The sequence below is a fragment of the Onychomys torridus genome, chromosome 5 (genome assembly GCF_903995425.1).
Source record: "Onychomys torridus chromosome 5, mOncTor1.1, whole genome shotgun sequence".
Classification (NCBI taxonomy): Eukaryota; Metazoa; Chordata; class Mammalia; order Rodentia; family Cricetidae; genus Onychomys; species Onychomys torridus.
In genome coordinates this window covers 57,456,067-58,609,499 of record NC_050447.1, presented here as the reverse complement: position 1 = coordinate 58,609,499, position 1,153,433 = coordinate 57,456,067, and the positions used below count along the sequence as shown (strand labels likewise).

Here is a 1,153,433-nt window from a genome sequence, read left to right as displayed (position 1 = left end):
ATGCACCACCACTGCCTGGCCCAGGATAACTTTTAGAAGAGTCTCCTCCCACCCTGTGAGTTCTAGAACTAAAACTTAGGTTTTCAGGCATGGTGGTGAGTGCTTTTACCCACTGAGACATCTTATGGGCCAACATCAACTATTTTAGACACTACTTGTCCTTTTTTGTGTGTGGCTTACTTCACTTAACATGTTGTTCTCCAGGTATGCCTGTGATTTTGTAAATGACAGTATTTTACCTCTTTTGTATGAACGAATAGTATTCCATTGTTTTATGTGTACCACATTTTCTTCATCCATTCATCTTATTTTCTAAAAAATTTCATTTATTTTTTATTTTATGTGTATGAGTGTTTTGCTTTTGTGCATGTGGGCACACCACATGTTTGCAGTGCCCACAAAGGGCAGAAGAGGTTGTTAGATTTCTGGAACTGGAGTTACAGGTGGGTGTGAGCTGCTGGAGGTGCTGGGAACTTAACCCAGTCCTCTGTAAGAGCAACAGGTGCTCTTAATCAGTTACCTATCGTTCCAGCCCCTTACTCATTTTTTTGATGGGCATTATATTTTGGTTATTGCCTAAACACGGAAGTATAGATATCTCATTTACATACTTTTTCATTCCCTTTGGATATATAGTCTCAGTGGAGGGGATGCTGGCAGTTTTAGTTCTGTAGTTTTTGTTTGGTTTTAAGTGGTATTTATTTCTTTGTTTTTGTTGCCTTTTTAGTAGTGCTAAGGATAAAACCCAAGGTCTTAGACATGATAGATGAGCACTCCACCAGTGGAGCCACACCACAGCCCCTATTTTTAGTTTAATTTAATATTTTATTCTTTAAAAAATTATTATGTGTGTGAATGCATGATAGGAAAGGGAAGCCACAGCACATGTGGATCATCTCTCTCTGATTATATTTATGTGGGTTCCAGGTATCAAACACAGTGGTGAAGCTTGTGTGACAAGCATCTTTTTTGCCCTTGGAGTCAGCCTGGTAAATATTTTTAATTTCTTGAGAAACTATTTTCCATAATAATGATACTAATTCATAAGCCCAAAAACAATGTGTGAAAGTTACCCTTTCTCTGTATCCTTGATGATACGTGTTACTTTTGAGTCTTAGAAAATTCCCACTCTAACTGGAGTAAGGTGATATCTCACTGTGATTTTGATTTGTGTTTCTCTGATGATAATAATATTGAGTGTTTATATATATATATATATATATATATATATATATATATATATATATATATATACACACACACACACACACACACACACACACATATATGTACCTGTTGGCCCTTTGTATGTCTTCTTTGGAGAAATGTGGCTATTTGGGAATGTGGCTCTTTTTCAAATGGGTTATTTGCTTTCTTGATATTATTTGGGTTCCTTATACATAGTTTACTATTTTTTCCCTATTATTTTTGTTGACTCTTCACTATGTGACTGTTTTCCTTGCTGTGTTTGATGGCATCTCACAATCCTATTTGATTGATGTTGTTGTTACCCACCCCACCCACTTCTTGAGCTAGGCATTTTCTATGTAGCTCCAGATGGCCTCAGATTTGGGATCTTCTTGCCTCAGGCTCCTGAGAGGCTGGGTTATAGACATTCTCTATTACAATACTTTTTAAAGACATCCAAATACTCATTGTCCAAAACAAATCTAATGACTCTTTGCCCTGTGCTTTCTTCTATTTCATTATTTTGGATCTCTCCTTTGAATTTTTAGTCAACCTCAAGCTGGCTTTTGTATAGGGTAAGAGGTAAAAGAGTTGACTTTTTCTGCATGTCCAGTTTCCCCAACACCATTTCATGAAAAGAATAAAAAAGAGCAACCCCATGCTATGGATGACTGTGTTGCTCTGATTGATTGATAAATAGAGCCGTTTGGCCTATGGCAAGGCAGCTTAGAGGCAGGCAGGAAATCCAAACAGACAGGAGGACAAAAGAGAGGCAAGGAGACACTGCGAGCTGGGTCCAGGAGAAGCAAGATGTAAAGGTATCTGGAAGCTACGAGCTGTGTGGCAAAGTATAAATTCATAGAAATGGCTTAATTTAAGATGTAAGAGCTAGCTAGCAAGAAGCCTGCTATGGCCGTAGTTTAAAAATAATATAAGCCTCTATGTGTGTTTATTTGGGTCTGAGCTGCTGTGGGGCCTTGGGAGCCAGGTGGGACCAGAGAAAACTTACAGCTACAACCCCAACCCAGCATGTGTCCTCTGTTGACTTTTGCCTGGCAGGAAATGTTTAGATTTCTTCTAGGATCTCTCTCTTACATTGGGACTTACATCTGTTATCACAGCACTGCCATGCAGTTTTCATTACAATGAGGGTTTTATTTTGTTTTGAGATGGGGTTGTTTGTTTGTTTTTTTGAGACAGGATGTCACTATGTAGCCCCAACTGGCCTGAAACTTGTTATGTAGACCATTTGGCCTCAAACTCATAGAGGTCTACCTGCTTCTGCCTCCCAAGTGCTAGGATTAAAGGCGTGCATCACCATGCCTGGCTCATTGTTGTGGTTTTGGACTATATTTTAAAGTTAGGCACGGTGAATGCTCCTGCTTATTTTTCCATTTATTTGTTTGTTCATTGTGGTAGTTTGAATGAGAAATGTCACTCATAGTCTTAGGTGTTTGAACACTTGGTTCCCAGTTGGTGGCCCTGTTTGGCGAGGTTTAGGTGGTATAGCCTTGCTGGAGGAAGCTCACTCAGGTGAGCTTTGAGATTAAAAGCCTTGTGCCTCTTCCAGTTCACGCTTTGTGGTTTCTTTTGAAGATCTGAGCTCTCAGTTCCTCATGCCTTCTGCTTCCTGTCATTACTCAACATGATGCACTCTTCTCCTCTGGAACCACAAGGCAAAACAAAGTGCTTCTGCTGTAAGCTGCCTTGAGTCATGATGTTTTGTCACAGCATCAGAAAGTGACTAATACATTTGTTTTGGTCAAGATTATTGTGGTGGTCAGCCTTTGTCATCAACTTGACTGGGTTTAGGATCACCACAGAAGCACACCCCTGGGTGTGTCTGAGAGGATGCTTCAGAAAGATGTAACTGCGGTAAGAAGACAGAACGTGGGTGACACCATCCCATGGTTTAACTGAGGTGTGTGTGTGTGTGTGTGTGTGTGTGTGTGTGTGTGTGTGTGTGTGTGTGTGTGTGTGTGTGATCATTCCACAGACTGAGGTCCAGGGCTGAATATGAAAGAGTTGAAAGTGAAATATGGAAGTGAGTTGAGCACCAGCAGTCACCTCTGTACTTCCTGACTATGAACACAGTGGGGTCAACTGTCTCTTGCCTCTGCTGCCACACTCTAGGGAGAAGACTACCCCTAAAACTGTGCCCCAAATTAACCCTTCCTCCTGTAAGTTGTTTCTTTGTAAATATTTTGTCACAGAAATTAGAAAAGTAATTAATACAGTGGTTCTTAACCTGCACATCCCTACCCCTTTGGTGGTAGAATGACCTTTTCACAGGGGCCACCTAAGACTATCAGAAAACCCCGACATTTATATTATAATTCAAAACAATAGCAAAATTACAGTTATGAAGTAGCAATGAAAGTAATTTTATGGTTGGGGGTCACCACAGCATGAGGAACTGTATTAAGGGTCACAGCATTAGAAAGGTTGAGAACCACTGGATTAATACAATTGCTTTGGCTGTCCAGTGTACTTTGTGGTTCTGTACACCTATTAAGACTACTTTTTCGTGACCAGTGAGATGGCTCAGTGGGTAAAGGTGCTCGTCACACAAGCCCTGTGACCTGAGTTCAATCCCTAGAACCCACATAAAGGTGGAAAGAGAGACTTGACTTCACAACATTGTCTTCTGACCTCCACATGCATGCTGTGGCATGTGTGCCCCTAATATATCACATACACAGAGAGAATAATAAAATTAATGGACAAGTCATTTTGAAAAGATTGCTTTTTTTTTTCTATTTCTGTGAATGATGGTATTGGTATTTTATAAGAATTGCAATGAGCCTGGTGGTGGTGGTGCATATCTTTAATCCCAGCCCTTGGGAGGCAAAGCCAGGTGGATCTCTGTGAGTTTGAGGCCAGCCTGGTCTACAGAGTGAGATCCAGGATAGGCACCAAAACTACACAGAGAAACCCTGTCTTGAAAAAAACCAAAAAAAAAAAAAAAAAAAAAAAAAAAGAAGGAAGGAAGAGAGAAAGAGAGAAAGAATTGCAATGAATAGGTAGATTGCTTTGGGTTGTATGATTATTTTTAGCAATATTTATTTTTCCAGTCCACAAATGTGTGACTTATATGTGTCTTCTTCCATTGTTTTTAATTAATCAAAATTTTCATTTACTTTACATCCCACCCACAGTTTCCCCTCCCTCCTCTCCTCCTGACTCCTCTTCCAGCTTCCCCTTTGCCCTCCACCTCCTCCCCTCCCCCCACATCCACTCCTCCTGTTTCTGTTCAGGCCTTCCAGGGGTGTCAACAAAGCATGGCATATCAAGTTGAGGCAGGACTAAGCTCCTCCCTGTGTATTGAGACTGGATGAGGTAACACAGTATGGGGAATAGGTTCCCAAAAGCCAGCTCAAGGATTAGGAACAAGCCCTGATTCCACTGCTAGCAGTCCCCCAGACAGCTACACAACTGTCACACTTATGTAGAGGGCCTAGGTCGGTCCCATGCAGGCTCCCTAGCTGTCAGTCCAGAGTCTGTGAACTCCTATGAGACCAGATTAGTTGTTTCTGTGGGTTCCCTTGTGATGATCTTGACCCACTTCCCACTCATTCACTATTTCCTCCCTCTCTTCAACAGGATTCCTAGAGCTCAGCCCAATGTTTGGCTGTGGATCTCTGCATCTGTTCCCATCCATTACTGGATGAAGGCTCTGTGATGACAGTTAGGGTAGTACCAATCTGATTATAGGAGAAGGCTAGATCAGGCACCCTCTCCACTATTGCTAGGAATCTTAGCTGGGGTCATCCTTGTGGATTCCTGGAAGTCTCCCCGGGAATTTCTCCCTAACCCCGAAATACAACTCCCCACCCCGCCCTGCATCAAGACATCTCTTTCATTACTCTCCCCCTCTGTTCTGCCCCCAACCCACCCAACCCAATCCCTCATGTTCCCATCACTGTCTCCTCAACCTCAGTTTACCCAGGAGATCTCTTCTACTTTTTCTTCCCAGGGAAATCCATGTGCCCCTCTTTTGGGCCCGTCTTGTTACCTAGCCTCTTTGGGTCTGTGGATTGTAAAATGGTTATCCTTTACTTTACAACTAATAAACACAAGTGAGTACATACCATGCTTGTCTTTCTGGGCTGGGTCTGGGTTACCCCTCACTCAGGATGATTTTTTTTTCTAGTTCCACCCCTTTGCCTGTAAATTTCATGATGTCTTTTTTTTTTTTTTTTTTTTTTTCTTAACAGCTAAGTAAATCCATTCTTTAGTTCAGGGACATCTAGGTTATTTCCAGTTTCTGGGTATTATGAATAAAGCCACAATGAACATAGTTGAACAATTGTCCTTGTGGTATGATTGAGCATCCTTTGGGTATATGCCCAAGATGGGTATAGCCAGGTCTTGAGGTAGATTGATTCCCAATTTTCTAAGAAACTGCCATATTGATTCCCAAAGTAGCTGTATAAGTGTGCACTCCCACCAACAGTGGAAGAGTGTTCACCTTACTTCACATCCTTTCCAAGGTAAGCTGTCATTAGTGTTTTTGATCTTAGCCATTCTGACATGTGTGAGATGGTATTTCAGAGTCATTTTGATTTGCTTTTCCATGATGGCTAAGGATGCTGAACAGTTCTTTAAGTATATCTCAGCCATTTGAGAATTCTCTGTTTAGATTAGTACCCCAGTTTTTAAATTGGATTATTTGGTATGTTGGTGTCTAACTTCTTGAGTCCTTTAAATATTTTGGAGATCAGCCCTCTGTCAGATGTGGGGTTGAAGATCTTTTCCCATTCTGTAGGCTGCTGTTTTGTTGGCAATGTCCTTTGCCTTACAGAAACGTCTCAGTTTTAGGAGGTCCCATTTATTAATTGTCAATCTCAGTGTCTGTGCTACTGCTGTTCTATTCAGGAAGTTGTCTCCTTTGTCAATGCATTCAAGACTACTTCCCACTTTTTCTGTCAAGTTCAGTGTAACTGGATTTATGTTAAGATCTTTGATCCACTTGGACTTGAGTTTTGTGCAGGGTAACATATATGAATCTAGTTGCCTTCTTCTACATGCAGACATACAGTTATGCCAGTATCATTTTTTTCTTTTTTCACTGTATAATTTTGACTTCTTTGTAAAAAATCAGGTATTCATAGGAGTGTGGATTTATGTCAGGTTCTTAAATTCAATTCCATTAATCTACTTGTCTGTTTTTATGCCAATATCAAGCTATTTTAATTACTATAGCTCTACAGTAGAGTTTGATGTCAGGGATTATGATACCTCTAGAAGTTCCTTTATTGTACAGGATTGTTTTAGCTATCCTGGGTTTGATTGAAAGTTTTGCTGGATATAGTAGTCTGTGCTGGTATCTGTGGTCTCTTAGTGTCTGCAAAATGTCTGTCCAGGACCTTCTGGCTTTTAAGGTTTCCATTGAGAAGTTGGGTGTAATTCTGATAGGTTTGCCTTCTTGTTACTTGGTCTTTTTCCTTTGCAGCTCTTAATATTCTTTCTTTATTCTGTATGTTTAGTGTTTTGATTAATATGTGGCAAGGGGACTTTTATTTTATTTTATTTTTTGGTTCAGTCTATTTGGTGTTCTGTAAGCTTCTTGTACCTTTATAGGCATGTCCTTTATGAGGTTGAGAAAGTTTTTTTTCAATGATCTTGTTGAATATATTTTCTGTGCCTCTGAGCTGGAATTCTTCTCCTTTTTCTATTCCTATTATTGTTAGGTTTGGTCTTTTATGATGTCCTAGATTTCCTGGATGTTAGGAATTTTTTGGATTTAACATTTTCTTTGACTGACGAATATATTTCCTCTATCATCTCTTCAACACCTGTTGGTTATGCTTGCATCTATGGTTTCTACTAGCTTACCCAGACTTTCCATTTCTAGAATTCCCTTGGATTGTGGTTTTTTTTTTAATTGCTTCTATTTCAATTTTCAAATCTTGAACCATTCCCTTCACCTGTTTGATTGCTTTTTTCTTGGCTTTCTTTAAAGGATTTATTGATTTCTTCCTTTTTTGTTTGTTTGTTTGTTTTTGGTCTTTTTCTTAATTTCTTTAAGGGATTTATTCATTTCCTCTTTAAGGGCCTCTATCATCTTCATAAAATTATTTTTAAGGTCTTTTTCTTGTACTTTAGCTGCGTTGGAATGTTCAGGTCTTGCTGTTGTGGGATCACTGGGTTCTGGTGGTGCCATATTGTACTTTCTGTTGTTGAATGTATTCTTACACTGGTGTTTATGCATCTGGGTTTGGGATGATTTTAGGTCTGTCTGGGTGTTGATTCTTGTGTTGCCTTTATTGGATGGTTGTGTTGTTCCTTTATTATCTGTTTCTTTTATTGTCTTCTGGCTTGAATGCCAAGGGTTCTGGTGATTGTCAGGTTTTCAGGTCCAGTAGGGTGTCTCAGCAGAGGTTTGTGGGAGTTTGGGTGACTAGATCCAATATATTCTTCTGTTCTTCTGACTGGTATGGGCTATGCATGTGCCTATACAATCTGCTGGAGTTGCAGGAAGGGCTGGTTGCAGGGAGAATGATGAGGTGGGTGGAATTGAACTGCACAGTGATCTTGGGGAACAGAACTCAGTGGATGGCAGCAGTGGTGCAGCCTACAGGTCTCTCACCTGCTGGCCAGCCACTAATCTCTTTTTTAAAGTGTGTGTGTGTGTGTGTGTGTGTGTGTGTGTGTGTGTGTGTGTTCCATGGCACACATATGGAGGTCAGAAGAAAATTTGTGGGAGTCAGCTCTCTCCTTCTACCTTAAGAGTCCTGGGGATAAAATTCAAGTCATGAGATTTGGTGTCAAATGCCTTTGACTGCTGAGTCATCTCACTGTCCTTGCCAGTATTCCCCTCACCATGAACCTTTGTGTCTCTGTTCATCAGGAATGCAGGTGTCCTTATCAATACTGGCTTCATAGAGTGAGATTGGAAGAAGAGCTTTCTCTCCAGTTCTTGGGATGGTTAGTGAAGAATCAGTGTTCATTCTGAAATGTTTGACAGTGATTGGCATCCAAGTTACTAGGTCCTGGAATTTTCTCTCATGGAAGATGTTTCTACTATGGATTCAACCTTTTTTCTTGTTTTGTTTCTTTGAAGTTCAGTCTTGGTAGGTTGTGGCTATCCAAGAATTTATCCCTTTTCTAGGCTTTCTTGGTTTATTGATGAGTGATTGTTTATAGTAGGCTTATGATCCTTTATATTTTTGTAATAACCATTATAATATGTTCTTTTGCCAACTATTCTCAAATCATCTACTTTTTCTTTTAGTTAGTTTAGCTAATAATTTCTCAATATTGTTTATAGTCTCAAAAAACCCTCTGTTATGTTGATCTATTGACCTTTTTAGACTTTTTTTTTTTAATTGTCCCTCTGATCTTCATTACTTGTACTGATTTGGGTTCTTTCTTTCCTTCTTTTCTTAATCCTTGATTATCTAGTTCTATAGTGGAAAACATCAGGTTGTCTGAGATTTTTCTTAAATACTTAAGATAGTAACTGGAGATAGAAACTGGTCAGGTAAGGTAGCGACCTTGTAACAGCAGTCCTGAGAATGTCCTTGCTGTCTCTCCAGCAAGGCCAGAGGAGAGCTCTAGCTCTTGGTTCCTTCTTATCTAGTTACTGAATGAGCACCTTGAGGCTATAGGTGAGGATATGACTGAAATTGAGAGGAGGCACCTGGAAGCTCACAGGTAGGCCAGCTGGATGGACCAGCTCAACACCTTCCCCATATCTCATACTAGTTTCTGCCAAAAGTTCTTTAAGAAGCCCCTTGATGGTACCCTGTTTCTTGGGACCCCCACCCTGCTGTCCTTTACCTCTCCTTCCCTCCCATCTCTCCCTCCTTCTTAAGTACCTACCTATGAATTTATAATAAACATCTCTCTAAAACTCACCTTCTGTGGCCTGTGAATTTCATTCATTGAACTCAGGAGACAAGAACCGGAAAGCCACTGGCTCAGCATGGTTTTGGATTGCTACCAAGTTGTCAGGACTCTAGCCCCAAAGACAAGCTTACCAAGGACCAAGAAAATCCCATCACTCTCAAAGACACCTTAATATTCCCATACCACTTACTGCTTCAAACTTGCCTCTTGGACTGCCTTTCCAGAACACCAACAGACTTTGGTATATGTGGTGTCTTCATGTATATTTGTCTCAAGAAATTTTTAAATTTCATTTTGAATTTCACTATTGGTCAATTGGTTGTTCAGGAACCTGCTGTTTAATTTTCAGGTGTTTATGGTGTTTCTGAGATTCCTCCCAAAATTGGCTTCTACTCTTATGGCATCATGGTCTGAAAAGATACTTTGACCTTCTTGAATTTGTAAAGACTTGTCTGTGGCCCCACCACGTCTGGCTGGTGAACTTATCTTGTTATCATCTTTTTTCAAAATCAATTTTATTTTTATTTGTTTGTATGTGGGTGAGTATGGACAGATGCACACATGTACATGTAGAGGCCAGAAGAAGTCATTGGATCTCCTGGAACTGGAGTTAAGGAGGCTGTGAACTGTGAGTGCTGGGACTTGAACTCTATAGTCATTTTTGTGTAGTTGCAAAGAATGTATAGTTCCCATTCTGCAGTGGGTTGAGTATTTTTAAAGTATCTGCTGGATCCATGTGGCCGAGAGTGCAGGTGAATAAGACATCTCTTGGTTTTTCTGGCTATGTGAGCTGTCTGCTGTTGAGAATCAGATGTTCGATTCCTCAGCTCTTCCTGCTTTATAGTTTAGCTCTCCCTATGCATCAACTTCTGTTTGCTTTATGTTTTTTTAAAACTCTAAGGTTTTGGGATTTGTTTTTGTCTTTGCTCTTTTAAGCAGGTTCTCACCATGAAATCCTGGCTGGCCTAGAGCTCACTATCTATGAGGTCCCTGGGCTGGCTGGCCTCAAACTCACTGAGATCTGTCTACCTCTGCCTCCCAAGTGCAGGAATTAAAGGCATGTGCCACCATGCCTGGCCCTCTAATGTTGAAGTGTATGTACTTCTAGTAATATCCTCTGGTCATTTTGTGCCTTTACCATTATCCAATGGCTTTCTTGTCTCTTTCTAACAGTTTTTCCCTTAAAGGTTTATTTTATTTGTATAAGACTTATTCACTTCATCTTTCAGTTGTGAGTTGCCCCATCCTCTCCCCAGATTGCAACTTTTAATAAATGGAGGGTGCGCACAGAGCCAATCAGGGAGGAGAGGAAGTCCAGAGTGGGGTGGGCCCCAAGGAGCCTGAAAAAAGTCAACCAGAGTCTCTTGATAGGAGCTCTATGTCTGTTCTAATAAAGTTTGTCATGTTTGTTCTTTTTCTTTCTGCGGCTGGTGTTTCTCTGTTCCCTGTCAATGTGTAACTTACTTTCACCCCGTTAGCTGCCTCCAGGATCTTGAACTGTTATTTTCTGTCTAGGCCCCCAAGGATGGCTGATACTTTCACTCTAAAGCAGCTGTCTGCTTTCAGGTCACCCATCTCAAATCTCCACAGTCTCAGTGACCCCTCTGTCTCCAAGTATCACTTCTCTGTTTTTGTGTGTCTACTTTCTAGGATGTATAAGTCTTGGTCCTATGGAATGAACTGGGTGTTACCGTAACCAACCACCCGTCACTCGAGACCCTGTAATAGCTTCATTTCTGAAGACTAACTCTGCCGGATATAGAGTTATTGGTTGCTGGTTCTTTTGAATTTTCCCCCTGTCTCTTTTAGCCTTAAGTTCCTGTGGAGAATCTGTTCCCAGATGTATTGAAACTCCCTTCTGTGTTTAGCTTTCTTTCTTTTCTTTCTGCTCTGTAAGACCCTTTCTTGTCATAAATATACCTGTGGGCAGTAGTAATGAATCTGATTGATGATCTTTGACCTTTCTATACATGAATGCTTATATCTTACATCTTTCCTATTGTTTCTTTAAAATAAATTTTATACCAATTTTCTTTTTCTCTGTGTTTCTGCCTCTCTGTGTTGATTACATTTTTTATTACTGAGATAAAATGCACAACAAGAACCACTTAAAGAAGGGAGGGAGAGGAAGAGAGGGAGAGAGGAAGGGAGAGAGGGAAGAGTTTATTTTGGCTTAAGATAAGAGAAGATAAAGTCCACACCACAGGGAAGGCTTGGCAGCAAGAGCCGGAGGTTGCTGGTTACATTGTTTCTATAGTCAAGAAGCAGAAAGAAGTGAATGCTGGGGTTCAACTTCCTTTCTCTTCCTTACTCAGTCTCCGACCCTGGCTGGTGAGAGGGTTCCACCCGCATTTAGAGTGGGCCTTCCTTCCTTCCTTCCTCAGCGAAACCTTTATGGAATCACCCTTATAGACACATCCAGATGTGTACCTAATTAATGACCTAGGTATGTATTTATATTGTGTGTATGTGTATGTGTGGTATGTGTAACATACAAGCATGTGTAGTATGTGGATACACTTGTATCTGTGTGAAGGATGAAAGGGGACATTTGATGTCCTACTTTACCATACTCTGCCTTATTCCCTCAAGACAGGGTCTCTTACTGAACCTGGAGTTAGGGTGGCAGCCAGCAAGCCCAAGAATTCTCCTGTCTCCACCCCCACCAATACTGGGGTTATAGGCATACATAGCTATGCCCAATCAATTTTTTTTTTCATAAGGGAATTTGAATGCAATTCTGTATATTTATGCAGCAAGTATTCTTACCCACTGAGCCATCTCCCCATCATCTGTATTCTATATTTTAACCAGTGGCACACAAGTATTGCAGTTCCTTCACCCTGGTGTTGACAACCTGTGTATAGTGTCCATTTGACCATATTTACTCCAATCAGTTCTGTGTTCAGTTTCTTTGCTATGATTCATTTCAAGAGCATCCACCCTCACTTCATGGAACATTCTGAAGACAGTTGACTTAAAGTCTCATCAGGTAACATTAGCACATCCCCTTAGCATTGTGCCTGTGGATTGCCTTTTTCCAAAAAGCTAACAATTTTCACTGGTCTTTTTTATGCCAAGTAATTCAGGATTGTATGCTGGACAATTTGATATCACATTAAAAGACTTTAGGTCCTTTGAAATACTATGGAGGGGTTTGTGTCTGTCTGTCTTTTATAGAATATATATGTGGAAAGTCAAATCCATGCTTGCATAATTCAGAGGTAAGCTTGGGTGTTCCTATAAGCAAACCCCCCATTAAATTCTTTCCTTAAAGAGTTTCCTCGGTCATGGTGTCTCTTCCTAGCAATAGAACAGTGGCTAAGACATCCTGTTATTTTTAATCAACCTTCTTGTTTATTTGTTCCTTAAATTTATTCTTTCCATTTGGACACTGAATTTGTATAGTGAGTCTTCTATTTCAGATATATTTTTTTTCAGTTATGGAGGGGAGTTTATATTCATCTGTTCATTTATTTTGTAAACATGTTTTGTTTTTCTGTGAACATGATTTATATGACTTTATTAATAGCAGTTAGAAAAGATACTTTTTAACATTTATTTTTATTTCATGTATATGGGTGTTAGCCTGAAAATGTTTATATGCTCTGTGTGCATGCAGTACCTGAAGAAGCCAGAAGGGGGCATTAGATCCTATGGACCTGGAGTTAAATTCTGTTGTTGGCTGCCATGTGAGTGCTGGAAACTAAGCCCTGGTCTCCTGCAATGGTAGCAAATGGTCTTAACTGCTGAGCTATGTTTCCAGCCCTATAACTGACACTTGAAAATCATTAGTTCCAACATCTGTTTCATCTCAGATTTTATCAGTATCTTCTTTCCCCTGGAGAGTGGGTTCCATTTTTTCCAAGCTTTGCTTGTTTGTATGAATGTGAGGTAACTCTGGACCTGATGGACATTGCAAACACTACCTGTGAAGACTCAGGGTACTGTTTTGTTTTGTTTTACTGCTGAGTGTCAGTTCCTGAATTTTGAAGTCTACAGTGTTGGTTGGGTGGCAGCTTCCAGTATCCATTCATATTTTTTGAGTAGGTCTTCTTCCAATATATGTGCAGTTCAAAGACCAACCAGAAAGCTAATTCTCTTTCTGGTTTAACCTTCAATAATTTTCTCTTCGTCATTCATATTCACACCTCCTTTTGCATGGCTCTGCCTCTTTCTTACCTCACCCCAGCCCCTGTCTAGTAGCTATAATGCCACAGGCCTGGCTTATGAAAGGGTCCTCCTTTGAGTGTGGAATCCATCTCTCACCCACCAAGGCTCCACATCCCCTTCCCTTCCTTCTACCTTTAGGGAACAGCCTTTTGTACTATATATGAATTGCATAGTCATTTCCTGCATGGCTATTGGCCTAGTAGGATCTTACTAGTCATTATTAAAAACAGGAGGCTTTATGCTTAACAATGCATACTTGCATGGAAATTCCCTTGGATAACACAGCACCATATTTAGTGAATATACACAATGAAAATTTAAAACATAACAATAAAGGGCAAAAGGCTTCTCTTACCTCATAAGAAATACTTTGGATTTCTAGCACAGATGCTCTTCATCTTCTTCATTAAATTTCTTTCTTTCTTTTTTCTTTTCTTTTTTTTTTTTTTTTTGAGCTGAGGATCGAACCCAGAGCCTTGTGCTTGCTAGGCGAGCACTCTACCACTGAGCTAAATTCCCATCCCTTCTTCATTAAATTTCAAAGGCATTTTAGTTTTTAGATCCTGTTAAGAATGTTAGTGTTAGCCAGGCAGTGGTGGCACACGCCTTTAATCCCAGCACTTGGGAGGCAGAGCCAGGTGGATCTCTGTGAGTTCGAGGCCAGCCTGGGCTACCAAGTGAGTTCCAGGAAAGGCACAAAGCTACACAGAGAAACCCTGTCTCAAAAAAACCAAAAAAAAAAAAAAAAAAAAAAAAAAGAATGTTAGTATTTAGGCTTGACAGATGGCTCATTAGTTAAAAGCACTTGCTCTTGTAGAGGACTGGGGTTCAGTTCTCAGCACCCACACCAAGTGGCTCACAGCTGCCTGTAACTCCAGTTCCAGAGGATCCAATACCTTCTTTGCTCTGTTGGCACCTGCATGTACCCGCATGCATGTGGTGCACATTCAGAGAAGCACGCACGCGCGCGTGCACACACACACACACACACACACACCATAAATAGCAAATTTTCTTTAAAGATTAGTAGTATCCTTGTTCTTCTCATCTGTTCTACATTCCCTAAATAGTCACTGTCACTAGGCTATAGCTGTGAATTAAAAAAAAAAAAAAATTTCAACTTACCGTTCATACCATCCCTTGACTGAATAAATTCATTTAAAATGTTATGTACACTTGTTATTTATTTATGTATGTGTATGAGCACACACATGGAGGCTAAAGTCCAGCTATAGAGAATTGCCTCTCTCCATTTGCCATATGCATTCTAGGGATTGAACTTTGCCTGCTGAGCCATCTTGCTGGCCACAAAATCTTATTTTACTGATTTTTTTTGCCCATTGCATTTCTTTTTCATTTCTAGGGAGAACTGTCATCTCTGTAAATGATGATAGACATGCGGGTCTGTGTGTGATGGCGACAGTGCCCGAGCCTTCCAGCTCCTGCTGCTCCTGCCAGGCAGACGCTCCACAGGGACTTCACCCCCAGCCTGGTAAGTGTCATTTGTCAGCTTTCTTTTCCATCTTACTGGAAACTTTCTTTTTCTTCTTACCCATTGTTTCAGTTTTTACCCTTCAGTGATAGCTTCCGGGCTCTGCTGCTGTTCCCTGTCACACTTCCAGGGCGGAGGCTACCTCCCTGAAGATGAAATGACTAGGTGGGGGCAGGCTAGCTAGACCAGGGCTCTATTGATTTTCTTTTTTTCCTTTCCAACCTGATTAGTGATTTCCATGAAAATGGCCAGAAAGAACATGCCCAAACATAAAGCCTTAGAAGAAGGCCATTTGGCAAGAACAGTACGAAAAGCTCTGTTAAGAGCCCACAGAAACTAGAAGAGGTAGAATTAATTTACGGTGTTAGAATTGGTTTTGTTAAGGACAAAATTGAGCAGAAATTTGCTTTTGAATTTTGAGCAGATGTACAAAGGAAATAGTGTACCTCTTCTTGGATGAAATACAAAATAGAGAATTCATAATATACATGGATAATTCATATCAAAATCTGCCCATGGAATAGACAGATAGCTGAGCACAAAATGAAGATTTCATTTGCTTGAATGACCTTCAAAATTGTTTTATCTTCCATAGAACCTTTGTGAAAAAACAGAAGGTCTAGGAAAAGACATTTAAAAACCTTTAGTACAGTTATTCATTTATTCGTGTGTGTGTGTGTGTGTGTGTGTGTGTGTGTGTGTGTGTGTACACATGAGTGGGTGCACAGGTACCACGATGCATTCATAGAAGTCAGAGGAATTGATGTGGATCCTGGGACTGAATTCAGTCATCAACCTTGATGGAGCCTTTTCCCACTGAATTGTCTTGCCAATTCTGACATTTTAAAATATCTTCTTAAAAAGAATGAGAACTGGTTGGAGATTTAGCTCAGTGGTAGAGCGTTTGCCTAGCAAGCGCAAGGCCCTGGGTTCAATCCTCAGATCAAAAAAAAAAAAAAAAAAAAAAAGAATGAGAACCAGGGATATGGTTCAGTTGGCTGAGTGCTTAGCTCATGCACATGAAGCCCTGGGTTCTAGCTCTAGTACTGAGTAAAACCAAGCAGGGTAGTGTACACCTGTAATCCTCATCTTCAGGAAGTGGGGGTGGGAAGATCAGATGGTCATCTTTGGCTACATAACAAATTTGAGGCCAGTCTGGGCTACATAAGAACCTGTTTCAACAATAATAAAAACATCACAACTAATAGGAAAACAAGGCAAGGATGTGAAGCTACAGTTCTGAAAACACAAATAAAAATAGTCTCAGGAAGAGCAAGGGACTGGTAGATGAGTATTAGGGAAAGGATGGTAGGCACTACTGAAGCACAATTTGCAGGTGTGGAGATATCAACATGAAACCCATTCATCTGTATAATTAATCTGCACTACTAATTATAATAAAAAAGAGTAAATAAACATGGAAATGACTTATACGTCACAATTAGTCTGAGAAATAAACAAAGGCAATTGTTAATATAATTTTTTTACCTATCATATTAGCAAATGTTTGAAAAATTGTTATCCAATGTTGATAAGTGTTGAATGAAATAAATGCTCTTAATTGGTGTTGGAAGACAGTATGCATTGGCTCACACTACTTGGTTAGTATCATATAATCAGTGTTCCAGTGCTGTGAAGAAATGCCATGACCTTAGCAACTTTTATGAAAGAAAGCATTTAATTGGGGCTGGCTTACAGTTTCTGACATTTAATCCATTATCGCCATGGCAGAAAGCATGGCAGCACACAGGTAGACATGGTGCTGGAGAAGTAGCTGAGAGTTCCATATCCAGATCCACATGTAGGAGGAAGAGAACAACACTGGGACTGGCTTGGGCTTTTGAAACCCCAAATCCCACCCAACAGTGACACACTTCCAACAACAAGGCCACATCTATTCCAACAAGACCACAGCTCCTAATCCTTCTCAAGTAGTGAATGCCTGATGACTGAGTACTCAAATATATGAACCTATGGGGAGCATTATCATCTAAGCTACCACAGGTAGCATAAATATCCCTCACTCTTTACCTCTCTATGAATCAGTACTCTTGGCCTTGTGACTTCATGATGCTCTTTCTTCCTGACTCTGAGCTTAGCCCTGGGACTTGCTGTCGCCATGGAAAGTCAGCAAAATTCAATCAAGGACTTGACAGGTAAGGCTGGTTAGCCCTCTCTTCTTACACCTGCCCAGCCTCCCTTGCTCTAGCATAGTTATCCATCATCCCAGCCAAGCTTCTGGCAATCTGCAGTTACATGGTAGTAGCAAGTCTGTGGGCAGGATCAGCAGAGCTGCCAGCCAGTCACCCAGCATGTGGGGGTGTATCACACTCTGGTTGTGATTGCAGAAATAGACAATGAAATCAGAAGGCAATTGGCTTCCTTTTTTGTTGGTAGGTTGGTTGGTTGGCTTATGCTGGGGTCTCATGTAGCCTAGGCTGGCTTTGAACTCTCTATGTAGCCAACGATGGCCTTAAACTCCTAGTCCTTCTGCCTCTACCATCGAAGTGCTGGGATTACAGGCATGCGCCGATGTACCTGGTGACTGTAAAGATTTAAAAAATGCCTAATACTTTACCAAGCAACTATAATTTTAGGACAAAACAGAAATACTAATAAACTAACAGCTTCTAAGATGTTCATGGAAGCAGTGCTTGTTGTAGAAAAGAGGTTTAAATACTCCTGAATTTATTTCAGTGGGAAATGGTTGAATAAATTAAGGTATATCTGAGAAACACAATGTTTTAGCCTGTATATTATGTCATAACAAAATACTTGAGGCAACACAAGTTTATTTCTCATAGCTCTAGAGGCTGGGACATCCAAGGTCAAGTCACTAATACTTTCTGTGTCTGGGGAGGGCTCTTGATACTGCTTCCAAAATGGCACCTTGCAGCTGTGTCCTGCAGGGGGCACAAATCCTGTATCATCATCAGTTAGAAGTTCAAAAGGGGTAAATGCCATCCATGTCCCCTCTCTCTCTACTATAGGGTTCTTCCTCCCATTGATGAGAGCTGTGCCCTCAGATGTTAATTGTCTCTTAAGCCTCCATCTCTTAATACCGCTGCCTTGGAGGTTAAGGTTCTCTCTCTTCTTTTTTAAGGCAGGAAGCATCCATTTTGGCTCGTTATCTGAAGGTATAGTCCATCATGGCAGGGAAGGCATGGCAGGAGAGGCATGAGGTGGCCGGTCCCTTTGTATCTACAGTCAGGAGGCAAAGAGCAATGAATGCTGGTACTCAGCTTGTCTTCTTCCCTCCCCCTCCTCTTCTCCTTCCTCCTCTTTCTCTTCCATCCCCACTTCCTTTTATTGCCCCATGCTATCTCTCTCGGTCATTTCCCCTTGCCTCTATAAACCCAGGACTGCTTTATGCTCTTTAGTTTGTCATCCTAGGCCTTCCTAGTCCTTACTCCCTGACCTCAACACCCTCCATTTCTGTCTCCCTCAGCTTCCTCACTTGGGTGATGTCTGTACCCTGAGAGCCTGCCACCTATTCTTGCAGCACAGGGCCAGGTACACAAGGTGGATGGCAGACCAGGAGGGCCTGGGAAGAGTGTCTCAGAAACAGCTTCTCTGCAGAAGGCAGAGCTGCAGTGTTGCTGAAGGACTCAGTAGCTGGGAGGAACTTCTGGGGGGTGGTAGCATACTGCCCTCTCAACATCTGGCCATGCTGAGTCCAGGCCCCCCTACACAAGCACCCATTCCTGTATAAACCTGGTCCTGGTCCCACTGATAACCATAGTTCTCTAAGAAAACTCAGACTTAAACCACCTGCTTAGGGGACTTTGGTTCCCATCTACTGGCTGGTAATTGATAGCCCTGATAAGTGGCAGTTTCAGATGATGATTTCCCCAACATTACACATACAAAGTTCTGTTTATATGGCCTACCCTCTTCACACACACCAATTCCTTCTGGTCCCCTACTCAGTGTAGCATTCAGTCACAGCCAAGTGAAACTATTGTCAGAATTCAGCTAGGGAGGTAACTTAATTAGAGAGTGCTTGTTTAGCAAGCACAGCCCTGGGTTTGGTCCCCAGCACTACACAAACTGGCCATGATGATGCACACCTGTAATCCCAGAACTTGGGAAATAGAGGACAGAGGATCAGAAGTTCAAGGTCATCCTGGGCTGTTTAGAGGCTAAACACTCTCTCTAAACACACACACACACACTCTCTCTCTCCTCTCTCCTCTTTCAAAATCTCTTGAAAGCAGTAATTTCTGCTGAGGAAGATTATCAACTTGGGCTACAGCTATGCCTGAGTCTAGTGTCCAGCCTGCAGGCGCATCTGGCCTTTGATTGTGCTGTTAGCTGACAGTTATTGACTTGAGCTGTGCACGAGTCTTGTGCTGGAGCTGCCCAGGAAACTTGGAATCCAATATAAATTATTTACTTATTAGTCATTCTCTCTGCCCCAGGACAAACGTCTGCATTTTCTTTTAAAAAGTGATTAAACTTTTCCCGAGTGGGTTGGCAGTCTGTTATTTTGTAATTGACTAGATACAGTAGATTCTTAGAAGTTCTTATCACCTCTGCCAAATCGAGGCAGCGGCTCTTCCCAGGAAATAGCAGCATTTAACATGGAGCCTTCTGCTTGTGTGGGTGCCTGCAGCAGGGACCTCATCTAAGGCCAGTTGCCAGGTATGCCTAGACCACATGTCTTCCTGGGGAATTCCTTAGTCTGAAGTCAAGGTGACCGGGCAGGCAGTTGAGGAGCAGGCCCTCCACCCTATGGCTGAGTGAATGCTTTCTTGCTGTGGATTGTTCTCTTTTCATAAAGTATAAAAGGCCCCGGCGAGTCCTCTGGTATCAGCAGCTTTGCGAACTGATAGAACTGATTCTCTGTGTCAGTAAGTGCTGAGCAGGGACTCCTGATGCTCAGGGCATCTGTCAGGATTCCCACAGAGGACTGTAGGGCAACAACTCTGACAAGCTGGCTAAGGGAGGGGACTTAAGAAAGCACTGAAGCCTGGGAGATGGTGAAGTAGGAAAGAGCATTTGCTGCGCAAGCATGAGGACCTGAGTTTGGATCCCTAGCACCACATAAAAAGCTGGGCATTGAAACATGTGCTTGTAACCCCAGCACTGGCTGGGCACAGACAAAATCATCACTGAGGCTGACTGACCATAAACCTATCTGGGGAAAAAAAAGAAAAAAGAAAAAAAGAAAAGAAAGAAAGAAAGAAAGAGGTGAGCTCCAGATTCTATGAAAGATCCTGTCTCAAAGGATTAAAGTGGGAAGCCATAGAAGACACTCAGCATTCTCTTTTGGCCTTTGTGTGCACATGGATGCCCACCTGCGTGCATATAGGCACACGCGTGTGTGTACACACACACACACACACACACACACACACACACACCCTTAAACACACAAATAAAAAGAAAGCCTTGAGCTGGATGTGGTGGTATGGCCTGTAATCCCAGCACTTGGGAGGTAGAGGCAGGAGGATCATGAGTTTAAACCCATAGTAAGTTTAATGACAGCCTGGGCTACATGAGACCATCTCAACAGAGGCAGAGAGGGATGGGAGCTGGCTTAGTTGGTAAAATGCTTGCTGCACAAGCATTAGGACTTGAGCTTGGATCCCCAGCATCTAATTAAAAGTTAAATGGAGTGGTATTTAACTGTAATCCTGGTGTTGGAGAGGCAGAGACAGGGGGATCCCTTTGGCTTGCTGACCAGTCAGTCTAGCTAAGCTCTAGGCTTATTGAGAGAGCCTGTGTCAAACACTAAAGGGGAGGGCCTGGCAAGATGACTCAGTGGGTAAAGTCATTTGCCACACAACCTGATCACCTGAGATTAATCACCAGAACACACACAGTATGGAAAGAGAGAGCCAGTTCTACAAAATTGTCCTCTGATCTCAATATGTGCACCTTGGCACATGTGTGCCCATACACAAACACATCATGCATATACACATAATACATAATTTAAAAAATAAGATGAAGAGAGATGGAGGAATATATGGGATACTAACCTTTCATCTTTACACACACCCATACACACACACACACACACACCCATACACACACACACATACATGACCACACACACATACATGACCACACACACACACACACACACACACACATACACACACACACATACATGACTATACACACAGGAACACACACATGAAGAGGGAGGGGAAGAGAGAGGGGGGAGATAGAGAAGAGAGAGAGAACTCAAGGCCTGCCCATAGCCAGAATTGAATTTCAGAACAAAAGCACCAACCGCCCCAAGCTAGGCTTTGCCTACAATCTCAACACACCAATTAAAGGGATGAGTAATAGCGAAAAGCAGAGAACAATTTAGTCTTTAATCAACACATTGGGAAGAACAGAGGGATACACTCACTCCCAAGTTCACCTTCATAAACTAACACTGATTTAGGTTAAATGGGAAGAATCCAGGAAGGGAGCAAGCAGGTGCCTAATTAAGCAGTCCTGGACAAGCTGTGGTCTCTCCCATCATTGTCTCAGCTCTGGGCCTTCACTGTACTCTGATAAATTGTTAGTCTGCTAATCGCTGTTATTGTTACCAGAATTGTTAGGGTCAGAGCCTGGATTCTGGCAGTTCTAACAAGCGAGGCTCAGCCACCCATTCTCAGCATGCCAATCAAAGAGACAAGGTGAAGCAGAGAAAGGAAATTTATTCAATGTGACCACCAGGAGGAGGAATAAATAAAAAAGGTCCAATGATACCCCATGCCCCAGTCTATCTTCAGGGATTTTGACATGATGTTAAGGTTCACATGGAGGGCAAGAGATATGTATAACTAAGCAGTCCTGACTGAGGCATGGTCTTGCCCATCCTTAACCCATCCATCATTGTCTTGACTCTAGTGTATCCTGCAAGGTGGTCAGACAAGTTTTCAGAGCTGTTTTAAATCTCCTCCTGGGAAATAAGTTCTTCCTCTGGACAACTCCAGTGTTTCAGCCTTTCCCCTCCCCCAGCATGATTTTCCTGCATTAATTCCAGTTTCTTGGGGTCTGTTGTTTCAAAGGCCTAATAGCCAAAGAAAAGGGCACATATGTTTCTCTTTAGAATATCTCCTTTCTTGCCAGGATGGTTACATCGGCACAGAGAGGGCCAATCTGGTGTCTACAAGATGAACTGTTCCATCACTGAACATTATCTCTACCTTGGGGGTCCTCCATCCCAAAGGTTTCTGGAATTCAGGGTGACTGCAAGTTTAGGACAATGACTTGTCTCTACATCTTCAGCCCTGAAGGGGAATGAGATGGTCAGGTAGACAGATATTACTTAGTCTGTCATGCCTGTCCAGAGTCAATCAAGAGTCTGACTTAAAGTGAAGGAACCATACACAAAATGGAGGCAGAGTTGTCAGGCTTTCATTCTGCTTTAGTGATGTGACCTCATGGGCCAAAGTGAGGGGTCAGTGCTTTTTAGCAAGAGTGTCCATTAAATGTGTGATTTTCAATTCTGTGTATAGCTGGAGTTTTCCTATGTCCACCTGGCTCCTGCAGCTACTCAGACCCAAGTAAACACACAAAGACTTATATTACTTATAAACTGTATGGCCGTGGCAGGCTTCTTGCTATCTAGTTCTTATATCTTAAATTAACCCATTTCTATAAATCTATACCTTGCCATGTGGCTTGTGGCTTACTGGTATCTTTACATCTTACTTCTCATGTTGTCTCCTGACTCAACCTTCCACTTCCCAACATTCTTCTCTCTCTTCATCCCACCTATACTATACTTCCTGCCTGGCTACTGGTCAATCAATGTTTTATCAATGAGTCAGAGCAACACATTCACAGCACACAGAAAGACATCCCCAGCATCAGTGTTTGTCCAGTTTGGAGGTAGAAAGAAATTGATGGAAGGAGAAGATTATATATATATAATTTTTATTATCATTTTATTTTTATTTGTGGTGTGTGTGTGTGTGTGTGTGTGTGTGTGTGTGAGAGAGAGAGAGAGAGAGAGAGAGAGAGAGAGAGAGAGAGAGAGAGATGTGCTTGTGCTTGTGAAATGGAGGCCAGAAGAGGCAATCAGATCTCCTGGAGCTGAAGTTATTGTTCCTGACTGGCCCTAGTCTGCCACCTCCTTGTTTCTACCCATCTCCATCACCTCCATCTTCACCAATAATACTCCCTCCCCAGCCACTAAGAGTCCTAACATTTTTCAAGGCAAACTATCTAGTTTCATCCAAGTCTAAAATGGTCTTGATTTTCAAACCAAATTAAGATCCTTTAACCTAGAGCCCAGAGAGAAGGCTCAGTAGTTAAGAGCCTGCATGGCTCTTGCTGAGGACCCTGGTCAGTTCCCAGCACTGTATTGGTTTTTGAGCTAGGATCTTATTGTATAGCCTAGGATGGTCCTGAACTCTCCATCTTCCCACTGTAGCGCAGGTATTGGAATTAGAGGTGTGGGCTACCATACCTAGCTTTGATTTATTTTAAAGTGGGTGGTTCCAAGGTGATTTTTCATATATGCTGCCACCATGTTAACTGGTTTGCAAGGAGGAGGTATCTGTTAATAAATGCCATTTTGCCTCATTTGCATTTTCCAGGAAATATTATTTTCCTCTATTTAATTCTTCAATTTGAATAAACAACAAACAAAACAGAAAACATATTGAAATCAGCTTCTAGACAAAATTGGTGTTTATTTTCAGCCTTGTATTTTTAGGTTTTATTTTTATACCAGGGCACTTGTATGGAGGACAACATGATGACTGAGTCTCTCCTTCCACTGTGTAGGTTCTGGGGATCACACCAGGGTTGTCAGGTTTGGCAGCAAGTGCCTTTATCTGCTGAGTCACCTCATGGACTTGGGCTCTCTAACCGATTTGGAATATGCTAAAATAAGCTCAGGAATCCAGGAGGTGTCTCTAGATTGGACTCCAGGAGTTCTGCTGTTTGATTCATACTGTTCTTACTCCCTCCAGATCCCATCCTGAACAGACTTGGGAGTTCTAGAAACTTCAACACTCAGTAAAAGAATTCCAGAGACTCGAGCTTCTCAAGTCCAATATAATGCCTAACAAAGACAAAAGCATATAGACTTGTACCACAGGGCAGTGATCAGGAGACACAATTTGAACACAGCTATCGTGTGACCATGAGGTAATGGAGTTAGAGCAAAAATAGAAAGACACTTGTTGGAGGGAGGAAACATCTTAGAGTAGGAGACTCCTCTCCTGCCTGCTTGCCCAGAAAGAGGAACAGGAAGAGGTAAAATCAACCTGGCAAAAGCGTCAGTGAGGGAAAGCAGCAGGATTACCAGCAGCCCTAAATGGGACCCCAGAAGAGAAGGGGGGACAGCTGACACCTCCTCTTATTTGCCCTTAGGTGCCCAGGGAGTATTTCTAGGATTTCCATGAATACCTACCAATTATAGGGAAGCAGCCTGTCAACTTGAGCAGACAGCTGAAGATGAGCACAGAGGCTTGCCCTGGCTTCCAAAGCATCCTGCTAGGTTGAAGAAGTTTGCTGTAGTTCAACAGACCTGGGGGCATTTCTTGCTGGGGAAAGTGTCCTAGAGGGGGATGAATACTTGGTTTTTAGAACAGAACAGGAGACTTGGGTATGTAGTCACGTGACTCGGAGCCCTTCCAAGCAAGCCTTTCCCTCTACCCCACCCCCCAATATATCAATATATCTATTTCTCTCTCTCTCTCTCTCTCTCTCTCTCTCTCTCTCTCTCTCTCACACACACACACACACACACACACACACACACACACACACAGAGCACCTCAAGCTATGTGGAAAAACCTCAGTTTCATATTTCTAGTGGAAAAAAGTCTGATATGAGAGATGCAGGCAAGGGCCAGAGAGATGGCTCAGTGGTAAGAGCATTTGCCAACAAGCCTGATAACCTCAGTTTCATCTCTGTAGCCCACATGGCAGGAGGAAAGAACTGACCCCCGACAAGTTGTCCTCTGCCTTCCACAGGAGTGAGCTATAGTGCTTGCCCCACCCCCAAATTAATAAATAAAATAATTTACAATGTAATAAAATTTTAAAAAGATATGGGCGAAAGAGTGGGCTTTAGGGTGTAAGGAAAGACACTTGATTCTTATTTATTTTAAAACACTGAGCAGACTGCACACTCACATTCTCACCTCTATTAAATACTGCTCAAAGGACATGAGAACGTAAAGAATGATGGGCATATTGCATGTGATCTAAGACCGTTTCAGCCACAAGGCACACCATCATTAAACAAATCAGAGAAAGGAAGCGTGCCATGGATATCACTGTGACAAAGTGTCATTCTGTCCCAGTTCTGGGATCCTTGAGATACTGCCACAAACAAGCGCTTCAGTTATAAGAAAATCACTTAATGCTGCTCAAACCATTTCATTCCCTGTTTGTGGCATCAGAGTCCACTCTTTCCACCCTCTCCCCACTATTGCACCTTAACATACCTCCTGGAACCGTCCTTGGGAGGAACTGCTTTACCCTGACATACGGCTTCATTCAGTGGCTGTGCCATCTATCCAGTGGTGAACTTTCAGGTTCTTTATCTTATAGTCAATTTTTTTAATGGTGCTTGCTTTTTATATATGCCATGAAGTATTTATGCTGTTGAATTAGGCTAAAGTAATTTTACCTTAATTTTTAACTGGAAGCTTAAAAAATATTTAAGAGGATTAAAAAAAAAAAAAGCCAAAATGTAAAATGTGAAAGTGCTTCCTGGGTTGTCATGAAATGTAGACTGTCAGTGAAATTACCAAGTTAATTTTATCCCAAGTAAGGCACACTTAAAAATAGACTCTGGCTGTGCCTGTTCTGATAGGTCCTTCTCGGGGTTCCTTAAGCTGAGCTACCTTTGGTGACAATTCTCCATGGCATAGCACACAATCTGGCCCTCAAAATGGCTTCCACCAGTGACAGATGAAATCAGACAGGAAGGGCATCCCTGAAGGCTGTGGTAGTTAATATTGGCTGTTAATTTGACAAAGCCTAAAATCACCCAGGAGAAAAACTTCTGGGTCTGTTGATAAGGGAATTTCTAGACTGAGATAACTGATGTGAGAAGATTCACCCTGAATGTAAATGGCACCATTTCACCAGACTGCACACAAAGGAGAAAACCAGTTGGGCACCAGCATTCCCTACTTTCTGCTCCCTGACTGCAGATGCAGTGTGACCAGCTGCCTGGCACTCCTGCACCATGGCTTCCCTAATCATGATGAACTGTATTTCCTTGAACTATAAGCCAAATAACCCGTTTCTCTCTTAAATGGCCTCATTTTAGGTATTTGACCACAGAGATGAGAAAAGTCATTAATAAAATAGTGGAGAGAGGAAGGAGACTTGGAGCTGGAAGAGTGACTGTGTGCATCTGTGTTGGAGGGATGTGGTGTGCATGCCCATGGATTCCACTGTATGTAGGTGTTCTGGTTACAGTGCTGTAGCTGTAATAAAACAAAAAACAACCTGGGATGGAAGGAGGTTATTTGGCTTACACTTCCTGGCTATAACACATTATTGAGAGATGTTGTGGCAGGAACTCACAACAGGACCCATGGAGAAATGTTGTCTACTGGCTCACTTTCTGGCCATTGATGACTCATGCTCAGCTAGCTGTCCTGTGCTCAGTCCAGGACCACCTGCCTAAGGATGGTGTTGCCCATGGTGTGCTGAACCTTCCCACATCAGTCAGCAATCAAGAAAATGCCACATAGATATGCCCATAGGCCAATCTGATTAATCAATTTCTCAATTGAGGTTCACTTCCCAAATAACTCTGTTGTATCAAATTGACAATAAAAATTAACACTATAGTAGGCAAAATGATATACTCATCAGTCAGGCCCATTGACTACCACTTAATAATTTTATCTCCCTCATTTCTTGCTGTGGTTTGGATAAAATATTCCCCCAATGCCCCCAGCTTCTGGGACTATTGTGTGGCTGATATATTGTGCACCCCAATAAACTTATCTGGGGGTCAGAGAACAGAACAGCACTATATTAAACATAGAGGTCAGGCAGTAGTAGCACATGTCTTTAATCCTAGCATTCCAGAGGCAGAGATCCATCTGGATCTCGGTGAGTTAAAGGCCATACTGGAAACAGCCAGGTATGGTGACACACCCCTTTAATCCCAGGAAGTGATGGCAGGAAGCAAAAAGGTATATAAGGCCTGAGGACCAGGAACTAGAGGCTTTTAAGCTTTTAGGCTTTTAGTAGCATTTCTGCTGAGACTCATTTGGATGAGGACTCACTCAGAGGCTTCCAGTTTGAGGAAACAGGATTGGCTGAGAAGTTGGTGAAGTGAGGTTAGCTGTGGTTTGTTCTGTCTCTCTGATCTTTCAGAATTCACTCCAATATCTGGCTTCAGGTTTTTTTGTTTTGTTTTGTTTTTTTTAATTAATAAGACATTTTAAGATTCATGTTACACTATTGGAAGGAACTTTGGTCAAAACTTTAAGCAAGTGGGCCTTAGGGTCCAGAAAGATGGCTCAGTTGATAAAGAGCTTGCCTTGTAAGTGTGAGGACCTGAGTTCAGAACACCTACAAAAAGGAGGGTATGGTAGTACTAGCCTGTAATTCCAGCACTTGGAAGGTGGCAGACAGGTCTGTTTACTATATCTGCTGGAAGCAGAAAGCTGGTAGATACTTTTTAAAAAATCAGAGTGAGTGGGTAAAGAAAATTGTGAACAAAAAACTGAAAGAAAATTGCCACCAAAAGAACTGGTGTGGTGAGGTATTTGTGAGGGTATATACTCACATTCACAGTTATATACTCGCATTCATGGGTATACATTTGCATAGAAAGGCTGAAGGGTAACCTTAGGTGCCATCCACTTTGTTATCAAGACAGTTTTTCATTGGCCTGGAAGTCGCCAAGTGGGCTAGGTTAGCTGGCCAGTAAGCCCCAGAGATCCTCCAGTCATGCCTCCCTACCTGAAGATGCTTGTGTACAACACACTTATGGCTCTTTTCACTTGGCTTTTAGAGATCAAATGCATGGCCTCATGCTCACACAACAAGCAAGTAATTATCAATGGAGTCAGACCCAATCAAAGGATTGTTTCTTCCTTCCTTCCTTCCTTTCTTTCTCTCTCCCTCTCTCTCTCTCTCTCTCTCTCTCTCTCTCTCTCTCTCTCTCTCTCTCTCTCTCTTTTGTTTTTTGGGTTTTTTTTTTGAGACAGAGTTTTTCTGTGTTGTTTTGGTGCCTGTCCTGGATCTCGCTCTGTAGACTAGACTGGCCTTGAACTCACAAAGATCTGCCTGCCTCCCGAGTGCTGGGATTAAAAGGTGTGCGACACCACTGACTGGCCTGTTTCTTTCTTTTTGTTTTTTTGGGGACAGGGTTTCTCTGTATAACAGCCCTGGCTGTCCTGAAACTCACTCTGTAAATCAGACTGGCCTTGAACTCACAGAGATCTGTCTGCCATTGCTGGGATTAAAGGCATGTACCACTACTGCCCAGAAAAAGGATTCCTTTTTAAAAACAAGGTTTTATTTGTTTGCTTCGTTTGGGGTTTTGTTTTGCATAGTAGTGGCACACAGGCCTGTAATCCCAGCACTTAGGAGGTGTAGAAAGGTGGATCAGGAGTGCAAGACTAGCTTTGACTTACATGTTGAATTCAAGGACAGCTTGAGCCACATGAAGTTCCATCTTAAAAACAAAACAAACCCCTCCAATTCTGCCCTTTAGTTAGAAGCACTTATGTTCCAGTTACAGTATCAGCACACAGAAGTGTATTTACCAGCTCAAAATATATTAAACAGACTTACTGTATAAGGTTGGTTCATAAAACAAATTCATACAACTAAATGTGTAGACTTACATATCTGCAGCCATAGGATAAAAAAGATAAATCAGGCATGTCAGATCTCTGTGTTAATTACAGGTAATGAACATTTTTCTTTATGTTTAGTTTTGGGCAGTGGTGGGGATTGAACCAAGGACCTTGTACTTGCTAGATGAGTGTAGTCTACCACTGAATTACATGTCTGGTCTATATTTCACTTTTGGGTAGAGTTTATGTTGTTTGCATTTCCACATAATAGATAGCACTTTCTTTTAGGAAAAAGATTTTTTAGGAAAGTTAGTAGATAGGGCTGGAGAGATGGCTTAGTAGTTAAGAACACTTGTTGCTCTTTCAGAGGACCTGGGTTCTATCACAGCACACACATGTGATCACAACCCTCTATAAATCCAGTTTGAGGGGATCTGATACCCTCTTCTTGCCTCTAGGAATACATGTGGATACACAGACATATATGCAGACAAAACACCCATACACATGAAATAAATAAATTTTTTTTAAAGAAAGAGAACTGGGCAGTGGCGCAGGCCTCCAGTACTTGGGAGGCAGAGGCAGGAGGATCTCTGTGAGTGCGAGGCCAGCCTGGTCTACAAAGTGAGTTCTAGGACAGCTTGGGCTGTTACACAGAGAAATCCTATCTCAAAAAAGAAAAAGAAAAAGAAAGAAGAGAGAGAAGTTAGTAGTAATCCCCCTTTTGTAAGGGAAATGAAGGGCCATGTCAAATATCCTCTGCCGTCTTAAACTGGAGAAAGACCTTCAAAAATCTGGTTTCCCTCAATGTCTCATTTTGGGTCTATTAACCTTGTATGTAATTACATTGTATCTCAATCTGTACTCACTAAATGTCCATAATTTTTACATGAAACAATACTGGCTTTTAGTAGATTTTTTTTTCTTTCTTTTTCTGGCATATGGCCTTCATTTTTTTTTTTTTTTAATATTATTCTTAAATCTGTCAGACTCCAGAACAAGTTAACAAACAGCTTTTATTCTAAATTAATGCTCCAAAGGGAGGGCGGGAGAGCAGGGGATGGAGGACAGAAAAGAGATAGCAGACTTCATAATCAGATGAAAAACATACAATTATCTCTTTTTTAGAAATCTCTTCATTTTTCCAATGGAGAATTATTTCAAGAGTGCAAGACATAATAATCTTTCTAAATTCCCTCAGTTAAATCACATAACTGCTTTCCATCAGACTTGTGAAGTTTTCACAAGGAATGCTTTTAGCCTCAACATCAGTGTAGCTATAACACAAATTTGAGTCAAGTGCATTTCTTGTTTGGTGCTGTTGAATGGAGAAAAATAATACTGAAGCCACCACTCCTGTTCTCAACATAAATAATCTTTTACCAAAGAAACTGGGTGTGGTAGCACATGCCCACAATTCTGGTACCTGGCAATCAAGGCTATCCTTGGCTACATAACAAGTTCAAAGACCGGACCTGAAACTCTGTCTTAAAAAAACAAACCAGGGGCTATGAATGACCCAGTGGGCAAAGTGCTTGCCACATAAACATGAGAACCAGAGTTTAGACGATCAGAACCCAAGTAAAATCTGGGTGGGTGTGGCAGCCCATTTATAATCTCCCCATTCTTTAGGCAGTGGGGGATTCCCAGAATAAACTGGCTAGCTAGACTAGCTCAGTTGGCAGGCTCTGGATTCAATACACAAAGTGGAAAGCAATTGAGGAGGACTCCCAAAGTCAACCTCTGGTTCACACACATGCAGACAAAGGTGCATACAAACATGCATGCATACCACACACACCTACACAGACACACACTCTCAAATGACCAAAGCATATTATATACAAGTTTGAAATTATCAAAGGGTAATGCATGTTTTTAAAGCCAAAAGAGAACAACAACAAAACCAAATACATAAAAGAGCTTTACTTGACTTAGCTTTAGAAAGGAGGGAAATTCACTCTTCTTGTTGTCGTTATTTTAACATAGGGCCTCACTATGTGGCCCTGGATGTGCTAGAGCTTGCTGTTTATCTCAGGCTGGCCTTGAACTGGCTTTTAGTGGACAATGACCTTGAAATCCTGATCTTCCTCCCTCCACCTTTGGAATGGTGGGATTGAGGGTGAGTGGCATCACAGCTGGCGTCAATTAATCTTTGATACAAAGCAATCATGCATATTTACAGAACAATGTGGTCATCGGTACATGTGTAATGATTAATTAGATCAGGGTGACTGGTATATCTGTCATCTAAATATTTAGCATTTATTTGTTTTGAGGATACTCAACATCCCATTAGCTATTTAGAAATAGCCAGTTAATGGCTCCAACCTTCACAACAGTGACTCAACTCTAATTACTCCCCTAGGTCCAGCTGCACCTCTGTGTCTGCGAGTTCCCCTTCGTGCCCCCCTCCTCTTCCTAAGTTCTGGTGCCGTGATTCACATCAACTTTTCAGTTTCCATTGCAGGTGGCAACATTTGATATTTATCCTTCTGTGCCTGACTATTTGAGATAAATCTTTCAAAGCTACCAGCTCCAACTCTGCCTTTAATTCTCCTGCACTGTGGAAGCTTTTATGCTCTCACTTCCATTTCCTTTTTTGGTTCTAGCCTTTGGTGACTGTTGAAAATGAACTTTGTGGTTGATGGTTTTCCCATCTCCCTGGAGTCGAAATGGGGCTGCAGGATCTGCTCCTGGGTCCTGGATGAGAGTGGGTGCTTCCTGCCCATTAACCCTGTGTGTCTCCATGGCAGAATGCTCTTGTGGGTCCTAGTGACAGCCCTGTCTTTTATCCCAGCTGCCTTTATGGGGTCCTCAAAGCATCTGAGTTCTTTTTGTTCTAAAACACAGACATGATTATAAAACCGGCTTTCTGTCATTTCTGTAGACCTGATGCAGGAAGAATAAGCACATAAGCAAGTTAAGGCCAGCTCTAAGCCTAGGAAGTCGGGGGCTGGGGCTGTCACTCAGTTGGTAAAGGGCTTGCCTTTCGAGCATGAGAACCTGAGGTTGATATTCTAGAACCCACATTTTTAAAACAGCTAGGTGTGAGGGTATATACTTGTAATCCCAGTCAGCACTGGAAAGGCAGAGACAGGCAGATCTCTGGGGCTCCAAGGCTAACAGTCTAGCCTGCTTGGTGAGTTCCAGGCTAGTGAGAGACCCTGCTATGAGATAAAGGAAGGAAAGAAGGAAGAAAGAGGGAGGGAGGGAGGGAGAGAGAGAGAGAGGGAGAGGGAGAGAGAGAGAAGAATAAAGGCTCTTAGCACCAACCTGGGGGTCACAACCTGAATTTTCTCCCAGAACCAATGTCATAGAAAGAATGAACTGCTACAAGTTGTCCTCTGACCTCTACACGTGGGCCATGGCCTTCATTTGCCACCCCCCATTTCTCTCTGTATGTAAGTTAATAAATACATAAATGTGATTTTAAAAATAGTGGCTGACACATGAGGAATAAGAGCTTTAGGCTGTCCTCTGTATATATGTGCATACATACACCTATATCCATGAACATGCATGCACATACAGAAAACAACATAGAATGTAAGCCTGACTCTTGAACTGCTTGTTGTATTTTAAAAACAACTGGAAGGAGTCATGCCATACAACAGGGCTCACATGGGAGGTTTATTGAGGGAAGGGCAGGAAGGGGGGCAGAGGTCAGTCCCTGGGGATGAGAGCGAAGGAAGAGAAAGAGATGGGAGGTGGGCAAAGTCTACCTTTTATAAGGGAATGTAGCGAATGTGCACAAGGGTGCTCGTAATGGCTGCAGCTGAAGTATACTCTGTGAGGACCCTAAGGACAGGCCAGTAAGATGCCTGAATGCCAACATTACTGAGGCACATTATTGCTGTGAGAGAATGCCTAACAGGAGCAGCATCAGGGATGAAAGATGATGTTGGCATATGTTTCCAGCCCATCCTGGTGAGGAAGGCATGGTGGGACAGTTCCAGTCATGGCTGCAGGAGTATGGTGGAGGTTGTTCGCATCATGGTGGACCGGGAAGCAGAAAGCAAGGCAGGAACTAGGAGCCAGCTAGGACCTGAGAAGTCTAACTTCTGGTGTTCTACTTCTGCCAGCTAGAATCTGCCCTTTAAAGGTACCCTACCTCCCAAAACAGTGCTACCAGCTGGGGGCCACCTGTTGAAGTCATGAACTTATGGAAGACATCTCAGATTCAAGCCAAAACATCAAGTATGTGTCTTGGGCTTCAGGACCACCAGGCTTATGTGGGCACGTGTTATTGTGTTGTTCTGGAAGGTATTGGGACCCAACAGCACATGGACTGAAGGTGCTTGTCTCCTCCAGGGGCGACTCTGATCTTCTCCAACCTGGGCTGGTTTACCAATCCCACAGCAGCCCCTGTGGTGACTCTCCACTTCAGGGCCTGTCACACAAGCCAAAGCAATTGTGACAGCCAAACTCTTCTTCATTTGGTCTCTGTGTCTACATTGTACATAATTTAGACAATAAATATTCAATGAACGCCTGAGCAGATGAACATGTGAATGAATATGGGTGAACATTCTGAGTCAGAGAACAGTCATCGTCACGAGTCAGGAGAGAGACTCATCTTGGAGTCAGTGACTTCAGCAGGCCGAGTGGGAGGAGACAGGACAGGTTCTATTCTGCTGCTGCTGTGCGGCATAGCTACCTTGGGTGTCCTCAGAAGCTGGGTCTAGATTTGTCTCTTACAGTCTCCTAGAGCCTACTGTGCTAGCAGAGTGTGGCAAAGCAGTGTTTGCAACTGCATTGATTTCTCGGGAACGCTTCTGATTCAATTTGCATGCTTAAAACAGTGTTAGCCAAGCATTCAGTTCTCATGCATGACATCACTTTTTGGATACATTGTAAGTCAAATATACCATTTTGACTAGAACACAGTCAACATTTTTACTGCAGTAGCAGAAGGAAAAGTGAAATAAAAATTCACATTGAAGTCCAGGAACTAAAAGGCTCAGAGTGTAGCAAGTGATACCTCAGGAGGGGCCAGCAGGGAGTGTAATCTGGGCGTGGGGAGGAGACAGGGCAGGAATTTGGAAGCCCTGCAGATAAGGATAAGATTAATGATCACTGTCTATTGTTCTGCAAATCTTTTGTTTTGTGTTTTTGTAATAACCTTCACTATTAGGAGACCTAAGGATTCCAAACACTGAGACTAGGTTTCATATAGCTGAAATTAGCCTCAAATTATATAGCTGAGGATGATCTTGAACTTCTCAATCCTTCTGTCACTTCCTAAATGCTGGGATGACAGGCATGCACCACCACACCCAGTTTATGAGGTGCTAGGGTTTGAACCCAGGGCTTAGTTCTTGCTAGGCAAACACTCTACCAACCAGGCCACATCACTACCTATAAGCAGCTTATTTATGTCCCCAAGTATGAGCTTATTGAGGTGGATGGACTCTGAACAAAGTCTTTTATAGTTAGATAAATTTTGTTCAGAGCCCCAGGAAGAGTTGGCCCAGAGATTACTTTGGGCCCCTTAGGGCCAGCCCAAAGCTATTCAACATGTGGGACCCAGAACAAAAAGGAGAGAGAGAGAGAGAGACAGAGAGAGAGAGAGAGAGAGAGAGAGAGAGAGAGAGAGAGAGAGAGAGAGACAGAGAGAGAGAGAGAGAGAGAGAGAGAGAGAGAGAGACAGACAGACAGACAGACAGAGACAGAGAGACAGACAGAGACAGAGAGAGAGACAGAGAGAGAGGGAGAGAGACAGAAAAGCAAACAATGGTGGGATGTGGGAAGGAAGGTGCTCATTCTGATCAGGGTTAGCATTTGATATAGAGATAATGGGTTTGAGGATGCACCAAAAGATTAGTATCTATGATACAAATCTACTTAAAATTTTTATCTGGTTCTCCTCATGAACCTCCCTGTTTTGATATATGCACATGGAGGACCCTGAGGGTATTCCAGGGTATCCGGCATGTGCAGGGAAACATGCTGGTATGCTGGGCAGATGCAGTTGACAGACACCATGTGGGCATGGTGGTGAGGCAGCAGGTGGACATTCATAACCCAGATGCTGCATCCCTGAGAAAATGGTTTATTATAATAGAGAGACAAAGAGAAGACAGGAAAAAGGGGAGAGAACAGAGAGGGAGAGAGAGAGACACAGAGAGAGACAGAGAGAGAGAGAGAGAGAGAGAGAGAGAGAGAGAGAGAGAGAGAGGGAGGGAGAGAGAGAGAGGTCGAGGAGTACGTACCTCATGGGAGGGAAACCAGAAGAGAGGAAGGGGAGGGGCCTTCCCTACAATGAGTCTTCTGCATCAGGACCAGGGCAGCACCAAGGGGTGGGTCAGAATACTAACATTGATTTCCAGGGGGTAGGTCAGAATATTAACACTCCCATTTCAGTATGTCATGATTTATACTGTCAAATTGACAGGCTCTAGAAGGAACCAGGAAACCAGCCTTTGAGCATATTTGTGAAGGAGTTACTAGCTGGGGCTCAGGAAGGTGGAGAGACCAGCATAACGGTGAACAACACCATTCCCCGGCAGGCCTGATGTTCCTACCTGAACGAAAAGGAGAAAGCAAGCTGAACAGCAGCATGCATTTTTCTTCTTTTAGACTGATTGCTGATGGGGTGTTGCCAGCCACCTCATGCTTCTGCCTCTATGCCTTCCCCACCCCAAGGGACCAGACACTTCCTTAAATGTGAGCCAACACAAACCCTTCCTTCTTGGGTTGTTTCTGTCTGGTATTTTGTCACAGCGATAAAGAAGGTAATTAATACAATATGTTCATCACAGCCTTCTCCACTTCCTCCTGAACCAGTCTCCCAAAGAGAGATAGAAATGTCCTCTGTTCTTCCTAAGGATGCTGAAGATTTCTAAATATAGGGGTTATGTACCAGAAGATTTCTGTTTAAACTTCTTGGTTTAAAAAACTAACCCATTAAAGGATAATTATTTCTTTATGCTCAATAGTTTTCTGTCAAAAAGTATGACACAAACTAAAGTCATTTGAGAGAGGGAACCACAATAAAAAAAAAAACAAAACACCTCTATAAGACTGGGCTATGGGCAAGCCTGTAGGGTATTTTACTAATTGGTGATTATTGGGTGAGACCCAGCCCATTGTGGGTGCCATCCCTTGGCTGGTGGTCCTGGGTTCTATAAGAAAGCAGGCCAAGCAAGCCATGATGAGCAAGCCAGTACACAGTACTCTTCCGTGGCCTCTGCATCAACTCCTGCCTCCAGGTTCCTGCCCTGCTTGAGTTCCTGTCCTGACTTCCTTTGATGATAAACTATGATGTGGAAGCATAAGCTAAATAAACCCTTTCCTCCTCAACTTGCTTTTGGGTCATGGTGTTTCATCACAGCAACAGAAACCCTAACCAATACATCCTTTACTTAATCCAAGGATTTATATAGAAGCTTACATGGTGATAAAATTTCACAAGGCCGGTATGGTTTTATACACTTATAATCCTAGCACTTGGACAGTAGAGACAAGAGAATCAAGAGTCCAAATTCATCCTTGGCTACATAGTGAACCTGAGTCAAGCCTCAGCTACACGAAATGAGACCCTGTCTCAGAAAATCAAGCCAAAAGAAAACAAAACATCAAATTTTATCTTTAAAATGTTATTTTGCCTAAGATTTTAAAACAAAGAAACTGAAACTGTAAGAGATTTCCCAAATTAGTGCAAGGTTGGTTTGCTTGTTTGTTTGTCTTTTGTTGTTGACACCCAGTCATGCTGTGTTGCTTAGGCTGTCCTCAAACTCTTGGACATAAGTGATCCTCCTGGCTCAGCCTCCTGGGTAGATTGAACTATAGGCATGTGCCAACATGCCTGGGAAGATTGATATTTTAACTAAGAAAGACATTGGTGGGTTTCAGACTGGCCAGACCTGACTGTGAGCACTGTCCAGAGTAACAGGCCTGGATCCAGAAGAATGTACCTGTAGTTGTACATGTTAATTTTGTATCACAGCCTTAGACATACATCATAGAGAATAGGGGGTCCAAAAGAATTCTTTGGTGATCCTGCTTAGGACAGACATGGCACTGGTATTTCACCTCTGCATCCCAAGAGCTAAGCACAAGAGCACACAATAGCATACACGCAACAAATGTTTGTTAAACAAGTACTTGATTTCACAAGAGAAGCAATGAAACACTAGTTTGGGAATAATACATTCTAGATTGCTTTCTGATCTGTTACAAATAGGCTACATGAGCTATGATCCAAAGCTATTGATGTCATCTGACATATTGACTGCCTATGTGTTGTGTGCAGAACTTGGCTATGACACAGCTTTCATCACCTGATGGGTCCTACACATATGTGCTTATGTGATTGCTGTCCTTTGTTTTGTTCACTGCTGGATAGCCAGACCAACACTTCACCCAAGAGATGCTCTCTAAATATTCACCAATGAATGAGATGAATGCATCTTAGTAATTGCCTCTAGTCTTCTTGTGTATCTCAAAATGATTGTTGTGAGGCTGGAAAGAAATGTTAGATTCATAGCAAGATTCAGCATTAGTATTAGTAGCAGAGTTTAACAAAATGAGGTATTAGTAGTAGAGTTTAACAAAATGAGGGGGTCAGAAGCAATGTCTCCATGATTTAAAAATACTTGCTGCTATAGTGAAGGACTCAGGTCAGTTCCCAGCACCCACATCTGCCTGTAACTCCAGCTTCAGGGATCTGACACCTTCTTATGGCCTCTATGAGTACTACACTTACATGTTACCCATAAACTCATGCACATACACATGCACAAAAACTCTTTTTAAAAAATAATTTATTAATTTTTACTTTATTTGCATTGGTGTTTTGCCTGCATGTATGTCTCTGTGAGGGTATCAGATCTTGGAATTACAGACAGTTGTTAGCTGCCATGTGGGTGCTGGAAACTGAACCCAGGTCCTGTGGAAAAGCAGTCAGTACTCTTAACCACTGGGCAATCTTTCCAGCGCCCCCTACACATAAATTCCTAAAGGTTTTTTTTGTTGTTGTTGTTGTTTGTTTTTTAAGGAAAAAAAAAATGAGCCTGGCAGTGGTGGCACATGCCTTTAATCCCAGCACTGGGGATGCAGAGGCAGGCTACTCTGTGAGATCGAGGTCAACCTGATCTACAGAGATAGTTCCAGGACAGCCAAAGATATACAGAAAACCCCTGTTTCAAAAAAAATCAAAGGGGTGGGGTGGAGAGGAAAAATGAGTAATGAGAATAACTGCTAAATAACTATGGTAGTGGTGAGCATTTCAGGTAGTATTAAATATAGAGGAAATTTTCAACCTGAATAGTCTTAACATACCAAATAATGAGTTCATTATGATACCTTCACATATCATGTGCTTTGCTTATGTTCACCCCTATTACTCTTTCTTGTTCCCCCTATTTTCTCTCACTAGTCTGCTTCCTCCTACTAAATGGTCCTCCATCTACATTCATGACATATAAACACATGAATAGATTCTGTGTGTGAGAGAAAGCATAGCATTTATCATTCTGAGTTGGGCTGATTTCACTTGGCATAATGATCTCCAGTTCCATTCAAGTATCCTAAAAATGTCATGATTTGAGTTATTTTTATGGAATGTATATATATATATATATATATATATATATATATATACACACACACATATATATATATATGTATATGGTATCTATCTATCTATCTATCTATCTAATTTTATTTATCTAGTCATCCATTCATAGAACTTGTATTAGAGTTAGTTTTCGGCTGTTGTGATAAAACACAATGAGCAAAGGCAACTTAGGGAAGAGAATGTTTGTTTTGCCTTATGATTCCAGTGGGATAAGAGTCCATGAAGGCAGAGCAGAGACATGACACCAAGCATTAGGCATGGCAGAAGGAGCAGGCAGCTGAGAGCTCATGTCTTGAACCACAAAGCAAAAGAAGAGGTGTGAGCTGAAAGTAGGCCAAGACTCTAAGTACTCAAAGCCCTCTACTGACATAACTTCTTCCAATATGACTGCAATGCCAAACTTCTACAAAGGGAGCAAGTATTCAAGTACTGGATTCTATGAGGGGATGTTCTCACTCAAACCACTGCAGAACCTATGCTGGTTCCCCAAACGGCCTTTTGAGTCTCATTTCTGGGGAGCCATTGGTGTGTAGGGTCACATTAATTGAGTTGTTGGACCTGTTTTCCTCACCTCCTCTTTTACATGCGCATGTGGGCTTTGCCATGACATTTATGTTGTTTATGAGATTTAAATTTTAGACAGTTCCAGGTTGGTCTCAAACTTGGTATGTAGATGGTCTTGAATTTCTGATCCTTCACCTCCTCACTACTGGGATTACAGGTGTGTACCACCATGCCTGGTGTATGCAAGACTAGGCAAGCACTGTACCAACTGAGATATGCCCCCAGCGCCTGCTTGGGTTTCATTCATCTTTTATGTTAATGGCAAGCCAGGTTTTCACCAGGATCCTTGCTCACCTCACACCCTCCTCAGACTCAAATCTTATAGAATCAATGTTACCACTGTACCAGGGAGAATGAGATGGGAAAGCATGGCTTCATTTTTTTTTGTGACTTTTGTTCCCCTACATCTGCATTGGAATGTTGTTTTAGAGCCAAGCCAAGCCAGTGGCAACAAGATTGGATACTTAGGACAAGCACTTGAGGAAGAAAACTTTCTTTCTTTTCTGGATTTCAGAATGAAGAGAAAGATGAAAGATGCAATTAAATCAAGATTAATGGTATCATATTTCCTTTCAAGTTCACACTAGTTGCATGCTTTTCATTTGCACAAATCATTAGCCTGTTGTTTCCAGAATTATATTCATGCACAGTAAAATCATATATAAATAGTCTAATGTGTAAGGATGGGCATCAGGGTTTATTTAAAAAGTCATGCCCCTTATCCATGAAGGATACGTTCAAGATTCCCAGTGAGTGCCTAAAAGGAGAAAGAGACCTCACTAGTAGGATGCATGTCTGTAATCCCAGAGCTAGGGAGGCAGAGGCAGGAGGGTCAGGATTTTAAGACCGTAGTTGGCAAAACAGTGAGTTCAAGACCAGCCTGGCTACGTGAGAGTTTGTCTAAAAAACTAAAGCTAAAAAGAAACAGAAAAAAAATGAGAGAGAGAAAGGGTGGGGAAAGAGTTCCAAATCTTATGATCTGAGGCCTTTCTCATCTTCTCCAAGCACTTACTACACACTGTGGCACAACTTGTACAGTTTGAAGACGGAGGGGTCTTCAACATTCTTGTGTGCTGTTAGATCAGTGATGATTCCACTCAACCATTCTCCTCATGCTGGGCCTTTGTTGAGCTCAATGTGGGTGATACTCTTCCTGCATAGGTGCTCCTGGGCTGTTTGAGGAAGCCAGCTAAGCATGAGCCCGCATGAACCATCAAGCAGCATTTCCCCAAGGTTTCTGATGCACAACCTTGGCTTTAAGTTCCCTGGTTAGAGATGGTGCCTGCCTCCAAGTTCCTGCTTGACTGCCCTCGGTGGTGGACTGTGACAAGGAAGGGTAAGCCAGTAAGCCCTCCTTTTCCTAAGGAATGTTTCATCACAGCAACAGAAATGAAACTAAAACAGAGAGGAAGACAGGCTGCCAGGCATGGGTCCTGCCCTGGCACCATGGGCTCACTATGTGTCTATTCTCAGCTCTAAAAGAGTAGAGTCAGCCTGTGTCCTAGAGCCTAGAAGAACAATTCACTTTTTGAATGACTCTTTTACATAATATTGAAATCCTTAATGTTTAGCTTCTCTTTCTACTGGACAACTCCTTCCTTAAACCTGTGTATGCGTGACTTTCATGCAGTGGCATAATGCTTCCTGTAATTATCACCTAGGGGAAATAATCTCCCACAGCATAATTTCCATGTGAGCAGAGAACACACATTCTCTGCCTTCTACCAGTCCATAACAGGAGTGATATTTTGATGCATAAAGTCCCAATGGAATCCTGTTTATGACTCCCTTAGACTTTTAAAAATTACATGTATTTATTTATTTTATTGGGGGTGAGCATCACCTGTGTATCACCGCACATGTGTGGATGTCAGAGGACAACTTTCAGGAGTCACTATGTGGGTCCTGGGGATCAAACTTAAGTCATCAGACTGGGTAGCAAGTGCCTTCACTCACTGAGCCATCTAGTTGGCCCTCTTGTTGTGTTGAAGTGGAGAGACTCTTACTCTATAGCCAGGTTGACCTTGAACTCAAGGAATCCTCCTCTCATGGCCTCCCAAGTCCTGAGATGATTGGTACAAGCCACTTTTGCTAGTTTCTGACTCTATTTTTTTTTTTAACAATTAATGATGATACCCTAGTGAAATGGCTCATCAGGTAAAGGTACTTTCTATACAACCTGGTGACCTGAGTTCAATCCCCAACACTCAGGTAAGGGTGGAAGGAGTGAACCAGTTCTACAAAATTGTCCTTCATGTTGAGATACTTCCTCTCCTATACATCCCACATCATGTACATGAGCACAACAATAATAATACAAGTTTAGCTGGGCGGTGGTGGCGCACACCTTTAATCCCAGCACTCGGGAGGCAGAGCCAGGTGGATCTTTGTGAGTTCGAGGCCAGCCTGGTCTCCAAAGTGAGTTCCAGGAAAGGCTCAAAGCTACACAGAGAAACCCTGTCTCAAAAAAACAAAATAATAATAATAATAATAATAATAATAAAATAAAAAAGTTTTAAAATTAAAAAAATTACAATTTTCAGTTCAGAAGGCAGAAAGCCTATGGTCTTTTACAACGGGGGCACAGAGGACAATATCAGCGTTGGTAAATATGCATGGGATCTCACAGAAAAATGGAATGAAGGGACTAGATGACTCACTTGTTAAAAGCACTCCCTGGTCTTCCAGAGCACTGAGTGCTGTTTTTAGCATGCTCATTGGGTGCTGCCATTTTCTCCTTCCTCATGAGCACGTAAGCATTTGTGCAATCATAGATGTGGCTGGTGCTTCTGATCTATTCTACAATGCTCCTGAGTACTGTTTTGTTATTCTTAAATGTACACCTTGACATTATCTATTGTGAGATTCCTCTCGCCTCAGTCAGACAGATGAAAATTTTTGTTTTCCATTTTTATTCATTTAAACAAGAACACTAAGATATTTTCCAGTTTTAAAAAAATGTTAAAGTGTTAGCTTGTTTTTGTTTTATAGTTATGGCTGCTTGATTGGAGTGTGTGGGCTGATTTTGAAGTTGTACGTCCCAATAAGGTTTTGCTGTAAAGGGGTTGGTTTGGCTCCAGTAGAGAAAGGTTTATTTCAGAGAGTTTATTTGACAAGACAAAAGAGGATGGTTGATGCTTCTCATATCTGTAACATTAAAAGCTAAACCTTCCAACTGAATTGAAATGCAAGAGACTACATTTGGGGAAAGGAAAAATACATGAAAGCATTAGGATCTGAAAAGGCAGTAGGGGAGCTCAAGGTCAACTGTTGACACAAACAGAAAGAAGAGTGTGAGGATGAGGATGCTATCTAGAGTCACACCTCTGAGCTAAGGTCATTACTCACTTTAGAGCCTGAAAATATGTGCAAAACAACCTGGGGTGAGAGCAGAAAGGGCATGGCTGGCCCAGGATGGGAGGCCTTATGACAGATTTACCCAGATCATTGGGGGGGGGGGGCGCGGCCAAGAGGCTGTCTGGATCAACCCCTGGAAACTCTCCAGAGAGTTTCCTGAGAGTTAGCCAAGCAGAGATGGAGGGAAGGCTATTTAGGAGCTGGTGGGTACCAGCTGTCATAGCCAGGTTTTATCTCCTCCAGAAGGCTGTGATTGTCTCATCTCTTACAAACCTTTCAAGAGCAGCTAACCATGATCTTATATAAATAGTACCGGAAAACAGTAAAAGAAGAAGAATCACACCTAACCTGTTTATAAGCCAAGCATAGCCTTGACACAGAAACCAGATAAGGACACTTTGGGAAACTAATCTGTCTTGCGAACTAGGAGCAAAAATACTAAACAAACTCAGAAAGTTGAAGTCAGCAACAGAAGGAAATATATGTCATCACCAAGTGTTCTAAGAGTAGGTTTAGCATGAGAGATTCAATGAACATCATTCATCACATAAACACAGTAAATGAGAGAAAAACAACATGATCGCTCTAGCTGGTTTATAAAAAGCATTTGCTACAGTTCGGCATATGCATTACTTACGTTTCTTGTACCATTTGTAGCTGAAGTTTTCTCTGGTCCTGCCCAGCCCCATGGACCCCACAGCCTCTTATAAAATAAGCACTCAGAAGCTTATAGTAATTGTGAACTATATGGCCTATTGAAACTTATTCTGTAGACCAGGCTGGCCTTGAACTCACAGAGATTTGCTTGTCTCTGCCTCCTGAGTGCTAGTATTAAAGGTGTGCACCACCACTGCCCAGCTATTTATTCTTTTAAAAATGCTTATAATGGCCAGGCAGTGGTGGTGCATGCCTTTAATCCCACCACTCGGGAGGCAGAGGCAGGAGGATTTCTGTGAGTTCAAGGCCAGCCTAGTCTACAGAATAAGTTCCAGGACAGCCAGGGCTACACAGAGAAACCCTGACTCAAAAAAACAAAAAAACAAAAAAACAAAACAAAACAAAAAAACAAGTAAAACTATTATTTATAGATTATTATTATACAAATGGACAAACAGAGCAACTTACACATAAATTACTGGACTCAATACATGAGAAATTTACTGGATATAAAGTGAATGTGCTAAAACTTGCATGTCTGTACGTAAGGAACAATAAACATTGTAAAAGATATGCCATTAAAGTATGCCATCAAAAAAATGTCACATAGCCAGAAAGAAACCTAATAAAAGGTCTCTATGGGGAAAATATAAAAATTTATCATGAGACATCTGGAAAGCTCAGTGAGATGGAAATCTAAAGAATGTTCTTGAGTTTGTAGAATTGGTCGCATCTTACAGACCCTTCCCAAGCACTGTCACAGAGCTACTTCCCAAACAGAATGAGCAATGTCAAGGATCCTCAGCCGCACTTTGTATGTTCATTTAGTTGAATGGAATGTGCTATTTCTAGAACATACATGGAATTGTAAAGTGGTATGAGCAGTCAAGGTATCCTAGAATTAAACATCAGTTCAAAGGTTTCGTGTACAGTGGAAGTGTGTATTCTTAATATGCACAGGTCTCTGGGCTCAACCTAAAAAGCACTCACAGAATATAGTTTACATTATACAGTTTTGTAATTGTAGTGTGTTGGTGATTGACAGCTGAACCAAATGAATATAAAAACCTTGATGAAGTCACATGCATATGATATGATATATGGCTGTTTGAAAATGTACATCAGGTCAGTGGGACAACAATGGATGTGCGTGTATGTATGTGTAAATATGTCTGTGGGACATCAGGTATATTTCCTTAATTTTCTTCACCTCTATTTTATTTTATATTATTTCAACAAGATTGCTCATTGAACCTGAAGCTTGTCAATTCTTCTAAGCTGACTGGCCAATGAGCTTCAGGAATCAGTCTTCCCCCTGATCCAGCAAAGCTAAGGTTACCAACATACATTGCCATACCCAGATTTATTTTTAAGTTTTAATTTATTTTAGTGTGCATTAATGTTTTGCCTGTGTATATATATATGTGCCACATACATGCCTGGTGCTCATGGAGGTCAGAAATAGGCATTGGACCCCCTGGAACTGGAGCTGCAGATGGCAGATGATTGTGAGCCACCATGTAGGTGCAGGTGATTGAACCTAGGTCCTCTGCAAGAGTAGTAAGTACTCTGAACAAATGAGCCATTTCTCCAGCCCCATACTTAGCCTTTTCTACTTGGGTTCTGGGTATCCTAACTGACATCCTCATACTTGTGCAATGTACTAACGGAGCCATCTTCCCAGCCCAGATTTTTTTCCAGCTATATTTGAACTTACTAGGTTGCTGAGGATGACCTTGAATTTTTAGTCCTTGTGCCCCCACCTCCTGAATGCTGGCTTTACTGGTGTGCACCACCATATCCAGTTTTATATAGTGCTGGGGATCAAATCCAGTGCTTTGTACATGCTAGAATTAAATATGTCACACAACCTGGTAATAAAGTAAAAAATAAATAATGAAACAACAGGTCAGAAATGAGAACAGAGTATAAAAAGTAAGACATGGATGGGAGTAAGAGAGCAAGCACAGGCTCCTTTTAACAATATACACAGAAACAAACCAAAGAATGGGATACAAATCCCAACATCTGGACCCCAAATCAGAGTCAACCTGATGGGTGATGTTGCTCTGTATGCTGTGAATGCGTTGCTCTGATTTGTTGATAAATAAAATGATGATTGGCCAGTAGCCAGGCAGGAAGTATAGGCAGGATAAGCAGAGAAGGAGAATTTGGGAAGAGGAAGGCTGAGTCAGAGACACCAGCTGCCACCAAAGGAGAAGCAACATGCCAACAGACCGGTAAAGCCATGGGTGGCAACATATAGTGTAGCATGAATCTTAAAGGTACTTGTTAATAAAAACAAACCTGAGACCAGTTATTGGGGTGGATGCTGGAAGATCAGAGAAGCAGAACAAACCACGACTATCTTACCTTGCTAGTTCCTCAGGTGATCCTGTTTCCTCAGGCTGGAAGCTTCTGAGTACTCATCCAGAATGAATCTCAGCTGAACTGTGTTGCTCCAAAGCCTGAATGCTTAACCAACCAAATGCTTAACTAACTACGTGCTTTACTCCTTTAGTTCCTGGTCCTCACACCTTATATACCTTTCTCTTTTTGCCCCCACTCCCTGGGATTAAAGGCGTGGGTCACCATGCTTAGCTGTTTCTAAAGTGGCCTTGAACTCAGAGATCCACTAGCTCTGCCTCCCAAGTGCTGGGATTAAAGGCATGCACCACCACCACCACCACCACCACCACCACCACCACCCAACTTCTGTTATGGCTTACTCTTCCCATTTTCTAGCCACTGTTTTTGGCTTTGTTCTAGTGGCTGTCTGTTCTCTGACCCCAGATATGTTTATTTCGGGGAACACACAATATTTCAGGTAACACAATACCCACCACAATATAGATAAAACAGAAATGGGCTGAGTTTAAGTGTAAGAGCTATTCAGTGGTAGGCATGAGCTAATGGCCAAGCTAATGGGGAAGACATTAACACTCGACCTCTAAAAGTTCTCCTCCTAAAAGTATATTAAAAGATAGCATAATCATGTTGAAAAGGGTGTTGTTCCTAGCAGATCCAAACTGGAAACCATTCTAGTGCTCATCAATAACAGATGGATAAATAAACTGGGGTATATTTATTCCATGGATTCTATTTAGCAGTGAATGTATGCCAGATATATACAGTAGCCATGGGCAAGTCTAATACATACATGTGATGGTGATTATGAATCCCCAAAGAATATACACAACTTGCTTTAATTTGTATAAAATTCAAAAACAGGAAAAAAGACTCCATTGTATGTCTTAAAGAAGGACACACATATTGTCAAACAATAAAGAACTCAACAGGGACTGTTGAGATGGCTCAGTGATTAAGTTCTTGCTACACAAGTTTGAGGAGAAAAGTTCAGTTCCTCAGAACCTATGTTGTGGCTTGCCATAATTCCAGCCTTGGGAGGTGGGATCTCTAGGGCAAGGAAGCCATATCTTTGCTCTCTGGGTTTTATTGAGAGACCCTGCCTCACTGAATAAGGAGGAAGAGCAGTCAAGGATAAGTCTCAACATCAACCTGAGACCTCCACAATGATTGAACATCAACTTCACAAGAAATGGATTATGTGGGTTCATTTTTATTGTCAACTTGACACAACAAAGTATCACCTGGAAAAATGAACCTTAGTTGAAGAATTTTCTGGATCAGATTGGCCTATTGGTATGTCTTGGGGAGGGGAGGGATTGTCTTAACTGTTAACTGATGTAGGAGGACCCAGCCCACCATGCAAGTACCACTCCCAGGCAGGTTGTCCCCAACTGTATAAGAAAGCTAACTGAGCAAGCCACAGAATGGGCCAGTAAGCAGTTTGTCTCTGTGTTTTCTGCTTCAATTCTTGCTTGAGTTCCTGCCCTAACTTCCCTCAATAACAGATATGGCCTAGAATTGTAAGTTGAAATAAAACCTTTCCTCCTCAAGTCATTTTTGGTCAGATGGTCTTTATCACAGCAACAGAGAATGAAACTAAAACAGAAATTGGTATTGAGAATGGAGTTATTACTGTGATAGACTAGGCCATGTACATACATATATACATATACACAGAGAGACACACACACACACACACCATATATACCATACACCAAACACATGCACACATGCGCGCGCACACACAGACACTCTCCCCCCCCCACAAATGCATACATGAAAAAAACCACAAAGAGAGGAAAAAAAGAAAGCAACAAGGCTAGACAAGGTACCACACTTCTGTAACAACAGCACTTAGGAAGTAGAGGCAGCAGGATTACATCAAATTTGAGGTCAGCCTGGACTACAGAATGAGACCCTGTCTCAGAAAAGAAAAAGAGAAAATAAATGAAGACAAATGAAAAAAAAGTAATGCTCACTAGAAATTGGAGATACTCCTTCAGGTAAAGGGTTTGGGATTGGGAAGGGATAAAAGAGGATTTGTAATAGTAACTTTATGAGATATAATTTGGTCTTTTCCCATGTCCAGATAAGAAACTCATTGTCTTAGTTAGGGTTTCTATTGCTGTGAAGAGACACCATATAAAGGAAAACATTTAATTGGAGTAGCTTACTTACAGTTCAGAGGTTCAGTCCATTATCATTATGGTGGGACATGGCACCTTGCAGGCAGACATGGTGCTAGAGAAGTAGCTGAGCGTCTTACATCTTGCAGGCAACCAGAGGTGGTCTGAAATACTGGGTTTCAAAGCTCACCCCACAGTGACACACTTCCTCCAACAAGGCCAAATGTATTCCAACAAAGCCACACCTCCTAGTAGTGCCACCCCTTTGGGGGCCATTTTCTTTCAACCCACCACATCATCATACTCTTGGCATTTCCAAAGTGATGCCTTCTTGTATGCTAATTAGCTGACTGATGAGTAATAGTCCCTATGTAGCTTTGGGATGGGGGCTAGTTACTGGAAAGACCAAGGCAGGATTAGAGGGCTGAACTTTAAACCCTTTCTGATGGCCTTCAGGGAAAGAAGAGTGGGTAGAGGCTAGAACGCCAATGGCTAATGGCTTAATCAATCATGCATAGTTAATGAAGCTTCTAGAAAAGCTCAACAAGCCTGGGTTCTGAAAGCTTCTTGAAATCAAGGCAAACACAGAGGGAAGGAAGGTCCTCAGAACTCCCAAGTGCCCCACCCTTTGCTTCTTCGTATCTCTGGCCTTTGTTTAGGTTTTGTTTGTTTGTTTCTTTCCTGTGTCATGGCATGCTTGTGGAGGTCAGATGACAGCTTTGAAGAGCTGGTTCTCTCCTTCCACCATGTAGATCCTGGGAATCAAGCTCAGCCCATCAGGCTTGAAGGCAGGAATCTTTACTCTCTGAGCCAACTTGCCATCCTAATTTGCGTCCTTGGCAATGAGCCAGAAAGCTTATACCCCTAAGTTAAGTGAGCTACTGTAGCAAATTAGTCAAACCCAAGGTTGGCCAAAAGAGTAGTGCAGGTGAAACAACCTAAGGTTCTCAACAATCATTGGAGTAGATGGGTTGAGGAGGCTCAGGAACATTGGCTTGGTGCATGCGTGAGTGCATGCTTGTGCGTGCATGCGTGCGTGCGTGCGTGCGTGTGTGCGTGTGTGTGTGTGTGTGTGTGTGTGTGTGTGTGTGTGTGTGTGAAAAGTCCCCATACTACTGATTAGAACATGTCCCTGAATGCAAATATAGGGCAAACTGGGTTTGCCTGCCTGCCTGTCTTCCTCTTCCTCCCCCTCCTCCTTGTTAGTTATTTAGGCGGCACTCTTACCCCGCGAGGATCACGTCCCGAACACGACAAATCCACAGAAGAGCTGTTTATTAATATAGGATAGGAAGAGACGTGACAGGCCTGTGTGAAGCACACACGTGAGTGAGGAGAGGAGAGAAGAGGAGAGAGGAGAGGAGAGGAGAGAGGAGAAGAGAAAGAAGAGAGGAGAGGGGAGGGGAGGGGAGGGGAGGGGAGGGGAGAGGAGAGGAGAGAGGAGAGGAGAGGAGAGGAAAGACCTGTGCAAAATGGCGCCGGCTTTTTAAAGAGTGGGCTGCGCATGCGTACAGGACCGCATGTGGCTACTCCACCCATGCGTGCTTTACGCAACCATGTAAAGCCACGGAGTCCTAGCCACACTAGATGTTCTGACCTGGAAATGGCTATTTTGAATTGGAAATAATTAGGCGGTCCATCAGGCAAGCCCAACTGTGTGGACATGTTGTAATTTTCTATCATTTCTTCCTCTCTTTCTCTCTCTTGTATGTATATATCATATTTTATCTCTCTCTCTCTCTCTCTCTCTCTCTCTCTCTCTTTTTTTTTTTTTGGTTTGGCATGGTGGTCGCAAAGGGGTAGATGCAGCACCATTGGTTGAATTGTATATGAAATTATTCTATCTATGTTTGTGATCATCAGCATCATAAATATTATGAGAGAGAAACTGTATTTTGGTGTTATGAAGAACAAAAGCCATGACTAAGGAGGTAGCTTATTCAGTGAAGTGCTGCCCTTGTTAGCATGAGGGCCTGAGTTTGATCAGCACGTCTTACATACAAAAACCAGGCACTTGTAATTCCAGCACAGGGCACTAAGTCTAGCCTACCTGGAGAGCTGAAAGCCAATGAGAGTCCCAGAGGCTTACCTCATCTAGATAGTCCATCATAGTATGCCTAGAGGCTTGTTGCCTATGTGCTCTAGATACTGTCAAGTTGACAGGATTCCACTGAGATTTATTTTCCAGCTTTGCTGTAACCTGTCCACCCATAGTTCCCACTAAGGTATTTGAAAACTGCCTTGATTTATGATTTCCTTTTGTTCTGTAACTATCCAAACTTCATGAAACTATAACCACATTGGAAAATGGTATTTGAAACAACCCGAATCTGTGTTTCCAGGCTTCCATCACTCATATTTGGCTCCAAAATAAACTATCCTTTATTCCTACTGTGGTGAAAGCTGTTTCTGTGTCCACATTAGATTGTGACCTGAAAGGCAGAGGGCAACCTCCACTCGAAGATCTGCAATTTAACATTGCAGGTTCGCTGTTGAGCATGTCACTTGACCTTCAGACTTCTTACATTTCTTTCTTCCTTCCTTCCTTTCTTCCTTTCTTTTTTTTTTTTTAAATCCATTGATTGTATGTTTCAGAAAAATATGAAGGTCCTTCCAGTTTAAGGACTTCTGATTGCATAACACTGTTCATTTTTCTACCTTCCCTGTGAAGAGGGCACCTCAGCAGCTTAAGAGGTTTAGTGGAAAGTAATTCAGGGACCATGCTGTCTAAAACCTCTATTATCCTGATTCCAATTCCATGGACTGTATAAAAATACAGCAGTAAAAAGCCAGTACCTAGGAGGCCTATAAAACAATACTTTTTACTTCCCAAAGAGTACTTATTCAAGGAGAGTAATGCATCCTAAGTGCTGTTGAGCCAGATTTTTGCAGAGCTTCAGGTCTTCTGGTGATGAGTTAGATGTTTTAGAAACTCTGTTAACATTTAGGATCCATAATCCAGAGCAAATGGAAGGGATGCCTTAGAACTCCTGCATTACTGACTGAGTTGTTTTTAGTTTCCTTCTTGGGCCACCATAAAATGTTGGTAGTTTCCAGAGCTCATTCTTGGAGCACTTATCTTCCCATTCTAAATGCTGCAAATTCATCCTTTCTGGTGGTTTTAGTCGCCTGTTTTGTTTTTATATAAGACTCTTAAAATCCTGCCTGTATGTGTGTGTGTGTGTGTGTGTGTGGGTTTGTAAGTCAGTGGAGGGCAGAAGAGGGTGTCAGGATCCTTGGAGATAATTTATAGGTGATTTTGAGCCAATAATTAGAAATGAACTCAGATCCTCTGCAACAGCAGCAGGCATTCTTAACTACTGAGCCATCTCTCTAGCCCTATAGTTACCTTCCATATACTGAGTCCTCTTGTCTTTATTTCTAAGTGTCATGTTCTGAGTTCTGAATTTAATATAGCTAGCAACTTACTAAGATTTTTGGTATTTCAATCTCAACTGTTTTCTTTTGAAAGGGTCTCATTTATTTCATGATGGCTTGGAACTCATTATATAGCTGATGATGATTTTGAACTTCTTTTTTCTCATTTTTTTTCAAGACAGAATTTCTCTGTCCTGGAACTCACTTTGTAGACTAGGCTGGCCTCAAATTCACAGAGATCCACCTGCCTTCGCCTCCCGAGTGCTGGGAGTGTATGTGTGCCACTACACTCAGGGATCAAACCTAGGGCTTCATGCTTGCTAGGTGAGCCCTCTACTGAAGCTGCATCCTCAGCACCTTGACATGCTTTAAATTCAATGTTATCTTCTTCTACATATCTACATCTCTCTCTTCTATATCTTGGTGATTAGGATAATTGTTTGCCAGGAGAACTATAGTGATCCCAACTGCTTGGTACCAGGGGTCTTTTGTTGGCTTTAAAGCCAGCCAAGGAGATCAGGTCACAAAGAGTGAAACTCATTGAGAGTATTTACAGTCCATGCTGGGAAACCAAGTCCTACCATCAGATCTGGTTGTCAGAGAATGGACTGAAATTGGGAAATAAAGTCAAGAGTCAGATCAATGGTGAAGGGAACAAAGGAGAGGAATGAAGAACACCCAAAAGTGTTGGGCACCCTGAAGCTGCTGCAAACATCTGCACTGGGGTGGTCCCACACCATCCCCCAATACCTTCCTTGCCTCTCCAAGTTTGCCACATGCTGGTATTTTTTTTTTTTCTGAAATGGCCACAGTTTCTCTCTGTTGAGACACTTCTTATCACCATTTGAGACTAAGCTGGAAGTTTGTCTGTTGTGTGAAATAGTCCCCAGGAGACAGAGTTACTGTTCTTATTCTCCATCCCTCTCCTACATGACTCTCTCTACAGTCTTCCCGTTTTTGGTGTCTGCTTACTCTTTTTCTTTTATTCAAGTTTCATTTTAATAGAAGTAACATATAAAAATAGTTTGATGTTAAGTAGTAGCTTCTAGTTTCCAAAACCAGCAGATTGGATTCTTTAGATAATCTTCTCAGCTAAAGACAATGGGGAAAATTATATAATATAGTTTGACACATTTAACTTTCTTTTTTAATATCAAGAACCTGAGGAGCTGGGGGTGTAGTTCAATTAGCAGAGTGTTTCCCTGGCATTCATGAGGCTGAGGATTTGATCCCCAAAACCAAGCCTATAACCTCAATGCTCCAGAAGTAGAGGCAGAAGGATCAGAAATTTAGGGCTATCTTCAGCTATATATCAAGTTTGAGGTCATCCTAGGATATTTCAGATCATGTCTCAAACAAAAAGGTATTACGAATCTGAAATTACAGTAGAAACTGCAAATTATTGTAAGAAAGTCATTCACAAGGCTTATAAGCATCCATGTACATTTTCTAAATGTTTATGTATATGTAAGTGCACATGGTCATTCATGGGGCTAATATCTTAATAGCATTTGTTATACCTGTAAAACTGAGTTGTGGGTATATATGTCCTCAGATGAGAAAGATGAAAGTCATGCCCAATTTCCAAGATCTTAAAGGAGATAGTCCTGATGTTAAATTGGGATGCTCCAGTGAGAATCACACTCAGAATAAAGTAAACCATATTTAAACACATTCTCCACTCCAACCACGAGAAATTGTGACAAAATATTTCTTGGAAATAAACATAACATGAAAAAAAACCCCACAAATTTGATTTGGGGGCCTGATCAGCTTTTAGATGGTCTTGCATCCAGGATCATAATATCTACAACTCAGAAACTAAGGCCAGTAGCAGACTTTGGCTAAGATGTAGTTGTAGCTGTTGGTACTTTCAATATCCTAAGAAGAAACATGTATGCTTTCTTAACAATATATCCATGCCAGAATTTGGGCGACTGACAGAGGTACTTTTCAAATACAGCGATTATAAGATACTCAAGGTGGTGGTGGTGGTGGTGGTGCAGAGGCAAAGAGACAACGTGAATGAGAATCAGGAGACATAAAAAAAATTGAAAGAGGCCAGAGAGATGGCTTGGTGGGCAAAGACTTGCCACTAAATGTGATAACTTGGTTCTATCCTCAGGACCCAAAAGGAATAAGGTGAGATGGGACTCCTCTGACCTTCACACATGTGTGAAGCATGCACAGACACATACATGTAATTTTAAATTCTTTTAATTGAGACATACCTGTATAAGTTTTTAAAAGTTATTATTACGCATATATTTGGAAATAATTAAGTATGTCATGTTTAAAGAAATAAATGAAAAAGGAAACATGACAATATAAAAAGTGATATAGATTCTAGAAATGAAAAATAACAAAAATTTAAAGCTCAATGGGTACATTGTAAAACCATTAAATCTTAAAATCAGCTAATGAAAATGGATAGATCACTTACAAATGGTTGACACTTATGCACAGATGGGGTCCTCAACTGAAATCCCTGAAGTAGCTTTCCCTTTCTGAGGAGAAATGCACAGACTTTAAAGAGGAAAACCCCAATATACTCCTATCATCTATTGATAAAAGTTATCAAATAAGAAAATCAGTTGCTTAAAATATAAAATGATAAATATAAATTAACAAACAGATTCATAAATATCTATTAAATACTACATCCAAGTCAAGAAAACACATACTTCCCACCATGTAATGTTTGGAACCAGTCGGTTGTGAAATTGTACATCTGGGCAGCCTGGGCTACATAGTGAGCTCGAGACCAGTCAGGGTTTCATAACAAAATCTTATTTCCAATATCAAAAAACAAACAAACAAAAAAGAGTTAAATAATAACCAAATATTCTAGAATCCATGTAACTAGGGGAGACACCCACCAATAACAGATAAGTAAAAATTCCTTTCACATTCAGAAACGAAGGATATTATTCTATACAAGTTGTATGTGAAACAATAATGACAGTGCTACAAACTACAAATCCAGGTATGAAGCCACAAAAGTAACAAGAGGAACAAGCATAGTTTTCTACCCTATATAAGAAAAAGAAAATAACAAAGACGAATGTAAGTGAGGTCTGGTGGCAAGATGGCTCAGTAGGTAAGAGTGCTTGCTGCCAAGACTAACAACCTGAGTTTGATTCCCAGGACCTAAGTGGTAGAAAGAAAGAACTGATTCCTCCAAGTTGCCCTCTGACCTTCATACATCCATATACACACACACACACACACACACACACACACACACACACACACACATTAAATGACTGTAAAAATATCTTTCAATGCGTATTATTACTATCTATCAAATGAGCTTTTAAAAGTTGACAACAAATTATACCAAAAATGAAAAACAAAGTAAAGAGTAAGGACAGAACAGCAGTTAGAAAACAAATATGGAAGTCAAGAGAAGCATCCAATAAGAAGCTTTGGACAACGCAGGTCTGTTCTCAACGACACAGATTGCAGTGACAAAAAAACTGGAATTATGAAAAAGTGATAGTTGTGGAACTGACCAAAAATAGAGAGAAGGCTAAGTAAGCTGCAATTTTGTATCCCATATTGTTCTGGGATACAAAACTGGGTCTGTTACTATAGCCACTGCACACATATGTAAAAAAAAAGATACTAACAATTTTGTGCCAGTGAATTTGAAAATATAGATGGGATGGGCAATGTTTTTCTGAAGTCTGCCAAAATTAATTCAGCAAGAAATAGGAAATTAGAATCACCTAAGAAGGGTCTTTCACAACCTGAACTAAATATAGGTTACAAAGTCTCAACAGGTCCTAGCTAGAATACAAACAAGGTAAGCAATCTCAAAGTCCATCCTGGGCAAACTCTTAAACCAAAGATAAAGTGAACACACACACACACACACACACACACACACACACACTACACACACACACACACACACACACACACACTACACACACACACACACACACACACACACACACTACACACACACACACTACACACACACACACACACACACACACACACACACACATGAAAAATGACAACTATTCATAAGTGACTCTATGAATCATGGTTCATTTCTTTTCAGAAATAGTGAGCAACAGAATAAAATGCAATATGATTTTAAAATGTTGAAGTATAAGCCCACCAACTTAGAATATTAAATCAAGCAAAACTATCATTTAAAATTGAAGATGCAGTAAAGATAGTTCATTGCTGGCATAATTATACAAAGGAAGGACTTCATGACCCTAGAGAGCAATTCACATCTCCAGGAGTAAAGAAAGAGCATCAGAATGTAAATTGAAAAGAAAAACATGATATACTTTAAAAATTTTCCTCTCCTAATTTCTAAAAAGACACATTACTGGTAAACTAAATATTATTCCAATGATGTTAAGTTTATAGTACATGTGCATATATGATCTGATAAGAATATATAATCAACAATGTAGATGTCAGGGAGGGCTTGTTCGTTATGAGGGTCATGCTGGAGATGTGTGAAGAGGGTAGAAACTTAATCCAGTTCTTGTATTTGGAGGTGGGGCTTTATGAGTGACTAGAATTAAAGAAGTGCTCAGGACAGAGCCACCATGATTGGATCCTGGTGGCTTTGTAAGCGGAGAGAGACTAGAAATGCACCTGAACTCCACCTGGCTCTTGCCATGTGATGCCCTGCATCCCCTAGGGACATCCCAGCAAGAAGGCCATCTTCAAGTGCAGCCCCCAAGCCTGTCACTGCCAGAACTAAGAGCCAATAGTAACCTCTTTTTCTTTCTTCTAATTTTCCTTCCTTCCTCCCTCCCTCCTCCCTCTTTTTTTCTTTTTGAGACAGAGTCTCATGTAGCTCAGCCCACTATGAAACTCATTATATAGTCAAGGATGACTGTAAATGCCTGACACTCCTGCTTCTACTTTTCTATGATGATTGAGAGTTTTGCTGGGTATAACAGTCTTGGTTGGCATCCGTGTCTCTTAGTGTCTGCATAACATTTGTCCAGGACCTTCTAGCTTTCATAGTCTCTATTGAGATGTCTGGTGTTATTCTGATGGGTCTGCCTTTATATGTTACTTAGTCTTTTTCCTTTGTGGCTCTTAGTATTTTTCTTTGTTGTGTATGTTTAGTGTTTTTATTATTATGTAGCAAGGGGACTTTTTTTTGGATCCAGCTTATTCTGTGTTCTGTAAGCTTCTTATATCATCATAGGTATTTTTTTCTTTAGGTTAGGAAAGTTTTCTTCTATGATTTTGTTGAATATGTTTTCTGTGCCTTTGAGTTGGTATTCTCCTTCTATTCCTATTATTCTTGGGTTTGGTCTTTTCATGGTGTCCCAAATTTCTTGGACGTTTTGTGTTACAACTTTTTTGTCTTTAGTGTTTTCTTTGACTGATGAATTTATTTTTTCTATTGTGTTTTCAACATCAGAGATTCTCTGTTCCATCTCTTGCATTCAGTTGGTTATACTTGCTTCTGTAGTTCCTGTTCGTTTAGTCAGAATTTCTATTTCCAGTTTGTGTTTTCTTTATTGTCTCAATTTCAATTTTCAAATCTTAAACTGTTTCCTTCATCAGTTTAATTACTTTTTCTAGGCTTTCTTTGATTTCTTCCAATTTTTTGTTTGGTTTTTCTTCCATTTCTTTAAGGGATTTTTTAATTTCCTCTTTAAGGGAGTTTTTCATTTCCTCTTTAAGGGCCTCTATCATCTTCTTAAAGTCATTTTTAGGATTGATTTCTTCTGCTTCTTCTGCCTTGGTATGTTCAGGTCTTGTAGGTGTAAAATTGCTAGGTTCTGATGTTGTCTTTATGTTGTTGCCTGTATTTTTGCACTGGCGTCTACTCATCTCTTTCTCTGCTCGGTGTAGGTGGTGTCTGTGTCTGAAGGTGCCTCTCTTGTTCTAATTGATAGTCTTGGTCCATTAGGAGTTCTTGGTCAAATCAGTGTTGTTGGGCCCTTTTTCTCTGGGAGCAGTGTAGTTAGAGTTTTCCTGCCTAGCCCAGTCAGGACAAATCTCTCTCACCTGCCAGTCTCACAGTCGCTCAGACCCAACCAAGAAAGCACACAGAAACTTACATTGTTTAGAAACTGTATGGCTGTGGCAGGCTTCTTGTTATCTACTTCTTCTATCTTAAATTAACCCATTTCTGTTAGTCTATACTTTGCCACATGGCTTGTGGCTTACCAGTGTCTTTACATGTTGCTTCTCATGGCGGCAGCTGGCGGTGTCTCTCCCCAACCTTCTCTTTCCAGAATTCTCTTCTCTCTTGTCCCGCCTATACTTCCTGCCTGGCCACTGGCCAATCAGAACTTTATTTACACAGAGTGATATCCACAGCAGAGCAGCTTAGTCCAATCAGTGTTAGTGGGTTCTGTCTCAGGGAGCAGTTTGTTCCCAATTGGTGCAGGATATGCTTATGGCTCCAGTGGTTGTTGGGTTCATAGTTTTTTGTTGTTGTTTTTTTTGGTGGGGGAGTAGGGAAAGGTAGCTGTCTGGTTCCTGGGACTCCGATGGGTGGGACCTAGGGGCTAGAGACCTGATCTGCTGGTGCGGAGATGGGGGCTCACCTGTTCCCAGTAGGTGTAGGGTAGGATTATGATTGGGGTGATCTGATTCGGTGGTTGGGCGGTGCCATCTTTTGTGTTCTCAGGTCGTGTTTTGCTCATTCATCAACTCATCAGCTGATCTTGTTTCCTCAGACTGCAGACCATAGGTTTCTGAAACCTCTCCCAATGGATCTCAGCTAAGCAGGTTGTTCAGTAGGGCAATCTCACCAATACCTTCAAGTTGTTGGGTTTTGCAGGATCGGCAGCTGGGCCCTGGGTTGGCCTCTGACAGAATGTTCAGCTCTGTTCTGGTTGCATCCCACAGAGATGGCTCTTTCCCTGAGTGCTAGGATTAAAGGCATCCCTGTTCCAAGCTCTTTATCTCTATGTTTTTACCAACTCCTCAGTGGATAAAAAGCTCAGTTTCTGGTCTTTATTATGACCACGCCTCTGCTGCTGCTCTGCCTGCCTCTGCCGCTGCTTCTAATTCTAAGTGCTGGGATTGCAGGCATGCACCACCATGTTTGATTTAAGATGATTTTCCCCTGCCTACTTCCCCATCCCTCCTCCCCACCCCCATTTTCTACATGGTTTTTCACTGTGTAGCACTGAAATTCATTATGTAGAAGATGATGTTCTCAAACTTGTATCTTCACACCTTCACCTCCTTAGCACTGGGATTACAGATGTTTGTCATGTACCTGCCATGAACTTCTTTTCTCTATAACTTACCCATTGTGTTCCAAGCAATAGAAATGAACCAAGAAAACAAGACAGTAAAAAGGAGGTATAAGGAAACATAGAGGAATTAAAATAGAATGCAAAAATATTTTTTGATTGATCCAAATGAAGCCAGGAAAGGAGAAGCAGAAAAGAAACGTCAGGAAGGAAAGAAGGAAGCAGAAAACAAATAGCAACAAAATGGGCCTAAAACTCAAGCAAATGAATGAATGCTACATTGTTATTGTATTATAATATCCAGAGCTTGGCAATGTAATGTACTGTGATTGTAGATAATTGCCATATTCTGCCTATTAGATTAGTGTTTTTCTTTTTTTGGTAACCAAATGTAATTCCCCCCTACTTTAAACAGGCCATTCATTGCCACTGCTAAGGCAATCAGTTGAGTGACTCTATCAATTCCAATTTTAATTGTTCCATTTTTTTTCAGAGAGGATATCTTCTTAGGTCTCTTGCTTTCTTCCATGTAGAGGAAGCTGTATGCAAACAATATCTAAGCCCTTTTTTATTTGTAAATACATGCAGATATACAAACATACTCTGCTCCAGAAAAAGTGAAGCACCTCACCTAGTGGGTGAACTGAAGAAGAAACTGGACAACATGGACAGACAGTGCCATCTCTTCTTCCTCCTTGGGGTGCCTGTGTGTATGGGGCACACATTCTGTTCACTGACAAGATAGAAGGCTTGCAAGAGAAGGCCTTCCCAGGCCAGTGGATTATTCAGGGACTCGGACCAAGAAGTCTTTTTACTTGACTATCTATGGATCACTTACTAATAAAAGTTGCATTGTGGGCCAGGTATGGTGGCACATGCCTTTAATCCTAGCACCTGGAAGCAGAGGCAGAAAAATCTCCCCTGAGTTTGAGGCTAACCTGGTCTACACAGTGAGTTCCAGGCCAGCTGGGGTTACATAGAGACCTGGTTGCAAACAAACAATCACAACAGCCCAGAGCTGTATTGTGAGCTGAGGGAGAAGCTCAGAGGCGATGTGGCTTTCCTATCATATAGGAAGCCCCAGTTTTGGTTCTCAGTCCTGTGTAAATTGGATGTGAACACTGATGGAGAAAAGACAGTATAAAGATGGCTGTATTAGCCTGGAGTCAGAGTTTGAAATACTGAAGGTTGGGCTGGGGAGATGTTCTAGTAAGTAAACAGCTTGCTGTATAATCATGAAGATATAAGTGTGATCTCAGAACCTACATTTAAAAAAAAGCCAGACATGGACTCTGACTTTCACATATACACTAACCCCCACCCTATCCACACTTCACAAATTATATATATATATATATATATATATATATATATATATATATATATATATATATATATACTGGTGTGCACTTGTAACACCCGTGCTGGGAAGGTTGGCTGAGATAGACAGCTTTCTGAGGCTTTCTGGCCAGCTACTCTACCCAAATTGGTAAGTTACAGGACAGTAAGAAATCCTGTCTCGAAAAAAACTCAAGGACAGTGTCCCAAGGGATGATACTCAGGTTGACCTCTAGTTTCCATGTGAATGTGCACAGATGTGTTTATGTACCCTTCCATACTGATTATCTTGAAAGAAAGAAAGGTAGTAAGAGAGACAGACAGAGACAGACAGACATAAAAAATTCCAAGGAATCTACAACCTTGCCAAAAGCTTGGAAAAGCAAAAGTTACCCCCTAGTGCTGTCAGAGAATATGGTCCTGCTTATACATTGGCTTTAGATTTTCACTCCCACAATGAGACAATACACTGTGTTATTTAGAACCACCTATGTGTGGCACTCAGTTGTGGGAGCACCGGGAACTTAATTTCCATTGCAACATCTAAAAATAACATGTTGCTTCTTGCTTTTTAAAATATTTTGTCTAATATATCTTGAAATCATCCATTTCATTTGACTCTATCTGCCTTATTTGTGTTTTGTTCCATCAATCTCTTTTGCTGTCTTTGACTTGATATATCTCTTTGAAAAGACAAATGGTGCACATGCCTGTTTTCCCTCCACTTTTTGCTCCCGTTCTTTTTGCTTACCCTCTCTTTATTTGTTAACTATTTTAAAGATTTATGTACCTATTTATTTACATGTATGTGTATATGTCTGTGAATGGATGCTCACATGTGTCAGTAGGTCCATGCTTCTCTATGTGTGCATGGAGGCCAGACGAGGTCATCAAGAGTCCCCATCTGTTACTATTCACATAGTCCTTTGAGGCAAGATCTCTCCCTGAACCTGGAGCTGTAGTTTTCACAGCTAGGCTGGAAGCCTGCGAGCCCTAATGGTCCTCCAGTTCCCACCTCCTTTGGAGCTGGGGTTACAGGCATGTTCGGGGTGACCAGCTCACTTTGTGGATGCTGGGATCTAAATTCTGGTCCTCATAATTGTGCAGTAAGTGCTCTCAACCTCTGAGCTATTTCTCTAGTCCCTCCATTCACCTTATTTCTTCCATCTTTCAGTCCTTGTCTCTTTCTCTTTCTTGCTCATAAGAGAATTTTTGTTTGGAGTTTTGTGATGTGTGGGTGGTCAGAGGTAAGAGGTAGCATTAGTTGACTATGAAAAGGGTTAGAGTAGATTCCATGCAGTTAAAGATGTGGTTTAAAAATCAAAGCAATAAGTCCAGAGTTAACACATCTTCTACATCAACTTCCTCTTTCTTGACCTTCCTCAGAAACACATTGTTCACATGGCACTTATTAATTCTGTTTTATTCTGTGGTGGTTTATGTGCATAACCTTTGCTTCCTGGGCTCTATAAACACCACAAAGCTATGAGGCCCTTGATTAGGCTGCATACTCTGGAAAAGAGGATTCTCAGGGGCTGGGAAGATGGCTTAATTGGTAAAGCTCTTGTTGCATAAGGATAAGAACCATGTACCCATGTAAAGAGCTGGTTCAGTGCCCTGCAATTGTAATCAATGTCCTTGAAGTGGAAACAAAAGGCTTCCTGGAGCTTGATGGTCAGTGAGTTTAGGATTATCAGTGAGTTCCAGGTTCTGTGAGAGATCTTGTCTCAGAAAGGAAGGTGAAGATGGGTTGAAGAAGACACTTGACGTTGACATCTGGTCTCTACATGCATGCTCAGATATGTGTATACACATCTTCACACACCACACCACACCACACCATAAAGTGGATGCTCTGAGGGTTGTTCTAATTAGGTAAATGGCCTGAGTCTCTTCTCAGGGGCCAGCTACTGGGAAGCCAGCCATCTCCTCAGTGCAGATGTTTGGAAGTTGCCCAGTATAAACACCTTGTTTGAGATACTGAGAACTGTATGCATGATTATGTTTTGGCTCCTATCTTAGGCCATCTTCTCAAGGAGACTGTGTCTTTAACTTTGGTATTGGTCAAAAGGTCAAGAGTTGGGGCTTCCTCTTATCATACATTGATAATGTACATAACAGGAATGAGAGACAGCAAATCTAGGAGCTCTGAGGTAGCCTATCTCATCTTTATGACAGAGCCTAGGTAGTGAGCTGAGGAATAACATACCTGTGTAAATCTATAGGACTCTGATAGTCAAGATATATTATTCTAGCATTGCTCCCTTCTGCCTAAAGTCTGCCCACACTAGTGCCCAAAGTCTAAATGCAAGAGAGAAAACATATTGGCACTATTGGTGACAATAGACATAGCAGTTGATTCTGCAGTGGGCTGGTGAGAGTCCACACAGTGCATTAGAAGGCAGAGGTGTGACTGGGCAAAACACTTCGTTAAATTAGATCTTTTGCACAATGCAAAAGTGTCCATTAGGTGTATCTAAACCCACATCTCTTTCTTGGACATTCACTAGCCTTTGTTTACATTTGACCTTGTGTAAGTTACTTTTCTCTTTCTCGACAAAATACCTGGCAAACACAACTTATGGGACAGGGAGATGGCCCAGCAAGTCAAAAGCACTTGCCATGCAAGCCAGGTGATCTGAGTTTGATATCCAGAACCCATGCAATTAAAAAAATGAAGTTGGAGGTGGTAGTGCATGTCTATAGTTTCAATGTCCCTTCACTGAGAGAGGAGGTAGAGACAGGAGAAGTTTGTAAGCCACTTAGTCTGGAGGACAGAGAATAGCCACAGAAATAGGAGACCCTGCTTCAACAAGGGGGAGAGCCAGTTCCCAAGAGTGTACTCTGCTGTGCTCTTCAAACATGCACTGTACCACAAGTGTGTTTGTACACACACACACACACACACACACACACACACACACACACAATTAGAAATTGTGTTTTAAAGAACAACATAGAAAAAAAAGTTTTAAGGGAAAGTCTATCATGGTAGGGAGGGCATGGAGACAGAAACAGGGGTGCCTGGTCATATTGCATCTGCAATTGGGAGCAGAGAGTGATTAATATTGCCATTCAGTTTATTTTCTTCCATTTCTTCAGCTCAGGATCCCAGCTCATAGAATGGCTCCACTCACACTCAGGATATAGGTCTTTCCTGCTCAGTTAAATCTTTCTGATAAGACCCTGGCCAACATACTGAGAGGAGTGTTTCTGTGGTAATTCTATGTCCTATCAAGTTGGGCCTCTTGGCTTGGAATTCAGGCCCTACACAAACAGGTTGGAAACTCATCTGGATGGCATCGAGATGTTTTATAACAATAGCTTTGTAATACTCCTCACAAGTCTGAGCAGTGTCTAAAACTCATGGATATATGAAAAGTAAGTGGAATCCTTTAAATGATTCTTTGTCTTATTTGAATTAAAAAGAATAAATAAAAATATTTCCCCCAATGCTTAGTCACTTAAATTAAGCTTTCATTCTTGAGATTATACAGGTTAATTTGTTTACACAAACCCACTTTACGATGAATGTGAACCTTTACAGTCATAGAAAAAGAACTGAAAAAAAAAATCACAGGCCAAAACATTTTTCCAATACAGAGGCAGGGGCATCAAATGGATTACCGTAGAAGGGAGAATTATGCTACAGGTTTTAGATATTATCTGATAATGATCTTGGCTTTAGGGTTGGTGGAAGCTTGTGGTCTACTAAGTTAACATATTCTACAGGTTTTATCTGACAGGGGAGGAGGATGTTAGGTCAGAATAAAGCAAGCAAAGGATGGTTATTAAGGGGACTAAGGATCAAGATTGGCTCCCATTTGTACCATTTCAACTCTCACAGTGATGAATTTCTTTTCTAATCAGTTAACCAGCCTTGTAGAATCTTTAACACAAAAAATTTTTTTTCTAGACCCTCTGGAAGTGCCTTTCCACCACAGGTAATTACTAACTGTTCCACAACAAAGAGGCTTGCCATCCTGCCCAGATAGTTCTGTGTACTGGTGCTCCAGAACCAAATGCTTGGTGTTTGGATGGAGCCATATTGATGTGTTCTTTCTCCTTCCCTGTCCTGATGTGAACACTTCTCCCTGGTTCTTCCTGTGAGAGCAGGTGTTCAATAAGGCACATTGCCCCAAACCCTTGACTCAGGATCTGCTTCTTCGTGATCCAGCCTAGGACATCACCCCGCTCCACTGACACACTTGGAATTTGGCATGGACTAGAAGTAACATACCTATTAAAGAAAACTAACATCAAGGCTGGGATTTGACTGTCTCTTAAGTCCCATCATCTCCTGCTGCCTACTCATTCCCACTGTCAAAGGACAGTTTCATCTTCTTGGTTGGCTGGATGATAGTTGGGAAGGCCTGATTCCCTGGTATGTTCTTAGATGAGCATGTCCTTATATAAACAATGGAGGTCATACCATCTCTAGCTGTTTTACAGAGTGTAGGAATGAAATAGTACAAAATGACTGGAAAATATTGCTCTTAGCCTCACAGTGACTTGATTCTTCTGCATTCTTGTGAGCTTTGTGATGCAATTCTACTTGGAAGAGCAGAAGCCATTTAAGAGGGTATTTGAGTCTATGTGTATGTTTGCTTGTTTTGTATTTTGAAGGGATGAGGTCAATTTTAAAATAGTCTTTTTATGACTCCTTTCTACTATGTGGATTTTGTTCATGGTGGTGCTGGGAATTGAGCTCAGGGTATCATGTATGCTAGGCAATGGCTGAACCACTGAACTATATCTCTAGCCCACTGTATTATAGGTGTGTGTGTGTGTGTGTGTGTGTGTGTGTGTGTGTGTGTGTGTGTGTATGTGTGTGTGTGTACATGTTCATGTATGTGAGGGTAAGCATGTACATTCTGTGACCTGTGTGGACATTAGAGGGCAACCACAGTTTCAGCTGTCAGTCCTCACCTTCTGCTTTGCTTGAGACAGGGTCTCTTGTTGTTTTCCAGGATAGTTGGCCCCAAAACTTTCTAGAGATTCTCCTGTTCCTACCTCTCATCTCATTGTAGCAGTACTGGGATTGCAGATGCCTGTGGATGCTAAGAATTCAAGCTCAGGCCTTCACACTTACACTGGAGGGGCTTTAGCCAATGAGCCATTCTTCCAGCCCTACTGTGGATTTCTTTCTTTCTTTCCTTCTTTCTTCCCTTCCTTCCTTCCTTCCTTCCTTCCTTCCTTCCTTCCTTCCTTCTTTCCTTCCTTCCTCCCTTTTTCTCCCCTCTCCTTTTTTTTTTTCCTTTTCTGAGGCAGAATCTTAATGCATAGCCCTGACTGGCCTTGAATTCACCTTGTAAACCAAGCCTTGAACTCATAGTGATCTGCCTTCTCTAGCCTCCCAATTAGTGGAATTAAAGGAGTGTGCCACCATATCCAATCTCCCACAGTGGATTTTCAGTGGCAAAATTTTAGTTCCCAACTTCTTTCCCTTCTACTTCAGAAGTGTGTGTGTCATTTGTCTCAGCCATTTGCAGATTCAATGGGAATGACAATTTTAACAATAGTTTAATTATACCAGGCATTAATCAATCATAATTGGCAAAGGAAATATGCTGCAGAAAACTCATACAATCTAAGACCAAACATGAATAATGTTCACATAATTTGCTACTTTGTGTTAGCCACAGCATCATTAGCAGAAGTGATTTAGACTTCACCAAATTATCTAAAATATCAGAAATAATTACCTCATTGATAATTGTACTTTGATGTGTGAAAACATATACAAAAAAACATTTAGGCAATTTGACTAGGACACATTTCACAACTTGCTTTTCCATGAAAACATCTTTGACTGGCAGTTGAATTTTCAGGCTTTGTATCAATGGTGTGGAAAAGAAAATCTATGTAGTTTCATACTCTATGAGATTGTTTGTGGTTTCTTTTTCTTTGCTACTGTAATTGCTCTTAGGTGATGGGTTGAGTGGTACATTAGTTACTGCCTCATTGTTATAACAAAAATACCTGAAAGAAGCAACTTAAAGGAAGGAACAGCTTACTTTGGCCCCCAGTTTGAGGGCACAGTCCATCATGGCGAAGAAAGCAGGACAGCAGGCAGGAGTACCAGGCAGCTGGTCACACTGCGTCTGCAATCAGAAAGCAGAGAAAGATGACTGCAGGTGCTCTGCTGACTTCCTCCTTAGCCTTTTGAGTGTAGTCTGGGACCTCACTCCATAGGACGATGCCATCCATATTAGGGTGGGTCTTCCTTCCTCAGATACTCCTCTCTAAAAATACTCCCTCACACACATGTGTCTCCTAGGTTAAATCCAGTCAAGTTGACAAAGAAGATGAACCATCACAGATGGTTTACTGTTTCTGGAAGAAAACAGTAATAAAAGCAGAAGTAGAAATGCACATAGAATTCTCTGAACTTAGTTACATTCCTGTAATTACATTTATATAATTTTCATTTCTGTCATCTATCTATCTATCTATCTATCTATCTATCTATCTATCTACCTATGCTGTGAAAATGTGTCACAACAATGTTAATGATCAATGCATAATTTCATTCAAGTCTCTCCAGCTGTTTTCTAAATGCCAGTTAATTAAACTCAAACTTTGTGTCACACCTCTTCTGTCTTTAAGGCTGTCTGAACTCAGTTGTGATAATATGTTAAGACATGGTTGAACCCTGTAGCAGGAATCTTAACAGGTCTTATTAATAAAAACACCCTGAAGCCAGGTATTAGGGTGAATGCTGGAAGATCAGAAAAGTAGAACAAGCCACAGCTCCCTCACCTTGCCAATACCTCAGCTGATCCTGTTTCCTCATACTGGAAGCCTCTGTGTCCTCATCCAAATGGATCTCAGCTGAACTGTGCTGCTCAAAAGCCTGAAAGCTTAACCAGCATATAGTTTCTCATCCTCATACCTTAAATACCTTTCTGCTTTTTGCCATCACTTCCTGGGATTAAAGGCGTGAGTCACTATGCCTAGCTGTTTCCAGTGTGGCCTTGAACTCACAGAGATCCAGGCAGATCTCTGCCTCTGGAATGCTAGGATTAAAGGCCTGTGTGCCACTATTTTCTGGCCTCTATTTCTAGTGGCTGTTCTGTTCTCTGACCCCAGGTAAGTTTATTAGGGTGCACAGTATTTTGGGGAATACCACCACAGAACCCTAAGCAAACCATGAGTTTCCAGGCATAATTCTGTATGGAAATTGCAGTTTAGGAAGATCTGCCAATATAGGTTCATATGCCACCCTCCTCTATAGCATTTATTATACTCAAGTACCCAAAGAACTCCACACACAATATTTTACAACCAGCTCTTCCCAAGAGCCTTGGGGCTTAGGAAAGAAAGAAAATTCACAAAATCCAGGATAAGCAAGGAGAGAACAATGTGATCATCTCACAGCGTGGTGGTTTGAATGAGAAATGTCCCCCAAAGGCTCAGGTATGTGAACACCTGGCCTCAGGCTGGTGGTTTTGTTTGTGGGGGAGGTGCAGCCTTGCTGGAGGAAGTATGTCCTTAGGGGTGGGCTTTTCAGAGCTTGTAGCCTTGCCTCACTTCCAGTTAGCTCTCTCTGCTTTGTGTCTGTGGTTGAAGATAGGATCTCTTGGCTCCTTGCTTCTGCTGCCCTGCCTGCTATTTGCTGCCATGCCTCTCTAGAACCATGACTCTCCATCTAGAACCATAACCCAATTAAACTGTGTCTTCTGTAAGTTGCCTTGGTCTTGATATTTTATTACAGCAACAGAAATACGGCATACAAAGCCAGGTTGTGTTTATGAGATACCTTTCTGCAAGGGGAGTGGTTTCTATGAGGCTTTGCTTTGCTGTAAGTGATCTCATGAATAAATAAACCCTCCCTGCCTGCACTGACACCTCTGATATACTCTGATTTAGCAGGTGCCTTTACTTCTCTCATACCTCAGATTTGTTGAAATCAAGAGTCCAGGTAGAGGTTAGGTAATTATCTCAAGAAAATAGGCTTGAAGTCCAGTGGGGGGGGGGGGGGGGGGGAGAGGCATGGTCCCAGAAGATAGGCAAATGATGACCTGTTAGTGGGTAAGATATGGAAAGAAGTACTTAGCACTCTACTACTAGTTGTTTAATTAAATATTTGTAGCTGCCCCTTCATGGAAATGCAAACCTGTGATGAGGATGTATCTGGGCAAAACTGCAGAGTAGCAAAGATAGTTTGCAAAGTCACATCTTTCTGTCTCTTCAGCAAGCTTCTTCCTTACTTCCTTGTTCCTGAGCCTGAATCATTGATGAGGAGGCCATCTTCTTCCTGCTTTCTTTTTCTTGGCTATTTAAATGCTTGGAACTGTGTCTTATGTCCCTTGTCTCCTGGCCTTCATTACATAGGGGCTGATTTCTTGGCTAATGTAAATCACTCTAATGTGTTAAAAAATGCTGATACAGACCAGGGGGATGACTTAGTGGATAATGGCACTTGTCACCAAGCCTAATGACCTAAGTTCCATCCCTGGAATCCAGTCCATCTGGTGGAAGGAGAGAACCAACTCCCATAAATTGTCCTCTGGTCTCCACACTGTAATGAGTGCTGGAAGCACTGGAGATGTAGCTCAGTTGGTGGAGTGCTTGTGTAGCATTCATCAAGCCTTGGCTTGAGTTCCCAGCACTGTATAAAAGGGTATGGTGAAACATGTCTATAATCCCAGTCTTTAGGAGGAGGATCAGGAGCTCAGATCACCCTCATCTACCCAGCAAGTTGGAGACTAGCATAAGCTACAAAGATATTGTCTTTAAAATTAAAAAAAAAAATGCTGGTGACTGAGGAACCATTTCCTAAATAAAACTCATGGGATTCTACATTGATTTACTGAAGATAACTTACCAGAGTCCAAGCATGTGACTCTGGTCTCAAATGGAAGTGTTAGGTCTTTGGCAGAGCTTTTGAGACAATAGATCTGTGAGTCTATTCCATTCATCTGAACCAATACCAGCTAGGGCACTTGATGCAGGCCTTAATGTACATTTGATACAGTGTTCTGTACACGTAAACACATGTGTATCTAGCATACATACTAAAACATGCATTCTGCGAGGTTGAGCAATAATGGAACTGGGCATGAAGACACACACAGGCTTTTTCTCCTTGTCCCAGAGTAGGATTACTCTTTGAGAAACAATAATTTTCTTATGCCACTTAACCCAATGCTAGGATTGTAGATAAGTTAGCTGTCAGATAAGACACACCTATTAATTACAAATCCCAGAGAGAACAGATAGATAAAGAGGTATGTAATTCCAGAGGTGAGATTAGGGTTGGCTTCATGGAAGGAGTGGCATTTGTTCACAGGAGAAAAAAATTCACAGGGTGTTGTCATATTGGCATCAAACCTTTGTGTTTTTGAAACAGGGTCTCACAGTGTAGCTCTTTCTGTCCTGGAATTCACTATGTAGATCAAGCTAGCCATACTCAGAAATCTGCCTTCCTCTGCCTCCCAAGTGCTGGGACTAAAGGTGTAAGCTCCCAGGCTGGGTTGGCCTCCAGTGTTTTCATCAAAGGGTCTTCCTAGAGATATTGATGCATATTACTGTGCTGAGAGTAACTGTACACAATCTGACAAGTGGCTATGACACATATTGGAGACCTGGTTGGAGAAGATGAAGGAAGAGGTTAGTGAAACATAGGCACAAGTAGGTGGGGCTCCTCAGGACCATGAAAAATTCTGCAGCTGAACATAGGGGTCTGGAAGAGGAAGGCAGATCTCCTAAAGCGCCACACTGAGGAGGCTCCAGTCCCTGCTCTGCAACCTGTAGCAATTCTCCACTTACAAGCTAAAGAACTCTTTCTCTTAATTTTGAAAACACAAAATCTACCTCTTCCAGCTTCTCTCTTCCCTCCCCTTCTCACCCCCACTCTTTCTCTCTACATCTCACACCAGGCCTGGTTTGAACTGTATCAACAGGACAGAAAGAGAGGAAGATATGCATGAGAGAAATGTCATGGGCAGAGGTTACTGAAACTGGTCTCTGGGATGAGAAGAGATACGTAAGAGAAAGGAATGTTATTATCAGAAATAAGAAGCTGGGGGTGAGGACCAGTGGGTAAGATGAGTTTGGTTTTTGGACATCATAGTTTTGAGGAAATGGTAGAACTTTCTGATAAAGTTGGGTATCATGTTATTGAAAACACTGTTAAGAGCCAAGAGCACACACCCTCTCCAATGAATTTTGTAGTTAGGCAAAGGCCTGCTAAAATTAAGGCCGGTCAGCTCCAAATCTAACTATTCAACCTACATATTTAATGACAAATCCAAGTTTTCTCTGAGATCAGCACCAGCTATAACATTCACAAATAAATTATGACCTATACATTTTTTTTTTTCCAGAGCTGAGGACCAAACCCAGGGCCTTGTGCTTGCTAAGCAAGCACTCTATCACTGAGCTAAATCCCCAGCCCCGACCTATACATTTTTAAAAGATGTGTGTGTGTGTGTGTGTGTTGCTGAAAGTGAGTTCTCTCCTTCTACCATGCGGATCCCAGGAATCCAATTCAGACTGTCAGGCTTGGTGGTAAACACCTTTGCTTACTGAGCTCTCTCTAGCCTGATCCATATAGTTCCTAAAAAGGGAATATACTTTTATTTTGACACTATCCTGCCTTAAATTTCCTTGGTGTCATTTACTGTTTGGAATGTAAAATCAACCCCGGACTTCCTACTTTAGAGACTAGGATATCTGTTAAAATTTAATAAACATTTTTATTAATTCTTTGAGCGTTTTATACAAGGTATGTTGATCATATTTGCCCCCAACTCCTTTCGGATCATTCCCTACCTCTCACCTCCCCAACTTTGTTTCTTTTTGTTTGTTTGCTTTCTCAAAGACTTATTTATGTACTTTATGTATAAGGATGTTTTGTCCATATGTACATTTGCACCCCAGAAAAAGACATCGGAGCCCATGGTACTACAGTTATAGGTTGTGAGCTACCATGTGAACTCAGGACCTCTGGAACAGCAGTCAGTGCTCTTAACTGCTGAGCCAGCCTTCCCTTCAGCCCCTCTTTTTTTTTAATTGAGCTACCCACAAGACTAATTTGTTCTACCCATATGCTCATTGGTATGTGGCTATCCAATGGAGTGTAGTTGACTTGCCAGGAACCACAGCTTTAAAGAAAATAAACCATCTTTCTCCCAGAAGCCATCAGTTAAGGGTGGGGCTCATAAAGCCCTCCTACTCCATGCTTGGGTGCTGACTGGCTTGTTCTTGCACTTGTGTTGTGTAGACAACTACAGATGAAGAACTTTATTTTCTAACTTTAGGATGTTATTATTGTGTTTATTTTATTTGTTTATATATTCTGATCATGGTTTCTCCTCCCTCCCAGATTCTCCCTACTTCCCCACCCATCCAGCTTCACACCTTTCTCTCTCTTTTTAGAAAATAAACAGACAAATAAAAAACAGAGTAGAAAAAATACAAAGAAAAGGCATGAAAAGCACAAATACATGCAGACAGACAGACAGACAGACACACGGAAAACCTATGCTGACACAAAATTGGAAACCATAATATAGATGCAAAAGACCAGTAAGGTAAAAAAGTGCCCAGACAAAGCATTATGAGACAAACATGGAGACCAGGATTTAAGTCCTGGTTTTACTATATTTTATTTCCCTAAGGTCTTTCGTCCATAACAAGGAAAGTGGAATGAGATCTCTAGGGTTTTCTTAATTAGTGGTTGAATTTTGTTCATAGTGAGAAGAGTGGAGACGGTGGTAGGGCCAAACATCGTGTCAGCAATGTCTACTGCATTTTAATATGTTCTTGAGTAAAGACCAAACCAATGGCCATACATCTCAGTACAGGACACAGCGTAGAACACAAAGAGCCAGCAATCTGGGGCTCATACCTTCCAAGTTTCTCATTGCTGGTGACCCATTAATCTCTCAGAGTTCTCTACTGAGAAGCAGATCTTCATAAGAAGACAACACTTGTCAAATGAATGGAATTTACCAAGGTGGATAGGTCTGTCTGCAAGGAGTTTACCCACAGGCTAATGAGGAAGATTAACTGAAGGTCAAATTGGATGAGGACAGAGTGATGGAAACATAGTAAGGGAGAAGAGAGTTGATATTAGTCTGAGCAGACAAGAGGAGTCAGAACGCCTGATCAAGATGAGATGGTGCAGCAATTACAAGCACTGTTGCTCTTCCAGAGGACCTGGGTTCCATTTCAAGTACCCACGTGACAGTTCACAACTGTCTGTAACTCCAGTTCCAGAAGATCTAACACCTTTGTGTGTGTGTGTGTGTGTGTGTGTGTGTGTGTGTGTGTGTGTGTTTGTTGTTGTTTTTACTCTTTGGCTTTTTGGGGGCCCCACTACCCTGCTCCCAAATAAATACACAGAGTCTTATTCTTTGTTATGAATGCCTGGCTTAGCTTGGCTTATTTTTAGCCAGCATCTCTTAAATTATCTTGCCTACCTTTTGCCTCTGGGCTTTTACCTTTCTCTATTTCTGTGTATCACTTTTTCCTTCTTACTCAGTTGCTTGTTGTGTAGCTGGGTGGCTGGTCTCTGGGGTCCTCTCCCCTCCTTTTCTCAATCCTCCATCTCCTCTTCCCAGATTTCTCCTCCTTTTTATTCCCTCTGCCTACAAGCCCCACCTATCCTTTCTCCTGCCTCACTATTGGCCATTCAGCTTTTTATTAGACTAATCAGGTGTTTTAGACAGGCAAAATAGCACAGCTTCACAGAGTTAAACAAATGCATCATAAAAGGATACAACACATCTTTGCATCATTAAACAAATGTTCCACAGCATTAAACAAATGTAACACATCTTCAACTAATATTCCACAACACCTTCTCCTGAACTTCCATACATAAAAATAAAAATGAAGATACAAAATGAAACAAATTTTAAAAAAGTGCAGTCAGGAGGTTGGGGTATAGCTCAGTTTTTAAAGCATTTGTTTAACCCTGGGATTGATCCCCAGCATTGCATAAACTGGGCAGTGTGGTACACACCTTCAATACATGAGGTCCTGCCTAGAAACAGACAGATGTACAATAAGCAAGGATACTGAAGATTAGCCATCACATCATCAAGAACCTATAGGGGGAAGTAAGGCTAGGCTGAAGGTTGGAGCAGCTTGTGAGGGTCCACTTGTCTTAAGCTAAGAAGTGCATTTACATTCAAGAAACAATACAATGAAGTACTGCTGTCTTATTCTGAAAGCGGAGTGAATGCAATTGTGGGGCTCCATTAGTGGGGGCACCATCTCAATGGGTCTTTAGAATGTTCCAGGCAGGAGGGAGTATGGGGACTATAAAGAGTGTTTGCAGGCATGGGAAGGAAGCAGATGATCAGCATTTTTGTGGGATAGGTTTGAAGGGACTGAGAAGCAAAAGATGTATGGAGATCAAGGAAGATAGAGAAGTCAGAGTGATGTCAGCCTAGATAATTGGGAAAATGCTAGTAGTTAATGTAGGGTCGTTAAGACCCTAGGGCTGAAGACACCACACACATTGGTCACAGGACATGGAGAAATCCAATCAGTGCTGATCAGGAAGCTTCTTCTCTGCTGGTTATCTTGCATAGTACTGGAAGGTGCTATGCAGGCTGTTGATGGGGGGGGGGGGGGGGTGGGAGTCATTAACAGTCTTAACCAACTATGAACCCTGCAACAATAATCCTCATGACATGAATGCTATGAGTGAAGATCAAGGTCATACGCTTTCACAACTGCTTTCTGAATGGATTTCAGGTCTGCTCCACAGGAGGAAACTCAGGAGTAGTGCAAATCTGGCTGGGGAGACCACCAGCTCCAGGAGTGAACCTAACCTACTGTTCTTGTCCTGCTAAATAGATGTGACATCGAACTGCCCTCTAAATTTGTTTCACTCTACCCACAGACTAGTGCAGCCTTCTGCCCTCATCAGAGACGTTTCTTCGTGCAGCGGTTGATATGGAAACTCACAACTGATAAAACTGCAGAGGCTAAGTGTCAGTGGGATGCTCAGTCACACATAGGGCGTCTCTGTCATAACCGGGGGCCATCACAGAAGAGGGGGTAGAAAGAGCCAGCGGTTGAGGAAGACTGGAGCAAAACTGACAGGACAAGACCTCATGATTTCACAGCAGCTATGGTTGCCTGCACAAGACCAAGTCATCAACATTCCAGCATGGCATAGGAAAGGGCTAACAAGCTCCTCCCCTATGGACAGTTGATGGCTTCTGGGAGAGGGAGAGTCATTTTTTTTGTTTTTTTTTCATATAAGGATGTGGCTCCTGGAGGTCGACCATGCTACACATTCGGGAATATCTGGACAGAACAAATTGGAGTCCGTAGGTTATTAAATAATAATAAAAAGGGACATGAAACTGGGAGGGTAGGGAGGTGGGGATGAATCTGGGAGGAGTTAAGGGAGGAGTTGGAATGTGTTTCATACATTGAATGAAATTCTCAAAGAATTAAATATATATTGGTTTTTCGAGACAGGGTTTCTCTGTGTAGCTTTTGGACCCTGTCCTGGAACTCACTCTGTAGCCCAGGCTGGCCTCGAACTCACAGAGACCCACGTGGCTCTGCCTCCCGAGTGCTGGGATTAAAGGCGTTTGCCACCACTGCCGGCTTAATAGTATATTTTTAAAAAGCCAGTGGATATTTAATGTCGGGAGATGCTGGTTTTTCTTTGTGGTGTTTGGGGCTCACGGAGAAGCTTGGTAAGGTTATCCAGCAGAAAGGTGGCCATGTAAAGATAGTCAGACTAGAGATACAGATTCGGTATCAGCCATGCAGAAGAGGCATTGATACACCAGAGGTGATGACCAAAGGGAAAAGAACACACGAGAAGTAGGAGAGAAAAGGAGACAATATTGTAGGGTGTCGGAGAGAAGACACTTGCAAAAGACTCATGGATGACAGGCACTCCTCAGTCTCAGGAAGGGCTGGACAGTGTGTGACAGACCCAACCATTTCCTCTATCTCCTTTCCATAGATGGCGGAAAGTAATGCCTGGACAAAAACATTGGATGCTTCAAGGTCATATGCTAGTCTGTTGTAGATCCATGCTTTTAAACTTCAGACTTACTACCCAATCTACGTACGGCTCAGGCCGTCTTCTTATCATTTTTTCCCTTTTAAAAGTAGCCATTAAAAAAAAAAAATCAGTCCCCAAGGATCCAGAACATTTGAAGTTTTAACAAGTAGGCTAAGCTGTATTTCGGAAGGCTTTCTTCCCCACCCTTGAGTCTTCTAAGCTTTGGGGTTGAGACGGGCCCCCAGGCTAAACATAAGACTGTCCCACCAGCGCGCTCACGAAGTAGCCGCTGGAGGCCCCGCCCCCCGAGCGCGCGCCGCCGTGGCACGTCCGCGCGCTCCCGCCTCTCCGCGCGCGCCCTCTTGCCGCCCGGTGCGCGCGCAGCGGCGCTCGCTCCCGCCGGGGCAGGGCGGCCGGGGGAGCAGCAAGAGAGCCCTGTGGCCGTGACCGCGGGCGGGCCCGTGATCCGGAGCCGGCCGAACGGGGCCGGAGCCCGCGGCTGGGGGAGGCGCGCGGAGAGAGCCGGGCGCGAGGCCGCCGCCAGGGTCGGGGCCGCGCTGAGGTGGCTGAAGAGGCGCTGAGGAGACTGACGAGGCACTGAGGAGTCGCTGAGGAGACGCTGAGGGGGCTGACGAGGCTCTGAGGAGACTGAGGAGGCGCTGAGGAGACAGGCGAGGCTGAGGAGGCTGAGGAGAAAATCCCCGCGCGCCCGCCCGCCGCCGCCCGGCCTCCCGCGCCCGCCCGCCGCCGCCGCCGCCGCCGCCGCCGCCGCCTCCTCCTCGGTGCGGTTCCTCCAGGTTCGAGCGGCGGCCGCTGAGGAGCCCTCCGCCGGCGAACAAAGAGGAGGCCGGCAGGGCGGGGGCGTCTGCGGCGAGCATGGCGGACCGCAGCCTGGAAGGCATGGCTCTGCCTCTGGAGGTGAGGGCCCGGCTGGCCGAGCTGGAGCTGGAGCTGTCGGAAGGTAACAGCACCCCCCACCCACCCTCCCTTCTCAGCCCCAAGCCCGGGCCGGGTCCGGACACCTCTTCTCTGTCGCGCGCTCGGGGCCCCGCGGGCCGGGCCGCGCTGTCACCCCGGGGAGGACGCGCGCGGGGACTGGGGGCGGCGGGGCTCTGGCCCTGGCCCCGAGAGGTGGCCCCAGGGCGGGCGCAAGTGTGTGCGTGTGCTTGTGTGCGCGCGTGCTTGCTTGTGGGGTGTGTGTGCGTGTGTGTGTGTGTGTGTGTGTGTGTGTGTGCGCGTGCGCGCGCGTGTGCGTGCCGCGGCCCCCGCCCTCCAGGCTCAGCTGGCGCGGTGCAGCGGCGATGCCCCCAGCGCGCTGCGGTTGGGCCCGGGGCGCCGTGCTAAGAAGCAATATAGAGCAACCTTTGGGGCTGCTGGGGGATGGCCTTGGTGGGGATGTGCGCTCTGCTATAATGGAGAGGCGCCGCGTCCTTGATGCAGCTGCACCAGCAGCAGCAGCAGCAGCAGCAGCAGCAGCAGCAGCTGCACCAGCACCACCAGCAGCAGCAGCAGCAGCAGCAGCAGCAGCAGCGGTGCGCTGCCACCATGTTCCGTGCTTGGGGACGGCCCCCGAATGGCCTGATTTTAATGCGAAACTTGTCAGTGGACTTCGGGATTGGATCTCTCCGAGGTTGCAGGCACACGGTCCTGTCAGCGGGTGGAAGATAGTAGTACTATTGTTCGGGCGTGTTGTGTGATGTGCAGGTTGAGTGAGAGCCGTAAAACCTCCCCCCTCAGGCCAGGTTGGATGCCTCTTTCTACTGAGAATTTGCGGCTGCTCTGCTACGGTGATTTCATGGAGTGTTATATACGGTTTCGTCTTTGCTCTTCATGGTGAACATCATGTGCTCAACGGTCATAACGTTTCAGCTCCGGTTTTATAAGCTTTGTTTTTTTCTTTTCCCACTAAAGTTCCAAAATGTGTTTAATAATAAATATTTAGCAGCCATCCCACTCATTCTGAGAAGGCTACAATGTAATGGCGTGGAGATAGGCTGTCTTCTCTTGAATTAGTATTTGGAGCAGTTTAGAGCATGGTGAACTTTTTTTTTCTTTCTTGTAACGGTTTGTGAGGGCCAGCAGCCAGAACGTAAATTCAGTCGTGCCAATTTTCATCATCAGGGAGGAGCTGATGTTGACTTTGTGTTTTCCCTTTCAACACTTTCAGGGTGGAAAGAAACGTGGTAGCTGCGGTGTTTCTTGTGTTATCAGAGTCTCATAGACTGGACATTTTCTTCTATTTCAAATTTGGGACTCTAAGGTGTTTTGGGGGCCAGTCATGGGAAACTCCAATGGAAGGAAAAAGATAATGTGTCCCAGACTCTGTGCTTCCTTGTCTCTGTTCTGACGAGCTAGAGATGATGATGAGAGCATCACTCTTTCCTGAGAGGGTCCACAGGCAGAAAATACAGGGCTGGATTCAACAGGGAACAGTCTTTAGATTTAAACTAGCAGATGAAGTGTGCAGTGTGGATAGACAGTTTAACCCTATAAAGTAGCCAAGAGGAAACGTACATGAGTTTTGTCTACCTTCAGATAGATTCTCTTCCTCAGTTTACTAGCTCTAGTTTATCTTCTGCACCTGTTGTATTTACAGCATCGCCTCCCATTCATGTTCTGACTCAAAGCAAGCACTTCTGCTAGGCCTGCAATACATTAATGTGATGGGTCTGTGCCCACCCATACTTAAAAAGTGAGAAACAATCTCAACTCATCAGCATTGAGACCTTTCTGCAGGATCCCCTTCTCCCTGCCTACCAGGAAGTTGATTCACATTTACTCTCAAAGTCTCAGAGCTGGGAACACATATCCTGCCCTCCCCTTGTTGAGAGTATCTGTTTGTTTGTTTGTTTTCTGGTGACAGAAGTCACCTGTTACCATCATTCACTCTGGATGAGTGAATGTTAACTTCTGGTTGCCTAGAGAAGTATGAGATGTAATTAGCTTAACTCCCTATGAACACCTTGTGTCTGTATAGAACTTAAAGGATTTTATGAGTTTCTTGGTAAATAAGTGTGCTCAGAGGGGTATGTATGTGTATTGGCATTTTCTATATAAGTTGTGTTGAGAACTGATCTAAACTTTTAAAAATTAAAAAAAAAAAATCAAAGTCTTGTGTCACTTTGTTCAGCCTCTGCCACTCTCTGGAACCTGCTCACACTCCTCATCCCCAACCCCATCTATCAGCTGCCTCACTTTGACTTTATTATAAAGTGTGGCTTTGTCTTTGTTGAATTTTTGGAGTTGTGATTTACAGAAAGTCATTTGAAATTTCATGTCTTGTAACCAAAAAGGAGTGTTTACCTGGAAGCGATGAATCAACCTGTTTTCTAGTATTGCTATTTTGGGTCTGTACCATCTACTGGGTGCTAAAATATATGCTGTTTTTATTTGAATGGGTTATTATTTGTTTGATAAGGTGTTATGCATTGATATTTTGGTTGCAGATTTTTTGTTTTAACTTTCCTGCTTTGTTGTGTCTTCTGTTTTTCTAGCCTGTCACAGCAGTGCTTCCTTCACTGAAAGCAGCTAGACTTTGCTTACTGTTGTAGAACCTTTTCAGAAAAACCCAAGAGGCTTATGCAGGAGGTGTAGTGTGCAGCCTCTCATATTGATTCAGACAGCCTTGGGCCTACTACATGTGTGGAGTCATTCGGTGTGTGGCTAGGGATCCTGGTTCTGTTCAGATGCTTGGATTTGAACATGAGCTGGGGAAGAAGTCATGTCAGAGCTTGCCCCTGTAGTATGCCAGGTGGCCTTTCTCATAATTCTTAGATTATTTTTCTTCCTTAAAAAACAAAAACAAAAACAAAACCCCTCTATTCTTGCCTTTTGGAATCACACTTTTTTTTTTGGCTTTAAAGGACCAAGACATAATTTCATTAATATGTGATTAAACATTATTTGACTTAAGGAAAAAAGTTTATCCACAACTGCCAAGCAAATTAGAGGAGAAAACAGAAAACATGGTGCAAAAACAGACTTATGTTTTACTAAAGAAAAAAAATCATTCCTTGACAGCCTTTTGGCTAAAATCAAGTGTTAAAAAAAAGTCCAATTTAGTTACTGACTGATATGTCAGTAGGTTTCTTTGTTAACTGGTCACTTATTTCCTAGATTATGCCTGTACTTCATTGGGTTTAGAAGAGCTGTGGAAGAAGTGCCTTCCTACTCTTTCATTTTAGCTTGTTTTGATATAGGTTCTCACGTAGTCCAGGCTGGACTTGAATTCCCTATGTAACCAAGGAGGACTTGGAATTTCTGATCTTCCTGTTTCTGCCTCCTCAGTGCTGAGATTACATGCATGTACCACCATGCTCAGTTTATGTGGTTTTGGAGATGGAACCTGGGGCTTCAAGCTTGTTAGGCAAGTGCTCTACCAACTGACCTACATCCCCAGCCCATATTTTGTTTGTTCTTTTTTTATGATGACATGCCATTTCACTGTGTTGCTCTGGCTGGTTGGTTTTACATGGTTTTAGCCATTCTCCTGCCTCAGTGTCCTCAGTAGCTAGAATAGGTGTGCACTACTATACCCTGGTTAGGGTTGACGACTACTTCTTCTTCTTCTCCTTCTTTTTTTTTTTTTTAACAAAATTCAAGAAAACTACCATAAGATGTAGCTTGTAAGGGGTATCTAGCTTTTGTAGAAGGGGAGTCTTTTTTTTTTTTTTAAAGATTTATTTATTTATTATACATACACTGTTCTTTCTGCATGTGTCCTTGCAGGCCAGAAGAGGGCACCAGATCTCATTACAGGTAGTTGTGAGCCACCATGTGTTTGCTGGGAATTGAACTCAGGACCTCTGGAAGAATAGTCAGTGCTCTTAACCACTGAGCCATCTCTCCAGCCCCAAGAAGGGGAAGTCTTTAAAAAATATATACGTTGTCCTTTATTGCTTTAAAATTGTTAGCATGACACATCCCTAATGTTTTTGTAACTTCCTCTAGTGGGAGTTGCTTAGTTTATGCTCTGCTTTTATTAATTATCACACCAGATTACTACAGCTATTACTTATGCTCCAAAATAGAGTCCTGTTCAGCACTTTTCATTACATGAAAGTGCTCCAGAAAAATGGTGAAAAGTCTGCTTCAATGCCAGGTCTTTCTGTGCTGGCCAAGCAATCAATACTGTTTTGTTTCTAATCTACTCAAGTAGAGCCCATGCAACTTGTCCATTGCTGTCACCAAAGAGCTGACTCTTTTTAAAGGTTTGGGAGTGGCATTGTTCCATTGGAATAACATGACAGCTATCTCATTCTAGGGCAAGATTCTGCCCCCTGCCCTTCTCCCTAGTCACCCAGCCTTGCTTAGGTGTTGTATTGCTACAGAATAAGGAAGATACATTTCTGCACAGCTTCTGTGTTATGGCCACTCTTGGGAGTCTGGAAGGGAGACTTCTGGCATCTCTAATACTATCCAAACTTTGTGTAACTTCTTTTCATTGGAAAGAAACAAAACAGTTTCTGCTGGAAAACAAGTGTGTAGAAGCATGTTTTCTTCCAGGGTCATCCTTGTCTCTGTCTCTCTGCTTGTCCACACATACACACATGAACATGTGTCATAAAAGCAGAAGGAGGACTGTTTACAGGGATAGAAATGATATCAATGAGGGGGATAGAAGGGACATAGTGAGCATAGGTGGTGAATGAAAGCAGGGTATAATGGATAGATATGTATGAAAATCTCATATAAAACTTACTGTTTTTACACTTGAAATGAGTAAGAAACAAAGTTGTTGATAGCATTGATGTTAGTGTAGGATTTTAAATGGGTGGACTTGAGTTTTAAGAATTCTTCATGCCGGGCGTTGGTGGTGCATACCTTTAATCCCAGCACTCGGGAGGCAGAGGCAGGCGGATCTTTGTGAGTTCGAGGCCAGCCTGGTCCACCGAGCGAGATCCAGGAAAGGCACAAAGCTACACAGAGAAACCCTGTCTCGAAAAACTAAAAAAAAAAAAAAAAGAATTCTTCACAATTGAATTTTTCCTTAAAGAATAATTCTAGGTGTCAGATTTAGCTAGGGAGCTACACACACACACACACACACACACACAAGATTGTTTCAGGTACTAGTAAGATATTTTTAGTGCCATGGTCATACTCCTTAGATCTGACTTTGTGAGGTGAAAGCTTAACAGTGTGTCTCTTTTGCTTCAAGTAGGACCCACTAGTTTTATATCCCTCTTATGGTTTGGATGCTAGATGCTGTTGGATGTTATGAGTCACATTTTACCTTCTTCCCAGCCTCTTCCAAATGGGTTATCTCTTTATTTTTTAACTGATTTTTTTTTTAAAAGCAGTGATTTATGAAATGAGTTGTAGCATTCGTCTGAATTGCAAAGAATGTATTGAATACTCTTAGTTTTGATGTCACATATATCAACTGACTCACCTGTTTAAATCCTAGTTATATTATAAGATCATTTCTAGTTCTTATGGGGGAAAAAACACCTTAAAAAGCAAACTCCTGGTTGCATGGTCGCCGTTACTAACTTACTTTTGCCCATTGATATTTATTCTGGGAAGGAGGATATTTTCTTTCTTTCTTTCTTTCTTTCTTTCTTTCTTTCTTTCTTTCTTTCTCTCTTTCTTGACTCCTCTTCCTCCTCCTCATCTTCTTCCTTCTTTTTTAAAATAAGGTAGATAATATATATTATCTTTTGTTTGTTTTGTTTTTCCCCCTGTTCCTTTTTCCCTTTATGTATTCTACTTTCAAGATATCTGACTTTAATTTTCCTTCTTTTGTGATTTTTTTCTTTGTGTGTGTGTCATACAAAGGTTACCTCCTGTTGTCAGTACTCTGTTATTTTTTGCTGTGGGTCAAAATCTTGTCACATCTCAAAAGAAGTAATTGCATCCATTTGTTCCTGATGATGATAAATAGCTCTCTTCAAGAGGAGACTCTAATTGGGAATCCCAGCTGGTGGGGGGTGGGGGTGGCACATCTAGAAGTCAGCATACCAGAAAAGTGACTATTTAAAGTTATGCTAGCATATATATCCTCTGTATCCTTTTCCTTTCTTCAGCATCCAGTCAAGGTAGATTGTAGGAAATACTGTGATACTGAGTTGTAAAACTGAGGTGAAATTACTAGTGTGTGTGTGTGTGTATGTGTGTGTGTGTGTGTGTGTGTGTGTGTGTGTGTAAGTTTTGCTTCATTGTAAGTTTTGCTTCAGTGTTGTTGGATGTCTGGGTGTTAGCATGAGCTCTCTGTGTGGTGTAAACTATGAATTGAGATAGTTCTTTACAGAGTGCTGTGGATAAGAAGAAAGGGAAGAAGGAAGAGAAGGATGGAGGGAAGCTATCTTGCTACGTATGGAGGGCTTCTATGATTGATGTGGATTGAGTAGATTTTCTTTTTATTCTGGGTTGATGACTTCAAATCATTTCTTGATTATTAGCTTGGGAAATGGTTTCTTTGAAAATCTTGTCTTCTGAAATGGCGACTATGAGACTGACATAAGTCAATTAGTACCAGAGAGGGAGAGTTCTTACATATGCCTTCCATGGATCTTTATTTTTCAAAAGACTGAATTCTCTGGTTAGTCTATTACATATTTGTGGCCTTACTCATTTGAGACGTAATAGAACACTAAAATTATAAAATAAAAATTTTCTATGTAGGGGATAGAGAGATGGCTCAGAGGTTAAGAGCACTGACTGCTCTTCCAGAGATCCTGAGTTCAATTCCCAGCAACCACATGGTGGCTCACAACCATCTGTAATGAGAGTATACATAATGAATAAATAAATCTTTAAAAAAATTTTTTTTCTATGTAAACTTACCACTTTTCCTCATTGGAGTTATAAGAGATGTACACTTGTTCAAATTTCAACCTTATGCTACTTTGTTGTTTGATTTTTAGTCATTGGGCTGATATTTTAGTTTAGCTGATCCTTATTGGTGTTTTGTTGAGTTTTTTTGTTTTTTTGTTTTTTGTTTTTTGTGTTTGCTTTTGTTTTTGTTTTTTTTTTTTTTGAGACATGGTTTCTCTGTGTACTTTTCTTGCTTGTCATGGATCTCACTCTGTAGACCAGGCTGGCCTCGAACTCACAGAAATTTGCTTGACTCTGCCTCCTGAGTGCTGGGATTAAAGGCATGCATCACCACCGCCTGGCTGAGTCTTAGCTTTTTGCCGCTTTCCTTTCCTGTAATATAAATGTAGGTATTTGGTTGATCATTTCACAAGATTTAAAGCTAATCCCAACGGAAGGAGTTGTATCTAGTTTTATGATTGTCAGTTTGGGAGGATGGTGACAACCTAGCTTCTTTCCTGAAAAAATGTCAAACCATAATGAATATGTAGTTGCTTTTTGGAGCCTTGTGATTTCTTTTATGTTGGCTAGTGTTAAAGAATCAGAGCTGAAAGTGATCAGTAGGTCCTGTTCTTTTTGGGGTCCTGAGCATATTATGGGATGGAATAGGAAGGGAACGTGACCCTTTGTCCTCTAGGACAGTCTCTTCAGCTTCTGCTAGCCATTCATGTGTTGATGGGGTGATTCAGGTACAGTTAAAGAATCAGAGCTACTTTAGTCATACCAGCCTCAGGTTGAACCTGCTGTTAAGGAAGATACATGGTTTGGGTTCATGTGCTGACTTCCCATCTGGGTACTTATTTCTGTATAAAGATGTATAAAGAGTAGTCATCCTGCTTGTGTGCAGTTTGTAAAACAGAACTGTGGAGATATAGGAGCCATCCCCCCACCCCCAGCCATTCTTCAGCTGGTCTATTTAAATCATTCCATGCAGCCTGTCTTCACTCCCAGATCATGGTGGATCTGTTCCTGGCTTCTCCTTGCCTTGTGATGGAATCACATTTGTTGAATGTCACTCCAAGGAAAAATAGGAACACTTACTTTGTGTACTTCTTTTACTCAGTTTCCTTTCTTGCCAAACTAAAATCTGCTTTCCTATAGAGATGTAAATAGAAGGATTTTCTCAATCTTGCTAAGGAAGAATCAGGAAAAAGCTGTGGTTTTATTTTTTTTTTTTCATATTAACTTGAAATGAAAATGGAAAAGTAAACGGGGTTACTAAATCTTATTGGGAGACTCAGTATTGAAATTACAGATATACTGACAAAATGTAGCTTATTAAATCTTGCATAAAAATGTCAAGGAGCTGTGCTTGATGCTGCACACCTATAGTCCCAGCTACTCAGGAAGCTGAGAGTTTGAGAACAGCTTGGGTAACATCTCAGAGTAGTAACAATAACAGTTGTGATAATAATTATAACTATAATAATGTCAAGATGTCAAGTACAGCTAAGAGTGGTTGTAAAGCTGATATTCTCAGAGAAGAGGAACAAGGAGAATCTTTTAGTTGGCCAAATGCTATAGAAGATTAGGTTCACTTAAGAGTCATTTGTATGAAAGACAGGGTTGTGGAGATTTACATTTTGGCAATCCATTTAATTTTTGGTAATCTTGGATTTCTTTGGACTGTTTTTGAATTTGTATGTGGAGGAGTTTGTTCTAGGACCCTCAGAGTTTTCAGGGCTGAACCTCTGTATCTGCCTGTTGGGAAACCTTTTTCCTTGGCTCTGTTGAGTGCCAGTCTCTGCCAGTTAGTCTCTCTGTCTCAGTTTCCTTTGCTGACTGATGGCGTTAGGGAAACCTACCTTTAGAACTGAAATGAAAAGCTGGGCATGGTAATGCATACCCCTCATTCCAGTACTCAGAGGATGAAGAGTTGATGGTCAACCTGGGCTATATAAATAGCCCCTCCCCAATTAAGAAAAAAAAAAGCAATGAGAATGGGATCAGATGAGTCAGGGTCCCACTCTTACTAGATAAGATCCACTTGTATTTCTTTCTTCCACAATGTCATTAGCTTGGGCAGAGTCCTCAAACCTTTTATTCCTGAAAAAGAAAAAAAAAATCTTTTTCTTGAGGTAGTCTCATGAGGTTGTCATTGAACTTTTACTATGTAGCTGAGGATGACCATGAACTTCTGATCCTCCTGTCTTCACTTCCCAATACCATTCTTGATTCATGAAGTTCTGGGGATTGAATTTAGGGCTTTGGGCTTGCTAGGCAAGCACTCTACCAACTAAGCCACATCCCCAGACACGTAGCTAACAAAAACAAAAACAAAAAAAGAGGATTTATTTATCTGTGTGTGCACCTACTTGAATATCTACTACTTAGGTATTTGAAGTACATTCATGTGCAGATGGAGGCTAGAGGATATTGGATCCCTTGGAACTGGAATTACAGGCAGTTGTGACCTGTCTGATGTGGGTAACTGGAAATAGTACCACAGTTTCTGCAAGAGCAATAAACACTCTTAACCACTGAGCCAACTCTAGTCCTAGCTTGCTTTTTAAAATAGCACTTTATCTAGATGGTTTGAAGTAACCGTGATATTGAAATGGTATAATAGTATTTTAAACACACACACACACACACACACACACACACACACTTCAGTTTTTAACAGGGTTTTCTGTAGCCAAGGCTGGATTGGAATTGCTGACCTTGCCTGGATTTTAGGAAATCTTTCTTGATAAATCTTTCTTGGGTGCTTACTTTATACTGGAGCAGCTATCATTTTGCCTCAGTGAAATTTATTATTATATCATTTTTTAAAAGACAACATGCCTTTTTTTAGTGGCCTCTCTTAGTTAGTACTCATTTAAGGAAACTTTGGGGTGAAAATTTGGGATGGATATCCTGGTAGAGTCTGAGAAGGTAGTCTGTCTTAGTTTCTAATGTACATCTGGGGCCAGCCTTTGCATCTGCACCAAAGGCAATCCCAAAGCCTCTTGAATGTCTGTGGCACCTTCCTTTCTCTCCCTGCTCATTGGAGAGCAGAATTCTTTTTTACCTGCCAGATGGTGGTGGTGCATGTCTTTTTTTTGAGCTGAGGATCGAACCCAGGGCCTTAGTGCTTGCCTAGCACTGAGCTAAATCTCCAACCTGGTGATGCATGTCTTTAATCCCAGCAGGCAAAGGTAGGCAGATTTCTGTGAGTTTGAGGCCAGCCTAGTTTACAAAGCAAGTTCTAAGACAGCCAGGGCTACATAGAGAAACACTGTCACAAAACAAAACAATTCTAATTTGCCTTTGGAACTTCATCCTCCCAGACTGGTGGTGCTCACCTATTAGCATAGAGGAGATAGAGGAGGAGTTGGCATCCTCTAGTCAGCTCTGTGCTGAGCGCTGTAGATGCTTGAGAAGTCTGGTCAGCTAGAGACCACATGGGCAGGTGGCATGTGGAGCCTTCTTTAATCAGTTGGTTGAGGCCAGGCAGCTCGGAAGATTGCAGCCTGGAGCCTTATTCTCTTCTAGCTGTTGCTCTGCCACGATACAGGCAGGATCTTGATAGTGTGGCTCTGAGCCTCAGTCTTCATGGGCTGGACACCTGTTCTTGGTCATGGAGATCTGTTTTGCAGCCTTTGAGCTTTGATCACTGTTTAGATTTTTGTGCATACTTATTTTTCTTAACCCTCTCTCAGATAAGCTTTTTCTTTTAAAATAAAAACTCAGAGATAGACTTTGAAGTCTACCCTCCCCCACTGTGAATTTAATGGTATTGCAGAATTCATGGTTTCAATTATGTATAACTACCTATTTAAAAAGAAACAAAGTAATGAGGTGGAATTGCCATTTTAGGGTACTTTATTCTGGATTCTTAAGTGAATGTTTTCATGCTCTTGGAAACACATTCTGGTCTTATTTTCCTTAGAGGATATAATGGTTGCTTCATAGCTGTTGAGATTTAGTAATACATTTAAGGACTTATGTAAGTAAGGGGGCAATTTCATTGAAGGCAAGCCTTTGAAATACACATAGTGGTATCAGCCCTGCAGGGTTGAAACTTTGTTACTTGTTACTTTTTATTCCAATGATTACAATTTCAGTGCTGTGTCATATAGGGAAATTCTAGAAACACAAGACTTAGTTTTTTGCCCAATCAGAAATAGTGCTTTGGGTTATTTTGCTGTTGCTATCAGAATGTAGATTATAATTTTTCTTACATGTTACCTGCAATTAATGAGGAAAGGAAGTAGAATCTGCTTTTCTTTGGTTGATTGTAAACAATAATATTTTATTTTGATTTTATATAATCAAAGGGCTTGTTAGTATTTTAGATTTTTTTTAACCTCCTATTATTAGGAAGAGAAAGAGCCTAGTGAATTTCTGTACTTTTCCAGTAATAGTTTGAATGTCTTCAACTTCCCTTTTTGTGTGTCATTTTCTGTTTCTCTCCCAGTAAACCTCTTTAATTCTGGCCCTGGATACACCCACCCTGTGTGTGCACGTGCGTGTGTAGGACAGAGGTTGATGTCAGCTGTCTTGCTCTTCATTATATTTATTGAGGCAAGGTCTTTTGCTGAACCCTGGAGCTCGCTAATTCAGCTTGTTTTCCTAGTCAGTATGTATCAGGGATATACCCTGTCTCTGACTCTGGAGCACTAGAATTACAAGGCAGCTTCCATGCCCTCTCAGGTTATATGTTTATATGTGGGTGCTGGGGACCTGAACTCTGGCCTTCATGCTTGCTTAGCAAGGATTTTTTTTCCAATGAACCATCTTTCCAGCCCTAAGTTGAACATTTTTAGTTCTTTTGAAATGCTTTCCAAGGATATGGGACAGGGTCTACTTCAGTGGGAGAATGCTTGAAGCCCTGGGTTCCATCTTCAGCACTGATGAAAACAAAATAAAATACAACACAAACCTCTTAACTGGGGTGTGGCTGTCCTCTTTGTATAGAGGATGAGATAGAACTTCAAATGGTTGGAATTTATCACACATGATCTGTGGTATTCTGAAAACTTGTAAGTGAAAGTGTACACTATGAAAGTTCAAAGCAGCTTTCCTACAATTAACACCAAAGTTGGGTATCTAGCTTTTGCCTGTGAGGTGGCCTAGGGAGCTCAATGGTCATCCTGGGTATTTGGTAGAGGGCTAAGCCCTTGCAGTGTATCCCAGTCAAGTAGCAAGTCCATGAGGAGAACTTGAGTTCTCCTACTTGGCTGTGATGGGTAGAGACATATACTTTGTCTTTTTAAAAAATTTTATTTTATTTTTTGCTTTCAGACTCTAGAACCTTTTTTAAAATCTAATTCATGGCTAGGCATGTAGTTCAGTTGGTAGAGTGAAGCTATGAGTTAGATTCCTAGCACCACATAAACCAGATATAGTTTGTAATTCCAGTACTTGGGAACTGGAGGCAGGAGGATCAGAAGCTCAAGATCTGCCTGAGATACATAAGACCCTGTCTCAATATGTAAAGCTGTATGCAACATTTGTGATCTTAGGGATGGATGAAGAGTGTCTGATGTGTAATTCTTTAAATATTCCCTATGCTTGAAAATTTTACATGTTTTTCATAGAAGATAGACATAGAAAAATGCAATCCATTGGGATTAACTTTTCTCTATAGTATAGTTTAAGAATCAGAAGGCTGGATATGATAGACCATCATCAGTAATCTTGATTTTTTTTCTTTTTGTTAAGAAAATGCTGCTTATTTTTGGCTGTGTTGTTGGGAAAAAATATTCTAAGTGAGTTTCCAGGAATCACCTTTTCGGCATCCCTGCAGGAAAAGAATGACCTCTACTGAAGTTTTCCTTTATTCTAGCCAGAATGATTATGATCATTTTAAAGCAGCCACCAATCATGATGCAATCAATGTTTAGCTGTTTCATGTTGAGTGCTTTGATTTCATGTTAAGTGCCTATTCAGTTTAATAGTGATCCTCAGTTCTTGCAGGGATTGGACCATAGTTAATAGACATGGGGGCACAGCTCATTTTTGTTCTTCCTACCCTGAGCTACAGTACAAGTAGGAGTAGATGGTGTATAAAAGGGGTTTTGGTAGATTGCTTTTGTTTTTAGTAACTCCTGGGCAAAAGAGATCTTGCATCAGTCTCCTGAGTAGCTGGGACTACAGGTAGGTGCTTCTTACTACTTTGCCTGCTAGGTGGAACTTCTAAATCAGACGTTATTACTTCCTAGTATGAGTTCATGTCATCACTTACTGATTATTTCTTATATGCTGAACACCAAATTAACTGTCTTGAGTATATTGCTTTTCTTTTTTATACTTATAGTCCACATGTCACACTTGTTTATGAACAGGAAAATGTGTTCTAAGGGCTGAAGTGATGTTAGTTTAAAGTCATGTGACTGAGCTTCAGATTAGACTGGGGAGTTTGGCCTTAGCCTTTGCTTACGCATTCCTGTTACCTCATGTTTGGATTCAGCTTTACCTTTTCCCTGTTTGAAGCAGGCCAAGTACATATAAAGGAGGAAACAGAATTACCTTTTTTTTGTTGTTACCCTGGGAATGAAACCAGAACTATGAGCATGCTGTGCCAGCACTTTACCACTGAGCTACATCTAGCCCAAGGCAACAACATGTTTTAAAAGATAAATTTCAGGGCTGGAAAGATGGCTCACAGTTAAGAACACTGACTGCTCTTCTAGAGGACTTGGGTTCAATTCCCAGCACCCACTTGGCAGCTCACAACTGTCTGTAACTCCAGTTCCAGGGGACCTGACACCCATGGCAAAGTACCAATGCACATAAAATAAAAATAAAAGATAAATTTCATAGTATATGTGGTAGTTTTTAGTTTTTACACATTTATTTTCATATACTCTAAATGGTTTGCTTTTTTCTCTGGTAGAATAGTTAACTCAATTACCAGCCATCTCTTGTACAAAATTCTATAAAGGATATTTTAGGAAAATGCAGTCTCAAAAAGGTACTGTACTTCCAAAGCTATGATTTGTTGAATAAAACTATCAAGATTGTTGCTTTTTGTTGTCCTGTTTTTATTTTTAGTTCTCGAGAGGAAGCTATTTAGAGATTATGTATAATTGTGAAAATGACCAAATGATTAGAGAATCTTGTTAGATTATGTATTGTATTACATATAACATATATCTTTGTTTTCTTAAATGAAAATTATTTAAAACTTTTTTCTTGATTAGTTAATTTTGCCTGTGCTTATGATGTGTATGCATGAGTGAATGCCATCATTGTGTGTAGAGGTTAGAGAACAATTTTTGAAGTTAATTCATTCTATTCATCTTTTTTAAAAAATTACATTTCGTTGATTTATTTTGGTATGTGTGTATGCACATGTGCTATGGCATGCATGTGGAGGTCAGAGGACAACTTGCAAGAGTCACTTCTCTTTTTCCATCATGTTGGTCCTGTGGATTAAGTTCAAATCATCAGGCTTAGTGGCAAGTGCCTTTACCTTCTGAGCTAACTTGCTGTACTTCTTCAACATTGTTGGGGCAGGGTGTCTCTTGTCTTGTTTCTGCTTAGCATTTTCCAGGTTAGCTAGTCCATCAGCTGCTGGATGATTTTTTTGTTTTGCTTCCCATTTCACTGTAAGAGTGCTAGGATTATAGATGCATCTCTCCCCCCCCCCCCATGTGGCTTTTTATTTGGGCCCCAGGGATTGAACTCAGCTACTGAGCCATCTCCCAGTTACATAAATGGGGAGTTTGGCCTCAGCCTTTGCTTAAGCATTCCTGTTACCTCATGTTCTTTATCTGAAAAAATGTTCGCAGAAAGGATAGTGTCTAAAGTAGCTAAGATTTTTATGTGGTTTGTAGTCATCTTGGGATACTGTCTTGAGAAGTTTTCTACAACAGCCATCTTTATTCTGATTCATTTATACCCTGCCATATTCCCTGATTATTTTATTTGTATTAGAATTTTGTATCTATAACTGAGATAGTAATTATATATGTGTGTCTATATTCATAAGCATTTTTCCTATAATACAGACCGAGGGTAGATGTTAAGTAAAGACATTTCCCCCTTTTTTCATCGAGAACATGTCTATCTCAACATTAATAAAGATGAATATGCTACTACCAGGAATCCCTTGAGATTGTCCCAGCTATCTTAAATAAATAAATTCCAAAACAAGATAGTTCTTTTTATACTGTGTATACATCAGAATTTTCTTGTAGAAAGTAGTGTAAATGCATGCTTCCTACATACTGGAAATAACATGACAAATTTAAACATAAAACATGAAATATAATTGTCTTTATGTAATTTTTGCATATTTAAGAATCCACCTGTTCCCTAAGCTGTGAAACCATTTTGTTTTGTTTTACATGGTGCCATGTTATCAGAATTCAACAAAACAAGATATTGTTAAGTGTTTTAAATCTGAAGCTTCCCTTATCTGCAGAAAAACTCAGTCTTAAAGATGCAATTTGGCTTTTAGTTGATTATATTAAGTTGATTACAGATGACTGAATCATTATACTACATTGTGAATTAATTTTATTTTTCTTCTTCATACAGTAGAAGGCTTCTAGAATATTTACTGCAGGATCAGATGGAAATGTTGATGTTGTGACTGCTAACACCTGGTTTCTATGGGAAGCTAACTGGAGTTATGTATTTAATTAATTGTTATGCATGTGTGCATGTTTGTATATGTACATGCATATATATGTACTTATGTGTATGTTGAGGCCCGAGGTTGATATCAGGTGTTTTCCTTGATTGTTCTCCACCTGAAGTTTTGAGACAGGGTCTCTCACTAACCTGGAGCTCACCGATTTGGCTAGGCTGGTTGGCCAGCAAGCTCCAGGGATCCTCTGTCTGTATCTCCTCAGGACTGGGACTACAGACATGCATTGCCATGCCTGGCTTTTTACATGAGTGCTGTGGACCAGTGAATTCAGGTCCTTTGGTAAACACTTAACAGTCTGAGCCATCTTTTCAGCCTCTTAATTTCAGTTGTGACTTTACTTTAAATTCTAGCTTTATTTTTGGGTCATCTCTTTCTTTCATGTGTTTACACTTCTATTCCATTTTCTCTTTTGTTATCTTTTAGACACAAGTTCTCAGTTTGTAGTGAAATGTTGCTGGAAATCTTTGGTAATATGTGTAGCAGACCTTTTCTTTTAAGCAAGTTACTGTTAAATAAACCTAACTACCATCTAGTTTGTGGAATATTTATGGAAAACTTAATCCCTTTTCATGGAGTTTGGCTGATAATTCTCTGACCAATCAGTATCTTTCCCAAGTCTTTATGCTGAATCTCATTAAGCCTGCCTCTTCTTGTCTGTAGAACAGTGAAAACACATGTGTTGCCTTACAGGTACTGTCCCCTGACATCTGAGTGCTGGTTAGTTAGTGCCTACAAGTGACTCTACAGATCTTGGCCTTTGGTGGTACTACACTCCAAAATATGTCAAGGTTATTCTAATTATTATTTACTGTGGAGCCCATTATAAAGACAGTTGATTTTGAAGACCAGCTAAACATTAAGATATGGTATCAATTTGCATGTTGGATGAATTTTTTGAAAAAAAAAAAAAAGGCAAGTGGCTTTTGTCCCATTGTGAAAACCCAGCTTGTACTGAGTTTTACTCTTCTCTGTTTTAGACTTAAATTTCAGCAGTTTCCTACAGGAGATACTTGCTTAAAGGGTAATTGTGTTGGTGATAAAATGTTCTCTGGGGATTTATATCTGGATTTGCTGTATTATTTATTAAATATCAAATGGTAGTCTTTTAATAGCTGAACATGCTCTTGCATGTTGATGTGTACTTGGATGAAAGTATGTGTGCATTTGCATGCATGCACGTGTATTTACATCTAATTTATGATCAAATTCATTTCAGAGATTGCCTCTGTCATTTGAGAGCTCTTGAAATAGTTCTTTTCTTTAAGCATCCATTTCTTTTTTTTTTTTTTTTTTTTTTTTTTTTTTGGTTTTTCGAGACAGGGTTTCTTTGTGTAGCTATGCACCTTTCCCGGAACTCACTTGGTAACCCAGACTGGCCTCGAACTCACAGAGATCCGTCTGGTTCTGCCTCCCGAGGGCTGGGATTAAAGGTGTGTGCCACCACCGCCTGGCTAAGCATCCATTTCTTTAGCAGTTTTTAAAGTGCAATTGAATATTAGCCACTATGACAGTGGTGGATGACAGCCTGGTTTACAATCTAGAAGGAGCTAAGAAGTAGCATGTGAGAGGTTCAGTACTGATAAAAAAACAGTTGATTAGGACCTGCTGTAAGTGAGTGTGCCGGATGGATTGCCTTGGCCAGGAGTGCTATTGAGTTTAGAGTGAGCAGAGATGTCTGGAGGGCCAAGTGGCGAGGTGCTAGGGAGTTAAGGGCTGTTAGGGTAGGGTGCTAGGAGACCAAGCACTAGGGGGGCTGAGAACTCCACTGAGCTTCTTCCACCAGGCCCTGTCTTTGGGTCCATGTTCAGGTATTAGCTGGCTCTCCCTGTGTGTGTGTCAGCTGTCCTTGCCACATTCCATCAGTCAGACATTTTCTTTGTTGCACCACTGCCACTCAATCCCTGTGAGTAAATACTGCAGTGGCAGGCTGATGTCATTGTCACTGGCTCACTATAGTTTTCCTTTACCTGTTGTGCAGAAACCTGCCCATTTACTACAGTCACCCAAAGATCCAGTTCATGATTTCACCTGCCCCAACGCAGGCCTCCAGAATTCAACCTCAGGTGATTCCAGTGCAGCAGACCAGTCTTCGGAAGCCAGTGGTTAATTCTCTCGTCTGGTCTATCATATATTTATAACAGAATGGCAAAGAATGAGGCAGGGCAATTCTGATTTTTGTCTTGCTTCTGCTACTTTTTGGCTCTGTGTACTTGGATGAACCATGCCCTCTAGTTTTCTCATAGATATTATAAGCATTTTGGTTTTGGAAGAGGAGTCCTTTGCTTTCTTTTTGCTTTCCAAGTAGGCAAGCTGTATGCAGAAATTTAAAGAAAACTAAAATGCAGAATTACATATGTAATGTGGATTCTTATTATTTGGTAAAGATAGCCATCCTCTCTAACCATGCAGAGGAGAAAGGCCTCAACAGTACCTTGAGGTAGAAAGAAGAGATCCTTCTACTTTCTAGGTGTTCTTGGCTGTGGTGGAGGTTGCAAAGGTGAAGGCTTTATATAAAGGATATTGTGAGGACTTAAACATTATGGGGTGGAAGGAAGGCTGGGGATTTAGCTCAGTGATAGAGTGCTTGCCTAGCAAGCACAAGGCCCTGGGTTCGATCCTCAGCTCTGGCAAAAAAAAACAAAAACAAAAACAAAAAACCAAAAAAAACAAACAAATGCTTCTTTAAGTGATTTCCACCTAATTTTGTATGGGTAGATTGTGTTGAGGGACTATTGTGAATTATCATGTGTTATGTTAGAAGTTGTAGTTCTTTCTCTGATATTCGTAATTTCCTGTCATTTCAGGTATATTTTAATACTTTTTAAAATGATAAATTATATTAGCCATCAGTTTTAGAATAAAAATTTATTTCTATTTTAGAATTAATAGTGTAAATGATTTGGATACATAGATTTTAAAAATTCATAATCTTACAACTTTAATATGGTACTAGTGTATTTTATTTTCTTTATGTTGTTTTAAGTTAATTGTCTATAAAGATAACATTGATAAACAACATTAAGGCTGTGTAGTTTATTGTAGTTTTACATGCATTATTTTATTGGCAAACAAAATGGGTAGTGTTAGAAAGGAAAAATAAAAATCAGAACTTGAGGTTAAATGTCTTGCTTTAGTTTCATTGGCGTGGACCTGAAGCCTAAACCCACCTCAGGGTTCCTGATTCCACAGTACAGTGGATTTGGTCATTTCTAGTCAGAAATTCTCAGAATTTAGTAGTTTACCCCAAACTTTTTATTTAAAGAAAAATAAAACTGTTGAGTTCATATGTTGTTTATTACAGAGATTTGTGTGTTGCAAGGCACTGTACTTTGCAAACTATGTAAGTAAAAGTTTATATAAGATAACTATGGCTTTGTTGAAGGCATAAAAAGTCCTTCAAATCAGGATATCTTGCTCTGGCACTCTTGACATTTTGGACCTGAAGATCTTTTGTGAAGCTATGCATGCATCCTGAGAGGCATCAGAGGTCATTTGTTTTCTTCCCATCAGATACCATTGCATCTGTACCCCCAACAGAATTGTTCTTGCTTTAGACTGCTGCTTTAAAAGGTTCTATGACACATGGAGGTTTGTATTTTTTAATAATAGTTTGTATATGTGTGTTTGTAAATATAATTGTGATGAACCTGAAAGTTAGCCAAAGCCAAACACCCAATTTTTTTTTTTTTTAAGAGACATGCTTCTGAACTGTGACTTGGCCTATGCATTTCAGCCTATTAAGCTTATTTACATTTTTTTTCCCCTTTTTCTGGTGCTGGGCATGGAACCAAAGGCCTTGTGAGTACTAGGCAAGCACTTCACCACTGAGCCATGTCCTCATTCCTGACATCCTTTTGCTGCATGGATCTTGCAGTATTTGTGTAGCATTGCTACTTAGGCACTAAAATACTTCTGCTATCCTTGTACTTAGAGGAGGCTATGAGATTCTTGCTGCCCAGGATGCAGGACTAGAAATCTATGCTAAGCTCCTCAGAGAGTTAAGTGATCCTTTGGTGGTGGTGGTGGGGAGTGGGGGGGGGGGCGGGTTGTTCCAAGAGGGAGATTTATAAAGACTAAACCCTTTCAGTCAGGGAAGTGTTTGGCATCTCTGTGTGTTCCCTCCCAGGGATAGAGGAAGGCAGACATTGTCTTGTTCTTGCATAATAGTTTTGAAAGTCCATATTAAGTGTTCCCAGGGCCTCTCCTTTCCTAAACCAATTTTAGAGTTTTAAAGCCTTTCTTTCAGATCTTTCTCTCATGTACTGTATGTAGTTGCTTTCTTGAACCACATCCAAGTTTTCCAAAGTTTCTTAAACTGGTTTAAAAAAGTAGACATAGAATTATAACAGAAACTCAGTTTCTGTCAGGTAATTCTTGGTTCAAAGGGGCTCCTTTGAAATAGTACTGTTCCTTGGAGAGCAATGTTGCTTTACTTGGCTTACCAATTGCCCTGCTAAGGTCCAGAATACTTAAAAATCTTTCCTAGACAGTAGAAACCCTTTGATGTGGTTAGAGCCACTGTGTTCCATATTTTAATTACTTTTCTCATTGCTATTACTAAACACTTGACAAGAAACAAGTTAAGAGAAGGAGGATTTATTTTGGCTCATAGTTTAAGAAAATATATATGCATCATGGTAGGGATGATGTAATAGTGGGAATCTCACCTGAGGCAGTGAGAGCATGAGATTGCTTGTTCACATCTTGGTACACCATGATACAGAGGAAGAGACTGTCTTTCTCCTTTTTCTGTGTTTACTCAGTCTGAGACCCCTGCTCATGGGATGGTACTATTTACATTTAGGGTGTTTCTTCCTACTTCAGTTAATGACATATTCAGAAATGTATCTCCTGAGTGATTCTGGATCTAGTCAAGCTGCCAATGAAGATTAACTATCACATTTTCTTGATAATAAAAATAATAAACTCCTGACCTCAAAGTACTGAATGTGTACCTTGAACTCTTGCTATTGGGCCAAGGCAGTTCTGAAGAAGGTTCTGCTAACTGGTGACTGCCTCCTCTTTCTTGACTGTAGTACATGTATAACAGAGGTCTGTTATTACAGGTTAGAGTTTTCTAAAAGAAAGAACAGCCAGGAGGGAAACAATCCAAGACTTAAAAAATTAAAAGTTTTCTTAGTGTTTCATATTGTTTTATTCACACCTAATTTTAAAATATTAAAAAAATAAAAATAAGAAACACAGGTAGGTATGGTGGTATTCACCTGTAATTCCCAGCACTAGAGAGACAGAGGCAGGAAGGTTATGAATTCAAAGCCAGCCTGGGCTACAAAGTAAGACCCTGCCTTTAAAAAAATTAAAAACAAAACATTTTTGTATGTCAGGTCTTTGTGGAGCACTCATCTTAGTTAATGTGTCTAGGAAGAGAGAAGCCAAAGGAAAATTCAAATTTGGAAAGAGTCAGACAACAGAGAAAAGGCCTACTTGAATTTAAGAGAGCTAAATGGTGCAATTGGTGAAAGACTTAAGAAGAAAAGTTTTTCCAGAAAACAATTGCAAGAAGGGCAAGGATTCAGAAAGGAAGAGTTCCTATGAAACCTTGGAGGAGGCTGGGCCCCAAGAAACTTGTATTGAAGATACTTTTCAAGTCTATCACTTTACTTTGGGTGGAGAATACAGATGAAGACAGCTTTATATAGGGAGAGGACTAGAGGAAGGAACCAGGCTAGAGGAATGCATGGAAATGATGAACAATTATGTCAGATTCCCAAGGACAGACATGCTTTTCTATTTTCATTTGTGAATTGGCTTTTATTCTGAACCCACTCATGTAGCCTAAAGAAAGTTCTAAGAACCTTCAGATCTGGAGTATGTCTTGTGCTTCTTAGAACACTATTATTAGTTTTTTTACTCTTTGGGGCCCACCATCTAGCTTCCAAATAAATACACAGAGGCTTATTTTTACTTATGAATGCCTGGCCTTAGCTTGGCTTGTTTCTAGCCAGCTTTTCTAACTTAAAAATTATCCTGTTTCTCTTTAACTACATTTTGCCTCTGAGCTTTTTGCCTTTCTTTATTCTATGTATCTTTCTTTCCTTCTTACTCTGTGGCTGGCTGTGTGGCTAGGTAGCTGGCCCCTGGTGTCCTCCTCTCCTCCTTTCCTTGCTTCTCACTGTTCTTTTTTTCAAGCCTAGATTTCTACTCTCATTTATTCTCTCTGCCTGCCAGCCCTGCCCATTTCTCTCTTCTGCCTAGCTATTGGCCATTCACCTCTTTATTAGACCAATCAGGTGTTTTAGACAGGCAAAGTAACACAGCTTCACAGAGTTAAACAAATGCAACATAAAAGAATACAACACATTTTTGCATCATTAAACAGATATTCCACAGCATAGATGAATGTAACACATCTTAAACTAATATTCCACAATAGAACACTGTGTACTTTGATTTTTGGTTTATTACTGATGACTAATTTTTAGCATGCTATTGAAATCTGTGTAAGAGCCTCAGCTGACATTCTAATCCCGACAGTGCTTTTGAAAGCAAGTGCTACCCTGTTGGCCGTTCCCAGGCTGTCTGGAAGGAATTTGCTTCAGGAAGTACTTTCAGAGTTTATTTTAGAGTGTGTAGTTCCAGGTGTCCAATTCATTCTCCCCCTCCCCCTGTGTGTGTGTGTGTGTGTGTGTGTGTGTGTGTGTGTGTGCACTCGCGCGCATGTGCACGCACATATGCATGTGCAAGAATATGTATGTAGGAAGTTGATGTTGAATGTCTTCATTAATTGCTCTCTACTTATCTTTTGAGAGACAGGGTCTCTCATTAAACCTGGAACTCATTGATTTGGGAACACTGGGTGACCAGCAAGCTCAAGGGATCCTTTTGTCTTTTTCTTCTTATTTCTAGGATTATAGGAATGCATGACACATGGGCTTGTACTTGGATGATGGAGATGGAACTTAGGTTCTTCTATTTGCATGGCAAGTGCTTTACCAAATGAACCATCTCTCATTGAATACTTACATTCCAATTACATTTATTATATCATGCTGATAAAGTATGATGGAGAACAGCATGTATCTTTCTCCTTCATTATGTTGAATATTTCAGATTTGCTCTTCACAGTGATGCTTCTGTCTTGGTGAGGACTATTGGAACTTTGGTCCTGTGCATTTGTCTTTTTCATACTGTGGATAATGACAAGTGTAAATCACCAGTTGTAATTATAAAGCTAGCCTCAGGCTTACACACCACACAGATGGATGATGAAAGAGGAAAATGGTCTCCTCTCCCACTCTCATATGTACTCATGTGTGATGTATGTGTGCTGGTGTGCTCACCCATGAATACACATGTGGAAGCCAGAGGTCTACTTTGGGAGTCATGTTCTATTCTCCTCACCTTATTTTTTGAGACAAGTCTTTCGCTGAACCTGTGGCTCTATTAAGACTGGCTGGCCAGTGAGCCACCAGGATCTATTAGCATGTCCCTTCCTAGTACTGAGGTTACACAGATGTGCAGTGCTACAGGCAGCTTTTATGTGGATGTTGAAGACCTGAACTTAGGTCCTTTGGCTGATATAAAAAGCACTTTACCGCTGGGCAGTGGTGGTGCGTACCTTTAATCCCAGCACTGGGGAGGCAGAGCCAGGCAGATCTCTTTGAGTTAAAGGCCAGCCTGGTCTACAGAGTGAGATCCAGATGGGTGCCAAAACTACACGGAGAAACCCTGTCTCGAAAACAACAACAACAACAAACCAAAAAACCACTTTTCTCACTGAGCTGTCTCCCCAGTTTTAGGGGGTGAGACTTTTTCAGTATAGAAGATACCTATATGGGAAAGAAAATCTTAGACTCTTTAGCAAATTATTTAATTATTTATTTAATTAATGGATCATTATCCTTATTATTGTATTATTATATCTGTATGGTTGAAGAAAGAAAAACAAAGCTTTTGAAAAATTTTAGGAGGTATAGTTTGTATACTTCAGATACTGGGATTTTCCCCTTGAAATGCTACTTTTGTTTTTGGTTAGGTGTATTTTATTTTTTATTTTTTTTGTTCTTGTGTGAATAACACTTGGCACATTATATTTATTTTTGTGATATTTCAGCTGTAAAAATGTCTAAAATTAGATACCTAGAAATCAGGTATGAGGAACCATTGTCTACACTGTCTGGGTTATGTTTTGAGCACTATAGAAAACTCCTATCACATTGGCTATTCTTAGTATTTGTAGAATACCCAATTCATGCTGCTATAAGGATGTTATTTGCTTTTATTTTTACAAAGAAGCCTAAAGTCTAACAGCATTATAGACTCCTTAGAGCCCTCTCTTGTAATTAAGGTTTGCTGTGCTGGGGATATGTCCTCATTGTACCCCTGAAGAGCAGATACAGTTTAAAAAATGATTTCTCTTTCTCTTCTTTCTAGTTGGCTAGTCTTTGCCTGTTTTATTTTCTATCCCTTCAGCTTTGTGAAACAGGGAACAAAACAGTCAGATGTTGTTTTATACACAACGCCCTCAACTGGGCTGAGGGATCTATTTCCCTGATTCCTTCTGTTAGTCTCTGTCCTGTGAAGTAACTCAGAATTTGTTGACTTTGTGTTTTTATAGATTTCTATAAAGAATCCCTTTCTTCTCTTTGGTTATTTCTCTGTGGTAATATCTCCTGAGGCTGTTTCTTTGCCTTCAGTTTTGACAACTATGATTTAGTTTCTGAGATGATGAAAGGGTAGTGAAAAGGGCATGGAAAGAAAAAGCAGGAAAGGAAGGAATTATCTCATGATTTTAGTCAGAAGGAAATCACTCAGACAGAAAAAAAATGTTAGAAGTGGGTCAGATCCCAGGAAGTTGGATTGAATAAGTGGCACCATGTTACATAGCCCTATTTTACATCATTGTTGTTACTGTGGCAACTGAAAGAATGAGTGTATTCATTCAGAGGTCAAATATATGACTTTGCTGACTCTGAGTATAATTAGCAGAATTTGTTCAATTCAACCTTGAGAATGCTAGTGGAGAAGAGATTTTCATATGTGTGTCTTTGTGTGTTCTGTGTGTTTGAGTGTGAAGTATTCATATGTGTTTGTGTATCTGAAATAAAAAATGTGCAATAAAGTAGGGTTATTCATTTCCAGAAGGTGCATTCAGGAGATATAATACCTTTTTCATGTGTATATGGTATGTGTGCATATGTACATGAGGCCCACAGTTGATGTTGGGAATCTTTCTCAATAGCTCTCCTTCCTTATTCCTTGAGGCAGGCTCTCTCAGTCAAACCCAGAACTTGCCAGTGCAGCTAGTCTGCTAGCGAGCTTGCTCTGGGGACTCCCTGTCTCTGCCTTCTGAGGCTGGAAGCAGAGGTAGCCTACTAAGCCCACTTGGTATTTACCTGGGGATCTGAATTCTAGTCCTCTTGCTTTCACAGCTAGCCTTTAACTTCTGAACTTTTTTTTCATGTGTGTGGAATGAGTATATGTATATGTATGCACCTTGATACTATTTTTTATAGAATTGAATGATTGTCCTCCTCTGAGGTATATTTGTATACGTGATGTTGTGTATGCGTGGTCATATTTATGTATGTGTCAATTTGTTTGCATATATTGTGCTTATGTATATATATATATATATATATATATATATATGCATGTGTGTATATGTGATATACATGTGAATATGTTATGTGATTTTACATATGACTATGTACATGTTTACATATATTTATATGATTGGGTCTGAATTTGTGTCTCTGTAAATGTGTTTATCCATATGTACATATGTGTTGTATGTATTTATGTGGGAATTTTTGTGGAAGGTATGAATCATGTGTATTTGTGTTGTACTTGTATATGCATATATGTTGTGTGTGAATATGCAAATTATGTTGTAGTTAGAGTTTTCCTGCCTGGCCCAGTCAGGACAAATCTCTCTTGCCTGCCAGTCCCACAGTCGCTCAGACCCAACCAAGAAAGCACACAGAAACTTACATTGTTTAGAAACTGTATGGCCGTGGCAGGCTTCTTGTTATCTCCTTCTTCTGTCTTAAATTAACCCATTTCTGTTAGTCTATACTTTGCCACATGGCTTGTGGCTTACCAGTGTCTTTACATGTTGCTTTTCATGGCGGCGGCTGGCGGTGTCTCCCCTTCTACTTCCCAGAATTCTCTTCTCTCTTGTCCCGCCTATACTTCCTGCCTGGCCACTGGCCAATCAGAACTTTATTTACACAGAGCGATATCCATAGCATTATGTACTCAATTACATGTGTGCCCATCTTAAATGCATTGCATGCTTATATTTTTTTATGTGTATGGGCATATTTTATTCCTTGGGGGGCACTTATTATTGTATAGCTTGTGGTGACTCTCTAGTTGCTCTCTCAGGAAGGGATTGGAATTGTAAATGTTCTCACCATTGCTTAATCAATCCTGAATTTGTATGAAATGCATGTCTGCATATACAGTAAGGTCAAATATATTTTAAAGGTCTAAAGGTGTTAATGCATTATAATAAAGTAATGTAATATTTTTGTTCTGTTTGCTTTGTGGGTGATTCCCCCTCCCCCCACAGGATTATAAGGTGCAGTACAAAATAACAGGGAGTTAGTGGTGATGTTGGCTAGGAGGTCTTGCTAATGATTAATTTTCATATTCACAAACATCTGGTTACAACTTTGGAGAAGGGTCACTGACTTGCTGCCTGTTTAATAATTTCAGTATCTTTGTTCCTTTTTAGTCTTCATATTAGTTTTATCCACAGCTGCTCTCCAAAGAAGTTTTTTTTCCATAGAAATGTGTAGTGTTGAATTCACTTAATGGGAGAGATCCAGCTGCTTTTCCACATGACTTATTTGCAAACCTCTCTTCCTGTCCTGTCTCTACAAGTAGACAGTAGTCATTAATAGAATTGATTGTTATTTTTTCCTTAGGTTCATCACTTTTATCAGAATAAATTTAGGGGTCTGGGGAGATAGCTCAGTGGAAATGTACTTGGTATGTAGACATGAGGCTTGGGGTTTAGATATTTCCAGTGTCCATATGGAAAAAAAGAAAGCTGGTAGGTATAGTGGCTGCCTATAATTCCAGCACTAGGGAGGCAGAGACTGCATTTCTGGAGCAATCTGGCTACACTATCTGGAACTGGTGAATTCTGGGTTCAGCAAGAGATTGCTTCAATAAGTAATGTGAAACATAATTGAGGAAGACACCTGATATCAACCTCTGACCTATACACATGCTTATACATAATGCACATATCACACACAGGAAGAAAAAAAAAGAGTAAAGATTTATACTATTTATGATGATTAATCCTTGTGCTTTCTGGTTGAATTGTGACCCTGCCTCCTTTGGTAACTGTCACGGTTGAACGATGATTGTCTAACATCCCACCAAAACTGTTGGTCTTACTCTCATCTCTTCAACATGTAAGAGCCTTGGACATGTGTGTGAAGGTGAGTGTGTGCTAGTATAGGTTCCCTGAGATCTCATTGGGGACCTTAGTTTTTCTTCTTATGATACCAGATATGGCAAAAGATAGAATTCATAGAAAAAATACATAAAGAATTGTTCAAAAATAGGTAATGTCATTGTTTATGTAAAAAGTTCATTAAAAGAGCATATAAAATCAGAAAAGAGACATTATGAAAGTATCAATGGATATATCTTATATATTCTAGTATTAGGGCAGCCTAGAACAACATAGGGTTGTATAGTTTAGAACAGAGGGAATATCATAGTATTTGATATCATACTATAAAACAATATCACATAGACTAGAATGAATAGCTAACAGTGTTATATAGAACAGAATAAATAATTTGGTACAGCTCCTTGACTTATGATAGGGCCATGTCCAAAAAGCCCGAGTAGCACATCTAACTGATAGTTCTTTATTCGTAGCTGCGCAGTGTAGTACAGTGTAGCTATCAATTGTCTTTCTTGTTCATAGTGTAGCTGGATGGTGAGCTGCAGCCTGTGGCTACTTCCCAGCATCATGAGAAAGCATTACACCATATCTCACTAGCTTGTGGAAAGATCAAAATCTGTAATTCTGTATAGTTTCTACTGACGGTATTGCTTTTGTGCTTTTGAGAAGTCAAAAAGTTGTAAATCAATACACTGTGTATATAGGTCAGGGAACATCTGTAGTGTACTATAGGGTAGTATAGTGTCAATAGAATTGGGACTCTAATATTAGACTATGTATTATAGTATATCTGTCCTTGATTGTTCTTTGATTTATTCTGAGAATCAGGACAGGATATAAGAGGGCAAGGAAGATGGCTTATTATTATGATTACTATTACTATTGTTATTATTTGCTTTTAGGCCATTACTTGTTGAGATCATCTAGTGGGCCCTGTTTACTTGGTAGTATTTGCTGTAGCATTCTATGCATTCTTTGTAGAATTCAGTATTATCTCTTATGAAAATAGTTGTATGTGCCTGTTGCCTGTCACAACCTCAATGGATTATACCTATGGCTAGTATTCTGATTATTTCTTTGTATTATCTCTGTTTTGTTAGAGAAAAGGCACCTGATAAATGCCATGTATTGTGTAAAGTCAGAGTCTCTTCATTAGTTGACATTGTATTTGAACAAGAACTGAAAACTCTCTCATCTTGAGAAAGCTAGAACCTCTTAATATTCTGTATTGTAAATGACTCCATGTGTCTAATAGTGTATGTGTGTGTGTGAGCATTTCTAATGTTTCTTTTTCTCACTTCTTTTATTGGGTGATTGTTTCAGAGATACCTAAGTTCATTGTGATGAATGAGTAGCTCAAGATTTGGCCAGCAGCCATGAAAGATGAAAGTCCAGCTGGGAAATATCCTGTGTAGCAGAGCTAAGGAGAGATGTTGTAGAGGATTACAGGATACTCCCAGAGTTCTCTTGCTGTCCTTTCCTTCTTTGATTACTGTCTTAGTCACTGTTCTATTGCTGTGAGAGACAACATGAGCACAGTGACTCTTATAAAGGAGAGTTTTCAATTGAGGCTTGCTTACAGTTTTAGAGGTTTGGTCCATTGTTACCATGGCAAGAAGCATGGCAGCATGCAGGCAGACATGATGCTGGAGAAATAGTTGAGAGTCCTACATCAGATCCACAGGCAGCAGGGAGAGAGAGACACAGGGACTAGTTTGGGCTTTTGAAACCCCAAAGCCCACACCCAGTAACACACTTCCAACAAGGCCACACCCCCAATCCATTTTAAGGAGTGCTACTTCCTGATGACCAAACATTCAAATATATGAGTCTCTGGGGTCTATTCTTAGTAGCATACTCAGAGGGTCATCTCTTAATTGGACTTGGTTGTTGCCTCCTGAGTGAATGTCAGGTGATTTGGAAAAGGGACCTGTGGTGTTGCCCTTGACCTGCTTCTCCTTGTAGGAACATCTTCTGAAGAGATGACTTGTAGGGCATCTACTAATCTAAATGTGATTAGCAAAGGACATCGCATCCCTTCAGTTAAGAGAATTGGAGCCACTTTGATGAGCTATTTTTTATTTCATTCTTTCTAAAGAGAATATTGGGTTTTTCAGACTCAACAACTAAAGTCAAAGAAAAATTCAGTATTTTCTTTGGGCTGTCTGCCTTGCTATTGAACAATAGAAATAAAAAGGAAAGGACATGACTGCTTCTAGGTATGGTAGAGGAGAAAGTTTATTGTAGATAAAGGGGAGAACGTAGCCAGAGGCAGAGACATCTGGGAAAGTCCAGAGTGGACATGACCCTGAGTCATGTGGGGAAATAGGAAGGGGAAGGGGGAAGAGGGAGAGATAGAGGAGCCAGGTGTCCTCTCAACAGTCAAGAGGGCAAAGGTACAAAAAGAGTGGGTAACCAAAATGTCTGGATTATATATGGAAGGGCAGCCCAGCCCCTGGCTGGAGAGTTCAGGGTATAGGGTGGAGTATGCTAGCCATACCCTGTAACAGGTAGGGACTGAGGGATGCTGGAAGAACCTGGCAGCCAGGTCCACTTTGTCATGTTAAATAGGCACCTTAGCCATTTGGCCTAGGGTTTGAGACTTAACAGCTATGCATAGGTAAGTCCTTGGGGGTTAGGAGGCTATAATATACTTTGCAGATACTCTATTTTTCAGCCTGGTGGAAGACTTTTTCTTACCCAAAGAAATATGTTCGTTTAATGTTTCTGAACCAGGACATTTTAATGAGAGATTTAAAGTGCGTTCTTTAGTTTGTGATAAATGATTAAACTAGCAAGCTCAAGAATTAGACTTGTGATGTAGTTAATATGAGACATTGACTGTAAAGTAGCTTAAAAAAAGCAACCCAGTCTGTTGTTGTCTGTTTTTCTACTTTTTTGAGGGGCTTGCCACTCAGTTCCCAACTAAGTCACACACAGAGGCTTATTCTTAATTATGAATGTCTGGCCTTAGCTTGGTTTGTTTCTTGCCAGCTTTTCTTAAATTGTTCTGTCTACCTTTTGCCTCTGGGCTTTTCCCATTCTCTTACTTTTGTAAATTTTATTCTTACCCCATTGCTGGTTGTATAGCTGGGTGGCTGGCTCCTGGAGTCCTCCTCCTTCTCTTGCTTCTTCTTCCTGATCCTTTCTTCCCAGATTTCTCCTTCTATTCATAACTCTCTGCCTGCCAGCTCACCTGTCTTTTCTCCTGCCTCGCTATTGGTCATTCAGCTTTTTATTAGACCATCAGGTATTTTAGACAGGCAAACTAACACAGCTTCACAGAGTTAAACACATGCAACATAAACAAAAGTAACACACCTTAAAATAACATTTCCCAACACTAGTTCATTGCTGCTTGTGCCAAAGGAATGATGAATTCATCTACTTTACCTGCTGAGGCCCTGCTTGACCTAGAAAGGCTCACTTTCCTGAAGTTCTCTGGTGGAGACATGTCAGATCATAGAATATCTTTGGTATTTTTTTATTTGCTTGGTTTTAAGACAAAGTCTTATGTAACTCAGGCTGGCCTGCAACCATGTAGTTGATGATTTTGAACTTCTGATCTTTCTGCCTTTGCTTCCTGGGTTCGGGTATGACATGCAAGAGCCACTATACTCAGTTTATATAATGCTAGACTTCAAACCCAAAGCTTTGTGTGTGCTAGGCAGGTACTCTACCAACTGGACTATAGCTTTAGGCCCCCCTCCCCCTTTTTGAGATACTGACTTACACAGCTCAGACTGTCTTTAAACTCCCTGTGAGGTGAAAGGTGATTTTGAACTTTTGATCCTCTTATCTCCATCTTCTTCTTTTTTTTTTAGCTGAGGACTGAACCCTGGGCCTTGCTCTTGCTAGCCAAGCACTTACCACTGAGCTAAATCCCCAACCCCCCATTTTTTTTCCCCCCCGAGACAGAGTTTCTCCATATAGTTTTGTTGCCTGTCCTGGAACTCACTCTGTAGACCAGGCTGGCTTTGAACTCACAGAGATCCACCTGCCTCTGCCTTCTGAGAGCTGGGATTAAAGGTGTGCGCCACCGCTGACTGGCCTATCTCCATCTTCTAACTGCTAAGATTCCAGACTGTGCCACTGTGCTTGGTTTGTCTTAAACTTTAAAAGTTATTTGCTTTCAATTCTTATTAAAGTAATTTGTTTGATCATCATTGGGTCTTGATGCACAATATGAGTCCTTGGCAGACAGGCCCTGTGGCTCTTCTACTGTGTCTTGGGTGGTGCCCAGGGTAGTGCTAGGCATTCTGGGTGTGCTTGGTGATATTCAAAGGTCTGTGGCACTCTGGATGCCTTTCCCTGTGTTCCTCTACAGCTGTTTCTGTAGAGTGCCTAGAAGTGAAAGGAATCAGGAGAGGGTGTGGTATGGCTGCTTGGAATTTCTGAGAAGCCTTTAATTTCAGTGGAGAGCCTGGCATGAACACTTTTTTTTCCTTCCCCAGGTTGAATAATTGTTTAATGAAGTTTGTCTCCTTACCTGGATTGGGACGGTACTTGTTTAAATGCTATCTTTGTCTTTTAGGCCCAGAACTGTTGATTCACTAGTAGTGAGTAAAGGGACCCATGCAGAAGTTTCAAAGTCTTGATAATACATATTTCTTGAAGCATTTCCCTCAAATGTTGCAGGAAGTGAATATGATTTATTTGAGAGAATCTGTTTTCTCTAGTACACTTTACAGTGCTATGGGAATACAGGCTGTGTATGTAAAGGGGTTGGTCATGAGGGTTGTGGGGGTAGGATGATTGTGTTACAGCAGTAAAGCTTATTAATAAACATTTAAAGAGATTATTTAGTTGCCAAGTCATTGTAGATTTTTTTTTTTTTATTTCACCATTAGGGCTTTTTAGAACGTTAATTGCTGTTAGAATCCTGGTAGTTTCCTGAATTTACCCCATCAACATATTTTCTGGAAAGCTCCTGTTTATGGTTGATGGACACCAGCCCAGTCACATGTCCTGCTACATTGAGTGTCTCCCCACAAGCAACTGCCAGAGAATCTAATTCTCTTTCTTACCAAGCATTTCTGGTTCTGAGCCCCGTACCAGGGCGTTACCCTTGCTGACGTCCCTGTAGGAAAATACACTCTAGTTCCAGCAGCCTCTGGGGAATGGACTTGTGGAGCATGTGTGAAGCTGGGTTGCCTGGGTTGTATAGAACAATATTTAGAGCTGGCTGCATCTGTATGTAGGGCATCTCTCCTGTGTGCTTCACATGGCAGGGGCCTTTCCTCAGTTTATTAAATTCATGAAGCCTAGGAAGGATAGGCTCAGGACCGTACAGTGTGGATGTGTGCATGTTTAGATGTGCATGGAATTGTGACACTTTCCTGCTCCCTATGCAAACAGCCTCTGGCTTTCCTTGCATATTATTTCAGTATCCTGGCCTCATACCCAGGATCTGTCAGTCAACAAATCTAGTATCAGCCAAGCTCAAAAACTAGAGAAATTTCAGTGATATCCCAAATGATATTAAACAAAAATTCATTCAGTTTGACCGTGAAATGACGTGGATTATACAACATGGCTTAGTATCTGTATAAATGGCATATCAGATCTTAAGAACCTGTTTTGAGGGGTGGGGATTTTGTTTTCTAGGCATCTAAGATGTTTTCTAATCATAAGTGAGTGGTTTTAAATATGAGGGGATGTGAATGATGTACATCCAGAGTCTAGAGAGCTGTGGATATCGCTCTGTATAAATAAAATGCTGTTTGGCCAGTGGCAGGAAGTATAGGTGGGACAAGAGAAAAGAGAATTCTGGGAAGTGGAAGCTTGGGGGGGGGGGCACTGCCAGCCGCTGCCAGGAGAAGCAACATGTAAAGACACTGGTAAGCCACAAGCCATGTGGCAAAGTATAGACTAACAGAAATGGGTTAATTTAAGATAAAAGAAGTAGATAACAAGAAGCCTGCCATGGCCATACAGTTTGTAAGCAATATAAGTTTCTGTGTGTTTACTTGGTTGGGTATGAGCGACTGTGGGACTGGCAGGTAAGAGAGATTTGTCCTGACTGTGGGCCAGGCAGGAAAACACTAACTACACTAGAGATACTTAATATTGAACTTAGGCTCTAAAGCCAAATTTCCAACTCACCAATGGGCCACACCCTAAGGAAGTGAAATTAAAGTATTGTGGCAATGAATTCTGTGTATTGAACTCATCTTGAACAGGAGTGTAGGATTAATCATTTGTGTTAGGAGAAAACCAATTTCCATGGCTACAAAATATAAATGCCGAATTGACTGTGAGTACAACTAAAAAAGCCCTTCCTTCCCCCAAGTTTTTATTGGTCCATAAATCCATCTCAAGTGATTTACAGTGTGAAGATGAGGAATAGAGATGGCTCCATGCTGGTGTGAAGGGGAGAAGTTAACCTTTCCCCTTTTCAGCTCCACTCTGCCTGTTGTCAACAGAATGACACAGAGGAAAGCAGCTACAGTTAGCAAGAAGGACATCTGTTAGGAAAAGTCAAAGATAGCCATACAAAGAATGTTCTGGCTCTCTTCACGGTTTTCTGTTTAATAATTTTGGATGCAGCTCTGACTATCTGCCTCTTTTTTAGGGGTAGGCAATGTAGACATAACCTGCAGGATTCTTTCTCCAGGATTGTTCCGATTGCCTGCCTAGGTCCAAGGCTCTGATGACCATGTGCTAAGCATTGCTAGTTAATGAAGCCAAGCCATGTCTCACTGTATCATCAAGATCTTCATCATCAAGAGAGATGCTCACAGTTGTGATGAGAATCAAAGCACTTATGTAGTGGGTCGTAGTGGAGCTACTAAGGAAAACAGGTGTTTCTGCCTTTCCCAGCATGGATAAGTGCCCAGGAATGTAAAGAAATGTGTTTTAAAAAAAAAAAAAAAAGGTCATTTGCCCTGGTACCTCTTTTGTTTAAAACAAACAAAAGCAAGCATTCATACTTTTGCATTAACACAAGGGTAGAAAATGTTTAGAAAAATGCAGCTTTTATTTATTTGTTTGTTTATTTATTTGTGTGTGTGTGTGTGTGTGTGTGTGTGTGTGTGATTGATTTACTTGTATATGTGGGTAGGCATGCCTTATATGTGCATATAGAGGCTAGGCCAGAACCTCAGGTGTTTGTTTTTATTTCTCTCTGCCTTATTGCCTTGTCTCTCACTGTCCTGGAAGCTTGCTGTTTTAGTTAGGCTGGTCAGAAACTCTGCCCTGAAATGCTGGGCTTATAAGCATACTCGGCCATGGCTCCTTTTTTTTTTTTTTAAAACATGGTGCTGGCAGTTTGAACTCAGGTTCTCATATGAAGCAAGCACTCTCACCACTGAGATATATCTCCAGCTCTCAGTTTTTTTTTTTTTTTTTTTTTTTTGCGTGGGGGGGGGGGGGGGGGGGGTGTTAGATATGAAAATTAGAGAGGGGCAGGTAGAGTGAGTGGAAAAAGCTATTAGGTGCTACCTTTATACTATTTTCTTTTCTAAACAAAATATTCAAGTTAAGATTGAGTTCAGCTTTTTTTATAGACTCAGCAAGTGGCATTATGGGCACTCTGTCTCAGCCTATGTCTCAGGCAGTGGTGGAAGAAAGTTGGGAAGGTCTGTGGCAAGCTTAAGGGTGACACACTTCATGTTCTGTTGACTGGGTCCTCAGTCTCAGAGTGTTTGGGAGTGTGGTCAGGCAATTTGTCAAGAGCATTTTGGCCCACAGCCAGCAGCAGGGAGAATAAATATGCCAGTTTATTCAAGTTGATACTGCTTAAGCTTTAAAAAAAATATTATTTATTTTGAAACAAGGTCCCATTATGTAGCCAACTCTGGTCTGGGTTTTCATATGTGGCCCAGGTTGGATTTGAAGTCACATTCTTCCTGTCTTAGCTTTCTAATGGCTAGCATCCTTGACATGAGCCATCATTTCCACATGTTGCCTAGGTTTTTTTGTTTTGTTTTTTTTGTTTTGTTTTGTTTTTTAAAATTCTGTTAGCTATGCTGGGTGTTCTTTGTATAGACCACATATTTCACCAGTAGGTTATTTTTTCTATATCGCTTTCCTTTAAGTTTCTCTTCCCATCCCAGGTTTCCCTTTGTGATGGTGTCACTGCTGCTGCTGAATGGATTACCCAGGAACAGGGAATACAGCATCTCCTTTCTGGCTGCTTACTTACTTTGCCTGCCTCAGTAGGCTATAGCAGGGTTGGTATTTGGGAAACCCCCAGATTCAGCATGAGAATAGTTTTAAGGTGTGAATTCATTTAGGCAAATGTTCAGAGTAAACATTCACATGCTTTCAGGAAGTTGGAGAGATGTCTCAGCAGTTAAGAACACTTACTGCTCTTGAAGAGGACACAAATTCAGTTTCCCAGCACTCCTATTGGGTGGCTCACAACTACCTGTAACTCCAGCTCTAGAGGATCTAATGCATTCTTCTGACCTCTTTGGCATCCACACACACAGCGTACACTCATAAGTACACATACACACATCTTTAAAACATAAGAAATTATCTATCTATCTATCTATCTATCTATTTATTTATTTATTTATTTTTTTTCAAGACAGGGTTTCTCTGTGTAGCTTTGAGCCTTTCCTGGATCTCGCTCTGTAGACTAGGCTGGTCTGGCCTCGAACTCACAGAGATTCACCTGGCTCTACCTCCTGAGTGCTGGGATTAAAGGCATGCGCCACCACTGCCTGGCAAGAAATTATTTTAAAAGAAATGCTTTCAGAGTCGTAATATGGTCTTATCTTGTAAAATACTTTGAGTTTTAGAGGAAGTACTGTTTCGAAATGTATTTTATTGAATGATTAGAACAAAAAGTATAATTGTAATGTTTTTGTTTGTTATTTGTTTGTTAGCTTTTGTTTCTGAGACAGGATCATGCTGTGTAGCTCAGACTAGTCTTGAGTTTTCTGTGTAGCTCAGGTTGTCCTAAAACTGAAGACAATCCTTCTCCCTCAGCTTCTCAAGTGCTGGAAGTATAGCTACCACACCTGGCTCTGAAGTGCTTTTTGCCTGTCTTCCACATCAGTTATTCTATTTTCTGCTCTTTTATACATAGGAGATTCCACAATGCTTAGTGATGTATCTTTCTGATGTAGCTATTGTGTTGGTAAATAAGATCACTATTGGTGAGGAGTTGACCTCAGTGGAAAAGCAAAGGAGAACTGAAAACTGTTATGTGGTGTAATCCATGACTCAAGACGGGAGATGGTAATCATTATAGAAGGCTGTGGGGCTGTGGTCTGGGGCCTTAGTGATGCAGGAGAAAGGTCATCAAGAGGCCCTGGTGGATGTCCTCTAAAGGTAGGAGGGGTGGCAGAAGGTGGCCAGGAAACGAGGGAGCTACAGGGACTTGGCTGGACTGTAGGAAAGATGAATGGTGTACATGAGGGCTGGGAGGGTAGGCAGGGGCTGAGACAGGAAAGAAGAGCTATAATAGATTTTGAGGAGATGGGCTTTAAAAGATAATAAATGAGCATTGCAGAGAGTAGTTAGCTATAAACCACAGAAAGAAGTGATGGAGCTAGAAGCTGAATACCTTCAGATCTGTTCCTGGGCCCACCTATAGCTTTTCTATGGCCCCAGGCATTTTAAAGGAACATTTGCATTATGTTACAGGTTAGAACAAAGGCAGAACATCTTAGCCAAAGTGGTGTTGGGTCCTGTCTGTAGTTTTCAAGGGTTTAGGACATATGGATTCTATGTATGAGCTAGAACTGGCTAGGATTCTGGTTGCAAATTACAGAAAACAACTCAAACTAAATTATGCAGAAGAATTGTATGAAGTTGAAAGCTTAGTTCCAAACAACAAGATTTAGATGTCCAGCTGTGGGACCAAGAAGGCTTTCAGCTGTCCTGTCTCTTTTTGTAGCTCTGCTTCTGAGGACCAGCTCTCTGAGGTGTCCAGCTGGTAAGTTAGGTGAAAGGTGCTACCTGCTCTCCTTTGACTCTGAGCCCAAGTTTGTAGGAAAAGGACTCCATTGATCTGTAGACCCCAGGAGCAATTCTCTCTGAGCTACCACCAGCTGTGACAGTAGAGAGTAGAAAGTGCACATGGCTACAGGGGCCCTTATTTCTCTTGTAAGGTGATGACAATAGCCTTGCTATATACAAAGACATCAGTCAGCCATGTGATGTGTCTCTTGTGTTGGTCTAGCCACATATAGCTGTTCATGGAATTAGGGTAGTTGGAAACATAGCACAATGCTGTTGACACTACATTCTAACAGTGGGGAAGTGCATTCTCAAGGTGACTACCACTACCAAAGGAAGAGGAAAGGAAACCACTGTTGGAGCCCACCAGTGTGTGACTGTTCTGGAGAGCTCCTCTCTCCTGAGTATGTGTGTGTGTGGGTGGGGTGGGGTGGGTGGGGTGGGGGAGGGTTTATCATCCCTAGTAGCAGGACTCTGAGGTGGGATGCTAGGCTACACTTCCTCCTTGAATCTTGTTGCTAGTATCTCCCAGATGCAGATGAGAAGACTTAAAATTACTCCTCAGGGAGCATAAATCTCACAAGATAGCTTAAATGACCACAGGCTTTGGGCAGCAAATACTACCTAAATTTCCTTTTTTGTCTAGTGTGTTTATCTTGTGTTGCAAAGCAGTGATACACTTAGATGTGAGCAGGACTGAACCCCAAGCTGTTGGGTGCAAGAAAAGACATTGTTCTCTTATCTCAACTAAAGTTTTAGTGGGGTTCTTCCAGAAAGAACTCATTCCTTTCTTAAAATGGAGAATTATTGGAAAGTCATTTGGGATTTGGGGTTAAACTAAAAGTAATTTTATTTTGTATCACTCTGAATATGACATTTGAGTTAATTATTCTTTGAGAGCTTATGAAACATGTAAGTACAATATTCTGACTCTGATTCTTTTTAATCTATAGCATTTTCTATAATATGACAAAACTTGCAATCTTAGAATTTTTGGAGAATGTAAGAAAAGGAAGAGTTGATTTTCAGTTTTGCTTTCAGGTGATTGCATGATTTTATATTTATTTAATTTTTACTATTTATAACAAAAAGTGATTTTCCTAATATTAGAATTTATCTGAAATTTAATAAAAATAAAGCTAATACTCTGAAGTTGGTGTACTGTAATTTAAAAGTATTAGAGTGCCATACTATGGTCTGAATTGCTTATTCCCTCTATCCTTACCTTAATGAGTGATGCTCCTACCCATTTCTGTGCTTGCTTTAAGAAATAATTTTCACAATCATTAGTACTTGTTTTGAACATAAGGATTGGAATGTAGTTATAGCAGTAGAAATGCTCAGCTGGATGGGTGAGGTTTGGGGATTAAAAAAAAAGCCCCCTTGAGAATTACAAACATAATTACCTTGATCTTGGACTTCAATATAATTTGTTTAACAAAACCTATAATCCTATAAAATTCTGCTGGTATATTTTGGTTTTCTATTTTTTCAATTGCTTTGTTTAACACGATAAATTAATGCATATTAGTATATTCTAATGTGTTTTTTCAGTTTCTTTGTTTAACATGATAGATTAATGCAAATTAATATATTATAATCAAGTATTAGAAATTTTTTTCCAGCAAAGTCCAGATGAAATTTTATGAATTGTTTTTAATGACAAGGCTAGCTTTTTAAATTTTTATTTTTAGAACATCCACCTATGCTTACATGTGGTTCTGCAGTGTCCCTGACCAGTGCATGCACTGGCACCCACTGCCAGGCTAAGGGTAGGAGGTACTTTGTACTTGGCTGTCATTACTCTCACATGTCTTAGGATATATTTTGGAGAGTGGAGGAGTGCTTGCTATTGAAATAGAAGAGATGTGGGGTAGAATGATGCACATCATTGATGGGTGGAAGGGAGGCTTGAATTATGTCAAGTAGTCTGCATGTCAGTGTGACCTGGAGCAGGATGTTAGGGCCATTGAGGAGCTGGGTAGAAGGACCCCTGGGACTTAGTAGAACTACTGCCTCAGCTATGTTTCCTGTTATGGTCTAGGATAAGGGGTGGTAGGTAGGAATGGAGACTCACTTCTCCAGGTGCCTATGTACCCCACAGAGCTAGAGTTTCTGGTAGTCTTGCAGTCTGTCCTTCAGCCTGCAGACTGTATACCCATTAGAGGTATGCTCAGAACAAAACAAATGTTATTTAAATGTTCATACATCACTTTTGTTAACCCCATCCTGAGGTAAACATTCTGAATGCTGTGAGCCTATGAGCATTTCCTTTTTTTTTTTTTTTAAGATTTACTATATTTATTATTACCCCATGATGTGCATGTGAGTCCAAGCATGCACATGCCATGGCTTATATGTGGAGTTCAGAGGACAACTTTTGGGACTTGGTTCTCTTTTTCCATCCTGGGTTCCAGCAGAAATCAAACTCAAGTTGTTGGGTTTACACAATCTTTACCTGATAAGCCATTTTGCTGCCCCTTTCTGCTACTATTTTTGTTTTTAATTATATTTGTATTTGAAAATGGGTTTACAAAGTAACAAGTTTCCATATGGGATTTTCATACTTACTTCATTTTAGTTGATATCCTCTCCCCATCTCTCTGCCCTCACTCCCTTTCTCCCATACCTCATTTGACCCCTAGTATTCACTCTTTAAATTTGTTGTATTATCTTTATCTTTCCCACCCCTCTTCCTAAAGCTTCTTATTTTTTTTCCTAGTCTTGTGGACTCTTTTTTTACTGTATGCCTCTGGTAGGTGGGGATATGCAGTGATCCCACACAAATTTTGAAGCCTTATAGCCATGAGGGTAGTAAGATAAAAGGGTGAAAGGTCCAGGCAGCACACAACAGTCACCCCATACTGTTTTTGGTGTTCATTTTTTATTGTATGATTATTACCTTATAATGGATATGCAATGATTTAGGATGACTTTAAAAGCCTTTTTATTATTAAAATAGTATGTGTTCATAGTGGGAAATTTAGACATGTTTATTTCAAAATTAATTGTATTACCATGACCAAGTCATTAATATTATTATAAAAATTTCTTGTTTTTTTTAAATGTACTTAAAAGAAGGTTTTATAGATAGCAAATATCACAATTTTATTAATAAATTTTGGTATGTCTTGGGAATGTAAAATCAGGCAACAGAGCTCTGGCCCAGAATGCCAAATGCTGCTCTTGGTTGAATCGATCTAAACAAACTCTAGTTTGGTAGATTTGCCCTATTAATGCCTACGGATGCTTTTAACTTGGGGGAGAATGTCCCATCTGAAGAGAAAAGTACAGGCTTGGAAAAAAAGTACAGGCTTTTAGAGCCCAAAGAAAAACTAATAATATGTATTGCCATATGTAACATTTCAAATGAACTATTTTTTCTCCCTTCAAGTTTACAGAATGGAAGCCATTGGTTGGCTAGATGTGACTTCCTATGCACCATGGATGCCTAATGAATAATTATTAAATAAAACAGGCTTAATGAAAGATTAGATATAGGTCAAGCTTCTCTTATGTTCTATTCTATCTGTCTTAAGCTCTGTTCTATTCTGTCTGTAGCATAATAGTGCCCATAAGTGAGGTTGTGGATACTTTTGCATTCATCATATTATTGTGTGACATATGTATAACAAATGTGGAATGGTGCAGCATATTCCATTTGGTTTAAAACAATTAAAACTTTTTTTTATGTGTTGTGTGTCTGTACATGTATGTGGAGGCCAAAGGTATCTTTCTCTGTTGCTGTTAGTTTTTGAGACAAAGTCTCTTGTTGACCCTGGAGCTCACTGGCCATCTAGTTTTGCTAAGTAAGTGAGCTCTAGGGATATGCCTGTTTCTGACTTCCTATCACTAAAATTACTGGTGCATGCAACCATGCTTGGCTTTTTATGTGGGTGTTGGGGATTTGATTTCAGATCCTAATGATTGTACAACAAATACTTCAACAACTGAGCCACCTCTCTAGCCTCTTTAAACAATTATATCGAAAACATAACAAACAAACAAACAAACAAACAAAAAAATAAACCTTTCTTCCTCTGAAGGAGAACCAGCTAGTTGATGTGGAGTGGAGTTCATATATGTGTGCGTGGCATTCTTTTCTCAAATTATCCTCTCAAGCATTAACTATAGTTGTGTATTGGCTGGTTTTATGTGTCAACTGGATACAAGCTAGAGTCATCAGAGAGGAAGGAGCCTCAGTTGAGGAAGTGTCTCCATTGTGACTGAGCTGTAAGGTATTTTCTCAGTTAGTGATCAATGGGTGAGGACAGATGGGTGGAACTCTCCCTGGGCTGGTGGTCCTGGGTTCTATAAGAAAGCAGCTGAGCAAGCCATGGGAAGCAAGTCAGTAAGCAGTACCACTATATGGAATCTGCATCAGCTCCTGCCTCTGGAATCCTGCTTTATTTGAGTTCCTGTTCTGACTTCCTTCAGTGATGAACTGCAATGCTGAAGTGTAAGCCAATAAACCTTTTCCTTCCCAGTTTGCTTTTGGACATGGTGTTTTGTTGCATCAACAGAAACCCTAAGATGAGTTGACAGAAAAGTAAAGAGGTGAGATGATTCTTGTGTTGAAGACATGTAGGAACCTGGGTGCCTGGTGTGGTTTCACTGTGTATGTGAACATCTATAGTGTGATGGCCATAGACATGATATGGTGTGTGTGTGTGTGGCCACGGCAGATCCTTTCACATACTATTATTCTGAACAGAATTAGTAAGCAGAATTAGTAAGGTATAAGGTAAGAATAGTATTTGTAGATGACTATGTTCTTATTCTCTCTCTCTCTCTCTCTCTCTCTCTCTCTCTCTCTCTCTCTCTCTCTCTTTGAGTTTAACTTGATACCCAATGGCCACTGTGTTTTCACAGAAGTTTGCACACTTTCTATGCACCCTCTGTGATTGTGGTCCCAGCATTGTTACCAGCAGTTCCCCTTGGGCAATCTGCTAGAAGTTGGAAACTCTTTCTTGTCCCACACCTGAGGGCTTAGGACTTCCAGAGAGGAGGAACCTCTTGTAAGCTGCTCCTCTGGTTTCCAGGTGGTTCTGATGATATCAAATTGTAGAAATGTACAAAAGTATTGAGTACTACCTAGTATACTCTATTAGATTATCTGAATTTAAAACCCATATTTGTAGAAAAGTGACATTATTATAAATAACCTTTTTATCCATAAAATACAGATGAATTTATAAAAAAATAAAATTATTAGACCATTCCTAATTTTCTTGCTTTTTTTTGTGGGGGAGGGCATATGATACCATTTATCAATTTTAACACATGATCCCCCCTCCTACATTCTAACAGTAACATAGACAATGATAGTAGCTAGCAGTAGGAAAAGAATTTAGATGTTGAGTTTATTTTATATATTGACTGAAAGGAGCAGCAGTTGGTTAGCAACAAGAGAGAACGGTTATTATTGAGGGATTATCTTTCTGATGTGATCTGGTAAGAGGCAATGTCTTCTCAAGGTAACTAGTATCAGATTATGAGCAAAAACTTATAAACAGTGACAATAAGGAGTGATAGGAGTGATCTAGATTCAGAAGCAATGCCAGATGAGTTTTTATGCATACCATTGTAACCAGAGTTTCCTGTGTGCCTTATGGCCTTGTTCTGTACCTGATGGGGCCTGAAGTGTAGAAAAAGGTTACTGCTGTCTTGGCCATGGTCATAGAGTAGTCTTGTTTAGCCCTAGAATGTAAAAGAACACTAATGACTTACCTTGCAAATTGCACTTAAAGGTGACTTCTCTGTGGTTATATAGAACTGTTGAAGTTATGTGTTTTTCCAGTTAAAAGGTAAAAGAATGTGGTGTGACCTTGGGATCTTTGGAGAATTCTAACGACCTCTGTTTTAATTTTTTTTTTCCCCCGAGACAGGGTTTCTCTGTGTAGCTTTGCGCCTTTCCTGGAACTCACTTTGGAGACCAGGCTGACCTTGAACTCACAGAGATCCGCCTGCTTCTGCCTCCTGAGTGCTGGGATTAAAGGTGTGTGCCGCCGCCGCCCGGCTGTTTTAACTTTTAACAGGAATCAGTAATTTCTTGTGCTTGATCTTGGACCTCTCCTTTTTTTTTTTTTTTTTTTTTTTTTTAAAAGAGAGACAGAAGCCCATCTTTAACAAGGCTTAGGGTGCCACATGGCATGTTTCACAGTAAGCCAGATCCATTGAGATTAATATATTCATGCATGTATGTCCATGCATCCTGTATGTGCAAGCTCAGTTAACATGTTGGTTGGGGGATGACCTTCCTTTTTGGGGGACTAGAATGTGGCTGTGGCACATGTAGTGGCGGGGCTACCATGTCTGCCCTGCCCTGTCCTGTTCCTGATTCTTGAGGCCTGAGGAAGGCTGGCTTCCACCCTGTCTTCCATTGTGAGCTTGGTTTTAGAGTGTGATGAGGACACTAGTAGAAGAAATTGTTTCATAGTCTTTCAAGGAAAAGTCGTGCTTTGGAATGTCCTTTCCCCAGTGCTATTGGCCCAGTTATGTCTTAGTGTTGTCTTCCATGTAGAACAGCTAGTTCCTTTAAAAGCCAAACTATGTTCTTTTTGCTAAACCTTAGTTTTCTAACGCTTGGATACTTGTTGTTAGTATATGACATGGCTCTTAATCTAAGCACTAGAGGGGTACCACAATTCTACAGAACCCTGATAAAAAGCCTTAGGGTGCATTCATATACCTTATTAGTCTCCTTTCTTCCTGCTTCCTGGGTACCCTGCCAGCTGTTGGAATGTGCAGGCAGCTGCTGTGCCCTCGTGGAGGCTAGCACCTGTTTGTGGCCTTGTGGAGGAACATGGGTAGAGGCTGAAGGAATTGCAAGGCACCCTGGGAATGCCTGAAGTTAACAGGAATGAAACACTTGAACTATACAAACCAGATAGAGGGAGAGTTTTCTAGACACATTTGGAAGTTGACTTTTAATTACACAAATGGGTGATGCTGTAAGTCTTTCTTCCTGATATCCAAAATGAAGTATAATGATGGTAATGATTTGCGGTGACTTAGGTTAAGTGTCTAAATTGATCAGGGTCTTGATTTAATCTGTAAAACGGGTACAATGTGTGCATTTCAAGGAGATTCCAGACTTAAAATGTTCTATAAACTATTAAGTGTAGTGGAAATGTTAGTTTTCATTAACAAAGTCAAACACCCCTTGTTCTGATATTGGACAGGAATTTTGAATCTGCCAGAAGGTGCATCCAAAATGATTAACCGGGTGGCTTCTGAAAGACCCCCCGGCACCCCTATAGTAATGCTATGTTTGCAAGGCTTATAAGGGAACAAAAGACAGTTCCAGGAAATAGAATGGCCCTACCGCAGCCCAGATAGCCGATAGATAAGCAGGATGTCAGGGGCAGACTGCCTGGCGTCAGTGCGGGAGGGCCAGAGCAGCTGGAATTCTAGATAGGGGTTGAGTCAACACACATATCTGGTTACCAAGGGAAAAACCCACAAACCGCCCTGAGCCTGAGTTCACGCCCCATTTGATTTATGCTCATATATTCGCGCCTCACTTTGACAGAGCTTTGTCCAATTAGAACCCTTTGACTATTCGCGCCTCACTTTGAATTGTCCAATCAGAGCTTTGTCCAATTAGAACCCTTTGACTATTCGCGCCTCACTTTGACAGAGCTTTGTCCAATTAGAACCCTTTGACTATTCGCGCCTCACTTTGACAGAGCTTTGTCCAATTAGAACCCTTTGACTATTCGCGCCTCACTTGAATTGTCCAATCAGAGCTTTGTAACCATTCGCGCCTTGTTTAAATTATCCAATCAGAACCCTTTGACTAATGCTTTCCCGCGCTTCTTGCTATAAAAACCCATCTTACCAACCCAGAGGCGCGCAAGTTTTCCGAGAGGCTTGGTTGCCCCAGGTACCTGTGTTTTAATAAACCTCATGCTGTTGCATCTGATCGGTGGTCGCTGCGTGCTCATTGAGCCGGGGGTCTCTCCTGAAGGGAGATCTCTCCGGGGGTCTTTCACTTCTATTAAAATATTTCCTGTGCTGTTAATATTGAGATGAGGGCCAATATCCTTGCTGTACCAGCTGATCCCATTGTGTCAGTAATGTGCTAGGGATACACAGATCTTAACATATACATACTTAGTACTTTAAAAAATCAGTAATAAGGCAAGGATTGTTTCTTAGACTCTTTGGTAAATAACATTTGTGATGAGCACATAGCACTTGTCTAATTACCTGTGGTATGACCTCTACTTTCTTGGTTTTGTGTCTTACAGTTTACCAGTACAGCTTCTGTATTAGAGACTGAAGCTTGGGGCCTGGGCATTTCTAAACACAGAAGCAGACATTTTCTAATCCTTTGTAGTTTTAGCTGTAGTAGAGGACTTATGTATTTTATAGTAAAAGTCACACAGGTCGATATATTTCTAGGGTCATGGGACCTTTATCATGGAAGTAGGTGGTGGCCTAAAACATGTTGAATTGAACTCAGGGCATAGAGTTCAGAATAAGACTGGTAAGTTTTGCTGGGCAGTGGTGGCGCACGCCTTTAATCTCAACACTCGGGAGGCAGAGGCAGGTGGATCTCTGTGAGTTCAAGGTCAGCCTGGGCAACAGAGTGAATTCCAGGAAAGGCACAAAGCTACCCAGAGAAACCCTGTCTTGAAAAAACCAAAAACAAACAAACAAACAAACAAAACAAAACAAAACAAAACAAAACAGGACTGGTAAGTTTCATAGTTTATCTTCTGGAGACATTCTGGGAAGGGAGGCAAAGACTGGAGGTTTTCCCCATGTGATCTGGTGGCTATGGGTCTGTATCAAGGTTATTTTTGCTATACAGCCCAGGGAATTGGAACCTGAAGGATATGAAGGGATATATTAGTCTGTATCCCTTTCTACCAGGCAAATTGCATTTTAAATGTTAAATGTGGAATTTTGAGTGTTAACTGTTACTGGAAGTTTCTCCCGGCCCATCCATCCCCACAGTCCTGCAGCCACTTATAAAATAATCACTCAGAGGCTTATATTAATTACCAACTATATGGCCTATGGCAGGCTTATGCTAGCTAGCTCTTTCATCTTAAATTAACCCATTTATATTTATTTATGTATCGCCACGTGTTCTGTGGCTTTACCTGTATTCTATTACATGTTGCTTTTTGGACAAGCAATTTGGCGTCCTCCCCTCCCCTTTTTTTCTCTCACTATCTCTTGTATTTTCCTGCCTGGCTCCATCCTGCTCTGCCATAGGCCAATGCAGCTTTATTTATCAACCAATCAGAGCAACACATATTCACAGAAAGACGTCACACAGCAGTTAACCTTGGAGATCTCCATCTTTCTTGCATTATTTATGAAGAAAGTAAACTCTAGAAAGACTCACATGCCTGTAAACATGAAACAGGAATTTCACTATGTAAACTTTTTGCCAAAATGGAATGTAAGTAGAGGGAAAACCCTGCACTAGCTCTTTTCTTATTCTTCAGAATCAAATATTGTCAAGTTCAAGGCCATCTTTTTGATCATGTTAGTGGCTTACCTTTTTGAGTACTGTATTTTGGGAACTTAAATATTTAGTTGAAACTGTCATATGTGACTGAATAGGCAGTATAATTTTATTGTTTGTAAAGCTTTTTGGTTCCCCATTAGAATTATTTACCTGAAGCAAGCTTTGCTTGCTGCCAGTGTGAAGAAACAGTGCTATAGTAGGGATGTCAAATTAAATATAATTACCCTAAATCGAGCGTATTCTTTTCATACACTTAAAAATTCATGTATTCATCAAACATGTATTGAGAGCTTGCCATCTTTGTTGCCTAGTCACTGTTCATATATATTTTTAAAGAGTTCCTGCCATCCAGAACTAGAATAAGCATGCATTTAGGACTTGGAGGTAATTAAGGAAGATTCTTTCCTACAGCAATTCTGTTTTTGTTTATATTAGAAGACATTTTCTCAGACTTAGCACTTAGCTTATGCCCAGCCTTGATTTACTGGAGGCTCTCACCTGTCCACCACTTGGCTGGGGCTGATGATGGTGCATGTAAGGGCAGAGAAAATTTAAGCAGTTATTTGCTGTGAGTAGAGAAATCATCCATTGTATTAATAACAGCTTTTTAATATGTTTCAACATTTGTGTAATGGGGAAAATACAGATAAATCTGGAAATTAAAAAAGAAGTTAATTTGAAACTGTACTTTTGTGGATTAAGACAAAGTTAGTGGGCTGGAGAGATGACTCAGTGTTTAAGAGCACTGACTGCTCCTCCAGAGGACCCAGATTCAATTCCCAGCACCCACACAGCAGCTAACAACTGTCTATAACTCCACCGTATAACAGACTCACACAGACATACCATGCAGGCAAAACACTGATGCATATTTAAAAAAAAAAAAAAAAAACCGGCAGAGTTAGTTGCTTCTGTCATTGCTGTGACGAAACACCTGACAGGCTAACTAAAGGAGGAAAACTTATTTTTGCTCACACTTTGAGGGTACAGCCCTTCATGGAGGAAAATCATAGCAGCAGGGGCCTGATGTGACTGGTCTCATTGTGCCCGAAGTTAGGAAGCAGAGAGAGATGAATGCTGCTGCTCAGCTCCCCCCACCCCCTTCTTAAACCTCTTTAGGAATGTCTTCAAGGACATACCCAGAATATGTTTACATGATGATTTCAAGCCCAGTGAAGTTGATAAGGTGAACTGTGACAGACTGAACAATTGAAGTATGTGTGGCACTTTAAGTGCTTTGGGATTTCTTTTTCTTGGGTTTACCATGTGGTTTATTTATAAAATAAAGTTATTTTATACATAGTTAAGAGCATATGTGGCATCAAAAATACCCAGCCAGTTTGATTTTTCTTAAAATGGGAGAGATGATTGGTTGGAGAAACAACTTGTAAGATTTCATGATAAGCACAGCTTGAGTTAATTTCTATGACTATTCTCAGGGGCCACCACTATGAAAGGCTTAAGTTAGTCTTACTTGATGGTCACCTATGCCGGTCTAGTTTAATGTTACACTCCTCTGAGCTAGAGATAACTTCTTGCTTGCTCCTCTTCCTATATTCCTCTGGTTCATCATTGCTGGGGCAGCCAGGCGTTTCCACCCACAGGTGGATGCAGTAAAGCCCCAAGGTCATCTCCTATTCTTCTATGTCCTTTGCGGCTGTGGAGATGCCATGTAATGGTAACTAGTTAAGCAGGCAGTTCTTTAGCACTAGACTTTTACTTTAAAAGTGAGGGACCAAACTCTGGCTTGGGGCATGTATTCCAACTCTTCCTCAGGAACATCCTTGATCTCTGGTGTTTTCTGCTATGTTTGGCTTCCCTCCATCAGTGCATTCTTCACTGTCTACTCCAAAGTATCCTCAATAAACCTCAGGGCTATCTTGTGCCCTGGGCTGGAGTTCAGCTGTCTTTATTCTGGACACAAATTCATTCATTCTTTCTTTCTTTCTTTCTTTCTTTCTTTCTTTCTTTCTTTCTTTCTTTCTTTCTCTCTCTCTCTCTCTCTTTCTCTCTCTCTCTCTCTCTCTCTCTTTCTCTCTCTCTCTCTCTTTCTTTCTTTCTTTCTTTCTAATATTTATTTATTTGTTATGTATACAGCATGTATGACTGCAGGCCAGAAGAGGGCACCAGATCTCATTACAGATGGTTGTGAGCCACCAAGTGGTTGCTGGAAATTGAACTCAGGACCTCTGAAGAGCAGTCAGTGCTCTTAACCTCTGAGCCATCTCTCCAGCCCGCCTTGTCTTTCTTGATCACACAAACACCTACATGTTCACTCTAGTATGTAGGAAAAGGTGGTCCTTGATGAGGTCATTAAATAATTGTGGGCACAGGGGTCACTCAGAATCTGAATTCAGACCCTGTGCCTAAATGACTTCTAATACCATACTGACTATCATGTGCTTTGCTGAGATATATTCTGATTGTTATGTTTATAAGGAAGACTGATTTGGGAAGCATGTTTTCTAGACATGGGCTTGTATGGGGGTCAAATCCTAGTTTTATATGTTTAGTGGTAGTCATTGTACATGGTGTTTAGCCCATGAACCATGAGACTAGGTCAGACACATCTTGTTAAATTGACTTGGCTTGAATATTATTTCTGTTGCTTGCTACAGATTATATTGTTAATAATAAAGTCTCATGTTGTTGGGGAATAACTAAACTTACCTGTATTCTTGGTCACAGAAGAACCATGATGGAGCATCATCAGGTTCCTGAACATGAGCCAGGTCTGTGAGTCATGGATCCCTCCTTTTGTCTAAATTAAAAAAAAAAAAAAAAGAAAGAAAGAAAGAAAAAAAATTAACTTTAACATAATAATACTATATACAATAAGAACAATTATCAGGTAAGAGTTACAGTTATAATACCCAGCTCTTTACATTTGGCAAATTTGGAGAAATCCCTCTATTATCTATCCTATCTTGTTGAGTCCAAAGCCTTGTACCTAATTTACCTTCTATCATAACTAAGGAAAACTGTAACTATAACTATCTAGTCTTCAACTTCATCAAAGACCCTAGAAGGATATAATGCTGCCTGAGTAAACAGGAAGTGCAGAGCAAGCAACTTCCAAAACTATAGAAATGACAGAGACATCTGGCTTCCGGGACAGTCACCCAAGGTTCCTCTGTAATGTTTAGGCATCTACCTTCAGCCTAGAATATCTGGCAGACTTTTCTATGAAGCAGAAATTTTGAAGGACTGTCCTGCCTTATCTTGGCAAAGTTCAGCAGTCCTTTTTTTTTTTTTTTTTTTTTTTTCCCTTTGTGCCCTGCTTGTCCAGTTTATACAACATACTTTCAGGAGTTAAGGCAAGGGCAGTTTCTTGCCCAAATGGCTACCTTTGCCACAATGAAATCAAACTCCATATGGAAGTTCTTCGATGCCCATCATTCTTTTATGAAGTAGATTGGTGCTTCCAGGATCAGACCTGTCTCACCATCATGAAAAGCCCTATGTTAACAATACATTTTAAATGCCATATTCTTGAAGCATTTGAAGATCACATGTCTATTTAAAATATATGTGTCTAACCTTGAAAATATACCTAACACAACTACAAGTTTGTTTATTATAGATGACTAACTACTAACATGCATTTTTAATTATACATTACATTTTTTTCCCTGGTTTTTCAAGACAGGGTTTTTTGGTGTAGCTTTGGAGCCTGTCGTGGAACTCGCTCTGTAGACCAGGCTGGCCTCGAACTCATGGAGATCTGCCTGCTTCTGCCTCCCAAGTATTGGGATTAAAGGTGTGCACCACCACTGCCTGACTGTTACATTTTTTTATGAGCTGCATAAGCATGATACCCCAATCAAGAGTAAAAACATACAATATAGTATAACAAAAGTAACTTTAAATTTGCACCAATAGACCAAAATCCATACCAATGTAAAATATTTGAGATGAATATCTTTCTTTTTATCCTATATTCCTGTATACCCATTAAATGTTGACAAACATCCAAAACCCACCCAATGACCAAAAATCACTCACCCAACCTCTTGGGAATGCAGATTTTGTGTACTTTAGACTGTCTCCTTTTGTCTGACGGATATGGCATCTTTAGAGGACCCTGAGAAAATTGAGATAATGGTCAAGTCCTGGGAAAACTGGTTGTAACATTTGTTATCCAATCTCAGAACTGCATGGGATCAATATATATATGTCACCTGTCTTGTAGGTTTTCTTTATGTTTGTAGCCAAGATTTTCAGGAGGTCTCCCCTGGTCAAACATGGTCTCTATTAACCTCGAAGGAATCCATAGTCTTTAATTTCCTGTGGAAACAAAACCATAACCTTTTCTCAAATGTAATACATTTTCTGAATTCCATTTTAAAATTAAGGCATCCTTAAAGTATCTAGGTTAGTTTATTTCAGCAGTCCCTTTTACAGCCCCATGTCTCTCAGCAGGTGTTGTTCCCTCATCAGCATTCAAAAAATTCAAAGACAACACAACACCATACATGATCCAGGCTCCCTGTGTATTTCCCATCTTTACTTGGCTTTTTTCTTTTATATTACTTTATTCTCTCTTAAAAGACTTTATTTTAGTATTTTTAAACTGTTTTTTTTTCATATGACTCTATATACCATTTTTCTTTTCTTTCTTAAGCCTATGCACATTTTTGAATACACTGTAACCTGCTTAGAGGTTTTTTTTCCCCTTAGTCTGGATCTGTTTTTTACTGCATGTCTCTAGCCTTTTCTGACCATGTGAATCAAACTTTAAATTGCTAAGCAGCTTTGTGCTGTTGGCTGGCTCTGCCCTCCTTTCGGGTTTTTGAAAGCCAAGCTTTATACCCCACAAGCCTGGCTGGGAACTGTGCTCAACTGGGAGCTGCATTTTGCTGCTCCAGTTCTAAGAAGTTGTTGCCTCACCACTGTGGCAGGCAATTTTACTTAGTTTTCTGTTTCTTCTTAGTGTACTGGCTATTCAAGTGCTTGTTGTACGGAAGAATCTCTTAAAGGAGGTGTATCCCTCCCCCCATCCAGGCCCTATATGGAAATTCAGGCCCCATATTGGGCACCAAATATAGTAGGCTTTCTTTGGGCTGCCCACCAGCTCCCAAATAATGAAACAGAGACTTAGTTATGAATACTTGGCTTTATCATGTGCTTGTCACACTAGCTCCTATAACTTAATTTAACCTGTTTCTTTTAATCTACATTTTGACTTGGGACTTTTTACCTTTCTTTCATTCTGTATGTCTTACTCGGTCTGGTGGCTGACTGGCTAGCTGGCCCAGGATTGTCTCCCTCTTTTTCTACCTCTTTCGCTCCTTTCTCCTTCTCTCTTGAGCCTAGATTCCTCCTCCTACTTATTCTCTCTGCTCACCAGCTTCATCTCTCCTCCCTAGCTATTGGCCATTCAGCTTTTTATTAGTCCAGTTGGGTGCCTTAGGCAGGCAAAGCACATCTTCACACCATTAAACAAATGCAGCATAAACAAATGTAACACCTTTACATAAAGTAATATTCCACAACATAAACAGATGTAACCCATCTTTACAGTTAAAGTAATATTCTGCAACAAATCGATTTATTTAAAATACTAAAATATCTTCACAAAATATTATGTTTTTGTAATATGAAAATGTCAAAGTGCTGAGCTATACCCTATAGTCAATAGGAATACATTAGTAGAATCCAATTACAGACATTGTTCTTTAAAAAAAAATCTAGTTAATTTTGAAAGATTGGGTAGAGAAGGGGAATTTCATATTGAATGAACATTTTGTAAAGATTTGTCTCATTCTAAAAATAGTTAAAAAATACTTCTATTTCCTGTAATGGTTTGCCAATGTGTTAAGAGCTTTGAAACCTAGAGGTGCTAAATGCTAACCTGGCCTACTCTCTAGGTAATTACTTTCACGAATGGACATATTTAAGCAGCACTGGTGTTCATAGTTCGCTGTATATCAGATGTGATCACAAATGTTATTGTACAATGGACTCCCTGCAGATGAAGTAATCTTCTGGAGGTCTAATTATAGTGGAGATCACTGTAAAACTGTATAGCTCCAAAAGGACTGATAAAAGCTTGGGAAATAAAAGATTCCAGAATATACTTTTGTAAAAGGCATCTTACTTTCTCCTAAAATATGTGAAGTACTATGTACCAGACTAAGTGATGCTCATTATTTTGGTTATTTTGAATAAGTTAGTAATGAATGCAAAAGTGCAATAAAAGGAGGACATGACTTCTTGCTCCTAAGGGGCTGAGGTTTTTTTTATATAGATATAAGGCAGAACACAGGCAGAAGTAGAGGCATCTGCGAGAGTGAAGAGTGAACATGACCTGCAAACTGAACCAGGCCATGGGAAGAGAGGGGCAGGGGAGAAGGGGGAAAGACAAGAGGCCAGGAGAATGTAAGTAATTTATGTCAATGACTTGAATTTTTGTTATTTTAATTTAATATTTAAAATCATGTAAGTTGATTTTGTAAATTATTTGAGTATTTGAGTCAGTAACATAATTGATTGGTGTGGGAGTTCTCAGGAGTTAGGAAGGACAATGAAGAAGTAAGCTGAGGGCAGGTTGAGTAGAAACTTTCCCGAAGCTGTCAGCAGCAGGAGAGGAGCTGGCCCAGAAGACTGATTTCTGCAGCATCTCCCTTCAGCACTGACCCTGTCCTCAACAGCTCTGCAGACCTAGAGCTGAGTCCTCTGTTCTTGGGCCCTGCAGCTGCCTGTGTAGGATGGTTTCCTGTGGTGCCTGAGCAGCTGGCATGTGGGTGGGGTCCAGGAACTCTGTTCTGGATTCTGTGGCTTTATATTTTGTTTAACCTTCTGACAAGATTTAGAATGTTCCTTGGGGCAAGAAACCCTCCTCCTCCAGCATTGGGTTCCCTGCTGCCCTGATTACCTCAGCCTGAAGGCTTTCACTGTAACAAGGTGGCTCTCTAATGCAGTCCAACAGGAACCAACACATTGGGCATTGTTATTCTTACTGTCTGTACACGAGGCACGTGAAAGGTCATGCTTCAGATTTGGTGTGTTATAAGCAACTGACTGAAAATGTTCACTTACACTTTTAAGGCAGAGTTAAATGGATATTATGAACTCCTGCTTTGAGCCACCACATATTTGATTTATTTATTAAGATGTTCTCATAATAAAGAATAACAGAAGACTTTAGAGCCTGTTAGTATAGCTTTCCTGATCTGAACCAAATCAAAGATGTCAATTAATTATTCATGATGACATTTTACATGTTATTATTTTACTTTTTGCAATTACCACAGTCTCTATAATTAATCTTCAATTACTTAAAATACTTAACATTAAGGATATAATTACAATTTAAAAATATATGAAAAAAATTTAAAAGCTTTAATTAGAAAGAAAACCATACAATTCTATAGAGAAAAAATTACATACCAATGGTTGTTTATAATTATTTAAGCAAAAAGAGAAAAATAATCCAGAGAAGAAAAAAAATCATTGGTGTCCTGATAGGTGGTAGATGTGATGTGTACCTTCATCAGCTTAGGTATTTTGCTTCTTGGATTAGTGGAGTCCAGTATGTGAACATCTTTGATTTTCTGTGCAAACCATAAGAACCAGAGACAAATGTGGAGATAATTTCCTTCTATTTTGTTTTCTATTTTCAAGAAAGCAAACTATCTTCAGTTTAAGCATAGCCCATAAGGGCTGTACTGAAGGACAAGAGGCATCTGCCCAGTTAGTAGAGGGGTTCAGCTCCAGTTATTGCTCTATAGGGCAAGATCTCCCACCTGAGGGTCTGATATTAGCTCCAGTTAACAATTTTTGGGTGGCTCAAGCTGCTATTGCCACCACTAAAGACTGAGAGGAATTTCATTCAAATTCAACTAGAATTGGAGTATATTGGAAAACAAAGTTCAAGGATATGGGGTGGTTAGCTTGTCTCAAAGTGTCATGTAAGCATCTTAGCTGAGAGGCTTCTTTTCATATAATCCTTTCCTGTTCTACTGTAGGATACCTCAGTCTTTACTCAACAAAACTGCTATAGTGACTCACGTTTTGGTGACCTTCAAGCTGTGTTCAATTAAAGAGACCAATTTTTTTTTTTTAATTTAAGAAAAATTTTAAATTCATTTTATATACCAACCACAGATCCCTCTCTTTTTCCTCTTCCTGCCCCTCCAATCTTCCCCCTCAATCTACCTTCCATTTCCTCTTTTGACAAGGTAAGGCCTTCCATGGGGAGTCAGCAGAGCCTGGTACAGTCAGTTGAGGCAGGTCCAAACCCCTTCCCCTGCATCAAGGCTATGCAAAGTGTCCCCACCATAGACAATGGGCTCTAGAAAGCCAGCTCATGCATCAAGCGACCCCTTAAGCACATCAGGCTGCACAGCTGTTGCTTATGCAGAGGGCCTAGTCCAATCCCAGGGAGGCTTCACAGTTGTTGGTCTAAAGTTCATGAGTTTCCACTAGCTTGGTTTGGTTGACTCTGGGTTTCCCCATCATGATCTTGATGCCCCTTGTTCATAGAATCCCTCTTCTCTTCGACTGGACTCTTGGAGCTTAGCCTGGTGCTTGGCTGTGGATCTCTGCTTCTGCTTCCATCATTTACTGGATGAAGGTTCTGTGATGACATTTAGAGTATTCAATGATCTGATTACTGGGGTAAGCCAGTTCAGGCACCCTCACCACTATTGCTAGTAATCTAAGCTGGGATCATCCTTGTGGATTCCTGGGAACTTCCCTAGCACCTGGTTTCTCCCTGTCCCCATGATGTCTCCCTCTATCATGGTATCTTTTTCATTGCTCTCCCACTCCATCCCTGTTCCAGCTTGACTATCCCATTCCCTTATGTTCCCATCCTCCATCCCCTACCCTCTATTGCACCCCCCTCCCCAGTTCACTCATGAAGATCTCAGGAGATCTCATCTATTTCTCCTTTCCAGGACGATCCATGCATCCCTCTTTGGGTCCTCCTTGTTAGCTAGCTTCTTTGGAGCTGTGGCTTATAGTCTGGTTGTCCTTTGCTTTACATCTAGTATCCACTTATGAGTGAGTACCTACCATGTTTGTCCTTCTGAGTCTTGGTTACCTCACTCAGGATGATATTTTCTAATTCCACCCATTTCCCTGTAGATTTCATGTTTTTTACAGCTGAATAATACTCCATTGTGTATATGTACCACATTTTCTCTATCCATTCTTTGGTTGAGGGGCATCTAGGTTGTTTCCAGGTTCTGGCTATTACGAATAATGCTGCTATGAACATAGTTGAGCAAGTGTCCTTGTAGTATGATTGAACATTCCTTGGGTATATGCCCAAGAGTGGTATAGCTGGGTCTTGAGGTAGATTAATTCCCAATCTTCTGAGAAGTCACCATACAGATTTCCAAAGTTGTTGTACAAGTCCGCACTCCCACCAACATGGAAGAGTGTTCCCCTTGCTCCACATCCTCTCCAACATAAGCTGTCATCAATGTTTTTGATCTTAGCCATTCTGACAGGTGTAAGATGGTGTCTCAGAGTCATTTTGATTTGCATTTCCCTGATGACTAAGGATGTTGAGCAATTCTTTAAATGTTTTTTGGCCATTTGAGATTCTTCTGTTGAGTATTCTCTGTTTAGCTTTGTAGTCCATTTTTTAATTGGATTGTTTGGTATTTTGATGTCTAGTTTCTTGAGTTCAAAGAGATGAATCTTAAGGTTGGCACTGCTTTTGTAATATGGCTGTTATGTGAATTACAACCTATCTTTCACTTTGTAAATGTGAGCTTCATCATTGAAGCCCAGGGTTAAATCCCTGCTAGTCCAGCGCTATGCATATATGGCTTTGTAGGGCACAGAAAAGGGAACATCTACAATGTGAGATGTTATACTGTTGCTTTTCATTCTTGCAGCTCTGGACTATCTGTGTTTGAGTTCCTTGACATAATGTTGTATCCATTCCTATCTGTAAAGTGGGATTACAACTGTGTCTCAATCACAGAGTGAGTACAAATGTAGAGCACTTAAGACAATGCCCAGTGCTTCCTCACCACTGATTGAATGTTATCGGTTATTAATATTTACTTTGACATAACTAAATGTTAAGTTTAATTGAAAACTAGAATATCCCCTGGGTCAATATTTCCTTTTTCTGTTTGTTACTTCATTTATTTATATCTTAGGAGCTTGATTTCTTTTTTGAAAATTAAAAAAAAATAACTTTTTTTTTTTGAGGCAGGTCTTGCTATGGCTATGTAGTTATGGATGTCCCGGAACTCACTGTGTAGACCAGGCTAGCCTTGAACTGTGGCAATCTTCCTACCTTTCCATCTGAGTTGTTTTTAATTTTTTTTTTTTTTTTTTTTTGAACAGTGTGAAACTGTCTCAATAGCTCAGACTGGCTGGAGTCCAGAGTGGTCTCAGTTCTCTTCCTTTAGCTTCCCAAGTCCTCACGCTTGGCTTTAAAAATTTTCTTCTCTTTATTTTTCTGCAGTCCTAAGCTTTATACATGTAGAGCAAGCCCTCTGCCACTGAGATTTTCTCAGCTACTTATTTTAACTAAGGTCTCGCTCAGGCCTTGAATTTGCAGTCTCCTCAGTTTACCTCCTGAGTAGCTGGATGACAGGCCTGTGCCAACAGACTTAGGTTTTTAAAGACCAATGTAGGGTGGACTCAAATGATTTATTGTATATTTCTTTAGGTACATCCCTTCTGTTTTCTAGCAGAAGAATCTCTTTGGAATATGATTTGGGAAATTAAATTCTGGCATCCCTTCTTCAAAGAACTTCATGATAACCTTTATAATTTCATTCTGTTACCTTCTGCTAGGACATATTTCAGTATCTAATTATTTTAAACTTGCTATCATAGTAAGATAATTTTTTGTCCCTTTCCAGGTTGATTTTTTTTTTCTTTTGTCTGTATTTTAGGCAGTAGTTTCTCATTAACAGCTGTTTTTTCTTTTTTTATTTATTTTGGGAATATTATGAGTTTGTAACTTGGGCAGCAAGAGTAAAATGGCATTATGCACAAGGCTTTGCTGGCCTAGAATGTTTATTTACTTTTGTTTTGTTTTGTTTTGTTTTGATACAGAATCTCATTTGCTATGTAGACTAGGCTTGCCTGGAAGTTTCATTCATCCTGCTGCCTCATCAGGTATGAACTATCATACCTGCTTGCAAGTAATTTTTCTATTCTTTCTAAACCTTTTCTATCTTTACTTTTGAGCTTTCCCTTCCCAGCAATTTGAAGCTGTGTTAGTGATATTTGACAAAGTTAAAGTATCCTGTATGATGCTGGCAGCTGAGGCTTCAGAACAAGTTCCACAAAACTAAGTCCAGCACCTTAGTCACCTTTTACAGTGGGGCATCTACCAGAAACCTATTGCTACAGCAGTGATTCAGAAGTCTATTGCTACTTGTGGCACCTTTCTAGGATGCAGTTTTTATGTGATTCTGTTCTTTACTGTAGGAAAGCACATGTCTAGCTTCTAGTCACTGTCCTAGGACTTGATGTTCCTAGAACTGGCAGAGGCAGGCTTGCTGCCTAGAGCCCTTGTTCAGCAAGCAGTACATGAGGCTGATTGGCGGATAGATAATAAGGGGTTGGTTGTCTGCTGGTTACAGTTGACTTCAAGCTGTTTTGTAGTTTTTTAGCATAAACAGACTCACTGAAGAAATGTCTGTAATTTAAGTTGATATTTTAATTTTCTTAGTTGATACCAATACAGGTGTCTCTGTAGCAAAAATGCAACTCATAATAATCTTTCTTGATATCTCTTTAAGATAAGTAAGTTTTTGCTTTCAGATGGTGTATGTTCTTTGGAATCAAGTGAGTAGATGGAGATATTTCCAAGGATTTTAGAGCCCAGATAATTTTCAGGAGTATATAGTGTGCTTAGAGCTTTGTTTGCCTATGAGGACTGGCTCTCTCTGCCCTTGTGTGATGTTTCCTTTTCTGGGTTATCATAGTAACAAAGTGTGTGTCTCTACCTCAGCAACATGCAATTTTTCTCAGTAGTGCCCACTAGGTGAACACTTGCTGGTGGTTTATATTCCAGTCTCTTGTCTTCAGCTGTGCCTGGCACACAGTTAGTAAATCCTTTTTGAATTGGTAAGTTACTTAACTATGTATGTGCTTGTATACTTAAGATATTTATAACTAGGTGAGATGAAGACAGAGGGATTCCAAATGTTCTCCTTCCTTTATGGCACTACTTGTAGAGTTTGGGTGTTAGGGCTGTGGAGATGAGTTGGCATGCCTTCCTCAGATTCTTGCTGGCAGGAATGGAATGCCTGCTCATGGAGTCAATTCCAAATCACTCAAGGGTGCTTTCCTTTCGTATCATACATTATAAAAACTCAATCATATTAAACTTTAATGTGCAGGTTCTTTGTGCTTTTTAACTATGGTAGACAGTAAATGGAAAAAGAAAGAAAGAAAGAAAGAAAGAAAGAAATAAACCTGGGTGAGTCTTCAAAAGAACAGATGATTTCATTGTTTCTTCCAAGACTAAGTGTGTATAGGGTAGCTGTTGTCTCCATCTTGGCAGATATGAAGACAGGGCTAGGTTTTTAGTATTCAGACACTGTGTTTTGTCATTGCCAGATACCAACTCTAGGATCAGTGAGAATGAGCATAAACAATAAAGTCAATATCTCTATGAAGGAAACACATTTGTGAAAATATTGTAAAACAAGCTAAAAGTTATATATTCCACAGTATCCATCCCTCCACTTAACTCTTGTTTCCCCACCAAATCCATATTTAAAACTTATTTTGATTATGATCTGTATTTGCTTTTTTTTCTGTCAGTAATATATAATGAAACATGTCCATGTAGTATTAGTTATTTTTCTCATTGCTATACATCAAATACTTGATAAAAGCAAGAAGGAAGAAATTGATTTGGCTTACAGTTTGAAGGTGCAGTCCATCATCGTGGGGAGGTTGACTGTGAGAGTGGCTCTAGCTGTAGCATCAGGTATGAAAGGCAGCTGCTCACATCATAGCTACATTCAGGAAGCAGGGAGAGATGAATTCTAGTGCTCAGTTTGCCTTCGTTTTTTTTCCCTATTTATTCAGTCGGGGATTCCAGCCCATGGCATGGTGCTGCTCACACTCAGAGTTCTTACTCTGCAATTACTTCTTTCTGGCAATGCCCTCACAGACATACCCAATGACACACCTTACTAATCCCTATGTGTTTCTTAATGTGTCTGGGGAGATAATAGAAATTAATGACTGTACATGTTAATAAATATGGATATAAGACGATACTTTTTAAAAATTTTTGTTTTTTGAGACAGAGTTTCTTTGTGTAGCCCTGGCGGTCCTGGAACTCAGAGATCCACTTGCCTCTGCCTCCCTGAGTGCTGGGATTAAAGGCATGTGCCACCACTGCCCGGCAAGAAGCTACTTTTTATGGCTTTATTTTGTATAGATTTCTGAATCATAGTAGTAATCTACTCTAGGTAATGAAGAAGAAACTACTGTTGTTGAAGATGTGTGTGCATTGTCTCATAGTAGGTGCAATCTAAACAAAGTTAAGAGAGTTTGGAAACAGTGGGAAATGAGCTGAGTTAAACCTTGATGTGTGTTCCTTGAGGTAATGGTGCCAAGGCTGGACTCTGTCTCTCAAAGCTCCTGCCCCAGCTTCCCAAGTGCTGAGATTACAGGTGTGGGCCACCATTCCCATTCTTCTGTGATCTGTTGAAGCAAGTCTCATGCAGGTTAAAGCTTAAGAACCATTGCTGTAGTTAGTATTGATGAGGTTCAGACTTACTGAGAATACAGTTTGTCTGCTTGGGGTCAGATATTATAATTCACTCAATGGCATCATGCTGCATAGGCAAAGTATGATGGGAAGCAGGCAACATTTAGTCTGGAGATGTTGCTGTGTAGCCATAGAAGTTGAAAGGTAGATGACTATACAGGAATGCCTGATGTCCAATAGGAGGGCTCAGATCCTACCACCACCACTTAAGATTTACTTAATTACTATATAACAGATGCTATGCTAGAGGCTTAGATTTAAATAACCTAATGCATTTATTTTAAAGATTTAATGATGAAATAGTAATGTGTCAGCTGTAGGCTATTATCAGGTGATGTCAATAAGGAATATGAGTGGTTTGCCCTTCATGGAGTGGGCTCTTCCATTCAACCCATGCAGCAAAATATAACCTGGGTTTTGAACATGGCTAGTAAAGGTTTTTTAAAATATTTTACATCTAAGTGTCCTAAGAAGGGCACAAAAATTCAGTTTCCCAGTTGTTCCATGTCTTCAAGCAAGCTGCTTTACCCACTTGTACACTACACTGCTTCCTGAAGGCATCTAAGTTTAGCTTTTTTTAAATTTTATTTTTTTCATTCATTTATTTATTTATTTATTTATTTATTTATTTATTTATTTATTTATTTATTTATTTATGGTTTTTCAAGGCAGGGTTTCTCTGTGTAGCTTTGTGCCTTTCCTGGAACTCACTCTGTAGTCCAGGCTGGCCTCGAACTCACAGAGATCCTCCTTCTTCTGCCTCCTGAGTGCTGGGATTAAAGGCGTGCACCACCACCGCCCAGCTTAAGTTTAGCTTTTGATTCAGACTTTGGTACCTTAACTCAGATTGGAGCTCTGGCTATATAGCACCTGCTGAGGTCTTGAGCACAGGAGCTTCCAAAGAGGAGGAAGCAGGCATGCTCTTGTGTTTAGTTTAATTGTCCCACTTATTTTGTATTTTTTTTCCTTTTCTAGTCTTGACAAAATAGATGAAAACTAAGATTCAGATGAGAGTTCCTTAGGCTTTTTTCAATTAGGAGTCTAGAATTCATGTACAGGTCATTCCATTTCTTTGTTTGCTTGCTAATTTGCAGATAACCCAGGAACATTATGCCTTGTCCTCTGAGCTCAAACAGCATTGAAACTTTCTAGGAGTGGTTAGATGCAAGGTGCCCTTTCCAGTCCAGCCTGCTGAAGACAAGATTGCTTATGGACAATTTTGTTTCCTCTTCCTTACCCAGGGGTTCTAGCATATGCTCAAATCTATGATTCAAGTAATGCAGCAGGGACTTGGGCACAATTACTCTAGCTACTTTCCCCCTTTATCTTTTACTTAAATGTCATCTTATAAGTAAACAAAATGAAATCTCAGAAGTATTTTCAATGATTACATAATCTATGGATTTGAAATACATCTACCATGGAAACATGGTCAACAAGCCTACCATTTTTTTTGTTTTACACTGTTGAAGCTTATTTTGGTGGAATGAACATAAGACATGGTGCTTTGTGGTGGTATTATATTCCCCAAAATATTGTGCACCCTAATAAACTGGGGTCAGAGAACAGAACAGCCACTAGATACAGAGGCTAGAAAATGGTGGCACTCCCGCCTTTAATCCTAGCATTCCAGAGTCAGAAATCCGTTTGGATCTCTGTGAGTTCAAGGCAGAAAGCAGAAAGGTATGTATATAAAGCGTGAAGATCAGAACCTAGCAGCTTTTAGCCTGGTTAAGCATTCAGGCTTTTGAGAAGCAGTTCCGCAGAGATTCATTCTGGATGAGGACTGAGACGCTTCCAGTCTGAGGAAACAGGATCAGCTGAGGGATTGGCAAGGTGAGGTGGCTATGGTTTGTTCTGCTTCTCTGATCTTCCAGCATTCACCCCAATACCTGGCTCCAGGTTTGTTTTTATTAATAAGACCTTCTAACAATTCATGCTACAGTGCTTCCCTTATGTGCCCTGTTTCTGATGTTCTTCTGTGATCTGCACAATCTTTTTTTTTCTTCTTACCACTTCATCTCAGCCATAAACTATTTTGATTTTAACATACCTCAGTCCTAGGCACATGTGCTCACAAGAGCTATAAGCTAGTAGTTGGAGATGAAATGTATATACATTTACATTTCTTTGTTCCAACAGCAAACTCATCTTTTGTCCTCTCTTAAAGTCTTTGCAGTTATTCCCAACATGATCAGAATAGAGATGAGCCAGTTTTGTCTTTTTATTCTCCTCTAATGTTAACTACCTCTTTAGTCAGTTCAACTCCTTACATATTTGTGCTTTGTTCAACTGTTACGTAAACTCTTTGACAATAGTTAATATATCCCACACCAGTCAGAATCTGTCTTCTTAATACAATTGGATATTCCAAAATTCTGAAAGATTAGTGATGTTTTTGCTTTGAAGTTTAGAACTGGGATGGAACGAAAGTGACATAATTATTGGGCTGAAGTTGGGTAATGATCTTTAGTACTTTTAGAAGTATACATTATGGAGCGTAAAGAGAGAACATTGAAGATTCTTGAGATCTGATTGACTATCTCATATCCTACTATCTCTAGTGCCCAACAGCTCTTGGCCTAGTCAGTTCTTAATAGATGCTTAAGGAAACAAGCTAAAATAAGCTTAGCATTCTCACCCCAATTAATAAACTGCTCACTGAGCAATTTTGTATATGAGTACTATCTTGTGACTTTACTCATATAGCAAAAGGCATCCCATATGTAGATATTAGTCTATAATCAAGTAGATCTCAAGTATAGAATTGTTCCTAGGCCAGTGATGTAGCTTCTTGTTTTTATAGACTGAGGGAACCACCCCCCCCCTCTCTGAGGGATACGGAAGGGGAAGGTGGAAGAGAAGAGACCCCTCAGGAATTTTCATGCTTGGTCTGAACAGATTCACACAGCCAGAGTTAATACTAGCTGTCTTACCGATTCTGTCAGATGTTTCCAGAAGGTATTACTAATAGAAATCTTAAAGTAATGCATCTTAAAGTGTAGCTAAGAAGGTTGGTGGATATATAGAGCTGAAGTGGATTAAAAAGGAAGCTAAATGATTCTTACATAAAACCACCACCCATCCCAGGACTTCAGGAGCCAGCCTCCCCATTTCCCCCAAGAGCCACCCAATGCCCACCATTCAGTCTGAAGCAGTCTTTGAGAGAAACGGCACCCCATACCCACTCATCCACAGTTTTTTCTTTTTTTTTTTTTTTTCTTTTTTCTTTTTTTTTTTTTAGAAAAAACAAGTCAGGGATGATGTGAATTCACAACATTCCCCCACGGTTGGGCTTGCCCGGTGGACCTAGACACTTCTGCCTACCTATTTCCGGTTCAAAATAGCCATTTCCAAGTCAAAACGTCACACATGACCAGGACCCTGTAGCTTTGTGTGGTTGCATAAAGCGCAAAGTGCAACCATGTGATCTATGTGAATAGGTGGATTAGCCATGTGTATGCAGGTGCTGCCCAGCCTTTATAAGCCGGCGCCATGTTCCTTGGTCTCACTTTCTTTCTCTCTTGACCACGTGTGTTTTCCACAGGCCTGTTCATGTCTGTCCCTTTCTTTCTTATCCTTCTTTGTGGATTTGTCGTGTTTTAGGACATTTCCTTTAACACCACCACACTATGGTATTTGGAAAGGAAAGAGAAAAACCTCAAAACTTTTTGTTTGTTGATTTGTTAAATACAATTTGTGGGAGACCATGGATTGACCTGGGTGTGTGCACTGGGCCCAGCTGACCTAGACAATATGCAGTTTAATACAGATGCAACGTTGGCTGAATGTAGAAGATTCCTTAGGCTGTACTTACTGACTGTGATGTTGATTGATGAAGCTGTAGCTAGCTAATGTTTTCTAAGTCTCAGTTTACGGAGACAGATCCTTGCTGTCAGGTCACATTTTAGTTGAGTTCTTTTTTTTTTTTTTTTTTTTTTTGGTTTTTTGGTTTTTTGAGACAGGGTTTCTCTGTGTAGTTTTGTGCCTTTCCCTGGAACTCACTTGATAGCCCAAGCTGGCCTTGAAGTCACAGAGACCCACCTGGCTCTGCCTCCCGAGTGCTGGGATTAAAGGCGTGTGCCACCACTGCCTGGCTTAGTTGGGTTCTAATAAGTTGTCCAATTAAAAAAAATGTTTGAAAAAAACTTTGTTTTACATTTATGTACTTACTAACTGCATGTATGTGGCAAGAGTAGTGGGTGTTGCAAGGGCTCGAACATCATGTGGAAGTCAGAGAACAACTTGAAGAAGTCAGTTTTCTCCTTCCACTGTGGGGTTTTTGGGGCTTGAACTCAGATCCTTAGTCTTGGCACATGTCTTAATGATCAGCCTTCTTGCTAGTTTATATTATGCTTGAAGTTTGTTTTGCTTTTCTTTGCATAGGTATGCCATACCTTACTAAATTGGTATAAGGAATCTTCCTTTTAATAGACTGTAGGAGAGCATTTTGTTTTGTTGCGAATGGGTCTCATGTATTCCAGGCTGGTCTCAAACTTGCTAGGTAGACAAGGATAACCTTGAGCTCCTGATCTTCTAGCCTCTGTTTCCCAAGTGTTCTGTTTATAGCTGTGCCTTACTATATTTGGCATATTATATCCTAATGATACCCTTTCTGGAAATTACCAACTTAATATTGTTTTATACTATCAATATAAAAAAGATGGTGTCTGTTGTGTGCTTTTGGCTCAGCAGCTTGCTGCAAGCTTTGCTTGAATTGCTTTTGAACCCCCTCACATGGCTGTGAACAAGTCATTGATACTCACACGAAGAAAGATTTGAAAACTGAAGCAAAAGGATAGTAACTGCCTGCCAGAATCACACAAGTGGGTATTGAATGTAGTCTAAGAAATTGAGCAAATCCAGGACCCTGTTCACTCACATTTTTCCTTTATATTGAATTTTCATGTGGTTTTATAAATGCTTATAAGGGATAAATTTGTCTCAAAGCACTGCCCTACTATGGAATTAGTCAGTAGCCCCAGCCCCATGTGTCTGTCTCCCCATACTAAATGTAAGTGGCAAAAATTTTAAGATTCATTGTTTTTAAGTAGTTGTGTTTCCTTAGGACCAAACATCAGAAGCCATTAGCTATAAGCTCATTCCATATATAGTATATAGTTGCATCTTGAAATATCTTTATAGTTATGCTAGAGAATGATTTCCCTTGAGGAAATAGGAGGAAAAGCCATAAAGGTTAGTAAGACACAAATAAAATGTGTGATGTTATAAAAATTGCCACTAGAAATACATGTAGTCAAGCCAGATCAACTGTAGGCACCTTATGTAAATAAGCTTTTGCCACATGTTGCCCTGATAATGATGAACACTGTTATCTTGTTTACTGCTCTAAAGGCAGTGAAACCTGGGGAATGGAGCCTAAAAATGAGGCAGACTAAAGTCTCATGCAATAGCTGACTTTATTCAGAGCATCAGACAATTTATATTCAGGATTAAGAAAGGTTACATTAGCAAACTTCTCTTGAGTTCAAGCTGTCTATAATCACAAGTACAAGCTACATGTCACAAAACATTTTTTTCCATAGAGGCATATAAACAAATAATAGCAAGTTGTAATGAATAATTTGAAGCAAACTCACTTCGTATACATAGGAGGAGCTCGAAAACACATTCCAAGAATAATTCCATATTTTTGATGAAGCTGAGGTCACAAGACTCTTATCTTGGTTTCTTGGAGTTTTCTCTCAAATACTCAGAATTCCTTACATGACTCCGTTCTTGGACCATGTTTTAACAGTATGTAATTTTGATTAAAAGTATTTTTACTGGAGTTACTCCCATGTTGCCTAAGCAAGTATGTTTATTTGGGCACCATGAAGGTGACTATTTAAAGAGTAGTATGAAGGCAGAAGTGGGTGGTAGGACATGGGATAGATGTAAAGGTTGTTTGAGCTATGGTATTATCCCTGGTGTTGCTTATCTAGCATCTCTGCAGAATGGAGGTGGGGGTGGAGTTTCTTTCTAGTGAATAGATTACTCCACTAATAATGAAGTGACTATTTTTGCTCAATGTTCCCTGACTAATGTAGAACCTGGACATACCTGGAGTCAATTGGTGGGGGTTTTGCTAGCCAGAGATGAGCCCACTTCTGGAGGGGATGTTGATAAATCCCTGCACTGATCTTAGTATTGGTTGTATTGGTACCCATGTTTTGTTGTTCCCTGTATGACTCATACGCAGGTGAATTTGTTTTTATGTTCATTGCATGGGTCTTGGTGATGCAGGTCCATAGCTGTTGTCTTGTGTACCCTTGCACAGGTGAAGTCCAGTTATAGTAAAACTCATATAAATTTATGGGACCTGTGTGCAAAGGATTGAGATGGAAGCTAGAAGATGGTGCAGGCACTGGAACTCTGCCTTTTTGTGGTGTGAGAGAAGTAGGTCAAAGACTCTCATATTAAGCTTTATGTGATTATGGAAGAGGTCAGGGTGATTCTCAGTGAGGACTCAGCAGGCTTTTCATTTTTGGCTTTGAAGGTGAGTGGTCATTCTTAACCAAGGATTATGAGACTCTGCAGAAGTGGGATGAGGTGGGAAGGAGACTAGTTCTTTCTGAAGTGTCTGGAAATAACCAGCCTTGTGTTTACCATTCTTGTATTCAGATGAGACAGTTTCAGACGTAACTTCCAGAAGTGTGAGGTATATGTGCATTGCTTAAGCCTTTAATCCCAGCACTCAGGAGACAGAGGCAGGTGGATCTCTGAGTTCAAGTCCAGCCTGGTCTACAGAGAGAGTTTCAGGACAGCACAGTTATACAGAGAACCACTGTCTCAGAAAACCACACACACACACACACACACACACACACACACACACACACACACACAAAATCAGGGTATAAAAGTAAAACTTGTCTGGTGAGTTACACTTACATGGGATGATACCATTAGAACTTCTCTTACTGTGCAGTTTTGAAGAAGAAAGTTTGTTTCTTAAAAAATTTAAGTTCTTAAAGTTTTACATAATTTAAGGTACAGCTTTTCACAGACATGTCATGTATGTAGGCAAGGAGGCAGCTACTGTTCTGGGTTTATTCCATTTCAATGGAAAAACTGCCATGGTTAAGACTGAAATAAACCTATTTATTCCAAGTTGGAGAAAACTCTGATTACATTTGATGTTTCCCCTTTAGGTTTTTAAATTCTGGAAAGGTAAAAGGCACACAGTGTTCCACAAAGATTTTCATGCTGGTGTGCTGCGGTAGACTGGAAATAGCAAATGGACAGGTTGGGTCCTGGGTTCTGTGCCTGGTTTAGGGCTGCTTTTCCTCTTGAGTTGCATGTATGATTGTTTTCAGGAAGTTATAGGGTAGTACTGTGACTCTTAATGATTATCCTGAGTATTCATAAGATGTTTAGTTCCCCTAAATAATGAATTATTCTGTGGTGTCAGAGCCTGTACCCCACTGATATGTGTCTGATAAGTTGCCTAAAAACTGACAATGCTGGTTTAAAAATGACGTAGTCATTGCTGTAAGTATATGTATTGTATAGTTATGGCTTTAGAATCCAGTGTATCATGCTAAAATCCATTGTCAACTATGGTGTGGACCCTGAAGGGTATTTTCCATATTTATCAGAGCCTGTCTTTTCAGCCATAATTGTGTGTGCTGTGTTGAATGGCAGCTCTGCATTTGAGTACTGTGGGCCCGCCAACATGGGGATATACTCTGAGTGGTGAGAGGTAGGGTCAAAGCTACATCCGTATCTAGTATTTCAGTTTTTACTCATCATTGGTCATCCGCCTCTACAAACCTGTATGTCTGCCAGGACTTAGTTTTCTTTTATAATTGAATTCCAGAAAAGTTGCATTATTAATTGTTTTAAGACAGGTCTCTGGTAGCCCAGTCAGGACTGGGACTTGCTTTGTAGCTGAAGATGACCTTGAATTCCTAGTCGTCTTGCCTATACCTCCTAAGTTCTGGGATTACAGGTGTGTAATTATGGACAATTTAGAACCATAATTTTTAAAGAGGTAGTTACTATTTTTACTACTGAACTATTTAAATACCTAAAATATATGTAATAAAGTATCTATTTACAATGTATACATGAAACCTTATGGTTAAGGAAATTTTCTTATTAAGTATCACAGTGAAATAATACAGCCTTTGAAGGTATTTTAGTTACTTTTCTATTGGCTGTGATAAAACACCATGTCTGAGGCAAATTACAAAAGAAAGCATTTTATTGGGCTTGTGATTTCAGTGGGTAAGAATCCATAAGATGGAGCAAAGGCATGGTGGCAGGAACAGCTGAGAGCTCACATCTTGATCTGCAATTAGGAAGCAGAGAGGGAACACTCGGAATGACATGAGTTTTGTGAAATCTCCCAGCCTGCCCCCACCCCCCCAGTGACACACCTCTTCCAACAAGGCCACCCCTCCTGATCCTTCTCAAACAGTTCTACCATCTAGGGACCAGGTATTCAAACATATGAACTTATGGGTTCCATTTTCATTCAAACCACTATAGAAGACATATATTTCGTTTAGGAGGTTTTTCTTTTTCAGTATATGCACAAAATAAATGCCAATAGCATTTTAAGAGTCTTGTGCTCTACAGACTGAGCTAGGTGGGCACTGCCAGTGACTTTTTAAAAACTTTTTTTTTTTTTTTTTTTTTAAATTTCCTCTCAACACACTGTAAGAAAGCTCACATTACTTCCTTTAGGTGATGGAGCTTATTAGGGTGGGTCAGTGGTGAGTACCTATGCTCTGATCAACTTGGCTGCTTTGAGTACAGAGCTTGAGTGAGGAGTCAAAGTCGCCTGCACTGCTAACTAGGGAGATAATTTGTATTCAGATGATTAAACTGTTGTGAGGCTGCATTGATTAAACATATATGAGGCATAAAGAAGGTGAAACAAGTAGCTGCATAGAGTGAAGCGAGGAGACCAAGAGTCCAGGATGAAATAAATTTCAGTGGCAGTAAGCAAGTTGGAGCAGAGCACAAAAGAGGAGCATGCTGGAAAGATGAACTGTGTGGTAGGACCAAATGTGTTGAGTTTGGAAATAGACCTGTCTAAGCAAGACAATGGGTGTTAGGAAGTAGATGAAAGTAGCATTACTCAGGAGATATGAGATTAGAAGACCTTCATTTTAGAAAGTTTAAGAAAGAAGGTGATAATCAATACTCGGAGAATAGCCTTGAGTTATATAACATTCTGAGAGAATGTTGTGGAAATAACCCATTTAAGGATGGTTCTAAAGCAATTAATTAAAACAGGAAGAAGCTGAGATGGAACATGTTTGTTGAATTTTACCACTGAGAAACCATGGCTGCATTAAAATGTATTGGGCCCGTGAATTTATCTGTATGTCCACCAAATTTGGAAAACTAGTTTGTTACTGGGAATTATTAGAGAGGGTTTTCTAACTGAGGTAAATTCCACTCCAAGCCCAAGCCTTTTATGAACCTGTTAGTTTTTCATTTTAATTTTTCTTGTTCACCTTATTGAGATATAAAGTTCTTAAAACTTGGCTTTCTCACAGATAGCTTAATGGGGTTTTTCTTATTAAGAGGTCAGGCTGGCATGTTGGATTTAAAAAAAAAAAATCATTGATTACAATACTCTCCAGGAACAGTAGGCACCAGGTAGTTTTTGTTGGCTTTCTTTGCCTTTTCTTGTAATTAAACTACAGGGGTATTTTTTTAAACAGTTGAGATGGATGTTTGAATGGAGCAAAAGGAAGATACTTTTTACCCTGGATCAACAGATCTGAATGACACATTTGCTAAAGTGGGGATGCAGGGAGGAATCCCTGCACTTAAAAGGGACTCATGGGTGATTATAACTGGGAAAATCTGAATTATTCTGACAATGAAAGAGTGTTCTTTCTGGTAAGAATCACTGTTCAGTAATGGATCGTGTTTGCATTTATCAGCTTTTAGAATCTTTTATGTTTTAATTTTGGAAAATTTTCTTTTTAAGTTTTTTTCTTCACTTTTCCAAGATGACTTGTCATCCATAATAAATCATTGATGTTGCCCTATTGTGAGATTATTAAGGCCACTCCATATAGTTAAAAGGGAGGTTTATTTTGTGGGGTAACTTACAAGTGAAGGGATAGTTTACAGGGTCTGGGAAAGGTTCAATACATCACCCTCTCTTCCTTTTCTCCATACCTTCTCTCTTCTGTTTCCATTTGGGCAGTTACTGATTGTTATTCAGGTTCATTGTTGTCCTCCTGACCATTCTCCTTCTGGAGGTTTACATGCACTGATGAGCCAGTAGAAGGTGATATTTATTTCCATTGTAAAGGTTCTTTTTTTTTTTTGACAGGGTCTCAGTATGTAGCTTTGGCTGTCTTGGAACTTACTATGTAGAGACTAGGCTGGCCTCAAACTCACAGAGATCTACCTGTGCTGGGATTAAGGGCCTGTGCCATACCTGGCCCTGGTGTAAGTTTAAAAAACAAATATTTTTTTTCCTTTTTCTTCCTTTTCCTGAAATTTTTTTTCGTGCATGCTGGCCATTTTTTTTTTTTTTTCTATCAAATTTACTGACCTTTACAAGTTTGGAAACTTGTAAAATTAATAGTGCTTCCAATAGAGATTTTGTTCATTGCTTTATTTATTAGCTGTTTTTCTCCTTTGTATCATACTTTGATTGAATTATCTGATGGATGTGAGAGGAAAGAGATGAAAGTGAAGAAATAGTAAGGAATGGTAGTGGCTTCCAAGTTTTCATAGCAGATACTGAGTCTGTCTGATTAGGACATGAACTGGGTTTGGTTTTGTTACAGTGATTTTCAGATGTCTCTGTCCCTGCTTGTACCCTGGCTTGGTGTTGCCTAAATCTTAACTGATCTGCCTTGAGTTATGACCTGCTCTCAGAAGGTATGCTCTTAAGCTTTGGTGGCCCTACCCTGAAGACAGCTGTTGCTTGTTACTTGGTGCTTGTTAGTGGTCATAGAGAAAGTCACTCTTGGTTTGTCCATCTTGTGCCCTTGAGTACAGAGCGAAGTGGTGCTTTTGATGTCCTGGGTTCCTTCTCCCTTGGCAGTTAGTTCCCACCTGTATAATAGGTAGTTCTTTTCATAGGACTCATTTCTTGCCTCTCTTCCAGGGTCAGAGCTTTGCCATTCCTCCCCATGCCCCCAACCTAGTGCCTTGAAGGCTGGTGTCTTGTTGGAATAGGGGTGTCTTGTTGTACTTGGTGCTGGTTCATCTGCATATACCTCTAGTTTTGAGCACCAAAGTGGTTTTTATATGGTCTGATAGTGGGGGTCTGGTCTGGTCTAAGGCTGTCTGGTCAGTGCCTCAGCTTGCCCATCCTCAGCCTTTAGCATTTTGTTAGAAAATTTAGGTGGAATCTCCTTAACCTTGTCTGTGCATCTTTCCCTCTCAAGTTTTGCTACAAATGAGGCAGGGCCATTGATAGTCCTGATAGTTCCATCACACATTCTCAGCCGTTTGTTGTCTAATATGCAGCCAAACATTCAAACACAGGAGCCTATGGAGGGCATTTTGCATTCATATCACAATAATCCTCTAACTTTCATATCCATAATATCACATCAAGAGTATAATTTTTAAGGAAACCCCATTAGAATTTTTATGTCTGAACCGGAATAATTTGAAAAAGCAAAAAAGGATATTGTCTTTGTGGTGAACTGCTTCTTCCAAGAAAGGAATTCATATTTGCTGAACATCTATGCATTGGATACATAGCTTTGCTTTACTTTAGAGACAAGGGCTTGCTCTTTTTCCTAGGTTGATGTGACTCCCTGCCTCAGCCTCCAGTGTGCTACTCTTTTTTTTTTTTTTAAAGATTTACTTGTTTATTATGTATACAGTGTTCTGCCTGCATGTGTCCCTGCATGTCAGAAGAGGGCACCAGATCTCATTACAGGTGGTTGTGAGCCACCATGTGGTTGGTGGGAATTGAACTCAGGACCTCTGGAAGAAGCAGTCAGTGCTCTTAACCTCTGAGCCATCTCTCTAGCCCCTCACTCTATTCGTAATACATGCTGCAGCATTAGTCTTAACAATATTCATTTTGAGATACTTGTTCCAATGATGAATCTGAGGTTCTTTGCCTTAGATTTGACTCCTGGTTTAGGTTCCATCATGACATGAATGCCGTATGTTTATTGAGATTGCCAGGTGAACAATTTGGGGGAGTCTTACTGTACACCTTGGGAGAAGGTATAGATGTAGAAATAGATGAATAAACACTAATGACAGTTTTCCTTAAGACCATGAAAATTCATACTGGGGAGAAAAAATATTTAAGAAGAAAGTACATTAATTTGCATTGGACTGAAGATGCTTATAATTTCAGTAATTGATTTGTTTATAGAATTGACCCCATCAAAAATACCTTAGAGGAATAGGAAGTTTTCATCTGTTAATCTGTGATGTAAATAAGATCTTTTACCACAGCCTAAATTAAGTTTAAATTTTTCATAAGGTTCAAATTGTGAACTGCCACCTAATAATTTAATTGATAAAATTGTTTTAAAATTTGTTCTAGTTTTAGAGCCAAGAACATAAAGGACAGAATAGTTTCTAAAAAAACATGTAATGGGAAGGGCTGGTAATTTGAGGCGTCAGGAGAAGAGTTACTGATTATCAGTTTGAGATAAAGCAGAAAGAAAAGTGTGGTCAGATTAATGCTGAAGTTCTTTATATCCAGAGCTTTTCATTGCCCTACAGCATGACTAAATTGAATAAGTGCAATTTCCTTGAGGGCAAAAAATTAGTTTAGAAATAACCTGTGACATTGGGTATCTAATCAGTATTTTATCTTCTGGAGTTGCCTTGGGTGACAAGGTGAGCCACAATGTCTGTTGTTGGGAATGTCATCTAATTTTAAGCAACACAGCCAAGGAGTTGTTGTTGGTGACTCTGATTGAAGTGGCTTTCTGTGAGTTATGCATGGCTGAAGTATAGCTGTGTTCTTCATTTGAATCTGTGGATGACTTTGTATTTGATGATTTAAAAATTCTAGTAAAGAAAGCTTAATAAAACCTTGTTTAAAGCTGTGTTTTCACATCTCAAGTAAGTTAACTTTTGAAGCATACCTAAATGTGATAGGATATATGTCCTAGAGGACAGACATTTGCTAATACTGCATCTTTATCTCCCTTCTATAATTGCAGAGAAGTTAGTATAAAGGCCTTTTATTCTTTCTTGATGTAAGTGTAAATTAAAATGACCTGAGAAGTAAAACAGCCTAATAGCCCGTTTCTTTCATTAGAAGTCTGTGGTGGTTTGAATGAGAACGGCCCCCATAGGCTCATATATTTGAGTCCTTGGTTCCTAGTTGATGGCTGTTTAGGAAGGATTAGGAGGTGTGGCCTTGTTGCAGGAAGTTTGTCACTAGGAATGGACTTTGAAGTTTCAAAAGCCCAGGCTAGACCCAGTCTCAGTTTCTCTCTCTGCTCCATTTTTGTATCAGGATGTAAACTCTCAGTTATTACTCAAGCACTATGCCTGCCTGCCTGCTATCAAGTTCCTGAATTAACCACAATCATGGACAAACCTTCTGAAACTGTAAGCAAGCTCCCAATTAAATTATTTCTTCTATAAGCTGCCTTTATTGGTCTCTTTACAGCTATAGAACAGTAACTAAAAGATTATCTGCAAGTTTAAGTTTTTGAGTTTGGAAAGATAGCTACAGTAGTATTTGATTAGATGGAAGATTGAAACCATTTGCCTTTGTTTAAAATCATATGAATAAAATAAAATAAATCATAAAATAAAAAAATCAAATGAAGTACACAAATTTCTGTTTTGTCACCTGAATATTTGCTGTCAGAGCTGACCCAGGGCTCAAATCTTATACACTTTCACAATAGAATTTACATTTCACATTTCATTGAGGAGCACAAGATGTGTTCTGGAAAACTGTGTGCATTGCCATTCCTTTTTTTGTGAGTTTGGGCACAGGTAATTGCCTTTCTTTCTTGCATAGAATGAAAAACTAGTCTTTGGTCTAGAAATGGTACTAAGTGACTGGTAATATCATCTCTGATCCTGATACCAGCCCTGGGTGGTCGGTCATTGGGGTTACTCATCTTAAGTGGAGGACACTGAGATCATTGGACTTCATATAAAAGCCAGAGCTGGGAGTTGGGGTGATAACTCACTCGTTCAAGTGCTTGGCATAGAATAAGGACCTGAATTTGATCCCTATAACCCACATAAAAAGCCATACCTGGTGGTTTCCACTTAGAATCCCAGTGCTGGGGAGGCAGTGACAGGCAGACTCATGGGGTTACTTACCTCCAAGTGAATGAGACCCCTTGTTTCAAAATTACAAGGTAGATGTTATTCTTCAGGGCTCTTTTGGCTTCCACATAACTTCTGGAACACACTTCTGGAACTTCATAACACACAGCCAGGTCTGTTTGACTTCTAGACTTTCTTATTGCACTGCTTTCTCATGCTGCCAGAGTCTTTTTCCTTTGTTGACTTAGTTTGAAGAAACCAAAGAAGTGATGGACATCTTTTTTTAAAATTTAAATTGCATTTATTCTGTGTGTATATGGATGTGGGTGTGCCTGTGCCACAGAATATATGTGGAAGTCAGAGGACAACTTGGGGGAATTAGTTCTTTCCTCCTACCATGTGGCATCTATTTACATTCTTGTTCAGTAGGATAGTGATGTCTCATGGCAGCAGTAGTTTTTGAAGCACTTTAAATTGAATTATTGATAGTATGTCACGACATTTAATGCATTTGAAAAGATAAATTACAAATTTAGTGCTTTATTCATAGTAGCTACAGGTGACTTCTGGCTCCTCCTGCATTGGACAAAGAGAGAGTTCTGAAAGATAGCTCTATCCTAGAGTGGGAAACTCTGGCAGATGAGCCTCTGGAAAGGTCTGCAGTCCTTTGGCTGTGAAAGGACTCTGATCCTTGGTAAAGAGCTGGTGGTTCTAGCTGCTGATTTCTATCTCTGCCTATAGCAGGTGATGTGCAGACTATGTATTATGACAGAATTAGCATTGTTAGGGTTTAGGTGCCCTGTTGTGATAGTTAGTGATAAGCTAGGCCACATGGAGTCTGGGGCAGCTCTGTGCTTCCCTGGCCAGACTTCCTTATCATTGAGTCTGTAGGGAAAACACTACCCTCCATAGTCTGACACCTTTTCACAGAAGGATGGTAGAGCTTCCTGTAGTATTGACTATAAATTGTGAACAGGAAATGTGACTCTACTTAACTGCCTGCCAGTTTGGAGTCTATCTGTGTGGCAAAAAGGTACAGAGGGAGTTGGGGAGTCAATAAAATGCTTGTATTGAAAGCATAAGGACCTGAGTTTGATCCATAACCATTCTTTCTTTCTTTTTTCTTTTCTTTCTTTTTTTGTTTTTTAAAGCAAAAGCCAGTTATGGTGGTGTGTGCTTATAACCCTTGTGCTGGAGAGACAGAGACAGATCCTTGGAGCCAACCAGTCAACCTAGTTGGAAAGTCCATGCCAGGTCTATGAGAGACCCTGTTTCAAAAAATGAGGAATGACACATGTGAGTGTGTACATTTGAGCACAAAGATGGTTGTTAATCAGAGTCTACGTGTGTGTGTGTGTGTGTGTGTGTGTGTGTGTGTGTGTGTGTGTGTATGTGTGTGTGTGTGTTTTAAAGGAAAGAGTCTTTGAATGTTGCTGAGTTTGCTTTCTGTCCTTAGTGACAAAGTGCTATAGCTGATTCAGATTACTGACTAGGAATGCAGTCCTTGGTCTCATAGAACCTGAAATTATGGAGAGGATATTAGAATATCTTGAGCTGGAGGAAGGTGCCAGTTTGGGTGACAGTTTGAGATTGAGATTTGGTTAGAAAGTTATATGCTATATTACCAGGGAAGTGGCTTGGGCCCTGATCTATAGGAGTAGTTGTGTGAAAAAGCTGCTTTACCCTGGTTGTGGGAAGAACCTGTTGACCTCTATTCCTGGGCAGCAGTTTCTCCTATAGAGTCCATTCTGACTAGGAACCTATGCCATTGTAATGCAGTAGCAAATTGTACAATTGCTCTAATTACCTGCTGTTAAGTCCCCATCCCAATTATCATGAATTAGAAACAGCAATAATTATGAAAAGAGGTAAGGAATCTGAGATATCCTAGGTGGAAACTACTGCAGTTGTTTGCCTGATCAGGCCTTGCCAAGAATATAAAACCAGTGGAACCAATTTTAGGCGCCTTGAATTGGCTCCAAATCAGATTCCTTTGCTGGCTCATGTTCCCTCAGCTGCTGCAGATCTTCTCGGGTCTGGCTGCACATTCCAGGCATCAGAGTCTCAACTCACATGCCAGGATGTGCTTATTATTTATAGAAAATCACACCATACTATTGTCTGTTTGAACTGATATTTTATAGGTGTGGAAACTGAGGCTGAGGGAAGGTCACACTCTTGGTTATTTTCCAGCTCTTGGGTGGTGGCAAATCCTAATTCCTGACAGGAGCTGTGCAGGTGCTTGTAGATGACTTGTGGGGGTATAAGGGTTACCTTTTAGTACTTGTTCTGTGTCTGACTAGGAGAAGATAGGATTCCCAACATTGCCCATTCTAGGTACCTTCTGTGAGAGCATTCATTCTCACCAGGTGGTACTTTAACTTGGCTTCTCCCTGTGAGGTGGAAATGCAGGTGAGCATACTTCATTGCTGGGGAGTTGATAGAATCCTTGAATGGAGACAGCCTATGATGATTCCACTTGTTCAAAAGTGAGTTTGTCACTGTTTGTTTGGTAGGTCTCTTAGTACAGAGATGGAGTGAATACTCTAGGACTGAGTGTCCCTTCCTGTGTGTTTTAAAGCAAAGTCTATAGTTTCCTTTTGTCCCCCAAATTTTATGTATATGTCTGTTTTGCCTGAATCTATGTTTATGCACCATATGTGTGCCTTGTGCCTGTGGAGGCTAGAAGAGGGTATTGAATCCTATCCTGTGTAATTGGAGTTTGGGGATGACTGTAGGTCACCATGTGGTGCTGGGAACTGAATCAGGTCCTTGTAAAAGGAGAGTGCTCTTAACCAAAGAACCATCTCTCTAGTCCCAAGCAAGATACTTGTATTTTTGATGTACTATGAACAGTATCTATCCATATGAAATTTGTGTGCCAGCAGACTGTGGTTTGTTTCAGAATCTGACAATTTAGTCATGATTCAGACTTTAGGGTCCCTGTCCTCATAGCACTTTTAGCCTCCTGTGGCTGGCTCCTTCCTTCCTTCCTTCCTTCCTTCCTTCCTTCCTTCCTTCCTTCCTTCCTTCCTTCCTTCCTTCCTTTTTTAAACCTAAAGCATATGATACTTAATAGTCCAGAGTAAGTGAAGTAAAAGTACCTGCTGAATTTTTCTCCTGAAAATCTTTACTTCAGAAAAGTTTCTCTGATGGAAAATGTTCAGAGTACAGACAAAAGAGAAGATATTCTAGATATGTCTTTTTAAGAAAGATTGTGAGGGTTTTTTTTTTCATGGTACTTCCTAGGTAGTTAGTTGGCTATGTCAAAAACTGAGTATCTTGTATTTCCTTCCCACCTGTTGGCTGCCAGAAACTCATTGAAGTAAATGATAAACATAAGCTATGTATTTTCTATGAGAAGCACAAGGACACAGAAGTAGCTGGGTGAAGAGTGAAAAGGTTAGGTGGTCTGAATTAGTGGTGGGAAAAACAAACGAGATTTTCCCATGAAGCAAGGTGTTTTGACCCATGGTAGAGTGAATAACGAACATTCTTATTATAGACCAAGGGGAACCAGAGCTAGGAAGTGCAAGTCTGTTTGCAGATGCATTGTGGATGCCAATATGAGTGTTCTCAACTTGGTGGTTGAGAGAGAGAGAGAGAGAGAGAGAGAGAGAGAGAGAGAGAGAGAGAGAGAGAGAAGGAAGGATGTTTTTGGACTGAGCCCATACTACTGCACCTTGGTGGTAGGGGCCCAAAAGAGATAGCAGAATCACAAAACTTTTCAGTTTCTCTAAACAAGATGATTTCTTCCAGTACATTGTCAGAAAGCCCTTAAGATAAGCCCAGGACCAGAGCACCCAAGATTTGGCATCTTGTTACACCATGTGTCCCACAATACAAATAATGCAGGAGTTGAATATGCTAAACTTTTGGCCAAGAGAATGAAGGAAGCCAAGGCTAAACTCCAGAAACTGATTGCCAAGAGACATAGGCTACCTTTTCTGAAAGCCTCTAAGTCTGAGTCCAGTCAAAAATAAGTCTTTATAAGTAACAAATAATGATCAGGCCTTTAAAAAAATTGTGAGGGATGTATATGATAGACATGGGAGATGAGATGGGAGAAATGTGTATCTCTAAAACAGCATCAGGATGACTTGATGCTTGTTGGACTAAGACATTTGTCAGTATTGGAGCCTTTCTTATTATACATTTGTTTTAGCCAGTTTTCTAACTGGCTTTATGCTCTGGAATGTGGCCACTCCAATACTAACTATAATCCCTTTTGGGAATATAATGTCAAATCTCTCTGATCATACAATGGGAAGGAACTGGAGTACAGGCAGTTAGATTTGTGGCTAATTCATATAGTGTCTGGGCCATCCCAAGAAGATGTGTGGGTGAAAACTGAACATACGTCCCAATATACCCAAAGGTATACATAGCTCTTCACTTGCTGTGATTTTTTTAACCTGGTTTGGCTATGGTATTATCAATATTTTTGATATGGCTTATTATTTGAGTATTAAAGGGACATAAACTAAACTTACAGTTAAATTCTCTTAACTATAAAGTATTAGAAAGAAACAGCCTGCTTTGGGGGAAAAGAGCTCCTGTTTCAAAGGTAAAATGGCTGATTTTATTGTTTTTTAATTGAATTAATCTTTTTAGGAAAAAGATGCCTTTACTAGGAAGGTTAATGGGGCTACTTACTTATTTTTTTCTCCCTGAATGAATAGTCCTGAAGTGATGTTGTACACAGTAGAATAAGGAAATACTCTTGCTTTTAAGTTTTTAGGAAAGGTAGCTTTGATTTGGAATATGATGCTAATACTTAATGTCTGCTTTGATATTCTTTGCTACATTGCAGGCAAATGGGATGGATGATGAATTATTTTATTTCAATAATATTTTGCAACAGAAAAGTTCCTGACAGAGAAGAACATTTAATCAATTTCTTCTTGATTTTTATCTCTTGTCTTCAAATTGTCTTGTTTGTGGGAGAGCCTTCTAAGAGAAAACTCCTCTGAGAAGAATAAAAATAGCAGGACTTAAACAGTCACTTAGTTTAGGTGGAAATAAATACTTTGCTATCAGATTTGTCTCTGCTTCTTCACCACCCCCCACCTGGCAATTTTGCATTAAATATAGAGAAATGAATCATAAGAGCTTGATTTATTTTTATTTTTGGGTTTTGTGGTACAAAACTGATTTATTACTGTAGTAAAGAATGATAAGAGAATTGGGCTGATGATATATGGGGCTGGTTTTCAGTATCGGGTTCTTGAAGGGAACAAGTGAATCATAATAGACTAGCTGTGCTGGGGTGGCTAGTATGCTAGTTACATCGTTGTAATGAGAGTCACATGAAGCTTATTTTCAAGATGTTTCATGGGTTAAACTTTATTACATGGGGTCTTGCATCTTATAAAACTTTGCAATTGGGTATAGGAAGATTTATCTAGAAAGTCCTGAGTGGCCAGAATTGAATCACAGTATTAGGATTTATTGGAGGTGATCTTTTTGTGTGTGAGCAGGTTAATTTTCAGGCCATGAGGGAGATACAGCAAAGAGAACAGATTTGCTGATGAATATTCATGCATATTTCATTTGTGAATGAAGATGTCATGGAGCTGCATCTAAGGACTTGGGTTTTGGGGTTAGTATTCTTTAGCCATGGCAATACCTAGCCTGTGGAGCTGGAGTGAAAGTCAACACTAATAATAGGTTTGCATATCTTACCGAAAATGACTTTGATCTGGTAGAATGCTAAGAGACTATATACTTTACCCTTTATCCATTTTGAGGTTCTTAATATGAGTTAAAGGATGTCTTTTCCTCTTGCCTTTCTCTGGTGGGTAAGGATCAAACTAATGATCTCATGGGTTCTAGGCAAGTGTCCTACATCTGAGTTACATCTCTAGACTCTCCTCTATGTCTAGTTCTGTGAAAAACATTATGTGTATTAACAAAGTATATAATTATAAAGAATAATCTTCAATTCTGACTTGAAAGCTCAAAAGGAGTTTGGCATAGATGGGTTCCTAGAATACATATGGTCTCTTAGACTGTCTTTGGAGGAATATTATATTTTCATCTTAGAATACATTCTAAGGGCAGAATGGTCACAGAGCTAGGAGTAGAACATTCTGTGTCTGAGTTAATGCATATATTTGAATTATCTTTAAAAAAGTGTACATTTGAGTCTTCTAAAGACACACTTTGGTTCTTACCATGTCTTCCTGGCCTCAGGCTTTTTGGAACAAATGGAAGCAACAGAGATTTTCGTGTTAGACTTAGGTGCCTTCTTCCTTGGACCTGAGCACACACATTTAGGGACAAAAATGATTCTTTTTGTTTTTGCCCTATTTCTGACTCTGTACTGGATCTGCTAAAGGACCTTTAAGACAGATCTGTCTTAAATAGTTAACTTATTTAATAATTTGCACATATATGCTATAATTGTGTGGTAATACTGGCTTGTCTGTGAATATTGAAACTTGGGGTGTGTGGTGTTCATATGTTGTGCATTTTAGTTGCCTGTTCATGATAAATTTGGTTAGATTTACCTATCTATCAGTAAGCCACCTCTCAAATATTTGTGCTTCTTTCTCTGTCTTGGTATGGGTCTAGTTTTCTGAGCGGGCAGAAACATTGTTTAAGAGAGGCTTTAGTTTTTAAGTTTTCAGGGGGCAGCATGGTGTGAGATGCTTTTTTTCTAATTGCACAGAAGATAATTATGGTGGTTGGTAGTATTCCTTTCGCTGAACAATAGAGGCTCCAGCTGGCCTTCTGTTGCCCTTTCAGAGTCAGGGAGGGAGGGAGGAAGCATGCTGGGATCTAGAAGGTTTCTTCAAGGAGATTGTTCAAGGAGTGCTGTTCTACACTCTGGTTAGTCCTCAATGCTGAGGTACACAGTAGGGCCAACATAGCGTGGTATGTGTATCCATGCTCCCCAGGCTTTATTTTGAAGAGAGCAACATGGAAATAGGGTTTGCTTATCTATATTCATTCAGCATTTATTAGGGTTCCCAGATGTGAAACACCAAGCAAAGGCAAGGATGTAAGCAGTCACTCTAGGAGCCTTTCATCCTTAGACAAAGGAGAGCTGCAGATTTGAACTTCTGTCCAGAATGGAAGTGGGGTAGAAGTTTTGCAATCAGGAGCCCTTGAAATAGATTAGTCTACAGTAATACTGTGTTCTTATAGGGGTATGATGGGTTTGAAATAGTCAATGGTATTTTTTTGTTTCATTTGTCTTGAATCTATAAGGTGGGCTTTATGGGGGAGGGACATCTTCCTGTATCCAAAGCTGGCTTTGAACTTGTTATGTAGTTGAGATGATCTTGAAATTCTGACCCCTATGTGTGGTGTGGTGTGGTGTGGTGTGGTGTGGTGTGGTGTGGTGTGGTGTGTGTGTGTGTGTGTGTGTGTGTGTGTGTGTGTGTGTGTGTTTTGTTGTTTGGACAGAACTGTTCTTTCTTCTTTGACCTATTAGTCTTACATTGAATTCTAAGTTGTTCTAGTATAACAGTGTTCCCTAGATAGCACCTTTACTGACCACCATTATTGTTTTTTGTGGCTGTGCAAGTATGATGTGCAAGTATGAATGAATTATTTAGTGACCTTGAGGGAGATCGTTACTCAGGTAAGGGGTAGACAAAGAGGTAAAGCACATTCGTAATTTAGAAATATGTGCCCTGAGGTTAGAGATCTATTTTGGTAACCAGCTTCACACTGAGATTCAAAATTGGGACAATTAAATGTCATAGATTCTAGTTTGAGATGGGATTTACTTGAAGAACCATCTTTTATTAATAACATATATTTGGATAATGCCAATGTCAAGGCATCACTTGAGCTTCTAGATGATTATTTATTTATCTTTAGCTTGCATTTTTGTACAGAATTTAGGTTTTAGACATTATTAGATTTTTCCAGGGAATCTTGAGTGACACTTTGAGTAATGTTTCAAGATATTCCTAAATCCACAATAAAATCTGGAATCTAATACAAAACTAAGAGGCTTAGATTTCTAAACATTTACTCTATTCCCAGTGGTTGAGATAGTTGTAAAGATTGAGTTGTAGGCAGAAGGGATAAGATGATGGGTGGGGTGGGTTTTGATCAGAGTATATTAATGTGCATGTATGAAAATGTCACAATAAAACCCATTACCTTCTATCATTAATACAAGCTAATAAAATTAAAATAAGATCACAGTTGTAGTATTCCAGCTCTCCTTCTTAAGAGGAAAATTTTATTCAGGTTTCACACATTCTGTTTGAGATCTGATGACTGAAATTCCAGACTCCAAACTCTATTCTATAGACAGGAAATTATAGCTACATTAATGAACAGTGTAGCTAGGAGCCAACTCTCTGGTCTCTCAAGTGGGAATAATTCTCTTTTCTATGAACCAGGTAGGTGCAGAGACCTCATTTGATGTTGAAATCTTTTATGTTGTTTTAGCTTCAATGTCTGTAGATTTTAATTTACCGATACATTGTGGACTTTTCAAAAATGTGTGTGTGTGTGTGTGTGTGTGTGTGTGTGTGTGTGTGTGTTCTAAGACATTGATGTCTAAAGCTTCAGATGAACAGCTCAATAGAGAAACCCACTGCATTTAGGCTACACTATGTGAAAAAGCTTAGTTGTTCCTTCCTGCTCAATTTTGTGTGGTTCCCTACTTAGCCAGGCAAAAGTCATACTCATAGGCAAAACCTATAAATATTTCTTGTCTTTTTTTCTTTGTACCTTTTTAGTTCCTATGAAATAATAGAATTGAAGTGTGCTTTATGGGGGAAGGGTAATTGTAGTGGATAGCCATCCCAGCATTGGCCTGGAAGTTCCAACCCCCATTGAGGCTTCAGTAATGATCACACCCACAAGGTGGGGCAGAGGAGGGAGCGGAAGATGGAGGGGGAAGAGGAGGTGGCGCTCTTGGTTCCGGGACGCTGGACGCTGGAGGTAGAACGAGCAGAGTTCTCCAGAGAACACCGCCGGACTGCCCTATACCTTTGCCAGACCCTGCAACCTACCCCTTCATTTGTAAGTTACCCCACAAAATAAACCTCCCTTTTAACTACGTGGAGTGGCCTTAATAATTTCACCAATATCTGGCGCCCAACGTGGGGCAAATTCCAAAGGCCCAGGCGGCTCCCTCCCTCAGCCTCCTCCCGGCTGGCGGGTACCTAAACCCGCCTGCAAAGTTCCATTTAATCAGGGGACGCCTACACGGTCCCATTCCCAAAAAAGGGAACAGCTAGTCCGGTCTCAGTTCCCTAGCTTAGCCCCTAGACCAGCAAAAACCACTGTGAATGAGGCGTTCCCACTCCTCCCTGAGTGCCGGAACCCCGCCATCTTGGCTCCTGCCTTCAGCTGCCGCCAGCCAAGGTCACTAGCAGGCCTTGCTTTGGAGCTATACCAATGCCTCCTGCTGGCTGAAAAGTGCTACTGCACCCCCCAAAACCACGGAAAGGTAAGCTTCTTTCAAGTAAAAGTACTTGATAATTTTACACCTTAAAACTGACTAACAAATTTTGAATAATTCTTGTAATATGGCTGACAACATTACCTCACAAGAATTTAAAAACCTTTTTGCCTGTATGATGAATGACATTTTCCTGGAAATATACGACCTCCCTAAGACACATCTGGCCTGTACCATTTTGACATTCATTGTAATAATTCACACAGTGTTCAAACACTGGTTTAATAATAAGAACAAAGATGAGTCATTATTGGGACTGATACAGGCTTTAAAAGATAGCAATGAAGGCTTACAGAAAAAGATTCTCTTTCTGGAATCTGCTAACCAGGAATTACAGGTTTTAAAAGATAGAAATGAAGGCTTACAAAAAAAGATTCTGTCTATGGAATCTACTGACCAGGACTTACATAAAAAGATTCTCTTTCTGGAATCTGCTAACCAGGAATTGCAGATTTTAAAAGATAGCAATGAAGGCTTACATAAAAAGATTCTCTCTCTGGAATCTGCTAACCAGAATTTACAAAACAAGCTTGTACCCAAAATTGCTTTTATTGATAATAAATATGAGTATTTAATGGATAGAACTCTAACTCTCCAGAATGAAGTTGTAGCTACTCAGACACTATATAAGGAAAAAAAAATATCATTACTTGATAATATAAGGTCCATGGAATCATGTGTTTCAGAAGAACATAAAAACTTCCATGATTCCATGAAAAATCTGAAATCCCTTACAAGAGAGGAGGTTTACTCCCTGGAACAGACCCTAGGAGCTCGTTTACAAGCCCTGGAAGAAACTCTCAATAAACATGACAAGGGACCTAATAAGCAGAAGGGCAAGACCATACAGGTTGTAACATCTCCAAATGGCTCTCATACAATGGCTTATCCTGTTATCATCCATGAGAAGCCAGCAGATGACACACACCCCGAGCCATATACGACATATACATTACAACCAATTTCAACAAGGGACTTTAAAAATATAAAGGAAGCAGTAGTTACATATGGGATACACTCCACATATGTAAAACAGATGTTAAATTCGTGGTCTACCTCACATAGAATCATTCCAGATGACTGGCATCAGTTAATTTCAGCTGTTCTAGAATATAGCCAGCAGTTACAGTGGAAAAGCTGGTTGAGAGAAGAGGCAAGAAATTTAGAACAACATGGTAAACTCAGAGGTTTTGAGATCTCCCAAGATCAAATACTTGGTGAGGGATGTTTCGCTGACAGGAATGTACAAGCCATTTATGATGAGCATACAATATCCCTATGCCGTACAGCAGCTCTAAATGCTTGGGAAAAAATTCCAGAACCTGGAAAAGCAACTGAGGTATACACAAAGATATTTCAGGGACCGCATGAACCCTTCACTGATTTTTTACAAAGGCTGAACACAGCTATAACAAAAGCTGTATCAGATAAAGAATTAAGAAAAGTATTAACTGAGTCCTTGGCATTTGACAATGCTAATGCAAAATACAAAAGAATACTTACACCATTAAAGATCAGATCAGCTCCTTTGGAAGAATGGATTCAGTATACTAATGGTGTTGAATCTTTTAACTACAGTAATGAGGCTTGGATAGGAGAGACAAATCCCAGAGGTGAAAGAAGGCCCCATGGTACCAAATGTTTTAACTGTGGTACACCAGGTCATATAAGTAAAAACTGTACATGGGGTAATCCTAGAAGTAATACTCCTTCTAGGAATAGCCTAAACAGGAGACCCCAACCACCTCCTGGATTATGTAGAAGATGTGGCAAAAAGGCTGACATTGGACCAGTGAGTGCAGATCAAAAATAGATATACGAGGCAACCCTTTACTGGCGGGAAACACCTCAGGGGGCCTCTTGCAGGCCCCCAAATCAAATGTGGTAAGAACATTCCTGGCCACTGTGGAAGACATTCCTCTCCAGGACAACTGAATAAACCAATGCCTATTGTAAAAACCAATACTGCAATGGATGATAAAACAGCTCTGATAGATGAATCACAGTTTACAAAGAACACAATAAAACAAATATTTTGGCAGACTTCCATAAATGAACAAAGACCAAAGCTTAGAATTCGAATTAATGGCTTGGTTTTGGAGGGCCTGGTAGACACAGGTGCAGATGTGACTATAATTACACCAAAATCATGGCATCCAAATTGGCCTCTTCAAGAGGTAGATGTCCAACTTTTAGGAATTGGCACCCTATCTCAGATAAAACAGAGTTCGAGATGGGTTGAATGCATAGGGCCAGAAGGACAGAGAGGAAGGCTGAAGCCATATGTAGTGAATGTAGCAGTAAATTTATGGGGCCGAGATCTGTTACAACAGTGGAATACCCAGATTAAAATTCCTACACTCTCAGAAGAGGAATACAGGCCAATGCATGTTTCTAGGAATAATATCATAACATGCTATAAAAACCAGTCACCAACCATTCAGGCTGTACACAAACAGAGCACAACTGCTGTTGAACTCTCAGAAGTACCAACTGCCTTACCTTTAAAATGGCTAACTAATAAACCTGTCTGGGTTGGACAGTGGCCTTTGACAAAAGAGAAGCTACAAGCTTTAGAACAGCTGGTTCAGGTAATTTATATAATAAGAGAAATCTTTTGATTGAACTATGAATATTCAATCAGACTGCTTTGTTGTGATGACATAAAATTTATTTAAAAAAGCAAAGTTTAAAGTTCTTTTGTTGGATGAAATGTTTATTAAGCATCTACTCGGTAACACTCTGAGTATGGTTAGGTACTGAATTCTTACTTGGCTAGATTTAAAAATAAAATATTGCTTGGAATCTCTGATTTTGCTAGTGGTCAACTGATGTAATACTTAGGTTCCTTAAAAGGAAAACAAAAATCAACATAGGCACTCTACACAATGTTTATTTTATTAGCATCTGTAATAGTCAGAAAGGTTTCCAGTGATGTCCATGTTTTAGTCCCTGACTCCTATGAGTATGCTATGTGGGAAAGGAACACTTCTGTCTTGGGTTGGAGATGATCCTGGACTTATAGAGGCAGGCCCAGTGTAGTCACAGAGGAGGATAGATAGACTTACAGGATGTGGGGACAGAAGCAGAAGTGGGAGTGGGACAAGAACATGAGCCAAGGGGACCCTGATGGCTTCTAGAAACTGTAGAGGACAAGGGAACTGATTGCTCCTGGGAGCCATTGGGAAGGAACTTGCTCTGCCAACACTTTGACTTCAGCAGGCTGATTCCTCCCAAATCCTAGAACTAATAGATTCATGTTGTTTGAAGTGGTTACCTTTGAGGAAATTTGTTATGGTAGTAATAAACAATAATATAGTGTGTTCCTATTCCCTGACTGTGTCTTTTAAAAATAACTGTTGTATCTATCAGCCTCTTGTGTACCCTAAATTATAAAGAAGATGGTTTCTAGGAAACAGATATTTAAACTATGGTGACAAGGAAAAAAGGACAGGAGTAGCATGTTTTCTATGGGCTTGTCCTTTTAATGCTTTAAAAAATTAATTTTTAGTCACATATTTTGGTCTTGTTAAAATAACATTCTATCTAAAATACTAGCAAGGAGCTTACTCTGAGGGGACTGTTTTCTTGTACATACTTTATAGCTGGATTGAAAATACGAGAATATCAGAAATAGAAGCTGAAATAGTGTTAATTTTGAGTTACCAGTGGCACAATTTGTTTTTATTTTCCTATTGTATATGCTTCATAATCAAATTCACATAGACTTCATATTGACATACCAGAATCTAAATGTGATAGTATAGCAAAGTGGCAGTATGGTTCCTTGGGCTGTTTTTATTTCATTTTTGTAGAGTACAAGGTGTATTTGCTGAGTTACTATGAACTCACAGTTGTCTGAACACTGAGCATCACCTCCTGTTGTGGCTTCAATTATGATAATTTATACCACTATAGCCATCATAGGAAGCTAGGCTTCAAAAAGTAAGGGTATGGTGTGTTGCTATCCAATCCCAACTGTAGTTTTTTTTTGTTATGGTCTATCCTTTTACAAACATTGAATTATTCTCAAACCCCCTTTTCTACCTTCTAGTGAATTCCATGTGCTATATTACAGTACCTCCTCTCAGTGCTTCAGTTCACTGAGACATAATAATGATGTAATGTTACTGTCTGAGTATATTCAGGTTGCTATAACAGCTAAGACTAAGGTAGACTGGGCAATTCTTAAACAAGAGAAATTCAGTGCTTACAGTGTTGAAGTGCAAGGAGGTATGAGATGGAGGAGCAGATGAAGTTCTGCTACTGAGAGATAACTTCTTACTGCATCCTTATGTGGCAGAAGAATAAAATGGAGTCTGTCCCTCAAGCTTCCTCTACAAGGGCATCAAGCTCATCCATGAGGGTAGAGCCTCCAAAGGTTCCAACTCTTCACACTGTCACACTTGGAACTATTTCAACACAAGTGGTGGGCAAGTCATAGCCTAGGAGTGTAGGAGTGTGGTGCTGTAGTAGTGGGACCATTTGTGATTTATTACTGCAGAACCTTATTAAATATTAATTACAAAAACAAGATTAAGTATCTTGAATGAGTTAGGGCTTAGTGTAGGAAGTGGACACCCTTCTTTAGAAATCTCTTTAGTGGAGCTGGAGAGATGGCATAGTGGTCAAGAGCACTGACTGCTCTTCCAGAGGACCCAGGTTCAATTTCTAGCACCTACTTGGCAGCTCACAACTGTCTGTAACTCCAGTTTCAGGGGACCTGACATCCAGGGCAAAACACCAATGCACATTAAAAAATAAAAAATAAAAAATAAAACCAAACAAACAAAACTTTAAGAAGAACTTATAAAGACTTGAGATATGAGTTGATGATAGGAATGTGCCTCATACCACTTGACATCAGCCCATGTTGAACTTCTTCAAACCCATTGAGTTTGCTTGCACCAAGGGGTGGTGAAGTCCTCTACCTTGCCAAGGTGAGGCAATGTATACTTCTCATCTCAGCACTCCAGAAGCTTGAGTTCAAGCAAACCTGTGCCAGAGCAAGTCTCTATTTCTTTATTTTATTTTATTTTTGGCTTTTTGAGACAGGGTTTCTCTGGTTAGTCCTGGCTGTCCTGGAACTCACTTTGTAGACCATGCTGGCTTTGAACTCACCTCCCGAGTGCTGGGATTAAGTGCATGCTCCACCACCACCTGGCACAAGCCCCTACTTCTAAACGAATAAATACATAAAACCCCTACCAGTTTTGTTTTTCTGCCAAGAAATACTTTAACAAATGTCTTAGATAAAACTTGAGGACGACTGGTTTTACCTAGGCCAAGGTGTCCTCCCATTCTCTGTACCACAAATGATTGGTTATAGAGTTTGTTTCCATTGATTAACCAGAACAAATTCTGGTCAACCAAACCTTGTTGCACTCTGTCTTTAGCTCAGACCCCCTTAACATTTGACCTGAGCTTCATCTCCCATCCTCCCCCTTGGTAACAGGCAGCCAAGTAGTCAGCCACCTTATCACCCCATGTGTGGTTCCGTGGCTCCTTCTAGCCCTGTTTACCCCTCCCCATCAAAGAAAAACCTCTTGCCAGCACCACTGAAATATTGCAGATGGGCAGTGACAGTCCCTCCTATTTCACAATGGAATCTCTCCTTAGTAGGTTTTGATTTGTTTTTGTTTTGACTTCTGGCTGGCTCTCTTCAGAGAAAAGCCAAAGCCTTCAGGTAGAACTCCCTGCCACGAATCTGCATTCCAAGCTGTGGTTGATGGTAACCTCCAAGGCATGGTCTTCCAATTTCCAGTACCAGGGGCAATCAATGTAGAGTGAGCAATCTAGTTCCATTTATAACCATAAACTCCTGTATTTCTAAAAGCATACATTGCTGTGTAGGATTTCTCAAAGAAAAACACTTTAAACCTAATGGTTTTCAACCTTCCTAATGCTGTGACACTAATACAGTTCCTCATGTTGTGATGAACCCTAGCCATAAAATTATTTCATTGCTACTTCATAACTGTAATTTTGCTGCTATTATGAGTCATAATGCAAATATCTGTGTTTTCTGATGGTCTTAGGTGACTCCTGTGAAAGGGCCATTTGGACCCCTAAAGGGGTCTCAATCAACAGGTTGAGAACCAATGCTTTAAATACTTCTTTTTTTTTTTTTTTTTTTTTTTTTTGTCATATGTACCTTGACATCTAAATTGGGAATGGTGGTTCTTAAAGCATGGGTATATATTTGAAACCTCAATATAAACTTTATTTTTATTATTTGGTGTACTTTTATTTATGCCTGGTTATTTGGAGGATTACTGAATCCTAGGAATGGTGTAATAACAATTGTATGACTTTAAAAAATATTTTAATTGAAATAGAATTATATCACTTTCTCCACTCCCTTTGCTCCCTCTAGCCCTGCCCAGCTACCCTCCCTTGAAACTTTTCCATGCCCCTCTTCAAGTTGATAACCTTTTTTTCTTTGATTATTATATATACATCCACACACACAAATATATACACAACTTGTTATGTCTGTTTTTCTTGTTTATGTGTATATGGTTTCAAGGCTGACCACTCTGCATTGGTAGAAACAGTAAGGGGGCTCTATAATTCCCCTCCTCTCAGCTATCACTAGTTGCCTGTAGTTCTTTGTTTAGAGGTTGGACCCCATAAAAAATTTCCCCCTTCCACATTAACATGTCCAATGATATTGTCATTGTTCTGGTTTGTTTATATAGCCATTTCTAGGAGAGATTATTTCACAGCAGACTTCCTGGTATTCTGGCTCTTGCAATCTTTCTTTTCCCTCTTGTTCCCTGAACCATGGATGTAAGCTGGGCTCCTCACAATCTCCCCAATGATCTCTGCATTGTATCCAGTTGTGGTTTCTTATTCTTATCTTATAACCACATATAACTGTAGCTACTACCCTTTATCAAAGAAGCCTCTCTTTACAGCAGAGACTACCTTATTTTTTGAGATGGGGATCTTTTACTGAAATTCTCAGATTAGGCTAGCCTAGATAGCTAGCTAGCCCCAAGGATCTGCCTATCTTGGCATCTTTGGCTCTGGGATTCCAAATATGTACCATGACACCTGCTTTTGAAAAAAATTTAATGTCTTTGGGATTGAACTTAGGTCCTCGTGCTTATTCAGCAAGCACTTTACTAGCTAAGCCATCTCTCCACCTCAAGAATTCTGAAAAACTAATCCTACTAGATGGTCTTGTAAATACCTATGCTTTCAATTGCTTTGGATTTGAAGGATGGCTTACTAATCAAAGAGGCTTTATGTAAAGGAGTGATGGGTAGCCAGAGGTGTGGGGTGCTGTGTAGGAGGGGAAAAGAGGATATTGGGGGAGGTGTTTCATTGATGTCATGCCTCTTGAGGACTTGAATATTATGATGATTAGATTTCCACAAGAAACGTGTGTCTGTCCCACTTAATGTTTTATGGAGGTAGGCATTTGGACCAAAAAAGAGAAAAACCATACTGAGATGTGTGTCTGTAGCTGCCTATGAGATATGACCATGACCATGGATGCCTCTGTGGGGACACAGTAGCTTTAGGCTGCATTCCTACAAATGAATGCTTCTATGATAACATCTCCCTCTTTAATAAATGAATAGGGAACTTACTAAATTGTTTCTCCTTGGCATTTTTTTTTTTTCCATCTGAAGACCTTGGTAAAGAATTCCTCATGGATTCACTCTGTGGTATGATCTGTGAGTAGTCTGTGAGTAGTATGGGGTCTTGGCTTGACTCTAGGTTCCAACAGCTTTTCCAGAACATGAAGTATCAGTGCAGAAATAGACATGTATTTATCATGCTAAATGGGTGAGTGCTGTCAGAAGTGTGTGGCGATACATGGGTGGTAGGGGCTATATAATGAGGGGGTTTAGGGACAGCAGAATTACCCTCAGAAAGATAAGGTATAGTTGTTGGCCACTGGAAACACAGCAAAGGTACATATTCTGACCTCTGCCCTTCTTCTATATTTTTAAATATAGAGAAAAGAAAGCAATTGGGGTCATCAGTACCTTATGGGTATAAAGCCTGCCTTCATGTCATCCAGCTGTTGTCAGTAATACTATTTATACTCTTCTAACCCTAGGCCTATTTGTTCTAAAAATATGAAGAGGCAGAAATAGTTCAAGGACATTTAAAGACTTACATAATTATTAATAGACAAAGTTTTGATTTATCTTGTATTATGAACAAATTATATGTTTTGAACAAATTGATAAATAGTGTTTTTTTGTGGTAAGCAGCTAGATGACTTGGTTTAGTAAAAATATTTAGTATTTTTGATAAGTATGTGATCTTCCTTGGTGGGTATTGCTACTTGAGCTCTTAGACTTCTCTGCACACATGTTCCTAGTGATCAACCCCAATTTGTCTTTCCATTGTACAGGGGCTGATGACACTAGGTCTAGAGACTAGAGGGAAACTCCGAGGCTACTTGTAAAGTGAAATTCCTTTAATGAGATCATCTATATGTATAAAATAACTTGAGGGCTGTGGTAGTCACATTCTTCAGGGAAGCAGAGCCAGTAAGATGCATATTTATGTCTAGAGTGAGATTTATTGAAAAGAACTGTCTCAAGCAATGATGGAAGCTTAAGCCTCATGATGTATAGACACAAGGGACAGCCTGGTGAGAGCCTGAGAATCACAGAGCCCATGGTGTACATGCTAGGCTGGCTCTGAGGGCCTGAGACCTGGCAGTCCCAACTCTGAGGTCTGGAAAAGGTAGGTATTACAGTCCAGAAATCAGGCACAGAACTGGTCCAGTCGCCTCTTGTGTCCTATTCAAGTCTTAGACATATTGGATGGTACCCACACATAGTGGAGGAGGACCATCTGCTTTATAAAGTTTATAGACAGGTATTCCTATAATCTCTTCTAGAAACATCCTCACAGGCTTTTATCTGCAATCAGGGTATCCTGTGTATGGCTAAGATGATGTGGTACATAAAGTTACATGTTCTCATTAATATGTGTCTCCATGTTGTATACTCTTACATTTCCTCTGTCAGTGTATAAACGCTTGAGTGCTGGTTTTTATATGTCCTATCATGCCCCTGCATTGACTGTTAATAGGTCTGAGCAAGGTGACTAGGGTATAGAAGATGAAACTATCAACAGACTTCATGGACACTTGGAAAGGTGTTCTTGAAAGCTTGTCTAATGGAATATTTTATGTTGATCCAGTTTAGAATATGTTCATTCTTTGAATCTTAACATCAGGTTTAACTACTTTTTTTTTTTTTTTTTTTTTGTATGGTTTTTCTGTGTGTAGCTTTGTGCCTTTCCTGGAACTCACTCTGTAGCCCAGGCTGGCATGGAACTCACAGAGATCCGCCTGGCTCTGCCTCCCGAGTGCTGGGATTAAAGGTGTGCGCCACCACCGCCCAGCAGGTTTAACTACTTTTTAAGAAGATCAGTCTTTTGTTTTTCTTTGCTTTTGTTTTGAGATGAGTTCTCATGTATCTCAGGCTGGCTTTGAACTAGGTATGTAGCTGAAAATGACCTTGAACTTGTGATCTTCTTGCTTCTTCTACATAGCTTGTGCTAGGATTATACATATGAACCACTGTGCTCAGCAGGAACAATTGTATACAGGATACAAGGGTGAATAAATGATAAGCTGTATGGTGGAAAATTGTATATAGAGCTGGACTATAGTACTTGTTTTGTTTTAGATTTCCATAGCCCTAATAGTTTGATTCAAAATATCCTTCAGCATTAAAGTTAAGGGCAGAGATTATTGCTCCCTTTGTATGTATTTTTTTTTAATTTAAAGACACACACACACACACACACACACACACACACACACACACACACACGAGTGTTTTGCCTGAACATATATATGTATACTATATGTGTGTCTAGTGCCTAGATAGGTCAGAGGATGCTGGATTTCCTGGAACTGGCGTTAGAAATCATTGTGAACTATCATGTGGATGCTGGGAACTGAGCCTGGGTCTTCTGCAAGAGCAACAAGTGCTCTTAATTGCTGAGTCATCTCTCCATCCTCCCCTCTCCCCACTGCTATATTTCTTTTTCCTTTCTTTTACTGAGACATGTGTCATGGAGCCTGGGCTGGCCTCAGACTCAATAGATAATTGAGGATGACTTTGAATTTTGGATTCTCCTGCCTCTATCCCCAGAGTGCTGAGATTATAGATTATCAACCATGTAAGGTGATATGGGCTGGGGATTGAAAACCAGTTTTTATGCATGCTAGGCAGATAACTTTGCTAACTGAGCTGCACCCCTGGTACTATTGCCCCTTTTGACATAAGCAAAATAGGAACAGGTTCTTAAGTGAATGTCTGATCACTTACATCAGTGGGTAATCAGTTCAGGGATTATAGTAGTGAACTTCCGTATGTTTTTACCATTACAGCTTCTCAAATTGGTAGCTTAAAATATACTTTCCCTTTTTTAGCTTATACCAAGTTATTATGTCAAAATGATGGTTTTCAGACTAATTATCATGATACAATAGCAAATAGCAAAAACTTTGTGAAAAGTATCCATAGGAGAAGAGGCATTGGTTATTTCATTCCTGCAGTTTCCTTGGTATGATATTGATGTCTCTTATCAGGATTTATGTATAAAATCCTGAATGAATGAAAGATGAATTTGTTCTTCATATGAAATCACCAGTTTTGAATCAAATATTTACTGTGCCAACCTTGACTATGTGGTTAAGTTTCACTTAAGCACATGAATGTGTTTTGCTCCATTGAACCATATGAAATTGCCAATACTAGCCAGGTGGTGGTGGTGCACATCTTTAATCCCAGCACTTGGGAAGCAGAGACAGATGGATCTCTATGAGTTCAAGTCCAGCTAGTCTACAAAGCGAGTTCTAAGACAGGCTCCAAAGCTGCACAGAGAAACCCTGTTTTGAAAAACAAAACAAAACGATATTGGATAATTTATTAAGGCAACTCCACATAGTTAAAAAGGAGTTTTTTTTTTTGGGGGGGGGGAGTAACTTATAGCTAGTAAAAGGGTTAGTTACAGGATCTGGGAGAGGTGAGGTGCAGTCCAGCTGGGTTCTCTGGAGAACTCTGTTTGGTCTACTCTCCGGCATCCAGCATCACTAGGAACCAAGAGAGCCGGCACATCTTAATCTCAGGTCTTAAGGGTTCTTGTCTCAGCCCTGCCTCAGGGGCAGGTCATAGGTGGGTGTGACAGTTCTTGATTGCTGTCCATTCCATTTATTGAAGAGATTGCCAACCTAGTGTAGCTATCCAGCTTGCTTGTGAATCCCCATCTATGCTTCTTGAGTGATGGTCTTACAGGTGGCCAAGACACCTGCCTGGCTGATGTGTAGGTCCTGGAGATCTGAACTCTAGTCCTTAATGTTTGTGTGGCAAGTGCTTTTACTGATCCCCAGCCAGATAGATGCCTGAGAATGTTTTATGGAAACTCCTTAAAACACTAGTAACGTGTATCTGCTGCCTTGCACATACACTACTATAACAAAGACTGCACAACTTGCAGCACTTAAGAATAGTGGGAACAGGACTCCAATCTACTATTTGATGCTAGTTTTGCAGGTGTCCTCAGGTCCTCTTTTTGTGATGTATCTTTTCCTGGCTTCCTTCTTCATGCCAGTGTGCTGATGGAATAGGGGCTAGATTATGTAGGCCTTGGCTTCCTTGTAGGGCACTAGCTTGCTCAATCCTACAAAGAGCTGAGGTGAATCTTTGACTTTATTGTGATTTTCCCAGAAAACTGTAGTGTGGAGTCAATGCTATTCTCATGCACCCCTGATTTCCTGCCCCCCCAAATAAGGGAATAGCCAGGCATAGTGACACACTTGTAATTCCAGCATAGAAAGATCAGAACTTTGAGGCTAGCCTAAGCTATATCACAAGTTTGAGGTTAGCCTGGATTACATGAGACCCTGCCACAAAAAAATAGAATCCTAGAGAGTGTGGGAGGGGCTAGAATTCCATAGCAGGGTCTCTATGGTTACTAGGAATCATGAGGAAGGAAAGCAGCAGTGACTTTGTATTTTGTCATGATACAGCTTTGTAACTCAGCAGCAGTAGAGAAGGGCTGCTGGCTATAGGGAGCACATTAAACACTGTAAATGTCACAGCAAGCTCTGCAGTACTCTGTGCCTGGCATGAGGATAAAGACTGTCTTGGCCTGTGGTGGCTATTCATTGATATGATTAAAATTCTATAATATCTGCAGTGATCAAATGTAGTTATCTGACCACTGATGGTTAGGCTTCCACATTGGGACAGTCAAGATCAAAGGGGCCCAGGTGACTCATACTAAGCCTGAGGCCAAGAAGTGCATGTCCATCCCTCTTGTAGTCTGTGTCTACATGAACCCAGTACTGTCTCCCGAGATGTGCAGTACATGAAACAAAGTTAGTGTCATACAGAATTCAGTGGGCTAGAGCTGGCGTGGGCTGGTCATCTCAGAGCTTCAAGTGCTGCTGGTGGAGCTTAACTGTAGTTTGTTTCTATACCTTTGGACTGTATGATTATGACAACTTCTTCTGGTGATCTCCTCACAGCCTGGTTCTTGAACAAAGTCTCCATCATTGACAGGTGCTATGAAGGGGTTAATTTGAGACCACTCTCAAATTAAAACGTTTGGGAGAAGATAGATTGTATGTGCATGTGGTATGCTGTGAGGTAAAAACAAAAGACCTGAGTTTTTGTTTTTTTCTGTTACATTTCTTTGTTTTGTCCTTTGCATGAGATAAACTCAGTTATTGTTCCATAGCTCCTATACTATACTAGATTGTAAGGATTAAAGAGAGAGAGAGAAAAAAAAAATGAACTGTGAGCTTTGTTCTGAAGTAGGGCAAGGAACAGTAAAAGTGTAAATCATTTTAGCTTAGGATTTCCCATTACCACTGCCAAAGGACTCTTCTTGCCTTGCTGTAGGACATTTTAAAGCCCATAAAAATTGTTTGTAGAAGGGGATAGGAAAAAGGATTGTTCCTGTTTAAAAACAAACAAACAAGCAAAAGATATGGGGATGCCTAGACTTTATTCCAGGGGTCTGCACTCTATATGCAAAGCCCATTGATTGCCTTTCACTCTTGTGCCCGGTTCTTACTAACTTCCTAGGATTGCTATTCTTTATGATGGTGATCCTCATAAGTGAAAGCGTGCTCAGGAATGAATGCTCCAGTCCAGGGGACTTTCTTTATGGGCTTGTGTGTTGAATATCCAGGGCAGGGTATCAAACAGCTCTTAAGCCAGACCCACACATTGGCTTTTGCTGTTTTCACTGTTACTGTGCTCTGGAAAGCAGCGACTGCCATGAGCTCACATCCAACTATTTGCCAATGTGACTGTTTTTCCATTTTAGGAATAGGCTCTGAGATCCACAGGCCTATCCATACTTCTCAAATAGACATGTTGGCACAGGCACAGGCTATTACAAACATCAACTCTGAGATGGCACAGGAATCTGTCCAGTGTACTGTAAATTTGCCGAATGGCTGGATTTCTGTAAGATGGAGTCTCTGCTTCCAGCCCCCTGCATCTGGTTTTCTCATTTCCTTTTCTGGTGAAGCTGGGGGTGTTATGAGCCTTGTTCCTCTTTGTAGCCCCATTGGCTGTTTGGTACCAATTCGTGCTTTTTCTCCATTAGCCAGTAAATGTCTCTTAGAGGATGCTTTCCAGGGAACTGCAGCCCACTTCACACATGGCTATAGAAATAATAATGATGCTTCCCATTGGTCCCCCCATGTGCCCTTCTACAATCTCTGAACAAGGATCTTGGTAGTTTGTGCCTTGATCCCCCAGACTCCTTTCACTAAAGCGTTCTTCATACTTTGTTCTTGGATTTTGTATGACACTGAGTAGCCAAGATGGCTAGGAAATGCAAATGGTTGTGATATCAGTGGGGCCCTAGCACTGATATTTCAGAGTAATTTGACATTAAGCCTAAGGGTGTTACTAACAGTGACTAATATAATATAAGTTGAACTGAAAGATTGGGGTTTGAATTCCTACTGTGCTGTCTTGAGAACTTTGAACATAAGTTGTCTTAACTCTAAAATGGAGATAATACTATTCCACTTGCACTAGTAATGAAAGAATTGGGATCGTCTTATCAAGAAGTGGCAGCCTGGCAGTGGCGGCTTATGCCTTTAATCCCAGCACTCCTGAGGCAGGCAGATCTTCAGAGTTCAAGGCTAGCCTGGTCTACAGAATAAGTTCAAGGACAGCCAAGGCTACACAGAGAAACCATGTCTCAAACTCCCCCCCCCCCCCAAGTGGTGGAACATACACCAAGAACTTAAAATGAAGTCTTCTTGCTGTGCAGTTCCCTCAGACTTTAAATCATTTCTTTTTAGCTCATGGCAGATATCATTTTGGTAGCATATAATAGGAAGGTTTCACCAAATTATGTAGGATATCTGTTAGATGCTCGCTCTTTATATTAATCACTTTTCTTCTTGCTTGTGACAGAAGTACCTAACCAAAGGAGGAGTTCATTTATTTAGGCTTATCACTGAAACATGTGGTCCATTAAAGTGGGTAGTACATAAAGGCAGGAATGTGAGATGGCTGATTAGATTGTAACCAGAGTTAAGAAACAAAGAGCTAGGAATGCTTGTATTCCACATGCTTTCTCTTTATTCAGTCTAGAGTACCAGCTCATGGGAAGGTGTTGTCTACATCTACCAATTAAATCTTTCAGGAAATGCCCCCCAGACACTCCCAGAGGTATGTTTCCTAGGTGACTCCAGGTGCTATTAAGTTGACAATTAAGATTAACTATCACATCCTTCTGGTATATGTTTTGGATATAAATGTTGCTAGAACCTACATACACAAGAAAAGGCTTTGTTAGGGGGGTAAAGTGTTGCATATAAAAGCATGATACATAACCTAGATGCTTGTTTCTGTGTCTATAGTATTTTTTACACAAAATGTAATAGTTTGTCATGTTATAATATACTTTTAATCTCACTGTCATCAGATTCTGTAGACAGACCATTAGGGGTTTATATCAGGCTACTTTGTTAGGATAAATTGTGATAATGAATTGAATGAAGAAAACAGTCAACAAGCCTTAAATTTGTTAGCAATGATTCCTGAAACCAGTTTTTCTGCTGTGATTGGGGTCATTAATAATGTGTGTCGTACTGCTATAGAGGGTTTCAGAGGCCCTTTAACTGCAGTAGAAAGTAGATTCTCTGTTATGTGTGTATTTACCTCACTTAATTCTATCTTTAAGAAAATATTCATTGGTCTCTTTTATATGCCAGGTTAACTTTGGGGAGTTTGAAGAGCAATGAGGGAATCTTCAAGCCACAGATGTTGTCTGGGCATGCATGCACTCTCAGTACATGTAGAGGCCACAAACTGATGGCTTGATGCCCTCCTCTATCAATCTTTATCCTACTTTCTGAGATAGTCTCTCACTGAACCTGAAGATCATCAATTTTAGTAGATTGCTGTCCAGCAAACCCCTGCAGTTTTCCTGTTTCTACTTCCCAGTGTTGGGATGATAGACACATATTGCTGATCTGGGTCTTTTATATAAGTGTTAGGAATCTGAACTTGAGATCCTCATGTTTGCTGTGCACTAAGTCATCTTCTCACTGAGCCATATTTTTGGCCCTTGTTATGAATATTCAGGTAGTATTGTGAGCACTGTGTAACTGATGTCTTTATTAATCCCTCAAAGCTATGGGCGAACTAGATGAGGAAACCCAAATAAAGTTGAAGACTTTTCCCAGGGCATCCAGAGAACGTGGCTTGGATCAGTGTTGTTTTCATTTGTGCCCCTAGCAGTACAGGAAGCACAGAGGAGGGGCTCTTGACTTGGTCAAGAAGATTAGTGGTCAGAATTGAGGATGGCTGTATTTGAGGAAGTGGAGATTTGCTGAATCTTTGTGAGAGGGATGAGGAGAGTAGATGGTCTGGTGGTGATCAGAATAGTATACTGCAGTTTGGAGTTTGCTGCTGATGGCTGCTGAGGAGGGCTGGTACACTTGTTAAGGAAGGCAGACATTCTGAGGGGGAATGTCTAGGGAGTGGAGCTTATGGGGTGTGCTTACTGCAGGGTGGAGGGCATTTGTCAGCTTTGCATTTCTTTGTTGAAATACTTGAAATATAATATCTTAAGAAATAATCTATGTTATCTTACAGTTCTAGATATCCTAATCCGAGAATTGGGACTTGTTTGTTTTGGACTGCTGGTGAGTTCTGATAGTAATTTAGGAAATACATGGAGGAGCAATTGCTGATGCTATGAATTGAACAGGAAGAGACTAGGGTCCCAGTTCCCTTGGAACATGCTTCCCATGACTTCCAATAGGTCCTATCACCTTTGAATAGCACCACCTCTTTAAGACATAAACCTGAAACATATGGACCTTCAAATGATAATCAGCATTCACATAGCATCTAAGGGTTAGGTATAAAGGCAGTTCAATTTTGTATTGTAAGTGGAGAATCATTTAGTGCAGTTAAAGTCATGCTTGGAAAACAGACATAAATACATTCTCCATGGCAGACACCTTTTTAGTCTCCCTGAATATGGGTGTCTTTGTGCTTTGAGGCTAGACATTTAAGAGTCCTTTGGGTTAGAACTAAGTTCTCCACAGTTGTTGAGAAGAAAGTGAGGGATGGAAACTTAGACGAGCATGTTGGGATTGCACAGAAAAAGAGAAAGATTGAATAAACAGATACTTCAAAGATACACTTAACTGTGGATTAGAAAGATAACCAGAACTACAGTTCAGTTTTATGATGTGCTCTTGTGTTTGTACAGGATTTGTAGGTGCACATGGAATAAAGGAAGCCAGTAAATGTCCAGGTTTTATTTGAGTCTAACTTCATTGGAGCTTTATTTCATGGAATTCATTTTGAAGTTAAAAAGTGGCAATTAGGGGAAAAGGCTTTCTAATTTTTAGAATTTTAAGGTAATCATAACTTAAAGTTATGGGTAGTCATTGTTTGCACCCTAAGCATTGTTAATTTTAACTTTAGTTATATGCTTAATAGCATCTCTTTGAAACAAACTGCTTTGATAGCTACACTCTATGTAGTCCATGTTCTTATGCATACAATTGACCTAGTTGATGTGATTTTCTTTTGAGTATTATGTGACCATTGTATGTGTGTGTATACACAATGTGAACATCCATTTGTAATATGTAATATTATTGGACATTAGATTATTTGGGGGAAATGGTGAATGTGTTAATTCATATTACATTTATAGAAGATAAGAATGCCATATATAATGTGTTCCTGAGTCAGTATGAACTCTGATTACAAGACCCCATAAGGCTCTCAGGTAATCACAACCATTTTCTTATATTCAAATATCTACAAATATACAACCTGAAATTATAAAAAATTATTCCAATCTTAAGTTTGTAATTCATTTTTTTAATACTTCTGACAGTTCAGTGAATATATCATGCTGAAATTTGAGAAGGTAATACATTTAGAACAGAAAAATTTCATTATGTAGTCATGCCTTTTTCTTTTGTCACCATGATCCCCATTTGAAATGTAAGATTTGTTGTTCTCTAGCTCCACATTTAGGCCTGCACATGGTTCCTCAGTGAATATTCTGTTTGTGGCATGCATTATTGCTAATAACTGAATCCCTGTGCTCAGTTTGGTCTTCAGCTATGCTTGTTCTTGTGCATCTGTGGCCATTAGAGGACATGCAGATGGTTCACTCTAGTTAGCTTGAACATGTCGGGGATTGTTCACAGGCAGACTGGTTTTCTGAGAAGAGTCCTTGTGTTTTGAAGTCCTTCAAAGGGAGAAGTCAGAGCTCTGTGTTTATATCAAGTGTTATTGGGAAGCTACCTTTTGATATTTCTAGCCCGTGAACTGATTCTGCTTCTAACTCAAGATGAACAGGTGAAAGGGAAATCATAAGCAGTCAACTATCTTCCTTTGTTGGCATGACTTAAATCAACTGGATGTATGGAAGCATCTAGGCAAATAAATGGTATTTTTTGTTTCTAGAAAGTGTCACTTGTTCTCCAGCTATATTAGTGCTTAATGGTTCTGTCAATAAAACATATAGGTAAGAAGCTTGTTTAAAAAATGCAGGAATAGGGGTAATATAGGTTTACAAATGACTTAAATAAGAAAAAAAAAGCCCCTATCTTTGGTGGTAAATGTACCCAATAGAATAATTTTTAATGACATGCATGGAATTCATACCAATGTTGATGCTTTGAACTGGCAAGTTGAGAGCCCATCCCTTACCCAACTTGAACCTTATCATTCATAGACAATTTTGCTGTGTCCTGATGGAGGAAAGATAGAAGGATTCTGAGAATAAGTGTGATCAGTGAGCCATGAAGAACATGGTTGAGGGTTTCCTCCTGGTTCCTTGTGGTTGAGAATGGGGCTTGGTATACTGTGTTTCCTTTGATGAATGAGGATCAGTGAAGATGTGGGGACTGAGTGAAGGAGTAGACCACAGAGTTTCTGGTCATGAGTATTGAGCTCCCAGGGTATGGATTAGGTGTGCACCAAAGCACCATAGCAAATACTTAGCACCAGATACTGTGGAAGTTTCTAGAAGGTGATACTTTTACCATGAGTAGGCAACCAAAATGGTAGAGCCAGAGAAGGGGCAGAGGGCATTGACTGTTGTGGAATATTATTTTAACTGAGCAAAGGTGTATTACATTTGTTTATGCTATGGAATGTTACTTTAACTGTGTAAAGGTGTGTATTACTTTTGTTTATGCTGCATTTGTTTAACTATGTAAAGGTGTGTTGCTGTCTCACCTGCCTAAGGTACATGATTGGTCTAATAAATAGTGGAATGCTCAATTGCTAGGCAGAGAAAGGATAAGCAGGGCTTGCAGGCAGAGGATAAATAGGAGGAGAAATCTAGGCTTGAGAGAGAGAAGAGAATGAAGAAGAAGAGGGAGCAGGAGGAGAGAACAGGAACACATCTAGGGCAAGAAGCCAGGCAGCCACCAGACAGACAGACACAAGAGGCAATGAAAGGATATACAGAAGGAAAGAAAAGTCAAAAGTCTCGAGGCAAAAGGTAGGTAAAGAGAAACAGGTTAATTGAAGTTAAAGGAGCCAACCAGAAATGAGCCTAAGCTAGGCCGAGCACTCAAAACTAATAATAAGTCTGTATCATGATTTGGGAGCTGGTTGGTGGCCTAAAAGAAAAAGCCTGGTACAACTGACCTTTTTGCCTTTTCCTCTAGGATTAGGGTGGTGAAAGAGCCCTCTGTACATAAAATTGCTCCATATGTGCATTGTATCTGTTCTTTGCATTCCTGAGGGAGAGCAGTCCTGACTCTTCTGCCACTCCAGTGAGAGTTTTCTGTATTTATGTCAGACTACTAAAGATCCAGGAATTCCTCAGTTGACTGTGTGCAATGGGAACACGCAGGTTTGGTACACAGCAAGTTTCTTTCGTTTCTTCCTCTCTGCTTAGATTATACCCCACATGTGAAAAGCTAGTCACATTAATTTGTATTCATGCCTTGTGTTAAATTCACTGGAAATAGTTATCTTGCTGTTGACTATGAAAGTTTAATCTTTCCAAGTATGTGAACATACTGTTCCTGGATACCATGCCTAACATGTTAGAACATTGGGTTTGAGATCATATTACCTTACTGCATGCCTTAGGAATGAAGACCTAGTTACATTGAGGAGACCTTTGCAGTCTTTCCTACCTGGGAGAATTTTATAAATGTATTTTCAGGCTACTTGAAGGGAAACGGTGCTAGAGAAACTTCTGGAACTGTTGGATTACTTTGTTATTAATTAATTGAGATACCCGTATGAGTTTTGTGGTGGTACTTTTTAAAGGGACAGCAATGGGAACACATACTTGCTAGTATGTTTGCTGCAACAGTCATTTACTTGACCAAATATTCTTAACCTTGTACAAATTTACACAGTGTGCTCAGCCCTTCATTCTGCACTGTTTCAAGATGGTAGAGTTAAAGAGAATCATAGTAAACCCAAATGTTAGGAACAATAGGCACATGCTGGAGTTTGCATGGTAAGCAAGGTAGGACATTTTGCTTCTAAGAAACATTTCATTAAAAATTTACAATAAGATGTTTGGTTCTTGTTCTGTACAGTATCAGAATTCCTTATATTTTCCATTTGATTTCTGGTTTTCTGAAGAGAAGGAAATGGAACATAAAAACTCTTCTTGTTTGAGTGGTGGTGGTGAGTGTTACACAGAAACAGATTGTAGCTTTTCTATTTTTTTTTCTTCTGAGGTTGTAGAAAGCTCTTGTTTTCAGTGGTCAGGACATGAGTTATTTTATTTAATCCAAATGAGAATGAATCAGTACATATACTGCTCATGAAACACCAGATTTTAAAGGAACACCACCATGTTCCCAAAGGGTTAACAACAAAGTTTATTGAACTTTTTGAGTTGAAGGGCTTAGAAGTCCTGTCACCCAAGATCACCTTTTGATCATTAGGGAGCATCAGTAATTCAAGCCTCTCAAAGGCTGAGTATTTTCAGATCCTGTGCATTGAGTTAATTGATTGCACTTGAGTCAGTATAGTAGTTGACCTCTTGTATTGCACCAGGCATTGCTTAGTACTGCTGCTTAACCTTTGTTGGTGTTTAGATTTATTTACTATGTGTGTGTTTCTTGCATGCATGCCTTTTAGATCCCATGGAACTGGGGTTGTAAATGGTTGTGAGCCACTATGTTGGTGCTGAGAATTGAACCCAGGTCCTCTGCAGGAGTGACAAGTACTCTTAGCCACTGAGCTATCTCTTCAGCCCTTAACCCGTGTTATTTTGTCAGCCATTATACAGTGGGGTCTAAGCCATGAAATGACCTTGGCTTTTCTCCCCCAATTTTTTAATTAAAAATATTTTTATGTGTATGAATATTTTCCCTGCATGTATACCTGTGCACCACATGTTCACCTGGTGCTCATGGAGGCCAGAAGGCATCAGATTCCTTGGAACTGGACTTTGAGACAGTTGTGAACTGCTATATAAATGCTGGTTCATAGAGACCAACAACCTTGACTGTCATTATAAATTCCTTCTTTTTTGGAAACAACTTGTTTTGGTGAGGCATTGGTATGAAAGCGTAGGAAGGTTGCTAAGAAAAATCAAAATATATAGGACCCATTAAAGGAGACATTGTGTTTGTAACTATGAAAATGTACTCAAGCATTTCATCCATCTCATTATCTGTCTATCTGTCTGTCTGTCTATCTATCTATCTATCTATCTATCTATCATCTGTCTATCAGCTGTCTGTATCTATTTATTTTGTGTGTGGATATAATGTAGATGTAGACAGGACAAATATTGTACCATTTAGATCTGTCCTTCTACTTCATGGGCTCTGGAGATTGAACTTAGATTACCATTTTTGGTGGTAGTCACCTTTTTCTGCTGAGTCACTTCCTGGTTAATGAAATGTACTCTAATTCTTAATAGTTTGTTCCTAGTTTTAGGGAAAATACCAAACAAGTTGCTTTAACTTTGGGATGTTTTTGTCTTTGTCTTTGATGTAATGATCTGGTGACATCGGCAGTGGAGATCAGAGCCTTTAGAAGGGTATAGGTGATGCTGTGGTCTAGGACTCTAGTTTAGTCTTAGTCTGAATTCACGGGGGGCTCTTTCTAGGAGGCTAGGGCTGGGACAAGCCACCTCAAGCTAACTTGTGGATGTGCAGGGTGGGAGAGAGTCTGAGGGCTCAGGGAATAGGTTAGGTACTGAGCCACTCTGTACTGAATCTTCAGAAATCCTTCAGGCCAACAGCTTGGAGACCGTCAAGTCCTAAGACAATCTTATGTTTATCAGCATTTTAGCTGCTTACTTCACAGTGAATATTTTGGTTCCCTACTTCTGTTTTCCCCTTTTGCTTGGATCTGTCTTCTTGGGAGAATTCTATTGTTTCTCTGGACTTTAGGGCTATCCTGAAAGGATTTTGGCACAAGTTTCTTGGAAGGACCCTAGCTGTGGGCAGCTGCTTCCTGCAGTGCTGAATTTAGTGGGAATTCTCCTTAATGCTTTCATTCTAGTACCAGTGCTTCCCCAAAGCCAACATCAGCAGGAGCCTGGCTTGTTGCAGAACTGTGATCCCTACTTGGGACCTTCACTAGTTAATTTCTAATGAACAAGGCTTTGAGCAATACCCATCTGTGTGACTTGATTTCCATGCTATAACTTCTCAAGATACAGAATGTTCCTTACTCTGTTTTCATCCAACATCAATGGTGCAAAAATGTGGGAACTTTGGAGTGACAGGGAGAGGGTTTTGTCCCAAGGAGAAAGGATCAACTGTACAATTTGTATCTTAAAGATGGTTAGGATGAGTGATTTTTATGGAATTCTTAGTGATTTTTATGGAATTCTTAATTTTGTTTAGTTTTTCTGCTTTCTTCTTTTTTGGTAAATCCGGATATGGCAAATTGAGATTTTTAAATGGGGTAATAAAAACACTGCTCAGCACATGCCCATAGATTTGGTATTGACACCTTTTTTTTTGTACTCCTTTCCCTTGCAATCACATGGGAAAGTTGTTGTTATTATTCTATTTACTGATTGAGGAGCTTAAAGTGTAGAGTTAAGGGCACACTGTCAGCTGGAAACCTGGGCAACCTGGGTTTAGAATCTTTAGTCCTATTTCACTGCATACCTTCTAGAATGAATGTGGTTTTCTTTCCTCATTTTAAGGCAGCATTTTCATAGTTTGTCCAACAGGACTACCACTTATTTACTAATGGATGAAACTTTATTATGTTGAGACCTGAAATTCTCCTTGTAATTTGCACTCCTGGGAAGAAAATAGGTGTAAATACAAATCTTGTGGGTGTCTGTCTTGTGCGACATCATGGATCCTGAAACTTTTTTTCCCCCAGCCAAAATTTTTCTTGTAAAGTATTACAAGAAATGTTACAGATATTATATATTGTATAAATAGGAAAAAGGCTTGGGTTTCTAGTTAACTTTTTTTTTTTTTTTTTTTTTGGACTGTAAAGGAAATGAGTTGTGCTCTTAAAGCAAACCCCCTCCTACCCTGTATGAATGAATTCATAGCAACAAGCTGAGACCAGCCTGTTTGGAAGTTGGATTGGACACAGTTTACAATGGAGTGTTAGTTTAGTTTTTTATGCCTAGTGAAGAAGCAGAGGGATCCTGTTAGTGTCTATGGCCTTTAGGGAAGCTCTCAAGTATAGGCAGCAGGTCCTGAATAATAGGGAGTGTGCAATCACAGACATGACTTGTTTTATTCTTCGCTTTACAGGAACAGTGCCTTCTTGTGCTCTCATTTCATGCCTGTTTCAGATCAAGTTCAAAAGTGATTCAGTTGTGACTTTATAATACAATATAGACTTTGTCTTAGTGTTCTGTTGCTGTGAAGAGATACCATGACCATGGCAACTCTTATGAAAGAAAACATTTAATTGGGGCTTGTTTACAGTTTCAGGAGTTTAGTTTATTACCATCATGGCAGGTAGCATGGTAGCAGATAGGCAGGCACAGTGCTGGAGAAATAGCTGAGAGGTCTACACCTGGATCTGCAGGCAACGGGAGGGGACTCTGGACTTGGCATGGGCTTTTGAAACTTTAGAGCCTACCCCTAGTTGTAGTTAGAGTTTTCCTGCCTGGCCCACAGTCAGGACAAATCTCTCTTACCCGCCAGTCCCACAGTCGCTCAGACCCAACCAAGAAAGCACACAGAAACTTATATTGCTTATAAACTGTATGGCTGTGACAGGCTGCTTGTTATCTACCTTTTCTATCTTAAATTAACCCATTTCTGTTAATCTATACTTTGCCACATGGCATGTGGCTTACCAGTGTCTTTACATGTTGCTTCTCATGGCGGCGGTTGGCGGTGTCTCCCCCCAGCCCTCTACATCCCAGAATTCTCTTCTCTCTTGTCCTGCCTGTACTTCCTGCCTGGCCACTGGCCAATCAGAACTTTATTTACACAGAGCGATATCCACAGCACCTAGTGGCACAACTTCCTCCTATAAGGCCACATTTCCTAAGCCTTTTAATCCTTTGAAATAATGCCACTCCCTGGTGACTAAGCATTCAAATATATGAACCTGTGGGGGGTCATTATTCAAGCTACCACAGATTTCTACTTTTATCTTTACAAAAACTGGCCGTGTATTTGGTTTGCTAAACTCTGTAAAGTCCTTTGATGTCTTAGTTAGGGTTTCTATTGCTGTGCCAAAACACTGTGACCAAAAAGCAAGTTTGGAGGAAAGGGTTTGTTTGGCTTACATTTCCACATTGCTGTTGGAAGCCAGGACAGGAACTCAAACGGGAAGATCCTGGAGACTGGAGCTAATACAGAGGTCATGGAGGGGTGCTGCTTACTGCCTTAATTCCCATGGCTTGATCCAGCTTAGGAAATGTACTGCCCACCGTGCGCTGGGCCACTGATCACTAACAGAGGAAATACCTTACAACTGGATCTCGTGGAGGCATTTCATCAACTGAGGCTTCTTTTTTGATGACTCTAGCTTGTGTCAAATTGAAACACAAAAATAGCCAGTACACTTGGCATCACTTAATTCCCTTTCTCTCCTAGAGATACTTGAGAACTATGTTGCAACTTAGAATTGATGAAAAGGGCCAGTACAAAATCAGAGTGCTATAGAACCCCTGGGCCATACTTTGTGCTGGCAGATATGTTTAGTGACATCTCTGTTTGGGAGTAGTAGGACCATTTCTGTTAGAATATTGTTTGAGAATGGCTGTCGTATGCTCATATATTTGAATGCTTGGTCCACAATTAGTGGAAATGTTAGGGAAGGATTAGGAAGTGTGGCATTATTGAAGGAGGCATGTCACTGGGAATGGGCAATGAGGTTTCAAAAGCCCAAGCCACTCCCAGTTAGAACAGTAAGCCCTTTCTTTCATAAGTTGCTTTGGTCAGGCTGGGTGGACAGACACTGTCAGCCACTGCCATGACAAGGAGGATGTAAGGTAATGGTAAGCCACGAGCCACATGGCAAAGTATAGATTAATAAAAATGGGTTAATTTAAGATAGAAAAAGTAGATAACAAAAAGCCTGCCATGCCATACAGTTTATAAGTAATATAAGTCTCTGTGTGCTTACTTGGTTAGGTCTGAGCGACTGTGGGACTGGAGGGTGAGAGAGATTTGTTCTGACTGTGGGCCAGGTAGGAAAAATCTAACTACAGTCATGGTGTCTTCACAGCAATAGGAAAGTAACTAAGACAGAAAGAAGTTCTTGCCTTTTATCCCATTTGAGAACAAAATCTCCTTATGGTTCATGAGATCCTTGAAGAGGCTTTTTCTTCTGACTGAGCAAATTGATTTTCACAATTATAGGCTAGTTAGAAGGATTTGCTACATATAAGACAAAGAAATAAAGGATGCCCCTTCCATTTAAAAATGACAATTAAGTGCATTTCATTGTAGTTACAGTTTAAGGGCCAAGTGGGAGTTTATCATCTTTGGGTCATACAGCTAGTACTGTTGGTAATTAAAATCTCCTGACAAATGTTTTGTGCCATATGCCTCAGTTTTGCTTAATATTCTTCCCACGGTGTTCCTTGGAGAGGCATTTAGCCAAGCCACTGTAGAAACTAGAGTGTGTCTAGTTTAGCAGTTGCTAGTACATCTTGTTTTCATGTGACTATAAACTTATACCATTAGTCATTTTTACCAGCTCAACTGTAGTTAACTGTCCCTGCTTTAGAACATATGTGATCATATTATCTGATTTGTGATTCTTGGTTGTATAGAATTACTGACTGTGGGATTATTAAAAGTAAAAGTACCTGAGAGGCATTCAAGTGCTATAATTCTGAGTGCACAATTAATGTACAATGCTTACATTTTTTTTAAATACCTCATACTTTAGCCCAAACTTGAACTCATTATCCTTTCTGCATTGTAGACATGAACCATACCTTGTTTAGCTAGCATTCTTTCTAAGGAGTATTGAGGTTTGAATCTATAACAGTTTTCAAAGGCAAAGTTCCTAGCCAGTGGACCTTCAAGATGTGATTATATATGGAGGGCACTAACTTCATCAATGAATCAGTCCATTGACAAATTCATACCTGAATGTGTTCAGCCTGGTTGGAAGAAATAGGTCATTGGGGGTGCTATGCTTTTGAAGAATACGTCTTATGTCACAATGTGTGTGTGTGTGTGCGCGCGCACACGCATAGGGACATACACTCTCATACATTTCCCATGTTTTTCTTCTTCCCCCTCTGTTTTCCTTCTTTGCTTATTTGTGCCCCTCTTCTCCTCTTTCTCCTCTCTCCCTTTACCCCATTCCCTCCCTCTTTTCTGGCCACCGAGGAGCCTTCTCAACAATGCTGTCTTAACCCACATTCCCATAACAATGAATCCAGGGACAAAGGATTAAAACTCCTGAAGCCATGAGCCAGAATAAATCCCTATGAGTTTTTCTTCTTGAGTGTTTTGTTACTGTGATGTAAAACTGGCTAACACAAGAAAATACATAATTTGATTTGTATCTGAATCTTTCTTGGATACCAGTAACTTTCATTTTTCTGTCATAAGACTAGAAAGAATCATGCAAAACCAGAGAGAGAGAGAGGGAGAGGGAGGGAGGGAGGGAGGGGGAGAGAGAGAGAGAGAGAAGGAACATGAGAACTCAAAATCAGAGAGAGAACATGAGAACTCAAAATCAGAATCTGGAGTGGAACACTTCATTCCACTTTCTCCCTGATTTAAGCAGGATTAACTGTACTCTGGCTTTTTGTCACATCACACATCCAAGGTGAAGCACACTACCTTTTATTTTCTTTTTGGTAAGAGTGTTGTGTTCTCATTTTCCACTTGGCATTGTGTGGCTGAGTGTGGGTGGGAAGGGGTTGGTACCTCTTGTGTGCCTTGCTAGGTTGCTAGGTGACCCACAGAGACCCATTCTGGAGCTATGGCCCCCTCCATCTCCATGACTTTTCTTGAACTGACAAATAACCCACCATCTTATGGAAGAGGACAGCTGCAAGAGAAGGAAGCATTTGATGCAGACTTTCTACTTCTACTGTATGTTTGAGCCATTATTCAGCCTTGGCAATTACAGACATAACTTGTTGTGTATTGCACATCACTTCTTCCCATCAAAGCCTGGCACTGCTTTTAGAGATTTAGAAATGTGACTTAACTCATCTTCAACTTAAAATGTATTATTAAAATTTAATGTTCAAAGTGATGGATATATTTTATGGTATTTGATTTCTTGCTTGGTTGATCCCCTCCCAAGAGATGAGACGTTTTAAGGGAGAAGCTTAGATGCACACCCCACCCCCTTCCCTATTCCTGAAGAACAAAGTGGATTCTGAAAGCTCTTCCTATGTGCAATAAAAGAATCAGGAAAGCATTACTTTAGTTAGGCTGTCAAAATGGAGTGCATGTGACTCCTATGCAGAAAAATGTAGTCCTTGGATGGCACAGTCAATGCTAATGTTGATTTTGCTCACTTGAGAATGGACTGTGTAGAGGTTGGAGATGATTGGCAGCTCTTGCCTTCTCCATATATTATTTACCTAATCCTGTAGTTCTGCCACCTTCTTATTCAATGCCCAGGGCTCCTGTTGGGAGGATTTGTAATGTCCCTTGCTTTCTGGTTTTGTCTTTAGCCTTTGGGTTATGGCTTTGATGGCTTGCTACTTACACTTATGCTCTAGGATGCAGTATTTGTGGGGGGGTTGAGGAATGGCCAGACCTACTGATGAACAGCCTTAGGCTAGGAGTCTGTTAGCTAATTCATGTAAAAAGGAACCAAAAAATGGTTCTTGTTTTTGGCTCTGGAGCCCATGAAGCCTCAGATTTGACCTTGTAATATCACCTTCTTTCTGAGAAACTCCAAAGCTTATCAGAACCAGAACTTTGACTTATGCCAGCCATTTCTGTGTAGAGTAGATTCACTAAGACTTGAACAGTGTTTGGTATGGGCTGTTTTTATTGTTGTAATAGGACAAGAACTTGTACTTATTTGCGTAGGATCAGAAGGCATGCAGGTGTTGGAGCCCAGACTGTAAGTAGACAAAAAACCAAACTAGAGTCCTGTGGTAGAAAGTAATTGTATTTCCCCAAATGCTCATGGATTTTGTCATTAACTTTTACTGAGACAGTGTGATGGTATCTTGCTTCTTCACAGTGACCAGGGTCTTGGCTGGAAAGACTGAGATGGTGTGAAGTGACTTTTTCATTGTTTGCTACTTGGGCCGGCATACCATGTGTCTTTTCCTTGCTATTTTTGGGCTTCCACATACCAGGATGGCCTCAGGATGGGGGTATTATTCCATTCTCTCAGGTCAGCAATAAGAAAACTGTATTTCATGGTCTGGCTTCAGAAAGTACATAATTTGTGCAAATCATCCCAAGCATACCATGGGTTGAAGAATGGCCCTTAATAATTTGAAGCATTTTTTAAAAGCAGATATCAGTAGGGTGCTTAGATTCTTATTTTATATAAATATTTATTAGAAAATAAGGGACCCTATACTAAAGTTAGAATATTAGAGAGTTTTGTTTTGTTTTGTGTTTTTGTTTTTTGGGACAGGGTTTCTCTGTGGAGCTTTTGTGCCTGTCCTGGAACTTGCTTTGTAGACCAGGCTGACCTCAAACTCACAGAGATCCACCTGCCTCTGCTCCTGAGTGCTGGGATTAAAGGCATGCGCCACCACCGCCTGGCTTGAGAGTATTTCTTATTGCAGTTTATACAGTTGTCTAGAATTTGGATATGGAGTGGGAGGAGGCCAGGGTACTTTTTGAAAAGCCATGTTACTGTCTTAGTAGCTCCTTCACAGGGTTTAAAAATGATCAGGCAAATTCATGTTTGTTTGACACATCTTTTTTATTGGCTAAAGGCCCAGATTTTGTGAGACTACATATCAACTCATAGATCTTTCTTTTTCTGAGCAAAACGCAAATGATTTCTGTTCATAAAGAAGACAATCTCAAGGATCCCAAGACCCAGTAGGGTGTGAGTCTATTTTATATGGAATGTAGCAATAATGTGCTCCCATTATTTTCTCAAGTGCCTGTGTGTGATCTCTCAGTGTTGTTTGAGCCTGTGTTGGTGGTACTCTTGGCTCCTCAGCATTCCCATTTCATTGATTTGCATGGGAGTTGTTTTTACATTAAAAAAAAAAATATCCTGTAGTAAGTATAGAGCACAAAGTACTTAGAACATGGCTTTTCTAGTGCTGTGTCTTTTGAGCCAGGATATATTTGTGCTGATGTTGAAAACATAGGAAGCATTTTTTTTTTGGGGGGGGGGGGGTCAGGCTAAAGCCAGAGGAAGCCTGAGACTCTGGGTATTAGGTCTGTGTGGTAACTTGGACAGTCTCCTTGCTTCTGCTCTACCTTGTACCTTTGGGGTTTTAATCATAATTGGTTGCATTAATTGGTCTCTAGTTATAGATTAGCAGCCTTATAGTTAGTTAGGCTTTGGATGGGAGTGTAGGAAACAGTTGTGGTGAAGTGAGAATTATGAGAGGTTGTGTGTCAAAAGGGGCTTCAAAAGCTTAAAATGTCATCAAAGCTTAAGCTAAAAAATAAATTATGTACTTGACATTGCATATACAAATCCTCATGTGTGTCTAGGTAATAAAATGTATAGTAAATAATCAATCTGCATTTAATTTAGAAACAGCAAATGTTTGTACTGTTTTATTTAGTCACAATATTGAATAGTGACTTGGCCAAATAACAGGTTCAGGCACAAAGCACATAGAAGTGGAAAGTGCTCATTCTCTAAGACAGTATATTACAAAGTGCTATGGAACATGTATTCTCAGTGTGTGTATCGGTGTTTCTAAAATCATTTAAGGGATGAACAGGCAGCATTGGAAGATACGTAGAGTAGGTAGAGCATAAAGGCTGTTGTGAACTATGGATTGGAAATGGGTTGGGCCACTCATACTTAACCTGGACCATGAAGCCTCTGGTGTTAAAGTATTTTAGACAGACAGTCTGCTCTGCTGGGAGGAGTCTTTAAAGAAAGTATGTTTCTATTGTAGGTGTGACTTGGTCTCTGTTCACTATGTATTCCTGCTAGCACAATTTTCACTAGTTATTTTGAAGAGGAAACACTGAATGAATTATTGCTTCTGGATTTGGGTTACCTCACTCAGGATGATATTTTCTAGTTCCATCCATTTGCCTGCAAATTTCATGCTGTTATTGTTCTTCTCTGATGAGTAGTACTCTACTATGTATATGTACCGTATTTTCTTAATCCATTCTTCAGTTGGCAGGTATCTAGGTTGTTTCCAGGTTTTGGGTATTAAAAATAGTGCTGCTATGAACATAGTTGAGCATGTATCTTTGCAACCAACAGAACCAGGGAGGCTATATAGCAAGGGGGACCCTAGGATGACTGTGGCTTATACTAAGTTTTGGTTTTACTCAATTACTGGGCAATCCTCAATGAAACATTTCACTATTAGGATACACTATACTGTATCAAGCTGATAATAGAAAAATAAATAAAAATGAAAAAAGATAAAAAAAGAAATATGTTAACAGATGATTGGGTTATTCTTTACAGGAATTAAATATTTTTGTATTTTCTAAGATTTAATTTCTGAGATGACAGATATTGATAGAATAAAACATTTAAGTAAATTCTGAGACTCCAATAATTTTGTTAAAAGTTAAGAATAATTTTTTAAAAGTACCCAAGATCACAGAGTTTGAAAGCTACCAAATTAAAGACGCACCGGCAGAGAACAGAAAACTGGGTCAAGGGGGCCTCTGTCCCTGCTTCCAGTTTCCATCAGATAAGCAGAACATGTGCTGCTATCTTGGCTTTCCCCACTAAAATAAAGCCTCCAAAAGATTAAAAAAAAAAAAAAAAAAAAAGAAGTACATGAGGGATATATGGGACTCATGAGAGATAGAAGGGTCTGACTGAGCAGCACTCTCCTCACAGGCTCTGAGTGGCTTCAAAGGCTCTTGTAGGTTTCTGATATCATTTGGTCACATGGATAGTTTTTGACTCCTTAGATTCATGTGATTCCTTCAGGAAATGCAATTTTTGGCTTAGATTGCCATGTCCCCAAGATACACACTAAGGGAAGCCTAAGGCATTCTAGTCCATGGTCATTGGCCTATGGAGAGCACCTCTTTGTTCCAGCCAGCTAGATGGAAATGCTTAATTTGTTTTATGCCTTTACTACTTTTAGGAGAATGGGAACCTTCTCTTGTTGTTTGTACTTATTAACTAATCAGTGATAAAGAAGGTAGTAACAGGAGAACTTTTCAATTAAAAAGAAAAAGTCTCTTTGCAACCTTTTCGAATGAGAGCAAAACAAACCTAGCTTGTGCCTTATTAATTCTGTCTGGAATTGTTTTAGAACCTTGGAGGATGTGAAGGCAATGAAAACTGTGTTGTGAGTGCCATTTCCCAAATTGGGCCAGTATTAGAATTCTTACATTGGCAATGACTGTGACAGCAGGACTTATAATTTTTTAAATATCCTGTAATAAAACACAACAAAAAGGCAGCTCTCTTGTTTGATGGTGATGAATAAAGAAGGAAGAGGAGTTAGAGCTGCAGTCTAAGTTTTGGGGTACTCTAGCAAGAGTTTGTCCCTCTTAGAGCCTCAGTATACATGTACATAAGATGAGGATGCGGAGAGGAGACCATGCCTGTGAGGTACTGAGCCAAGTCTGCATGGATACTAAATATTAAAAACTTAAGTTGCTGTCACAGGCACAGCCCCAAACCATTCCTGAGATGTGGAAGTACCTGTCAAAGAACTCAAAAGATTATATTTATTAGATTTAAAATGTGATCTTAGTGCTGGGGTTATGCTTAGCATGCATGGGGCCCTAGGTTCAGTCCCTCTATTGCTAGCAAATAAATAAACAAAATAGTACATGTCATAATGACTCTGTTTCACTCTGTGAAACAAAAAAAGGTGCTTGTATAGACTTTTTCTCTAAAATTCCATTACTTGAAAAAGGACTTAGAGATATTAAGTCCTGGAAAAACCTTTAAGTAACTATTTTACCCCCTCCCCCTATAAGATATGTATGTATGTACTTTTTAGTATGTGTGTGTGCACATTTATGTAGCTGTGTGGAGGCCCAAGATTAATTAATGTTCAGTGACGTTCTTGATGACTGTCCACTTTTATTTTTTTAGACAGTCTCTTTCACTGACACTGAAGTTCATAGAATTTACTACTGGCTAGGTAATGAGCTTCAGGGATCCATCTATCTGTACTCCTCCACTCCACTTACAGGCTCATGTCACCATACCTGGCTTTTTATGAATGTTCTAGGGATCCAAACTAAGACCTTCATGCTTACATGCTTATCACCGAGCCATCTGCCTTAGCCCAAGACTCTATAAAGTCTTAACCCATTTTTCACTTTTCCCGTATCATTTTATCTGTTTTCAAAAAATTATTTTCTTGATATTTATGCCTTATTTGATGAAAATGAATGTCAAATATAGTAGGTTGATTTTATTCACAGCTAACTGTTCTTTTCTGAAATTATTTATGTGTGTGTCTTCAGATGTCTCATCAGAATAGGCATGCTCCTAAAGAATGACTTTACTGAGTAAGTTATGCAGGTAGAAAGTTGAGGGTTAAATTTGGCCCACCTTTTTGGATATCTAGTTACAATCTTTCATTGCTCTCTTTTGTAGTCACATTTGAACCTATCTACCCTGCATCAATTCCTTTTTTTTTTTGAGACATGGTTTCATGTAGCCCAGGATGGCATTGGAGAAGGAATTAAAGAGCCAAGGATGACCTTGAACTTTTGATCCTCCTGCCTCCAGTTCAGTCCGTCTCATCACTCTGTTAGGTGGAGCTGGAGATCAAATTCAGGGCTTTGTGCACATGAGCAGGTCTTCTATCAACTGAGGTAGATCCTCAGCTGTGTTCATCCTTGAAGATGTGTTTTAGGATCTTGTAATGATGTGGAAGGGACTTTAGTGTGACTCTTTTTTTTTTTTTTTTTTTTTTTTTTTTAAAGATAGGGTTTTTCTGTGTAACAGTTCTGACTCTCCTGGAACTCACTTTGTTGACCAGGTTGACCCTGAACTCAGAGATTCACCTGCTTCTGCCTCCTGAGTGATGGGATTAACAGCATTTGCCAACATGTCCAGCTTTTCAGTGTGACTCTTGAAAGGATGTTTATTTTTTCATATTGTAGCTGCCCATGGATTCATATACCAGCTTTTGTGGATCCCACAGAAGTGGAGAGGGAAGGGAAATTGGGACAAACTTGTCCTCATGGTAGGGGGTAGGGGGAAGTAAGTTGGCATTTGAGTGATGGGAACATGGATATTGTGGTGGTTATTAATAATAAGAATGATCCCAGCCATGGTCTCTAGTGAGACCAGGGTCATGGAGGCACCTTGCATGAGAGAAAAAATAAGGAAGATAAACTGGCCTAATTTTCTTTCTGGAGAAGGCCAAAAGCTGGATCATGAGATTGTAACATGAGTATTAGCAGCTGAGGTAGGTCACCTACCGTGCGTTTTGTGAGACCCTCTTCTGGAGTACCCAGTGCTTTCATCTGTAGACAGGTCTTCTGCAGACAAATGCTCTTCTTTTTTCCTCATCTGGAATATGGATAAAAAAATAAATAAAAGTAAGATATCATGTCTGCTAATGATTCTGGGTTGCATAGAGTAGTAAGTACAACTCATGAATTTTTAAATAGATTTTCCTGTTAGTACTTAGAGTGAATTTTCCCCATTAATCACGGTACAGAATCAATTCAGTGATGAGTTGGGGTGAGTTCAGGACTGTGCTCAGGTTGTGGGAAGATAAGTCGTTGCAATAAGCTGATGCAACCCCTTGACCTTGTTTTTAGAGCCCTTCATTTGCATACATTTGTTGGCATTTGGTCACATTGATATGCTCACTAGTTTCTTTTCTTATGTATAACTTCCACTAGGTACACTAAGATGAATTTGACTAGGCATACTTTATAGAAATGGGAAAGTGGGAAACACTTACCATACATTTGAGTGAAATAATTCTTTATAAGCATTCTGATGGTAGAAAAGGTTAAGGCACATTTCCATAGTGATAACCTCTTGTTAATATCGGGTACCAGAAGGACACAAATAGTAGTTGCCTGTGACTCACACATTTAAGATGCTGAAAGCAAATGTAATGAAACTATAATGATTACAGTGCTTGGTAAAACCTTTTGAGATAGCAGTTTTGCACTATGTACTGTCTTTGTTTTACACAAGTAATTTTAAAAGTGGTACATGCTGGATGTGGTGGTGCATGCCTTTAATCTCAGCACAGCACAGACACAGAGGGATATCTGAGTTTGAGACTAACCTGGACTATACAGTTAGCTCCAAGCAAGCAGGAGCTCCATAGTGATAACCTTTCTAACAGTAACAGCAGCAGCAGTAGCAACAGCAACAACAACTTCCCCCACCCCAAAATACAATAACACATAACTAATGGAACAATTTCTTTCTTTCTCTTTTTTCTCTCCTTCTCTTCTCTTCTCTTCTCTTCTCTTCTCTTCTCTTCTCTTCTCTTCTCTTCTCTTCTCTTCTCTTCTCTTCTCCTCTCCTCTCCTCTCCTCTCCTCTCCTCTCCTCTCCTCTCCTCTCCTCTCCTCTCCTCTCCTCTCCTCTCCTCTCCTCTTCTCTTTTCTCTTCTCCCCTTTCCCTTTCCTTCCTTTTCCCTCTCTCCCTCCCTACCTCCCCTCCCCTTCTCTTTCCTCTTCCCTTCTTCCCTTCCCTTCCTTCTTCCCTCTTTCCTTCCCTCCATTTTCTTTTGTTAGAATTCCTAGTCACTAACCCATGACCACACATGCACTGGCAAGATGTTTAGTTATTCCAGGGTCTTACGTTGTACGTAATCCGTGTGCTGCGTGATCTCTTAATTTACACTCAGCGTGATCACATAATCTGTGTACATTCGTGTGGTAGCTACATAAGCCCATATTTGCATATGTGAGGGGAATCTATAAAAGCAAGTCCCATTCATCCCTCCACCCTTTCTTCCTGCACAATCTTTCCATAGGCCTAAGCATGTCCCTTCTGTTCCCTTCCCTTAAAAAACTCTTATAGTAGGTTTTGTTGTACCTCATGACTTTTCTCACACAGTAAATAACATTGCTTAATGAATAACATTGCACTGCTTAATAAATAACCTTTCCTTTCTTTTTTTGAGGATGCCTCTCTCTATGTTATTGGTTATCCTAGGATAAAAGGTATGTGCCACCATGCCTGTCTTGGAATAATTTTTTACTGTGAACTTAAAAAAATGCTTAGAAATAATAATTACCTTTTTATCCTACTGCTTCAAGTTTATTATAATAATTTTAATAACTATTAAATATTCAAAATAATATTTAATAATTATTAAAAGTATTGCTACTTTTTCTGTGTACTTGCATATTACAGAATTTAAATTCTGAGAATCATGTTTTAATTCTTTCACCTTACTTTCCTCCTTCACCTTCATCCTTCCTTCACTTTCTTCCTCCTTCAGATAGGTCTTTGCTCTTAGCCCAACCTGATTTCTAACAGAAATCTTCCTGCCTCACCCTTTCAGGTGATGGGAATATGGGCATGAAACACCATGCCTTCCTCTTTCTCCTTCTTATCACCTAAAAACAAACAAACAAACAAACAAAAACCCAAAACAAAAAAAACAAAAAAACAAACAAACCAGATTCTCCTAATCAAATAAAACTGATTATTTTGTTTCATTGTGCCTTTCCTTTCAGAATATTTTGAGCAGTCTCTCCAAGACCTTCTTGGTTCAGCCCCCTGTTTTAGAACCATTAGTAATAGCTATATAAAGGTTGATGCTTTTCTCTGTGTCATTCCTTGGAGAACAACTGCCATAAAATTTGTAGCCATAAATCATGCAGTTCTGTTAGTGTCAATTTAAGTGGTTTCCTTTCTACACAGCTTCCTTACTAGAGTGGAACTTGAATAATGTGAAGATTGAGCTAATGGTTACAAGGTCGTATCTGAGCTTACTCTTTATAATTCGTTAAGCATATAGAATCACCAATCCAAGATAAACTTTCCTGCCTGGTACTTAGAATGTTTTTATTTTCATTCTGTTCCTTCAATCATAATTCCCTTATGAAATAGACATTTATAATATAACATGGTTAATTCTGAATGAAGGTTTGGCATTTTATAATTTTATTCAGACTATTTGTAAACTATAAAATCCAAATGAACAGTTTTCAAAGAGGTTCTTGTTAGTTGTGACTCAATGTAAAATCAATAATAGAATAAATAATAGAATAAATAATAGAATAAATTGCCTTTCCTCTCTTCTGTAAGTACTGAATAAAGCTCTTGGCAGTAATTCATGTAAACGTTTTCTTTGTTATGCCCCAATAGGTACTTCTTCTGCTAGTAATGAAGGCCTCTTCCTTTCACATTGAGAACATGCCTGTAAATTGACCCCTGGAACCCATGCTTTTGAAACCAGATTCCCTATTTAACCTTAACATGAGTGATCAGAGAGATCATTAATTAATGCATGTGATTATATTCATGGCATGTGGATACTTTTCTAAGTGAGAGGAAGTTGCTTCTTTTAATATGAATGAGAGGAGTCACTGGGAAGAAGATGGTATTTAAAAGGCTGAGCTGATCACAGACACAAAGATTTGTCTGAATTAAAACAGAAGATGTTGAAGTGACAAGGAAGGATGAAGTATATGCAAAAGGGCATGAAAGAAGATATGATGTAAAACTCCCTCCCCTCCTTTCAACTCTGCCACTGGATGTTTGTGTGTGTGTGTGTCTTGGATAAGTATATAAAAATGTAATTGAAAGTATGTATTAAGTTCTCTAGGAAGAGAACTGATAGAATGAGATAATGACATATGTATATATGTATGTGTATGTATATGTGTATACACACACACACACACACACACACACACACACACACACACACACCCTGTGGGATGTATTAGAGTGACTTGCAGGCTGTCATCCAGCTAGTCCAACAATGGCTGTCTTCTGATGGAAAGGCCAAAAATCTGGTAGTTGTTCATTCCATGAGTCTGGATATCTTGGCTGGTCTTCTTCAATCTATGTTGGAATCCCAAAGAAGAAGATTCTAATAGCAGCAAAGGAATGCTTCACCACAGATTAGATAGATGCATTTACCAGTGAGTATGAAGGTATATAAGCAAGAATGGGCAAAAGCTTCCTTCTTCCGTGTCCCTTTATATAGACTGCCACCAGAAGGTGTAGCTCAGATTTAGGGTGTGTCTTCTCACCTCAAATGATACAATGAAGAATATCCTTCAACTTTAACATAGTAAAACTCATTTCTTGTCCCACCTGCCAGTTCCCAATTAATAAATATTAATTGTAGATACTCAGCCAATAGCTCAAGCTTATTACTAACTAGCTCTTACAACTTAAATTAACCCATTTCTACTAATCTATGTATTGCCACGTGGCTCATGGCTTTAACTGTCCTCCAGCATGTCTTGCTCCCTCTGTGTCTCCTGGCGTCTCCACTGACTCTGTCCTTCTTCCTCCTAGCATTCTCAGTTTGGCTGTTCCACCTATACTTCAATCCTGGCCAACCAGCCAGTCAGTTCTTTATTAACCAACGAAAGTAATATATATTGACAGTGTACAAAGGATTATTCCACAGCATTTGGTGAAGTGGTATCTCCTTAGGAAGCTGCCTTGGCTCTTCTTTAATTTTGTGCAGGGTACTTCTCTCCCTGCATTTGACTTACCCACAATGTAATAAAGGATGCTTTTCTCTTCATGGCAGATGGTTACTTGATAGCACCAAAAGCATGATGATTGGACTTGCTGGCATATAGACAGATCCTGAAGACTCTTGATGGGAACATCAAATTGCCTCCCTGGAGAGTCAATGACCATTGTTAGTCCTGCTTGTAGTCTGCTGATAATTTGTGTATCCTCAGAGTATGAAAGGCTTTTACAGAAAGCACTTTGGTTTTCAGGAAGAAATGGTGTTTGTAAGATGTACTTTACATATAACTGTTATTTTTTATCGTTGTTATGAGTTCATTTAGCATGGCCGAAATCATCCTTTAGAGGAAATATGATCTTGGTGACCTCAGTGTTCCCCTAAAGTCTGATTCTGGTAGATCCTCAAGAGCTGTTTCTGGTCATGGGAGAGCCAGTCTTCCACCTGGATGTATTTAAACTTGGCTTGTGGAACTTACGGATTGTTATAAAGGAAAATTCATGTGTATAATAGTCAGTTTAGTAAAGGTTATACTGAAGAATTCTCTCTTAATTTGTCTTAGGGATTGATAGGAAAATATATCTTTGGCAGTGTATGTATTTCATTGCATTATAAAGTTTGATCTTCTGATGTTCACTGGTTTCAAGTTATGTGTGTGGTATCTGTTTAATGCCACATTCTTCACAAATGGGTTACTTGTGAAGTGGCAACAAGTGGAAACATTTTTTTTTTCTGTCATTAAAGCCTGAGAAGCTGGCCATTTTTACTTTGTGGGGAGGGTACTGAAGATACATTGAGAATCTCATTAACAGTAGACTTGTTCATTCTTTTCAAAAGCTTCTGCTGCTAGTATGGATATCCAGAGATTTAAAAGGTACAAGCTTTCATTATGTTGCAGTTGAATAACTTTGGTGGAAGATAGGGTGCATAATATATTACCATATGATGGTAGAAGGTAAAAGAAGAGAGATGATTGGTGTGAACATGTTTTGGACATGTTAGCAAAAATTGCCGTATTTAAGACATCTAGGTGACATTTTTACATCCTCCTCCACCCCACCCCACCCTTTAGTGCTTGGCATAAAACCCAGGGCTCTGTGTATGCTAGATTAGCTAGTCAAGTGCTTTACCACTGATCTACATCCCCAGCTCTCTCTTGACACTTTCTGACCCTTGAAACATTTGATGTGTTTGGTTCAGAGGATTCTGACAACTCCCCACTGATACCTGTAAGGATGTTTGAAGGTAGTTACTCAATTTGTATGTTGGAAGAGTTCTTTTCTAAGGGTAAAGCAGAGACTAGGGTTTTGGTTTAGTTGCTTGTTGGGGAAACAGTGCTTAGTCTCCAGAACCTATGTTAAAAAGCCAGGTATGATAGCAATACAATCCCAGTTATGGAGGTTGAGACAGCCAGCAGTCTGGAGCTTGTTGCCTGGCCAGTGTAGCCTATTTGATGAGTTCTAGGCTAGTGAAAGACTTTTCTCTAAAAAGGAGAAGAATAAAAGAGTTGATGGTGCTTGAGGATGAAAGCTAAGGTTCATCTCAGTCCTCCACTTACATGCACTTACATGAACACACACACGTACACACAACTAAACAGAATGTAAGAATCTTACTAGTGTTCTGTAAGTAAGTTGGCTGACTCAATTGAAAACCTCTGACTACAGGAATAGTGGTGAGAAAGAATGGGAAAGCAAAAACAAAAACAAAACAAAACAGAAAAGTACAGGGCCAGGAGAGAGCAGGAAATACAACAGAAGGGAGAACGAGATAGGAAGAACAGAAAGATACTTGGATTGGTAAATAATTGCTAATTCAAACTATAATAATATGCTAAGGACTGTTGTGGCAGATGTTGAGTCCAGCCTTCTAAGACAAGCTGGCTCAAAGTGACAGGCTTTGGAAGGGGTGAAAGGAGACAGCACTGATAATTTCTCATTCACCAACAAACACCAGATGCCCTTGACATGTATAAATCTGTTACACTATGGAAGAGATGCATGCCATCCTTGTTGTTATTTGTTATGTCAGATTGGAAAGAAAAAGCCCACTTCTTTTAGAATCTTCCTGTTCTTATGATATGTTGGGTGGTTTCTCTATGGAAATGTTAGGGATTCAGAACATCTATATCCTTCTAAGGGTGACTGGTCAGTTTCAGATTCATGATTTACTGAGAAAACTTTTGTCTGTGTTTTGTAAGGCTGATGCTGACCCTGTGTGCAAAGAACCAGCATTATGTACCTTGCCTTTATACAGTTTTGATCAGATGCTGGAAGAATAGTGGCTTCTTTTACCAAGTTAAAATTCAGAAGGAATTTTAAGTTTTTACCATAGTGTAGTAAATAGCTGAAATGAGCAAGCAAACTTCCATTGTTACAACTTTCCTGCTCTGTTTTTTTGTAGCACAAATTGTTAGAAGGTCTTATTAATAAAAAACAAACCTGGAGCCAGGTATTTGGGTGAACACTGAAAGATCAGAGAGACAGACCAGTCACAGCTAACCTCACCTTGCCAACTTCTCACCTGATCCTGTTTCCTCAGACTGGAAGCCTCTGAGTTCTTATCCAAATGGATCTCAGCTGAACTGCTGCTAAAAGCCTAAAAGCTTAACCAGGCTTTAGTTCTTGGTCCTCATGCCTTACATACCTTTCTGTTTCCTGCCATCACTTCCTGGGATTAAAGGTGTGTGTCACCATGCCAGGCTGTTTCCAGTGTGGCCTTGAACTCACAGAGATCCAGACGGATCTCTGCCTACTGACTGCTAAGATTAAAAGTGTTTGTGTCACCATTTTCTGGCCTCTATATCTAGTGGTTGTTCTGTTCTCTGACCCCAGATAAGTTTATTAGGTTGCACAATTTATTGGGGAACACAATATCACCACAGTTTTTCTTTGAAACAAAATTATATGTTGATCTGAATTTAATTGTGAATTTGACTGCCTGTTGGATGCCAGGCAGTGTTCTGGTGCTGGGTGGTTTGTCTACATTATTCTAAGCATCTGATGGGACAGATTCACAAGTGAAAATTTCTATGCATAAGGGTGCACATCAACAGTATAGACCATGCTGTGTACTCTGGAGTAGAACCTCTTCCAGTAACATTAGGCTTCTTCCTGAAGTGGTGTTCAAGCCAGGCATTGCAACATGAAGTTTGGTTAAGTAGAAGCAGGCATTCTCACAGCAGAGTGGATTTCTTTGTCCTGTAGTAAGTCTAGTTCACAGGACGAAAGAGCCTGACTGGAGTCTTCAGGGAAAGTCAGTTGATACTGAGAGGTTAATTGACATAATTATTAATTTTTCTGGCCAACACTAGCACACCAGTAAAAGGCAGAGAAAATGTGAGGCAGATCTGCTCACTAAAATCACATCTAAGTTTTTGCTGCCTAAAACCTTCTGATTTAGGAAGTCACAGAGCAGAGGCTAGAATTGCTCTAAAATTTTAAGTCTGAAAGAATGGTGCTGGAATACAGTGGTTGAGCAGTTCAAAGTTACCTTGTTGTTGCTAGCCTCTTCTGCTCATGTTCCATGTTCAAGGGGGCCTCTGGCATCATCTCCCAACACAGGTTTCCTGACAGGCTCCAGGAAAGAGGACTGGTATGTGGATAACACATATAACAGAATTTATTCTATAGTGTCTTTTTTGTTGGTTTGTGTTTTTACTAGTAAAGCGAGTGAATGTGTGCTACTAAACTGTATTCATAATTGATGACTTTGAGAGGCAAAAACATGCCTTGTCATGCTGCTTGTATTTGATTTAATGTTATTTATTTTCACACAGGAAAGAGGCTAGTATCTCAGATTTTATTATTGCTTAGCTTAGTAACCACATTTATTTTGGCTTTTTTAGAAATCAAATTTGTTTTAAACGCATAATAGTTGTATCTCCAGTGAGGCAGTTAAGAAGCATATAACATAGCTCCAAATAATTCCAGGATTATAATCAGCGGCATTATTTTTTATAGACATTTAGTGACTGAAGCTAGCTTTTTGTAAAGGTCTGGACAGTAACTACTCTATTTTGTGGGTCTCCCTTATTTGTATATATTATTTAAATGTTTTTTTTTTTAAAAAGTGCTTCCATTCTTACCTTCCTGAATGTGGCTCAACATCATAATTTGTAGCTGTTGAGTGTGTCTTGCTCAAAAGTTTGAGCTTGTATATTATGAACAGGTATACCTTTGGTTATTTCATTTAAAAATCACTTAACTTCATGCCAAAAGTTACTTAACTTTTTTCCTTGAAAGATTTTCCTTCCTGTGTGGCCTAAGCATCTCTCCACAAATGCAGATGATCTTGCTGCAAATTTTTATACTGCAAAAACCAAATACAACCCAGTTAAGCAACAGTGTTTTGGTTTTATTATTGCTCTAGAGAGCAGGTTACTGAGATTACCCATAGCTGATGGACAGCTGTAGAGAATCTGCCAGACCATACATAAATACTGTGCAAGTCAGAATTTTATACAGTTAAGCAGGTCTCTGAGACTCAAGTTCCAACTTCCTACCACCCACTCTTACAGGGGCTGTCACCTTGTTCCCATGTGGATTCATGAAACTTCTTGGAAAAATAGACTACCTTCCCAGTGAAGAGCCTGCTATGATTTCACAGGGGAATTCTTATTCTTACTCTTTTGAGTTCTTTCAAAAACAAAACACAAAAGGCTACTCATTTCTCTCTCCTCTTTGAATTCTAGAAGTTATTTAAGGTGAGTATTAGATGATTATTTTACCTTCTTTCAGCCTTCTGGCCTTACTTCTTTTGATATGAGTGATGCTCTTTTCTTCCAGAAAGCAGGTAAGTTCTGTTGTGATGTGTCTAAAACACATGTTTCTGATGTCTAGGTTAAATAGCAATCAGGTGTTGTGGCATTTTAGGTTTGTAACATTGTCATGTACAGAGAACTATGGTGAGTCCAGCCATCTTCACACAGAAATATCACAGTTATGTCCATCCTAGTGACATTATGAATAGTGTCATAGTCGGCATTATTTGCAAGCTTGATGTCCACAATACTGGAAATAGATTGCCCAGAACATCCTTATAGTAGTGGGAATACTTAGGACCAGAGCCATACACTCTTCATGGTTATTGATGTTCAAGGATTGTAAGCCAAGTAGAAATCAATTTGCCAAAAATTGACTATGTAGGAAGTGTGTTTTAACTGGAGAATCAGCATTGCTGCTATTTATCTGTGGAATTTCTTTCTTTTGTTGAAAATACCTGTATTATCAGCAGGCATCCATCCCCTATCTCATTCATATTTACCTGGCTAGGATGATGGGAACTAGTGTTGTTGAAGTAGGTTGCTCTCTGTATACTTGAGGATGGAGACCAAATATGAATATTTATAATAAATTTTTAGGTGATGCTAGTCTAGCCCTATATGTGTGTGTATGGGGGAGGGGTAGGTGTGCGTGCACATGCACACACATTTAGCCTATTTTCTTATGAAAAGATTCATTCTTCACTAATGGAGATTTCAGATACTGAAACATCAGTTCTGAGACTGTTCCATAACTATCTAATCTTACATGAGGCTTGGTTTTGAGATGGAATGTAACATGGGAGAAAGCTAGCAGGATTCTTACCTGGGACCTCCTCTGTGTATGGACTGTGTGTGCAGTGATCCTAGGTAGCCTGCTAGGTGGATGTGGCTTTACATACAGACTGAAGAGCTACAGGATTCACTTATATTTATCACAACTGGGGTCACTACCAGTGTCTTCAGAAACTGGTGAGATGCTGAGGGACTCTGAGCCAGCAATGCCATGAAGAAAAGCTTAGGTTCTCAATGTGTGATGGCCTGTGGAGCTGCACAGCTGGAAAAGGGCAGGAGATGGTGCCAGCATCCAGACTCCTCCACTCCAGCACAGCTGCTCTCTTTCTGAATTTATAAGCTTCTGAAAGCTTCAAAGTCTAAATGAACCGTAAAAATAGCAACTGTGTTTGAGCCTAGCAGAACTTATTTTGAGTGTGCTGTTTAAAAGAAAAAGGAAACTCTCTAATGGCAAAGTGTTGGCTTCCTGCTGGCTAATAGTTAACCTTCATAAGACACACAGTAGTAAAGCCCTGAAAAGAAAGATTTATGTTTACAATGAGTTAAGTCAATGAGAAAGTGTGTTTGTAAGATTCCTGATTAGTTTTTGACTACATAGCAGTAGTCATTAGGATTTTAAAATCATAAAAATAAGTTTATTACAACTCTTCACAACAACTAAAACATACACATTTGTTTTGAACTAAGAATTTTGATATAACAGAGTCTCATAAGGAAGTGTTAGTTTTAAAGTTTTTATTATTTAGAATATCTTCCAATTTAGAAATAGGCATTGGATTTGGTTTGAAGTCTGTCATGTTAATCATCAGCTTCAAAGACATCAGGATACTAGCCTTCCTAGGTGGAAACCCAGGGCACTGTGCTAGCTTGAGGCTGTAATTTACAGGATGTGTATCTGAAACAGTTCACCCATGGGGCTTCTTCCCCATGGAAGGAACCATTAGTGGAAATATAGACTGTAGAGGCATTCTTCACTCAAGTTAGGTATTTTATTATTTTATTAAAGTGTTAGGTGCTTGTAAGCAGTGTGCCAAGTTGGAGAACATGTAGTTCCCATGTTTTCATTTTCCTTGCTATAATATTTATTTTCTAGTTTATATCTAAATATTCTGCAACTTGTGGATTTTATTTAGAAAAAAGGTGTCACTCTATCTCAGAATGGCTTTGAAGTTTAATCTTCCTGCTCAGGTGATAGATGTACATCATGCTTGTTTGTTGTGGAATTATCATAAGAGATGCTGAGCACAAATGGATGTAGCCCAAGTATTTAGCATAATTGAACATTATTTTTTTTTTTTAAATAGTAGCTACTCTGTTGGGCCCACAACATTCCAAGTCAAGTATTACTGTAACTTTTTATTTTTGCTAGCCTTAGGGATTGAATTGAGGGCCATATGCATGCTGTTGGAAGTATCCTTCTACAGGCTATATCCTCAGCTCTTTTGTTTGTAGTTTTATTGTCTGTTTGTTTGGTTTTTGAGATAAGGTTTGTCTGTGTAGCCTTGGCTGTCCTGAAACTAACTGCTTGCCTTTGCCTCTCGAGTGCTGGGATTAACCAACTGTCATTGTTTATAGTTTTATTTTAAGACAATATCTCACTAAGTTGCCAGGCTGACCCCACCACAAGATAGGCTTTTAAACTTGCAATCCTATAGATGAGCAGTCTTATTAAATAAGAAACACAGAGCCAGTTGCAGAGTTAAAAGCCCAAGAGGTCAGAGCAGTAGGTGAGAGTTGAGACTTAAAACCGCCTTTCTTACCCTTAGCTGTCACTGTCGTCCTTCCCCTCAGATAGAAGCCTACTTCCTTGTGTGTCTGTCCTTTTATTGACTTTCTGTTCTGCCTTCTCATTGGTTGTAAACCCAACCACATGACCTTCTCATCACTGCATGTCTGTACAGACCTCCAGGTCTTCTATGGTTTGTATTGAGATTAAAGGCAAGTGTCTCCATGCTGGCTATATCTTTGAACACACAGAGATCCGCCTAGCTCTGCCTCCCAAGTGCTGGGATTAAAGGTGAGCGCCACCACCACCCAGCTTCTGCTATGGCTTGCTATTAGCTCTGACCCTCAGGCATCTTTATTTATTAACATACAAATAAAATCACATTTCAGTACAAATAAAATATCACCATCTCCTGAGCAGCTATGATTATAGACCTTCACCACCAGGCCCCAGCATAGCCTTATTTTAAAGATGAGAATGTAGTAAATTTCTTGGGTCTCATCAAATCTCTCTCACCCATGGTCCCGCACCTGCTCGGACCTAAGTAATCAAACACAGAGGCTTGTATTGTATCTTTTATCATAACTGAGGAAATTATAACTATAACAAAACAATTATCAAGCAAGAATTACAGTTACAATATTAAAGAAGATATCCTATCTATCTTATATTTATAAGTCTAAGGTTTTATATTTAACGTATCTTTTATCATAACTGAGGAAATTATAACTATCTAGTTATCTTTTTGGCAACCAGAGAGAATTCTGTCATAAAGGTACCACTGTAAGGCTTAAACCTTAGAAAATAGCCTTCTGACTCTCCTGTTACTGGAGACCTTTAGTGTTAAAATTATTGAAAACTGGGAGGAAGCCATAAGCCTGAATCACAAAAGGTATATCAGATGTCATGCTAGTGAACTTGTACCCTTTAAAAAAGTAGCTTTTTCACTACAGTTTGATTACTTTAGGATTGTGACTTTGGTTGGTTTTTCTACTTGCGTCTCATTAAGAACAGTGATTAGACATGATACCATACAGGCGTTCAGACAGCGTCAGGGAGCTCCACTGATGTCTATGGTAAGAAGATCATGCAGAAACATTCTTCTGTAAATGAAGTCTTCAGCCTCAGAGAACAGGGACGTGACTTCCCCACAGAGGAGTATGAAGACTATCTTAGGCAAATAAAATAAAGTGTCTTTAGGGAAGAAAAAGTTTATTTCTTTAGTATTCATTTCCACAGAGGTCAAAGTCTGACTTTGAGGAACCTCTTCCTTCCCACCTACAGGCTGGAGAGGAAGTGAAAGTGGGATCTTGCATGACCTATTGGGAAAATAGCCCTCTTTTTTTGGTGGGGGACGTTCTATGTGCTTTTTTTAAATTAAGTATTTTTATTTTATAATTAACTTAATTTCACATATCAGCCACAAATTCCCCTGTCTTCCCCCCTCCCACTACCCAGCTCCCCCAATCCAACCCTCATTTCCACCTCTTCCAAGGCAAAGTCTCCCCTGGGGAGTCAGCCCAGCCTGGTAGACTCAGCCAAGGCAGGTCCAGTCCCCTCCTCCCTACACCAAGGCTGAGCAAATTCCAGCATAGGCCCCAGGCTCCAAAAAGCCAGCCCATGCACCAAGGACAGGTCCTGGCTCCACTTCCTGGAAGTGGATGCAGAGATCCATGGCCGAGCCCCAGGTGGAGCTCCAAGAGTCCAATCTGCGAGAGAGAGGAGGGATTGTATGAGCATGAGATATTGAGACCATGATTGGAAAAAGCACAGGCACAAATAGCCAAACTAGTGGAAATGCATGAACTGTGAACCAATGGCTGAGCAGCATGGAACTGGACCAGGCCCTCTGGATAAGTGAGAAAATAGCTCTCTTAAAAGAAGAGACTTCCGAGTCTCCAAGAGACCTCTGAGTCTCCAAGAGACCTCAGTTGGCAAAAAAAGAGTCTCTCAGGAAACTGGGTTCAGGGTGAGAGCCAGGGGTATTTTGAAGGTGGAGTGCAGTGTTACCAGGCAGATCCCTAATTATAGAATTAGAGTTCCTAGGACTCTTGTTGCAATGTATACAGGAAATAAACCCAAGGAGAAAAACAGCAAAAACAAAGCCTTGACAAGTCTGTGAGTTAGACCAAGACTGGGAGCTTTGCTGTTTGAAGTTTTGCAGTCAGAAGTCCCAGAGGTAGAGGGTAGCAATAGACCTCATGGGGTGTCATATGTGAGAGAGCTGCCTTCTTATGGGGCTCAGGATCACCTGACTAGAGAGATTCCTGGGCTTATTTGTGCCATAGGATAATTTTATTCTCTTGATAAGGGTGGTTTTCACCTGCCAGAAAATGGGAATACATCAAAAATATCAAATTGATTATTGTAATTTTCTGTTGTTTGGTAGTTAGTTTGTTCTCAAATTAGCAGATCTTATTGGAAGTTAGTGGGTTTTCAAGTATGCTAAAGTGTTGAATTTATCAGCAAACAGAAGATAAGGCTTTCAGAAAACAATAGAGATCAATTCAGTCATATTGACTGAAATCTTCTGCCAGTGTATAAGGACATTGAGGAAGTTTGCTGATGCGGTAAGCGGCTGAAAAATGTGAATCCTGATGGACACTTAACAGGAAGATTTCTGACTATTTTTGTTTAAGTTAATGTTTATTTGACTCATGCTATGTTGGGGTTTTGTTTGTCCTTCAGCCACTGAATACTTAAAATTGTCTTTCCTCTCCTTTGTCTGGATTCCTGCTCCAATTGTGTTTCCTCTCTGTGTGGTTCCTTCCTTTGTGATGCATGCTCTCTTCTTTAGCAGATCATGTTAAGGAAGACCACCTGTAGACTGGTAATATCAAGGAAACTTTGCCTACACCATATATGCAGCAGATGGTGGGTAAACATTTGCTTTATTTAACTCCTTTGAACTGTTCTTGCCAGTTTCTAAAGTGGTCATTGCCTCATAGTCACAGTGAAACTTGGGAGTCTTAGGCACAATGAAGACATCCGTTCTAGGAGAGAATGAGAACTAGAGAGATAGAGATTCAGATAAGAGTATAGGATGCACAATTTCTGTGTCCATTTCAAGTTAATAGGCTAAAGCTTAAATGGGGAGTGGTTTCTCCCATGTAGCAATCTTTTTGCATCGTGTATCTTGATGGAGACTTAGCTCCTCTCTTCTATAAGAACCAGGCCATCTAGCCAGTCCTGTTTTCCCCTGGTGGTGAGGTAATCATACACATCAAACTATGTGGTATCACTCCTGATTTGTGTTTCCTGAGTTGAAAATAAAGGAGGCCTAAGGCCACTAAAACAACTTCTGGAGAGAAGTGTTGAACAAGTTGTAGTGATATATGGCAGACTGAGGGGGACTCATGGTTTCCCAACACTACATGGAGGCATCTTAGCTTCTTGATCTTCAGATAAATCTTTATCAAGAGCTTTATAGTATATGGTGGTGGTGGTTCACAGGAAGCATAGTAAACTGGTTGTCTTGAGTAGCTTTGAGCCTCCGGGACAGTGCTTTTTTTTTTTTTTTTTTTTTTGGCCTAAGTTCTTTTGTGAATAAATTACATTGCTATGACTGAATAGGAAAGGTTCTTGATTTGAGTTTATTACTGTTTTCCTCTGCCGCTTTACACCAGATTTTGTTCCTAGGTCAGGTCTATTATCCATCTAGACAGTCTAGGGTCTATAGTCCAGGATCAAGAATATAAGCATTTCTTTTCATTTACATGAGACACACAGATGTCTTCAAACTTCTGAGTCACCTGAAAAATAGCCATTGCTATCATACTAAGTAGATTATAATTCTAGCAGAGAGAAAATTTTTTCTCTTTGAATTAGCTTCTATGACTTCATAGGTACAAATACGTAATTCTTAAAAAACTTTAAAAATCTTCTTCAGCCTCTATTGGAAATCAGTTTTGATCTCAACACTTTCTTTTATACAGGAGGAACTTGGAGCACAGAGAGGTGGTGTAATGCTCCAGGATCACTCCAAGATCACTCTGAAGACTTTCCACAGATCTCAGATATTTTTAATTCCTTCAACTCCTAAGACTTTTCTTGGAGCATTTAATCTGAAGTGTTCATTCCCATTATTACCCAATCATAACCCAGTAGGTACAGAGTTAAAATTTTGACTGCATCCTTTTTCTTCTAGGGGATGGGATCTCTAGATATCTCTGATTTGGGACTCTACCTGAGACTATATCTGCTGATATATGGAGTGTTCAGTGAATACTTACAAATTAGCAAATAATGTGCTTTTGAGAAAAGCTCCTTGTTTGAGCTAAGGCATTATCTCTGGGCTCTTCTATTGCTATGAAGCTTAAAATAGCAACCCAGTTATGAACTGGAGAGAGAGAGAGAGAGAGAGAGAGAGAGAGAGAGAGAGAGGGAGAGGGGGGGAGCGCGCGAGAGCGCGCACAAGCGCATGTATGTATAGAGATTAACCTAGTAGCCTTCCTCAGGAGCCATCCATATTGTAGGAGAAAGAGTTTTTCTCTCTCAGGCCTGCATTGCAATAAGTAAATTAGGTCAGCCACCTCCCTATTACTGGGATTACAAGAATGCGACTACACCTGGATTTTGTCCATGAGTTCTGATGCTCAAAGTTGATGCCTCATGCTTGTGTGGTAAGCACTTTACCAACTGCATTCTCTCTCTAGCCTTAAGTTGAGGATTTTTAAAAAATGGATGTAGCCTTTGTATATTTTTTGAGTGTATAGAAAAGGAAACACACTTTCAATAATTGAGAGGATGATAGGGGTGGGAGGGAAATATGTTCTGTAAGGGAAAATTGCCTTAAAAGAGAATGGAGGAGAGACATTAAAAAATGTGTTTCCATGAAAAGTAAAAATGTGAGAACTTGTTGGGATTTAAGTATAAAGTGGAACTAGTATTCAAAATCTTTATATAAAGGGCTGTTTCACAAAAATTAATTTATCTCTGCATTCCAAAAGCTGGAGAATGAGAATATCTCAAATTACATTGAAAAATTAATTTAGCTTCTGGAATTAGCATTTGCTACTTCCCATTATTATTCATCTGACATCCACAAGTGATTTAATGTACATGCAGATAGGCATATTATTTCAAAACATTGTTTTGAGTTGGTTGGAATTTGCCAGGAGCCCTCACCTTTGAGATTAATCTAGGTCAGTCTTGTGACAGTATTTCCACAGCTGGGAAGTGTAATGCTTTGAATGAGAATATCACTTATAGGTTCAGATCTTTGAACGTTTGGTCCCCATTTGGTGACACTATTTGGGGAAGACTTAAGAGGTGTTTTGTTTGAGGAAGTATGTCACTGGAGGCAGGATTTGAGAGTAAAAAACCCTATTTCCAGTTTGCTCTCTGCTTTGTGCTTAAGGTTCAAGATGTAGCTTCCTACTCCTGCTGCCATGCCTGTTGCTGTGCTGCTCTGGCATGATGAACTCTTACCCCTCTGAAACCAGAAGCCCTAGTAAACACTTCCTTCTATAAGTTGCCTTGGTTTTGGTTTTATCATAGCAACAGTGAAGTGACTATTACAGGATGGAAATATTGTATCCATAGGTCAGGCCACAGTTAGTGAGTGTGACAGAGTAGTACTTTAACATCTTTCATAACCCTATCACTCATGAAGGTGTACAGTTTTAAGAGAGAGAGAGAGAGACTCCGCTTTCTAGTTAGGTAGCTTTTCTCTTCTACCATTCCAAGTTTACATTTCCTTCTAAATGTTGACAGACGATGGAGAACCTGAGAGGTAACAGGTTTCTCTGTCACTGATGTTTGAATAGGGCCATCTTAATCTAGAGCCTTTGGTCAACCCTGCACTCACAGCATGCCCAGAGACCTGGCTCTTTTTTAGGCAAATGTCCCTGATGACCTTTTGGACAAAAAATAGTTTGCCACTGCAGATAAATTCTGTTCTGAGTGATTCTTTTTCTGTATTTAATTTCATATAATATAAATCAATGCAATATTAATATAGTAGTTTGTGATCATATAGTTGAAATTTCTTATACATTTATCTGACTTTGACATTTTAAAATGTAGAGCACTATAGCTGGTTAAATTGTTCATAAGGTAATGAAGGATATGGATTTTGAGTGGGATTTGTGATCCCTAGAAATTACTCTTATGGAATCTGTTCCTTTACTCAGGAAAGGGAGAGATTCCTATTCAATGGACTCAGCCCTTGAATTCAAATGCTTTTTAGTTTTTACTCTTGGCAATATTATAGGAAAAGTGTGGTGGGTAACAAAATGCATTGCCTTTACAATTTTTAGGAAACTGCTTGAGGAATGGAGTCTAGGTCCAGGATATAATCTGAATCTAAAAAATAACTAGGCACATAGTTCCTCTGTTGTCCAGTTTGCTGAACTGCCATGTTTCACCACCTTTTACAGCTATTGTGTATGATTCTAGCTCACAGAGCATTGCTAGGAGGTGTCCCATCCACATACCTTGGGATATTTGTCAGTTTGTTCTCTCCCTTGTGACCCTGTCCCCAACGGAGGACAAGACACGATACATCTTGATGCTGTTTCTTTTGAAAATTTGGCTGATGTACAGGATATTGTTTTTATTTTATTTGAAGTACTAAAGGCAAGTGTCAAAAGCAAATTCATGCTAATTATGTATTTCCCTTCAGAGTTCGAGTGGTTTTGATCATTTTGGGCTTAGCCTACCTATTGGTATTTCTGACTACTTTGTACCCAGGTTGTTGAAGTGCTTGTAAAGAAAACATTTAATTATAAGTTTTATGATAAAAATTCCAGAATCATATTTAGTAAAAATTGTTATAGATTTTCTGTGGACAAGTGGTAATTTAATAAATACTTGGTATGCTCTTTGTGCTGAATACTAGGAGAGGTGTGGTCTCTATTCTGAAAGCTACCACTGTTATGAGAGTGAGTAGAGAAAGGGACTGTCAGTTATGATGATCTATAGGGGAATGAGCCGGGGACCCAAACCTATAATGGCAGTGTGAAGACAGCATCCCCTTCAGTCCTAAAAGATGACTGGTGCTAGGGTTACCATCACTAAAGAGCCCTGTATGTGTCACTGAGAGCTTGAGGCAAAAGTATAATAGTGTGCAGAATTTATATTAGTAGCAATATAAATGCAGAAGGATAAGGAGGAAAACACCTGAAGGCTAGGCACTCAAGTAGAGTTTTAACATTTAGAACACACACACACACACACACACACACACACACACACACACACCATGTGTATGTGTCTTTCCTATTTTATTCAATAATATGTATTTTGTATTTTAATTTTAACTCAAAATCATATTGTGAATTTTTAAATGTACTGTGAAATAAAAGGAGCGGGCAGCCTTGGGGGAACTAAAAGAAATGTAGTAGTGGAGTCTAGTAAGAGTCATTCTTGGAGAGGTAGATGAAGACAGGACCATACATGGCCTGTAAGCCAGTGTATGTCAGTTATCTGTTGTTGCATAACAGTCCCAATGTGTAGCATTTAAAACAATATACTTTCCCTATATTTTGTGCAGATTCTAGCACAGTTTTTACTAGATGGTTCTGGCTCAGAGTTTGAATTACAGTAAAGATGCAGGTTAGGGCTATAATCATATGAAAGCTTAGCTTTGTCTAAAGGTCCCTTCCATCATGGCACAGTAACATTGGTGTGAATAGGCAGCTTCAGATCTTTGCTACCTGGACCTTACTAAAGAGCTGATGGATGTACTTATACCATGTAGCAGCAGACTATTCTCCTACAGATGTAGGAGAGCCTGTCCTTTATAACCCAGTGCTGGAAGCAGCACATAACTTCTCTTCTGTCATGTTCTATTGATTATAGTACATAGCCCTGATATCAAGTGAGAGACAAATAATGGTGTGAACACCCCCCTCCCCCAAATGCACTGTAGTGGGATTCTACTGAGGAGTGGAGTTCTTTAGGGCTCTTCTTGAAGTTGGCTTTCATGTCATGTGAAGAATTTTGGACATTTTTCAAAGTTGAGTTAAACTGGAAAACGTTTAAAGTAGGAAAATGACAGACGGTAATATGGAGAGTGAGGAGGAGGTAAGAGTAGATCCAACTTCAGGCTATAGTTGAGGCTGTTAGGATACTGACTAAAGATGGAATTTTGTGATGGGGGCTGGCACACAGATAGTTTTCTGGGGTAAGTTGCAGAGTTACTTTTTTTCACTTTATGGGTGCCTCCAAGGTAACTAAGTTACAAAGCATGTGTTTGTTAATGGAACTAGTCTATGTTCTGATGTTTTTAGGATAGAATTGTAAATAAGTTTGTGAGGGGCCCTTGTAGGCCTCCTAGAGTTTGTGCCTAATGCCTGGAAGTGGAGTGTGGGTGAGAAGGAGAGCTGGTAGGATTTTGGGCAGGGTGATGACATCTCTGTGGAGAGGAGTTGACTGCTATGTAGTTGGGGGTATCTGTAATAGTGCAGTTAAAGGGGCCCAAAACAGAGCCTAAGAAATGATGATGTGGGAATTATGGGCACAGCAGGGAAGACAGCTTGAAATCTAAGATATCTTTCACTTTCAAAGTGGTTTTTTTACTTGTGAGATACAGTGACCTTGAGACTTCAGGGATCCTTCCATCAGTGCAGAGGCTAGGCTGTGAATGTGCCAACAAAGAGCCATTGTTTTTAGTATCAATCTGATTTTGACATTTATATGTTTAACTGATTTGCATGTCAAATAAAATGCTTGGAAGTGGAAAAATAATGTAACTTGGTTTAAAAAAAATAGAAGAGTGAGAAAGCATGTGATGGAGTAGTGAGTGGACAAAGACAGACATTAGGTCATCTGACAGTGTTGGAACAGAGGGGCTTGCTGGAAGTCAGTGTTCAGATAGTGAAGTCCTATGATGAGGAGACTAACAAGCTCTTTCTCCAGTGGACTTCTACCACAAGAATACCAAGAGCCCTAGAGATAGGATTTTCCTGAAGTTGTTCTTTGTCCTAGGGTCATCCTGAGTTGGAAGGTTTCTGTTTGCAAATGCTCAGTGTGAGCTGTTTTCTAGGAAGAAGGTAGGAGAACTGGCTGGGTGATCAAAACAGCCCCCCACCCCCAACATGGACCAACTCAGAATTCTTTTAGATCTTCTGTGGTTCTTTTTTTTCCTTCTTTTAACAGTAGTCTTAATATGTAACTTAATATGTAACTCAGGTTGGCCTGGAATTCTTTTTTTTTCCTTTTTTTTTTTTTGGTTTTTCGAGATAGGGTTTCTCTGTGTAGCTTTGTACCTTTCCTGGATCTCGCTCGGTAGACCAGGCTGGCCTCGAACTCACAAAGATCCGCCTGCCTCTGCCTCCTGAATGCTGGGATTAAAGGTGTGCGCCACTACCGACTGGCTTTTTGCTCTCTCTCTCTCTCTTTTTTTTAGCCTGGAATTCTTTTTTTTTTTTTTTTTTTTTTTTAAGATAAGAAACAAGTCTGTAAATTTATTTGATGGTTTAATTTCATTTTTTTGTATTTAAATATATTTATTTATTAATTTTTTCGTTTTACATATCAACCCCAGTTCCCCCTCCCTCCCTTTCTCCCACCTCCTCACCTCCCTCACACTCTGCCCCCATCCACTCCTCAGAGTGGGTAAGGCCTCCCATGGTAGTCAACAAAGTCTGGCATACCAAGTTGAAGGAGAGCCTAGCCCCTCCCCATTGTATCAAGGCTGAGCAAGGTATCCCACCACAGGGGATGGGTTCCAAAAAGTCAGTTCATGCACCTGGGATAAGTCCTGGCCCTGCTCCCAGGGACTCCACAAACAGATCAAGCCACATTCAATGGGACTAGTTCAGTCCCATGCAGGTTCCTGAGCTGTCAGTCTAGAGTCAGTGAGCTCCAACCGGCACCGGTCAGCTGTCTCTGTGGGTTTCCTCATCCTGATCTTGATCCTCTCCTCCTCTCCTCCTCCTCCTCCTCCTCCTCCTCCTCCTCCTCCTTCATGCCGTTTATTGAAGGAGGGAGGAGGTCTCAAATACAGGCTTACAGCACAATGGGAGAACCCTGGAGGGCAGAAGTTCGCTTCTGATTTTTTTTTTTTTTTTGAGCCTAGACAAGCATTCTACCATTGAGCCAAATCCCCACCCCTGCTCCTGATGTTTTCGAATCTTGCATCTAAGCTGTTAACGCCCAATATGCTGGATACACAGACAAGGAGCTTCCCTTAAGCATTCAGGAGGGGGGAATCTCGCAGGGAATTAGCATAGGGAGGATATCAAGGTCAAGGTCGGCAAGCAAGGCAATAGTTACCCAAAATGGGGGCTAGGGACCTACAGGTCCTCCCTTTTACTAAAAAATGAGCTTTTGACTTAGGTTGAGTGGGACGTCAGCAGGTCACCTTACCCGTCATGGAGACACCTGTCAGGCCACATAGGTGTTCTGTCTTAGGTTGGTAAGTGCCCCCCAGGCATGATAATACTCATTATCATACAGGTTCATTCATGTGAGAGCTGCAGAGTTAACTGTTGCCAAAGATCTCTAAGTGGTGCTGGGCTTGTAATCTGTGTGTTCGACACCGAAAAGACCAACAGAAGTCTTAACCATAGCCGGTATGCTAAAGGCAGCTGAGCCATTCCCTTCCTTAACGAGCCTTACTGCAAATTGGAGTCCTTGTAATATGGTATCCCGAGAGGCCCAGAAGAGAATTTGACATCACTGCTGCCGTTGTTGCTGTTATAACAGTGACGACCACTGCTACTACTTTTTCTGGGATTGCCATTTCATAACTGGTTACTACAGTTAGCATAGTGGAGACCCTGGCAGCAAAAGTAGCTACCACAGTTAGCTATTTTTCATTCTATTGGGCATGACAAATTTAAATAAATATTAATATAAATTTCGGTTGGCTTTGAAAGTTATAAATTTACAAACTCAAGAGCCTGGAATTCTTGATCTTTCTGCCTCAGCCTCCTGAGTGCTTGTGATTACAGGTGCATACCATCATGATTGGCTTCTTCTGAGGTTTTAAGATTGATAATAGTAATGTGCTTAAAACTTCTTTTGTCTGCATGGCATTGTGTGTGGTTGGTTAATGGTTAGCTAGTTGTAAAGTGTAAAATACTCAAGAATTTCAAGGAAACAGTATTAGAACAATAAGTATGTTTGTGATAGCAGATTGGGAGAAGTACTTTAAAATTAGTGGGGGAAGGACGAGTGATTGTAATGGTGAAGACTTAAAAAGAACATTGAGCTGGAGGACAATTGTTCTCAGGGTAGACTTGTAAAATTAGTGTGGAGAAAAGTGGGGAAATCAGAGGGATTCGAGATGGAGTGTGAAAGAATTGGGTGAAAGGGTGCCCTAACTCCTTAATTCTTCCTGTTTTGCAAGGGAAAAAGTCACATTTGCATGTTGATAATAGAAATGAACTGGCTTCTATGCACATTGTATTCAGATTTTAGCTTACATCTTAGCTGGGTGTGTCTGTATTGCCTTTTGTTCATGAATCCTGAATTTGGCCCCTTTGAACCTGCAGACTTCCATGAAGGATCTGAAGAGCATCTTGTAGTTTGTGGTATCCTCAGGATATTGGCTGGAGCAAGAACAAGACCTTGGTGTCCCTATCAGCATAGCCTTTGGTCCATGGTAATCATCATTGAGATAAATAGCTACAACCAGCAGAAGAAAGTGACAGTCTTTGCTTTTTCACTGTATAGGATTAAATGTAGAGGGTGGTTGTGTTTGCTTGTACTTGACTTGTATTTTTGGTTGTGAGCCTAACCTTTAATGGCTGAGCTCTCCAGCCTGTACTTGACTTGTAAGCATACCTTTTAAGTGAAGATAGGAAGAAAGGGGGGCTAGAGATATATAGCTCAGTTGATAATACTTGCCTACCTAGCATACAGTGAGCTCTAGGTTCAATTTCCAATATTACATAAAAACTGGGAGTGGTAGTACACATCTGCAACCTCAACATTTGGAAGGTAGAGGAAGGAAGATTTAGAAATTCTAGGTCATTTTCAGCTATGGAACACATTCATGGACTTCCATGAGACCCTGCCTCAATTAAAAAAAAAAAGACACAAATATTAAAACACTTCAGCAATGAAATATCCCTGTTTTGGGTTCTGCACAAGTATGGAGTGTGTTTTTATTTACCTAGTGTGTGTGTGCTGAGGTGTGGTGGCGGTAGTGTTTCACTGCTTCTGAATGGTAGAGGAACCAAACCAATGATAGAGTCCAGTGATAGAGTGGAGGGATTTTTGAACAAGAGAAAACAGAAGTATATGACTCTATGGTCTGAATTCTGTATCCTGCTTTTGAAATGGAACCACTCTGCCCTGATCTTATAGTGAGTACAGCATTAAGCCTGAATATAAATGCTTGGCCTTCATGTTTCTTCTGTCTCTCCACTTGGTATTTTCAGTGAACTGAACTAAAAAATCTTTAAAGTCTGTGTCTTGAGGAATCTGCCAAACTGGGTAATGCCTCCCTCTTAGAAGCAGTCTCATGGTAATAATACCTATTTGTTCAGTTATTGTCTGGACTGGACCCTTTCTTAAAGTCACAGCAGTGGAGAACAGCATAATTAACAAGAGACAGATTGCCATCAGATAGACAAGGATTTTGACAACAGTAGGCTTAGCAGGTCCTCAGGCTCCCATCTCACTTGTGCTGAGGTTGGGTACAGCTTTACATTTTAGTTACTTTATGTGCAAAAATGATAGTTTGATTTAAGCACTGACTTAGGTTTTATAGAATTGAGGTGCCACTACTTTATTAAAAAGCTGTATCCTATCTTCTTCCACTGCTGCATGTAGGAAGAGGTCCTAATTCATTGTTGGCTTCTCTACTAGGTAGTGGAGAATTAAAAAAGGGTAAATGAGGTAAAATTTTATTTTTTCAGGGTATTCCTATTTATAGCTGTTGCCCAAAATGCAGGGGAGGGAAGTCATGTTTTGAGCACTTCTCTGTTAAGAACTAGGCTGGAGTTTGAATGTGTTATTCAACAGCCAAGTAAGCACATGTAGAATACAGATTGGTAACTGGTTGAAGAATTTTGGTGGTTGGGCCTGCTTTTTTTTTTTTTTTTTTTTTTTTTTTTTTTTTTTTTTTTTTTGTGTGTGTGTGTGTGTGTGTGTGTGTGTGTGTGTGTGTGTGTGTGTGTATACACATGCATTAATTTTATTTTTTAGAGACATAGCCCAGGTTGGTTCTGGAAATCAATTATGTAGCTAAGGATGATCTCGAACCTCCTAATCTTTCTGCTCACTAAGTGTTGGGTTTACAGGTGTGTACCACCGTGCTTGGTTTTTATGTGGTTCTAGGAATAGCTTCCTGCATGCTAGGCAAATATTCTATCAATTGAGCTATATCCTCAGCCCCATGTATATTGGTTTTAGGGGTTGAACACTCAGGGAATTCCCACTGATGACATAAACAGAGAACTAAGGAAAACATGCTATATAGGTATCTTTGGGGAACAAAAAAGTGATGGGAATATAGTTGGATTTTTGGCTAGAAGACACCATGGTTATAGCACATGAGACAAGTTAAAGAATGTTTGGATATAAGAGGTCAAGTTACACACACACACACACACACACACACACACATCCACACACACGCCCAATGTGTGGTTGTTCTTGAGTGAAATGAAATCAGCCTTTGTGGAGCTGTGTAGAGACACCATCGGGTGGGTTGGGGGCTCTTAGATTTGTTCTGTGAACCTTGAGTTAGTGATAAGGCATGTTTCAATTATACTTCATATTCTTTTGCCAGCACTCTACCAACCTGGGAAACTCTCTGAACTCAATGTCATGGTCTATATAGATGTACTGCTGCCCTCAGTATTTTTGGTTTTTTTATTTTCTTTATTATTTATTTATTTATTTATTTATTTATTTATTTATTTATTTATTTTTGCCTATGTGGTCTAGCCACCTTCCTAGTGCTTTTTTGCACCTGAATGCTCTCAGGAATGTAGAATTTCAGTCCCTTCCTCTCATTAATGTATGACAGCTGACCTGGTTTTGCCAAAAACATAGACCCTGATCTTTTCATTTTTGTCTGTTGCTCAGTGTTGCAGTTGAAAAATGAGGTGTAATGTTGCCATCTGGCATCAAAGAGCGAGCTTTCTTTTTACTTTCTGTCCCATGGAGATGTTTCTCAGCTTGATGCAAACTTGTATGTGCAACATCTACTGGACCAATGGACATAATTATAAAGGGGCCACTGGGCCATGAGAAATCAACTCCTTTGTCTCAGATCCAAGAGTTTCCTGTCTTTTGCTAGCATCTATGAAGCAGTAATCACTAACCTGTAAGTAGGATAGACTCAAAATAGACTTGAAAGGTTTTTTTTGTTTTTGTTTTTGTGGGAAGTGCTGCTGTGAGGTTTAGCCCTACTAGCTTTCTCTGGCTTCTATTGCTGTGTGTTCCTTCACTGCTGGCTCCTTGCCTTTATCATGGAAAATGGTAAGGGCTCCTTCTGTCTAGCTTCTTATAGCATATAATCTCTCTCTTTGTTAAAGTACTGAGCACTTGTAAGCCATTTGCTTGGGGTCGGGAGTTATAGCCTTGTCTTTATGCAGACTTACTGCTTTTAGGCCAAGGCATTTTAAATGTCAGTAGTTTGACAGTACCTCACAGAGACTTACCTTACAGTAAGTGCTCAATAAGTGGTTTTGAAGGAATGAATATATCAGTGAGGTTTCTTTTGTGTGTGTGATAAAGTAAAATTTTTAGATTTTTTTCATAGTATTAGTTAATACATTAAAACAACTCTACTTTTCATAGAATTATCCTAAGTGGGAATGCAATAATTTCCTATAATACAATACAATAATTTCTTACAATAATAATTGTAGATGAATTTCTAAACAGTCTTATTAAATAAGAATCACAGCCAAATACAGAGTTAAAAGCCCAAGAGATCAGAGCACTAGCAAAGAGCCAAGACTACCTTTAGTTTACCACTCGCTGCCATTGCTTCCCCTGACAGAGACTTTCTCTCTGTGTGACTTGTCTTTTTTTTTGTTGTTTGTTTGTTTTGTTTTTTTGAGACAGGGTTTCTCTGTGTAGCTTTGTGCCTTTCCTGGATCTCACTCTGTAGACCAGGCTGGCCTCGAACTCACAACGATCTGTGACTTGTCTTTTTATTGCTTTCCTGTTCGGCCTTCTCATTGGCCCCAAGCCCAGCCACATGACTTCATCACTGTCTGTCTATACAGACCTCCTGGTCTCTATGGTTGGAACTGAGATTAAAGACTTGGGTCACCATGCTTGGCTGTGTCCTTGACCATACAGCTACTCTGCCTGCCATGTGATCGGATTAAGGGCATGTGCTACCACCATTGGACTTCTGCTTAATGGCTCGCTTTTACCTCTGATTCCCAGGCAACTTTATTTATTAATATACAAATAAAATCACATTTCAGCACAAATAAATATCATCATAAATAATAGAGCTTACTCTTAAATTAGAGAGGTAAGACATAAATGTGCTATATAATATTAAGAGAAGAGGTATTGAGCACAGCTTGGAAATTGGTGTTTTAGGGAACATGAACATTGAGAACAAGTCTTCGTCTTGTGATCTTGACCATCTAGGTCCTGAACCACAGAATGAAGAATTAGAATAGATCAGTGAATAAACAGGAAGAAATTACTTGGGTGTGGAAAGATACATTATTGCTTTGAGGGGAGTCAGATTCTAATTTTTATTATTAGAATAAATATTCTATTTTATTATTAGGCAAAATTGGTTGGAACTTGTTGGTTTAGTCAATTTTGTGAGCTCATTTTGGAGGACAGTTGGAGAAATTTGTAATTCTGTTCAAATTTGTACCAGTAGAGGCTACCATTTAGGCCACAAATGGGAATAAGAAAACCAGAGGCAAAGTTGTGTGTTTAAAATGTGCACTGCTGTGTGTACTTAGTTTCATCATTATAGTCATCCTTGTTGTTATTCCAACACGCAAGCCAGCACTTCTGGAAAATGTAGCTCACAGAAGTTAAAGTGTTTGAAGAAACCTTAGCATTCTTAGAAGAGAATGAATCTTCACCCCATCTTCCTCTCTGTTCAATGGAACATTCTACTTGGTGCAGCCCTTGTCCATGGGAAGTCTTGTCTTTATGTTTCTGGGACTTCTCTGAGCATCCCAGGATCATTGATCGCATCTGAGGATGTGAGATGTAGGGTACCATACTGAATGACATTCTCTTTAGCTAAGGGGTGACACTGTGTTTGTTAGAGAGCTCCCAGAGTTGAGAAACTAGCTGGAAGCTGAGCTTCTTCTCATCTTTTCCAAGAGCTAGAGCACCATGGCTGTAATCCAGCTTGTCCCACATTGTATATTTGATGGACTTCAGCTTAGCTGAAAGGGGGATTCTGGGACCAACATTACCTTCTCACGAGAAATTTGTAAAGCTAAAATGGGTTCTCAGTACAGTAAGACTTCACACAATGCCTGTGTGTTGCAATTCAAATAAATTCTCTGATGTGTCTGATCCTGCCCTGCAGGCTTTTGAGCTCTTTTCTCAATTCATCCTTCTAAGAAAGGGCCTGATTTTGGTGAAATGCACCTCTGTAGCATAAATCTTAAAGAGTCTTATTAATAAAATCAAACCTGGAGCCAGATATTGGGGTGAATGCTGGAAGATCAGAGTGACAGAATAAGCCACAGCTTCCTCACTTTTCCAGTTCCTCAGCTGATCCTATTTCCTCAGACTGGAAGCCTCTGAGTCCTTATCCAAATGAATCTCAGCTGAACTGATGCTCAAAAGCCTAAAAGCTTAACCAGCTAAAAGCTTCTAGTTTCTGGTCTTCACGCCTTATATATCTTTCTGCTTTCTGCCATCACTCCCTGGGATTAAAGGCTCACTTCTTGGGATTAAAGGTGTGTGTCACCACGCCTGGCTGTTTCCAATGTGGCCTTGAACTCACAGAGATCCAGAAGGATTTCTGCATCTGGAATGCTAGGATTAAAGGTGTGAGAGCCACCATTTTCTAGCCTTTGTATCTAGTGGCTGTTCTGTGCCCTGACCCCAGATAAGTTTATTAGGGTGCACAATATTTTAGGGAACACAATACCACCACACACTTCTGGCAAATGCTATTTAAAATAAGTCCCTGTTTTTTTTCCTCTGTTGTGGTTTGCTTCATAACATTGGCTACTTACTTCTAGTACATTATGAATTTGGCTTCATTTTGACTGTTCTACATATGAAGCAGAAGGCCCAAATGAGGGCAGGAAATTGGTTCTCTTTTGTTCTTTTGCCTCACTGGCACTTAATCCAGGTAGGCAATAGGTGTCCATTAAACTAGAAGTTTGGGGATATGTATGTAATTGACTTTGGATGATCCTGCTTCCCATAGTTACCCTATGGCTGGTCCTTGTTTCTAACACAAAGTCAGATTGAACCTCCCATATCTAAGATAGGAGAATCAAATGTGGAGCATGTGAGTTGGACTGGAAGATGTGTAGAAGGGCTAAGGGGTCCTTGTTGTCATCTGGATAGTGAAGGTGGAAGGTGATGCAGTTGCTTTACAGTGAAGCCAGGTATTCTGCTGCTTGCCCTGGAGCTGATGATTAATCACATCCACACTCTGCAGTGGGAGAGACTTTCCAGAGAAACCCCAGTGTCTCTTTTTCTATTGCATTTCAAATCCTGCAATGGTAGCTGATGTTAGCAGGGAGGGACCAGATGTGAGATTTTGGATTTGGCAACAGGTAGAAAAATTAATACTGCAGTAAGTGTGTCTTTGTGTGCTGAGGTAGGATCTAGCCATTGAAGACAGACTGGATGGAGGTCAGAAAAGTGCAAAGAACACTTATGAAGGATTTACAAGAGTGTGATAAATGGCACAGATATGATCTCCAGCTTTTGTAGTGTTGGAAGGAAAGTTACCAGGAGTAGTAGCATATATCTTAATCCTAGCACTCAGAAGACAGAAGCAAGAATGGTTTCTTTAAGTTTGACCGCCAGCCTCGTCCAGGTAATGTGTTCAAGGGTAGCCAGAGTTATATGCAGAGACTCTTCTAAAACAAAAGAACAAAATTATACCCCCAAAGAAAAGTCACAACATGAGCAACTGCCTCTGACATTGCTCTGTAAACCTATGTATAGTGAATGGCCAAAATGGGGGTGGGGTGTAAAGGAGGTCTGCCTCCCATTCTGCTTCCTTTCTTGGCCTTCTGATGTGTTGCTTGCTTTTAGATTCTTTACCTAAAAAAGAATGGAAATGATACCCATCTTTTTGATTTTGTGCATTAGTTGATTTAAAAAGGAAGTAGGTTTTTGTTTGTTTGTTTGTTTTTGTCCCCAGACTTGGGGAGACTGTTGACCAGCAGTAGTATCTCACTAAAATACAGTTCTTTAAGAATTAGCAATGAAATTAAAAGTAACAGGCCAAGAGAATAAGCTACTATTTTGTGGATGAACTTTGGTGGGAATTGGCTTACTTAGTTGTACCCTGGCCTGGTTTAATAAGATAGCATTTAATGTACCTTCTTAACTAGGTGTGATGGTACACACTTCTAATCCAGGCATTTGAGAGGCAAAAAACAAAAGAAAAGATGATCCTTTAGAAGTTTAAGGCCAGCCTGGATTGTGTAGACCCTGTCTCAAAAACCAAAACCAAAACCAACCAACCAACCAACCAACCAACCAACCAACCAACCAACCAAAGAACAAAGAAGAAGTGCCTTCTAGTTTGTGTGTATACTGAAGGGAAGAGTCAAGGGGTTGTATATCAATGCTGACCTTGTCCAAGTTGACCTGTAGGGCTCCCACCTGGGCCTTTTGTCACCAAGTTCTGCTTATCTTTGAATCTTGCTGTATGGTTCTTTGCACACTTTCTTGGTTAGAAGAATCTGAAGGACCACTGCATGTGTTTGTTTAAAACATTGTTTCTGATTCTGTGGGTTGGGAAGTACTGGCATCCTTCATTTGGGGCAAGATCTCAGGTCAGTCTGTAGCCATTTGTCCTTGAAAGAAACTTAGTATTTAAGGATTAAGAAGAAAATGAAAACGGTGCTACATAGAATGTATTGTTGTTCCAAATACCAGAAACCTTATATCTGTGGAATAAGGATAAACTTGCCATCTCACAAGTTCCTAAGGTGAAACATCTCAAAAGAAGCTGTGTTGGAGCAAGGTATAATGCTGTGGGATGTCTTTCTATATGCTGTGAATATGTGTTGCTCTGATTGGTTGATAAATAAAGCTCTTTGGCCAATGGTAAGGCAGAATAAGGTTAGGTAGTACATTTGAGCTGGAGAGACAGAGAGTGGAAAGGAGAGGCAGAGGAGATGCCAGCCTGCTACCAAAGGAGGAAAAGATGCCAGCAGACCAGTAATGCCACAGCCACATGGCAACATATAGAATAATAGGAATGGGTTAATTTAAGATGAAAGAGCTAGCTAGCAAAAAGCCTGCCATAGACCATACAGTTGATAATTATTATAAGCCACTGAGTGATTATTTTATAAGTGGCCGAGGGACCATGGGGCTGAATGGGACTGGAGAAACTTCTGCTACATTTTGGTGCCCAGATGTGGTAGCAAGAATTTCCACCCAAAACCTGAGAAAGCTTTAAAAAAAAATTTTTTTTTTAAACAGAGCTAAAAACAGCTTCCTAGTTGTGTCTCTCAGGGAGGCCATGATATAAAGACATTGTGGCATGTGGGCTTGAGCTACATACAGCATGGCAGATTCCCACCATGGTACACAGAGGTTTCTCCAAGCCATGCAGCACATTGCATGGTGGATTTAGCCTTTGGTAATACAGACATTAAAAAAGGGGATTTCTGGGTTACATGCTGCTGTATGGAGGCATAGACCCACTGTTTCCCAGAGTCGGTAGTGAGCATGGTTCCTTCATCGCTCGTAGTAAACATACCTCCACCATGTTGGGAAGCTGAGATGGTCGGAACCAGCAGCCAGGGCTGCTACTTCTAGCCCCACTGCAGTTTAAATCAATGGTCAAAAAATGATTACAGATTTACAATAAGACAGATTCAGATGGAATAAAATTCTAAATAGTTTACAGTGTATGTAAAAATGTACATAGGCTTGGAAGAGAGAGGAAAAGGAGGATAGACAGTTATATAAAGACATTTGATTGTAAAGGCTGCTAAGTTAAGCCAATATGTATATTTTAAAGGTATCTTGACTTCAAAATTTATGTCTAAGGATATGTTGCTTTGGAAAAGAGGTTCTGCTTTTGTTTCCACAGAAGATGAGAACCTGTGGATTACTTCCAGGCTAATATGGTTTGATCAACCAAGACCTCCTGAAAGGTCTCTGATGACAGCCATGGCCCAGATGATCCAACGTCAAAAATCAGCTTCAAAGCAACTGGCTGAGATGATCCATCCTTACAGACTACTATAGCCAAGATTTAACTATAATTCTTAATTTTCTCAGGATCCCCATAAGATTAACAATGCCCCCAATCAGCAGGAAGTAGTATGTAGGAAAAGCTATGCCCAAATTCCCAAAATATTGTTTATAAATGTTTATTTTTATTTAAAGGAGGTTGATTATAAATATAATCTCTTTCTAAAGAAGAAAAGGGGATAGAGATATGATAGGATAAAAGGGTAGGTTATTGAATCTGCTTTTATAGAGCAACAACTTGTTTGAAATTTTTTTTTCCTAAAGATTTACTTATTTATTATGTATACAATGTTCTGCCCGCATGTATCCCTGCAGGCCAGAAGAGGGCACTAGATTTCATTATAGAAGGTTGTGAGCCACCATGTGGTTGCTGGGAATTGAACTCAGGACCTCTGGAAGAGCAGCCAATGCTCTTAACCTCTGAGCCATCTCTCCAGCCCCTGTTTGAAATGTTTTACATTGCTGTGGATTTTAGTTTATTGATACGAATTTAAAGTTAATTTTGTTATACTGTTTATTTATGTCTATTCTTTTTTAAGGTATTGTTTATGCAACTCATTCAAAATTGTAATGTGTCATTACGAAATACATATTAGTAATTAGTCATGCATGATAATTACACTTATAGTCATGTTAGTCAAGTTTTCTAGGTATACAGAAATATATTTCAATTAGGGAGGTAATCTTAAAACACTTCAAAGACCTACAGAATATGGCATTTAAAATATTTTAAAAACTTAGACTTTTCTGGACAGTGAGACATGTCTGCTCCTGACAGCACCAATTATTTCAAAGAGGATGATGGACATCAAAGAAACTCCATATGGAATTTGCTTTCTTTATGACAAAAATAGCCATTTGGGCACGAAACTGCTCCTGCCTGGACTGCTTGATAATGTGCTGTATAAACTGTGGACATACAGGACCCATAGGAAAATCCCCACTGAATTTGCCAAAAACAAGATGAAATGGTCCTTCAGATTCCTGCTTCACAGAGGAGACTGCTAGACATTCTATAAGACACAGGGAAAAGCAACTGAGAGACTTTACTTCTATAGGCTGAAGATGGATGCTCCAGTGTTGCAGAGGAACTTTGTGTGACAGTTCAGGCTGCCAGATGTCTCTGTCATTCTAGATTTTTAGAAATTGTTTATAATGCACTTCCTGTTTACTTAGGTAATATTATATCCTTCTAGGGTCTTTAATGGAGTTGAAGACTAGATATTTATAATTATAGCTTTCCTTAGTCATGATAAAAGATAAACTTTAGGCTCACAAAAATAGGATAGATGGTAAAAATATTTTCTAATTTTGCCAAATATAGACTAGATATTGTAACTGTAATTCTTGCTTGATAACTGTTTTGTTATATGTAATTTTACTATGTTAAAGTTAAAACCTTCCTTTTTGATTAGACAGAAAAGGGGTAGTACTGTGGTATATCTTTCTGTATGCTGTGAATATGTGTTGCTCTGATTGGTTGATAAATAAAGCTCTTTGGCCAATGGTAAGGCATAATAAGGTTAGGTAGTACATTTGAGCTGGAGAGAGAAGGAAGGAGAGTGGGATAGACACCAGCCCACCACCAAAAGAGGAACAAGATGCCATCAGACTGGTAAAGCCACAGCCACATGGCAACATATATAATAATAGGAATGGGTTAATTTAAGATGAAAGCGCTAGCTAGCAAGAAGCTGCCATAGGCCATACAGTTAGTAATTAATATAAGCCTCTGAGTGATTATTTTATAAATGGCTGAGGGACCATGGGGCTGAGTGGCACTGGAGAAACTTCTGCTACAGTACCCTGAATCTAGTCATACAGTGGGTTTAACCAGTCATGCAGGGTTCTTACTGGCCTTTCACCATTGATACTTCTGAGTGGTCTTGGGAACTTTAAGAGACATTGAGGTTGTACCACTGATTATAAGTCAGAATATATGGCTGAAGCCTACCTATCAGTGTTCTCCTTACTTTCTGCACTGTCTACCTCACTCTCCATATTTGCCTCCTCTCTCCCAGTATTTTCTTCTTCTCCCTCCATGTCTCTCCCACTCGCCCCGAGTGTTTCTTCTCTCTTCCCCAGTGTCTCCTGTGTGTGCCAAGCTAAGCACAACTGTCAAAGTATTTACTTAATTACTTTACTCCCTTATCTGGGGTTATGTTCAATGGTATGTGACTGAAATCCTACCTAGGAGTGGCCTAGTCAGAATAGAGATCTGTTACTCTCTGGCTTCCTGCCTATTGTCATGTGTTGTACTGTACTGAATGTCAACTTCTTCCCACACATTTTTCCCTTCATAGGGTTGTGAGGAAGACTCAAACTATACCTCGAAATGCCAGGAGCCATATCTGCCTCATCTTTCGTGAGCCAGTATTCCGTCCTATGGTCAGCCTGTTAAGGGAGGCTGGAAAGTGTTGCTTGATTGTTGGGTATCTGTACATGCCCTGCCAAGCTTGGTGAGCTTGTGAGGTAGCATTGACTTCATTTGGCAGATTCCCGATTCAGGAGGAAAAGGTGGAGGACGTTTCAGAATAGGAACTGGAATGTGGTTGTTTTCAGTCTCTCTCTTGAGTGATATTTCCAATAGAATTTGACCTTTTGTTATCCATTGTGGTCCTAAACGATTGCAGGAAATAACTGGGGTGGCAAATGACATTCAGGGATCTTGCCAAGTATATATAGCTTCTCTGGGAGGCACCTAGCAAAGTTTATTCTTTTTGCTCTTGTAGAATGCAATCTGAAGGAAGAGAAGCTGTTTACTCAGTCACATCAGCTGACATCTGTTTTATCCTGCCAGATGTGACATGAGTAGGGCAGTTGAAGGGTCCTGGATTCAAAACTGTGCTCAAAGCTTCTCAATCCAGGAAATGAGTCTCTATATTTCACTGGGGTTTCAAGAAAGGAAGCAGCTTACATTTTCCCTACTGAACACTGATTTCTTCTTAGCTGCCCTGTTGATAGATCTTGAAGGATCTCTTAGAGTCTGTATGTTATGTGTGTGCTGTGAGACATTTCCCCCTGTAGTTAAGAGTTTTCCTGCCTGGCCCAGTCAGGACAAATCTCTCTTACCCGCCAGTCCCACAGTCGCTGAGACCCAACCAAGAAAGCACACAGAAACTTACATTGTTTAGAAACTGTATGGCCGTGGCAGGCTTCTTGTTATCTGCTTTTTCTATCTTAAATTAACCCATTTCTGTTAGTCTATACTTTGCCACACGGCTTGTGGCTTACCAGTGTCTTTACATGTTGCTTTTCATGGCGGCGGCTGGCGGTGTCTCCTCCCAGCCTTCTACTTCCCAGAATTCTCTTTTCTCTTGTCCCACCTATACTTTCTGCCTGGCCACTGGCCAATCAGAACTTTATTTACACAGAGCAATATCCACAGCATCCCCCATCTCCTGTCACATCATTGCACAGCCTCCTGTGGATCATGCATGCTTCAAGAGAGGGCCTTACACTGGGTAATAGGATGGTGCAGGGAATGAATGTCACAATCAAAAGAAAAAGATGAGCAATTAAGATATAGCAGAACTAGTTGGCATGAATTATCAAAGAATTTTCTTAATTGTTGCTTATAACAGGTCATTTATTTACTAGGACTCTTATAAAAGAGATACTTTGTAAGTCTTAGAATAAGCATGACTGAAAAATAATGACAAGAATATTTTCAAAATGGCAACTCACTTGTAAAATGGTATGAAATGGCACCTTAAGACTTGAAGCAGCCAGGTTCTCCCTTATTCTGTATATTTTAAAGCACAGCCTTCAGTGCTATACTCATAGGCAGGTTGCCAGACCTGGCTTTGTACTCCTGCTATCAGGTCTAAATGAGTCTTCTCCTCCAGGGTTCTTGGTCAAGCTAAGCTATCCTGCTTCTCCGTCAGTGTAGAATATCAGACCTGTAGAACTGAGATGGGACTGTGAGGGTCATTCAGCCTGAGGTCTGGTCCCTCAGTTTCTTGGATTCTGCTTTATGTGTAACTTAATGCTGGCTTCCTGGAACTTCCTGATTTATTTTCTGAATCAGCATAGGAAAACAAAACAAAACAAAACATTCTTTCCTAGCAGCACCTCACATTCTGGAGAGAGCCATCACTTCTTTCCATAGTTGTCCTAATGCTAGGCCAGTGGTGACTTCTTAAGCCATTTGGTATTAAGACTGATTTATCATGCTTTGTTCAATTAGTCCTTCTTTAGGCAAAGTTTGTGCAAGGCACTTTAATTGAAAGTTTGCCTATAAAACTCCACATGCATTGAAATCAGTTTTCTGTCTTGTGAGAATTTCATTGAAGGGTGTTGACTGAGAGAATACCATATGAATGTGCGCCCCAAGCTAGGTTTCCTGGATGCTACCCCAGCCCTTAGGTACTGTGATGTTCCATATTCAGCGTTCCTGGCTATACAATGGCATGGCCTTTAATTACCTGTTTCTTGAGATATTTTGAAGATGTACTGAATTGCTTAGGCTAGTCCCAGCACATACTATGAACACAAAAATTCATGTGCTGTGATAAAAGGTGTGTGCCATCAAATGAGGCAGATGTTTATTCTTAACACTATAAAACTGTGTCATTTAATTTCTGCTTGCCAGCTTAACTATGAAAAGACTGTCCCAGCTGGGCTATAGCCCTGGAAGCAAGGATTATTGGAATATTTTTAAAAATACATTACATTGATGCAAATTTAGGAATACTCTAAGAGAACAGAAATATAAAATAGAAACACCAAAAACATGTTGACTAAAAAGGTAAAAGTGAACATTTAGTATCTCTGGTAACTTCCTGGTAGCATGTATAGATTCTATTATTACTAAGAATTCAGAGAAGATAAAGAATGTTAAAAGAAGAGCAAGCATAGGGCTATCCATATCACAGTAGAAGAGGTTATAGCTAGTGACTAAGTTGTCAAGTATTTTATTTTGTGAAAACCCGTATAATGGCAAAAATCCATAATCAATCCAGGGAATAAAAGTGGTGTCTTTTGTACACTGTGAAAAGGCAATCTGACAGATTCAGTGTTGTCACTCTATCATAGAAGGAAATTATTCTTTTACACAAGAAGGGGGTAGAGATAAATATAATCTTAGGGGTATTTGTATAAAATCTTTGTGGTATTTTGTACTTTAAAGTATAATATGTAAAAGTGAAGCTCCAAACAATAATAGACCACAATGCATGTGTGGTAAGTGAGCTGTGTCAGTTGTTTTTCAGTTGTCCTAACGAAAGGCTCCTAGTGCAAGGGTATCAGTTGTAATATGTGAGTGTCAAATGATGTCAGTCTTCTTCCTTCTCAAAACCCTCAAAGAGCTCATGTCCTCATTGTTAAAGATGGGTAGGAGATGGCCAGGTCCACAAGTGAGAAAGCTGTTCCTAGAAAATCAGCTCTGACATTGAATGTGCAAGAATTGTTGCTATATTATTCCAGAAAGCTTTTTATGACTCACCAATCCCTGCTTGGCTGCATCTCCTGTGTCTGGATTTGGGGAATAAACTTAATAGGTTTCCTCCTGCCTCCTGCTTTGTCCTGTCTTTCTGGCTGCAAAGGTTCTTAGGTGGAAGATTCCCTACTCAATGCCTGGTGATGGGATGACTTATCCTCAAGGTTTGCAGTTATTTCCTGGGGTGAGAAGAGTCTTTATTGGGCACTACAAACCCTGGTTTTGATGGATCTTTGGGACTTCACAGACTTCACATGAAATGAGACATTTCCTTGTGGTCTCTCATAGAAATAGAGAAAGGGGAAGAAAGGACTTCGTTCCTTTTCTGCTTCTCAGTAGCACTGAAGAACACATGGTCTCATTTTCTTAAGCTGTTTTCAGTTGAAAGTTGTGTGAAAGATTTTAAGTTATTTTATGACAACTTACAGTTCTTCTAAGAATGGTGCATTTTATATAAACATGTTTAATATTTGACAAAGCAAACTGTAAAAGATCCTTTATCACTAGAAAAATGTTTTTCTGCCAGTGACATATCTGGTCTACTACAAATGGAAAGAATAGCTTTCTCTTCATCTTTAAGCTCTTTACAATTAACCCTTTGAGATTCCCTTGCTTTAAACATTGTGTTACATTTACTACATTTATGTTGATTTCTGTGCTACATACCACACGTGTGTCCAAACTTTAGACATTCTAATGTGACATTGCCAGTTACAAAGTTCCCATAATCTAGTTATCAGAAAAAAAAATAAGGAAGTTTACAAGGTTGTGCTGGACTGTATTTATAGCTCTCTTCAAAATGATTATCTGATGAGTGAATGGTGAAAGATGCAAATAGTGGCATAGATTTTTATGTAAATTTTAAATGTGCTATTTCAGATTTTAAGTTTCTGGACTCAAACTTGTGTTGTTGTCTGGATAAACAAGGCATTTTCCTTGGTGGATAAAAACTATCAGACAATTGAAATGAAATGAGTGGTAGCACTTACATCAGGAAGGGATTGTCCACAAATCCACTTGTATGACCATTGTGAATGTACAAAGTCCTGCAAGGGCTGTTTCATAAATGATTTGCCACTGTTGCTTGGTTTCCATGAGCAAAGTAGGTGCAGGTATGAGAATGAGGAATGGAATTCTTGGTGCCTCAGCTTCACATTGGGCCTTGGATGGCACAGAGTGAGAGTGGGTGTATGTCTCTTCATTGTAGGGAAATCATCTCTGGCCATGCTCCCTACATGTGCCTGTTCCAGGTGATGAATGGAGTTCAAGCGAAGAAAGGCTTTCCCTAGCTTGTTGACTGAACATGAACCCAGCTCAGTGTAAAATGGTACCAGATTTATTGAGCAAGTTAGCTGTAACTGGTATATAGTTTAGTTGGCAAAAGCAGGTACAACTGTAGTTCAGATTTAGATCTGAAGTACATTAACATCAAATGGAGGAAAATGTATTTTTGAAGCATTATCAGTCAAATACAGATGCTGGCTTGCTTCTCATGGCTATTAATATCACAGCCATGGCCCCCACATAGTAGGCTGAACTAGAAGGCATCACAGCTCTAGCAATAGAATGGGTATTTTCTAATACTTTTGTTCATTTCACACAGACCTGCTTAAACCTGGGCTGACTTGGGGTATTTTGTTACTCTTTTTAAAAGTTAGATTTAAAGTCAGCTAAATAGAAGTATATTTCATATATCAGAATACTCAAATGCTTAATATGTCCAAGTACTAAAGGAGAGCTTCCCCAATCCATTTCCAAAGCAAAGGCATAAACAACCTTTCACTTGGCAAGGACTTTACTATGTTTCTAAAAAGCCATCAAACACTGTTCTTAAAATAGGTCCATCTGTTACATTCCATAGATCTATTAAAATCCTAGCTAAATTTTCTATCACAGTGTTACAGATTTTATAATTTTTTTCTATACTGGATCTTCATGATGCTTTTATCTTAAATATAAGATATGAATAGTAAATCTCCTGAATTACTTTTTACTGTTGGTCTTTGTTCATTAAAAACAAATTTCAAGCTAAATGTTTTACTGTTGTGTTGCCGAGACAAAAGCAGCTTAAGAATGGGTTTATTTTGGCTTGCAGTTCCATGGGGATGCAGTCCATAGTAGTGGGGAAGACATGGTGGAAGGAGCAGGAGGCTGGCTGGGCACATTGCATCTACACTGAGGAAGCACAGAGCAGTAAATACGTGCTGTTGTTCAGTCCCCCTTTCTACTTACAAAGTCCAGGACTCTAGCCAGGTGATGGTACCATACCTAATAGGTAGGTCTTCCTACTCAATTAACAAAATCAAGGTAATTCTCCTCAGACATAAGTAAAGAATGAGTGGCTATAGTAGAGATAATGTGATGGTCTAGAGCCCTATGTCCGTACCATAGAAACTTATTCAGTAATGGCCCTTGAGATTTGATTGGTTCAAATGAGGAAATGAATGTTTAATTTTATTTTGAGCTTAGCCACATATGGCTCTTGGCTGTGGTGGAGGACAACATGATTCTTGATGCTACCTTTGTGTGGATATTGTTGACAGTGTTACATGATGCGGCTTTTTTTTTTTTTTTTTTTTTTAAATAGTACTGGAATAGAAACCAGTGTTTTGTATATGCTAGACAAACATTACTGTTGAGTTATCTCCCTCTCCCATCCCCACTTTTAAAACACCTTGTTCCTGTTGCTGTTGCCACAAAAAGTTACAGCATTTTGTTGGGGCATCAGTTGATTAAGTAAGGTGTGCTTTTTTATAGCAGGGACTGGTGATTTGTATTATAGACAATCATTTTTATGGGCTGCCTGCTGTGTATTTCAGGGAAAAATACAGGGTTACAATATGAGCCTCAAAGTAAGCACCTGAAACTTGTATCTCATACCTGGCAGAAGCCAGTCCAAGGCTTATCCTCCTCCCTGAAAACTTGTATCTTCTAAGCCTTGGGGAGCTGTGCATCTCTGAAGACCACCTCTTTTCTAGAAAAGTCACTTGGCATTTGATGAGAATGCATTGTCTACTCTTTAGTCATTTTAGAATTATTCAAACTTGCTGCTCTTGTTTGTTTTTTGGAGCAATTTCTCTTTCTACTAACATGGAGAGCACACCTTTTTAGTGAGCTTTACATCCCTATGTGTGTATTATATATCCTCAGTGGGATGATACAAGGTCTTTAGAAAGAGAAAATTTTAGCTGTAACAATGTATTGTGCCCTCCTAAGGATTATAGTATAAAACTACACACAGTGTGTCTGTGGCCATCAGATTCCTGGGGTTACGATGATTAGGGAAATAGTTTTGTATGTACACATGCAGCTGATAAAATTGAATAGACAGAAACTTGGAGGTTTGGAGATTGCCATCTTGTTTTCTATATAGTGGAAAATAACTTGAACAGCTTTTAGTTTTTAACTAAGTAAATTGAATTAGCTTTCTGTTTTCCCACAGTTACATCAGGGTGGAGATGGGCCTGTCACATTTGGGAGGATCAATCTTGATCCGTAACCCTAAATGATTTGTTCTTTATGCATTTATTTGCCCTTTTTGGAGAGGAGTTGAACTGCTTTGTATTTTTCCTGCCAGTATATTAGCTCTTCTTTGCTATTGAAAGTATGCTATATTTGTATTGAACTTTAAATGTACATAATAGTTCTGAATTGCTGCTTTTCTTGAAAGTTATAAAATTTTCATTAAAATGACATCAGGTGCAGACATTTTCCTAGTTAGTACAACTGTAATATTTTGGCAGTTTTGGGGAATTTTGAAGACAGCCTTCCTCAAAAAGCTTTCCTCACATCCCTGTCTGACTGTCCTTCCAGCTGTGTAGAGGCTCCATGTCTTCATGTCTTGAGCACATGAATAGGTCCTGGAGCCTGTCTGTTTCCTAGGATGTGGCTTCCTTGTTTTTTTTTTTTTTTTTCAACTGTAGCTTTTGGCTGTTCAGCATTTCATGTGCACATAGGGGCCCCACCTTGCTGTGACCTCTAGGAATTTTCTGGTCAGGATACAGAATTCTCATGAAATTTGGAAGAAAAGGTGTCTTGGCCCAAGTTAGGGCAGCACAGTCCATCATATTCCTTTTCACTCTGTACATCACATAATTGAAGAAAGAAAAGGCTAATTTCACTTGGAATATTCTTGGTGAAAGAGTGAAAGTATTAGTTTTACTAAATCTCACCACTGGGGCACACTTCTCTTTAAGACTTGGAGTGAGAACCAGATACTGAGGTCTGACAGTCACATCATAGAAGAAGTATGCCTGTGTTTTGGTCATGGGCTCAACTTTCTGAGCCACTTTTTCCATGGAACTGCCTCTTTTATTTAAAAGAATGAATCACATGCTCTGGCTTTTTTGGAAGTAGACATTTACAACATATGTATTCTGAGAGAAACTGGAAGATTGACTCCTTCACATTACTCTCCCCCCCTGTGATAGACATTTGAGCTTTTCAAATGAATATGAAAATTTTCAGAAATCTTGTACCCACTATTGATGATATGGTAATGGTAAAAAATATAGATCTGTAATTTCTGATGTTATATGATGAATTGTAAACATTGGAAGCTATGCAAAACAGTGTTATCTAAATGATTGAAATGTGCTAAGAGATCATGTGCCAGCAAAAGGACCAGTTAAAGTTCAAGATGGACAGTAGGTTTGAAAGGAATCAAGTCTGGAAGATTTGTTGATGAGATCTCAGACTCCATATTCCAAGTAGCCTTTATGGAAATATCATTTGTTATATTTGTGTAGCAAAAGAAAAAAAAGATGTAAGTTTTCTGGAGGGAAACTCTTAATTCTGTTTAAACTATGTATCAGTGTAAGGCCAGAGTGTCTTCTTATACTAATAAAGTGGCTATGCCATGAACTGAATGTGGAGATGGATATGAGAACTTTGCTATCTAGTATGAAATGATATATAAGAAAGTTTAAGAAAAACATTGGCATATTCATCCTTTATTTTAGAAAACAATACTTTTGTTTTTCAAATTGACTATTATTAGATACATTTACTATTGTGAATATATGTGCATTGGTGTCACGGTATGTGTGTGGAGGCTAGAGGACAACTTACCACAGTTGGTTTTCTCCTTTCACTATTACAAGGTGTGGTAGTTTGAATGTAATTGGACCCCATAATTTCATAGGGAGTGGCAATATTAGGAGGTGTGGCTTTGTTGGAGTGGGTGTGGCCTTGTTGGAGGAAGTGTGTCACTGTGGGGGTGGGCTTTGAGGTTTCATATTCTCAGGATACTTCCCAGTGTGTTAGTCAACTTCCTGTTGCCTGCAAGATGTAGGACATTTGGCTATTTCTCCAGCACTGCCTGCCTGCATGCTGCCATGCTCCCTACCCTGATGGACTGAACATCTGAACTATAAGTGAGCCACCACAGTTAAATATTTCCTTTATAAGAGTTGCTGTGGTCATGATGTCTCTTAACTAAGGCACATGGGCACCAGGGATTGAAATCGAGTCATTGCTCATGCAGCAGGCACTTTGGCCTGCTGAGTCATCTTCCTTCCTCTTCCCAGACTTTATTATTTTAAAGTGAACAAATTCTTATTTTCTTATATGGTAAATGTTGATAGGTGTAACCCATAAAATTGCTTTTTCTGACATTGAAAAATTTTGTAAGATTACAAAGGGTTCCAGAGAGGGTTCTATTTCTAAATAGAAAACCACTTTGTTAAACTGATGCTGAGATGTCCACCCTTTTCAGTCTATCACTGGATCTGTTACTAGAGAGATAGCTGGAACTGTTACATTTCTCCTCTTTGACACATCAGGATATTGCATATTTTGGATAACCTTCGAATAATGCTAATCTGATAAAGGAAATTTTCTATTAGATGTGATTTGGGAGATATGCAGACTAGCAAAGCTGTTTTAATCACATTTATAATTATTTCACTAAATGGGTATTAAAACATCAAGGGATGCCAGGTGGTGGTGGTGCATGCCTTTAATCCCAGCACTGGGGAGGCAGAGACAGGTGGACCTCTGTGAGTTCGAGGTTAGTCTGGTCTACAGAGTGAGTTCTAGGACAGATTCCAAAGTTACAGAGAAACCCTGTCTCGAAAAAACAAAAAAACAAAACAAACAAAAAACGTCATGGCTATGGCTAGCAGGTCTCTCTTCCCCAGCCTTCACTTCCCCCAATTCTCTTTTCTGCTTGTCCCGCCTATACTTCCTGCCTGGCTATTGGCCAATCAGTGTTTCATTTATTAACCAACCACAGCAGCACATTTACAGCATAGAGAATATCCCATAACACTTTCCCTTTTCTTTTTTTCAAAAAGAAAGGTTTTAACTTTCACATAGTAAAATTACAGATAACAAAACAATTATCAAGCAAGAATTACAGGTACAATATCTAGTCTATTTATAATATCTAGTCTATTTGTATTTGACAAAATTAAAGAAGATATCCTATCTATCCAATATTTGTGAGTCTAAGGTTTCATATCTAACTTATTTTTTGTCATAACTAAGGAAAATGATAACTATGTCTAGTCTTCCACTACATGACTGTCCAGGCTGCCAGCTGTCTCTGTTCTACTCTTGCAAGATTCCTGAAAGTTCTTGCATCCATCTTCCATTTCTCAGGTACCATTATATTCCTTCTCAGGTCTTTAATGAGATTGAAGACTAACATTTATAGTTACTATATATATATATATAATCTTAGATAGAACATATTAATTATTAGATTCAGGTTCTTTAGGATAGGACACCTTTTGGAATGATCTTTGTAACATGCCATTTACCCACACTCTAGACTTCTCTGGATTTTAGTATATGTTTCTTGCTTGATATTGTTCACATTGATTGTAGTTCCATCTTATCTAGGTCATTATCCCTCATTACTCCTGGACAATATTTGATAACCATCCCTTTGTATATAGTCTTGTATTAGGTCAGAACCTTCTTATTTAAACAAAAGGGGGAGATGTAGTGGGTAGCCATTCCAGCTTTGACCTGGAAGTTCCAACCCCCATTGAGGCTTCAGTAATGGTCCCACCTACAAGGCGGGGCTAAGAGAGGACATTGAAGACCCGAGTTCTGGATGGCGGGGCTCTCTTGGTTCCAGGACCCTGGACGCTGGAGGTAGACTGAGCAGAGTTCTCCAGAGAACACCACCAGACTGTGACATACCTTTCCCAGACCCTGCAACCTAACTATCCATTCATTTGTAAGTTACGCCCCTAAATAAACCTCCCTTTTAACTATGTGGAGTGGCCTTAATAATTTCACCAATAAGGGAAGACATGAGGGGCTGGATTGGGAGAGTACTAGGTATGACTTCAGCTTGTGGGGTAGTACTCCTTCCAGCAATTATATGTATCACTACACATAAACTATTGCTAAACAAGGAAATTCACTTTAGCCTTAAGGGCCACATTTTTTACTGGTGGCTAATTATGTCCACAAGTTGGCTACCCATATGGACAACCTTTATTTCTATCCATGTTAGTAGATAAAGATCATTCTGCATGGCTTGAGGCCCATACAGTAAACCATACATCTAGCATAGGTCCTGTAGTATGGCTTAGCAACATTTTGTTTTGTTTTGTTTTTTGTTTTTTTCAAAGCAGAGTTTCTCTGTGTATCCACTCTGGCTGTCCCAGAACTCTATTTGTCGACCAGGCTGGCCTTGAACTCCGAGAAATTTGCCTACCTCTGCTTCTCAAGTGCTAGGATTAAAAGCGTGCACCACCACCACTCAGCTGGTTCAGAGACATTTTAAAGACTTAGCAGGTTACCTTCTTAGAAGCTAGAAGAGAGTGTCAAATTTAACCTTTCTCAGGCCAGGTTAATATATTACAGAACAGATTTTTTTTTTTAATTTCCTAAAAGATAAAAATGCAATGAAACGCCTTCTCAGTCTTAGAAAAGAATAACAAATGTTTAAGGCTCACATTTTAGCAATTTAAAATTTTAATTTCAAGCTTTGTAAATTCAAACTGTATAGTGCTGCTATTGGAGAACACATGGAATGGAAGTGGAAGTCTAGCCCATGAATCTTTTTTCCTTTCTTTCTTTTGGTGGCAGTAGGGGTTTGGGGTGGGGGAGGAAGAAGTACTAAGACTATTGGGAATAATACAAGTAGAATACTTGTCATGCAAGTGTAAAGACCATAGTTTGGATCTTGAATATCCAATTAAGTGCCAGGATACCATGGCAGCCTTCCTGTAATCTTAGTGTGGGAGAAGGAGGAATTCTGGCTTAAACTGGCTAACTTGTGCCTTGGGTTCAAGTGAGGGCTGAACGAAGAAGACACTTGATGTCAGCTTCTGATGCCACACTTATGCTTACACAGTTGCATATATGCATGTACACCACAGACATGCAAAAATGTACTTAGATTATTGGATGGGAAAAGGATAGTCATCAACACAATTAGCCACTGGAAAAGAAGAACATATTTCTGCTCTATACCCTATGTAAAATATAGCTCAAAATGGAGCAAATGAGTGCTGAAGCAGTGGCTCAGTGATTAAAAGTATTTGTTGCTCTTGCAGAGGACCTGGGTTCCCACATGGTGGCTAACAACCATCTGTAACTCCAGTCCCAGGGAATCTGACACCCTCTCTGTAGTCTGAAGGTACTAGGCACTCATGTAGTAAATAGACATACATGCAGGCAAAACACCCATGGACATACAATAATAAAAAGTATAAATGTATCAAATATAAGACCAACAATAAATTATTTGTTATAGTGCTTAGGTAACCATAACAAAATACCACTGGCTAGGTAGCATAAGTAACAGAAACTTAACTATTGCTGATTTTGAAGTCTGGCCTTCTAGGATCAAGGTGTTTGTGTGTTGGTTACTTCTATAATGTTATTCTTTGGCATGCATTTTTTTTCTTTTGTCCTCTATTGGCCATTTTCTTTGTTTGCATCTCTTGTGTCTCTGGGTGTGTCCAGTTTCCTTTTCTTAAAACTGGTTATGTGGAACCAGGGTCAAGCTGTATGACTTAATTTAGCTGTTATTTACCTGTGTAAAGCCCTGCCTTTAAGTATGGTGAGATATTTCCAGTTATTTCTGGTTAGAGTAACAATGTTTTTTTAGGGAGAGAGACTAAGCTTAAAAAACTTGTACACAATGTCTTTAGGGTTAGTATTGCTTTGATGAAATAGCATGACCAGCAACCTGAGAAGAAAAGGGTATATTCATCTTATAATTCACATTACTGTTCATTATCAAAGGAAAGGAACTCAAACAGGGCAGGAACCTGGAGGCAGGAGCTGATGTAGAAGCTACTTAGGGGTGCTGCTTACTAGCCTGCTTGATCCCCATGTCTTGTTCAATCTGCTTTCTTGTAAAATCCAGAACTACCTGCCCAGATCAATCACTAAGAAAATGCCTTACAGGCCTGTGTATAGCCTGATCTTATTGAGGCATTTTCTTAGTTGAGGAGGCGGCGGCGGCGTTGGCGGCGGCTCCTCCTCCTCTTCCTCCTCCTCCTCCTCCTCCTCCCTCTTCCCCTCCTCCTGTGACTCTAGTTTATGGCAAGTTTATATAAAACTAGTTAGCACAGATTAGAAAACATTTTCTTAAATGTAACAGCTAAAGAATAAAAACCAAAAGAAAAATAGATTAAACAGACAACCAAATTAAAAAACAAAAAAACTTTTGTTTTAAAGGATACTGTCAAGTAAGACAACTCAAAGAATATAAGACAATATTTGCAAAGTATATATAATACAGACTTTATATCTGGATTATATAAACAACTTTTGTGACTGAAAAACAAAAGCCAGTTTAAAGGTGAAGTGGTATTTTGTGGTTTTAGTTTGCATTCTAAGATGACAAATTATCAGAACATCTTTGGGTGCATGGTGTGTGTGTGTGTATGTGTGTGTGTGTGTGTGTGTGTGTGTGTGTGTGTAGTGTGTGTGTGTTAGACAGCTGTATACTTTTGCAGAATATCCAAAATCTTTTGTCCATATTTTCTCAATACTTCTTGGAGTATTTTATACACGTATACAATATATTTTGGTCAGATCCACCCCTCACTCCCCTTTCCACACCCCTTTGAACCCTCCCCCACAACTAACCACTACCATGTTCCCCTACTGAACTTCACCCCCTCCATAGTCACTTGTGAAGTTTTTATGTACATGGTATGCAACCATCTACTGGAGCATGGGCAATCTTCCAGTGGCCAGACTTGCAACGGAAAAGGGACTCTTCTTCCTCCTTGCAGCCATCAATTGACAGTAGGTCTTCAGCTAGGATTGGGATCATGAACTGGCTTGATATTGTACATATCTTTTGCTGTGACTCCTTGAGTGCAATGACCATGTCATATCCAGAAGATGGCATTTCACAGCTCTTGTCCCCGTTCTATGGCTCTTAACAATTCTTTTAAAATTAAATTTTAATTGAAATAGAATTACATCACTTTCACTCTTCCATCCCTCAGGTCCTTTCCAATGACCTTCCTTTATACTCCTCCTAGTCATGTTCCCCCACCTCAAGTAGATAGCCTTTTTTTCTTTGATCATTGCTATGTACATATATATGCATGCATGTGTATGCACAAGCACATGATAGCACACACATACACACACACACACACACACACACAAATAAATACAACCTGCTGAGTCAGTTTTTATATATATGGTTTTAGGGCTGACACTCTGCCTTGGACAGTAGTTAGGGGACTCAGCCATGGGAGAGGCCAGTTCTCCCAGCTGTCATTAGCTACCTTTAGTTATTTATCTAGAGTTGAGACACCCAGAAATTTCCCTCTTTCTTGTTAATATGTCCATTGATATTGCTTTTGTTCTGATCTTATGTATGCAGCCATTTCTAAGAGAAGACTATTTAACTGCAGACTTCCTGGTATTCTGACTCTTACAGTCCTTCTACCCTACTTTCCAAGATGGTTTTTGAGCAGGAGCTGTGATGTAGATACATCTATTGGGGTTGGGATTCCCAGTCATCTATTGATCACTACTTGATGTTGAATTGTGGTTTTCTGTGATGGTCTTCATTTGTACAGGGGCTTCTATGCTGAAAGGTGGTAGTTATACTTATTTAAGGGTATAGGATAAGATTTAGAATGTAGTAAATAATTATGTCAGCCCAAGTGGCTTTAACTTCCTTTAAGATATATGTATGTATACAATTTGTTGAGGCTTTATCAACTTTGGTGTTATTTGTCCCTCACCCCTCCTCCTCCTTTTTCTGTTTTTACTCCCCTCCCCCCTTCTCAGTTAGAACCTTTCCTCTATTATTAATTTCCTGCTGTGGATATCGCTCTGTGTAAATAAATTCTGATTGGCCAGTAGCCAGGCAGGAAGTATAGGCAGGACAAGCAGAGAAGAGAATTCTAGGAACAGGAAGGCAGAGGGGGCAGGAGAGCTGCCAGCCACCGCCATGACAAGCGAGATGTAAGGTACTGGTAAGCCAGGAGTCATGTGGCAAAGTATAGATTAATAGAAATGGGCTAAATATAAGAATAAGAGCACCGGGCAGTGGTGGCACACGCCTTTAATCCCAGCACTCGGGAGGCAGAGGCAGGCGGATCTCTGTGAGTTTGAGGCCAGCCTGGGCTACCCAGTGAGTTCCAGGAAAGGCGCAAAGCTCCACAGAGAAACCCTGTCTCGAAAAACAACAACAAAAAAAGAGTAAGAGCTAGACAATGGTAGGCCTGAGATAATGGGCAAGCAGTTTAAATAATATAAGCATCTGTGTGTTCATTTTATAAGTGGGCTACCGGACTGCTGGGGCTTAGTGGGACCTGGAGAAAAGCTCTCCAGCAACAATTTCCCCACTTCATATCACCTATATTTTGTTATTCCCCTCCCAAGTCCCACCTATAGTCCCTTTATAATTTCATGGTTTCTTTGGTTACCCTTTGTTGTATACTCGTATCTGAGGCTTTGGAGCTAGGAACTACAGATGAGAGAGAACATGGAGAATCCCAAAAAAACTAAAATTAAATTTCCTGCACGATCCAGCTATACCACTCCTTGGCATATGGCCTAAAGGACTTGGCATACTATATCACAGATATTTGCTCAGTCCTATTTATAATAGCCAGGAAATAGAAACAACCTAAATGTCCTTCAACAGATGAATGGATAATGAAAATATAGTACATGTACATAATGGAATATTATTCATATGCAAATAAAATTGAAATTTGCATATAAATGGATGGTAGTAGAAAAGATTATATTGAGTGAGGTAACCCAGACCCACAAAGGGAAAGCTGTATGTTCCCTCTCTGTGGTTCTTAATTCTTTCTGCTTTCTCCCAAGATGCTCTCTGAGCCTTGAAGGAGTGGTTAGTAGAAATGTTATATCTAGTCATTTATTTTCAGGACTTTGACCTGTTATGAGTTTGCATTGACACTACTCACTGCAAAGAGTTTCTTTAGCCAAGGTTAAGAGCATCACAGATCTGTGGATGTAAACATAAATATTTAAAAAGTAGCTTGATGACACAACCATTTACTTCTTTGTAGATTACTCCTAGGCTATGCCTAAATTTAAAATTTTTTCTTTCTGCCTTTTACTACTGTGATTGAACCTAAAGACTCACACATGCTAGGCAAAGTGCTGTACCACTGAGCTGTATTACATTCCTACTCCTTTATAGAATCTTAAGTGATATGTTTAAGCATATTAGACAATTAAACACACAGTATTTAAAAATTCATTTTATTAACCTGTATCTCATAAAACAACTATGTATGGGGAAAACTGGGAGAAGTTTGAGCTGAGTGTCCTGCAAAATCACATTTCTCATACCCAGATGGTTTTTGTGTACTGTAGTAAGAGGTGCTATCCTGGTACATTAGCTCCATCTCCATGGCAACCTAAGTGTAGCACATTTTGTCATTGATGCTTTCCTGCAAAGCTGCTCACAGGGTTACCTATCTCTCTGTGGAGTCTGTATATTGTATATTCCCTCCATAGAAATAAGTGATTTGGACACAGTGTTGACCCTGTATAGAGGGAGTAGAAGAGGGTCTAGGTGCAACCTTGCCACACACTTGGCCCTTTTGTGCTAATAGAGGCAAAAGATCAACTTGGAGAGAAGAATGTGAAGAATAGAGGTTTTTTTAAAAAAAAAGGATGTTGGGCAAAGTGTAATAGCTCCTTTGATAAGGCCATTTGTATCTTAGATCTGTGACAGGGAAGGGCTGAGTACGTCCTGCATGAAACAGGCCTGAGGTGGGGATAGCCCTCAAGTGAACAAGCAAGGTGTCCCCAAAGTCACTAAGCAAAAATGCTTGCAGACTATATCCAGGCACTATTCATAGAGTTTATTAAGTTCATTAACACTTAAAAGATTGTTTTCCTGTATCTTACAAAGTGTAATGGTATTTTTCATCATGGAAGAAAACAGATTTAAAAGCAAGTGAACCTTTTAGGCTGCAAGAAATTGGACACAAGGTGGTGCCTGTAGATTGCTTATTTTTATTATTTTTTGTGGTAAAATGTAAATAACCATTTGAGGTGTATAGATTGGTGGCATTAGTATGTCTTGTTATTGTGCAACCATCACTAGTGTCATATCAAGAACATTGCTCTTCTTCCCAGACAGAAGCCAGGAACACCAAGTCTGTCTTCTACCTCAGCTGTTTATAACCACCAGACTGTTCACTCTCTAAGAGAATTGTGGAAGGGATAAGACACAGGGAGACTATCTTTTTGGCTGGAGCATTTAAGGTTTTGTTCTTAGTTTGTTCTTGTGATGCTCCACAGGACCCTAAGGCTTGCCTGGTTGGGCAGCTTCCTTGATAAGGTTGAAACACATTTCCTTATACCAGTGTCTCAGGTGAGGACCATGCTATTTGTAAAATTCCCCTTGGAACCTACCTTCAGGACATAAGAGTTATTAACTCAAATAGAGAATGGGTTTTGTATTTCCACACACACTTCTGATTTTAAAAGCACACATTGTTTGTAACTGCACCCGTTACCATAAATACAATGTGTTATTTACTTGTTATTTTACCGAGTCAACATTCTGGATTGTAGTAGAAGTGGTTTCTTAGATGCTGCTTCTGGATGGTTCTTGGTTTTTGCTGAATGCCAGTCCTGGAAGAACAGTGTGAAAAACTAGCAGACAAGATTCCCCTGCAAAGGGCTCTTGACACCTTGGGGTGTTTTTTTTTTTTTTTTAATTGTTTTATATTTTTCTAAAATATTTATTGTGGTGCTTAGTATGTAGGGTTTTGTACTTTGATTTACAGTGTGATTAGCTCTGAAACCATTTGGTTTTGTATACCACAGATCTGCCTTATTCTATAAACCTATAAAAAACTGTTTTCAAGTGTTATTTTACTAAACAATAACTCTCTTACAATGTAATTGTAATTTTTGTAAGAATTTAGTTTTAGGGGCTGAGAATATAGCTCAGTTAATAGAGTAAATTTGTCCAGCATGCACTAAGCCTTGGATTTAATCAGGATTACCACATAAAGCTAGTATGATTGTATAATCCCAGCACTTAGGAGGTGGAGGCAAAATAGTCAGAAGTTCAAGGCCATTCTTAGTTACATAGCAAGTTCAAGGCCATCTTGGGTATTTGAGAAATTATCTTTAAAAAGGTTTTTAAGTTGACTTACAGTTAATAAACTTTTATTGGTATGTTTTATTAGGGAAATGGACAGAAAGAATAGGCCACATCAAGCTTCTGGCCAGGGAGAACTTGAAAATAAAACATATGATCAACAGTAATTTTATTTTATTTTTATTTTTTGGTGGGGTGGTTAGGCAAGTTTTTGATACCGGGTTTCCTTATGCAACCTGGACTGGCCTTGAATTTGCTGTGTAGCCCAGGCTGTTCTGTGAATTTGTGATCATTCTGCCTAACCCTCCTATGCGCTAGGATTACAGGCGTGTGTTACTATGCTCAGTGAAAGAGTGAATTCTTAATACTCTTGATTTATTATGCAAGCTCTTTATTTTCAAGTACAGGTGAAATCATTATTAAAATGATAAAGTATACTAATAATTAAATGGGTAATGTAGTTAATCTGTGAAGGGTTTATTCTAGTTGATAAGAAATGCTATGATTTCAGTAGATAGAATGAAAAATGGCATGAAAGATGACTCAGAGATAAGTATAGCTCACTAACAAACACATGAAATTTTTTGTCTTCCTCTCTTTTTGTGTGTGTATAGTTAGCAATTTTTATAATATGCACTTCAAAATCTTCATATTAATGTAGTATTTTAACAGTATTAATGGCTACCATCATCTTGTTAGATTTTTAACTTTAATTAAATTAACAAGGTTTATTCCTTTCTGGATAATAGTAAGGTTTGTAACCAAAACAGAAATCATGAAGTACCTAAGGGTGACCATGTTAAATTGGATTTGAAAGAGGAGGAAGGCCTGATGATTTCAGCTTTGAGAGACCTAAGTCATTGACCTTCTACTGGCTCCTGTGTGGATTAATATAGAAGAGAATCCAAAGTCATAGCCCTTAATGATGAAGATCTTCAGGAAACATTTTTCTATCCCCAGAGTATTACAGACTAGAAACAGAAAGAGCATGAACATTCAAAGTAAACTCAACTCTGAGAGAGACCTGCCACATCATGTTAGAAAGAATCTCAGTTGTAGCCAGAGCAGCACATTTATGACTGCCTCTGTATTTACTCAGTAGTGTTATTTCCTTAGCTTTTTTCAGCATCGTCTCCAATGTCCTCTCACTTTGTCATAGTTCAGGCAAAACAAGAAGCCTGGTTGTAATAGGTGTGACATTGTTTCTTGGCATGTTGTGACCTATTTGATAAGCTGAGGGATGTGGAGTGCTTATAACCAGGGCATTCTAAATGCTTGTCTGTTATCTATCTAGTAGCTTCTTTGGGAATTAGCTGCTTTTGCGAAGGAAACATGTATACATTGATTTGTTTTGTTTGAGATGGGGGTCTCATGTAGCCTAAGGTGGCCTGGAACTCTCCTTGAGGCAGAGAATGACATGGAATGCTTGATCTTCTTGCCTTCACCTCTGGAATACTAGGACTATAGGAGTATGTCACTGTGTATAGTCTGTGATGCTGAAAATCAAACCCCTCCAGCACTTCGTGTATGTTAAGTGAGCACTTTTCTAATCAAGTTATCATCTATCATGCTTTGATTAAGAGGACTGGAAATAGACGCCAGGGTGACAATTCTTATTTAATGAATGCATGTTAAAAATCAGTTTAAAAAGGGACTTTTAAAAAGAGTGTGTGTGCCTGCTGTTGTGGAGACTTTATCCTCCAAAAGCAGGGGATTCTGCCCCAGGTGGAACTGAGGTACCTCATGGTTTCTGTTTCCTTTGGATGATTTTTGTCTTTCATGATCAAGATGAGGTCAGGTTTACTCATCCCAATTGGGCTTCTTCCCTCATTGCTTGATCATGAAACATGAGACTTGATCTTAAATCTGGATAAATGCTTCCAGCTTGTGGATGTTTAATGCAAATATGAACCCAATGTACTGATTGCTAAGGGTTAACTAAAATTGGCCTTTTGGGGGGAGGAGGGGGAGGTGTTGCTCATCTTATGTCACTACAAAATATGTGGTATTACCGTGTGGCATTTTTAATTCTTTCTGGAATAAATTTAAGTATTAGCCAGTGGTTTTGACAATAGTGTTTTTGGAAACACTTCAAGATAGAGTACAGAATTCTGTGGTAATTTGAGAAAAAGAAATGGTTTGAGATCTTCACCTACCCTGTTTGAATTTCACACTTTCTCTTCCCTATCTGTGCAGAAGCTATTTGCTGGAAAGAAGGTTTAATCAAAACTGAGTCATAGGTTTCACTTCCAAAAATACTACATGACTTGACTGTCTTTGAGCACTTTTTCCTCATGTCTTCTACCTTACAGGGTTCCAGGATTACAATTACTAAATTCTGAATCCAGTGGATGGCTGGCTCAGTACCTGTTCTGAAATCAAATTCTCCCAAAACTTGCCTCTTAGTGCTGCTGTTATTAATAGGAAATGGAGTGGGCTGGGGAAGGGAGTTGCAAGTGTAAGTATCTCACAATGAATATAAAGATAGAGGCCAGAGTTCTTGTAAGAAAGACAAGAGGGAGGCTAGAAACAGGCAGGAAAAGGGCCTGTGATAACAGATTGAAATGATGCTGTCACAGGCTAGGGGAGGCAGAAAAGGTCATTCTTTGGGGCTTTCAAAGAAAGCACATACCTTGACATTGGTCTTCTGATTTCAGAGATGAGAGAGAAGACATTTCTGTTGTGTACACCCAAGTCTGTGAGATTTGTGGCAGAAGCCCTGGGAAATGGCATCCCTCTGAAAACATTCATGCCTCAATCATGACCTGGAACAGTTTCCATGAGGATAGGAGAGAAATGTTGCAATAGTGTCACATGCCCACATGTTTTTATCTTTTGGTGAAAGGTTTCTGAGAATAAGCCAGTATAGCAAGTAGGATGTACAATGTCACATTCTTTATGTCACAAACAGCTGTTTCTTAAGCACATTTTTTTGGTATTCTTTTCAAACACATGGTATAGAAGGGTTGGATATAAGTGTGTGGGTCAAGTTGGCCCCAGTTCACATAGCCTCTGAGGTTTCATCTTAAGTTTCTTCTTAAATTAAAAAAAAAAGGAAACAAGTGAATAGAAGTAAAGAAGTTAGAGAGTGAAACCAGTTGTGAATACTATAGCATTAGACTATTCATGACTTTGTATAGGTGTCTCAATCACTGTAGTGTGAACAATAGCCATTGAGTGGCTTAAGGTATGATGGGTGAGGAGAAAAAAAAATTACAGATTTGCAGGGAAACTCTTAAACCAATCACTATACAGTGACCAAACCAAATGTTGGCCTCATTAAGGGATTCTAGATGCAGGTGATTTCAGTGTAATAAATTAATGACCTCAAGGAATTGAGGTCTAATGACCAGTTAGGAATTTGAGTTTGCAAGGAACTCATGGATTAAAGATACAGAGGTTGACTGTCTTGATTATCTCTGGCCTTTTTGGCTCCTGTCTCCTAATGGCTTTCTGCATCTCTGTTGCTATCGTCTATTTGTCCTTAATCAAGGAGGGATGGCTGTGCAGCAAAATCTCTTATCTCACACTGTAACCTAGGCTGGCCACCTCAAACTCTATTTGATCCTCCTGTCTCAGCCTCCTGAGGGTTGGGATTAAAGGAGTGCACCACTACAAGTGCACTCTGGTTACTATGATTTTTTTTCTTGCAGCAATAAACACATTAATATAATTGCTCTTGATACTATTGATTCTCAAGATTGAATCATTTGAGGATTTTGTTTTTTTATTTTTATCTTTTGAGAATTTCATTCATGAATATAATGTTCTGGTCTAAACTACCTCTTCTTATCCCTTTCCTTTCCCCTTCCTATGTTCTCTTCTACTACTTATAAAATTATAAAAGTATAATTTTAATGTAAGAATTTGAATATGTTTCATCTTTCCCTCTACTTAGCTATGGTGAGATCTGTTCTATTTGTTCTAAGACTTTATAGAGGGACAGAGTCAATTCTGATCCTTCCTTACATGTGGACATTAAAACAACAGAATCAATATTTTGACATTTCTATAGGTTGGAAGAGTGGATGGAGATCTCTGCTATGATATTCATGACACTGAATTTGATCATGTTTAGTTCAAGAGTGGACTTCGCTTGCTTAGATAATGTCGTCCCTTTACCTGCCAATGAGAAGATGCTGTGCTGAGTTCCCTTGGTAGAAAAGTTATCAGATTTTTGTGTTTTTGTTTTGTTTTGCTGCTAGGACCACTTCTGGAAGTTATTCTGGACTTATACTATGAGAATACATCTGTATAACAGAGAATGAAAGGTGGTTTAAAGCCCTGGAAACTAGTTTTTATAAGAAATGGAAATCTCAGCCCACCTAGGATATTTGAGCTGGGGGCACATGGGACTCCTCAGAGGATGAGCTGGAGCAAATGGATGGAAGCTGCCAAGAGGAAGGACTTAATTCTTGTTGAGATTCACATCCATTCAACAGAAATAAGGCTACTGATGGAGGCACTTCTTACTGGAATGGCCCAGAGATATCAATGCTTTGCAGGAGATTGCTGTAAAGTGGAGGAAGAGAAAACACTAGGTTTCTCCAAGGCTTCTTTTGGTCTTAAAAAGGTTTTGAAGCATTTAGATCAAGAAGCACAGTGCTTCTAATAATGCCGTGTAGTAGTTAGAGCAGTGGCCCTCCATAGTACAGTAGATCTAGTAGACTAGATCTTTAGCTAGACTTTGTGGACTCTGTTGGTACCTGTGTACACCTAATTTGTCAGTTACAGTATTATAACTAGATAAAGCTGATTCTTCAAAATTTTTAGTAAAATTATAGGGCACTTCTTGTGGAGCTTGGCAAGTTATACCCTGCCTTTTTAGTAGAGTTGCCTGGAATCTTGTGTGCATTTCTTCTTCCTCCCAGTATGTCTGCTTCCTCAGCATTGGTGAGCATCTCATGGCTTTCTCATTTGAGGTCTTTGGAACCTGTTTTTAAAAACTCCTTGAGGGGTTGGGGATTTAGCTCAGTGGTAGAACACTTGCCTAGCAAGCACAAGGTCCTGGGTTCGGTCCTCAGCTCTGGCAACAAACAAACAAACAAACCAAAAAACCCCGAAAACTCTTTGAGTCCTATATACATCGTGGCCTGACCACAGGTAGCCAATATCTGTTGGCTCTCAGATTTTCCCCTAAGCAGACCCAAGAATTTCTCACATCTCACTGTCAAAGTCTTTTTGGTCTTTACACATAGGGTAGGCACAGCTTCTGCTTTCCTGTAGTCTGTGTGCCTCCCTTTGCTGCCAAAGTAGATTCTAAGGAACAACAGCTGGACTGAGGACTCTTGAAGCTTATAGCTGTTACTTATTTCTTCATAAAGTCTGATTACTTTATTTGTATTAGTAGCATTTGAGTTTACCTTCTTTTTGTTTTTGTTACAACCATGCTTTAAAACTGACATTGATATCCTGTTTTCCTACCCCTTGAGCACACTGGTCAGCATCACATAAAATCAGATGTTTTTCTTGCCCCCTTTTTATTTTTCCCTCTGGCCTTAAGTTCTAAAAGAACAGCTGTTGTGAATTGGGCACTTGATGACTTTTCTGTAAATAAAGCTGGAATCCTAACTAGTAACAATTGTTTTTCCCCCGGGAATCTGGAAAACTGTTTTGAATCAAGCCCATAGCAAATACACAGAAACTAAGGTTTTCTCTGATTGTTTGGTATCTGTTTTAACACCTTTTAGTCTCTCCTCATGTCATATCTAATCATACGAGAAGCGGGGCTATGGAATGAAATACCACATGCACTAGCAAGTCAAGGAATATTTGGGGCTATTATTTAGCTGGGCAGAGGTATTCAGACTCAACTGGCAGTGGCCATGTGGCTTTGAAGAGCTGATGAGTTTGTTATCTAAATTTGGACAGAGCTGAATTGTGTAACTGACACCAGTGGAGATTAAATAGCTTAGGCATGGCGTGGGGTGGGTTAGGAGAAGCAAGGAGGATGACAAGAAAACACCTGCTAGATGAAAAGCTTTACATTCAGAATTTGTTAGCCAAGAAATGTACTAATTTTTTCCTTCATACAAATTTAAATCCATTGCAATGAAAATCTTAAAATGAAAATCTTTTGAGGTTGAGTTACCTTGGATTATGTGACACCTTAATTGAAGTGACAACTAAACTCTATCTCTTCATAGTCCTCCCGCTGGAGTCATTTTATTAATGTTTTCCTTTCCAACCTTCTTGGTGATCTTTTTCTCTCTTCTCCCCTGTTATCCAACCTCTTGGGCTTGTTGTCAGCTTCAGTCTACAGAGGTGTCAGGAAAATAGGCTTTTTTTGAGAAATATCTTATGTCTTTTAAGGATCGAAACAAAGAAGAAAACAAGCAGGAAACACATAAGCAGTGAAAAGATACCTTGAGAACTTGGGGGGTTTCTCCTTTCCCCCTCTGCTTCATGATTATTTCCTTCTCCTTGGATGTAAAAATTTTCCTCATCTCTGTAAGTTAGAATTAAAAACAATATGAAAAGTTTTAGCTAAGAAGCATTACATGTACTTATACAAATACTGCATACATACTCTTAAGCTGGTGGGTATGTTGCACAGGGGCAAGAATGAAGGAAGGTTCAGGGCTTGGGAGTGAATTCCAGCCCTACAGCCAATTTCCATTGAGCTACAAAGTGAGACCTTGTTTAAAAAACAAAACAACAAAAGCCATGTAACTCAAATTGAAAATGTTAACTTTGGTAGATTTTTGATAAAACAAATGTGAGCAGTAGATTAATGATTACTAGTGATAAATTTTTAGTGTGCACGAATGCTTTAGTGTATTTTTATTTAATTATGGCATTATTAAATAAAGAGTACTGTATTAGGGCAAAATTATAAGTGTACTTAAAAAACAAAGTAGTTTCCATCAAAATTGTTTAAGGGACATGTTCTATGTCATGACTCTGCTCCATACAGCTGTTCAGAGATACAAATTCCTCCCCGAGTTCCCAAGGTCAGAGCAGAGTACTCTTATCATTTGTGTGGTTGAATGTGAAGGCTCTGATGCTAGTGGAAGTAAGAAAGAGATTGGATGGGAAGATTATAGCCACAGCCATCAATTCAAGTAGTTTAGGAATAAGGGATAGCCATGCATTTGAAGATGGGACAATAGATGTGTACACACCCACATGTATAAGTATAGAGGTCAGAGATAACCATTATATGTATGTTTCACTCATTCTTCACCTTTTTTTTTTTAAATTTCTGGGAGATTGTATATATGTTCTAGTTGTCATTATACATAGCTATATATAGTAACACATAAAGACATTAAATATAGTTATATGTAGGTAAACATGTACACACACACACACACACACACACACACACACACGCACGCACGCACACGCACACACACACACACACACAATGAGCATTTGCATTATGCACATACAATGCCAATGGAGGCCAGAAGAGGTCTGACCCCCTAGGACTGGAGTTAGAGTTGTAAGGCTTCATATGGGTGGTACAAATTGAATTCCAGTATTCTGGAAGAGTAGCAAGTGCTTTTAACTGATGAGCCATTTTTCCAGCCCTCTGTCTTATTTTTTTTTCTGTTTTTTGAGAAAGTCTCTCATTGAACCTGGAGCTCACTGTTGGCTAGACTTGCTGAGGAGAAAGCCCCAGGGACACTCCTGTCTCTATGATCTCTGGAGAATCACAGAGACCCAGCACTCTGCCTAGCTTTTTATTAAAGTGAGTGTTCAGAATCTGAATTTAGATCCCCATGCTTGTATGGGAGGTACTTGGCTGATTGAACCATGGCTCCAGACCGGGTAAGTAGTAGGTTTTGAAGACCATCTGGCAACATCTCTTATTGGTCTAGTGAATAGGAATGTAAAGAAAAGATTGATTATGTTGTAACATGCTATGCTTTTTCTTTCAAAGTAGATTTAATGTTCTTGTTGATTTCTGCTGTGAAGATTAGTTTGGATCCTACAGCAGTTTTAGAAGGGCCACAGATTGGTATATATTTCTTGATCTGGTTTAACCATTGTGTTCTATAGCTCTCTTTGTATCCATGTAGTAATTTGCTAGTAAATAGATTTTATTCTGTGGAAGTTACTTCTAGTAAATCTTTGCTACTTCTTGGATGTTTAGGGGAAAAGTGTAACATGTGGAAAATTATTGATATGCTAACGTATCTGTCCAATGTTGATTCTGGGCCATCAGCAGACAGTTTCTGTGTATATGAAAAGGAATTGTAATCATGTCCATAGTGGTGTTGCTTAAAATGCCTGGCTTTTTTTATTTAGCATATAAATAGACACCATGTTAAGTAGGTATTTTTACTTATATAGCTTGTTTTATGCAATGAAATAAAACTTTATTAGCATAAAAACAACTGCTGGACATCTCCTTACTGCCCACCAGTGAACTTTATAAGTTGAAGCTAAATTGCTGTAGGTTGATGGTGATAACTGAGTCTTTTATCCTTTCTTGAACAACAGAGAGCTATTTGTGATGCACATTCTACTGCATTTTCCTGTTCTTGATGATCCTAATATCAGTTAATTCTATTTCAGATAAATTCTCTTTTATAGACTTACAGAAGTTCTGCATTCACTTATATTTTTATTCTATTTGTAAGTTCAGTACACATGAGAAAAAGAATAGGAGCACAACAGAGTGACTGAGGCAATGAAGGAGGCTCTTCATACCAGCTGCTGCAGTAAGGGAGGTAGTATATGGGAGTGTTCACTCTACCTCCTGTAACCTCCATCAGAGCTTCTGGCAACAGCATCTAAGGGATACAGATTCCTAGATGAGGACCTTGAAGCATTGGAATCTGAGTGGGGGTTTGAGGGCACTGGATTTACTCTAGAAAATACTGCCCCAGTGTAAGAATCCAGAATCTAGACAAGTGCCTTAAACCTCAGTATTTCTGTCCTCTAAGAACTTAATATCCACAATAGTGAAGATTAAATGGTGTAGCTAGCTAGGTGCCCTCAAAGATGCTCAGCATACCCACAAAGTAAGGTGTCTGTTGTGTGACTCTTGTCTGAATTAGGCAGCAAGATACTCAGTGTGATTTACTGCTGAAGTCCTATGAAAGCAGTCAAGGTCTTCCAGAGTGTTCTGTCCCTTGTCTCCTTTGTTTTTATAGTTGGGAAGATGTAACACGAATTGCTAAACAGTCTTATTAATTAAACACACACACACACACACACACACACACACACACACACACACACACACCCCAAAACAACTAGAGCCAGATATTGGGGTGAAAGCTGAAAGATCAGAGAAACGGAACAAGCCACAGCCAACTTCACCTCACCAGCTCCTCAACCGATCCTGTTTCCACGAGTCCTCAGACTGAAAGCCTCTGAGTCCTCACCTCTGAGGGTCTCGGTTGAACTGCTGCTTAGTTCCTGTCTTCTCGCGCCTCATATATCATTCTCTACCCATCCATGTCACTTCCTGGGATTAAAGGCATGTGTACTTTCCAAGCAAAGGCATGAGATATCAAGTCCTGGGATTAAAGGTGTGTGCCACCACTGCCTGACTCTGTTCCCAGTGTGGCCTTGAACTCACAGAGATCCAGATGGATCTCTGCCTCCCAAGTGATAGGATTAAGGGTGTATGCCACCACTCTCTGGCCTCTATGTCTAATCTAGTGGCTGTCTCTGTCCTCTGATCCCCAGATAAGTTTATTCTGTACACAATATATCACCACATTTAGGGTACACAGTATATCACCACAGAAAGACTCTTCCTCTAATAGGTTCACTCACTGTAGGAGAATATGTAGACTTCACCTGTTTTGTTCAAGTGGTTATCACAAACGTATTTTCATTCATAGGTAAGATGAATTTGATCTGGTAGGCTTGGGGTATTTCTTCTGTCTTTTATAAAACTTTCAGTCAAAAATTTAATTCTGGATTCAGGAATGGTGAATGAAGCCTATAATCTCAGCATTTGGCAGCATAGGAATGTATCATCAGGTTTGCAATTAGTAACCTAATGTGTGACTATTTTCGACATTCTCAAAGAAGCAAAAGTGCATGGGAACAGTGAAAAACTCAGTGGTGGAGATTAAATAGGTGGAACATAGAATATTACTTTTACAGTGTATTTTGTTTTGATGCCATACTTGGCATCATACATTTGCCCAAAGCAATGGAGTGCTGTATTAGTCTTCCATTCTGATGAAAGATCTGACCTGAGGGACATCAACTTAAATGAGAAATTCTTTAACACATGGTTTCAGCCCATGGTCAATTGTCTGATTTGGTTTAAGGTCTATGACTTAGCAGTATACTATAGCAGAATTCTTTGTCATGGGAGGTATGTGTACCTCACAAGAAAGCCAGCAAGCAAAAACAGAGGGAAAGAGGCTTATATACTTTCTAAGGCCATGCCCCTGATGATCTTCTCCAATTAGGCTATACTTCTTAAAGTTCCTACTATTTCCCAATAACACGTTAAGCTTGAGACAAAGTCTTCAATGCAGGAAGTTTTAGAGAACATTAAGAAAACGCTTATACATTTATTATGGGCTTGTGAGCTCTTGTTGTATGAGTTTCCTTGGGAATATGTGAGCCAAATGTTTCTTTATTCCCCATAGGGCACTAAAGACAGATCAAAGAACTGATACCATTTAATATGTCTTAGTAAACTAGTAAGTTTCTTAGGATTATTTACAGAAAGGCACCTATGTCCAAGAAAGCCCACCCAGCATTGGGGACAGCTTGTAAAAGTTGGCTCCTAGTGCTGCTGTGTGATTTGTGAAAAGCATGGCTGCAAGACTAGTGGGGAGAGTCTCTTCTCTGCTTGTACAACTCTATGGGAGGAATCTTTTAAATCTTGTAACCTTCAAAAACCTCAAAGCTTTTTGAGCTTTATAAATTTCATCAACTTCTTGAATCTTATGAGCCTCCCTCCTTCTTCAGTGGGGAGAGGGCGGTGAGAAGACTGTTTAAATTAGGAAGAAACAGGGTGAACAACAGCCCTGATATAAACTACAGATGTGGGATGATGTGTTTGTCATCACTTGTACAAATGTACCACTCTGGTGTGGGTCATTGATGGTGGGAGAGATTGCTGTATAGGTCAAGATGGGTATGGGCAATCTGTATACTTTGAAGTAAATTTTACTATGTATTTAAAACTACTTTAAAAATAAAGTATTCTTAGAAATCAAAGTGTAACCACAGTGCTAGCCAGAAAAAAAAAATCTGTGTGGATGTGGCCAGTGTGTACATGATTTTCTGTTAATGTACTAATATATAAATTATTCATAATTTGAACCTGACTCTAACTAATGGAGAGGTTAATCACAGTATCAGTTTGCTTCAGAATTGCTCCAGGCTAAGATGCTTTTCTCTTGGCTTCTTGCCTTACAGCTCAGGTGACTTCTATTGTCACAGTGCCAACTGCAGCAGAACTATACCAAGGACAAGGCTGATATGAAACTAGAACTCTCAGCTTTCCTTGTGGTGTCAGGAATAAATTGCTAGCCATTTTTATTCTTTTAAGCAGATGAGCCAGTCTTTGGCTCCATTAGCTCCTGCCACAGCAATAATTGCTGTAGATCCATATAGGGCCATTTTGACTTTGACAGCTAGGAGGCTTGATTTCAGAGGTGTCTGAGAATTTATATGTTCTCCTGTTCAACAAGTGCTTACATACAGGATGGTTGGTCTCTAGTCCAGCTTCATGGGCACACTGACCGGATTGGTCTACTGATCATTAAACACCAATCTACCCTGCTTAGACTCTCCGTTGTGGTTTTGAAAATTGTATGTGAATATTCACTTCTTCTAGTTACAAACTTTAGGTCATTTGGGTTGCCTTGGCCAGGGGTAGGTGCTTAGTCTTACCGCAATTTGATATGCCACGTTTTGTTGATACTCATGGGAGACCTTCCCTTTCCTAAACAGAAACGGAGGAGGAGGAGTGTATTAGGGGTTTGGAGGGAAGAGAGGAGGGAGGGGAAACTGTGACTGGGATAAATAAATAAATTTTTAGAAAGTTGGGTCATTTGGATTGAAAATGCTGCAGTTTAAGCATTCATGGATAAATTTGCACATTGCATTTATGTAAAGCCTTAAAGTTTCATTATTTGTATTAAACCTTTCTGAGTTTTATAACTATTGGTAGTGTATTATATCCATTTAATTAATAGTTATCAGCAAGTTTAAATTTGATTGCTTAAATTCACTGAATTTAAAATGTAAAATGTGCTCAAAAATGAATGTCACCAGCAAATGCCTTATGAATGAATGTCAATTACATTATTATCACATACAAACTTACTTCTGTTTTTTCCATCTTATTTGCATGATTTCATGCACATATGTGCCAATATTAGGAAAATAGAATGGTTTTTAGTTTTCATGTTGTTACTGAACTCTCATTCCATTTCCCTTTTCAGTTTTACTTGTGATGATTTTGTTAGTGTATCTCAGTGGTAAGTTTCTGTATGATGTTTCATTATGTCAGCCCTAGTGTCTGTGTGAGCTGGTGTACACTTTCCTTGATGCAGGTCCTTTGTGTAAGTTGTTTCTGCTCTATCTCATTTCCTTTAGCAGTCCTCATTCAGAAATGGTGGGCTCACTGAGATGTCATAATGCACAACCATTTCTTTATAATTTACTTATGTAATTTCTCCTTGTGAGTGGTGTTCAGCATGAACTTTGTTATGTATGTGTTTTTACTCTAGGAAAACACATCTCTTTCTCCCTGGATTGAATTTTACACTTTGATTGTATAACATTTCAAGTCTAGAGCAAAGCTTTAGGGTCAGAAGTAACCATTGAAAGGTATATTGTCTACTTTAAGGTGGTTCAAGGTTCTAATGTTAGCACATGTCAATTTACTTCTAAAATGGAATCAGACAGCAGCATCAATGAGACCTGGATTCTTTTAGATAAGTTAAACACACTTGGTAACCTGATGTATAGGGGGAGAATAAGAAAAATAAGATCCAGTTTCTGTCCTTAAACTCTCCATGTTATACTAAAGAACAACAGATTTCTGTAAGTTCAGGTTGAACTTTCACAGTGGAGATAATTTGGGAGGTTCCTTGCAGAGGTTGTGAGCAGCAGCACTGTGTGAAACTGTACCTCCTGAGAGCCTTGTGGTGGCAGGTAACAATAAGCATGGCTATGTACCTGTTGTCTTTCTATTAGATGGAAGTCCTGTTTTGTTTGTTGATATATCCCTAATTCCTGGGGCAGGGTGGGTAACCCAGAAATAATCATTGGATGGACAGTGGTGGAAACAAGCAAGTTCATGACCCTGGAAAGTTCATAACTGATAAGGCCTGTGTTTGTCTCATTTTAGTGGCTCAGTACTACCTTTCAATCTCTGAGGTTGGCTCAGTACTACCTTTCAATCTCTGAGGTTGCACTTACTTTTGTTTTTCCTTCACTGGTGTCTGCTCATCCACATCTGTCATGGGATAATTGCCAACAGCCTCAGAACATACTTTCTCTATGTCTCCTTCAAGGATACAGGGCAACAGGCTGGTGAGGTTGGCTTAATAGCAGACAGAGGGCTATGCCAGCACTAGAGCCAAGAAAACATTAGGTGCTTCATTATACTGTCCTGGGCAGCAGACTAGCCTCACTAGGAATGGTTTGACTACAGGAATATGTAGATTAGGAAAGTTTGCATGCAAGTAGCAAAATAGGAAAGAAGTAGCCATTGCATGAGCAACTTAAAGTGTGCAGTTAATTCCACGTGTAGAACTTAGGCATTGGGTTATTGATATAGACAAATAATGAAACTACCTTTAGACTTAGAGAGTATATTGATCTCAAATGGTCTTTCTTTCATTTAATTGTCACAGCCATTTGCCTACAGAGTACAAAGATGAAGACCAAGTCTGGATGTCATTGCAACATAGAGGGGTTTTGTATAATTTACTAAATTACTTATTTTTGGATCGTGAAAAGACTTTTGTCCTAGATGGCTCAGGCACAAGGTACTGAGTTTAGTCCTGACACCCACATAAGCAGACGAATGTGATGGTGTGTGCTTGTAATTCCAGTGTTTGTAGGTAGATACAGAAGGGTCTCTGAGGCCCTCTGGGCAGTCAGTCTAGCCTAAATAGTGAGTTCCAAGCCAATGAGAGGTGGCTCTCAAAGGAGGTGGATGACATTTCTGAGGATTATATCAGAAGTTGTTCTCTAGCCTCCACATGCACACACATTCATATGCACCTGTACAATATGAACATGTATGCATGTGTGTGTGCATCACGTGCACACACACACATATATACACAAAGATTTTAACAGGAAATTTAAATTCTAGTAGGCTTGCTGAAAAGATAGTACACACCCAAGTGTGGCTGTGGGTTAATCAAAACTGATACAGAGATTTAAAACCATTTGAAGGTCTCAGTTTCTGGGAAAGAGTAGTCATGTCCATGTGCAGAATAATGGAATTCAATGTCTGATCTGCTGAGGCTTCCATAACAAAGTAACACTGACTGGGTACTAAAAAATCAGGAAGGAGAAGTCTGAGAGGACTGGGTGATCTAGGCAGGGCATCTTCCAGGTACAAATGGACTAACTTCTTGCTATACTGTCATATGTGGAAAGGTGGCAGGGTACTTACTGGCAGTCTTTCTATGAGGACAATGATTCCGTTTGTGGACTGTGAATGAACAACATTCCCCATAGCTTATGATATGTGAGCTTCAGATATGTGAACTTGGTCCCCAGTTAGTGACAATATGTTGAGAGGTTTAGATATGGCTTTGTTGAGGAAGTGGGTCACTAGAGACAGGATTTTGGAGTTTAAAGCCTGGTTCCACACTTCCCGTTTGCTCTCTCTGTCCTCTGTGCTTGTGGTTGAGGATGTGAATTCTCAGCTTTCTGCTCTGGCTACTATGCCTTCCTGTCATGCCTACCTGTAGCCATGCCATGATAGACTCTTAACCCTCTGAAATAGCCAAGATAACCTCTTTTGAAGTCTTTTTTTTTTTTTTTTTTGGTCATGGCATTTTATCATAGCAACAGAAAAGTACCCAATACAGAAGTAACTAATACAGAAGTAATTAATACAGTATACCTTCATGATCTATCCCTCTTTTAAAGCCTCTGCTTCCTGATATCATGGAAGGCTAACATTTCAAAGTTTGGTTTCTCTGAGAATGCAAACATTGAGAACATGATTGGCATCCTATTTGTATGTTCATAGGTTAGGTAACATTGGACGTGTAAATACTTTCTTCAAAGCATAGTGAGGAACAGTGTGGTGATTACCACATTGGGTTTCATCAAGTGGAATGTAGTCCTGGTAATAGTGGTTATTAGATAGTCTGACCAGCTCTACTTATTATGAAAAGTATAGTAAAGATGGAGGAGGGGACAGTAAGTAGCAAGAGACTACTTAGTAGCTGGGAGATATAGAGATCAAATTTCTAAGGGAAGCCAATGGGGGATGTTCTGTGAGTGTGTGTCAGGTGCTGACTGGTCCTACGGTGACTGCACTTACCATCACTTGTGAGCCGGTGTGTTTCAGGAAGTGAGTAAACATGTTGCTAGAGTATCTTGATAAAAACTGTCAAAAATGAAAAGCAAAGGAAGGAAAGAAGAATGGCTGAGATTCTGAATCACTTTATGTTGCTCAGACCATCTGTTTCCCATGTCTGTTTTCTTTCATGCATGTGATTGAAGGGCTCTGTACTGCTCAACTGCCAATGATCCAATGCTTTGAAGTCCTTGGAGACTCTTTTTTTAAAAAATAAAGCATGCTTAGTAATACATTAGAGATAAGTAGCTTTTCAAGTAGGAATAGTTATATTTATTGAGTCATTATCTGACTCTCAAGCAGAATCTAGAGTCTTGTTAAAATTGAGGTTTAGATTTTCTTTTTTGCCTTCGCTTAAGAATTTTTTTTAAAGCTACATGAAAGCTGAAACATTGGCAGCATGGAGGTCTAGAAGCAATGTGTTCTTCGTGGGGACTCTTGGAAGGCTCTGCAGGGATGTGGACTGCCATGGCACCTCTTTTCCTTGGATAGTCTTCCTTGGCTCTCAGATTGAAAGCCACTGGTCAACCCTGGTCACCTACCTGCTAGATAGCAGAGCAAGGCCTGGGCACAAACCATTATTGGTCCAAACCTGTACAGCAATGGACACAATCCTGATGCCATTCTTCTTGTCTATCATATTTCTGGATTGTCATTACACTGTAGATGCTACTTGTCCATTTTCAAAGACCCTAGATCTATCAGTGAGTTGTTAAACACAGAAGGCTTAAATACCAATCACCTTGAATTTTTTTATCTCTGTCACTCAGCCCTGGATAACAGAGAACAAACCCACCTTCGTAGTCATCAAAATCTACACACTGTCATTCCTATGATAGGAAGGCCAGTGAAGAGAGCAGGAGCTAGATCTCCAGTATTACGAGATTTTTCAGAATTACCTTTCTGTTTGTTTGTGAACTTGGAAATGGAAGCCACTCTACTTGGTTAGGTGGTCTCTGAGATGCCTGCCCTGTCCCCAGATTGAGCAGTCTATTTTGGCACAGTTTCTTAATGATAAAGTGCAGTTCAGCTCACCTATGGCCTTTAATTCTGTGTTTAGTTTTTAAGTAGTGATGAATGTTTACTAAAGTGTGTGAAGGCAGTGAGATTTCATTGTGAAACCATTGCAGGCTTATTCTTGGAAGGAGACTTGTCAAATTACTTAAGGGCTAAGTTTTTATGTTTAGGTACCTTAGACATCTTTTAAAGCTATTTTCACATATCAGAAATCAGCCTGTGTTTGAAAAATCACCTTTAAAGTATCTAGGAGAGGGATATGCTTCTGCTCATAAAATAATAACCATGTATTAAAAATACCAGACAAAAATGGTCCAAATGTTAACGCCTCTGTTTTACATTGCCTATCCATTTATGGTTATTTTGGTATTAAAATTTTAAAAGATTTTGTGACAGTTTTGATTATGGACAAATTACCATTACAACGCAGCTGCATTCATAACACTTTAAAGAACTAATTGGATTATATTATTTGTTAAATCTTCCTGAGGCATTTTGCATAGTTACCTAATTAATGTTTATTGCTTTGCCAGAAATCAACTTTTTTTTTGTTCAGAAACCAGAAATGAAGCATTTCCTTTCATTAAATGTTTTTTTTTTTCCTATGCACCTTTTTATTTGTGAGCCCAATAATATGATCAACTTGTATCTTTTGGGATAATTCTTGCTTAATAGTGATGATCATAATATGTAACAACTGGTTTTCTTGGAAGTTAGTATTTGGATGCCTGTTTGGTGGGAAGGAACTCTGGAGACCCTGATATAGGGAAAACAAAACAAACAAAAACCAAACTGTGTGTGTGTGTGTGTGTGTGTGTGTGTGTGTGTGTGTGTGTGTGTATGTATGAAAAAGATGAGGTTAAAACCCTTTTGTGTTTTGCTACTTCTGTTGTAGCCTTGCTGCAGAAATGAGGTCATCCCAGGCACTTAGACTCTTACCTCTTCCATTTTCATAATTGGAAGAAAAAAAATCTAAATAAGCAACAAAGTAAAAATTGAAAGTGTAGATTCTTTAGTATCAGGACTGGCAGGATAAATGATACCATATGGAAGTGTGTGAGAGCTCCCCCAACCTGGGTCCAGAATACTGGGACCCAAGAGTCAGGGTGCATCAAGAATCTCACACTGCAGGAGCACAGAAGGAAAACGTGAACAACAGAATGAGGGTTGGATCAGGGAGTCACAGAAAGAAAGAAAGCAGAAGGGAAATTATCCTGCTTTCCAAGGTCCTGGGAAGTGAGGCACTGCCTAGAGGATACTTGGATGAATACATGCTTCGTAAATGGTCTGAAGGTGATACCCTCTGAATTTCAGGTCCCTGATAGATGTTAACAGAAGTACTATGTAGGGCTACTGTAAAGGTTGACATGAAATGGCACTGTATTATATCCATGAGGTTTCTGTAAATAGTCTTCTGATTAGGATATTTAAATGAAATAGAACTCAAGGAAATAATGTAACTTATGAATGTTGGCAGCTTTCTTGTCAGGGACCAAACATGGGCCACCAGGAGCAAATAAAACATAGAATCACCTGTCCACCGTGGTGTTCTATTTCTTGTTACACATGCTTTAAGTATGGTATAAACATTGTTAGGGGACACTGGCTCATTTGTTTCATTTTCTGACTGTTAGGTCATAGTAAGGTTTCTCTACAATTCACACTTGACTTTGTATATTGCTGAGCATGTGCACTTTTCCAACACTTTTCTGTGGAGGTTGTTGTTGGTGGTCATTCTATATTGCTTACTTAGCTATAGGGTCTGGATCTAGCTGGGTGGAAAGCCCTGTTAACTTTCAATGCTTTACAAATGCATTTTTGTACAAAATATTATTTTTTGGGAAGTCTTAGCTAAATCATTTTATTTAAATAGTTTTATTAAAAAACTATCATGCAAATTAATCTACCAGTTAGAATAATGAATTAATACTTTGTTTTTGTTTATTTTTTTTAGGAGGAGTACTGTAAATTGCATGATGGTAAATCTTGGTGATGGTGGCCATTTATGTTCTTTCTAGTTTTTTTTTTATGGTTAAGTTTAGCTATTATTACTGTCAAGATGTATGAACAGAATAATTTATAGGATCCAAGGTTCAAGGGATATTAATTTTGCTTCTTTTTTAGAATATTTGGTTAAAACCTTTGTACAAGGGCTTGCCTCTTCTGAGCTCAGGATTATGAAGTAGAGAATCCCATCTCCAGGGAGCAAACATAGAAAATTAATAGTCTTCCTAGAACTCATCTTTTAGGGTGAGAGTGGCATTTAGGGAGATCTTCAGTTTAGTTACTAATACTTTCTGAACTTTCAATTTACAAATTTTATTTTTCTTTTATGCTGTTATTTGTACAGTATCCATTTTCCTGTCATTAATTCCTCAATGTTTTTCTTTCATCAAAATCTAATCACAAATTCTAAAATTAGTATCTAACAAGATCCTAAGGGACATTGTTCCTGAATGATAGTCAGCCAATTTACATAAAGACTTGGAAAGCTGTGCTTATAAGACCTAGAATAGGACTCTTAGATGTTGATACTTTCTGCAGTGTGTCTTGTCAGTAGTTGACCTGTGTCTGTAGGAATACAAGTCTTGAGTAGGTAAAGGTGCTGTTGTGGTGTGTGTATAAGGACATAAAAATGATGAGTGTTTTCCTCTGTCTTCTTAGTCTTATAAAAACTCAAAAATGGGTATAGTGGCTCATACCTGTCATCCCAGAATTTTATAAATGCTGTGTTGGGAGGATTACCTTGAATTTGAGGCCAGCCTAGGCTATATAGGGAGTTTTAGGCCAGCCAGGGTTTCAGAGCAAGACCATATCCATAAAAAACCAAAGGGAGTGTAGGGGCTTACCAAGTATTAATATAAAACAGTATAAACATTTGTTCCATGTTTAGAAATCAATTTTCACAATCTTTTTAACTTTTAAATTCAGTTTGACTTAATAAGATGACAATGACACCAGAACAAAACAGAAAAACAAAAGGAAGTGCAAGTACTTATTTGTGGATTGCATTTTTAAACTTTCAATCCCAGGTACCTGAAGAAGGCAAACTTTTACATATAGAAAATGTGAAAAATCTCATTAAGTGTATTTGGTCTTTGGGTTATGCTAATGTGCCCAGCATCATAGGAATTGCACTTTGACTGCAGGGTCTGAAGCTAGAAATACTGTACAGGATTACCCACTGTCAAGTCACTAAGATAGGGAATACCTACAGGGAATCAAATGTAAAAATAACAAAAGATACTTGCCTTATTTTATTGTAGCACTGAGGTTAAAGCTGGATTGAATTTGTTTTTATGATTTTAAAACACTAAGGCTGAAGATATAGTTTAGAGGATAGATGACTTCCTTGCAAGCTTTAGGCTCTGGGTTTGATTTCTAGTGCATATGACATAATTGCTTAAATCTTTATTACATTAAAATTTATTTTAGACTTATTTTGTGTATATGTGAGCATTTTGCTTGTACCATGTGCATGCATACCCAGTGTCTTTGGAGGTCAGAAGATTGCATTGGAACCCCTGGGAACTGGAATTACAGATAGTCGTGAGCCATGATGTGGGTGTTAAGAATCAAATCTGGGTCCTCTACAAGAGCAATATGCACTCTTAACCTCTGAGCCATGAGTGTCTCCAGGCCCATTACACTTCCTAATGTTTAAAGCAATTGTGTGTCAGCATTTCTGTTTTATCTCCAGCTCCAATTTGATATTCTCTGCAAGGAGACTTAAAATGGTGACATGACTGTGTTGAGGTGACAGAATTTTGAGTAGGTCTAATGCTTTGCAGAAAATAACTTACCTGGTAGGAATTTGGGTGAGATTTACAATCCAGTTTTCCTACTCTGTTTGCTTCTCAAAAGAACCTATAATGGTAAATATCTATGAGCTAGGCAAATTCAGAACCTGAAGGGAGTTTCCTAAGTAAATGCCATGCTGTTTTCTTCTTTTCTGTGTTTAACAAGCTTTGCAGAATAACATAATAATAACACATTATGGCTAGCTACTTTACACTGAATCTAGTACTGTCATTCTCACATGAACTCTTGTTAAATCTGCTAGCCTCTAATTGGCAGATCCATTTGAAAGTAGTTTAATAGCTAGTGAGGGTACAGCTAAAATGTTAGTAAGTAGAATCTCAGTTTCACATATTCACATATGTAGGAGCACTCTGTGGGCCTTGAACTTGTACATGACCATTGTGGCACTATTGTGATTGTAAGCATTTAGAAAATATGGTTTTTCTATTAATAGAGCACTAATGTCTGTTGCTCTTTATGCTCCCTGGTGGTTAACAGAGAACTAACTTCTGTGGATTGTTTATTGGGGCACTGATGTGTTTCCTCCCCTAGTACTAGATTTCAGTAATAGGTGGTGTGTGTGTGTGTGTGTGTGTGTGTGTGTGTGTGTGTGTGTGTGTGTACATGTACATGATAAAGATAGTAAAGATAGTAAGATGGTTTTAAGTGGTCTTAAACATTTTGACTATAACAAGTTGATACTGAAAATGTATCCAGAAGGCAGATAGACTTAACTATGCTAATAATTAATATTGAGGAGAAAATAGTAGGTTTTGATAAAGCAGATTTAAAGAAAATAGGAACAGAATAGTGGCATGCTCTGTGCCAGATGACTGAGGACTATCCCCCACGATTCTGTGCACTGTGAATGATCTGAATATGGTCATTGGCTCATTTTAGATTCTGTTGGTCTTTACCAACTTCATGAGGTTTTTATAGTTATAGAACAAGAGAAGATATTAAATTAAGGAACTTTTCAGATATATTGGTCAGAACTTGAGGTAGGTGGGCTGCCTCAAATTGGGGAAATGAGATACTATCTAATATTTTTTGCTTTTACATTGCTGAGAAGCTAGTGCTCTAATAAATTAATGTATCCCAAAAGGTTTTACCTAACAGTCACAAGCTGTTAGGTCAGACACAGAGGTGGGCAATGAGTGACTACTAAATGATAGATATAGCCCAACATAATTTGGCTTTGGGATTTGCAACATTACCAAACTCTCCCTAGTTAATTAGCCTTGTATAATCTTTCATATGTGTGTATCTTTTCTTTGGAAACCTTAGTTTATATCTTTGAGACTTTTGTCTGTGCTAAAATACAAGAGTTTTTATCCACTTTATCTTTGCTTAAGCAGCTCTACTGTTTAAAATGACAGGCATCGCTTAGTTTTCAGACTATGGTGATTTTACGGCAGTATATTTCCAAGCTTCTCTGGCACAACTGTATGGCAGAATGCAGGTTTCTCTGAACTAATGGGAATAACCTCAAAGAGAAGAATGGCTCTGCTCATTCCTTTGTAGGATGAACACCTGCAGTTTAGGATGCATACCAGGTTAAATGAGATATTTTCAAAGGAAGAAGTTTAAGTGAAATTAGTGATTTTCAGAATATAAAACCAAACCAGTCCATGTGAGACTCTAGGACACAGTGAGCAGGTTAAGATCCAAATCTGATTTCATTCTTATGCCATAAACCCATTTTCATTTTCTTTAAATAATCATCTATAACATTAAGGTCCCTATGATTTATGCATTTGTGGTATGAAGCCTCTGCTGTAATAATGGTAACTGTAGCACCTAGAACCAAGGTAAGGGGTCAATAAGATTTGCTATTGTTAATGTTTTAAAGATTCCTCCAAGAACATGGTTGCTACATTCACATCCACCAACAAGATGTTACTAAATATTAAACTGGTAACTTGGATTTTGGTTGGTTGGATTTATTTTGGCTCAAGCTTATGACAGGGCTTTTTAGATTTGGACTAATTGGTTGCGTTCTGTGCTTGAAGCCCAGGAAATAGTGGGCCCTGAAATGTTTCTTTTCCAGTCACTTTGGGTGAAGAACAGGATATGCCTTAAAGGGATCTGCCTGAATTTGCCTGTTTCAGAGGGCTGTAAACTTGTGGGAAGTAAACCTCTCTCAGTTCTATCTGCCTTTAGCTGATTTCTAAGTCTGAATAAAATTGTGAGGTTTATAGGATGTTCTCTCAGGTGTCAAGTAGTATATTTAATTGTTCTTTATAGAACTTTCTATTGAAGAGCCTTCATCCTTATTCCAGTTGGTCTTTGTTTTACATCTCAGTATACTCTTAAATCATATAACTTAAATTACTGACGGGGCATGTTGATTGCTCATCAGCTCAGTGACATCTTTTGACAGTTAATGGTCACCAAGAATATTGGATCTTCCTTATAATGTACTATCTATGTCTCTCCCCATCCCCACCACTATGCACAGTTCCTTCATCTAGGAAGGGGTTCTGATATAAGCAGTCTATCAGGAACCCTGGGTTAGGGAGCCCATAATACTCACTCATCTCAGGATTTCCCACAGCTCTTGTTACTATGGTTGCATCCATTTGGTGCAAAGTCAATGTCAATGCCATTCCAATTGTTAGAAGCCTTCTTGTGTATAGACAATCTTGACTGACTGCACTTCTATAAACTATGACCTATTGTTTTAGTTTGGGTTTCTATTGCTGTGAATAGACACCAAGACCCCAGCAACTCTTTAAGGAAAACATTGAATTGCTTGCTTAAAGTTTCAGAGGTTTGGTCCATTATCATTATGGTGAGGAGCATGGCAGTGTGCAGGCAGATGTGGTGCTGGAATAGTAGCTAAGAGTATCTTGCAGGCAACAGGAGATGGACTACGACACTGGGCAATATCCTGAGCATAGTAAACCTCAAAGCCCACCCCCACACTTTCTCTAACAAAGCCATACCTACTCCAACAAAGCCACACTTCCCAATAGTGCCATTCTCTATGAGCTTACAGAGGTCAATTATATTCAAACTACCATACTTATTTATGAGAGTAACATGGCCAAGGTACCTCTCCAAAATATCAGGCTATGAGGTTAGGAGGAGAAGGTGATAGAGAGGTAGGGAACTCAGGGTGTTAATGGTTGATAGAGGCTCAATGGATAGTCCTTCCCTAGAGCTGCCACAAGGTTCATGGAGAACTGGGTCAGCCTAAGTCTTTTATTCAGAATGTTCCTATTCAGTTATCCTTCCTCCACCCAGAGAAGTGGTAGGTAATATCATTTCATAGCCTAGGTTTCTGAGTTTGGAATGAAGTCACATCTGCAAACTTGAATGCATGGAGTCACTGAGTCATCCAGCGAGTATGAAGCAAGCTACATTTTGCTTGCACCTGCAGGGCCAGCTCTTGTCTATAATTTACATTGTGAGTAGATACTTAACCCATATTGCATATTAGGAGTGCTGGCAGTGTAAGAAGCTCATGGAAGTGCCTCAACAAATTTTGGCAGCTTCATGTACATGTTGCTAATTTAGGACTCAGGCCTTAATTTCATGAATATCACTTGTCTCACCTGTAAGAAAAAAAAATTCATCATTTAACTCCAATGCTATAGTGTGTGTGGAAATGCCTAGGTTGTGAAAAATGCTTAGTGTTTGCAAATTCACCAGTTTCTTCTTGATTCCCATTAGGTAAGGCACAATCTGTGAGTACTACTAGAAAAGGTACTGAGCCAACTACTCACTCATTCTTTCACTCCTGGTTTTATGATAAAACAGCATGCATGTTCTTTCCAGGGAACACCATGACTTGTCCTTTGTTATACTTGAATTTTCACAGTGACTCCTTTAGTGAGCTAGCTTGGTGTATAGAAGGTTGAGTATCCAGTTTTCTGGGAAGGAGAGGTTGAAAGCAGAGGACTTATTTATTTATTCTACAGAAAGGGTGCCCAGGCCAACAAAGAACGATACCCATCTCAGGCACAATCCTCCTTGATATCTGTCCCAATGGGACTATAGCCATACAACACTTGACTTTGAGTGTGGAGCAATTGGATATGAGCATGATTGTTGGAATGGGATGGCAGTTTTGAATGATATATAATCAAACCTTATGTCTTCAGTTAGTAGTCTATCCCTTTCCAGCTGCTTTTCTCTTTTTTAAGAAGGTACTTGTGAACAGAGTTGTGCAATCTCATGAATTAGTGAATCCCAAACACCTGTGTATTTTGCCTGTCTTGAACCTTCTAAATGACTGCAAGGTATGTAGGATGTATGTAAATAGTTCTTCCTGAACACCTGGAAATCAGGACCACCACAGAACAAGCACCTGAGATATTTCTTTCTGACTGTTGCCTAAAGCAAATGAAATTAATTTCAAGTGTGTTCTCATTACGCACCATATGTCACTGTCCGTGGCTTATTGGTCTGCCTTCAGATGAAAGGTGAGCCCCTGTACCAACCCCTCAGCTGGCTCCTGTGAGTGGCTTTTTTTTGTTTCGTAAAGAGCTTAAAGGCTCATAGGAAATAAAAATGAGCACATACAAATAGTAACAACATGGTAATAGTGTTAATTTATTGAGTGACTATTTGCAGATGCTATGTTAAATAATTCCCTGTGGTTGATATATTGTACACCCCAATAAACTTATCTGGGTGTCAGAGAACCAAATAGCCACTATAATAAACATAGGTTTAGGCAGTGGTAGCACATGCCTTTAATCTTAGCATTCCAGAGGCAGAGATCTGTTTGGATTTCTGTGAGTTCAAAGCCACACTGGAGTCAGGCATTGTGACACATGCCTTTAATCCCAGGAAGTGATGGCAGGAAGCAGAAAGGTGTATAAGGCGTGAGGATCAGGAACTAGAGCCTTGTTAAGTTTTTAGCTTTTAGCAGCAGTTCAGCTGAGATCCATTTGGGTGAGGACTCAGCTCTCAGTTTGAGGAAACAAGATCAGCTGCGGAATTGGAGAGGCAAGGTTGGCTGTGGCTTGTTCTGTTTCTCTCATCATTCAGCGTTCACCCCAATACCTGGCTCCAGGTTTGCTTTTATTAATAAGACCTTTTAAGATTCATGCTACAAGTTCCCAGTTAGGTAAGTGCTGCTGGGTTAGTCTTTCATTTATTATAAAATGGAAGCTTAGTGACATTAATTCTGAGAGAAAAGAAGAAAGACACCAGAACAGGAAGCAAGAGGAGATACAGGTAGCAAGCAGGTGTAGGGGTGCTACTAGGGCCCCAGCTTGTGGCTACTGAGAGGTGGTGTTTGACAGCAGGCTTAAGTGGAGCTTGGCTGCAGTGGCAACTGAAGATGGTTGGGCAGAGGTGGTTCATGGGCTTTGGGGAAAGGTGGAATCTGTCACAGACAACAGATATTCTCAGAAGAAATAGCATTGTAAAAGAATGACACAGAATGACTAAAGGCAGAGAGTGAATGGGTGTACCTGGCAAGGAGGGTTCCCATTGGGGAGAAGGTGCTGAGGGGGGCCAGGACTTGGGAGTTGTGATGGGTGAATTGACTGGATATGTGTGAGTAGAGAGAATATCATGCCATGCAAAGTCAGGTTAAGAGGAGCAAGGCAATACACCCAGAAAAACACTGAAGACTGGGTTCCAGGTCTTCAGACAGTGATTCTAAAATAGCAGTGCCTGTGATGGAATGAAACATACCGCTTTTAAAATAGGAGCTTGGGTTGAGGATAAAGCTCAGTGGTAGAATGCTTGCCCAGCATATGCAATGCTATGGATGTGAACCTCAGCATCACTGTAGGAAAAGAAAGAAAGAGAGAAAGAGAAAAAAAGAAAGAGAGAAAGTGAGAGAGAAAGAAAGAGAATGTTTTCACCATTTAAGCCCATAGCCTCATATTTATGGTCAGAAAGCATTTTGAGACAACTGAGGCTTTGGTTCATGAATTTTCCCTGGTCAAGTACACATGAGTCAGCACCATTGGTCATTGACATTGGCATCAGCCACATAGGAAAGAACACGAACTTGTTCTGCTTCCTCTTTGGGAATGGCAGGATAGGAGGAATGAAATGCTAACTTTTAAATGTTCATAGTGAGAATGGATGGCATAAAAGGCTGTAGTGTCATAATAGAAAATCACTTGAGATACCCAGTTCAGATCCCCAAGAAGTTATCTTCAAACTATATATGCACAAAGGCTAACAAACATCCAATTAAACACTGGCAAGTACACTCTGATGAACTAAGTACTTTGTACATAAGCATAATAAAATGTACACGATTCAGGACACACAGGTTAGGGAATTGACTTCAGATTACTCTCTGACTTCCACACATGCATGGTGGCATGTGTGTACATACAATAAATAAATGTTAAATATTATTCTTAAAAGAAATGTAATGCAGCATTTGTTTAATTGAGGTCAATAAAATCAGTCTCTGAGTTTCAGTCTGAAAATTCTAAGCATTATATAACTTTTTGCCAGTTAGTAATTTAACCCCCACCTTTTTCTGGTATCATAGGTATTAAACCCAAGACCTTGTACATACGAGACAAATGTTCTACCACTGAGCTTCATCCCCCCCCCCCCGTTGTTACTCTGTTAATTATACAATTTGTAGAAAATATTTTCAAATGTTTCAAGTTCTGATGTTCAGTTCATTTAGTTTCTCTTTTTGTTTGTTTTAGTGGCTTATGCTTTTGATTCCATTTGTGAGAATTATTTGCATACTCCAAAGTTGAGGTGATTTTTATAGTTGTGTTTTCTATTTAGGCTTGGCATCTATTTTAGTGTTGTATAAGGCATGGGGTTTTTCTTTTTAATATATTTTCCAATTTTCTACTGACATGTTTAAGAGGCAGGCATACCTTCTCTACCTAACTCAATTTGTACCTTTGTTAAAAATAAATTAGCTGAATTTGTGTAGGTCTACTTCTAGACTTCTCTGCTTTTCCATCTGTTTCTTTGCTAAGACTCTCTTGTCTCTTGGATAACTGATTAAGGGTTCATCCCTGAGAAAGGCTAATTCTCCCTCTCTCAGTGGTCATTAGTTGCCTCTAGTTCTTTGTCTAGGGGTTGGGACCCCATGAGATCTTCCCCCTTTGATACTGTCATTGTTAGGTCTTATTTAGTCAGCCATTTCAAGGAGTCACAGTCTCACAGCAGACCTCTTGGTACCTCTGGCTTTTACAATAAAAAAGACCTTTCCCTTTCTCTGACACAAGGTACTTAAGAGAGAGGCACAAGCTGCCTCTCTTAAGTACTACTACTACTACTACTACTACTACTACTACTACTTCTTCTCCTTCTCCTCCTCCTCCTCCTCCTCCTCCTCCTCCTCCTCCTCCTCCTCCTTCTTCTTCTTCTTCTTTTGTGTGTGTGTGTGTGTGTGTGTGTGTGTGTGTGTGTGTGTGTGTGTGTGTGTTGAGACAGGGTTTCTCTGTGTAGCTTTGCGCCTTTCCTGGAACTCACTTGGTAGCCCAAAGATCCGCCTGCCTCTGCCTCCCGAGTGCTGGGATTAAAGGTGTGCTCCACCACCACTCGGCAAGTACTTCTTGCAATTGGAGTTTTAGACAGGCAGACACACAGAGAGTGAGAGACAGAGACAGAGAGAGGCATAAGGAGAGGAGAGCAAAATGTCACAGGAAACTTACAAAAGGATGAGCACACAGAGTAGCAAACCTACGAGTGGGCTTGAACCTGATTGGTTAAAGTTAAATGCTCACCACACTGTAGTATAGTTAAAAGATGTGCTGGATTGTGGTGGCTCATGCCTTTAATCCCAGCACTCAGGAAGCAGAGCCAGGCGGATTTCTGTGAGTTCGAGGCCAGCCTGGTCTACAGAGCGAGATCCAGGACAGGCACCAAAACTACACAGAGAAACCCTGTCTTGGAAAAACAAAACAAAAACAAAAAAAAATAGATGATTACCCCCTTTCAGCAATGTTCCCTTCTGTGTTGTAAATGTGTCTATTGGGGGCTGGGTTTCTCATAATCTTTTGATCTCTGCATTGTGTCAAGTTGTGGTTTTCTATAATGGACTCCATTGTTTGTAAAAAGAAGCTTCTTTGATGAGGGGTGAGAGCTAGCTTTTAGAATTTTGTTAGGAATTAGGCTGGTCTAGATAAGTAGCAGTAGTAGGTTCCTTTTGAAAAAAAATTAAGACTTATTTTCATTTTATATATAAAGTGTTTTGCCTCATTTATATCTATGTACCAGGTGTGTTCTTGGTACCCACAGATGTCAGAAGAGGATGTCAGATTCTCTGAGACTAGAGTCCCATATGATTGTGAGCCATCATGTGAATGCTGGGAATCCAACCCAAGTCCTCTACAAAAACAACTACTCTTAACCACTGAGCCATCTCTCGATCCTTGTAGATTCTCTTTTTGAGTAAAGAAAGTATATTCAAATCTCTGTAAATATTAAAAAAGTGTTATTGTTTATAGAATTTTGTGCAAGTTACTGCAGTAGTTTTCTATAAAGCTATCACTTAAAAATCTTCTGGACTGCCTAGGCCACTGGATGTCTCAAGGACCTTTTTAGAGCCCCTCTTGTCAGGGGTGGGGAGATGGTCAGTGGATAAAGGCTTGCTGTGTAAGCATAGCAGCCACCTGTAATCCTAGAGCTAAGGAGGGGATTCTCAGAGCAAGCTGCCTAGCTAGACTAGCTGAGTCTGAGAGCTGTATATTAGGTCAAAAACTGTTGACAAAGACACCAGTGTTTATCTCTGGCCTCCACATGTATGGGTGCATGCACACACATTCATACACACATGTGTATATAATATACACAAACACCCCCCCCCCCACACACACACACAAAATAAATAAAAGAAAAAAAAATGAATGAAAGAACCCCTCTTGTTCTAACTTCTTTAGGAACCTTAAGCATCAGTACTGTTGGTATAGCAACTGTGCAAGTTATTACAAACTCAGCCCACTATTCTTAACCTCACCAGCCCTAATGGTATTTTGAAATAGCTTTATTGGAATTCTTACCCTTAAGATCTTTAGTGATTGGGTTGGAGTTACTTCTCAGTCACATAAACACTTCAAGTCTTCTACCAAGTAACTGAACTTGTAAGAGCTTTCCTTTTCACAGACACTTGTCCTTTGGTTGAAAGTGAAGTACATGCTGCTTCCCTAAAGTACCTCTTATAACTGGAGTTTTAGACCTATCAAAGAGAAGTATCACAGGAGACCTACAAACTGGTAAACATGAAGAGTAGTAAACTTGTAAGTGGTTTGGGACCTGACAGGCTAAAGTAAAATAACACACAGTAGCATATTTAAAATATGTTTCCTTTCTGCTTATGTCATTAACTAAATGTTGGGGAGAACATTATGATAATTCACTTACATGCACATGGAAGTTTCACATCCTGTTCATCTGTAGTGCCTAAGAATGTTTTTTCTTTCCTCTGCATATTTGAGTGAGCTTTGATAATTTACTCATTTTGGCACAGGTGTTATTGTCCTCTGTTACCTTATCTTAAAGTGTCTTAAGAAAGGTAAGTTTCTGCGTTTTACATTGAGAATATGGTGTGAGTGTGAGAATTCTGTAATAAATAGAATAGTACAGGTAATAATAGTAAAGGGAAGATGTGCTAAAGTGTGACTTGATATGACCAATAACCAAGAAGGTAGAAGATGGGGCTTTGTGACCCTTTGAGGAAGGGACCATTGTCACAGCAGTGAGAGGCTTGGATAGGCCCCATGTTTACATTCCTGTTCTTGAAACCATCTCTCTGGCTGATGAGTGCAGATGCATGGGGGAAGCCTGAAGGTGCTAAATCTGTAAGCAGGGCAGACTGTGTTCACTTTTCCATTCTTGAAAAAGATCTGTCTGTGTGAGTGGGGATGTCTGCAAGTGCTAGCTGTGAAGAGGACAGGCTTCTGGACAAGGCAAGCAAGGAGCAGCACCTAGAGATGGCAAGCACCAAAACCCCAGGATTTTCAGTTTCTTCACAGTTCCTAGTAGTCAGGTAGCTTTTCTTTGTCCTCTATACCCTGAAGGGGTTGTTTCTGTCACCAATATAGTCATGTAGTTCCCTTTATGCTTATCACTTGCCTGGTATACCTGGCACATATCTTCCTATTGTATTGTAAGTTAAGTCATAAGTTTAATTATGTCATAGCTAACTGAAATATTTGTTGAAAATTTTTTTTAAAATGTATGTATGTGCCTGTTTGTGTGTGTGAGTACATATGCACATGTACCAAGGCAAGCATATATGAATTGGAGTACAACCTCAGTTGTTGGTCCTGGACTTCTGCTTTGTTTAAGACAGGTTCTATCCTGTTTATTGCTACCCATACCAGGCTAGTTAGTCTGTGAGCTTCTGGAGATTCCCTGTTTGTATGTCTTATCTTACCATGCATGTACTGAGATTATAAATGGGTGCTATTGTGTTTATGACTTCTGGGGACCCAAACTCAGGTCCTCATGCTTGTATGACAGGTAAGTACTTCAATCTCTGAGTCATCTACTTGACCCCTACTTGGAGATTTTGCACATGTTATTTCCAACACCAATGGGAAGTTGACATGTCTAACTCCTCTTATCAGTAAGAACAAAAAGACACTAGGTGGTCCACCAAGTACTCTAGGTTGAGTGCTGGTGGCTTTGGGTGAGAAGAGTCCCCAGGTCTACCTGCTTCTGCTGCCAGAGCAGGTGAACAGTGCATATAAAAGTTGTCATGAGTGATAGTTTCTTTCTGGAGAAAAGCTTATCACAGAGCTAAAACACACATTTTGAACAAGAGAACTGGAGCCTTTGTACCTCTCAAAGCTGTATAAAATAGTTGTCTAAGGAAAGGAGCCTTAGGAAGACTTCTGACAACCATAAAATTCCAAACATGGAAATGATGCCTTTGTTATACAAAGCATTCATTCCAGCATTAAATAATAAAATAAACTCTCAACACCAAGAATGGAAATGATCACTGTTAAACTTGTCTGTTTACTCAGAACTAATCCCAGCCCTGAAAGTAGCTCAATGGTACAGGTTTTATCCTTGAGAACCAAGGGGCTCTCCAAGATTTCATGTCTAGAGCGAGGCAGCAATTAGGTTGGCTCTGCACCATATCCTTGGGGTCAAAGTTTGCAAACTTGTCTTGTGGCCACACAGTGATATATGCTCTTTGGTCACTGTAATTTTTGTATTTGCTGGGCCAACTGTTACTTTTCTGATCTGAATTTATTTTCTCTGAAACAGTATTCTGCAAAATAAGAGGATTCTTCCAGTGGGGGAAAGAAAAGAAAAATTGTATCTCCTCTCAGAGTGTTGTTTGACTCACGTGGTTTTTGCTTCTATTTTTCCTCTCTAAACTTACGATTTGTTTATTAATCTTTCCATTGTATTTTTGTAGTTCTGGGGATTGAATTTAGGGCTTGGACATACGAGGCAAACACTTCATCATATAGATGTATTCCCAGTATTTGCTTCACTTTTTATTTTGAAATAGAGTCTTTACCATGTATATATAGCTCAGGCTGGTTTTAGACTTGTTATCCTCCTGACTCAGCTCCCGGAGTAGCTAAAATTCTAAGCCTGCCACCACCACCAAGCCTAACTGAATCGCTTTTCTTTCTTAAAATAAAATAAAATTTAAAAAAATATATATATATACATACACACACACACACACACACACACACACACACACACTGCTTGAATCTGAAGTATTGGAGAATTTAATCATTTTTCTTGAAATTGATAGTTGTTTCAAGAGATCACTTTTAATTTATCCTTGCTGAGGTTAAAATTTCTGCACTGACTTTCATACTTTCTTATTTGTACTTATGAGTATCTTGGGTATTAAAATATGGAAAGTATGCTATTTTTGGAATTTTCTGTGGAAAATAAGCAAGTAATTCTGTGGTTCAAGGCTTAATGTGAGGAACCACCTTTTAAAGGAGGAAAACATTTAGAATAAACATTTAGAATACACATTTAGAATCAGCAAAGTTTTTTATCGCCTAAGAAGCTTCTATTGATTGGAGTTGACTTTCAAAATAGCCTTGGATGGTATTGGCTTTAGTTCGCAAGTTAAAGGAATGTTAGCGAACCTGCTGTGGGGTGGTATGCCTTGTAATAAGAGATAGAAAATGAAGTCTTGCTTAGAAGTATGAGCTGAAGATTTGTTTCCTTGGTTTGGTAACCTTTCCTCCTTGAATTTATGTGGTTTTATCCTGAAAGCTGTATGTATAACACAGATCCACTGTGGGAAGCAGAGGAAAGGGGCAACCAATTGACTGTTTAGGCTGTACTGATAGAAAATGGGAAACCCTATGTACTTGCAGAGAGTCCTATGCTTCCATGGTGACACTAGAGCATTAACAGGGGTCAAGCCTTGAACAGAAGCCATGGAGGTGTCTGGAAGGAAGATTTTTGCAAAATCTATTATCTGCTATATGTCTGTCTCTGTCATTTGCCTGTCATCCAGTTTCTTCATACTGTCTTTCCTGTTTTTATCTGTCATTTATTAATAATCTGTTAATTGACTTTTTATGTATCAGATGATACATAAAATACAGATGATAATCAGTAACTATCTCTATCTTTATTAGTACAAAAATCATTGTTTTTGGAAAGCTACATGACACAAAAAGCTCAGTTGGAAAGTTTGCTATAAATTTTCAGGGAGAGTTAGTCATAATCTGTCTGCTGAACCTCTGACTACCAGATGCTTAAGTAGTTCTGGGTTTAGAAAAGAGTAATGGTATTTTTAGCCCTGATGATTTGGGACACTTTTTGAGCACTACAAGTTCACCCATTGTTTGCCCCCCCCCCCAGGGTTTCTCTGTATAGTTTTGGTGCCTGTTCTGGATCTTGCTTTGTAGACCAGGCTGGTCTTGAACTCACAGAGATCCGCCTGCCTCTGCCTCCCGAATACTGGTATTAAAGGGTTATGCCACCCTGCCCACCCCCGGCTGTTTGGTATATTTTAATAACAGAGTTAGTATGGATTTTCCCCTCTGCCCTCTGCCCCACCAGTTACCAAACAGTTAATCATCCCTGTGTCTGTACTGATTGTCTGTACTGCTGCTGCTGCCAATTACATCTTTGTCAAAGATAGACATTGGTGTTTCTCACTGTCTCTTACTGTGTGAATGGATTGATCACTTCATAGTCCTAGAGTAGGAAAATAGTTTTACTGAGTTCTGTAAAAACGTGGGCTCTTTCACAAAAGCTCAACACTCTGGTTTTCAGGATAAGCCATATATAAATATCTGTTACACAAATGCAGCACAGACAAGTAGTCCAAGGTCTTATGGAAATTGGATAGTCATCATCTATGCTGTGGTCACTCAAAGCCTGAAAGTGCTATTCTCCTTGGGTAGGGATTGGGAGGAGTCAAACAGGAAATTGTTTGCAGGATTGTTCTCTAGAGTTGAAAATGGACAGAGCCATTTAAAGACCTGGGTAAGAAGATACCCAGACAGGAAAGAATCTACTAGCAAAATCAGGAGTGCTAGTGTCTCTTCCTGGGACAATGTCTACCCCAGTTTTAGCCAGAGTACAGGGAGCAGTACTAGGTATGGTTATAATAGGAAAAAATATTGGAGTTAAGGATATACTTTTCTCTATTTCTAAAGTCTGAGTCAAGAACCATAAATAGTATTTGTGCCTTGGTTTTCCTCTCTAAAATCAGTTGTTAGGATTAAAAGGGATTGCTTAGGACATTCGGGACACAGTACTTCAGAATTTTCTGTAAAGAACTCCCAATATATAAATGTAGCTTTGCAAGTGAAGTAGTTTATTGATAATGGAACAGGCTGTCAGCCACTGAATCCTTTCAAAAGCACAGACCAGAGAGCTTCCATTGGCCTACATGACTGTGGCTACTGTGCGTGACAGGTAGACATCGTTCTGTAGTATCTTCCTTCACTCTCCCAGGCTCGGAGGTGGTGGTCACCTGTAATTCTTAAGTATTCTTTATGGGGATGCTCAGTTGTTTTTGTTTTTGTTTTTGTTTTTGTTTGTTTGTTTGTTTTGTTTTGTTTTTTGAGTCTAGGAGGGAATTCGGGGCTGGGAGAAAAAAAACGTCCTTAGATCTTGTTAGCCTTAAAGCAGCCAGAACTTTCCAAAATAAGACCAACTCTGAAATAAGACAGAATTCCAAGTTCAGTTCTTTTGAAGTTGATTTATAGTAAAAATCAAGGAAGAACCCTCTGGCTTTTAAATATTCAGTTGAGAAATTAATGAAACTTGAGCTGAATTTTGGGTATAATCAACATGTGAATTGATTCTGAGTTTACCAGGACAAAAATTTGATGGTAGGATTATCAAAGCAGCTATTCAATCTGGACATGGGCAGTAGCTGGAACAGTGCAAAGATAGCATCTTGCCTGAGGCCCAAATGAGGTCCTCTTTAATGGGGGCTTTTCACATGCAACCTTACTTTTTCTCTTTATTCCTTATCATTTTCCTATAGGCCTGCCTTCTTCCCTTTAATTTAACAGGCGGTACTTTGGGTTTTGTCTCAGCCAGAAACAATATGGATTATGTAGCATTATGATTAACATGAAAACAAACTTCTTCAGTTGTAATGTATGTTTAAAGAATGATTACTGTTAGTAAAAGCTGTTGCTTGTTAGTCAAGGTTACTATATCCCATGTGGAAACCGGCAGTAAAGCAACTGCTTCTGCAGTGCTCTTGATTTGCCATTTTGGGGATTTCTCAAGAAGCTGTGTGTATGGGATGGGAGGTTGTTGACTTTCTAGGACAGAGGTTCTACCTTTGCTGTGAGTAGGAATGAGATGTTTAGGTTAGCCAGAATGGGGGCCAGTGCTCTACCTCATTCCTTTTTACTGTCAGGAATGTTGAAGTGGAGCAGTAAATCAGGTCTCCTCTGATTACTGGTCCTAGACTCTTGCTCTAAACGTCACAGAACTAGGTACTAGAGAGTTTATTTGTTTATAAACTATTTTATTTCTTCAAAGCCAGACATTTCTCTCCATCTTGCAGTGCTACAGGTACAGGCAACAGTAGAAAGAGGGCAAAAGCAAATTTCATAGCCAGCCTGTAATACATTACCCCATTCCCTTATTTTCCTGGTCAATCACAAGAATATTCTAGACTATGCTAACATGCCTGTAGTGGCTGTGGTAATGAGGAGGTGAGATGAGGGGGAGCAATGCAGCAGCCTCAGTGATGTACAGTTGATGGTTGAGGTTGCAAAGTATAGCCAGATATGATGCTGGCTTAATCTTTGTGTAGCACTTATACAGACCCCATTATTCATAATGGTGTAATAAGATACATTTAGCATAAAATCACTTATTAGTTGATAAAGGAATGTGTATCTCTCTACTGCATTATGGCTCACATTTAAATACTGGTCATACATTGTTTTTTAACTCAAGCAAAGATATATAGAACAGCTTTGAATAATAGAATCAGCCCTCAAATTTGTAAGGTCATATGGGCAATACTAAGCATGTATCATTAGAATAAGCTAATTTACCAACTTGACTATGCACAGTAATAATTATTCTTTGGTTTGCTTTGTTTTTATAGACGCTCAAATATTTTTTTCTCTTTGAAGAGGCAGGTTAGAATGCAAGGAATAAAAATCTGAAACATGCTCAAAAAATTGAAGGACAAAATCAGTTTTATAACCCCTTCCAAATTAAAGGACAAAGTATGTGGTGCATGTGCTTGAGTGCTTGTGCACTTGTTCACATGTCTACATGTGTGCACATGTTTTTTTTTTCTTTTTAAAAATGAAGGGCAAAATTAGCATTGTGTTTTGGAGCTTACAGTTAGGAAAGACTATAATGTTATTTTGCCTGTGTCCTTAGTGACCTAACCTAGGGAAAGGTCTGACCTCCTTTGACTTCCATGTATGAATCTTTGGCTTTATCATTTGAATTCTTCTTTGAACAATGAATGTCTTTTTTTTTTCTTAATTATGAATGCCCAGCCTTAGCTTGGCTTGTTTCTTTTTTCTTTTTAAAATTATATTTGTGTTTTAATTTTACCTATCAGCCATGGGTTCCCCTGTCCTCTCCCGTCCTGCCCCCTTCAACAAATGGTGCTGGCATAACTGGATATCAATGTGTAGAAGGCTGCAAATAGATCCATATATGTCACCGTGCACAAACTTAAGTCCAAGTGGATCAAAGACCTCAACATAAATCCAGTTACTATGAATGTCTTTTAAATCTCCATGGGCCTTTTGCTTGGTTTTATCTAATGCTTTCTTTTGTCTTAAGTCTGCCTTTCTTTCTTTCTCTTTCTTTCTCTCTCTTTCTTTCTTTCTTTCTTTCTTTCTTCCTTCCTTCCTTCCTTCCTTCCTTCCTTCCTTCCTTCCTTCCTTCCTTTTTTTAAAAAAAATCAACAACAAAACACCTTAGCTGTTTAAAGTCCTTGTGACTGACATATCTGATTAGAAAATAACTCTCATTAATGAAAGGCAATGCCTGTTTGTAATGGTGTTGCCAGCTTCCCAGCCCAGACAGTTGTCCAGTCCATTGTTAAGTTAACGAGAGCCCCTGAAGATTGAGCAGGCTTCATGCGCCTGCAAAGGTGAAAATAATTGCACAGATCTACTTTTGAACCCTCAGGGTGGAAACCCAGCCAGAAAGAGCCAGAGATGAACATGTATTGAGCAAATGCGTTTTTATGTAACAAGAATGCCTATGATTTTCTTTTCTTTTCTTTTCTTTTCTTTTCTTTTTTTTTTTTTTTTAGGTGAATGAAAAAGTTAAAGTAAATGATACACAATAATTCCTTTATAAATCTCTAATTATAAAGCAAACAAAGATAGTTACAAGTGTTGGTAAATTTGTCTTACTCCATTAAATGACCAATTCTTTCCATTAAAACTATCCTAAATGCTTTTTTTTTTCCCTTCTCTTACAGGTGACATTACACAAAAGGGATATGAAAAGAAGAGGTCAAAATTAATTGGAGCCTACCTTCCCCAGCCTCCAAGTACGTAAAACTTGAATAGTATAAACTGTCTAATTTTAAAAGTTAATAGCCACATTTGAAAGAGGCTTTTCCCTCACTCTGGAACCTGCCTGAAGAGTGCACACTTGACACCTGCATTCTCTAAAACAAAACTCTTTGTATAATTACTTAAAGATTTTGTGAATATTGAAGGCATGTGTGACTTTTCTATAAAAATACCTAGTACAATTTAATAGAAATTTCATCTGTTGTTGTCTTTGAAACATTGTAATTATAAAACTAGGAGCATTTGTGGTTTAAACATGATTTTTGACTTGATGAGTTAATTATTGCTAATGACTATGGTTTAAATTTATACAAGATTTGACAATTAGAAAATATTGTGGTAGCCTGACTCAGAGGATATGATGTAAAGGTTTGGTGTTTTTAGAGATGGTGGTAGAATATGCACTACCTATACTTGCAAAGTACAAGGTATATTATTTCCTGCCACTGTTGTGTCATGTGTGGCTTTGGAGAATTTCTGTACTTGAGCTAGGTTGTACAGATTTTAAGAAAAAGAAAATAGAGCTACATTGGCATTCCAGCATGAATTCCCTGTGTCACCTCACATCGCTTAGAGGATAACCTTGAAAATTTGTTAGGCTTTAGAAATTACTCAGAGAATGCAAGCAATATCCTTCCTCACGGTAAAAGGCTAGTAACGCACGTGTTAAAGGTAAAAACTGAAACTGCAGTTTCTATGGATGAAACAAAACTAAGAAGCTTAAAGTGCATGTGTATAAACACCATTTCTATTCTCTCCAGGATGTGACACACACCCCACTCCCCCCCTTCCCCTCAGGGTTTTGGAATTGACATGGCTAAAAAGCTCTGTGGCTCCTGAACTTGATATCAGGAGTCTGCTGTGCTTGTAGTTCTGCTTGTTATGTCTTTTGCTGCAATTTTTAAGGAAGTTGGTGTAAAAGTGGACCTGTGTGTTAGCTGAGAGACTGATTTCTTGTGGTCTGGTTTGTCAAGGGAAGAAGCATGGTTTTATTTGGAAGAAGAAAAAGTAAATAGGTTGGTAAATGGATTAAGGGCAAGTGTTGGGGAAGGTATTTTTTTCACCTTAGCCTCCCCTTGTGTGATTGTCAGAAAGGCCAGGTCACTTGATGTCTGTGTGTGTCTGCCCTGTCCTTGAGTAAGGCTACTTGGTTCATTTGACGACGCTGTTGGATATCGATTTGGCATACCAAATAAATATGAAAAAGGAGCAGTTACTGGCTTACCTGGGATGTTCTGTAGCCTTCACTGGACCGAGTCTGGCTGGGGGCAGAGGGTTTCTGCACCAAGTGGAGCCTTTGGTGGTCTGTGTGCTATTTCTGCATGGGGTCGGCAGCTCTGCTCAGCGCTGTAACAAATTTAAAAAAAACTAAAGTCTGAATTAATTAGTTTTTTTTCAACTTGTTACAGCAGCGAATGGAGCTGCCGTGGTTCGGTGTAGACTGCAGCCCGGTGAAGGCGTACCGAGGAGACCGTTCCGCTCTGCCCACATCGGGGTGTGCGACATCCGAGAAGCTGCAGCCAGGGAGCGGGCGGCCAGTGCAGCGGGGAATCGTCCTCTGTTTTACTTTCGTTTCGGTGAGCCCTGCATCCCTGAGAGAGACCAGCCCCCAGGCAGAGGACAGTTTTGGAAGCCTTTCCCCATGTATAGGGCTGACACCGAAGGCATCAGAGGTTCGGTACCCCAAGAGAATACCTACCATGCTCCTTGGGGTCAGAATTTGCATGCATGAATAATGACTATCCCAGAATTGGGGTCCTTTCTACATTTGCTGCTAATTTGGAATGTTCTCTCTACAATTTGTGGTCAGCTGGCTCTTCTAGGACAAAGACCTTAAGAAAGGATGCATGCCTAGTGATGAGTTTTTTTCCCCTTAAAGTTGTTGCACTGTTTTGTCTTAAAGCCAGACACCTAGGAAGAGGATGAGTAATAAAATCTTGAGCCCTGAGATGTGCTAAAGGGAGAGACTTTGAGACCTACATGCTCCCGTACTCCTATCATCAAAGTGTTAGGATTCTTCAATAGAAAGACCAACATAATCTTAGAGTGGTTTCCAGGTCAGGGTCCTTCTAGAAGGTTTGGACCATTTTTTTTTTAACTTAAGAAATTCAAGAAGCAGAAAGATGACTATGTACTCTTTAGTAGAATAAGAACATTTAAAACAGGAGCATATGTATTTGTAAAATGTATTTATAAGTGCATGTTCTGGGTTATACCTCTGATAGAATGCGTTGTTTTGAAATTATGTGCTAATAATAGGCTGAGTTTATGGTGCAGTAGTAGAGCATTTCTTGAGTGTGTGAGAGGTCCTGAGTTTGCTCTCTACTACAACAAACAAATCTCATAAAAATATTGAAGTGAACTTCAGTATTTAGAAATGAACATCTCATCTATTTCCCATCTTTGCCTTTATTTGCCTTGTTGACAGTTACCATGGTCTTGTTGAAATGGACAGAAGTTTGGAGAGTAGATGACCAGCTCAAGTTGGATCCTAGCTGCAGATTCCATTTAAGAATTTCTGATGGGAATGTGATAAAAACTGAATGTAAAAATTTGGATGTGTTGAGTTGTGTTCTCTGCCTTGTCCTACCACCTTTCCACAAACATGAGCACCATCCCGCCCTCCTGTAATATGGGAGAGGGTGTCATTTTAGGATGGAGGACTTAGTTCCTTTGTTAAATTATTGGTCTATTGCTGTGAAGAAACATTGTGGCCAAGGCAACTCTTAAAAGAATGTATTTAATTGGGCCCTTGCTTACAGTTTTAGAGAGTTAGTCCATGATCCTCATGATGGGAAGCAGACTGGCATGGTGCTGGAATTGTAGCTTAAAGCTTTATTTACACCCTGATCTGTGAGCAGAGAGGGGGTATAGGGGGAAGAGGAGCCTGGTATGAGATTTTGAAACCTCAGAGCCCACTCTCAATAATACTCCTCCTCCAACAAGGTCACACCTCTTAATCTTTCCCAAACAGTACATGTTCTAGGTTCTGCCTCTGGTGACTAAGCATTCAAATATATGAGTCTATGGGGGACCATTTTCATTCAAACTACCACCTTTCCTAGCAGAAGCATTTTATAGATAACCTCCTTCTGAAAAGTTACCACTGCATGGAAGATTCATTCATCATCAGGACTTAGGAAGATATCAAGGAAAGCAGGTGTTTCTAAAGCTGGGAGCTCTTTCTTGTCCAGCCCATCTGGGAAGGCATTCTGTCACAATAGGATCCGTATGGAGTTGTAGTTGAATGTATCTGTATTGTTTACCAGATAAAAGTTAAGATTTCCCAGAAAGTATTCCAAAAATATTTCTGAGGTGCTTGGGACACATGATTATGAATTAGATTGCCATAAGATGAAGTTAGGATACTGGAGGTAGAGTTCCCAGGCTGTAGTTCCTTCCTGGTGAGAATGCTCAGGACATAGTTTCTTCTGCAGGATTTTCACTGCTACTCAAGGCATCAACACTGTGAGAGGAATGGTAGGGAAGCACCTGCTGGGGAAGACAGCTTCTCTCGGTGGAGCACAATGCTGAGTGCCTACCTCAGTTCAGATCGGGAACAGTGTACTAGAAACTATGAAGACAGATGAGAATTAAAGAGTAGAGATAACAGGTTGAAGATTATTTTATAAGAGAAGGGAACTTGTTTGACACTTCCTCTTATACTTTTTACTGAGAAAGTGCAGATTTCAAAATGATCCTTTGTTGCCATCTAAACCAGATCAAAACAGAAGATAAAGCCAGCTACCCAGCACTGTTCTTAGAGGAGGTTTTATTTATTTATTTATTTTTTTAATACATTGCAGACTTGTATAGAGAGTGTTTACTACTTTTAGAAGACTTATTTGGTAACCAAAAGTAGTAAAATTTCAATGTTACTGTAAATAGTAAACTATCATGAAGCTAAATACTCACCTCCTTTCTTATAATATATATATTGACTAGGTGTTACTTATGACATGGCAGTCATGAAATGTTTCTTGGCATGGAGCTGTTTCTACAGAATCAGTGTTTGAAGTTCATCTGCCTTTGTCTTCAGCAGCCAGGTGGATTCATGCCTAGCTGCAAGGCTGTAGCTTAGTTAGTTTGAGACATAATGTGTCTTGGACTAATACAAGCTAATTGGCAAATTTCTTGCATTTCCTACTACTCCCTAGGGTTCACAGCAGCAAAGTGTCTGTTATTAGTGAGAATTTATGGGCCCTACTTGTTACTAATGCAGACCATAGGCAATCCTTCATGGAGAGTGGGTCTAATAATCATGTCCAGCTATTGTACCTCCTGTAGCCCTGGCCTGGTATTGGCTTCCCCAGATGGCCATGGTGTTTTCCATGTTAGAAATCCTGGGGATGTATATTTTGCCGGTACTAAGTTTTGTTTAATCATCAACTCAAATGCTACCGTTGAAGGGTTTTTTTCATCTGTCTTTCTGGTTAGGACAGTCCTAGCCCCAGTCTTATTGTGATGTATTTGTGTAATACTTCCAGGCAGCTGTAGTTTGGTATTCTGTCCTTACCCCACAATAGTACGATAGGAATCGATTGAGGATCTCTCATCCCCTTGCACACAGTAAGTGCAGCCCACTTGCAGGCAAGTATACCCAGTTCCAGACTTTGTACATAGTAGGAAGAGGTAAAACAAGGCAGTGGCTTGTTTCTCCTGGACCCTAAATTCTTTCCTTCCTGTCCTATGTCCACTAAACTTCTGTCATACCAGTGAGGATCTGCAAGGCTGTCCATTGTTGACTTGCCAGTAGAGCAGTAAGAGTATTCTCAACAATTGTTGTAGCCAAGGTTAGTACTAAAAGCATTCACTGCTCAGGTGTGCACAGTGATTTGCACAAACCTTTTCCACCAGGCTTCCCTTATCTAAGGTGACATTTCTGTTTTTATTTCTTATTTCGATTAATCTAATTGTCAGTTGGCCACATTAATGCTAATCAGTGACAGAAATGGCAAAGGATTACATGATTTTGGACCAATAGCTTATTCTAGTTCATTGATTTCTATTTATTTGGTTTGTAAACCCCAGTATCTGATGTTGTCACTGAAGATAGTTGCTCTGATGTGAATGCCTTTACATGGAGTGACTCAGCTTGTGTGTGTGTGTGTGTGTGTGTGTGTGTGTGTGTGTGTGTGTCAGTGTCCAATATGGAGAGGGCTTTATCTGAAATCTAGCAGCAGATGCTCTGCTAGATTATGATAGAAAAAGTTGTCCATGATTGGCCAAGTTTTCAGGCTGCTGAATTTTGTATCTTGGGTACATGGAAAATGAAAAGCTGGGTCTTTGATTTTGAGGATATAAATGCTAGTCAGTTGACACTTGAGTATTTTCTCTAGAAAATAAAGTGGTTGGCTGCTTGCCTGAGCCTGTTACTGTTAGGTTCAGTATCTGTGTGGACAACTGCTGAGCTTCCTCAGTGCACAGTTTGGTTATGTTTCATTCTGTCTGAGGAATTTAACCTCATGACTGAAATACACTTGGTCTCTAGACAATGAATGAGGCTGTGTTTGGTGGCACATGTGACCTCCTTCAACACAGACTGAGGGACACACAGGCCTGTACAGGCACATTCCCTTTACTAAGGAATTCTGTTGTGTCATGAGTCTGTGGAGGGTAAAGGTGAGATGCTGCAAGGTTACTTCCCCAAAATCGTGAAGAGAGGCATTCAAAGCTGGCATTTCTGGTCTGGGACTTAGTAGGCATCCTTTCCAGCTTGAATGGTGAGAGGAAAGCACATTCATCAGTAAAGGGCAAGTCTCCTATGTTCTAAGTGAGCTCTGTTGTTGATGATTCATGCACAGATTGCTGCTCTGTTGTCTGATATATTCTATTTACATGTCTGTTGGCTTGATTGGCTGAATATTCTATTATTTTTAATGGCATTTAATGAATTAGGTTTCTTGTCAGAGAATCAGTAGCAAAAAGAAAACATCACTAAACCCATGCCCAGCCAGCATCTTAGGGTTCAGGCTGAGTTGAGTTTAGCCACCTAACACTAAAGATGGTGCCAATTAGGACTGGATCATAGTTTTTTGTGAAAAATCTGAGTCATAAAAGAACAACTCAAAGCCCTAGGCCTGACAGTAAACTGGTATTTTATCCAGTAGTGTCTGGATAAAATCAGACTGGGACTGGGGACATGGTTGAGATGTAAATTGCTTGCATAGCACACTGAGGCATTGGGTTTAATTCTAAGCACTACCAACAAAATAAACAAATAATGCAGGATAGCAGTTTAATTCAAGTGTCAAATTGTCACAGGCTTTAGTTCATTCATACTTTGCTAGTTCTGTTCATGAATTCCCCCATCAATATAATGTAATTGGAAAATGATTACAAAACAAATGTAAGGTATTACACAATAGCTTTGTGTTAGTAAAAGATGAAATGGAAGTAACTGTGAAAGAAATGTAAGAATTAAGAGTGCATGGTAGGGTAGATACTAAGGTGCTCAGAACAAAGTCTCAATTTCCTGTTTTGTGGTGGCCTCATCTGTGTTAGTACAAAGCAAATGTAGAAAATGCCTTACCTAATCATACAGGTACTTTTTACTTCCTAGGTAATTCCTTAATTATACTTACTTCAAAAATAGGGGTTTCTGTGTGATCCAGAGACCATAATGAGAAGCTAGAAGACAGTGGGACTTAATTCAGAAATAAGGAAAATGCTCCAGCAATTTCACAGATTTTGTGAAAGCCTATGGTAGCTTTGGAGCTCCAGCTAGGAGCTTATTGTCAGTGCCAGGGAAGAAGCCAGGAGAGTGAGCTACAGTGGATGCCCTGGGAACACCTGAGAGTTTTTGTCCACTGAAGCTTCCTTGGCACATGTGAAATCATCGATATAGAGGCAGAATAATTCATTCAAGGTATTCAGTGTTCAAAGTATTCAGACAAGTTTGGATCAAGGTCTTACCTTGATCACAAATAATATTTTTGAAGTATTCCTCATATATCTGACATTTTAAATTGTATTTTAAAACAAAGATTTTTGGTATATTTCTTTTATAATATAAATTTTAGAAATCCTCTCTCCCCCTCCTCCAATATCATCTCTTAAGTAACTCAAGGCTTACTTTCCTGCCTTGTGGCCTCTAATCTATTGAGTCTCAAGTTAGAGAGACAGATGGGTGGCCCACCTGTGCCTTATTCTTCAGGATAACATGGTGTCTAGTGTCTGTCTGAGTACAATGTTCATGTAAGACACTAAAGTGTTTACTCATGTGTATTGATTATAGATTGGTTAAGTATAACAACTATAACAGAAATTTTTGCTGGAGAATTACTTAATGACAATCCATAAATAATTAACAAGTGATTAATGATACTCCTGCTTTTTCTTACTTTTGTCTTCAGATTTCCAAATCTGGTGAGTAGGTGAGGTGTTTAAAGAGGTGAAATTAGAGAGACAAGGCAAAACTTTGGAAGAATCATAATTTCTATTTGACTTGGAAGATCAGCTGGAGAGGAAGGTGGGCTACAGTTGGAGGTATCTTCTGTTCCAGATGGATGAGTTTGGTGCTTGCTATTGCAGTCATCAGGGCCGGAAAGTGAGGTATCCAGAATGCTTTGTGCTCGGAGGAGAGGAGTCTTTGAGCACTGGGAGGGACAAACACAAAGGCAATTCTGAATGAAGAGAAAACTTAGATCTAAATGTGGCACAATGTTTAAGTTCCACTTCTGTTTCTGTATTATCTGATCAGCAAAATGGCTAAATAACAGAACTCATCTCCCGGTTTTAATAAAGTCTTTAAGCCAGTGATTTGAAGTGTTACTTGTCACTAGTTTTCAAATACAGATGGAAAGCCAGGCGTAGGAAAGGTTAAGGAACTTGCCCAAGGTCACAGATATCAGGGCATGTGGTGTCTGGGTCTGGGATATCCAGGTTCAAGGATGAAATAAAAACCCACAAAGACTGCAGAGTAGCTAGGAAGCTATTTAAAGCAAAGGAACCATCCACATAGGAAAGAAACACACTGCAAGAGAGTAAGAAACTGCTCAAGAACCTGATTATTGTTTGGGCATCCTTTTATGCTGTTTAAGGAAAGGAAGAGTTTGATTATCTGGTATGTAATGGATGGTTTTTGTTTTGATCTACAAATTGGATTATGTAAGTCTTAGCTTACTGTGTTTGTCTCTTTTCGTGATGTAGCTGATTCAAGGGAATAGGCTGACAGACCTAGCTGGCCTAAAATTTACTATGTGTAGATCAGGGTTGGTCTTGACCACAAAGAAATCCACCTGCCTCTGCCTCCTGAGTGCTAGAATTAAAACTACTATTCCACTATGTTTGACAACATCCGATTTAAATCATATGCACATCCAATTATGCATAAGCATATGAGATCATAAATATGTGGTTCTCCTGGAAAGTTAACTTTAAAGACACAGTTTGCCTAACTGTGTAGGTACAGAAAAACAGTTTAGGCCTAATCAGATCCCCACCTTTCCTATCAATGTACTGGAAATGCATTTTAATAGATTTTGTCCAAGTTTGATAATCATTATGGTGAGATTATTCAACTGTTCAGAGAGGGGTGTGAATATAGTTCAATAAAGATGGGGGTCTTAAATTGCTACTTGTATTATGAGAAGAGGTGTGTATGCATAATACATGCAAGTAAGAGACCTAGGTTACCAAGTGTATTGTTAGAAGAGTGAGTCTAAGATTCTAAGCCAAGTGGGATCTAAGGTTGGTAAACTATTATCTATGCATATCTGCCTCATCTGTGTGGTTCTGTCTCTTCATGTTTATGGGTCCTGGAGCTGGCTTGGTGCTTGGCATATGGATCACATGTAATTGCCTCATAAATATTGTGGGAGAAGGAATTAGTATCGACATTTGCGTTTTAACAAACAAGAATCAATTGTTTCATACTCCTGACTGTTGCATGTTGGGGACTGTCACCTTTTTCTTTCACAATGCCTTCTTTCCCAGTGCCCACGTTAGCCTCTTAACTCTCACTGTACTTCCTGTTGAGAATGCTGGTCTCTGGTTTTTTGAGAATTGGTCTTCAGTCATAGTTCCCTAAACTAAACATTTCAGTGAGTGTTGAGTTCTTCCAGTGGTGAACACTGAACTGTAACTGCTTTGCTAATAATTATTTATATTTGTGTTGTTAAGGGTTCATCTGCTTCAGCAGAAAGGATTGACCAGTTTGCCTTGTGCTGGAGAAAGAGAATGAGTGTGCAAGTGACTTTTTGGTCATAGAGTCAGTTCTATAGAGAGTTACATACTCAATTGTTGATTTTTTTCTCTCTCTCTGAATATACCACTTCAAATCTTGGTTGAAATAAGGTCATATGAAATATAATGAATGAAATATTTACTCAAATACTATTTTAAAGTATATTTTGTTACTGACAAACTGTTGGAGCTCTTCTGCCTATTTGTATTAATTTCTCTTTTAAAACACTTGTAGTAGACTGCACTTCAATCCATGGGAGCAAGTATGCAAAATTACCTCACTGATGACAGCCGTAGAAGGCTCATCAATAAACCAGACAGTAGTCTTGGCTTTGTATGCTATGGATCCTGAGAAGAGGTGAAGGGTGAAAATAGTTCTGAGGAGGCTTATATTCATGACTAGACAGGAAAATAATACAGAGATTTACAACTGGTAAACCTGACAACTTGAAAGTGTATGTTTATCTCTGCTGCTTCTTGAGCTGTTCCAAAATGCCAGTCAGTGTGTAAAGAGAATGAAAGCAATGATATGTAAAGTAGGGGAGTCACTTAACAAAGTGAAAGCCAGTACATTCAGATAATTAGTAGACATCATGGGTATCACTCAGCAAGTAGCTGAAAGAAACAGCCTATGGGAAATGGCAACTACCTCTGCTCAGTCCTTGTGGACATGTATACCTCCTAAGGAATTAAAGTTAACAAGGCTCCAGGTTTGAACATAATCAGACAAGTCCTGTAGTCAAAGGTGCTATGTCAGAGCACCTACACTGTCCTGAAAACAGTCTCAGCCACAGAGTGAGACATTTTCTCACAGTACAGGACACTCAAGGTCTCAATCAACCCAAATGAAAGATCAATCTGAAAGAGATCCATTAGTGTTCTGCCACAAGAAGAGAACTGGCTATTAGCTCCTTAAGTAAAAATAAAGAGGAAATTATGTAAGTTGTCACAGAAGAGACAGTGTAATGATTATAGCATCGTAATGATGAACTTTGGGGAAATAATGAAAATGAAAGGCAAAAAGTAAACATAATTTTCACCTAGAATATCCAGGACCTATCCTTGTTGTAGTAGAAAGACAACCTTGGGGACACACAAGACTTCTATACATTATTTCTCTTTTATCTTTCCTGAGGAAGCTACTTTAGTTACTTCTTTAAAATATGAGAAGAAGAAAGACATGGATGAATTCAAGGAACCAGTGACTTAAAATTCTTCAAAGCAAAAGCAAGTCCAGGATGAAAGGGATCCTAAATGGCACAACAGGTCTAGTGACCCAGGTTAGAGGAGGAAGAAGCTCCAAGTAAACAATGAAATACAAAACAAACAAACAAAAAATGAACCGGCAAATGACTAGATTGTGAATGTTTGACTAAGGGAGGAAAAGTATGGGAAGTGTTTGTGTAACTGAAACTTTCCACCCAGCTCCCGCGTCCGCGTCCTTGTGGTCCTGAAGCGGCTCAGATCCAAATGAACACACAGAGGTTTATATTAGTTACAAACTGTATGACTTATTGGCTCAGGCTTCTCACTAGCTAGACCTTACATCTTAAATTAACACATTTCTATAAATCTATACTTTGCCATGTGACTCCGTGGCTTACCAATATCTTTACATCTTGCTTCTCATGGCAGTGGCTGACAGTGTCCTCTCTGTTCTGCCTTTTAACTTCCTCCTCTCTAGTTAGAATGTCCTGCCTAACCCTATTCTGCCTTACCATTGGCCAAACAGCTTTATTTACAAACCAGTCAGAGCAAACATATTTTCACAAGCTACAAAAAGACATTCCCCCATCAGGTTTGTTTTAGTTTTCAGTTGGAATATTTTAAAAGTGTCAGCAAATAGGTACATTGAAAGCATGACAATTGTAGGAAGGTATAAATATTAGACCCAGAATTGTTAAAAAGTGAACAAGATGGGAATATATCAATCACATTCTGATGACTTTATGGTTTTTCATCATCTCAACATAATCTTGATCTTGTAAGTAGTAGAAACTATGGTGAGTGGAGAGAAGCCTACATGCTGTCTAAGAGTCAGGCCTGTCAATTGCCATCAGTGATGTTTCACCCAGCAACTGATGGAAACAGATGCAGAAACCCATAGCCAAACTTGGGGAATTTTGCAGAAGAGCGGGAGGAGAGGATTGTAGGAGACAGAGGGGTCAAGGACACCATAAGTACACCCACAGAACCTGGGCTCATAGGGGCTCAAAGAGACTGAATCAACAATCAGGGAGCCTGCATGGGACTGATATGCATATGTTACAGTTGTGTAACTTGGTCTCTTTGTGGGACTCCTAATAGTGGGAGCAGGGACCTGCTTTTGGGACCCCTTTTCTCCTACTGGGTTGCCTCATCCAGCCTTAATAGGAGAGGAAGTACTACAGCTTGATATGCCATGTCTGGCAGATATACATGGGAAGCCTGCTCTTTTCTGAAGAGAAAGGAGGAAGAGTGGATGTCCAGTGTAGCAGAGGTTAAGGGGAGGTACTGGGAGGAGAGTAGGAAGGGAGAAGAAACTGTGATTGTGCTAGAAAATTTTAATTAAAAAAAAAAAACAGAAAAAAAGAAATCAGGGCTATAAGTCCAAATGTAAATGTCAGCCCAATGCAGAACTACTTGGCTTCATAAGTTTTGCATATGATAAAGAATATTAAAATAGGACCATGGAAGCTAATTGTTACTGAAATCTAGACTTTTTTTAAATTCCTTTTTGGTATAGCTTATGTTTTATATCTTCTAATTATCACTGGTCTTTTCTTAAGAAGCAGTGGTTGTTATTAGAACTCAGTGGGAGCAATTTCTTTATGTCAGAACTGTAAAAATGTACTCTTCCCATGCTACTTAGTTTCATCTACATTGTGTTCCTTGGTGCTGTGCTATGTCAGTCTAACAGATAGTTTGATTAGCAGATATGGGGGTCAGCTTTTGTCTTTGAATTTAACATAACATTTTTGTTAATTAATAAAAGCTATTTTCAAGTATATCTTGTTCATCTACTTAGCATTAAATGGAGCAAGTTTCCAGAGTTAGTAATTGGGAATAACAAAAGCTGAAAGTTGATGCTACAAATGGATAATTTCTCAGTTACCAAATACAAATAGTTTATAAGGTTTGTTTTAAAGTTGACTTTATTGATAATTGTAATTTTAAAATATCTCAGGGCATTTATGGTCTTTCTGTTTATTCTACCAAAAAAATCATAATTTGATCCTATGTCTTGGACTTTATGCTTTGGTGGACACTGCAACAAGAAAGAACACTTGCCTGTAGCCTGCCCACAATTAGAACTTCTCTAGGGCTCAGCCTTACTTATGCCTACCTTCCTGTTGATCTGCAGAGTGGCACCCAGGCTTCTCACTACCACCTGGTTTAATAAGTCATAGGAATGTAATGAGTGAATATTTATTGTAACCAAGTTTCCTTAGCTTAGCTGCTGAGAATAGCCTCACCCTCATTCTGCTGTTTTACCTTCTATCCAGGAGTGGACCAAGCTTTGCCTCAAGAGCGACGGGCACCTGTCACTCCTTCCTCAGCCTCTCGATACCACCGTCGAAGATCTTCAGGCTCTCGAGATGAACGTTATAGGTCAGGTAAGGAATTGTATGGAGACACTAGACTCACTTACTTGGGTCTGTTACTGTGAATGAATTGGGTTCACCTTCCCATTGGCTATGAGGCACAAGTTCAAGACATTTGGACTTTGCTCAGGTGAAGCTCTAGCTTGTGTACCAGTGTATGTTCTAGTTCAGTGGTTCTCAACCTTCCTAATGCTGTGACCCTTTAATACAGTTCCTCATGTTGTGGTGATGCCCAACCATAAAATTATTTTTTTACTACTTCATAGTACTTTTGCTACTGTTATGAATCATAAGGTAAATATCTGATATGCAGAATATCTAATATGTGACTCCCATGAAAGGGGTATTCAGTCTCCGAAGGGGTTGCAACCCATTGGTTGAGAACCACTGCTCCAGGATACCCACTCAATCCATAACATCTCTTTCATGTTTGGTAAAGTAATAATTGTTATTTCTTTAAATACTTGTTATCTGTAAACAGAGATAACCAGGCTACCTTAACAGTGAGTTTGCACACAGAAGACTTTTTGTTAGGAATTTTTTTATTCATCTCTTCCCACTGCCCTTTCTTTTCCCTCACTCCCTCTTCTAGATTCTGTAGGCACCTGTGTTCACATACACATACCTACACATAGATATGCATGTATTAAAAATTAAAAGCCTAAAAAGAGGTGAGATAATATAGTTCACTTTATTCTACTGCTATTGTATCTTTTCAGTTTTCTTGTAGATTTAATTTTTCTTGAGCCAACAAGGAAGATTGTAAGGAAAGAGCTTCCTAGCTCCTTAAGAGGTCTGAAGGTCTCTAACAACTTTCAGTAAAGCTGCTTTAGTTGCTTCAGTGATCAAATTATGTTACTTAAGAAATAATTATGTTACCTTACAGATAATTGAACTAATTAACAATCAATTCAGTTAGCTATATAGTAGCAAACTTAATTTCTCTTGGCGATAATTTTTCTGTTTCATTTCAAAATCCACAAACCTACATTAATTCTTGATACCTGAGCTCAGGCTGCCCAAGAACTTATATAATATGGCAAAGCATCAAGCCCCATATGGCTGACTTACTTAACCCCAATAAAAGTGAAGTAATATCCTGTGGTAATGGAAGTAGAGAAAGGGATTGCAATTCACATCAGGAGACTCAGAGATGCTAACATTTTAGTTTCTTGCCATTTAACTTGGCTCCAAAATTGTGTCAGTCTTGCCTCAGGCTCACAAGTGTTGAGATTTCAGAGATGAATCACTATTTCTAGCTATAATTCTCTATAATAGTATGTACCCTTTTTAAGATACACCCTTTTTTTTTTCTATTCTTTTTAAGTTACTAAATTTGGAAAATGAATGACTGTAAAGGCATTTATTGGGCACTTAGACTATATTGTGTCAGACACTGTGCTAGGTACTTTACTACCTTTATGATGTCTAAGTGAGAGCTTCATTTCTAGTTATGTTCAGTATCCTGTTTGTATAATCAGAAACTTCAGAAGAGAAAACCTTGATGTTTAAGTTTACATGTTATAAAAAAAAAAAAAAGACCATGACAATGAACAATATTAAAAGTCAAATGCAGGATACTGTTTTGTAATGTGCTTAGAATGGGCTCAGATATAGCTTGAAAAACCATGGGATTGTTTGTTTTTGCTTTGCTAATGAGATTATACACTCTGATCTCAGTGCTGATCTCCTTTGTAATCCAGTCTGGAACAGAGCTGGAAGCTCTAGAATGACCTCTATTCTTCTGGAGAGATCCACGAGGTTCTTGTGTTTTCAGAATGATACTAATATGCTACTTAAAAAATTCTCATTCTCGTAGAGTAGACAGTTGGGTTTGTTTGTTTTGTTTTATTTTCCCAGAAACTTTACACATGTGATGGTGTATGGTGGCAACAAGTAGATTCTGTGCTTGTAAAGTTTGGGGCTTAAAAACAGCTGTTTATCTTAGTTTTTATGATTAGTGTGTTGGATTTGTCTATGGAGGTCAGAAGACAAGTTTGTAGAGTAAGTTCTCTCCTTTTACATTTACATGGGTGCTGGGTATCCAACTCAGGTTGCCAAACTTGGGCAACAAACAGTTTGATCTACTGATACATCTCATTGGTCCCTACACAATTTTTTAAGTACTTTATGTGCACTCTTGTGAAGGTGTCAGATCCCCTGGAACTGGAGTTATAGGTAGTTGTAAGCTGCCATGTGCGTTCTGGGAATTGAATCTAGGTCCTCTGGAAGAGCAACCAGTGCTCAACTCCTAAGCCATCTCTTTAGCCTAGGCCCCCCCCCTAAATTTTTTAATACTGCAAATATGAACATTACCCATTAGTTAACTAATTTTAAGCTTTACAATAGTTAAGAATTAAAAGCCTTCTTTGAGTCAGAGTTTGGAAATTATTGTCACATGTTTTTTCAAGTATTACTTTTTTTTTAAGTTGAGAAATGATATGAGTTAAAAACTTTAGTATTGAAATTTATGTCTTGGTGGGTTTTTTTTGTTTGTTTGGTTTTGGTTTTTCAAGACTGGGTTTCTTTGTGCAATAGTCTTGGCTGTCCTGGAACTTGCTTTATAGACCAGGCTGGCCTCAAGATCCGCCTGCCTCTGCCTCCTGAGTGCTGGTGTTAAAGGCATGCACCACCACCACACAGCTGAAATTTACCTCTTAAGCCTTTTTTTCTCTCCCATCCCAACCCAGTTCAAGATGTGAACTTAGCTACACTTAGTTTTTAGGGATAGACTTGTATCTTACTCCTCAGTTCTTTTTCATTCTTCCTTTCAACAAATGTACAAGTTATTTTGTATACTGAGCACTTTGCTATGAAATGTGACTGAGGCACAACTGTAGCAGCACACAGTCCCTGCTATCAAAGAGCTTCCTAGAGTAATTTCTACTTTTATCCTGAAGTTTAATTTTCTAGTTGGAGGTTGTTCTTTCTCAAGACAGCTGGTTTTACTCACTTTATGGAGATTCTTAGAGCATGAACTGTGCATTCTCTGAACAACTCAATTTCTTCCTTATTGATTATAATAGAAATATGCTTATTTCCTTATTATGTTAGAATACTATGGGCTATTAGATACAAGTGCACATAGTTGCATTGAATTAGTCTGTGAATTTTACTTCCTATTCCTAGAATGGTGACAATCCATCTGTAGAGGGATGCCCTGCCTGGTGGGGTTGTCAGTATATACATAAGACCTGTTAATTTGAGCTGAAGAGGTGGCTCAGAGGTCAGGAGCACTGACTGTCCTTCCGGAGGTCCTGAGTTCAATTCCCAGCAACCACATGGTGACTCACAACCATCTGTAATGAGATCTTGTGCCCTCTTCTGGTCTGTGGGGATATGTGCAGACAGAATACTGTATGCATAATAAATAAATAAATCTGAAAAAAAGACCTGTTAATTTTAAATGAATGAAGACTAAATTAAATTAAAAATTCTGTTCTACCTTACTAGTAACATTTTAAGATGAGCAGCTTCCATATAGGTACTTTGCCATACCTGCCAAATGATCTATTACAGTAGCATTATTCTGGGAACTCATTGAAGAAAAGGCAAAGATGCAGTTAAAAGAACATAAAGGTTTATTGATTCCACACTAACGAAAGTGAAACTAATTTGGTTACCTATGCCTAGTCCATAGGAGATTTTAGAAAAGTGAATATAGGATAGTCTGGTAGGTTTGGGATGGATCTAACTCTAAACAGAAACAGATTAAATGCTTGTTAGATTATAGATATGAAGAAAAGATGCAGAATTAAAATCTGTAGGGTGCAATGGTAACAGTACTTAGGAGGAAATGATGTCGAATGCTCAGGAAAAGGAGATGTCCTTGAAAGTGAAAAAAGAAGCATTTGACTTAGGACACTAGAAAAAAAAGAAAAAACAATTCCACACAAAGAAGAAATGTGAAAATAAGGAAGGTAAACTGAAATCAAGAATGTACAGGCCCACTGTTAAGTTGTAAAGGCACTCAGAAACTATCAGACTTGTCCTCATAAGAAAAAAAACTGAAAACTAAGGATTCTTCCTAGATTCATCAAAGAATTGTTGTCCCAAAACTGCAAATGGATAATGTAAGCAGGATATGGAGAGCCTAATCCTCAACATCTGATAAAATCCAATACCTGTAGCTCATTTTCCTTCTCCCAGCAGTCATTACTTTCTCCAGGAGTGAGGTCCTGTGAAAAACTTCCCCTTCCATGTTAACATAGCTATTGTTCTGGTATTGTTTATGTAGCCATTTCTAGTTTAGACTGTTTCACAGAAGACTCCCTATTGTCTGGCTCTTACAGTCTTTCTACCCCCTGTTCCCTGAGCCATAGATTTAGGAGCTATACCTGTCTGTTTGTATATATACACACATATATATTTGTGTATACACATATATAGCAATAGTAAAGAAAGAATCTATCAACTTGAGAACAGGGATATGGAAGAGAGTAGTGCTATTGGGAGGAAAAGGGAAAGGGGAAAGTGATATAATTCTATTTCAATTAAACACATTAAAATAGAATAATTTTATATTGACCTAACAGACAAAGATAAAGTAATTATAGCCATGTATTAGTAAAATAAATTGCAGCACTGATGCAAATGACAGGATGAAGATTTGGGGAATAATTTGTAATAAAGTCCTTATACCATTCATGAGGTGATATTATCTGAGTTAAAAGTCTACTTGGATTAATTATAAATGTATGTTGTCAACTCAATGGCAACCATGCAGAAAGTATTACAGTAAAGTATAATTGACATGGTGTAAGAGGAAGGAAAATGGGATTATATAAAACTCAGTACTAGAAAAGGCAGAAAATATGTGTTAAATAAGAAAAGAAATATAAATCAATGGTAATAAATTTATTAATATGCAAATATCTTTCAGCAACCAGCATAAGTCTCAGGAATCTCAATATGTGAAGAAATTTCTGAGTAGATTTAAAAATAAGACTCAGGTCTGTATTTCCTACAGGAGATCTAGGTTTAATATAAAGTTGTAAATTAAAGAGATGGTGAAAGTAAGCATTATAATTCTAGTTAATATACCTAGGGAACAAGGTCAGTTGCCACAGATAAAGGCAAGAAGAGGAAAGGCAACTAAGCAATCCTCAATATATAGGTGACCAATGATAAACTATCCTTGTATGTGAGGCAAGAAACCCAGCAATGAGTACTGGACCACTGTGTCATAGTGGGACATGACAGCTTCATGGTACCAGCAATTGAAAGATCTAGTACCAGGAAATCAGGAAGGACATAAATGAACTGAACAATAACATCAGTCAACTGGACTTCATTGGTACAGAGTATTTCAGACATCAAGAGAATTCGTACTTGTTAAGTTTATACAGAACATATTCACTAAGGCAGCTAATATTCTCAGTCATAAAAGATATTATAATTAACACAATAGGAAATAAACTATGCTCACAAACCACTGGTGAATTAAACTTGATGTTAATAATGGAAAGAGATGGACAACTCCAAAATGCCTGGAGGTTCATAACATTATTTTTAAGTGACACGTGAATCAAAGTTGCAAGACACTAAAAAATATTTTGAACTAAAAGAAAATGAAAACACATATGACCAAACTTGTGAGGTGAGTAAAAAACAATGCTTAGAAATGGTTAGAACATTGAAAGTATGCATTAAAAACCAAGAAATTGGGACTGGAGAGATGGCTCAGTGGTTAAGAGCACTGGCTGATCTTCCAGAGGACCCAGGTTCAATTTCCAGCACCCCCATGGCAGCTCATAACTGTCTCTAACTCCAGTTGCAGGGGACCCAACACCTTCACACAGACATACATGCAGGCCAAATACCAATGCACATTAAAAAAACCTAAGAAATTATAAAAAAAATTAATAAATTAGAAATCTAAGTTGTGTCTTTAAGGAGTAAGGAATAAATACCCTGAGACAAAACTATGCAAAGATAAAACTGTAGACAAATGTCTTATGAATTAGATACAGAAATCTTAGGAGCAATAGCAAATTGAGTGTAATATTATATACAAAGAATTATATGAAGTTATCCATTGGAATTGGTTTTCAAAGTACCAGACTGGCTTAACATTTGTGAGTCAACAAATTCATCAAAATAACAAGCTAAAAAGTCATCTGATTTCAACAATTGATACCGAAAAAGGAGTCAACGTAACCTAATAGTTGTGGTAGAACCTGTCTTCAAATTAAGAATAAAGATGGACCCCCTCCATTTACTGAATGTGCATGCAAGTTTCAAGATAACATGAAGCAATATTTAATTGTCAGAAATGAATTTTCCACTAAGATCCATGGAGAAGGTAAAGGTTCTCTCTCCTATGCAGTATTATACTAGAAATCCTAGATAGTAATAGAGAAAAGGAAAGAAACTGCACAGGTAGAAAGGATGAAGTTAAACTAGACATCCCTGGGTGACAAGATTATATGTAGACATCACAAAGCCTCAGCAACAGTAGAAAAATGCTCCTGTAGCTAATATCCAGTCACAGCAAGATTGCAGGATATAAGAGCAAATTATTCTTTCATGTATTAGCAATGAACCTTTAGAATTTGAATTTTTACAACATTATAATTGACACTAAAATATGAAGTACCTAAGTAAAATGCCAAGAAAATACATGCATGATTATGTGAGGAAAACAACAAATGAAACTAGAAGAATGCCAAGTATAGCATCACATGCCTATGATTCCAGAGTTTGGGAGGTTAAGATAGGAAGGTGGGGATCTGGAATCCAAAGTGGACTCTATAGGAGGATGTTGTCTTTAAGAGGGGTTCAGCATATAATATACCAAGCCTGACAATCTGACTTTGAGCTCCAGGATCCACATGGTGGAATAAGAGAATCAATTCTCTGAAGTTGTTCTCTGACATACATTCATCTTCTTCACATACATCGGATAACATATGCCCCTCATAAGATGTTTTTAAAAGACATTAATAAATACTGTATTAGTGATTTACTTAGGAAAACTTACATTTCAAATATATAAGGCTAAGAATTTTTCTCAATGGTAGAGCCCTTGTCTAAAATATACAAGGCCCTATATTTGAACCCCAGCACCAAAAGAGGAAACAAAAACTCATCTGACTTGATCAGTATGTTAAATATAATTTCAATCACATAAAATTGAGAGGGTTATTAGAGATCCAGGTTTTCTTTTCTTTTGTCGTTATCAACAATTTTATTCTTAAGTTCATATGGAAATGTGAAGACCTAGAATTAAATATCTTAGTTCATGGCCTACTATGAAACTAAATGAGAAGAGAGCAGAAGGGTTAGCCAGTGGAACATCATAGACAGCCTAGAAGTGGACCAGCAATGGGGAAAGATCATCCAGTCAACAAATGGTAGTAGGACAACTGCACATATATATAAAAACAAAACAAAGCAAAACACTAGACATTGAATTTAGGTCTGAAGTGAAAAAGGATTACAGTTCCATATGTAAAACACAAAGTTCCTGAAAGACAGTGTGGAGGAAATGGAGATGAACTTCAGTGTGGTGATGAATTTTAGGTAACATACCAAAAGTGCAATCCACAAAGAAAAATGAAAAGCTGGGCTTGACTGAAATTAGAAGCCTGTGCTCTAATATAGTGAAAGATAGGCCACAAATCTGAGTGTCTTTTAATCTTTCAGTGATAGGTTATAAAGGACTAATAGCCAGCCTATTAAAAGGGTAAGAAAGCAATCAAATTAAAACATGGACAGAAGATGTGAATAGATATCTCCCCTAAGTGATGCACAGATGATTAATAGAGCATGGGAGAAGATGCTTGGCATATGTCATCAGAGACATACAGATTAATAAGGCAAGACACTAACAAAATAATGAATATTGAAGGCTAGGAAAGGCATATAGCAACAGGGTCTATCATTGGTGGTGAGGATGCATAATTACATAGCCATTTAAGGAGATAGTTTGGCAGTTTCTTATAAAGCTAAACATACTCCCTGGTGTGTACACAAAGGAGTTGAAGATATGGTTATAAAAAACAAAAACCAAAAAGCCTTCACACCATTGTTCACAGTGACTTTGTTCTTGATGGGTAAAAATAGAAGAACTCAAGATGTGTCTTCATTTATCCATTTTAAAATACACCAGACAATGGATTACTAGTGGTAAAAAGAAGTGTACTATTGATCCATGAAAAGATACCAATGAAACCTAACGGTGTCTTAGTAAGTGAAAGCATCAACCTGAAAAGGGCAGGTATCCCTTAAAAAAAGAGTCAGGAGTTAACAGAGATTAGAGATGAAGGAATGAAGGTCAAGTCACAGAGGAGCAGTGAAGCTATCATGTATGATACTACACTGGTATCTTCATGTTGTTTCACACTATTATTCATGTTTCATGTTATTAAACACACTGATTATTACTGCCAAATGTGCACTTGATAGCATGGATGTTATTTAACAATTTGTCAATGTTTCCTTATTAATATCAGCCAATGTATTGTACTAACTGAGATGGTAGCAGATGATGGTATTTGCTCATCATTTTTCAGGATACTAGTTATTTTCAGAGGGAGATAGAGCGTTTCTGGGTGTGCTGTTGCACTCCTTCATTCCTAGCACATGAGAGGCTGAGGCAAGTGGATCACAACTTTTATGTAAATTTAGGCTACATATGAAGGTTCTATCTCAAAACAAAATTCAAAACTCCAAAAGTAGAGTTCTCTGTTCTTTAAGAACATCTGCCTATTTCCTGACTTTGTCTGTTCAATGATCTTACTTAGACTTTTGACTTGGAGAGTCTCATGAATAGAAAGACCCTGTATCCTAGTGTTTTTTTTGTTTTTGTTTTTGGTTTTTTTTTTTTTGTTGTTGTTGTTGTTGTTGTTTTTTTGGTAGAGGGATTGGAGGGATTTAACTCCAGAATTCTCTGTCAGAGCCTGTAGGTAAATGGTATGGCTGATGGTAGGTAAATGGAATAGAATAATTCACAGGCTCCTATAGAGAGTCGAACACCATCTATATTACTTGCTGTTCACATGTGGTTCATAGCTGTTTTTTCTTGCATTCTGTGGCCAGACAGGAACATCTACATCAGAATAAGTGTATTTGGGTGACTGTAGATGACATGTGCACCACAACTGTCATGTGTTCCATAGTATTATTGCTTCAAGAATTCATTGTGCAGTATATGAAGACCAGGTTGAGTCAGCAGCCTAACCCCTCTGTGCCTTTTGAGTGTTGCATACTCAGTATAATTTTCTGTTTGCCTCAAAATATTGATGAAAGCAGCTGTCATCTTGCACTTGTTGTGCAACAGGTATTTACTGTTTTGCTTTCTGTGTTTTATGTAATTCTCTCAGCAACTATGTGATGATATTCATATTTTATAGATGATGAAGTTGTATTCTTGCCTTAAGAAAATTTATTCAAGCCTAGTATGGGGGTGCAGAGCTATAATGCCAGCATGTGAGAGGCAGGAGGACTGCTGTGAGTTTGTAGCCAGCCTGGATTATATTATCAGTACACTACCTTAAAACACAAGACAACAAGATCAAAATTGTATTTAAAGTTAATACGGACAGAACTTTTTTCCACCAAAGCCTGTGTTCTTAATCCTGTTGTTACTAAAGAAATACAGATGTATTTTCCCGTTGCTAAATTCAGCGTGCCTTCTATCATTAATATAGATCCTCAGTTCATAGAACTAAATGAAAAGAAAAACTTAAAGTGTCTATTAGAGGAAGTAATAAGATAGATAAATTGTTAGAAGCTGGAAAGGTTTATCTTGGACTGAGTTGGAGGAGTGGGAACCGACTGAGTAGATTTACAAGCCAGTCACCCATGGTGATTATTTTAGAAAGAGATGCTTGCAGGAAATAGGGACAAATGAGCCAGAGTTACCCAACATTTTGTTGTATTACTGAGCTTTTAATAAACCTGCTGAAAGGGAGACACTAGTGCCTTTTCCTCAAGCACTGTGTGTCATGCAAAGGTGTTTATTATTTCCAGTACTTTATGAAATTCTGCTGAAGAAATGACTCTTAGTATGATGTGCTTAATGCTATAAATATAAGAAGTTCCTAACAAATTGTTTACTAACAATAGTGACCTGCTAATTTAGTGCTGTGTAAAGCTGGCCTTGAATCATATAGTATCTATAGTTGAGTGCTTTGGGGCTATTGATAGAAGGAAAGTCAATAAAGTGAATAAACTATAAACTGTTAGAGACAAGAATGATTGACCCTATATCACCGAAGGAGCAAACTGTCAATTTCTGTCACCTAGTTCCAAAGACAACTTCCATGATGTTCTCTAGTAACAGTGAATCTGAGCCCTTTACAGATTTGGGCTAGCTGTTCATAGAGGACAACAAAATGTGGTTCAGGAGCAATGACTTCACTTCTTTGTCCTTGTGTCTTCTGTAGGGCTCCCAACTTCTCTTACTCATGAATGATAGGTTACCTGATGCTTACCTAGGCAATGTGCTCTTGCTCCCCAAAGATGGGATTGCAGAGCATGACACATTCTTCTCAGAGTACCACAGTCTTGCTACCAAAAGCTTGAAATCAGTATTCTTTGTGGGAGACTTTAGTCCAGCTATCCCTCCTGGATTCCTTTATGTCGGTCTCATTTACTACTTCCTAGGTTATAACTTTGCTGCTTAGCTTTATTTTTTGCTTTGGTGCTATATTAAGGCCACCTTGAGATCTACCCCAAAGTCATTTTTCCATTTCCCTGACATTGTAGCCTGTCACTTCCTAGCTTTTGGCCACCTTTTGGTACTCACGGATAGTGACAGGTAGAAAGAGAGGAAGTCATTTCTCTTCTGCAGCATAGTGCACACTAGGATCTAAGTCTTTTCCTGTGAGGTTTGTCTTTGTAGCCATTTGTATTTCAAATGGAATTTCAATTGGAATTCATGATATGGTCTATCTATCTAGTGTGCTCAGCAGGTCCTGTTAAGGTCTTGTATACATTACAGACTCTCATTAGAAAGACATCATGACATCTTAGTGTAAATTGAACCTCATTATCTGATCAAATACCTTCACATGAGTGAGGTTTATTTTTTTCTTTTTATCTTTTCCCCTTTCACACCCTCTCGTCTAGTTTTTAATTCATTTGGCTGGAAAAACTGCATCAAGAACATTTTAATTAAGATTTTGTGGAGCACTTAATCAAGTGCTTTAATGGGTTTCTAATACATCACAGTTGGTAAATTTCATTCATAGACTCATGAAAATAAAAGGGAGATCTGTTTTGTAGCAACCTATTTTGTCCTCAAAGTTTTTAATTGTATGTTCTCTTTTAGAATTTATGTGGGGTTTCACCCTATATCTCAGATAATACCCACCCTTTCCAATCTAATTGTTTAAGCAGTTCTTTGCTTCCTGTGTCCAAGGTACTGAGACTAGCTGGGGTTTTGGGGACATCCTGTGATCCCTTGGTTCTCACACCCTCAGGAGACAGAGCATACATCATCAAGTTCTCATTTGCCCTGAGCCCAGATCTCAGCCTTGTCCTTTTCTTCTTCAGGATTTGACTTTCTGGTTGTTAGACATTACATCCATCACTTTTCCTGTGGCTGTCACAAAATAGCTTACAAGAAGCAACTTAAGAAAGGATTTGTTTTGGCTTATAGTTTGAGGGAATATAATCCATCATGACTGGGAAGGTATGGAACAAGAGGTTAATGGTCCCAGTGTATCCATGGCCAAGCAGAGAGCAATGAATGCCAGCACTCAGCTAGCTTTCTTCTTTCTATGCAGTCTGGGACTCATCTACAGCACACAAAGCCCATAGAATGATGCCATCCACATTTCAAGGTTCTTCTTTCCATACCACTTAATCTAATGTAGAAATTTTCTAGCGGACATACCTGAAGTTTGTCTTGAAGGTGAGTCTAAATCGTATCAAGTTGTCAGTCATTATTAAATATCACAGATCTACAGCCTTTTAATCCAGATTCTTTGAAGCCACACCCAGTTAAAAAAGAGTGGGTGTTTCCTTTCTAGTTGGGAGTTAGACACTCAACTTTGTGGATAAGAACAAAAGGAAAGTCACACAGTGACCTGGGCTTAGTCTCTCCTCTCACTGACGAATCTTTTTAAATCCATCTTTCCTCAGAGGTCTATTTTCTCATCTGGCTGACCACTTTTCTAAGATGTTAGCAGTCAAACACTCCTGTTTGGTTTGAGTAGTTGAGGTTTGATTTAGATTATTCTGCACTGGATCATCTTAATGCATGAAGGAAAATTCTGTCTCAGACATTCTTACTTATCTTTGCACAGAATATTGTGAGCCACAACGAAGATGCAGGCTCAAGAGGCTTCTCCAGCTTTAGAAGTTAACTCTTTGCTACCTTTTTTTTTTTTTTTTTTGCCATATTTGGATGGGGCTCATGTGCTGTTGCAGGGGTCTACAGGAGTCAGTTTGAGGAAGAGATACTATCATTTCCCTTACAATTATTATTCACAATATAATTTATGAAATCATCAGAGTGTTCTTTTAGATGTTTTAAACCAATGTGATACTTTAAGGTTAAAGTACAATTTAGACTTGCTGTTATTGAAAATATTTTAATGTATACAGTCCAGTGGATTTATTTTGTGTACATGTGTATAGGCATTTAATGGCATACATGTAGAAGCCAAAGACAATTTGTGGGAGTAGCTTCTTGCCTTCTTCCATGTAGGTCCTGAGTATCAATCTCAGGCTTAGGATTGGTGGTAGATACCTTTATTCACTGACTCATCCAGCAGGCTTTAAAAACAGATTTTTAAATTTTAGTTACTTAATTAGATTTATATGTTGCTTGACTTGGCTAGTAAGTCAACAATCTGTCCTTATTATGACTGCTACGATATGTATTTCTTGTTTGTGTTACTGGATCCCTGTAGCTCAGCTGTAAGTGAACTCCTCCATCTCATATTTATTATGGAGAACATTCCCTAAGAAAGGGATGCTGCTTTCCTTGTGACTTGAAATATCCTTTTTTTTAAAAAATTGTTTTCTTTTGATTGCATAGGAATAATTTAGTAAAACTGTGTAGGAAACTGTTTTAATCTTTTATGAAAAAATCCATAATAATGTAGGGTATACTTTCCTTGTGTAATCAAATGATTGTTTTCCTTATTGCTCAAGTAACATATTTAATAGGAGTAACTTAATGCTGCATGGAGCAAACTTCAAGATTTTAAAACATTTGAGTTTATCAGAGTCACTACTTAATGATTGTGATGATTCATACCAATCCTCACCCATCATTTCCACAAGAGCCATTTAACCCCTCCTTGATGCATTGGCATTTTGTAGTGATGTAGTGTTCTCAGATTTTCCAATTGTAACAGTCTTTTATTTCATAAGAACTGTTTGACTTTTTTACTCCTTAGCCTGGACTAACCTACATAATCACTTTTGTCAGTAAAATATTCCCTTCTCAGAAATCTTTAAAATAGTTTTTAAAATAAGTAATACTTATATATAAATATTGTTATATATGTAGTGTAGAACTTCACCCAGGCTTGTCTGAGAGCTTTGACAGCAGCAATAACTAAAATCAAATTCAGCAGAGAAAGAAACATATCTTTAAATCATGGTTAATTTGTTTTGTTTTATATATTTCTTTTGCCCAGTTAGGTAGAGAAGTTGAGCAATTGCTTTTTTTTTCTTTCTTTTAAATGTATCCACAGTTTCAAAGAATCTCTTTGTGGATTACTTTGCCAGTAGGGTGAGGTCATACTGGGAATTGAACCCAGTGTCTCTCATGCAAGTAATTGTTCTACCACTGGGCTATATCATCAGTCCTCTTTTTACCTTTTATTTGACTTGGAATCATGCTAAGCTTCTCAGATTAGTTTTGAGTTCAGTGTAGAGCTCAGGCAGATGTTCAACTTGTGATCCTTCTGCCTTCACTCCTGAGTAGTTGAGATTGTTAGACCTGTTCAATCACCTCTGAATTATTTCTTATTTGCAGTAGGAAGCAGGATCTTTTCTCTGGAAGAATTTGATAGACACCACTGTACAAAGTAACCAATGTCAACATTCACCTACTGATCTGAATTAGTCTTTAATGTCGCCGTTGGCAAACTTAATCTAAATGCAATCATAATGAAACAGTTCTAAATCCAATCATAAGAAACAGTTCAAGCTGTGAAGAAAGTGGTCTTCCATCTTTAAAATGTCCATCTTGTAGAATCTTGTAGCAAATGGAATCTGAGAAACCTCCAGATTAAAAGAGAATAAAAGTAATGTGAAAAATCCAGTCTATTATCATGGGATAGATCATATATTAGGAAGACCAAATACATACAAAGAAAATTACTATGTTGATTGACCACATTTGGACATAGTTGTTGGATTAATTAGTAATATGTCATTGTTAAATTTCCAGATTTTTAGAGAACTAATTGTTCTGTAAAAGAAAATCCTTGTTTTAGGGAAATAAACAGAAATATTTAGGTATAAATGATATATCTTCTACAGCTTACTTTCATACAGTTCTGAAGTGATCGGTGATGCAAAAAGAGGAAAGGAAAAATTCTTAGGAGAAAGTGTAAATAGTTGCTCAATCAGGATAAAATCACATAGGAGTTCTCTTGTTGCCTTTGAGGATTTTCTCCAAATTTCAGTTTACCACCAAAAAGTTTTAAAAGAAAGATATATAAAATTGAACATGTTGGGATTTGAAGATAATTCATAACATCTGACCTTCTTTGAAAACTTCAGATAAATCATGAATCCACGGTCTTCTGTTTACTGGCTTTTGTTCAGATAACATAAAAAAAAATAACTAGAAAACTAGATTATCTCATGGTACTGAGTCTAGTTGATGAGAAAACAGTTCACACAAAGGCTGAAAAAAAGATTAAGCAGTATAATAAGTTAATTATGCATGTCATTTAGTAGCCTTAACAGGAGATCAGCAAATGTTTTCTCTAAAGCATAAGATAGCAAATGCTTGGGGATTTCTGGAACATCATGGTGTCCCTCTGTGGTGTGGAGTAGCCAGAAGTTCTCAACCTTTGAGTTGCAACCATCATAATAGCCATATTTCTGATGGTTTTGGGGACTGAAACATAGCTCAGTAACAAAATGAAAGTTATGAAGTAGCAATAATTTTGTGGTTGGGAGTCACCACCTGAGAAACTGTAGTAAAGGGTTAGGAAGGTCGAGAACCACTGCAATAGACTATGGATAATCAGTGTAGCTGTGTGCCAATGAAATAATTTGCAAGAAGAGTTTGAGGCTGTAATTGACTCAGCCCTACTCCAACAGAAAGTTGAATTGCCTATGTGGAGTTTGGGGAAAGATGTAAAGATCCTGTCCTGCAAGTTAATGACTAAATCATTGGGGAGGTGGTAGCAGATGGGTGGTAGCATCCTTAGAGTTAGTCACTCCTGACTTCAGATAATAGTTCTTAAGTTTCATAACCTGTTTGCTCCCTGCTTCAATGGGAATAAGAGGTCTTATTCTCTGGAAATGGTCTCATTTTTTCTTACAGTCTTCTATGTACATTCCAGAAAGATATCTCCCTTCTCCTCTCCTCTCCTCTCCTCTCCTCTCCTCTCCTCTCCTCTCCTCTCCTCTCCTCTCCTGTCCTCTCCTCTCCTCTCCTCGTCTCTCTCTCTCTGTCTCTGTCTCTCTTTGTCTCTGTCTCTCTCTGTCTCTCTGCCTCTCTGCCTCTCTCTCTCTCTCTCTCTCTCTCTCTCTCTCTCTCACACACACACACACACACACACACACACACACATACACCAATCACATCTTTTGCCTGCTTAAAATCATCTGTTTTCTGTCCTACTTAGAAAGGATGTACACTGTCTGCAATTCCAGTATGTTTGCAGCTTCCTTGGCCTCTGGTTTTCATTCTCTCAACCAACATATTTTGCGTACAGTTTGGTGCCTAGAATCTCAGTATTCTTCTATGCTTTAGAAATAATCCTGTTCAATTATACTCTTCAGAAGTACTTCTCTGGCCTCACAATTCAGAGTAGCCACTCTGTGCCTCTGGGTTACATTTTCCATTAGTTCTCTACCCTATTTGGTTGTCTCTTGACTGTCTCATCTCAGTTAGAAAGCTGTAACATGCAAAGCTTACAGCCAACATCAACCTAAATGGAGAGAAACTCAAAGTATTTCCACTAAAATCAGGAACTAGACAAGGTTGTTCACTTTCTCCATACCTATTCACTATAGTACTTGAAGTTTTAGCTATAGCAATAAGACAACTGAAGGAGATCAAGGAGATACAAATAGGAAAGGAAGAAGTCAAAATAGCTTTATTTACAGATGATATAATTGTATACATAAATGACCCCCAAAATTGCACCAGGAAACCCCTACAGCTGATAAACATTTTTACAAAATAACAGGATAAAAACACACAAGTCCATAGTCTTCCTGTATGACAGATTGAGAATGAAACAGGGAAACTATATCTTTCACAGGAGTCTTAAAAAAGGTATCTTGTGGTAACTCTAACCAAATATGTTAAAGACTTGTATGATAAAAACTTCAAGTCCCTGAAGAAGATACTAACTAGAAAATGGAAAGATTTCCCATGCTCATAGGATGGTAGGGTTAATACAATAAAATTGGCCATCCTACCAAAGCAATCTTCAGATTCAATACAATCCCTGTCAAAATTCCAACTTGAAAGGACAGTTTTCATCTTCATATGGAAACACACACACACACACACACACACACACACACACACACACACACACGATAGCTAAAAACAATTCTAAATAATAAAAGTACTGCTGGAGATAACAGCATCCCCAATCTCAATTTGTACCACAGAATTATAATAATAAAAACAGCATGCTATTCTCATCAAAACAGACATGTTGATCAATGGAATTGAATTGAAGACCCAGACATAAATACACAAACCTATGGACACCTGATTTTTTTTTAATTAAAAAAGCGAGAAATATACACTGGAAAAAAGACATCTTCAACATATTATGCTGGTCAATCTGGATTTCTGGATGCACAAAACTCAAGCCCAATGGATCGAAGACCTTAACATAAAACCAGACACATTACATCTGATAGTAGGGAAAGTTGGAGAATACCCTTGAACTCACTGGCACAGGAGACGACTTCCTGAAGAGAATACCCATACTGAAGTCACTAAAGTCAACAATTAATAAACGGGTCCTCTTGAAACTGAAAAGCTTCTTTAATGCAAGTATACCATCATTCAGATAAAGTATCAGCCTACAAAATTGGAAAAGTTTTTTTTTTAATCAACTCCACATTTGATTGAGGACTAATAGCTGAAATATTTAAAGAACTCAAATACAAAAAAAATCCAAATAATCCAATTACAAAACAAACAAACACACACACACACACACACACACACAGAGAGAGAGAGAGAGAGAGAGAGAGAGAGAGAGAGAATTGTCAAAAGAGGAAATACAAATGGCTGAGAAGCACTTAAAGAAATGTTCAACATACTTAGTCATCAGGGAAATGAAAATCAAAACTACTTTGAGATTTCATCTGACACTAGTCAGAAATGCCAAGATCGATAAAATAAATGAGAGCTCATGCTATTGAGGATGTACAGTAAAGGTAACACTCATCCATTGCTGGTGAGTTTACGAGCTTGTACAGCTACTATGGAGAGCACTGTGGTTATTGCTCAGGAATCAGGGAATAGATTTACCTCAAGATCCAGCTATACCACCTTGGGTATTGTGGTGGTTTGAATAAGAATGGCCCCATAGGCTCATTTATTTAAATGCTTAGTCACCCTGGAGTGGAACTCATTGGTAGCTTTAGAAGGATTAGGAGGTGTGGCCATGTTGGAGCAAGTGTATCACTAGGCCGGTGGGCTTTGAGTTTTCAAGGGCACATGCCAGACCTAGGCTTTCCTGCTCGCTCTCTTGTGCTCGGTCTCTCTCTCTCTCTCTCTCTCTCTCTCTCTCTCTCTCTCTCTCTCTCTCTCCACCATGCCTGCCATGCCTGCTGCCATGCTCCCTGCCTTGATGCTAATGGATTAAGCCACTGAAAGTGTAAGCAAGCCTTCAAGTTAAATGTATTCTCTTATAAGAGTTGTAGTGGTCATGTTGTCTCTTCATAGCAATAGAACAGCAACTAAGACAGGCATGTCCCCAAAGGATTCTGCATCCTGCTACAGACACTTACTGTCAGTCTTGTTCCATTGCTGCTCTATTTATAATAGCTAGAAATGGGGAACAGCCAATATGTCGTGTCAACACAAGAATGGATAAAGAAGATGTGCTACATTTACAGGATAGAATAATGTTCAGCTGTTAAAAAAAATGAAATTGTGAAATTTGCTGGTAAATAGAAGGAACTAGGGAAAAAAAAAACATAATTCTGGGTGAGATAACCCTGGCCCCAGAGGATAAATATGGTATATATTTGCTTAACTATGGGTGTTAGCTGTTAATTCTTCGATAAGTAGGCTACAATCTATATAACCAAAGGTTAGGGGTAGAGTAAGGGACTAGGTGTGTGTGTAAGGTGGTGGTAGTGGTGGTGGTGGTGGTGGGGGTGGTGGTGGGGGTTCCATAGAAAGGGGAAATAAAATAGATAGTAAGGAAATATGGGACCCGGGATTGGAACAGGACGATCAAAGGGGAGAGGGAAGAAGGAGTGAGGGAGGTAATATGGGGAGAGACAGATACAACTAAGGGCCATTTGAGGAGTCAAATGTAACCTAATACCATAGAAGCTTCTTAAAATATGTATATATGTGAAAAAAGTCTAAATGGAATCACCAAATAACAGGGGAGACAAAGCCCTGAGTAGACATCTCCTATCACCAAGTGAGCTTCTAGTACCACAGGGACAGAGAGGGTTGGTCTGAATGGCGGAATAATTGGGCTCTGTCTTGGTTTCAGATGTTCATACAGAAGCTGTCCAGGCAGCTCTTGCTAAACACAAAGAAAGGAAGATGGCAGTGCCCATGCCTTCCAAACGAAGATCCCTGGTTGTACAGACATCCATGGATGCCTACACACCCCCAGGTGAGCAACACCTTCAATGTTTCTGCTTCTTAAATGAGTGTTTTGTGTGCCTTAGAATTAATTGATAACTGTCTCAGCAACAGCAGTCTTTTAAAAGAAACTTTTTAAAAGTCAGAATACAAAATAATGGGTCTCATTGAAGCATCTTCACATTACATTGCTATTACTCCTCCTCCTCCTCAGAGTCCTTCTGATCCCCCTCTGCGATCCCCTTCTGCCTCTCATTTTATCCCATTCATTCCTCATTTTGTCACTCTTTCCCTTTTATGTCACACATATCCCATTACTTTCTTATTCTTCCTACTTTAGTTCTTATCTTCTCCTCTATAGTTCTTTTTCTGCTGTTATGTCCTACACACACACACACACACACACACACACACACACACCTCTAGATTCTGTATATGAATGGGAACCTGCAGTGTCCCTCCTTTAGTTGTTTGGTTTATTTCCCTTAACATAATGAACTTTCCTTCTCTGACTGTTTTCTTCTAGATGTCATTATTTTATTCCTTAATGCAGCTGAATAGAAAGAAGTCTATTGTGTATATCTAACCACATTTTATTCATTCATTTATTGATGGGCATATAAGTTGGAACTGTAATCTGGCAATTGGGACTTCTGCTACAATAAACAAGGATGTACAAAGTATCTGTAGTATGTTGACACAGAGTCCTTCAGGTGTCTACCCAGGAGGGAACAATTTCATGAACCAAACTCTAAAAATAGTATTTGAGTTTAATTTGGAAGGGAAATTTTAACATCATTATGTATTATCAAGACTCAACTATGATTACTTAAAGCCTTACAAAATTTTACTCCATTATTTATCCATATAGAAAATATTATACCTTTTAGTTATAATTGAAGTTATATAGCTCTTCTGCTAGACAGATGTATGTGTGTGTGTGTGTGTGTGTGTGTGTGTGTGTGTGTGTATACACACATATATCCTTAAATCTTTATAATACTAATATCCTATATTATTGTGGAAGAATCCAAGTAAATTGGTCAATCAATTCAGATGGTGATCTGAAACAGGAGTCACTAGGCTTTACCTGTGGATTGTGAGACAGTATTTTAGCTTCTGTAGGCTTTCTCAGCTTCTCAACTATGCTGTTGTAGTGTAAAAGCAGCCATTGTTGTGTGCCAATGGATGGAAGTACTGTATCCCAGTAAAAGTTCACAAAACAGGCAATAGGTATGATTTGGTCCACAGATTTACTAACCCTTCATCTAAAATGGTTAGAAGTAGTGGCTTATTTACTTTCCCTCTGCCATGTTAGTATGTTTTATGTGACTAGTGAAATACTTGTTGCTGTATGCTTTATTTAAAAATATTTTAAAAGGCTGATATAAGTCACAGTTAGGGAAGTTAAGAAGCATGGTATCTGCTTGCCTGTGGTGAGGGCTTTCTAGCTATGCCAAAGTATGGTAGATGGTAGAGTGAGTGTAAGAAGGAGATATCCCATGGGAAGGAGATATCCCAAGGAACTTGACTAGTCTCACTTTTTATAACAGCATATTCCCACAGGAACTAAGAAGGTCCTGGGAAAACACCAGAGGGAAATAACCTTCTCGTGGCACTAAATCATTGTACCCAAAGAGCCTATAAGCCCATTTTTCAGTAATTGAGAATTTTGGAGTATTTGTACTAGCTTCCCACCTATAAGATTACATCATCTGTGAATAGAGACATTTAAAAAAAAAATCTGGGTGTTTGTAACTTAGTTTTATTAGTTTGTTTCACTGACCATAACCTTTTAGATAAGGTTGACTAGAAGTTGAAAGAAAGATTTTTCTTGCCTCATTTTCAGCCTTAGGAGGAATGCTTTTAGTTGTTTACTATTAGATGTAGTCCTAGCTGTGGATTTTTACTGATGGACTTTTAACAGTTTAAGGAAATTTTCCTTATATTCCTAGTTTGTTGAATGTTTTCATCCTGAGATGTCATCAAATACTTTTGTGGTCTTAGAGGATGTCACATTTTGCCATTATTTTAGTGTATTAGTAACATTAATTCACTTGTAAATGTTAACATGAACTTTAATTGTGGCTTTTAGTTTTTCTAATTCTAGCCACTTGGTCATAGTGTATCAACTGTCTTGTATGTTGCTTGTTTAGTTAACTAATATATTCTGGAGGATTTTGTGTCTTTATCCTATAGTTTTATATTGAAAGGTGGAATGGAGTAAGTAAGAAATGAAATATTGACTAGAAAGGGACATATGAAGAACATCTGGGGAGAAGCTTATACATGGTATTAATATATGAATTTAAACACCTCTCAAAGTCTTAAGAATAAATATAGATAAAATATTTAAGCTTCACTTTATATAAATAGTACTGTATATAAATTATATGCTAAAATGCAAAGTAGGAGAGAAACTTTCTAATATTCTTATTTTTCTAACATATTCTAACAAAAATGTAGAGAGTGTGGGTTATGATAAATTGGTGTAGCTATTCTTAATGATGCTGTTTCTGCTCTTTCCTCTTACATATTTCAGAGCTATTTCTGAGCCTTCTTGTTTCCTTTTATTTCACGTAACTCCCCTCTAGGTGAGATCCTAAGTCATTCTTACACTGTTGGTTAGATAACAAACACTACAGTCATTCATTACTAACCCTTGGCTGCTAACTGATCTCTCATTGAATGAAAATATATCTATTAATTTTCATGAATAATGTACATTTTCCTTAGGTTATCTCAGTTTGTTTCAGATAGAAAGATAAACCAAATAAATGTGAAAACATTTTGTAATAAATGAATGCTTTAAAGGTGAATAGACTTTCATTGAACATAAAATGTGATCTTATGAAAGTATGCAGTGAGCACTAGAGGAAGAGGCAGAGATCACAAAGTAGATAGGTTATTGGAGAAGGAGGTAGGGTATGTATACTTTAAAATGGCTTCTTCTTTAGATGCCATTTCTTCATCAAAAGCTCAAAGTCTGAGGAGCCTCTTAGGTATGTTATACTCATAGTAAGCCTAAAAATAAGTCACACAAGAAAAGTATTTTGAACTTCCAAGGAATCACAGCAAACCTATTTGTAAGCATGTGGAAGCAGCTCAAGCATGTCTTAGAAAATTGTGTTACATCCTATAACTTAGTGGATGTGAAAAAGAAGATACTGGCTTCTTCCTAAACAGTTACTCTTGAGAAAATAAGTATCTCTGTCTAGTATTTTATGTCCAGATAAATGTCCTATCGCATACTTATGGTATTTTAGTTATGAAACTTACTATATATAAAAGTTGCATTATTTGAAGAGTGGAATAACTTTTCAACAATGTTTCAAGCCAAAAGTCACTGGGCAGTTATTATATGATCTGAAGTGAATCTTTTGGCAGTGTGTAGAAAGGCAGTGAGATTGAGGATCATCTTTGTTGCACTGTTTAACAAATCAATTCTCTTCTTGAAAACAGATACCTCTTCTGGTTCAGAAGATGAAGGCTCAGTGCAAGGTGATTCCCAGGGAACCCCGACCTCTAGCCAGGGCAGCATCAACATGGAGCATTGGATCAGCCAGGCCATTCACGGCTCTACTACATCAACCACCTCCTCCTCCTCCACTCAGAGTGGGGGCAGTGGGGCAGCACACCGACTGGCAGACGTCATGGCCCAGACACACATAGGTGAGTGAGATGCACATAGCCTGGAGGACTTGTGGGCCTTTGCCTTTGCTGTTGTCTGGTTTGCTCTTGTCATTAACCTGAGTTAGTACTGAGTGTTGGTTTTTTCTCTAAGAATGCTCTGGTTATAGGATCTATTGGACACCTAGGTTACTGCATTGGACTAAACATTTCTAAAAGTCTCAGCCTCTTGTAGCAAGAATTCTGCCAGCTTTGTGTGGTCTTCGAATGTATTCTTATTCACTAGGAAATCTTGCAGCCACATCTACTTACATGTTTGTGTTTTGTGCTAAATATGCTACCCAGTGAAATTATGGTGCTGGTATAGATACAGATTATAAAGTACAGTTGCTTTTACTTAGGTGGTCATTTGAGGAACTTGAAGGATGTAATGCTTTCTGACAAAGGCATTCAGATTATTTAGGTACGCCATACTATTCTGTATGTGGGCTCTAGAATGAAGAAGGCTGTGTAGATTAGAAAAAGTAGAAGATGGGCTAGAAAAATGATCCAGCAGTTAAAAGCACACATTACTCTTGCAGAGGACCTGAGTTTTGTTGCCAGCACATTGAACTGTTCACAACTCCCTGTAACTTCAACTCTAGGGGATCCAGCAGCTTCTTCTGACCTCCACAGGCAGCTATACTCATATGTGTCTATCCCCCAGATTCATATACATAATGAAAAATAAAAATCTTAAACCTACAAGGTCAGAAACATGACCGTGGGGCATATGAAAATAGTTTAGGAAAAGAGGTAAGCAATAATTAGGGGAAAAGTTAGATGAGTAGTTACTTGTATGAAATGTATAGATGACACTATCATTCTGGTCCATATGCTTGTTACTTACTGTGCCCCAGTCTAGTCCTCACTCTCAGGGCAGAAGTAGGGTATCTAGATCTCTGTTCTCATCTGTTTTCTGTGGCTTAAGATGCTCAAACAATTCAATGGTAAGAGGTTTTCACAAGGTAAATTGCTTGAATAAGATCTAGTATGGTCTCTCCATCATGGTGCTGCCAAATAAACAGCCAGGTACTTGGAGGCAGTTGCATGTTTACACTGTTATCTATACTGAGAGTATGAGTGAGATACAGATGCAGTCCTCCCAAGTCACACCTGCAATACTTTTCCATATCAGGAAACAGGAAGTGGAATGAATAAGTTAAACATGGCATAGTCAGCTCAGATACCCAGAATGTGGCTCTTTAAGTACTTGATGGGCAGGCAAAGTCATTTCATACTCACACTTTAGGCTTCACCCCATTTGAACTCAGTGAACAAAGTTAAAAGCATTGACCTTTTTATATCCAAATGCGTTTGTTTGGTCCATTGCCTGAAGAGCAGCATCTACTTTAAGTTCTCCCATTAACAACCACTAGGATCTTGAAGTCACTTTTTCAGTGAAGGGGGAAAAAATGTGAACCATAATTTCTTGCCCTTGTTCTTCTCAGAACTGTTGCAAGTAAAAAGGAGAATATAGGAACATTCTAAACAAGAAATGATCCTTTCAAAGTGATATTACTTCAGTTCAACACATTTTGAAGAAAATTACCAGTCAGTGTACCTAATAACTTACATTTGAAATATCAGAAAATTAAACATTGTATATAAATGTCACCATTAAATATAGACAACACAATTCATTTTTGCTTAGGATGGCTGCTGAGGCTGTCAGCTGTCCATAGTATCTGAGCAGAGAGGTTACCCACCAATTGTCACATGGAAGTGATTATATTCTCTGCTTTTGTTCTTTTAAGAAGGTTCTCAGAATCTTACTAAGAGGACCACATATTTCTGAACAAATTAATCACTGCCTTTGGCTTTTCTTTTGTGAATTTACACTTGGAATACTGGAGGAAATTATAGCATGCAGAATTAAATTTATCCAAACTATAAAAGGTTGCATTACTCATATACACCAAGGCTCAATGTGACCTAAATATAACTCCTGAGTGTGTGACATTTCAGTAATTTATCATTTGGCACAAGGATAAGTTCCTAGAATATCTGGGACTTATCTATGGCAACTGGCATTTTTTAGGCAAAGGCAAGCTAATGAGAACCTGATGAGAATTAGAAAACTTCATTTCAGAGATCAAAAAAAAAAAAAAAAAACCTCGTCAAAGTTGGCAGCACTTGACCTTTTGCTGAGATCATCAAAAGCTTGGGAACAAGAAAGAAAATAGCGGGGCTGGAGAGATGGCTCATAGGTTAAGAGCACTGACTGCTCTTCCAGAGGTCCTGAGTTCAATTCCCAGAAACCACATGGTGGCTCACAATCATCTGTAATGTGATCTGGTGCCCTCTTCTGGCCTGCAGTCATACATGCTGTATACATAATAGATAAACAAATAAATCTTAAAAAAAAAAAAAAAAGAAAAGAAAAGAAAAAGAAAATAGCATGAGTGTGTGCCTACATATGCATGTTTGACAAAGCACAAGACAAAATAAACTCCAAAATCAGGTTTGATCCCTTTGGGCAAGTTGCTTAATGTGTAGCCTGTAGAGACTTCTTTGTATATAAACAACAACAACCAAAAAAAAAAGCCAAGAGATAACAAGCACACAGTCATTCTCGAAATGGGCACTCTTCTCTTCTTTTGTTAAAGCAAAAATCTCCAGTCCTTGTGTATTTTTTCTGCAAATTTCATTGAGCACACACCTAAGACATCTCCAATGAATTTTGGTAAACCAGGATGGCTTGCTATAGGATGAAAAATTCTATTCTGGGTAATCATTTTTACTTTCTCATGTGGTACTTGCTATGTATATTGCAAGATATACTTGTTACTCTTCAACTGAGGATCCTGTCAGCAAAGCCTCAAACTTGACACTGTTTAGACTCCTAATACAAGGAGTCAGACCTGATGTTCTGACTTCCTACATTACTGGCAGAATAATCCATTGGGTGACTTGCTGGCCTTCTGTTCATTACTATAACCAGTGCAACTTCTTTTCTGGACATGAAACCTAGGGCCTGCACATACTATCCAAGCTCTGTACCACTGAGGCACATCCCAGCCCTAGAATGACTCTGGATCACTCATGGTAATTATTGGAAATTATTTATTAAGTACCTTATGATTGGGCTTTATAGCTCAGTGTTCTCTTTTTGTGACTTTAGTTCAATCCTAAATACCACAAAATAAAGAAAGAACCTTAGTTAGAAATGAAGAGGTAATGTTCTATAAAATTTTATCAGAATGAGAAATTGAGAAATGTAACTTAGACTAGCCAGTATATTTAATTGAATGATTTTAAGCTCCAAGATTTATATTTGATAAAATGTTGAGTAAAATATAGGAGTTATTTAGATAACATAACTAGGGAAATTGAACACATACTATATTAATATCGTCATAGAGTAAGAACTAAAAACAAAGCAAAATAGAGAGTACTATGATGTACATTCAAAAGCAGACTACATACATATTTAAGAAATTAGACTTTCACATGAACTTGTTTTAAGCCTTTGTAATATTTTGATAATGCCTTCATCTGACAACATTGTCACAGAGTATGTTGAGAGTACATTTTTATTAACCCAATCATTATAAAAGTTATTGATTTTCCCAGAATGTTTTAGAATTCAGTTGACATGAATGCTACGTTCAGTATATACTTTTTTTTATTACTGAATTCTCATAAAAATTCTTGTATCCATTTCTGCTATGAAGATAAGAGATTGAGCTGGGGAGATATTTCAGTTGGTAAGTGCTTGCTATGCAAGCATCAGGACCTGAGTCTGTATCTCCAGCAACTATGTAATAAAGCAGGGTCTGGTAACCTCTGTCTATAATCCATATCCTAGTGAGTCAGAAATAGATTCCTGGAGCTCACTGACCAGCCAGTATGGGCAATTGGTGAGTTTCTGATTCCAAAAGAGACTCTGTATTAGTCAAGGTTCTCTAGAGGAACAAAACTTATAGAATGAAAGTGTGTGGATGTCTGTACACATGTACACATATTGGATTTATTAGAATGGCTTACAGGTTGTGTTTCAGATAGTCCAGCAATGGCTGTCTGACACTCAAAAGTCTAAGAATCTAGTAGTTGTTCACTCCACAAGACTAGATGTCTCAGTTGGTGTTTATACATTGGAATCTTGAAGAAGTAGACCCTAATGCTAGTGAAGGAATGAACTTGCTAGTGAGATTGAGAGCTAGCAGGCAAAGAACAAAAACTTCTTTCTTCTACCTCCTTTATATAGTCCTGCCACCATAAGCTGTTACTCAAATTAAAGGTGGATTTTCCCTCCTCCAAAGGATCTGGATTAAAGGTGGTGGGTCTTTCCTATTTCAAATGATTTAATTAAGAAAAATTCTTCACAGGTGTACCCAGCCACTTGGATTTTTGTTAATTACAGATGTAGTCAGTTTGACAACCAAGAATAGCTATCACAGACCCTGTCCCAAAAAATAAGGTTAAATCAATGGACAAAAGATACCCAGTATCAACTTCTGTCCCTTCATATGTGCACTTCTACATAAGTTGCACACTAGTATATGTGAATATAAACATAAATAAATGAAAAACCATTAAAAATGAACTTACAAAAATCTTTATCAACCCCAGAGATGCATTATTACATAATGAGTAAGTGCTTGGCAGTTGGATGCTTTGATTGTGGAGTCTGCTTTATTGGGAAATTTATTCAGAGAGTTTGAATAGCCACTATTATAAATTACTCTTGTTTATTTATCTGTAATCATCCTAATATTTGTACTTTTCAAACATTATTCCCTTAAAATAGCACATATATGCTGAAATTGGTGATGTTGCCACAGCCTGGCTGTTAAGGGCTAGGATCCCCCTGTTGTCCCATTCCTCTCAACTAGGGTGGTATTGAAGTTAGAGTATTATAATTTTAGAGCAGCTCAGCAAATTTTTGTTATAAAGGGACAGATGTAAATATTTTAGGCTCTGTACCTTATACTCTTGCCAGTTTCTGAACATGGTACCTCAATTACAAAAGAAGCTACAAACACAAAGACACATCTATATGATAATATTTCTAAAATCAGGGGCCAGGTAACAACTACTCATAGTTTTGTCAATCCACATTTTGGAATTTTAAACAATTTTACTCCGAAAGCAATTTGAAAAATATGATCAATTTTACTCCGAAAGCAATTTGAAAAATATGATCAAAGGTGGCCAGTGTTATGTATCCAGTCCTCCATTGTCCCATCAGGATAGTTAAAACATGAATTTGGACTAGAAATGATTCTATGATGTGATTTTTCAAAATACATTTTACTTTGACTTATTAAAATCCAAATAATACTTCTTTGGCTTCAAAAGTATACTAACCCTTCATCCTCTTCACATTCCACTCTGGGGGAAAAATTTGAATGTTATTCAAATTTTTAAGAATGCCTCATTGGTACACAAGATAAAATTATATCTAGTCACTGACATCTATTTTTCTATGTTTTTAAATGCATTTGATTTAGAAAGTAGTAACACATTCATTCACACTTTTTGCTCATGAGTCTTTCAGATTCTTTCTTGTGACTTCACACAGAACAAAAAACAAAGAGGATCCCCTAATCTAGTCTATGCTCAGGGAGTCCTTGGCAGCAGTTCCTATATGGTTGTATAATCTCAGGGTACTTTGTCATTGGATTTCTGCGCTACATTGAGGAATAATAATAATAGCCCTAGCCTTAATTTTCATATCACACCTTTCTGGAATTTCTATATCACAAATATGAAGGAGAACATATGGGGAACTGTATAATCAGTAAAAGTCAACCTTGGCTCTCAGATCCTTGAATATAGAAACACAGTAGCCTTTTCTAATCTAACCTCCTCTTGGTTTGTTTTATAGATGATTCAAATTTTAAGAGCAGTTGTGAATGACTATTAGTTAATTTAGCAAGCAGGAGAGATCAATCTGTAGCAGAAGCAATGTTGGAAGATGGTTGTTCTGTTGCTGAATAACTGTTAAAGGAATACAGTCTTTTCTTGGGTGTAATAAGGTATATCATTTGTATTTATGTCTGTCCTACTTTGCATGTCTTGGTAAATCTTCCTTAGTATGTTACTTTGAGCTGAGGCATCAGTTGCTGGTGTGTCACTCTTAGAGACCATTTTATTTGATTTCTGCTGTGGGGAGACTACAGAGGAATGTCCTGTCTTCCAGTTAATTATAAAGGGGAGAGTATTGATTCAGTGAGCACTTAAGCTGACTGAGTCTCCTGGAACAGGCAGTGGCTGGAAGACATCATAAGAGTACTTTGACATTGGTTAAGTGGCTAGGTGCTTTGACATCATAAGGGTGCTTCTGTCTTTCCATCACCATGAGTTAATTTTTATGTAGGGCTAGGTCATATCTAATGCAGTTGTGTTTTAAAGAGGAGCATTTACACTTGACCAATAGGAGATGTGGCCAGCCTGTGTTCTTGCAAATCTTGTGGCTTGTCTGAATCTCACCCACAGTTTGGACAACTCTTAAGTTTAAATTCCAGGACTTCAGAGAAATCTGCTTTGCCTCTCTGTTCAAATCTCCTCTACATTGTTTTTGAAGTATTTTGGTTTATACTGTTTTGTAGAGGCCTATACCATAACCTACCAGTAATCTGAAACAGCTAGACTAGGTAGGTCTGATAGCCCTGTCTCATAGGCATCCTCTTCTCAGATGGGCACAGTTTGGTTTTTTTGTTTGCTTGTTTGTTTGTTTGTGGTTTTTTTCTTTCACTGAGCAGTTATGGTTAAATTATCCACAGGACTCTAGGGATTGAAAGTTTTCAAAGAATAAAAATTTAGGTTCCTTTGAAGTAGTAATTCTTTATTCATTCTCAATTAGTGAATGAAGCTATTGTATTCTGCATATTAATACTAAATTTGAGGCTTTTTGTCTTTCTTTAGAATTGATGGAAAGACTGAAGTATAACTATAATACAGCTCATGAGTGGGTTCTATTGTTAACTCTTGGGACTACCAGTCCTAAGGTTAGGATTACAGAGTGCAGCTTTGATGTTAGAACCTGTTTTTGGTCTTCTCTGGAAATAGTCACTAATGTATTCATTCATGTATTTACTCACATTTTAAATTGGCCTACATTTATTGAGCATAGATGATGTGGGCTGGATATATATATTTTTTAGCTCCAGTATCTAAGGAGGACATTCTATAAATCCATGCATCAGGAAGCTAGAATGAAGTGACTTATCAGAGTATGTGACTAGGACAAAGTCAGATCAAGGAAGAAGACAATGACTCAGGCAGGTTCAGCAATGAGGACTAGCCAGTACCCTGAAATTGATCATGGCCAAGAAACAGCTGTTTATAAACAGACTGAAGATTTCCATGTTGAGGGCATGACTGTGAGTGAGTTAAGATGCCTAGTACCAATAGAATCAAAACAGCTTGCATATACTTTCATAAAAATAGTTGAATTGCAGCATCCTCTATTTTCCTGTTAAACAGTCTCTAACTTCAATTTTTTAAGGACTCATGCCAGTTGAAAAGAGCAGTAGTGAGGCCAGCATTGGTGATCCAGTAATTTCCTGTGGGAAGTTCACAAGCCGTTGTGAGGGCACAATAGAGGTCTCAGAGGTAGCACTAAGGGCAGAGTTTGCAATAGCAGGTAACCTCTGGCATGGGCCTAGAAAGATGTGAGTCAGTTTTCTTTTGATTTTATAAGCTCTGTGAGGACTAGAGAGATTGCACAGTTTGTAGTGTTTGCTCATGAAAGCATGAGGACCTGAGTTTAAATCCCCAGGAACCATATAAAAAGCTGAGTATGGCCATAAGTATTTTTAACCTAAGTACAGTGTGGTAGAGACAGTTGAATTGCCAAAGGTTTCTGGTCAGCCAGCCTAGCTGAAATGAAGAGATTCTGTCTCAAAAAAATAAGATGGAGAGCATCTGATGAGAGCAGACATCTCAACATCAAACTTTGACCTCTGCAGGTGTACATATTGAGCCTGTGTTTCTACAGAACTTGAACATATACACAGTCAAAACAAAAAGCCCTGTGAATCTGAGCTGAACAGTGAGCTGTCTTAGAAGACACAAATCCCCATGATAAGAAAACTCTTCTTTAAGTGTTTCTGATTCATAGGGACTTCTTGGCCTCCGGCCTAGAACATATGAGCATTTGAAACCTTGAACCTGCCCTTTCTTAATTTGTTTTTTTTAAATTTATTCTTCTCTCATATATTACATTCCTATTGCAGTATCTCCTCCCTCTTCCCCTCCTAATCTCTCCTCCCACCCCATCCATCACTTACTCCTCCCCCTTTCCCTCCAGAAAAGGGCAGACCTCCCAGGGATATCAACCAACCATGGCACATCAAGCTGCAGAATGTCTAGGTACTTCTCCTCATATTAAGACTGGACGAGGCAACTCAGTATGAGAAAAAGGGTCCCAAAAGGAGGCAAAAGGGTAAGAGACAGCCTTTGTTGCTACTGTTAGGAGTCTCACAAGAATACCAAGCTACACAACTGTAACATATGCAGATGGCCTACATCAGTCCCATGAAGGCTACCTGGTGGTTGGTTCAGTCTTCGTGAGCCCCTATGAGCCCAGATAAGTTGATTCTGTGAGTTTTCTTATGGTGTCCTTGACACCTTTGGTTCCTATAATCCTCCTGTCCCCTTCTGCAAAATTCCCCAAGTTCTGCCTAATGTTTGGCTGTGGGTCTCTGCATCTGTCTCCATCAGTTGCTGGGTGAAGCCTCACTGATGACAATTATGTTAGGCCCTATCTATGAGTATAGCTGAGTATCATTAGGAATCATTTCATTGACTTTTTAAACCTGCTCTTTCAATTTGAACTACTGTGTCTCATCCCTCAACAGGTGATCCTGGAGCAGGTGTTATATGCAAGAACCTTCAAAATATTCTTTGAAAAAAATAGTTAACCCTCTATAAAGCAGGAGTCCTGATGTATATTAGAATAGGTGTGCTGTGTCATTACAGTGACAGAGTTTTTTTAAAGCCATTGGTGGCTTTATCTTGTAGGACAAATGTGAGGATCTTGAGGAGAAAGAGATAAGGTGATACATAAATTGTTCTGTTTTTCTTCCTGTTGCTGTGTTAAAATACTCTGACCATAAGCAACTTGGGGAGGAAAGGGTTTATTTTTAGCTTATACTTCCAGGTAATAATTCATCACAGAGGGAAATCAGGTCAGAAACCGAACCAGAAACCATGGGAGGAATGCTTCTTACTGGCTTGTTCTCTGCCTTGCTCACCTAACTTTCTTATACAGCCCAAGACCACCTGTATGAGACTATTACCTCTTCCAGTTGGCTGGGCTCTCCCACATCATTTATCAGAACAATTCTTCAGTACAAGGACATAGGCCTCTCTACTAATTGAGACAGTTCTTCAGATGAGGTTCCCTCCTTCCATGTGTTATAGGTTGCATGTCAAGTTGATAATAAAAACTAACCAGCATATAAATGAATTTGGAAACACTTTGAAGTCATCTAGCTGTCATTGTTCCTATTTTTTGCACTCTCAGATAAATTGGAATCATTATCCACCCACTCATAGAAGTGGAAATCCTGCTTAATGCACAGTCTGATTGGATAGCCCTAATGATATATGTGTTGAAGTGCATGGCTAACTTGAGTCAAATTGGAACATAGGATGCTCAAACCTAGTGGTTGCTGTTTTCACAGGATGTCTTTCAGATCTTGTTTCTCACACATTAGCATGCATTGTGTTTTTCTTTGTAGTGAGATACTCCTGAAGCCATAATGTCTGGCCATAAGGTAGTAGAGTTTCTAGAGAATTAGACCATTTGAAAACATGAAAAAAGGCCTATTTGGCAAAAGCAGAAATGGGATGTGACACGGATAAATATAGAGTTGAAGATGATAAAGAGGAAACTTGGATAGTTTTCTTTTCCTTCTCGCACTCATCGGAGTGAGAGGGTGGCATGTCCTACCTCCTGCTCCTCCCTCTAGTACTCCCATGTCTATTCCTGACAGAAGCATGTCTTCTTTAAGCTGTACTCTCAGAAATTGCCAATAAGGATGTGTGGTAGTTTATCTGGCTGTCATAGTAAAGCACATAGACTGTGAGGTTTGAACAGGGAATATTTATGTTCCCTCAGATCTGGGACCTAGAAGTTAGAGATGTAAAGGTACAGATAGTTCTCGGATGCTTCTCTCCCTGGCTTGGAGGGAGCCATGTCTTTTATAATCTCCACATGGTCTCTTCTCTGTTTATGTCTGTACCTTGATTCCTCTTTCTTTATTTAAAAACTATTTATTAGTTGATTGCTTTTTTGTTGCTTTGTTTGGGTATGCATGTTGGGAGTGCTTGTGTACCACAGAATGTATGTGGAGGTCTGAAGACAACTTTTGGAAGTCTGTTCTTTCTTTACCTGCTGTCGTCTCCAGGGATCAAATTGATATCATCAGACTTGCTCAGTCATTCACTGAGCCATCTCTGGGGTCCCTCCTTCTGATAAGGGCATCAATAGGTCCATCCCAATAGCATTGTTTTTTATGAAATCACCTGCAAAGTACCTGACCCTAAATAAACAGTCAAATTGTGATGTGCTGAGAGTTGAGCTGCAAGCTGAGAATTCAGACCCTGAAAGATCTCTTTAGGGTCTGAATTCTCTTAGAAAGAAACATGCTGAATAGTCTGTTTAGGAGCCTGTTGCCATCCTTGATTCTACAAAATATCCTGTGATTCAAGCCCCAAACAACCTACTGATGGTAACTAGCTGGTAAATATGCCAGTAAATGTCAAATAATGTCATGTTGGTGAGAATGTTTCCTCCAAGACAAGTGTGTGTACCCAGTGATGGTGAAGTACAGCACTGGTATATTCATTTTTCCTTCACTCCAACTGTGCAAGGTTAGTATAAGATAGGTATGACCTCTATTCTATAAACTAGGAAACAAAAGACATGGAAGCTTGATAACAGAACTTGAACCCATATGGTTCAGTCCTTTGCATATTTCTCAAACCTCTTGTCCAAGTATTTGGAACTAAGGGCTCCCAGGATGACTCTGGTAGATCAGATAGGGTGGTAACCCAGGGTGTCCATTTGAAGTTTCCTCAGGTAGGCAGATTACCCTCTCTTAACTACCAATCTTTCTCCAACAGAGTTGTGTATCATGTGCAAGCTAATTTCTGTAGAAATTTAGTCATTATCCACATGTCTGATATTTGTATATTTTGGTTACATGACAAAATTTATTTGTAATACTCTCAACACAGTGGAGAGTTTTCTGTCACTCATGAACATGTGCAGAACCCCAAAACTCTTGTTTCCTAAAGTGTACATTTGTGGCTAAGGTCCAATAGGGTGGCCTTGAACTTCTTGTTTTAGTTCTCTGTCCATGAAAGTGTGTGCTCTTTACAGCCTGTCCTATGTGATGTTTTTGTGCTTTTATTGATGAAAGCTTGAATGAAACAGAATCTTAGTGTAAGGTTGAAGTGGGCAAAGAAAAAAGACTTTTCTATATGAATGACACTGTGGTGGTTTGAGTAAGAATGACCCCATAGGCTCATATATTTGAATGCTTAATCATTAGAAGGTGGCACTCTTCACAAAGATTAGAAAGATTAGAAGGTGAGGTTTCAAAAGCCCATGCTGGACCCAGACACACTCTCCCTGACTGCAGATCATGATGTAGCTTTCAACTACTTCTCCAGCACGCTGCCTACCATGCTCTTCTTGTGATGCTCTTCTTGTGATGATAATGGACTAAGCCTCAGGAACTGTAAGCAATCCCCAAATTAAATGCTTTTTTTTTTTTTTTTTGTAAGAATTGCCTTGGTCAAGACGTCTCTTCACAGCAATAGAACTGTGACTAAGACAGTGACCTTCAGTAGCACAAGACTTCATACTTCTAACATGTAAAGGAAGCAATCTAAAATTTCCATGTAATGTGCTTTAGTAAATTAAAATTAGCATTCTGATATACATTATTAGAACTTGCATATGTATAATTCATTGATCATCTCTTAGACATGGTCTTCTTAATGCCTGAATAATTATAAAAACTGTTCTTTTGCCATTTAACCATTTAAGAGCTTAATTCTGAATGCTGTAGGGGATATTTGCTCAGTTCCTTGGCCATGTGTACTGGATAGTTTTATGTCAGCTTGACACAGCTAAAGTCATTTGAGAGGAGGGGAACCTTAATAAGAAAATGTCTTCGTAAGATAGGGCTATAGGCAAGCTTGTAGGGCATTTTCTTAGTGATTGATAAGGGAGGGTCCTACCCTGTAGCTGGAGTTTTTCTGGTCCTGCCTGGCCCACAGTCAGGACAAATCTCTAGCCTGCCAGTCCTGCAGCTGCTCAGACACAACCGAGTAAACACACAGAGACTTATATTGCTTACAAACTGTATGGCCGTGGCAGGCTTCTTGTTATCTACTTCTTCTGTCTTAAATTAACCCATTTCTATTAATCTATACTTTGCCACATGGCTTGTGGCTTACTGGTACCGTGCATCTCGCTTGTCATGGCGGCGGCTGGCGGCGGCTGGCAGCGTCTCTGTGCCTCAGCCTTCCACTTCCCAAAATTCTCTTCTTTGCTTATCCTACCTATACTTCCTGCCTGGCTATTGACCAATCAGTGTTTTATTTATTAACCAATCAGAGCAACACATTTGACACACAGAACATCCCACAGTACTTTCCTTTTTCTTTTTTTCAAAAAGGAAGGTTTTAACCTTCACATAGTAAAATTACAGATAACAAAACAATTATCAAGCAAGAATTACAGTTATAATATCTAGTCTATTTGTATTTTGCAAATTAAAGAAGATATCCTATCTATCCTATACTTGTGAGTCTAAGGTTTCATATCTAACTTACCTTTTATCATAACTAAGGAAATTATAACTATCTAGTCTTCAACTCCATCAAAGACCTCAGACAGATGTAATACTACCTCAAAAATGGGAAAAGTATGCAAGCAGCTTTCAGGAGTCTTGCAGGGTAGACAGAAATAGCTGGCAGCCTGGACAGTCACCTAATGTTCCTTTGTAAAGTTGGGGCATCTGTCTTCAGCCCACAGGTTTGGAGTCTCTTAGTCATTTTTCTCTGTGTCCTGTAGAATGTCTGGCAGTTTCCTATGGGTCCTGCAAATCCAGTGGATACATTTTTTCAAGCAGTCCAGGCAAGAACAGTTTCTTGCCCAAGTGGCTATTTTTGCCAAGAAGAAGATAAACTCCATATAGAGTGTCTTTGATGCCCATCCTCCTCTCTTAAGTAAATTGGTGCTGCCAGGAGCAGACATGTTTAACTGTCCAGAAAGTCTAAATTTTTAAAACATTTTCAATGCCAATTAGCTGCCTATACATGTCTTTGTGTTTGAGTCTCTTATCAGTTTTCTGCAGGAAATCATAGCCAGGCCTAACATTAACTGAAGTCTCCAGGAAGAAGATGGGGCCCCACAACAACAACAATTCCACATGGACAATAATAATATCACAAAGCTGACAAACATCATCTACAGATCAGCTTTGGACTACAAAGTGCTCAGAGCAATTTTGAGAGGGCTAGCTGAGATGATCCAGTTTCGAAGACTATTTGAATAAGGACTTGATATAAATCCTGTGCATTATGCACAGACTGGATAACAAAGGATATAGCTACCTTTCTTAGAATTTGATGATTAACCCAAAATTTTTCTTTACAGAATAAAGATACCTTTGCCCATACCCATCAGGAAGCAATTTTAAGACTACGGACACCCACATTCCCAAAGAGGTGGTGTGGGGTGGGTGGTTTTTGGTCTTTTAATGGATTTCATTGTTTAGGAAGGTTGGTTACAAGTTGTTGTTTAAGGGTTAGGAAAAGGGCTAAGCAAAGGAGATTAGATTTAAAGTTCTTGTTTTTTAAAAAAAATTGTCAAATTCAAATGGACTAGACATTGTTTAGGTATTTATTGCTTGTATATATGGTATATAGTTATTGTACTTTTGTATATAGTTTTTCTTACATTAGCTATAACTTTTTTCCTTTTTTCTTTTTATTAAAATAGAAAAGGGGGAAGGTTGGGGATTTAGCTCAATGGTAGAGCGCTTGCCTAGCAAGGGTAAGGCCCTGGGTTCGATCCTCAGATCAAAAAAAAAAAAAAGTAGAAAAAGGGAAATATGGTGATATTTTATTTTTTCTGAAATGTGATTCTATTTGTATGTTAATAAATAAAGTTGCCTGGGGATCAGAGCTAATAGCAAGCCATAGCAGAAGCTGGGCAGTGGTGGTGCTCGCCTTTAATCCCAGCACTTGGGAGGTAGAGCTAGACAGATCTCTGTGTGTTCAAGGATACAGCCAGCATGGAGACAGATGCCTTTAATCTCAATACCAACCATAGAAGACCTGGAGGTCTGTACAGACAGGCAGTGAAAAGGAGGTCATGTGGTTAGGTTTACAATCAATGAGAAGGCAGAACAGAAAGTCAATAAAAGGACAGACACACAGGAAGTAGGTCCTTTTCTGAGGGGAAGGATGACAACGGCAGCTAAGGGTAAGAAAAGGCAGTTTTAAGTTTCAGCTCTCAGCTACTGCTCTGACCTCTTGGGCTTTTAACTCTGCATTTGGCTCTCTGTTTCTTATTTAATAAGACTGTTCATCTACACTACCCATTGTGGTTGGTGCTGTCTCCAGGCTGGTGGTCCTGGGTTCTATAAAAAAGAAGGCTGAGTAAGCCATGGGCTGCAAGCCAGTAAGCAGCATACCCCCGTGGCCTCTGCATCAGTTCCTGACTCCAGGTTCCTTCCCTGCTTGAGTTCCTGTACTGACATCCTTTGATGATGAATAGCAATATGGAGGTGAGAACCAAATAAACCCTTCCCTCCCTAAGTTTCTTTGGTAATGGTATTTCATCACAACCACAGTATCCCTAACTAGGACAGCCATGGCATGACACTTAATAAACATTAGATTATAAGCTTTATTATACAACTTCTTAGGATTAGTCATGTTTTAATTAAAATAGTTAGCTATTTCTTGATGTCTCTCACCGTTTTTCAGGAATACCTTGAGAATTTTGTGTGTGTTAATTGGTTGAATCTACCCAGTCTCAAAAGGGGTCACCATTATTGCTTCAATTTCGTAGGTAAGAAAACTGAGGTGCGGAGAGATTAAAATGTATCCTGGGATCTCCTGGAATCAACAGTGTTGCCCTTTAAGTTCTAGGCTCTCTAGGTCAAAGCTTGAGTTGTTTACTGCCTCTGTTGTCATACCAATAAAAGTGACTTATTTCTGTGAAAAAGCACACAGCTCATAATACTTGATCCTTTGCTCACATCAGACATTACTCTTGTTAAAATGCTACAATTCATTGATGTCGCTCCTGTAAGGAAATTAAATCTGAATTTTTTAACCTAACTGTTTTTCACTAGAGATGTACATATTATCTTAAAATCAATCACCTTTGTTTGGGGAGTTTTGTGCCAACTTTTATTTAGAGTAATCTTTTTTATTTGTTTTATGAAACATATTCCTTTCATATATATGTCCAGGCTGGCCTCAAACTCATGGTCTTCATTGCATCTGCTTCCACATGTTAGCAATATAGGCTTATGTCGCCATGATTGGTCAAAGTGATCTTTTTATATGAGTTTGTCAGAGTATTTTCTAGACATCTTTGGGGCCCTATTGCTTAGCCTTTGAAATAACCATGAGGTTCATCAAAAAATTGTGTTCTGTGTTCCTTTACAGAAAATCATTCTGCACCTCCTGATGTAACCACATACACCTCAGAACACTCAATACAAGTGGAAAGGCCTCAGGGTTCTACCACATCCCGGACAGCACCAAAGTATGGCAATGCTGAGCTCATGGAGACTGGGGATGGTATGTCTTATAGTGAGGTGCTTCCTTCTGTGTGAACACTCTACTTTTGTCCTTACTATGATTAGTATGAGTCCTTCTGACTAAATGTGCTGCTTCTAGATACACAATAGATACTTATCAGATTGCTCAGGAACTTTTTTACAAGGTGATCTGACCATGAAAAATGTAAATCATCTCCAAATTTTCTAAGAATTTCTCCTTATTAAAAAGAATATAAATATTATAGTAATTTAGCCACCAGAAGATAAAGATTTAATTAGATGCTAATGTTTTTCTGATGTATAACTAATGTTAGTTGAGTTATTAGAGTCTTTAAGGATTTACAGCACAACTGTTAAGACCTTGACTGCCTACTTCAAAGGGCAACATGAAATTAAATGGAAAAACAAAGTGATTTATAGGAATGTTGGAGCCTCAGATTTTGGAAGAAGGAGACATCTTTTTTTCTCAAAATTGGAAATAAATTATCAGTGCTTTGCTAACTTACAGAGTAAAAGGGTTCCCCTAGTTCCCATATTTCTAATCTTGGTATTATAATAACATTAATAGTTCCCAGCATGGAGTACCAGTTAGCAAGCCTCAGATATGAACTTTCTGCTGTATTCTCCTTTAATTGTGTTATATTCCTGCCAGGGTTATAAAAGGTAGGTTAGAATCTGGCAGTAAAATTATTCTTTCTCTTTTATGAAAAATGGACAGAACAGTATCAACATGCCACAATCAGTGTACCTTACAGTGTTTGTTGATGTTGTTATGATGACTGGGTGGTTCACAATTAAATACCTAGTTCTGGCCATATCTCTAGCAAATGGCATACTGTCCTCGGCTTGGTTGAAGCCCTAATACTACTTATTCATAAAGATCAATTTAATTAAAACTGTAGCAGTTCTATTTCTTACAGAATTGGCTGCCCTTGCATTCTACCAAGTTGGCTTTCATTCTCTGTCATACCCATTGTTGAAACTGATCATTGATATTACTCTTGTCATTAGTTAAAAACTTCTGTTATCTTTGAAATCTGTCAAGTTCCAGAATTAGGTAAATTCTGACTCCTGTATTGTGTAGTCCAGTGTTTCTTATTGTGTACTTCCTCATCTCAGAAGCACACCCAGAGGTAATACTAACATTCTCACCTAAGCTTCAAAACCACTGGTCTTGGATTTATTTGAACCAAATTGAGTGAGAGTAATTGATAAGATACTATGTTTAGATATTGAGAATTATGGCTATTTTTCCATGTTTTGAGAGCTATAATAATTTTTTTATTCCAAAAGTCCATTTTAAGATTAAAAATGCTTTTGAAGTAATGGAGGTACAGGTCAGTGCTTACACATTTTGTCTAGTATATATAAGGCCTTACACTGTATCCCTACTACAGGAAACAAAATCACTATTGTTTGGGAAATTTTGCATAAATTTTTTTACTTCTTCCAGAGTTTGTTCATTTCCACTCTGATTCCTATTTTTTCAGGTGTACCAGTAAGTAGCCGGGTATCAGCAAAAATTCAGCAGCTTGTCAATACCCTTAAGCGACCGAAGAGGCCCCCATTACGGGAATTCTTTGTTGATGACTTTGAGGAATTGTTAGAAGGTAAATTCTTTTCTACCTCTTCTTTTATGAGGTCCTACAGTTCCATATACAATGCTATATTTTCTGCAAAATAACTTTATTTTATTAAGAGTAATAATCTGGCCTTTTCTTAATAATAGAACTCTAATAATAGTGCAAGTTGCTGTTTCCAATGAATATGTGAAAGGTACACCAAATGCTGAGCAGTTAGAGCTTTGGAACCATCTTCCTTCTCAGTGGAATGTGGTTCTGTTCTGTGATTTGGGCCTTTGTGTAAAGACTCATTGCCATGATAGGAAAGCAAAATGACACTATGGAGATCCTTGGCTCAAAGCCAAAGGATACTTTCTACACAAGCTTGTGAGATTGGGGAAGCATGGTGGGGACTCTGGCCTCCATCTCACCCATAGTGAATGGGAGTCTTCACCTAGATAACTTAAAATTAAAACAAAGTAGATCTGTGTGCTGGATCAAACCCACACTTCTTATTATCTGTTAACTGAAGTTAAGACTCAGCTGAGGGATGGGGAGACAGATGACTAAGGGGATAAAGCACTTTGGTGCAAGTGTGAGGATGGGATTTCAGATCCCCAGAACCTATGTATAATGAAGTCTTGGAAAGTATAGACTGATCACCAGAGCAAGGTATTATGAGACTTATCTATGAGTTCTGGGTTTGATTGACTGGCACTGCCTCAATGAATAAGGTATAAGAAGAATGATGAAAGACAGTTCCTAACATCAATCTTTAGCCCACACATGCACACCCATGTACACATGGGATCACGCACACACACACACACACACACACACACACACACACACACACACACACAAACATGCACTCACACATGCACACCACACATACATATACACATTCAATGAAAATTGAAAAATAAAATAAACTTTATAGAAGTTTCAGCTGATTTTCCAGATAGCAGGTGGAGGTGATCACTCAAACTCTGAAAGAGAATCTTTTTCTAGAAAGAGGAGAAATAATTTCAATTTCACACCTATCTAAATTTTTTGGTTTTTTGAGACAGGGTTTTTCTGTGTAGCCCTGGCTGTCCTGGAACTCTCTCTTTAGACCAGGCTGGCCTTGAACTCACAGAGATCCACCTGCCTCTCTCTCCTGAGTGCTAGAATTAAAGAAAGGTATGTTCCACCACCACTAGTTAACACCTATCTAAACTAGAAGAAGAGGAACAGTGTGTTCTACAATGAGGCATTTATTTTTACTCATGAAAGTACTTTCACCATGCGTTTGTTATTTAGAGTATTTGTAGAAGATTTCTACCTGTATGTCATCAGTAAAGGGAAAAATACAATGTAAGAGCTGAGCTTTTTGGAGTCTTGACTACTGTATGCTAATAATTAGAACTTTAAACCCATGTTTTTTAATGTGAGACTGTAGGCATATGGTTCTCACATCCACCTAAAGTCTCCATTCTGTGTTGCCTTGGAAATTGTAAGAGCTCAATTCTTTTGTTACATCCATAATCATTTTGATTCTAGAAAAGCATGTTTGCTGTCAGCTGATACATTTATGCCTGAAATATGAATCTCCTAGATTTTTTTATAAACTCTAAAAATACTATACTAACATGGATATATTTTTCTTAAAATCTTCTATGTTTAAATGTATTTAGTTCAACAACCAGATCCAAACCAGCCAAAGCCAGAGGGTGCCCAGATGCTGGCCACAAGAGGGGAGCAGTTGGGAGTGGTCACAAACTGGCCACCCTCTTTAGAAGCTGCACTACAGCGATGGGGGACCATCTCACCAAAGGCCCCCTGCTTGACTACCATGGACACAAATGGAAAACCCTTGTACATCCTCACTTACGGTAATCCCATATTGTCCTGTAAAATCCATTCTCTGTCCTTTGTTATTACTGGTTGGGGAAGAAAATACATATCTTCTGGGTAACTCATTTATGAGTATGTTCCTTTTTTTTGTTTCTGGTTTAAAAGTAGATGAAAATTTAAAGAAATTTTTAGTAAAATTACTTTGTGTTGATAGAGGATTTACTACTTTAAAAAAATTAAAACCAGAAATGGATGTATAAAGCTGTGATTATTGTTTTTGTTTTTCAACTGAATACTTTCATTGGTGATCAGTAGGGAATATATACCAAACCTTTGGGCCTAGGTTAAATCATAATCCCCCCAAATACCCAAATGCTGAAACTGAAAGATGACAGAAATTCCTGAAGTCTAAAATCCCAAAAGTTTTAAATCCCAAAATACAGTTATGGAGAAATACTTAAAATTCTTTAAAAGACATTTATTACACACATGCACACACGCACACATACGTGTTTGGTTTTGTTTCGAGACAGAGTCTCTGTATGTAACCCTGGCTGGCCAGGAACTTGCTATGTAGACCAGGATAGCCTCCAACATGCAGAGATCCACTCACGTAGGACTAAAGGCATACATATACCTGGTTTCATTTACATTTTTAAAGGGAGATTTGTATCAGAAAGATAGGAAAATATTGACATAATACTTTATAGGCCATTCTACAATAATATATGTAAGAATAGAGAAATTTTTGCCAAGCTAAATACTCAGGTTTATGAATACAAGTCATAAAGCTTTAAGAGTTACAAGTCAATGAGCTGTATTCATAAAGAACCAAGTCAAAAGGCAAATATCTATATGTGTATCATTACTGTTGGCTATTACATACAACAGCTTTATAACTGTGGTCCCCTGCAATGCGATGGTGGATAGTCCAAGTCTTCTGACAAGGCTAATCAATGGCTATTTGAGTCAGTGTTGTGTTTGTAATCACCAGAGAACTGGGATCTTGGAAAATTTATCTTAGAAGAATACAAGTACTTAATGAGGACAACTGTTAATTTGAGGAAATTTCAGTGCATTTACATATTTGAACAATATTGATACCGAAAGGCAATACCTTGGGCACCTTCATAGAGACTACATTGAGTTAGAGATGTCTGAAAGTCTGTATCATTTGTTCCTCCAGTACTGGAATTGGAACAGTATAAATAATAAAAGACACAACATACCAAATTAAACAAAAGTAATGCTGACATTTAAAAATACTAGGGAGCTAAAAGACTGCTGACTCCGGGGAAGCTAATGGTGTGGGTTGTTGAATCCAGAGGCTGCTGATGCTGGACTTGAGCTTGTTTTATGCCTTTCTTTTTGTGCTGGTGGAGGTTGAACTCAGGACTTTGTGCATATCAGGCACACATACTGTCAATGAGCTAACTCCTCTACCCAAGCCTTGTGTTCTGATCTCTGGATGCAGCAAAGAAAAAGAGCACTTCACCTTCTGCCTCTGTTTTTTCTGGTCTCCTAGCTGGTTAGATGGTAATCAGTATATTAACTCTGATATATCAAGAGTGATCATCTGGTCGATTCAGACCCACACTGATCTCTGGACAACCTCACAAACCATATCCATGATGGTGTTTGATCAGATTTCTAGTATGTATGTGGAGACAATAACCCCATCCCCAGACTTGCTCCTCATTCTGTCCCTTTGACAAAGTCTTCCCCCTACTCTGTCAGAGAAAATTAGTTTTCAGGAATTGGCCCTTTGGGATTTCAGCATCTGCAATTTTACTTTTAGGATTGTGACTTTTTAAACTTTGGAGATTTTAATCTTTATTATTTCAACATTCAGGTTTATGTATTTATGATTATTTCTTACTGTTTCCACTTTGACATCTATCACTCAGAAGCAGCAAAATCTGTATACACATTGCAGAAAGTTAGAGAAACAGGTTTCACATAATTCTTTCCACAGTATACTTAATGCAGACTAAACTTTTGCACATGGCTGTGCTAGAGAGAGGTCTTTCTCTTAGTTGCATCACTATGGAGAAAACAGACCACAATTATTTTCATACTGCTAGCTTTTAAGCTTCATAGCTACAAGAACAAATGGTCATTTTACATCTGCATGCATGACATTCAGTGATGCTTTAAAAAAAAAAACAGCAACTTTGGCTTTGTTTTTATATCACAAACACTTTAGATAATTATGAGGAAAGAGCTTCAATTTTAAATGAGCTGCCGTGGTTAAAAGCTAGATGCTATGTAAGTAATAGAACTAAATAGAGCCCAGCATTTTGAGAGTGGGACCCCTGAGACACTTCTGCATTTCATGTCCCAAAATGGGATTTGGACTTAGAAGTATGTTGTGTTTGGCAGTATATTTTTTTTATGCTCCCTTTGTATTTGTGGCTTTAAAATAGAGATTATTGTCTGTGATTTAGCATAAGCTTTTTGTTGTTGTTGTTTTTAAAGTATGCTCTTAGGAAAAGGTTTTATTAATCAAAAAGAGGAGACTTTATTTCTGTGTAATCCTCATGCCCAGTCAAATTAATTCTGAAAGCTAATTATGTACTTGGAATCACTGCTGTTTTTACAGCTAATGACACCTACATTCAGCTGTCTGTGTGTCAAGGGGTCCCGTAGCACTAACCTTTGTGTTTGTCCTAGAAGTTGTATGCATTTTAGTAACCTGCAAGCTTGCACTAAGGTAGATTAAGTTTGTGCTGTGCAGTGGTGCAGTACTCTGGCTTGGGAAGTCAAATTGAATGAAACTGAGTTCTCAAGAGGAATATCATCAGAGTAAAACTTGAGCCCCTCTCTGTTGATGATTTATTAAGGAAACTAGTCTTTGCCTTTCTGTTAAGGCTATGGGAATTTGAGATACAAGAAGCACTGTTGCTTTGAGGGATACATCTTTTTACATATGCATTGTACCTTTACTAATTGTCTTATAAGCCACTTAACTTTTTTCTGTATTTTGATACTATTTGTCAGTAATGTGTTATTGGTTAATCTTTAATTTTGCTTAAGAAAATAAGGTATTTTCAAATATTAGCTTATACCTTATCAATGTATAAGCTGAAAATCTTGACTGAGACAGTGAATACTATACATGAATGTTATCTTTGTGAGAAACAAAAATTAATGAACCAGCAATTGGTTATTTCTGAGAAAATTCAGGGGAAACAAGGCTCATTGAATTTCAGTTGTTCTAATGCCTGAAAAATTGGTATAATTGAAGGGCTATAGTATTTAAAATCTTCATATAGTCCTTCAGCCCTCAAATTTAATTCCCAGTCAAGTCCTGAAATAGTAGAATTTTTAGCTGAGAAATTTAGAATATTTGGTAGAAATGTAGATAGAGTAAACCTATAAAATATCTGGTACATAAATCTTCACATTGCAGTAGAAATAGGAACCATACTAAGCAGCACCCATGGACTACTGTTACCTTAATTCATGAAAATAACCATACTGCATAGTGCTTCCCTTTTTGTATCTGGCCTGGTAGAAACCACCATCTTCATATGCTTCCTCTTGTTTTGTTAGGATACATGTAAGTACATTTAGCTTTTCTACCACATCAGTGTTCTTGTTTATTTTTTATTTTTAAAATATTTAATATCAATACATGTATATGATATATTTTGATCAAATCCATTTCTCGTTCTTTCCCTTTCAGTTCCTCCCCTATCTCCACCATCTCTTTTCACTTGCAACCTAACTTGCTCCTTTTTTTCTCCTAATACCCACTAAGTCCATTTAGTGCTGTCTGTATATACATGGCTATAAAACCATCTATTGGAGCATGGGTAGCCTTTATGCTTGCATCTCTGAAGAAAACTGACTCTTCTTTCCCCTGCAGCCATCAATTGCCAACAGCTCCTCATGTAGGGGTAAAACTTAATTAGCTCCTCCTCATCCATTCTGAGTTATTCCAAGTATGACAGGGTGTTAGCTGCCTGAGTTACCAATCTTTGCATCATCTTATTATAAATGGTTACTGGTAACTCTCTTCAATTCTTGCCCCAGTTTTATGGGTGGTATATTCTTCTGAGAATTAATTGTATTATCCCCTGAATATCTGTCTGTCTCCTTTCTCTGCAGTTATATTGTCTGTACAGTAACTTAAACTTCATTAAAATCTAAGAGAAATTAAAGAAAATAGTCCTTGTCATCCACTCAGGAAGTGTTTCTTGTCTTTGTTTTACACTAGCAGCTGCACTTACTTAGTTTCCTTTTCTCTGAAAACTGCAAGATGTAAAAATACTAAGTATATCTCAAGAATTTTGCCCAAAGTTTGCATTTTGTCCTTTCCTTGAGATCCTATGTAAAACTAGCTTGTGTTTGAATGTAGAAAGATACCAACTTCTAAGAATCCGAGCTGAAAATGAAGTTGAAGCATTAACAGACTCTAATGGTTTTAATTGACTGGTTTGTTTACAACACATTACTTTTTATTTTATTCAGTGATAACAAAATGTAATTATTCAGCTAGAATAGTTCTCTAGTTTTGTTCACAGTAAGGAAAGTCCGGATCCTTAAAGTACTTATGGTTAAAAAAAAAAAAAAAAAAAAAAAAAAAAAAACCACACACAACAACAACAACAACAAAAATCACCTCCCTGTTATGTTTCTCATAAACTAGTGATTATTGATAGAGATGTATACTCCCCAAATAAAGTATCAAATGACTTTAAAGATCTATGGGGTTCAGATGAGGAAGTAAAAATGAATGAAATACTTAAGAGTTAAGTTGCACACCTTGATTGTGGACTTGATTAGTGCTTGCCTATGACATAGTGAAATCCCAAAAAAGTGGTTAGCAAGTACTAAGAATCAGGAATTATCCTGGGAGTTAGAACAATGAAAGATAAAACATTCTGCTTGTTCACTGTCCACTAAGGGGCAGACAAGTAGATGAATCCTATAAATGGTAAATAACAGCAACATTAATTCAGGTAGCTTTAGTTCAATGGGAAATAAATTCAAGTTTTTTAAAATTAAAACTGTGTTATAAACAAAAATAATTTCTATTTACAAGAGGAAAACTGGACATTGACTATACTGAGACATAATTAGATTGATCTGCATTATATTACTTTTATATGGATGTATTGACTTGAGTCTTGATTTATTTTGAAAGCCCTTAATAGTTGAGTATCTTAGACTGTGCTGTAAAATGCCTTGTGTATGCAAGAATTTGATTTGAAGTCACTTTTTTTCCACTACTCATGATTACCTGGCATAGGTAATCATGATTTACAGGCATAGGATTAAGGCATTCTACTTTTTTTTCTAGGGTTCAGAATTTTATAATGATTATAGATATTTGTTATTACTTTATCTAAGGGCAAAGACTCCTCTTCCAGAATCCCTATGTCCTGAGATTAGAAAATGTTCACTCTGAGAAGTTTACAACTTTCAGGGGATCAGGCTTTGAATGACCTGTCAGAGACATTTTTACAGAATTTGTGTTCATTGGACACATTAATAAGAGAAAGATGTCACTGATATAGCTTTATTACTCTCAGTGGGACTTGCCCCCATGCTTAACCCAGAAGAAATGTGACAATTAAATTTTTCTGTAGCTTTATAGTAAGTGCATCCTAAACTGAGAGAAATTAAGGGTGTTAAGGCCTTGCTCTCATGATTTTCTGGCAATGTATCATGTTTAGTACTTATTTTCCATCCTGATTCTAGGAATTTAAGTTGAAGGCTTAAAATGGAAAAAGAAATCTCTGGGTAAACTTCATGAGAGAGGATTTTTCAAGACCCCATCCTTCCCATTCCCATGCCTGTATACTGTTAACTAATAAAAAACTCATGGCTTCATGTCCCATCAACTCCTTCCCTGTCATAGGTCAAGCATAAGACTGGCTAAACAGGTGGAAATTAAATCTTCCAATCTCTCCTCTCCTCTTCCTTCTCTTCTGCTCTCCTCCTTCCTCTCTCTTCCTCCCTCTCCCTCTCTCTTCCTCCCTCTCCCTCTCTCTTCCTCCCTCTCCCTCTCTCTTCCTCCCTCTCCCTCTCTCTTCTCCTCCCCCATCTCTGTGCTGTTTTTAAAATGTGCTGTTTTTAAAATCTGTACTACTTCTGAATGTGTTTTTAGCTTTCAGATTTATATTGTTTCCCTGTTCCCTTTTTTGTCAATAGTTTCCTACATGACAGTTACTTCCAGCCACACATACTGAGCAAAATAGATGTATGTGCTTGACCTTGAAAATGTTCCCTAGTTTAAGTAATATTTACAGTTGTATGTAACTGAATATGCATGTAGAATGTTAAAGTTGCTTATATGTTTATACTTTATATTAACAGGCAAACTTTGGACAAGAAGTATGAAAGTTGCTTACAACATTCTACATAAATTAGGTACAAAGCAAGAACCTATGGTACGGCCTGGAGACAGGGTAAGTGGGTTTCAAATAACTAGATAACTTCTGTTTTATAAACCCAGAGTTCAGTCTGCCTTCCTTCTTAGAAGAATACAGTTGGATTTGAAAGACAAGTATGCATTCATTGTGAACAGGTACAACCATCAGATTGGGGAGTTTTGTGTGTTTTGCTGCTTTGATCAGTTTCCTTAGAGTTCTTGGCCTGCTTTGTGGGAATAAATCATATGGCAGTATAGTCACCTGGGAACTTATAAATTTATTATTGTCTCTTGTTTCTTTAGGAGCCTCCCCATCCAAAAATGTGCTGTCCACACACACTGACTTCCTCAATGAAGGCAGATACATACATATGAGACCTCAGTCTCAAAGAATTAATTTTAGTTAGTATGCTTACACACACAAATACATCATCTTATTCCTTTTCAAACTTGTTCATCTAGCTGCTCTTCTAGCCATGTAGAAAAGAAATCATGTGTTCTAAAACTTTGTTATTTCCATCAACTGTCCTGTATTGCTAAACAGCTAGCATGACCAAATTTAGGATATACAGTTCCTGCCTTCATAACTGCCATCATAGTCCTTTTATGTGAGCCTGTTTGTTTATCTTATCTAACTGTTCTTACCAAAATTATTAAGTCCTATTTAGAACATTTTTTAAAGAAATGGAACTCCAGAATAAGAAACTACAAAATGATACATATGTGCTAAATCACTAGATTTATGTGCCTGTGAAAATACACCTACTTTGCTTATATAAAGAGTTAGTACTGAAGGTGCTGCAACATGCCAGAGGAGCTGGTGTGAAAATAGAGGCAGCATCCTGAATAACATAGTAGGGGTCCTGTTTTAAAAACGTACCGTAGAGGAGAGCACTATGATAGGATAAACATTAAATTGGCTGTGTTGTAGTCATGTGCCACATACTGACATTCAGTGACAGTTTGCATGAGTACATTCTCTGATACGGCCATAAGTATAAAAATACCTAACATATTTCTCAGAATGTATGTCCACACCAACATTAAGTTTCTCTTTGTTTAAAGGGTATGGAGAAATTTGGTCTAATACTTATTACCTATGAATATAAGGGAAACACATTTAAAATATCAAATATATGCCAAAATGTGAAAATATATCAATAAATCTTTGTTATAATATATTAAACACAAGTTCCAGGGAACATAGCAAGACATTGAAAGTGTAAATATGGAAAATGAAAAGGAATCCATAAGCGGAAAAATTTTTATCCTTAAGATATGCCATATTGTTAAGGAGTGTTGAAAACTGTATTTAGTAATCAGTGCTGGGTTATAATATTCTGCTTTCAGTCTGGCTGAACTGAGCAGGTTGGATGAGCAAGGAAGGTCCAGGAACAATCAAATACTGGTTAAATACTTAGCTGTAGTAGTAGTCATTGAAAATATGCATATACAATATAAGAGACTGATGTTGAACTTATACCAGGACTGGTAATTTGAGGCTTACTAGTAATACATGTTTATAGATACATGTGGTATGATGTATCATGCTTCACACTGAACTCTGTAAACCCTCTTTCATTTGACCTTTACTGTGACAGTCAGTTGCAGCTTCTAGTATTGCTCTTTTTCTCATACCAAGGCTTAGAAAGGCCAAAATTGTGCCTGAGATTCCAGAATTCAGAAGTACCTTAGGATCTGAATTAAGTCCTATCTGGGTCTAGCTCCCAAGCATTTTACCCAACTACCTGGTAATGGATTATACAAGCATTTAATTGTTGTTATGAGAACTCTATATCAGAATACAAGGAATTATTTATGTAGATCAGTGAAAAGAGTAAAAACACATATTATGTATACTTTTTATGTATATGAAAATTATGTGGCTATGGAAGATGAGAGAAGAAAATAAAATGAGCTCTTGCCTAGTAATGGTTCTGTAGTTGGCAGCTGTTAATGTTTCTCTTCCATGTAAGTTGAAAAAAAAAGGTATGGGACACTTGTTAAAGTATTTCTTACTATGAATTTTGCATAAAACATATTTTTTCATCATCCATCACTTTTGAGATATATATTTTGCTATGTAGCCCACACTGACCCTGAACTTATAGCCCTTCTTCCTCAGCCTGCTGAGTACTGGTCTTACAGGCCTATGCTATTGTGTTGGGGTCTTGGAATTTTCATGCTGTTGTCTGTGGAAAGATAAATCATGCTGTTGTGTCTGTTCTGTGTCTTACATGTCTCCAGGTGGCACTGGTGTTCCCCAACAATGACCCTGCTGCTTTCATGGTGGCCTTCTATGGTTGCCTTTTGGCTGAAGTTGTTCCTGTCCCCATTGAAGTGCCACTCACAAGAAAGGTAAAGAACTCATTGTTCATTAAACCCTATTAGAGGGAAGTGATAGGCTCAGTGGCAGTTTAATATGCTGGGTGAGAATATGCTGGCTACAATTTTGTAAATGGATTTTTATCTTTGCTGTGCAAGTGCAGTGACATGTAATTGCTGTCTCTAAGGCTCAGAACAGATTTTCATCAATTTCATCTATTAAGGGAACAGTTATTCACACACACAGCATGTCTCTCTCACCTGCAGGTGTGAGACCTCTCAGAGATGAAGCTTAAGTTTATTTGTCAGCACAGCATGGAACTGTCTTTTCTTGATCTGTTTTCTCATTCCTTAGTATCATTACATAGAAAGTCAGATACATGATAGCACTCATTGACTTGTCTTGATTATGGGTGGTGGTCCTTGACTTGTATTCAGTTGTCTTAATATTGTCAAGTTCTAAGTTCACCTCTGATTGGTCATATCTTACTCTCTAATTAAAATGACTAAACTTGCTATTATCTTTATTGTGTATTCTTACTGTAGGACTAATAAGAAGCTATATTGTATACACTGCTCACCAGCATAATTGGCGGTCCCTAATATGATTTGTTGCCTGCAGCAACCAGGGCTGTAGAAGCTCTGGTGTAAGTGTAGGAATCTCTCTCTACACCATTTCCCAGGATCACTGTAGTTGTTTTCAGCACCACTAATAGTTTGCAGGGTTTACTTTTCTTCATAGTTTTGTCCTCACCTGTTACTATTCACCTGTTTCATAAAAAGCTATTCCTATAGATATGAAATAATCTCACTGTGATTTAAATTTGCATTTCCCTAAGAGTGCAGCTGAACTTTCTTTCCTGTCCTGTGCCTGTAGAACATAGGAGCCTGTTGCCCTGTGCAGTTTTCTTAATTTTACCTTACTGTTCTTACTTGGGAACAATTGGAAGTGGAATAAGACAAGTGTATGAGTAGGTAATAAAGTATGTGAAGCCTAATTCTTGCATCTCCCTGTTCAACATCCACTAGAGTTGCCGTAAAGGCCTTATTGAACACTCCTTGTTCTCAATCCTAAAAATTGTTTAATGCCGAAGTAACAACTTCCCTTATTTTTTTTTCTCTAATTCTGGCAGTGAAAGGAAACATCTAGGCATTTTTACCAAGAAGTTAGTGATCCAACTTATAGTTTGAATAGGACAGGGAAGGGGGACAAGAGAAAACCAACCTACAATCTTGTCAGTGGGACTTCAATTGTCATTGTACATCTGAAAAATGACTGTCACTATCTCATGGTGTCTGAACCTGTATGTGTTTCTGTCAGCCAAGTGAGTTTGCGAACCTGAAAAGTAAGTTAGGCCAAGATGTCCTTGAGGAGCAAAGGTTATCCACAGGTGTGATGATGTGGGTACAAAGTGATAGCTACTGCACAGACCCAGCCAGGCTGGCAGAATGAAGAATCTGACTGTGTATGTGCCAGTGATGACAGAATGAAACAGCCTGTTCTTGCCTGGCATACAGCATATTCTTTTATGTTGAGTTCCTTGGATATAAACATTTTCTATGAGTATGCACTTGTACAGTGAGGATAATTGATGAGGTCAGCATGGTCAAAAATTTGTAATTATTAACACTGCATGATCTACACATGAGGATGCTTTTTCTTATCTCTGGCATTGTGTATGCTTGAAGGTTACCATTATAAACACAGCTAAAAAGAAATTGATAGACCTTTGATAGACCTACCTTAGACAAAAATTTGATACGATGACATGAAGAGTTACTGCCACAGAGGCCACACACAAGCGATTTCTAAACAGTGACATTATCAGTTAGCCTTTTCTATGTTGAAGAAATTTTTGGAAATAATAGAAATATTTGAATTCAGATTTGGTGTAGCTTTTATTAAATGGGAAAAGTTACGAACTTTGATCATAAAGGGAGTGATCATCTGCTGCCCTTAGTGTTACAGAACTATGATAGATGGAGTTGTGGTGACACAAGCCTGCCTCTTCTCTCCTCTGAATGTGGTATGTCTACATATCTGCTCTTACCTGGGAAAGAAACTACCTGTCAGAGCCAAGCTTATTTTTAGGTGCAAAGTCCTTGGTGGATGATGTCAAGGTCAGAGTGTGTATCTGGGAGGATTTATCTCATTTCACATCCTGAGATGTGATGACCATTTCTCTGGCTTGGACTCTCATCCAGGCAGATGGAGGCAGATACCTTTCCAGGGACCTTGTAGACTACAGGAAGCCATTGCTGCTATGTGGATTTGTAGCTGTTTATCCTGTTCTTGGGTCAGGAGGAGAGACTGTAAGGACCACAAACTTCTTCTTTGCCCTTTGTTTTGATACAATCTGATGCATCACTTCATCCCATCATCTTGCTTGAATGTTGGATGTAGACGGTTGTAGATGAAGCTGTCTCTAGTGTGTGTTTGGTGTTACCTGAGGGGTAGTCTTTATCTGAAGCTTATGTCTAGCCCCTGGAGAGGTACTTTGTAAAATAGGAGGTACAATTAGAGACATTTAATACTGAGGTCAGTCTTGAAATCTCATATGACTTTCACTTTTCCATTGCAGGGCTGTTCTTCTCCTCCTCATGCCATTCTCCTCTCCCACTTCTCATGCTTCTGCTCTTTTAAAATTTCTCTCAGTACTGGGGATTGAACACCCCAGGCATTTATACATATCTAGCATATGCTCTTTCAACTCAATTATGTTCCTAGCTTTTAGGGGTCTATTTATGTATTTGAGTTTATTGTTTGGGGTAGGGGAATGTTGGACTCCAGGCTTTAGGCCCAAGGTCAGAGTGTCATATGCTCTTATCTATATGTATGCTGCAGGTAGCTGTGTGTAACTCTGATCCCAGTCACTCCCCACTGGGAGACAGCTGTGGTGTTGGCTTCACTCAGCAAGTCATTCATATGCTTGAGAAGCAGCCAGCTTCCTGCTGCTAAAACCTACCTCTTCTGCGGGCCTCACCTCACCAGAAGAATAATGTTTGATCTTGACTTTACTTGAAAACAGTATTGCAACATTAAAAGGCCCCACAAAAATGTCTCCAAAATAGGAACTGATCCCATATAGTGAAGTCCACATCACTTCTTTCATTGCAGGGTTGTGTTAATTATGCAATTAGCTTGTTGGCTGTTGCTCCCTAAAAAAAATCCATGTAAGGTGACTCTAGATTTTAAATCTATATTAGGAAAAATATAATCCAAACACTTAGCAGACAGCAGTTTTGAAATGTTAATGCTGATGAATACCAAACACTCTGCTTTGCCCAGTGATTTCTTGGGACAGGCAGGAGAGTCAACAAGCCAGACTTCTGAAGGTTGTTCATCGGGTCAAGCTGGATGTAGCCTCAACTCTCCTATACCATGATATGTTTTTAGTTCTAGAAATGCTGGATACTCTGAGACTCTGATTTTTTTCAAACCAACAGCATAGAAGAGCTGATGGGAGAGCAGTGAATCTAGGTGACTAGGCTGCTTATCATCTGTCTTCATGAGAAGCAAGCTTAGGTATAGGGACAGTAAAACTCACACTGAGAGGCAGCTACTGAGGCTGTTGCAGCCAGGGACAGCCCCATCTGTGACATCTGCTGAAAGGTGACATTTAGTCCTGGCAGCTTGGTTCCTTTCTAAGCTTTCTGTCTCCAGAGTTATTGCCCTGGAACCATAGCCCATTTTAGTGTGTGATGGTTACTCCATTGAGATGTGATGTTTGCAACATGGAAAAGGTGATCCTGGTTGTCATTACTCTGGATGAAGATTCCTCTTGGTTCTATAACCTACTAGGTGTGACATCTCTATAACCAGTCTTGGAGTGTGTCAAAATCAGGTTGCTAGATGTTCATGTTATACATAATTTCTCTCCATAGTAATGAAACCTTAGGATCATTGTCTTTGTTTTTTATTTAAAAAATTTTATAGAATATAAATCCCCTCCCATATTATCCCCTCCCATATTATCCCCTCCCATAACCCCTCTCAAATCCTCTCAACCTTCCTACCCACACAACTTGTTTTTTATGTGTGAACACACACTTATGAGCTCTCTTGCGCTCTCTCTCTCTCTCTCTCTCTCTCTCTCTCTCACTCTCTCACACACACACACACACACACACACACACACACACACAGTTGGGGGGAGAAGGGTATTGGGGAGGGCAGTTCATTTCCATGCAACCCTAGATGATAAGGCAGTGCTTAGGCTAGGAGTACAATTTTGTCTTAGATTCTTGTTGTTTGAGACAGGGTTTCTGTATGTAGCCCTGGCTATCCTGGAACTCACTCTGTGGACCAGGCTGGCCTCAAACTCATAGAGATCTGCCTGCCTCTGCCTCATGAGTCCTGGGATTAAAGGCATATGCTACCACTGCTAGACTCGTCTTACATTCTGATCTCTTTCCTTGATAACCTTTCAGGATGCAGGGAGCCAGCAGATAGGTTTCTTGCTTGGAAGCTGTGGAGTAACTGTTGCCTTGACTAGTGATGCCTGTCACAAAGGACTTCCAAAAAGCCCAACAGGAGAGATCCCACAGTTCAAAGGTATGCCACAGAATCCCTGAGATTTGCTTCCCCTTGCAATCTTTTATTCTGTAGACTGGCTCTTCACTTGTGGAAGAATGTCTTGTTGAGTCTAGAACAGAACTTTTCTGGCATGTCAACATTTCTGATAATATGTATAGCTCATAACCTATGGGGTGACATGATGTGGCTGGTGGTGTCTTGAACACTCTTTTGATGATACTGTCTTCAGTTTAACATATGGGAATGCCAGAGATTCCATGTAGGCTAAAGTGGTATTTGAAAGCAAGCTCTGTAATCAGAGAGAATGAAATTCTACAGACCTATTTGCTAGGCCCTGTTTACTTAAAAGGAATTTATGATTTACTTCTAAGGTTGGCCAAAGCTGCTATGGTTTGTCACAGAATCAAAACACCTCTCTAAACCTCCTCGGGACTGGTTTCCACACATCAAAGATGCAAATAATGACACAGCTTATATTGAGGTAAGATGGATATCATCCTTCCCCAGGGTTTGGATGTGTATACTGGAAAAAGGTGTACACTTCTCATTACACTAGTTCTAGTGTAGAGAGACTCACAGTATCTCAGATAACTAGAAGCTATTGAGTAGGGACCAGAAATGTGTCAAATCTCTTTCCATACTTTTTGTCTCATTTCAGTATAAGACGTGTAAAGATGGAAGTGTTCTTGGAGTGACTGTGACGAGGATAGCACTGCTGACACACTGCCAGGCACTCACACAGGCCTGCGGCTATACAGAAGGTGTGGATGGCCCTGAGACTCCCTTGGATCTGGGTTTTTGGAGATGCCCCACTGACCAGGGATGCCTGATGGCAAGCCAGCTTGTGTGGTTCCTACTGGTACTCATCAAAGTAGCATTCTGTTTGTGCCCAATTCCATCCATCAGTTTGTGAACTTGAAGTAGTTGAATTAGCATGTCAACTTGAACTGGTGTTACAGAGACACAGGGACTGCAGTGGAAAGTCTGAAATGAGAATGCTGGCAATGGTTGGCTCTACCATCCTTCTAGATAATGCATTCTTACTGTGTCCTCATATGACATTTTCCATGTGTACACCTATGGAGCCCTGCCCATGTCCTCATTTAATATTTATTATATTCTTGAAGGCTCAGCCCCATAAGAGGTGTTAAAACTTTACCAGTGAGTTTGAAGATGTGTGGTTCCTCTCACAGTTGGCACACATGTGCTAGTCCCCACCAGCATGTGAATCTTTAGAAGCTCTTTCTCTTTAAGTGTCATGTTGTAGTCCACTCTTTACTATTGAATAAGAAGTTTTGAGAATAGGTTTTCAAGCTTTACTGGTGTGTTTTCTCTGGTTATGAGAAGCAGAGGTAGAGTGCATGGCAGTAACCATGATAATAGGGTTGAGTGGACACAGAGAAGGAAGAGCTAAAGCAACCCCTCCAAGAGCCTTTGGCTTATTGCTCCAACTGCCTTTACGGGGAAGGCATAGTCACAGCAGACAACTCTACACTGAAATCAGTTTCTGAGACCTAAAGAAGCAAGTAATGGTCCCTAAACCTACTTCTAAGTGACTTTCCTTTTCCTCTCTGTTCATTTGATCTTCCCATTCTTGTCCTTTTAAAGAATAATTTGTCTGTTAGACATCCTCTATTAATGGTTATACTGTTTAACACTTAAAGACACATGTCCTCTAATCTCTGCTATTCTTTTTGTTGAAACATAGTCACTTGTGTCTCCTGACCTGCATGCTTTGAAGTTCCATGGCTGTCATCCTTTATATATCAGAAGCAAATATAAACACATACAAATATAAAATTTCTCTACTTTAAATTTATAAAAAGTAATCTAGGATATTTTCTTTAAATATCTGTATTTCAAATTAGTCTATCTGGTCTACCTCCATATTTTAGTCTCTGATAGGTGAGCAGGCAATAGAATGTTTGAGCCTTTGGTAAATATTGCCAGAAGGAATGAGGAGACCATAAGACCTAGCATTGGTAAATGCCCAAGACACTGAGAAGTGACTGGGAGCCTGTGTACAAGTGACTGAAGTGCCCACTGAATCAATTTGATTAGAACAAGGTCAAATGAAGATCTAAAATCCTCGATGCAGGCTGTCCAGCATCATTGCCTTGGTCTTTGGAAATAATTTTCAACAACATATTTTACACCTTTCCCCCTGTTCTTTCCCCTTTGGAATTCTCATTGACCATGCTGCTTCAATATTACACCATCCCTATCTTGAGGAATCTCACCTCCTTTATTATCCTACCTCTACCACTATTAAATAGTTCTAATATGACAAAACAAGCCTATGAATTGCCAAAATCTCTTCCCCCTCCATGTTTCCCTGTTATGAAAACTAGGTCACATGTGGGAGAAATTAAAAGAAAGCCCCAGGAAGGCGAAACATAAATAGGATGGTAATACTTTGTTTGGGGATATGTTGTTATGAGACAGCGTTTTAGAAGTCTCACTGTATGCCCAAGCTGGCTTTGAATTAGCTGTGTAGCCAAGCCTTGTGATCATCCTCATTCAGCCTCTCAAGTGCTGTCATCACAGGCCTGCACTACCATGTCTGATAATAGGAAGATATTTTTCAGTGGTGGTTTGTGGGCAGCAATTGCTGTTCACTAACATGCCCAAATATTATCCTGAAAACACTCTCTAGCCTGGCCAGCACTGCTTAGTCATCTGTAAATGACTGTAAAATTTCTGTAAAGACAGAGTAATATAATATTCTTCTAAGATCCAGGATGGCCCCTCAGGTGATGGATTTTCCGTACAATTTCACTCATGCTGCTCTATCATGTCAAGTAAAACTGTGATTTTTTTTTTTCTTATACAGCTGAAACAATTGTGAATGTTCTAGACTTCAAAAAGGATGTGGGGCTCTGGCATGGCATACTGACAGTAAGTAAGCCCTCTTCATGCTTCAAAGTATCATTATGCAAGTGTGTCCACCTTCTGCAAAGTCTCTTCTCACGTTGTAAACAAAGAAATCTTGTGTTAGGAGTTATTTTGTCCACTCAGCCAGCTTACTGCCACAGTACAGTAAAGACAGCTGGTCTCAAAAAAAACTGTCTTGAATCTTGGACCCATATATTGAGGTAACAGCTACAAGAATGGCATTTTTAAGGTCCATTCAAATCTTGTGAGCTTTGAAGATTTCCTGCTGATGTTACCAGTGCCTTATCTGCCAAGATCACTTTCCCATTCTCTACAGAATGTTCTTACTGGTTTTCTAAGAGTTGGGAGATTTGCTATTAGGTTATTTACAAGGGAAAAAAAAAAGATTTTAGACTTGTCCTTAAAATGAAAGTTTATCATGCATTTTGGACAGATGTTCATCTTATTATTATCAGTGCCACTTGCAAAATAATGACTGAGCTGGCTATGGGTACTTTAGGAGAGAAATGACCTTAGATTTTGAAGGTGTTGTTGGCGCTTAGAGAGAGAGAGAGAGAGAAGGAAGGAAGGAAGGAAGGAAGGAAGGGAAGGGAAGGGAAGGGAGGGAGGGAGGGAGGGAGGGAGGGAGGGAGGAAGAGGAAAGAAAGAAAGAAAGAAAGAAAGAAAGAAAGAAAGAAAGAAAGAAAGAAAGAAAGAGAAAAAACACATGCTTGGGATTCCCCATCTATCTCACATGGGGCAGTTTTAACTGACTTGTTTATTTTCTTAGTAGTTTCTTATGCCTATACATCATTTATTTTCTGTAGTAGAAAACTGCAGTAATTTTTACGTAAATGGTGAGAATAATATAAATATTGCAGTTTACTTTTTGTTGGTGAGCCAGATCTATTAGTATGATCCATTAACATAAAGGTGTCTTATAAATAGTACAGTAAGGCTTACTTCTAACATCTGGATGCTTTTATATGTGGAGATACAGAAAAATAGTTCAGAATGTTGGCATTGCTGGTATGTGCTATTGCAGAGTGAATAACACAGGTTTGGGGTTATAGAATTAAGAAAACTGTTGCAGCTAAGACTCTAGTGAGTGTACAAGACCCTTTTTTCAGTGCTGAAAATTAAATCCAGGGCTTTTTTAATCTTAGAAAAATGCTTCCATTGAGCTACAGCCTAGATATTTTGTTTTTTGGTTGGTTGGTTGGTTGGTTGGTTGGTTGGGTTTTTTTGAGACAGGGTTTCTCTGTGTAACAACCCTAGCTGTCCTGGAACTCTTTTTGTAGACTAGACTGGCCTTGAACTCATAGAGATCCTCCAGCTTCTTCCTCCCAAGTGCTGGTATGTGCTACCACACAAGGCAGGGTTTTCTTTTTGAGAGAGTCTCAGCTAAGTTATCTAGATAGGACTTGAATGTGGAATTATCCTGCCTCAACCTCCCAAGTAGCTGGGGGGCCTAGCTATCTATTAATAGAGTCAAATGGGAATAGTCTTACCTGTTGTGTTTGGCCTAAGAATGATGGGCTTGGTATTGAGTAAGCACATAGCTGGTCTGTTTTTGTGATGCATGTGGTTCCATTGTTACATCCTCAAGAATGGAAATGGTTACTATTACAGTTAGTACCTCTAGTGCACATGCCATGGTTCTGATTATGCATTGTCTTCTGTGTCCCTGCTTCCCAGCGCCCTCAGACAGTATCACCAATTCTGCTCAAGTGGCTCATTTGTTGACCACACACTTTAATTCTGTTGTTCTACATCCCTGTCTGCAGTACCTGGCAATTTGTGAGTCTCTTTTGTTGACTTCTCCTAAAGCCAGATTATTGAACACATTGTAGCATATGCTTTGTCTCATCCTGGCGGTGCTTTGGTAGTGCTTAAGCTCTTCCTCAGAACTCAATGGGAAGAAACTCCCAAAGAAGCTGAGTTTGCATAGGTTCTGTGGAGACCTCATTCCTGTTGGGGGATTATATGGTGGTCTTTTTGTTTTCATTTGGAGCTTCTCCCTTTGAAGCCGTGATTCCCCAGTGCACAGAAGCCAAACCAAAGCACTGACTTGATGTTTAGTCTGTAGTACTTCCTAGGGCTGTGCTGCAAATCAATATATCTGCAAGGCATGTGAGTCTTAATCACAACGTTTGTGCATTGGCCATTTTTATAGTCAACTTTCATCATCCACTTTAAGGAACTGTCTAAGAGTCTCAATCTATGATGGCAAGGCTGGATGAAGAATGTGGTTCTGAGACCTTTCCAAAGTTGCTTGTTCATAGTCTGTTAACTAGCAACATTAATTTTGGAGATGGCTTATACACTTCTTTGAAAAGGAATCAGACTAAGAATAAAAAACTGTAAAGCTAAGTGTTATATATTTGTTTGTAATTGGCAATTACATGTGTAAGTAATCCTGTGTGACTTTCAGTATATGTAATATTTGTTAAGATGAGAGCAGCGTAATTGGTGTCAGGATATGTATCATTGTTATTCCAGAAACATTCAGAATTTTTCTAGTAGTTACTCTGAAATTATTAATCTTGTCCACCTTTGTTATCCTACTGTGCTATAGAAAATTAAAGGTTACATTTCTTGGTAATTTGACTAAGATTAAGTGTAGAATATTAGAGGATAATCTTCCCATCTAGCTGTATCTTGTGTGCATTTACCACCTCTTATTCCATTCTAACTCCCATTTCAAACTTCTAATAACACTACTGTATTTACCTCTTCTTTGAGATCACCATTTTAGCTTCCATATACAAATGACACCATGCAGTATTTTGTCTTCCTATGCCTGACTGATTAACATAATGTCCTCTGGTTATATTCCTATTGCAACACATGATAGAGTTCCATTCTTATATCCTCAAAATATTCCACTGTGTATATGTATCACATTTTCTACCCATTCCTCCATTGATAGATACCTAGTTAAGTTTGTATCATGGCTGTTTGAGACAGTGCTACAGTGAGCTCATGAGTGTGATGTCTCTTCAACATACTGATTTCAGTTCCTCTGTAAATATGCCCAGTAGTGATCCTGATAGATCACATTGTAGTTGTCTTGTTATTATTGTTTCTATTTGGTTTTTCACTATGGCTGTACTAATGTATATTCCCACCAAGTTTCTTTAAGATTTCCCTTTCTCTGTGTATTTACTAGCATTTTTGTTTGTCTGTCTTTTTTCTTCCCTCCCTCTCTCCCGTTTCTTTCTTTCTTTCTTTCTTTCTTTCTTTCTTTCTTTCTTTCTCTCTCTCTCTCTCTCTCTCTCTCTCTTTCTTTTTTGTAATAGCCATTTTGAAAGGGGTAATAACTAATTTAGTTTTGACTTCCATTTCTCTGGTTTGCTGTGATGAGCATTTTTTCATAAATATCTTAGGTATTTATGTATCCTCTTCTTATTTGGGGTATATATGGTGTGTTGTGCTTTGTGTATGTGCCTGTGTCTTATCTGTGTGTGTGGTACATGTACTTGTTAGTGTAGATGTATATAAGCCAAAGTTAAATATCTGGTACCTTTATCTTTTTGAGACAGGATCTTCTCTTTCTGAAGCTGAAGCTCATTGATTAGATTAGGATGACTAACCAGTGAGCTTCAAGGATTTCCCTGTCTGTGCCTCTTCACTCCCCCAAGTGTTGGAGTTAAGACACATAACACCATGTACAGCTTTTTCATGGGTACCAGAGGATCAGAATTTAAGTTCTCATGCTTGCCTGGCAGGCAGGTCACCAACTGAGCTATTTCCCCAACGCTGTGCATTGCTTTTGAAAAATGTCTTTTGAGGTTCTTTTTAATACAAGATTTTAATGAGAAAAGGATTTGGTGCTTAAATTGTTTGACTTGATCAGGAGTAGTTGAGGAGTAGAGAAGATGAGATAATCTCCAAGAGGTCCCTTTGTCTAAAAGGATTGTACCTAAGTATACCTTAATAATATTGAGCCTCACTTGAGTTAGCTATCTGCTTGTCTCCCAAAAACTCCTCTTAAGTTTGTCAACTCATCCTTGAGGTGCTCATGTTAATTCTTCTACCTGCTGAGCCGTGTCTTACTTGTTTTCCCTACATCAGAACAGCGAAGCCCCTCCTCTCATAACCCAACCTCTCTTCTTTTTCATTTTCTTTTTCCAACCTCTTTTCTTACCTCTTGTGTTCATCATTGGTTTCAGAGTGTCATGAACATGATGCACGTCATCAGCATCCCGTACTCGCTGATGAAGGTAAACCCCCTCTCCTGGATCCAGAAGGTCTGCCAGTACAAAGGTTGGTCTCTCCTGGGCCTGTGGGTGATTTGGTGACAAGATAATTCACCATTCCCCATGAATTGCAACTACCTGTCTTTTTTAGCTTCACACAGTCTGGTAGTGACATATCAACTTCTATTTTCCTTTGTAGCAAAAGTGGCTTGTGTGAAATCAAGAGACATGCACTGGGCACTTGTAGCACATAGAGATCAAAGAGATGTCAACCTGTCCTCCCTTCGCATGTTAATAGTGGCTGATGGAGCAAATCCCTGTAAGTGAAGTATCAATTGTAGATTCCAAGATGGGCAAGCCTCAGAGTTCCTTGTTTTCCACATGTTGTTCTTGTCACTTTGATGTTTTTGTTGTTGTTGTTTTCCTAATCTATGTCTTAGTTGAGATGATCTTAAAATAGCCAAGCAGTATTCTTCTTGAAGACCAGGATAACAGAGTGGTTAAGGACAAGGTGTCTACAGGCTGCAGGCCTAGAATCAGAAGAAACATCTTGGTTCTATAGATATAGTTCCTTTTTGAATTTTGTTTTCTCAACTCTACAGTAGTATCCAGAGCATAATGCTTGAGGATTAAAAGAGTCAATTCTTAGGTATAGTTCTTTGGCAAAGAATAAAAGCTTAGGAAATACTGTTTTATGGTCTACTATAGTTGTATTAATCAGCATTAAGCTTGCTCTTAATTGATTAAGATGCTTTATTTATTTATTTTTTATTGATTTTTCAAGACAGGGTTTCTCTGTGTAACAGTTTTGGCTGTTCTGGAACTCATTCTGTAGACCAGGCTGGCCTTGAACTCACAGAGATCCATCCACCTGTCTCTGCCTTCCAGGTGCTGGGATTAAAGGCATGCACCCCTCCCCATCCCAGCTAAGCTTTCATTTTTAATAAAACTTTATTATAAAATACTTTAATAAAAACTCAGATATAATAAGTTAGCATTTCTATAAAACATTCTCTAAATGCCTTGAAATAGCTTGTTTTTGTGAAACAGGTCTATAAAGTCAGAAGTCATGTGTCAGAATTGAACTGAATGAAAGACTGTTTCTCACCTCATCTGTAAACTGTGCTTAGCTGTATTTCTAAATTAAAGCAGGCTATGCTTTCTTAGTGCCTGATGGGTGAAAGTGAACTTAGAAACAGATATAAACTTGGTTTATAAGTGATTCCTTCACTTCTAAAGTAATTGGATTAAACTATGCACTAATTAAATAATTTTAATATACATTACCATAGTGCATCTTGCATAAAACAAAGTAAATTTGTATTTGAAAGTCAGCTATTTCATGGCTTCTTAACAATTAATGCAAATTCATCTAAGAGACTTATTTTTTGTTTAGGTTGACACATTTTTCTGGGATTTCCATACTGAAGGTGGTAGACCAGGTTTCAGGAAAGTTAATAAAATGAATTCATTAGTCAGCAAAAAATTCTTTAGTCTTATGTATAGAAGTTGCAGTTTTTGAATTTTTTTAAACATTTTTTTCAAGACAGGGTTTCTCTGTGTAGCTTTGGCACCTTTCCTAGAACTCACTCTGTAGACCAAGCTGGCCTTAAACTCAGAGATCCACCTGCCTCTGCCTCCTGAGTGCTGGGATTAAAGTCATGGGCCACCACCGCCCAGCTGAATTCTTTTTCCAAAGGCTTACCAATAGAATCTTTCAGTGTAACATAAATAATAAATTGTAGTTAATGTTTTGTTTCTCCATGATGCCTTATTCTGTTTATGTCCAAATCCTAACTTTAAAATTATTTTGCTATTATTGAATAATTTTAAGTCAACCACAGTGTTACATTTATCTAACCATTGTTCCTCTTTCCCTCCAGGGTCTATATCTTCTTGTGATGCGTTTCTCAATGTCTTCCAGAGTAAAGGCCTTCGCCAGGAGGTCATCTGTCCCTGTGCCAGTTCACCAGAGGCCCTCACTGTGGCAATCCGGAGGTACTGGGTGATGTCAGTTATAGTATACAGCTATCCTAATGGAGCACCTGAAAGGGGGAAGTCATGGTAGTTAGTGCTTGGTGTGAGCATAGGAATAGTCTTCAAGTTTTCCATGGTTGAGTTTCTTTCTTACAGGTAAGAATGGATTCTCTTGAATTTTCTAGATTGCTTAGTTAGAGAAATATTTCTGGTTTTCTCCAGTTTCATTGACTTTCCCAAGTTGTTAGAACTCTGTATAAGAAATATGTGGGACCCACATTATTTTCAGGTTGCAGTACTCAATTTTCATTGGCTTATATAAATCTCTGGTTTTTAATTTAGGGGGTGGAATGAAGTAAATGTTGAACCATGATTCTAGATATGTGGTTTCCTTTTTATCTCTACTTTTTGACCCATAGAAAACTGTACTTTAAGAAACTTAGCCAGATATATAGAAGCATACACCTTTGATCCCAGCAGGTGGGAGGGAGAGGCAGCTGGATTTCTGTGAGTTCAAGGCCTACCTGGTCTACATAGTGGGTTTCAGGCCAGCTAGGCATCATATAGTAAGATCTGTTGCAAAAAAAGAAAGGAAAGAAAGAAAAAGAAGCCCTAGTTTTCTGAGCTTTTGAGCAACATGGTGGCACATCAGGAGCTCTGAGGACTATGATAACCAGCTATCTCACAGCCTGACCATTAAGTATTCTGAGATGCTTTGCCTGGGAACAACGTTACTCACTATTGGTCATAAGTCACTCCAGTTTGCTTCAGAACAGTACAGTACAGGGGAGGGGAAGTAGTTATGGAGCTGTAAAATTTATTCTACTCCAGTTAGAAAAGCCCATCCCTGTAAAAGGATATAAGGAAGAATCACCTGATCAGCATCATCAGTAATTGGAGCTGGTTGTCAATCCCCACTTCACCCTCTCACTTATCAATACTAACATAAAGAAGTTATGTTAGTTTAAAACCTGTTATTTTTCATTGTTTTTGGGCTTACCTCTTAAGTCGCTTTTTTATTCCATATAATGGATATGTTCTTCATTATGAGAAGAGGTAACATTGAGAACTCAATGTTCAAAAGTAGAAGCTGTGCTTTATTTCAGTAGAAGAGAGTATGTTCTATCCCTAATTAAATTCAGTGGGCCATACACATGTGAAAACCAAAGTCATGAAAGTAGCAGGGGAACTTGTTTGTAAGAGGCTCAGCTTGTGTGGGAAGATGAAGGGAGGGTAATGGGAGGATGAAAACAACCAAAACACATTACACATGTTTGAAATTGTCGAAGAATTTTTTTAAATTAAAAATAGAGCCTCCTAAAAATACTGATCTGAAGAGTATTGTAGCTTGAGTTTTCTCCAGTCCCACTTGGGCCCACAGCTGCTCAGACCCAAGTAAACACACAAGAGACTTATATTACTTATAAACTGTATGGCCGTGATAGGGTTCTTGCTATCCAGTTCTTATATCTTAAATTAACCCATTTCTGTTAATCTATAAGTTGCCATGTGGCTTGTGGCTTACCGGTACTTTACATCTTACTTCTCATGGCGGCGTCAGCTGGCAGCTTCTCCTGACTCAGACTTCCACTTCCCAGAATTCTCCTCCCTGCTTATCCTGCCTATACTATACTTCCTGCCTGGCTACTGGCCAATCAGTGTTTTATTTATCAGTCAACCAGAGCAACACATTCACAGCATACAGAAAGACATCCCCTGCAGAGTATATTAGCTACTTTTCTTCTTGCTATAATGAAATATTTGACAAAAGCAACTTAGACAAGGAAGGTCTCGTTTTTGTCTCACAGATTGAAGATACAGTTCATGGGGCAGGGAAGGCGTCATAGCAAGACTGTGTGAGGCAACAGTTTACATTGCATCAATAGTCAAGAGGCTGAGAAAGATGAATGCTGGTGTTCAGCTAGCTTTGTCCTTTTTGTTCAATTGGAAACCAGGTCCATTAGATGATACCACTTTCATTCAGAATGTATCTTCTCTCCGCAGTTAAACCTTTCTGCAAATACCATTACATATGCCCCTAAGAGGTTTATTTCTTAGGTAATTCCACTTCCCGTAAAGTTGACAATTAAATTTACCCATTACAGATAATTTCCATAGGTAAGAAAACCTGTGATGTTCTTAGATTTTTGTTGTATTATTAACCAGATTTTAGGCCTAAGAAAATGTAATTTTCCAATGTATGAGCTACTTTTAATCTTGTCAAACTAGAAATTATGACTGTCAAATCTTTAAATGGATGATGAAACATGTTAATGGCAAGAGTCTTGCTAGTTTCCATCCTTTAGAAATATTATACTGTAGGTGCTCTCTGAAGAACCTGACATTTGTGTTTGAACTTGAAATGTGAAACACACTTAGGGTTGTATAGCACAGGAGATTTATCCAAATGATCCTCTTCCAAGATCAGTTTTTAAATGTGTTTGATGTGTGCTCCTAAGAGTAGATATCAAGAAGATGGAGCATCAAGTTTGGTAGGGGCCAAGGGTCTAGAGTCTTAAGTTTGAGTTCAGCCTTACTGATGCTTGGCCACATAACCGTCACCAAAGCACTTGTAGGACCTTAGTTTATTCCATAAAAAGTGAGAAAATTGGATACAATAACCTCTAAATTGTCTTGTGTATAAATGTTTAAGATTTTACAATGCTGTTAAATAGAAACACAGCCACTAAAAGAGTCACAAATGTGATCCACATATAGATTTGACTGGGTAATTTGCTCTTCCCAAAAATGTGTTCTTTTTTTCGGGGAGGGGGGGTTGAGACAGGGTTTCTCTGTGTAGCTTTGTGCCTTTCCTGGAACTCACTTGGTAGCACAGGCTGGCCTCGAAGTCACAGAGATCCTCCTGGCTCTGCCTCCCGAGTGCTGGGATTAAAGGTGTGCGCCACCACTGCCCGGCCAAAAATGTGTTCTTGATGGTGAGGTTTTCATTGTAGGTCTTGGATGTTATAAAAGATCACACACACACACACACACACACACACACACACACACACACACACACACAAAGGAAGGATCTAGGTTCATTAGTTTCAAAGGACACTGTTCATTTTCATTACCATTTTTTAAGTGGTGTTAACTGAGCAGAAGATGGAATATGTGATATGGTCATTGGGGCTAATTTAATTGTTGCTGTTGGTTTTGTTTTCTTGAAGCACAGAGTATTGATATGTTGAACTTGGACCCTGTTTTATTCTCTGTTCCATTGCTGTGAAGAGACACCATGACCAACGCAACTCTTATAAAAGAATGTATTAACTGGGGGCTTGCTTACAGTTTCAGAGATTTAGTCCATTATCATTAATGTGAAAAGCATGGCAGCATACAGTCAGGCATGGTGCTGGGGCAATAGCTAAGAGCTACATTCTGATCTGTAGGCAGCATACAGAGAGACAATGGTTCTGGCATGTGCTCTTTGAAACCTCAAAGCCAACCCCCACTGACATACCTCCTTCAACAAGGCCACACCTCCTAGTCCTTCTTGCATAGTGCCACTCCTTGATGAGCAAGCATTCAAACATATAAACCTATGGGGGCCATTCCTATTCAAACCACCACAGAACCTTCCTGCCTTAGCCTCACAACTATCAGGATTACAAGCATTTGTTACCATGACTGGTTACCTTGTCAGAATTTTTGTCAAATGATTTCACTGACAAATTCTCATGTAGACTTTTTTTTCCTCCCCAAATTTAAAGACTATAGGTCAAAAAAAGAAAGGTTTGTTATTTTGAGGGCCAAAATATCTCTGTATTATCCTGAATTATTTTCAGTAAGAATATTTTATAAGCGTTAAGAATTCTATTTATTCGCCTGGTGGCGGTGGCGCACACCTTTAATCCCAGCACTCTGGAGTCAGAGCCAGGCAAATCTCTGTGAATTCAAGGCCAGCCTGGTCTACAGAGCAAGATCCAGGAAAGGCACCAAAACTACACAGAGAAACCCTGTCTCAAAAAACGAAAACAAACAAACAAACAAACAAACAAGCAAAAAAACCACTATTAATTCACTTTTATATCCTTGCATTCAACCCTTGCTGTTTGACATCTCTGACACAAGCTAGTGTATGTTCTCTTGGACTCTGTTACTCATACTTGTAGCTGTAGTTACTACAGTACTGCCCTAAACATGGCATGCTAGAGTCCTTTTGTGCAAGCTAATGTGACTGAGATTGTTACCACAAGATATTACAGGAGCTGGAAACAATTTCTATGAGATCTGTAGGTTTCAAATATCTATAGAAAAGAAGAAAATATCTGGAAAGATATAAGGGGCTAGGGGAATGGCTTAGTAAAGTGCTTAGTATATATGCATGAGGACTGAGTTCAATCCCCACTATCTATGCTTTGAAAGTGGGAGTGGAACCCGGCAATGGTGGCACACGCCTTTAATCCCAGTACTCGGGAGGCAGAGCCAGGTAGATCTCTGTGAGTTCAAGGCCAGCCTGGGCTACAGAGTGAGTTCTAGGGAAGGCGCAAAGCTACACAGGGAAACACTGTCTCGAAAAAAAAAAAAAAAAGAAAAGAAAAGAAAGAAAGTGGGAGTGGGTGCTGGGCACACAATGCACACCTATAATTGTAGCATTGGGAAGCAGAGACAGAGGAAGATCTATAGGTGGGATTTATTGGTCAGCCAATTCAGACAAACGGTTGAGCTCCAGGTTCAATGAAAAGATCCTGTCTCAAAACATAAGGTGGAGAGTAATTTAGGAAGACACCACATATCAATCTCTGACCTCCATGTGTACACACACACGTATGTAGACATATATAAATCCAAAAGAAAAACATTATAACACTAAGTAGATGCTGTAACATCTTTAGTTTATCCTCATTTTCCATGAAGCACATCACTATGTGTTCTCTGGAAACAGAGTAGAATATGAGACCAAATTCTGTATTCAGTGAATAAGTATGTTCATGAAGTAATAAGTGCAACTATTTTCTATGGGTTTACAACACAATTTTTTTTTCTTAGTTATCTCAACTGGTAGGAAATAATGCATTTCTTGACAATTCAATTCCTGCCTACAATCAGGGTCTAACTTGGTTCCACTGAAAATCTAAGTGATCTAATCTCTAGAAATTACTTTACTTTCTTCTTTTAAGTTTTGACTAAGTGAGAAAAGAAAAACAGAGGACCTTGCTGTGTCTGTCCTTCCCTGAAGCTGGTTCCATTTCTCTTCCAGTGTCGGGGGACTACCTCTGCCTCATGGTGCCATCTTCCCTTTGTTAAGTAGAAAGCAAAATAGTATGCTTCTTCTCTGATGGTCCCATTTCTCTTTATGTCTCTGGAAGACAGTATTCCAGGGCTAGGGATACTTCAGTCCTTTAGGTTTGCCTGACTGAGTTTAGTTCATCTGTACCAAGTCCTTTCCCAGTTCCTTTAAACAGTCTGGAAGCCAGTAGAGGAATGGGGGTTGTATATTGGCCCTGGTGTAGCAAATAAGATCCTTCTATACCTGTGCCCTCTGCAAAATTTCCATAACAATCCACATGAAGGACACCAAAAAAGAGACATTCTATTTTTAAGAGCATTTGAATAAGAAAAATAGCATAGATCTGACAGAAAACTATAGAATACTAAGAACTTGATTCCTTTTTCTACCCATACCTCTTTATTCACACACACACACACACACACACACATATTTTCCATAAATGAACTGCATCTCTATTTCTGTGGGTTGGCAACCACAGACAAGACTATCACTTCTTTGGTGAGTATAGGTGCCATTAGAAAAAGTACCAAACAATCTGCTCTATATTTCCCTTTCTTCCTCATATATGATAAAAGATAGGGGCATGACACATAGTTGATTTAGCATCTAAAAGGGGACATAATGACCCAGACCCTGTTACTTTCTGAGTCCTTATTCCAGGCACACCTGCATTCTGCCACTGAAGCATATTCACAGGGAGTGATAACATGGCATATATAAAGGCCAGGAATGCTAATAACAAGTAGGATACCCCCTAGGAAGACAAGCCCATGAACATTAACCATTGCATGATTTGTTTAGTTCTGCTATATATGTAAAGCTACTGTGGGGAATGTTGAGGAAAGGAAGAAGAGATGGACCCACAGTTTTTTCCATGGATAATACAAGGAAAAAGAAGCTTTTGACTCATGCACAGAAAACTAAACTGTTCACTGTTACATATACAAAGCATCTTAAAGAAATTGTTGATATTGGAATGACCTCCATGTATAACCTGAAGCCAAGAGGGGTACTTTATTGGAATTGTGTACTGAAGGTGATGAACCAAGTTAACGAAAACTAAAGAAACAGTGCATAAAACTGGGAAGGGGAAGTTCTTAACCTTGTTCAGATAGGGTATGTCAATATTCCAGTGTGCCCATGCCACTTAAAGCCATGATATTCTGGAAACAAGTAGAGATCTATCACTACAAACAAAGTTGAGGGTTCTGTAAATATTCATCAGGATGATTGTACAAATTTTTAAGAAAAGGCACAGCATAGCAAGGTGTGATCCATACCCATATTAGCATATATTTAAAAGCTAAGAAGGATCACTTGAACCCAAGAGTTGAAGACAAGCCTGGGGAACATAGACCATTAGTTCCCCCAAAGAGATTGCATCAAGATTTCAAACATCTGTGGTGAAAATATATCTTCTGAACCCAAAGCAGTATAAACATTTACTGACAAATTTAGCAAGGTCATTGTTGATGAAATGGAATGCCAGAACTAGTGTGTAATGCTAGTGTAACATGGAAGTTACACTGTAACATCCCAGAGAGACACTGAGTACAGCTGGCAAGACAGTCCCTATAAGGATAAAGGATGCTCATAAGGAATAATTGTGTGGGGTCATTAAAAAGTCATCCCAAAAAACCTGGTATATTTGTTTTAAAGCAGTGGTTCTCAACCTATGGGTCACAACCCCTTTATGGGTCTAGTGACTTGTTCACAGGATTGCATATCAGGTATCCTGCATATCAAATATTTACATTACAATTCTTAATAGTAGCAGAATCGCAATTATGAAGTAGCAATAATTTTATGATTGGAGGTCACCACACACGAGGAACTATACTAAAGGGTCACAGCATTAGGGAGGTTGAGAACCACTGTTCTAAAGGACAGAAGTTTTTACTATTGACTGCCATGAATTGCCAAGGATGTAGTTCCTAATTGGTTTCAAAAACATTTCATCCTGACAGTGGCTGCTCAGGGCAGTGAGGATGGACTGGGTGACAGCTGCAAGGTTGTTATTCCTAGATGGCTATTCTGTTTACCCTCCTAATGAAATGTGCATTAGAAAAGTGTTCTTGTCACATGCTTCTATGAGTCTACCCATCTGACCAGGATATTGTAGATGGATAGTCAGTATAAAGCCACTGTCTTGAACAGGATATTAAGCAGCAGTGATCAGCGGCATGGGTATGGAAGGTGTTCAGAAGGATAGGGTGTCATCTGTGAATTTGCAGTGTTTGGAAGACAAAGACAAAAGGCAGATGTGCATGTTGGCATAAACTATTGGCCTAGGACTGTTTTGTGATAATAGTGAACAAGGTGGTTTATTGATGGAGTCCATATGTCAAGTGGTGTGAGGTGGAGGATGCCTGAGCTCCTTCTACAAAACATACACATCTTTAGAATCCAACTGGAGGAAGTGAATGTTGAACTTTTTCCACATTAATAATGAGGCTCCAGTTAGTCATTCACTGAATATGGTAGAAGAGGTGATCATAGTAATAGTGGTAGAGATAACACTTGTAAGAATCGACAATGGCATGGTGAGAAGGTAGGATGAACTTAATTAAAGACTGGAACAGCAATCATTTGTGACTACACAAGACATCTATTAGTTTATGGAATTGGAGATCTCTATGAAAAGATCCTTGTTCATGAGACCAATGGCTCTGGATGAAACATTTTAAGCATTCATCTGGCAGATGTCTTCTTGTCCATGGAGAAGACTCCTGCTGCTTTACTGCTGCTTCTGATGCTTGTCAACATACAATGTGTGGCCACTTTCTTATGAAAATAATAGCATCACAGGTGGAGATTGATGGTTGCTACTGTTTGCTGCTGACAGGTGCTACAGGAATTATGGGGATGGCACTAGGCAGCTTGGTTATGCTGACACACTACTTTTTCTGTGTAATAATGGTGTGCCCTATTTTGCAGTGCTAAATATGTAACATGTGAGAATATTACTGCCCATTGGTACCACATAAATTGGGAGAGAGGAATGATGGTGATGCCAAACAACCACAGATCATCCAAATGGGTGATTGAAATGATGACACCTGTTTTTCTCCAAACTCAATGTATGCCCACTATTTTTCATATAGTTCTAAAATACATGTAAAATTATCTTTGGGCTATATGAATAGTATATGCAATATGAGTGAATTTTGTGCTTATACATGTTTCCCATCCACAAAATATTGTGCATATTCAAAAATTTCAAAAATCAAGACAGCAGCCAGAATTCAGAGCATTTCTTATTCCAAACATTTTGGGTCAGAGATACTCAACTTGCAATTCACATGTAGACATTTTTTTTTACTTGCTTTTTGGTGGTATTGAGAACTAAACCTAGGATCTCACATGCTTGACAAGCATTCCACCATCTTAGGACATTCCCAACCTTGAAAAGAAAGGATTTTAAATGTTTTATCCTCGTGAAGCATTCACAAGTACAAGTGATGCTCTATCTCTATCTTTGTGGACTTAAGAATTATAAATGCATGTAACCAGATTTGAAACAGAGTGTTTCTTTTACATTTTAATCTTCTTTATTATGACACAGGTTTCACTATGCAGTTCTCCCTGGATTCAAACTCACTGTGTAGCCCAGACTGACTTTGAACTCCAAAGGCTGAGGTAGGAGGATCCTAAGTGCTAGGATTACAGGTGTGTGCCACCACGTCTGACAAAATAGTCTTTCTTCAACTCATCCTAAAAGCCCTTAAAATGAAGCAGCAAGCTTTGAGTAGTGTTAGAAATTATAGTACAGTTTCTGAATCTAACATTTTATTTTTAAATACTACCTGAATAATTTTTGGATGACTGATTTGTGTCCCAGAGGCTGCCTCTGGTTCTTTGAAGAAATACCTCTGTCTGTGGCTCCAAGGAAGAGCAACTAAGAGAATCAGTGAAGGGAGATGCCTTAATTGGTAATGTGCTTGCTATGTAAACATGATGATCTGAGTTTGGGTCCCCACCAGCCATATGAAAATCTAGGTGCAGTGTACATGTCTTCATCCCAGTGCTGGAGAGTTGGAGACAGACAAATTCTGGGCTTGCTGGCTAGTCAGTCTAGTAAAATTGGTGAGCTGCAGGTCCAATGAGAGACTCTGAGAAAAATAAGGTAGAGTAATTGAGAAAGACAGCCAATGTTAGTCAACCCCTGATCTCCATGCTCAGAACAAGAATCAGAGATCCCTGTCTCTAAGGGGTCTACTGAGTTCCCACAGTGCCAAGTCTGTACAAAGATTGTCACTTTACTGTGCTGTGCTAGAACTCACATTGTTTTACATTGGATACATGTCTTGTGTGCTTTTGAAAAATTAAGCCTGTATATAATTTAATTTACCTTAGCTAATATTTTTGGTAGATATTTTCAAAGCCACAGCTCTTACAAACAGAGATAATCTTTCCAAAAATAAGATATAGTATCTAGCATCTGAAAAAACTTAGGATAAGCTGGAGCTGTGGGGTGGTAAGTCAATACAGTCACAGTCAAGTCTGGCTTACATTCTGGTTGATGATTGGTAACGAGTTCAGCCAGATTGAATTCTGCTAGAGACTGTGAGTCTCCGCTCAGTGACATTGACAGTTGACTTGTTGCTAAGTTATACATAATACATTTTCTAGGCAACATAGTCTGCTAAACTCATGGAACAAATAGAAAGGTTTTGTGTGATTTCTTATAGGTACTAGAATAGGAATGTCCAACAAACAGGCTTTAGATATAATGACAAAAAAATAATAACTTGGTAACTAATCACTACTGAGAGGTTTGCCATTTTATATATAAATGTAATTCAGTTTGGATTTGCCAGTGAAATTGCTGTTAGTTCCTGTTGCTTACCACATCTTCTGTGATACATCTAAGTATCTGTCAGCTTTTCTGGAAGACTGTTTCATAGAAATTCATAATGGATTAAAACTGGACAGAAATTTAATTTTTGTTCCATGGATTAAACCTGTTTTAGGAAGCTCTAAAAACTACCATTACCATAAAATTGAAGAAGAGGCTCACGTGCAGAAGTTTCACTAAGAAATCTTTTGTCTATTTAACAAAATCATAGCTTTAGCAGCTTCCACTAAAAATGACTGCTCCATAGGCCTGGTGAGATAATCAGTGGGTAAAGTGATTGCTGCATAAGCATGTAGACCTAAGTTCAGAATCCTGACACCCACATAAAAACTGACATGATGGTGCACATCCATAACCCCAGAGCTGGAAAGGCAGAGAAAGGGGAATGCTGAGGCTTGTTAACTAGCCAGTCTAGCTGAATTGGCAAGCTGTTAGGGCACCTGTACACATCTTAAATCCACAGAGAATGAATTGAAGTAGTTCTGGCAATGCAGTTGAACTATGTTCCCACAACATGGATAAACGATCAAAGGTTAACTGGAAAATTATTCAGAAAGGCAAATACTGTAGGAAAACTTTGATGAATGGGAGAAACACTCATTTGGATAAATTTAAATATATCTTATATTCAACTTCAAACTATTACAGGCCCTGCATCTACCACTAGGAGTCCCACAGGTAGATGAAGCTACACAACTGTCACACGTATGCAGAGAGCCTAGGTCAGTTCCATGCAGGCTCCCTAGCTCTCAGTCCAGAGTCTGTGAGCTCCTATGAGACCAGGTTATTTGTTTCTGTGGGTTCCCTTGTGATGACCTTAACCTACCTGGCCCATGCAGTCCTCCCTCCCTCTCTTAAACAGGATTCTTTGAGCTCAGCCCAGTGCTTGGCTGTGGATCTCTCCATCTGTTTCTATCAGTAACTGGGTAAAGGCTCTCTAATGACAATTGGGGTAGTTACCAATCTGATTACAGGAGATGGCCAGTTCACGCTACCTGCTACCTATCTATTATTGCTAGGAGTCTTAGCTGGGGTCATCCTTGTAGATTTGTGGGAGTTTCCCTTATACCAGGTTTCTACCTGACTCCAAAATGCAACCCCCTATCAAAACATCTTTCATTACTCTTCCCCTTCCACCCACCCTCCCCAACCTAGTCCCTCATGTTCCCATCCCTGATGGCTCCAAGTCTACCCAGGAGATCTCTTCTGTTTCCCCTTCCCAGGGAAATTTATGTGTCCCCATCCCCCTTTGGGCTCTCCATGTTACCTAGCCTCTCTGGAGCTGTGAATTGTAGCATGGTTATGCTTTACTTTACAGGTAATATCCACTTATGAGTGAGTACATATGTTTGTCTTTCTGGGCCTGGGTTACCTCACTCACGATTTTTTTCTAGTTCCATCCATTGGCCTGCAAATTTCATGATGTCATTTTTTTTTAACAGCTGAGTAATACTCCACTGTGTAAATGTACCACATTTTCGTTATCCATTCTTTGGTTGAGGGGCATCTAGGTTGTTTCTAGGTTCTGACTACTACGAATAACGCTGCTATGAACATAGTTGAGTAAGTGTCCTTGTGGTATGATTGAGCATCCTTTGTGTTTATACCCAAGATTGGTAGAGCTGGGTCTTGAGGTAGATTGATTCCCAGCTTTCTAAGAAAGTGTCATATCCATTTCCAAAGTGGCTGTACCCATTTTCACTCCCACCAGCAGTGGAGAAGTGTTCTCTTTACTCCACAACCTCTCCAACATAAGCTGTCATTAGTGTTTTTGAACTTAGCCATTCTGACAGGCATAAGATGGTATCTCAGAGTCGTTTTGATTTGTGTTTCCCTGAGAAAACCTGAGGTCTATCCAGAGGATGCTTTGGTGAGAGAGAATTAGTGGGTAGTGGTCTTGGGCAACAGTCTGTGTCAGATATTCTAGGCAGAAGAGAACATTCACTGCATTGCTGTGCAGTAGAATACAAGTACAGAAAATCTCCAGCAATTATTTCCCTGACCAGGGTGAGAGTTTTAAATTGTCAGTTATAAAGTTGGGAAAAGGCAAGCGCTGTCCAGTGGATAGACAGAATGATGAACTAGAAGTGTTTACACAATTTCCCCTGGCTTTGTGCACAAATATCCCCCTGGTTTGTGGGCACAGGGTCAGAAGAGAGACGTCTTTGGACACAGATCATGACAGGTAATTGTTCTTCTCCCCTTCCTCCTCCCTGGTGTGGGTGATGATGTTCTCAAATGTGCCAGTTTTCTGATTGGCATCAATCCTCAGATTCAGGAACAAACTTAGGAACAGAAAAAGATAAGTTATGATTTCAGTATTTTAAGTTAAATTGAAAAAAACAGTGGAAGAAAAATCTGTGATGGTCTTGGAATCTAGGCTTACTCTCTGGTGCTTTCCTTGTGCCCTGGTCATATTTCTCGGCCTTAAAAAGTAGCTATATCCTTATTTAATTGTTATGCATATTTAAACCAATGCTAGTGTTGTAAGCAGTTCTTTATAATTAACTATTAGGATTAGACTTCCTGAGATGACTGACTGCAAAAGATAACTCCTTTTGGCATTGAATATATTTATTTTCTTGGGGTTTTTTTTGTTTTGTTTTTGTGTTTTGTTTTGTTTTGTTTTTGAGTTGAGGATCGAACCCTGGGCCTTGTGTTTGCTAGGCAAGCACTCTACCACTGAGCTAAATCCCCAACCCGGATATATTTATTTTCTTAAAGGTATATATCATACCTTGAGCATATTCTACCCCAGCCTGTTCCTCTGATCTTTCTTCACCTCTCCTTGCTCCCATTAAGCCTTTTGTTCCACTAAATATTACTTCTCCTTTCATTTAATATATGTATATATTCCTATACATGACTATATAAAATCTAGGAACTACAAAGGAGAAAAACTTACAATTGTAATTGGAGTTTTCATGCCTGGCCCACAGTCAGGACAAATCTCTCTCACCCGCCATGCCCATTGACGCTCAGAACCAACCAAGTAAACACACAGAAACTTACATTGTTTAGAAACTGTATGGCCGTGGCAGGCTTCTTGTTATCTACTTCTTCTATCTTAAATTAACCCATTTCTATTAATCTATACTTTGCCACATGGCTCGTGGCTTACCAGTACCTTACATCTTGTCATGGCGGCGGCTGGCGGTGTCTTTCTCCACCCAGCCTTCCACCTCCCAGAATTCTCTTCTCTCTTGTCCTGCCTATACTTCCTGCCTGGCCACTGGCCAATCAGAACTTTATTTACACAGAGCGATATCCACAGCATACAATATTTGCCTTTTTGAGACTGGCTAACTTCATTTAATGTGACTGTTTCCAACTGCTTTGATTTTCCTACAGACAGCCTTGTTGGGCACCTTCCCCTTCCATTCCCCCACCCACAAGCCTCACAGCCTGTAGGGAGACATCCCAGAGAGGTGAAGAATGAAACTCAGTACCATCTTTGCAGGCACTGGGTTGTAACTTTCCTGACACTGACCTCATGCTTTACTTTGTGACCTGTAGAACTTGTGACCTGTGACCTTTAAAATAAGAATGAATTCTGTTAGCTGATAAGGAGAGTTCAGGACTAGTGCCTAGAGCAGTGGTTCTCAACCTTCCTAATGCTATGGTCCTTTAATACAGTTCCTCATGTTGTGGTGAACCACAACCATAAAATTATTTCATTGTGACTTCATAGCTGTAATTTTGCTATTGTTATGGATTATAATGGAAATATCTGATATGCAGGATATCTGATGGACGTCCCCCAAATAGATCTTGACCCACAGATTGAGAACCACTGGCCTAGAGGAAGGATCTGTGATAAGCGTAAGGATGAATTCTATTGGTGGAGAATGCAAAATATGTGGGGCCTCTGTCATAGGAATGTATTCTTTTCACTGCAGGATTAGGGCCTGAACAATGCTCAGTATATTGAGGGGACTCACTTGGAGGCTGGCTCCTAATAGAATAGCAAAACTCACCGGGTTGATTGACTACTTTTTACTCTGGCATTTCAGATGACTAGACATCATTCATTTCCTTCTGTTGAAGAAAATAGTGATTGACAATTCTGGTTTCTCCAATGCATATTATACGCTGTATTCCCTCCTCAACCCAAGTTTATTCTCTTCTATGGCTGTAAAACAACCCCACTGTGTATATGTGCCATGTTTTCCTTATAGTTTGCTCTGTTGTTGGACACCTAGGTTGTTTCCATAAGTTGGCTGTTAGGAGTAGTGCTGCAGTCGACACTGATGAATACTGAGTATCTTTAGGAAACAGAGCACTCTTCCTTAGTTTATATTCAGAGTTTTTCTCATTCTTCATTTAATTTGTTCCTGAATACGTTTGATGAAAGTGGCATACATACTTGCATTTGTTTCATCATTCTTTTTGGATTGTTTCTATAATATATGAACAGAGAAAAGGGTCCTCTGGCTGATGTTTCCTATATTGTATCCTATGGATAGGATGATGAGGATTATTGTTTTGGGAAAATGAGCTGACACAAGTGACTCTCACTGCATTTGTGTTGACTGCATACCACCTTCTCCAAAACATGCTTTGTGTATTTGACATGAATTTTTCATGTGTGAAAACTCTGATACTGTATTATTAGGTTAAAGAGAAATAGCTTTGTTGGGTCTGGAGAGATGGCTTAGCGATTAAGAGCATTGGCTGCTCTTCCAGATGACCTCCCAGCACCCACCTGGCAGCTCACAACCCTGTAACTTCAGTTCCAGGAACCCAATACCCTCACATAGATATACATGCTAGGAAAACAACAACTTATAGAAAAATTAAATCATTTTTTAAAAAGGAAAAATAGCTTTGATATATCCTTTGAAACTATTTAACCTGGAGCTATGGAAAAGCTTCATTAAAGATTTTAGTGCAAAGACAAAAATGGGGCTTCTTAAATATCTCATAAAGTATAGTGTAGATAATGTTGCACTCCTCATGTCATATGATTTCTCATTGCTTTCATTGTTGTTATCAAATACCTGACAAGATTCAGCTTAAAGGAGGTATTTGTGTTGGTTGATGCTTTAAAGGGACATGGTTTATCATGGTAGGGTAAAATATCGTGGAAGGCAGCTCTCTGGTGATGGTAACATGAAGCAGCTGCTTGCTCACTCTCAGCAGACCAGGAAGCAGAGAGTAGGTAATGATGGGACTCTGCTTTCTCATTTTTTTTCCTTTTTATTCCAGGATCCCAGCCCATGGGGCAGTACTGTCCATATTTAAGGAGAATCTTCTATTTAACTTCTCCCTTCAGTTAATTCTCTCTGGACATGCATGCCCTCTTAGTCATACCCAAAGGTGTGTCTTACTAGTATCCAAAGTGTTTCATAGTTCAATCAAGTTGACAGTCCAAATTAACCATCATGTGTATTTTGCCTAATGCTTGCAGTTTCTAAAGGAAAGCAAGTATTTGGCTGTTAGATTTTGCTGTTCTGTTGTAGAGAAAAGACTTCAGAGGACTAATTACTCTGGCTTGAAGTGGGTAGGCGGACTGACATTTCTTCTACGTTGTCATCTAAGCAAATTATGTTCCATGTTTAATAATCTTCCAGGGTCAATTTTCTCTGCCCTGGTAATGAAGGAAAGATTGAACTTCCAGTAAACATTACAGTGCAGCTGATTGCTTGTCTACCTTTTAGTCCACTTAATTAAAAGAGGTTCAATTATTGTCCATGGTAATCCATGAAGATAAAATTGCAGATGCATTTGTGTACTCTTGCTAGATTTTTAGCCCTTTGGCACATTTATCACTTTGTGGCTCTTTTCTTTAAAAAGAAGAAGAAGAAGAAGAAGAAGAAGAAGAAGAAGAAGAAGAAGAAGAAGAAGAAGAAGAAGAAGAAGAAATACACACACACACACACACACACACACACACACACACACACACAAATCAGCAAGCTGGGAAAGCTATAGGAAAATAGTTTAGGTGGCTCCTGCATCTGGGCCATGGGTGCTAGTGAGGACATGCCCATGGATCAGACTTTTGGAAATGTGAAGCCAAGTCATTCCATGGCTTCAGACCTGGTGAGGTGGTAACCATGGCCCACTAACTGTTGAGTGTCTTAGCATGGTTTTTTTCTTGTAAGTAATACAAAGTGCCTCTTGCAAAAAATAGAACATATTGGAAGGTTCTAGGTCATGTATAATGAATGAAACCACCAGTGTCCTTCTTGATAGATGGACAGATGCAGAGATGCTTCCAAAAGCCATCAGAAGACCGTGGTGAGCAATGGGGAAAGGGAGCAGGCTGATAGCCAGCCTTAGGGTGATGTGCCTCATTGTGTGGTTGCCAAAGGCACATGATTCCTATGACTAATCTGGTCAGTGTTCTCAGAGAAAGGTAGCCCCCCAAACAGAATTAACATTATTGAAGTGGCATGTTGAAACTTTTTAAGATCAGAAGTTAACAGAAAATAGCAAGAACAGCACATGACCTCACTTTTATGTGCCTATATGCATGCATCTCTATTTACATGTGTTCCTATCTTCATGAGGGTCAGGCAGGTGATAGCAGGAAGTCATACTGTTATGCTTTGGCTTCCTGTAGAATATATTTATTTACTAAGTGCTGTGGTTTGGGTGTCGTTGGAAACTTGGTCTTCAAATCAATGTGTTAATGGTGTCTGGAGGTAAGGCCTTTAGAGGATGATTGGGATTAGTTGAAGTCACTGTCCCATCATGACAATAATGGCTTAATATGAAGAGAGAAAGAAGTAGGATATTATCATGCTTGCCCTGTCCTATCATGTGAGTCCTTCCATCATGTTATGATTCTTACAAGGTACTTACCAGTGCCAGCAACCTGTTCTTGGATTTCTTCCAAACTTCCAGAACTGGAAGCTCAACAAACCTCTATTCTTCATGTTGATCAGTCTGTATAATATTTTGCTATAACAAGGGAAAACAGACAGAGACACCCAAGTATTAAAAACTTACTTCTTTCCTACAGTCACCATCCCATAATATTTTATATGTTCCCATTTCCTCAAGGCAAATTGTAGAATTGAAAAATACTAGGGAAACAGGAGTATGGTACCAAACTCATCAGAAGGATCAAAGCCAAAAATAAATAAAAATAATCTAGCAGATGTCTTTCTGGCCCCTAGTAACGTGATATCTAGGTCTATTTTATATATAGGATACAGAAAGAGAACATACTTGATTTTATTAGTTTATGATACTGATATTTTTGCCTCTACCTCCCAAATATGGAAAATTGCAGGTATACAGTGTCATACCCATCCATATTTGACCTTTAAAAAAATCATTTTTAAATTTTTATGTATATGGATGTTTTATCTGTGTATATGACATAGAAGCCAGAAGATGGCATCAGATCTCCTGGAATTGGAGTTATGGATGGTTGTGAACTGCCATGTTGTTATATGTAATTGAACCTGGCTCCCCTGAAAGAGCAGTCAGTGCTATTGGTCACTGAGCCATATCCCCACATGGTATTTTACTTTTTATGCTACATTGTGACAATTTATTCAATTAAAAAACATTTTGTAAGTTTTTAATGACAGCATTCTGCTTCAGTACCTTGATACTAACAAAGAAAAGTAATGAATGTAAAAGAGCAATCAAAATATAATTTCAGAGAAATAATAAAGATGCCCCTATCTCTATAGTCATTGTCTGCTTTTTGAAAATCAGTCATAGGATTACAGTCTTAGGGAAAATCAAGAGGAAAAAGATAACCAAAAGGCAATACTCCACCATCTGATGCCCATCTAATAATGAAATCAAGTAGTTTCTTCCTAGGATGTTATCAGGGACACAGATTTGTAAAAAGAAAAATATAGTAAAACCAGTCCACAAATTAACATGAATATTTCAAGAGTGTTCATGATTGCTTAATAACAAACAAACAAAATTGGAGAATCATAGTTTCATTTTTAGAACACAGGAAGATAAAGAACAATTTAGGAAAAATTACAAAAATGTCATCACAATATTTTAGAGATGAAAATCACCTCAGTGAGAGCCAGACTTAAGTAACACCAAGAGAGCAGTTGTCTTCTGTTCACTTGTCTTGATTCCTTAGATTCTGACCACAAGGCTTCTGTTAACTTGTTGTCTTAGCCTTTGTATCCCTTTGAAGAGACACCATGACCATAGCAACTCTTATAAAGGAAAATATTTAATTGGGGCTAGCTTACAGTTCAGAGATTTAGTCCATTATCATGGCAGGAAGCATGGTGACTTGCTGCTGGAGAAGTAACTGAGAGTTCACATCTGAATCTAAAGTCAGCAGGAAGAGAGAGTGAGCCACTAAGGCTTGGCTTGAGCTTTTGAAACCTCAAAGCCCACCCCCTAGTGACACACTTTCTCCAACAAGACTATACCTGCTCCAAGAAGGCCTCCAAAATCATCACTCTCTATGAATCTATGGGGCCATTTTTATTCATATCACCACAGTGGGTTGAATTACATTGCACTCAGAAACTTACTATGATAGAGAAGGAACATGTACAGAGGAAAGAACAGTCAGGAATTGGACTCCACCCTGTGCCTAGAATGGGCTGACTTTGTCCTTTCTGCTCTTGCCACATAGATAGCTGCTAACACTTGCAAAGTAAACCATTTCCTACAGTTAGAGCCTACCTTCTAAAGGTTTCACAACCTTCCTAAACACCACCACCAGGGAATCAAGTGCTCAAACACAAGAGACTGTGGAATACGTTTCACATTCAAAGCATAATAGTAAGGATTGCTTATATGAAAGAAGAGAAAGAAAACTGCATTATGCTCTGGTTTTACTTTGTAACTTCACTGTCCAAAATCATGGCTTTGTTTATTTGTTGAATTTTATCATGTCTTTCACACTAAACATTGAATTAGGGAATTTTTTTTCTCCTTAAATTTCTCCTTGCATTCTGAAAAATTCCCCACAAATACTATTTGTTAAAATAGGTGTCTGTTTCCTAACCTTCAAAGCAAATGGATATAATGATGCTGTTAACTTATTAGGACCATTTTGAACTATTTTCCTTCAGTTTAAAAAGATCCCTCTAAAGAAGATCAGTAATTAGTGGAGATACTCTGCATCTACACACTGCCTAGTGACCCAGGCACCTTAATACTAGATTACACCATCCTGAAGTAAAGCCTTCAGTAATGGCTTTGTGATTCCAGAGCAAAGCAGCTGTCCTAGAAAAAGTACCTCCTTCCCGGCCCTGCTCAGCACTTCTGAAGAAACCCTCAAGTGAGTTTCATGATAGCATTTTAGCAGTTGATTTACTAGAAGCCCAGACAATCTCTCACAGAAGCAGCATTGCCAAAGCTACTTTGGACTATTTACTGAGTCTTACATATCCTTGGCTGACTTCTAACTTGCTGTGTAGCCAAGGCTGGCCTTGAACTCCTGGTTCTCCTTTTACTCTGACATTCTCTGATTAGGGGTGACAGGCATTAGTGCCATCACACTCAGGTGAATGAGCTACTTTGATACTACCAGGTAGAGCACATATTCTGTGGGGACACATTTCTGAATTCCAGGGGTGGAGCCACATCTTGCTTGCTGTCTCTGCATCAGTACCCTGTTCAGCTAGTCTCCTCTGGAGGTTATTGGTCTCCATGTGTCTCCATCTACTTACTATTCCCGACTGGCTTTGTAACTAGATTCTTTATGTGTCCTGAGGATGAAAAAGTACCCGCACCATAGGCTTAGGTTCAGCTACTTTGAGTGTTTTGAAATATGCTTGATACATAGCTGGAGTTCAAGAAATCCTAGCTGCTTATTATTGTGTGTATGTTCTGTAATGAACTGTTATAGACAAGAGGAAGGAAACATGTTATTGCCCCTGTTTGTTTCCTCCCCAAATAACCCACTGTTTCTCAGTTGAGAATTTTTCCATTGGAGATTATCTATATACAATGAGAAAATGGAAAGACCTTTGTTTACTCTCTTGCAAACAGTAAGTGAATGACAGATGGCAGCAAGGCTTTGTAAATATAGTCACCTTTGCTGTGTTAAGCACTGGGAAAGGAATCATCATGACTGCTTGTTATTTACTTGCCTCTGTTTATTTTGTGTTAATGCTTTTTGAGGCTTTCCTGGGTCTGTCTGCTATTGGCAATAGCAAACTCTGGTTTGAAATTTATAGTGGCTATTTCTTCAGGTATTATACAGCAAGATTAGCTAATAGCTTATCAAATGCTTTACAGAAATTGGAAATGCCATGGAAAGGGAAGAAATGCTGGGCATATTTTTAAGTAGTATACTCATAGGATGAAGTCATTTACCTTACAGCATATTTCTTATGAGGCCACATTGCCAAGGGTGAAATGCTGCTTTCTCTGTTTCTGTTAAGTTGCTTTTTGTACATGATTGCACCACTGTGTACAATACATAGCTATATATTTTCCTCCTTCAGTATATCTAGATGGAGAAACCTTTTAACATTCCTGGAAATTGCTGAACTTACTTTTCTTGAAGCTTGTTCTTTGTAGGCACCCATTGCTGTAGTCATGAGCATGTTCTTCCATTTTTGAGCTGAGTCTGGAGGTTGACAAATGGGTCTCTGTTTTTATCAGCCATTGTTCAATTTGCTCATATTGATTATTGCAGTAAGTGTTTTGAATCTGTCTGAATTCTTCTTGTCAGCACTATTTTTTTTTCCATTTCACCATCTCTTTTTATCTACTTGGAGTATTGTTATTTCCTTGAACAGTATGTGATAGAAAAAGATCTAATTCTGTTAAAAATTCATGTGTTTGAATGTGAAATGCCACCCCCCATAAGCTCATGCATTTGAACACTTGGTCCCCAGTTAGTGGTGTAATGTAATGGAATTATTAGGAAGTGGAGCCTTCCTGGAGGAAATAAGTCACTGAGAGTGGTCCTATGACTTTCATATCCTGGCCCCACTTTCTGTTCATTCACTCTCTGCTTCTGGACTACTGATGGAAAGAACTGACCAGCCTTATACTCTTGCTGCCATACCTTCTACACCATAATGGACAGTATTCCCTCTGTAACTCATTTTACATACCAACCACAGATACCACTCTCATCCCTCCTCCCGCTCTCCCTCCACCTTCCCTCCCACTCCTCCTCCTCTCTTCCCCTCCTTTGCAACAGAGTTCTCCCATGGGGGAAGAGCTAAGCCTGGTGCATTCCACTGAGGTAGGACCAAGACCCTCCCCGCTTTATCAGGGGTAAGCAAGATGTCCACCGATAGGTAATGGGGTCCAGAGAGCCTTTCCATGCACCAGGGATAGATCCTGATCAAAATGCCAGGAGCCCTTCAAACAGACCCAGCTATACAACTGTCTCCCGTATGCAGAGGGTCTAGTACAGTTCCATGCAGGTTCCACAGCTGTCTCTCTAAAGTTCATGAGTTCCTTTGAGCTTGGTCAGTTGTGTCTGTAGATTTCCCCATCATAATCTTCACACACACACAAACACACACACACACACACACACACACACACACACACACACACACACACACACCACTCATGTAATCCCTCTTCTTTTCTCTCTCTGGTGCATGGTTGTGGATCTCTGCATCTGCTTCCATCAGTTAATGGTTGAAGGCTCTATGATGACAGTTAGGGTATTCACCAATCTGACTATCAGGGTAGGCCAGTTCAGGCACCCTCACCAATATTGCTAGTAATCTAATCTGGGATTGTCCTTGTAGATTCCTGGGAATTTTTCTAGCACCAGGTTTCTTCCTTACCCCATGAAGTCTCCCTCTATCATGGTATATCTTTCATTGCTCTCCCACTCTGTCCCTGTTCTAGCTTGACCATCCCATTCCCTCATGTTCTCATTCCCCATCCCCTACCCTCTATTGCCCTTCCTCATCCTCAGTTTACTCATTGGGATCTCCTCTGTTTTCCCTTCCCAAGGTGATCTGTACCTAGCTTCTCTGGAGCTGTGGGTTTTAGTCTGATTATCCTTTGCTTTATATTTAGTATCCACTTATGAGTATTTACCATGTTTGTCTTTCTGAGTCTGGGTTACCTCACTCAGGATGATACTTTCTAGTTCTATTCATTTGCCTGCAAATTTCATAATGTCATTGGGTTTTTGTTTGTTTGTTTGTTTGTTTGTTTATTAACAGCTGAGTAGTATTCCATTGTTTATATGTACCACATTTTCTTTATTCATTCTTCGGTTGTGTGGCATCTAGGTTGCTTCTAGATTTTAGCTTCTACAAATAATGCTGGTATACATAGTTGAGCAAATGTCCTTGTGGTATGCTTGAGCATCCCTAGAGTATATGTCCAAGAGTGGTATCATTGAGTCTGGAAGTAGATTGATTCACAATTTTCTGAGAAACTGCCATACTGATTCCCAAAGTGGCTGTTCAAGCTTGCACTCCAACCAACAGTGGAGGAGTGTTTCCCTTGTTCCACATCCTTTCCAACAGTATTTTTTATCTTAGCATTCTTTCAGGTATAAGATGGTATCTCAGAGTCATTTTGATTTGCATTTCCCTGATGACTAAAGATGTTGAGCAATTCCTTAAATGTCTTTCAGCCATTTGGTATTCTTCTGTTGAGAATTCTCTGTTTAGATCTATAGCCTACTTTTTAATTGGATTGTTTGGTATTTTGCCATATAGTTTCTTGAGTTCTTTATATATTTTGGAGATCAGCCCTCTGTCAGATGTAGGGTTGGTGAAGATCTTTTCCCATTCTGTAGGCTGTCATTTTGTGTTATTTACTGTATCCTTCGCCTTGCAGAAGCTTCTTATTTTCAGGAGGTCCCATTTACTAATTGTTGGTCTCAATGTCTGTGCTACTGGTGTTATATTTAGAAAGTGGTCTCCTGTGCCAATGTTTTCTAGGCTACTTCCTACTTTCTCTTCTATCAGGTTCAGTGTAACTGGATTTATGTTGAGGTCTTTGATTCACTTGGATTTGAGTTTTGTGTGTGGTGATAGATATGGACCCATTTACAATCTTCTACATGTTCACATCTAGTTATGCTAGCACCATTTGTTGAAGATACTTTTGTTTTCATTGTACAGTTTTGGCCTCTTTGTCAAAAATCATGTGTTCATAGGTGTGTAGATTAGTGTCAGGGTCTTCAGTTTGATTCCATTGGTCCACATGTCGGTTTTTATGCCAATACTGAACAATTTTTATTACTATAGCTCTATAGTAGAGCTTGAAGTCAGTGATAGTGTTGCCTCCAGAAGTTGCTTTATTGTAGAGGATTGTTTTGCATATTCTAGGTTATCTATTTTTCCATATGAAATTGAGTATTGGTTTTTGTTTTAGGTCTGTGAAGAATTGTGTTGGGATTTTGATGGTGATTAAATTGAATCTGTAGATTGTTTTTGGTAAGATTGCCATTTTTATTATGTTGGTTCTACCTATCCATGAGCATGGGAGAGCTTTCCATTTTCTGATATCTTATTAACTTCTTTCTTCGTGGACTTGAAGTTCTTGTCACACAGGTCTTTTACTTGTTTGGTTAGAATTAACCCAATTATTTGTAGCTATTGTAAAGGATGATGTTTCTCTGATTTCTTTCTCAGTCTGTTTATAATTTGTGTATAGGAGGGCTACTGATTTTTTTTAGTTAATCTTGTATCCTGCCACATTACTGAAGGTGTTTATCAGTTGCAGGAGTTCCCTGGTAGAATTTTTGGGGTCAGTAATATAGACTATCATATCATCTGTAAATAGTGAAAGTTTGGCTTCTTCCTTTCCAATTTCTAACCCTTTTGTCTCCTTTTGTTGTCTTATTGCTCTAGGTAGAACTTTGAGTACTACATTGAACAGATATGGAGAGAGTGGACAGCCTTGTCTCGTTTCTGATTTTAGTTTCTGAATTGAGTTTCTCTCCATTTAATTTGATATTGGATGTTGGCTGTCAGCTTGCTGTAAATTGCCTTTATTATGTTTAAGCATGTTCCTTGTATTCCTGATCTCTCCAGGACCTTTATCATGAAGGGGTGTTGGATTTTGTCAAAGGCTAATGAGATGTTTTTGTGGTTTTGTTCTTTCAGTTTGTTTGTATGGTGTATTACATTGACAGACTTTTGTATATGTGTTGAACTATCCTTGCATCTCTGGGATGAAGCCTAGTTGATCATGGTGGATGATTTTTTTTTTTTTTTGGATGTGTTCTTGGATTCAATTTGCCAGATTTTTTTGAGTATTTTTGCATCAGTGTTCATGAGGGAGATTGGTCTGTAATTCTCTCTCTTTTTTTTTTAATCTTCGTGTGGTTTGTGCATCAGGGTAACTATAGCCTCATAGAAGGAGTTTGGCAATGCTCCTTCTGTTTTTATTGTGTGGAACAATTTGAGGAGTATTGGTTTTAACTCTTCTTTGAAATTCTAGTAGAATTCTGCATTTTTTTTTTTTAATTGGGAGACTTTCAATGAGTTTCTATTTCCATAGGAGTAATAGGTCTATTTAAATTGTTTTTCTGGTCTTCATTTAATTTGGATATATGGTACCTATCCAGAAAATTGTCTATTTCTTGTAGATTTTCCAATTTTGTGGAGTACAGGTTTTTGAAGTATGACCTGATGATTCTTTAGATTTCCTTATTGTCAGTTGTTTTGTCTCCCTTTTCATTTCTGATTTTGTTAATTTGGATATTCTCTCTCTGCCTTTTAGTTAGTTTGGATAAGGGTTTGTCTATCTTGTTGATTTTCTCAAAGAACTAACTCTTTGTTTCATTGATTCTTTGTTTTGTTCTCTTTGTTTCTATTTTATTGTCTATTTTATTTATTTCTCCAATTTCTTTATGAAGGCATTCAGTGCTATGAACTTCCTTCTTAGTACTGCTTTCATAGTGTCCCATAAGTTTGAATATGTTGTACATTCATTTTCATTGAATTCTAGGAAGTCTTTAATTTCTTTGTTTGTTTCTTCCTAGACCCAGTGGTGATTCAGTTGAGCAGTGTTCAGTTTCCATGAGTTTGTAGGTTTTCTGTAATTTGTGCTGTTCTTGAATTCTAATTTAAGGCATGGTGGTCCTATAAAATAAAGGAGGTTATTCCAGTTTTTTGTATCTGTTGAGATTTGCTTTGTGACACAGTATGTGATCAATTTTAGAGAAGATTCCATAGGGTGCTGAGAAGCAAGTATATTCTCTTAAGTTTGGGTGGAATGTTCTGTAGATATCTATTAAGTCCATTTGAGTCATGACATCTGTTAATTCCCTTGTTTCTCTGTTAAGTTTTTGTCTTACAGACCTGTCCATTGGTGAGAGTGAGGAGTTGAAGTCTCCCACTATTAGTGTGTTGGGTTTGATATGCAATTTAAGCTTTAGTAATGTTTCTTTTACATATGTGTATAACCTTGTATTTGGGGCATAAATGTTCAGAATTAAGACTTCATCTTGATGGATTTTTTTCCTATGATGAATATGTAATGTCCTCGATCTCTTTTGATTAATTTTAGTTTGAAGTCTGTTTTGTTAGCTATTAGGATAGCTACTCCAGCTTGCTTCTTAAGTCCATTTGACTGGAAAGACTTTTCTCAACCCTTTACTCTAAGGTAGTGTCTGTCTTTGAAGTTGAAGTGTGTTTCTTATATGCAACAGAAGGATGGATTCTGTTTTCATATCCATTCTATTAATCTGTGTCTTTTTATAGGTGAGTTGAGTCCATTGATATTAAGAGATGTTAATGACCAGTGATTGTTAATTCCTGTTATTTTTTGGTGGTAGTGTTGTGTGTTTCCATTCTTTGGGATTTGTTGGTGTGGGATTATCAATTGCCTGTGTTTTCATGGGTACATCTAACTTCCTAGGGTTGTATTTTTCCTTCTAGTGCTTTCTGTACAACTGGATTTGTGGATAGGTTTAAATCTGGTTTTATCATTGAATATTTTGTTTACTCTGTCTATGGTAATTGAGAGTTTTGCTAGGTATAATAGTCTGGGCTGGCATCCATGGTCTCTTAGTGTCTACATAACGTCTGTCCAGGACCTGCTTTCAGGGTCTCCATTGAGAAGTCAGGTGTTATTCTGATGGGTTTGCCTTTATACATTACTTGACCTTCTTCCTTTGCAGCTCTTAATAGATTTTTTTTTCTTTATTCTGTATGTTTAGTGGTTTGATTATTATGAGGCAAGGGGACTTCTTTTTTAGGTCCAGTCTATTTGGTGTTTTGTAACCTTCTTGTATCTTCATAGGCATTTCCTTCTTTAGGTTGGGAAAGTTTTCTTCTGTGATTTTGTTGAATATATTTTCTATGCTTTTGAGTTGATATTCTTCTTCTATACCTGTGATTCTTAGGTTTGGCTTTTTCATGGTGTCCCAGATTTCTTGGATGTTTTGTGTTACGACTTTTTTGGCGTTAGTATATTCTTTGACTGACAAATCTATTTCCTCTATTGTATCTTCCATGCCAGAAATTCTCTCTTCTATCTCTTGTATTCTGTTGGTTATGCTTGCATCTATAGTTCCTGTTGTTTACTCAGTGTAACCGGAAGCTTTCTCCGGTCTTGCCTGGCCCCACAGCCACTTATAAAAATAATCATTCAGAAGCTTATTAATTACCAATTGCATGGCATATGTCAGGCTTCTTTCTAGCTAGCTCTTATAACTTAAATTAATCTATTAATCTATGTTTTGCCACATGTTCTGTGCCTTACTAGTCTGCTGGCATATTGTTCCTTGGGTGGCAGACTGGCATCTCCCTGCCTCTCCTTTCTCTTTCTGTCTATCTACTTGGATTTCCACATGCCTTTAAGCCAATATAGCTTTATTTATCAACCAATCAGAGCAACACATATTCACAGCATACAGAAAAACATCCCACAGCAACTCACATTTTCTATTTCCTGAATTCCCTCAGTTTGTGTCTTCTTCATTGTTTCTATTTCAATTTTCATGTCTTGAACTGTTTCCTTCACCCCTTTAATTGCTTTTTCTTGGTTTTCTTGGCTTTCTTTAAGGGATTTTTTTGATTTCTTCTAATTTTTTGTTTTTCTTTTCCTCAATTTCTTTAAGGGAATTTTTCATTTCCTCTTTAAAGGCTTCCATCTCCTTAAAGTCATTTTAAAGGTCATTTTCTTCTGCTTCTATGTTGGGATGTTCAGGTCTTGCTGATATAGAATCACTAGGTTCTGGTGGTGCCATATTGTTCTTTATGTTGTTGACTGTATTCTTGTACTGGTGTTTGCCAACCTCTTCCTCCAATTGGTGCAAATGGTGTCTGTGTCTTTGGGAGCCACTCCTGGTCTAGTTGGAGCTCTTGGCCCAATCAGAGCTGGCAAAGTCTGTGTCTCAGGGAGCAACTGCAATCTCTTGGTCCAATTGGAGCTCTTGGTCAAATCAAAGCTGGTGGAGCAGCTGTGGTTTCAGAGGGTGGGTGGGTTTGAGGTTGTAGATTACAGGGTCCAGTAGTGGGGATGGTAATCTAGCCTGCCTGCAGGAGTCTGGCCTGCTACCAATCCTTCCTCTTTTAAGTTGACAAAGTCAAGATATTTATTGCAGTAACAAATCACAGAAAGAAATCTAATACAATTGTCAAGAAAACACAACTGAAACATGGAAGGTAAATGCTGCTTTCATCAACTTAGGTAAAAAATTAAACTGGGCAGTGGTGGCGCATGCCTTTAATCCCAGCACTCAGGAAGCAGAGCTAGGCAAATACCTGTGAATTCGAGGCCAGCCTAGTCTACAGAGTGAGATCCAGGACAGGCACCAAAACTACACAGAGAGACGATGTCTTAAAAAACCAAAAAAAAAAAAAAAATTAAGTAATGCAGACTCCTGGGGGACAGCTGAGCACTATGGTGAGTAGCAGATTCTTAAAACCACCTGAGTTTGGTACCTGTTGTTGCTCCTGAGCTATGGTCATGGTCTAGAAATAACCTCTTCTCATCTCTGCACAGGGTTACTGTAAATATATATCTATATCTATATATAGATATAGATATATGTGTTATATGTATGTATGTATGTATATTTATTTATTTATTTATGAATACATTTAAGTATAACTACATGCATCCAGTGCTGCATACAGGTCTAATCAATGAGATAATGCTAGTATATTCCCATTCTGTTAGAGGGAAAGCAAAGCCACTCATAATTGAATATCAGGAGTAAAGTACAGGATAACTGTCCTACAGTCCACAGGCTCAGAGAGGCTAGATAACAAAGAGGGCCCAAAGATGGGTGCATGGATTTTCCTGGAAGGGGAAATAAAAGAGAACTTCTGTGTAAACTGGGGGCAGGGTTTGGGGTGTAGGGGGATGGAAACTTGAGAGAGTGGGTTGGAGGTGAAACTGAAGGGGAGAATAAGGAAAAAGACATCTTGATTGGGGGGAGCATTTCAAGGTTAGGGAGACTCCCAGGAATCTACAAGGTTGACCATAACTAAGACTCCTAGCAGTAGTGGAGATGGTGCCCAAACTGGCCATCTACTGTAATCAGGTTGATAACTACTCTAATTGTTATCAGAGAGCCTTTATCTGGTAACTGATGGAAGCAGATGTAGAGACCCACAGCCAAGCACTGGGTCGAGCTCTGGGAGTCCTGCTGAAGAAAGGGAGGAGGGATTGTATGAGCCAGAGGGATCAAGGTCATGATGGGGGAACCTACAAAGACAGCTGACCTGAGCTCATGGACTCTAAAGTAACAATTAGGGAGCCTGCATGGGACTGACCCATGTTGCTTTGGAAAGGAGGCTCTGCTTTTATTTCTACAGAAAGCAAGAGGCTATGGATTTGTTCCAGATTAAGATACATCAGGTTTGACCAGCAAAGACCGCCTGAAATTTCTCCAATGACACCATGGCCTAGATAATCCAACATCCAGAATGGTTTCAAGGCAATTGGCTCAGACAATACAGCCTCACAGACTACTCCATAATCCTAAAATTTTCTTTATGTCCACCCAGCAGGAAGTAGTATGAGAAGCTATGCCCAAATTCCCAAATATACCAAGCTGGCTTTATAGATGGAATTGGCTTACTCCTCTAAACCCAAACATATTGCTTAAAAAAAAAAAGTTGAAAGATTCTTCTGTCCCATATCAGAAGAGCCCTCTGGGACAGAGAAAAGCCATTATTTTTATTTAAAACAGGTTGATTATAAATACAATCTCTTTCTAAATAAGAAAAGGGGACAGTATAGATATGATAAGATGAAAGCGTAGATTAATGAACCTACTTTTAAAGAGCAACAACTTGTTTAGAATTGTTTTACATTGCTATAGATTTTAGTTTATTGATACAAATTTAAACTTAATTTTGTTTTACTATATATATATTTCTAGTCTTGTTTGAGGTATTATGTAACTCATTTAGATTGTAATGGATAATTTAAAATATAGATTAATAATTAGTCTTCTATGATGGTCAAATTTATAATCATGTTAAGTTTTCTAGGTATACATAAATATGATTCAATTAGGTTGGTAATCTTCAAACATTTTGAAGACCTACATAATATGGCATTTAAAATGTTTTAAAAATTTAGATTTTATGGACGGTGAGATGACTGTCCAGGCTGACAGCTATCTCTGTCTACTCTCACAAGACTTCCAAAAGTTGTTTGCATCCTGCTCCCATTTCTCAGGTAATATTGTATCCTTCTGAGGTCTTTGATGTAGTTGAAGACTAGATAGTTATAATTTCCTTAGTTATGATAAAAGATAAGTCAGATATGTAACCTTAGACTCACAAATATAGGATAGATAGGATATCTTCTTTAATTTTGCCAAATACAAATAGATTAGATATTGTAATTATAATTCTTGCTTGATAATTGTTTTGTTATATGTAATTTTAATATGTTAAAGTTAAAACCTTCATTTTGAAAAAAAAAGAAAAAAGGAAGTGCTGGGGATATCTTTCTGTATGCTGTGAATGTGTTGCTCTGATTGGTTGATAAATAAAACACTGATTGGCCAGTAGCCAGACAGGAAGTATAGTATAGGCAGGATAAGCAGAGAGGAGAATTCTGGGAAATGGAAGGCTGAGAAAAGGAGACGCTGCCAGCCACCACCATGAAAAGCAAGATGTACAGATACCAGTAAGCCACGAGGCAAGGTATAGATTTATAAAAATGAGTTAATTTAAGATATAAGAACTAGATAACAAAAAGCCTGCCATGGCCATACAGTTTAAAAGTAATATAAGTCTCTGTGTGTTTACTTGGGTCTGAGCGGCTGTGGGACTAGTGGATGAGAAAAATTTGTCCTGATCATGGGAGCCAGGCAGGACCAAAAAAACTTCAGTTACAGGCCGAGGCCCTCTGCATGTGTGTGACAGTTGTATAGCTTGGTCTGTTTGTAAGACTTTTAAGCAGTGAGATCAGGACCTGTTCCTGGTCTCAACTGGCTTTTGGAATCCTGTTCCCCATGATGGATTACCTTGAACAACCTTGATGCAGGGGGAGGAGCTCAGTCCTATCTCAACTTGATGTGCCATCTTTTGTTCAAGCCAATGGGAGGTCTGCCCCTTTCTGAATGGAGATGAAGTAAGGGTAGATGGGGTTGGGGGGACTGGAGAAGAGGTGGGAGGGGAAATTGTGGTCAGTATGTAAAAATAAATGGAAAAATGTTAATTAACAAAATTTAAAAATTAAAGTAAAATAATTGAGCTAAAATAAATGACCCTGTGTTCCTGTTATTTAATACTATATATCAGTTAAGACAACTGGATTCATTGTAGGTCTGAACAGTCAGTCACTCATGTGGAAAAATTCAGGGATGTATTTGTGTGAAACCATGTATTATGATTTTGCTTCGCATTGAAAATTTGTTTACATATGCACATAATTTATTTACTTTCATATTAGAGTTCAGAGCTTTATATAGGCATGCAAATAGGTTACTGGTGGGACAGGGTAGAACTACAGAGCAGATAAGAATTTTGCCAGTTGTGCTGCCTGATGTGACTAGTTTTTGCTGATATATTTGCATTTAAATATTTGGCTAAGATGTGCATTTTTATCTTAGTGATGGGGATGGGGAAAGCATCCAGAGAGGCCAGTAGTGTTCCAGTTTGGGTATGAAGTCTACTCTGAAGCCCACCAGTTACTTGTACAATTAGCATATGCCATGGTTAGTATTGATTGTCAGCTTAATAGGATTTAAAACCACATGTAGATGAATTTCTAAACAGTCTTATTAAATAAGAAACACAGAGCCAAATACAGGGGTGAAAGCCTTAGAGATCAGAGAAATAGAATAGCCACCAGCAAACCTTAGCTCACCGTAGCTTTTCAACAGAACCAGCTGCTTCTTGTCTAACCTGTGCCTTTATTGCCTTGCTGTTCTGCCTCCTCATTGGCTCTTAGTCCAATCGCCTCACTTCCTCATCATTGCCTGTCTGTACAGACCTGCAGGTCTCTATGGTTGGTACTGAGATTAATGGTGTGTGTCACCACACTTGTCTGTGTCCTTGAACACACAAAGACTCTGCCTGCCATGTGATCAGATTAAGGGCATGTGCTACTACCACCTAGCTTTTGTTTATGGCTGGCAGTCTATGTCCTCTGATCTCCACACAAACTTTATTTATTAACATACAAATAAAATATCACCACAACCACATAGGACAGAAACCTCTGGCATTTCTATGAGCGAGTTTCTAGACTGAGTTAGTTGCAGTGTTACAGCACCATCCAATGGTCTAGCCTCTTAGACTGAATAAAAGGAGAAAGCAATCTGAGTACCAATATTCATCTATTTGATTCCAAGCTCCAGCTGCTATGCGACCAGCTGCCTCACAAGTGTTGCCATGCCGTCCCTACTATGGTAGACTATACTCTAAAACAATAAGCCAGGATAAACTGTTTCTGGTGTTGATTTTGCAAGGTACTCTGTCATACCAACAAGAAACATGTCTGTGCCTCATATTTCTAATCTGAAAGTGAAGCAAATAGTATCTATATAGCTTTGCTATAGATATTTGAATAAGTATACCTTTGTAAAAGGGTCTTAGCATTTCTGGACTTGAAACACATCAGAGTGTTAGGTTTGCAGTCAGGAAGAAGAAGAAAAGATGAAGAAGAAGAAGAAGAAGAAGAAGAAGAAGAAGAAGAAGAAGAAGAAGAAGAAGAAGAAGAAGAAGAAGACGACGACGAAGAAGAAGAAGAGGAGGAAGAAGGAAGAAAAGAAAGAAGAAGAGGAAGAAGGAAGAAAAGAAAGAAGAGGAGGAGGAGGCAGCAGCCAATAATCACACACCAGGTATCATAGAGAAGTTAAGAAGCTGGTGGAATGATAGGGATACAGAAGGTAGCTAGGAATTTATAAGCCTTTTCTCTTTCCTTTTGGCATGCATTTTATAAATCTGTAAGGAAGAAAACTGGGGCTTTTTCCTCTGCCCAGCAAGGGAATCTATTATATATAATAAGTGGTAGTAGACTATGTTAAAGCAAGGTTAGTGTTAATCACTTCTGAAACAGTCATAATTTAAGATACTTAATACATTTATGAATCTTTTCAACTGTTTCCAAGTGTAGAAAAGGCATGTTGCAACTTAGATGACAAACCACATACTATTGGACCTTAAAAGCATGCCACCATCTTGGCTTTAGGTTTGCAGAGCACTCTGTCACCAAGTGTGCTTGTGGCCAATGTTCCCATGCTTGGGATTGTCAGAACCACCCAAAGATGTTGCTTCTGTGTAACTCTTTCCCCTTTATTACTAAGAATATATCAGTGTCTTAGGCTATCATAACAAAAAAGTGCAGCTTGCTGCCTTTAAAAATGAAAAAAAAAAAAATGACTTAATTCTCTCCTCTTGGAGTCTGAAGCCCAAAGTCATGGTTTGTGCAGAATTATTCCTTCTGGAGTCCCTGGGAGTGCATCTGTCACAGATCTCCCTCCACTTGCTGAAGGTAGCCAATAGCTGGGACATCCTTTGAGTTGTGTGTTAGTCTAATCTGTTTCTGTCTTCATGAGACATTCTCCCTTGCCTATGTTTCTTTGGATCTCCTGAAGACATCTGTAATTAGATTTAAGGTCTACACTTAGTTAGTATAATTGTATTTTGCTGTGTATGGGAAGGTTCTGTTTCCAAATAAGGCTAACATAGGTACCAGGAGGGCAAACAATTTAGCTCACAACCAGCTTTAAGGAATTGGGTTGGGGGAGGTGTTGTTGTTTATTTGTTGTTGGGGCAGGGTCCCATGTATCCTACACTGGCCTTGGACTTGCTATATGTAGCCAAGGATGACTTTGAACTCCTGATTCTCCTGCCTCCACTTCCAAAGTGCTAAAATTGCAAGCATATGCCATGACACTCAATTTATGCAGAACTAGAGATTGTGTGGTCTAGGCAAACACTGTTCAATATGAAATACTTCCCCAGCTCCAATCCTATGGATTTTAACTCCTGGCTTGCACATCAAATCTTTGAAGAATGTTGTCATGGGGTAGGAAAAGGGTGATGGGGCTCCTGAGGGCTGTGTTTTTTAATTTTATAGTTTTGGTATGTTGAAGTCTTCAGAAAAGAGCAAAGGCAAGGAAATAACAGCTATGTAGTCTTTTGTTGTTGTTTCTTTCTTTCTTTTTTCTTTTTCTTTTTTAGCTTACTGGCTCCAGACAGTTTCATGTAGGTCTTATTATTTAGGCAAATGTTCATAGTTGATTAGCCTTATCCTTATTAATTCTTGTAAGTAGAATAATTGTATTTCTTGACACCTTTTAACATCCCAACTGCTTGATACAAGTAAGAGCTTTTTTTGCAAATTGTAACTTTTATACTATCCCATATTTAACTTTTACTTCTTTAGCTTCTCTATAAACCTTCACAGTATTTATAGTTAAACTATAAACTCTGGTTTATAGACCAATGTAGACATTTTAAGACCCTGTGAAAGATTTTCCCATGAAAAAATATAGAAACAGGGCTAATGAGATTGCTCAGTAGATAGAGGTACTTGCCATTAATCCTAACACCCCAAGTTTAATCTCTGGGATCCACATGGTGGAAGAAGTCCTCCACATGCAGGTCATACATAGCACATGCATGCCCCTATACATGCACACAATCACTAAAATATAGTAAAAATAAAAGTATTTTTAAAATGTGATGATAGAATCTTTAATAGTTGAAGTTTATAATCTTGAACTTTTTCTTTAGTACAGTTATTCATCAATAGGTTTTTATTGCTAGCTCCTGCTGAAATGAATAACTTAGCTGCTTGTTCGTAGGAATGGTAGAGTTTGATGGAGGTAGGCTTGCACACAGTCACATTCTCAAGGCTCTGGAAATGAGAGTGGTAGGCAGATGTATTTTTTATTAAGCTGGTTAATTCTTGTCTCATAATTGAGAAAATCTCTGGAGAAAGTGTGTGTATGTATGTGTGTCTACTGAAGTAATGTTCCAGACAGAGGAAGGAAGAAAACAATGAGAAAGCCCATAGTGGGTATGAGCTGAGGTCTTGGAGAGAGTTGTTTGAAGAATAGGGAGTTTCAGAGGTTCCAGCTCTTGGAGCCTTCTGGCAACAGGGGACATAAAGACATGGTCATCATTCATCTGTGCCTTGTCTAAAATCCATACTTCCTAAACCATTAAGTGTTTTTACAGCTTACCTGTCATCTAAGTAATTGGCCTTCCCAGCATGGCTTAGTATAGAACTTAGATTCTTTCTTGCATATGAAATTGAGCTTAAGCTTAAACAACATTCATCTGAATTAAGGCTGAACAACCAGGATGCTCACCTTTTCTATTCCCTGAGCTTATGAATATTCTTAGGATTGTTGCTGTCTCTTGTTCACCATTTGCAAGACTTGGAAACCAGACCTCAGAGAGCAGAAAGGGCATCATGAATCAGTAGATTTGTTTATTATGACCAGTATCCTGAGGGAGTGTCGGGAGAGTAGAGAATCTAGTGCTGTCTTCACATTCTAAAGCATTTTTTACTTAGCCTGAGAACTCTGGGGTCAACTCTTAGGTAGAGCTAACACTGCATAAACAGGAAGCAAGTGCTACTCAGTGATGGTACAGATGAGAGCCAGCTTCCTCTCCAGAAGATCCCTACCCATACCTGGCTATAGGTATTACATGTACATGTGAACATGTGCACATCTAAAAACACAATGGTTTCTTTGCTTGCACATACTCAGCTAAACTATCCTTTTAGGCCCACAGATGACAGCAACCAGCCACCAGGGCGGGGTGTGCTATCTATGCATGGGCTGACCTATGGTGTGATCCGTGTGGATTCAGAGGAGAAGCTATCTGTGCTCACAGTGCAGGATGTTGGCCTTGTCATGCCTGGAGGTGAGTACAGCCCTGGGGCGTTGTCTTAGTTTGAGTTTTTATTATTGTGATAGAACACAACTATAAACAGCTTGGAAATAAAAGGTATTATTTGGTTTATCTATTCTGGGTTATATTCTATTTAGGGAAGCCAAGGCAGGAACTCATACAGGGTAGGAACCTGGAAGCAGGAACTGATGCAGAGAGGCTATGGAGAAGTGCTGCATATTGGCTTGCTTCCTTTGGCTTCCTCAATCTGCTTTCTTACTGAAACCAGGACCACCACTCTAGGGTTGCCCTACCCACAATAGGCTGGGTCCTCCCACATCAATCAGTGATTAAGATAATGCCCTGCTGACTTGCCTACAATTGAATCTTACTGAGGCTTCTCCTAATTGAGGTTCCTTCCTTTCAGATGACTGTAGCTTATGTCAAGTTAGCATAAAACCAGCCAGCACAGATATGAAGTAGGCAGTCCTAGCATGGCCTTCTGAGTCTACAGTCTATATGCTTTTTGAACACAGGTTAGCATCTTCTCTTACTGTCTATCCCATTTCCCTTTATATGGCATCTCAGGTTCTACACTGAAACTCCTAATATTAGGACATTTCTGGTCAATCTTTAAACACCAAAAGCAAAGTTCTCTCTCCCAAGAAAAAGAAACCAAAAGTATTCATAAAACTGGTGAACGACATCTCTCCTCCGGAACCCTTTTCTCCAGGAAGACATTATGGACTAACTCTACCTAGACACTGGTCCTGAGATGCTTCCTTTTTTGCAGCCCAGACCTCCTCTTCAATCATCCTAAATGATGCCTCAGCCCTAGCTAGACACCAAAGCTCAGCCTCATGGAAGGGTTTGAGCAGTATGTATGAAACCTAAGGAATAAGAGTTTTGTTATGTGTGAAGCTACTGTTCAGCATGAAAGCAGTATAGGGAATCACTTGATTGAAGAGACACTCCTGTGTCGTACCCCCGCCTTCCTCCCTATCCCCTTCCACTCCTCCAGTCCCTCATATAACATGCTTTGGTGCTTCTGAGCCACATACAAGTCTACAGCTCACATTCTTATTAGTTGAATGTTGTTCCTGATTCCTGTCTCACAGGGCCACACATATCAGCATATTTGTCCTCAATTTTTGTCTTCCAACATGGAGCCACATTTCTTTCTCAATTAGAGGTCTTCTAAAGAATCTAGGCCTCCTTCTTTGAAGTTCCTCCATGCTTCTTCATACAATAGAGTGGCAAGTCCGTACATGAACAGCACTCATTGTTCTATGTCTAGTTATACTACATAACAATATATAGCCAATTAGCTTCTCGTGGGATCTTGGGTGGTATCTGAGTGCTGGGACAAAACTTAGTGGGTAAAAGGACATGCTGCTGTCATAGAATCACAGAGAGATGGATTTTTTACACTGCCTCTCTGTCACAATAAAGTGTGCTGGGGATGGTCTTTCTGCTTTCCTAGTTCAAAGTATAACAGAAATAAAGCCCTGTCTCTTGTGCTCCTAATTCTCTATAGTTTTCTAACTGTTTCCATTCCACCTGCTGTCATGAAAGTTCTTTTAGAGTCAGAGAAACTTAGGTCTCCAAACTACAAATTTAGGCTGCCCAGGATTAGCCAGACCACCTAACTCTGTTGCTTTATTTTACAATGCCAAGCAAATTAGTTTTTAAGCAAATGGATTCTCATGCTGGAGGCATCAAAAGATTCAGGTGACATAACAATGAAAATCTTTGTTTTTCATGTCACCTACAGCATCACAGGTTTCTTCTTTTCAGAAATTTCTATTCAGAAATACTCCATAGTATAGTATCATACCAAAAAAAAAAACATACCCCACATCCATGTCTACTTGTATATTGTCTTTCTTGGATTTGGGCTTTTTAGATGCAATGATAGGATATAGTACACTATGTTTTGTGTCTTATGTTCATTTGTTAGCACATAAAGAACTTGCATCTTTCCATGCAGTACAATATTGCACAGTTTGAATGCATAATAATATATGCTTTCCACAGTGGGGGGAGTTGTACTCTTTGCTGCATTGTGATGTGAAGGACCACATCTAAACTTCATTCTACAAGGCTGTGGGAGTATAATGAAAAAAATTCTCAGAAGTGAAGTGTTTCTTTTTTATTATTTAAGAATTTCACATATACATAGCTGTTTTGATCAAATCTATCCCCATTTCTTCCTCTGCAATTCTTTCCCTATGAACCAGTTCTCCCTACCACCACTTCACCTCCAGCTTAATGTGCTCTCTTTCTCTTTAAATTTTTGTATGTGTATAAGTGTTTTGCCTGTACATGTGTACCATGTGTGTCTCACGGAAGCTAGAAGTGGATGTTGAATCCCTTGAGGTTGTAGTTACAGATGGTTCTGAACCACCATGTAGGTATAGGGAATCAAATCTGGGTCATCTGCAAGAATAGCTAGTGCCCTTAATACTGAGCCATCTTTCCAATTGCCTCTTTTTTTTAAACCCACTAAGTCCACTTAGTGCTGCCTGTATGTATGTGAGTATGAGCAGCCTTTCAGGGACTGCATCCTTGAAGCAAAACTTACTCTTCCTCCTGCATCAGCCATCAGTTGTCAGTAGATTCTCAGCTAGGATAGACCTTGGGAAAGATAGGCCTCTTTCCCAGTCTATGCTAGGATTTTGACTGGCTTAATCTTAGTTGTAGGTCTGTGTCTGTTTCAAGCGCAGCATGCCCACCTCATTTTGATTATAGTCAGTAGTTTAAAGAAAGCCAGTAAGAATTCATACTCCTGGCAGGGATGGGTGTTAATCCTACTTTCTCTCTGCCTTTCCCATCAGACTTCTTGATGTTTTCTAGACTGATAAGTGAAGACATTTTGGTCTACTTTTGGTTTTGTTGATTGTGTTTTCTGCTACTGGAAATTGAACCCACACCCTCATACATTAGGCAAGTATTTTACCATTGAGCTGCCTGCTGCCTCCCCAGTCTTTCTTGTACATTTTGGTGTTTTGTTTTGTTTCTTGAGATAGACAAGGTCTCTCTACATAACCCTGCTGTCCTGGAACTCTATGTAGACTAAGCTGGCTTTGAACTTGCAAATATTTGCCTGCCTCTGCCACTTGAGTGCTGGCATTAAAAGCCTATGCCACTATGTCTGACCCTTTCCTGTACATTTTATTTTTAGGCAAGGTCTTTTTAACCTCACTAGAGTGACCTTCAACCCACTGGCTACAAGACTCTGGTTTTTGGTACTGTAGTTTGGATGTATATTTTTCTTATTGTAAGTGAGTTTAACTTTTCATGTTTCTGTTGATTCTGTTTCTTAGATGTAATGCCAGCCTCAGGAAATTATAGAATTTATAAACACTCAACTGTCACTGGCTATTGTTAACTTATCTAAGACACTAGCACCCTAGCTCCCTAGTCAGGCTTATGGTTTGTAGTGGTGATAGGTAGGATGCTGAAGTCACATAAGTTATCATGTAAATATGTGAGTCAGGTTAATGAGAACTCAACATTATTAAATGTGTATTTAAAAGGCTGGACGGCGAGGGCTCAGTTGGCAAAGTGCTTACTGTTCAAGCATGAAGATCAGACTTTGGATCCCCAGAACTTCTTTAAAATCTGCCACAGTAGTGTAATCCTGATGCTATGAGATATTGAAAGTAGGAAGAAGTAAACCCATGGAGCTTACTGGCCAGATAACATAGCTGAAGTGATGGGTTTCAGGTTCAGTGAGAGACCCTGTTTCAAAAGAAAATAATGTGGAAAAGTGAACAGAGAAGTCACAAGACACTACTTCTGGCCTTGACATATGAGTGTGCATGAATACACACACACACACACACACACACACACACACACTGAATGCCAAAACCTTTAAGTGGTATTCTCTGAAGGATTATGTGAAACAGGTAATTTAAACCAAAGTGTAAGATTTATGTCGGATACTGGAGGCTATATATTCTCTTTCAACTTAGAGAAGCTCTGGATGACTTGAGAGCAGATACCTGTGCTGGTTCATTTGCAGGACTGAAAATGTGCTTTGGAACTTTGACCTGTTCTTCTGGTACATGTGTAATGAATGACTGACACATCCCTAAGTATCATCTCATATGTAAATGGAATACAGTGTTTCTCTCTTTAAATATGATTTTCATATTAAATTGAAAGTAATTTAAATGATTGATATAATAATGAAATCTGACATTTTTCTCCAACATGAAAAGTTACAACTCTTAGAGAAAATGAGCACCTGGACATTATTGGAATTTTATTCAAGGTGGTATTTCTGTTCCTTTGTGCCTCCATTGGCATTCATGGATTTATTAATTTCCTCCTTTTTGCTCATGTTCCCCTTGTGATTTTTTTTATGTTGCCTTTAGCCATCATGTGTTCAGTGAAGCCAGATGGGATTCCTCAGCTGTGCAGGACAGATGAAATTGGGGAGCTCTGTGTCTGTGCAGTTGCCACAGGAACCTCATATTATGGTCTCTCCGGCATGACCAAGAACACCTTTGAGGTAGGTTGATGGAAAAATTCCTTCCTTCAGCTCTTTCCCTGGCTCTGGCCTGGTGTTTCCCTGGCTTTACCAGGTGTTCAGAAACAGACTAGAAACCTACTAAGATAATGATTTCACAAAAGAGCATCCATAGTAGTTAAACTGGTGGCTTTTTTCATACTATATTTTTGTTTTTGATAATTGAGTTATCAGCATTATTCTGACCTTTTAGCCAGTGTCCAGGAAGAATAAGCAGTTTCTTTAAAATGGGGTTTTCATTAGTTGTTTTTCTTAGCTACAGATGAGTGATAAAAAACAACATACATGATAGGAGAATGTGTGCATAGGTGTGTAGGTAAATGTCCTCACTCAGGAATTCAGCTGGCCATTCTGCACAATCTTGTAACATAGACTAGACTTGGCTAGGTGTGAACTCAGGAGAACCTGAACAAATGTGCATATTAAATAATGATTTCAGTGGTACAGTTTATATGTAAGGTATGTGGTGACTTATCATGGGTATAGATATACATATAGTGTGTCTGTGTATTGTACATGTGTTATACATGTGGGATATATGTAAAATGTGTGATATACACATGTATGACTGTCTGGTGTACATAGATAACCTGCTTTATGTAGGTGATGAACACAGTAAACAGAGACATGAAAGGAGTTAAGTCCACAGGTTCAGGTGTCTTGTATTGTATCACGGTATTCTTAGAGCTTTCTTCTTTTTCTTGTATGGTATCTAGCTTTAGGATTGACACACTATTTCACTGATTCATGAGTAGAACAGATTATCCATTCTGTCCTACATTGATCTCAGAGTGAAAATACATTGTGAATATGAACTCAGATCTCTAAAAACCTTGGAACTAGAGCTGAATGATCTAAGTAAAACTTTCCTTTTCTATGTGATTATCTTTAAGGTTGAAAGAAATAAGGTTTGTATTTTGGACTAGCTTTGCTCCCTTTACATTTTCCTTTTCAGCATGTTTTTAGTAAGGAAAAGTAACATTTTAATGAATAGGGATCAGTTACTGCCAATATGTTATTTAAAAATGTACCTTGAGTCTCCATTAATTACTTTCACCTGGTATTTTAAGCATAGTGCAATGATTTATGGCTGCTGCCTATCTGGAGACTCAGCTTGTGAGAGGAGTTTCCTGTAGCTCCTGCACATCACCCAGACATGAAGAAGCAACAGAACTTTGCTGAGCCTGTAGGGAACACAAGAGGAGAATGTGTATCCTTGTACATTAGTTACCTTTGACCTGCCTATAACTACTTGACAAAAGCTACTTATGGGGAGAAAGTTTATTTTGGTTATAGTTTGAGAGTACAATCCATCATGGTGAGGAAGTCATGGTGGCAGGAATGTGAGATAGTTTATCCAATTACACCTAAAGTCAGGAAGCACCAAGAGATGAATGTTAGTGGTTAGCTTCCTTTATATTCAGTCTAAATCTTCAGCTCATGGAGTATATCACATTCAGACTGGGTCTTCCCTCAGGTAAAGCTCTCTGGTATGACCAGAGTTGTGTCTCCTAGGTGATTCAAAATCCACTCTAATTGATGATAAAGATTAAACAACACACCATGTTCATAGACTGTCAGACAGAGTCATCATGACCTCATGCTGCAGAGTTATTAGAGGTAGGGAAGTAAATGTGATCTCTAGTGAAGTGGTGGGACTATACCCTGCTAACCCTTTGAGTTGACCTAATTACAGCCTTGTTTCCCTAGGTATTTCCCATGACAAGCTCTGGGGCTCCAATCAGTGAATACCCATTCATAAGGACAGGTTTGCTGGGATTTGTTGGTCCTGGGGGCCTCGTCTTTGTGGTGGGTAAGATGGATGGTCTGATGGTAGTCAGTGGGCGAAGACATAATGCCGATGACATCGTAGCCACAGCCTTGGCTGTAGAGCCCATGAAGTTTGTCTACAGAGGAAGGTTAGTGGTACTTGTCTGCTAATTAAATACTTATTTTTGGTGGTGTTGGTTTCCTAGTTAAAGTTACTATTGCTGTGATAAAACACCATGATGTAAAGCAACTTGGAGAGGAAAGAGTTTAATTGGCTTACTCTTTCATATTACTATTCATCATTGATGGAAGTCAGGACAGTTACTCAGATCAAGAACTTGGGGGCAGGATCTGATACAGAGGCCATGGAGGAGTGCTGCTTATTGACTTTGCTGCTGCTTTTTTTTTTTCTTGGAAAGAGAGAGGGAAAAGAGTCAGAGACACTTGCCACTCCTACTATTAGGAGTCCTACAAGAATACAAAGCTACACAACCATAAGGTATATGCTGAGGACCTAGCTCAGACCCATAAAGGGTCCATGATTGTTGCATCAGTCTCTATGAGCACCTATGAGCCCTGCTTAGTTGATTCTGTTGGCTGTGTTCTCGTGGTGTCCTGGTTCCTCTGGTTCCTGCAGTCCCTGCCCCCTGCCCCTTCTGCAGGGTTCCCCTGCCTCTGCCTAGTGTTTGGCTGTGGCTCTCTGCATTTGCTTCCATCAGTTGCTGGATGATGCTTTTCTAACGACAATTAGGCTAGGTACCAATCTCTTAAGTATAGCAGAATATCATTAGTAATTATTTCATGGAATTTTTTCCCCAGTTGTTTTTGGTTCTATCCTGGGTCTCTAGGCTGTTTGTTCAGCCTCTGGTTCCTGACCATCCAGGCAGTGTCAGCAGACATGGGCTTCCTCTTGTGGTATGGGCCTCAAATTGGGCCAGTCATTGGTTGGCCACTCCCCCAAATTTTTGCCAACATTATCCCAGAACATCTTGGAGGGAGGACAGATCATAGGTTGAAGGTTTTGTGGTTGGAATGGTATCCCAGTTCCCCTGATGGAAGCCTTGCCTGGTTATAGAAGATGGCTAGTTCAGGCTCCATATCCCCCATTGCTAGGAGACTTCACCAGGGTCATTCTCAAAGATTACAGGAGGTTTCCACTGCACTGGATTTCCATACCGACCCTCCCATAACCCCCCAATTCCAGTCCTTTCATTCCCCACCCCCCCCCCACCTGATCCCTCCTGTTCCCATTCCCCACCCCCAGTCCACTGGAAAAATCTATTATATTTCCCTTTCCAGGGAAATGCATGCTTCCCTCACTTGAGCCCTCCTTGTTATTTAACCTCTCTGGGTCTGTAGATTGTACCATGAGTAACCTTTACTTAATTGCTAATGTCCAGTGATGAGTGAGTACATACCATGTTTATCTTTCTGAGCCTAGGTTACCTCACTCAGGATGATTTTTTTCTAGTTCTATCCATTTGCCTTCAAATTTCCTGATGACATGTTTTTTAACAGATGTAAAAACAGATGTTTTTAATATTCCATTGTGTAAATATATATTTTCTTTATATATTTTTCAGTTGAGGGGCATCTAGATTGTTTCCAGTTTCTGGCTATTATGAATAAAGCCACTATGAACATAATTGAGCAAATGTCCTTGAGATAGGATGGAGCATCCTTTGGGTATATGCCCAAGAGTGTTATAGCTGTGTCTTGCGGTAGACCCGTTTCCAATTTTCTAAGGAACTGCCATATTGATTTCCATAGTGGCTGTACAAATTTGCACTCCCACTAGCAATGAAGGAATGTTCCCCTTGCTCCATATCCTCACCAGCATGAGCTGTCACTTGTGTTTTTTATTTTAGCCATTCTGACAGGTATAAGATAAAATCTCAAAGTCATTTTAATTTGCATTTCCCTGATGGCTCATTATGTTGAACATTTCTTTTAAGTGTTTCTTGGCCATTTGAGATTCCTCTGTTGAGAATTCTCTGTTTAGGTCTGTACCCCATTTTTCAATTGGATTATTTGGTTTATTGATGTCTTGTTTTTTTGAGTTCTTTATATATTTTGGATATTAGCCTTCTGTTGGATGTGGAGTGGTAAAAATCTTTTCCTGTAGTGGGATGTTTTCCTGTGTCCAGCCAGGTCCTGCACTGCTCAGACCCAAATAAACACACAGAGGCTTATATTATTTTCAAACTATATGGCCTAATGGTTCAGGCTTCTCACTAGTTCTAACATGTTAAATTAGCCCATTTCTATAAATCTATACTTTGCCACATGGCTTGTGGCTTACTGATACTTTTATATCTTTCTTCTCCTGGTGGCAACTAGCAGTGTCTGCTGGCTCTACTTTCTCCTTTCACTATCTCCCTGGGATTTTCCCGCCTGGCTCTACTCTGCCCTGCCATAGGCCAATGCAGCTTTATTTATCAACCAATCAAAACAACACATATTCACAGTATACAGAAAGACATCCCACAGCATTTTCCCATTCTATAAGCTGCAATTTTGCTCTATTGATGATGTCCTTTGCTTTATAGAAGCTTTTCAGTTTTATGAGGTCCCATTTATTTATTAATTGTTGGTCTTAATGCCTATGCCATTGGTGTTCTTTTCAGGAAGATGTATCCTGTGCCACTGTGTTCAAGGATTTTCCACACTTGGTCTTCAATCAAATTCAGTGTATTCTGATTTATGTTGAGGTCTTTGATCTACTTGGACTTGAGTTTTTGTGTAGGGTTATACATATATATCTATTTGCATTTTCTACATGCAGATATCCAATTTAACCAGGACTATTTGTTGAAGATCTTTCTTTTTTTTTCTTTTGTGTATTTTTGGCTTCTTTACCAAAAATCAGGCATTCATATGTGTGTAAATTTACATCTGGTCTTTGATTCCTCTTAGCACAGCTTTCATTGTGTTCCATACATTTGGATACATTATGCACTCATTTTCATTGAATTCTAGGAAGTTTTTAATTTCTTTCTTTATTTCTGCATTGACCCCATAGTCATTCAGTAGAGAGTTGTTCAATTTCCATGAGTTTGTAGATTTTTCTGTTGTTTTTGAAATCCAGCTTGAACCCATGGTGTCTGATAGGATGCAGAAGTTTTTAAAATTTTTTTTGTATCTGTTGATACTTGCTTTGTGACCGAGTATGTGGTTAGTTTTGGAGAATGTTCATGAGGTGCTTAGAAGAGTGTGTGTGTGTGTGTGTGTGTGTGTGTGTGTGTGTGTGTGTGTGTTTGAGTGAAATGTTCTGTGGAAATCTGTAAGATCCATTTGGTTCATAACATCTCTTAGTTCCATTATTTCTGTTTAGTTTTTGTCTGGATGACCTGTCCATTGGTTAGAGTGGGGTATTGAAGTCTCCCACTACCAGTGTGTGAGGGTCTTTGTGTGATTGAAGTTTTTTCTTTTATAAATGTGGATTGTCTTGCTTTTGGAGTTTAGATGTTAAGAATTGAAAGATCACTGGGTGGTGGGGGCCCATGCCTTTAATCCCAGGACTTGGGAGGCTGAGGCAAGCAGATCTTTGTGAGTTCAAGGACAGCTAGGGTTACACAGAGAACCCCTGTCTTGAAAAACCTTTAAAAAGAAAAAAAAAAGAATAGAAAGGTTATTTTGTTGGATTTTTCCTTTGTGGATGAAGTGTCCTTCATTTATTTTGATTAATGTTGGTTTGAAATCTATTTTGTTAGCTATTAGAATGGTTATACCAGCTTGTTTCCATTTGCTTGGGAAATCTTTTTCTGTCTCATTTCTCTGAGGTAGTATCTATCTTTGATGTTGAGGTGTGTTTCTTATATGTAGCAGAAGGATGGATCCTGTTTTCACATCATTCTGTTAGTCTGTCTTTTTGATTGGGGTATTGAGTATCTATGATAATGAGAGACATTAATGACCAATGATAATTAATTTCTGTTATTTTGGTGGTGGTGGTGGTGGTGGTGGTGGTGGTTACACATGTGTGTTTCCTTACTTTTGATTTTGCTGATGTGAGAAAAATTGGTGTTTTTGTGAGTGTAGTTAACCTCCTTGGGTTAGAGTTTTCTTTCTAGTACCTTCTGAAGGGTGGATTTGAGGCTAGATATTGTTTAAATTTGACTTAATTGGAATATCCTTTTTTCTCCATCTATGGTGAGTGAAAACTTTGCTGGGTGTGATGGCATCTGTGGTCTCTTAGAGTCTTCAAAACATCTTTCCAGGCCCTTCTGGCTTTTAGAATCTCCACTGGGAAGTCATGTGTAATTCTAATATATCTGACTTTGTATGTTACTTGGCCTTTTTCCCTTGCATCATTTAATATCTGTGTTTAGTATTTTTATTGTTATGTGGAAAGGGTGTTGTTGACTGTTTTTTCTTACTCTTTGTGTCTTTGGGGGCCCACCACCCAGTTCCCAAATAAATCACACATGGAGGCTTATTCTTAATTATGAATGACTGGCCTTAGCTTGGCTTGTTTCTTGCCAGCTTTTCTTAACTTTAAATTAACCCATCTGTCTTTTGCTGAGGAGCTACTGACAGTTGATGGCTGACTGCTGAGAGATGCAGAATTAGTCTACTTTTCGAAAGGGGTATCCACTGGCAGGTTACCTGTGCTTCAGTGAATGACCAATACCCATGTGCATATTGGCAGCACTAATTGGGCTCAGTTGATTGTTTAAAGAAAATTAAATGAAGTTGGAAGAGAGATGTGTTGTGGGTGAGGAAGGGAGCTGGAGAGAGAATAGAATGGTGGATATGAGCAAGATACGTTGTATACACACATGAAATTTTCAAAGAATTAATAAAAAACCTTTGAGGGGCAGAAAAAGGAACTGGAAGACAAGAATTGATTCTTCAGCTTTTTCTTTGGGCTGCCTGCTCACAAACAACAACATAGAGACTTATTAAGTATGAAAGCTTAAGCTTAGCTTAGGCTTGCCCCACTAGCTCTTATAAATTAAATTAACCTGCTTCTATTAATCTATGTTTTAATGTGGCTTTTTCCCTTTCTTTCATTCTATAAGTCTGACTCCCTCTATGTCTCATTGGTGTCTCTAGGGCTGAATTTTCACACCTAGATTCCTCTTCCTCTTCCCCAGAAATCCCTTCTATCCTTCTGCCTAGCTATTGGCCATTCAGCTCTTTATTACACAAATCACAGCAAAATATATCTCCACATACTGTACAAATATCCCACATTTCCCCCTTTTTGTCTAAATAAAAAGGAAAGGTTTTAACTGTTATATAGCTATAAACAATAAGAGCAATTACCAGGTATTGTCTAAATAAAAAGGAAGGTTTTTGTTTTGTTTTGTTTTGTTGTTTCTTTTTTAACTCTAACATAGTGAAACTCTGTACAATAAGAACAATTATCAGGTAAGAATTACATTTACAGCCAGGCAGTGGTGGCACATGCCTTTAATACCAGCACTAGGGAGGCAGAGCCAGGTGGATCTCTGTGAGTTCAAGGCCAGCCTGGTCTACAGAGCAATATCCAGTGCCGGCACCAAAACTACACAGAAAAACCCTGTCTCTGGGGAAAAAATTACATTTACAGTATCCAGTCCATTTGTAATTGGCAAATTTGGAGAAATTACTCTATTATCTATCCCATCTTTGTGAGTCCAAAGTTTTATACTTAAACCATTTTTATCATAACTTGTATTACCATTCTAAAAATATCTTTTTAGACCTAAAAACATCTTAGATAAACAACTTAAAGCTTTTTTGTTTCTCAACATTATAAACTTTACATCTCTTTTGTCAGTTTCTTTTCTGAATTTGGTAACAAAGAAAACAGTATAACTATCTATCTTCAACTCCCATCAGAGACCCAAGAAGGATATAATTTTACTTTGTCTTAGGGTTTCTGTTACTACAGTGAATCACCATGACCAAAAAGCAAGTTGGAGAGGAAATACTTTATTAGGCTTATATTTCAGCATTGCTGTTCATCACTGAAGGAAGTCAGGACAGGAACTGAAACAGGGCAGGATCCAGGAGACAGGAACTAATGCAGAGGCCATGGAGAGGTGCTGTTTACTGATTTGCTTCTCCTATCCCATTCAGCCTGCTTTCTTATAGAACCCAGGACCGCCAGCCAGCCCAGGGATGGTACCACCCCCATGGGCTGGATCTTCCCTCAGTGATCACTAAATGATAAAATACCTTACAGCTGGATATAGAGACATTTCCTCAAATGAGGCTTCTTCCTCTCTGATGACTCTAGCTTTTGTCAAGTTGACACACAAAACCAGCAAATACATACTTGAATAAACAGGAAGTACAGAGCAAGCAACTTCCAAAACTATAGAAACGACAAAGACATCTGGCTGACTGGACAGCCACTCCAAGGTTCCTCTGCAATTTTGGGGGCATCTATCTTCAGCCTACAGGCCTGGAATATCTGACAGACTTTTCTGTGAAGCAGGAATTTTGAAGGACTGTCCTACCTTGTCTTGACAAAGTTCAGCAGTCACCATTTTTGTGCCCTGTTTGTCCAATTTGGACAGCATACTTTCAGCAGTCGAGGTAAAGGCAGGTTGTTACCCAAATGGCTAGCTTTGCCACATTGAAAACAACTTTATATAAAGTTTCTTCAATGCCCACTGTCCTTTTTTGAAGTAAATTGGTGCTGCCAGGAACAGACAAGTCTCACTTTCATGAAAAGCCTTATGTTATTAAAACATCTTAAATGCCATATTCTGTAGATTTCTGAAGTTTTTGAAGACTAACTATCTAAAATATACCTCTGCTTAACCTTGAAAACATACCTAACATGACTACAAGTTTGATTATTATAGATGACTAACTACTAATGTGTATTATTTAATTATACATTAAAATTTTAAATGAGCTGTGAAGGTGTAATACCTTTAACAAGAGTAGAAACATATATACAGTATAAGAAAAATAACCTTAAATTTGTGTCAGTATATAAAAATACATACCAATGTAAAATATTTGACACTAGTAGTTGCTTTTTTTTTTTTAGTTTGAAAGTAGATTCAGTAATCTACCTTTAATCCTATCATTTCTGTATCCTCTCTATTTCTTTTCAGAATAGATCCCTGAATCTAATTTCCCTTGTTTTGTTTCCTCCTTAATCATGACCAATAACAACTTCTAACCAATGCCTCTAAGTGATGACAAACATCTATAATCCACTGAAGGACAAAAAACTTTCTGCCCCCACCCCTTGGGAAAGTGGTCATGTTTGCTAGGCTGCTTCCTATAGTCTAGGGCACCAGCATCTTTGGGAGACCCTGAGAAAATTGAGATAATGATCAAGACCTGGGAAAGCTAGTTGTGTTATTTTTTGTTTAGTCTCTGTGTGATGGTAAAATGTAAAACTTATCTGAAGTCTTGGCTGGATAGTCTGTGAGGCCAGACCATCTCAGCTAACAGCTTTGAAGTTGTTCTGGATGCAGAATTTTGAGAAAACTGCAACAGAGGCATTCTGAGGCAGGATTAATTTGTCTTTATTGGTATCTGGTCCTTTTATTCTGAAAACACATAAACTTTGAAAGGTAATGTATATAACTGCATTAACAGAAGTATAAAATGTGCAGTATTGCTTGGCGGTGGTGGAGCACGCCTTTAATCCCAGGACTCGGGAGGCAGAGCCAGGTGGATATCTGTTAGTTCGAGGCCAGTCTGGTGTCCAAAGCGAGTTCCAGGAAAGGCGCAAAGCTACACAGAGAAACCCTGTCTCAAAAAACCAAAAACAAAAAACAAAAAACAAAACAAAACAAAAATGTGCAGTATGTACAAGTCAATTTAAGATGATTTTTTCGTTTGTTTTATGTTTGAGTGTGTAAAAGGCATCTGTTAAACTTATAAGTTTGTTTGGACTGTATAACCAAACCTCTGTCCATGCCTTATTAAAGCATAGCATGCATATAGTGATAAGTCACAAGGACTCTGTAGCCAACAAGATTTATCATGTCTCATCCAATCTCAGAGCTGTTCCCATAGTAGAGGGATCAGCATATAAGTCATCTGTCCTCTAGTCTTTCTTGTTCTTTTTTTTTTTTTCCATGTCTATAGCCAAGATTATCAGGAGGTCTCCCCCAGTCAAATCTGATCGTCATTAATTTTGAAGAGAACCATTAACTTTTTGCTTCCTGTACAAACAAAGGCATAACCTCTCCCCAAACCCAACATATTTTCTGACTTCCATTTTGAAGTTAAGACATTAAGATATATAGGTTGGTTTAATTTACCATTTTCCATAATCCAATGTCTCTTAGCAGCTATTGTTTTTTTGTACAGTAGCATTTAAAATTTCAAAGTCAACAAAATACCATACCAGATCCAGACACCTTGTGTATTTCTCATCTTTTCATGGCTTTTTAAAAATATATTACTTTGCTCTCTTTTCAAAGATTTTATTATTTTTAAACTATTTTTTCTATGACTTGTCTATACCCATTTTTTTACTGTATTTGTTTAAACATTTTCTCAGTCTGGACTGCTTAATTACACACCTGCATCCTTCTCTGACCATGTGAGCCACTCCTTAAACCTGCCACATGGCTCTACACAATGGTACTGGCTGGCTCAAACCTGCAAGCAGCAGCAGGGAGCTGCATTTCTGTATGCCTCAGCTTGCCTTAGAGACTGTGGTACTAGGAAGCCTTTTCTGCCTCTGTGTTTGCATCTTTGAAACTTTTTTTAAAGCTTTCTTTGGTCCTATGTGAAAATATGTGCCCTCACACGGGGTGTCATATGTAACGAGTCTTTCTCTGCCCCGCCAGCCAGCTCCCTTTGACATGGAGACATGACTATTAATTATGAAAGCTTGGCCTTTAGCTTAGGCTTGTTTCTAACTAGCTCTTAGAACTTAACCCATATTTTTATTAATCTACATTCTACCATGTGGTTTTTACTTCTATTCCATTCTGTGTGTCCAACTTTTTACACATCTGGCTAGTTCCACATCTGTGCCTAGATACATCTCAAGTTTCCTCTCTTTCCCCTGATGTTCCACCTATCTCTCCTGCTTAGCTATTGGCCATTTAGCTCTTTATTAAATCAATCAGGAGGCACCTTAGGCAGAGACACATTTTTACAGTGTAAACAAATATTCCACAACAGGGAATCTATTTTTGAAAGGGTAGGTATGTTACAGAAGTCTTCAGTGGTTGCAATTGTATATTGGCCATACAAAGCAGGCAAATTTGAGCACAAAAGTTGCAAACAAACTTTCTGCTGCTAAGGAAAGGACTACTTTACAGTTCCCAGCTCAAAAAAGACTGATACAGGTCTCCAAATATTGGACATTCTGCTGATCATACATAAATTCATTCTCCAGTCATAGCCAGCCTTTGGACAACTACACAATTGAGTTACCCCCTGCTATAAAATTATACACAGAAAAAGTCACAAGATTGTAAGTTTGTTTGCTATCTTCTGTTGGGGTGCATTTGTAGCTGTTTTTGACTGCATAGTAATTCTGTCCCAAAACCTTAAGGAGATGGCAAACAGCCTCCTAGTGTTAGGTGTGCATTGTTTTCCCTCACCCCCATGCTTTTCTCACAGTAGCTCATGTGTAGGAGTCTGGGACTAGTCTGCATCTGTGAAGGAATCCTGGGATTTGTGTAATTAATCTTGATTATGAAGTCCTTCCTGGCACAGGAGTCCTTGGAAGCAGGTTTTTCTCTTCTGCTCATCACAGGTTCCCTCTGTCCCTGCAGGATAGCTGTGTTCTCCGTAACTGTCCTTCATGATGAAAGGATAGTGATTGTGGCTGAGCAAAGGCCGGATTCCACAGAGGAAGACAGTTTTCAGTGGATGAGCAGAGTGCTCCAGGTAGTATGGCTGTGTCTTAAAGCTTTTAATTAGGTCCTGCTTTTCTCATTCACTGTAGGACTGTGGCTCAATCTTTGTCACCCATTCCTTTGTCCATATGTCCATATTCTGTTGTTGAAATTACCTGATTGGAAATTCTATACAGTGTTCAGAAACAAGATGAACAGATCAAGGGCAGAAGTCAGGAACTGCAGAACTGCTTCTTAGTAGTTATGTTGGAGGACAACAAGTGTGTGTTGTTACAATCATGAGAGTATATGCTTTTTTTTTCCAGACCCTCTTTTTAATTATTATAGTTTTCCAATAGCCCTGTGTGAAATTATAAAACCTTTTTATTGTAGTGAAAAAACCATCTCTTTCTTTGGCTTTCATACACCCAGAGCGCTGTCCATAGCATGCATTTTATAATATATATTGTATACAATATACAGTGGGGGTTTTTTATAATTTAATTTTTATTGAAAACAGTTTTTTTCATACAATATATTCTGGTCATGATTTTCCCTCCCACAGCTCTTCTGAGATCATCCCTACCTCCCTACACATCCAAATCCATCCTTTCTTTCTCTCATTAGAAAATGAATAGGCAACTAAACACACAGGCAAACACACATGCACAGAGAGAGAGACAGACACAGAGACTAACTAGGACAAAAGCAAACAAAAGAAAAAGCACAAGAAATGTATACAGACACAGAGATACACACACTTGTATGCACTGAAATGCCATAAAAACACAAAATTGGAAAGCATAATATGTAAGCAAAAGACCTTTATGATTGAAAAAAATGCCTAGCAAAGCATTATGAGACAAAACCCTCCAAATATACCATTGAGTTCATTTTGTATTGGCTGTCTACTGCTGGGCATGGGGGCTTGCCCTTAAGTATAGATTATATATCAAGTAATACTCTAATGTGGGAATTTAACAAGACAACTCCATGTAGTTAAAAGGTTTATTTGGTGGTAACTTACAGCCAGTAAAGGGGTTGGTTACAGGATCCAGGAGAGATGAGTTGCAGTCCAGTGGAGTTCTCTGGAGAACTCTGACTCTGTCTGCCATCCAGCATTCAGGATCACGAGGAACCAAGAAGGCCAGCATGTCTAGATCTCTGGTCTTAAGGGCTCCTGTCCTGGCCATGCCCCAGGGGCAGGTCCTAAGTAGGTGTAGCAGTTACTGGCTGCCTCACTGGGGTCATGCTTCAAGGTCAAAGCTGGAATAGCTACCCACTACAAGACTCCATTGGAGAAAATGAAGTTTTCTTTTGTGACTAATTTTTCCTTTGTGGGCATTTGTATAGACAAGACTTTTTTTGTGCATGCAGTTATTTACAGAGGCTAGTTATAGTGAGTCATCCCTATAATTCCAGCATTTCAGAGGTTGAGGCAGGCAGGAGGATTGCCTGGGCTATAGTGTGTGGCTGTGTCTCAGAACAAATAAACAAAAAACTCAAAATGGAGAGGATAGTAGTTGTAGTTCAATGGGTCAAGTACTTGCTGTGCATGCATAAGGGCCAATTCATAGATGCCATGTAGAAAAGCCAGGCACAGTGGTATATGTACTTGTGATCCTGTTGATGGAAAGATAGAGACAGGCAAGTTCTTGGGGTTCACCATCCAGCCAGCCTAGTGAAATTCTGAGCCAGTAAGAGACCCTTTCTTTCTTAAATAAATAAATAAATACATAAATAAATAACAGTAGGCAGCACTTAAAAACCAACACCAGAGGTTGTCCTCTGGCCTCTATACACATGTATACACATGCATTTGTACATGCACACATACATACATTTCTGCACCCCCATATACAAACAAAAAAACCCTAAGTAAATATACTATGCAGTTTTTCAGTTTATAGATCCTATTTTAATATGACTGCCTTTCTTATTTTTCAGGCAATTGACAGTATACATCAAGTTGGAGTTTATTGCCTGGCCCTGGTACCAGCAAATACCCTTCCCAAAACTCCACTTGGTGGCATCCATTTGTCAGAAACAAAGCAGCTTTTCTTGGAGGGCTCTCTCCACCCTTGCAATGTCCTGATGTGCCCACACACCTGTGTCACAAATTTACCCAAACCTCGGCAGAAGCAGCCAGGTATGCCCAATCTGCATGGTCTGACATAACCTTGAGTGGACTCTGTAAGCTATGTCTTGTCAACAGCAGGCTTGGGAGGGGCTACATCCATGAATACTGGTAATCTCTGCGCTCACGTTCTCCACATGATGCACACTCCCACATTCTCCTCACAAGATGTGTTTGCACCCCAAGGGCTGGGGTGTAGCAGCTCTGCTGAAACGGTGCAGTCTACTCAGGTAGTCTGCACAGAGCATGTGGGTAGAAGAGGTGTGAAGCCTTCTCATATCACTTCCATTGGGGTTGATAATGCTTAGTCACCTGTTGGTAGCCCTACACTAGACATACACCCCTTAGATGGGATCCTCGTGTACACAATCTGAATAATTCACCCTGACAGGTTTTATGTGGCTAATTTAGGAATGAAAGTAGTATACTATGGACTAACACTTTGAAACATGAGGAATTCTCTTTATTTCTGACTGAGACTATTGTCTCAGTGTGTGACAGATTAGAAACACATTATCTTTTATCTGGCTTGCTTCTCATAGTTACTAAATCAGTTGTGTACTACTAGATCTCACATACTTGTCAGTGAATTTATTGTCAAATGCAGTAAATTAGGAAGCAGGAACTCTCCTGATAACTAAGTAGCAGAGGAGCTGGTACATACTTGACAAGACCAAAGCTAGACGAACATGAGATGGTGTGTACCATATCCTCATTGCAGTCTCTATATGTGCTAATCTACTGGTTCCCAAGGGACCCCATGAAAAGCCTGCTCTTCATTGTACAGATGAAGAAGATGAGCTACAGAGAAATTGAGTTTTATCTAACATTACATAGCTACAATGTGTCCAACACAGACTCTAAACCCAGGTGACATACTCTGTTCGTCAACATTACCCACCTTCACCCTGTTTCTTAAACCTAGCTTGAGATATTCTACTGTTAAGGAATTATACTGTTGGGCAGAAGTTTTTAATAAATCATCCTAAAGGTGGATGATCTTTATTACCTCAGCTAGTGACTGAATACAGTGTCCTTTTAATAAACGTGCAATCTACTTCTGAAGATCTCATCCTGGGTGTTCTTCAAAGGTGACCAGGTCTTGAGGTTGGCAGACTGCCTGCACATCTCCAGGACATAGATCTGTCAATGAGGCAGGTAGGCAACCTCAAATTCAAAGATTAAGAATGTAAAGCTTGAAGTAGAAAAGTGATTGGCCAAACATATTGCTGGCTGAGGACTTGAATCCATGCCTTCAGATTGTAAACCCTTGCTTTTATTATCTCTACAGCTCAGGATGTTTCGTGTGGCAGGCAATGTGGAATTTATGCAGCTAAGTAGTGTGATCTCCCCTAGTGTAATCATGTTTAAGTATGCAAAAGAGTATAGGAAATGGGCTTTTTGTTTGTTTGGTTTTCCAGATATATTTGATTAGGTTTTCTTGTTGCTATCTAATTTCACTGATCTCTCCTTCTTCCTCCCCTCTCTTCCTCTCTTCTCTCTTCCCCATCTCTTTCTTAGACAGAGTCTTGGTATGTAGCCTTAAACTTAGAATTCTCCTGTCTCAGTCCTGTGCCAGGATTACAGATGTATATCACCACACCTGAAGTTTTTCTGTCTCTATTTTTTTCTTATGTTTTAGATCTCCTCTATTTCTTTTCTCCTTGAATATGTATTTTTTCACTGTTCTTGTTCTGTATGATTTCTATGATAAATGTAGAGCTGTAGCTGACTAAAGTATCCACTTCTTTAATTGTATACATATAAGTAATGCTTTAACAGGCAAACCTCAAGAAGATAGGAAGCACTGCTTTGGTGATATTTTAATTGTGCTAAAATGTGATTTTATTTGTATGTTAATAAAGTTTGCCTGGAGATCAGAGGTCATTAATGAGCCAGGAATAGAAGTCAGGTGGGGGTAGCCCATGCTCTTAATCCGATCACATGGCAGGCAGAGTCTCTGTGTGGTCAAGGACATAGCCAAGCATGGTGACCTCTGAATCTTTAATCCCAGTACCAACCATAGAGACCAGGAGGTCTGTATAGACAGGCAGTGATGAGGAATTCACGTGGCTGGGCATAGAGCCAATGAGAAGACAGAACAGGAAAGCAATAAAATGCAAGACACATAGGAAGAAGGTCTCTCAGGGGAAGGATGACAGCGAGTGGTAAGCTAAAGGGAGTCATGGCTCTTACTCTGATCTCTTAGGCTTTAACTCTGTATTTGGCTCTGTGTTTCTTATTTAAGACCATTTAGAAATTTGTCTACATACTGCCTTTCAGAGACCATTACAGAAGGATGGAAACCAGCCTCTCTTATCCATACTGTCTAAGAACATAAATAACATTGGAAATGATGTAGTGCGTGCTCTTTGTAGGCATGTTGGTATCTATAGTGTTATGGTTTCATGTTTCTGTCAGTACTCACTAAAATGTCTTCAGTATCAAATTGAAGGTGGCTAGACCATTTTTCTATCATTTTGATGACTTCAGTAGTGGAAGGCCTGGCCCTAGTGACCCACTAGCAATAGTTCCCACAGCAAAGCCTGTGAGTTCAGTACCATATGAAGCCTCAGGATAGCTATAGATAGACAGACAGACAGACAGATAGATAGATAGATAATTATTTGCAAGTAAATACTATTATTTCATAATGACTAGCCTCACCTGTTTAATCTTAAGAAACTAAGTAATTGGGAAAAATCAACCCATGGGAAAAAAGTCCTTGGTCTGAGGCTGGAGCAAAGGTCAGGACACCCAAAGAAAGATGCTTTTATTAGGGATAGAGGGAAATGGTTGTTTTAATTGATACTCCAATACTGTACCTACTCAATAAAGCTGTATGTAATCATTAACTCAAGGAAGAAATTATATATATATATATATATATATATATATATGCACATATATGTGTGTGCAGGTGTAGTAATATAATTGTGTCTCCAAAACACATTCTTTTTTTTCCTTCTTTCATTATGCAAATAGAACCCAGGGCTTTACAAGTGCTGAGCAGTGTCTTATCTCTTTTCCTCTTTCATTTTCTTTTTCACACTCTTTCTATCTTCCCTTACTCCCCATCCCTTCAACAAATACCAAATAGCAACTAAGCTGAGGCCCTATGACTCACTTGTGTATCACTATCTAGATTTGCTGATCTGTAATGGCTTTAGAGGACATTGCCTTGGGACCTCATTTTCTATATATATTGCAAGGGAATTAAAGTAGATGATTCCAAAGGCCCCCTTTGAAGAAATATTTAAAATTATTTTGGACTGACATGCTACCAGCAACCAGACCAAGCATTGACTGTAGCCAAATATGAGCTGCAAATAGAACCCTTAAAATATAGATTCATATACAATGAAATTGTTTCTTATGGGCAAGTTATTTGTTCAATTAATAGTAGTGTATAATGTTATTAAAAACCTGAGCACATAAGTGTTGAAAGACCTTTCAGCTATTGTAGAATCTAGCAATAATTCTTCAACAGTTACCAGAATAGACACAAATCCATAGTTATAGCTTACCTCAGTATGGTCCATCAGAATAGCTAAAGAAAACTAAGAAGACCCATGCAGAGTTTCCAGCCAAGAAGGCAAAGATGTTGCTTCTCTTTCAGAATTGTTTTGCTAGTGTCTCAGATACAAGATTTACACTGTGTTTATGTTAACTGGCCATGCACTGTTTGGTTGGAATTCAAGAATACTGGTGATTTTCCTGCTAGTTTGCAGATACACAAATCTGAATGGAAACATAAGAGAGTATTTATGAATCTCAGGTACACACTTTTTAGGGTGTATCTCAATTTGATATTTTCAGATTATGGGACAGCAATTCTCTATAAGAGCATTTCATATATACCCACCTCACTTCAATAGGGAGGACTATCGTAAGTTCTTGCCAAGAGATTTTATAAAGAAATGCAGCAACAAAGTTGGAGTCTCCAAGTATCAATTGGAAAAACTAAGTGCATAACTGTATGTGAGGAGAAAGTGGCATAAGGTCCCAGACTCCACCTTGAGAGAACACAAACAGAAGCAAACCTTAGTGAGGAAAGAGTTCACAGATATCAAAGGCATCCAAAGTAAGGCTTTGTACAGACCCTTATGTCTCCTCAAAATACTGTTTACATCCCTAGCTTGAATTCTCAAACTCCATAATGGAGTCACCTTTAAACCAGTTAAGCAAGAATAATGGGCATTGTGGTTGCCATGGTAACTGACCTATTCTATGCCTTGTTTTCTGCCACTGTATCCATTGAAGTGAATCTTAACTTTTTATTATATATGCCCCATGATCTCCTGGTTGAGCTGCAAGACACTCTCAGCTCTTTGTGTATAGTAAATAATGTGTGTGTCTTTATTGATAAACATAGAACTTAACCACCAGACCTTTAAGTAGCAATTTGACTGACCAGTTGCCAACTTAAATTTCATGAAACCAGAAATAAAAATACAAATTGATTGTGCTGCTTTTGTTACTTTATGCTGCAATTTTTTCCTGTTTGTTTGTGGTTTGTTTTGCACGCACATTCACCTGTGTGGGTACACTTGTGTGTGCAGTATATCAAAGCTCAAGGTTTGATGTGAAATGTCTTTAATCATTCACCTAATATGCGGAGGCAGGGGCTCTTGCTGTATGCAGAGCTTGTTGATTCAGTTAATCTGTCTAGGCAGCTTGTTCAAAGCTGTCTCTGCCCCTTTATCTGCCTTCTGTGCACTGAGGTTACAGATGGGCCACCACACCCACCTAGCTTTTGATAGTAGTTCTGGGGGTTAGAACTTCACTACTCACACTTGCATAGCAAGCACTTTACCCACCAACCCATCGTCCCAATCTTTCTACTGAAATTTTTTTATTAAATACTTTTTTCTCTCCCTTCTTTTCTACCTCCCCCATTTCACTCACACACAGCGGGGAATCTAGAATGTCTAACCTTTCCCTAGTAAATATATACTCCTTGGTTTGTGTGTATGCATTTAATGAACTATGTGAGTAACTAGCATGTTAGGGTTTCTAACAGTCAAAAATTTTAGTTTCTAAAGTTTGTTGAGAAATTTCTGGACATCAAAATGGCTCAGTGAGTAAAATACTTGATGCCAGTCCTGAACCTTATTTCGTCCCCCAGGGCCTACGTGATGGAAGGAGAGAACTGACTCTAGCAAGTTGTCCTCTCTGTACATGCACAAGTAAATAAATGTAATGAAAAGTTTTACACAAAATATTTTTAAAAGAAATGTCCTTCTTTTGTAATTGAAAAAGTGAAGGTATCAGAAACATGTCTGATGTTTCTCTTTCAAACTGCTGTCTTAATCTAGAGAAAGAATGTCCATTGAGTTTGTAACAGTGGAGTAAAAAGAAACTTTCATTTTATATTGGCTTCTGGGTTCACACTTCTACATCTCATTGTAGACCTGAAGGAAAATTTCAAACCTCACTAGTCAGTAAAATCTATGAATAAGTGATTTATCTATCATGTCCCTTCATGAGTATTCTCTGAATCTATCCCAAGAGGTAAATGTGTTATAATTTGCTTAATTTGAGTCAACCCTCTTTATAGGTCCTAATACCAGAAAACAAGAAGAGGTATAATCCAGAAGTCTTTCTCAGTGAAGTGAACCCTGGTTTTATATCCTGTATTTATCCTCTGTACTACTCTTACAATCACATCTGAATATGCATCATCGCCTGTTGTTAATACTAGACAATAGAAGCATCAGCTATGGAGTGCTAACGGGTTGTCTATGTGTTGAAAATGTCACTCCTATGTGACCTCATTCAGGTTTGTTCATTTTGGCCATTAGAAACACATCAATGATTTCTTTGCTATCTTTTAAAATAAGAGCGATTCAAAGCTGGGTCTTTCAAAATGTCTTCCCTAGGTTAATTATTAATTGGCTGAGTCCTGTTAAAAAGAATTTCACTTATGTTCTTAGGGTTATTCTTCTCTTTTTTCCCAGAAATTGGCCCTGCCTCTGTGATGGTGGGAAACCTGGTGTCTGGGAAGAGGATTGCCCAGGCTAGTGGCAGAGACCTGGGTCAGATAGAGGACAATGACCAGGCCCGGAAGGTGAGAACCGAGGTCAGAGCTCACATTATTCCCTTGACTATAGAGCTGTGTTAACTTTAGAATCACGGAGTGACTATCCTGAGTCCTTACTATGTCAGTTCCATATCTATTACTGATTTTCCATCTTTAATGATATTACCCCATGTCACAGTAGAGATTCATAGTCTTATGGGGAGAATGTCACAGGGTACATGAGGCTTTAGGAAATTTCATCATGGCACAGAAATGAAGAAATGGTATCATCAACATGGGCAGGACTGAGGCAAATGTTTGGAAACCATTGATTTTCATCATTTGTTTTTAAGTATCCCCCTTCCAGCCCTGATGTGAAGCCCACATTGCCTCATAGTGGCCTTGATGCAGTTTTTGTCTTTTGGGGTTTAACAGTTAATCTCCTTACTGCAGCTTAAAGAGTAAATATCTAATTCCTCCTCACTGATACAGCAAAGCACATAACTTGCCTATCTGTTTCTGAATCACATTTATCATACTTCATTTCTAACAATGCTTAGGACTCCTTGTTTCCCACAGCCCAAAGGTAGGACCATTCAGTATGGCCTATTAAGGAATGTAACAAGATTATTTAAATATTGCCAGTGTAATAATGTAGAGCAATTTGTTCATTAAAAGAACTTACCATCACACTCCCCTCATGTAGTACATTTCTATTAATAAAAGGTGTTAGGGTGTTATATAGATTTCCTGTATCTTCATGTGAAATGGGGCTGTCCTTTTTCTTACAGACTGAATCAATAAGATGCATTTAATAATTTATGTAATTTGCAATGCAGTTTAATACCACCAGAGAATTGGCATTCTACAATCACATATTTAATAGAAGTTTTTTAAAGTTAGCTAGATTATATTCTTTTTCTGAACATCACAGAAATCAACATTGCCTCTTCTGGCTTATCTTACCTGTAAGGGTGATAGCTCTCCTCTTACTTGGGCTGACTTGTATGGAACTTGCCTAACCAAGGGTACTATAGCTGTCCTTGGAGCTATCAGGCTGAGTCAGTTGCATTGAATTCTAAATAGCTGCAGGGCAAAAGCCAAGTATTTGTTCATTCTGTCATTCTGTTGATGATGATATATTTGTTTGACTTTTTTTTTTCTTTTCTTTTTTTTTTTTTTTTTTTTTTTTGGTTTTTTAAGACAGGGTTTCTCTGTAGCTTTTGGAGCCTGTCGTGGACTAGCTCTGTAGACCAGGCTGGCCTCAAACTCACAGAGATCCACCTGCCACTGCCTCCCGAGTGCTGGGATTACAGGCGTGCGCCACCACCGCCTGGCCTTGACTTTTTCTTAAATATGAATGTGTCCTTATGCTTCTGTGTAGGAAAGCATGCACTCAAACAATTGATTTTTGCTTAAATATTGATATTGCCTAGTCCACACTCCAGTGGCATGATTCTAACATCCTTGTGTCATTCCAGTTCCTGTTCCTCTCAGAGGTCTTACAGTGGAGAGCACAGACCACCCCGGACCACCTGCTCTACACGTTGCTCAATTGTCGGGTAGGCTCCAGAGCTCCAGAGCTCATATTTCCTAATTGCTTACTTTAGTAGTCTGAACTTTTTCCTGGGAGGTCACCTCCTTTATATTACTCCCAAAGACTTCTTTTTCCTATTTCTATGGTAAAAATACTCTAACAAAACCAACATATGGGGAAAAGAATTTATTTCTGCTCAGAGGTTGCAGTTCACCATTGTGAAGAAAGTCACAGCATCTGGAGCTTAAGACAGCAAATCACACTGCATCAGCAGTCAAGAAGCAGAGAGCAAACCAATAAATGCACACTTCTCAGTGCTCTCACTTCCTTCTCAATATTTCCCACCCAAAACTGAGGCATTAATGATATCTATGGTAGAGAACTAATACAGTCATACAAGATAGTTATATTCTTATTCTTTTTTATAAGCTACCTTGTTTACATATAAATATGTGTTAGTTGCAGGCTCTAGGGAATGTTTAAAAACCATTTCTGCTTTATAATTTTCTATTTAAATTTCACATTAGGAAATCAAACTCTTCATCCTTAAAAGCACTTAGAAGTTACACCTTAAATATAGGAGGAAATATTAACAATAAAAGTTCCATGCAAAGATCTAGGTTTTTTTTTTGTTTTGTTTTATTTTTTAGCTTTTATTTATGCTATGAAACTAAAGCTTGAACATGATCTAGGACTTCTTGATGGGTACGGATACCTGCAAGTCTGTAAATTTGCAGCTGTTTAGGATTCCTAATTATCAAAGTTTTGCTTTCTAGTTATCAGGGTGTTTATGTGTGATTTGTGTCCCTCTGAATATATGTGCTTGAACATCTTTCACCTTACTCTGTCATAAAGGTCCTTCTCAGCTTGAAATTACCCTTTGTGACGTATATGGATCCTCATATACTACATCTGCTCAAGACATTATCCAGGGGGAGTCGTTGGAGACAAGGAAGAACATTCCCTATTGTCCCCCTGTTTTCTGAATGTTTAATGGCATGCCTCTCCTCTGAGGGCTACCCTGTGTTCACAGCCCATAGGCCGCCTCCTGCATATGGCCATTTGGTCATAGAGTCTGAACTTTGAGAATTCAGTGACCACATATCCATTCATCTAAAATGACTCCCTTCCCCGCCCCTTTTTTCTTTTTTCAGTTTCATTACATTTTTATTTGTTTTTCTATGTATTGCATGTGTGCATATGTGAAACAGCATGCTTCTGGAAGTCAGAGGACAACTTGTGGGAATCAGTTCTCTCTTTTTCTATCATGTGGGTTCTGGACATTGAACTCAGATCTTCAGACTTATCAACATGTGCCTTTACCTGCTGAGCCATCTCTCTGGTCCCAGACTTCTATTTTTTTTATCTGAATTCATCTTTAGCCTGTAGATATAGACTTGACTGCCCTTACTTCACACAATTGTCCATTTTCATCTTCCTTCACATCTGTGATACTTTCATTTCCCTTTAATCTTCCTTCTTTCTGGATTCTCCTGGCTCTCTCCATATAGTGTTTTTCCTCTAAGCTCCTCTTTGACTTTCCATTGTCCATAGCTTCTTCCATGGCTCTCCGTCTTTGAATATTGCCTCCCATGAGATGTCTAGCATGTATGATCTTAATTGTAACTTACCTCCTTTTCCCTGGGCATGGTACCTTCTAAAATCTTTTAATGAGTATAACTTTCTCCCTTTCCTTAATTAATTTCCCTAACACTGCCATGGTGATTGTATCCTGCACAAACTGTCAGCATTTAGAGAGCAAGTTAGACTTGAATCACTTTAAACACTCCCACCCCCTTTTAACATTGCCTAATACCTTGCTCCCATTTTTGTAAGATGAATAAATACCTGTGTTCAAACTTTGTGGACATCTAAATCTAAGCTCACAAGGAAGTAGATCCTTGTAGACACGAAGATCCAAACTTGATGGACAGACTAGTAAAAACTGCATTGTCCTGCTTATGTCTAACTATGAGGAAGATACCTCAGATACCTCCTTGGAGTGAAATCAGAGTACAAGGTTTGACATCCTATCTGTGTGACCTTGTGAACATAATCCAGGTCCTTGAGCTCTGTGATAATAGTCATTTACTGTAGCAAAAACATTGAGTCTATGGTAAAGTGTTTACTAGAAAATAACTCATATACTTTAAAGTCATTTCAACAAAAATAGCAGAAAATTAAATACAGAAAGTTAGTTGTGGAGGACAAAACCATGAATAAATTTACTTTTGCTTAGCATGCAAAAAGTATGGGCCAAGAGTGCCTTCTCTTTTTATATGTGACCTATTCCTTACTCTCCCATGACCTGTGTGCAGTTTCATTCTGAGATGTCTGAAGGGTTATGGTGTCTTCAGAAGGTTAAGAGTCAAGTAGTTGCATCCTCTCTATATATCTGGAGCAACTTAAAAGTGCTTAGCCTGGGACATAGCAGCAACAGTAGCTCATGGTCGCTACAGTACAATTTCCACTTAAATCATCATCTTGTTCAGTCCAACAGAAAAACATCGTAGGCCACATGTGTAGTCATGTTTTCTAAATGCAACATTAAAAAGAGTACAAAGATACATGGGAATTCATTTTCATAATGGATTTCTTGTGCTATGTCTAGGGGACCATCATATATCATGTGTTACCTTCAGCTTTTCCAGTGCTTTCTACAACTCATGCTGCCTTGTTGTGCAAAGTATTTTTAATAATTATGAATTTGACTTTTTTTTAACTATCTTTCTTGGATTATGGGTATTTTAAGATGATTGAAACACATGACTTCAGAGTATAAAGGTTAGTTCTCATTGTTGCCTTTGCTTGATTCCATGGCAACTGTTGTTATCAGATATGAGGTATGCAAGATTGAAGGTTGAAATAGTACATATTAACTTTCCCTCTCAAAACATGCAGAATATCCTTTTTTGTTTTTATCAGGAACTCTAGCCAACTCATTGAATTTTTTTTGTTTTGTTTCTTTATTTGGAGTATTTTCTTTATAATTTCAAAATGTGAGTTTTCTTTGACTTTTTCCTTCATTCCTTAGTTGTTTTAGTTGTTAAAATAAAAATTTTAAAAGTGTCAAGTTCACAGTCAGTGACAATGAAGTTTGTTGTGTTTAGAATGGAGTGTAACCCCTGGATGTCTCTGCATCATCATCCTGCCAATGAAAACTCTCCCACAATTATATTAGAAGACAATTCTAACTTGGTAGAATAACTTTACCTAGAAATCTGCTTTTTATCCAGTGATTTTAGAGTAGAAATAAATTTCTTTCCATGAATGTTGGTGAGGGTGTTGGGAAATAATGGCTGTTACCTGAGGCTGAATGACTAATGCTTCATGGAAACACTCACAGACATTATGGAACGTCTGTTCTTAACAAGTAGTACTTGGAAAAACAAAACATGTCACTGTAAACTGTTAGTATTTCTGTTGCATTGAAATATTGTATTAAAATCTCCTAACTGAATAGTGGCTGGAGAGAGAGCTCAGTCAATAAAGTGCTTACCTTGTAAGCATGAGGACATGAGTTCAAGTCCTAAGATAAACAAGGGGGAAAAAAATGAAGTGCTTATAATCCCAGCTTTGGGAAAGTAGAGACAGGTACATCCCTGGGTTCAAAGACACTGAGAGACCTCTTCTCAAAAAAGGTGGGGGTGAACAGTACCTTATAGATGAACTACATCTAAGGTTACCCTCTTATTTCCATGTGCATGCACACAAACATGTACCCTCCCATACACGAACACAAACACATAAGACTATTAAAGAGCAACTGTCAATATGCTTGTGTCACATTGTATACCCATTATATGGTAGAGCCATGTCACATTTAACCTTGCAATCTGGGAAGGAGGAAAAGCAAACATTATTGACATTCATGCTGCCAGCCTACAATGAGTTTCTCTTCAGGTAAGGGAAAGAGGCATCTTAACACACATCACATCTCTAGTGGCCAAGTGAAGGATTCCAATGTTCAGGGGAAGACTGTTTATTCTTCCTGTTTTTTTCTTCAAAGAACATGATTCTTTCCAAGCAAGAAAGTTACCCATTTGGTGGTCACCTCATCACATAGCCCCAGCTAAGGAGCAAAAAATTATGTCAATCCTACTACTATATGATAATCTCCCTCTTTTTAATTTACCTGCCCGAGATCGTTCATGATCACTTTTCACTTTCAGCTTCCCTCATCTCTCTCACCCCATAAACTACCAGTCAGAATTGTCAAATGCTTTTAAAGGGCCTATTTTAGAGTAGCTATAAGTAGTAATCTTTATACCTGTGATTGATGCAAATGAACTATACATTGTATCAGGAATTTTTTTAAGTTGGTTGAATGTAATTTGTGGAAGAGGGTTTACCTGCCCCCCCCCCCTCCACACAAACACACACTTACTTATTTTGAGACAGGTTACTACAAGCAGTGCAGGATGTTCTCAAAGTTGCTGATAGTCTAGACTGGCCTCTAACTCTGGATCCTCCTGCCTCCACATCCCAAGTGCTGGGACTATAGGCATATACCTGCATGCCCAGTTATAATACAGTTTATTCATTCTTTTCTTCACAATGGAAATAATGAATGACATACCTTTTGGTATTTCTCAGTTCCTATCTTGCACTAATCTTTCCTGGTAAGCCTCTTTCAAGGTATTTTTAGCCTTAAAGATGCTTTATTTTTGTTTTAACATATTTTAAAAAATCTACATGAACATGTACTTAAAACTGCCTAGAGAGCTATTGACAGTTGTTGGCTTTTGAGGAGGGATTGTCAATTTTCTTTTGATATAGTAGGATAAAATGATGAAATCATTCTAAATATTACCATTATAATTATGGTTCAAAACTATGACTATATCAAAACCCATTGACCTGAGAATTTTGTGTAAATGGATTATATGATGCATAATCTGCTATGGTGAAGATTTCCCTAACCACCTCTTCTTATGATGCTCAGGGAACAATAGCAAACTCCTTGACGTGTGTTCAGCTTCACAAGCGCGCAGAGAAGATAGCTGTGATGCTGATGGAAAGGGGCCACCTGCAGGATGGAGACCATGTGGCACTAGTCTACCCTCCAGGTAAAACAGTAGGATCAGACCTGACCTCTAAGAGGTAGCAAGGACAGCGATGGGAGGAGGCACTTTGCTGCCCCAATTATACTTGCAGAGTTGCTGGATTACTGCCTAGTATGTTCTCTGTTTAGATTCTCACCAGGCTCATTTGCCTCTAGTTATTCCTACTTACAGGGCCTAAGCTACATGTTAACACTGCTTTAGAGACTTAAAGCAATACCTACCCAAACTTTTATGTCTACATTTGATTAAGTTACTAAGGTAGTTCATATTATTGGTAGTTGTAAAATTTTCAGTGCCTAGACATAATCATACCATTGAATAGTTATCCAGAGAAGTGACATGTAAATGAAACATCTAAGCTGTCTCAGCTTCTTGTGTCTTAAAGAACAAGCCACAAGAAAGTAATTCCTGAGACTTTCCAAAAAGCACAGAGGAGGAGGAGTTCATTAAAGGCCTGTTTCCTTAACTGTCTGACTTTTCCCAGACTAGAACTTTCACTGAGAAAGAACAGTGGTGGTCATTAAGCAATGTGATTGGCTTCATGAGAGTGTTTCTGCTTTCCTCTTGTGTAGGAATAGACCTTATTGCTGCGTTTTATGGTTGCCTGTATGCAGGCTGCGTGCCAATCACCGTGCGACCTCCACATCCACAGAACATTGCAACAACATTGCCTACAGTCAAGATGATCGTAGAGGTAACCAAGGCCCGGGTAGGAGGCTGTGGGCCTTTCACCTGCCTGTGCTCAGTGGCAAGCTGTGAGTCACAGACCTAAAGGCTCCTGGGGCAGCTGCTAGCTATGCTGTATATGTGGGTTTGCAATGAAAGTAATAGAATTGGAAATAGTGGCGTCTCCAGGGAGTTTATCATCTAGCTTTGGGAGTAAGATCTAAGCTGAGCAACATAGAAGGCTTGGCCAGCTGGGAGCAGCTTTTGCAGTGCATTGACACTGAAGGTGTCTCAGACTGGCTCATAGAGAAGGCTTCATCATCAAATACAAAAAAGAAGTCGGAATGAAAAACAGTGTGTTTTCTTCAAGTTCCCTTCTCAATCTAAAAGGTTGTTTTCTTTATTTTTAGAGTATATATGTGTGCTTTGTTTTTATATATGAGGAAGTTAAAAAGAGTAGCATATGTGTTTCTCTTACGGAAAGCAGAGTCAAACAAGCAAAGCACGGTCCTGGTCCCCTGCTGAATGTTCTTGGTAGCTGTGTGGGAGCACTGCCAAGGAAGACACTCTTGCTAGGAAATACCTACAATGTATCTGCATAAGTAGCCTTTGTGGAAATAGCACATGCTGAGAGAGAAGCCACTCATGTTTTTCTTGGGTGTGAAAGTAATGCTAGGACACTGCTTAGCCTTAGGAGTTCAGGAACCTAGCCTCCAAGCTTTGTCTGGGTGTATGCGACCAGCACTCCTGGCTTTGCCATACCCTAGCTAGCTCTTGAGAACTACTTTGGAAGTTCTAGACTAGAGAATGGTCTTCCACTACTGGAAAGGGTCATCCTTTTCCACCAAGAGTGAAACTTCAGCAGTGAGGCTCATAGAGCAGTGAGGGAAAAAGAGGATGCCCACCAAGCCAGCCACATTAGCTGAATCAACTCTGGCAGACCACGGGTGATATTTGCAGCCAGATCAGCTCCATTTCCTCAGCTAACTCTTGGGAAGCTGTGTACATCTAATCTATGAGGAACACTAGGCACATAAGTGATGAGCACTTCCCAGATGTGTCTATTTCCGGTGTACATTCATTCCTTCCCTTCTTGTCTCTGGTCCTCAGGTGAGTCGCTCTGCTTGTCTCATGACAACACAACTGATTTGTAAACTGCTACGGTCTAGGGAGGCGGCAGCAGCTGTAGATGTCAGGACATGGCCCCTCATACTGGACACAGGTCAGCACTTGGACTGACTCTCTACATGCATTTGTTTGTTACAGTTTCTAGTGTAGGCAAGTAGACTGATTGCTTTGTTTTCTATGCAGATGATTTGCCAAAGAAGCGGCCTGCCCAGATCTACAAACCTTCCAACCCAGATACACTGGCTTACCTTGACTTTAGTGTGTCCACAACCGGGATGCTAGCTGGTGTAAAGGTGAGAAGAGGGGTCTGCCTAATATGCAGACCTCTGGTAGACAACAGACAAGCCATGCACTGATTGTTCACTAATGTTATATATGATTGTGCTCTCATAATGTATGGAGAGAGATGTGATATGATTTTCATACAAGCTATGACATATGTGACCTTCCAATACCCAGTATCTAATTTCCAGATAATCTGAGGAACGCTGGGAGCATGACTTACTCGCACAGCCCTTACCTAGCGTGTTCATTGTGACATATATGACCTTCCAATACCTAATATCTAATTTCCAAATAATCTGAGGAAAGCTGGGAGCATGACTTACTCACACAGCCCTTACCTAGTGTGTTCATTGCTCTGGATTCAATCTTCAGTACTGAAAAAAGAAAAACAATCAAAAACCTAACAATTTTTTCATATTGTCACAATCTTAACTGCATAATATATACAATCTTCTTGCTTGCTGATTCTCTACACTTCTTACTCTGTTCTGCATTTTTGCACTGCATTCTCTTACTTATGAAACTTGAACATAATCATAACCTGAAAGATTGCTGCTTGGTGAAGCTACAGTGAGAATTTTGGCTATCCAAGGGTAGAACTACTGATGTCACCTAGAATCAGCATCCTCACAGTTCAGATGTCAGGGTTCTGCATGTCAGGGTCTAAAGCCTTTTCCTCTCTCTCTTTGCCTCTGAGTCAGAACGGGACAGTTTGAGCTGGTTACCTGTTACTTAGTTCTCAAATTTGATCTCTTCAGTGGAATTAGAGAATGCACATCAAGTTTTCTAGAGTATTAAATATTTTTTTAAAAAATTCCTAAAAGAAATGTTCTGAGACCAAGATGAGTTAGATACTGTTATCCTTAAGTGAGCTTTGAGTTTCTTCCTGTCAGAGCCAATATAAACCCATACTTCCTATTATTCTCATGGAATAATTCTCATGGAAGTAGGAACTATAATATTAAATTTTAATTTAATAAAGATACATCTACATGAAACAGTCGTGTGATCTATATGTATTACTTCCTTGTGACAAAATTTAATTAGTGCACCATAGAAAAACTCAAAAAAATGGGTAACTAGACTTTCTTTCAAACTCCTAAAATGTTTTTCCAATTTTTGATGATCTGTTTGATGAATATGTAAAGCAAAAGAACACTTACTTAACATCAGCAAAGCAAAATGGCACTGAGAGACAAATCTGCTTAAGACATGCTGTGTATTAGATCATAGTACAACCAAAATAAGTAGTACATCGGTTTGAGGCAGTCTCACTTCTGATACACATGCATTCAGAGATCTACCTTTGGGGTTTCTCAGAGTCCTTTGCCTCTGAAAAAAGTACTTCTTTATTCAAGTCTGAGATTATCTAGAAAAAAATCAGGAATTCACACTTCATTTCAGAACACACACCCAAGTCAGGGCCCAGACTGAAATGTGTTTAGAGATAGAGGGTTTTATAGGTTTGGGTTTGTTTTTTTTTTTTAATTTTATTTTGTTTTGTTTTGTTTGGGTTTTTTTTCCCATGTTGTTATTGTTGTTGTTTTCCTCTTAACATGTTTGTCCTCTTGTCACTGTGTTAAAACTACTCTCAAAACCTAGAGAACTTCACAGCTCCCAGCCAGGGAGATGTGAGCACTCTTCTCTCTGCTGTCTTTATATTGGCAAAGTGCTGGCAGACCTTACAGTTACCCACGTATGTCTGAACTTTCCACTACATGATAAACTCTTGAGAGTAGGCTTATCCTCATTTTTTTTTTTTTTTTTTTAGAGAGAGAATCTCTTTGTACCTGAGGCTGGTATAGAATTCACTGTAATGCTCAGACTGCCTTCAAACTTGCAACAATCCCCTTGCCTAGGGTTCCCCAGAGCTGAATAGCAGTGTACAATATCTGATTCCTGCTTTTTGCTTTTGTTTTGTTTGTTTTTTAATCTCTAGCTTTTTGCTTTTGTTTTGTTTGTTTTTTAATCTCTAGCACTGAATACAGTGCCTTATAGAGTGACAAAGCAAGAACTGAGCATGGCAGCATTTACCCAATAAACAGGTCTGTTTTCTGGTTCTGCATGGTGCTCTTCCCAGTGCACCAGGGCAGTAAAGGTTGCTTTGACCACTTACCTTGAGTGCATGGTAGGAGAATTTACTAACTATAATTCAAAGAATGACAGGACCTTAGAGGAACATGGTGTAACTATAGCTTTGTTTCCCCATTAATGAGATACTATGGATCTAAAAGTGTGTGTGTGTGTGTGTGTGTGTGTGTGTGTGTGTACACATACATATACATATACATACATACATATATATATATTTTACATTCTAGAGTAACTCTTTCCGTTACTACAGCCAAGTAGATCCATAATACAACCTTTCCCTAGGCAAAACTTGTGACAGTGAACTGACTTTTGACAATGATAGGAATCTCCACCCTTCTTTCATTTATATCTTCTGCTGAAGTGTTGACTGAATGGATTGGATTTCCTTGCTTGTGCTCTTTACTGGTTCTGTTTATAAATTAGCACTGCAGTGGCATGCTGCTTCACATTTAACTTGTGACATATTTTTAAGCCATCATATCTGATACAGCTTTCTATGCTTCCTTGTCTTCTTAGAAGTCAGCTTGGTTATCAAGTTCTCACAAAAACAATGATCTTGTTAGATACAATCTGTGGTGTTTCAGAATCTGTCACTTTGCTTATTGTACAGGATCTATTCTGAGGTGGGAAGAGAGGAAAGATTACAAGGAAAGAACTTTTACTATCTTCCATGCTATGCAGAGACAGGGTTCGACTGCCATTTCATTGTGGAATGTTCATATATAGGAAGGACCTAAGGGTCAGCAAGAAGGTTAAGACTTTACTTCCAAAACTCATTTACATGATTTTCAGCACATTCTTTCACTTCTGAGCCACTATTATCTAATAAACATGGAAATCCATGCTTGTGAAGTATAGGCACCTGAGTGTCTTGGACAGATGTTGTAAGGGTTCCTGAACTTCAGGAAATAATAAGGCCCTGTCTCCACTGCAGAGGTGGGCATGAAACTTCCTATCTTTTTCATCTACTTGCAGGCAGTTATGTGAACACAAGAATCCCTGTTTGTATAATCTACTTTTCAGATCCAAAGCATTCTTGTTTCCATTGCTGGAGTTACAAAGAGGGTCAAGAAGTTTTGATTGTGGGTTATTTGTTCAAAGTGGAAGCTTTCCAAGTGTAGTGACTCATGCATGTAATCCACAAAATTTAGAAGGTTGGGGTAGAAGGATTGCTACAAATTAAAAGCCAGTTTAGGCTTTGTAGTGAGTTCCAGGCCACCTTGGGTGACCCACCTGCTCTCAAAGAAAGAAGGAAAGTAGAAACAATGTGACCCAAACTTGCTATAGTTATATCTGTCCCTAAAAGTATCTTTGTGGCATTTAATGTGAATTACCATGAATTTAACACAGGCATGTTGTCCCACAGATATCACTGGGTGCTGGGTATCCAGTCACTTATTTTTTTGTTACTGCCTTTCTGTCTTTCAGATGTCTCATGCAGCCACCAGTGCCTTTTGCCGTTCTATTAAGCTGCAGTGTGAGCTTTACCCTTCTAGAGAAGTGGCCATCTGCTTGGACCCTTATTGTGGGCTTGGGTTTGTCCTCTGGTGTCTCTGCAGGTGAGATTCTTCCTTAACATCATTAAATTGATTTTTGTTTTGATTTTTCAAAGAAAAGAAACCTTATACCTTTCTTTCTGGATCTTTGGCTGTGGAGCTGAATGTAGAAACCCTGACCCTGTGCCTTTCACTGAGGCCCCATCTCAGGACCAAAGTGTAGTAATGGTGGCACTTTTACTTTCTACAGTAATTGGATGACATTTTAAGGAAACATCCAATAGGTAGACTGTGCTTGCTAAGGTGTAAGGTAATGTCCACTGCAGGCTAATTTTTTCTTACCGTTAGAAGACTTATCAGATTTGAGTCTGAAGCTCTTATCCCTGGAGTCATGCCTTCTGGGGGTTATCAAAATTCTCACCTCCTCTGGTCTTTTCCCTAATTTTACTCAGTGGTAACCTTGGGCTGTGGGGAGGTACAGAAGTGAGGCTATGAAGCCTGAGTTTACCTCTCTGGTCATCGCACTCTGTTCTGCCACCAACTTGGTACTGGCCCTTAGAAAACGTTTAACAAATACTTACAGAATGAATGAATGATAAAATAGAATACACAAATGGCTCTTTCCTGGCTCTTTTTCCCCCTGACTATACATATATCTTTTCTGTAGACATTTTTTAAATAAAAAATAAATACAGAGGTAAGTATGATGTCACACACCTGTAAGTCCAGCACTTTAGGAGGTAAAGAAGAACGAGAAGTTCAACTCCACCCGTGGCTACATTGTAGGAGGAGGATCAGGAGCTCAGGCCTGGTTTAGCATTGTAGCATGTTTGAAACCTGCCTGGAGATGTGAGAGCCTTTCTCAGAAAACAAAACTGAAAAATGTAGCTGTTAACAGTACCACTTAATCAATGGTGGCCTCAGTAAGTATCCAGGATTAGCAAGATGGCACAAAGTTTTCCAGGGTGTATTTTCTAATGTAGCATACTTTCTAACTAGTATTTTCTAGTACATCTAAGTGTGTAACATATACTAGAGTAAGTACCAGTGTTCCTGACCCAGCTTTCATGACTATCAACAGGTTCTCAGTTTTCTTTCCTGTTTTTTCCTATGGGTTGGTTTTTGTTGTTGTTTTTGTTTGCTGTGTATTATTTGTTTTGTGTTATTTTTTGAGTTGTATTTTAATACAAATATAAAATTTTATCCATGACATTTATGCATATAAATTTCATAAATGTACATTAATACTGTTGTATAATTGAGGTAGTATTATGTGTAATTTCTCGCTTTTTCTTATTAGTCCATGGTGATTCTTTTCTTAAGAATTTGAACATTCATGGATAATTACTTTTAGTGTATTCATACTATTTAATATTAATTTAATATTTAATTATTCTATTGAAGCCTAGATGTATATGTTTTGAACGCACATTTTATTTAGACAATTCAGTTTTTTGAGAAAGCAAACATAATTGAAACAATGGCATGCTTAATAGTTTTCTATGTGCCTCAATACAGATGGAATTGAATTGAGTTTTTTTAGCTCTCAGAAGAGAGCTCAGAATATCCCATTCTATCAACTGGGCCCATGTGCCTGAAGCCATCTGTGCCAGCTGAGCAGGGAGTAAGGTCTGTTTTGTTCAGAATATTACCTCTCTTAGAGGACTGTATTCATTTAACTAAGGACTTGTCAACATATAGTCAGTAATGGAAGCCTTTTTGGTTCTGCAGGCCTATGAGGCCTCATCCCCATAACATCCTCAAAGAAGGGGCTTGTTCCAAGGGAACATGTTCTGGATTTGAGTGATCTTCAAGGGGTTGTCTGTGCTGTTGAGATAGCGAGGAACGTTTACTAACAGATGTTCTTTCAAACTCACTCCCAGGGCTCAAAGCTAAAGTATTCTGGGCTGGGGCGTGACTCAGTTGGTAAAATATTATAGAAGACATGAGTTTGGTCCCAAGAACCCAAATAAAAAAACTAGACATGGTAGTATACACTAATAATCCTAACACTAAGGACTAGTGAGGTAGAAGACAGGTGGTTCCTTGGGGTTCAGTGGTCAGCCACCCTAGCCTCCTTGGCAAGTTCTAGGCTAATGAGAGAGCCTATCTCAAAAACAAAAACAACCCTAAGGTGAATGGTATTAAGGAACAATAGCTCAGGCTGTCCCCTTGCTTATATACATATAAATGCACACAAAAAGCTATGATGTTTTGCTGATTGCCTCTGATATGAAACAATAAAGGCAACTGTGTTAATGTAAAAAAAAATGAGATCTGTAAACTTCTGTGCAAACAAATCAGAAAGGCCTTGCTTTACAAAAGATCCCTGTGGAGTCTTAGATGCACAATCACTAATCAGACTTATAAAGAATGAGAAACTGTTTCTCATGCAAGCCAGCATCTAGGACTAGGGACTGTCCAAAGAGGAACTTCTAGGAAAACACTTTTAAAGTGGTTGTGTAAGTATGCAGGCAGTACAGGGAGGGTGTCAGAGTGAGTGAGCAGGACATGGGTATGAAAGCTGAGGCAGGGGAGGAGAGTATCCACATGGTGAGGTGACTGGTGCCAGCTTTGAGAGTGAAGTGATAGGAAGTATAGAGAGGCTTGGCAGCAGTGGAGGAGATTGCTTCTTGTAAGGGGATTAAAAATAAATATAAATGTTTGAAATGATGCAGCTGAATTCTGGCTATAGGTACAGAAAGTACAGTTAACTCTAGTATTACATTCAGTTTTGTGTGTTAGTGTGAATTCGTGTCTTCTGACATGCATCAGTAGATTTAGTAATGTGGGTGTAGGAGTCTCAGTGGATAAGAGTGTTCGCTCTTCAAGCATGGGAACCTGAATTTGAGTCTCCAGCACCTACATAAAAAGCTTGGCATGGGTATGTGTGTCTGTAACTCTGGCATTAGTGGGTGGAGAGAAATGAATTCCACAACTTCACCAGCTGTTCTGCCTAGGTGAAATGGTTAGCTTCCATCCAGTTCAGTGAGAGGGTCTCACAAAGCAGTAAGGTAGAGAGTAGTAGAGGAAGACATCCATTACCTTGCTCTTAAATTTGGAGTGAGTGTGCACATACACACACCTGAACATTCCCGTCCATGGGCTATATGTTCACATGCACGCACACGCACACACACACACACACACACACACACACACACACACACACAAGTATTAATGTCCTCTGTTTATGAATGAATATATCTTATGCATTCCAGTAGCAGTTAGCACAGCTTTTAACCCCCATTTCACCTTATAAATACCTTATTCCTATAAAATGCATTTAAACCTCTTTCAAGAAATAGCTTACTTCTAAGCTGTACCGAGTATATGCAAAATGACCCTGAAATATCATCTAGAAACAAGGAAATGACCAGAGATTTGTGAGGTCATGTGAAAGTGAGAGACATTTTGAACAGATTTCCCTGGGAGAACTGGGGAAATTGTGAATCAAAATAACATTTGTAACAGATTATAATATTTTAAATCAAATGGGAAACTATCCACCTGTTGAGATTTAATTAGGTGAGCAAATTGAAAAGTTGGTGAATAAGAATTTATAAAATAGTTTCCCATAAAACAGGTATTCATTGCAAAGGGCAAAAGAGAAGTTTCACAATGGAGACTCCTAAGGGAAGGAATCAGAGGGTCTGTCTGCAGCAGCAGTGGGTGAGGTCCTGGTCCACATTATATGCTGAACAAAGAAAGCAGCTTCCTTCTTGCCAAAGCTGATGGACCTGACCCAATCCTGTAGAAACATCAGGCACCTAGGCTGAGGAACACAGTGCCTGTCATTTTTATGAATTATGGTGTCTTAAGAGTAAACAAACCTTTAAGAGAGGACAGTGTAAGTGATGGGGGAGTCTGAACCAAATCCTTCACTGAAAAACTTGTAATCAGGACAGCTGGAGAAGCTGAATAGCCTATGAGCTTGCATGAAGAAGTGTATCTGTTTTCAGATGTTGACAGCTTATTTGATTTATGGAGGAAATTATTCTTGGTTGCTGGAAACCCTCCCACACTTCCTCCCCCATTGATAATATTTGTGGTTGATAAGGCATGAGATTGGTAACTCAATATCAAATGAAGGAAAAAAGTTATATTGACTATATTTGACACCTGTCTATGACCTTGTAGCTGTTTGAAAGTAAGAAAAATATAAATACAAGTGGAATATCTATCTATACATAGATAGATAGAAAGAAATATTTATCTTAAAGCAATTTTTAGTCATGGAATTAAAGATTCTATTGAAATTCATTGATAAAATGTAATTGTTTTAAAATATTTTCTAAGGTTATACATATTGTTTCAAAGTGTTTCAGAGACAGATGCTAGGGATGAAGTTCAGTGGAAGAGTCATTGGTCAGCATATTGCAAAGCCCTCAGATCCCTTATTGTACCTACTCAAAAAAGTATATCAGAGGCTCATATTTATGAGTTAGAATGTTTAATGAAAATATCAATTTTACCAAAATGGGTCTGTTGATTGGGTATAATTTCCACCAACCCTTAGCAGCATTTATTGTAGAAATGGACAAAGCTGATCCTGGAAACAATACCCAGGACTCATACTAGCTGTGGGGCGTTTACCCACCAACCCCACAACTCTCCAGAGTTTTCTTGAGTGTGGGCAGCAGGAAATATTAAATAGAGGGATTTATAGTGCGAAGATAAACAGATAGAAAATAAAGGATCTCCTCAAGAGGCCCTGGAACCTTTTCCAACGAGCCCTGACTGTCTCTGCCCCGGGGTATTTATAGAGAAGCCAAGACACCCCACCCCCACTCCCCACCCCTCCACCCCAGCGAGCACAGCCAAGTGCAGACCATTTCAGACACCTGCACTCAGGCCCGTGGCCCTAATCATCCTCTATGCAGACCTGCTGGGTAAAGCCACGAGGAACTCGTAAACGGGTTCCCACAAGTAACCAACATGATCTTGTAGTAGAATATACAAAATGTGGGATGTGACCAAAGTACAATGGTACATTTGTATGAAGATGTCATAATGAAGCCAATTATTTTGCATGCAAACTAAAAATAAAAAGGTAGCATACCATACCTTTTTTCCTGTTTTGTTTTCTTTTGAGTCAGAGTTTCTCTGTAAAACAATCTTCGCTGTTCTAGAGCTCGCTCTGTAGACCAGGCTGGCCTTGACCTCACAGAGATCCTCCTGCCTCTGCCTCCTGAGTGCTAGGATTAAAGGCATAAGACACCAGCACCTGGCGTCATACCGTATTTCTTCATTTTACAACTTAGAGCAAAACTGATAAGAAAATTAGACACTGGCCTAGAGATAGAATGTATTGGTGAGTGGGTGGCTGGGTGAGTGGGTGGATAAATATAGACAAAATAGAAACAGAGAGATACTAATGAAAAAGAATTGACAGTCCAGAAATAGCTCTTGCATTTATAATTAACTGGGTTTTAAACCTAAGCACCAAAGAATTCAGTAGGAAGATAGACTCTCTAATAACTAATACTGAGAAAAATTGCCTTTCATATGCAAATTGGTTGATTTTTAATCCTTCTATAACAGACTTAAATTAACTCAAAATTAAATACTTTGTTTGGTTAATTTTTGTTTTGCTTTAGCCCAGACTAGTCTCAAATTCATAGTCATCTTCCTGCCTCAACCACCCAAGTATTGGAATTGCAGGCATGTACAGATATAGATCGTAAATGTTCGTGTAAGAGCAAAAAGCATAAGCATTTTAGAGGAAAACAGAAGATTAAATCATCATAGTATGGAGTAAGGCAAAAAATATTAAATATTATGCCAAATGCATAATACATGAATATTAATAAATTAGACTTCAACAAACTTAAAGCTTTTACATATCAAAACACACGTTTGTGAAGTTTTTGCATTGTGAAAAGCCAAACTGCAGTCTGAAAAGCATATTTTTAAATTATCTCATGTAGAACTTTAAGCAGCTCTAATAAATCTCAAAAACTTAAAACAGACAACATTTAAATATGGACATGATCCTTCATAGGTACATGCCAAAAGAATGCATGTATAAAGGCCAGATGTCTAGCATTAACTAGGAAAATGCAAGTTAAAACTGCAGTGACATATACTTTATACACACTAAAACATATATAAGCCAAAGGCAATGGTGGGGCACAGAGTCTGTAGGACTCATGTTTTTCTGACTTAAGATATACATTATAAAGTGACAGTAACTACTAGTGTGGGAAAACTGCAATTCCATATATTGCTGATGGAAATGTAAGCTAGGGGAATCACAATTTATCACTGTGTAAATGTTGAACATAAATGTACCCTGTGATGGAGCAGCTCCATTCTTCAGCATCTACCAGGAGATGGGAAAGTTGTCACATCCACAGGAAGTCTTGATGTCACCATTCACACGAGACTTAGTCAAAACCCAGACACCCTTCCGCTCGTGGGTGAGTGAACCATGGTGTACATGACCTTCAGAAGCATGCTAGATTATGGGATGCCCAAATCAAGAGTCCATATGCAACATGATTAAATTGTATGAAATCATAGAAATACCATATTTATAGCCATAAAAGAGTTGGGCAGACAAGGTTTAGAGGCAAAGTTGGCTACAAATGGACATAAGGATGACTTCAGGGTAATGTGAATTGTGAATTCCCCAAAGTAGCACAGTAGTAATAACTCTATGACTGACTTGAGTTACTGAAAATCACCACATTCCGTGTTTAATTAACATGGGTAAGTTTTTTATTAGGCAAAGCATACCCAAATTAAGCTGGTTGATTGGTTGTTTGATTGGTTGGTTTATTTTTTTTTAATGTTTTCATACAATAATTTCCAATCACACTTCTCCCCTGCCCCCAAACCTCCCAGGTCCTCCTTACCTCCCTACCCACCCAACTCTATACCCTCTGTCTCTTTCAAAACACACACACACACACACACACACACACACACACACACACACAAAAAAAAAAAAAAAAAAAAAAAAAAAAAAAAAAACCACATTTAAAAAACAACAAAAACAGAAAACTGGGAACCAAAATATAGAAGCAGAAGACCAGTAAGACAGACAGACAAACAAATAAATAAATAAATAAATGCCCAAACACAACAAAATGAGACAAAAGGTCTAAAAAACAGCCATTGAGTTCATTTTGTGTTGGTTAACTACTCTTAGGCACGGGGCCTACCCTGAAATGTGATTTATATACCCAGTGAAACTCCATTGAAGAAAACTCATTTCTCCTTTGCCAGCAGGTATCAATTCTAGATACCTTCATGGTTGAGAGTGTTCGTTTTTGAGGAAGTCTTGCTATTCATCATGCTAGGCTCAAAATGTAAGAGATCTTTGTCTCCTCAGTGCTGACATTACAGGCTGTGCCACCACACCTGGCTGCGGCTTCCCCAAGAAGAAAGCTTGCCTACAGAGAGTTGCCCATGTGTCTCTTCATCACAGACCTGCTAATTCAGGAGGCTCAGCCTAGGAGTATCCTGGGATATTATGTTGCTATATTGTTGTGAGCCAAGATGGTGCCGTTGTCACCTGTTTGTATGTGGGTTGTCGGGTTAGTAATCTGAAGTCACTTAATTGCTAATATGCAAATTAAGAGTATAAAGGAAAATGTCTTTTCCATCATTTGAAGCTTAGTTCTAACCTAGAATAGATCAAATTCCAGAAAATCTTACAAAATACTTAAGTAGATTGGTCTTGGCCATATGAGTGTTTATTTATAATCAGTACCCAGAAAAATCAGCATCTGTAAAAAATTGTCAGATCAGAATTTTCTGGGTGATTTGATAAGGGCAAATCCAAAATTCATGACTCAGGGTAGAGGACTCACTATAGGGCAATGGTTGCCAATATTCCACAACAGCACTGAGGTAACAGTTGTACAACATTGCAATTACTAAATTTCATTTTATTCTGTGGTACAAACTTGCTTTGCTATGTACATGTTTTTGTGCATTGTTGCTTGAATTCTATCAGTGCCTCAGTGTGTGTGTGTGTGTGTGTGTGTGTGTGTGTGTGTGTGTGTGTACACAGAGAGAGAGAGAGAGTTGGCTATATGGATTTTTTTCTTACTTTTTATTTCTTTGGGATGCTAAAGAGGTCAGTGAATCTATGTATAATTTTCATTAATGTGCTTGAAATTAGATGGCCCTAAATTCACATTCTGGGCCCAGGGTTTTTGTGTGCTAAAACTCAAACCAAACAGTTCATTAATCCTGGTGTATATTGTTGGAAAATTGAGTTGTAGGTTATTTGTATTTAATGTTCTTCAATTTGGACTTCCTTATGCTAGCATTTTTAAAATTAAAATTTGGGAATATAGACATGGTAGATTGTCAGAATTAAGAGGAAAATCATTATAAGATTATATACCTCAATTTTTATTCCCTAAGACATTGCGTTCAAATGTCATTAAGCTTGTTTGGTGGTACTGAAAAGTCCTTAGTGTGAACAAGTAGCTCTTTAAATTTCAGCTTCAATAAAAAGCCTCTAAGAACATCTAATTAAAGTAGCATTGTGAACCTTGAATCATGAATGGGCTAAATATTCAGCATTTGATATTAACAGAAAACATCATGTTCCTTTTCTTCTCAGGATAGAAAGACACAAAGTACTTCCTGGGGGATAATTATGATTTGGGGGATATATAATGTGTAAGCTTATTAGAGCTTAGGGTTTTGCTGGTATATGATCCTGTGTTTGGCCTTGCGGTAGTTCTTTTAATATCTATACAACCGAAGTAAATTTTCCATTTATTCTGATTGCTGCTCAGTGCTACCATAAGGCTTCTAATTGGAGACAACACAGTAGCTAATGAGTAGGGAGGGCTCTAATTCCAACTCACACCTAGTTAGAGTCTGTAAGCTCATCCTAGAGTGCCAGCAAGCACAATTGGAAAATGGGGCCTCCTGGTAGCAAATGAAATCTTAAGTTCCAGTAAAGTCAGTCCAGTTAGGAATGCCCTACTTCCTTGAGCATCTTGAGAAAGGCTGCACATTTCTAGGAAAATGAGAATGAGGTCATTATGCAAACCTCTCAAGCCAGGGAAGGAGAAGGATAGGGTATCTGTTTTAGCTGTGGAGTGCTCTGGAAATGACATCTAGTCTTCAAAAATTCTTCATGGTGCTGGAGTGAAGGCTCAATAGTTAAGGGCTTATACTGCTCTTGTAAAGGACCCTATTTTGTTTTCCAGCACCCATACCAGGTAGTTCACACCTGCCTGTAACTCTAGTCCTACAAGGATATGATACCTCTGGCCTCCTAGGGCAATGCTGCACTCATATGCACATACATTTAATTAAACATAGAATATATTTTTAATTTACATGGAACTGGATGAGAAGAGGTATAGGTTAATCCTTTAAATGCATTGTCAGAGCTAAGAGGACATCTGCTTTGCTGTCAGATCCAAAGTATGTTTCTTAAAAGGATAATTGAAGAATAATATGGATATGCTTTGAAAGAAAACAAATGATTTGTTGGAAGGTTCATTTTATGCTAGCTTTTGGAACTAGTGGGAAAAGTGAGTATAAAAAGCTTTGATTTCTGGGTAGAAGAACATCTAGGAATAAGTTTGCTCTCAAGAACTACGCTAACCACATTTCATTGAATAGAAAGTAACTTGTAACAAGTAGTTGTTAGGATAGTATATAAATCTGCTGTGCTTTATAGGTATATTTGTGTAATGTTATTTGAACTCTGTCAAATAACCTTACTGTAAAGTTGTCTTTAGAGATGAGTATGATGATTCACACCTGTAACCTAATACTTGTCATGCTCTAACAGGAAGATTGCCATAAGTTCAAGGCTAGCCTAAACTACAAAGTAAAACCTTATCTTAATAAAACAAAACAAAAATGATCCTTGATAAATGACTTCTCAATGTCAAATCAGTAAAGATATATCCTTCTATTGGACATTAGAATTATTTACATGAGATTTTACTGTTTATGACATATTGACTATAAACATTTGCACATTTCTGTAGGGAAAGCAAATCAAAATCACAGTGAAGTATCTATCAATTTATACTACAGTAGCTGTACTAAAGTAGAGAATACCAAGTGCTGGCAAAGAATGCAGAGAGATTGGAATATTGTGCATTCTAGTAAGAATGCAAAATTAACACAGTCAATGTAGAACATAGTGTCAGCATTTTCCAAAAAGTTAATTACAGGATTATCCTTGAAGTTTGGTGATTATATTCCTGAATATATGGTCAAAAGAATTAAGAAGTATCCAAACAGATGTTGATATAATGTTGCTCCATACAGCTTTACTCAAAGTAGCTAAAAGATGATCCCAGCAAAGAATCTATCAGTGGAGAATGTGTAAACACCTTGTGATGTGTACACCAAGTTAAATAATATCCAGATGTAACATGGAAGGAAACTTAGACACACACAGCTAGGTGGGCAACCTTAAAATCATTATTCTAAGTGAAATACACCACACTGAAGAGGACATGTTTGCATAATTGCACATACAGGGAACATCTGGGATTAACTAGTTCACATACAGAAATAGAGGGCAAGAGAAAAGGGAGATGTTGAAATACTATTTATAAGGGTATAGAATTTCTCTTTGTATGGAGAAAGGGCTTGGAAATAGATAGGAGTGATGTTTGCACATCCTTGGTAAGTTCAACAAAAGCTACTATTATGTATACCTAGAATTGATTAAAATGGAAAGTTGGGAGCTGGCTGGAGTGATGGCTCAGTGGTTAAGTACTGACTGCTCTTCAAGAATACCCAGGTTCGATTTCTAGCACCCACATAGTAGCTCACAACTTTCTGTAACTCCAGTTCCAGGGGATCTGACACCTTCTGACCTCCAAGGACACTGGATACACACGTGATGTACATACACACATGCAGGCAAACACTCACATGTATAAAATAATAAAATGAATTTTTTAAATGGTAAAGTTAATGTCATATGTATTTTTTGCCTTGACAACATCTTAAAAATAATTTACTTAAGGATGTCAGTGCATGCATGGTGAAGAGGAATATGCTCAAAGTACATTATACACTCATGTGTAAATGGTCTTATGTAACCCAGTATAATAAGAACTTTAGTTTTTAAAGCTTTTCTTTATTTTGTGTTTATGAGTATTGCCTCTATACATGTCTCTGCATGACATTTATGCCTGGTACCCATGGAGGAATGAAGATCTCCTAGAACTAAAATTACAGACAACAGTAGTGAGCTACCACATGGGTGCTAAGAATTTCACCTGGGTCCTTTGGAAGAGCAACCATTGTTCCTAAATGTGAACTACTTCTCCAGCCCCATTATAAGAATTTTTAAAAAGAGAAAAAGAAATAGCCAGTTTAAATTAAAACATAATGATAATTTAAAGTCTGATTTTCCTTCTTTGTATGTACCTGCTCTCCTCATTCTCAAATTAGTAACTTCATTGAAAAGGCAATAGGAAAGATCAGTGTTTGCTGCATTTCCATTTGACAAAAATAAGTGAAATTTGAAATGAATAAAAAGGAGAGAAGATAATGTCCTTTTGTCGTGCTCCCTTTACAGTGCTTCTTTATGTAAAGGGTTCTTCCTGTTCAAAATCAGTTTGTGGGCTCGTTGAGTTTCTTTATATTTTTTGAGCCAGCTAGGCCCTCTTGCTTTTGGTTTTGAAATTTTTTAAATGAGATTGGCCACATTAAAGAAGAAATAGCTTGTGCTAGGAAAATTACACACATGCACAAACACAGAGAGAGAGATGGTTTTTGATACAACATAACTGATGTGGGTTTCGTCTATGAATTTTTATATACCTAAAATATCTCTTTAAATCTCAGAATATTTATCTTGGATCTTTTATTACTGTCAGTATTATTAACAAATCAAGTATTGTTAATTCACAGTGATAAGCAAACATTAAGAATGGCAGTTTGAACAAATACTTTAATCTTTAAATCCACACCAATTGCCTAATCAATTGATGGTGAATTAAAATATGTAATCTGTCATTTTCCTAAGTATATTCTTAAGTACAAAGATAAAAAATAAGAATAATTGTACTTGTCCTTCTGTGTGGTGGGTTGGGCATATTAGAGTACAGGTTGAAACTGGGAAGACCAAGTGTCTAACTTCTTGTGATTGTCCTAACTTTCTTCCTATATGGTTTTCTTAATCTTTATATCTGATTTTTCTATTACATTTATCTTACACATGATGAAAATTTCTTGCTTGAAGTGGTCCTGTTTCTCAGGGGTGAATGTTACTTTCTCTTTCCCATCTGCGCTGGGTACCAGCCTTGATGGCCTGTTTTGTCTCTACAGTGTGTACTCGGGGCATCAGTCCATATTGATTCCACCCTCTGAACTGGAGACCAACCCTGCCTTGTGGCTTCTTGCTGTGAGTCAGTACAAAGTCCGGGATACCTTCTGTTCCTATTCAGTGATGGAGCTTTGCACTAAGGGATTGGGCTCACAAACTGAGTCCCTCAAGGTAAGCAGCCCTGAAAGGGCCTCAATGATAACTAGCACTCAGGCCACTCTGGTCTTGAGAAAAGACACTTATACACTGGGTGAAGTCAGCACAAAGAGCTGAATCTGATCTGCTTAAGGATTGATTTTGGGGAAAATGAGGTCTTAGATTTTCCCCATGAATAGATTCCCACTGCCCCAGATAATAAGCAGGACTGTAGTTTGTCCTAAATTCCTCCATCAGTGTTCAAGACATGCTAAATTTTTCTCTGTTCCTGATACTAATATTCAAGTAGAAAATTTTAAGTTTACACATCCATCTTTAGTTTGTTGAAAGGCCGTTCTTTGAAGGTCTGTGCTGTAACAAAATTCATTTTGCAACTAAGTGAACAGTGTTTTGGTTTTAATTTTTTTTCTTTTTGATTTATACTAAGTGAGACTAGTGTTTCCGTCCATTTAAATTGAGGGCATTTGATAGACATATTTTCACAGTGATTTGAATAATCATTAGTAAGAGGAAAAAAATAATGCTAAGATCTGTCTTGATAGATTTCCAATCTGCTGTTCTTTGTCTGTATGTGCAGTGTGTGCAGTGTGTGCGTGTGTGTGTGTGTGTGTGTGTGTGTGTGTGTGTATGTGTGTGTGTGCACGCGCACGCGCGCGCAGTTGTGCAGGTTATTTATGTTTGTGTGTGTACATATATAATATGGAGTACACAGTGTCCAGGGGCTCAGCTAAGTCTGGCGTGGGATCTGAGGGAAAAAAATCTATGTACACTATGTTTTTATGTCTGTTAACTTTACTTCTCTAGGACAAAATTCTATCAATTCAGCTATAGCCCCACAGGCATTCAAGGCAGGAACAACTCTAGACATACCAAGCTCTATATCCGTCTACTCTATTTCTCTGGGATGAAATCCTGTCTCTATAACTACAGTTCCGTCCAGCTCCCCAGCTCATAGCCCTGCTAATGACTAACTTCTATTCTTTCAGCCTCATCTTCGTCCTCTATATCCTCTTTCTCCATCTCTGATACTCTATTCCTGGCACTCAGAAAACTCTACTTGAGATCTGCTTACTCTTTATGGAACCTCTGTCCTCCTCTCTTCTCACCATGCTGTTCTATTCTTGTCTACAGAAAATGGCTGCCTTTTCTTTCCCTAGGCACATGGTTCCCTGCCTCCTCAGGAATGTTGTTTTACCTCTCATCTTGAAATGTAAAACCCCTTTTGCTCTCAAAGTGCTCTGGAGAACCACTAGGCCTCTTCAAGGTGAGGGGGTGGTCTGAGTCTCATTAGCACAGGAAACAAAGCTAGGCATCTCCTGCCAGCTTGTCTCCTAAGCTCAGCAGGGCAGTTATTAACTTTGTAGGTTCAGCTGGTCTGGGGAACTGAACTGTTACCAGTTGGTCTGGGCGCACAAGGATTTCATAGCAGAAGACAGCTGGAATATTAACGGCTGGGTAACACCAAATATTCATAATAAATGGTTTTGCCTCTTGACAGACCCTTAGCCAGTCAAAGTTCAGCTTTAATACAGAGCTGAATCTCTATGATATATTCTTGCAACCCGCAAGAATATAGTGAAGCAAAACATAGTACATTTATCTCCTCTGAATTTTTTTCCTATTCAGCCCAATGCAATAAAACAAAATACGCAACTAAGATGTTTTGAAATTACGTATATGTATAAGGAAGAATTGCAGATCATAATTATCTCTTAGATATATCCATATTGCATTACAAAGTAGTCTGGTGCATTTTCATTGGCTTTTTCTGTTGGCATTTACATAATAATAACTACCATAATTGAGTGATAATCAAGCACTTTACATTTCAGTTGATACTTGCCACAGCTCTGTGAAGCAGGATACATTACTGTCTTCCTTTTAAAAATGAGAAACTTAAATTCAGAGGAATTAAGCAACCTTTCTACCCACATTCCTACACTTGAAGGATTATAGAGATAAATTTTGAATTGCTAGTTGGAGTTGCTGTTGTGGCACAGCCTCTTGAACATTCACAAAATTATTAGTATCATCCATAGTTTAGTTGTTCCCATGCAACTCTATGCATGCAGTTATGGTTATACACCAGGTTTTAATGTCAAAGTGATCTTGAAATCTGAAAGTGTAGCCCACTGGTAAAGCACATAAAACCCTCGTAGTTATCTCTCCTGAGGAATGCTTGAGGGACTAGTTTGGGTAATTCCTGTGTCAACAGCTTTGCTTTCACTCAAGCCAGCATTACTCTCATTGTGCACCACCGCCTTCAGTTGAGGCCCCTCTGTGACTGATCTCATTTCCCTCAGCCCAGCCTAGGGCATGCTGGCTTTAACCATCCAGTGTTTGTGTTCAGTTCATCGAATTCCTCCTCCTGTGCTTTTCATTATACAGTTCAGCTCTCTATATTTGTTGTAGAACCTGAGAAATGATTAATGATGTGAAATGGAAATGCACTTGATAATGAAAGTTGGTTGATGACTTTTCAAGTCTCATAAGATAGAGGCCAGCTGTGGTGGTGCATGCCTTTAATCCCAGCACTTGGAAGGCAGAGGCAGGCAGATCTCTGTGAGTTCGAGGCCAGCCTGGTCAAGAGAGTGAGTTCCAAGACAGCCAGGACTACACAGTGAAACCCTGTCTTGACAAATCCATAAACAAACAAAAAATAAATATTCAAAAGGATATAAATGGAGAACTGTCATTAGGAAATTGCCTAAGCACTTTAGTTTTGCCTTTCTGTTTAAACATTTTTAATGCATTTGTATTTTAAATATTTATAAACTTTTAAAATATATTTAAACATATTTCCCATCCATTATGTGAGTTCTTTTTTTAAAAATGTGTGTGTGTGTGTGTGTGTGTGTGCGTGGTGTGTGTGTGTGTGTGTGTGTGTGTGCGCACACGTGCACTATGTAAACATGCTACATGTTTCCTGGTACCTATGGAGGCCATAAAGGAGTATTAGTCCCTAGGAGCTGGAGTTGCTGAAAGCTGTGAGCCCTGAGATGTAGGTGATAGAACTGAACTGGGGTCCTCTAGAAGAGCAGCAAGCACTCTTAACTACTGAGCCATCTTTCTTGTCCTATTGTATGTATATTCTTGTTAGGTTATTCCCAAAAGAATGCACATTAATGCTTGCTCTTCCTCAATGAGAGTGCTTGCCTCAACCATTTCCTTAAGATTCTTGCTATTGCTTCAAACATATTTTCAATAGCATCTTGACTAATTTTTAATGTCTGTGTGGTTTTTGTCCTGTGTTTTGATTGTTTGTTTGTTTGTTCAGCTGGTTGGTTGGTTGGTTGGTTTGGTTTTATTGCACTAACCTCCTAGAGTGGCTTACAGAATGCTGGATACAGATGGAACTAGATTGAAGGACAATGTTGGATTCTCATCATTCCTGTGGGATTGTGAGTGAAAGGATGTCTAGGTTACACAGCTAAACATGTTGAAGGCTTACTTAGTGTCCCTTCCCTTATTTCCAGGCACGAGGACTGGACTTGTCCCGGGTAAGAACGTGTGTGGTTGTGGCAGAAGAGCGTCCCCGAATCGCCCTTACACAGTCTTTCTCAAAGCTCTTTAAGGACTTGGGCCTCCACCCACGGGCTGTTAGCACTTCCTTTGGCTGTAGAGTGAACCTGGCAATTTGCTTACAGGTAAGTTTCATTGAAACCAGTGAGTGCTGTGTCAGAAACATGAATGAACCTCAATGACAGGTGTGCAGTGCAGACCTGTTGAGTGAATTTTCCTTGGCAGATGCTTACCTATGTTAGATGTAATTCTTTTCATCACACAGATGTGATTGGTACACACCTGTTTCTTTTTCTGTTTTTAATTGGAGACTGCATTTAAGCCTTTACTCACAACATTTACTTTGTCCTGTAATGTTTCAACTTTGACACAAGAGTAGCTCGTGGCCAAAATTGGGCTGTCAGACTTTTATTTCAAAACTTAGATACAAGAAAATAATCTATGTCAGTGGTTCTCACCCTTCCTAATGCCGTGACCCTTTTTAATACAGTTTCTCATGTTGTGGTGATCCCCAACCAAAAAATTATTTCATTTCATTGATTCTTCGTAACTGTAATTTTGTTACTATTATGAATCATAATATAAGTATCTGATATGTGACCCTTATGAAAGGGCATCTGACCTCCCCGAAAGGAGTTGAGACTCACAGGTTGAGAATCACTGATCCATATGGATTCATGTGTAGGCAGTGGAGGAAAAATTTCATTATGTTGAGCAAGTCTGGGAAGTTGCTGCTGCCATAGCAACATAGAAACCAAAAGGCTGCATTTCTATGAAATGGCTGGGAGGGAGGGAGCTCTCTGAAGGAAGCCTGGCAGTGACAATAGCAAAGGGAACTTTGGTGGTTTTCCTTTTTTTCATTAGTCCACTTCTTGCTTCCCTTCACTATTTCTTTCCTTTTTTTTTTTGATACACTGTGAAGGTCCACAGAGGTTTCCTAGTGAGATCTGAGCTTGCTTCACCCAGCATGGCTGCATTAGAGGATTGCTTGACCATGTGCATGGTTACTAGGTGCTTAGAACGGTCTATACTTGGCTGAGCTAGGGGGAGGTCTTTGCTCCACCTCTTGGCATTCCTATAAATAGCCCTTTAGAAGAGACCAAAGGTGCCGGGCCCTCCCGAGGCTGTCCTGATTTCTATCTGTCTCTCTCCCCTCTATCCTTTTATCTAATATCTCTTATCCCTCTCTTCTCAAGAGTACCCTGTTGTAAAATGTGGGAGCCCATCTCCCAGCTGAGCTCCCACAATACTCTGACCTGTGAAGGGATGAAGATGCAAGATTAAGATTGCCAAAAAAGAGCAGATGAGCACACTCTTTGAGTGCTTCTAGTCTATGACCAGCACTTAACAGTCCTGGATGGGGTACAAGGTGCTCCTTGAACATACAGCAAAAGCTGGACTCATAGTAGTTACAGGAAATCAAATGACTGCCATATACCCTACCTATACCTCTTTCCCTACCTATTTACTGTCCCTGCCATTGATACCAAAGGTCGCTGCTGCAGTCTGTTACTGGGTGAACTCAGAAAGCCCTTGGTCTGCTTCTTTGTTGTCCATTGTAGGTGCTTGGATTTAGCCACTATGTAAAAGGGGACACGCGCACATACACACACACACACACAGACACACACACACACACACACACACACACACACACACACACACACACACACACACACACACACACACACACACACACACACACACACACACATGAGTCTCTGAGGAGATCAAAGCAGAAAATAGCTACCAACAGCTTGTGAAAAATTTTTTGTGTAGGTGTTCCTTGTTTCTGTCTTCCTTCCCTTCAAATTGATTGTGTACTTTTTAAAAATGGAAATCCTAAATAAGTAAATTACACTCAAAAATCCAAATTCAATCTTCTCCTATTATTGGAAAGTCTTTTTTCTTAGATGAATTTATCTTTTTTTTGATGTTCAAGTCAAGTTTTCATAATTTTTCCTATACCAAAATGTGAGTAATATGAAGGGTGTATGTGTGTATATGTGTATACAATGCAGTATGCTTTAGCCATAAAGACTAGTGAAATTATATTATTTGCAGGACATGCATAAAACTAAAGACCATTATGTTAAAATTAAACTAACCAGTTTCACAAAGACAAATATTAAGTATTTCCTCTCATATGTAGAATCTAGTTTTGATTTTTCCCTACAAAAGGGGGCATGAAAATAGAATGGGTCATATTTGGAGGGGAGAGATAGCAGAAAGGAAGTTGATCAAGAGGGAGTGAAAGGGGTGAATATGATCAAAGTATATTGTACACATGTATGAAAATGTCAATAAACCCATTATTCTGTTCAGATATCTAGCAATGAAAATGTACAGTTATTGGATATAAGGAGAGGAACTTAGTCTCAAGAAGGAGTACTTAGGTCATATTTTTTAACCAATTAGCTGATGTTCTCCAAGAAAAGAGTAAAATCCAATTTTGTTTAGAAACAAAATCAATTATTTTCCTGTTACCATGTATTGGTTATCATAAATGGCTAGCCATGCTTTGTACTATAAGTGGGAGGCACAAAAATCCACCTCTTATAGGAACGTGCAGCAGTAGCACTTCTACCTCCTGTTTGTGGTGGAATATTACTCGAGCAGAGAAACCAGGAGAAAAGGGTATTGGTGAGGTCAGGCTCTTAACCACAGTGATGCTCACAAATGAGGGGAGGGAAAGCTGAGAAGGGATTACTCATTAGCATTAATTACTGCAACAGAAGGCAAAGCTCCATGGCTCTTTATTTTACCAAACTGAAAATTCGCAATAAACATATTTATTAATTCCATAGTCTTTTATTTATGTCTGTCCAGCCAGATGCACATTGTTTTAAGATGGCTTATAGAGAATGAAGGTAACGTGTAGATCTTTGCCCTGAAGTGCCTGGCATATGAGCCCCCACAGGACTTCTTCCATAAGTAATAATCGCTGAAGAGAGGAAAGTCTTCAGCCAAGCTGCCTGCCAAGTTATTTAGGGAGTTCTGGAAATGTTGCACTCATAAGTCATCACCCATGCTGGGGTGGGCGCTCTGGTGATGCAGATGTCTAAGTCATCCATTCTCCTATAAGTGACTCCTCACCTGTGTCCATTTAAATAAGCCCAATAAACTCATTGATTCAGCAAGCTAAACCTAGAATCATTGGACATTTGTTTGTGCCCTCTTTGGCATAAATACACATTTGTTCATGTCTCCCCAGGAGAAGTTACAGAACGTAGAGTTAACATTTTAGCTCCAAAGCTTAAAGGAAAGTATACATATACATATATGTATATACATAGTTACTGATTTCCCTAAATACATCACTTACTTGAAATGATTCTTTGCAATGAAACATTGTGTAAGATCCAGGCAAAGGGAGGAATCCTTGCTTCCTATGCACCTGGCACCTAATGGTTGGTTTTCTGATAAATGTCTTGTAACAATGTGAGTAAAGAAGTGTTGGTTTCATAATGGGAGATAGTGTATCTTTACTTTCTTTAAAAAAAAAAAAAAACTCATAAGTAGGATACTAACTTGAACTTTATTATAACCAGTAGGAGTTATGGCCCTATTTGGGGGTCTTGGAAAAATCTTCAAGTGGTTTTGTACTGTTTCATTTTTTCCCATGCTTTCATTTTAATTTTTAGCTAGTTTTTCCTTTTCCAACTGAACTACTATTAAGTTAGAAATATCAAAATGTCTGATAATAGAAATTAACTAAAGTAAATGATACACAAAGGAAAACAGGCTTGCAGCCTCCTGCCAAGGACTATTTGGGTCAGATTTTACTAGTGAATTAACTTTTGAAGGGCTGGGGAGGTAGCTCCTAGGTAGAGTGGCCTGCATAGCATGTACAAATCCTTGGGCTTTATACCCTGTATGTAACCAAACATGGTGGTACACGCCTGTAATACCAGCTCTTGAAAAGTCATCAGAAGACGGTCAGGATCATCTCTGGCCAGTAGTGTGTTGAGACTGGCTTGGGATGTAATTATAATTTTAAAACATTTTCTTATTTAAAAAAAATACTTTTTGTATTTTTGAAAAGTAACTACAGATGTACCATTTCTAACATCACTTCCCAGAAGGCTGTGGGGTGGGAGCAGCAACTCATAAGCTCTCACACATTTACACCTCTGTACCTCAGAAAAAGGTGGTCCATCTGTGCTCTTGGCTACTGCCCAAGGTAAAATTTACCAGAAACTAAGCAGTGATAAAGTTTTTGCCCTCAGTGTATATTTCTTATTGTCAGTGAAGTGAACAGTCAACACATAGATCTTTTTATTTTCTTTCCAGAACGTGTGAGTATCCTTTGTTGGTGAGGAGGATAAGAGGATAAAGAATGACTTGGGCACAGGCAGGTACTTTAGGGTAGGTGATCAAGAAGTCTTTGGACAGATGCCAGTTTGCAACATACACCATATTCACAAAAATGGTGGAACTGTGAAAACATCTAGGTAATAGCAGAGGAGTAGAGGGCAGTGCAAAAGTTCTGGGGCAGGCCTGTTCACTGGAGACATTCATGTTTTGATATTGGGCGGTAGTGGCGCACGCCTTTAATCCCAGCACTCGGGAGGCAGAGCCAGGCAGATCTCCATGAGTTCGAGGCCAGCCTGGACTACCAAGTGAGTTCCAGGAAAGGCGCAAAGCTACACAGAGAAACCCCGTCTCGAAACCCCCCCAAAAAAAATAAATAAATAAAAATAAAAATTATCTGACAAAGCTGCTAAATAAACAAAGCCCATGAAATGCATAGCTTGGAGGGCAGAAATCTTTATCTTGCTCCCCATGGTATTTTCTCTAGAACAAGATACAGTATGAAATAGGGTGTGAGGAAGATCAATGTGCAAAATGAAACATAAAAAGCTAAGATATTCTTGAGGTTTTCCCACCTTCTGCCTAAATAGTTAAAGATGGTGAAAATTAAGGCTTCTCTTTGGAGTACCAGAATCACAAGTGTACACATTAGTATACTAGTGGGAATATGTACGATCAGTTGACAGTTATTTCTGACGTGGTTTTCTCCATAGCTCTGCTCACTATCCTTCCATCCCATCAGTGGGGTGCTGAGATTCTGGATAATCAGCTAGTTACAATAAGGAGATTTGTTCTCTCCAAGATGGTAGTTAAACAGAACTTTGTTCAGACTAGAGAGGGAGCCTCATCCATGTGCATCTGGGCTTTAAAAATCTGTTCTGCCAAGCGGTGGTGGCGTACACCTTTAATCCCAGCACTCGGAAGGCAGAGGCAGGTGGATCTGGGCTACAGAGTAAGTTCCAGGAATGGCACAAAGCTACACAGAGAAACCCTGTTCTCGGGGGGGTCCTATTCCTTGAGAATAGTGTTTTGTAAAATTAATGGTGTCACTTTTAGGGGATTTCCTAGCCTTTTAGGCTTCTATATACTTTATACATTTTGGATTTTTTTTTTTAATGAACAGAACCAAAAGGCCTGAACAGTGACTTGAATACTCAAAGATTCAATCATGCTTTTTTTTTCTCTACTACTGAACAGACACTAGTGAATACCATTTAAAATGTACCTTGAGGGGGCTGGAGAGAAGACTCAGTTTTAAAAATGCTTACCTTGCAAGGACCTGAGTTCAAATCCTAGAACCCACGTAATACACACATATAATACCAACATCAAAGAGGTGAAACACAGGAGACCTGCAGACCTCACTGGCCAGCCAGCCTAGATTAATTGGCAAATTCCAAGCTTGTGAAAGACCCTGTCTCTAAGAAAAGTGGACAGTACCTGAGGAACAATACTTGAGGTTGTCCTGTGGCCTCCACAGGCACATCTATAATTGTATATACACATACACAAATATATTAGATAGCATGTCATTTTAAAGTTTAAAAGGGAGCCAGAGAAATGACAAGGTGGATAAAGGTACTTACTGTCAAGACTGATGGTCTGAGTTCAGTCTCTAGAAACCACGTGGTGGAAGGAGAGAACTCCCATAGGTTGTCCTCTGACCTTTACACATGCACCATGGTACATGTGTTCAACATTCTCCTTCCCACACTGTACACAAATGAATGTAATTTTAAAAATTAAACTTTAGAAGGAATAAATTAGGAATTTGTTTTCATTTTACAAACATCTTCACCCAGCTGTTTTCACTACCCAGCCTTACATATCTCTTTACCCATGGTCAGTTTTATGTTAAACAACCTTTTCTATGGAGTTTGTCTATGCCTTTGCCTGCTGACAGTTTTATCTGCCATGTTCCTGCCTAAAATGGGTTGTCCACTATCTGCATGGCAGAGGCTGTGTCCCCTTCCTGGTCCCTTCTAAGGCCTTTCAGACTCCATGGGTGCAAAGACCTTCATTCCTCTGCCTTTTCTTGCTCCACACTTTCTGGCATGTCTTATGTAAGCAGCTGTGCTGGGAAACAGCTTCACTAATGACCCTCTTTAGGACTCAACACATTCTCACATACACTGATTCTGTCACTTCTGAGTATGAATACGTTTCAGAAAAATGTTGAAACTGGAGTCCTTTAACCATCAACCCTATGCATTTCAACAGAAATTATAGTGTATCAGTTCAATGAGTACTTACTTGGTAGGAGTTTAGTGTCCCATGTAAAAAGCATATAGTACTTCAGAGTTTTCCCCAGAATGAACTCATAGTGTGAATCGTCATCAAGTGAAATGTCCTTACAAGTGAAAATGAACATTCAATCTTTGCTCTGTAAGAACACACAGAGACAGACAGACAGAATGTGGAGTGTTATTAACATGTTGGATACTTTTATCAGGGCAGCTTCTAGTTAGATCCTCCCATACTCATGAAGGATAAAGTTTAGTCATTGGTTTTTACAATAAGTGAAAAGCTTAGAGGGGTAAGTGGACTTTGCTAATTGACAGAGCTATGAAGTAAAGACAAAGAAATCTGTAAGAATGAGGCATTTATCATTTTTAGGAATGTATTTTTCAGAATCTTGAGCTATAAAAATGATGTAATTTTGATTATAAATTTGATAAATTATTGAATTTATGATGAACATAGATATTGGAAAAATTGAATTATGACTTTAATGTTTAATTAGCTTTAACATCAGTTTCTTTTCTTTCTCTCTCTCTCTCTCTCTCTCTTGCTCGCTCTCTCTCTCTCTCTCTCTCTCTCTCTCTCTCTCTCTTTGAGACAAGGTTTTTCTATGAAGCTCTGGCTTTCCTGAGCTCACTATGTAGACCAGGTTGTCCTCAAACTCACAGAGATCCACCTTCCTCTGCCTCTTAAGTGCTGGGATTATAGGGATGGACCACTATTCACAGCATAACATCAGTTTCTATAATACCATTAAATAGTGTCATTGTTTATTAACCTGTGCTGGGAATAATTTTCCATAGCCTTGATGGCTATTTAAAGCAGAAAAACTCTGCATTAGCTATGTAACACAAAAATTAGCATCCTCTTTTCATTAAAGGAAGAGAAAAACAGTGCCTTACATCTCCCAAAGATCTCAGTTGTTTTTTCATTAAGGAAAAGAAAAAAAACTTAAGTGTGAATGCTGACTTTTTTATTACATAGATAATAAAATGAGTGATTTGTCTGAGAGGAAAGCTTGTCTATAAATAACTTTGTGGAATTAAATCAATAGTAATAGTTGTAGTCAACCTTAAATCTTGAAACTCCCACAAAGAAAGAGAAATACTGTCATCATGATGATAGAAATAAGAGTCCTTGAACATTAAAGAGAACAAAGTAGAATGCTCAAAGGGCAGTATAACTCTCCCAGCATAAAACCAATAGCTATAATAAGAGTTTAATTAATTTGCACTTTCAAGCCACTTACTTTCCTCTGTCATGTTCTTAGATAAGAGAAGTTAAAAATAAAGTGTTGTCAGAGATTTTTGCATGTTCTGGGGAGTTAGTCACTGTCAACTACAACTTTCCTATCATCTTCTGTTCTGTGTTGTCTTTGATAATTAAGACTCCCATCTGAGATTACAGAACCTGTATTCTCCAACACTTAACTTGTTCATTGTTACAGTCAAGAAAAGTTCCTGGGTTTCAGACTATGCTTTGAACCAAGAAACAAGAACCTAAACTTGTCATTTAAGTTCCATGGGAACAGCAATGCTGCACCACTCTCCAGCCTGAGTGATTGCACATTGCTTACCGGCCCTTTAAAAGGAAGAGCCCTTGCTGGGCATGTTTTCCTACAGGATCAGAGTGAGGAGGTCAAGCCTGGTATTGGTATGGCCTTTTCAGAAGACTCAGCTCAAGGCAAAAACAGATAATGTGTGAACACATGGGCCATGTTCCAGTAAAACATTTCAAAACCAAGCAAGATGGTCTTTGGCTGGTCCTTGTGAATCTCATTCCATTTACCAACTTGACAGCTAATAGCGCGGCCTGGCAGATTATAGTCCAGTGAAACTGTATTTTCACTATCTTTTGCCCACACCAAACTGAATAATCCACTTTTACTATCCCACCCCCACTCTCCCTAAAAATTTGGACCTTTTTTGTTTTTGTTTTTGTTTTTGTTTTGAGAAAGGGTCTCATGTAGCCCAGGCTGACTCCATGTGTAAAGAGGAAGGAGCAAGTATACAGTGTAAGAGCCTGGTACTTGATACCTTCATACTTCAAATGCACCTCTTATGCTTTCCTTTTAGTAATCTTATGAATAGGGTAGGATACCATAACTGTAAATGTAAAGACTTCTCTTTACTGTCATAATGAGAAACTTAAAATTATTAAGGAGCTGAAGAGGTGGCTGAAAGGTTAAGAGCACTTACTGCTCTTGAAGGAGACCTGAGTTTGGTTCCCAGTACCTATGTCCTCTATTAGTGCCTACATTCACAGGCACAGACACATGCACATACATAATTTAAAATAGAATACATTTTAAAAACTGTTTCAAGTCAGTAGATTAAACCAATGAAATATATACTTTGAAGTGAACCATTAAGATATATACTTGAAAATGCCATTGGAAAGAAAAGACTCAAAACACCATAAATTTGCTGTCTACTTTACTGATAAAGATACTGCCACAATTAACATGCCATGGCCTGTCCTCTACTTCTCTTTTGTGCTTTGTGGATATGTTGACATCTTTTCAGTTTTTATTTTTTACATTTAACAGTATAGTATGGTTAATTTTAATGGTTTCCATATTTGACATTGTTTTGATCTTGATATTACTTTGTTTCTTGCTTTCTGCATTCTCTTTCCCAACCCCATCCCTCCCTTTTCTTCATCCCATTCTTAATTGTTGCATTGTTTTCTGTGTGTCTCTCCTATGTGTGTCCTTTGTGTTTTCTGTCTATTGGCCTCTTGTCTTTTCCTTTTTTCTTGTCCCCACCCTCCTGCTGCTTGTAGCCCCACAGGCTGTGGACACTGGTTGAGCAGGTAGGGGACTTTTCTGTTCATCACACCAATGCATACCCACCTTCTTACCTCCTACCTTTCTAGCTTCCAACATTGGGGCAGGCTAGAAGTGCAGTGCAGAAATTGACAGGTGTGTTGTAGACCTGTGGCTGAGTTACCACCTAGGGTAGATGGTGCATCATCATGAATTTGATCATTGGTTCCTTTGCTGATTGGGTCTACTTCCATTTCCCACCACTGTCCACTTTTCAGGACATATTTTATACCTTTCTTGTTTTTAATTGACCACCTATGGTTTTGAGTTTCAAATTGTTCACTACATTTGACTACCTGCAACTCAAGTGAATAAGTACAAGGTAGAAAGAACATTATTTTAGGTCACTGTCACTGTAAGCATTAAATCTTACTTGCATGTGTTTTGCTTTTTTCTGCTCTCAGTGATGGGACCCCCACTGGCTACTGTTACTGAGAGTTAGAACAAAAAAGTAGTAATTTGTTTTGTTTTTAGACAGGGTCTCACTATGTAGCCCTAGCTTGCCTGGAACTTAAAAATACCTACCTGCTTCTACCCCTGCTTCTTGAGCACTAGGATTAAAGGCATGTACCACCATGCCCAGCAAAGCTGTTATTGTTTTTATTCTTATATTTAAACATACTTTTGGTAAATAAATAAATAAATAAATAAATAAATAAATAAATAAATAAATAAAAATTGAGGTTCTTTCTTAAAGAAGTATAGTGTAGGTTAAGTAAATTCTGAAGGGCTTGACTTCTCCCAACCCTTTCACAGATCTGTTGTGGTTGCCACATTTTTTTCAACCTCAGTATTGTCTTGCCTTATCACTAAGTGTAAACTGTTATACCATTTCAATAATAAAGACCTTCTTGAGCAGAGGCCATTGGTCAGAAGTCAGTCCAGTCTATTTTTAGAAGATATTTATTATGCCAAAATGAGATTTCTGGACTGCTGGACTGCTATGTTAAATGAAGACAGCTCCGAGTACTTACTGCTCAGCTGACTTAAAGAAGCATAGGGCCTCCCTGACTTATGCCTCAGACAAAACTAACCTGAAGCTGAAGGCACAAGCAGGACTAAGGAACAACATAATTATCTTTTATCTTCCTTCTCAATCTGTCAGCCCTGTCACACTTCTGCTTCAGCATCTTAAGGTCTAAAAATAGCCTTTCTGTATGCATGTTGTGAAAGTTTCTGAGCAAGATGCTTCATATGACAATCCATTTTTGCAGCCAAACATTTTCTAATAAAAGAGATTATATCCCTCCCTTATTCTTATTATATATGCATGGATAGGGTCAAGCTTTGTGAAGAGCCAGTGTGATCCTAAAATGTTCCTTTGAGAATTTAAAAGCTCAAACCATATGTTAAAGGCTACTTGGAGAGTTTAAGTTTAGCACCGTTCTTTTGGGTTGTTTGTTCAATTTAAGGTTTTACTTAACAAATGCTTATCAGTAAGTAGAGAGTATAGACACAGCTTCTTTCCCTGGAAACTGGTTAACCATACTGTGTTATTGTTTGCAGGGGACATCAGGACCTGACCCCACCACTGTCTATGTTGACATGAGAGCCCTGAGACATGACAGGTATGAGTTCTGTCTTCTTTCTCCTCTTCTCCCTTCCTCCATTATTGGTGACCTAGCACATGTGTTAAGAAAAAAAATTAAAGGAGTCATGTTTCCTTGTTCAAAGTATCATTACACAGATAAAATGTATGACAGAGCAAGTTGGCTTAAACTTTACAGATAAAAACTTGGTTGTACAACAGAGAAATGGATGAGATCTACATGAGCAAACTGGACGTGAGGGGGGTAATGAAGGGCAAGGGTCGGGGGAAAGAGAGCTTAGGGGAGCGGGAGATCCCAGCTGGATCAAGAACAGAGAGGGACAACAAGGAAAGAGATACCATGATAAATGAAGACCTATGGGAATAGGAAGAAGCAAAGTGCTAAAGAGGTCCCCAGAAATCCACAAAGATACCTCCACAATAGACTACTGCCAATGGTCGAGAGAAAGCCCGAACTGTCCTACTCTGGTGATGGGTTGGCCAAACACCCTAACTGTCATGGTAGAACTCTCATCCAATGACTGATGGAAGCAGATGCAGAGATCCATGGCCAGGTCCCAGGTGGTGCTCCAGTCGGCGAGAGAGAGGAGGGATTGTGTGAGCGAGAGATGTTGAGACCATGATTGGAAAAAGCACAGGGACAAGTAGCCAAACTAGTGGAAACACATGAACTATATGAACCAATAGCAGAGGAGCCCAAAATTTAAGCCAACTTGCTCTGTCATGGAACTGGATCAGGCCCTCTGGATAAGTGAGACAGTTGATTAGCTTGAATTGTTTGGGAGGCCCCAAGGCAGTGGGACCGGGACCTGTTCTTAGTGCATGAGCTGGCTTTTTGGAGCCTGGAGCTTATGCAGGGACCCTTTGCTCAGCCTGGGTGAAGGGAGGAGGAGAATGGACCTGCCTCAACTGAATCTACCAGGCTGAGCTGAATCCCGAGGGGAGTCCTTGCCATGGAGGAGGTGGGAATGAGGAGTGGGTGGAGGGTAGGGTGGGGGAGAGAGGACAGGGCAACCTGTTGGCTGATATGTAAAATTAAATTAAATTAGAAAATTTTTTAAAAAAGAAAAGAAAAACTAATTAAAGGGAGTAATGGCTTCTCCCTTAGTTTCAATGGTCTGTCTCAGCAAATAGTTACTTTGTCATTTGCTCAAGAGCCACACTGTCCAGTGGAGAAACACAGAGTCAAGAGTTAGACACCCAAGGCTATATCAATATATATGTGTGCACACACATTTATATGTAAGACAATAATAAAATAAAAAGAGGCCATGAACTTGAGAGTGGGAGAGCATGGAAGAATAGCTGGAAAGGGCTGGATGGGGAAAGGGAATGGGAAAAGTGATAGAATTCTATTTTGATAAAAATGTATTAATATTTTGTGTTGGAAGCTAAAGTTACAGAAAGTAAGAGGAATTTAACATTTTATTTAAGTGTATATATACAAGTATCCATCATCTTAATAAATGATCAATATAAAAATATGAAAAAGAAAAAAGAAGGAAGATGGAGCAACAGGGAACTGACTCACCTTGCACCTTTAGCACAATTTTCTGGCCTCTCCACCCTGCTGGAGGCAGGTGTCATGGTAACTGCCAGAGGGAACCACTGCACCATAAGAGAGTGAAGTGGAAATAACCTGAAACTCCTGGTCTAGGGTATAACTGAAGAGGCTCAGAGGGCTGTGGGATGTTCTGTATGCTGTGAATGTGTTGCTCTGATTGAATGATAAATAAAACGCTGATTGTCCAGTAGCCAGGCAGGAAGTATAGGTGGGATAAGCAGACAAAGAGAATTCTAGGAAAAGGAAGACTGAGTCAGGAGATGCCAGCCCACCATCCAGGGAGCAGCATGTAATGGCACACAGGTAAAGCCATGGAACACATGGCAACATATAGATTAACAGAAATGGGATGAGCTTAAATGTAAGAGCTAGTCAGTGGTAGGCCTGAGCTAATGGCCAAGCAGTTTTAATAAATGAATGAATGAACAAACAAACAAACAAATAAATAAATAAATGGTATGACTAGAAGTGTCTGACATACCTTGCTAATTGGAAGCCATGGCCATCTTAGTCAGGTTCCATTTTGCATGTCAATATATGTCAACATTTCTACATGAGAATGTGTGTGTGTCCCCGTGGACACATGCATGCATGTGTGAGCACACACACACATACACACCCATACACATGCCATATATAGGTGTTTCTATGCAAAGTAGGTGTGAACCTACCTCTTCTGTCAAGCTGCTGAATAAGATTTTTAAATGGAGCTATTGGTGTGTGTCATTTGTGTTTTTTGTGTAAAGTTTATCTCAGGAAGAGAGGGCAGGGGGCTGCACAAGAAGCCCTGCCTCAACTAGAAGATCCTATTGAGATGGCCAAAAGAGAAAAAATGTTATTATTTTACATCAGTGCCCCCCCCACTGATATGATTTGTGTTCTGTTTAGTGGCATGGAAATGCCCCATAATAGATTGATATATTTCTCAGTTGGTTACATTTTACATGAATGTGTTGGTATACACCAGGTAGTATGCTGTTTACCCTGTGTTTTCTAGAAGTTCACTCACCTATCAGCACTGTAGTACATGGAAAAACAGACCAAGAGTGGTTATGTGGTTAGGGGTAAGAGATGGAAAGCAGCACGCATCCCTGACTGATAGAATAGGCAGCTGAAACTCTTCAGAGACAGGAACCAGTATCTCTGCAAACCAGTATCTCTGAGAAGGGTCCAGATTTGGTGGCCAGATGGAGCCTGCAGCACCCAGGAGACCAGGGTAGTCACTACTCTCTACTCCCACAAGGCTATGTGCATCCTTAGCTAATGTTGGGCCATATCTGGAACCATTTTTTATTGGTGCAATTTGCCATCAAAAGTGATATGCTGTTGTGTAGTTGATAGAGTCAGAGACACTGCCCACACACTGCTGTGGTGGTATTGTGTTCCCCAAAATATTGTGTACTCTAATAAACTGAATAGAACAGTCACAATATTAAACAGAGGTCAGGCAGTGGTAGCACACGCCTTTAATCCCAGCCCTCGGGAGGCAGAGCCAGGCAGATCTCTATGAGTTTAAAGCCACACTGGAAACATGCAGGCATGGTGACTCACACCTTTAATCCCAGGAAGTAAACCTTTAATACTAGGAAGTGATGTCAAAAAGCAGAAAGGTATATAAGGTGTGAAAACAAGGAACTAGGAGCTTTTGGCCTGGATAAGCTTTTAGGCTTTTGAGCAGCACAGTTCAGCTGAGATCCATTCTGAATGAGGACTCAAAGGCTTCCAGTCTGAGGAAACAGGATCAGCTGAGGAACTGGTGAGCTGAGGTAGCTGTGGCTTGTTCTGCTTCTCTGATCTTCCAGCATTCACCCCAATAACTGGCCTCAGGTTTGATTTTATTAATAAAACCATTTAAGATTCATGCTACACGCTGCAGTGCATGAAATGAGTGCTGAATATCAGCAGCACCAAACAGAAGCCAACAGCACTCTTGTTGATGGCCTGCCTGGCCTGCATAGTGCTATGTGAGACTCTCACAAATCACAGATGATTAGAGGCTGTGACATTAAAACCCCTTACATGATGGCTGCGGACCAATGAAAATGTCTTTCTCCTCAGCACTCTTCCCGCCAGAATCAGGTTCTGGATGGTCAGGGTTCAATCTGGAGCACTTTTAAAACTCAAAACCAGCATTAGAACAACCGAATAACTTGTTCCCAGGTCAGAGGTGTGAAGGTCTCCAAAGTGATGTCTTCTGCATCTGAAAACAAATCCACTTAACTATAAACCTTACTTGGAAAATGTCTTGTTTGTACAGCTTGCTCAAAGAGTGTCTGTGTTAGTGACAATTTGCAGTTCTGCCTTTGGCCTGGCCCCCCAGATACAGGAAGAGCAGGCTTCTTACTGCAGTGTGGTTGGATGTCCTCTTGTGTTGTGAGTACCCAGGCTATTAGGGAAAGCCTCAAGTTTGGATTTTGGAGTTTTCTTTTGTCAAAAGAACAGAATGTCTCAAGAACTGTCTTATCTATTAATCTCTTTAACCCACCATTTGGCTTCATTATGACAAATCTCCTTACTGAGAAGGGCAGGGTGTAGAGAAAGTGCTATGAAATGAGGGAATGAGGGTCTGCATAGTATATAGTGATGAAGTAATCCATGTTCAACATCAGATCAGCACTGTACTACTGGAAAGAACCAGAAGCCTGTGTCAAAGATGAGCCCTTTGTGATCAACTAATTCTGTTATCTTGACCAAGGCCTTCTGAGTGACACTTTTGTCCTAATTTTAAGTCAGTAATAATAGCCTTCCCTTCCTAGGGTGCTTTGATCATTAACCACAGCCCCTCCTGCATGTGATACCTTAGACTAAGGGGCTATGTTTGAGCAGTCTCCAGGCCTCATATCAGCATAGTGGACTATGCCCAGGGACCTTCTTGGAGCTTGGGTATGATACAGTGCAGTTTTCCTGAAATAGCTGCTGAGTTCTCTTCTATATCAGAGAAAACTGAGAACTATTCCTTAGCCACCAGAGTATCTCCTGGTATCTTACTCCTCTACCTTCTTCATTCAGTCTGCCTCAGGCCTTTTCAGTCTGCTTTTTCTGGTAGATGTACCTGCTCCTCTTTCTTTATCCCAGCAACTCTTCCCCATCCTGGGGCTGAGAGATGCTTCCTTCCCTCCATGACTCTGCAACTCACTCCTTAAATTGGTACTGTGGGGTTTGTGTGTGTTCAGCTGTGTGTACGTGTGTGTGTTTGTGTAGGTACTCATGCACACAAGAGCTCATATGGGAATACACACATAGTAGGCCAGAGAATGGCCTGGGGTGCCATTACTCAGGTTATATCCACCTTTGTTTGTTTCTTTAGTTGGTTGATTGGTTTTGGCTATAGGACCACTCACTGGACTAAACGCATTTGCTCTACTGGCTGGCCAGTGAGTTCCCAAGGAATTCCCCCTGCCTCCACCTCCTCGGCATTGAAAGTATTATAATTGCATATTATCATGACCAGTGTTTTTAACATGTGTTCTGGGGATAAAACTTGGGTTTATTGAGTGAGTTATCTCCTCAGACCCATCCTCCACTGTATTTTTTTTTTTAAATTTTGCTGGAGCTGAGGACCGAACCCAGGGCCTTGCGCTTGCTAGGCAAGCACTCTACCACTGAGCTAAATCCCCAACCCCAGTATTTTTTAATAGATAGACATTTACAATGTTCCTGTTTGTTTGGCTTTTTGTTAAAGTGTGTCCTACCCACTTCACTCCATCTGCCTAGGCCCTTTTTCCATGGCCTACTGCATAAAATCTCAGTATCATCTTCATCCTTCCTTCACATGTCAGTGGAAGTCCACCGTCCTGACATCCAGACACACTGACAGCCTCATCTGCATCCTCTTGGATCCCCCTATGGTTGGTGTTCTCCCAGGGGTTTTTCTCTTTTTGAGAAGCTGGGTCCGTCATTCTCAGTTCAAATACAGTCTCCTCCACATTGAAGCCACCTCTTCCTAGAAGGAAATAATGCCCAGGTTTTACATCTTCAGCGTTACTTTTGACCTTTATTGACATATTTAAATATACTTTGTGTTGCATCTCCTGTGACATAGGGGCTCCAGGATTGGACAGGTCTGAGTCCAGATCTTCTCCCTGATTATGGCTTTGGAACAGGGTATTAGCTCTGGGTCTCAGTTTCCCTATGTTTAGGATGGACACAGGAAAATGAGTCTTTGCAGGTACCTGCAATAGCTGGGGGGTAGCAGGGGAACAACTCTGAGGTTCTTAGGGTAAGTTGAGACATGCTGGGATCCTTGGGCAGAGAGAGGGTGGAGATTCTAGTGGTGAGATAAGTCTTCCCTATAGTGACCTAGTGTCTCCATCCACAGCATACAGATGTGCTACCCTCAGAGAAAACACAAGACCAAAACTGGAAAGCAGTGAGATAGAAGAGCTGTTAAAATGTTATTCTTTCATTCTTCTGGTGTTACTATGAAAGTAGGATAGTGGTTTTCTCATTATAGCTACGTGAGGATCTGTCATAAAGATTAATTACTTTACCTATTGATTTAATGGGACATTCACTTGGGAGTGTCAAGACACCTGCCCAATTATCACTTAATTAGCCTGGAAAAGCTTAGTTTGTCAGTATGCTATGCACTGTGAGAGAAAGAAGGAGAGAGGATGGGTAGGTGCAAGCTAGCTCAGAGATTGAGATCAAGATCTCAGTAGGTCTATCCTGTATAAAAAAGTGATTAAATAGAGTCATTAACCATTTCAGCTTGGTTTCATGCCTCTGTGTTTAATACTCATTTTATTCTTGTAGCCCCAATGTTAGGGATTTGGCAATCTGCATTTGTAGCCAGGTTGCCATAGAGAACATTTCTGCCTCACATTATGAGGATATATATTCCTCCAGTTTCCAGAATAGATTAAAGTATTCAGGGGCTATTTGAAAGTTACTAATTTTTAAAGAAATTATTTGCTGTGTATTTATTTAAAATGAATTCATAGTTACTTGATTTCTTTCAGTTTGATCTTTTCTTAAGCACATGAATTATTCCATCTTTAGGAAAGAAAAATATTTCTCCAACATTTTAAGAAACAATTTTAACAGGTTGTCAGATCCTAACCCAGTATTAGTATAAAGGTCTAGAGTAGAGATTTCTTTGTTTCCATCAGGGATTGTAAACTAAAGTAATGATTAAAGAGTGTGGTTAGAACACTATGAATTCTAGGACTGGGCATGTAATTCAGTTAGTAAAGAACTTGCAAGAAACGCTGTGTGCCTTTCTTAGCACTGCATAAACTAGAGGTAGTGGCACATGAACTAATTAATCCCAGAATTGGGGAGGAAGAGTTGGGAAGACCAGAAAGTCAGCTACATATGAAATTTGAGATCATCCTGGGCTCCATGAGAACCATACTGGGAGGAAGACAGGAAGGAATGAAATCTAAGCATGGATTCTAGACTAATCACTACCCAGGAAATAGGTGGATGTCAAGATTCCCAAGAACAGTGGACAGCAAAAAGGGCATCCCAGTGGGCTTATGATTGGTTGGCAGTAGGATAGGAGAATCAAGGGTAAAATCAAAGACAATGTTTGTTTGAACAGGAGCCTTTTGCTAGCTTGGTCCCTGGTGTGTATTGTGTGAGTGACATGAGTTCTGCATATGTATATGTATGGTGTGGTGTGAGCATGCTGTATACATGTACATAAGCTCATTTATGCTCAAGGGTATTGTGTGTCGAAAATATAAGAGCATTTGGATAGTATGTTATTAAAATGGAGTACATATGAATATGCTCATGATTATAAAGAAGGTATTACAAGCAAACGACGACTTTTAATATGTGTGAGGATGTATAAGTGTATGTGTGTGTGTGTGTGTGTGTGTGTGTGTGTGTGTGTGTGTGTTTCTTGTTGGTATATTGCTAGTATTGTGTGTGTTACATGCACACATGTGTTCTGTGTATGTGTGTGCACATGCTAACATGAATTTATACTTCTGTGGTTTATGTGCCAGTGTTCCTGCATGTTTTTTCAAGTACATTCCAGAATTCTCTGGGAAGATTTGGGGTCTGCTTTACTACTCTTTATTAGTGTGGAAGAATGGGGGCCTTGTATATCCTGTGTCTTAGAGGGATGTGCTGAAAAAGCACAGAAAGGGAAGACCTCCTGTGATCTGATGTTGCCCTGGCCTCAAATCTGCTCCCAGCTCTTTCTTTTTCCAAGTGCAGATCCACCCTGTGCTTCTGTTCAAGTATTTGCAAACACTCTTTGTTTCTGTGAATAAAAATTATCAAAAAGTCAGACATGATGACACATGTTTATATTACCAACTCTGAGAAGGCAGAGACAGTAGATCCCTGGAGCTTTCTGACCAGATAGCCTAGCCTACTTAGGAAGTTCCAAGCCAATGAAATTCTGTGACAGAGAGAGAGAGAGAGAGAGAGAGAGAGAGAGAGAGAGAATGTATTGACCTCTGACCTCCATTTCCCTCCCTCCACCTATACACACATGCACATGTATATTAATACATACACACATAAAATTGCTTTATGGCTAAGTGAAGAGCATCTAATCCTTGAGTAACTGGTAAGAAAGGAAAATGAGCAGTGAAGATTACAGAGCCCGAAAGTCAGAACCCTGGGAAGTACACTGAGCTGCTCTGATCATGGTCAGCCAAGGTCTTCTCAGCAGTTCTCCAGACAAAGTTACCATTAACTATGCTTTAGACTAAAAACCTTTCCCTTCTGGGGAGGGTTTTCATTATTTCTTTAGTTAGGCACTCTTAGTTTAGCAGGCCACCTGTGGCTACTGAGCCCATAAGTGTAGTTGTTTGTTTTTGCTCTTTGGTCTTTGGGAGGCCTGCCACCCAGCTCCCAATAAATACATGGAGGCTTACTCTTTCTTATAAATGCCCAGCCTTAGCTTGGCTTGTTTCTAGCCAGCTTTTCTTAAATTGTCCCCTCTGTCTTTTGCCTCTGGATTTTTAAGTTTCTCTATTTCTGTATCCCTTTCTTTACTCCTTACTCCATGGCTTGCTGTGTAGCTTGGTGGCTGGCCCCTTGAGTAGTCCTCCTCCTCTTCCTCTTGCTCCTACTCTTTTTTCCCTTTTTCTTCTTCTATTTATTCTCTATGCCTGCCAGCCCCACCTGTCTTGCTATTGGCCATTCATCTCTTTATTAGCCCAATCAGGTGTTTTAGACAGGCAAAGTAACACTACTTCACAGAGTTAAACAAATGCAACATAAAAGAATGCAACACATCTTTGTATCACTAAACAAATGTTCCACAGCATAAACAAACATAACATATCTTCAACTAATATTCTACAACACATAAGTACTATCTTCCACAGCATGTTGTCTATACCCAAGCAGAGCTGTACTAACTATAGGCTTAAAGTTCACAGCCTGGGCACATGACATGTTTAAGAATGCCATTTGATGCTCAGCCTTCTCCTTTAAGTGCAGAGGCACTTTGAGTACAGAAGCATCTTTCCACTTGTTTTGCAAATGGGGCAAATTTGATTCCATCTCCTTTCTCTTTGGTCATTACAGATGTGTTCTTGCCATTTGTCCTTGCCAGGGCATTGTTGACTCTGCTATCAGTAGCCCTTTCTGGAACGTCTCCCTTTCCCATGGGATAATACTAACAATTAACTTACCTTGATAGCTTGCTAAGCCCAAGCCATGTACTAAAGGTGGCCAAAGACAATGGTGTGGTCCAAAAAGCCCACTGAGTGATATGTATTTCCACTTACAGAGTCCGGTTGGTAGAAAGGGGATCTCCTCACAGCTTACCTCTGATGGAATCTGGAAAAGTAAGTATTAAAAGTGTTAAAGTCCTATCCAACTATAAAGGTGAGTAAGGATGAATGGACTTTAAAGTGTCAAAGAATATGTTCTCAGAGACCCTGTATTACCTTGGGAACAAAAGCTATCTTGAAGATAATGTTTCAGGATGGTTTGGCTATGTATACAAAAAGTCCATAATAGTGTTTGAACATGGTTTATTTTTTAAATAACAAACCTATGCTGCATTTGAGCCACTAGATCCCTGAGTGCTACCTCTCTCTCTATGGCTTCTGTCCTAAGGGTGTCCCTAGGTTCTAATATGAGTGTTCCAGTTTAGTTATTTGTCTCATGTTTTCAGTCTCAGTCTCAGCTCTCAGGAGGAGAAAAGACTTTCAGAACATTGAGAAGATTCTCATAATGTCTTATACTTAAATACCAATGGTTACTCTTTTGTCACCTGCTCATACATAATAGAAGCAAAGGTTATGAAGTATTCTTAATATCCTAGTGGTCTAGTTAAAAATCAGGATATCATACTAAATAAAAAGAAGTATGTGAATAATGGTCCTCAATGGTCAAATATTAGTTTAGTTTCTGTCATATTGTTAGTCTTAAAAGAAGTAAAAATATGTTTAAACTTACACGAATTTTTTCCTTTTTTGCCCTAAATAGCGATTCTTTCTCCATTTGACATAGTTCTATTGTTGTTTATTTTACTTGTGTATGTATATGTGGTATACATGCCCATGTTCACACACACATGCAGAGGCCAGAGCAGGATGTTGGAAGCCTTCCTCTGTCACTCACTCTCTGCCATATTGCCTTCAGACAGGGTCTTCACTGAAGTAAAAGTTCATCATGTTTTTGACTGGATTGATTAACCAGAGAGTTCTTGGGATCCACCTGTCTGTAATCCTCAATGCTGGCATTACAGGCATGGACAGCCATGCATAGCTTTTTGTGTGGATGCTGGGGATTTAAACTCATGCCTTCATGCTTGCAGGGCAAGTGCTCATGCTTGCAGGGCAAGTGACACACTTCTAAAAGCAGCTTATGTTGCTGTGGGCCTTTTAGAATATGCATGTTCATTTCTGCAAGTACTATCCCTTCAGGAAGTGGTTATCAGTGTAGGAAGGTAGTAACCACCATCCCAACATAATTTGGGGGACTGTTAGGTACAGATACCAGGGTCATCACCCTTCAGGTGCAACCTGACTGCTCTAAGATGTCATGAGTTTCTACCACAGAGTGTCATGCTTCAACTTGACTATAGAATGTTAAATTTTCTGAACCAAGGCCAACAATATTTGAGATTTTAGAGTAGACTTTGGAGCCCTTTGCTATGAGATACAGTAGAATGTTGCTAAGTTCAATTGAGAGGAAGGACTTAGTGTCTATAATCAAAGTTGTTCACCTATAGGAATGGGTTCTTCGGGGGCTTAAGATACAGATATAGTGGAGAGGAATAAATAGCAGGCTAGATGTTCCAGTCAGAACCTACCAGGCTGGGCTAGGAGTTGACCCAAACTTTTACTTCTACCCATTACAAAAACATCCTCTATTGATTCATTTACCAAGGATCATTTGGGAATTGGTTACTTTTAGACCACACATATCCTTGCAAATTCGCCTCTGCAACTCTGATCTGTCTCCTTCCTTAATCCCTATATGCCATGCTATTAAATCAGTGTGTGCAAATTCCTATCTTGCACATCAGACCATGTGAAATTTTGCACCATTTATCATGGATTTTGCTTCAGAATTCCTTTGTAAATGGTCAGATCTGGGCATTTGTCAGCTTTGAGATGTCATTGATAATCAGGTTTCATATTTTAAAGTCCCGATGCCCCAGACTGTAGAATCATAGAGCATTGACAGCAAGAACATTTCTTTTGTAATGGCACACACTTTAACTTCATGCCACAGTGCTCTCTAAATGGTCCTTTGGAAAGGAAATGACCCCCTTGGCATTGAGGCTAGTTTGCCATGGGAGAGTGTGATACCTGCCTGCCTTTTTAGCCGCAATCAGAAATTGTCTTCTCTCTTATCTCAAACAGATACTTCCTGGGGTCCGGATTATTATTGCCAATCCAGAAACTAAAGGCCCACTGGGAGACTCCCACCTTGGAGAGGTGAGTCATGGAAAGTCTTCTGGGAGATGTTTCCTCCCAGATCAGACCTTTTTTGCTTTGACGCCTCCTGTCATTTACAGCTCACGCTGCTCACATGAACAAGTCACAGTGGCCAGGAAGGAGCTAGAGATGTGCTTTACAGCTTCGGTCATCCCTGCAAAGCTCAGTATTATAGAGTGGCATTCCCCTAAGTACATAGAAAATATGTCATCAGAGAATTCCAAAAGCACAGCAAATCTGACTTCTGTAAACTCACTCTGTAGAGTGTTCTCATGAGCCTTCTCTGTTTCTAAGAACTCCTTCATCAGAAAATTATTGAAACCTTCAGAGTGAACAGATCTCCACTTAGCATGATATGTGTTTTAGATCAGAGAGCAGACAATGGTACATTTATACCACTTATGATGAAATCCTACTCACTGATTCCTTGTCATTTGGTACCCCCAGGCTGTTGGTAAGGTGTGGCTGGAGAGAAGATCTCATCATGCTTTCTAGCCTCTAAGTTTTTCTCCACTGACGTCAGCTGGGCCTTGATGCTACTCATTTGTTGAGGTCAAGTCTCACACCTTGTCCTTTCTCTTATTCTCTTCACTGATAAGATTTCTCTGAGAAAGTAGAGAGCATAAGGAAATGACAAAGCCCAAGCCATATTACCTTTTCCTCCAGTTATCCTATTTATGTTTTGGCTGCCCAGCTGAAAATGTCTTTGTATGATCATACCTGCATCCTCTACCCTAGATGTCACCAGCATCAGAACAGTATCAGCCCACCCAGGAACACTTTCCCACAGAGCATGTGGGTAGACACATGATCAAGTCCTGACCATCTACCTGCTCTCCACATTCCTTTCTTGTCTGGCTACTTTGTGACCCTGAGTTTGAGTCTTGTGATCATGTAAAATGAGCTGTACCAGGTTAATCAAGTGCTGCATTCAGAGTTCTGTCCCCTCTCTAGGCAACCAGGACTGGTTATGCCAGAAAGTTGATTTTTTTCATCTTTACTCCAGATGATTAAATCATAATTGGCAAATAAAGTACATAAGTCAAATTGTACATACAATATTTGTGATGCATTAGTGGTTGTATGCATTATAAAATGACTTACATTCAAGGTAATTGGTATACCTGTCACCTCATAAAATTACCTTTTCCTGTGTTTGGTGAGAATATTTAAGTTCTGCTTCCAATTTTCAAACTGAAAAAGCATAGTCTCTGTGTTATATATTGGCTTCCAGAAGACCTTCATCATCTAAATGGAGGCTATTACCCTTCAGCCAACATTTCCCCATCCCTGTCCACCCTTAGGCATCAGTGAAAGCTGTTTGCCTCTGCTTTCTATGAGCAACCTTTCAGAGTCCACGTATAGGTGAGATTAGGCAGTATATGTCTTGCTCTGACTTCTCCTACTCTTGTTGTTAGAAATGGTACGCTTCCATTTCCCCTTATAAGACTGAATTATATGACCTTGTCTATATTAGTTACTTGTCTTGTTGCTGTGACAAAAGTAGAATAAGGAAGAGTTTATCCTGGTTTATGGTCCCAGGGTATGGTCCATCATGGCAGGGAAATCATAATGTCAGTAGCTCAAGACAGTTGGTCACATTGTATCTATAGTCAAGGAGCCTAGACAAATGAATGCTGGTGTTCAGCTAGCTTTCTCCTTTTTATGTAGTCTAGAATGCAGCCTAATGAATGGAACTGCTCACATTTAGGGTGGTGCTTCCCACCTCAACTAACCTAACCAAGATAATGCCTCACAGATGTGCCCAGAGACTTGTCTCCAAAGTGGTGCTAGATCCTCTCAAGTTGACAACCAGTGTAATCTGTCACACTTGTCTTAGCAAGGAAATATTTCATATTGGTCACAAAAAACAGTTGCCTCTACCTCATCTGATGTTGTTGTTCTATCTATATGTTACCCTTTGATTACTTCAATAGGTGCTTAGTAATGTCTGCTAGGAACCAGGCACTATTCTGAGGTCCTGGGATAAAATGGTAAAAAATGCAGATGAGGTTCTCTCTTCAGGGTACTCAGCCATATTTCAGTGTTAATAAAATAACAAAATATCCAATCTCAGAATGCCTGTACTGCAAACAATATAATCCAAAAAGCCCTCCTTATGGGTCTGGCCCTGTGTGCCAACATCACTGAATGCATTATACAAATGCCTTTGGAATTGGGTTGGCTACACTATTTCCGTGGGCCTTTCGTGTGGTTCCACAGCTATTGTTTTGCATCTGTGTCAGCCTCTACTTAACTGTGCTACCACTGACCCCACCTTCTCCTTTCTGCTGACTTTGCCACTTCGTTGTATTTTGTGTTATTTTTATCATAGTCTGCCTCAAAAGGTATGCTAGCCAAGGGAAAGGGAAAAGCACAATCTTAAAGCTTTGAGCATTTTCTAGTTGCTCTTAGAAATGACATTTAGAAAACTATAAGGAAATTCATACAACTGTATTCACTTTTAAATCTTCCAGTAATCTGCTTTAATGTAATTTTCAGCAGGTGATGGCTTAGTTGGTTGCTTGACTATAACGTATTTTGCATTGTACTTTTATTATAGAGAACTTTGTGAGTATCTGTACTCCCTGTCCTCTACCCCATCCCTAGACACCTGAGCAAAGCCACCATTGCCTTGTATTCAGACTGACCCAAGGAAACCTTGGCCATTGTGGAAAATAACTTGTTGAGTTATAGAGACAGTTAACTTCTCTTCCCTGGAGAAGGCTGGGTGCATAGAGTGGCTCATGCACAATGATGTTTCTTTCTGTCCACAGATCTGGGTCCACAGTGCCCACAATGCCAGTGGCTATTTTACCATATATGGAGATGAGTCTCTCCAGTCTGATCATTTCAACTCCCGGTTGAGTTTTGGAGATACCCAGACCATATGGGCCCGCACTGGCTACCTGGGCTTCCTGCGGAGAACTGAGCTCACAGATGCAAATGGAGGTGAGTCCACGCTGGAAGTTGACACACATTGTACAGAAATTGAATTTGACCAATACTGAAAATGACCTTAAAGTTTGAGAGCTACACTGGGACCTCTGCTTGCCCCTACTAATCTGAAAGTGCCTAATCTTGAAAGAGAAACAAGTAGCGGCTGGGTAGTTAGTACAGTTGGCAAAGTATGTTTACCATGTAAACATAAGACCTGAGTTTAATCCCTAGAACTCAAGTATGTGTGTCTTACAATCTTAGGGCTAGAAAGTTAGTTCTCTGGGGCCATTGTAGCTAGCCTAGCCTAGACAAAAGTTCAGTGAGAAATCCTGTCTCAACAAACAAGGTGACTAGCAACCAAGGAAAATATCTGAAGCTGATTTCTATCTTCCACACTCATGTACATATATATGAATGTGCACACACTTGTACAAATGCATTCACATGAAGATGTGCACACAGGCAGGTAAGATATAAATGCAGTAGGCAGAGCTGTGCATACCCTTCCTTTGTCTTTCTAAGAACCAAGAGCAAAGGTAAAGCTAAATGCAAGCCCAGCACTCCCTATGGTGAAGTCTGCTGAGTGTCCTCATAAGTTCCTGGGGCTGTTTGCTGTCCCTGCCAGGATCACTCCTATAACATTTGGAAGAGAGTAGTCCTTAGGCTCTGGGCCCTGATGGCCAGCCCCTGGGCCGTTCTGTTCCCATCCTTTAGGACATAACTCTGTGTCTAGCAGTGGTATACTTTGTTGCTTAGCTGTCTATACCTCCATGTGGAGAGCCACACTGGGTATTTCATGAAGCCAAGATACCAAAGCATACTCACAAGCTTAGGGAATGGCTCAGTGGCAGAGTGCATGCCTGAGGCTCACATGTCTGTCTGTCTGTCTGTCTGTCTGTCTGTCTCTCTCTCTCTCTCTCTCTCTCTGTCTCTCTCTCTCTCTCTCTCACACACACACACACACACAGGTACACATGATTAATTTTTTTTTCACATGGTTAATTTTAATATGTTATGAGCTAGGGAGATAATTCAGGTGGAAAAATATTTGCTATGCAAAAATAAAGACCTGAGTTCAGATCCCCAGTGCTCATGTAAAAAACCAGGTGTAGCCACACACACCTGTAATCCCAGGACAAAGAAGGCAAAAAAAAGTATATCTCTGGAGCTCACAGGCCAGCCAACCTAGCCAAACTGGTGAGTTTCAGATTCAGTGAGAGACCCTGTCTCAGAAAGTACAGTGGAGAACAATTGAAGGGGAGAACTCTTATATTAACACATGTACAAGTACACCCACAAGCACATACACAAATGTAAACTGACTTGAATATTCATCCTTTGCTTATTTTGTAGTCCTTTCTCACCTCCCCAATCTAGGTAAAAATAGAAGAATCCTGTTTTACCATGTATTTCTAGAATCATGGTGAGACCGAGATTCTGGGCCTTGATGAGGCCTCCTCAGTCACCTAACACACCTGCTAAGCTGAGCCTTGCATTTAGGGAAATAGAACATGCTAGTGTGGCAGTTTCATGATGCATAGTCATGGGTTTATTTAATCAAGGATGTAGCATTCAGAGTTGTAAAAGGTGGTGTCAGTTTACACCTGTAGAATCCTGCCCAGCTGAGCCCTAGGGAGCAGGGCAGCAGAGTATGGTTACTGTCTTCACCTCACTGGTCCCTGGATGATGGCATGAACCCACACTCCAAGTAAGGAAACAAAGCTGTGTGGTAAGCAGAAGCAAGTAAGTAGTGGTCTCCATCTTGATCATCTACTTAGATTAGGAAAGGTTTATATACTGTTACTTCATGTTAATCATTTATTTCAAATTTTTCCTGATGTACTTATTATCCAGTTAAAAAATTAAGGATGGTTCTTATTTTTAAGTAAAAATTAGGAAAATTAATTTTCATTAATATACAATTTTTCTGCAGGATAAAAATAAGTCTTGTGGGGCCCAAGGAAATAGCCCAGCAAGTGAAAATCAGAGTTTGATCTCCAGAACCAGCATTAATGTTAGGTAGGCATGGCAGCCTGCCTGAAATCTCAGCTCACAGGAGTCAGACAGGAGATCTTTGGAGCAATCATACTAACTAAACTATTCTATTCGGCAAGCTTTGAGTTCAAGTGAGAGATCCTGCCTCAGTACAGGAGACAGAGAAGAATTGAGGAAGACACCTGTTGCCAGCCTCCTCTCCACAGGCATAGGCAACACACACACACACACACACACACACACACGTAAATATTAAGGCCCTGGACTGAGGAAATCTTCATTCATGAACATAATCAGAAACTGTTTTCCATCCCATTTACATGAGATAAACACACTGAGGAACTCCCGTAATTGAGTTGAGGGAACTAGTTGCATTTTGGCTGAGGTATGACCTTTATGCCTTTGGACAAGTGAAGCCCTTAGGGACTTGTGAGTTCCACCCCACAACACTCAGGCTATTAAATGCTAACTCGTGTTAACTTAGTCCCTTGGTTGCTAATGAACATGTGATCTTGTATCTGATGGTAGAAGCTGGTCCAAAAAAAAAGATTGGCTTTTCCCCAGTGCACAGATTCAGAAATTAGGCAGGATAGGATAAAAAGTCAAAAGGAGTAAGAGGGTAATAGAGAGAGGCATGTTGTATACCTGTATGAAAGTGTCATAATGAAACTTATTTTATATAATTAGTACACATTCATACAAAATGTCTAAGAAAAGCCAGATATGGCTTTAATACCAGTACTAGGAATGCTGAGAAGGATACCTGGGGCTTACTAGCTGGCAGCCTAGCTGAATTACTGAGCTCTAGGTTCAGTGGAAGATTCTATCTCATAAGATGATGTGGAGAGTAATAAAGGAAAACACCTAACATTGACCTACGGCTTCCCCATGCACACATACATAAAAATATCTAAGAAGAAAAAGGAAACAAAAAATGAGAACCTGGTGGCCTGGCATCCAGCTTCTGGGAAGATAAGAATGCCTGAGCCTGAGGCAGCTAACACTCCCCAGGAGAAAGGAGCCAACCATCCCTAGATATGGATCTCCTTTCCTTGCTTGTCTATGTCACTATGGAGGGCAGGTTCAAAAAAAAGTGTGTGGGGGGGTGTTGACTGATACTTGGTTTCTTCTCCAACAGAGCGTCATGATGCCCTCTATGTGGTAGGGGCACTGGATGAAGCCATGGAGCTGCGGGGCATGAGGTACCACCCAATAGACATCGAGACTTCGGTTATCAGAGCCCACAAAAGTGTCACAGAATGGTAAGAGGATGGGAGGGCATTGTCTGTTCTGAAGTCAGGAGCCTAGTTATTGATCACAGGAATATGGAAGAATTTCCCCAAGACAAGGTACTGGGAAGGATGGGGTACCTCTTCAAGGTAAGCCTTCCTCAAGGCTAAGGACAATATAAGAAAGAACCTACTCTGTTAGGACATCCCAGATGACTGGAGAGTTTTAGCTTAAACAGTATTTCCAGGAACCCAAGTTGTTATTGTCTTTAATTATGTAGATGTGACATTTGTTTTACTCCTATATCATGTTTTCACAAATTAAAACAACAACAAAATAAACAAGACAGGCCTTTAACTGAGACTGGTCAATAAGAAGTGTTATACTTGGGGAAGGGGGATGAGAAGAGGCATTGTTTTGGCCCGACCTCACTAGGTATGTGTACCAGGTAAGAACTGCTTCAATTAAACCAAAGCCCAACCCACAAGGTCCTGCATACAGTGGCCCTGCACACAGTGACCCAAGGGTGGGGATATGAGTTCTTATCCTTCCCAGAGGCATGCATCTGTCCACTGCCCAAGCCCATTCAATGCATTTGTAAAGTGCCATTGACAAATAGAAGGACCTCTACCCATGGGCTCACTTCTGCTCCCTGTGTTCAGAAGAAACAAGGAAGCTAGAGCAATTCATCAGTCTCTGCTAATGGCAGTCACAGACTTGCTTGGTACTTTCCTGCTGTGTTTAGGAATGAAAAGTAACTCCATGCTTTTCAGTGTAGGTTTATTCACTCACTTGATGAGAGGCAAGGTGTTTACTCACTAAGGCACTATGCCCCCTCCTGGCAGAGAGCCTGATGTAACCAATCTCAGTCTTGAGGTATAACTAGTAAAGAAAACAGGTGCAAGAATAGCTTTGAATGGTTTCCAAACCTTGGTTCTGAGATTGTTCCTTCTTCTAATAGAATTCCAAAAACAGGTTCAGGCATAATTGCCATTTATTGAATATAAATAGTACAGGTATATTTATTTACTTGTTTGTTTTGTGATGCTGGGCTTTGACCCAGTGTTTCCTATATGCTAGGCAGGTGCTTTGCCACAGTCCTGAATCTGATTGTGGAGGTCTTGGCAAAGAACCTGAGATCCTATTTATATATGCATGAATTGTTCTGTGGTCACTTTGCTGTCGATCCTTACCAACATAGGCCCACAGGGTTTGTGTTAGCATGCTTGCCTGGCATGCCCAAATCCCTGGATTCAATGTCAGCACCACAAAAACAAAGAACAAGGCCTCCAGTTCCCAGTTTCCCCCTTAACTGTGGATAGATGACAGAATGCAAAAGCAGTACAGACTCTTGCTACTCAAGACATAGGCCAGGGGCTGACCTCATTCTGTCCCTATGTGGCTGCAAATCTCAGGTGCAGCCTCAGTTTAATTGACTTTATCATCTCCCTCAAGATGTATGCTGAGGGGCCTCCCTCTGGACTTTTATCTTAAGCATCAATGTGGTTATCTACTATGTGGCTCCTGAACTGAGTCTGACCCTGAGGTGATCAGTCAGGGTCTCCAATTCACGCCCCAGAAGAAGGAAACTGATGAATCAAGGGATTTGATTCTGATGGACTTAGGACTTTGATAACTGTTTAGTCATAGACTTCCTCCCCTACTTCTGCTGGTCCTATTACAGTCTTCTCTTTGTGTCTTCTCAATACCCCATCATGTCCTCTAGGTTGCCTGTCACTTGAGAAACCCCATGTCAAAGACAAAACCATCTCCATGTTGCCAAATTCAAGCCAACCAAATTCATTTCTCATCAGGGGACTTACTGTGTTGACACAGCCCCTGAAAAAGCTGTGATGGTTGGAAGGTCTTAATGCCCATCCCACTCTGGATGGCTGAGCTGTGCCTAGTACTTCAGGACAGTGGCATATATTTCAGATGCCATAATACCATTTGACCCAGAGTGTCGGAGAGATAGATGTGATCACTGATATCACAGACACAACAATGTATTGTAGAGGTCATGCAAACCAATATTTCAATGTCACGGGGACTCAAATTAAGGGAATGAAATGGCAGCACATCTTGGAAATTGTTTTCAAAACTGTTCTCTTTTAGCATAATACATGTGCATTGATGATACTGAATAAAATTTTCACTATTTTCTAGTAGACTTAGTCTCATGCTTGTAGGAAAAAGAGGTCCTCTAAGTACATTACATCTCAAGGTAGGATAGAGATTGTTAGACAGGTAGGGGAGAGCCTATGTGATTGGCTCTAAATCTGGTGCCCTTCTTCATGTGCCCTCCTCCCTACCAGGAACCTTCTTGTTTGTCCATAAAGTTCCTTCTATCTTTCAGTATTCTGGTTCCTACAGCCAAGCAGACCTGTGCCAGAGCTTGTACATACTGGTCCTAAAAGCCAATGTCACAAGGGTAATGGAGTTTCAAATGGTAAAGCACTGGGCTCATGCTTCCAGCAATTAGGTAGACTAAGTACTCAGGAGACCCTCCACCAAAAAAATACCCACTGTATGAATTAGTTGCTGCTGCGTTACTGCCATCTCCAACTCAGAACTACTAATCATGCTCACATGTACATGGATGATCAGCTAGGTCACCTTAGCATCTGTTTAGCTGGAAATAGGCCCAATGCCTCTGCCCTACATGTGACTTATCCTCTGGGGCCAGCTCAGGCACATCTTTAGCCTGGCAATGGCAGTGCTACACCAGAACAAGCAAAAACATCCTAGCACTTCTATACCCTCTGCTGGTATCATCTTGCTCACACACATTGACTAGGTTTTATATTGAACCCAAGGGTTGGAAAGTGTGAGCACTGAGCTAAAGGAGCTTCCTGCTGCTGCTCAAACCCCTGCAGCAGTAGAGCTGGGAGGCTGATGAAAGTGGTGGGGGAATTGCATCTCAGGCAACTGTAAAGCAACAGAACTAGAATCCAAACTCCCTTAAGGAGGAAGAAGTGACCCTGTGCCATAGAAGCAGAATCCAGAAAATACCGTATAATACATAAAAGCCACCATGAGAGAAGGACAGGAGAAAATTCTAAAAGGTATGTTGTGGCCAGAAAGACTATATGCCTGACACAGCTCAGAGGGATGTGCCAGTCTGAGGAGATGAGTGTGATCATTCAGGCAGATCTGAACAGAAACAGAAAGTGTTATCATTATGTAAAAGACTACCCCAGTAATAGTGGTTTTCTTCTTGTCTTCTAGTGCTGTCTTTACCTGGACAAACCTGTTAGTGGTTGTGGTTGAACTTGATGGGTCAGAGCAGGAAGCCTTGGACTTGGTTCCCTTGGTAACCAATGTGGTCCTGGAAGAGCATTACCTGATTGTAGGAGTGGTGGTCGTGGTGGACATCGGTGTCATACCCATCAACTCCCGGGGAGAGAAACAACGGATGCACCTGCGAGACGGGTTCCTGGCAGACCAGCTGGATCCCATCTATGTGGCCTATAACATGTAGTTTCGTCACTTTGGCTTCCACAGACTTTTCTACAGATGTGACCTTTTTTTTCTCAGTGTCCACAGAGACATACAGACACTCGGCCACACTCGAAGGAGGAGCCCTGTGTGCTGGGGCTTGGGGAGGACTTCTAGGAGCAGTCACCTGGCAGGGAGATGAAATGGGAATTTACGCTGGATTTTGCCCAGAAGGACTTTGGATCACTGCCTTCAGTTTGCTGGAAAAGCTCATTTTAAGAACTTTCTTTTCTTTCTTTTATTTTTTAATTATTGGATAAGAAGTGCTCTCTTCGTAAATGTGGTATTTTGTTAAGCCAAAATAGCGATTAAAAAGAATATTCTACCCTCCAAATGGGTTCTTTTAAACAATTTATGTAATGTGACAAAGAATTGTTTTCTCTGTTTTAATGTGTCATGGAATCTTATGACATGGATCTGTTACTAATTTAAGCCATCACTAGATCTCACCCTTCTAGGAGAGTTTACTGAGGTACGAGAACCTTCCAGGTAGCACCTTCCAATTAGATTTTAGCAGCTTTCTTTGTCAGAGACGTGCTGAAGAAACAGAGGCCAGTTTATGGCCTTTGAAGTTAACATAGAACAAGAAGCGATTATAAATAAGGTATTTCGGCAACTATCTTGCAGATATCTTTGTACTAAACTGAAAAGATAAAAATAAGTTAACTTCCTCGATATGTAATTATGTACAAAATGTTTAATTTATTTTGATCTCTTTAGAACTATAAAAGAGAAAAAACATTCAAGAATATTAAAGTCTTGTAATGTTTGCTAATATAAAAAAGTGTTGTATTATCTTGCGTGGATAGTATCACAACAAATATATATATATGAAATATAAATTCACTAATGAACAAAGGAGATTTTAAAGTTTAAATGCAGAACTTGTCACTTGCATGGTGCGCCCTCCACTGTATTCACACACACTTGGCTGTTTCCGAGCAATCACAGGTTGCCAGTAACCCTGTCTTAGACCAGAGACCAGCAAGTGGAGTCACCGCTGTCTCTAAGATAGTGAAGGGATTTAATGCAAACATGCACTATTTTTTCCTTTGCTGTGAGGACGACAGTGAATGCTTTCATGCCAGCATGTGCCAATGACATTGAGGGGCTCCAGGTTGGCAAATGGCACTGTTTTCTCAGCTGCAAGAATCTGTTGCATAATGTCAATTTTATTTTATTTTGGCATTGTGTGTGTGTGTGTGTGTGTGTGTGTGTGTGTGTGTGTGTGTGTATGTGTGTGTGTGTGTCACTTTAAAAAAAATTTTTTTTGGTTGGTGAGAAAAGAATGATACCTTGTGGTCATTTGTACCAAGTGTCACTCATTTACCCCTTCCATTGGCTACTGTGAGCAGATAAATGTCCAGAACAGCTTTGAGGGAAAAGCCATGTTTAATGTCTTGAGACTGTAGACCCAGCCAACTCTAATCCTCTAGTCCTGGGAACTTCCTAGGTTGGCCCTGAGTAGCCACTATTCCAGGGACTCAAAACAGAGCTCTGGTTGAAGCAAGGTATTCTGTCAGCTTCATCCTTGTACTAACTGTTGGTATACCAGTTATGTGTGTTATGTGTGTCTACAACTCGGCCACTCTATCTGTCAGTTGCTCTGGCCTGTCTGCATCCAACCAAGGAGGATGTATCAGCAATGCAGGGGGTCTTTTTTATAATTGCTACAGTATTCTCCTGCAGTGGTTCCCAGTACTAGATAACCCTGACTAAAGTTGTTGCTGGGCAGAAATGAGGCTCTTGATTGCGTTATGGGTGAGGTCTTTATCTGCCTAAGTTATATGCCATCAACAGTAAGCTCTTTGCTAAAAGAGAGTTTGTTTCACTTCTGAGATGTAAAGCTGTTTATTTTGTTTTTAATTTAAGTGGCACATTTTAAAAATTTTGCATATGTAAAGCATTCTTCCATCTCTGTGAAACATTTGATTTTTCAAATATTGTTTGCTCATTGCTATGTGTTTATATATGTTTCAAATGCACATTCCTAACAGTCTGTAGCTTCCCAAGGGGGAAAAATCCCTACCACATACAGAAAAATGTTTTCTTGATACACGTATACACACACACACACACACACACACACACACACACACACACACACACAGACACACACACACTTTCTTTCCCTCCCTCTTTTAAAGGGAACTTGGTTTGACATTTCAGATAGTATATGAATAGGTAAACATTGCAATGTGCAGGAAATCTTCCATCTAGCTGATGTGAGGAAGCAGAGCAAATTTAGATGTCACTCAAAACATACTCTTACATTTTCACCATATCGGCTTCACACCCGAGGAGGGCGAAGGCTGAAGTACAGTTGCACAGGCCATTCACAGCAGGTCTCTTCTGCATCCTGTCATCTGGGACATTAGACTTAGGTTGGAAAGAGTTGGTGGACTGGGTTGGAAGCTTCATTGTGCAAGAAAAAGGAAAGGAGATGCTTAAGTACCACCAGTTTCAGCAATAAAGGAGGATCGTTGTGTATTAGAAATTGTACTGTAGATAAATCATTCATGAGAATGTTTTTAAAAAAAAAAAAATGTTTGTCTTGTGACCATGTGCTTTTGGAGTCAGCCAAAACCGTGTAATCAACTTGCACAAAAAGAGGGTACACAAAGAACACTGAGACACAGACCTAATCAAACAGGAGCAGATTCCTCATGGTGCTTGTTTATTATATATATTTAACCCTGCTTGACACTTTACCCAAGGGGACGGTCCCTTTATCAGTTGAATGTTAGCAGCGTTATTTCAGAGTGTGGTGACTGGTTAGAGAGAACTCATGTACTCAACCAATCACAGTTTCAAACAAAATTTTTATGTGCAAAGGACAGCAACCTTCTTGTATGTTCAACCACCAGTACGCTTTGTACATCTGTGATAACGCCTGTTTTATATTCAAATGAACAAATAAAAGCTTTTATTTTTGTTGCTCTGAACATAGCAGTTTCTTAATTGGTACCCTGGAAAAAAATTTCTGGGACGGACCACTTCCATGTAAGGAAGGAGGTGACTCCTGCTGGGAAATGTATCTGACTCTGTTTACATGACTTGTTGCATTACTTAGTACAGATGACCCTGCTCTGGATGATGTGTAAATCTTGATGTAGGCATTTCTAGTTAACAGCAGTTCCTATGGCAACAAATGTTTTGTGAAATGTTCTTTTTTATTCTTTTAAATATATCTGAATATATTTGTTCACATTTTGCTACAAGTGTGCAGATTATTGGTAACTCTTTGGGACAGACAGTAAGCATATGTCTTGTGTGTGAACCCTTCTATTTACTGTGTCAAAGGGGAACTTGGCATGTCTGGACAGGTCACTGGTTGCCTATCCTCTCTAATTCAAACTGTCTTTTCTTGTTTAATAACAAAAGGTTCTATCTTTTGCTCAAGATTCTAAGAATCTTAACAGTTTTGTCTTGGGAAAGCCTTGACTAGTTACCTGCTCTTTAGCCTAATGATTATAAAAAGTTCAGCATGAGGTTAGGGAAATTGCTTAGCTGGTTAAGCAGTTGCCACACAGCCTGGCAACCTGAATTTGATCCTGAAACTCTCATACAAATGGAAGGAAAGGGCCAGCTCCACAAAGTTGTTCTCTAGCTTCCACAGGGACACCATGGTACGTCCTCCCTATATATATCTATAACACAATAATGTTAAAGAAGGCCATGGTGACATGTGCTCCTAAGCCTAGCACTAGGGAAGCAGGACACTTGCAACTCATTGACCAGCCTAATCTTTGAGTTCCAGGCCAAGAAGAGATCTGGGGTCACAAATCAAGATGGATATGTCCTGAAGAATGACAGCTTAGTTGGACTCAGAGCTTATTCACAGTATCAGAACTTAGGTGCATCTGGGCAGAGCACAAGGTTAACTGAAAGCCTTTGTGTTGAGTTCTACTTGCTTCTGCCCAGGTTGTATCAGGCATGACAAATGTTCATGCTGCTTTGAGTGTGCAGAAGGTATAAGACCTGCCTGACAGAATCAAGGTGAAAGAATCTTGGAAGAAAGGGGTGTGTCTACAGAGACCCAGGTTTCTCAAAATGGCAACCCTGATAACAACTAGTCAAATAGAGACCAGGTAACCATGAGAACTGTACTGATGGAGGCCGCTTCAGATCCAGCATATGTACTTATGTATATGTATATATGCATGTACATATAGCATGTTTTAGTGTGGTGTCCTGCACACTCTGTCCCCTAGGACAAGGCTGCAGTCCTGAGACATGTTCTGTAGCACTTTGGTTACTGGCGAATTATTCCATCCTAGGAATCCCGGACTGTGGCATCTCAGTATGTTGAGAGCCAATGATCTGCCTACCTACATGGAAACAGTGGGGTGAAGGTCTATGGAAGAAGTTCTGGGGTGAAGGAAGCATTCCTTAGCTACCACATGGAATGTGATGTTTACTGTAGCTTGCTCCATCTGTATGTAGGCCTCTTGATTCCCGATCCTTCCCATATACTAAACATTGTTTTCTATTTTGTGCTAGAATGTCTTAGTGGAATCCTATATGACCTTTTCCGAGGTCCTTGGATTATCTTTACAGCATCAGAAAGTCAAGAGATGCCAGCATTCTCATTGACTTGGAGCAAAGGTAGGTTTACTCTGGTTGCCTTACACTGGTTTTCGATCTTTCTGGTTGATTATATGAACAAAAAATGAGGGAACATACAACCAATACTTTTTTCCCTCAGCAAATGGTTTTAACGGTCATTTGGCTCCAGTGTTTGTGTGGGCTGTCATTTTACTGCAATCATGTCTTTCCATGATGGGCAAGGCCAGGTCACCTTGTGTCATATCTTGACTCTGTTCCCTACAGTATACTCCATCTTGGCTCCTTCCCTTGAAATAGGACTAAATGACCTTGTATCTGACCTCTGCCAGACAGTGGCTAGGTCATTTTCACTGAGATCTGGCTTTCCCAAGTAGAAGCAGTAGAAATATAAAGGGGTCAGGCTCCTCTCGCTGCCTCAGAGATCGGATGGTGAATGCCATGTGTGAACTTGCTGAGGTGGGGCCTGTTTCACCAGGGTTTATCCTAGAGGCAGTCTAAGAATGGAGAGGCAAGCAGGTAAGTTACCCCAGGAAGCCTGGATACATGGCTAGGGTGGGAGGAGACATGTTCTTTCACCTTCGCATCCCACTATGTATAAGAGAAGTATGGCCATTTAGGTATTTCCCAAGGGGAGTCAACAAATGACCCGTGGAATGGTAGAGTTGTGTGAACTGAACCGAAGGAATGCAAATGTTTAATCCAAATTCTGTCTCACTTGGGTGTTCACTCAACACATACTTAAACACCACACCTCACATACACCGATTGTTGCTGGGGGTGTAGATGAAGCACCCCCAGACCCAAGACCAGTCTATGAGCAATGAGGGAAGTGTCAGTTCTTCCTGTTTCCAGTCTCTGTCCTTCTGCAGTGTGTCCATTTGTACAGCAGGGAAACATTACTTTCTGAGGAAGATCTCTCCTCTTTCTCCACCATATACAAGATTCTCTGAATTCATCTAATCAAATGTATCAAAATTATGGCTCACTTTCGTTAGTTTGTTTTTTTGTTTTGTTTTGTTTTTGTTTTTTTTTTTTCAAGACTGGGTTTCTCTGTGTAGCTCTGGCTGTCCTGGAACTAGTTCTGTAAATCAGGCTGACCTCAAACTCAAAGACCCACCTGCCTCTGCCTCCCAAATTCTGGCATTAAAGGTGTACACCACCACCGCCCAGCTTGGCTCACTCTCTTAACCTCTTACCTGCTACTGATGTGAAGAAATTATATCCCATTTTTAGTGACAAGAGGTAGAGAACAGAGTAAAGAGAGCTATGGCCAAGCCCAAGGGAAAATTTGACATTCCTGATTGGTAAACTAGAATCATGACTTAAATGTCCACAGGACGCCAAGGAACCTGGGAACAAAAGCACTTCTCGAGTGACCAGACCAACAATTCTGTGCAAAGCTTCCCCTCCTGTGTTCCATCACTCCTTCCCTGTAGCCAGTCTGACATCGGTGGACCCAGTGTTCTCCTGCCCAAGTGCGCAGGGTACAAATGCTTCTCAACCAGGCATATTGGTGCACACCTGTAATCCAGACTCAAGAGGTAGAAGCAAGAGGAGCAGAAGTTCAAGGTCATCCTTGGCTACATAGTAATTTCAAGGCTAGCCTGTGCTACATGAGACTGTTCAAAAATAAAGTTCTTAGCTCTAGGTCCAGTGAATGTACTTTGAGTTACCATCTGTGCCTGCTGAGGGGCCTTGTCCACACCTGACCCCTTTTCAGTACACTATCTGGAACAACTCAGAAAATGTTCTTCATAGTCCCCCAACTCTGAAGAGTTTTAGTATGTTCAAGGAGATGAGGAAGCTGTGCAAACTGGGCTTCTGATAGAACACACTGGCGAGTACTGGGATGAACAAAAAGGACATAACATCTGTATAGATGTGTTTATTCATATGTGTGGGGGCAGAGGTTGACATTAGTGGGCTTGCTCTATTGTTCACCTTTTTTGAATCAGAATATCTATCTTTTGGGGATCCTCCTGTCTCTGCCTGCCCAGTGCTTGGTACAGAAGTACCTGGCTGTACCAGGCTCTGTATGTGGGTCCTGTGAATCTAATGTAGTATCTTAAACTTTCCTAGAAAGCATGTGACCTGACCAATCAAGCCGTGTCCCCAGCCCCACGGACGTGACCTTCTTGTTTCTTTAGGTTAATGCATCGAATACCTGGAGGCCTGTGTACAGTGTGGGGCCTGGCTAAGCTTATGTGTAAAGATGTGTGAAAGTGGTACTGGGAGGTTGGTGGGGACCTGAATGGTAGAGCAGGTCCTGATTGGTAGTGCAGCACCAGGTCCCCTCTTGCATCTGATTGCCCTTGTTTCTGCATTTAGAAGTGCAGGGCTGTGGTGCATAGAGAGGATAATAAGCCAGGCCTCAAGTTTCCTGATGACAGTATCTCTTTCCCCACACCATAGTTCAGAACTGCTCTGTCTTAACTTCTGCTCAATAGTCCATCAGCAGAGGCAGACAGACATACTTCATTTTTCACTCCATCTGTGTTTAAAGTGAAGTAAAGATGCTATTGAGAAGCAGCTTGAAAGGATCCTATGATCCTCTGCAATGTGGATAATTAAACCCTCCATCTGACCTTTCTGAAGTTTGCATCAAACATTTGGGAATTAGCAGCAGGCAGCTTGGTGCAGTTTTGTAAAGGATGACTTAGGGATGGGTTTCTACAGGAAGAGCTCCTTAGATATGACTGAGAGCCACTCTGGAGGCAGCCTCTCTACTTTTCCCAGCTGCCCTTCCAGCTGCTTTAAAGGACACAAAGACTCAGCCTCTCTCCTGGGTTTCAGTGGCTCCTTGGCAGTCTGTATAAGGAGCATAGGCCAATTTGATAACACACAGGGAATTCTTACTGTTTAAAGTGCCTCACTAGAGGTGAGGGTGGGGTTTGAAGAGCACGTGGGCTAGTGCTGCCTGATAAACCCCAATGGGATCCTCAGCCAGCTGTATCAGAGAGCTAGTGATTTAAGAGGACAATGATTGTTACCCCTATTCCAAGTTGTCTTCAGCTGGCAGATCATATAGGAAGGGGAAACAAAGACCAGCCAATCAATTCAGAGTTTAGTGTCCCCTTCAGTCAAGTTGTTGGTCTTGTCTCAGGGTGGTGGGGGTGGTTGGGGGGGGCAGAAGGGGAGGTTGGCAGTGTTTCCTCATTACAGTCTCCTGTGTGTAGCATGGGAGGGCTCACAAACACCGAGGCCACTAAGTCTTGCTAAGAATGAAGGTTAACTGGGGCAAAGGAATCATTAGCGGCAGGGAGAGAAACCTTTAGGGTAGAAATAACACTTAAGAGGGAAACAAATGTATCTCTATTACTTGCTATGGTCAACAGCTCGATGTGTACATGTGGGCTGTTGGGGGAAAGGGAAATGGTTTCATTTTGTACAAAGAATAAAATTTTCAATAAGAATTGAGTCACTTGATTCAAATATGGCAACTCCGAAGCAGTCACCAAGAACTTTGTGTTTTGGTTAGCCATTTGGTTACCTCTGGTGTGTCTTTCGAGTGTTTGTGAATACAAACCGATTATGGAACTAGATCCTTACTACCTCTCCCTTAATCCAACAGTGTATTGTATATACTCTGTTTTACACCTTGAGTTCTTTATGGATTATCTTGGTAGATCACTTGCCTAGCACAGATGAGACCCTGGGCTGGTGCTCTGGTACCACAGCAAACAATAAAATGATACGATATTATCTGGATGCTTCATAGTCCCTATTGGTGCCACAAAGTCTTTTTAGGCAGCCTGAGATTTTAAACATCTTACCTTTGTTAATCACATTGTTCATTTCTTTTGTGGTAAGCGCATATATGCTCAGTAGGTTTCCAGACATAAGACTGATAAATGATAAACACATCTGTCTTTCTGACAGATAGTACCTGAAAGCACTCCATGTTTCATATTTCATCTACACCAACACTTAAAACCAACAGACAAATAAACAAAAAAGCACCAAAACTCCCTCAAAAAGCATTGTCTTTTTAAAAAGTTTTCACCAGTGTGGTACATAAGAAATGCCATTGGTGCTCTTTAATTTGCATTTTTATTATTAGAAGGATGATTGTGTATTTAAACAACATTGTACTAGGTTATCATGTTTTTCCTCTAGAAGGTGGATTCACAACCCTTAAACTTCTCAGGAAATTATGAGTGGATTTTTTTTCTTTTTCATTTTTTTCAGTGCTGGAGGTGACACCCTTAGTGGTAGACACATGACTAGCTTTATTTTTTTTATTTGTAATTTATTTTTTATTTTCAGTGTGTGAATGGCATGCTTTTGAAGGCCAAAGGATAACTATGAGGTCAGCTCTCTCCTTCCACCTATGTGGGTTCCAGGGACCAAACTCAGATCATTGTGTTTGCATGTGCGATTGTGTGGACATGACTGTAGGTGGCTGCAGAGGCCAGAGGTATCAGATTCCCTGGAGCTAGAACTACTTGTGGTTATGTCACCTGATGTGGGTGCAGGAAACCAAACTCAGTCCTTTACAAGAGCAGTGTGTGTTCTTAAATGGTGAGCCATCTCTCAGGCAGAAGACAGGCTTTTAAATGGGTGAGTGAGGACTCCTGCTGTCCTGTCTTCAGCCACCAGGTTATCTATGCCTCTTAAGTCTCTTTGAGCTACTTCAGACTGAATTATAGAAAATGATTATTCCTGCCCATAGAAAATTGCTTTGTATGGACATATTGATTATTGCTTAGTGGTAGACTTAATTCACTTATTTATAATTTCATTTTAGAATTCTGTACTTGGTGTATACAGTGGCTTTGAGAGGCTCTGGACCAGCTGTACATCTTGTTTTTCCATCACTGAGCTGAGTGAGGTCTTGGATACACATTTCTGCATTTCTTTTTAAATATGTGATTGCATCTTCCTCTCAGATACCCATTGAAGAGGGCTTTGCTTCTCCAGTGTTCCAAGCTCTATTAATTGGGGAAATGAATCATCTGTGTACAAAGTTGAGAATGTTTCTCTCCACTTTGTGCTGCTCTTTAAAACTTTACTCAGAGACATGTTTTCTTTCTGCTTTTGCTTCATTTTTCAAATGCCAGTTTTTAAAAATCATGGTCTCATGTGGTCCAGGCTATAGAGCTGGGGGTAATCTTGAATTTCAGGTACCCCTGTGAAGTGCAATCCTAATAAGTCTTAACAATAAAAACCTGGAGTCAGATATCAAGGGTGAAAGTTGAAAAATTACAGAAACAGAGCAGCCAGCCACTAGAGAGACTTCTTACCTCTAGGAATCCTCCCACTGAATTGGGCCAGAGATCCTGTCTCTAGCGCCCTAGTACTGGGATTAAGACATGCACCTCCACCACCCAGTTCTGTTTCTCTTTTAGACTGCTTCAATCTTGTGTAGCCTAGGATGGTCTTGAACTCTCCTGATCTTCCTGCTTCTTCTTCCCAAGTGCTGGGATTAAAGGTGTGTGCCACCACTGCCTGGTCTCTATGGTTAACTAGTGGCTAGCTCCACCCTCTCTGATATCTAGGCAAGCTTTATTTGTCACAACACAAACAAAATATCATATAACACTCCTGCCTCCATCTCCTCATTACTAAGACTACAGGTGTGTGCCACCATGTGTGGTTTTGGGGTGCTGGTGACTGAATGCTGGTTTCACTCATGCTAGGCAAGCACAGTGTTTAAAACAGAATGCTGCACATCTTCAAATCTCTGTTCCTCTTTGTCCCCACCCATCGCTGCCTTCCTTTCTAGTTTTTAATCAAGCCACTGTGTCTAAATCATGTCTAAATTATCAACACTGGTGGATGCTTGATACAACAGTGCTTGTCTCTGCTCTCAGACAAGGCAGGGCAGGACCTGACATACAGCACACTCAATGAAATAAAGCAAATGAATAAACTTGCTCAACAGTTTGCTTTGTATTATCTTAAAAGTATCTTTAAATATGTACCCTGTGTCCACTTCAGTGTGACAAGGAGCTAGCCTAGAGCAGTACCTGCTCTGCTCTGACAGACTCCCACAAAACAACTTTCTAAAAAAAAGTTGAAAACTTCATTAACAGTCATGATCAAGAATGCTTTTAGTTTAAATAGTTTAATTAAAATAAAAGTCGCATATCAGAGCCATACAAAACCTGAACTTAAATGACTTTTTACACATCTTAGAGGCCAGTAACCATCACCACAAACGTGCTTCAGAACGACTGTCACTCCAGCAAGAGACACTCTTTCTGCTGGTAGTCACACTTGCTTCATCCCCTCCTCCACACACGTCCCACACACATACATTTTCTTTTTCTACAGATTTGCTTACTCTAAAAATGTCCTAAAACCAGAATCATGCAACATATTAGCATCTGTGACTCTCCTTTCCCAGAAGAATGTTCTCAGTGTTTATCCTTGATGTCCTGCTTGCTTTGGCCTATTGCAGAGTGTGCACACTGTACTTCCATGGGCATCTGGGACACACTCTGTGACTCTGAGGAGTGACACTGCCATGGACATGTGTGCACAGTTTGTGGCAGCTGTGCTTTTCTTTCTGTGTGGTGTATGTTAAATATTCTGACCTGCCCCTTGGAGCCTCCCTGCATCCTGATATAAAAGCCTCATTTTAAGGAAAAACTCCCCATTCTCTCTCTCTCTTGCTTTTACGCCCATGAGGTATGCACCCTCAACCCCCTCCTCTTCCTTTCTCTCTTCTCTCCCTCTTTCCTATCTTTCTCTCTGCCTTTCTATTATAATAAGCCATTTCCATGCAGATGCAGCATTTGGGTTGTGAATGACTGTCCACTACCATGCCCACATGGCTTGGGGTGCCCACCAGCCTGCTGCTGCATCTGCCCAGCATGCTAGCATGGTTCCCTACACACATGGGATACCCTAGTCCGGCTAGCTGAGGATCCCCCACATGTGTAAATTCAGACCATACATACCCAGAAGTAAAATGGCTGGACCATGTGGTCATATTGTGTGGTGCATCCAAGTACCTCCAAACTTTCCTGAGCTGACTGCCTGCTTTTACGTGTGTGTGTGTGTGTGTGTGTGTGTGTGTGTGTGTGTGTGTGTGTATGTGTATACTTGTGCCCATTTCCATGCATGTGCATATGGCCCAAGGACAATCTTGGGTGTCATACCTCAGATACTGTCCACGTTTCCCTCTCTCTCTCTCTCTCTCTCCCCTTCCTGCCCCCAGCACGAGCAGGAATATATATAGAGATATATAGATATCTCCTATCTTTTTTTTTTTTTTTTTAAAAATAGGGTTTCTCTATGGCTGGAAGTAGTCACGGCTCCATGAAAGCTCCAAGGATCCACCTGTCTCCACCTCCCCAGCACTGAAATTACAAGCACACAACCTCATGCCTGGCCTTTTCTGCATGGGTTCTAGAGATTAAATAACGGAATTTTCCCAGGGGCCTGTCCTGGGAAGATTCCTCCCAGAGTCCTGGGGAAGGCACTACATGTGGGGTTATCTGAGGGAAAGGAATCTATGTATACCATGCTCTTACATCTGTTTATTTCTCTATAACAAACATATCTACACAGCTTCAGTTCCATCCTGACACTCAGTTCCTTTCTGTCCCTTTTATATCTTTGTCCGATGTTCCTTCATCCTCCATCTTTCCTTCCTTGCTCTTTACCCTGGCTCTGAGGAACTCTGTCTTCTCTTCCATCCAGCCACACAGTCTGCCTACCATCTACAGAAATTCTTGTCTCTTCTCTTTGGCCACACAGCCCTGCCTGCTCTAGAATTCCACTCCAGTCCTTACTGCACCTGGTTATGCAAAAAGCCCTCTTGTCTTGAGTCAATAGCTCAGTTACTAGGCCTGAAGGCAAGGGATGGTGTGAGCTTCATTTGCACAAGAAACAAAGCTCTGCATCTACAGCCTGCCTGTCTCCTAGGTCCTGTAGGGGGTGTTAGTTACATAGTGGATCAGCAGTAGGTCTGAGAAGCTTAGCTGTTTGCCAATATGGCCTAGTAGTATATAGGCACACAAGAATTTCATAGCAGAAGACAGGTGACATATATTAATAAGCTAAATAACAACAAATATTCCTTGATATATGGTTTCCTCTTAAAGGACACCTTGATCGGTTAAGGTATAGCTTATTATATACAGCTGAATCTCTATAATATATTCTTGAGGTTTGCTGCAATCAAATTCAGGTCCTCATACTTTCATGGGAAGCACTTTGCCAACTGAGACATCTTCCAAGCTCTCATTTTACATTCTTGCCAGTAGTGCATAAGGATTCTAGCTTTTTTACATCCTTGACAGTACTGCTTAGCGTCTACCAGTTGTCCTCTATGTGTGGTTTGGATCCCATCTTTTAATTACCTGCAGTCACCTGGCATCATCATGTTGTCTCACAGTATCTCTCCTCCTCTCTCCATTTCCTCAGGCAGGCATTGCTCTTTGACTGAATAAACAGGGGAAAGAGCTGAGCATCAATATCCATCCCTCTCTGCCTTCCAGCTGTAGAACATGACCAGACACCCCTGACTTCTGCTGCTGTGCCTCATGTGTCATGATGGACTGGAATCTTGACTGGTGAGCCAAAATAGACCTTTCCTTCCTAAAGTTGTTTTGTCAGGAATTTTCTCACAGCAACCAGAAGAGACCATTGCTGTGTATAAGAAGACATGGGACATGTAGAAGTCAACAGTACCTGAGGTTTCCTGTAACCCCAGAGTCTATGTGAGGCTGCAGATAAGGGTAATGACTGAACAGCAGTCCTGGTGAGTGTGACCTGGTCTCTCAGTGAGAGGTGTATTTTTGAGGGCTTTTGCATTCATTTTGTGTCTTTTTTGTCCTTGGTTTCAGTTTTTTCTATACTGGTAAGGATGGGTTGTGAGAGCCACCAAATGAACACACTTTGAGGAGCCACAGTGTTGCTGTTGGTCTCTAGATCTCACTCATTTTTCCTAATTGGGATTCTGGCCATTCAGAGCAACTTCCATCCCTGACTCCTGCAAGGCATGGTTCTCTCTGAATCTTTGTCCTTGACTGCTTTAGAATCTCATCCATGTAGGATTACAGTGTTGTCTTCCTCTGGACTGCTTCACTTAACATTTCCCTGAAGAGTGGCAAAATATACCATCTGAAACACTCTGCTTCTGCACAAAGGTTAGGTGCAAAGGATGTTCTCATCAGCTCCTCCCTCTTAAAGACAGGAGATTGAAACTTTCTTGAGAATGATCAAGGAAAGAACAAAGAAAGATCCTCAGTAGAGGAACAGACAACTGCATGAGATCTTGATCTTTCCCCAAAACTCCTTTCTTCTGCCAGCTGTCACCAGCCCCTCACCTGCTGCTCCACATCAAACCCAGGACTCGCCAGTTCTTTGAATGTTGGGATTTCTGTGAGGCCCCATGTGAAATGCGTGCATGCTCGTTGCCAGGTCAGTCTTTTTCCTAGCCAGAGGATGCAGGTATTTTGTTTTGCCTACCCCTTCCTCAGGGTTAATCCTTACCACATTACAGGATTTCTGATGGGGTAAGAGTCCTCAATTTTCTTTAGAATATGGTGACCAGACAATTTCTAAGCTTTCAAATTTGAGACTGCAACAGAGCCTCAAGGAGGCTCTCATTCTGGCAAGAATTACTTTTTTTCTTTTTCTGCAGCTCATAGGAACTCTAACACATGTATGCTGGTGAATGCCACAGTGAGTCACTGACAGGCCAAGTACTTGTCTATAACAAAGGAAGCCACTGGTCACATGGGACAGTGTGGCTAGTCTCAATGGAGATAGGGAGAAAGTAATAAAATACTAGATTTTGAAAGCTTGATACAAACTAAGAATGCAAACGCCATCAGTCATAATTTTTATATGAGAACTAAGGTGTAGCTCTGTGGTAGAGAGCTTGCCTAGCATGTACAAAGCCCTGGGTTCCATCCTCAGAACCACATGAGGCAGATGTGGTGGTACATGCCTGTGATTTCAGCACTCCAGTGGGACAGCCTGAAAGATCAGAAGTTCAAGGTCACCCTTGGCTACATAGTTTGTGGCCAGGCAGGAAAATGTGAGACCCTGTATCAAAAATAATAACCATAAGTGATTTTATATTACTTGCAAATTAAACAGTGTTTGATGAAATACATTAATTTTACCTGGTTGTGATTTTTTTACCACATGGCTACTATAACATGTATAGTTCTGGTATAGTTCTGTATTTCCCTCTTAGCATTTTGCTTTACGGAGTTTGTGGTTTAATGCAGTAACACTCACCTTCTGTGATTCTCACACCTGGTCAACAGACTCTATACTATCTGGAAGTTCACAAGTAGCAGACAAGCTCTAGCCTTTCATGCTGCAGACCGACTCATGGATCCTGACATGTACAGTTCCCTGGTGAGCTATCTATGTGGCTTTGAGCAGTTTGAACTAGAACAGTGTGGTGATACTGTGTTCCCCAATATATTGTGCACCCTAATAAACTTATCTGGGGTCAGAGAACAGAACAGCCACTGGATAGACATAGAGGCCAGAAAAATCCTAGCATTCCAAAGGCAGAGATCCATCTGGATCTCTGTGAGTTCAAAGCCACACTGGAAACAGCCAAGCATGGTGACTCACTTTAATCCCAGGAAGTGATGGCAGGAAGCAGAAAGGTATATAAGTCGTGAAAACCAGGAACTAGGGCTGGTTAAGCTTTTAGGCTTTTAGCAGCAGTTCAGCTGAGATCCATTTGGATGAGGATTCAGAGGCTTCCAGTTTGAGGAAACAGGATCAACTGAGAAGTTGGCAAGGCGAGGTTAGCTGTGGCCTGTTCTGTCTCTCTGATCTTTCAGTGTTCACCCCAATACCTGGCTCTGGGTTTGTTTTTATTAATAAGCCCCTTTAAAATTCATGATACAGAACAGTAACTCTATTTTTCTCTCTACATATTGATGTTCCATTATCTTGATTGAGCCAAGAATTCTTAACCTGAAGGTCAAGATAATTCTGGACATGAGGCATCTATAGAATTTCATGCAGTTTGTCTTAAACACTGGAATATGGACTCATCACGTTTATTTTCCTGGCAATAAAGCTGTGGTCCTCAGAGTTGGGAACTTGTTAATGATGCCTGTGCTTAAGTAGGACCTTGAAGTGCATGAATCCAAGACCTCCTTGTTAGGACCCACCCTGCATCCTGATACCATCTTACATAGTCCCCTTTAAGAGAAAACTCCTCCTCCTCTCCCCTTTTTCTCTATTCCCACAAGATGTGCACTCCCACTCTCTCTCCCTCCTCCTCCCTCCCTCCCTCCCTCCCTTTCCTTCTCCCTTCCCCCCAGTAACTCTCCATGTGGATGCCATACCTTCATGGTATGAATAATTTTTCCACAGTTCCCCCTTGGCCCTGCCCGCATGGCGTGTCTCCTCAGCTCAAACCCACCAAGGCCTTGAGCACCGTTCCATAACACTCCTGACCTCAGGTTTGTGCACCTCTAAACTGAGGTCTACAGATGAAGACACAGGTTCAGCTGCTCGCTGTTCCTCTCAGTCACTGAGGGGATGGCTGCCCTGGACTGAGAGAGCAACGTGTGGGTGGAGTGGAGATGCCAGCTGAGGTGGGACAGATGACGAGTACAACTCAGGGGTGATGAACCTGCTGCCAAGACAACTCTCAGATGGTCATTAAGTTTTTCTATCAAGTCTGGCACAGCAGATGGGCTAAAAAAAATGGACTTTGCAATCAAACCAACCTTAGCTTGATATCTAGCTCTGTGACTCACCAGTTAAGCATATCTAGGTATATTAGGAAATCACTTTGAATTGACCTGTCTATACTTTCCTGGGCTTGTGTGGCTAGACTAACTGAAAAGCTTCCTTCTAATGTGTTAGAATACAGCCCTTTCGATGCAGTATCCTGGGGGAAGGTGCAGCTGCTTTTCTGTCTCCTGGCACACACCAAGGCAGTGAGATCAGCACCGACTCTACTCTGGCCTGGGCAGTCACAGTGAGACTGTCACTCACTCTGCACTGTCATAGGCTCAGACCTGTCAACTATTTCTTAGTTGAAAACCTTTCTGAACACAAATCTTATGCTTGAGCTCTAGAATTAGGTGTCCAAAGTTTGAGGGTTTTTGTTTTGTTTTGTTTTGTTTTAGAGCAGGTAATCTTCTTGTTTAGAGACAAAGACAAAAATGAAGTGAATAGAATATTCTGTGAGGACTGTATTCAGAATCGTACAGTAAGTTCAAAGCCAAACCATCTCATCCCAACTATGATACTACTACAGGATGTCAGTGATAAAACCACACAGGAAACTACATGCAGACAGGTTAACATTGGTGTGAAAGCGCCAGACTAGTAAAATTGTACCCACCTGTCATCCCAAGTGAGAACAGGATGGCCCTGACTGCTCAGCACTCCAGTCAAGAGCAGATATGAGCACATGATCTCATCCTTTTCTTTCTGAGAAATGACCCTTGTAATCCAAGGTAAATGTTGAGGTGAAGAATTGAACAGAATATGTTTAATTTTTTTAACATTTATGTGTATGAATGTGTTACCTTCATAATATGTACACCATTTGTGTGCCTGGTGCCCACAGAGGTCTGAGAGAGCACTGGGTCCCTAGAACAGGAGTTACGGAGGCTGTGAACTGCCCTGAGGGAATCAAACTCGGGTCCCCTGCAAGAGCAGCCAGTGCTCTCAACTGCTGAGCATCTCTCCAGTCCCCACACTGGTTTAATAGTCCCCACAAGCAACCCGCCGCTTTTGAACAACCTTCAGGTGTGGCTGTCTTATGTCTGGTACATGACACTGGACTAAAGCAGCTTATTAACAAGAACTGTTGTTGTTGTTGTTGTTTTTTAAATACATTTATTAACCAATGTTAACACAGTAAATGAAATCTATATATTGCTAGTCAGAGCAGCTTACAAAATGCCAGAATGCATCATAGAACTGGACAGCCACGATGGGTACTTACAATGTGCAGAGTGGCTTAACTCAACACTTGATAGAGCTTTATGATTGCAGAAAAATTTAATGATTCCTAAAACAATCAATTATAATTTTACCTAAAACTTTTACAAAACCAGGCCACAATCTTTTTTTAATTTTGTTTTTTTTTTTTGTTTTTTTTTTTGTTTTTTTTTTTAAACACACAGTTTTCACACTGTAGTAACTTGGAAATGTGCAGCCGTGTCAACAGAGACAAGAAGCCAAAGGAACAGGAACCTCACTTTCATGCAGCTATCAGGTAAATAGTACATACTCTGGAATGATTTTACACCAAAAATATCCCCACAATAACTTGCTTTCACAGGGTGGATCGAAGTTTGAAAACCTGAAAACAAAGACTGTCAGTGTCCTTGGTCAGGGCAGCAGCGCAGCGGCAAGGATGGTCTGCGGCAGCGAGGAGGGAGCGCTGCTGCCAGCTGCTGCAGTTACTGCAGAGCCTGGAGGAGGTGATGGGCTCCTGGTGGCCTTCCAGAAAAGAGTGTGCTCCGTTTGCCAGTAGTTTGTCAATTAACTTGTGTTACCACCATCTGCAACAGCATCAGGCCTGATGGAGGAGGTTTCACAGAAGACTCCTTAGCTTTCACTTTAGAGTGACCCTGATGGACCGGAGAAAACTTTTTTAAAAGGCTTTTCTCCCGACTTCTTTCACTTCTGTTGTGAGTAATTCCTTTAATAAATATCAGAGGTCTAAATAAATATTTACAAATTATTTCTCTAACCTCAAAAAAATAACAAAAGGATAAAGTGGGAATTTGGTTTGATCTATGATCGGTCTTGGAGGGGGGAAAAAACCCAAATTGTGAGATAGTTTTAAAGAAATTTAATTTTCCTGGTTGTCTTTTATATATCTATGTATATATAAAAAAAAGTTATTCAACTATCGATCCATTCCTACTGGTAATGCTTCTTAACCAGACATCCCGCAAAATACAGACTTTGTACAAATCACGGCATCTTTAATACAAGAAAAGTAACATGCATTATTCACTGTGTACAGCGACGGAGTTCGTTAGTAGCAATGACCCTTCCCTACAACACATCGGCTTCTGTGAGACCTAAGTGCTTTCTCACTCTGAGTAGTAACTGCCACTCGAGGAGACACAGGGAGTAAGGTTAGGGTGGCCCTGGGGAGGGGGGCTCAGGGAAGAGACTCCATGTCTCAGCTGTATTCCACGTTCTGAGTACAGGTAGTTTTTGGCTTTTGATTTTTGTTTTTGCTGCTGATTTTGTTACAAGCACTCATGTCAGGACAAAGATGAAATGTGCAAACTTTAAAATTTAAATATTCATTTTTCTCTAAGATCCAGCTCAGTAAAAGATTACCCCAGTTTCCCTGCAATTTTAAACTACAAGATCAAAGCTAATAATTTGTTATAAAAGTTATATATTGAAAAGAAATAATGAAAACACAATTGGGAAATATTTAAGAAAAAATATGCAGGGCTAGCCCTGCTGTGTCAACCCTGTTCCCTATATTCAATCACATGCCGCCAGCACGGCCACAGGCGATGCCTGTGAACAGTGAACAAGCTGCACAAAACCAACTCAGCAAGGTCACGGCCAGGTCACGGCCAGGTAGTCTGTTTTCTTCTGAAGCGTCTGCCGCTCTTACATTCAGCTCTGTTCCGTCTTTGTTAGACTCACTCGTATTCACCTGTGGTGGTGGTTGTTGTTGTTTGAGATCTGTTGTTTAAAGGTTAAAATCTTTGTAAAACCTAAAAATGTTTTAAAATTTGCTGAAAATGCAACAAATCTTCAATTAGAATTTATTTAGAGTAATACCCTCCATTGATGTTACTTCAGCCCCCGAAAAATGCCGGGGGAGCATTAACAAAAGATTTAAACTACTGTGCAAAATTTCACCGCGAAAAGTGTTTAAAGGCTGGTGCAAAATGGGAAGCAAATTCTACACAATTTTGGCTTCTTGGAAAGAAAACCCGCTGCGTGTGAGGGCGGCGAGCAGGCTCATCTCTTCCGGCGGCAGGTGCGCTTGTGCTCTGCGTGCCAGTGCTCCTGCTGGCACTTGATGGAGCAGTAGGACGTGTTCCAGCAGCAGTGGTACATGGCCTCCTCCTCACAGTTGTAGCACTGCAGGGCAGGGAGTACACATGAGACCAGGAGCCAACAGCTCAGGGCCCACTAAGTTTCTAAGGCTGTGCTTGCAAAGCTGTCTCTGGCTCAGGCTAGCCTACAGGCACATGCATGTGCATTGGGAGTATCATATGTAAAAGGACAGGAACCCAGGGTGAGGCTCAGGCATCTTCCCCACACTTCATCCCGTGTCCCTGTGGGCTTGTTCATGTCCACCAGCTCCAGTATCAACTGTCTCCTCCCTTACGCTGCTGCCCTGACTCCCCAAGGACAGGCTCTCTTCTCCCAGGATCACGTCCCTCCCCCGCACATCTATGAAGGAAGTCCTAGCTACGCTTTCTCAGGGAGAAGTCACTCTTGATACTAAACGTTCTCACAATGGCCCGCTGGGTCAAAAAGTGCCTCATGTGAGGCTAGACCTTTAGACATGGGAGAAGAAAAGAAGGGAAGTTCATGCTTGAGTTTTAAGTAGGACAGCTAGCAGCTGCACTGCTGTAGATGCCTACAAAGAGGACGAGCAGGAGAGACCAGACTGAGCTTATAACCCCCCAAGACTATATAGAGAGTTGTACTCTGCACCCGGGCTAACAGACATGCTGAGGACCCAGAACACTCGCCTACACTAGTCAAAATTCAAAATCCAACCTTCCAGTTTTCTTTTTGGTTGCATATTTGTTTTATTTTCTATCAGAATTAGTATTTTGAGTTTGGTGATTTTGCTACATCAACAATGGCAACTCTTGCCATATTGCTGCTGGGAAGGTGAAGAGAGTCATGTCTTCAATAAATCTAGCATCTATGTAAGACAGAATTACCAATGTGGTGGCTGGGCCTTTTGGAGCTTGCTGGAGCACACCTTAGCCCCTGTCTACCCCTGCCTCCTTAGCCAGCGGTTCTTCCCACCAAGCTCTCTATACAGACTTCTGCGTATGTTGCAAGATGCCCTTGTCACTTTTGCTAAGGCTTTATAACAATAACAATTCTTTCTTACCACATACTTCATGAAAACTTTACACACACATATATATATACAGAATCTTCATAATAGAAGCTGGGTAAAAGGAAGAATTATCATGAGATGTTATATAGAATAGTATTTAAATTGAAACCAAGTTAGGAACATAAGGGAGACTTGTTCCCACCAGGTAGTTCCCTCGGGGCTTTGGGGCTCTGTGCAGGAGTCCCAAAAGGAGGAATGACTTAGGACCAGGACTCGATGCCACTTGCAGGCAGGTGGAAGAGCACTTGCCGAGCAATGACATGCTCTTACTCTAAGCAAAGGAAGCAATTTCTGTAAGCTGCTGTAATATGAAATGTCTAGGACAGAGATGTGGCTTGTTGGGACACATGTGCAGCCTTTCAGCTTGGATACCATTAGACATCTCCAGATTGAAGCCGAGAGCAGACAGTCACAGTGTCTGCACTGCTGGAAACCTGCAAAGGCCTACGCGACAGCGGCACTCTGCCCAGGAGAGGCTCTAGTTACTCTTCCTGGGGTCCCTCTGTGTGCACTGCACTTCTTTTTCTGAGCTGACCTCACCACAGCAGATCACATTCCCAGGAGCAGTGGGGACAGGGTCTACTCACCCACTGCTTCTTCTTGGTCTGAGAGATGAGCTGCTTGTGTTGTGTTGCTAGCTTCTTGATCTCCTCTACAAATTCTTCCTTACACTTTTCCTTCACCTGCTTACACTTTCTGTCCATCTCACCCTGCACGTTGGCTACAGCTTTATTTACAGCTTGTCTTTTTTCTTCTTCCATTTCAGAACGCAGCTGAAATGAAGACAGCAACAGACAGGACACACAGGTAAGTGAAGCCTTCCTGCTGAGATTAGGCTCTGTTCCCACTACTTCGTAAAAGATGCTAGTGAGCGAGCGTTACTAACTACAACAGTGAACAGAATACTGGCTCAGCCGCTCCTGCGAGAGGCTGCTCCACCGCCCCCAGCAGCGCACAGCCCCACCTTTTCCAGTGCCTCTCGGACCACTCTTTCTGTTTCACGCTTGTGGTCCGACTTCATCCTGTCTTTAAAGTCATTAAAGATTTTGGTGTACTTGTCGTGGCACATGCTCTGACAGACGCCGTCACTAGTCGTCTGGGTGCTTCGATGCAGCATTCTTGGGGAGGAGGCACTTAACTTCTTGGTCTGGGTTGACACCGACACCTTCTCAATTGGCTGAGGCATTGTGGGGATTTCCTGGCTGGAACTTACTGCTTCTGTTTCTGGCTCTGGTTCCTAAAGTGTTTAGAAGTAAAACAAGGCAATGTAACTCACACAGCTCAGTTAAGAGAAAAAGTCAGTGTATGTGCACGCTCAAGTTCACATGCTCACACACACACACACACACACACACACACACACACACACACACACAAATGGCTGTTAACAAGCAAGTAATGCTGGTATCTTGTTATATTTTGTCACAAATAAATCCTCCCCAAACACAACCAATAAATGAAAAGTTAAACCATTAATAGCTTAAGAAAGTCTAAACAAAAATTTCATCTAAGATTTCACTATATACTTTTAAAATAAAGTTTTTGTTTTATAAAATATAAAATCATTATCAACTATCAACAGACTTCCTAGAGTCATAAATCACACCTTACAGAATGCATCTGGCATGTAGCCAGATGTACAATTTTAAAACATGCTTAGTTCAAACAAAAACAGAGGCTTGACCATGGTCTCCTTGTTTTCAAAGCTGGCCTGACCGGCTCGTCAGATAACTGCTCTGTTTTACACGAGACCATGAAGAACACCGGGTTCTCAGGAAGCGCAGCAGCACCCTGCTGGCTCCCAGACTCTGCTCCACAGCTGCTCACTGGGGACGGAGACTGTGCACTGGTGTGCTGGTCCAGCAGCAGTCCACAAGGACAGGAGTCGGGAGACCGGGCCTTCACTTGACGGACATTACTTGACTGTCTTGACCGAACTGTGAGACTCTTTCCTCTTTCCACTGCCACCTGGACACTGTGAGGTGGGCAACTTACTTCCTTCTTGGGCTCCACACTCTGATTCCGTCGTCCTTTCTTTGCCCTTGGTTCTTGAGTGACCTTCAGCTGTGGGCATTACAAAAGTAACATCTTATTACTCGGCACACTAGGAAATACCTCTGTGCTGAAAGTACTTGTAGTGGACCCGCAGCAGAGAAGGGACTCCTTCCATCCACGAAGCAGCCACGTGCTTTGTTAATGCTGTGGGTTGGTGATCAAAGGGCCAGCGGACCTGCAGAGCCAAGCAGCACACTTACTCTCCTCCCACCGGCTGGGTCAGGCTCCAAGGCGTTTCCACCCACTCATATCTTTGCACTGGTTTGCTTACTTGGCAGAGCACTTTACAGATGTTTGTATGAAAGGGAAAGAAAACGTCAAAACCTGTTTATGACAGTGAGGAGTGTACACAGAGGTTTCTGCATTGAAAAATCAGAATCAGTAGGACCTTCTTACCGAGACATCACTCACCTGTTCATTACTGGTGGAGGAGATACTGGATTCTGCCTCTTCCTCACCTCGGTCCTCATTCTTAGATTTCCAGAACCGGCCTTCACGGAGGAACCGCTGGTGCAGTTCCAATTCATCACAGGCTTTTTTCCAGCCCATACTGCGCTTCACATGCAGTCGGTGAACATTGACTGTGATATCTTGAATGTTTTCAGAAGGAATCCAGGCTCTAGGGGAAGTATTGGGAGGTACAGTTAGAGACAACCACCATAGTAGGAAGGGTTAAGAGCATGGTGTGGACTCTGCCTACTGGAGAATATCTGCAACAACTTTGCAGAGGCTCACACTCAGGCTTACCAAACTCTTAGCCAGCAGACAAGAAGTGAGGAGCCAGTTCCCAGGCCACAGTGATTTACTCACTGTCCTCTCTAGTCACCTCAGCTGGCCATGTTCAGAGAGGTATTTGTAAGTTTTTTAAAAAATATTATCTATTGTTTTGGATAATGTAAGCTAGCAGGACCCATCCAGCTATATACTGATCAGCATTAAGGAGGCATTCAAAATGCACATAATTTTTTTTTATATGTGTGTGTGTGTGTGTGTGTGTGTGTGTGTGTGTGTGTGTGTGTATCTATATATAATGAGGGTACCTTTTATTAACTAAGTTACATTTCTGCTATGGCCCTATGCTTTAGACAAACCAAATTAACACATGGAGCTGGATCTGTATTCTTTAGCAATAATGCAAGCCCTCAGAAGTGCATCTGAGTTACATGTGGCAGAGATTTCAAAGAAAGGAATAGGAGTGTGTGAGTGTGTGTGCATGCGTGCGTGTGTGCATGTGCCAGTGTGTGAGTGCATGTACTCACACTGACTGGTAACTGGGAGCATGTGATGCATGCTCCTGATACATAGTGTCTCTGCCTTTATGACTAAGCTAAAGATAAGAGGTGACAGGAGGTAAAGGTGATCTAGAACATGGAAGTCATGTGCTCCTGTTGCATAGGGGCAGTCAGCAAAAGTGTGGAAGTGTGCTGCTTCAGTGAGGATCCTGTGACAAGATGTGCAGAATGGGCTGGTCACCTTCCAGGATAGATGCTCCTTCCCTTACATTCTCAACACAATTTAAAACATTTCCAAGCATAGGTATTAGTTTAAATTAACACTGGGTACTCAGAGCTAAAAAAAAAAAAAAAAAAAAGTAAAGACATCCCACAATTTAAGGCTAGTGTAATAAAGTAAAGATGTATGGACTGATTCTGTGACTGTAGCTGAAGTTTTCCTGGTCCTGCCTGGCCCACAGTCAGGACAAATCTCTCTCACCCACCAGTCCCACAGCCACTCAGACTCAACTAAGTAAACACACAGAGACTTATATTACTTATAAACTGTATGGCCATGGCAGGCTTCTTGCTAACTGTTCTTACATCTTAAATTAACCCATTTCTATATCTTGCCACATGGCTTGTGGCTTACCAGTATCTTACATGTTGGTACTCATGGCGGTGGCTGGCAGCGTCTCTCTGACTCAGCCTTCCTGTTCCCAGAATTCTCTTCTCTCCTTGTCCTGCCTATACTTCCTGCTTGGCTACTGGCCAATCAGTGTTTTATTTGTTAACCAATCAGAGCAACACATTTAACATACAGAACATCCCACAGCATGTGACTTATTACAAATTATTCAACAATTTTCTTGCTGGCTGCGTACTGGGGTCATGCCATCTCCAGCAACTTACAGCAAAAAGGTCTAGCTGCCTTAATGAAGCTGACTGGTCCAAAGCAACTGACCATCTTGCAGATTCTAGATAGATCCACTGCTGCAAGTCCTATGTACAGGCAACTGGTTTCTCCTGCTGGCTAAGTCAGCTTCATAGTCTAAGTGGAGCAAGTCCAGAATTATTTGCTTAATTTTTTCTGCCTCTCATGTGTAATACAATATACTATCAAAAAACACATTCCTCAAAACTAGCAACTAGTTCCTCCTCATGAGCCATATATAGTCTTTTGATGCTTAATTCATGATTACAATTTCTGTTTATTTTCAGTACATCAAATACTTGAATATAATAGAATTTTTACAGTATCTCCTAAGCAATCATTCATGTCATATTCTATCTAGATGAATGATTCTGCATTACATGATGGAATAGCGGGTCTACTGAGAGACCTATCTATCTGGAAGTTAAAAAAAAAATTCCCCTTCCCCATTCTCCCTATATTTGCTTTATAACTCATCACTCTGTGTACTGCCACAACCAGCTAGGTGCTATGCTTATGTCTGTATCAAGCTTGCATAAGGAGTAAGGCCCCAGCTTTGCCAAAGCTCAGAGAGCCTGGCTAGTGTGTCTGGTGACAGAGTCCGTGCAGAGACTTGGACACACGCTGACAGACACTGACTGACCCCACTGGATGTGTACAGTGCCCCCTTGTGAGAACCTGAAACTAACTAGATATGATGCATGAAGCTTGTCATGCTAAAATTTACCTATTCATCAAAAGCTAAAATGTTCACTCTGTATTAAAATTGTACATTGTGTTTTTAGTTTATGTTTCTTAACATAACAGTGTCTGGTAGGTGTGTCTATATGAATGAGAAAAGAGACACTTAAAAAGTACTCACAGGTTATCTAAGACAAATTGTAAACCAAGAAGGAAAATACAGTTCTTTGTTTTGAAGCTTCTCGTACTGACCTTTGCCCCAGACACTAAGATCTACTGAGATATTCAGAGTGCATGCATGGCTGACTTTCAGCATGACCCCATTCCTTTCATATCTGTAACAGGGAACCTTTTCTGACTTTATCACTGGACTCATTAATCTGAGTCCAGTGGAACTTCTCAAAAGTTGAATTAACCTTTCTAATCCAAACTAATGGTGACAACACTTAATGACAACACTGTTAACATCCTAATTTTAATGTTCAATGTTATCAGGGCCATAACTCACACTGAGAACAGTATTGTAAGCATGCCATCCTACAGGTTGGTATCTTTGTATGAAATATATGAAGTAATTTTATAGTCAGCTTCTTTGTATGTATTCCACATATGGAAGTTTTTAAACCTGGGAGTGGAGACGATGCTCTGCAACTGTGCACTGTCTCTCTACACTCACTGTGCTTGTCCACAGTCTTAGACTGATGTTATAATTAAGTTGTTTTTGCCTGTTAAAGGCTCACAGAGAAGACTCAAATATGTGTGCATCTTTACAGTGTGGAATGGATGTGCCTATGGACACACACACACACACACACACACACACACCCCGCCGACACCCCCCCCCCCCCCCCCGCCGACACACACACCCTAATTTGATGGATTCAATCTCAGCACAGTGTGCTCCACACCCGAGGACCAAGCATCCCACTGAAAAGACCTGTTTACAATAGTATTGGAAAACCTGCATAAATTATTACCAGCTACAGGTGTATGCTGTATTTGAAACAAGAATGGCCCTCACTGTCTCTAGGAACTGTCAGCACACAGATGTACGCAGCTCTTGCTACTGTGTGGGTTTGGGATTACCTCTGGTGGTGGTGGCCAAAGAAGCGGACATCAACTTGATTGTCTTCTTTCTGCATGACTTTGGCTGGCCAAAACCCAAAACCTTTCATTTTAGCCCAAACCAGCTCATGATTAGGTATCTGAAAGTGAAATGTTATTTCTTTTAATATTGAACTACTTAAATAGAGAAGCATAGATTAAGTAAGACATAGTCCATTTGGGTAATATTTCCTTTTAACTCTGAAACACATACCAGTGTTGTGTTCTGTTTTCCTTTTGCCAGCAGGAAAAACAATTCATATGCTTAAGAGAAAGTAGAATTATGGACTATTGCCCAGATGAGGTAGGAACTGGAATAAGGTCACCTCTAAAGTCAAGGGCCCTGTGCATGATATCAGTAAACAGAGTGCCCTGACTTTGCTCCTATCCCAGCATCACCTGGGTACTTGTTAGAAAGAGGAGAGTTTTGGGTCCCACACAGACTCTGATTGTGAGGTCTCCTAAGTCCACCAACATCAGTGTCACTGGGGACACTGCCCTCAAATACCCAGAGGCCTTTTCCATTTCAGAGGAAATGATGGAGCTACAGTTAGAAGCAAAGCCACGGGTCTCTTGTTGAAAATGATAGGAAAAGCAAAGACTCAGTCTCCTATCGAAGGACCCAGTGCATGGTCTTACTAAGTACTCTGAGATTCAGAAAAGCAATTAGTGTTACTTTCTCATGTTTCACTTGTGCATGTTCATTAAGACCACAAGTACTATAATGCAAAGAACTATAAGTCACAGGTATTATCATCCCCAAGTAAACAGGAAGTAAATGTGATCCGAACAGTACTCTATAAATGAAAATGACAAAACTCCACATACGCAAGGATAGCAGAACCAGTTGTCAGGTCGTGCGTTTGACAGATAGAAGCAGTTCTTGCAAAGCTGCAGCTCATCCAGCTGAAAAGTAAAGCAACGGTCTGAGCTACACAGCCAACCAATGTGGCTGTGTGGGACTGACAGGCAGATCTCAGTCAGGTCCTGACTTAATCTAGCACACTTCAAATCTTCTAGGATGACGGAAGGTCCTGCTGTGGCTGGACTCTGCCATCACACTGTGGAAGACATGCCCGCGTGACAGTACCCTTCCCTTGCTCTGCCCACTGCCACCCCTCACTTGCACACTATTCTCTTCATCACTGTAAAGGTCACTAGTGTTTTGTTTCATATGTCAACATCTCCTCAGAAGACAGCCCTCTATACAATGGAGTCTATACCTACATCACCATTTTATTCCTTCTAACAAACTGCCTGGTACACTGTAGACATTCAACAAAATATTCGTTGAATAACTAAAAAGGAGGAGTCCAATTTGAAATGACCTGAAGAAATCACACTTCCTATATGAGAATTTTTACAAGTCCTATTTGCAGGTTGTTCTCTGCATTAACTGGTTTGCCCACTGGTCTGGTAGGAGGCATGTGTGAACCCCATTCCAAGACGTGGCTCTGGCTCGCAGAGTGCAGTTTGTTCACACCCCACCACCCCACCATCCCACCAACACTCCCAAGAGCAACAGCAGTGCTTGAAAGTTACCAAATCTGCCCTAAAATTCTTCGTCAGCTTTTTCAGAAATATTTTGTTTACTTACTTTCCATGTATGCCAAACATGAAAATCAAATTACTTTCAAAGGAAATGCCATAATTAAAAAGTAGCAAGGAAGGCCAGAAACCTGGAATAAATTTGGACTATAGCAAGTTTAATGATTAGGTGTGAATGGTAAGTACCTCGTGACATGTGTCTTTATAGAGCATCCTTGCAATGTCTGCTTGTTCACTGTCTGCTGTAATTGAAGAGAAACACAACCTATCATCAGTACTCTAGAAACTGCCACCAGCAAGTCCAGTGACCCTACTGTCATTTCAGTTTACCAAATGGAGACACATTCATCAAAACACACCTTTCACAGAATGTTCAGGGGACAAAATAAATTCTATAGGCAACTTTCATTTTAACACTTAACACAACCACTAATTCTCTAGGTAGAGAATGACCTCTTGCCTTTAAGAATGAGACCTTAGTGGGAAAGTATCATTAATGAAATGATGAAATGCTTGGATGGACAATCCGGTTAGCTGAGATAAAGCATGTGGATGTAAAGAATACATTTCACTGAGGCTCTAGCTCAGTGGTAGTGTTTAATTAGCATGCACAAGGCCCTGGGCTAGCTCCTTATCCTCAGCACCATTAAAAAAAAAAAAAGTGAGAGAATGTTTTCCCCCCACACCACTGGTCATCACCTCTGGAAACCACACCAGCAAGCAGCCATCAGTTTAAATTCTAACATAATTACTCATGTATGGATTACAAAGGAACTAGGACAGATCTTCTCACTATGGAATTTAACATTTTCAAAACTATACACAAAAGACAAAAAGAACTGAACCTCCATAGAAAATCACTGTGTTGTGAAGAAGCAGCTGGGCGTCAGCTTTAAATTCCTCGTAACTCCGGTACTTCCCCTCATTCACTTTCTGTGGGGGTAAAAGACAGAAGGACAAACGTGTTGTAAGTGACAGGACTTAAGGGGACACAACAGAATCTGTCCAGATGACGTCAGGACTCTTCCTGCTGCCCCCACCAGAAGTGACAGGGCCACAAGTGCCCATTGTGTTAACTCCCACAGTGGACTGCACAGCTGCCACACCTCATCTGCAGCGGTGAGCTTTGTCAGAAAAAGCAGGACCACACATGCCTGCTCTCTAACAGCTGGATGAACACAGGAAAAAGGAGCCCTTAGCCTCCACACAATAGTCACCAAACCTCTAAGACAGTAACTCTCAATCGTCCTAATGCTGTGACCCTTTAATACAGTCCCTCATGTTGTGGTGACTGACCCCAAACCATAAAATTATTCCATTGCTACTTCTTAACTGTAATTTTGCTACTGTTAGGAATCGTAATGTAAATATCTGATAGGCAACCCACAGGTTGAGAACCACTGCTCTAAGGCACAGACACTAGCTTGCAGTGAAGTTTTGAGAGTTCCTCTGTAGACCAAGGCAATGCACAGCTTTCTCTACATGGATGAGACACAGAAAAGGACTCCTTCCATGCACTCTCTGTAACTCTACTGTTGGTAGCCAAAGAGGATTACAGAATTATCTGGAGGGCTTTCCCCCGCTTATAGAAAGGAGCCCAAACTTTTTCAAGTAGTGTGTATATAGCCAAGCTACCTGGAAACAGCAAGAAAGCATTTCTGAATTCCAGTGATCTTGGCCTAAAAATGGCTTGGAAGGCCAAGGCCAAGGCCTCTAAAGAATGCTTACAGCCCATGCTCCTCCTGTGTGCCTCACCTCTTCACTCATGCAGCTTCTTTCCTGTGTAACTCTAGTTCAACTGCCCTTCCTTCAGTGAGGACTCTCACTTCTCACATCAACACATCACACAGGAAGTTACAGGCCATGTGGCACATCCCAGCTTGATGCTTGCCTTCCCTTCTTACATCCCTGCCTCTGAAAAGCTGAGATATACAGCCTGTACAGGGCCTTGCCCAGGCTAAGTACCTTCTTACAGCACCCCTAAAGTGTCTCCTGTTGAGTTATGCTCTGAACCATGATTCATATTTTGGATTTTAAACTGATACAATCATAAAAATCTTGTCTTTCTATTAATTTTCCTTTCAGGACCTCTCATTTTATGCAAGGTCAAAGTATTAACCCAGATAGCATCAGCCCATTTCACAGGGAGCCTTACAGGATCCAGAAGCCCTCAGGGAGGGATGATGGCAGTGGGGTCTAGAGGGTTTTGGCAAGAAGGAACTATAGGAAGGAGCCCAAGCACAGGGTGTGTGGTGGTGGGGGGGGGCTGTGTCTTTCCATCCTCATACCTTATACTGTAGTACAAAGACAAGACCAAAGCCAAGTTATATGGATAGCGCAAGTTGGACTTGATGGATTTTAAAAAAAGGAGGGTATAAAGTTGGGTGGGTGGAAAGAGGGGTTAGATGTGGAAGGAGTTGGGGGAAACATGAACATAGTCAAAACTCACTATTTGCCATTCTCAAAGATATAAGAATTACTTCTTTTAGATTTAACTCTAGTTTTGTTCCTTTTATGGTTTCCCAAGACACTAAATCGATTCTACACTCTAAGTTTGACCTAACACTCCCAAGCACACTGCTAAAATAGAAAGGCATGTTCAGCAATCAGTACTTTACATACAAAATGTCAAGCTGCCCAGGCTGGGACTAGCTTCCTGTAATCAACAAGTATCAAGAAGCTAGCTGTCGGTGGTGGGAAGCCAGGTCTTTTCAAATGTGCATTAGAAAGCATGAATTCACACCATCATGACACCACAGCCACCTCTGCTGTGCCATGACTTCCTCTCTAACCTGACAGTTAAAGACACACAGACATGCAATAAAAGGAGCCAAGTTACCTCTTGTATAGTAGGGACGTCAACAGCTGAATGGACCAGCCTCCGGTACATCGGATGTTTACTGTCCTTTCCCTTTTTATTAAGGTCTATAGCCTAAAAGGTTGTTAAATACATAAAAGGATACATAAAGCATCAATTCCTAAAACTCAACATATCTTATAATCTCACAAGATGTCCTTTATAATGAATGGAGAATGTGTACAGTTAATGTAATGTGGCATTCTTCAAGGTTTGACAGAACAGCTATTTGAGAAATTCCATTTCACTTTAAGTAGCAATAACCAAAGCAAATGTTTATTTGATAAATTAATTTTTAAACTGTGTTTTAATTGAATGTAGTCAACAAAATGCTTATGTCCAACAAAATAAAACACAAAGTCCAGTCCAATACAAAAACATTAGTTGTAGAAAATGAATAAAACAGCAACCAAATTTGGTAGTACAGGCCTATAATCCCAGCATTCAGGAGACTGAAGCAAGAGGGTCACAAATTTAAGTCCATTTCTGGGCTACAGATTGAGACCTTGTCTTGGAAACCAAGCTAGACCCAAGCCAAATATGCCCACAGAAGTTGCTATGACTCCCAGTGTGAGAACCACAGTGTGAAGAGCCACAGCAAAGCAAGCCTGGCAAGATGCTGGCACTCAGCAGCACTCACCCGTTCCTTCATGCGGGAGACGATGAACCTCAGGTAGGTGCCCATCTCCTGCTTGTTTGAATGCTTCTTCTTAATGCTCTGGAGAAGAAAGAAGAGGCCAAACGAGTCCATCATTTATGTGTCCATATGTAAAAGGCAGGAAAATAAAATGGACTAAATACTTTGTTAGATTACTTCCAACATTTGATAAAGTCTGTGGTATTTGCATAACATGAGTAAAATTTCTCTCAGTAAGGAGGGAATTGAAAAATATGTTGTCCTTGACATAATGCTTAAGAAATGAAAATTTTATCTTTTCTTGGTATTTTAAAATTTCAAAGCATTTTCTGATAAAGAGAAATAATATATGTAACAGAGAATCTCTAAGTTTACTAAAGATCAGTGGTTAAAGTCTTTCAGGAAACACTGTAAACTGATACTACCAAACAGACAATTTCAATATATTATATTTTGTTAAAACATTAAAAAATCATCTGTTGATGAACTGTGCAAGGTGAATACACTAACATATCTGTTTTTCATGCTATGGACATGTTTATCTCATATGCCAGATTAATGGAATAGAAATGATTACTAATTAAAATTGATTTATCTCTCAAGAAAACTGGATTTCACATTTCATGTCCTTTCTAGACAGCTAAGATACTATGACAAATGTCCCTTTGTCAGAACAAAGGCACATGCCAGGCCAAAGGCGGCACTGTTATATCATACTGCAGAGAGATGAATGGGTCTAGCCCTATTTCAATGGATGTCACAACTTTTCAGCCATTAGATTATGATTTTCCACAGTTAATATCATTTCTACTGGAAAGCTTTACACACAGGAAGTTATTTACACACAGAAAGTCATTTTAATATGCTATGCATGGAGGGGAAAACAAGTATTTTCAGATTCATTACATGTGCATATTAAAATATCTAATAAAAAGTTGACAATTTACTATCAAGAAATAACCTCAGATAATTCTTTCATTTCTTGACATAGGGCCTCATTATATAGGTAAGATTGACCTGGAACTTGCTATGTAGCTAGCCTAGCATTGGTCCTCATCTGGCTGATGCTGGTATTATAGGTATGTGTCATACTTTGCTCAGACATTTACCACTTAAGACCTAGCTTTCCTTCTATTTATGTTTCTCACCTGGACTCTTTAGCAAAGAGAAGGCACACTCCATGTTTCCCCTCTCAGCCCTATGGACTATGCCATCATCTAACGCAAACAGATGGTAAGTGGTTAGATATAGGGGTGAGGAGAGGAGACAAGTGCCTCTTTTCCCAGCATGCAAGAAAACAAGTCTACATCTGTTAACAAGAAGGGAGCATGGAAACACGTGCTCCTAGCCAGGTGCCCTGTCTGGTCTGCTCTACATACCATGGACACATCCTTAGCACTGCTGAACTCAAATGAGAAATGTCCATACAGTCATCTACAACAGCAGCAGACACCTGACAGAAGTCTTGAAATGCTATTGACCAGCTTACAGTCTAAAGGCAGGTAACTCATTTCAAGGAAATACACATTCGACCCTTCCTACAGTACTAAAATACGCACTGAATACTGCACCGAGCCTTGCACAAACCAAACATCTGTCCTCTCTGCACTCTCCTTTGAGTTACTCAAGCCCGGCTGGGCTGTCTGTGGCCACCTGGCTGGCAACAGTGGCCTCAGCTCTTTGAATTCCAAGCACCTATGTTCTAAACATAAACCAATGGTATGGTTCACTCAATTGGCTTGAATCTAAGCTCTTTTGATGCCAGTACTACACAAAATAAAGCAATACAATGTTTTCCTATGTGCAACACTCAGATGGAACTGGAATATCACTACAGCTAAAGCATCTCCACTAAATTCTTCTGTCTAAAACACTTTGTAACAGCATGGAAATCAGACTGAGGCTCAGGGAACTCTTCTCCCACTTGTCCCCATCATCACCTAGCTTCAACCGAATCTGAGTTCAGTTCCTTCTGGCTTCATCTGTGTGATCAGGGGTATTGATCTGTGCAGCCATACACTGCAACATTACTGGGGAAAGAATGGGAGTGTGGTGCTTTCTTGGAATACACAGTAGGACAGAGGGTGACAACTAGTTCTTATACTGTAAAGTTTGTTTGCAGCCAGGTGACTGGAGGATTTAAGTGCAATTACAAGTGCAGATCTAATAAGCCTAGAAAAGTAACTATTCCAGAAGAGTGTGACAGGAAATAGCTAAATGGCTCCCCCTCCTTAGCTATGCCCAGTGGAAACTAGCCAAATGCTTTATATATAACCTTTATATATTACTCCAAGAAACTCTTACCCTTGCCTGAGAAATTCTTCTTGGCTTTAGACATTGCACTTTAGTCTATCACATGAAAAGCAGCTAGAAGCCTTGAGAAATGATGCCAGTGTCCATTTCTCTGAAGTCCCAGAACAAGTAAACTCTCCAGTGACAGACGATGGGAAGGACAAGAGCCAGCTGGGCTGAAACATGCCACACAGGACCTGTATGTGCCCTCCTAACATAACTCTTTCCTTCAATGACAACTGCCAATGTCTATAAGCCACTCCCAGGGTTCTGATTGAGCTGGGTGAAGGGCAAGACTTAAGTGGTCATAGTCTATATGCTGTCCTGTGTGACCTACTGCCTAGGGTCATTAAAATCAAAACAAAAAACAAAAACAGCAGCCAACACTGTAGCAGCAATTGAAATTTCACCTTTTGCTGCCCTACTGAGTAAGTATAAAGTGGTGAATCTTCAAAAGCTCCTTTTGAAGGTTACTTCACCGGCCACCTGTGTCTGGCTTTTTCAATCCTCACCCACCTCCAGTCTGCTGCTCATAAAAGGAAGTGCCTCCTCTCACTGTGTGCATCAAATCACTGCGGAGGTTGGTTATATTTTAAGCATTGTGGGTCCCTTTAGCTACTACGGCTGCAGCTTCAGCGTCCTCAGCCATATGGGACTGACCCAAAGGAATTTTACAGGCAAATCCGATCAGTTTGTGCAGTGTGTAGTTTTTACTGGAAACTCAAGCCTTCTTTCCTGCTGACAAACAGGGAACTCTGCTCCAGATCCTGAAGCTGCTGCCCAGCCTTCTGTTGCATATACCCACTCCTGCTGGTCATTGTCTGCTGCTAGCGACCACAGAGCTGTGTCTGGACCCAGAGAGTTATGGAATCTCCCTCCCACAAAAGAGGGGCTTCTCAACAGAAGCAAAACCTCTCTCAGGGATGTATGAGAACAAAATGTGGGCTGCAAGATATTTTTATACCTGAGGGGCTTGTAGGTTTTCTCCCATTACCAGGTATATTTCAGATTTACTATTTCATAAAAGAAACCCACAGAAGCTGTGTGTAGTGGCACACGCCTTTAATCCCAGGACTGGGGAGACAGAGGCAGAAGATCTTTGTGAGTTCGAGGACAGCTTGGTCTACATAGGGAGTTTCAGAAGGACAGCCAGGACTATATAGAAAAACCTTGTCTCAAAAACCAAAAGAAAAGAAAAATCCACAGAGCAAGACTTCAGGGGTACCTTTAGGAAACAGACAGGGCTACCCACTAAGGCACTGACACAGTGTTGCAGTGTGTGATCATTAGGCCATGCACAAATCTGAGTACTCTGAGAAAAGCTACTCTAACCCATGGAGGAATAGCTTTCAAAGTAAGCATGATTGTTGGAATCACTAGACAGACAGCTCCTGACCAGGTCCAAGTGCTGCTGAGCCCATCACACAACAAACACAAAAACACACACCCAAGTCAGAGTGCCACCTATCCCAACACACTACACACACACACACACACACACACACACACACACACACACACACAACTCCTTCACTGGTTTTGAAGGCTATGCTTGTTCTTCGCTGGCAGGCCTTAGCCTTCTAATTAAAATGACTAAGAATCCATGGGCATGGCCTTCCCTGGTCAAGGGCCCAGTCCTGCGGAATTGTCAAACACAGCACTAACACACAGAGAGATTAAAGGATAACTTAAGGGAGTTAGTTCTCTCCCTCCACCATGTTAAGTCCTAGAGATGGAATGCAGGCCCCTAAGCTTGACAACTGAGCTCTCTTGCCAGCCTTCCTTCTCTGTTTCGTGCCAAGGCACACCCAACCACTTGTTCTGTTTTTAAGAAGGAAAGCATGCAGACAGAGCTATGCCCATGTAGTTACACATCCCTCCCACCCTATACATTTATTTTACACTGTGGACAAGAGGAAATTATGTACTTTCTGTTCCTCAACACTACAAAAATTAAACAATTTTGTTTCAGATCATACCCATCTGTACAGGAGTCAGCCTAAGTGTTCCCTTCTCAGATCCTGAGCATTATAATAAGCTTCATGGGGCTCATTGATTTTATTTATTAAGAATTCTCATCCTGGTAAGGACCTGGGCTTGATTCCAAGGACCCACATGATGGCTCACAAACATCTGTAACTCCACTTTCAGGATATCCAATGCTCTCCTGTGATCTCTGTGGGTTCCAGGCATGCATGTGGTAGGTATACAGACATACATGCAGGCAAAATACCCATATGTACTAAATAAAAATAAATCTAAAAAGTTCAGTTAAGTGCTAACCAGCCTCTGAAAGAGAAGTCACAAGAATCTAATACAAAGCATATCACACAGGCATCAGTCCTTTCCAAGCCTGTTTGCTGTAAGACCGTTACATTTACCACAGAGATGCAATATAGTACTCATGCTACTTCTTTTCTTACCAGGGTGGGCTTAGGTAGCTTCTCCAGTGATTAGATAACTATATGCAGGATTTTACAGTTTCTGTCTTGGACTTAATTTGAACAGCTCCTTCCTTTTTCAGAGTTCTTATTGCATTTTTGTATGGCTAAGCCCATACCAAGCAACAAAGTCACCTGATGACAGTACATGGTTCAGGCAGCATCATGTTAAAAGTAAATTTCTACTTCTGTTTTAATTAAATTTATAGGATGCTGGTGTCTAAAAACAAAAATGTGACCAATGTTCATTATTTTCAGTATTATGATTACTTGCCATTAAAAAAAATGTAAAAGTCAAATTGATAAGGCTTTTGAATCCCCAGTTGTGGGTTTATCCACCAATGCAATAAGCCAAATCGAGCCAAATTAAAAGTCCAGGTTTAATGAGCAAAGCATTCCCAGGTGATCTCAGGGGAAGGAGAAATTCCACCGCTGCTCCCAAGGAGGGGCCTTAAATACCCTGTCTTTGAGCAGCTCCAGAGGAAGAGCCACCACTTGGTGGGCTTTCTGAGGGCGGGGTCTGGAGAGGGAGGAGTGGGGCCCAAGCAAAGTTCCTAGCTAAACACAACTCTCCATTCTACATTTGCTAATATGGAGCTTGAAAGCAAAGGTATTTACTTTAGGGTGAAGATATTAATAAATTGCTCATATTCATAAAAGTGGACTAACCAAAAAACAAGAGTAGCTATTTCAAAGCAGATACATAAAAGGAATTTGCATATAAACCACTTTCATTTATCATTTGTGAGTATTAATTGCCTATCACTCTACTTCAGGAATTAGGAAACACTATACTATCCACATCCCCAAAGCATGCAAGAGGCACAGATGCAACCCCAACTCTTTTTATGAGACAGCTTCCAAGTGCCTCAACACTGTAGTCAGTGTGGCTTACCCACACCAGGTGCTCTGAGCAGTCAGTGACTCCCTGATGCTCCCCCATGTAGACACTCGGGTTAGTTTGAATAGTAGACAAATTCTGTTCCTTTGATTTCCATCTGCCTAATGGGCACACTGCAACCTGGGTGGGACAGAAAAAGCAGCAAGGGCTTGCTTGAAACAGGACTTAAAAGTTAATTTTAAAAGGCTGGTGTCTGAGGAAGCCAGAGACACCAGATGCCCTGGAACTGGAGTTGCAAGTGGCTATGCTCTGCCTAGATGAGTGCTGGGAATTGAACTTGGATCCTCTGAAAGAACAGTATATGCTCGGAGACACTGAGCCATGTCTCCAGCTCATCACTAAGTTCGCTTCTCAAGTCTTTGTCCATTTGTTTGGTAAAACCTGTCCCTTCTGTGCATGTTCAGAAGAAGCTTGGTAGTAGGGAGACTTTGAAAGCCATTCCCATAGGCCGGAGGCCTTGAAAGGAGCTTTCTCAAACCTCAGTGGACTTTTTAGAGGTGAGTCAAGGGTCAGGAAATCACATGCTGCAAACCTAAGAGTGCTTTATAACCCAGGCCCAGGACATTATATGATAATGATATTCTCTAACGTTCATCTTTTTGTTTTCTTTTCTGTATTTCCTATGCTTCCATAATTTACTACTGAGTTATATTCATTCACCATGCAATTCATACACAAACATAAATTTTTCAAAGAGAAAAATGCCATGTGGATATTTGAGAATATTTTCCAGTTTTTAAAAAGACATACTGTAACAATTATATCTTTTATTGCTTAAGAGGATCCTTTCACTCAAAAGCAGTGTGTGATATATGTGGTGTGTGTATATAGTGTCTAGTGTTTGGTGTGTGATGTCTGGTGCAGTGTGGGGTGTCTGATATGCTTGGTGTGTTGTGGTGTCTGGTGGAGTGTGTGTGTGTGTGTGTGTGTGTGTGTGTGTGTGTATGTGTGTATGTGTTAATAGTAGTAGTAGTATGTATGTGTGTGTGTGTGTGTGTGTGTTAATAGTAGTAGTAGTAGTATGTATGTGTGTGTCTGTGCATGAACACTACATGAGATGTAAAGTGATGTAGAGTTTAGTCAGATGAGGTGATGAACAGTTATGTGGCACTATTATTATCCCTTGTGGGCAAAATCTCAGAGCAGTATTCCGTCTGAGGCCCAGATACAAAGATGAGAGCAAGGAACTCACCATGACTTCTAATTATTCCCTTTCTGAGATTCACTGACCATGCAAGCATGGTCACACTTGGTGTCCTAACTGCTGCCCATGGCACATTATAGTCACAGATGAAAACTGTATGAATTTAAACTGGCACTAACATGAATCTACAACTTGTCCATGTCAAAAAACAAAAACAAACAAACAAAAAAACAAGACAAAACAAACTGCAACTATAGAGGAGGGTGAACACAGTGAAGGGAGGAGGAGAAGACGGGGCCCACTCTGGAACCTGGTCTCTGTCATTCACTGTCAAAGACCAAGTGTCTGGAAAGGAGACATTTCACTTGCTTGATGGTTCTGCTCCCCTTGTTAATGTTCTGATACTTTATGAGGTATTAGAGAACAAATGTCACACTCTCAGATATTAAAATCACTGCTCTCACAGAGAGGGCTTGCTACAGAAGGGAAGCTGTACACTGGGAAGAGAAGGTCTGTGCAGACCATTCCTTTAGAATTCTTAAAGTAATAGCAGAGTCTGACAAGGAGACAAAGGCTAGACCACTCTGACGAAGGTGACATTTTACATTGGAAGATACTTCTTTTGGGACTGTACAGGGTTCAGAATATGACTTTTGGAAAAACAACAACAACAACAACAAAAAAAAACAAAAACAAAACAACAACAACAACAAAAAACCACTGTCTGCTGTGGTAGCCAGAGCTACATGTGTCTGGAGGCTCACACTGGACAACACCAGAGACCACCACCACCACCACCACCACCACCACCACCACCACCACCACAGAATGCCAGGGAACACTCTGCCAAAAGGCAGTGTGGTGCCGCCCTAGCAGGTGGTTGTATAGTTTTAATAATAGACAATCTTGCCTGTCTGTTAAAACAATGCTCAAAAGTTCCTTATTTGGATCTCTAACTATCCTATATTTTTTTTTCCAAACTTTAAGAGGAAAAAGTAGATTGGAAAGTTGATTCTGATTGTAACCATGGTTCTTGATTTTAGTATGATGATTCCCAATTCTCTCAGTCCAAAAATAATATTCACAGGTATCACTCCAACAGTCCTGTGATTTTTTTTCTCCCCCAAAGCTTATAGGCTAACAAGAATGCAGTGCACGCACAGACACAGACACACACACCTACCACAAACCCTGACAACAAGAGGTACATGACTTTGCAATCTGGAAACAACGTACCAACATGAAGTGGAGTGAAAATGAGACATCTGAAGAAATCCAAAGGGCCAACGGAACAGCTGCCATGCGCTGTGATGTGAGTGGACGCTCTTTGAATGGCACGTGGTTGTCTTAGTAAATAATATAAATGTCCATACTTGTCATATTGAAGAATTGTAGTCAGTGAACTCATCTTACCAGAACTGACCAGACAAAATCATGCATATACACACAATACAATACACACACATGCTTTTCAAAAAGTACCATTAACTATGTTGTGTTTTAAAGGTACTTCCTTTATGTAAATAAAATCTTCAAAGGAGTTTTCAAAACAGGATTTTTTTTAAAGTTTTGCTTAGTAAATTCATGATCATTTCATGAAAATAAAATGTAAATCAGCTTCATGAAGAAATAAATAGTGAGCTCAGTCTTCAGAAGCTGAAACTGGGTATGATTTCAAACACAGCATGTGAAGGTCATCTTTGACAAGCTGTCAGTGGAGAAAGACAGGCGGCACATGAATACACATTTATAAGAATTGGTCAGGTGAGGGACCTGTGGCTTTTCTCTACTGTAAGGTGTACAAATAGGATGTCTAGGACACAGCTGATTGGAGACAAGCTGACTATATCAACAGTGCATGTCACTCACACACAAACACATATGTACAACACAAGAAGCCTGAAGAATATTCACCTACAGAAAAGGAATTCTATGAATTTGCTGTTCCTATTTTACTTTAATACTTTACAACACAGTTTTAAAAAAATTATTTAAAATATTTTCTAAATTAGTACGTTCACAGGAATGAGGATATAAGAGTGAGGATACTTTTCTCAAAGTAAAACCTACTTAGATATTCATGGGCTACTCTTTAAAAACAATTAGCTGTGTCTGCAAAGAAACATCCACTATTTAGAAAGCAGACATCTAAAGGGTTGTTCTTGGCAATGCAAGATTTCTAAAGAAATCTGAAAACTGGGAAAGGTCCACATTGTCTTCTCAACCTTCAGACCTGAGACACACGTGACTGGTGTGACACTGTAGTTCACAGCAGGGAGAAAGCAGTGTTTCAACACACCTGGGACCTAAGGCAGGAAAGTCTTCAGCTCTCTACCAGGTGTTAGAGCATGTGTGCTTTAAACCTCTATTTTTGTAAGGATGATCGGCTTCTGTCTGCTATTTTTGCCTGACTGGAAATAAGGTTCTTTTCTACAAAATTCTTTGTCTGTATATGTAACTATCCTACTTAATTATCCAACATTCCATAGAGGGAAAGAGAATGGGAAGTTTATTCTAATTGGAACCACAGTTCTAGAGTTTTAGTTTGTGAACCCCATGCTCTCTTAGTCCAGGAATATTTCAATAGGGATACTCATTTGTTAAATATTAAAGAAGGCTTTTATTGAAATTTATTTTGTTTTAAAAACTAAATTCCACCTGATACACATTTAAAATTTCATTACAACTTTCAGGTTATTATTTCTTTTCATACTAGAAAAAGAATCATTAGCAATTACCCTCTCTTGAACATAACTATTAAAACAACAGAAGAGACCTAACTTAACAAATGATGATTTCTTTGGAGGCTTCAGAGATGAAGGTAAAATTCCCCACATTCAGCTCAAACACAGGCTTTCTGAGTCTTACTGGAGGCTACTATACATACACAGTTTAGGGTTTTTTTTTTTTTTTTTTAATGTGACTTACAGCATCATTTGCTGTAATTATATCCTTGTATCATAAACACAACCAAACTGAACAAGGAAAAACAAAAGAAAAAAATGGGATGAGGTGGCCACGCATTTGAGTCAATTGACAATGAAATATTAAAAAAACAAAAACAAAACAAAACAAAAAACCTAATCAGAACCCAGCAGAGCAAATGAGAAACAGAAACAGAACCTCATGCATACTATTTTCTTTAAAGTATGATTCCTTTTCTATCTCTTATATAAATAATGCAAAACCCTCACTGTGGTCACCCTGCCTTAAAACTCTCAATCTTTTACTTCAATTCCTTCTAGGCAATAAGAACTGAACACCAACTACAACACCCTGAAGTTGTGGGTGGGTGTCCTGCTCCCTTGTTCCTGGTGTTTACTGGTGTGCTTTCACTTTTCCCTCTCTCCGGGATAAGGTACAAGGGATTGAATCCAGGCTCTCCTCCATGCTAGGAGAGCTAGCTGGTCAGGAATCTGCTGCTGAGCTGTATATAAAAGTCATCTTTAGTTTTCACTTGCTTGCTTGTTTTGGAAGACAGTGCCTCTCTGATTTTTCTAGTTTGGCCCTGAATTTACTCTGGAGCCCAAGAAGTCCTGAGTGGCTGGGATTAGAGGCCTGTGCCACCAGGCCCAGCTCTTCCTCTTGAGATCAAGTTTTTACTTCCTAGAATATAAGAGAGATGTATTTGCTTTTAAGAGGCATGATCCAAACCTGTGAACACAGAACACAGTGACACCAGCCCTGCTTAGAATGGAGACCTGTAGGCCAGTACTAACTCCATGTGGACACCACGTGCTGCTGAAGATCTAGAAGAAATCTACAGCCTCAGCTTTGACACTGATGCAGCCTGATTGATTTAGTGATACAATCTCACCTTTCCCGATAATTCACCCTGAAACAGGTCTCTAACGTTGTCCTAGTTGTCTTTTGTATACTTCTTAAGCTAAGTGGGCTCAGGAAATGAAGACCCCAGTTCTCAAGGGAGGACTGAGTAGAGAGCCCATTTAATTCAAGCCCTCACTTACAAAGTGACAAGTAGGTGAGGTGGGCTCAAGTAATTCAAGTCCTCAATTAGTAAGGAAACTCTGAGTGAAGTGGGCTCAGGTAATCGAGGACCTCAGTTACTAAGGAAACACTGCACCAAGTATGCTCAGGTAACCAAGGACTCAGTTACTATGGAGGATGGGTCTGGACATTCACTGATCATGCCCAGATGAAATCTTTGACTGATGTTAAAGAGGAGAAAATAGCATAAATAAAATTTTTAGAAATTAAACATTCAAATTACTAAAGCATTATTTAAGACATACTCAGAATCTGAACTCATGGGTAACTGGGACAATGTCATGATTCCAGCTAAGTTGCTGAGTAATACAAATTATAAAACAATAGTGCTTGCAACCAAACAAGTTCGTACCATCACCATCAGTACCCTGTGAAATGCGGTATTTAGTCAGCACACATCGCTCATATGCAGACGCACTACAATCTCACAGCATGCATATTCTTTAGTGAGAAAAATGAGGGAAAATTATTGTGCAAATATGTATTTTACCAACTGCACCATGCATTTTACAAGTAATTGGAATTCCAATGTGCAAACGTCCCATCCTTCCACCCTCCACATAAAGTATAAGCAAAAAATAAACTAAGTCCTGATGACAGAAAAGTAACTTCCACAGCTCTAAGACAGAAAGCTCATCAAGAATACTCCCAACACTCTGCCTTTTGCCCATGTGTATGCTCAGTAGCATCAACTCTGCCACGAATTACAAGATCATTATTGAACAGAACTCCATGTGGCAAGCAGTTCATATTTTGAAAAGCTATCCTTTAAAGCAGTCGCATAATCTAGAAATAGGTGTAAAGTGTGGAAAGAGAAGATATTTTCATGTGACTAAAATTCTCTGAAATGTGACCCCTGAAACAGGGGGTATGCTTTGTATGTGCATTTATGAGTGTTGTGTTCATTTGTCACAGTAATCTCAGCAGATAACCCCCACCCTCCAGGGTTTATCATTCACCTGGCAAGACCACCTGGGGTTTCTTGGTGACACTATATTCATAAATTTCAACCCTCTGACCAGCACATGAAAGCTCATAGGTACTCACCCTGCAAACTGGGCACTGCCAGTGACTACTGCTGTCTCTAAGCCTGAACTCATCAGACAAACACTTGGAATGATACACACGAAAACACAGGTCACATATCAACACCTCTCCAGGCAAATGGCATTCAAAACAATACCAGTCATGAGTTTCTGTTTCCCAGTCCTACAAAAAATACAAAATAATTTCGTATGATATTTTGTCAATATCTTCAATAACTAACAACAAAATTGAAACTAAAGTCCATCACAAGTTAGGCATTATAAACAATTTAAGACATTTAATGTGTTAAAACAAGGGAGAAAATACCTAGAAATTTACTTCTTTAAAACTTGGATTCTCTCCTATGTAGTATCAATACTCAGAAATACCTTAACATGATCTGATAGCAAACAGCTCCAAAGTGAATTATGCCCAAAGCCAACCCCAGGTCTAATATTATCTTTCATTTAAAACTACAATACAAGGAACGGTATCTTTTATAAGCTGAGTGCCCCACACCAACTGGCAGCTTAATATTTCAAACAGACAAACCTGTGTTTTGTCCTGCTTTTTACAGATTACAAACTGAGTGCTGCCATACTGCAGGGACGGGGTGCATAGTCCCGAGTGGTGGAGCTCACTGTGCTTGTCTCTCATCCACAGTATTTGATGCTTAACTGAAAATAACAACTAATCAAAATGCCCAAGTCCCGACAGGTCGCCAAATATTCAGGGTCTGTTGAATTTAGAAAAATAAATTGAAAATGTGAAACTAAAGGTTTAGTCACACTATCTGAAAGAGACTGATTACCGTATGAAACAGGGGAAGCAGGCTTGCTTCTTGGGGCTAGTCCTAGCAATCCAAGAACACAAAGGGTTGATGAGCATTCTTCAACAGGTCTGACTAGTGAGGTCTCCGTATAGCCAGGGAAGGCAGAGTAGAGACAGGAAGACTCAGATTTGCTTTTAGCTTAGAATTCATTCTTTCTAAATGTTACTCTTCACTTTTTCTAAAGTATACTTCAGAGTAAAGGTTAACTCTTGACCTTCTTTTGTAGATGTAGAAGTCAAATGAACAAAGGAAAACTTAACAACACCAAGGCTACTTCCGGTGGAGATCCTGACATTCCACATTTGGATCCTGACATTCCACATTTGGGTTTAGCTATCCATTATTTTTATGTATATCCACACTCTTTCCAAGGTTGAGTGGCTTCCTCATTTTCTCAGATGCTAATATTATCCCAGCAAATGGGGTTCAAGCTAGTATTAAATAAGCATTGATTACTTCAACCACATTTGAATGCCAACATCCACTCACAAAGAGCATAGTCAGTCACTACCATTCACAATGTATGTCCAACCTACATCCAGAGCCATGTTGAGGACAGAGTAGTCAATTCTGTAGAAATCTAAACTTTCTGGGTTAACATTACATTTCTAAGAAACTGATGGTCTTCACTGACTAGAACAATAATGTGCACTCATCTGATGGAGCAATCCATTTGAACCGCAATCACGAAGTACTAATTTTACATAAAACTCAGAAAAAAGTGGCGACACTACAAGTTTGACTGAGGTACACCAAAGACATGTATGTGGTGCTTAACTGAATTAAAATTAAAGTGAAAGTCATATTTCAGATAGATAGCTTATACACATTGTATATTAGCTATTTCATTTTCATATTCAAAATTTTTAATATAAATAAGCTTCAGAATTCTACTCTATTTTTTAATTAAAGAACTTATTCTAAGCAGTTAGATAAATATTTTATTCTCATGGCTGTTTGGAAATATTTTAAAGGACATTAATGATTTATATATATTGACTAATAATAGAAACTGCCATCTTTCATGATTTAATTTCTTATTTTAATTCATTTTCACATGATGGGTCAAACAGTAGTTACTGGGATGGTTAAAAGGGCAGGAAGAACACAGTTCCAGCTTGTCCACATCAACACCTTCCTCTTTCCACTGCACACTTTTTACCTACTTATGAAACGGACACTGAAATGGACCTGTCCTTGTTGTTTAACTCTATACTTTTAAAAATAATTACAGGAATGCAACCATAATTTAAGTGAAGCAAAGTACAGAAACTTTTAAAATTAATTTGCTTGATATTATTAACTTTTTTTAAAACTACTTTTGTATTTTCTTTCACTAGCAGGCCTGGAACCCACAGTGTAGACCAGGCTGGCCTGGAACTCACTGTGTAAAACAGGCTAGCCTAGAACCCATAGAGATCTGCCTCTCAAGTGCTGGAATTACAGGTGTGTGCCTCTATACCTGGCTTGGGTATATTTTTCATATGGATATCACAAACTCTATCATCACATGGATTAAAGAAGAAGACAATGCTTCTTGTTATTTTAATCATGGCAAGAGCTATTCATAACACACCAAACACACAAACACCACTAATTCAGAACCTATTAAAATTTTTCTGAGGTGTAAAATGAGTCCATGACCAAGCTGCCTCCAATTTGTCTTTAGTGAACAGAAATTAAATAGTGAGGCTGACACACATCTGTCAGTATGCCAATAAACCAAGTTTACATTTGCACAGGATGTCACCAGAAGTCATCAGCGGCTCTAGATACAGCCTAGTTAGCAGCATGTGTAAAATGCTATTTCAGAACAATAATGCCTTTAAAAAGCAAACCCACTAACACAAAGTTCAAAACTGGAAGCAGTGTAAAGATTTTACAATTTTCAAACAAGTCTAGCAAGAGTTAACTGAGCTAACCTAAACAAGCTAGAACTCCATTACAAAAAAAAAAAAAAAGGCAGAATTAAAGTAAAATAACATAGTGCAAAATTAGTTCACCTTGTCTGGGGCTGCTGTCCTGGAGAAAGGCTGCATACTGTAGGCCTTTCAAAATAAAAACAAGATAATCTTGGTCTCTCTACCATAATTTTGCTCTTATCAGGTAATATACAGGGCTAAAGGGATTTCACACATGGTTTATTACTTGAAGTACAATTCATACTACTTGGCAGACAATATTAACCAAAGTCTATTAATGAGCTCATCATTAATGAGAAGACAGTAGCATGCAAACTTAAGAGTTGTCACTGACTATAGAAGAAGGTTATGGATAGACAATGAGAAACCTCTCGGGGAATTCATGTACCATGAAATGTGCAGTCATGTCAGGAAAACATCTTACTAGCAAAGAAAGTCTGTGCCACCCATATTGTACACTACCAGGAATGCATGTCTGATTGGTCTGAAACTGGATTACATTGAACTGTTTAAAAGTCAGAATAATGAATGTGAGAATGGTAAACTCAATCTCTCACCACAGCATGAAATCTATACAGGCTGCCCTCAGATCCTAGGAGCAAACACCAGCAACAGCCTGATACACATTCGGTTAGCACACTGGAACCAAGCTGGTTCAAATCCTGGCTCTGACACTCATGGCCATATAGTCTTAGGCAGAATGCTTACCTTCTCTATATGTCATTTTCTATCTGTAAAATGAACAGAATGACAGTACCTGTTTCCTGTGGCTTGGTAAGAATCAAATGAGTTCATATGTACACAGTGCACAGAGGAGTGTCTGGCACAGCCTGATCACTCAGGAGATGTCAGCCAGTGTTACTATCTATATATTGCACAAAACAGGAACGAAGCCACCACAAATGAATAACATGCTTCTAATCACATGTGTATATTTCTCTCCAAGCACTTCAGAACTCATTATCATATCTGATTTTCACAACATTTCTCTGAGCAAGGTAGAACAGAAAATATAATCAGCTCCAATTCAGGGATAAAAAGGAAGCTCAGAAAGATGTTTGGCCATGTACCTAGGAAGGCGTTTGAAGAACTGTTGGAAAAAAAGGTATTCCAAATTCTGATCAAGGCTCTTCAATAATCAAAAGGCAATTTTAACTTTTTAACTCCCTATGTCTTCATGAGCAGACACACATTATACTACTAAGCATGTGTATTATAGTGTGCTTTAATGCAGATACAATGTAAAGTGAATCCTCTACCATTATAGGTTTAATTTAATTCTGTTAACAAATTCAGTTAATCATTTACATGGGAGGATATGATGGTTACATTTTTTTAGTGATTTTAAGTTTTGAAAATAAGTTACAATATTGCTCAGTGAAACAGACTTCAGAAGGAGAAAGGGCCAAACAGCAGGAACTCACATACACAGCAGTCCACCAGCACATGATGAGAAGGATAGACCCACCCAAAATACTGAGCAAACAGACTCTTGACGGAGTCACTTCTCAGTAAATCACAGCTTAAAATCACAGAATACTCTAGTGTAACTGGTTTCTAGTTAACTAACAATTTCCAGCATTTACTTACTAGTTAAGAAATAAAGGGTTGTTTACTTCTTTTTGTAACCAAGGTTGGGAATGAATATTCAAAGAAAAAAATATATATAATATACATACATAAATGACATAAAGATAACAAAAACATTTCAATTTTTAAACACAAACAGCATCAACATACAATGAAATTTGTGTTTAGGGTATTTGAAACAACAAACGAGACAGGCGGTGGTGGCGCACACCTTTAATCCAGCACTCAGGAAGCATAGACAGGTAGATCTCTGTGAGTTCGAGGCCAGCCTGGTCTATAGAGCTAGTTCCATAGTTCCAGGACAGCCAAGACTACATAGAGAAACTCTGTGTCAAACCCCTCCTCCCCCTAAAAAGAAAAAAGAAACAAAAGCCTAATGACAAATATAACTATAACAAAAAGGGTAAAAATTTAATTGTTTTTAAAATTAATTCTTAAATTTACATGCTTTATATATGCAATGTACTGGAATGTCTAGTTAGGTTGGATTCAGCAGCCTCTCAACATGATTCCTCAAGGATGAAGCCAGGGAAGCCCCTCTTGCTGTGGCTTCAGGCTGTAAGGTCTGTGAGGAACAAGGCCATCAATTCTAATCCAATGTTTTACCTAAGAGGCATGAACTTAGCTAAATTTCAAGATAAATATAAATCAACCCTTCTTACAAGCTGGCATTTGAGTTGGAAATAACAGGTGATGGCACTCCCTCAAAGTGTCTATCTTGCCCCACTGGGGGTGGGATTTTAGCCCATTCATTGCTAACATAAGATGCTCATCTCTTTAGGAAACCACAAAATACGTATTTCCATTAATTATGCTTTTAAAAAATATCAAGAACTTAAGACAATTGAGAAGTGAAAAATACAGAGAGAAAAATGTAGAATGCCCCTTTTCATTTAGAATGATGCTCTCAGGCCTGAGAGTGACCTGAAGTCCTGATGTTAGGAATGATTCACTTGAAAGTGCGCCACGGCATTTAGTCTGGACTCACTGCAGGAGAACAAGAGAGCAGAGTATTATACATGAAACTGCAATCTGTGGCTCTCAGCAGATGCCTGATCCCTATACTGCCATGAACTATGAAAGAAATGAGGTCCTGAGTCCAAATCCAGCAGCAGGTCTATAAATGGAGAAAGGAGGTTTACAAGCAACATCATTTTTATAAAAGATTTTTAAGCCATAGTCAACACTAGCAACTAAATTCCTTACTGTCAGATCAAAATCACTTACAAATAAAAGTGTGGCCTTGTCCTGGGAACTGTCAATAAAGTTGGAACTCACCAACAGTTCATAATAATCACTGGTTTCAAGATACATTTGTATATATTTCATCTGCAAATGATCCAAAACTCAAGGTTACCTGCTTCCTATGTTACAATAAGTATTTTGGAAACACCTTCCTACCCTTTGTTGAGCACTTTATAAACAAAGGCTAATTTGTAAGACATTAACTTATTGATTACAAAGATAACTCATAAATCCTAAACTTCAGTCCTCTAGCAAGTGGTAAAACTCTGCCCAAGAAATATAGTTCTCAAAATTTAAGAATAAAGGGGATGTAATATTGGAAATATGGCCTCCCATCATGTGTACTTTAGAGTAAGCAGATGATAAAGCATTCTATGAATATGAGCATGTACGCATGTATACATGAGCATGTATGCATGTATACATTCAAGCATGTGTGTGTACATGTGTATGTATGCATTCATTAATTATTTTGCAAAAATAAAAAAAGGACACTCTGCTAGCTTTAAAAACTCAAAAGAGAAAAGGTGTTGACATGACAAAGTATTAAATAAATGTTCAGATAGCAAAAAGGCACTCCATGTCCCCTTACCAACAGAACTTCAAAAGCTAAGAAAACCATGTTTATAAGAACTACTCAGACCCTATCAGTTAATGTCAATGTTATTACCAGTCTAGGAGTTTTCAGATGGCCACAAAAATTCCTGTGTGTTTTTCAAGTACTGTGGATATGTCATTTAGAAAGCAGATTGATGTGTATACTTATTTATCAACTACTGTGTAAGCAGGCCATTTAGTAACAGGAGTAGTCTTGTGAATGACTGATGCTTTATTCCACTATCTCATATACACATATGAGAATCAACATGAAGATACTTAGACACTAAACATTTTTACCATAGTTTCTCCAACAGAATTGGGCTTACACAGGGAGCTGCAAATTGTGTAAGATCACCAATGAAAAACGGCTGAGAATATGCTAGAAGGAGGAATTTTAGTAACCCAGGGGCCTCTGCCTTTGTATTATAATATACTGGCTTCCTCAAAGACAGATATAATTTCATATAGGACAGGGAGGTTTTAGGACATGATTGCTGTACTTAATAAAAATCATGGTCCAGAGATGCATGTCTTTTGACTGTTTCAAGAGGAAAAGAGGTAATAGGAGTGTATTAGCAATTTAATACCAACAAACTGACTTTTAAGCTCCTTTTACCATAGATGTGTGGGAGAAAGGAAAACTATACTAATTGGCTTCTCTTTCTCCACACACTGATGGGAGGGAAGACAAGCATCGTCCAACTTCTGCTACATAAAATAACTCGGGAGACAAAGCCTGTAAGACTCAAGAAGTAATCCTGTTTACTCACTTCTGATACTACAGCTTCTCTCTTCAGAGGAATAAGAAGAGCATTAGCACCTAATCTTAATCAACAGAACCCTCTTATTGAAGCCTATCATAACCTGAACGATGTGTTCAACATACACACTGCACTCTAAAACTCAAGTCTGTAGGGCACCAAAGCAACTGACACCACTAAGTAGTGAAACTATAACGCCCCAAATGCCCTGGCCCCAGAACTTCGTATAAATTAGAAAAGGTGGCCCTTCCTTCCATCAAACATTCTTGAGGTATACTTTTTATTCAGGAGAGAACTTTTAAATAACATAGTGTCTGTGGTGTGGAGGGCATTTACTAATTTGTCAGTTCACAGTTTAGACCTGCCTCCTGCGCAGATGACAGAGTTAAATAAAAAATACACAAAGCCGGGGCAGTGCAGAATCTCCTATTGTGATATAGGTGACACAGTTTATCACAGGGGCTTGTGGGGTGTCATAGGGCATGAGGACACTCACTGCCAAGACAAAGGGTGTTATCTCAGCCCAGGTGGTAAAATACTCATTTCGTCAGCCAGCTTCATTGTTTCATAACTTCAACAAGAGCTACTTTTCAAGGGCAGGCAAGCTCTTCACAGTATTTATATTGGAGAATACTGGTTATGAAGTAAATAGTATAAAAAGACTGCTTATAGCTAGTAAACCCAAACTGATGCTTTCACTATACTGTCTACAGACACTATTTTAATCACTTTAAAGTTTTAATTTTTAAGTAATAACTACAACTTTCTAGGGTAAGTGTGATGCCTTGATACACACACACACACACACACACACACACACACACACACACACACACAAATATCCATACATATATAGTGGAATGACCACATCAGGCTAATTAACACATCCATTTAAAGTCCAGTTCTTAGCTGTTTTGAAATTATACACTATATTATTATTAACTGTATTACCTTTCTACACAAGAGGTCATTACTAAGTATACTTATTTACTGGTCAAAACACTTGCTTTGAATATATTTGTGTATATATTCACTGCTGAATGAGTGAATTTTCACTTAATCCTTGTGGTTTTTGAATGAGAATGGCCACCACAGGCTCATATATTTGCACGCTTGGTTCCCAGTTGGTGAATTTTTTAAGAAGGATAGGAAGGTGTTGCCTTGTTTGAAGTATGTCATTGGGGATAGGCTTTGAAGTTTCAAAAGCCCCCACCAGGCCCAGTGTCTTTCTTTGTCTGCCTGTCTGCCAGTGGGTCAGGATGTAAGTAAGCTCTTAGCCCCTTGCTTGCCTGCCTGACACCATGCTCCCTGCCATTATGATAATGGACTAACCCTCTGAAACTATAAACAAGCCCCCAATTAAATACTTTCTTTTATAAGAAAGCCTTGTCTTAGACATGATGTCTCTTAATCTTTGATTAAATGAAATAAATATTAATATGCGCCCATTACAGCTGAGGACTGAATCAATGATGTTTAAACAATTCCAGACATGTAAGCAAGGAATGCTTAAGATGGACATTATCTCATTCCATATACTACTTTATCCTTGAGTCTTTATGGTTATATATCTTATAATAAAAGCAAAAGTTTGACATGCTCAGTTATATTACATGTGCATATTGCTCTATCTTGGGACAGGATACACCATCTTCTCTGGACTGTGCTGAGTCACACTGGACTCAGTTTCTACCTTTGCTCTATCTTGGGACAGGATACACCATCTTCTCTGGACTGTGCTGAGTCACACTGGACTCTCAGTTTCTACCTTTGCTCTATCTTGGGACAGGATACACCATCTTCTCTGGACTGTGCTGAGTCACACTGGACTCAGTTTCTACCTTTGCTCTATCTTGGCTCACGCCATCTTGGCCATTGCCCCACCAAAGCTTCCAGCTACAGCAGGACTTGAAAGGAAACTGCTCTGGTGGCAACAGGAACACTTCTCAGGAATAGTCCAGTGAACAAACTAATTGCACTGATACAAGTAACAACATCACCCCAGGTTTTCTGAGGCTTTGACATATAAATAAATAAAACTGACAAAACTGTCGGGCCTGAACAACTTCCTACATTTAGAATGATCAGAGACCCATGGTGGTAGTCCTTCAGCCTCACTGAACCCATGGGCTTGTCTGTCTCCAGAAAAATGAAATGAAGCAAAAACTTTCAGGACATTTTCCCACAATGAACCAGTTTTTGAAGATTTTATGAAATTTTCAAATTTTAGATTTTTAGAGAATTATTAAATCCCCCAAAATGTACATTTAAAACCTATTATCTGAAGTGATGTTTATTATAATAACTAAGACATTTCCAATTAGTTGGTTAAAATATCAAAAAAATATGATAGGGAGATAGAAATACCACACATGAAATCAATCTTTATGCAAGAAGAAAGGACTTCTCCATGTGCTTCTCAGCATAAAGCCGTGTCCTGAAAGGACACAATCATGCACACCCTCCCATAAGAGGCATCACAGCTGGAGCCAAATGAAGGTACAAAAGAAGTAACTTTATATCCATCCTGATTGACTTATGGTTAGGCCTGAAGCCTGCCAGTAGTCACTGGTCAGTGTGGACCAGGGCCAGTCATGCTAACATCTGGGACCTTTGTATTGTGCATGAAAACTCTGCTGTAAGCCTGGATTGGGGTTTGATGCCATCCAAGTGAGCATTTCTAAATAAGCAATGTGTCGCTTTCCATCTGTCTAGGCAGTATAAACACTGTCCTGCACTGAAACATGTTTTAAACTAATATTAGTTGAAGAAAGCACCAAAAGTACCATGATTTATATGCACATTTAGTTTTATTTTTAAGATGCAAGACAATAGACAGAATAGCAGAATTTTTGTAAAAGTTAGTTTTCTCCTAAGGAATCACAAGGAAACTATCAATACAGAGCTTTAGTGTTAATAAAAATGTTAAGAATTGTTAAATTTCTGACAATGGATTTCTATAGGTTATATTAATATTCAAAAAACCCAAAAGTCCAAATTTCTGAATTTATCAAATTAAATATACTTACAATCTCATCACCTGGTAACCAATATCCTTCTTGCTCAATACCAGCTTTTGAGCCTTTGCAGCCCACTGTTAGAGTTTCGACAATAAGACCATCTTTCACAGCTAAGCTCAGCTGACGGGTGGTCTCTTTGGGATGCATACCGTGGACTCGGGACATATACCTGAACACAGAGGAAACACAAAGTTAGAAATTTCCAGTGATGCCAACTCAAAAGGAGTAAACCCCCCCCCCCAAAAAAGGAAGGGCCATTTGTTCATTTGTTCCTATTTTATTATGACTTATATTTATTACATTTATGGAAAGAACAAAGGACAGGAAGTAGAGAAGAATGGGGGAAGGAGGGGAAGGAGCAGGGAAGAGAGGAAGGGAGGGAGACAGGGAGGGAGAGAAGAGAGGAAGGGAGAGAGGGAGGGAGAGAACAGAGGGAGGGAGAGAGGGAGGGAAGGAGGGAGGGAGAGAGGGAGGGAGGGAGAGAGGGAGGGAGGGAGGGAGGAAGGAAGGAAGGGGAAAAGTGTCCTTCAATTCTACTTTTTTTTTTTTTGCTATTTTTTTCATGGAAAATGATGAATTAGGCAAAGAATTTATTTCCAAGCTCTTCAAAGATTATTACAAACAAAAAGTTTCCTTCTAAAAGTGTCCCAAGTTAAATCAAAAGCACATCACCCTAATAAAGTACTTGTAACATGAGTTGTTTTAGGTTGCAACATTTTAACATTTTGTTTTTAGCCATTTGCAATGTTTTGAATTTCATCACAATTTAAACATTTTCAAAGACATAAACATTTTTTAAAGGTAATAAGTACATTTTTTAAAGCTACAAACACAATTATAAAGTAAAGGAACTAGAGGAAGATCAGCTTCACCCACGATGGGGTAATTTAACAATCCACTGGTCCTTTCAGATAGGCTTGCTAAGGAGCATATGGTGCTAATTTAAACCTGTATGTTTGGACAAACTGGCTCAAAACAGTCCCAACTAACAATACAAATCACTGGGCAGACTTGGGTCAAACAAGCAATTGAATTTTTGCATTACTGCCTTTACTCTGCAGACTCTAACGACAGGTTCTCATAATCTTCCATCAAAGACTTTAGAATACTTTTAATACTTTTCAAAAGAACTTGTGTGAGATTATATGAATGGTTGTTACACAAAGAACATGGACACACGCCATCACCAGAAAAGCAATGTACACACTTAGCGAAGTCCCCACTGGTACCTGCCAGTGGAGATTTCTCCCAGAGTCCAGAATAGATGCTATCAGCGGCTGAGAATTAATCTGAGGGATATCAAAAGAATCTAAGCATATCGAGCTCTTCAGTCCATTCACTTTATTCTTCTAGGTCAATTCTATCTACACAGCTTCTTTTCTGTTCTGATACTTAGCTCCTCTCTGTCCCTTCTGCTGCTGTTCTCTCACTGTTCTATCTTAGTTCTTTCCATCTTTGTTCTCTCCCAAGTCTCTGAAGCTTCCAGTTTATATACACATACAATCCGCAATTCTCTGGCTGCACTACTTCCTAGTAGGGTAGGGGAAGTTTACTCGGTTGCTAGGAACCTGTGGCACAATGTGTAGTATTTGGTTAGTAAAAGCACTTTCACTCTGAGTTAAGTGCTAAGAGGGGGGGAGTCTTTAGAACTAGGAATAACACCTGGGATGAGATAAAAGAGGAAGGAGTAAAGCTTAATTTGCACAAGAAATGAAGCTTGAAGCTTGGCACCTATCATCTGCCTGGCCTTGTGGTCTCCTTGGATCCGTGGGAATAATTACCTTATCTCAGTAACTAGCAGATGTCCCAAACACTATCTCAGAATAGTAAGTGGTAAAGCTCTTAAATTAGGGTCTTGTGTTAATAAACTAGGGTGAAGGTAAGGAGTTAAGGATTTAATTATCAGTGGTTATCTCTTATCTGTAGGCGAGATGAGCTAATGCTTATCTATCTGCAGTCTGTCCTTGGATGTAGAACAGTATCTTAGTTAAAATACTTTTGTCCAGAGAATGGCCCTGGCCAGATGTTTGCTAATGAATAATAAACACAGCTGAGGTATGTTATCCAAAATATGCCAATAGTATAAGGGAAGTTGTGCCCAGTAAATGATCAAGCACATTGTTAGAAGTTGTTAGGAAAAGAATCAAATCGGAAGGCTACATAAGAAATGCACTGCAGGGAACAGCTAAGACATTCAAAAGCCAGTCTCGCCAGTACTTCTTGAGTCTTGGCTTCCCTCTGGAAGAGTCCTTACTTCGTATTTCTGCAGCTCGCAGCACACACTGGTGCTAGCTGATTTACATATTTATGGTATTTTAAAAATAAAAGATAAAAAGGTGAAACATTACAAACCTCCCCAGAATCACAGAAAATAATAGTAGTTGCTATGCTATGTTCACCAGCTACATTTACTCCAACATTTCACTATTTGCTTATGTCCATCTGTACTTCATTTGGTTTAATCTTTATTATTGGTTTTATTACAAACAAAATGCTACATATTTCTTCTATTTTTATTCATTTAAAAAAAAAAAAAACGGAAAACATCAACATTTTGTTTCCCTATAAATTAGTGGTCTCCAAACAGCCCTTTGCCAATCTAGATAAAAACAGAGCACATGTGGATGCTGGCCTGCAATCCCAGCACTCAGGAGGCATCAAGAGTTTGAGCTCAAGGGCAGGCTGGACTACAAAGCCTCCACAGCAAGTATGAGGCTAGCCTAAGGTACAGTGAGACTTTGCCTCAAAACAACAACAACAACAACAACAATCAAATTATGAGACAAATCAGAATGGCCTCAGCATCTTCCCAGGAATATCCCATGTAAGAAAAGAAAGTAACACAACATCTAAAGAAATAAGTAAAATAAAATAAGAGAAAATAAAACAAGACATAATAAATTTTATCAGCCGGGCAGTGGTGGCGCACACCTTTAATCCCCAGCACTCAGGAGGCAGAGGCAGACGGATCTCTGTGAGTTCGAGGCCAACCTGGGTTACAAAGCAAGTTCCAGGAAAGGTGAAAAGCTACACAGAGAACCCTGTCTCAAAAAACCAAAAAGAAAAAGAAAAAAGAAAAAAGAAAGAAAAATAAATTTTATCATGATTTTGAAAATAGAAAAGAAAAATACCAAAACCCAGCATTTAAGGACCTTCTTGATTCAAAAGATGAATTTTTGTCCTTTTTTCTGGGAAAGCCCAGATGAGCCCAGCAAAAGAGGTGAAGATGGCGACTTTCTGTTTAGGAGGCAGCTAACTTTCACAGATTTACTTTTTCTGTCATAAAATTAACTGAAGGACTAAGACAGAAACATGGAGGTTATGATTAGAGAACAGAACAGAACATTAACTCTGACAATGGAGATGCTGTAATTAACAAATAAGAATGTGTCAGGGAGGAAGGTGAAGTCTGATCATACTAATTCTGCCACATTCTCAGTCAAAAGCTTTAAAAAGCTACCTTAGAGATTATTTAGATTTATAAATAACTTAGAACAAAAAAGTCTCTTAATTATCACACAAAACACCATATATAGTGAAACACAAAAACAAAAGAATCAATAAAAATGGAAAGCACATCCAATGTGACAGGATGAAAAACAAGCACTGCAGAAAGACTGAGAATGAACATGCAAACACACTGCAGGAGATCTGGGGGAGGAGGAGGGCAGGGCATGATCAAATACAGTACATGAAATTGTCAAAGGATAAAAGCACCTTAACAATTAAATACAGAATATTCATACAGTATAATATTACCAGACAATTAAAAAACAACAATAATTTAAAAGCATAAACATGAGTAGGATCAGGGTCTCAGTGTACAGGATTTGGAACCTAGAGCAACTGCGCTGGAAAAAGTCATTAGAAACTATGAAGACCTAGACAGTTATAATACAAAACCTGTGAGGAATAAATGAAGTGCTGGCAAAAATAGAGAGCTGCAGACATTAGTTCCCTTCTCTGAGTTCACACCTGGGAAATATCTACATTTTCAACAGAACATGGATCTAGAGACTTAACAGATCTGGGACCTAAACTAAATATGAGCAAGGGGTGCACAGGACTGAGTACATAGACGGCCCAGATAGATTTCCAAAGGTGACACACTTTGTCAGTCATGCAGCTGGAACAGACAATGGTAAAACAAGAACATCACAGAGATCCCAGTCAGACAAGGCTAAGAGCACTGAGTCAGAAGAACAGCCTGACAGTGTTTATTTAGAAGTGTTTTCTTGAGAAAAAAACACAAAGACTTATGACTACCTAATTGAATTCACAGTGAAGAACCATGCACAGTGAAGACCTATCTAGAGGACACAGGCACACACAAAAAGGAAATCCCCATAGTCCTAAGCTGCTACTTTTCTCAGGTCTTAACAAATTATAGATGATATAGTCTTCTAAGAAAATGTTAAATGACCAAAATGTAGTTCTCTGATCAATTAAAATATCCAGTTTCCAAAGATATAAAGAAAAAGTGGGCAAAAAAGCTTCCTTAGAAAAAACACCACTGGGGACATGGTCAGAAGTTGACTTTGCCATACTTTCAGTGATCAGATTCTCTTCTAGCCCATAAATAATAAAGGTAGGCAAAGGTACTGGTATATAATAATTATTTTTAAAAAAAACTTACAAAACACCATGCAAAATAAAAACTAGTATACCAAAGGAAAGCTCATGCACAATTTTAACAAAAGATATTTGAATATACAGTCTAATATTTACATCTGTTTGTGAATGTTAATATATTTATATAATTCAAATATCAAAAGCAAACACCATAACCAAATGTTCACTGAAAACTTAATATTGAGAACTATAAATACAAATTTTATTTATTAAGAAACTAAAAGTAAAACATCATTAAAAATCTAACTCAGGGGGCCAGAGAGATGGCACAGTGGTTTAGAGCTCATGCTGCTCTCTTGGAGAACCCATATGGTGGCTCACAACCACCTGCAACTGTGGCTCCAGAGATCAGAGGCTTTTCTGGCCTCCATGGGCACCTGTGCTCTTGTGTGCATCCCTACACCCAGACATAGATACAGACACACAACCTAAAAAATGTAATCCAGGTTGAAAGGGACTTAATGAAATTCAACACCCAGTCCCGTCAGTACATAGGAATGAGCAGGTACTTCTGTAATGGGGTTGGCTATGCAAGACACCTCCTGCCGCTGCTGCTCTCCAAGACACTGAAAGAAGAGAACAACACAGCCGAAAGGCCCCCCAAATCAAACAAGGGTCAACAGAATCTTCACTTACAAAGCACATCTTTAGAACCTAGACATTCAGCTGACAAACTGTAAGTACATTCACAAATTATTTGGGGAAACAAATAACGATATTAAAAATAGAAGAACTGATATACTACAATCATGTGATTGTTCTCATTAGTCAATTGGGTCAGGTATTAAGGGCTGACTAAGTACCTTGTGCACGTCCAGCCCACACTCTAGCAGTAATCTAAACCTGAGTCCCAGACAGTGAGAGTTAAAGAAGCGTAGCTGGAGGCTAAGTACCTGAAATACCACTCAGGAAGATGAGCAAAGCAAGAACTAGGAGGAACAGAAAGTCTGAATCAAGGCAATTTTGACAGCCATGAATACTAAAGATGATAGCATGTCAGGAATGCAGGCTATGCAAAGGAGCACTCAGATCACTGGTAGAAAGGTCAGCTATCACTGCATGGCCTGAGGATACCTGACTGCTGGGATGGGGTTGGGGAAAGAAGCCCTGTGTTCATCTGTGCCCATAAGAAAATCCTAACAGATCAAGTTTAACAGTCAAGACACTACCACTAAGCATTCAAAGGGAAACACTGGAGACTTTCTTAAATTTCTGTGAGAACACCTTCTAAGCATGGAACAAAGCCACAAGTAACACTACCAAAGGACAGAGTTACACAAAAGTAGCCATTTTAACATGGGGTTGGGGAGCCACAATAACCTCAGTTAAAATGCAGCATATAAGCTGGGAAGCAACACACATCCTAAAGACCTAGTGTGTCATACATAGTCCTAAGAACCCCAGCACATACATGCTGACCTCCCTTTACAAAATGCTTAGGACAAGAAATAGTTCGGGTTGTAATTTTTTCCAGACTGAAATACTTGCACATACAATGAGAGTCCTTGGGGATAGAACTCAACTTGAACAGGAAACTTTTCTTTTATACATTTGTGGTCTAAAGGTAATGCATGCACTCTATTTGGCAGTTAGTGTACTTGTGTTCTGAATGGAGCCATCTCATGGGATCACATGGAATTCTCCACTGTGCCATCATGCTGGCAATAAGAAAGACTGCCCTTAGAGAAGCAGGTTTGATTTTACATGCCATGTAAACTTTAGCTAGTGTTTAGGTCTAAACTGAGCAACGGCCTTTCTACTCAGGTTTGCCTTCACTACATTCATCTGCCTGGGCTGTCTCATTTAGGACTTCTGTAAACTATACATCTGAGGTAGCAATAAAGCCTTATTTTTGTGAGGTTTTTGTTTTTGGGTTTTGAGACAGGATTTCTACATACCCTGGTTGTCCTGGAACTCATTCTATAGACCAAGCTGGCCTCAAACGCACAGAAATTCACCTGCCTCTACCTCCCAAATGCTGGAATTAAAGGCGTGTACCAACACTGCCTGGCGACATTTTTGTTTTTTTCAGGAAATTCTTAAACTAGCCACCATGCCACAGATGCTTGAAGACGGCTACTGCACAGTGGCTGTATGGTGCCAGGTAGAGGACATTTTCCTGAGGATTTCCCTTTTCTGGTCCCAGATTGTGAAGAAGAACATTTTTGCATCTTATTATTCCTTGATACACTTTTATCCATGGACTCTCACTATACAAATGGGTTTTCTGGGCTGCTTTACCCTCAGACTGCTTTGGGGCATGGGCTAAAACACCGAAGAGTTTTACTTTTTCCTTATTAATTGAAGCATCTTTGGTTACCAGCTCTCTATGCTCACCCCTTTCCTCCCATTCTGTAAAATACTAACTCAAGGACTAATTACCACTTTTCTCCAAAAGTAAAGGAAATGGCAAGAACTGGGCCAGAACAAAGCAGTTCCTATACAGAGGAGTGATGTCTTAGCCTGAGTACTGTTAGCTTAAGCATGCTCAGTAAACTTGCCTTGACAAGCTGAGAAGCCAGGTGATGCACAAGGAGGTGCTGCCACAATGGGACTATCCTGTAAAGCATCAGGCCTTCGGAGTTCATTTGAGGGACAGTCGCAGACCTCTTCTAGTCCTCTACTGCAATTTGACTTAGCGTAACAAGTCATCAGTGTAGAAATGTCTAAGTCTTTGAACATTTTCAGTACATTTCTTCATCTTTCCTATTCACTTCTACTCCTGCAATCTTCCTCCCACTGCCTGGGGCCCCAGGATACTACTTTGCAGCTGTTATGATACATTCAAACAAGCTGTAAAATTCTTAAGTTTCATCTCCCCTGAACCAATTCTGCATGTTGAGGACTCTCTATCCCCACAAGAAAAACAAACATATACAGTTAAGTGTAACAGAAAATACTTATCACTTTTAGAAAAGTTAGAACTTGTATAAACCATTTCTGACTTATCATTTCCCTATGAACCCAATGATGAGTCCGTCTCAGAAACTGCACTGCATCTAAATGAATACTGAGAACTGAGCCCAGAGATGAAAACAATGGCTTCACCCAGGAGAAAATGGCTGCCAGGAAGTGTAGCAAGGCTTCCTGCCCATCAAAACTCTAATTCATGACTGCATGCCCTCTCACTTCTTGTGAACAGCTCCACACTGGTTATAGGTTCAAAGACCTGAGAATAGTCACCATCCTGGTAACCACGTAACACTTTATTCCAAGTGTATGCTGGGAATGTGGACCAACACTTAGCTCAGTGCCTCCCACGCCCAGCTGGCACAGGTTGCTACTGGGTTGCTCAGAGAGGCTTGGAATCAACTCCTGCAAGTTGTCCTCTGACCTTCACATGGCATGTGGATATACAATGCTTGCATGCACATATACAAAATGAGTATATATTTTTTTCATTTTAAAATTAAAATATAATTTTTAAATCTTTTAAAATTACATATAGTTTGATAATTTTAATCTCACTTATAAAAAATAGTCACAAAAATCATATATCTTATCTAGCCTATTGGTGAAAGAAAGAAGCAAAATAATTAGGCCTTTTGTTTAAATTATCTATAAATTCCTCTTGATCTCATTTACTACAATTCTATTCTCAAATCTTAGAAGAGTGTACTTTCTACAAGAGGTAGGAATGTTCAGAAGCAAAGCATTAAAAGGACATAATTCCCATGCAACTGAGATACTGTCTTCAGTTTGTTAATTTGGCACAGAAAAGTCTTCAGTGGAAAAGAGAGAACTAACTATAAATGATAAATAATATTAAATGATCTGGATCCTTACAGCAGAGTGCAGTGAGTCAACATTGTTCCTAGAAAGCCTACTGGGGACAGAAAGACAAGACAGCAAGGGACAAGAGGGGCAGAGACATGAACCTGCCCACTCTGCCTACCCTTCTTCATCACTTAGCTCCCAAACAGACTCTTCCTTCCTATTTACTTCTTTTTAAAGTTCTGTTTTAACTGTGTGTGATTACACACACACACACACACACACACACACACACACACACACACACTCACACACACGAATTCAAGCCAAAGTCTGGTACATGTTAGATATGCATTTTAGCACTGGGACACGTTCCTTACAAGCACGTTCAATGTTCCTGGTTTTGAATGCTTCCAGAATGGAGTCACAGTACACACGGTCTGTAATTGGATTCCTTTCTTCAGTATTATCTGCTAATCTGGAAGGATTAATGATACTTAGTATAACAACCTGTTATATGAATATATGACTGCCTTCTGTATAGCTCTGCTACTACTCCTAGATTTGGTTGGTGTTCTAGTTGCTCTAGCCTAGTTCTCTTTTCTATGTTGAGTGTTAGGGTTTTGTTTGTTTTGTTTACTAGTACTGATTTAACTTTATTGACATTTATCAAGACTATGGTCACAATTCATTTTTTTGTGTATCATAACTTTTACTTGCATTTCCTTTATCCTGTGGCCCTCCCCACTCCCATCTCCAAGGTAAATCATGAAGGAATTCTCTAAAAAGAAATCTTGAACCCAGCTTAAAGGTAAGCAGCCCTAGGCCAGGTTGTTTGCATTTCTGGGCTTCAGGTAAAGAGTCAGTGGGGTGCAGAACTGTTGCACTATGTAGGTGACATCTCAAAATTTTTCTTTTTCCCATTAGGAAATACTGATAGCTCCACTATCATATGCTAAATGTGGATATCTTCCTGGAATGAACTACCAATATCTTCAGCAAACTGATCTCAAACCACACTGACCAAAAATAGTTAACCATGAAAAAGAACATACAACTTAAACATTATCAAATGATTTAGACCTGGGGAATCTCTGCCTAAAATTTACAGCTGAGCATCCCTGATGTTTCAAGTCTGAAATGCAAACTTGTTGAGTACCACTTTGAGACCAAAGATCATCTTCAATTTGCAAAATTTCAGACTACAGATGCTCCAGGATGTTCAACCTAGAGCAAGCCAGGGAATCACCAACGTGGAAAGCAAGGCACCGGTTGTCTTGTGTTAGTAAGGGCAGGGAATGTTCCCTAGCCTTGGAAATTCCCTAGTCTCGACTAAGACACTGGGTGCAAAGGGGTGCTAGTTTTCAGAAGTAAGGAAATGACTTTCTTTACAATACAAATCCAGACAACAGCAGGGCTAGTAGGAGGATCTGTACAGTTCTTCAAAGATCTAAGGTTTTCAGTTGCTAAAGACAAATCACTGAGTAAAAAGAGTCTATACAGTGTTTAGCAAATGTCACTGAAGACTGCTGAGTATGTTGTGTCAGTCATCAGCTCTGGGTATGGGATTAACCCAAGCCAAGAGAGGAGTCTGTCACCCACAAAGAGGGCAAGGCAGTGGAAAAGGCTTGACTGCAAAGAAACCATCCCATGATGGCTGGCCACAGGTCTTGGGCTTTTACAGTCTTGTTTTGTTTTTTACAAGAGTTTATTTTATTTTATTTTTTTATTACAGTTGTGTCTAGATCCTAAAGAAGGGAGAGTCACTATAGAGTGAAATAAAACTAGCTGGATCCTGACTGGCCATAGAAGACAGGTGGACTAAATCCGAACTGAGAGGTAAGGCTGTATGGTAGTAAAACAAAGTGTAGAGAATATTCTTGTAGAAGCCTTGAAAAAAAAAAAGGCATTCTGGGCTGGAGAGATGAATGAACAGTTAGGAGAATCTAATGGTCTTCCAGAGGACCTGAGTTCAAATCCCAGCAGCCACACTAGGTGGTAAGAACTGTCTGTAACTCTAGTTCCAAGAGATCTGATGTCCTCTTATGGCCTCTGCAGACATCTGGACTCATGTGCATAAACCCATGCATATACTCATGATTAAAATAAAATAAACCTGTTTTAAAACAGAAAAATGAATCATTTCTCTTATTTATTTGTTTGTTTTTTTGTTTGTTTGTTTTGAGACTGGGTCTCTCTCTGTGGCCCAGGCTGACCTCAAACTCAAGACAATCTTTCTACCTCAGTCTCTTGAGTTATCATTCTTGGTGAATACAAGAAATTCTTAAATAAAAATTCAAAAGCACAAAATGTCAGGAGAAAGATTGGATCCAATCACACTAATAAAAAACTAAATGGGCACCTTGGTACAGTGGTACATACTTTGAATTCTAGCACTTGGGAGGCAGAAGCATATGGATATCTGAGAGTTTGAAGCCATGCTGGTAAAAAGTTGAACAAAAGAGAACTAAAAGATAAAAACATGTTCAGAGAACACACAATTTCTGAAGGAAATCATACCTAGAATAAGACCATTTACAAGTCAGTGGAGAAGTGCACACCACCAATGGAAAGTGAGTCGCTCGCACACACCTAGACTTCTGTTTTGTCTCCAACAGCTGGTATAGTGCTACATGACTTCCTTCACTCTCCTCGGCTTCGCTGTATTCCAGTAGTAAGTGGGAGGACAGAGAAGGGGAGTTGTGAAACCCAGAATTGTGAAAATTAAATACCACTAAATGAAGGCTCCATGTTCTCCATCACTACAGCCCTTCTTGAAATTACCTCCTCAGTTAATGCAACTAAACAGCTCTTAGTATTCTGTGAGTGCGCATGCACGTGTACATGGCTGTGCAGTGCTGGAGGGAGGGAGGTGAAAGAGAGAGAAGAGGGAGGGAAGGAGAGAGGGAAGGAGAGAGGGAGGGAGAGGGAGAGGGAGAGGGAGAGGGAGAGGGAGAGAGAGAGAGGGAGGGAGAGAGAGAGAGAGAGAGAGAGAGAGAGAGAGAGAGAGAGAGAAAGAACCCACAGCTTCAAACATACTAGGCAAGAACTCAACCACTGAGCTTCAGCCCCAGCCCAAACACTCATTATTATTACTGTCTCAACTGCTGTACTTGCCACTCATATTGATAAGCGTGAATGATGTAATCTATTCTTTTTGTTTGTTTTGTTTTGTTTCAAGATGGGGTTTCTCTGTGAAACAGTCCTGGCTATCCCAGAACTTATTCTGTAGACCAGACTGGCCTCAAACTCACAGAGATCCGCCTGATTCTGTCACCCAAGTGCTGAGTGAGATTAAAGGCATGTGCCACCACTGCCTGGCATGCATGAGTAATCTAATCTTAAAATACCCACAGTGAACAAATATTTTTTAAAGTTTCTAAGAAACTTTAACTAATGATAAAAATGAATTTAAGCATATTACTATGAAAATAGAGAGAAGGGAGTTAACTATATCAAAATCAACATCTTCAAAACTGCATGAAGCAGGTCTTAAAAGGATGCACATGACAACATCACATGTTCATGAATAGGGGAAAAATACAAAATTCAGGATCTGTGATATTCTCACATACCCTAGGACAGTCTCTGGTGAAACACCAAGTGGGAAGAGGTGTACAGAAAAGAAGACATGATGGGTCTAACTGAGAAGGGCTTTGGATTTTATATACAATTAGAATCAAGAGGAGTCTAAGAAGACAGTCATATATGAAAACTAGAGAAGTGACTGAGAAGTGTGGGGCTGCGGAGAAAGAACAGAGAGGAGAGCCTGGGCGTGTCACCCCAGGCAGTGTGAGGCAGCCAGGCCTACAGAGAGCCCAGGGCTTTTAGAGTCCAGTTGGCGTGAGGCAGCAGGAGGCGACATAGGGAGCCATGCAGAGAGAGCAAACAAGCAAGGCGCTGGCCATGTGGACTCCATGAGCCACGAGAGAAAGGTTGGCAAGAATTAGGCACACTGATAGTCAGTACCACCTCAGAAAAGGCAGCACTAACCCAGTGACAGCAAGAGGCAGGAGGACTACAACACAGGCAGGTAAATGCAAAGCAACTAACTCCAGAGTAGCACACACACAAGGCAGATGCTTAAGACATGGGGAACCATTTAACCTAGCTCAGAAGGGGGAAATGAGTGTGCTTTATCTTAACTCTGTATTTAAAGCCCCTGCTACTCCTCTCCAGCTACTGGTTAAACACCTTGGTGCAGACATTAATCACACTCCTAACCTGACCCTTTCAGCCATGTCCCTTCAAATCTACAGATGCTTTACATGACCCAGACAATCTGCATTTGGACTCTCTGCTTCCTCAAGGCCTTCCAAACTCTCTCTGCATCTTTCCTTCAAACCAAGTCTGTAGGGTTATACATCACTACCTTCTAACCCATAGGAGCAAGCTGTCATCTGGACCATACCTTTCTCTATCCTCCATACTGCTGTTTTATTCCTTAGTGGTTAGTTATGCTCTCAGGTGCCTTGTCTTTTATTCATAGAAGTGCAAAGAAATGTCAAATTTATGCAAACAGACAAGCTTCTAAAGCAAGATGAGTGCCTTAAAATCTGTCCTCTGGAAGAAGCAACTGTGGACCATAGCATCCAGAATCACTCCTATAAGTCTGCCCAATGAGAGGTCAAGTCATAATTATAACAGTAATAAAGTGTGTCTACAAATCTCTCAGGTACATAAAAAGAGTCAATGGAAACTAAAATGAGGATGCAGAAGTGATACTGTAAGGACTCCAGAGACCCCATGAGTAGAAAGTGGGGGGTAGATGGCAGTTTTTAAAGCTAACATTTCTAAAGAGCTTATTTAGGCAATGCTCACTCTCCTTCTCTCTGATAATCCCAAGGGAATAAAATCTCACAGAGACACGACTAAATTTCACATAATTCCTAGGAATCGGGTGTGGCAGAATCTTAGAAAATTAGCAATGTGCATCTACTTATACTTTCATAGGAAGCCTAGGCACAAGGAAGGAGGACTTACAGTTCAGATCTACATATGTCTGTAGCGACAAGAAGTCCAGGAAGACTCAGAAATGTCAATGCCAAACATGTCACAAGAGGTCAGAGACCACACTTTCTAACTGGGATTTGACCCTAAAGTAAGCAATACATGTAATTAATTGTGAACTCAGTGGAATGAGCTCCATCAATCCAAATGACCGTAGAAATGCAGAGCCAAGTGCTCAAGGCAAGGGAGAAACCTGGCCAGTGACTACTTCAACTGTCTCTCTAGAAGGTAGTAGGAAGCAAATGTTCCACTATAAGCATCCTGCCTAGCCAGAAAGGCCAGGAAAGACCAGTATAATGTACACTAACTTCATCAGCATGTGTGTAAACTATCTCTAATAACCACTGAAAATAATATGACCCTCTAATACTGTGTTATAACTATCCAAAGCATATGTGAGTACTCTGTCTGGATTAAGGAGAAAAGGGAGGTCACTGACCTGTGCACCTGTTTTTCCTGCATCATATAATACCCACAGCATTTAAAGTCCCAGGAACAATGAGTTAGGAACCGCCACAGTTCAGAGATTCAAAGTCTCATTTTTACTTCTGTGACTGCTTCTAGTCACAGGATTTTTCATCCTTTGTGTCTTAATTTAACACTAATGCACAGCATCTTAAACACATGAATGTTTTCAAAATACTTGTTTAATATAAATGTTAGAGGCCAAATGTTTCCAAGCTTTGTCATAAAAACATCTATCCAAACTACACAGAAGAGGTCCGTGCACATATACCTACTGTCCCATAAACTTACAGATACTGCAGGCAGAGAGAGATCTTTTCTAGCCATCTCCACAGATAATCTAAACTCTCTAGTCTTAATTCTAATAAAATAACAATTCATATGAATTTTATGATAATTAAACATCAATTCCTACAAATATAAAAATAGTTTTATTGATAGGTCAAAGTTTACTTGAGATTATACCTTGACAGCATCTCTTCAGAAGCCCCTTTCCATTTCTTGGGCAAATACTGTCCTGTTTCTAAGCAGATAATGACAACCTTCCCAGAGTTACAAATGCACTTGACACTGCCAGCTATGGTGGATTACCCAACAGGATGGACAGGCAAAAGACTAGAGGGATGGCTCAGTGGTTAATAGCTTTTGTAGAGTACATGGGTTCAGGTCTCAGCATCCATGGGCCAGTTTAGGGGATCTGGGTCCTTTTCTGGCCTCCACAGACACCAGTCATGACCACAGAGTACAAATATACTTCAGGCAGAAACTCATATACATAAAGATAAATAAACATTTTTTTAAAAGTACATGATCTAAGCCAATAGCTTCTCACTACAAAGCCAAGGACAGTCTCAGAAGAGCAGTGACAACCAGAGGGAATTTCACACACTCACAGAGAAGGAGAATAATATGTACTGTAGATGCTCAAATTAAATAGCTAAACAGGAAAAAGCCCCATGTTTAGTGCAATGCTAGGAATTAAAACACCAACAATGATGGAGTCACGTAAAAAGATTTTCTGTATGTGCTGCGGGGACCATATTTCTGCCAATTAAAAAATGGCATGAAAAGGAACTTCAGAGATACACATCTAATGTAAATTCAAGAAGAGATTTTAAATCCAAATGAAGCATGGTGGCTAAAGAGGTAGAACACAGTCAGAAGTCGCCTGCAACACAGGAAACCATAATCCACTATTTCAAATGCAAGGTAAGACAGGAAGACAATAAGCTTCAAAAACTGTCAATCAGAAGAGAAGTGGATAAACCTCAAAAATGAGTCAAAAACTTAAAGTAAATGAAAAGCACTTCAGAAGTAAAGTCCAAGGTTCAATGATCAGCATTGCAAAGAAGTCTAAACAAAACAACAGAGCAAGAATGAAAACCTTAGACATAAATCTAACCCAGAAGGCACACATAGGTATGAGCACAGGAACAGAGAGCAGACCACGCCACTGCTAGACTAAGTTGCAAAGTAGAGAAATATCAAAACTAAAATAAAAAGAACAAAGGAAATCACAGATAGACTACAGAGAGACAAAATCCAGCATACTAAATAAAAATAAACCATAGCATGTGTGCAAGCATGTACAGAAGTGTATGATAACACAGGTTATAAGGGGTATGGATGGAAGCATGTCAAACATTTGGTGTATGAATTCCAAATGGCTCTTAGGAAATCCACAGGCATCTACTAAGAATGCCATTTTTAGGGGATAGAGAGATAGCTTAGAGGTTAAGAGCACTGGCTGTTCTTCCCGAGGTTCTAAGTTCAATTCCCAGCAGCCACATGGTAGCTCACCACCATCTATAATGAGATCTGGTGCCCTCTTCTGGCGTGAAGGCATGCATGCCAGCAGAACACTGTAAAATCCTAAAAAAAAAAAAAAAAAAAGAATGCCATCTTTAGCCGGGCAGTGGTGGTGCACACCTTTAATCCCAGCATTCAGGAGGCTTAAGTAGGCAGATTTCTGAGTTTGAGGCCAGCCTGGTCTATAGAGTGAGTTCCAGGATAGCCAGAGCTACACAGAGAAACCCTGTCTCAGGGAGTGGGAATGGGGAATGTTATCTTTAAAAGCAGTGAAGTGAAACATCCTTTTCTACGGGGACCTATGTATGGCAGCTACACGGCAGACGCAGGGAAGATTGTCCTGAGGAAAGTGCTCTAGCTGGAAGACTCACAAGATAAAACAGACTACTACCACTCTTCACACCTTCCTAACTTCTCAGGTCTAACATGAATGGCTACAAATGTCACAAAAGGAGAAATAATTAACATGTGCCTCCTATAGTAGAGCACAGCATCACCTACAGAATCTGCCTACAGTCTCTAGATCCCACTCTCCCCATTCCATGAAATTCAAAGGACTAGGGTCACACTTGAGTTACTAGACCACAGTGACATGACCAGCATAACCAGAGCATGGGAACTGCAGAACAAATAAACCAGTTTCCTTAGTAAAAATCCCAAGGGAGAACAACAATAAAAAGATGGCTGTGGGATTTATAGATTAAAATAATAAAAATAAAAAACAGGCAGAACCACACCATATGTAGAGTTAGACAAGATACTTAAGAATATACCAGGCCATAAGGCAGCAACCTCAACGGTCCTAACACTTAGTGCATGACTAAATAATGGGGCTGCTCACCAGTTAGCACAGATAGAAAACTAGGTCTTGACGAGAACTCACCTGTGGGCTTGGGCAACCTAAGGTATTTTCAAAGTTTAAAAGATACCTGCGTATTCTGACATGAACTACGCCAAGTAGCTTGATTTAAACTTTATGGAAAATGTGAGAAGTCCTGACCTAAGAGTGCAGAGCAGGAGTCCCAGACCACACAGCAGACCTACTTTCCATCACCACCAGTGACACTTCCCAGCCTACCTCAGGCAAGGGGACATCAAGAGAACTGGCATCAGCCAAGAAGCAAGGGCACTAGATTGGGCAATTCCTAGGTGGTCCTCTGCTTCCATCTTCAGATCAGACTTATAGAACCATGACCATTTGATAGGTAAGCAAATGTACTCAAATTTAAGAATTATGGAACTTAAGAAATGAAGAAAATATGGCTTGGTCACCATTCAAAGTTACACTGATGAAGAAAGGAGAAAAAGAGAAATCTTGTTAATGATCCATAATGCAAAGCAGATGTGTGAGGTCCCAATGACCACCTCTGGGTCTTTTGCTAGTTTCGCACATGCACAAATATACACGCACAGGTCTTAAGTAGCCAGCAGATACATGTGCCATCACTACAGGCATTAATCTTTTTCCTCCTACATCAGCAGGTCACCCAACCCAGCAGCAGCACTCATGATACTCCTGAGGTTCTTGGTGGGTGCCCTAAACTGCTCAACAGACACTCCATAGAAGAAAAAGAAGTATTGTCTGAGAAACAGAAATTGTTCAAAATTACATGCTTTAAAATTTCAATCCAAACAACAGTATCTTCTTTTCTAATTTCAATGCTCTGCTACAAACATTTCAGCTATCTCAAGGACATGTTTAGTATTTTTTTAAAAGATTTATTTATTTATTATGTATACAGTGCTCTGTCTATATGTGTCCTTGCAGGCCAGAAGAGGGCACCAGATCTCATTACAGGTTGTGAGCTACCATGTGGTGGCTGGGAATTGAACTCAGGACCTCTGGAAGAGCAGTCGGTGCTTTTAACCACTGAGCCATCTCTCCAGCCCTAGTATTTTTTTTTTTTTTATTCTTTGAGATTTATTTCCAGTAAAGGGAACTGAAAATAGGCCTCCCCTTTGAAAGGTATGTGCTTTTACCACTGACCTATGTTACGGCCACAGCCTGAGATTTTTGAAAACTCACCACCCTATTCTGTACCTATTCTTAATACCTCAAAATGGTTGGGTTTTTTTTTTTTTTTTTCTTTTTTGGTTTTTCAAGACAGGGTTTCTCTGTAGCTTTGGAGGATGTCCTGGAACTAACTTTGTAGACCAGGCTGGCCTTGAACTCACAGAGATCCACCTGCCTCTGCCTCCCAAGTACTGGGATTACAGGCGTGCGCCACCACCGCCTGGCTGCTTTTTAAAAATAAATAACAATTAGGTAATAATTAAAGCAATGTACTATTTATTTTTGAAAACTGTTTTTTATTTTAGCCCACAGGAGGCAGGGCTGCAGCTGGCTTCCTGCCAATCTCCTTCCATCTTAGGTAGTCCCATTGTCTTCATATCTGGGGACCATGTAGATGTGCATGGGGCCCAACTGGATTATGTATTAATAAGGTCCCAAAGCACTGTGGAAGTCAGTCTTTAGAGGTCAGCTGGCCTTCCATTTTTATAGACACCATCTAACAAAAGGAGGGCAGGATAAGCATAAAGAAATTCTATTTCAGTTAACATGTAAAAATCAGATAAGCTTCTTAAAATGTAATGTTAGCTTTATTTTTTAAAAAGCATCTGGAGAAATAAATAAAATCAAATTCCTAACTGAAGACTCCTTCACAGTACAAAATAAGTAAAAAGAAGATATATTAGGTAGTTTGGTTTTTGGTTGTTGTTTTGCTTTGTTCCTACATTGAATCTTGGTCTACTAAAACAGAGAGCATTAGAAACTAAGAAGAAAGGAAAATTTTCTTTTTAAACTGAGTGTGTATTCAAGCTAATTTCTGCTAGTGAGTTATAAAGTACTCAAAAATAGTATTTACTAAATAAAGCATGTTCATCTTAAAATTGAAATAAGCCATGAGCAAGAGATTTTATTTAGACAGCTTCACTACAATAAAACAAGTTACTAATAACCTTTTTAAATAAAAGTTTCTAAGAGCCAAAAAATATATAATTGGAAAACACTATAAACAGAATAGACTGATCTTTTACTTATTTATCTAGTATTTATTTACAAGGCTTCTAAATACAAATTGTCTATAAATGTTTCTGTTATTTTTCCTTTTCTGTATTCTTCTGGAAGGCAAAATGACTTTAGTTCTGATAATGTATGAGTAGCATAAGAGATAAAGGCATTTGGGAACTTTTACAGTTATGTTGTTTGTTTGTTTAAATTTACTTACTTTGTAATACGGTCAATGTTGGCAATTTGCTTCTGATTCCTTATAATTTCAATGGCTGCCCAAAGATGTTGGATAGCTTTTGTATCCGCCTGTCGTCTTTTTGTTAAACGTGCCATGACCTGTTTACTTCTTTAGCTGTAGTAATATACAAAAACATAAGGCAGAAAACAGGGTTACAAAGTGACTTCCAACACAAGCAGCAGCAGCAGCAGCAGCAGCAGCACCACCTGATACTGGTCATACTGGTGTGAGACAGAGTGTTGCAGCTTCCCATTTTCTACCTTTCAAATTGCATTTCTACTTAATAAAAGCAATCATTCACTTGGTTACCTGCGAAAGTATGATGTTCTAAAATCCCAAACACTTAAAAAGGTCTTTCTAAGAAGTCAACTTTATATCAATGTCAAAAATAAAGACATTTAATGTTAATTCTAAAACACATAAATATTACAAGATAAAATTTTAGTTTTAGGTATTACACTGTGTGAAATCTGAGCAATACAGAATGGCATTTACAGGTCCTAATTGTTTGGTATTTTAGCTTTTTTGTTATCAAAACCTTAGAGATTCAAGAGTTAAGGACAAAGGAAAACAATGTTTATTAAAACTAACACTAGTCAGATATGGCAATAGCATGTGGAGCTGCACACCTGTAATCCCAGCACACAGGAGGTAGAGCAGGAGGATCAGCACAAATTCAAGGTCAACCCAATCTACACAATGACTTCCACGAGAGTCAGAACTTCATAGCAAGACCTTGTCTCAAGAAACAAACAAACCATCAACTGAGAAGCCAAGCTGTTCTGAGGTAAAATACAAAAGGCCAAGAGCTAGGACACCAGATCGCAAATAATCAGTAATGATCCAGCTGCCAGAATAGGGGTTCATTTCAGAGCGAATAATTACATTATTGGGAAATAGCATTACTATTTTATTCAAATTTTAGTATTCTGTATGGGATGAAGGGAATAGCTGTCAAGCTTCCGGATATCCTTCCAGCTGTCTCCAGGCAAGAAAGAACAAATGGATGACAGCTCAGTGTCTGGTAGGTGGCAGTATTAAAGAAGGCCCACTGAAGCTTTATTTCATGCTCATGGAGAGCCCAGTCTCCGGGACCCAATGAAACACACAACCCACACATCAGTGTGCTAGGCCCTTAAGTGCAAGGCAGGAAGGCAGGCATTGGGCCAGCTCTAGCTGGCTACTCCCTTCAAGGAGACAGCAAGTGTGGAGCTCATTCTAATACTTCGGTGTACTCCCTGAAAGGCCAGAAAAGTTGCTGGAATCTCACTTTTCTCTCCTTCTCTGTCTTGGCCCACTTGGCCTCCTTCTTTCTCTCACCAACCTGAATGAGACTTGTAACTGCCACTAGGGTTCATCTTAACCAGACTCACTGGGGACCCTGGGGCCAGCCAGATCCCGGATAAGGTGGCTTCCAGTACTAGAGAGCCAACAGAGCGTGAGTGCACTGTGGAAGGGCTGAAGGTATTTCTGAATGGCCTACTTTCTCCAGGGCTACTTCTAAAACAATGTTAGGCTAGGGAGATGGCTCGGTGGTTTAGAACTCGATGTACACATGAAGACCTGAGTTCAAATGTCATAGCCCTGTGAGCCTGTGACCCCAGCACTTGGCAAGAGGTGGGAGGAGAGGCAAGGGGATGTCTGGGACCTGCTAACCTGCACCCTAGCTTCAGGTTCAGTAAGAGACTGTTTCAGGGAATAAGGCGGAGAGTGAGAGTAGAACGCCTGTCATCCTTTAGCCTCCTGGCACATATTCAACACTCTACACACAAGCATGTTTGCACATGCACGCACATGCACACACTACCACACTACACACTCAAAAAAAGAGTTGGTGTTCAAATTTTAAAGGAATATCAGTTGGTTCTGAATAAACTTAGACCTGTAACTAAGTGATGATAAAAATGACTTCTGCTGAAGCACAGACCCTTTGGTTTCAATGCGCTTCTTCAGGAGTGCCAGCTCAAGGATGGAACAAGCCATTGGAAGAAACTGCAGGAGCCATGGCGAGGTGTGACAGCACGGCTCAGCCCAGTACTGCTGTGTCGTTCAGACACAAGAGCACAATCCAGCCATCTCAACTATCTACTGAGTGGCCAGTGCTTGCCATGTTCTTATTGCTGTGGTAGCTAGGAGATATTTAAAATGTAATGAATGCCAATCCCTGTCATAAAACAGATTTGACAGAGGAAATCTAGTGTGCACAGTGTAAAGCCATAGAGAACAAACATACAAATGCTCTTGAACTTCCTATGAGATTCAGAAAAGGGTCATGCTGCTTCTTGCCTAGGTAAAATTTAGGCAGAAATAAGTGAAAAAATATAAGAAATATGAGAAAATATAAATACCAATGTTTCTCTTAATTTATTTTAAAAATAATTGTTTAAAGCAAAAAGAAAAATAATTAGTAGATGTCATTATGTTTATAATATATGCAGAAGTAAGGTATATTATGACCACAACACAAATGTGAGACAGCATCACAGTAAACAAAGTGGGATTTCTGGTAAAATCAGGAGCACACTGTTCTATATAAGAGAATAATATAAGCAGATATAGTTAACATATAATTCATCTGTAAATTATTCTTTCCAGGGGGCTGGAGAGATGGCTCAGAGGTTAAGAGCACTGGCTGTTCTTCTAGAGGTCCTGAGTTCAATTCCCAGCAACCACGTGACGGCTCACAACCATCTGTAATGAGATCTGGCACCCACTTCTGGCCTGCAGGCATATATGCAGGTAGAATACTGCATATATAATAAATAATAAATAAAAAAAATTATTCTTTCCAAACACATGGTATGAGCTAGACTGAACAATGCAGCCCTGTAATCCTACTACCCGGAGACTGCAACGGGCACCCTGCAAGCTCAAAGATTGTCTGGGCCACAGAGTTAGCTCCGAGGCAGCTCAGGCAACCTAGAGAGGTGCCGTCTCATACATTAATCAAGAATAATTATCAGATCTATAGACAAATTTAATAGAAAATCTAACTTTTCTTTTTTGAGACAGGGTTTCTCTGTGTAGCTTTGCGCCTTTCCTGGAACTCACTTGGTAGACCAAGCTGGCCTCAAACTCACAGAGATCCGCCTGCCTCTGCCTCCTGAGTGCTAGGATTAAAGGCGTGCACCACCACCGCCCAGCTGAAAATCTAACTTTTGAGAATACTAGAATAATAATTATAATTATTATATAACAATCATACTAATATAACAGAAACTAAGTAGCAGAAATGCTTCAAGTGATATTATATTCCTAGAAATTATTAAAAGTCAAGACTGAAAAAGGAAGTGAGCTACATCTCAGGAAAGCAGATGCAAAGATACAAGCAAGGACTTCTGAGAGCCATGGGCATGTGACAGATAGCAGACATGCTGTCATCCAAGTTTCACCAGACCTGGGGATGATCACTGGTTATGGGAGTCAAAGTAGAACACTGGCAACTGAGTGACTGGTGAAATATGTGGTACATCTTCAAAGTGCCAAAACAATTAAGCCTATTAAGACGATTCATATTTCATTAAAGTACAACCGTTCAATTAGTTCTGAGTAAAGAGAAATTTCAAAAGGTAATATAGTAGTGGAACTAAACCCAGAACTTCAGGACTCCTCAGCAAGTGCTTGAGTACTGAGCTAAGCTCCACCCTTCAAGCTCCCCTTTCTTAGGATATCTGTGTTCACTCATTTCACACACACACTTGATGCAGTCTGCCTGTATACTAGCCACTCCTGTACTGTGGGCAAACAACAGGCAGAAAAGACAAAAACTCTAATCTAGTGACAACATGGCTGGATACAGGAAAACAATGATAACTAGGCACAAGTCGACAAAAAGAAAACATCCTTGGAATCTAGTTTCTTAGACTCTACATAAAAACTAGTGGTCACCAAGGTCTGTGTGAACATGGGAAAATCAAATTCTGCAGTCCACTCTTCTCTGAGCGGGGATCACAAGGCCCCGGTTCCTGGCCTCTCTGAGTGGGGATCACTAGCCCCCCCCGGCCCCCCTCCCCGGCCCCGGCCTCTCTGAGTGGGGATCACTAGGCCCCCCCACACCCCCCCCCCGGCCCCGGCCTCTCTGAGTGGGAATCACTAGCCCCCCCCCCCCATCCCCGGCCTCTCTGAGTAGGATCACTTGGTCCCACAATTGTTCTTAGTGCACTAATGGACTAATGGTAATCTGTTCATAAAATTAATTATAACTTCCTAAAAATAATTCTTTAATTCAACTAAGAAAGAAATTGTCTCATTTACTTTTACATCTAATGTTTTTCTAGGTGCCTAGGAGAGTTGCAAACATGCTAACCTTTCCATATAAAAATACTAAATTCAGCTCTTCTAGCTATGCCATAAGACCCTAGAGGGGGCCTTATTTCAAAAAGAAAGGTCATAAGATGTGTGGAAATCACTATGACAGTCTTTTCCAACATACACGAGGAATGCAATATACTCCTTTTGGTAAAAGCTACCAAACAGTTTTCAAGAGGCTGGTAGCTTAAAAAGTAAGCAAAACACTTCATGTAATTTTAATAAGCCCCTAGCTGATGCTGATATTGTCCTTGGAAATCTAGATTTACCACAATTCTATAGGTATACTCCTGTCTTATCACAGCACTACACAAAAAGAATGCAGCAAGCCAGAGAAAATTAACAAGCAAAATTTAAATAACACATCATTTGATGGCAAATGCATATGTACAGAGGCTGCGTTGGAACAAGTAATAAAGCACACAGTGAAGACAGCATGGGTGAGGGAAAGATAAAAGAGGCAAGACTGCAATCAGCCTCTGCAGTGAAGGAGCTCTATTTACTTCTAGTATAGGTTTATGTGTGAAGGTTTGGTTTTATTGCATAAATATTCAAATATTTACACCAGATATTAAATAAAACTTTCAAAAGTCCTATTGCTTCCATGGTTTACACTGTAACTTAGATACGTATGAAACTTCCTTATCTATTAGTGATTTCACTTTATGGTTATATATTTTCACCATCTTCCCATTTATATATTAGCTTTTGGCTGCTGTTGGGTTTTTTGTTGTTGTTGTTGTTTGTATTTGAGGGACAGGATCTTACTCAGGATGGCTTTGAACTCATTATGTAGCCAAGTACGATTTTATTTTATTTTTTAAAGATGTATTTATTTATGTATACAGTGTTCTGCCTGCATGTATGTCTACAGGCCAGAAGAGGGCACCAGATCTCATTACAGATGGTTGTGAGCCACCACATGGTTGCTGGGAATTGAACTCAGGACCTTTGGAAGAGCAGCCAGTACTCTTAACCTCGGAGCCATCTCTCCAGCCCCAAGTATGATTTTAAACTTCTGATCCTCCTGCTTCCACCTCCTTATTCCTGGGATTATAGGCAACACCACTATCTCCAGCTTTAGTGGTTTTTTAATATATTGTTATTCATAAAATACTTTTCTCTTTACCTTTTAATAAGCATTAAATGGAATGATGCAGAAATCTAGACATATATTCCTTTATAATTACCTTTTTGGTAAATACTTCTACACTCAGATCAGAAAATGTTTAAATCCTTTTGGAGAAGTTTTAGGTTGATAGCAGATTTCCCATACACAGCCTGTCTCCACATAGACACTATTGCCATCAATTCCTCCCCAGGCTGGTGAAACCTGCTATAATCAATGAACCTATATTGACACCACTGTCAAACTAAGTGCATAGGTTAAGGTTTTGTGCACTCTTTGGATCTTGGCACATGTTCAATGACAAGCAAGCAAAACTGTGACATCACACACTATAATTACACTGCCTTACAGAATTCTCTGTGCTTCACCTACTGCTGTCTTCTCCCCTCTAACCTCTGGGGACTACTATTCAGTGTTCCCACAATTTCGCCTCTTCCAGAATGACATGCGGTTAGAATCACACAGCCTTCTTTTCATAGCTTGATAGCATCTGCCAACATTAACTACTATTCCAGTGGCTATATGAAACAGTTTATCTACCCACTCACCTACTAAAGGCTGCCAAGATTGCATACAAGTTTCATCAACTATGGAAAAAATCCTGCTATAAAATCTACATGAAGATTTTTGTAAGCAGATAAATTTTTGGCTCATTTGGACAGCAAAGGGCATGAAAGCTGAATTTCATAGTAAAAGTATTTTTAGTTTTGTAAAACATCAAAAGCTCTGCCCGACTGTCCTCTAAAGTAGGAGGACATTCCTCCCAGCAAGGCATGGAAGTTCCTGCTGCCTCACAAGCCTGCCAGCAGCCAGAGCCAGGACTGTGGGCTTAGACAGTAGGCACAAACTGATGGCTGATGTTTTGACTTTCTATTTCCGAATAGTTTTGTTGAACATCTCTTCGCTTTTCTTATGTTTGTCACCTTTTGCATCTGCTTTAGTAAGGTGTCCACCCAGGCTGTTGCCTTCTTAACTCTTTCTTTTTTAATAATTTGTGTATTTTTATTTTGTGTGCACTGGTGTTTTGCTTGCATGTATGTCTGTGTAAGGGTGCTGGATCCTGTAGTTACACAGCTGTGAGCTGCCATGTGGGTGCTGAGAATTGAACCCAGGTCCTCTGGAAGAGCAGTCAGTGCTCCCAGCCAATATGCCCTCTCTCCAGCCCGCTTACTGGGTTTTCTTATTGTTGAATTTAAGCTTTATTTTTGTATTGCTGTATCTGAGGGGTGCAGATGCATGTGCATGTGCAAGCCAAAAACAATCTGGGGTATCAGTCATTAGGAGCATTATCCCTTTTTTGAGAAAGCATCTCTCACTGACTTGGAACTCAGTGAGCCCCAGGGACCACCTGTCTCCATCTCTCCCACACGGGGATTATAAGCACAAGCCACCACAGCTGGGTTCTGGGGATCAAACTCACATTCTAGAGCACTTTACCTATGACCAGGCTACCTGCTCAGCCCCTTTGCAAATGTGATTAAAAGTTATCAAAGGCATCTTTTGGAAACATTTTCTCTTAGTCTGTAGTATATGTCCTTACTCTCTATACTATATGTCACTCACAGACACCAGCAATCTAAAGTCCTGTTTATTAATTCTCTCTTTCACTGACAGTCCCTTTGGGGCTGTATCTACAGTGGTATCAGCAGAGCAGGAGCATGGAGGTTCTGCTGTCTTGCAAAGTTTAGCAGTTCTACATTTGGCATTGAGAACTAGGATCCATTTTCCATTCATTTCCAGTAATGTCATTTAAATTCACTTTTATAATCAAATGTTCATCTACTGCAGCATGGCCTTGACTCCTTGGTTGATGTTCAGGTCTATCTCTTGGTTCTCTATTCTATTCCATTGTCAGTTCTTTTGCCAATGCTGCATCATAACTGATTGCAACATCTTCATAGTAAGATTCAAGGTTGGCAACCATCAACTTTTTTGACTTTGTTCTTTTGGGTCTTTGCCTTTCCATATCAATTTCAGAAAGGGTTTGTTGGTGTCCATGTACCAAGTGACTCAGGTTTTGACTGATGTTGCATTAAAACTACAGATCAAACTGAGAAAGTGGAACATCTTGACATTAATCTTCCTAGCCATAAGTTATCTTTACATTAATTATCTAATATTAGAGTTTTGTACTCTTCCTCATATAGACCTAGAACATATATTGTTAGGTTTCTATCTAAACATTTCAATTTTGGCATGTTAATGTAAACTTCAATATGTTTTTCCTTAAATTATATTGTTCATTGCTGGTACATGAAGAATTTTTATACATTAACCTTTTATCTTGATCTTACCAAGGTATTTCCTTCATGGCTTCTTTCAAGATATTTTGATGTTTTATGCTTGAAACTTCATTCCTTGGTGTGGGTCTGGTGACATTGTCCTTCTTACTGTTTCTTGTACTTAATGTCTTGACATTTGGCAAAATTCTCCAGGAAGTGTTGCCTCAAATACTGTTTCAAGTTCTTTTTCTTTCCTATATTACCATCACACATAAATTACATATTTTTGAGGTGCCCATGGCTTCTGAATGTTCTATTCTGAAGCTACCTACCCCATATTTTTCTTTTGCTTTTTCAATTCAGAAATTCTTCCATATCCTCAAACTCAGATTACTTCCTTAGCCCAGACCATCACTGACTAACTCCTCTGAGACATTCTTCATTTCTGCTACACTGCTTTTCTCTAGCACTTTTTATCCTTTCTTAGGACTTTTGACTCTGCTTATATGATCCACTCATTATTACATGCTGCCTACTTTTTGCCCTCAGCATTTTAACCATAGTTTTAAATAATGCACTGTCTGATTATTATCCAATATTCTTATTACATTGACTCTGTTTCTGATGTTTGCTTAGTCTCTTCAAACTATACTTTTGGTAAACCTTATGGTCTTTTGCTTTTGAGGGAAAATGGGCATGGTGCACTGAGCAAATGAAGCCATGGTGGACAGGCCTTTAATCGTGTAGTTGAAGAGATGGGGGAAGGGGAGTCATTGAAACCTATGACTTCACAACAACCTTTTGTAAGTCTTTGTTACTGGACTGCCAGTGTCACCAGCACTTCAGGTTTTCTCTTCCTCACATGACAAAGTGTGAGCAGGAACTGAAGCTGCCTATTTCCTTCCCCCAGATTGGCTAGGTTCTGGTGAAACACGGCTGGTAAGGTCACACAAAGGAGCCTCAAGCCTGCAGACAGGTCTTACTAAGAATGGAGAACTCTGCAGGGCGGGCAGTAGTGGTGTGCCTTTAATCCCAGCACTCGGAAGGCAGGCAGAGGCAGGTGGAGCTCTGTGAGTTCAAGGTCAGCCTGGTCTACAGAGCAAGTTCCAAGACAGTCAGGGTAACACTGAGAAACCCTGTCATGGAAAAAAAAAAAAACAACAAGCTGGGCGGTGGTGGCGCATGCCTTTAATCCCAGCGCTTGGGAAGCAGAGGCAGGCGGATCTCGGAGTTCGAGGCCAGCCTGCTCTACAAAGTGAGTTCTAGGAAAGGCGCAAAACTACACAGAGAAACCCAGTCTTAAAAAACCAAAAAACAAAACAAACAAAAAAGAATGGAGCACTCTGGCACACCTGCTAGCCTCTCTTCCTCCTGCCTGATGCTGCCCAAAGCACAGGGCAATTATCTCTGATACTCACAGTGAGATCCTGATTAAGGCAATACTTGGACATGTAAGGAAGCCATTTTCTGAGTTTCCCTAGAGTCCTCACCTCTCCTAGTTGCCCAGACTTAAAATTCTGACAATCCATCATACACTTCAGCTCTAAGAAGCCTTAGCTCTTTCTACCAGCCTATCTCAGTTTTCCATGTAGTAGCTTACCCCTCATAGCCTCACTTCTCTGAAAGATCCAAAAAGACTGATTTTTCTTACTTTTGCTTTCTGCTCATCTTTTTAAACTTGTTATCAACATAAAATAATGCCAATGCTAACTGGAATCAGTAGAATTTCTTTCTGAATATGATTGTAAATGAGATAATATGATGTTTTACCACGGCGGAAACCAAATGAATTAGCATGATTTGCTGAAAAATTTCTACAACAAAATGTGATACTTCTAAATATGTATTTAATTGTTATGAATACTAGAATTAATTTTTTGACTTTGTTTAGCCTGTTGTTAGTGTCTCACAACTATGGTGATACTTTATTTTACTGAAATGTGATTTTATTTGTATGTTAATAAAGTTGCCTTGGGGTCAGAGCAAGCTATAGCAGAAGCTGGGTGGTGGTGGTGCACACCTTTAATCCCAGCACTTGGGAGGCAGAGCTAGGCAGGATCTCTGTGTGTTCAAGGATACAGCCAGCATGGCGACACACACCTTTAATCTCAATACCAACCATAGAAGACCTGGAGGTCTGTACAAACAGGCAGTGACGAGAAGGTCATGTGGTTGGGTTTACAACCAATGAGAAGGCAGAACAGAAAGTCTATAAAAAAGACAGGACACAGGAAGTAGGTCTCTTGCGGAGAGGAAAGACAGCAGCAGCAGTGAAGGATAAGGTTTTCAGCTCTCAGCTATTGCTCTAACCTCGCGGCTTTTAACTCTGCAACTGGCTCTGTGTTTCTTATTTAACAAGACGGTTACATCTACACACAACTGTCATTATTAAAACCTGTATGCAAGCTACATATGTGAAATTATAATTAAACACATTGTAGAGTCCTACATAATTATTTTACATGTACTACCTGCCAAATACTATCAGTTTTGAATTTCTTATTTAATTTAGTTCTTGGGTTTTCTAAAATGGAGGTTTTTCTATACAGCCCAGAGTGCCCCAGAACCTGTGATTCTCCTGCCTCAGCCTCCCACATGGTGGGATGATGGGGGTGTACCATTATCCCAGCTTATCAGCTTTTAAAGCACACCTCTTTTAAGCTTTCCTTATATCGCTGCTCAGCTTTACCACAAACTAGATATTAGTAAATGCTTCCTGGATGAACATTCCTCCCCAGCTAATTATTTTGATATGTTGCAATGAGCCTGTGGCTACCAGGAGCTCAGTGTGAGGGATGGAGAGCTGCAGCTTACTGAGTTGTGGGGGGTGGTGAGAACAACTGTGCAGTACAGCACATGCCTTTACACTGAACTATGTGCTTGAAATGGTTAAACTTTAGGCAAAGGTTATTCACCTCATTTTTAAAATTAAAAAGATAAAGCATAAACTTAGCCCACAATAATAATAAAGGTTTGTTACTAGGTCTTAAGGGAGTAAATCTCAAATACTCCACTAAGAACCTCCCAAACAATCAGGTGGCATCGTTCCATGTGTGTGAGCAGCTGGTGTGGAGGGATACAAAGAACACAGAGTGGATGCCTGCTAGTTCTTTGTCTGCACATTAGATTGAAAACTAAAAACCACCAAGGCTCCTGACAACAAACACGCCATACAAGGCTTTAAAAGTTTGGTTTTTAATGGTTCACTTTTTAACTCTCCTAGCTTGAGTCTGTTTTCCACTGTGGCTAGCACAACAGCACAGGCTAGGTAAGTTACTTACAAGTGTATTTTGGTTAATTGTTCTGGTCCAAGTAGAAGGCCTGTGCCTACAGATCGCTTTTTGGTAGCAGAGCTCCTTGGCAGCATTGAGCATCACAGGGTGATCATGAGTTGAGTGAATTAGTAACCCCACACCTGCATGTGAGGTCTCTCTCTTCTTATAAAGCCACCAGTATTTAAGCCAAGGGCCCAACTCTGATGATTTTACCCACAAGCTCCACTTTTAAAGAATTACATTTCCCCCTTTTTAAGATAATATCAAGTTCCAAAATGAGTTTCAGTGGATAAAATCAGTTTCTGATATTCAGATCACAGCAATTTGTATGTCCAAAGGATGTGTCTAGACTAAGACCTGTTTGTAAAATGAAATGACAAATTAGAGAACTAACAACCTTTTCTTTTTTAAACAGATTTGCTGAGCTATAAAACCACAAACCGGGTTGGGGATTTAGCTCAGTGGTAGAGCGCTTGCCTAGCAAGCACAAGGCCCTGAGTTCGGTCCTCAGCTCCTGCAAAAAATAAAATAAAAAAAAAAGTAAAACCACAAACATTCAACTCACAAATGTACAATGTACAGCTTACTGGGGTGGGGGTGAATGTAGCAAAGATACTTCACAAGTAGAATCCCACAGTGTGTCTTCCCACATCTGGCTTATTGCACTTGATATCATGTTTCCCCAGTCCATCTCTTACTCGATGTAGCAGATCTTCAGTTCTCCTCATACCTCACAGCACTCCTCTGAATACAACAGGTGTTACATTTTGTTCATCCATCATCTATTGATGGACACAAGTGGTCGCTAACATCTAGCTATCATCACCACTGGCAGATAAGTGTATGCTTTCAATTCCTTTGGACATGTACCCAGAAGAGGAACTGCTAAATCACACAGTAAATTTGTTTAACCTCTGCAGCAATCAGAAAACTGCTTTCTATAGCAGCTGAAGCACTACACCTTGATCAGGAAGGTAAGCAGTCCAATTTCTCCACATCTTTACAAACACTTTTCTCCTTCTTCCTCTTCCTCTTCCTCCTCCTCCCCCTCCTCCTTCCCCTCCCCCCTCCTCCCCCTCCTCCTTCTCCCCCCCCTCCTCCTCCTTCTTTTTAAATCACAGCTATTTGGGTAGGTGCAAATAGTCCATCACTGTGGTTGTGATTAACTGATTTCCATGACTGGTGATGTTGAACATCTCATATTTTGCTGGCTTTTTGCTATTTATTTTCTTGGGAGAAATATGCTTCAAATCCTTTGTCCATTTTAACTGTTCTTTAGTTGGTGCATAGGGAGCTTTATGTATCCTAGGTATTATCTCTTTTTCAGAGGTGCAAGTTTTATAAGCAATTTCTACCTTTCTACGTGCTGCCTTTACCACTTACATTATGATTTTCTTGTCTCTCTCTCTCCTCCTCCCTCCTACTCAGTCAGATAGGCTCTCAGTATGTAGCCCATACTCGGCCTTAGGAATTTTCAATCTTCCTGCCTCGACTTTCCATGTGCTGGGATTATGGGTGTGTACCACTCCTCACTCTATACTCTTTTTTAAAGTAATGTCCTTTGATACACAGAAAGGTTTCAATTTTGTTGAAGCAGAATTTATTATTTAGTTGGTCATGTTTTGGTGTCTTATCTAAGATTTTTCTAAATAATCAAAAGTGAAAACATTAATTTATCAATTCTCAAGAGTTTTCATATTCTGGCTCTTTTATTAATGTCATTGGCTCACTTTGCATTAGATTTTCAACTTCTTTTAAAGTGTGGTCATCAGTAAACACCTGCTCAAAAGACTATTTTTTTTCCTAACTGACTTGCCATCCTTGTCCACGGATGTGCAGGACAGCTACCTTAGACTGGCTGTCAAGGTTGCTACAGTAATCAACAGTGATACTCACCAAACAGTTCTACCTGCCTCAAGCCTCACCACCACTACTACAGTTCCCTACTGCTGCAGTGAAATTGGGTGTGTCATGTGTTCTGTCTTAGTGAGGCCATGTGGGCTGCATTAGGTAAGGTCAACTGTCCTGGATTAGGCGAGGCCACGTGGGCTAGATTAGGCAAAGGGAAGTAAAAGTAATTTATGCCACTTCTACTTAGAAAGATTTAAAATTCTCAATTTAAGTTTTCATGATATCATTAATGCCATGCATGGGTGAGGGTGATGTCTCTGATGGTAGCTGCATTCTCAGCCTGCATCTCAGAAGAGGACAGTACAGTAGAGCTCTAGCTAAACTGTGATATCTAGTATGAGCATGAATCACTGCTTTAAGCCACTGTGATTTCTGAAGTTGCTTATGAAAACTATCATAAAATGTTAAAGAAATGTGTCCCTTAACATTTCAGATGTTTTCAGATTAGGGGAGATCTGCACATATATAATCATGAGACTGGGGCTCAATTCCAGGCATGAAACCCATGAAGGTTTCATGCACACTCTAAAAACACCCTAAAGGTAGTCTTATACAATATTTTTAGTGCACCTGCTTTTGACTTTAGCTCATTACATAAAGGCAGGTCTGGGTTTTCCACTGGTGGCTTAAGATGCTATGTGCTATTCTTCACAGACCTGGAAAGAACAATACTCAACTTCATATGGAAAAACAAAAAAACCCAGGATAGCCAAAAGAATCCTGTACAATAAAACAACCTCTGGAGGCATCATGATCCCTGACCTCAAGCTCTACTATAGAGCTACAGTAATAAAAACAGCTTGGTACTGGCATAAAAACCAACATGTAGACCAATGGAATCGAATTGAAGACCCTGACATTAATCCGCACACCTATGAACATACAATTTTTGACAAAGAAGCCAAAACTGTACAATGGAAAAAAGAAAGCATCTTCAACAAATGGTGCTGGTATAACTGGATGTCAATGTGTAGAAGGCTGCAAATAGATCCATATCTTATCTCCGTACACAACACTTAAGTCCAAGTGGATCAAAGACCTCAACATAAATCCAATTACTCTGAACCTGATAGAAGAGAAAGTAGGAAGTAGTCTTGAACACATTGGCACAGGAGATCACTTCCTAAATATAACACCAGTAGCACAGACACTGAGAGAAACAATCAATCAGTGGGACCCCTTAAAACTGAGAAGCTTTTGTAGAGCAAAGGACACGGTCAACAAGACAAAGTGACAGCCTACAGAATGGGAAAAGATCTTCACCAACCCCACATCTGACAGAGGGCTGATATCCAGAATATATAAAGAACTCAAGAAATTGACATCAAAATGCCCAAAAGTCCAATTAAGAAATAGAACTAAAGAGAATTCTCCACAGAGGAAGCTCAAATGGCTGAAAGACATTTAAGGAATTGCTCATCATCCCTAATCATCAGGGAAATGCAAATCAAAATGACACTGAGATACCATCTTACACCTGTCAGAATGGCTAAGATCAAAAACACTGAAGACAGCTTATGCTGGAGCAAGGGGAACTCTCCTCCACTGCTAGTGGGAATGCAAGCTTGTACAGCCACTTTGGAAATCAATATGGCACTTTCTTAGAAAATTTGGAATCCATCTCCCCCAAGATCCAGTATACCACTCTTGCGCATATTTCCAAGGAATGCTCAATCATACCACAAGGGCACATGCTCAGCTATGTTCATAGCAGCATTGTTTATAATAGCCAGAACCTGGAAACAACCTAGATGCCCTTCAACTGAAAAATGGATAAATAAAATGTGGTACATATACACAATGGAGTACTACTCAGCAGAGAAAAATAATGACATCATGAGGTTTGCAGGCAAATGGATGGATTTAGGAAAAAAAAAATCATCCTGAGTGAGGTAACCCAGACTCAAAGACAAACATGGTATGTACTCACTCATAGATGGATACTAGATGTAAAACAAAGGGTGACTAGACTGCTACTCACATCTCCAGGGAGGCTACCTAGAAAAGAGGACCCTAAGAAAGACAGAGGGATGACCCAACAACAGAGAAATGGATAAGATCTACATGAGCAAACTGGACGTGAGGGGGTGGGTAATGAAGGGCAAAGGGTGAGAAAAAGAGAGCTTAGGGGAACAGGAGATCCCAGCTAGATCAAGAACAGAGATGGAGAACAAGGAAAAAGAGACCATGATAAATGAAGACTCCATGGGAATAGGAAGAAGCAAAGTGCTAGAGAGGTCCCCAGAAATCCACAAAGACATCTCCACAATAGACTACTGGCAATGGTCGAGAGAAAAGCCCGAACTGACCTACTCTGGTGATGGGATGGACAAACACCCTAACTGTCATGGTAGAACTCTCATCCAATGACTGATGGAAGCGGATGCAGAGATCCATGGCCAGGCCCTAGGTGGAGCTCCGGGAGTCCAATCAGCGAGAAAGAGGAGGGACTATATGAGCGAGAATTGTTGAGAACATAATTGGAAAAATCACAGGGACAAATAGCCAAACTAGTGGAAACACATGAACTATGAACCAATAGCTGAGGAGTCCCCAACTGGATCAGGCCTTCTGGATAAGTGAGACAGCTGACTAGCTTGAATTGTTTGGGAGGCACCCAGGCAGTGGGACCAGGACCTGACCTTAGTGCATGAGCTGGCTGTGTGGAACCTGGAGCTTATGCAGGGACCCTTTGCTCAGCCTGGGTGAAGGGAGGAGGGGACTGGACCTGCCTCAACTGAATCTACTAAGCTGAGCTGAATCCCCAGGGGAGTCCTTGCCCTGGAGGAGATGGGAATTGGGGGTGGGCTGGGGGGGGTGGCGAGAGGAGGGAGGACAGGGGAATCTGTGGCTGATATGTAAAATTAAATTAAATTATAAAATTTTTAAAAATTAAAAAAAAGAATGCTATGTGCTGTGTGAGGTGGTAGTTGAATGATGGAGAAGTGTATCTGGAAAAGAACTCACCACGGCGGAGGCAAAGAAAGATTGGAAGGGGCATAGTGAAGAAAAGCAGAATGGAAACAGGATGGGGTAGACTGACAACAGATAAACAGGAGCAAGCAGTCTGATTTCAATCCATGGGAACTGAGAGGCCTTCACACTGGGGCAGGCTAGGGGCTAGGAAAGGACAAGGACAAAATATGTAGCATGAATGGTTGGCAGTCCCTTTCTAACACCAAATTCTAGACACCTGAATTCATGCTCTGGCATGAGACTAAAAAATCCAAATAATTTCCTACCTGGAAAATCAAATGGTTCCAGAGAAAGGACTTTCAGACACTGACATCTGAAGGAAGCTAAAGAAAATACTACCTGGCCACCTGACATCCCTATAATGCCCCTACACAAGACCTGCGATTAGCTCTCTGGAGTCTCCCCCTTAAATATGGAAAGGCAGCCAAGAATCATTAGATGTTCAGAAGTAGCTTCTTAACAAGAGGTCACATCAAGTAAAACAAATGGAAGCAGGGGCTCAAATCAGAAAATGCTAGTAGATCTTTTTAGAATATAACTTGGTATCACGGCAAAGTAAGAAATAGAATTGTATCTGTAGGCTATAAATGGGGTAATGTAAATAGGAATGCTAACGAAATGTTAGAATAATGCTGAGTTTGGGGCTAGAGAGACGGTTCAGTGGTTAAGAGCACCAGGGGCTCTTCTGGAGGTTCTGAGTTCAACTCCCAAAACCACATGGTGGCTCACAGCTATCCATAGTGGGATCTGATGCCCTCTTCAAGCATGCAGACATACATGCAGATAGAGCACTAATATACACAAAAATAAATAAATAAATAAATCTTAAAAAAAAAAATAATGCTGCCAGGTGGCGGTGGTGGTGCACACCTTTAATCCCAGCACTCGGGAGGCAGAGCCAGGCGGATCTCTGTGAGTCTGAGGCCAGCCTGGTCTACAGAGCAAGATCCAGGACAGAGAAACCCTGTCTCAAAAAAAATAAATAAATAAAATAATAATAATAATAACAACAACAACAACAACAACAATAATAATGAGCTAAGTTTAAATGGTTTAGTGTTGAAGTTGATGCAATTGTCAATCAAGTTGAAAAATGTACAATGAGAACAACAAAAACCTGTGGTATAGTTTAAGCAATGTCCCAAGTCAGAGGTGCAAGCAGGTAGGAGAGGTTTCCAAGAGGGTACAGCTCAGGAAGTGGGCTCAGAGGACTGAGGAGAAGCTCCATTCACCCACATTTCTAAGCCATCCAAACAATCAACTGGAGGTTGACAAGAGACATTCTCAGTCATTCAGATAGCCCACAACTTTATGACCTCTGTACTTTTTCTCAGGGAGTAGCAAAGACAAGCTAGTAAACCATGAGAAAGGAAAGCCCGACATCCTGTCTTGTCCAGGAAACAGGATTCACCATAGGAAAGCAGCTCTGGGAGTAGACCTGAAAAATTCCCATCCACATCAGAGCAAGAGTAACTGTAACCCGAGAGCAGAAAGTCAGCTCCCTTGGACTCACAGACAAGTACTTATACCAATAAACATACAAACAGCTTAGAAAGAAAATCCAACAAGTTAGCCAAGATTATGAAAAAATCCTAAATAAAATTTTGGCAAACAAAACAATAAAAAATAAAAGGATGTTTTATTCTAGAAATGCAATGATGTTTACTATTAGAAAATCTAGCGGGATATCAGAAAAACTAAGAATATTATCACCTTTACAGATGCTAAAAAATGTACAGAATTCAGCACAAATTTGTGTAACAACCATTAAACAAATAAGAACTGAGGGATGATTGTTTAATATGCACATTCTGACCTCAAAGCTACCAGAATATCCGATGGTTAAAATGTTGGAATTTTCAACTACTATGAAGAAAGAGATAAGTGTATCTACTGTCTCCATCCCTGTTGAACACTACACAGAGAAGACAATCAGGAGCAGTGGCGGGGCTCATGCCTACAGCACATGCTAAAGAGGCAGAGGACCAAGAAGTTACTCAGATGAACAAGAACTGAAAAAGTAAAGTTACTTCTTGCAAGAGACACAGGTGATGTAGTTATGAATAATATTAAAACAAAACAATGAATGAAAAATCCAGCCAAGAGTCAGAAAAATAGGACTGTCAAGTAATAGACAGCATAAAGCCCTTTAATGTCAAAGAGTGTGCATGGGGGAGGGGGGGTTCCTGTGACTCAAAAACCTGAAGCAGAGCAAGTTAGAGAAGGGCTGGTAAATCTAACTAGAACTGTCAGCAACAAGAACCATAAACAAAGCACAAAATCTAAAAGTTTTTTTTGTTGTTGTTTTGTTTTTGTTTTTTTTCAAGTGGCAAGGCAGAAACCTAGTCCAATGGAAACTCCCAGGAATACACAGAGGTGAACCTAGTGAAGACTCCTAGTAATGGGGGATATGGAACTTAAACTGGCCATCTTCTGTAACCAAGCAAGACTTCCAGTGGAGAGACTGGAACACCAACTCAGCCATAAACCTTCTACTTACAATTAGTCCTGCCTACAAGATGAGCTGGGGTAAAGGTGATGCAGAACTTGTGGGAGTGGCCAACCAATGGCTGATCCAACTTGAGACCCATGCCAGGAGAGGGAGCCCACGCCACTGTATTTAGGGCCAGGAACCAGAGTCTGGATAGCCCAGAAACTAAGGATAGAACCAAACAGGACTGGGTTTAAACAAAATAAAAGTCAATGAAATGATTCCTAATTGTACTCTGCTATACTTGTAGACAGGAGCTTTAGCATAATCATCATCAGAGAGGTTTTATCCAGCAACTGATAGGAGCAGATGCAGAGACCCACAGATAAACATTAGGCAGAGCTTGGGAAATACTGCACAAGAGGGCAAGAAAGGATTGTAGAGGCAGCGGGATCAAGACACCTGAGAAAAAGGCCCACAAAATCAACTAAGCAGGGCTCACAGAGACTCAACTGACTATCAGAGAGCCTGTATGGGCCTGACCTACATCCTCTACATGTGTTATGGTTGTGTAGCTTGGTGTTCCTGTGGGACTCCTAACAGTAGGAGCAGGAGCTGTCTCCGACTCTTTTCCTACTTTCAGGACCCTTTTCCTCCTACTGGGTTGCTGCATCCAGTCTTAATATGAGGGATGTGCCTAGTTTTATTATAACTTGATATGCCATGTTTGGTTGATATCCCTGGGAAGACTGCCCTTTTCTAAAGGGAAAGGAGGAAAAGTGGATCTAGGGGAGAGGGATGTTGAAGAAGGAGCTGGGAGGAGAAGAGGAAGGGGAAACAGAGGTTGGAATGCAATATATGAGAGAAAAAACAAAAAATAAAAATGAATGAATGAAAGGAAGGAAGGAAGGAAGGAATGTAGCATGCAAGACCAAAGGCACATAAGGCAAAAGAGTTAAATGGCAAGCTGGATAAGGAAACAGATAAGAAACATTGCCAATTACGCCACAAATGAAAGACTAAGATCCCTAATATTTAATGAAACTCTACATTTTTCTTAAAGCCAAAAAAGAAGAGGAGGAGGAGGAAGAAGAAAATGAGCAAAACATAAGGTGAAAACCAGAAAAAGCTTGCAAACAGGTTATAAACATATGGAAAGATACTTAATTTTTCTTACAATTGGCGAAATGAAACTTTAAAATACACTTAGTGTATCATTTCTAAGTATGAGGCTAATGAAACTGGTATCTGGCAATGTACTCTTGTTAGTACTGTAGATAAACAAGCCTTCTCCACATTAATGATGGGAAGAAAAAATCAGAGTGTGAGTGGAGGGGAATGTGGCAATAACCAGCAAAAATGCACATGCACTTACTCAGCCCCAACATTCTCACAGGTAAAAACATTTACACTGCCACTTATACAGCACTGCCTAAATGCAGTTTGGGGCAGCCAGTAATTAAATAAAACCAGCTATTTTTTTTATTGCTACAATGAGAGGTTGTGTCAAAATGCAATCTTTGCTATCTTACTTGATCAAATCAATTATTAATAATTATCAACAAAGTACTTTCAAAAATAATTGCTGAGTGTTAGGTGTGTCTCTCCTTCCTTTCTCTGGCAGTTTGCACCTACCTTTTTAAAAACTAGTTATTAGCTGGGCATGGTGGTGTATGCCATTAATCCTAGCACCTGGGAGGCAGAGGCAGGTGGATCTGAGTTTGAGGCAAGCATGATCTACATAGTAAGTTCCAGGACAGCCAGAGCTACATGGTAAGAAAACACATACACACACACTAGCTGCTGTCTACTTTATAAGTTCCAGGACAGGGGCTGGAGAGATGGCTCAGAGGTCTTGAGTTCAATTCCCAGCAACCACATGGTGGCTCACAACCATCTACAATTCAATCTGGTGCCCTCTTCTGGCATGTAGGCAGAACACTACATACATAATAAATAAATAAATAAATATTTTTAAAAAGTAAATTCCAGGACAGCCAGAGCTACAAAGTAAGTCTCTCTCTCTCTCTCTCTCTCTCTCTCTCTCTCTCTCTCTCTCTCTCTCCACACACACACACACACACACACACACACACACACACACTAGTTGCTGCCTGCTTTGGTTATTAATAACTTTAAAAATTAAACTACAGTAATGGGGTTGGGGAGATAGCTCAATTAATTGGTAAAGAGCTTGCCACACAAGCTTGAAGACCTGAATTTGATTCTCAAAACTCATATATTACATCTATATTACATACTTGTAATCCCAGTACTGGGGAGGTGGAGACAGGTGGATCCCTAGGTCAAGCTAGCCAAAAGGCTAGCAGATCTCTGTGAATTCAAGGCCAACCTGGTCTACAAAGCAAGTTCCTGGACTGTCATGGCTACATAGAGAAATCCTGTCTCAAAAAATGAAACAACAACAAAAAAAGACTGTCCACACATGAATATGTGCATGCACACAAGCACACACACACAAATTACTATCATTTCTAAGCATACAAAGGTGGAGAGGATTATGACTCTTGTGATGTAACAACAGCTATGCTATATGTTTTCTTATATTTTTCATTTTATTTTTATTATTTTTTAATTATGTGTTTGTGTCGGGGGGGGGGGGGGACGGGACGACACTGTGCACATGTACAGGTGCCCTCAGAGGCCAGAATAGGACATCAGATGTTCTGGAGCTGAAGCTAGAGTTACAGACAGTTGTAAGCCACTAGTCATGGGTGCTCAGGACCCAACTTTATTCTTCTGGAACAGTCATCTCTCCAACCCCTTGTAATACATTCTAAATCTCATCATTTTCTTCAAATTCTAAGATCTACATAACAAATGTTCAAGTAACTTAACCTTAATAACAGAAACTAGCAGTGCATAGTGTAAATTATAATTTTCAATTTAAAAATAAATTTCATCCCAAACTCTCAGGGCTACCATCAAAGTCAAGAAATCAGAATGACAGAGTGAGCTCTGAAGACCTTCGAGAAAGTCATCCCTACATCGTCCAAAACACTAACAGAGCACAACTCTTGCATAACTTTAATTTAGCTCTTAAATTATCTTTTGCTTTTCTTCCAGTAAATCCTCAGAATCATAATCTTGAGCTTTATGAGAATTCAAACTAAACCACCAGAAACGCCTCACTCTGTATGCATGTTGCCTCTCATGTACATAGGAAACATAGTCTGTTTCCAAACTGACTGTTTCTTATCTGAAAATCGGCAGATAGGGATTTTTGTTTTGTTTTGTTGTTGTTGCTGTTGTTTTGCTTACTAAAAGCTTTTAAGCTAAAGCAACAGCAATATTTGTCATTAGAAATTAAGCTAAAAATCATTATGTTAAGCAAAGTAAGCCAAGCTCAAAATGATTAATACTTTGCATCTTCTGTGCAGAACCTAGCCCTAAACTTCCATGAGGTATATATATTTAAATACTTATGTGCACAGGTGAACAAGCTTGAATGGTTAGTGGAAGGTAAGAGAGGGCAATATAGAATATTACTTTAAGGTGGGCTACTTTTGCTTATGTTGCATTTGTTTAACTCTGAGAAGCTGTGTTACTGTGCCTGTGTAAAACACCTGATGGTCTAATGAAGAACTGGCCAATAGCAAGGCAGGAGAAAGGATAGGCGGGGCTGGCAGGCAGAGAGAATATATAGAGGGAGAAATCTAGAAGAGGGGAGAAGCAAGCAGCCAGAGAAGGAGGAGAACTCCAGGGACCAGGTACACAGCAAGCCATGGAGTAAGAATAAGATTTACAGAAGTTGGAGAACGGGAAAAGTCCAGAGGCAAAAGGTACATGGGATAATTTAAGGAAAGTTGGCAAGAAAGAAGCCAAGCTGAGGCCAGACATTCATAAGTAATAATAAGCCTCCTGTGTGATTTATTTGGGAGCTGGGTGGCGGGCCCCCCCCAAAAAAGAGTAAAAACAACAACAGGCAACAGAATCCATGTGCTAAAGAGCAGAACAAGCAGCTGATGGTGCTACACAGTCACGAGGAGGAGTGAGAGGCGAGGAGTGAGAACCAAGAAGGGCACACCTGGAAGAAGAGGCCGTGAAACCTAAGAAAACGGATGAAAACAACAGGAACTAAAGCATGTAGTACATACATGCTAGAAAAATCAGTCATAAACCCACAGCAATAAAGACTTAATGTTAGCAAGTTACAGGTACATGACTTGTATAAATAAGACACTAAAATATACTAATAATTTATTTAACCCAATTTAAAAGTATGATTTTCTAAAAATTGAACTTTCCAAATACATGATTTAAGAATTTGGGTTGGGGATTTAGCTCAGTGGTAGAGCGCTTATCTAGCAAGCGCAAGGCCCTGGGTTCGATCCTCAGCTCAAAAAAAAAAAAAAAAAAAAAATTAAATAATTCAGCCAGGTGGTGGTGGGGCTCACCTCTCATGCCAGCACTTAGGAGGCAGAGGCAGGGGATCTTTGTGAGCTGGTGGCCAGTCTGTTCCACATAATGAGTTCTCGGACACTCTGGGCTAAATGGTACTGGGACTATCCATACCTGTTATACTGTTATGTATATGTATACTGTTAATGCACTCTTTAATAACTGGATTGTCCCAAACAAGAGTTGTCAGCCAAAGTACTAAATTTCAGAGGGGCTTCTTGTGCCCACCGTGGGGTCTCAACATGAGAATTGTCTAGGTCACACGATTCTCAGAAGTGGAGCAGCATCTCAGCCTACACTCAGGTAGGAATCTGTGGTGCCTTTACAGAATATGTGGTGGAGATCAGTTACAGGATAATAAAATAATACGCTGAATAACCGTACTTTAACAGTATCAACATTCTGAAACCACATTAAAGAGGTGTATGAAGGAAATGAAAACTTTCTGAAATGTTGCCAGCCAGCCACAGTCAGCTCTGAGTAGTCAGTCCCCCTGTCTGAACCAGGAATCACTCTGACGTTACAATCTCCAAAGAATCCCCAACAATTAACGGAGATGAAATAACCCCTGCCTCCCAGGAACTTAGAAATCTAAGAGGCAGAACATGCTGGCATGTTCTTCAAGTCTATTTAACTAGTCAGTCATGTGTTATGTGGCAACTACTCCAGTCTACACCAAATTAACCAAATGTTTTGTTTCTCAAACAGTTTTTTAGGAAGGACCTTTCATAATTTTCTGACTGTGTAATATTAAATTTCAAAGCTAAAGCGGGCAGCAGCAATTCCGTGCTTCAGAACTGTGACTCCCTGGGACACATTATCCATAGCATGATGAATGTACTAGAGGGAGAAACAGGGAGGAGTGAGTCAGCTGTTAGATACAACAGCTGTCACTAACCAAACTAGTACTGACCTTTCATTCAAATCATCTTCAAATAAATTAGCTTTTATTTTTAAATTAATAATTCTAACACAATTTAATTTATGAAATTAGACCAAAAATGAACTTTTTTATTTTTAACTACATGAAAATTACCATAATTTATACTCTCAATGACCATTCTATATAACAGATACACTATAAGGTTAACAGTGTTTCATTTTGTTGTCAAGAATATGAACAAGAAAGAGGACAAAGTACTCAGACATGATACCAGTATTTTCTAGACCAAAGAGCAAACACACAGGGCTGAGGGGCATGTCACCAGGGCTCCCCCCTGCAGCACCAACAGCAACATCACCCGGAGTCACAAAGCATGCTTTCAGCTGACAGTCAACTCCTGAGCAGGTCTGAAGAACACAAGTTCCCATCTTATTTTAGTTTTGGCATTGTCTTATTGAATTATCTTAAAATGTATAGCACTTTTGGAAGCATGAAATATAATCTGAAATCTTACAATTATTGCACACAATCTGAAGTGTCAGGTAACAGTGCACATAGCAACAGCAGACACTGACAACATATGAGGGTTTAACTGCCAACTACCACTGTCCTACAGTTGGGGTTCAAAGTACTCTGGGCTGTGATTTGGCTAAAATGTGTTTCCTAGAGTGGTAGTTTGAATATGTATGGCCCCCAAAGACTCATTGTTTGAATGCTTGGCTCATAGGGAGTGGTACTATTAGGAGGTGTGGCATTATTGGAGAAAGTGTGTCACTGTGGGGGTGGGCTTTGCGGTCTCTTATATGCTCAAGATATACCCAGTGTGGGACACAATGTCTCCTGTTGACTGTGGATCAAGATGGAGAACTCTGTTACCTCTGCACCACCAAGTCTGCCTACATGCCACCATGTTTCCTACCATGACAATAATGGACTAAACCTCTGAAACTGTAATCCAATTTCAATTAAATGTTTCCTTTTATAAGAGTTGCTGTGGTCATGGTGTCTCTTTACAGCAACAGAAACCCTAACTAAGACACCTACCATTGAAAGGGCCACCATAAGTCTGGCTCCATTTTGCATTTCTAACTCATTTGCAATGGTTGACTGCTAATGTCTATTTAGGGAGAATCCTGGAGTTGGTGGGGGTGTGAATTTGCAAGTTTAGAAGAGAAGAAAAGAAATCAAGTCTCCTAAGCAACTAAATATGTCTAATTATTGTGTCTTATGAAGGCATACTGTTTTCTAAAACAATTCTGTCTTAAAAGGGGCCACAGCCCACAGGCTGACTAATTTCTAAATCTTGCTAGGAAAGCACTAATCTAGCTCACATGCATACCACTTTCAAGAAAGCCCAAGGTAAACCTGGGAAACTGCCTGCACTTTGGACTACATTTCCCAGACTGTCTCCTTCACTATTTTTGAAGCTGTTTGGGGCAAGATAACTAATGAGCATTCTACTGTCTGAGAAACATGCTATTTTATTAGACTGTCACAGTCTTTCTGCCCCTCTCCTAAGTGACATTATGTGAAATTAAGTGTAATACTTGATAAAATATAAAATTAGTTCCCATATAAACTGTGACAGAGGCTGGAGAGATGGCTAAACTATTAAAGGCTAGGTCCACAACCAAAAAAATAAACTGAGACAGGCCCAGAATTTAATGCACAAATATCAAAATAGTAAGATGACACTACATGTAATTATGCAGTACTATGACTTCATTCTTTGAAAAGTACACTACAGATACCAACATTTAAAAAACAGTGACCCAGTGAACTAACAAATGCTATCTGAGCATACCCAACATTGGCTTTACTCCTGCTTGGTTTTGTGAAGGGCAGTTTATAGCTATGTACCATTGTTTCTCAATTACTCAAAAATACAATAAATAATCAACTGATCAACCTATGTTCATACAAAATCACAATTTTGGGCATTTTTGTGTATAGACTCTGGGAGCTAATTATACTGGAAAGAGGTCACATTCTGTGACCTCACTTCAGGATCAATGCAGGCTTCCCTGAAGAAGGGACACTGACTCAGAGACCCCCAGGATCTTCTAGTGTAAGCCAGTGAGATCACACCATAGAAAGACTGTAGGTGGGAAAAGGGACTGGTTTATTGAAATTTTGTAAGTCACTATAAAGCACGTAGGATGCAAAGGGGAAAGTGAAATCACTGAAGAGTTTTTGATTAAATGATTTAACTGCCAGCAGCTACGGGCCTCAAACGGTTAGTCTTCAGCCATCCTGGGAATCCCACTGTCCCTTTCTGCAGAAAATCAGCAACTGCCCTGTCAGTCAGGCGAGAGATGGATGTTAGTGGTACTTTGAAATCGAAATTTCTAAAATGTCTTAAAATGGTCGTTTTGTTCTCCAAATAGTGCTAGGTCTGAATGTGATGCCCCAAACTGCTGTGGCTACCCTGCCACCTTGAGGGGACTAGCCTTAGAATAAAGCATATGCTGAGAGTAGCAGAATAAACAAAGGAAGAGTGGTCCTTTGAGCTACTTAAGAGTGCATCCTCCCTTTGGATTCCAGGACTATGAGACAGTAAGAATGTAAAGTTGAATACTGGCTTGAGCCAACGAGCTCTGTCTGTTCAAGCTGAGGGCACGTGGCTGGTCGCCTGAACCCATAACCAGGGATGTGATTCTGAAGGAAGTCAGTCAGGGAAAAATTAGAGACTTGGTGCAGAGCATGATGCCAATCCTTTGCAATTTCCGGCTGCAGAAGGGTTCTGAGAGCTGCTGAAAGGTTATAAAGAAAAGCACAGAAAGCGTGGGACTAAGGCAACAAAGGACAGGGGCACTGGGAGGGGTTAGGCCAGCAATCTCCATGCTGCTGGCGGCAGGGGTCACCTATCTGGTGACAAATGGAAGCAGCGGGGGCAGGGTCTGCTGATGAATAAGGAAAGCAGAGAAAAGAATGATATGCTTTAGATGAGTATTTACAGGTGAGAGAGATTTGTGAAGGACCGAAAAGAAACCCACAGAAATGGGCATAGAATTCAGTAAAGATTTTTGTTGTTTGGTTTTATTTCTTTGCTTTGCTTTATTTGGTAAGGATGGAAAGTGTTCTGGTATTATTATCTGGAAGCAAATGGAAGGGGGACAACATACTTAGAAAACAGGAAGGAGTTTCTGGAGTGGATGCTACACAGAACACAGGTATGGTTCTGACAGATGGAGGCAGGTTTGCAGATTGCAGTAAAGCATGTTACTTCCCAATGGCAGTGTCTCTGCCCACTGAGACGGTAGCTAGGGTTGGCTTCAAGAATGGTGGGGCAGGGGGGCATGAGAATACAAAAATATGACATGGTGCCCTCTAGAGAAAGAATCAGAACTTTGTGCATAATTACAGAAGACAGTGGTCTGTAAATGGGCCGCACCATACAGTCAGAAGAGGAAAAGGTTGCCACACTATGATGAGTGCAGTTATAGAAAGTGGTACTGGTCCTCAATTCCTTGTCTCGCTGAGTTGAAGCACATCTACCATGCACCTTGACTTTTGTGGAGCTGGAGGAAGAGTATGAACACTATACTATATTCAAGATGAATCAGATAACACCTGTGCAAATGACCAAGTACTGCCTAGTTCCTGGGATCCTATGAAGTCTCAGAATGCCGTGACAATACAGCTGTGGAGGAGAACCTGCAAACATGGCTACCATGGCTGCTGCAACAGAGACTTCTTCCAGAGCAAAGAAAGTAAGCCAGACGTTTCAGATACTCAAAGGAACTACTCCTACAATCCATGTGGGTACAGCAAACTACAGGGAAGGACCTGGAATGAAGGGGGATAACAAGAATCCCTCAAGCATATATAACTAAAGGCTAGGGCTGAGGAGGGAGATGGCCAAAAGAATAAGAAAGAGCTTGAATGCTTCCTCAGATGCCCACACTACTGAAAGCCGAACACCCAAGACAGCTGACATGTCCTAGGGAAACCATGCTCTTAACCTGAGCAACGAGGAATCCTGGAGAGCTCATGTGGAACAAGAATGCTGCTGCTTTACATGCATATTAGAGGAACATCCAAGCAGCATGGAACCCATTTTCTGAGCCGCCTCTATCCCCAGATATGGTGCACAGTAACTGATGACTACAACTGTAGCTGAGACCACCAGGGAGTACTAACTCTCAGACAGTCATCTTCCAGATCTAGTACAGTGGCAATATTTCTCTTTCTGAGACATAGAAAGACTTCAGGCTTGCTTTAGCGATAAATTTTTCAGGCTACTTGATTATTCTGTACCTATGGATACTCAATTAATTGATTTTTGGCTCTGAAGATAGAACCTGGGGCCTCATGCATGCACTCCTAGCAGATCTGGTTCTTCAACAATTTCTGAGAAGTAGAGCTAAAGGTCCGAAGATATATCATTTTCTGTAAGTTATCCCAAAAAGCATTTTCCAAAGGTGCACATACCACGATTGATTGCCAGTATGATAAACTATTCTTGGTTCCTAATGTGAGTCCTATACCACAGTCATTTAAAATCACACTAAAACATTTAAGAAAAAAGGAGAGGTTCCAGTTTTAATTTAAGCAAGAGTTACATAGTATAATCCTTATTAGCATTTAAAATATACAAATGAACAAAAGAAAAGTCTAACTTTGAGTTGAACTAATATCTAATTCGCTTTTAACTACCATGGTGAGAAAAACTAATTTTATTTAAACAATTCTAAGAAATCTTTATTTTGAATGATTCAAATGATAATTTCGCATCTGCAATGTCAATCAGAAGTGAGCAACTTCTTAGCACATGTAGAAGATTTTATATATATACATACACATACACACATATATATATATATGAGAGAGAGAGACATGCAGAGTGGTAAAGTATGTAGGAATTTTAAAATAAAAATTTCATCATTTTGATAATATTTGATAGTTCTGTACATATAAGAAAAAAATCCTAACTTATGAACACAGTAGAAAAGTTGCCTTAGACTTTTTTCACTTTAACTTAATATACATCTCCAATGATAAACTACCCCCCAACAGGTTAGTCTCACTTTTTTTACCTGTAAAATCCAAGCAGTTAAAATAGATAAACTTTATGTCAATTGACAAAGGGCTTCACATAAAATTCTAATTAAAAAATAAGGACTTGCTCTCTCAAATAGTGCTTTTCAGATGCAGTTTGGAGACAGAAGAATGCTAAGCAGATAAATCCAGAAGTGACAAAAATCAAACTTAAAAAAAAACAAAAACCCCAATAGCTTTCAAGTTGAGAAAGCTTCCCCATAATTAGCCTTCATTAAGGGACTGTTCCTTTCTGAAAACTTCTCCATAGCTACTAAATGAGAAAATCATATTTAATATCCCACTGCCGCATCACTGCTATGACAGCCTGGAGAACGTGACTCTGGATGCTGTAATGTTGTTCATCTCATGACAGCATGTGCTTCTCATGGAATCACACCCTTCCATTGTGGACGGCAGATGACACCCTGCAGAAATCTGAGGGCTAGCATGCAGAACAGCTTTCCAGAAGGTAGAATTTCAGTCCAAATGAACTAAGCCATTTGAGAAACGGCTAAGATCCAAGACAAAGGTTTCCCTCCCTCCTAAGACAGCAAGACTTTAGCACTGCAGTTCATGCCAAGTATTTTCAAGCATGTTTCTCCTGCTAGAAACACTAAAATAAAGATTTAAGTATCCCCACTCACTACTCTTGAACCTGAGCCAAGTTGTATCTCCATAATATGAGCTGCTATGGCAACAGAAAGAAAATGAACCAATTATCTATGCTTGTTCTTAGATTACTAGCTGTCATTAACAAAGAAACTGGAACTAAACTGAACTTTATTTATGGAATGTTCTGATTATCAGTTCTCTAATAATCTTTTCTTTCCAACTACTGCTTTTTCAAGTGAGCATGGTCTCACATTCCTAGCTTATGTACTTTTCTGTTTTTGCAGATTTTATAAAGTGTTCCAGGGAGATGTGAATCAGTACAAAAACTGGAACTTGGAGAGATTGAGAACAACTAACTGAATGTTTGGTGCTCATAAGTTTGCATTCAAATCAATTTGATCATATCTCTGTGACCTTAAGCAACAGGAGCCACCATTCAGGGCCTGCTATCTTATTATGAAACAGTACTACAAGACACTGCTGTGAGGCATACATGGAGTATATAATTTGCCTACTATGGGAAATGCTCACTTACACCTTAAAAAAAAATGGCAATATAAAAAGGTGCTGCTATAGGGCCATATTTATTTTAACTTTCCTTTTATTTATTCTATGTCTTTCACATCATGCATCTTGATCCCATTCATTTCCCCATCCATCCCTTTGCATCTGCCCTCAGCCCCTGCGGCTGCCCCCCTATAAAACAAAATTTATGACCAAAGAAAAAATTCAAATTCTCATCATAGAAGTTGCAGTGTGACACAGTGAGTCACGCAGTAAACCCCTTCGTCCATATACCTTTAGGTTAAAGTATTAATTGCAAAGAGTCACTGGTCTGGTTTGATGCCTCTGGTTTCTACTACACTGTCGATACTGGGCCCTCGCCCTGCGTTGTGAAGATCCTGCCACTTTGGATCTGTGCTCCAGCAGATCATAGATGGGGTTGAATATTGGGGTGGTCCTGGGCCTGAGCCGCTGTGAAGTTGATCAGCCCTCTAGCTCTTGCCGATCCTCACCACCAGGGTGAGCTCTCCAACACTGCTTGCTAATTCACCCCTTGCAGCAATGGGTGAGGGGCGTGGCCAGTTCTCCTCAGGAGCCTTCAGTGTAGGCTCTCCCACGCCTCAGGGCCAGCTCCACTGTGTTGCCCAGGTGAGGTACAGGGGCTAAAGCTCTGTAGGACTGCAGCTGGTAAGGGATAGGGACTGCACTCCCGCTCCCATGACCCCAGGGCCAGCTCTTCTTCCTGTCCCATATATTGATGGGCAGGGATGGGGGGTGGGGGAGGCATCTTTCCTTGGCCCATGCCACCAAATGTCAGATGAGTAATGAGGGCAGCCTCCCCTGTTCACAACATCTGGGCTGGGTCACCCACACCTTAGACAACAGGGCCAGCACTGCTGTGCTGCATAGGCCAAATTTATAAGGAAAGCCAGCTGCCCAAAAACTGCTTACAAAGGAGACTTTTTTTTTTTAAAAAAAAGTAACTTAATGGGGGCTGTAGAGATGGCTCAGCGGTTAAGAGCACTGACTGCTCTCCCAGAGGTCCTGAGTTCAATTCCTAGCACCCACATGGTGGCTCACAACCATCTGTAATGAGATCTGGCGCCCTCTTCTGGCCTGCAGGTATACATGCAGACAGAACACTGTATACATGATAAATAAATCTTTTTTTTAAAGTAACTTAATGTAGGGCTGGAGAGATGGCTCAGCCATTAAAGGCTAGGCTCACAACCAAAAAAAGTAACTTAATGTGTAAGGTCAAATGACTGAGCCCAGTTAGGGTCATCCTGATTTTTAAAATGTTTCAAAACCCATAATGAGAATATTATGTTACAGACTCTCAACAGATACTCATTTTAAAATCTGCAAAGACCTTTCATGTTCACATTACAAGTGCTGAAACTAGGAAAAAAGGTCCTCCCCCCGCATCCCCCCATCCAGGGTTTCTCTGTGTAGCCTTGGCTGTTTTGGAACTCCCTCTATAGACTAAGTTGGCCTCAAACTCACAGAGATCCACCTACCTCTGCCTCCAGAGTGCTGATATTAAAGGCGTGCACAACCACTGCATGGCAAGATCCTCCATTTTTTAAGCTATATTTTAAATGTACTTAACAGACCAAAATAGTTAGGGAAAGCACTAAAAACTTGGAATGAGTCTACCTTTCTTTACCTGCTCAGATAGTATCTGGGGAAACATGTGCTTGGTGTTTACTCCAGCCCTGCTTTTCAACAGAGGAGTGTTACTAATAAGAAAGTAGCTTTTAGAAACCACAAATAATTCCTGTAGTATATCTGGAGGTTACAAACTAGCATAGATAAGACATCTACAAGACCTCACAAGAATCCCAACTCAAACACAATGTATCTCAACTGGTCTTCACTGTAGCACTTTGCCCTTACTTTTCCTTTACATTTTATTTCACTGGCTCGGTAACTGTTACTCTAAATTCTCAAGCAGGAATCTTTTTTAATTCAGTAGAATCCAGCAAGTATCTGACACATAGCAAAGTTTCAATAAACAATGTATTAATTAATATACCAAAATTATACATATTTTATACAAAATACAATATAACATTTCAATGCAGTCTTAAGTGATGCTTAACTATGGACTAACTTATTAAAGTATGCATTAAAACAAAACTAATTTGCTTCTAAAATACTGTTTACAAAAAATTAGACAAGTTGTCAGCAACACACACTTTCTAATTCACCGATGTGGCCTGTCCATAAATCAATCCTTCCCATAGCTGAGGAATAAACAGATACTAGTCTATCATTCATTCATTTATATGCTTTCTCTGTGTAGCCCTGGCTGTCCTGGAATACTCTGTAGAGCAGGCTAGCCTCAAACTCAGAGATCTACCTGTCTCTGACTTTCAAGTGCTGGGGTTAAAGATGTGGGCTCTGGCTTACTAGTTGGTCTAACTTTTAAATGTCTAAAAACTCTGACCTAACAGTATTTACTACTGTCTACTTTTCTTTCCTTTTTTTTTTTCTTTTTTAAGTTTTACCTAAAGTCAGTAAATAAGTCACTTAAGCACTTGGACATAAGGGATTTCTACTCCTCTTATCAAACGCACCCCGAGGTCTTACCCTGCATTTCACTGTGAAAATATTGTCCCAAACACTAACTTCCCTTTAAAGAACATGACTTAAAAATCAGAAAACTATTCTCAAATAGAAGGCATCATCAAAAAATGGAAAATTAAGTATCTGACTAACCTATTATTAATAGTCCAATTGTTAAGTAGCTAATTCTAACAGTTTTATCTACTTTAATAGACTAGGCAAGCATTTTTAAATGCTCAAATGTATGTTTTACTTTACAGATTATTGCTTTGTCTTTACAAAGCAGTAATTTTGATTCTGATTCTTATAGAAGATTTTCACAGTGGAAACTAACTAGAATTTTCTAAGTGGAAAAACGTCAATAGCAGCAGGCTCATTTCCCTCCCTCTCTCCCTCTGCTCACAACTTCCAATGGTCCCCATTTCATGCACAGGTTTAGACATTCAGGAAGACTGCTCTTCGGGGAATGTCTAGAAGATGCTTGCTTTTCTGCAGCCTCCATTCCTGTCCCTCAGCCCTCAGCCCAGGACTTCCTGACCTTTAATGGTCCAGATCACATCTTTCTCCAAACACCTGGACTGCCACTTCCCCGCAAGGGTTCCAGTGCACGGCATGAATGCGAGGATGGGGAGCACACTGCTACAAGGAACTCAGCTTCCCACTGCTAAAAGACTGCGGACTTTAAAGAGGACAGGCTATCCTTTGTTAAGTGGCCAGTGTAGGTAAATAGCTGCACAGAGTCGGAGACACAGCAGACAACGTTCTACTCTCATGCTACTCACGTCTGTGATTACACTGCACGTCCCAAACATTTCACTAGAGAACCCTAGGAAGGCACAGGTCCTAGAACCCCCAGGCACCACAGCATAACTGAGCTACACTTCTTGGGATAATATGAGAACAGGCACGACAAGCAGCTCGCCACATGGGAGTGAAACCAGTTAGCCTCCATCTCTTGTCAACTATTAGGACAGCAGTTAGGAAAACTGTGGGTGAGGGTGGAACTTGTTTCCAGAATGAACTAATGAAAGGACAGCAGTGGTTGCTCTCTGCAGGTTTGCTCCTCACACAACACAAAACACACAACCTGAAAGTTTAGAGATAGGGTAATGTAGGCGAGCAAAGTATCAAATTAGAGCCAACAGTTACAGGAACTCTCATAGTATATTTCAGCTATTTACTATTGTCAGGGATGACAAATACCAGGGATTGGGAAGTGATGAATTAAAAAACAAACAAACAAACAAAAATCATCATTAAAATTGCTTCAGGGAGCTAGGTATAGTAATACACACACACACACACACACACACACACACACATATATATAATCCCTCTTTCTATTCTATATGATTTGTAAACAAAACCAAGGGGCAGGGGGACAACAGCAGCAAGTGTAACTGAGAGAAGCAAAGTAGCAATATATCAAAATTAAAACTAGAAAGTTGTGAGCCAGCCAGATGGCTGAGAAGGCTCTATCCGTAAAGTCACTTGCCACAAAAGCCTATTGATTCCAGTTCCCTCCCCAGGATTCCTTCAAGTTATCTTCTGACTTCCACACTCATGTCACAGCATGCACATCCATATACACTATGCATATGCACACACAATAACAATACATCTATAAAATTTTTACACATAATTTCCACCACCGAAAACAAAAGTTCAAAACAATGAGGAGTGAGGTCTCAGATTTCATTTGACCCATGCTCTAAGCTAATGGGCTTTCTAAGCCAGGCCTATGATACTTGACCTATGCCAAAATGACCACTTCTGGGAAGTAACCCACATATAGGCACCTTTTATAAACTATATATGAGTATATAATCTGCAGTCTTTCTTGTATCTGAATCAACAAAACTGATTAAATACATTTTAAAGGAACAGGAAACAGCATCTTTCTTCCATGTTAGATAACTCCAAGCTAGACTTCAACTAGCAACACAAGACACCAGGATGGGAGTATTAGCTGTGGCTCTCTATACACCCTACATCAAGAAGGAAACCATGCACTGTAAGGACCTCCACTGTGCAAACCTGCCCTCACTGTTCTCACGGTGAGCCTGGCACTGCTTCAGAAACGGCCTAACACTCCCAGGAACTGTGAGGCCGGCTCAGTTCCTCCCTGTTCTTCCTAGTAATCTGCCAGAAGTTGAGTAATTTGCCAAGAGCCTACTAGATGACCCAAGTGAGACTCAAACCCAAGTCACTGGGCCTCAAGGTCTGTGGTCTTAAATCAAAACAACAAAATTAACGACCCTGAAAAAGATTAATGTTAAGTTGAATTGAAGGTTTGCAAGCAGTGAAAGAATAAGGTTCACTGCTCTTTGAGAGTTTTTTTTTTTTCCGAGACACATTCTCTTTGCTTAGATTTAATGATGTATTTTTTAAAGGTCAATCAATCGAAGGCTAAAGAGAGTGATAAAAATCTTCCAGCAGCTAGTTAGGGTTTTAAGCAACCACTGTCCTAACAGCATGTGATAGCTCTGTTACAAATGTCAAAAATCTTTACTCCAATTAGCATCTCAATTAAGTTATGCCAGGATATGAATTCCTCTATTATTTGCTATCAGAACCATCCTAAAGGAAAATAGAAAGAGGGTTACAAAAGGGTGAAGGTTCAAATAAATCTATGTCATTCAAAGAAACATGCAAATAGACATCTACCAGAGCACCAACTTTAGGATATCTGAAGAATAGTTCTAACATTTTAAATCCATTTTTCTTTATAAAGAAAGCACTCGTGTATAGTTGTTTAAATGCCTTGCGATTGCTAACACAAAAATCAAACTGTCCACTTTGGAGAATATAAGATGCTGTTTTCACATGAACAATCTCTATGGGAAAAGATAGATAAACTACAGAAATTCTCATAGTCAGAGTTCAACAAGAAAAGTTGATTTGATCATAATCACTTTTCGTGTCCTCTGATCTTTGATTCTCTGTCCTTTTATCTTAGAGCGGTAGCTGAACTTCAACTGACTTCAACGTAACCAAGGCCAGGAAAGTAATAATGTGCCTGTACATAAGTTCACATTGCTTCCAGCCCAGCAATTCTCAACCTGTGGGGCCAGAGGATCCTTTCACAGAGGGTGCCTATCAGGTAGCCTGCATATCAGATATTACATTGTGGTTCATAAGAGTAGCAAAATTACAGTTATGAAGTAGCAGCGAAATAATTTTATGGTTGGGGGGGGTCACCACATAGGAACTGTATTAAAAGAGTTGCAGTAATAAGAAGGTTGAGAACTGAACACATTAGAGATTGTAAAAAGTACAAAGACCATCTTACCTACCAAAAACCACTCAAACTTTTAGAGTACAAACAGGCACTCTCTCGGAATCAATGGCAACTGTCCCATCATTTGAGGTTTGTATCCCATACTAATCAAGCTAAAGAGTATTCCATTTCTCGTTTTATTTTTAAAAAGCATTTACTTTCTGCGTCTTCCAGTGACTATTTTTAATGCTTTTGCCGGCATATAACACAATGGACTGTAGGAAACTTAACTCCCAGGTGAAGCAGAGAGGACCTGAGTGAGACAGACTCACAAAAACCCCTCAAACTGCCTACTGCTTTTGGGGTGACTTCCCCCTGACTGTACCACCTGGCCACTTCTTCCAGGCTCAAAAACATAACGATGCCAATCATTATGTACACACCAAACAAAACCAGCAATTGAATCCATACCACAAAAGACACTGGGTATGGTGTATAACTCCTACTAACCTGAGTCCTGTGTAAATACTACGTGACACTAGTTACTGTGCATACAACTCTACAGGAAATCAGGTAGTGTGTGTGTACACAGTATAAGACACTGGTCATGCAAAGCATATTAACACCAGATACTCTGACACTTTATGACACTGGATACCCTATACAAAGACACTGCATACACAACTGCACACAATGCTAGATATTATGTGCACATCTTATCCCTCCCGGGATACAGCCAGCGCACAGTTCAGCTGTGCAGCAGCACAGTCTGGTGTTTATACAGATTGGAGGACACTTGGGTGCTTACTGCCTGTGACACTGAATGCTACTCATAAACCACATAGGACAGTCAGTTCCACGGACACACGGCTAACACTAAGTACCACAGACACCAACGACAAAGTCCCACGGACACACCGCAAAGCACTCTCGGCTCGGCCCAGGAAAAAGGCATGAGGGGAGACAGCCCCAGTGAAAGTTCGGACCACAGCCCCACAGGCAGCATCCCCATCAGCTTTTCTCCCCAGCTCTGCGTGGGCACAAGGCGGCTGATCCGGCAGGACGGCTGGGAGGACCTGTTGAGGCAGCTGAAGCCTCGCAACCCGCTCGCCTGCAGCCCCGGGAGACCGACGGCCGCTGGTCTCGGGTCTCGGGAACCGCCGCTTCCATCGCTCTCCTCCGCCCGCCACACGTTACACGCAAAGGGCCCTCCGGCCTGGCCTGGCCAGGCGGGAGGCGCGGGCACCCGGCGGGAAGAGCTCACAAGACTCCGCGGCTTCGCGGTGCCAGTAGGCCGCGCGCGGTTCTCCGCGGCCTCCACCCGGGCCTGCTCCTCACGGCTGCCTGAGGCAATAGGCACCAGACGGAGGGAAAGCTCTCAGCCCGCAGGCCTCACCGGCCTGGGGCAGTCCCCGAGGCCACCATCAGCCGCCGCCCGCCCGAGAGGCCGCGGTCCCGGCAGCCGCTAAGCGCAGGCCGCGCCACGGCCACGGACGCCTCCGCCCGCCCCGCCGCCCAGCCGCCCCGCCGCCGCCGCCGCCGCCGCCGAGCTTTCCCCACCATTATGCTCCGCTCCGCCGCCGCCGCCGCCGCGCCCGGCCCTCCCTCCGGAGCCGCCTCCTTCCCGCCGCCCGGCGCCTCTCGGGCCTCAGCCGGCGACGGGCGCGGGGGGCGGGGGGGACGCAGGCCGCCGCCTCCTCCTCCTCCCCGCCATCTCCTCCCTCCTCCCCGGCTCCCCCCGCTGGCTCGGCGCGGAGGGCTCGGGGCTCGAGGGGCGCCATGTTGGCGGCGGCTTTCGCCACAGAAAACGCCTCGGCGCGCGCCGGGGCGAAGCCCGGTGAGGCGGCCGGGGCGTCGCGCGCCGGCTGGAGGCCTGGACCGCCCCGCGCACTCGCTCGCTCGCTCTCTCGCTCACTCACCGCGTCTCCTCAGCCCGACGGCGGCGCGGGGCCTGCGGGGCTGCAGAGGACGCCCGTGGGGGAAAGTTGACGTTCCCCACTGAGCGGTGGTTCACATGGTGCGGGCGCGGCGGCCGGCCGGGTTCGCAGCCTCCTCGGAGTTCATTGTGTGCGCTCGAGTGTTTCCCCGCGCGGGGCCGGGCCGGGCAAGCGGGGCCTGGGCCGAGCCGCGCACGAGGGGCTCTAGCGGCGGGCGCGGGACTTGCGCGGCCCGCGCTGCCTCCCCGCCCCGAGGCCGGGGAGCCCGCCGCACCCGCTCCTACCTTCTCTCGACCTGTCTTCGGCGCCTCTCTGCGAAATCGGTTTCAGCATATTCTAAGGGGTCCACACACGAACTCCATATCAACACACACGTGCAAGCTACGTACGTGCAGGCGCGCTGGAGCCGAGCACCGAGACACGAGGGTAGCATTGTTAGGATCGGGCCAAGCCCGGTGGGCTGCGACGCGGCTCGCGGGGTGGACCCGCTCCACACTAGGCTGGGTTCCTAAGGGCTGCCTGTTGGACCAGCACTCGCCCGTGTACTGACTCGAGTAGGTAAGACAGTCTCCCTCTTTTTCCAACCCGTGCTCAAGAAAAGAGTTGGCAAAGACACCCAAGTTCCTCCGTCCCGTAGATGCACAAATGGACCATTTAGAAAGAATGGATCACCCATTACCAATCTGGCTAGAACATTACAGGTTGCTGTTAGAAGCAGGTTATCTTTTTTAGTGAGTAATTCTAGATCTAATCAGAGGAGATCCCTTAAGCTATATGGCTTTACAAAGTCTTGGCGGTAAAAGTCGCCGAGATAAAAGCACATACAGATGTCATACATTGTCCTAATAACCTTTGCCTGCTATGAGTTTAAAAGGGAAACCCTACTCGCCAAAATTGCTTGCCCCTATTCTCATCCGATATATGTGCCTGCAAAATCATTGGAGACGCCCCTAGAAATCTGGGGTTCTTAAACAAATTATCCACCTGTTTACAGAGCTAAGAACTTAGAAATGAATGGCATTGAGTTGGCCTTTGAAGTACATCAAACATGGTCTTTCAAACTGGGATTAGAGACACATGCTGCTACATTCAGCCATTACCTGGTACTGGGGATCTGAACTCCGATCTTTATTGCTTGCACAGAGAATTCTTCACCCACTGAGCCGTCTTCCCTGTCTGTAGTTTTTCTTAATATATAGTAATTAAAATTCCATGGCAAAAGGATTATGTGATTTTAGGTATACTGTGACTATTATTTGTACAATAGTAGCTCGGGATAGTAAATGAACGAAGGATTGTTAAATACACAACACCAGGCAAGCTCTTCTCTATCCCATCTTAGTCAAGGAGACAGGATCCTTGAGGACACAGGCTGCTCCTTGAATGTCCCAGGTAGATTTCCAACTCCTGTGGTTCCCTTCCTAACAGCCGGGTTTAGAGCAGATTTCTGATCCCCTAACTCCAGGCTAATTGCTACAGGAGAAGAGCTCGAACCCTTCCAGCCCTCCTGCACACCTTTAGGGAGGCCTGTTAAAACTCCACTCTCAGCAGGCATCACCTTGGACTAGTTACGTGACTTTTGGCAAGCAGCAACTTCTCCCCGTGTCAGCTCCCTCTGTAACTGAAGGAGGGTTACTAATTGCAGGTTATGTTCCCATTAGCACAGACTTTTATGAACTTCAGAGTTTCAGAATCATTGGTCCTCCAACTCCTAGTGTCTGATTGGTGGTGGTTGTGGTGATGGTGGTGGTGGTGGTGATGGTGGTGAGTGGATGTGGGTGTTTGGTCACATTCATGCACAAAGATCCATGTAGAAACCAGCACTCAATCTTGGGTGCCATTCTTCAGGCCACTTATTTTTTCTGAGATAATGTCTCTTACTCGCCTGGAACTCAACAAGGAGGCTATGCTGGCTGGCCAGCAAGCCCCAGGCATCTGCCTGCCTCTGCCTCCTGAGAGCTGTGATTGCAAGCATTTGCCACCACACTCATTTTTTTTAATGTTGGTTCTGGGCACCAAACTCATGTCCTCCTGCTTATATGGCAAACACTTTGCCAGCTGAGCAATCTCTCTCTGTTTTGTTGGTGGAGTTGAAAACTCCCATCATATGTGAGACTTCTCAGCCTCTGTACCAGTGCTGTGGGGCTGGCCATTCTGTGTTGTGGAGCCTGTTACCCCGTGTGAAAGTAGGTGCTCCTGGAGAGACTCAGTTTTGGTTTCCAACTCCTTGTTCTCTTCTTGTCCAACAGCCAGGACAAGAACAGATTTCATGTGGACGTCACTGCCACATGTCAGGAAATTCTTGTCTTCGTGTGAACATTTTGACAGAGGAAGACAGGCTTCAGAAGTTTCTCAAGGCAGGGGGAAAAAAAAGAAAGAAAGAAAAGGCAGCGTGCCTTTACTCTAGGTGTCCAAACTGTTGAGTCCCCAACGTCTCTCGAGTCTCCCTAGGGAGAGCCCCTGCCAGGGCTTGGCTTTGACTCAGGTCGCAAAGTGGAAGCAAGAGGATTTGCAGTGAGACTCCCAGAATCCACAAATCCTCTGGAGTGGTGGTGTGCCTTTGTAATTCTGTACCGAGGAGACAAAGACAAGAAGACCCCCAGAGCTCACCAGGCAGCCAGTCTACCCAATCACTGAGCACTGGGTTCAGTGAGAGAGTCTGTGTGAAAAGGCAAATCAAAAGGAGAGTGAGAGAGGAGGTTGCCTCAATCTCTGGTCTCCATGTGCACATGCACAAATCCACACACCACACACAGAGGCACACACACACACACACTCAAGTACAAAAAAGAAAAAGGACGGAAGGAAGGGAGGAAGGGGGGAAGGAAAGAAGGAGCCTGAAGCCGGGCAGCGGAGGCGCATGCCTTTAATCCCAGCACTAGAAAGGTAGAGCCAGGTGGATCTCTGGGAGTTCAAGGCCAGCCTGGTCTACAAAGTGAGATCCAGGACAGGCACCAAAACTACACAGAGAAACCCTGTCTTGAAAAAACCTAAATAAATAAATAAATAAATAAATAAATAAATAAATAATAAAAATAAAAGAAAAAAAGGAAAAAAAAAAGAAAAAGAAAAAGAAAGAAAAGGAGCCTGAAAATTTGTCAGTCAATCCTTGTTCTTAGAGCTCTATTCTCAGAAAATAGGGCACTGCCTGTGCTCTTTGGGTGATTCTTGGACATTATGTTAGACAGGAGGCCTGGCTTTGCATCTTCTAGGATGAGCTTTCTACAAGGAGAGACTGGTTTTCATACCTGACCCAGCTAGGTCACAGCTAGGACCTGGAAGACAGGTCAGCCCTGCCTTACTGGGCACATCTTTGGGCAATGCATTACTGAGCAAGTCTTCCTACAACTTTCTAGCATGGGCTACCTCCCTTCAGCTCACGAGCCCACATTCCTGTGTCTCTATTTAAGGCACACCTATCTTTCCCCTGTGTTTTTATTGTGCAGTCTATTTTGTGTGCTCTTCTATACTTCCTTTGACTTCTTTTCAGGATATTGTTTCAAGTTTGAGGAGGAGAAAAGTGGGCAGTCTGGCTGTTCCGTTATGAAGAACTGTATGTAGTGAATGGACATTAAAATAAAAGATACCCAAGCTGGGGAGATGGCTGAATGGTTAAGAGTGTTTACTGCTATTCTAGAGGACCCAAGTTCAGTTCCCAGCACTCGTGTAGGGTGACTCCCAACTGCCCGTTCCTCGTCTTCCAGGGGGATTTGATACCCTCCTCTGAACTCTGGGGACACACACACATTCACATTAAAAAGAAAGGAGGGAAGGAAGGAAGGAAGGAAGGAAGGAAGGAAGGAAGGAAGGAAGGACACATGTACTTAACCAATATTGCTATCTGACCACAAGAATTCCTTGTGAATGTAACATCTTTACAGGAATTGGTTACATAGCAAGCTAGAGAGCAATCTCTACTAGCATTGTCTGGTAGCAAAGGAGAATATGTGCCTTGAAAACCCACTACAGGGGGCTGGAGAGATAGCTCAATGGTTAAGCACTGGGGTCCAATCCCAGCACCCACAGCTGTCTGTAACTCCAGTTCCAGGGGATATGACACCCTCTTCTGAAGCCCTCTGGAACAAGGTATATACATTGTGCAACAGACATACATGCATACAAAACACTCATACTCATAAACAAAATCCAACCACTTTGGATATAGCTCAGTAATAGAGTGCTTACCTAATATGCACAAGGCTGTAGGTTTAAATCCCATGAAGAACAACAAAACTACACACTATTGTGGTTATTGTTGCTGTATTTAAGGTTTCATTTTTTATTCTCTTCCTTAAGCTTAGTGGTAGTTGAGATTTAATTTTCTTTAAGTGTATATAAGTACTTTGCATGTTTGTCTGTGTACCACTTTCATGCCTGATATTCTCAGAGGTCAGAAGAGGGTGTCAGATCCCCTGGAACTGAAGTTACAGATCATTGTGAACCACCATGGGTGCTGGGAATCAAATCTGGGTCCTGTGAGAGAATATCAAATCTAGAGTTGAGATTGGTAACTGACTGATAATTATGATCCCATAGAAATTTGTATTTCAGATGCCGTCAGTCAATGAACTTTCCTTCCATGCCTTTGGAATTATTTCTTGTTTCAAAGGATCCTCTCTTCTTTTAAAAATATTCATAGACTCTGCCTTTCACATATGGATACTTGACAGGAAGTTAGAGCTGATGCTGTCAGTGAACATGGTTTGGATTTGTAATTCCAAAGTATGGGGAGAAAAAAAAATTAAAGCCTGAGGGAATAGGGACATTGAAGGTAGCAAACCTAAATACTTTATTTTTTAAATTATCCTCTAGAAATTATCAGGCATATAATGTACATTTACAGTCCTGCTTTCTCTTTTATGATTTGAAAGAAATTATATGTCTAGTGATTAATTTCTTAAAGCATGAAGAATAAAATTTACTGGGGGGCTGGAGAGATGGCTCCAGGGGTAAGAGTTCTTGCTGTGCAATCATCTAAGTTCAAATCCCCAGAACCCATGTGAAAAACCATCAGACATAGCTGTGTGTGTAACTTTAGGAATCTGGAGCAGAGACAGCTGATCCTGAGACCTCCTTGGCCAGCCAACCAAGCCCAAACAGCGAGCGTCACGTGCAGTGATATCCCCAGTCTCAAGACTATGAGGCAGAGAACAGTAGAAGACTCTCCACATCCTTTTCAAATGCTTACATGGATGCATTCACTTGCACATTCATGTGCATACTGCACACACTCATACCACATACACATGCACAAGCAACACACACACAAATAGGAAAAGGAAATTAAAAAATAAATACTGTCTATGAAATGGTAGGAGCTTAGATCTCCTGGGTGAGATATCAGGAAATAAAAATATAGAGGAAAAATTAAATGAAAAATCATTGAGTTGGATTATACTTCCTTAAAAAATTATTAGTCTCCCAATATTTCCTAAGATGTTTGGCATTAACTCTCACAGATTGAGAGCTCAGTTCACCTATGTGTCATATTGAGATGAAGCCAAAGCTAGAGAGCCCTCCTTTTTTTCTTCTTCTTATTAAATCTAACTGCTCTAAGAATCTCAAACACAGGAAGCTATGTCTTCAACTACCAAACAGAAAACTTGATGCTTCTGGGCCCGTGTCAGCTGTGGAGCAACCTCAGGCAGTTCAAGTACTTTCTACCCTTCCTTCTGCTTCGGAAAGCCCATGTTAACTTTACCTATGAGTGTTTTTAGGGGTTAATTGGTTCTCTTATTGAATTTTTACTAGTTTATTTTATCTCTGTTTGAAAACACACCCTGAATAGAAGGGAAAGTAAAAGTGAAACTCAGTACATTTTTGGTTTTTAAAATTAGCAGTAGTATTTTCATTTTTATTAATTCATAATTTAGATGTATGTATGTAAACATGAAGGGGTGATATGTGAACATATATGGGGTGCCTCCAAAGCTCAGAAGAAAGCATCAAATCTCATGCAGCTTTAGAGCCTTCAAATATGAGTGCTGAGAACTGGACTCTGCAAAAGCAGCAGATGTTCTTAAGTGTTGAACCATCTCTCCAGCCCTGTTTTTTATTTGCTGTATCTTATTTTATTTTGTATGTATGTGTGTACGCATGTGCTCTCATACCATGGCACATGTGTGAGGGTCAGAGAAATCCAGGGAATCTGGTATCTCTCCAATGTGGATCCGAGGAACAAAGCCGGTCATGAAGGTTAGAGGTAAGCACCTTTATCTGCTAAACTATCGTGCTGACTCTCAATTGCAGTGGTTAAAGAACCACTGTGCAAAACGTTGACTGAATATGTAGTTTAAAAGACTGAGAGATACTATACAACTTCTATACTTACTAATGTTCTAAATGCTAGTTATCAAAACACTTTAGGAACTGAGGATGTAGCTAAGTAGCATAGTGCCTCATTAGCGTGCGCCAAGCTCCAAGTTCAAGTCTTAACCCTACAAAACAAAACCTCTGTTTATTTCTAATTAGTACTTAGCCAAGGGTTTCCATTATAGGAGCTTAGTTGCCAGGTGTTAAATACAAATTGGAATCCTTTATTAAGTGGTATATTATGTTGGCAAGGTGATATGTAAACTTTACATGCTTGTATGTAAAAGCAAAGGGGCCAACAAGATGGTTCATCAGATAAAGGTGCTTGCCACTCAACATGATGGTGGAAGGAGAGAATTGATTTGTCCTCTGACATCCTCAAATTTGAAGGGGCATGCATGTGCATACATACACACACACACTTGAGTTATAACTTGTTAACATGGAAAAATGTGTGTAACCATTAGGGAGTTATCTTATAAAGGTTATAATGCCATAGAAATGAAAAATTAGAATATACATTATGGAAAATGATTATACCATATAGAAATGACCATACACAGGTACTAGAAAAAAACAGATGGTAATATAAAATAATTAATAGATTAACCTCTGGCAAATAAGACCTTGTGATTTGCTTTTTCTTCTTTTCTTGAGCTTGTATTCATTTTATAACTATATTAAGTTGCCATAAGATGAAATATTGGTTTTTAGAAAACTTCTAACTAAATTATATTCATTTGGTAATTCAGTTTTCCTCAACCATAACCTATAATCCAGGAAAATGTATTTCTGATTTAAATTTCTATGAACAGATTCATTCTCTTAAGAGAGAAATAACACTCTGGTTGTAAGAGTCAAGCTGAAGTCATTTGCGTCAGTCAAAGAAACAATCTCTCGGTATTTCCTCATGGTTCCGCCCAGCAACATCAGTTTTAGATTTTATTTCTGTTCTCCCTCTAGAATGGCGAAACTCAGTCTTAATTTCTTGCTAACAATGTTACCCAAAGGCTGACTGTTCTTCTTACCTCTACATTGGAACATACCCAAACATGACCCATGAAAGTAAAGGGACAGGCCCAGAAAACTGAAGGTAAGTGTGGGCTAGAGATGTAGCCCATGTTAGAGTGCTGGAGTGCTTGCCTCACATCCACAGAACCCCTGCTTTGATCCCTGCACATCTGTAACCAGCACTTGGAAAATTAAAGCAGGAGGATCAGAAGTTCAAGGTCATTCTCAGCCACATAGCACAGTGAATTTGAGCCCAGCCATTACAGTGGTAATATAAGAATATGTTGGGTCTTTAGAAAGCTCTCAGAATAGCATTTCATGTAAATTCTGTGAAAATAAAAATAAAACCACCAGGCAGACATCAAATGAGTTTTTTGCCACAGAGCAGAACACCTCAAAGGAAACAGGACACATGCACATGCAGAGGAAGTCTGCAAATGTAAATGTTTGCCATCTGTGCCCTTTGACTGCAGGCATCTGGAGCTACCAGATCATTACACTTTGGCCCAAAAAGTAAGACATGTGTCAAGAGGTTATCCAACCCTGACTTAAGGATATTTTCACTACTTATAGACATTCCTTTCTCTGTCATCTATTTGTCACATAAAGCCTTTGTCACATTGGCTCTGTCTTTCTCAGCTTTCAATTAAAATTCCCTGCAAAGGAATTTTTACTGCTTTGCAACAAGTCAACGCAGCTGACCTCTATGGACCCCCACTGTCCCTGCCTCCTTTGGAACAGTTATCCAGAACTGTCTATGTGTATGCCTTGTGAATTCCAGTCCCAGAGATCCTTTTTTTTTTTTTTTTTTAGGGCAATCAAGTTGGCTCAGTGGGTATAGGCACTTACTTCCAAGACTGATGACCTGGGTTCAGTTCCTGTGATTCACATAGGGAATGGAAAAACCAACTCATTTCTGATGTCCTCTGACCTCCACATACATGCCATGCCATGCCCATGCCACCCCAATAAATAATAGACAGCATTCCAAAGTCAGGGCAATGCCTGATATGGGCAGATTCATTGGTGTTACATGATACAGGTTATGAAGATAAATTCTTTATGTGTTGATGAGGAGTGCGTTATATATTTCTGCTGGACCTTTAATTCCAGCACTCAGGAGGCAGAGACAGATGATCTCTGAGTTTGAGGCCAACCTGATCTACAGAGCAAGTTTCAGGACAGCCACAGTTAAATAGAGAAACCCTGTAAAGAAAAAGAAAAAAAGAAAAGGAAAGGAAAGGAAGGAAGAGAGAAAGAAAAGAAAGAAAGCTTCCCCCCCCCCCATCAGTTAGCTTTGATTGTTAAATCTCTTGCACATTTAGAGCCTGCATCTATAGAAGTGAAGTTTTCTGAGCATTGTGTAGTGGACACTAGCTGCCCTTTGCTGTGTCAGAACATTTACTTGCATTGCACTCATGAAGAAATTGAGTTGGTGTGTGTGTGTGTGTGTGTGTGTGTGTGTGTGTGTGTGTGTGTGTGTGTCTGTTTGGAGGGTTTATCTTGTTTTTTGATTATTTGAGGCAGGATTGTATTCATGTATCTTAGATCTTGGCCTTGAACTTACTTTGTGGCTATAGAGTGCCTTGCCTCCCAAATGGTGACCACTGACTCTGGCTTAAAACTGATTTGAAAGATCAGATATTTTATCTTGAGTCAGAGGTGGCAAATAACCTAACTTAGACCTGTCTCTTCGATTCCAGGAAGTCAGGAAGTTTTTCCTTCTCTCACTATTCCCCCGTATAGAGTATCCTTTAGATGTATTCCTCAATTAGGAGCCCATTATTATAAATATTCTTTAATGCCACATGCACACATATATCTCCCTGTTTTGTATTAAGGGTTCTATTCTTCTGGTCTGGGAACAGCTCCACTGGTAGAGTGCTTGCTTAGCACATACATGGCCTAGGCTTGAGTCTCAGCACCTTCTGTCACCCCAGCACTCAGAAAGTGGAGGCAGGAGAGTCAAGGGTTCAAGGTCATCCTCTTAGCTACATTGAAATTTTGACAACTTGAAATACATAAGACCCTGTCTTTTAATGAATAAATAAAAAACAAAACAAATAAAAAATGTCTGCCCATTAGAACAAAATATTTTACATTGCCTAAAAAGATTCACATCATGCCTTTATAGGGCCATGGAGATGGTTCAATAACCGAAGGTGTCTGTCCCCTAGCCTGACCACCTGAGTTCCTGACATGCCCCCTGCCACTCTGTATCCACACAGTGGAAAGAAAGAATCTACTCTTGCAAGTTGTCCTCTGACTTCCACACATACATTGTGAAATGTATGCACCCCTCAATATTAAATTAAAATGTAGTAAAAAACAAAAACAACAACAAAACCCAGGGAAAACAAGCAAAACTCTTAAAACCTCAATTAAAAAATAGTATTTGTATTAATCAAGCAACATAAAAAGCAAAAGCAAACAACTCTGTCAATCATTTACTCATTAGAGCAGTTGACTTCCCATTGGCTGTTTCATTTGTTACTCCAGAGGCCTGGCTTCTAGTCAGGAGAGATGGATGGGCTGATGCAAAGGAAGAGAGGAAGAGTCAAGTGTGGCCAGCTTTGTGGCCGACAGCTTTTTAGCAAGAATTCTTTTGTTTTTATTTTTGTTGTTGTTGTTGTTTGTTGGTTGGTTGGTTTGTTTTTCAAGACAGGGTTTCTCTGTGTAGCCTTGGCTGTCCCGGAACTCTCCCTGTAGACCAGGCTGGCCTCGAATTCAGAGATCTGCCTGCCTCAGCCTTCCAAGTGCGATAAAATTAAAATAAATTTAGTGCTAATTTTACAAAGTCACGTTCATCTTTGCGTGTGTGATTAGGTGACAAATCCAACTTTCTTGCCAGAAATGGTGGCCTGGTTGTTTTCATAACTAACATTCTACACATAGAGATTTGTCAAACTTGAGGATGAAAGTGATAAACTAATATTCAAAAGAAAGTCAGGAACAATTTAGTATACAGCCATCATGGATAGACAGACAAAATCATTTCAATCATCTTTTCTTATTCTATTAAACACAATTTACTATATTTATTTTGTGTGTATATGCTGGTTTTTTTTTTTCTTTTTTGTTTGAGACAGAGTCTTCCTTTGTAGCCAGCTAACTTGGAACTCCCTAGGTAAATCAGGCTCTCCTTGAAATAATAGAAGTCCAACCCCTTCTGCCTATAGACTGCTGGGATTAAAGGTGCGCACTGACACATCCTGCCAAAATTTATTCGTAAAGGTTGCTGTATCCCGGGGTTAGAGAGATGGCTTCCCAGTTAGGCTCATACTGTTCTTGCACAGGATCTGAGTGCAGTTCTTTCCACCCACATCTCCAGATGGACCCAATGCCTCTGGCCCTGTGAGCACCTGCAGTCATGTGCACAGACCGCAGACACACAGACAGACAGATACACAGAGACAGACACACACACACACACACACACACACACACACACGCTTAAAAATAATAAAAATACGTATTTTTAAAAGAGGCTGAAGAAGGAAGATTACTGCAAGTTCAAGGCTAGCCTGTGATGCATAAAGAAACCTTGTCTCAAAAACAATCAAACAAAAACAAAACACCCCACTGTTGTAGAATATTAATTTAAGGTGTGTTACTTTTGTTTATGTTGCATTTGTTTAACTGTGTGAAGCTGTGTTACTGTGCCTGTGTAAAACACCTGATTGTCTAATAAAGAGCTGAATGGCCAATAGCAAGGCAGGAGAATGGGTAGGTGGGGTTGGCAGAGAGAATAAATTGAAGGAGAAATCTGGGATGAAAAGGAGAAAGAGCAAGAGAACAAGGAGAGGAGGATGCTAGGGGCCAGCCATGGAGTAAGAGTGAAAGTAAGATATACAGAAGTAAGAAAAGGAAAAAGCCCAGAGGCAAAAGGTGGATGGAATAATTTAAGTTAAGGAAAGCTGGCAAGAAATAAGCCAAGCTAAGGCCAGGCATTTATAATAAAGAATAAGCCTCCCTGTGTTATTTATTTGGGAGCTTGGTGGTGGGCCCCCCAAAAGAGCAAAAATAACCAGCTATACCCCAATAACAAAATGTGGCTGTGTCTCTTTCTGGTTACACCCCCCCACACACACACACACACACAAAGTACTTCCTTTCGCTATTTAGATTTTGCAAACTATTTTGGAACTCTATATTCATTTGTATTTCCTCCTTCCCTTCCTGTCTGTTTTTCCTTTACCTCACATGATCTTTTGTCTTCTAGCTCTCCTGTAAGGCTAGAGAGCTGGGCATGTGCTTTATTTGGTGGAGCACTTGTCTGACACACACAAAGCCCTGGGTTCAATCTCCAGTATGGCATAAATTGGCTATGGTTATACACATTTGCAATACCCGAATTTAGGAGTTTGACACAGAAAGATAAAAGTTCAAGGTCATCCTTGGCTACTTAGCAACTCCCAGGCCAGCCTGGGCTACGTGACATCCTGTTTCAAAACAACAGAAAAACAAAAATCTATTTTATTAGCTAGAGCCCTCTGCTTATCCTGAATATATATTTCTAAAATAGTAAAGTAAAAATCATACAGTCTCACAGAAAGCATGTTCAATGGAGGTAATAAAAGTCTCCAAACATCTATTGGTCCAAAATTCTACCATTTGACCCATGGAAGGATGGGAGGAAATTGGGTCCCTGGAAGCATCCTCAGAGTCCCTGGAGCTGGACAGAAATGAGAGCTAGAGGAAAGGTAGGCAGTTTTGACATACAGTCAGGAGGTAGAGAACCTGCCTGGTCGTGCTGCCATTTGGGGGCATGGAAGTCTGGAGCTTACAAGAAGGGGGAAAGAGAGGCATTTGGGAATTGACATCTTAAAAATGGTACATGTTATGTCTAGCTACATGACCGGAGAAGGCCTCCTTCAGAGCATGGGGTGGGGGCAAAGCCATACCCTGTAGCTTTCTAGATAAAACAGAAAGTTAGTGATGGAGGTGGAGAAGCTGGCATGTGAAGGAGGAAGTGTTGCCTGTCACTTTGACTTTTAGAACATGAAAGCTCATGCTAAATCCATGAAGGCAGATGGGAACTTCGGGGCTTATTGGTGACCAATTTGTTTGCTGGACTGAGTTATAGCCAACATGATGTTTCATTGCTAATATGTTTCCTTACTTCAGAAGACATCTGATGTGTTGTAGAGGTAGAATAAGAAGATTGTTCCCGGGCTGGAGAGATGGCTCAGAGGTTAAGAGCACTGACTGTTCTTCCAGAGGTCTTGAGTTCAATTCCCAGCAACCACATGGTGGCTCACAACCATCTGTAATGAGATCTGGTGCCCTTTGGCCTACAGTCATACATGCTGTATACATCATAAGTAAATAAATATGAAAAAACCAAAAACAAACAAACAAACAAAAAGAAGATTGTTCCTTTGAGGCTAGTATGGGCTGTAGAACAAGACTTAAGGGGGAAAAAAAGGAAAGACAGGAAGAAAGAAATGAAGGGAGGGAGGGAGAGAGGAAGGAAGGCAAGAGAGAAAAAGAAAGTAAATTTGATATACACATTTTCCTGTTTGATAATGATCTTTGTCAACAGGAAGCCTAGGTTATGGAAAAAGGTTTTGGTAATGGAGACTCAGGATTCAGTTCCCATCCACTTAAGTCAGGATTGTGTTGTGGATAAACTGTTTAAATAAAAGTGGCATACCACTTATTTTGCCATTCCTAATATACACTTGTGTTTTTTTTTTTAATGCACCCATTTCCCTCTATTCTTTTGAGTAATAGAAAGGAGTATCTGTCTGTGCATAGAGGATACTTAAGACAGCGCTAACAGTGCACTTGTTGAGTAATAGATATTGTTCTTTATAGAGACTGACCATGTAACATAACATTTAAATCTCAATACGGGGCTGGGAAGATGGATTCATGTGGTACAAGCTTGAGGATCTGTGTTCAATAGCCAGAACCCATGTAAAATGTGAGGCATGTGGAAGGTGCCTGTAGTCCCAGCATGGGAGGGAAGCAGAAACAAGAGGATTCTGGGAACCTGCTGGCCAGCCAGTGTAGCCAAATCACTGAAATCCAGGTTCAGAGAGAAACTCTGACTAAAACAAACAAAACAAAAAAACAGTGCCTGGTCTCACTGCACCAGAGATGGTTGATATCCATGGGAAGCCTGCCATTTTCTGAAGAGAAACTGAAGGGGAGTGGATAGAAGCGGGGAGGGGAGACAGGGACTTTCAGGATGTAAAATAAATAAATAAACAACAACAACAACAAAACCCAACAAAACTGGAGAGCTAGCAACCTAACAACTGAGGATGTCACCTGGTGTGAACCTCAAGCACATGAGCGCGCGCGCACACACACACACACACACACACACACACACACACACACACTATCTACACAATCTTTAGAGAGAGAAAAAAAAAAAGAAGCCACTACCAACTTGAAAACTGGCTTGATTCTTAACTATTTTCCAACGTTTGTGGTACCAATTCATAAAAAAGCCTCTTGCCTGTGGCCTTGTGAGCCCCAGCTCAGGCCCAAGCTACACTCGGCCAGTTGTGGTGGCACATGCCAGTAGGATTTACTGAAGAAGGCAGAGGCAGGAGGATCCCGAGTTGAGGCCAACCTAGGAGAAGCTTCGGCCGGGGCTGAGCCACAAACAGTGGTGGGACTGTGGAGACAGTGACTGCTGCTCCGAGTTGCCGGCTGCTTCTTGTGTTGGTGATTGCGGTGATGCTGCTGCCTGGGACAAAGAATTTACCGCTGCTTGTTCAGAGAAGAATTGCCAGGACCATCGCGTTATAAGAAAGCACCGGCAAAGGTCAGTTTGGAAAAGTTTGGCAAGACAAATGGTGGGAAGAAATTGCTGTGAAGATATTCTCTTCTAGGGAAGAATGTTCATGGTTCCAAGAGACAGACATTTATCAGACTGTGATTGCTCCAAACCACAGAGGAGGCACCAAAAAAAAAAAAAAAAAAAAAAAAAAAAAAAAAAATCTAAAGGGAACCATGATCATGCCTAACAGTGACTTTGAAATCTTCAAAAGGAAGATGGGACTCCACAATGATGATGCCACATGGACTATGGTAAAGCCATTAACACCATGGAAAGATCGACTTTGGACTACAAACTGCTCAGGACAATTTCGAGATGTCTGGCTGAGATGATACAGCCTGACAGACTACTTGAACAAGGACTTGAAACAAGCCCTGCACTTTATCATTATGCAGCGCCTGGACAAATGATACAGGACTTGACAATTAACCCAAAAATAGAGTTGAGGTTTAAAAAAAAAGAAAGAAAGAAAGAAAAAGGAGAATATAGATATGAGGTAGATCACTGAATCTACTCGAGAAAAAAGATAAAGAAATAATAGGATAAATGGTAGATCATTGAATCTACTCTAAAAAGAGAAAGAGAAAGATGACAAAAGGTAGGTTATTGAAACTTTTATGAAGAGAAAAAAGAGAGAATATGGATATGATCGATGAAAAGGTCAATTATCGGACCTACATTTTAAAAGGAACTACTTGTTTTAAATATCATAAGTAATGAAAAATTTTTTTGTCTGAGTTTATCAAATGTTACTGGACTAGACATTGTTAATATATATAATGGAGTTTTTAATCTGAATTTGTCAAATGTTAATGGACTAGACATTGTTAATGTAATTCTTGACTTTGTATATTATATATACTTATTGGATATAATTTTTCTTGTATTAGTTATAAGATTTTTTAAATTTTAGACAAAAACAGGGGAAATGTGGTGGGTATTGTGTTCCCTGAAATATTGTGTGTTCCCCGAAATAAACAAATCTGGGGTCAGAGAACAGACAGCCACTAGAACAAAGCCAAACATGGTGGCTAGAAAATGGGAAGAGTAAGCTATAGCAGAAGTTGGGTGGTAGTGGTACACGCCTTTAATCCCAGCACTTGGGAGGCAGAGCTAGTGGATCTCTGAGTTCAAGGCCACTTTAGAAACAGCTAAGCATGGTGACCCACGCCTTTAATTCCAGAAACCCAACCTGGGGTGGGGGCAGAAAGAGAAAGGTATATAAGGCGTGAGGACCAGGAACTAGAAGAGTAAAGCATGTAGTTAGTTAAGCATTTTATTTTAGGTGTATGTGTGAGCACCTGAGTCCATGTACCACACGATTGCAGATACATGCAGAGGCCAAAGAGGGGGTCAGACCCTTGGAACTAGAATTCTAGGTGGTTGTGAGTTACCCAATGCGGGTGCTAGAAACAGCCTGGGTCTCTGAAAGAGCAGTACGTTGAGCCATCTCTCTCGTCCCTGCCCTCACAAAGATTAAATAAACATAGGGAAGACTTGAACAGGTGATGGTGGATTACCTATGTGTGGAGGTTCTTGCTGTAATCCTAGTATTTAGGAGAATTGTGAGTTGGAGGACAGCTTGGGCTATACAGCCAGACTCCACATAAAAAAACAACTAAGAATGGGTGAGAATGGCAGGATGGGGTAGGCTTGGAGAGTAGATCTGAGTTTGAATGATTTCATTAATCTGCCTATAATCCCAGGTGCAGTCAGGGTAAGGAAGCTAACCATGTGATATGTAGGTTTGTACATGCATCTTGTACATGCCCGGTGCCAAATCAGAAGTGGTGTTTAGGATTATTGGGATTATCTAGAAAGTGCTTGGTAAAGATTTGTATTTTGGAAAGATGATAGAATAACAAACATTTTATTAACACACATGCTTTTATTTCTCTTTGAACTGATGAGTTTCATAATGACATTTTCCTTCAAATATACCATGTACTATGACTATTTCCCTATCTTTTCCCAATAGTCCCTTCTTCCCAGATGTACTTTGATATTTGTCATAAATATATATATATACACATGCATATATGTATATGCACATACATTCCATCTAATTTCATTCTTGTAGAAAGCAAACTCAGTGGCGATTATTAGTCTTTTTTGTTTTTTTTAAACCAATGAGAGTTTACATGACAAGATTGAAGTATTCATTGCTTCTTTGTTATGGCATATGTTCCACAAGGCACTTTGGCCCTACAGTAAGTGACAAAGCCTCAAATTGTAGACAATATAGGCACTGTCTGAATTAGGGCTGTTCTATTCTTGTACTTTCCTTTCTTTTTTTTCAGTGAAAAGCTTTTTCCATTATTATTATTATTATTATTATTATTATTATTATTATTATTACTTTATTTAGTTATCTGAGTTAGGATCTCATGTTGTCCAAGCAGATCTTGAAATTCAGTATGTTGCTCAGGACTTTGAACTCCTGATTCTCCTGTCTCCATTTCCCAAGTATTGGGATTTCAGGTGCATGCCACCAAACCAGCTAGAATCTTTTAATGTAGGTAAATCCCTCCTACCTATGAACAAAAATATAAAGTGCACATGTTTAGTAAACATATATACACAGAAATATTTATCATCCAATTTAGTTAATCCAAATTCCCATACAGCTCATTCATTCAACTGCATTCTAAGAAATTGTCTACAAGAGTGGTTCATCTCGGAATATTTTTTAAGTGCTAGTTTGGGGCTTGGGAGAGGGTTAGCTTGCTGCACTTTCAGGGGCTCAGACTAGGATTCCCAGTACCCAAGTTGGTGTGACTCTCAACCACCTGTAACTCCAGCTATGGGGGAATGATGCCTTCTTCTGGCCTCTTCACACACACACACACACACACACACACACACACTAAAATAAATATAAAAAAAAATAAAAGTGACAATGCTTAAAACCAACACAGTAACTTTAAACCCTATTTTGTGTAATCACTTAAGTCAGTGAAATGTTTTTACTTGTTTCCCTAGAGAAAGCAGAATTTGAATCATTTCTAGTGGGAAAGAATAGTAACTCATTTTTGCAAACAGCAGAAACTAGGATTAGAATTTAATGTTACAAAGTTGAAATGCCAGTGTATAGAGATGTACAATATTATATAGGTTTTAAAATAAAAACGAAATATGTTTTTCTATAAAAGCATTGTTCTGATAACTGAGCTGAGAATATGAAAGAGCTTCTTAGAATTAGAGTGCCCGAGGGGAGTGAGACCCAATATAAGGCTTATGTACTGTGTTTTAGTACTTCATCAAAGTAAGGTGTTTCTTTCTCCATATATACAGAGCAAACCCTGTTTTAACTCGGGCACTTTTCCCTTACTCCATTTGCTACTTCCTCCCCCTTCCTTTCTCCTTCTTTCTCCTCTGCTCACCCTCTCCTTCCCCACCCATCTCCTCTGAGACATGGTCTGGCCTCAAACTCACAGCAATCCACCTACTCTTGGCAATCTTATAGCATTTCTGGAAAAGGCAGTGATGCTCAACTCCATTGGTTATAGAATCCAGAAATATCATTGTTGGGGACTGGGATGATGGCTCAGCAATGCAAGTGTGAGGACCTAAGTTCAAACCCCAGAATCCTTGTAGAAAAGTAGGGTGTGGTAATGTGTATTTATAAACGTAGCACTGTGAAGGCAGAGACAGGAGGATGCCTGGGTCTCAATGGCTAGCTGGTCTAGCCTAATTGAGTTCTAGACAAAGCGAGAGATGCTTTTCAAAAATGAGATGAATAGCACCAGAGGTCCTCTGGTTTCCACCCTCAAGTGCACGTGTTTACAGCCCCCTTGCTTTCATTCACACCTACATGCACACATAGTATTTTTTTCCAGGAAATCTTTCTTAAATTTTTAATAATCTAAAGATGTACAGTAGAAACAAATTCTTATATTTGACCTGACTCTACTCAACAATGGTTCCCCCCCCCTTTCTTATTTCTTCCCTAGAAGAGACAGGAGAAGTCACTGTCTTTAAAAATTATTTATGGGGCTGGGGATACGGCTCAGTTGGCAGAATGCTTGTCTAGCATGCATGAAGTCCTAGGTTTGAGTCTCAGTACCACATAGTATCAGACATGGTGGTGCACATCCTAATCCTGAGGATGTGGACACAGGAGAATCAGGAGGCCATTCTTGCTTACACTGTCAGTTCAAGGACATACTGGGATACATGACTGCCTATCTAAAAACTGATTATGTTTTATACTTATGATTATGAATTGCCCTCTACTTTGTCATCCTCAGCTGTTCTCCTTCATTGATTTTTAAAAATCTTGTAGAACACAGTCCTAGGAGAGTGCCTGGCTCAGATTTTGTGGATGCCCATCTCCAGTGAGGATCCAGAATGTTCATGCAGAAACCACCTGTGACCCCTGTATTCAGCATGCATTCCCCCACCCCAAGGATGCAATGTATATGTATGAGAACTGGAAAGCATCTCTCTGCTAAGATATATACTTGTCACATAATGCCTTTCAGAAGGATGTGACAAATATTCTTGCCTTATATGTTAATACATTTTGGTAAGGTTTAGGTACTTCATGTGAAAGACACTAGTATGAAAGGCAAGGTTACCAGATCTGCTTAACCCTGGAAATAGATTCATTAATGGACCCTGGCATATGCTGGTTGCCCGTCAGGAGTTTCCACTGCCAGAAGGCACTGTCTCCACCATGTACTGTAAAGAATTCTCTCTTTTGATACCCTAGGGGTCTTGGTTACATGGGCTCTGATTGCAACTATTAAACAACCCCCTTGTATGTTAGGCCAGTGTTTTTATGCCTGGCTGGAGGGAATAATAATCTATAGCTACTGCAGCCTGCTGTGTGGTTGCTGGGAGAGTGGATTAGCTATGCCTGTTTTGATTTCGAATGAATACACCCCCTGGCAAGCCGTGTGGCTGAAATAGTCTCTTAGGTGGTAAGCTCATCCCTGCTATGGAACTGGTGGCTCTGCTGTATAAATGCCCTGAGTGTCTTTGGGGTCCAGGTTCCCTTTCCTAATAATGCAGACACATAGAGAGAAGCAGAACCCCAAAGTCTTGCCTGTTTGGTTCTTGTTTTCATCCTTCTTCTCTCTTCACCACCCCTTTCTTCCTCTGCTCTTTTGAAAGAGGGGAAGCACATAAGGACATGTCAACCTGCCTTCTCACTGTTTCCTCTCTTCAGGAAAAGCTGACGGATTGGATAACAGACATTACCCACTTCGGGAAGGTGAGAATCAGGGGAACTGGCTGATCCTGAGTTTTGTGCTCATTGCACTGCTTCCAGGTGCAGAACTTACCAGAAGTCTTTGTGTGGTATTCCTCCCTCCCTCCCTCCCTCCCTCCCTCCCTCCCTCCCTCCCTCCCTCCCCTCTTCCTCCTCCTTCTCCTCCTCCTCCTCCTTTCCTCTTCTTCTTTTTCTTCTTCTTCTTCTTCTTCTTCTTCTTCTTCTTCTTCTTCTTCTTCTTCTTCTTCTTCTTCTTCTTCTTCTTCTCTCTCTCTCTCTCTCTCTCTCTCTCTCTCTCTTTCTCTCTCTCTCTCTAATTTTCTCTAGTGAAAATGCTTAGTGGGTGGTTTGAAGGAAGATGTTTGTAGGCAGTTTATGTTTAGGCTTCTAAGCAAGAAAGGGGCATATGGTTTCTGTCTGCTTCCTAGAGTTTAAGACTCCAGGATAGGGCGGTGGTGGTGCACACTTGTAATCCCAGCACTCTGGAGGCAGAGGCAGGTGGATTTCTGTGAGTTCGAGGCCAGCCTGGTCTACAGAGCTAGTCCAGGACAGGCTCCAAAGCTACAGAGAAACCCTGTCTCAAAAAACAAAAACAAACAAAGATTCCAGGATAAAAATTTCAAGGGTGTCAGGGACAGGTTGGCTCTGCCAGGTAGTAAAATGAGGTAGCCTGGATCTCAGCAAGGTCTATCTGTGAACCTTCTTTGTGAACTGAAATTGTATGTCTGCAGGTCTGTAATCATGTCCTACAAGAAGAAAAACATTGAGGATGAACTCTTTCTCAAGGAGGTATGTCTACTAAAGAAGAGAGACCAGAAAAAAAAAGATAAAAATTAATTGCTAACATAGATCAAATTCCTACAGTGCCAATTGTAATGAAAATAATTCTGGGGCTGGGGACAGCTCTATGGTTAAATCACTTGCCACCCAAATGTGAAGACTGAAGTTCAGATCCCCCAAAACACATATAAAAGCTGGGTGAGTGTGATGGCCTACCTGCAATTCCAGTGTCAGAGGGCAGAATGAGATTCCCAGAGCTAGCTAGTGAGACTAGCCGTATTTATTAGTGAGCTTTGGCTTTGATTGAGAGACCTGCCTCAATAAATAAGAAAAATGGAACAGTGATTCCCTGACATCAACTTCAGGCCTCCACATTCATACATAGTTAGCACACATGCCCCTACATGTGCAAAATTGCTTTTATATATATATGTGTGTGTGTGTGTGTGTGTGTGTGTGTGTGTGTGCCACATGCACATGAAAGTGGAAACAAAATTCTACTAGTAAGTTTCCACTGATTTTTACAGAGAGATTGAGGAAGGACATGGGTTTATTGCTTAAACAAAGAGCAATGGGGGAAGGCTATGTTTGTTTGTTTGTTTGGTTTTTTGTTTGTTTTTTTGTTTTTCGAGACAGGGTTTCTCTGTTAGTTTTGATGCCGGTCCTGGAACATGCTCAGTAGCCCAGGCTGGCCTGGAACACACAGAGATCCACCTGGCTCTGCCTCCTGAGTGCTGGGATTAAAGGCGTGCACCACCACCGCCTGGCCAAGGGGAAGCTCTTAATAAGTATCTTACTGACAATAGCAATTTAATCAAGAAAATCAGGAATATATTTATGTATGAGAAAGTTCTAATTTCCAGAGGGTTTGAAGGGTCAGAACTCCATTTATTTTTATTAAGGGAGAAAAGTGCCAGAAATTACACTTGTCTTTATTTCTCATTTTCTTTTTCACAAAGGAAATATGGTTTTTATTTCTTTTCTCTTATTGCACCTGTCTTCTTGGTTTCTTGCCAGGTTTATTATATTGCTGATTTCTACTTATTTTCTTTGTTATATTGTTCTCTCTGTTCTTAAAGCCAGACAGTGGTTTTATGATTCCTTTCTGTTGAATTTAGGAATTCAACAGAATAGTCAATGTTCTAGGAATGAGATGAACTAGTTATTAGAGCATTTATCAGTAAATACAGACTTCTGGCTCCAGGGAGACAGCTCAGTCAGTACCGCTTGCCTTGCAGTCATGAAGATATGAGTCTGATCTATAGCACTCATATAAAAAGCTTGGTACAGTGGTACACATTTGAAATCTCAGTGCCAGAGAATTAGAGGCAGGTGGACTCATGGAGCTTACTGGCCAGGCAGCCTAGCCCAATCCATGAGTTAAGTGGAAAAGTTGGGGATTTAGCGCAGTGGTAGAGCGCTTGCCGAGCAAGCGCAAGGCCATGGGTTCGGTCCTCAGCTCTGGGAAAAAAAAAAAAAAAATTAAGTGGAAGTCAGGCATGGTGGCAAATGCCTTGAATCCCAACACTCGGGAGGCAGGGGCAGGTGGATCTATGAGTTTGATGCCAGCCTAGTCTAAAAAGCAAGTTCCTACACAGAGAAACCCTTTCTTGAAAAAACGAAAACAAATAAATAAAGTACAAACTTCTTTTTTAAGTTTTCACCCTTGTTTGCATATTATCATTTACTTAGAGTGGAAATTTTTATATTTAAATGGGTTTGATTACTTTTTTAAAACATTAAGGGTGCTTTTAGGACTGAAAAGATAGATCAGCTATTAAGAGTTTGGTTTCCAGCATCCAAGTCTGGGTGACAATCACCTTCAACTCCAGCTCCAGGCATTCCCACACCCTCTTCTGGCCCCCTGGGGTACAAATACTTGGGTGCTCATATGCAAACACAGACACACAAATAAAAAATAAACCCTAAAAAAAAGCTTTTGTCTGGCAGTAGTAAGAAAATAAACGCAGTGTTTTGACTTTTAAGTACAAATCATTTTATTATAAAATTGTTACAGATTGTATATCATTTCCTTTAAAACATGCATCCTCCCTATTCTTGTTGTTTTACTGAAACATCCTTGTCTTCTCTGAATTATACAGGTTTTAACTAATGTATTTTTGCTTTGTCCTTTCTCAATATCACTATGCCTGTTAGAACTTACACAGTAATGGTTTTAGAAAGTGATGCTTTGTCTGTCATGTAGCAGATTGGATGACATAGCCCTGACTGTCCTGGAACTCAATTTGTAAATTACAGGCTAATGCTTGTAATCCCAGCACCTGGGAAACTCAGACAGGCTGGTCTCAAACTCAGAGATCTGCCTGCCTCTGCCTCCCAAGTGCTGGATTAAAGGTGTCCACAACCACACCTGATTGCCAGAAAGTTTATTGATGGCATTTGCTGAAAGAATCCATAAGTGTTTAGGAGACTGATAATTCGGACATTGAAACCTCTCCCAAATTCTGACAATGAGAAATGATGAAGCTCAGGTCCACACTGAGAGCTAGCCATGTCTTCATTGTCCCTCTTCCACATTTCCTGTCTATTTTCTTTTCGAAAATAGGCTTGTCCTTAGAGCAGCCATGCCAAACAGCTCTCTTCGAGAGCATAGAGGTGTTCTACATCTGGGCTATCGCATATGGTGGTCACTAGTCACTGGTGGCATCTGAGCACTTCACATACGGGCCACACAATTAAAGACCTGAAATTTTAAGTTCCCTTCACTTAAATTTTATATCGACTACCATATTAGATACTATCGACTTGTTGCTCTGTGCCTCTGACTGCTTCAAAAAAATATGTGTCCCTAAGCATGAAAAAAAATGGCTAATGCCTGCAATGCCAGCACTTAGGAGACAGACAGGACAATTGTCTTGAGTTTAAGGGCAGCTTGGGCTACAGAGGGAGACCATGTTTCAACAAAGGAAAGAAAAACAGGAGGAGGAGGAGGAAAATGGTTCTTCTCAGACTCAGTTTTCAAAAGGTTGTAATCCTCCCCCACAACAAAGAAGACTAATCAGAGGCAATTATTACAACTCACAAATTTTTATACTTCATATTTTTGTAGTTTAATAATTTGATCTCTGTTTAATAAACTAACCTTGAAAGTTATCCTCAAGTCTAAGCAGGATCTCAAGAACATTTTCATTCAAAGGAATGTACATTCTGCTTGACATACAACATTACATGTTATTTGAGATAAAAAGGATTGCGATCACATTATTATGCTACAATCATAGGACCGACATAGTTTGACATCACTGCTATTTATTGCACATAAATGTCTTCTGTTTAGCTCACTTCCCATTAGTTATTCTGTATGTGACTTTTAGAATATGTTAGCTCAGCAATTTGGTGAGCCTTAAATACAAGCCACTGCCATTTAGTAGTCCCCACCCCCCCCCCCTTCATAAGGAACAGCCCCCCTTCTTTCTTAAGACCTGATTCTTTGCCAAGCATTGTTGATCTTGCCAATTATTTTCAGCCTTTATTCTATAAAAACATAACTTCTTACATTGCAAAGAGACACAGAAGCACTGAGTTTGGCGTTTTAGTATTTTAAATACAGCTCTAACAAAAACACTTTGTTTATCACAAATGATGCAGCCTCTTTCTGCTGGGAAGAAATCTCAAGCTGTCAAAACTTAGGTTCTGTTCTCATCCTCTGAATGGATGTGCCGCGCACAGAATGTCGCCAAGTTAACCTCCTTCTCTTACAAGATCAATTCAGCTGCCAAACCGTATACAGACTTGGGGGGTGGGGGAGAAATGATCAGAGGAAAGTCCGTGAGGGCAACAGGGGCTAGCAAAGGAGTACATAAAGGGACAACCTACTTGTTGTGGTAACTGCTCTTCCCAGAGGGAAACACTGAACCCCAGGGGGCTACTTCAGTATCTTTGCTATTGAAACCGGTACTGCAGTCCCCTGGCAACAAATGGATGGCAGCTCTGCTGAAAACATCACACATGTTGGGCAGTGGGGTTCATAAAGGGCTGGATTGTCAGTGGTCTGAACACCTCAGCAATAATTGCAGCTGCACTCCGTGATTTTAGGGGTCTTTGTTCACCAGGAAGGGGTTGAGAACGACCGCTCCTCTGCCTGGGCATAAATCTCCATGCGGTCTGCGTTTCCCTCAGACTTTTTGTTTTATTTGAATCTTTTTGTGGGAATCGACAGTTTCTATTGTCTGTTGCATTTTTCTTTAAATCTTTCAGTTGAAAAACTTTAAGGATTAAAGCACTGAGGATTATATTCTCTGGACTCCTGTGTCATCATGTGCATTTTAAATAGCTTTTATGTCCCTGTTAATGTCAGCTCACATCCTTTTTGTCCCTATTAAGTACCTTAATGGTAAAGGAAAGCTTCTTGGAAATCTATTTTGTCTATGTAACAAGTATAGAAATACACAAAATAAAGAACAAATTCAAGAAGCCCTATAAAGGGCATAATAAAGAAGGTAATGCATGAACAGATTTAACTAGAATCATATGTCTGATATATAAATATAATTATTTTGTTATATATAATTATTTTGTGTTAGCTTTAATTATGTTGTTAATTCAGGGGACAATTGGGAGAAATAAAGTAGTATTTTGGGCTGAGGGCTGTAGCTCAGTGGCAGAGGTCTCACAGAGCTCTTGCAAAGTCCAAGTTCAATTCTCGGCACCACCAAGAACACAAGAAAACAACAGTATCTTATGATGTGAAGATTCATTTCGTCCAATCAGAAGTTTTTTTGTTATTCAAAGCAGTTCTCAAAACACAGCATCTGAAAATGATCTAGTTCTTCATTTTATTTATTTATTTTGTTTGCTTTATTTAAAAAATTATTTATTTATTATGTGTACAGGAAAGGGTGCCAGGTCTCATTAGAGATGGTTGTGAGCCACCATGTGGGTGCTGGCAATTGAACTCAGGACCTCTGGAAGAATAGTTGGTGCTCTTAAACTCTGAGCCATCTCTCCAGCCCTTGATTTTTTTTTTTTTTAACAGCCTTTGTCAGAAAATGTAGCTCTCACCCCTCATCAAAGAAGCTTCTCTGTGCAGTAGACAGACACCATTGCAGAAAGATACAGCTGGTCAAAATGCAAAGAACAACTGTGGGAGGGGTGACCCCAGTTGATACATCTACAGCAGAGCCCCTGAGGTCCAGGGAATGTCCCTGAAGGTGGGCAGAAAGATTATGACAACCAGAGGGCCAGGACATCTGCTGCAAGACAGTGTCTCCTACATATGACAGAGAAGTTGCACTCATGGAGTTTCTAAACAAGACCCAAATAATGACAGCACCAACTGACACGCCAGTGTGGGTGGGAGAAATCCCTCAAGGCCACACCCCTAAATGAAGACTATAGGTGACTAATGACTACCGGGAGAAGGACAAGCAGTCTGCTCCAGGGATGAGCCCTTAATAGGTTATCCAATCTCAGTCAGTCAGCCCTACACACATAAACATGCAAGCAACACCAAGTGGACTTAGCAGGTTGTATTGATAAATTTATATGTATACATTGCATGTATGTGTAAAACAATACTTAAAGAATAAGAGATAATTTGAGGAGGGAGTTGGGCAAGAGACATGGAAGAAGTTGGAGGGAGGAAGAGAAGGGAAATGATGTAAATACAGTACATATTTGTGAAATTCTCAAAAATAAATAAAAGTTTTTTTTTTTTTTTTTTTTTTTTTTTTAACTATCCAAAGAACAATCTCATTTATCATTCCTGTTTTAATCCAACTTGGTTTTGTTGTTGGTGGTGGTTATTTTGTTTATTTCTTGAGACAAGGTCTCTCACTGGCCTGGAAGTTGCCAGGTAGGCTAGGATGGTTGGTTAGCTAGTCACAGGATCCACCTGATTCTGCCTTCCTAATAGTAGAAGCCCACTAACATGCCTGACTTTTTAAAGATTAAATGGTGTTATTATTACTGCATATGTTTGTGCATGATATATATGTGTGGGTAAATATGTGGAAGTCAGAAGACTTTAACATGGATTCTGGGTATTGAGCACAGGCCCTCCTCCTGTTTGCAAGGCAAATCTTCACTGACTGAGTCCCATGTCCACCTCCACCCCCAGCTATCTGATTTTATGTATCAAAGGAAGCAGCAACATCTTAGTTTTCTTCACACCATTCAGCAGTCTTGAGAATGGATCAGTATTCTTTCCTATCACAGCTGATTTGTTGTTTTGTTTTGGTTCTTGTCTGTTCATTTGTTGAAGATGAGTCTTACTATATAGCCATGGCTGACTTGAAACACATGATCCTGTCTAAGCCTCCCAAGTGGTGAAATTACAGGCATGTACCACCTCCCCTGGTTTACATCTGACTTATTTTTTTTATAGTAAGAATGAATTATATAGATAAAATTATGTTATTGGAAATTTATTGTAATGAAAATGAGATCTATCAAAGGGAAATAGTATTTAAATGAAAATACTCAAAGTTTTGAAAAAACTTGAAGCCATTAGCTTACTCCAGATGTCAGGAACCATATGGAAGTGTCTAGAAGCCCTGACTACTGGAAGAAGAGCTGCGTGTGAGAGCATGGGACCTGGCTGAGAGCTCAGAACAGTGGCTCCAATCCAAAGCCACTGGCAGGGCTAGAGACAGGAAGGAACCGTTTTCCACGAAGGGGTCAGAGCTTCTTGTGGCTTCTCAGCCATTAAACTAACTCACAGATAAAAGCAGGAGTCTGAGGCCGGGCGGTGGTGCACACCTATAATCTCAGCACTCGGGAGGCAAGGGAGGTGAATCTCTCTGAGTTCGAGGCCAGCCTGGTCTACAGAACTAGTCCAGGACAGGCTCCAAAGCTACAGAGAAACCCTGTCTCGAAAAAACAAACAAACAAAAAAGTAGGAGTCAGGTTGTATCATGGGTTTCTGTGCATAGTGAAGAGTTTGGGTATATAGTTCCTAGAGACAATATAGATTTGCACCAGTGCCCGTTTTTATTGATGATCAATTAAAACACCATAGTTCTTGGCGTTAAATTCTTTCTCTTAGTAATAACAAGCTAATACTTAAATTTTTTACATTTACTTATTTAATGCACGTGCATGTGTGTGTGTGTGTGTGGTGTGGTATGTGTGTGTGTGTGTGGTGTGGTATGTGTGTGTGTGTGTGGTGTGGTATGTGTGTGTGTGTGTGTGTGTGTGTGTGTGTGTGTGGTGTGGTGTGTGTGTATGGGTGTGTGTGTGTGGTGTGGTGTGTGTGTATGTTTGTGTGCATGGCATGGCTCATGTGTGAAGATCAAAGGACAGCTGGTAGGAGTTGGTTCTCTCCTCTACTATGTGGGTTCCAGGGATTGAACACAGTTCCTCAGGCTTGGCAGCAGGTGCTCTTACCCATTTAGACATCTCCCTGGCCACAGAGCAACATTTGTTTCAGTGAGCACAGTATCTTAAGGCTCAGGGTGCTCACCAAGTAGATGTTATCATCCATTTTACATAGAACATCTAAGTGGGCTTTCCAAGACCACATATACCAGCCAGTCTCTCTGAGTCCAAGATGTGCCTCTCTGTTTGTATCATTTCATTTTATCTCTGGAACTCTAGCTTTGACAGATAGAAGAGGGGCTGGGTTGAGGAACCCTCCTCCACTCAAATCACCTGAAGTTTCATAAAACATGCATGCATGCCCTAACACATTTAAGCACTGTAAATAATGAGAGTTAAGAAGGCGTTTGCCTGGTGTACAGATTGTTTTAACTTTGCCTCTTTTGCCCCCACCCCAATCCCTGCTTGTAAGCCAGAAAAGAGTCATGGGAAATTAAATGAGTTGATAACTGATAAGAGACTTGCTTGAAGTAAAGCTGATTGGACAAAAGGGTAGACTATGTGATACAGCTTGGCTCCCAATGCCACCAGGACCAATGAAAAGGTGTTGGAGAGGCAGGAAAGATGGAGGACAGAAAAGGGTTGTTGTTTGTTCTTTTGTTTTTCTTTTTGTTTGTTTGCTTGCTTGTTTTGGTTTGGTTTGATTTTTAAAAAGTTTTCATTTGGGGGGGCTGCTGCAGCAGAGAGGGAAGGATATGGGAGGACTGGGAAATGAGCAGAATTGGGGTACATTATGTGAAATTCCCAAAGATTCAATAAAGAAATTATGTTAAAAATTTTTTTTAAAAAGGAAAGACTTGCTTGAGGAAAGGCATATGAAATGAATCAGGTTTGATAGAATTGTGTAGTTTTTAGAAATTGCTGTACAAGGTATTACGTATCCCTGTGGCATTTTGAAATAGGGTATTTTTTAGTCATTTTTCCCTTCCCATTACCATTCCCTCCTCCCATGCTCCCGTAGCCTCACCCAGACACTTCTCCTTCTATGGCTCATGCGTCCCTTTGCCCACCCATCCTTCCTCATCACTTACTATCATCCTCTCTTGGTCCGCTTTCCAGGCTAGGGTCTTCCGGCAAATACCCAGAAGTCTCCATTTCCTACCACAGAGACACTTGGCATGTCCATGCATACTGCTGCTCTATTCACAAGGGAATGGAGTCCACCTAGAAGTCCTTCAAGAGATGAGTGCATAATGAAGAAGTCTTATCTACACACACTAGTACTTATTCAGTAGTAAAGAAAACTGACATCTGCAGGAAGCCGGATGGATGCGGAGTTTTAATGCGCTCACTATTATTAGTCTATTTTATTCTGTAATAAAATCCCATATCCTGAGTAGCTCAAACAGAGGAAATCTATTTTCTCATAGTTTGAGAGGCCAAGACACCAGAGATGAACATGCTGACCGACTTGGTTTCCCATAAGCTTTCTTCTGGTTTCCTGTCTTCTTGCTGTGTTTTCACATGATGGAGTGAGGAAAGGCAGAAAAAGCCCACTAGTATCCCTTCCTGCATAGACAGGACCCCCTGCTATACAAGAACCCCACTGTTACGAAGGCTGTATGTCTAATGGACTTATATAGGGGCACCCAGTTTCACATAAATTAGAGAATTCAGAATCCATTTGTGTGTATGTGTGTGGGAATGCTTTTTTACTTTTTTTCCCCTGAAGTGTGGTCTCATTACAGTTGCCCAGGCTGCCTCTGAACTCCCTCTGTAGCCCAGGTAGCCCTTGAACTTCCTTACATCCAGCCTTAGCCTCCGGGGTAGGCAGGGTTGTGCATGGAATAGATTTTGGTTTTGTTTTTCTGTGAGGATATGTGTTTGCAAATGTAGATGTGTTTAAACCAACACACTTTGTTTTCTAAATGTTTCTTCCTATTTGATTAAAAGCTCTGTTTTTCTCTCCAAAGGAGAATTCTGAACTTACCCATTTTCCATTTTGTTAAAAGTCACAAGTTTCAGGGATAATGGGTGATCCTTCTGATAGTAATTCAGCATTCTGTATTGAATTCCTAACACATTTGGATTTTGTATGCATTGTAAGTATGTTTCCATATTTTTGTGTAGCTGTTTAAAGGCAGCATTTGACAAAAACAAACTGGCTTTGTTTTTTCTCCTGGATCATTTTTTCTCTATTTTCTTTTCAGTATGGAAAATTTCAAACATAAAAGCTACGGAAGGGGCTGGAAAGATTCATTGCCATGTTCTTCCATCCAGCTTTAGCAATTACTAACACATGGCTAGCCTGATGCATTCATATGTTCTTGGTCCCATTGGTTGGTTCTGCCTTATAGTTCCTGAAAATACTTTTTTTTTCTGTTGTATATTTAACATTTTACCCTGTTTTATTTATTTATTTTATGACTATGAGTGTTTTGCCTGAAAGTATGTATGTGTGTCTGGTGCCTGTGGAGGCCAGAAATGGGCATCATATTCCCTACACTAGAATTAGGGATGGAGACTTGTGAGCCGCCATCTGGGTTCTAGAAGGCAAACTTGGGTGCTCTGAAAACAGTAAGTGTTCCTAACCATCTCCCCAGCCTCACCTGTGCGTGTGCATGCGCGTGTGCATGCGTGCGTGTGTGTGTGTGTGTGTGCGCGCGCGCGCGCGCATGTGTGTGTGCATGCGTGCGTGCGTGTGCGTGCGCGTGTGTGTGTGTGCACGCGTGTGCATGTGCGTGCGCGTGTGTGTGCACGCGCGTGTGTGTATGCACGTGTGTGTGCATGTGTGTGTATGTGTGCGTGCGCGTGCATGTGTGTATGCGTGTATGTGTGCGTGTGCGTGTATGTGTGCGTGTGCGTGTATGTGTGCGTGTATGTGTGCGTGCGCGTGCGTGTGTGTGTGTGTGTGTGTGTGTGTGTGTGTGTGTGTGTTTTGCGCGCACACATGCGCGAGCAACACTAGCCATTGTTCTTAGTTGCTAAATTTATTTTCAAGGGCTCTTGATTTTTCCCAACCTTGTCTTCTTGGACAGCTTGTTCATGGGCTTCATGGTGAATATCTGGACAAATATCTGAGTATTCAAATGCTTGTCAGAAACAGGATAGTTTTGACATTTGGGCCAAGTGGATTGTGAACAGGTTAAACCAGTTTGGCTGACATAGGAAATGAGACTAAAAATAATTCATACTTCAGGTTCAGTGAAGGTTGAATGAACTAGTGTGCATTTCTTAAGCAACAAGTCTTGACGTTCTATCCTTTCCTTGTGTGGGGGAGTAGTACTGACTGGGGTGGGGGAGGTCAGCTTCCCGAATTTTACTTAACTCTCATTTTCTTGCTCTTTCAAGGGTCAGGTCTGGAGATGTTGAAAAGAGATACTGTATGCCAGCAAGTTATTTCTTTTTCATTTTTGTATTTTGCTTTAACTTGTTATTTTGAGACACTCTTGCTCTGTAGCTCAGGTTGGCCTTGAAACCTGCCTTCATCTTTCGGCTGCATACACCTCAGCACCGGTATTCTAAGGTCCATGCCCTACCACTTGGCTGGCTAGTGCACTTTCAACAATGGGTTGATTGATAAATCACTAAGTGATGCAGTTGTCACAGTGCCCAAAGTGTTTTGCAGGTTGCTGGGCAAGACATCAGCAATCTCACCCAGCTATGAATCTGCAAACTGTTAATATTCTGATCTTGTCCCCTGGCGCTGCCCTGCATGTAAAAGGAAGAACTGCCCCTCTCCCTCTTCCGCTTTTTCGAGGTACACACCCTCGAATCCCCCCCCCCCTCTTCCTCTCCTTTCTGTCTTTTTTCTGACTTTCTCTTTATCCTTCATTATCATAAACCATTTCCACGAGGATGCAGCCTTTGGGTTGTGAGTGTCCACCCGATGCCCTGCTGCCAAACCCACATGGAGTGGGTTGCCCACCAGCCCAGGTGGGGGGGGGGCTTGCCCACATAATAATTCATAGCACAAATGACAATACCAACCCACAAGGCAAGGTGCACCCACTGGTAACCAACCATTCTCTGCTTGGATTTGAGGCCTGCTCTACAGAATGGAATTCATTCCTGGTATTGTCAACTCCATCAAAAACCCAGGACTGAGGAGGTCTTAGGGGCTAGGGGAAAACATAATAGTTGTTAAGTTCAAGAGGTGTGACATTAAACTGCTTTCTAAACATTTATGTTCATATACATAGACAAATGTTGCACCCATCCTAACCCAGAGAAGCCTCCTTTTGCAGTGAGCTGTGGTAAATGCAGACTCATGAGTGTTCAGGGTACTGAGTGTGAGAGTGGAACGGTGAGTCCTAAACAAGACCATCCAGCAAAGGCTCAGGAAACACTGAAGAAAGGTGGGCAGAACAAACGTAAGTGTGGAAGATAGGGAGAAAGAACTCACAGAAGTTATGGTTTGCCTGCGTTGGGCCTGCACAAGACTGGGTCTGACATCAGTCATGCATGGATTGGGGAAGGGACTTATGGGAAGAAAGGTCACCTGACTGAAATATTCACTGTGTGGGTATTTACATGTGCATGTGTGTGCTTATACAGGTATATGTCTGTTTTTCTCAAGGTTAGGGTGTTGTTTCCAGCTGAAGTTGAACAATTGAAAATCAAGTTCACTGTATGATCATTTAGTGTAAAGTTACGTGGCAGGGTGTGTCTTACCTCAGAAGACAAGTCTAGGACCAGCACGTACGGTTCTGCTTGGCAGCTTCATGGTCTGTCTACCTCCAGCTATCCTTCACAGGAGCTGGGGTCCCATCAATGTACTAATTCTTCATCATGGGTTTGTGTAACCACTTCATGCACCCATACAATCTCCTTCATCTGATGTTTTTCTTTCTTTAGAAGGGCATTTATTCCCTAGTAGCCATGGATTTCTCTCAAAGAGCAAGTCCTATATGTGGGGCAGTGCCCTGCGCTGGCTTAGGTGTCTGGGTGAAAAGGGTGGCAACAGCCTCCTCCAGTATAAAGCTGTCATGCTGTGGGGCCTGCAATGCTTACTTCTACATCACTTAACCCCAACACCTAAAGAAACGACTGGAGGGAGGAAAGGGTTAAGTTGACGGTTTTAGAGGGTTCGGTCTATGTATTCTTGGCCTTACATGTTGGACAGGGCATCAGGGCAGCAAGAACATGCAGCAGAGGCTGCTTTTCACTTCTTGGAAAACAGGAGGCAGAGACAAGCGTGGCAGAGAGAGGGGTCAAGGTGAGCCACGGCTCCTAAGGACATACCTTCAATGACCTACTTCCTCTAAACAGGCCTCACCCGCTACCTTCGATCGCCTCCATAATGGGTGAATTCATCTGTTTAATTCATCAGAGCCTTCAAAATCTAATTGTCTCTGGAGAAGTCATCAAGACACACCCAGAGGTGTGTTTCACTAGTCCCCCAGGGGTTTCTTAATCCAGGCAAATTGAGAATCACAATTAATGCTCACATAACCCCCCTGAAATCCACCTTTTGGGAAGTTAGTCTAAGAAGTCAGATACTAAGAGATAGGCTGTTTTTGCTGCTGTTGCTGTTAATTGCATGAGTGGGAGTAGGTGGGGGTGGGGTGGGGCCACAGTAACCACCAAAGTGTAGGGACATGGATCTTCTATTTACTACTGTGTGACAAACTGTACACAGTGCAGCCCCAAATGCACACACCAGCTATAACTTTCACACGTGAGTGTATATTATGTGCCAATGGTGTGAGATGTTTTAAAAGATACAATATGTGATACTCTAAGAAAGTTTTGTTTTAGGGGGCTGGTGAGATGGCTCAGTAGTTAAGAGTACTTGCTGATCTTGCAGAGGACCTAGGTTCAGTTCCTACCAGCTAGATGGAGGCTCACACCTGGAACTGAAGTTGCAGGGGATATGGCAATGCCCTCTTTGGCTTCTGTGGACTTCTGCATGTATGTGCTATGCATAAACATATATATCATACACATATTTGAACAACATGTCTATATAAATAAAACAAATTTTAAATGCCATTAAAAAATTTAGAGAGAGAGAGAGAGAGAGAGAGAGAGTGAGTGTGTGTGTGTGTGTGTGTGTGTGTGAATGCATATCTAAGCACACCTCACAGTATATGTGTGGATATCAGAGGACACCTTGTAAGAGTTTCTCTCTTTCCAGCTTGCCTTCTTGTCCTCTGGACACTTAAAATCTAGTTGAGGACTAGAATATTAAAGGCAAAAATGCAGACATGGAACCAGGAAGAGTTTTTATTTATTCCTGTTTCACATCACATTTTCATAAGTGCACACAGAGGTGAATGCACAGAGCCAGGTCTAAGAACCTCTGCACATGATAACCATGCAGGAGGAAGGGGGAGGGCTTCTGATTCTGCCAGTTTTATGTGATAAGAATATCCATTTTCTTTGTTAGAAACCTGTCTGTAAATCATAGGAAGCCTTGTTAAATCCCAGCTTCCTCTTTGTGTTCCTCCTGAAGGAGAACTCACACTTGGGGACAGGGAAAGTGAAAAAGTTGCCAAGGATTATTTTTTACAGACAAGTAAGCAAAAACAAAGGCTTGAGTCTTCTAAGTCCTGGTCCAGGGTTTCCTGCCCTTAGCCTGCCCTTAGGCAGTCTGGGATAGTTAGTCCCCTTCCTAAATAGGTGCAGACTATTCTTACTCACAATTCAGAGGACTACAATAAGATGCACTACATGCAAGAAAAATTTAAAAGCTGTAAAAGTGTAACTATGCAAAAATTGACAAGTTTACTAGGTGAAAGGACAACAGAATCTTGTACTCCTCAGAGAGGGGTTTCATGGGAACCGACAGGAGGCTGCCAAGACAAACTTCGTTGTGTTTACCAGAGCCCTGGACTCCTCTTTACTTACTATTATTATTTTTTTTCAGACAGGGTCTCTCTCTACATAGCCTGGGCTGTCCTGAAACTCACTATGTAGACCAGGATGGCCTTGAACTCACAGAAATCTATCTGCCTCTGCTTCCCAAGTGCTGGAATTAAAAAAGCCTACATCACCACACCTAGTCTGACCTTCACCACACCTAGTCTGACCTTCTTAATCAAGTCAGCTTGGCCATCTCACAACCAGCTGCAAGCCTTATCTATCTATCCCAATATTCCCAACTTTGCTCTTTTAACTCTGATGTTTGTTTTTACCCAGATAGCATCCTCTGCTGTGAGCATGCAGGCATAATGCTAGGTACTAAGAAAGCAAAAGCCTAGTGTTAGGGACACTGTTTTGGCTGTCTACATTTCTCATGGGTGATGGGTTGTAGTCTTCGGCAAAATTATCTGTGGATTTTTTGTTGTTTCAAACATGGTCTCGTGTAAATCAGGCCAGCCTTGAATTCACTCTTGTGAGAAAGCATGATCCTCACCTCATAATAAAAGTTCTGGAGCCTTGGTAGTGAAAGCAAAACAATTTATTTTACAACCTTGCAAAGTAAGCTCCCGCACTAGAGAAAGGGCAAAACAAACCAACAAACCAACAACAAAAAAGAGGCTGATGTGCTGATTTAGTTAAAAAATAGTGTTTGTATACTCCTGTTAAGGTAAAAACCGCAGCTCTCATCTTAAAAGGAGTCAGATAGATTTTGAGTGACCGTGCCCTGGGAACATGGATTTTAGGTTACTCCAAATTCTGTGTTCCTATGTGGAAGCAGTTTCACAAGGCTTTTTAGTTTTGCAGAACAAAGAAAGTCATAAATCAAGGCAACTTTAGAATCCATTGGTGGGTACCGCAGAGAGGCAGTACAAGATAGGAGCTATTCTGTAGGCCCAGGATGCTCTCTGACCACATTCTTAGCTCCTGGATTGGTAGAAGCCAGTGTTCAGCTATGCCAGTAGCTTCTAAGAGGTTTTTATTTAGTATTATGAGGTGTTAGTTCAGATACAGAATGGGGCAAGGCATGGCTGTCCCAGAAGGTGAAAACTAGCCCAGGATAAAGTAATTAGCCTCTGAATTTACATAATTCCAACCTCTCCACAGTACTGAAATTTCAAACAGTTCATCGGCTTCTGCAGACACAGACTCCCTCCAGTTTTTTGTTCACAGCCAGACACAGCTTCTTTTCACAAATCTTTATTCACAATCCTGAACACATCTTCACACCACAAATTATTCCTCATTGGCTGAGTTCTTCAATGAGGTATAATTTTCCAAGGGTTTCCCCTCTATCCCCATCTTACTGATTCAGGGTGCAAAGCCCCATCTAATGTATAACCTGGGGCTCAAGAGTCCCTCCCCTTCTGATACTTGGGTTCAGTCCCGTAGCAGACTGCCTATAACCTTTCAACCCTAGGATGAACTGAGAGCCAAGCCAAGCAAGCACCAGCTACCAGCTAGGAAAGATGATGGCCAAGAGCCTCCTGTAGCAGGAATCTTAAAGTACTTATTAATAAAATCAAACCTGAGGCCAGTTATTGGGGTGAATGCTGGAAGATCAGAGAAGCAGAACAAGCTCACAGCTTCCTCACCTTGCCAGTTCCTCAGCTGATCCTGTTTCCTCAGACTGGATGCCTCTGTGTCCTCATCTCAGCTGAACTGTTGCTCAAAAGCCTAAAAGCTTAACCAGCCAAATGCTTCTAGTTTTTGGTCTTCACACCTTATATATCTTTCTGTTTTTGCCATCACTCCCTGGGATTAAAGGCTCACTTCTTGGGATTAAAATCCTGAGTCTCCATGCCTGGCTGTTTCCAGTGTGGCCTTGAACTCACAGAGATCCAGATGGATTTCTGCCTCTGGAATGCTAGAATTAAAGGAATGTGCTACCACTGCCTAACCTCTATGTTTAATATTGTGGCTGTTCTGTCTCTGACCCCAGATAAGTTTATTAGGGTGCACAATATTTTAGGGGAACACACTGCCACCACAGCCTCCTGCTTATTTGTGATTCTTATACTATGTAGCTGAGGATGACCTTGAACTCCCAATCCTTTTGCTGAGATTACAGGCATGTGCCACCACACCTAGTTTATTCAGTATTGGGGACTGAACCCAAGGCATTGTGCGTGCTAGGCAAGCATCCTATCAACTGAGCTACCTCCCCATAGTTTGTCAGTGAGGGTCTTCATCTACCCCACACAGGGTTGTCATCTGGACCCCACAGACAGCCTGGTCACCACTTCAGTTCTTCATCAGACTACTTCCCTTGGAGATTGTCATCTTGCTTGTAATGACTGCAGTCTTCGGGCAACAGTCTGGGGTCAGTGACATCCATCATCTGGGAGCCAGATGTGCTTTATCTGATCAAAGGATGCTTCTTGCAGATTCACAGAAAAATCCTCAGTTCCTGCAAAGCCTATAGAGGGCTTTGCCAGGGGATACCATTGAGTTCTGGATGAAGACCATCTCTGGGAAGTTAGAACACCCAGAAGCCTCCACTGTGGGACCCAGGAGAATAGTCTGGCTCTGGGTTGACTCCTGTTGGCTGTCCTCAGTAGGGGTAGTCTGTAGAGGCATATAGAGCTACTGCTCTGCCTCAGATGGAATTTCTAACTGGACCTTACCAGGGAGTATGGATTGGAGGACCATGCCCTTGGAAGGCTGAGAGGAAGCAGATGCACTATATTGGTATAGGCTTTTATAACATCTGGCTGGATGTCTAGGTCCCAGACTCACCCCTCTGTCTGGTTTTGAACAATTCACATGAATTAGTTCATTTCATCCCAACCACAGTCCTAAAGGTGGATATGTTCATGATGATCTTTGATTTAAACACTGAACCTAGATTTGAACTTGGAGCTTTGCTCTTGTGGCTGAGACTTAAACACACAATCTTAAGTTATGGCTATAGTCAAATAGTTATACATCTTCTGACTGCTTTAAATTTAATAAAATGTCCTGTAGTATACACTCCTCTGGATTTATCAGTAACCCTAGAAACAATGGCTTTTTATCTACTTATTTTAAAGATTTTATTTTTGTGTGTATGAGTGTTTTGCCTGCATGTCTGTATACCACATATATGCCTAGTATCTGTGGAGGTCAGAAAAGGTATCAGATCCCCCAGAACTGGAGTTTCAGATGGTTGTGAGACACCATGTAGGTACTGAATTGAACTGAGATCTCCTGGAAGAGCTCTTAGCCACGGAGCCATCACCCCAGCCTTCCATCTGTTTATTGAGATGTGGTCTTGCTATATTGGCCACATTTTTCTTGAATGCTTAGGCTTGAGCCCTGATAATGATTTTCTTCTTTTTTATTTTTTCTTTTTGTCTTCCCTTGTTTTCTTCCTTCTTTAGCTCACTCCTTCCTTCTTTCCTTCCTTCCTTCCTTCCTTCCTTCCTTCCTTCCTTCCTTCCTTCCTTCCTCTTCCTCCATTTCTTTCTCTTCCCATCACTCTCTCCCTCTTGTTTTATAAAGGGTCTCTGTATTTAGCTCAGGCTGGCTTCAAGCCCATGTCCTCCTGCTTCAGACTTCCAGAGCTGAGTTAGTAGACATGTGTCACCATCTAGCTGACCATGGGTTTTGTAGTGCCTCTCCTTCTGCCCCAAGTTCCAAAGACTGCCTCTGGAATCACTTGGAGATCCATGTGTCTCCTTTGATCCCCTCTGATACTAATTAAGTCTACCAGGGACCAAGTGCTCTGGTAAGGAAATATTTATTTAAACAATCAAGCAAAAAAATGCTTAAAATTTCAGAAGAAGTAACACTCTCTGTGAGCTAGATTTAGTAAATCATAGTGAAAGGGCTTGGAGTCTTATCCTTCTTCTTTGTAAGAAGCTAGAGAATTCAGACTTGGGGAATGAGGAGGAAACTACTCAAAATTTAACACACTGAAGGCTTCCAGGGAAGATCAAAACCTTAAAACTGGTTTGTCCCCTCCTCATACTTTAGATATGAAAGATCTTCTCATTGATTTACCAAAGCATGGCCGATGTGAAGGAAAAAGAAGCGACCTTAGGTGCAGGAAGAGGAAGACCTTAGCAACTCCCAGAGGACATTATCTAAACTGCTGTGTGAGACACACAATCCTGAAGAATTGTTCCAGAACAGCTGTACCTCATACATGGCAGACACAATCTCTATGGCTGCTCTTCTTAGTGTGGGACATGGCAGAATCTTGGTGACCCAGTACTAAGGACAACCTGGACACTGTCATGACACACCTCCAGTACTTGACTGCACTCATTTGCCTGTGGCCAACTTTTTTGATTTTTTGTTTTTTCCCAAAGCTGGGTACCAAACCTAAGTCCTGTGTATGCTAGGTGAGTGTTCTGTGATTGAGCTTCATCCTTAGCTCTGTGGCCAATTTGTGAGTGATCTGTCCATCTCTGCTTTCATAGCACTCATATTATAAGTGCTTACCATCACACTAGACTTTCTGTGACCAACTTTTAAATGTCCTTGACTTTTAGAATTGTGGGCTTTCTGTTGGAAAAAGTTCCAACATCTTTTAGGACCAGAGACAAAAAGGATGTTTCAAAGGAAAAAAACTGAGTCTACTCTTGAGTACAACAACCTATTAGACTCTGGATTCTAACCAACACCCCTTACTATATATTTAATAAAGGACATTTCACATCAATGCTTTATTTCTCAAGTTCATCTGCAACAGACCGTTAAGTGTCTACAGACATGCCTTTGTGCATTTACAAAGGGAGCATTGTTGAATTTGGCTAATGAGGCTGGCTCATGTGTTTGAAGAAGCAATTTTCAAACCAACAAAGAGAATCAGCTTCTTCCTCCATGAGATCCATGTTAAAGCATGCCTATGTCTGGCTGAGTGAGGATACTACTCTAACCTGAGTGGCCCATATTTTCTTTTCATTAATTCTTCATATTTGCTCTATTCCAGAATATGCAATGAACTTTCACTTCCTGCCATTAAAAAAAAAAGGAAAAAAAAAGAAAAAGAAAAAGAAAAAGAAAGTGTAGTCTCCTGATGTCAGAGACCTGATCTTTGCAGATAGCATAGAAATTTCAACTTGAGACATGTTAGAAACAATTTAGAGGATTAAGTGATGAAATGGGGGAGTATTTTGGTGTATGTTGATTTTTTTTTAAGTGAAAACTTTTTAGATATTTTGGTTGTGAAGCTTTTTTATTCATAGGTATGAGCATGAAGCTTTAGCACATTTCAATCTGTTAAAATATTTAAAAAACTATATTTTCTCCTTTTCTATCAAAAGTAGACTCTTTTCTCATAAAATATATCTTGATTACAGTTTCCCCTACCTCTGTTCTTCCCACTTCCTCCATATTTTTTCCTCTCATCCAGATCTACTCCCTGTCTGTCTCTCATTAGGAAAGAACAAGCTTCTAAGAGATAACAACCAAACATGACAAAATGAAATATAATAAAATCAAACAAAAATCATCACTTCCAAGTTGGACACCACAAACCAACAGAAGGAAAAGATCCCCGAGAAAAGATACAACAATCAGAGATCCTCCCAGAGCCTCCCCCTGCTCACACACTCATGAGTCCTATAATAACACTAAACTGAAAGCTATAACATATACACAGAGGACCTGGTGCAGACCCATGTAGGCCCTGTGCTTGCTGCTTAGTCTCTGAGTTCATATGAGCTTTGCTCAGTAGATTGAGAGGGCCTTGTTCTCCTGGTATCCTCCATCCCCTCTGGTTCTTATACCCTTTCTGCCTCCTCTTCCCTTGGGGTTTCCTGAGCTATGAGGGTTAGGATTTGATGGAGCTGTATATTCCAAGTTCTCCTACCCCAACCCCTGCATAATATCTAGCTGTGAGTCTCTGTATTTGTTCCCATCTGCTGCAGAAAGAAGTTAATCTGGTGATGACTGAATAAGGTACTGATCAATAAGTACAGTAGAATATCATTAGGAGTCATTTTATTATGTTTCTTTTTTCTTTTCTCTTTCTTTTCCTTCCTTCCTTCCTTCCTTCCTTCCTTCCTTCCTCCCTCCCTTCCTCCTTCCTTCTTTTCTCTCTCTCTCTCTCTCTCTCTCTCTCTCTCTCTCTCTCTCTCTCAACAGTAGTATTTAGTTTTAGCCTAAGTCCCTGGGCTATCTAGTCTCTGGTTCTTGGTTACCCAAGCAGCAGTACTAAATATGGGTTCCTTCATGTGGAGTGGGCCTTAAGTTAAATCAGACATTGGTTGGTTACTCCCACAAGCTCTGTGCCACCATCACCCTAGCATATTTTCAGGCAGGATAGTCAATCTGGGAAAATCCCATTTGCTTGTCCTCTTGACTAGTCTCAAAATCTTGGTATATGTCTGAATCTGATCCAATTTTTTTTGTACAAATAAAGGAACAACTTAGTCAATGTCACTCTATTTTTTCTAACTTAAGGACTAAGAATGATTGGCGATATCATTTCAAATCCAAAACTTCACTCATGTTCTTCATATTGTAGTATACAATTAAGTGAAAATACTAGGAATTATGAAAATTAAATTTCTCCATAGTATCTCATTGCAGTGTGGGCTATAATTTACAAGTATAAGCAATAATTATAGAACATTTCACATGGAACATCGCATTATGAGTGTTCAGTTTATGCTTTTTTCCAAAGGTGTTCATGCACCTATGGAGGAGTTCATACAACCTTATGCTTATCCATTTAGTAGTATTATGCATTAATCTGTCACACCTTTAAAGGGCCTGACAGAGCATGATTACAGAAGAATGCAAAACACTGCTTCAGACTCAGTTCATACAGGGAAGCTGTTTCTTTTATGCTGGAAAGATTAACCAGGGATCAGTTATGTGGTTAACAAATACACCAATAGAGAGAGTGGGTGTTAGAATTGTTTATAATGAACTTTTTGTCCCCTTGCTCCTATGAGCATTTAATTTTTTTCAAAGTATATGAAATAACTAGATTGGATCCATGTGAAAACATCTAAGGGATATAGATGTTAGCATTTTCCAGAACTCCTAATCTCCCTTACCTACCAAAAATTAACAAGAGTTTGGGTAAATGGATATTAATGAAGACAACCAGGGTTCTTTCCAGAGTTTGAGGTCATTTTGAACTCCTTTCAGCAACTGGACAGCAGTTGGAGTTAACTGTCAATTTGAGAGAATCTAGAATCACTTGGAAGATGGGCCATTGAACATCCCCACTAGGGATTATCTTAATTATGTTGATGGCTATGTGAAGACCCCATCTTAACCATGGGCTGGACCATACTCCAGGCAAGAGATTCTAGACTGTATAAGTGGAGAGAGAGCCCTAGACAGCCAAAAGCATCCATTGTACTCTTCTGACTATGGATGGGTAAAAGAAAATTCCCGGAAGAAGCTGTGTCTACAAAGATTGACTGATTAAAACTGTCACTTTCTCCCCTAGAAGTCATCAGCTGTCAACAGCTCCCCAGTTAGGGTGGGAATTCATGAGCTGGGTTGCTGCGGACTGTCTTGATCCTTTGCAGGTCTTGCACAAACAGCCACTGCTGCTGGAAGTTCTTGAGCAGAGTGGTCCTGTCAGGCCCAGAGGAGTGCTATGGACATTCCATTTGCAGCAGGGCACTCCATTGACACTGACACTTACTCTCTGCCCTTTGACCAGGTGAGGTCCTTTGCAGGAAGAGCTTCTTTGGTGAACCTGAAAGCTGCAGGACTGTGCAGAAACGAAAGTGTTAATAGCCTTTGTCTTCATGCTTTAAGTTTTACTTTCATTTTAAACAATTTGAGTGTTTCAGAAGAGGGTCTGATGAAAAGGCCTTTATGAAATTCCAGTGTGGGGATGTGTGAGAGGTTTTGGGGGAAAGGCTTCTGAATCACCCAAACCAACTTCTAGCTGCTCACTTCTCAGGTTTGTTGTTGTTGTTGTTTGTTTGTTCTTTGTTTTGGGACAGGATCTCTCTACATAGCCCTGGCTGTCCTAAAACTCACTATGTACATCAGGCTGGCCTCATAATCAGGGAGATCCACTTGCCTCTGCCTCCCAAATGCTGGGATTAAGGGCGTGTGCTTACTCATCTTTCTTAAGGAGAACTCAGTGATCTATCTGCTCTGCAGCCTGAGTCCCTCTAGTTTCAGATATCTACTCCTTGAAGGGCTTTCTTTTTTTTTTTTTTTTTTGGTTTGTTTGTTTTTTGTGGAGCTGAGGATTGAACCCAGAGCCTTGCGCTTGCTAGGTAAGCACTCTACCACTGAGCTAAATCCCCAGCCTCAAAGGGCTTTCTGAGACAGATAGAGACTCTTGGTGTCTTCTCTCACCCACATAGACAGGATTAATGATTCCATGCAGGCAGAACACTGCAGCCAGGACACTGCTTAATGGCAATGCATAGCAACCCCTACTCCTGCCTGTGCTTCTTGGAGGAAACCGAAAAGCTTCTTAATGGTCCTGACTGAGGTGATGAATATCAGAGTGCTCCCCATCTGCTCTCTGAGGAGCTGTCAGCTAACTGCTAGGTTTCAGTTACGCTTAGGGATACAGATGCCCAGGACAGGAGATGAAATGCTTTGGGTACAAGAGTGATTTTAGCGCCGGGCGGTGGTGACGCACGCCTTTAATCCCAGCACTGGGGAGGCAGAGGCAGGCAGATCTCTGTGAGTTCAAGGCCAGCCTGGGCTACAGAGTGAGATCCAGGACAGGCTCCAAAACTACACAGAGAAACCCTGTCTCAAAAAACCAGAGTGATTTTAGACATGAAGTAAGAAAAAATAGGGAAGATGGAGTAAAGAAGATTGAGTGGAGAAATGGCAGTGAGAATTTAAAAAAACAAAAGCAAAAAAAGTGAAGGTTTCAATCAAATACCAGCACTTGGAGGCAGAGAGAGAAGGGCCAGGAGTGAGGTCATCCTCAGCTACATCATAGAAACAACAGTAGTGGCTGGAGATGCCTTAGTGGTTAAGAGCTTCTTGTAGAGGATCTGGGTTCCATACCCAGCATCCACGGAACAGTTTACAACTGTCTGTAACTCCAGTTCCAGGGGGTCTGACACCTCTTTTGACCTTGTAGGCGGGCACCGGGCACACAAGTGGTACACAGGTATATATGCAGGGAAAAAATATACGTAAAGTAAGTAAAATAAAAAAATATAAAAACACCTTTCTATTAAATCAATCTATGTGATGAGTTCAAAAGTGGGAGAATATGCAGTCATTTTATATTTCAATGAGAATATTACAAATATACTATTAATTTAAGGTGACCAGGTACTAGACAGACATGGAAATCCTATTAACTCCATGTAGTTTTACATAGGGTAGAAGATTGCCTTTTTTCACTGTGGAAAACTTTATTTCCATCATCCAATGTTTTCCACAGGCTAACTATAGCATTTAGCTGTTACCACAGTGCCCTGAAACGTCATCTTGAAGCTGTGACTTAGATTTCCCATGCAAAGGGAGTTTTAGTATCTATCAGGTTTGATTTTCACTGGTCCTAGGTCAGCAATTTGAGGGCCATGGCAATCCTATTCTTGGAAGACATGAATACTTATACATGTACTGGGAAGGTATATTGCTGGACTGACAGTCCTCTAATGCCATGAGTTCCAAACCAGCCTGGGCTATATAGTGAGGTCCTGATCAGACTGAGCTATGCAGGTTACCCTCAGTCTGAAAAAACCAAAAATAAGGAAATATATCCAGTTAAGTTGCAGGATACAAAACTCATTATGTAAAACCAGTTGCATTTTATACACAAATCATGGCCTAACTGAAAAAGAGAGCAAGAAAACAATCTAATTTATGGTAGCTTCTAGTTAAACAAAATACAATAATTAGGAACCAATTTAGTCAAGGAGCAAAAGATGCACACATTGAAAATGGTAAGACACTGATGGAGGATACTGAGTGAGACACAAATAAATGGGAAAGTGGTGTGTGCTTATGAGTCAGAAAAGCCAGTATTGTTGAGTTGTGTATGTAAGGAGAGTACAGCCCAAGGTGCTCAGTAATTAGCATGCCCACATAAGAACTGTCTTTTGAATATACTCAGTTTATTCACCCACAAACTCTCCTTCTCATACTATGCTAATATAAAAGTCAAACAGACATCTCACCAAGCAGAGAACAGTTGTTTGGGCAGAAAATGCTTCTGCAGGGTTCCACTGGGGAATCTTCCTGGTGAGGATACTTAGAAAGCTCACAGGTACAACCCATGCCCTCTGTGAAGTCTTTTAGCTGTGGCAGGATAGAAGGTTGGCACTAATGGAGGTCCAGGCAGTAGTTGAGAGTGTAGGCCAGAGTTTAGCTCACAGGTGGGCCTGCGTGAGCCCAGTGATGGTGCCGGAAGTTAACCACAGATCGCTGAAGCCAGGGCCACACGTTACTGGCTATCAGCACAGAGACTAGAGAAACTGAGTCCTGGGAACCTGGCAGTAGGATCCTAAAGACCATTTCCAAAGTTCCTATTTTTGTATCATTTCATTGGGCAGTGGCTTTGCACTCTCAGGACTCCCAGCTCCATGCTGGTTCACTAGCAGCACATATACACCCCCTTGGAATGAGTTCATTAGCATATCAAGGCTTGTTCTGGACCAAAGTCCTCTTACTTCTGAGGCCTCGCCCTTATTAGAGCTGGCTGGTGGCAAGCTCAGGCATCATATTTCAAGTCACCAAAAAATGGTTTTTTAAGTTACACAAAATGGTTTTTAACTATGTTCCTAATGGTATCTCATTCAAAGCCTAGTGTTCTGGCTAGTTTTTATGTCAACCTGATACAGGCTAGAGTCATTTGGGAAGAGGAACCTTATCTGAGAAATACCCATAACCAGAATGACTTGTGGGCAAGCCTATTACTCATTTTCTTGATCGATGATTGACGTGGGTGGGCTTAGTCCATAGGGATCAGTGCCACCCCTAGGGGTGTGGTCCTTGATGGCATAAGAAAGCAGACTGACAGCCATTCTCCTGGCTGTCCCTGCTTTGATGGCAGGTCAGCTACAAGGCACCAAGCAGCTTCTGCAGGGTTTGAAGTGGGCAGCCTGAGAAGGTGTCTGAGGCCTGCAAGCATGGAGGCCTAAGCAGGCCAAAGAAGCAGCCCAAGCTGAGACTGAACAGTACAGAGGGAGATGGAGTTCAAGGCCAAGGAGGCTGTGGTCCCATGGCAGCTGTCGCAGTGAGGTGGAGGAGACCCAGGGGAAGATGACTGTCCTCCAGAACTACTTCCAACAAAACAGGGATGAAATCCTAGATAACCTCCTGGCCTTTGTGTGTGACATTCAGCCAGAAATCCACAAAAACCACCACATAAATAGATAAAAGGTGGAAATACCTGCTCTGTAGGTTGACATGGGTGTTGCCCACAGAGATGAGTTCTGTTCTGGAAGGCATAAAATTATTTCTCTATGCTGTTGTAGATCCCTTCACTGTTGGGGGAGTAGCAAATCTAGCATTTTGTATAGGTTTAGTGTTTACCTGAAATTTCATCTTTGTACCTTCTGTATCTTTAAAGAGTATATGCCACTGTTTGCCTATGTGTTTGTGCAAGGAACAGGTATCAACGCTGACTTTTCCTTTCTTAGTCTAGTAGGAAAGATAAACAATTTTTTTTTCAAGACAGGGTTTCTCTGTGTAGTTTTGGTGCCTCTCCTAGATCTCTCTCCATAGACCAGGCTGGCCTTGACCTCACAGAGATCCGCCTGGCTCTGCCTCCCAAGTGCTGGGATTAAAGGCATAAGCCAAAATAAACAATTATTTAGAGAAAGAAAGGGAGTAAGTTGTTCCCTTGCACTTTCTGAAAAGTCAGGGCTTTATCTGTGAAAAAGTAGTGAATAGTTATGTGTAACTGGCGTGAAGCACAGCCAACTGTACAGCAGTCCATTCTGGCTGATTCAGGTCAGTGAATATCCTTGCTCAGGCTGCTGTTAGTGTACCCTCACCCAAATTACTAGATGCTAGGACTCAAGAACATATTACATCTTATTTGGTGTGCTTGTAATCATTTAAAAGTAAAACTTTGTCTTGCCTTTTAAAAAAGAAGGAGGAGGAGAAGAAGGAAGGAACGAAAGAAGGGAGGAAGAGAGGGAGGAAGGGAGGAGGAAGGAAGGAAGGAAGGTAGGAAGGAAGAAAAGAAGGAAGGAAGGAAGGAAGGAACCAGGTTGAATGAGCTAATAAACAACATTTCTCCATGGCTTCTACATCAGTTCTTGCCTCCAGTTTGTGCCCTGTTTGACTTCCTGCCCTGACTTCCCTCAGTGATGTACTGTGATGTAGAATTGTAAGCTGAAATCGAGTTGCTTTTGGTCATGGTGTTTTATCACAACCATAGAAACCTGACTATGACACCTATCTACAGATGTAGTACAACTTCAGTCAAATTCCAGAGGCATTATTCACAGAAACAGAACCAAGAAACTCTAAAATCTGTAGGGAAACATAAGAGACTCCCCATAGCCAAGACACTCATGAGAAAGAAGACAAAACTGGAGGTATCATACCTCCTGACTTCCTAAAGTTATTTTACGAAACTCCTGTCATCAAAACAGTATACCACAGGTAAATAGATAGCTACTCAGCTACACTGCCCAGGGAACATAATAGCCCCAGATTATATGCAAAGTGTATGAGCAAGCACACACACACACACACACACACACACACACACACACACACACGCCCACACTGCACAAACAGGGAGAGTGAGAGGAGAGTGAGATCATGAGACAGAGAAGGAGAGAGAGAGAGAGAGAGAGAGAGAGAGAGAGAGAGAGAGAGAGAGAGAGAGAAGGGGTGAAAGGAGAGGGAGAGAAGGGGTGAAAGGAGAGGGAGAGAAGGGAAAGGAAATGGAGTGGTCACCAGGGATGGCAGGTAGAGGCATTGAGGAGATGAACAGAGGATATAAAGCTGCAGCCATGTAAGGATAAACAGGTCTAGAGACCTAATGTACTTCCTTAAGACTGTAGGTGATCAAATTTTACTTCACTTAGTTTTCTTGCAAAATGAACTGGTGAGCAGTTCTTGTTATCATCATCATCACCATCATCACCACCACCGTCATCATCATCACCATCACCATCATCATCACCACCATCACCACCACCACCGTCATCATCATCATCACCATCATCATCATCACCATCACCACCACCACCGTCATCATCATCATCACCATCATCATCACCACCATCACCACCACCACCGTCATCATCATCATCATCATCATCATCAGCAGCAGCAGCAGCAGCAAAGGTATCTATTGTGATGATGGCTATGTTCTTTTGCTTCACTATCACCAGCTTTTAACTGTATATCACCAGCTTTTAACATATATCCTAGAGAATCACCTTGTCTCCTTTAAATATAGACAGTAAAATTTATTTTTAAAAGGTAAACACACTTAAGGTCTTACATGTCCAACTTTGTTAATTCCTACATTTAAACACAATCCAGGAAAGAATGTGTTGAATACTTACCACACACTGGGCGTGGTAGCACACACTTTTAATCCCAGCACTCAGGAGGCAGAGACAGGCAGATCTATGTGAGTTCAAGGCCAGCCTGGTCTACAAAGTGAGTTCCAGGAAAGGTACAAAGCTACACAGAGAAACCCTGTCTCAAAAAAACCCAAAAACAAAACAAAAAACCCCTGAACCAAACCAAACCAAACCAAACCAAACCAAACCAAACCAAAACAAAACAAAAAACCCACACCACACAAAGCTAAACACTGTTGCAGAATTGACACATTATTCTGTTTCTCATCTACCTACCTGTGTTAGACAAAGCTTAAAAGTGTAACACAGTGGATGGAATACATTAGATACCTCAACAAGCCACTCACTCTTCCAGACTAGAGACACGGAATTCAAGGGAGTGTCTTACGACAGAACTCTGCACAGCTCAACACCGTGTTTCAAATAAGCAAGCTTATGTTCAACCCTGCCTGCCCTTAACTCTGCCCAGGTAAATTTTAAAGATATACCACTGCAGTGCTTTGCAGAGAGTCAGTGTTCTGCTTAGTCTCTGCCAACTGGCTCTGTTACACACTGAAAATTAGTCTCAGGGTATGTTAAGTACAGGCTACAATGCTAAACAGGCTAAATGTTACCTGCTCAACTGCTAACACGCCTTGTTTCTGTAAATAGTTGGCACATGGATTATAAAGAGCTATTTGCAATACAATGTTTCAATCAATTAAATGTGTCACTATGTGCATTCGAGCAACTAACAAGGTTACTCACAGAATTAAAAGATGTATGTAGAAAAACCCATGGCATCCACTCTACACTGCTGAACTCAGGATGCTTACATGCATACTCCTTTAGATTGCTAATCAGGGGTCTGGGGAGACAGCTCAGTCTGTAAAGAACTTGGCCGTGTTAGCAAGAGGACTAGAGTTTGAATTCCAGTGACAGTGTCTATGTAAAAAGCCAGGTGCTGCAGCTTTACACCTGTAATCCCAGGGCTAGTGAGGCAGAGACAGATGCTGCATGTGTCTTCAGAGCCCTGAGTACTTTAGGGGAACCTTCCAGAGGCAGGATCCTGGGGAAGAAGGGTGAATGTAGATCCCAGAATGGATCTTTAGCATCCAGAGAGTGGCTCATTATTTAGCTCTCTTAACAGCATCTTTTACAGTAGACACTTTACATTTACTTTAGTTAGGTTTTTTCTTTTTGTTTGTTTGTTTTTTTGTTTGTTTTTTGAGCCCAAGCTGGGCTCAGCCTTCCTGTGTTGCTGAAGATGACCTAGTACTTCTGACCATCCTGCCTCTGCCTCTCCCATGCCGCTGTGTCTGGCTTTATGCACTGCTGGGGGTTGAACTCTCATCTAGAGAGTGGAGGAAGGAGTATAGATGTGAGTGTAGGAGCTTCAGGGCTCTGTATGGATTTCTATGGATTATTTTAGGTAAAGTTTTAGGAAAGCTATGAAGCTCCTGCCTGTGTTTATTTTCTTAGACTTTCCAATTTCACTAGTTCCACTTGTGGGCCAGACATTTCTGTCTCTTTTGGCTTACCTGTCCCTTTGGCAAAACCAATTGTCTGGTCTAGTTGTGTTCTGTCTGCTCATCCATTCCCTTATCAAGAGGGAGCACACTTCACTACTGAAGTCTAAATGGTGGATCTGGGTCTCCGTGCCTGCCTGGCATTTGTCTTCAGCTTTACATATCTGCTATAGGGTTAGAAACTGTTGCTATATTTGCTGAGGATTTAGTCTGCTGGGTGTGTACATCAAGTTAGAAAGAATGGTTACTGTGAGCCGACCTCATTGCAGCTGACCAAAGAATAGCTTTGCATTATTTATCAACTTTTGACTTCTTGGCACTTCCTTTCAAGGCTTTATGAATGTGTATCTATATAGATTTTGCTGGAATTTTATTTAAGAACTTCAATTTGAGGGCATGCTACTAGAGATAATACTTTATTTTTGAATTCTAATTATTCCTATAATGTTGGCTCATAGGAAATCAATAGTTTTTCCCCCTATTGTTCAACTTCTCAGCTTTTAAAGTTACCTCTCTAGACATAAGGATACAAGGTCTATTCTGGTCATTTCTCTTTCAAAATAGTACAATCCCATTGTTGAATTTCAGAGATTGCCCAGCACTGCCAGGAGAGGGAGCAGAGTGACCATAAATTGAGGGATCCCGGCAGCAGCAATGGTTGCCTGGCAATGCAGGTGCAAGCCTCTCCCCGCCCCTGCCCTGCCTTCCAGAGCCCTGCTTACTGCTTGCAGATTTGGGGGCCATATCCACAGGAGGATCAAACTTCATTCTCCTAAGGAACGACTTTGGGAGATGCCACTGATTCTTCAGGACACCTGGAGGCTTCGAGAGGAAAGATGGGATGAGAGAGGGAGCAAAAGCCTTCCAGCTCCCAGTCTGAGGGCTAGGATGGAAAGCCACACATGTTTTCTTCTGTTAGGTTTTAGCAAGTCTGATTTCATTGAGACTTTGAACATTAGCTCTCATAACAAGTTAAAGTTTATTTATAAATTTATTTATTTGCTTTCTGATTCTGGTTTTTCTAGAGAGAAATCCCAATACAGAGAAAGGTGGAGTTCTAAACTGTGACATCAGGATGGTCCCTGAAGTTGGGGAACTGCCACATACAGCGTCCCACTGGAGCTCAAGCAAAAGAGTCAATGTGTACCCCATATATATGCTTTGTGAATGTATATTCATCCCAGCACTCGGGAGGCAGAGGCAGGCAGATCTCTGTGAGTTCGAGGCCAGCCTGGTCTGAGTTCCAGGAAAGGCGCAAAGCTACACAGGGAAACCCTGTCTCTAAAACCAAACCCCCGCCCCCCCCCCCAAAAAAAGAATGTATATTCATGGTTCATTTTCTTACAGTGTAGAAGTAGGTGAAATCACATGGAGAAATTGAAAAGATGACATGATAAAACTCAAAACATTATCTAGGTTTAATATATCACACCAAAATATGTATTTAAATATATTACATCAAAAGTAGAACATATTAAAAAAAAGCCAAGCATATTAAAAATGCATATTGTGGTTTTTTTTTTTTTTGGTTTTTCGAGACAGAGTTTTTCTGTGTAGCTTTGTGCCTTTCCTGGGACTCACTTGGTAGCCCAGGCTGGCCTTGAACTCACACAGATCTGCCTGGCTCTGCCTCCCGAGTGCTGGGATTAAAGGCGAGTACCACCACCACCCGGCGCATGTTGTGTTTTTAATGAAAATAAATACATTTCTTTTTATCTTTGTTATTGGAAAATTCATGGTTTAATGGGTGGTATATTTTGTAAATGGTGCCTAAAGCAATCTGTTGCACCAGGTGACACTGTGTTGTATGTACTTTATGTCAAGCTTTGACTTTGCCATAAAGTGACAGGCCTGATGTCTTTCATTCTCTCCAGGGTTTGCACATTTCAAACAAAACTAGATTTTTTTCTAAAGGAATTTTTCCGCTCTGCCTTATTCCCTTGAGACAGGGTCTCTCACTGCACCTGTATCTAGACTGGCAGCCAGTATTCTGGTGATTTAGGACTCGGTGCTTCTTCCCTACAGCACCGGTATAATGGGAATGTGTGGGGCCACGCCCAGCTTTTTATATCGACATTAGGGACTGAATTCCTGTCTTCTTGTTTGTGTAGCCAGAGCCAGCTCCCCAACCCCTCTGAGTAGTTCTTAATCCTGGGTACTTGTGCTTTTTAAATTTCATTAATTAATTAACCAATTAATTAGTTAATTTTACAGTTGTTACTTAATTCATAAAGCATGATAAGGTGTTCATCTCTGCTAGGAAACCTGAAACTTGGGAGCTTGTTCAAAATCATACACAGCCAGGAACTGGTGGCGGCACACACTTTAACTCCAGCACTCAGCAGGCTGAGGTAGGAGGAAACGATGAGACACTATCACAAACTATGAGAAAGCCAGAGATAGCCCCATGCACTTTGACTACATACAAATCAAAACACAAACAATAAACAACTTTTATTTAACAGACACCAGTTTCTGAGAACATTTTGGGAGAAGTTGTGGGAATCTACTTTATTTAAAAATAAAGGGTTGGGGATTTAGCTCAGTGGTAGAGTGCTTGCTTAGCAAGTGCAAGGCCCTGGGTTCGATCCTCAGCTCAAAAAAAAAAAAAAAAAAAAGAAGAAGAAGAAAGAAAAAATAAAAAAATAAAATAAAGGCCGGGAGGTGGTGGTGTACGCACTCCGGAGGCAGAGCCAGGTGGATCTCTGTGAGTTTGAGGCCAGTCTGGGCTACCAAGTGAGTTCCAGGAAAGGTGCAAAGTGTTACAGAGAAACCCTGTCTTGAAAAACCAAAAAACAAACAAACAAACGAACACATAAATAAATAAATAAATAAAATTAAGGTGACTGAACTAACAGGCCAAGCCATCCTAAATGCTCAATAGCATTATCCAGGAATAGCCAATCATGCTGGTGTCAGATGCCTATGATCTGTGTGCTGGTTCTGATGGTTCTGATGGCTCTGACATCTGCCTACTATGTAACTTTTAAAAAGATTTATTTTTATTGTATGTATATGACTGTTTGCCTGTGTAAGTGCACAATGTGCATGAACCGTGCATACAGAGATGGGAAGAGGGCACTGGATTCTCAGACCCGGGACTCGGACTCTCTGCAGGTTGTTGGCCTAGCCAGCCCCTTGGTTTTGTTTGGAAACTAAGTTTCCATGTGTAGTCCAGGGTGGCCTAGGACTCACTATGTTGTTCAGCCTGGCCTTAAACTTCTGCTTCTTAAATTCCAATATTCAAAAACATATACTTCTTAGCTTTTTTTTTTTTTTTTCTGTTGGAGAAAATTCTGTTGACATGTGTGACAGTTAACTGGAACTTGATTGGGTTTACAAGGACCATGTTTTGCTAACCTCCCTTTCCTAGGGAAGAGATAAACAACATCTTCCCTTTCTCCTAAGGATCCAGTGACACATGGTACAAATTCCTCCAAACTTCATTGTGGGGAACTTTTGAGCTTATCAGGCTTACAGAACAATTGGTGAGGGGTCACAGTCAGGAGTGTGGGTGGTCTTAAAGCAGCCATACTGGCCTGGTGGTGGTGGAATATGCCTGCCATTAATCCCAGCAGAGGCAGGACAGCCAAGGCCACACAAAGAAACCCTGTCTTGAAACAACAACAATAACAACAACCACCAAACAAAATGAAAAGCAGCTCTGCTGAAGACCTACACTCAGCGTGCATGCTGACTCCCCAAGTGCCCATAGATGGAACCCCCTCCCCAGTTCTTCCCAGACTTTTCTAGCTCCTCCCGGAGGCCACATGCAATTAGGGCAGAACTACATGCCACTGGTTGGGAGGAACTAGATACTCAGCTGAGAGTCTCATGAGGGCTGGTCAACAGCCAGCAAGCCCAGCTGTGGTGATATAAGGCAGCTGGCCCAGGTGAACCCAGGAAGATGGCTGTGGTTTGTCTTGGAAGACAGTCCTGTACAATGACAGTATGGGCGTCTATGAGGGTGTTTCCTGAAGCATTTAACAGAAGAAAGAGTCACTGTGGACATGGCAGGCATAATGGATGGGGTGGGGTTTCTGACTTACTAAATGAAAGCAGGAGAGTGAGCTGAGCATCAGCATTCATGTATCTCTGCTTCCCCCGCTGCTGACAGAGTACCATGTGCTCCTCCTAACGTGCCTTCCCCTCCGTGATGGACCAGAACACGGAGATAAACGCCAACATTTATCTCTGAAATTGCTCCCTGTCAGGTATTTGGTCATAGCAGTGAGAAATGTAATTAACAGGATGGCTGAATGGTGTTCTGCATTCATTTTCTTATTAGCACTTTTGGCGGCATATTTAAGAAATTAACAATCAAACTAACATCAGGAAGATTTTCCTCATATTTTTTCCTAAGTTTTAGTTCTAGCCCTTATTTAATTTTGCTCTTCAAATGTAGTTTTTATCCACGCCAATTATTTTTGTGTGAGTGTGTGAATGTGTGCGCATTTACACGTGTATGGGCACATGCAGGGAAGTCAGAGGGTAGCCTTGGCTCTCAGTGTTCAGATGCTTCTACCTTTTTGTTTGAGACAGTGTGCCATTGGCCTGGAGCTCTGCCTGGTAGGCCAGGCTAGCTGACCCTCTAGAGGTCCTCCTGTCTGCCCCCTGTCTCATCAACACTTTTTACGTGGGTCCTGGAGAGGGAACTCAGGTCCCCGTGGTTATAAGGGACACTAGTACTGTACAGCTGAGTCATCTTTCCAGCCGTCAGTTACTACCTTTATATTTTGTTTTGTTAAAGTCTGCTCTAGTTTGCTTCTCTGTTGCTAAGACAAGATTCTGACCGAATTCTGACCGAAAGCAATGCAGGAGAGGCAAGGGTTTATTTGATCTTAGGACTGCTAGGTCACATTCCCTTCCCTGAGGGCAGTCAGGGCAGGGACCTGGGGCAGAAAGTGAAGCAGAAGTCATGGAGGAACACTTCTTACTGCCTTGCTCGTGATGGCTCGCTCAGCTTCCTTTCTTATACAACCCAGGACTACCTGCCCAGGGGTGGCACCACCCAGGATTGGGGTTGGCCTTCCCATATCAATCATTAATGGAGAAAATACTTCACAGTATTTGTGAGACCCAGTGTGTCATGAGTGGTCACAGGGCTACATAAGCATGGGATCCTGCACTCATCTAAACTTCTAGGGAGAGAACACAGAAACAGGACCCTGGCTAACACTAATGCCCTGTTTTTGTTTTTTAGCTGAGGATCGAACCCAGGGCCTTGCGCTTGCTAGGCAAGCGTTCTACCACTGAGCTAAATCCCCAGCCATAATGCCCTGTTTGACCTTGTGTGAAAGCCTACTCCCTTCCTAGGCCTCCGTTTCCCTTACATGTACAGTCAGGGTAGATAAGGCCTATACCTCTCTTAGTACTTGATTCTAGGATTCCTGTTCCATCAGAGAGGAGGCACCCTCATGCTGAGAAGGCCACTCAAGACAGTTTTGGGAAAAGAGAGAGAAACCTACTTGGCTTCTAGTTCCCAGGGCTGGAAGGCAGCTGCGACCAAGCCCCACGTCCCAGCAGACCAAGGAGTAATACCCAGATGGAGAGCTATGGCCTCCAGGAAAGTTCCTCCACGCTGCTTCCCAGCCGCTGCCATGTTGAAACAAATGCTGGAGAAAGAACCAGCTTTCCCCAGACTTTGGGCTTCTACCAACACCCATTTCCCTCCGCTAATGACCGGAGTTTGCGCATGCTCACTCTTTCTCCCTCTCCCTCCACCGATCTCTCATAACCTCCTACTCTGCACAGCCTAGGTTCAGCAATGTTCCCTACACCCCTACACTTCTGCCAAAAGCATGCTCCTGTTTCCCCAATGGATACAGAATGAGGCCGTGTTAGTTTGTTAGTTACTTTCCTACCTATAGGCCAATCTGATGAAGGCATTTTCTCAATTCAGATTCTGTCTTCCCAAAGGACTGTAATTTGTGTTAAGTTGATTAAAACTAGCCAGCACCAAGCCCCCCGCCCCCTTCTCTCTCCATCTCTGCACACACAGCTGCCTAAGTCTTTCGACCTTACATTGCTACTTGCAGGGCCATTTTGAAACATATCTAAATAATATAGAAGAGCAATTAGCAAATAAATACTTCTTTGGAAACCTCAGAAATTCCTTTTAAGAAGGAGGCTAAAACGGAGCCTAGGGGCCAGCTAACTATTGCACCTGAGCTAGCACCTTGCACAGCTGTAGCCGGAACCACTCTGTAACTGTAACTGATCAAATCAGTGCTGACGCTTGAGGCTCTCACCCCAGCAACGGCTGTAGCTTTTGATTTCTTTAACCAAGTCCTTTGTTCTTTCTTCTGGATATACTTTTGGCTTTACTCAAGTCAGCCTTCCAGATAGCAGTTCCTGAGACTCTAAATCAAGCTATTTCGCGGTTTACAGTCTCCGTATTGACCGCCAATCTTGCTTTAAAGAATCCTCTAAGATTGGAAAACATGTTCTGAAGATGGCTAGCTCTGCAAACTGTTGAAGCGAGTCCACGCCATTGCAGTAAACGGTCACATAGTGCCCTCTGGTGTGCATGAAGAGAACTGCGTGCATGTACGCTTCTGAATGCGGCATTTGAAACCAGTATACTGTTAGATTAAACCCACAATTCTTGGACTCGTGGCTTTTGGGGTGCCACGTTGATGAAGTCAATGTAAAGGATTTAAAATTAAGATAGACATCGGAGCTCCGATTCTGTGTGTATATGAGAGTAATCTATAGGGACTGGCTGGCTGCGGAGAGTGGAGAAAGGACCTGGGAAGCTCTTATTCCCCAGAATCCTGGTGGTGGGGTCATAGATGCCAGCTCACCACGCAGGAATTTTAAATCCAGTCAAGTGTTCCCCTCTCCTCATTCTCTCTTGGCTGCAGAAAGCCCCTAGGATGAATGTAAATCTCAATTCTTTGCAGTGTCTGTGGCTCTCATTAAACGAAGTGGGCAAATTTCTTGAATGGAAAACAAAATGTACTGATGCACATAATGGTTAGTGAATTGTTCCCACTCAATAAAATGACTAAGAAAGTCAGCCCCTTCTCTTGTACCCATTTCTGACTTCTTTTCATACTGAAAGTGGCTCATGTTTTAGAGTGATTCTCAGATTCTCCTCCCAGATTCCTCATTCCTCTGTTATCCGATGCTAATTCCAGTGTAACCACAGTCGTCATACAGAAGTGACAGTGCTCATGTCACCTTGAGAACCAGGGAGTGGGGTTGGGATATAGCTCAGTGGTAGAATGCTTGCCTAATATGTTCAAAGCCCTAGGTTTGGTCTTCAGTAAAACACACACACACACACACACACACACACACACACACACACACACACACACACCTCACACTCTAAATAAAAATAACCCTGGCAGAAGAATCAGAAGAATCAGGTGGCATTGGCATGGGGGTCATCTATATGAACATTTCCTCTAAGAGAGACACATACCCTGGTGGACAAAGCTACTCAGGACACCTTCCCCTCTTTCCTGGGCACAGTGCCTGATGTGGTCAGCTGGCTGCATTTCAGCTGTTGAGTGGATGTGTCATGTCCTTTTGGACCAAAATGTTCTGATGTGTTTGTGCCATCTCATGGTGTATTCCCCTTCTGCTGGCTGCAGCTGGAGCAAATGGAATAACGTTTCTCTCTGAATTATATTGTGGAGGGAACCTACCTGTTAATCAGGGATACTGGCTTGGACTGTCAGTGAACAAGCAATAAGCTCCTGGAATGCCAGCCCTCCACCCCAACACTCACACATGCTTGGGGCCTGTGTTTTTGGCAACTAGTGTTAATGTAGTTAGTACAGACATCGGGCTGCCTGTGACATGGATACCTGATGTCAGTGACTTAAATGATTTTTTTCTGGATCAGTCATTGTTAACTTTCCCTGGGGAGATGAACAAATGTCTACTCACCCACATAAGAAACCAACAAAAGACCTAAGAAACACCATCATTCAAGTCTAGCTTGGTGAACCAATGAATTTAATTGGTGTTACCTACAGATCACAAGCAACTTACAGATACAAGTTGCTGAGAGTTCAAGCTGGCAGCAGCCATGCTGTCCCTGGAGGCTGGGTTCCACATTATTCTCTGAACTAGATGTGGTTCAGATACACAGTAGTGTGTGTAGCTGTAGCTGTGTCCAACATTCCTGAGGGAACCACCTAAATGACAAAAGATTAAATTTGTCCCACCATTTCACAGGGTTCGGTTTGGTTGCTTTAGCAGAACATCATGGTGGCTACAGAATGTGGGGGCATAGGTTCTTTATCTCACGGGGGGGGGGGGGTAGAAAGGAGGAGAAAGAGTAGGAGTAGGAAAGAGAGGGTCGGGGAGGACAAGGGACAGGATGAGAAGAGAAGAGAAGGAGAGAGAGGAGGGGAAGGAGGAAAGAGCAGCGATCAGCTTTCAAAAACGCATATCCAGTCACCCACTTCCTCCAGGTAGGCTCCACCTCCTAAAATTTCCAAAACTTCTCAAAACATTGTTCAACACATGAGCCCGGTGGAAACATCTCACATTTCAACCATAAAACTACTGTTCCTCCAATCTCTACCACATGCTTTCATGGGGAATTCTAAATTCTGCTAGGCAACCAAGGCTCCTCCATAGCATGTTAGCGGATCCATCATTCAGCCAAAAGGATTTTGTTTAAAGGAGTGATGCTTCATGTGATGTGCCATTTTCTTCTTGGATTGTTCTCTATTCCTTTAAAAATGTGACAACTGGAATGTATAGTAGTTTAGATATAAAATGCCCCCAACCACCTAAAGGCTCACGCGTTGAAAGGCTTGGTCCCCAGCAGATGGATTTACTATTGAGAAGTAGTTGGACCAAGAGGACTCTTACCTAACCAATGGGTTAATCAACTGAAGGAGTCATCATTTGGTGTCATTTTGGGGAGGTGTGATGGTTAGTGTTAATTGTCAACTTGACAGAATCTAGAATCACCCAGGAGGTGGATGTGCATACCTGTCCAGGGGATTATCCTGATTGTTTTAATTGGGGCACATCTTAGTTAGGGTTTCTATTGCTGCAATGAAACACCATGACCAAAAAGCAAATTGGGGAGGAAAGGGCTGGCTTACACTTCCAGATCATAGTCCATCATTGGAGGAAGTCAGAACATGATCTCAAGCAGGGCTGGAACCTGGATGCAAGAGTTGACGCAGAGGCCATGGAGGGAAGCTGCTTACTGACTTGTTTCCCATGGCTTTCTCAGCCTGCTGGGCCCTCACCATGGGCTGGGCCCTCCCCCATTGATCACTAATTATGACAATGCCTTACAGCTGGATCTCATGGAGGCCTTTCCTCAATTGAGGCTCCTTCCTCTCTGATGATTCTAGCTTGTGTCAAGTTGACACACAAAATCAGGCAGTACAGGGAAGGAAGACACACCCACTGTGGGTGGCAACATTCTTTAGCTAGGGTCCTCCTCTGTATAAGTGAAGAAGTGAACTGAGAAACAGCACATGTTCATTGCTTTTTGTTCCTGATTGAAGATGCAACACGGGACCAGTTGCTTCAAACTCCAGCCAACTTGACTTCCCTGCCATGGAGGACTGTACCTTGAACTGTGGGCCAGAATAAACAATTTCTCAGTTAATCACACCAATTTATCACACCAATAGGTAAAGAAGCCAAGACAGAAGATGATGAAAAGTTTGGCGGACTATTTGAAGAAACTGAGTCATTGGGTGGTATGTTGGTTTGAGTGAGAATGGCTCCCAAAGGCTCCTATGTTTGAATACTTGGTTCTGAATTGATGGAACTGTTTGGGAAGGGTTAGGAGGTGTGGTCTTGTTAGAGGAGGTATGTCACTAGGGCAGGCTTTCAGATTTCAAAAGCCCACGAAATTCCCAGTTATATCTCTCTGCCTCATGCTTGTGGACCACAATGTAACTTTTCATCTACTGTTCCAGCCCTATACCTGTCTACCTGGTGTCACAATCCCTACATGATAGCCATGGACTCACCCTATACTGTAAGCCTTAAATTATTTAATTTTTTTTTTATTTTACATACCAACCACTGTTCCCCCTCCCTCCCCTTCTCCTGCTCCCTCCCCACCTTCCCCTATCCCACCCCCATCCACTCCACGTAGGGAGTAAGGTCTCCTTTGGGTAGTCAACACAGGCTGTCATACCAAGTTGGGGCAGGACCAAGCTCCTTCCTCCTGCATCAAGGCTGAGTAAGGCATCACACCAAAGGGAATGGGCTCTTAAAAGCTAGTTCATATACCCAGGATAAGCCCTGGTCCCATTGCCAGGGGACCCACAGACAGATCAAGCCACACAACTGTCACCCTCATTCAGAGGGCCTAGTGCGGTCCCATGCAGGCTCCCCAGCTGTCAGCCCGGAGTCCGTGAGCACCCACTAGCTGAGTTAGCTGTTTCTGTGGTTTTCCCTTCATGATCTTGACCGCCCCTTGCTCCTACAATCCCTCCTCCCTCTCTTCAACTGAACTCCAGGAGCTTGGCCAAGTGCTTGGCTGTGGGTCTCTGCATCTGCTTCCATCAGTCAGTGGATGTAGGCTCTATGATGACAATTAGGGTACTCAACAATCTGATTATAGGGGAAGGCCAGTTCAAGCACCCTCTCTACCATTGCTATGAGTCTTAGCTGAAGACATCCTCGTGGGTTCCTGGGGGAATTCCCTAGCACCAAATTTCTCCCTAACCACATAATGGTTCACTCTGTCAAGATCTCTCTGTCATTGCTTTCCCTCTCTGTCCCTCCCTCAACTCCGCCATCTCAAACCCTCATTTTCCCACCCACTACCCCTCCCTTCTGTTCCCTCCTCCTGGTTTACCCAGGGGATCTTAACCCTTTCCCCTTCCTGGGGCAATCCTCTTAGGGTCCTCCTCTTTACCTAGGTAAGCCCTAAATTAAAACCTTTCTATTATAAGTCACCATAATTATGATGTTTGTCACAGCAAAAGAAAAGTACCTAAGTGATGTGCCCTTGGGGACAGGATGCTTTCTCTTCCCCTCATTGCTTCCTGTCTAAGGTGAGTCACTCTGCTCCATTTTATGGATCTACCACGATATTCTGCATTATCACACACAGACGGAGAAGCAATGGGAGCCGGCGACCATGGACCGAAACATCTGAAAGCCTTGAGCCAAAACAAATCCTTCCTCCACTACATTGTTTTTCTCAGTGATGGAAACCTGACTAACATTGCTGGCTTCCACCATGAATAAGATGATAAAACCCAGAGAACTTAATTTGCACAGTCTTATTTTTCAAGAGTTATCTGTTGTTATTAGTTTTTTGCTCTTTGGGGGGCCCACCAACCAGCTCCCATATCACACATGGAGACTTACTCTTTTTTTTTTTTTTTGAGCTGAGGGTTGAACCCAGGGCCTTACAAGTGCTTTACCACTGAGCTAAATCCCCAACCCCCTTATTCTTAATTATAGATGGCCAGCCTTAGTTTGGCTTATTTCTTGCAGCTTTTCTTAATATAAACTGTCTGTCCCCTCTGTCTTTTGCATTTGGGCTTTCCCCTTTATTTCTATGTATCTTTCATGATTTCTTACTCCATGGCTTACTGTGTAGTTGGGTGGCTGGCCCCTTCTGTCCTCCTCCTTCTCTCCTCTTTTCTTTTCTCCCAGATTTCTCCATCTATTTCTTCTCTCTGCCTGCCAGCCCTGCCTATTTCTCTCTCCTGTCTTACTATTGGCTGTTCAGCTTTTTATTAGACCATCAGGTGTTTTACACACGCAAAGTATCACAGCTTCACAGAGTTAAACAAATGCAACATAAACAAAAATAAAACACCTTACCATAATATTCCTAACAGTTGTCTAAACTCAGACTACTATATGAAAGATAATTTTTTGGGGGTGGAAACTACTATCTGGGATCTGGATTATGTGCAACCACAGTGTATTTTAATATAAATACTTGGTCTTGAAGGATAATATATGTTTACCAGGCTCAAAAACTTTGACATAGTAAGGAGGACAAATTACAGTGTTTAAGCTTCGCTGCTAAAATTATAAACTACATTTTAAAGATAAAAGTTATTGATTTACTGATTACTCCTATGAGGTTCAGCCCTCTCCTGCTGGCATTACAGGCATGGCTGTACCAGAAGAAAGTACTTTTCCCTTATTATTTATTTTGGCTCATACTATTACTAGGATCATCCTCTGGCTTTCTCTCAACTTCCTGATCCTTGTGATCACCATTAAAAACTTCAGATGAGACATAGAGTATAGTGTAGAAGACAGAGTATACTGTATGGTAGAGGATAACACTCTCAAACAGTGAGAGTGGACAGTGGCCAAGAGGCCATTGTGATGACCTACACTGTAGGCAGGCCTCATATGATTTCTAAAGTCTCCACACTAGGTAGCATTCCTGAGAGCTGATTCCTTCCTTCTTTCCCTCTCTCCCCTCTTTCTCCTTCCCTTCCTTTCTTCCTTCCTTCTTTTCTGAGTCAAGGTTTCTCTATGTAATAACCCTGGCTGACCTAGAACTCAATTTATAAACCAGGCTGGCCTTGAACTCACACAGATCCTCCTGCCTCTGCCTCCTGAGCATTGGGATCAAAGGCTTGCACCACCACACCCAGCTGAGAGGTGGGTTTCTTGAAAAAATTTACTTATTTTTATATATGCATATGCATGTATACCTGCATGAGTTTATGTGTACCACATGCATGAAAGTGCCCATGGAGGCCACAAGAGGGTGTCAGATCCCTTGGAACTGGAGTTACAGAGGATTGTAAGCCTCCTGATGTGGGTGCTGAAAATCCAATTCTGGTCCTCTACAAAAGCAATAAGAACACTTAACTGTTGGGCCATCGCTCCAGCCACTGTCCAGGTGATTGGCAACTCTTTTGATTGGGTCTTTTAGGAGGGGCAATTGTTCTTTAGCAGAAAGCTTTCTATTAGACAGTTATCTTGTAAAGTTTAGGCCTCTTAGAACCAGGGAGCTATCTGTGGTCTTGGCGGTTCCTCCCAGACCCAAAGATAGGACCAGGTCCCCTTCCTCTGAGCACAAATAAGTCTTTAGTTCTAGTTCTTGGCTTTATAAACTGTTGATTATGAGTGAGGAGTCCAGCCCTACTGTCTTCTAATCCTGCTAATAGCTTACTAGTTCCCTAACAGCGCTATGAATGGCACCCAGGGCCTTGTACATGACAGGCAAGTGCACTACCGCTAACCTACATCCTCAGACTTGGATTCTATTTTATTTATTTATTTATTTGTTTATTCATTCATTCATTTATTTATTTATTTTTGAGCTGAGGATTGAACCCAGGGCCTTGTGCTTGCTAGGCAAGCACTCTACCACTGAGCTAAATGCCCAACCCTGGATTCTATTTTAAAAATCTCTCCCTCTTTCATGTGTGTGTGTGTGTGTGTGTGTGTGTGTGTGTGTGTGTGTGTGTGTATCTCATAATTCTTCTGTCTCAGCCTTCTGTTTTGCCATAGGAGCCTTGGGATTACTAATATATGTTACGTCACCTTTTTATGTGGGTTATGGATATTGAACTTGGGCCACCAGACTTTTGTTCCTTTATCTGTTGGGCTGTCCCCTTGGCCCAGGCTTTCTACATTTGGAGTATTTTCTATTTGTAGGTAGATGTACCTTGAGGTGAGTATCACAAAGTCCGGGAGAGAAGCCTTGGCTAAGGATAAGAGATGATGTCCCATCTGCTGGTCTGCTTCTGAGAAGGTGGAGTGGCGTGGTTACAGTTTTTTCCTGAGCAGGACTTAGGACGTCTGGGTGTGATGCTCTGGGATGGCTAATTTCTTCTCACCTCTGGTGTATACTGGATCATGCATTATGAGAGTGGTTAAGACTACTTTGGAGGAAAAAGTGGAGGAGGATAGAATGAGAAATGAGGGCTGTTTTCAAGGTCTGTCATGGAGAGGAAGGACATTAAAATTGTTTTCTATACAACCTCTCTCTTGCAGTTTTTGCTCATGGACACAAATTGAATTTTTCAAAGCAAAACACCTCTTGCATAATTTTTCTTTGCCCTCATTTTTTTAATTCATAAATTTAATATCTTGTAAGGGTTCAGTTTTGTGTGTCATATCTCTGCTCTCTGCTCTCTCCCCCTCTTTCTCCATATATACATAAAGTTAAAATGTAGTGCAGATTTTATTATGAACCTCATGAAAAATGTCCACCATATATCATGATTGGCAATACCAGTTCCCATTGTCAGGCTAATCAGCTAAATTATATTTATTTCATGTTGGAAAGAAATCTAGCCCAATTTTCAACTTAAAGAAATATATTAAAAAAATTTTTTTTTTTGGTTTTTTGAGACAAAGTTTCTTTGTATAGCCTTAACTATCCTGGAACTAGCTCTGTAGACCAGGCTGGCCTTGAACTCATAGAGATCCACTTGTGCTGGGGTCAAAGGTGTGCGCCATCACCACACAGCAAATGTGTTTTTATAACAGATACATTGCCTCTATTTCTACTCATATATAATAGATATGGATAAATGGAGAATGAATAAATGAATGGATTGATGAACAGTAAATAGATTGTTGAATGGATGGATGGATTAATAGATAAATGGATGGATAGAGGATAAGCAGAATTTTAGCTCACATTTGTTCTCTAGATCAAATATCTTACTAGTCCTATGATTATTATTATTATTTCTTCTTCTCTTCCTTTTCCTTCTATCGTGTGTGTGTGTGTGTGAAAGAGAGAGAGAGAGAGAGAGAGAGAGAGAGAGAGAGAGAGAGAGAGAAATATATGTGTTTGTGTGTATGTGTAAGATACATGCCCATGGACCACAGCATGTGAGTGGAGACCAAAGACAAAGGCCCCATCCTCACCTTCTACCTGACTTCAGACAGGTCTTTTTGTTTGCTGCTGTGCCCACCAGGAGCTTCTGGAGAGTCTCTTGTCATACCCTCCCATTTCTCCATGGGAATGATGGGTTAAATGATACACACTATGGCAGGCAGCTTTATGCAGATTCTGGGGATCCGAACTCAGGTCCTCATGCTTGCATAGTAAGCATTCAATCATCCCCACTGCCAAATTTCTTACAGAAGGTCTTTTGATTTTTGGCCATTGGTGATTATCTCAGGAAACAGGCATTTTGGAACAATTTATTTATTTCTTGTCCAGAAAATTTTGCACATAGGTGTAATATTTGGACCAAGTAAAAGATAGATCATAAAAAATAGAAATGCAAATGCAGAAGGCATGATTTTTTTCCAAGCAGGCTAACTTGGGACAGAAGACCTTTGGACACTGAGGGTCTGGAAAAGAAATTTCTTAAACTGTTGAATCATCTTCTAATGCTCTCTCTAAAGACCTGGTTCATTCCCTGGGGATATTCATATGCTAGTGTGGAGTGAAGACTCATGCCCTGGAAGGCTAGAACTTGTGGACAAAACAACAACATTGCCTAAAATGAATTTCTTGCCACTGGAATTATATATGCAGATTTTTGGGTGGTCAGTTGTCACAGAAGCCATAGAGTAGAGGTTCTCAACCTCCCTAACAGTGTGGCCTTTAATACAGCTCCTCAGGTTGTGGAGACCCCTACCATAAAGTTATTTTTGTTGCTACTTGATAACTGTAATTTTGCTACTGTTATGAATCATAGTGTAGATGTCTGATATGTGACCCACAGCTTGAGAACAGCTGCCACAGAACATTTGAGTATACATTTGGCTGGAGCCTAAAGACACTCTTCTAACTCAAAACTCTCTGATATTCTATTTGGGGATACTCTAGCTCTGAAGTATGTTAAAGTTTTAACCTCATTTTAGAATCCTGAAAGGATAAAGGGGGAAGAGCCCTCCACTGGTTTCTTTTTTGAGAAAGGATCTCATGTATGCTAGGTTGGTTTTGAACTCCCTATGTGGCTGAAGATGATCTTGAACTTGTTTTTGTTTTAAAAAAATGTAAAATTATAAGCAGGGCATATCTTTAATCCTAGCACTCAGGAGGCAGAGGCAGGTGGAGCTCTGTGAGTTCGAGGTCAGCCTGGTCTACAGAGTGAGTTCTAGGAGATCCAGGGATACACAAAGAAACACTGTCTCAAAAAACAACAAAACAAAAGTACATATTCATTTGGTGTGTGTGTGTGTGTGTGTGTGTGTGTGTGTGTGTGTGTGTGTGTGTGTGTATCCACATGCCTTGGCACGTGTATGGAGGTCAGAGGACAACTTGTGGGAGTTGGTTTTCTCTTTCTATCACTTGAGTTAAGTTGTCAGGCTTGGCAGCAAATCCCTGGCAGACCTTGGACTTCTGACTCTCCTGCCTCTACCTCTTAGGTGTAGGGATTATGAGAATGGACCCCCATCCCAGTCTGTTATCTCTTTCCATTGAGCAATCTCTCCAGCCCCATTTATTTTTTAGTGCAAGTATGTGTAGGTGCATTGCAAGTATGTGTGTCTGTATATGAGGCTAGAGGACAACCTCAGCTATCATGCTCAGGAACTCTGTCCACCTTGTTTGAGACAGCATTTCTCACTGGCTTAGAGTTCACCAATTGGGCAAGACTGAGGTTAGCAAGCCCCAGGGAATCTTCCTGCCTCGACTACACCATGCCTGCCTTGGGCTAGGGATGCAACTCAGGTCATGGTGCTTTCAAGGCAAGCGCTACTCACTGAGCAATCCCCTCAGTCCTTAGAGGCTATTTAGAGGCTGGAGAACAACAGAGGTGTGACTTAATTCCCTAGAGCAGGGGTATAGTTGCCCTTGAACCTTGGACTAGCTGGAACTGATACTATTTAGACAGGCTTGCTTCATCTTGCATTGTATAAATATAAAAATATTCTTTCAGGGCAAGTGACAGAAAAAGCCCAATTCAGGTTGAGGAAAAGGCAATCTCAACTTTTAAAAAGGTAACTCTTTTTGATGGTTATACTCTGCACAATTTTAGTCGTGGAATGAGAAATACCACCACAAACCAACTCCTGCTACCTAGGGACGCTGTGAAGCTGGCTGAGCTAACGTGAGTGTGTTCACGATGAGAGTGGTGTTTGAAATAATGGGGTTTCTGGTCTTCCAACAAACCTCAGTAGTTCTTTTGATTCTGGCCAGTGAGGTGGCTCAGTGGGTAATGACACTTACCACCAAGCCTGATGACTTGAGTGATCCCCGGAATTGACAAGATGGGAGGAGAGAATGGGCTTCTCTAAGTTGTCTTCTGGCTCCATATGCGTGTTTGTTCATCTTGAGGCAGAGTCTAATATATCTTTGACTGGCCTTGAATTCTGCATGGAGCAGAAGATGACCTTGGACCTCTGATCTTCCTGGTTCAGTTTCCTGAGGGCTGGGATTACAGGCATCTATTAACATACCTGTTCTATGCAAAGTTGGATATTGAACCCAGGGCTTTGTTTATGCCAAACAGTCATCTACCAACTGAGCCCAACGTCCTCATCTTTGAATCATTTGCATTCGGGGAAGTCCGGAATCCCTGTCTTAACCTAGGTCCCTCTTCTCTATTACTCTAGGGTGTGCCAGTCTTTGCCTCGCAGGGCAGTCACCTCGTCAGCTGGTCTCAAGTTCCCCTCCCACCTGCTGCACAGAGTACAGGCATCCTCTGTAGAGCAGCAAGGTCTATCCACTCCAATATGGAAATTTTAGCAAAGGAAGCTGTTGTGCCTTCTAGATCTTTAGTCACTCCTTTGTCCTATGCTTGTGAGTTTTTTCTTTCTCTTAGAGTCTAGATGTAATATATGTTAAAAGGTGACTAAAAATGGGACTTGTACAGAGAGTCTAGGGTGGGTTTGGGGTTAGAAGGGGTTCAGAATAATAGTGAGTAAGAACAGTGAGACCATGTGGCAAAAGATAGAAAGACTGAAGCCAGGGGAAATAGGCCTGAAGAACAGTGTGTGTGTGTGTGTGTGTGTGTGTGTGTGTGTGTGTGTGTGTGTGTGCACATGCCTGTACAAGCATGGGGTGTGTAAATAAGTGAGCATGAGACAAAGAGAGAAAGATATAGAGAGACACAGAGAAAGACAGAGAAAAAAGACAGAGACACAGGAAACTAGAGAGACACAGAGACATAAAGAGACAAAGATGAGGGAGATAAAGAGAGTCACAGAGTGAAACAAAGAGGAGAGAGACATATATGTACACATAGAAAGAGACAGATACAGAGAGAGGGTGATGGGGAGAGGGAGAGAGGAAGGGGAGAGGGAAGGAGAGGCTAGGCTTTCTCAGTGTCTCCATATGTGGCTTACTTTAGTTTCAATTATTGCCCTCTTTCAATTAAAGTGGATAACCCTGAAAGCTCTGCAAACCTCATTCTTAGGGGATGGAGTAGTTCTATGCCCAGGCCAGGGATAAGGAGTTTGATCTTGAGTGCATGCTGGATGCCTGCTGTTGGAGGAGCCCTTTTGAGAAATGCCCACGTAACACATGCAGTTACAAATACTCAACAGCATTCTCAGTTGTTTCTCATCTCTTCATTTCCAAAGAATCCAGTTTGTTTGTTTTTCTTCTCTGAAAATTATCCAAGACTTGGACATACCTTTCCATAAACAGCCAAGGGAGATTAGAAGCAGCTTTTGCCCGTAAGAGGCTTATCCATCATAATGAACCCAGTACCTAAAAGGAGAACTAGAGCCTTATTATTGTTATTGCTCTTTGTAATTATTGGGATTTGCACAAGAATCTGGAGATAATGATGTTTAAGTAGAATCCTAATTTACCCTTGAATTTCTGACCATGCTAAGGGCTTGTCTATTCTTATTCTTATTATTCTTTTAATATAAGGAAGAGCCCTTTGGGGAAGGTGGCAGAATGGGAGTTTCCAGAAAGATTGGAATTACTGATCTACAGGGAGACTTGAGTGAGAATTCACATATTTATTAGTGCCAGGCCAACTTGAGTAATAAAATATAGTTGCAATAGCTTACCAGATGTTTCTCAGGTGGAGAACATGCTTTCTGCACATCACTATACATGTGAAAAAATAGTCTCTGCTTTTTCTTGTTCTTTGCTTGAATGAGGGCCAAAAATGAAAAGAAAATCCTTATGATGATGTGGATTTTCTTTTTCTCCCTTGCAATGTAGTTCCAGCTACAATGGAGGAGGCTTGCTGGTCCTCTGTTATATTGTTGGGTCACATCAGGTTAATTAAAGAGTGACTTTCAATGACAGGGCTTATTACCTGAAAGGAGTCAAGTGCTCTTGAATGTCAACCAGGTGATGGTTTTCTTCTTCTTCGCCACATGGAAAAGCTTAGTGGACATCTACTCATGATTTACATGGGCCTTAAAGACTCAACATCAAAGGGCCCAGTAGAGGGAGCCATATTTATCAACACTAAATAAACACATGGTAAAGTATGCATAAATATTCTTTATATAAACATGACACAACATTAAATAGTTCAGGTACAGACACACCACTGAGAACACATCCACTGATGTCAAAGTTGGCTGTAAACACCACCTCACACTGAATACAAAAGCAGCTTTGGCCCCAGCTCTGGGTTCACAACACGGATGGATGCCCTGCACAAGGGAAGGGTTTGCCACAGCCCTCCCATCCCCCCACCCGCTCCCCACACAGTCCCCGCAGAAGGAGAAGAAGGAAGGAACCCAACAATACAGCAGCCACAAGAACAAGAGCAGCAGACCCCTCCCCCGGAGAAAACATGATGCACTTGGGGCAGTTCAAAGGAGAATGCAAAATTCGGTTGTCACAATGGAAAGAAATCAAGTTTCAAGCAATACTTTTTCAAGTGCAATTCTTTCTTCAGAGGACATGTGGCTTCCTAGACACCAACCACTCCTGGGTGAAGTTATACAGTGATGACCAGAAGGTCCTGGCTCCTGCTACATAACAGGAGGTAAGCCCTACTTTTCTTCAGAAGGTGCCAAGGAGCAGGAAGTGAAATACAATACTTTCTGTCAGGCCCTGGCACAGTATTTCCTCTGCTTTTCCATGTAACTGTAGATATATTGCTGTATGTGACATTCAAAGGTGACTCTAGGATTGAGTTTCAAGCAGTTTAGATCCCAGAAATTTTGTTTTGAAACATTCAGATTTGGACGACTAAATTCAAACATGTATATAAGTTCATTCTTTTGCACTCAGAGGGGCCCTAGTTTAGCTCTGTTGACAGAGCTAACAGCCAAGGAGACAGTATACACTCAGAGTCCAGTCAAGACGTGGTGCTGACTGACCCCCGAGACTGTCCCCATCTAGCACAGGTTTGCTGAGAAGGCCTGGCTTCTCTGTGCTGGATATTATTCTTCATCAGGGTGATTTGTGGAAAACAGCTCCAGTGTCAAAAAACCCAAACCTGAACACAACATTAAACAGGGCTTAATTCACTTTCATATCATATTAGGATCCTAGAGAATTTCAGTTCCCAAAGTACTGAAAGCATAGATGGTAGGAACATTCCACCAGTTCAGTGTTCCCCATCACGTTATATACACTATGTGTGTGCGTGCTCAACTCACACATAGATAGGTCTATGCATGTATTCATATGCGATTTTATTTGTATGAAACTTGAACTGCACAAAACAGTACTTTGCAAGAACCAAGAATCAAATCCACAAACAGAGTTTAACAACACACCAAAAGGGGACGGAAGCTGATTGGGACAAGAGGTGTCAGCTTTGCAATGTACAAAATGACTCAGAACCACGGATTTCCAAGCCTGCCGTGCTTCACGTGGGGTCTGGATGGACACTTTGGGACCCTTGGGAAGAGCACATGACAACTACTGCAGCGAGGCTCACCTGTGATTTCAGAGCTAATGGGAATTAAAAGACCTAGGCAAACCAATTTCAGAGGATACTTGCTTCAAGACAATATATATTTTTTCTCTTTAAGGAAAAAAAAACACTTAAAAGTCTTTTTCAGAATATATTTCTTTATATTCAGCAGTATGTTTTTCTTTCTATCCTGCTGAATTAGCATTTGACCAAAATCAGTTTATTCAATGGATCAGTAAACAGGCAGCTTCTCTCCTGTGTGGTTGATAAAAACCCCTTTTTATCACCATCAGGAATGGCCTCCCACCTGCGCCAGACTCCTGCTAGGCTGTGTGGGCTGCTGTGCGTGTGTGGTCACTGTTACTGACAAACCCTTTTTCTACAAGGCCTGCTCGGGCACTCGCTTGTGAAAAATGACTGACTGTCTTTGCTGGTACTGCTGTTTGCGTCTCTTTCTTTTGTCACACTGGCATAAGAGAAGCATCTTGAAGGTGGTTCGGAATGTTTTGTTGCACAGGGCATAGCACACGGGGTTCACGGTGCTGTTGATATAGCACAGCCAGTAGCCCAGATTCCAATAGGTTTTGGGGATGCAGCTGTCACAGAAGGTATTCACCAGGACCATGATGTTGTAGGGGGTCCATGTGATGATGAAGGCCAGCAAGATGGCACTGAGGGTCTGGGCTGCCTTCTTCTCCTTGATGAGTGACATTCTTTTCCGCTTGGTGATCTGACTTCTGGTCTTCAGAGCAAACCTCTTAGCAAGTGTGGCTTCCTTGAAGGACAGAGGTAGAGTGGCCGTGGTCTTGTCTGCCGAGGAGTTGGTGTCAGAGGTCTTGGGCATGTCCACGGCAGACTCTAACTGGATGGGAAGCTTGGTGAAGTCCTTCTGACAGCTGTCACCATCATCGATGCACTTCTGGGCCTGAAGCTTATTGGCATTTCTCTCCAAATCACCAGTCCCAAGCTCCTCATCTGGCACCTGCAGGTTGTCTGAGGATGGCAGCTTGGTAGCGTTGAGGATGGTGCTATGACCTGGAAGCTTGAGCACAATAGAGTAGATGGCTCTGGTCTCGGAGCCAATGTCCTCTTCATCGGAGGAGGCAGAGTTTTCTAGGGAGGCAGCAGCATCGTTGTTATTCCAGCTGTCACTACTACTGTGGTCTTGGTCCATCTGCTCAACACTGGGCTTCCAGCTCTTGGTGGTGAACCAGAAGTGACAGCGACCGTACTTCCTCCTGGATGAGCGTTTCATGCTTTGCTGTTGTAGTTCATAGCTGCTGCAGCTTCGAGAACTGCCCGTGGGGTGGACAAAGTTTTCTGCCTCAGCTTCTGTCCCAGAGGCCTGTAGGCCAGCCAGCTCTTTGGTACGTTTTTCAGTTTCCTTATAGATCCTCCAATATAAAATAGTCATGATGGTGACAGGCATATAGAAAGCAGCAATCGCCGTGCCGAAGGTGATGGTGGGCTCACTCAGGAACTGAATAAAACATTCTCCTGGGGGAACAGTTCTCTTCCCTACAAAGTATTGCCAGAACAAGATGGCAGGAGCCCACAGGACAAAGGAGATGACCCAAGCCAGACCAATCATCACACCAGCTCGTTTTGTTGTTCGTTTGGCTCGGTAGGTGAGTGGCCTCGTGATGGAAAAGTACCTGTCAAAGCTGATGACCAGCAGATTCATGACAGAAGCATTGCTGGCCACATAGTCAATGGAAAGCCAGAGGTCACAGGCTAAGTTCCCCAGTGCCCAGCGGTTCATAATGATGTAGGTAGTGAACAGGTTCATGGAAATGACCCCAATGATCAGGTCTGCACAGGCCAGGCTTAAGAGGAAGTAGTTGTTGACTGTCTTCAGCTGTTTGTTGACCTTAAATGCCACAATGACAAGGATGTTGCCAATGATGGTCACCAACGCCAGGAAGCCTGTTAAGAATACAATGAAGACCACTTGCCAGACGGTGTGACCCCCCAGAGGGTCACTGGAGGTGTCCTTTGAGGAGAAATTCCCAGCTGCTTGTGAAATGTTGTAGCTGCCCAAGTGAGTGACTGTCCCCAAGGGCAGTCCTGCCTCTGAGGAACTGTGCACCCAGGAAGAGCTGATGTTGGGAAACAAAGGCGAGGCTGTACTGTTACTGTGCAAGGTCATTGTGACTCTCTGACATAGTCTGGGGAGAAAAGAGAAAAGATGAAGTCAGGAAAGATCTTTGTCCTGTATGGTGTTTTCTTTGGGTAGCTTACATATGTATTTTCACACACACATATTCTTTTAAAGATTAAATTTGATCTTTGAGCATTACATATAATTCATACTAAATACTATCAACCCCAGTTTCTCTTAATTCTCTCCCACTCCTGTGTGGGGTGTTTACCCACCAACCCCACAGCTCCCCAGAGTTTTCTTGAGTGTGAGCAGCAGGAAATATTAGATAGAAGGAGTTATAGTGCGAAGATAAACAGATAGAAAATAAAGGATGGCCTCGAGAGGGCCTGGAACCTATTCCAACGGGCCTCAACTGTCTCTGCCCCAGGGTATTTATAGAGACGCCAAGGGGTGGAGCAAAAGACCTCCTCCCCCAGCACAGCCAAGTGCAGACCATTTCAGACACCTGTACTCAGGCCCGTGGCCCCTAATCATCCTCTATGCGGACCTGCTGAGTAAAGTCAGGAGGAACTCGAAAACGGGCTCCCACACTCCTGTCTACCTGCCCCTTCATCTCCATAAATCTTTTCCTGTCTACATTTCTGTTTTGAGGGAGGGTTTCAGTTTGTAACCCAAGCAGGTCTGGAACTCACTCCTTAGCCCTCATACTGTGTCCTTTTTGCCTCAGCCTCCAGAGCTGGAATGAGGCGTGTACCACACTTGGTTTTGTTTGGCTTACGTTTAGGAGATGTGTTACAAGGCACACACTTCAAAGCAGCTATATGTGATCAAGTGAATTCTCTAGTGTGACAGGCAGGAGTCAAGGGCATTCCAGGATTGATTGGTTCAAGGCAGAATAATTAGCAAAGGAATAGACCTTGGTGCTTTCCCTCACATGTGTACATACTTTTCATGGAACACTGCCATCAAACAAAACAGAGCCCGGACTCCTCCGATTTACTTGCTTCTCTCATTTTCACAGGGGAAAAAGATCAAATGCTTATATGGCAATTATTCAACCATAGAGTTATCTTCATCCTGCTTGATAAATGGATGCAATTTATTTGCATTTTATCTACCTGATAAAATGATGAACATTTAGACATCTGAGACTTCAGATATAAGCAACTTGAAGGTGATACCAACTATTTAACCCTTACTGGAATGATCCAAGCCAACCCAAAGCAAGAGAGACAATAGTGTCTATTGTTTCACATAATACTGTCTCTTTATTTTCATCCTTATTTATTTAGAAACTGGGTCTTATGTAGCTCAAACTGGTCTCAAACATGCTATGTAGCCAAGGATGTCTTTGAATTCTTACCCCTTTGTCTCTAACTCTGGAGTGTAAGTATTAAAGGCACGAGTCACCACACTTAGTATAATTAGGCCCGGGGAGCCTCCCAGGGCTTTCTGCATGGTAAGAAGGCACTCTACTAACTGAGCTACATCCTTAGCTTGTGATTCTGTGTCTTTAAACATTATTGAAATATGTAATATACTGGTTTTTAAAAATAACATTTGATAGCATGCTCATTTCTTAAATAATTTCTGAAGAACCTTAATCTTCCCAGGGTTTTGTCCTTTGCAAAGGTTCTTGGCCACAGTTGCTAAGTTTTCCTTCTTTTCTGCCAGGTTTGCATGGCAGCCCTGTTTATAGCCCATCTTTCACCAACCCCAGCCTGACTCTGCACCACATATTGACATCCATAGCAACTTGTAGGGCCCCTTGCCACTGTGGCACGGTCCAGGGCTCTGTCTCATGGGGACCGATCATGTTGTGGTGTCTTGTTTTTTTTTTTTTTTTTTTTTTTTTATGACAGCCATGTTGATTTCATTACAAATCAACATAATACCCAGAAATCCCAAGGCTTCTTTTCTGCCATCCTTTATCTTTCTTGTTAAGGGGTGACATAGTAGATGTCTGTGATTTGTCATTCTTTCAGCTATTCTTTTGTCCAGCCTGACACTTTCCAGCATGTTTTGAGACAAGTATTTGCCACCTGACCCTGAGCCCTTGACCACAGTAATGGACTTGACACATATACAAACAAAGATGATCAGTTTGGTGAATCAATATGGACGCTGGAAGAAGTGAAACTCTATCATCTTTGGGGGTGCTGGGTTCCGTTCACCACCTTTGTATCTGTGTGCAAAAATCTGAGATGTAAGTGAAGGCAAAGGAAAGATGGGGGGCAGGAGCAAGATGGAATGGGGTACTATGAGACAGATACAGTCTGAGATAGTTCTTTCAAAACTAGACATAGCTATTCCTAAATCAACAGAACTGATTTGACCTTGGTTATACAACCAAAAGTTCCCTTTGTTTCTTGGGTGATTGAAGGAAGGCTTTGATTACCCACAACTAATGGTTCTTGATTAATCTATTTGGTTAAAGTAGCAAGTGGATATTCTAGAATAGTTTATTTATTTATTTTTTATTTTTTATTTATTTTTCCGAGACAGGGTTTCTCTGTAGCTTTGGAGACTGTCCTGGACTAGCTCTGTAGAACAGACTGGCCTTGAACTCACAGAGATCCACCTGCCTATGCTTCCTGAGTGCTGGGATTACAGGCGTGTGCCACCACTGCCCGCCTAGACTAGTTTTGATATCTAACATTTAACTTGAGGATTACAGTTAAAAATTGTACGAGAAATTTTTGTTAAAACAAGTGGATTTGAGCAGCTCTTACCATACATGTATTAATCTGCGGTAACATATATAAATCCATGTCACTCTAGAAACCATTCACTCTCTTAGTATGTTGTGAATGTCAACTATTCATAAAGAAATTTGCTTAAAAATTTTAATTACAGTTATTTATTTACTTAGCTTCTTGTATGTGTGATATGTGTGTTGTAGGTACATATGCCACAGTGCATGAGTGGAGGTCAGAGGACAACTTGGGGGGGTTGGTTCTCTCTTTCTACCATGAGGGTCCTTGGAATCTAACTCAGGTTATAAATCTTGGTACCAAGTGCCTTTACATCCATCTCACTGGCTCTTGAAATTTGTTCTTAAAAAGTAAAAATCGATTAGAAGTAAAGAAAAATTAATTTGGTCATAGTCAGCATCAGCACATCTCATTAAAACCACATCTGGCTGTAAGCTGCTGTGATTGGTCTATGGAATCCAGGAAGTCCCAGTCTCTGTGCTTCCATAACTGTGAGTGAAGAAATGGAAAAAAAATCTTTTTAAAAATCAGAAACTCATGCAGGCAATAAGAACCCTTCCCTGTTAGACAGTCATATCTCATTATGTAAATTAAAAAACAACTGGATTTGTTCAGTTGACCAATTAGGTATCAAAGAATGTAAGAACTTTAGAAATAAGGCTCATGTCGGTTATTTCCTGTTAGTTCCTTTTATTCTGCTTGTCTGCAAAACACCACAGTCCTAGGATCTATTCTGAAAAAGTGAGACAAAATTCTCAATTTTTAAAATTGTAAACTAATTGGAAAGTCTAAGTTACTTCCTGCTCCCCAGAAGTCTAAATTAATTCTATTCCTTTAGAATTTTTTATTAAACTTGTTTTCATTTGTGTGTTTTGCCTGTGTGTATGTGCATGACCCGTGTGCTTGGCATCCATGGAGCTTAGATGAGGGTATCGGATCCCTTGGAAGTGGAGTTACAGATGGTTATGAGTCAACACATAGATGCTGGGAATCAAACCCAGGTCCTATGTAAGAGCAACAAGTGCTCTTAACCACCAAGCCATCTCTCCAGCTTCTAGTTCTCCTTCCATATTAATTATTCTTTTTCTTATCATGATCATGGGAACCTTAGCAGTCTGCAACCATGTTTTTGAAAGACTGGCTACCTAGCATTTCTTCTTTTTTAGAATACATCATTTTCAGGGCTTATTTTGGGTCTCTGCTTTGGACATGAACGTCTGTTTTCTGTCATAATTCATGACAGCACTCCACAGCTCTGTCTTCATGAATGGGAAGATCACATCAGGCCACTAGGGGGCAAAGTTGACTCAAAGAACAACCTCGGTGTTAGAAGCCGCCTAGGCAGCAGGCTGTCCCTGAGCTTACTTAGTTCAGTCATGCGGGTGGAGGAGGATATCAAACAGGGTGGACAGGGCTTTGCAATCAAACATGTCTTTAAAGGGAATCAAACTTGTGAACTTAGCCCTCGTATTCATTTCCAGCTGTGAGGAGGAGAGATGTTGCCTAATATGGTACAACGGTTCTTGTTGTGAACAAAACATTTCCGAATGCCAAAAGGGGATAAAATTCCACTTAAAAAGGAGAAAGCTTGTTTTCAAAAAAGACAATGTATCAGACTGCCTCCCTGGTTGCTGCCTTTCATAAGCTTTTATTCGACGTGACAACAAAGATGTAAGATGCTCGGAAAAGGCCTCATGTCAGTACTGCTGAGACCTGGCATCGGCTCATGAAATAACATAGTTTACCTTAAAAACAAACATCTAAGTTGGATGACTGTGGATATCCAGGAGCACCTTTTCAGTCTAACATTTTTTTTTTTTTTTACTAGTCTTTTTAGAAAAACGGGATGAAGTAAAAAGCAAACACGAGTAATTCTTTTTAAATATTATTTAGACCCAGAGAGGGTGAGTGCACTGTCCCCAGCATGTTCTTGGAGGAGAGAAAAATCTTTCAAATCTAAGACTCACTCACTGTCTTTCTGCATTCTGAAGGTCATTCAGTGTCATTTGCTCTGGCCGCCATGCTTTTGTGGTGGAAGAGAAGACACACTTTGAGAAAACACCCCTTGATCTTACACAACCGTGGAAATACTTTTGCTAAAGAACTCCTAGGGGCCTGAGAGATGGCTTGTGGGTAAAGTGCTGGCCACACAAGCACAAGGAGCTGAGTTTGGATACCCCAGAATCCAAGTAAAAAGGGGGTGCCACAGTGCATGCCTGTAATTCCAGCTCTCCTAACGGTGAGATGGGAGGCAGAGAGGAAAATCCCCAGGAAGCTTGCTGGCCAGCTAGCTTATTATACACAGTTGCAGAATCACAAGGGACTCTGTCTCAAGCAAGGCAGAGGGTGAGAACTGAAACCTGAGGTTGTCCTTTGACCTCCACATGTGCCCCGTGGCATATGTGAACCTGTGCTCACAAACATGAGCGTGTATGCATACACATATACAACCATGTATATAAAATACATTTGCACACATAAAAATAGGAGAAAAAAGTCTAGTGAAAAAAGTATCTCTACAGTTTGGACTGAAGATTTAGGATATGTCAACACATGTACAGCAAGGGCACCTAGTGAAGACCACTAATTTGGCCCACTATTTATGCTATTGCTACTAGCACATTAGACTCCTTATGCTTCTTTAAAGGTCCATACTTCTCAGACTATCTTTCTTTATAGCCTCCAGTCATGTTCCACATACCTGATTTCCATTAATACTCCCATATTTTTCCATACTCCAACTGATACATGTTTGTACACACACTAAGTATGAAAAAAATAAAAAACAAACCAAAAAAACCAGCAGCAGTGTGAGATAGACAGAGGAAGTCATGCCACAGCACCTGAGAGTCAGGAGATGTCCTCAACACCAACACCTGGCAGGTCATGAAGCCCTCTGATCTTGCTTCCTCATTAAAGAAAAATGCAGAATATAATACCCGAGGATCTGATAGAAATGATACAAAACACCCAGCGTAGTGAGCCTGATCTACAGTGATTCCTCAAAAATGGTGGGATAAACTGAATACTCTTTTCTGACTGCTTATGGATTGGCCTTGTCTAAGCCTTTCAAAAGCTCACATTTTGTTGAGTCTAAAGGGATGCCTCTCACTCCAGGAGGCTTTTCCCCTGGGGGACATTTGGCACTGTGTGGAGCTGTTATTCCTGTAACAACCTGAAGAGAATGTGTCACTGGCCTCTAGTAGGTAGATGGTAGGGATGCTGCAGACACAGGACAAAGAGCTGTCTGGCTTCAAGCATCCATACGGCTGCGAGGGACAAACCCTGGCACAAACAGAGGTGAAAGGGGTTCAGAAAAATGTCATAATACTCTGTTTTGCCAGAAAAAAATCTGGAAAATATCCTGGTACTCATTAATGTGTGGCAAACTTCAATTCTCTTCAAGAATCAGCTCTGGGAGTGTGGAAGCAGCTTAGTCACATGTTTGCCTTGCAAACCTGAAGACTTGTCGTGTATTTTTCAGGACCATGCAAGGAAAGCTAGGTGTGGTTACACATACTCATCACCCTAGTTCTGGGGAGGTGGATTCCTTGAGCTTCTTGGCTGTCAGTCTTGCCTTACCTCAAGGAGTTCTAGGCCAATGAGAGGTATAACCCTGATAACCTGAGTTTGATTCCTGGGAACCATGTGAAAAAGTCAGATGCAGTGGTTTACATTTGTAACCTCTGCCCCAGCCCTTTTAAGGTGATAACTGAGGTGGAGGAGTCAGGAGAATCAACTGGAAACTATTGTATGCAGGGCAAGGGCAGAGATAACCAGAGACCCTGCCTTCAAAACAAGGTGAAGGGGGCTGGAGACATGATTCAGCAGTTAAGAGTACCTGCTGCTCTTTCAGGGGACCTGGGTTCAATGTCCATTACCAACACAGTGGCTCACAGCTGTCTGAGACTCTAGTTCCATGGGGTCCAGTGACTCTTTTGGACACTGGAGGTATCAGGCACATACAACTTGGTACTCATGTATACACATAAAATAATAAAATTAAAAAAAAAAACCAAGGTAGAAGTAAAGAACTCTTGGAAAATTATTCTCTGGTCTCCACCTGTACACTGTAGCACTTTTTACACCCCCACACATGCACACACAGTAAAACAAAACAAAACCCAAGGTGGATAGCACCTGAAGGACAGTAGCTGAGGTTGTATACACAGTCATGCAGAAGCCAGGACATCACACAGGCAGGCTGGCTCCTCAGTCTAGGCCTGACCTCTGCCCTAGCAAGCACTTCAGTCATGAACAAACGTAAATTTCAAACAATACGTGTTTATAAAGCAGAAAGTAGGAGCCCAGTCCTATTGCTCTGGCCCTCATTCCCAGGCCCCTGAGGTAACCATGGACAACACTTTACTTCATAAGTAAATATTTGTTAGGGGAATGGAGTGTCCCTCCAAAATGTGGTCTTCTGCAGAATTATACGTGTGTATTTTAAGCACTTATTTTATGTCAGGTACTGTTGTACCCATATGTAGTAGGTCATTCAGTCCTTGCCTCCATACTGTGAATTGAGTCAATTGCTTAATTGTCATTTGAGAAGATGGAGGTAACTGAGAAGTCTAGTGGTGGCCAGGGTCACATAGCTCCTAAGAGAAAGAATTAAGAGTTGATTCAAGGGCTGGAGAGAGAGCTCCATGCTCAGAATCTATGTAAAACATCTGGGCTTGGTGGTGTGTGCTTTTAATCCCAGTCCTGGGGAGGTGGAGACAGGTGGCTTCCAGGGGCTCTCTGGCCAGTCAGTCTAGACTATCTGTCATGTTCCTTGTCAGTGAGAGACCCTGTCTCAAAAAAACAAGGTAGAGAGCTCCCGAGGAACAAGATTTGAGGTGCACATGTGCAATGCAAGCTTATGTGAGTATGCGTGTACACACACACACACACACACACACACACACACACACACACACACACACATACTCAAGGCAAATTCACCAAAGACTTTGCTCCTAACCACCCAACAGTGTTTTGTTCCCTAACTTTCTCTTTCTCTCACTTAACAGTATGTTACAGACATTGTTCTTATTCATTGCAAATAAGCCTTAGTGCCACACATGTTTGGAAAGGAACAAGGGACTGTCCAGGATTCAGTAGTTGGCACACCATGTCCTTGGCTCAAGTGGAATTTCCAGGGCAGCAGAGTGCATGAGAGACTGTGTTTGCTAAAAACCCTTCTAAATGAAATGTTGCAGAGCTCAGCATCAGTGAGGCCAACACAAATCTCAAAAATCCGTCCAAAAATAAAATAGCTGGTTTCCAGAACACTTGCTCCTCACTAGATCCTTACCGTGTTAGTAGGGAATAGAAGCCTAATGTATCAGGTTCTCATGTTTAAATGAACCAGACACCAATCGTCGGCTCCACATTCCACAACTGAGCAGCAGATCCAAGAGATGGCTAGATATGAAAGGATTCAGATGAAGCAGATGATGGACCAGGAACTTACAGCTGCATTCATTAAACACCAAGGGCATGAGCAGACTGTGATTAAAATGTAAAGCATAAATTAAATTCCTTAAAGTTGATATGTAAGCATTAAAGATGGGAGTTTCACTGCTGAAAATGCTATCTGTGGAAATGAGAACAGAGAAATTTGTGAGAACCAAAATAAAATAATAATAAAATGTATATTTTGGCAGTGCCAGTGCCATTAAATATTAGAAAACAATGACCTCTTGTTTTGAATTTCCTGTATCAACTGGAAACTAGAGCTCATGCGAGTGTGAATTCTGGCCCTCTGGGACTCAGAACAAAGAGGCAAGAGAGAACGTTGAACCAGTCAGACAAACAAACAGAAAACCAAAACGCAAGAGGGATAAGACTGAAAAAAATTAAATACCAAAAGTGCGAAATCAATACAAACAGATTCATCCAGGCTGCAAAAGAAGAAGCCCTAACATAAGTCAACATAAGTAAACGGAAAGCGATAACTGCCGTTGAGTGCCAAGGTTTGGTGCCTCGAATTAGCCTCAGGAGTCTCCATCAAACTGCACATGTTCTGACTGACATGACTCACCCCCCTGAGCTGTGCACGAGCATTCTGACATGATAAATGTGTTTGTATAATATATTCCTTCCCCCTCTGAGTTCCATCAGGGCCAGGCAGACGGCACGTGGATCTACGTGTAACAAGGGGTGCATGTGTTTTAGACCTAGACACAGCAGTCTGCAAGCTACAGTGTGTACCTGCTCCCTGCTCAGGTACCTTCACCTTCTGAGGCCCCACCTCGCTCTCTCTCTCCTGGGACTGTATATGTAAGGCAGAGAATTCAATGGCTTAGGTGTGACAAAAACTCTGCAATATTGTTATAGACTATATCTTCATTGCTGTTACTATTTTTTATGTTTTGTATGTGCACATGTGTGCGTTTGTGTGTGTTCACTCACAGGTATGCTTGCTTGTCCATGTGTGTGCATATGGAGGCTAGGATGTCAGGGGATTTCTTCCATCAGTCTCTACTTTACTTACTTACTTACTTATTTATTTATTTATTTATTTATTTATTTATTTATTTAAAGAGAGTGTCTTTCACTGAAATAGCTTGCTATTTCATCTAGACTGCCTGACCAGTAACTTCCAGTGATCCTCCAGTCTCCTTGCAGCCACAGGACATTTTAAGGGTTACGGGAGTGTCTAGCCATGCTTGGCTTTTACATGAGAACTGGGGATCTGAACTCAGATCCTCATTCTTGTGTAGCAAATGCTCTTAGCCACCAATGCATCTTTCCATCCCCTATGGACTATGTCTTGATGAGGATGGCATTCATCAGATATTGCATATAATTAACATACTGCAGCAGAGTGGTCAATCTTCTATGAAGGAATTGAATTTTATTTTTTGCAATTGGTAACTTATAGATTAAAATGATTTTAAAGCCAGGCGCTGGTGGCACTCACCTTTAATCCTAGCACTTGGGAGGAAGAGGCAGTCAGATTTCTGAGTTCAAGTCCAGCCTGGTCTATAGAGTGAGTTCCAGGATAGCCAAGGCTACATACAGAGAAACCCTGTGTTGAAAAACAAACAAACAAACAAACAAAAAAAATGTTAAGGAAGTCCTTTGATGTCAGATTCAATGTGTTAATGTGTTATATTGCATTTGAGACTGCACTATTATGTGTCATGCTATTTGTTGCCTTGTTACATTTCTGGTTGTATAACATCACCAAGCTATAATAATCAATATTGCCTTCCAGATAATAAGTGTTTCTATATGCTACTCAGTATACGTCACCTAAATTCTTCAGACTAAAGCCTTACATCTCTGGAATGCAACATTTTATGTATGAGGAAACCAAGACTCTGAGGGGCTAAGAAGAAGCTTGCTTAAGACGTCTTTGGCTGGTTAAGTAGCAGTGGATGGACTGTGAGTATCAGATTCTGAAACTTCACTAAAACTCCTCTCTGTGAATGGGCTAAGGAGGCCCACTCCTAGCTGAGACTCCCACCCTAAACCTCTCCATCCCTGTGGGTAGCTGATGGCAGGAGGGGAGGCAGCTATAGTCAGTCTTGTGGCCCATAGTAGATTGCCCTGTATCCAGTGGATGGCGCCCTATACCCCTGTGCACATGGGCAGAACTAACTGGACTCCATAGACTATAAAGGAAGAGAAGGAGGAGGAGGAGGAGGAGGAGGAGGAGGAGGAGGAGGAGGAGGAGGAGGAGGAGGAGGAGGAGACGAGACATGAGATTGGGAGGGGGATGTGGAGGGGTCTGGGAGGAGTTGGAGGGACTTCAGGGGGTCAATATAATCTAAATACATTGCATTTGTGTATAAAATTGCAGATGAATACTTAAAACTAAAAACCCAAAGCCCTTCTCCATCCCTTTAAATCCCTTCGGCCAACAGGACCATGGGTTCTCTTGTAGTCACTAACCACCTGTTCACTTTCACCTTTGTACACTGCCAGCTATAACCCAGTGCTGATCTGGCTCTTCCTTCTGATGACTGAACCAGACAAGGTGTTGCAAGAGAATTCAAAGCTCACGACCCTTCTTGAATTCCCTAAATTCTTATTTTATAAATTATAATTAGAAACACATATGAATTGCACAGACTAACCTGTACTACTTCTGTGCATGCATATACTGTGTACCAGTCATGTCCATTCTTCTTTCTGTTTGTGTTTGAGTTTAAACTCCTGGAAGCAAGTGTTACCCATACTCACATCCCTGCCATCATTACGGTGCTCCTCCTGGCTCTTTGGCCAGTCTGCAGTTTCAAACTGCGCATGCTCCTGTTGTGGGCATGAGTACAAGCTCAGCTCATCCCATCTAGGAGTGGTCACTCAGGACCAACTGGGTAACACATGAACCCTTTGGAACACTGAACAATGAGTGGGCCAGCTTACAACCAGCAGTTCACTGTGGCTATGACTAAGGCCCTGCTGCTCTGCACTACTGGCCAAGTCTGGTTGAATCAATCTTCACAAGCCACCAGTAGCATTCAAGACTGAATGGAAACAAATTCTCTGAGATGACTTTATCAGGAAGCAGTGTTAAGATTGTGGCTCCCTTCCCTTGATCCTGGCAAATCAACAAAGCTGAGTGTGGGAAACCATTGAGATTTAGGGCAAGTAGTACACTCCCTGGATTCTTGGTGAAGACATTGATAAATGTGTCACAATTGATGGAAGGCTACAGAAATATACCCTGTCTGTTTTTCACTGTAAAGGAGTACTGGCCTCACAGTGTGTCTCCATTGACCACCTAGAGCCTCATTTCAAGAATTCCTTTCAACTATGAAAAATCTCCCTTCTTTTCTTCTCTCTCCTATGTCTCCCCTGAACCTTTGGTTATGTAGCACAGGCCAGCCTTAAACTTACCATGTAGCCAAGAGTAGTTTTGAACTCCTGGTTTTCCTGCCTCCATCTCCTAAATACTCAGATTACAGGCATTCTCCACCATGACCAGCTAAAACACAGATTCTTCAATAAGAGGTTTTTAAATAAAATTTGAATTTCAAAATACTCCCACCAGGGGTAGATACAGACTTTGTGGAGACAAAGCTTATGTAATTTTGCTGTCTGCTCTGTTAAGAAAATGTACAGGAAATTATGAATATGAAATACCATCACTCTCTTCTCTCTCAAGAGCCCTTGTGAGGGGACTTGAAGTTTCAGCTTTATTACTTAGACAGTGAATCTTCTCCCAAGTTCCAATACAAATCTAGATGATCTAGTTGTTGTTAAGAGACAGAAAGTTTAAAAGAAGTTGTGTGTATAACAAAGAAACTAGGAGTATTTGAGTTTCTGAACCCGAGGTAATGAAATTCTTTCCCCAAACATCCCAACAGATGCAAATAGAATTCTGGGTCTTCTGATGCTGTGAGGGATGTGAAATGAATTCCCATGAATTAGGTTGCTGAAGGCTTAATTAGCTTTTAAAATGGTTTCTGAACTCACAAGTTCCAAGTGTATGCCATCATATGATCACATTCAACCAAGACAGAGGTAAGAGAAAGAAGGAGAGTGGGTTTTCTTTGCTAGCAAGCTGGCATCACTGTGGAGCCCAGGTGAAGGGGTCCAGTAGTAAACTAAGGGAACACTAATGAACTCTATCACATAAGTAATTGTTAAATGGGGATAAGGGGACAAATCAGGACAAGCAAAGAATGTGAATAGGGTTAGTTGTTCACTGAGAGAATATCCTGTGGTAGGGAGTGCTTCTGGAAGATTGCTGTTTGTATCTGGCTCTAGGTAACTCAAGTCAACACTAGTCATGTTTCCTGGAATGTAATTAGCACGTCCAGCTCCAGGTATCTACTTTGATTCCCAAAGAAGGGATAGATTCAGCCAACCTAAAATACTTAGAGATCTAGAGGTAAATGTTGATGGAATTCTCATGTGAAAATCAATCTGCAAGTAATGCATGTGTAAGTGGATGGGTGGGAATTGAAAGGATTGCCATTACAGAGTTTATTTAAGAAAACCTCTGGCCAGATGTTATACAATCCATGACCATTGAAGGAAGAAAGTGCATAGATGACATTCAAACTGATCCAGAAAATACTTAAATCAGATATGATAATGAGGCAGGAGAGCCAGTCCTGGGAAGCGGTCTCCATGGAAACATCTATTTCTTTCTTCCCTATGATTTTTTTTTTTAAATTAGAATACATATCCATCAGGGCTGGAAAAATCTACCCAAAAGTAATATGGCCTCTAGTATGTCTTCTTTCCAATGGTGGTGACACTTTCTACTGGACAACTATGGCTTCAGATTTGTTTTGTGCTGAGTACAACCTTAGCCTTTTTTTCTCTTGTCACATCAAGGTCTGGCTATCAGACAGACATCAGTTCAAAGCTTGGGTTCTGCTTCAGGAACCAGGGAACCATTCCCATCTTCTTTGCTGTCTCAGACATATCACTACCATGTGACTTTCAGTGTCTTGAAATATTCATAACACATCATAAAAAATTAGGAGAGCAGCTTCCACGGTTAAATGTTCTAGTGGAATTTGTTTGGTCACTTAGAAACAATGATGAGAGCATTTGGGAATATCATTGAGGACATCTTCGTTAGCAGCTTTCCTCAACAAGTTAGTGAAGAATCAGGAAGGGGTTTGTTTCTATTAGACAGATCAAATGAGGGGAGTGACCTAGGAAGAAAGGTTAACTCAGTTAACTTGGATTAGTTAACTTATTCAGCTGAGAGTCACTGTCTTCTCCTAGGATGGCTCCTGTTAGGGAGTTGATGATTCCCTGTGGGGACTCTTAAGATAAAGCCAGCACAGGTGATGAATTTAGAGAGGATTAATGACTTCATCCTTGTGCATGGGAAGCCCTGTGCAGATGTGCACTGTGTTGGATGAAAGCACAACATCTTGTTGTAGTGCTTTTTGTAGGAAGTCATTGTTTGGTACTAGAGTTCTCACCAAACAAGCTTATCATGTGCTACTAGAAATTCAGAGATATTTAGAACAAAACCATGGAGTGATGTCACTCACAAGGTAGAAGGATGATCCAGACAACCATCTATTAGCCAACAGATTAACTCAACCACTCTGCCTTGATTCAGAAGAGTGGTGCCTGTACTTACCCACTATCAATTATCATAAAGTGGTTATTTTCCAGATGTGCAAATTTGGGGGCCACAGTACAGACTTGTATTCAATTCTGAGGATGGAGGCCATTTGTATCTGAAGAAATCTTCCATCCATCTCACCTCTAGTAGAATCCAGATACACTCACATACTGGGCAGCTTAGAGGTAGTTTAGGGTGTTAATTATTTGTTTCTTTGAAACTTCCTGTTAGAATTTCTCCTATGTTCCCTACAAGTTATCCTCAGGCATTCTTTCTGGTTGTCCCCCAAGTCCAGTTCTTACCAATCAAATTCTGAGCAGGTAATCAGAATATTAGGAGGTCAACAGAAAGTAAGAATCAGGAACAATAGCATAGTTCAGTAAGTCATGGCATGTCCATTGGAGACTCAGCATTTGGCTTTACTTTTCTATCAACCACTTAAGGATGCTCCATGCATCCTTTTTGAGAATTTGGTATCTTGAGATTTTGAGGAGTATTTTTAAATTGACATATTTTATACATAATAATGGGTGTCATTATGAATTTTCATACATGTACCTGATGTATTTTGATTATATTCACTCCCATTATTCTCCTGTATCCCCCATTCACTCTTGTTGATCCCTTTCTTCTTCCCAAGTAACCTCCTTTAGTTTCATGGTGTGTGTGTGTGTGTGTGTGTGTGTGTGTGTGTGTGTGTGTGTGTGACACTCAGGGAGCTTCATTAGGGTTGTTTAAAGGAGCATGTGAACCTTACCAGTGCTTAGTGCTTATACCACTGAAGAAAATCTCTCTCTCCCCCATCAACAGTTAAATGTGTATTTATTCTCTCACAATTGTGGCAGTCATAAGTTCAAAATCAAAGCATTCCTAGGACCATGCTTTTTCCAAAAATCTTAGAATGGTTTCCAGTCTGCCTGTTCTGTTTCCAGTGGCCTGACCACATTAAATCCAATCCCAGACTCTCTAAGCACACTGCCTCCTCTCTCTCCCCTCTTTGCATGTATCTGATGGAGACACTTGCCATTGGGTTTAGGACCATCATGGATAATCCAGGATAATCTTGTCTCAAGCTCCTTTATTTGATTACATCTGCAGATTCTTTTTGCAATATGGTCATAGGATTAAAGGTTGGAATATCAACCCACTACAGTCAATATAACAAAAAATGCAAATGTGCTGGCTTTTGAATAATAGAACTTTTGCCATAAGTGAGTGCTCATTGATGCAGTTTATCTTTTCATATGATAAATACATTTCCTTCAGAACTGCAGGTAAGTGCCCATTTTTTTTTCAAAATTGGAATTAGAGATGTTTTTAAAAGACATACACTTTCAATACCCTCTCCCAAACAAACTCCTAAAAGACAAAAAGATTAGAGGTAGGAATATTTACACAAACATAAAATGTAAGTGTCAGAGAAACAGATTTCGATCAGTTAACTTATTTATATGCTTAAACAAGAACTAATTTGCTGCACATAATTTGTTTAGCATAACAGCTGAACATGAACCCAGAGCTAGACTGCATGGGCTCAAATACACATGGTAGTTCTGTGCTTTGGGGCAAGTCATTTCATCTCTGTGTGCTTTAGTTTCTTCACTCTTAAGATATGGAGAAAGAAGACTATGTGCATGTGGAATGGATAGGGTGAAAGGGATGAAGATAGCTGGTAGAATGCTCAGCTCACAGCATGCACATGGCATTTGCTTAAATATATGTTACAAACACAATGACCTCTGTGAACTCTTGGCATGATCCCCAAAAAGAACACACTGCATTCTGTTAGATAAGAAAAGGAATTTAAAAAGCCCACCCAAACAAGTGGACTTAACTGTGATGCTGCTAAAGAAATAATCAAGGTGCAGAGTTGGTGAAAATGTGGGTACACAATGTGTGGGGCTACTTTATATAATACTAGACAAAGATGACTCTGTAATGAAGTGATATTTAACTCAAGGACTAAAGGGTTGAGAAGTGGAGTTAGATCTCCCAGGGGAGTAATTTGTCTGAATAAACTAGATTGCTTCATATTTTATAGGCACGAATCCAGAAGCAAAGGTATGCTGCAGAGTCACTGACAGGATGCTGCCTTTTGCACATTTCAACAGAACCTAGTCTGTGGGGTGGAAACATGCAGGGGATCTGGTCATAAAGAATATTCCTCACACAGAATAACTTGCAGATGTGTTTCTTAACCTGCTAGACTAAGATGATCCTTCAGGAAACTTGGAGAGAATCCCCTGACTACTAAAAGAAACCCCAGACCTGAGGAATCCCCAAGAATGTAAATCAAATATGGAGGTCTTTATTTCAGCTCTCCACAGCTTTATTGAGCAGCCACTTCATTCTGTGCATTGGGTGCCATGCTTTTGCTCATAGGCAGAATCCAGAGTTTGAGGAAGAAATACTTGGAAGTAAAAGGAAGACTTAAGTAGTAAGGGCACTTAAGTGGAAGAGTAAGGGGAGTAGCATGGGGGGAGGGTAAGGGGAGGTGGAGAAACAAGAGAGGGCGAAGATAACGCAAGTCCATGGCACACATGAGTGCCAATGTCATAGTGAAACCCATTATTTTGAACAACGGATACCTGCTAAATAAATGAGCTTTAAAATCTTTCGTGGTGGTTTCGATCTGTGGTTGGTTGAATGTGGGAGTGCTAAGCCCAGGGATGCAGAAGACTGACCAGCCCAGTGTCTTGAGGCACAGAGAATACCCGGTGTCAAATGATCAATGTTACCACCAGAAAAACTACATTCAAAGCCAGATAAAAATGACAAATAGTGATCGCTTGCAGGCTGAAGCAGCTGCCACTCATTAGCATATGATGTGGGGCGAGCAGTTATCTGTTCCTGGTAGGCTGCAGTGTTCTCATGGGTAAAATGAGGACACAGAAGGACATGGGCTCTTCTCCAGCTGTAATTCTGCAGAACTGGGTGTCTCTGAATCCCCTAACTGCACTTGAACTGCCCGTCTTAATTTTCCAGCTCCCTGATCACTTGTGGGCATGAGGCCAGGCCTTTTCAGCCCCCCACTATGTCCACAGGTCTAGAACATTACAAATGACCCAGTTCTTCTTAGTCCTTCTAGGAAAAACAATGTACGGGGCTGGAGAGATGGCTCAGTGGGTAAATGTGGTTAACATGCAAGTTAATGTGCTTAACAACAGAAGGACAGAACTGACTCCTGAAAACTGTCCTCTGACCTTCGAGAGTGCTTGGTAGCATGGGCACACCTGAGCATGCGTGCCCATGCTCCCCCCTCCCCCACCTCTCTCCCATGCCCGTACACACACTCACACACAATAAAGGTTAAAAAGAGAAACAGTTAGAATTCTAGTGTAAAACTTGGCCTTAAACAGCTCACTTGAAATAGTTACTCAAAGGGCAAAGGAAGCAGATGGTTTCGTGTGAGTTCCAAGCTAGTGGGCTTGGAACCCTGAGGAACTTAAAGTAAATGCTGGAGATGCTGGAGATGGTTTCAGATTGGGAAACTGGTCCAAGTTTGCCTGAGGAGATGTGTGAGCTTATGATGGAGTAGCTGATGACCTGGGTGTTCAGTAGATGAAGCCCCAATCATGTTGTCATTTTGTTCTATTTCTCTGGCCATTTCTTTCTCCTCTTACTTCTTCTCAGGTTAATCAGTGGCACACTGGTCCTGAGGGGGACAAGTTTTTATTCAGCACTCACCACTGTCCTTATTGCTGAATGGCTTGGGCTCTTCCTTCTCAAGGGGCAGCCAGAATTTCCTCATTCTCTTCCTGTGAACTCAACAGACTGTAGTGTAGATATATAGCACCAGACAGACGTTTGAAACTGTCCATGGTCCTCAAAAATTGACAGAGCTCTAAAGATGTTCAGTTGATGCTCTAACTGGGGAGGAGGGTCTTTCCAGGATGCAGAGTACAGAGACAGGGAGCAGCACAGAGGGAAGTGTGGTGACTGGCTTTTCTCTGGGCCCACCAGTACACCTTAAGAGGACAGGAGGGTCAGATGGCAGGCACTGGTCTCTTCCTTTTCCTTTGTTAATCCTGGTCTTTTCACCTAGAGCACTCCAGAGTTGAGTTCTCACTGCTGAGAACAGACCTATGCCCTGTGTTTGGCTCAGACAATTAACTGGGGAGCTTCATTCATAATTTAACACTCCCTGGCTTCTTTGTCTGGGGGATTTTCAAATAAAATAAGCCTTACAGATTCCCAGATATCTTAGCAAATAGAAGCAATGCAAAGGTAGTTTCTGACATGGCACATGGCTCCAATTGGTCAAACCTGGCTAGGGCAGCCTGTTCAGGAGACCTCATGAGTGATTCCTCCTGGGATGTTCCAGGCAGTGCTGCCTAGGTGGGCCAGTGGTACCCACACCACCTGAGAGTTAGCTAGAGATGTGCATTCTGTACACAGGATATGCTCAATCCAAAGATCTGAGGGTGACTGTCAGGCAGAGGTGCTGCAAGCAGCCCTCCTGTGCTTTCAGTACACAAGTGTTTGAGACCTTTTAGGGTGAAGGAATCTGGTTTCATTCTCTGTATGTTCCCTCTGCATGTGCCACTCTCTCCACCCAAAGATTCCTCCTCATCTTTCATTGCTATCTGAGCAAACCCAGGAGATGCTACTGGTACCCTCATGTGGCAATGCTGCACTAAACTACACTTGAACTGACTAATCTGCCAGCTTCCTGAGCTCCTGTGGCTGAAGCTGGTCCTCTGCATCCCCTTCTCCCATCCCTCATGTCTGATAGGCATTGTGACAGTCATGATACAGATTAATCAAATTATATACATGTATGTATATCTGTATACACAAATATGGATATGTACATAGATAAGACATTTTATAGGGCTAGGGAGATAGGCCAGCTGGTAAAGTGCTTGCTCTGTGAGCATGAGCACCTGAGATCAATTCTCAAAAACCATGTAAAAACGGTAGATGTGGTGGCACATGCTTAGAATCCCAGTGCTGAGGAAGTGGAGGCAGGTATGTGGCTCCCTGGCTGGCAAGTCTAGCCTAATTAGTGAGCCTCAGATACCAATAAGAAACCCCACATCAAAAAACAAGGTAGACAACTTCTGAGGAATGACACCTGAAGATATTCTTTGTCCTCCACAAGCGCACACTTGTACACATGCACTCCACATACATCTGTACTGGCACACGCATGAACATACACAGGCATACATTAAGTATTACATATATATTCTAAATACTTAATAATGCAAAGATATATGTATATACTGAACATCCAAAAGACTCATCATTTATTAGTTTTTGTTAAAAAAAAGGGCTGAATTTCTTTTTTCTGCTCATAGAAGGAGGCATGAAGTAGCCAGTCCATTCCTGGGTTTGAATTTTCTGTGTGGTGTTAAGAAATTCAATTTGCGGTTCTTAGTCCCAATCTATTCATCAGTAAAATGGAGACATCTCACTCTTCTGCAGGGAAATTAGAAACAGATCTGCCACACACCAGGCATTAACAGTTGAACTGATGCCGCGATTCATCAGAGTTTATTTACTACGGAGTTGAAAGCAATTAATTGTATTCTTCTGGAAAATGGGACAGTGGCACCTCTGAAGTATGCAGCTTACTGCAGAATCTGAAGGGAAACTGCTTTGGTATTTGAAAATCTAAAGCTGTCCATTATGTTCGGGAGAAGAGACTATGATAGAATCTGTGACCAGGACCTGAATTATTTGTGAGTGCCTTTTATAGATTAAGACTCCAAGTTAGGATGGTGGCTTTTGGTGTTCGTGTTCCAGCCAGTGAGCCCTGGCAATTTCAATTAAATGTGCTTCATTTCCAGCAAGCCTTTTAACGCAGAAATTTCCCAGACATTTACACTTGCTCTCCATGTTAAGATGCCAACTGTGACTCACAGAAGGGGACAACAAAATGACATTTATGTCTTCTCCTGTGGGCTGTTCAATAAGCAGATGACTTCTTGCAAATGCTCCTGCCTCATGAAAGTGCTTTGGCGAGCCAGTAAGTAAAGCAGGTAAAAAAGCAAGGGTGTTGTACTGAGCACCACAGAAACCCTAGGGAGCTCACTGTCTAACAGCCACCACAAAACTCCTTCTGGCTTTCTGGGTTTGCTGTGGACTCCCATCTTGATACCACCTGGATAAACTGCTCAGTACTGACCGATGGCATTCTCTTTCCCAGGATGTATATTTGAGACTGGAAATTGTGGTCGGTGGCTTAGGAGGCTCCTCTTATGCAGAGTGGAGATGTAACTATGCATACCATCTGCTCCACAGTTTTTTTTTTTTTTTTTTTTTTTTTTTTTTTTTTAAGCTGAGGATCGAACCCAGGGCCTTGTGTTTGCTAGGCAAGCGCTCTACCACTGAGCTAAATCCCCAACCCTCCACAGGTTTTATAGAATGGTGGCAGGGGAGAGCGAGGGAGGGAGAGAGACATAGGGAGACAGAGAGAGATAGAGAGAGATACACAGAGATAGAGACAGGGAGAGGGGGAGAGGAAGGAGGGAGAGGGACAGAGAGAGAGACAGAAAGACAGAGAGAGACAGAGAGTAAGAGTGAGTGTGCACAAAGATCCACCTGGCTCTGCCTCCTGAGTGCTGGGATTAAAGGCACGTGCCACCACTGCCCAGCCTAGAATAATTATTATAACTGTAATTCTTGCTTGATAATTTTTTTGTTATATGTAATTTTACTATGTGAAAGTTAAAACCTTCCTTTTTGAAAAAAAGAAAAGGGGAAGTGCTGTGGGATGTTCTGTATGTTAAATGTGTTGCTCTGATTGGTTAATAAATAAAACACTGATTGGCCAGTAGCCAGGCAGGAAGTATAGGCGGGACAAGGAGAGGAGAATTCTGGGAGTGGAAGGCTGAGGCAGAGAGATGCTGCCAGGAGAAGATGTCAAGATACTGGTAAGCCACAAGCCATGTGGCAACTTATAGAGTAATTCCATCTTATCTAGGTCATTATCCCTCATTACTCCTGGACAATATTTGATAACCATTCCTTTGTATATAGTCTTGCATTTGGTTAGAACCTTCTTATTTAGACACACCTTTCCCAGACCCTGTTGCCTATCCCTTCACTTGTAAGTTACCCCACAAAATAAACCTCCCTTTTAACAAAAAAAAAGTGAGTGTGTTAGTCTGGAGAGGAGACCTAGGTTTGGCCAAGACACAGTCCTATTGCTGACCAATGGCTTTACACATTCTCAGTCAGGTCCCACAGCAGCCTGGCCCTGTGTTTTCTGAGCTTCCTGGTGAGCACTTCAGCAGTTCCCTTATACTGCCCTGCTTGGCTTTTGAAAGTGATGCCCACATAAGCTGTGGGTGGTGGTGTATCAGTGATACACATTAACAATACTTTATCATTTAGCTAAATCTCCTAGTCACACAATGAGATCACTGAAAAGGAAGCTGGATATCCAACCGACTCTACCAAAGGAGCAAGGACTGCCAAGACCTGAGCAAATTCACCATCCTTCAGTTCAGTTTTAAGCAATAAACAATAGTGAGAGGATTTGGCATGTTACTGTGGGAGGAATACAGATCTCAGCTTTGTGTGTGCATGTGCCTGAGTGTGCATGCGTGCATGTGCATGCATGTGTGTGTGCATGCATGAGTACAGGCACATGTACATACATGTGGAGGCTAGAGGCTGATGTCAGGTGTCTTCCTATGTTTGTGTGCATGTACATGCATGTGTATAAATGGGTGCATGTGCACATGTACATACATGTACAGGCGAGATTACTCTCCACCTTGTTTGAGGCAGAATCTTCCACTGAACCTGGAACTCGCAGATTTGGTGAGACAAGCTGACCACTGAGCTCCAGGTGTCCCTCTGTTTCTGCCTCTCCTGCTGTGGGATTTACTTTGTGTGCCACTGGGCCTGACTTTTCACATGGGTGCTGGAAATTCAACTCAGGCTCCTGTGCTTGTGTGGCAAGTGGCTGAACCATCTTCCCATTTCCTGTAACTCAGCTTTTTGATATTCCCTATCTTCATAATCCAAGGACTAATCAAATACTGAGGTTGTTATTTATTCCTTTTGTGATATTTCATAAGCCGTTCTTAAAAATGGGGTAGCATTTTGAGATTTTGAGATGGGGAGCAATTAAATGTAAATTGTTTTTCTTTAATTCATTTGACAGTGTCTAACAAGAAACACCACAAAGTGCTATGTAGAGAAATGTTAACCATTCAACCTAATATTGACCTGTGGTTAATCATCTTTTTTTGACATCATACATCAGAAATCAAAATAGGAAGACTGACACTTTGGCATGATGGACACAAGCCAATGATGTCTGAATAAATTAAAGACATAGCCATTATGGTCAACATGAGACCTGGATCAGTTAGGTCTAGGTTTTTCTATAATTCTACAGAATAGAGGTTGGCTGTGGACCAAATCCAGCATGAAACTTTATTTTGTTTCTCAATGACCAGCTAGTTGAGAATGACTTTTATGTCTTTAAGTGGTTGAGAGTAAAGTAAAAAGAATAGGATTTTAAGATACATGTTCCGTATCTGAAAGCCTGTCTTGACTACCCATACACAGTTTCTTAGGACATGGGAAGCCCATGTGTTCAGATGTTTACTGTAGTCATTTTTTCACCGAAACACAGCTAAATCTTGTATCCAAGATAAGATGATGGCACATCCTAAAATACTTCCTCTCTTGCCTTTTGCAGAAAATGTTGGCCAGACCCTGCTGCAGACTGCTCAGTTCTGAGGCAGTTATCGGCTGTCAGACACATCGGTCTTCATGGGCTGGAATCACATCTACATCAATGTCCTTACTGCCTCATGAGACACAATACTTTTTACAAAGGTGTCATGAAAATATATTGGTCGAATGATAGAATTGTCTACCACTCCCTTTTGAGCATTTTCCTTGTCATACAGACAAAAGATGTAACAGATGGACTTTACCCTTAGTTGTTTGCTGAACCAGGGGCATTATGCACATAAATGTGTGTGTGTGTGTTTGTGTGTGTGTGTGTGTGTGTGTGTGTGTGTATGTGTAAATAAAAGCATATATAAAATGTATCTAAAAGTAAACTAAAGGTGTAAGAAGTTATGAAAATGACTCTTACACAGAGTAAAGTTCACACTAAGTTCAAAACCAATTCCACTATGCAGTATTAGAAACCTGGGAAGCCCCCTTGCTTTCCTGAGATTCAGTTCCTCAGCTATAAAATGGAATAAAACATAACTCTAAGGGTTCCTGTGAGGATAAACTAAGAGGATAGTTGTCAAATGCTTAGTCTTGGGGCATTAAATAAATGACAGTCCTCATGAATGATGAGTTCAAGAAATTTCCAGAGATGGTCCAATGAAAGAGGTGTGGATCCTGATTCCATGCTCAGGCACCGTGAGGAGAGCTGGAGGAGAGGGAGGGGCTAGATATGGACCAGAAGGAACTAAATTACTAGCTCTGAGAGGAAAGCTGGGGATATGGAGGTTCAGGGCACCTGCAGAGAAGTAGGCAAGCCTGGCAGGAGTGTGCCTGGGGCTGGAGGTTCTTTTGGGGGGCAGTGAAAAGACTGGAGTGGCAGAGATAGTGACCTGTGTACTCCACCTCACTCCTGCCTTCCAAGGTTTCAGCATCATCTGAAAACAACACAGATCTGCTAAAGGAATCCAAGAAGGAATGATTTTGCCAAGTAGGATTTAGGAAGCTTCCCTTTTCATGGCTATGTTCCCAGTGGATCTTACCTTCTGCATCATTCTAACATTCTAACTGAGTGTGTGTGTGTGTGTGTGTGTGTGTGTGTGTGTGTGTGTGTGTGTGTGTGTGTGTATACTCGTGCATGGGTACGTGTGCACGTGGAGACCAGAGGTCACCCTCAGGGATCATTTCTCAGGAGAATCTACCTTTTGTTTGAGACAGGGTCTCTCATTGGGACCTAAGACTCACAATTAGGCTAGGCTAGGTTGGGATCCTGGTGTCTGTGTGTCCTGGTGTTGGCATTATAAGGACACATCACCATGCTTGGCATATTTTGGAGGGACTACTGGGGTTCAAACTCAGGTCCCCCATGTTTATGCAGCGAGTGCTTTACTTCCTGTCTCTCCAGCTCCTACCATATCATCACTGTGCTAGTGACTTTAGTCAAGATTTGAGCATCCCATGGAAAGCTGTCCCTACCCAGTAGGAGCATGCTACAAGTATGTTCAAGCAGAGAACATACTTATATCATCCTAGCTCTTGGTTGTGTATAAATTTTAGAAAGGAAAAAAATGGACTTGTAGAGTTGTTCTGCAAAACTTTAAAAGCTTTAAAAACTTTAAAGCTGTACAAGAGAAACTTTGTGGAAAACTGTTTTGTGCAGGTGGCTTTGTGCTCTGAGGGACTCGGAGCCTGCTGATATTTGAGGTCTGCTCATGACATCTATCACAGCATGTAGATTACTTAAAAAAAAATAAGCATGATGCTAAAAATATCCCACAGTCTAGCCTGACTGCAGGCTGTCAGAATGTTATATTCTGATTTTTATACTGCCTGCTGATATTTGGACGTTTTCACAAGTGTAATGTTTACCATTATTCTGTTTTTCTTTATGAAAGTTGATTGCAGATGAATACGGCTCGAGGAAGCCTGTCTCAAGACAGGATCTGTGCTGCATCCCACCATTTCTCAGCTGCTCTGAAGAAGTCATTCTGCCTTAGTTACTCATCTGTGGAGCTGATTTTGGTTTTGGGCTCTCCTACCCATGGAGGGAGCAGATGTCCCACTTTCCACGGGAAAGTGCCAATTCCTGACCTTGTCATGTTGCTCTATCTGTTGCATAGGATTAGTGTTGCGATCAGTTGCAGAACATTGGAGTTCCAGGTTACAATTGGCACATGCTTGTTTGCCAATGAAAATGGGGCCTTGAGGCTCCCAAGACAGAATTTAAATGTTGTTAGAACTTTTGATTCACACACACAAAATGATTATTTATAAGGCTTGATGCTGCTACATGTGAACCCCATCTTGATTTGTTGTTAACAGACAGTTTCAGATTAGGGACGCCAAGGACACTACCCTTACCTTTATGGTAAGTTTCCATTGATCCAAGAGTCACCAGCAGCTGTGGCAGAACTGAGCTTTCGGCCACTCTAGCATGTTTATCAGAACAACAACCCACAGTCCTTTCACCCCCACCCCGTGTCTGTGTGTGCACATTTGTGCATGCAGGTGCTAGAGGTCAGCTTAAATTCCTCCGGATATCTTCTTTCTTGTTTTCTTGAGATAGAGTCTCTCATATTTAGCTTGAACTCATTGATTTAGATAGACTAGCTGGTCAGTAAGCCTCAGGGATCGGCTTGTGTCTGCTTCCCTAGCACTGTGCCTGGCTTTATGTGGGTGCTGGATCTGAACTTAGGTCCTTGTGCAGCAAACACAGACTGAGCCATTTTTCCAGCCTCATATCTTATTATCTATTTTCAGAATTCAGTCCACTCAATTGTCTAAATTAATCAACTAGAAGTAGAGAGAGTGGGTATAGGTATGGACATAGCCATGACCTGAGACTTTGTTTTATTTTATTTTGCTTTTTTTCAAGACAGGGTTTCTCTGTGCAGCTTTGCGCCTTTCCTGGAATTTGCTCTTTAGATTAGGCTAGCCTCAAACTTATAGAGCTCTACCTGTCTCTGCCTCTCCGAGTGCTGGGATTAAAGGCATGTCTACCATTGCCCCAGCTGTTTTATTCTTAGATCTAGTTAATATTCATAGGGCATCCCTCACATCTGACCAATCTTTGTAAATGTTTGTTTATGCTTTGAGGCAAGGAGATCCCTTTGTAGGTTAAGGTACTTACACAAGGTCAAAGGCAACAGACACTAATGATCCAAGATTCCATTTAGGTTCAGTAGTTTATGAGTCACAAGGTAACAGGGGGCATAGTACAAAGGATCTGACCAAAGGGAATGCCAAGAGAAGGAGAAACAGGTGTGGCTTCTATTCAGGTCTATTATAGTGCCACAAAGAACACAACACAGTCACCCCGCAGCTATGGTGGATTCCAACTTAGTCATCCCACAGCTATGGTGGATCCCAGGCAGCCTGTAATCTTTCAGTCTAAGAATCCGTCTTCATGTGACACATTCTAGTCTTAAATAAATACCATTATCATACTGCGTTTTCACTCTTCTTGGCCATCTCTGTCACCAGGAAATTTGCAGTGATTCCACAGTCTTAACATAGTACAAGCCACTGGGGACCCTTTTGAAGAAGGGTACAGGGTTAGTCTGGGTCAGGCATGAGTGCCCTAAATCAGAAGGCAGCCACAGAACTGTGGGGCTAGAAACACAAAATCACCTCTGTAGGTTTTTTTTTTTTTTTTTTTTTTTTTTTTAAATCCCCATTCACTTGAAATGAATCTAGCTTGAGGTATGCCTCAGGCGAAAATGAATGAATGTCATTTGAGGCAAAATGAGGATAAATATCCAGGCACCTGCAATCACTTTTTTACTTAACACAATTGTGGAAATGTATGAAAAGCAGGATCTTGGGGGCAGCTTTGCTTTAGAGCTTAGAGGAAGGTGGCTGGCAAGCTGGCAAGCTATGCTGCAGGCACAGTTACAGAGCAGATGAGTGAATACCCAGCACAGAAGAGAAGAGAAGAGGCCCTTTTCCCTCCCAGAACATCAGGGCAAGTTTTGTTTTTGTTTTTGTTTTTGGTTGTTTGTTTTGAAAAAAAAAATACAAAAACACCCCAAAACCTGACAATCAAGCTAACAATAGAAGCTGCCACACTCTGAAGTTGCTCACCTCTGAGACTGAACCACCCTGTGTGCTGACCCATTTTGTGTTTGAATGGTTCATCTGTCTGCTGCTCTCAGGAAGGGATGGTGTCGTATGTCTGGCACACTGCTAGCACTCAACAAACAATATTAATCCTTACCATGTGACCTGTGTGAAGGCCTGCACAAGAAACTACCAGACAGGGTTTCATTTGTCCTGCCTCCCTGCAGGGTAGTTTTGACTTATGTGAATGACCATAACCTACCTGGAAAACTGCCAGCTTCTTGCCTCTTACCTTCCAAACATATAAATATGGGGCCAGATGACCCTGAAGAGAGGAGACTTCTTGATCTGTTTCCTCCTCAGGATTGTACACAGTGCTCATTCTTTTCTCTTTAGATAATAAACTCCTTGTGCACTGAGACTGTGTCATTTACCCATTAGGATCTTGAGGGCCATGGCAAAAAATGAACTGCAACTTATATACCTTTAAGTGCCTAAGACAACAAACTACTGTTAACTGAAGAATGGCTCCTAAACGTGAAAGAAACCTGCTAGAAATCCTAAGTACCTGAGCTGGACAGATGGTTCAGCTGGTAAAGTGCTGGCTGTTGTAATCACGAGGACCTGAGTTTGGATCCCCGGAACCCACTTGGAAAAGCTGGACATGGCCATACTGCCTACAGTTCCAGTGATGGGCAGAGACAGAATGCCTTGCAGTTTGCTGGCCAGCCAGTCTACCTGAATTGGCAAGCTCTAGTTCATTGAGAGACCCTGTCTCACAAAAGAAAAAAAAATATGACAAACAACATTGAGGAAGATATCTGGTATTGACAGTGGGCCTCCACACACATGCCTGTATGCATGCATGCACGCATGCACACACATGCATGCATGCACACACATGCACACACACGCACACACATGCATACACACACATGCACACACACGTGCATACACATACACACATGCCCCAAAAGGTTTACTCTGAAGAGAAGCCAGTGTACCCTGAGCCCTGAGCTGAGAGTTGGAAGTGACTTCAAGTTCTTGTCTGCATAGATTCTATTCACTTTCCCACTACTTGAAACCACTGGCGCTCTAACCACTAAAGAGCCAATGACCCATCTGTGATTATATGCCAAGCACCCAAGAAGAGGAGGAGAAAGAGGAGGAGGAGGAGGAGAAGAAGGAGGAGGAGGGGGGGAGGAGGAGGAGGAAAGCAGAAAAGAAATGTAGACAGTCCCTCTTTAACAAGATATCACAGTTTGAGCTTGTGAAGAAATAAGTGAATGAAGAGGTAATAGTTGATGAAATGTAACAAAATACTGAAATGGGCACAGATTACAAGCTTTGGGACTTGGGGGAGGGAGGATATGCCTGGGTGGTGAGTTGGGGTCTAAGATGTGCTCCTTTGGAAGGAGCATAGGCTAAGCCTTGCAGGCTTCTCTAGTGGCTGATTCTATAGCCCCACTTAAAGAAAAACTTTACTAAGGAAGTCACAGGCCCAGGGTTAAGTGGATTTAGTGCTCTACTGGAGGGCCTAGCTATGCTCAAGGCTGGCAAGACTGGTTCTTCTCTAGTGGTGAGGCTGAAGTGGGACATGGGAAAGAATTCTTGACTTGTTTTCTGACATTTCCCTGGGTCTCTGGGGACCCTAAATCTTTACTCCATCTTTTCCACAAGTCTGCCTACACTTCGAGTTAATCTCCTGTTGTTCTTCCTAGTGCACACTACTTACTACATGTACCACCCGGGGGGCATCCCCCCCTACTTCCTATGCCAGGGGGTGGTAGCTCATATAGATCTTTCCCTGTAGTCCTGTTTCAGGGTCTGTGCTGCAGGTCAGGCCAGAGTGAGGTTCAGCCATCACTCATCCCTATTCAGCTCCTGAGAGTCCCTTACTGAATCCTTTCCCTTCCTTGGGAGTCCTCCATCCTTCCCCCAGGCTTGGCTACAAGGAAACTTGTCATCAGTGTAACACGAATCTTAAAAGGTCTTATTAATAAAAAAAAAAAGACAAAACCCAGAGCTGGATATTGGGGTGAAAGCTGAAAGATCAGAGAAACAGGACAAGCCAGCCACATTCTTACCTCTATGAAATCCTCAGCCTCAAGGGAGAGTGTTCCTGTTTCCTCACACCTTATATACCTTTCTCTAACCTGACATCACTTCCTGGGATTAAAGGCATGCATGCTTCTCAGAACTGGGATTAATCCTTTAATCCCAGCACTTGGGAGGCAGAGGCAGGTGGATCTCTGTGAGTTTGATGCCAGCCTGGGCTACAGAGTGAGTTCCAGGAAAGGTGCAAAGCTACACAGAGAAACCCTGTCTCAAAAAAAAAAAAAAAAAAAAAAGAAAGAAAGAAACAAAGAAACAAAGAAACAAAGAAAAGAAAAAAAAGATAAAGGCATGTGCCACCACTGCCTGGCTCTGTTTCCAGTGTGTACTTGAACTTACAGAGATCCAGATGGATCTCTGCCTCCTGAGTGATAGGATTAAGGGTATGTGCCACCACTGTCTGGCCTCTATGTCTAATCTAGTGGATGAATCTGTTCTCTGATCCCCAGATAAGTTTATTAGGGTACACAATATATCACCACACCTCAGGGTTTGTAAAATATCTCACAGTGAGGTAGACAAGGGATTGTGATGTAGATTAGTTGTAAGACTTCTCACTTGGAATACATCAGGCCCTGGTTCTCTCCCAGCACTGAAGAAACTGAGTGTGATGTTTATCTAGCATATGGGGGAGGTGGAGGCAGGAGGATCAGAAATTCAATGACATCTTCTGATACACATCAAGTTCCCAGCAAGTCTGGGATACAAGAAATCCTGTCTTAACAAATAACAACAAAACCAATCAAACAATTACATCTCTCTCTCTCTTAATCAACTCTACACAATCTCAAATCACCTGGAAGAAAGTCTCAATGAGGGATCCTTTAGAACTAGTTGGCCTTCTAGCATGTCTGTGGGAGACTGTCTTGACTACATCAATTAAGGTAGGAAGATCTGCCCGCTGTGGGTGACACCGTTCTTTAGGCAAGGGATGCTAACTATATTAGAATGGGGAAAGTGAGCTGAGAACTACCATTCAAAGCATTAATTGGTTTCTGCTCTTGATTGAGGAAGTAATGTGACTAGCTGTTTCAAATTCCAGCTACTTTGGCTCTCCTGTAATGATGGACTACAACCTGGAATTGTGATATAAATAAACCCTTCCTCCATTAAGCTGCTTCTGTCAGAGTGTTTTATCATAGCAACAGGAAACAAAACAAAGACATCTAGTTCTCTCTCTCTCTCTCTCTCTCTCTCTCTCTCTCTCTCTCTCCCTCCCTCCATATATATATTTGACAGAGAAGGTCTTACCCTATAGCCTTGGCTGCCCTGAAATTCACTATGTAAAGTCGGCCTCTAACTCATAGGGATCCATCTGCCTTTACCTCTTGAGTGCTGGGATTAAAGGTATGTGACACCAATGCCCTGCATATTATAATAATTTTGACACTAAGGCTCACATTGAATGATGTGCGGTTCTGATGGTGGTGGTGTATGCTGGAATCCAAGGATCCAGTTTCAGCTCCCTCTGTACTTTCCTCAGTTTATCTCTTTTTTTTTTTTTCCTTTCTTTAAAGCTGAGATCCAAATTCAGGACCAGGCAGACTTTCAAAGCACATGTCTGCCTTGCAGAAGAAGCCTTGTGCCTTCGTGATTTGGCTGTGTGGGGAGAAAAGTAAAGGAGAATGTGTGTGGGGGGGTGACTGCTGGAGCTTGAGAACTTTCTAGAAAGGGTAGTGGGTGGTACTTGAAGCTTTGGAGAAATAGCTTAAACTTCTTAGTGACATTGGCTTTGTTTGGTGCATTGGGGGACAGGTTTGTTTTTTTTTTTTTATGTGAACTCACTATGTAGCTGAGGATGACCTTTTGTCTCCATCCTCTGAGTAGTGGGACTATAGGCCTGAGCCTCCATGCCAGGTTTGAGGGGGCTGTTTTACAGATCACTATCTCAGTGGTCAGTAAACTCACAGTCAGTCAGAAATGAATGCAGTAGAGAAACATCCCACTGTGGTCCTTAGTTGGCATTGCAGCCATACCATGTGCATACACACACGGTATTCATTGAGAACCATAAGCTGAGCATGCTCAGTTGTGCTAGCAAACTGCTACACAGTAGTGTCTGAGTTTAAGGTCATGTGAAGCTACCTTTCAGATGCTGCTGCCATAGCCCCGTCTTGTTCTCTGAAAGCACCTGAGGCCGTTGGTGAACAATTCAACCTTTTTCCTACACAACAACTCTTTCCTACAAACTACTTTAGAGGTTCACGTTTTGTATTTCTTTATCGTTCCCAAGTCCTGTGGGAAAAAGTAATTACATGTTTGGAGCCTGTGGGCAGGTTTTTTGTTGAGTTCTGTTTTCCTCCTTGGTTGTCCAAAGAGATGGAGGATGTCAGCCTCCTACAAAGCTGTGTTAAATGTCAGAGAGGAAGCTAGTGCCCCACGGCTTCTGAGCACTGGGGTCTTGACAGTTATCCAATCAATCTAAGGTTACTTTTAAAGATGGAAGGAAGTTAAACTAGGGCATTGTGCATTGTCTTCAGGTCCTGGACCTTGCTTCTGACAGAGATGTATGACCGTCCTGAGCTTCTCTATCTGTGGTCTTTTTTTCTATCATGTCCTGACCCTTTCAGCATTCCTTAGAAAATATTCTTCTCCTCATGAATATATTTCTGAATCTTATTGTCTGATTCAGGTTTGTGAAAGACACAGAGCCTAGCTTTATATACATAAGCTTGCTGCCTTCAGCACTATATTCATCTAAAAATAATCTTCCCTGGGCTTGGTATCAGGGAACAGCTATGCACTTCTCTATGTATTCTATCATTCTGTTTGGTTTTAATCAATATCCTTCCATGCTTTGGGCTTCTCACGGGAGCTATGAAACTTGAGCTAAAGGCTAGAAGAGACAGGCTTTTGGACACTTGTGTTTGAAGGAAGCAGAAGGAGAAAGCCTGTGCCAAGGTTGAGGGCATTGCCATGAATCAGCTACATGCAGGCTTGACTGTTCTTCACTGGCTGGATATTGACTAAGTTGTGTCCATGGGGAATACTAACTTTTCCTGTGTAAAGTGTGAGTAGTTTTTCTGGTTTGAATACGAAGTGTCCTTCATAGGCTCATGGGTACTTAAACCCCAGCTGGTGGTGCTAAAATCGTGGAACCTTTGGGGCTGAAGCCTCACTGGAGGAAGTGGGTCGCCTGGCGTGGGTCTTAAAGTTTATAGCCTGGCCCACTTTCCATTCAGTTTCTGATTCCTGGTCCATGGGGATGTGAGAAATCTCAGCCAGATGCTCCCACTAGGAATCCAGCATGCCTTACCCAACATGATGCACTGCCTCTCTTACTCCGTGGCCAAAATAAATAAATTACTTTATGTTAGATATTTTGTCACAAGGAAGAGAAAGGTAACTAACACAGCAGAGGTGCATTTTTCCCAAGTACATTCCTGAATCACGAATTCATGCTAGCAGATTGAGGTACTGAATAAAAAGAGGAATGGAGTCAATTTATCTATCCAGGCGATAAGCATCCTCACAGCTATACCACTGCTCAAGACAAGACTGTGTTACATTGGTTAGGAGCCAACCATGCCTGTTGGTAGACATTTGACATTTGTCTCTTACTTCAGATGTGAGGTAGGAGCTTGGAACTTACTGCTTGTTCATGGCTGACCCAGGCATTTCTGAATAATCAGGCTACATCAATTTGTTGAAAACAGCAAACTAGGTGCAATGGAATCTTTCAACACACATGTACACCCAAGAAAGAATAAAATAGACAATCTGCCATTCATACCTGATATTATGATTTGGTGTGTGTGTGTGCATGTGCTTGTGAGTGTGTGTGTGTGTGCTTGTGAGTGTGTGTGTGTGTGTGTGTGTGTATGAGAGAGAGAGAGAGAGAGAGAGAGAGAGAGAGAGAGAGAGAGAGAGAGAGAGTTCTATTATAACAGTTAAAAGGAGAGACCAGATTTGGGCTCATGTCTGGGTTGTGTTTGCCTAACAAACCAATTCTGCACCTAAGCACACATCTGTAGACCCATGCTGTCTCTCCATCAGCTGCTATTTTTATCGTTCTTCTTTCCTTCTTCTGCCTCCTAGACTGGAAAACTCTACAGAGAGAGGTCAGGGAAAAGAAATTCCACTGGCGAGGATGGAACAAGACTGATGTCACCTCAGTGGGCCACACAGGTCCTCTGCTGAGGGAATCCTTCCTCTGAGCTTCAAGCCTTACTTGTGCATCTCGATTCTCCCCTTGTGCTTGTTTTGCCTACACAGTCTTCTCTGCTACATGATGCACTGTGTGTTATTTATTCAGCTTATTTTCTGCCCTGAGAGGCTGAGACCCCCAAAATGCCCCCTTCTTTTCTTTGACAACTGTTAGTATAAAACTCCTAGGACGGTGTCTGGCACACAGGAGCCATAATACCTATTGGTTGAATGAATGAGTGGATGAATGAATGAATGACCAGAGGAATATGTGAGCAGAACAGAGCATCGGTCAAGCCTTGTAAACCGCTGTAGTCTGCTTTAGGAACAATGTTCTCACTGTTGGATCTTAGGTAAAGAAGTGGGTGCCCCACCTGTAGTATGTTCTGGAATGAAGAAGACAGAAGAAGCAGCTTCAGGATCTTTCTGGTAACTGATTATGAGTGGAAGACAGAGGATAGTGCTTTTACATATTACAAGTACTGATCAATGGAATGTGCTGTCCCCCCACCCCTGATCTAACTGATATTTACTGTCTGCAATGCATTGTTCTCAATGCCTTAAATATAACAACCCAGACCCCGAGACTGGGGAGATGGTTCAGTTGTTAAAGTATTTGCTTTGTTGACATGATAAACTGAGTTTGATCCCCAGAACCTATGTTAAAAAAAAAAAAAAAAAAAAAAAAAAAAAAGCAGGCCATGGTGGTATGGTGCACGCTTGTAATCCCAGTGCTGGGGAGGCAGATGCAGGTGGGTCCCTGGGGCTCACAGACCAGATAGTCTAGCCTGCTCTTGGGTTCTGGATTATTAAAAAACCCTGGGCCATAAAAAGGTGGGTGGTACCCAAGAAACTGACACTTGCGGCTCTTCTCTGGCTTCCACAATCATATACACACACATTGCATCGGGACACACGTGTGTCCTCATGCACATCAATATACACTCATGCACACACATACCCACACACATATATACCCACAAACACCTCCCCAGTAATACTAAACCTATTTTGAAGTTAAACAATTTGATAAATTGATATATGCACACAATTAGAACAATGACTGATGCATGCAAGGTAAATACTATGTAATATAAAGTAAAATTTTCAGTTAATTCTCACTAAAAAGCAACAAGCCCAGGGAAAGATACTTAACTTCTCTTGCTATTAGTAAAATGCAAATTAAAACCACAATGAGCTGTTACTTCGTGGTCAATATGCTGTGCACGATAAAATGAATAGAAAGGTGCAGATGAGAAGTCAAGAAACTGGAGCGCCCCCACACCCCCACGGCTGATAGGGATATGGAACGGTGTGCTCACTTGGTAAGACAATCAGAAATGCTTCAAATTCTATGCATGGTAATATCATGTGACCCCACAATTTCATTCCCAGTTATTTATTAATGAGAAACCACATATCCACAGAAACAGTGTGCATAGTACTCAGAGCATCATTACATTTCACTAGTTAATAAGTAGAGACAACTCAAAATCTGGCGGTTGATGAATGGATAATTAAATTGAGGATGATTGAAAGAAATAGGAAATGAAATAGATAATATGAATGGAGCTAAAAAAATTAGCCTTTGTGAAAGGAAGAACCCAGGCTCCAGCACCCACACTCTGTACCTACTTCATTTATCTGACACATTCAGTGTAGACGAATCCAGGGCTGGGGGATGGAGGAGGAGGTGGGAGTGAGAACGGGCACAGGACTTTTTTAGGAGGTGATGAAAATTTCATGAAGCAAGAGAGAGGTGAAGTATTGTCATTACAAATGTACTAGAGAGGTTGGAGAGATGGCTCAGCGGTTAAGAGTACTGACTGCTCTTCCCGAGGACCTGAATTCAATTCTCAGCTCCCCTATGGCTGCTCACAGCTGTCTGTAACTCTAGTTTCAGGGGACCTGAAATTTCCCATGACAAAACACTAATGCACATTGAAAAAACAAAAACAAAAAAAATATACTAGATCCTACTGAACTGTACACTTTAAAACATTCAATGATTATTTTATGCTATGTTAATTTTCTCACAAAACAAACAAACAGACACAAAAATCCCAATTATTCTTGCATAAGTCAAGAATAATTACTATTCCAGCTTTTTTTTTTTTTCCAGGAAAATACTAGGGTACAAAAAGTTTAAGTAATTTGTTTCAGATTTTCTGAGTGGCTAGAGACAGAACCAAAGCAAGGATCGAGGCATTTGGATTCCAGAACACACACACAAACAACACACTAATGTTCTTTTTGTTGTTCCTTCCTTCTAGCCTTTGATTTAACACATGTGACGCTAAAAGCCAGGCCTCATTTCTAAAGAGGGAAGTGTGGAGAAGGAAAAGGATGACTCAATATGTACTTAAGAACAAAGGCACTCATGTAGAAGGTGAAAGGACAATCCCAGTGGGGTGTGCAATATTGTGAAATCACGACAAATACGCCGGTGGGTGGCAGCCACTGAAAACTGACCAGTGAGGTTGACTGTGGAGCCTTCTTGCTGTCTAATAAAATGATGCAGTGAATCATGAAGTACAATTGCTTGAAGTCATCTGGCTCTTGGTAAACAACAAGAGTTATGAAGGGATGCAGTGGCCTTATATGAGAGCCTCATTATTAGGATAGCTACTTAGTTAATATGTGTAACAGTAAACTTGAGGCTCTTCTGAAGCAATGCACAGGTATCCTGAAGGTTCAGGTCCTGTAGCTGGGGTAAATAAGATAGCTAAGCTTTCACACAGGGCGTGTCAGAGCACAAGTGAAGTCCTATGGAAAACTGGGCAGACTCTCTGATGTCTGACATGTTCATCATTTTAACCTGCGTTAATAGCCTAACCAGAAAGTCTAGTTGAGCTTTCATTCATTGCTATTGTCCAGCTGCCTTCCAGGTCTCTGCTTGAATCACCTGGTACAAAATACATGTGCTTTGAGTAATTGTAGATGTTATCCCTAAAAGAACCTTGGATATTGCTAAATAATAAGAATAATTCAAAAATGCTTTTGATAAAAACAAAGGGTATGTCCATAGGTGCTGCTCTAGTTTGCTTTCTGGTGCTATGGTAAATACAGATCAAAAGCAACTTGTGGAGAAAGAGGTTTATTTGGCTTAGACGTCCGCTCACAGTCCATCATCAAGAGAATAAAGGGTTGGAGCTCGAGGCAGGAGCAGAAGTAAAGGCTGTGTAGGAGTGCTGCCTTCTGGCTTGCTCAGCCTGATTTTTAAAAAAATTTACTCATTTATTTTACATCCTGATAGCAGTTTCCCCATCCCTCTTTTCCTCCCATTCCCTCATCTATCTTCTCCCAAACTTTCTCCTCTTCTGTTTCTGTTCAGAAAAGGGCACCAGCCTGCTTTTTTATACACCCCAGGACCACCCGCCCAGGCGAGCACTGCCTCAACTGAGCGTCCCTCTTCCCAGGTGACTCTGTGTTAATGAAACCCAGCCAGCACAGGTGCTTTGGGGATTATTAGACAAATTTGGGAATAATATTCTATCTTTACCTTTTTAAATTTTATATACATATACACATGATTGTTTTATACTTTTCATTCCATTAAAGTAATCTTTATTTTTAAGGAACAAATAATATATCTATTTGCTGGGTACATCTGAGAGGTTCCAGAGAGGCTCCAAATTTGATCTCAGGACCAGTATTAACAAAATGCTGCCTGTGAATATAATCCTAGTGCTGGAAAGGTGGAGACAGACAGATCCCGGGGCTCACAGGTCAGGCAGCTTAGCCTACTTGTTAATTTCTAGGCCTGGGAGAGACTGCATCTCATAAAAAGGTAGATACAAGGAATGGCAGACAAGCTTGAACGACTCCATATTCACACACACACACACACACACACACACACACACACACACACACGTGTGTGTGCATGTGTGTTCTTGTTCTCTCTCATATTTTTACCATGTCTTTTCCTTATGTGGTGTGCTGAGACATCACTATCTTCCCTGTTAACACTGGTACAAGTGACTGAAAGTCATTTGTTATGTGGTTTGGGTTTTTTTTTTTTTTTTTTTGCATTAGCAACTCCAAAGTTGCCACCCCCTTGGCCTCTGCTTGAATTTCAAGTCTCTTCATTTCCTACAAGATCACTGAAGATTGGGAGCCTTATAAATGCTGCCCATTCCCAGGAAAGTCTCTCCAGTCAAATGTCTGTCACAAAGTGTCCAAGCCTTCCCTGCTTCTTTCAATTTCTAATTCTTTCAATACTCATTCCTGTTAATGTCCTGAAGAGAGTGTGTTTATTTGGGGGGCTGGGGAGAAGTTTCTGCTGCAATGATTCTTACCAAACTTCTTTACACACTGTCAGCCCCTCTGAGGAGCTTGGCCACTGCTGGGTCTCTTTTCTTCCTTCTCAGCATCCCCCTTCCATTTCTCCCTCCTTACTGATTTCATTCCATACAGGTTTGCCAAGATTCAGCTATACCATAGGTACAGTGTTGGGCACTTTGACAACTCTCTTTGCATTTCCAAGCTTAAAATATCCTATGGCCTCTCAATGGCTTGCAGCCAGGGATTGTGTACCATATATACCACATAGCTATGGGCACCTTGCCTTCCATAGTTCCTTCTCATTCACAGTTGCACAAACAAGCTAGAATGATGGATGGGAAAGGACAGAGATGGGGACAGAGGGATAAGGACAAGTAGGACCAGGCCCACGTGAGAAAGGGATGAAGGGAAAAAGAGACGGAGGGCATCAGATTGTTGTGGCGGGGAGTAGAAGCAGACTAGAACTTTGAGTTGCTTATGATACTGAAAGTTAACTGTAATGATTTTATTTTTCTGAGAAACTGGCCTAACCTGCTGAAGTCTTTGGGGTGGGGGATGTGCATGTGCCTGGAGCTAATTCTGAGGTACGTCAAATAAACACAATGGGCTAGTGGATAGATAGACAGATATAGGATATGGCCACGTTATCATGATGCTGATGTTGACTATGAGAGGTGGGCTTTGAATCTTTCCTAACATTTTTACAGCTTTTTACTATGTTTGACAACTTTTATGATTAATGTTAAGAAAAACTATAGTTGTGATGTAAAAGGGTAAATAGATATTTCCATATGTGACCACTGCTCCATATCTACGCAGACAGCAATCTGTCAATAAAGCCCTTGTGGACTGGAGAGACAACGCAGTCAATAAGGACAAGGACTTGAGCTCCATCCCCACAACTTATATAAACGTGATAGGTGTGATGGTGCATACTAATAATTCCAGTGCTCTGGAGGTCAAACAGGCAGATCTCTGGGCCTCTTTTGTCAGCTGGTTTAGTCTATTTGGTGAGCTCCATGCCAATGAGAGATCTTGTTTCAAAAACAAGGTCGGCTTGGTCACTCATCAGAAACGCTTCTTCTCCTCTTACAGTAGATAATAACTCAGGTGCAGACTGTGAAGGACCTTGGAGCACTCAGCCCTGAATGGGACATCTTTAGCACACCCCTTCCCTCAAGGCTCAGTGATCTATGTGGAAGAGGAGGCAGAAGGGTTTAAGGGCCAAAGGTGGTAATGTCTCCAAGGAAACAGCATCTTCCAGACAAAACAGGACTGTGAAGTCACACAGACTATGGCAACTTGCACTAGAACTGCTCAGGTTCAAACCAGACAAAAATCCCAGCTAGGAGAAGAGGAAGCATACAAAGTCCCACTCCTAACCAAGGAGCTATTTATAATTGGTACTTGCCTGGAGAGAGAAATCAGTTTTCTCCAGTGGAATATCAATCATATTCCAGGGCAGGCCTTACTCATGAGTGGTTAGCCAACACAAAACAGACTCCATGTTTTTTTTTTTTTTTTCTGCCCATCCTTCTTTCCTCCCTCCCTCCCTCCCTCCCCCCTTATTTTTTTTCCAAGACAGGGTTTCTCTGTGTAACAGTCCTGGCTGTTCTGAAACTTGCTTGGTAGACCAGGCTGGCCTTGAACTCACAGAAATCTGTCTGCCTTTGCCTCCCTCCCTCCTTCTCTCCTTTCCTCCCTCCCTCCCTCCCTCCATTTTCTTTCTTTCCTTTCCTTTCCCTTCCTTCCTTCCTTCCTTCCTTCCTTCCTTCCTTCCTTCCTTCCTTCCTTCCTTCCTTCCCTCCCTCTCTCTTTCCTTCCCTTCTTTTTTATTGTTTGAGAGAAAACATTGTGGTGTGATATTTTGTTTGCATTCTGACAAATAAAGCTTGCTTGCAGTCAGAGGGCAGAGCTATCCACTAGTTAACCATAGAGATATCTGTACAGAGAGGTGGCAGGAAGTGATAAGGAGGGGCAGAGAGAGGATCGAACCCTTTTATAGGAAGCAACTGTGGCTGCTCCTCTGCTTCTCTGATCTTTCAGATTTTTACCTTGATATCTGACTCCTGTTTTTATTAATAAGATTAATTAGATTTATGCTTTAGAACATGAAGCTGAGTCGTTAGGGGGAAGGGGAGTATCTGTGAAGGGGAAGAATGTGATCAAAATATATTGTATTAAAAACTGAAACGAAAGATTAAAATGGAGCTGAAATACACACACACACACACACACACACACACACACACAAAAAAAAAAAAAACCCAAAAAAACAAAAAAACAAAACAAAACAAAAAAACCAAACAATCAAACAGACAAACAAATCAACCAAAACAAGATTGGCTGGATATGGTGACTCGCACCCTTAATATCAGCACTCAAGAGACACAGGCAGAGGCAGGTGGACCTCTGTGAGTGCAAGTCCAGTCTGGTCTATATAGTGAGTTCCAGGTCAGACAAGAATATGTAGAGAAATGTTATCTCAAGAAAATAAAATCAAACCAAACCAAACCAAATCAAACCAAACAAACAAATAAATAAAAAAACCTCAAAGTAGATGGCACTTAAAGAAGTACACCCTAAGTTGTTATCTGGCTGTATGTACGTATGTACACATGTGCACAGGTACCTCCCCCAACATGTATGTGCACATGTGTGGGCACGTGTGCACACACACTCACACCCATTTATTAGTAAAACTCATTAGTGTTTACTAGGTTCAAAGAATATATTGCTATAATTAAAATGGATGTGTCACTTGTTTACATGTAGTGAGGGAAACTCTTTTCTATTTGAGGGGGTATCACAATCCATTGACAATTTAATGAAAATCTGTATGAAATTGGGTCATGTAATGTCTGATTGAGTTACAAAATGGGGCTGTTAATCAAAAATGTTCAACTTTAAGCATGAAAACTCCTATGATATTTCCTCCCTCATATGCAAAGAAATAATTTTGGAAATGCTTGCTGGCTCCTGGTTATTTTGAGATCCACAAAGCACTTATTGGAAGACAAGGACACTTATCATTTACATAAAGTAGAGATTACCAAAGGCACTGCCAGAAAGGTTAGCCAAGCCGAGGGTCATCTGAAACACTTGATGCATCTAGATCAATAAAACATTTTTCAATTTGCAAAGTCAGGAGGGAAGGGTGTTTTAGAGGCAACAGCATGAGAAAGCTGCTGCTTCACTGTAGATGCTGTGGATGCGGTGACATCTGATCTACTGGGATGTGTGACAAAGAGGAGGAAATGGCTTTTACTCTTGAGTCAGAAGCAGTACAGTTTGTAAGATGAAGCAATTAACTTCGGAATGTATTCTACTTAGCTGAGATCTTTTGAATCATTCAGTAGTAAGCTTTAAAAGAATGAAGGAGGGCATGGGGAGATGGTTTAGTGGTGAAAAGTGATTCCTGAAAAAGCATGAGGACCCAAGTTCAGATCCCCAGCATCCTCATAAGAAGCTAGGTGTGGCTGGGCATGTCTGCAATCCCAGCACTAGAAGGAGGAGATAGGGGGAAACTGGGCCATCCTATCCAGCCAATTAAATCCCAAGTTCAGCGAGAAACTTTGTCTCAAAAAATAAGAGTTGAACTCCACATAGGCTGTGCTCCCGTACATGTGCATATATACTCCTCACCCCAATAAAAATGAATAAAGGAAACTTACTTGAAGTAAATTATTTTCACAGAGAAAAATACCTCTGAAATTCAAGATAACCACCGTGATTTAGAATGAATGGGTTGGTTAAGTATATTTCTTTCCTGAATATTTTAATGGTAGAGAGCCCATGTTCACAAATCCTTATTTAGGAAAGCCAAGACAACAGAGACTTAGAATGACTTATGATTTGAACTTTCTCATTTTGAGCCCAGGTCTCTATAAATCATACCTTTTGTAAATTACCTGCAGGTTAAATAGAACCTAGAAACCACGAGCACCTTATTACTAGTTTTATTCTTTTAAAATAAAAGCTCTGCCCAGGAGAAGCTTTTGTCTAAGGGCAAAGAACAAATTCCACCTTTAGTTAAATGCAACTGTGGCTTCAGTATCCTTTGCCCTCATCATGGGGACATGTTCCCAATGGCAGATGGTGTTGAATGCTTTCAAACCACAGAGATATCAGAAATTGTTTAACAAGAAAACGGATGACTCTCACAAACAGAAGTCTTCAAATATAACAACTATTCTCCATTTCTGTATGTTTGGACCAGTAGGTTACAGCCAAAATTTTCTGGCTGTTATCAGCAAAGAGATTTAGACATAGAAGAAAGCAGGTTCTCAAGGGTAGCCAGGAAACAACTCACTTAAGCCTGCGTGAATCACCGAATCCTCAGTTCACACACAGCAAGAGTTTTGAATGATCAATCTAGAGGTCATAAGGGCCCCACTGTGCTTAGTGCTATGGTGAAGTACAAGAGAAATCAAAAGCCTGGGGCATGGCCTTTCAGTAGCTTGCTACTGTTTGGAAACAATTGTTGAATCACAAAGGACACAGTATATGAGGATATTAATGAAGGTAGCATAGATTCTAGAAGTTTATTATTGGTGGGAAGTTGAAAACATATAGATCTGTTCTATGTCCTTGAAGTTTTGATAGCCATTATCAGTGCATTGCTGGCCTAAATTTTCAATCAATCTCTAAAATTTTGGGAGGATTTGAATGTCCATGGAAGAGAGAGATTAAGCCGAGAAAGTTAAATTTATTAGACTTATTAGGTATGAATTCTCATGGTTTCACTTTGAGGAATATATCCAGTCTTATGTAAAGGAGAGGAAAAGCAAAAGTCATCAAGTTAATTTGGAGGTTGTCTTTGAGGCTTGCCATTCTCTTCGCTCTCTCTGATATAAATCAGAGACCAATGGCAAGTGAGAGATTTTTCTATTTGCTCATTTTACTCAGCCACAGGTAAGAAACTTCATGGTTCACACTGGGTTGTCAGTGGGCATCTGTTTTATCTTCTTCCTAATAATTACTAGCAAATCTGATTGGCTTGTAAGAGGGTGGCTATAGCCACACATCACGGTTCTGGAATCACACATAAGGAAGATTTTTTGAAAAGACTGAAAGAGTTTAAACTTTCATTGATTTTTTTGAAATTAAAAAGTGAAGAGTTCAAATAATATATATATATTTTTCAAGATAGGGTTTCTCTGTGTAGCTTTGCACTTTTCCTGGAACTAGCTTTGAGGCCAGGCTGGCCTCGAACTCACAGAGATCCACCTGCCTCTGCCTCCCGAGTGCTGGGATTAAAGGCGTGTGCCACCAATGCCCAGCAGCAATATTAATATTAATAATGGTAATGATGATAGCATGCTTACCTTCTAGAGTCTGAGCAGCTAACACACTGAAAATGAGCGATTCTGCTGCTGTTTCTAGTTTCATGAAGATGGGCAGAAATCTACACATTAAATAAATCAGATAGCACACTCTCCTTCCTTTTTCTCCAGATCTCTCTTCTAAGACTTGGTGCTTTATTAGAAGACAAGGATTGAAATCAAGGCCAACTGGATCAGCTCAAATATTGTATGAAAACAATTTTAAATGAAAAAAATTTAAGGAGAAAGAAAGTAAGTAAGTAAGTAAGTAAGTAAGGAAGGAAGGAAGGAAGGAAGGAAGGAAGGAAGAAAGAACATATAAACAAATAAAATGAACTAAGCATATTTTGGTAGGAAAAAATTATGACTCTTGGTTTGGAGGCAAGATGTAATTCCTTCAACTATCTTTTTCCTTGCAACTTAGTCTAATTTAACATATGTTGATTTTGTTCTTTACTTTTTAAAAGTAAAAAGTGAAAAACAAAGTCTTGCTGTATAGATTAGGGTGACCTCTAGTTCTTGATCATCCCACCTTAGCCTCCTAAATGCTGGGTGCAGAAGTGAGTCACTAAGCCTGGCATGAATGATGATTTCTGAGCATTTGCTGAAAGGAGGGACAGAGAATATACATAAATGACATATGTTTCTGAAGATAAAGAGTGTGCAATTTAGACAAGAGAGACACACACATACACATATACATATACATTGTATACATCATGCACCCATATATCACACACATACACACATTCTGTGCTGCACACACATACATACACACATATACCACATAAATACATATACCATGTATATACAAACACACATGCACACAGGGACACACAGAAACACCCTCATGCCACCTGTATACACACACGGACTACACACACACACACACACACACACACACACACACACACACACACAGAGTTCTGAATTAAACAGAATTCAGAAAAGTGCTTCTTCATCCCCTCATTTCAAATTTTAAAATGCTAAGTCTCACAGAAAAGGCGGCCCTTTATTATGTTGGAACTCAGAGACATACTGAAAAGAATTTAACATAGCAATGCTGTAACATTTAACAACAAACGTAGTCACTACCTATACTAAACATTTTCTTTATGCTTTTCAGCAAGTTCAGTGTCAGTGTAGTAGGAGCAAGTTCACTGGAGCGGTGTTTCACAGGCTTACAAACTAATTAAGGGACAGCAAAGTTGAACAGGAAGAAGCAGTCTAAACCAGGCCTCTCAGAGTTCATCAGCCATGTGATCTCCTGGGGAGTTTGGTTAAAATGTAGACTAAGGAGGCCTAGGAGATGGCTTAGTACTTGCTGAGCAAGCTTGAGGGCCTAAGTTTGATCTCCAGAATTCACATAAAAACCTCCAGCATGGTGGTCTATGCTTATGATCTCAGTGCTGGGGAGGTGGAGACTGGAGAATTCCAAATTGACATATTTGAAGCCAATTAGAGTCCCAGTCTTAAAAAGTAAGATGATAGCACCTGAAAAACGACATGTAAGACTGAACAAGGGCATTCCCAATCACGTACACCACCATTCATACACACAGCCAAGTGCACCCACATATAACAAACAAAAATAAATGAAAATACAGACTCTGATTCAGTGGACTTGGGGTGGCTTTTGAGAGTCTTCATTCTAGAACCTTCTGAGTGCACTACTGCTGTTGGTGACTTTGAGAATGCAAAGGATTATAGGAAAGTCTTTGATGTAGGGGGGAGTCTTTCATTTAGAATCTCACTTTTATATAGAGTAGTCCCTCAGCACTGGGGGACTGCACTCTTCCCTAGCCAGCTTCACAAGAAGAAGCAAAGAGCCAGCAGGCAAACAGATGGCAGCGATGCTTTCTATACCTGAGGTGTAGGCCGCTGCTGGGAACAGCATGTGCCACCATAACTACAGTACAATGACCCTGTGTCCCTTACAAAGTGTCAAGTATTTCTATTTATGTCCTGTTTGAACAGGGCTATGACTGTTTATTATCTGTCAAGAAAATTTTAATCACAGGCAAGCTGGCTTCTTAAAAGACCACATTTCATTAGTCAGACAATCGCACTGCATGGAATAGCTTCCTCTACAGAGGGTTCAGAGTTTCACACCTTTCTGTCTAGGGTTTTGCCTAGACCTGACATATAACACTGGAAAGTATGACAAAAGCACTGTTCCATTGGATGGGGGTTAATAAGAAGACTCAACTCATTAAAGTACAGAAAATAAGTGGCCGCAGAGTGCCCAGCATTAAATGGGTAGGTCTGTAACACTGCCAGATGGAAGCGGGCAGGGCACAAAGATAGAAAGAGTGAGAGGTTGAGGAGGATGGTTGGGATATAGTATCTCCTGGTAACAGCATGGCCAGTACATTCATAAACTCACTGCAGTGGTACCTGTGCAAGACTGGGCTCATCATCTCAGGAGAAAGGGCGCATGAGGCCCCACCCTTCCCTGACAGTCAATGGTGGTGGGGGTTAAGAGACATCATTTTATTCAGTGATGTAATCATTGGTAAGTTGCCCATGCTCCAGTAAATAACCACCCACCCATGCTCATGCAGACAACCCTATTTAAATCCAATGGGACACACACACACACACACACACACACACACACGTGCGTGCACGCACATGAAAGCACATGCACACTTGCACACACACACACACTTGCACCATGAAATTAGGAAGGGGATTTTATGGGAAGAAGGGTTTCAGTGATGTTAATGAGAGAGGGCAATGGGGTAAGGAAGATAAAAATCATTATGTGCATGTATAAAGGCATCAAGGAGTAAATAAATAAATAAACACTAAAAAAGAACCCTGCTAGAATTTGCACCTTAGTGTCCACTAAAGGCTCGGGTGTTAAAAGGCTTAGTTGTGAAACTGCAAAATGAGAGGCAATGGGACTGTGGGGACATGGAACCTGTGGGAAGTTCAGGACAGTGGGGACACTCCTGCTCTTTGCTTCCTTTCCTTTGACTGTGCTCTTGCTTGACAAGAAGCACCCCTCAAGACATGTTACATCACCACAGGCCCAGGAGGAGGGTCACAAAGGCATAGATTAAACAAGCAAAACTTAAGCCCAAGCAAACCTTTGCCCTTAAGATGCCTTCCGGTGCCAGGTGTGGCTGCTCATGCCTGCCATCCCAGCACTTAGAAACAGAGGCTGGAGTGTGGTAGGTAAACGGGAGGCCATCTTGTCCACTAGTGAATTACAGGCCAGTCAGAGCTTCAGAGTAAAACCCTGGCTCACCCCTGTCCTTGAAAACAGATTATCTCAGGTACTTGTTACAGTGGTAGAAACGACTGTCATAAACACTTTAATATATGATAACTTAACAAAATAGAATTCTTCCTGATTAACAAGATGGAAATTATTATTATTTTTTTTCAGAATTCCCTGGGCATTTTGGAGTGGTGGAATTTCCAACTAAAGTTTCTGATGTTTGTTTAATGAGAAATTTTACAACTACTAGAAATTCTTTAGATTCTCCTTAATTTCCTAGTAAATGATTTAATCTGCTAGATTCCTAAAGTGTTGTTTCCAAAGTAAAGTACACTGTAAGAGATTTAATTTTTATTATAAATTATGTGTGTGTGTGTGTGTGTGTGTGTGTGTGTGTGTGTGTGTGTGTGTGCCTGTGTATATGTATATGCAACTGAATGCAGGTTCTGGAGGAACCCCAGGGGTGTGTGATGCTCAGAGCTGGAATTACAGGCAGCTGGGAGCCACATGGTATGAGTACTAGGAACCAAATTTGGGTCTTCTGGAAGAGCAGAAGAGTTAAGAGTTAAGTTAAGCACTCATAACTACCGAGCAATATCAATTCAACACAATTTTTAAATTTATTCAACCAATTTTATGTAATTCAGTAGGGATCAGTGACAGTGTTCTCAGAAATAAATATTTCCCCCCAAAAGGCCATTATTATTTTTTTCCTGAGAGTACTGCCTGTTCCTTGAGAGATAAAGCCAAAATTTTAGGGTTGGCAATAGATATAAAGATGGTATACAAGCCACAACATCTGTGCTCTGAGAAGCAGAGAAATAATTTCTCTCCTGTTTGATAAAACTATGTGGTGTGGGGTTTTAGAAGGTGCTGAACAGGCTGTTAGATTAGGGTAAAGGGAACAGCAGTCTTACCCAGATTGAACCCTGTAAACCAAGAGACCAACCTTTCATGCAAGGTATGCTCATTTGCTCAATTTGGCACTACTGTTGGGAACACGCCCCTACTCTCTGATTACATTTGTGAATAAACAGCAAATAATGTTGCCAGAAGCTGGGGTTATTTTTAAAATGAGTTAACTGGTAACCCATTTTCTACAGTGTCTATAAGAGATTTCTCTGTAAAAGAGATACATTTGAAAACACTATGTTGTTTAGGGATTTTTTCCCTAGCATCTAAGCATACTTATACCACCAATGCCAACTATAAAAAGTAATGGATACATCTTAATAGAATAAGCTGAGAAAACCTATACCATTAGTTTATGTGGGAGGCTGAGGCAGGAGGATTGCAAGTTTAAGGCCTGCAACTTAGCAACATCCTATCTCAAAATAAAGAAGGGTTGAGGGTGCAGTCATTCAGAGAGTGCTTAGCCCTGGCTATAATCCCCAGTATTTTCAAAAGAAAAAAAAACAGACCATAATATCAACTTGTTTTTATGAATTGAAAATACCTATTTCGAGGGCTGGCGAGATGGCTCAGTGGTTAAGAGCACTGGCTGTTCTTCCAGAGATCCTGAGTTCAATTCCTAGCAACCACATGGTGGCTCACAACCATCCATAATGAGATCTGGTGCCCTCTTGTGACCTGCAAGCATATATGCAGGCAGAACACTGTATACATAATAAATAAATAAATCTTTAAAAAATACCTATTTCATTAGGTGCTATAACAACAAGAGTTGGTAATATTTATTGGCACTTCCTGAAAACACTTTCCATGTGAATCCACTTATTTCTTGCAAACACCTTATGTAGTAAGTACCATTATCATCTTATCGGAAAGGGGAGGAAACCGAGGAAGCAAAAATGAGCCAGCCACTCAACTTGATCATCTTTCTCAGAGTCACACAATGTAAGACTTGATCCTTAATCAAATCAAGATCAACCTGATCCATAAGCTCGAGCTTTCCAGTACAGCCTCAGCATAGGCGGATAATGTAATATTTTAACGGGTTCTCTCTCTCTTTGTTGCACAGTAAATATCAATATGACTATTCACATTGCTTGTGTGTGTGTGTGTGTGTGTGTGTGTGTGTGTGTGTGTGTGTAGAAATAATTTTGGCTACAGGTGTGCATGGCCCATGTATGGAGGTCAAAGGACAACTTTGGGTGTCAATCCTCAGGAGACTTCCACTTTTTGTTTAAGATAGGATCTCTTACTAGCCTGATCCTTTGTCAAGTAGGCCAGGCTAGTTGACCACACACTTCAGGGATCTACCTGTCTCTACCTCCCATCTCACTATCTCCAGGTTTACAGGCATATGTTGTCATGGCTGGCATTTTTATATGTGTTCTGGGATCTGAACTCAGGTCCCTGTGTATATGAGACAAGCACTTTACTGACTTAACTATCTCCCTAGCCCAGTACCTGAATTTTTATTACTTTAAAAAATGTATTATTTAAGCTTATCATCTCATGTAACATGGCAGCTTTGAGTTTAAAGAGGTGAAACTGACAAGCTATACATGCAGTCAGGATTTGGGGTTTGCTTTGGGTCTCAGTCCCAAGTGGAAACCATACTGATGTATTAATGGCTTTTACATTGCTGTGCCAGAATGCTTGATACAGACAAGAGAGGAAAGAGGTATCTTGGTTCAGTATTGTACTGTGGGGGCAGCAGTCACTTATTAGAGGCCATTGGGAGGGAGGGATGGCAGAGCAACTCAGTTCAAGGAGGCAGATGTCGCAGAGACTGTTCACATCAAGTGGGCCATGAAGCAGAGTGAGGCAGGAAGCTGGGGCAGTGTATAAACTTCAAAGGCCAGCTCCTATGAGCCTACTTCCTCCAGACAAACTCCCCTTCCTAAGAGTTCCACTGTCCCTCAGAGTAAGTAGTACCACCAAGTTGGGGAGTGAGCATTCACAACACAAGCCTAAGAGTGACATTTCAGATCAAAAGTGCAAGCACGCCTGTAATAGGAAATGCCTGTAGACAGAATCCACAGTGCTGCTCTCATCTCCGAGCTGCAGTGATATCTGGATCATCAGCACTAATACAGACTCCAGGGACAGCGAGGCAAACACTCAAAATCAGAATGGTATTCACTGTCTTCCTCACTGATAAGTGGGCTTTGCTAAAAACAGCCCCGATTTTGCTAGAGTTGTAAACTAAGCAAATGCGACTGGAGGAGACATCGGGCACAGATGTTGATGCTGAAAAGACTGCTTATCTATCATCACTTTTTAAAAGATATCATCAGCTGAAACTAGCATTCAATCCACTTTCTTAAAATTGCTTAAAGTGAATCTGTAAGTCCCAGTCTTAAAAAATTCCTAGTGAAATTGGAATCATTTATTTTGAAAACTTTAACTATTTTGTAACCCTAACTTGCCAAAATTCTTTGTAGATGATCAAATTATTTTTAATCTTTTGAGACCAAGAATGTTCAAGATTGTATTATTTTTTTCTAGCAGAGGGAACACCACAGCACATTTATAGCACAGTTACTTAAAGATTGAAGTGGTAGTCTATGGAGTCATTTAAAATGATGGCATTTTAATGTGCATGCACACATGCACACATACACAGAGAATATTGAAATTCCTCTGTAGAAAGACACTCAAATAGGTGTAAATAGGTCTGAATAGATGAATAGTCTCTCACCAGGTGGGAGAAATAAGTGGAGAGATTATACACGAGGCAAATTAACTTTTCTGGGCTTCAGTTTCTATATAAAATCTAGGGATGAATAGGAAGACAATATGATTATCTATGTTATTTTTTCCCCATCTCTCTCTCTCTCTCATCTATCATCTCTCTATCTATCATCTATTTATCAATCACCTATCTCTTAATACACCCCCTATAATCTAATAATTGTAACCAGTTTTTATTTGTTTGGAATCAAAGATCTTGTAATACCAGGTGGGGTACATTCCTATAATCTCAGCATTGGGGAGGCTGAAGGAGGAAGATCTTGAGTCTAAGGCCAGCCTGGATTACACAACATGTTCTAGGCCAGATTAGGCTACACCATGAGATTGTGTCCACCTCTATTTTCTGAAATTATATAATATGAAGTATAGTATCAGATTCTTGGAAAGTCTCAATCTGTCAATTATATTGTACTTTGCCATAGGTTAGAACCTAGAAGAACAAGTAATTAAGGCAAATAGGAGAAAACTGTAAAGTCAAAAGGGCAGCATAATTTTTTTATTTACTATATTTATGTTTTACACATCAGCCATGGGTTGAATGACACAAAGTATTTTCCCCCAATGTCTCCTCATTAAAAAATATTTATATAATAATTGATTGATTTGCTGAATCAGAAGGGATTTTATCAACATTGGATAGTATAAAATTCTCTAAAGTTTTACAATGTCTCCCTAGTTATGTGTGGGAGGACACATCTATTCTGATTAGGCAAGATTATGCATAAGAATCTTAACAAACAGGTACCTTAAGTATGAAGATGAAGATTCTGTTTAGCTGTTGCCTTCTTACACACACTTCTGTGGGACCAGCTTCTGTAACCCAACCTGTTATTTTTCTTTTACTTTTTATTTTTTCTTGTGTTCAACCCTCTAGTCTGTCTTTCTAGCTTATTATTTTTGCATGTATGCACTTGTATATCTGTGATGTGTGTATGTCTTCATGTTTGCATGTGTGTGGTACAAATGTGTGAGTGAGTGTGCATACACATGCCTGCATATGTGTATGGAGGCCCAAGGTTGACTTCAGGAATCTTCCATTGCTTTCTACTGTATTCATTGAGGCAGGGTCTCTGAACTGAACTCAGAGAGCTTATCAGCGTAGCTAGTCTAGCTAGTTAGTTTGCTGTGAGGTTAGCCTGTCTCCTTTCCAAACACTGGACTTTGACGTGGGCCACTCTGCCCATCTGCAGTTACATAGGTGTTGAGGGATCTGAACTCCAGTTCTCATGCTTGCTCTGTTTATCCGCTGAACCATTTCCTCAGCCCCTCCAGCTTAATTTTTGCTTTCTGCTTTTAAGTTAATAAACTTAACACAAGTTAAACAGTTAAAGTCACTATAAGCAATATTTAAATATCTATACATCAAGTAGAATATTTTAATGTAGCCAAGGCTGGCTTTCAATTCACTATGTAGCCATGGATGACCTGGAACTTTGATTTTCCCATTTCAACTACTCAAGTGCTGAGATTACAGGTGGTGTCCTACCACACCTGGCTTAAGCAGTCCTGGGGATCAAACCCAGGGCTTCTTGCATGTTAGGCAACTACTCTATCCAGTGAACTAGATCTCCTGTCTCTATAGCATCTATTCACATCTTCAATATTCCTGTCACATAGGGATATGCAGTTCTAAAATTCTGTTCCACTGCATTAGCATTCATCACGAGCTATCCACACTCTGCCTTTTGCTCATTTACTTCTTGGGGAAGACTGTGTTTGCTCTCAGAAGCTGGCACAGTTGGCAGCTCTGTGGTATTTTTCATTGGCTTGTCCACAGGTGTATGAGTCTGAGAATCATCTCTCTCTGAGATATTGAGTTGATTCATTTTACTGAATTTAGACAGAGTCTGTTGGATTTTTTTGGAGGGTTCACAACAAAAAAATTCACCAGACATCTGCTAGGAATAATAAATTTTCCTTTGTGTTAGATAAATGTTCAAACTTCAAATAGCCAGTGACTATAGTTGTCTCCAGGATGTAATTTTTGTTAGAGACCTTTTAAGAGAAAGCATTTTTCTAGATTAATTTTTAAAACGATGTTGACATTACCATCTATGTCAGGAGGAAAATTTACAGAAATGAGGTAAAGATTTATAGGATTCACAGCAGTCCTGGCCTAAAAATTATCTATGAAATTAAAGCTTTCAGAGAAACTTATAATATTCACTTAAAGCCACTGGCCTGAGATAAACATGTCAAGATTCATTTTTTTCCTTAACATATACAATTGTATTAGTGTTTATTTAAAAGAAATATTCTGGGGTTGGGGACCTAGCTCAGGGGTTGAGTGCTTTCCTAGCATGTACAAGGCCCTGGGTTTAGTCCTCAGCTCTGGGACAGAAAAAAAAAATCCATATACTTGTATGGACAAGCGACTTTACACCAGCCCCTTCATATGGTTACTTGGTGAGGTGTGAGGAGAGATTTGATGTGAACTCAATCCAGTCTTTCATCTCCATACTTACCACTCAGACCATTTCTAGGGATAAATGCAAAAGAAAAAGTTCTAATTGAAAAGTGATATGTTTGTGTGTCAAGTTGATGAGGGGTCAATTGTGCTGACTAATTTTATGTCAACTTGATACAGGCTAGAGTCATCAGAAACAAGAGATCCTTAGTTGAAATTATGCCTCCATAAGTTAGAGCTGTAGGCAATCTTGTAGGGCAATTTCTTAATTAGTGATTGATGTGGGAAGGCCCAGCCCATTGTGGTAGTTGGTAGTTCTATAAGAAGGCAGGCTGAGAAAGCAAGGCAATAAGCAGCACCCTCCCATGGCCTTTGCATCTGCTCCTATCTCCAGGTTCCTGCCCTGCTTGAGTTCTTGTCCTGACTTCCTCCACTGATGAATAGCAGTATTGATGTGCATGTCAAACAAACCCTTTCCTCCCCAAGTTGATTTGGGCATGGTGTTTCATCACAGCAATAGTAACCCTAACTAAGATACCATTCCTATTTTTTGTGGTTCTGGGAATCCAACCCAAGGGTTCATGCATTCTAGATGAGTATTTTACCAGCTTTGCCATGTCCTAGCTCCCCAACCCATATGGCCGACACCAGTGCTACTCCTTAAGGCCTACTCCATCTAGCCTCACCATCCATCTAATTTCAGATGAATAAGTGCAGTCTGAGTCATGGGAAATGAAGAGGAGCAGGGGGAATTATTTCCACTTCCTTTATTCTAGAGTTTATAATTCTTTTTTTTTCTCTGTACTTGTTTTTCACTCCTGACATAAAAAAGAACAGGAACCTATTTATGACTCATTCTACATTGGCTGAAAACATTCAACCCTTAAACCTTGATTTTGCATGTATGGCTAGAATCTTCTGTTTTATGTTTTCCAGGCTTCAGTTAAAAATGTTTGGGACACTATGGCTGCTCAAAGGATATAAAACTTTATTCTGAGAGGAGGGACATAGTCAAAAGAGTTACTGAACAACATAATGATTATACTTAATGACAATGTAAACCTGAAAGTTGCTAGGGGAGTAAACTTTGTATTCTTACCCCAAGAAACAGGTAATAAATGAATTCTTATGCTAACCATTCCATTTTGTATACATGCTTCAAACAAATCCCAAACATATGTATATGTGTCTATTGATTAGTTATCATTTATGAATCAATTATCTTATATCCATATTGATTCATAAATATATGAAAACATTCCCTGTCTAAAATCTGTGGATAGTGACGCTAAAGCTAACACCTTTAGCTTCTGGCTTTTACTTTTACCTTTTCTTCTTCTTTGAGGGATGGTCAAGTTATTTATATCTATCTACATCTATATAGTTGAAGATTTTAAAAAGGCTGATGTGTGGAATTTTCACCTGAATTTTAAGGTCTTTCATTTTTCCATTAGAGTAAGGTACTGGGCTCACTGGGGTAAGCTTTTACATGAGGCTTACCTTCTCTTTTATCAATATCTAAGTCTTCTCATAGATTACCCCGTTGCCTATGGAATACCGCCACTGCATCCTCCAAACCTCCAGCTAATCTGTTATGACTAAGCAAATAGATATTCCTCAAAGGAATACCCAGGGAAGAGTAGAGTTGATCATTTATCAAGGTAGGCAAAAAGTATCTGTCAACAGGAGGGAATGTTGTAAGTCAGTGTTGCTAAAAAATAGCTAAGGGAGGTGATTACCACATTACCCTGTTGTGCCAGGTGAAGGGTGGCAGATGTTTGCCAGCTCGAGTTGAGGAAGGTGACCATCACTTTGCAGGATGTAAGATTAATGTTTTGCTAGACTCTGAGCTACCAAAGTGTGGCCCTCATTTGGGGCAACCAATTTATGTGACTTGGAAATTAGGGAGGAAAAAATTCTAAAAGAGCAACATGAGAAATTTGGGGAACGAAAGACACATGGTGGTTGTGTTGTTATTTGATCTGAGGTTGGGTTGGATCACTGAAGTGAGGAGCCTGCTATTCATGATAAAACTTTATGAGTGATGTGAAGGACCATCTAAATAAAGAAGGGTTTAGAGAGGCAAAAAGACAATTTGAGAACCAGTGATGCAATCTATGGGAACAATGATGAAGACTGGATCCTGGACAGCAGCCATGATAATACAAATTCAAGCATTCTTGAGCATGATATCATCATTTTGGACACTTTTCAAATCGGCTGTGTCTTTTGTCTGCCTTCCTTCCTCCCTCCCTCCTCCCTCCCTCCCTCCCTCCCTCCCTCCCTCCCTCCCTTCCTTCCTTCCTCCCTTCCTTCCTTCCTTTCTTTCTCTCTCCTTTTTCTCTCTTTCCTTCCTCCCTCCTTCCTTCCTTCTTTCCTTCTTGTGTTTTTTAGAGACATCCTGCAGCCCGAGGATGGCCTTGAGTTTTAAATTCTTCTGCCTAAGCCTACTGAGTGCTGGCTGGGATTATAGGCATGCACCCCCATACCTGGACCCTTTGTTTCCAGTGTGTGTATCTAGCTAATGTTTGACAAGCTGCTGACTGAGAGTCATGAAAAATTCCAAATAACAATGAGATTAATGATGCATGAAATTCAATTTCTACCTTAAATGATAATGGATTTAAGATATTTAAGTCCTGTAGACTAAGCATTTCTTTTTATGGCAATCAAAATAAAAACAAGCCAAACCAAACAACAACAACCAAACCAACCAAACAAACCAAAACTCAAAACAAAATCAACAACAAAAACCAAATCCAGTGATGGTTAATTTTCATTGTCACCCTGACTGGATTTGGAATCATCTAGGAGATATACTTCTAGGTACACTTGTAAGAATGTTTTAAGAGATATAACTAGAGAAAAGACCTGCCCTGAATATGATGAGCATCATCATCCCTTGGACAGGAGTCCTGGACTGCATGGAAAGGGAGAGAGAGAGAGGGAGAATAAGCTGAGCACCAGCAGTCATCTCTTTCTACGTCCTGACTGCAGATGCAATGTGACCAGCTGCCTCAGGCTCCTCCTTTAGAAGTGGAGTTTTTCTCACTAACATGCTTTCCCCACCACCATGGATGGGCCATATCTTTAAATGATGAACTAAAATGAACCCTTACATAAGTTGCTTTTGTTATGTATGTGTCACAGCAAGGAGAAAAATAATTAGCACAAGCACCGTGAGTTTAATAAAATAAAATAAAATAGCAATGGGTACCAGGCTAAGGCATTAGTATTATTGCAAGTTCAAGAACAGCCTGGTCTACAGAGTTGAGACCATGTCCTCAAAACAAAAAAGTCAGGAAAAAACCAAACCCCAAGCCAGATCTAAACAAACACAACAAAACCTTTCCTCCTTTGAGGCCACAGCATGTTTGAAAATCTTCACACAGTACAGTTGTACAGTGAGACCTACAGATCATGGGAAATGACTGTAATTCTGCTCAAACAAAATGTGACATCGGGCTGAGAGAAGCTCAGCTGAATTCATATTTCTTCTCTATTCATCTCTAGAACAAACCAGCTCAGTCATTCTGAAAGTTCTAGCAAACTTTTTCAAAGGGCCCACATCTAACATGTGGCGTTTATAGGATTTGAAGAAATTTCAATTCCAAGAGAGAAAGTTGAGTTAAGTGTCTGAAGCATCCCTGTATCTGAAGTCATCCTCAGTTCCCAAGGATCAGTCAAAGCAAATACAAGACATTTTCAGTTTATGCTCACGACCAAGGAAGTCACCTCAGGTCAACTTCCCAGTGAAGTCAGAATGTTTTGAAGCACAATGTGGGTGGGTGGCCTATGGACAGCATGCTGTGGTAGCTGGGGCTTTGTAAATGGCTGAACATCATGATGCTTTTGCAGCTTCTGTTGCGGCCCACATGTGCACCATGAATCAAGAGACAAGCATTTCATATTCCGGGGTGATAATGATGAATATTAATTACAAAGAAATAGAACAATGACTGTGCTCTACTTTCTCAACACCATATTATAAATTAGTTTCAGACAGAAAAAAATCACCTAGTGATCCTTTTTGTTATTCTGAAAAATCTAATTTATTGGAAACATCAAAAATGTAAAACATGAGATTCTAGTGTCCTAAAGATTTGATGTGATTTAGTTTTCATTTTCTTATTTGTCTCTCTGTGTGTGTACCTATGTGTGAAGGCTGGAGGTTGAAATCAGATGTCTTACTTAATTGCTTTACACCTTTTTTTTTTTTTTTTTTTGCCGTCTGGCCTGGGCTTTTTACATGGGTGCAGGGGAACTGAGCTCAGGGCCTCATGCTTACACAGTAATCCCCCCCCCCTTTTTTTTTTCTTCTGCACTCTCTTCTCCCTGAGTCATTGCTCCAAGATCCAATTTATCTTTTAAAAATCAGATCTCATGGGGGCTGAAGAGAGTGTACTGCTCTTACAGGGGAATGGAGTTCAGTTCCCAGAACCCATGTCAGTGGGACTTGTAACTGTGGGTAGCTTTAGTTCTAGAGGATCTGATATCCGTTTTGGGGCTCTGCAGGAACCTGCACTCAAAGGCACATACCTAATTATACATAATTCAAATATTAAAATAAAATCTTAAAAATGTAGATCTTTCCACCCTTTTCTCTTTATCCAAGAATAAAGGTGGTTTTCTTCAGTACTAATTCTAATTCTGCCGCCTCCCATAGAACAAGGGCATCTGCCTCTTCAGCCAAGTCAGTCTTTTAGACCATGCTTCAACACTAACAATGATTTAATTGTTGCAGAGTTGGAATTGTCCTTTGCATGGTACTCTTTTCTCCTCTCCAAACATCAGTTTACTAAGAGTTAATTTGAAATTGCAACCCCAGTGCTTCTTTGGGGGTGATTAAGAATACAAAATCAGTGCAGTGTAGAGAATAGAGTGCTGCAGGTCAGTGATTGGCTCTCAAATGAGTTATAGGGCATAGTAATCAGGTTAATGGGATGAGCACTCTAATTTATAAGGTGTCCTAAGGTAATTGACTTCTTAATGTCACTAATAGGATGTCAAAACCTATATATATATATATATATATATTTCTAAGCACAAACATAATGTGTTTATAGACAACCTTTATAGACAACCTTCTGGATGAATATATTCCAAACTGTTGACTGCAATTACTTTGAGGGAGGTGGGGATGGTTGAGTGTTGGTCAAGGGAGCCACCAGAGACATGTCTTTAATTGAAGTTTTTAGAGGAAGAATGTATGTGACTACATTATTTATGCATATGAGTACATTACTATGAAGATGAAGCGTAAGTAAAACTTAGGGGTTGGGGACATGGCTCAATTGATAAAGTGCCTTCTGTGCAAACTTAAGGACCTGAGTTTAGACACCCAGTACTTATGTAAAAAGCAGAGTGTGGTCTCACACATCTGTAACCCTAGCGCAGGGTGAATGGAGAGAGGTGAATCTGAAGAGATCACTTGCTAGCCAGTCTAGAGAACCCTGGGTTCAGTGAGTGAACGTGTCTCAAAAGATAAGGCAGAGAATGATTGAGGAGGACACCTGGTGTCAACCTCTAAACTCCACGTATACATGGACACACACACACACACATACACACACACAGACACACACACACACACACACACACACACACACACACGCCACACACGCCACACAAATTTCTCCAACAGTTTAAACAGAAGTTTTCTGTATTCTTCAATGGGGAACTGTAGTCCTGCTGCATGCATGGAGAAGATCTGAGCACTGGGCTTACTTTATCTTTATCTCCTTCTCACTCTCTGTTGATACTCCAGCTCAGAGTGGAGCCTTTAGACATAAAGAACTGCTCACCTCCATTCTCCATGGAATGGAATATCAGACTTCTCAAAGTGCTTAGGTTACTGGACAGTTTCTTTGAATGCCATTCTACCCCTGTATCTTTCTGTTTAAAGCAGTGCTTCTCAGCCTTTCTAATACTATGACCTTTTAATACAGTTCCTCATGTTCTGGTGACCCCCAACCATAAAATTATTTTTGTTGCTACTTCATAACTGTAATTTTTCTCTGTTATGAATTTTAATGTCAATATCTATATTTTCCAATGGTCTTAGATGACCGCCATGTTGGAAAGCTGAGGTGGGCAGAGCCAGCAGCCACAGCAGTGTTTCAGTCTTACAAAGATGGATATTACACAGAGAATCTGGTTTATGTTGTCTTTGGGATTTTTAACCACAGAAAAAGATTTGATCATAAAAGCTGCTGAGTTAAACAAATACATAAATTTTAAAGGTACCTTGACTTCAAAATTTGGATATAAGGACATGTTGCTTTGGAAAAGAGTCTCTGCTTTTGTTTCCACAGAAAGCCTGAGGCTGTGGATTTGTTCCAGATTAAGATACATCAGGTTTGATCAGCCAAGACCACCTGAAAGGTCTCCAATGACAAGATGGCCCAGATGATCTGACATCCAGAATGGTTTCAAGGCAACTGGCTCAGAGGTTCACCCTAATGGACTACTCCATAATCCTAAAATTGTCTTTATGTCCCCATAAGATACAGTGCCCCCCTCCAGCAGGAAGTAGTAAGAAAAACTACGCCCAATTTCCCAAAATTATCAAGCTGGCTTTGGAGATGGAATTGGCTCACTCCTTCTCTAAACCCAGACATAGTCCAAAAAAAAAAAAAAAAAAAAAAGGTTAAGAGATTCTTGTGTCCCAAATCAGAAGAGCCCTCTGGTGTGGGACAGAGAAAAACCAACATTTTTATTTAAATCAGGTTGACTATAAATGTGATCTCTTTCTAAGGAAAAAAAAGGGGATATGATATAATAGGATGAAAGGGTAGATTAATGAACTTAAAGTTAATTTTGTTATACTGTGTGTATATTTCTACTCTTGTTTAAGGTATTATGTTTGTACAGCTCATTTAAAATTGTAATAGATAATTAAAAATAGATTAATAATTAATCATCTGTGATAATCATACTCATAGCCATGTTAGTTAAGTCTTCTGGATATACATAGATAGGATACCTTCTTTCATATTGTAACTGTAATTCTTGCTAGATAATTGTTTTGTTATATGTAATTTTACTATGTAAAAGTTAAAACCTCCCTTAAAAAAAAAAGGAAAAGGGGAAGTGCTGTGGATATCGCTCTGTGTAAATAAAATTCTGATTGGCCAGTGGCCAGGTAGGAAGTATAGGCGGGACAAGAGAGAAGAGAATTCTGGGAAGTAGAAGGTTGGGGAGAGAGACCGCCTACCGCCGCCATGAAAAGCAACATGTAAAGACACTGGTAAGCCACAAGCCACGTGGCAAAGTATAGACTAACAGAAATGAGTTAATTTAAGATAGAAAAGGTAGATAACAAGCAGCCTGCCACGGCCATACAGTTTGTAAGCAATATAAGTTTTTGTGTGCTTTCTTGGTTGGGTCTGAGCGACTGTGGGACTGGCGGGTAAGAGAGATTTGTCCTGACAGGGCCAGGCAGGAAAACACTAACTACAAACCCCCAAAGGGGTTGTGTCCCACAGGTTGAAAACAACTGGTCTAAAGGATAGATATGAATAACTGGATCTTAGATATTTCTTATCATGGTCCTTGAATATTTTAAACCATTTATACAGTCTTAGAGCCACAGTGCAATGTTGCTCTGAAACGTCAGGTGCTGGCATGGAGAGCATCATCCAGAAACAAAGAGAGATCTGTTCCAGAGAAACCTAACAGCTGTAGTTGAGCAATACACAGAAGCACTGGGATGGATTGCCATTGTTGATGGCAATTTAAGGATTAAGCTGTTTTCCTGGAATTCAAGTTCATGTCTGTCACACAGATCTCACTATTGAGTTTCACCTTAGGTTTCTTGATATTTGGATTAAAATTTATATAACACATTGTAACCATTATGTTTACGAAACTGGTTGGCTATGAAAGTCTTGTGGTGGTTTGAATGAGATTGGCCCCCATAGACTCAAATGTTTGAATATTTGGCCTCTAGTTGGTGGAATTATTTTGGAAGGATTAGGAGGTGTGGTATTGTTGGAGGAGGTATGTCACTGGGGGCAAGCTTAAGGTTTCAAAGACTCCTGCCACTCCTAGTAAGCCTCTCTCTCTGTCTGTCTCTTGCTTGCAGATCAAGATTTGAGTTCTTAGCTGTTCCTGTCACCACGCCTTTGGTTCACCATCATGGACACTAACCCTCTGAAACTGTAAGCCCACTTAAATGTTTCCTTTTATAAGTTGTCTTGGTCATGGTTTTTGTCACAGTAATATAAAAGTAACTAAGACAAGTCTTAAGGATTTTCAGTTTGCCAAGGAATAGCAGGGCAGGGAGGAAAGAGTGAGAATGCATTAGAACTATCTACAGGATTGTTTTAAAGCTCAAACCTATCAGGAATTTCAAGTACAGGAAGATCTGGGTTAAAAGACTCAATTTAATAATTTCCATACCCTTGCTCTAATTTTGTTACTATAGATGCTTGGATATTATGGGAAAGAGATGTATAGACTTGGTACCTAATTGGTGGCCCTGTTTGGGGGAGATTATTGGCCCTATTGGAGGTGGAGGCCTTCTGGAGAAAGTAAATTACAGAGGATGGGCTTTGAGGGTTTATACCCTCTTCTCACTTCCTGTTGTCTCTCTCCTCCCATTTCCTTAATGCAGATGAAAATGTGATCTCTCTGATCTGAAGTTCTACAACAAGGCCATACCTTTTCCTCCAGAATCTATCCCAAATAAACTCTTTCTTAAGCCACTTTTGGTCATGATATTCTGTCACAGTGACAGAAAAGTAACATTTCTCTGGGGCTCTTGACCTATCAATAAAGATTTAATTTCATTGGTCCTAAATCAAGCATATAAATGTAAGAAAAGTAAGACATATCCTTCTTGTCTCATAGATTGTGAGGGGCAACAAGCATTCTCAAGTTGACATACCTAGCATTTCTGTGGGTAATCTATGAAGGACAAGATCAAAATTCCATTTCTTTCTCTCACAACCTAGTTCATTATGTATTTCTCTCTTTGCCTGTGTGTGTGTGGTATGTGATGTATGTATTTGTACATATTCTAGTGGGCATGAAAGCCAGAGGTCAATGTTGAGTGTCTTTCTTCCTATCCTTCTTCATCTTATGTTTTGAGGAAGGTTCCTCACTGAATGCAGAGCTCACTGATTTAGCTAGACTGGCTGTCATCAAGTTCCAGAGATCTTCTGCCTTCACCTATCTAGGTCTGGGCTTATAGGTGCACACCATCACATATAGTTTTTTACATGACTGCTAAAGATCCAAACTTGTGAGGCAAACACATTGCCACCTAAGCTATCTCTATAGCTCTGTCATGTACTTCTAATATCAGGAAAACATGGTGGCTGTGTAGTCAAAAGTTTGCCCATACTGCCCTCTCACATCTAAAGGAGACATCCTTTGATCATTGACTCCTGCACATTCTAGCAGTATCCCAGGACATCCTAGGGTTTGTTACTGAGTGAAAATGAGGTTTAAGGGTTATGTAGAGGAATGGTGAGGATGTGTTTGGATCCCTTCCTTGGGAGATTAGGAGGACAAAGACAGCAGGCCTTCTATAGTATTTCTGTAGCCAAGGAGTAAAACAAACAAATAAGGTCTCCTGTATTTTTATCTATTGAAATTCATTTATACTCTGCCTGTTTAAAAAGAAAGAGAGAAAATTTTACAATGGCATAATTCTGCAAACACAGTGCCAAGCTCCTCTGCTAGGTTATGCAACAGGGTGGTGAAAAGCCCACATCCTCTACAGTGCTACCTTCTTGTTCTGAGGATAAGTCTTCGCTTTGGAAATAGCTGTAAGAAACAGAACTAAAGCAATAGCATTTCTTGATGGCTTGCTATTTCCCTTCTCACACAAGGACTTGCTGGATGAGGAACTGGTCACCAAGATTCTTTTATGTAAAGCCAATGAAGAGGTGACACCCAGAGACTGAGCGGCGTCTGCAGCAACTTCAACTATAAGACGCAATCGTTGCCTAAGCACACACAGCATCATCTCCATTCACATTCACATCTTGTTCTATCTGTAATGCTAGGAATCAAATCCAGGGCCTCATACATGTGAGGCAAACCCTGCCAACGGAGATACATCCTCAGCCTTTCATCTTTGCTTCATCTTTGAATGTATCTCCACTGACTCAAAAAAAAAAAAAAAAAAAAAAAGGATTAAAACACACAGTGGTACCTTGTCTAATAATTTGAGTCATTCAAGCTTTCCTAATTGATACCAAGTTAGTTTTCCATTTCTCTTTATCCCTTCACATTCTTAAAACTTGAATAAGAGTGATTTAGATCTATGCTTCCTGGTCCTTGTGAATCAGTAAGCATCTAAATATTCAAATATATCTTATAGAAAGAAATTCACTCACATTCTGACCCAGACACAATTCTACATACTCACCCAAGAATAAATTTCATGTGATAATATCCTACTCTGTGGGAGGTTCTTCCACATCTGTAATTCATTTTAAAATGATGTGTGTATGTCTGTGTATGGGTATGTGCACAAGAGTTCAGTGCCAGTAGAGGCCAGTAAAGGGCATTGGATCCCTTGGAGCTGGAGTTATAGGTGGTTGTGAGCTGTTCCATGTGGTGCTAGGAGTGAACTCCAGTCCTTGTAAGAACAGAGTGTACTCTTAGCGGATAAGCTGCTTTCCTAACCTCTTTTGGATGTTTTCCATCCTATCCTATTATAAGTAAATACATATGTCCTTCCCCATATGCTATGCTGATTTAATGACCCAAATTCAGAACCCCAAGAGCTCTGAGGTCCAGAATTATAGTTTGTTCATGCATGCTTCTCTCAGAGTTCCTTTGCACATAGAAGATCTAGTCAAGAAATGTCACTAAGTAAGTAATTTTCTTTCAAATAAAAATAATATTCTCTTGGACAGCATTGCCCAAACTATCCTTTGATTTGCCTCACTGTGTTCCTCATGCTGCCGAGAGCACAGCAGGATAGTGTTAGCTGCTTGCCAAAGGACTACAGAATCTCTAAAAAATTTGTGCTTTAATATCTTCATTGGAGGAAAGAATAAGGAAAAAAAAAGAGGGATAGAAGAATAGAGCTGTCTCTGTTGGTCTGCAAAAAAAAAGGTGTAGGAATGTGCTGGTTCCCACATCCCATGAAGCCTGACATTCTGCTGAGTATCACAGGGCCAGCCAGAATTTTGAGTGATTTATATTTCATCCCTGCTAGATTAAACGGTGCTAACGAGAGGGACACAGTTAAATCAGGATGGCAATTTAAGGCAGGACATCATTTCTCCCTTGACCTCTGGCCCATTCCCTGAGTCTTCTGCAAAATCTGCCCTCCGATGTCTTTGCGTAATGAAAACAAGCCAATTACCCCACAAGCAGAGCTGCCCATAGCTTCACCCGGGTTTTCTGTAGCATTGACTGTAGATATACAACTGAGTGCATTGAATTTAGGGCTAAAAACAGCGCAATGTATCCCAGCTGGGTTTAAGTCATCAAGAGCTTGATATATTAGGAGTGTGGTGCTGGATCCTAGGGTCAGAAAAGCAAGAGACTGAATGGCTGGCAGTATAGTTGGTGGAGCTTCCATGTACACAGCCATGGCCATATTGCAAGCACTGTGCAATGTCTGCATGCAATGAACTATAGGTACTCAGGAACAGTGCAGAGGGGAGGTTCTTTGAGTAGGGCTTTGATGACTGAATGGAGTCATCAAAAATAGGACAGAGGATATAATAAATATTAAAATGATCAGGCTAGATACTACACTTGATTTTAGCCAAAAGGCCAAGAAATGATGCAGAATCTAGATTTTACATACATACATACACACACACACACACACACACACACACACACACATGCACACACACACACACACACACACACACACACACACACACACACACATATATATGACATGGGAGAGAAGAGGAAATCTAAAGGGTAGGGATTGGGGACCAGGAGAAAGTCTTAGGATAGACTATGAAAGACAAATATCATATTTTTTTTATATTTAGAAATGTTTGCATATTTAAAAACAAAATCATAAAAACATGAGGAGAGCTATATGGGGGAGAAATGGGTGAATAAGGAATGGTATAGCATAAGGGAGGTCAATGGGGGAGACGGATATGAGCAAAACACAATGATAAACATGTAAGAACTGTTCTAATGAAGCCTATATTTTGTATGCTAATTAAAAATTAGTTAATAAAACAGACAAAAGAACCTAGAATGACAAAATTCACTTGGGATTCAGGGTGGTGAGGCCTACATGAATTTGGCTGCCTGGAGCAGATACTTTAGGGATTGCTTAGTGAGCTTGTATTTTTGTTGCGTACAGGTTTATGATACAAGCAGAGTGGGAATAAGCTGATATCCACTAGAGAAGACCCTTGGCAGGGTGTCATGGCAGGGACTCCTGTGTTTATTGGGCATTTAAACATGGTGTGGCTTGTTTCTTTTCCCATCGCCCAGTGTATACAAATCATGTCCTCCCGAGTGATCATAACGTGAACTTTCAGTACCAGAAGGGCACTGGGGTTATTTATCCCCTCACCATTAATTTTATACATGAAGAAACAGAAGTATAAGTCATTTGGTTAAAGAGAACTTTCTTGGAGATTGGAGAATACTCAGTCTATTTGCATATAGATAGAAGCAATCTTCCTGCCTCCTTTGTACAGACTAGCTCCTAGTCAAAAGAACAACAGCTCACTGTTGATTTAAATTGAGCAGGAAGGAAGTGCAGGGGCAGGTGGGTGTGCCTGATAATCTCACTATTCAGAGCACAGAGGAATGTGCCATAAGGGTGCCTCCATCTTGGAACCCTTCCAAGGGCTTTGAGCCACAGAAGTGCAGAAGGATCTGGTAGAGAAGCAGAAAGTAATAAGTAACAGTCCCCTGACCCTGTATCAGCGACACCCCACCCACAAGGGCAGAAGGTGGTTCTTTCTGGGGTTTTAAAAGAAATCACTCTTTAGTTGGTACACAGGATTCCTTTTGGAGGCCAAGTCTCCCAAACACCTGGAGCCAGCGACTACCAGAGCCTCTAGAGACCGTCCTATTGCTACTTCTACTGGACTGTAGAATGAGAGCCACAGGCGAAGGCTCCCGGCAGTACCACTTAGAAGAGTTTGTGAAACACTTCCTGTCACTTGATGCTCTTTGTCTGGTGGGCTGTTTCTGATTTCCATGGGAGTCAAACTCTGTAGTGCAAGGTGCCATCTTGAACCTAAGGCACATTCCAAAGGATCCTGATCAAAATGCCATGGCAGACATGCATGGCAATGTAAAAATGAAGTTTGTATCTTGTATGCTAAAAAAAAAAATAAATAAATAAAGAATAGAAGGACAAAGTTCACTTGGGATTCAGGGTAGTGAGAACTACATGATTGGTTGCCTGAAGCAGGTAAGTTCAGGTGCTGTAGGGCTTACACCTAGGTTGTGTTTTTGTTGCATACAGTTTATGGGATAAGCAGTGTGGAAATAAGCTGCTATAAAGTGGAGAAGACACTCAGGTGTCATGGCAGGTACTTCTGTGTTCACTGGGCATTTAAACATGGAGTAACTTGTTTCTTCTTCCATTGTCAAGTTATGCAAATCTTGCCCTCACTAGAGACCATAGGAGGTCATGACCCTCACTGACAAAAATCCCTTCCCCAGGAAGAGTAGACTTGAGGTAAAGATGAATAATCCAAGGATTATTTATTACTTCTGAGGGAACTTGCCAGGTACTCTTTCTTACCTTTGGTCCACCTGAGCCCAGCCCTCCCTTACAGGATCCAGATCCCAAACAGAGCCAAAACAAACCAGAGCAGTTGTACTAACACTTCTCTGTGGACCACAGACTTCTAGCTTCTGAAACGGACACAATGGCCCTGCAGCTGTTTCCTTGCTGCTAAGCAAGGCGAGGGGCCTCCTTAGCAAGTTCAAGAATGGGAGGAGGAATACAAAAGAGGGAGGTGACATTTCTAAGAAACAGGACAAAGAAGACAGGGATTTTGCAAAGAGAAAGAAGTAACTCAAATTTGAACAAACAGCCTTGGAAATCTAGCTGTTCAATGATAGGACTGGCCTTCACCCTGTCTGCACAACAAGGCAACTTCCCTTTCAGTTTGATATGATTATAGCTGAAGAACAAGACTATGAGAATGAACCATTTTGGGGGGACTAACACAGGAGGAGCAAGATTTCCTCAACTTGCAATAGGACAATGAAGGGACCACATGGGCTCCACACACTGTCCATGAAATCTTCAGTGCCAGATTCTGACCTTGACTACAAGCAGGTAGAGTTAATTCAATTTCTCATTTCCATAAAGGTCATGACTGAAACAGGCACATGACAGCTGAGGAGAAATGTAATGTCCTTCAGTGACCTCTCAGAGCAAGTCCATCCCATGGGAAATGCTGTTGTGAATTTCCATTTTGGACCAGGATGTTTTTAGGAGAAAACACCATTTCTAATGGGCTTTAAAGGATCATTGCTAATTTCAGATAAATATATATAGACTGTCATTTGTCTCTACAGCACTTGACTTCACCACCACAACAGCGATGCACGAATTCTGTCCTGGAACTCTGTTGCTGGCCAAACACCCTCCAGAACTTGAGAGAGCTATTTGCATGGGTCAGACATAGTCCAGGCCTTATGTTGAAGCCAGACTTCTGGCTTCATCTGCAGAGACTGTTGCTGGGCTAACTTGGAAATTCTCAGCAATCTCTTTCCTTAGTTCCCACATCATTGCAGTCTCTGAATTCTTTCTTTGATAATATGAATGCTTTCGTATTAGTTCATAACTAAGATTCAGGAAGCACTGGGAATCTTTTTCTTCCTCCAAAATCAAACACATATACATAGATGCACATGTTGGGGTGGGGGAGAATTCTTTATACAAATAATGAGTTTCATTATGACATGGCATACATGTATGCCATGTCCTTGGCCACATTTACCTTAACATTACCTTCTTTTGCCCACCCCATCCTCTATCATGTTGGTCCCATGTTGGATGATTTTTTTTTTTTCTGTGTACATTTGTAAAAATCACTAGAACACTTCAAAGTTTAGAGTTAGGGAACAGAAATACATCTGACAAATTCACATACAAAGGAAAATGATGCTCTCCACCCCCCCTTTTTTTTTGGTATGTGGTACTTTAATCCAGCAAGAAGATATCATTAAAACCTGGGTAGGAAGGGCTTTGGGAAGGGAGTGAACCTCAGGAATGCTTTCTTACCCCTCATCTCACTTCCCTGATCAGTTTCTATCCAGGCTATGGGGAGAGATAGAAGAGGACTTTCACTGGGGGTCGCCATTCAAATCAGATGACTCCAGGTGAGGGAGTGCAGGATTGTGAATGCATAGAAGATCCTAGCAAGTGGCTTACCAGATGCTTTCCATTTGGAGCTGAGAAAATACAGGTGGCATTGGTTTAGATGTCCCGATGATGTGAAATGATGGGAGATGTACTGTGCACGGTGTGAGTGATAATAGAGCATCACTGGGAGTCAAATAGGCTAGACTCAGAAAGGCTGGCATCACAAGCTTTCCCTCATGGGTGGGATCTAGATTTCAAGTGCACACATAGAAAAGGGGTTATTTGAGAGGAGGATGGCCAATGGGAGAAAAAGAGGGTAATGAAGGGTAACTATGGCAGAAAGCGTATATGAAAATACTTTAATAAAATCTATCATTTTGTTCAATGAATTAAACTCATTAGAAAAAGAAATATTGGATGGATAGGAAAAATGAAACAAAATCCAGTGCTTCTGGAATCCTAGGCACAAGGTGAAAATATGCGTTTAAACACTGTGTAATTTTAAAAGAAGATAACAGAAGCAGAGGTGACAGCTTGTGCAGAGCCTCCAGTGACCGAGTGGGGTTGGAGCCAGCTCTGCTCTGACTCCTTGTCCTGTTCTTGCCTTGCAGTAAGTACAGGAGGACATACACAAGGAAGCATTGAGCAGCACTCTGTTTCCCAAGTGTGCTCTTCCTAGAAAAACCTCCCATCAAAAGCAAACCCTTGGTGGGGGAGACAGCCACATGAGCAGGATCACCTTCTGTGACCTATTGTCTTTTTGCAACTCTCTTCCAAGCATGTATCCCACATCTTCTTACTTCTGAACCCAGGGACTTCATGAGAAATTTCACGTGTGTGACAGCTGCAGTGACTGAGGGTCAGGGAACAGCACACTCCATCTCCCAGCATCTTCATGCATTGTTGTATAGTCCTGAAAACAACCCTGAGAAGTGCATATTCTAATCTGAAGACAGTCTCGCAAAACATTTCCTCAAACACAGGCTGCCGACAAATGGGCAGGCCTTTGATTTGGGAAGTTTATTGTGATTTGAATTTTAAAGAAAGGTGTGGCAGTTAAAAAGTACATTACCTAAGTGATCTGCACTAAACTGTATCAAACAGGGAAAGGGTGTCCTTTTACTGTTAAATAGAATTCCTTGAAAGCATCAGAGGGATTTAAAATACTCAGCATTTAGAAAATTCTAGATGTGTGTGTGTGTGTGTGTGTGTGTGTGTGTGTGTGTGTGTGTGTGTGTGTATGGCCAGAGATTGACAATGAGTGTCTTCTCTAGGCATTCTCCACCATATCTTGTGATGCAAGGTCTCTCATTGAACCTGGAGCTTGCTAATTCAGTTAGAATGACTAGTCAGGAAGTCCCAGGAACCCTGTCTCTACCTTCTTAGTGTTGGGGTTACAGGTGGTGCCAAGACAATTTGCTGTCTGAACACTGGTCCTCATGCTTGTGAGGTGAGCCCTTTACAAACTGTGCCATCTCCCCAGCCTCTAAGTCTCTCAATGGAGAGTTGAACATCACATCTGAGCAGGAAGAAGGAATGCTGATCACAAGGATTTGGTGCATCACACAATGTCATAGGTGCTTATCAGGTATTAGCTAAACATTCTGTGAGGTGAGATTTTGTTATCACTTCAGAGATGGGAAACAGAGCATGGAGAAGTTGGATGTTTTTCTCAGGGCCACAAAGCAAGGGTTAGAGCTGTTGTCATATCCTTGTGCACTGGTTCCAGAAAGGGTTTGTCCCCTTTGCTGTGATTCCTGTGCCCTCCATCAACACAAACTGCCTAAGTTAGATGGTTGTTAGTCAAGTATGCCAAGAAAACACCAAAGACTGGCATGATGAAATGAATCTGAATAGACATGATTTTTAAATGCAGTAAAAGACAATAACAGAGAGCCAATGTTCCACAACCCTTGTGTTTCTGGAAAATTTCTGGATGTCAATGGAAACTAAGCTAATTAATTTAAAAAATTCTAAAATCATCAAATCCCTACAGCCAACCAAACTAGCCTTGTCAGGAGGCTGTGCTGTTGGGAAGCCCTCTACCCAGCGGACCCTCTGAGAAAAAAAGGAAGAAGCCATGGACTGCAGAGATAGTTATTTTCTTAGTAGGTGATGAAGGAAACTGAGGCTCTGAGCCACGATTCCCCAATGGGAATTAGATTTAGAACTGTGAGTTCTACACAAATCCACATGACCCAGTCCATTCCATAGCTTTCTGGTCTTCACTCTGCCTTAATCACACAGAGATGGTCAAAAACAAACATAAAGCAATAGCAAAGACAAAGGCAGGTTGATAGGAAGGAATTTCAGGAAAGCAAGTTCCTGTATGCCTTCCACAAGAAGCAATAAAGTACCTACTGTCTTTAGCATATCCTGCCCACCACCAGAACCCTTTGACTCTGCTTCCAAATCATCCAGAATCTTGGTCCAGGGTGCACTCATTGCCTGCCACAGCCTCCTAAGAGATCTCCTTCTTCTACCATGAATCCTTTATAATTGACTGTATGGTCTCCAGGCAGAGGGCGCTTTCAAAATGTCCATCAGACCCTACAGCTCCTCAGCACAAAACCCCCTGACACTTTCTCACCCACTCAGAGCAAAATTCAAGGGTACCAGATACCTCCTGTCCTTCTTGAGGGTCCCACCCATTGCCACTCAGGTACACCCCAAATTGGTGCTGAAACAGAAAAATGTGTTGTATGAAGAGTAAAGAAGGAAAAAACTTTGATCCTAACAGTGAATCTGGACCACAAAGAGAAATTTAAAATCTTTCCTTTATTATGAAAAGAATGCTGAGAATTAGAGGTGATGTGCTTCGTAATGATTTTTTATTTCAAGTACATTAAAATATTCTGTTATTTTACACTTCTGTGTCTTAAAAGTCTTGCTTTTAGTACATAATGTATATATATATATAGCTACCAATCTATGGGCAATTGAGGTTTGACTCTTGGGTGGCAACTGTTAATGCTCTACATTTTTATGTTTCAGAATGTTTTACTTTCATCATCTCTGTTTAGCAAAACACAGGGAAGTAAGTAGGTTTATATACCCATAGCTCCCCACACCCCCACATACACTGACAGCAGAAGGGGGTCTGTTTGAGGAGAGGAGGGGAACATTGGGGGTGGGGGGGCACAGAGAGGGTAGTGGGAGAATGGATATGAACCAAGTACATTGACATATGTGCCTGAAAATGAAATAATAAAACCCACTGTTTTCTGCCCTAAATTGTTTTTCTAATGAAACTAAGACACTGAAAACAACTGATATAAATGATAGGCAGTGCTTATAAAAAAGTGATAGGGAACTAAACATTTTAAACATCCTGAGTCACTTCATCGGCGGCATCAGCTTCTGAGGTGGGTACTCTCACTGGCATCAGCTTACCAAAGTGATTGAGATGCAGTGTTTAATGAGAGCAATATGAGTTGCCAGGCAAAATGGCACTAGAGGAATCTTGATTACCAAAGGCAACTGCCTGGTCTTCAGTTATCCATTTAAAAACATCCTTGGTGTACTTAGGATATATCAGGAATTGAGCTAAGTACCAAGGATGCAAAACCATGACTTAATTTCTGTCATCATGGGGACTGAGGCAGGGGAATGGGCCAGCTCCACCTGGGGAAATGAATCTCAGGCATTTCTAAGTGGGAACTTGTAGGGGAAAATGCAGGCATGACCTAGTGTCCAGCCTACCTGGCACACTGTGTTTCTAAACAAGAAGCATGGGTCACCATGCCTCAGAAGTCAGAACACTGAATTCTGAAGTAGCGTGAGTAGTGGTAGCTGGCCTGCGGATGAGTCTGCACTCTCCATATCTCTTTTAATGTACTTCTTCCTCATAGAGACCCTGGTGGTATGAGTGTCCACTGTCCAATCAGAGGTAATGTGCTAACCAGTCACAGTTGACAGCCTTCCTCTATGTAAGTAGCTGTTCACACGCAATAAAGCAGACACTGCTCCCTGAAACTGTCTCTGGAGTGGTTTAGTTCATCTCCATAGGCATTGCAGTCTTACTGAGGGATGCCCTGCTAATGATGGCAGGAATTAATCCTTGCTCTTATTTTATTGTTATTGTTATTATTACTGGGTGTATGTATGTTTTTTTAGTGTATGTCTAGGGGTATGGATGTGCATACACGTATGTGCATGTGGAGGTCAGTGGTCAACGTCATGTGTCACTCTTTAGGAGCCATTGACTATATTGTTTTGACGCAGGGCTCTCACAGGCCTGGAGCTCCCCAGGTAGGGTTGGCTGGCTAGCTACCAAGCCACTAAACCTCAATTGCCCATAGATTTGTAGCAATCCATTATATGGAGCTATGAGGCATATGTATAAAATAACTGTAATATTTTAATGTACTTTAAATAAAAAATCATTATAAAGATACCATCTCTAATCCTCAACATTATTTCAGAGATCTCTCTACTTCCTGTGATAGAATTTGTGACCTCTGGGAAAAGATCACAGGCTCAATACAATTATAATTAAAAGATTTATTGATTAGCTGCTAGCATAATGAACAATTTCTGAGCCAAATTTGAGAATGCCATGAAGGAGGGGTATGGTGAAAGAATTTTAAGGGGGAAAACCACATGAAGATCTTCAATATCTATACAAGCAAGCAAAAAAAACCCTGTTCTGTTCTACTAAGTAAAATAGTTAAGCAACTCAAAACAATCTTTGGGTATCTGTGTAAGCAAGTTACAGAAGCAAAAAAGTACTCGGTCACATCATAACAAGTAGATAGTTATGGCTGTACATTTTTGGGTGGGGGCCACTGAGTCAGGGTTACTGGGATTTATCTTCTAGGGACTGGAGTCAGAGACAAATGGCTTGTGGGTACCAAGATGGATGCCTGGCCTAAAATAGAGCTTCTTTAGCCATATCACTTCCAGTGATGGAATTACAAGCATGTACCATCAAGCTTAGGGTTTTTTTTTTTTAAATTTATTTATTTTTTTAATGAAGTTGAGTTCTCACACTTCCAAAGCAGGCACAGTAATGACCCACATTCTCCCTTTTCATCCTTCAGGATCATCTACTCAAGCTATCAGTGACAGGGGTTGTTTCAGTCCTCAGCTTTTGCCCTTGGATCCCTGAGTGGCCTTCTGTCTGTCCAAGTCACCTTGCTTTGCTCCATCCAGATTGTTCTTGACATCTGACAAGGCAGCATCCCTTGGGAGAATATTTTTGTATTTCTCCATATGTTGCTCTTTGTCTCCTACAGTAAGACTTGTCAGTTCTCCCACAGGCCAGCACTGAAGCTCATGTTTGGTGTAGTCTCCAGTAATAGTTTATTATTATCTCCATTGATTCCTATCTTTCCCTCAATTGCAGAAATGATATTTTCTTTCAGTTGACTGATACAGTACCCCTCATCTAATTTCATCCCTATTTCCTGTATTGTTCAGAGGTCCCTTATTCAAGATCATGTTTCTTCCATCTGTATCTAAAATCCATTTGATGGAATGCCCTAGGTCTATATTTACTCACTTTCTTAGTGATTGCTTTTCCTGCTCCTCAGTCGCTTCATTTTCTCCAACCTTGCAGACATAGGTAATTTTGCTTTATTTGTTCTTGTGTATAATCCTTTTCTGAAAAATATAGGCTTCATTGACCTTAGATTAGCTTAGATCACATACATAACATTGAAACTAGAGGTCAGAATATAAGACAGAGTCCTCAAATTGTTTATAACTGAATGGGGTGGTATTGTGATTAAGTAAAATTTTGATTTTGAGGCAGTTGCTACTAACTCAGGCTAGCTTCAAACTTCCTGCAATCTGCATGCTTCACCCCTTGAGTGCTGGATTTGCAAATATGTATTACTATGTCTGTCTGTCTGAATATGTGTAATTAAATTTTTTTAAGTGGTAAATAGTAGGTCTGCTAAATGGGCATAATATTAAAATGATTCCTAATGATTTATTGTTGTATCCATAGATTAGTGTATTGCTCAGCCCTCATCAGAGAAATGCACTCTTTTGGAAGATAGCAGTTAACACAAAAACCCACAACTGATCAATATGCAGAGAATAGAAAACTTTAGCATAAACAGCCCTAAATGGGATATTTATGTCACATCCCTACACCCCACACCAACACTCATGGACTTTTGCTGAAGAGGGAGTGGAAAAATTGTAAAAGCTAAAGATGTGGACAACTTCAAAGAAACAATGTCTTTTGGGCACAAGGCAGCTAGCCACACAAACTCACAGAGAATATGACAGCATGCACAAGACTTCTTTTCTTGCAGTCTAAGCCAGACAAAATCTCAGCATGGAAGAGGGAGGCAGGCACAAAGTCCCACCCCCAGCTGAGGAGCTATTGGCATTTGACAGCTGCTGGGAGAAGAACAGACAGTTTTCTTTAATGGTGTGACATCTGGAATAATCTACTACACTCCAGAGTAGGCCCCACACCTGAGTAAATGGGCAATACAAACTGGATTTGATGTGTTTAAAAAGAGAGATAGACAGATAGACCACATGAATTTGGGTTTGGGGTAGATCTGGGAGGAATTGGGGGAGGGATGAATATGATCAAAATGCATTGTATGAAGTTCTTGAACAATAAAACATATTAAAATAAAAAAAACTGGTGGTAAATATAGAAGCCATGCTATTAACCACACTATCCATGCTTAAACATATGGTTCAGTGCCATTAAGATCATTCATATTGTTTTGTAGCCATCACCCACCAGGCTCTGAGTTGCTTTTTGGTTGTTGTGATAAAATGACCTGACAAAGTAACTTAATGGAGAAAGCGTTCATTTTAGCTCACAGTTCATCACGGTGGGGAAGTCAAGGTGGCAGGAATTTGAAGCACCTGCTCATCTGTCATAATCACTTGAATTCAGAGGCCAGAGCAAGAAAAAGATATGTATCTACCTCTGCTACTTTCTTGTCTTACTGTCCTGAGACAGGATCTCTCACTGATCTGCAAGCTCACCATTTTGACCAGGCTGGCTGTCCAGAGAGTTCTTGGGAGGCACCTGTCTCCAACTTGCAATGCTAGGTGGGATTACAGCCATGCACAGCCATGTCTGACTTTTTAAAAATGTGGGTGCCAAGTATTAGAATTCTGGTCCTCATGTGTATTAAGTAAATTGCTCTTACAACTGGGCCACCTACACAGCTCTTGCTGACTTTTTTCATGTGTGGGTGTGAACACAGGTGCACATGTACTCATGTGCTTGTGGAAACAAAGGACAATCTCAGGTGTGATTTCTCAGGGACCATCTACCTTTTGAGGTAGGGTCTCTCACTGAACTGAAACTTCCCAAGTAGTATGGGATGATTGTCCAGTAACCCTGAGGAACCTGCCTGTCTCTACATCCCCAGCTCTGGAATCATAAACTCATCTCATTATGCCCCTTTTATATTATTTGTCTTTATATGGATTCTGGGAATTGAACTTATGTCTTCATGCTTGCGTGATAAGCACTTTACTGACAGCCATCTTCCTAGCCCCATTTCTGACTCCCATTCTGTGCTCTTCCTAATCAGTAGCATGGCATCTCTGGTGATAAAATTATAGGAAGCTTTTCTACTCTGGACCCCCATACACAATTGATATATTTTAGAGTAGATTATAAAGACCATGTGATATGATAGCATGAGATGATGGAGTGAAATCATGCATGGTCTCCGAGGTGCTGAGGGCACCAGCTACAGCATGATACTCTGTGTCTGGCAGCAGATGGCCTCAAGTACATGTTCTCCAGAGTGGCAGGCATCTGCACATGGACTTCAAAGGCTACTTTTAACTACGGTTCCTCAGGAGCTGTTTTCGTCAGGTGCCTGTGAAAGGCCAGCGTCTGATCTATCCACCCACACTCATGCAGTCATGGTCTCCTCCACTGAGACTGCCACTCTTCTAGCATCATCTGACATTCTATCTCTTGCCAGTTTTCTCTTCAAATCCTTTTAGAAAACTATTTTTTGCCTCCGAATTTGTCATTTTACTTAAAAAGAAAAGACTCACAAAAGGGTCTTTTATATTTGTATCTGTTTTTTATTTCCTTTTCTGTTTGAAAATTTCACCTGCATCATCTATTGATAGGAAAAGTGATAGATGTATTTGATTCTTGTATGTTTATAGTGGCTTTTTGAGATTTCCCCCCTTTATTTTGAGACAAAATTTCACTATGTGGTCCAAGCTGCCATTGACTCAGAACAATCTTTCTCTGCCTCGGCTTCCTAGAATGAATTATTTTTGGAACATAACCCTGACACATCAGTAAACTATCAACTTTGGTTTACTTATTTTTGAAACAAGTTCTCATGTGTCCCAAGATAGACTTACATTTGCTATGTACCTGAGGATGACCTTGAACTCCTGATCCTCCTGCCTCCACCTCCTGAGTGTTAAGATGTCAGGCATGAGCCACCCTGCCCTGTTTGTGTAGTGTAAGGATCAAACCTAGGGCTTTGTATATGCTAGACAAGTTCTCTACTAACTGAACTACATCTCCAGCCCCAAGTTGGGTATATTTGAGAGAATTTATCATAATATATTATTTTGATGATAGTGCTTTTAAGGACGAGAGGGGAGGGAACTGGAATAAGGGAGCTATGGCTGAGATGTTGGATAAACAGCATACAGAAATAAGCCAAAGCAAGGCTTAGTATGGCAAAACTTAAGTGGTCTCTCTGGACCAGGGCTGCAGTGACTGATCAGGGCTAGCTTGCCACCTTGAATGGGATCATCAGATACCATCCCCATCCTGTAAAACATGGAGCCTGGGCCTTCCTTTAGCTCTGCCATTCTACAAGACTGCTTTTTATTCCCAGCTGAATAGGACTATGAAGCTTATCTGCTCTGCATGAAACTTCCTGGGCAATTTGCTGAAACAGCGTTGGCCACACTCTTTGACATTTAAGAGGCAGCACAAATATTAGTTCTATATTAGAGCCGATAGTTTTAGGACAAAGATAATTGTCTTGCTTTGGTTTAAGTTTGTGACTAATTTCTACCACTGGTTGTCATATTTCAGTCTCATGTTTTCAAGCACTGGGTTGGATCACTCTTTCTGATGAATTCCTTTTGTAAAAGCTATTGCTGTGGCCTACTTCCTGGATACTCTATGACTGCATGCAAAGTATAACTCTTAAATTGGGTTCTCCATACTTATCCTTTTTATTCCCCCCATAACATCACTCCTCCAAGTACTTACATTTTCTGGGCAGGTATTGCAACCTTCAAGATCACCCATGTTTCCCCAAAGCATCACTTAAACCCATTTATTCTGTCTCATTTATTAAAAATAGTACCAGTATCTACAACAAGTTTCATAGCATTCTTTGCCTCATCTTGACAGGGCAAACATGGAGTAGTCAATAGGAACTTTTGTACTTAATTATTTTGATAGGATCTAATTCTAAATATTTAATTCTGGGTCTGTAATTTTCTCCATTGTTAAAGCTATTTGAAGAAGTATTGATTTGGCTTATGAAGAATACTGATCTTTAATTGGCTTACAGTCTGTGCTGGCTAAATCACTATCAGTTCTGTCCTATAGAAAAATCCAGTGAGATAAACACATCACCCCAGGAAGTAGACAAGCAGCTCTCATTCAATCTAACTATCTCTTCCATAGTTGAGACATTCAAACACAAGTTACAGGACATCATTCTAGGAACCCCAGAATTGGCCTAACCCACTAGGTTAGTGAATTTACATGGTGAGGAAGAGATAAGAGGTGTGCACAGAGGAAAGGCCATGTGAGGTCATGGGAAGAAGGTGGCCATCTACAAACCAGCCATGGAGCCTTGTCAAAATTCCAACTCTGCTGGCCCTTTGTGTCTGTGCTTCCAGCCTCTAAGATTATGGGAAATAAATGTCTATTGTGGCAGATACCTAGGCCACAGTGTATTGTTACGACAGCCCAAATAGACTAAGAAAATGTGCCAAATGCCATGCACACTATTAGCTCACAAAGCTGCTCAAACCTCCAAGTAGAGCAGGTGTGGGAGTGATCTCATAGGCTAGAAACAAGCCCAGAAAAAGTAAGTCCTTTCTCTGAGTCCACATGTCCAGTAAGTGGGCAGGAATGTGGGTGCTCCTAAGTGGATTGTGTCCAGTTCTCCCAGTCTGTGAAGAAAGAATGCTTTCTGAAGAGTTGAGCTTACAGGTGTGTGTGTGTGTGTGTGTGTGTGTGTGTGTGTGTGTGTGTGTGTATGAAGGAATGGTGGGTATATCCTATGGTTTCTTGTGCTTCAGGAAGGGAGCATCTCAAGGTGAAAGATAGAGTAAACCACAGTGCTTCAGTAGTTTTGGGAGGAAATAGGAGGTTCCCCCTCTGCCTTGATTTGTGCAGTTTGGGGGTGGGGCAAGAGGGCCATGACTCCCATCACAGTACCTGGGAGATGCTTTTCAGAAAGCATGGCTAGGAGGTTTCTGCAAATGACACAGTACGAGGAGGCTGCCAGCTTCAGGATGACTGGGAAGAAAGACTCTATGGGTACTTGGGACTCTTGAGCCTCAGGTCCTTCTGGGTCTCATCCCTGTCTCCCTGTAGTGCAGTTGTACCAGGTAACGATTGTTCTAGCTTCCACAGAGAAGTGCCTGGCACAGCAGGCATCTCAGCAGCATGGACTATATAGGAACATCAGAAGATGTGTTCAGCATGCTCCAGCTCAGTGCCTCACATACACTCTGCGAGGTAGATGCTAACATCATACCCAGGTGACCATAAAGACCGGGCACAGAGATGCTGCATGTTGTTTCTGAGATCACACAGCCTAGTAAGGCTTAGAAAAATGCAGGCTACGAGCCCAGGCTGTCTCACATTTTCCTTGTCATTGACTACTCACTTCCAGCTCTGGGGGCTTTCTGAAGAAAACTGTCTTTATGGGCACTCCCTAGACCAGATGGCCCAGCAGTCTAGGGGCAAAGTTTTGAACTTGGTGTTTAGAGGTCTGGGGAAGATTGAAGGCCCTCCACCCCCTTCCACCTATTCCTAAGTTTATTTCAGCTTAAACAATAAGGCATGGCACTGACCTCATAGACTCGGTGAGCTGAGTGAGGGAATGCTTTGTGGGTATTGATAAAGTTTTTCCAGAACACAGGATTACATGGCTTAAAAGTAAATAGTGAAGAAAGATGCAGGGAGGCTGGGGTAGTGAAGTAAGACTGTATTAGGAAAGGTTGCCTGTCTCTTTGAAGCAAGACAAACACATTCTCTTGGCCTGAATCAGACTCATAGGAAAGCAGTTGCAGGCATGAATCACTAAACTCAGTGTTCCCTGAGTTCTGGGTGCTTCCCTGTGGCTCTGCACACTGAGGGCCATGTGGTGAGTGCCAGGTGAATCTTTTGGATGCATGGTGTCAAGAGGAGGGTGTGAAGGCTATGAGCTGACAGGGAATCTTTTCCTGAATGAGAAACTTTTAGCAAAAACAACCCAACAAACATACTAAAACACCCCCAAAAGGATGAACCAGATTCTAAACTGTTGATGTCTGCTGAGCTAACATGACCTCATTTGTCATTGAGATAAAGGGCTCCAAGGATGTTGCTGACACACTCATTCAGTCTCCTCATTCCTCAGAGTACAGGTAAGGATGCAACAAACCAGACCCAAGGTTTATCATTAAACCTGTATACCAGGCACCATTACCAAATACAGACCCCCAAATGAGAATTGGCCTCTCTTGTCAGTGGTCAAGCATCATTTTGTTGTACATCTGGTTTGATTGCCTAGAGGTTCAAATTAGACCTCCCTTGTAGTCAACAACTGGGTTTATTATACATATTTGGCTTTGCAAGCTCATCTCCCCACTCTTCTCTGTTCATGTATTTGTGGAAGTCTGAGGGCAGCCTTGGCTATGATTTCTCAGGTTCTTGCAGCCATTTTTGTTTTGCTGTTTTGAAATTGTCTGTTACTGGCCTGGAACTAGCCAAGCAGACTGGGCTTGTCTCATTAGTGCTGTCTCTATCCTCTGAGTATTGGGATCACAAGCATGCTGCCAGCTGCCATCATGCCCAGCTTTTTTTTTTTTTTTCTTTTCTTTTTTCTTCTTTTAACATGAGTTCTTGGGATTGAACTCAGGTCTTTGTGTTTGCAAGGCATGCACATTACTTATTGAACTATATTCACAGGCCCCAACTTTCTGCCTTTATCTTTTAAAATCAGCTTTTAAGATGTAAACTTTCAGGAGGATTATGCTATACTGTTGGTTTTAACATGCTTGACTCTCAGATGAGCATAATGCCATTCAGAGGAAAATATAAACTCACATGCAGTAACAAGCTATAGAAATGACCTCTGAAAGAATAGTTTTAAAAGCATACATATCATGTGGCAGCCACAGAACCTCCCACTAACTTCTTCAATTTTCCATAAGACTGACTAAAAATGAAGGGAGGGGAGGACACATGAAACATGGAAGCAGAAAGAAGGTGATAGAGTGTGGCAGGTATGGGGGTCAGGAGAATGTGGGTGAAGAATCAAGAAGAACAAATTTTACTTGAAAATACTGTAATGAAACCTAATGCAACACACAGTTAATGGAAAACAGTTGCATTTTAAAAATCACACTTTTTTCTTGATTTCTCATGGATGGGTCATGATAATGGGTACACTCTAATTCACTATGACAGTTCTGAGTGAAGCACATATGAGTTAACATAGCTACTTTCAATTTTATTCACAAAACCCCATTTTCGTCTCTACCCTTCAATAACACAATCAACATGCATCAGAGCAACCAATGGGTGGTTGGCCAGGAGAGAATTGTGGAAAAGATAATGGTGCACTCAACAGAGAGGTCAGAAAGCCTCATTGTCCTGTTCTTATCTCTGAGGCTGATCCTGATTCACCAGAGAGCATGGCTGTGTCAAAATTGTGTGTGTGATTTATAGGACTGTTTTGGGTGGGGCTTTCTTTCTCAGGAGCATGGTGACTATCCACTTGTGTCATCCCCAGAGGACTGAGATAGTACAGAAGTGATGTCACTGGCATCTGTACAGCTGAAGCTGCTAACAGAGACCACAGATAAAAGGCGCTGTTGCTCTCACAGGGTTTGGAAGGGGGAAAGAGGCTCAGGTGTCTCTGAAGAGCATGGTGTTGATACATGCCTCTCAGTCCCTAGTGGCTTTGACGTGACTCAGGACCATTTCTCCGTTGTATGATGAAGAGAAAAAAAACATCCAGTGTTGTAAGCAGAGAAGGAGGAGTCTGGTTTTGCCAAAAATGAGGCAGATAATCCCATAGGTAGGCCCTTCTTGAAGGCTACACTTGTTTGCCATTTCCCAATACATAGCTAACATGTATAGATTTATGTTGGTGGTGAGAGGGGGAAAGAAGGAGAGAGTAAGAGAAAAGGAAAGAAAGAAGAGAGAGAGAGGGAGAGAGAGGGGAGTAAGGAGAAAGAAAGAAGAGAGAGAGGGAGAGAGAGGAGTAAGGAGAAAGAAAGAAAGGAAGGAAGAGAGGGAGGGAGGGAGGGAAAGAGGAAGGAAGAAGTAAGGCATGAGAAGGGATGGACAGGAGAAGAGGAAAGGTGAGGAGAAAAAGAGAGAAGATACAGAGAGGAGAAGTGGGGAGGAAGGGGCAAAGAAATGAATAAGGAGAAAATGAAGAGACAGAGACAGAGAGAAATAAGAGTAAGAGGAGAGAGAGAGAGAAAGAGATTGATTGACTGATTGATTGAGAGCACCACATTAAATTTCTCACTTGAAATCAACTATTTGACTTTTCTTACTATAGCATCTAAATGGTCACAGTGCACCATGTCATTGGGATTTAGCCACAAATATCCCAAGTTGATTTTCTGAAGTTTGCTTCCTATTAGTTTAATTTTTATATACTATTATGTCTCCCTGGAAACTCACTGGCCATGCCAGCCCATGAATCAGATAGGTACTTTTCACTCTCCTTCCCATTTTCCAATTCCAATTCCCCAATCTGATCTCTAGCTTTGTGACAGACACCTACTGAAGCCTCTCTCTCCCTGTGCCCACATTGCAGGGAACTAAGCAGATCCTCTCCTACAGCCTTCCTTCCTCACTACATCCCTTTGTCTCACCCACAAACACCCAGGCAGTCTCTCCCTGAAACCCAATGCCATATACCAGTCAGTGGATCAGGGGTGTGATTCTTACATTCCTTTCCACCCTCCAGTTCCTCAGTCTCATCCCTAGCCATGCAGCAGGACACCTCCCACCCTTCTATCCCATACCCACACCCATGAGTCAGTTTCCAAAACCTAGAAACAAATTTTAGTCAGGACCCTCAGTGAACAGAGCTGGCAAGGCCCCAGAAGCATTCTCTACAAGGTAAGCCACAGCTACCACATGCTCTTAAGATTCAGAGAGGGCAACAGAAACCAAGGAGTGGAAAATCCACCCAACAAAGACAAGACTAGATATCAACACTTAGAATTATAATCATCCCAAACTCAGATGCCTAGATGTCAGCACAAAAACCCAATCGATAACAACCAGGACAATATATCACCACTAGACTCCAGAAACCCTACAATAATAGGCCCTGATAAATGCAATATAGTTGAAAAACAAGACAAGGGCTTCCAAATAGCTATTATGAATATGCTCAAGGATCTTAAAAGCAATTTGAATAAATCCACTAATCAAATCACAGTGTGATGAAATGAAGAAAGTTGTTTAAGAAGTGAAAGTGGAAATGGAATCACTAAAGAAAACCCAAACTTAGTGAACACTGGAACTGAAAAATTTAGGGACTTGAACAGAAACCTTGGAGGCAAGCATCACCATCAGAAAACAAGAGATGGAAGAAAAAGTACAGGCACAAAACATCCAAGAAATCTGGGAAACTATGAAAAGACCAAATCTATGAATAATAGTAGTAGAAGAAGAAGAAACAAAGGTCAAAAGTATAGAAAATACACTCAATAAAATCCTAGGTGAAATTTTCTTTAACCTTAAGAAGGAGATACTTATCAAAGTACAAGAAGAATGCAGAACACCAAAGAGACTGGACCAGAAATGAAATTCCCCATGACACATAAAAATCAAAACACTAAATGTTCAGAACAAAGAAAGAATATTAAAAGCTGCAAGGGAAAAAGGCCAAGTAACATACAAAGGCAGTTCTATTAGAATAACATTTGACTTTTCAACAGAGACTCTTTATAAGCCAGAAGGAGCCTGGATGGTTGTTATACAAACTCTAGGAGACCATAGATGCCAGCCTAGACTACTATACCCAGCAAAAGATTCAGTCACAGTAGATGGAGAAGGAAGGACATTCTATGATAAAACCAAGTTAAGCCATATCTACTATAAGTCCAGCATCACAGAAAGCACTAGAAAGAAAACTTCAATCTGAAGAGGTTAGCTATACCCAAGAAAACATAAGGAATAAACAATCTCAGACCAGAAAATTAAAAGATGGGGAAAAAACCCACAACATCACAACAAAAGAATGGGAATCAATAAGCACTGCTCATTGATAACTCTCAACATCAATGGTCTCAATTCTCCAATAAAAAGTCACAGACTAACAGACTGGATATGAAAACAGGATCCATCTTTCTGTTGCATGCAGCAAACACAACTTAACTTCAAGGACAGATAACATCTCAAGAGAAAAGGATGGAAAAAGATATTCCAAGAAAATGGATGCAAGAAATAACCCAGTGTAGCCATTTTAATATCTGATTCCCCCAAAGCCAAAAACAAACCCTTTAAAGCAAAACTAATGAAAGAAACAGAGACCGACACTATATACTCACTCATTAAAGGAAAATCTACTGAGAGGATATGCGATTCTAAATATCTATGCCCCAAACACAGTGCACCTAAGATCATAAAAGAAACACTACTATAGCTAAAATCACATATTGACCCTCACACAGTGATAGTGGGTGACTTCAGTATACCACTTTCACTGATAGACAGCTCAGGTAGAAAAAAACTAAACAGAAATTCTGGAGTCAAATCATGTCATAAACCAAATGTACTAAACATATTTACAATATATTTCACTCAAACACAAAATAATATGTTTTCTTCTCAGCACCCCATGGGACTTTCTCTAAAATTGACCACATACTCAGACACAAAGCAAGTCTCAACAGATACAAGAAAATTGAGATAATCTCCTATATCTTATCTGACCACCATGAATTAAAACTGGACATCAACAACAACAGAAACCACAGAAAGTTTATAGACTCATGGAAACTAAACAACTCACCACTGAATGAAAAATATGTAAAAATAAAAATTAATAAAGAAATTAAAGATATTCTAGAATTGAATGAAAATGGAAACACAACATACCCAAACTTATGGGGCACAATGAAGGTAGTTCTAAGAGGCAAGTTCATAGCACCAAGTGCCTGTATAAAAAATTAAAGAGATCTCATATTAGTAACTTAGTACATCTGAAAGCTCCAGAACAAAAGAAGAAATAATGGCCAAAACGAGTAGATGGAAAGAAATAATCAAGCTCTGAGATAAAAATCAATAAAATAGAAACAAGCTAATTCAAAGAATCAACGAAATAGAATTGGTTCTTTGAGAAAAATCAATAAAATTGACCTACGCTTAGCCAAATTAACTAAAAGATTCAGGGAAAAGACACAAATTAACAAAATTAGAGATGTAAAGGGGGACATAACAACAGATACCAAGGAGATCCAGAGAATCCTAAGGACATACTTTATAAACCTATGTTCCACTAAATTGGAAAACCTAAGAGAAATGAATATTTTTTTTTGATATACACCACCTACCAAAGTAAAATCAAGATCTGATAAGCAGCTTAAACAGACCTATAGCCCTAGTGAAATAGAGGCAGTAATTAAAAGTCTCCTATCCCCTGCCCCCCCACCAAAAAAAAATCTCAGGACAAGATGGTTTTAGTGCAGAATTCTACCAGACTTTTGGAGAATTAATGCCAATACTCCTCAAACTCCTCCACAAAATAGAAACAGAAGGAACATTGCCCAGTACAGTTTATGAAGTCACAGTTACCCCATACTCAAACCACATAAAGACGGAGAATTAGAGGCTTATTTCTCTTATGAATGTAGATGCAAAAGTTCTCAATAAAATACTTGCAAACCCAGTCCAAGAACACATCAAAAAGATCATCGACTATCATCAAGTAGGTTTCACCCTAGGGATGCAGGGATAGTTCAATATACATAAATCAATAAATGTAATCTACCATATAAATAGATTGAAAGACAAAAATCACATAATCATCTCACTTGGATGCAGAAAAGACTTTTGGAAAAATCCAACACCCCTTTATGATAAAAGTTCTGTAAAGATTAGGGTTACAAGGGACATACCTAAACACAATAAAGCAATTTATAGTAAGCTATAGCCAATATCAACTGAAATGGAAAGAAACTGAAGCAATTCCACTAAAATTAGGAACGACAAGGTCGTCCACTCTCTCCATACCTTTTCAATATAGTATTTTAAGTCTGAGCTAGAGCAATAAGACAACTGAAGATCAAAGGAATACAAGAAGGAGAAGAAGTCAAAGCATCTTTACTTGCAGATGATATGATTGTATATATAAGTGACTCTAAAAATTCTATCAGGAAACTCCTACAGCTGATAAAGACTTTCACAGACAAAAATGAGTAGCCTTCCTATATACAAATAACAAACAGACTGAGAAAGAAATCAGGGAAACAATACTTTTCACATTGGCCTCAAAAAAATCTTGGGGTAATTTTATTCAAGCAAATGAAACACACACACACACACACACACACACACACACACGCGCATAAATATGTAAAAGTTTTAAGACACTGGAGAAATAAATTGAAGAAAATGTCAGAAGATGGAAAGCTTTCCCGCTGTCATGGATTGGTAGGATTAACATAGTAAAAACAGCCATCCTACCAAAAGCAATCTACAGATTCAAAGCAATCCTCATAAAAGTTCCAACACAATTCTTCCCAGAACTTGAAAAAACAATTTCAGCTTCATATGGAAATACAAAAATCCCAGGATAGCTAAAACAGCCGTCAACAATTAAAGATCTGCTGGAGGTATCACCATTCTCCAACCTCAAATTGTACTACAGAGCTATAGTAATAAAACCAGCATGGTACTAGCATAAAAAAATGATCAGTGGATTTGAGATGAAGACACAAACATAAATCCACACATCTATGGACACTTATGTTTTGACAAAGAAGTCAGAAATATACACTGGAAAAAGACAGCCTCTTTAACAAATGGCGCTGGTCCAACTGGATGGATCCATGTGGAAGAATGGAACCTTGTGAAACTGGAAAGCCTCTGTCTGGCAAAGGACACCATCATTCAGTCAAAGTGTCAGGCTACAGAATGGGAAAATATTTTTACTAACCATATCCAACAGAGGGCTAAGATCTCAAATATATAAAGAACTAAAAAAAGAACATCAAGAAAACAAATAACCCAATTAAAAATAAGGTAGAGATCTAAATAAAGAATTCTCAAGAGAGGAAACACAAATGACTGAGAAACATTAAGAAATATTCAACATCCTTAGCCACCAGGGAAATGCAAATCAAAACTACTTTGAGATTTCATCTTACACCAATCAGAATGGCCAAGATCAGTTAAAAAAACAACAGCTCATGCTGGTGAGGATGTGGAGTTAGGGGAGCACTCTCCTATTGTTGATGGGAGTGTAAACTTGTACAGTCACTATGGAAATCAGTGTGTTTGTTCTTCAGGAAGCTGGGAATTGATTTAACTTGAGATTCACCTATACCACTCTTGAGAATATGCCCAAAGGACTCTATGTCATACTACAGAGATACTTGCTTAACCACGTTCATTGCTCCTTTATTCATAACAGCCAGAAATTGGAGACAGACTAGATGTCTGTCAACAGATGAATGGATAAGTGGATAAAGAAAATGTGGTACATTTACACAATGGAATATTACTTAGCTGTTAAAAAACAAAGTAATGAAGTGTATAGGTAAATGGATAGAGCTAGAAAAAAAAATCATCATGATTGAGGTAACCCAGGCTCCCACTCCACCCCCAAAGCAAATATGGTATGTATTTGCTTACATGTGGATGTTAACAGTTAAATCTTTGATAAGCAGGCTACAATCCCTATAACCACAAATGTTAAAGAGTAAGGGATTGGGGGTAATAATGGACCACCCTAGGAAGAGGAAATAGAATAAATAGTTACAGTTACATGTGAGGACTGGAATGGGAAGATCAAACAGGGTGGGGAGGGAAAAGTGGAGTGTAGGCTGGAATATAGGAAGGAGCAACTAAAACTAAGGGCCATTGAGGTCATATAGAAACTTAGTACAGTAGAAGCTTCCTATATATTTATATGTAGTTTGAATAAGACTGGTCCCCATAGGCTCATATATATTTGAGCTCAGTTACCAGGAGCAGCACTATTTGAAAGGATTAGAAGGATTAGGAGGTAGGTCTTATTAGAGGAAATGTTTTTCTGGAGGTGGGCTTTAAGATTTAAAAACCCATGCCAAGCCCAGAGTCAGTCAGTCAGTCTGTCTGTCTGTCTGTCTCCCTCTCTCTGCCTAGAGATCAGGATGTTATAGTTGGAGTTTTTCTGGTCCTGCCTGACTCACAGTCAGGACAAATTTCTCTTACCTGCCAGTCCCACAGCTGCTCAGACCCAACCAAGTAAACTCACAGAGACTTATATTGCTTGCAAACTGTATGGCCATGACAGGCTTCTTGCTAACTGTTCTTATATCTTAAATTAACCCATTTCTATTAATCTATAAATTGCCACATGGCTTGTGGCTTACCGGTAACTTTACATATTGCTTGTCATGGCGGTGGCTGGCAGTGTCTCTCTGCCTCAGCCTTCCACTTCCCAGAATTCTCTTCTTTGCTTGTCCCACCTATACTTCCTGCCTGGCTACTGGCCAATCAGTGCTTTATTTATTAACCAATCAGAGCAACACATTTGACATACAGAACATCCCACAGCAAGGTCCTATGCTGAAAGCAACACCCATGTAAACTCATTGAATATGGAGAAGTCGAGGTGGTGCCTACCTAGAGACTTCATCCTACTTACTAGTGTTCATGGTACCTACTCTGCATTTTACCAGAGGAGAAAGGTAAACACCAACTCAACTACAAACCCTTTGGTCTGTAATGGTGATCTGCATGCAAGACATTCTAGTGCAACAGTGGCAAAAAATTTGTGGGAGGAACCAAACAGTATCTGATTGGATTTAAGGCCTACTCCATGAGATGGAGCCCATCCTCAATACTATTTGGGTGACCAAGAACCAGAGACTAGATAGGCCAGGGACCTAGGGTAAATCCAAATACTACTGTTCTGCTAAAGGAACATAACAATAAAATGACTCCTATTGATATTCTGCTACACTCATAGATCAGTGTCTTGTTCACCCATCATCAGAGAAGCTTCCTCCTACAGTAGATGGAAACAAATACAGAGACCCACAGCTGGATAATCTGAATAGAGACCTTGGAACACTCAGTCCTAAATGGAATGTCTTCATCCAATTCCTACCCTCAGAGCTCAGAAAACTCCAAGGAAGAGGAAGCAGAATGACTGTAAGTACCAGAGAGAATGGAGAACACCAAGGAAACCAGGTCTCCTAAACACAGCAGACCAATGCACATATGAACTCACAGAGACTGGGCAGCATGCACAGGGCCTGCATGGGTGTGAGTCTGATGAGATCCCAGTGTTGAGAAGCTGTCTCCAATTGGTAATTACTCCCAAATGAAAAAGCACTTTTCTCCAACAGAGTCTCACTGGGTATATAAAACACTCTTAAGACCAGGTCCCATGCCCAGTAGTAGATGGCAAGCACAAAAGAAACTTAGTGGTATTTTTGGACGTTCTTTGTCTCATAATGCTTTGTCAGGTTTTTGTATTTGTTTTTGGCCTTATAGTTTTTTTTTCTTCTTTCATGTATACTATGATTTCTGGTTTTGTGTTTTTATGGGATTTCTGTGTATGAGAATGTGTGTTTCTTGAGTTTTTTCTTTGGCTCTTTTTCTTTTGTTTCTTGTTTGTTTTATCCTATTCTGGTTTGCTTGATTTGATCTTATTTATTATTATTGTTATTTTTTAGATTCCTTTTTGAATCCTAATGAAAGAGGCAAGGAAAGAGTGTGGATTTGAGTGGATGGGGAAGTAGGAAGGACTTGAGGTAGGGGAAACCATAGTCAGAATATATTATATTAAAAATCTATTTTCAATAAAAACTGCTAACTAATTGCCCTGTGACTTTGTATATATAACACCATATATTATAAAAATATAATATTATGTAAAGAGAAAAAGAGAGAGAAATAAAATTTATTATTTAAAACTTTATGTATATGGGTATTTTGCCTACATGTATGTCTGTGCATCACATTGGTGCCTTTATAGGCCAGAAGAGGGCATCTGTTCCCCTGGAAATGGAATTACAGATTGTTGTGAGCTGCCATGTGGGGGCTAGCAACCAAACATAGGTCTTCTGGAATAGCAGTCAGTGCTGTTAACTGCTGGGCTATCTCTTCCAGCCCATCATTTTTTTTTTTTTTTTTAAACCAAATTGAGAACTTTCACAGAACTTCTGTGCACATTGGGTTAAGTTAAAGGCAAGGAGTTCCAGCAGCAAAGCAGTCGACAGCTGTTTGATTTTTGTCTTTACTTCATTTTACTGGGGCCCCTCAAAGTCACCATTTTCATTTTATACAGAATTTGAGAGCAAAAGGTAAGTTTTTGAGGAGTCACCCAAGAAAATGAGCATTTCCCAAAATGAGTCCACACAAACATTTCTGAAAATGGTCCTTCCCTTTGCTGTGTGTGTGTGTGTGTGTGTGTGTGTGTGTGTGTGTGTGTGTGTGTGAGAGAGAGAGAGAGAGAGAGAGAGAGAGAGAGAGAGAGAGAGAGAGAGATGTGCACATGTAGAGCCCAGAGAAGGACATTGGGTGTCCTGTTCCATCATTCTTTTGAGCTAGGATCTTTTCCTGAATCTGGAGCTAGTCTGGCACCCAGCAAGCCCCAGTGATTCTCTTGTCTTGGTCACCCATGGCTCTGGAATTAAAGATATTTGTCCCTTGGGATTATGCTAGGCTATTTAAGTGAGGGCTGGAGATTTGAACTCAAGTCCTCAAGCTTGTGCAGCAAGCTCTCTTTCTTACCCACTGAGCCAACTGAGCTTTTAATATATTTTGTTACACATGAATAAATGCATAATGGTTACTAAGTGATCAATGCCTTACATGTTATTGTATATTCCTTTTTCAAAATCCGTCCATTCATCCTTGATGCCTTCTCAAAAATTTCTTAAAAACCAAAGAACAAACAAAAAACCCCAAACCAAAAAAAAAAAAAAAAAAAGGACTTTGCTTCTTTGCTTGCAAGTGGCTTTTATGTACCCTTAAAGGGTATGTGAATTACTATGGAAACATATGGAAACATTATCTGCCTAGAAACTTGTCTGGGAGAAGCCTGTGACATCTGGTGGCCTAAGAGCTAGGATCAACAGGAAGAGCCTGGGCATTCAACCTGGGCTTGTGGCAGTCAGTCTGGCTGTGCCTGACTTCTAAAAGTTTGGCAGTGGATAGAAGTAGCAAGTGCTAGGCATAGCCAGTGGTTCAGAACTGTCCCCACTCTCTTTTGGCAAACCCTTCCAGGGAAAGCAAGGTTGCAGAAGTGTCAGATTGAATCTGAGAATAGATTTTTTCAAGCTGGATCCAAGTGACAGAAGCTTGGGGGTGGGGGTGGGGAGGACTTGCAACTCAGGAAGGACTGAGCAGCAGCAGGTCCAGGGAGGATGCTGGGGTTGAGGTGAAAGGCTTAAAGACACGCCAGCAACCTTCAGTGCTGGAGTGATACAAAGTGGCTGGCAAGGAGGTAATTTTCACCAGAGAGGATACAATGGACCTTGTGGTCAGCATGCTGGCATGCTACCTGATTGATGCCAAGAGAACAGTCACATCCTAAGTGTTAAGAAAATCATCACCACAGACTGCCTGGGAAACACAACAGGCAAGATCTTCACTGCAGTGTGGTTGACACCCCCTTCATACAGTATTGTCAGTGATATCTTACCATAGCACTCAGACAGATTTGACCAACAAAAATAAATGCATGGGCAAGTTCATACCAGAGAATTTGAATCAATGTGTGCACATGTAGCCTGATTATCAAAATGCACAATAGGAAGGTGGTGTGTGCTCTCAGAGACAAATGTTATTGGGATTCTCAGGATCTCTTGGAAGTTGTGGCTCAGAGCCATATACAGGCACTGGTAGTTTAGTTTAAACTTAGAGAGGGGTTGGAGGTATGGCTCAGCAGACAAAGTTCTTGACCTGTAAGGGTGAGGACCAGAGTTTAGATCATGTAAACCCACATAAAAGCAAAGCAGATGTGGTAGCCCGCCTGTCATCCAGTATTCAGGGGCAGAGACTGAGAGTCCCTGGATCAAGCTAGCTAAGTAGGCTAGCTGGAACTGGAAAGCTCCAGGGCTAGTGAGACACTCTGTCTCACTAAATAAAGTGAAGAGTGACTGAGGAAGACAACTAATGTCAACCTGCTGCTTTCACATGTGTGCCTTCTTCATGTACACACACACACACACACACACACACACACACACACACATATGCGCACGCTCACTCATTCTCTAAAGACAAACAAACTTGAGTTCAAATCTTTAGTACTCACTTAAAAGCTCGGAATAGCCCCATATACCTGTAACTCAAACACTGTGAGGGAATATACCTGTAATCTGAGAGTCACAGAAGACAGAGACAGGAGGATTGCTGGGGTTTGCTGGCTGCCAGCCTAGTACAGGTTCAGTGAGAGATCTTAAGAGAATTAGAGGGAGAGTGATAAAGTATGATATCTTTCTTTCTCTAGGCTCTTCATTGCACAGAAGAGTATATACAGATACACACACACACAAACACACACACACACACACACACACACACATGACAGAGAGAGAGAGACAGAGAGACAGAGATACAGAGAGACAGAGAGAGAGAGACAGAGAGACAGAGATACAGAGAGACACACAGAGAGAAACAGAGACAGAGAGACAGAGAGACAGAGAGAGAGACAGAGAGACAGAGAGAGAGAATCATTTCAGAAATGTTACCATGGCCTAATATAGTGTACAAGTGTCAGATGTGAACAATGACCTTCTTTAGCCTCAAAAGGCTGATCTGCAAGTGGCAGAGATTAATTACAAGTAAGTGGTCACAGCCATTTGTTGGTTCTCACTGAGAAGTAACCAAGGTGCCCTTGAAGTTGGTCAAAGACACCCTGATAACTTCAAGTTCTCTCAAATGTATCAATTGCCACACAGTCCTCCAAAATAGCTCATGGGAAACTAAAACCAACAAATTCCATTGACATAACATTTAGAAGAAGTGGCAATTGATTCTGGAATCCCAAGGACTTAATTTGGAACCTTCCCAGGCTGCTCTCTTGAGGATTTTAGGATATGTATGCCCACATTTGCCTTTTCTTTCATCTTACCAACACCAAGTGTCATTGTCCTGCCCCCACCTTCCCCTGTCCTTGTCACCTGCAGGGCAAACAGCACAGTCTCCTCAGTTGTGGATAAGGTTCTGTGGGCTCCATGCTGAAGAGCCCCAGCAGGCTGTAAAGCACACCCTCAAGTTCCACAGCATCCCTTTAATCCCGAATCACAGTGGGATACAAAGCACACCCCCAAGCTCTCCAGCATCACTATAATCTCCTGGGAATTCAAAGCATTTTGGATCCTTTTGTGGTGAGGATTACCTCCTAGCTGGCATCTAACTGCAACCCCAGGGATGGCAGCAGGACATCTGAAGGAACAGCCATTCCAAGCTGGCATCTTTAGCACCAGATCAGCTGGTGTTCCCTGTGCTGTGGCTTGGCACTGGTTGATACACACAGGAAGAACAGTAGCCACATTCCCTAAGTGGGCCTCCTGGGAGCATGCTGAATGTCAAGGCACATGAAGAAGCTTGCCAATCCCAAGATCAAAACTTGGATGGCCATGAACATGTTCCACGGTGGAGCAGAGGCCACCTGTCCCCTTGATTGCACGGCCTTGAGACCCAGGTACCCAGGTGTGGCACTTTCTTATGTTCTCATGTGAACAGCCAACTCAGATGAAAGGGAAAAGGAGCTTTGGGTGAGGTAACAAGAAGAGAGCAACCCTAAGTGGGCAGAAGGCTTAACCTTGGGAAGAGGATGCACTATCCATAGGGAACTGAAGGAGAAAATGAGGGAGATTCAGAGTAAGATTACTATGGGTTCAAAAGTTGACATTTCCAAGACACATTCAAAGGAAAAAGGAATCCCTAGATACATATCTTGATGAGGGGAGGGGAATACCAACTTTTCAACTTTCTCATTTCCTCCTTTTGAGAGCTTCTCGTACATTTCAGCATTTTGATGTGTGTGTGTGTGTGTGTGTGTGTGTGTGTGTGTGTATGTGTGTGTGTGTGCATGTGTATGTAAAGCAAAACAATGGATTGCATGTAATTTTCTCATATATGGATCAAAAGACATAAATTACATTTTTATTAGATGGAACCTATAGGTTGAAGTCCAACAGGGCACTTAAAGATTAGAGAAGAGACAATGTGAGGAAAGACAGAAAACATTTCACTTCAATATCTGAATGTAACTGATTGTGAAGCCAAAGAATCACTCTTTATCTGGCCTGAGAATACTGCTGAAATCCCAGACTCATTCATGGTAAACAGAGGCAAATTTTTCCATTCACTTCTCCAAAGTTCCTTTCCTCACAGAAGTAGCTCCCCTTCTTGTCCCCTGCAGCATTCCTATTTAAGGCCGTAATGCCCACACTCCAGAGAGGGTGGATGAGAAGGTATTCATTGCCAAAATAATGCTGTAAAAATGCTGCACTGCTTTTAAACAGGGTGTCCTTTTTCTTAAGTTGTGTGAATCTGTAAACGTTATTCTTGCTATAAACCTATAAAACTAAAACCCACTAATAAAGAAGCCAGAGAGTAATTATTTACAAGAGTGTCTTAAGGAGATCCAGCTACTTTTCTTTTTCTAAGGAGATGAAGAGAAATTGCAGTCTTAAAGATTAGAAGACCATGCCATCTTCTAGTCCAGTAAAACACTTGTATCCTGTCTCAGAGAACTCACTGTGTTAATGACCAACATTTGTAATCTATAGCTAAATCCTTGTCTTTTGCTTTTGGGTACAAACACCCAAGTGTGATGTCAAATAGGAAATTATTACATAAGGGTCAGGGCACTTAATGTGCAAACATGAGAATCCCAGCTTGAATTTCTACAATCCAAGTAAAGAGTAGACACAGTAGCATGTCCTGCAATTCCAGTGCTCCAGCGCTCCTCCAGGGAGATGGGAGCCAGAGGGCCAGCTTGCCTGGTGTCCATGGAAGTGAAAATGAAGAGACCATGTTCCAAAGGAAATGGTAAGTGAGGGCTGTTACTAGAGGTTGTTCTCTGACCTCTACACATGGTACATGTGTGACACAAACAGGCAAACATACAGATACACACAGACATAGACACACACAGTGGGAAAAAGAAATTATATAAATGGGGATTTTCATCATTATCACCATCAAAACCCATGAGGAACCCCCCAGCCCTTTGGAATATCCTCGGACCAGGAAACAGCTTTGCAGTCTTGGCAGGTGCAATACTCAAAACAGAATGTGTGCTTTGGTTTCTTTTTTCATTAATAGTTTATTATTTTTATGTCTTTAAAGATAATAGAAGGCATCTAACATTGCCAAAAGTCGTGTGTGTGTGTGTGTGTGTGTGTGTGTGTGTGTGTGTGTGTACACGTGCGCAGGTAACAAATTTTCTGATCCTCCTGCCCTCATTTCCCAAATTCTGGGATTAGAAGCATGCATCACCTCACCTAGTTTATTAGCTACTAGGGACCATGCAGGGGTTCATGCATGGTAGGCAGGCATTCTACCAATGGAGCCCCAGCCCCAGCCCTAGGTATGGATTTAAAAGTGGCCATAGAATTGTGACCTTTTCTAGAGGAAGGGTGGCAGTTGTAGCTAGATGCTGGGCACACTCACAGTCACATGATTTGCAGGTCTGCAGAGAGCCATCATTCCTGAAGCCCAGTGCATCAGGTTGACTAATCCACCTACCTCTCTCAGCTTAATCCCTGCAGTCAATCCTGTTCTCTTGTTAAGTACACCCATCTGCCGCTGATGGAGGCAGCAACTGTAATCTTTGCATGGTCACAGATGTGCATGCTCTGTAATGCCAGCCCATGATAGGCAATTCTGTTTAACAACTAGATGCACAAGTTGTTTTATAAGTGAAAAAGGCCAGAGCAATGGAAGGTAGGAGGGCCTCATGAGAACAGCAGCCATTCTGGATGTAGACTTTCCCAGTGGCTCAAAGGTTGGCAAAGGTCACTAGTGCATTTCAGGCCATCTGGGGGCTTATTGCAACATATTAGCAGCTCTCTCAGAGCTTTGCAGATAGGAACCTGTAGGAGTTTAAGTGGAGCTGTGGCAAAGGTGTCTGGGAAGCCTGGGGAATCAAAAGCTTTTGAAACATTGACTCTAGCTCCCAGAGAGATCTTCTAGCCCCTCCCCCACTTTAAAAATGTGAGAGCAAAATAGCAATTATTAGGATCCTAGGAAGAAACAGAGTAGAGGAAAACCTCTTTAGAATTAACCAATAAGGGAAATCAAGTGCTTTGAAGTTTGCACAGCTAATAATAATAAGAATGATGATGCTAATTATAATCTTCCTTGGAGAGTGTTTTACACTGTGTGAAGCATCTTAAAGTACCCAAGTTCATTTAGTCACTATACGAATATGATGAGACAGATGGCATTTCTATTCCTATTATTCAGAAAATGCAATTAAAAGAACACACACACACACACACACACACACACACACACACACACACCATCTCCTTCCCACCACAGTTCCTAGCTTCATAAGCAGAGGCTTTTAAAACATGGAGGAAGAAGCTGAGATGTTGCTCAGGAGGCAAAAACACTTGTGCAATCATGAGGAACTACATTCCATAAGCCGTGTCAGAAGCTGGGTGTGCATGGCTTTTACCCAGGCGTTATGGGGAGCAGAGATAGGCAGACTGAGGGAGTTCACTTGACAGTTAGCCTATTGTGCCCTCCTCTGCTTCTCATTCTCTAAATCCTTCATGCATTATAACACATGTTTATGAGCTCCTTCACATAAATGCACAGAGTTCCTTACTGATGGGTCAGCAGTTTAAGGAGTTTGCTCAGTTGTTACGTCAGTGTCCTGAGAGAATGGTATGATACCTGTCAAACCTTGATCAGAATTAGGAGTTATGGTTCCCAATTAAGTAAGCCATGTTTTTGTACACTAGGGGTCAGATAGTCTGAGTTGGGCCAGCAGCTTTGCTAGCTACTCACTGTGTGGTCCTCACTTGCATTTACCAAAAGGTGTGTCACTGTCTTCTCATTTGCAAATTTTAAAAGAGAAGTCTAGCACGTCATGAAACACAGGAGGCTTCCATGTAGAGTACTTTGTGTGTGTGTGATGTGTGTGGTGTGGTGTGGTGTGGTGTGGTGTGTGTGTGTGTGTGTGTGTGTGTGTGTGTGTGTGTAATTGTAGAGGTCAGAGAACAATCTCAGCTGTTGTTCCTCAGGAGCCCTTCTCCTTGGTTTTTGAGACAAGGATAACTCACTGAGACCTGGAACTTACCAAGTAAAGCTAGGCTGGATGGCCTATAAGCCAAAGGGATCCACTTGTCTCTACCTCTTCTTTGCTGATATTAGTGTGCCACCACATCCAGTTTTTTAAAGGTACATTCTGATGACTGAACTCTGGTCCTCATGCCTGTATTGCAAGTATCACACCAACTGATCCATCTCCCCATTCAGGTAACTATTATTCTTAGCATTACCATTTATTTCATATCTAAAGAGAAAATAATAATGAACATTAAGAAAATAGACAGGAGATGTCTTTGGAATTGTGGAGGAGTAAGAGGTAGAAAAGAGTTAATGACTTTGGAGAGGACTTAGCAAGAACTACCTAGTATTAAGGGCAATGTGAGGACATCAAAAGGATATTTGATAGAGATGAGCTTTGCATCCCAGCCAAAAAGAGAATTAAGGGAAAATATGTGAGTATGAAATAAGACAGAAAAAAGAACTAAAGCAAGAGGTGAGGAAAGGATTTGAAGAATGACCATTTATCTACCATTTATCTGTTGGTGTGTCCTTAGTACCATTTAGAAGGACAGACTTGCATTTGGATCAAGCTGAACTGCAGGATTTGAAGATGAGCTTGCATCTCCTCTATGGTCCAAATGACTACAGAGTGAGTCAGTCGAGATACCATCATCTGTTTCCCTTTGAAACTCAAATGCTAGCTAAACTCCCTTAAAAACTAAAGGCAGTTCTAATCCAGATGTAGACAAGCATGAATAGTGATGAGCAACAGGTGGGACTTCAAGATAGCTCAAAAGTCTCTACCTTAGAGGAGTTCCCAGAAGAGATGTAAACCAAAAAAAATCACAGGTATTGTTTTTTAAATATAGAAAAAACAACTTCCATATTATGGTTCACTATATGAAGAAATGGATGACATTCATGGATCATGACCATATATCAAAGGAAAGAAGTCAATTTCCCCAAATTGTAATGACATCTCGTTCCTCACGTCTAAGCTTTATTCAGCATCTATTTTATAGTATGCTTCCTCTTTAGTGCTGCTGGCCTTGGAAATATCTCAAAAGGCTGTCGATTTTGAAATGGCACCTTCTGTGGATTTTCACAATAAAATCATAAAGCTGTCATCACTAAGGAAAAACGAACATTCCTGGAGAGGTAAGATGCTGCCTCTCTCCTATTACCATAATCTCTACTGCTCTCTAAGGTTCTCCAAGGCCATAAATCCTCAGAGAATCATAATGTGAAAGGTGAATTGGTCTGTTTGCCAATTCTTGCAAGTCCCAGGAAGACAAGATGATAGTCTGTCAGCTGCTGTATCAAGGGCTGCTTCCACAGAGTTGGAATTATGTAAGTGCTATTCTGACAGTGTGGTTGCCAGGGTCTCTAATAGGTGGTCTCAAAGTGCAGGTGGGTATCCTGCTTTTGGACTTCAATTAATGCATGTGACTTGTTAAACCTTCTGGCTCCCAGTCTACAGTTGAGTAGTGAAGAACTGATCTTTAAGAATTCAGCCTATCCTTAAATTTCACAGTGAACCAGGCACCTCATGGAATTCAAAACTTTTATTATCTCCACTGAGAAAAAGGAAATCAATTCTTGGAGACCTTGCTTAACAGCAATATCCTCTCCCAAGAAGAGTGTGTGTGTGTGTGTGTGTGTGTGTGTGTGTGTGTGTGTGTGTGTGAGAGAGAGAGAGAGAGAGAGAGAGAGAGAGAGAGAGAGAGAGAGAGAGAGAGAGAATGTGCACATCATTTGTGAGTACATGAATGTATGCATGTGTGGAGGCTAGAGGTTAATGCTGTATGTCTTTTTCAATTGCTTTTCCACCTTATTTTTTTTGAGACAGGGTCTCTCAGTGAAACTAGGGGTCACCAACTGGCTAGACCAACTGGCCAGCCTGCTCTTTGGATCCTCTTGCCTGGCATCCTTAGTGCTGGGGTTGCTACAAAAGACATATCCACTCTTAGAAAGCTGAGTTGGAATACATAGGAAAGAATTCATTCTTTACATGTCTGCCAATGCTACCACTTCAAATTCTATTTGTATAAAGAAGTGATGGAACTCATTTACTGTTCACCCGAGTGTCCTTTCCAGAAGTTCACCACAGACACTTTTCTCATCAATGGTGATGGCTGCTTGGCAGGAAAAATACACGCAAGTGAAAAAAGAAAAGACTTAGAACTATGGTCTAGTTACTGCTCAGAAACGAGTTAATCAGCTTATTTTCATGACTAAGGAAAGAAGGAATAAATACCAGTCATACTAGGTGTATTCTATAACTGGCAAGGCTGTCTTTGGAAATACCAAGTGCTTCCAAATTGCACCAATGCACTTATCTTGGCTTCTTATTGTAATTGAGTCCCAGAGAAGGGTGGAGATGTGTTCATCAATGGGCTGAACCCATTGAACCCATATATCTGCTGAAATCCTTGCTAAATAGTTGACCTCCATGTGTATTTGACAATACAGGAAGAAAACTTATGATCACTTTGTGATTCTAGTCATCCCACAGGGACAGAGGAACTCCACAAAAGGTACACTCCACCAGAACCTGCTACTCTAAGTGTTATCCATGAATCAGTGTGCCAGTGTGCCTTGGAGTTAGCAAAGAATATTCATGATGCCTGACCTCACTATACAAACATGGAGTCAGACTCGTCCCAAATGATTCCTATGCATGTTGAGAGTCAATAAAGCAGACCTCCAGGGACCTTCTAGTGTTTACTTTCTCTGACTAAATGTGGTGGGAAATCAGTAGAGACTGAGCATACCATGGTATACTGGCACTGTGGAAGCAAAGATGAGGACCATATAGATGAAGAGGGCATCTTCCTTTCCTCTGAGGGTTTTCTAGTCAGGAACAAGAAAGTAACAGTGACCTGACTCTGTGGAAACTCACTACTACTTCATCACACACTCAATTTTTCTCATCATGATTATGTAGCATTATAGAGGAGAAGGCTGAGAGCAACAGCTATACCAATATTTTATTTATTTGTATGTGTATATGTGCATCCTCATGTACATGCACATACGTGTAGATGCATTGGTATGCATATGTGTGAGTCTACATGCATGCATATCTATGTGTGCATGTGTGTGGAGTCCAGAGGACAATCTTGGGTGTCTTTGCTCAGAAACTGTTAATGTTTTCTTTTTGAGGCAAGATCTCTCTCTCTCTCACTGGCCTCTGGCTCAAGTAGATTAGGCTAGCAAGCACCAGAATTCCTGCTGTTTCTACTTCTCCAGTGTGGAGACTATAAAACACACACACCACCACGCCCAGCTTTTGATAAGTTTTGGGCCTTGAACTCAGTTCCTTATGCAAACAAGGTGAACATTTCATCAACCCAGTCATCTCCCTAGCCCAATAATCTTTCTCACATTGCCAGTTCAGTTGACAAATTCTTCAGACTTCTAGTAATCCCCCATTCTTATAAGTACTACCAATACAGGGGGAAACAAAGGAAAAACAAAACAAAACAAAATCTATGTGGTGTGAAGCAGAAATTAAAAATATACCTTAGCAATACCAATGAAAAGCAGTTTTTCTAAGTCGTAAGGGCTCATGATGGGTTAGGTCTGTGAGCTTTAGATACCTGTTTACCTTTGAGGCTTCCCCCATGCTCTCATTTGGCTTCTTAATCACAGGTTTACTGAGAGTTGTAAGGGAGGGAAGGCTTTACAGTATTTAACAGAGCCCCCTTTTCTTTAGGGGCCGGGGTTGCGTGAAGCTGTTAAAGTTTGATGCTGTGCAGGGTGACATCTTCATATGAGGATAGATGGTCTCCACTGTCACAGAAAAACTGACAAGGCAGGAAAAGCAGAAAGTTGGTCCAGGTATAACCCCTTTTCCTGTTGTCACTGGAGCTACTTCATCCTGAGTGACAAGAGAGGCAAGGACACCCTGAGGTGGAGGACTGTACGAACAGAATGAGTGGATTCCCTGAGAGGTGGCCAAGCAGTGGTGTGAGGAGGTGCCTGGCCTCTGGTGAGAAAGAGGAATGAAAACTCCATCCTGCTCATTATAAGTGAGGTCTCTCTCTACTTTGTCTTCCTATTCTTTCTCCTCCTCTTCCTCTTCCTCCTACTCTTCCTCCCATCTCTTTTGGTGATTCATTGAGTTTCATTCAAACTACTTACAGGAACATGAGTGAGGGTTTACTCAAAGGAGTCTACACTACTGGAGAAAACACTTCCCCTCTCCCAGAAGCCATAAACTACATATAATACTTCAGATGAATTGGGGTCTTGTAAGTCCCTTCCCCAGTAACCATTAAGTGCCTGTGAATCCATACGAATGGGCAGGGTCTCATGAATTTTCCCCTCCATGATAGAATGTTGGTCACAGCTAATGTGAACTCAAGAGTACAATTGTCATGCCATGCTTGGAAGACAGCATTTCACAGCCTCTCTCCCCTTGCTCTGATTCTTTTATAGTTGTTATTCCCCAAGCCTTGGAAGGGACGATACAGCTGTTCCATTTATGGAGGAGCATCCACTGGTCACTTATTCTAAGTCTTTGTAGATCTCTCACTCCTTTATGGCACTAACGTGTCTCAGTCTTTTCCCTGGCTTGTATCCAGGTCACACTGCCTGTCCCAGCTGTCCCTTCCACAATCAATCCCACTGTATCAGGACTTGATATCAGTACTCATAGTACTTTGGAACTACCATTGACCTCTTAAGTTCCAAGACCAATGGCCTTCCAGAAGGTCTACGATGCTTTGCTTCAGTCTTTGCTTGTCATTCAGCACTCTTCTGCCTTTGAGACTTCATCATTCTGCCTTTGAACACACCAGGTCTTCTCTTCTGTGCTTCCTTCAATGGCTTGACCCCTCATCATCTCTTTGAAATATGTCTGCTTCCAAAGGTTCAGTCTTTCTTTACACTAGCTCCACTCTGTAACAGCTTCCACAACCTTCAATGAAAATGCCTTCAAATGTACTTCTCAACACGTGAACCAGGAGGTGGAGAAATAGTTCAGCAGTGAAGAGTGTTTGCTGCTCTTCCAGAGGACTGGAGTTCGGATCTCATAAAACCACCTGTAGCCCTAGCTCCAGGGGGAACCAACACCTTCTTTTGGCCTCCATGGGTAATCTCATACACATGCACATACACATAAATTAAATATTAAGAAAAACTTTCAGGGGCCGAGTATTCAGTTCAGTGGCAGAGGGCTTCCTAAGCATGTGTGAGGCCCTGGGACCTATCCCCAGAAACACATATACACATACATACCTTCTCCAACCATCTGATATTTCTATATGGTTGACAGAATTTTCATTTATCCATGCCATTTTGTTTAGAGTGATAGTCTTATCTTCAGTAAGTTCTAAGCTTAGAGCAAGTTCTTTCTCATGTAATGAGTAAAGTGAGGTTTGCAAAGTATTTGTTACCCTTTGGTATTTCATAGAGTCACAATCTACCCCAAAGCTATACAGCCTGGGACAGTTTGCTGCAGTGCAGAGGGATAGTTCCACTTTGTACTATTCACTCCTTATCTCTGCCTAGTGGACCAGCCCCCAGCAGCACAGGGCTCAAAGGTAAATCCACGGAGTCGATGAGTACTAGACTTTTTTTTTTTTTTTTTTTTTTTATCAGAGGTGGTTAGGGAAAAAGACACCCATACATCTCTTGACAGTTTCCTTCTTTGTTCTTCTGTGGTCTTTATTCTGTGTTCCATATTCTCTTCTCTTATCTCTATTCAGAAATGTCCCTTCTGTCTCTCTTGATATTTCCCATCTCCTTCACTCTTTTAATGTTCTCCTCCTAATTCTCTCATTCTTGGTGTTTTCCTTCTTTCCTTGTCCTTATTCTTGATGTTCTCCTTCTAACCTATTTTAACTCTCTAACTCTATCTCTATTCTTTCCCTCACAGCTTCTATACCCCAGCAAAATCTTTCAGGCAATATAAAAACTACATTCTGTTTTTCAAAGGAATAAATACAAGTAAAAAACAGCATGTTTTCCATATCCCTTAGATGATTAAACATTTTACGTATTACAGGTGAAAAACAAATCATCCCAAGAATCATGTACATTCATACCCAAGCAACCTGTTATAGACTAACTGGGCAAGCAAGGTGTTCTCAGTCAGGTCTTTTACTGGCAGGATGTAGTTTTGCAGTTACAAAGAAAGGGCCAATTACTTTATTACTTATCTCAAAAGGTAATCTTATAATGAATCTTAAAGGAATCACAAACCTAAACTTTTATATATGAAAAAGAATCAGTCAGCTCTACTTTAAATCTTTAGGGTACTATTGTTGTTGAACACCTTGCTCACCCTTGATGCAGGGGGGAGGGATTTGGTCCTGTCTCAACTGAATGAACCAGGCTTTACTGATTCCCCACTAGAGGCCTTACCCTTTTGGAGGAGGGGATTGGGGGTGAGTTGAGAAAGAGCCTAGGGGGGAGTGGGAGGAGAGATGAGAGGGGATCTGTGGTTGATATGTAAAATGAATACTTTTTTAAATAAAAAATACCTTACAGCTGAAAAAAAAAATCTTTAGGGTACATATCTACTCATCAATAGTTTTTTTATATCAGGAGATTGAGGGCAAAACTGGATACAAGAAATTAATAATCACCTTTGGTCATCAACCAATCTTAGCAAGAAAAGTACATCATCTAGTAATAATTGGACTGCTTTGTTCTTGTTCCCTGACCTTAAAGAGTTCTGCATTCAACTACGTGCTTTTCTAAAACTTTAGATGATCTTCTTGGGTTTTTCACCTCAAAGCTATTTGATAAAAAAAAAAAATCTTAGTCTAACTTTAAGTTATTTTAAAGCTTTGTTTCAGCTGTGATATACTTCAAAACCTGTGAACATATCTCCCAATATTAAAGTTAAAAGAATTTAAACTATGTGCTCTTCTCTTAAACATTTTTTTTCCATTACTTTTTCAGTAATACAATTGAAGGACAAAGAAACTGTGTCTTACTAGAGTAATTAGTGTGTTATATGTTGACTTTATTTTGCCCTTGGTTAATCAAAATGAAGTACACTCATTTTGAAATAGCTGAGATATAATATCCTTTTCAATAATTCTATTTTATATTCTTATTTTTGAAATATTTTACTGTCATTTTCATTAATAAATATCATCATACATTTAACAAAAAAAAAGAATTTAAGCTAGTTGGGCTAACTGGGATTCAATTGTTCTTCTTAATCATTAACCTAACCACAGTCTACATGGCTCAATAGAAACTCATGTGTTGTAGCAGTGTGACACTTCCTTGTTTATATTTTTAATCATCAGAACTCTAAATTAACATTATTATTATAATGTAGACAGTACAGCTTAGGAAGAAATCATCTTCATAATAATCCACAGGTAAAAATGTTCAGTAGAATGGGATGTTTCCATGAGATAAACCCATTACATTATGGGCAGTGGGAATCTCCCCACAGCCATTCACAATATGCCAGATCCCAGAGAAAGATGGCAGTAGCAAACACGTAAAGGCACAGCAGAAGCAAAAGACATTCCAGGGTCTTTGGTCTCTGGGTCTGTAGTCTTGGGGCCTTGCCTATCTGAGATTTAACCATTAGGGAGTTGACTCCTGGTGGGCTGACACCTTGAACTTCAATTGCCACGTGCTGTTCCTCTGACAAGGCCACTGGCAACTGCTTTAACATACATTCATATGTGTGCCAGGCATGCTTCTATGTGTTAAGAGTACAGGAAACAGAGGGAAAGGGATGACTCTGTAGAGGAGGGCTTTCAATTACAGCCTCTTTGAGAGGCTGTTACTGAGCACAGATGGAGAAGACTCGAGTACCCTATGAAGTCAACCACAGAAAGGGCCTTCCCTTCCACCATGGGTGCGCATGGGACTATTGGGTAGCTATTTTCTATGAAATGGAACACTCCCTCCATGGAGAGAAGGAGGAGGAGGGAAACTCATAGGTCTCAGGAAACTCACCAAACTTACAAAGCTCAGAAACTTCCAAGATTCCCAAGACCCATTTCTCAGCTTTGATAAGCAGTGAATGACTGCGGAGAAGAGACTTGACATGGCTGAGCTCCTTGCAAGTTCTACAGGGATCTCCAGGGACACAGTTTTATAACCTGTCATGCATGCTGGGGTGGGTTTTTGGTGAAGCAACCCCAGGTAATTCATTGATTTGCCAAGCCAGACTTGAGTAAGGTAATTTTTTTAGTCTGTCATCAGTGTTCTATCTGGGGTGAAAAGACATTTGTTCATGTCTCCCCAGGAAAAGTTACACAGTGGGTACATAGTTAACAAGCCAGCCTGAGTAAAGCAGGAAGCCTGTGGATGATTCTAGGTGGTGATGGTGGACAAGCAGGTGGGAACACTGACAGAGGGCATCGGGTCCCTGCAATGGCTATTAATTTCATACAGGAAGTAAACAGGGAAGCCATTATGGTGTTTTGATCAGGAGCGTCTGAGTGACATGCTGTGGCATGCATTTCACAAGAATCACTCCAGGTGCCTTGGTGAGATCAGGCTGGAGGGACAATACCAGATGACCCTGCTATCATGAACTTCCTAACCATGACAGACTCAAACTATGAGCTAAAATAGACCCTTCACCCTCAAGCTGCTCCTGTCAGGTATTTTTGTCATAAAATAAAGTATCAAATGCAGCCTGAATTGGGGAAAAATCCAGAAGTGTCAAAAGACAGATAGAAAGAGTAGGTCATGAGGATGTGCGATTAGCAATCAGATTTCTCAAGTCTGAGTTGTGTGTGAAGCAGACAGCCGAGGAGCTGAATGGGTAATGTATTGCCTCTTTAAGTCCTGAGAATACAGCTTCCCAGTGCCTCACAGGGACAAAAAGAAAGACCCTACAAATTGCTGCCGTGTACCTGCTTGCTGTGTGCCAAAAAACAGCTTCTTATCACAGGAAATGGCTTCTATATTGCAGTCAAACCATTCCTTTGAATAAACCCAGCCACTGGTTTTAAGTCAGCATTCTATAGCAATAGAGGTTATGGGCTTTATTCTTGAAGATATTTTCAGTGCAGTGAGGGGTCAGGGAAAGAGGGAGGGGGAGAGGAAGTGAACAATTCATATAGTTGATTGGTTCATTTCCTTTTACTTACACATAGTGATGGGCAAAGTGTCCCAAAGGGTGATCTGGTGGATACTGGGTGCAGGCCTTCCTACAACAACAGAGAGGATGCCTCTAAGAAGAGTGGACCAAGGATTTGGAGCATGGGCATCTACTGAAGCACATACAGAAGAACACAGGATAGGGGTGCAGGTAACTGCACTGAGCTATACATGAAACTCACAGATGTGTTACAGTTTGTATTCCCTATCTACGAATGATATAAGACATGCTATTCTGTGCCTACCATCAGGACCTTTAGTGCTTCATGGTCATGTTTATGAGACTTCCACCCTTTAATAAGTGTGGTCTTTCTCTCCTCTGTGATAAATATGTAAACACTGGTTTCTTACATCGCCCCTCTGCCTCTGTACGTTCTCTTCTCTTTGCTTCATAATTATTCTTAGTTTCTGTCTTCAGTTGTCACAGGAACGCTGAAGTCCAGAGGAGAGGGAAAACATCTAAACACCAACACTGTGGGGAAGGGCAATTGCACTGCTCTTTCACAAGGATGAGCTTCGGTCATTTAACACAAATGTGCTCAAAGCAGAGACGGCAGGGAAGGGCCCAGAGTGACCCAGGACAGCAGTGGGATTATCAGTACTTAGTTTCTTCGATGAATTTGGAAGTGTACTTAGCCAAAGGATGTCAAGAAATGTGTTTCCTGAGCCAGAACATCAAAGTCGCCAAACACAATTAATATAAAAATATCATAACAAACTCACCTTCATTTTATCCTTGGGGAGGCCACAGTATTTATATCCTGCTCAGACGAAGGTGAATCGATCAGACCTTATGTGCTGAGCATGTTAAGTGCCAAAAGAGTAAGAAAATAGTTGCAAAATACGATACTCAGGAATCTCAAAAGAGAATTTCTTTTCCGCAAATGTAAGGTGGTCAACTTTCAATGAAAATTAATCTGTTCAGCATTTTCTAATCTTTGAATTGGTAGTCAGTAAGCCCACCAAGCAGCATAGTGTTATTGTAGGCAATTGAAGCTCTTTACAGGAGGAGGTAATATAACGAAGTCTTTATTTGGTGCATCCCTCTTTATTCTGAAATGGAGACTTGTTACTGTCCATCTTCAGCATGTGCTTGCACAGTTCACAAGGGCTGAAAAAACAGCCAACTCACATTCTGTGAATGAATCTACTCCACAGAGATTAATTGGAAAGCATCCCCAGAGTCACTGAGTTAAATCACAGCATGGGTAGGGGCGGGGCAGAAAGCAGCTGTACAAGTCAGTCTCAATGCAACTGTCATTGAGTTACAGTCATCAAAGGCATACAGCAATAGTGTGAGTCTGGAATGTCCTACAAGAACAATATATTAGAGGCTTAGTCCTCACCTTGAGGTTATGGGAGTATAGTAGGTAACACCATCAGGAGTTTGCCTTTGAAGGGAATGGGGGGGGACCCCAACCTCTCCTCTCTCTATTTAACTTCTTTGCTGCTTAGAGAGACAGCTTCTGCTGTGATAGGCCAAATGCCCAAAGCAACAGGGTTATGTGACCACGGACTGCAACTCCTGAAACCATGAGCCAAATAATCCTTTCTTTCTTTTGTTTATCCCAGGCACTCTGTCACAGTGACACATAGTTGACTTGTACACTTACACTTTCTTGGCAAACCTGAAAACATTATTTTGAAGAATCATCAATAGAATGCTACTTAAACACATTTACTTTAAAATAAAATTACAGGTACAGACTGTCAATGAGAGTGTCAATTATGCATTAAATTCCATGTCACTCTTCTTTTAAAATGCCTTGAAACAAATCAGTCAAAAGGTCTTTGGGGGTTGGGGATTTAGCTCAGTGGTAGAGTGCTTGCTCAGCAAGCTCAAGGCCCTGGGTTCGATCCTCAGCTTAAAAAAAAAAAAAAAAAAAAAAAAAAAGAAAAAAAAAAGGTCTTCGGTAAGTTTACATGAGAGAAATGAGTATTTTCTAAACTTCAATGAAAAAGGACTGGCTGTAGTGTCAAGTGTGGTGGTGTTTGCCTTCAATCCCAGTACCTGGGAAGCAGAGGAAGGTATGAGTTTGAGGCCAGTGTGGTCTACACAGTAAGTTCTCAATCAGTCAGGCCTACATAGTGAGACCCTGTCTTTAAAAAAAAGTGACCGTGACAGAGAGTGTACTACTTTTTTTCATATAAAGAAGCAAAATAATAATTATAAATTATAACAATTATAATTAATATAATTTTATAGTAATTGTAATTATAATAATTATATTTAATTTTTGTATTATTAGAAATACTGTAAATGTTTTTAACCTTAATAGTTCGCACATATAAGGTAATGAATGGGCTAATGGCCTATCCTCAGGCATGATGTTAGCACTTGGGAAAGCTTTCCAATATTATATATTTCTAGAGACAGATTGAGTAGTCTTGCTGTAGTTAGTATCTGGTTGATGTGTGTTCACCAAAGGCTCACAACTGGAAGCCTGGAGTCACTTTGATGATGTGGAGGACAATGGAATGGGTGGGGTTTAATGTCAGGTAACTTGGTCATTGGTGGTGCTGCCCTAAGAAGAGGTCCATGCTGGTCCTGAGGTAAGCAACAGCCCCTGAGAGTGAATTATTATATAAAGCTCTACTTCTGCTCTCCTGCCTTCGTTGTCTATTTATGTTCTCCCCTCTCCCTCCCTCCCTCCCTTCCTCTCCTTTATGCTCTCTATCATGATGTGATGTGGTTCAGTGGAGGAAGGGGAGCGCTTACCATGGTCAGGGCCATGACATTTGGACTTACAGTTTTTAAAACAGAAAGCTGAGAAAAACTCTTTTCTTCATAACTTATCTAGCCTCAGGATAAGCAACAGAAAGAACATCTCCCTTACCCATCATTGGTGCCTCAGTACACTGACAAACACACAAAAGACACTCAATAACTTGAAACAAACGACAGGGAATGTCAAGGAAGGAGAAAGGACACAGGACTTGGATGATTTTTTCTATTAGCCTTGATTTTTCTATGGGACTTAGAGAACAGAGGATGGGTAACACCAGAGCTATGGGTAGCAGTATCTGTGGGGGCTCTGTAGGGACAGGAGAAAGACAGGGGTGGGGGGGACCTCTGCTTCTCAAGGAACTCTGCTTTGTCTTTTAAAGTCATGCTTGAAGTAAGATTCACAAGCCCACATGCCAGCATTTACAGATGCATGTGCACATTATTAAACACTTCCTTGTAGTTGCTATCAGCTGCTGACGTTATGGATTTACCACTTTGTCTCTTTACACAACTCAGAGTCTATTTCCTGTTTTCTTATCATCTTACTGTCTGTCTAATGAATCCTGCCCCTCCTCTCCCATCTCTCTTGCCTTTTATCCGTTTGCTCTCCTCCTTCCCTGCCTTATTTACTTATTTAGCTGAATTTAGTGTATGTGTGTACATGTTCTCAGATGATGGTGTGGAGGTCAAAGGACAACTTGGGAGGAGTTGGTTCTCTCCTTCAATCATGTGAGTTCTGGAGATCAAGCTCAGGATGCAGGTCTTCAGGCTTCGCCACAAGCACTTTCACCACTGAGCTGTCCTACCTGCCCACCTTTCCTCTTTTCATACCTCTTTCTTCCCTATCCCTTTTCTATCCCTCTCTCTTCTATGTTTCCATTTTTATCCCCCTGTCACTTCCTTCCCTTTGCCTTTCCCTCTCTCCCTCCCTCCCTCCCCCTCCTTCTTTCCTTCTCTTTTGCTTGCCCCCTTCCTCCTGCCCTTCCTTTTGTACTTCCTTCCACCCTTCCTTGCTCTCAAGCTTTCTGATCCAGCAGCAACTGGACTGTATATTGTCCCAGTTCATAATCTCCCAAGGTGAAGCTAGTCTCAGGATAACAGGGAAAATGGCTAATGGGTCAGAAAAGAAAATTGATGAACAAACCAGAATTGCTCACTGTAGCATTTCTACAGCCACCAATGATGCAGAGACACCCAGATCCATGCCCGTTTCTCCTTTCCCTGCTCAGCAGATCTGCTAATGATATTACTGTGCTTGCCCTACAGTCCCCTTTAGAGAAATTGCAATTGATCTTGACAAGCTGTGGACATGCTGTTCTTTTCCTTGGGGGCAGATTCTTGCAGATGGTTTGTGATATATTTTGTTATATTTTTACTAATGAAAAGACAATACAAAACAGAGTTTCTACCTTTAACTGCTGTGTAATTCACTGAACATGTTCTTTGGACTAGTTCTCATGAACCTGAACATGCTCAACCTTTTGATGACAGAGTAGATGGGATGTTATGCTGACATCAACTCAATAATGCTTTGTTGTCTTTGCTGTATTGTGTTTGTGCTCTAGTGGGTGAATGGGTTTGGAAACTCCTACTCTGTGCAGAAGGTCAGGACAATTACCTTCTACTCTCAGGTCTGTGAATTGCCTTGTGGTTGTTTGTGCTGAGCTTTCTAAATTTCCTAAGAAGAGCAAGGACACAGTCCCATACCCCTAGTGCTGAGAATAAACCCAGGGCCTCATCCACACTAGGCAAGAGCTCTGTTACCTACTATGTCTTTAGTCCTAGGATGCAGACATAAATACCTTAAAACAATAGTGGGGAGTCTGAAAAATGGAATTAATTCTGCATTTAACCCATGTGACTGGGAAGCTGGTGTTCTTGGATTATTAGTCATGATGGGTGGCCTGTTTCACACTATTTACACATGGTCTAAGACAAGCTTATGTTCAGATTAATTTCCCTTTCCCTCTGTAACAACATTTTGGAGGCTCTGTTGTCACTAAGCCTGGTCTAAGCTCTGTGCAGTGGGATACGGGCAGAAGGAATGTGTATAGGTCTGAGATGGGGCCACAGTGCTCCCTCACAGCCAATCTATCTTACATGCTTTCTCCTCCTCTAAGGCTGTAGTTGAGTCACCCTTCAGATGAACTTGGAAATTTGACCAAGGAGGAACTGCCACTTGACCTACCATTCTGAGAAGAGTTGCCTGACCAGTTTGACTCAAAGACTCTTATGTAAGGAAAACATAAGCCAATACTAAACATCAGCTATCTCAGCAAGGCTCATTAGAATTGATGAACATTTAATACTCCCCCAGTGAGTTAGAGTACCATAAAAGGCACTTTAAAAAGAATGACATTCTCTCTGTTGAATTGACATGTATGGCATAGTCTTTCATTCTGGGTTATCATTTGAAATGTGAATTTGCTCAATAAGACTTTCTAAACAGGCCTTAGATGAGATCTGAGTAAAAACTGATAGCCACATGAAATGTATATGAAACTCAAACACAGGGCTGGAGTGATACTCAGTCAATAAAGTGCTTGCTCCACAACCATGAGGACCTGTGTGTGATCCTACAGGATGTAAGGTAGAAAAGGAAGAGCTGGGTGTGGTGATATACTAAGGAAGTGGGGACAGATGACCCCTCAAGGTCACTGGCCAGCCAGCTTAGCATAGTTAGTGAGTTCCAGACCAGAGAGAGACACTGTCTCAGAAAACAAAATGGATGGACTCTAAGGAATGGCAGCTAAAGTTTTTCTCTGGCCTCTTCATGCATGTACAGGAACACTCTCACACGTGTGGACCTGTACAGATGTAATCACAGGTACATGCATGCGTATATGCACATATATACACTTACACATACAAAAATCTCACAAAATGTAAAAACAAAAGTTTCATTGCTCAAGTTCACTTGATTTCTAATTTTTCTATTTGTCCCAGATGAAGATTCAGGGCAAGAAAAACACTATGGCTTGATTTAAGAATTATAGGTAAATGACTCTTCATATCAATAGTGTATTTATCTACACTCACATATTGTTTCATTCAGTCCCTATTCAAGCATTGAGATACACAGGATTTGCTTTTCATGTGAGAAAACTGTGACTGCTGTGTGAAGACATGACCTCAGATCAGACCACTTGTGAAAAACAGAGCTGGAGAATGAAGAGCTCTGGGCTAATTGTCAAGTTCACTGTGAGTCCTCTGGAACAGTCATTCCTTCTTCCTCTCAGCGTGGACCCACTGGGCAATACCAAACCCTTTCCTGCTCCTGCCCCACCTTGAACTACCTGAAGTCCTGTGAACAGCCATGCTTCCTGACATTTCTTTCTTCTTATCTTGACTTTTTCAAGAATCTAGATTTTTTTTACTTTCTTGCCATTGGAAACTCTTTTCCTGGGTCTGAGCTATGATACTCTTCTGGTTTCTTCACGCTTTGCCAGCTTCCTTCATTCTTCTGCACAGCCTCTAATTTGTACTGATTGCCAAGCCTCCATCTGCAGTCCATAGAGTCCTTGTGCCAGATGGGGGTAGCTTTATCCAAACTGCCTGAATCCACAATACCACCAGCCACCTCGAGGAAGAATTCTCTCTGAAAATTAGATGACTCCAGAATTCCAGCTGGGGCTCTTCAGCTTGGTGGGTACCATGATTTTATGCCTGGCATTTTAGATCCAGAGTTCCAAACACCAAACATCATATTTCCCTCCTTTCTAGCCTGTATTCCTGAATTCTCTGTGTATTATAGTAGTTACTTTTTTCATGGCTATGATAAAATGCCTGACAGAAATGACTTAAGAGAAGATAGATTTGTATAGGTCCATAGTTTCCCCACAGTGATGGGGAGAACATGGCAGGACAGCTTGGTCTGGGGTGGTGGGAACTTCTGTCCATGGCATCCCATATCTTGGGTCAAGGAATAAAGAGGTCTGACAGGAACCAGAGATAGGACATGAAGACTGCCTGTCACTAACCTGTGTCTGCTAGTTAGGGCCTCTACCTTGAAGGTTCCAAAAATTTCCAAAAGAGTAGTACTCACTAAAGACTAAGTTTTGACACAGGAGCCTGTAGGGGGACATTTTTAGATTCAAACTGTTAGATGTATGAAAGCCACACCTACATCATAACTTTGATTCCCCTGCCATGCTTTTCTATTACTACATCCAGTAATTTGTTATCTGGACTCCTGTGTATCCCCTGCAATCACTTCTACAGGAAAGCCAAAGTGGCCTTTAAGAAGTGTAAACCCCAGCACCGAATTCATTTGTATAACACTCTCCAATGGCTGGCTTTATCCTCAGTGTCCCTGGTTTAGTGACAGTCAGACTTTTCACTGCCTGGCATTCTTCCCCCAACTTCTCCAGCCTTCTGTTCGTTGGGTTCTTGTCCTTCCTTCCACTGTGTGCCCGATTTCCTAATGCTGCCACAAAAGAGCTGTTCTCCTAGTGTCACAGGTGACACTCTAACAGCACCACAGACAGGGCAATCCTGCCTGCCTGGGACCTCCTACCATCTGTGGCAGAGATTTTCTGTGAAGATCCCCTGAGCACAACTCCGAAACAACTGTCACCAGGCACCATCCTTCCTGTTTGAGATACTGTGACAAGACTCAACTCAGATGAACTCAGCTTCAAGGACAAACACTGAGATATGTAAGTCAGAACATCCCAAACCCTTTGTGTGGCCCCTGTGTAAATCATTTACTCTGCCAGGGTTTTAGTTTCCTTACCTATATGATGAGGTGCTAATGGTATTCATCTCATCATATTACTTTGGGGGTTAAATGTAATGTGTCAGAATGGTACTGGGGGTGGGCAGTGAGATGGCTCAATGGGAAGGCCCTTGCTGTGCAAGCCTAAAGACCTGAATTTGACTCCAGAACCCACAATGGAAGGAGAGAACTCACTCCTGAAAGTGGACTCTGACTTCTGCCCCATTCCCACTGATAAATGAATATAATTAGAGTGGTAATTGGCAAATAGCATTTTGTGACAGTGACCATTAGGATGTGCATTCGTCTCACCCTAGCTTTGTACCTGGGAGAGAAGACAGTAATAAAAGAAATTATAGACAGGTGCAGGAGGGAGTGCTTTTATGACTGGCTTTAAAAATAAATAAAATCAGATTTTTTTCTTCACTATTATAATATCCTTTCCTCCTGAGATTAAATGGCTGTCAAGAGAACCATAGGCTATTGCTTTTGCAGAGGAAGTAGAACCAAGTAACTCTAAAAGAGCTGGTTAATTTCTAGGTAGAGCATGCTGCATCAAGGAACCTAGGATGATATGGTTACGATGTTAGATTGGTCAGTGCTGTGAAAGCAACATGACTTGGCCATTAGGATGCCCCCCCAACCCCCACGTGCCCATATGCAGTACAACATGATTTTCTGTCCATATACACAATGAAAGGACCTCTGCTCCTTTCCTAAGGGAGAATCCCAAGCCTCAAAGCAGGAAGGTTTCCAAACCAAACCATTCCATGAAGATGAAAACAAAAGCCAGAGCCTATTGCTGTAAGTGGTTTTGAACACTCACTCAGGCAGTCTGGTTTTAAAAATCAGATAACTAGCCCTTGTCAGTCTCAGCTATTTCTGGCCTTAGAAGAGTCATCCAAGAAAAAAAAATAAACTGAGAAATATGGAAAGCATTCACAGAGGGAACAAAAACTAAATAGAGGCAGCAGGAAACTAGACAGAGCTATCAAGAAACTAGACAGAGCTAATAAGAAACTAGACAGAGCTAACAAGAAACTAGACAGAGCTAATAAGAAACTAGACAGAGGCAACAAGACAGACAAGAAGAAGGAAGGAGGGAAGAAGAAGAAAAGAAAATGGAAATAAGGACAAGATGGAGGGAGGAAAAGAGAAATAATGGGAAGGGAGGATGGAGAGCAGTCCCACACGGAAAGAAGAAAGCGGAAGAAAGCATGAACATCGAGGACATCAAAGAGGCATTCAAATAAAAACCAACCATCTGTGTGGTCTTCATGGACCCAACAGAAAGCCAGGTTCTGCACAATTTGTTTTTCTAGTTTTAAATCCTCAAATGCCCATCTCAACTAAATTTCATAATGCATTTTAAGTGATGCAGTTGTTACAACCCATAACTGATCTTCAAGATATCAAATAACCACATATGAAGGGATCTAAATGAAATCACCAAATAATTGAGGAGACCACACTGGCCATCTCTTGTCACCCAGTGAAGCTTCCAGTTTTGGGAATGGGTTACAGCTAATAGAGTTGTTGGCCAAAGGGGTCCCATAGGAATCCTCAAACAACACAGGATGTTGCCAAAACAACAACAACAAAAATAAATAAATTGGTCGCCTTTTACAAACTGATGTCAAGGCCCCATCACTGAAGACAACATTGACACAAGCCATTGCCCATGGAGAGGTCTAGCTGGTGACTACACAGAACCTTCGGCTCTATGTGCGAGTGTCTTTGTATGGGAAGGGACTCTGTACACTACCAAAAGAGAAATGTAAACACCAAACCAGCCACAAACCCTTTGATCTACAATGATGTCCTGCAGTAAGATACGCTAATGTAAGATCAGCTAATGCAAAGCTTGGGAGATTAACCAACTGTAATCTGATTTTACTGAAGGCCCATTTTATGAGATAAAACCCAATCTGATACTGCTTGAGTGACCAAGACCTGAGGCTAGATAGCCCAGGAACCTACAAAAAAAATCAAATAATGTTTTAAAAAACAGACAAACTAACAACAACAACAACAAAAAACCCAAACAACTAAAACCATATAGCAATAAAATGACTCCTATTAACATTCTTCTATACACAGAGTAGGCTGCACACCCAGAGGTAGATAGGTTATAGAAAACCAACTCAATGGAACCTTTGGAGGTTCTTTGTCTCATAATGTTATGTCATGACTTTTAAAACAAATTACATTATTTTTAAGTTTTTATTAATTAATTATATATATGTATATATACATGTATATATATAATGTATTTTACTTTACAAGTACTTTGCATATATACTATGGCTTCCATTTAGTATCTTATGGGATTCTTGAATGTGAGAAAGAGTGGGTCTCTGCATCTGTATCTGTTTCTTGTGCTTTTTGGGGGACTCTTTTCCTTCTGTTTGTTTGTTTTGTCCTATCCCGATGTATTAGTTTTTGCTTTATTACATTTTATTTTGTTTTATTACTGTCCCTTAGAAGCCTGCTTATTTTCTCATGGGAGACAGAAAGGGGGGTGGATCCAGATGGGAGGGGAAGTGTGGAGGAACCGGGAGGAGTAGAGAGAAAGGAGAATCCATAATCAAGATATATTATGGGAAGGGAAAAAGCTATTTTTAATAAAAAAAGAGAACTCAAGCTTCCCTTCTCATGGTCTGCAAAATGAAGTCAAATAATGGGGTTTTATGTCTCCTACCTCCGATTTATAAAAAATTTATAAAAATTCCAAAGACTCCATATAAATACAATTTATATGGATTTAAGTCAGAGTTCACCTCTAATAATGGGCCAGAGGATGCTGGCCCTGGACATCTTGGCTTACAGAGGAGCCATCACACTGCACAGGGTGGACGGCTTCCCTCTGTCTCTCTGATTCTATTTCTGCCAAGACCTCAGAATTCTGCAGCAGGAGCTTCATGTCTTACTCAGAGGTTGCAAAACTGGCAAGCTTGGGTGGTGGAAATATCACCAAGTCAGCAAATTGACAGATGGCAGATTGGAAAGATAGCAAAGGACTGAAGAGACAATGGAAATGCCAGACAACTGTGGGGTGTAATGCAGATAAATTTTAATTAACAATTTGGTATGCAAATCCAGTAAGCAGGAGGAAAAGACAAAGTTGAAATCACTGAAAAACAGAACTGGAAGGGACATTGACAATCACATAATTGGGGTGAGGAGACTCGGTGTGTAAGGATGCTTGCTGGACCAACAGGCAGACCTTAGTTCAAATCCCTAGCACTCATCTGTTTAAAAAAAAAAAAAAAAAGCCAGGCATGGCCAGACATGCCTGCAATCCCAGTTTTGAAGAGTGGTGACCGATGGATCCAGGGAGCTCATTGGCCAGCCAGCTTAGCTGAAACAGTGAGCTTCCAGTTCAGTGAGATACCATGTCCTAAAATTAAGGTAAAGAGCCATGGAAGAAGACATCTGCCATCTCTCCCTGGCATCAGCATGGATGCATGCTGGCACAGCACCTCTATGTACACACATAAATACCACTCCACACACACATTAAACAATCCCTTTATTTATCTACTCTTACAAGATATCAAGGGAAAGAAAGATTTAGAGCACCTCAAATGATTTCCATCACTATTTTTTCTATTAAATTAGTTAAGCTGTTGAAAACATAAATGAATAAAAATAACTATCAGAAACCACAGAGAAAAGAAGTAATCATTTCAGAGAAGGAATAAAGGGAAAAGTTTCACTTTATTTCTTAAATGGTTAACAGATGGCAGTTTGTAGAATATGTTAATAGCAAAAACACATTGATGATTATAGATAAAGCTTAAGTAAAATGAATAGCAGCGTATATTGATGTGTTTGTTTCATAAAGAACTCATACAACCTGTGCTATGTTATGGTGATGGAGTGATAGCAGAAAGAGAACGCAGATAAGTTGTCAATGTATTTTAAACTTTTGGGCAAACAATAAAAAAGAGGCACAACTGGTGTGCTAAGAAAGGAGAGAAAATGAGATCAGCTATTCAACTAAAGTCACAGAAGATTCAATGAAAAGATGAGACAAAAACAGGAACAAAGAAGCAGAGCAACAACAATCAGGGTGTCTGTGTTAGTTTAAAACAGAGGAGAGCTCAGATCAAGTAAAGGCATCATGGAGCAAGAGTGACATCACAGAGTGACAAAGGGTCCATTCTCCAGAAGACATAACAATGCAACTAATGACAGAGCATCAAAATACATAAAGCAAAAGCTTATAGATGAATCCAGTACTGCAGTTAAATACCATGACATTTTCCATCAGAATAAACAGACAAAGCATGAAGAAAAATAATCACATACAGAGTAGTACTAAAAATACTATAAATCAAAGTGGATATAACAGACACTATCCTTCTTCACATAACAACTGTAGAATATAAAGGTTTCCAGCTCAGATGGAATCATCTTCAAGATAAAGCACTGTGTGAGCCATAAAACACATCTTAACAGATGTACACACACACACACAGACACACACACAGGTGCACATGCACATGCACATGCACATAACCCTTGGCTGGGGAGATGGCTCAGTGTTTAAAGGCTCATTCTTTTCTTATTGAGGACATGAATTGGGTTCCAGCACCCATGTTGGGCAGCTCACAACTTCTTGTAACTCTAGCTTCAGGGCTCTCTTCTGGCCCCCACAGGCACTTGTACTTATGTGTATATATTAATCCCACATATACACACAATCAAAATATTTTAAGAAGAAATGTATATGCATACAATGTATGGTTATATAATCATATAATTGCTATTATCAGGTCACCATATGATTCAACTAGAAATAAGCAACAGAATTATGGCTGAAAACTTCTAAACAATCAGAAGCTAAATAGTACACCTTTAAATAGCACATGGCTAGAGAAGAAATATCAGAAGAAAAAATATTAAGAAAATGTCAATCTAAATGAAAACAAGCATATTACCTTATTAAAGTTTGAGGTAAGTGGGAAATCAGTTCTAAAAGGGAAATTATATAAACTGCACATATTAGAAGAGGTAGAATCAATCATCTAAGCCCCAACTTTAGGAAAATAGGAAGATCAAAACAAAAGCAAACAAATAAATAAGACAGAAACCAGGAAATCAATAGAGAAAATCAACAAAACCTAAATCTGGTTCCTTTTAAACGACCAATAAAATCAGTATGTGTCTAGTCAAGTTGACTAATGAATGAAAAGGGAGATTTACTTCTACTAGCAGATGAAGAGAAACAGCCATAGATACCATATACATTAAAGGGATAGTGACGTAATATTATTAACCCTTATGTGCCTACACATTTGATAATTTAAACAAACTGAGTACAAATTAGCAAAAGCCCTATCTGGGAAAATTCACAAAAGAAAGGACAGGCGAAGGTTACAATCCACAGCCCCAGAGAAGTTACATAACAAGGAGGACCCTAAGAGGGATGCATGGGTCGCCTTGGAAAGAGGAAATGATGAGATCTCCTGGGTAAAATGGGGGTAGGGGGTTTGAGGAGAGGGGACAGGGGATGGGAACATGAGGGATCAGGATGGCCAAGTTGGGGGAGGGACAGAGAGGAAAAGCAATGAAAAAGATAACTTGATAGAAGGAGCCATTATAGAGTTAGGGAGAAACCTGGTGCCAGGGAAACTCCCAGGAATCTACGATGATCACAGCTAAGACTACTAGCAATAGTGGAGAGGGTGCCTGAACTGGCCTTCTGTAATCAGATTGGTAACTACCCTAATTGTCATCATAAAACCTTCATGGGGGAACTGATTGAAGCAGATGTAGAGATCCACAGTCAAGCACTGTGCCAAACTCTGGGAGTCAAGTTGAAGAGAGGGAGGAGGGACTATATAGGCAAGGAGGGGTGGTAGTGGTGATGTCAAGATCATAACAGGGAAATCCACAAAGACAGCTGACCTGAGCTCATGAACTTCAGACCAACACCTAGGGAGCCTGCATGGGATCGACCTAAGCCCTCTGCATGTGGGTGACAGTGGTGTAGCTTGGTCTGTTTGTAGCAGTGGGACGAAGATCTGTCCCTGGCACATGAGCTGGCATTTTGGAAACTATTCCCTATGGTGGGATGCCTTGCTCGGCCTGGACGCAGGGGGAAGGGGCCTCAACTTGGTATGCCATGCTTTGTTGATTCCCATGGGAGGCCTTATCCTTTCTGAGAAGTGGATGGAGGAGTGGAAAGGAGGTGGAGGGAGGGAAGAGGATGAGAGGGGGTAAGGGAAACTGTGGTTGGTATGTAAAATACATAAAAAATTAATAAAAAAGAAAGAACAGGTGAACTGAATAGGCTTGTATCTATGAAAGAAACAGAAATATAATTAATGAGGCTCCAAAACAGAAAGTACCACCTCAGATGTACTCACAAGTGGATTCTAGCACACATTTAAGAAAAATTATTCCAGTACTCTACAATGTCTTTCAGAGGACAGAAGCAGAGGGGAATACAAACTCATTCTACAGAACTAACATTTCCCTTATTAAAAAACCCTCCTGCAGGCCAATATCTCTTAGACATTATACATAAAATTGTACAAGAAAAATATTACCAAACTAAATACAGCAATGTATAGGAAAAGAATATATCATGTTGGAGTATGATTTAGGTATTCAAGGTGACTTCAACATTTGAAAATCAGCTAATGTAATTTCACATCTTTCACATTAAAAACATCTTAGTAAACTAGGGAGAAATGGAGGAACTTCTTCAATTTGTTATATATATACATATATATTACACTTGATAGAAACAAGAAACTTTCCCACCAACATAGGAACACAAAAAGGGCATCCCTTCTTGCTACAGTTTTTTGATATTGCATTAGAAGTTTTGGCTAAGACGATACATTTTAAAAAATAAAAGGGATATTGACTAGGAAGGATGAAATATAACTAATTATTTACAGCCAGCAATAGCATCTATGTAGACATCATATAAGAATAAATACTAATCCTGAAAAAAACAAAACAACATATGCCAAACCCCAACTTCCTGAAATTAATATGTGATATCAAGATTGTAGGATACAAGTTTAATGTACAAAAGCAAATCAATGTTTTCCTGTATCAGCAACAGATAAGCAGAATTTAAAATAAAAATATAATAGCATTTATATTAGGGCCTACCTCCAAATGAAATACTTAGGTGCCAATTTAATAAGATATATACAAGATCTGCATGGAAAAAACAACAAAACCCCAGTGAAATATACCAAAGAAGAAGAAAGTAGATGGAGAAACAGTGCATGCTCAGGTCCAGGAACTTCCATCATGTCCAGAAGTTGCTTCCTAACTTCATTTATAAAATCAACACAATCCCAATAAAAATCCCTCAAAGTTATTTGGTATATAAAGAAAGACACTAATTCCATATTGTACATGGAGAAGCAAAAGACACAGAAGAGCCAATACAAGACCAAAGAAGAAGAATGCTTACTGAAAGCTACAGTCATCATGGCAACACAATAATAGTGGAGACACAAATGAACTGATGGAACAAAACAGAGAAGTCATGAGTGGGCTCACAGAAATATAGCCATCTGATTTTTGAAAGGAAGACATGGACAAGTTGCAAGTGCACATTCCTGAATGAAAGAGGTCAACCTGAAAAAGCTACACATGATGCAGTTATCAACTACATGACACCCTGGAGAAGGAAAAACCATAGAGAATAACAAACATCTATGGTTTCCTGCTGTGGAATATTATTTTCAGATTTTTTACATTTGTTTATGCTGTGGAATATTTGTTTAATGATGCAATGATGTGTTACATTTTTTAAATGTTGTATTTGCTTAACTCTGTGAAGCTGTATTACTTTGCCTACCTAAAACCCCTGATGGTCTAATAAAGAGCTGAATGGCCAATAGCTAGGCAGGAGAAAGGATAGGTGGGGCCAGCTGACAGAGAATAAATAGGAGGAGAAATCTGGGAAGAGAAGGTTGAGGAACGAGAAAAGGAGAGAGGGACATTAGGGGCCAGCCACCCAGCTACACAACTAACAACAGAGTAAGAAAGAAAGGTATATAGAATAGAGAAAGGTAAAATCCCAGAGGCAAAATGTAGATGGGATAATTTAAGTGAAGAAAAACTGGCTAGAAATAAGCCAAGCTAAGGCTTGGCATTCATAAGAAAAAAATAAGCCTCTGTGTATTTATTTGATAACTTAGTGGTGGGCCCCTCATAGAGTAAAGAATTAAAAAAAACCAACAAACAACAAAACAAACCAACAACAATTGTCCAGGATTACTGAGGATAGATTATGGAGGATAGAGGTATGAACAGGTAGAACTAGAGTACTTTTAGGTAGTGAAAATACTCTTAAAATATAATTGACTCATGTCTTAGAAAAATAACTGTGTGTGTGTGTGTGTGTGTGTGTGTGTGTGTGTGTGTGTGTGTGTTATGTTTATGCAGGTCAGAGGACAACCTTGGGTGTTGATCCTTACCTTGCACCTTTTTGTGACAGGGTCTCATTTACTAATATCTACCTAGGCTAAGTGGTCTGAGAGCTCCAGCAATTCCTATCTCCATCTCTTATCACATTGTAGGAACACTGGGATTCTAGACTTGCTACTGCATGTGACATAATTTGGTTTCAGGAATCCACATTTAAGTATTGTGTAGCAAGTGTCACAGAGCCATCTCTGCATTCTAGGACAAACATCTTTCTATATCTGATCAAATCCTTAAAGTGTACAACAGCAAGACAGAGCCCTAATGGATTTTGGGAACTTGGGGTGATAATCATGGGTCCCCACTGATATTATTTGGTACTCAATATACCACTGATAACTGGGAAGGTTATTTATCATGAAGATATTAGGTATTTGGGAAATGTCTATATTTTCTTCTCAGTTCTGTTGAGGACTTAAGACTGCTTTAAAATAAAGCTTATTAAAAACAATTAAATAAAAAATAAAACCTTATGAGTCAATGTTCATTATTAAGAAATTACTACAAATATAGATGGAAGACTGTCTCTCTACTTTTTTGACAAGGGCTAGACGAGTGTTATTTGACTGAGCTCTTTGAAGGCACTGAATAGGAACTGAAGTAGAATTGCCACAGGAAACATTGCCTTCCTGACACTATATGTGTGTGTGTCTTTTAAGGATGGGGCTTTATATGGTCATTGTAAGTGTTTATAATCACAGAAGGAATAGTTGGACAAAAAAGGCCAAAATGAACAAGACCTGGCATCCCCTGTAATTGCGGCTCTACAGAGAGGAATTATAGGCTTGTGTGTGGGTAATGTCCAAGTCATTTCTGAATTAAATCCAAATCTCCTGGCTGCTATCAGGACAACATCCTACGTTAACCAAAAGGACACACAGTCAGCCAAGGACTAGCAGTCCTTGTCTTTGCCCTTCATGAATCCTATATTGTGGCTGGCAAAGGGCCAGGGAAAGGCCATGAACATGACGAGATGGGAGGGACAGTTATATTTGTATAACTTCTTGTCTGCCAAGATGGATGTCAGAAGGGATCTGAAGGAAGCTTATAAAACGAGAGGGACAGTGAGACAGGCTACTAAAGCTAGGGCTTGGGAGTGAGGTTGTGTACTTACTTGGTCCACTGCTGGTATTGCTGCTTTAGGAGATGATGATACTTTCAGGGGTGGGGCTTAAGTGGAGGAAGTGGGTCACTGGGGGGTGGAGCTCGAGGATTAAATGCTTGCTGTGATTGGTGCCCCAGCTCCAAAAAACCCAACTGTATGGTTGAAGATTTGCAAAGGCTAAGCTGTAGGTCCTGCTACTCATGACCAAGCCACTCAGCTATCAATCATGCTTTTGACAGTAGATAGATTAATTCCTACTGGCCCCTGAAGTTGATTGGGGTAGGCCTTCTATCACAATGATGGCAAGTAACCAGCAAAACATAGTACATTTTGGCCATTCATGACCTCAATCCTATCTAATATTTCAGTTTTAAGTTTTGAGATTAATACTTTACATGACTTTTGAGTTTAAGGACATACTATAAAGGATATCATTGATATTGGCTGGAGTAGAGAGTCAAAGGTCAAACTGAGCAGTTCTATTACTCAGATACCTTTGAAGAAAAGTTAAGTGGCCAAGAGCATACTATATAGATGTCAAGAAATATAATTTTCGAACTTGTTTAATGATTCAGATTTTGGGATGACAGTTTACATTGAACCTAGACTATTCTGCACTCTGCATTTGAGTAGCATGAGTCACTAGTCAGTCTTGTAGATTAGCAAGCAATATGCTCAAAATATAGAAGAAAGCTTTGCTTTTTTCTCTGTTTTCTTTTTTTTTTTTTTAAACCAGCCACACTTCTATCTCCCATAAACAAAACCCCATGTCTTTTCAAGATTTGGGGCTTGGTGTTTACTTACTTAAATGTGATAAATTTATTTTTCCACATTCTCAAAGGCTTCATTGCAATTCAATCAGTGATGAATTTCCCATACCAAATAGCTCATTTTCTAGAATAAATATTTATGAACACTTCTGCTTTTTTAATAGCTATTGAGCTAACTAAACATTAATCTCATTCCATCACTAGGCAGTTCTTATGTCTTCAATCTCAGTACCTTGAGACATTTCACAAAATGTCTTTTCAAAATTGGGATGGGCTGATTTACTGCACTGTTCTGCTCTGAGAGTTAGTTGTGTCATAGGAGATGTGTTGTGTTGGCTTGCTCTTTAGGTGGACTTTACTTATTCTTAGGGAGGTGGTATTCCAGATTCCTATTATTCACAAGTTCTGCTTCACAAACCTTTCCAAGAACACAACCTTGTGTAGGATGGGACCATATATTATATGGAGCAGACACTTTAGTTCATAGAACTAATAATTTAGCTCATGGAATTAGTTCTTTAGCTCACAGATGTGCTACACAATAGTCTACTACTTTGAGTCTCTTAGCATGCACTTCATTTTCTAGATCTTTCCCTCCAGGACTGAACTTTCCTTTCCTCTCCTTCCCTTTGTTCTTCTTTCCTCCTTCCCATCAATTCTTTTTAGGGGGGTGGAGCTAGCCCTCTGCTCAAGGTTAAGAGAGATACAGAGTAGTACGTCTGGTTCTGAATAGCCTTGCTTAGAGAATGAGAAGGCATCCAGTAACATTTCACACTATCATCCTGTTTCTTAATCGCCAAATAAGTATTAATCTTTAATAATTCTTTATTAATACCAATTAAATAAGTATTAACCTTTAATACTTACTTAAGGCATATTTATATATGTATTCTGTGTAAAAAGTATTATTGCAAGGATTTTACAATCATTAAATCATCTAACCCTTCTTTATGGTAATCCCATGAAACACTGATTATCTCTAGTTTTCAGATAAGAAAATTGAGGTACAAAGTTACTGCCAGAGGTTTTATTCTAACCTGGAGAGTCTGGCTCCAGAGTCTGAGTGTCTAGCCACCTTAACAAGCTTCCACGGAAAGAATACAGGAAATGTCTACAGAGACTATGGTACCATTCATGCTCCTTTCAATGAAAAAGACAGTGCAGAGATAAGTGAACACAAACAAGAGCCAAAACACACAAAATCCACTGGGTTTCCCTTTTAAAAATATGCAGGACTTAAATCTGGGAATAGCTATAAGAGTCAAAAGAGCTTCTCATTAAGGTATCACATGATAGTCAAGCCAGCATTTTCTAGAAAATTCTTTTACTGTTGTCTCATCCAATCTTAACTGAAGCTTCCATTTTTGCCCTTCTATGAATTCTTTGCAGCATCCTTGAGCCTCAGGCTCCTTCCTAGCATGCAGGCTGTTTTGCTTCTCCATCACCCCAGATTAAAGGATGGCCTGTACAATATGGCACGCATCAGTTTGTCTTCTAACACAATGCTGCTCTGAAATCTTTGCCTTGGAGTCCCTTGTGCTTTTCCTACCAGGCAGCCTAAAATGGAATCTTGATCAATAGGCATTGCCATAGTTATATCCTTGCCTTAACAAAACAGCAACTGCTACTTGGCAGTGAGATTTTTGGAAGTTCTGAAGGTACCAGTACATGATGAATTGTACTTTCTTTTTAAAGAGACACCAGAAGATGCCTGCATTCATATTACAAAAGATGGTATGTGTTTTCAAATCTTTTTTAAAAGCACACTTTGTTTTTTGAGGTAAAAGTTTTGAAAGTTGAACAATCTTCCCATCTGGGCAGAATGTTTTCAGTCTTGCGCTTCTTTAAAAGCAGAACATTTTATATCCCAGCTGCAGCCTAAAATAAATAGATGAATTAAAAAAGAAAGAAAGAAAGAAAAAAGGTAGAACACCCTACTTATCAAGAAGGGACCTGGAGTTTCCCAAATAAGTCCCTTTTACAGAGTAAAACCCAATGGTACAAGGCTGGAGTTCAAATATGCTTCAAGGGGGAGAACACTGAAGAATCAAACCACCTCTTCAGCAATAAGCATGGTAGTATTAGCAATTATTAATATGATTGTTTAAAATCACTTTAATATTTTGGTCATTCTCAGAAGTCTTCTGAACACTCTTTGCTTCCAAAAAATAAAGAAACACAATGAGTATTTTTTTTTGGCGGGGGGGGGGGGGGGGGGGGGGGAGGAACCGAAATGCTACATGTCAGACAAAAGAAGGTGCCTAAGGAAGAATAATAAATAGCATTTCCTGCAACAATTTTATCCAGTAGGATGACCAAGAAGACCGAGTAAAACACTGAATACATGAGTCTGTGGTAAGCTCTTTGCTTTTTTAGGGATGCTTTTCTCCACAGACTGTAATTCTGTCTCCTAAGAAAGAAAGGACTCTAACACTATCACATCATGAGATTTAAGGAAGTTATGTCCTCTCCCCAGAACTTTCACTACTTCCCAGATCCCTGAGGAGTTGTTAGGAAACATTTGATGATGATATGTGGTATGTTCTTTTATCTCCCATGAAAAGAAAACATTTATCTGTTTCTATGAGGGGATGTATCTGATAAGATTGGGTCAGGTAACTTAGAGGACATTGTGGCACCTTTCTGTGACTTGCAAGAACCCCAGGGTTTTGTGGAAGCTGATGAAAAGCAAGGGCAATTATTATTATTATTATTATTATTATTATTATTATGATGATGATGATGATGATGATGAAACATGTCAGCACCATTTATACTCAACATTTTATTTACTGGAATGTCTATCATTGTTGACAGAAAAAACATTCTGTTGGATGAAAACTTCGCAATCCAAAGACTTTCAGTCTCAAAAATAAATGTATTTTCATTGGTTGCTAAGTTGAATTTCTTGTTCTACAACCTGATGGCTCAAATCTTTCTTTTCCAGACATGGAGAGACTAATGGCTTTCACGACTAAGCAACATAGGAACTGTAGTGTAAGGTGTTGTGAGCCACCTTTTCTCCTTCTAAGTGAGAATACTGTTTAGGGTTGTTGTCCTAGTTAAGAGTTACTATTGCTATGATGAAACACCGTGACCAAAAGCAACTTGGGGAGGAAAGGGTTTATCCAGCTTACACACCATACTATAGACCATTACTGAAGGCAGTCAGGAAAGAAACTCAAATAGGGCAGAAACTGGAGACAGGAGCTGAGACAGAGGCCATGAAGGGGTGCTGCTTATTGGCTTGATCCCCATAGCATGCTCAGCTTTCTTTTTATAGCACCCAGGACTACCAACCCAGGGGTGGCTCCACTCACAATGAGCTGTGCCATCCCCTATCAATCACTAATTAAGAAAATGCCCTACTTCTCCACAGCCCAATCTTATGCAGGAATTTTCTCAACTGAGGCACCCTTTGTTCTGATATCTCTAGATTGTGTCATGTTGACATAAAACTAGCCAGCACAGTGTCCTTTTCCCAGTGTTAAAATATACAAACCAGCTTTATTTATATCTCACTAATCAAGCCTCAACAAGGAGCAGTGACACTAGCAATTTAAACAGAGACAGAACAGTACCTGAATTCACTTCTTGTGTCTAGACCTGAGATACACCCATGCTAAGCTTCACATTTGTTACCCTGGCTAATCACTGCAATACTTCTGTGAGCTGTGGGGTGTTCTATCAGATTGTACAGATGGGATGAAATGTCCAGAGAAGTCAAATAGTCATCCAAGATTCCCATAGCAAGTAAAACAGCAGAACACAGAAGGACTTAGAATCTTCCAGCATAACTCAAATTTCACTATTCCTTTGTTTGTCTTTCTAGATTTGATCATCCATCCTAGGGATTTAAGGCTGTTTCAACTAGGCATTGGCACTTTACTTCTCTTGACTAGAGGTAGCAGTTAAGTGGCCCTGTGTGAGGTACCAGCAGAATGTAAGACTTTTGTGAATGCTTGGCTTTCTGAATTACAATGGAATGAAGATACTGTCCCCCTCTTATTTTTGAGGCAGGTTTTCATCACAAGCCTTGACTGGTCTAAAACTCACTGTGATTCTCCTGTGTCTATAGAGTGATGAGGTTAGAGGCTGTTAGAGAGAGCCTTTTGCTTCCTTGCTTTCATCTTTCCTGGAATAAGGCTGTGCTTGCTGGCAGCATAGCCAGGAGGGAATAGCATGGGCATGAATGCCAAGGAATTCCCTGGGAAATAGGAGCTGGTGCTCTTGACACAGTGTCTGGCAGTTAATTCAAGACCAGCAACTGTCTTCTAGACTTCTTTCAATTTGAGATAAGCAGACACTTATTTGGGTCCTTATGAATAGCAGAATATACTTATTAAGATTGTAGCTGGAAAGTCACCAGAAGAAAATGTCTGATAGAACAGAATGTCTATTGTCCGTTGAGAACATTTGTGTCCATCTGGCAGTGGAGCTGACCCTCTTGAAAACAGTAACATGTTTTCTTTAATTTTGATGATACACACACACACACACACACACACACACACACACACACACACACACACATATATATATATAATTTCTCAAATTTCTTAAATTTCAGAGTGAAAAATACTTCAAGGTATCACTAAAAATATCAAATTCTTCCTTCAATAGAAGTCTTCCAGTGATAGACTCTAAGCTAAGTTTTGCTCTGAATGTGGGGCTTTGGAGGGGACAAGAGTACATCTTTGCCTTAAGAAACCCAGTCTGATCATCCAGCTGGGCAATAGCAACCAGTGAAGGTACTTCTCAACTTACAATGGAATTCCATCCTGATAAATTCAATCAGGTGCAAATATAATACATCCAAATTTAATATACCCAGCCTGTCACAGCTTAGTACCAGAGTGTACCACAGATGAGAGTGGCTTCCCCTTATCACTGAGTGCCATGACATCATGGCCACTCATCATACCTTGAGAGTATAGCACAGTTGGCTTCTCTGGCCCAGGAAGATATCACAACTTGAACTTCAAAGTAAGATTTTGACTAAATGCATGCAATATAAAATAGTAAGGGGAAGTTGTGGTAAACCAGAGAGCATGTGTCTACATTCCATTATGGAATGGAAAGACATGAGAGAGGAGGGGACAGCTGTCTGTGGTCCAATCTGAATGAAGGTTTGATGAGAGGAAAAGTGGGCTTAAAAACCACTGAGAGAAACAGGAGGTATGGAAAGAGAGGACTTCTAGGGAGCAATACAGTCTAGGTGTGGGGTAGTTTTCAGAGAAAGTAGGACACCAGCAGGCTAGTAGGAAACCAGGGCAGTCTGTAACTTTTTCCAATTGTTCCAAGAAGCCCCTGAGAATGCTGTAGCCTCTAGACAATGAAGGATGCTAAGAGGCCACTGAACAGTAGAACATGGAATTGGGTTTGGGGAAGTTACTCCTATTTGCCTGAAATACAAATATAATACCTATGTAAAATTTGAATAATTAGGATGCATATACTGAACACAGGAAAGAAATATTTGTTTGCCTTCATTTTTTTCTAACTATATCTTGTCTGTGTATTGATCTTTTGTGTGTGCACATGTGTGTGTATGAGTGTATGCATATCGAGGCCAGAGGCAACCTTGGTGTTTCTATTCAGGAAGCCATCCACTTAGCTTTGTGAGCCATCAAGCCCCAGTATCTATTTGTCTCTGCCTTCCCAACACAGGAATTACAAGCACGGGCCACCATAGTTGGCTCTTTTTGATGTGGGTCCTAAGGGTGGAACTCAGATCCTCCTCCTTGCAGAGTAAGCACTTTACCAACAGAGCTACTTCCCAGGTTCTGTATAGTTACTTTTCACAAACAGAACTGCAAAGAAAGAAAGACTAATAAAATTAGCTATTTCTGCAGCATGCTGCTTGACTTAAGATTGTATTATGAATCGCCTACCCTGTGTCTTATATATTGTTCTTATCCACATGGGCCAAATTAGATGCACATCTTGTTTTATTAGAGCATAGCCACACCTGCTCTCCCTGCCTGCTGCCTGGTCTCCTCTCTATTATAAAGAAAAGATCCACCTGAATTTGTGAGACAGAATCAACATTTTCCCTCATTCCTTTGTTTATTTATCATTCTTACTGTGTATGTACACAGTGTGTGTGTGTGTGTGTGTGTGTCTGTGTGTGTGTTCACCCATGCATGTGTTTACACACAGGTGCACTACATAGCTTGTATGTGGGGGTCAGAGGACAGCTGTGGAGTCAGTTCTCTCTGTCCACCTTGGGTTCTAAGGATCAAATCCAAGCTTGAGGATCACCCGGCTTGCCTGGTAAGCCCTTCTCTTTTTCCTTTAAATTGCTTCCTGCCAGGAAGCTGGGCAGAGCAATGAGAAAAGTTACTAATATAATCTCACATAGGTCCAGAAGGATATTTTACCTGAATGTGACTTTCATGGTACACCCAGGGGAATCTTCTCTGAGCACTTCTGCTCTGTCATTAGTAGGCATAATAGTGACTGGAGGTTGCTAATTCCTGGATTATCCACGCTTCCTTTTTTTTTTTTTTTTTTTTTTTTAGAGCTGAGGACTGAACCCAGTACTCTACCACTGAGCTAAGTCTCCAACCTCCTAGGCTAACTATTTTGAGTTGAGTGGGTCCCTGTGTATTCTATCATCAGCTCACTATTCCTCTGGTTTTTGGATATTGTGACTCTTTTGCTGGTCATCCTGGTATGCTGCCCTTCTCCTCCTTCCCCACAACTTCCCCACAACTTCCCCAGCCAATAATCCTTGAATCCTTTAAGTCTTGACAACTGACTGTTATGTTTCTCTAGGCTCTCAGCTTTCTTCTAGATCATGTTTTCCTAGGAAAAACATATATTTTCGGTGTACACCCTCAGCTCACAAGCAAAACAAATTTTTGTATTTCACTAAAATGATGTCTTGTTCTTAATGAAGATTTTTATGAAGAAATCAGTCACTCCACAAATTAGGCATGACATGTCCAACAGAGATTAGCAGAGGGTCACCAAGTCACACAAATCTGCCAGCAGAGACACTCTTTAGGAGCTCATTTGGATTTTGGCCCCACCAGGATATACCCATTTAATTTCTAGAGCAAAACCCCATGGCAATGAAAGCTAATTAGTCTGAAAATGTTGTAGGTTTGCTATATTTGCCAAGTGTGATAGAATTTTCTATAGGCAGGGTTTGACATGTTTAATCTAGAGCTTTTGTAGGTAGAAAACGAGCATGTTCCAAAATCTAAATTGTATTTTGTAAGAGAAAAAGATCATTACTTTTCTTTTACTTTTAAAAGGGAAAGAGCTCCTGGATTTGAAGAAAGAAAAATGTCTGAGTTTAGTCTCAACAGGAGCAAGGTGAACCATTATGAAATGGTTCTGAGTCCTGGAGAGACAGAGCGATGGAGTTACTGAGTGATCTAGGGGGATCAGGGGCAGCAACAACAAAGCCCATAGCAGAGAGCCCTGACCCCTTTCGGAACACAGCGCTTATGCAACTGCTCCACATGCTGAATAGGATGGCAATCACATTGCCAAAATTCACAGTTAAAGCAGAGAACATCTTGGGCTCTCTCAGTCTATGAGGCCCAGCACTTTGATACTAATGTTCTTAGGTAACTCTGGGGCCAGACTGGACAGAACAGGCCTGACATAACAAAGACATCAGTGCCTGTGCCTGAGACCTTGGAGGTTAGACCTCTGGAGCTGGCGGACAGGATGCCTCAGGCACTGGCCATACACAGCAGTCTTTAGTTATTAATGGACTGCCTGCCATTGTCCTTATCCCAGGAGAGAACAGTACGTCCACTCCAGTCCCCACTGCTTCCTCATCAACCAATTGAACACAAATACAAAACTACAAAACATAGACACACCAGCTCATTTAGAACATGTTCTGAAGGCTCTGACTCCCTGATGCTCTAGTTCAGTTAAAATGTAGATGGACTGCATTATGGGGGAAATTTAACCTGGGAAGGGTCTTTGGATCTTGTCATCTACCTATGTACAAACACCACAGTCTGAGGATTTCAGAAAAGTCAGATGAGGAAAATATTTCCAAATAATTCACAGATGTCTAGAATCATCACTCTTTACCTCATTCCTTATTGCCTGTTTCCTAACCATCATTTAAAATTTATTTAATTTTGCATTGTGAACCATAATTTTTGTGTTTGAGGAAGCCATGTTGACCTAATTTTTTTGAAGACATGAATCCTGCTGTATCAGCTTTTGCATCATGTATTCACTTTCTGTCTCCCAAACATCAGTGTTTACCTGATATTATATACATGGATCCCAACAACAGCAATGCAACTCTATTCTGACTACTGTTGATCCTTATGTAAGGGCATTCTTTCAAAAAGTTTGACCCTTAAGCAACCAGATCATGGAGTTCTGTAGTTGAAGAGTGAGTTGAATCCTGAGATATGGCTTAGACAAAAAGTTCTATATTGTTGAGTAGATTAAAAAATGGAATAACATATTCTATTCTGGCCAGGTCATAACATACAAAGTCCTAAGAAGACTTGTAAATAAGAGGTGATGTTATCATCCCATGTGCCTAGTCTCTTTTCCTGGTATATTGAGTTGGGGAACTGCTTTGCTCTAACTAACTAATGAACTAACTAAAAAATGAACTAACTAACGAACGAACGAACTAACTAACTAACTAACTAACTAACTAACTAATTAACTAAATATGTCTTATTGATATATATGACATATACTGATACTATTGATAATATATTGACATATATTGATAATATAATTTATTTTCCTCCTTCAAAATGCTGCTAAGCTATAGCCCTTGCAACAGCAATGCCATCCTCTCCTGGTCACTTGTTGGAATGCAGAGTCTCTCGTACTACCCTGTCCTTATTGAATAAAGCCTCATCTCATCTTTCTTTCTCATTACATTCACACATGTGTCAATATGTAAAAAACAATGGAGAATCCTTGTATAGTCCAAAGAGTCTAGGTTTGAAATCAAATAGATCTACAGATCTATTACAGTCAGAAATACAAATTTTGTTACCTTTTCTAAGAGACTATGTGTTTTCATAACATTTTAAATTTATTCTTTGAAAATTTCATACATATATACAATGTGTATTATCGATCATATCTACTCCTACTCCTCCCCTTCAACTCTTCCAGGACATTCCCATCACATCTCCTTTCCAACTTTATGTTCTTTATTATTATTATTTTTAACCAAATGAGTCCAATTAATGCTAATGATTGTGGGGTAATTGACTGGAGTGTGGACAACCTATCAGTGGCCCAATAAACCTATAGGCAACACTAAACAGACTCAGTAGATTGTATACATATGTGTGTACATATATATGCTACATATGTACAGATATATGCCACAATAATAACTAAAGAAGAAGGGGTTCTGAATTTGGGAAGGAGTAGGGGACATGGGAGGAATTGAGGGAACAGAAGGGAAGGAGTGATACAGGTACAGAGCCAATGTAAGAAGTTCTCAAGAAAACAAAATTAATTTTTTTTTGAGCTGAAGATCAAACCCAGGACCTTGCGCTTGCTAGGCAAGCGCTCTACCACTGAGCTAAATCCCCAACCCCAAAATTAATTTTTTTAAAAAAGAAAATATTCATTTTATTAATTTAATTTCAACAGCAATTTGATTCCCCCTCCCCAAGTTGACTATAAGCACATATCCTAAATATACAGTTTGCTCCAAGGCCTTTCTTACATGTCCTTCCTTCTATTCTTACATCAAACCAAATAGATAAGAATAAAAAGTAGGCTCTTCATATGCAAAGTCTTTTTGCCTGTGTGTGTAAGGGAAGAAGTGGAGTTAATCTCTTGTTACTCATCCAGCATCCTGACCTTTGTCCAAAAAGTATATGTTTAGTTTCTTTTTTGTCTAAGTTTGCATGGGTTAATATAAGGTATTAACTTTACAAATGCTGTAACTAGAAAGTAATGAATCAGTAACCAGCCCTGATGGGAAATTGTACTTGTTGCCATAGTGATAATAATGGTCCTGCCAGTGGGTGAAACATGGGGGCCAATGATTGGGGTCCCTGGTTTCCCCAATAAAGCAGCAGAGAGCATGAGGGAGAACTAAGAATTGGAAGTCTCTTCTGGAGAGAAAGAGCCAAAGCAAGAAGTTTGGCAGCTTTTGAAGTGCAAGACCCGTATTTACTCTGAACTGCAACTGTTAGTAGAACAGCTTCTGGAACATTCTACTTAAGATATCTTCAAAGTCAGTGGTTCTGAACCTTCCTAATGCTGTGACCCTTTAATACAGTTCTTCATGTTGTGTTGAACCCCAAGCATAAAATTATTTTCATAACTGTAATTTTGCTACTGTTATGAGTCATAATGTAAATAGTATTGGAGAAAGAAGTTTGTCAAAGGGGTTACAAGCCACAGGTTGAGACCACTTCTCTAAGTGGTAGTCTGCTCATCTCTAAAGTAAGGGGCTGTGATGAGAATTTCTAGACTGTCATAAGTCTGTGATTCCAGAGGGGTCAAAGAATGGCCTGTTCTGGCTAGGCAAGAATATGTATACCTTTAATCCTCCCAGTTGGGAGGCAGAGGTAGGTGGTTATTTATAAGATCAAGGCCAGCATGGTCTACATAATGAGTTCCAGGTAAGCCAGGGATATATGGAGGTGGGTAGAGAGAAGAATGGTCTTTCCTGGAATATAATAAAGTATGCAAGAAGTGTCATGTCATATTATCTCAGTGGTAGTCAGCCAACTAGACATCTAGATTCATATACAGGTTTATGCTGTTCTCTACCTACAGACCATTTCTGGTACTTTGATCCAAACGTTCTTGCATGGTCTTTAACTATTTAGAGTTTATCAAGGCATAGAACCTGGCAGCAGCATCAGATTATAGTACTAAGCTTACCTTATGCTAAAGGATTTAAGGAGACAAAGTAGATGGAAGGCAATGATCTTAGATTGTTTGTCTTTTCTATTTCAGGTGCCCAAAGTGTGAGCATTGTGAATACATTTTTTTCTCTGCACTGAATGGATTTATAGACATTCACAGCAGTACATATGCAGGGGTGGAGGCCACAGAGAGTAACTGTTTCCATTGCTCAGCATGTAGGGTCTTCAAAGCACTGCTTTAGGGCTAGAGAGGTACATAGCTCAGTTAGTAGTGTGTTTCTCTAGCATGCATAAAGGCCTGGGTTCAAACTCCAGTACCACAAAAGTTTGGCTTGATGGTACCTGCCTTAAACTTAGTCCTTGGGAAGTGGACACAGGAGGATCATAAGTTCAAGGTAATCATCAACTAAATAATGAGTTTGAAGATAGCCTGGGCTATAAGAAATTCTAAAAAAAATTAAAAAACAACACAAAATAATAATCAAGACCATGCTGATACATCTTCCAGTTAGGATTCTATTTATTTTAGGACTGTAGATACATTGATAAGTGCCTAGGCTACCCTGCTAAATATCTACTTCACCCAGAGCTTATTTACCTGGGACTATTCAATTTTATCATTTGTGAAATGGAATTCATATCTCACAGGCTAACCATGATTTTTAGATTATACTCTATATTCATGGCTCACTGAAAACCAGCAGAGCAATGTGAATGCCAAGCATTGTTTTGTAAGCCTCAATAGCTGTTGGTACAGTACTCACCAGCCTCTTTCTGAATGTGAACATTCACCATGGTTTTTATATACAGACTCTCAATGCCAAGGGCAATGCCTTTGTTTCAGCGAAAGGCACGAGGTGTTCCTTGTTGTTTGCATGTTTTCTTTGTTACAACACACTAATTTCCCATATATACCCTTTGTTCTTGCAGGAAACTGAAAAAGCCAAAGGCAAAAAGGAAATAAGTTTCCACAGAGGCCTCGTTTGCAACATCTTAATAGCTTTCTCCTTAACATATACTTTCTAATGATCTTAACAAATAAAAACAGCCCTCAAAAAGTCACAGAATTTTTAAGGCATTTTACAATTATGACCATAAAAGAATAATTATTTTTGTTATTTTTACAAAGCATCCTCCAATCATAGAAAATTTCATTTTTGCCTCCTTTTCAATTCAAAAGCCATGACACGTAGGTTAGTTTTTCCTTCTAAAATTTAATGCCTTGTAGTTTTTCTTAACTTTACATATGTTATTGGCCACTGATTATCCTACTTGTTGAGGCTATAATTAGGTCTAATCTTATATTTTGAGATTTTTACTCTCTTTAGACTTTGGCATCATCTGCAAATTTAATGAGTATCCTTGTTATTCTCTTGTCTTCTCACTGCTAAAACTGTACAAAGACTAGAAGGGAGCAGTAAAGCAAATGCAAATACAGACAATGCATTTAATTTATCTTCAGTGTTAAACATGGGCAGCAATTCTCACATATTAATTAATGTGAACATGCTATAAATCTCTTCTGAGACTCTTTGTTCATCCTCTCAACTGACCTTTATTCAGGCCTCTCCATGCTGTTCACACTTGGATCTGTACAATGGAGGATTTTGAAAGAGCATATTATGGGCATGTCAATGTATGTTTTCACTCAAGAAACTTCTAGTTCAGTGAGAGGCACCTTGTACACATGAAGGAATAACATGACAGGACAGCAACCTACTGTAATTAGGAGGAAGAAAAAAGATAAAATGGAAGATAGGGTCATCACTGATGTTTTTCTGGAAGATAAGGTGTTCCCAAACTGCCCATCTGGCTTATGAGAATGAAAGAGGATCAAAAGAAGTGAGGCAGGGTCCTGATCTGGTCATGTCTGAGAGGAGGGAAACCTTACTCCTGACTCATCAAAGAATCTGCATAAACTGTATGAAACGATGGTTTTCAGAGTATGGACTATGGGTGATGTAGGACAGAGATGTTCAGGAGATAAGAATCAGAGTAATTGTTAAGGCTATCTTACTCTACTCCAGAGAGGATTTCCAAAACTCAGATCTCCAAACAGGATCTGCTTGAACTGAAGCTATTAACTTCTGAGTTCTTTGAGGCTAAGGTGATCAGAGCTACCAGAGAAGACTAAAACAGGAGAGTGATCTGAAGAAGAGCATTCCAGAGGTCTGTAGGTATAAATGCACCTGTATGAGGAAATCCCCTGAGTCCAAAGACATGGCTTCAGGAAGGTGAAGCCAGAGCTAGACAGAGAGGAAGGGCTTCCTGACCCATGGTATGTCTGGTCTAGAGTCTACAGAGTATGGCCTTGGTATCAGGGATAAATATTAACACACTAAGTAAATTTTGTTACTCCTCATGACCTCTTAAAATCAAGTTTGGAAAAAATTGAGCCCGGAACTATTTAAAAAATTAGAGGAATATAGAAAATTCCAGTATTGGCAATGGATCCAATGCCTCAATATATCTAGCATTTAGCTGGAAAAAAACCCCTTAGGTATGTAAGAAAATCCATAATGAGAAGAAAATCAATCCCCATGAGTGGATCCAGCTATGACATAGATAAAATATCATCAGCAGATTCAGACATTCAAAGAGCTCTCTCTCCCTCTCCTAATGTAGAGCAGGTGCTCCTGTGTACTATCTTGAAAAAAGGTAAAGAAAAGCACAAACATGATAAAAGTAACCATCTAAGGCATAAAAACAATCAAATAAAAACTTGTAGAATTGAAATATGCAGTTTTGAAGTGAAAAAAAGTCCTTTCAGAGATTAGTAGTATATTTGAAATGAACTACAGAAGAAAATATGCACAAAGATAGAGTTGTCAATGATCTAAATAAAATCAGAGAGAATAAAGGCTGGGGTAGAGGAAGAGCATTAGCCAGCAGAAGGGCATAAGAGACAGATAAATCTGATTGGAAACTCCAAAGAGAGACAAGGGAGGGAGGGAAGAGAGAAACCGATATAATTATCCAAGAGTGGTGAAAACCAGCATGTGTAGATGCAAGAAGCTTGAAGTGTGCCAAGCACAAGACACAGTTAGAAATGACACCAAGGAATACCACAGCCAACTTGCTTAAAACCAGTGACAAAGATAAAATCTTAACGACAGCTGGGGGTGTGAAACCACAAGTTATATACAGAAGCATAAAGGTCAGAGTAACAAGCATCACTGGTCAGACACACGTCAACAGATTAGCATCTGCAGTCAAAGGAATAGTCCTCAGTTAAACTAGAACTCAGAGCCAGACAAAGCATCTTGCATCTATGAAGACGGACTAAGAGAAGGTCATAGGGGAGAGAGATGATGTGGGAGAAAATACACAAGGCAGGGAAAAGCACAGCAAAACCAGAAAGCAGATAAAGAAGGAGAAGCACACTGGGAGGGTAGGGATTGAAGGAGAACAGCAGACTAGCAAAGCTCTTGGCCACTGTGCTGCTAAAAAGGACTTAGCCTGGCAGCCAGGGAGATGGTCCAGTCAGTAAAGTGCTGGCTACAAGAGTATTAGGACCAAAGTTAAATCCTTTAGAACACACATAAAAGAGCCAGGTACAATGGTATTTATAATCCCTGTGTTGGGGAGGTGGAGACAAGAGACTTGCTGGCTAGCTAGCTTAGCCATATGTGTATGCTCCAGGTTCAGTGAGGAAATTCTGTCTCAAAAAATAAAGTGAGTGACAGAGAAAGACCCTTGAGGTTGGCCTCTGGTCTCCATATGCACCTGCAGACATTCACACACATTCACACATGGACACACATACACAAAAAACTTTTTTTCAAGCAAAGTGGGGTGACTATTGTAAAGTGGATAACACAATATACAGTGTTTTAGAAGTGTTGTTTTAGATAAAGAATAGAGACCCCATTAGTTAGACCAATTTTGGTCAAAGGGATAAATGCAAAATCTTAAATAAAATATATCATATAAATATACATATGTGCATTTAGCAATAATTAATGAAGAAAGAGGCCATGAATTTAAAGAGAGCAAGGAGGGGTATATTAGAGGGTTTGGAGAGAGGAAAGGGAAGTAGGAAATGGTGTAATTACCATCTCAAAAATAAAAGATTATAAAAATTATGTCACATCATATGAACAGGCATTAAAGGATACAACTTAGAAGTCAATTATAAATGATTATTTGGCCCCTGTCTGGGTGGTTTAAAAAACACTATGCTCAACTCTCTATTAACTCAGTACTCAAACTGTTATTTCTACACACAGAAGAGAGACTAATATCTCCTTTAATTTTGCCAAATACAAATACACTAGATTTTTTTTTTTTTTTTCGAGACAGGGTTTCTCTGTGTAGCTTTGCACCTTTCTTGGACCTTGCTTTATAGACCAGGCTGGCCTCGAACTCACAGAGATCGCCTGCCTCTGCCTCCTGAGTGCTGGTATTAAAGGCATGCGCCACCAATGCCCGGCTACACTAGATATTATAACTATAATTCTTCCTTGATAATTGTTTCATCATTGTAATTTTACTATGTTAAAGTTAAAACCTTGCTTTTGAAAAAAAAAAAAGAAAAGGGGAAGTACTGTGGATATTTTTCTGTATGCTGTGAATGTGTGTTGCTCTGATTTGGTTGATAAATAAAATGCTGATTGGCCAGTAGCCAGGCAGGAAGTATAGTATAGGTGGGGACAAGGAGAGAGGAGAACTCTGGGAAGAGGAAGGCTGAGTCAGGAGTCGCCAGCCAGACACAGAGGAGGCAAGATGACAAGGCAGAACTGAGAAAAGGTACCAAGTCACATGGCTAAACATAAATAAGAATTATGGGTTAATTTAAGTGTAAGAGGTAGTTAGTGGTAGGCCTGAGCTAATGGCCAAGCAGTTTTAATTAATATAAGCTTCTGAGTGATTATTTTATACGTGGCTGCAGAGTCTGTGGGGCTGGGCAGGACCAGAGAAAACTCCAGCTCCTGGCTGTACTTGTTTTCTTCCTGGGATGTGTATAAATGGCCCAAACACAGCATCCTTTTTCTAGTTTAAAAAACTCTTAATTTTATATTTGTTTCAAATGAAATGTAAACTAACCATACTACTATTTGTTGTGAACTAGTTTTGTACATTGACCAAGAATAAACCAAGACTTCTAAACAACATGGTGGGCCTGCTCAGGCGTATCTACTGAGAAGGCTGGGCAAGCTGCAGTTGTTTTTTTTTCCTTTAGTCTCCTGTGTTTTGTGGTCTGTGGCTGGGATTTATTTGGCATACCCAAAACCTGTTACTTCTTTTGCTGCGGCTCTTTTTATAAAAGCAGTTCAACCATCCATATTCATCTTCCCTCCCACTTGATAAACGACTATAAAATGCTACAAAGCAACATACTTTGTGTGGAGTTAAAATTTAGCCCAAGGTGTCTGCATAAGTTTTCAAATATGTATTTTGTCTCTGCTAAAGTGTGTGTGTATGTTGGATGAGCCCTTTTGACAAAACATGGTGATCTGGGTGAAACTGTCTATGTTCTTCTGATGGCCGTTCAACCCTAGCTTCACAATTTAGATGTGGCGCCACTTAATAAATCTGAGCGCTTCCTTTAAACACCAAGAAAAACCTTAGATTTGAGGGTTAGGTGCCTGACTATTGAGACACTCTGTATTGTTCTACAAGATGCTTCAGGCTCTGAACTTGCAGGTAGAGGATCTTGAACAGGCAGGTGAACAGGGTTAGGAGATACATCATCATCTTGATTTTATTTTGAGAAATCCAAGCTTTAGTACATGAATACCTATGATATAATATAAGGTTGTACACTTTAGAAAAGTCAGAGTGAATGTGCATGCGGGGTGTGTGTGTGTGTGTGTGAATGCTCTTGTGCGTGGAAGCAGGCACTTACATGCCATCATGCACATATGGGCAACTTTGAGTTTTGGTTTGTGTCTTCCACCATGTTTAAAAGAGCGTCTCCAGTTCCCTTCCACATACACCAGGCTAGCCAGCCCACCAGCTCCTAGGGATTCTCTGGGCTTTCCTCCTGTTTGGATGTACTGAAGCACTGGGATTACATACCATCATTTCCACATTGGCTTTACATGTGTCCTGGGGATCAGAACTCAGGGCCTCATATATGCACGGCAATCACTTTTCCCTTTGAGACATCCCCCGACCTAGCCTAAGCTGTACATTTTCTTTATTTTCACCAGTCACTGTAACAACTTACCAAAACATACATGAGATTCTGTAAAACAAGTTTTCCTATAAAATAATCTCATGGAACTGTAAAGTAAAAAGTAATTTTCCCTTTGAAAAAAGTCCTTTTAATAGACATGTCAATTTAAAGCAGATTTGCTTTTAATAGATGAGCTAATTTTAAAAACATGAATGTTGAGACATTTAACAATTTCAGTTAACTAAAAAATTATGAAGCATGAAGACAACTCCTAAAATGTTAGATAAATTTGGAATAATTTACATATATGTTATTTCCATCTTCATAGTCCAATAAGCGACTGCCAATAATTTTTGTGTAAATATAATGTGTCTCCTACAATATCACCATAATCCTACCATGCTACCTTTTGTTTGGGCTAGGAGGGGGCTCATAACTGACCACTCACTGATTCCCTCAAGCTTCTACATTTGCTAAGCTGTATGGCACGTAGGCCCAGAACAGGATGCTGCCAGGGACATGAAGAGGAACAAAGTATGTCTTCTGCCTACCTCTGAGCACACAACTGTTAAAAATACTGAATACGGTTGACTATAGAGGCTGGGGGATAGCTCAGTGGGTAAGAGTGTTTGTTGCACAAACCTGAGGACCTGAGTTTGAATCCCCAGAATCCATGTAAAAAGCCACATAGGGACCCTCATGCACCAGTGACCCTAATGCTGTGAGTGCTGGAGGCAGGAGAATTGCTTGGCTTGCTGTATAGCAGCCTAGCTCCAGGTTTGGTCAGAGACACTGCCTGAAGGAAATAGGGAAGAGAGCCATTGAGTAGGATACTCAGCATCCTTCTCTGGATACACACACACACACACACACACACACACACACACACACACACACTCCCCACATACTGAATATAAAGGGCTATCTGAATGTACCTATTGGGTCAAGGCAAGCCTTTTCCCTTCTTCTCCTCTCAATAGCAGTCAGAAGCTAAATCTGAATATTTAGCTCCATAAAAAGTCGAAGTATACAGTATTCTGTCTGCATGATCATTCTGAGTGAGGTAACTCAGACTCAGAAGGACAAACATGGTTTGTACTCACTCAGAGTAGGATACTAGATGTAAAACAAAGATGACTAGAATGCTACACAACTCCAGGGAGGCTACCTAGAAAACGGGACCCTAGAAAAGACACAGGGATTGCCCAATGATAGAGAAATGGATGAGATCTACATGAACAACCTGGATGACAGTGGGAGTAATGAAGGGCAAGGTTTGAGGGAAAGAAAGCTTAGGGAAACAGGAGATCCCAGCTGGATCAAGAACAGAAAGGGAAAACAAGGAATAACAGACCATGATAAATGAAGACCACATGAGAACAGGAATAGGCAGAGTGCTGGAGAGGTCCCCAGAAATCCACAATGATACATCCTCTGTAGATTGCTGGCAATGGTCGAGAGAAAGCCTGATCTGACCTAGTCTGGTGATCAGATGGCCAAACACCCTAATAGTCATGCTGGAACTCTCATCCAATAACTGATGGAAGTAGATGCAGAGATCCTCAGCCAGGCCCCAGGTGGAGCTCCAGGAGTCCAATTGTCGAGAAAGAGGAGGGCCTGTAAGAGTGTGAATTGTTGAGACCAAGATTGGAGAGGCACAGGGACAAATAGCCAAATGAATGGAAGCACATGAATTATGAACCAAAGGCTGTGGAGCCCCCAGCTGGATCAGGCCCTCTGGATAAGTGAGACAATTGAATAGCTTGAACTGTTTGGGAGGCATCCAAGCTGTGGGACCGGGATCTGTCCTTAGTGCATGAGCTGGCTGTTTGGAACCTTGGGCTTACACAGGGACACTTTACTCAGCCTGGAAAGAGGGGACTGGACCTGCCTATACTGAATCCATCAGGTTTAAATGAAGTCTTGGCCCTGGAGGAGATGGGAATGGAGGGGAGGGGTTGGGGGGAGGACAGGGGAACCCATGGCTGATGTGGAAAATTAAAACACAAATATAATAATAATGAAAAAAAGTTAAAAAAAAAAAGTCAAAGTAGCCGGGCGGTGGTGGTGCATGCCTTTAATCCCAGCACTCAGGAGGCAGAGCCAGGCAGATCTCTTTGAGTTTGAGGCCATTCACTGGTCTACCAAGTGAATTCCAGGCGCAAAGCTACACAGAGAGACCCTGTCTCAGAAAAAAAAGTCAAAGCAAATCAAAAGAACACACTAAAATTATAGCAAACTCCATTTTTCCTGTATAGTTATCATGTAGTATTTGAGCAAAAAAAAGTAAGAAATTTGTAGATAATTTAGTGAATTTTCATATTTCTAATTTGGGTATTTCTGGGATGTACTTAGAGTCTACAGCTAGATTGGTGACAGGCAGGAGAAAAGGTTCACATCTAATGCATTTTTCTTCAATCCAACAGAGTCAGCGCCAGGCCTGAGGATACATGTCGGGCACTGTGTGAACAACAGCCACCCATAGATGGTGTTTCTAGAAGGAATTGCTGAGATCTAGTGCCACTTAGCTGGGCAGTGGGGGACTGCTTAATTTGATTAAGTAACCTGGGATTCTTAACAACACAAGATGTTTGCTGTTGAAGGACTGCCGTTAACCTGGGGTCACCCAGGAGGAGAGGCTGTATTTACACATCTCTATAGCTCTGGGATGCAGTCCTATGTCTCTGCTACTTTATGAAGTTGTGCTTGCCTTTTGTCTAGTTCATGAGGTGGGTTAGCAGAATTAGCATTCAACATTCACTTACCCAGGGCGTAGTGAGCATAAACACAGGGAAAACATAGAATTTAAATGGTTTGCTTATACTGAATTTCTGTTCCACAAAGTCACTGGCAGGTGAATGAAAATACATTCATGCCTACATCTATCATTCTCAACATGGTCAGGTGCCTTCCTTACAGTTATTCTAAAACACACTCTACATAGCATGTGGAGATGTACTATACATTCATTATTAGCAGGAGGAGATGGGACAAGAGCAGTGAATAGTTTTGTCCTTCAGCATGTCATTTCTTGACATTAAGTGAGATTTGGAATAAACATTAATTTGAAGCTGCTTCATGGATGAAGGGCATAAATAAAAATGAGAAATAGTACCAAAAATCTTTAGCACCTCTGTCTTCATCTTTTCCAGGTTTTTTACTAATAATATTTATAACATCATCTGCTATGTAAGATTAAAAAACAGATACTTTTCTCATCAAGATGTGTAGTCTTTTAGATTCCATTAAATAGACCATGCATAACAATAAAACTTTCTGTGACGATTGTAAGTCATTGGTTTGATGCAGAAAAAAAAAAAAACAAAAACAAAATGATAACCTATATCTCAGAATTCCCTCATAGAGCAATATAAACAGTTTGAAAAAATATATTTCTGGACCAAGTGATTATGCAAAAATACACAAGAAGATTGGGAAGGAGTAAGATGAAAAGAGGCAACATCAAGTAGGGAGAATGGTTCATTTAAGCTGCAAACCCTAGGTGTCAGAATTCGACGTAGCTCAAAACTGCACCTCGAAAATGGTCCAGCTTCTCTTCTGCCTCCATCAGCTTGCATCTACAGCACCCAGTTATCCTCTGGACATCTTCATCATTATTATCATTATTTTGGTAGCTATGACATTCTACTTCCCAGTTAGACAATAGATATTACTGCACACAAATGTTCCAGTTTTTATGAACATCTTAGGGTTCTACATTTTCTGCTGTCAATACTACTCACTTTTCTATGAGATCAATTGGCCAGGACAAGCCTCTATAAATTCAAACATAGTTATAGTAAACTGAGAGTTATTAAGAGGTAACATTTGGTCTGAGTCTTAACTGTTATGTAGCGGGAACTTTCCTTCCCGGTATCATTTGGTTTCAGTTCCCTTCCTAAGACCCATCTTCTGCAGAGACACAAGAGCAGGCTCTCTCCTCCCACTGCAGTGAGTGGGGAGCAATCATGATTTGGGGCAGGAAGCAACCTGACTATGAGAACCAGCCATTGTAGATTCAAATATAAGTGAGAAACCTGCCTCACTTGACACAGCATCAAAAAGTCAGCCGATCAGAACATCACTGTTAAGAGAGGACGAGAAATCACCTGGATTGAGTTGTTCCAAGTTCTAAGGTGGCTTTCTGATACTAATTTCAGTTGCAATTGTTTGTTTTGAATAAGATTTTTTTCCAAACAAGTGCTATTTTTGGTTTCAGATACTATTATTCTTAAATTAGCACAACTATATAACACCCCAAAGTGAGAACAACCATACAGAGTGTGCTACATCTTACCTGGATTCCTGCAGTTTCATAGTTATCAGCTGTTCCACGTAGCTGGAAACAAACACAGACTCAGGAGCTTCCTAATTGGCTGGTGCCTCTGAACTCAGCGTCCTGGCTCTAGGCTGTTACGATATAGTTTCTTATCTTCAAGTAAATGTTGTGTGTGTGTGTGTGTGTGTGTGTGTGTGTGTGTGTGTGTGTGTGTGTGCATGTATATATGCATGTACATAGGGAGGACAGAGGTCAACTTCAAGTGTCATTCCATAGGATCCATTCACTTTGTTTTTTGAGAAAGGTCTTTTAGGCCCTGCAGCTTGCTGATTCAGTTAGGGTGGGTGACTAGGGAGCTCAAGAGATCTGCTGTGTTCACTTCCTCAGCACCTGGATCTTTTATGTAAGTTCTGAGGACTAAACTCAGATCTGTTTTTTTTTTTTTTTTTTTTTTTTTTTTTTTTTGTGCGGCATATACTTTATTGAGCCATATCCCTAGTCATACTCATGTTTAAAACATCTGTGTGTCTATGTATGTATGTATGTTTGTATGTATCTACTTATCTGTCTATCTATCTATCTATCTATCTATCTCTATCTATCTATCTATCTATCTAGTTTGTATGCACACATGAAAGCCATGGTAGAAGTCAGAGGACAACTTGTGAGAGTGAGTTCTCTCCTACTTCATGGGTTTCTGAGGAATGACCTCAGGTCATTATATTTTGTGACAAGTCCCTTTGAACACATGAGCTACTTCACTAGATCCTTACCATTTTTCAATCTGCACTTTTTTGTTTTTCCTGCCATGGTGGTCAATTTGAAGTTGCCAGTTTCTGATGCCTTTTCTCTATTGTGAGTTAGAAAACTAGATAATCAAACATTTTAGAAGTGAATGTATATTAAGAACAAAGAAACTGCCAGGAGGTGGTGGCGCATGCCTTTAATCCCAACACTCTGGAGGTAGAGGCAGGTGGATCTCTGTGAGTGTGAATCCAGCCCAATCTAGAGCAAGTTCCAGGACAGGCTCCAAAGCTACACAGAGAAACCCTGTCTCAAAAAAACAAAAAACAAAACAAAAAATGAAACAAACAAAAAACTCAACCAACAAACCAAACAAAAGCAAACAAATAAAACACCAAACCCAAACAAAACAAAACTCCCCCAAAACCCAAAATAAAACAAACAAAGCAAAACAAAAAGACCCAAAAACCAAACCAAAGCAAGCCAAACCAAAACCAAAAACTCTAAGGAAGTCCAAGGATAATTTGAAAGCTTTTAATTCCTAACATAAAAATCAGGAGTTGACTTGGCATTAGTTTTTCCTAGGTTCATAAGTAAGTCACTTCCTGGTAAGTGAAGCTTTATTGCATGGTTGAAGTAAAATACACAGTTTACACTATTTATCTGAGAGCTGCCTGATAGACTGAAGGTAAAGAAAACTTTTAAAATCCTGATCACAGCATCTGTGGTGGGTTTGAAGCAGACTTCACTTAAGTACAGAAAGGGGCATATAATGAATGACTGACTCATTGGGTAAGTGTGAGGATGGAAGTATGGATACCCAGTTCCCATGTAAATGCCAGGTGGGTGTGGTGGCCTGGACTGTAATCTCAGCAGTCTCTGGAGCAAGCTGTCTTGCAAGGCCAGCTTGAAACTGTGAGCTCTAGGTTCAGTGAGAGATCCTGCATCAATATGTAAGGAGGTGAGTGACTGAAGACACTGATGTCAACTTCTGGTCTCCATAGATGCATGAGTGCATGTGTGCACACACATGTGTGCGTGCGCGTGTACACACACACACACACACACACACACACACACACCCTCTAAAAACTTTAACCTGTGTCATCAAAGTATTGGTAAGGTATGGCTTGGATTCTATGGTAAGAGAACAAAGGAAGGATAAATCTTGTTCAAATTAAAAAGAATTCTCCTTCAATAAAACAGGAAAGCTCCTGTAAGCTTTGCTGGAACAGAAAAGTCCCGTAATCCAGTGCCTAATCCTTTTAAGACAGGATAGGACAGCCTTGGCTCTGTAGATTTGAAATTCATTAATGATCTTTGCATGGGAATTAGATTGGGCATTCTTTTCCACCATCAGATAAATTATGAAAGAGCATCCTTCTTCCTCCTCCTGTATCATTTACCCACTGGAAAGGACCGTTGCCTGGGTAGGGGGTTGAGGGAGCAACAAAGAAGGGAATAGCAGGTACAAGTGAACTGATTAGGGGAATAGAAAAAAGGGGGGCTTTAATTAGGGAGGATAAGGGAGATAAATACATAAGGAGGATAAAACAACAGTAAAGATGTCTGAAAAAGTCATAAGGAATCATATTAACTAGCTACCTTAATAATAACATAAGCCCTATATAAGTTGTTGTATATATAGTTTAAATGAAAAATTTACATCTCAGTTGACAATGTTCCCTCCAAGAGCCAGAGACCACCTAACAAAATCCCCAACACCAGAAATGAGAAGCCCCCTTTTGAATTGTTCGTCAGTTGTCTAAGAGACCTCCAAAACATTATAGATTATTGCTATTGCCCTTGGTTGCCCCTTAGAAGTAGAAGGTAGGTTTCTATTTGAAGACACCATGCACTTTCAGACACAGGCCCAGATGCCTCTGAGCTGGAACTGACTTAAATGCTTCCCTCAGTACTAGCTTTCATGGTACCAGAAGGTACCTTGCATGCTTCTAAAGGAGGTAAACAACCAACAGTCCTATCCAACTATGATGCCTATGAACCACAACCATCATGGCATGATAACCCTAAGGGTACATTAGCGGCAAGCATACCTTCATGGTAACCAACACCTCTCTAATTGGAGGCCCACTTGACAACAGGGAAAACCATGTCTGGTACTGAAAACCTAGCCAACTACCCAAGGTAAAGTTACGGATCTTGTAGGAGAACCTACAACCACCGCTTTACTAAAACAGCATAATCCCTAACTACAGTCTACATATTTGTCCTTATACTAACAGATTACTGTAGTTGTTACCCATTATCAAGGAAACTCTCTTTGCAACAGATGGACGCCATTACAGAAAATCACAACAAATCAAAATACAGAGTGTGGAGCCCAGTCTCAGCTGATAGATCCATAAAACAACTCCCACACCTAAATCTTAGGGAACATTACAGAAAAGGGGGTAGAAAGATGGTAAGAGCCAGACAGGGAACCAGGGAGTTTGCTATGAGATTGTATCTCTTAGTAATGTCAGAAACTACACCCATAAAGTCTCACCAACATGACTGACTAAACATTAGCTGCACAATGACAAAATGACAGACATGCCCAAGTGGATGAGAGAAAGCACACAAGGCCTCAACCTACATCAATAAAATCAAGAACAGGCAACCAAGAAACACTCAGTGGGAAAAATGGTCTTACCCGAGGAAGAATATACCAACTGGTTATCCAAAATTAAATGGTCAGCCCTGAAAACATACATACAAGGAACATTATATTGACTGTGAAGGTTATATTTAGGACTATATATGTATATACATATATGCATGTAACAATAATTAATAAAAAACAAAGCCATGCATTTGAAAGAAAGCAAGGAAGAACACATGGGAGGGTTTGGATGGAAGGAAGGGAAGTGTGTGTGTGTGTGTGTGTGTGTGTGTGTGTGTGTGATGTGATTACATAATAATCTAAAAATAAAAGAAATACAAAGAATAAATAAAAACATAATTGAAAAAGAGAAGTGGTTACATTTAAATGTTCATGGAAATCACTGCCACTGCCGCTGCCGCCACCACCACCACCACCTCCACCTCAACAAAACTGCTAGTTAAAATCTGTAAGCATTGACAAAAATGTCATCAGGCAATTTCCTAGTCAATATGCAGATGGTAGAGTCTGAGTCATTTTTCCAGGTGGAACACACACTGTGGTCCCTAGAGATATTTCCTCTTGCTCAGCCACCACAGTGCCAAAGTGGTGACTTGGTGCTCTTGGGCAAACAGTCTGTACATGTCTGCAGACTGGTGATAAGGCCTGTGTTTGTCTCTGTGCTTGAAGTTTCTATAGGATGCCTTCCTTGTCCTTCTTGTTTGCTAATCTCACCAAAGTGCTAAGCACAGCATTTGATGGAAGTAAATACTGAAAGAGCAAGTGAGTAAATGAAGAACCTTCTGGGGTCTTCACTACTTTTCAAGACACACGCAACCAAATGGGAATGGATCATAAAGGATGATGCTCTGAAAGTCAACAGAGCAAACTCTACTTGAATGACTTTTCTTATTCTGTCAAAAAACATCTTAGAAAATGCTCTTGGGAAATAGATACTGTTGTCTTTGTAGCCACAGTGGTCATTGGCTAATTAACATCTCCTCAGTTGACCACTTGTTTATATAATTCAGGATTTAGTCAAGGTTTTGCTCATTCTCAGGTTTGCTTACTCTCTTCTGTATTCCCTTTTCCATCCCTTTCAATGTGGATAAGAGTCTATGTCTCCTTCCTTCCTTCCTTCCTTCCTTCCTTCCTTCCTCCCTTCCTTCCTTCCTTCCTTCCTTCCTTCCTTCCTTCCTCCCTTCATTCCTGTCTGTCTATGTATCATCTTTCATCATCACCCATTATCTATCCATCATCTGTTCACCCACTGGGGGGCCATCTTTCTAGACCAGTGGTTCCCAATCTTTCTAATGCTGCAACCCTTTAATGTAGTTTCTCATGCTGTGGTGACATCAAACCATACAATTATTTTCATTGCTACTTCATAATTGTAATTTTTCTATGTTATAAATCATAATGTAAATATCTGATATGCAGGATATCTGATACCAGACCCCTGTGAAAGGGTCATTTGATCCCCAGAAGGGTCATGACCCACAGATTGAGAACTGCTGCTCTAGATCCTGGGACTATACTATAATCAATTTATAATAAAGTGTCTGCATTTATGACTAAGTCATAACAATTGCTCATCTTCTTGGGGTAGGGTTCATGTTCTTTAGATTTAGAAAAACTTTCTATGGTTTGAGTGTTGAGAGCCCCCAAAGCCTCATAGGCTAAGACTTGGTCTCTAGCCTATGCTGCTAAAAGGAGTTAATGGAAAATTTAGGGATGTAGTTGGAGGCAATTATATTATTGGGGGTATTCCCTTGAAGAGCTTTGGGATCTGTCCCATTTGTTTCCCAGAAACTATGAGATAGTTATCTTAATTTTCTCTTTTAAAGACTTTATTCTTTATTACTTTTAAAAGATTTTTTTATTTTATGTGTAAGAGTGTTTTACCCACATGTATGTATGTGTACTACTTGCATGTCTGGTGCCTGCAGAAGCCAGAAGAGGGCATCAGAGCCCTTGGAACTTGAAATCAGGATTGTTAGGAGCCATCTCTCCTCTAAGAGAGCACCAAGTGTTCTTAACCACAGAGCCTACTCTCCAGCTACAGTTCAATTTCTTAGGTGCTTCCTGCCACAGTGCTCTTGCCTTGTATAGGTTCAAAGCTATGGGCAATTGTATGGACTGATTGATTATGAACTACTAAAATATTTGAAACTTTGAGCCAAGATAAATCTTTCTCTTTTGTTGAATTTACTCATGTATTTTGTCACAGCACCAGGAAGTTAACCCATACAGTTTTACAAAGTAGTTGCTTCAAATCCTGTCCTGGCTAAAGAAAGAATGAAAATATATATGTTCTTGTGAATAATATGGATAAAAATAACATACACCTCAAATTTTCACATTTATGTTACCATTTTATAAGAAGGTTCACATTTAATTCTGATCCTGTCTTTTCATGATTTAAAAATATTTTTTAAAAGATTATTTTTTATGTGTATGGATGTTTTGCCTGCATGTATGTCCATGCACCATGTCCATGTAGGACCTGTGGAAGCCAGGTGTGGGTGTTAGATTCTCTGGAACTGGAGCTACATGTGACTGGGAGCTGCAAGGTAGGTGCTAGACCCAAACCCAGGTCCTCTGCAAGGGTAACAAGTAGTCTTAGCTGCTGAGCCATTCCAGGCCCTTTCTCTGTGTTTTCTGATGGGAGTTCTACACAGCCAAGTGAAAAACAATACTTGAAATAGTATGATTATTAGAAAAATTTAATATTAAGAGGCTGCTATAATTAAGATATCAGTTTTAAATAATATTTGGCACGTGTGTGTAATAACCTGATGTAGTATTATTGATGTTTGAAAAACAGAACAAAGAACAAATCCATGTTGCCTTCAGCCTATTTTTTTGTAGGCATTTGGCTTAATTGAGGATTTTAAGCAGGGTGGTATTTTGTCAACAGGTGCTATCTAACTTTATAACTGTGTGAACTGGAAGCATCTTATAAACTATTTATTCCCACGACCTCATTTAATAAGAGGAAAACCACAAAACTATAAACTGTAGACAGGCTCGTAAATTCAAAAGTCAGCAATTTCCTTGAGCTCTGTTCATGTTTTAACAATCACTCTTCGAAGACTAACAGATTGAGAGCCTTTCCCTTTTTCCACAGAGAAAGAAGTGTCAGGGCTGCTAAGAGACATCCTTTTTCCCAGGCTGCTTTGCAATGGAGTGGTTTTGGGACTATTGCTTTCTCCTAGTACCATCTCGGTGCATGTGACAGGTGTTCGTTCCCTGCCTGGCCACAGAGCTCTCCCCTTTGCCTCTCAGCACTCTTTATCTTTCCCAAGGCACTGGTCAGTGACCTTGAAAATGACTACAAGAAGTTCCTCTCACCGGTCTGGAGTAAACACTGGGAATCACTGAGTAAGTGCTACACAAACGTCTGTATTCCCAGAGAGCTGGGTTTTAAGGGTTTCTTCCCTGTCTCTGTTTCCCAGTTACAAACAAATGCCTATCATTTTTTAAAATCTAATGCACAACTCTAATAACTCTGTGGCAAAGTCATTTAACTTTTTATCATTATCTTTAAAACAGTGTTATTATAATTGTTTCTACTCTTTAAAGACTTAACCTGCTTTCCCTTCAGTATTAAGTATTTCATCTGAATCATGTTACCCATTCATAACAAATCATATGAAGTAGAATTATTGTGGTCCCTGTTTTACAGAGGAAAAACTGAAGAAGACGCATCTGGGATGAAAATTTCAGGGACCCTACTCAGAGCCTCTGAGCTAGTTCTTTGATTCTCTGGAGTTACAGCAGCTACTAGAAGCAGCACCCCAGTAGCTAAAATGTTATGAATGAAAATACCTTAATAAAAACCATGCCAACAATATCAATTTTATTTAGATGAGCAATGTCTGCTTGCCTTACTCTCAGCAGGACAAGGCAGTTTGAGATGATATGTAAATTGCACATTTGCATTGCAAATATTAAACTGCATAAATTTCCTGAGTGTTTGGCACATTTAGCCTAGAAACCTGATCCATATTTTCTCACAGAGGCTGAATCTGGGAAGAAGAAACAAACAGCATTCCAATGGTTATTCCTTCCAGGGCTAATCAAGTTTCTTCATATACTTTGGTGTCAGTAGGAAACTCCCAGAGGAGCCCTTTATTTTTTGTTAAGAATACAATAAAAGGAAATAATTGCTACAAATGTCTTCTGGATAACAACAATATAAATTCCTTGGGTGGGATGGGTTCTGCATGCAAATGGCATTTGTAGATTGAATAATGGAAGCAACAGAGGATGCCTAAAGAAGAACCTTCCCCCCAAATCCAAATAAATTGTCAACATACATCTATGTCATGAGTAGATATCCTGGGTGGCCTCCTGGAGCCCTTGCTCAGTCTTTGTCATTCTCAAATAAAAACTCTATTTTACTAATATTATAGGTGTTTATCTACTTTCTTTCCCATCTTTTTGTCTGAATATACACTTTCCATTATCATCTCACATAGCCTTCCTAAGTCCTCTGTTAGTCGGCACCTGCAGATCTTGAGTGATGCATGCAAAGACACTCACAGTGGTATGCTCAGGCCAGAATACTAGTGGAGACTGTTTCTAGAGCGACAAGGGAAGGTGTTCTGCACTAGAATCAACTTAAGACAAAACATTTACTAGGACAAGTAACACACCCACTAACCATCACCCAGTCTCTCTGTGTGTGCATGTGTTGCTGAGGAACCTAGAACCTCATGTATGCTAGGTATGTGCTCTACTACTGAGCTACATCTGCTAGTTTTTTTTCCCCCCCGAGACAGGGTTTCTCTGTGTAGCTTTGCGCCTTTTTCCTGGAACTCACTTGGTAGCCCAGGCTGGCCTCGAACTCACAGAGATCTGCCTGGCTCTGCCTCCCGAGTGCCATCTGCTAGTTCTTAAATGGCGGCTCTAAGGTTTTCTAATCTCTCAAGTGAAAGTCAAACACACAGTAATACTCTGTGACATTCATGTAGACCCTTATGATTCAAGTGCCTTCTCATGATTCAGGCCCATTAATTTCTCCAAGACCTAAGTGGACCATTTTATACATTGAGATGGAATATCCTCAAGTTTTAATTTGCACACAACAGAAATTCTATTATTGTTGTTGTTATTATTATTGAGACAGGATCTTATGCAGCCCAAGGCTGGTCTTGAACTCACTATGTTGCCTAGGATGACCTTGGATTTTGACCCTTCTGCCTTCATCTCCTGAGTGCTAAGATTAAAGGTATCTACCAGAGTGCCCAGTTTATGTGGTGCTGTGGATCAAACCCAGTTCTTTGTGTATGTTAGGTGAGTACTCTACCAACCAAGCTATGCTGTCAGCCCTATAAACTCTTATTTAACCAACAACAGCAGTTCTGGTTACTGATCAAATGGGACTTGGAATAATGGAGTTCTAGCATGTGCCAAGCTATCCTCAGAACTTCTGGCCAAATATTTCAGAGTTGGAAATGATAATGAACATGCTTTCATTCTTTCACTTGGAGTGTTATAGCAAAGTACAATGACCAAAATCAGTCTCCTAGAATGGCAAAAGGGATGCAAGTGCACAGGTGCATGTGTGTGTGTGTGTGTGTGTGTGTGTGCATGCACAAGTACTTGTATTGTATGGATGCAAGTGAGTGTGTGTAGGTATTGCATGGGTACAAGTGAGTATGTGTAGGTCAGAGGACCACCATGAACTTCAATTTTTTTTTCTGTATTTTGTTTGAAATAGGATCTATCAATGGCCTGGAACTTTGCCAGAGCTAGCTGGTCAATGAGCTTCATGGATAGAATTGTGTCTACCTCCCATCTGACCACTGTGGGGAGTACAGGCATGTGCCCTAACATTGGCTTTCTTTAGGTGGGTTCTGAAGATTACAGATTTTTACCTGAGCTCTGGGTTTTTGGACCAGGCCCCTCATGCTCTTGAGACAAGCATGTTCCTGATTAAACTATCTCCCCAGTCCCTCAAGGGATCCAGCTTTAAGTACATTTAAGGTAACATTGTCAAGGGTCAAAAGGTTAAGTCTGAGGGCCTGTAATGATTCCTCTTTCTTCAGCAACTGGTGCCTTCTAAATTTTACTAAAAGAGGAAGCAGACATTTAAGAAAGAAAAATAAATACAGACTCGGCCTTTGAGAACTAGTGAGAGACAGCCTTTGGTGCTGGGAGGCTAATCACTTGGTTCCCAGGATTTCTCTCTGGCCGCAGAGGAATGAAGGCCCTTTGTTTCTGGTTATTTCTGTGCGGGTGCTCACGTCAGCACCTGTTTCACAGTTATAATCCTTCCTAGAGCCACTAGCACAGTGTTGATATTCCCCAGCAATAATCTCCCCTCAATAAAGCTATTCACTCAATATGAAGGTCAAGTTATCTCAGCCCTGAATAAGTACAGAGAAGGGCTAACCTATAAAGCAGAATGCTTCTCAGAATTTGCATAAACCTCCTTTGTCTTCTACAAATTATTCCTTGTTAAATGAAGGTGGCGTTTAAAGGCTAATTATATTTATCAAACGAACTGAACCCATCTCTTTTGGACTAATCACATATTCCCCAGGCATTTCCCCCTCCCTGACATCACGGAGGGAACATAAAGCAAGATCTATGCAAATTGATTCTCATTATCAACTTAGTGGTCTCATTTTTACCTAGAAATTGACTTCTGCATAGAAATTGTTATTCAGCTATCCAGACATTTTGCTAAAAGGAACACGCTGTGCATTTTAAAAAATTCTATGAAATATAAAAACATCACACACACATGGCTATTGTCCTCCTGAAACAATGCTGAGCAAATGTCCTTCGTGGAGGATGGCAGTGATGGGAAATGATTGCTGAGAGCCAGGAAAAAGTTTCCATGAAACTTTGACTTCAAATAAGAGAGAGCTGATTCTTAGGAAATGGAAATTAAAGAAGAAATGAGGAATGTGACTCTCAGGGAATTAGTGGCCCAAAGGATAAGTATCTTTTCCCATTAGTTCAGGTCATGGGTAACTGTGTGTACCTGCTTTTTTTTTTTTTTTTTTTGGTGTGTGTGTGTGTGTTGGTTTAAAATAACCCCAGATCCAGGCAAGAGGCCCAAGCCTGTAATTCCAGCACTCAAGAGGAAGCAAAAGCATCAAAAGGTCCATGCTAGCCTGAGCTATTTGTTTTATGCCAACCTAGGCTAGCTATATAGAGAAACTGTTTCAAAACAAAGTTGTGTATATAAGTGAAATCTGAACATATATTTTCAACTAATAAAATCTTTACCCAACTCTTCTTTTTGTGGTGTCCCTTTAAGCATCACAGTCTCTAACAGATTGTGGTGTTTGAATAGAAATGGTCCCCATAGACTCATGTGTTTGAATGTTTGGCCCATAGGAAGTGGCACTATTAGGAGGTGCTGGCCTTGTTAGAGGAAATGTTTCACTGTGGAGGTGGGCCTTATATGCTTAAGCTATGCCCAGTGTGGCATACATTCTTCTGCTGTCTGTGGATCAAGATACAGAACTCTCAGCTCCGTTTCTAGCACCATATCTGCCTGTATGCTGTCATGCTTCATGCCATGAAGATAATGCACTGAACCTCTGACACTGTATGCCAGCCTCAATTAAATGTTTTCTTTTTTTTTCCAGTTATCTCAAAAGTTCTTTTAACTATGCTGGTGTTCAATTTGCTGAAGTTAAAACAAAGTTTTAAATGATGGATTTATTACTTGTCTGAGAATGACTTAAATGTACTATAAAATGTAATTGTTTGAAATGAAAAACAATTATATTTCCTAGGTGCAATGAAATGTTTGCCTTTATAAGAGTTGCTATGTTCATGGTGTCTCTTTGTAGCAATAGAAACTTAAGATACAGATAAAAAATTAACTTACCTATGAAATGGAAACCACACTGTTAATAATATCCATTTAAAATTCAGAGGAAGACATATATTCTCAAAGCAAGTTTAAATTGTTTTATTGTTTGGGAATTTTATATGTGTATACATAGTGTCTTGATCCAATCACGTCACATTCCCTCCTTTCTAGTTCCTTCCCATCCCTATACCACTTTATTTTCCCAGCTTCATGTACTCTCAGTATTTTTAACCCACTGAGTCTACTTTAGTGCTGGTTTTATGTACATGGGGAACAATTTCCTGGGGCATGAGTAACCTCCCAGGAGCTGTATCCCTGAAGCTCTATCTCCCATCAGGCACCTACTCTTTAGGTAGGGTGGGACTTCACAAACCCTTCACTCTCCATGTTGGGATTTGGGCTGGTCCAATCAAGAATTTTTAAATTCTGTTTTCCCATTGCTGTTAGGGCTTGGGCCCAGGTATAATTTGGTTAGAAATGATAAACATAAAATTTTAGAAAAAGATTAGTGTGTATATGTGTATGTGTCCGTGTGAGCACATGTGCACACCTATGTTCAGATGCCTGGAGACCAGTAGGTGGTGTCAGGGATCCTCTCTATCACTCTCTGCCTCTTTTCCATGGAGGCAGGCTCCCCTTGAACCCGAGGCTTGCAACTAGGGTAGGCTGGAAGCCATCAGCCCCAGTGATCATCTCAGACTGGGGTTACAGGCATATTCAGGGATGTCTGGCTTATCATGTGAGTGCTGAGATTCAAGCTCTGGCCTCATGATTGAGAAGCAAGTGCTCTTAACTGCTGAACCATCTCTCCAGTCCCAAGACTGGCTTTAATAGAGAGTAATTTGAGTGAGTCCTACATACCTGAGGTTCCTCTTCAGGTTCTTTTTAGTACTTGAGGTTAAACCCAGGGCCTCATGTAAGCCAGGTAAGCACCCTACCACTGAACTACACCCCCACCCAGGAGCTCAAAGAGTCTTGACAGGATGTTCTTTGCCTCTAGTCTGTTCTTTGAGTAATCTTGATATATGCCTTTTATTGAAATTGTTGTAAACATAAACTGATGTGGCCTCACAAGAAGCAAAGGCATTGTTTTGTTTACTATACACTAATCAAGTTCCAGAGCGATGCCTGGCTGACAGTTGGAAAGCAGTCAGTGTTGCTGCAATGAATGCTTTCTATTCAGTTCCTTGGTAGTCGTACTCAAAACCAGTACACTTGAGTTAAGTTTTACCAGCACATTGGTGTTTGTCTGCTGGTCCTAAAAGTTGTTCTAAAGGTTATATAATCTTCTTGGAAATGGAGTATTAACCAACAGATACTAAATTTTCATTAGATAAAATATGAATAAAATACATCATAAAACTTAAAAAAAGATTTGGTTTTACATTTAATAATTTTGAAATAATTTATCAAACTTGATCAAATAGAGGTAATTTAAAATAACCCACAGAGGGTGTACGCCTCTATAATTCCAGCACACAGTGGGATGAGGCAAGACAGTTTAGAATTTCAGGCTATCCTAAACTACTTAATGACTTCAGGGTTAGCCTAGACTAACTAACTAACTAACTAACTAACTAACTAACTAACTAACTAACTAAATATATATATATATATATATATATATATATATATATATATATATATATAAAATTTGTTTGGACTTGTAATGCTGTGCTGAAATACCTTGACCAAAAAGCAAGTTGGGGAGGAAAGGGTTTATTTGGCTTACACTTCTGTATTATTTTTATCATCAAAGAAAGTCAGGTCAGGAACTCAAATAGGGCAGGAACCTGGAAACAGGAGCTGATGCAAAGGCCATGGAGGGGTGCTGCTTACTGTCTTGCCCCCCATGGCTTGCTCACCTTGCTTTCTTATAGAACCCAGGACCACCAGCCCAGGTGTGGCACTACTCCTAAAGGGCTGGGCCCTTCCCCATCAATCACTAATTAAGAAAATGTCAGAAAGTTGGATCTTATGGAGGCATTATCTCAATTGAGGTTCTTTCCTTTCAAATAACCCTAGCTTGTGTCAAGTTGACATAAAACACAATAGTTTATCAATAGGTTGAGATATCTAAAACAATGAAGGAAAAAATTGAGACAGGGCTTCCTGTAACTCAGGCTGGCTTGAATTTACTATATAGAAGAGAAAAACCTCAAGTTTCTGATATCTGGCCTTTGTTTACCAAGTGTAGGAATAAACATCACATCTGATTTTATGCATTACTAGGGATTAAACCTAGAGTTTTGTGCATGCTGGGCAAGCATATTACCAACTGGGCTATATCCCCAGCATTAGTAAGTCCTGTAGTCTGTGAAGGCAAATCCACACATGCATATATAGATATATAGATATATATGCATGTGTGTATGTATTTTTGGATCTTTCAGAGTTATTGTTGGATCCCAACTAGGGATGAAACATTTATACAGAAAACTGATGTTTGCAAGCAAGCCTGACAACTATTCATGAACATATTTAAAGCCTCTTCAACAAGCAACATTCACAAAGCTTCCTTAGGCTTCCATAATGGTGAGCATTAATTGCCAGACTAGTATCACTTGGGAGATGTGCCTCTGGGCCTGCCTGTGGGGAATTATTTTGATTGTTCTAATTGAGGTCAAAAGACTGGCCCACTGTGAGTGGCACCATTCCCTGGCTGGAATCCTGGACTATGTAAACAGTGAGCTGAATCCATGCATCCATTGCTCTCTATTTTTTATTGTGGGTAAAATATGACCAGCCACTTCAAATGCCTACTTCTTTGACTTCCCTGCTATATCCTTCAGCTGTGAGCCAGAATAAACCCTTTTTCCTGTAAGGTCTTTATGTCAAAGTATGGAATCCCAGCAAAAGGGAAAGAAACTAAGTGAACTTCTATGTGCATCCTGCTTTATACACCAAACAGGTTTCCCCAGAATGATATAGGGATGAAATGGAAGTACCATCACTTTAGATGGGAAGTGTTTGTTCTTCACCAAGTTACTTCTCTGTGGTTCCATTTCATCATCATTGTATTTGTACTTCAACATCCTGTCACTCTACCCCAGCATGAGTCCATGTCCTTGCACATGCTAGGCGTGTGCTCTAGTACCAAGCTTGCACACATCCCAGCCAATACTACAGTTTTAAAAATCAAATTAAAAACCATAATGGAGGTGCCTGGTGCAGAGCAGATGTGCAAGGAATACTTGTTTACACTGGGTTTATATCAGTGCCAAGAATATACTCATATCTCCATGCTGAGAATTTACCTTCAGCAAATACTACTGCACATAGCTGTGTGGCTCCTACAGCGTATGTTTGGGCAGAAAGCTCCACTACTTCTTCACAATGAAGTCAGTATTGCACAGTTAGTGTTACTCTGCCATAGAAAACAGAAGCGCAGTTCTGAATTGATGCCATATTTCTCTTGCATGTATTGCATCAAATGGGATTTAAGGAAGCACACTGGACTGCCTCAGGGTCCAGCCACATGGATAGAAGATGTATGTTTAGAATATACTCACATCTTGATGTAGATTATAACTGTAAAAGGAGAACTGTCAAGGTATGAACAGCTTTCCAGATAAGGAAGTCAGTTATACTGTGATTGGAAACAAACAAACAAACAAACCAACAAACAAAAACCTAGAAACAAACAAACAAAAAAAACGAAACGTAAAATCTGAGCTGGGGAGAGAGCTTGATTGCTAAAGTACTTGTTCAGCAAGCACAAGCACCTGAGTTCAGTACCCAGAACCTGTGTTTTAAAATAAGCCCAGCATAGTGGTATATTTTTGTAATAACAACATTGGTAGGCAACTACAGGGATAGAAGGTTCTTGGAGCTCCCTAGCAAGTTAGCCTAGCCTACTTAGCAAATTGCAGGCTAATGAGAGACCCTGTATCAAAACAAACAAAAAACAACAACAAACCGATGTGGAACAGGTTGTGGTTCACACAAGTATGTTGCATGTTACATCCCCACGAACCTGTATGCAGCACGCACACAAAGGGATCTGAATAAACAAAGAAGTAGCATTCAACCCAGCGCTCTGTTGACCCATCTGGGGACATTTGTTTTTCTACTTGGAAGAAGTGACAGGACCATTCCTAAGCAGTTAGCCTTGGTGCTTTTTGACTATGACTTCTTTCTTTCTTTCTCTCTTTCTCTCTTTCTTTCTTTCTTTCTTTCTTTCTTTCTTTCTTTCTTTCTTTCTTTCTTTCTCTCTCTCTCTCTCTTTTCTCTCTCTTTCTCTCTCTCCCTCCCTCCCTTCTTTCCTTCCTTCCTTTCTTTTCTTTTTCTTTCTTTCTTCTTTTATTTATTTATTTATTTTTTTGGTTTTTTGAGACAGGGTTTCTCTGTGTAGTTTTGGTGACTGTCCTGGATCTTGCTCTGTAGACCAGCAGGCTGGCCTCGAACTCATAGAGATCCAACTGGCTCTGCCTCCCGAGTGCTGGGATTAAAAGTGTGTGCCACCACCACCCGGCTTGAGCATGATTTCTAAGCCTGTCAATAGTTACGCATTTGACATAGGTCCTTCTCTTGTCAAGTTTCACCTTCCCTGCGGTGTCACTTTACAAATCCCTCAGGCTTCAGCCCAAATGAATAGCCTGATAACATAAGTCCCCAAAGTTCCTTATTCTCTTTTCTTCTTAAGAGGCCACACTTTAAAGCAGTCTATGCACTAATGATCTTCATAGGTGTCTACTAGGCCAGAGGCCTTCCCAGCCTTTCTGACTATTTTCAACAGTACTGGATGTTGAACCGAGGGCTTCATGCACACCAGGCAGGTGCTCTGTCACTGAGCTACCTCTTCAGTCCACTTCTGATTCTTATATCCACCTGTATACATCCTTGACATAGATGGATATTTAACTCATCTCTCAAAATTACAAAACACACACTCTTATTTTACCCTGTCCTCTCTCCCTTCACAGGAAATCTCCTTCTACCTACCATCATCCAGCCCTGTGGCTTTCTTGCTCCTTAAAAAAACAAACCTAAAAACCCAACAAACAAACAAGCCAAAAAAAAAAAAAAAAAAAAAAACCAAAAAAACCAAACAAAAAAACTTACTTATTTTATGTGTATTGGTGGTATTCTGCCTCCATGGATATGTCTGTGCACCATGGGCACACAGTGCCCTGGAGGACAAAAAGGCATTGATCTTCTGGAACTTGAGTTACAGATAGTTGTGAGCTACCTGTCATGTGAGTACCAAGAGTTGAACCTAGGTCCTTTGCAAGAGCAGCCAGTGCTCTGAATCACTGAGCCAACTCTCCAGCATCCTTCTTGCTCTTTTGAAATCAAGCCATCCATGCTTCTGACCTAGAATATCTGTTCTTGGAATTCCCTATAAGACACCTTTCGTCTATAGCCACTGGTCTGGTCTCCAGATCCTTTCAGTCACTGCCCAACTCACCTCTCTTGGAGGTTTTCATTGACTCTCTTAATTTGAAACCCATCAATTTTGTTTTTGGGGTGTTTTCCCAACAGTATTTACCTCCCACTAACATAATTTGTGTTATGCTCTTTATTCTGGCGTCTTTCCTGGAATGTGAGCTCAATTATGGCAGGGACTAGGACACTGTTCTGTTCACTACTAAAACAAAGATCCTAAAGACCTTAGTGTCTGGTTCATGGAACATCTCTGTGAATATATATTGAAGTTGGTATTAATTATCTCTTTAAAAATTAAGATGACAGAAGAAAGGAGACATCAAGGAACTAGTATGGCCACCCTGGAAATGAGTACAGTCTGGTGTTTGTAAGTTCTGCTTGGATCTGGATTCTAATTCACAGGTGTTAGACTCTGGCACTAGGCCTGTGAGGAGCTATTGTTTAACTGCTCACATATGCTATGGGAAGATTCAGGCACTTCACTTGAGTGGCTGTGCAGGACACATATCTAATGCTGTTGTGAAGTCATTTTCTTTGAGATAAAAATCTTCTATCTGGGAGAGAAGCTTCTTAATGCTCGAGGTGTTCTAAAGGGAGATGAAACATTCCATCCTATAGGGAAGTTTGTTAAAATCAGGAAGTAAATAAGTCAAAAGCTTCAGGAAGTCCGGGAAACTGACTAGATTCACTTGGCTTCTCCCTTCTCAAGTGTATTTAAGCAGTAAGTACTGCTACAATATGCCCTCCTCAAGAGCTGCCTGGAAGAGGCTTCCTTCAACCTGTTGAGCTGCCTTTGAGTTGTAAAGTGTGCTCCAGGTTTCCAGCATTGTGAGCTGTGGCCCATGCTGAGATGATATTTTGGTGATATGCTTGTCATTTGTTCCTCATTTTGGTTCCTGTGAGTAACTCCATAAAAATCATTGGTTCATCAAGTTGGACTTCAGTGGTACCCTTACTTTGGTGTGCCATTGATTCACTAGGTGAGTTGAGTAGTCATTTGTTCACAGCTTCTCAGGAATAGGGTCCCACGATAAATGCGAACACAGGAAGGTCGGCTCATCTCAAGTGTTCAGTCTGTGTCAGTTGGACCATTACCAGACTCAGCACCAGGGTCTTTTCATGTTCATGCCAGTTCGTTTTCACTTGTACTACCCTCTCAACTGTTCTACACATAGTGAATCTTAATTGAAGACCCAGTTAACAAATCAGAACTAAAATCCAGGTGAGAACTCTATCTCTAGAGAGCACATCTCAGACTACAAAAGAAGCCTGCAATAAAATTGGCTGAGAATTCTCTAAAACACAGCAAAGAGTATTGCTAAATGATATTATTGTTGATAGAAAAACATCTTTCCATTTAAAATTCATTTAAACCTTTAGATCAAATTACAACTAAAATAAGCAGACAAATGAAGACATCCTCATTACCCAAATAATTATTAGAGTTTCCATTTAATATTTTTACTCCCACTGCTTTTACTCTGAGGCCATTTCATGGTTACATTAAACATTATGAAGTATGTTTTTTTTTTTCCTTCCAATAAATCATAATCACTGGAAGTTTCCAAAAGACTCAGCAGATGAGGTTTAGGTAGAGGTAGGTGATGGTAGGTATAATTAAAATAGAATATTTTTTATTATTTTCCAGGTAGCTCAAGGCCTTTGTTTCTGAATATATCCTGATAGAGCTTCAACAATGGAACCAGGTATTGTTAGCCTAATATTTAGTATTTAACCTACAATTCTACTTCTTTTAGTTTTGTATCTACTACTGATTAAATGAATGTGGCCAAAGTCAGGATGGCTGTGATAGATCCATCATGATGGCCACCTGTCAGCTGTTCCTCCCAATAAGGGAGTCTCCACCTCTCCCCCCTTGAGTGGAGCTGGTATTGTGCTTTGACTTGACCAACAGAATATCAAGATCTCAACATCTGTCCTGTTGGGGGAACTCTGCATCCTGAATTGGAAAATCTCATAAGAAACCCAGATACCTGGATAATCTTGCTTTGTTTTAGGGAATGTGTGTACCCAAAAAGGGACCCATTGGCTCTCTTGAAAACATAGAAGACAATGGTGAACCACCAGGCCTCAGCTAAACTCCCAGACAACTGTAGTCACTGTGTGATCACAAGCATGACCAACCAAAGACCTGCCCTGATGGGACCAGTCCCTATTGGGAGCCAAAGGATGGTTATTGCTTTAGGTCACTAAATTTTGGTACATCTTGTGATCTAGTTATAAGTAACTGAAACACTAGTTAATTATGTATTCAGTGAGAAAATATTTTCAAGTATAAATTCCAGTATGGTATTTTCAATATGCAATATTCCCTTGTATGAAATCTATCAGAAATTTCATGAACAAGGGAGGAAAAAAAATGTATGCAGATCCTAGAATTTAGGTAGAAACAGCAACATTCAGCTTGAAGCATTATGAGAGTTTTGATCCTGTTGGAAATGGCTGGATGGTAATGGAGAAAGAGAAATGATCATGAGGTGTGCAGATGTAAGGACTGCTATGATGAATGGGTGGGATGCTCATGGATAGTGCTGAGGGTTTTAGGTGGATGGGCATACATGTGCATGATGAGAAGATGGAATTAGGTTCATTTCCTAAAGCAAAGTCTTACTGTATTAACTGGCCCACTAAACCTTTGATAGTCTTTGCCCTTGTGAAGCTAAATAGAGTCTATGACTATGGCTACATATGAATACAAGACAGGTGTGCCTATATAAGAACAACAAAGAGAGATGGGGCAGGGGAGGGGAAAAGAAAAGACAGAGAACAGCATGTACACACAGTGTGGTCACTTTTGCCACAAAAAATGCATTAGTTGACTGAATTCATGTACTATTCAATTAGTCTCAGTGATGAACTTCCTTTTCTTGATTTGTTCAAAGTCACATGACTCTCAAAGTACATAGAATGAGGTTCTAACACACTACTCCCAAACCTGACCTTGCATTCCAGAAGAAGGAAGACTACTCTGATCTTCCACTTTTGTCCTCAAAATAAGCCAGTAAACCTAGAAAAATCATTCTGGCATTTTCCTGAAGGAGATCATAAGACTGTCATGTGGGAAGTGCCCATGCTGGTTGTAGCAGAAATATATGCCCTTCTCTCTGAAGATGGAGAGAGCAGAGATGAAAATGAACAAAAGCCTTGCTATGTTCTTCCCAGCCCATCACAATTAGATCCTACTCCCTGGCATTGAGGCATGTTTTTCTTAACTGTCTTCACTAATCCTGAGCATGCCAGGAAGCATGAAGGTTCCCAGGCTACTTAGCACTTACACCAAAAGCTAGGCACAGAGTTGAGCAGTAAGCAATTGCCCAGCATGCATAAAATCGTGGGTTCACTCTCTAGCACCATAAAAATAAAATAAATGCGTTAAAAAACTATTCATTAAAAAACACTGAATAGTTGTATATGCTTTCTTCTTATTAATGTCTCTTGTTATGGGGGCCTTTAGCTATGAACCTGGAATTGGCAGAGAAAGAGAATTCTTCTCCCTTGTAGGCCTCACAAAACACAAAGAGCTGAGAAGAAAAACACATGAACATATCAGAGTAATAAAAAAAAGTTATGGAATGATAAGATTAAGCCAGGGGAATTTTTAAAAAGAGAATAATAATTTATTGAACTAAATTTAACTTACACCCTCACCTCTGAGATATTTATGAAAATGTCCTCAATGTCAACGTCCTTAGTGGTCATGGTGCTGCAGTGAAAGCTAGAACATTCTGCCAAACGCCCAGCTCCTGGCTTTGGAAATTGGTAAACAAGAGGAAGGAAAAGAAAAAAAGAAATGTTTTTTTCCCTCAAATAGTAGGCAAAGCACTGGATGGTTTTATTTTTGAGGTGATTTCCCAGTTGTGCTGAAAGACAATAGTTTTCTTAACTTTAGTTTTAACCTCTAAAAATTCTTGGACTGGTGAGCATCCTATTGTGTTGTGTTATTCCTGCTCTGACAGGAAGTAGAAGGTGGCATGACTGAAAGTAGCTTAGGAGATCCCCAAAGTCTTCTCTGTGTGTGGGGGTGTCTGACTTCTCCACAGTAGTTCCTCCCTTGGGTTTGCCTCATCTCCTTTGTCTTTGGGCTTCAACACCAGCATATGTATTCTATTAATACCCAGAGAAGAAGTAGAAGGTGATGGAGCGCTGGGGACTGTCTGTTTCTGCTTCTGCAGTGCTGCGTTATGGTTACATCCCACCATATCTGGTTTTTATGTGTGTGCTGGGAATCTTAACTCTGGTCCTCATGTTTGCAGAGCAAGCGTTTTACCCACTGAGCCTTCTCTCAGCCCTATTTAAAACAGTGTCTTTTGACATCCTTTTCACTCTTCCCCTCAGGTGACTGCACTGTGCCCTATTTCTCCAGCACAATTTCCAAAACTAGCAGAAAGAAAGACAAATGTCCCCAGTGAGTGACTTTCAGTGATTTGGACATATATTAGACACAGAGGTCTTCAAAAATAATACAAACTTGGTCTTACAGTTGAGTTGGATGTTTCCTAGAGTGGGTGGGGAATCCAGTGTTCACCATTATCAATATCATTATGATATCTGTGTACATAGAACGTGTGTTGCATGAAAATCAACGGGCTGTAGTGTGTCTCCCAGAAGCTTTAACAACTATGCCCTGCTATGGCTGAGGGTTGCGCCTGTTGGCTTGGATTGCTTCTGTTTAGGAACAGAAAAGCGTTTTGCTCCCCCCTCCCCGCCCTTGGATCAAAAGGGCACTACAAGTACTTGAACTCCTATTAATAGCCCCTGCAAGCACAGCAGTAGCCTGTGTGTGCCTGTGTTCAAGTGCTTCTGAAATGACAGGGAGCTTTCAAACAGAACTGGGCTGTGCATTTTTCCAATGCCAACCTTGCTGGCTCTGCTCTGCCCTGTCAAATGCATAATATTGAAAAGCCCAACTGGGCACCTATTTGCTAGAATGTTCTTGGCCATTCTCCACTCATCATGTCCCAAGATAGAATTTGCTCAGAGAAGCAGGACTATTCTTAGGTGCTTCCTGCAGTGAACATTAACCCAAAGATTGAAATCTCTGGAAACAGGTAAGGACTAGTGTGTAAATTCCTTAGAAAACTTAAAAAAAAGCTATTACCCACACAGTGCTTTAAAAGTGACCAAGGCTGCTACCACAGAAACATGCTTTCCATGGGAGCCGTCATTTCTAGGACCAGGCATGAATGGATGTTTCACACCCCTTTAAGAGCCACTCAGCTTCCTGAATGATGCTTGCAATTTACACATTGATTTTCTCTCTGTGTGTGCATGTATGTGTATATTCATGCTGTGTATATGTGTTGTCTATGCTTGCTTGCATGCCTATATGGAGGCCAGAAGCTGATTTTGGGTTCCTTCCTATATTCTTTCCACTTTATTCTTTCGAGATGGCTTTTCTTACTCAACCTGGAGTTCCTTGATTTGGCTTGCTTAGGTGGCCAGCAGATCACAGGGACCCTCCTGTGGCCACCTCCTAAGTGCAGATATCACAGGCATGCATGCAATTCCTGCCTTTTTACATAAGTGCTAGGGATCCAAACTTAGGTCCCAGAGCTTAGAAGTCAAGCACTTCCCCTACTGAGCCATTTCCCCAGTCCCTAGGCAAGGCTTTTCTAAGTGGTCAGAGCATACATCACAAAAGCCCCAAGGCAGCAGAAAAAGCCAAAATCACTAATTATAGTCCCTGGTTCCAGAGCCCAAAAACTGGAAAAAGAAAGTAGTGGATCTGCCCTGGCCAGGCTTTGTTCCTTTCTTATTTTATTCCTCTTAAACAACATCTCTTTGACATGTTTTTAAGTACACCAATCTGGTACCAGTTAGTGCATCTCCAAATTCCCATTTACACACAATCCCAGACCCTCAAACCCTAGAGCTTCAACTGCAGGCCAGTCACTGATATGGGCAGCATAAATTGTACTTGAGTTAAAAAAAAGGAAACTAAGTTAGGTAAGTTGTCAAAGGATCTCAGATTTAAGGTCCATTATATACTCAGATTCTTTGTGTATAATTCCTTTTGTTGAAACAGATTGTTGCAAAGTAGCTATAGTCATTCCTCATTGGACAGAGGTTGGAAACTTCCTCATTTAATGTAATTGTGTCATTTGCTTTAGTTATGGACTAAGAGACTAAGACACACTACTCTAAAGAAAGACCTAAGTTTGGTTCCCAGTGCTCATGTCTAGAGGCTCATAGATGCCTGTAACTCTAGCTCCATGGGATCTAGTGCCCTCTTCCAATGTCTGGCCTCCACAGACACTGCACTCATGTGCAGCTATGCACAGATGCACAGACATATTCATAAATAAAAATAAGTCTTAAAAAGAGAAAAATGTTATGGACTGAAAATTATGGTTATTCTAGTTATTATGATGTCCTTGGTGGCTAAAAAAATTTTAAGTTGGATTCATGTGCATCATCCTAATTACATCAACTTTATTGTTATATAACAGTGAAGTGATTTGTGTGAGGATAATATAGACAGTAAGTCACATATATGCTTCCTTGGTCCTGTGTTAGTTGTTTTAGGAGAAAAATATTGGCTATGAAGTCATAACAATAAACTATTTAAAAATTCTTCTGCAGTAGCAGTAATTCTACACAAATAAAATGTGCTATTTGAGTACATTCACACATTTTCAGCAAGACTGAACTTTCAGGCAAAACTAAATTAAGAGCAGAAAATTGAATCCCACGACTCTCCAGTGGCAGATTTTAGGTGAATTCCAAGCTGAAGCCACTCTTACAGGCATTTTTTTTTTTTTCCTTTTTGGTGTAAGTTACTTTATTCCACCTTAAAGAACTCAGAACATTAACACCCCCAGGGCTGTTAGTGCAAAGTTTGAAATGTGAATTCAATGTGCACCATTTCTTAGGTTTCCTATACATTATCAAGATCAATTGTTAGTCTTGAGAAAATTTCAACGAAGACCTCCCCTTTCCACTTCAAAAGGACCCTCAGAAGGGCCTTCAACAAAAGATATGAAGCAAAAATCTACAGCTTTCTGTATTCATCCTAAAGCCACTAGTTTCAGCATCTGATGAGAGACTGCAAAATAAATCTGGTAGTCCTACAGAGAAAACTGCAACAGACCCTGGTCTCTGTGCACAACAACAATTCTGATATTATTTACTTAAGGGAAGTGTTGCGGTGGAGAAGGACTTAGAAAAATGACACATCGAGGTTTTAATTATTGTTATTTAATTATATTATGGTTATATTTATATTTAGGTGGTCATATTTATATATTATATTCATATACTCTATGATATGGTTGGTTACTTTGTGTAGATCTGGGGATGAAAGCCCGGGCATTGTGCATGTCAGGTAGGCATTTTACCATTGAGCCACACCCTAGAACCTGTCTTTTTAACTGTAACATTTCTAAGCTGATGGTACTGACTGTGGAGCAGGGTCAAGTCTGGATTCTAACTTCCAGCTGAAGCAGGCATGTGAAAGCTTCTTTTGCTGGAAAGCATTCACTCCTCGCTTGTCCTCACAGGTCACAGAAACAGGATGAAAGTCGGACATCTGCATTTCAATTCTGTGTCTGTCTGTCTTCTTTATTTTGGCTAAAGGTACTAAACTATTATCCTTTATCTTTTCTTCTGAGTCACTCTAAATTCCAGGAATGGCAAAACCTCCCAGGACAGAGCATTCCACCCTCAGATGAAGGCAACTGTCCATGACATCGAAGCTGCATGCTGGAGCAGAAGTGGCTTATGTTGGGGCAGATAGAGTCTCTCAAGGGATGGCAATGATTAGCATCCTGGGACCAACTTGCAGAACCTAACAGAGACAATGGTCAACCAGACCACTCTTAGACCAAGACTGCTTACTTGTGCACACTCTTGCCCTGTTCCTGTCCCAGTACTTCCTCGTTATAAACCAAACCTCATATGAGTACCCCAAAGATGGACTTAGGGTCACTTGATCCCTTAATGTGTTCCTTTTCTCAATGTGACCACACTGAGTAATCCTCTCTCTGATTTTCACTGTTACTTGATTCTTTAATTGAGAAGGGTGATGGAGCGTAGCCCAAGCCTGCAACTTCTGTGAAGATAAAGGCTTTAACACATATAAAGTAGGAGAGCATAATCTATACTAGCTGTAGTGGATAGCCATCCCAGCATTGGCCTGGAAGTTCCAACCCCCATTGAGGCTTCAGTAATGGTCATGCCCACAAGGCGGGGCGGATGAGGAAGCAGAAGACCCAAGATAGAGAGGAGGGGTGCACTCTCTTGGTTCAGGGACGCTGGACGCCGGAGGTAGACTGAGTAGAGTTCTCCAGAGAACACTGCCAGAGTGCGCCATACCTTTGCTAGACCCTGCAACCTACCCCTTCATTTAAGTTACCCCACAAAATAAACCTCCCTTTTAACTACGTGGAGTGGCCTTAATAATTCCATCAATAACTAGCTGTTATTATTTTTATGTATGTGTGTATATTTGTGTATGTATATATGTAGGTATATGCATATTCCTGTGTGTACAGGTGCATGTGTGTATGAAGACCAGAGGACAACATTGACTGTCATCTTTATGAATGCCATCTACCTTCATTGTGACAGGGTTTCTTATCAGCCTGGAGCTCACTAATTACCTAGATTGACAGGTTAGTGATCCCCAGGGATCTTCCTGTCTCTGCCTCCCCAGTGCTGGGATTAGAAACACTCACCATGACACCCAACATTTTCATGTGGGTTCTGAGTGATGGAACTTGGCTCCTCATGCTTGCAAGGCAAGTACTTTATCAACTGATCTATTTTCCTAGCCCCATCCCTGCTAGTGCTTAGTGAACAGTTGTGTAAAATTAGAATTGCTTTAACTTTCTTGCCTGCTGGGGGAAAAGGGAGGAAGTGAAGTTGGAAATCAGGGTGGCATTTCCATAGAGGCTGTAGAAGAGCTTCTTGGTGATGAAGCCCATAACCAGAAAAATGCAAACACATATCCATGCATTCTTGCTAGTCTTTCTGTGTGGTTTTGGCTGCACAGTTATTTCAGTATAGCTGCTTTTGTGTTATGTTTGTGATAGAGTGAACTGTATGATAATTTGTCAGCGTTTTTCTGAGGGGTATTTCTATATTTTTAAGGCCCAAAGCAGAAGAATAGTCGCTGAACAAAAACGCATGCATACGCACATGCGCACACACACATGGAGAGAGAGAGAGAGAGAGAGAGAGAGAGAGAGAGAGAGAGAGAGAGAGAGAGAGAGAGATGTGGCTACAATCGTAGCTATCCCTAAGACAGAGGCAGAAGGATCACAAGCTAATTAAAGTCCTGTCTGGTCTACAGAATCAGCTAAGGCAATCTCAGCAATTTAGTGAGATCATGTAACAAACTAAAAACTAAACTGAAGGCTAAGAGTGTGTGACTCAAGTACAGTACTAGCCCTGGGTTCAAATCTCTAGTACTAAAAAGAAAAAGTGACAGCAATTTATACTTCTAGATAAATCACTCTATAATTTTAACATTTATTATTTTTATTCCCCACTTTTATCATATTCAAGTGTAAGGAATCCACATCTGGGGAAAAAAAGTGTGACAACTTTTCTATTGTGATAAAACACCAGGACCAAGGCAAGTTCTAGAAGGAAGGGTTTATTTCAGTTTTATGGCTCCAGGAAGATGAGTCCATCCCCACCATGCAGGGAAGTATGACAGAAGGCAGGCAAGACTATAGGAGCAGCTGACACCTCACATCTCACACTGCAAGCAGGAAATACAGAGGGTGAATCTGAAATCATATGAGTTCTATTGAAACTCAAAGTCCACCCCAGTGACATCCTCCAGCAAGGCCACACTTTCTCAACCTCTCAGCAGCCACCAACAGGGGACAAAGCAGGCAATGCTGGGACAGTGGGGACAGCTCCCTCAAACCACCCTAGCAGCAGTCTGTTTTGATGAAAAACATTAGAAATTATTTGATGATTTTAATACTGGTTTCTGATTTAACAAAACATTTATAATAAATAAAATACACATGTGTGTGGATCTACATGTGTAATCACACATACATCCAGTGACTGTGGGAGCCATAAGGGGCTGTCAGAGACTACGGAGCTAGAGTTACAGGTAGTTGTGAACCACCCAATGTTGCTGGTGCTGTGAACCAGTTTTGGGTCCTCTGCAAGGGCAGTTTACACTCTTAACCTGAGCCATCTCTCCAGCTCTGGCTTCTGAGTTTTTAAAATAATAATAAATGCGTGTGAAAACATGTCACTTATTTGTAACTTTTCAACTATGGCAAATGCCTGCAGCTGGATAAACAAGCAGCAGGGGTGAACTCTGAGTAGGAAACATTTGCAGGCCAAGAGCTCTGAACATCACACAGAAGCATTTGGGAACAGGTGTGCTACAGAACATGGTATACTAAAACATTTGGTTTTCTGTTTGAAGGAAAAGCCAAGCAGGAAACGGAGCTGCACTGTGGTTATAACAATCTCCACCATGGTGACAGAGGATGATAAGCTCACATTGAGTTACTGTGTTGTAAAGTTCTCTGTTCTGTCCATGGGCAATATACCTGGGCCACTTTCTCTCTCTGTACTAGCATGACCACCTTGTCAGTATAAATGGCAATATAAATGGCCAGTGAGTGTATTGTCTGGAATTGGAAAAAGTTTAAAAAGATGAGACAATGAAGAATTTCTAATATATATGCCCATGTGGAAATCTGTTACAATGGATTCCATCATCTGGTTTCAGGAATTATGATGATATGCCAGGCTTATTTTGTGGATACTTCCCTGCATCTTGTTTTTTTCTGAAGCATGTATTTGAGAGAAAGTGGGGGGGGGGACATGGGAGGAGTCGGAGTGGTGATCAGAAGGGGTGAAAATGATGCTAATACAGTACTCATGTGTGGCATTCCCAAAAAAATTAAAAAGCACAAAACAATTTGTGTCCACAACAGCTAGAAATAAGTTTCCCACACTATACTACAAATCAGAAGAGTGGATATGCTTTATGTCAAATGAAGTATAGTTTGTAAAGGATCTATAAAAATCGATGCTTCATAAATATTTACCTACTGTCTTCCACCTCCTTTCTCTGTAAATGGAGCCATAGTAAACTAATATTTGAGCTTATTTCAACTCACTCTTCTATGTAATCTTCCTTCAATTTTATTATGAAATCATTTTCTCTAAAATGAATATAAATGTTTTGTGATAAAATTGTAGTATTTTTTAAAATGCAAATACAGGGTCTAGTAACAAAATAAACATTTTTAAACAGTTTTGGGACTGGGTTTGGCAAAGTGTTTGTTTTGTGAGCATGGGGACCTGAGTTAAATCCCTGGGACTCTGTAAAGTGCCCTGGGTGGAGGAATATATCTGTAATCCCAGACACTGGGTGGTGGGTGGGCAGCAGCAAATGGCTTCGTGGGGCCCACTAGCCAGATGGTCTACTTATCTGCTCAGCGAACTCCAGGATAGTGGGGGAAGACCCCATCTAAAGATAGAGGTAGATGGGAATGAGGGAATGACACTCCAGGCTGTCCTCTGATGTCCACGTGTACGTGTACACATGTGTATGCACATACATATGAACATACACAGTAGTTTCCTATGACTCCAACTTGAAAATGAGCAATAATGATCGTCAGGAACCATTGCTTTATGCATACTGTAAGTTAGACGTGACTACAAAGAGCCATGTATGTGCTCATGGTTACTGTCCACTGTTTGCCTTAGTTCCTTACTCTGGATGGGGGGTCTTTGTTTTGGATCTCTCCTGCACCTGCCCTGGGAGCCTCTTCCTATCAGGCATAGTCTGGGGAACTGTCTCTATGCAATGGCCACACTGTGCAATGGTCTCCACTTTGGCTCAAGGCTCTTTGAGGCTTATGCCTGTTTGGGCCCCTTGGGGAATAGAAGGATTAATGACCAAGACACAGGAGAAAAAGGATAAGACACTGTAATATCTCTGTGGAATGAAATGACATTTAGGTAACGGTGATATCTGCTGGGAAAATATCAGGTTTAAGAACGTCGACAGTGCTGAAGTGACATCGATCCTCTATTAAGATAAAGTTGGTCTAATTGAACACATAAAAATGAGATATTATATGTGATTACTCTCATGTTATCTCCCCCCCCCCAGGCCACCCTGTGTGTGTGCAGGAGCCTGTGTGTGCTCATGTGTGTGCAGGTGTACATGTGTATGGAGGCCTGACAAGAAGTTCACATGTTAGTCCTCGGCCCTTGTCCACCTTGGTTTTTGATATGAGGTCTTCAATGGGCCTAAAGTTCAACAAGTATGCCAGGCCAGTCCACCAGTGAGCCCTGGGGATCTGCATACACATCACCTTTCCCAGCACCAGGGTTAGAAGTTTATGCCACCATGCCTGGTTTTTACATGGGGTTTTGGGGATGGAACTCAGGTTCTCATGCTTTTTGAGGCAAGTGTTTTGCCGACTGTGCTATTGCCCACACATGGTGAGCTTTAAAAAGCTCATGTGCATCTCCAAGCTTCATTAGCAAGTAGGTGTGAGGCATTCCAGGTGCTAACCTATGGAGCTGAGCCTTCTGTGCTCCACACTTTATACTTGTCATGAGAGAGGGTTTTCTAGCTTCCTCTGAATTGCAGCTAAAACCTAAAGGTTGCTAAAGAACTGTGTTTGAGTCAAATTATTTACATTTACCCTTATAATTTAGAACTCATTAAGCAATTTGATATATATTTTAAAATATAACATTCAGAAGGTGGCCAAACAGGAGATTTACAGTTTGGGGTCAGCCTGGGCTACTTAGGGGAACCCTGTCTTAAAAAAAAATATCACAAGTACATATGTCTAATTGCTGGCTAATTTTCCAGTTTGGGATCACTATTTCTCTGCCAAACTATCAAGGCCAGCAGTAAGGATTTCTAAGTGCTTCTGTTGCAACAATCTTAATGGCTATTTATAGGCCATAAATGGTTGGCAAAAGACACATTTGAATCTAAACCAAAATTAAAATGTTTTAAATTATCTAAATGCTGCCAGATATTTAAAAAGGGAAGATTTGTACTAGAAAATGTTCACAGTTTGAGGAGACATTCACACCCCTCCCTGCTCCATTCTCCCAGTCCCTGGCTTCCACTCATTTGTAGCAACATGCTTACAGATTACTACTGTCCTCAGAAGGCTGTGAAAACTCCAATAGAAAAGGTCGCTGCATCTGAACAGACAAGCCCACTGGAAATTGAAGACTTGTATCATAACGCCCAGGATGACTTACAATGGAAGTCTCCTCCCTCATTCATTTCTCTGATGCCATTGTCCTCTGCCTTGCTTTCTTAGGATGCAACTTGTTAGAATCCTCTTAGCTGACACCATACACTACTGATGTCTAAATCTCTGTCTTTAGCTTTTACTTAACATTTACTCTAGCATTTTTCTTAACAGATGTTCATTCTGTGTGCATGTGAGGACTCATGCCACACTGTAGGGAGGGAGGAAGTCCTGAATGAGTAAATTCCTGAGTGAATGTAAATTGTTGACAAAGGCATGGCCTTGTCAAACACCCCATAGCCTCAGCCTTAGAGGGCTGGCAAAGAAAGCCTTTCTTAGGGGACCAAGTGCAAGTGTTGATGGTGTGTCCAGAAAATGCCCACCATAGCTTTTTCCCCCTAGATATTTATGATCTGTAGATTGCTCCCCTATAGAGACTGCTCCTACAGAGATTAGCTAAATATTCCTCTTTAGTCCAGCTGTAAACTATAAACTCTGTCTCCTTGCTTATCCAATGTAATAACCCTACTTCTGATTCATAGCATGATATTGTGTCATTAGTTTATCTGAATAGATTTTCTACTAGAACACATACCTTTTCTTCATCAGCTGACATGTACTTGAAAATTAAGACCTATAGTATTTATGTTATGTGTTGAATGCCTACATGTATGAATGTACACCTTGTACATGCAGTGCCCACAGAAGCCAGAAGAGGGCATTGGAATCCCTGGAAATGGAGTTACAGGTGAGTGCTGGGAACCAACCCTAGGTCCTCTGGAAGAACAGCCAGTGCCTGTAACTGAGTTGTTTGTCTAGCTCCATCTATTTGATTTCTTAAGTAATTTGCTTGTGCTCCAGTTTGATTTTGAAAGCACTGATTCATGCCTTCTCCACATCTGCTCTGTGGTAAACCCGACTAAACCCTTCCAGGAGCTACTGTTTCCTTCCAGTATTTCTTCATTCAAGCACTGAACTGTCATTCAGCTAATGAAGATGGATTCTCATAAACTGAAACCAAATTGGCTCACTTCATAATTTCCACCTGAGCCTGAGCATTTTTCTCATTTAGTCATGATCTTTTCTATTTACTGTACTTCCCTGACCACATTTTTAACAATGAGTACCACATACATTGTTCTAGAATGTTTAATATTTCCAGCTGGATAGGGCTTAGATGGCATGGTTATGGAGCACTCAATCTTCCTTTACAGCTTTGATCAACACAAATTGGATTCTATGTTTTTATTTTGTTTTTGTTGTTTTAAAGAGGGAAAGAACATGAAATTAGATGAGTGGGGAAATGGAGAGGATCTGGGAAGGCTTATGAGAGGGAAAATATGATCAATATACATTGTATAAAAATGTCAAAAAATAAAAGCATTTGAAAATGGTAAAGAAAAATGCTCTGCCATCAGCTTTTCATGACCACATGGGTCTCTGTGCTACTTCTAACTAGAATTCTCTAGAATGAGAATTGACTGCACCCCATATCCCAATCAGGGCTGTGGGCATGTTATCTTATTCTCAGTCTCTCCTCCCAGTTCAAGCATGCATGGCTGCTCTGTACAAACTGATCTTGTAGATCCCAGAGCACAGCATGGGATTTTGTCACTAGTTTATCTGAATAAATTGCCCCCTCTACAAGACTGTCCACTCTCTCCTTATGAGCTGATATGTACTTGAAAATGAAGATTAAGGTATAACTTCTGCCTCTGCTCTATGACATAGTCTTCTTTTGAGACAGGGTCTCATGTAGCACAGGGTGGCTTAGAACTTAATATATAGCCAAGGATGAGTTTGAACTTCTGATCCTTTTGATTCCATCTCCTGAGTTCTGGGATCAAAGGCATGCACTACCACACCTGGTTTATGTGGTGCTAGGGACTGAATCCAGGGATTTGTGTATGCTAGTCAGGCACTATATCTATGGAGGGGTAAGTCCAGCTCCTTGCTTCTACCTTCTCATGGCCTTCTTTTCAGGACATCATGATAGTATCACATGAATGTGGTGGCTACCTTGCTCTTTCTATCTTCTTTGGCCCAAACACCAATTCTCCATTTTTTTTTTTGGCCCAGAATCTTTTTGACACATTTATAATTATATGATAGGAAAAGAGCATTTGTTTATGTCAATTATTTTTCATATTAGAATTTTTTTACTGTATGTCATTATGTTAATGTGATCATCTGACCATATGTAAATATCTCCCCTATTAAGACTGAGAATTTAAAACTTAGTTTTGAATTAAGAAGTCAACTACATGCTAACAACAAAAAAAAAAGCATTTTGGTTAGAAAGTGACTATTACCAACAAGTGGTGTCCTGTAGTTGGTTTATCTTGAATCTTGTTGTAAAATGCAAAATTGTAAAAATAAATATGGTTGTAAAAAATGTAAAATTTTACATTTTTGCAAATTGCATTACTATCTGGTTTAGTAGAAGACACTGACGGTGTTATGTCTGCTGTTGAACTGAATCTGTTATATAATGTGTTTTGGGATGAGATCTGTGAAAACATTGGACTGCACATAGGGTATATATGTAGTTCATCATTAGATTGTGTATATATATTATAGTTGGAAGGACAGCAGTATACTACAGCCATTTCAGACAACTGTTGATATTCTATTTTGAAAATATACCCGAAGTTGATAGACACACTTTGTCAAATAGGAGACTCAATGTGGAATCTAAAGCCACATCCACAAAGCTATATTCTGTATTATAGAAAAATCTGTCATATTTTAAGGGATCTTTTACCCAGGCATGGTGCCGAGTGTGATGAATTTATTTTGCTCTAAACATTGATCTCTCATAAGTTATGCAGACCTTCACAATTTTGACACATTTCACTGCATAATTCAAAAAAGTCACATTAATTAATATCACTGCCAGTCTCATCAGAGCAGTCCTTGACTATTATGAAGCTGTCAGGAATTGAAACCATTTTTCCAAAATTTAAATTTTGGTTGGAAAGCTCAAATTATGTATTGTTGGCAACGAAGACCATTCGTGTTTGCTTTGTGGTGACAGCTCACCTCATTCATTTTGCAGAAAATCTTTGTAAACCATCCAAGACTGAAAATACTAGAGCTTCCTTTAGAGGGTGCCTGGTGAAAAGGGTAGTTAGTTCAGTTTTCATCTCCACAAGAGGCTTATAATTCTTCTCCTCAAGAAAATCACTGTTTCAAAACAAAAACAAAACCCTACCACACACTTTGCATTGTACACAGAGAATATTCAAGAGACATGCTCCAAGGTGTAAGATTTAAGGGCTTGGATGTGGCTTAGCTGTACAACACATGTGGAGAGATGATAAGCTCTTAAGTGCAATCCTAACTCTCTCTCTCTCTCTCTCTCTCACACACACACACACACACACACACACACACACACACACACACGGTTGGGGAGGGAAGAAGGGAAGAGGAAGGGAGGGAAAGAGGAAGGGAGAGGAAGAAGGGAAAAGGGAGGGGAAGAGGGATGAAAGGAGAGAGGGAGTAGAGAGAAAGGAATGGGGGGGAAAGGAGAGGAAGAGAGGGAAGGCATGGTGGGGAGGGAGGTAGAGACACAAAACAGAGACAGAAAGGGAAGTCCTTATTACATGCCATCATTTCTTCATGCTTTCATAGTGAATGCCATAAATTGAGGCATGTGGAAAGCATGTGGAATGAAGAATACAGTAGCTAGTATGTTTTGTACCCACTGTGATTTATGATACAGAGCTTTTATACCACCAGTGCAAAGTTGCCGGGTATGTGTTAATTATCACGGCTATGGTGAAAAGCATTTTGAGCTCATGCTTTCCTTGAAAGGCTTCAAAGACACCTAGGTTCAACGTGCTGCTCTTGAGAAACTGATAATCCCACCCAATACCTAACTACAATAGACCCCAAACACATTTTGTTACATTTATGTATTTTGTGTGTCTGTGTTTCTTCATGTGCATGTGTGCCTGTGTAGTGTATGTGAACACACACAGTAGGGATGCTACCTGATTGGTGAAAAAGTTTGCAGTTTGAGTTAGAATTATAATCAGATATTTTATAACAAAGGCTCCATTCTGAGCTGAGGATATCTTGAAGTTGTTTCATGAACTTCCCAACCTTCAGATTCGAGAGGACCTCCTAATGTTTTTAATTATTTTTGTGAAGGTTTATTAATTCTTGCTACTTTTAGGATTTTGAAGAACAGTTTATTTATATAGTTCTTAAGTACCATTGTGAACTCATAAAATATAAGATGAACAAAGATTTAAAACTTTAAGGCTCACTCAACCACACAAAGCAGCACATTCAGGGAGTACACAGTGTCTTCAAGAATGGCAGTATCCCTGTCTCATCCTCAGATCGACAGGACCTCCTTTATCAGAAAAAGGTCACAGCAAGGTACATCTTCATTGCTAATTATAGCAGAGTATTTGCCAGAATCCCTGGTGCCTCACATCCAGATCCCATTTGAATATGACATCACCTACAATAATGTTAAACTCAACATTCAACCTCTCACTGTGGTGTGGAAGGTATGCATGCTCAGATGGAAAGCATGGTTCTTGGTCCCCTCATGGGACAGCCTTATCAGAAAGAGGCAGAGAATGAGTTCACACTGTAGTCCTGCTGCCACTGTGTACAAAGAGAGTATTCCATATGTATTAATGTGACTAGAGCAGTCCCTGTTTTTAAGAGGTATTTGTTTTATTCTGTTCCTATAAGGTGACAAGTATTGTCTTGGAGATGTTCAACTAAGGACCTTCAAAGGCACCAGGAATTCCAGAAAAATAGTAATGTCATGTTTCTGAAGTGCCCTTGCCCCCAGATTGTCAAACTACAGGTGCAGAGTAGAAAGTTACAGGGTGATAAGACATCCACTCCAGGAGATCACATAACAAATCTGTCTTTTAGCCAAGCTGCCTTGGAAATACAACACAGAATCACCATTGGCCTTATTAAAATATGCATAATTCAATCCAGAAAGCAAAAGGGAGGTCCCTTTTGTAACATTTCTCCCATGTACTCTTAAAATAAAAGTCATCTTGACCCTAGCTAGCTGATCTGTGGAGGCAGAGTGCCCAATTAAATTACCTTCATTAGGAAAGCACACAGGCAAATACTTTTTTTTTTTATAACACATGACTCTGAACCTATAATAAGCATTCAGAAAAAATAGCATAAAAGCCCTTTTAGAATTATACAGAGACTTTTAAATAATTGGTGGTACCTAAAAAGGTCAGAGAGAATGCCTCACCATGGAGGGTTCCATGGGCAGAGACATTATAAAACTGACATTTTTGTAATGAGAGAACATTTTAATATTCATTCTTTAGGGGCCAGGGCAGGCTTTGATTAACCATTATATTCAAAGAGACAATGAAGACTTTCAAAGCCATGGTTCTATACTTGAGATCTACATTAATATATGATCATAAATTGTATTTTCTAGTGCTGAACACGTTACTAGTATTTTATTGGGATTTTCCCACTCAGTCCTCACAATAACCTTATGAGCACTGTTACTTGCCACTACTACTTTCGTACTGACAATTACCATTGCTCAGAATTCAGATCATTTGTATAAAATTATTGAGGCAGTGAGTTTTGGGCTAGAGTGAAAACCCAGGGTTGCTAACTCTGCAGATTCCCTTTCCTAACTATAGCTTCAGAAGCTTTCTGGAACATCCATGATTCTCTATCATATCATTATTAACAAGTGTATAAAAAGCACTTCTATCCAGTGGGCACTTTTTTCAGCACATTCTACTCCAGCTTTACTCCCTTTAAGCAGGATGCAAATTCAGGGCCTGACTTCAGGACAAAGAACTGATATAAAATATTTATCTAGATGATAAAACTCTCATTACCATTGTCCAAACAGTTGAAACACCTTCAGTCAATGAACAAGCATTTATAGATGGATGACTGAGCACCTTTTTCTGTTGTATGCCTAGCTGTAAGGTGGTCTCCCTTCTCCCAAGAAGTTTAAAGTCTAATAGATGAGGGCATCTTACCTTTGTTCATAAAAAATATTTAGTTTGAAAGCATGGCATATTGCAGTGGTAGGGATCACGCTAAAGCACAAATAACCGGGTATGATATCCATTTTAGCAGTATGTTCAGTTTTAGTTTATATATATGTATTTCCATCTGATTTGTTTATTTTTGATTATATAACAATGGCTAGTAAGTGACCAATTTTAGGTTCTTACTAATTTCCCAAATTGCCTATTTAATATCTATGTTAATAACAACAAAAAGTATTTGGTAAAGTGTAATACCTTCAAAACATTACAGCAAAGGGTTGTTTTTGGAGTGTATAAGGCCACACCAGGCCTTACACATGCAAACAAGACTCTATCACTTTGCTATATTGCATTTCCAGTATAGCAGATATTCAGCCATGACTCTCCAGACAATGATGATACTCCAATATTTAATTTAATGCACTTTGACTGAAAATAATCATCCTTCAAGTATCTTTTAAAATGCAAAGCAGGCAGCTGGAGGAACTTAGAATGGAGAAGGAAGTTGGAGATAAAAGGGGATACTGGCTGGAGATGCTCAGCCACAAATATCCATGTGACAGGAAGTGTGCTGGAGCAAACACAGTGTGCTAGAGGGTATTACTGCTGCTGGGAAATGTTGGGAGAGATTAAATACAAGAATAAGTACTTGGGAGGCTGGGGAGATGGCTCAGCTGGTAAGTTGCCTGTTGTGCACAAATGAAGACCTGAGTGTGGTTGTATGGTCTGTAATCCCAGGACTGGGAAAGTGGAGAGAGGCTACAGGTTCTAGGGGCTCACTATTCAGCTAGTCTAGCAGAATAATGAGCTTCAGTTTCAGTAATAGACCTGGCCTCTAAAATATGGTGGAGAGCAATAGAGCAATACACACCCATTGACTTCTGGCTTCTACACAACCACAGCTGCAAACACACATGAGTGCATACATACCTGCATGTACCACCCCCCACCAAACACACAAAGAAAATATTACAATTAATAAGTATTTGGTTGCTGTCATAATCTGGTCCAGTGAGAATGAAGACCTCAAATAAGGATGTGGAAAAGATGGTATAATTAAGAAAATAAAACCACCATTGTTGTGGATATCGCTCTGTGTAAATAAAATTCTGATTGGCCAGTGGCCAGGCAGGAAGTATAGGCAGGACAAGAGAGGAGAGAATTCTGGGAGGTGCAAGGCTGGAGAGAGAAGCTGCCAGCCACCACCATGACAAAATGTAAGGTAATGGTAAGCCACAAGCCACGTGGCAAAGTATAGATTAATAGAAATGGGTTAATTTAAGATAGAAGAACTAGATAACAAAAAGCCTGCCACGGCCATACAGTTTGTAAGCAATATACGTTTCTGTGTGTTTACTTGGTTGAGTCTGAGCATCTGTGGGCCTGGCAGGTGAGAGAGATTTGTCCTGACTCTGGGCCAGGCAGGAAAAATCTAACTACACACCACCACTACCACCACCAACGAAACTTAGACCCTGGTATCCGATTAGGTCCAGCAGTTGGAAAAAAAAAGAATAAGTGCCTGGGATTTCTAGCTTTGATTGAGCTTGTGGAAGGTGGAAATTTGACTCATACTAACAATGGGTCAGGGGAGGAAAAATTAAAGAGCTCTCAGGGTATGTATGCTTGAGGCTTCCACACAGCGAAAATGCCAGATGGTAGAGACATGATCCTAACTGCTTCTAACATTAGGATTTATTCCATATATTCTTTGAGCAGGCTTTGGGTTCAGCACTTTAATCAGATAACGTTACCCTGTTGAGAGCCCTGTTTAAAAAAAAATTACAAACAGAAGAGAGACTAAGCGCTTCAATCACTTTCCAAAACATACACAATGAAATGGCAAACCCTGGATGTGAATCTATTCCTTCCCAATTCTAAACTAACTCTAAATTACTTTTCTGTGCAATTATTAAAAAGTTCAATTTGAAGAATGGTATAAAAACTTTCTGTTTTACCAATGTCAGGATGTGTGTTTAAATGTTCTAGTGATATAAAAACAATTGCATTGACCACTTTATCAAGGATCAAGAGACAATTGCACAAAGGAGGGCTGTATCTAGAGATCAGAATATACTCATACTCATCTACAGCAACACTCTGGTCACACACTTGCCAAATAGACGTTGGTTTAGTATCTACATCTATAGCATGGCCGGATCTCTGGCTTTGGGTGAACATTGATTTGAACAAGAGATGAAGGAGCAAATCTGTTGAGGTTTCACAGCATGTGAGAGTTACAGAGGCTATGCAGCTTGGCTTTAGTGACTCAGCTCACGGCCAAGAGATACCCATTCATAAAGTGGAAGCTGTTTCCCAACTTCTTGTGGTGAAAGCCCCTAGATCTTTGGCAGGCACCCCAACCTGGCACTCAACTGAATTGGTGCTGCCAGGATGCAGACGAGCCTCTACCCCAGGGCTTCATTTTCATGTTCTAGAATCACTGTAGGCTAAAGGGTGAGAAGAGAAAGGCCCCTAGTCTCCAACAAGTCCAATCATACCATGATGGCCAATGGAAACTCTTAATTTTAGTTCTATAAGATTCTAACTCATTTCCCTCCCCCAAGAGATAGGCTTGTATTGAATCCTATCACAAAACCTTCAAGCAATTAGCATGGTGAGATTGCTCACAGGCACTAAGCAATGTCTGGTGTGCATTTATTGTTTAATTTATGAGAGCAATTGCTTTTATCAATGATAGCCATAGAGTTAGGAACAGTCATGTGGGAGCTTTCTAAGCGTTTTCCTAAGTTGTTGAATTCGTCAATTTTATTGAATCATTATTCATTTTAAAATAACATTGAAAATAGCAAGTCCAAAATAGCTCAAAAGTCAAACTCTGCTCATATGATATCTATTAAGGATAATAAAGACCTAGCTAAGGAGAACACTGACAAAATATCAATAATTAAAAATATGACAATTATAACTCACTTTCCCTTAGAATGCATTTATTTTCACCCTGTTTCTCATAATAAACTATCTATAGGTATTAGCTGTGTATTATGCTCCATGAATTGAACTATTCACATATTTAGCATTCCTGGTATATATATGTGTGTGTGTGTGTGTGTGTGTGTGTGTGTGTGTTACAGGGTGCTGACACAGTACATAGGTAAATATCTGGGGTAGCAGCCTCTTCATCATGAACATAGGATTTGTTGTGATTGAAATTCTGGCCCAGTAGCATTTCTCACCTTCCACGAGGGAAATCAGACATAGAGCAGGGAATACTGAAGAAATTCCTAAGTCTTTGTTGACTCCAGGTGTTAAACCAGATGGCTATGCAGGTAGTACGAAGGAATCAAAACAAATTAACATGGAGGGAGCACAAACATCCTACTGACTTGACTTCCTTCCGTTTTAATTCCTATAATTCTGATATCAGGGTGTGCTCGTAGTTATGTTGCCAGGTGGAAGAAGCAGGGGATTCAATACAGTACAATCACTCATGAATGTCTCTATAGCACATGCATCATTTGCCCAGGCAAGAGGAAAAATTCAGTTAAGCAGACAACATAATTACTGGAGAGATGGCTTATTGATTGAAAGCATCAGCAGCACTTTCAGAGGACCCAGGTACAGCTTCCCATATCCACATGGCAGCTCACAACCATCTGTAACCTTAGTTCTAGGAGTCCCAACAGCCTCTTTATGATCTTTGGGGTGGGGCAGCTGGAATGCACATGGTGCACAAACATACATTCAGGTAAAATACTTCTACCCAGAATCTTACTGCAACTCTTGAGTATGGTATCTTAGCTTTAAATTGGAATGTGTTATTTATACAAAGTTCTATTTAACTCACAAAAGATTCTTTTTCTAAGTATTATTTAAAAATAATTTGTGTATGGTATATGTGTGGGGTATGTGTGCCTTGGCATATATGTGGAGGTCAGAGGACAATTTTGTGGAGTTGATTCTCTCCTTCCACTTTTATGTGGGTCCCAGAGATTGAACTAAAGTCACCAGGCTTCCACAGAGCCATCTTGCTGGCCTCCACTGAAGATTTATTGATTACAAGATATGTGAGTGGCAGGAAATTCGTTTGTATTGGTTGGTGTTTTTAAATTCAATGAAGGAAAATTAAGAGATGCCTAATATCAACTAAAGTCACAATCCATTAGGCAGTAGTGTCAGGACCAAAACTGCAATTTGTAGACACAGTTACCTGTGCCCTTTTACAATCAGACTGCAAGAAGAAAGACTATATAAATTGGTACAAATAATACTTAGAAGCAAGAGATGCTCACAATATCTGTTTCTGCAGCCAAGTGAGCATTCCTGAGGGGACAGGCATAAATGGCTGTGGGTATCTCTCAGTGTGGCTGTTGGATTTTTTTCTATTTCATTATTACAGAGCCAATGTGCTATTTTAAAAAGCATTCCCATTCCATCAAAGTGAAAGAAAAATGTTCAGGAGCTAGGGACAAAGCTTAGCTGGTAGAGTACTTGCTTAGGATTCGAGAGGCTCTGAGTTAGATTCCCAATACTGCATAAGCTGAGCCCCGTGGTGCATGTCTGCTATCCCAGCACTCCGAAAGTGGAGATAGGACGACCAGGAGGCCAAGTTCTGCCTCAGCTGCCAGGTGAGACTGAATCTAGCTTGGGCTGCATGAGACTTGTCTAAAAGGAAAACAAAATAGCCTCATTCTCTTAGGATTTTTGACAGAGTACATCTCTCTATGTTGCTCCACAGACTGTGGCTGTAGCATTAAGGAAGTATAATGGTGTATGCTGGGGGAAGATCACATAAGCAGCATTGTGCCTGAATGTCTGCTGGATCAAAAGTTAGATGTGAATTTTTGCCATTAGATTGTCTTACTTTTCCAGAAGAGTTCATGGTCTAGAATGCCTTTCTCTGTCCTAGAGGCAAAAATATCACCCATTTTCAGGGTCTATCCTAAACATTATCATCATCAACATCACATTTCATTATCCTGGAAATCTTCCATTTGGTTCTGGCTCCTCTCTCTCAGCTATGACTTTTCTTTTAATGCCACATTGTTATGTTGTTTTGCATTCTTTGTGTCCACCCTGCCCCTGACAATTGTTTCATGAGAGCATACATTACACATGAATGCCTATAATCCCCAGCCAAATTGTATCCTTACCTCTTCTTTTGTGCTGTCTACACTATAGCAGGACGGAGCATGTGGTAATGAACTGCTCATAGAAGTGATCTTCATCTATATTGAAGGGTGATTTTTTTCCTCCACTCATTTAAATCTTTTAGTATTTCTCTATCTCACTAAAGTATGAACTTCCACTTTGATTTTTGACACCATGTACTACCTGCAAGTAAAAATGATCTTCTGTTATTTATTGTGTCTAGGAACCTCCTCCTCAAGTATTCATGTCACGATCAGAAATGACATATTGAAGACTTCTTTAATGTCCTGCATAGCATTTAAATGTTTTTTACTCCATTTGACCCTGAAACAGCTAGAACATAGATCTAAGTAGATTCCTCTGAGCTGAGACAGAGGCACCCCCTAATGAAGTGTCAACTGGACAGGGCATGTCCATACCCCTACATCTCCCACTCCCTTATCTTCTGTCTTTCTACAAAAGTGGATTTTGCTTGCAGGATTAGGCAGGAGCTCTTCTACCATATTATTTCTAAGATTTGAAACTCACTGTTTTCTGAGAAATATGTTAATTACCTACCACAGAGGAGTTTTGATGTGTGTCCATTCCTTCAACTGAAAACTTCTTTCATTTGGTTACTTGAATCAGAGATTATGATTATTTAAAAATCTCATGATGCACAATTCTCATGCTATAATTGATAGCCACATGTGCTTAAATAGATGGATATTCAAAATCAATTTTGGTATGAACTAGGCAAAGCAAATATTAAAATAGATTACGCATCTGAACAAACTCTCCTCTGCCACTGAAGGAAGATTTAAAAAAAAAGATTTTATTTTATTTTTACTTATGTGTGTATGTCTATAGGAGTATATGCTATATGCAGGTACCTACAGAGGTAGAAGAGGATGCCAGATCCCCTGGACTTGAAGTTACAGGTAGTAATGAGCCTCTGAATATGGGGACTGAGGACTGAACTCTGGTTCTCTGGAAGAGCAGTTACTACTCATAACCTCTGTGTCATCTCTTCAGTCAATAGAAGAACATTTTACTCATGTAGAAAAAAAAAGTGTGCCTAAATAAAACCAAAAGATCAAAAGATTTCATTTTGTTTTCATTACATTAGAAGATGAACATGTTGACCAACATGGCCTCCAGCAGGAAGTACTGAACAGTTTGTCTTCTCTTGCAGTGATGTCTAGTTATGCATTTTATGTATAATCTCTGGAGAATAATTGAACAGAGAATATTTTAAAAGACAGAGAATCCATTTCAATTTCCCAAGTCTCTAGATGAGAAACAACTTTGAATAGAGAGTGAGTATTCCAGTAAGGAAACATCCAAGTTACCTAAGATATTGTCATATTGAGTTCTTGCTTCTGTCCACAGCAGTTTTGGGATGAATGGCACAAAAACTTTTATTTTGATAATGATCATGTCAATATGATTATAAATTTTATTCTAACTTATTAAGTTTTTGGGGAATGCTGCTTATCATTTAATTCATGATCAAATCATTAACTGTTGGTGACAATATAAATATGGTGTGAACAATACAAGCAAAGAAAAGTAGGACAGAGTTTCAAGTTTCAGCAAAAACATATGCTCATATATTATCTATTCTGGGTTTTTGCTCATCAGAAAAACAGGTGCCGTCTCAAAATATTACTACAACATGGCTCATTAGTCTGCAGGTGGGACACAAGGCATTTAAACCCTTCCCTGAGCTAAATTCAGGCGAGTATTGACACAAAGCCAATGGCTTGCCTATGCCATTGTTGTTCGTCAAACTTAATGTTATCGCAGGTCTCCTGCGTATGTGTTTTTGGGGCTCAGTTCCTAGTTCAGTGCTTCCAAATCCTGCGGATCCCTGGGTTGGAACAAAACTCTCAGAGGCAATCAACTGCTCTGGCCATTCCAGGTGCCAAACACACACACACACACACACAATGCCCTTTTATTTATGGAAATACACACAGATCTATTCTGCATGCACTCGGAGCTCAGTACAAATACCACCCCTTTCCCACAGGCGACAGGAAGGATGTGGTTTGAAGGACATGGTTGCTTCATCTGAATGTGCAGTTGTTCTTCAAAAGACCTCTTGTTTTCATGCTGGGTGGACACTCTACTGCATTTTAGAAGACACAGCCCAGCCATACCCCAAATCTAACTTTCATTTCTCTAAAGGAGATCATGGATGCTTCTTTACCTTCTACCCCCAATGGAAACAAACTGAAAATGTGCCCATAATCAAAAGACATTTCTGTGAGCTGTTGACCTAGCAATTTCTTATGTATTTGTCAGTAACAATAATACCACACTAACATTAGCAGTTAAAATGGTCAGAATTATCCAGTGGATAAATACATAGACTGCTCCTATCAGTGGAAAACACAAACATTATAGAACGCATTCCCACCACCCACCACTCACCAAGCTGTAATACAGTCAGGTCCCTCACTAACATAAAAGTAAGTATTTGCAGAATTTTCTTTGTTTCACCTGAATGCAAATGTGAGCTATAGCATCACTGGCTACTATTTAACATGGAAAAGTGTAACAGGCAATATGAAGTACTGATTCCAGCATCTCCATTATCTACTCCCCTCAAATCCAATGACACACACACAGAACAAGTAAGCATGGGATTGGATCTCTGATTTCACATAGCTTGCATCCTGGGAGCTCACCTCCTTCTTTATTATTTCAGAAACACCCTGTATTCTGAATGCCTACTCCATAGCCCTACTCCCTTTTGGTTTCTCCTGTCTTGACTTATCTCCAACTACCAGGAAGTTTGTTAATCTACATATGATCTCCTACTTGGGGTCTAGCATCTCACTGCTTTCTAATGCCCCAACTAAATCCAATACTTAAAATCTTCCTGCAAGAATGCTTTTCCATTACATGGTAGAAAAGTCTTTTACCTTAAAAAGGATGCATTGTTGGTTACCAGTTGCTTCTTCAGCTTTGCATAGAGAGTCTTCTCCTCTCTATGTCCCCTTGTTCAGCCACTATCTCTCCAGGAGCTACACTTTAAGGAAAGTGTCTCAGCAAAAGGATAAGTCCATTGCTGTGACCTGTTGTTTCTGAATTCCTTCTAGTTAACTCACTAAGTTTTTTTCTAACCACTTCTTGTTTTTCACCTATCAGTTGTAGAATGTGTGATCTACGAGAGACTCCCTAGAAGAAATATAGCAACAGGAATCAAGGAAAAGAAGAATGGAGATTTGATAGGAATATTTTATTGGTAACACTCAACTTGAAATACCATGTCTGAGAAATTGTACACAACTCCCTGTGCCAGGTGGAATATTACTCTCACTCCAGCGTATTATATAAACGTCTGCATTTTCTTCCCCAAGTAGAAATAAATGACTCTGGATGAAATGTCTGTGCCTTGGTTCTTCAAGAGTCCATGTCTCACTCCAAGATGCCAGGAACATTTCACCTTGTGTCATGCTCCAAGCTTTGTATAGTTCTTATATAAACCTTGGTCTCCAGACACATTCCAAACTGAATTTATTTCAAATTCTGAACTGCGTTTATTCCATTCCACTCACTTAAAATTCCAGTTGTGATTTGAACAGACACACTTCATTTACTTTCTGTGCAGTATGCCGTGAACTACTTGTTAGGTCTCATTCTGGGAGGTGGCTTTCAATCCTTCATGTGTCTCTGTATCAACTGATTAAAGCTTTGTTTTATTTGTAAGGGATGTCATGACCTTCAATGCCATCTTTCTTGACAGTTTTTGAGAGTGGAACATGAGAAATCTGGTAAAAATAATATGATAACTAATAACGCTCTTTCTCTTACACCTATACCATTTACTTGTCATGACACAAAGCCAGGTACCAATGAAGCATAAAACTCAACTTCTCTCTTGTGGTCTATCTTATCTAATTTTCTATACACTGAATGACATAAAATGAGGTAACTTGATAAAATGCCTGAGACAAACACAGCTTCGTACTACATAGCTTGAGCAGGACAAGTCACTTAGGGACAAGGCCTTGAAGAAGGTCAGATCTCAAGGAGGAAGCATGCAGCCTATGGAAGGGAACTGATACTTTGGTGTGGGTGAATTTCCTGAACAAGGTTTAAGGCGGAAATGACAGGTAACTTAAAAGAATCAACTATGCTTGAGAAAGCAAAAGACAGAAGCAGCCACTAAACCACATAGAGTACATCACAGGACTGATGAAATGCCATTGCAATCCCTAAGCAATGGTTGACCACCATTAGCCTCCATCTTTGTTTACTAATGTATCAGCCATATGTGTGCCTGGGTGTGCATGACTGTGAGTGAGTTCTCTCTTCAGCTCTCCCTCAGAGTTTTTCAGGAATGTTCAAAAATCTCTGTTTTGCCGAAAAATTCCTGGTCTGACAGAGTAATGTCTTTCTTTACTTTGAAAAACTCCCTCTGACTCAACCTTTAGTCTTTCCTTTGAACTGAAATACCATGGCTGATCACTTTGAATATCCTCCTGCCAATATCCACAGCTCCCCAGGAATTCCTGCCACTGATGCACAGTCTCCTAAAAAATTTCAGCTCCATATAAAGTCACTATTTTATTTCTGCTCTTTCGAGTTTAGCTGTAAGGTTCTGATAAATTCATGTGACTCTGTGGATGAGTTCTGGGGCAAAGCCTTTGTCTTCAACATCCCTGGGACCCCAACACTGTCCAGACTCCTGTCTCCTTTTCCTTTAGATTTTAATTTGTCTTTCCAATACAACATGATGTTCATCCCATACCCCCACACTCTCAGCAAAGTCCTCTGGTCCTTAGAGGTGAAGCAATCCAGGAAGTGAAAACATGTGTAGCTATCTCGCCTCTCATGAATTTATCCCAACCAGACTTCTGTACACTCAACTCATAAGAAGGCTTATTTTGTTTTTTTTATTCAACCCCAACCTTCCCACCTCTATTCTGGATCCTGTCTGCTCCCTTTTTATCTATTTATCGTGTAGAACATTGGCTTCTCCCTCCCATTGTCCCTGTGCAGCAGGGCCTTAGAGCTGGTGGCTGATTTTAGGTTTTGGTTCTCTACTATTTACTGACCTCACACAGACAGCCTGGCTCCAGGCAAGGTGTCAGTCTTGACATTACTGTCATTTGCAAAAACTATAAATCAAGGTTTTTATCTACTGCGCCTCCCCCAGGCTTGGTTTATCAGAATATGACCACTCCTAAGCATTTTAAGATACAAATGGAATAAAAACACCAAATGAAATCCTTCCACGCAGCCTCCTTCCCACTCTAGCTCCACACTTTCTCCTTTGCTTGTGCTGTCTACCAGGGTCATGTGGACTCAGTTCAGCCATTTTTTTTTTTTTTTCCTAACCAATCTGAACTTGCCTTCAGTTCCTATCAGTCCTTCCCAGAAGCTGCTATTTCCAGGGTAATCAGTAACTTGCTGGTTGACTGCTCTTAACTACAGGTGTGGAGTCGAGTGACACCACCAATGAGGTGTAACCCTGCTGACCACTGCCTCTTTAGAATTCTCTCATCTCATCATAACATTCCCTGATCTTGCTCTAACTGTCCTGGACATCCCTTCTCTGCTTCCTCTTTAAGGTCTTTTTATTTACTACTATTTTTCCAGATCTAGCCCAGTATCCCTTCCATGGCTTTTTTTCTCTTTTCCATTTTTACACTGACTCAGTCAGTTAATTCTTACTGTAAAGGCTTGAAACATTGGCAAGCTCCCTGCTTCCCAAAGAGTCTCTTGTGCTGAAGGTGCCATAGTCACAGTCCATTTAGAGGGCTCAGGTACCAGGCACCTCAGATCCCAATGACACTCAATTTAACCGTTCTTTACCCTGCTGGTTCTTTTCATTGTGTCCTTTAGTATTTTCTTCATGACATAGCTGATATTTATGAATGCACTTTTCAGTTTCCTCTGTCTTGAGCTAGCTCTGCTGACTCATTTCTTCATCTGCTGCTCTACGCACACTTCTGTTATTTTTGTATCCCGTAGTCCTGAGCCCGTGTTCCTGTCTACCACAGGACCTTTGCACACACTGTCTTCTGCCTCTGCTGTTTCCTTCTTTTCAAGGTAACTCTGATGTGTCTTTCTGATCTTGGCTCAACTGGAGGTTCTAAAAAGAAATAGTCCCTGAGTACTTCTTATCTACTCAAATCTCATTACAAAATCTGCATGGCTAATTAGATATAAAGACATGAGTTACCCTTGTGATGTACGAGAGATCTATCATCTCCACACTATTTCTAGTTTAAATAATGGAGCATAAAATCTTTCAGAGTAATATATGATCATGTGGTTATATGCTTTATTTTCTGAAGTGGGTCATGACCTCTTTGAGGGTTGAATGATCCTTTCACAGGGTTGCATATAAGATATCCTGCATATCAGGTATTATGATTATATATACTATGATTTATCCCCATAGCAAAATTATATAAAGTAGCAATGAAAATAATCTGGTTGGGGATCACCATAACATGAGGAACTGTTTCAAGGGCTGTAGCATTAGGAAGATTGAAAACCACTGATGTAATGGAATCTTAATATTTGTGCATAAATGTCATGTCTGCACAATTTACCATCCAAACTGAGGAACCTCCATGAAAGAGGATGATATAATGATATCAGGAGATGCAGGAAAACTACAAACTGCAGAAATCTCTGCCAGAGTGGGACATGTCACCCCAGCTTTGGCTGACATAACAGGACCAATGGGTACATGTAGAATTCTCTGTGCAGAATAGAACGTTACTAGGGTCATAGCTGATCCCATGATAGAAGGAAGCAGGCAACCCATCTTCTATAGTACAGCACGCATAAGAGGGCTAAGATTGCATTCGGCATTCTGAACTTTATCAGCCCCAGTTCTGTTTATTTTTTCTTTTTTTTGCTCCCCACAACAAACTGATATTACTATTTCAGGAAGTACCTATCTGATTAACAGGCTTGGAGGCTGCATTATGGGTTGAATGTGTGGCCCTGGAGGATCATGTGTTTGAACATGTGGACATGTTGGCCACTCTGCTTTGGAAGTTTATAGAACCTTTAGATGGTTGAGTCTTGTGGGAAGATGTGGGTCCCTGGGGTTGAGCCTTGAGGCTTTGTAGCCTGGCAGGATTTCCTGTTCTCTGTTTGCTTCCTGACAGTGTGGCCCCCTACCATGCGCCCCCGCCCCCTGCCATGATGTGTTTCCTCTCAAACCGTGAGCCCAAATAGGCTATCCTTCTGGAAGCTGCTTCTTGTTTGGTATTTGGTTCCAGAAACAAGAAAGGTAATTGACTCGGGGGTTTGGGGGAGAGAATAGGAAACCAACCTTTAGAGACGCTGCAGTTGATTACAGGATAACTATTGTCCCCCCCCCCCAGAGATGAAGGAATTTACACCCAGGACTCAGCTATGACTCGGCTCTGCCAGTATAGACAAAAGCTGCCTGGCTGGAGCTATAGTTCAGGTCTCCACTCCTAGTTCAGAACTAAGTCCATTTTGCTAAGTTCCCTAGAGGGAGACAGCACACCAGCAGCACACCTAGAGGGAGACAGGCAGATGGCACACCAGCAGCACAACAATGTGCTTTACATTTGCTGTCTGCCACCACACTGAAATGCCCAAGAAGCACATTTATACAATTGCTGCAGAAGGGGACAGTGCCTGAGCTCTGAGGAGGTGTTTGTTCTGACTATGCACACTTCCTTTTTAGGCACTGGCTTCTGGCTCTGTGTCAAGGACTTGAAAGGGCTTTAGAAGGCAAAACACATCTCTGATTTTGGCAAGTTATTGTATCATACCCATGTTTAAATCCCAAGTAAACTGAAAGGCCCCAAATATGTTCTTTTACTATGTAGTCAAATTCTGCTTTAGAGGTGTGATGAAGAGCCAGGATGAGGGCAAGCTACCTTGGGGACAGCAGAACATTTCCATCACACACAATGCACACATAGCACTGTGAACTCTCCAACCTAAACATCAGAGAAGAATTCTTATGCACTAGTGCTTTGGGGTTTAGGAGATACAGTCATTACAGAATGGAGCCATCAGATTCTTAAGAGAAGAGTTTCTTGGGCTGTAATTGCTGGAGAGGGAAAGGCTTAGTGTTTATGTCTCCTAAATGCTGGTAAGAAGCCCATATAAATTGTAGAGTGTTTCAATATTCAGAATCCCCCAAGTTCCAAAGACCTATACCCTTCCTCCTTCTCCAACTCTATTGTGCTATCTGTACAACATCCTAATAAAATTCAAATGTAAACTTTGCCATTTTCAGACTAAAGAATGATACTTCATTTATTTTACAAGAAATCTCTCTTCAGACCTAAAGAGAATTCTGTAAAGGACACTGAAAAAAATGAAAACAGCTCAAAGATCAATTAAGTCATTCAAATCACAGCCAAGGATAACCACACCAAAACCCATTTGAAGTTAGCTGAAGTTGATAAAGAGCTAAGAAAACTTTTGATGACAGTCAATAGATATGTGTTTTTAAAAATCTATGAAATTCTTGGGTTGATGCTCATGACTAAGATGAATAAAATGTGAAACTGAGGTGAAAAAGACAAACAAAGGACCTTCTCTATTTGGATAGCCTGGGTAGGGTGGAAGGAGCAAGCATGTATGTGGAAGGTTTGTGTGGAGGTCAGAGATCAGTTTTGGCCATCATACCTCAAGCTCTGCTGATTTGATTAGGCCAGCCAGCCACTGAGATCCAGTGTTCCACCTGTTTCTGCTTCTCTAGCACTGACATTACAAGTGCAGCATCATGCCACTTTTCAAAAGATTTATTTTTTATTTTCTGTATGAGTGTTTTTCTGCTTATATGTATGTACACCACATGCATGCAGTACCCAAGGAGGCTAGAAGAGGGAGGCTGGAGTTACAGATGGTTGTGAGCCATCATGTGGGTTCTAGAAACCAAACCCGTATACTATGCTAGAGTAGGAGGTTTCTTTACTGCTGAATCATTTGTCCATTCCCCTTAAAGTTTTGTTTGTTTGTTTGTTTGTTTCTGCAGTGGGTTCTGTGGATTGACCACAGGCCCTCATGTTTGTGCAGTTAGAACTTTACCAACTTCACCACCACCCTCATTTAGAGGTGAGCTTTCTTTGCTGGGAATATGCTTTTATACAGATCAGGTAACAAACCCTCTCCAGTCAGGAAGCATAAGTAAGCACCTGGGAGTCAACAGAGTCCACCCTGGACCCGCAGACTGGAACAAGATGAGGAGAGCATCTTGACTGAAAGAAAAAATAATTACAAATATCCATAGAACTATTCATAAGTAAGTTTAATGTTTATTGCAGTCTGTGAGTTTGTTTCAAGGCCAAGGATATGCAGTCCTTTTCTAAATTAAGTTATCTCAAGGTATGTTTATCTTCAACCCATGCTTAAGTTCAGTTACAGAGTCCGGGATAAAGTAGGATAAGTAAAGGTATTTAATTATTGTTTTCTTTTCCAGATCCTCAACAGAGTAATTACTGAGAAATTCTGTTGCCCAGAAAACGTCTGTTAGAATTATTGAGTACCAATGAAACTACAAAGCAGTGAGAGGGAGGATGCTGTATTTATATCCTACACCACAATCAATGCTTCTGGGTTGTTGGAATACATCTTTGCTGGAGCGGTATATCACATCTATATAAGAAGTTTAGAATGGTTGAAGTTCTCATCTGTCATACACTGGTATATTCATTTGAATGTGTGGGTTTTATTCATGTCCCAAAACAATAGTCTTGTTATTCAAGTGTCTCCAGATCTGAAACAATGAAGGACACTTCAGCTTGCCAATAGGTATCAGTGTGGCTGAATGAGTTCTCCCAAACCCACCACAGCAACGGGTTTTTCCACACAGACATTCTGAGTTATTGTAGAAATCTAGATAATATGAATAAAACAGCAGGACAGTCCATGCATAAGCATGTGCTTAAATCCATAAAATGCTTGGGATCCCTCTTGGCAGTTCAAATTAGAATTCAGAATGATGAAAGAGATGTAGTTCTTATATTGTGTGCTACAGGTGGCTTATTTCATCCAAGCCTCCAAGTTCTCATGGTAAGATAATCTCCACCTTCCTTATATAGCACATAAACCAAAGTGGGTAAGATGAGTCTACTTGTCTATAGCCACCCAGACGGTCTTTTGCTGGAGCTTGTTCAAAAGCTGCTAGCCCAAATCCGAAGTAGGTACTACCACAACTTGTCCTTGACTTCTTGGAAAGATAAACCACCATTCTGCCCTACCAATTTTATGATTCTTCAGGCAGGTACATGATTACTTTGACTGTGTATGTAGCTCTGTGAGAACTTCTGTGTGCACACATACAGGCAGTACCTGGTGAGCAGACAGGATATACATTTCCCCCCTAGATATTGAGTTTCTAGAAGTTATTAAAAATTCCTGCCAGTTTTGCTCTCTGGCTAGCAGCTTCTGCCTCTGTTCATGCCCTACCAGACAGGCATTCTACCCCAGCAGACAGGGTGTGATAATGGGATCCCATTATGCTTGCTTGATATAGAGCAGCGACTGGCCTGGCACCAGGCCTTTTCTCTGTCTTAGAATTTGAATGAAAGTGCTCTTTGCCTTCTCAAATGTTCCTTCTCTTTAAAAGTTATACAGTTCTTTAATTAGCAAGTTTCTTTATAGCATTTTTATATGTCTTCAGTTTTCACTGCCCCCAACGAAAGCAAAGTAGGAGCCCTACACTACAGAAGAGGCCTATTTGCTTCTGGCTATCACATCTCATCCTTTTCTGTTTTCCCAATTCATTTTAGAATGTCTATTCTTCCCAGGGACACCTACAGAATTTCTGATTATCGTTTGTGATTAGCCTAGAAATGACTTCCCCACATAAATTTCTGTGCCGTATCCCTAGCTGGGACACATTTATTTCCTCCAAACTCCCTCTAAGCACTTTGTTTGTATCATTGTTATAAATATTAATGTCTCCCTTTGCATTGTTGTTTCTTGTATACGCATCTTATCTTCCTCCCATAAACAAGGCGAGTCTCCTGGGGGAAGGGCTAACATTTCCTCTCTCTGCCACCACTGAGCTGCGCATCACAGGGCATTTCACAAAGAAGAGACTTAGCCTTTATTTTCTGACTTGAATTGCACAAGAGGCGCCTGGCTCCTTGGGAAAACATTGATGTGAAACCAGTCCTGCTTCTGTGATAAGGAGGGGGAATGTACTTTTGTTTACCAACTCCCTGCTCAAGGTTCATTCAGGTTTTATATTCTTTCTGGATTTGGCTTGTCAGATTTTTCCCTCTTTGGTCATCGGTAAAAGATGAAGGAAAAAGAGAAAGAGAAAGGAGAGAGGGAACAGAGGGAGAGGGAGGAAGGGAGGGAGGGGAGAGAGAATCCAATAGTAGCCAACACAAAATAGGACATAGCCTTCTTGGCCAGTTCTGGCATCACCTGGTATGCCACTATAATAAACAAGAACACACACATTTCTAACAAGTTATTGCAGTTTGAATGTTTTTATTACAAATACATTCTAAGTACTTGCAATGGTATACTAATTAGACAAACTGGATCATAGCACTGGATCACTGCACAAGGCGTACTTACATCCAAACACCAGTGTACTCCTTAGCAGTGCATGGTATTATGGTCAATTGTTTTTTTCAGTTGAAATCAAAACTTTGCCCAAAAATATCAAAGTCACAATTCTCTCCTTAGATGGAAGAAAGCTAAAAATCACAATTTCCTGAGAAAACTCTTCATTGGTTTTGCCTGTGCCTCTACTGGGGCAGGATGCAGTGTAGATATTTGTCCTTTTCCAAAGCACAAATATGTGTAGAAATTATAGTCACATTAGCATATATTTTTCCAAAACTGTGAATGAGAATTTCAAAAACTTACTCCAAACAATGATTTCTTAAAATGAACAAAGCAAGAAGTGTCCTTGCGACCATTATAAAACATCTAAAAGACAAATGTGCATATATGTTCTGCAAATAACCACCTTCACAAAGCCACTCTGATGCTGTCCAGTGGAAATGTTAAATTTGATGCTAATAAGGAATGTTTATCCACTGGGGTGGTGGCGTCGGTGCTTGCCTTTAATCTCAGCATTTGGAGGCAGAAGCAGGGTGATCTTTGTGAGTTCTAGGACAGGTAGGGCTGTTACACAGAGAAGCTGTGTCTTGAACAACCAAAAGAGAAAAACATAGAAAAGAAATGTTTTTTTCCATTAATTAACAAGTTCCCATGCCAATCTCTACCTTTTTTTGTGAGATAGGGTTTCATGTAGTCCAATATGATATCTACTTCTCCATTTAGCCAAGGATGGCCTTGAATTTCTGACCCTTCCTCTATTTCTTAAATGTTGGGATTACAGACACTTACCACCAAGCTTGGTTTCTCATGGCTCTTTGGATGAAATTCCTGATATTATGTCTGTTTTTGATACTAGATTTAATTCATCAGTAGGATCTACTTCCAGTTTGTCTTAATTTTTCCCAAATCTGAAAAAGTGAACTTCAATAAGGTAAAGGTGAAATTATTCTGTCAAGAAGCCTGTAATCTAAGAATTTGTCATAGTGAGAAAAATTAATATTGGAAGTTTGTATGTAGAAACAATTTTTGATAGAAGCAAATAAAACATAAACTTCAAGTGGATTTATTAATTCTTTATGACAGGGTCTTTCTTTGAAGCCCACTATAGCCTAAGAACTCATTATGTAGGCCAGGATGGCCTCAGACTCCCAGTGATCATCCTGCATCACTGGGTAGGTGAGGAAGATGGGACATGAGGGATTCCACATACTCTGTATAGAACAATTTGAATATCTGACTTGAGTCTGTTAAGGTTTGAGGCAGAACAAACACAGTGAATGTGATTGTTTAGGAAAACTGTGTGGTGATGTTATACAAGTAATAAGAAGTTAGAGATCAGAGCTGCATGGATGATTCTAACATATTGTCATTTTAAAGGTAGAACTTGGATATTTTGATGCCAAGTCTTGATGAAGGAGGAGAAAGGAAGAGAAAGGAATATGGGGAATCCTGGAAAGCGGGGGAAAGACCCATGAATTTGGATACCTCCTGGGTCTAGTGATGCTCACCATGATACAGTTTTAAGAACAAAATGGGAGAATTCAATATAGTGTTTTCCTCTCCTCTAAGGCACCAGGTCCTATCTGCAGACCACACAACCTTTAACCTTAGCAACTTTGGTCGTTACCAAAAGAAGAGAGCCAGGGATGGCTCAAGTGGAAATGCAGAGAAATCTGATAGAAAGGAGACCGAGGAGATTGCTCAGTGGGTAGTATGCTGGCCACAAAAACGTAAGGAACCAAGTTCAACCCACAGAACACATATAAAAATGCCAGGTATGGTGGTGCATGCTTGCAGAGGAGGCAGAAGCAGGCAGACTCTGTGGCCTTGCTAGACAGCAAGCCTACCCAAATCAGCAAACTCAAGGCTAATCAGAGACTCTGTCTCAAGAAACAAGTGAACAGCTCCTAAGGAATGCTACCTTAGGCTGCCCCCTGACATGCACACACATATGTACAGCTTGGGCACTTATACAAATACACACACATGTCAAATTGGTTTTAACTCATGAGGAAAAGGTACCCATAATGAGTGACATGACAGCTCTTCTCCTTCAGGCTGTTCAGGTCTATTGTACTGTGTTCAGCTGAGGAAGCTGCCTGCTTGGACAATGGCCACAAGCCAAAATGTTCTTCAAAGTAGGCAGGCATTTTAGATGAGTAATGGATGACTTAGCTGAGTATGAAAATATGGTAGACTTTGACAAACTAATGGAATAAGACACCCTAGATCTTCCTTGATTTTCTTCACAAATATCCAAGAACTCAAAGCTGGAATGCAGCAACAGCCACCCAACTCATGCTTTAGTGGGAATGTGCACACAGAGATGGACATCTTGAGTGTGACAGGATGTTAATGGAATTCAGAGCTCTATCGCATAAGGACCAGGGTGAACTGATAATACTGAGCCAGAAGAAGACATGAGAGTTCTTATCAAGTTCCTGAAGGGTTATCTGGTATAAGTGGAACCAGGATTGTTCTCTTCATGATCCCTCTTGAGAGTATGGTCCTAATACCAGTGGGGAGAAGAGGCAGACTGTTGGACTGCCTCTTAGGGTTTTGTGACCTTCCAGCAGTCAGAGATGGGTATCAGTAAATTAGACTGACTTGTGAGACTGTGAGCTCCCTATCACAAAATGTGCTCCTGTCAAGATTAAATGGACACTTGCTGGGAAAGATAGACATCAGAGGGGATGTTAGGCTGATAATCCTGAGGTCCTTTCCAAATCTGAGATAGTAGCATTATAGAATATCAACATCTCAAGAAGGAGAGGATGGAAAAGAAATTCTAGAAGGATATAGAAGGCAATTCAGAAGAACTTCTGAGCTGTTATCCAGCTCTTCTTTTATAAGGCTGTTTATCAGATATCAACTCCATTATGTGTGTGTGTGTGTGTGTGTGTGTGTGTGTGTGTGTGTGTGATGTTTTCATGTGCACATGTATTCATTTGCATATGCATTAGTGTGCAACCATGTGTGCATGTGTATTTGTATTAGTGTTCACTCATGTGTGCATATGCATTTGCATTAGTGTGCACTCATGTGTGCATGTGCATTTACATTAGTGTGCACTCATGTGTGCATTTGCATTTGTGTGCACTCACATGTGCAGGTGCATATGCATTAGTGTGCACTCATGTGTGCATATGCATTTGCACTAGTGTGCACTCATGTGTGCATATGCATTTGCACTAGTGTGCACTCATGTGTGCAGGTGCATATGCATTAGTGTGCATGAACATGTGGGGGCCAGTGTGCATATGCATTTGCACTAGTGTGCACTCATGTGTGCAGGTGCGTATGCATTAGTGTGCATGAACATGTGGGGGCCAGTGTGCACGAACATGTGGAGGCCAGAAGTTAATGTGTGTCTTCTTTAACTGATCACTGCTTTTCTCCCCTTCTTTCCTCCTTCTTCTCTACCCTCCTCGTTCTTTCTCTCAAGGCAGCCTCTCTCACTGAATGTGGAACTCATAAATTTGGCTAGGCTGCCTGGCCAGCAAGCCCTGGAGATCCTCTGAATTCCTCTCCAACACTGGGACCACAGGCTCATACCATCATACTTGGTTTTTTATGTGAGGGCTGAGGATCTGAACTCGGGGCTTTCTGCTTATGCAATAAGTACTTTACCAACTTAGCCATCTCCCCAGCTCCCAGATATCAGCTCCTTTTTTTACAGGAAAGGATTCATTAAAAAATATGAAGGCACAGGGACCCATGATTCATTTTTCTTCTAGAGTGAAGGAAAATTCATTTCTTCTAAATAGACAGAAGTTAGGAATAGGATAAAAGGAAGACAACAAAAGTGAAGCCCATTTCTCTTGCACTTTCCCAAGGTTCTTCTCAAATATTCCTTTTATCTTCTAGCTAATGCTTAGAAAGTTGGACCTTCATTTTCATGCTTAGTGTTTTTGGATAGAAGATGGGTGTTTTCCAAATTCTCTTTAGGGACACAGTTGGACACCACCAACTTATATAAATTTAGCAAATGTTTTTATGCTTGATTAAATAATTCTACTTTTAGCTAGGTGCAGAGGCAGAGGTTTTACTAAGCATCTGCAACTTTAAAATTGTGCTCACTGCTTTCAGTTTGTGTGAGCACACTGACTCACCAGGAAGAACTGATAGGTCTCTTCTGCTTTTTATTACAAGTGGTTCTGGAGAATAAGAACTGGTCTTCTGGAAGGTGAGGGCACCTACAGTAGAGCTCAGAGGACACAGTCTGACACTCAGAAACTTCCTGCTGAACTCAGTGCTCCCTCTGTGGGATGGTGGCTGGCTACCACAGGGGTCCAGCAGGAAAAGCCAATTAGTGAAGGGGCTTCACTAAGCAAGGTCTGGTGTTCTAGATAACTAGACATTTCTGTTCTAAACAATTAACTGTGGCTAAAGAGGAACATACTTGCCTGGGAGTATATTACATGTTCTGTGCTTTAAACCACACACACACACACACACACACACACACACACACACACACACATACACACATACACACATATGGCTGAAGAATGTAATAGCCTTCAGCAACACATACACAGTCTTATACAAATAATGCAATTGGCTTACTTTATTCTTTGTTAGTTAAGCAGTGTATAGATAGAGAATTCCAGAATGTCAGGCTATGAGGGAGGCATGATTCTGCATTTGAAGCATTCACAACTGTAATTTGAACCATGGCATCATCTAAACAAATCTGCTTCAAACACTGAAGCTATCGTCCTACATGCTTCTCAAGAAGCAGTACTTCTTGAGAATGCTTAGGGGTTTAGGAATAATGACCTTTGAAAGAAGAATTAGAAAAGTGATTTTTTTCCAAAATTTGAAGTAATCTGCTCATAATTACCTAACAATGTCAAGGACAGGCATTGCATCATCCATAATGCCCATCATAGTGGATGACTTTATGTAATAGTAATTATTCATAGTGCCTGTCTTCCAAAAGCACATGTGAAAACTTGGTGTGTCATTTATTTCTCAGCATCTGTTTTTTTTTAATGCTCTCCCACCCTGTGTGTGAATATTTCTCCAGTTCTGTATGTAAGAAGACAGATAAAATATCAAATTTAGTTACCTTCTTCCCCTGTTTTCTGGGGTGCTGGTTTTCACTCACTACCATAAAGGCCATGGTTTATGGTGTGTGCATAAAGGAAATAATTCAGAGTTAAGTACTCTTCATTATTCTATCATATTTTTATTTTTTAAAATTGAAAAAAAACTCCCCCCCCCCTCTCTCTGTGTACTCATACATGCATATGTTTTTCTGTGTAATGTAAGTGTCAGGGTGTATTTGTGGAGAACAGAGGACAACTTGCAAAGTCATATCTCTTTTTCCAATATGTAGGTTCTAAGAATCAAACTCAGGTCAGCATGCTTGGCACCAAGCACATTTATTCATGTTTTCCACATATACTGTGGTAGTTTGAATGTAATTGACCCCCATAATCTCATAAGGAGTGGCACTATTAGGAGGTGTGGCTTTGTTCGAGTGGGTATGGCCTTGTTAGAAGAAGTGTGCCACTTATGGAGGCAGGCTTTGAGGTTTCCTGTGCTCAGAATGCCACCCAGTGTCTCAGTCGACTTCCTGTTGCCTACAAGATGTAGGACTCTCAGCTACTATTCCAGTACCACCTTGACCTGCATGCCACTCTGTTCCTTACCTTGATGATAATGGACTAACCCTCTTAACTGTAAGCTACTCCAGTCAAATGCTTTCTTTATAAGAGTTGCTGTGGTCATGGTTTTTCTTCACAGCAATAGAAACTCTAACTAAGACATATTATCTTATTTATTTATTAGTTTATTTTGAGGATAAGGCTGGAATATGGGTCCGTGGGCACTGTCTATGGGCTAGCTCTTATACAATATCTCTAAGAACATTTACATCAGAGGGTGGCCAAATCCTTTGAAGGTCACAGTGGCTTTGCCCCAGGGGCACAAAGTGGTGGGAATTTACCTCAGTCCTGTGTAAGCTCTCAGTCTTCAAACTCTGCCATTTCCTTCTCTCCTTTCTACTTTGCTGGCCTCTGTTCTTAGGGATTTATTTCTCTACAAGCCAAACCCATCACCCTTCTGTCACTGTTGTTTGTTTAGGTCCAGGTTCTCTGCAATCATTGGCTCAAATACATTTCCTCTGAAATGTACCCAACAAAAGTCATGTTTGGATAGCTGATCACTGATGACTTTGTTTTTCCTTCTATGTTATTGGGTTGTGAAGCAAATATATATCATTCAATGATTAATAGAAGAACTAAATCACATAAAAATGAGCCAGAATGAACGGTATCTTCATTTTCTTCTTCTTCATACATTTATTACTATGTTGGTAAATACATAATTGCCACTGAATATGTGCACTGAAGACAATATTAATTATTTGTTGGTGCTCTTCTATATGCTCTTTACATGTTTTTCTTCTGTCAATTGCACTGTCCCTTTGGAAAATAGTGCTTCCATACTTTCATTTTCCTGCAACCATCTCTCCTTCCCTCCCTCCCTCTCACTTCTTCCCTCCTTCGGTTCCTCCCTTCCTTCATCTGCTCCTCTCTTCCTCCCTTTTTTTTTTTTTTTTTTACAATTTGTGATAGGGTCTTGCCCATAACTCATCCTGGCCTTGAACTCAAAACCATCCGCTTTCAGCCTCCTTGGTGATGATATTACAATTGTGAATTACCCCAACACATTTTGTAGCTCTCATTTTAAAAACAAGGAAACTGACACACATAGGAAATATCTTACCCTTCAACCTGGGAGGTGAAAATGACAAGTGAAGATGCCTCCTAGGGAGAGACATCAGTGTCTATTCTTCAACCATGACATCTGAGCTGTTAGTCCAATGGCAGCTTACATTTTAGAGCAATTTATAGTTGAAAAAAGTCAGTGTACTTGTATTCTTGACATGGGGGTTCCTTCCATGCCACAGGGCAGGTGTCACCTCTATTTTGATGACATAAGCTAGAAAGTAGGGAGAGTAAGATCCTGCCCAAGGCCATGCCCCGGCAAACAGCCAACATGTCTGGCTTTAACTTTAAACTTGTATTTTCTAGTACATCCCTTGACAAAGGCTTGAATGTTCTCTGTGTTGTGAACAATGTTGTGGGGGAAGAATATGGTCTAGCACACGTGGAAAGGGGAGATGAGATGTTTAATTAGAAGGAAATGCTTATCATGCATATATAGGGATAGTGACAGAAATAATGCTTTCATTAAGAGACACAAAATTCTCTCTTTGGGACATGACATGGCAATCGCAAACATGATCTTACAGCAGCTGCAGGAGCCTGTCTTGTGCCTGTACAAGACAGGGTCTATCAATAGCCAATCATGAATAGAAGAGAGGCTCATGGGGTGCTGGCCCTGCCTGTTGAACTTTTGGCAACTGATGGATTCTGGGGAGAGGGACAACCATGGCCTTTGTTGTGTACCAAATGGTGAACCTACCATGTTCCAATGGCTATGCTCAAACCTGTGGCCACACAGTCAGTTTAAAATAAGAGGGCCCCAAAACAACACAACAAAACCCAAAGGGGTATGGAAAAGGGACATATGGGGAAAAGAAAGGGCTGACAGGTGTAGGGGGAGATCAGAGAGAATCGGGGTGACAGTAGAGAGAATCAGGCATACAAGTAAGCTTGTCAAAGAACCAGTTTAATCAACCTAAAAGTGTAAAGTGATGAAAGAGATCAAGATAAATGACTTTGAAGTGGTTAGAAGAAATGAGTTCCAAATATTCTCTAGAATATTCCTCAGGTTGGTGAAATTAAATAATGCCCTAAAAAACAAATTGTGGAATCAAATTCAGAATCTAATTATGGAATGAAAAAAATAAAATATTTTGAAGATGATGAAAAGTTGATCCTTTAAAAGTATTTTTAAAGTTATGTGTATGTATGTGTATCTGTGTGAGTGTATGTTATTTTTGTGTGAGTGTATGTTATTTGTGTTTGTGTGTGTGTGTGTGTGTGTGTGTGCGCGCGCGCGCGCGCGCGCGCACGCGTGCGTGCATGTGTGTGTGCACATATGCCTGGAGCTGAAGTTATCAGTGATGGTCAGCAGGTGGGAACTGAACTTGGTTCCTCTGGAAGAACAGCAAGTATTCTTAACTGCTAAGCCAATTCTCCAGTCCCATTTTCTTTCTTAAAAGAATAATTTAGAGTGAGTTTTCTCCCCTTCTCTCCCTTCTAACTTTCCTCCGAGAGTAAGAATAAGCTCCTGTAAGTGCAGTAATTGTTTTAAAGATTCATACAGCAGAAACTTGCATCCTCCTGCCCAGAGCCTGTAATATCAGCTCCAGCCCCACTGTTACTCCAGAATACTGTAGTGAGCAGAGTCTCAAGGAGAGTGATTTGGGTTACTACAACTCAAGGTCCACCAAATTTCTCATGAAAATGAAGCAAAATGAATACCCAGGTAACATGAGGGTGTCAGAGGAGGAAACTATCTCCTCAATCTTAACACTTTACAACATGTTGCTTTGTCAAGGCTATGTATCATCACAAGACACTGCACAAAATAGCAAAGGCTCAGGTGTAAGATACTAAAAATGGTATGTAGAGACATTTCTAGAAAATAAAATAACCTGGGAGGATGAAATACCAGGATTTCTGTGAGTTCCAGAACATGGTAGGCTACGGAGTGAGATTTTATCTAAAACACACACACACACACACACACACACACACACACACACCACACAAACACACAAACAAAACAAGTCTTTTTTTCATGTAATAAATTGTATTTCTTTAGCATGGAAATAACAGGTTTCTGTATGGCATTTCCATGCCTGTACTTTCCTGAAGACTGCTCACATGTCCCACTTCACCCTTCTTCCTGTTCCCCTACTTTGTCCCAAGACACTCCCTTCTGCATGCATCACGTGCACATGCCCTGAGAGAGGAAACATGATATTTTGTCTCCTCTGCACCCTGTGCTCTCTTGATCGGCATCCCTCTTTCCTTCGACCTTCTCCTCTGCACTCATGGTTCCCTTCTCTGAATCTACTAATCTTTTAAATCAGTTTTAAATCTATCTACACTAACTTTTCTGTTCTTCTGTCCTGTAGCATAATTGATAATAAATACATACTTCTACAAAGTTAAAATAGAGACAAAAATTACATATATGTGTGTATATATATATACAATGTAATATTTTGTATTCAAGAAATAGATCAAGGTTAGTGTGGTAATTTTAGAATTTAACATTTAAGTTAAAATACAAAAGGTGACTCAGAATTTTTAGTTCATTTCCATTTCATATGCTCATTAATGTGCAAGAGACTGGAATATTTTAATCCCTTTGATTTTAAAGGCCAAATTCCCAGGGGAAAAAAAGAAATAAATTATCTTTAAGTGAAAGATAGGAAAAAGCCAGGAATGTGGGCCTATTGGAGTCTGAGGCAGGAGGATTATCAATTTGAGGTCATTATGGCCTGCATAAGGAGATAGTGGAGAGAGACAGAGAATGAGATAGAGACAGGGAGGAAAGGGAAGGGAGGAGATGGAGAGAATGGGGGCAGAAGGAAGGAGAGAGAGGGGAAGGGAGGAGAGGAAAGGGGAAAGAAAGGAGAGAGAAGTGGAGAGAGGAAAAGAGAGGGTAGGAGAGAAGGAACGTGACAGGGAGAGGAGGGGATAGAGAGACAGAGAGAGAGGGGAGGGGAAGAGAGGTAGAGAAAGCAACGGGAGAGAAAAGGAAAGGAAGGGGAGAGAGGGAGAGAGGGAGGGAAAGTGGGAGAGGGAAAGAGAAGAGGGAGAGAGGAGAGAAGGATAGAGTGAAGGGCAGAGAGGAAAAGAGAGGGGGTAGAAGGAGGGGGGAGGAGACAGGGAGCGGGAGAGGGTAAGGTGACAGAGGGAGAGAGGGAGGATAGGGAGTGGGGAAAGAGAGTGGGGATAAGGAAAGAGGAGAGGAAGAGAGGGGAGAGGGAGCCAGGAGGGAGGGAGGAAGAGAGAGAGAAAAGGAGGGAGGGGGAGAGAGTATTCTAACACCAACCAATAAAAGTATAGTAACTCAGCATGATGTGTCTGATTCACATTCCCTAAGTACTGTTTACTCAGTAATGACATGCACCTTTTTATATTCCAGACCACAGGTTAAAGATTAAGAATTGGTCTAGAGAGATGATTCATGTAATAAAGTGTTTGGAATGCAAGCATGAGGACCCAGGTTCAGATACCCAGGAACCATGAACACCAGATCCTGTGATGCACATCTGTAGTCCCAATAGTTTATAGAGATGGGAAACAAGAGAAAGAAGAATCCTGGGAAGCTCAGGGATCTGCTCACCTAAGAGACAGCAGTAAGTAATAAGAGACCCTGTCTCAAACAAGATAGAGGTAAGGTTCCACATCCCACAGCTGAGAGGCTGTCCTCTGATCTCCACATGTGTTACATGCCATGTATGCACCTGCAGTCACACAGACACAGACACAAACATAGACACACACACACGCACACACACACACACACACACACACACACAGAGAGAGAGAGAGAGAGAGAGAGAGAGAGAGAGAGAGAGAGAGAAGAGACAGACAGACAGAAGAGACATGGACACCAAGAGAAAGAGTCAGAACTCAGATGATTCATCCATACAAGACTGTTATATGGAACCAGAGACACAATCCTAATCCTAATCATGAATGCTATAGCTGGACTTCTGTAATCTGTGGCAAATGGTTTATGTTAGTTCTTCATAACCCTGGAGAGCCTGCTACAGTGTCCTAGTGGGAAGTGAGGTACATTCATTGTGTGATATCATTTCCTAAGATAATTGAGAGTTGTATTCATTGCAACCCAGTTTTATGTTTCTAGAGACATCAGTTTACATGAATAAATCGGAGAGGTAGTGATTCATCCCATGAATGAGGGAGAGGAGACAACAGGACTCTTTGACTTCCTGAGCTCAAGTCCTGCCACTGTCACACCACAATCTCTTTCAACCTTAACTTGTTCATCTCAAAAAATGAGTGAATTCTGGGAAGATGGCTCAGGGAGTCGAGAGTATTGAGCAACTGTGAGGACCTGAGTGTGGCTCCCCAGAGCCCACACAAAGCTGAAAGTGGCAGCATGTGTTTCTAATCCTCGCACTCCCATGGGGAGACGAGTCAGGGACAGGGAGTGCCTGGAAGGGAAGCATGCGGATTATGTAGCCTGGCATGTACAGTGGTGAGATTCTGTCCTGGACAAGGTGGAATATGACAGGCACTCAAGCTTGCCAGGTATTTGACCTCAATACCGGTGCCCTGACATACCTTCATGTGCATACTTATACACGCATGCACACGCATGTGCACGTGCACACACACACACACACACACACACACACACACACACACACACACACACTGGGGTGGTGGTGGGAGAGGAGAGGGAGAAATGGAGGAACAGAGGGAGTGATATGTTTAAAAAGTGAATGCGGGCTGGAGAGATGGCTCAGCTGTTAAAGGCTAGGCTCACAACCAAAAATATAAAAAGTGAATGCTATGTTGACAGTGCCTACCTCAAAGAAGGTCTCTTTGACATAGAATATGGGGGCTGGAAAGGAGGGATGGCTCGTCAGTTTTAAGTATCTGCTGCTCTTGCCAAGGACTTGAGTTTGGTTCCCAGCACCCATGTCTGGTGGCTCACAACCTTCTCTAACTCCAGCTCTAGGGGATCCAATGTCGTCTCCTAGCCTCCATGGGCACTTGTATGCTAGTGGCATTTATTCACATAAACACATGCCCACATGCATAGAACAAAATGAAAATAAATCTTTAACAACAAAGCATAGAACCCCTAGCCATTTCCAGGGTCTGTAAATCCTAGTCCTGGCAAGTCTCCCAGTTTTCCAGATTACACCCAGACTCTATCATTAGGAGCTTTCTCCGTTCACTTACCACTTCTGTAGAAATCGCTGGTCTTTGATTCAGCCCCTAGATTGGCGTCTATTACTCATCTCAGTCTTTCATTTGGGGCATTCACTGGTTCAAGAACGATGTTGATTGAACAGCTGTAGGATCTGTGTGCGTGCACAGATGAACAAAGCATTTTAAACAGTGGTGAGGCTGAAAGCAGGGCTAGGGTGAAGTCTGTGTCCTCGAGTGATCTTCCAGAAAGCTTTATTCCTCTGGTGCCTTCTTCAGCTGGCCTTGGATGGCACTGAAGGCAGGCCTCAGACTGCTAAATCTTCAGCTGTCAATCACCCTTTCATTATTCTATTGATAAACTTTAGAAAGCTTTCAATCTCTTCTCCTTTATTGGTAGCAGAACCCAATACCTGGCACATGCTAGGCAAATATTCTAATACTGAACTATATCCCTAGCTCCACCCCGTTAAAATATCTGTTTTATTCATTCATTCATTTATTTATTTTGTGTGTGTGTGTGTGTGTGTGTGTGTGTGTGTGTGTGTGCACTTGCACTTTGTGTATGTGAGTGCAGATGTCTGTGGTGGCTAGAGCTGTCACAGCTCCTGGAGCTGAAGTCACAGTGGTTGTGAGCACCCTAATGTGGTTGCTGGAAACTGAACTTGGATTCTTTGTAGGAGCAGTAGACACTCTGAACTGCTGAGACATCCCTCAGCCATACTCGAGTTCTTATTTTTATGTGTTGTTTTGAGAAGATCTCATCAAATTACTTAGGCTGGCCTTGAACTTCATCTGTAGTTTGAGCAGTTCTTGAATTCACAATCCTGCCTCTGACTTTCAAGCAGTTGGGATTACAGGCCTGGATCAACAGGTCTGGCTAGGTTTCAGATTTATGACAGTTGATTTTGTTGTTTTCAACTTTTAAAAACTCCACAGACACAACGTAATCTGAAAACTGCATATCATATACACAATGCCAAGCTCACTGCATACTAATGCACTGTAGACCATATCTATTTATTGCTATGTGTAAAGGGACTGGAAATCATCTTCCTGAAATATAGCTTTCAGTCATTCCTATACTGGTGAGAGGATAACATATTCTTTATTTACATTAGTAAGTAAGTCCTATCAGGTACAGAGAGGAAGGAACTCTGCAATGTTATCACCTAACCTAGTTACTAAAACACTGAACAAATCCAGACATAAGCTATTTACTTCCCATGATTTACAAGACCCAAACCTTCTATTTCCGTGTAATGAGAAATGCAGATGGTTCGGGCTATCTTTGTATCTTTCTCACCATCCTCTTTTGATCCTGAGTCCTTTTGCTCTTGACCTCTATAGAGATAAATATAAGAAAAATATCTTTTAATTTTGAAGGTCTTTTCTAATCCATTTAAAGATGAATGAGATTGTGACAGCCTCTCTCTCCCCTTTAGCTAACCAAGACCTCTCATAACAAATATCCCTGGGTAGACAAGATGTTTCCCCACAGGCTCAAGTATCTATATATGTTATTCCCCAGCTGGTGGTGCTTTTGGAGGGCTATAGAATCTTTAGGTTGGTGCTCACTGGAGGAAGTGGGTTACTGTGGGTAGGCATTAGAACTTTATGTCTAGCCTCTCCTCTGGTTCAGTCTCTTCCTCCTGATCCATCATGAAGTGAGAAGACTCAACTGCACAGTCCTGCTACTTAATGCCATGAACTCTTTATTACCACAATGGACTGTACCCTCTCAAATTGTGAGCCAAAACAAACGGCTCCTTTAAATTGCTTCTTGTCAATTATCTGGTCACAGAGATAAGAAAAATAATTAACGCAATAGCTAAAGTAACATGTACTTATTCTCCAAAGTTCTGGAGTCCAGGAAGCCCCAAATTAAGGTTCTGACTAATCTAGTTTCTGGGAAAACTTCTATCATGGCTTATAGAAAAATCTACCTTCTCACAATATTGTTACATGTGGAGAGAGGACAATGTCTCCTTTTTAAATAAATCTTCCAGTCTTATCAATCACACCAGTCATTACCCATATGACATCTTTAACCATTGTTAACTCCTGAGAGCTACATAGAAATGTCAGAGTTTCTCCAATTTAATCCACAACACTGACAGAACCATTATAATCATAGCAAGAAAAAGAGGATGAAAGAGTCCATTTTTGAGATGTGTAGAAAATTTTATAGAGCTCGGTGGATAGCAATCATAATACTTTTCTACAAAGCTGAGTGAAGGATGCAGAAGCACAGTGTGTATGAAGAAAGGGAAAAAATAGACACAGCTACACACCCTGATTTCTTACTCAGTGGACTTCAGGTGTGTGTTTCTGGATTACAGGAACAAAGTTCAGAGAAGTGGTTGAAAATATGAAGGCGCCAATCTTAGGTCCTAATGGACGGAAGCCCAATCAAACATGACAAGACCTTCTCAGCCCAGCTCATGGAACAATCACAGACACTTTAGTTTTCACCCTAGAGTTCCCGATCTCCACTTTTAAGAAACCCTGTCCTTGGTATGAAACCCGTGAGCTTTGGGTTGCTGCTGTCTGCTTTGTCCTGGGTACAAAGAGCAAGCAATTTCTCTTGTGTAGCCATTTGTGAGAATAAAGACTAGTGAATTTCCTCTGGGGAAATAATTCCCCTTTAAAAAGAGTTTTCCTGCAGATCGCCTGGATCAGTCAATTTGGAGACTCATGAGGGGCTCATCAGCATGGAACATAGCTACAGGATCCCTTTGTGGTCCCTCCATGCTCCTACTCAAAATAGATAGTTTCCCAGCAGTGGGAGAGGGCAGCCCCTCCCTTCATCCCAGCTGCTTCTTCTTAGGGAGCTCATTTGTCTGCATTGTAATGAGCCACAGATCTTCCATTATTTTTTTATATGTCAGAATTCTCTAACTGGATTTAAGCTGCCAGATGTTAATCTTCGAAACTTAATTCTCTTCAACTCCATATAAACCTTGTCCCACAAGAAAGTTGGGTCTGCACATGCAAAATTCAGAAAAAAAAAAAAGTATCCTTCATCTTCATCTCTCAAAGTTCTCTCCCTGGTGAGCTGATTCTAGCCTCCAGATACTTCATTAGGAGACACTGTTTTGTTCCATATATCTGAAACTGAGGCTAACTTTTAAGTTTTTTTTTTTACATTTTAAAATTTATTTATTTGTACATGTGTATATATATGTGTGTGTTCTTGTGTGTGTATGTGTGTGTGTGTGGGGGGGTATGTGTGGGTGTGTTCTTGGGTGTGCACACATGTTCTACAGAACAACCAGAGGTAGTCAGCTCTGTGCTTCCAGCACACAGATTCCAGTAGTTGGACTCAGGTCATCAGGTTTGGTGACATGCTCCGCCATTTCACGGCTCAGCCATTTTGCTGGCTAGAAACTAACTTTCAAACTCAAGGTAGGTCCTGGAGAAGGTGTTAAGAAAGGCACCTACAGGGAACTGATGTAGACACTGGTGACATTTGAAGCCACTAATTTATTAAGTGCCTTGGATTCCCTGGAGTCTCTTGCCCCGGGGTCTCTGTCAAAACACTGAGATAGAATTCTTTGAATTCTCCACTTTACAGTTGATTTTTCTAGACACTTGGTCATTAAGAGAATCCTTAGATAGTGGGCCTCAGGGGGCTGTAAATCCTGAGGCGAGAGTGGACATCCCATTTCAAATTAGATATGGGCTCGGCATCTCATCCAGCAGGGCTGAACAGAAAGGTTAGCCTCCCATAAAACATTTAGAGATTATTTAAAATTATGATTGGCTATCTTCTCCTGAGGAAGAGTATTTAAAGCATAAAAATGGATGAATTATTATGTGATGAGATCCCTAGGTAGACACAAGGGACACAGCTTAATGTCACTCTAATCTATCTTCAGATAATTGCTTAGCAGTCGCTCTCAGGCTGACATTTTGTTTAAATCAAACTGAATGCATAGACTTTATTATCTATGCTTCTAGGTTAAATGGGGGAAGAGCTTGTGGCCTCTGACCTTTAAAATACAATCTTTTTCTTCGTAAGAATTAGGAGGATATTTTAGCAACATATGTGAGGGAAAATTCTTAGAACAAACGCAACCTGTCATATTTTTACAAACCAAACCTTAGAACTGAAACTTTGGAAGTTCTTCTCAGTACTTCCCAGTCATCCTCCTTACACGTGTGATGGATTTTGACAAATTTAAAATGAAATCCAAGTGTCTCCAGGAAGGAAATTACAAGCCTGCCCTTTAAGCTGGGCATTTCTCAGCTCCACCTCTGTGGTGTGGGTGGACAAGGTACCTCAGTGGGATCACCTTGAGTCTTTTCTGTCCTTGAAATAAATCTCTTCAGCAGCTCCATGCCTTGCCGTGTTCATGGTCTCTGGCAGTTCTCATGAAGCCCACCTCACAAGTCTTCCTCAGGATGCTGGTTCTGCATGTGGCTCCTTTGGCTCTTTCTGGAGGACACTGACTAGCCAATGTTGTCCCTCCTACCTAGAACTGGAGTCCACAGACCACCTCTTCAGTCTTAGGATCTCCACAGCTCTGCACTGTGTCCCTCACCTTCTGGATTCCTAGCTCCTTAGAATACTAATATAAATGCTTGAGCATTTTGTTATAGAGCAGAAGAATCAGAAACATACATACATACATACACACACACACACACACACACACACACACACACACACATATATATATATATATATATATATATATATATATATATATATATATTAAAGGCCACCATGCCCAGCTTGATAAATCTACATTTTAATATTTCTTGCCACTAACTATCACTGAAATGTTTTGAATTTTTAGAAATAATATGACAAGCAACCTTCTAAATGACACTGTCTCCCCAAAGCTCACAGAGAAGTTTTCTTTATAAACTTTCATATAATGGCTACTTTTTCTCTTAAAAATATAATATCATTTTATTTTTCCCCTTAAGATGAGAATGTACTTCTGTGTGAAATCTCAATTTATGTTAATATAGCTCCAATTGTAGTGGTTATTTTGCTTAGCTACAACCAATTTAAGAATTTCAAATACTATATTGCTCCTTAAACTTGCATTGGAGAAACAAAATAGAAACTGAATCTGTTAGATTTTGGGTGGTGTAGAGGAATGCAAATGTACTGACTCTGAAAGAAACTGGGATGTCCTTCCAAGGACTCCATCTCCCTCTGAGAGTCAGATGACACTTTGAGTGTGTCCTAGGTTCATGAGAGTTCAGAAGTAAGGGTAGTTGAGGATACTAGGGTTCTTCCATCTCCTTTTGCATGCTCTCCTTGGGCAAGCTCACCTTTAACTGGTATATAACAGCATGAATATTCTGGAATTTTCCCTGATTAGATCTTTCTCTTGGATGCTATATTTTTACATGAGACCCTCTACACTTTCCATGTCCCCTTATTGGAGTGTGATTTCTATGCAGTTCCCAACCTTCTACTTCATTTGATGTCATAACCATGGTGTCCAAAAGGATGTTTGGCATAAGCTACATGAAATCAGTAAGCATCACAAAGTCAGGTCACCCAGGGAGAAAGAAGCACACTCCTGGAAGATGTAAATGCATACTGGTGAAAACCAGGCAATCCCTCCTACAAATAGGCTTGCTAAACTTGGGGTCCAATTTCTTAGATTACCAAAAAAATTGAATTCAAATTGGGGAGATGGTAAAGTGGCTGTGCAAGCACGAGACCCTGAGTTTGGATTTCCAGTGCTCATACAAGAAGCTGGGCATGGTGACATGTGCTTGTAACTCTAGCCCTGGGACACTGAAGACAAGAATAACCTTGGGGCTTCCTGGCCAGCCTGTCTAGCAGAAGCAGCAAGCTCCAGGTTCAGTGAATGTCCCTGTCTCAAGGAATAAGGTGATGGATGATTGAGGATAATACCAGATATCAACCTCTGGCCTCTATATTCTTGTACACACACACACACACACACACACACACACACCATACATACAAACAAGAAATCAAAAATTGAATTCACAAGCTGTGCTACTTTATAGTTCTATTCCTTCTTCTTAAAAAATACTCTAATTAGAGAAATTTACATTTTTATTCATTGTTTCATATTTTCACCCCATTATGCCAACATTTGCAAAGCCTGAACTCCAACATAAATCTCTCAGTGCACAAAGGGCATGCTTGATGCTAAAGCAACAAAGCGTTCATTAGTACTACATTGCTCAGCACTCCTCTGGCATCTTAAACTGTGATATTTCAATATAGAATTCATCTCAGGAAACAAACAAACAAACAAACAAACACAACAATTAAGAAAAATCTCATTCCATACTGTCATTCTAATTGATGCTATTCTAAGAACTTTCATTCAAAGAATTCCATCTATAGGGGGGTATTCATTTTTAACTATTATCTTCAACTTTCAGTCTTTAATTTTTGGATAGGAATCTTTAATGTGACTTACTCAGTGGCAAATTTGACATACTATCATATAACCAGAGTATTATGCTCTTTCATTTGAACATCCTAGCCAGTTATTTGTGGTTGGTAAGTCAGAACCTAGAAGAGAAGAGCCTACTACTGCCGTGTTCCTAAACCAGCAACATTCCCAACTGCATTCACAGCACCTATCCTCACACCTGCAGGTGGGAGGAGCTCTCACCCCTCACCAAAGAAGCTTCTTTCCGCACTAGGCAGAGATCATCCCAGAAATCCATGACTGGTCATGATGCAGAGAACAACTGGCCATGAGGTACCTAGCAGCCACTGATGCAGCTACAACTTAAGCTATACTTAAGGCCCAGGGAACATGGAGGAACAGGGAAGAAGGAATAGAAGAGCCATCTGCTTCAAGATAGTGTCTTCCATATATGACCTCTGAAATACAGCAACTTGGGTGCTTACCCAGACCTGAGCAATGACAGTACCAGATGACATGCCAAGGTGAATGGGGGGAAATCTCACAAGGCCTATCCATAGGTGAAAAGTTAATACACAATTAATGGCTGCCAAGAGAGAGGGAGACTCAGTGTTTTCCAGGGATGAGTCCCCTGGGTAGGTTATCCAATCCCAAGTAGCCAGCCATAAACATATATACATAGAAGAAATGATAAGTGGACTCAGAAGGTTGTATTTATATATATGTATAAATGAAGGTATTAATAATAATAATTATCATCATCATCATCATCATCATCACCACAGTAATAAAAAGTTTCCTTCTACTGGGTTGTCTTATCCAGCCTTAATATGAAAGTATGTCCTAGTTGTATTGTAACTGGTTATGCAGTGTTTGGTTGATATCCTTGGGAGGCCTGCTCTTTTCTGGGGGGAAATGGAGGAGGAGTGGGCATGGGGAAGACGGGAGGTAAGGAGTGGTACTGGGGGGTGTGGAGGGAGGGGAAACTGTAGTCAAGACACAATATACGAGAGAAGAATAAACAAACAACAAAGAAAGAAAGAAATGAGGTCATGAAGTTGAGAGGCAGGTTGGGAGTCACTGAGGAGCTGGATGAAGGAGTGTGTGTGTGGAAATGCTGTAAAATCTGTGTTCATGTATGAAATTCCCAAAGAAACGGGAAAAGGAGAATAATACAAGTTTAACAACCCTACATCCACAACATCAATGAAAGATTATTGAATATGTGTATCATTGAAGGCTTTATGCTCTATCTAACTAACTTTTAAAAGCATTATCATTTGCTATATATAAAGCATACAACATTGTCAAACGAATGCGTAAACCTCTGGAATTTTTAACAGTTTTTATCATAGTGCAATTTTTTGTTTTGTTTATTTAGTCACTTTGACACAAGCTAGAATTATCTGAGAAGAAGAAATCTCAGTTATGGAATTGCCATAATCAGATTGCCCTGTAGGCAAGTCTGTGGGGGCATTTTTTGATTAATGATTGATGTGGAAAGGGCCAGGCCATGGTGGGCAGTGCCACCACCTGGCAGGTGGTCCTGTGCTGTATAAGAAAGCAGGCTGAACAAGCCCCTTGGAGCAAGCTGGTAAGCAGCACTCCTCCCTGGCCTCAGCCTCAGTTCCTGCCTCTAGAGCTCTTGCCCTGTTTCCCTCATTGATCAACTGGGTAAGTCAAATCAAACCTGCCTTCCGTGTTTTCTCACAGCAGCAGAAAAGTGAACCAAGACTAGACTCCTAAGAAAACAGTTAAATGGTTTGTAAACATTAAGAAAATAAAGCCCAATAGTTTGTAAACATTGGGAAAAAAACAGAAGAAAACTCTTAAGTTTTAACTGTAAAATTTTAGACTGAATATTGAAAAGGGGATGTCATCAGACTTTAGGACAAAAACCAACTGTAAAGCTTACATTTGCTAAAGAAACGGTGGTCTGCAGATGTTGAAAATGGGACTCTCTATCTCCTGAGTTCACCCATTTCTTCAACAGTCACTAAACATGCATTTTATGTCTGGATTGGGTGCAATCAAGTTCTAAGGATGTGTAAATAAGTGACATCAGAACCTTGTGCCCAAGGAGACACAGCAAGGTGTCTCAGCTAAGGCACTGCCTTCAGCATCCCAGTACCATTCAAAGTCTCTCCACAAACTGATTTCAAAACTCCTAAAATCACCAAACTCTCAGCACTGTGTTTTACCTACATTGCCATTCATGGCTTCTGAAGTAGGCATTGTCTTTGAGAAAACAGAGAAGGCACAGGTCCAGCAGACCCAGCAGGAGTGCCTTGGCTGACATCAGCAGGGGCTCATGGGTGTGTGAGTGTTGGGGAGGAACAATCTCACTCTGACAGGTCAAAGCTCTGTGATCCATCCTCTGTGGAAAACATTTCCCTTTACCTTTTTCTGACATAAAATTAATCTGTTAATAATTTACTGAGTTCCACATATGGCTACTTTGAGTCTTACCATGCTGAGTTGCGAGCCTAGGGCTTTTGCTTGTATCTTCCCAACACTCTGTAAAGTTGGCTCTGCTAGCTTTACTAGCAAGCCCTACTACCATCAAGGTTAGGATAAATCAAGGCACATAACTACTCAACTTTATCTACCCATAGCTTTATCTTTTTATTTACTTCCCTATTTTAAGACAGTCTCTAATGTAGTTCAAGCTGGCCTGGAATTTACTATGAGGCCAAGATGACATCGAGCTTCTGATCCCCCTGCCTCTATTACTCCAGTACTGAGATTACAGGTATGCATCACTATGCCCTCTTTATGGAGTGCTGGGGATAGGACTCAGGATCTCAGGCATGCTAGGCAAACACTCCATCAACTGAGCTGCACCCCCAGCCCCCAGCAGTACATTTTAATGTAACTGATAACCAGGACTATTGGATACAAAGCTCATGCCATTTACATACACTGTAACTATATTCAAGTAATTTTAAAACATAAATGTGGGGGTTCACAATAGTTTTAACCTGAAGGGAATTTTTTGCTTTTTGTTTTTTTGAGACAGGGTTTCTCCATGTAGTTTTGGTGCCTATCCTGGATCTCGCTCTTTAGACCAGGTTGGCCTCAAACTCACAGAGATTTGCCTGGCTCTGCCTTCTGAGTGCTGGGATTAAAGGCATGCACCACTGCTGCTTGGCTCCTTAAGGGAATATTAATGTGAGTATAAATCCATTGAGTAATATGTTTCAGGAGCTTGAATAATTTTAACAACATATGCAGTATACGGAATATTAAGTATTTTATTCATGACAGTTTGAAAAAGTTAAAAAGAAGACGTTATAAACTTTTACTGAGATCCAGTTTGATTAAATATTTAAGGGAAAGAAAAACTTCTATGTTAATGGGAAAGAGCTAGATCTAGATACATCATTAACTAAAGGGCCAACATGGGAAGATAGTTGCTCAGTGTGTGCTGCTTCTTTGCTACAATGTCTATAATGGTGGGATTGCTTTTACAGTCAGGTTTGTCCACATGACTCTAGCAGTTTTGTTAAGAGTCTTCACAAAAAGTCTTTGATTAGTACATCTCAATACTTCAGAAACAATAACAAAGAGTCTATGATGTGTGTGTGTGTGTGTGTGTGTGTGTGTGTGTGCGTGCGCGTGCGCACGCGCGCGCATACATGCAGGAATGTGTCTGGGTGCATATGCGCTGATGACAGGTGTCTTTCTCAATCTCTATTTTTATTTATTAAGAGAGGGTCTCTTGCTGAACCCAGAGCTCACCACTTCTGGCTAGTATAGCCAGTTTATCCCATGATCACCTGTGCCTGCTGGAATTGTTGTTGGCCACCATGCCTATTACGCTTTTACACGGGTTCCCGGATCTGAGCTCTGGTCTTTATGCTTGCCCAGCAAGCACTTTATCCACTGAGCCTTCTCTCCATACCATACAGGGGCATGAATGGTTACAATAGGTGGAGGAGAAGAAAGTAGTAGGAAGCCAGGCTGTAATAAAATCCAGAAGAGCTGCTTAACAAATTATTAGCTCCTTTGGCCCCTTGACTTTGTCTGAATCATTTAAAAATGATGTCTATCGTTTTAGGCTCAGCAGAGTGTACCAGATATGTTTCTAATGTGATAAATTACCATTTTTATTGCTCATTACTTCATGTATCTAATTCAACAGTGAAGTTAGTTCCTAGCTGTGGGATAATTTCATTTGCTTGTGTTTAAAGTAAGAAAGTGCATCTGAATTATTTATTTTCTCATTCACAAATATTTACTGGAGTCTAATATGGTCTAAGCAGGAAGATGCTAGAAGTACACATAATTTTTGTTAAAGAATATTCTCAAAGGTTAAGATAGGAGTAAAATGGTAGGGATAAGAAGTTTTATGTAACAGTAAATATATACCAGTAAACATTGCATGGTTAAGTCATTTCATATATAAATATCAATAAAGCAAGACTTCACAGTCAAGTTGGTATTAACAAGTGTTTATGTTGTAGCTGTATTATAATACATAGAAGATGAATTTGCATTTTGCATTAGATTATTATAAAGAATCCAAACCAATTGTCTTTCAGTTTCAAGGAATCTCTCTGATTAAAGGGCATTAAGGGCAAATGAAATATGTGGCAGAAAATTCAAGGTGAAGTATGTTCAGTCTCAGGTTCATTTTAGACACCATTAATTTCCCTCCCACTAACTGTTCCACGTGGTGGCTGTGGAACAGTTTTATAGAGATTTTAATTTTCCTTTATCTGGAGCCCAGACACTCAGGAACAGAAATAATTTAGAAAAAAAATAGCTTTACATGATTTGAAAAGCTCTGCCTGTCCTAATGTAGAACTCTGAAATATAAGGGCCATCTCTGTCTGAATCCTTTCAGAGAAAATTCTAAAATGGTATGAAAAGAATCTGTGACCTCATTACAGCTCCATCCACCATGGAGAGGAAGTAGATACGAGGCCAGGCCATCTTGATTCCCAAAGGAAAAACAAGGGAATTTTATGGGTAAATGCTACTCTGTATCTCTGAGGATATTTAGTGTGTGTGTGTGTGTGTGTATTCCAGCTGCCATTTCAGCCTCAGAATACATATTTGAGAGAAAGCTTCAGTAGCCAACCTTTTCTTAAGCTCAGAATAGCTCTTCATAGACCTACTATTTGGGTAAAACAGATCCCAAAACACACTCCAGTTTCCTTAGTCAACATAATGAAAAGTAGTTGGTAGCTGTGCTTTAGGGGTTACTACAAAACATTTGTTACTGAGTTTATAACAATTTATCTTAATTATCTTAATATCATATGAATAATTATTTTTTAAAATATATTGCGTTGAACACTTTTCTCCCTAGTGTAAAGAATAAAACCTGACTCAGAGATTAAGAGCATATACTACTCTTGCAAAGCACGCATGTTTGAGTCCCAGTACTGACACTGGGCGACTCATGAATGCTTGTAATTCTAGCTCTAGGGGGATCTGATGTCCTCTTTTGTCTTCCAAAGGCACCTGTACTTGTATGCACATAACTGACACATACACTTAATTAGAAAAGTAAAGTCAATTTTATAAGGAAAAGCTGAATGTGTCATTTACCTAGAACACTGCCTTGGAACCATTATTTCCACTGAGCTTTAATGTGCTTTGAATTTATTGGTTTCACTTTAAATCATGACTATAATAATGTCACCATATGTCCAAGGGTGAATTTTCTTCTGAAGAGATCCTTCCTGTGACATCAGGATGGTCTTCTCTTCCAATGAGAAATGCAATATCTACTGCATGTGGGTGGTTTAACTTTAAAGGAGAGATCTCACTTGCTAAAACAATGCTTCATGAACTCAAGGAAGAATGTGTCTTTGCTGAAGTTCAAATAAATATCTGTGTTTATACTATGCATTGCTGAGCAATGAGGTCATCTATATGATCCATAAAAGAAATTTCTATCTCTATGCTTTCCTGCTGCACACACTCCTCTAATACTGTGCTTGGAAATCCATCTATTTTGACTCATTATTTCCAGATGAGTCAAGCAAATACAGAAAAGAGAGGTTTGGGGACACACAATTAACCATATAATAATGTCATTGCTCCCATCTAATCTGTCTAATTTCTTCTTGTTCCTGACAGTAAAGTGAGATTGGGAGACAGACTGAGTAGCAATTTGTGTGACAGGTCACAAAGATTTTAGCCTATGAGTTTCACTCAGGGAAGCAGAGCAAACCGATGTACTGTCAGAGTGGCCAGCAGGCCAGCAGGGAATGGAGAAACAGACTTTGCTGTCTTCATTTTCAGTTTTATGTCCTTATCTCCTAAAACTCAATGCCTCAATGACAGACCTTCAACCAAACCTGAATCCAGATCCTTTATTCAGACAATGCTTACATTCTTATTTCTAGTATTAATTTTGAAGAAGTTTAAACAAGAATTGACTAAATATTTCCTTATCAAAAGTCATGATTGGGGGTGGAGAGAGGGCTCAGCTGGTAAAGTGCTTTTTTTGGCAGCATGAAGATCTGAGTTTATATATTTCCTGTCGAATTAACTATCTTTTTTATAAAAAAAGATTTATTTATTATGTATACAGTGTTCTGTCTGTAGGCCAGAAGAGGGCACCAGATCTCATTACAGATGGTTGTGAGCCTCCATGTGGTTGCTGGGAATTGAACTCAGGACCTCAGGAAGAACAGCAGTGCTCTTAACTGCAGAGCCATCTCTCCAACCCACGAATTAACTTATTGTCTCTATCATCTATCTATCTATCTATCTATCTATCTATCTATCTATCTATCTGTCTGTCTGTCTGTCTGTCTGTCTGTCTGTCTGTCTATCTATCTATCTATCTATCTATTTCCCTCCCTCTCACTTATTTATGTGTCTGTATCTACCTGATATTCACTCAATGCTCACCCAGAGTAAGAGGCTACAAGTTACACACACACACACACACACACACACACACACACTACACTTACATACACATAGAGGGATACCTTTTTTAGTGTTTTGTGTCATATTCATATCATTGTACATATAGGAAAAAATTATTGCACAGTCATTGATACCAAGGCACTAGTCATCAATTTCTCTGTGTGGTCACCAAGTTTGCAGTACTTATGTACTCAGCTTTCCCTAAGAATGACTACATGGTTTTGGTGGTCAGGAAGCAAGAAGCTGATGTCATTCGCTTTCAAACTAAGTAGAATACTAGTACTATCTCATGTCTGAATTATCACATGAGCTTAAAATTGTCCCTTTTTTTGAAACTGATGTATTCTTCTTTTTAATTTTACCATGTAACAGTAAATGAAAGGTCCTCAGGCATCACAATATCAAAATAGAAATATTTTTAAATCAATAAGACAGGGCCATCACTAACACAGGAATTTAATACTTTAAAACATATTCAGAGCTAGGCCTGGTGATATGCACTTGCAATCCTAGCTACTTAGGAAGCTAAGACAGGAGGACCACCAATTAAAACCCCAATTAGGTTATAGAGCTAGTTCAAAAGCCAGTCTAAGCAAATTAGCAAGATCTTGTCTCAAAATCAAAAAGCCCATAGTTGGGGAAGCTTGGGATGTAGCTCAGCGATAGAGTGTTTGCCCTTGCTTAGCATGAATGAGCTCCTGATTCAGTCCCAAACTTGAAGAACAGTAACAATAACAATCAGATTCCATTCTTGTTAATTAACAGGAATGAATTACATCCATGGATTCAAAGCCTAGATTCTCACATGGATAGGAAGCACATGCTGTAGGTTTTGCTTTCCTATTTCAGGTAGGACCAACCAACCAGTCTAACATGTTAAGGACCTTGGTGTCTAAACTTTTCTTGTAGAAAGAAATTAGGTGTATGTAACTATGAAAGCAGAATGTCAAACAAATATAGAAAGAATAAATAAACCTACAACAGGATAAAAGAGCAGCTAGGATCATGGGATTCCCACACTGGGAGATGGAATTCTGATTGAATGATAGGTTTCATGTATGGAAATTTATCCTAGCATGTTCATGTGGCACAATGAAGCATGGGTATGGTCACCAGAGCCATTGTCCTATCTCATGTCAGCAAGGAACTTGCTTCTGTGTGCTGAAGAGCAGGCTCTGGGCATGCTCCATCTGCCTCTGCCATAGCCCTTCCTAATTTCATATCCATGAATATGCTATGTGGTACAGGTCCACATCTGACATTGAGTACCAGTAACAGCCATGTCTGTTGACTGTATTGTCTAAAGATCAAAAGAAAATGGCCCTTGTGCATCCAGCTGTAATTCCCCATCCCTACTGCAAGCTGCATTGTCTCACATGAGCCTTTGATTGTCCTTGAAGTTTCTACCTCCTTAAAGCTTTATAAAGTATCTATTTTATTATAATAAATATAATAAATAATATATAGTAAACTTATCATAACAAATAAATATTAAGTATTATAATAATGTATATTATTTTATTTAGGTGTATATGTATTCTTTATTATGTGTTAATAATTTATTCTTAATTATGTTCACATGTACATGTGGTTAAGATCATACGTGAGTGCAGATGCCCCAGGAGTCCAGAAGAAGGAATGAGATCCCTTGGATCTGGAGTGACAGGGTGCTGTGAACCACCTGATGTAGATGCTGGGAATTGAACTTGGGTCCTCTGGAAGAGAAGCTGACACTCTTAATGGATAAGCCATTTCTCCATCTTTGAGTGACCGCCTCTTTAGCCTTAGTACTTTAGTGGCTTTCATGAAGTCATGTGGGTACAAGAGGCTGTGACGAAGTTAAGAGTTCCAGGTATGACTATTGTAGCTGATGTGTCATGGATTTGACTCATCACAAAATCATGAATTTACTTAGAATAGAAAGAGATCTTTGTGTGTTTGTTTGTGGTAACTTGATTACATGGTTCTCTGGTGTGAACGTTGTAGATGACAATGTCATGTCCCAATGTGAAAAGGTTGGACACACCTGTCAGAGTGCAAAAGAGGCCAGTACACGTAGGTAACAAGTGTCAATGGATAAAGTGGGCATGGTGATTTAGTGATTAGAAAACAAAGAAGAAGCTCTCTCCTACATAAGAACAATGAAGTCTCTAAGGAGCCCTGATGAGTCTCCTCAGGATAAGAAATGAAACTGCTGAGGCTGCAAGGGAGCAGAGGACCTTTTTCCTTCTTTCCCTACCCCCTCATCACTTTTTAAAACTCCTTAAGTAGAACTGACTAGAATATTTTTCTCAGCTCAATTTCTCACCATGAAGGCAAGGGATGAGAAAAATCTTTGAGTTTTGCCTTGCCCTCATGAAAGAGGATATAAATTTATATTGCTGGTGCTTTTCCAATCAAGAAACTCTATGCTTGTTATAGGTTTTCTGATACCCTATAACATAGTAAGGATTATTGTGGCTTTAAAGAAGAATGATTGCTTAAAAAGACAGTTCCTGCTCCATATTCCCTTGAGAGAGAAACCAATTTCCAGGCAAACTACAAGCAATAATACCCAGAACACAGAGACCAGTATAAGACAGAGTCCAAATGGCAGCATACCCAGAAACACAGCAATGGAAATGTTTGCATCTTCCAATTGCTTCACAGACTATTCATTTTACCACAGGAAGCAAGCTTGTTGTTCTTGGGCAGATTTTAACAGGTTGGAGATTAAGTTGAGACATTACTTGACACCAAATCAAAGAAGTAGAGAAACAAATCAAAATGTCTTGTCTTGAGAAACTAAGTTTTGTGGGGAGAAGAGTCAGTAAGGCATTTAAAAAAGGAAGACTATACATAACATTCTGAGTTATAGAATAGTATTTATATAGTATTTATCTCAAGTGTCTTTCCTATTTGATTGTGTAGACACTTGAAGACATTTTTGAGGTTTACAGGTCTAACCTCAGAACTTTGTAAATGAATCCAGATCTTGGTTCCCAGACTGGTGGCCTTTCCTGTAAATGACAATCTCTCTGCACGTAATTAAGTAGAATGGATAAATTAATGCAAGAAATAGTCTTCAGTGAGAAGGTGGTAGGTATGATGACTAACACTGACCAGCTTAATAGGATCTAGAACACTGATTCTCAACCTATTGGTCATGACCCCATTGGAGGTTGTATATCAGATATCCTTCACATCAGATATTTATATTACAACTCATAACAGTAGCAAAATTACAGTTATGAAGTAGCAACGAAACAATTTTATAGTTGAGGCATCACCACAACACAAGAAACTGTATTAAAGGGTTAAAGCATGAGGAAGGTTGAGAACCATTGCTCTAGAATCATCAGGGACAAACCTCTCATGTGTCTGTGAGATAGTGTCTTGATTAGATTAATTGAGGTGGAAAACCCCACCCTACAAGCAGACCACATCATTTCCTGAGATTCAGTCCTGGACTGCATCAAAACCAGAAGGCTTTCTATTCAAGCTTCATTGCTGTGTACTTCCAGACTGTGGATGCAATGTGACCAGCAGCCGCCTGATCCTCTTGTCATGTCTTCCCCACCATGATCCTCTCAAATGGCAAGCCACAATTCAACCCTTACACTTCCAAGTCACGTTTGTCAGAAAAGCATCTAATACAGGAGCTGAGGTTAGAGAGGCAGACAGAGGGTTAAGCCACCATTTCACATGTAGTCATTAGCATGCTATCCATCATTCCAACCATCCTAGGAAACAGATAGCACTGTTGTCACTTACAAATAAAAACACCATTGTTTTGAGAGGCTAATTCACTAAACTTGCAGAGGAAGTAGCAATATGATTTAGAACCAAGTTTGTGCGATTCTTCCAAAATTAAACTACATACCAATTCTCAAACAATGATCAGTATGCCAAATTTTATCTCAGTAGCCACTGAGGTTACATGCAGGTTACAGTGACTGCAACTAAAATTAATAAAATATACATGACGGTGAGATGGTCTTTCTAATTTTGTAGAATTTTCCTAAACTCTGCAAAGCGGCATGCCTTTCCTTTTCTCTTTGCCACAGAGTGAGCTTGGATGTAGTAAATTGTGGAGCTTTTTTTTTTTATGCAGTCTGGCCTGAGCTTTCTGGATTTTGTTCTCAATGAACCAAAAAAACCTAGGACATTCTTTTTTTAAGATAGGGTTTCTCTGTGGTTTTTTTTTTTTTTTTTTTTTTTTTTGGTGCCTATTCTGGCTCTTGCTCTGTAGACCAGGCTGGCCTTGAACTCACAGAGATCTGCCTGCCTCTGCATCCCGAGTGCTGGGATTAAAGTCATGTGCCACCACTGCCTGGCACCTAGAACATTCTTTATGTGGCTTTTTACCTGATAATGTAGATAAAGATAAAGGTTATGATAAAGAAACAATGTAGGATATGATCTGTATACTCTCTTAATAAGCACAGCAACTATGTGAATATATGAAATACATGTTTCCAAAGACAGGTAGTACAGGATGATGATGACCCAAGATGAGAAGCTCACATCTGGGCTTCCTATTTTGGAGACATTTTTATTCTGTGGGCAGAGGAAGGGGAACTAGCTTTCTCAACAGTTGAAGGAATGGTGAACAGATTTTAAGGGGTACAGTTATCCCATAGAAAGGATACTGGACCAGTCCAGTCATTAGGAAGTGCAAGCTAAAACTGCAATAAGATAACCCCATGGCCTAGCTGAAGGGCCCCATTGAATAAGAACATCAGTGCTGGTAGGAGTATTTAGCAAGAGTAGCTCCCTCACACCAAAGGAAGGAATGCAGAAACACTTCAAGCCCTGTAGAATGCACTCAGCGGACACTTCTAATCTAGTTAAGATGTGTGTGACAAGAATAAGGCCAGCTTTGAACAATTCAAAGAAAATCTAGTCTCCTACTGTTACTCTTCAAATTAGCAAGAATGAAGTTCAGTGTTCTTAAAATAATGTCATCCAGTAGGCTGGGAAGATGGCTCAGTGGGTAAAGGTACTTGCTGCCAAGTGGTATCTCCTGAGTTCACTTGTCAGGACTCCCACTGTAGAAGGAGAGAATGCAATCATAGAAGTTGACTCCTCTGACTCTTATACCTGCATGGTAGCACTCACTCACCCCTCACAAAATAGAAAAATAAATGTAACAAAATAAAAAAAAAATCCATTCAGCAAATAAGAAATACAAAGTAAATTCTGGCCAGCAAAGTAAGTCTTCTTTTTGGAGAGAACTAAGCAGTGACAGAGAGACAGCACCTTGTCAACAGGCTGTGAGCTGTAAACAGAACAAAGAAACCAATTCAATGTAGCCAAGACAAAGAAAGACTGTAACACACTTAAAAAGAAGGAAAATTGGACTTAATTAAGCTCACCCTATCTTCACCTTTTAACACATCAAAATTTGTGACTCAACTGGGTGTCAAGTTGGCTCTGAGCTGACAGTATGGGATCAGGGTGTGGGTCTGGAAGACCTGAGCTTTTCCTTGAGTGGGCGCTGAATGACCACAGGTTCCATCTGAAGGGCTCATGACCTCTCAGTGTGACAGAAGCTCAGAACACAGTTATTCCCAACAGAAACTGATTAAGGATGGGGAAGGGCTTGTTCAATCTGCAGCCTGAGATGCCTGTTGGAGAAACGAAGGTTCCTTTCAGATTCTTGGTGTTACATAAAATGGAATATGTATTTTTTCCTGTTCTCATTATCACTAGGTCTATTTTTTTTTTTTTTTTTGAGGAATCCCCCAAATGATTTTTTTTTTCTGATGAGGAAGACTGAAGAAAAAATATGTCCTAATGATCAGGAAAGAACATAAGCTTTTGCAGCCACACTCTGAGGGGACAAGTTAGAATTTTTTTCTATAGCAACCAATTAATCCTTGATGGATGAGCTAGGAATTGTTTTTCATGTGATCCTAGAGCATAGACATCTATCTACCTGTGTTTTCAAGACTAAGCAATATAAAGTTGGATGGCTGCAGAACATGAATTTCCTCACAGACACAGTTCCTTCATATTTTTGCTATTATCTTTTGTAAATTTCTTACCTTTAAAATACAAAGCAGCACAGAGACAAGAGTCTGACTGTTGACCCCCATCAGAAAGAAATCTTAGATCACAGACCTCTGCACCTGCCTTGAGATCTTTATTTAATTACTCTAAAGGAGTCTTGGTAGGCTAAACAAGTGTGAGTCTGGCTTTTTTTTTTTTTTTGAAAGTGCATGCTGTCTTTTGGGCAAAAGATAATTATGCTATAAGCGCAGTGAGATAATAATGTCATATTACACGAATTTGAGGCAGATACAAATATTTGCCATCTGCCATCTACTTTGCTTGTATTTTGTGGCATGCAATGATTTTGGCAGTGGGTAATATGGTGTTGTGGTAATGGCACAGATTCACAGAGAGATTGAGAAGGAAGGAAGTGGTGGACTATAAGCCAGAACTTGATACACGAGCATAATTCATAAAACAACAGAGAAGAGAAGTGCCCTGGGGATGGGCCAGAACACAAACAAGGGCTAAGCACAAAAATGAAGACGACACACAGTGTGTGACCACAGAACAAAAGCAAGACAGATATGTGCTTAGAAATTGACTGGGGGAGACCCAGTGTCAATTTTTAGACATGCATGCTTTATCCCCAGTGCAATAGTAAGTCATTGAAATGTTTTGAGCAGGAGACTTAATGACAGAGAGGGGTCTTTAGGTAATTGAAAGCAATGTTCAGACTAAACCTAAGGGACTCATGTAGCTGGAAGTTTTCCTGTGTCCTGCCTGGTCTGCAGCCACTCAGATCCAAGTAAACATATAGAGGCTTAATTAAAACTGTTAGGCCATTAGCTCAGGCCTGCCATTGAATAGCTCTTATACTTAAACTCAGCCCATTTCTGTTAATCTATAATTCTGTTGCCACCGAACACGTGGCTTTATCTGTGTGCCATTACATGCTGCTCCCTGGAGAGTGTACTGGCATCTCCTGACTTAGCCTTCCTCTTCCCAGAATTCTCCTCGTCTGCTTGCTCCACCTATACTTCCTGCCTGGCTACTGGCCAATCAGCATTTTATTAAACCAGTGTACAAAAGCAGGAGTCCTTTTCTAAAATGTACGTGGCCTTAAGTGAAAGGCTTTTTTAAAGTAGTAGCAATGCTCAATAAAATTAGGTGGTAGAGATTCTGCACAAATCCTGCCTCCCCCCCCCCCCCCCAAAGACCTTAACTATTTTATTTTTGTTTCATGTGTGTGTGTATGTGTGTGTGTGTGTGTGTGTGTGTGTGTATGTGTGTGTTTGTGTGTGTATCTGTGTGCTTATATGCAGTTGCTCAAGAGGGCCAGAAGAAAGAGTTTGAGTCCCTGGAGCTACAGATATAGGCAGTTGTGAATCACTTGATGTGGCTTCTATGCACTAAACCCCAATTCTCTGCAAGAGTAGCAAATGCTTTTAATTGCTTATGTTTCTCTCCAGCTCCATAAATTCCTAAATTTCAATGTAACAGGATATTAAATACTTATTGCATCTTGTTTTTAGTTCAAGAAGGCACAAAAAGGTCTAACAGTAGAGTTACATAGGGGCAAGTTCTCATTAAACAGGGGAAGGGAAAAAGTAGAGCTGGGTAGTCTTTCTGTAGGAAGGTGCTGGAGACAAGGGAGTTTGGGCATAAAGAAATAACAGAAGTTGGGCGGTAGTGGTGCTCGCCTTTAATCCCAGCACTTGGGAGGCAGAGCTAGAGGATCTCTGAGTTCAAGGCCACTTTAGAAACAGCTAAGCATGGTGACCTCATGCCTTTAATCCCAGAAACCCAACCTTTAATCCCAGGGAGTGGGGGAAGAAAGAGAAAGGTATATAAGGTATGAGGACCAGGAACTAAAGGAGAAAAGCATGTAGTTAGTTAAGCATTTGGTTGAGCATTTTGGCTGGATAAGCATTTAGGTTTTGGAGCAGCACAGTTCAGCTGAGAGCCATTGGGGTGAGGACTCAGAAGCTTCCAGCCTGAGGAAACAGGATCACCTGAGGAACTAGCAAGGTGAGATAGCTGTGGCTTTGTTCTGCTTCTCTGATCTTCCAGCATTCACCCCAATAACTGGCCTCAGGTTTGTTTTTATTAACAAGTACCTTTAAGATTCCTGTTACAGAGAAACACAGGGCAATGTGTAGAAGCCTGCAGTGGAGGGAGAACACTACTAGATGGTTTGACTGTCATGTGTGTTTTCATAGGAGATGGTGCATGCAGGAGACAGAATAAGAACATGTCTCTGAGAATTTTGCTTCCCCCTCCCCTTTGTATTTCAGCTTTCTCCAGAAGGTCTCTCAATTAATGTGTTTTACATTCACACTAAAGGCCTATCACACAGCTGAATGACAGTCAATCCCAGAGTAGCTGAGGGAGTGTGCTCATGGAACCCTGTTATGGTGGCATCAGGAACATAAACAAGGGCTCCATAGCACTGTGGAGATCTATGCAAAAATCTTAGCACATAAAGGTCTGCATAGGTGCTGAGGCACATGAATCTCTAGAATAGATTTTTCATTTCCTGAGTCTACCTCACTCACTGACTGGTTAGAGCATTGGGTATAGAGCAAGGTCTCCTCCTGTGTGTTTGCCAAGTTAGCATCCAATATCAATGGACTCTCATCTCCTTCAAAGAAACATGATCTCTGTAGATGGCCCACTCTGGGTGATGTGGCTGTATACTAAACTTGAGCCAATCCAAAACTAGGCTTGTATTAACTCATTTCATAATCCTGAATGAGGCTGGTGGGTCATAGTGAGAACACAATTACTTCTACTTTCATGGTTTCTATAAGAATCTCCTACATGGTAGCCCTGATACCACTGACAAACCGTAATTCAGTTTTGTGAGAATAAAAAGAATAATCAAGATACTCCCATATTTGTTTCAAAGTGTGGAAAGAATGCTAGGATGCACAATCAGGAAGGCTGGAATTGTCCTGAAAAAGCATTTTGTCATCTACATTTTGCAGGTTTATTTTCTTATTTCCCATAGTGAGAGGCCTCATAATAAAACCTCTTAATATTATTATGTGTGATCATTTTCAGAAATGGAAACATTATGCCAATCACATGTCATATCTACTAGTCTATGGATGAAAGACTTCTTGTATGAGGTTGGTTCATAATCATCGCTAGAGCCCTGATTAGCTTTCAGTCAGGTGGGAAGTAGGTATTTTCAGAGATCCCTTAAAATGGGGTTTTGCCAGGTTGTATTTTATTTTTACTTCTTTTCTGTGGTAACATTTAAATGCATATATTCATACACACATACATACATATATAATGATATAACTTATTGATGTATACATGAAAGTCAACACATACACATGTAGGCATTTCAAAAGCTGGTGTTTCCTACAATGATAGTCATAGGATACATGGTGCATGTAGGACCCTTCTATTCCCTCCCCTACCCTACCCTCCCCTATCCTATCCTATCCTCCCCTCCCCTCCCCTCCCCTATCCTATCCTCCCCTCCCCTCCCCTCCCCTCCCCTTCCCTCTGCTACTCTACCCTATCCTATCCTATTCATTTTATTCAACTCTGTTCCATTCCATTCCCTTCTATTCTCACACTTAATTCTATTAGAGTTTTTAGCTCTTATTCACTAGGGTAGTTTTAGAGCTGAAGAAAAATTAAACAGAGAGAACTCCTGTGCATTCTTTCTTCCCTAGCTTCTATCACATTTGACGTCTTTTCTCTTGTTATTAGTAACATCTCACGTTAGCATGGCTTCATTGTCATAATTAATGGTGCAGTGTTAACATGCTGTCCTTGAGTAGAGTTCAAGGTTGGCATTAGTGCTCACATGGGCACTCTACACTCCATGCACTATACGGTACAGTCTCACTGTCCTGAAAGCCTTCAGTATTTCCCCTGTCCATCTTCCTTTCCTCAGTGTATTAGTTACTTTTTCCTATTGCTTTGACAAATTCAGCTTAAGGAAGGAAGGATTATGATTGGAATCGCAGTCCATGATAGTGGGGAAGTTTGGTGACAGGAGCATGAGGCAGCTGGTCACATTGAATCTGCAGTCAGGAAGGAGGGAGAGAGAGAGAGAGAATGAGAGAGAGAGAGAGAGAGAGAGAGAGAGAGAGAGAGAGAGAGAGAGAGATGAAAGGTGGTGCTCAGCTTATTTTCTTTTTATTATTTAGTTTTGGGACCAGAGGCTCATGGTATGGTGATACCCAAATTGAGAGTAGGACTTCCCTAGTTAAACCTTCTGGAAAACCTCATAAACACACTCAGAGGTTCGTTTCCATGGTGATTTTAATAAATCCAGTCAAGCTGATGATGAAGATTGACCATCATACCTAGAAACTCCAGACACCCTCCCATCTTGACTAGCTCATTACACAGCTACAAGAGGTAAATGAATTCATGGAGCTACATAAAGCACTCAACTTACAGTAAGTTGTCACCTACTCTGAAGCTGTTGTCATTATTCCTCATTGCTCCACATGCCCTTCATGCTTGTCTGGAACATACTAAGAATTTTTTTTTTCTAGAAAGCTAAAGGAGTGAAGTTTCCATGGGCTTATTTATCTATGGGAGCTTTTTAGAAAAGCCAAGTCAAAAGCCTTGAAATATCTGTGACTTGGTAGGTGTAGGGAGGTGGAAGAGCATAAAAGGATGAAGAGAGAGAATAATACTGGGCTCAAGAGCAGAAATAATCAAAACAGCAATTGAAAGACAGGGGTCCATATGATTAAAGATGAGAGTGGGGAGTAAAGAATGAAAGCTGGTCCATCGGTCCTATTTAGAGGTCACAGGAGACTTTAAATGATGAATATCTCAGCTTCCTCTTCCAGTGGCTATGAAAGCAGGACCTCATTTACACGGCGGAGCATAAAGTTCTAGTCTGTTCTATGTCTATTGGAATTGCAGTAGCTGTGTCTCATCCTCAGGAACATTTTGAAGACACATTCAAACAGGTTTTTGTGGTCTGTGGTTCAGAAGAGGAACTTCAAACAGGAAAGTTGACTTGTTGTTTAATATGGGAGACATTGCCACATGTGGCTGTTTTAATTTAGATTAAGCCCAGAGAATTAACACTTCTTTTCTTCAAGTCTTACTGGTCCCATTCCAAGTGCTTAGGAACCACAGGCAGCCAGTGCCTGCTGCCCTGAACTTAGAACATTTCCATCATCACCCTAAAGAACTCGCTCAACAAATAAGTTCCACATTGTATGCCTTGAGTGTATTCCATCATTAATTCCTTTATACTTTATCTAAATGAATACCACAAATTCCATCTATCCTATACTTTTCTCTGTGGTACTTCAGTACAGGCAGAAAAAATAAAATTGATCTTCACATTTGATTAAACAAAGCATCAGTGTACATTGTATTTATCTTCTTTCCACTCTTCCCACAAGTAAAAGACATAGTTATCTACTTTAAATTAAAAAAAAAAACAAATACAAATTATTAAAAATTCTCATGGAGGTGGTGGCACATGCCTTTAATTCCAGTACTTGGGAGGCAGAGCCAGGGGGATCCCTGTGAGTTCAAGGACAGTCTGGGCTACAGAGTGAATTCCAGGACAGGCGCAAAGATACACAGAGAAACCCTGTCTGGAAAAACAAAAAAAAACAAAACAAAAGAAATCTCATGAAAGGAGATGGCTCAGAGCTGTACCAGTGGAGATGGTGATGGAACGGATCTAGAGGTGGGGCATACAGAGCCAGTTCTTATGCAAAGTACTTGTTGTCTGCCCCTCCTTTTCAGTTATAAGAGTAGGTCCTGGAGTCAGTATAACCTTATACTATATTGCTTTTTCTTAAAATTTTTAACAGCAAAGATTATTGCTAATGAACTGCCTCTTCAAAGTAAAACATTCAGCATTCTATACCATCTCCTAAAATACTTTGAAATATAAAGTTTGTGAGCCACTGGTATATAACAAATCTCTGATGTGTACATCAACATATTTAGAGAAATGTATCTTTTAGAAAGAATCCAGCCAAGTAATTTAAGATTTAAGTAAAGTATGACTAGTCAAGTTGGAAAAATAATTCAATGTTAGCTTTTACATTTCACCATGGATGGTAGAAAACTGATGTAATTTAAAATACCACCCACAATCCTAACGCCAATTTTTCAGCACCCTTCATTGCTTTATCTATCTAGTTATCTATAAGTCTGTCTATCTATCTATCTATCTATCTATCTATCTATCTATCTATCTATCTATCTATCTATCTTCTGTCTGTCTCTATCTATCCGTCCATCTATCATCTACCTATCTATCTGTCTATCATACCATCTATCTATCTACTAACCTATTTATCTGAAGTGCTGAGGATAGAATTAAGTTGCTTGTGCATGCTAGGCAAGCACTCTTCCACTGAGCTGCATTTCCATCCCTTAATATTAATTTCTACCCAAAGAGTAATTGACACCAAGTCAATTGCTTATTTCATATTACTATTAAAGCCTTTAGAATGTCTACCCACGTAGAAGAAGTATTTCAAGATTGATTGAATATTATTTTTGCCTGCCTAATTGTGCAGGTCCATAACCTGACTTTAGGTGAGAAAAAGCAGGTGGACAGCAGGGTTAGAGAGGACATGAGATGAAGATTGCTGGTCTGCAGCTTAAAGAATTACACAGCAGACAGCCATCCCCTTACCATGTGCACAAGACATACAAAGTATGTTCAATTTTGGTCTCTATTAAAGCATCTTTAAATCATGGAACTCAAAAATCCATTAGAAAGGCAGGAATAGCTGAAAGTAAGATTATCTCCTATTCAATAGATGGGGGGAAAAATCTAGTTCAGTTTGGGAGGTCAAAGAAGAAACTAAAGTTTTTTATGCAGTTGCCTTGAGCACTATTGTTAAAAAAAGATGTTTTTGTGAAAAAGCAAGAAACAGTTGGACTTGACTCTGTTGGCCTTTTGGCATGCAAACCCACTAAAGCTGCCTGACATTCTGGCTGCAGATTTTGCAGCTGGGTAATCACTGGGGTCTGGGAGTCCTGATTATACTTAGTTCAGCTTGTGGATTCCTTTTGAGACCAAGACAATGGAACTTATAATTAGCAAACTACTATAAGTCTAGAACTATGACACATGAATAGAACTCTTCCTTTTTCTCTTCCTTTCTACAGGGACAGGGGATAAAAATAGAACAAGGAACTAGTAATATTTGCTCTTCCACTCACATAACCTTTAATAAAAATATAACCAAAGATGGAACTTGGCAAGAGTAATGTCCAGTAGGAGATGGGGGTGGTGATTCTTGTTTTCCTCGGACACCTAAACTTTCTGACATGCAGGAGTGAGTGTGAGCCTGTCAGAGCAGAATTTGTTACCAAATGCCTTGCATTTACATTTCCAATACAGGAGTTGTCTGGTTATTTATTTATTTTAATATTTCTATTTTATAATTAATTTAATTTTACATATCAGCCACAAATTCCCCTGTCCTCCCTCCTCCCACCCACAGCCTCCCCTGCTACAATCTACCCCCCCATTCCCACTTCCTCCAAGGCAAGGTCTCCCCTGAGAAATTTGATATTGAGACCATGATTGGAAAAAGCAGGGACAAATAGGCAAACTAGTGGAAACACATCAACTGTGAACCAATGGCTGAGGAGCCCCATGGAACTGGACCAGGCCCTCTGGATAAGTGAGGCAGTTGATTAGCTTGAACCATTTAGGAGGCCCCCAGACAGTGGAACTGGGACCTGTCTTTGGTGCATGAGCTGATTTTTTGGAACCTAGGGCCTATGCTGAGATACTTTGCTCAGCCTTGGTGGAGGGAGGAGGGGACTGGACCTGCCTCAACAGGAGTTGTCTGTTATTCCTGGTGGTGATGTGTTCGAAGCCTAAGCAGGTATGTGAAAAAACAAGCACAGTTGCAAAACTCTACATAGGCTGTATGTATTTTCTTCTGTGTCCTGAAGCATTTCACATAGTACCAAAGTTAATCTGTTGCCCCCACTCCCCCGCTTTGTGCCTAGGTATTTTCTTTGTTCCACTACTTCTGCTCTCTGGATCTATTATTAAATAAAGCAAGGGTCACTTGAATAAAGTACTGCCATACCATAATAGTCAGTCTGAGAATGCTGAAGGCCACTAAGTATTAATTAGCAGGTAGTATATATATATATATATATAGCATGGATACTGCAAAGAAATAGATCATGTCCTAAGTGGGACTGACTAGTATGATAGGAGTCCTCACCACACTACTTAGGAAAACGTATAATTTACTGCTTATGAGTTGTTTACTTATGGAATTTTTCGCTGAATATTTTCAGACTGTAATTAATTGTTGGTAACAGAAACTTGGAAATCAAAATTGTGGATAAGGAAAGCCATTGTATCACAAACTGAGCTCAGAACTTTATTATTTTTCTGTCTTGTTACTAATTTCTGCTTCAGCTCATTGATGGATATCAGATCAATATTTCAACAACAACAACAACAACAACAACAATAACAACAACAACAACAAAACCCAGTTCATAACCACCATGTGACCATGCCCTCCTGGAAATTAAGGATGGAACAGAAAAGTTCCTTTAGCTTAATCTTGACTTATCTTTCCCTATCCTTTCTCCAATCCTGTCCCACCTGGAGTTCCCAAAGAAGTGTCTTGATTCTCCCTTTCCAGGACCCTCCCTGCTCTGCTGTTTCATTTGCTATTTCCTCTGGCACAACTGCAGCTCCTTTCCCATCCTCGGTCTATCACTGGCAACATCCAGCAAAATCTTTTGTCTTTCAAAGTTCAAGCAGTGTAATCAATTCTTCCTGCCTCATTTAGCAGAAAATTTCTTTTCTGCCTGTTTCATTTTATCTTGCTTTCTGAATGTATGCTTTCTGTGGCCTATTTTGCACAATTAAATGCATTTGAGATGGTTAAGCAGTCCTGAGGTGTCTGGACCATTCTTAAAAAGTGGTCTCCACCCATGTCTGTGGAGGCCTCTGTTTGTGATGAGGCAGTCATCCCCCTCTCCTTCCACTCTGCAACCAGAGCCTCATATGTCCTCTTGGTGTAGACACAAATCTAAACCAAGCTTGCATCGTACTCTTCTGAACTTTATTCCCCAGTGCTCTTAGCTCTTCATACTTTTCCATCTCTTTCTACAACATGCAGTTTTGACTCAATTCTGCTAAATTGGCTTATCAATAATCCACCCATGATATGTGACTCGTCTGTGAATCATCAGTCCAAGACCCTCTTTCCCCATTTCTCAGGCCATGTCTGATCATCTTGCCTTCACTAAGAATCTTAACAAGAGATCTTATTAGCTGGGATACCACTCCTCTTCCTCTGATGGTTCCTTTAATAGTTACCCATCTACTGACCTCACCTTACTCTTTAGCTCTAAATCCTTCCTTGTCTATGTTGTATTAGAATTTGGCTCAGAGCTATACCAAAGCTTTTCTTCCTCTACTGCAATAGTTCTTGAATAAATATGCTCTGTCCATTTATCAACACAGCCCTGGTTGTTATTTCCCACTGTCCAAGAGGGGCATGGTCTGTTAGTCATTTAGAACTATAGACGTTATAACTCAGGGCTTTATGTTAGGTAGCCTTTCATCTTTCTACAATGCATCCTCCTACAAAACAGTTCTAATAAAAAAAGAGCATCATCTGAACCATTTAATTTGATCTTCACAATACTGTTGGATAGGCTAAAGTTACCATCCTACGCTATTGAAGAAAATGAAGTTCAAGGAGACAGAATGACTTGGCCATAGTGATGTAAAAAGAAATAATATTTAAGTAAGAAACTCAGGACATTATCAGATACATATGCAACTCCATGCCTGAAGCTATCATTTCTATTTCACGGACAGCATAGGGTTGAAAAATGAGGAGGAAAGATAGTGTAGAGATCTCGTCTTCCTCACTATTTCCTTTTGCCCCTGCTCAGCAGAGAAGAAATAATCAAAACAGCTAACATTTATTGAGAGCTTGGTAAAAGGCAGGTGCTATATATAAACACCTTACCTGTAACTACCTCATTTGTCTCTCCTGATAGTGTTTACGAGGTGCTTATGACTACAGAGTACAGATGGGTGGAGGAGATTAGGAAATTAGTTTGCCCAAGGGGGAGTGAGCATTGAATCAACACCCATGTACTTTAAAGCCACATTTTTAACCTTGATGTCAGGGCTGTTCAAATTTTAGTGTGCCCGTGAGTCACCTGTAGACACTGTTGACAGCAGCGTGTGACTCAGTAGAGCTGAATTGGGGTCAAAGATTCTGCATTGCCAATAAGCTTCTACCCGATACTCCTTGGACCATACCTGAGTATTAGATTCCTTTTATTTGTCCCTTAAAGGGTTGAATATTGTCACTCAAGTGACTAGAGTTCCAGTTCTAGGGAGTATGAAGACAAGAGAGGAGAGTCCCCAATCTTCTCTCTGAGTTAGGTCTGCTCTTCAGTTTTGTTTAGAGCAACCAAGTCATCCTCCATGATGGCTTGATACGTCTGGCTGCAAATCACACCTCTGTTCTCTCAGAAGAATATCTGCAGTATGGAACATATGCAGCAATATTCTAGGCAGTATTTAATGATGTTCATTACATACTGTAGTTGTCCTTCTTTGGTCTGGACACAACCTTGTTTTTGTTACAGTTTTTGTGTTCCACAGTGTCCCACCTTTTTTATCAGGAAGGAATATTTGTTCACAAAAATTACTCTAGCTCATGTGGTTTGTCATTAAGCATCCATTCAAATGAAATTTATTGATAAAGAAATTAATAGAATATATTAGCTTCCTTTTCCAATAGTGGGGATAAAACTCAGGCCCTGAACATGCCAGCTGACTGCTCCACAATTCAGCCATATCCCAGTCTTCTGGTTAAGCTGGAATTAAACTTAAACTAACTCTATACTCCTAGCAGTTCTTGAAACTTCAATCCCCCTGCCTGACCTTCCTGAGTAGGATTACAGGCTAGTGTTTCCAGATCAATCTATAACTTTTAAAGGTGAAGCTTCCCTTGTAAAAATTATTAGTTCATAAAATGGCCTTTGCTTTTTTGTTTATTTTTGCTTTTACATTTTTAATTTATTAAAACTTTATTATAAGAACTTAGGAGAAATAGTAGATATCTTATACAGAAATGACCCCAAAGTCTACACACTTCAGTGAGCTTCTGTATAGGCAGAAGAGCCATGCTGAAGCTGTGGAGCTTCACACAGGATCTCACACTTCCAGTACCAAATATATTCTTATGTACTTATGGTCCATCAAACCATGTCAAAATCAAACAAGAAAATTAATTAGCTTCATGACTCAAGTATCTATTACCTGCATTCTGCCCTTCCTCAACACTAATAGTCGTTCTTTTTCTCCTTTCTGCTTGCTATGTTGTACCAATATGTACATTTGTGTATATGTATGTAGATTTGTGTGTGTGTGTGTGTGTGTGTGTGTGTGTGTGTGTGTATGTGTTGTAGGATAAGATCTGCATATGAGAGAGAATATGTGGTTCATTATTCCATCATTTTCTGGCCACTGCAATGAACTAGGTACTGGACTGGTTCCTGATGATAAATTTGGAAAACAAAATCCATAATTTCATAATTACATAGACTTACATACATACCATATCTTAAGACTCTGATTTTGATGTGTATGTATAGGATACTACAAAACAGCATTTTATTTAATTGATTACATTTAGCTTACTTAGTTCTGTCTTTCTTTGTTCACTGATTCAGATGCTGTAATATGATGTGGTAATTAATTGTCACTTCCCAATATAAAACCTCATTACATACAGTTAGCCCCTGCAGATATTTGCTCTAAAATGTTCCCACATGAAAAAAATCTCCCCTTAGATTTTGGAAAGTGAAAATGAATCAATTTTCGTTAAATCCATCAGCTTTGGTTGAAATACAGATCCATGGCCACAATAGCAGGCTTTAATTGCTTTCCTGTTTCCTTTAAATTAACCTTCAAACTTTGCATTCTGATCACAGATCATCTCCTCTCTCCAAATATTCTTTCCTTCAGAGTGGAATGATCCCCTGTGCTCTCATACCCACCCCTTACACTTGAGTGCTACACTAGGCATTTTATGAGCAATTTCTTTATTATTTTCATAGCAATCCTGACTGGCAAGGTGGTTCACTGACTCCATTTTACATATAGAAACTTAGGTGGAGAGAAGTGAAATTATACTTAATATTGTTACTATTACCAGAAATGATGCTGATATTACTGGAAGCAATAGAGGTAAAACAGATTCAAAGCCTTGAACTTGACATTGCTCTTCTTGCTCATCCCACCTACAGTCAGGTCTGTCATAACAACATCCCACTGTCTAATACCAATTTCTGTTCTAGTTGGTTTTCTGTTGCTATGATAAATACCATGATGAAAAGTAACTAGGGGAGAAAAGGGTTCACTTCATCCTACAAGTTGTAGTTCATCATGAAGGGGAGTTGGCAGGAACCCAAAGCAAGAACCTGGGGGCAGAAATTGAAGCAGAGGCCACGGAGGATCACTGGCTTGTACTTCAAGGCTTGCTCAGCCTGCTTTCTTATACAACCCAGGAACACCTGGGCAGAGGTGGCACCATCCATAGTGGGCTGAGTCCTCACACATCAATAATTAATTAAGAAAATGGATGTGCCTACATGCCAACTTGATGGGGGTATTTTTCACAGTTGAGATTCCCTCTTCCCAAATGATTCTACCTTGTGCCAAGTTGACAAAGAAATTACCAGCACAACATCTAGTTTTTACAGTTTGGGAGGGAAAGAAATTCAAGACTGAGACTTCTTGGCTCATACCCTATGTCTTTCTATTAAGTCTTCATATAGTTATGTATCAGAAGGAGTTAATGAGAGCCCTTAAACTTTTTATTAGGTCTCTAGCCCCATTTATGATGGGTCTGTCCTTATCCCCAAGCACCTTCCAAACACCCTTCCTTCAAATGTCTTCGCTTTGGAAATCAGGGTCTTAACATAATCATTTGAGGGGCATGAAATCATTTAAATCATAACATCTATGATTACTGACACTTCTATAACAAGCATTGCACTACTATTATAATTAAAGCACATGAAAGTGCTCATAGAATATATTATTAAAGTATAGTGTTCTATGTATGTACTTTAAAAGTTGAATGTTGCTGCCCATCAATGTTACCCCTGTCCTTTGCCCATGTCAAGCCAATTCAGTGCTTTTCTCTTTAAGATAAAATTCAAGCTCCTTTAACACAGAGTCACTTTCATTCTGTCTTCCTGCCTTTGTCCATCCTGGTATCCCACATCCCATGTGTGACCATCAACATCTAGAAGCAGTCACTTGCATTGCCTTCATATCTATGACCCCTTGCTGTCCTCAGTATGTTTTTGTTTTTGTTTTTGTTTTTACTTAAACTCTGTCCTCTAAGAAAGACAAATATTGTAAGTTTTCTTTCATTTGGGGTCTGATCCTATATAATATGCAATGTCATGCATGTGCATGTGACATGGAACTATAAGTAAATTTATTCAGGGAAACAGGACTAATGTGAAGGGTGAGGGAAGAGAGGTGGGGTATGAAGGGAACATACTCAGCATAATAATACAATGTATACTTGTTTGAAGACTAAAATACATTTAAAAATAAAGAAAGTGGAACATATCAAGTCCAATTTACACACATAGTAATGTTTCTGCTTGTCAAAGGATAATGACATGCCCATGTTATACCTTCATCTTAAAATATGTTTGGTAATATTTTGTCAACCAACAAATCTAGCTAGTTGAGTCTCATAATTGAGTTTCATATTGCTCTTTTCTTAAAGTTGTATTCCCATGCCCCCGAAGCCACACAAACACATTACTTTCTATTTTAACTTGCATACCAATCACTACCTCCTTTTATAAACATTTCCTCCAAAACATCTTTGAGTCTATCCCTGTGAAGGCTCTGGGACTCCAAACAAACCAGAGAAACAAATCATGGGAGTTTGATCATATTGCTTAAATCTGGTACCATAGTGAACAACTCACAGCATTAAACACACAGAGCTTATCATCACACTGGGTTTCCAGACCATCAAAGGAACAGGCTGCTTATTGAAGCACCAGTACAGGTCACCTAGCACTCCTGCCCCAGGAACATGAGCAAGAATTAAATAATTATCTTGCTGAAAGAACATGTTGAAATTGGATAGAGTTTGCAGCCTTGGAACAATGAGAAATTGTGTAAATTGAATTTCCTTTTTTCCCTATGATACATTGGAATGTAAATGTGGTGTGCACATTCATGCATGCACACACACACACACACACACACACACTCACACACATGCATGCACACACATGGTCTGTGTTATCACATTACAAGCTCTCTTTAACGCTTTCTTCAATGTGTTGTTAAGGATTACTCTGGCCTCACATATATGCTACTTAGCACAAAGGTCATGCCTTTAATTTTCAAGTCTATTTCCACAGCTTTTTCATCATGAGCATAAGAACCTTCTTGCTTCTCTCAGACTATAATCTATTTCTCTGTATTGAAACTTTGTTCAAAATCCCTCTTTCAGTTAAAAACCACCACCTAAAAACTTTAAACCTGAATTCTCAGAAAGTAATCACCCAGTTTCTTTTGCTTGCTATGACTATATTGCTGTAATTTTTTTCTTAAAGATTTATTTTATTAATTTTAAAGTACTTCTTATATTTATGTATATGAGTGTTTGCCTGCATGCATGCATATGTATCACATGTATGCCTGGTGCCTGTGGAGCTCAGAAGAAGGCACTGGATCCCCTGAAACTGGAGTTATAGGTGACTGTGAGCTGCCATATAGGTGCTGAGAACTGAACCCAGATTCTCTGCAAGAACAGCAAGTACTGTTTTCTGTGTGTAGGACTGAGAGAAAGGAAAAGAAGCACATGGTCGGTGATGATTAAGAATACATGGATGCACAAGACAGCTGGGTTGCAAATGGTATTCCCTTTTGTTACATACCTGTAACATGTAGAACAGTTCTTCATCATGAACATCTCTTTCTGGTATGTTTGTGTGCATATGCATGTGTGAGCACACCTGTGTGAAGGCCAGAGATTGGTGTGAGTGTCTTCCTTAATCACTTTCCACTTTGTTTATTGAGACAGAGTTGCTCACTGAACTGGCTGATCCACAGAGCTTCTTATTTCCATCGTCCCCTCACTGCACTAAAATGAAATGTGCGTGCCACTATGCATGGCTTTTTACAATGGTGCCAGGGAGCTCTGCTCCCCATCCTTGGGCGCCAAGCACTTTAACGACTGAGCCATCTCCCCCACCTCCCATGTCCTACTTTTATCATAGGTATGTCCTTTGGAAGACGGATGGCCATTTTTGTTCAGTTTTAAAAGCAGATCGTTCTGTTCAATAGGATCAGTCTCAATTTTTAAATGTTTTCCTAACATATAATTATCATCTACCAGAAACCCCAAAGTACTGTCAATGTGACTGAAATCAGAATGTAAATATTTTATCAACAGCTGTCAAACCTAAATTGGCAGCAAACAGAAAGCCCCTGAATTGCTGGCATCTAGGCAGGAGGCTACATCACTTAATTGACAGATAAGACATTCTTCTGGTTTCCATGTTCCTGTCAGCAATTTTAATGTATTAATATGGTGTGCTACTCTACAAAGTCACCGTGACAATCAGCAAGAAGAGCAAATAACTTTGCTGTGCTCTCTGGGAGACACCCAGCACAGGATAGCTGCCTTTCAGTACATTGCTTTAACTCATGGTATCTTTGGTGTCTGCTCCTGATATAGACTGAATATTGGTGTCAATGAATTATTGTCACGTCCATTAAAAGATAAGGGTTTGCCATTAGCAGTTCAAGAACTCAATGTTTTACTTTTTGAGTCTTTGTTCAACCAAGTTTCTAATTGTGAATGTGCTCAGCTTAGCCAAAAAACTCTCTGTAGACACACATAGAAATGACCTTGTAGATCAAAGAGACCACTGAATTGAGATTTACCAAGTGGTCTTTCCAAACAACTTGGGTAATTTTCTGTTTGTACCACTGTCTGTCCCTTTATCTCTTTTCTTTTCATTTTTCTCTAGGAGTTTTCCATTCTTATCCACTGAAGCAGCAGACATATTGGAACAATCTATAAGCAGTGATTAATTTCTTTGAGGGCGAATAAGCCTACACTATTTTCTGACTGTACAGCCACACCTTTAATAAATATTTATAAGTCTCCTGCAGGGAAAGGTGTGCTTTAGGGAATGAGGATAACAGATGAGGCCCTGTCTGCTTGGCGGTTATACTGTGCCATAGTGAGGGAGAGACAACAAATTATAAATAACTGTGACCCAATTATATCTATCTTGCCTTTAAGCTATATCAGTATTTGCTAACAAGGGGATATTCTAATATGCCTTTAAAAAGTAAACTCTTTCAGTTTTAAAGGGAATAGAACATGGGTTCCCAGGACAGGAGAGAGAGAGAGAGAGAGAGAGAGAGAGAGAGAGAGAGAGAGAGAGAGAGAGAGAGAGAGAGAGAGAGAGAGAGAGAGAGAGAGAGAGACAGAGAGAGAGAGAGAGAGAGACAGAGACAGAGAGAGACAGAGAGAGACAGAGAGAGAGAGACAGATAGAGACAGAGACAGACGCCACACACACACACACACACACAGAGAAAGTGAATGACTGGAAGTGCCAAGTGGTGTCAAGTGCTAGAGGGCTGTGCCAGGGCCCCGAGGGGAGAAGACAATGAGACACATTCAAGAAAAGAAAGAGTGAGGCCAGAGATCAGGTAGCAAAAGGATCAAAATGAGTGAGCAGGTCCCATCAGATGTGCTAAGTCATGGCAGTGCGACAGGGCTCACAGCAAATGCATGGGAAAACACAGGTGGGTTTGAGCAGGTCTCATTAGGTTCCCCAGAGTGGACTCTGATGAGCACCAGATATGGTTTTCTTTTTCTTTTCTTTTTTTGAGAAGTGATTAAAATTTTTTTTTTTTTAAATTTTTATGGTCATCCTTTCCTACATGCTGTTTTTTTCTTTTCATTTTTCTTATGTGGTCTGAATGGAAGTTGAGTGACCATGAGGAAGCCAATATCCTCATCTGAGAGGTGGCAGGATGCCTTAGAGTAAGGAAGACTGTGGTAAAAGATACCAGAGATGCAGTATGTGTTTGCAGGAAACTGAAGGGAAAAGGGAGGAGCTGATAACCCAAGGATCCCTGGCCAGAAAGAGACATTGGTCTTTCCTAAATATCAGAGAAAACCCAAGGGAGTGAGTGACAATTTTGTGTGATGAACCTGTGAGAACATCTTTACACTCTCCACTTACAAACAAAGAACAGAGGTCTGGAAAGGCAAAATGACTTTCAAAACTTTAGAGAGGAGCTGGGCTATCACCCAACAGCCCGTCCTCTTCATTTCCAGCCCAGGGATTTTCCCCATTATTTAGTCCCTCCTCCCCAGATGCAGCTCAGTAACTTCCTCAGCACCTGGCAGGATTTTTTCTTGGAAAGAAATTTCATTACATAACTTAGTTTTTATCTGAATTATTTCTTTTCTGGAACCAAATAAACTGTATTGAAAATAGTGGCTGGGTGGAGAAGAGCATTTGAGGTTTTGAGGTTGAGATCATAGGATAAAATACGGATTTTGATGGCCATATATAGACCATATTTTCTAAACGTTGATTTCGAAAGGACAAAATACAATCGACGGTGCTAGCAATTAGCATTGCATTTATTGCATCCCCAGGATTCGTGGGCAGCTCCAATTCATCTCCAGGTCCCCAGACCTGATGTTTTTCTGCATATATTTTATTTTTTACCCGGAAAAGAATTGACTCACTTGTTCACTTAATTTGATAATAATCTAATGGAAACCTCATGAGTTCACAAAGCATTTCTTAGCTGAGCAGGCCCACTTAGTAGCTATAAAAAACATAACCAGCAACAGCTCAGGCTCCTGGCAGCGTACTCCCAAGGTCAGGACTACTGGACCAGGTGCAACATGGGGAAGGACAACCAATAGTCCAAGTGCAAATGTCACAAATGCCACTACTGGACAACATTATTAAAATCTCAGAGCTGTTTCATCATCTGCGAAATGCAGATAAAAGAAGTATGCAACGTATCACACTGCTCTGAAGATTAAGTCAAATGTGGACAGATGTTGAGCATAAAGGCTCAGTGTGAAGGCTCTGAATCAGCTTGGTCCTCACTTGGATCTGAATGTCAGATGACCGAATAAGCTCTGCTAAATCAGTGAATGAGTGCGCGTGTGCGTGTGCGTGCATGTGTGTGTGTGTGTGTGTGTACAAGTGTGTGCCTGTGTGTGTGCTCATAAGCATGTGTGCACATGTGTGTGTGTGTGTGTGTGTGTGTGTGTGTGTGTGTGTGTGTGTGTGTGTCCACAGTCTCTTCAGGGCTTACATTCATTTTCTCTTTCTGCTCCTGACCCTTATGGCTGTGCTGCATCTGTCTTTGAGATTGAAATATGAGGCTATGCTTCTCCATTAGAACCCTGAGACAGAAGCAAAGGAGACCATCTCAAAATCAATTCTTCCTAAGGAAACTTTCTTTAGAGCTCTTACCCAGAGCCTACTAGTTAGAACTGGGTCAAATAGCTAAAATGAAGAGTACTGTGGAGATGAGATGGGACGCTGTTCTATTTTTTTCTCTGAGACAAGATTTCATGTGGCAGCCTGTCTGGCATTAAACTCATGTAGCCTAGTTCATGGCAATCTTCCTGCCTCAGTTTCCTGAGTGCTAGAGTTATAGGTAAGAGTCACCATGCCCATCATGATGTGAATTTTTTAGTTGGTGCTATGCTGTCCTTCACAGCACAAAGATTTCCAGGAAGAAAGAATGCATTTGGTAGTGTAGTAACAATGTTTGCTGGATAGAAAAAAAAATCATTGTCTGCAGTAACATGGGAAGAAAATTGTGCTGTTTCATACATACTCTTGCTCTTTCTTTATGCTCACAATCTGAATTTGGACCACTTGAACAAAGACAATATAAATTAAAGGACAGTTGTTAAATTTAGGAGATTTGCTGAAGCAAGTCACATCCCTAGAAGCTATTAAAAAATACACACACACACACACACACACACACACACACACACACACCACACACAAACACACACACACAAGTGATCTGTTTGCACAAACTAAGACATGTGTTGATAATTCAAATATTATGCATTCTGATGTTGCTGAGGTAAATTATCATCTGTCATCTATCTGTCTATCTAAATATCTATCTATCTATCTATCTATCTATCTATCTATATCATCTATTTATCATCTCTCTCTATACACACACATATTTAAAATAAAGTCAGCTTGTTTCAAATTTAGTTAGCGTGCTTTTACTTTAAATTTGAATCAGATGAGGAAATGACAGTGTTATTTCTATTAAGACACAACTGAGCAGTTCATAGTTATATTGAGATACACACAGCCTGGGAATAAATGTGGACAAATTGTAATGACATGTATGTACAAAGACGCCATGGTAAAACTCATCTTGAAGGGGAAGAGGTGATGCACACAGTAGAAAATTTAAGTTTCCCTAAAACCAACTCATAATTTGTATTTCTCACTGATCGGTTTTTATAGATCAAGCCATCAATTTTCCCTTCAAACACAGAGTCAAATAGAAAAGACACTTACCTTACTGTACCTTTGCTGAAGTTTGGAATGTCACGTTCTTGGCCACTAGTCAGAATGCAGCACTAGAAAAACAACAAAATGTGGTTAACAAATAAACAGGACCATGTGGTGATATCTTATTTGTGCTGAAGTGTGGTGATATTTTATTTGCATGTTATTAAATAAAGTTTGCCTGGAGATTAGAGGTCGTAGCCAGCCATAAACTTAAGTCAGGCAGTGGTAGCACATGCCCTTAATCTGATCACATGGCAGGCAGAGTCTCTGTGTTCAAGGACACAGCCAAGTATGGAGACCCACGCCTTTAATCCCAGTACCAACCATAGAAAGGTTAGCTGGTGGCTATCAGTATCTCTCTGATCTCTACAGCGTTTACCCCTATATTTGGCTCTGTGTTTCTTTTTCTAATAAGACTGTTTAGAAATTTGTCTACAGAACCATGGGAAGGAAGAGGTCAACAGCTAATAGAAAATGATTGGAATCAACATAGAAGAGTTACAGAATTTCTGATTGGAGGTGAATCCACAGGTCACAAGGCTGAACCTCCCTGTTACCAGCAATGAGGGCACAGGGATTCAGAAAAGCTAAGCTATCTGTCACTGGGGGCTGGATAGAAGGCTCTGTGGGTAAAGTGCCTGCCATGCAAGTATGAGAACCCCAGTTCCATCTCGAGAATTCACATTAAAAAGCCCTGCATGGTGGTGCACATCTGTAATTCCAGAACCTGGAAGATAGAGACAGGAGGAGAGATAATTCAGGCCAGTGAGAGGACATATTTAAAAAAAGCAGGGGGCGGGGGAAGGAACTGAACCTAGCTGGATCCTGGTTCTGCAACTTCACCCCTCAAGTCTCCCTAAGCTCAGGTTGACAAAGAGGGTCACTGAAGAAAGTGAGAAAAATGACATTCCCATCCCTTTCCAGCCCTCTCTCTTTAAAAGGGAAGTCATATGCCTAATATCTGGGAAAACTCTGCATTCCACCTTGCCCCAAACCATTCAAGAATATGCTAATGTAATGACCTCTTGAAGAGCCCCATCTCATATAGGGAAACAATGAAATGTTAAGGAAATGATTTCACTCCATTCAGATGTAGCACTTGCTTCAGAGCTCTAAGCACTAGGCCAGACCCTTAGAAAAATGACCTGGTTTGCTTTCTGTTGCAATAAATACCATGATCAAAAGCAACATGGGAGGACAGGGTTTATTTCATCTAATGGGTTATAGTTCGTCATTGAGGGAAGTTGAGGCGGGAACTTTGAGCAGAGACCATGAAGCAACACAGCTTACTCTCTTGTTCCTTACAATTAGCTTAGCTGCCTTTCTCATATGTCCTAGGCTTACCTGCCCACGCACGGCTCTGCCCATAGAGAGTTAGGCCCTCCCATAGCAATCAGAAATCAAGAAAATGCCCTACAGACATGCTGACAGGTCAATCTGATGGAGGCAGTTTCTCAACAGAAATTCCTTCATCCTAGATATGTCTGTTTGTGGTAACTTGACAAAACCTATTAGCACATGAAGTGCTTTTTATTAATCTAATTTTTAATAATTATGTGCATGTGTATGGAGGCTTGAGGCCAACCTGGGTGTCATCCTTAGGAACCCTGTCTACCTCCGTATCTCACTGGCTTGAAGTTCATCAATTAGGCTAGGTAATCTGGCTCATAAGCCCTAGGGGTATGTAATTCTCTGTGTCCACAGTGATGGAATTACAAGTGTGTGCCACTACATCCAACATATTCAAATGGGACCTGGAGAGCAAACTCAGGTACTCATGCTTATGTGGCAAGAACTTTATCAACTGACGAATCCCCCTGATACCAGCCCAGGAAGTACCACTTTTAAAGGTTAATCAGGCAAAGGAAAGGGGCACCATGGGAAAACATAGAGGAAGCTTGTGGATGTGAAGTAGCTCATGGACACTACTGTGAAGATGTGAAGGAAGTAGGAATCACAGAAAAGCAAATGTCACCAGGGCTGTACAGAAGGAACAGGTGAGAAAGAGGAGCTTCAAAGGGAGAAGTAGGAAGGAGGCTACAGTCACAGGCAATGGACTTTTTCAGCAAGGAGAAGGTTGTGGCCTGTGACAACAAAAGACCAGGGATGGACAGCAAACTTCAAGAAGGTTTTATAGCAACTGAAAAATGTAATTCATAAGTCAAAAATAGATCTGCATTATGGTCATTTAAGTCTGCCAGGAAGGGATGGGAAAAGGGAGAAGCTGTAGACAGGTGGTCACTTTGAGAACCACTTCTCACAGAGCATTAGATATCTGCCATCTGCACACCTGCTCTTCCTTTCCTTGGACCTCTTCCTGCACTACTTCTCACAGTGTGGGAACCACCAAGGAACTCTTGCCTATTTGCACCTGGGATGAACAAAGCTATGGACCCTTCCTCTCCTGGGAGCCCCTGATTGAGAAGACTGTGTGAAAAAAGGAAGGGTTGGGGCAGACCACTCTATGACATGCATTCATTTTGCATATAGGGAAACTGAGGCTTAGGTATGGGGTGGGAATAGGTCATCACAGCCTAGACCTTGAATCTAGTTCTATTTGAGTTTTTTACATTTGCATTATTGTACTTGCTACACAATCACTAGGACTTTTGTGTCTTCAGCATAGTGACATACCCTTGGAAATGAACATCTATACCCAACCACACATAAACACTTCCACCCCTTCTGGAAATGTGGTCCAATGACACTTTGGTGGGAGGAGGCAGGATTTCTTTCCCTCATCACCATCTAACAAGCAGTTTCTTTGTAGCACACTGATGAGTGCAGAGTTCATTGCCACTGTTGATGTCCTCATAGCATCTAACACTGGTATTACAAGCATGTGCGTCCATGCTTGGCTTTCAAGTGGGTCCTGAAGACTGACCTCAAATGGCAAATGCATAGCAAGGTGGTTCTTTCCACATCCAGACCAGCCACCTCTCAAGGTGATTCCATTAACATGCAGGCCAATCATCCCATAGTGCTCTACCATCTTCCACAGAGCAGTTACTGAGGCAGCATCTACCATTTGGATTTTATTGTTAAAATGGGTTAAGTCTGTCAACACCTTCATCATGTTTGTCTAATTTATAACCAGGATTCCTGACTTGCTAACATGTGGGATCCAGGTTGCTTTGACAATTCAACATATAGCTATGAATAAAGCAAAATTAGTGTGACAATAGCCCATGAGGGATAAATCATGAACTTATCTGTTGATGTAAGTTCAGTAAATGAATTTGAGAGCAATCCCTGAGGCTGAAGACCTTGAAGTTTCTCCAGTATCAGGTACAGCAAAGTATTCATTTTGAAAACTAGCAAGCATGCTGGCTTTCATCCTGGCTTCAAATTCATACTATTGCCAATTAATTGTGCATGGCATTCACTTACGAGTAAGCTTTAAATCTCTGACTGTAGAAGATTGGCTTCTGCAAATCTCTGTAACTGTGGTTCAGAAGGTTACAGCCTCAGAATGTGACAGGCGGTGCCAAAGATGACTGTCTTAATTATGCAGACAGCTGAACATAGAAGGCCACAAAGCTGGAGGGCAGAAGAATAACCATGGAAGGCTAGAAGACAGATTTCTTTCTATGGGACAGAAAACCCCTCCTTTGATTGACAACGTGTAAGAGTTAGGTTGTCCTGTCCACTTTTGAAGTAATAGGCTTTTTCTGGATTTACCCATAGTGACTCCAGGAACTGCAGTGAAGTGACAACTCTGGACTTTCAGAATGCTTATCTGACAGGATTCATTTCCTTAAAACTTGGCTGGAAAAAAATCTTTGCTACTTTCTAATTATTTTAAGGATACACATTTCTCTTATCTTCACAAAGACACAAAACATCAAGTTAGATGTTACTGTTTTGCTATTTAAGTGGATGATAAATGAGTCCCTAGTCATCTGATTTAGATAGAATTGAACCTGCTCACAGTCTTGAAATAACTGGGCTTAATTAACTAATTTAACTTTTGAATTCGTCTGAAATTAGATACTAGACTATTAGGGATAATCAAAATATTCCCAATTTAATTTCAAGGTTTGCTAGCCTACTTTATTTGAAAACCAAAATAATAACAAGTACTTTGGAAAAATTGAGATACCTTTTCTATAGCTAAAGAATAAATAGAGCACCCAAACTCAGAGATTAGGTAAAGTCTATCTGCATTACATTCTTGTTGATGATCATGCAGAAATTCACCCATTTCCTGATCTGTCCATCATTTCACTTCTCATCAGTCCATCCACAGTAAAGGAGACACAACAATTTATCACATGAAATGATTCTTTGCGAGTGTATGTGTGTGTGTGTATGCATGTGCACGTGGAAGCGAGAGGTCAGCCTTGGGTACTGTTCCTCTGGTGTCACCCACCTTGTGTTTTTGACACAGGGTCTCTTATTGGGACCTGGTGCTCACTGATGAGGCTAGGCTGGCTGGCCATTGAGCTTTAGGCCTCTTCTTGTCTCTACCTCTCTGGCTCTGTAATTAAAAGGGAATGCCACCACAGGCTTCTCATGTAGGTGCCAAGGATGGAACTCAGGTCTTTAGGCTTATACTGAAGGCATTTTATCTGCTGAGCTATCTCTGAACCCTAAAGTGGTTATTTCAATAAAACAACCTTATATAAGAGAACCCAAAACAGCACCAGGTGAAAGGTGTTGGGAGAGTGTTTTTCATTATTTCCAATTTGCAAATAAAATACATAGGTCTAATAACTGTCCCTGAGTATAGTCCAGTAAGCAAATGACATAGCTGGCGTGCAAACTTGCTACCCCCTTTCTTATTAAATCCCATATAATGTTAGTAGAAACAAGCACAACAAATATTTACCAAAATTTTGCCCTAGTTTGTTTTCTGTTGCTGGGATAAACACTATAAAAGGCTTACTTGAGTCTGGCTTACTTGAGTCTGGCACCTTAGACCACTTGGCCATACTGGCGAGAAAGAGGAGGGATTGTATAACTGAGAATTGTTGAGACCATGATGGAAAAAGCACAGGGACAAATAGCCAAACCAGTGGAAACACATGAACTATGAACCAATAGCTGAGGAGCCCCCAACTTGATCAGGCCCTCTGGATAAGTGAGACAGTTGATTAGCTTGAACTGTTTGGGAGGCCCCCAGGCAGTGGGACTGGGACCTGTCTTTAGTGCATGAGCTGGCTGGGGCTTATGCAGGGACACTTTGCTCAGCCTAGGAGGAGAGGACTGGACCTGCCTGGACCAAATCTACCAGGTTGACCTGAATCCCCAGGCAAGTGAGTCCTTGCCCAGGAGGAGATGGGAATGGGGGGTGGGCTTGGGAGAGGGTGGGCGTGGGTGGGAGGAGGGAGGAGAGGGGAATCTGTGGCTGATATGTAAAATTAAATTATAAAATTAAAAAATAATAAGAGAAATGTGTATCCTCAAAAGAATTAGAAAGTAGAAAAGATTTTTTTCAGCTAAGTTTTGAGGATTTGAATCCTGTTAGATTATCATCTTGAAAGTCCAGAGTTGGTACTTCACTGCAGTTCCTAGAGTTACTATGAGTGACTCCAGAAAAAGCCTACTGCTTCAAATGTGGACATCAACTCGAAAATGGACAGATTTCATGCAACATGAGAAAAACGTTAACAATTTAATGAGGTATCATAGGCCCTTATAAAATCAAAGTATAGACTAAGCTTACTGGCGGCAGCAGGCAATTAAATGTTACTTCAATTTATTTCATTTACTTCTAAAAGTTGCAAGAAACTTCTGAGGAAGGAGAAACGTGGCATAACACTCTCTCTCTCTCTCTCACACACACACACACACACACAATTTTAGTGTCTTGTCAGGCTCATCTTTAATTTCCATCCAATTTATTATTTAATTCTATTGTATACAAATGGAGGTTAGTTTCAGCTTTGAGTTTTTTAAAATCATAAAGCCCTAGAAAATTGAAGTTGGAAATACATATTAGTCCAATTCTTACAGATTTGGAATTCTATTTTTTGTTCATATTGAGTTTAAAATGAAATCTGAATTTTAAGTAGGCTACTGCTGAAGACAAAGCACATTTAACATACTCTGTTCACTAACATCCTTCACTATAAGGATAAAAAAGCAACATCCTAAAACTCCAGCTCCACTTTTTAAGTTAAACTTTTTAGTGTATATTAATTATACAAAGGAGTAGATTTCAGTACAACATTTTCATACTGCACCAGCTCCTTTTATAGTGAATATTTCTAAGAAACTTTTATTTTTTACATATGATTCTGTGTGTGGGTGTGCACATGAGTGCAGATGCACATGGATCTCAGAAGATGGCACCAGATCCCCTGGAGCTGGAGTTAGTTACAAGGAGGTTGTAAACTACCTGACATGGATGCTAGGACCCTTACCCAGGACCTCTGCAAGAACACCAAATGCTCTTTACCACTGAGCCATTTCTCCAGCCCCTATAATGATGAATTTAAAGATAACTCATGGTGGTGAATCTACTATGGGGCCTCCATCTGGACATAACTGGGTGAGTCATTTGTTTGCTGTTAGACTTATCCTGACATTTTTGAACCTCAGCAAGTAGGGTGGTAACAGGTGGTTAGTTAGAGTCACTGGAACAGATGAGGTGGGTTAAAGAAGCAACATAGATTTAAACAATTTCACTTTTACTCTTGTACTATAAGAGGACCAATTTATGCTTGTACCATAAAAGGACTTTTACTTGGTCCCATTTGTGATTTGAAATATTCAGTCATGTGTAAACCTAGAAGACAAGCTTATTTATGATTATCAGCAACCTACAGAGAAAGCATGGTGTGGGAACTAAAAGAAGAACACAGATTATTCACCCTGTTTCTGTCTGTGTTCCCTTGAACCCTGACCTCTACAAGCCTTCATTCTAAGCAACTCAACTCAGAAACAGAATTTGAAAAAAGGACCATTAACGTAAAATAATATACAATAAAATTATTATTTTTTTTACTTTTTAAAGTCACAAATACCCATTCAAAGGAAAAACTTAAATGGTCTTTGTTTCTTCCACTCTTGGTTTCCTTGGTTATATGTCTGTCATTCCTTGTGCCCTCCTCTGAAATATACCCATCTCCTGGACAGTGACAATACCACTTTGATGTCTGTGCATTTCTATTCACACTGAACATAGAAGGAGCCTTTTTAGTCAGTCTGCATAGATCTTTTGTGGGCTCTGTATAAAACTGATCTACCTCACTTGGTTGGTCCTTTTGTAGAGAACTAAGGTTTCTTGTTTCTTTATATTATAAATAGTACAGTAATAATAATCTTTATATACTTATGTATACTCATTTTAGCCATGTATTCCTACAGCTATGATTAACAAGTTAGGGAATATTCACATTTAAAGTTTTGTTTGGTGTCAGTCAATTGATTATCAAAAAGTAGCTACTTTATTTCCCCTTTCCTCACCATAATTGGATATATCTCTATTGATCTATCTACAATATTAACTTACCAATTTGTGCAGGTATTTCCATTTATACAAGTGTCTACAGCTATATACCATCTCTATGTGTATGAGTTCTCACTTCTCAATGATAGTCTTTCATTACTCTTGGAATTCTTATGCTGAGGGTGAAGGCCAGTTGGGAACAAGATTTGTCTATCCTATGCTATGAAGAAGAAAAATAAAATTTTCAGAAAATACATTTGGTGAAAAAGAAAAAAAATTAATTATGATTCAGAAATTATTCTTGAAGGCTTTGTATCCTAAGGAGTGAAAACTACAAAATACTCCCTTCAGTGAGTCACCCTACGAGGAAAAGACATCCCAACCTAAAAGTCAATGCTATTATTTCTCCCATGAAATCATAATTTAAAAATTTCCAACCCACCAAATGGTTTCCTGTAATCTATAAAAGCTAAAAAAAAAAAAAAAATGTGACAAAAGGAAAAGTCCAGTCCCCAAACGCCTTAATTTTATAAACAGTGCTGTATCTTTAAAATGCTACTTTTCAGCAGACATGGGTTAGCTCAGGTTTTGGAAATGTTAATCACCCTTTTCTTCAGGTGACCTTTTGCAAGTCCTGATCCAGGTAGATTTAATTACAGTCTTTAAATTGCAGTCTGCTCTTAGTGTCTCTCATTCTCAGTATTTCCCTAAGACATCACATGAGTATGAAGTTCAGGAATAAATACGTTATTTTTTCAGCAGTTTTGCAGAGCTGACCAAGCCATGGTGTGTACAAGGGTCAGAGGATGGAATTTTGAAGGGATGAAATGTTTGTGGAGTTTAGATTTGTATAAAAAGGACATTCCTTTGGATGCGCCCAGAAGAAGCTGAAGAGACATCTTACAGGATCAAGAGGGAAATTTGCCCTCCTAGGTCATTGTTCTACAGTAGAACAGCCAGACTCAGCTCCTGCACTTTGGAATTGACCAGGAGACAGGGAACTTTGAATAGTCTTTGCTCCAATTTAAAGTCTGTAGGCAGATTTACTCTTAAACAAGCAAATGAAGGTATTGTTCTGCTTAGTACCCACAACTGGCTTCTTTGGAGATATTTTTTTTTGTCATTCTTCAATCTTCAAAGTCTTTTTATTTTATTTTATTTTATTTTATTTTATTTTTTAGGTTCTGCCAGATAACATTTTATTATGTCATAAAAGGAATATTAGGCATTAGATCTTTCAAATATGTTCTTACCAACTATCTGAAATTAAAAACACATAACCACATCTATAAGATTTTTAATGTTAGTAACAAAAAAGTTAAATACAAACTTTCATAAGCAAAATAGATGACTGTAAAACTGGCAACCTTGGAGCCAAGTGCTAAATGTCCCTGTATAGAGACCTACTTGGACTAGAGTGGGCATTCTATTGAACCAGGAATGTATTTTCAACATAGTATGTACACATATAAAACTCTGAGGAAAAAATAGGTTTAAATTGAGGAGCAGCTTCTGAAATCAACAGTTTGGGCCAGCCCTTTACAGTTCTAGGGTTCATACTCAACCAGACCTAGGATGAAACACTGAGTCACAGTTTACTTTGATTCTCCTTTCCAGAGTAAGCCAAACTACTTCTGTTCTGGAAAATAAAGTCACTGTGAGATGAGCTAACACTGTTCTGAGGGTGCACAGGTTGTATTCTTTGGCCACATTTCCACCAATTGTGCATAGGCAAATTTTATTATTAATTATATTTAGTTATGTATGTGTGTGTATGTCATGTGTGGGATAAGTAGCAATGGTGGCTAGAAGAGGCAACTGATCCCCTGGAGCTGGAATTACAAACAGTTGTGGGCTGCCTGACACAGATCCTGAGAACTACTGACCTTGGGTCCTCTGCAAGAGCCATGATTGACTTCACCATCTAACTGAACCAGAACAAAGATGTCCCTCTTTAAATCATTTCCATCAGGCATTTGGTCACAAGGCAATAAAAGCATGTGCTACAGTCCCTCTGTCACAATCCCACACTTTCATTTAACACTGAGGCTAATCACTTTCCTCTAGTTGAACACTATTTCTACTGACGTATTTGTGTGTCTATTACTTTCACAGAGCCCATGGGCCCAACATGTGCCTTTGCTGACCAGATGGACAAACAACTCAAACCAGAGCAAATGGTAAGTCAAGCCTGGTACTTTGCAACTGCAGTAATTTTTTGGTACACTGTAGCTAACACAAACTTCTTACAGTTAAACTAGATGCAGTAGTGTATGCAGCTATAATCCCACAATCTCAGCACTCATAAGGTAAGATGGAGGTAGAAATAGGAGAATCCTTAAAAACTTGTGGGGCAGCTAGCCTCAAATATGAAGTAGAGAAGAAGAGGCTCCCATCTCAAAAGAGGTAGAAGGTGATGACTGGCACCCAGTTTTTTTCTTTGACCTCCACATGTGTGTTGTTACATGAACTTGCCTGCCTACACACACACACACACACACACACACACACACACACACACACACACACACAGACACATGCACACACACACATGCACATGCACACGCACACACAACTACAGATGTTTTAAAGTCATGATGTAAGTTCAAATTTTCCCTATTGTTTCATCATCTTTATCCAAACTAACTCTTGCAGGAATTGTATGGAGCCACTAGAATTGTCTGATTTGGACACCTGGCCAACATGAAGGGGTTTAGGAGGCAAAATTGACAATAACATGATGTTTCATAGATGTTCACATTTCCTAGATTATACTCAATGTTCCTGTAGCTCTGTAGTATGCTAGAAAGAGATTCAGTACTTAAATTTGAGAGCTACTGGATTATTTCAATACTATGCTTTTCCATGATCACAACAGTAGTAGCCAGAAGTGTGAAAACTAAGATATGGACTATGGCTTTCCTGAAGGCATGTCCATTCCAACACCTGCTTTCCCTAACCTTGTTAGGATGGATTACGTATTCTTAGTGAAGACAGGGCAATTGCTATATTGTCTTAGCAGCTCAGAAATGATCATCTCTACCACTGTACAGGAAAAATAAAACTCAGAGTCTAGCCTAGATGATAATGAAATTTGCTCTCAAGTCTGTGTAAGTATTTTCCCCAAGTTTATTGACTCTATAAAGAAAAATAAATTTACCTTCCTGAAAATTGAGTACCAAATACTGTACTCGTGATCATCATCATCATCAACAACAACAACAACATCAAAACAATCTGGGGTTTCAAAATAATCTGACAGCATTATTTAGAAATACATACTTTCAAATACCACATTTTGAAATGCAACCTTGACATTATTAGACACACTCTTAAAAATTCTAATGAGCCCCTAAGACCATATTTTGCTAATATTTTGACCTCTTAAATATTTGGAAAGGTCATTTTGAAGATGATGAATTATAATTTTGGCAATTCTAACTGTATAGTTGTTTCAGGAAATATAACATGACTGGCAGTGTAAACACCATGCTTAATGAGATTTCCTGGAGTTTTTTGCTAAATAATCTTTCAGAAAATGTTCAAGTGTCTTGAATTAGTCTAGTGTTTTCATGTTGGCTTTAACAATACTTCTGATTGGTGAATGGTTAACACAGGTTAACACATACTGTTGGATATTGGACTACAAGCATCCAAGGGCACCCTGGACTTTATGATAAATGCAAATAGCAAGAAACCCCTTAAGAGATTCCCTAAGGGAAAATCTTAAAGAAAAGTTGCATAAGATATCCAAGAATTATGTCAAGGAATAGATAAAATGAGAAAATCCAGATCTAAAGTTCTGTTGGCAACTTCCTAGTCTTTTTTCAATTAAGACAATTTTTTTTCATTTTACATACCAATCCTAGTCTTATAATAAAAAGAAAAATCTTCACAAAACAAGCTAGGTGTCAAGACTTACACCTACAATTATAGCCCTTGGAAGACTGAGGCATAAGGATTTCTACAAGTTCCAGGATACTCTGGACTACACATTGAGTTCTAGGTTAGTTCCTGCTACTGAGTCAGACCCTGGTTCCACCTGACAACACTAATCTTGTGTTTTTGTCATTAAGGAACCTTTTATCCATTTTACATACCAACCATAGATCCCACTCCCTTCCCTCCTCCTGCCCCTCCAGCCTTCCCTCTAACCCAGCCCCCATTTCTTCTTCAAACAAGGTATGTGCCTCCCAGGGGAGTCAGCATGCAGAGAGAGGGGCTTGGACCTGCCTCTACTGAATGTACCAGGTTCTGCTGACAACACTAATCTTAAGAGACACATAGGAAATCTAATTGTACCCCAGTGGATTTGTTGATCAATCAGGTTAAAAAGTCACATGATCAACTTGCAAGTAGGACTGTTAATAGTGGTGGTTATGCTAATTCTATTTATTTATTTAGAGTATTTTTATTTCTGAAATTGTCCCTAAAGCACATCCATTGGTGTTAAATAACACACGTGAAAGAACACACAGAGGTAAAACCATGACAGGCCATCATGATGATTACTGCAGAAGTGAGAAATAGGAGTTCTATAAGCAGCCTGTTTTGTATCCAGTGTTAAAGGTCCACTTTCATTTTGGTGTCAATTCATGGTGCAGATTGGTGCATCACTTCTGTCAGGGATTAGATACTATGGTGTTGGAGTCAGAGACCTGTATCAGTCATGAGGTGCCATTTTTCTTTTTCACTCAAGGTATCTTGACTCTCTTTAGGGTGACTGGTGAGCATCTAGATTAAATTCTAGAGATATCTATTGGAATTATATATTGCCTGTATGTTTGGTTGAACAATGAATGCAGCAGCTGGGGAGATGGTAGTTCAGTGGCTAGGGTGCTTACCTTGCAAGTTTGAAGACCAGGGTTCAGATCACCAGAACCCACTTAAATGCTGGATTAGTGTGGTGTCCCACCTGCAATTCTGGTCTCAGAAGGTAGAGACAGAAGATTCCCAGAGCAAGCTGGTTAGCAAGACAAACCATATCTACAAACTCTGTGTTTGACTAAGAGAGTATGCCTCAAGGAATAAACTGCAAGAGCAATGGAGGATGGGTTCTGACGTCAACCACCTCAGGATTCAAAATCCTGAACACAAGTTTACCAGTACACACACACACACACACACACACACACACACACACACACACACACGGAAATGGAAATAACAATAACAACCAATGAATCCTATTAGTCAAGGCTCCTGCCTGGTCTTTCTAAACAGGAAGACTCAGAAGGCTCTCTAAGGTCCTAGTGTTAGATGAGCAAAGGGAACCTCAAGGGTGGACCAGGAAAGGAGGTTTTTCTTGACTGTCATCTGGCAGTCACTTTTCTCTTGGAAAGAACTAAACTACCTGTATCTTAGATTTTAATGAATTCTAGTGTCTCCAAAGATGTTTCACTTTACTTTTTGAAAACATGAAAGAAAACTTTATACATGAAGTATATAGGAGATAAGTAGTATGTGGAAAGTGCTATAGAAGCTAGAAGTTTATTCTTGCTATTTATCGTGACATTCTTAAGTGCATTAGCAAGGATATTCCTTTGCAAAGCCCAATCACTATATCCTCTTCCTTCTGGGTATCTGCCTGAGCTGTAAGATCTATGTCTGGTCTATGGTAACCGTACAGAAATGGTGCCTACCTTGCAGGGTTGAGAGATCAGATGTAGACAGAGAAGGAGAGCAAGGAAAGGGTAGGATTTGAATATTTGTTCTCAATTTGGGAGTATAATAAATTGATATAGAAATGGTTTCATTCCTGTAACAACAATATTTCTAAGACCACTTTTACAAATAATGAATGAGTTGGGAGATGAAGAAAAGTATTAGACTCATTAGATGACTCATTATTAAAATCAAACGCAAACCAGTGTATTTGAGAACTGTGTCAGCCAAATACTAATATAGCCATTCTTCCATTTTATTAGAAACTAGAAGTGAACACCTTTTCAGATAATAGACTATTTTTATTTGAATATAATACCTTTGAGTTTGAAAATTCCATCAACCCTATGTGTCTGGAGTATTTATCACTGTGATAGATGTTGTTAGAATTGTTGACAATTACACTGTGATTTGGGGATTTAAACATACTCTAAATGTAAATAAGTCTAAAGTCTACAAGTTAGTTTCTACTTATGTGTGAATTATTTTTTCTAAACTTATTATTAGTATGTGATATATGTGCGATGTGTGTGGCCTACATGTGGAAGGAGAAGACAATTTGTGGAGTCTAAGCATTAAACTAAGGTCACCAGACTTGGGCAGCAAGTGCTTACTTACTGAGCCATCTTGCCAGTCTTCATGGTTGTTCTTTAGACTCACATGTTAGTTCTACTAAGAGAGTATACATTTAATATATTTTATTATTATTATTATTATTATTAATAATAATAATATTATTTTTGTGTGTGTAAGTACAGTGCATGTTAGGCCAGGAAAGCATATCAGATACTCTTGTAGGTGGTTGTAAGACACTTGTAAGAACTGCAGATCTTTTGAAAGAAAAGCAATTGCTTTTAAATGTTGATCCATTTTTCCAGACTCAGAGGATAAACATTTTGTTGGACAAGATAGAAGTTAGTATTTTTACCAGCGTAGAGCAGTATGGATCACAGGGAAACCAGGCATAAGGAAAGAAATGACACAGTGTTCAAACTGTTTGCAAATAAGAATTATAATTGTAAAAGTTATTTTTATACACACGAATAACGCTTTGCTAGCTAGCTACCCTTGTTACACCGATGGCATAATAAGTCTAAGCTAAGGTGCTTTCTAGACTTTTATACTATATATGGCATTGTTCTTTTCTTTCTTTATGTTTTTTGTCTTGACAATATTATCTAATTGATGTTTTGATGTGCTTCATTCTACAGAATCAATACAGCCATTAATACTTTTAATAGATGCAGTTACTTTCTCAGTTTTTGCATTTCTTCAGTATCCAGGCTCATCGTATCATAGTATTTTGTTGAGTATCATGAGTCAGTTTGAGCCACAGGCTTTAAGAAAGCACAGATGAGCTACAGGACTATTGAATGATGTTCTTTTCTGGGCATCTTGCATGGGAACGCTGCATCTTTCCTAATTATCACTGTCAGCACATTGCACTTCTGATGAGAGCCTGCAGTCAGTCATTGATGTGGGCTGAATGGGTGTGCATTTGTGAGAGGGAAGCATGGAGAAGCAGTGTTGAAAAGAGGTGAGACAGAATAAAATATAAAATATATTCACATACTGGGCAGTGGTGGCACACGCCTTTAATCCCAGCACTCAGGAGGCAGAGGCAGGTAGATCTCTGTGAGTTTGAGGCCAGCCTGGGCTACAGAGCAAGTTCCAGGAAAGGCTCCAAAGCTACACTGAGAAACTCTGTCTTAAATGTGTATATATATGTATTCACATGCCAGAGAGAGACATAAAGTCACAGAGACGGAAATATGCACTACAACAGTAACTTGATATCTTCTTCAAAGACTTATTGCTCCTTTGTTTCTATTCCCTTTGCAGTGATAGATATTTTCCTAACAGTATTACATATGGAATCTTAAGCCATAAGTCCTTAAGCCATTAGGCTTCTTTGTTTCTATGTGTATCATACTGACCAGGAACTCTGCTTTATTATGTGGCACTTTAACTGGAATACATTTCAAACATATAAGCACACATGCTCTCTCTCTCTCTCTCTCTCTCTCTCTCTCTCTCTCTCTCTCTCTCTCTCTCTCTCTCTCTCTCTCTCTCTCTCTGTGTGTGTGTGTGTGTGTGTGTGTGTGTGTGTGTGTGTGTGTGTGTGTGATCACTTTCATATATATCTGGAAAAACCTCCATTAATATATGTATAAAGATATAACATTGGATTGTTTTCTTATGTCACATGCAAATGTGGTGCTGTGGAAATGCTTTCTCTGCTGTAAGTCATGTGCTAGTCCTTCGAGTTAGTCTCCAGCAATGAAGATGTAAGCTGGAGGATGAGCAAAGAATTCAAGCTTCATGAACACATCACCTCTTCACTTACACTGCTAGTGTTCTAAGAGCACTGGGTGAGCTGTACAGAAAAGGAGGGCACAGTGCCTTGAATCCCATCTGCCTGTTTTGTAATAGTTCACACAGCATTCTCTTAAGCTTAAGTTTACATCCAACATGGGCTTACTCATTCCATATAGTTTTCACAAGTTATGTAGTGATTCTTTTTTACTGTAACTATGGTGGGAGGGGGTATGTGTCAATTTTCATTGCTGTAACTGAGGGGGGGAAATTGAGTCCTGGGGAAGTTAGGTTGATTCCTCACTGGTGGAATTTAAAGCTGGTCTAACTCTATAGCCAGAACCATTATGATTTTCTATAGCAATTGCTAACAAGTTAGGTTCTCATTACTCCCTAAGTAACTTCCCATAAGAATCCAGAGAATGGTTAGAAGTACATAGGGTCTGTACTTCTAGGGTGGTGCAACAAAGGAAGTCTGGAGAAAAATGTATTAGAAATTCATCATTTCTCACAGTGCTAGGACAACATTTCTCCGAGTTTATGAGAGAGGGAAGCTGGCAGGCAGTGAGGCATTGGCTGGCTGCTGTTCATCACTGGGTCTGATTGCTTTCTCCTTATCTGTCTGAAGAGGAAGGCTGAAATTTACAAAACAAGAAGTAGTTTTCTCACTTAAGGAAGTTTGGAAGTCCTAAAGAGGTCTTTGACAGATGTAGAAAGTATAGAAATCCTTGATTGATAAAGGGCAATTCAATTAACAGTTATAGCTCCATTCATAAAATCAACTAATGAAGATTCAGCAAAAACAGCCCAATTAAATGTATTTTTTTTTCCTTTGGACAGACTGCTCTAGTTTTATTTCTATTATGGTGCTAAAGTATCCTGGCAAAAAGGAACCTATGGATGAAATGTTCATTTGGCTCACAGTTCCAGGCTATAGTCAATTATTGCAAGGAAGTCAAGGCAGTGACTTAAGTATCGTATCTACAGGGAATAAATGCATGTATCATTATTTGCTTGTCTGATCTCAATTAGATTTCTCCTCTTTTCTACTGTTCAATACAATACCCAGGGAATGGTACCACTTACAATGGGCTGAGTCTTCCTACATTGTTAATAATCAAGACAACCCTCCCCTACCTTAACATGCCCATGGACAAATTGAACTGGATATTTCCTCAGTAAGACTTTCCTTCTTGATGATTCTAGGTTGGGCCAAATTAACAAATAAAACTAACCAAGAAACAGATGAATTGAAAAAAATTTAGAACATTGACACCCAATTCCTTAAGAACATTTATTAAGCATAACTTCTGATGGTCCTTTGAAACTTTGAAAGATCTGAACAAAGCATGGGGCTTCTGTTGCTGAAGATCTTTAAGCAGAGGGAGAAACTGGTTGCTGGGCTCATGGGACAATGACAGAGACACATTAGAGAGCCAAAGAGCCTCCACATTCACTGGGTCCATGAGAACAATTCATTTACATTCATTAGAATCTTGCATGTGGCACAATTTCTACTCACTCTCTTCAACATCAATCAGTTTGCTTAAGTATAACCCATTGGTGATCTGTTTTTAGTTAGAGGTGCCCAAGAATGCAATGGTGAAGAATGTTGCACACAGTTTTGCCTATTTCATGAAATTGTTTCACCATTCAGTGAGAAACAACCCCAATTAAGCTTTCTGTCGGCTAAATAAATAAATAATCACCTACAAGTCTCAGATGCAGCCAGTGTTCCATGGGGTAGCTGCTATGGAAAGCATGCTATAAAAACCAGTAAAACAGATATTTTCATATTTAACAAGTGTAATGGATGAAAAGCTCAGTTTATAGTTTGTATATTTTTAGCCTCTGCTCCAAGAACCTCAGTTTCATTGTTTTCATTACATTCATTTTGGTAATTTCATTGATGGGAAAGGGAAATAAAGGCTGAACTCAAATTCATTTACTTTGTTTGTACATTAGAGGGTATGGAAAGAAAAGCATGAGTTGTGATTTATATGAAGAAATGTGGTTAGAGGTTTTTTTTTGTTTTTTTTTTTTAAGAAAACATCTGAGCACTTTTCAGAGCACAGAGGCTATGAATACTACAGCCAGTGTGTGACAGGGATCTCTGTCAATTCTACATACCAAGGGTATCTGTCCCCTTTGTGCCTCAGTTTGCTCATCTTAACTACAATCACTGCCAGGTGCAGAGAAACATGCTTTCACCTTGGCATTTGGGAGGCTGATGCAGGAGGACTGCTGTGAGTTTGAAGGTAATGTGGTCTGCATGGAAAGATTCTCCAGTCAAAAGACTAAAAGTTAATAAAATAAAATCATAACACACAATCTACAATAAAGATACAATTGTTTCACCTGTGGGAAAGGACTGCAACCATGACTTATAAGCAGTGTGTTCTTTAATTTTAGCTATTATAGTATCTACATAAAGTTATATTGTTTCATAAATACACACTGGATTAGAAACTGCAGCAACAGCTTGATAATCATGGCCAAAGCCAATGGACTTTAGTACACCATTGAGCAGAATTCATGAGGGAATATACACAGGACAAATGTAGTAACATGCCATCATAATTTTTGGAGCATGAATATTGATATTAGAATTGATTTATACTTTGTATTGTGCCTTTAAAGGCTATAAATCTTAGTTAGAAGTATGTGTGGATAAGAGGTGATTTAGGGCCTGGGGAGAGACAGTCAGTAATATGCTTGCTGTGCAAGCTTGAGGGTCTGTGTTTGGATCTCCAGTACACATGTAAAAAGCTGGACATGATGGCATGGACCTGCAATTCTAATGACTGCTTGGGCGGTGGAAATAAGTGGAAGCTGTCCCTCCTGGTCTAACAGATACACTCCAGACCAGTGAGAGCTCTTGCCTCAAAAAATAAGTTGGTGAGTGATGGAGGAATACACCTAACATTAACCTCTGTCTTCATGTGTGCACACATATGTACAAGACACACACACAAGTAAGGTGATCACACTATAGCATGTTGCATGCAAACTGTTGCTTATGATACTTTTCATACATGTATTTGATTTGTCTATAAATATATATGAAGAATAATTAAAACTATTAAAAGACAAACAGCCCAAGAAAAACAACAGAGAAAGCATTTCAACTGACATATCACCATCAGTCCTTACAGACATGGAATGAAAACAACAGCTATCACTGTGTGCTCACTAGAACAAATGAAAATTAGAAAGATCCAACCATAGCAATGTCTGCAAGGGTAGAGAAAACAGAAAGCCCCCTTAGCTTCTGGGAATGCCAAATGCTGTAGCCTTTGGAAAACAGTTTGGCAGCTTCCCAAAAAGTTAAACAGGAATATACATTTGACACGAACAATCTATTCCTTGCTCTTAAGACAAGTAAGAGAAGAAGTAACATCATTTTCCCACACAAAAACATGGACATGCTTGTCCATAGAAGATTTACTTTATCAATCTCACTCTGGAAATAAGTAAAAAATAAATCAGCATATAGTTGTAATAGAATTAGTGGTAATCAACACAAAGGAATACACTTTCAATACATACAGAAGTATGAAAGTCTCCAAAAAATTATGCTTGAAAAGAGCAAGATAATAAACATTTTGTGTAATTCCATTTTTATAACATTCTAGAAAATTCCAGAAAGTCCATCAGTATATGCCTGATGATGGGCAACAAGGTGAAAGGCAGATGGCAGGGATTTTGGAGAATTACAAAGTGTTACAAACTGAGGGCATATTGCCTGCCTTGCTTATGTTGATAGCATGTCTATGCAAATATCAAAACTTCCAATAATTCTTTAATATATGTAGTTCTTAGCATCTTACCTATTCCCATTAACCTGGGAGAAAAAAACCCATCATTTGTGTGTTTCAGCTAATGATTTCCAGAATCCTGTAGTTGGGCCAAACAGAAAAACAAAAAAGGATTCTCTAAGAAAAAATGATTTCAGATAGACATAACATGCTTAATCTGTTTGGTGAAGTTACAATTCTCAGAGCAAAGATTATACCTAACAGTTTAATGTTTAAAACCTATATCCTGCTAAACACCACAATATTTCTAAAGAATAAAGCAAAGGAACTCACAACGGTCGATTTTCTAATGTTTCAAAATTTGTTGGGTTCCTGGTGGCATTTGCAGGGTGGTGTTCTGTGTTACAAAATCCTCTAAACACAGTATTCCCAAGGCTTATTGTTTCATGATTTGGGCAAGCATAATGCTTCTTTATGTGGAAGTGTTCATGTTGTTGACTTTAAGACACACACAAATCTATCTATCTATCTATCTATCTATCTATCTATCTATTTAGATTTTTCGAGACAGGGTTTCTTTGTGTAGCTTTGCGCCTTTCCTGGAACTCACTCTGTAGCCCAGGCTGGCCTTAAACTCACAGAGATCCATCTGGCTCTGCCTCCCGAGTGCTGGGATTAAAGGTGTGTGCCACCACTGCCCAGCCACAAAAATCTAAATAAATAGAAATATCTAGGAAGAAACATACCCACAAAAAGAATTTTGTCCAAATAACTCTATTTATTAAATCCAACAAAAGTCTAGTTAGACCGTGAGTACACTGGGACATCAGAATCCCCTATGAACAATGAGGATGGCATATGGGCCAAGCACATGTCTCAGAGGGCAGAACACTTTGGCTTATCCTCTGTGAGCAGGGATGCTCCCAACGGAGTCTTAGATGACAAGAAAGGAACCCTATTCCTTTGTAACTAAATAATTTTAAAATTAAATTAGAGAGAAGCTTTAAAATTTTTCCTTAACATAATATTTGATATTGGCCATTAGTACAATGAATTATATTTATTGCAATTCAGGGAGAAGCCTATAAAGTAAAAATATTTAACCCCTCATAAAGTATGCGTGCAGCTTTGTTTACTAGTAAATGCTTGGGCATGTCTCCTAGTGAAAAATGACTTTCCTTTAAAATACATAAATTGAAGCTGGGTATAGTGATGCATGCCTGCAGTCCTAGTACGTGGGAGTTGGAGGAAGAAAAATCACAAATTCAGGTTCAGCCTCAGTTACATAGTGAGTAATGAGTTAGCCTTGGCTATCTGAGACCCTGTCTCAACAAACAAACAGCCCCCCCAAATCAAAATGAAATACATAAGAAGTGCCTAGTGAACATATTTCTTAATTTTAAACCCAAAGCAAAATAATGCAGTTATTTCCTCTTATCATCAGGGGATTTCCTCCAATAACCCCAGTGTATGCCCCAAATCACTAACAGTAGCACAACCTGCATATACTGTTTTTCTCATATATATGTACCCTCTATGTGTCTTACAGTCAGCAATTTGAACACTTCCATATAAAGAAGCTTCATAGCTATACTTGCCAAAGCTAAGAAATAGTAAGCCTTGGGGCTGCTGTTAGTATATATATAAAATTTAATATGTACATCATGTATAGTCAAAGGTGAACATCAATAGAGCCATAATAATAACACACACATAACAGAGGCTATGGCAATGTGTTCTCTTGTGCTTCCTCACCCTTGTGAGGATATGAAGTAATAGATATCCTATGTAATGAGCTGACTTCTGAGCCCTGTAAAGTATGATTATTTGAAGATGAGCATTTTAGTGCTGGAAGGGTTGATGGTTAACCAAAATGGTTCAAGTGATATATGGGGATAGAATATACAGAATGAATCTATTAGATAAAGGAGTGATTAAAATCCAGGATGGGGTTGAATACCATCATCACACTGATGTTTCCACTACTCAAAACAGTACGCGATTTAAAATTTGTAAGTTATTTCTAGAATTTGCCATTTAACACGTTTAGATTGTGCTTGACTATGGGTGATTGAAACTGCAGGAAACAAACCTAGATGAAGAGAGGATTATTATATTTAGAAGAACACAAGATAAGTCTCCCTTCTCTCTTCTGTCTTGCTCCAGTCCCACACCCCATTTCACTGGAGATCTTGGTATTTCCTGCTCTCCATCTTCTATAATTGCTTAGGGTTTCCAGACTCCTTCTACTGACAGGATCAATTTCAAGTTAACATCTGTCTTACTCTGTAGAGATGTTCGGTTTTACATTCACACAGCAGTCTGAGAGAGTAAAGACATATACATCCAGTAAAGACATATAACCTCTCTGAACGTTACTTTTATGGTTAGTGAAATGTACAGTATTTCATTCCTCCTAGCTTTCTTGTGAAGAATAAAGACATAGATGCAACTACTTTTCTTTCTCTTTTCCTTTACTCCCTGTGGTGGGGATTGATCCAGAACCTCATATACCAGGCAAGCAGATGACCACTGAGCTACAACTCCAGCCCACAATGCTTCTGAAATATATATTTCATCCTCTGTTCTCTATGAGGCATTTCATTGGTTTTTCTCCATAGAGAGAAAGGGCTAAAACAATGGACCTTTTTATTCAGTCTTGAGCTTCTCTGAATACCACAAATAACAACAATAGTGAACTACTAGGCTTTAAAGTGCTACAGCTGACTTTCATTGAAAAAAAAATACATTGATGGTGTAGTAGGTTGGGGTAGTTTTCAGGTAAAGGAATAAATTCCAAAATTAGTTTGTACAGCACATGCAATGGAAGGGTTGATTTAAAGTAAGCCTTCTAAAGGTTTAGTTCTTCATATTAATGGCATTCCTGGAGGATAAACAATGTAAATGTACAAAGATTTATAAGTCCTCTGAGAAGGAAAAAACTGAGCCAGTGTTTCCCCCCTACAACATTCCAAATTCTTGAAGAAATGGTCTCTTTCTCTAATTTCTGATTCCTATATGTTTTTATTCCCTAGGAACATACAAACTAAGGATACAGGTAACTTGTTGAGTAAGAAGATGCCTACATCTTTTTTAATTTTAAAAGTAAGTCAACTCATTCAGTTACCATAATTCAGGCAAACTGAGGACCTTGAGTGTACTGATTTCTCATAGCAGCAGCATGAAGATATCATCATCCTCATCCTTATACAGAAGGGGATGGTGCCCACCCACAGTGAACAAGCAATTTCCCACAGCAAAGAACAGGATTCTCTCTTTTGGGAATTCTGTGTCTGCCTCACAGGAGATAGCTGGGTTTTCCTCCTTGATTTTGGGATCTGTCCTTAGCAATGTGGTCCTTTGTTGGGGCTCTGAGAAGGTCCACTGTACAGGTTGAGAGGGAGAAGGAGGCTGTACAGAAGTGTTTCAGAAATATTATAAATGTTGTTAGTTTTCATTTCTTTGTTTATCTGAAATACTGAAAGGGCTGGGAATGTCCTTAGGGCTTCAGGTGTACCCTTGGAAGCTGATACTAGGGTGACCTTGAATGACCTTCACAATTAATTGACCTGTATGATACTTGTGGGTTTGATAAATGACTAAATGAAAAAAAAAATCTTTTAAGTGGTTCTCATGCTTGTAATAAATTGAGCTTATAAAAACCCATCAGCCTCAGGTTATCACAAATATTCTAATGGAGAATATGAGTAGTAAATAATTCTGCTGGAAATGCCAATTTTAATCAATTAATGAAATGATTAATCAGAAAACTTTCACTAGGAAACATATCAAAATGGTATCTATAAGTTATCACACATACACAGGTTCTCATTGAAAAGAAAATGCTAATATAGTTGCTTTAGAGATTTTTGTGCGCCCTATTCTACATCTTCTCAGGGCTGACAGGTAGTTATTTTCATATGTATGTATATATATCTGGAATTTCTTTTGGCCCATTTCTTTGGCTAGAGATCTCTTGGAATTTTTGGCCAGTGACTTGAGGAGGCATAACAGCATTCATTAAATGACTACATACCATGAATACCATGAAGAGGGAAGAAGTTTTGTGGTCCATTTATGAGCTTGATTTTCCTTTTTCTATTCAAAGAAACTCAGAAAGATGGCTTCATTGAATTTCAAATCTACATAGCTCTTAAGATTTGCAAATATCCGAGGAACAGTGGTTCTGGGGGTGAGGAAGTGGGAGGTGGGAGAAGGGGATGGATGGGAGGCTGCTGTTGGGATGTTTGGTATGAGAGAAGAATAAATAAAAAACAAACACAAACAAAGATACAGCAAATGTTGGCTTTGGTCACCTGAACAAGACCTACACAAAACCTAGTCCTTTGGTATTTTATCACCAACAGAGGAGGGGCTCAGGAGGCCTCCCCTTAGTCAGTGAACTATCAGTTAATGGCTGCAGGGCGAGAGGATGCTATTTTCTTCAGTGGTAGCCAGTAGTAAGTTCCTCATGCTCCATTAAAGAATTCCTCACCCATGCACGTGACTCTAATTAAACTCAGTGGGGGACACACACACACACACACACACACACACACACACACACACACACACACAGGGGGAGGATATGAATTAGGAGGGGACCTGTTAGGAAGAAGGGCTTCAGAGGAGGGAGTAGGAGAGAGGGTAAGGGGATGAAAATGACAATTCATTACATATATGTATGAAATTGTCAAAGAATCAAAAATGATTTATGCAAATGTCCTCAGGTCTCACAGCTTTGAGATTCACAGTAATTCACACACATTATCTAGTCCATATCACACACACAAATACTAAAAATGTTAGTGACTGAATTTTGAGTATTTCCTGGAGGTTCTTTCTGTTTCCTCCCAAGAAGTAATTCAACCTTTAAATAAGTTAGTAAGAAATATGACTTATCATAACTTCATAAAAGTAATAATTCAGCTGGGTAGTGGTGGTGCACACCTTTAATCCCAGTACTTGGGAGGCAGAGCCAGGTGCATCTCTGTGAGTTCAAGGCCAGCCTGATCTATAGAGCAACATCTAGGACAGGAACCAAAACAACACAGAGAAACTCTGTCTCGAACCCCCTTCCCAAGAAAAGAAACAAAGTAATAATTCAATTTTTTCTATTAAAATAGTAACCATTAAACAAGGAATGCTGCTTAAAAAATGAAGAGAATCTCTCTGAAATGAACCCAAATAATCAGGGATTACCAATGTGAAATGGAAGTAACTTACTCGGAAATGAAATAGCTGAAACAGAGTGTAATGCTCTATGAAAGTACACAAATTTAAAAACATCAGCTGGCAAATTTCCTCCCTCAGTGGTTCCATGTTTTAGAAGAAAGATATCTGCAGGTCTAAATCCTAAGACTTAGGGGACAGACAATGAGAACGTTTAATGGTTCTTATGCGAGTTAGATCAGATGTCGTCTACCTGGAGACCTTTTCTTTCTTGGCACACCACAGAACATGATATCTATACCTTCTTAGAAGACAGCTGCTGTACAAAGAGAGTCAAGAAAGATTCACAATGCTCTAGACTTCAGTCTTAGAGGAGCATGTGTGACATCAGACACCTTGCCAGTGGCTGCAGGGAGCCTTCATTTCAGTCCTGAGCTTAAAAAAAAGGAAATGTGTTCACAAACTCATCTTGCCCAGGAAGTGCAAGAATAGGTGGGGACTGAGGAGTGAAATGAGATAAAAGGATGAATTAAATAAAATGCATGGTACTAATGCTCAAGCAACATTTAGAAAACTGTTCCTTTAAGACTTCCTGTGTCAGTGGAAAAAATAATCCAGCCTCAAATTTTGCAGATAATGTAAGAGTTTTCTTAACCATGTATTTTTTTGTTTTTGTTTTTGTTTTTCGAGACAGGGTTTCTCTGTGTAGCTTTGCACCTTTCCTGGAACTCACTTTGTAGCTCAGGCTGGCCTCGAACTCACAGAGATCCACCTGGTTCTGCCTCCCAAGTGCTGGGATTAAAGGTGTGTGCCACCAACACCCGGCAACCATGTATTTTTTAAATTAAACTTGAAACTTAATAAATGCTACTTTAAAATGGTAAAAGCAATCGCCACTTCTTACAGAACACAAAAATTCAGGCATGCATGTCAAAGTCTATAAACAGAATAGATAGAAGAAAAAAAGATATTTAGAGCCAGAGAGATGGCTCAGAGAGGAAAAGTGTAGTGCAAGTTTGTTCACCTGAGTGCAAGACCTGAAACCCATGGTAGAAGGGGAACCCACTACCAAAAGTTGTCCTCTGACTATCACATATTATGCATACATCTATATCCACATATGGGTGTATAATCCTACACACATGCACACACACACACACACACACACACACACACACACACACAGAGAGAGAGAGAGAGAGAGAGAGAGAGAGAGAGAGAGAGAGAGAGAGAGAGAGAAATGTTGTTCAGGTGAAGGAGAAAGGATTTGCAAAAGTAAAGTAACTTTTGAAAAACATCTTTAGGTTTTTACATTTATATTTTATGAATATATTTTCATTTTTCACTAGCACATCAGCACATCTTTTGTAATTTCTACACATTTTAATCTTTGACTGTGTATCTAAAGCTTTGTCAGACTACCAAAGAAAATAAAATAGAATTTAGGCTATAATTTATTCCCTTCTGAGGTAAATGTCTAAACTACAGGACATGATTTATATCTACAATCTTTATTTTAAATGGAACATAATACAAAATTATTTTTATTATGTTATATATATCAATCATATCTATGAACTGTTCATAATCTATCAATAAATGAAGTGTTCACTCAGTTTACCAATACCTTTCAAGGGAGCCTTTTAGGGACCAGTCATATTAGGCTAGTTTTCATGGAGTGTTCATTATTTCTGCTCTAGTGAAGCAGAGAGCATCAGTTTATAGACCCAGATGCAAAACAAAAAGATAAAAGACAATATTGAAATCTTTTGGTATAAAATGATAAAACCCGAGTTTTCTTCCTTTGATGAACATGTTTCCTTACAAAGGCTGAGACTCAAAGATATTCCCAGGTGAGAATGTGGGAAAGGCCAATCATTAGCATGAGCCAGTGTTGCCAAGGCAACAGGGAGCCTGTGATCTTGCCTGTCATTGACGTCATCAGTGAATGCACATGTTCAGAAAACTTTGCCATTCTTGAAATTGCTTTATTTGTCTAGTCTTTAGTTATAAGGGTTCTTTATAAGAACTTAAAATGAAAACACGTGCATGTGTGTTAATATGGTTGAATTGTACAGATAGAAATAGTGAACATGGTTAATTTTGTATTATATGGTTTTTGATAAAAATTAAAAAAATTTTATACTGTAAATGTAAATTTATAAAAGAAAATAGTAAAAACTTATGCCACATGCTTCTCATTGTTCAATGCTAGATAACAGTTCTTTATACTATTATTGCAAGTAATTTTTAAAGATTAAAACTTTTTTATAGATGTTTACTAAAGTCCTTCTGGTTAATGAAGATACTACTTCTGACATGTTTTGTAATAATTACACACAGAACTTAATTCAGCAGTATGGATTAAGCTCCTAGTATTTGTCTGTTGTTTAAAATGCTACTTTGTGTTATATGGGTATGTATCAGGTTGTGCGTATGTATGCTTTTTATGTATACACAGACACACCTGTGAAGCACCAGGGTCAACCTTGGGTGTCTTACTCAATGGCTTCTCACCTTGGTTTTTGAGACAGTGTCTCTCATTGAATTGGGAACTCACCAATTTATCTAGCCTGGGCAGCCAGCCAGTCAGCAGTTCTCCTGTCTCACTTTATATCTCTGAGATTCCAAGTGAAACCATACCTGGATATTCTTGTGAGTTCTGGGGATCGAGCCTAGGTCTTCATGGATTCTATACAGCAAGCACTGCACTGATTGAGCTATCCACTCAGCCTGCAATGTTCCCTTTTACTGGCACTTCTGTTTACTGAATTCAGGATGGATTTCTACAAGTGTTTACTTTCTTCCACACAAGGGTATCAACACTGAAAATGCTATATTAGCTTGACATTTCTTACATTTGGGTCTTTAATTTCATATAAAATTTATGATCTTTAATAAATACTCACTCACAATGATGCCCCACATTGTATTGATTTGCTATTAGATGGATTTTTACTATAAAATAATATTCTTTTAGTTAGAAGTAAGTTGTCTTAATAAAAGTTTGAAAGTGGGTAAAATACTTGCTACACAAGTGAGATGACCTAAGTTCAGAACATATTGAAAGCTAAGCATGGTAGTATGCATCTGTAATCACAGTACTCCTCAGGAGAGATGGAAGGCAAACCCAGAAGCTTGTAAGCTGGACATGCTGGCACACACAACAACAAGAAGGTGGGAGGCAAACACCAACACCCACAGTTGTCCTCTGTAAACATGAGCACATGAGTGCGCGCACACGCACACACACACACACACACACACACACACACACAGAGACACACAGACACAGACACAGACACAGACACACACACATACACACACACAGACACACTGCCTAAATAAACAGAAGCAGCCTACTGTCAAGATGGGCCTGCAGCAAGTAACAGTGCAGAAGAGAAAAAACGAGAGCATAGGTACTTTCAACTGAAGCGGGATGTAGAATGGAAGCCCACTGCTGCTGCACATGCACAAGGAACTGGGTAGTGTGTAAGAGTATAGAAAGAGAAAACAGGAAAAAGCACAGAAAAGCATACGTAGCCATTCAGGAGCAGTCAGAGACTGTCTACCTCCACACTTCATCCCCCTCTCTCATTCTTATTCTCATTCTCTCCCCACCACCACCCCCGGTGCATGTTATTTGTTATCTACTGGGCACCCTCTGTATCAGTATATAGAACCATCAGAAGAAGAACACAAAGTAGGTACTTCTTCACATTTTAAAAGTCCTGAGACTTTTAAATGTCCTTAATCCTAAAACTAAGATTGTAAGTGTAAGACAACTTTGTGTTATGTCACACAAAGCACTGTTTTTTTTTGTTTTTTTTTTTTTTTAACTATAATTGGTCTTGAAACCATACATCTGTGATGCATAGTTCCTCTGACCTCTCTTCCTTTTTATCTGGCTATCATTTTATTCTCATCCCCTTTACATCTTACTTATTACATCACAGCCTCAGCAAGACTGCATGCTACTGGCATTTCCTTTAGGAAAGCAGGTTTAAAAGCCACTTCCATTGCAGGGGATACACGAGGTAAAGGAAGAAATGATTTTCTTGTTTCATAGATCAGGAAACCACCCAGCTCTGCCATGACTCACATCTCCATCAGTCATGTTCCAGGCCTCTTAAAAACCTCACATCCATCACCAAACAATGCAGACCTCACTAGAGAGTGAGGATGAGGGTCTGGCCGGAAAGAGTGGTGGAGGCTGAAGTCACCCAGGAGGGTGGGTTAGGATCTTTGCTATGGTAATATCACTGAGCCTCTTTGCTTTCACCTACTCTTACAGCTTATATTTAAATTTTTTATTGTCTATTCTTTGAAAATTTTATATCATGTATATAATATATCTTCATAATATTCACTATCCATTCCCTGCAACTTCTAGGACATCTCCAATATATCTCCCCTTAACATTATGTCCTATTTTGAAATTTTAATCTTTATTTTTAACCCACTGAGTCTAATTAATACTGTTCATATGTGCATGGGTATGGGGCCATCCACTATGGTATGGACAACCTGCTGGGGGCCATCTTCATGAAGAAAAGTGATTTTCTTTCCCCCACAACCATCACTTGCTAGTAGCCACTCAGACAGGTGGGGCCTTCTGAGCTCCTCCTCAGTTCATGCTGGGATTTTTAACTGACTTGATCTTGTGCAGGTAACCACAGCTGTTAAGTAGATGTGACTGGTGATATTTCAAATGAGCAAGGGGGTTCTTACATCCTGGTGTTGGTCTTCAAATCATTCCTCTATTCCATACAGTGTAAGCCAGTTAAGGAACTCTCATCCATATCTCTCCTGTGTGTGTGAGAAAGCTCATAACTTAAGCTATGTTTAGAAGTTGATGTTGAATGAAACAGACTAGAGAGCAGTGAAGAATGAATACAAGACCACTTGAAAGGTGAAAGGGAGAGATGGAAAGAAAGTAAAGCAGGGAAGGAACAGGAGAAAAAAGAAAGGAAGGGAAGGGAAGGGAAGGGAAAGAAGTGAGAGAAGGTGAGGAAAGCGATGCTCCTTGGACACATTCGAAGATCACTGACAACGGGACAAACCCTTCTTTCTTCTAGTCCCTTGAACATTCCACCATTGCACCCCATCTTGTCTATCTAGCAAATGACACATGCCTATTTCCACTTCAGTATCCTTTCTTTCTTTCTTTCTTTCTTTTTTAACCTTTCTAGCGCTTTATTGGGAGAGGGAGAGAGAGAGAGAGAGAGAGAGAGAGAGAGAGAGAGAGAGAGAGAGAGACCGCCTGGAGGGGAGAGAGTGCAGAAGGAGAGAGAGCAGAAAAGGGAAAGCCAGTATCCTTTCAAGAGAAAAAAACAAAACAAAACAAAACAAAACACATTGTGTGGTGACGTCATTTTTCAAAGTTCCACCCCTTTTCCATAATCTTTACATGATACAGTCTGGAAAAAAAAAAAAAAAACCAAACCAAAACAACAACAACAGCAAATCCATTCACACACTCATTTGCCCAGGGAGAAAACTGCCAGAGGGAGGTGATAAAGCCAGAGCTCAGGCTTTCTCCATGGGATTCTGGTTTGCATATTGAACCAGAATGCATATTGTCATACTGAACCACTCCACCCGGGAAGGAAGCAATGGCTGAAAGCTGGACAGCCTGACTCCTTCATTCTCCAAGGGAAGGAAGTCTCTGTGCAGAGTTCTCAGTTGTTGGGCGACCTCGGCTTTATAAACTCATTCAATATAAGAGTGTTCAGAAAGACACAGGGAGGGCTCTCTCACATCAGAAAAACAGATAGAGGTCCCACAGAGGCAGGAACAGCTAGAAGACAAAAAGGAAGGACTAAGTGTGCGAGTTCATGTGAGCCAGCAGGTGGCTCAGTAGGATCTGTGGATGACCACACTCCTGGTCTTGGGAGTTCGCAGTCTGATCTCTACTGACCTCAAACAAAGTATACTCTCAACTATGAAAAAAAGAGTGGAGAGAAGAGAAGAGAGGAGAGGGAAGAGGAGGAGAGACAATGGGAGACAAAGGGAAGAGAAAAGAAGGGAAGGAAGGGAGAGGAGAAAGGAATGAAGAGAAGAGGAAGGAATAAAAAGTTTATGAGACTATGAAAGATAGGGAAAGGGGAAAATCTTTTTTTTTTTTTTTTTTTGTGATTCTGAGGATGGGACCTGAACTCCACACAGACAAGAACTTCAAAATTAACCTGCAGAGCCTGTGAGATGACTGAGCAGTCAAAAGTTCCTGCCACCAAGCCTGTGACTAGAGTTTGATCCTGGTAGGAGGAGAAAACTAGTTTTTGTTGTTTGGCCTCCACACAGTGCCATGCAAGAGGACACACACACACACAATAAATAAAGTGGAATACAAAAATAACATAAGGAACAACAACAACAACAACAGGAACCTTAGCCTCAGCCAGAGAAAAGATGTTTCAAAATGTTTGGGTGGACTAAAATTTGAGAGCCATGGTTAAAGTTTGCACACTTGAAACCTTTGTTGATTCTTCCTAAAACAAGTTTGGGGATTCCACACCTGGTCTGAGTTCCACACCTTGTAGCTCCATTTCTGAACCCCATCTGACTCTTACCTTTCATTATAACCATAAATCAAACAGCTCAACCTTTAAATTTTCAGGCTCAAGAAATAAAATTTAATGTTACTTTAATAAAATACAAATTTGAAGGTATTTATAGCCCTTGGTATATAAAGATAAAGTTGCAAAATTAGACTTGGATCAGATTCCCCAAAGTCACTGCCCAGTAGCCCTCTCACTGAACCAATTGTACAAGAATATAAACACAATAGGTCTGTACTTATCTCAGGACACAGCCAGGATTCGGGCATTCCAGGAAAACACGCTTCTTGTTTGATCTCAATCATCTCACATTCACCTGTAAGCCCTTTTGCTGGGATGGCAGGAAAACTCAACTACAGTAATACAGCAATGATAACAACAATTTCTACAGAGATTGAGGCTTCCCCAAGGACCTGAAGTTTCTTTCACATGGTCCCAACACATGGTAGTGCCTTACCTACTGAGTGGTCACTTGGCAGCTGCTCTCACTGGTGGACACTTGAGCCCCCATCTCTGAGCTGTGTTATGTTTATGTATGTTAATTTTACAAGTCAGAATGGGACAGCCAAGATATACCTTGCTTCTCAGACACTGAATTACATTTTCATGTTTTTGAAATTTTAGCCATTTGAATATCTTAGTATTAATTTTGTAATGTGGGTAGGGGGAAAGGTGGATAGGGAAAATCTATATAAGTTACTATCATAATCAAATGTCTCAATTGTAATAAGATATGAAAGAGCCAGTAAAAAGATATAATTAGATACAACTCATGAGAAGGAAAGCTAACTTCAGTCATTTCTTAGCAAAAATCTTTCCAGGATCAGAACCTTCAGTGGTCAGAGTTTTAACTGCAGTTTAATTTATACCCTGGACAAGGTCATCAAACCTGTGCTAGAAATGGTCACTGTATAATATAAAATACCACTACTGTATACCCTGTTAGTATCCAGAAATAAACAAAATACTCTGGATACAGCCACTGAAAACACCAAAATGTGTGCCAAGTCTTTAATACAGAACACAAGAATCAAAACTGTCTGGGATCAATAGAAGGCTGAGAGCTAATCCTTTATCTTCTCATTGCATCATCTTGGCTAAAGGACATTTTGAAGCTGATGATGGCATGGTGAGTATTTTTTCCAAATGTAAATTAAAGTGAATTTTAAGATTTTCAAGAGTTTTTATTCTTAAAGTCCTTTGTTTTATTATTTGGTTAATTGTGTGTACGTGTGTGTGGGCACATACATGTGCATTGTGTATTTGTGTTTGTATGTGTGTCTGTGTGAGTGTAGTTGTGAGTGTTCTGACACTGCTGATAGTTTAAACTACAGGCTATATGGGGGAAAAATCACAGAGTTATTTTCCTTGTGAAAGTTTTTGTTATGATTTCTACCTTGTCCCCTCTTTTAGAGGCCCACAAAGGAACATAAAGCTTGTTTTGCTTTCTGGGTCCTGAATCTTCCTGAAAAATTTTGCTCATTCATGCAGAAATTTACATGCCTATACAATTATTTGCATACATGTGCAGACACATTCAGAAAAAAATGTCAGCAATTAAAATTTAACACTGAAAAATCACCTGGTTCTGGGAGGATATCTCACATTGCATAAGAATGAAGTTGGTTTTGGATTCAACCAGTTTGGTTTGGATTCTTAGCATGCATGCAAAAAATCCCATTTCTGGGAAGGCAGAGGCAGAAAGAACTTGATACCCAGCTAGTCTATATGACTTGAACTTCAGGTTCAGTGAGAGACTTTGTCTCTTAAAAAAAAAAAGGGGTAAAGATCATTGGAAAAAGACATCCAATGCCAACTCACCAACCTCTGGCTTGCTTACACACACACACACACACACACACACACACACACACACACACACACTTTACCTGGATCTCAGGGTGTGCTTTATTCTCTGGAACAATCCTACTTCACATTGCTGTAAGCAAGCACCTTTCTCAAGATGTTGTAGTTGGAACTCATCAAAAAGAAACTGGTTAACATGTTAATTAAAACTGGTCTTTGTGAGTTCAAGGCCAGCCTGGTCTACAGAGCAAGATCCAGGAAAGGCACAAAGCTACACAGAGAAATCCTGTCTCGAAAAACCAAAACAAACAAACAAACAAACAAACAAACAAATAAATAAATAAATAAACAAAACTGGTATACATCAGATTATAGATGTATCTTTGGTGGTGCATAAGTTCAGATCATTAAAAAGAAACATAATAGCTATTTTTAAAATGGGTCATACTTTTTCAAATAATAAAGCAATGGCTTGCTAGGAATTTTTTAATAGAGGCTCTACTTGCCACCGGCCCCTGACCCATGACGCTCCTTGTACAAGCTGCTTACTAACTGTCCTTTGCACTTAAAACCCTCCTTTGACTTGAAAAATAAATTGAACTTTTAAGGACATATGGCTTTTCTTCCACCTCCATGTTTCAGATTTACTTGGCAACACCTACACAGAACTGGAGGTTTCCATAAAGTGTCAACAGCTGAGATATCCCAGGAGTTGCACATGTTTTGCACATTAAGAGTCAGAGATGGAAAATCACTACATTTAAAGAATGAGAGAGAAAGTATTCTTAGAGGGTTTGTCTCAACTCAGATTTATTTCTACTCATTTCTATAAGATCTCAACTATTGTCATGAAAATAAGAGGCAGAAGAAAAGCTGGGTATCCAGTTATTTAAATGACAAGTTTTATAAATACATCCACATGAAACCCAGTTTTAAAGTAGATGTGTGTGTGTGTGTGTGTGTGTGTGTGTGTGTGTGTGTGTGTGTGTGTTTGATCTTGGGTGCATGTGTGTGTTTGATCTTGGGTGCACGGAAGTGTGTGTAGGCATATATATGCACATACATGTGGAAGCCAGAGGTCAACCTAAGGTGCTGCTTCTCAGGCACACATGCCACCCCCCCCTTTTTTGTTCTTATTTTAAAATTTAAAAGATTTTTAATGTGTGTGGTCTTTTTGTCTGCATGAATGTCTGTGCACCATATATATGCCTAGTGACCTGGGAAGCTAGAAGATGGCTTTGAACCCTTAGAAACTGTAATTAAAATAGTTATGAACCACCATGTGGGTGCTAAGACTCAAACCTGGGTCTTCTGGAAGAGCAGACAGTGCTCTTAACCACTGAACACTCTCTCCAGATCATCCAACTTGTTTTTTTTTTTTTTTGAATCAGTTTCCCATTGGCCTGGAACTTGCCAAGTAAGCTAGGCTGGCTAACCAGAAAGCCTCAGGAATATACCTGTTTCCAAGTGGTAGGATTACAGGTGTACAACACTATGGCCAACACTGATTTTTAAACATAGGTTCTAGGCATCAAGTTCAGGTGTTCCTACTTTCAAGGCAATTGTTTTAATGAATGATACATCTCTCCAGACCCTATAGTGGTTGTATTTATTTTGTATAGTTACAAACAAGGGCAGTGGATATAGTTCAGTCTTGCCTTGCCCAGAATGCCCATGCACTGCTAAATAAAGACATAATACTTAAAAGACAAGAGTTCAAATCAATGATCGTATTTTGTGTTGTGTTTTTTTGATAAAAACTATGACCAGGCTGGGCGGTGGTGGCACACGCCCTTAATCCCAGCACTCAGGAGGCAGAGGCAGGTGGATATCTGTGAGTTCGAGGACAGCCTGGTCTACAAAACAAGTTCCAGGAAAAGCGCAAAGCTACACAGAGAAACCTTGTCTTGAAACAAACAAACAAACAAAAACCCAAAAAACAACAACAAAAACCCCCAAAACCTACAAAAAAAACCCCTCAAAAAAACCCAAAACAAAACAAAACAAAAACAAACCCCCCCAAACCAAAAAACACATAACCAAAAACAAAATTGGGAAGGAAAGGGTTTATTTGACTTACACTTCCAGATCATAGATCATCACTGAAGGAAGTCAGGGCAGGAGCTCAAATAGGAGCAGAGATAGAAACTCTGGAGGAATTCCACTTTCTGGCTTGTTCAGTTTGCTTCCTCATACAATCCAGATCTAATTGCCCATAGTGCACTGGGTCCTTTCACATCAATCACTAATCAAGAAAATACCCCACAGACACACATACCTACAGGCCAATCAGATAAAGGCAATTCCTCAACTGCGCTTCTTTGGTGACTCTAGAGTGTGGAAAGCTGACACCAACTCCCCATCACAATAATAGTGATCCTGAGTTCTGTGTCTTAAACTTAATGTGTAGAAAAGAACCATGTTATCATTGTTCAAAATTATGGAACCATTGATAATACTAAGATTAGAAGAAAATAAATATAGAATAAAATATAAACAACTTTTGGTGTTAGTGTTGAAACCAGAATATATATTGGCTGGTACACAAGTTGACTTTAAGCAATTTCACCATTTTAGAATGAGTGGTTAGAATTAGTCTGTCCTATTCAATTGAGGACAATTCTAACCTCATGCACCTATAAAATTATACTGAGTCAAAGACTTCTTGAGATGCTCACAGGTTTGGAGAGGCAACATATAAAACATTCTATTACAACACAAAGGAAATCACAAAAGAAACATCTTGAGAATCTGTGGTTTCCAGATGCTTAAGTAATGACAATGACTATGTGCTGTGTCCAAAAGCAGAGATAGTTGAATATGTCAATAATTTAAGTCAGAGAAAGTATTTTGAGAACCTGTTGTTCAGAAGATACTGAAGCTTTAATTGATTAAATTATTTAATATGATTCCTTTAATCATATACTCTAGCTATAATCTGTATATCCCTGGACTACTGAGTATCAATATCAATCAAATAGTGAAATATTTGAAATCAATGAAACAGTGAAAGTTTGATTAGACAGTGAAGTGGCCCCAAATGTAATAAGAATTTTGTTTCCTTAAAGAGTTCTAACAATTTCACATAGTGAAGAAGGGCTTTATAACAGACTTTGAACTTAGATGAACCCTTTTTACTAAAGACAGATTAATATTCAAACAACAAATTCCTTGGTTTTAGTTTCAAATTTACATACCAATTCAGTAGTTAACACTGACACATTCACAAGAAAGAGGTACTCCTGTGTGCACTCCTTGTGTGAATGTGCATGAGGAGGTCAGAGGTCAACATCAGGCATCTTCCTCAATTACTCTCCACTTCGTTTTTTTGAGACAGAGTCTCTCACTGAACCTGTTGCTCTCTGATTTGACTAGATTGGCTGGACAGGAAGCCTCAGGGATCCACTTGTCTCTGCTTCCTCAGGGCTGGAATTACAACTACTCTTCACTATACATGTTTTTATTTATTTATTTATATCAGTGTACTGAGGTTATGCTAAAGTTCTTGTGTTTGCATGTCAATCAGGTTACTAAACAAGCCATTTTCCCAACCCCACAACACTGCTTCTCATAAACAGAAACATCCAGTAAACCATATCATTTGCCAACACATTTGAGATTTACAGTACATAGAGATATATAACATTTATAAGAAATCCAACCATTTGGGGAAAAGCTGTTGCTATCACTGTTAGCTTTTGAACTAAAGCTGATCAACTCCTGAAACTTCAGAAATTTGGGTTTATTCCCAGGCTGGTACAACAAATGAGTCATTTAAGAAATGCATCTGATACTCAGAATTATGGCAGCCATGATGACCTGTACTTGACCTGAATGAGATTGGGCTTTTCAACATTCCACCATGGAGTGGACAAAAGCTTATGAGGCCCTACTAAATACTCATAGGCAGTTAACAGCTAGCAGGGAGGGGCATTGGGAGCCTACCTTGAGGATTTACACACTTGTCAGGGAGAGATACTTTCTGTATTGGTATAGTTGGTAAATTGCCTACACTTCTGTAAATATATATTTATTAAGTAAGGATCCATACAAGAGCACCTATACTCTTGTATGGATCCTTAACAAACATCATTGGGTCACAGACACACCAAAAAACACATGAAAGTGGAAGAGGGACTAGATGGGAATGGGCAGGGAAATCAGCAGGAATTGAAGGCAGACAAGAGAGTGTAAGATGGAGAAATAGGGGATAAATATGACCACTATTACATTATATACATAAATGAAAATGTCATAATTAAACCAATTGTCATGAATGCCTAAAATAAGCTAATTAAAATATAATATTAAAAAGTGCTTCAGTTTTGACCTCTAGATCTTAAAATTAAGTTAAATTGTGTGGTAATGCAAATACAGAGAGAATGTTAACTAGTGAAAATAATTTATATATTGAAATTGAGAAAAAGGTTTTCTACTTACAGCCTTTGCAATGTTTCCTGGTGTCCTGTGTCTTAGGGTAATCATTAACGCTTAAAGGTGGAGAAAGTAATGTTACTAACATGGAAAATACCAAAGACACTTAAGGTGGTTTTATGGCACAGTTGGTGATACATTTGCGTATGAGTGGTTTGAACATCAGGGCTTCATTTCAGCAACATGATAGCAATAGGTTGTGAGGAGTCCTCTGAAGAACCTCCAAATCAATCGTGGTTGCACTTCAGGTTCATCTGTGAGGTCTCATGAACCCTGAATGAAGAACACCAATGAGTTGTTTCTCTTTAACCTGATGGATCTCTGAGAGCCTGGCGCCAGAAACTCCAGATGAAGAACATGACCTTACTGGTTAGCTCATACCACTGATACCACTGATATGCATCTCAGTTCAGTGTGTGTGTGTGTGTGTGTGTGTGTGTGTGTGTGTGTGTGCATGAATACTAGAGGACAACCTCAGGTCTTATTTGTCAGGTGCCATCCACTTTTGCTTTTTGGATGGGTGTGACAAGGTCTCTTATTGTCTTGGAACTCACAATGTAGGCTAGGCTAGCTGGCCATAAAGCTCCAGGGATCTGCATGTCTCTGCCTCCCCATCCCTGGGACAACAAACAAGTACATACTATCATTGCTACCATTCTGGAGGGTTTTTGTTTAGTTTTGTTGTTTGTTTGTTTTTTTTAATGTGGGGTCTGTGAATTAAACTCCAGTCCTCAAGCTTGCACTATGGGCACTTTACTGATAGAATTATTTTCACTAGCCACACAGTTTATCTTTTAATTTAGATTTCTGCAAGCCTTGCTTCTGGACTCTACCATTTATCTAGAAAGAGGCTACAAATAGGCACTGGATTTTAAATGGATATTTTCTGATTATGTGTTGGCCTGAAATGTAAAATTTTAGATGAAACTGTAAAAATGAGAGAAAAAAAGATAAGTACAACTATTTTTTTCTTGTTTTTGGAAACAGAAGGAAAATCTTGAAACTACTGTTCAAACTTGTTCAGTTATTATAATTTGAAACATGGTTAGTAAACATTTCCTGGGAACATAAATACAAACAGATCAAAGACATGATGCTAGACAACTGAAATAAGATTAGAGAATTTTAAATTCTTATTCCTTTATTTTTATGTTGGGGGGGTATACATACATGGGGGAGATAGATGGGTATGTATATATGTGAATGCAGGCATGCACCTGCCATGGCTGACATGTATGGAGGTATATATTTTTGCACATTTTCACCTTCTTTGGAGGCAAGTCTTGTTACTTTTGCTGCTGTGTGAGCCTAGCTGGCCCATTAGCCTCTGTCTCTACCTCCAATTTCCCTTACAGCTGTTGGGATTAGCATAACATCCAGACTTTGGCATGAATTCTTGGGATCAAACTTAGATCCTCAGACTTACTGAGCAAGCCACCTTTACCAATGAGCCATCTTCCTGACCAGAGGATTGAAAAAAATAAACTTTTTAAAAATGAATTACTTGAAAAAAGAAAGAAATCAAGTAAGTTGCATTATCATTTTGATCTAACACCCAAACAATAAGGATTACAGAAAAAAAAAAAAAAAAAAACAGAAACAAAAAAAAAAAAACAAGACTTCAGGCATTGGATTGATGGTGAGCAAAGAAGTCAAGCCGAGCAACCACCTAAGCCTGACAGTTTTTTGATGAGGTTAAAGTTAAGAAAGCAAATAAACAGAAGAAAGAAATCTATCAGGTTATTATAGAGCAACCATAGTAGGTTACTTCATGCTTTAAAAAAAAGAAAACAATAAGATCAAAAGTTTCTAGTTTGCTTTTTTTTTTTTTTTTAAGGACAAAGCAAAAGTCCCTTTGTGGCAATTAACTTTTTGAACACTAAACTTCATTTTTTTTTTTTTTTTTTGTCTAGGAAACTAAGAAAATATTTTGATGTTTGGTATTGGAGACTTCATCTATTTTTAAAGGAGACATGATGAGAAAGTCTGCTTCCTATGAATGGGCTCCACTTACCAGCCACTTCAGAAGGGGGAATCTGAAAGACTAAATCTCCAGAGGTGCTAGACCACTTATTTTCTACTTTACAGCTCTAGAGCAGGAAACTGGGCTTGAGGATGGACAATGAAAAACTTTGCCAATTAAGGCCTTAGAACTCTTGCTTTTTGGCCTAACTGGAAGCAACTTCCTCCTACATCACTTTGGATTCTCTCCTGAGGAAACAGAATGGCATTTTGCTTTTTTTAAAACGAGATAGACAGTAGTGATGTTATTTATATCACAAACACAAAATTTGTAGAAAATTTCAATTTCTTAGGCAATAATTCAAGTTGTGCTAGCAGTACATTCCCAGATACAGGGTTCAACAACATGCCTATAAAGGGATCAGTTGTTTTAAACACATAGCTGATGCCATATATGTATATATTAGTGGTTATAAAAACTCAAGTTCAGACTATTAGTTCAGAGTAACCCTGTTTCATTTTCTCCCCCACCCCAAGATAGCATACATCTAATTTACCATAGTCTCAGCTTTTTTTAAAAAGGAAACCATTTGTAAATAGTTAATTTCAGTCATTGCTTTACTGTGTTAAGATGCTATGACCAAATTCTCATGTGCATGTGGCAAATTGAACAAAAGAGATAAAAACGCAGGACATAACTATAAGCAAGATAACCAGACCATGAAGTTTGGAACCCAACTCCTCATATAAGAAGAGTTCAGAAATTCAGAGGCAATAGAAGACACATCAAAGAAAACCAGTTTCCCACTGGGTAGATGCTAGCATGGTAATGTTAGTTATAAATATGTGTGATGATATATTGTGTACCCTAATAAACTTGCCTGAGGATCAGAGGTTAGAGCCAGCCACTAGATTAGATATAGAGGTCAGGCAGTGGTGGCATACACTTTTAATCCCAGCACTTGAGATCTCATGCCTTTTCTTGGGAAGCACACACACATTTCATTCCAAGAAGTAATATGACAGGGCAGAGAAAGGTATATAAGACATGAGGAAACAGGAATTCACTCTCTTTAGGCTGACTATTTTGTAGAGGTAAGAACTAGTGGCTGGCTGTTCTGCTTCTTTGATCTTTCATCTTTCACCCTGATATCTGGCTCTGTTGTTTTTTTTTTTTAAATTAAAAGACCATCTAGATTTGAACAACAGATATGTGACCCATAGGGAAAGGAGTGTGTCCCTGAAACTGAAAAAAGAGGCTATTTCAATTTTTAAAATGCAAAAATAGGAAAGGTACTTTGTTAGTTAGCTTTCCACTGTAATGACAAATTACCCATGCAGATGAATTTAGAGGAAGAGAGTTTAATTTTTGCACATGGTTGCTGAGGTTTTGGTCCTTGGTTGGTTGGTTCCATTAGTTTAGGACTGTGGTTGAGGTAGAAGTATCATGGTGGAAGGGCATGACAGTCTGAGGAAGATCTACTCTTCTCATAGAGGCAAGGAGATATGGCACTGGGGATAAAGGGGCAGGATAAGGAGGAGGAGGAAGAAAGAAAACTAAGAAGGAGGAGGAAGGAGAAGAGGAGGAAGAAGGAGAAGAGGAAGAAGAGAAGAAGGGAAAGGATGATGAAAAGCAGGAGGAGGAGAAAGAGAAGGAAGAAAGAGTGGGAGAAACAGGGAGAAGGGGTGGAGTAGAAAGGAGAACACAGCACACCAGAGGCAAGATTTCCCCCTTCCAGGGCACAACCTTAGAGATCTACTTCCTTCAACTATAGCTTACCTTATAGCTCCCACCACCTGTCAATAACACTGTCAAGTTAGGAATCTTGGGTTACTCCATGAAGTAGACAGAGCCTTCACTCATTACTCTCCATACCTCATAAGTAATGAAGTCTTTAACATGTGAGCCATTGAAAAGACATTTGATATTCACACAGCCATTGGTTGCCAATGATACATCAAGACCTAGGCCAGTTCTAGTCTACTGGTACATATTTGAATGTTTTCTTTATGAGATGTCTACATGAACAAGAATCAAGCTGGTTATATTTTGATATGACTTCTGTCCAGTGCACAGCAGAATGAGCCTAGTATTTCCTAGGGTGTGGGGAAACCAACTGAGATCAAGAAGTTGAGTTAGCAATTGGTGACTTTATCCTTGATAGATTTATGTTTGAATTTGTAGCAAAGTAAAATCCTCAGATCTTGATTTTATTTCAATGTAAATCAGTCTTTTGATGGGGGGATGTCTTTCTGTATGCTGTGAATATGTGTTGTTCTGACTGGTTGATAAATAAAGTTTTGGCCTATGGCAAGGCAGATTAGAGGCAGGTGGGAAATTCAAAGGGAGAGACAGGAAGAAGGCAGGGAGAGATGCCAGCGAGCCGCCCAAAGAGCAACATGTAATGGGATACAGGTAAAGCCATGGAACATGTGGCAATACATAGATGAATAGTTATGGACTAATTTAAGATATAAGAGCTATCTAGAAAAAGGCTTGAGCCATGGCCATGCAGTTATAATTAATACAAGCCTCTGTGTGTTTACTTGGGGGCCACAAATGGGAGAGATTTGTCCCGACCATAGGCTGGGACACAGGAAATCTTCCGACTACAGTTCTTCTCATCACTTATCTGTAGGGGAATGTTTTAAATTTAAATATAGGGTTTTATGTTTATTCCCGTTATATTTAATCTTTTTGGTTTGCATCCAGCTATTTTGCCTGCCAAAGATTCAGACTTCTAAATAAGGGATACCAATCAGCTATTTTCTATCTTTGTTGGAGACACAAAAGAACTTCAAGTTTAAAATGCATTATAAAAAATTTAGGTGAATGGTTTGGAACAGTGGTACACACCTCCAATCCCAGCACTCATGAAGAAAAAGGCAGATGGATCACTGCCAGTTTGAGGCTAGCTTTGTCTACATATCTAGTTCCAGGCTAGCCAGGGCTACACTATGAGACCTTGTCTCAAAAAAATTAAATAAATAAAATTAAAAAATTGTAGAGAGAGAAAGTAGAAGCTAAAAAGTAGAGGAGGTAGCCACAGCAGGTAGAGACTTTTAAAATTATAGTTTCATTTCATTAAAAATGGTTAACATAAACTTTTAAGGAAACATTTACGTCCTCAAGAAGAACTGGCTACTCTTTTATTGAAAACTCAAAGGCTTTAGTTTGGTTCTTGTGAGAGGAACTGTATTCAGGGCTTCTTCACAACCAGAATCATCTCTTTGTCTCTCTACTGTGTGTGTATGTGTGCTCACGTGCATGTGCGTGTGCATGTGTTTTGCTAGGGATCAAACACAGCCTTGTCAACAGAGGGGATGTGCTCTACCACCAAACTAGAGTCCATTTCTATTCTGATGTATTTAAGCCCAAGATATTTAAGAGCATTTTTCATATTTTATAAGATTTTAATGGGTGATAAGATACTGAATGATTTAAGAAAGAACATGAGGAACACAGTCATTTCACTAGTGACCACTCATTACCTACTGTCTACCTTGCTGAGCTAAAAGCCCATATATCAAAGCCACCATTCTGACCTCCTGGAAGGCAAGTACATACACACACACACACACACACACACACACACACACACACACACACACACCAAATACCCTTAAAGGTGACTTTAAGTCTTGTGATTCCAGATATCCACATATTCCTGATTTCAGCACATTCAATCATTATAATATACCTCAGAGAGAAATACAAAATAATAGATATTTATAATCACCAATGTGTGTTTTTTTTTGCAAAACATTAAAGTTCTTTTTATATTTATCATTAAGGCACTTTCTGGCATTTGAATATGAATGATACTATTGCTAATGTCACATTTCTCTTGCGGGCTACCATAGTACTTCAGATGGAAAGTCTGAGATAAACAGTTTTATGTGATCTCTGTGTACTAATATGTAATTATTTCCATGAAGCCTGCCTGAAATTAACATTTACTTCACCTGGGGCAGAAAGATGTCTACAGACATGGGAGGCTCTTTCCCTTCAGTGGGGTGACTTAGTAGATTTAAACTTTGGTCCCCCATAGTAAGTAGTGCACTGACTATTCATGGGAGTTAATGTGGTTTGTTTTATTTGTTTTGTTTTGGGTCTCATTTATAAGGACATCTTACTCACTCATCAGTGTAACAATATTGTGCTTCCCCATGATCCTTTGTGGGTCAACGATGGGCTGATGAATCACATTCCTTTCCTACAAAATGCTCTGGACATTGAGAAATATGACATGAACAAGTGTATATTTGTCCAGGGACCCTGCAGATCAGAAGTTGGTGTACTCTTGTGCAAATGGAACTAAACAAAAACCTAAGTCATGATTGTGAGCTGTACTACCTTACCAAGTGTATGTGTTCAGTCCTGTGGTACAGAATGGGGCAATGGGCACAGATTAGTTTTAAAGTATTTTTTTTTCTAAATGCCTTCTTGCTCTTTCCTCCCTTTCTTTCTCAAATCATGTTTCTTTCATACAAGTTAGATAATTGTGTATGGAACAACTGCATTGAAGTGGAAGCTTTTATGAGGGGCTTGAGTACAGGCACGCAAAAGCAGTGAGCATTCATTTAGCCAACATTTATTCATGCAGCCTCATGCATGGTTCTGTGGACAGAAGAGCCAGAAATTTTTGTTAACAAATAAGGAAGAGAACATTTCAGATGCATGACCTCATCCATAATAGAACACACAGTTTAACAGGATAACATAAAGGCTGATCAATATTCACAATCAGAGTTTCATAAACCTGTCCTGATCCTCAGTTCTTTGCTGGGATCTGCAGGGGAAGGTGTTCTCACTAGCAAGAGAAACAATTTGCATACATGCTTAAATCAAGTTTGTTTAAAATTAGAAGGCAGCATAATATATTCAAAAGCTTTTAGGCAGTGCTTGCTTGGGAATTAGGAAATACATGCCATGCTTTGGATTAGGAAAAGTTTGACATGTGCAGCTCCTTCATTGGCCCAATCAGATGTTGAAAAATTCAATTGCCAGAGCTTTCCTATTTACATGACTTCAAAAGAAATGAAGAAGACAACAAATGTTTGTTGGTCTAAGAAAAATATGATTATGTGAAAAAATTAGATTGGTTAAATAAAATCTAGCATTTAAGTAAATATAATTTTTTTTAGTGATTTGCAAATGAAGCGATTTCTTTATATCCCACTCTGAAAGAATGTTTTTCTTAACTGGAACACACTTTATCTCTGTGGGAATAATTCTTGCCCAAAGTGCTGAAAAAAGAAATCACTTTGTTTTTGCATAAGGGTTAAGGAGAATTGAGAGAAGAAGCATTCCCTATAGACAGACTGACAGACAAGCTGAAAAATGAAGATTACTAAATGGCTGCAGGGCATTCTGACTATTGCCAACTGAACTGTCTTCAACTACACAGTCGGTTTAAAGTTCATACAAGTCTTCAGAGACAACTGTTTCCTCATGTTTTAGCCTTGGCTTTTAAGTGTCTGGATTTCTCCATGAAAATAAAAATAGTTTCAAATGCATGGGGTAGGAGGAAAGTGAGAAGGAGAGAGACTTTCATTCTACTTGTATCCCCTTCCTTCCACTCAGCAAGATAGGCAGAGTCTAGCAGATGAGAAAGTGGCTGGCTTCTCTGAGGACTTGGCCCCTATACATAGAGGGTTGGGTTCAGTCTCCTGGTGGCACATGGATGGCATGATACCCCCTCTCTACAGTGATGCCCTGGCTTTGCAGGAAGGTGCCAGGATGTGTATCACATTACTGAATCCATCTCACAGGGTTAGGCTAAGAGCCAGCTTGCAGAGGGCAACCAGCAAGCTGCCACCTGCTCTGATTTGGTCTACCTGTGACAGTCTGTGAGACAGAGGTGAGGCCAGCTTCTGCAGTGCAGGAGAATGCAGGCATGTCATGTCTTCTCTAGTGGCAGAGGGAGGGGCAGGCTTGAGGGGCCCTTTATCAACTGGTGAGGTCTTCAAAGACAACCTCACCAAAAACAAAAAATGTGTTTGGGATAACATCCCTAAGAAATAAAGCTGGAGCTCTCATTTCCCTTTTTTGTCTTGATTCCTCTTCCATCAACTTTAGGGAGAAGCGTCAAGAAACTGATACAAACTTCTAGTATGAACCCCAGTTATGGAAACAGACCAGAAGACATCAAATAAAGAACAGAAAGCGATTACATTCATTCAAAAGTATTTGAAGAACTTCGCAATGCTTTTATTTCTTTGTGTCATGATTAAAATTTTCCCTGGAAAAAAATGTGAGATTTATGTTTTTTAGAACATATCAAAATATTAAATAAAAAGAATTTAAATATTTCTAAAAACCCAGATAAATCTGGTGGAAATAAATTAATGGTGAATATAATAAGAATAAGAATAATAAAAAGGATTAGTTTCTGGTCTCTTGTTTTGGTTCCAAAGAGATATCTGAAATTTTATTTTTGTCTGTGTTTAGATTTGGGAGTGTTCAAAGCCCTGACATTTGTTGTGAGAAGCTTCCTTGTTTCAAAGAAAAATGGGCTGCTTTCCAAGATCACCTCCATGATATTCACATAAAGACCTTCTAGCTACACAGGCTACAGTTATTTATTAATAGACTTTGGTATAATTCCAGAGATTAAATCCACAGAAAGTCAGCAGCAGCAAGGAAACACCTAGATAACTATCAGTCAGTTTTTACCTATCATGGTCTTAGATATCTTCCTACAAAGATGACAGACTAACTTAACAAGCTCATGCACAGACACCAGGGGTCCTTGCAGCTGTCAGCTTCTGAGCTGGGATGCAGAGAGTAGCTAGAAATTACTCTCTAAGAGAAGAAAGATGGAATGGAAAGGAAGATGAACCAACAGGCTACCACCAGCTCAAGACTGGGACCTACGCTTATGCTTATTAGCTTAAGCTTATTCACTGAGTTCTACTGGTCTAGACAACTAGAACAAAACATTTTCATCTCTAAAATGAAAATGATAAATGAATATTTCTTTGTGTTGTGTATGTATATGTGCAATATGCATGTGTACATGTACGTGAGTGTGCTCCTGAAAGCCACAGGTTGATGTCTGGTGTCTTCTTTTCTTTTTCTTTCTTATTATTATATTTGTGTTTTAATTTTACACATCCGCCATGGGTTCCCCCTCCCGCCCCCACCCCCACCTTCCCCCCATCCCCTCCCCTCCATTTCCATCTCCTCCAGGGCCAAGACTCCCCTGGGGATTTGTTTAAACCTAGTGGATTCAGTACAGGCAGGTCCAGTCCCCTCCTTCCAGGCTGAGCAAAGTGTCCCTGTGTAAGCCCAAGGTTCCAAACAGCCAGCTCATGCACTAAGGACAGGTCCTGGTCCCACAGCCTGGATGCCTCCCAAACAGTTCAAGCAATTCAATTGTCTCACTTGTCCAGAGGGCCTGATCCAGCTGGGGGCTCCACAGCCTTTGGGTGTCTTCTTTAATCATGTTCCACATTATTTGGGGAGATAAGGTCTTTCAATAAACCTGAAGCTCATTGATTTGGTTACTAGGTTGGCTGGATAGCAAGCCCCAGTGATCTGCCTGTTTCCGCCTCCCCAGACCTGGGTTTACAGGCATGTACTGCTGTGCTCAGCTTTTTCACATGGGCTCTGGGGGAATCAAACTCAAGTCCTCCTATTTGCATAGCAAAGACTACCAAATGAATCATCTTCCAGTAGCCAACTATTGTTTCTAAGGAATTCATTCATTCCTTCCTTCCTTCCTCTTTCTTGTTCTTTCTTCTTTCTTTCCCTTCCTTCCTTATTTTCTTTCTTTCCTTCCTCCCTCCCTTTCTTCCTCTCCCTCTCTCCTTCCTTCCTTTTCTTTCTTTCTTTCTTTCTTTCTTTCTTCCTTCCTTCCTTCCTTCCTTCCTTCCTTCCTTTGTTTCCTTCTTTCTTTCTTTCCTTCCTTCCTTCCTTCCTTCCTTCCTTCCTTCCTTCCTTCCTTCTCTCTTTTTTTTTGTTTGTTTTTACTATTGGGGATAGATCCTTGGTCCTCCTGTGTGCTATGCACAAACCCTGCTGCTGAGCTCCACCCCAGGCCACCTTTTTATTTTGAGGCAGAATGTCACTTCATTACCCAGGCTGGCCTTGAAAGCCCTCTATAGTCCATCTGGCCTTGAACTTTCCTTCCTCCTGCCTCAGTCTCTGCAGTACATAGGTTCACAGAACTATACCATCAGCCGGTTTTAGATAGAATGTTTTCGTGGAAGCTAACTATAATAATAAGTGCAAATTAATGCCAAGCTCTTTTTTTCTTCTTTCATGTCTTGCAAAGATTCCTCTTAAGATGGTGACTATATTTTATAAAACAAGTTAATCCTGATGTGATCATGTCGAATTCATGTACTATCTCTCCATTTAAAAGGCAATGGCTTATGACAATACAATTGCCTACTGATTTTATAGCATTCAATGTGAGAAGGCAAATAGTAATATATCAGCCAAGCATTTACACGCAGCTCAAACTCTGAACATCAGATACAGCAACATTGGCCTCATTCATGCCAGTATTTATTGCATGTACTCTGGGGAGGGGAAGGTAGATGACTGCCTTCAATGAGAAGAGGATCAAAGGGCAGGTGCTTCTCTAATCTTTCAGTGACAACAGAGGGTCCTCTTCTAGGAAGGTATCACTCCTTCACTTCCTTTAATTACACCAAATAATTTCCTTTCATTTTAGATATAACTGTTTACTTTTTTTTTTTTTTGTAATGAACATGGTTTAAACATTTCTCAGCTCACACATAGGTGAGACACACTTCTAATCACGGTCTTTACTCCCAGGAAGGCAACTGAGCAGACATTTCCCTATGACAGCTCACAGGAGAAGCCAGCATCACAGGAGAAAAGAAGGTCAACCATCTGCTGCTCAAATGAAATTTCCAGATTGTCTTTGCATCATGAAAAGTTCCTTGGTTGTCTTTACATGAGAACATGAGGCTTCAAGCATGTATACATTTTCATATCTTTGTATTACTATATTTCTATAAAGTTATTTTCATTGATTTCTATAATGTTTTAGGTTCCCTGCATGAAGAACTGATGTCTCTTACAGCTGAGAGTGATTTAGCTACTGGAATCTCTCCAAGCAGATTTCTAATTCACAAGCTTAAGCATGAATCCAATTTCAGGATTATAATATTGATATCTTCATGACAGTGAACTTGAAGTGAGTATCATCAACGATAATTTACATAGCACACTGTTATCTCTGTTGCACACTAGGGCAACAGACACTTTTCAAACTATTTCTTGAGTGAAATGATGGGAAGCACTTTGAGGGGTGTGGAGAGAAGATGCCCCAGTGCTTGGCCATGCAGAAGAACAGTAGAGTGTGCATGCCAACAGAGCCCTTCTCCACTCACATTGCCCCAACTCTGGTTTTCACATAACTTTTACACATTTTCCTCTGCTCCTCAAGGAACCATTTGTGTCAAGACTTGTTTGTAGTCTATTTAATATTTAATTTTATCCTATTTCCTCTCTTCATGAATGCTCTTAAATTACTAAAGTATTTGAATGCAGTTTAACAGAGCCATTCAAATGTTTTTCTTTTTAAAAGTTTATTTACTGTTTTTATCTGAATGTGTGTACTTGTCTACATGAATCTGTGTGCACTATGTGCACTCAGGAACCTGTGGAGACTAGAAGGCATTAGATTCTCTGGAGCTAGAGTAATAGGTACTTGTGAGCCTCTGTGTGGTTGCTGGGAGCTGACCTCAAATCTTCTGCCAGATCAGTAAAAGCTCTTAACCACGATCTCTCCGGTCCCCCATGCTTATTGTAAAAATAATCTCAAAAACTCAAGACTGGGAAAAGACACGCACAACTTTCTATCTAAGCCTCTCAGAATTCTCATTCCAACAAAACACGAGAAAAAAGTAGCCATGTCTTGCCATTCCTGGTCACAGCATGCTCTGAGGGGAGAGGAGAGGTTCTGGGGCCCAGAGATCAGCAAGCATGCCCAAGGAAGAGCTTTGTTCTTGTGAAAATCTTCATTGAGTGGAGTCATGATGTTTAAAGCTAAGGAGTGCTCACTGGCCAACAGAACAGGAGATAAGTCATAATTTAAAGCATTTCTTTCTAAAGAGTCACACAAGTTTTGTAAAACTTCCCTAGTTAGAGTAAATACAATGAGTGATTAGTAACCATCTTGACACTAACAATGTGCTGGGTGACAAAAAATAAAACAAAGTCCTCTTATGGTGATGGCACACTGATGACTTTATGCTGCTGTGGAGCCAAATGAAGGAAACTAAATAAACCTTACATTTCTGCTCAGCACCATGAGTATGGAACAGAGGAAAGGGAGAGAAAAGTGAATCAGACAGTACAATCATTTTTAACACAGTTCCTAGCTAAACAATAGACAATGGGACTAAGATCAGACCTCTTGTCCCAATCAAAAATACAATTACAGGGCTGGGGATATGGCTCAGAGGGTAAGAATATTTGCAGTGTAAGCATGAAGACCTGAGTTTGGGTCTCCACTATTCACTTAAAGTTGAGCATGTCTCCAGGAACTTCAGGATGGGGAATTGATGGAGACAGGAAGATCACTAGTGCTTAATGCCAGTCAGTCTAGCTACAAACCTGTGAGCTCCAGCCTTGGTAGAGATGCTGTTTTGAAGAAACAAGGCAGAGAATGATAGAAGGGGACACCCAGTGTTCTCCTTTGCTGTTCATGTGCACATGGGCTTGCACACCTGTACACAACTGCACTCACATATAACACATACACACAATAAAATACACTTACATGATCACAGCTTCTTGTCTCAGTGTCCTATATACTCAGGTCAAATGCCCAAAACTCTGAAGACATGAAATGTACCTTATAAACTCTCACATCCAATACAGCGTCAGGCCAGCAGAGGCATTTACTAAATACCTTTTGCATTTAGCATTTAGCAAGAACTCAATCAACATAGATGTTTTTGAGAGCTATGGCATAAATTTGGGTTCCTAAATTTACAGATTGTGCATTGATAAATGCAGTGTAAACTGGAAATATTCCAAATTAAAAATCTATGTGATACACTTAGCATACTGAGCAGTCTAGCTTAGCAATGCAATATACTACAAAGTGTCAGCTGTTTCCCTTCATGATCCTATGACAGACTGAAAACAGCCATAGTCCTGTACCACAAGAGAATGTGGTATAGTGTGTAAGCAGTCCAGGAGAAGAAGAAATGTCAAAACTCAAAGATCATCTTGTCTGAGTATACATTGCCCTCATACCATTGTAAAGATGGAAAGTTTCGTAAACACATTGTGACATGGGGGTTGTAGTTGTATTACTACTCTTTTTGCTGTGTTAAAATACCAGACAGAAGCAGCTTAAGGGCAGAGGGAATTGAGTCACAGTTTGAATAGAGTCCATCATGGAGGAAAATGCATGGTAGAGTCCATGATGGTAGTTGGGACTCCTCTCATTATGAGAGTCAGGAAGTAGAAAGCAGGAAGTACTGCCATTAAGCTGGTTTTCTACTTGTTTCCAATTTTCTTAGTCCACAAACTAAGATATGGTACCACTTATCCAAGGGGTGGGTCTTCTCCACTTAGTTAATCCTCTCCAGAAATGCCCTCAATGCCCAATGTAGCTTCTACATGATCCTAAATATAGTCAAGTTGACAATACAAATATTTTGGTTTTTCCTTTTTGATAAAGAGTCTTACAAAGAGTGTGTTTCCTTGAAATTCATTATATAGCCAAGGATGAACTTGAACTCCTGATTCTCCTGCTTCTAACTCTCAATTCCTGGTATTACAGGATTGCATCATGCTGGCCTGGCATTGAAGATTAACTATTACTGTCTGTATCTGATGATTCCTACATTTCAGTTTCCAATCAGACATTTATAATAGATATTGAACATGAAACACACAACTCATATTTACATTACATACACATGTCCCATATGATTCATTCACACAAGAGGCCTGCCAGAATGGCAATTTCACATCTCAAAGGAAAACAGATATTTCATAGTTCAAAGGAAAACAGATAATCTCACATTTCCAAAAAATGGCTATTAGGTAATTCATTGCTCTAAAGCACTGGCTCTCAACCTTTCTAATGCTTTGACCCTTTAATATAGTTCCTCATGTTGTGGTAACCACCAACCATAAAATTATTTTTGGTGCTACTTCATAAATGTAATTTTGCTACGGTTATGAATTATAGTGTAAATATCTGTGTTTTTCTATGGTCTTAGGACACCCCTGTGAAAGGGTCATTCAACACACAGGTTGAGAACCACTGCTTTAAAGTATGATGAATATCCCAGAGGGAACATCTTAGAGTTTAGAGTGAGGACAGCCACTCTGAGTTGGTCACAGGAAAAATGTCAGACATCAGTTTGTGTTGAAGGCAAAGGCATGAGTGGGTGTTTGCAAAGCAAAGCTGAGGGAAGTCTCTCATCAGGGACTACATCACAAAGTGTCCCATAAAGTAACTACACAACATGCTCATAGCATACATTCATAGCTTGAGTCCACGCCATTTGAGTGAATTACTGTAGCTTTTGGTTGAAGTATAGACTGTAGAAGCCATCAATGTAAGTAAGGTATGGATCCAGTAATTCACATGAGGGAAATACTGGTGCTCTGTATTAAGATGGCTGTGGAAAAACAATAATTATAGTCAAAGTATATGGTATACTTTGAACAAAATGTTATTATAAACCAGGCACTTTTTGTAATAAATATCCAGGAATAAAAAAAAGATAGAGGCTGGGGAGCTAGCTAAGTCAGTATAGTGTATTTGCCATGGAAGTATAATTTTGATTCCAGGAACCCAAATATAAAAGGAGAGCATGATGCTGTGCTTACATTCCCAGCAATGGGGAACTGAAGAGAAGATCCATTGCATTCACTGGCTAGCCAATTTAACCTAATTGATGACTCACAGGCCATAGTGAGAGACTTTATCCCCAAAACAAAACAATATGGACAGTGTCTGAGGAACAACATTCAAGGTTGATCTGTGGCTTTCATATACATATTCATGTTCACCTGCCTACATGTGTGTGCTCATGTGCACACACATGCGTGTATGAGCACATATACACACATGCATACACAAGGTAATGTGAGAGATAATACATTCAGTTAGGGAGATAATACAAAATATCAAAGTTTGTGGGAAGCATGAGAGAGCTGCTGTGTGCTGAGTTGTTGGGTGAGCTGTTCTGCAGTGTTGGTAAGTTCTGCCAACCAGAGAAGTCATTAGGAGACAGCCAGTAGCCCCTAGCTGCTAACTGAGGCTTTTAGGTAAATTCCAAAGAATATTAGACACTGGAGACAATGCCTTGTGAACCTTAGAACCTGATCGAGCTATTTTCCTACAGGGAGAAAACAAAGGTAGTGGTGAAGGAGCATTTAACGTGCTCACTGCATACTTGACTCAGAAATGTTCCTTACCAAGGCACAGGGAACACCCTGGGAGAGCAGCAGAAAGAATATAAGAGTCATAAGATGGGAGGATGCCATGAAGATATGGCTGATACACACATCCACTCACAGCAGCTGTGATACCTATATTGAGACCTAAACAAGATTAAAAAAAAAAAAAAACCAGTTAAAAATTCCAGTATCAAATGGGAGGGGCCACTGGGGCCTCACCTTTAGTGGAGGAGCTTGCTGGGGGAGGGAGAGACACTTTTCTATGAGTGTGGCCCTTGGCAGGTTGCCTGTACCCCAGTGGATGACACCTTATCTATGGGCAGCACTAACCAGACTCAGTGGCTTAAAAATAAAAATAATAATAATTGTAAAAGAAAAAAATGTTTCTTTCTCACAAGATGATGATAGGTGTTGAAATAAATATTTTAATAGGCCAGTTGCCTGCTGCTTCTCTGACCCTACAGGGAAGAAGTCTTCTCTAAATTGAATTTCTCAAGTGAGTACAGTCACAAGTGAAAATTTCATGAATTAGCAGGTTGGCACACTTTGCTCTGCCTGGCTGGTACCCAAGTTTATAGTATACAAAGTCTGGTTTTACTTAGTACACAATTTGGCTTCTCTGTGCTCACAGGAAATTAAAAGCTGTAGCTATTTAATAATATGTGGTTGCAAAGTGTTTGAATTTAAAATATCTTATAAATGTTGGATATTTCCATTCACTTTGTGTGTGTGGTGTGTAAGTGTGGTATGTGTGGTCACTCATGTGTGTGTAAAAATATATATGAGTGTAGGTGCATGTGCATGTGTATATATGTGTGCATTGAGGCCAGAGGTTGAAGTCAGGTGTGTTTACTAACTACTCTCACCATATACATTGAGGTTGCTGTCTCACTTAAAGCCAGAATTTGCAGTTCAGCTAGTGGTTCAGCTAGTCTAGGCAGCCACCGTGCCCTGGGGATGTTGTATGATATTTTGTGTTCTGACAAATGAAGCTTGACTGAAGATCAGAGGGTGGAGCTGGCCACTAGTAACCATAGAGGCCAAGTGGTGGTGGCACACACCTTTAATCCCAGCACTTGGGAGGCTCATGCCTTTCCTCCCAGTACTTGGGAGGCTCATGCCTTTGATCCCAGCACTTGGGAGGCTCATTCCTTTAATCCCAGCACAATCAGACGACAGAGACAGGAACACAAGGTGGGTAGAGACAGGATTTTGGGTCCCTTTTTGGTTTGAGGATCCAGAGAGGTAAGAAGTCATTAGTGGCTGCTTCTTTGCTTCTCTGATCTTTCAGGTTATTACCCTGATATTTGACTCCTGGTTTTTATTGATAAGACTAAATAGATTCATGCTTCACTAGGGATCCTCTGTCTGTCTTCAGAGTACTGGGATGGCAGGAGGGCTGTCAGACATAGTGAGCATTTAGGTAGACTCTGGGATCTCAGCTTTGGTCCTCATTCATGTGTGGCAAATGCCTTACCCATTAAACCATCACCTTAGTTCCTATACTCTCTTTTATACAATGGGCACAAGATTATGGCAAAGATGAAGAAGCCCAAGTCATTTGTTGAACTTGTATTAATTTGCTCTCCTGAAAGCAGCTCCTCTCTTAATTTCAGTTCAGAATAACAAAGCTAGTTAATACCCTCAGTTCACTCCTAGGCTCTTTCCACTGACAGATAGCATTGTGACTTGATCTTCTCAACCTCTGTTCTATCATTTCTAAAATAAAAATATTACCTACTTTTAGAGTGGCTTAGACATTAAATGGGTATGCAATGAAGATAGTAACATAGTGCTGGTTTAGAACACAGTATTCTTGTTAACTTTCATTCAATTAATGGCTGGGATACCTGAGTCTTAATTATGTCAGTACCAAAAGGTGCCAAACAAGAAGGTGAGGGTTGGGATTGGGGTGAGTTTTGCATCTGTTACATAATAAAAGTTTGTCAATCAGAACCTTGTATATACAATTTACACACACACACACACACACACACACACACTCATACACTCACACACACATATAGGGAGAAAGAGACAGAGAGACAGACACATAGAGGGTGGAGCTTTCTTTCTTCACAGAGACAGTGAGGCAGAGGGACAGACACACCTACAGGGAGAGAGACCTACAGGGAGGAGAAGAACTTCTTTAAGAATAAAGGGAACTTTACTGAATGGAATGCTAAATTTTCACTTAATAGCTTTATAATCTTAAATAGGTTCTAAGATTTTATTTTCCCATTTGAAGGATAATAACAATATCTACCTCATTAGATGACCACAAGCCAATCACACAATAGCGCTCTCTCTCTCTCTCTCTCTCTCTCTCTTTTGTTGAGTGAGGATAACAGTGATTTTTCAGCAAGGCATAAACAGTTGCTTAGACTCTTGGCCAAAACAGAAGATTATATAAATAGCTGAAAAGCATGAGCTGCAGGGAGGAATTTCAGTTTCCTTCCTTGTTAGATAATGGTGTCATCTCCACTTGATCAAAAGAGAAAATGAGGTGTGTACGTGCATGTGCATATATGTGTGCATTTCCCCCTAGCACAGACTGGCTCTAAGTATCTCCTGGAGTGATGGGAAAGTAATGTTATGTCTATAGTCTCAGGCTCTTTATGACAGAGGACATGGTGGTACCTAACGAAACCCACACAGTTGTGCATCTTACTCTCAGTTAGCGCTCATAGGTGGCATGTGGCTCATAAATGAAAAGTAAAGAGGCATCAGACTCAGGACTTAGGAATAGAGGAATCAGACTTCTTAAGTTCAAATGTCAACTCAGATACCTTTGTATTGTAGGACTCTAGGCAAAATGCTTAATTTCTTCAAAAAGGAAAAAAAAAACCCTAACATTTTAAAAATTGTGTGTATGTGTACACACACTTACACATCTGTGGGAATAAGTAGGAGGGGTAAATGTACACATGGGGGTATGCTCCTGTGGAAGCCTGAAGTTAGAATCAAGTGTCTTTTTTGACTCTCCACATTATTTATTGAGGGAAGGTCTCTTGGTGAGCCTAGGACTCACAAACTCTGGCTAGTCGAGCTAGCCAGCTTACTCTACGGGTTCCCTGTCTTTTTGTTCCAAGTGCTGGGGTTACAGTTAGCTACCATGCCAGCTCCACCTTAAGTGGGTTCTGGGACTATGAACTCACGTCATTGTCTCCTCAGCTCCACGTGCTTAATTTCTCAGTGACTTTATTTCCTTTAGTGATAATGACAGCTACCTCCTAGTGTCGTGCAAATAGGGTCTACTTCGTGAAGGTTTTGTGTGGACTTAATAAGTTAACATGCCCCGAGCAATGCTTACTACACAGTGAGCACCACATAAGTACAAAAGTGGTAAGTATGATTAAGAGTTGATTGCAGTTGAAAAGGTCTAAAATATGAATTTGTATGCATACCAAGTAAGTATTAGGGAATTTAAAGTATTTTGATTACTCTCCCCCACAAACCTCTCTTTGAAATTGTCAAATACTGAAATGAATTAACTTGTCTAAAGAGAGTCTCTTTCAGGAACAAGAAAGCCCACACTAATCCTTCTGAACTATGGCATTAAGCTGTAGGGTGAAAAACAAAAAACAAAGACGTTCCAAATTTTACTGTCTCCTTTGTTGAGAAGAATGAGTTTCTAAGTGAAGTAGAGAACTGCCAAGGTGGAGTCTAAATTCCAAGTCCACGAATGCAGGCATCACATGGTACAGCAAATTCCAGCACCCTGAGTGCTAGGGCTAAAGATGTGTGCCACCAGGCCAGACCTGTGGTTAACTTTTAAATTAAGCACTGTACTTTACACATTATGCAAATTTCACTGTCAAAGGAACCATATAAGAGGATATATACACATATGTTGTTTGGTCCAAATATGATAGGTAAAGAGCTTCTTCAGGAGTTTCCTTCAGACTACATAAGGTAATTATTATTATTTTTGCTAATAATTCAGTTATTAAGAGCAAAATAGGAACAATAACATAAAATAACATTTTTGGTCACATCAAGCCATTGAAATAAATAAATATATAAATACACATACATACATAAATATGGTGCTTCTTAAATGCAGCAGATATCCATGATGAGTGTAAAAAGTAGCAATACTTTGCTAGAAGTATAACAACTCGTACAAGGGCTCAGAGATCTGGGAGGAGCACTTGATGACACACTACTGACATAGGACATGAAGGTGCTGCAAATTGACTGTGATAACTGATAGTTTGAGACTACTTGAAATGTCAATTTATGCAAAAATCTGATAAGAGGGAAGACTTTCAAAATCATTTGGGAGTATAGCAGAATTTTCCTTTATCAGAACAGTAGAATTGTGTTTCTCTAAATCCCTGACCTATATAGTCTCAGGTTCTGGGCCACCCAAGTAGTGTTGTGTATGGGTTTCATTTCACAAAGTGGGCCTTACGTCCAATCAGATATTGGTTGGTTACTCCCACAACATTGTACCACTATTACATTAGTAGATCCTAGATCAGTGCCTTATTCAGTCATCATCAGAGAAGATTCCTCCTGCAGTAGATAGGAACAAATACAGAGACCCACAGTCAGACAATGTGCAGAGAGTGAGTGACTTGCAACATTCAGCTTTAAATGGGATGTCTCCATCAAATTCCTCTCCTCAGGGTTCAGAGAATCTTGTTGAAGAAGAGTCTAAAAGACTGTAAGAGCCAGAGGAATGGAGGACACTGAGGAAACGAGGCTTCTAAATACATAACTGACACACATATGATCTCACAGAGACTGTGGCAGCAAGTAGAGGGCCTTCATAGGTCCCAGTGCTGACAGAAGTGTAAGTCAAACCCCATCCATAATCCAGAAGATATCTCCAATTGATAACTACTTGCTCATGAAAAATTAGATTTCTCCAATGGAGTCTCACTTGGGATACAAACCATTCTTTTTTTTTTTTAAATTGTACACACACACACACACACACACACACACACACACACAGACACACACACACACACACACATAAAATATACATGAAAAAACACTTGACTTAATGAGAAGAGAGTTCTCCCTCCCAAGTAAGTTGTAATTTAGCCACATTAGTCTTAAGATTTTTTAATGAAGTGAAGGAGTAAATGCATGTCATTTGTCTTAGCATTTTCCAGTGTGAAGATTTTGTACCTGAGTACATGTCTTATATGGACACTGTCATCAGAATTATTTTAGTGTTTTTAAAATCATTGCTATAAAGTCAATGGTGACATGCTTTATATTTTTCATATTTCATTAAAGTTTTATCTATTTTTATATTTATTTATTTTATACATTTCAACTGCATTTTCCCCTCCCTCCTTTCTTCCTATCTATCCCACCAGTCCACTCCTCCTCTGTTTCCATTAAGAAAGGGGCAGGCCTCACATGGGTATTAACAAAGCATAGCATATCAAGTTGCAGTAAGATTAAGCACCTCCCCTTGTGTTAAGGCTGGGTAAGGCAATCCAGTACGAAGAATAGATTCTCAAGGGCCAGCCAAAGCATTAGGCACAGCCCCTGCTCCAATTGTTAGGAGTCCCATAAATAGACCAAACTACACAACTGTCATATATATGTAGAGGGCAAAGTTTGGTCCCATGGAGGATCCCTGGTTGTTGGTTCAGACTCTGTTGAGTTTCTATAAGCCAGATTAGTCATTTCTATGGGTTTTCTCGTGATATCCTTAACCCCTCTGGCTCCTACAATTCTTCCTCCCTCTCTTTAGTAGGATTCCCTGAGCTCTGCATAATGTTTGCCTGTGGCTTTCTGCATCTGCTTTCATCAGTCACTGGATGAAGGCTCTCTTATGATAATGGGGGTAGTCACTAATCTGATCATAGGAGGTGGCCAGTTCAGACTACATATCCACTATTGCTAGGAGTCTGAGCTGGGGTCATCCCTGTAGATTTGTGGGAGTTTCCCTTGCATCAGGTTTCTACCTGACCCCAAATGCCTCCCCTTTCCAGTCATCTTTTTCAGAACTCTCCCCCTCCATCCACTCCCTAACTCAATCCCTCAAGTTCTCATCCCCATACACCTCTGGTTCACCCAGGAGATCTCTTCTATTTCTCCTTCCCAGGGAGGTTCATGCTTCCTCACTTGGGCCCTCCTTGTTACCTAGCTTCTCTGGGTCTGTGGATTCTAGCATGGTTATCCTTTACTTTACAGGTAATATCCACTTTGAGTGAATACATACCATGTCTGTCTTTCTGAGTCTGGGTTACCTCACTCAGATGAGTTTTTTCTAGTTCCATCCATTTGTCTTCAAATTTCCTGATGCCATTGACACACCACTCTTAAGAATAGGTCCCATGCCCAGCAGTAGATGGTCAACACAAAATGAACTCAATGGCATTCTTGAAGGTTCATTGTCTCATAATATTTAGTTGTTGGGGTATATATATTTATTTTTAATGATTTCATTTACTTTTACTTTTTAATTTTTGTTTATCTTCCAGACCCTTTATGTATACACACACACACACACACACACACACACACATAAAATAGCTTCTGTTTTTGTATTCTTATGGGATTCCTTGTATACAAATGTGTGTATCTCTGCATCTATATGGTTTTTTTTTTTGCACTATTTTCTTTGGCTCTTTTTTTTTTATTTTGTACTATTTTGATTTGTTTTGTTTTTAACTTACTATTCTTTAGATACCTGTTTTCATTCTGAGTGTCAGAAAAAGGGTGGATTTGGATGAGAGGGGAGATGGGGAAAGGAAGGAAAGAGAAAATAATTAACAAGAGAGGATCAGAAGAAAAGCCTTTGAATTCTTATCCCTAACAGAAGTGTAGAAATCATAATTAAAGAATTTCCCAGTATTTCTTTTAAGGACTTTGAATGATCTTAAAAGTTGTAAACTGCTTGTGACTATTTTTTCCCTTGAAACTATTTTTGTATAGAAAAATAAGTAATCTAGCCTTAAATCTAAAACCTGTTGTTTCCAAATTCTAAGCAGGAGACTAACCCTTGCTTATCTGTGTGTGACAGTGAAGGTTCCTTTTAGATGAAGTGGTATCAAGACCACCCTTGTACCTTGCAAAGAACAGGAAACTAGAAGGTGACAGACCAGATCCAATTTCTCTATACCTAACAGTTACTTTGCAAGGCTTGATAGAAAATTCTGAGAAAAGATAACCCAGAAAGGTAAATCTGCTTTGGGGGTGGGTTCTAAGAAAGCTTTAGGTTCAGAAATAATAATTTAAAAGGGATGAGATTATTATAGATATAAAATTCTCCGAAATGCTCTGAGTAAAAGTGATGAAATTGTTTAAAGAGAACAGCTTGGGAAAAGAATGAGGAGAATTCCCCTGGGACCTGGAGATGGCTGCCAAAGGAGACTTGGGTCAGCAGTCCTATATGTGGAAGAACAATGCACACAAAGGATTTAGCCTGTGACTATCCTGGATGTTATTGTTATAGGAAACTATGCATTGTTTTTAATATATGTGCATATGAAATAAGGTTTATTGTCACTCAATAACTATAATCTAGAAAAAATTCATTGTGGGACTTCAGTAAGCGGCTTGGGAGGCAGAGCTAGGTGGATCTCTGTGAGTTCGAGGTGAGCCTGGACTACCAAGTGAGTTTCAGGAAAGAGGCGCAAAGCTACACTGAGAAACCCCGTCTCCAAAAGCCAAAAAAAGAAAAAAGAAAAGAAAAGAAAATGTTACTTATACACACAGTGTGTAAGTATATACACAGAGTTTTATTAGCTACAAGGAACAACAAAATTATGTCATTTCCAGGAACTGGAATTCATCTAATTAAGTGAAATAAGCTAGACTCAGAAAGATAAATGTCATATTTTCTTTCATATGTGGAAATGTGAAAACTAGAATATATATTTCTAAATCTATCTATCTATCTATCTATCTATCTATCTATCTATCTATCTATCTATCTTTTGATGAATGACATGGGAGATCATATACATGACATGAAAGATATAACCAGGAGGACACCAAAAAAGTAAAGGCTAAATTCTAAGAGTATATAAATAAGTGCAGAGAAGTAAGGACTACAAGGAAAGAAGTTTGATTTTGCTTTGTGGACATTTTAATAACACAATCATAGCTTTCTTTGGAATTAAAATAACCACAATGGTCTTATGTGCATCACAAGCATTTATGGCCACAGCCATCAAGATCAGGCACCCACTGTCACTATATACTGAATTATGTTGGTGAGGGGAAAATTATTCTGTCAAAAGGATATAAAAAAACAACAGTCATCCCCAGAACCAAGGGTGTATTATAGAACCTAATGAAAGCAGAAGCTATGACTAGAGGAAGATGAATTTGTTTCATTGGAAACAAAAAATAGGAATTTTCACCTTCCTGATGGTTCTTAAGTATTGGTTAATACTGGTTGGAAAACATGCATTTCATTTTAATGCCAATTTATACTGAATTAGGAAACCCCCTTCAACATGACCTCCATCGACACCACACTAAAGACAAAAACTAACTGACATCCAGCCTAAAAATCATGATTCAAGCTGTTCTGTTTCAGGCAGAAAATAGTATCTGTCATCCCCCTAAAAGCCTGGAGAAAAGGACTGAGCTGTGAAATCTTTCACACTGTAATCTCTTTTCTATTTTCTCACAGTGGCTTGGGGGTTTTCCATTCATTCCTGTGTAAACACCTTGGGAATCAAAGGCATGTTGGGTGAGGAATGCATCTTCTTGGTACCAGCATCTAGATTCCCCTGCACATGTGTGAGTTCTGGCTTGCAGCTCGCACATGATCTTGGTGTGAAGATGGTTAAAAAACACAGCTTTCAGATCACATCTAAGTTAAAATGAGGAGTGCTATAACTTTACAATTGGATGCTTGCTAGGGCTATTTAGATGTATGTAAATTACTTAACACAGCATCTGGGGCATAACAATTTCATAACTCAGTGGTAGAAGCTAAAGATGCCAGTTTCATACCAGTGCATGGACCAGTATAGAAAGGACTGATCAGAATGGAAAGAGAGGGTCAGTTATCTACCACTTGTTACCTACATTTACAAATAAGAGCAAAGGTCACTCCTAAGAGAATAGAAGTGGAGCTCTGGTGGCTTCTATCTGAAGCTAGAAATCTAGGGTCATTTCTGATGGTCTTACTGCACTGCCATTGGCAACAGAAAGCAACAAAGGACAGGTAACAGAATATATAGATAGAATAAGAGAAGTTCAGAGCAGAGTTTGACAGGCACCCTTTTGAAGGGGCTCTAGAGAAGCCACTAGAACTAGAAACAGCTATAGGCAACTCTGTCCTGACCCAGCTACCAACATTGTACGACCAACAGGTGGTTTCTGAGGTAGGATGTATGTGTGTTGAACACTGCTTCACCCCGACAGCCTTGGTTTCAGGGTGCTCTAAAATGCAAACACCTTCATATGGATCTTGATCCATATTAGTTTGTGAATAGTCAATGTGGTTTGTGTGTGTGTGTGTGTGTGTGTGTGTGTGTGTGTGTGTGTGTGTGTGTAAATCACATGTGGAGGACACAGAGTGATGTTGGGATGTCTTCAGTTGTTTCCCTACCTAACATTTTGAGACAGCTTTTTTTAAAATGAGCTTAGAGCTGGATAGTTCCTCTAAACCAGAAGGACAGTGAGTCCCCAGGATCTACCCTGTCTCTGCCCCCAGTGCTAGAAATCTAAACACACCAAGAGTTTTACACGAATGCTGGGAATATGAATTCAGTTTTTATTTTTACACACTGAGCCATCCCCTCAGCTCAGTGGACCTTTTTGATCTGTCCTTTATTTCTGAGGCAGTGTTTGTAGTTCTGTTATTGAAACATCTTACTGCACTAACTCCCTGGGACACTACTTCAGATACTGTGCTCACATGGCAGTTGTGTTTTGGCTGCCTGTTATTATTTACTTGTACAGTCCTCAGAGCTCATGCAAAGGTGTAGTGCAGGGATTGGTGCTTAATGGAGAGGAGATCTCAGGCCCTGGCTATCTTTCCACCTGGTATTCCCTTACTGTCCTTATTTCAGATTGGTTCTCTGGGTAGTTTCAGTTTACCAAGAGAAGGTTCTCCCATGCCCAGACTACCTAGTCTAGACAGCTTTTGTTATCTGATACTTATTGGGGAAGGAGAGTGGGCACAGGGATCCTAAGTTTGTAACCAATGTGATAGGATAAGACAATGCAAAGATTCCTTCATCTTGTACTACTGCTGAGGCCGTTTTGGGTTTACTAGAATTGGATCTCCTTGATGGAGAATGGAAAATTATGCAACTCTATTCTAGAAACCCAAGGTCAGGATGTCCTAGCTAACTTATCTTACTTAGTCTGTTTGTGCAGAACCCCCTATAGCTAACTGCTTATCCTAGCTTCTGTTAAACTGCTTGTTTCTGTGAAGCTCCACCTCCTAAAGCTGCTGAGATGCCAGGACATGCTTTCTGCCTTCAAAACCCCATATTCTGGACACTCATGGCCACACTTAGGTCCTTGAATACCTGAGTGTGGTCTCAGCTGGCTGGCATAAAGACTTTCAATTGGCTATAAACTGTAGCTGAATGGTCATCTCTGGTGGGCTACCCCTATACCAACCTGACAGGACTGAAAATATTCTAGAGAGACACTTGTGCTTTTCCCTTGGCCAGCAGACTATTAAAACAATGGCTCTCAAGAAGTTGAAATTTCCCCCAAGAATTTCTCACCAAGCGAAGAAAAGACTGAAGCCTGGTACCAGCTCAAGAAGGAGCTTGTCTCCTAGGAAGAGATTTCACTCAGTTCTGATAACTTCCCAACTACCTTGCCTGAGACACTGGAACTGAGGCAAGTGTGGGTCAGTGATGGGCAGCACCACATTGTGACGAGGATTGCTTAGTTATACATGTTTCTTGCCTCTAAATCTAAGCTTAGTGTCCAGCTATCACATCAGTGTCAGTAGGTCACTAGACTTTCTCTCTCTCTTTTCTCATTATGACCACATTAAATAAACCTCCTGGTTTCCCCTGATTTTTGCTATTACTTGTCCCTTTAATAGGCCTATAGAGGGAGGGTGGCTGAACTTAGACCCAGCCTCTGACCACAAAGGCTCTGGTAATAAGTGTCCTCTGAAGACTCTCATGTAAACCCCTCTGTTTAAACCAGCACCCCCTCTTCTCCTTATATCCCTAGACTGACCAGCATTCTCCGTTATTAGAGACAGTGTAATCGGTGTAATCTCAGTTCACTTCACATTCTTTCTGTTTACCTGATTTTCCAGGTCAGAGAATAGAATGGGCTCATCTCTACTCAACCTCAAAGCTAGAGGTCCAGACCTTCTGATAAATGTGTCCTACCCACTTTAGTGACATTTAAGTCACTCCCCTCACTCAGCAGTTTATTTAAATGTTAACCTACCTCACATGCTCAGGCAAACTCTGTGGATTCAGGGAACACCCTGTACCACTTGATCAGTTTTGTTTGAAAAGCACCTTCAACTGTCAATTATTTGAAACATCAACCATATGCTCAGCTGCAAGCAAACACATCTGAGCCACAAGCACCAGAATAGATTGGAGTTCAGTACACAAAACACTGTGCTGTTGTTGGTAACAAACACAAAAAACAAAAGAAAGAGATTTTCCAAATCTGTCACAGCTCTGCTGTCTTCTCCAGGAAGAACAAGAGCACCTGACCTTGTCCTTCTAGAATGTCACCTTGGATGTGTTTTGTCTGAGTGTGTATATGTGTGTGTGTACATGTTCTCCTTTGCAGATAGGCATGTAAAAGCATACAGAGGCCAGAAATCAACCACCAGTGTTGTTCTTCAGGTGAAGTCCAACTTTCCATGTTTTGTTTTTCTGAGACAAGGTCTCTTCCCAAGTAGATGAGGCTGGCTGAGTGTTGAGCTCCAGGGATCTGTCTGTCTCTACTTCTCCCGTGCTGTGACTATAAGTACTGTTTGCTTTTCTTTTTAAAAAAAACTTGATTTTTTTTTTTTTAATGAGGGCTCTGAGGAATCAAAGTCAGCCAGGTCCTTATGCTGTGTGCTCTTTATCAGTTAAGCTATTTCTTCAGCCTCTTTCTTGCATTTTTTAAAGCCAAAAATATGAATACTGTGTTTGATTTCCTTAGAAGGGAATGTGTAGCCAATTAAAAAATTATTTTCTAGTGTGTGTGTGTGTGTGTGTGTGTGTGTGTGTGTGTGTGTGTGTGTTTATATGCTGGTTCCTGCAGAGACCAGAAGAGGTTATTAGGTCCCCAGGAACTGGAGTTATGGGGGTTGGGAACTGCCTGGCTTAGGTGCTATGAACTGAACTCAGGTCCTCTGCAAGAAAAGCAAATGTTCTTAACTGCTGAGCCATTTACCCAGCCCTCAAAATAAATCCTCCCCCACCCCAATTTGTAGGAAACAGTTTTCCTTAGCTCTTAGCTTCCCTTGGAATTTTTATTCTATGATGAATAAGCAGGGGCTAAGTTGTGAAACAAGCCACCCAGTGTCAGAAAAATGTCATCAGAATATCTGAGTTTTCAATAATTTTGAGGCTGTAGCCTGCCATTATAATCTCATAGAATGTGTTTAGGCTTTTAAAAGCAGTCCTTTGAAGTACATACTTTTGTCAGTGAGTATGTGCTTGAAACTGAAGTTAGAATTCACACATTCTTGGCAAGTATATACCAGTCAGCTTTGTTCCCAGCCTGGTGCAGACTTTTAAACCCACATTTTAGAGAGAGTTAGATAAGCGGGATCATTACTATCACATAGTTAATTGGTTTTAGGACAATTATTTTTACATATGTATGTATACACACACATGTACTTCAATTTTGGGTGTAATTATGTATATTGATCCACTGTATTCTACTTTTTCATCATTAATTATTTTCTAATGCAAACTTTCTCTTCCCACCTAATGGCAAGAAACAGAAGGAAAAATTCTGATTGTCTTCAGATTAGATGTTCAGATCCAGTAAGTTTATGTTAGAAACAACTTGGCACTTCTCAGTCAGTATCGTTTACTTTATTAAGCACTAACTAGGCAGGGCACTCAGTGCTCAGTGTTTTCTGTCAAGGAGAAACCTTGCCTCCATCTTTCTTCAGGGATTAATTATCAGGGTTGCATCCAGAAAAGCATAAGATCTAGAGAAAAGTGTCTTTTTATGACTCTTGTGGAATGAGTGACAGGAGAAAAGGAGGCCAAGAAACAAGAATGGAAGAGAGGAAGCCAAGGGAAAGAGGAGTGCATTCCAACAGTTCTATCTGTCTGCATTATCCATAAGATGGAAGAATAGGTTGAGAAAAGGCAATGGTACCCACAACAAGCCAAGTTTCTGCCCTCCTTTTCTATTTAGGATGTTGCAAACTGGCTTTCCACAGCAGGCTGGGGTACAGTGTCATAGATATGAAGAACTGAGCTGAATATGAGCTCAGTAATAGAGACACAGCTCATATTCCCCTGGTTTTCTCTGGTTCCTGGCTGAAGGGCTGCCTAGAGGTCAGTCAGAAGAGACCATCAGATGGAGAGTAGCAGAGAGCAGAGAGAGGGAGTGAAGAGACAGAGCCCTGATGGGAACATTAATACACCTATCAAGAACCTACTAGCAGGTGCAAAGAGAGAATCAGGAAAACCCAGTAGGTTTCATTACCATAAATTCAGGTTTATCCTTAAATGCCAGCCATGGAAGAGAGTATGAGAGTCTCTCTCCCTCTCTCTCTCTCTCTCTCTCTCTCTCTCTCTCTCTCTCTCTCTCTCTCTGTCTCTCTCTCTCTCTCTCTGTGTGTGTGTGTGTGTGTGTGTGTGTGTGTGTGTGTGTGTGAGATGTGTGTTTGCAGGTGCCCAGAGTTCAGGAAGGGCTTTAGATTCCCCTGGAACTAGAGTTCAGGCCAGTTATAAACTGCCATGTCAGTGCTGGGAACTGAATCCAGATTGTCTTAAAGAGCAGAAAGTGCTGTTAACCACTAAGTCATCTTTCTAGCTCCTCGGGATGGTTTTTAAAATGAGAAAGCAAGTGTTTAGAGGTACCTCACCAGCTTCAATTAAGCTACATAAAGGTTAAATAGTTCAGGTACATTATTTTTGAGGATAATCATACAATTTTAGCAAAGGCTTAATAATTTCATATTCTTGATATCATTAATGACATCTCTGATGAATTGGTGTAACCATTTAAAAACAATGATGGTTGGTTAGGAATGTCTTTCAGCCTTTCTAGAGCCAAGGTCCTAATTCTGTCAATTTAGCTTGGTGCTAACTTTATAAATTCTGTCGAGGTTTTATGGGTTTATCATTTAGTTTACCATTCACTTTGTTGAGTTTGTCATTAAATTTATGAGTTTATTATTGGCACTAGACATACATGTATAGTTGTAGCCAATGAAGGGAACCCATTTTCTTTCTTTTTTTAATTTTATAATTTAATTTAATTTTATGTATCAGCCATGGATTCCCCTGTCCTCCTCCCTCCCTCCCCCCATCTTTCCCCCAGCCCACCCCCCATTCCCATCTCCCCCAGGACAAAGACTCCCCTTGGGATTTAGCTCAACCTGGTAGATTCAGTACAGGCAGGTCCAGTCCCCTCCACCCAGGCTGAGCAAAGTGTCCCCACATAAGCCCCAGGTTCCAAACAGCAGAACAGGTCCTGGTCCCACTGCCTGGGTGCCTCCCAAACAGTTCAAGCTAATCAACTGTCTCACTTATCCAGAGGGCCTTATCCAGTTGGGGGCTCCTCAGCTATTGGTTCATAGTTCATGTGGGAAACCCCTTTTTAACTAGAAAAAGTAATACTTTGGCAGGTATCACATTGGGGTCACTACTTTGTCATTGGACCTCAAGTTCTAGATAACCATGAATTAGAAAGTTCTGGAAGAACTGAAACTCAATGTCAGACTGCAAACATTTCTCATGAAAATAAAGTCCAAGAACCCTCTTCAACATCCCCTTCGTGCTTCTATTAATAGTAAAATGCTCCTGATCCAGTGGGGACTTCACGCTCCCCTAAGCTCTCTTTCCCCTGACCCTTGCACTCCATTACCCCCCCCAACCCCCAAGTTTGCTCATGTAGATCTCATCCATTTCTCTGTCGTTGGGTGATCCCTGTGTCTTTCTTAGGGTCCTCTTTACTAGGTAGCCTCCCTGGAGTTATGAGTTGCAGTCTGGTTATCCTTTGCTTTACATCTAGTATCGGTGAGAGAGGAGGGATTATATGAGTGAGAGATATTGAGACCATGATTGGAAAAAAAACACAAGGACAAATAGCCAAACTAGTGGAAACACATGAACTGTGAACCAATGGCTGAGGAGCCCCGGGAACTGGACTAGGCCCTCTGGATAAGCGAGACAGTTGATTAGTTTGAACTGTTTGGGAGGCTCCTAGGCAGTGGATACGAGACCTGTCCTTGGTGCATGGGCTGGCTTTTTGGAGCCTGGGGCCCATGCTAGGATACTTTGCTCAGTCTTGGTATAGGGAGGAGGGCCTGGACTTGCCCCGGCTGAGTCTACCAGGCTGGGCTGACTCCCCAGGGGAGACCTTGCCTTGGAGGAGGTGGGATTGGGGGTTGGATTGGGGGGGAGGGCTGGGGAGGAGGAGGGAGGATGGGGGAATCTGTGGCTGATATGTGAAATTAAGTAAATTATAAAATAAAAATATTAAAAAAATAGTAAAATGCTTCATGTCTCATAGGGTATTACCACACCCTTGTGTGGGACAGGGATTTAGAATAATAGATAAATAAATCAATAAGTAAATAACCTGGGCACAAGTGATTTATAAAAACAAAATGTGCATGCACCGAAGAGCTTGGATAAAAAGGAACCAAAATGAGGTATCTAAGTTAAGAGCAGTAACTCCATACAAAAGATGTAATGTGTTTTAAGAGCTACAGCTTCTCTCTCTGTTGGCATGTATAATTGCTGCCAACTGAGGCACTAAGATGCCTATGAGAGTCCTAATGCATTCCAATGTGGATAGTGTTTTGCTGGACAATGGGAATGCTCCTAAACTCATTAGCATAATAACAAATTCAGTGACATAATGCCTATAGATATCTATAGCTTGATCCACTTCTCTAAGGATGCTTCTGAATCAAGATTACAGATACTTGGGATGAGAACTGTGTTTTGACTACATGGTAGTTTAGCATACACGTTATTGAGTCAGTCAGAAGTGCTCCAAAGCAAAACCAGATCAAGGATGTTATCTGTCCTTGTTAATAATTTTACCAGTTAGTCAGCTATCTTAATGCACAGAAAATATCATGAGAGGAAAAACAGAGTTACTTTCCAAACCATGGACCTGTAAAACTTCCAGAAGTAAAGATTACATTCTACTTTCAACATATTCCATAGGAGCATTTAAGCAAAATGTTAAGAACTCTTAAAAGATATATTTCCATCAAATTGGATTTTACTAAAATGCTTTTTTTTTAACTTTCACTCTTTTTGATTAGCACAAAACAACAATGCTTCATACAACCTCAGAAACTGATAATAAATGAATTTGTCTGAAAAGTAATATGGGCTGTGTATTTTTAACTTCAAATTCCTTCTGTCTGGTTCTACCATAGCTTGGCTGGTTTTGATTGGTTTTATCTATCCCTAGCTAATGCCCACATTGCAACATATTCTACAAAATGCATTAGATTTAAAATTATTTGAGAACAAGATACTACAGATTATAGCACAGTCTGAGATGAGCAATGGCTCCAACAATTTGCATGTCTCCAAGGTACCAGGAAATGCTGCCTTATTTGGATACTAAGGATGTTCAGATATGAGGACTATCCACTTACCCTGGTGGGTCCTTAACTCTGAATCACATGTTCTCTTATGAGGGATCTGTGACCCCCACTGAGGAGCAAGGAGATGACTATGGAAGCACAGATTAAAATGATGTGTCTACAAGTCCAGGAAAGGGTCATCCCCAGGAGCTGGAAGAGGTGATTAAGTATTTTTCTCCTATAGTCTCCAGTGCAGCACTGTTGACAGAATGATTGTGAATTTCTGTCCTTCAGAACCACAGACAGAATACATTTCTATCATTTGAAGATACCGATTTTGTGGAACCCTTTTCAGTTACAATAGAAAATAAAATACACAATATTTTATTTTTTCCTTGAAATTCAAATTATAATAATTAATTAAGGAGGCACTTATGTGAATGGAAGCACCTTTTTTAACAAATTTTGTGGGTGTGTGCTTGCATGCCTGTCTCTCTCTCTGTCTCTCTGTCTCTCTGTCTCTCTGTCTCTCTGTCTCTCTCTGTCTCTCTCTCTCTGTCTCTCTGTCTCTGTCTCTCTGTCTCTCTCTCTCTCTCTCTCTCTCTCTCTCTCTCTCTCTCTCTCTCTCTCTCTCTCTCTGTGTCTGTGTGTGTAGCTATGTCTCCTTAATAACCATGGAGCAAGATAAAGCTAAAGGCTTTAGTGCAAAGTGTATTTTGCTGTCTAGAAAAATGTGATCAATTGCAGTAGTTAGGATATATAGTGCTGTTAATAACCCTGAGACTAGAAAACTATATTAATATGTAGGTGATATATTGAATTGAATAAAGAATTAAATGTAATAACCCAGCAGCTCAGTTTGTCCTGCCTGCATATTCCTAGATGTCAGGCCCCACTCATTGGAGCTAGAGTGTGGTTATCTACCAGGAGCCACACATTTTGGGGTATTTTTTAAAAATTAAGAAGACATGAAGTTGAGGAGAGTAGTGAGGGCAGGGTGAATCTGGGAGTTAGGGAGAGGCTTATCTGGTGCAAATGATTGAACTACATTGTAAGACATCCTCAAATAATTAATACAAATATTTTTTAAAGAATTAAATGTAAATTTTTTTGATCACATTCACATCTGTTAGCATGCTATTTAGGTAATTACATTCATGCTTAAGTAGTTGCATTAAATATTTTCTCCCTATATATTTCTATATTGTATAATATTGTTCAATATACATTTGACATATTTTGAAGATTCCCAACTCCTAATACACACAATTCTACTCTTTCCTTTCTAGGCCAATCAAATACAGTATTATAAAGTGTGGTGTATATCCTACTTTACATTAGATTTCTGGATTATTCTTTTCAATGTTTAACTAAAATAGTCATTATTTAGCAAAATTAATTTTAAACTCTGATTTCAATTTCCTTTGTCTGCTATGAATAACCCAGGCAGAGATTCACTTCCTGGCATCCTTATTCAATTTGTATTCAATTTGTAATTCTTCATCCTAATATAACTTCTAAGTGAGTAAAGTGAGAAATATTAAAGTTTGCTAAGAATTGAGCTAATAAGACACGTTCTCATTCTTTCTCTCCCTCTCTCTCTCTCTCTTACACACACACACACACACACACACACACACACACACACACACACACACACGTCTTTGCAGAGCTGGGTTCCAGGGAGCTTAGCATGGTGTTTGAATGTCTTCCTGCCTTTATTACCATGCTCATACTGAAGAGGAATACTTTAGTTCCACCAACTGCTGGATGGCTCAGAACAGTAAATTATACTTACATTCTGATCTGATGGGGTCCTGCAGCACCTTTCTTTATAAAAAAAGGGAAAAAAATCAAGATTTCCTCATTTTCCACAATTATTTGTTTCTACTCTAAATTAGCTTCCTACAAATAGCCTCTTGTCTGATGTCTACTTAGCTCTCCACAGCTAGTTACCACAGAGCCCCTCGTGTGTCGCTTCTACCTCTCCACACCTGTGATGTGTGTTGTAAAAGTGTGCTGACTACACCCATGTATACTATCCTTTAGTGCACTGGCAGAGCCAGAAGGGACGTTAGGTGTCCTCCTCCAACACTCTTTGTATTAATTCCTGGGACAGGGTCCTCACTGAAACTGGAGCTAGGCTGGCTTCCAGCAAGCCTCAGCAATCCTGTCTTAGAACCTGCAGGCCTGATGTTACAGGCTATAGGCAAGTGTGTGACCACATCTGGCTTCCCATGTGGACACGGGATTCAAGCATGGGTTTCATGATCTAATCCACTGTGTATTACCCCTGCCCTTGTAGTTATCTTTTTAGGAAAAGCCACCCTGATGGGGTGTAGTTCTCCTAATTCTCTAATGATGCATTAACAGTTGAATCATTCAAGAAAGATTGGTCATCTTCCCATAATCAGCAGTAACTTCTATTTTTGAAGTAAAATCACTGTACTCCTCTGAAATTATTTCTGACCTTTCTTGAAAACTCTAAAAACAGCCATTCAAAACCTCCAGGTTAACTGATCTAGTGCCTAAACTGTGCATTGTTGGTCTCCAACAGAAACATTTCTGATTTAATAACGAAGCAGTTAAAAAGCCTGTACTTTATGTGGTAAAATTTAATAGAAACTTGAGAGCCATTATTAATCACAGTTATTAACAGGAGTTTTCAAGGGATTGTTGGAAAATCCTTTGGGAAGCCCATGGAATACTTGACCATGATCATGACCCAGGTCTAGAGCTTTGGCTAGTTATTAATGGCTTTCTACTAGACTATGAATATGGAGATAGATTGATTTGCTAATATGACCTTTTTACAGGCTATAAAACCCATAGACTTACAGAAAGGAATTTAAAAGGAAAAGTGATGGGAGATAGATGTTGTGCAAAAAATTCAGTCATTAAGAGTCTTGGAAGAGTCAGTGTTCAAAGTGGGCATAAGAAAAAGGAGGGTAGTGTTGGTGAAGAAATACTAGTAGGTGACTTTGAAGTTTCTAGATACAAAAACTAACTAAAACCTCCTTATTGAGCATCTTTTAGGAGCCCTACACTGTGAGTGTGTCATGAGAATAGCCCCCAGGGGCTCATATATTTGAATGCTTAGTCCCCAGTTGGTTGAACTCTTTGGGAAGAATTAGGATGTGTGGCCCTATTGGAGGCTTGTGACTAGAGGTGGGCCGTGAAGCTTCAAACACCTACACCATTTTTAGTGTATCTCTCTTTGCCTCATGGCTGTGTTGCAAGATGTAAGCTCTCAGTTACTGTCCCAGCACCATGCCTCCCTGCCTGCTGCTATGCTCCTACCATGATGGTTTTCAAACCTCTAGAACTATAAACCCCAAATTAAACTCTTTCTACTGCAAGTTGTCTTGGGAATGATGTCATAGCTCCACAATAGAAAAGTAACTAAGTATGTTACAAAGTATCTTTGATGTCTAGGGCAACGAAGTACCATAAGACTAACGCTGGAGTCATATTGAACACTTCATTACAACAGTCAAGCTATAAAACCAAAGGGTCAAGTACACAAGGCAAAGAGGAGGAGAGTTTTAGAAGTCTGAAAAATCATGGGAGAACTCATAAAAGGATACTTTCTGCTCAGCAGCCATTTGGACACAGGAGCATAGGCACCAGGAACATTTTGTTGTTGTTTTTGTGTGTGTACATAATGTGTGTGTGTGTGTGTGTGTGTGTGTGTGTGTGTGTGTGTGTGTGTGTGTGTGTGTGACTATGTAGGCTCCCATATGCATATATGCATTGTTTCACATGTGTGTGTATGTTGACCAAAGGCTGATCTCTGGTGTCTTCCTGTCTCATTCTCCATCTTATATATTGAAGAAAGGCCTCTTACTTGAACACAGCTCATTTCTCACTGATTCAGATAGTTGGCTAGCATCTTTGCCTCTAGAGATGCCTTGTATTCACCTCCTACACTGTGGGGTTAGAAAGGGATGGCCACATCAACCAAGAAACAATTGGCTTTATCAAATCAGCAAGTGAGAAGCAAATAAGTCTGAGCATAAAACAAAGATGTCTCTTCTCCTTAAGCAGGCTTCTCCCTGGTCTTATGGAAGGTCTTTGTCCAGGTGTGAAGGAAGAATGGTATTAAAGTTCATCAGGTACATACTTTCTAAAATTAAAAAAAAAATCTCATATTAGTATACCCTAACCTTGTGATTGATCTTTCGATGAAAAGAATATATAGGGAGGGGCATTCAGTCTAACTCAGACTGAATAATATGCCCAACATATTATTTATTCTGCTTATATATTTAATCTGCTTATTTATTTATTTATTTATTTATCATGTGTGTGTGTGTGTGTGTGTGTGTGTGTGTGTGTGTGTGTGTACACATATGTGGGTGCCTGTGAAGACCAGAGGAAGGTGTTCGATTCCTGAGAACTGGAGTTACAGGTAGCAGTAAGCCACCCAATGTGGGTGCTGGGAATAGAATTCAGGTCCTCTGGAAGAGCAGCATACATTCTGAACCACTGTGCTATTTTCTCCAGTGCCATTGACATTTTAATTTTTGTACCTTACAACATATACTTCCTCTATGTGGAAGCTGTAGGCAAAGGAGAATAGCTAATGCATACTGATAGACTCAGTGTTAGTGGCATCAGACCCTGTAATGGAGCTTTGGTCTCTTTGGAGTGCTGTGTTGTGTCGGCCCTTGGTACTCTGGGCAGGAGTCCAGATGTCTTTTGTTAATCATTTTACTGTTAGAAATCATTTAAAATTTGCTTCCTCCATAAAGCACAGGAGGAAGAGGCAGAATTAACATTGAGAGTTTGTGTGTTTCCATCTCCACACTACTTTACCCCATAGTCAAAAAGCCACATATCATTTATCTATATTCTAGAAATCTGAATTTTTTTAAAAAATGCTAACTTAACAGATGGATTACTATTAATGTTTAGAAAATCTTTTGTAGCTGGCTTATTTGTATTATTGAGCATCGAAAGGCGAATAATCTTGATTTGAGAAAGCCACTGAAATCATATATTCAGAGAACTTAAAACATAGCTAAGCTCCCAGACATGAATCTGTATTTCATGGAGAGACAAGAACATACATATTTTAAAATTTTTGTTGTGCATATGTGTGTGCATGTATGATTGTGGTATGAGTGTGTGTAGTGTATTCTCAGATGTGTGCATAGGTACATGAGCCTGTGTGTGCAGAGGACAGTGGAGGACATCATACATTCTTCTCTATCCCTATTCACCTTATTCTCTTGAGACAGGGTCTCTCCTTAAACCTGAGCAAGGCTAGAGGTCAGCAAGTCCTAGCTATTCTCCTATTTTTGCTCCCCACCCATCATTGGAGTTACGGGCACATGTGGAGCCATACTCAACTTTTAATGGGTGCTGGGATCTAAACTCAAGTCCTTATATTTGCACAGCAAGTACTCTTACCCACTGAGCCATCTGGCCATCTGGCCAGCCCCAAGGAGACACTATTTTAGAGCACATGCATAGTTATGTTTCCCATTTCCCCCAGGATAAATAGGCCATCAATGTCACTGCAGTCTAGTGAATAAGTATGACACTTACTTGACTTGCTAAGCCTAATAAAGAGATCATTAGGTTGTATCTCAAAATCACTAAAAAGGATTGATTAACCCTCCTGTTAGAAAACTGGCCTGGTAGAACAATGTGGCTGATCACTTGTTTTACCAGTGTTTGAACTGCTGATTTGACACAAGCTTTTAAACATACATCCCAAATTGCACTTCAGATTCAGGAATGTGTACAGATCAATAGCCCTATTTGCATAGCCCTGTTTTCTGACTAGGTGATAAAAACTCAGTATGTGATATTAACTCCATGATTCAGCACAGACAGGAATTGAATTTCGACTAGACAACAAAAACAATTGTCCAATTTGTTTTGTTGTTGTTGTGAAGTTGGCAGGGTTTCCTCACCGATGGTTTTCTGTCTGCCACCAGTGACCATAACAGTTCTTTTCAGTACAATCTCATCACGACAGTCCTGAGGATTTCTACTTTAGATTCTATGACAGTTCTAAATATTAGGATGAATAGAGCAATCACGGAAATATATGTACCCTTTGAAAAACAAGACATGGGCATCATGCTGAAACACTTATTTGGATATGACTAGCATCTGAAGTTTAGTGAGTAATGGTGCCAAGTTTTGTAACGTGAAGTGACACTTGGAAGAAAGTTACATGCATGGATTCTTTCATTTATAAAAGGAGATGTTGCCAGGCAGTGGTGGCGCATGCCTTTAATCCCAGCACTCGGGAGGCAGAGCCAGGCTGATCTCTGTGAGTTTAAGGCCAGCCTGGGCTACCAAGTGAGTTCCAGGAAAGGGGCAAAGCTACACAGAGAAACCCTGTCTTGAAAAACCTAATAATAATAATAATAATAATAATAATAATAATAATAATAAAAATAAAAATAAAAGGAGATGCAATTGTTTCAAGTCAACTTTATTGGTGTGCATGTATGTCCATTGTGGAGCACTAGTCCAGCATGAGTGATGCCAAATATAGCTGTAAGACAAATAGACCCCAAAGGGCCATCTGAGATAACTCAGCAGGTAAAAGTGTTTGCTGTAAAACCTGAAGATCTAGATTTAATTCTCAGACCCCAACTAAACTTGGAAGCAGAGAACCAACTCCATAAAGTTGTCTTCTGATTTCCACTTGTGTTATGACATCCACACCCCCATCATGTACACACACATAAATAAATTAATTAAAAAGAAATATAATCTTTATATATTAGTAGTTGTAAAGGAATACAGGTATTTAATATTTCCTTTTCCACATACTCAAACAGACTAACATATACACACATACATAATATACACACACTCACCTTATGCACACATGCACCACAATCACATAAGCACAAACATGCACACACACAAAATACAGACACACAGAAGCACAGGCAGACACAGGTGGACACATGTGCACGGTCTGTTCCCTTACTTTGCTCATGCTTTTTCCTGGCCACATACACAGTGTACTTCATGCAGTTTGTATCTGCTCTTTGTGATAGCAAATGACTGAATGTCTAAGACACCTCACTGCATAGTCACAAATTCGGCAGATGGTGGACATTGCTATTCAATTTCAATGCACAACTGTAGGTTCTTTGGAAAAAAAAATACATCAAAAAAGTCAACAAAACATTTTAAACTTGAAGTACATTAAATAGAAACTGAAAATACTAATAGGAAACAACCCAGAGCCTTGCCAAGTATTATCACTGGGAATAATAAAAACACAGTTCCTTTTAATATTGGATTATTCTTGCTGTACCTCTCCAACTGCTTGCACACACAAAGCTTTAACAGTGCTAATTCCTACATGACTCTTATATCTCTGCTTACATAACCAGATGGATATTTTTTATATATAATTCATTCAAGATTACCTCTTTGCACTGGATGCATGTCAATCTAAAACAGCTCATACACTGAATGCCAGTGCACATTGTCAGCCCAATTTCCTCTCTTAAAAATGTCTTTGTTAGCTTAGTGCTTCCACTTACCTATCTGCAGCCATGTAGGGTGGCTCAGTTGCTTGACATAATTTTTGCTTCTTAATAATTTGAACTCATCAGCTCAGACTGGCCTCACTATGTCTGACTGGTATACAGTAAGATGCCAGGGGACTTGCTGAGCCTGAAAACACCATTTTAGGGCAGGTGAGATGGCTCACAGTATGAAAGCATTTACTACACAAGTCTGAGGACCTGAGTTCCAGTTCCAGAAACCTTTTGTAGTGAATGGATTCCCAAATGTCCCCTCAACTTCACAGGTACACCATGATACACATGTACTCCCCTCCCCGCTACACATATAAAGGAAAAACATCATGTTAATGGAATAAGTGGTCTTTCTTGTCAAAACTGTCGAATGGTACAATTTGATAATATGCACTGAACAATTTTAAGTCCTTCTCTGTGTGGTATTTAGTTTCTTACTCATTGCTGTAGTGTCTTTTTGTTTTAGTTCTGTTATTTCTCACTGTATTTTAAAATAAATAGCTCAAACATACATGGATGTTTAAAAATCCCTAACATATATATTGTCCACACTTAGAAAACCAGATTAATATGATTCTTGGACATATGAAATATGTATTTTGAGTGTTATATAAAGCATATATGTGCTTTTTCTCTAGCATATGAATATTTATACATACAAATAGCTGCTTTCATATGTGTACTTTAAAAATATTTTATGGGGAGCTATAGAGATGGCTTAGATAGTTAAGAGTACATATAGCTCTTGCAGAGGACCTAGATTCAGTTCTCAGCACCCACATGATGGCTTACAACCATTTGCAACTCTTGTGCAGGGTATTGATACCCTCTTCTTATCAGCATGGGCACTGTACACACACTCAGGCACACGTGCATATGCATATAAATTAAATGACTAACAATACTTCATAATGATCTCAGTTTGGAAATGTTGGGCAAAAGCAATTACAATAAATTCAATAATTATTATGATGAAATAAGCCTTAAAATTATTTTCTTAGAAATTTGATTAGAGGTAATCATTCTATTCTAAGCTAACATGAAGTTGGAAACTATATGGTTGTTGAGAGGCTGATTCTAAAAATAATATGCTTATTGATAAACTGAGAAGTTAGCAGAGTCAGCTCTACATTTACTTTTACCTTTCTTTTGACTTTTTTTATGTGGCCATGCGTAGTATGTGCATGTGAGTGCATGTGCGTGGAAGACAGCAGAAGGTTTCTGCCCCTCTGGAGCTAGAATTACAGGTGTTTGTGAGCCTGAGAGGTGGATGTTGGAACTTAATTTGGGTGCTCAGGGGGAGCAGCATGTGCTTTAACTGCTGAGCCGTCTCTGTCAGCCTCCCTTCTTGTGAGTTTTTGAGATGGTGTCTTGCTGGGGGGATGTCTTTCTATATGCTGTGAATATAACCAATGTTGTTCTCATTGGTTAATAAATAAGTTGCTTTGGCCTATGGCAAGGCAGCTTAGAGGCAGACGGAAAATCCAAGGAGAGAGACAGAAAGAAGAAAGGCAGAATCAGAGAGATGCCAGCCTGCTACCCAAGGAGCAACATGCTAGCAGACCAGTAAAGCCATGGAACACATGGTGATACATAGATGAATAGTTATGGGTTAAGTTAAACTATAAGAGCTAGCTAGCAAGAAGCCCACCATAGGCCATACAGTTTGTAAATAATATAAGCTTCTGTGTGTTTAATTGGGTCTGAGTAGCTGCAGGACCACAGGTGAGAGAGATTTGTCTGGACTGCATAGGGGGAGGGGGCAGGCAAGACCTGAGAAACTTCTGGCTACATTTGGCTACCCAACGTGTTGGTTTGAGTTTCTACCTAAAACCTGAGAGAACTTAATAAGAGATTCTAAAACAGAGCCAAAACCAGCTTCATACTTCATGTCTCATGCAGGTCATGCACGAGATGCTGCAGCATTTGGGCTTAAGCGCAGCATGGTGGTTTCCCGCTTCAGTACACAGAGGTGTCTCCAAGCTGTGCAGTGCACTGCATGGTGTATTTAGCCCTTACTCATACAGTCAAAAAGGGCTTAGGGGCCAGCTGCACACTACCTGATGGCAGCATGGCCCCAGAGTTATCGGGGTAAGTGTGACTCTCCTGGGTACCTCGGCCATGTTGGAAAGCTGAGGGGGGTAGAATCAGCAGCCAAGGCTCTCCTGGTCAGAGAAGGATTATAGATATACAAAAGACAGATTCAGATGGAATAAACCTCTAAATGGTTTACAATGTATATAAAAATGTATGTAGGCTTGGAAGAGAGAGGAAAAGAAGGATAGACAGTTATGTAAAGTAATAGTTTTAATAAACAAAGTCTTTAAAGTGATAGTAAAAGTAATATGAAAAATAAGCCATATAAAGATGGAAATCACACAGAGAGTCTGGATTATATTGTCTTTGGGATTATTAACGGCAGAAAGACATTTGATTGTAAAGGCTACTAAGTTAAACCAATATGTATATTTTGAAGTTATCTTGACTTCAAAATTTTTGTCTGAGGAGATGTTGCTTTGGAGAAGAGGTTCTGCTTATGTTTCCACAGAAGATGAAAACTTGTAGATTGCTTCCATGTTAATATGGATTGATCAACCAAGACCCCCTGAAAGGTCTCCAATGAGAGCCATGGCCCAGATGATCCAAAATCCACAATCAGCTTCACAGCAACTGGCTAAGATGAATCTTCACAGTCTACAGCCAAGATTTAACTATAATTCTTAATTTCCTCAGGATCCCAAATCAGCAGGACACAGTATGTATGAAAAGCTATGCCCAAATTCCCAAAATATTGTTTATAAATGCTTATTTTTATTTGGGGTTGATTATAAATACAATCTCTTTTTTAAAAAAGTAAAGGGGATAGTATAGATAGGATAGGATAAAAGGGTAGATTATTGAATCTACTTTTAAAGAGCAACAACTTGTTTAAAATGTTTTACATTGCTATGGATTTTAGTTTATTGATACAAATTTAAAGTTAATTTTGTTATTTTTATGTATATTTCTACTCTCATTTAAGGTATTATTTGTGTAGCTCATTTGAAATTATAATGTATAATTAAGAAATACAGATTAATAATTAGTCATCCATGATAATAAAACTTATAGTCATGTTAGTTAAGATTTTTAGGTATACATAGATATATTTCAATTAGGTAGGTAATCTTCAAACACTTCAAAGACCTTCAGAATATGACATTTAAAATGTTTTAAAAACAGACTTGCCTGGACAAGGGACATGTCTACTCCTGGCAGCACTGATTTACTTCAAAGAGGAAGATTGGTATTGAGGACACTCCATATGGAATTTATCTTCTTGGCATATTGGCCATTTGGGCAAGAAACTGTTCTTGCCTGGATTGAGGGATAAAATGTTGTATAGAATGGACATGCAGGACCCATGGAACAATGACCACTAAGTTTTGCCAAAACAAGGCAAGATGGTCCTTCAGTTTCCTGCTTCACAGAGGAGATTGCTGGGTACTCTATAGAACACAGGGAGAAGTGACTAAAAAAACTCTAGACCTATAGGCTGAAGATGGATGCCCCAATTTTGCAGAGGAACTTTGGGTAACTGTCCAGGCAGCCAGCTGTCTCTGTCATTCTAGATTTTTGGAAGTTGCTTACAATGAACTTCCTCTTTACTTAGGTAATATTATATCCTTCTGGGGTCTTTATTTAGTTGAAGACTAAATAGTTATAGTTATAATTCTCCTTGGTTATGATAAAAGATAAATTAGTTATAAAAATATAGGATAGATGATAGAATATTTTCTTTAATTTTCCCAAATACAAATAAACTAGATATTGTAACTATAATTGTTGTGTGATAACTGTTTATTATATATAATTTTACTATATTAAAGCTAAAACCTTCCTTTTTGATTAGATAGAAAAGGGGAAGTGCTGAGTGATGTCTTTCTGTATGCTGTGAATATGTGTTGTTCCCATTGGTTAATAAATAAGTTGTTTTGGCCTATGGTAAGGCAGCTTAGAGGCAGGTAGGAAATCCAAGGAGAGAGATAGGAAAGAAGAAAGGCAGAATCAGAGAGATTCCAGCTTGCTGCCCAAGGAGCAATATGCCAGCAGACCAGTAAAGCCACAGAACACATGGTGATACATAGATTAATAGTTATGGGTTGAGTTAAACTATAAGAGCTAGCTAGCAAGAAGCCCACCATAGGCCACATAGTTTGTAAATAATATTAAGCCTCTGAGTGATTGTTTTATAGGCAACTGTAGGACTGCCAGGCAGGACTGGAGAAAACTTTCAACTACAGGGTCTCATGTAGCCCACGCTGACCTGGAACTGTCTATGTAGCTGAAGATGCCCTTGAACTCTTGGTTCTTTTGCTTTTTCTTCTTAAGTGATAGGATTGGACCACCAAGTCCAGCTGAGTTAAACATTTTTAAGACACTTAAAATCTCTTGCTAAAATTAGTTGATGGGATATAAACCTGGGGTATGTTGAAGAAGACTTTATTTTCTTCGTTATAACTGTTTAGATTTAGATTAATAATAATTTATAGATAATATCCATATCAAAGTCTTTCCTAGAAATATTTGAAAGATATCAAACAAAGTTGTTTTCTGTCCAATCTAAGGTCATGGTGTGTTCACTGGCATCATGGATTTAATCAGTAAGTGCACATTGAAAGACGTTGGGAAACAAGAATAATTAAGACAGAGACTGACTTGCATAAGCCAACAGAGTAATAGGACAGATGATTTGTGTATCAATCACTGTAAAATAACAGAACTTGATCTACAATAGAGGCATTAACACATCACAGAGAAGGAAACATAGGAGTGAAGAGCCAGGATTAAGAGGAAAACTGAGGCAGTTCCCATAGATGGCACAGCCTGTAAACTGAGTTTGCAAGACAGAATAGGAGTTTGATTGATACACCATATATGTGGTCATGACAGTTACTAGGTTAAGGTGCTTTTAAATAGAATTCAGCAAAGAGGCAAAAACAATTGACATCCCACACTTGAGCCTCCCATACACCTTTCAGGGTATGCAGAGCTTGTCAGTTCTACTATCATGAGGTTCACTTAGGCTGTCCTAGAACTGAGGGTGATCTTGAACTACTGATCCTCCTGTTTCCACCTTTCAGGTACTCACATGCCATGCTGGGGATTGAACCCATGGAGTGACACATGCTAGGCAAGTATTCTACAATCTGAGCCACATATCTAGCCATTTAGAAGGTGGAGACTCATCTTGTCTCTCCCATGATAACACTATGCCATCTTCCCTTTCCTCTCCCAAGATAACATTATGCTTAATTATGTCTACATCTCTTCAACCAATTCTTTAAATCCTGCTGATAAAGATTTTATTTACTTTCTGTCTCCAATTTACATGAGATTTCAAAGTCTGAACTCCCCATGTCTTCACTGAGCTCTGTCCATCTCTATACTGAAGACACATTTCATTGATTTTTTTTTTTTTTGGTGTGTGTTTTTAGAGATGCCTTAAAAAACAAAACAAAACACAAGTATTAGATTGAAACCCAATTTAATTTAAACATAGGGAAACTTCTAAAGTCACAAATAAACTTTAGGGAAAACATCACAAATAGAATGGCCAATAAAACAATAAAAATAAGTAGGAATCCATGAGACTCTATTTAATAAGGCTGGTGTTCCTAACTAATGACCCCACTTATTTTTTCATTATAGCCTAATGTCTAATGAGACAGTAAAATTCGAATGCTTTGAACACTAAGAGACTGTAAATGTGGAAAGGGATAGGGAGTAGGGAAAGTAGATCAGTGACATCTTTTTACATGGTCCCTACCCAGAGATAGTGAAGCAGTGGCCACATGCTATGGTCATGGTGCACAGGACTATACCCCCAGAGTCATTATTATCAGCATTATTATTATCAGCTTCCTCCACCACCACAGCTCTCTTCGTGGAAAACCTTACTGAAAAAAAAAATTTAAAAAAAAGGACAGAGCACACACAGAAGCCACAGATAACATCATGACCTGAATTAAAAGTCAGATGGAATTTACATGTGAAACTCTCTGGCTGCTAATGTGGGTGGATCCAGAGGTGGCAAAACCAAACACTGGCTCTTTCAGGTGGTTTATAATTAACATGTGCGGGGGACAGGCCATGGCTTTCTGGTGTGAGTGAGAGCCTTCAGGTTGGTAACTGCTGAACTACAGACATGGACACAAAGCGTGGGTTCATGAGCTTGGCTCTGTTACCACCCTCGTTATCAGCACTTCCCACCTTGGGAACAAATCATGACTCATTTGGAAAATGCCACCCATTATGAACTACTGAATTTTATCCAATGCAAGCCCAGAGGTCAATATTGGGTGTTTGTTCATAACAAGACACGTTTAATATCCTATGCTGAGTGTGTGATTAGGAAAGTGAAAGTTTAAGCCCTCTTTCCCCTTAGTTTTGTGATGTGGTCTACATTTTACCTCCTTTCTACCCTTTTTTCTTTCCTGAACAACAAAACAAATGAACAGTTTGAAATGCACTAACAACCCAAACTTAATAACAAAGAAAAAATGTCTCTCCTGCTTACAACCTCTGATAGGCATACATCTATAACTCATCTGTCTGTCTGTCTGTCTGTATAACACTTTTCGTGTGTGTGTGTGTGTGTGTGTGTGTGTGTGTGTGTGTGTGTGTGTGTCTGTGAGATATGTGTACAGGCCCACATTCCTCAACGTGTTTACAAAGGTCAGAGGACAACTTGTGGGAATCAGTTTTCTCCTTTCATTGTAGGATTTTGGGAATGAACTCAGTTCCTTAGGTCTGGCCACAAGTGCCTTCACCCACTGAGTGATCACACCAGTGATCTTCTGACTCACAGTTTTAGAATATAGTCCTGGCTAACCTGATAATCTCTATGCAATCTAGGCTGGCCTGGAAGTCCCTTTGCCTCAGGCTCCCTAATATGCTGGGGTTCCAGGCATGCACCACCAAGTCTGGCTCAATTTTATTTTTTATATGGGATGGCATATTCAAGGTATGTTTGCAATTTGTAACTTGATTTGTATTACTTGCTATCTTAAAAAGAAAAAAAACCCCAAAAACTCTATGTGCAAGATGGATGAGATAGTGCAGCAGGTAAAGGTTCATACCAACAGGACTAAAGACTTGACCTTGATCTGTGGGACACACATGGTAGAAGGAGAAAACTGACTTCACTACAGGGGTACTATGATACATGTGTCCCCATACTTACATAAATAATAAAATTTAAGATTTACATATCTAAGAAAAGAAATCATGTAATCAGTTACAGCTTTCTTAAAATCTAAATATATTACATGGCAAGAACACTTTCAAAGTCAAGAGATCTGATTTCTACTTGGAATTTATATACTATGTTATAATTTTTGACTATATCTTTAAAAATTCTAGTTAAGTCTATAGGTGTGAGTATTCCTCAGGGGCTGGCTTAAGTCATCTTAACAAAAGCATCATGGAGTAGAATGCAATTATCTCCATTTTATGTCTTAGAAATGGAGATGTCAAAAGATTCAATGACCATTCTAGGTTCTACAGTCAATAAACACATGACTTTGGAACTTTCTGATCTTAGGGACTGCTCCCCTGATGGTTATTCCATGTTCCCCAAGGACTGAACACTGAGCACTCTCTAATGGGACCAGTGAGCTACTTGCATATTCATATTAACTTCTGCAATCCACACTGTGTGATAAGTTTAAAGTGTCTTATTACCAGTTCCATTACACACACAGGAACACTAAAGGTTGGAGAGGCTAGATGCTTTCTCAGTCACAAGGTAAGCAGCTTTGCTTGGCCATCCCCTCACAGACACACAGCAATGGGGCTAAACAACCTCAGAGATTTTCAGTCAAATGGCCATTTCTGAAAACATATACATACAGGTAACATTATACAAACAGAGAAGGTGGTATTTATATATCTAGGAACACACACGCAATACATGTACATAACAACAATTAAAGAAAAAGAGGCCATGAGTTTGAAAGAGAGCAAGGAGTACAAGGGAGGGTTTGAGGGAAGAAAGGGAAGGGAAAATGTTGTAATTATATCATAATCTCAAAAAATTGAAAAAAACTAAATCTTTGCTCTTTTGAGTGTTTTTCTCTGGTATTTTCTTGACATTGAAAAACTCATAGTTTTATGTATTCTCACATATGCATGAAATGAATATGGACCACAAATTGTGCCTTTAATAATGTATCTTTTAGGTGGGTAATATACAAAATATGAAGCTTTATTAACCAATATTTTAAAACATGGTAGTTACAACTCTTTCCATCTTCCCCATTTGTAAATTAGCAGCAGATAGAACTCATTTTGTTGTTTTGTTTCCTACTTTCCTAGTTTTCTTTTCTTCCTTCCTTTCTTCTTCCTTCCTTCCTTCCTTTCTTCCTTCCTTTCTTTCTTTCTTTCTTTCTTTCTTTCTTTCTTTCTTTCTTTCTTTCTTTCTTTCTTTCTTTCTTTCTTTCTTGTTTTTAAGATAGGATCTCCTGTAGTCTTAGATGGTCCTGAACTCACTACACAGCCTAGGATGACTTTGAATACATGGTTCTTCTGCCTCCACCTCCATAGTGCTGGGATTTCAGGCATACCCTATGATGCCCAGTCTAGGCAGTGTTGGAAACGGTATGCACAGCCTTGTTTATGGTAGGTAAGCACTCCACTATCTAAGCAACATCTCCTTCCCCTAAAACTTGAGCCTTACAGCTAAATCAAAATTTCATATTCATTCCTTCATTTGACTGTCAGAGTAGTCTTAGGAGTTTAGTTGAAGGAAAAATTATTATTTTATGATCCTTTCATTTTTCAGAGAAATCCAAAGCTTGGAGAATAGCAGACTAATTGGATAATAAATGAAGCCAAAACTACAATTATAGTTCTCAGAGTACAATTTCCCTCTTACAATACAATAGATACAATCCCCCAGTTATCAATAGGATGTGGGTAAGTAGAAGCACATGAATGTCTTGTTGGAATAAAATTTAGCTGCTTCAAAGTATTAAACTAGCTAAAAGGCAGATTTATCTCAGTTGTAGTTACATGCTAATAAAGAATCAGAAGATACTGAAATTTTCTAATGGCTTTTTATATTCAGTTAACAGAGATAACTTTACTAGTTTGAGGCTCTGTTGCTATGACAAAAGTTGACTAAAAGCAGTATGATAAAGGAAATCGTTTATCTGGTTTATAAGTTATAGTCTATCATCTAGGGAATCCAAGGAAAGAACTCAAGGCAGGAACCTGGAGGCAGGAACTAAAGCAGAGACCATGGAGGAATGCTGCTCACTGGATTGCTAGCTTTTTTATATAGTCTAGGTCTGCCTGCCTAGGAATGGTACCACCCAAAGTGGGCTGGACCCTCTGACATCATATTAATCATAAAAATACTCTACAGATATGCCCATAGGCCAATGTGACAGAGGCAGTTCCTCAATTGAGCTTTCATCTCCCCAGATGTGTCAGGTTGACAACCAAGACCAGCTATTACAGCACCCTACTTATTTGTTCACATTACTGCAGGTATATTTTAGGGTATGCCTTCATCTTACAATGGATTGAAACTGAGAGAATAATTACAATCACATTTCATACTATCAACCCTGTGGACAATTTTCATTATAAATTTATATTTTAAAAACAGATCTCAATTACATAATCACATAAATAAAGCTGAATAAAAGATACCTACAAGTGTAGAGCCTTTATGTTGTGTATCATGATGGGAAAGGATATGGTTCACTTAATCCACAGTCCACTGAGCAACTCAGAACTGAAGTAAATGCCATCACCAGTCATATCTAAATAGACACAAAAAACAATTACAAAATCAGTCAACAGGCATCAGTAATATCATTTTCACAAGGGTGTCTTTTCAAGCTGCATCATAATAGTAGTAATAGATATTTGACAAAAAAAAAAGTCACAGGAAGGACCTTCATTTACATACCTCTGGTTTGCCCACAGTGTGAAGTATAGCCATGAGAACATACTGTCTTTTTAGTCAGTGTAAAGTATGACTAAGAAATAAATTTAGTTCAATGCTAAGTATGATTAAGAAATGTTGTAGTAGAAAATTGCTACAATGCTTCTGGGAAGACATAAATTTATCAGTAAGAAACAAATTGAACAAAAAGCAAACCTATCCTCTGATAAGGATTTGGTATATCCTGAGGATTATGATATTTCATTTAGTCTTGATAATAAAACTTCAGTGTAGCTCACCATCTTGTTTTACAAGTCCCAAGGGTTGGATTCCATACCATTTAGAACATGCCAAGCACATTTCATCCTATACTTGCTTGTATTCCATGGTCAGGTAGCACAAGTGACAGATGTCAACAATATCACATTTGATGGAGTAAATGTTTGCCCCCATGGCTCTTGAAAATGTTCTAGTTCTTGCTGTTTCTCAATATAGATGTACATAAAATGCTCACTTCAGGATAGTGCCTGGCATGTGCAAATATTTGCTGAGTGAATAAAAAGAAAGTGTGATACCTACAACTTCAGGCACTAGCATGTAATTGTCAGGATCTGAATTTGCACATTTATCTCTCTTGTAATTTACTGGCCAATGTTATCTTCCTGTTTGAACACATTCCCAAGAAGTAAAAAATAGAATGAAGTATTTAAAAAATCATTTGAATGAAATTCAAATATGTTATTTAACAATTCCATGTTAGTTGTTTAAATTAGTTTAATTAGAAACTCCAAGACTGACATGTTTAAATAATGAAATTTTACCAAGAGAGAACAATACACTTGTTCTAGATTATACACTAGCTTGGCAATTGACTGAGACACCTTCCCTCATCCTGGGATGCCCAGGGGAAGGACTGCAGAAATGCAAGGAAATTGAAATTATCACAGTGTATAGGGCTTCTATAGGTAATCAAGAGCTGGGAAATTGGGAGCTAGGAACAATTATTCTGGAATGTAGGGAAACAGCTGGCTTGGAGGCACCAATGATTCACCCTTGACAAAAGCAGCTCGGCACTATGTGGTCCAGAGCAGGGGAGCAGGAAACTCAAGCCCATTGCCTGCTTCTGCACAGCCTGTGAATTAAGAATGATTTTACATCTTTAAACAAGTCATAAGAATTTCATAAGTTTAGGCTGGGAATTTAGCTCAGTGGTAGAATGCTTGACTAGTAAGCACAAGGTCCTGGGTTCAATTCCCAGCTCAGAAAAAAAAAAAAAAGAATTGCATAAGTTGTTTTATTTCAAATAACAGGTTCTATGAAGTTTTATTGGGACATGGACACAGATGTTTATTCACAAAGACTTTGGCTTCATTTATACTTCGATGAGAGAACTGAGCCTTTGTGAAATACAGTCTGCCTTGCTAGTTTAAACTATCCATGCAGACATAGTTTGGTACCATCAGGGGATTTACCTAATCCCCAAATGCTCAAGTGGGTTGAAAGGGTTTCCATCCATATGACTTTATTTAAAGGCAAAGAGTGGACCATAACAAGGATGCCTAGATGAGAGAAAAGGAAAGCCGGAATGCACAAACTGGGTGTGTTACATACCTGACTGTGGATGCAGTCTGTGCAAATGTGTCTTTCCAATTAAAAGGCATCAGAAAGGTTATAATCAGAGCACTGGCTTTGTGCGCTCAGCAAAATGAGAGAAACTGAAAACTAGATGCCAAAGATTCATCTTCCCTCACAGAAGTGAATTAAGCACAGATAACGGGGGAGATGACCAAATGGCTCCCTATCCAATAATAACTTGGAGTAAAGGAAGTCTGGGTTTCAGTGGGAAAATTTTGACACTGAACAAAATTTCCAGAATATTTTTATTTTAGGGTCTTGAATAACTGATTTCATTGCCAAAGCCAACTTCTATCACTTCTAGAACAGGGTTGTTCTCAGAGCTTCTAAAATGAGTGTGCTGGGAACAAAAGTGTGCTTTGTGCCATGTGATCCTCAGCTCTGCTCCTTTGGCTCTGGCTCCATCCCACTCTCTCCCTTTCTGTTGCTTCTGTTAATGCATCTGCTTTGCCTACTACAGGTGACTGGATTTAATTGTCGAACGTACAGACCTCTCCTGTGCCCCATTCCTAACTTTTATCTTGTGTCTTCTCTGAGTAGACTACAACTTTTAGCTTTGGGCTTTCTCTAGATAACTGGTAAAAATGCAGTCATTTGACAAACCCACTTTATTCAAAATTCTGATCCAGGACCTATAATTATTTTGTTACACTATTTGGTACATAAATCATTACTATAATTAATATCATATCATTTTATGTCATATAGTATTTTGTCTATGTGGGAGTTCAGGAGGTGGCATAGTCAGTACTTGCCTTAAAAGCATGGAGACCTCAGTTAGTTCAAGAGTCTATGTTAAAATCCAGGTGTGACATTGTGCAATTGTAATCACAACAGTGGGGAAGAAGATAAGGCAAGATTTCTGGGGCTCGCTGAACAGGTTGCTCAGTAAATTCCAGGCTAGTGAGAAACTCTGCCAAGATAGATAGATAGGTAGGTAGGTAGGTAGGTAGATAGATAGATAGATAGATAGATAGATAGATAGAAGGACAGACAGACAGAGACAGATATAGACAGATGGAGAGGGAGAGAAAGACAGATAGGAAGAAGGAGAGGGAGGGAGAGGGAAGGAGAGGGGGAGGGATGGAGAGGGATGGAGAGAGAGAGAGAGAGAGAGAGAGAGAGAGAGAGAGAGAGAGAGAGAGAGAGAGAGAGAGAATACATACACCCATTGCATGCTAATAGGACAACTTGTAGGAGTCAGGTTCTCTCTTTCCCATGTGGAACCTAAAGTTATCAGCCTTGTTGGCAAGCACCTTTACCTACTGAGTCATCTCACTGGCATAGTATATGGAATTCTGTAGTCTAGACATTTCCTGACAACAAACTAAACTTGTTCTCACTTTCATTCTAAACTGCTTTTCACAGGTAATTTTCTAGGTAAACAATAACCTGAAGCTATTGTTAAAATTTTTTTATTAGTTTTTTGATCATATTCACTATCCCTTTGACTACCTTTCCCAGATCCAGTCTCCACCACTATCCACACAACTTTGTGTTATTTTTGTTTTGTTTTCAAAACCCAACAAAATCAATTTGTGCTGCCCAAATATTCTTGGATGTGTGATCTTCCACTGGAATGTGAGGGGCTTTAACAACAAAAGGGAGAGAGTTATCACTGTGTAATCTAAACTGCTCAACCTATATGATGGCTTAATATTATAATAAATATGGAGGCTATGTTGACATGATATAAAAGCACAGAATATAAACTATTAATGCAGTCTTTGGCTGGTAGATTAGTGGGAAGATGGTGTGGCTGTAGATAAGCTGTTATGAGTTCCTTGGTTTGTTCCTGAGAATGAAAGTCTTATGGTGCTCAAATGCACACTTAAAAGAAGATAATGTGTATAAACTTCTAAAATAAATAGTAACATCCCAGACCCTCAGGATGGCCTCTCATTTCTTCTCAGAGCCTTAGGGAGAGCTGTTTATTAGTCTATTTTACCAACCATAATGGAAACATTTAGAGAAAGATTTAGAGAACTACTGAAGTGAAATTTTATTTGAAATGTAGTCATTTAAACCACCTACTTTACTTAAAATAGACACAGTTCACCTTACAGCTTCCCACTCAGCATAAGCAATTAACACATTATGAAGCTAACTTCCTGCAAGCAAAGGTTAAATTATGCCAACATTTTCCATGTCATTCAGGTTTCTCTGACTGTAACAAATGCCTGGGATAAAGAAGTGATGGAGAAAAATAAGGTTTATCCTGGCTCACAGTTTTGTGGTGTCAACCAATAGTTGGTTTTCCTTGTTGCTTTTGGGCTTATCATGCTGCAAAAATAGAAAAATAAGGTATGGCAGAGAAAATCTGCCTTTGTGGTCAAGTGAAAAAGAGAAAGAGAAAGAGACTGAGGTCTTGCTGTCCTATTCAAGGGAGTGCCCTCAGGGACCCCACTTCCTCTGGGTCCTGCTTCTGAAAGACTCTAGCATCCCACAGTAATGTGAGGCTTCAGAGTAAGTCTTCAGCACCTGGGCCTGAATGGGACACTTACACTCCAAACTTCGCACTATGGCTCTAATATGTTAAGTCCTCCACAAGCTCAGTGTCTGTAACATTCAGTCCTCAGCTTGTGGTGCAACTAGAGTAGTTGGCAGGAGGAGGATCCTGGGTTGGACCCTTGAGGGTTATACTTTGGCTGTTTCTGTCTGGAGTTGTCTTTGTTCTCTGATTGGTTGAGATGTCAGCAAGCAAGCTACAAGCTGCCAGTGTTCTGAATAGGAGCTGGTTTTGTCCTGAGTCCTTCCCTCATGCCTGCTCTGCTAGGGCAGGCTGTGGCCTCTAAACTATGAACCAAAATAAATCCTTCCTCCCTCAAGTCACTTCTGTCATGTGTTTGGTCACACCGGCAAGGAAGGCAGCTAATACACCGCTCTGTATTTTATCAAGATAAAAATGTCAACATGATGGCCTGGTAGTGATACTGCAACCAGTAAAACACTTGCCTTGTAAACATGAGGACCCAAGTTACTCACATAAAAGGCCAAGCATGCAGGTACTCACTTCTAATCACAGAGCTCTGTAGGTGGAGACAGGTAGATCCCTGGGGCTGAGTAATGGCACTCGCAGTAGGCCGTTAGTGTCCACACTCATGGACACCTGTGTGCCCACACATATGAACATGTGCACCAACACACACATGAAGACATTAACAAAATTTCAACATACTAAAAGGACATTGAAGTTCCTCCTGAAATGGGGCAAGGATATTTGACCAGAGGAGCACCATGACCAGAGAGACACAGAAGGTCAACCTTCTAGAGGGCATCTCACTTAGCACTCATTCAGAACTTCAGGTGTTCATTTGAGGACTTTCTAACCCACCCTCTGGCACTATTCGTGAGGAAACTGATTCTTCCTTTATTCTTATCACACCATCACAGAATAAAGGTACAGCAAACTGATAGAAGTCTATATAATAAAAAGCACCATGTCACAAAGAAAACACCAAAAGTGACCTTGACAGTGTGACTAGGGAAATGGATCATTGGGGGAATGGAACATATTCCTTGTTTGGAAGGGGTTGGCCTTCCTCTCAGGATAATCTGGGGCCAGAGTCTCACACTAGATAGATCACCAGTTCAAGCATATGCTAGGGCTTAAGGAGCTAGGAAAATGGTAATTCATGACACATAAAGTGCTAGTTGGAGCTGGATTTTCTTATATAGAAAATTATATGAAAGTTATATTTTCCCTCTCTTTATTACAATTTTAAAAGCATGTTTCATTAGAGATAATTATTGCAGTTCTTTCCTTTCACCATGTGGATTTCACTCAAACTGGAGTCATCAGGCATGGTAGCAATCAACTTTACCCACTGAGCCATCCTGCTGGCTTTTGAAATAAGTATTTTAGTACCTTGCCTGGATGGCCCTGGTACCTAGATAGGAAATAATAAATGAAAATAAAAGGTAAGTTGCATGAGAACAATTCAGGCATAATGAAAGGAGGAGATGTTTCCAAGATTGTTTAAAATTGCCTCGGGGTAAGGTTATGGGTGTGTTTACATTTGTAATGACACAGCTGTCACTTTGTGCTTGTATTTATTGGCTATTAAACTTTAAAAGATCAAGCATACTGAAAATGAACTTCTATGTATGCTGCTTTCTCTGGTCTGGTGTTCCAGTGGCTATATCCTATGGAGTTGAAATAAGGACAGTTAAATTAACTAGAGAAAAATCAGTGGGCTTTTTCAGATATAACTTTACAAATTAGAGCAGATCTGTAGTCTATTTGAATTTTACATACAGCTCCAACATTATCTAATTGGGTTGAAACATCCATTTGGCAGGCAGAGGACAAAGGGCTCTCTTCCATGCATCAGAGCTGTTGAGGTGGTACAGTGGTGGTCAAGCCCTTTCGTTAAGGGGTGAGGAGGAGTTTAGCTAATGCAGAAAAGAGGTCAGAAGTTTGAGCAAAGGGCCAACAAAGAGAACAGAGGAAGTGGCTTCCAGAGCATTTGCCTTGGGGTGGAGGAAAGGATTAAAAGTCACTTTCAGACTGAGACTTATCATATTCATTATTTACATTGAGGATAAGAACTATGTAAAAAGGAAAAGATGCTTGGGAAACCTCCTTGAAAGGCTTGGCTAAAAGCTCATTATTTTCACCACATGCTTCTGCTTTTCTCTTCCTTCTTTCTCTTTCTTCTGCCTCTCCCCAACTCCTCTACCCCTTCACTCTGTTCCCATTCCTTCTGCTAAGCAAGTACATTTAATGCTGCTCACATGCTTGCCCGTGCCCAGAACTTGGATGAATCCTTTATATGTACATGACTCTTATTCTCACAATATTTTAGTATCTTTAGGATTATCTGTATTTCACAGAAACTGTAGTCACTGAGTAGATCAAGGCTAGAATATACATGACTCTTCATTTTAAAATAAAATCGTAATCCAAAGGAGATCTACACATATAACTGAAGAAGTCAGTTCAACACATTTAGCATGTGAGGTATTAGACTGGGAGAGTCTGGAACTTGGGAGTGCAATTAAATCACCCACCAGAATGAATTTTCTATCAGGTAAATGTTTCTCAGTCTGTCAGTGGTAAAGGCCAAGTCACTTGTATATAAACTGAGGCTCTTCCCTATATTGGTAATATTGGTCAAATAATTAAGCTCAGTATGCTCCTTTAGGAATAATTTAAGTATGGAAACAGTCCTTTTGATATGAGGTTTGATGGGAAATTTTTAACAAACACAGAGGTATAAAAATACAGTCAAGATATAAAACAACCCCACAACCCTAGAAAGTTACCCACGTTCTTTCCTGTCAACTCTCTACTACTACATAGCTCCAACAAATGATTTCCGTACTTGCATTTTTTCCAGAATGCCATGAAAACTTCATACAGATTGAACCCTTTTCTGTCAGGCTCATCTTACTCAATGTATAAAAATAAAATTACCACAAGCTATTGAAAGAGTTTTATATCCAAATTCTCCATACTTTGCTTTACATCCCCCCCATGCAATATTACATGGCTTTAACTGGTGCATTTTATGTTAGGTTCTAAAATCAAGAAATACAAGGCCTATTTTCTTCTATACAATTAGCTGATTATACTGCAAGTTGTAAATTCTCTTGTGCTTTTTTCTACCTGCCTGCTAATTTATAGAAAATTCTCCTAAAAATATTCTTTAAAAAAAAATCTCCTACCCCTTCTCCATATATACACAATTAAATGTTTTAAAACAAGCTAAGGTCCTTTAAAGAAGAGGCTGAAGTGAAGTGTTGAAGTCAGTTTTGACCCTTCCTATGTCGACATCTGCAGACAGGTGCATTCTAGTGATGAATGATGAGTGGCTAGAGATATAAAAATATCATTGCCCAAGCAAAGTCACAGATAATTGTTGACATACAAAACACATGAGTTACATCACTTACAATTAAAGACCTAGAATTTCATATTTCCCCTTTTCTGAATTTGTAGGTAACTGGAAACCATTCATCACAGGGCATGCTGCAGTCTGGTGAATCGCCTTTTCAGGCAAAGCAAGACTTACATATATTTCCCAGTAATGATTTTTTTTTTCTTGAAAGGCAGCCTTTGCCAAACCCTTCCATCAGATACTAGAAAAAGACATCATCGAGTTCAGAAGTGAATGGGAGGTGATGAGGGGGTGGAACAAGCATAGATTTTTTTCCCCTGAAGCCTGAATCAGTGGAAAAATAGCCAAGTTGGATTATTCCAGAAAAAAGTATTTGACTTTGCCTCTATCTCAAATTAAATTAATGCTCTTTTATTGTTCTTCTTCACCTCTGCTACACTAGGATCTGTGGGTTCTATTTGTAAAGAAGGTTACTAGTCACATTGTCAGTCATGCTTTGGCATTTACTGTCATTAGATCACTGATATCTAGAGGAAGGTACCTCATTTATCCTGCAATTGTTGTGTCCCAAGCCTTCAAACAGATGGTCAGCCAAAAGTCAGGGTGAACAGAACCCACTCAGGGAAGTGTTCTTCCTTGTCAAAGATGCACGGAAGGTGACTTACAGGTTTCTCCGAGAGCCTGGCTCGTACAGAGCTGCAGAAATCAGGGCCCATTACACAGAGGGCTACCTGTGGTCAATGAGCCAGCAGCATGGGCAGTAGTGACGTACCATAGTCTCAGTGTAAGAGAAAGAAACCAGTCATGCAAAAATGTCTGCTCGTGTCCTAAATTGATCCATTGCATTTCTAAAAGTAAATAATAACAGAGGGTGACATTTATTAAAGAACCTCTACATCAATCACTTTTATACTTTTCTCTTAAGCCCCATTTCAGGCTTATGTGGGACTTCCCTTTTGGGATGGAGGAGTTGAGCAACATGCATGAGCTCACAGGCTTCCATTCTGGGCTAAGCACTTGGCAAAACCTAGAAATACAAATAACAGATCATCATGCCCACCCTCCTACAAAGCAATCTATAGCAGGAGAAAATATTTTTAAAAGTTTGAGAACATGACTAGGAAGCTTCCTCTCTGCTGGCTAGCTTTCATAGTACCAGAAGGTGCTAGGCATGCTGCTCAGGGAGAAAAGTCAGCAACCCTGCAAGCTACAATAATAACATGCATGGCAAGATATGCTGTGAAGGCAATAATGGCCCAAATGTTTTGAGAATAATGAACCACATTCTGTTTGAATTTAAGGTCTGCTCTATAGAAGGAAAAACACATGTCTGGTATTGTAAATATGGCCAAGACCCCAGAGCTGGGAAGTTCACAGTCCTCAGAAGTGAACCTACAATGGTACACGCTTTAGTACAGTAAGATGAAATAGAATGGCATAGTCAACAATTTTCAAATTCTTACACTGTAATGTGAAGATAACTACCTTGTATTCTGTCTCAGTTATTTTTCTAATGACCACAACCAATGCAACTTATAAGAGTAAGTGCTTAATTTGGGGCTCATAATTACAGAGGACTGGAGTCCATGACCATCATGGCAGGGATCATTACAGCAGACAGGCAAGCATAGTTCTGGAGCAGTAGCTGAGAGTTTATATCTTAAGGCAGTATCAGGAGGCAATGAGAGCTACCTGGGAACAGCATAGGTTTTTGAAACCTCAAAGACTCCATGCCCAGTAACACACCTCCTCCAATACCTCCTAATCCTTCTCTAACAGTTCTGCAAACTGAGTACCAAGTATTCACACATATGAGCCTATGAAACAATTGTCATTCAAACCACCACAGATGAATGATATTCTTTCATACTCATAAGCTTCCAAGATTGTTTTGTTGACTGTCTTCCTTTGTGTAGATGGGAAAACTGAGGCTAAGCAAGGTTAATTAAAGCCCCAGTAGTCGCTAGCTAGTAAGTGATGGAGTACTGACCAAGGACTTTAAAAAAAAAACAGAGGAGAGACAAATTAAACAGACACAGGAGCTCAGTCAAAGCTTCCCAGAGAATTGTTTGACATTTGAACAGAGTCTAAAAATTGAAGATGACAGTTCATCTTAAAATAGAGAGCAAACACCCTAGACTTCAAGAGTAACACTTGGCAAGACTCCCAATTGTCTTAGATTGTCAGCAATCTATGTGCCAGAGGTGGTTGAGGAAAAGGCTGGTGAAGGTACAGTGAGTGGAAACATGGGAAGATACAAATGAATGTTGGTTTATATTTATAGCATTACTTTAAAAAAAAAGAAATCTGACCTCCACAACTCTTGTTCAACAGTTAGGTTTTGAAAATTTAACATTTTAGGTTTGGATCTTCTAGTTCTGTCATTTATTAACTATGTTACCTTGGTGAGCAAACTTTATCCAACTGACTAGTTTTTTTTTTTTTTTTTTTTCATCTGAGAAACCTTTTACAGAACTTGAACCCCCACACTATAAAAATTGCTCTGCCTCTCCTAAGACTGGGAGACTTTGAACATATTGATAGAGTATTCAGTGAGTTGTGGCCAAGTCCATTCTCAAGCCTCATAAAGTATGCACTAAAACTAGATGAATGTGTTTAAGAAAATTGTTGTAGAAGTAGGATAAATACACTAACTTGTCTATAGGTTGTTAGCATGAAATGAAATTGCATTCATAAAAGACTCACTATGGTTTGTAGATGTCAAAGTAAGCTAGTGAAAATTATTTTCACCACTGTGGTTGTCACCGTGGATGAGGCAGACTTGGTTTACAGTTGGTGGCAAAGAAAATGTAACAAAGAATACAAAGTCTAATAAATAACAGTGTTCAGTCCCTGGTTCAGGAATTAGTCTCATCCAACACAGATATGACATGAGGAGCATACACTTGCATTTAACAGCATCAAAGGCCCAATCATGGTATTGAACAGTTTTTATTGACTCAAGAGGGGACGTCACATTAGCTAGGAGCCTCTAGAAAGTACTCATAGCAGGCCAGCCCTCATATTCAATGGGGTTACATCCAGTGGGCAGGTGTACCATTATGCCTAGTTAAAGCACTTGAATAAAGAAAAGTTATTGTTTATATTAATATTAAAACACAGTGATTTGTGTGTGGTACCTTAACTAGATTTTTGTAGAGTTAGAAGTAAGATTCAGCTGTTCAGGACTGGATAAAAGAATCCTCTTAGGAGGAGATGTAAATCAGTTAATTACAGGGTAACTTAGATCAGCAGCTCTTCTTTAGGGACTATTTGAATGTAGAAAAGACAGACTCAGATGGAGGAAGATTCTCGGTTGGGACAGGATCTGTTTTAGCATACTAGTTGTGAGGAAGTTTGGCAACTTAACTCCATTTCAACCTCTCCCTATGTTGGAAAAAAAGACCATGTCTCTTTTCAGTCCACTTCAAACCCAGATAAGACTCCAAGTAAGTTCAGCTGAGGGTTTCCCAACCTGTCTGCCAATAGTCTCCTGAGAGGCTTTAAGACCCACTAAGTCCAAGCCCAGGAACTCAGCTGAAATTGGCCTGTCCTGAGCTTCAAGGGCTTCTGCAATATCACTAAAGGGAGGGGTCAGGGTAAATAGTACCAAAATATATTGTTTACATGTATGAAATTATCAAACGATAAAAGAAATCAGAAAAAAAGTCCTTGGGATGATGGAACCAAGCAGCCAAGATATAGAAGCACCGGGATGGGCACAGTGTTGTGGGCAGTGTTCTTGTCTGACTCACTACCCAAAGGCCTCAGGGTAAGAACTTCTACAACAATTTTCTTAAACACATTCATCTAGTTTTAGTGCATACTTTATGAGGCTTGAGAATGGACTTGGCCACAACTCACTGAATACTCTATCAATATGTTTAAAGTCTCCCAGTCTTAGGAGAGGCAGAGCAATTTTTACAGTGTGGGGGTTCAAGTTCTGTAAAAGGGAGGGTGGCCTCCTCATATCAAATGCCAGATTGCAGGAATGCACAATGGCAGGGATCTGTCTTCTGGAGGAGATAAATATAGAAGCTGTCAGTAAAATTTGTATTTATTTTGAAAACCACAGAAGGCTCGTTTCTAAAAGGGGAGAGAGAGAGAAGGAGGAGAATAATATGAGAACTTAGTATGCATGTATAATATATAAAATGTAGTCCTTAAATCTCTAGGAATCTAGAGTGAACACAAAGATGGGCATACTGGATTTTCACAGGGATAACAGGTGAGACACAGGTTCAGTAGTCTGGATGGATTTAAGACAGTGTTTATCATATTTTCATTCAAAACAGCTAAGTTACAGAACCAACCTAAGGTGTCCAACAACAGAATAACAGACCAGAAAATGTGCTATATATAAAGAATGGATATTTTCATCCATAAAGAGAAATGAAGTTGTGGCATTTGCAGGAAATGGATGCAACTGGAGATAACCAACAAGCAAACTAAGCCATCTAAGCAAGACAAATGTTTTCTTGGATTTGTGGTCTCTGGTTCTCATACACAGACATAAAATCAGATAGGTGTATATGACGTGAAAGTAGAAGTGACATTGTGCTGTGAGATGGTCTTTCTGTATGCTATGAATATGTGTTGCTACCATTGGTTGATAAAGAAGCTGCTTTGGCCTATGGTAAGACAGGTTATAGGCAGGTGGGAAATCCAAGAGAGATACAGGGAGAAGAAAGATGGTATCCCGAGAGACACTTAGAGCCCTTAGAGCTACTAGGGGAAAAAGATATAATGGAACACAGATAAAGCCATAAGACATGTGGCAATACATAGATTAATAGAAATGGGTTAATTTAAGATAAAAGTTAGTTAATAATAAGCCTGAGCCATAGACCACACAGTTTGTAATTAATATAAGCCTTTTTGTGTTTATTTGGGACTGAGCAGCTGTGGGACACAGGAAAACTTCCGGCTTCAACACTGTCTGGTGGAACAATGTGAATTAATGAGAGTGAGGAAGGGGCAAAAGAGAGGGTGGGGAGATATGGAAGTGGATATGCTCATACATATTTATATGTATAGGCAAGATGGCTCAGTGGGTAAAGGTGTTTGTTGATAGGTCTGGTGACCAGAGTTCTATCCCCAGGACCCACATGATAGAAGGAGAGAACTGACTCCTGCAAGCTGTCTTCTGCATGCCTGCACATGCGTGCATTCTCTCTCTCTCTCTCTCTCTCTCTCTCTCTCTCTCTCTCTCTCTCTTTCTCAATAAAATGTAAAAAACAAGTAACAACAAATTAACAAAAAGACATACAAGACTGGGGTTGGGCATCTTGTCTATCAGTATGTCATAAGCTGGACATACTCCATGTAGCATTATTGTTTCTAAAAGTTCAATTTTCTCATCTGACCACTCATTTTCAGTTTTAACATCTGGACTCACTTGCCTGACTTGTAAATGAAAGGGTTTTACATTGCTGAGTCCTGTGTCTGTCTCTGTCTACTTTTCTTCCATCCCCTTTCAAACCTACATTTTACCAAACATATGCCTTCTCACCAGCTACTGCTAATTGCTTCACAGATACAGTATTATTTGTTCCTCATCCTGCTCCCAACATGAAAATACACTGAAAGACTCTTAGTTTTATAAGAGGATATGAGACATGAATTGTGATATATATATCTCACATTTTCAAACACCAAGGACAGTGGATTCAGACCTTATATTTGTCTTAAACCACAACTCTCTCTCTGGTCATTTGCATTAATTAACTTATCTTTAACTTTTAAACTGCCTTTTCACTTGTAAAACGTCAGTGTTTGAGAGTTTGTTCCCTCCTGCACTGGTAATATATAAAGTAGTCTATGAACTGATCATCTTACTTAAGTTACTATTGCTATTTCAATCTGGGCAGTCATTTCACCTTTAGACATCAGTGGCTCCAATTGTTAAACATTAAACCAGGGTGGAAGTGTTCAGGAAGCTCTTTCCATGGTCAGGATGTTACAGCTCCTAGAATCTAATTCTGCTACTCCTTCCTTAATGAGAGAGAATGGGCCAATATAGAGCAACACATGCTTGGTTTAGTACAGTATGTTGTAAGACAACTAGTCAATAAAGCCAGAGACTCAAACTAAATCAAATACTCATTGATCTATCAAATATTTATTAGGTATTAGGTATGATGGTAGGAGCTAGAACTCTATGGGCAAGATAATGCATGTGTCCCCATGGCTGTATGGCTGACAAGCTGGTATGGAAGATAGACACTACCCAGAAAACACATGCAGCAACAGGTGATCCTATGGTAACAGCTGCTGGGAAGAAAAGCCCAGGGAAGTCTGATAAACAATGGTGTGTGGAGTGGCCTTGGACAAAGCTGGAAAAGGCTTTTCAGAGGGGATGGCAGCTGGAATGTGAAGAGCGGGAAGCAAAGTACTCTGAGAATTCAGAGTATGAACAGGTGCACATACCTGTGTCTTTGTCTCTAAGACCCTATGTTTCCTCCACCACCATCTAACTGTCAGCTCTTAGAAAAGTCCCCTGACTGAAAGGTTCAGACATGTAGGCAATAAAGAAAGACAACTGCATATGATTTTAGCGAAATTGGCTAGTCTCACTTACTTTGAGATCTTGAATTTATAGAGACAAGGAGATGTGCCAAGTGGAAGTGTCATTTACAGCTCTTGACTTTTCTAAAAGTTACTTCTAACACATCTGTGGAAGGCAGGCTCCAAAAGCACCCAAGGCAGTTCTGACACCATACTGGAATCCAGCAAGGGTGGCATGAGAAAGAAAGCAGCATGACATTTTCCTTTGACAATGTCCCATTTCTTCCACCCGAGGATGCATGGGAGATTGCTGTGGCAAGCCAACAGACTGTATTTGAATAGCAGTGTATACATATAAGCTGTGTGTGTGTGTGCGTGCGTTCGTGTGTGTGTGCATGTGTGTGTGTGTGTGTGTGTGTGCGTGCGTGTGTGTGTGTGTGTGTGTGTATGCATGTGTGTGTGTGTATGCATATGTGTGTGTGTAGGTGTTCATATACAGTGTGTGTGTTCATGAATATGCATGTATTTGTAGGTTTATGTACAGTAGAGGCCAGAGTTCAACCTCAGTTGTTGCTCTTCAGGAGCAGGCTGCATTCTTTTTTGAGCCAGGGTCTTTTACTGGGACTTGGACTCATCCATTAGGCCTGGCTGGCTGCCTACTGAGTCCCAGGGATCCACCTGTCTCCACCTTCCTGGGACTGCAATCACACACCACCATTCCTGTTTTTTTAACAGGGATGCTGGGGATCTGAATTGAATTTCTCACACATCTGTGGCAAGCATTTTGCTGTGGCCAGTCCCTTAACAAGCATTCTTTAGATACCTTTTATACCACGGACACAATTACACCACAGAGCTATGCAGTAACTAATGAGCATCATTGTCACTGGATGCTGCACAATCCATTTCTCTTCAACACAGTGGGAAGTATGTGAAGACATGTTTGTTTCCAGCCTGTACTCTGATGCTATTAGTTGTGGCATGTCTGGGCCTAGTACAGGTAAGTCCTTCAGCTTCAATTTCTTCATGTATAGGATACTCACATTCTGTTCTTAAGATCTTGGTGATAATTTCATGAGGCAGCATGGCAATCTCTGACTACACACCATTGAAAATAATTCTACATTGTATTTTATAAGTAGTCAATATACAACTTTAAACAAAAACACTTACATAATACATATGCATGTTCTACCTTCTGTTCACACAATCTATTATTATCTGTGTAAACAATATTAAGGTAAGCAATCAACTTGATTCATGTCATTCTCTATTTTTTCCTTGTTGTATTTTAGGCAGTTTACATGGGTGGGAAAACTCTACACAATACCATCCACTAGGCTGGATTAATTCTCTACCCCATATCCTAAAGATGTTTGATACTTTGGAGACAGGACAAGATTAATACAGCTTTCTCAACTGAGAATGTCTGGGCCTTGGTTCACAAGGAATGCTCACAGGAGTATTAACAATATATTCAAGAAAGTCACATCTGAAAGACTTGCAGTTTTGCTACATGACGCCTTATTTTGATGTGTGCTTTCTAGAACTTACACAAATCCATATGATGATATTTACCAACATTGAGAGCCACTTGCTCTAAAACCAAGCTCTCTCTCCACACTGTAAAGTCAGGAAATTCAAAGCCTAAATGTCTCTTTGTGGACATCTTTACACCTAGGCTTTTGGCACTCCAGAATGCCTATTTCCTCATGTCCTTGTCTGTTACCTGTTGCTGTGTAAAACAGGGTTCATTGAGAAGGCTGGGTGTGGCTGCTTGAGGGTCATTCATACAGGTTACCCAATGACCAAATACAAACTTGAAGGGATGAAAGAGGGCAATGAGACAAGACATCTATAGGAAATCCCGTAGAAAGCAAAGAGCAGGTGCAGACATGTGTTGTCTAGACGTGGAGGCTTTACCAGGGCCTGCATGGGACTATGCACCAGCTGTTTAGAGGATAATTACTAGGTTGGCAAGAGAGTGTCAGGTGGTAGCTAAAGGCTTCACTTCCTTTCACATAGCCTTGTCTTTTAGTGGAGTTTCTTCAAGTTTCAGGTGTTGCGTTACAAAACACCTGTTTACCTTAATGCCAAGAAATCCAAGAGAGAAAGATGAATGCTGCAAAGCCTTTTGGGACATAGCTTTGAAGTCATACACTTTCAGATGATTAAAATAATATGCTCATGTTAAAGGAATCAAAATATGAGTCTATTCTCATAGAAGGGTTCTGTTGTTTCACACTGAGGTGAGAACTACAGTGGTTTGAGGAGAAGCTCTGGAGATAAAATTCTCCCAGCAAGATCATAAGGATTGGAGTTTGTTTCATCAACACCCATGTAAATGCTGGGTGTGTATGCTGGTCTGCTTAGAATAGCACTTGGTGGAGACAGGATCCTTGAGTTAGCTGGCTAGGTTAGACTAGGTGAATTGGCAAGTTAGGTTCAAATGAGAGATCTTGCTTCAATAAAAAAAAAAAAAGTATAGGTAGTGGTGGCACACACCTTTAATCTCAGCACTCTGGAGGCAGAGGCAAGTGGATCTTTGAATTCAAGGCCAGTCTGGTTTACAGAGCAAGTTACAGGACAGCCAATGCTATGCAGAAAAACCCTATCTCAAAAAAAAAAGTGTAGAGCAATAAAGGAAGATACTTAATATTAACCTTTGGCTTCCACATACATGTGCATACATGTTCATTCACAATATCTCTGTGTCTATGTGCATATACACACAAGCGTACCATATACACATATACCCATGCACAAAAGAACTATGGCTAAGATAGCAGTATATATCTTTCCCATAAGTACCTCCTTGCTCAATAGTGCAATGAAATTTCATAACTTCTACAAAACCACATACATCGAAGAAAACCTTTGACAACTTACTGGAATTCATATGGTATAGTATTTCAGCATCAGAAATCACTTCAAACAGTGAATAACAAAGATGTACATTTATACTCTCTCTATTTATGGGAAACTATTATTATCATGCTAACACTTGAGGGTTGCAGAAATTTTTCAGTGAATAATTACTGAAAGAAGCTGAGTCCTTGGAAGATGGAGAAACCGATTGTCTTATTTTTCCTCCTTCCTTTTCTCCCCACTCTTTCGTGTGTGTGTGTGTGTGTGTGTGTGTGTGTGTGTGTGTGTGTGTGTGTATGTGTGTGTGTGTATGCACTTGGGGAACGTTCATGTTGAGACCAGAGGTTGATGTTATGTATCTCCTTTGTTCACTTCTCTCTCTCCACTTGGTTTTTTGAGACAGAGTCTCTCACTGAACCTGGAGCGCATCAGTTAGTTGACTATCTGGTGAGGTCCAGAGACTCTCTTGTATCCTGCCACCCTCATCCACCCTGTCACACTGGTATTAGAGATCCCAAATAAAATTCTTGTGATTTTTATGGCAAGCAGGTTTGATTGAGCCATCCCTACAGTTCCTCATTGCCTTCCCCGAGCCTCAGAGAGCCTTTGCCTACACAAAATCTCCACTTCACTGGAGCCAAGATTCTAAAAATGAAAAATATGAACAGGGTAAGGCTGGCCTGACAGTTATTGGTCTATGCTGCAGAGACTGAGACTGTTCCATTTGATGATGGCTACAAAGGGGGATCATCAGTCACCAGCTGAAAGCTGCCATCTAGATTGGTTGCTGAGACCCAAAATGAGACTTCTGGATGCTGCTATAGAAATGTGGGAGGACCAGCTAATCTAGCTCATTTCAGTACAACCCTGAATAATACAACACATTCAGAAGGATTTCCTGCATGTTTCTATTTTTATACTCTTTCAATCCTTACTCCTTAAAGTTCATATTGGGTCAAGTGAGTTTTTTTCCCCTCTTCTTTTCTTTCCTGTGTTTCATAGTTACATAACTCCAAAAAGAGTGGATTTTTAGCAGGATCCATTTGCAACCCTTCCCAAATTGGTGCTAACAGCATGTCATATATGTACAAAATGCCTTGGATTGAAGTTGCCTTTTGAAAGTCAACAGATGCCTCAGCAAATACATCAAAGTCTCCCTCCAACAAGGTCAATATTAGATCTACTCAAGGGAGCTTCCTGCCACAAAGGTTAGAAGAACCTGGTGTGAGAGCTATTTGAGTTACTGGCTTGACTTAAATTATGACACACCTGTTAAGATTGTTAAATACTGGTTTACTTATGGGTCACAAAAATTTTCCATTTCCAACCATTCCTGATATAATTTTATTTAATTTTTGTATTCATTTTTGGGGTAGAAAAGTATCAATATATTGTAGAAAAACAGATTTCCTCAGCAATCATTGGGCAAATATAAATATTTGGCTTTTTATACACAGGGTGATGTATTTTGAGCCCCAGGAGGTAAGGAAAGTGAATTAATTGTTTTTTTAAAGTGCTGAGGATGGAATGCAGTGTCTTGCATATGGCAGAAAAGTACTCTATTGTTGAGCTGTATCCTCTGTCAAAAATAAGCTTGAACCACATGGAAATGAGAAAGTAAGTTCAAATACCAATAAAATTGGGAGAACTGTATTTTATGTATAACTATTAGGAAAGCCAAATTAATTCTGATCAATGTTTAATATTCTCTGTTAAAAATCTTTGAGCTCACTGCTGTTTGACTCATTCCAAAATAGGTCCTGTTTTTGGTGATGAAAGAATGTTGATTCTTGCCTTGATCCAGCTAATGAACTGTTTAACACATCAATTACTAGCAAAATAAATGTCAAAAAAAGAAAACCATATGTCTAATATCAAATAAAGAATTAAAACTTTGCAAGCTCATTTTGACATGTCTTAGTAGACACAAAAGAAGATATAATTATTATGATTATCTCTTAAAAGATGCTTTATTTCAACTGTAATGTCACCTCAGCATCTTTGCATCTTTGTTTAAATTTGGAATTTTAATTTAGTTTCCTAGAGAGAAAAGTCTACATAGGTTTTTTGTTTTTGTTTTTTTTGTGTGTTTGTTTTTTTACTTATCTAGAAAATTGTGTATGACATGCTAAATTTTATAATATATACATGGAACAAATAATACTCCAGTTATATGTACTTGTGTTCTTAAAGTAAATGCATGTGAGGATATTATTTTCAGTAGCTAATCCTTAGTCTAGTGGTGAACAAATACTAGACTTATCATTAACTATTAGATAGCTATACTCAAAACAAAGAAGTAAAGCTGAGAAAAAAGATGGTCTATTTCCCTTGTAAATAAGTGTCTGGGAAGTGGAAATAAAAAGATGATTTCTCTTTGATCTCACCACCCGACGCTTTGCAAAATTTTAAGTAAAAGTGTCAATTCAACCTAAAAGGCAAATCTTTATTATGCAAATTCCCTTAGTCCATTATTCTGTAGTCATACCAATCTTTGTATAAAAACACTGAAGTAAATTCAGGATAGTTAATGGGGCGACACAGGTGCCTGGTCCATGAGCATCCCAAACACTACTGTAGCCTGCCTTTGGGAGGAAATTTACCTGGAACTAGTATATATCGACTGCCCCGATGAACACAATGGGGAGGTTTTCCTGCAATGATCGCAAGTCATGTTGTTTTCCTAACTGTAGTAATACTTTAATTGCGTTTAAGAGACATAGAAAAAATCAAAGCAAGCAACAACTTATGCTAGTTTTACTCAAAACGTTCAATTTATATGAACATACAGGCCATGCCTATAAGCTAAGGCCAGTAACTGGGAGGCTAATGAAGGAGAATTGTCATAAATTTGATTCTAGATCAAGTTATATGGTGAGTTTCACTCCAGCCTGGGATATAGTGCAAAACTCATCAGTCTCAAAGTAAATTAAATAATGAATAATAATGAGAACAAGGAGGAGGAACAGAGAGGAAGAGGAGGATGAAGAAGGGGGAGAACGAATGAGGAAGACAAAGGAGGAAGAGCACGGGGAATATCCAATACATATAGGAAATGAAAGAAGCAATGTTTTACCAGGTAGACCAATTGTCTATATTTGGCTACATTTATTTTTTCTGTCTCCCACCAAGAACATCTCTCTGGTGGTCTAAGTCTTTATTTTGCCACACATTGGGGAGCTCTTAAAGCATAGTAATCTGTAACTGATCAAAGGAGCCTCATACTTAAATGTTGTGCATCCATCTGTCAGGAAGTTGAGAATGGCTTGCAGGGATCAGCTAAAAGAATTAAGTGAACAATGCAATTTGGTTTAAATACATATTCACCTGTTTCTCTTTTATGAATGGGTAAAAGCCTTTAAAATGTATTTACTATCACCACACAATATTTAGTAAGTGGATTATGTTTGATTACTGCAGATAGCCTCCAAAATTTGGCTATGTATTCTTCCTTTGTGCATTTTCAAAGGCAATTAAAACGTGTGAAAATTGTCTTTTTCTCCTCAAATGCATGATTATATATCCCTGATTTGTCATATTTAATTTTTAAAGTAGAATGTACAAGAACACAAAGACATTCAAAATTGTGCTTTTTAAGCTGCATCTTTTCATAATTATCATTTGCAGGATTGGAATGATTCAGATTTTTATATGTTAATATTTTCTTCACTCAAAAGGTGACTCCTTTGTAGAGTCTGAAAGCCCTTGACTTGCTTGCTATAGACATTAGTGGGAACTGAAAGCCTCATACAGTACACACACTTCACAGAGTTCCAGCTCAGCTCTCTAAAGTATATTACATTGCTAAGAAGCTCAGGTCATAATACATCCAATGTCCAAATGAAAACAGCAGTACCAGCTGATGTAGAATAAACAGGGAAGCTTTGCACTGGATCTAGGAGAACTTTAGCTCTGGCTTAGTTGTTTATAAGTTGTGCAAACTTGGGCAAATTCCTTCACCTGTCTCTGTTTCAGTTTCTTTGGGTGTGACCTTTATGTAGCTACTAGAGTGGGTTTTCTAAAAAATACACAACAAAACAAGATAACAATTGCCAATAACTTGATTTGTGAAGAGGTGTATACATACGGCTTCCTTTAATTCTCCCCACTGATATAGATATAATAGGATGAAAGGGTAGATTAATGAACTTACTTTTAAAGAACAACAACTTGTTTAAAATGTTTTACATTGGTATAGATTTTAGTCTATTGATACAAACTTAAAGTTAATTTTGTTATACTGTGTGTATATTTCTACTCTTGTTTAAGGTATCATGTTTGTACAGCTCATTTAAAATTATAATGGATAATTAAAAATAGGTTAATAATTAGTCATCTATGATAATCATACTCGTAGCCATGTTAGTTAAGTCTTCTAGGTATATACAGAGATATTTCAGATAGACAGGTAATCTTCAAATACTTCAAAGACCTACAGAATATGGTATTTAAAATATTTTTAAAATTTAGACTTTCTGGACAGTGAGACATGTCTGCTCCTGGCAGCACTGTTTTACTTCAGAGAGGAGGATGGGTATTGAAGACACTTCATATGGAGTTTATCTTCACCTTGGCAAAAATAGCCATTTGGGCAAGAAACTGTTCTTGCCTGGATTGCTTGATCAACTGGACATGCAGGACTCATAGAAAGGTGACCACTGAACTTTGCTTGACAAAATGGTCCTTCAGGTTCCTGTTTCGCAGAGGAAACTGCCAGACATTCTACAGGACACTAAAAAAAGTGACCAAGAGACTCTAGCCCTGTGGGCTGAAGACAAATACCCCAACTTTACAAAGGAACATTAGGTGACTGTCCAGGATGCCAGCTGTCTCTGTCTACCCTGCAAGACTCCCGAAAGTTGCTTGCATCCTTCTCCCAGTTCTCAGGTAATATTATATCCTTCTGAGGTCTTTGATGGGGTTGAAGACTAGATAGTTATAATTTCCTCAGTTATGATAAAAGATAAGTTAGATATAAAACCTTAGACTCACAAATATAAGATAGATAGGATATCTTCTTTAATATTATAACTGTAATTCTTGCTTGATAATTGTTTTGTTATATGTAATTTTACTATGTAAAAGTTAAAACCCTTCCTTTTTAAAAAAGAAAAAAGAAAAGGGGAAGTGCTGTGGATATCGCTCTATGTAAATAAAAGTTCTGATTGGCCAGTGGCCAGGCAGGAAGTATAGGTGGGACAAGAGAGAAGAAAATTCTGGGAAGTGGAAGGCTGGGGGCAGAGAGACACTGCCAGCCACCACCATGACAAGATGAAAGGTACAGGTAAGCCATGAACCAAGTGGCAAATATAGATTAATAGAAATGGGTTAATTTAAGATAGAAGAACTAGATAACAAGAAGCCTGCCACAGTCATATAGTTTATAAGTTTATAAAGTAAATATAAGTCTCTGTGTGTTTACTTGGTTGGATCTGAGCGACTGTGGTACTGGCAGGTGAGAAAGATTTGTCCTGACTGGGCCAGGCAGGAAAACTCTAACTACACCCCACCCTTGGGAGTCCTGTGGAGTGAGGCCAATGGTTTTCCTCATTTTGGAGATAAGAAACCAGAGTTTCAAGAAGCCAGAGAACTTATGCCATGCCACACAACTGGTGGAAAACAATCAGATCTTCCCCAGACTTTTTAATATGAGAGCATCCTGGACCTTTGATAAGCAAGTCAGAGCTTGAAAAGCATCCCAAGTCAGATGCAGTACCATTAACATTGCAATGGACGTGGTCAGTGCAGGGCACATTCATAGGCAACAGCTCTACAATTTTCATAATAGCCTTGGGAAATAATTTCATGCTCATTTTACAAATAGGCGGAAGGTCTAAGGCTTTAGGTCATATTTTCACAGTTTCAGAAACTGCTTGCAAATCCTTTTCCATGTTGAGCTTATACATGGTTCTTGCAAATAAGCACAAAAACTGCCTCTCAGCTTTTTGGCATTCTAGACCAAAATGGCATGGGGAGATGGGGTAAGACAGCAGTGACATGTGTGCTTTAAAGGCTATTAAAAGTAATGTTAAAGAAGCTGGAGAGAAAGCTCAGTGGTTAAGAACATTTCCTACTCTTAAAAGGACTTAAATTTGGTTTCTAGTAGCCATGCAAAGGGGCAGGTAGCCAATGGTAACTCCAGTTTCAGGGTATCAGATGCCTTCTCCTGGACTCCACAGGAACCTGCACTCATGAGTACATACCTACCCAAATATGCACACACACATATAATTAAAAACAATAAAAATAGCTGGACATGATGGCACATGCCTTTAATCTTAGCACTCAGGAGGCAGAGGTATGCAGATCTCTGTGAGTTCGAAGTCAGCCTGGTCTACAAAGCAAGTTCCAGGACAGCCAAGGCTGTTACACAGAGAAACCCTGTCTCAAAAAAAAAGTTGGAAAAATAATAAAAATACATTTTTAAAATATAAGGTTAACAGGGTAATTATCTTATCATGCCAATCACAAACATATCAAACAAAGCAAAGCTGTCAGATCCCTAATTTCATAGCTCATATCACTAAGGAACTCCAAAGTCTTCACTTTGTTTTTATCTTAATAACCATAAATTATAGCAAAATTTGAGACATTTAGCATGTTCCTGAGGATAGCATAACTTTATTTATAGTGAAGTGAATAAATCACATTTTGTTTGGTTTTGGCAAAATAGAGATGGAGTCTAGCAACTTCCATCTAATTTTATTCATTTAAGATGAAGATTTCTGTCTGCATAAAAGAATGATGAAAATAGTTAAAGGCCTGTCACTTCTTATTTTTCACAGTAATTGTTTGTCTAGAACACATTTGAGGGTATAAAACATGTGTGTAGAAAATAAATGAGTTAAAGTCTAGAGAAATAATTTCTCCTTGGCTTACCACAGAGAAACAAAACTCAATAGATCTCTTTCTCTCTCTTGAAGTCCAAATACTACAGAATTCTTTAAGCAAAGACAAAATATAAAAAATTACCTTAACACCATCATTATTCCAGAATATTTTAAATAGCTATGAGCAACTGCTATCTTAGATATTCATTTAAAGTAAAAAGTTATATGCCATCAATATAATAGTTATAAGCCATATCAATGTTCTTGAAATTTTAGACAATTTTTAAAAACTTATAAAGCATTTTGAGTAGCTTAAGGCTATTTAAGTGAATACTTGAATATTTAGTTCAGTTCCAGAAAAATGCATGCATGCATGCATACACACACCCTAGTCAAACAAGAGATACTTTAAGTTTTAGGCATGATGGCTCTTGGAACCACATACCAATAAAGAAAAATCCAAGCATTTCAATGTACAACTTAGCAATATACTTACTTTTGTCCTGAGAGGTACTATATGTGAACACATGGGAGATTATATGGAGGATTAAGACAATCCTTAAATTAAAAAAAAATTGTCTTGGTCTAAGTAATGAAATGTTTCCGTTTGCAGTGTTTCTTCCAGATCAAGCTCAGTAGCCAGGACTCATAGTGGAAGGGACTAAATTAAGTGACATACATAAGCCACTTAAATTCTGTGCATAGAAAACACTGACCCTTTGAAATCTTAAAAAAAAAGAAGTATCTCATAGGGGGTCAGCCTGCTCTGAGGTTGTAAGAGTAGGAGAGCTGGTCCCATACCCCTTATCTGCCAATGTGGTGGTGAGGGAAAGATGTCCTCCCCCTTTGCCTCTTGCTACCTGTGGCATGCCAGAGAGCTCATGCTACCCCTCACCAGCTGTAACACTCAGGGTAGGCACTGTAGGTCCCCTAGGCAGCATAGTAGAGCTGACCCTGTTGTTGGGGCATGGGTGAGCCAGCCCTGAAGGTGTGAGAGTAGGTGATCTGGTCCCACCCCTCTCTTGTGCAATATGGTGGCATAGGCTTGAGAGAGAAGCTCCCCCTCAACCCCCTTTCCTCTGCCTTCTGCCTGTGGCAGGTAGGAGAGCTGGCCCTGGGGACAGAGAGCAAGAAAACTGGCCCTGCCTCTAACCAGCTGTAGCACTAGGGAGAGTGGCCCCTGCACCTTCCCTGGCCAACACAGTAGAGCTGGCGCTGCTGTTGTAGGTATGAATGAGCAGGCCCTGAGGTCAAGGTCATGACAGAGGGAGAACCCCCTTGCTGCTTGCTGAATAGGGTGAACTAGCCAGAGTTGTTAGGATTAGGCTTAGGAGTGGTGCTGGAGAGCTCACCCTGGTAGTGGGGATGAGGGAGAGCTGGCAGGCTGACCACCCAAGCATAGAACCAGGACTATATGTTGGGCCATCCCAACATCCACCCCATCTGTGATCTGCTGGAGCACATGAAGGGGCTGGTCCTGTGGACCCAAGGCCTCAGAGATCTCCAGGACACAGGATAACAACAGGATATCCAGGAGGAGTCCCAGTGAGGATAGTGTAGTAGAAATCAGAGGCTTTGAACCATATCAATAACTCATTGTATTGAATTCTTGCAAGTAGAGATTTATGGAATAAAGGGTATATTGTGTAACTCACTGAGTCATGCCACAACTTCCATGATGAGTTTTTTGTCTTTTTCTTTTCTGTTAAATTTTATTTTGTTTTAACTTGGGGGGGGGGGCTTGCAAAAGCAGAGGGCAGATCAGATGTGAAGGAATGGGGAGAAGAGTGGCATCAAGATACATGATGTGAAATGCACAAAGAATCAATAAAAAGTTAAATTAGAAAAAAGGTATCTCATGAGAAATGGGAAGTTATATCACTAAGAATTGGAGCAAGACAATGATTGGATGCTCACTGCTCCTTTTCAGCTTTGCATTAGAAGTCTTAGTTACCTTGGGAATTCGAGAAAAGGGTACAAACCATATATCAATAGAGAAGGGAGTCACATAACTGGTTTTGTTCATACAGAGCCTCATATTTTATATAGTCAATTCAAATACTAATGATACTGGAATGTCTGGAACCTTAACAAGGTTATAATGTGTGAGGTGAATGTGTCAAAGTCAATCATTTTTCTGATTACCAGCAGTACACAAGAGGGATTTCAAATCTAAAGCACAAAACTGTTTACAGTTGAATCCCAAGAAGTAAAATTAGCAAAATATGTATAATATCTATAAATTTTAGTAAAGAAAATAAAGTAACTAACCAGCGGAGAGACAACTTGATATTGTTCAAGTACTTTTTTTTTAAAACCATCTTAATGTATACATTCAATGCAGTGTAAATCAAAATCTTAGAGGGTTATTTTATGATACTGTGGAACTTGATTTCATCATATGTAGATATAAAAGACTAAGAATATCTAAATTCTGAAGAACAGTGTTGGAAGACTGATAGACCTGATTGCGAACCATTCTATAAAGTTACCCTAATCAATGTAATGGATTGTTGAAAGAACAGATGGAATAGACAGAGTCAACTGACTTTTGACAAAGGAGTGAGGATAATTCTATGAAGCAGAAATAAAAATTTTAATAAATTATATTCATATATGCAAAGTAAAAACAGAATTTTACAGTATTCATGCAAACTAATTCAATGACTAATAGACTACTTTATATAGAAAATTACAATATATAGCTGCTAAAAGAAGGTGGGGCAAATAAAAAACTCCTGGATTTGACCATTAATATTATTCATGTAATATATCCATATAATATAATAATACTCATATAATACCCAAAGCATTATCCAAGCGAGAAGTAACCAATAAGTTAAACTTTGCTAAAACTAAAGGTGTTCACTCTGCAATGACCTTGTCAAGAAGAGAAGATAACACACAAATTGGGAGATAACATTTGTGGAACATATACCTCATTCAGGATTTTTATCCACTATGTAAAGAATTCTGAAATCCCAATCATAAGAAGACAGTAAAAAAAAATATCTATTTTAAACACGGGACAAACATCTGACAAGACTCCTGAGTCAAGAAGATATGCAGATGGAAGCCCAACACAGGAAAGGTGATTCAAACTCACATGGTATTAAGGAGGAAATAATTAGAGGCTGGAGAGATGTCCCATTGATTAAGAGCACTTCTTTGTCTTACAGAGGACCTGTGGTTTGGTTCCCAGCAGCCACACAGTGGCTCACAACTATTCATATCTCAGTTCCAGGGGATTTGACTCCCCATTCTGACCACTGAAGATAGGTGGTGAAATACACACATACACAGCCAAAACACTAATACATACACAAATAAAATAAAAAATTGAAAAAGATTTAAAAATTAAACAACAGAAGACACACCTAATGGGACAGCCCACATCTAAAACACTCACATCACAAAATGCTGATTACAACCTGAAACAACAGAGAATTGCTGGTAGAAATTCAAATTGCTCAGCTTACCTTGAACAGAACTTCACAATATTTCACAAAATTAAATACAGCCTAGCCATATGATTTAGCAATCACACTCCTTGGCACTTACCCAAATCAGGGAAAACTTGGATCTCTGTGAAGCAGCACACAGATGTTTATATACATATGTGTGTGTATACAACAGTTTTATTCATATCTGCCAAAACTTGGGAGCAACAAGATGTTCTTCAGTAGAGAATGGGTAAATAAAATGTGGTACCTTCTAGACAATGGAGTATTGCTCCACTCTAAAATTAAATGGGTTTGAGCCATGAAAAAAACATGGAGGGTACGCCAATGCATACTGCTAAGTGAAAGATGCAAAACTGAAAGGACCCTTGTTGTAAGACTCCATCTGTGTGGCATTCTGGGAGAGGCGAAACTAAGGGTATCCAGAGACAGTAAGAAGCTAAGCATTGCCAGGATTAAGGGGAAGGGGAAGGAGACAGGAGGAAAGAAGCAAGGTATAGATGATTGTTAGGTCCCTAGAGCTGCTCTGTATGACACTGTGATGTTGGGTAAATGTGGCTGGACCTTTGTCAAAATTCTTAGGACCACAACTTTAAGAAGGAACCCTGAACCAGGCAGTGGTGGCATACACCTTTGATTCTAGCACTTGGGAGGCAGAGGCAGGCAGATCTCTGAGTTTGAGGCCAGCCTGGTCTACAGAGTGAGTTCCAGCTCAGCCAGGGCTGCCCAGAGAACCCTGGTGTAGAAAAACAAACAAACAAAACAAACAAACAAAAAATGAACCCTGGGCTGGAGTGATAGCTCATCTGGTAAAATGCTTGCCTTGCAAATATAAGGACCTGAGTTTGGTCCCTTAAAACTCATATAAAAAGCCAGGTGTCATCAACTCCTGCACCTAAGCCTGCACCTAAGGTTCAGGAAGCATTGCAGAAGAGGGGTTGGAAAAACTGTAAGAGTTGGAGGACCAGGATAGCTGCTCTGAGATTGTACTTTCTAAGAATGGTAGGGAAGTTTCACCTGTGCTGCTGTAACAATATGGCTGCCTAAACAAGACTGAACAAGGACAATACTAATAGACATGCTAACATGGAAGAGGGAAATCTCATAGGGTCCCAGTCCTAGACAAAGAACTACAAGTCACTAAGGAATGCTGAGGGATGAGCCCCTTAACTGGTTATTCAATACCAAGTAGTCAGCTCAAAACTCATATTCACACAAGTAACACAAAACAGACTGAGCAAGTTGTGTTGATATGTTTAGGCATATATGTAAGTATTTATGTATGTTATGTATGTATCAATAACAATTAAAGGAGGGGGAAGCCAGGTGTCCTGGCAAGCATTTGAAACCCCAGAGCTGGGGTGGTAGACACAGGCAGGTCCTAGAGTTCACCAGTCAGCCAGGGTAGCCTACTACTTGGTGATCCAAGAGCAGTAAGAAATCCTGTCAAACAAGGTGGATAGCACCTGAGGAATGACAATTAAACTCCTCTGGCTTCCACATGCATATGCACAGATGCGTGTGTGTACACACACACACACACACACACACCACACTCAATGAACCCTAATGTTAGCTATGGATTTTGAGTAGTGGTAGTGTGTTGTCAAAGGTTTGTCAGTTATAGCAAACACAGCACTGTGGCTTGGGATAGTGATGGTATGTGTGCTTGTGGGTGTGTGGGGGCAGGTGCCACATGTGAACCATTTGTGCTTACTACTCAGTCTTCCTAAAACTGCTTTCTGCAGTAATACTAATTACTTTTGTGAAGTTATGTCCTAAGTGAGCTGTCCTTTCAGGTGAAGTTTTAACTGCCATCTTCATTCACAAAACCAGCTCTAGTTGAAAGAGGAAATAGCATGAAAGCTCTGCAACAGTTGTTGGAACCTTGACAACAGGAAGTTTGTTCATAATGACTCTCCAGTGCCTGGAACAATGTCTGCTCTCTGCTGTCAGTGTTTGTGACACATGACTGCTTGGATTCATTTGTATCATAAATCATAGAAAAATAATTTCATGAAACCATTTATTAATGGTGACATATACATATATGTATACACACATATTTATAACATACACACACACACACACACACACACACACACACACACACACACACACACTGAAGAGATGGATCAGCAATTATAAGCACATACTGCTATTATGTAGGACCTGATTTCAGATGCCAGCACCAACATCAGTCAGCTTACAACCACCAGTAACTCTAGCTCCAGGGACTCCAATATCCAATGTTTCTTGTCTCCAGTGGCACTTGAACTCATAGGCACATATCTCCTTACCACCACACACACATACAGACAAATAAAAATAAATCTTTTAAAAGTTACATAATATATTTATAGCTCAAAAATATTTGTAATTGTTAGAAATTGTAGAAAGTATGTGAAAGACAGGAAAATAACTGCATTGACAATAAAAGGTGTTATTGTGAAAAAGATAAAATTCAAAAAGACCAATTTAAAATAAAATACTTTATAATATATATTATTTATATGTAGATGTAACCGTCTTGTTAAATAAGAAACACAGAGCCAAATACAGAGTTAATAGCCAAGAGGTCAGAGCAATAGCTGAGAGCTGAAAACCTTACCATTCACTGCTGATGTAGCAGGAATCTTAAAGAATTCTTAATAATAAAATCAAACCTGAGGCCAGTTATTGGGGTGAATGCTGGAAGATCAGAGAAGCAGAACAAGCCACAGCTTCCTCACCTAACCAGTTCCTCAGCTGGTCTTATTTCCTCAGACTGGAAGCTTCTGAGTCCTCATCCATATGGGTCTCAGTTAAACTGTGCTGCTCAAAGCCTAAAAGCTTAACCAGCCAAATGCTAAACCAGCCAAATGCTTCTTGTTTCTGGTCTTCACACCTTATATATCTTTCTCTTTCTGCTGTCATTCCCTGAGATTAAAGGCTCGCTTTCTGGGATTAAAGGTGTGTGTCACCAGTCTGGCTGTTTCCTATGTGGCCTTGAACTCACAGAGATCCACAGGGATTTTTGTCTCTGGAATGCTAGGATTATAGGTGTGTGCTACCACTGCCTATCCTTATGTTTAATATTGTGGCTGTCCTGTTCTCTGACTCTAGATAAGTTTATTATCCTGCACAATATTTCAGGGAACACAATACTACCACATTTATATATAATATAAGAATAAAGAGCTGTAGCGTATAGGATCAGGTTATGGTAGCAAATGTTTATAGTACCCTTATTATTATCTACATTTGTATTAAATCCATGAAAACCAGTAAAAATACATCATTAGAAAATACATTAATGCTGGATTAACTCCCCAAATTTGGATTTTGTTGTTAGAGCAAAAAGTTTCAGAAATATGACTCAAAATGTTAAGTCCCTCCAATAGCAAAAGATCCATTAATACTGAGGACATGGGTATGGGCACAAGGATATCCACCTCCCAAAATCCTGTGAAGGCCTACCCAAAGTAAAAGAAGGTGACCACCAGACCTAACTGTGGAGGGGAAGCTGAAAGCAGATTGTTAAAAAAAACAAACAACAAAAAAAACCTCAATCTACTTTCTCTGAGGCATGTCTGGTCACTCAGGAACCTTGGTTCTAATAATCTTCAGACCCAGATCTGCATGGCAGGGATTTGAAGGAGAAGGTAGTACATGAAGCTGCAGTCCTCAAAGGGGTATACCGTTCAGAATGCTGGGCACTAAAAACAATGTCTGTCAACAGAAGGGCAGGGACAGGACTGAAGAAAGGCATGGAGATCAGGGTGGGAATGGACTGACAACTGCCTTTCACATATATGATCAGGTTGAGTTCTGCGGTCATTGGTAAATAGTGATGGAGTTGGTGTGCGTGGCTCCAACTCTCAGCTGCTTCTCAGAATCTCCTTCATGGCAGCCATTTTCCAAAGTCTCTGAACCTGGCATTGGTGCAGTTAGACTACTGTTGATTTAAAGGCAAGAGCTATCCCCAGAGCTCAGGCAGTTCCCATGCTCTGCCAGAAGTCCCAGATGCAAACCCCTGAATTCTACTGGCAACTAGAAAATATTGGCTTGTGCAATCTTGGGCACCAGATTTGTGTTGCTCTCAACCTTAGTCAGAGAAGGCTCTTTTTGTAGAGGGTAGTGAGAAATGCAAAGGTTTCTAACTGTTCAAAGTGCTGAGAATAAGCACCTGAGAGTGCTCAGCCTTAGATGGAACATCAGTATGAACTCTGCTTCCTCAAGGCTCAGGAAACATCATGGAAGAAGGGGCAGAAAGAATGTAAAAGCCAGAGAACTGAGAGGAGTGCTGTGAAATACTGTCCTCTGGAAATAACATGACTGCACACATGAACTCACAGTAACTGTGGTTAAGCAAGGCAGTTAAGATGGCAGCAGGGGTGGTCAGGGGCTCCTGAAGTCTCATTCCTAGCTTAGGGACTATTGGCAGGGCAATAAAAAGGTCATGGAGTTGACAAGGAGATATGCTGGGAAGACTTTGAAAGAGTTCACAGTGAAGAGTAGGAGGCACATGTGATCAAGATACATCATGAAATTCTCAAAGAACAAAAAATTTATTTTTAATTGATTCTACTTTGAGTGATTTCCCATGTTTCAAATATTGTGTTTTTCAATCAGATTATTTTCAGCCAGAATTTACTACTCAAAAGTTGGGCTCACCTAGGATTTGAACCCAGGACCTCTCATACCCTTAGTGAGAATCATACCACTTGACCAAAAAAAAAAAACCTCAGAATAGCTAAAACAATCCTATACAGTAAAAGAACTTCTAAAGATACTACCATTCCTGCTTTCAAGCTGTACTACAGAACAATAGTAATAAAAACAGCATGGTGTTGGCATAAAAACAGACAGGATGATCAATGGAACTGAATCAAAGACCCAGAAGTAAATCCACACACCTATGAACTTTTGAGTTTTTCACAAAGTTTTGACAAAGAAGCTAAAATTATGCAATGGATAAAGAAAGCACCTTCAACAAATAGTGCTGGTCTAAATGATATCAGCATGTTGAAAAATGCAAATAGAGCCATGTCTATTATCCTGCACAAGACTCCATGTGGATCAAAGACCTCAACATAAAACCAGATACACTGAACCTGATAGAGAAAGTGGGGAATAGCCTTGAACTCGTTGGCACAGGAGACAACTTCCTGACCAGAACACCAATCTCACAGACACTAAGATCATAATTAACAAATGGAACCTCATGAAACTGAAACACTTCTGTAAGGACACTGTTGATAGGACAAAACAGCAGCCTACAGAATGGGAAAAGAACTTCACCAACCTCATATCTGACAGAAGGCTAATATCTAAAATATATAAGGAACTCAAGAAACTAGATATCAACAAACAAACAAACAAACAAACAAACACCACCAAATAATCTAATTAAACAATGGGATACTGTAGTGGATAGCCATCCCAGCATTGGCCTGGAAGTTCCAACCCCCATTGAGGCTTTGGTAATGGTCACGCCCACAAGGCAGGGTAGAGGAGGAAACGGAAAACCAAGGATCGAGAGGAGGTCTCTCTCTTGGTTCCGGGACCCTGGACACTGGAGGTAGACCGAGCAGAGTTCTCCAGAGAACACCGCCGGACTGCGCTATACCTTTGCACATGCTGGTAGGATTTACTGAAGAAGGCAGAGGCAGAGGATCCTGAGTTTGAGGCCAACCTAGGAGAAGCTTCAGCTGGGACAGAGCCAAAAACAGTGGTGGAACCATGGAGGCAGTGGCTGCTGCTCCAAGTTGCTGGCTTCTTCTCATTGTGTTGGTGACTGCAGTGATGCTGCTACCTGGGACGAAGTGTTTACTACTGCTTGTTCAGAGAAGAATTGCCAGGACCATTGTGTTACAAGAAAGCATCAGTAAAGGTCAGTTTGGAAAAGTTTGGCAAGACAAATGGTGGGGAGAAATTGCTGTGAAGATTTTCTCTTCTAGGGAAGAACGTTCATGGTTCTGAGAGACAGACATTTATCAGACTGTGATTACTCCAAACCACAGAGGAGGCACACACACACACACACACACACACACACACACACACACACACACACACACACACATCTGAAGGGAACCATGATCATGCCTAACAATGACTTTGAAATCTTCAAAAGGATGATGGGACTCCACACTGATGATGCCACATGGACTATGGTAAAGCCATTAGCACCACGGAAAGATTGACTTTGGACTACAAACTGCTCAGGACAATTTGAGATGACTGGATGAGATGATCCAGCCTGACAGACTACTTGAACAAGGACTTGAAACAAGCCCTGCACTTTATCATTATGCAGCGGCTGGACAAATGATACAGGACTTGAAAATTAACCCAAAAATAGAGTTGAGATTTAAAAAAAAGACAAAGAAAAAGGAGAATATAGATATGAGGTAGATCACTGAATCTACTCTGAGAAAAAAGATAAATAAATAATAGGATAAATGGGTAGATCATTGAATCTACTCTAAAAAGAGAAAGAGAAAGATGACAAAAGGTAGATTATTGAAACTTTCATGAAGAGAAAAAAGAGAGAATATGGATATGATCAGATGAAAAGGTCAATTATTGGACCTACATTTAAAAAGGAACTACTTGTTTTAAATATCATAAGTAATGAAATTTTTTTTTGTCTGAGTTTATCAAATGTTACTGGACTAGACATTGTTAATATATATAATGGAGTTTTTAATCTGAATTTGTCAAATGTTAATGGACTAGACATTGTTAATGTAATTCTTGACTATATATATTGTATATACTTATTGGATAGTTTTTCTTGTATTAGTTATAAGCTTTTTTTAATTTTAGACAAAAACAGGGGAAATGTGGGTATTGTGTTCCCTGAAATATTGTGTGTTCCCCAAAATAAACATATCTGGGGTCAGAGAACAGACAGCCACTAGAACAAAGCCAAAAATGGTGGCTAGAAAATGGGTCAGAGCAAGCCATAGCAGAAGTTGGGCTGTGGTAGCACACACCTTTAATCCCAGCGCTTGGGAGGCAGAGCCAGGTGGATCTTTGTGTGTTCAAGGCCACTTTAGAAACTGCTAAGCATGGTGACCCATGCCTTTAATCCCAGAAACCCAACCTTTAATCCCAGGGAATGGGGTCAGAAAGAGAAAGGTATATAAGGTGTGAGGACCAGGAACTAAAGGAGAAAAGCATGTAGTTAGTTAAGCATTTGGTTGGTTAAGCGTTCAGGCTTTGGAGCAACACAGTTCAGCTGAGATTCATGTGGAGGAGGACTCAGAAGCTTCCAGCCTGAGGAAACAGGATCACCTGAGGAACTAGCAAAGTGAGATACCCATGGCTTGTTCTGCTTCTCTGATCTTCCAGCATTTACCCCAATAACTGGCCTCGGGTTTGATTTTATTAATAAGACTCTTTAAGATTCCTACTACAGGATACAGATCTAAACAGAGAATTCTTGACAGAAGAATCTGAAATGGCTGAGAAATACTTAAGGAGATGTTCAACATTCTTAACCATTAGGGAAATGCAAATCAAAATGACACAGAGATTCCATCTTACACCTGTTAGAATGGCTAAGATTAAAAACACAAATGGCAGCTCATGCTAGAGAGGATATAGAACAAAGGACAAACTCCTCCACTGTTGGTGAGTGTGCCACTTTGGAATGTACAGCCACTTTGGAAATCAATGCGGTGGTTTCTCAGAAAGTTGAGAATCAATCTACCTCAAGACTCAACTATATCATTCTTGAGTATATACCTAAAGGATGCTCTACCATACCACAAGGACACTTGCTCAACTATGTTCATAGCAGCTTTATTAATAATAAGCCAGAACCTGGAAACAACCTAGATACCCTTCAACCAAAGAATGGATAAAGACAATATGGTATATTTACACAGTAGAGTATTACTCAGCTGTTAAAAACAATGATATCATGAAATTTACAGACAAATGGATGGAACTAGAAAAGTTGATCCTAAGTGAGGTAACCCAGACCCAGAAAGACAAGCATAGTGTGTACTCACTCATAAGTGGATTATTAGCTGTAAAGTAAAGGAGAACCATGCTACAATCCACAGACCCAGAGAAGCTAAGTAACAAGGCGGGTTCAAGAGGGATGTATGCATATCACTGTGAAGGGGAAATAGAATAGATTTTACCAGTGGGCATAGGAGGGGTCCAGATGGGGGATGGGCATGGGAATAGGAGAGAGCAGGTAGTGGGAGGATGGAGAGAGAGTATTCGAAGAGACAACTGGAATCTGGGGACATCTCTGGGACAAACTAGAAACCTGGTGCTATGGAAACTCCCAGCAAGCTATGAGGGTGACCCTCGCTAAGACTCCTGGCAACGAGGGATATGGAGCCTGAACCAGCAGCCACCTCCTCTGACCAGGTAAGACTTCCAATGGAGCGATGGGACACTAACTCAGCTACAAACTCTTCAACCAACAATTTGTCCTTCCTACAAAAAGTGCTGGGGTAAAGATGGTACAGAAATTATGGGAGTGACTAACCAGTGACTGGCCCAGCTTGAGACTTATACCATGAGACAGAGCTTACCCCTGAGGGCCAGGACCTAGAAGCAGGATACCGCAGCAACCTAGGATAGAACCAAACATGACTGGCAATTAAAAAAAAAAGAAATGAAATGATTCCTATTGATATTCTGCTATACTCATAGATTGGTGCCTAGCCCAATTGCCACCTGAAAGGCTCCACCCAGCAACAGATGGAAACATATGCAGAGACTCACAGACAAACATTAGGCAGAGGATCTAGAGGAATCCTGTGGAAGAGGGGGGAGGAAGGACTGTAGGAACTAGGAAACCCACAGAATCAACTAACCTAGGCTCATAGGGACTCATAGAGACTGAACCAATAACTAGGTAGCCTGCATGAGACTGATCTAGGCCTTCTGCATATATGTCACAGTTGGGTAACCAGTTTTTTGTGGGATTCCTAATGGTTGGTGACTCTGTTGCCTGCTTTGGGGACCCTTTTTTCCTACTGGATTGCCTCATCATCTATCCTTAATAGAAGAAGAGGAGCCTAGTCTCACTGCAACTTGATATACCGTGGCTGGCTGATATTATCCATGGGAGGCCCATCCATTTCTGAAGGGGAACAGAAGGGAGGGAGTGGATAGGAGGGAAGGAGAAGAGAAAGGGGAAGAGGGGAGGTGAGGGGGAAGGACTGGGAGGAGAGGAGCGAGGGGAAACTTTGGTTGGGATGAAAAAACAAAACAAGCAAAAAAAAAAAAACCATTTTTTAAAAAAGAGAAATAAAATATTTTTTTTAAAGAAAATAAAATCCAGGCTTTCTGTTCCTTGCTTCTTCAGAAGTCTTGGCAGCCTTGGGTTTCACTAGGGCTTAGACTGAAGCTGGTTCCTCCTAAAACACTCTTTCTGGACTTCTGTTTATGCCTTAGATCCTTCTTTCACACACGCAGCAGGCCAATCCACTTTCTATACTAGGTCTTCCTCCGCCAAGACCTTAGAACAAAACACCCTTGCTTGCTTTTGGCTACATTTCCCCCATTTCTGCACTCATCCTAACCACTCAACACATCCTTATAGTCTTCCTGCCTTTAAGTGAATGTAATGTGTACATGCAAAAAAACCTCAAAACGTCCATTCATTATAATATCAATTGCTTTAAGAAAAGTTTATTTCACCTTCTGGATCTCTTCATATGGCAGTGACTAATTTTTTTTTGTACTTTTCCTCTTTATATCCCATATAACATTTTTCATTTCAATCCACAGGCACATTTGAAAATATTTGTTGTACTTCACTGGAATTAAACTTAATCAAAATAAAGATTAAATTTGTTTCATATCAGGAAAAAATCTTCCAAATTTCTCCTAATACAGTTTGATGCCAATCTTGAACTAATTGAGCCTGATTTATTTATTAAATATCACAGCATTGAAATCATTTCATGAAATAATGACAAAAATGGAATAGACGTATTCAATCTTTTGGAAATCTGTTTTTCAGGGAGAAAAATAATCATAAAAATTAGACTTGACATTTTCATTTTTTCCGTGCTTTAAAAACAATCCCTGCAAAGGGAAGGACGATTTGCTTTCAGTCCTGTGGTCACAAAACTGCAACAACAATTTAACTCAACTTTCTTGGGTCTTGATTTTAAACACAACTGAAGTATAATAACTGGAAGAAAGCTGGAGACAGCGACCAACACAGGGACAGATGATGTCCTCACATCTGTGTGTAATCAACTGAACCATTTGTCCAGCAACCAACTTTAAAAATTTTTATTTCCTCTTTTAATTGTTATTTTATGTACGTATGGCTATTTTTTTCTGCATGCATGTATTATTTCACATTAAACGACATCTAAGTGGTTTGCATAGACTGTAAGCCCATTGTGATCCAATGATGCCACTAAAATCCAGGTTTTCTAGGTCTCTCAGTTGTGGTTTTGGATTTTCTGTGCTGGTCACACATTGGCTGTGACATTAGACTCAACATCAGGAGAAAGAGTGAAAAGAAAAAAGAATGTTAACCCATTTCCCCTCCTCATGAACAAGAACATTGGGCAGAACCCTCCAGCTGGTTCAGTTCCTGTCTCATGGGTCTAGAATCATGCATATGCTCTTTCCTAATCAATACTTGGTAGGCAAAATAAAGTTGTCTTTAACTGCACTAATAATCTAGAAGATTTGGGTAGGGGGAGCATCAACCTCAGTGGCAGCTCCATCACCTACAGGAGTTCAGAATGGTTACAGAATAAACAGCTCTTTACTTCTTAAAACTTTTCAATTATTGATGAAGGAAATAAAATCTAACACATACATTTTCTAAGTAAAATGGGTGCTTAGAGAGATACATAAATATTTCATGTACCGAGGATTGTCTCACACATAACAGATTCCCATTATTCTTATCTATATTATAACATAATAAATAAATAGTGTTCAGGGCAGCATAACTTTCTGGAAGCCTGGTCCTATCTGCTACTTACAGCATAAACATTACTATGTCCCAGGATATTTTTTTCATGCTTCCAGAAGCCCATGAGATTCTTGCCTAGAGTGCTCATGGAAAGCAGTCCCAGGTGCACCTGAAGATAACATTTGCAAGCACTTTATACCCAAATTCTTCCAGAGTTGGAGGCATGGTAGCTGTTGAAGACTCAAGGTTAATTTCCTCTTTGTAGAAGGAAAACAGTATTTTCTGGGTTAACACCACTGATGGAATTTGCTAAAGTAACTTCAAGACTATAATAAAATCAGTAGTTACTCAAGAGTAAAAGTAAAAATGTCCCTGCTTTCTGGCATACCACAACAAAGGTTAAAAGAAAGAATATTGCCCATCTAATAATAGGAATCCAGGGCGTAGAGATGATTAAAGTATTTGCCATGCAAGAGTGAGGACCTGAGTTCAGATTTTCAGCATGCATGTACACTGATAATCTCAATATAGGGGAGGTAGAGACAGGAAGGTCCCAGGGGCTTGCTGGCCAGCTAGTCCAGCCAAATTGATGAACTACACATTCAGTGAGACCCCCCCCCTATCTCAAAAAATGAAGTAGAGACCAATTCAGGATGATACCTTTCATTGACCTCTATTGCCCATGAACACCCAGAAAAGCACATACATGCACACATACATAACATATATACACACATACAGATGTATGCATGCACACAAGTGTGCACATGTGTACAGTACACACACACACACACACACACACACACACACACACACACACACTCATAATCCAATTTATTTACCCTTTCCATGCATTTTTATGTGCATTTTTTCATTAGTTAGGATCTCAGGATGCTGTGACTGGAGGTAACGTGACAAATTCCTTAACACTATCAGAACTGGTCCAGATGACCAGTGAGTATTTGTGGCTGGAAACACTGGATATGGTGTGAGGTACAGCATCAGTCTTCTCATTCTAGGGCCAGAGTATTTACTTGCAATAGTTTCAGTGGAAACAAATTCCTGATTCTCTATAGCTTTTTACTTGGTTTACAAAACCCACAAAGTTGCTTTGCACCTCATGTTTTCCAGACTTATTATCTACTATTTCCAGACTTGTTATCTACTTCCCAACACACAGGTGAACTACCTTCTAAAATGCAGATATTTCAATAGATAAAAATATTAAGATCATAAGTGATTGATTTATACAGTATTCTAACACAACCAGGAAAAGAGCAGGATGGGATTAGAATGAAACTCATGTAATTCCTGATTCTGGGTCAATTAATCAATAAATATATGTTGAATGCTCACCAAGTCAAAAGAACTTTTTAGTAGCTCCGGAGCTGATTTCACAAGAATGTGAGGACTGAATTATAAATAGGAGGTTTGGGATAGTATAGTAAGAGTAAAAACCAGATTTCTCTGAGTTAAGGAAGGGAACAGGGGCTACCGAGGTAGAGTCAGTTTTACCTTAAGCCTTAGACAGAATAAAAGTGAGTGCAGGTACTAAGTTATGAACAACATAAACAAAACCCACTGAACTAGGATCCAAATAGAACTACTACTGCAATTTCAAGAAAAAGACGCTATGCTTATATCATTTACATCTCACTGAGAGCTTCTGGCGTTCATGATAACTCACTCAAATTGCAGAAACTTTTGGAACATTTTTGGCACATCATTTGGGTCCCCTTGTGTTGTATGGAATAATCCAACTTTATAATTACTTTTCCGTACTCAACTATCAGCTTCTCTTGAACAGAAAAAGTGTAGCCTCACTTCTCATTTTTCTTTGACTACTGACTTTGGAGATTTGATCAGAATCTTTTCTTTGATATTTGGATTTAATTAAGACACAAGGATTTGAAGGAGAGGCCTATCTGATGTCACTTTATTTGTTAATACTTCTTTTGTTATACCAGGTAAAATTGATATTTTCCTAACTTGGGCCTCACAGCATTTTGCTTGAAATAGTTACTGGATTCTGCCTTTTGTATTTCTAGCAGGCATATCCCATGATGATTGTTTCCAATTGTACTTTCAATGATCAAATCACTTCATTTCTCATAAGCATAGAGTTCACATTTCTTCACAGATGTCTTTATACATTGTCAGGATATTCCACATGCAGCACAAGTCCTGCAGTGCAAGCCCCCCAGCACAAAACAGAATCTCCCTTTTTATGTTAATGGCCATTCTTCACCTAATCAGTACAGCTGTGCTTGACACACAAAGTAAATGAAAGCAGTTCCCCGGATTCCTTGAGTGTTAGTCCATTTATATAAGTAGGAACACAAACACAGCCCTGAAAATATTACACAGTGAATACACAGCCCACAGAGAAGTGATCGGTCTTCTATCATCCCATTATTGCCAATGCTAGCAACAGCAGTAGAGGCTCTACCATTGTCACCACCATGCGTACCTTTTACCAGACCTCTGGCACTCTTCTACATGTTAATTCCATTTATTTCACACACGGTGATGATGCAAATATCAGTATAATCTCAATTTTAAAGCTAAGCAACTAAGGCTAGTTGAGGTCAATATTACTCTCAAAATACACAAGTGATATACAGTGAAGATTTCAGTTCTTCTCACAATAGTATTTAATGATTCACACGATCAGTTATGGTGAAGTATGAGTGTTAAACATGTGAAAGAAAGTAATGTAATATACAAGAAATAAATTTGCTTATAAAATTATATGCAAAATTTTGTATAACTATGTGTGGTTACTTATAGATACGATAATATAATTAGTTAATAGTAAAACTAAGAAAGGACTTAGTTGTCACTAAGCACTACTGAAATGTAGAGTTAGTGAAGATTAATAACCCTTTTCTATTTACAGTCAGTCTGCAGTTTGAGCAGAGAGTTGGGGAAGGATTCACTGTGTTCTCAGATAACTCTCCTGGGGACAGGAAGACTGCCTTTCAAGATGGTACACTAGTATGACTGCCAGCTGGGAGTCTGCTGGAGCTGAGTGAAGGAGTCTTTGCTCCTGTCTGCAAAGAATTCTGAAGTTTTGGTTTTAAGGATAGCCCAGTAGGTAGTTAGATTCCTAGAGTGACTATTTCAATACAAACAGGTGATAGTTCTATGACATGGCTTTGGAAGTTGCTTTCATTTTATTATTTGTTCAAAACAGTCACAGAAGTCTCTAGAACACATGGCATCTCTTTAAAAATACAATCTATCATAGAGACTTATGCAATCCAATCCTAGCCACCTTCAGTCCTGCAACTCCAACCTTCTCAGCCATTAAAAACTCCATGTTGTATTTGGATAGATCTCAAACTTCCTTTTTTGCCTAATGGGTGCATTTAAGGCATGCTTGTTAAGTGAATAACTCTTTCCTCTGCCTAAAATGTCTACTTTTAAAACCCAACTTTGAATATTATCTCCTGTGGAAAGTCAATCCTGATCCTTCCTACTGAAAACAGGTTTCCAGTCTGATTTACAGGAGTCCTTCCTTTGTACTTCTTTAAAGACATAACATACCACCAATTGAATTTCTAAATCTACAAGTCAAATCTCTGCTACAGCATGAGACCATCAGAGATGGCACACTGAACTAGAGAGAAGCAATGTGTTCTTGTCTTTCTCCAATTTGCTTCTGGAACTTCCAAGCCATGCAGAGATCCTAGTCCACATTTCTTAGAGTTGAAGGGGTTATCAAAATAAAAGTCTGAGCTACAAGTACCTTTATGTTCATAGGTAAAGTAGGAGTGGCATGTAAGATAGAGTGAAAAATGAAGTGGATGCAGCAGAGCCCAGAGGAGGGAAAGGTCAAACTAGGTCAAAGGTACAATTGTGGAGAAACTTGTAAATGTCTATAGCCTGGGAATATCTATTAAAGTTTTATCAGTCGTCTGCTCCAGAGAAGGATAAGAGGGCAGTGGTACAGTTTACATGAAACCCTTAGAAACTGGCTTGCACACAAAATACATCAGGCTTTGGCAGATACCTCCATCCTAGTTCTTGATGTTAAAGGGACATCAATTACATGCTGATTAATAATTTAGAAGGCAGTCAGAAGGTTTGCTCAGAAGCAATCTAAAAATCTTTGCTTATGGTTTATGTTTCCTAGTGTGCTCTATTTATTAGTTAAAAAAAAAAAGCTGTGATCATCTGTTGGTCCAAATGCCCTTTAGAAAACTAAGATTATACATGAAAAAGATGTGTGATTGGTAAGGTAAAAATTTAATATAATTTAAATCGAATTAATTTTTAGAGAGGAAATTATTTCTCTCTCTGTCTCTCTCGTCTCTCGTCTCTGTCTCTGTGTCTCTCTCTCTCTCTCTGTGTGTGTGTGTGTGTGAGGGGTTGTGGGTGGTTGTGGGTGTGTAAGCCTAAAATTGATACCCAGTGTCTTCCTCAGTTGCCCACCACTTCCTTTATTGAGAATGTGTTGTTTGTAAAACCAGAAATGTTTGACTTTGTGAGACTGGCTAGCAGCTTTCCTGTGGATTTATTGCTCAGTGCTTGGATTATAGGCAGCCATCATACCTGCCTAACTTTTCATCCAGGCTCAGAATACCAGTCCTTAAAGCATAGCGAGGGCTTTATTCACTGAACCATCTCCCTAGCTCCATAATTATTTGTTAGACATTTGTATTATTTGTTAATTATTTGTTAGATTGTTGAATTTTTAAGATAATGACCATAAAAACTAAAAATGCATGTGATCAATTGTATGTAAAATGCTGAGTAGTTCTCTAAATCTGAATAACCTGAGAAATTGAGTTTATATACTTCAAAGGAAAGAAATTGGTGTCTGAAAGGTTCTCTTTTCATTTTACTGGCAAGTACATGGATATGAATTTGCATATGATTAGCAAAACAAAAAAATCAAATTCTTAATACTTCAAATCAATAATGCTGCCCATCCATATTTCTAATGCTGTGGCCTCAATCTGGCTTTGTGTGTAGCCTCTAGAAGAGACATTCATTTAGGATGCATGAATTTAGCCCATTCAGTAAGTCAATTATTGATTTAGTTAGTAAAGATAATGATGATGAAGGTTTTACAACAGTAAATAGTTACTGCCTCATTTGAGCAGCATGGAGGCCCAAAGACTAGACTTCCCAGATGGCTCCTGTTCTCAGACCACTGAGTGACATTAGCATGGAGTGGCTGCTGCCTATACCATGGTCGTTGCTTACAGTGATGCATATTCTTGCTCAAACTTTCTTTTCCTGGTCCACATTGACAATGGTCTTCTTGCCAAAGTTCATCACCACTGCTCTGAAACTCCTGGCTTCAGACTTCCATCTACCTCTCCACTCAGACTCCCTGACTCAGAGAAAAGAAAGAAAAGAAGATACAAAAAACCAAGTTTCTACAAGTTCTTCAGCCTCTCACTTTCTTTCTAAATAAGGAGAGGAAGAACTCAGAAGAGATGGTCTGGTCTTTTTACTTATTGGAAGGAAAGTGATGGAGGAATAGCTTGTGCAAGCAAGAGAAGAAATTAAAGATGTACAAGCAGGCGTGAAATAGGTTCTGAAGCTCAGTGATATCCACCAGGTCTCTCTTGTCATGCTGCCCAGTTCTACCTGCCATTGCTCCTGCTCAGAGAAAGTTGCTGACAAATAGATTCATTGATTCATTTATATTTCAAAAAGTTAGTTGCATTTGAGTGCTTTTTAATCAGTCTAGATTGCAATGAATAAAATGGAAAGTAATTGCAAAATCAAGACTGATTACGAAATCTCCTCCTCATCACTAACAACCTTCCAGAAATGTGCTCCTTCCTGCCATTCCTTGAGATTGCATTTCACTCTAAATTTACTCTTCCAAAACATGACTCTACTTACTGTTTTCAATAGGCCATATTTGGGAAGTTCCATGCAACTGTATTTTCTGGTCTCTTGAGTTATTTTAGCACACACTCATCCCAAAATATTCCTTACTAAAAGTATGAGAGGACTAATTTGGTGTCTGCGAATGAGGTATAGATAAGATGAATTTTCAAAAGCAATTGAAGCTGAGTGCAAAATTCTCTAGAGCAGAGAGATGGAGGATACATGAAATTTTGGTTACACATGGAGATTGTGTTACTTTTTATTAGGTTTATATTTATTCCTTGAAATTATATAATCAACTTTGTATATAATGTATATAATGTACTTTGATCATATCTACTCCCATCCCTCCCTCCGATGTTTTCCAGAACTTCTACTGGTCCACATCCCCTTTCCTATTCCAAATTTCCTTTTTATAATCTGCTGGGCCCCATAAATTACTCCCTATATGTGCATGGGTATAAGACCACGCAGGCCAAGAATCCATGGCTAGTGAGGTCCTAGGTCCTAGAGAAAAACCTACTGCTACAATTTTTTGTTTTGTTTTGTTTTTGTTTGTTTGTTTGTTTTTGAGACAAGGTTTCTCCGTGTAGTTTTAGTGCCTGTCCTGGATCTCGCTCTGTAGACCAGGCTGGTTTCGAACTCACAGAGATCCGCCTGGCTCTGCCTCCCACGTGCTGGGATTAAAGGCGTGCGCCACCACCACTGGGTTACTACTATGATTTTGCTAAATGTGTGTAATACCAAACTGCCTTCCAAATATTCATCAATATACCCATAGGTTAGGGCAGCTCTAAGCCATTATAAGAGAAGCTTCTTTTTGCAGTAGATGGCAGTTAACAGAGATCTACAACTGATAAAAATGCAAAGAAAACATGGCATGACTGTGCAGGGCTTAGTCGGACACCTACATCACACTCACTCCCCACAAGGCTCAAGGAGCATAGTGAAGAGGAGGCAGGAAGGTTCAAAATTTAAAAGCACAAGCCGTGGAAGTACAAAACACACACAACTCAAACAAAGTTATGTTAAAACATGGAGAATTCTCAATATCAGTGCAAGTAACTAAGTAAGATTAATTTCCAGTACAATCTGGAAATAAACAAAGCAAGAATTTTTATTTATTGCAGAGAAATCATTGCATCTATAAATTGTTTTATATATATATAAAATATATATTATATAAAGCTGAATATACCAAACATATAAATATACATATGTATATTAGACATATTGGTAACATATATTGGATGTATTGGTAGTATATTAAATATAACTATATATTTTGTGATACCTGTTATATATAAACTTTCTCAATTGCTAATTTACAAGGTAAGCATTATGCAAATTTTACAAATGAGGAATTTAGGATTTAGCTATATAAATCTTTAGAACTAATGAGTTGTGGATCTGGTACAGGCAATTGGTTTAGTATCTACAAGGCCCAGGATTCTTTTTGTTTGTTTGTTTGTTTGTTTTAAACTTTCTTTGAATTTATTTTTTGGATTTTTCACATCATGCATCTTGATCCCATTCATTTCCTGTCCCTGTGTATCTGACCTCTGTCCTTGCAGCCCACCCCCCCCCCCCGCCCGTGCCCTAATAAAACGTAAGAGCAAAAAGAAAAAAAAAAAAAAGCGAAAAAAATCTCATCATGGAAGCTGTAGTGTGGCATAGTGAGTCACACAGTAAACCCTTTTGTCCATATATCTTTACTTGCAAATGTTCATTGCAGAGACTCATAAGGCCCAGGATTCTTAAATGTTAAATAAAAATAACAATATCCATTCTGTAGCCAGCTGCTGCCAGCCTACCCTCCAATGACATGTCATGCCTCTGATTTGACTTTAACTGGTGTCTCCATCTATAGACCCAAGTAAAAGATAAATAAGAGACCCTGGCAAATAAGTGGTAGTAAGTATTTTGTAGAAAATGGGGAAAGAGGAAGAGTTTCCCAGGCAGCACAGAATGTGCCTTTGTTAGCAGTAATGGGTAGGGATACATATAGAGGTCAGAGGACAACCTTGGATGGTGCTCCTCACTTTCTACCTTGTTTGGGGCAGAGTCACTTGTTCTCAGCAATGCATAAGACTGGCTATCTGATCTGCAAGCTTCCAGGTAGTCTGTCTCCACCTCCTATCTTGCCTTAGGAGTGCTGTGATTACAGATATATGTTCCCATGTCTGGTTGTCTTAAGTTCTGGGGATCTGAACTCTTGTCCTCATGTTTTCGTGTCAACCACTTTACCCATAGAGGCATCTCTTCCATCCTGTTAGAAACTAGTTTTCCTTTTCAACAAACTTTTCAAGAATCTTCAACTATAAATAAATGTCCATCTTATAAATAAGTGATAAGAGAAATTTCCCACAGACTAATTTAGAGGAGATATTTTCAGGACAGAATGGATAGGATTTAAAAAACCCACATATCGGGTAGAGTTGAGGTAAAAGGCAGCAACTTGAAAAACAAAACAAAAAACAAAACAAAACAGCCTATATTATATAATTTAGCATCAAAACCCTAGCTACCCAGATGGACAACAGGAAGCTTCCAGATGGATCTTGCAGACCTGGTCAAGAAATAGTATGTCTGGTTATGTGAACTACACAAAAGGTACTTAGAGATTAGTGATGTACATTAAAACAACATATTCCTAATATTTAAAAAAAAAAACATGATTTCTACGCCAGGTGGCCTCAAGCTTTCTATGTAGCTGTAGGTGACCTTGAATTTGTGATTTTTCTGCCTCTGTCTCCTCAATGTTGGGTCATAGGTGCATAGCCACCATGCCAAGTTTATGCTCGCTACAGCATCCAGGACTTCACACATGTTAGATAATCCCTCTATCAACAGAACTATGTCCTGATCAGCCCTCCAATATTTATGTGAAAAGACACAATTCTGTAGAGTTTTGCTTATAATGTTTGCTTTTTTTTGCAGTCTCCTTTCTTATTGGAAAATACCAAACCATGTTTTATTATCAGAACAGGTATTGTTAAATGTACACATTTTTTAAAGCGATTTTGAACCTCAGTTTCTTCAATTTGCAAGTTTCCAGAACTCTATTTCTTAAATAGTGCATTACTGAAGTTTAGAGGAGAGATTCAATAAATACCACAGACTTCTCATATAATTTTTAGACAACTGACATAAAGTCAGATGTAAGCTATGGAGGTCTTTATTACTCTGAGTGCTGATAAATATTGGCTTAGAAAATAGGTAGACCGAGGCTGACCTCTCTACCTGCTGTAGGAAGCCAGGGACTCAACAGGTCCTAGTTTTCTTCAGTTCATAATTTGTCCAAGGGTAGCAATAGCCCTGTTTTCTGTAGACAGGAAAGAGTTTTTGCTAAGTGGGTTCCTCTGTCCTCCCCCCTCCCGCCCCTGCCCCCACCTTCCCCCCAAGCCCTCCTCCCAATTCCTATCTCCTCCAGGGTAAAGACTCCCCTGGGGATTCAGCTCAACCTGGTAGATTCAGTACAGGCAGGTCCAGTCCCCTCCTTCCAGGCTGAGCAAAAGCCTGAATTGACCTAGTCTGGGCCAAACACCCTAACTGTTGTGCTAGAACTCTCATCCAATAACTGATGGAAGTGGATGCAGAGATCCTCGGCCAGGCCCCAGGTGGAGCTCCAGGAGTCCAATGGTCAAGAAAGAGGAGGGACTGTAAGAGTGTGAATTGTTGAGACCAAGACTGCAAAAAGCACAGGGACAAATAGCCAAACTAATGGAAACACATGAATTATGAACCAAAAGCTGTGGAGCCCCCAACTGGATCAGGCCCTCTGGATAAGTGAGACAATTGAATAGCTTGAACTGTTTGGGAGATACCCAGGCAGTGGGACCTGGACCTGTCCTTAGTGCATGAGCTGGCTGTTTGCAAGGTTGATCTTTAAGGATAGGGCGAGGAGGTAAAATGGAGATGAGAGTGTTTGAGGACATCCATCCCCGAAATCATAAAAAGGGAAGAGATATTTTCCTTTGACAAATTAAGTTGACTCCTGCCTTTTTAGGACTGGAGGAAGAAGGTGCCATGTTTGGGAACCAAATTAAATAAAGAAATCTTCTGCATTGGAGCCATCCAATTTTCCTGTTTTCTGATGGCTATCTGTCATCCATGGGGTCCAGGTAAAATACTATGGAGGTACCAGAAGTAGTTTGCAATGCCAAATTCTATATTCCACAGGGAAGAGAGGGGTAAGAAAATATCTAAAGAAGAGGAAGACATCAGTAAAGAATGGAAGGGTTCACTATGGTAGAAGTTAGCTGCTGGATTCCTGTTAGCTTCTAGCTATCTAGATGGCTAGACAAACAATCAGTGCCCAAGTGTCAATCCAGAACTTTCAAGTTGTGTGTTCTTCCAAAAGGTTCTTGATTCCATAATTTCCTCACTTGTCACTTTCTTCATGACTAAATGTACTGTTACAGGGTTTATCTCAATACCCATGCACTTGTAGGTGAGTGCCCTGCCCATGGGTAGGAGTATGTGAGTGTTCACTAAATCTCTACTGTGGCAGTATTTGAATCCTATCACTTGCCATGTGTTGCCTCTTATCCTTCTTAAAAGACAATCTAGAAGGCTTTAGAAGGAAAAGTAGCAAAAGCATTGTGTAATCAACTCAGGAAACATTGATTGACCCCTTAGTTCTGTGCACAACAGCAGGCATGTAAGTCATTGTTTCTGAGCAGCAGCCTCATGTCTGGTGGAGGAAGGCAACTGAAATACCCTACCCAAAAGAGAAGAGACATACAAAGTTTTATTTGACCTGAGTTTTATTCCTTTTAGTTCATAAACGCACTTAGAGATGTCAGACTCAAAGTAGGAGTTCAGTATCATATAATGTAGACAACAGATACAGTCATTTTAGATGTTCAGGAGCTCCTAAAGGCATACTGACAGCAATCACAACTCTGAGCTCTAGAAATCAAAATCTGTAGGAACTGGTGAAGCAGTAAAGGAAACACTCATGGAGCATTTACTAGGTGCTAGTGCTTATTATTAACTAAAGTGTATCCTTGTCTGTAGGCTTCATAGCTGCCCTGTGAGATGCATACTATTTTACAGAGAAGTCAAATGGCTTGGCCTACCACGGGACTTGACTCCAGACAGTATCCTCAACATATGTATGTGTATGTATATGTGTGTATGTATATATGTTTAGATATTCATTATGGCTATACGAATGCTTCCCAGAATAAGATTCAGGATGTTATTAATTTATCAACTACGTTTCTTACTCAAAAAGGACTGAAAAGCTATAACCTGCTATTCTCTAGCTACAAAGAATTCAGAAAAGTGTGAGAATCTTATCATTTTATTATTATTGCAAGAGTGTGTGTATGAGTTTGCCACAGCATGTGTGTGGAGGTCAGAGGACAATTCTGTTGAGTCAGTTCTTTTACTTTGCTGTGGGTTCCAGGGATCAAACCGGGGTTGCCATACTGGAGCAACAAGCACTTTTACCTACCAATCTATCTGCTGGCCCTTGATGATCTTTATTTTCAACCAGAATTTTAAATATAGGATTTCCTAAATGTTCTCCTGACCTTTTACCTATTCTTCTAAAACTTTTATGTGCCTAAAATATAATATATATTAGGCAGAGTGTATTCTTGCTGGCAGATAGTGTATGCCTTTATCCCACATTGATAGGCTACATCATGCCTTCAAAGTATTTCTATAATTAGGAAAAGATAAGGACAACCCATGGCATACTCCCTCTAAGTAGAATGTGAAATTCTTGACTTAAGAAAGTACCTGTTTACTAGTTATTCTATGACCTATTATTTTTTGCTGTTAATTTCTTACTTTGCCTGATTTATAAATTATACTTTATCATAGTTCTGTGTATATGTGGAAAATAGTAACCAATATTATATTTGATACTTTTCTCATTTTTGGGCATCTACTTGGGGTCTTGGGTGACATCTCCCATAGACAACAAGGATAGGGTACTACTTTTCCTAAGTAAATGTTTTATTATATTTCCTTCTTCTGCTTTTCATGGAGTTTTCAGGCTTAATAAAAATAATACCATTTAAAACAATATAATTGCATACTTATTTTGAGTTTAGCTCCCTCCTTTTCCAATCAATCTTGCACAGAAGTCACAGGAAACAGCTTGGCTTTTCTGCCAAACTTAAATGTCATAACCTAGGGCCTGTTCCTCATGTCTGCTTTGAGTCTATTGACTCTACAAAATTTAAATTTTCCTTACCAGCTCTCACAATTGACAGGAAGAAAGAGTGACACAGTTCCAGCAAGAACCATCTGGGCTCATTGTTTCTCTCAGTGAGTTCTACCTAGGAACTGGGAATGGTGTAAATGTCCACACTCAGAGATTTCAATGACACACACAGCTAACAGTTCTTTAGTGCTTCTAGCACTCCATGTCACCAGACACAGAGGAGAATAGCACTTGGCTCTGTACCTATTGTTAAGCAGGTCAGTCCTGCCTGGCAGTGCCAGCAGAAGAGGAGGAGTGGGAAGTCAGCAGAAGCAAGAATGTTTTCTGGGTGGTGGTGCCTCAGAAAGCAGAACGTTGAGAGGTAAACGGGTCCAAGGAGGGAAGGTATTCCAAGTCAGGGGACTATTAAACGTGGACCACTTGTTTTGTACATGAGGTTTTATTGAGACGCAATCACTTTCATGTATTTCATTGTTTAATTAGCATTTCCCTCCCTTTTCTCTTTTCCACTTTCAAATCCCTTATTTCTCCTTTCCTTCCCTCCTTCCTTCTTTATCCTTTCTGTTTTTATTATTTACTTTTGGGGGGCAGGGTCTCATGTAGCCCAAGCTGGCCTGGATCTCACAATGTAGCTTGAACTCTTGATCCTCTGCTTTTGCATCCTGAGTACTGTGATTACAGAAAACACCTCGATGTTGGTTTGCTTTCTCTGGACACCTACAGAGGCCAGCTACTGCATCAAAGATCATATCTCCAAAAAGCAGAAAACCTTCACCAAGTGGGCCTTTCTAGGTGTTTTCCAATCAGTTCTAAATCATGTCGTGATCTAGTTGCCATAGGCAGAAAACAACAATTTTCTATTATTCCTGGAGGTTATGGGGTGATAGGTGGAAGCCAAAAGGACTGGAAGTGGGTAGAGGGTCTGTGGAGGTGTAAGCTGTAGCTAAGGATGATGTCTGCCTTGTCTGAGGTGGGCTCCATGATGAATAAGGGTTGATATAGAAAACTGACCACAGACAGTCTGACTACAGCCTTAAAACCAAGTTATAGAATTGAGATCACATCTGCTAGTAGGTGCAGTTTTGGAATCTATTAGAAGGTGTGACATGACCAATACAGCATTGGAATAATAAACCTGATATTCAAGCAGGAGAATTTGCAGAAAACAGATTGCTGAATGGGAGCCTGTTTGGCAATGTGAGCCCTTCACCTTTGTGCCCCAAGCACCCCACAAGGTTTATCTGCAGAGCAGTTACACTGGGTGTTTCTTGTAGCAGGAATCTCAGATGGTCTTATTAATAAAAACAACCTGGAGCCAGGTATTGGGGTGGAAGCTAGAAGATAAGAGAAGCAGAACAAGCCACAGCTACCTCACTTGGCCATTTCCTCAGCTGATCCTGTTTCCTCAGACTGGAAGCCTCTGAGTCCTCATCCAGAATGAATCTCAGCTGAACTGCTTCTCGAAAGCCTGAAAGCTTAACCTGCCCTGGTCCTCATGCCTTAAATACCTTTCTGCTTTCTGCCATCGCTTCCTGGGATTAAAGGCATGTGTCACCATGCCTGGCTGTTTCCACTGTGGTCTTGAACTCACAGAGATCCAGACCGATCTCTGCCTCTAGAATGCTTGGATTAAAGGCGTGAGTGCCACCATTTTCTAGCCTCTCTATCTAGTGGCTGTTCTGTTCTCTGACCCCAGATAAGTTTATTATGGTGCACAATATTTTGGGGAACATAATACCACCACAGTTTCTCTTTGATTAAGTGAAAACTAATGTATTCTTTAAGGAGTAATTTAATCACTGTGGCCATAGGTAGAATTTCATAGAGGTAGACAGGGAAAGAAAGCTTTGAGAAAATGTTGGAGAAGAGTACAGACTTTGACTAGGCTGCTAATAACCTGTAAACTGTAGTGAGGGTCTTGACCTTGAGGGAGTGCATTCAGGAGAAGAGCAGTAGTGCTGACAGGAATTAGTAAGTAGGTAAGAAGCCTCAGTGAAAACGTCTGGTACATAGTGGCAAATGGAGGACTGGGGAGAGTTCAAAGGTCAAATTATTAAATATGGCATTCTCATTGGGGTTACAATATGTTTTAAGGGACATTCATTTAAAACCAAAAGACTTTTGTGTCTGCAAGATAGGTCAATAGCTAATGGGGCTTGCCACCAAAGCTGACAACCGGAGTTTGATTCCCAGTAGCCACATGGTAGAAGATAACTAAATCCCCAAAATTGTCACCTGACCTCCATGGGCATGTTCTAATGTGTGTGTGTGGGGGGGCACACCTGTGTGTGTGTGAAATAAGTAAGAGCGTATTTTAAAAAACCAATTAGGAGATTTAAATTATGATATCTGTTTTACTTTTTCCTTTCAATAGCCGCAGACTGGGCTATACTATCCCCTACTCACATGTGATAATGACAAGCAAAAATAGGAAGGGAGCTCCCTATTAGGGAGGTAAAGGTCCTCAGCATTCTAGAGCCCCCAGAATTCTTTTATGCCATCTCAACTAAAGATGCCAATAGTGATTTTCAAATTATCATTGAACTTGTACTTTACTTTGTCTTAGTAGAGAAATAAATTATTATTTACATGACTCTTATCAAATGATAAGAGAAAAGACAGATTGTTATATAGTTTTTAAAGGAAAGGACTAGCATCATAGGCACTTGAGACTGAAGACATGAACCTCACCTATATAATAGTAATATGCAACTCCTTTGTTAAGTTTTTCCATTCCAGTCATATGAAGGTAACACACAGCAATGGACAGCAGTTAGATTCCTAGGGACTCAAAGACAGCTACGTTAGCCTATGGAGTTTTTTTTTTCTTCACACTTTGATAAAGTATATAAGCTTGATAGAAAAAAATTAATATTGTTATCTTTCAAAGTATTAATAAAATACCAGTAGTTGACTGGCATCTGACTGAGTGATAATGAAAGAGAAAAATAGTCCACAAAAGTCAACTAAGGCTGGACAGCTGGTAAAATGCCTTGAACCCAAGGATGAAGACATGAGTTTGGATCCCCAATACCCACAAGTGTAGGTATGCATCTATCTGTAACACAACTATTCAAGTGGCAGAGACAGGAAGACCCCTAGAGTTCATTAGGCAGCCACTCTAGCTGACTGGATGAATTAAAGGCTCAGTTGCAGACTGTCTCAAAGGAGAAAAAGAAAAGCAGAAAGTAATCAAGGAAGACAACTGATGTTATCTGGCTTCCATCCACAGGGGCACACGTATGCATGGGCACTGCATACACATGTTTACATAACATACCTGCACATACACATATAACTTTAAGATGGTCATAAGCACACATATTCCTTATTCAATGAAACTGTATTAAAATAAATTCTTGGATCAGAAACAAAGTTCTTGTTTGTAACATGTGTTACATAGGGAATGCTTTCACTCTAGACCTTTCCCACTTTTGTTCCTGCTTTCTCACAACATAGTAGCCCAGGGACACACAGCTGATGTTGTCTCTGCCCCATACCTGACTTTGTTCTAGTCTAATAATCACAGTATTTCAAGTTGCAGTTATACAGTAGAACCATTTAAAAAAAAAAAGATGTAATGATCATAATAAAAGAGATGTTTCAACATTGAAAAAAACATGCATTCATTTTTTTTTTTTTTTGTAATCACATTTTTTTTTTTTTTTTAGTAAAGTCTATTGTGGTTAAATTGCTGTTTCCTTCCTGGAGAAAATAAACATCCAAGAAAAAAATGTAGCTAAATTAGTAACTGTGTTAGGAGATAATAGTATCCTGGTTGTTTATAAGCCACACTTGTTATGACAGCAAATTATCGTTTTAGCCAAATCTGGATCACCTCAATAGTAATAGTTTACTGGTTAAGAGGGTGTAGAAGGGTCATACTATGTACCCACTGCTAACATTACCTTCTGTTTACTTGGACCATGTCTCACCAAGGTTCTTGAATAGTCTTTCTGACCCTACCCAATTTATCTCTAACTACAGCTATGTAGGTGGCTACCTTTCAGATTAAATTATCTTCCAGTCACTTCCTCATTAAAGAAAGAAAAAAAGATGTCAAGGAGATGACAAAGCATCTTGTCAAAATGATTTCATAGTTGAAGACGCTCCACAAAGGAAAGCTTCTCCCCATGGCTCTCACGAACCCTACTCTTCTGAGGGACTGTGCTTTCTGCTAGGTGGGCACCATTTTCCTGGAAGTCTGCGAGTGAGCCTACCCTTCCAGGCCCAGCAGATGGGGAGTTCAAACTGGAAACTCAGCAGAGGAGAATTAGCCAATTTACAGAAGTCATATTAGAGCCATTTAGAATGTCAAGAAGAGCTTCCTGCGGGCTTCTGGAAAGGAATAGTCTGCTGGGTAACTTTCTTGAGCCTCACTTGAGTCAGCAAATCTTCACTACGTTTGTAGTATGGACATAAGTGTCCAAACTGAGAAAGTTGGGACCAAAGACACTAATTGGCTGTAAGCCATGTAATATCCTCCTATCACCAAAGTACTTTCTTTCAAACTGTCTATCGAGCTTGTAAATCACCACCTTTATTTCTAGTCGCCTCAGAGTATCACTCTTTCTCCCTCAAATGTAGCTTCAGAGGGCACTGAACAAGAGTGTTCCCTAAAAAGACCCATTTGATTCAAATAATGTCCTTTAAAAACATGATTGTGGAACCAGCAGCAGTGAGTTTGTGAGGAGAGCAATGTTTGCTAATATAAAAATTGTCAAAGGCATCAGAAAAAATTTTGAGGAATTTAGTTTCACTGAAAGCAACACAAAGTGTCCCCGCCCCAACCACCACCAAATGTTTAGACCACAGTATTCATTGGATTTGGATATTTACTGGGCATGCCCTCATTTCTAGCTGTTAAGCCAGGCATGGCTCATCATAGGTGGAAATGATGAGTGGGAGACAAAACAATAGAATCGGTGATCTATGGGGGTGTATAGATACAAGTATCACTGCATCTGAGTGCACAGGGAAACTAGGAAAGAATTTTAATTTTCTTTCTGCTGCTTCGACAAATCCAAGACCAAAAGTAAATCAGGGAACCAAGTTACTGATTATATGTCATTTTCAAGGGAAGTCAGCAAAGGAACCCAAGCAGTAAATGCAGCAGAATCCTGGAGAAATGTCTCTTATTGGCTTGTTTTCCATACTTTGGTCACCATTATTTTTACAGAAACTAGGATTACCTGATGGGGTATGGCACTACCCACACGAGCCTGGTTCTTACTCTTCGCTATCAATTTAGGATTCAAGAAAATACCACCACAGACATGGCCACAGTCCAGTCTGATGGAGACAATTTCTCAGTTGAGATTCCCTCTTCCCAGGCATGTCTAGATTTGTGTCAAGTTGATAAAAAGTAACCTATGGATGTCCGGGCTTCCTGTGAAAAGCGACTGATAATCTCAGATCATGTTAGGTAAATGGGTTGAGCAGGTGAATTGTGGATAGGGTAGAGTGAGGAAGAGAAGGGTGCTCTAGAAATAAAGTTAACTTGGTTTTATTGATTAAAGGAATTGCATATAGTTCAGGGAGACTTTGTGCCTTCTGAGATCAGCACTTTAACATTTAAGGACAAGGAACTTGAAAACTTTGGAAAGGGGTGGGAGAGGGGCCATCCTAAGGACATCTCTCTTTCCTCGTGGGTTCCAGAGTTTCTCATCACAGGTGCCCACATCCATGTGGATAGAGGCTTATAAAAAAAAAGGCAAGGAATGAACTGGATACTTTCAACAGTAGATCGAGAAAATGCTTTTCCTGTGAGTAAGCAGAAAGGCTCATAAAGCATGTGGGTGTTACTGGGTGGATGCTGCCTTACCCACATAGGAACAGAAATGCAAGAAGAGAGAAGTTGAAGAGAGAGAAGGAGGCTGGCTGAGAATAGAAAATGAAAACAATCTGTGCAATGAAAAACAGAAATACTCAACAATTGCTTCAAAGAAAAACCTCACCAGGTCAATCATGTTATTTTCAGACACAGGGGACTGAACCCAGGGGCTTCTGTATGCCTAGCAAGTACTTCACACCCCTGACCTAAATTCCAGCCTTCTTTTTGTGGCTTACCATGTTGCCCAGGTGGGACTTGAATTCTCTCTGTAGCCCAGGTAAGAGTGAAATTTGAAATTGCCTCCAGTGTGTAGGATTATAGACATATGCTACCATCTACAGATTGTAACACACTACTCTTACTATATCCAATTCTTTTCCACTCAGAATTATAATGTGATGGACATTATTTCAGTACAACACACTTAAATCTACTCATTTCCATTAAACTGCAAGCATAGTTTGTTAGACCTTCTGATTGTGCAAGAAATGTACACCTTCTTCATGCATTGTGCAATGCATAGGGTCAAGGGCTTTCTGGCTTTGCATTTTAGTGACTCTTGGCATGTAACCTCATTTATAAGAGTTTCATTTTCTTAGTTGATCAGAAAAATTGTAAGATTGCATGTCATTATGGGTAAAGTATGTTAACTAGCTCACTGGCAACAATTTTGAATAAATTTTCTGTCATATTTTTTGGGTAATATCTTTTTTTTTTTGAGCTTAGGATCAAACCCAGGGCCTTGTGCTTGCTAGTCAAGCGCTCTACCACTGAGCTAAATCCCCAACCCTTCTGTCTTATTTTTCTATGATGCTACTATGTCAGATACCATTCATGTACTATGAATCTTAAAGTATACCATTGTTTTTAAGTTTTGACAGTAAAATTTGAAGATATAAGTGAACATAAATGTTCATATTTTTATATATAAACACATATACAAATCAAAAGAGCCCTTTGCTTTAACCTATATTCATAATTCTTTATCAGTCTTCATTTCTATCTTTTTTTTATAGACCTAAGATTATGTTTCCCATTAGCCTAAAACATTTCTTTCCCTGTTTCATTTAGTATAAATTGGTTATCAAAAAATGAGCTTTTGTTTTCTGGAAATGTTTGATTTATGCATAAGGGGTGGATTTCCTAGATGTAGGATTCAAGGTTGACTTACATGTTCAGCCCTTTGAAAATGCAGTTCCATCATGAGTTGTCCTCCACAGGATCAGAAGTTAGCCATCATTCTCATCAGTCTTTCCCAGCAGACCATGTATCTTTTCTCTAGTTATCTAAAGTTTTCTTACCCATTTAAATCCATTTGAACATAGTGCACGTATACATGGTCTTCTTTGTTTAGGGCTTCCTGAGTGAATCACATCTGCAGATGCAGTGCTTGTTTAATTTGGTGGAAATACAGCCATTGATAGATTCAAATGATTCTTCATTCTTAAAGTGATTCCAGAAGGCACTAATATCAAATGTTTGCTATTTTCCATAGTTCTTTGGTATTCCATTCTATTTTTTCACAACTCTTTCATTTCCTACATAAATTTTATCTTTTTATGGGTAAAGAATCTAGTGGTTTTTTTCTATTCTATATCATTCTTTCTGTTGAATTCATGACATTTTTTCATGTCTTATATGCTCAATGAATAGTGTTGCTTTTGTGTTCTTTTTCACAGTCTCTGCTGTTGTGCTGAAATTCCAAAGTGCTGACTCATAGTCCCCATTTCCCTAGATCTTTAGGTATGTTTATTTTGGGCATTATAAATTCCTCATGTAAGAATGCTGACACTTGTGCCATTTCTTGATTTATGTATGCTGACTCTTCTTTTGACTACTAGCTACCATTCCTTGCTTCTTTAACTTTTTCTTTTAGCCTCATTTTGCTGAATAGTGTGTGTAAAGATGAACTGCATGTCCTTCCAGAAATGTGTGTACCCCCTTTTTCCATCCATTATCTAGTGGGTAGTATGACTTGTCTTATCTGAACCTGAACTATATTTGGGATTTTCACATCTTTGAATCAGTTGACCATGTTATTAGTAGCTTTTCTCACCATTGTGACCAAATACCTTACAACAAAGCAACTTAAGATAGAAAGGAGTTATTTTGGCTCATGGATTGAGAGGGCACAGTCTACCATAGCGTGGAAAATATGGTGTGGATGATTACATGATGGTGGGAACATGTAGTGGCTAGTTATATTACATAGCAGTCAAGAAATAGATCAGTAAGCAAGGCTGCTAGGCTGTTGTCCCTCTCCTACAATTTACTTTGTCTAGTTAAGCCCCAACTCCTAAGGCATCACAGCCCCCTAAAACAGCACAATGGGGACTGCCTGTTAAAATACACAAGCCTGTGCTGTGTGCATTTCACACTCATTGGTTTCTTCAGATAGAATTAGTATTTTGATCTATTGGACCTAGGAAGGCAGTCCCAGTAGGCTTTCAGATACTTCTTTTTCTTACAGCCCAGACTTTGTGTTCTGTATGGGGTGAGTTCTCTGTTTGCCTTTGATCCCGCTGCCAGTTCATTATGCCACTTTATCCTCTCTAGTTCTACTTCTGGCTTTCTGCACCTCTCTTTAGCCCCGTCCCAACTGCCTTTGGCATCCCTTCTGCACACTATAAGGTCTGAAGAACAGGGCTGTAAGAAACCTACTCTGTTAAAAACCTCAAGCTGTCACAGCACTTGGTAAAGTCTAGAGTCCTTCCAAGAAGTTTATGTCAAGACTTCCTCTCTTCCCCTCTACTATCTCCTTCTTTACACTTCTTGAAAGCCTGGGTTCTAGAAAGTGCTGTCTCTCTTCATCTCTGATATGTCCCACTTTTTCAGCTATACCTTCATCTCAGACACTTCAAAACATTCTTCATAGCCAGTGAAGGTTCACTGGAAGGACCTTGGAAAGGGTGCTAAGGATTTTCACCTAGAGTTCTCATTCAGACATTAGAGGCTCATTAAAGTTTAGCTAGTCCCTTCTTACTCCACCAACTACAGAGCCTCCTTTTTTGCTGTCATTCTGAGAAGAGAGTAGAGGGAGTATATCACTTTCTAGATTTTTTACTTTATATCTCTTAGCTTTGGTCTTGGATTTAACAATTGATGATGTCATAGCATGCCTAGATTGTTCCCACTGCCAGGGTGGCAGCTACAGTCTCCTAGGACATTCCCATTCTTAATATGAACTGAAGTTTCCACAGACATTTGTCTAAGAAATCAGAAAGAGTTTCTCAGGATGAGCACTGGCCTTTCCTCAATTTTAGAGTAGGAAACTGAGGCACAGAAAGAATAACTTGTTCAGTTCACATAGCTAATCCATAGTTATTTTTTTTTGCCTGTAGTAATCCTTATTTGTTTTTAATTAGCACATGAAGCATATCATTATGATATCTTCAAACAAAAGTTGTTTTGGTTGATTCTTTTCTTCCTTTCAACTGCTACTCCCCCAGGTTTTTTCTTTTCACTTTCATGTCACATGCTCTCTTTCGCTCCACCCCCTTCTTTTCATCCCTTTTGGGTTTCCTTTATAGTTTTTAGGATCTACTCACATTTACATCCATCTATATACATGCATGTGTACATTGTAAGCTAGGGTCCACATGCAAGAAAGAACATGCTGTTTTTGCTTTTGTGAGTTGGTTGCCTTGGTTAATATACTTTCCAGATCCGTCCATTTTCCTACAAATTTCAAACATCTGTATTTAGTGCTGCTCTAGTTACAATAGCTAGCAAGTGGAACCAGCCTAGATGCCCATCAATGGAAGAATGAGTAAAGAAAATGTAATGCATGCACACAATGGAATCCTATCTTAAGTTATACAAAACTATGTAGAGTTCTGTGAAGTAGGCACAATGCTCACCTCCACATGTACCTGGAAGCTCAAGTGCTTCCTCCAGACAGCACATGGATCTCATTCCCACTCACCCCCAATACCAACATTGCCCACCCTGCCTTTTTAGCAAGGCTTTATACACCCATTTCCCAGAAAAGTATTTAAAGATTGTTGTGCATTCCAGTTTTATTTTTTCAGTTGATGATGGCATCATTTGATTTCAATTTGGAGAGCTTCTCAAAATTTACCTGAAGGTCCCATTTTTGTTTGTCTATATCAGCCATAGACACAGAAGGTATTAGGGTTTATTCTTATGTAATTTTCTCTTAACCAGACTACATGTGATTTTGTCAACTTAATTTTACTTAGAAATTAAATCATCTTATGTTCTTAATTGTTTTGTTGTTCTTCTTACAACTTCCTCTTAATTGTATATCTGTCTGGTACTTTGGTGTTCTGAAACAAATACAGGCATAAAAGTATAGCCAACATTTTTTTTTCTTGTGGGGAGACAGTGTCACTGGCTCTGCGTTGAGCCCCAATAGCACACAGCATCACAAATTTCTTTGAAGTAAATATGGACTAATATTTTAAAATTTCATTAGTTTATGATTTTCAAAAATGTTAGTTATCTAGTTAAGATGGTTTTAGATAATTTTTGGAAGGCGAGATACATTAGTTTTTATTTATTGTATTCTCTGTATGTTACACTTCAATTATAGCAAATTTCATCTACCAGAGTAATAGTTAGTATTGCTTTTCTTTTAATATACTGAATCCATTTACTTAGAACTATTTATTTCCCTTATCAAAAATCACATTAAATCTTGATTCTTGGGGTTATTTCCATAATATAGCATTCTAAAACTGCTTACTTTGCTCTGGACAGGGATGTGTACTTCACATTCTGATGACATGATGACGTGAAGGAATTAGGGAACCCACACCAGGAAGAGTGTGTGTATAAATACATATGCATATACACATGATGCATATGTCATACTGACTATCATGTTTCTATGATTGTGGCTGTTCATGTTTATATACTCGACTAGGTCACTAATTATTTATTTATGACTGAGAATAGAAATGAGAACAATACTATAGACTCTTACCTCAAGTGTTTCCTGAGGAGTTAGGGTGCTAAAGGGAGGCGAGAAACTGCAGAACACAATAACAGGCCATAACTAAACACAAATGCAAAGGAAGTTGAAACTTGTTTATAACTAAATTATGATAAGTGGTTAAAACTGTTCTCAGTGTCTAGGCTTAAGCACAAGAAAGGGATGACAAGGGCTGTCTTCAGGAGGGGATGGGCCAGGAAAGGAATAGTCAGAATGACAGAGGCACATAAGTGATTTTCCTCTGCCCTGAGGTTTCATGAGATCACAATCGTCTTGGTCCATCTATGCATGGCGTGATGTCAGACACAGCAAAATAAATGTATGGAATTCCAAAAATCTTTGAGCTGAATATTTTTCTAGTATCCATAGATCGGGGAATATTTGTCTACTAACCATAGATTCCTTTCTATATGGAAACAAAACAAAATGTCATTGGATGAGCTCAGTTTCTAGTCTAGTTAGAAACCTACTCCTGGTTTCTGAAGTCCAATCACAGGACACTACAGAGGGGTCTTCTGGTAAGCACCCCCAGACAAGCTCTGCTTCAGATCTTTAAGACCTGGGATCCAGTGAGGTATATGTCCCTGTACCTACTCCTGAATTTTTCTTGTCACTTGCTGCAGATCTCAGAGTTCTCAAGGCCTTTAAAGCCGTCAGTTCATAGCCCTCTCAACCATGACAGGGTCCCACATCTACCTACCATGATCAGCTCAGTCTGAACCCATGCATCATCCCATGGGGGAAATGGACCCAGGTGAGTAAGCACCATCTCAGCCTTTAGTATCTTATTTATAACATTATAGAGAGTAAAGTAAGGTGTGATTCAGTCATTCCTGGCTACTGGAACACCTACCAGCTTCTCTCTGTCCTCTCTCCCCGTCTTTTAGCTTAACTCTTAATGCATTGATAGAAAGGGTCTAACAATAGTGAACTATTAAACAATTCAACAAAGATTTACCACCATGAATTCATATATTGTTTTCAAAAATTTCATGATGCAGTTAATGGTTCATCGAATTATGAATTTATCCAATCAGCAAATTTAGGCCCACTTCTTAAAACACTTAAGATACTAGAATGATCCATATTTTTAATATATAAAATAGCAAATCTTGTATAAATGTAATTGACAACAGGCTGGGAGCTCAGCCTGCTGAGATAGTTTTTATTTATTTTTCCTTAGAAACCATTTTATTTGGCCAGCACTTTTGCAGAAAATGAATTTAGTTTTTAAAAGGACCCCCCCCCCCCCCGTGATTCTTGAATTTAATGTATTTTCAGCACAGCCTGAAACAAGGGTTAAAATCCCGACACTTTATTTGTGGAGTCTAACTCAACAACAGTGATGGGAAAGTAAGGACACAAATCAAGACCATGCTGCTGTTCTCCACTCCATGGTGGTATGTGAAGAAAGAATTCCCTCCCTAGATGGGGTGTCATGGGAGGGCTCTGCCTGAAGCTTTCCTGGGATGATTTCAAGGGGCAATCACACCATGCCTAGTACAAGAAAGGAAGAAATGGAGAACATTGTTCTGTTTCCAGTAGTTAAAGTTAACACACAGGGTGCTGACACCTCCACAGTTCTGTTCTGTTCCCTGAAGTTCTCTGATGATTACATCACAAGATCTAGTACCCCTAGTACTGGAGAACTATGCCTTGATCTACTAATGCTATGATACATAGAAAATTACCTACTGCAAACTGGGTGGCACAGTGGGGATATAAATGATGTGTGAAGGTTCTTAAAAAAAAAAAAGACAAACAAATAAAAAACCACCAAGAATTGTCATATGACCCAACTGTGCCACTTTGGGTAGTTACCTGAAGACCTCCATCCAAGTTACCAATGTACCAACTATTAGTGCTTAAGGAAGCACTATCCACAATTGCTAAGTTATTATCTGAGGCCCTCCCCCACCCCCAACCTCAGGATTTATTTTGGCTCATGGTCTCAGAGTACAGTCTCTATTGCCCAAAAGTCATGGCAGCAGAAGCTTGAAATGGCTGGTTATGTGATATTCACAGTCATGAATTTGAGAGCAATGGATTCGGGTATTCAACTCACCTCCTTTTCTTTACAGGCTGGAATCACAGCTAAGGAGTTGGTGACTATCACAGTGGTAAGTTTTCCCATCTCACTTAAGGTATCAAGATAAAGCTCCACAGGCATGCCTACAGGCCCATTTCCCAGTGATCCCAATTCCTGTCAGATGTTATCTTGGAATGAGAGGATAAAAGGCACTTACAAATATATCAGGTTGATGCTAAATTCTAGTGAAAACCCTCCCAAATGATGTCAAGATTTCACTGTTCCTAATTTCAAAATGTTAAAGTCCAATGGTAAGGTTCTAAACACTTGGATGAAAACTCCAAAACAGTGGATTAAGACTCAGATGTCATGTCTAGGAGCACAGGAAGTTACTCCTGAACTAGTTGGTTTTTGTTCTTATAGGACTGTGAACTTCACCCTTAGTTAGGCAGAAACATAAAGCCAAACTTCAGCAGATTTAATTTCCCTAAGAAGAATCATGGTTTAAAATGTATACATACTGAGTCATTATTAATGAATAATATATAAGTAAAATATACATACACATATATATTCCCCTTGTCATGAAATTTCAAGAGTGAAAACAGATAAAGACTTTCTCTCTCTCTCATTTCAGAAACTTCCCAGAAATCCCTTTGATAACCTCCTAGTGTCTATGTTCTTTATCTCTAGAGCTGGCAACTGTGGAGACTTCTCAAAAGTGGCCCAGGGAATGAATTGAGCATTTCTCAATTTTGATGTCACGTGGGATCTTGCAGCTTAGGACAAGAGCAGTAGAGAAAAGCAGAGATTTCTTTATTCCTTTGCAAGAATAACCAAGCCCCTTTCATCACTAAGCTTGAGTTTGAGAGCTTTTTAAGGAAAACATTACAAGAGGCTGTGTGCTGTAAGCAACACCCCATCTGTTTTCCACTCAGGGCTGTTTAACACCCTCAAACTCGGAGACGACAAGTGTTCACATTTTGTCATTTTTTTTTTCCCTCTGGGAGAAAAGGGGAGAGGGAAGAAAAATTCTTGGATAAAATAATGAGTTTTATTAAAGGACAACCTCTGGGAAATACAGATAATAAAATTGATCCTCCAAAGGATATAGCTTTAATTATGAACCCTTTAACCCAAGATTTATATGACCTAAACAGAAATGTGTGTGCCACCAAATATTAACATTATGTGCTTTAAAGGCAGAAAATTAGTGCTTAAAGAAGGTACTTCAGGCCACTACAATAATGGACCTGACTTTCATATTTGTGTACCTGTTACTCAAGATGTAAAGACATTTTTTCAATTGTAAATAAAGGAGATATATTTTAGTTGATCATTCTGAAAGCTTGTGTTAACCTTCTTTCTTTTAAAAATATTTTTAAGTATTTTTTCCAGGAATTTTATACAGGAATATAGTACATCATTTCTATCCCTCCTTCTCCTCCTTCCAGCTCTCTTATGTTACTCCATCCCCTCTCAAATTATTAACTCCTTTTAAAATTTTTAATTGTTTTACACACACACACACACTGAGACCATTTAGTATTGCTTGCACGTATATGTGTTAAGGGCTGTCCACTTGGTCAGAGAGCTCATCCACAAAGAATAGTCAATTAATGGCTGCTGAGAAAGTTAAAGCCATTTTTTCACATTCATTCACAATGGAACTCATCTGGCCATAGGGAAATTTAAAACAAGTACAGTATCAAGAAAAAGTCAAAGAAAGCCAAGAAACCACTCATTTTTAGGTTGTACATCTGCCTTTGAAGTCCCTGCAAAGATTTTCTTAATGTGATTAATTGATATGTTTCAAAATGAAGAAAATTTTTCAAATTATCAGAGGGCATTTAATCACTCTTGCAAAGAAGGCAACAACAAAATGCTATTTTATTTCTTTGTAATAGAATTGCATGTTTCTATCATATGTGTAATCTAGATTTAATTATATACATGCATATACACACACACATACATAATATAATATACATACATGCTACTACTGTGGTTTTAATATGAAATTTCCCCCAAAGCTCATGTATTTGAATACTAGGTCCTCAGCTGGTATCTCTGTCAGGGAAGGTCGTAGAGTCTTTAGGAATGAAGCCTCATTGGAGGATGTGGGTCACTGGGGCTGGGCATTGAGAATTTATAGCTTCCATCTCACTCTGCTTCCTGAATATGGTTACAAGGTGACCAGCTAGCCTCCTGTTCCTGCCTGGCGCATGTTTTCTACACTATGATGGACTGTATCACTCTACAATTGAGCCAAAATAAAGCCTGGCTCCTTTAAGTCACTTTTGTCAGCATATTTTATCCCCAAAACAGGAAAAGAAACCTATGCACACATGGATATGGCATAAAAACAGGAATGGCATGATTTGAGGGAAGAGATCAGCAAGCAAGGGGAGTGAGGGATGAGGGAAGGGGGGAGTAAATATAAGAAAAGTACAACGATGTATACATTTATATAAGATACAATGAAACCCTTTCTTTTGTATGCTAACTAAAAAGTTAATAGAAGAATAAATATTTGGAGATTATTGATAAAATATAGATTTTTAAAGTGCCATCCATTTTCTCCATATTTGAAGTTCCTTTAAAATGACCGGAGAAGTGACAGGGGAAAAGTTTAAAGACTTGAATTTTACTCCCGGTTCTCTGTGTAACAAGATGAATATCCATGGGGGATGTACTAAAGCTCTCTGAGCCAGTTTTTCTCAGCTAGGCAGTGCAGATAGCATCTTTCCCATGTTCAAACATGGGCTTTTTATGAATGCAAATAAATTTAATAGATTCTTAATTTATAATTTGAACATTAAGTACTACTTCATGATTAATTGTAAATGAAGAGTCCTTCGCAGTAGCATATTTTCAGCACTCAGTTTGAAGGCTGCAATTATGCAGTGAGATAGGATGCTGACTAAAGCAGTTATCTGCTTGGCAGCATGGCCATGGGAATGCACTCTTATAAAGGTTCATGACATCTCATATACTGCCTGGCATGGCTATGGAAGGGAAGACAGATACAAGGTCTCGGATGATAAACCAAAGAAAGATGCTACACAGGAAAAGTATGAGCCAGGCATCCACTTCACTCTACAGATCCTCCCTGGCTGTGTCTGGCACATCTTGCCTGATGATGTCCTTTAGATTCTTCATTCCATTCATGCCTCTACCTATAGTTCACTTTCCAGCTGAAGCTTGAAAATTTCTCTCCATCAAGTTGGGCCAGGGTGAACAACATATCTGCTGATAAATGTCTATGTCATTTCCAGATGTCTGGTTCTCTTACCGCAACCCCAATAAAGGCTTTCTTTTGTTCCCTCGTTCACCTTGTGGAAACAGTGACACACTTTGGCTACCTCATGAGTACCCTGCATGGTGCTGTGCTGATATTTGGGTATTTAATCCTGATTTCTTCATAATATAAAGAAAATTCAGGCAACTTCACATCTTCATTCTATCATTTGATATTCCTACAAAAATTTGCATGAAGACTTTGGTAAGCATCAGAAGAAATGGAATTAAATTTCAAGTGGATAAATCAAATCATAAAAATAGGCTTGAAATTCTTATTAGAAGGGCATTTGTACAAGGGTATTTTATTCATTCATCTCCACAGTATTTTATTTATTCATCTCTAGACTTCATGGTTCACTGGATATTGACTTCTGACGTGATGTACATGTGTACATGCATACAGTAATATAGGATGGGTTAAGTTTCTTGGACTTTTAAATAATGCAGCTTCATCATTAAAATTATTCATGCAAGTACCTTGGGTGGATGCATATTTATATATAACTTGCAAGCATCTCTTATAAGATGCAATAGAAATGATACATCAAATATTATCTTTAAATTCCATAAACAAATGCAGATCTGGGGATATGGCTAAATGCCATACAAGCCTGAGGACCTTTTTGTTAAAGAAAGGACTTCTGTGTGCATTTTGGCATGGGCACATCTGTGTGCGTGCGTGCGTGTGCGCGCGCACACACACACACACAACACACATAAGATAAAAAAAAAAACCCTACATACCATTTTAAGCTATTATATTTGCTTTTTTTTTTTTTTTTTTTTTTTTAGATGACCTGCTTTGGAGAGCCCTAGACCCCATGTAAGACCAGATGCTGTACCATGTGTCTGCAATCCTGGTGTTCCTACAATAAGATGAGGCGATGCCTAGACAATTCCTGAAAGCTCATAGACCAGCTAGCCTGGCTCACACTGTGGTGAACAGTAAGAGGACCTGTCTCAAACAAGGTGGGAGGCAAGGACTGACACTTCACGTACTCATTGGACCTCTATGTGTATTGTGGTATGCATACACCTGCACATGGATGCACACACACACACACACACACACACACACACACACACACACACAAACCCAAAACAAACAAACAAACAAAACAAAAAACAGAGACATCTCATACACATAAAGATAAGAAATACATAGGTAGCACCTTTTATCACTCAGATTGTTTTTGGTGATCTGCTTTGGGAGACTGTCGATTGAGAAAAAACACTCTTGAAGAAGAAAGTGGAGTCAGGAACTGCTCCAGGCCTTTCTTTAACAAAAAGATACAAAGCAGATTTAGGGCCATCAGATTTGTCATGGCTGGCTAAAACTATCATGAAATATAAGGTTTCTGGGACAAAGCAAGCAGAAGCTATTCACTTCTAAATATTCAGAGCTAGAAATCAGTTCAGTGTCCATCCAGCCAAAATCTTGGTCCCAGCCTCCTGGAACCTGCCCAATACAAGGGCAAGGTGTAGGAATATCACTTGAGAGAAGACTTTGAAATGATTTTTCACAGTCTTTAATGTACCACATCCAGAAGCAAACATAAGCTGCAAATGTAAGTTGGATGGAGCTTTGGGTGACAGAAGAGCATATTTCAGGCAACAGAAATGACACTCAGAGTGTTCACTACAGTGGTTGTCAAACCCAGTACAGGAAGCTTCCAGAAACACTGCATATCAAGGCAAAGTAGGAAGTCAGAACACCAATTTTAGGTTCTTAATGGAAGCGCAAATACGTGATAGCTGGATTTGCATTTATTACAGACTCATGGTGCACTAATTATTTTAGGAAGATGAATAATGCCTGGTTCCTCTACATGAGGCATCTAAAATAGTCAAGTCCATAGAAGTGAAGTGTGGAACAGGTCTTGACAGGGGCTGGAAGGAGCAGGAGAAGATGACTAACCAAAAAGTATGAGCTCAACAGCAATATAGTGTGTACCAAAGGAAGAAAAAAAGAAGAAAGCCTGGGAAAAAACCTACAGTTTAAAAGAAAAAAAACTGGGCAATGGTGGCACATGCCTTTAATCCCAGTACTTGGAAGGCAGAGGCAGGCAGGTCTCTGTGAGTTCAAGGGCAGCCTGGTCTATAGAGTGAGCTCCAGGACAGTCAGGGCTATACAGAGAAACCCTGTTTTGAAAATGCCCCCCCCCAAATTTTATTCATCTGACTTAAAAAATACAATTCTTTGTATCTTTCTAGAGGATTTCCAAGTATTTTAATATCAACCATCATATGATGTGTATATATATATATATTTATATATATATTCATATTTATATGTATATATATAATATCAGACTTGTATACATGCGTATCAGAAAGATATGAGTTTTCTTTTTTAATGTGTATGAGTGTATATATGTGTACCACACGCATGGTACCCCTGGCAGCCATAAGTGGCCTTCAAATCCAATGGAATTGTTGTTACAGGCAGTAGTAAGCTACATGTAAGTGTTCACAACTAAAACAGGTCCTCTGTCAGAGCAGTAAGCACTCATAACTACTAGGCCATTTCCAGCTCCTATGGATATTTTAATATTTGAAACAAGGTCTCATTGTGTAGCCCTAGCTTGCCTGAAACTTGCTATACATATGAGGCTGGCCTCAAACTCACAGAAGTCAGCCTGCCTCTGTCTCCTGATTGCTGGGATTAAAGATTTCTACTATTATGCTCAGGCAATTTTGGTATCTTAATTGGCAAAGAAAGTGAACTTCTAATCATATTATTATTGTTGTTTGTGTGGTGCTGGTGTTGTTCCTGTGTTATTGTGTGGTGCTGGGGATTGAATCCCAGACCTTGGCATCCAGACAAGCATTCTGACTCTGCATTGCATTCTCCAGCCTTACAGTCAAGTTATTTTCACACTTACACTGGTGGCAGCTGTGAAGGTGTGAATGTACAAAATGAAGTGCTGACTTCTTTAATATCCGCAAGAAGCATCTTATTATAAAACAAAAGCAGAATTTATGGTTTGGCACAAGAACATAAGGACAACAAAGTTTTCCTTTTGATGTGTATGAAATTTCAGAATCCTAAATTTGGAAACAAATCAACTTTGGGTTTAAAAACACCTGGTTCTGGTGCCCATGGCCAACCTGATGTGGCAACCATCTCTGCTCAGATAAAACTGCTTCTGGAAAGTAAAATGAATATAAACCCAGTTTTCAAATTTAACATGTATCACTAAAGAAAACTTACTAACTTAACAAGCCTGGTGTTTATACTCTTTGTGCTTCAGAGAAAAGATCATTAGTACTTCAGAGTCATCCATTAGCTGCCTGGGAGCAGGAAGAGGAAGGATGATGGGTAAGTACTGCAGGACTTTTCTTGCTTCAGTGACAAAACACTGACAAGACTGACTTGTAGAAAGCAGGGTTTATTTTGGCTCATGGTACAGTCCACTGTGGCATGGAAGGTTTGGTGGCAAGATCATGAGGGAACAGGTCACACCCACCACAGCAGGGAGTCAGAGAGAACGGGAGATGAAAACTACTGTGCAACTCACTTGTCTCTTTTCCATCTTTTTATGAAGTTCAAGACCCCAGCCTATGGGATGGTGCAACCATATTCAGGGTGGACTTTCCCTCCTTGGATAAATCTCTTAGGAAACACTCTCACATTTACACCCAGAGATATGTATCCCAAGCAATTCCAACTCTAATAAAGTTGAATGAAAATTAACCACCACAAATATATTCAACATAATTAAAATATAGTTCTATTAAGAAAAAAATAAGTGGCAGTCCCTGAGGGGGAGGTCCTAGAAGAAAGATTAATCGAAGAATCATCATTTCCTAGCAATTATTTAATTTTGAAAATGAGAGGACTTTGGTAATTGGGTCAGTGATAGAGGAGTGCTTAGTATGTGAAGGACTCTGAATTCAATCCCCAAAAGTAGTCGTAGTCATAGTCACAGTAGTAGTGGTGGTGGTGGTGGTGGTGGTGGTGGTGGTGGTGGTAATAGAACTAATAAATTTAAAAATAAATAAAATTGGGGCTAGACAGATAGCCTAGCTGGTAATGTGCTTGACGTGCAAGCATGAGGATCTGAGTTCAATCCCTAGGACACATGTAAGAACTATCATCACAGTAGCTTATAATTTAGCACAGGGAAGCTAGGGACAGGAAAATTTCCAGGGCCCCCTAGTCAGCCAACATAACCTAATCTATGAGTCCAGGGCCAATGACAGACCCTGTCTCAAAAAAAAAAGTCAAGGTGGACCACACATGAACGACACTGACGTTGTCCCCTGGCCTCCACAAGCACACCCCTCACAGGAACATGTATTCACCCCCTCAAACACACACACACAGATACTCACACAGAAATAAACCAGAAAGAAACTAAATGTGGAGATCAGGAGCTAAAGGAAGGTAGATGAAAAAATAAGAGAGAATGGCCTTGGAGAGACAGGAGAGGGAAGGGTATACATACATTCCAGCAAAGGTGGAGAATACATGGAATATATTGGGTGTTATTGAAGACTAAATAAAATTACTTTGAAAATCAACTAGAAAGGTCATTATAAATCATCTTATCAAGGGGATAACCAGCATGTGCACATATGCACATACATTATCTAAAGGGTTCTCTCCTAGAATCTACACCAAACATATGTAACACAAAATTTTAAAATATGATTTCTTTGTGAATGTGTAAAAATAATTACATCTCTGGTGTCATAATTTCTTTAAAACATATGTTTAAATTAGTACATTGTTAGAGTTTTGCAAGTTTTGTCTCCTTTACACATTATTTCTCCTCTTAAGTTTTGCTTGTCTCCACATCAGTTGTTACAACCTAACACACTATTTCCTTTACTCTTTTCATTTATAGCTCCTTATGTATATAGTTGGCTTGCTGTACCTGTATCCCTTGGATTCCACCAACTATGGATTAAGATATTTGAAAAGAAACTGAGTTTGTACTGAACACATACAGACTTTTTCTTGTTATCATTCTCCAATGCCTTGGGACAGCCATGTACACAGCATCTCCTTTAGTTCAGGGTAATTGACATAGTCTAGAAATGATATAAAGTATGTGTGAGGAGCTGTGGAGGTCACCCCAAACATGCTGCTCTTTAACTAAGGGGCATGAGCATCTGTGGACTGTGGTATCCCTGGGGTTCCCAGAAACAGCCCGCACAGATGCGAAGTGAGCACTTGATAGTCTACTTGTTTCTTCTCTTGGCTCTGATGTTGGCTCTCAGAAAACCAGATGTACTGTGAAGCTGGAAATGACCCATCTCCCTGAGGCAGGCACTCTTGTTAGCCTAATCAAGGCTGCATGGGATATTTAACTGATGTCCGCAAATGGATCCTCACACTTGAATAGCAGTTCCCATCTCTGCCAGGAGCAGGGGTGAAACAGTTTTGCAAGTTAGTTTGTGTCCACAAGAAGCTACACTTGACCCCACCCTTCAACATAATATCAGATGACATCACTTTTGCTCATGTCCATCAATAGTATTCTCAAGTAGCTAACAATTTTGAGAGGATCATTTTCCCTCAGTGAAACGATGGTAAGAAGAGCTGACTTTTCTTGACTAGTAAACCAGGCACTTCTGACACAGGTGCCTTTCCCAAATATGCTCGATGTGCTGGCTTCCCTTATCTTCCTCATAGCCTCGATATTTAGTTTTGTTCTTCCAAAGTGTTTAAGTTTAATATACATCATTAAACTATGGCTTTGTTTACTGTCAGGTAAGACCTCAAATTTAATGCTTATGGGAGCTGGACAGGGCTTATTCAGGTGCTTTCTAAAACTATTTTTCTATTTGTCAAATTGAGGAATACCATAAAGGGCTCAAAACATAGCTTTGAGAGGGGCTGAGAGATGGGTTGGATTTAAAGAGATTGCCCTGAAAACACGAGGACCTGAGTTCAATACTCAGAACCCACATATAAGCTGAACATGGCTGTGTGTGTCTGTAATCCCAACCCTGAGGAGACAGGAGGTTGGAAGATTCCCGGGGTTCATGGGTCAGGCATTTTAGCTTAATTGGAAAACTGAGACTCATTCTAAAAATTTTAAAAAAGGAAGAGAAAGAAAGAAGGTGGACAGTGCCTAAATAATGACAGTCGAGATTGGCCTCTGACCTCCAAATGCACACAACACACACACACACACACACACACACACACACACACACACACACACACACCCCTAGCTCAAAACACAGTGATCCAAATGTTTTTGGATAATAGCATAAAACAGACAAATAACAGAGACACAAGAATTAGAATCATAACACAAATTGCTGGTATTTTACTAGGCTTGCTTCATGCCGAGCGTCATGTTGATGGGTTTCAATCTACTTTCTCATTATATCCTCACCCTCAATCCTTATCATCATTCAGTTTACAGTTAAGGAAATCAAGGCATACAAAGTTAAGTAACCTGCGTCTGGCCCTACAAAGAAACAGGGAAACCAGGAGCTGAATTTATGTCCCAGAGTCCACTGGGTCTTAAGAAAGAAGGAGAAAAAATTCAAAGGATGAATTAGGCTAAGGATTTATGAGAATGTCAATCTCTTTTTAGCCCTAGATAATGCATGGCTGAGATGCCATTATAAAGCAAAGACACATATCTGTGAACAGATATATGACAAGCCACAGGTAAATGAGTTTTAAGTACTGCTCCTGTGGACAGAGGTCTTACTTTATGTAGTAGTCTTTAAGTTGTTTGTGGGAGCCTCTGCTCAGCTCTCCTTTACAGATTGTATACTGGGAAAGGACATATTGCCTATCTCTAGCAGAGATGTGTGTGTGTGTGTGTGTGTGTGTGTGTGTGTGTGTGTGTGTGTGTGTGTGTGTAGCAGGAACACATTAGGGATTGAACCTAGGACCTTTCACTGTTTTGTGGGCAGTAGTTCCCACCTGGCCATATTCCCCTAACTAGTAGTATCCCCCTACTGTCCCACCTATCTACTCCCTCTCAGTAGCTAAGTATGAGAGAATATGGTACTATACCAGATGATTCTTGATAATGTGGCTCAGAGACTTCCTGTGACATCATCAACAACATGAGTTAGGTTCCCCTCCCTCCCCTACATTCCTGGTACACAGTTCTAAAATCCCTGGAATCCCTACAATTACCAACAATGCTGTGTCTTTTTTAATGCCAGTGGAATATTAAGGGGTGTGTGTGCATCTTTCCAGGGTGCCAAACCTGTGATTGGGGAGTTCATACTTAAAGCCTTACCACTCTGCCTCTGGGGGTAAGGTTGTGCTGGTCACTAATTCCTTATACATCAATCGTGCCTGTGTAATGAATTCCTCACAAAACCCCAAGAATATCACTTAGAGAGCCTTCTAGATACTGAGATTGGAGTCCCAGAGAGCACAGGGACTCTAAGTTCTTTCCCCTACAACATACCTGTTAGCCATGGCTATATCATTTTGTAATGCTCCATATTGTATAAACAACAATTTCCCAAACTAATTTGGGTCCTGGGTGTCTTTTTCCCCCTAGATCCTTATTCTTCTCACCCTATTGCCTTCCATAGTAGCTGATCACAGGAGATGTTTATCAATCACACGACACTGTTTTGTAACCCATAACTCACTATCTAGGTAGCCCCAGAAACCCTGGACCAACATTCCCCCTTTCTGTATCATACTTATCCCAACTTGTAAGTAGACAATAGGCTCCTTTTCTTGAACTAGAGTTGCCCTTGGCAGGTTTTTTCCCAAATAAAATATGTGCTGTGGTTCTTGTCCAATTTTGTCTCTTTTATCTCCTCACTGCCCTAAACATCGCTCCCATCTCTTTTCTTCTAAAGCCAACAGAAAAATATAAGTAAAGTAGTAGTCTAAGTTCTAGGAGCCATTCTAGCAAGTAAGCAGTCTCTTGAAAGGGGCTGTGGGGTCCCTTGACTTGTAGCTGTCAGATGTTCAGATGACTTGAAAATGCATTTGGCATCTGAAACAGGGGTCAGTGATGTGGCACTGAACTCCCCACTTATGGGACCTGACTCTCAGCCAATGTCCAGTCATTAGACATTAACTGAGTTGTGGGGTACGCACATGTCATCCTCTAAAGGACTGCATGGTTCATGAAGGAAGTCTTCATATGCTGATAACTTGAAGTTAAGTCAGGAAAAAAGGAGTTCCTCTCTTCCTGTTATTACAGCATGCCTGAGAACAGCACAGAGGCACACTGCACTCTGACAGTTCTGCATGCTCACCTCCTTCACCAGCATGGGTTCCGTGACAAGGGGGAGCCCTGGGTTAAAGGCTGACGCTGTCTGCTGACATTCACTCCTCCATTTTCCTTCAAAGGCATTATCCCACTTGCCTCTCACAAACCTAAATCCCTCCCAGGCTGCCATAGTCAGATTGCCCCCAAGAATGTTATCTCTTGGGGAATGTTCACAGCATCTGAGGTTATTTAATAGTGCACACAATTGCTTTCTTATCTAGAAAGAGGTACCATTTGTTTCTATATGCATCCTTCTAATTTTAACAGCTAAGCTTGTTCGTTCCTCCTTGGGAAACACCCCTGTTTGCCAGGTGGGAATATAAGTAAATATGTCTTGTTCACAGCAAGGTATAAAATGTGTGCACACAGTAATTCTGCCCACGGATGTAAGATGTAGCTGTGTCATTTCAGATAACAGCTTCGATGTTATTGCAGGCTTTGTGCATAGCTAGAAAACCACATTAAGGAAATCCACCCATTTCTAAAAATAGGCGTTTGAGTTTAGTTTTGGCTTGAAGGACACTGGGGTGGGGTGGGGGTGTAACAAATTCATTTCCATTTGTTATTCTCAATTAGCTGTAACATTCCCATAGGCATAGAAGATGATCAGGCAAACAATTTATTTTTCAGAAGTGAGGCTGAGCTACGTCATAGAGGGCAAGTTCTCTTCAGGACAGCCTAGTTAAACTCTGAGGTGCTAAGGGTTTTGAGCTGAGTCTTTTCCTTCTGGTTTCTCTCATTCACCATTCTCCAGAATTTAATTAAAAGCAGGCCTGAATACCTAAAGAGTGCATTTCATCTCTCTCTCTCTCTCTCTCTCTCTCTCTCTCTCTCTCTCTCCCTCTCTCTCAGTGAGAAAACCTTTCAGATATGAATCTGGTATTCTCTTTCCATTTATACTCCCTTTACAGATTAGGTTTGATACCTTTATTAACTCTTTGCAGACATCAAGCAGTGGTCTCTGGTGTATCCTACATTGTGATGCTCAGCTTAAATCTCAGTGTAATCTGTTGGCTCCACTGGAAATTGCTATTAGGTTGGTATACAATTTGTAGCTGTCATTATCCTTCAGGAAGAACTTTTAAAAATAGGAAACTACCTTTAAAGGAGTTTAATGGAGAAATTACCTTCTCAAATTTCTGGGTTATTTTTATGGCCCCAACTTTCTAGAATTTTTTTCATTTATCCATACAGATATTCATGAGAAGATAGCACAACTATTTGTTAATTGTTCTCCAATAACCAATATGAGATTTTTAAATAAACAAGTTGTAACTCATTTCTAAATATGAACTCTATGTTATTGGAAACAAACCAATTATTAACAAGTAATTGAAGCACATGAATTCAGTTATTTGAATATAGAGGTCGTTTCTTTTACGTGGTCTAAAGGAGAACAGATTATGAGGTATGTGAACCACAAAAGTTGGGTATCTTTTGTAAAGCATACTTATAAGAAATCAGTATACATTTTAGAGACTGCATACGTTATTTTTCTGAAGTCTATTTAAGCACCAAAGTTGTATAAGAACAAAGCTAAATACAACATTTCACTTAAGTTGCACATATTTTTAATTTATTTCATTTTAATACAATTTAAATGTACCTTTATTGAAAAAAATGATGAAATAGGTATATTAAAATAACATTATTTAACTTAGATATGGTGAAAGCATTTAGGAAAAGATCAAGTATCTTATGGATACACAGAATCCAAACTATTATTAATGTATTTTTGCATGCAATAATACATGAAAAATGTAACATTTTCCTTATATTTTACATACCTTTGTTGGTTGTTTTCTACTAGTTACCATATTAAATATATTAACAAATGTTTTTGAAGTTTGAAGGTTTTAGTCAGTAGAAAATGCAATTAAAAAAAGAAAAAACAGAGTAGCAGATCCTTCTTCTAGTGCTATACATGTGTGAACATGTTTAACCTCAAAAGCATCTATGATGTAAGTACTATCATTTCTGTAGCATAGTGATTGCCACAGTGGGGAAACTGAGGAATACAGATGCAGTGGCTCTGCTACTTACCCGACCAGGTTTTGAAATCTTATTGCCAGCTCCTAACCCTGGATTCATCACACCAACTCTGTACATTCTTGACCTGATCCATTTCTCTTCAGGCCTAAACACTCACTCTTTTAACAACCCTGCATATCTGACATCACTGAAGAGTTAATTCTGTAGAAATGCAACAGGTAGGGGCTTCCTTTTGCTTCTAGTGCAGACAACAATGGTGCATTTCTTTCAACTACTCAGAACTGATTGTGTCTGTGATGGACAACTTTCAGATTTAAAACTGCCATTGCTGCATGGACACTAACTTTACAGTCCATCATTTTTTAAACCAGATCAAAAAACCCCATTTAATAAGTATTTTCAATGCTGATTTGAAAAGAATGATAAAAAGATTTATGGAGGTATGCCTCACCACTTATAAATTATCAGTATCATATGACTCTAAATGATACAAATGAAATATAGGTCCCACATATTTGTCAGATGAGCTTGGGTTGTTAGAGACAGGTACATTAACCAATGTTGGGGCCTCATCCATTGCTAACAGGGGATATTGTGCGTGCACACATGTGGTGTGTGTGTGTGTGTGTGTGTGTGTGTGTGTGTGTGTGTATTACATTTAATTTTTTTCTATAATATTCAGAATCAAAGGTAGAATTAATATAAAGTATTTACTTTTATGTGTGTGAGTATGCATCAGACTAGAAAACTGTTGTGTCCTCTTATTTTTCACAGCAGGCTCTGCCTTAGAACCTAGGGTCCAAATGACAAAGGAAGATTTTTTTTCTAAGTTTTCCTACACTACTCCAAATTAAATTATATTAATAATTTAATATAAACCATTTACTTTTATTATATTTGTGTGTGTGTGTGTGTGTGTGTGTGTGTGTGTGTGTGTGTTTACCAGCAGGCAGTAAAGAGGCAAGATGGCTGTGAGTCATAATATAGATTCTGGAAACTGAACCTAGGTCTTCTGCAAGTTCTGTTAACCGTGGAGCCATTTCTGTAGCCCCATGAATTCACTTTTTCTAACCATGTTCCATTTATAGCCATCACTGTGTAGAAGATGAAGCCTGCCAGAGCTGATTCAAGGCATTCTTATAGTCAGTGTTGAAATCAGAGGCTCCCACAATGTTGTGACACAAAAGATGAATTCCATAGTTTTAAACCATCAATAATTTAGCATCAACATTGGAAATGTATGAGAATCAGACTAGAGAACTATTATATCTTTCATTCTATGAATTATATCCCCTCTCATTTTTCATAGAAGACTCTGCCCTAGAGCCTAGGGTCTAAAATGACAAAGGTACAGCCTTTGCTTTCCAGGAATTTGCAACCTAGTATGGTGAGAAATAAATAAGTCATGAATATTCAGTGTGATGAGTCTTGCCCTTATAGGAGGAGCATGATGAAGACAGTACCTCTGGCCAGAGTTGGCAGAGGAGCAAAATGATGCAATCTATTTAGGAGAACATTTGGCAGTTTATATCTAAGCATTAAAAATGCACATACCCAGGAATTCTTCAAAGAATGGGTCCTGCTGAATTAGGATTGGATGTGCATGAGAATTTTTAATGAGGTTGCCATTGTGTCTTGCTTATAAGAGTCAAGTAATTTCAACAGCTCCTCTCAACAGGAGAGAAACTAGTATATTGATTTTGCTCCATGTTTGATGGATTATTACAAAAATCTGAAAACTGTTTTCTATGAATATTAAAAACTATATATGCAGCAGAGAGCTTAGGGGTTAAGAATACTGGCCACTCTTCCAGAGGACTGAAGCTCATGTCAAGTGGCTGGCAACTGCTTGCAACTCCAGCTCCAGAAGTTCCAATACCCTCTTCTAGCCATTGCAGCACATGCATGCATGTGTGTGCGTGTACACACACACATGTGTGCACACAAATGCATGGTGTTTTTATAAATAGCTGTGGAAAATTCACGTGGTTTACTAAACAATGGAAATGAGAATATAAAAACATGTAAGTAATTTATCAAATTAGTTTTCTTATTGTTAATGCTTGTTTTGGGTTTGCAGATTGTAAAATTAGATGTAAATATACAAAAATACTAACAGTATTTATTCCTCTTTGTGCAGTTATGTTGATATTATTTACTCTTGTATTTGTGAATCTGTCTATGTCATTAGCCATCAGAAAGCAGAGTTTTGTGACAGAAATAAAGGAGTGTCTTAGAGACGGTGTCCAGGTGTGTGTTACTGCAGCCATTTTGTTGTTTTTTTTTTTTTGCTGTTTGTGTTCTTAGTTCTGCTGCATTTCATTGATTATAGCTGATTTGTTCTTTTTCTAGAGTCTTCCGGATGTGCTCATTCCTTTTTTCATCCGAAGTATTGTTTCCAGTGTTGTCTTTAGGGTTGTTTTGGTGAATATGAATTTGTTTAGGCTGTTTGTATCATGGCAAGTTTTTCTTTCTCCTTTCACTGTGGTGAATCATTTTACTGGGTATAGTAGTCTACTAGGTTGGTGGTCATGGTCTTAGAGTTTGGAATGCATTGCTTCAAGCTCTTCTGGCCTTTAGAGTTTTCATTGAGAAATAGGGCGTTATTCTGATGGATTTTTGCGTACGTGTGACTTTTGTTTTCTCTCTTGCAGCTTTCAACACCCTTTCTTTGTTCTGTACATTTAGTCATATGCTGTGGGGGGTTTCTTTTTTGGGCTTGTCTAGTTGGGTTTCTATATGATTCTTGAATCTGTATGGGTATGCCTTTCCCTTAGTTGGGGGAAGTTTTCCTCTATATCTTTTTGAAGAGCTGGTCTCTGCCATTGGCCTAGGATTCTTAGCCTTCATCTATGATTATAATTTGAAGATTTGGTCTTTTCATGGTATCCCACATCCTGCATGTTCCTTTCCAGTTCTTTAAGTTTTTTCCACATTCTTGGCCTGTGTTGTTTAATTCCTGTATTTTATTTTATCTTTGAATTCTCTTGGTGGTCAATCAAGTTTTTTGTGTCTTCTTTAAACTCTTTGAAGTTTTGACAAAGTTTACGGTTTTTTTTTTTTTTTTTTTTTTAATTCTGTGTCTTAAGGTTCTTCTAGAGAACATTTCTTTAGGACTACTGAGATTGATGGAAGAATGCTATCTTGGCTATTCATGTTGTTTTTGTGATGTGACGTGGGAATGTGGACTTCTTTCTTTAGTTATGTGTCTGATGTGAGACTCTGCTCATTCCCCGACCCCTAGATTGGGCCAGTTACCAGATCTAGGCCAGGTAAAGTGGGTGCATGCCTTGTATGACTGGCCTAGGCAAAAATGACTCCAGGAAAATAGGCCTGTAGCTAGGCCTGTGGGTATGGAAATGGCAGCATGTGGGAGAACGAGGAGAATGGGAAAAGAAGAAAAGATACTTCCCAGGGAAAGGGGGCTCTTGTTGATGTTGTTTTGTGTTTTGAGTCAAGGTTTCTCTGTGCATCTCTGGAACTCACTCTGTAGATTAGAGTGGCCTCAAACTCAGATCCTCTTGCCTCTGCCTCCTGAGTGCTGGAACTAAATGTGTGCACTGCCACCACCCAGCATGCAGAGGGGACTTTTAAACAATGACAACAAAAACCTGCAGAGAGAGGGAAAGAGAAGGAAAGAAGGAAAGAGAGAGAGAGAGAAATAGAGAGAGACAGAGACAGCAAGGGAGAGAGGGACTGAGAAAGAGTAAGTAGTTAGTTTAACATGGAGGGGAGCATGTGAGATGGGGATGGTGGGCCTTGGAGGGAGAAGTAACTAACAGCCATCTTGACAAATGGAAAGAGCACAAATCAGAGACAAGAGATGTTGAGGGTAAGTGAGGTCCATCTGGCTGCAGCCTGGCTTAGCTTGCTACAACTCCTGTTTTAATAGCAAGCCAAAGATACCCAGTTCCCCACATGATTCTAAGATAAGGAACAGCATTTGAGAGCTGAAACAAAGCCCTAGCTATCCATGTTCTTCAGGCAGCAAGCCATCTAATACAAGGCGAAGGAGGAACTTGAACTTGTCTTCCCATTTCAAAGTCACACCTTGTTCCACTCTCCAGTCTGCTCTCTCTTTTTCGTCTTGCCTCTCTGTGAATAGTTCTACACCTGCACCAGAAAGTGGCAGTAGAAAATGAGAACGTGAAGTCTAATTTAGTTAAGATCATTGTCAACACAATGCCTTATCTTGCTGGCACAAATTTGACTTAGTACAGAAAAAGAATTTAGAACTCCCTGCAAATCCCACAACGTTCCCCTCACATGTACTTTCAGTCTCCATGAGAGTTGCTGCATCGATCAGTTCATAAAAAGTAACATGGAAAATAATGTGTTATCCTAACCATCCTTCCATTGTTATCATCTTTAGGTTCATAAAATGACTTTCATGCTCACTTCTCTTGGCAATTTAATATGTTGAATTTTATTGTTTAGTATGTTTTTTATATTTCTTTTCATTTTTAAAGAAGCAATTAAAACATACTTTCTCTGAAAAAAATTTAGCTGATTATTCTATTTTGAATAACAAGAGTTCTCTATACTAAAAATACAGCAATTGTTGTCTTTGAGGTTGGACCAGATAAACTAAATTGAGCTGTCATGGTTTTTTTTTTTTTTAAACTTATTTGAACAGCAGAATTGTAAATGCATGAGAAAACAGCTTACTGTAATGTAAATAGACTTTCCATGTGCTGTGTGCAGGACAAGTTTATTTAAAGTAATGTATTACACTCACCCATCATTGCTACTTTTCAGTTTATACTTTTATGGTAACAAACAGTTAAAATAAGCAGAGCTGTCATATTAAAATCAAATAGAAGGCTAGGTAGCCATCTTACTGCTGAAAGAAAATGGGATATTTCTCATCTTAATATTTTGTGATACTTAGAGACTATCATACCACACTATTGACTAAAGGTCTTCAACCACTAATGTTGACTTATAAATGAATTCTGACCCACACATTTCACCTTTAGTCCCTGCCTCCAGTATTGCTTTTCCACCTTTTTCTCATTATAAGCAACTTGGAATGAAAAGGTATTTTCAGGCCCGGGTGATGGCTCAGTGGGAAAAATGCTTGGTGTGCAAAAGTGAGGACCTGAGCTTGTATCTCCAGCACTCACATGAAGCAGGATACACATCTGCAATCCTAGTGCCCCCATCTGTGAGATGGGAGGAAGAGACAGGTGAACCCCTGTTAAATTGAAGGCCAGTTAGCTTGACATACACAGAAGTGTGCAGCAACATCACCCTGTCTGCAAACACTGGAAGCTGTCCTCTGAACACAAACACATGTACTGTGGCACATGTATATAGCCCCACACAGCCACACACCTATATCATATAAACAAACACAAGAAACACATACAATAGAAAAAGAAATAGCTATTTTCCTGTAATAAAACAGTTAGGGAGCTTTGTGTTAATAATTAACACTAATCATCCTGTATTCTTTTAGAATTAACTATCCAACAACCTAACCAATGAATGGGTTGAGGATATAAACAACTTTCATAAAATGAAGCACAAATGGCCAATACACATATGACAAAGTAGTCAACAGTACTAGTCACCAGAGAAATGTAAATAAAAGCCACAGTGACATTTCATTTCACATCAGTCGGAAAGGTGGTCCTCGAGACAACCTGATGACAAATGCTGGTGAAGCAATGGGCAAAAAGAAACATTCCTGCATTGTTGGAAGGGATGCAAACTAGTCCAGCCACTGTGGAAATTAGTATGGAGGGCCCCAAAAGAAAAACAAACAAAACACCAAACAAACAAACAAACAACACCCTGCCAGCATTCATCAAAATAAAATGTTTTAGCATTTTAAAGTTAGTAATTCAACCAAATGTCCAAACTGTCTAATATCTCAGGTGTAGAAAGTGAATTATATAGGAATATCACATGCACTTTTAGGGCCCAATGTGGTATAGAAGACACTGTGACAGTAGCTGACATAGAAAACATGTATTTCTTATGTGCCAAGCCCTTTGCTAGCCCCCTTTCTGGGTTGTCTCATTTCATATCTTCAAAGCATTTTTACAAAGTGTTGTCTATCATTGGTTTAAAACAACAGCACTGGCACTAGGGGTGTTTAAATCCTCCTCCCAGACGGAGGCAGGGCCATGGGAGAGTCGTGTTTTGTCAAGGTCTAAGGTTAGTGCTTCTCAACCTTCCTAATGCTAGGCCCCTTTAACACAGTCCTTCATGTTGTGGTGACCCCCACTATAAAATTATTTTGTTACTTCATAACTGCATGTCTGATATGCAGGATGTCTGATATGTGAGTCCTGTGAAAGGGCCATTCGACCCCTCAAAGGGGCCAGGACCCATGGATTGAGAACTGCTGGTCTAAGTGGTAGGTTGAGTTAAATCATTATTGTACCTGAAGTAGAAGGGCCTAGAGTTGAATTTAGTGATATTCTATCAACCTAGCCAAAGTGCAAGAAGCTTTTAGAAGGGAAAAACACACATTAATTGTGATATCTATTAACCTACTAGAATCTTCCTCACAGAGTCCGAATTTTAGGCTTGCTTTCCAATCTGGACCCAAAATTCCTAATTTAGGTGAAGTATTGGTAAAATTTTATTTAGTGGGGGAATCCTTGCATCCAAGTGTTTCGAAGAAAAAAGAACATACAAAAATAAATACATTTTTTTCCTCTCTGTCCAAAATTCTTGGGATATTATTAAAAAATGTATATGGAAACTAACAGGAGAAAATTAAATTTATACAATCATCTCTTTCTATGTCTGGTATTTGGCATGCATATAAAAATTTGTTAAGAGTTTTTCCTTTTCTCTAAAAGAAAAATATCCTGTGATTCCAATTTACTTGGAAATGGTTCTGAAAAATAATAAATGTGAAATAATTTTGTGAATATTTTAAATGTTAAGTAAATTTAAGTTGCTGATGAAACTGATTATATGCATACAAGCTCACGAATTAGATTCTATTAAATAGCACTGGTAAAATGCGAAACGTTAAATAACTGAAAGAGAAAGCGCCTTAGTGACTCATCACAGCTGACCACCGGCACAAAAATCAGCACAGTTTTAGTTACTGTCACAAACATCGCTCTGCACTGTATTTACTCCTTTACTTTCTATGCAGTTAAATGAGCATTACTGGCATTCTCTAAATATCTTTTAAAACTACTGTTTACCTAGCCACTCCCTATTTCTAAATGGATATTTTGATTGATGCAATTTCCCCTACTTATTATAATGCAAGATTGAAAGTACCTACATGGCCTTAATCAGACTTAGCAACATTTCAGAGGGATGAGTTCTCAAAGGTGGACTTGCACATCACCCAGCTGTTTTCCCAGGGATTCTGTCAATTGTAGTGCTCCTGGTAGTGCCATATCTGGTCCTTTCCATTGCATTTTTACTGCTGTTGAAAATTTCATTCTGGATCTGGATTACTTTTCTCACTGTGAGAAAGTTTCGTGTGTGTGTGTGTGTGTGTGTGTGTGTGTGTGTGTGTGTGTGTGTTTGTGTGTGTGTGAGTGTGTGTACAATGTGATAAAACTGCTGAAATACTCTATGTACTAATAATCCTATCTTCTTTTAAAATTCATTATCTAGCAACCTAACCAGCAAATGGGCTAAGGATATGAATACCTTTCATAAGATGAAGTATATGTATGTCAAGGAAGCTGCACCCTTGAAATCTCAAAAAAAAAATGTGGTCACTAATACAACACCTGAACAATGACACCACAAGTTGACATGTCAATGTGGATAGGAAAAATCTTAAATAAATCTCCATCCCTTGGTGAAGAACTAGAGGTAATAATGGCTGCTGTGAGAAGAATTAGTCTTTCTAAGGACAAGTCCCTTGTCCACTACAAGTTTTCCAATCTCTAGCCATTAGTCCTAACACACATCTATGTGAGCAACACTGTGGTGGCTAATCTTGGTTTCCAACTTGACTATGTCTGTAATCAACAAAGACTCATATTTGTGAGGGATTTTCTTGATTGGATCATTTGAGGTGAGAAGACCCACCCTAAATCTGGGGCACAACTTTTGTAGCAGTTCACATAAAAGGACATGGGAGAAAGGAGCTTCTGCTTTTTGCTTGCTTGCCCTCACTCTTCCTGACAAGTTCATCTATCCTGCTTCTGTGACATTCCTTTGCTTGTGTGTGATAGGACCTACTTCTTTGGGATTCCAACACTGACAAAAGACCAGCAGCTCTCTAAGACCTGGACTCCAGCACCAGTTTGGGACTGCTGAAATATGTAGTCTTGTGAACTGAACAACTACTGACTAATACAACACACCATATATATATATATATATATATATGGCTGGAGAGGGGGGCATGACACAGGAGAAGTTGGAGAGAAAGAGGGATGCAGCAGAAATGAATATAGCACTCAGGTGTGAAATTCTCAAAAAATAAAAAATTAGATAAAAAATTAATGTGTCAAATATTTTACTATGATGGTCCTACTATTTCTCTAATTTTAATTATATTATTTCTTTTTATTCTTGCTCAGACACTTACATTTCTATTTAGTAAATGCCTGGTCAAATACACTGGCCATTAAACTGTGCAGTTCTTATTGGTTCCATTTTCTTGGTTACTGGCTATGTTCATTTAATTCAGCTCCTAATTTGATCTCTTATTTGGCTCAGGACATGTGCAAAGTAACTCATTCAACTTTGGATTTGTGTTGTTTCCTGTGTCTTCAAGACTTCTTAGAAATACAACTTCACTTAAGATGGGTGGTAACTAAGTAATTCTTTATTTTTGATAATAGATCTGTGTCCCCTGTGGTGGGTTACTTTGTCTTCATTTCCCAGTGGAATATCCTTTAATGGCAGGCTGCATTTCTCCTTTTTATGAATTATCCATTGCCTAGTAAAAGCCATTCCATAATTCTTATCTACATGGATAGATTGGAAGGAAGGAAGGAAGGAAAAATGAGTAAATGGATAATTGGATATATGAGTAGAAGGATGGATATTGGTGTTGATAATCATGCTTAATGGCATTTGACTTATTAAGCACTGTGCAATCACTAACTTGCTGATTCATGACATTTCCTATTGCTAACCAGATTTATACACCAGTCTTAGAATGGTGAGAAATCCACCTCTTAAGCCACAAGAGGCTAATTGTCAAACTTCTGCCTCCATACCACATTGTAGATGAAGGCTGCATTGCCCACCAATAACCATAAGACAGATATATCTGTGCAAAGTGCTCAAAGAGTCAATCCAACCTTTGTGAAAAACCTTTCTCACTCTAGATCTGAACATGCTTGCTGTCTTGGATAATAATCTGGCTTCTTCCCTATGCCTTCTTCCCCTTACTATCAGGAAGAAAGTATAACCTTCCTCATGAGTGTCCTAAGAAGTGTAATAAGGACAGAACTGGGCAGCTGGCTAAATTAGATCAGTTAGCCTTGACAAAGTATTCATCATTTTATTCACCATTTCTCCTCTGTAGAACCAGACAAGTTTTAGAAAACAATTGGTTTCAAACCTATATGGGTCAATTTCCCGATATTCTTTTAGTTTATACCGTATTATCACACACTAAGATAATCCCTCCAAATTTCACTGATGGTATCATTGGAAAATCCAAAGTTCTACTGCACAAAAGACAATCACCATGGGTCTCCCTACACTTGAAGTCCTTGCATCCTTCTTGTCCTGGCTACCAGAGACCATTACAATTTTTGTTTGTGCACTTTTCGTTTGCATCAATGACAATCAACTACCCTGCCCTTTGGCTTTGGAGAGACCTTCTTTTCACTCCAGTTCTCTTAGTTCAGAACATTCTTTGAAGTCACTGGAGAACATACAATTTCCTCTGGTCATTTTTGTCTTCATTTCATATGCCTTATATTCTTCATTTGAGTGCTACTCTGAGTATACCATCCAGTCAGTTTATCCCTTAAATTGTCCTTCCAACCCTACATCCCTCCTTCCCTCTCCTTGTGTCATGTGTGACCTTTTTTTCTTGGCAAAATCCTATCCACCTTTCAAACTGTGGTTCCTCCGGCAGGGCCTCAAATGGTCTTTCCTGTTCCCTCCAGCCGTTCCAGCACAAATTAATTGCTTCCTCTTTTATAAATCCCCAGTATTTTATATACTTCTCAATTTATTCAAAACATTCCTTCTATTACAGTTGTGTATGAAATGTCTGTCTTGCCTAATGTCTTGTTTATCTTTGGGTGACCCATTGTACCTCACAGAATATCTGTGTGTCATGTAACTATTTTAGACCTTCTGTTCTTTCTTTTAAAAAGAAAGTAAATTAAAATACATGGAGTTGAAATACAATAGGCTTTCAAGCCAGGCCTAGTGGCACAGGTCTGTAGTCCCAGCTACTCTGGAGGCTGAGGCAAGCTCATGGCCTGCCTGGGCTACAGAGTGAATTCAAGACTAGCCTGAAAACCTAGTAAGATTCCATCTCAAAATTAAAAAGTCCAGGGAGTCTGAGAAGAATAAAAGGGACCCTAACAGCCCCAGCCTGGTGAGTGGCCTTAGCGGTCAAAGGCTGTGATGATAGTTATCAAATCAAATAATACCTCCCAAGCTATGGTGGTGAGGTAGGGGCAATCTTTAAGTATTAAATGCATAAGGACTCTGAAATCTGGAAACAAGTATGGACATATTTTAAATCAAAGAGTAAAAGGAGTGTGAGGAGAAGAAAGACACCATGAATGTTTGCTGAGTTGGCAAACAACTGAGGTTCTACTCAGGTAACTATGGGTCTTACTGGACCTGATGGAATTAAAAGTCTATATTGACTGATTCTAACAACGGAGTCTTCTTCCATGTGTCCATTTTCTCAGCATTGTTTCAGAGTTAAAGTTGGCACTTCCTTCCTGAGTATTCTGAATCTACCTTTTTACCACTTTGTTTGCCACATTGTCCTCAAACAGCTGGAAAAATCCTCTCCTGGCAGCATGCAGCAACTTTCTTCCATCCACACTCTAACGTGATCTTTACAGGCCTGACTCCATCTGTGCTTGCGTGAATAGCAATTATTTTCTCTGGACACACCATCCGTAACTATTTATTCAGAGAAATCACTACCAGTTTCATATTTATGACCCTACAAAGTCTTCCTGGTCAAACTGCTGGAGACTTGAGTAAGAACTACCCATTTTCTTCTAAGACAGTGTCAGAAAACTATGACAAGAAAGGGAAAAATTATGCAATTCTCATGGTATCCCTCAAACACAAGCACCTCATGAATGACTTACCATCCTCTTTATGCACCCCAAAACTGTAATCACACATGAGAGAAGAAAAACACTGTAAGTCTACTTTAAGTGTTTTTATGTGAGTACAGTTATTGCATGCTTTGGTAACTCTACAAAACAGAACAAGATAAGCTTTGCTTTCTCACTGTAAAATACATGCATACAGCTAGGCAATGATGGTGCATGCCTTTAGTCAGAGCACTTGGGAGGCAGAGGCAGGAGGATCTCTGTGAGTTTGCAGCCAGCCTGGTCTACAGAGTGAGTTCCAAGACAGCCAGGGATACACATAGAGAAACCCCATCTTGAAAAACAAAGACAAAACATAAAAACAAAACAAAACAATAACAAATGAATACAACCATCGGGCATAAGATTTTACACAACCAAATAAAGATCTGAAGGGTTGGAGGCTTTATCACAATTGGTATTTTATCCTAAATTGTAAACGTATTTCTAATATCTGAGACTTGATTGGAGTGTAGACATCACCCCTTCTGCCTGTACAGGTCAATGAGAACTACATTCAGTGACAGGAGAGAGGGACATGCTGACGATTTATCAGGACAGACAGGTCACAGTTTGGAGTATGAAAGACGCCATGCTTATCCTACCATGCCTGTAAACTAAAGGGAATGCTTAAAATACTGCCATCACAAGAGCCCTTTCAAGCCCAAAGAAGACCTGGGCCATGCATTTCATGCAAGTTTTGAATCCCTTGCTTGAATGTTTTCCCTTTCTCTCATCAGAACAAAATAAATCATGAGGGCGTGATCACCCAGAGCAAACTCAAAGAGTCAACTGCACATTCCCCATGTAGTGATTACCCTACGATTACATTTTTTAAATTAAATTTTGGTTAGTAAACAAATTAATGGATTGCATTATAATATCTTTATTAATATATACCCTTTTTGGTCCCCCATCCACTGTTTTGTTAGACCTTTCTTCATTTTCATAAATCCTTTCTACTTTCATGCTGCTGCACACACACACACACACACACACACACACACACACACACACACATTTAGATTTCCTATGAGAGAAAATATATGGTAATTGTCTTTCTCAGTCTGGTTTATTTCACTAAACATGATAGTTTCCAGTTATATCCATTTTCCTGTGAATATAATTTTATTCCTTTTTATAGTAGAATAAAATTCCATTGTGTACATGTACATTTTATTTATCCATTAAGCTGTCACTTCTTTTTAATATGATGCTTGTAGTTGATCATCAAATTTGGCATACACTAGGCAAGGGCTGTACCACTATGTTACATCCCTGGTATGGTTCCTTCCATACCTTAGCTGTTGTGAATAGTGTTGTATTATTATTTATAAGCTCATCTACAACTGACAGTTCTAATAAATTTTCTAATTATAAATGTTTCTTCACATTATTTTTTATTTTCAGAGCTATTCATCAGCAATTAATTATGCATACTTAAAATAAGCATGTGAAATTTTATAAAACTTTCCACTAGTTAATAATCACTACCAGGAGGATTATTTTGACTATTTTTTGACTTCTTCCCTCAGTCTGCTAGTTTATGAATTTATTGTCAATACTATAGATATTCAGCAATTTAAAAAACTGGCAAAATGGGCAGTGGCTGAGCAGTAGAGCACTTGCCTGACATGGATGTGGTCCCAAAGTCAATCCCCAGTACTGTAAATAAGGTAAAATAAAGGTAAAACATTTCAAAGAAAAATACCATTTGGAATAATGTCCACCTTAAACAAAATCAATCACCTCAAAAGGTCTAACCACTATACAACTATTTATGGAATTTAAATACAAAGATGTTTGAGGCAATATTACAGGTTTCCAGAGACTTAACATTTAATTAGGCAGAATCGAGAGTTGTGCCATTTTTACTCAATTATAAAAGATGTACTTGTGTTTGAGCTGAAAGCAACAGAGATTTGAGACCTGTTGTTTGATATACAATTTATTCAACAAACAATGTGTATGTACTGCAAAACAGGAATACTTCACCCAAGAGGGAACATCTATTCTAATAGACGTCATTCTAATAATAAATGTGCTTAGAGCCCTCTGAAGCCATTGAGTGTCTAAATATAGTCAGCCTTAACTAATTAATTCTAGTATTTCCCCTAGGCAAGATACACACACACACACACACACACACACACACACACACACACACACACCACAAATACACTTAGCACACACAGACACATAAATGCATGAATGCACACCCAAGACCACTAGCTCAGTTTCTTCTTTTTGAGCTCTTATCCCCTCTTCTCTTTTGCAAGTCACTTACTTTCAACAACTACTGTATATACTTTTTGTGTATCTTTAAATACACCAGGTTTGTGTCTGTCCTGACACACTGACACACATTTGCACACTGATTTTTACCAATATCTAATAATCTAACATGCTGCAGTAAAAGGTATGGTGACTGTCTACTGTTCCCTCCTGCGCTTCTCAGTACTGAGAGCCTGACTCTGTGTTCTTCTATATATGTCTAGCCTACACCAAGTACAAAGACCTAGGCAATAATATGCAGTGTCTGCCAACCGAGTTCAAAGACTTAGGCAATAATATGTGGTGACCATGATAGATAATTGAATCTAGAATAGTCTAAATTTAAAGGAACTTTAATAGTTTATACCCTTTTAGATATATATATTTTAGTAGTAAATTTATGGATTGTATTCTCAACTATACTGAAACATATAACACATAGTTAAATTTATACAATGTGCTTCTTTTGACACTATTTCAGTTCCTCAAATCATCACTATATCATGGTCCTGATATCTCACATAGTTCTGTGCTACCCACTAAGGATACACAATGGATATCATACAGTGACCACAATGTCCATCAGACATTATCTTCAGGAGCAACATGTATTCATTATTGCTTAACTTTCCTCAATTTCATCTACATTTTCACATGTGAGACTACTGTAAGAGATACAATGTGCAGATGAGCACTGTTTCTAGACTTCTGAGGAGTACTGGCAGGCAGGTATTGGAGGAGAGCTAACATCGTGTCTTGACTACAGTAGATGGTGCAGGAGTTCCAATGCTCAGAACTACAACTCAAAGCTGAGTTAGTAGAGATCTTCATCTAGAGTACTTCAGTGGAATTGTTAGTGAACACTCAGCTCAGTTTGCCAATTCATCATCTGCACTAACTGAGCTGAGCCTTTGTACTGTACACAGCAGAGGAGATTCTGCTGCAAGAAGTTCATAAATCAGACATGGATCCAAGACCAAGTCATCTAATTCCTTAGATGTCACAGGTCTAGTCACATTCGATTGCTTGCGAACAGTATTTGCTTCCACAGTGTCTAAGCTATCATTTGTTTTTATTTCATTGTTTGATGATTGTGGTGATATTTTATTTGTGCTTTAATAAAGTTTGCCTGGAGATGAGAGGAAACAGCAAGCCATTTTAAGTAAACAAGAAGTCAGGCAGCACGTGCCCTTAATCCCTTAGCAGGCAGGATGTCTGTGTGTTCAAGGCCACACTATGGAACAGCCAAGCATGGTGACACATATCTTTAATCCCAGTATCAAAGATAGAGACCTGGAGGTCTGTACAGACAGACAGTGACAAGGAAGTGAGGTAGCTAGGCTAAGATAGCTAATGAGAGGGCAGAACAGCAAGGTAATAAAGGCATGGGTAAGAGAGGAAGTAGCTCGCATGTGTGTGGGACTGGCGGGTAAGAGAGATTTGTCCTGACTGGGCCAGGCAGGAAAACTCAACTACAAATGGCGCCCAACGTGGGGCAAGAATTTCCACCTAAAACCTGACAAAAAAGATTCTAAAACAGCTAAAAACAGCTTCCTAGTTGTCTTTCTCAAGTTAGCGGCAGCCTGCCGGTTTGAGCTACTGTGGCGGGTTCCTGGCATGTGCGTCTGACCGGCAGTGTGGCGGGAATGAGGAGTCTACAAGCGGCACTTTACTCTGCTGCATGGTAGATTTAGCCTTTGCTAGTTTTAAAAAAAAGAAAAAAAAAGTTTCTGGGCTATGCACTGCTTTGATAGAACTGCTTCTGATAGTTGATGGTACACATGGCTCCAGACCCAGAGCTGGCAGTAAACTGTACCACCGCCATGTTGGGAAGCTGAGGTGGGCGGAGCCAGCAGCCACAGTGGCATTTCAGTCTTACAAAGATGGATATTACACAGAGAATCTGGTTTGTCTTATCTTTTGGATTTTTAACTGCAAAAAAAGATTTGATCATAAAAGCTGTTGAGTTAAACAAATGTGTAAGTTTTAAAGGTACCTTGACTTCAAAATTTGGATATAAGGATATGTTGCTTTGGAAAGGAGTCTCTACTTTTGTTTCCACAGAAAGCCAGAGGCTATGGATTTGTTCCAAATTAAGATACATCAGGTTTGATCAGCCAAGACCACCTGAAAGGTCTCCAATGACACCATGGCCCAGATGATCCAACATCCAGAATGGTTTCAAGGCAACTGGCTCAGAGGTCCACCCTAATGGACTACTTTATAATCCAAAAATTTTCTTTGTATCCCCATAAGATACAGCGCCCCCCTCCAGCAGGAAGTAGTAAGAAAAACTACGCCCAAATTCCCAGGTGGCTTTGGAGATGGAATTGGCTCACTCCTTCTCTAAACCCAGACATATTGCTAAAAGAAAAGGTTAAGAGATTCTTGTGTCCCAAATCAGAAGAGCCCTCTGGTGTGGGACAGAGAAAAACCAATATTTTTCTTTAAAGCAGGTTAATTATAAATGTGATCTCTTTCTAAAGAAGAAAAGGGTATGATATAGATATAATAGGATGAAAGGGTAGATTAAGGAAGGAACTTACTTCTAAAGAGCAACAACTTGTTTAAAATGTTTTACATTGGTATAGATTTTAGTCTATTGATACAAACTTAAAGTTAATTTTGTTATACTATGTATATATTTCTACTCTTGTTTAAGATATTATGTTTGTACAGCTCATTTAAAATTATAATGGATAATTAAAAATAGATTAATAATTAATCATCTATGATAATCATACTCATAGCCATGTTACTTAAGTCTTCTACATATACATAGAGATATTTCAGATAGATAGGTAATCTTCAAATACTTCAAAGACCTACAGAATATGGCATTTAAAATACTTTTAAAATTTAGACTTTCTGGACAGTGAGACATGTCTGCTCCTGGCAGCACCGATTTACTTCAGAGAGGAGGATGGGCATTAAAGACACTTCATATCTTATCTTCACCTTGGCAAAAATAGCCATTTGGGCAAGAAACTGTTCTTGCCTGGACTGCTTGATTAACTGGACATGCAGGACCCATAGAAAGGTGACCACTAAACTTTGCTTGAAAAAATGGTCCTTCAGGTTCCTGCTTCGCAGAGGAAACTGCCAGACATTCTACAGGACACTGAGAAAAATAACCAAGAGCCTCTAGCCCTGTGGGCTGAAGACAGATGCCCCAACTTTACAAAGGAACATTAGGTGACTGTCCAGGCTGCCAGCTGTCTCTGTCTACCCTTCAAGACTCCTGAAAGTTGCTTGCATCCTTCTCCCGGTTCTCAGGTAATATTGTATCCTTCTGAGGTCTTTGATGTGGTTGAAGGCTAGATAGTTATAATTTCCTCAGTTATGATACAAGATAAGTTACATATAAAACCTTAGACTCACAAATATAAGATAGATAGGATATCTTCTTTAATATTGTAACTGTAATTCTTGCTAGATAATTGTTTTGTTATATGTAATTTTACTATGTAAAAGTTAAAACCTTCCTTTAAAAAAAAAAGAAAAGGGGAAGTGCTGTGGATATCGCTCTATGTAAATAAAGTTCTGATTGGCCAGTGGCCAGGCAGGAAGTATAGGTGGGACAAGAGAGAAGAGAATTCTGGGAAGTAGAAGGTTGGGGAGAGACACTGCCAGCCGCCGCTAGGAGAAGCAACATGTAAAGACACTGGTAAGCCACAAGCCATGTGGCAAAGTATAGACTAACAGAAATGGGTTAATTTAAGATAGAAGAAGTAGATAACAAGAAGCCAAGGTAGATAACAAGCAGCCTGCCACGGCCATACAGTTTATAAGCATATCAGTCTCTGTGTGCTTTCTTGGTTGGGTCTGAGCGACTGTGGGACTGGCGGGTAAGAGAGATTTGTCCTGACTGGGCCAGGCAGGAAAACTCAACTACACATGTGGAAGCTGCAGTTGGTGAGGCAAGGTTGGCTGGTGGCTTTCCCTATTTCCCTGATCTCTCTCTAAGGCTTTCACCCTTATATTTGGCTCCATGTTTTTATTTAGTAAGACCATTCAGAAATTCGTCTATAGATGACTGATGCAAAATTTGAGAAACATTTTTTCTTTTAGATCACAAGAATTCCTAAGTTTCAGTTGGATTTGTGTTTGAAATCAAACACTAGCCTAGACCTAGTCATATGAACTGTCACTCCAGCAAATAAGGAATGTCCCCTATCTCAGTGCCATTAGCTGTGATTTCTGGGAGAAAACAGTTCTGAACCATGAAGAAAACACCCTAGGTTAGAAATAAATTAAATGAGCTTGAAGGGTAAGCCAGGAAAGATCACTCATTAGAGACCATTAGCTTGTTTCATTACCTTTTAAATTTTAATGTGATTGTGGCTGAGGAAAGTAGAGTGTACATGACATCATTCACAAACTTTAAGGACTCCATTTCCATTCTATGTTGTGGTCACCATGAGGGTCATCTGTTCCCTGCAACTGTCAGCCCAATAAAGACCAGAGTCACCCACTAGACAAATCATTAGCAACATAGTAAGGCCTTAGAAATTCACATCTATAATACAAAGTCTTAAAATCAGATAGGTGGTTTGCTCTTTGAGGACTGTCTAGCAGATCCCACTCATGGCCTCCAGTGCTGTATTCTTGTTCATACTCCCTGATTTCTAGGACAGCCATTTGGCCACTTGTTTCCATGTGTCAGGTTTCCTCTCTCTCCTTTCAGTGGCACACTCTTAATCAATAAGTACAGTGTACAAGGCCCTCAACTCCTGAATTCCTGGACACCATCAGAGCAGCAGACTGTTTCAGCATGAGCACAGCAAAGCTCTTGAAACACAACAATGGAAGGAATTTTAAAATTTAAATTTCAGTAACTGTTACTTAAATTACAAACACTGAAGGAAAGAAAAAAGAAAATGAACAAACCAAGAAAAAGTTAGATTGCAAACACCAAAGGAAGAAGAAAGAAACAAAGAAAAAGAAAGAAGCAGAGAGAAAAAAGAAGGAAGGAGGAGGAGACAGAGCTCAACCACTAGTGCATTAATGAAATGACCCTGGGAAGCCCTGATATTAAACAGATAAAAGAAGTGGTTTAGGAAGTTATAGTTGAACATTACCATCTAAGGGTTCAAATATATGTAAATGAATCTGACTTTCTCCCTTCAGTTTTGATGACCAAAGAAAACTCAATCTATTTAAATTAGATTTTTTAAATGATACCATAATTGATTTCCATAAATTGCTTTATCTTGCCGTTTTGTCTGCTGAATATGAAAATTAACTTTTTGAACTGGGAATGCACCTCAGTGCAGTGAGCACTTGCTTAGCACACACAGGTCCCAAGTTCAAGCCCTTGTGCTAGAAGCCTTAGCTTTTCAAAGGAAAGGGAGTGGATGTGCCAGCTTATTACCTACACATGGTGTGTCATGGGGTCATTGTGAACCCAGATGCACCTTTGTAAAAGCCTCTCTGCTGACAACCTATACACAGGGCTTTCTTCCTATTCATAACTTGACAGGCTAGCAACAGCTCACCAGCATCTAATTCAGTACAACTGACACACATGAAGCCTGGTGATTGTCAATGAGTATCAATATATCTCCAGATAAATACAGAATATGAGCTCACGTTCAAATCTGTTATATCAAATTAGCAGGAATGGAGACTGGGTGATTTAATGTCTTGGAGAAGTTGTTGACAAATAGTAAGACATCCAAAGAACTTGCCCCAGAGGTAAGAATACACGTGCTGAGTGGGTGACCGGATCATTACTCTTTCTCGATGGGATTCTGCATCTGTGCCTCACACCTGTTTCCCTTTGTTGGTCTAGTCCCCATTGACAGTCAGCATCTTTAAGCTCTCTGAGAGTAATAAGCCAGCTTTTTGTAATCACTCTTCTCTCTCTCACATCTTCCAGGGCCAGGGAGGTGGTTACACAGGGCAGAGCATGCTGAGCATCTACAAAGGGTCCCCAATCAATGCCACAGAGGTGCTTGCTGGGATTTTTTATTACCAGTCACAGACACTTTCTCCAATATTTGAACAAACAAAAGCCCTAAGCAGAAGATTCCCGAGTTGTGTCTGTGTGGGGGGAGAGGGGACATATCTGGGTGCAGTAGTATGGAAATTAGTTCATGATTAGGATACAGTTAGTTAGCTAACATTCAAAATCCCTAAAATAGAAAAAAGGGAACCCTTGTCCACTCAGTACTTTCGAAGGTTATTGAAAGCCATTCTCCACCACTTTCAATCTCTCTTTAGCACTTCACAACCACAGAACGAATGCAATCAACAAGCCATAGCACATTCAAGTGGTAACCTTTGCTCTCTCACTGTCAAGTACAGAACCCGGAACTCACAGGAACCATCGGGTTTTCTCTTCAGAGAGTAGAGTCTGACCTTGAATTTAGAGTTTATTTTTGTTCTGACTTAAGTCCACACAGAAGTTTTAAGGGACAGGCTTATTTCCTTCTTAGGAAAAAGGACACTGTATCACGTACTTCTACTGACCCTTACTAATTTCATTATTTGGCATGCCTGGTTATATCCACAGACATTTTAATTGCTTTTTTTTATAGCCTTTAAAAAATCTTTTCTCCTGAAAATGAAAATCAATCAAGTCTATTTGATCTTCGGTGGAGGGACTGATAGAAGGAAAACAGTGAGGTGATCCTTATTGACCTCATAAATTTATTTTATGGGGAAAATGAAGTAGGTTGCATAGATTTATTCTATAAATTAATTTTGTTTTCAGTGTACTCCAGAGCACTTTAAAGGAATAGTATGGGCCTATTAATATTTCATGAGCAAGTGGAGAAGTGAATGAATTTCATTAGACTTTTTAATATATAAGGGTTTTAAAAGCCCCCTCTGTCATCCCCAGGGAGAAGACTCTGCTGTCAATACAGTGTACCATGTGAATAGAGGCAGGATGAGTTTGGAAGAAACCCAGATGTGGGAGAAAAGTAAAGACATTGGGATTTACAATATAATGTCAATACCTTGAAAACCTTTCTATGTTAAACACTGAATATCTGAAGTAACCAAGACCTCCCTAACTATTATCTTTTCCTGTTCTAAAATCTTTAACACACAGTAAGATTAGCTACTATAGAATAATCAGTGGTCAGGCACAATTCCAAATCAAAAAGCATAAACAAACAGAAAAACAACAAAGCTAAACTTCAATTGAGTTTTTATAAAAATATACATATGAATCTGTGGTATGAGTGTGCACATGTACACACACACACACACACACACACACACACACACACACACGTGCACACACTGTAGGAGCTTATGATTTCATAGAAATTGCTTCTCTTAAAAACTGAGTCTGCAAAGTTCTAGTGCCTTAGTCAATTATCTATATCAATATTTTCCCACAATTCACCTGGGTGTGGCTGTGATTTTCCTATGATTGTTTTGAATGATGAATAAAAAAGTGTCCATTGATCACATGAAAATCAGGTACTAGTATAGATTTAGGTTTACGTCTTATTACTGGCCCCTAGCTTGCCTTTGAAATGAAGATAGTGCTCATTTCTGGATTTTTGGCATATCAAACTAATCTTTGGCTTATATAAACCAATGAGATTTTATCTTTAAGCCTGCCAAATATAGGCTTAGATTGTACATTTAATCCTACCTTGAGTAGATACATAAACTCACATGTCTATTTTGGCCATATACTTAATCTGGGATCAAATGCAAAAATTTTAAAACATATAACATTGTGGATTTCTCTCATTTTTTAATACAGTACAAAATATTTTGAGATAACTTAGTGTTCTTAAGTCAAATATTTTTACACAATTTAGAAATGCCCAAATGAAGATGGGTAGAAAGTTCTGACAAAGGAAGAACATAAGTGAATGATGAGGGAGCGCATGCTACCAGGCTAACCAAATAAGCCTAGCAGATAAGAGAAACCAACCCACTGCCCTCAGTGCAAAAGAGAAAGGTGGAGAGAATGTGTGCTGCACAATAAGCTCTATAGTTTGAAATTCTGGGCAGAGTAAAGCACATTCATACACATTGCTTAGTTGCAGCCACATTCTGGTCTCATGGCATCTGTTAGACTGTATATGACTGCTAGATCACAGTTGGGCTTTTCTGATCTGACATGTAGTAGGATGAAAGCCATCATCTGATAGAAATGAATCACAAATCATGACCTCAAAACCAAATATTAAAACAACCATGATGGCTATATGTAAGAAAAATTGCTAAACAGTCTTATTAATAAAAAATCTGGAGCCAGATATTGGGGTTAAAACTGAGAGATCAGAGGACTAGGACAAGCCACAGCCAACCTTACCTCACCAACACCTCAGATGGTCTTGTTTACTCAGATTGAAAGCCTCTGAGCCCTCACCCCTGAGGCTCTCAGTTGAACTGCTGCTAAAGCCTCTAGTTTCTGGTCCTCACATCTGATATATCTTTCTCCTTCCTGCCATCACTTCCTGAGATTAAAGGCATGTGTCCTTCCTAAGCAAAGACATGAGATCTCAAGTACTGGGATTAAAGGTGTGTGTCACCATGCCTGGCTCTGTTCCCAGTATGGGCTTGAACTCATAGAGATCTAAACGGATCTCTGCCTCCCAAGTGATAGGATAAAGGTGTGTGTGCCAACATTTTCTGGCCTCTATGTTTAATCTAGTGGTTGTTCTGTTCTCTGACCCCCAGATAAATGTATTAATATCACCACATCTAGATTCATTCATTGTTTGTTATCTTAAACTTTGAACTTGGGAAATGCATTGATGTGTGTGTGTGTGTGTGTGTGTGTGTGTGTGTGTGTGTGTGTGTCCTCTCTTTCTACCTTCTTTGAGACAGGGTCTCTTGTTCATTGCTATGTATTCCAGGCTTGCTGGTCTGTAGTGTCTAGTGCTTCTCCTCTTTCCAGCTCCTGCTTCATGGTAAAGATACTGGAGTTTGAGACATGTGCTATCATGTCTGGGATACGTGGGTTCTGGAGAATTGAATTCAGGCCTTCATGTTTGAACAGCAAGTATTTTACCCACTAAACCATCTTTGCATGCAGAATAATATTTTTGAAGTTATTAATTTTTTATTTTATCCAGGGCTATCACTGTGTACTAGGTAGGCTTGAGGACCAAAAGCCCTGGGTTCACTCAAGCAAAGGACTGGTTAGGCATATAAAAAGATGAAGAAATAAGAATTATATTTGCTGAAAGACAAACAAAAAATACAGCAATCTCAAATGTACCTGAAATCACATCGTTTCACCAAAAATCTTTTGCTGTTGAATACAGAGTTCAATTGCAAGAAATTAAAATCTTTTTGGAGAAAATAACTACATATTCAGCCTGGAAAGATTAGGAATACAAAAAAAAATCATAAGGGTGTTTAATGAAAAACATGAAATTAAAATAAATATCCAGGAACATAATAACCACTGAGACAATCTTTTATCTTCTAAATGGGCTGTTATTCAACAACTGAAAATGATGAGTACAAATAGAATACAATGGTGCCTCAGCTAACTTAACCATAAACTTGACACAGTCTAGGTTTATCTGAGAGAACATCTTCACTGAGGAATTGGCTACATCAGACAGGGCTATGGTGTGTTTGTGAAGGATTATCTTGGTTATTAATTGATGTAGAAGGGTCCATCTTACTATGGGTGGCACCATTCCCTTGGCAGGAGGTTCTGGTTATACGAGAGTGCTAGCTGAGCATGAATCTATGAGAATGACTCAGAGTGAGCCAGAAAGCTCTATTCCTCCATGGTTTATTGTTCAAGATCCTGTTTGAGTTCTGTACTTTGGTCATAAGTTTTATGGTAACAAAAATCAAATTAGAGCAAATGAGTATTATGGAAAGCTAACAAGGAAAATCCCCCCCCACACACACACAGGAGAGAGGGGGAAGGAAGGAGGGAAGGAGAGGGAGACTGAGACTCATACACTGTAGAAAAATGCATGAAGTGGGAGAATCTACAAAGAAATTTATCAAAGAAAAATCTTCATGCTGACAAGCTGAAACTTCTTATTCTAGTTGTTTGGTTGGTGAAGCTGTTTGGTTCATGAAGAGATGGGGAAACTGCTACCTTTGCAAACCCCTTGGTAAGATGTCAGGTAGATGCAGTGACAGCGAGTCCTCTCTCAAGCACCCTCATGACTAAATTTGCTGGCGTCTAGCTCTAGTCTTGTTTTAACTCACCTGCTGCATATGGACCTGTGCTATACACTGCTCCCGTCTTGTGTGAACTTTGCTCATACTCAACATGATGTTCTGCTGACATCTACAGACACAAAGATGGTCCCCTGTTAAACTGTCCCTTGAGTGGGGATTCCTGTCTCATTGTCCATTCATAGCCAAACCATGTTTTGCATGCCAGATATGAGCTTCCAACTGTGTCAGACCAAAGCTAGTCCCATGAACCCTTTATTCACAATAACGCAGTATGGTTTTGGAAACAGAAAACAGTGTGTCTGTGATTACCAGAGCCTAAGAGGTTGCATAAGAGAAAGGCCATATCCACTGCATTTTCTCTTACTTCTACTCCAAAAAAATCTATTCTATATCATTTTTATATGGTGATATGACTTGAATATGAAATGTTCCAAGTAGGATGCCCAATAGTATCCAATATTTAAACACATTTCCCAGCTGGGAAGGGTGAAGGAACTATGGGTCTGTGTCCTAGCTAACAGAAGTGGGTAACTAGGGAAGAGCATGAAAGGTAGTATTTATTTCTATTTTGGTCTATGTTCTCAACTTCCAGATCCTCCAAGATGTGAACAAGCCATGCTGCAAACTCCTGCTGACACAGCGCCTGCTCAGTTGCCTTCTTTCTCCCACCATCATGGACTATCGCTCTTGAAACAATGAGCTAGAATCAACCCTTTTCCCCTTACATTGCTTCTGTTGAGTCTTTGTCACAATGAAGAGGACAATAACAAATGCATACACTGTAGATGTTCTTACTCTGGCAACTGTTCTATGCGACTGTTGATTTCATGCCCAAGAAATCATGAAAGCTTATGATCTTTTAAAAACTTTATTTGTATAATTTCATAAATAAAACTGTTGTGATCAGGGCATAGTGGTGCACACTTCTAATCCCAGTACTCAGGAGGCAGAGGCAGGCAGATCTCTGTGAGTTTGAGGCCATCTTGATGTATGTAGTGAGTTCCTAGACAGGTATATATAGTGAGACTCTGTTTCAAAAGCAAAACAAAACAAACAACAACAAAACCACAGAACTGTGAGTGTCTGCATACAAAAACTGCAATCTGTGTTATGCTTATTATGAAGAAACAAAGTAAAATAAGAAAATGATGAGAAATGAAGTAAAAGGAAAGACTTTCAATGCCTTCAAAACTTTCTAAGTATGTGGATTGTCTAAGCTACTTCCTCAGGATTCAAGGTTCTATGGCTTTAAATGATTGCATAGAATAAAACTCTCCCCGACTCAGGCAAAATCTGACACAGGAGAAAGACTGTGCAAGGTCTCTTAGAACTGTCAAGTTGACAATGCACACTAACCATCAAATTTGTAAACCAGAAACATTCAAATTGTTGACTACCAGTGTAAACCTTGGTAAATGGGATAAATAAAACCCTAGTAAAGGTACGCCAGAGGACTTACACAGACTTACCCTTGTCTGTCTTAAAAAACTGGAGGGGAGGAAAGGCCTCCAAGTTGTCACAATATCTAGTAATGAAATGAATTTTCAGTCAAATTGTAAATGTTCTTTAAGTAAATTGTGTAGATACTATTTGGTTTCAAAAAAACAAAGCAAAAAAAACAAACAAATAAGAACTCACACAGCTCAGTAGCTATCACTTCTGAATCAGGATCCCCTCTGGAATCTTCCATGCATCTTGAATCCAAATATCCCATGATATATGAATTTGAGCCAGAACATCTGAATTTTCTGTAAGTTCCCCAAGACACTTGAGATCTCACAGAAGAGTGTGTTTATCCTGTGTATGCTCTGAGAGGCCTCCTGTACACCATGTTGCCCACTACTAAGAAAGCAAAGATGCAGAAAGCCTTAGGGTCTTATCTTTAAGAAAGAGAAAGCCTTTAATCCCAGCACTCAGGAGGCAGAGGCAGGCGAATCTCTGTGAGTTCGAGGCCAGCCTGGTCTACAGAGTGAGATATTCAGGGAAGGCGCAAAGTTACACAGAGAAACCCTGTCTCAAAAGAACCAAAAAAAAAAAAAAAAAGAAAGAAAGAAAGAGAACAGTTGGTTGCAATCAAGCCTATAAATGTCAAGACAGAGACAAAGAAACTGAACAATGGAGTGATAGAAAAGGGAGTCATAAAATATGTAGATCAGGAAGAAATCTCAAGTCTCTATATTAGAGAAGCAGCCTTACTCTCTTTTGATTATAGCTTTAAACCACATTAGAATTTGGCCATAATATGCAGCATACTGACCCACAGCTGTCCACATCTATAAATATAACAGTAGGACCAGAAAGTGACAGAGGTGTTGAGATTTTACACATGTTAGGTAAATGATCAGTCTATTACTGAACCAGCACAAAGGCCAGTGGGAGAAAGATGCCAATAAAATTGTTTGCCACTGGCCTACACATTGTGCTTATTCTATTCAATGGATCCCTGGATAAGAATAATGTAGTGTTCAGAGAGAAGGCTGAAGGTGTTGTGATTTTGATCTTTATGTGGTAATAAACTCTTTCCCTCTTATATCATCATGGACACTGGCAATACTTAACATTTTTTATAGAATATTGTCATATAGGAACAAAACAGAACATTGGATCCCAAGACTGAATGTTTTAATTATATACCTTACCATCTCTCTTTTACAAATTATCCTTCAAAATATGTTCTTATGGCTTCTTGACTGTAAGAAGCAGACTGCATTGAAGAGACCATGTCAAAGCTGGAAAATGAGCAAAGCCAATCAAGTTACATAAATGACTTCATTGACACAGCAGCTTGGATGCCAGACAGAAGGAAAAACTGTCTATGTCTATGTCCACGAAGAGGCACATGGAAATGGACACATGGCTCAGTTGGTAAAGTGCTTACCACATATGCACAAGAAAATTTGATCCTTATCACTCAGATAAACCTGGGCACTGTGGTACACACCTGTAATCACAGCATGAGGGAGTTGGAGACCATCAGGTCCTTGGGGCTTCCTGGCCAACCAGACTTATCAAATTGGTGGGCTCCAGATTCACTGAGAGACTCTGTCTAAATAATATGGTGTTCATCAACTGAGGAAGACATCAATTCCCAACTTCTGGACCTCTGTCCTCCATATGCATATACAATATATGAAGGCTGGGGTATTGTTTAGGCTAGTTTGAAGTCCAGGAATTATAATTTCATATTTTTCTTCTGATAACATCAAGTGTACTCTCTTTCTATTTCTCATATAGAGGTGAGAAAGCCCTATACTCTGCCATCTTACTAATATTCAGGTCTTGTGTTAATAACACTTTTTTTCTAATTCCATCCATTTGCCTGCAAATTTCATGTCATTGATTTTTACCTCTGAGTAATATTCCATTGTGTAAATGTACCACATTTTTTTAATCCATTCTCTAGTTAAGGGGCATCTAGATTGTTTCTAGTTCCTGGCTATTATGAACATAGTTGAACAAGTGTCCTTGTGGTGTGATTGAGCATTCCTTGCATATATGCCCAGGAGTGGTATTGCTGGGTCTTGAGGTACATTAATTCCTAATTTTCTGAGAAACTGCCATACTAATTTCCAAAGTGGATGTACAAGTTTATACTCCCACCAGCAGTGGAGGAGTGTTCCTCTTACTCTACATCCTCTCCAACAAGCTGTCATCAGTGTTTTTTATCTTAGCCATTCTGACAGGTGTAAGATGGTATCTCAGAGTTATTTTGATTTGCATTTCCCTGATGGCTAAGGATGTTGAACTATTCCTTAAATGTTTCTCAGCCATTTGAGATTCTTCTGTTGAGAATTCTCTGTTTAGGTCTGTACCTCATTTTGTTATTAGGTAATGTAACATTATTTGTTTGGATTTAAACCTAAGGGATGTTACCAATCAAAGCTGACAGAAATGGATCTTCACACTGAGCTACCATTTAGTAAAATCTAATCAGTGTCTGAAAGTGAGAAACCTTCCAGTTACACTCTCTCAAATCTTATTTTATTTTTAAAATAAAGTCTGAATTCATATAAAGCTCAGTTTCTCCACAGTATTCAACTTTATTCTGGAATAGCCTTCATCTCTCTCAGCAGCTGATCAGCAAAGAAACTGAGTGGGAAGCAGGTCCCCATCCACACAGGCTGCTGCTCTAAGGTGTACCTGCCAGCTTTTGTATTAACCATCCATTATTTACATGCAACTAAATCAAGATCTAAATTTCACAATTAACAATACTATCTTCAAAACAAAGAAGCAAGCAAGCACCCTCAGTTCACCAGGTGAGTCATGGACACTGACATTATAAATAATGATCTTTTAGAATCATATTATCAAGTCTAACTTTTAAAATACATTTCTTCCTTGTGTTTCTTTTATTTCTCTATTATCCTCATTTTTATTCTGACCTTAACTTTTCTTAAATTAGTAAGTTATTAGAGTGACTCAATGAGGAGAATTTAAAAAATATATCTATAAAAAATAAATAAATAAAACCTTGAGATTTCTCCATTAATCCAAAAATGCCGGGGTCAAAGTCAAATGTTAACTCTTTTGGACATATTATTCCATCCATTTTTGGTTCAAGGTGCTCATCTGGCAAACAGTCTAATCAACCTTCAGACTTCCCTAAGTCTCACAACCTGTAGTACTGTTGTAAGGACTGAATGATGTATCACAAGAGAAATAACTTCGAGCTGTCCTGGACATGGAAACTGCGCAATAGCTTTTTAAGAGGCTTTATATATATTTTTGTAAAAATCATTGTTGTTTCTGCTTGTGAATTATTCTTGGTGAAAGAATCAAATTGTGGTTTTATACAACAGTAATATTTCCCTAAGAGCTTCTTATTCTTTAAGCAGAACAATTCCAAGAAATCAACCAACATACTTCATCTGCATATACATATATTTGTATACATACACACACACATATATAAAATGTTCTTTGAATGACTCTTCAATCTCACTTGTATTTAATTTAAAGCAATGTGTGAAATTAGACATAGTGCCTATGTTAGGCCAGCTTCTCTAAATGTATTTTATTTGATGTAAAATAGTTTGCTCCAGATTTCTGCTTTTGAACAAACATAAGGAGGAGGTTGGTATTTGTTTATAGTCACAGTATACAGACAAATTGGTAGGGCTACAACATGGCATGCTCTAAACAACATCCACTGCTACAAACACTTGCCTCAGGTACACACAACCCCCTCAAATATTCACGATTGCATGGGTTGGTGGAAATCAGAATGAGGCAAGGGATTAACCAACCTTCTAAAACATAAAACATAGGTGAGCCGGGCAGTGGTGGCACACGCCTTTAATCCCAGCACTCAGGAGGCAGAGGCAGGCAGATCTCTGTGAGTTCGAGGCCAGCCTGGTCTCTGAAGTGAGTTCCAGGAAAGGTGCAAAGCTACACAGAGAAACGTCTCGAAACCCCCCCCCCCCAAAAAAAAACCCAAAAAACAAAAAACACAAAAAAACAACAAAAAAAGGTGAATTGTGTTATTGAGTATGGAATTTTTCTGTTCACTCATGTTAAAGACAGGCATTAGACCATCTCTAAAGCATGTGTTTTCTAAGCACAACTACTTGGGAATCGAGAGGAAGCATACATGACCAAATAGCAGGGCAGCAATGAAGCTTGTCTATGCCCCAGTGTTCTGCCTCAAGGGTATTCATACTTCAGCTACAAAGAGGTCTCATGTTTATTTACTTACTTACTTATTTTATGTGTATGAGTGTTTTGCCTACACAAGTCTGTACATCACTTGCATCTCTTGTGCCCCTGGAGGCCAGAAAAGGGCACTGCATCACTTGGAACTGAAGTTGCATGTGGTTGTGAGCTGCCAGGTAGGTTCTGGGAACTGAACCTGAGTCTGCTGGAAAAAAAGCCAGTGGTCTTAACCATTAATATCTCTCTCCAGCCTCTAGGCACCTGCCCTCCATAGCACACCAGAGTTCCCCCAAACACCGTCATTAAAGCTGCATAAATAAGTGGATGCCTAGAAAACCCTAATGTGCAATTTTTCTCATAAAAACCTCAGTTTATGAAAAACAACAACCTTGCATTTGGAGTTTATGTTATTCTCATATTTCCAGTTTTTTTAAGGTAAATGAAATAGTCTCCCCTTCCTTTTTTGCTGTACTTAATATTTTCTACCTTTCAGTTTAATTAAAATATAACTAAATTATTTGCCCCTCCCCCTCTTCATTCTACCCATCCTATGTACCTCCTTCCATTCCAAATTCTCAGGACCTCCTCTTATTCAACCACTTTTGTTACATATACATGGAAATAAATAAATACATGAATACAACCTGGTGCCTATGTTTCTAGTGTTGATCACTTGGTATTGGATAAACAATCAGGGGACTCATTCTTGGGGAAGAATGGTCCTCTCTCCCTCAACAACTGTTAATTGCTTGTAGTTCTTAGTATTGCACATGGCCTAGGTTGGTCTCAAACTCATTATATAGCCAAAGATAACCCTGAACTTCTGAGTGTCTATCACCTGGGTGCTAGGATTCTCAGGATCCACCACCACAACCAGGGCTTTGGCTTTGCTAGGAAAGTAATATACCTACATTGCTATGTCCTGCCATTGTGACTGCCTTTGTTTGAAAATGCAAAACAATGTATACAAAGACAATGGAAGACAAAATGACATTTAGTTCTTCATCTCAAAAGATGAGTATACATGTGTGTTCTGTTGACCACCAAACTAGCCTCACTTCCAAATGGCAACTAAATTCACTTGACCTTGAAACTTTCCACTGAACTCACTAAGTAAACTAGACAAAGGATGTTCTCTATATAACCACAACCTTGCATTACTTCATTGTTCTTTAATTGTGCTCAAGACAACACCAAAGGATTTAGAGTACTAAGCTTGAAAAAGTGTAGTTTACAAGAAGAATCAATGTACAATTTAAATCTAGAGAGGTTTTCTGGAATTTTCTCAGTACCCTTATGGACTCTATTTTCCTAAACATCCCTCCACTAAATCAAATGTTAATATCACAATTGTGCTCAAGACAACACCAAAGGATTTAGAGTACTAAACTTGAAAAAGTGTAGTCTACAAGAAGAATCAATGTACAATTTAAATCTAGAGAGGTTTTCTGGAATTTTCTCAGTACCCTTATGGACTCTATTTTCCTAAACATCCCTCCACTAAATCAAATGTTAATATCACAATTCTATGTCTATCTCCTTATATAATGTGGCCACTGACAGGACCAGAAACCACAACATTATCTAAAGATGTCCTTTGGCTACTAATAACCCATTTTCACTTTCCTGGGTATATGGGAGTGATGTCATCCCTATAGTATGCATCAATAATTTACAGGGTTATAAGACAGTTAGAGCCTTTTGGTCTATGGGAGAAAGGAACCATCTCTTAGCCCCTAGCAATATGGTCCCCATCTGGGTATGCCTCCTGTACCTTTCTATCAGCACATGGAGGCCATTCCTCTCCACTCTGGTCTTGCATCCTCCATCTCTCTGATGAGATATCATGATATTTCTGGGCCTGGCCACAGTTTCTCTTAACACTTTCATAGGAAATCTGATTATTCTCTCAGGAGCAGACAGATGTTAGCAATTAACAGAAAACCACAGCTTTGCTGAGAAGAACCAACCTTTCTTCCTATGTGTAATGAGTAGCATTCACCGGATACCCATGATTTCACTTTAGAGGTGAATGTTGAATGTAAGGCTTCCTTTTCACTTTTCACAGTGAGACAGAGACCCATAAAATACAGGCACAGGGAAGCAAGTGTCCAATTGAGTTAAAGTAAATTGAAGAATATAAGGGTGATAAACTTACTAAAACAAAATTATCTCTAAATGATTATCAGATCCTGGTGAAGCCCTTCCTTTTAAAATCACTAATATTTCTAGGGAATGGAATGATAAAAAACCTTCTCCATCTTACACCAGTGTTCTTCAAGGAAGCCCTGGCATTCAGCTATGGCAATTGCCCCTTTCATAGGAACCTAGCGTACTGGGCAGCTGACTTCTGCTCAGCTGAGCTGTTTATGTCTATATTCTTCAATCTCCTAAACTAGTGAAGAGACTTTCAAAGCTTTACAACTGAAACCACAAGAGAATTTTTAGCATGGTAGCTGACAAAGGCTGTAAGTCAGGACTTGTTTTTCTTCTAGAAAATAAGTAACCATTTCCTTTCTTGCACACAAATACTTCGAACTCATCCATTCACTCTCTCAAAATTAATATCAGTGGGTTAAATAAGTACTCAAATTGTGTGTGTGTGTGTGTGTGTGTGTGTGTGTGTGTGTGTGTTAGAGCTGTTGGTAAACACTAGGAAAAATGAAAATTCTGCTATTGTCATCCCCTTTGTGACACATTCAAAACCCATCTGGCTAATGAACTTGTTGGCACATATAGCAGGCAATTGACACAATAATTCTTGCAATTATGACTATGTAAATACCTTGTAGGTCTTTATTCTACTTTATAGCAATTGACTCTAATCATGTTATCTCCTAGAGCCAGTCCTATGAGGCAGGTAAAATAAAGAAAAATTATAAACAACAACAAAACATTATCTTCATGACAACAATGATCACGTCTGGGGTGTGCTTCTATATGTCAAGTTGTATATGCTTAAATATGATAATTTAGGAAACCAGCAGAGAAAGGCATGATAATTTCCCTTCTTACTTCACCAATAATCAAATAATGGAATGGAATCTATGAAGAAAATGGACAATGGCAGAGGGGGTCACAGAGAAGAAAATCCCAAGATTCTAGCTATATGGCAAGTCCTAAGAGTAGGCAGTTCTGGTAGGAACAGGAGGATGAAGACATCCTGTATGAAGGGAAGGGGCGGAATCAGAAAGAGGAAAAGAGAAAGGAGGAGCAGAGAGGATCAGAAAGAAGGAAGGGTAAGAGAACATAAGGCACACACTGATTACCCCAAAAGACAATATAAAAATAATGAAGCTAAACAGTGAGCCCATTGATGTTATCAAGGCATATTAATATTATATATTGATATAACCCAAGTTTTAAAGCTGATTCTCTTCAGGTTTAAAGGAGGGAATTTATAACAGGGCTAGTGTTCTATAGTAGGAAATAAACTCTAAAACCCAAAAGGCAAAACACAGCCATCTAAGCCTGCTATTTAGAAATATAGAAATAAACAACAACAACAAACTTACAGCCTAAAGCATTGAAAATTTATGTCTCTCAGGACATCAAGACTGGAACCAGAGAGGGCAGGGTGTGGAGGGCAGTTATTATTTTTATCGTAAGTCTTGAGAATTATGTGGTGCTGTACAGTGTATCATGCCCTGATTAGCTTTATAAAAAATTAAAATTACATATGAAAAATACATAAGTATTCATTTAATGGGACAAACACTAAAAAAATATTGAGATCAAATACAGTTCATTGCCCTTGGTTTTTCTTTTGTGGAGGTTACATGTTAGAAACTACATCATACTTACTGGTGTTTACTGTCTAGGTTACATGTCAAGTAAAACAAATCATTATGATAAAATAAAACACATAACATTGGAAGGGCTACTTCCAGGCTCCCTAGCTAGATAGGGACCAAACACAAAACAAATGCCCAGCAGACCTTAAGAAGCTATCGTAAGTCTCTAAAAGCTAAGTCACTCAGCACCTTGCCTGATGCTTAAGGAAGCCAATATATTTTGTTTCCTTCTTGTCCCAAATATGGAAATGAGTCAAAACTTATGTGTTAAACACTTAAATAATCACCAGCAGATAGCTCAGTCAGTAAAGTACTTGCCGTGCAAGCATCTAGACCTGAGTTTGATATCCAGGACCAATATAAAAATGATGTCATGGTGGTAGGCAATTTTAAGGCCAGTCCTGGGGAAACAGAGACAAGAGGATTCCAGAGGCTCACTAGTCAACTATTCTAGCCTCTTTGACAAATTCGAGGTTAGTTAGAGGCCTTGTCTCAAAAAATAATGTGGATGGTGCCTTAAATATGATGGCAGTGAAGGGTGTTCACTGGCATCCACATGTGTATGTTCATACTTGCTAATGCATCCATGAGTGTGCTCTTTCTCTCTCTCTCTCTCTCTCTCTCTCTCTCTCTCTCTCTCTCTCTCTCTCTCTCTCTGTGTGTCTGTCTGTCTGTCTGTCTGTCTGTCTGTCTCAGAGCAGTGGAAACATATTTGAAAAATCCCAGTGGCTATAGCTGGGGAATATTTTATATGGATTTTACAGGCACGTTTCCCAGTTGGAACAAAATAAGTTTCAGGACACCTACTGCCTTGAGACTGAGAAAAGCGGTAAGAAGCTGGAAGACAAATGAAATTGTCCTCAAATCTCTTATTTTGCCTCAGAGAAACATACTGATGTGTTCCACTGCTGAGAAATAAGTATTGGGGGACAATAAAGCAGATAGAAAGCCCTTCTTTAGGAACGGCAGGTGATTCCGCTCAGGGGTCAGATCCAGAAAGACCAGAAGACCTCCACAGAGACAAGAAGGCTGCAGGAACAGGGCAGACAGGTATTACAGGAGGACATAGAATGTCCTGGCGCTGGGGACTGAAATGTGAAGTGTGAGGCTTGTGGGAAGGCTGCTCTCTCCTCTAGGTTGGAAGACTCTGGAACCCAGGAAATATCTTCAGCCCCACTAAACGATTGATGTACATGTCCTGTGGGAATGACATCACCTCAGGAGTAGAAGTGAGTTATTAGTGAACAAAGGACATCTTAAATAAAGCAGTGGCTTCTGACCCTCTAAGTAGTCATATGATATCAGCGTATACATCGTACATGTGGAATTAACTTTTGATGGGGTGAGGGTGATTAGGATACTAAAATAAATAGCAATAAAAATGAGACAAATCCAGCTGAGAAACACTTGATTATGGGGAAGTATAAGAGGGAAATTACAGTTGGTGATAAAACTGAGGATTTCATATTCAAGGAGTACAGAACATTTTGTCATTGAAAACCAATTTTGAAATCAATACCAAACAACTCAAAATTCTACATCAAGCTGTTCTTTGAAGTGATAGAAAATAACACTGAATATTCTAAATTAAATTGTTCCTGTGTCTAGAAACACCTATTTTCAAAAGAAAAAAAAATGTCTCTTCTTGGTGAATTCCTCAAAAACAATCCCCAAACACTACAGAGCTTTAGGAGAGCTGTATGATCATGGTGATTCTAAATATTATTTGGACTTGAACTTCCACATTTTCCAGATCTTTCATCTTCCTAAACACCTGTTTTGAATGCACAACTGTATGAAAAATGGTTTCTGGTTTGGCTAGGAATCCAGACAAAGGTTTCCCCATAGATGTAAGAGATGGGAATAGTTCACCTCCAGTTGAAGTCTTGTGCCTAGTCAAAACCGACTTTAGTACCCTGAGGACTGGTATTCCCTGAGTTTCAAAGAAATAGCAGCCCTCACCTGTCCTCTGCCCAGTCAGCTTCAACCTGTTTCACATGCTGTCTTCATGATTTTACCACATCCTTCTATCCAAGTTCATTGGAGCCTATTCTTTAAGGTTATTTCTTCTCAGCAAGAAAGAGGCAGCTACTCAATAAATATTTGACAAGCAGAAAAATAAATTATTTTTAGTGTGTTTAGAAATACCTCAAGACATAAAATTTTATTGTGAAAAACCTATTTAGTTTTATAACTAACCCTTAGTTAATTTAAGGTGCTTCAGAATAACCAAAACACCAGAAATCCCATTAGCCAGGTTTCTAAATATCCAAGATTCTCCAGAGATAGAGACCAGACATATTGCACATGCAATTATCAAATGAGGGGTCACTAGACTGATTTACAGGGCTCACAAAGGCATTCTTCAGGTTGTTCAGACATGGAAAACAATAGCTCCTCAGTCCAAGAAGTTGGAAACCTTGCAGCACCGTGGACTAATGACACAGCTCCAGCTGCCGGGAAGCCCACAGCGGAATTGCTGGGGCAAGCACAGGTTCAAAGTTGGAGGGACGGAGGCAAATGATAACAGCAAAAGCCACATTAACAGCCAAATGTCACCTGTCTTCCCAGGACTCCAGAGACTGAGACTGGAGGATTTTGAGTTTCAGGACGTCTTAAATAAAGCAGTGGCTTTATTTAACTGGACTATATAAAAAGACCTTGTTGAAAGGAAAGAGGAAAAGGAGGGAGGGAGATAAGGACAGGATGAGGAGGGTAAAGAAAAGAAAAACAACAACAACAACAAAAAAAAAAACCAAGCCACTATGTCTGCTCAAAGTGAGTTGAGTATGAACACTGGTGCCCACTTCCTTCTGCTGACATTGGCTATGGCTGGGCAACTAGACAGTGCCACAGTAGCTACTCAGTTGTTATTGATTTCTTAATGCCTTAAAATTCCAAATTCAGAACTGTATCAGGCTTTTTCTTTCAGGCCACCAACCAGCTCCAAAATCATGACATAGAGACTTATTATTAGTTTTGAATGCTTGGCCTTAGCTTTGCTCTTTTCTGGCTAGGTCTTTTTAATTAACCTGTTTCTCTTTATCTACCTTTTGCCTTGGGGAATTTTCTTTCTGTATATATTACTTTCACTGTTTCTTGTGGCTGGCACTGCCTGGCTTCTGGCCCCTGGTGTCTCCCTCATTCTCTCATTTTTTTTCTTGTTCCTTCTGTTGTTTTTCTTCCTTCTAAATTTTCTCCTCGTATTTATTCTCTCTGACCACCAGCCTCACCTATTCCTCTTCTGTATACGTATTTGTTGTTCAACTCTTTATGAGACCCATCAGGTGTCTTAGGCAGGCAAGGTGAAACAAATGCATCATATCTTTACATAATTAAACACATTCCTTACATTGTTAAACAAATGCAACATAAACAAAAGTAACACATCTTTATACAGTTAAAATAGTAGTCTGTAGCACATACAAATGTAACACATCCTTGCCCAGTAAAAATAATATTCTACATCACAGAACTATCCTGTTTCATCCTTTTACTCTCCTGTATGCCCTAAAATTTTCCAAACTTTTCTTATAACATATATATTCCTAATTGTGAAAACGAACATTTGTCTGTATGTTCATTTGTTTTATACTAGAGATTTACCCTAAGACCTCTTACATGCTAGGCAAGCCCTCTACCAAATAGTTCCATCTCCAGCCCCCTTAGAACATTGCCCTTTTTAAAGACAAAGTCTAAATTGACCAGGCAGGCCTTAAAATGATCTGCCTCAGAATCCCAAGTAGAAGGGGTTACAGACTTGTGCTATCAGACCCACATTAAATGATTGTATATGGAAAATGGAATCTTTAAAAATTGGAAGTGAATAAGGGGGGTTTCTCTACTTTACTTCTAATAGATAAAAACAAAACAAAATAGCATTATTGGAGGCAAAGCTAGGCATGCTTGTCCATTTGCTTGAGAGCCCCCTTAGTATAAGCAAGGCCCTGGGTTCAATCAAGGGGGAGGGGTGAAGAGGAGAGGAGAAAGATACCTGAGCATTCATTCAAATCAGTATACATTAAAGAATGATCCCATCCCGGGACAGACAGTATATTAAGGATAAAATTATGAAGTCTGGTCTAATAGAGCTCCTCCTTCAGTGGTGTTTTGGAAAAAAATTAAAAACAAACATCCTTCTGATGACTGTGAAGAAGATGGTGGGGGAGGGAAAGGTGAATGGTATTTAGATGAGTTGGTCCCACAGTGCAGTGAGGTCAGGTGACATCTAGGGACAACTCCAAAGAGTTCATAAAAATAAAAGGAATCTGTGCATGTTTCTAGTAGAATACTTACCCAGCAAACACAAAGCCCTAGGTTGGATCCTTGGAACTGCATAAACTGGATTAAACTGGATGTGCTTGCACTGATGAAAGCCTGCAATCCCAGGACTCAGGAGGTAGAAGCAGCTGGATCACAAGTTCAGCTACATAGAAAGTTCAAGTCTTGCCTAAGTTACATGAGACTCTGTCTCAAACAAAACAAAATAGGAATCTTCCAAGTGGACACATCACCAGGGGAAAAGGCACCACAGTGGCATGTTCTCTGTTCTTGGGAGACACACAAACCTGCAGAGACTTTTCTCTTATAAGGCAATTATTGTCTGAATCATCTATCTGCCCTGAATCTCCATCTATTTAAACCTTTCTGGTCCTTTAAAGTATCTCTCTAGTGAAATGCTTTAAAGGAATAAATTCCTGTTATCCTTCCAAAAAGATTTGGCTACTTACCCCCAAATCCAAAGAACAACTTGGCTCGGGTAACTCCATTTTATAAGTGTACATACTTGTAGATCATAAACACACATCTAGGGTCAAGACTTTGCCACAAATTGTTTTAGCCTGAACCCTGCTGCCTTATCACCCTCTTGTCCACACTGCTGAGGAAGCCAAATGGCAGCATTGGTAATAGGTTTGAAATTTTCAGAAATTTCAAGTCAGGACAATACCTTGTTACAGCTTGGTTTGGGCTAGGCTTGGGAAATACATACTATGGCATCCCTTATGTTCCAAACTGTATGGGGAGGTAGTTATTTATTGGTTGCAATGAGTATTGAGGTAGGTGAAGGCATCCTAATTATTGTGATTTGGGTCAGTTTTCTGTTCTGTCATTGAGCCAAGGTGGCTTCATACATGTGCCTTGTCCAGGAGAGCATCATGTTCAGACATTGTTTTCCTTGGATTTCTATAGCTAGTTGGAGATTAAAGGAAGGTGTCTGTAGTCAGGCTGACAGCATCTAGTTTTTTGTTTTGTTTTGTTTTTTTCTGCTGTCATAGGAGAATAAGATGGCTGTTTCTCAGGGGGCTGAAAATGTAGCCCACTCTCTAAATCAGCCTTTTGAAAAGTCCATTTTACCATAGACATGAAAGTACACTGATAGTCTATGAACTTGAGAGATCCATGTTACTTTCAATGCAGTGTCCTAATCCCTTGTCCTCCATGAACAATGTAGGTCACTAAATTGCAAACCCAATCCTGAGCGGTGAAAGACCTGTCATGTGTAACACATGGAACCTATAGAAGGTGTTGCATGGCAACAACTCAAACCTGTCACTCCTGTGGAACTCAGGTTTCATCCTGTCAAGTGGCTCCTTTTGAACCTTTCAAAACAACCGTTTGGACATGTAAGTGCATATGTCTGCCATCTAGTGGCAGCTATCAGTATAGTCTGTCTAACTTTTCCTAAAAAAATAATGTATTTTCAGAAAATTTTAAACTAGCCCCCATACTTAAGAGGTATGTGGAAGAGCACACAGACTAAGGATGGTCACACATTCAAGTGGCAACACTGTTCTAATGCATCAATTAGACACCAAGGAGATGAGCAATGCTCAGAAATCCTTTGTGGATACTAGATAGAGTAGGTCCTTTGTATTTCCATGAGGATATAAATCCCATGAAGCCAGAATCTTGTTTTTCTAATTTAGTCTCCCATCTCTAGCACTTAGAACTCTGCCAAACATAATTCAAAGACTTGGTAAATTGAATGAATAAGTGAATGGCTAGGAGGAACGCTGGAAAAAGACTGGCCTGTGGATAGCCTGTCTCAAGAGTCTTTTCTTACCACAAGAATATCTAAAAGTCTAAAAATAGGATGATGATTAGTTTTGTTTTATAAAAAGTTAATGATATACAACTTTATATTGAATTTGTGGAAAAGTAGTTAGTGTATATGATTATTAAAACTTACTCACTTAAAGGCGACAGTGTAACATAAAATACCTTGTATCAGATGGAAAAAAGAAACTATGTCCATGTTTTAGAGTCTTCATGTCAACAAAACTGCTGTTGTGTATAAGGCAATGACTATCTTACTACTGAATTTTTTGAAATCCCGCTGCTCACATAAATAATTTTTATATGCCCTTTTTCTGTCCCCTCTCAGAAACACAATCCTCTAATTTAGTGCCATATGCCAACACAAATGTGTTCTGTTGGGCTGGGGACATGGGTTAGAGCACTTGTCCAGCATGTGTGAGGCCCTAGTTCAGTATTCAGTGACACACACACACACACACACACACACACACACACACACACACACTCTGTTTATGATAGCTGCATGACATAACAAAAGAAAGTAATAAAAATGTCAAGAATAGCCTACATCTGAAATGCAGTTTCTGTTTCTAATATCTTGTGAAAATGGCTAGCCATATTTCTCAAAATATACATCTTCAGGTACCACAGTGTGCAATCTGATGGAGGAAGTTTCCTCTTTCTTTTACACCTAAGATCCGTTTTCACTTACTGTGCTTACATTCCACTGTGAGAGGGCTCTCCACTCTTCACAAGCCTGAGACACATTCTAAACTGAATGACTCATCTTACCAGGGAGAAGAGCTAAGCTAATGTACCCTTTGCCAATCCAGTTCTTAACCCTAACTCATGAAAGAATCTAAAATGTTTCTCTCTCTTCAACTTGTAAGTCTGAAATGTTAGCAAAGTGAGGACCATGCTAGAAGTTTATTCAGAATGCAGAGGTGCCGCCCCTGTCTCTAGTGTGATTCTGCTTTGGGATTTGACTTCAATCCCCAAGTCTTAGCCACCTATATGGTGTCTACCCAGTTTTAGAATTGTCACCTCTATGGTAGTTACTATCAATTGCCAGCTTCACAGGATCTAAGGTCACCTAGGAGACAATCCTTTGGGCATTTCAGTGAAAGACTCTCTAGATCGGCTTGACTGCAATGGTAAGACTCACTCACAAGATAGATGGCACCATACGATGGGATGAGGACCTAGACTACATAAAAAGGAAGAGGCAAACTGAATATCGGTATTTATTTCTGTTTCCTGACCACCTGCCTCACACTTATGCCACTATGCCTTCCCCAGTGATGGACTATGTCCCCAAACTGGGATCCAAAATGCAACTCTTCCTTTCCTGAGTTTGTCAGGTATTTCATTACAGCAAAGAGAATAGTAACTAATCCAATCCCAAATCTCTGAGATGGAGGCCTTTTTATTGTTACTGAGAACCTTCAGCTGTCAGCTATTTGCGACAGCTGACGATCAATTTAAAAAAATGACTACTTGAAAAATGCTAGCCATTAGAATCAGTCAGCAAGAGGAATAATTTGAGGAATGCTGTCAGAAATAACCACATCCCGAACATGTGAGGACCACCAGTGAAAAGTATCACTATACAGACCAAGAGCCAGCTTGTGAAGCTTTGAAGCTCAGCTGCAGAAATTCTGGGATTCTGTACACCAGCCACTGGGGCCAGTGGTGACTGATTCCCATTTCCTAATAAATAAGCTATTTTGTTAATACCAGGGTGCCAGAAAAACCCTTCACACCTCAAATTTCATCTTCTCCTCAAAAGGAACAGTAAAAGAGATTCAGTCAGTTCACAGAAGGAGTTCATAACACACCGGGAACTTCACTGGGGTTGAGCCTTTGGACTGCATTCATGAATAAAACACAAGTTTGTGATTTCAAAGCATCATTCACTTTAGTGAGATTTAACAAGATTATGATCTTGTGTACAGGAAAATACTGTGTTATTGACCTCTAACACAAAACGACACATACGGGTATATTATATATAGGCAGAACATTTTTTATTAAAGTCTGTTGGCTACATAGTACAACCATAGAACATAGATACCATTGGGGCAGAGTAGAAAACTTAAAAATAAGCCCACATATTTACAGCCAACTGATTTTTGACAAAGACCATCATTTAGCAGACAAAGGGCATCATTCCATTCAGCAAATGGTGTCTAGGAAAATTGAATATTTATATACAAAAGAATGTAATTGGTTCCTTGTACCATACCAAATCCAAAACTCAACTCAAAATATATTAACAACTTACACAAGAGACCTATAGCACACTGCTGGAAGAAAACATAAATGGAAAGCTTCAGGATACTGGTCCTGGTGTTTGAACTATGATTCCAAAGGATAGGTGATAAATGTGGGATTACTGAAATCAAACTGAAAGATAAAAAAACCACTTCTGCATAGAATATGAAACATCCACAGAGTATAGAGACAACCTACAGATGAATAGACAATATTTTCAAACTATGCATCTGTTAATATCCAAAATAAGTAAGAAACTCAATAAGTAAGTAAACAACTCAATGGGAAGATGGCAGCACAAGTTAAAATCAGCCCAAATATCTAAGCATTCCTTATAAGAAGACATACAAATGGCATACACAACCAATGAAACAATTTTGTACACAATAAACTACCAGGGGGAACAGATTAAAGCATAGTGAGACCTCACTGTACACCTGTTCAAATGCTTTTGCCAAAAAGACAAAGGAAAACTGTTGGTGAGGAGACAGAGGAAAGTGGATCCTTACACACTGTTGGTGGGAATATAAATTAAGACAGCCATTATGGGAAAATGGCTTCCTACATAATTAAACAGAGCTACTACATTGGTGATCCAACTATTGGTTCCATATTCAAAGGAAATAAAAGCAATGTGTTGAGAAGATTTATGCACTCCCATGCTCATCACTGCATGAGCTATGATAGACAGGATATGGTAACAACCTAATTTTCTACAGATGAGTAAATAGGTAAGCACAAAAGCCACATTATCAAGAATCATCTGGTATAGTACCATATTCTCTCATACTTAGCTACTGAGAGGGAGTAGATAGGTGGAGCAGGAGGGGGATACTACTAGTAGGGGAATATGGCCAGGTGGGAACTACTGCCCACAATACAGTGGAAGGTCCTAGGTTCAATCCCTAATGTGTTCCTGCTACACACACACACACACACACACACACACACACACACACACACACACAGGAATGCCATTCAGCCTTAAAAGGAGAAATTCCTTCACTTGCAGCTACATGAATGAGCTGCAGAAGGTCAGGTTAAATGAAATAAGCCAGGCACAGAAAGACAAACACCACCTGGAATCTAAGAAAGTCAAACTCATAGTGGAGAACAGTGGTTGCTAGTCGCTGTGAGGAGTGTCTGGAAATCTTGCTCAAAGGGTATGGCATTTCCAGTAGTCAGAATGGGTGATATCCAGAGATCTATCCAACTGCATGATGAGTCTGATTAATGGTCACATACAATGTATTATAAGTTTGAAAATTGCCACGAGAGTAGATTGTGAATGTTTTTACAAACACATTAAATATCAGGTGACTAATATGATAGCTTGATCTATTTTTATAACACTTCCATATTTCAATTCGTCATATGATACACTAATTTTAATTGTTAACTGTATACTTGAAGAGTGCTTGGTGAAATTCTAACCCCATAAAAAATGGGTTTTATGACATCATCATCCTCACCAGCACCATCATTACCTGTTCCTTCTACATTGATCTAGATATGGGTTCTCTGTCCATTGTGGTTTTGAATGGTTTGAGAAGTCCAAAGAGATCTTGTGGTCAATGTATCATTTTCTCTATTTTGTTTCATTTTAGAAGCATTTACTTAATCTCTATTTTTTCTATCCTTAACATCTAGTCATATGCCCATAGATATTATCTCACTGTATGTTTCTAAATTAACTTCCCCCAAACATGAGAATGATTACATTAAAAATGAAAACTGAAAAATACTAGGAAAAAAAAGAAAAAGCAATAGACTGAAAAATAGACAAAATTTAGCCACTATGATTGTGTGTTATTTTTAGGTCTGAATTTCCCAGAAGCCACTGCAAAATAGAAACAAAGATGGCTTAATTTCATTTTCAGAAAATAGCTTTCATTATCCCCAAAGAGGTTCAGTTTTTTTCCTGGTACTAAATTGTACAAGAAATACTGCTATCTTAGGGAAGAGATATCAAATAAACCAAAGAACCAAGTATTTTAGAGTTTAAAACATGGAGACATAGTCTTTCTATGATTTAGCTAATCCAAGCTGCAGCAATCTCACACTGATTCAAAACCATAACCTCTTGTTACCTTATCTCATTGTCTGCACTTTCATATCTTCTTCATTAGTCTTGCTAATACCTTTCGGCCACTCAATCATACATCTGCCTCCCTCTACCCAAGGAGATGATCTTTCATAGCTCTAACATGAAATATATTTGTTATTTTAAAGAAGACGAGTCTTAACTATGGTGCACAGGCTGGTCTGGAACTGTGGGGCTCAAGTGATCTTCCTAAGTTTCAGCTACCTGACTAGAGGAGAATACAGACTCATGCCACATATCTGGCTTTAATTCTCATTTTAACATAGTAGTGATGATCACTTATCATCATTTAGAGTTCTCCTCACAAATATTTATTTATGAGTTCTGTAAAAAATTTTTCCATAAATACTAATAACTTCACATAACATGTGAACACACAGTTCACACTGAACTTTGTTTTCATTCCCCTCTTATTTCCTTCTAAATTGCATAGTTTTGGTAAATATGTTAAAATCTCTGTTAAATATTTGTTATTTTTTTGTTTTAAGTTTGTATTCATTTCTGAAACAAAAATATGTGTACATACACAGGTGTGTTAGACAAATAGCTGAATATGTGGTGCTGGAGAGATGAGTCAATAGTTAAGAGCACTGGCTACTCTTGCAGAGGATATGAATTCAGTTCCTAGCACCCACATAGTGGCCCACAACTGTCTGTAAGTCTTGTTACAGGGATTCAGACACCCTCTTTTGGTCTCTGCAAGAACTGCATGCATATGGTGTCTAAACATAATTGTGTAGGTGCATTCATATGCCAAAAAAATAAAAACAAATCTTAAAACATTCACACACACACACACACACACACACACACACACACACACACATACATATTCGTAATTCAGAATGTGCTACAGTTTTTCATAGGTCTGAAAGGTGTGGAAATTTACATATTGACATAAAGTTAGCACTATGTGTGTTTATCACCTAACAGTATAATTTTAATGTCTTATCAAATGAATGATCACTCTCTCTGCATAAATCCATCACTCAGCTCTGCTAAAGGCCTAATACTAGCTTTGTCCTTCCAAGGCAGCATTTGTGCCATATTTTTACAAACCCAAACTGCCTTATGTAATTCTAGGAGCAGAGAAGCACTGGAGAAAAAAAGACATGTTTAACTGATAAGAAATTCAGGGAAAACACATCTCTATACTTTGAGACCATTTAAAAGGATGGATTTTTATACAGTTAAATCAGTCAATGTTTTGGAATGAACTGCAGTTTTTAAAAATAGGGTGGTAGATTCACATTTCAAATCAAGTTGCAAAACTCTATTATTATCAAAGGTTTGTAGAAAGTAAATGTTACAACATGTTTGTGTTAGTCAGCTTTCCATCCCTATAGAAAATACCTGAGATAAATCAACTATGAACAGAAAACGTCGATTTTTTTCCCTCATGGTTCCTACCCATGGTTCATTGGCCTGATTGCTCTAAGCCTTTGTGGAGGCAGGGCCTTGTGGTGGTACTATGTAGTAGAAATCATTCACCTCATGGAGGGACAGCAAGGAGAGAGAGGGGAGATTCTGCATGACAACACACTGCCAGTTGCCTAAAAACCTTTTAAAAGTCTCCACCACTTCTCAATAGGATGATGCTGGAACTAACTCTTTAATGCATGGGCCTTGGGGGACAAAGCAATACAGAAAAATGGTTATTTTCAAAATTACATACTTACAACATGTTCAAATTTTATGTGCTATATATTATTTATATAATGAGACACAAATAAAAGCACTGTAGTTACATATTTTATATGCAGATGTGCACATCAATCATCTAAGAGGAAGATTATACTTGGATAGGATAAAGGTGACATCAAATGAGGCATCTTAAAGATGTTATGTCCAGATATCTGAAATAATTTAAAGACATATATAAACAAACCAAGACTGGTGGATCAATGATAAGACTGAGATTCTGACAAAGTGCCAGTAAAAGAATTGCTAAAGAAAAGTGTTTTTTCATATAATCCTTCATAAATTGCTAAAATCTGGATTCCCTGAAGATATAAATGAGAGGGTATCCTTCTCAGTACAAGGACAGTGAAGAAATTACAGTTAAGAGAAAGGAAGCCTTGAGACTGAACCTAAAATGTAAATCATACAAGGGACCAAGATGGCTGATGCAGGACATTTAGTAATTATGCTATTGGTAGTTGGCAAGGATGTCAAAGACGATATTGGAGTTAGTATTAAAAAAAGACAAAAATTCAACTTCAATAAGAGAAATCTATACAAATGAATTGGAAAGAGAAACTGTAGTCAAGTAGATGATCCAGAGATCTTAGATATTAAAAGGAAGGTTCAAAGGGCTTAATAACTGGTTTTTCCTTAATGTGGTTTGAGCTCAGATGAGCCTCTGCAGATGAAATTGGAAATGCAAGTTTTCAGCCTCTACCCAGACCTCACGCATCAAAGTCTGCATTTCACTAAGTTCCTTACGTAGCTTGAGTGCACATTAAAGCTAGAGAGCTGATGAATCGAGATGCTGATAGCAGGAAAGGAGAGTAGCCAAGAACTTTGAGCTATGACTTGGTTGAGCATTAGGATCCGGTATCTGGCACAATGTGGGAGGAAAGGGGAGGAAATAAATCAAGATTATGTGAAAATGTAGGATGATCGTGCTGTTCATAGAAATGGGAGGCCCCAGGAGAGAAGCAGGAGGGGGAGGAAACAGAGGCCCCTGAGCAAGTGTGTCATGATAGTCCTCCCTTCTGAAGCTAAGTCAGTCTGGGGAGAAAAGAGAGTGATTCATGCTGAATGGGTGTTGGAAATAATGAATATAGATTACGTTGAGAAAGCACATGGTATAAACTGAGGAAGCAGTGTTGGAGAACCAACACTAGGCAAGAGAAAGCAGTGGGACACTCAGAGGAAGAAGAAGCAGGGTAGAGGAGACCAGGAAATGGAATGTCCTGACAATTAGGGGGTTTGCATATGTTGCTATGAGGCCAAGGGAACTGTCAGGGAAAGACTGCTGGTTTGTGAGTCAAAGGTTTTACAGGTTACTTTTGGAAAAAGACTTCCTATGATCTTCATTAAGATGGAAGCCAGAAGTCAGAGATTTTGTGTCAGGTGATGGTGAAATGTAGAGCAGGGTGAATGCTATCTGATTCTGCGTCTCAGTCTCATTGCTCTCTGGAGAGAGCCAGCATGTAGCATTCATTTCTTAAGGAATAGGCTGTTCTGTGAGATGACTACTGCCTATAGAGTCACATTGAAGGTACTTGCAGTGGTAAATCTTCATTGTCAACTTGATGGCCTCTAGAATCTTCAATGAAAGAACACTCTGGATGTGCCCACGAGGGATTATGTAAACTAGGTTAGCTGCCAGGCATGCCTGTGAGGGATTATCTAGATTAGAGAAACTGAGATGGAAAGGCCCACTGTGGATGGCATCATTCCACCGGCTGAAGTCCAAGACTGAATAAGTAGGAGAAAGAAAACAGCAAAAGCATTCATTGTTCCCTGCTTCCTGACTACAGAGGCAATGTGCCAGCCAGTTCCTTCACACTCCTGCCACAGGACTTCCTTGCCATGAGACCATGAACCCAAAAAGTCCCTTCTCTCTTGAGTTGCCTTTGTCAAGTTATTTTATCACAGCAACAGAAGCAACTAAGCCAGTACTCATTGATGATATCTGACCTGTTCTGAGTGATGGCTCTCAAACATACGTTCATTTCCTAATGCCCAGAAGCTATGATTCCTTGTTAGGCAGAACACTTGCTTAAAGTAAGAATCTTTGAAGGAAAGATTTTCTTGGGCTTTCTGGGTAAGCTGTTGATGCCATCACATGTGTAAGAAAGGCATGGGGCAGGAGACACACACAAAGAGGAGGAGGTGCTATGATCATATGGGAGAAAGTAGGGGGCTCAAAAGTTAGATTTAGATGGTGTACTTTTTCTAGGGTTTTCAGAGGCATTATGTTCCTACTGATACCTTGATTTCAGACTTTTGGCCTCCAGAAGGTAAGGGAAGACTCTTGTTTTAAGCTTCAATATCTAACATCATCTTCCATCTCTGAGAGGGATGAGAAGCTCTCACTTCATGTTGACCATGTAATGTTACAACTCACCCTAATTGTGTATTCAAAATAGGTACATCAGAAATAATGACATGAGCATTACAGTAGAGATAGCATCCTATGTACATAAGTGATAGCAGAGTTAGATACCATTGATAAATATCAATGTTTGATAGATGAAAGGTAGCTACTGATATGTAAATGAAAGATAGATTATATGTATACACACATAGACAGGTGATAGACATTGATGAAAAATAAATGATATAAAGTTATATAGAGAAGTGATATATGTATATATAAATAGATATCAATAACAGATGATAGAAATTGATGATAGGCAGGTGATGGCAATTATGGGGGAAAGAAGCTTTGAGTAAAGGGCTAAGTGAGTATGTACTGTTGACTTGGGCACAGCATCAAGGACTCTAAAGCCTCAGACCCATGGGACAATGGCAAAGCCTTACCTTACTCATCTGAGTATGAGTATTGACATTGCATGCAGAAAATAGCCAGCATGGCCTTCATCCCCAGATACTTACAGCCTGAGGACTTCTCTCCTACAGAGACTGATAACAGAGATTATCTAATCCTGTCCCTTTGATCCGGTTGTATAGCATAAACCCTGATTCCTTGTTCATCTGTATATAATAATTCTGCCTTCCTGTTCAGCTGTAAGCAATAACCTTGCCTCCCCATTCAATTCTATATAGTAAACACTCTAAGCTTCTTGGGTGATGGGTTTATCCAGCAGAGAACCCAGACCATCTGATTCCAGGTTCCTGTCTATGTGTCAGTTTGTCTTTTCTTTATTCCCTTGCCACCCCAGTCAGGTTCATTCCTGGAGTCATATTAGATGTGCCAATCAATCATTAAGAGGGGGTGCAAGGAGTGAAGATAAAGACAAATAGGTAGCAAAGACAAACAGATGCTAGATATTGATGGAAGATATAAATTTTAAGTGGGTAACAAATAACAAATATTTATGACTGGTAGGTAGGTAGAATTATTCATTTTAGTCAAACTAATATTAATTACATTTTACTTATATACTCTCCATGCAGTCAGCTTTGGAGAAAATTAACATAAATATCCCTGGAGTTATCCTTGGATGTCAAATGTAATACCAAAGATAGGAAGTTCCAACAAAATTAATAGGAGAGAGAAATGACTTGCAATTACTTATACAGAGGTTTTTCAGCTTCTGATAATTCAATGAATTAAGTAATAAATAATAATTTATAACAAGGAAAATGGAGTAACATCTGCACTCGGGAAGGCTGTAGAGAGTTGGTGGTCCTGTGTGATAGGAAGGACATGTGGACAGGGAGATAAGAAAGGAGAATTCCAGACAAAGTTATTCCACAGCTTCTCCATGTCTCCCACAGTATTCTATAAACATGATATTGCACTGTCACTCATGTGAGACAAAGAGGACAGGACATTATCTATGAGTTCATTGTTTTCTAATGCCACAGTTTAAGGGGTGTCCACAGAACACCAACAGTGTTTTCAGTTATCCATCTACGAACAACATGGAATATCACACAATAACTGCACTCACTAACACTTTTCTAATGAGCACACATACAATGAATCAACAGTTGCTACTGATTTGAAACAATGAACCCAAGCAGTACCTAGAATGACAGTCTGTCAGTCTGTGAGGTACTGCTGCATGACAGTCTTTTGGAGGTAAGCCCTGGCTTGATGGTACTTCACCCAGCTGTAAGTGAATGTGTCCAGGAGCGATGGTAACCAGGTTTCTGCCATTTGAGACCATGGAAGGGGGTATATGTCAGAGTGACAGTGCATCCAAGCCTACAGCCATATCTCCCTGTGATGAATCACCAGGCTCAGCAGAAGATCACTGGGACATTTCATGTCCATAAGTGCTGGGTCTCACAATTCTGATATGTGGTGACCCATCTCTGAAACAGGCTGACATCTGCTGCTGGTTTGACTCATCTGAATTGTATCTGCAGCACAGTTGTCAGAGGATATCTGGCCTGAGCCAGGCAGCCTTTGCTGGTGTAACTTCCTGTGGCAGAGGTGACCGAAGGTAGAGTATGTCATGGCTCAGCTGGTGTGCCAGATTTCAAGGGAACAGTGTGGGCAGGAAACAGGCTGAGGCTGGGCCTGAACAAATGACCTAATGGAGGATTAATTCGGCAGTGGATAGTCAGCAACTCAAATTACAGTGGCCAGGAGGGGTGTGGAGGACTGAGATTTGATTCTGCCAACAATGACAGACAAGGGGATTTTATTTTCTAGGTGAACTTGGCAACACAAGTCTCTAGGCAAAAGGTACTCTTACACTGTCACGACAGGGACTGTGCCTTACGTCCAGGGCTATGTCCATGCTGGAGCTGAATTAGAGACTGAAAATAATAGAATGAAGTCTTGCTCTGGAGAGAAGTCTTGGCAAGAGCAAAGCTGATTGTCAAGGTCATTGCTAAAAGTTATTCCAGGCAAAACATGAAGCCTAGTGCTGAAAAGGTGAACTGAAAACACAAAAGAAGCCTAGTCCTATGAGCTAGCAGCAAGACAAGAGCTCAGGATTAGGAGACCAAGGAACTGCTTAAGCCCACAAGGGTTAGAGTAAGCAGATGGAACTCAGACTAGATCCTTCTGTAGTGTGAACTGGTAAGAACAAGTCAAGTTGACTAGGTCCTGGAGGCATTTGGAGAACATAAGAGAACAGCAGGGCCTCAGAGCCCTCCATGCATCTTTTGGCATCTTGTCTAACTGTATGGCTGGTTTACTACCAATCTTCATATTTTTGGTGGTTTCAGGATGAGCTGGCACATTTGTGGAGAAGACGACAGCTCAGCATGTACTGTAGGTTGTCATCATGGTTGCCAGCATGGCAGACTGAAGCTGAAGTCTCTGTAGAGGAGGGCTAAGAAGGTGCCTGCCTGCCAGTCCTCCAGCCTCAGGAGGTTAGGGACAGGAAGCTCTAACAGGTGGAAGAATTTAAATTGCCAAACTGCTGGGGAGAGCCAGCCAGGAGAGTGTACACATTGCCAAAACTCCTGGGCGAAAGGCACACAATGGCCGAAGGCTGAGCTAGCAGTCACCCCATAGTGGCATTTCATGCTCTCTCTCTTTGGGAGTCCTGAGGGGTCATGGCTTCTGACTGTGTGCCACTGCATAGTGTTTCTACGTTTGTTCAAAAGACACTTCTGAGGCTGGGAAAATAGCTCAATCGGTAAAGGGCTTGCCTTGCAAGTAAGAGGACTTGGAGTTGATCCCTGGAACCCAGGAACCCAAGTTTCTTTTTGTTGTTGTTTTTGCTTTGTTTGTTTGTTAAATTCAGGCATGGTGGCATGCACTTGTGATCTCAGCCAGTGCTGGGGAGATACAGATAATGGGAATCAGAATACTCAAACGGGGCTTGCTGACCATTCAACATAGTCTACCTGGTGAGCCCCAGGCTAATGAGAGACCTTTATCAAAAAATCAGGTAGAGAGCACCAGAGGAATGGGGCTGTTCTTTGGCTGCTGTAAACATGTGCAAACACTTTCATTGAGACTGCAAACACATGCAGCTGCACATACATGAATGCATATGTACAAAAAAAACAAAATTATGCTTCTGCATGGATTCCATCCTTGTGCCAGTCTTGAGTTGTGGATGGGCAAACGTGATCGTCTCTAAACACCAGGCAGAGATAAAAGCTCAGGGCAGGCTTGCAGTCTTTATGTAGGACTTGTGTGCCTCCTTCTTTCCAACAGCTTGCCATGCCAATGAAGGTGTCCACTGACCAGGAATGCACAGTGCAAAGCACTCTAGAGAACAATAAGCTAAGTCCCTAAAAGGTACAGCTTTGGCTCTTGCAGGTTGTCTGTAAGGAACACACAGAGGAGCCACACGGAACACTGAATGATCTGGACTCAGGAGTCAGCTTTGTGCTGATCCATGGCCCAGGCAGCTTCCTTAACAGGGAGCAGAGTCTGTCAGCTATCTAAATCTAACCTCCACTTTGACTGGCATTTGCCTACTGTTAAACTCATTAGATGATCTATCCTGTCATGAAGCCAAGACTTGCCTTTGAATTGGAAAGTCCAACCCAAAAGGGCAAGAACCAGAACAGAAGTTCCACCAGACTCAAAGAATCTTCTAGTCAAATAAATAAATAAATAAATAAAGGCTGGTGCTGCATTTCATAAATACCTCATTTTGGGAAACCATATATATACTGTTCTTAACAATTAAGCACCAGGCATATTTGTGTATGCCGATTCATTTAAAGTATAAGAATAGTAAAGGGGGTTGGTTAATTATTTTGTCGGAACCATACATGCCTTTTAAAATATTTTTCTGTAAGGAAGATGTATTTTCAATTCACAAGCATACTGTGTGAAAGAAAATATTTCCAATTAGTCATTCTTCAAAACCATGCTGAGAATGCAATGGTATTAGTCATAACATACCATGATATAAAATTAGGTTTCATACATGAAGGGGAGCTGGGTCCCCATCTCTATAGAACTCTTCATTCATCCCTGGTGTAAAAGGCCACCACAGCTGCTCTGCATGTAAACATCCCCACACTACAAACCTGACCCAGCCTCTTCATCGTTACAGTGACAATGTGCAGGCCATTTAGATGTAAGCAACTGGATCTGCCAAGGCTAACAGCATTACTAGGCAAGAACACTATGCTGGCTCAAGAAGTAAGATATTTTCGGTAAAAGAAAGAAGAAGAAAAGAAAATATAAAAAAAAAATTCTTCAGAAAGCTTTGAATCATACATAACCTTTAAGTTTCTATTCTGTTTATTAACATGGATCCAAGAAATCCTATCGATGCCCATTACCCTTCCCCATAATTCATGTTCAACAGGTTGCCTGCTATTAAAGACTAAAATACGATTAAAAAGAGCTTGTATTCTCATATATTCTACCTTAAAATAACAATTTTTTCTTTTCTGTAAAAGATAAGCCATGAATTTTTATAAGGAAAGATGAAAAAGATGCATTTTAAAGAGCATTCTTGCTTCAGCAAACTCCAGAAACAAATACGTTTGAAGCAAAATTTGTCTATCCCTCTGTCAGGGGGAAAAAATGTGTAGTGAATCCTTTCAGATTTCCCTAAAGCTTGCAAGTTTCTTATATAAATTTTAGTGTCGATTTAAAACAAAACTAATCTTACCTTAATATGTAGTCTTTGTCTAAATCCCATCCAATTCCACATGGTTTATTCCTCCAAATTATACTTTTGACTAACAATAATTTTTTATGACAAAAGATATACACTCAAAAGTTTTTTTTTTAACAGATCTCCTTTCTACCTCATTTTCTTATTAAACTACCGAGTCCATTGCAATCATTACCCACTATTGTCTTTAAAAGTCTTACATCACTCTTACTTCGTGTTTAATTCACCCTCAAAACATTCCTCCCAGTCTAGGGAACCGTCCATATCAGATCTGCAGCCATTGTTTCTAACTTAGTAATTTATGTTGAAGTTCTGTGTTCTTATGGAAACCACTGTAGACATGACATGCCTTCTAGCCTCACAGTAGCTGAGTGCATATTAAGCTAACTGAGACAAACCACTTAAACATAATCTAAAGACAGAGGTAGCCAGTGGTAGATGTGTGATTCAGACTACACTGCTGTGGCCTCTGAGAATACACATGGAAAAGCAGGCATGACCCCAGCACACGTGTACTTCCTGACACCTGGCACAACAGGGAGCTGCAGGGCATTGCAGTTGAAACAGAAAGACTTCATTCTTTGTTAACATTCATCCAGGGCCACCCTGCACCTATGTATGCATTTATTCCAGGCTTTCCGTTCGCCTTTTCGAAAGGTATATCTTCCTGTAAGATCTCTCCAGCAAATCCACTAGTATTGTATGAAACACAGGAAACAGTGTTGAATAGTTCCTGCAGAATGAAAGCTTTCCTAATATGAAACCCTCTTAAGCAGGTTTTAAGAATATGTTCTGTTTTCAAATAGTAATCCAGAAAGGGGGGGATCTCTCTCTCTCTCTCTCTCTCTCTCTCTCTCTCTCTCTCTCTCTCTCTGTCTCTGTGTGTGTGTGTGTGTGTGTGTGTGTGTGTGTGTGTGTGCACGCGCCCGTGTGTGCGTTGGGGAATGGTACATTTTCTGTTTTGTTGAATTTCAGAGGCCAAGAGAAAAAGGAAAGATCTGTTGAAAGCTCACAGTAAAATGGTCAATCTCCCTAACAGCAGAGTCTGCCACCCTTTTGAAACCCTATCAACAACATCAATGGACCGGGTGGGTGGGGGGCGGAGTACATGCTTACAGACTTCGGACAGGTTCAAAAAACACTTACACTCAAATCAAGGTCTGCGTTTTTAAAATCAGTCCATATGGATGCGAGTCCCCAAAGCTCGCTTCCTCTGCTGCTTCCACCCTGCTTGCAAGGAGAGTCTCACACACTCCCCAGCAGGCAGGGAGGGCAGGGTCACAATTCCAACACGCACAGCGCGGAGTGGACAAGTGAATTTTACCCAGTTCGCTCAACCATTCCCCAACCTTACGGGTTAAAACCACGTAGAAATGAACAGGCTGCGCACTGTAAAAAGGTTGTGCAGGGAGCGAGAGGGCTCCAGAGAAGAGACCCTGTGTAGTTTAGTAGCCATGGCTAACCCAGAGTAGAGCGCACCCTGGATCAGTACCCTCTCCCAGGTCACAGGAGTGCAAAAATCGCCTCTTCACTCCAGAAACACAAGCCCAGCAGTCTCCCCTTGCTGTGAGGTTGGCAGGGGTCTGACTTAGCTCTCCTTAAAAAAACGGCGTTAAAAGGCACACACAGGACCCAGCACACGCGCGCACTGACACACAGCTCTGGATCACCCCTGTTTCGCATTTGGATCCCTCGTGCAAGGAAGAGAAAAAGAAGCCTAAGGGAGCTGAGCGGGCCGACCCAGGCGCTCCCTGGGCCACCGAATGCCTGTTCCAGTCCTTACCCAGGCGCTCGGGTGCCGCCACCGCATTCTCGACCCTGGGTTTCCGCGCTCCAACTCTTCATCAGATTGATCCCGGGTTCCCGTCCCCCCCCAAAAAAAAATTGACAAAAGCACCTCTCTTCGTCCCTCCCCAGTCCTTCCTACGGTCAAGGAAAACTTTTTCCCCCCTTCTTTCACCACCAGATAAGGCAAGAAACCGGGTCAGCAGTCGCCGCCAGCCGCTCTGCCCTGCGCCGCGGCGAGCACCGCGTGTCCTTACCTGGCAGCCGCCTTCCAGGTGGCTGTCCCACGCGGGTCCTCCGCGCCACCCCGAATCTCCGGGACCGTCCGGTCCGCACCACGGAACCTCGGCGTCTCTCAGCTCGGCGTTCCGAGACAGCGACTGTCCTCAGGGTCGCTCGTGCACCGGAGCCGCCCTTCTCTGCATTGCCCGGCTTCTGGGTGCAAGCGCAGCTGCGGCTCCTCCGGGCGGGTGGAGAGCGCAGGGCTCCCGGCTGCAGCCGACTTGGCCCGCGGTTGCGCTCCCGGGTCCGAGCGCGCTCCGCCCGCGGGCAGCTGCGGCCGCGCGTCACATGCCGCCTTTGGGCAGCAGCGGTGGCACCTGCCCGGGCGACCGCACTGGGGCTCGGTTGGTCCGCCCCCGAGTCCTGCGGGCCCCTGCGCTCCCCAGCCCTCTCTGATCTCGCCTTAAAAATTTTTTTTCACTCTCTTGCTCTCTCTCACTTTCCCCTTCTCGTTCCTTCTCTCTCTTTTTTCTTTATCTTTTATTCTTTTTTCCAAAAGCAGGCAGACGGCGCTCCAAGTGGGAGGAGATCTGTCCCTCCCTACTAACTCTTCCTCTGCCTGGTGGTGGCGATCGTGGCTACTGCTGCCCCCGTCCTCCTCCCCTTCCTCCTCCTCCTGCTTCTTCTCCTCCTTCTTTCGGTATAACACACTAGCTGTCTACTGGAGCCCCAAACCTGCTCCACTTCTGAGCATGCCCAGTGGCTGTATGGGCTCCTTGCTGCTCCCGGCGTGCAGGCTTGGCTGCATTCTCTGCCTGGCAGGGGTGAAGGGAAGCCGGTTGAGGGAGATCCTGGGTGCTTTTGGGTGGGATCGCTCGAGGCTGGGCATCGAGCCTGGGAGGGGAGCGTCCACCGACCCAGCGTAGCCTCACCTGCTCCCTAATTGAGCCCCGGGGCTTCAAGGGCGGACTTTAATCAGGTTTCATGTTCCCTTCGAAACTTGAAATGGGTTTCCTTCAGTTGCTTAGAAGAGTATGAAGAATGCGATTTCTTGGGCTTAACTTATGGATGAGCGAACCTCAATTCAGTGAAAATACATGACCTGGCTGGCAACCTTTCTCGGGGAGACAGGATGGTGCGAGTAGTATTTGAGATTTAGTGATAGTCTGTTTAGAGCGAAGTAGCAGAGGACGCCTCAGCCTGGCTCCCCAGAAGTTTACACTTTAGGAGAAATTAGCTTAGCGGAGCACCAGTGAAAACGACGCGTCCCTGGCATGTACTCATGCGCACACACTTTCTTTTTTTAAACTCAGAAAAATAAAACTCGTAGCCTCGCTAGATAGTTCTTCATTATTATTATTTTTTCTTTCTTCCTTGCTTCTCTAGCCCTCCCTTTCCTTGGTCTACCTTGAACTCCCATCTTGATCTTTCTCCCTCTCCCTCATGTGATGGGATTTCTGGCAAATCACCTAGCCAGCCTAGCCAGGTTTTTTTAAATTCATATACAACTCAAGAGGAATGTGAAGCTGGGAGGAGAGGGGATTGCTTACTATAGACTACTGTCACCTAACTAAATAAGGGCAAAGTGGAGAGCTGTAACGAAGTACTAGTACCAAGGAGACTGCCCCACAGAGCTATGTGACTTTTCTGGAAAGCATACAAAGAAAGATGATAGAACATTCTTATAAAGGCACATGCCTGTAATCCCAGGACTTGGCAGTCTGAGACAGAAGGACCATGAGTTCAAGTTTAGCTTGGGCTAGATAGATACACAGAGTCTGTCTCAAAAAACAAAAACCAAACACGTAAGAAAGGACCAACTCAACGACGTCTTTGGCATGAGGAAGCAAGGGGTGGGGGAGGAAGGAAGGGAGGGAGGGAAAGAGGGAGAGAAGGAAGAAAGAAAAGACTGGAAGGAGGGGTAAGTTCTAAGAGAGAGGGAGTTGGGGAGGAAGGAGGGAGAGGGATAAGGCTGAAGACAGCAGGGTAGAGGGATAAGGGAGGAGAGGGAAGGAGTAGGGTCTAAGACAGGAAAGTAGGGGAATAGAGGAAGGAGGGAGGGAGGGAGGGCAGGTGTGCACATTATGAAACAAAACTTCCTAATGTTAAAAGAAGCAAAAATAGTTTTGGGTTCTATTTAGATCAAGAAGGAAAAGAGAAAGGATAGAGATTTGATATGGAAAAGTAGCCAAGGAAAAGAGAGTGCTGAGTACAAATGTTCCACTTGAATCTGTCTTTTCTCAGTAGAACAGTCTTTAAGGGAGACACTACTAAACATTGCTCTTAGAATCCAATCCATAGGAAAAATCTGAATGAGAAGGTGTGTGTGTGTGTGTGTGTGTGTGTGTGTGTGTGTTTACTTGAGATAAGCATCCAGGTTCAGGTGAGTTGCATGCTGGATGCTGGAGTGATAAGCAGCCTTCCTATAGCAGAATCTTGTTCCCGTACCTTTCAGAGGGAAAGACCATTATGACCTTCATGGGTTTTTCAAAGTTTCAAAACAAACATTCAAACAGCATACTGAAACCATTTGTTTTAAGAACATCAGGGCTGGAGAGGCAGCTTAGTTGGTAGAGTGTCTGCCAAGCATTCATGCAGTCCTAAGTTTGATCCCCAGTACTGCATAAAGCATGGTGGCACATATCCATAATCACACTGGGGAGGTGGATCCAGGAGGATCAGGTATTCAAGGTCATTCTTGACTACACAGTTGGGAGGAGGAGGACAACCTAGGATACAGGAGACTCCAAGGTGGGGGGACAGTTGAATTGCTTTGATCATGTACTTGACTTTTTCTTGTTGTTATTCCCTGAACAATATAGTATAATAACTATTTACATAGCATTTACACTGTACTTAGTATTGTAAGTAATCCAGAGAGGTTTAAGAATGGAGGAAGATGTGTATGCCATGATACTTATGTAAGGGTCCTGAACATCTTTGGATTTTGATATCTACAAGGGTCTCACAACTAGTGTGCTGAAGATATTGATGGAAGGCATATTAACTGGTGAATTATAAGAATAGAATCTAACATCTGTGAGGCATGTACTATATCCTGTTCAGTGTGAAGTATTTTTTCCACCTCAGGGCCCTTTAATCCAAAGCAAGGGAGAGCTAAACCGGTAAGGAAAGTATCCATTTTACAACTAAGAAGAGGAATGTGGATTCACATGATGACATTGCCCATTAAAAGGTAGGAGAATAGGTACCTTCGACAGTATTTGGTGAACCCATAGGCAGAGTTCTGATGATCATGGTTTCCCAAAAGTATCCACATGTGTCTTTTTATTTGAGGGCAACCCTGAATAGTTTTCCAAAGAAGTGAAATAAATCAACTGTGACTAGTCAGGAGAGGAAAGGAAATATGTACAATTTAGCAAAAGTATCTTACCAGATTAACATCCTTTCCTTTTGTGCCTTCCCTGTGTATGTATCCCTGTCTTCGTCTCTGTCTCTCTGTCTCTCTCTGTCTCTCTCTGTTTCTGTTTCTGTCTCTGTCTCTCTCTGTCTCTCTCTGTCTCTCTCTCTCTCTCTCTGTGTGTGTGTGTGTGTGTGTGTGTGTAAAACTCATCCTTGCTTACATACCTGCATAAATAACTTGTGTTTTATCTTGATTCTAAATAACTTCCTGTTGCCTCTATGAACAAGACAAATGAAGATTTAATGTTTGTGTTGAACAAACTACAGATTAACAGAATTGCCCTGAGTTTCTTGGTAAGCAGATTATATTTGATTAAAATAAGGAATTTATTTCTAAGTTTGATAACTTATTGTTCAGACTCATTGTTCAAGTGGCATTTCAGAGGAATATATAAAGTATATTTACTGGATTTGCAAATGAACTTGACCAAGGTCAATGCTACTTTGTAACACATCAAAAACAAAACACCCGTGTATATTTATCCTTAGATGCTGATCTGAAACAAGGCAGATAAAATGGGGCAGGAATACATTTTGATATTCTGCATAAATTAAATACATCTTAGATATTTGTTGTCTAAAAAAAACAATGCAAGAAAATTATAAGATTCATTCAGTTGCTAAAGGGAAGTCTCTTGTTATAGATAACAAAAGTAGCCAATCACGTGAACACTTACTTTTCTGCTATAAAAATACCTACAAACTCTGGGAAATGGTTGGGCGGTGGTGGCACACATCTTTAATCCCAGCACTCAGTAGGCAGAGCCAGGAGGATCTCTGTGAGTTCGAGGCAAACCTGGTCTACAGAGTGAGATCCAGGACAGGAACCAAAACTACATAGGGAAATCCTGTCTCAAAAATCCGCCCCCCACCAAATAGCTACAGACTCTGGGAAAACAATCCAAAATAATAGTTTTAGACATAAAGCACACCCAACAGAAGGCTGAAATTCATTTTTTCTTTATGAAACATATTTTTTAATAGAAGAAATGCTGAAAGGTGAAAGTCCTGCAGAAACAGGCAGATTTTTCTGGGCAGGAGATACACAACCAGAGAGGCTGGCAGTTGGCAAGGTGGCTGAGATCTAAAAGGGTATGTACTTTTGGCATGTACTAAGGCATGTGTTTCTGGAGGGTGGATGGAGCCCAAGGGTTGAGAGTCTGAGATCTCAAGTAATAGGATGTGGATCTATCTAATATGGAAAGACCTTGGGTATTTGCTTAAAGATGCTCATGAAAAAGAAATTCTCTAGATGTGTGGATACCTGTTAAAGAGAAAGGATAAGAAGTAGATATGTCTAAAGACATCCAGACTAGAAAGTCTTTGGAAGGTTACAGTTGTCACCAATGATTCCACCACTGGCTAGAATACAACTCTGAAAGTCCATGAGACATGGAATCTGTAAGTTAGAATCTCTAAAAATGCAGTCTATGGTACTTGCTCGGTGGTTAAGGGCACTTTCTTCTCTTCCAAAAGACCCAAGATTAGTTTCCATCACCTACATTTTTCAGCTCACAACTGCCTGTAATTCCAGCTCCAGGGGATCTAATGCCCTCTTCTGGACTTGATAGGCATCCACACTCATGTATACACACGAACACAGGAACATATGCATAAATGAAAATAAATCTTAACAAAAATTTTACCAAATGTGCAGATGGAGGAAAGATCACTGATGACAAGAAGTTAGTAAAAAAAAAAAAAAAAAGAAAAGAAAACGAAAAAAAAAGAAAAGAAAAAAAAGAAAGGAAAGAAAAAAGAAAGCAAACAATGATTTACATTTTTAGAACTACCAAACAAGTACATTTAAACAAATTTAGTTGATTTACTTCAACAGTCCTGAAAGTGGGAGAAATTAAGGAGAGATATCCCCTGATATATTACAAACTGTAGTAAAAGAATGATGAGATGAGAGTGTAGGTCAGTGAAAGAATATTTACCTAGAATGCCCATGATTCTGGGGTACTTTCTGCTCCAGTGAAAAAACCTGGAAGATCAACACTGTTGAGCTGATACTTGGATACAGTAGCAGATAAGACTAATGGTCTCAAATAAAAGTCAATGAAAAACTTCCAAAGAGCAGAGAGTGGACAGATTGAGAGGACCAGATGTAATATTTGATGAAATAATTGCCAGGAACTTTGCATATCTGATGAAAGATACCAACCAAAAAATTCAAGATCAGTGGACCTTAATAAAAAAAAAAAAAAAAAAAAAAAAAACCACTGCTTAGTCCTTGAGAACTGGATTGCTGGAAGCCAAAATCGAGAAAGATTTTAAAGCAGCCACAAGTAAAAGAAACATCAAGTTTAAGAGGACAACATGAATGAACAATGACTTCAACAGAACAGTCACACCAGGCAGAAAATGACAGACACATTTAAGTTCCTAAATCAAATGAACAAACTAAAACTGTCAAACTAGAATCTAGTATCCATTGGAGATAAGCTAAAACGTGATGTTAGCCAACAGCTACCAACCTAATCTAGTGAAGAGCATTTCTCAAAGTCATAGAAAATGATTGAGATTGAACTGTGGAAATATAAACCATAGTGGATGGTCCCAGAATAACTAAATATAATAATATAAAAAGGATATTGTGGGGGCTCAGAAGATGGCTCAGTCAGTAAACTGCTTATGGCCAAAGAGTAAAGACTTGAGTTCAATCTCCAGCAATCCCCCAGGCACTTAAAAGTGGCTCACACTCATAATTTCTCAGTGATGGGTTGGCAGAGAAGCAAACCCCAAGAGCTCCCTGACCAGGCAGTCTAGCTGAATAGGCAATCTTAGGTTCAGTGGGAGACCTCAACTGAAAAATTAAGTGAAGGGTCATTGAGGAAGACAATTGAGATGGAACCTCAGGCCTTCACACACACATGTGCACACATGCGTGTGCACTGCAAACACACGCACACTCATGCACACATATTATGATATGCTTGTGGAGCTGCTGACATGTAAGTCAAATATGGAGCAACAGCATCACATGGTGGAAAAGGGTAAATATAAGATCCTTGCATTTGAGATGTTTTTAGACACAGAATTAAGATTTGATTTGTTGTTGTTTACATTACCAATGGAAAAATAATACTAAAAGGTGCAATAACATTCAAGAGATAAATGATTATAGAACTGTAAACTGTGTTTGACCAAAGAAGGTAAGAATGAGGGAATCCATAAACAAAGAAGAAATGAGACCAAGCTGTGTGGCACTGGCCAGTAATCCAGTTCTAGAAGCCCAGGCAGAATGATTGCAAACTCAAGATCAGTCTGAGCTACAGAGTGAGTTCTAGGCCTAGCTGATTAACTTAGTGAGACTCTGTCTTACTGTTGGGATGTGCGTGATAAAATGTGAAGGTAGAAAGCTTGCCTAGAATTTGTGAGGTCCTGAGTTTAATCCTTCTTCAAAGGATTAAATGGAGCAAATAGGAAAAGGTAATAAGATGTTAACCAAGAACCCAGCTGCATTATTAATCACATTAAATATAAATGATCGTTGAAAGGACAAATGGGGATACTATGGACTGGGGGTGGTGCTTATTTGGTAGAGAGCTTTCCTAGCATGGACAAAGCCCTGGGTTCCATTCCCAATACAATAATCTATAAACTGGGTATGTTGGTATATCAGGAAGTAAAGAATGAGTACATAAATTCAAAGTCATCCTTGGCTACATATCAGGTAATGATAGCTGGGCTACATGAACTGAGAGAGAGAAAGAGAGAGAGAGAGAGAGAGAGAGAGAGAGAGAGAGAGAGAGAGAGAGAGAGAAAATGGACTTACCAGTCATCATTTAAACTGAGCCTAGCATCACTATAAACATGTAGAATTATGAATAAATGGATGGGAAAGTCCTACCATGCAATGCTGTATACATCAAGATTTGTTTCTCACATTGGTCTAGGGTTATAATGTATTCCTCATCAAGTCCTAGCTAGTGGGTTGATGATCATATGGGGTGTACCTTGATGTGGATGCTTACCAAAATGAACAGTGTCATGCTGAATTAAAGTTATAGAAGGTTGTGGCCCACCATGTAGGTAATGAGTCCTCTGTAATAGCAGCCAGTGATCTTAGCCACTGAGCTATCTTTCAGCTTCTAGCTAGTAACCTTAATATCTGTCTCCAGCAGAATGTTCTTTTCTTCTAAGTGAAATAACCCAGTAGGTTTTAAAATGTGAAGTGAAACAGAACAATTGCAGTTGCAATATATTTATTTTCTACAAACTTTTTCTTACTTGTTCACTTATTTTCTTCTTTTTGTAAAACTTGTTATTTATCGTGTGTGTGTGTGTGTGTGTGTGTGTATGTGAAGGTCTGAGGTCAATGTCAGAAGTCTTATGCTATTGTTTTCCACTTTACTTTTTGAGGCAGATCTCTTACCCTGGAACTCACTTATTAGGCTACACTGGTTTGCCATTCAATCTTTGGGATTTCCATCTCCATCTTCCAGTATCACTAAGATTACAGGCTTGTGCTACAACAAATGTTTTTCATGGGTGTTAAGTATCTAAACTCAGGCCAGGTCCTCATGCACTCATATCAAACACTTTCTGTGCTTAGCCCTCACCCAAGCCCTGTATCCACTTATTTTAAAACTTATTGGATTTTTATAAATAACAGGCACTACTTGGGGACTCTAGGTATACTATGAGATCAAAAATAAAGGGTGCTCCTGATCCACAAGGATGACCCCACCTTGGACTTCTGGCAGTGGTCCAGAGGGTGTCTGGACTGGTCTACTCTGGTGACCGGTCTAGTGAATAACCTAACTGTCATCAGAGCCTTTGTACAGTGACTGATGGAAGCAGATGGAGAGATCCATGGCCAGGCACCAGGTTGAGCTCTGGGAATCCAATTGATGAGAGAGAGAGAAGGGATTCTGCAGGTGAGGGACGTTGAGATCATGATGGGAAGATGTGCAGAAATGACTGGCCACACTAGTGGAGGTCCATGAACTGTAGACTAGTGGCTGTGGAGTCCTCATGGAACTGAACCAGGCCCTCTGGATATGGAAGACAGTTGTTTGGCTCGAACTGTTTGGGGGCACCCAAGTAGGGGGATGGGGGATCCGTCCCTGATGCATAGGCAGGCTTTTGGGAATCTGGTGCCTGTGGTGTGATACCTTGCTCAGCCTTGGTGCAGTGGGAAGGGGCTTGGACCTGCCTAGGCTCAGTGTGCCAGGTTCTGCTGACTCCCCATGGGAGACCTTGATTTGGGGGATGTGGGGATGTGGGGTGGCTTGGGAGAGAGGGTTGGAGGGTGGGAGGAGGGAGGAGGTGGGATCTGTGGGTGGTGTGTAGAGTGAGGAGAAAATTTCTTAATAAAGAAAAATGAAAAGAAAAAAGTTCAACAACTAACCTATTTAGCTAAAGCCCATTGTTCAAGAGACAAGTCAACCTGGAATTAAATGCTGTGTCCTTTTGTGTCCTGCTTCACCAGGTTCACTATAAATGAAGTTGAACACTTTTGTGTGTGCAGGGCAGAGGCTGTACCTGTCTTGCTTTTCTCTGTATTACTAGATGTACTCTAGCACATGACTATGTCAGTAAGGGCTTAATATTTAATAATTAATGAAATTATGCCTTTGTGTGAGAAATTATGTTAGCATCATAGGCAACTGGATGTTAAGCATAACAAGGACCATTAAAGAAAGGAAACAAAATATTCCAGTGGGATAACCTTTTCCCCCAATGTCTTTTTCCCACTGTCATAAAGACTTTCAAAAGCTGTTTTGAAGACTCAGAGGTCCTGAATGATTCAAATTTGAAAAAATTACCCTTCCTTCCTTCCTTCCTTCCTTCCTTCCTTCCTTCCTTCCTTCCTTCCTTCCTTTCTTCACATGTACGACAGTAAGTGTTTTATTTTAATCTCTGACATTAGGAGATCATCTTGTAGGGGAGAAAACCAGGCCACAGAAAGCATGGACATTTTGTTGACTGTGACAGACATGAAGACACAGCAGCAGATAGATTCATATTGAGTTTTGCATAATCTTAGAAATCGTGCACTGTGTATTTCTCCTTAGAAATAAAGCTATCCCATCAATAGGGATGCCATTCATAAGTGACCAAATAAAGGCAAAGCCCCTTTATTATTCTTGTTATGAATCAATTTTATTGTCATAACATTTTTTTAAGCATGTGTGTCATTTACCTTAGATTATCTGCGGTATAATTTTCAGTCTAGAATTTCTCTCTTGCCATACAAGAAGATTAGGAATTTATATGCTCCAGAACATGGGAGGCCAGGCACATGAGATGAACACAACTGTAGCCAAAGTATGAAGTATGTAATTTAGAAATTGGGAGCCAAAGATGTGGCTTGTTTGGTAGAATGCCAGATATCCCTACAAGAGAACTTGAGGTTAGATCCCCAGTGTAGCTAAAGTTTTCCTGTGTTCACCCAGCTCCTACAGCTGCTCAGACCCAAGTAAACACACAGAGACTTACATTACTTATAAACTGTATGGCTGTGGCAGGCTTCTTTCTGTCTAGTTCTTATATCTTAAATTAACTCATTTCTATTAATCTATAAGTTGCCATGTGGCTTGTGGCTTACTGGCACCTTTATATCTTGCTTCCTCTGTGTCTGGCTAGTGACTCCCTGACTCAGCCTTCCCATTCTCAGAATTCTCCTATCTCTTTGACATGCCTATACTTCTTCCTTGGCTCAGCACTTTATTTATTAACCAATCAGAGCAACACATTCACAACATACAGAAAGACATCCCCAGCACCCCAGAGCCAATGTTCAAAAGGGATATAGAGTTGGAGAGATGGTTCAGCAGTTAAAGAACATGCCACTCTTCTAGAGAGCCAGACTTCAGTTCCCAGCAACCCTAGTGGGTTGTTAGCAGTCATTGGTAACTCCAGCTTCAGGTGATCTAGCACCATTTTCTGGCCTCTGCAGGTGTGTGTGTGCACACATGCACATGCGTGCGCGCACGCACACACACACACACACACAAATGAATCTTAAGAAAATAAATGAAATTTAAAAATCACGTATGGTGAGCCTGGAGAGGTGGAGACAGGTGGATTTCTGGGGCTTACTGACCAGCCAGCCTAGCAAAATTAGTAAGTTACAACTTCAGGGATAAATCTTGTTTCAAAAACAAGGTGAGAAATGAAATTACAAAATCTGAAGGAAAATGAATAGACTTTTGAAAACCTAATCCAAAGCAGGTTAACCAAACTCTCAAGGAAAGAAGGAAGAAAGGAAGGAAGGAAGGAAGGAAGGAAGGAAGGAAGGAAGGAAGGAAGAAAGGAAGGGGCAAAGAAAATATAAAAAATGCATGTTTTCCTTCAGATGTAGATCTTAGCAGATGGAGTGCATGCCAAAGAACACCCAAGTCCTGAAAGACAATATAAAGCTAATTATATTTCTAGTTTCAACTCTGTTGTAATTGTTTTATTTTCTCCTGGTGGAAAAAAACTCTAAGTGAAGCTCCATTGTTTCAGAATGGATATTGTAACTATAAAGAAGTTCACAGAGAGATAAACAGACAGAGACAGAGACAGAGAGACAGAGAGAGACAGAAAGAGAGAAAGAGAGAGATTATATGTCCTTGTTAAAATACTGTATAATTAATTATACAACCATATGTAGGCATATAAATTACTCTTGCTTCCCTGTTGAATTATTAATGGTTATCATTAAGAGTTAATTACATGTCATTAAATATATTGGCTAATGTCTTTACAGCTTTGCATCATATGGACCACACTAAAAATGACTTGTTCACCTGTAAAATGATATTGTCCACAGAAGGAAGGTGTTCATCCTGCCAAATTTGTCCAAGTGTGCATTTCTCTTCTCTGAGAGTTTGGTCCCTGAATCAAGGTCACATTGAGATTAGCCAATGCCTATTTAATTTAATTTAATTTAATTTAATTCTCTTTTCTTTTCTTTTTTATGATTGGCTCTCTTGTAGCTCAGCCTGGCTTCAAAGTTGCTTCATGGTCAAAGGTGACCTCCTGATAATTCTACTTTTACCATCCAAGTGCTGATATCACAGGCATGTGCTGCCAAGCCAGGGTCACTTTTTTAAGATACCTGTAATTTTTATTTGTCACTTATAGGCAATCATTCAGGTAATAACAGTTACTAATATTGTCACATTTGCATTTTTTATTTTAATTTATGTTTATGAGTGTTTTACCTGAAGGTATTTCTGTGTACCATGTTTATGTCTGGTGTCCACAGAGGCCAGAAGAGAGTTTCAGATCTCATGGACCTGGAGTTACAGATAGCTGTGAGCCACCATGTGGGTGCTGGGACTAGAATCCAGGTCCTTTACAAGCAGCCAGTGTTATTAACATTTGAGCCATCTCTCTAGCCCCTAGAGTTATATTTAAAAATTATATATTCAAAAAGTTCAAAAGCAGTTTAAATTGAGGGCTATATTTACATGGGGAGTCTTAAAAACAGCTGGCACGATACTTGTCAGTTATTGTGGTCATGACTGCTTTCTGCGTTATTCAAAACAGATTTTTGACCCTTATCTGAGCTTGTTGTTTATTCTTGTACATGTGCCTCTAGAATGTCATTATATGTGTGTGTGTGTGTGTGTGTGTGTGTGTGTGTGTGTGTGTGTGTGTGTGCGCGCACGTGCATAGGCATTTTTGCATATAATATATTTAGTTGGGACTGGTAAAGCTCATACACTTTTCAAAACAATTATTGGGCCCTGTTCTTCTATTAGGTGAGACTCTTGTGAAATAATGTGGCTATGTATGGTGTGATCTTGCTCAGCATACAGATTAATCTATTTTAAAAATAGGCTGATGGCACTATTTATAAACAGCATGAGTAAAAAACAATTACAATGGCTGGGACTACATCCTATGTAGAAGAAGACCATGCTTCAAGATATATAATGCCTTAATCCTATCAGTAAAAGGAACATGTTGTGTGTATGTGGCTGTGTGTGTATATGTTTGTGTATGCACATACACATACAGGTGCACATGCACAAATGTGTGTCAGTAGGATGACTTATCAGAAGTCCCGGGAATCTGCCCATCTCAGCTTCTCCAGCACTGGTGTTACAGGCCAATGCCACTACAACTGGCTTTGTCACATGGGTTCTGGGGATTGAGCACTAGCCTTTATGCTTGTGTGGCAAGAGTTTTACCTTTACAGACACTTTCCAACCCAATTGTTTGCATTTTATTCAATATCCATTTTTATGTCGTGTCACATATAAAGCTGATTATATTATGATCAATCAAAAAAACATCCTTTGCCAACACAATTGTCAGTGGGATGTCAGGCCACTGCTGCTGTACACATAACTTAAGACCATTCAAGGTAAAGAAGGGATTGTTACAGTTTCTTCTCACCAGTTCCCTTTTTATTGTTGCTTTTGTTTGGTTGTTTGTTTTTTCAGACACAAATGTTACAGTGGGAACTCTAACAGCCACTGTAGACCAAGAGTAGAACTTGACAGAAACTGAAAGTTAGTTATGCTGAAGCAGAAAACTAGACCAAACATGCCCTCAATTGACTGTGGGCTTATGTTATCTCATCTCTAGACTTGTGGATGGGAAATATATGCCTCTATCTTATTTATTCTTGAAATTAATATAGCTATTTTTTGAGAAGGTCTCTTACTATGTAGTCCAGGATACTCTTGAACTTGAGATCCATTTGTTTCAGCCTCTGGAAAGTTACAAGTGTGTGTCATCATACCAGGTCTTTGTGTATATGTATGTGTGCATGTGTGCACATGTGTGTGTATTCATGTGTGTGTGTTTATAAATAGATTAGTCTGTATGATGAACATGGCCACACACATACACAGCCAAACTGCTTCACCAGTGTCTGACGTAGGGCTATATAGGAAGATCAAGTTGTTTTCCTCTTGTGAACCATAAGATCTTTGAAAACTCCAACTAAGTTTTCTCTTCTTTAAATACTCCCCAATTTTCAAAAGCTTGTAATAAAATATAGAAGCAGTAGTAATAGTCATAATAGGGGATGGGGAGATGAAATGCTTGTCTTGCAAGACTTGAGTTAGATTCTCAGTACCTATGTACTAAGGAAGGCAGAGACAGATGGATCCCAGGAATTTGCTGGCTGGCCAGCTAACTAAATCAGTGAGAGATTCTGCTTAAAAAGTAAGGTAGATAGTTATGGTGGTAAACCCACCATCAATCTCTGCCTGCTTCACTAATCATAATGAATAAATTAGAATGAATATCAGCATACAAAAGAAGGAGAAAATGTACTTAAATACTCTTAGAGATTTCAATGACACTAGCAACCTCACTTTCCAAACATTATTTACTTGATTTCCCCTTATATTTATGTCTTCTGCAGAGCAGTGGGCCTGCCTTGTAACAAATGTCCTTTCAGTAAGCCTGGATGGCCACATATATTCTGTCTTCTTTTAATGCCTGCCAAAATTATACTTCCTTCAAGCTAAAGATAAAGCAGAGTACACAAGCACATGAAATCAATTCCTTATCTGAACTCCCTGCGCTTAGTTAAGGCACACTGCTTCAGGATTCATATGCACTGTTGGCCTCAAAAGTCACCCCACACCATTCTTACACAGCAGCTGAGTTCTCCTTTCCCCTCCTGGAAGCTTTGTGTAGGAGAAACTTTTCTGTAAAGACATTTTGGCACCTAGTTGCTGCTCACATTTCTCTCTCTCTCTCTCTCTCTCTCTCTCTCTCTCTCTCTCTCTCTCTCTCCTTCCCTCCCTCCCTCCCTCCCCTTCCTTTCCTACCCATCCTGAACCTATTCTAAACTTTTGGACAGAGCCTGATCTTTCCCTAGCCCACTGTGCCCTGAACCCTTTCTATACCACCTTCCTTCCAGTGATCAGGATGCCTTTTTCCCCCTAGGGGATTTCTTACAGTGGCATATTTTTTCCTACTTTTTAGGATGAGGAGTGAATAGAGTCAATGAGGAATAAAATTAACTAGATACATTGATTTCTTGGTATGAAACTGACCAAATTGGAGCAGATAAATTTTTCAAAATTTCTCCTACTGAAGTTATTTTTGTTCCTATTTTCCTTCAATGGCCTGTAAATGTTACAGTGGAATGAAATTGGAGATGTCAGAACACATTCACTCACTAGACAAATGTTTGCAAGATGTCAGCTGTATCAGACTCTATCCTTAGACACACTGAGGAACAGATAAATCCAGAACTTCTGCTGGAGGGTGGGGGGGGGGTGGAAAGTGGGGGAGGGTAAAGAGACTGGCTGTGGCTTAGAGATCAGGAACCTAGGATTTGTAGTTACACTCTTGATTTCAAATAACCTGCCTCCCCATTCACAACTAGTTAAATTGTTCAAGTAAACTCAAGACTCTTTTTCTTACTTTTTTCCCTGAAAAGAAGATATTTGATTCAAATGTTTGTGGAATAAATGATGTAGAGTTATCACAAAGCCTGAGATCTGTTGAATGCCAGAATAGAGGGAATCGAAATCTTCCTGGTTAAAATGAAAAGATTGCCATACAGATAAAGAATTAGGAAAGTGAGTTAGACAAAACTAGGCTGTTTAGGGAGTAATAGAATGGCTTCAGGACCCCCTGGGTGTAATGGGAGCTGTGTAAGGTGGTGAGCCATAAAGGAGAGCTTCTGGGGTATGTTGACTCTCACTCCTAATCTTACTAGACATAAGATGATACTGAGAAAGATAGAAGAAAGAACCTTAGAGGGAGGGAGGATCATGGGCTTGAGAACACTGCAGTGATAAGTACAGCATGCAGCAAGCTAAAGCCGCCTCTTTGCTTCTAGATCAGAATGCTTGCAACAGAAAGTCAATACAGATTCTAGCTAACAAGATAGATAATGCCAAGCTTTTGAAGATGCTGTGTCCTGATTGCCAGTAACAGGCTTTGCAATTCTTTTTGTACCTCATAGAGGGGGATTTCAGAGTTTCAGCCTAAAGGTGAAATAGGCAGCCATTGTATGAGGCAGGCATGGAGAGGAATTGGCTGGCTGCAAGAGGGTTCCTTAGGAGGTGAGTTCAATGGTAAAAGCAAGACACAATGAGGAATTAATACCAGTTACAACACAGGCAACCCCTGTGTGATGGGGGACAATCAGACAAATATCTGGCTGTTTTTGCTGGACAATTGAGCTAAAGAAGTTAGTATGCATTTGATTTTCCTCTGCTTGCTGTCTACCATGGCTAGTGCCCAGGGGCTGAAAGAAAGGTGGTAGGTACCTGGTAGACTGCAAAGATGAACTTCGATGATGGGTATTTGACTAGCTCTGCAAAAAAATGTGCATAAAACTAATGGTGGTGCTCATCTGTAATCCCAGCAAACAGGATGTAGAAAGTAGAGTATAGAAGATCAAGTGTGCTAGTCTACCCAGCCTGCATAATGACAACCAAGTGCTGGGCTTACAGGAACCTGCTGTCACCGGGCATAACAGGATAGCATTTTTGTTTGTGGAATGGAGTAGTGCACTAAGTGTTTGGAAACAGAACTCTTGAGTCAGAGTGGGTCCCATTGTTGTCATCCAGATGGGTTCTCAGTATGCATGTGATAACCAGGTTCAGGAGAGTTGAGAATTTTTTAAAGTATTATTTTAATCCACAAGTGTCACCTGGAATATTTGGTAAGCCTGTTTCAACCAAGGTATTGTATCAGCAGAATCTTGGGAAATACCCTTGTTCAGAGATCAGAAGAGAGGAAATACACAGAGGAGACCAGCTAGTTTCCACAGAGATTTGGTGAGAATTGGGAAGCTGGAGGGTCATAGAAGCCATCAAGCACAGATACTGATGATGAGTGGTAGGAACACCAGGCACACTGAGAAATCTGATAGAAAAACAGTAAACACTATTGGTTTTTGTGCCTTTGGTGATTCAAATATTAATAAGGACCTTATTGAAGTTGTTTCTCTGAATGGCAGGGATTAGAAACTAAATGGTAACAGGTTAAGAATTAAGCAAGCAAACAAGCTTTCAAACATTCAATAGATGTATCAAGGCTTAATTGACATGCAGTAAATTCAATGTATTTGAAGTACACAATTTGAAAATTTTCATTGAGTATATAATATATATATTTATGTGTGTGTTATGTCCATGTATATGCATATATTGTCCATATCTACTCTCACCATAACCAGCATTAAGACAATGGACCTACCCATATCCTCAAATATTTCTTCTGGCCTGTTGCAGCTGCTTGCATCTCTGTCACTCCACACAACCACTGGACTCCTTCCTGTCACTAAAGATTAGTTTGCATTTTTTAAAAAAGGTTTACATGAAATTATGCAGTATGCTTCTGGTCTAGCTTCATACTGTAGCATTTATCTTTTAAAAATACCATTAAGGGCCAGAAAGATGACTCAATATATAAAGGCACTTTCGGCCAAGCCTGATACCCAGGTCCTGACCTCCCAGGTACACACACACACACACACACACACACACACACACACAACAGAAACACACACAGTAAACAAATATAATAGTTCCTCTAGCACTTCAGAGGCAGAGGCAGGTGGATCTCCATAGATGTGGTCCAACAAAATCATAAACTAATTTTATCAGGTGTATTTTGGTAACTGGAATATATATTCTTGGGCTAAGTGTGAGCATTATAGATGACAAATCGTATCTCAATATCAAGAGGTTGGACACTTCTATTAGGGGTAGATTCCAATTTCTCTTCAATGCTTTTGAGATAATAGCCTGTTCTTTTAAATTCAAAGCTCCCTAGGACTAACGTTATGTTAAGAGTGACACACATGCATGCACACAATTTGTATGGTAGGGTCTGATGGTGTGGGAGCATGTACAATGGCTAAGCAGGACTTCTAGCAAGCAGGGGACAGATATTCACTGATGGTGTGGTGAATGGGGTTTTAACACTGCCTACACAGGGAGTCGAAAGAACAGGCATTTGAGGAACAATCAGTAAGGGAGACAAGAGACTTTGGGAAATGTTTACAGACTGTTCTGAGGCCTCAGCTAAGTTTTAACACCATAAGATCTGGGGGCAGTTATTTGAAGCTACTCTCGGCTTCCAGGGGGTGGATGATGAGAGGGTGGATTATAGTATACAATGTTCCGTTCTGGATGGTAGAAGCTTAAGGCCTGTGGGGAATTGGGGCAACTTATGGGAAGGGAGACTGGATGTTCAGGTCAGAAGGAGGCTGAGCAGGCAAGAGAAAGGCACAGAAGAAGATGAATGAACACATGGCATTGATGTCAGGATGCTCACCTCTCACTAAACTTATCTTTCAGCTTGGCCTTGCCCAGGAGTTGCCCAATAGAACCACCCTCTTATCAACACTTTCATTACCACCAACATAACAATTATTGGTTTATCACACAAGTATCACATAGCACATTTGTGCAATATACTAATAATTCAAAGGTCACCAAGATGATGTGTCCCTGACCTGATGCCACTGTCGGTATTATAATTTCATTTTTAGGGGCTGGAGAAATGGTTCAGCAGTTAAGAATACTTTCTGCTTTTTCGACTTTGTTGTCAGAAACCACATCAAATGGCTGGCTCACAACCATCTGTAACTCCAGCGCTAGGGAATCAGATACCTACTGGCCTCTGTGGATACTTGAACACATGTACATGTACACATATATGGAAACATACATTTATACATTCATTAAACTAAAACAAAGTCAGTGAGGAATATGACTTCTTTTTTCAAATTCCCTGAAGTCCCATGTCTTTACTATAGTTTTATCACATCAATGTTCTCTAGTTATATTAGTCTTGCTTTCTTTACAGTGTATTTTGTCCCCAGTTGCCCATATCCCCTAACACTACCCTGGACTTTCTAAACACGGCTTCTCTGGGTATGTTTCTTATGCTTCACAACTCCTGCACCTTCGTAAGATGTGATTCCTATTTTAACAAGGGAAGCTATGAAGATAGTTCTGATGTCCTATATAGTGGCAGCAGCTTGTCATTCTGCCTTGACTTCCTTCTAAGTTGTTCAGCACCTGTGCTGTAAATCTTCACCTAGATGTGCTATTGCTTCTCTTTTTTAGCAGCTTACTTAACTTTCCCCAGTATTATTAGAGCCCCAGGATGTGAAATATGTTTAACTGCTCCATTAACCCACATCTTTTGTGCCTGTGAGAAACAGGGCTTCTAGCCAGATATTTTTAACCACTCTAGTCATTCATTAATGGACCCATAAAACACAGGTTCCCCCAAAGTACCTCCTTGCTCTTAGAGAAACCACAGCAGACATTTGTGTAGAGGTTCTCATTCTGGGAGATTCGAAGCATTTGTCATAGTTTTTTTTTTTTTTCCACCAAACTTACTGGATTTATGGAAAGTGGAATGTGAATCTATTAAATGAAGGAAGGTAATAATTTATGAAAGGCAAAACTCAGAAAACTGGCTAACAGGAAAGCAGGAAAACGAGGTCTACCCTCTGCTACTGTCACAAAATCACGGTGGCAGTTGGGAAAGAGAATGTGGGGCAGGAGCAGCATTGTAAGAACTTGCTCTAAAAGGGTTGGACAAGGACACCGAAGAGTGAGTGTTTGAAGTAAAAGGAAGTGAAAGAAATATAGACAGCAGAAGAGGTATTTTTCTTTGTGTGCCGAGTCACTTTGAACTCTAGCCCACATATTGAGGTGGCTCAGATGCCAGAGGCAGGGCACAGTTCCTGCATTTATACAGGCTACAGGGCTAGATGCTGTGAGTCACAGAATCTAGAGACTCACATACCATACTGTCTTATGTTCAGGTGCCCTTGACAATGACCTTTGATTATCATATTTCTCTAGAAACAATATCTGAGTTCACATTTGAATTAGACATGGTACCAACAGTCAAAGAAAAACAATTCGTAATTCCCAGGGAGGTCTGCCTCTTGGTTGAGTACATGATATAAGTCTTGGTTAGAGGAGTTTGAGGAAAGAGAAGCTTTTCTATTTCACTTGCAAGTAGAAGAAAAGTGCAAAAATCAGACATGGCATTCTAATTACATTCTTCTTTAAACACTGATGGGATAGACTAATTGGTATATAATTTCATATGCCTTGCTAAAATTAATATAGGTTAAAAAATTCATGTGAGTTTTAAATTGTGTGTGTATGTGTGTGTGTGTGTGTGTGAGAGAGAGAGAGAGAGAGAGAGAGAGAGAGAGAGAGAGAGAGGAGAGAGAGAGAGAGAGAGAGAGAGAGAGAGAGAGAGAGAGAGAGATATGGGGGATTTGTACACATGTGTGCAGGTGCCCATAGAGGACAGAGGAGGGCACCAGATCTCCTGGAGCTGGAATAACAGGCAGTTGAGAGACACTTGATGTGGGTGCTGAGAACCAAACTTGGGTTGTCTGCAAGAGCAGCCTGCATTCTTAGCCTTACAAGGTGTAGTTGAAAAAGAAAGTTCAGGAAAATGCCCATGCTTGAGCTTATACAAGCAAGACACATAGCCATCCATACTGGTTCACTCACTCACTCAATTTGCTCTCCTGTATTTTAAGAGACATTTAGTGAATGCCATTAAGCTTTGTCTCTTAAGAGAATAAGTTGTAAATTATCCATAAAAGGTTCTGACACTTAAGCTAGAGTTATCAAATTGTTAATAAATCTAGTGCTTATTATTTGAAAGGTAAATTATAAGAAATGAATGAACTGTTTTATCACAACAAAACAGCATTAGTAACTCCATCCCCATAATGGCCTCTAATAAAACCTGTTTAATCACCTGCTGAGAACAGGAATTTCCTTTGGGCAATTTCTACTCAGAACAAAGGAACTATTTTACTTTTTCCTTTTAATACCTTCTGTCAGCCTGTCCTCCCGTCTTGTAGAATTGGCAGCCAGTGACTTAGGTGATTTGGAAAGGGGAGCAAAGCTATCCCTGCCTTGGAGCTTAGCCTGGGCTCTTGGCCCAGGCCGCTGCTGAGTGGTCATGGCTTCCTCCTTTTTGTCTCTAAAGTTCATCCTAAAGAAAAATTCAGAGTCTGGTGGTTGGGGTAAGAAGATCACATATATTCATGGGTGTTTTCTAAAGGGGAATGGAAGAAAAGAGGAAAAACCTGGGACTAGCTAGGGATTTTTCTGGCTTGGCTTTCTTGGTTCATTTCCTGGTAGTATGGTTTACTTAGTTATACTCTGTTGAAGGAGAAAGAAGTTGTTGTTGACCTAAATTAAATAAGATGTAGACTTAAAACTGTGAACTTACTCAAGCCTTAAGAACCATCGAGCAAAGGGTTAGGGATATGCTCAGTATGTAGAGTATAAACCTAAGGACTCAAGTTAAGATCCACAGAACTCATGTAAAGCCAAACACAATATGATACATCAGCAATCCCAGCACTCTTAGAGATAGGAGACACTCACAAGAGAATCTCAAGGGTCTCTAAGGCTAGCTGGACACTACAGCCTGAACAACAAGAGACTTTGCCTCAAAAATGTGGGAAGTGGAGACTGACTTCTGAAGGTTGCCTCTGACTTCCACTTGTGTGCCATGACAATTGTACACCTAGGCTCACACACAAAATGATGGAAAGAAAGAGAAAGAGAGAGTCAGAAAGAGAGGAGGGAGAGGGAGAGAGAGAGAGAAATGGTCAGAAAGAGGATCAGAAAGAAAGAGAGAAAGAAAGAGAAGATTAGAGGGAGGGAGAGAAATAGAAAGAGAGATAAATGGTCAGAGAGAGAGAGAGAGAGAGAGAGAGAGAGAGAGAGAGAAGGAAAGAAAAAAGAAAGAAAGAAAGAAAGAAAGAAAGAAAGAAGGAAGAAAGAAAGAAAGAAAGAAAGAAAGAAAGAAAGAAAGAAAGAAAGAAAGAAAGAAAGAAAGAAAGAAAGAAAGAAAGACCAAGCAAAGGGACAGATGCAATTGTGTGCTAGTGGGAAGTTATTCTAGGCAGTAAAAACTCAACCATGTCCAGTTGGCCTCATGAAAACATGTCCAAATCTATAACTTTGTCCAAAAGAGTCCTGAGTCTATCCTTTAGTGAATGCTAATGCCAGTACCTCTAGAAAAATCTGGCTCAGCTTGATAAATATTTTTGGCATCCAACTCCTTCATTTTAATCAATTAGGAAATTGAGATTTTTAGAGATGAAATTAATTTTCTATCTCTAGGAATATCAATAACAACAACAACAAAATTCTGAGACTAAGATACTCATTTTTAGGCTCTTAGTCCAGTATTCTCTTCTGAATCACTGATACATTTTTCTTTCAATAAATGTAAATGATGGCACCCCCCCCCCCCAACAAAACTTCCTAAAAGTGTTTTTTTAAATATAAACCAATAGAAGACAAGTTTCAGGCCACTTGTCTCAAACAAACCAAACCATACTGTCTTAATTCCCTTTCTATTGCTGTGATGAAAAACCGTGACCAAGGCAACTTACACAATAGAGAGTTTAATTTAGTGGTCCTCAGCCCTCCTAATGCTGTGACCCTTTAATATAATTCCTCATGTGTGGTGACCCATAACCACAAACTTATTTTCATTGCTCCTTCATAACTGTAATTTTGCTAATGTTATGAATCATAATGTAAATATCTGTGTTTTCTGATGGTCTAGGTGACTCTTGTAAAAGGTCATTTGACCTCCAAAGGGGTCATGACCCACAGGTTGAGAACCACTGTTTTAATTAGAGGCTTGCTTACAGGTTTTAGAGGATGAGTAGGGTTCACAACAAGGAGCATGGCAACAGGCTGTACAGGGTCAGTAAAGTACCTGAGAGCTCACATGTTGAGACAACAACCAAGAGGCAGAGAGACAGGCTAACCAGGCTTCTGAAACCTCAAAGCCCACCCCAGCGACATTCTCTAACAATGCCTCACCTTCTAATCCTTCCCAAACAGTTCTACCAACTTGGAAAAAGCATTCAAATATATGAGCCTGTGGGAGCCATTTTCATTCAAACCATATAGCTATCAACAACAATACAAAATGTAATAACTAAAAATTCAAGGAAGGCTCAATGCCTATACATTGTGAGTTGATGGGAACTGGTAAATAGATGAACATTATTTGTTTCTTGTTTCTTTTGCTTTTATGTTTTCTTGGGGGAACAGGGGTGGACAAGATCTCATATAAACCCTAGGTACCCTGGAACTCACATCTGCAGCACAGGAGCCTCAAACTTTCAGCAATCTTCTTGCCTCAGCCTCTAGAGTTCTGGCTTTGTCACTGGGCACCTTCATGTCTAATACCCAGATCCATTGTGCTTATGTCCTGGTTGGATCCTCTCCAAATCTGAGCCTGAGAAAAAGTGGACATAGGTAGTTTAACCAGGAGGCAACTTCAGGAAGCGGAAGTGAGAGAGAAGAAGAAAGATGACAAGAGGGAAGAGGAGCTACCTTGTATGTCTAGTGCTGCATTGCCTTGTGAGCAGGGATGCTCCAAGGAGGAAGAAAACAGGACATTCTGGGGGCATTGTGTTCTCAGAGGACAGGACAGCTGGTCATTTACCAAGACTCCTATCTCCCACTGGAGTAGGACTCTCCCTACTGGTATTCATCCTCTGGCCTGGGTAAACTGAACCAGCTGGAAGTTCTATGGCCTCTTGGGGCTAGAGAGACAGTCTTGAAGTCTCAAAGTGAGCAGAAGGATTCATGTCTTTGTTTTCTAGCTGTGAGTTCAGAGTTTCCCAGGACCCCTAAGGCGAACTCAGCTGGGCTCAGGAGACTATACACCCTGGCTCACAACCATCAGTACAGCCAGGTTCTCAACTATGGCAAACAATCAGAAGATGGTTTTATGAGCTCTCTGTTGAGTAGTAATTCTTGTGAAATTAGAATTGAATATCTTCTAGGCCCCTTTGAAGCAGTTTGTGGGTTTCTAGCAAACTAGACCATTAAGCCTATGCATTATTCATTGACAAGATGCAAAACTCCAGGAAGAAGATGCAATCAATACCAATAAAGTAAAGCTGCTTTGAATGTATGTGTCCTTTCTACTTGTCTCTTAACCCTTTCTCAGGCACCATCTCTCCCTGTTCTTCCATGCCTTTTGCTGTTGTTGTCTGAACATGCTGACTGCTGGCTTCCTTTGTCTTGCAATATGCCATTCCTTCTTTAAATTCCCCCTTAAAAGATCATGAAATCCTATACATTATAGAGGAAATATTTACTTCTTATAAAGTCTCCACTATCCTTCCAGGAAAATAGGGTTTTTCTTTGTTTGTTTAATCTTTTGCTTGTTTCTCTGTTTGTTTGTTCATTTGTTTTCCAAAAGACAAATACAGCCTTGGTTGTTAAGTGTTCAAGTTCAAACAAGACAATATTTAATCACTACTACTTTGATTAACATTGATAATTAGAATGAATCCCCAGTACATCATGGTAATACAGAATACTTGAAATGCTCTTATTGGTTAGAGACAATGTTGGTAAGAATCTGATTATCTGAATGATATGTAAAAGCCAATCATAAGATGCCCTACACTATCAAAATAGATAGAGAGTAACTGGCCACATAAAACTCCTAAGATGGGAATAAACCTGGCATATTTGTGGGAAAAAAGAAGGTTGAAATTGAATATAGCTTCTGATGTATGATGGAAATTCAGTAGTTTCTGCCCTACTAGGAAGAAATTAGGAGATATTTATAATTCTCAATCACCAAGGACAGAGGTGCCAAGAAGCAGGGGTAATGTAATATGTGACTTTAAAGATAGGTTATAATCACATATGTTCATAGACTGAGCCATCAATAAGAAAGGAACTGGTTTGTGTTAGGATAGCAGACATATGAAGCTAAGGCCTCCTGTCCATCAGAAGGGGCCTGTGTATTTTCAGGTGTGATGTGAGTTTGGAGTAAGGAAATTTCATTTATTTGTGTGTGTATGTGAAGGGCTTGAACATGTTTGCACATTTGTGTGAAGGGAGTCATCCATCGTATTCTTTGAGACACTGGGGTCTGGGCTCATTGTGTAGGCTATATTGATTGACCAGTGAGTCCCAGTGATCATCTTGTGTCTACCCTACTAGGTTACAAGTGTGTATCACCTTGCTTTTTACCTAGGTGCTGAGGCTAGGTCTTAGGTTCTCATGCATGCAGCACTTTATAGACTGATCCCTCTTCTGAGATCCATTGGTAACTAGATCCTTAGGACTGATTCCACCCTCCCAGAAACCAGGCTTAATGTAATCAAGAATTTCAAGTCTTTCCCTATAGAAGCTGAACCACTACAAAGAGTAAAAAACTTGACTTAGCCCTGAGTGGTCTCTGAAGTCCACTGGTCATCTCAAAAGGAAGCCCACCAGTAGGTATATGCTATCACTTACACAGATCTTTATAGTAGCTTTTCTATATAAATGGATAGTTAAGTACTAAAAATTTTTCGAGAAAAATCCCTCAGAGAGTCAGAGTTGGTATTGAGAGCAAAGGCATTGAAATTAATGTGCTCAGAGACATAAGAGAAGATTCTGGACCACAGAAGAAGAAGAAGTACTGGGAAGAAGGAATAGAGAGCCCAGCTAGAAGTCCAGGGAGCTTGAAATGCCATAATTCCTAGCTTTTAAACAGAAGCAAACTGTTTGAGTGTCATTGCCTTCAAAATTGAAACAATAGCCAAAACAAAACAAAACAAAGTAAAACAACAACAACAACAACAACAACAACAAAAACCAAAATGCCTGATGGGAGGGAGGGTACAATTATTTGAGAAGCAAGCAGATAATGTCCAAATACTAGAGCTTCCAGAATGAGGGACAGTAGATAGAGAGATCGAGAGGGCTAATACAGAATGTACTTCAAAGTAGACATTTTGAGTTTCTTGATTAAAGTCAATCACTGGGTATTTGGAGTTATGAATTAATCAGAAGAATTAAGTAAGCCACATTTTGGGGGGAAAGTCTTAAATATCACATTGTAGATGTTCCTAGAAGGAAACGAATGTCTTTTAAATGGTGTACCTGCTGGAAAGAGACACCTGGTTTCTCTGAATTGACATTTGAAGTTAGAGCTGAAGAGTTTAATGCATTTGAAATTGTTTATCTAAATTTCACAAATTAGTGTTTTAATGGGGGCAAAGGAGGGAGAGACAAAGGGAGGAAGAGAGAGAGAAAGAGAGAGAGAGAGAGAGAGAGAGAGAGAGAGAGAGAGAGAGAGAGAGAGAAACAAAGCTTCACTACACAGGTCCTCACGTACTGTGTCATATATATATGTGTGTGTGTGTGTGTGTGTGTGTGTGTGTGTGTGTGTGTGTGTGTGTGTATGTGTATGTGTATATATATGTGTGTATATATGTATGTATGTATATATACATATTAGGCAACACAACTGAACCTTACTAAAGACTCATCTTTCCTGTCCCAGTGGTGAGTATTCAGAGCCTCTTGTTTGTGATGATTCTACCTTTATAATTTTTCTCTCAATTTACTAAATAGTTCTCCTCAGCACATAGAAAAAAATTGGGTATGACTTACTTTTAAAAGACTGTAAGAGTCAGAGATCAGGGATTGTGCTGTGAGACTGTGTCTCCTAGTAATGTCAGAAGCTATACCCATAAAATTTCACCAACACGACAACCCAAACGTTAACTGAACAAAAATGATACCAATAGACATGTCAAAGTGAACAAGCAAAAGCCCATCAGGCTTCAGTCCTACCCAAAGAAATACGAGAAGTTGAGAGAAGCTGGGAGTTTGGAATAAGCGGTCCTCCCCAGGGAAGAGCACACCAACTGGTTGTCCAATGCCAAATTGTTGGCCCTGAAAATTCACATACAGGTAATATCTTATGGAGTGAGCAGGTTATATTTAAGAATATATATGCATATACATACATATATGCATGCAATAAAAACTAATAAAAAAGCCATAAATTTGAAGGAGGAGAAGGGTACATGATAAGGGTTGGAGGGAGGAACAGGAAGGGGAAATGTAATTATATTATGATCTCAAAAATAAAAATAAATGAATTATGGACAACAGCTCACTCTCTGTCTCTCTTTGTCTCTCCATCTCTATCCACCATGTCTCTCCCCCATTCATTTAATTTGCTTTTTTTCATAATAAGTCTCCTGGAAGGTTTGCTAAGGTCTATTTTGCCCTTTCCCCCATTCTGTTTCTTTTGAGGCAGGGTCTCATGAAGCTCATGCTGGCTTAGAACTCAGTATATACTTGAGCCTGACCTTGAGCCTCTCATCCTCCTTAATGCTGGGATTACAGGTATGTGTTTGTGTAGCCTGTGAAGTTCTGGCGATGGCTAGAACTCAGGGCTCTACACATGCTAGGCAAGAGTGGTAACAATTGGCTACATATGCAGACACTTGACTTATTCTTCCTTTCATTGTTTTTTCCCTTCTCCTCTGTCCTTCCTTCCCTCCTCTTTTGTCTGTCCATGTCACACTATCCTCATTCTTCGTGGACTTTCATCACCACTACTACCACTACAGCATACGGGTCTCATGACAGTTAGTGCAGGATGAAGTGTCCTGTTTTCTGCTCACATCTGCCTTGACCTCTGAGCAGGGTCGGACAAGTGGAACCCTCTTTGTTCTCTGAAGCATTGTACTTTCTTGGCTTCTGTGGCAACAACATGGACTTGGTCCCCAGCAGTTTGCTAACCGTCTTCTTTCACCCCCTCAGCCTTATCAACATGAGTTTTCTATCAAAGAATCTATTTGGCTATTAACAGGTAATTCAAAGTGCCACGTGGTTTGAGAACAGAATTAATGTTTTCCTGACCTAACTGCTGCCCTGACAGTCTTCCTCTTGCAACTGAAAAGCCCTATAATGGCCCCTTTACTTGGGGTACTAACTTGCAACACCCCGGCAATGGCTCAAATTTTAAAATAAAGTCTGAAACTACTTTCTTTATCTTTATTAATCCCACCCCTGTCTGGGTCGTCTTCAACCATAAATTTTACATTTGGTTTTCTCTTAGTCTTGTCTTTTCTCTATACAACAGCACGATAGTATCATTAGAGGGAAAAATCAATCATATTATATATTATAATACCTCCTTAGAATCATTTACATACATCCTTTTCTACAAATGGATCCTCCTGTTCATCACATGCAAGCCTCTTTATTAAAGTTGTCCGTCAAACATACGGGCCATATGTGTTTTGTCCTAAAAACCAGATTAGAAAAAATAAGGCCAATGAATTCATAATAAATCACTTTCAGTGTTGTACAAAGTATCAAAGATCATCATTTGATTATGTGATCAGTATGACAAATATTTACAAGACAATGATTTTTCTTTAATAGAGAATAAAGATCCAGTTTTATTGGTTTTATATTTGTAGCATAGCTCAGTTGAGACTTGCTTGGTTTCAGATCCTCTGGAGCTACACACTTGGCATGCTGCTCCCATACTGGACAGTGCAGTTTGGCACAGCATAACCTGATTATTTGCTTCATTTCTCTGTTCCAGAGCTTTCATCATACCCCAGTGTTGCATAGCTCTTTCCTCCATGTTGAAATATTTCGCTTCCTGAAGGAAGAGACTCTTAGGAGGCTCATGAATTTGCCAAGAGACTTATAAGACCCTGGAAGTGTAGAGAAATTACCAGGCTCACAGAACCCTCCCTGAGGCTATGGAAGTAATGAATAGCCACTAGAAGAGAGGAAACACTTCAGTAGGGGAGATGTCTGGAAGATGGGAAAAGGATTCCCATATACATCTTTACATGCTGAGGTGGGACTTTTGGGAATGTAATTGCCTGAGTTACTCACCCATTCTTCTGTATATAATTACTCACCCATGTTTCTTCAAGTATATACCTCATCCAAACTCATATAAGTAACATTTTACCCATGATTTTGTAATTAACCTCATCCATGCTCTTGTGAGTAAACCCACCCATACTCTTAAAAAGTAAACCCACAAAAGGAAATGTTTACCAAGTGGAATCTGGTGGAATTGTTTCTTTGATTTGTCCTTGCCTTCTCTTTCTGGATTGAATAGATATAAACTCTCCAGATGAAGAACACAATACCCAGACAAAGTGAGTCTCCTTCCATTCTTGAAGTATTCCAAGCTTAGTCTCATTGGAGATACTTCTTTATGGCCTGTTGCTCTGACCAGAGTTTGATTCTGAAGCATCTCAGGAGAGGCTCCTTGTTATCATCGCTTGGATATTAGCTCAAAATCTACCTTCCTGGAAATGATTTCCTCTACCATTCAATGGAAAGTACCATTCCTTCTGCTTATCATGTTTGATCTTGTAGAAAAAATTCTACTTCATTGTAATCTACTTTTATACACCCTTACGATAGAATCTCCAGCATATGGAACTAGTTCACAGGGCTTAAAGTAGTCCCTGACCTTTTTGCTTCATAGGCAAATGAATTACTAATGAAAGGATAGTTATGGAAATTATAACAGTAGTAACACGAATAATGGAATTGTTGTCTAACTTGCTGTTATAATCACACATTACCTGTGGCATTACACTAAACAATTTTATTATAAAATTAAGAAAAAGTCTTGCAAATCCCCCTGGATACTGGGTGATGTGGAAAATCACTGGAACACAGGAAGAACATCTATAACCTTTTAGGTAAAGTGAATGAACGCAGTTCCTCCAGAGAAGAGATGCAGTTGCTTTACTATTTACATACTGATATTTGAATCTGAGATAAACTCATCTCAGAAAATCCAGCAGGGAGCTAGAGGAAGGGCTCAGTAGTTAAGAGTATTTGATGGTCTCTCAGAAAACTCTTGTTCAGTTCTGAGTACTCATATTGGGCTACTCGCAACTGCCTGTGACTGGAAATGCATGGAATTCATCTAACTCCTGGGCATGTACACACATCAATAAATAGAAATACATAAAATTTATAAAAATAATTTGTAACAGACACATATTGATCATTATTTAAATCTATTTGTTTGGCATATAGAGTCCCTGTAGGAAGCCTACCATCAAGTTATTTGAGGGCTATAACAGCAAGGGAGCATGATGATATAAAAAAAAAGTTTGACTTCTTTAGACAAAAGAGTTGTTATTTCCACATCTCAATCTTAGAAGCTTGTTGAAAGCATGCATTCTCGTGCTTGGTAAAGTGTTTGCTGTGTAATCCTGAGGACCCGAGTTCAGTTCTCAGGTGAAAATCAGAG

The 1,153,433-nt window shown here is 40.0% G+C and overlaps 3 protein-coding genes across 15 annotated transcripts; 1 reads left to right on the top strand and 2 right to left on the bottom strand.

Moving 5' to 3' along the window:
- The first annotated feature begins 280,517 nt into the window (after window positions 1–280,517).
- Dip2c (disco interacting protein 2 homolog C) lies at window positions 280,518–478,876 on the top strand. Its single transcript, XM_036188870.1, has 39 exons — window positions 280,518–280,527; window positions 280,964–281,035; window positions 282,470–282,637; window positions 293,732–293,842; window positions 312,685–312,810; window positions 316,242–316,451; window positions 332,106–332,240; window positions 333,712–333,831; window positions 335,460–335,657; window positions 341,947–342,038; window positions 344,249–344,359; window positions 348,758–348,881; window positions 349,235–349,344; window positions 349,522–349,624; window positions 351,697–351,761; window positions 355,913–356,006; window positions 356,139–356,258; window positions 357,823–357,937; window positions 393,070–393,209; window positions 397,562–397,698; window positions 399,427–399,635; window positions 409,185–409,299; window positions 411,195–411,396; window positions 417,345–417,466; window positions 418,888–418,968; window positions 423,889–424,012; window positions 424,582–424,703; window positions 425,786–425,897; window positions 425,987–426,096; window positions 429,611–429,741; window positions 441,961–442,129; window positions 445,591–445,761; window positions 454,976–455,005; window positions 456,525–456,586; window positions 465,834–465,891; window positions 467,923–467,997; window positions 470,775–470,949; window positions 474,071–474,194; window positions 477,391–478,876. The coding sequence occupies exons 1-39, from the start codon at window positions 280,518–280,520 to the stop codon at window positions 477,641–477,643; spliced, it is 4,806 nt and encodes a 1,601-aa protein (XP_036044763.1). The 3' UTR covers window positions 477,644–478,876.
- Window positions 478,877–494,998: 16,122 nt separating this feature from the next.
- On the bottom strand, window positions 494,999–587,761 carry Zmynd11 (zinc finger MYND-type containing 11). Of its 12 annotated transcripts, none has more exons than XM_036187376.1 (16): window positions 587,373–587,666; window positions 549,926–550,060; window positions 531,075–531,234; window positions 523,931–523,975; window positions 521,117–521,278; window positions 509,287–509,364; window positions 508,629–508,721; window positions 506,635–506,722; window positions 505,976–506,031; window positions 505,070–505,147; window positions 504,224–504,342; window positions 500,720–500,927; window positions 500,249–500,317; window positions 499,218–499,490; window positions 498,841–499,026; window positions 494,999–497,250 (listed from the first exon to the last, which is right to left on the bottom strand). In XM_036187376.1, exons 2-16 carry the CDS (start codon window positions 550,039–550,041, stop codon window positions 497,128–497,130), a joined length of 1,854 nt encoding a protein of 617 aa, XP_036043269.1. In that variant the 5' UTR covers window positions 550,042–550,060; window positions 587,373–587,666; the 3' UTR covers window positions 494,999–497,127. The 12 variants fall into 12 exon arrangements, with proteins under 12 accessions (XP_036043269.1, XP_036043270.1, XP_036043265.1 ...); XM_036187377.1 differs by having other exon boundaries at window positions 505,976–506,028; XM_036187372.1 differs by lacking the exons at window positions 523,931–523,975; window positions 587,373–587,666 and adding an exon at window positions 587,675–587,761 and having other exon boundaries at window positions 500,081–500,317.
- Window positions 587,762–657,416: 69,655 nt separating this feature from the next.
- Chrm3 (cholinergic receptor muscarinic 3) lies at window positions 657,417–1,124,687 on the bottom strand. Of its 2 annotated transcripts, XM_036188620.1 has the most exons (4): window positions 1,124,036–1,124,687; window positions 992,632–992,740; window positions 906,267–906,328; window positions 657,417–659,445 (listed from the first exon to the last, which is right to left on the bottom strand). In XM_036188620.1, exon 4 carries the CDS (start codon window positions 659,424–659,426, stop codon window positions 657,657–657,659), a length of 1,770 nt encoding a protein of 589 aa, XP_036044513.1. In that variant the 5' UTR covers window positions 659,427–659,445; window positions 906,267–906,328; window positions 992,632–992,740; window positions 1,124,036–1,124,687; the 3' UTR covers window positions 657,417–657,656. The 2 variants fall into 2 exon arrangements, with proteins under 2 accessions (XP_036044513.1, XP_036044514.1); XM_036188621.1 differs by lacking the exon at window positions 992,632–992,740 and having other exon boundaries at window positions 1,124,036–1,124,490.
- Between the last annotated feature and the right edge of the window lie 28,746 nt (window positions 1,124,688–1,153,433).

Bases quoted from the DNA above. Each gene is read 5' to 3' on its own strand.
- Zmynd11 (XM_036187372.1), bottom strand. From the start codon at position 550,041: ATGGCACGTTTAACAAAAAGACGACAGGCGGATACAAAAGCTATCCAA. The intron at 506,032-506,634 runs GTTCAGTTCTTT...CTTCAATTACAG, and splicing joins CACAGTGATTTTCTATGGAG to CAGACAGTGAACAAGCAGAC. The intron at 504,343-505,069 runs GTATGTGGAGTT...TTTCACTTTCAG, and splicing joins ACTGGTTCTGCTATCCTTGC to ATACCTAATCATGAGCTGGT.
- Chrm3 (XM_036188620.1), bottom strand. From the start codon at position 659,426: ATGACCTTGCACAGTAACAGTACAGCCTCGCCTTTGTTTCCCAACATC.
- Dip2c (XM_036188870.1), top strand. The intron at 417,467-418,887 runs GTCAGAGCTCAC...GTGTCATTCCAG, and splicing joins CCCGGAAGGTGAGAACCGAG to TTCCTGTTCCTCTCAGAGGT. The intron at 424,013-424,581 runs GTAAAACAGTAG...CCTCTTGTGTAG, and splicing joins GGCACTAGTCTACCCTCCAG to GAATAGACCTTATTGCTGCG.